This window comes from Bufo gargarizans, chromosome 9, assembly GCF_014858855.1.
Source record: "Bufo gargarizans isolate SCDJY-AF-19 chromosome 9, ASM1485885v1, whole genome shotgun sequence".
NCBI classification, from domain to species: Eukaryota; Metazoa; Chordata; class Amphibia; order Anura; family Bufonidae; genus Bufo; species Bufo gargarizans.
This window is the reverse complement of record NC_058088.1, coordinates 154,095,619-155,015,938: the sequence shown is the minus strand read 5'-3', so window position 1 is coordinate 155,015,938 and position 920,320 is coordinate 154,095,619. Positions and strand designations below refer to the sequence as shown.

General features: G+C 42.9%; 2 protein-coding genes across 2 annotated transcripts; one reads left to right on the top strand and one right to left on the bottom strand.

Moving 5' to 3' along the window:
• Positions 1-49,582: 49,582 nt before the first annotated feature.
• On the bottom strand, positions 49,583-909,004 carry ASTN2 (astrotactin 2). The gene is made up of 22 exons (XM_044306147.1): positions 908,674-909,004; positions 820,656-820,843; positions 727,540-727,894; positions 671,480-671,587; positions 636,930-637,076; positions 497,879-498,046; positions 443,395-443,479; positions 441,858-441,932; positions 366,668-366,805; positions 340,533-340,683; positions 327,937-328,103; positions 326,877-327,065; positions 302,913-303,037; positions 298,181-298,285; positions 297,164-297,343; positions 223,074-223,339; positions 215,972-216,105; positions 201,788-201,936; positions 128,121-128,262; positions 98,218-98,318; positions 77,852-78,035; positions 49,583-50,008 (listed from the first exon to the last, which is right to left on the bottom strand). Exons 1-22 carry the CDS (start codon positions 908,942-908,944, stop codon positions 49,771-49,773), a joined length of 3,666 nt encoding a protein of 1,221 aa, XP_044162082.1. The 5' UTR covers positions 908,945-909,004; the 3' UTR covers positions 49,583-49,770.
• TRIM32 (tripartite motif containing 32) lies at positions 243,781-258,258 on the top strand. Its single transcript, XM_044306148.1, has 2 exons — positions 243,781-243,813; positions 254,512-258,258. The coding sequence occupies exon 2, from the start codon at positions 254,518-254,520 to the stop codon at positions 256,456-256,458; it is 1,941 nt and encodes a 646-aa protein (XP_044162083.1). The 5' UTR covers positions 243,781-243,813; positions 254,512-254,517; the 3' UTR covers positions 256,459-258,258.
• Positions 909,005-920,320: the final 11,316 nt, after the last annotated feature.

Sequence of the window (920,320 nt, the reverse complement as noted above, 5' to 3'; positions counted from 1 at the left end):
TATATCGAACAACAAAGGAATGGTCGTTTCTGAATGAACTCAAGAGTGAAATGAAATGGATTAGCACACAGACCTCCAATAGGAAGCTGTTTATATAGTTAGGAGTAATAGTTGATACGAAAAACTAACAATAAAGTACCAGCCTTGTTAAAGGGGTTCTCCAGGAAAGATAAAAATGAAAATACTGAAAAAAAAAACCAAAACATGTTATCATAAACAAAGTGTTAAATCCCTTTAATTATTCATAATGGCTCATTTAATCTAGGGGAAAATCAGTGACGGAGTTAAAATAGCAGCTCTCAGATTTATAAGCATATCATTCCTATACTTCAGCTTGTGAGTACGGGATGAGGTAAACTCCTTTTTGAAGCACAGGGACACATCTGAGCAGTTATCTCAGCTGTCATCTGCACATAAAATGCAGATTCAAAGTGCTGATACCAGAAGACTTTACATAGGGCTATGTGCTCTGCTTTCTCACACAGGCCGCCCTGCATCGTCATGAGGAGGATGGATTTTATGCTTATTAATCTGAGAGCTGCCATTTTAACTCCCTGACTGATTGTCCACTAGACTAAACAAGCCATTATAAATAAAGACATTTAAGAGTTTATTTATAATAACATAAGTTTCAGTATTTTCAATAGTATCTTTCCTGGAGAATCCCTTTAAAGGGTTGTCTCGTGAAAATAGCTCACTTGCCCACTTAGTGTACCCTTTCAATTTAGCCAGAGAAGAGAGCTGCAAAAATCATCTCTTGCTCTGGGAGACCCTGGCCCATCCGTGTATTGAATGGTTGGAAGTTCATTTGAATGGCGTTTAATACTACATTTTCCCTGTTGTGACCACTGCTGGGAAAATAAATATGGCTGATTGTGACTTCCCCGACATAATCAGCTCTTTGTTCGAGAGCTTGGGAGCCAGACCCACTGTTGATGATTATTAATAAATATAGTTAGAGATGCGAATGTCCCAAAATCTTGTTTTGGATCCAAACCAGTGGAATCGGTCATCGCAAAAGTTTGCTCTGAAAAGTCATGTATGACACTCTGAGGTCTCCTAAGACTGTATACAACTCCTTTCAAGCAAAGTGACAGCAACATACTGTAAAGTGGGATGCGAAAGTTTGGGCAACCTTGTTAATCGTCATGATTTTCCTGTATAAATTGTTGGTTATTAAGATAAAAAAAATGTCAGTTAAATATATCATATAGGAGACACACACAGTGATATTTGAGAAGTGAAATGAAGTTTATTGGATTTACAGAAAGTGTGCTATAATTGTTTAAACAAAATTAGGCAGGTGCATAAATTTGGGCACTGTTGTCATTTTATTGATTCCAAAACCTTTAGAACTAATTATTGGAACTCAAATTGGCTTGGTAAGCTCAGTGACCCCTGACCTACATACACAGGTGAATCAAATTATGAGAAAGAATATTTAAGGGGGTCAATTGTAAGTTTCCCTCCTCTTTTAATTTTCTCTGAAGAGTAGCAACATGGGGGTCTCAAGACAACTCTCAAATTACCTGAAGACAAAGATTGTTCACCATCATGGTTTAGGGGAAGGATACAGAAAGCTGTCTCAGAGATTTCAGCTGTCTGTTTCCACAGTTAGGAACATATTGAGGAAATGGAAGACCACGGGCTCAGTTCAAGTTAAGGCTCGAATTGGCAGACCAAGAAAAATCTCGGATAGACAGAAGTGACGAATGGTGAGAACAGTCAAAGTCAACCCACAGACCAGCAGCAAAGACCTACAACATCGTTTTGCTGCAGATGGAGTCACTGTGCATCGTTCAACCATGCACTTTACACAAGGAGATGCTGTATGCGAGAGTGATGCAGAGGAAGCCTTTTCTCCACCCACAGCACAAAAAGTGCCGCTTGAGGTGGGCTAAAGCACATTTGGACAAGCCAGCTTCATTTTGGAATAAGGTGCTGTGGACTGATGAAACTAAAATTGAGTTATTTGGCCATAACAAGGGGTGTTATGCATGGAGGAAAAAGAACACATCATTCCAAGAAAAACACCTGCTACCTACAGTAAAATATGGTGGTGGTTCCATCATGCTGTGGGGCTGTGTGGCCAGTGCAGGGACTGGGAATCTTGTCAAAGTTGAGGGATGCATGGATTCCACTCAGTATCAGCAGATTCTGGATACCAATGTCCAGGAATCAGTGACAAAGCTGTAGCTGCACCGGGGCTGGATCTTTCAACAAGATAACGACCCTAAACACTGCTCAAAATCCACTAAGGCTTTTATGCAGAGGAACAAGTACAACGTTCTGGAATGGCCATCTCAGTCCCCAGACCTGAATATAATTGAAAATCTGTGGTGTGACTTAAAGAGAGCTGTCCATGCTCGGAAGCCAGAGGAATGGTCCAAAATACCTTCAACCAGAATTCAGACTCTCATTGGAACCTACAGGAAGCGTTTAGAGGCTGTAATTTCTGCAAAAGGAGGATCTACTAATCTTTTTTGTGGTGCCCAAATTTATGCACCTGCCTAATTTTGCTTAAACAATTATAGCACACTTTCTGTAAATCCAATAAACTTCATTTCACTTCTCAAATATCACTGTGTGTGTCTCCTATATGATATATTTAACTGACATTTTTTATCGTAACAACCAACGATTTATACAGGAAAATCATGATGATTAACAAGGTTGTCCAAACTTTCGCATCCCACTGTATATGGCTATGGGTAAGTGGATTTAGCCAGTGTAAAAACACACTGTGCTATTAAATTACAAAATGGTCCAAAACTAATCCCATTTGGTGGAGGATGCCTTCTTCTCTTTCTGTAAACACATGGCTGACATTTTGAGTAATTCACACAAGACTAATCCTGAAGCATTCGGATATGTTGAAAAAAAATTTGCAACAAATTCAAAAAAAAATGTATTGATTCATTTATCTCTAAGTATAGTACATTGGAAAAATATGTAACCCCCTCATTTATAAACACTGATGGACCATTTTGTAAAATATTTCCTAGAAGAGTTGCTACTGGTCCAGAGAGAAAATGTAGAAACATTGTTGATCATAAAAGTTGAAGAGATTTTAACAGAATTTTTTAAGTATCTAGTAAATTCCCTGATAACACCAAGTTAACAAGTAAATACAAAATATCCCCTATTTTCACTAAAAAAAAGTTACAACATGCTATAAAAATAACCAAAAATTTACTCATCTCTTCAACCTCTTAAAAGGGGGATTTATTCACGATTTTGTTTTACTTTTTACTCTAAAAAGGTCCAACATTTCATTGATTAATTTCATAATAGATATTAATAAGGTTGGCTCTTCACTTCTCTGTTACAGAGCTCCAAATCCAGTACTTTTCTTCATACAGCCAAAGAGTTTAAAGACAATTCTTGCTGCCCACAACCACCACAAGGGGATTTACTGCATATGGCTCCATGAAGTTCCTAGTTGTGGCTGTAGGTAGACAAAATAACACTATTATGGCTCTACATGTAATTTTGGAGCTCTGTATAAGAAAATCAGAGCTCCAGAAAAATAGCCAGATTTCAAAAGTGCATATTCACCTTATGCTCGGGGCTATACACAGATTACTGCATTGAAGTTGCATGTATGTTGCAGAATACAACAGAGTATATTATATGTAAAAAAAAAATTAAAACCTTCCCTCCCATTACTCAGGTTAAATCTACATAGTTGCTCAACTCCAAGGATGTGGGGACAACAGATTACCTCTTTATATGTGCAGTGGTTAAAGGGAATGTGTCATCAGAAAATGACCTGTTATTTAAATCACATGTTTATGTTAAACAATTTTTTATTTTTTTTTATTCAATGGGATTTAAAAAAACAAAAAACTTTTTCCATGTCACTATATTTAAAATTTTTCATTTAATCCGACACTAGGTCTGATAATATGTCGACTTCCTGTCTTGTATTTATTTACTTTACTCACCAGTGGTGTACACAGAGAAGTAAGGGCCCCATAGCAAGTATCAAACCAGGCCCCCAACACAGGACGGAAGGGTTTCTGCCTAAACTCTTTTCAATGACCCTTGGGCCATTTTTCCACTGCCTCATTTGCTAAAAGTTGTTCCTTTAGAGGGTAGAGTCCTGATCAAGTTTTCACATCCAATAGAAGAGGCGATAATCCCAACTAAGACTGGACCCCCTCTTTGCCCTGGGCACCATACCAGTCGCATGGTCTGCCACTATGATAGTTACGCTCCTGTTACTCACTTATGAAGCGCTGACATAATCTGCTCAGACATTATCAGCACTCGCTGTCCCCAGTGGAGTTCCCTATCAATATGTCTTTGGGGTGTAGGAGGAAATATGGGAATAAGATACAAACTCCAGGCTGATGTTGCCTTTGGGCATATTCAAACCTAGGACCCCCAGCAATGCAAGGCACCACTGCTAACCAGTGAAGCACCATGCTGCTCATGTTCTGCACAGGTACTTATCAGTAACTATTGTCATTATCACAACAGTCAGAACTACATTGACATGTAACACTTCTACACAGATAACACAGGACCCACCATTCACAATAGGTGATATCACAGCTTATCAGCTCCCTCCTGACCTCTGCACAGGTCACAAAACATGCCTAGAAAACTCTCCTATAGAAGTCAATAGGGTTTGCTCCTATCCATTGTGTCTTTAGCCCATGTAGCTGTTCTCAAAATACAGGAAGTTTTAAAAATTTTAGGCCTAGTGGTCAATGTGAAAAGTGCAGGACTATATATATTTTTTTTTCAAAATATAGATAGTGACATGGAAAAATTCTGCTAGCTGTTGTTACAAACCACAGTTCGGAACTGTATGCTGGAGGCTATATGGTGGCACATGGTATCACAATGACGATCGTTTCCATTTGTGACATATTATCCTTAATTTGCCATTCGATGAGTTATGCCTTCCTATTAAATCAAACATAACGCACGAGGCCTAAATCAGTACACTCACTTAAAGGGGTTGACTTTATCGAAGACAACCCTTTTATTGTGTGACCCACCGCACCCAAGACCCCAGGTAAACAAGTTGTATAATAACTGAACAACCTGATTCTACCAGACACTGATCTGTGCCTCATATCATGTGAGCCCTGAGCCAAGACCCTCCTCCATGATGAGCCTTTGTCCTGCTAAGGCATATGGATGAGGGGGCGTTCGGAGAGGACAACCCTTTAACAAGCAGAGGATGCTGGGGTTTGAGATTAGACTATATTTATATGTAAACTAAAACAGTGATCCAAGGTGAACCCCGGAGAATGAATATGATAAGGGGGGAGCAAAAAATGCAATAGAGTTGAGAATACAGAAATGTTAATTTGGCTTTGAAGGCAGGTCTGAGTGCTCAATTCCAGTTTACACCAGCAGATGGTAAGTAATATTCACTACATACAGATTATTGTGAAATTACCTGTCTGTGTTAAGAATAAGATATATATTATATATTATATATGTGTGTGCGTGCTTGTGTGTATGAACACGGCTTTGTGTATGTAGCCAGGCCCACTGTCGATTGCTTCTCTGTGTATTTTACATACTAAGTCTCCATATACAAGCTGTGATCTCCTCAGAAGAAATGTAATGTACGTCTATTACGGAAACTGCTCTTCCTTATTTATGTCTTGTAATGGAACTTTTATTTGTGATATTATGGAATCTGTCTTTTTTGATCAAGAACAACTGAAAAAATGACCTTCTCTTAAGAACATGTCTCCATACCTACTGTAATTGTAATGTTCACACTTCTTCTTCCTCATCCTCTCCCTTTCACACCTAATGTGTACTTGTGCTGCTCCGTATTGTTGTGTTTTAGATATTTTTTTTTGGTTTGAGAAAAAAATATAATTGAAAACCTTCAAGCAATATATAAAGATGTAAATAGTAGAGCTTATTTATTAAGAATGTCATACATTTAATTTATATCTACACAATTTGTTATTTTTAAGTTATTTTTACTTCATTCAATACAGTTTTTAAATATTATTTTGTCTTTATGTCATGAGCTCCTTTTTTCATTACTCACATACTGTACACAGGTCAAAATTTTTACAAATGTAAAAAAAAAAAAGCATATTTTTCTGTTTGAATACTCTGTATGGTAATGTATATTACTTTGTATGTCTATTATTTAACTATTTAGATTACAGAATTGTTACAAGAGTTAAAGGTTTTACGGAATGATCCAGGTTTTTTCATTATAATGGTGTTAAACTTTGGCGGATTTACAAGACAATCTCCTACCAGTAGCTTTCAGATTAACATCTGCTTATATGCAATGTGGCATTGCATGGTAAAACTAACATTTGGATTCAGCCATTAATGTATGATATGTTCTTAAAGGGACACTACCACCAAAAATAATATAAATAAAGTTATGTTTATTAATTTGATGTCTTTCAATTCAGAGTAAATGTTTTAATGTGGAGGTGCTTTATTCTGTATGGTCTACACAAAGTTTCATGTCAAGTATTGCAATAATAATGCCAGTAATGAGGTCAGGTTCACATGGAGTATCCTTTTAGTTTTGTATGGTATTTTACATTTAAAGGGGTGTTTTTACTCCCCAGTCAGACCCTTTAAGAGCTGATTTAATATGGATTCAGCACAATATCTCTGCCATAAAACACAAAATGTGATGATTATTTCTAAAATATAGTTTGCATGTGTGTATGATTTGTTGATTGGTTGTTTAGAGTTGATGAAGAATATGACTGCCTATGCGGAGTAGAGAAGTATGAATATGTAAACTGTGCTTGCAGACCTCCATAGTCTCACTGCTCTTACAGGAAAGAACCCTCTTCTATGGTGATGCTAAAACCTTCTGTCCCATAGATGTATAAAGATAGTTAGATCTCTATATTCACGCATACATAATAATAACAACTCTTTCCTGGTACTGTAATGTATTCATTCCTTAAATGGGTTATCCCACTATAACAGCCTATCATCTATTCACAGAATAGGTGATAAGTGTCTGATCACTGATGTCCATCTGCTTGGACCCCCACCAGTCACAAGAATGGAGGTTACTGAGTCCCTCAAGTGAAAGGAGAAACAGTCATGCACATGTGCTGCCATCCCATTTATCTCTATGGGACTATTGGAGATAGCTGAGCACTGTACTCAAAACTATTAGGTTTTTGAACTTCTATACTTTCTATCAAGGGAATTTTCCATTGAAGCATCAAAATTAAATGTTCTTCTGGAAGAAGGAGAATACCTCCTGAACAGGATATGTCAAAGCGTGTTACAACACCACTTTACTATCTTCACACATAGATGGAAATGATGGCAGATTCTATAAGATGGAAAAAAGTTGCACCTCATCCTAAATTTCAGCCTATGAAGAAATATTAGAATTGTATTGGAAGGAACCTTTTGGACAACCAAAAACCTAACTTCCTACACAAAAGCAAAGGCTATGGAAACATTTGACATGGAAAGAAGTAGACCCTTGAATAGCAATAGTAATTCACAAATGAATACCTTGTTTAATGGACTGTCTGGAAAACATTCAAGAGAACAACTTACCAGAATATCAGACCTCAGAGGCCATCTTGGCTTCCCACCCATTATAAGTTACATATAACAAGAGTCATATGGTGATTAAACACTTTTGTCATTTGCAATGGATATTAATAATACACACACTATGAATTATGGAATATATTTCCTCCTGCCACATAAATTTATTCCATTAAAGCTGATCCATTATTAAAGACATGTTTTATAGGCATAAAATGTAAAAGCTCAGCGATGCTTTGTCGAGGATCCATTTTTGTCAGTAGTAAAACACATGAAGGAATACTCACATGTGAAGTAGAATGAAAACATCATGGTCCTTGCTGCACAATATACGAGCTGTAAAAATTGAGACAGATAATATAAGTAGTGATAATCATTCTGTTGATTGCTTTTAACCACTTGCCTACCGCCGTAACATAGAAATAAATAAATAATAAAAAATAATGTCAAAAAAATTAAAAAGATATAGCAATAGTTACTGGTATTAGCAATAGTAATTAGACTACATACACACCCATACAAACATCCCGCCCCTTTTTCGTTCATAAAAAATAAAATAAAAAATATATATTTATTATATTTATATATATTTATTAGTTTTAGCAATACCATCCAAAAAAGGTGAGCCAACAAAACTACGTAACAACAATCACACATACATACAAATGTCATGCAAAACTGCATGTATACAAACACCATGTGGAAAGTGACAAATATGCCTATGGTACAATAAATAGACTGAAAGACCAATAAAGAATTACCAGACCGCATATATATATAGATAAGGTTTATACATGAAAATAAGTGTAGGGAAAAGGCGGCATCCGCAGGAGGAATACACAAAGGGTGACGGTTCTTATAGATTAAATCACAATAAAGTGAAAAGTGCAATAATATTCAAACAAACAATAACAAAGACTTTTGGTCTGTACTGTACATGAAAATAAGTGCCGTGATAAGGCGGCATCCACAGGAGGAATACACAAAGGGTGATGGTTCTTATAGATTAAATCACAATAAAGTGCAATAATATTCAAACAATAACAAAGACTCCATTACCCATGATGTGCTTCCTCCGGGATGGCGCCAGCACCGACGCGCGTTTCATCAAACATTCGTCTGGGGGTTGCGTCATCACAGAGGGGCACATACTAAATACCCCAGTTGGCCAATCATATCGCATGACAGTAAATAGCTAATAATGAACTCATGTGTGCAGGCACGAGCAAGAGAAAGAAAGCTGCATTAGCATAAAACGCCAATATCATGTGACAAGTCACATGAGCGTGAGCACGTGATCGCGCACTAAGCCACATGATATGGTGGCATCAAGAAGAGGATTGCGCATTCGTGGGCCCGGCACATCACCATGAAAACATACATACACAATATATATTGGAATCAAATGACAGAATATGTGTCGGGCAACAAGTTGGAATTGTGTAAACTTTACAGGTGTTATGTAAATAAAAAGAATGTGAGATGCTAATAAGCAAATGAGAATGTGAGATGCAAATGAGCAAGGAATAGAGCAAAAATGGACAGTGACCAGTTAATATAGGTGTGTGTGCTGAATAGATGTATGCAAATGATACATATATATATATGTAAATACATAAAAATTTGTGAATCTGTGTGACAAATAACAGCCCAACATGTGAAAAAGTGATAAAAAATTATAAAAAAGGCAAAGATGAAGAAAATAATGAAATAAGAAGGTGATAAACTGATAATGTAAGGGAGAACATATATGTGACCTGTGAAAAAATATGTCATAAAAAATAATACACATATTCGATTATATAAATAATACGACACAATTTGCATCATGATTAAGAAATACAAATACATTAATATAATTATAAATCACAACTTCCCATGACACGTAATGTAGTTCATAATTAATTAAATAACACATAACAAATAAAAAAGGGAATAATTAAAGGTCATGGAAAATACACTACTATAAGAAAATATAAGATAAATAGACCAACCTAAAAACATGAGGTATCACTAAAGCCCAAAGTTATGTGTAGGTGATACTATATAAGCAATAAAAACTGGACACAAATTAAAACTGTATGCAGAACCAGGAAGCATCTATAGAAAAGACGAAAAGCCAGAGGACTCGTTCAAGCCATTTGGGTGCAGGGTATTCAGTCTCCAAATCCACTTACGTTCAAGTTGAGCAAGTTTCCTTGAAATGTCACCACCACGCATATTTTTCGGTATACAATCAATATCTAGTACCTTCAAACCCGTCGAATCACAGCAGTGATGGAATTTGAAATGTCTTGCAATTGGCTTCAATTTAGACATCTTTTTCATCTCAGGCTGATGTAATGTTGCCAACATGCTCCCTTACTCGAATTTTCAGTTCCCTTGTGGTAAGGCCCACATATACTTTTGCATATGGGCATGTTGCGTAATAAACCACCGCCATGCTGGAACATGTCAAACGATGGGTGATTTGATAAATCATCTCGCCGGTGGTATCTGGAAAGTCCATAGCCCTCACCATATTGATGCATGCTATGCACCTTCCACATGGTACAAATCCCCACTTCGATTTACCAAATTCCAGAAAAATCGGGGGAATACGTTTGATTTAGGAACTCTTCAAGTGGTCCCTCAAGTTCCTAGATCTTCTTGCTATTAATTTCATCACTTTCTTCATCTGTGCTATTTTTGATCACTTTTCACATGTTGTGTTGTTATTTGTCACACACATTCACTAATTGTATATATGTGTATAATTTGCATACTTCTATTCAGCACACACACCAATATTCACTAGTCACTTTCCATTTTTGCTCTATTCCTTGCTCATTTGCATCTTACAAATGCTATTGTCACAGAGGGGTGGGAAGAGTGCAGACGTGATCTCCACCCGCACCTCTGTCCCTACCTACTTGCACGGCCCATCCTAACTGACGGCGGACAACTTGGCGGCGGTTCCTAGCTTAGATACGTGCAGGGGCTTAAAGAGTACTAGAGTAACACAAAACAGAGTCAGTGAAGCAAAGGTTAAAGCCAGGAGGTCACGCAGGTACACACGGCAAAGCACAATAGCAAGGTCAACACAAACCGGAGTCAGAAGCCGAGAGGTCACGTCAATTCCAAGGAGGTAACAAGGTTGAGGTTAGAAACAAAGCAGAGGTCCAAACATAATAGCAAAGTAACGATAGGAACGCTGGTGAAGGTAGAAAGACAAATCACAGGCAACCTGTGGCCAGCAGCCGGATCCTCCCCGACCCCTGGTCCCCATGGAGACGAGGACACACACGGAATGCCAGCAGTGCTGAAAAGGTAGAGTGCACCACCGGCTTCCCGTGACAGCTATTTGCTCAGTTGCATCTCACGTTCTCATTTGCTTATTAGCATCTCACATTCTTTTTATTTACATAATACCTGTTTACACAATTACGACTTGTTGCCTGAAACGTATTCTGTTGATCCCAATATTTATCATGTATCTATGTTTCCATGGTAATGCGCCGAGGCCCACGCATGCTCAATCCTCTTCTTGATGCCACTGGCACTCGTGCAATCTCAGTATTGCGTGATTTGCCAGGGTTATCATGTGGTTTAGTGCGCGATCATGTGCTCACGCTCATGTGACTTGTCACGTGGTATTGGCGTTTCATGCTAATGCAGCTTTCTTTCTCTTACTTGTGCCTGCACTCAGGAGTTCATTATTAGCTATTTACTGTTATGCAGTATGATTGGCCAACTGGGGTATTTAGTATGTGCCCCTCTGTGATGACGCCGCCCCCAGACGAAGGTGTGCCAAAATGCGCGTCGGGGCTGGCGCCATCCCAGAGGAAGCACATCATGGGAAATGGAGTCTTTGTTATTGTTTGAATATTATTGCACTTTATTGTGATTTAATCTATAAGAACCATCACCCTTTGTGTATTCCTCCTGTGGATGCCGCCTTTTCACGGCGCTTATTTTCATGTACAGTACAGACCAAAAGTTTGGATACACCTTCTCATTCAAAGAGTTTTCTTTATTTTCATGACTATGAAAATTGTAGATTCACACTGAAGGCATCAAAACTATGAATTAACACATGTGGAATTATATACATAACAAAAAAGTGTGAAACAACTGAAAATATGTCATATTCTAGGTTCTTCAAAGTAGCCACCTTTTGCTTTGATTACTGCTTTGCACACTCTTGGCATTCTCTTGATGAGCTTCAAGAGGTAGTCACCTGAAATGGTTTTCACTTCACAGGTGTGCCCTGTCAGGTTTAATAATTGGGATTTATTGCCTTATAAATGGGGTTGGGACCATTAGTTGCGTTGTGGAGAAGTCAGGTGGATACACAGCTGATAGTCCTACTGAATAGACTGTTAGAATTTGTATTATGGCAAGAAAAAAGCAGCTAAGTAAAGAAAAACAAGTGGCCATCATTACTTTAAGAAGTGAAGGTCAGTCAGTCCGAAAAATTGGGAAAACTTTGAAAGTGTCCCCAAGTGAAGTCACAAAAACCATCAAGCGCTACAAAGAAACTGGCTCACATGCGGACCGCCCCAGGAAAGGAAGACCAAGAGTCACCTCTGCTGCGGAGGATAAGTTCATCCGAGTCACCAGCCTCAGAAATCGCAGGCTAACAGCAGCTCAGATTAGAGACCAGGTCAATGCCACACAGAGTTCTAGCAGCAGACACATCTCTAGAACAACTGTTAAGAGGAGACTGTGTGAATCAGGCCTTCATGGTAGAATATCTGCTAGTAAACCATTGCTAAGGACAGGCAACAAGCAGAAGAGACTTGTTTGGGTTAAAGAACACAAGAAATGAGAAGGTGTGTCCAAACTTTTGGTCTGTACTGTATGTATTATACTTTTTATATTGTGTTATAAACCTTATCTATATATATGCGGTCTGGTAATTCTTTATTAGGTCTTTTAGTTTTAGCAATAGTATAGTGAAATTTGTATGTGTAAAATGTACAAATATATACACATTTGTTTATTATAAAAATCTAGGTATTTGTTTTAGCTTTATTTTTATGTGTAAAATATACAAGTGTATGCCAAAATGAAAAAAATAAAACAAAAAATCCTTAAAATGTCCAAATTTCCCCAAGATGAATACCTTTGAAGGGGCTTGTAACGTTTTGGCACTGTACAACAGTTTTCTGGCAGTATGGTAGCTTAAAACCAGCAATAGAAAAATTGGCAAATGGGCCGCCAAAGTGCGCTCCAGTCTTTTGAAGTCTTGCAGCAGCCCAGTCAGTAGATACATTACATAAATAGCATCCATTTTCATAATACAAGTGTACGGTAATGGTTTTAGAAATGTTTTGTCTTTAAATCTTTTGTAAAAGTTAGAAAAATATATTTTTCACCGTTTTTCATTAGGGTATATTCACACTAGCTAATAAATCACAGAAAAAATGCACCAAACGGATATGCCACTGACTATACTGGCTAGTCATAAATGCAGATATTAAAAGCTGAGACTTTTGCCAATATATTCCTGTCAGGAAAATATCGGAGCCCATCATGCACCACGTCACGGTCACTCAGCATGGCAAGGGGTCCTACCACTAAGCTACCTATGGTGTGAAGGTGATGTAATCCAGCTCACAGCCAAGCTTCCACACAACCGCCTAGCAGGACAACTAGTGCAATGTGAACAAAGCCAGACTGTAAGCCACACCCATATCAGACCATGTGATGGAGGCTACCAGGTGCAAAGGATAGTGTTTGAATGCCAGGTAAAGGCACATACACTACATATAAAACAAGACAAAAACACAGAAATATAGTGGCAAATCTGGGGGAGCTGCTCAACCCCTAACACACTAGCGGCAGGGGACTCCGGCAGGCTGTTCTGGCGGGTGAACAGCCTGTCGGATCCATCCTGCCTCTAGTTCACGTGTGCCTCCGGACTGCTGCTCCGTCCCTATTGACTATAATGGCGGCGGGTTGCGGAGTTCCGGCGGCAGCACGGCAGAGCATGCCGAGAGGTGGCCGGCATGGGGGCACACATGAACTAGCGGCAGGACGGATCCGATAGGCTGTTCACCCGCCAGAACAGCCTGCCAGAGTCCCATGCCGCTAGTGTGAAACTAGCCTTAAATATATATATTTTTAAATATTATATCCATCATTTAATGGCACAAAAGAAAGGTTTAAGGCATCCCGTGAAAAATAATATCAAATACATGTAGGTTGGCTCATAAATTAATCAGTTATTTGCAGTTATATAGACCCATTGCTATAACTGCAAAACTGGCCTAGTAATGACGGGGGATAAACACTTCAGTAATTAAGTGGTTAATCTGTGCTCCTCTATGTTTTTGTTTTTTTACCCAAAATTTATTCAACACACAATATTTTAAGGTCATAAAAAAGTGTCCATAATACTGTATCAGAGACATAATACATCAGTAGCCATGTTAAAGATTCATGCATACTTAAAAAAAACAAAAACTTTTCACGTGTCACAGTGATATACCAAAAGTTTTGATTGGTGGGGTCTGAATGCTGAGACGCCTGCCAATCTCTAAAATGAGAAGATAGAAGCAGTCACAGAGTACTGTCTCTCATTACTGCAGGAGATGGACTGGAGACAGGCTCATAGACTTTCTATACAGCCTTTCTTCAACGAGCAGAAAAAATGCTCTATGTGTATCTTTCTCTTTGTTCTAGCATTCGGCAGTCAGACCCCCACTGATCAAAACCTTTGATAAGTTATGATATATGAATGGCGAACCACGAATATAAATGAATGAGTGGTCTAAAGACCCGGAGAATAAGGGCTGATCCACTTCACTGACTATGTATTTTTTCCAAGCTAGAAAAGATACAAGTGAAACTCGAAAAATTTGAATATTGTGCAAAAGTTCATTTATTTCAGTAATGCAACTTTATATTAGTATATTGTGAAAAGGTTCAATATTCTAGGCTCAAACTGTCACACTCTAGTCAACTAATTAATCCATGTCCCCTGAGCAAAGGGGACCTCAAAATTTAGACTTTGGGGTTTCATAAGCTATAAGCCATAATCATCCAAATTATAACAAATAAAGGCTTGAGCTATCTCACTTTCCATGTAATGAGTCTCTCTCATATGTTAGTTTCACCTTTTAAGATGTATTACTGAAATAAATGAACTTTGCAGTAGATTCAAATTTTTTGAGTTTTGCCTGTATATTAAAGGGTTTTCCCCACTACACTTATACCCTATCCACAGGATAGGTAATACGTGTCTGATCTTGGGGGTCTGAGCCCTGGGCCAACCAGCAATCAAGAAAACATAGGTCCCAGAGTCCTTTATAAGAATGGATTGCTGCTAACTGCGTGACAATTTCATTCACTTCTATGGGACAGCTGAATATAGCACTGAGTGGTGTATTCTGCAGTCCTGGTGAGGTGAACAGAGAGGAACTGAGGGCTTCCATTTTTGTGAAAGCTAGAGGCCCCAGCAGTCAAATCCCCAGTAATCAACCACATGTCTCATGTATGGATTTCTCAATCAGATGCTTATATATGGAGCTGGGCTGGTCACCAGTCGAAAGCTGCAGGTCTTTATATCAGTAATCCAGCTGCTCTAAACCATAAAAACATAATTATTTTGTAATTGTAAAACAAAATACAGACAATCAAAGACGATTGCATTTCGAGCTTGGGTTGAGTTCTATCATAGTACGTGATATCGTAGAAACTTGGAAAACCTGTATTGAATGCAAGCACAACCAGTTTTTTTTTTAAAAAGTCTCATTGATAATTAAATTACATTTGAAAATATCATCACATATAAAATAATTCTGCAAAATTACAGTCAGTTTTAAATATGAGCCTATTGGTGATTGTGTGTCTAGAAACAGAATCCAAAAGAGCTCTACATTCATGAAATAACACTGCCAGTGTACTACACGTGGAGGTTTATTGGCATGTTTTGTGCCCCTGAGTACTCTTATGTCTCCACCATGATCAAGTAGAAAATAATAGGATCCTCCTTGGGGTTGCTGTTGCTAATTTACATTATTTTTTGTGAATAACGAAACCAATGTTTTGGTTGTTACAGATATACAGACCTAGAAACAACGTAGAAAGCATTAAAGCTTTTCAGTGCATTGGTCTTTACCTTTCTGTATCTTACAGGCCACTTTTTTTTTGTTAAATACGAGGAAGGCCACATACACATGGTGTATATAACGCAAGGACTTGTGTGCAGAAAGTCTGCAGCATAATACAGTGCCAGCTATGTAGATGTAGTACCATGTACAAGCTGAGCTGCAGAATTTTCCTGGAATTTGCAGCATGTCAATTGTTTCCGTGGACTTTCTGCGCAGATTTCACCCTTTAAAAAGCACTTCAAGATCTGTGAAAAGATAAACAAGAAACATTTGACTTTGGTGCAGAGGAGAGGTCATCAGTATTAAAGTCTCGGAAAAACCCTTTAAATTGTCTATAAATCCAAAAATACTTAAATGTCTGGTGCAAGATGGTAACGCAATTCAATAAAGCATAAGGATAGACACATCTGCCAGTTTTGACACCAATTTGGCAAATAATGGACCGGTGCTCACCCTTCAACACACCCAATGTCGTACATAAAAAAGAAGAAGAATTGAAATAACGAATAGGGGGGCACTCTGCTATCTGGGGCCAGATGAAAACCATACGTATAAAAGTGCAAGGATTTATTAAAAATGTAATACATATAATAAATACTCCAAAATACAATTATCAGATAAACCCAAGTCAACCTAGTACTCCATACAATAAGACATTTAAAACATAAGAAAATGAGAAAAATAAAGAATAAAAATGAAAAAAGAAAAAAGAAATTAATGTTCTCTTTAATATTCAAGGAGGTAATGGGGTGATTTACATTGCATGTATCCCCAAAAAATTGGTTTGAAGAAACGGTTTCCCTTTCTGTTGTAGCAAATAGCTTATAGGTTCTAAGTTATAGCAGGATATCCATATATTAAATCAAAATAATTGCGCATTATTTGATGATGTTACCACAGTATCTCTATGCCCAGGAAAATATAGCAGCTCCTTTTACCATGTGTATATTAATAGGAATTAAAAAATGATTAATTTAGAAATGTGAGCTGGATTTGTGTGAATATAGTTCATTCATACATACTTTGATCCTGTTCACATTTAGATCATATAAACCTCCTGAATTGTATAATACAATTCACAACCGGACCTATATAAAACAGATAAGGATGCCCATAATAAAAAAGAACATTGCTAAAACTTTACATAGATCAAGAAAAAAATATGAAGAGTACAAAAATATCAATATTCAAAAAGTGATCGATAATAAATAAATAAAAACGCATATATGTTTTTAGTTGTGGTTCTTATGCGTTTATCTTGTGTTTTTCCATTTAAATGAAACAGTATATGAATTGTATATAGTGATGGACGAACATTGGCCGAGACGGTTCGCGAACACGAACACGATCAAATGTTCGCGAACCGCAAGTTTGCAGAGTGCCCCATTCACTTTAATGGCAGACAAACCTGGAAAACCTTCAGCTCATATTTGCAGCCACCAAATACTTACTAGAAGTGCACAAATAATCCCACAGCATGGACAGTGACATACTACAGGGGGATCAATGACAAAAATTCCAACAAAAAATATGTATCTTAATCAGGGGACATTTTTATGCGTTTTAAAGGGAAATTCTCTGAAATGTGTCCTGTTGAAGTCTAGCAAAATTAGGCATTCACCTGACAGAAAAGAAATTCTGATTATGTGGCTCGAGGTACATTATGTGGTCAATGGATAAAAATTGTACTGGACTACAGGCCCCAAATATTAGGCATTCACAGGACAGAAAAGATCAAGCGATTATGTGGCTGGAGGTATATTACAGGGTCAATAGATATCACTCTTACTGAAGGCCAGTACAAATACAGGTCAAATACATATGTTTAAAAGAACTAAAAATATAAAATTGGATTACGAAACATGGCTAACGAAATCCACCCTCTTTAAAAAACTTCTAAAGATAATATGTTAACAAGATGGGGTGGCTCTACCAATCAGCAGGGAAGGACAGTGCTCAATATCTATGTGTTAACTCCAAAACACCAGGGGGTTAATTAAAATAGTAGTAATAAAGATATGGCACTCATATATCTGGAGGACTGCTCAAAACAAACTACTTTATTTAAGTTCAGTTGTTAGTAATTCACAATATTAAATTTTTAACACTATGACTTTTTAATATTGTGAATTACTAACAATTGAACTTAAATAAAGTAGTTTGTTTTGAGCAGTCCTCCAGATATATGAGTGCCATATCTTTATTACTACTATTCTAATGATAATAGTTGAAATTTGATAACACAAATGCTGCACTACCCAAATGCACTATATAGAAAATATGTTATTGGTATATCACACCCCTGCCTGAATCAGTTTTTTGGGGGGGCAACTGGTATATCACACCAGTAAAAATAATTTGTTCCAATGGTGTTTGTCACTATCTGTGGCTGAGGTAACACAGGAAAACTGCAAACAAATGCTGCACTACCCAAATGCACTATATAGAAAGTATATAATTGGTATATAACATCCCCTTGCTTCAATCATTCTTTTGGGGGGGCAACCAGTATATCACACCGGTTAAAATTATCTGTTCCAATAGCATTTGTTGCTCTGTATAGATGAGGTAATGCAGGAAAACCGCAAACAAATGCTGCACTACCCAAATGCACTATATAGAAAGTATATTATAGTTATATCACACACCTGCCTTAATTTAGATTTTTTGGGGGGGCAACTGGTATCGCACAACAGTTGCAACTAGTTGTTCCAATAGCGTTTGTTCCTCTGTATACCTGCAATATCGCAGCAGAACCGCACACAACTGCTGCACAATACAAATCCACTATAATATACTTTCTATATTAGAAAGTATATTATAAGTGTATCACACCCCTGTGTGTATCACACCTATCGATAGCACACCTATACCAGACCTTAAAGGGACTTTTGTGGCCCTATTAGCTAGTGTTTGGTGTCTCTAACAGTCTGTCCCTGCTCCACACAGCAACCTCTCCCTACACTGGCAAAAGACTGAATGTAAAATAGCGGCCAGATCAGGTTTATTTATAAGGTAGGGGGTGTGTCCATGTGCTGAAACGTCTCAATTGGCTGTCCTGTACCACCTGATGGATGTGTTATGGGTCAAAGTTCTTCACAATGTAAAAAATATGGCGCCAGGGGACATCACCATATCTTTGCCCATTCAGAGAACCACGAACGAGCAAAGGCCATTTCTAATTGTATATTTTTAAAATATTTATTGATGTTTGTTCTATTTTTAAACTGTAAACTCTTTGATCTATGTCAACTGGTCACTACACAGTAATGAAAATGAACAGTATCCTAATCATCTGAGTGGAGTGAAGGAAGAAGGGGACCAGCCAAGGAGAAGAGATTGGAGTGCTGAAGAGAACAACGATGTCCTGTCCATGATTGGCACCTATCCCAATATCTAGAGGAACCCAAAATTTCCATTTCAGTGTTAAAGGGGTATTCCCATCTTGCTACTTCATTCTCAATTGCTGCCAGCTAGCTGGTAACTTCCTGCTTTTGTGCTGATAAGGCTGGGCGGGCTTAGGCAGCTACAGCGAAGGACGGCCACGCCTCCTTATGACATCACACTGAGAGCTGAGTCCTGCGTGCTAGTTCATGTGAAGAGTATGACTCATCAGTCTGCAGTGTCTGAGGGGAATGGTCACTCAGAGAGCCATGTGAAGTGAGCTCAGTGCACAGTTTTACACATAAAATATCTGTCTGATCTTTTACAAACCCATTCTGTGCATTAAAAACTATAATTCCATATTATACATTAGCCCAAAAGCTTGACCAACCCCCACCCACCAGCCAGGCCCGTCGCTACCCAACAGGCAAAACAAGCAATTGCTTGGGGCCCCGAGCTGGCCCGGGGCCAAGCAGAGCAGAGTAACTCAGAAGATCGAATGGTATATTCTAACCCCCAGGCGCTCCCTTGGTGACGGGGACGCTTGCCTGCGGGTTAGAATATACCATCGGATCTGAGTTTTACGAGCTCAGTGAGATCGTAAAAGCTCAAATCCGATGGTATATTCTAACCCCCGGGCGTTCCCATGGTGACGGGGATGCTTGCACAGCAGTATATTTATAAACTAATCAGTAACTACTTTAACTTTAATCATTGCTCATTGCTGAGCTCTTTACTTGGATTATTTGGATATCTCTTACTTTGTCTTAGCTCCGGTAATAGCAGGCAGTGCGGGGGGCGGCGCTCACTCACTGACCGACGTCACGCGCCTGCTCCTCCCACTAGGCGGCGCAGGTGCGTGACGTCAGTGAGTGAGCGCCGCCTGCACTGCCTGCTGTGTTACCGGAGCTAAGACAAAGTAAGATATCCAAATAATCCAAGTAAAGAGCTCAGCAATGAGCAATGATTAAAGTTAAAGTAGTTAATGATTAGTTTATAAATATACTGCTGTGAGCGTCGGGGAGGGGGATCTGTGGATGGCACTGTAGGGAGATCTGTGGATGGCAGTGCCATCCACAGATCCCCCTACAGTGCCATCCACAGATCCCCCCTCCCCTAAACAGTGCCATCCACAGATCCCCCTACAGTGCCATCCACAGATCCCCCTACAGTGCCATCCACAGATCCCCCTACAGTGCCATCCACAGATCCCCCTACAGTGCCATCCACAGATCCCCCTACAGTGCCATCCACAGATCCCCCTACAGTGCCATCCACAGATCCCCCTCCCCTAAACAGTGCCATCCACAGATCCCCCTACAGTGCCATCCACAGATCCCCCCCTAAACAGTGCCATCCACAGATCCCCCTACAGTGCCATCCACAGATCCCCCTACAGTGCCATCCACAGATCCCCCTACAGTGCCATCCACAGATTCCCCCTCCCCTAAACAGTGCCATCCACAGATCCCCCCTAAACAGTGCCATCCACAGATCCACCCTCCCCTAAACAGTGCCATCCACAGATCCCCCCCATCATGGCACTGTTTAGGGGAGGGGGGATCTGTGGAAGGCACTGTTTAGGGGGATCTGTGGATGGCACTGTTTAGGGGGGATCTGTGGATGGCACTGTTTAGGGGGGAGATCTGTGGATGGCACTGTTTAGGGGGGAGATCTGTGGATGGCCCTGTTTAGGGGGGAGATCTGTGGATGGCACTGTTTAGGGGGGAGATCTGTGGATGGCACTGTTTAGGGGGGAGATCTGTGGATGGCACTGTTTAGGGGGGAGATCTGTGGATGGCACTGTTTAGGGGAGGGGGGAGATCTGTGGATGGCACTGTTTAGGGGGATCTGTGGATGGCATTGTTTAGGGGGGGTCTGTGGATGGCACTGTTTAGGGGGGAGATCTGTGGATGGCACTGTTTAGGGGAGGAGGGATCTGTGGATGGCACTGTTTAGGGGGGAGATCTGTGGATGGCACTGTATAGAGGAGGGGGGATCTGTGGGTGGCATTGTTTAGGGGGGGATCTGTGGGTGGCATTGTTTAGGGGGGATCTGTGGATGGCACTGTTTAGGGGGGGAGATCTGTGGATGGCACTGTTTAGGGGAGGGGGGAATCTGTGGATGGCACTGTTTAGGGGAGGAGGGATCTGTGGATGGCACTGTTTAGGGGAGGAGGGATCTGTGGATGGCACTGTTTAGGGGAGGAGGGATCTGTGGGTGGCACTGTTTAGGGGAGGGGGGGATCTGTGGAAGGCACTGTTTAGGGGGGATCTGTGGATGGCACTGTTTAGGGGGGATCTGTGGATGGCACTGTTTAGGGGGAGATCTGTGGATGGCACTGTTTAGGTGAGGGGGGATCTGTGGATGGCACTGTTTAGGGGAGGGGAGATCTGTGGATGGCACTGTTTAGGGGGGGATCTGTGGATGGCACTGTTTAGGGGAGGGGGATCTGTGGAAGGCACTGTTTAGGGGGGGATCTGTGGGTGGCATTGTTTAGGGGGGATCTGTGGATGGCACTGTTTAGGGGGGAGATCTGTGGATGGCACTGTTTAGGGGAGGGGGGATCTGTGGATGGCACTGTTTAGGGGAGGAGGGATCTGTGGATGGCACTGTTTAGGGGAGGAGGGATCTGTGGATGGCACTGTTTAGGGGAGGGGGGATCTGTGGAAGGCACTGTTTAGGGGAGGGGGGATCTGTGGAAGGCACTGTTTAGGGGGGATCTGTGGATGGCACTGTTTAGGGGGAGATATGTGGATGGCACTGTTTAGGTGAGGGGGGATCTGTGGATGGCACTGTTTAGGGGGGGGGAGATCTGTGGATGGCACTGTTTAGGGGGGATCTGTGGATGGCACTGTTTAGGGGAGGGGGATCTGTGGAAGGCACTGTTTAGGGGGGATCTGTGGGTGGCATTGTTTAGGGGGATCTGTGGATGGCACTGTTTAGGGGGGAGATCTGTGGATGGCACTGTTTAGGGGAGGGGGATCTGTGGATGGCACTGTTTAGGGGAGGAGGGATCTGTGGATGGCACTGTTTAGGGGAGGAGGGATCTGTGGATGGCACTGTTTAGTGGAGGGGGGATCTGTGGAAGGCACTGTTTAGGGGAGGGGGGATCTGTGGAAGGCAGTGTTTAGGGGGGATCTGTGGATGGCACTGTTTAGGGGGAGATCTGTGGATGGCACTGTTTAGGTGAGGGGGGATCTGTGGATGGCACTGTTTAGGGGAGGGGAGATCTGTGGATGGCACTGTTTAGGGGGGATCTGTGGATGGCACTGTTTAGGGGAGGGGGATCTGTGGATGGCACTGTTTAGGGGAGGGGGATCTGTGGATGGCACTGTTCAAATTTCATGCACATTAAATGCAACAGCAGTATTTGCACTGTAAACCTCCTTTTTTATTTATATAAAGTGTGGGTGAACTTAAACTGTATGGCTATACTGTGGTTCCTGTAGGCTTTGCGTGCGTAAGGTGTGGAGGGGGAGGGGGGGCCTCCATGTCTATTTTGCTTGGGGCCCCCAAATTCCTTCAAACGGCCCTGCCACCAGCACTGATGCAGATTTGTTTCCATTACAGCTGTGCTCCAGTTGTGTATAAACCTCACACTATGTATCTTTATAGATGCATATACAGCTCAGCTACATGTGTCTTCTCCAGTGTCTGAAAAGCTTCATATACAGCTCTGCTACATCTGTCTGTTTATCTCTTCAACCAGCACTGTATCAGAACAGCCGCATATTCAGCTCTACTACATCTGTTTCTCTCTTCAAACAGCACTGTATCAGAACAGCCGCATAGTCAGCTCTACTACATCTGTTTCTCTCTTCAAACAGCACTGTATCAGAACAGCCGCATATTCAGCTCTACTACATCTGTTTCTCTCTTCAAACAGCACTGTATCAGAACAGCCGCATAGTCAGCTCTACTACATCTGTTTCTCTCTTCAAACAGCACTGTATCAGAACAGCCGCATATTCAGCTCTACTACATCTGTTTCTCTCTTCAAACAGCACTGTATCAGAACAGCCGCATATTCAGCTCTACTACATCTGTTTCTCTCTTCAAACAGCACTGTATAAGAACAGCCGCATATTCAGCTCTACTACATCTGTTTCTCTCTTCAAACAGCACTGTATCAGAACAGCCGCATATTCAGCTCTACTACATCTGTTTCTCTCTTCAAACAGCACTGTATCAGAACAGTCGCATATTCAGCTCTACTACATCTGTTTCTCTCTTCAAACAGCACTGTATCAGAACAGCCGCATATTCAGCTCTACTACATCTGTTTCTCTCTTCAAACAGCACTGTATTAGAACAGCCGCATATTCAGCTCTACTACATCTGTTTCTCTCTTCAAACAGCACTGTATCAGAACAGCCGCATATTCAGCTCTACTACATCTGTTTCTCTCTTCAAACAGCACTGTATCAGAACAGCCGCATATTCAGCTCTACTACATCTGTTTCTCTCTTCAAACAGCACTGTATCAGAACAGCCGAATATTCAGCTCTACTACCTCTGTTTCTCTTTCACCAGCATTGATGCTGACCTGCCACATATACAGCTTTGTTACATCTGTTTTTCTATTCAACCAGCACTGCGTCAGAACAGCCGCATATTCAGCTCTACTACATCTGTTTCTCTCTTCAAACAGCACTGTGTCAGAACACCCGCATATTCAGCTCTGCTACATCTGTTTCTCTTTCACCAGCATTGATGCTGACCTGCGACATATACAGCTCTGCTTCATCTGTGTCTCTTTCACCAGCATTGATTCTAAACCGCCACATACACATCTCTGCTAATTCCGTCTATTTCCTTCACCATTAGTACTGTGCAGGGGTCGAGTGGAGGGGGAACGCGTGGGAACGGCGTTCCTGCACTTTTTTCATGGCAGGAACGCCGTTCCCTTTACAAGCCTCAAGCCAGGAGAACGCGGCTGAAATCAGGGGGTGAAGCGCACTGTGCAGGGCAGGCTAAGCGGCTTCACAGCTGTCTGTGCATCATCTCCTTCACTTCTTCTGTCGGCCTAATACGCTGCGAGTATGTTCAGTCACTTCGCAGCTGACACATAGGAGATCATTTAGAAGTTCATCATTAAGAAAAGTTTGTCCCTGGGATTCGAACTCGCGACCTCTACACATCAGAGGCAAGGCATTTACCCTCACAGCCATGAATGCTGTCTAGGTAGTTGCTTAAAAAAAAAAAAAAAAAATATAAGACTTCTACTTATACCTAGTGTACTGATACCTAGTGTACAACCATACACATGACAGCTGTCCACTGTGTATGGATGTAGCAGAGCTGGGTGTGTTGGGGCAGCTGTCATGTGTATGGTTGTACACTAGGTATCAGTACACTAGGTATAAGTAGAAGTCTTATTTTTTTTTTTTAAGTAACTACCTAGACAGCTTTCATGGCTGTGGGGGTAAATGCCTTGTCTCTGATGTGTAGAGGTCATGAGTTCAAATCCCAGGACAAACTTTTCTAAAAGTGTTTTTTTTTTTTATAAGACTCCTACTGATACCTAGTGTACTGATACCTAGTGTACAACCATACACATGACAGCTGCCCCAACACACCCAGCTCTGCTACATCCATACACAGTGGGCAAAGTTACCTACAGTAGAAGTCTTATATATATTTTTTTAAGTTATTAGCAAGACAGCTTTCATAGCTGTGAGGGCATATGCCTTGCCTCTGATGTGTAGGGGTCATGAGTTCGAATCCCATGACAAACTTTTCTAAAAGTGTTTTTTTTTTTTTTTTAAATACCGGACTGTTACTTTACTGCCACGGGGGAGGCGGGCTATTGGCGCCATGATACTGGCACATGAAGGGGGTAGGAGAGAGGAACTTGATACTGGCACATTAGGGGACAGGGGGAGAGGATGGCACTATGATATTGTGTTTTGATCACAATGTGTACATTTGGCTCAGTCCGCAGCTACACAAATTACAGCGTGCTAGATTTTCTGTGCTTTTTTTTTTTTTTTTGAGGGGGGGGGGTTGCAGTGGATCTTGGGTGAGTTCCCACACTTTTTTTCCCAGGACTTGACCCCTGGTACTGTGGCTGAACAGCAGCTCATTCAGCTCTGCTACATCTGATTCTATCTTTCACATGCATTGATTCTAAACCGCCACATACACATCTCTGCTAATTCCGTCCATTTCCTTCACCATTAGTACTGTGGCTGAACAGCAGCTTATTGTTGCCGCAGTTTTTGTTCACATTTTTTTTATACTTTTCTTTTAGTCATTTTATTCTAGTAGGAAAGTTTATGGGAAAAGGCTTGAAAAAAATGGCATGGACTCAAAAAAACGCACCAAGAGTTATAAAAATGCCTCCCCCCCAACCCAAATAAAAAAAAAAACCTGTTTCTGAGTAGTTGCCTCATAGAACATTATTATCAGAGTGGCCCCTTTACACGCAGGAATAATACCAGCACAGAACCGGGTGGCATTGTGCCCTTCACCGTCTAGCGAGTGCTGTTTAGGGCAGCCTGTATTCTGTAAATGGCCGGCAGGACGGCTCTGCCAGCTGCTCTGCTATTACTCCTCCACCCTTATTATACAAGGAAATTGCTTAGAATGCAATCCCCTAATCTGTAGTTGGATCCCATGGCGAGGATCCTGCGGCCTCCCCTATACACAGTGTTCAGCCTATAGCCGCACTGTTTGGCCCGATTAATTATTACTGGTTCTAGTCTTCACTGGCGTGTCGGTGGTTAAAGGGTTTCTACCACCTCATTTGGACCTATGTCTGCTCTACCTAAGGCCCCATGCACACGGCCGTTGTTCACAGCCGTGTGCGGGCCGTGGAACCGCGGCCTGGATCCCTCCTGAGAGCAGGAGCGCACGGCGTCACTGGTTGCTATGACGCCGTGCGCTCCCTGCTGCCACCGCTATACAGCAATACACTGGTATGATCTATACCAGTGTATTACTGTACTGTGCCGGCAGCAGGGAGCGCACGGCGTCATAGCAACCAGTGACGCCGTGCGCTCCTGCTCTCAGGAGGGATCCAGGCCGCGGTTCCACGGCCCGCACACGGCTGTGAACAACGGCCGTGTGCATGGGGCCTAAACATGCTATTCTAAGACCTTTGTGTGCAGCCGTTACACAAAAAAAAAACTACTTTTATTGCTATGCAATTGAGCCTCTGGGTGCTATGGGGGCGTCTTTTCAGCACCTAGAGGCTCTGTCTACTCACCCTGTATTCCGCCCCGCTCGTCCGTCAAGCCGCCCATCTCCTTTAGATTGCCAGCCTCCATCTCATTCATTCGCCGAATTATCGCGCCTGCGCCGTGTGCGTCTGTATTCAGCGCAGGCGCAGTGACTGTCTGAATGCTCCCTGCGCCAGCATCTCCACTGCGTCTGCGCCGTCTGTTCCTCGGAGCACTCGGACGTAATCGGCGCAGTGGAGATGTCGGCGCAGGGAGCGTTCAGACAGTCACTGCGCCTGCGCTGAATACAGACGCAGGCGTGAGAATTCGGCGAACGAATGAGATGGAGGCTGGCAATCTAAAGGAGATGGACGGGCTTGACGGACGAGCGGGGCGGAATACAGAGGTCTTAGAATAGCATGGTTAGGTAGAGCAGACACTAGCAGGTCCAAATGAGGTGGTAGAAACCCTTTAAGGGGTTAAACTGCACTTTTATAATCCTTATGGGGGGGGGGGGGGTTCTTGCTGCATTGACTGAGTTCGCTATCTGTACGGAGACCTCATAAATATAAACAGTCCATTACTCACAGCCTCTCCTGCCCATTATCATGATTGTTTGTCACTGACACCTGTGTTTCAGGGTCAAAATCCTGGACTGTGGCAGCAGCGGCAGCAGCACGACTTCTCTCCCCGGGATCTCCTCTCTGCACTACCCTCCCCCGCCTCACCCCATACAAAGTTCCTAGTTATAAACAGGAGCGCACCTCCGATCTCTTCACCACTCACAGAGGACATCAGGGCTGCGCTGGGAGCTGCCAATAGATCACAAAGCCCCTGCTCCTCCGCTAATTTTTCTCAATTCTCTCCCCTGAAGAAAGATGGGGAGCGCATGCGTGGCTCTGTAGCAGACGTGCACGCTCTCGTGGGAATGATCGGCTGCCTGGGTGAAAAGTAAGTGCGGTCTGCGCAAGCGCGGCACATAGATGCGGCCCTGGAGCGGTGGCCGTATCTATGGGTTGCCAAGTGTAAACAATGGATCGGTGGGAAGGCAATTTAGCTAAATGGGTGCATTATAAATAATAGAAGCAATTTAGAAAAATGAAGTATGGGATCAGTGTAAACATTTGAAACCTGATCATGAAGATGGGAATACCCCTTTAAGGCCTGCTAGTATGAAGGTATTAAAGGGAACCTGTCACCAGGATTTTGTGTATAGAGCTGTGGCCATGGGCTGCTAGATGGCCGCTAGCACATCCGTAATAACTAGTCCCCATAGCTCTGTGTGCTTTTATTGTGTAAAAAAAAAAAAGATTTGCTATATATGCAAATTTACCTGAGATGAGTCCTCAGGTTAATTTGCATATGTATAAAATCGTTTTTTTTTTACACAATAAAAGCACACAGAGCTATGGGGACTGGGTATTGCGGATGTGCTAGTGGCCATCTAGCAGCCCATGTCCTCAGCTCTATACACAGAATCCCAGTGACAGGTCCCTTTAAACTAAAAAATTCTCTTAGATTCTGCTCTTGACATGTTTGCGATGTGGTTACCCCCTTTCCATGGTTTTATAATTTTTTCAAAAGCTACATATTTTAATGTTGAGGGGTCGCAATTGTGGTGATCCTTATAATGCTTAGAAACTGAGTGTAATTCATAACCCTTCTTTATATTGGCAATGTGTTCTGCCACTCTCTTTTTGAACGATCTTTTCTACTGTTTATGACACGGACATTGTAGGATATAGATAACATTCATTGAGTCGCAAGTAAGGCTCTGTCTTATTTCAAACTGAAATGGACTTTGCGTAGACTGTACTATTGTGGTCTTCTTTGGAAAGAACGTAATTCTACAATTCAGACAGCGTCCACATCTAAAAAAAACTTTTAATGATAACCAGTTGGATGTGGTCCCACTTGATTTATTTTTGACTGTAGGGGCTACTTTCAAGCCTAAATTAGCTGCCTTAGTGTATGTAATTTGAGGAGTCTTTGTCAATGTTGATCCTATAATTTTGTCCCCTAATAAATGATGCCAATGTTTAAATGGAATCTGTCACCTATTTTAACCATATAAAACCGTTTACATAGCAATGTGCAATAAAGTACCTTCTTACCTACATGTGTCTTCTTTCTTTTATTCAACTTATCATTCTTATAAAAAGCGATTTTTCTTATATGCAAATGAGGTTCCAAGGTGCCCAGAGGGGCGTTATTACTCTGCTCTAGTGCCCAGTAACGCCCCCCTGCAGTGCCCAGCCTGCCTTTCTTCCAAGCAAAGCACGCCTCCTAAGAAATAAATGTCCTCCCACATACTTGCCGAACGGCGCTGCCCCCCTCCGCACTACGTCATTTAATTTATTCATTGCCCCATCGTGCTTCCTCCTCTCTTGGCCTACTGCGCTGCCCCCTCCCGATTACGTCATTTAATTTATTCACTTCATCGAGCGTTCCTTCCTCCTCTCTTGGCCTACGGCGCCGCCCCCTCCCCATTATGTCATTTATATTATTCATTACACCAGCCCTCCCTTCCTCCCCTCTTGTCCTCCGAAATCCCGCGCAGGCGCAGTATCGGTGAGTGCCTGCACCTGCACGATTCTCCTGTTCCAGAGGGCAACAGCCTCAATAGTGTCACTGGGCTCAGCGCATGTCCAGTGACACTATTGAGGCTGTTGCCCTCTGGAACAGGAGAATCGCGCAGGCGCAGGCACTCACCGATACTGCGCCTGCGTGGGATTTCGGAGGACAAGAGAGGAGGAAGGGAGGGCCAGTGCAATTAATAAAATAAATGACGTAATGGGGAGGGGGCGTCAATATAGCGACGCCATAGTACCAGACTTGTCCCCAGCTTAGATTTAATAAAATCTTCCTCCCACTGAGCCATGAAGAGATCAGCATAGCTGGGGGCAAATCTGGTACCCATGGCCATTCCTTTTTTCTGTATATAAAATTGTGAGTCAAACAAAAAATAATTATGGGTAAGTATAAATTTAACTCCTTCCACTAAGAAGGAAATTTTATCCTTATGTAACATATAGGGTTGAGCGAACCCAAACTGTAAAGTAAAAGTTTGGGTTCGAGTCCGGTGTTCGGCAAGTTAATAGTGCTTTTTGAAAGGCTGCAGACCAGCCAATCAATAGGCGTTTAACTAGTGTGCCCTTAGAAGCCATCACAGGCATGCCTACTAATGGCATGGCTCTGATTGGCCAGTGCAGCATGTGACCCAGCCTCTATACAAGCTGGAGTCACGTAGCGCTGCACGTCACTCTGCTCTGATTAGTGTAGGGATAGGATGCTGCTGCTGTGAGGGAGAGAATAGTAAAGAATCTTTTATCAGAAGTGCTTGTTTAACTCAGCGATCTACAGCAATTTTGTTTTGTGGGTGCAGTGCACAAAATGTTTACCCTGCCCTGAGCCCAGTATCTGTCTGTTAGTTAGGTGGGCATCAGCGGCCATTTTATGCAAGTTCAGTGCACCAGTACAGCATATGTGCTTTTGTGACAGTCAAATACAAGCTTGAAATACTGCAATTATATTCTGGGTTTAAAAAAAATCACCCGTTTTTGGCAATACCCTACATCTGGGGCCTTTGCTGCATTTTTCTGTGTGAAATACAAGCTTGAAATACTGCAATTATATTCTGGATTTGAAAAACACCCATTTTTGGCAATACTCTACATCTGGGGCCTTTGCTGCATTTTTCATTGTGAAATACAAGCTTGAAATACTGCAATTATATTCTGGGATTAAAAAACACCCATTTTGTCTTAGTTGTTTTGATTTTTTTATCAATAATTTCTTTCTCCAGTAAATCTAAATTCTTACAGATTTTTTCTTACCATTTTTTGACTGATTCATCTTGTGGTAATTGATCTACTACTGCTTTTATGATCTGGTCTATAATTTCTTCTAAACACTGTGTACGTCTATTAACGATAATCTGTATTAAATTGCGAGAATGAGTTTTAAAGAACATATCCCACTCAGTTCTAAAAGTATTGTTTAGTAAATCTTGTGCAGGTTCCGTATGCAACAATAATCCTTTTGGTATGAGCTCACTCTGTGGATATTGATTAAGTGATTTTATCTCCCATCTGTTTCTCAATTGTTTGTGTAATAATTTTTCCAGATCCTTGAATGTATCATCCACCAATCTGGAGCAATCATTTGGTTCATCTCTATTGACCTCAAAAAGTATATGTTTCAATTTGTTTGCATTTGGTATCCATATGATCCCAGATATCCATATTTAATCCAACGGGAGCTCAACTAAAGGGTGAAACAGAAAAATTGTTTTGGATAAAATAATAGTGGCTCAACAATTTGGTAAATAATGGACCGGTGCTCACCCTTCAACACACCAAATGTCATACATAAAAAAGAAGAAGAAGAAGAATTGAAATAACGATTAGGGGGGCACTTTGCTCTCTGGGGCCAGATGGAAACCATACATATAAAAGTGCAAGGATTTATTAAAAAACTTAATACATATAATAAAAACTCCAAAATACAATTATCAGATAAACCCAGGTCGACTTAGTACTCCATACACAAAGACATTTAAAACATAAGAAAATGAGAAAAATAAAGAATAAAAATGAAAAAAAAATGAATTATTGTTCTCTTTAATGTTCAAGGAGGTAATGGGGGTTATCTACATTGCATGTATCACCAAAATTGGTTTGAAGAAACGGTTTCCCTTTCTGTTGTAGCAAATAGCTTATAGGTTAGCAGTTATAGCAGGATATCCATATATAAAATTAAAAAAATTGTGCAATATTTGATAATGTCGCCACAGTATCTCTATGCCCAGGAAAATATAGGTGCTCCTTTTTCCATGTGTATATTAATGGCAGTCCTAATAATTATATCGCGTGTTCTAGGCAATCCACCGCTACCAGATTGGGAGAGTTGGGCTGGAGACAGTAAAACCACCTCTTGTGTATGGCACCCAGTTATCTGGGACAATCAGGGTTAGCGGGGCATGGATGAATATTATTGATTATTATGTCAAAGTCTCTGGATATTTTCACTGCTATTCACCAGATGTGTTTCGGGGATAATTCCCCTTCCTCAGTGGTCACAGTGATTTATTCAGGACCTCCTTTTATATGGTGTACGATCTTAATAGGGTGGTGATCATTAGAAATGGTTAATTTAAAAATGGTTAATTTAGAAAGGTGGGCTAGATTCGTGTGAATATAGTTTATTCATACATACTTTGATCCTATTCACATTAAGATCATGTAAACCTCCTGAATTGTATAATACAATTCACAACCGGACCTATATAAAACAGATAAGGATGCCCATAATAAAAAAGAAAATTGGCTATAAAAAAATTTAATAAAAATATACATATATCAAGAAAAAAATATGGAGAGTACAAAAATATCAGACTCTCCACTCAGATGATTAGGATACCGTTCACTTTCATTACTGTGTAGTGACCAGTTCACATAGATCAAAGAGTTTACAGTTTAAAAATAAAACAAACATCAATAAATATGTAACAAAATATACAATTCATATGCTATTTCTTTTAAATGGAAAATAAACTGAAAAACTCAAATAAACGCATAGGAACCGCAACTAAAAAACATACGCATTTTTATTTATTCATTATCTATCACTTTTTTAATATTGATATTTTTGTACACTCCATATTTTTTTCTTGATATATGTATAGTTTTATTTTTGTTATAGGCAGTTTAATTTTTTGTTATGCGCATCCTTATCTGTTTTATATAGGTCCGGTTGTGAATTGTATTATACAATTCAGGAGGTTTACATTATCTTAATGTGAATAGGATCAAAGTATGTATGAATAAACTATATTCCTTTCTAAATTAACCATTTTTAAAATAATTATTTCTAATGATCACCGCCCTGTTAAGATCGGATACCATATAAAAGGAGGTCCTGAATAAATCACTGCTGACCACTGAAGAAGGGGAATTAACTCTGAAACGCGTCTGGTGAATAGCAGTGAAAATATCCAGAGATTTTGACATAATAATTAATAATATTCATCTATGCCCCGCTAACCCTGATTGTCCCAGATAACTGGGTGCCATACACAAGAGACGTTTCTCCTGTCTCCGGCCCAACTCTTCCGATCTGGTAGCGGTGGATTGCCTAGAACATGTGGGACGCCGAGGATCTAACAGGCGAACAAACCCACCAGCGAAGGATTGCACCCAACAGCCGCATAATATCCAGACGGGCTGAAAAGAGACTGGCAGAGCACTGAGATCACGTGGGACGCCACGCGATCTTGCCAAGCAACAAGCAGGGACTTGCAGGTGGCATAGTACGGCCACATCTAAGTGAGAGGCATTAAAGCTGCAGAAGTGGTAACGCAGATCTAATATACATCACGAAGTTGTGACAAGTTTGGACAAAAATAGTTATCATGTGGAGGATGTGATGTGATTAATATACACATGGTAAATGGAGCACCTATATTTACCTGGGCATCTAGATACTGTGCTGACATCCTCAGATATTGCACAATTATTTTGATTTAATATATGGATATCCTGCTATAACTGCTAACCTAGAAGCTATTTGCTATTTGCAAAAAATTGGGGGATACATGCAATGTAGATAACCCCCATTACCTCCTTGAACATTAAAGAGAACATTAATTCATTTTTTATTTTTATTCTTTTTTTCTCATTTTTCAAATGTCTTAGTGTATGGAGTACTAAGTTGACCTGGGTTTATCTGATAATTGTATTTTGGAGTATTTTTTATACCGTATGTATTAAGTTTTTTAATAAATCCTTGCATATGTATGGTTTCCGTCTGGCCCCAGATAGCAGAGTGCCCCACTAAACATTATTTCAGTTTTGACACCTGGTGCCAAGTTCCAGCAACACCTCCCTTATGATACTAGTGAACAGTAGTTTCTGCATTCAATAATAGGTGGGGAGCCAGAAGCAGCAGGTCAGAGACGCACAAATGTGTCTGCACTGGTTGGGAATCATGTTATATAGAATTGTCATCCTGCATTGTGTCGATGTAGTTACTTTGCATCAACGGTAACTAATACAAGACACTGATTTTGTAAATCTTATATTTGCGCTTAACTATTGCCTGGGGATATTTAAGCTAGAAATTTGCAGTCTACTGATTTCTAATTTCTCGCTGTATCTTTTTTTTTGCACCACTATCTATATAATTTTATACTCATTTCTATAATTTGTGGATATTGAGCAATTGCTTTTAGCTTTTATGTATTCTCCTGCTGTGATGTTTGTAATTACAGGTTGGAGATGATAGTGTGAAGCATTTTCTATGCAGTATATTTGTGTGTGTATCACCCTTTGGACAATACCCCCTGTCAACTGTAAATCCAAAAAGGAAATAAAGGATAGTTATGGAAAATACTGATTAGAAGAGTGTTGATGTGATGGCCATATTAATGTATATACATCTAGTAAGGGTTGTTTTCATGGCATAGGAAAAGCTTCTCATATGTACACCAAGACATACACAAGTCCAAAAGAGAGAATATTTTATGAAAAGAAAACTAGTTGTGGATGAAAAGGTATGTATTATTTTAAATCTTAAGAGTACCCAATGTACTTTGTTCAGTGACATGATGAGTGTTGAGGAAGGGTTGAAAAATAGGCATATATATATATATATATATATATATATATGCATGCGAACATATACATGAATATATAATATATGTGCATACACTAATATAAGATGATGTGCGCAGATGTGCCCAGCTTCTGCGCACATCTGTCCTTAGTGTCCCCCAGGGGCTCATTGCAGCCCCTGTGGGGAATATGTCCCCTTATGTGTCCCCTTATAGAATTTGTCCCCCTGTATAATGTCCCCTTAATACATATGCCCCTCTAGTCCATAGGCCCCTTTATGTCCCCAAATTGACCTGGAACCAGGTGCATCGGTGTGAATGTGCCCCAAGCATTCACACTGATGCAATCTGGTTGATTGCATCAGAATGACCGGACAAGGGTCCGGTCATCCTGATGACTACAAAGAACTCTGATTCAACAGAACAGAACCAGAGTCCCTTGTTTTAATTATCTCCAGCGCTGCTGGAGATAATTATGCATAAAAGAGAGAAGGGAGAAACATTCCCTCCTTCTATTTAGCGCATTACGGGAGCGCGATAACTATCGCGCTGCCTGGAATGCAAATCGCTACAGGCGGGAAATCAAAGGCTTCTCCCGCCTGGCAGCGAGCGGTCGGTCGCGTGGGCTGGCGCGCCGACCCACGTGTCCTTATATCCGGCAGCCCCTGCAGTGGGACAGAGTTGACGCCGTGCTGCCCCAAGGAGATCATCACCAGGACGACGAGCATCCTGAGAATTATCCCCTGGACAACGAGCAGACCCCTGGAGGGCTGAGTATAACCCTAGTGGGTTATACTCAGCCCTCCAGGGGTCTGCTCGTTGTCCAGGGGATAATTCTCAGGATGCTCGTCGTCCTGGTGATGATCTCCTTGGATCTCCTATTAACCCTTACCTGCCCATATTCCCCTACCACCACCCACTATCCCACCAATGCTATTAACCCCTAGCTGCCCATATTCCCTCACCACCACCCACTATCCCACCAACGCTATTAACCCCTACCTGCCCATATTCCCCTACCACTACCCAGTATCCCACCAACGCTAACCCCTTCCCTACCACCAACACATTCCATTGCAATACCTATCCCTGCAGGCCCTGTCCTGCATTACTCCTTTTACCCCTGTGGTACCCCTGAATCTGTGGCCTGCATTAACTCTTGCAGTGCCACCATTAACCCCTTTGTTTACCCCCATAGGGACAGCGTTTAGAGCCAGCAGGGGGGGAGGGCGGCTTTTGTATGTGTGTGTAAGTGTGTGTATTAGTTTGATTTTGTGGGTGGAGTTTGGGATTGTGTAGTGTAGTTAGTACTGTATTTTTTGTGCTATACTGTTAGTGTATTGTATGCGTCATTATTTAGTGTACCGTAGGTAGCAATAAATATTGTGTGTTATTTGTACCTACTGTGTAGTGTGTTTTATTAGCGTTAGCTAGTTCAGTAAGGCTCATGCAGCAAGTTTGGTGATAAGTGTAAGGCAAAGTAATAGTGATATCTTTAAGGTATAAGTAGGTGGGGTTATTAATAGACGATTACTCCTATTTATGAATATTAATTATTGATATTTGCATAAATATTGATAATTAATATTCCCCCTCAACATTGGCAAGCAAGGCCCACTGCGTAGATTTTGCATTTATATTTGGTCTGGAGGCTAAGGATTGCTTATACTGTGCATTATCAGGCAAGAGAGATGCGGTCAGCGGTTTCTGAGCGTCTAGGACCTGATAGTTCGGAAAGGTAGCGCGATTCTTCATTACAGAACCAAACACAGATCAAAATCTCTAGCAAAGAATCTATAATCTGTCAGATTACTAATATCTTTCTATTTGCTTTACACAGTCACTGCATCGCTCGAGTGTTGCAAGGGAGAAGAGGACACGTCACTGGAAGAGATCCATCTTCGTTGAGCTGCGTACAAGTCCGGCTGGTCGGGAAAAAGGACCTCTTCCAAGCAGCTGCGTAGGACAAAGAAGTACAGCACCAGCGAGAAGATGGACGCTCAGCAAAAAGTGAGTATGAACTTCTCCACACTGTAACACTTGAGCAAACACAGCACTTTTAATCCCACTGTCCCCACTACATACAAATCTGCTGAGCTGCTATGGTCCGCTTTGCTGGACCAGGCATACAGTCATGACCGGATTTGTATCAGTAGGAGTGTCGTCAACAAGACTAACAAATGCCTCCACATGTTAGCCAAATTGGTTCTCACCTTTGAAGGATACCAATTGGAAGGCAGAACACACAGAGACACTCGCCATCACGGGAAAGGCAGAGGAAGTGTCCGACAAGGCAAACTTCCACTGCAATTGTTGTGTTGACAACATTAAAAGGATACACACACTAGAAGCTCAACTGCAAGAGAGGGCCCAGTGTACAGTCGAGAGGGTCAGAGAAAGCTGCGTGTTAGAGTCGAGACTCTCGGACAAGGAGAGTTTCTGCTCTGACATGGACAGAGAGCTACTCAGACTGTACACTGAGATTAATCAGTATAGGAACAATGCGGCATCTACGGATGCCATGATTGTTCAGATGGGGGAGGACCTGGCTGCAAAAACGCAAGCCATTGCGGATTTACGGCAGGCTATCTCCAATATGCCATGGCCTAGTACTAACGGCATGGTGTCCACGAAACAGATTTGTGTTTCGGGAACGGCACAGGGGGAGACAGCGGCGACTGCGCCAAGGTCTGCTGCGGATCATACATCCGAAGTGGTAGATACTAGGGGACAGGAGGAACGGACACTACACTTCACCCCGACACCCAGGGAGAACAGGTATAGTAGCCATTTCCAGGAACAGGACAACAGTTGGGGTGAGGAAAGTGGTTGGCCATTTTCCACTTCCAATCCGCCAACACGTCCGGAAAAAACACAAAGAGGTTTAGCCTAACCATTCCAGTATGGAAAGGATAAACTTCCTGTTACGGATCTGCAAGGAGATCCCAAAATACGATCCCAATGTAGATCAGTTTACTTTGTGCAATATTTTCAAGGGTCACTGTAACAAATATTCAGTGGCTCCGGAATATTACATGGAGTTGTTCAAATTGTGGTTACCCACACACCTTAACCAAAGGTATGAGGTAACGGGGAGGATGCAACCCATGAATGGACAGTTTCATGATAAGGAGAAACGCCTCTCCATACTCATGAGACTGGCAACAGGTCATTGGGATGTCACTCCAGAAGTCCTGTCCAAATTCAAGCCCACTATACATGATGAAGCTGTACAGGAGGGTCACAAAAGATCAAGGTATCGATCGGAATTCCACAGGGTATGATACGCATGTTTGTGGAAAAGTTCCCATACCTTGATACTGCAATCTGGCTGAGCGCAGCTAGGGAGCCAACCCTCACGGATGAGGCTATGATTATTGAGCAGTGTAGACAGGATATACTGCACAATAAGAAATCTGTTAAAGTGAGGGAGCATGTGCCTGTACACGTTAAATCGCAAGATGAACGGGTACAGCACACCAGGTCTGCATCAACTGTTCGCCCCACGGCCCCGCCATGGGAAAAGTCAGGAAACATTTGTTGTTTCCTATGTTTACAATACTGGCACATGAAAAGGAATTGTCCATAATGGGCAAGGAGTAACTGGACAAATTCGGAAAAGACAGGCAATAATAATGGTTTCAGGATGAAACCTAATTTTGCCAAATCAGTGGGGGAACACGTTGATAAGAATCTGGGACATTCACTAGGCCAATAACCAAAACGCTTAGCTGTCGTGAATGTCCCAGATTGGCGCCTGTATTTAGCCACTCCACATCCGGATGGGGAAATGGCCATACAGGCGCATGCAGGGATGGAGTCTATCTTAGCGGTCCTTCTACAGAAGGTAGGGTATAAGACCAGACTGCTGGGATATTTTTCCAGGCTACTTTCGCCCGTCGAACGAGAGTTCGATGAATGTGCCAAGCAACTGGTAGCCATACACTATGCCATCAAGACCACGAGCATATTGTAGGCTTCCGGCCCCTCACCTTGCAGACTCCACATTCTCCGTTAGCCCTCTTGCTTCGTGATACTCTCCCTGGAGTCTCCCAACAGAGATTTGGGAGATGGATCATGGATCTCAGTGGCCGGAATCTGCAGGTGGACCACAAGGTCAAGTATGTTCTGTCCCAGTTGCTGAACCTGACTGGAACCAAACATGACTGTGGCCAACCAGAACTGGACGACTCACCACAGATGTTCAGGACTGACAGGCGTCCATATGACAGAGTTATCTTTGTTAATGGCTCTCGATTCTATCTGGATGGGGAATATGTCCCAGGTTTTGCTGTGCTGGATGAGACCACTTGTACCCAGAGTCTTGTCAAGTTACCGGGTCACATGTCGGCACAGCGGTCAGAGCTAGAGGCTGTCAAAGAAGTTCTGCTTCTTCAGCCCCCAGGGAAACTAGCTATATATAGCGACAGCTCATATGTAGTTCGCTCCCTCACCCTGCATATGGAAGAGGAGAGGATTTGTGGACAGCCAAAACAAACCTCTGGTCCATGTGTCGGTCCTGAAAGAGCTGTGGGAGTGGAGCATCGCACACATGGTGGAAGCAGCCATTATCAAAATCCCGGCACATCAAAAAGGGGACGACCCTTTGATAACAGGTAACAACAAGGCCGACGAGCTGGCAAAACTAGCGGCAATGTCTGGTACCCTCCGGGAACCAGACACTGAGCCACTACCAACGTACCGGATTGCAGCGCGTACCCATCTGAGTGACGGCCCGGTGTCATTTGAAGAGGAACAAGACAAACATCCTCTTCTAATGACACATATCAAATCACCACAGTATCCCTGGTCGGTACAACAAGGGATCCTGTGTTATGATACCGGTACTCAGCAGCTTCCTCTTCCGGTGGTCCCACAGCATCTGCAAGCAGAGCTGACGTGATTGAACCACCAACTGTTTGGAGACCTAGGCCGGAATAAACTTTTGCCTCTCCTGAGAGACAAATTATACTGGCCAGGAATGTCCAATACAGTAGAGCTGTCACGGATGATATTGAAGATAGCTAGAAGTTATGGATAAACATCCGACTGGCTTGATCCCAAACTAAGGAGCATAAAGGTGACCCCTGTAAAGCCCTAAGAGCTCACCCTGACTGCTAAGCACATACACGGGTCTCAGAGGTAGACAATTGCATGCCCTCGTACCTAGACTGTGTGACACCTGAAAACCCAATAATAGTGAGGGGACACGACCACCGGCTCCCTGCACATAATACAGAGGGAGTCAGGGTCACCTAGAATCAAGCCAGCAAAGAAACACAATATAAGAAAGGACTTATCTGAACAAGCAGTAACAGAAGTCTCCAGCAGTGATCACTTCAATCCAGGAAGTAGTATAAACTGCAAAGTGAGGCAGTATGGGAGGGAATATAAAGGGAGGCAATAAGTGTGAATAGGTGACAGCTGGGAGAAGGAAAGGAGATGACAAAGTGAAACCAAAACAAAAGAACATCGTGCAAGAGGTACAGAAGAACGTCTGCCAGACCTTCTCAGAGAGCTGGTGGTGACAGGAGGTTACTCAACAGTGCCTGGTGTGTGCTCAGGTCAACCCAAGAGTGTCAGCCCTGAAGCCGGTGTTGCAGCGAGTTCCTCTTGCTGATGGTCCATGGTCCGCGACGCAAATTGATTTTATCGGACCGTTGCCGACCGTTGCCATTACGCACTGGTGATAGTGGATGTCTTCTCAAAATGGGTAGAAGCCATCCCTACGGTCAATGATTCGGCTGCCACCACTGCCCGTGTTCTCTGGGAACAGGTTCTGTCACGATGAGGTATCCCTAGAGTGATAGAATCAGACAGAGGGACCCATTTCACGGGTAAGGTAAGCACTTTGTGGTCTCTTAGACCTAAAGCAAAGGTTTCATGTGTCTTACCACCCGCAGTCTGCACGCATCGTGGAGCGGATGAACCGGACAATCAAAGCCCGGCTTTCCAAGGCATTGCTGGAGAAAGGTTCGTCTTGGGTAATCTCCCTCCCCGGCGTGCTAATGGGTATTCGAGCCACCGAGGCCTCCAGTACCGGTATCTCCCCGTTTGAACTGATGACTGGAAGTAAGATGCCCTTATGTCTGCCTAACAAACCCTTAGTGTTGGAGCCCGCGAAGAACGCCATCGCCAGAGACATATTTCTCCAACAGGTTCAACAGAACCTGAAGGCTTTACTGCCGCATGCAGCGATACGGTTGCACAAACCGTATCTACAAGGGGAAACACCAACGCCCGCTGTCAGAAAAATGGTGATGGTGAAAGTCTTCCGTTGGGTTGGTCCATAAGAAGCAAAATGGGAAGAACCCTACAAGGTCCTTGATGAAATGAGAGACACCATGCTAAAAGTACAAAGGCCAATAACCAACAAAAAGAGATCCCGTAGACGGCAGGAAGTCTTGTGGATTCACATCGACCAGGCCAAGGCCACCCGAGCCTCCCCAACACAATAACACATTCCGTACAGAGTTGTGTGAAGGGGGGAGAGGGCTTGGTGGGTCGATGGTGGATCCATTACACTTATCACACTCCATCTAATTACAGAACACAAGATGGAGATACGCCATGGGACCACATTGCCAGGGAAGAGCTAGGCGTCCTCTGAATGGGATACGTCTCCAGCTTGTGACACTGGTGGTAAGCATGTTGATGGCAGAATCAGCCTCTTCAGGGGAGGGCCTGGGGACTAACATTGGTATGGCCAACATATCACTTAATGAACCCGCCCTTTTAATGGTGGAATGTTTGGGTGGCAAAATCCAGGAACGATACAAGAACTTCACCTTTACACCGGGTCAGTGGTATCTGTATGGTTTCCAGAGAGAGGGTTTTGCCAACGGTGTATTTCAGCATTATACCCCGGTGGAGAATGTGTCTGCCATATAACATGACTTACACGCCCTTTGTTTCAAGGAATTCAGACATTTTTAGGACTCAGACCCTACACCTATCAAATCCTTAAGATGGGTGTCTAGGGACCCACACTTGCACCCTTACCAGCAAGTGAGAGCCAACACTACTACGGTGTTGTGCACCAAGGAGGGAATGCTAAGTCCTGAAGATGTCACTGGGGAAGAGTACAGTGGTTGGTACATCCTGAAAGCTACCTTCCTGGGGAAGGATAGCCATGACAGGTTAAGGGTGAGGACATATTTTGATAGGCCCATTCCAGTAAAAGGCACCCTGAAGGCATATTGTATGTTGATGGATAGAGATGTCCCGAACTATTCGCCGGCGAACAGTTCCCGGCTAATATTGCATGGTCGCGTTCACCGCCGCGGGCGAACATATGCGATGTTCGGTCCGCCTCCTATACGTCATCATTGAGCAAACTTTGACCCTGTACCTCACAGCAGACACATTCCAGCCAATCAGCATACCCTCCCTCCCAGACCCTCCCACCGCCTATCAAAAAGCAAGGACAGCATCCATCTTAGATTAATTCTGAAGCTGCAGTGTCACAAAGTTGTAGTCGCAATGCGATTAATACAGGTTATATTAATCGCATTGCGATTACAACTTAGAGCTGGGTTCCTAATGGTTATATTGATAGAATATAATGAAGATTGAGAATATAGTGCTATATTCGTTGTCAATTCTAGCAATACAACCATTAGGAACTCAGATCTAAGTTGTAATCGCAATGCAAATAATGTAGGTTATATTAATCGCATTGCGAATTCAACTTAGAGCTAAGTTCCTAATGGTTGTATTGCTAGAATTGACGAATATAACGAATATAGCACTATATTGCTATGATGGGGACGCTCCATCCGTTCAAAGGAAGGGGGAAGATCTGTGTAACAGTGGTGAGAGTCCCCTACGATACAGAAGGTCTCCAACTGGTCAAAACCGCATTCGGACTCTTGCACCGCCCCCATCCATCAATTGGCAGATCCCATAGCTCCTAGACTGTCATCCCCCTGGAAGATCATCACAGATGCCAAATTCATCCTGTTCACCTGGAGAATTTCCGTAGATGACTTCCGAGTTGACCATTGGGATCATAGGTGAGTGGAGTTTGCTAGGAACCAAATTGACATGGTAAGAGGCTGGATAGAGGCGGGGCAAGAGGTAAGGAAAGATCACTCCCGACATAGGAAGAACAGGGGGAGGAGATATCTAGTGGCTATATGACTTGGCGGAGGTGCTTTGGGAGTGGGCGCCCTGAACACTATGGATATGGAAGTCCTGAGAAGTAAGCTTGGGGAGGTTGCACGACGTCGGGGAAGGATTCAAGACCCAGCTTGATGTAAACGACGTCCTAGAGGGTTTACAGCATTCTCACATAGATGCCACCACCTCTCTATCTTCTGCTATACGTGAGAAGTTTAGGAGGTTAGTTGTGGGTGTCTTGGAGGAGCAGGATCGAGCTCAGCTTGCTCTGGCGTGTACGCAGCTCCAAAGCGAACTCTCCGACAACCTTAAACATATTGTTTCAGCTTTACACAGTGGACACTTCCCATTAAACCTCCGTCAGCGGATAAGTCCACTGATCTCTCCTTTTGCCATCAATCATACCAACTGGTGCGTGGTTCAGTAGCATGGATGTCGGAATTTAACCTGCACTGCTTTGTCCTTGGCACCTGTGTCCAGTCACCTCAGACAGGGATACAGTGCCATCAATCTAGGAACGGTGATAAACAACCGGACGGTACTTCATCCCCAACTCCCCTCGAGCATTCTAACCTATGAAGAAGGCCATCCTTCTTTTTTTGACACTGAGGGATGTTGGGTGAGAGAGGATGCCATCCTCTGTCAGGGTAGTCGGGATCAGGTGCTTAGGCACCAGTGTTGGAACACTGAGGGGACCTGTGAGATGAAGGCAAACCCAGTACCCTCATCCTCTTTAAAATACTTGGGACAGGGGTATTGGTGTTGGTACCAAGGGAGTAATGGATTGTTTGCAATTTATGGACTTAATTGCACCCAGAGAGGAGAACTCCTCCCGGGATTGTACTGTACTCTTAGTCCCGTTCCAGGTCTGGATGTTGCAGAGCAGCAGGGAAGAACCCCGATTACCCCGGAAAAGAGACTCGACATTCGCCCCGATGTTCCAGTGATGCTCCAAAAGATTCCTCTTGGCTTCGGCAAAGAACTCAAACATCTGCTGCTGGATTTCAGCCAAGAGGATCCAACATCTTCGGGAGACGGAGAAACAGGCCATCATGCAACCAACCCATGACCGAACAAAAATTGTAAATGGGATGTATTTTGTGTGAATGGGGATAAGATTAGGGCACGATAGGGAGAGGCCCCCTCTGTTCACCATTTGCCACTTTGAACCCTGGAACGGTGAAGTTCATAAGGGAGGGGCTGGATGTGTAGTGTGGCGGAGTTATTTCCCGCAGTTAGAATTTAGGTACCATGACATCACCTCGCTTAATGAAAAATCTGACCTGCCTTGTAAAGACCTACTTATCTGTCCATGGGAGAACCTGCACCCATCCTTCAATCAAGATGGAACAAGAGATGTCGGAAGTCTTGCTTAAAGAAAGTTGGCGCAGTCAGATACTGAGATTGTGAGGGTGAACCAGCTCCAGATTCCTTGGGGGTAGACAACACCTGAAGATCAGCAGCAATACAGAGAGATGGTGAGGGTGTGGTCACTCCAAACTCATCAGGGGTGACCGACAATGGAAGATGGTTACCTGAAAGAAAGGCAGGTTGAAGACTGCGAGGGTCAAGCCGCTCCGGAAGTACAGTAGGATACTGAAACGATCAAAGCAAAAGATGTTCAGAAAGTTCCCGCGAGAAGAAGACGACGGCATATCCTGTGGATGAAGGAGTTGGTTACAGTGAAGAGCAGGTTGGAGAAAAGTCGGTCTGGATGGGTGATGTCTAGGTACCTAAGGATCAGTGTGCACTCCAGTTCTTCCTGAACTATCACTAAGAATGGGGTTGAGGGGGGCAAATATGTCTCAACCATTCCCCAAGAAATATTGTCGTATTCCTGACAACAGGGGGATTGTTGAGGAAGGGTTGAAAAATATGCATATATATATATATATATATATATGCATGCGAACACGTACATGCATATATAATATATGTGCATACACTAATATAAGATGATGTGCGCAGATGTGCCCAGCTTCTGCGCACATCTGTTCTTAGTGTCCCCCAGGGGCTCATTGCAGCCCCTGTGGGGAATATGTCCCCTTATGTGTCCTCTTGTATAATGTCTCCTTAATAAATATGCCCCTCTAGTCCATTGGCCCCTTTATGTCCCCAAATTGACCTGGAACCAGGTGCATCGGTGTGAATGTGCCCCAAGCATTCACACTGATGCAATCTGGTTGATTGCATCAGAATGACCGGACAAGGGTCCGGTCATCCTGATGACTACAAAGAACTCTGATTCAACAAAATTGGAGTCCTTTGTTTTAATTATCTCCAGCGCTGCTGGAGATAATTATGCATAACAGAAAGAAGAGAGAAACCTCCCCTCCTTCTATTATGCACATTCCGGGAGCGCGATTACTATCGCGCTGCCTGGAATGCAAATCGCTACAAGCGGGAGATCAAAGGCTTCTCCAGCGAGCGGCGCAACCCGGCTGGGTGCGCCGGCCCACGTGTCCTTGCCTGCGGCGCGTACGCGTGCCACAGCGTGGGCGGCCCGGGAGTGCGGGCTGCCGTGTATAAATATCCGGCAGCCTCTGCACTGGGGCAGAGTTAACGCCGAGCTACCCCCAAGAGAATCATCACCAGGACGACGAGCCTCCTGAGAATTATCCCCTGGACAATGAGCAGACCCCTGGAGGGCTGAGTATTTAACCCACTATCCCACCAATGCTATTAACCCCTATGTGCCCATATTCCTCTACCACCACCCACTATCCCACCAACGCTATTAACCCCTAGCTGCCCATATTCCACTACCGCCACCACCACCCACTATCTCACCAACACTATTAACCCCTACCTGCCTATATTCCCCTACCACCACCCACTATCCCACCAACGCTAACCCCTTCCCTACCACCAACACATCCCATTGTAATCCCTATCCCTGCAGACCCTGTCCTGCATTACTCCTTTTACCCCTGCGGTACCCCTGAATCTGTGGCCTGCATTAACTCTTGCAGTGCCACTATTAACCCCTTTGTTTACCCCCATACAGCGTTTAGAGCCAGGAGGGGGGGGGGGCAGCTTTTGTATGTGTGTGTCAGTGTGTGTATTAGTTAGACTTTGTGGGTGGAGTTTGGGATTGTGTAGTGTAGTTAGTACTGTATTTTTAGTGCTATACTGTTAGTGTATTGTATGCGTCATTATTTAGTGTACCGTAGGTAGCAATAAATATTGTGTGTTATTTGTACCTACTGTGTAGTGTGTTTTATTAGCGTAAGCTAGTTCAGTAAGGCTCATGCAGCTAGTTTGGTGATTAGTGTAAGGCAAAGTAATAGTAATATCTTTATTTAAGGTATAAATAGGTGGAGTCATCAGTAGACGATTACTCCTATTTATGAATATTAATTATTTATATTTGCATAAATATTGATAATTAATATTCCCCCCTAACAATGAGACATTGTCATGTGGCAAATAAAGTGATGATATCACGGTACCCAGCAGAGCCGCAGCTTGGCTTTCCTTTACCCTGGACAAAGATCCTGTTTGGAATCTAAATTCTTTTGCCAAAGAAGAATGGTTTGTTGGCACACCTCACAGTACCCATGCCAATATGCCACTGAGACTCATGTACAACACTAATACTATTTAATATTGTACATCATTTTCAGCACCTCTTCATAGTACATTCAGACTGGTGGATTTATTGACTGATTATGGAGAGTTTTTGGATCCTCATCATGATATTTCCAAATTAATATTTATTGTTAATGAGATCTGTATAAAAAAAAGTGACTACATTAAATTATGCTTTAATGGTCACTGGTGTTTCAAACAACTTTGCATAAATCAATAGTACAGGTGACTATAATAAACTTTAAAAATATATTTTTCTCAAGTTAGCTGTTTTCTTCCTACATCCCTTTCCTAAACTAACATTGTCTCTAAAATTTGTGATAAATCTATTTTGCAAAAACTAAGACGAGCTGTCTGCTTACTGGAGGATCAGATTATATTATGATCAGTGAGCAGATACACAGAGGTGACTCAGCAGCTAATAATACTCACCCCTCTGTAATGTCCTATATGCTGTATCTGAGTGGATGAGAGTTAGGAAGCAGAATCACCTGTCTTTATGTGCAGTCTATGGGCAAAAATCATTACAGCTAATCTCCGGGACAATAGGCAATCAGTTGATTTAGCCTATAAAAAGGGAAAACTTCTAAAAAATGCCAGATACAAGTTGTTGTTTTTTACACACTTTCATGCAGAAATATTAATACTCATCAGCATTATTAAACCTACATGTTGTAGCAATTAACATTTGGCACCTGAACCCCAAACACATGTAGTAGCTAAAAAATGATCGATTTAGAAGGGAATAGCCTAAAACTGGGCTTACACGGGGCGATGCAGCAGGAAGCCAACAGTCGGCTGCTTGTACAGTGAAGGAGACCATGCATTTACATGCAGCAATCTCCTTCACTGTAATAGGATGGGGGTTTGCTATTGTCATTTCTCTACCTCGTACAGAATCATGGCTTCTGAGCAGCAGATCGCTGTTTAGACCACAGGATCTGCTGCACAGAAGCCATGATCGGTGGTGCCTGCACGAGCTACAGGATCACTCGTTCATCGGGTGATCGGTGGCAAATTCAGATGGGCAGATTGTCGGGAACTACCGTTTTCAGGAACTGTTGTTCCTGATAATCTGCCTAATAGTTGGTGCGTCTAAATGTACCTTAAGTTTCAGCTTCCAGATTGTATAATCATAAGCCACCACATGCGGAAGCTGGATCATCTGTTCTTACCCTTTTTGCTTCTGTCGGTGCATATGTCTACATTAGATGTGTGAGCAAAGAGCTGTTCTGATATTCTTGAGGGGTTGTTATCTCCTGCGGAACTGATCATTAAATTCACATACAACTGAAGCTTTCAATGCATCCATTAATATTTGCATTGTTCCTCTTTCCTTGGAGGACAGCAAACACTATAATTATAGCATTTACCACCAACAACTGAGGAAAATAAATTATTACAACCTAATGGGCAGATTTTTTGCGATCACACACAACGTGTTTATATTTAAAGGGAACCTGTCACATTGAACATGGTGTTTGAGCTGCAGGCAGTATGTTATAGAGCAGGAGGCGCTAAACAGATTAATATATAGTTTTATGGGAAAAGATTCAGTATAAATTGTATTTATTTTGTTTAAATTCCAGCACATTCTGGGCTTTGAAGTCAAGGAGGCGGTCTTACCGGTGATTGACAGTTATCTCTGTATGCTCAGTCATAGAGGGCAGGCTGTCAATTACTGATAGGACCGCCTCTTTGACTTCAAAGCCCAGAATGAGCAGGAAATTAAATGGATATACAATGGTCCATCAAGATACAATATTAATTGGTTTCAGGACAACCATTGCAACTTGAGTAATGGGTACCAAAGCCGCAAAATGTCATCCAAGATAAGAGAAAATGAAGATTTAAGAAAAATAAGCAGATAACTAAGACAGATAAGACAAGTCCTTACATATAACAGTCAGGGGCAACTGCTAACTAGCAACAAATACAGCTATTTTACCAGAGAAGTGGCCTTGACTGGTAGGATCTGAGTCTGAGGCAATGTATGTTGAGTCTAGTTTCAGCTTACAATGGGTCAGAAAAGACCATTGTATGTTGAAAATATTGTATTCTGAGGCCATTATATCTTGAGGGATGACTGTATTACAAGTTATACTGAATCTTCTTCTTACAAAACTATATTTAAATTTGCACAGCTCCTCCTGCTCTATAAGATGATGCCTGCAGCTTACAATGCATTTTCATGGTGACAGGTTCCCTTTAAAGGAGTTGTCTGGAATGATAAAAATGTATATTCCGAAACAGCTTCATTTTTGTCCATGGGCTGTGTCTGGTACTGCGGCTCATTCTCCTTTAAATGAATGGGAATGAGCTGCAGTACCACTAAATAGAATGTGGACAGCAACACAGTCACCAAAGTTGACATATGCAATTGTAGAGGATTGTCGCGACCCGAGCCATTCCATAGAACATACAATGTAGCACCAGCATCCATATTATTACTTATTAGGCCAAGATCATATTCAGATACCATTGTCAACGTTTCGACCAATGGTGACAGTCGGGTCTTTCTCAAACTGCTTTGTTTTTTCTATGAGCTGCAATACCACAACTCTATGTCTTGCCATTGTTGTATTATTCCGACTAGAATGGATAAACTGTCAACTGGGTGTAACCATTCCACTTATAAAAGAGGGTCACTGCCACCATTGATTGAACAGGGTCGGACTGTACAGGGACACACCCTTAACTGCTAACACCCAGTTGTAATTTATTCATAAATGTTTAATAGGAATAAAACAGGAATGACACAATATGGAGTTGTAAGAATAGATGCCCCAGAATTATTTACTAAAACAGATTTGCCAAAAATGGTGACAGGTCCACATTAAAGAACGGCTGAACAACATTTCACATACAAACAATAGAGCTGAGAAATGGGTATCATTCTAAATTAAAGTGGTATTATACCTACTATAAATGGAACAATAGAAGCTCTTTGCACACATTTTTGATCAAACGTGTGTCGGGCTAGTCTAAATTTTTTTGTAGTATATATTGAGGGTAGTGCCTCTTTTAGACTGAGCAACGCCCATCTGCCTGGGACTTCTGAGCAGAGTACGTATGTAGCTGGTTCCTACACTGCCCTGAAAATGTAGGCTTAGAAAAGTCGAAGAGAGGCAGTAGATTAGTGTTAGGTACCCATCTGCGGAAGCCACCTTGACGCCTGGTAGATGGGCCCGACACACGTTTGATCAAAAATGTGCGCAAAGAGCTTCTATTTTTCCATTTATAGTAGCACCACTAGTAGTACCATATTAATTTAGAATGATGCCCATTTCTCAGCTCTAATGTTTGTATGTGAAATGTTGTGCAGCCATTTTTTTATCAACCATGTTTGCTTGATTGATATGCACCGGTGACTATGAATATAAATGCACTAGCCTTAATTTTCTTGTAGTAGGTCCTCATTAAAAATCATCTTCACAATTATGACTGTAGAAACAGAGCAGTAGGAGGTTCCACCTAAATCTCTGTCAACAAAATAACTCTTCCATTGATACACAGATTTTTTCTGGTTCAAAAAGAGTATTGCATAGCCTTTATATTAATGTCTATAGCAGCAAAAAAATCCACATACTTTCACAAGGTTTCTTTCCATAGACGAATACTATCCATTTTATTCATTTATTTTTATTTTACTCTTTATTCATTTGATAAAGGTTTTTTAACACTATATTTGCTTTCTCCTGAAATCAATTTATAACATTCCTATCCCAATTTCCATGTAGCATCCTTATTCCTTTCCAATAGTCCATCACCTTTGTTTCTGTGATATTTGCAACACTGAACACAATGGAATGAATACACTTATATGAGCACTGTGACAGTCAGTGTACATGTGATATGTACTGTAATAAGATGTTTAATGCATACAGATTGTTGGACGATACACACAAAAATTAGCAGGTTAAGTGACCTATAAAAAGCAAGAAAAATATAAAATTCCCTGCATCATTTCCACATTAATTGGAAAACCAAAAGGGAAACTAAAAATATTGGACTGGGAAAAGGAAAAACTCCATCTAAGAAGTAAGTTGTAGAGCAGTGCCTTGCTGGTACTTTTCTCAGGGTTTAAAAAAAAAATGTCTTAAAAAAAATAATATGGATATGTGTTTTTTCATAGCACCCTATCTGTCCTTAGTTTATAAAAGTCGCTATGATCAGTTTCTTGGCTGCTTGTGAGATAACGCTGGCATGACAGTTAATTCTTTTTCAAAAACATCTTGAAGAGGCTAAACTTTTCTCAAATGGCTCATCGTCCTTTTGAATCTCCATACGTGTTGCGAGGCATGGATACCATTTTCTCTTCACATGTAAATTTGTTGTCCCTCAAAATGCTATACAAAACAAAACCGGACGTTCGAAGATCTTCACTGTGACAGATTAGGTAAGGAATGTTGTCTATCCGACGCTGGATATGTGCACTCCGCAGTAGTCCAGAGCAATGGCTGCTTACTTTTTCTAGCCTTCTGAGAACTAGGTGGGCTTTCCTAAAAAAGACAAAAAATAATAATAAAACGTGATCAATCAGAATCTGTGAATCATAAAGTACTACATTAGTGCTCTAGTAAGAGTGTTACATAAATATTTTTTTATAAATGCATAATTTTGTCAGTTTGAGATTTTTTTTTTGTCTACCATCACATACCAGCTGTCCTGGTATAATTCTCACTCCTTCATTCCGTTTGCGTCTCAGTAAATTTCGTTAAAAATACCAGAAAAAAATGGTGCAGCATCCTCCACAATTTTTTTTAATGACCACACAATGCAAACTTTATGGACCACATTATAGTCAATGGGGTCCATCAGACGCTGTTGGGGTCCATCATGTGATGGCTCCATCAGTGCTATTACTTTATTTTTTCTGTGAAAAAATGGATATGCCAACGCAGATGTGAACAGAGCCCAATTTCCTTGGGATGTCCTTGTTGGGGCGTATATACAGAAGAGGCGTTCCAATATGACCATCATTATGGTACCAGAATTCTTCACCAAGGACAGAAAATGTTTGTTTCCAACTATCCCATCTTTTCTATTACCCTTGGTCCAATTTCCCACCCCATTTCTGGTTAACAATACAGTTTTTTCTAAAGATGGGAGGTCTAATAATGTTCTTCCACCCATTAGCAAAGGGAAAGGAATTAACTGGAGTTATCCCACTTCTTCCAAAGACACCGATAGTAACCTAGTCTATGGTATAAACTGAAAAAAGGCTAACAATCCTTGGATTCCTAGCATTCATTAAAGGGGTTGTCTCATTTCAGCAAATGGCAATTATTGTGTACAGAAAGTTAATACAAGGCACTTATTAATGCATTGTGATTGCCCACATTGCCTTTTTTGCTGGTCTGATTCATTTTTTCCATCACATTAAACACTGCTCGTATCCAGCGGTTATGGCCACCCTACAATCCAGCAATGGTGGCCGTGCTTGCACACTATATGAAAAGGGCAGGCCTCTCTGGTGGTCAGGACCGTGGGAGTGCACATAGGTGACACTTTTTCCTATACTGTACAACCATGGCCACCACTGATGGATTGCAAGGTGGTCATAACCCCTGGATAAGAGCAGTGTATAATGTGCAAAGCAGATTTTTTTTTACCTTGGCTACAGACTTTTGCACCATCTTTTTTGAATAACCCTGTGTTATAATAAAGCTTAAAGATTCCAAGATCTGTCAAAACAGCACTGATCAAGGTTTTGTAAGGGCTCATGCACACAGCCATTGCCCGATCATGTGCAAACTGCAACACGGATGCCGACCCATTCATTTGAGTGGGTCTTCAATCTGGAAGGTTGGTGCGGAACAGAGGCACGGAAACCCATGGAAGCACCACGGTCGGTGCCCGTGCATTGCGAACCGCATTTTGCGGTCCACAGCACGGGCCCGGTTCGCACATGTTTGTATGCATGAGCCCTAACTGACAACATTTCCACTGATTAGTATAATCAGTAACCATATCCCAAGCCATGGTGAAGTTTATGAGCCCATCCCTCAATTGCTTCCATTTGCCTCATAATTGTAGTATCCTATCAATTAATATTTAGCAAGTGGGACAGAGAAACTAGGTGAAATAAATACTTCGAAATTACAAAACCACATGTCTAGCAAATGGTCAATATTTCATCTTCTTGTTTCATCATTAAAGCGCATATGATACAGCTGAATCCATACAGCATGAAATTCATAAAGTCCAAGGTGCAAAGTCCCTATAAGTTAATACTTATCGGTCCCAATGTAAGGAGACTGTTCACATGGAAGTGGAGGGTCGTTGTGCCCACACGCTATGTGACATTTCAGGGGGGTCACCTCCTTTGCTGTTTCGGGAGCAAATACTTTGGTCAGAGACTGCTGAGGCTATGACCACATGGCATAGGAGTACCAGGTGGCCATATGAGCCGCAGCGAGCTCTAATGAAAATAATTATAACTGCACTGTTTAGCCCATCTGTATTGTTAATGGCTGATTGACGGACATTAACAATGCAGATCAACTAATTAGTGCAGTCACAACTAGTTGATTAGAGCCCAGTATGGCTTGTACGGCTAGGTCATTTACAAAAACAGAGCGGCCATGTCACGACACAGTAACGCCAGCAGCCTGCCTCGACTGCTGATCCTGACAAATGCATCCTACCATCTCTTACTTAGCTTACAACTTTTTCTAAACGGACTAGATTAAAAAAGTGGGAAGATAACAATATAAAAAAATAAAATTCTGGGTGATTTTCTTAGCTCCAGTTTTTATCTAATTAATAAACCTTAAAGCGATCTTCCAGTCTGTGTCATACACTGCCCTCTTATGCCCCACACAGTTTTGCCTGGGGTGCTTCTTTAAAGCGCTCCTCCAGTCCAAACTGAAGATTGGACTATACATTTCTACATATCTAGTGCCCTCCTCAAGATATATCCTGATTTAGTGCCTCCGTTCTGCTCCCCAATACCTTTGTCCCAAAATGGCCACCTCAGACTATTCTATACAATACAAGCCAGCACTTTGTTACCAGCAAGCACTCTAACCCCCCCTTTGTGACTCTGACTGCAGCTATTTTTTTACTCACCCCCCTGTATCTCACTTGTTCTCAATTGTCACTATCTGGGAGAACACGAATATTCCATCTCTCGAGCTACAGGAACGCAGTGCTACAACACAGTATCAGGAGCCGTGAGCTGTCTCAGTGCCAGCATGTAGCGGTACACTATTCATGGACTTAGGTGGACCTGTGAGCACTGTGCATTATTATGTGTGCTGCTTGTTCTAACATATTGTTTTTTGTTTGATGCTTTGTAATTATTTATTTATTATTGTCATTTTAAAATCTCCTTATTAACTTTGATACTATGTTTTATAGCAATTTTATCTGATCAGTTATTGCCCTAATGTAACGTATCGACTGTGCTACTGCTGTCTACCTATTCTACTACTCTAATTTATCTAGTCCTCTGATAACCAAACAGGTAAACACATAGGGACTTGGTGAAGTATGCTGATTTGTTCAGATTGTTTAATATCATATTGTCATGAAAGGTAGGGAACAGCGCAGCCCAGAACTCCAGCCGCACCACTGTCCCTACCTACTTCTACTACGTCTGTGACTTTATTACATGGAGAGGCCCACACCTAAATAAGTCAGACGGAAAGAGATGAAAACCAAACAGGCAAAACTAGGACTGGATCAGAATCCAAAATCTAATTCAAATACACAGCAGAGTGAAACCAGGAGATACCATCAGAGACAAAGTCAGCAGGCAAAGGTGAGAGTCAAATATCAACAGTTTCCAGTATCAAGCAAGAAGGTCATGTCAGAGACAAAATCAATATACAGAGGCAAAAGTGCAGTGCTACAAAGAAACAAACACAAAGCTAGTCTGTAAGGCAGGAATACAAATCACAGGCAACTGTGGCCAGAAACTGCTTGTTTAAATAGCCCGTCCTCTGGAAGCATGTGATGCCGGAACCCGGCCTGAATGGTCCTTGTTCCCAGATAGGTTGACCAACCTTACTCTCAGTGTGGCCGCCAGGTAAGTATGCAACATATATATTGTTTAGCAAGTCTTTAATTACTGTGTTCCAGTTAGCATTATCTAGTAGGAGCATAACGTGTGCATACTGGAGTATCTATAACTCTGTTTTGTTTTGTTCCCTCGTTATTGTTCCTAGAAGTTTTTTAATGAACGTCCAATAGGCTTTTAGCATTTGGGGGTGTGTCCCTGCACAGTCTGACTAATTATACAGTGTCAAAGTTTGTAGGGTACCTCTCACTGGTAACACCATTCAAATGTATGGGCTCCGGTGAGGTGAAATTTGTTATCTACTTCGGTGATAATGAATTTCACCTCGCCAGAACCCATACATTTGATTCTATGATCCAAAGCTCACTTCGCTCAACCCTAGTAGTGATAATTGGTTTTTGACTGAGTGGCACCGCATAGCCCTTCTGTGGCATTTTAGCATATCAGTTGCCATCCATGTGACCAAGTGATCGGTCCTTCTAGCAGCCAACACAAGACATCTTGCCTTGGAAGCTCGCAGGTCCACCAAGCAGAAGCATCTATTGTACTGTTTTTCTTAGGACATCTGTTAGATGCCTAAATTAAAAGCTGTTCTGATGACAGATTCCTATAATTTTGTCTCCTTTCATTTTAATAACCTCAGATGTTCTTGTTAAATATGTCCTGGAAATTTAGAAAATAATAATGAATTGTCTCATTAAATTCATTTTCTTGCTGGAACAGCTTCTAAAACATAATTATTTTGTTTCTACGGTAAGTAGAAGATTTGTAAGATTTGTGGTGCTGTTTCCCTTTGGACTACAGCTAAGATAGAAGAAATACTTCAGTTTTATCTGTAAGTTGGACAGCTGTGTGACAAACAAGCACAAGACAGTAAAGACAAGGTGATCATGTAATATGTAGGCAGAGAATGGCCTGCATCATCTGCTATTAGAACTAAGTTCTGTGCTAACACTTCACAGAAAGTTGTGATTTATGCAAAACTTTGTCAAGACCATGAACTTATGGACACACTTATTGTAGCTTATTACAATACAAGATGATGCATATCACTTAAAGAGTGTTATCTAGGACTTTAAAATTAAAGTTCTATGCTTAGGATAGGCCATCAAAATTAGATTGGTGGGGCCCCACTCTTGGCACCCTTGCCAATAAGCTGTTTGAAGGGTCTGAAGCATCTGACAGAGCCTTTCAATGTTTTTCATGCACGTTTCCATATTGTAGTAGAGGATGTGCCTAATATTACAATTCAGCACAGCTTCAACCCATTTTTTTTTTTAGGATTATAGCTGTTAAAAATGCTCATCTGCTCAAAGGCACTGTTTATTTAGATCAGGGTATCAACAGGGTAACAGTCACATGTGCCATTGAAGCTAATGACTGACCTCAGTGATGACGTGTCCCCAAGCAGCAGGTGACTCAACAGTGATGTGCCACTTTGGGACACGTGACCACTGAGGCCAGTCAATGGGTGCAGTGGCACATATGATCCTGTCCGTACCCCGGCAAGAAGTAAACAGATAAGGGTATTTGACGATGATTAAAATTAAAGACAGCCAAGGTGCTTTAACGGAGTGGTGGGGAGAAAGCGAGTATGAGCTTTTCAACAGGTACCACATGCTCCAGGGGGCTAAGTAAACATGACTATAATCCTAGAAAACCCCTTTAAAGCGTATGGGACTGACCTGTAATACCAGGCATGGCCACTACTATAAGTACAGAGCTATGCCTGGTAAACACTCTGGCGAGTGCTGTGGCCTGTTCAAGGTGGGCAATCGGCAGTGTGCCAAGAGTCAATTCCCTACTACTAACAGAACAGGCTAACAATGGAATAATCAATAGCAATGGACCCTTTGTTGACTGATTATTATTAGTAACTCCCAAATATTAGCATTTTTTTAAAATTCAGAATAAAGCTATAATGAAAATTATAAAACATTTCCCATTGTAAGTCTTATTAGGGGTGAGTTAACACCCATTATGTTTTCAAACAGCTGACAATACTATAAAATAAGAAAAGAAGTAAAAATCACCATATCAATCACCCAACCTTTCCATACCAAAATTTCCCAGGTTCCCCGCCAGTCTTTGTTCACTTAATGATGATAATGTCTTGACAAGGTAAGTGACCACTGCAGCCAATCACCATCCAAAGTGGTGATGTGTTGACACTAAGGTCACAGTTGTCACCAGCGACTGACTGCAGAGGTCACAAGTCCTGTTGACACTTCACTGTTTGAGTTGGGTGAACAGAGACTGACAGGGAACCCAGGAAGCAATGATACTCCAACCCCAAAGAAAGTAAGAAGGCCAAAAATCCCCAGGAATGCAGTTACAGTAATTGGCAGAAAAGAATATTAAAGGACTTCTAATAGTTCTTATTTTGAAGAGATCTCTTTTTTCTTACATGTGGTGCATGTTGATTTTATCATTCTGCTCCTTGCTATGTCACACACTTTTTGTGTATGTGGAAAACCTAGTTAAATATTGTAAATTTTGACAAAATATCTCATTTTTATGTCTTTGTATAAACTGAGCATATCCACTTCTAAAGTGCTCAGATTCCTTTGCTGAAATCGTGAGGTCTGCAATGCAAGCAGTATATTATAAATATAGAAATGAGTCAGATGTACAGAAAAGAAAAGGTGTGACCTGAATGTAAGAAAATGACCTATGAAATCATTGAATGGACTGCATGTCAAGTTATGGATGAGACGGTCATGGCAGGACAGAGAAATTAGGGAGTTTGGGAAGAGGAGACTTACTGCTTTGTAACTCTTTCCAGCTCACTGTTATGATAGGAAAAGGAGGGCCACATGGAAAGTAAAGAAAAGCCCATTCAAGCCCAAACATCTGGAAACACTTTCTGTCTTTGTGAATAACATATATGCAGTCATTCTGCAGGTTTCCCAGACCCCGGTGTTTGTATTTAACTATAGTGGAGATCAGAAAGAACGTGGTGGCTGTAAGAGGGAGAATATCTCCACAGCTAGGTCCTCTTCCGGAAAAATAACAAAAATCACATGTTGATGGATACTGTAGGTTTTAGTAATTTTATATTCAAAGGGCTCATGCATACAACCATGGTTTGGGTCAACATCCAATCCACATTTTTTGCTGGTCGGATGCAGACCCATTCACTTCAACAGGGCCGCAAAAGATGTGGACACCACTCCGTGTGCTGTCCATATACACACGTCCGTTCCGTGGCCCCGCAAAAAAGTACCATGGACAAGGGTAGGACTGATCTATTGCAGGCCGGAGGTTCTGTTCAGCAAGACGCGGAATGCATGCGACCACCATCCATGTTTTTCCCCTGCAAACCGCCCTGTACTGTGCTCTCCTCCCTATCTACAGTCTGTGTAAGCTGCCCACCTTAAATCTACACATCTCTACGCACATCTGCTGTGCACAACCTCCTGTTACTATGTGAGAGAAAACAGGCGAGCGTGGATCTATGTCAAATTTTGCAACACCAGCAGCTAGTGGGAGGACTTACACACACTCTGCAGAAGTAAAATTTTAGGGAACTTTTTATAAAGGCTATTAAGTTGCTTAATTTAGCATTAAGGAAGCAAAAGTACAATAAAAAGAATTGTACTGATTTATATTAATAATAAACGCAATGATCATGTGATCTGGTAGCCTCGTTCTCTCTTTTTAAAGATTTTTTTTAACACATTTTTGCTCTTTTCTCCAGCCCCCCCTCTTTTAAGCTCTTGAACACAATGACAGCAATAACAAATAATGGCGGAGTGACACTGACATATACAGCTGTGGATAAATGCATTGTTGACAGTGTTAACAAACAGCATGTGCACTGTCACATTTGTTATGTTTTTTAACCCTTATTGTCCCTTATTGGGGTCAGATGCCTGCCCCGTATATATATATATATATATATATATATACACATATACATATATACACACACACACAGGGACAGAATGCTTGCCCGTATTTATACACTCACAAGTATTTATTGTCTAAAGAAACCGTGGCTTGTTCTGAAGTTGAACAAGCCTGAAAAAATTATCCCTTTTATTTGGGAGCAGCAGCAGTATAGTGTGGATGTGGAAAGGGTAAACTGTGTAGGTGTAATTCATGGTAGCAATAGTAAAGCCAACAGTAGCAGCACCGGAACAGACAAGGCAGTAGATGTGTCTCCGGCTGTGTTGGGGTAGTAGTAATAGCTTGTAGAGGTAATGGAAATCGCAGCAGGGGGAGTAGCAGCAGTCATATAGTATGGAATATGATGGTACAGAGCACTGAGATGATTGGTCTTCATGGGCAATGTCATTGTCCTCATCATCATCAGTCTTGTCCTCCTGTAAAAGTGACTCCTCCTCCTCTAGTAGCTCTTCCTCCTCCACTTCTTCCTCCATGGGATTTGCTACAGGGCAGCCAGAAAAATTCAGTGTTCTTCTTCTGCCGTCCCTTTTTGCATCAGCATGAGCGTCTGCTCTAAGATAAATATCCTGGGGATGACACAATCAATGCCGCAGTTATCCCTACTGACAAATTTGGTGGCATTTTGAAGGGCCTGAGTACGCAACTCTACGCGTCTCTTATGAGCTGTCACTGAAACAACACATGCTCCCTGGAAAGGTGGTCTGATACATGACCAAATAATTCACTGCTTTACACTGCTCATACAGAAACTCTTGGATATGCAAGGTAGTATTCAAGATGGAACATCGCAGATCAGTCAATGCAGTGGCAGACCGTTCTGTCACTGCAAGTCCAAGAGGGAGTTCCTTGCCTCATAAGAATGGCTACAGTCTCCTGGACACAAAGCAAGCACCCTCAGCAAACCACAGTGCAGTTTGAAAATGCCTTGTACGACTAAATGTATCACATGCTCCATGTTATTTCCCACAAATGCAGTGCAGCCATGAGGGTCCTGCCATCCTTGCCCAGTTTGAGTTGGCAAGGATGTATCCAGTAGAATATTTGCTGCTTGATGCACTTAAGCAAGTGATTGGCAGTGTGGCTACTCTCACCCAGGCTCATCAGCTCTAACACACCACGGCAACACTTCACTTTACACATATGATAGAAAGGAGGTGGAGTGGGAGGAACGCTCTGCCCTGCTTCTATTGGGAACAAGAGGATCTCCATAGAGGAGGATGTGGAGAAGGCTGATAAATGCCTGGTGTAGGGTGCTATGTCATCGCTGATGCAAAAAACATTGACCCAGTGGGCTGTGAAAGACATGTACTAGCCCTGCTTATAAAAGCTGCTCCAGGTGTCTACAGTGGCTTGCACTTTGCTGCACAGCAACAATTGCAAGGAGCAGCCCATGTTCTCCGCCACTCGACAACACAAGACTGGGATGGCTTTTTTAGAAAAATAATGGCAGCTAGGTATCTTCTAGTGAGGTTGAGTGCACGCCATCAGTTCCCTAAAGGCAGCAGAATTTATTAAGTGACTGACAGCAGTAACTCTGCCTCCTGCTACTTGGCCAGGTGGGAGTAAAGCTTGCAATTTATTGGATTTCTGTTTCCTGGCAACACATTTTCTTATCGATGGCTGGCCATGAAGTGGAGTAGGAGAAGTAGTCTGAGTGAATGAAGCAGTAAATTATGATGACGATGGCAAGGACACAGTACTGCATGTGGATGTGGCCTGGCTGCCGCAAAGGAGACCAGGAGGAGGTCACTCTAGTTGCGCTAGTTGGATGCAACTTCTATTTACCCACAAGGTCTGCTGATGCCACTTCATGTACTGCAATAGAGTTGTGGTGCCTACGTTTGTCTTTGAACTCCCATGGTTTATTTTAATCCTGCAGATCATGCACATGGCAATACTTTTGTCCAGCACTATCGAGAAAAACTACCAGATAGGAGATACAGAGAAGGTATGAGCGGCAGGGGCGATATTCGAATTTGCGATATTTCATGAATATTTGGGCAAATATTTGTCATAAATTTGAGAATTCATCATTTTTTTCTCGATTGCGAAAATGTAATGTAATATGCGCGTATTGCGCGTGCAATACAGGCGTGGGTCACTTTTGCTACATTTTTCAAGCTGCTAGAAGTTTCCTGAGACTAGAGAAAATGGGTGGCACGGCAGAACATTACAATAGCTTTATAGGCAGATAGAGTGCTCCAATATATTCGCTATTGCGCAAATTGCCAATTAATAATGCACATATTTTGGCGCAATACGTGCAGCTTAACATTTCAGCAGGTCTGACTACATATTACTGATTGGTGCATTAAGTATTTGTGGGGATTCTCTCTGGTAGTTAGGATTGGCGGGTGCAGCACAGAGGCAAAGTACAAGTTCTTGGTGTTTATTCACACGTGAAAGCAAAACAAAAACGAAAGTTGCTTGGTGATCGTTCACACACATGAAAAGTTCATATACAAAACAGTCACCTTTTCTCCTGGGTGTTACTTCACCCTGTTGGAAGTTCTGCTTTGTCAAGTTCACAGGCAGGCGTTAGGCAGCCTGTTCGCCCTCACAGGGGTTTAAGCCCTCCAGCCCGGCTCAAGCCGAGGATCCCAACACAGCCTCCAGATCACAGCACACAGACCTCCTGAGCTCCACTGTCAGATGGAGGTAATCCTTCCCACCTGGCAGTGCTGGCTGTTTTTTATGCCTGCAAAACCCGGCCTGGAACATGGGGAGTACTCCCAGTAAAAACTGTCCTGGATCAGCTATTACAGCCATACTAAGTATCAACTTTTGCTGACACATAAAAAACGGCTCTTACTCCACTGAGGCCAGGAACCTCGGTGACACGTACCTATCATCCACAATGATTCCTTGTTCTCCCACTAACTATCTGTATTATATTTATAAGCTAACTAACTAACTAACTATCTAATGTAATGACACAGCAAAGCACAAAGCACAGCAATGACACTGCTGTCTCTCTCAGAACTGCAAAAAACAGCAGAAAATGGCTGCTGGGGAGGTTCTTATATAGTAAGGGATAGGCAACTTTCCTATTGGTTGTTAGGGATCTTGCTAAGCTCAGACAAAGACATTGCAGCAAATCTTTGCAAATTCTCAAAGTGCCGATATTTGCGATTAAAATTCGCAATTCGAATATTCGCGCCCAACACTAATACAGAGCTAGCATAAGTTGAGTTTGGGCTTATAGCAGGCAGGCTTTGTGTCTGCACCACAGTATCAGTGGCATCACCAGTTCCCAAGCTGACCATAATAGAAGCAGCTCTGGCCTTGCCAGTGTTTTAGGAGTTTTTTTTGGGGAGGCCATACATTGCCTCTGCTCTTTATTGCCACTCCCATGGCCACCACCCTCCTCTTCCGATGTCACATTCTCCTCAGCACCCCAATCAAGCTTTCAGTCTAACACACAATCATCGTCAGTGTCTCCCAACACATTTATCAGACTGTGATACGTCATTGTGGGCTCCTTGTCCACCCTCCTGATTCCCTGTTCTGTATTTTCCTTCAGTGCCACTGTTGTTACCACTGCCTCTACTGCCACTACTGTAGCTACAAGTTCCACTATTACCACCCCCAACAAGAACAAAGCTATGTATGGGATCCTCCAACTCCCCCAGAACCACCTCATAGCAGTGCAAATGCTGACTGTTCTCACACAAGTCATCAGCAGGGAGACTCTCTTGAGTATCTTCCATAGCATGTGGGATTTTGTTGCTTTTTCTTAGGAAAAAAGAAGGTGCCCCACTAGAAGGGGGCAGTGAAGACAGAGATGACGCAACTGAAAGTCTTTTCTGGGGCTGCAAGAAGGACGAGCAGGAGGAATGCTTTGTAACCCCTGGCTCCAAGGCACGGTGTCAGACTCAGAGGTGACCCTGACATTATCCTTCTGTGACTGAGAGGAGGAGTTTGCCATCCAATCCACAATCAATCTTTGTCCTCAATAATAATATGGCACATATCATAAGCCAGAGAAAACTGTGGCCTACTACTACTGCTGGCTGGTGCTGCTACTGCTGTTTGCACCATTACCCACATTCTGACTGTCAAATGATGAGGCATGGTTCTTTCGCTTAGCACTCTTTCATTTACCAGACATTTCATTAGAGGCCAATAAATGAAAATTCACAGGTTTGGTACGCAGATTATTAAATGGTACTAGCAAAATGACAAGCATATTTTCTGCAATTTCCCCTTCTACAAACACACTGTACACTGGTATTGACAATTTACAATGGAAATGCAGTTTTCGCACTAAAATACTTGTGCTGTAACCAAATGGTATCTTTAAGAAATACAATAGATTCACTAAAATTAGTATACTAATACAGTTTCTGCAAGAAAGCATGTTCACTAACACTGGTATACAAATGGTGTTTCAGTAAAATGCCTTTGAATCTCTGCTGTAGCTGAATAGTATCCTGCAGTAATAAAATGGTACACAAACACAGGTACATGGATGTATTTCAGTGTGCTGAAAATTCCCAATTCAAACAGTAAATTGAGGATTTAAAAAAAGAAAAAGGGGGCAATTTCTCAGCTTTTGCAGTAGACTATATGCTATTGAGGTTCTGACAATAAGTCTTTGAACTTTAGAAACTTGAGGTTTTTAAGTAAAAAAAAAAAAAAAAAGAGCTGGCTGGCTGTCCATATGCAGTACCCCAGAACCTACAAAGTGTTAATTTGGTATTTTTCTAAAATGATTAATGCTTTGTATTTATTCCCAAAAGCTGTCTATAGGTGCCACTGTTTACTTAACTATGCCCTGTCTCAGCAGAGGGAACTAGCTTTCTCCTCTAAGGGAGGAGCTTTCTAGTTAGTATTGAATCAGCCACTTCAGTTAGTTTTGGGCTTTGCTTGTGAGAAAAGCAAAGCACAAAAATATGGGACAAAAAAGACTGTCTAGGATCACAAGGCCATGTGTTTTAGCAAGGTATTTGCTTGTTATGGCTACAGACTTTGTTGCTTGTGGAAATCTTAAAATTTAATGGCACCTTTGACATATATAACAGATTAGCTGACCATTCGTAGAGTTTGCATCTCACTATAGGAGCTCAATACTTTTTTAGAGTTTTGCATTGACCTCAGTACCATTCACCAGCTGAAGCATTTACACCTCCCGCCTTGCACCTGTACAACACTCATAACACTAAGGGCACCCCAAATACCATCAGGCAGGAGCCCCAACATTAGGGTGTGTCCCAAAGGGAAGAGAGGTTGCACCTTCCTATCACTGCCTTGGCCCTAGGGAGCACCGTTGTGAGGATTGCCTCTATAAATAATTATTATTTCCACTACGTTTTTCTGGGGTTTTAACAGAAAAAGTTGAGTTTGTGTCAGGATAAAACTAGCAAGCAAGCTGTATCAACTATTGTGGAACTTGTCAGCAAGCTGTTTAAACTATAAAACAACACGCAACTCAGAGTGTCCAGTCCCTCTCTCTTTATGCTAAGCTTTCCTGATAAAACCAATTATATATCCCTGTTCTGTCCTTAGAGTGTGTCTTTAGTACAGCTTTTTTCTGCTCTTTAATTGCTTTTTGGCAGACACAGCCACAACACATGCTCTCAGGTTGCAAGTGAAATACAGAATTACACTCTCCCTCCCAGGGTCATGTGATCCCCATCTCCTTCCCTATCACTTTCCCCTCTAATTTTCACAATAAAATGGCATTGTGTGCCACTTTTGCGACATTCGAGAAGTGAAACCTAATAGTTTTTGTTTGGATTTGTTTAGCAGACAAATGTATGTGAAAATCGTAACAAATTCAATTAATTTAGAATTGTTTTGCTCATCTGTACATCATGTTTACCTAGCATGTTATCTCTTGCAAACATATAGTATATTTTTTCGGCAGCAGTAGGTGATAAGATTTTTGGTTGTTCTAATTTTTACACTACAGTAACACCGATTTTCTGGATATTGTACTTTAGTGTTTCTATATTCTACTGCGCAGCAAATACAGGTATATGCTCATTTGGGTTAGTTTTACTCTCTGATTTTCATTGCAAAAAAGGGGGAAACTAACCCTAAAAGGTTCTTCAATTATATATATGGCAAACATATTAAAGAGGTTGTCCCACGAAAAAAATATATTCTACAGTTTTTAAACCAGCACCTGGAACTGAATACTTTTGTGATTGCATGTATTACAAAAAAAAATTGCATAGCCTCTGAGTTATTCAATAAAATGTATCTGAATAGCGCCACTTCATTTCTTATTTCTTTGACCTGCTCACTGAGAAGGCCGCACATGCTCAGTTTCATCCTTTAACTGTCTCCTAAGCTGTGATAGGCAGAGCATGGACACGCCCCCTTAGCTGCAGCAGAAAAGAGAGTTATCAGCTTGATATAAATTTAGCAGAAAAATGAATATGGAGATCTCTGGATCCATGTGAGGTACAGGGCTGGTTCTAGCTTTGTTAGAAAGTTTTTGTCATGGATTATATGATCTCTGATTTTCATTTTTTACATTATTCATAGGACAACCCCTTTAAAGGAAATCTGTCACCAGAATAATCACTATCAAAGTAAAGCCATGGCCTAATAGCACTTAGTACCTTATTTTCAGATGTGCCTTTGTTTCAGGAATAGATGTTTCTATCTTCTGAAAATACAATTTTTTTGTATGCCCAGGAGCACCTCCTGCCACAATGTGTCCATTCACCCCTCCTACATCACATTTCAAGCCATAACTCTGCCCCCCTTTTCCCTGCTCCCAGAATGAGGGAGGGCTTGGGCACTAGCAGGGGGCGTGCATGGGCTCCTTCCTGCAAGAGTGAAACCCTTCTGGGCACCTTACTGGCTCATTTGCATACCAAATAAACTGTTTTTTTTCCGAAGATAGAAAACATCTATTGCTGGAACAAAGGCACATCTGGAAATAAGGTACTAAGTGCTATTAGGCCATGGATTCACTTCAATAGCGAATATCCTGGTGACAGATTTCCTTTAAACCTGAAAGTGTTGGCCCATTAAAGGGCATCTGTCAGCAGATTTGTACCTATGAAACTGGTTGACCTGTTGCATGTGCACTTGGCAACTGAACACATCTGTGTTGGTCCCATGTTAATATGTGCCTGCATTGCTGAGAAAAATTATGCTTTAATATATGCAAATGAGCCTCTAGGAGCAGGAGAGGGAGCAGCGGTTGTAGAAAAAGCAGAGTCTCTAGGAGTAAGGGCAATGCCCCCATTGTGCCTAGAGGCTCATTTGCATATACGTAAAGCTGTTGTCTCGCTTCAGCAAATGGCGTTTATCATGTAAACAAAGGTTATTTTACTTTTTGCTATAGTGTACAAGCACAACCACCACTGCTGGATTGTAGGGTGGTCGTGACCCCTGGATATGAGCAGTGTATAATCTGATGGAACATGAATAAAGCCGGAAAAGGCAAGATGGACAATCACAATACAATACTAAGTAACATAACTTTCTCTACATGATAAATGCCATTTGCTGAAGTGAGACAACCATTTTAAGCAATGTGGACACATATGAACATGGGACCAATACAGATGCCGTCAACTACCAAGCGCACATGCAACAGGTCAGGCAGTTTCATAGGTACAAATCTTCTGACAAAGGCCCTTTAAAGATGAGGGAGGAGTTGTAGAGGATGAGGAGGAGAAACCAAATTTCTAAAAATATATTTTTATCTGCTGTATTCATAGAGGAAAATGAAAGGTTAGATGAAATGCAGTGCCAAAATAAATCCCCCATTAAATGTGGCCTGTCTGACCCAGGAAGACGTGCAGCAGCGTCTTTAAAAGATTAAAGCAGACAAATCACTGGGTCCAGATGGCATAAGACCGCAAGATTCTAAAATAATTAATTAATGTAATAGAAAGACCCTTATTACTTTGCCACAGCATCAGCACTAAGGGAATGTGGTGTCAATATTCAAAAGGGGTCAAAAACAAAGCCCGGAAACTATAGGCCGGTAAGTTTATCATCTGTTGTGAGTAAACTGTTTGAAGGTTTTCTAACAGATGCTATCCTAAAGTATCTTGTCATATATCTTGACTTCTCTAAAGCATTTGATACTGTGCTACATAAAAGGTTAGTATACAAAATGAAAATGCATGGAATGGGAGAAAATGTGTGTATGTGGGTAACTAACCGGCTATGTGATAGAAAACAGAGAGTAGTTATGAACGTACATACTCAGATTGGGTCACTAGTGGGGTACTTCAGGAGTCAGTATCGGGGCCTTTTCTCTTCAATACATTTATTAATGATCATGTAAAAGGGTTTCACAGTAAAATGATGAGGAAAATTGGCTTCTACCTCATGAGGGTTTTTTGCCTTCCTCTGGATCAACTTGCAGGATAACTGTCACAATGGGAAGTGGGGGAAATGTCAGGAATTAGGGAAAGCAACTAGGCCTGGTCGCTGGGATGAGGGAGCAGGGCACCTTCTATCACCACCCTCATCCTATCCCTGACTTCCTAACCACATGAGCGAACACAGATGGTAAGAGGTCTTATGCACCGGAACCTGGGCCCTTACTAGCCTTGATGATCCCTGGTAGTAAGGTCTGGACAAGGAGACGACTGGTTCATTCATGACACGGATGAACCGGAGTCTCACAAAAGCGTAGCAACTGGGAATGGTAGACAGTGCACAGCTACTGTATTGGCAAGCAAGAGCCAAGAAAAAAAAATCACTTACCTGCCGCTGCAACAACGATGGCTGGACTCCATGAAAGTACTGACACCTGAACTCCTAACAGGACACAGCTAACAACTAATACAGGAATTTAGCACACCAGTACTTTCCTGGACCCCCATGCGGACAGGATGCATGGTGGCCCCCGGTAGAGTTGCGCAGGGACCCACTTCCAGAGGTACTGGGAATGTCTAGCATACATGTTGGACAATAAACAACAGACCACACATGTAACTACAACTAGACATAAACAAAAATCTCCAATTCAAACCCACACAAAAAACAACAACATATAAGGTAGGGAAAGGACAAGGAGGAGACCAAGGGATGACATCGCAGATGACATAGATGTCAAACTAGGATGGCCTTCAGATATCATCCAAGAAAGGAGCAAGCTCCTTCGCAAACAAAGGCAGACATACCAAAGATCTCAGTACAACAGCAACAGAATATAAAGAGACCTGAGACCACACCCAGCTCTACCTTGCTCACACCTTTACCCTGTGCACACCAGAAAGGAAGGGTAACAGCCTTAAAGGGAAAGTGCCCACGCATGTGATCCAACACGTTGCCACCGGCAACCAGCATGCTCAGAAAAAGTGTCACGGCAAACTACCACCAAGCCGTGACCATAACGGGCTGAACTGGATGGACAGATGTCTTTTTTTCAAACAATGTTACAAACTTGTGTTTACTTATTTAAGAAAAAATGTCATTTAAGTGATATGTAATGTTGTCAGTAACCCTCTGCGTTTGTTTTAATCATGTTGGGATTTATTTTCATCTTTCCCTTTAACATCTTAAGGACACAGGGCTTACAGGTACAACCTGATGTCCTGATACTTAAGGACACAGGGCGTACCTGTACGCCCTGTGTATTTTCGATCACTGCCGCACAGCAGGCGGTGATCGGAACTGGGTGCCTGCTGAAATCAATCAGCAGGCACCCTGGGACAAAGCCGAGGAGGGTCCTGTGACCCCCTGTATTGGCGATCGCTGCAAACCGCAGGTCAATTCAGACCTGCGGTTTGCAGCACTTTCGGAAGTTTAGGTCAGAAACTTCTAAATGACCAAAATTTTTATTTTTAACCACCCCTGCAGCCCTCATTGCAGGGGGAGAGGTGTGGGCGGTGCTGGTGGGGGCGCGATCATCCCGCCCGCCCCCTCTCATTTTCAGGATGGCTGAGCGGTTATCAAGCAGAGTGTCAGCACATTGCTGACACTCTGCTGGAAACGGCTGAGATCTGTGCTGTGATGTCAGCCGTTTAAACCCTTCCATGCCGCGGTCCGTAGGGACCGCTGTATGGAAGGAGTTAACAGGGAGGGAGCTCTCCCATCGGGGGCTGCTGTGCCTTTTCAGGCCCCTATGTGAGTGGGCCCCCCTCGCTCCCCATCACCCGCTGCTCTGTTTTGGCAGTGAGTGATGTTACCATGGAAACCGGACACCTTCACAGGCTTCCGGCTGTTCATGGTGCTGATCAGAGGCTGTCCATGGTGCTGATCAGACTTCTGCTAAAGGCAGAAGTCTGATCAGACTTTGTAAAGAGAAAATACAGCACAGTACACTATATAGTGTACTGTACTGTATTATACAGACATCAGACCCACTGGATCTTCAAGAACCAAGTGGGTCTGGGTCAAAACAATGTAAAAAAATAAAAAATAAATAAACATTTAGCACTGATTAAAAATAAAAATAAAAAGATGCACTACACATATTAGGTATCACCGAGTCTTAATAGCTCTATAAAAATATCACATGACCTAACCCCTCAGGTGAATACGAAAAAACTATGGCTCTCGGACTATGGAGACACTAAAACATTATTTTTTAGGTATCAACGCGTCCGTAATAACCTGCTCTATAAAAATATCACATGACCTAACCCCTCAGATGAATACCGTAAAAAAAAGTATATAAAAAGGTGTAAAAAAGCAATTGTTTGTCACCTTGCATCACAAAAAGTGTAATAGCAAGCGATCAAAAAGTCATACGCACCCCAAAATAGTGCCAATCAAAACCGTCATCTCATCCCGCAAAAATCAAACCCTACCCAAAATAATCGCCAAAAACTGAAAAAACTATGACTCTCGGACTATGAAGACACTAAAACATGATTTTTTTTATTTCAAAAATGAAATAATTGTGTAAAACGTACATAAATAAAAAAGGTTGACATATTAGGTATTGCCGCGTCCGTAATAACCTGCTCTATAAAAATACCACATGATCTAACCTGTCAGATGAATGTTGCAAATAACATAAAATAAAAACGGTGCCAAAACAGTTATTTCTTGTTACCTTGTAAATAATAAATAGGCAGGCACTCTTATCTGGTTGATACATAAAATATATTTATTATAAAGGTATAATTAGGTATTTTATTAAACTACGATTTAAAATATCGATATCACGTCTAACAAAATGGTGTAAAAAAATGGTTTTGAATATGAATGTCTTTCGATAGTCCAACTGGTAAATTATGTCCAAGTTCTTCTAATGATATATGAAAACAAAAATTTTAGAGATACCATAAAAGGGTATTGTAAGAAGGGGATGAAATAAAAAACAGGTGGAGTAAAACCAAAGATCAGTAAAAACAAGTTGATATCCAGAGGAGATAAAAAGGATCCAATGTAGGTTATGGACAATTTATACTGTAATCTTTGTGTAAATAATTTAAATCAGCAGAGTTGGTTAGTCAGAATAAATAGTATGCGGTATGGGGAGCTTTTGGTGATAAGGTTTCCGCTACTGCTGCAGTTAGACGATACTCACCCTGTTAGCTGGTTCCTACAGCTGCGTAGTCTGTGGAGATGAATCCGGGCGGACTGTTTCTCCTCGTGTGGCCGAGTCGGAGTCTCATGTGATCAGTCACGTGGTGTTGTATATCCGGTTGGCTGACGCTTGCGCTGCTTTTTAAGTTTTTCCTTTATATCTTCTTTTGTTTATAATGACAAAAAATCATTCAGTGATGTTGTGGGTATTGGTGGGTAGTCTCTGTAGCGTCAGGTAATGCCAGGTGATGCCAGACGCGTTTCGAGGTACTCCAACCGCTTCCTCAGTGGCCTTGTTTGAACCTTATGGACTGCCCTCTTTTATACCCACTTAATTAATAGGCCCACCAAAAACCCGGTCCGGAGTTTGTTCACTTAGGATTTGTTACTCATATTGTTTTTTTGTTTGGACATTTCTGTGTTGTGCTCATGGTATACTTTGCAACTATGTCTATGTGCATATATGTAGACAGGGGCATATATTCTTGCTGGTTGGAATTAAATATAGATTTTTGGGGAAATGTGATAGATGGTATTGAAAATTATAGGTATTGAAAATTATGTCTGAGTAATCAAAAAATATAAAAAAAATATTATATATATTGAGGTATAAAATATAGTAGAAATATACAGAATAAACAAAATTAGTCTTCATACAAGGTAATGTTGATGCATTTCTATATGGAAGATAGTGGCTATGATCTTAGTCATATAATTATGTCTATTTTTATAAAAAAACGCATGTGTGTTTCACGCGTTTTTTCTGTATATATGCATTTTTTCTTCCATTACAGCTGCATTGTCTTTGCTGTTTAGTCTTATGTTTTAGTTTGCTTAAAAAAGGTTTTGTATGTCTGTTGATTGCATAACTTTACATCTGGATATATATATATTTTATCTTAGATGGTATCTTTGTGTGTGGATTGAAAAAAGAACTAGTAATAAGTGAGTAAAAAAAATAACATATATATGTAAAAATACAGAGTTAAAATGTTAATAATTTAAATTGGGAATTAAAAATTTAGAAATTAAAAATGGAAAAACCCGTATAAGCTTAGTAGTGGACATTTTTCTTCAAAGAGGGAAATGGTGAATATTTTAGTTTTAGGATTGTGTCTGGTTTTGCTTTGAAACCGCACGTGCATTTTTTCTGTGGGTTTTCTGTGCATCTTTCCATGTATATGCGTTTTTTTCTTTTTTGTGTTATTGTTGTGTTGTCTGTCATTTATTCATTGTTTAGTCTTATGCTCCTAAAGGTGTTATTTATGTGTCTGTTTGTCTCCCATGTTACTATCTGGCCATATTTTATTTTCTTTTTGGTTTATTTGAGGTCTTTTATTGAGTTCCATTTTGATTTAGTTCTATTTTGATTCGTATACTAGGAATCGAGAGCCCAACATCGAGGAGCGGACTCGGTGCTCGTAGACAGCCCGTCTGCCCGTCAGTGAGGGCCGCAGGTCACAGGTATTCATCTCATTGTTTATGTATCTGGGGGGGGGTTTCGCCTTTTCGGGTCACAAAGATCCAAATAGTTCGAATTCAGCATTTAAGCCGTCAGGTATTAATGTTTCGAAATCATATATCCTCCTTGATTCTTGTCTTGACATTCGTGAGATGTGGTCGCCCCCTCTCCAGTTGATTTCCACTTTCTCAAAGGCTATATATGTTAGTTGACTTGCATCCTTATTGTGATATAATTTGAAATGGTTCGATAAGGAGTGTTTATCGTATCCATTCTTAATGTTGTTCCTGTGTTCGGATATTCTTTTTTTTAAGGATCTCTTGGTTCTCCCCATATATTGTTTTCTGCAGAGACATTCGATCATATATAGTACATTAGTTGAATCGCAAGATAAAAATTTGTCGATTTCGTGGGTGAATGTGTTGGTTTGTGTTCTTGCAGTTGCAGCATCCTCCGCATCGGTAAAAACCTTTTAGGTTGAACCAATTGTATGGGGTTACTTTCTTTTATATTTTCTTGTGATTTTTTACTGTGGGTGTTAATTTAGCAAATTTGGTGCTCTGGTGTATACAATCTGTGGTGTACTTGTTAAAAGGGGGCCTACTAGTTTATCTTTTAGGACGTAATGCCAAATGTTTTTTGATGATTGTTTCCATTTTGTTATGTTGAGCATTGTATGGAAGGATTATTCTTATCAAATCATCTCCTCCTTTTTCTTTTTTTGTATCGTTGTTTTCTGATCCGAAGAATTTGTCTCTTACCATGATTCTGACTTTAGATAATGATGTGTCCAATACATGGGGTGGGTATTTTTTGACTAGGAATTGTTCCTTCTTTTTCAAAATCAGCTTCTTGAGTTCCTTTCTACACATCGGAACTGTCCGGTAGGGATGTTAAGTAGCCATCTTGGTAGGTGGCAACTCGAATAGAGTATATAGTTCTTTTTAGATACTTCTTTTTGGAACGTACTACACATTAAGCGGTTGGCTTGGATTTTAATTGTCAGATCAAGGAAATTTATTTGCTCCTTACTGATATTTCAGGTGAACCTCAAGTTGTTCGGGTTTTGGTTGATCTCGTCAAGGAACAGCTGTAGGTCATTTTCTGTTTTTCTCTATATGAATATGATGTTGTCTACGTATCTGCGCCAGAGTACTAGGTCCTCCCCCAGCCTAGGCGCAATGTACTCACTTTCTCACTGTGCCATGAATAGGTTGGTGTAGCTGGGGGCGAACCTAGTACCTATGGCTGTTCCTCTTGTTTGAAGATAAAAATCGGATCCATATGCAAAATAGTTTTGTGTTAGTATGAATTTGACTCCCTCCACTACGTACTGTATTTGTATACAATCTTGTAAATTGCCACTGTGTTTTAGTTGTTTTCTTAGTGCATCTGTTCCTTGATCATGGTCTATTATTGTATATAGTGAATTTACGTCAAGAGTTCCGAGGATCCAGTAGGGTTCATATTGTAAGTTTTCAACTATTGTGATTATTTGAGTGGTGTCTTTGATGTATGAGGGAATCTGTTTGACTATTGGCTGTAATTTTTGGTAGATATATTGAGATAAGTTGGACGCGAAGGACCCTATACCGGAGATAATTGGTCTTCCTGGGGGGTTTGTTAGGTTTTTATGTATTTTTGGGATGCAATAGAAGATGGGTAGTCGTTGTTGGGTTCCGGTTATAAATTTATATTCCTGTTCGTGCAGGAGACCTATATTTAATCCCTTTTCTGCATAATCTTTGAGTGTATTATTCAATTCTTAGTTTTTTGTTTCAGGTTAGTGTGTTGGTAGGAGTATTGTTTATCTTAATTTTTCAATATTGAATTTTTTAGAAAATATTTTTTTCGTATTAATTTTTCAATTCCGATGAAAGTATCAAATTTGTTTAGTTAGGTCGTGGGTTCAAATTTTAACCCCTTATTGAGAAAACTGGTTTGTGTCCCGATGTGAGTGTTACAGAGCTTAGATTGACTATAGTGTTGTCATTTCTATTGATTAGGTCCTGTAATTTCTTCTTTCTTTCTTTACCCTGTCCTCTTTGTGTTCTCTTCTTCTTTAATTTTGTGTGTGGGGTTGGTGTTGGTGATTTTCTGTGTGAGAGGCCCGTTTCTGATGGTTGTGGTGTGTGTTCCTCATATAATGTGATCTCTGAATGTGTTGATCCTGGTGACGTTCCTGATTGGTTTTCCTGTGTCTTAGGTTGTATTTGTGACTTGGTGGTGTATTGTGATGGTGTCTGGTTCGGTGATGATTCTCGTGTGGATTTGGTGTGGATTCTGTGGTGCGGGGGTGTCCTGTCTAAAAAATGGGGATTAGCTAGGGTTTCATATCTATTGTTCACAGGAATACTGAATTGTGCCTGTTCCATGTTCTCATTGTGTTTGTGATTTTGTATATTATGATATTTTTTTCTGTTGGGGTGTTTCCTGTGTCTCATTTCTTATAAGTTTTCAATTTTTTTTACTCATTATTTCTTGTTCTATTGTTCCTAGGTTTTTGCAAATTTTTAGTTGCCAATGAATACATTCCTCATTCTGTGGGAGTTTATCTATGGTTTCTTTTGCATGGTTTATTTTTGTTGTAATTTCCTCCAGGATTTGGGATCTTCTTTTAATGATTAATTGAATGAGGTCTCTGGATTAGGTTTTTAATAAATCATCCCATTCTTTTACAAATTCATCATTACAGAGGTCTTGGGCTGGAGATTTAGACAACTGGAGACCCTTTGGTATTATTCCATGTTCTAAGTAGTGATTAAGGGATTTGATTTCCCACCATTGTTTAAGTTGCTTAATCAATATCTCTCAGTCGCTCAGTGACTGGGTGAGTCACCTAAGACAGAGCACCAACCCAGAGCGTTAAATTGGGAGAGCTGCTATCAGCATTTTTACTTTCTTGTTACCTTGCCTCACAAAAAGTGTAATATAGGGCAAACAAAAATCATATGTACCCTAAAATAGTACCAACAAAACTGCCACCCTATCCCGTAGTTTCCAAAATGGGGTCACTTTTTGGATTTTCTACCAGGGGTGCATCAGGGGGGTTTCAAATGGGACATGGTGTCAAAAAACCAGTCCAGCAAAATCTGCCTTCCAAAAACCGTATGTCATTCCTTTCCTTCTGCGCCCTGCCATGTGCCCGTACAGCAGTTTACGACCACATATGGGGTGTTTCTGTAAACTACAGAATAAGGGCCATAAATATTGAGTTTTGTTTGGCTGTTAACCCTTGCTTTGTTACTGGAAAATTTGGAAATGTTATCTCCATTTGCCATTAACTCTTTGGAACACCTAAAGGGTTAACGACGTTTGTAAAATCAGTTTTGAATACCTTGAGGGTGTAGTTTCTAGAATGGGATCATTTTTGGGTGGTTTCTATTATGTAAGCCTCACACATTTTGGTAAATGTTGTATTTTTTTTATAAATAAATAAATAAATAAATAATAATTTTGACTCCATTTTACCAGTGTCATGAAGTACAATATGTGATGAAAAAAACTATCTCAGAATGGCCTGGATAAGTAAAAGCATTTTAAAGTTATTCACACATAAAGTGACACTGGTCAGATTTGCAAAAAATGTCCTGGTCCTTAAGGTGAAAATGAGCCCCTACCTTAAGGGGTTAAGGCTGTTGCCCTTCCTTTCTGGTGTGCATGGGGTTAATGTGTGAGCAAGGTGGAGCTGGGTGTGGTCTCAGGTCTCTTTATATTCTGTTGCTGTTAGACTGGGATCATTGGTATGTCTGCCTTGTTTGAGAAGGAGCTTGCTCCTTTCTTGGATGATATCTGAAGGCCATTCTAGTTTATTCACAGCAACACCTTGAGAAAGGTCTGGGAGGGACCAAAACATCTGGACTGATGCACGCCTCTCAAATATCTAATAATACAAATAGATAACATGGTGACCGACCAAGATTGTATTTAGCACTTTTTCTTTGTGTTTTTAGTATATTTTGTTTTTCACATTTAAAAAATCATGCAACTATTAAGTATACGTGAAACGTATCTACCTAGTACTAACTGTGTGTTATTAGTTTAAGCAGACTGTGATTGTCTATTGTTGTGACTTAGATGAAGATCAGATCACATTTTATGACCAATTTGTGCAGAAATCCGTATCATTCCAAAGGGTTCACATACTTTTTCTTACAACTGTAGGTACCAATCTTTGGACTGACTATATGGCAGTCAGGTAATTTTCTTACTTGTGGCTTTCTGGAGTATCGTGTGACCCACATTCCAACTGTCTGAACCCCAGACACTGTGGACTGGAAGATAGTCTCTCTTTATGCTTACGTGACTCACATTGAGGGTCTCATAGGAACAAAGAGAGAAATGGACCTATGATGTAAACATAAGACGCTGGGCAAAGTGATACACCTGAAATCTGGCACCCAATGGAGCATCAAACCATGGCATACAGAGTGTGTCTGTGGGTTTACCATTAACACCAAGGTGAAGAACCCCTTAAATATTATAATTCAGCATTTGCTCATCCTTTAATTACCTGAGATATATAAATAAAGTATGTGGTGATAGAAGCTGAAGATGAAAGCTTTCCATGTACATGTTCTCATGATGCACTGAATTAAGAAGCTACACTATTTATTACTTGGCTTCAAGACCAATGGTTATCAAGGGAATGAAACATTCCTATTCGCCCATGTGTTAAACAAAGGGAATCTAATAAATCTAACCGTATGGCCTAATGGCTGGCCCCAAAGCATATAAATATGATCACTGTCCTCAAATGGCATAATTACCGTATTGTTTCCATTGTGACTCATGTAGAGAGTCTCGTCATATGGTAATGTCTTAATTCTCACTCTGTGCACTGATTATGTGATGGTGAAGTTTGTATTCAGGAAAATCCCTTAAACCTTTTATACTAAGTAATATAATTACAATGTCCGAGTTACACTGACATAAAGTGATATCAAAGCTTGGTATAAAAGTAAAAGAAATGAGCTGATAGGGCATAATACAATGTGGTTCTTCAGGAGGCACACATTACAATAGGTTGACAATCCTTCATAATACTTATTGTGACATATTAATGAATACATAGTTTATTTGCCACTTTTATTGTTTGGTGTAAGCAGTGATGTAAGTGCTTTTTAACATTTTATATTATTTAAAAGGGAAACTGTCATAAATTTGTGCTTCCTGAAAGGATAGTGATTATCCTGCTTAGAAATGCTTCATTTCTCATAACTTCTTAATAAATCCTTGCTGTTAATGGAGGCATAGTAAAATGGGAAGGGAATTAGCTATTATTCAGAGATTATGTATGTCATGTGAATAATGATAATATTAGTTATATAGGTTATAAAAGGTTCAACCTTTCTCACATCAATTATGTATCAATCATTCCCTAATTAATTATAACCCAAAAGGCTCATATACACGAGCATTGGTGTTTTGCAGTCCGCATTTTGTGGAACGGAACGGCCGGTCCCTAATAGAACAGTCCTATCCTTGTCTGTGATGAGGACAATAATAGGCCATGTTCTATTTTTTTGCTGAACACCCATGCAGACACAGAATGGACACAGAGTCATTCCCGTTTTTTTGCAGCCCCATTGAAGTGAATGGTTCTGCATACAGGCCGCAAAAAAAACAGAGCAAAGCGCGCAGTGGCCATATAGCTCATGCACATGTGTGCAGTCTGGGAAACACGGCCCATGTGTCGACTGCATTTCCCAAACTGATGGCGGCTCCTCTAAAGGAAACTCACTACATCATAGTAATGTATGATGCAGTGAGTTCCTATCTGACTGCTGGTCTATTCACATTATGCTGTCAATGCTGACACAGGCTTCTGAGCAGTCTCACCCCAACTGTCCCTCCACCATGTGATTGCGGGGTGCCAAGGATTGCCATGGCAGCCCAGCTCATAAAAATGGGCTCCAGGTCTTCCAAGTATGGAAAGGGTTTAAAAAAAAAAAAAAAAAGTGTTTTAAGAATAGAAAAAAAATCTAAAATTCCAAACACCATAATTTACATAATAATAATATTACTACAAAACTCTACACATAATTTGTATTGCTGCATCCATAACAACTCATAGCTCCATGTCGATGGAAAAAAAAAGTTATGACTTTTGAAATGTGATAATAATATATATAGATGTAGATATATAAAATATATATATATATATATATATATATATATATATATATATATGTATATATTTATAAAAAGCCACATCCTTAATGGGGTTGTCCAAATTATTTTTTTTTGTTCTTTGTACGTTTCTAACTAAATAGAAATAAATGTAAGGGGTTTACAATTAACTTACATTATCTGCAGTGGCTTCCTTCTCAGACTTCACTGAGGGTCACATGACCTGTGATGTCAGCTTCTCTCCCTGCTCTGACCATGTCTCGTACACGAGCCTGAGTGAGCAGGTCACTTTGCTGGCCATGCCCCTGCACTGGCAGCTGCTGTTGTCTGCCCTGTGTCTCCCTCCCACTAGATTCATCAGGAAAGTTTAACCCCCCTACCATCAGCAGAACAGACTCAGGGCTGGAGGCATTGCTGAGCAGCTGCAGGCAGTGAAGAGACACAGGATCTGCCCTCCTCATCCTGCAGACACAGAACTGACAGATTGGAGGAGTTCTGTAGAGCATTGCACAAGAATAGGTAGGGGGCAGATCCTGTGTGTATCAGCTTTGTCATTGTATTGTACAGATGGGACTTGTAGTCCTACACATACAACATGCTGTTGAGTATCCCAGCAGTCAGACATTTTACTCAGGGCAGCAATTTCATTCACTCCCTTTGCAGAGCAGGGGAAGGGGCAAAAAGATTCACAAGGAAAACCTCAGAAATTGTTGTTATTGCAGGTAAATAGAGGCCAAAAGAGAAAAAGGGAAATGAGGAGATATAATTATTTTTGCCTAAAACTTGCTTTGCTTAGTTATATATTGCTGACCATCAGATTTACAATGCTATATTTTTTTTTCATAATTTAGACAACCCCTTTAAGTACCAAAGTAGGCTGTGTCCTTAATGGGTTGAATCATATATTTTTTTTAGCTACACATGTTTAAAGGGCATTTGTCACCACATACCACTGTGTCAAACAGACAACATGCCTACATACAGATAACATATAGGACTCATCATTGATAATAGATGATGTCACAGCTTATCTACTCCCCCTCCCTGCACAATGACCTCTGCACAGGTTACAGACCAGGATGATTCATCTCCAGGTTATAGGTTCCTATGATCTATGTGCCTGCTGTAAAGCATAGTTTTGCTACTCTACAATTATAACATAAAACAGAATAGGTGATCCATTCCTTTTATAATCTGTATACAATGTGCAGTAAGAGAAAAAATATATAGTGAAATAGCCAAAGCCATTGTCTTATTACCAGTCATTTAGATTGTTTCCTCTATTCCAGAAAATATTGGAGTTGTGGGTAAAGCCACATTAAAATAAAGATTTTTTTTAATGAATTTCCTTACCGGGGTCCCAGCTCATCTTCACTGCGCCACACAAAATCTCCAAACTTCTCATAGAGAGTATTGTAATGATGCTGGACTCGAAGAAGCATTGAAGCTGATACTTCCATCAGGGTGTTGTACGCTATCTGCTGCTCTTTGCCACTGGTGTATCCATTGTATAATGTGTAAATTCTGTCAGCGATTTCTATAAAGCAAATGATTTATTTATTTATTATATTGTGAACAGAATGAGCAGGCGAAGCACCAAAGCCAATCAATATATTTACATAGTTACATAGTTAATACGGTTGAAAAAAGACAAACGTCCATCAAGTTCAACAAAGGGATAGGTGAGGACGCGAATCCCAGAAGGAAGAATCCCAGATTTCTACATGTTTTCATAAGCATTTATGTTTTTTACTTTTAAGAATTCGTCTAAACCCTTTTTGAAACTGTCCACTGTTCCTGCTGTGACCACGTCCTGAGGAAGTCTATTCCGCAGATTCACAGTTCATATAGTAAAGAAGCTTTGATTATAAGATGCCTTAAAGTAAATTTGTCATAAGAAAATGGCCTATTGTTAAAATCATGTTTTTATGTTTATAAAATATTTTTTAAGAATTTTTGATGACGTTATTTTGAATTTTCCATGTCAATATTTATATTTAAACAAAAACCATAAAATCCTGCAGTTTTTGCACTGGTAGCCAAGCCAAACAATAGGCACCACTTCTTGGTCTGTACAGATCACTTTACTGCAGTTACCTGCCTATCTCACATTCTAATAATCCCTCTAATGATATCATCTCTGTGTATAGACAGGACAGGATCCACCATTCACAATAGGTGATTGTCAGAGCTTATTTATTCTTTCTTTGTACAATGACCTCTGCACAGGTCACAGAGCATGCCTAGAAGACTCTCTCATAGACGTCAATAAGGCCCCCTCCTGACCACTGTGTCTATGGATCATGGGGCTGCCATGAAGCAATTTTTTAATGCTCTGTATATGCTGCTAAGAACAGCTCAGGCAAGATGGCCGCCCCCCCCCCCCCTGATCATGTTCAGGAAATAGAATAAATAAATCTGCAATCAGAAAATAAAAACTGATTAGAAAAAAGGATATGTGTTACTATCTGGTTTTAACTGGCAGAAAAAATAATTTATGGTGACACATTCCCTTTAACCACCTCCCGACCGCCGTACGCGTATATGCGTCCGGGAGGTGGTTGTTTTACTCCTCCTGGACGCATATACGCGTCCTCTCGCGAGACGCGAGATTTCCTGTGAACGCGCGCGCACAGGCGCGCGCGCTCACAGGAACAGAAGGTAAGCGAGTGGATCTCCAGCCTGCCAGCGGCGATCGCTCGCTGGCAGGCTGGAGATCCGAATTTTTTAACCCCTAACAGGTATATTAGACGCTGTTTTCATAACAGCGTCTAATATACCTCCTACCTGGTCCTCTGGTGGTCCCTTTTGTTAGGATCGACCACCAGAGGACTCAGGTAGGTCAGTACAGTCCCACCAAACACTACACTACACTACACTACACCCCCCCCCGTCACTTATTAACCCCTTATAAACCCCTGATCACCCCATATAAACTCCCTGATCACCCCCCTGTCATTGATCACCGCCCTGTCATTGATCACCCCCCTGTCAGGCTCCGTTCAGACGTCCGCATGATTTTTACGGATCCGATCCATGTATCCATGGATCCGTAAAAATCATGCGGAAGTCTGAATGGAGCCTTACAGGGGGGTGATCAATGACAGGCGGGTGATCACCCATATACACTCCCTGATCACCCCCTGTCATTGATCACCGCCCTGTCAGGCTCCATTCAGACGTCCGCATGATTTTTACGGATCCGATCCATGTATCCATGGATCCGTAAAAATCATGCGGACGTCTGAATGGAGCCTTACAGGGGGGTGATCAATGACAGGCGGGTGATCACCCATATACACTCCCTGATCACCCCCCTGTCATTGATCACCGCCCTGTCAGGCTCCATTCAGACGTCCGCATGATTTTTACGGATCCGATCCATGTATCCATGTATCCGTAAAAATCATGCGGACGTCTGAATGGAGCCTTACAGGGGGGTGATCAATGACAGGCGGGTGATCACCCATATACACTCCCTGATCACCCCCTGTCATTGATCACCCCCCTGTCATTGATCACCCCCCTGTCAGGCTCCATTCAGACGTCCGCATGATTTTTACGGATCCGATCCATGTATCCATGGATCCGTAAAAATCATGCGGACGTCTGAATGGAGCCTTACAGGGGGGGTGATCAGTGACAGGGGGGTGATCACCCTGATTACCCTGATCACCCCCTGTCATTGATAACCCCCCTGTAAGGCTCCATTCAGACGTCCGCATGTGTTCTGTGGATCCGATCCATGTATCCATGGATCCGTAAAAAATCATGCGGATGTCTGAATGGAGCCTTACAGGGGGGGTGATCAGTGACAGGGGGGTGATCACCCTGATTACCCTGATCACCCCCTGTCATTGATAACCCCCCTGTAAGGCTCCATTCAGACGTCCGCATGCGTTCTGTGGATCCGATCCATGTATCCATGGATCCGTAAAAAATCATGCGGATGTCTGAATGGAGCCTTACAGGGGGGGTGATCAGTGACAGGGGGGTGATCACCCTGATTACCCTGATCACCCCCTGTCATTGATAACCCCCCTGTAAGGCTCCATTCAGACGTCCGCATGCGTTCTGTGTATCCGATCCATGTATCCATGGATCCGTAAAAAATCATGCGGATGTCTGAATGGAGCCTTAGGCCCCTTTCACACGGGCGTTGCGGAAAAATGTGCGGGTGCGTTGCGGAAACACCCGCGATTTTTCCGCGCGAGTGCAAAACATTGTAATGCGTTTTGCACTCGCGTGAGAAAAATCGCGCATGTTTGGTACCCAAACCCGAACTTCTTCACAGAAGTTCGGGCTTGGGATTGATGTTCTGAAGATTCTATTATTTTCCCTTATAACATGGTTATAAGGGAAAATAATAGCATTCTGAATACAGAATGCTTAGTATAATAGTGCTGGAAGGGTTAAAAAAAAAAAAAAACGTTAACTCACCTTATCCCCATGATCGTGTAGTTCCCGGTCTGTCTCTTCTTTAGCTGTGGGCTTGGGCTGAATGACCTTTGGTGATGTCAGATCACATGCTCCAATCACATGGTCCATCACCATGGTGATGGAGCATGTGATCTGACATCACCAAAGGTCCTTTAGCCACAGCTAAAGAAGAGACCGACCGGGAACTAGGCGATCATGGGGATAAGGTGAGTTAACTTTTTTATTTTTTTTAACCCTCCCAGCACCATTATACTAAGCATTCTGTAGTCAGAATGCTATTATTTTCCCTTATAACCATGTTATAAGGGAAAATAATACAGTGAATAGACTGTCACCTAGAACCCATGCGTGAAAATCGCACCGCATCCGCACTTGCTTGCGGATGCTTGCGATTTTCACGCAACCCCATTCATTTCTATGGGGCCTGCGTTACGTGAAAAACGCAGAATATAGAACATGCTGCGATTTTCACGCAACGCATAAGTGATGCGTGAAAATCACCGCTCATGTGAACAGCCCCATAGAAATGAATGGGTCAGGATTCAGTGCGGGTGCAATGCGTTCAACTCACGCATCGCACCCGCACGGAAATCTCGCCCGTGTGAAAGGGGCCTTACAGGGGGGTGATCAGTGACAGGGGGGTGATCACCCTGATTACCCTGATCACCCCCTGTCATTGATAACCCCCCTGTAAGGCTCCATTCAGACGTCCGCATGCGTTCTGTGGATCCGATCCATGTATCCATGGATCCGTAAAAAATCATGCGGATGTCTGAATGGAGCCTTACAGGGGGGGTGATCAGTGACAGGGGGGTGATCACCCTGATTACCCTGATCACCCCCTGTCATTGATAACCCCCCTGTAAGGCTCCATTCAGACGTCCGCATGCGTTTTGTGGATCCGATCCATGTATCCATGGATCCGTAAAAATCATGCGGACGTCTGAATGGAGCCTTACAGGGGGGGTGATCAGTGACAGGGGGGTGATCACCCTGATTACCCTGATCACCCCCTGTCATTGATAACCCCCCTGTAAGGCTCCATTCAGACGTCCGCATGCGTTCTGTGGATCCGATCCATGTATCCATGGATCCGTAAAAATCATGCGGACGTCTGAATGAAGCCTTACAGGGGGGGTGATCAATGACAGGGGGGTGATCAGGGAGTCTATATGGGTGATCACCCCCCTGTCATTGATCACCCCCCCTGTCATTGATCACCCCCCCCTGGTAAGGCTCCATTCAGCCATTTTTTTTGGCACAAGTTAGCGGACATTTTTTGTTTGTTTTTGTTTTTGTTTTTTCTTACAAAGTCTCATATTCCACTAACTTGTGTCAAAAAATAAAATCTCCCATGAACTCGCCATACCCCTCACGGAATCCAAATGCGTAAACATTTTTAGACATTTATATTCCAGACTTCTTCTCACGCTTTAGGGCCCCTAAAAAGCCAGGGCAGTATAAATACCCCACATGTGACCCCATTTCGGAAAGAAGACACCCCAAGGTATTCCGTGAGGGGCATATTGAGTCCATGAAAGATTGAAATTTTTGTCCTAAGTTAGCGGAAAGTGAGACTTTGTGAGAAAAAAAAAATAAATAATCAATATCCGCTAACTTATGCAAAAAAAAAAAAAATTCTAGGAACTCGCCATGCCCCTCATTGAATACCTTGGGGTGTCTTCTTTCCAAAGTGGGGTCACATGTGGGGTATTTATACTGCCCTGGCTTTTTAGGGGCCCGAAAGTGTGAGAAGAAGTCTGGGATCCAAATGTCTAAAAATGCCCTCCTAAAAGGAATTTGGGCCCCTTTGCGCATCTAGGCTGCAAAAAAGTGTCACACATGTGGTATCGCCGTACTCAGGAGAAGTTGGGCAATGTGTTTTGGGGGGTCATTTTACATATACCCATGCTGGGTGAGAAAAATATCTTGGTCAAATGCCAACTTTGTATAAAAAAATGGGAAAAGTTGTCTTTTGCCAAGATATTTCTCTCACCCAGCATGGGTATATGTAAAATGACCCCCCAAAACACATTGCCCAACTTCTCCTGAGTACGGCGATACCAGATGTGTGACACTTTTTTGCAGCCAAGGTGGGCAAAGGGGCACCTTTCGTATTTCGCAGGCCATTTTTTACACATTTTGATTTCAAGGTACTTCTTACACATTTGGGCCCCTAAATTGCCAGGGCAGTATAACATACGCCACAAGTGACCCCATTTTGGAAAGAAGACACCCCAAGGTATTCCATGGGGGGCACGGCGAGTTCCTAGAATTTTTTATTTTTTGTCACAATTTAGCGGAAAATGATGATTTTTCTTTTTTTTTCTTTTTTCCTTACAAAGTCTCATATTCCACTAACTTGCGACAAAAAATAAAAAATTCTAGGAACTCGCCATGCCCCTCACGGAATACCTTGGGGTGTCTTCTTTCCAAAATGGGGTCACTTGTGGCGTAGTTATACTGCCCTGGCAATTTAGGGGCCCAAATGTGTGAGAAGAACTTTGCAATCAAAATGTGTAAAAAATGCCCTGCAAAATCCGAAAGGTGCACTTTGGAATATGTGCCCCTTTGCCCACCTTGGCAGCAAAAAAGTGTGACACATCTGGTATCGCCGTACTCAGGAGAAGTTGGGCAATGTGTTTTGGGGTGTCATTTTACATATACCCATGCTGGGTGAGAAAAATATCTTGGTCAAATGCCAACTTTGTATAAAAAAATTGGAAAAGTTGTCTTTTGCCAAGATATTTCTCTCACCCAGCATGGGTATATGTAAAATGACAGCCCAAAACACATTCCCCAACTTCTCCTGAGTACGGCGATACCAGATGTGTGACGATTTTTTGATGCCAAGGTGGGCAAAGGGGCACATATTCCAAAGTGCACCTTTCGGATTTCACCGGTCATTTTTTACAGATTTTGATTGCAAAGTTCTTCTCACACATTTGGGCCCCTAAATTGCCAGGGCAGTATAACTACGCCACAAGTGACCCCATTTTGGAAAGAAGACACCCCAAGGTATTCCGTGAGGGGCATGGCGAGTTCCTAGAATTTTTTATTTTTTGTCGCAAGTTAGTGGAATATGAGACTTTGTAAGGAAAAAAGAGAAAAAAAAAAAAATCATCATTTTCCGCTAACTTGTGACAAAAAATAAAAAATTCTAGGAACTCGCAGTGCCCCTCACGGAATACCTTAGGGTGTCTTCTTTCCAAAATGGGGTCACTTGTGGCGTAGTTATACTGCCCTGGCAATTTAGGGGCCCAAATGTGTGAGAAGAACTTTGCAATCAAAATGTGTAAAAAATGCCCTGCAAAATCCGAAAGGTGCACTTTGGAATATGTGCCCCTTTGCCCACCTTGGCAGCAAAAAAGTGTGACACATCTGGTATCGCCGTACTCAGAAAAAGTTGGGGAATGTGTTTTGGGGTGTCATTTTACATATACCCATGCTGGGTGAGAAAAATATCTTGGTCAAATGCCAACTTTGTATAAAAAAATGGGAAAAGTTATCTTTTGCCAAGATATTTCTCTCACCCAGCATGGGTATATGTAAAATGACCCCCCAAAACACATTCCCCAACTTCTCCTGAGTACGGCGATACCACATGTGTGACACTTTTTTGCTGCCAAGGTGGGCAAAGGGGCGCATATTCCAAAGTGCACCTTTCGGATTTCACCGGTCATTTCTTACACATTTTGATTGCAAAGTTCTTCTCACACATTTGGGCCCCTAAATTGCCAGGGCAGTATAACTACGCCACAAGTGACCCCATTTTGGAAAGAAGACACCCCAAGGTATTCTGTGAGGGGCATGGTGAGTTCCTAGAATTTTTTATTTTTTGTCGCAAGTTAGTGGAATATGAGACTTTGTAAGAAAAAATAAAAAAATAAAAATCATCATCATTTTCCGCTAACTTGTGACAAAAAATAAAAAGTTCTATGAACTCACTATGCCCATCAGCGAATACCTTAGGGTGTCTACTTTCCGAAATGGGGTCATTTGTGGGGGTTTTCTACTGTTTGGGCATTGTAGAACCTCAGGAAACATGACAGGTGCTCAGAAAATCAGAGCCGTTTCAAAAAGCGGAAATTCACATTTTTGTACCATAGTTTGTAAATGCTATAACTTTTACCCAAACCATTTTTTTTTTTTGCCCAAACATTTTTTTTTTATCAAAGACATGTAGAACTATAAATTTAGCAAAAAATTTATATATGGATGTCGTTTTTTTTGCAAAATTTCACAGCTGAAAGTGAAAAATGTCATTTTTTTGCAAAAAAATCGTTACATTTTGATTAATAACAAAAAAAGTAAAAATGTCAGCAGCAATAAAATACCACCAAATGAAAGCTCTATTAGTGAGAAGAAAAGGAGGTAAAATTCATTTGGGTGGTAAGTTGCATGACCGAGCGATAAACGGTGAAAGGAGTGTAGTGCCGAAGTGTAAAAAGTGGCCTGGTCATGAAGGGGGTTTCACCTAGCGGGGCTGAAGTGGTTAAGAAGGCTGCCAAGGAATTTATCACACAATACACACTAAGGTGACCTTGTCTGATGAATGCTGTTTAGTTTTACATCAGGAATATGGTGGCATGCATATCAGACTCTGAGGCTACATTCACCTCTCTGGGGAACGTTTCTGGCATGCTGTTCCGGCAGAGAACAGCCTGCTGGGGTTCAACGGATCTGGTATTGGTGGATTCAACAGATCACCGTCAGATCCCTAGTGACTATAATGGTATCCAGCAGTGATAAGGTCCCTTTCCAGGATAAATGCTGGGTTTCGGGCAGACAAATACCGCTGCATGCAGCATTTTTTGTCCAGCCAACAGTTATGCCGGATCAGACTGCTGGATCATCTCTAATGGAAATGTGAGCATAGATTTACCCGGGGAAGAGATGGCACCAGGATTCACTATGGGAAGAACACAAGCAGGGGCAGTGTGTCTGGGTAAAGGGGTTGGACAACAGCACAAGCTGTGTGTATTGGTGCCCATCGGAAAAACAAAAGCAAAAACTTTCTGCCTTTGGTCTTGTGCCAAACAATTCCAGAGTTAGAGTCAGAACTTGTGTGAGAATTAGGACTTTATTATGGCCCACAGCAAAGTGAATACATCAAGCATTTCAGGAGGTAATATATGCCTTTTTAGGGAGTTGTCTAGAAGTCTTGGATTCTGGAATTCCTCTAGGAAGTGTTTTACCTGTATTCATGTGGATGTTACTCTGACATCTACCAACTACTTTAACATTGTTGCAGGCCAAGTACCTTCCCTCATGGCAATGATATGTCCTAAAGGCAGTGGTCTCTTTCATCAAGATAATGCATCCTGCCACACTGCAAATATTGTTCAGGAATGGTCTGAGGAACCAAATTCCCCAGATACTAATCCAATCAGACATACTACATGGGGGATGTGCTATAAAAACAAACTCTATGCATGCTGGCCTCTCACACTTACAGGACCTGCTGCTAACATCTTGGTCTTGTTGAGTCCATGCCTCAATGCATCAGATCTGTTTTAGTTGCACACGGGAGCCTACACAATATTAATTTTAATGCTATGGCTAATCAGTGAAAACTTCTCATAACACACAAAAAACATTGGGTGGATGTAGATTTCAAAGACATTTTATAAGATATAAAATAAGTTTCTCTTTTTCTCCTAATATTTCAAAATAATAACTATAATTTTATACAGTACCTACTGTACATACAAAAACACAAATATGGTAAAAACTGAGTGTAAACAACCTGCTCAAATGCTTCCTCTCTAAAAAAATAAATTAAAAAAAGGACATTTGACAACCATAAACCAAAAGCACAACAGGTAAACTTCAAGTCCAAGCACACCACCAGGGGTGGACTGGGAACTTAAAGTTGCCCTGGAAACAATTGTAAAGAAGGCCCCGTTTTGTGTTTGGGTCCAAATTGATGGAAGGCAGGGCCAGCAATACCATATTGTGGCACATTATGCCACCCTAGCCAGGGCCGGCCTTTGGGGTGTGCGGGCTGTGCGGCCGCACAGGGCGCCATAGGAACAGGGGCGCCGGGCGGCCGACAGTCTGCCGCAAACTAAGTATACTTATTACTATTTTCTTGCGGCCGCCGGCTAACTAACAGCGCTGAAAGCGCACGTACTATTGGAAATAGTGAGGAGGGGGCGGGGCCCGCGGCCGCTCGGAGCTTAGGGTGCCCTGCTGTCACTCACTGCAGCGCCGGCAGCCGGGTGATCAGCTGAGCGCAGCTCTCCAGTCCCTCATCTCCCTGCTCCCTTCCTCCTCTATCTACACTACAGTGATGTGTGCCGTGCCCCCAGCCAGGCAGCGCAGCGGCTCACTCACTGTTCAATCAGTCAGTCTCCCTCCTCCTCACTCCTCCCCTGCCTGCGGCTGCCTCCCAGTGACCCTGCCTCCTTCTCTCTGACAAGGAAGTCAGGTGACGGTCCACAGTCAGGAAGTGGCATCAGAGAGAGAGGCAGGGAGCTCCTTCACCCGTGGGAGAATTAAAATCATTCCTCTTCACTTCTCTCCAGTCCAGCTCCTCCAGCAGCAGCCAGGCAGCCTGCCCAAGTAGTGCCCTGTGCCCAGCCCAGTGCCCACTATTGTGCCCTGCCTGCAGGCTGCAGTGCAGCAGCAGTGGTTTTTCAACCTGACTAACTAAGACAGTCCTGAGTCCTGAACTGAACTCTGAGAGTCCTGACACCTGTTGTCCTGGATAGTCACTCACTTACTTCTAAAAAGGTATAAATTTAAAACATTTGAAGTGTAATGTAACAGTGTTTAAACAGGATTCTGAAATCTGTCAATCATCAGAAAAAACGTTATGTAGCTGACTGACATGAGCGATGGGCTGATGTCAGCAGTACATAACAGAGTGTTTTATAACTCCCTGCCCGCCGCTGCCGCCGTTCTATTAAAATAAAGATGTATAATATGCTAATGAGCCTCTAGGTGCTATGAGGGCGTTGCTGCAGCACCTAGAGGCTCTGTCTATTCAGCCTTTGGCAGTGGCACGCCCATGTCCAGTTGATTGACGTCCGAGTTCTCCTCTTCGTCCCGTAAATTCCACGCCTGCGCCGTCCCGTTTAGTATTCGGCGCAGGCGCGGGATTTATGGGACGAAGAGGAGAACTCGGACGTCAATCAACTGGACATGGGCGTGCCACTGCCAAAGGGTGAATAGACAGAGCCTCTAGGTGCTGCAGGAACGCCCTCATAGCACCTAGAGGCTCATTAGCATATTATAAGTCGGCAGGGAGTTATGTACTGCTGACATCAGCCCATCGCTAATGTCAGTCAGCTACATAACGTAACGTTTTTTCTGATGACAGAAACCCTTTAATAAAAAGTATTAATTGATTGGACAACAACTATCAATAAAATGGATTTTGCACTAACATGAAATTTGGATGTCTGTATTGGACGATATGTATTATTGCACATATAAGATGCCCCCCACAAAACATGTCACTGGTTACCTGTGGCATTTCTTTATGGGGGCATATTTTAGGTGCAATACTAACAAGTGCCTTGCCCTGCACTCGTTCAGCTGTGCTCGCATACATATCGTGCCCTGTGTCCACTGTCCTGTGACCACTCTGCTAAAGCCTGGCATAGCCCATCTATGCCCAGCTTTACCAAAGCAGACAGGCAGGAGCTGTGATGTGATCATATTTATTGTATGTATGTGTGTGTGTGTCCCCGTCCCTGTGTGTGTGACTGTCCGTCCCTGTGTGTGTGACTGTCCGTCCCTGTGTGTGTGACTGTCCGTCCCTGTGTGTGTGTGTCCGTCCCTTTGTGTGTGACTGTCCGTCCCTGTGTGTGTGTGACTGTCCGTCCCTGTGTGTGTGTGGCTGTCCGTCCCTGTGTGTGTGTCTCTCCCTGGGTGTATCACCATGCCCACAGTGTTCCTATGTCTTGACGCAGCTGCATCAGAAGTTCAGAATGTTCTGTGCGGGGCAAGAAGAAGATGGAAGAGGAGGCAGCGCTATAGACACAGGGAGGCACACTAAGGACGAAGGTAACACTTCCACATGATCTACACTAGTGTTATCTGTGGTTTTACATAGGACTGCAGGTAACACTACCACATTAGCAGCACTAGTGTTATCTGTGGTTTTACATAGGACCAGAGGTAACACTACTACATTTACGGAAATCAGAGAGCCATCACTGTTTTATCTGTATTCAGAGAGCTATGTGGTGTTATTTGTGGTGTTACATAGGACTGCAGATAAAACTTTAATGGTATATCCACAGGAGTCCCATAGATTCAGATACCGTATCGTGTAGCAGCATTATGGGTCCCAAAAAACCAGGGGTGGGGGGGGGGGGGGCGCCACAAGGTTAGCTCGCACAGGGCGCCTGAACACCTAAGGCCGGCCCTGACCCTAGCAGAGCCAAATACTACAATCCATGACAAAATACTGCCCCAGCAGCACAAAATACATTCCTAAAATCTTCTGCTGGCCAGCTGTGAGGAGGGCTCAGGCGGCCCCCTAGGCATAAGCCCACTGGGAAATTTCCCTGTGAGGTCTATGGTCAATCAGCCCCTGCCACCACTATAACATCAGATATGAAAGACATTAGCAATAATACTCAGCAGTGCAGTCTGTGTAAGAACACCTGCTTTACTCTAAAGAAGTTATCTTCTCACAAATAATGCAGGCACTGCCTTTTTACAAGCCTCCTTGTAGTGGCATCCACGATGTTACTTCCTGTAGACTTAAAGTATAATGATACTTAAAGGGGTTAACCGGGAATGTAGGAAAATGAAAATACGTAAATATTACTTTATTATAAATATATTCTCAAATACCTTACATTAGTTATAATGGCTCATTTTGTCTAGGGAACAATCATTAGGAAAAACAAAATGGCCGCTGTCCTATTAGTACACATAAAACCTGTTCTAATCACACAGCAGGACAAGTTACTTCACAACACTGAGGTAAAGAGCTGCTTCGTCCTCCTCTCTACCTGTCAGGGATTGATCCTGAATACAGATGATAAGATCTTTAGCTGAATCTCTGTAGGAATGGAGTTCATGAGCAGATGTGGCTAATAAGCGGCAGCACTTGTGTGTAGTCTCCCTTTCCACAGTCTGTCCTCTCTGTACTTCATGTCTCCTGATGAACTCCATTCCCACAAAGAATCAGATAAATATCATATTAAACTGTAGTCAGGATCATAATCCAAGACAGGAGGATGAGGCAGCTCTTTCTCTCAGTGTTGTGAAGTAACTTGTCCTCCTGTGAGATTCGGACAGGTTTTGTGTATACTAACAGGACAGCGGCCATTTTGTTTCTCCTGATGATTGCTCCCCAGACAAAGAGAGCCATTATAACTAATAAAAGGTATTTGGGAATATATTTATAATAAAGTGATATTTGCGTATTTTCATTTTATTAATTCCCAGAGACCCCCTTTAAGATAACCACACTGCAGCCCCCTCACATTTTCATGTTGCTGTTTGCCAGCTGGAACTATCCTGAATCATGATCCCCCAACAGTCACAGGGATATGGAGACACAATACCTTGTGCAGAATCATTTAAGGTAAAAGCACCAGCTGTATTTATTCCAAATACTCACAAGAACATCTTGTATAAACATGGAATAAAATAGTGAAAACCATTGCATTATGGAGTTTGTAACCTCCAAACTAGTTTAACCTTCCAAGGCTTCTTCAGGGGTTCCTATTCCAAGCTCCAATCTACATTTTAAACCCTGTATGGACTAACACTTCCAGGTCAAGACTCCATAAGGGTGTATTCTGACAGCGCACCTCTAGTGCAGCCCCCAACCAAAGTAATGACCAGCGGTGTACACCAAGCAAACTAATCATCTAAAAAGCTCTTGACCTGAAAGTGTTAGTCCATACAGGGTTAAGAATATGGATTGGAGTTCATTGTAGGAACCCCTTAGGAAGCCTTGGAAGGCAAAACTAGTTGGGTTGTTACAAGCTCCATTATGAGATGGTTTTTACTATTTTATTCCATGTTTTTATAGCAGGTATTTTAACCTTAAATGATTCTGCACAAGGTCCTGTTTCTATGTGTCTCCATATTCCTGAGACTGTTGGAGGACCGTGATTGATAATATGCAGTTCCAGCTGGGTATGACTATCTACATCAACATTTTGGTTATCCATATAAGTATACAGGAGGGAACGTTGATATTCTAACACAGACTGCACTGCTCAATATTATTGCTAATGTAGAGACTTTCATACCTAAGCAAACAGTGGTGTGCTTGGACTTTTTGAGGTTTACCTGTTTTGCTCTGGGTCCATACTCGGTTTATGGCCAATATATATTTATATGACCCTTTCTCCCCAGTCACCTTGCTGCAGGTCTATCCATAATTTGATTGCGGTAGACAATCATGGTTTACAGGATGATGTGTTAGTATGGAGAAACATCATCGAAGAACTCAATGATTGGCACAGTAATCACTATTAATGTTATACTGCAGGAAATAAGAAGATTGACATCAATGGAATGGAAGAGTATTGGCACATAGAGTTACAATTACGCAAAAAATGTGTGCGGAATGATTTTACAAAGCAAAGTGTATTAGTAACACAATATTCAAATAAGAAGTATCTCTGCATGGATTAGATACAGTATACAGGTAAAATAAAGAGGTCTATTAATTACCTAATGCATATATGAATAATTATTTCTAAAGTGTTCAAGTCAGTTATATAGAATGCTACAACTGCATTTTCTTCTGTGAAAATGGCCCAAACTCTTACTGTTGCCTGATTCATTCTCATCAAGCTTACTGTAGCTCATCACTAATCAGTCTTCCCATCTCCAATCTATCCTTAAAGGGCTATTCCTTGAGGTACAAGTTATCCCATGGCCACAGGACAGGGGATACCTATCAGATTTTGGATGTCCTAATCACGAGATCCAGAGACCTGTACCCCAGCAAGCACCTTGCTGCTCCCCGGAAATGACCGGAATGTCCGGTCTCTGGCATTCTCATTCTGATAGGGGATAACCCCTTTAACCCCTTCTACCCCGGGCCAGTTTTTTACCCTCCTGCCCAGGTTATTTTTTGCAAAACTGACACGTATGACTTTATGTAGTAATAACTTTGGAACATTTTTATTTGTCCAGGCCATTCCGAGATTTTTTCTTGGGACACATTGTACTTCATAGCAGTCATAAATTTGAGTCAATATATTTCACAATATATATAATTTACAATTTAAAAAAAAAAAATTCTCTGCTTTTGAAACAAAAAGTGATACCTCATAAAATATTTATTACTTAACATTCCCCATATGTCTTACTTTATGCTGGCATCATTTTGAAAAAGTCATTTTATTTTTTAGGACTTTAAAATTTTACAAGCAATTCTCCAAAACTCACTTTTTTAAAGGACCAGTTCAGTTATGTAGTTCACTTTGTGTGACTTACACAGTAGAAACCAACCATAAAGGACCCCATTTTAGAACCTACTCCCCTCAAGTTATTCAGACCTAAATTTCTAACTTTGTTAACCCTTTAGGTATGCCACAAGAATTAAAGGAAAATGGGGAAAAAATTTCATAATTTTACTTTTTTGGCAATTTTTTACAAAACTCAATATCTATGTAACGGTATCAACCGTTGGCACCGTCCCTCTGCCCTGGTCAGCGTGGAGCTGAAGAGCTGCTCCCGAGACTTCCAAGCCGAGTTGCGATTTCCAGTAGCTGTGCAGCTCTTACAAGAGCTAGTGGTGATATAGCTGTTCCCTACAACACGAGACGAGGCTGCGAGTTGAGGGTAAGAAAAAAAACATTTATTGGTGCCACCCTTGGCCTTATATACAAGTCTCCATGGAAGAGGCCCTCCCCCGTGGACCTGATTGAGAACTGCGTGACAACCACACAGACCAATGGAAAGAATCACACAATCCAGGACAGTCCCACACAATGTCTCCCCCCTGACTGGGAGATAATCAGCTTATACACTTTATGTAACCTAATCATCTTGAGACAGTAAAACCAATTTTTTTTTATAACGCATTAAAAAGTACCCCAAAATCCACAATATTCCAACAGACAAACAGAGTGCTTCTGTTACAATCTATTGCCCTGATTCTGCAGTTTACAGAAACACCCCACATGTGGTAGTAAACTGCGCACAGCAGGGTGCATAAGAAAAGGAGCGCCGTAAGGTTTTTAGAAGGCAGATTTTGGTGGATTGGTTTATAGACAACATGTCCCATTTGAAGCCCCCCCTGATGCACCCCTACAGCAGAAACTCTGAGAAAGTGACCCCATTTTGGAAACTGCTGGATAAGGTAACAGTTTTATTGGTAATATTTTGGGCTACATATGATATTTTTTATTGCTCAATATTATGCTTTTTGTGAGGCAAGGTAAATTGTTTACCTTGCCGGTTAGATCATGTGCTATTTTTATAGAACAGGTTGTTACAGATGTGTCAAAATCAAACACGTCTACTTTTTTGTTTTAGTTTTTTTATTTTGTTTCAGTTTTACATAATAAAGCATTTTTTTTAAAGAAATTATGTTTCTGTGTCTCCATTTTCTGAAAGCCATTTTTTTCCCCTACTGATTGTCTTGTGCAGGGGCTCGTTTCTTGCAGAAAAGTTTATGTATTTATTGGTACCATTGTTGGGTACATATGATTTTTTTGATCATTCAATATTACTCTTTATGGGGCAAGGTGGCCAAAAATTGGCTGTTTTGGCACAGTTTTCATTTTAGCATTCACATGTGGGGGTAGGTAATGTGATATTTTTATAGAGCAGGTCGTTACGGACGTGGCAATGAGTAATATGTATACATTTTTTTTTTTTTAGTTTTACACAATAAAAGTATTTTTGAAACTAAAAATGATGTTTTAGTATTTCCTTTTTCGGAAAGCTATATTTTTTTGGGCAATTCATTTTTTGCAGGATGAGGTGACAGTTTGATTGGTACTATTTTCGGTACATATGACTTTTTGATAACTTGGTATTACACTTTTTGTGATGTAAGTTGACAAAAAATTGCTTTTTTGGCACATTTTTTATTTTATTTTTTTCATAGTGTTCACCTGAGGGAGTAGGTCATGTGACATTTTTATACAGCTGGTTGTTGCGAACACGACAAAACTTTTTTTTATTTTTTTTATTTACCGCAGCACAGGGACCCGATGGAAATTTTGACTGAACACAAACACCTTCTTTGCCATGGTCAGCGCTGATCGTGGCATAGAAAGGGTTAATCCACACACCAGCAGCCCGGCTGTCTGTGACTGCCGGGCCCCTGCAATGATTGGGAGCGCACCTCTCTGGTGCCTGCCTGATCAGCATGAGTATGTCAAATTGTGGTAAGTCACTTCCTGCTTTGACGTACAATTACGTCATATGTCAGGAAGGGGTTGATTCAGCAGCCAGGTCCATTTTCCTGTCCAAACGCTACACAGCTACTTTTTGCCATTTTTTGTCACTGCCCTGATTGCTGATTCACTTAGAATACAACGTTAAGTAGTTGTCCGAGTAAAAAAAAAAATACATGGCAATAGTACAAAAAAAAGTTATACTCACCACTTTGAACTCCCTTGGCTCCAGCGCCACTGCTCCTATCCTCCCCATGAACATTGTTTCATGATTACAGTGGTAAAGTGCCCATATGTGATGACTGCAGCCAAACACCGGCCTCATGCAATATATTGCTAAGGCTGGAGTGGTCATGCTTGGTAGATCATCACTGGACTGGAGTCAAAAACATGACATCATTGCTGCAGTGGTGGGGAGGATTGGTAGAATGGTGCTGGAAGGGATTTGGAATGATGAATATAACTTTTTTTTTAATTATTTTAAAAAGAATGCATGATCAAAAAGTGTCCTATTTTTGAACTCACGTTTTTACTTTAAAATATTTTTGCTGATATTTGTAATCTTCCAAATCACTATCTATATATATATTTTTCTTTAAAGTGATTTTTATTAATTATCTAAATGTAATGTAAGGAATTTTACACATAAGGTTAATGCAAACCATATTACAAATATGCGATCTTATATGATGTAAAGTAGTCAAACAATCAAATAAGAAATGTTACATATATGGGTGTTAGTGATTATATCACAAACATATGAGCAATCATTATTATCACTGCTAATGAATAAAGGAGAATCAAGTGATTTCTATGTTTGTATGTGTATGTTCATTGTTTAAACTCAGAAATGTAACATATAAACTAATGAATTTAAATCCCAAATTCAGCAGTTTTTGCACTGATCACTATGTCTAGTAATAGGTGCCACTTCTAATTGTACAGGTTACTTTTCAGCAGTCATCTCATTATCATTACAGGCAAAATTACAATGTTAGATATCACCTACATACAGATGTTGCGATCTCTAAATTGACACTCATAACACATTAAATAGTATGCTTCATCTTTATTTTCAAAGTTTGCTGCAATTGCATATTTAAAAGGAATGTGACATTAAAAAAGACACATTATTTAAATCACATTTTTATGTAAATTTTATATCTAATATATAAAACTGAGTGTATGTATGTATGTCCGCTAAAGGAATCCGCACCGTCGCATTTACAATCACAAAATTTTGCACAGCCGCCCCCTGTGACTCGGGGAACGTCATAGACTATGTTTTGAGTGGAAATTTTCACCCCGTGCTTTGCTATTATTTGCCAAAAAATGTATATATAAATAATATATTTTTATAGATAATATTTATATAGATATATTTATGGATCTACCGATCTATCTACGTATCTATGTCTAATCTGTATCTAATATATATATATATATATATAAAGGAACGTGATGGCGGCACTTGAAATAAGAAACTGGCGGGTGCTAGGTCCAGGGATATAGCTGCTTACCCCATGAAGATAGAGAAGGAAACCGGACAGCACTCCAGGTAAAAAAGCAAATGGTGTTTATTCACCCATGTGGAAGGCAATGTTTCAGCTCATACAAAGAGCCTTTCACGTTCCTTTATATATATATATATATATATATATATATATATTAGATACAGATTAGACATAGATACGTAGATAGATCGGAGAAGGGTCAAAAACCTCTGTTGCACTGTAAGTTCTGAAAAACACACTAGCCTGCATAACTCTTAAACAGAGGTTTGGAACAACTAGGACTCTTTCTAGAGTTGGTCGCCCCACTAAACTAAGTAATCGGGTAAAAGGGGCCTTGGTAAGAAAGGCAACCATGAACCCAATATTCACTATGAGCTCCAAAGATCCTGTGAGCTGATGGGAGAGACTTTCATAAGGTCAGCCATCACTGCAGCACTCCACCAATCTGGCAGTGGCCAGAAAGAAGCCTCTCCTCGGTAAAAGACACATTAAAATTTGCAATAAAGCACCTAATGGACTCTAAGACTGATAGAAACAAGATTCTCTGGTCTTATGTAACCAAGATTGAACTTTTTGACCTCAATACAAAGCTTCATGTTTAGTGGAAACCAGGCACTGCTCAATACTATCTCTACAGTGAAGCATGGTGGTGGCAGAATCATGCTGTGGGGATGCCTTTTAGTGGCTTGGACAAGGAGACTGGTCAGAATTGAGGTAAGGCTGAATGGAGCAAAGTACAGAAACATTCTTAATGGAAACTTCACACTGAGCCGAAGGTTTATCTTCCAAAAAGACAATGACCCTAGACACACAGCCAAGGCAACACAAGAGTAGCTTAGGACAACTCTGTGAATGTCCTTGAGTGGCCCAGCCTGAGCCACAACTTGAACCTAATTAAACATCTCTGGAGAGACCTGAAAATGTCTGCTGACAGTCCCCATCCAACCTCACAAGAGCTTCATCTGCATCATACCAAAGAAGACTAGAGGATTTAATCTCTGCCAAAGATGCTTCAACTAAATACTGAGCAAAAGGTCTGACTACTTAGATGAATGCAATATTTCTGCTTTTCCTTTTCAATAAATTAGCAAATATTCAGAATATGGGCTATTGAGTGCAGAATGATGAGAAATAAGTTTACCTTTTTAAGCAAAAGGCTGCAACATAACAAAATGCGAAAAAAGCGAAAGGGTCTGAAAACTTTGTAAATCCACCATGTCTCTGGAAAAAAAACTGGAAAAAATACATGTGACTAATTCCCTTTAATACTTTTCCATGCCTTTTGCTAATATTTTTTACGTTCTTTAAAAAGCCTCTGTCAGCGTTATCAATGCTTTTAAACCAGGCATACTGCCTGGAAGGGTTGATCATGCTGATTAAAATATTACCTTTCTTTTGTCTGTATGTTAAACAGCTGCAGAAATATCTGCAATTTCATTCATATGCAAATAACCATGTTGGAGCACCAGGGAGTGGGACTGAATGCTTGCAGCACTGCTCTTTTAATACCCCTGTGCTCTGCACACACACCCCTCGCCGAGATTAACAGGGATCGACATCAGCATGCCGAAGGAAGATCTGTGTCCTAGCATGTACTATTTACCATGTTGAGAATATAGGTTTTCTATGCTTAGCAAACTGATACAGTTGATCATTAGTCTAGGGTTCACATACTTTTTCCACCTGTGAATGTTTACATGGTGTGTTTAATAAAAACATGGTAACATTTAATTCTTTGTGTGTTATTAGTTTAAGCAGACTGTGATTGTCTATTGTTGTGACTTAGATGAAGATCAGATCACATTTTATGACCAATTTGTGCAGAAATCCATATCATTCCAAAGGGTTCACATACTTTTTCTTGCAACTGTATAAATTACTGGTTTATTCACAGGCACAACATATGATTAGAAAGAGACTTGTAATATGTATTAGCTTTCTAAGTACAGAAAACCACTCTTCTTAATATAGTAAGGCTATAGCTTTTTATTATGTGTTAAATAAGGAGAGAGAAAAAATTACTGAAAAAATAATCTAGAATATCCTCATGGGATTTGAACCAGGGACATCATTATGCAAGGCTTGTCACTTATCTCTAGGCTACAGCCTTATATTGAGCTCTATTCTGCCAAAGATCTAAGAGTATCATTCTTCAAAATAATAACCGTCTACTCCGGACTTCTTGACTATTATTGTGTTGCACTAGTTCTTTTGAATTTGGTTGATTTGTAACACTAGATGCAGCCCACGGACAAGAAATCCACTGTTTTGGGGGGAAAAAAGTAGAAACTCATACAATAGAACTTCATCTTTGTGGATAAATACTTTTCTATTGAATAAAAGTTGCATTTAATACAATTAATACAGTATAATTTCATGGGGTAATGAAACTTCCTAATACATTTTTAAATAAAATGATGCTTACCTTCAGCTTTACTATCATCCACTAAAGAGCAGGCAGTACGCAGTGTGACTAAACTTTGTGCTGAGTGCCGTCCATGAGTATCCACCGCGAAAAGACTAAACCTGTAGGCAGAGACACAGTAACGAATGAAAGTCAAAACACATAAAATGTGCTCATATTAAGAAGTTTAGAAACAACAACAGCTATCTATCGGCACACAGATTTGTATGTTTTAAGATGGAAGAACAAAGAACAATATTAGAAAATTTAAAATAGTATCAGTTACTCAGCTCGCCCTGTTCCAGCGCAGAGTCTACACAACCAGGCACATCAGTTTTCTCAGCAATGCGGGCACATATAAACATGGGACAACACAGAGGCCTACAGCTGCCAAACACATATGCAACTGGGTCAGCCAGTTTCATAGGCACAAATCTACTGACAGATGCCCTTTGCCTCTGTCCTCAACTGCTTCCTGGCAGATTAAGGTGATATCCTTGCCTGGCTATTTACTCCTGTATCATTGACTCTGTTAATGATTCCTGATCCTGACCTCAAGATTTTACTTCTGCCTTCTCCTTCAGGTTTGTAATGAGATTCCTGTGATTCACCCCCTGGTATAGTGTTAATTCCTGACTGGTCACCTGTATATAGTTCTGTCTCCGGCCTGTTATTCCATTAAAGACTCTTAGCTACGTTCCTGACTTTGCTATAAGATGTTTTTTACAGCCAGCCTGCCAACAATTGATGACCATTTTGGGTTCTGAGACCTGAGGGTCAACCAAGAAAGACTGCAAAAATTATGTAGTATAAACTATATGGCAGATATGGAGATTTTTCTAATCCTTCAGATATTTTACTTTCCTTGCAGTAGTACTTGAGAAAGAAGGAGTATTGTGGTGTGTCACAGTCACCTGACCTAAACCTAAGTAGAACTGGAGAGTAAAGGAAAAGCAACCAAGTGCTTAGTATACTGTATATGAGAACTTCTTGGGAGCATCTGTAAAATCATGCAAGTGGCTACCTCATTAAATTAACGTTAGGAGTGTTTTCATTTTTGAAGCCACAGTTATAGTACAGTTTTCAAGCTCAACCATGACTGCTCTCATTTCCAATTCTTTAACAAAGTTTTTATCATTGTTGGCCATGTTACAGATAAAGAGAACATGAAGGCTGGTCGGCACTACTGGTTATAAAAGTCTATAAGTTTACATTGCACATGCCCCTTTTACCTCACCCATACTGCTTGTGTGCAGAGGCGGCTATAATCACAGGACTTTATTAACTTGCAATTCACTTTTTTGGTAAGTTATTTTAGCTTTACTTTATTTTAATCACTGTCTATTGCACAGAAGGGAGTAAGTAAAAGACCTCAGAAATGCAAGCCTCTTGCTACCCTCTTCTGTATTTAAAAGCTATGGACACATTTGGGGACACTTTTTTCATTGAATTCTACTCATTTGGGGCTAAAAATTTATTGCTTTCTGCTTCTAAGTAAATCTGTCAGATGGATGCTCTGACTTGATCTGCAGCCATCATTTCTGAACTTCTGACAGCTTATAAACACTCAATTAACATTCCTTTGTTTATCAAAATGACAAGAATTTAGCTATAATGAGTGTTTATGTGCGGTCAGGAAAGAACAGATAAAAGCTACAGAACAAGCCATCAGGCAGCTCTCTCACAGATTCACTGTGAAGAAGAAAGCAACTGTCTGCAGATGCAGTGAAACTGAAAAGCTGTAGAGTAAAAACTGTTCAAACCAGCAATAAAAACAATTGAACAAAATGATGTTTATCCCAAAATAGGTAGAATACAGCAATAAAAAATGTACCTAACAGTTTTTCCCCAATTTAGAGGGATTTTTTAAATATAATTTGCCTCACTACGCCTTCTACAGATCCCGGAGAACCTCCCAGACCTGTTTGGACCGCCTGCACTGTCACGCGTCGCAATTGCCAGCCGCGGCCTACTGCCGGTCGGATCAGAGTGAAGCCTGGGAATGGAATGATGACCGCTTTGGACGGAGGTGTGACGCCCTCTGGGTCTCTGGTGAGCCATTTCTCATACCGTACCTTCTTTCCCAACTCGGCCCATCGCTGTGTATTGACTTGACGAAGGAGCCAGGGCCACATCCATTTTCTGCCCGAGTGGCACTAATTGCAGGAAAGGGCACCATCTTAGCTCTCACTGGCCTGAAGCCCAACTAGGAATTCAAAACCCCTCTGCTGCCACATCAGACAGCGATATGCAGCACTTGTTTCTGATAGAAGTGTACAGGCCTCCAAGTTTTTGCGGACTGAACTCTGGTAGGTCTACCACTACACCTGTCCTCACAGACTGTCTTGCATGCTTGTTTGGGAGTCTCACTCCAATTTTTCAGGACTGCAGTTTTCTACAGTCTGCCTCAGCCTCCTCTGAAACCCCACAAGACATACAATTTTTCTACCTTGCCTATTTGGGAGGATCCCTAAATGTAACCTCACTTCACAGTGAGAGAGTGGTGTACCCCTTTTCTTACGCAATACTAGACATTTAGAGTGTGTTTAAAAATGGTCAAGGTTTGGAAACAGATATGGAGAAATCTTTGAGCAAACAGTCCCCACCCTAAACCCTGACAATAACTAACTGCATCGGCTTCTGCCTCTTATTTTATGGAATTGTCTGATGCTGAAAGTGTTTGTAGAGAAAGACCTTCAGCCAAAGATGCCCAATTGGTCACTACACAAAAGGCCTTACAGAGAATAATAGAAACGGCTCTACAGCCTGTATTAGCTGTCCTCTCTAATATCAAACAAGACGTAAGCGACATAGGAGGCAGGGTAGAAAGACTAGAAGAAAATCAAGCCTCTCTAATAGCATTTGGGGATGCAATGACAGATGCTCTTGAAACATGCCAGGCACGTATGAACAATCTGTTAGCCTACATTGAAGATCAAGATAACAGAGGTTGGCGGAACAATCTGAGGATCAAAGGTGTACCAGAAGCCCCAGCTGATTCTTCAGTGATGGATATTACATACTCAATTTTGAGACCATTGTTAAACCCTGAGGTTGTTGCAAACTTGGTCCTGGAAAGAGCAGATAGAGCACTGAGGGCTAAACCTAAAGAGGGAGAGCCTACTAGGGACATTATATGCATAGTCCTTAACTCCCAACGAGGGACACAATATTAAAAGCAGCCAGAGACACAAAGGAAATTTCATATGAAGGGTCTCGGCTTTCCTTCTTCCAAGACCTCTCTCCAGTTACACTTAACAAGCGCAGACAACTGAAACCAGTTACTGATGCACTGAAAGGGATTTCATATAGGTGGCTGTTCCCCTTTGGTCTATCATTTTCCTTACAGGGATCTACCAGATTCATCCGAAGACCTGATCCCCTTTTGTGAAGCCATTGGGTTGGCACAATCAGAGATCCCATCCTGGCTACAGATCACGGACTTGGTAGATCTTCCCAAATTGAAGGAAGTGATACCCTGGAAAATGTCTAAAAGCTGCCATCCCCGGAAACGTCTGACTACCACAGAGGATTGAATAGTTTTTCTTCTACAAAACACCTGATATCTAGTATTACATGTTATGTTTTTTTGTTTGTTTTTGTTTCTTCCTTTAGTTTTTCTGCTTAAAATCCAGGTTCCTATAGTCAAGGGATGAATAAACACCACTGACGTGCCCAGGTGTGGAGATATTATCCCGACCTGGGGCACGAACAAAAGAGGGACCTTTGTATCAGAACCAGTATCTGTCACTGGGGCAACTCATTGGTATTGAACCCACTGAAGACACTAGTCTATCATAATTCCATTATGACAAACTATAAAGTGCTCTAATAGAAGGGGTGCGCTGCCTCTTACACCATAATATGAATCCCAGATAGGATTTACTCTAGATGTTACCAGACATCACTTTTAACTATTGTGTTTGACTTAACAAGTTTTACCTTTGTTTTCTATGGCTACTGTTACTGTGCTGACATGGAGTGTGCAAGGACTGACCTCGCCCCAAAAAGGGTCCTGTGTCTTTCAAACCCCAGGCTCCATGCTGAAGTGGTTATCCTGCAAGAAACTCATTTCAAGACCCCTGCTTTGCCTCAGAAGTATTTCTCACAATGGTTCTACTACTGCAATGGCGGGTCCAGGTCCAGGGGTGTAACCATTGCTATCAAAAAATATACACCATTTACACTACAGTCAAGCTTGACTGACCCAGATGGTAGATTTCTATTCCTGAAGGGCACCATTGCAAATACCTTAGTTACAATTGTTGGCCTCTATGCCCCAAATTCAGACCAGGTCCCCTGGTTAACTTCTACCCTCCAAAAGCTTAAAATATTCCAGGAGGGCATGTGCATTGTGGGAGGAGACCAAAATATAGTGCTGGAACCCTCTCTGGACTCCACGTCTGAGAAATCACATATCTCCCAGAAAAGACTCAGGTCATTGAGACAGTTATAAATTATGTGACATTTTGGATCATTTTGGGAATGATATTAAATTTTTTGAGGATGTTACAAGGCTTAGAAGTTTAGAAGCAAATCTTGACATTTTTCAGAAATTTTCAAAAACCCAATTTTTAGGGACCAGTTCAGGTCTGAAGTCACTTTGCGAGGCTTACATAATAGAAACCACCCAAAAATGACCCCATTCTTTCACAAGAATTAATAGAAAATAGAGATACAATTTCAAAATTTCACATTTTTGGCAGATTTTCCATTTTAATAATTTTTTTCCAGTTACAAAGCAAGGGTTAACAGCCAAACCAAACTCAATATTTATGTGGTTGTAAACCGCTGTATGGGCACACGGCAGGGCGCAGAAGGAAAGGAATGCCATACGGTTTTTGGAAGGCAGATTTTGCTGGACTGTTTTTTTTTGACACCATGTCCCATTTGAAGCCCCCCTGATGCAACCCTAGAGTAGAAACTCCATAAAAGTGACCCCATCTAAGAAACTACACCCCTCAAGGTATTCAAAACAGATTTTACAAACGTCGTTAACCCTTTGGGTGTTCCACAAGAGTTATTGTCAAATGGAGATGACATTTCAGAATTTCAATTTTTGGGCAAATTTTCAATTTTAATCAATTTTTCCCAGTAACAAAGCAAGGGTAAACAGCCAAACAAAACTCAATATTTATTGCCCGGATTCTGTAGTTTACAGAAACACCTTATATGTGGTCGTAAACTGCTGTACGGGTACACGGTAGGGCGCAGAAGGAAAGGAATGCCATACGGTTTTTGGAAGGCAGATTTTACTGGACAGTTTTTTTTACACCATGTCCCATTTGAAGCCCTCCTGATGCACCCCTAGAGTAGAAACTCCATAAAAGTTACCTTATTTTAGAAACTACGGGATAGGGTGGAAGTTTTGTTTTTACTAGTTTAGGATACATATGATTTTTGGTTGCTCTATATTACACTTTTTGTGTTTTGGCACCATTTTTATATATTTTGTTATTTACATCATTCATCTGACAGGTTAGATCATGTGGTATTTTTATAGACCAGGTTGTCACGGACGCGGCGATACCTAATATGTATACTTTTTTTTACACAATGATTTCCTTTTTTGAAACAAAAAAAATCATATTTTAGTGTTCCATAGTCTGAGAACCATAATTTTTTCAGTTTTTGGGCGATTACCTTGGGTAGGGTATGATTTTTGCGGGATGAGATGACATGGCACTATTTTGGTGTGTGTGTGACTTTTTGATTTGTGTGACTTTAGGTCATGTAATATTTTTATAGAGCAAGAGATTACAGACGCTGCGATACCTAATATGTATACTTTTTTTTATTTATGTAAGTTTTACACAATAATATCATTTTTGAAACAAAAAAAATAAATAATGTTTTAGGCTACTTTCACACTAGCGTTCGATCGGATCCGTTCTGAACGGATCCGCTCATATTAATGCAGACGGTGGCTCCGTTCAGAACGGATCCGTCTGCATTATAACTTTTTTAAATTTTCTAAGTGTGAAAGTAGCCTGAGCGGATCCGTTCAGACTTTACATTGAAAGTCAATGGGGGACGGATCCGCTTGAAGATTGAGCCATATGGTGTCATCTTCAAGCGGATCCGTCCCCATTGACTTACATTGTAAGTCGGAACGGATCCGCTCGCCTCCGCACGGCCAGGCGGACACCCGAACGCTGCTCCGCGGAGCGGAGGCTGAGCGCTGGAAGGCGGATGCATTCTCAGTGGATCCGCCTCCACTGAGAATGCATTAGGGCCAGACGGCTGCGTTCAGGGCCGCTTGTGAGCCCCTTCAAACGGAGCTCACGAGCGGACACCTGAACGCAGGTGTGAAAGTAGCCTTACTGTCTCCATATTCTGAGAGCCATATTGTTTTCAGTTTTTGGGCGATTTTCTAAGGTAGGCTCTAATTTTTTGCGGGATGAGATTATGGTTTGATTGGCAATATTGTGGGGTGCATATGACTTTTTGATCGCTTGCTATTACACTTTTTGTGATGTAAGGTGACAAAAAATTGTTTATTTAGCACAGTTTTTATTTTTTGCGGTGTTCATCTGAGAGGTGATATTTTTATAGAGCCGGTCGATATAGACGCGGCGATACCTAATATGTATACTTGTTTTTTATTTATGTAAGTTTTACACAATAACAGTTTTTTTAAAACAAAAAAAAAAATGATGTTTTAGTGTCTCCATATTCCGAGCCATAGTTTTTTTATTTTTTGGGCGATTGTCTCGGGTAGGGGCTCATTTTTTGCGGGATGAGGTGGCGGTTAGATTGGTACTATTTTGGTGGGCAAACGCCTTTTTTATCGATTGCTTTTTGTGATGTAAGGTGACAAAAAATTGGTTTATTTAGCACAGTTTTAATTTTTTATGGTGTTCATTGGAACTGCCACTGAGGAGGAGGGGAGAGGGTACCCTATGGCCACTGCCACCAATGATTAATACTATAAAGTCAGCACCCCACAGTATACAGCACTCCACAGTATACAGGAACCCGCAATATTCAGAATAGCACTCCATAGTATACAGTCAGCACCCCACAGTATACGGCACTCCACAGAATACAGAATTCCACAGTATTCAGTATAGCACCCCACAGTATACAGTCAGCACCTCACAGCATACAGCACTCCACAGTATACAGCAACCCACAGTATTCAGAATAGCACCCCACAGTATATAGTCATCACCCCACAGTATACAGTCAGCACCCCACAGAATACTGTCATCACACCACAGTATACAGCATCCCACAGTATAGAGCAACCCGCAGAATTCAGAATAGCACCCTACAGTATATAGTCAGCACCTCACAGTATACAGTCATCACCCCACAGTACGCAGTCATCACCCCACAATATACAGTCAGCAGCCCACATTATATGGTACTCCATATTCAGTATGACACATACCCCACAGTATGCAGTAGTCTATAGTATACAGTATATAATAGCCTTTGTCACCTTTTCCGGATGTAATATTCACAAAAAAAAAAAAAAAATGAAACTGTGGAAAGCACTCCTTGCAGAGAGAAAGGACCTTTGATGACGTCATCGCCATGTGACCAGTAACATTGATATATTACTGGACACATGGCAATCATGTCATCAAAGGTCCTTTTTCCTAAGAGAATTACAGCTCTCATTCCTTGTAATAGATGCAATAGGCCCCCTCCCACACTGGGCCCCTGTGCAGCTGAACCGCTGCACCGACGGTATGTCTTCCCCTGATCTCAGTGATGTATTTTGACATATTATGCATCTCCAATGCATCCTCTATACTCTGGAACTCTCTACCCCAACATATCAGACTCTCATCTACAGTGGAAACCTTTAAAAGAAACCTGAAAACCCCTGCCTTCAGACAGGCCTACAACCAGTGACCCTGCAGCTGCTATACCGTCATCACCAGCTTCACCCTCACCTACTCTGTCCCTCTGTAATACCTTGTAGATTGTAAGCCCTCGAGGGCAGGGCCCTCTCTCCTCCTGTACCAGTTTGTAAATCGTCTTGTTCATGCTTATTGTAATTGTTTGTATTGTATAATAATAATAATAATGATAATAATAATATAATGAATGTATACCCCTTTTTATATCTACAGCGCCATGGAATGAATGGTGCTTTAATAATAAATAATAATAATAATTATGTGATGGTTGCAAAGGAAAAAGTCAAGTAATACCATGAAACATGGCAGTCTATGTCATTACACCTAGAGGCTCTGCTCTCTCTGCGTCCTTTCTACTTTCATTGACAGGGCCAGGCAGTAGAAATATCATCATGCCTGCTCCTGTCAAAGTGCAGACTGCAGTTGTGGAGAGTCAGACCTGAAATCTGCTGACAGATGCCCTTTAAAAAGGTTGTCCGGTCCCAAAATCGAAATTCTTTTGATGTGCTCCTAACACCCCCCACCATGCATACATATGCCCCCAATACCTGTTTTTCATGTCTGAGCTTTCCTTCCCCCTGGAAGACATCACATTATCCTGGCAGATTTGTTTACTTTCTCCCCTTCTTGTTTTGTTGAATACATAACTTTATTGATACACAAGCCTGGCTGCAATGCACAGAGATGAGTCACAGGCTGGCCACGCCCCCACACTGCTCTGTCTGCAGCAGCTGCCCCCACTACTGTGTCCATGTTACTACATCCAGTCATGAATCTACTCACTCAGTGTCTACATCCCATCGCTGACCGTCCACAGTCTCTTCCCTCACCATCTCCAGAGTGTAATAAACAGCTGGAAGCAGCAAGCACATCCAAACACATCTGTATCTAATCCTATGTGATACATCTATTCTCATCACTGACCGTCCACAGGCTCTTCCCTCACCATCTCCAGAGTGTAATAAACAGCTGGAAGCAGCAAGCACATCCAAACACATCTGTATCTAATCCTATGTGATACATCTATTCTCATCACTGACCGTCCACAGGCTCTTCCCTCACCATCTCCAGAGTGTAATAAACAGCTGGAAGCAGCAAGCACATCCAAACACATCTGTATCTAATCCTATGTGAAACAGCCTGCTGAGCTGTGCATCTATTCTCATCACTGACCGTCCATGGGCTCTTCCCTCACCATCTCCAGAGTGTGATAAACAGCAAGCACATATGTATCTAATCCTATGTGATACAGCCTGCTGAGCTGTGTATCTAAACTCATCACTGACCATCCACGGGCTCTTCCCTCACCATCTCCAGAGTGTGATAAACAGCTGGAATCGGCAAGCAGAACAAATCACTTGTGTATCTAATCCTATCATGTATGATACACAACCTGTTGTGTGCGATACTACCTGCTAAAGTGTGTATCTAATCTCTAATCCCATTTTCTATGATACAGCCTGCTGAGCTGTGTATCTAAACTCATCACTGACGATCCACAGGCTCTTCCCTCACCATCTCCAGAGTGTGATAAACAGCTGGAATCGGCAAGCAGAACAAGTTACTTGTGTATCTAATCCTATCGTGTATTATACACAGCCTGTTGTGTGCGATACTACCTACTAAAGTGTGTATCTAATACCATTTTCTATGATACAGCCTGCTGAGCTGTTTATCTAATCCCATTTTGTATGATACTGCCTGTTGAGTGGTGCATCTAATCCCATCTTGTACGATCCTACCTACTGAGCTGTGTATCTAAACCCTTGTGCACACTGCCATATCCATTTTGTAATCCACATTTTTTGCATTCCCATTGAGTTCTATGGATTTGAGGACCTAATTTTGAGGACCAGAATAGGACATGTTCTATTTTTACTAGAACTGAAATACAGATGAAGAAAACACACTGAAGATGTCCATGTGCTTGCCACATCCATATGTCAGTTCTGTAAAATATAGGGCATGTCATATTTTGGTCCTCAGATCTAAAACCCATAGAACTCAATGGGACTGCAAATTTTTTTTTTATCGCACACGTATAGTAACCTTATTTAGTGGATCCGCGACTTGCAGACCGCAAAAAAAATATAGTTCTGTGCATGAGCCCTATCACTTATACTAAGCGCCCATAACAGTGACATCCACTGTGCCCCCAAAGTGCCCATGTGCCATCCATGGTGCCCCTAATGACAGCCATAGTGCCCCATGTGCCATCTACAGCTCAGCCAATGACCTCCACAGCATAGCGATCAGACTCTGTGGCTGATCACTATGCTGTCACTCATGTACTGCGCTTACATCGCGCTCAGGGGTGTGGCTAGAAGTGACTGGGCCCCACAGCAAATTTTTGTATTGGCCTTTCCCCCGCGAAAACCTCACTCCTTTGGCTAGTAACGATCTACACTAGACTAGGCTGCCATCCCATCCTTTTCCTATATAATATATATATATATATATTCATATATATATATATATATATATATATACACACTGTCTGTCATGTATGTGAAGGGGCCCGGCCTGGCCTAAAAAACTTTATTAGATAATCAACTCAGTCTCTCAAGAGAAACTTGATAGCCAGCCAGGATAGGTGAACGGAGCAGCAGCGCACTGAGGATGACACAATGTTATGGGGGATCTGTGTATGACACTGTTATGGGGATCTGTGGATGACACTGTTATGGGGGATCTGTGGATGACACTGTTATGGGGATCTGTAGATTACACTGTTATGGGGGATCTGTAGATGACACTGTTATAAGGGATCTGTGGATGACACTGTTATGGGGATCTGTAGATTACACTGTTATGGGGGATCTGTAGATGACACTGTTATAAGGGTTCCATGGATGACACTGTTATGGGGGATCTGTAGATGACACACTGTTATGGGGGATCTGTGGATGACACTGTTATGAGGGATCTGTGGATGATACTATTATGGGGGAATCTGTGGATGACACTGTTATGAGAGATCTGCTGATAACACACTGTTATGGGGGATCTGTGGATGGCACACTGTTATGGGGGATCTGTAGATGACACTGTTATGAGGGATCTGTGGATGATACTGTTATGGGGGATCTGTGGATGACATTTATGAGAGATCTGCTGATAACACACTGTTATGGGGGATCTGTAGTTGACACACTGTTATGGGGGATCTGTAGATGACACACTGTTATTAGCCCCTCAGTAACAGTCCAGTGTATATTCTGTGCCCAGTGCTTGTATGCCGCCACAGATCTGGTCTGCAAATACTTCTGTGCAGTCATCACCCCCTTTTGCAGGTCATTTGTCTCTCAGGCCTGGAGGGGGCTGTGTGTTATGGTTGTGGTCCACCTTACTTTTTCTTCAGCACCATGTCCCCGATCCCTCACACTCCTCACATACAACCCCAGCTCCTCTTGTTATCTGCACTGCAGGACAGCACGCACCACGCTGTATATAGCTGCCGGCCATTACCATGCCGCAGAGTTACATGGCCAGTCTGCCCCTGCTTCACTCTGACATTTTGGCCCCATTTTGTGGGACACAAAAATGCGTCTTATAATTCAAAGAATATGGTACATTTCCATGGTTTCTGCGTGGTTGCAGTGTCTGTCCCTGTATATACCACATCCCCGTGCAACACCTCTCAGACATAACACCCATCGGACATAACACCTATCAAACATAACACCCATCAGACATAACACCCATTGGGAATAGCGCCAATCAGACATAACGCCCATCAGACATAGCGCCCATCAGACATAGCGCCCATCAGACATAGCGCCCATCAGACATAACGGCCATCAGACATAGCGCCCATCAGACATAGCGCCCATCAGACATAGCACCCATCAGACATTACATTGTGGCGGTGGTCACAAGGTTGGATATAATAGTGTCATGGACACCCACGTTCTCTTGATGTGGGGGTGAAAACTGACAGATCCCACAGAAGAGCTGCTGTTATGTAAATTACTGACAACATTACATTACTTCTGGGGGGGGGGGGGGGGTGATGGAGAGCCAGCCAGGACAGGTGAACGGAGCAGCAGGGCACTGAGAGCCAGGACAGGCGAACAGAGCAGCGGCAGCACTGAGAGCTCAACCAGGACAGGTGTTGCCTGCGTTGTTTCTCCCTCAGGTCCAGACTGACTCGGTGGGCGGGGGGGCTGGTCGGATGATGATGGACAGGCTGGCACCGCACTGTATGTTGGGCCCAGCCTGGACTGAAAAACTTTATTACATAATAAATTAACTCAAGAGAAACTTGGTCACGTTGCCGGGCGCCGGGCCCCTTGTCAGCCCGGGCCCCGAAGCAGCTGCTTCCCCGGTAGTTACGTAGTACAGTACAGGCTTCACATAGTAGCCTGTACGCTCAGGAGTCCAGGCACATGCGCAGTAGGAAGGCAATAAAGAACAAGATGGTGGCCGGCACTTCCACTTACAGGAGGCGGTGACGTCATTAGCGACGATCCGTCTCCTGCTCAAAGCAGGAAGAGAAGAGGGGAAGACGAGGAGACGGACTTTGCCCGGAAGAACAGAAAATCCATCTGGAGGGACCACGTGACCGGCAGGCAGATCTCAAGAACGGCTGCACTGTGGAAGGTAAGTATGTTTGTAATAATCTTTCCAGAGTCCAGGAATACAAACACAAGGACCATGACACTGAGGCATCTGGTAAGGGGGCTGAGCCACGTATATACAGTTGCAAGAAAAAGTATGTGAACCCTTTGGAATGATATGGATTTCTGCACAAATTGGTCATAAAATGTGATCTGATCTTCATCTAAGTCACAACAATAGACAATCACAGTCTGCTTAAACTAATAACACACAAATAATTAAATGTTACCATGTTTTTATTGAACACACCATGTAAACATTCACAGTGCAGGTGGAAAAAGTATGTGAACCCTTGGATTTAATAACTGGTTGAACCTCCTTTGGCAGCAATAACTTCAACCAAACATTTCCTGTAGTTGCAGATCAGACATGCACAACGGTCAGGAGTAATTCTTGATCATTCTTCTTTACAGAACTGTTTCAGTTCAGCAATATTCTTGGGATGTCTGGTGTGAATTGGTTTCTTGAGGTCATGCCACAGCATCTCAATCGGGTTAAGGTCAGGACTCTGACTGGCCCACTCCAGAAGGCGTATTTTCTTCTGTTTAAGCCATTCTGTTGTTGATTTACTTCTATGCTTTGGGTCATTGTCCTGTTACAACACCCATCTTCTGTTGAGCTTCAGCTGGTGGACAGATGGCCTTAAGTTCTCCTGCAAAATGTCTTGATAAACTTGGGAATTCATTTTTCCTTCGATAATAGCAATCCGTCCAGGCCCTGATGCAGCAAAGCAGCCCCAAACCATGAGGCCCCCACCACCATACTTCACAGTTGGGATGAGGTTTTGATGTTGGTGTGCTGTGCCTCTTTTTCTCCACACATAGTGTTGTGTGTTTCTTCCAAACAACTCAACTTTGGTTTCATCTGTCCACAGAATATTTTGCCAGTACTGCTGTGGAACATCCAGGTGCTCTTGTGCAAACTGTAAACGTGCAGCAATTTTTTTTTTTGGACAGCAGTGGCTTCTTCTGTGGTATCCTCCCATGAAATCCATTCTTGTTTAGTGTTTTACATATCATAGATTCACTAACAGGGAGGTTAGCATATGCCAGAGACTTTTGTAAGTCTTTAGCTGACACTCTAGGATTCTTCTTCACCTCATTGAGCAGTCTGCGCTGTGCTCTTGCAGTCATCTTTACAGAACGGCCAATCCTAGGGAGAGTTGCAGCAGTGCTAAACTTTCTCCATTTATAGACAATTTGTCTTACCGTGGACTGATTAACAGCAAGGGTTTTGGAGATACTTTTATTACCCTTACCAGCTTTATGAAAGTCAACAATTCTTAATCGTAGGTCTTCTGAGAGCTCTTTTGTGCGAGGCATCATTCACATCAGGCAATGCTTCTTGTGAAAAGCAAACCCAGAACTGGTGTGTGCTTTTTTTAGGGCAGGGCAGCTGTAACCAACACCTCCAATCTCATCTCATTAATTGGACTCCAGTTGGCTGACACCTCACTCTAATTAGCTCTTGGAGAAGTCATTAGTCTAGGGGTTCACATACTTTTTCCACCTGCACTGTGAATGTTTACATGGTGTGTTCAATAAAAACATGGTAACATTTAATTCTTTGTGTGTTATTAGTTTAAGCAGACTGTAATTGTCTATTGTTATGACTTAGATGAAGATCAGATCACATTTTATGAACAATTTGTGCAGAAATCCATATCATTCCACATACTTTTTCTTGGAACTGTATGTGCAGGAGGGCTAGGATTGGTAAGCAAGGTCACATGACCCAACCCATAAAGCACAGGAAGTGAGGTGCGCTGGCCACTAAGGAAGTGCTGCAGGGAACAAGCAGCAAGCATGCTGTGGCCAGGGCTGAGAGGAAACTGTGAAGCGGATCCCAGAACAACAGTACCTACACAGACAGAGCCCAGGACTGCAGAGGTATATGGAAAGCACTAGCAGCAGATCACCACTGAACACCGTGCCTCTGTTATAGTAAACCTCCCCCCATCCTTATGCCCCCTCTTCTTGAGTCCATGGCGAGACAAAAACCCTTTTATCAAGATCGGAGCATGAATTTTCTCTTCTGGTTCTCAAGACCTTTCCTCAGGACCAAAGCCCTTTCAGTCTACAAGTAGGTCTTCTTGCCACGCTTCTTGATGTCCAGGATGTCTTTGACCTCAAATATCTTGTCAGAATCTTCAGATACCGGAGTTGAAGGAGCTGTCGAGAAGCGATTAAGAACTACTGGTTTTAGTAAGGACATGTGGAAGGCATTAGGAATACGCAGAGAGAGAGAGGCAGACGTAACTTATATGTCACTTCGTTGATCCTCCTTAATACTTTAAAGGGTACAAGTAATCTAGGAGCAAACTTGAAACCGGGAACCCTTACGCAGATGCTTTTAGAGGAGAGCCATACCTTATCTCCAGATGAGAACTGAGGTGGTTTTCTTCTTCTCTTGGCTGCACTCGTTTTCATGCGGGTCACCGCTTTGTTGATGCAGTCTTTGGTGTCATGCCAAATCTTCAAAAAATCCCTAAAAGGGGAATCCCCCCCTGGTACCCCATAAGATGTAGGAACAGGGAGAGGAGTATGAGGGTGTTGTCCATAAATGACAAAGAATGGAGAGGATCCAGTAGACTTACTAGAGTGGTTGTTATAGGAGAATTCAGCCACATGTAGCAATTGTACCCAGTTGTCATGTTGAGCTGAAACAAAATACCGGAGATAGTTCTCTAATATTTGATTAACCAGCTCTACTTGCCCGTTGGTCTGGGGATAATAACCAGAAGAGAAGTCCAGCTCAATTTCGAGCAGCCGGCAAAGAGCTCTTCAGTGCTTAGAGGTAAACTGGATTCCACGATCGGAAACAATATGCCAAGGTGTCTAGTGTCTAATGAACAGTTTAGCAAGTTCAGCAGCCGAGGGCAGTCCAGGCAAAGGAAGTGCGCCATCTTGCAGAACCGGTCCACGACCACCCAGATAGCTGTACATTTGGCAGAAGAAATCTATAACAAAGTCCATGGCAATGTGTTGCCATGGGGCATCAGGAACAGGAAGAAGTAACAACAGCCCGGGAGGTTTGGTCCTGGAGACTTTATGATGAGCACAGACGGTGTAGGCAGACACAATCACGCACATCCTTAGAGAGTGTGGGCCACCAGTAGTGGTGAGACAAAAGTTCTGTGGTCTTGCGGATCCCTGGGTGACCAGCCAGTTTAGAGTTGTGCCCCCAAGCTAGAATACATTTTCTCTTGGCAAATGGCACAAATGTCGTCCCGGGAGGGATGTCTTTTACCAGGACAGGAGCCACTGTGATGAAGCGAGCAGGATCTACAATGTACTGGGGCTCCTCCTGCTGGTCGGAGAAGTCAAATGACCAAGACAGAGAATCCACCTTGATGTTCTTCTCGGCCGGGGGAAAGTGAAGCTCAAAATCAAAAGAGAAGAATAAGAGTGCCCATCTGGCTTGTAGAGTGTTTAGATGCTGGGCCATCTGCAGATATGTAAGGTTCTTGTGGTCGGTGAAGATTATCACTGAATGCTGGGCCCCCTCCAATAGATAACTCCTCCAAGGCAGGTTTTATGGCCAGAAGCTCTCTGTTTCCTATACAGAATTTCCTCTCAGCAGGGAAGAAGAGGTTGGAGGAAAATCCACATGTAAACATATTGCCCTTAAAACCTTTCTGTAGTAAAACAGCACAGGCTCCTATGGAGGAGGCATCCACTTCTAAAAAGAATTGGCGGGAGACATTGGGATTATGCAGAATAGGCGCAAAAGCAAAGGATCTCTTATATTGGATGAAGGCGGCCTCTGCCTCAGGAGTCCAGACTCTGGCATTCACCCCTTTCTTAGTAAGAGCGGAGATTGGTGATGCAAAAGATGAAAAATTCAGAATGAACTGACAATAGAAATTAGCAAATCCAAGGAAGCGCTGTATAGCATGAAGACCCTGTTGGCGGGGCCAGTCCATTACTGCATTCAATATTTCAGGAACCATCTGCAACCCGACATCCGAGATTATATATCCGAGGAATGGTACGGTAGATTTGTCAAAGATTAATTTCTCGAGTTTGGCATAAAGTAAATTCTCTCTCAACCGCTGTAAAACTAAACGTACATGCTTCTGGTGAGTGGTCAAATCTGGAGAATAGATCAGAATATCGTCCAGGTACACTATCACGCAGACATAGAGCAGGTCCCTAAAGATATCTTTTACCAACAACTCCTGGAATACTACGAGAGCACTGCACAAACTGAAGGGCATGTCAAGATACTTGTAGTGTCCATCACAAGTTTTGAAAGCAGTCTACCACTCACCGCCCCTTTCGAATGCGGATAAGATTGCATGCGCCATGCAGGTCGAATTTTGTGAAGACCTTAGCTCCCCGGATCCTGTCAAAGAGTTCAAAGATTAGCGGAAGAGGGCATCGATTCTTGACTGTGACCTTATTCAGACCTTGATAGTCAATACAGGGCCGTAAGGATCCATCTTTTTTCTGCACAAAGAAGAACCCGGCACCGGCTGGTGATGTAGCTTTCTGAATAACCCCCCTCTTGAGATTCTCTTGATGTAATCAGACATCGCTTGGGACATCACATATCTATCCTTGTGGCCAAGGTGATCAGGTCATTCAGAGTAGACGGACAGACGCGACCAGCTAATTCATCCTTAATTTGGTCAGAAAGGCCCTCCCAGAACACTGCTAGTAGAGCCTCATTGTTCCATGCAAGTTTGGCAGCCAGGGTACAAAACTGGATGGCGTACTGACCCACAGACAAGGAACCCTGTCATAGACACAGCAGAGCTGATGCAGCGGAGGATGTGCAGCCGGGCTCCTCAAAGACCAGCCAGAAGGTAGCTAGGAAAGACTGCAGATTTGTGTTCTCTGGACCTCCATGTTCCCAAAATAGGATTTGCCCAATCATGAGCCAAATCAGACAGCGGGGACACAATGAAGGCAAGGCAATCTTGGACTTCTCAGTGTGAAACTTCTGACCATGCAACACAAAGTGGATCAGACACTGGTTCAGGAATCCACAACAGGTTTTTGAATCTACACCATAGTGTGATGGCAGAGGGAGTTGCACACCAGCGGCACACAAATCGGGATTCACCTGTGTGGGAATTGCAGGAGTAGCAGTAAATTGCGACCCTGCAGTAGCTGGAGAAGAGATGGCATCCAGACATTTTGCATGAACTGCATTATGACATCCTGACGTTTGCTATGATGCCTCACTTCATGTAACAATTCCTGAACGACAGGCTTAGGTGATCAGCATGGTCCATGGTCTTAGTGTACTATCACGAGCGAAACCACTGTGCCATGTGTCCTACTTCCTCTAAGAGCGTTGTCCAAGCGAACCCCTCGATCTTTACAGTACCCCTGATGGTGGGGATGGACTTTCCAGAGGGGAACACAGGTCGCTACCTCTTGCGGAGGATTGGCACACGAGGCAAATGGTCCAGGCGGACCAGGAGGTACCTGAGCAAGGTACCAGAGGTACAGGCGTTGTCAGCAGGCTGAGTCGTAACCAGGAGCAACAGTGCAGGACCAAAGGATGAGGCAGAGGCGAAGTCAAACAGGCAATATGTCAGGGCAGGCAGCACAGGTACAGGTCAGGCAATCCAGATCGGCAACAGGAGAGTCAAGGCAAGCAGGCAGGGATCAAACAGGTAGCAGAGTACAGGAATACAAGCAGATATCAGGTACCAAGCGTGCGCTTTATTGTGGGCAGTCTAAGGCACACCTGTGCAATATTTATGCTGCCTAATCAGCACCTTGATATGCCATACCTTTGAGGTGGGATGGATTATCTCAACAAAGGAGAAGTGCTCACTAACACAGATTTAGACAGATTTGTGAACAATATTTGAGGGTAATGGGTATTTTGTTTATGTAGAAAATGTTTCAGATCTTTGAGTTCAGCTCATGCAAAATGGGAGCAAAACCGAAAGTGTTGTGTTTATATTTTGTTCAGTAAATATATATATATATATATATATACATATACAGAACAGACCAAAAGTTTGGACACACCTTCTCATTCAAAGAGTTTTCTTTATTTTCATGACTATGAAAATTGTAGATTCACACTGAAGGCATCAAAACTATGAATTAACACATGTGGAATTATATACATAACAAAAAAGTGTGAAACAACTGAAAATATGTCATATTCTAGGTTCTTCAAAGTAGCCACCTTTTGCTTTGATTACTGCTTTGCACACTCTTGGCATGCTCTTGATGAGCTTCAAGAGGTAGTCACCTGAAATGGTCTTCCAACAGTCTTGAAGGAGTTCCCAGAGATGCTTAGCACTTGTTGGCCCTTTTGCCTTCACTCTGCGGTCCAGCTCACCCCAAACCATCTCGATTGGGTTCAGGTCCGGTGACTGTGGAGGCCAGGTCATCTGGCGCAGCACCCCATCACTCTCCTTCATGGTCAAATAGCCCTTACACAGCCTGGAGGTGTGTTTGGGGTCATTGTCCTGTTGAAAAATAAATGATGGTCCAACTAAACACAAACCGGATGGAATAGCATGCCGCTGCAAGATGCTGTGGTAGCCATGCTGGTTCAGTATGCCTTCAATTTTGAATAAATCCCCAACAGTGTCACCAGCAAAGCACCCCCACACCATCACACCTCCTCCTCCATGCTTCACGGTGGGAACAAGGCATGTAGAGTCCATCAGTTCACCTTTTCTGCATCGCACAAAGACACAGTGGTTAGAACCAAAGATCTCAAATTTGGACTCATCAGACCAAAGCACAGATTTCCACTGGTCTAATGTCCATTCCTTGTGTTCTTTAGCCCAAACAAGTCTCTTCTGCTTGTTGCCTGTCCTTAGCAGTGGTTTCCTAGCAGATATTCTACCATGAAGGCCTGATTCACACAGTCTCCTCTTAACAGTTGTTCTAGAGATGTGTCTGCTGCTAGAACTCTGTGTGGCATTGACCTAGTCTCTAATCTGAGCTGCTGTTAACCTGCGATTTCTGAGGCTGGTGACTCGGATGAACTTATCCTCCGCAGCAGAGGTGACTCTTGGTCTTCCTTTCCTGGGGCGGTCCGCATGTGAGCCAGTTTCTTTGTAGCGCTTGATGGTTGTTGTGACTGCACTTGGAGACACTTTCAACGTTTTCCCAATTTTTCGGACCGACTGACCTTCATTTCTTAAAGTAATGATGGCCACTCGTTTTTCTTTACTTAGCTGCTTTTTTCTTGCCATAATACAAATTCTAACAGTCTATTCAGTAGGACTATCAGCTGTGTATCCACCTGATTTCTCCACAACGCAACTGATGGTCCCAACCCCATTTATAAGGCAAGAAATCCCACTTATTAAACCTGACAAGGCACACCTGTGAAGTGAAAACCATTTCATGTGACTACCTCTTGAAGCTCATCAAGAAAATGCCAAGAGTGTGCAAAGCAGTAATCAAAGCAAAAGGTGGCTACTTTGAAGAACCTAGAATATGACATATTTTCAGTTGTTTCACACTTTTTTGTTATGTATATAATTCCACATGTGTTAATTCATAGTTTTGATGCCTTCAGTGTGAATCTACAATTTTCATAGTCATGAAAATAAAGAAAACTCTTTGAATGAGAAGGTGTGTCCAAACTTTTGGTCTGTACTGTATATATATACACTCACCTAAAGAATTATTAGGAACACCTGTTCTATTTCTCATTAATGCGATTATCTAGTCAACCAATCACATGGCAGTTGCTTCAATGCATGTAGGGCTGTGGTCCTGGTCAAGACAATCTCCTAGACTCCAAACTGAATGTCAGAATGGGAAAGAAAGGTGATTTAAGCAATTTTGAGCTTGGCATGGTTGCTGGTGCCAGATGGCCGGTCTGAGTATTTCACAATCTGCTCAGTTACTGGGATTTTCACGCACAACCATTTCTAGGGTTTACAAAGAATGGTGTGAAAAGGGAAAAACATCCAGTATGCGGCAGTCCTGTGGGCGAAAATGCCTTGTTGATGCAAGAGGTCAGAGGAGAATGGGCCGACTGATTCAAGCTGATAGAAGAGCAACGTAGACTGAAATAACCACTCGTTACAACCGAGGTATGCAGCAAAGCCACAACACGCACAACCTTGAGGCGGATGGGCTACAACAGCAGAAGACCCCACCGGGTACCATTCATCTCCACTACAAATAGGAAAAAGAGGCTACAATTTGCACGAGCTCACCAAAATTGGACTGTTGAAGACTGGAAAAATGTTGCCTGGTCTGATGAGTCTCGATTTCTGTTGAGACATTCAAATGGTAGAGTCCGAATTTGGCGTAAACAGAATGAGAACATGTATCCATCATGCCTTGTTACCACTGTGCAGGCTGGTGGTGGTGGTGTAATGGTGTGGGGGATGTTTTCTGGGCACACTTTAGGCCCCTTAGTGCCAATTGGCCATCGTTTAAATGCCACGGGCTACCTGAGCATTGTTTCTGACCATGTCCATCCCTTCATGACCACCATGTACCCATCCTCTGATGGCTACTTCCAGCAGGATAATGCACAATGTCACAAAGCTCAAATCATTTCAAATTGGTTTCTTGAACATGACAATGAGTTCACTGTACTAAAATGGCCCCCACAGTCACCAGATCTCAACCCAATAGAGCATCTTTGGGATGTGGTGGAACGGGAGCTGAATGTGCCCTGAATGTGCATCCCTCAAATCTTCATCAACTGCAAAATGCTATCCTATCAATACGGCCCAACATTTCTAAAGAATGCTATCAGCACCTTGTTGAATCAATGCCACGTAGAATTAAGGCAGTTCTGAAGGCAAAAGGGGGTGTTCCTAATAATTCTTTAGGTGAGTGTATATATATATCATACTGATTTATCCTAGGACTTCTATATTTTTTTATCTTTTCATTATTTATTTTTTAAAATTGTATATGAATGTTTTCTCTCTCTCTCTCTCTCTCTCTCTCTCTCCCTCCCTTCTCCTGTTAAGCTCTTAAACGCAATGACAGCATTAGAAAATCATGCCAGAGTGACTCTGACAAATATAGCTATGGGTAAACGCATGGGTAAACAGCATGTACAAAAACACTCTTTGGCAACTCATGTTTATACTTTTCCATATTAGAAAGCTTCCAAACATTTTCCCTTATCAGGGCAGATGGCTTTTAAAAACATCCAAAAAGTATGACTTAACTGGGACAGATTCTTGTCTCTGTTTATACACACAAGCAGGTTACAAGAAACAGTGGCTTTTTCTGCACAAGCATTCAAAAATGATGTGTTAATGGGGGCAGAATGCCTACCCATATTTATACACGTGTTAATTGTCAAAAGAAACAAAGGCTTGTTCTGAACGAGCCTGAAAAATTCTCCCTTTTATTTTTGAGCAGCAGCAGTACAGTGTGGATGTGGAAAAGGTAGGGTATCAGTGGAATGTGGTTACAATAGTAGCATCAGCAGTAGCAGAACAGCATGGATCAGACAAGCCAGTAGATCTGTGTGTGGCTGTTTAGGGGGTAGTAGTAGTAGTGGCAGCTGTGTAGAAGTAATGGTATTAGCAGTAGGGGTAAAGGAACTTACAGTAGGGGAGTTAGGTAAAGGGAGCAGCAGCTGCAGCGGTGATTGCAGCATCATTCATACAGTACAGAACATGATCGTAGGCAGGCAGACAGCACCAGTGGCATGATGCCGGCAGCCGCAGAATCCATACGCTATGGAACATGATGGTAGGCAGTCAGACAGTGGCATAATGTGGCACAATCTGCAATTGTAGATATATTCATTGGCCTCCACAGGAGGGGTGTGAAAAATTCTCACTGATCTATGCCTCAATCATTTTGACAAAAGTGATATTTTGTACACTAGTGGAGGACAACTTTTCCAATGCCCCATGTCACACTGAAAACCCTCTTTGAGATGACACTGGAGGCTGGACAAGAAAGAACAGAAAGATTTAAGGCCACTGTTTTAATCTGCCTGTCCAGAGGTCCACGGGGTTAAAAATTGGTATGCATTTAAATTCTCTATTATGTTGAACTGGCTGCTGCAGCTTCTGCTATTTGTGGTAGTGGAGACAAGTGGGTGTCTGCTTGCCAAAATCTGCGGCAAGCTGTGTACACAGTGTATTCTTGTAAAAGGGCAATTTAGCCTCCCTTTCAACAATGGAACATTACCCCATTTTGCTTTGATAGTGAGGGTGTAAAAGCATGGCTATCCAGTAATCATACTGCTTGATGGTAAGGATATTCCTGTCATTACATAAGCATGCAAGCATACATCTTGCCATTCTCGCCAGTTTGCCCAAGGACAAAGTTCTTTGTGTCTCCGTTGAGATGATTAGTCATCATGGCCGATGTTCTCATCAGCCTCATATTCACGCACAAGTGCCTCCTCTAGTGGTAGCTGTTCATCCTCCACTTCCTATGGGACTTTCTCTATGTGGGTCTACAACAGCTACAGAGAGCGGGATAAAATAGTTGATGCCACAGTTCTCGCTACTGAAAAATCTGACAAAACCTCTTCAAAGGGACTAAGTACATTACAGGCGTCTCTAATGTGCCGCAAATGCCTGGCTTTGAAACAACACATAATCCCTGCTGAGATGGTCTGGTGCATGAAGAAATCCTTCACTGTTTTACACTGCTCTTACAGACACTCTAACATATGCAAGTTGTAATTCCAGGGAGTCGGAATGTTGCGGATCAAGTGTTGCAATGGCAGTCCGTTCTGTTGCCGCAAGAAGGTTGTTCCTTTCCACATAAGAATGGTTGAAATGTGAGGACATTCTAGTCTCCTGTACAAGCCACTGTCCTTTTTCAAAAGGTCGCACAACTAAATTTACTATGTGTGTCATGCAGGGAGCATGTGTTATTTCTCCCAAATGCAGCACAGCCACGATGCTCCTGCCATGGTCACTGACTACCTTGCCCAGTTTAGGTTGGCAGAGAGATAGCCAGCAGGATGTTTGCTGCTTTAGCAACTTTTTGGTTGTGTGACTACTCTTGCCCAGGCCGATTAGCTCTAACATGGCATGGCAATGCTTCACTTTACATATATGACAGGAGGGTAGTGGGAGCAATGGACGGCCCTGCTCCTGTTGGGGACAGGGTATGGGAACCAGACCAAAACAAACGTGGAGGTGTCTATAGGACTTGGACTTCTTGCTTCATTGCTGCCTCACTGCTTTCACACAAAACATTGACCCAGTGGGCTGTGAAAGACATGTACTGTACATGCCCATTATAGCTGCTCCAGGTGTGGTGGCGTGCACTTTGCCACACAGCGAGAATTGTAAGGACTAGTCCACATTCTCCATCACATTACAGTAGAGAAATAATGCCAGCTAGGTATCTTCCAGCAAGGCTGAATGTATGCCACCAGCTCACAGCAGAATCCACTAAGAGGTACTTCAGTGACTGCACTGCCAGCAACTTGGCCAGGTTGGAAATAAGTTTGCACACCAGCAGATTGCTGGGCATACAGAGTTGTTTCCTGGCCACATATTCCGTTATTGATGGCTGGCAGTGGAGAAGAGCAAAATAAGGAGTAGTTTGAAAGTGAGAAGCAGCAACTGATAATGACAATGACATAGGCACTGCACTGCATGTGGATACGGCCTGGCTGCCGCAAAGGCGCCAAAGAGAAGGACACTTTTGCTGTGCTAGCTGGGGGCCACTTCTATTTTCCTACAGTAACTGGTGATGCAGCTTCATGTGCTGCAACAGAGCTATGGTTCCTATGTTTGTTTTTTAACCCCTTAAGGACTTGGCCATTTTTGGCAAATCTGACCAGTGTCACTTTAAGTGCTGATAACTTTAAAACACTTTGACTTATCCAGGCCATTCTGAGATTGTTTTTTTTGTCACATATTGTACTTCATGACACTGGTAAAATGAAGTTAAAAAAATATCTTTTTTTATTTCTAAAACAAATACCAAATTTACCCAAAATTTGTAAAAAAATTGCAAAATTTCCAAGTTTCAATTTCTCTACTTCTAAAATACATAGTAATACCTCCAAAAATAGTTATTACTTTACATTCCCCATATGTCTACTTCATGTTTGGATCATTTTGGGAATGATATTTTATTTTTGGGGGATGTTACAAGGCTTAGAAGTTTAGAAGCAAATCTTGACATTTTTCTGAAATTTTCAAAAACCCAATTTTTAGGGACCAGTTCAGGTCTGAAGTCACTTTGCGAGGCTTACATAATAGGAACCACCCAAAAATGACCCATTCTATAAACTACACCCATTAAGGTATTCAAAACTGATTTTACAAACTTTGTTAACCCTTTAGGTGTTCCACAAGAATTAATGAAAAATAGAGATACAATTTCAAAATTTCACTTTTTTGACAGATTTTCCATTTTAATAATTTTTTTCCAGTTACAAAGCAAGGGTTAACAGCCAAACCAAACTCAATATTTATGGCCCTGATTCTGTAGTTTTCAGAAACACCGCATATGTGGTCGTTAACCGCTGTACAGGCACACGGCAGGGCGCAGAAGGAAAGGAATGCCAAACGGTTTTTGGAAGGCACGTTTTGCTGGACTGTTTTTTTTTACACCATGTCCCATTTGAAGCCCCCCTGATGCACCCCTAGAGTAGAAACTCAATTAAAGTGAACCCATCTAAGAAACTACACCCCTCAAAGGTATTCAAAACTGATTTTTACAAATGTCGTTAACCCTTTAGGTGTTCCACAAGAATTAATGGAAAATAGAGATACAATTTAAAAATTTCACTTTTTTGGCAGATTTTCCATTTTAAATTTATTTTTTCCAGTTACAAAGCAAAGGTCAACAGCCAAACTAAACTCAATATTTATGGCTCTGATTCTGTAGTTTACAGAAACACCCCATATGTAGTAGTAAACCACTGTACAGGCACACGGCAGGGCGCAGAAGGAAAAAAATGCCATACGGTTTTTGGAAGGCAGATTTTGCTGGACAGTTTTTTTTACACCATGTCCCATTTGAAGCCCCCCCTGATGCAATCCTAGAGTAGAAACTCCAAAAAAGTGACCCCATTTTAGAAACTACGGGATAGGGTGGCAGTATTGTTGGTACTAGTTTAGGGTACATATGATTTTTGGTTGCTCTATACTACACTTTTTGTGAAGTAAGGTAACAAGAAATAGCTGTTTTGGCACCGTTTTTATTTTTTGTTATTTACAACATTTATCTGACAGGTTAGATCATGTGATATTTTTATAGACCAGGTTGTCACGGATGCGGCGATACCTAATATGTATACTTTTTTTTATTTCTGTGAGTTTTACACAATGATTTCTTGTTTAAACAAAAAAAATCATGTTTCAGTATTTCCATAGTCTGAGAGCCATAATTTTTTCAGTTTTTGTGCGATTACCTTGGGTAGGATCTCATTTTTTGTGGGATGAGATGACGGTTTAATTAGCACTAGTTTGGGCCGCATATGATTTTTTGATTGCTTGCTATTACACTTTGTGTGATGTAAGGTGACAAAAAATTGTTTATTTAGCACAGTATTTATTTTTTACGGTGTTCATCTGAGGGGTTATGTCAAGTGATATTTTTATAGAGCCGGTCAATATGGACGCGGCGATACCTAATATGTCAACTTTTTTTTTATTTATGTAAGTTTTACACAATAACAGTTTTTTTTTAAACAAAAAAAAAATGATGTTTTAGTGTCTCCATATTCTGAGCCATAGTTTTTTTATTTTTTGGGCGATTGTCTCAGGTAGGTGCATATTTTTTGCGGGATGAGGTGTTGGTTAGATTGGTACTATTTTAGTGGGGAAAACGCCCTTTTGATCGCTTGCTGTTGTACTTTTTGTGATGTAAGGTGACAAAAAAATGGTTGATTTAGCACAGTTTTTATTTTTTATTTTTTACGGTGTTTATCTGAGGGGTTAGGTCATCTGATATATTTATAGAGCCGATCGATCCAGACGCGGCGATACCTAATGTGTCAACTTTTTTTCCCCCCAATTTTTTACCAATTTTGTTTTTACTTTATTTGGGGAAAATTACGTCTTTGTTTATTTTTACTTGAAACTTTTAATTTTGGGGGGGGGGGAACTTTATTTTTTCATCTTTTTTTTTACTTTATTTTTTGTCCCACTTTGGGACTTCAACTTTTGGGGGTCTAATCCCTTTTACAATGCATTCCAATACTTCTGTATTGGAATGCATTGGCTGTATGAGTAATACTGTGTGTATTACTCATACAGCTTCCGGCCTGTGAGATCCAGGGGGCTGGATCTCACAGGCTCGTCACCGAAGGCAGCGCAAATGCCTAAGGAAGGCAAGGCATCACGCTGCCTTCAAAGCCATCGGGTTCCCCCTACAGCCGCATGGGGACCCGATGGCACTGCCTGCCGCCGGATAAGGTAATACCGCAAACCCCCCCCCCCCCCCCCCCGTGTTGTGACAGGATGCCCGCTGAATGATTTCAGCAGACATCCTGTTCCAATTAACCCCCGCCACGCCACAATGTAATTTTAAAGTTAGGACATATCGGTACGCCCTGGGTCCTTAAGGACTCGGAAAACATGGCATACCGGTACGTCCTAAGTCCTTAAGGGGTTAAAGCCCACTGTTTATATTAATCTTGCAGATTGCACATGAGAATGCTCTTGTCTCAAGGCTCTGTGTAAAAAAACTGTCGGCAGCCGAGCTTCGCTTAAGTCTGGCACATTTTGAACCTGTGCCATCAGTGGCATCACTAGTTCCCAAGTTGACCATAATAGAAGCAGATCTGGCCCTGGCAGTTTTTTGGGAGGTTCTGCCCGTATGTTGCCTCTGTTCCTTATTGTTGTTGCTGGCACACACCCTCCTCGGATGTTACTTCCTCCTCAGCACACCAATCAAACATCAAGGTCCTGTCCAACACACAATCATCATCCCCACACTCCACACCACTTTTATCATACTGTTATTGGAAGCATCTTGGTCGCTCTCCCGATTCCCTGCTTTGTATTTGCACTTAGTGACACTGCAGCTACCACTGCACCTACCGCCACCACCATGGGTACCACTATTACCACCACTGCCAACACAGCTATGCATGAACCTCGTACTTATGGCAGTCCAAATGCTGACTATTCTCACACAAGTCATTAACAGGAAGACTCTCAAGTATCTTCAATAACGTGGGGTAGGTTGTTGTTTCCTCTACTTGGGAAAAAAGAATGCTCCCCACTAGACGAGGTAGTGTAGACAGAGAAGATGTAACAAAAATTCTTCTATAGGGTTGCAAGGAGGAGCAGGAGGAATACTGTGAACCCTGTCTCCAAGGCACAGTGTCAGACTCTGAAGTGACATCCAAATCATTCTGCTGTGACTGAGAGGATGAATAATCTTGCATCTATCGGAAGCCAGAGAGAACTGTGGCCTACAACTACTATTACTGGCCAGATGGCTGGTGCTGCCCATGGTCTGATGATTTTTTTGTTTTGCCCCGTTTCATTTTCCAGACATTTCATTATGAGACCTAAAAATGAAAAATCACGGGATACCTATAAATGAAAAATCACGGGATTCCTATAAATTAAAAGTCACGGGTTTGGTATACAGATTATTAAACGGTTGTAGCAAAATTGCATTTTTTTTCTGTAATTTAAAAACAGAGGTGCAGTTAAATGTCCCTCCTTCTACAAACACACTGCACATTGGTATTATCTTTGAACTATTGAACTATTGGTTTAATAGCACATGTATAACTGCAATTGTTGTAGCAAAAGGTCTTCGAACTACACGTCTGATGCAGAAATGCGTCCGCTAACACAGATATAACAATGCAATGTTTGCAGTAAAATGTCTTTAAACTATGCGTTCAATAACACGGGTATAAAAAAGGCGTTATTGCCGTAAAATGCTTCTGCTATAATGCAATGTAATTAATAACACGGATATAATGCTCTGTAATGGTTTTCAGAAGAAACAAATATGTAACAGGTCAACGTTTGCAGCAGAATGCTGTTGTGGTGCTCTGCTGTCAACAAGCATGTGAACTGTAGAAACTTGAGATTTAAAAAAATAAAATAAAAAATATCTTCTTATGTAGTGCCCTGGAGTAGGGGTACTGTGAAGTCTGGACATTTGTGGACATTTTCCCCTGTTCCCTCCAAAGTTATAAACATCTTACTTTATTTCACTTGAAAGAGTTAACTTGCACTGTTTAATACTGTTTAACTGCATTTTATAGGTATGCTGTAATATATCCTGTACATCTGCACTGTATTTGCAAGGCTCTGTGGAAAGGGTTAATAAATACTGAGAGACTTTTGGGACTTTGAATGAGAAGCTGGTAATTTTCCACAGCTGCCATAAGGTTTAAAGAAGAGCATGTTTTAGAGACAGACTGACCTTTTGAATGTCTGGTTTTGCTATGTTGTTATGTCTGGAAACTTGTTTTTGTCTGGAGAAACTGCTGTGTCATTGCCATTGAGTACCATTGAATCTCTAATGCAAGTCTATGCCAGATGGGAGTGGTAACATTGTAATTGTTTGTGCTGAGTTTCTCCACTCCACCCCTTCCACTAGAAGGTTGCAGTCTATCTAGAAACTGTATATAAAGAGAGCAGTCAGAGCCCCTAGTGTTCTGCAGTTAAGGTCCAGTGCTTGGCCAGAGGGGAGACTCATGCCAGTCTGCATGAGTGACCAGAATAAGATTCTGTAATGGGGACGCTGAGCCACAGACCATGGGTCACTAGCCCTGTGACCAAGGAGCCACCCGGACTAGTGAGTGACAGACCGTGGGCCTCCAGTCTTTGGCCTGTAGGTACTAGCCTTCTGAGAGAGAGAGGGACCACTAGATCAGGCCTTTCCTCAGCATCAAACCCTACTTCTGCCAGGGAGGAGACTGGAAAAGCCAGCCCTATGCCTCGTCTGTATTGTTTTGCACCTGAATCCCTCCAAGTAAAAAGCACACTGGTTAATTGCAGACCCTCGCTCTCTGGACTTATTTCTCATTGGGGTGCACCATGCCTTACCATCCCTTCCAGGGAGCAGCAACACGTGGTGACTCCTCAACAGTGTCAGGGGAACACAGTATGGAGATTCTTCTTGTTCGCAATAAGGATCTCACTGCCTACTGCCCCTAAATGTGGAAATTGCTGTCTTTCAGCTTCTAAGCTAACCAGGGAAAGCCCTCCCCCCACTTTCTCCAGGTGTCACGTGAACCTCCATCTTTTTCCTCCCTCGTGGTTTACACCGCCAATATTCATAGTGAAATGGAGCTGGATGCCCGTTTTATACAATTCATCCAAAATGAATTGCAAAAGCTTCAGATTCATTTGGCGGATTAATTTTTGTGAAATTTTTAACGATTCCGATTCATTTACAATCAATTCACTCATCCTTAATGCAAACTTAAGTTTAAAAATATTTCATATATTAAAGCAGCATGGCTCTTCCTAACATACAATAGTACAATATGCGCAGCTGCTCTCAACAATATATTTAGCTTATTGATTTCTTTTTATAATTGGTCTCAGCTTACTTGTAAATACTGTCTGCTTCCAAGCACTTGAAAATCACAGAGTAAAGATTGTTGTCTGATGTCCCGCCATGGCTTCTCCCAGCTGCAATACAAGCTGAACCCAAACCAGACAATAAATCATTGGTGAGGCTGAGGGACTCTCCTGGCAATAGACAAAAGAAACAAGAAAATAAATAATACAACTCATCGGGGATTGTAATAATGCATAATGGTCAAAATATTTAGTCACTTGAATTGCAAGAGTAAGATTTGTCATCTCAAAAGGGTACATGAAACAGCAAAGCCATTAAACCATAAAATAAATTTAACAATTCACCCTACCACTCTAAAACATGTATACATCATCTATATCAGTGCACAAGGCAAGTATTTTATAAACCTGTATTATGTTTTTTCCTCTATGCATTTACTGTCTATGTAAATCATCTATCATATCAAAGATCTAAAATGGTTTATTGGCATTCAAAGCAGATACCGGTAAGCCTTTTAGTCTGGAGAATCTCTTGAAAATAAGCTGATCTTAGGTGTGCTCTGCAGGGGAACCTGGCAGCAAATATTCAGAACCTCTGTAGTACAACCACGAGAACTGAATTCAATAGGCTTTCAACCCATAGTGACACTGTTTGCAGACACTCTGGCTTATTAAAGGATTTTTCGGGTCCAGAAAATGTTTAAAACTGAAAAGAATGCTGTTCAAAAATATAAAAGTAATACTCAACATATGGATCCCCCCGCTACTACCGTACCAATGCTACCTGGTCCCCCGACGCACTCTGCTTCCTGAACCCGAAATGACATCCTGATAAAGAGGCATGTGACCACTGCAGCCATTCACTGACTGCAGCGGTGACTAGATATAGCCAGCGATAGCTGCAACGGTCATGGCGTCCCAGTGTTGGGATGTCATTGCTGGACAAGAAAGCAGAAAGGGGTGCTGGACCAGGCAGCATTGGTACAAGAGCACTCTTAGCAATTTTTACCATCTTTTTAAAGCTGAAAAACTCCTTTAATGGAGGTTTCGAAAGAGAGACTCACCCAAATATGCATTTAAAAATATTTTTTTCTATACCAGACAGCCATTTTAAAATTAAACCAATAGTTTGAATTTAGCAATTTCAGTGTGGCACACGAGATTCAAAAATTTTATTATTATTTTTTTAAATAAAAGAAATAAGGCAAATGGATAATACACTTAAAATGATATACATACAGATAAGATATATACAGTCCTGATCAAAAGTTTAAGACCACTTGAAAAATGGCAAAAAATCTAATTTTACAGTTGGATCTTAACAAGGTTCCAAGTAGAGCACTCAATTAATTGAAAATAACGATTAAACTGAAACAGGTTGTTTTTCATCTGATCAAAATTTTAGGACCACATGCCTTTAAAAGGCCAAATCTGTGCAAAGATGTGGATTGATTGTCATTTTCTGTCAGGTAGTCCCACGTTGTGATGGCAAAGGCAAAAAAACTCTCCCTTTTTGAACGTGGTCGGGTTGTTGAACTGCAAAAGTAGGGTCTCTCACAGCGCGCCATCGCTGCTGAGTTGGGACGCAGTAAGACAGTCATTTGGAATTTCTTAAATGATCCTGAGGGTTATGGAACAAAAAAGTCAAGTGGAAGAGCCCAAAAAAATTAATCAGCACTGAGCCGGATGATCCAATTGGCTGACGATCCTCGACCCAAATTAAGGCCCTTACTGGTGCTGACTGCAGCCCCATAACCATCAGACGGCATCTAAAACTGAAGGGCTTCAAAAGCAAAAAAACGTCTTCAAAGACCTTGTCTCCTTGAATGCCACAGAACTGCTCGTTTGGACTTTGCAAGAGAGCACCAAACATGGGACATTCAAAGGTGGAAGAAAGTTAAATTTTCTGAGAAAAAAATTAACCTTGATGGTTCTGATGGTGTCCAACGTTACTGGCATGACAAGCAGATCCCACCTGAAATGTTTTCTATGTGTCACAGTGGAGGGGGCACCATAATGGTCTGGGGTACTTTTTCCTTCAGTGGAACAATGGAGCTTCAGGAAGTGCAGTGGCGTCAAACGGCCGCTGGCTATGTCCAGATGTTGCAGAGAGCATTCCTCATGACTGAGGGCCCTCGTCTCTGTGGTGACGACTGGGTTTTTCAACAGGACAACGCTACAGTAAACAATGCCCGCAGGACAAGGGACTTCTTCCAGGAGAATAACATCACTCTTTTGGCCCATTCTGTGTGTTCCCCTGATCTAAATCCAATTGAGAACCTTTGGGGATGGATGGCAAGGGAAGTTTACAAAAATGGACAACAGTTCCAGACAGTAGATGGTCTTTGTGCGGCCGTCTTCACCACTTGGAGAAATGTTCCCACTTACATCATGGAAATGCTTGCATCAAGCATGCCGAAACTAATTTTTAAAGTGATAAACAATAACGGTGGAGCTACTCATTACTGAGTTCATGTTTGGAGGTTGGATTTCTGTTTTGGGGGGGTTTAGTTTTTTTTTGGAGGAGTGGTCCTAAACTTTTGATCAGCTGAAAAACAGCCTGTTTCAGTTTATTCATTGTTTTCATTAAATTGAATGCTCAAAAAAAGTTTTGTCTCACTCCCATTTCTTCTTGTTGCATGTTGAAGCTCTACTTGTTAAGATCCAGCCATGCTAAATATGATTTTTTGCCATTTTTTTAAGTGGTCTTAAACTTTTTATCAGGACTGTATGTATATATATATATATATATATATATATATATATTCAACGAATGAAGAGGCAGCACTTCCAGTTTTTGGTGATAGGGTGACGACCCCAAACTTTATTCCCAACTGCTGACTGTGCTGCTGCAATATTTGTGGTATTATATATATATATATTAATTACAGCATATGCTGTACAGTAATTGTTGATCTTAGTTATGTATAGTTACTTAAATATATGCAGTAACTGTAATGCTTAGCGTTTATATTTTCCACTATAGGGATGATGATGTGCATACATCTTTATTCCAACAGTGTTTCCCAATTCTCTTCCCATAAGCCAGACTTTGTTTTCCATATATAGCACACTACCTCATTGGTGACAGATTTGTATTCTTCACAGTGGCTTATTTTCATGATTACCATTAGTATTTCTCCATTAGCTTATTAGTTTATTGATTTATGGACCGTATATACTTTTTCCAAGCAGATTACAGTGGCGCCAGCTTCACTATGACAATATTTTGTAGGTTGAAAATATATACGGCTAACCAAATCTTCTCATACATCAATGTGATCCATCACCTATTGCGTTACTTTTATTCCCTTGTCCTTTATTAGCTGGATATCTTCTGTGTTTTATTCTTCTATTGTATTTTGTAGTTGAAATATTTAAAGGGGTATTACATTTTCAAGACATAAGTGTTATTCTCTATAATGAAACATTGTACAATTTCTAATAATTATAATTATAAAATTTTGAATACACTTTTTGCATTCCTCAAGGTTCTCCTTATCTCTGCCTGGAGGAGTTGCCCATAACCATCTACTCCTACTACAGTAAGAATACATTGTTACATATTACTCCATGTTTTATTACAGGCTCTTTGGAAAATGAAAGCAGCAACCGAATTGTTTACCACTGGTAACTACCCCATTTCATTTGCACTTACATACATCTCTCCCTAATTTCATTACTCTACAGTCCAGCAGAATAAATGCAACTAATTATTCCATAAAACAACACAATTGTCTTCACAAGGATTTCAATAAAAAAAACCTAAGTAAAAGTGATATATTAGTAAGTCAGAATATGTTTATTTACAGTGATATTGGCATTTCTTGCCTGCTTTCAATGGAGAGCTGAGGACAGATGTGTAGCCATAGTGGACCTCGTTTTTTAATCAGACTCTCCTCTCAGAAACTTATGTCAGCATATCCAGTCACTAACAAAGCTGAATTTATGGTAACATAACCAATAAAGCTGCAGTCTCTTCCTGTCACTGCTGCAAAAAAATTAAAAATAAATCTACTACAACAATTTATTTGGACCTTAAGAGGTTATCCCATCTGGAGAGTTGTTGCTTACACACAGAAAATGCCAAATGTCTAATAGGTGTAGATCCTATCCTACCTCCTGATTCTATATCAAGAACGAGGTCCTTCTCCATTCCTGGCTGCATGAGATGGGGTCCATTCTCCAGATAGGAGCAAGTCTCAGAGGTGGGCCCACACCTATCAGACATTTATAGCAAATCCTGTGGATGTCTCATAAATGTCCAGATGGGACAATCCATTTAAGCTGGCCTTACACATAAAAGGGGAAGTAGATGTCCTGAATCCCGCAAGATGGATTTTGATTTAGAATTAATCTTTTTCTTCCTAAGTCAACATTATATCCTAATTCAATATCCATCTATCCCATATTTCCACATTATTCCTAAACTACAAAAACCATTAGTGGCAGGGATGGGTTCCCTGACCTGCCCTCTAGCAGAATATCTGGATTGGTAACTGCAGAGATGTGTGGCATCTCTTCCTGCTTACTTTTGGGATTCATGCTATTTTTTTCTCTTTTAGAAGGTTTTGTATGGTATGGGTAACACTATCTTTGTCAGCGCAGTACTCTAGTATCCCACAGGAGAAAGGGATAAAAGCAGGGGTCGAGTCAAGGGGGAACGGGTGGGAACTGCGTTCCTGCACTTTTTTCACAGCAGGAACGCCGTTCCCGTTCTGGGCCGGCGCTTCCATAAGGCAGACCAAGCAGCAGGAGGCAGGCGTTCTCGCAGTGGATCATGTGACCATGAAGGAGCATGTGACCAGTGACGTCACAGACCTCCTTCTAACAAATCCATTCTAGCATCTACCCAGCATGTATGGCAGGACTCTGCTGAGCAAAGACCATGTGCCCAGGTGAGGTGACCACAGAAGTGCCCTGGCATCTGTCTGCTGCTGGAAGCTCAATGTGGAGCTTTATGAATGTAAAAACTAATACCCAAGAGGATAAAGAAAACCCTGCTTGTCTGTTTCTGACCGTAATCTTCACACATAACAATGCTGATAGTAGTGTTAATAGAGTCTCAAAGGTCTGTAAAAATAGGGTAACTGCTTTTATAGACCCTTGAGACTCTATTAACACTACTATAAACATAAGGTCACCTAGAGAAAGAGCAAGTTAAAAAAAAAAAAATTCCCTTTAGGTGTTAAAACATAACTTATTTGATTGCTTGAACACCTAAAGGAAAACAAATTAAAAACCTGCTGTTTCTCAAGAAGACCTTATGTTGATAGCAGTGGTAATAGAGTCTGAAAGGTCTATAGAAGCAGTTACCCTATTTTTACAGACCTTTGAGGCTCTATTAATACTACTGTCAACATAAGGTCATCTAGACACAGCAGGTTTTTAAAATGATTTTTCCTTTAGGTATTACAGCAATCAAATGAAAGTTATGTTATAACACCTAAAGGAAAAACATAATTAAAAAAAAGATGCTGTTTCTCTAAATGACCTGATGTTGATAGTAGTGTTAATAGAGTCTCAAAGGTTTGTAAAAATAGTGTACCTGCTTCTATAGACCTTTGAGACTCTATTACCACTACTTTTAGCATAAGATCATCTGGAGAAACATCAGGTTTTTTAAATTATTATTTTTTCTTTAGGTGTTAGAGCAATCAAATGGAGGGGGAGAAATGTGACATGGGTGAGGATGGGGTTACATGATGGGCCGGAGACAATGTCTGTAGTCTGTCTGTGCCATGGACGGGGAGAAATATGACATGGAGGGCTGATGGCTGACATGGGGGTCTGATCTGAGGCATTGGGGCTGTGCCTGCGAGCTGAGGTCTAATTAACATTGGGGGTCTGACCTGAGGTGGAATGAAAAATATTGTTTCCTATTATCCTCCTCTAAAACCTAGGTGCGTCTTATGGGCCGGTGCATCTTATAGGGCGAAAAATACGGTACTTGCTTGCTCCTCCTCCCAACCTCCCCTGCCCTTTTCGTACGCCACGCGCCGTGACTACACGCGGAGGCATTTGGGTGAGTTCCCACACTTTTTTTCCCAGGACTTGACCCCTGGATAAAAGTAGTAGGAGAGCTTTTAGAGGGAGATCTGTTAATGTCAAAAATGCTGCAGGAATTTTTAGTGAATGGTCTTATGTTTGTTGTACAGCATAATTATTGTGTTTTCAACGGGTGTTTTTATTTAAGGCATAAAGGGACGGCCATGGGCGTGAAATACGCACCAGCGTTTGCTAATGTGTACATGGAGACATTTGAAAGAATGCATATAGAAAATAATAAGGATTTTTCAAGATGTACAACTTTCTATAAAAGATTTATAGACAACCGCATTCTTATATGGTAGGATTCTTGGGAGAAATCAGTTGAACGTATAGAATTTCTTCATAAACATGAATAGGGGTTGATAGAAATATAGTACAAATTGCATTTTTAAATCGACAACTTTGGGTTAAGGAGAGTAAGATTGAGATAAAACAATAGATGTAAAAAGTAATTTTAGAAGTGAACATCTGAAGCAGTGGAAGACAAATATGTTGTTGAGACAAATGAGGAGGATAAGAAGAAATTGCTCTCAGAAAGTGGATTTTAACCCCTTAGTGACCAGCCTGTTTTGGGCCTTACAGACCAAGCGTTTTTCTTCCCTTTTTTATCGTCGCATTCCAAGTATTATAACTTTTTTATTTTTCTGTCTATAAGGCTTTATGAGGGCTTGTTTTTTGCTGGACAAGTTGGAGTTTTTATTGGCGCCATTTTGGGGTACACATAACTTTTGAATAACTTTTATTAACTCTTTCTGGGAGGGAGATGGTAAAAACAGCAATACTTTCACTGCGTTTTTACGTTATAAATTTTATGGTGTTAATTTTTCGGTATAAATAACATAAGATCTTTATTCTCTCTGGGTCACTGCGATTACAGTGATACCAAATATATTTTTTTTTTCTCGTTTTACTAAGTTTCGCAATAAAACCCTTTTTTAAAAGAAAAATATGTTTTTGCATTGCCACTTCCCAAGACCCATAACTTTTTTCTTTTTCCTTCAATGGAGTAGTGTGAGGGCTTGATTTTTTTGGGGATGACTTGCATTTTTCATTGGTATCATTTTGGAGTAAATGGCTTTTTGATCGGCTTGTTATTACATTTTTTTGGTGGCAAGAATAAATGAGCAATTTTGTCATTTTTTTTTTTTTTTACGGCGTTCAGGGATAATTTACGTGATATTTATGTAGTCTGGGTTGTTACCAATACCAAACATATGGGGGAGATTTATATTTTTTGAATTTTTTTTATTTTTTTATTGAAAAGCCTATTTTCAATGGAAAAAAGCGTAATTTTTTTAATGGGAGTTTTTAAATTATGTTTTTTTTACCACTTAATAGTCCCACAAGGGGACTATAACAGACAACATTCTGATTGATTTTAAAATGCAATGCCTTATCCCTATAGAGCATTGCATTTTAAAGAGGACCTTTCACCGTTCCTGACATGTCTGTTTTAATAGCTTCATGCATTCCCCATGTAATAACAATTCTGGAGCATCTATTCCTCTGGCTCTATGTTGTGCCATTCCTTTATTATTCCTTCTAGAAGTTATGAATGAATTGCTATTAGCCTTCAGTAAGGGAACAGAGGGGAGGTAACACGTTGGGGGGGGGGGGTGTACCTGTACAGTCTGACAATAGCAGCACTGATTGGATAGAGTGAGTCTGTGCAGATACACACCCCCAACTAGTTACCTCACCTCTGTACCATTTCTGAAGGCTAATAGTAATTCATTCATAACTTCTAGAAGAAATAATAAAGGAATGGCACAACTATTAAAACAGGCATCTCAGGAGAGGTGACAGGTCCTCTTTAATATCAGTGATATTCTGACATTGACCAGCAGGCTGCGCCTCTCTGCTGGAAATTACTTAAGGCTGGTCTGGGGCCTACACGAGACCCCAGCCAACCTTCACAAACATTTGCGGGGTGCCGATGGCAGACAGAGGGAGTCCGCTCCCTCTGTCAGCACTTTACATGCAGCGGGCGCCATTGCCTGCGGCATGTAAAGTGTTAAACAGCCCGCATCGGCACTCCTGCCAGTCCGGGCTGTTAGAGCAGGGCCGCAGCTCTCATGTGAGGGGGACCCGTGCAGCGCTTAGACTTGACCACCATAAAAAAGCGGTGGCCCAGCCTAAGGCTCCTTAGTGACCGCTGTAAAAAGGCGTATGGGTGGTCACTAAGGGGTTAAAGAACAGAAATCAAACTAAAAGAGAAAAAATATCCTAAGCCGATGGAGGAGGTCCAAGGGGTTTTTAGATGTGGGCGTGCTAAATGAGAGTGCCATCACACATAAGAGTAAGAAGCTAGTGTACAATAGTAAAGGTTCCCCATAAAACAATTCCTGAATTGTGGGAGTAAGTATTTTATATACTGACATGCCCGTGTGGGCTCCAATACATGGAAAGGACCATACAGACATTAAGGGAGAAGCTGAATAACCATAGGTATAACGTAAAGCATGGCTAGGTAAAGCGCAGCGTCTCAAGGCTTTTTTCAAACATGTCAAAGTAATCCCAAATTAATAAAAAATTTGGTTATTTTTACATTTGCGCTTTCCCTTTCTGCTATTGAGATCCATCGCAGGAACTCAATAGTGGGGGAAAACGCTTCCGTTTTGTCTCCATTTATTGTCAATGGGGACAGAACTGAACTGAACGAAACAGAATTATTATTTATTTTAAAGCGCCATTAATTCCATGGCGCTGTACATCCAGCTGGGGTTACACAATAATAAAAAACACATTAAACAAGAAACTAATAACAGACTGGTGCAAAGGGGTAGAGGACCCTGCCTGCAAGAGCTTACAATCTATAAGGGATGGGGAGAAAACAGTAGGTGAGCGTGCATTCCGTTCCAATTGGATGCGTCCCCATCGCAGACAGAATAAAGGTGCAAGCAGCGTTTTTCTGTCCGCGATGTGGTGCGGAGCAAGCAGGATTCGTCACGACTCACAATGTAAGTCAATGTGGACGGATCACAATAGAAAACACATCCGTCCCTCATTGACTTTTAATGGTTTTCATGACAGATCTGTCATGGCTATTTAAAAGATAATACAACCGGATTAATTCATATCGGAGGAAGGCGGTTGTATTATTGTGATGGAAGCATTTTTGCTGATCCATGACTAAAAATTAGCCTTACTCCAGTGGAACTAATAGATGCTTCCCTCTTTAGATTTACGATTTAGGTGCATCCACCACAGTAGTGCACCTATTCTTGTAACTATTTATTCTATATATCATGCCACATCCACATATTTTACCACTTGTGGTCTGCTGCGGGCATCCACCACTGTATGCATTTTTTGCGGCCGTTAGCCCTTAGCAATAGACCACAAGCACAGTATCTGCTCCCCCAAGCATAAATGCACAACTGCATTTGGGGTTGAGCATTTCCTGCCTTTTGAGACTATGTATTTTTGTCATTTAAATTGTATATTTATATGCAGAGTTGTATAAACTCCAATCAAAATGCGCCTTGATTACCATCCATAGGCAGCATTTAGGTGCACCTGTGAGGCCTACAACATATCAGCCAGCCATGGGTGAGACTCTAAGCCTCCTTCCATTGTATGTGTGGTTAGTCACACTGGAGGGAACTGGGAGCTGTTTGCTGTGAGTCGGACCTTACGCTGCTGTAATTTGCCCACTGGCTCCTGGTACTACCCATATGGTACAGGTAGGTTTAGCGTTAGGTCCCGTGCCACTTGAAAAACCTTGGCATGGTGCGCAGGCTCAGGTATGTCCTTATTACAAGGATATACTGGCTAAAGTCTAATTTTTAACATCAGTGTGAGGGTTTAGTCAGATGTTACTGTTTGCATCCACCACAGTAGTGCACCTATTCTTGTAACTGTTTATCCTCTTCAGATTTAAGTTAGGCCTCATGCACACGACCGTTGTTGTGTTCCATTCCGCAAAATGGGGTTCCGTTGTTCCGTGATCCATTTCCGTTTTTGTTTCCGTGTGTCTTCCTTTATTTTTGGAGGACCACCAGACATAAAGGAAAGTAAAAAAAAAGTCTAAGACAGGTTTGCCATGCAAATGACAGAAAATAAAAAGGAAGCGGACGCGGATGACAATCTTGTGTGCCTCCGCGTTTTTTAGCGGTCCCATTGACTTGAATTGCATTGACATGCAACAACGGTTGCGTGCATGAGGCCTTACTTTGTAAGAGGGAGATTTACTGGACTTTTCAATTGAATATCCTAGTCCCTAATAAGGATGAAACACTAGAGGGGGTTTGGGAATAAAGTTTGCTTTTTAACATTTGTATTTTTGTTGTTATGAATAAGCATACAGTACTTTCTTCTCAAGAGAATATTATATTGTAATACTTTAAAAGTGGAAGTTTTTCTACATGCAGACCATGCTACATCACTTCCGGGATCCCGGGAAGAGATGTGAGGGAGTATTTGTTAGTTAACAAAAGGAACATGTCCTCTAATATTCATTCCTGAGGAAAGGGGTTACCCCAAAACGCATAGAATGTATGCTGCTGTTTTAAAGGAATAAAGGTTTTATATGTTTATTTAACGGATCACTACCGTATTTTTCGCCCTATAAGACGCACCTAGGTTTTTGAGGAGGAAAATAAGAAAAAAAAATATTTTGAACCAAAAGGTGTGCTTTTGGTGGGTTTTGAACTAATTGTGGTCTGTGGGTGGCACTGTTATGGGGGATCTGTGGGTGACACTTATGGGGGATCTGTGGGTGACACTTATGGGGGATCTGTGGGTGGCTCTTTAGGGGGATCTGTGTATGACAGTTATGGGGGGATCTGTGGATGACACATATATAGCATCTTATGCTATGTGTCATCCACAGATCCCCTCCATAATTGTCCCTGTAGTGAATGACCCTCAATACACGGGCTGGGGGCCGGCATCTGCTTTTATAATGACAGCGGGGCCCGTGCAGTGACTATTCTACTACACGGGCCCCGCTCACTGTATAATCGTATCTCTAATAGTTAATGGTTACCGTATGTATATAATCGCATAAGGAGCGCTATGTATTACCGGTACTTACAACTACAAGCGCTCGCCGAGAGGAGGGAGGAGGCAGGCCGGGAGGACAGGCGCTGGCAGCGTGAGTCATACGTCATGCGCCCACGCCGCCTGCTTCATTCATAAAGTGGGCGGCGCAGGCGCGTGACATATGACTCACACTGCCAGCGCCCGTCCTCCCAGCCTGCCTCCTCCCTCCTCCCTCCTCTCGGCGAGCACTTGTAGTTGTAAGTACCGGTAATACACAGCGCTCCTTATGCGATTATATACATACGGTAACCATTAACTATTAGAGATACGATTATACAGTGAGCGGGGCCCGTGTAGTAGAATAGTCACTGCACGAGCCCCGCTGTCATTATAAAAGCAGATGCCGGCCCCCAGCCCCTCCTCCCTCACAGCTGATACACCCGCCGCGCGGCATCGCGGCGGGTGTATCATTGAAAACAAGGCAAAATCAGCAGCATTCGCCGTATAAGACACACTGCTATTTTCCCCCCACTTTTGGGGGGGGGGGGAAAGTGCGTCTTATACGGCGAAAAATACGGTAAATGGATGCTATACCTCCGAGATCAGTTCCTTCACAGATGTGAGTACTAATTATCTCTTAACTATGGTGGAATATTTTATGAATTGGGCTCCTTGCTCTCCATTTTTTTATATTTTTATTTTATGAACAGAAGGGCTTTTTTATATGTTCACTTGTTATGAATATAACAAGAGTAAGCAGCTTTACAAAGCCTTTTTAGTATCAAATACAAGTTTGTAATTCACACAACTAAAATAAACCAGAAAAAGAGGGAAAAAAACTAATACAAAAAACTGGTAAGGGGAGGGTGACAGAAAAGGGAGATAGGGAAGTGGTCATTTGTTAAAGAATATAATAAAATGAAATAAAATACAATAAAATAATACTAATGTTATGCTAAGATGACAATAAGGCTTAGGAGAAGAACTCCTATCCCTACGGCATACATATTAGGACATCGTCAGACATCATCCACAACTCCATCCTCCGTCAGGCAAAACTCCATCAGCCCTCAGACATCAGACAAAACTCCGTCCTCCGTCAGGCAAAACTCCATCAGACATCAGACAAAACTCCGTCCTCCGTCAGACAAAACTCCATCAGACCTCAGACATCAGACAAAACTCCGTCCTCCGTCACCCAAAACTCCATCAGACCTCAGACATCAGACAAAACTCCGTCCTCCGTCAGGCAAAACTCCATTAGACCTCAGACTTCAGCTAAAACTCTGTCCTCCCTCAGACATCAGACAAAACTCCGTCCTCCCTAACTCAAAATACGCCCTACTACACACACTCTTCACCTGACGGAGCTGCTAGCTGCTGGAGAGGCAAAGGACCTGTGATGACGTCATGACCATGTGACGAGTCACATGTGTGGGAGGGGTCAGATGTGCACAGCAGCTGGTAGAGTGTACAGAACAGTAGCCATCAAATAGAGCTCTGTACTAGAGATGTGTGTGTAACCTGCATGTAGCAGAGCTGTGTACTGTGTTACAGAGATGTGTGTGTAACCTGCATGTAGCAGAGCTGTGTACTGTGTTATAGAGATGTATGTGTAACCTGCATGTAGCAGAGCTGTGTACTGTGTTACAGAGATGTATGTGTAACCTGAATGTAGCAGAGCTGTGTACTGTGTTATAGAGATGTATGTGTAACCTGCATGTAGCAGAGCTGTGTACTGTGTTACAGAGATGTATGTGTAACCTGAATGTAGCAGAGCTGTGTACTGTGTTACAGAGATGTATGTGTAACCTGCAGGTAGCAGATCTGTGTACTGTGTTACAGAGATGTATGTGTAACCTGCATGTAGCAGAGCTGTGTACTGTGTTACAGAGATGTATGTGTAACCTGCATGTAGCAGAGCTGTGTACTGTGTTACAGAGATGTACGTGTAACCTGCAGGTAGCAGAGCTGTGTACTGTGTAGCAGATCTGTATGTGTAACCTGCATGTAGCAGAGCTGTGTACTGTGTAGCAGAGCTGTATGTGTAACCTGCATGTAGCAGAGCTGTGAACTGTGTAGCAGAGCTGTATGTGTAACCTGCATGTAGCAGTGCTGTGTACTGTGTATCAGAGCTGTATGTGTAACCTGCATGTAGCAGAGCTGTGTACTGTGTTACAGAGATGTATCTGCAACCTGCAGGTAGCAGAGCTGTGTACTGTGTAGCAGATCTGTATGTGTAACCTGCATGTAGCAGAGCTGTGTACTGTGTTACAGGGATGTATGTGCAACCTGCAGGTAGCAGTGTTGTGTACTGTGTAGCAGAGATGTGTACTGTGTTACAGAGATGTGTGTGTAGCCTGCATGTAGCAGAGCTGTGTACTGTGTATATAGAGCAGTGTGTGTAACAGCATGTAGCAGAGCTGTGTACTGTGTTACAGAGATGTGTGTGTAACCTGCATGTAGAAGTGCTGTGTACTGTGTAGCAGAGCTGTATGTGTAACCTGCATGTAGCAGAGCTGTGTACTGTGTTACAGAGATGTATGTGTAACCTGCACGTAGCAGAGCTGTGTACTGTGTTAAAGAGCTGTATGTGTAACCTGCATGTAGCAGGCTGCGTACTGTGTTACAGAGCTGTATGTGTAACCTGCATGTAGCAGAGCTGTGTACTGTGTATATAGAGCAGTGTGTGTAACAGCATGTAGCAGAGCTGTGTACTGTGTTACAGAGATGTGTGTGTAACCTGCATGTAGAAGTGCTGTGTACTGTGTAGCAGAGCTGTATGTGTAACCTGCATGTAGCAGAGCTGTGTACTGTGTTACAGGGATGTATGTGCAACCTGCAGGTAGCAGAGCTGTGTACTGTGTATATAGAGCAGTTTGTCTAACCGCATGTAGCAGAGCTGTGTACTGTGTTACAGAGATGTGTGTGTAACCTGGGAACTATAAAAAAGTGTAAAAAAAAAACATAAATATTCAGATCACCCCCCTTTTCCCAAAATTAAAATAAAAGACACATCATGGGTTTCGCAATGTGTAAAAACGCCCATTGTATAAAAATATATTCCCCATACGGCAACCAGCAAAACAGAAAAAAAAAGAGTCCAAATGCCGATTCGCCGTTTTTCGTCACTTCATTTGCTACAAAAATGTAAATAAAAAGTGATCAAAAAGTCTTAAACACCCCAGAATGGTATCAGTAAAAAGTTTAGATTGCCCCTCAAAAAATGAGCCCCCATCCAGCTCTGTACACATAATTACAAAAAAGTTATGGGGCTCAAAATATGGCGACAAAAAAAATCGGATATTATTATTTTTTTAACACTATTAAAACGCAAGAAAAACTATACATATAAGGTATTGCCGGATTCGATCTGACCTGTAGAATAAAAGTAACCAGTCAGTTTTATCGCACATCGAATGTCGTAAATAGAAATCACGTAAAACTGTGGTGGAATTGCTTTTTTTTTTCAACAGGAAGAATGGGCAGTTTTACCATCTGAGAAAATAAAGACCCTTATCCATAACTACCACAAAAGACTTCAAGCTGTCATTGATGCTAAAGGGGGCAATACATGGTATTAATAACTGGGGTGTGTAAACTTCTGATCAGGGTCATTTGGGGAGTTTGTGTTGTGATTATGATTTATAAAGAGTAAACACCGTTGTTTGACATAAATGGCTTCAGCCGACCACTAACCACGAGCGAGAGAGAAGTGTCTGTGGTATCAATCATATTCTCTGAACAATGGTTAAAGGGGGATTCTCATCTTAATGATCACTCTTAAATCTGTTAATGATTTGACAGTAATAATTTTTCTAAATACATTTTATTACCCAATTCCCATCCTTTTTTAGAAAATAAGTCCCCTCTTACCTGATCGTTGTCTTTGGTCTCCCCTGGTTACGGCCACCTCTCCTGTCGAATCCAGCCGGGCCACGCTTGCGCAGAAGACGGAAAATTCTCTCCCGGCTGGGCCGCGCAATGTCCTGAACGCGCATGCCGCTGCGCATGCGCCATGATGACTTCTTCCTGGCCAGTATAGTACAGAGCCGCGAATGCGCACGCCGACTCTGTACTATACAGGCCAGGAATAAGTCACCATGGCACATGCGCGGCGCTGTGCGCGTTCAGGACATTGCGCGGCCCGGCCGGGAGAGAATCTTCAGTCTTCTGCGCAAGCGCGGCCCGGCCGGGAGAAGAATACAGGAAGTGAACGTCACGCTCAAGGAAGGTAAGTATGAAAAAGGGAAGATGAGAATACCCCTTTAAGAAATCATAAATTCTGCAAGTGTATGTAAACTTATCAGCACAACTGTAAGTAGCTGTGTGATATAAATCTGTGGAATATGGGGATGGGGAACAAGAGGATGTGCACCTTAAATCCCATCTTTGTAAGGCCTCTTGCACATGGCCGTGTGTGCCTGTAGTTGTATTGTGGACCACATACGGCGGTTCCGCAATACACAGGGCACCAGCCGTGTGCATCCCGCATCCGTGATGTCGACCCATTCACTTGAACGGAACAGAAACACGGATCGGATCCCCACAGAAGCACTACAGAGTGCTTCCGTGGTGTTTCTGGCCGTGCCTCCGCACAGCAAAAAAGTAGAACATATTCACGGACCTATTGAAGTTGAATGGGTCTGGATCTGTCCCGGCTGCTGCACGCACGTTGCCCGTGCATTGGGGACTGCAAATTGCTGTCCCCAATGCACGGAATGGACCAACAACGTTCATGTGCAAGAGGCCTAACACTTGTGATCTGCGTGAAGCGGCATATATGCATTCATGTTGCATGTATTTATTAATTAGGGTTACCAATTCTGAGTAACTTGGAGTGACAGGAGATTTACAGAATCAGATTTATTTTTTTTTGTCGTCATATTTTGAGCTCTATAACTTTTTTGTAATTATGTGTACGGCGCTGGGTGGGGGCTCATTTTTTGCGGGGCAATCTGAACTTTTCACTGATACCATTCTGGGGTGTTTAAGACTTTTTGATCGCTTTTTATTTACATTTTTGTAGCAAATGAAGCGACCAAAAACGGCGAATCGGACATTTGGACTCTTTTTTTTCTTCTGTTTTGCCGTTTGCCGTATGGGGAATATATTTTTATACAATGGGTGTTTTTACACATTGCGACACCCATGATGTGTATTTTTTTATTTTTTTTTATTTTCATTTTGGGAAAAGGGGGGTGATCTGAATTTTTTTGTTTTATTTTACACTTTTTTATAGTTCCCAGGTTACACACACATCTCTGTTACACAGTAAAAAGCTCTGCTACATGCGGTTACACACACATCTCTGTAACACAGTACACAGCACTGCTACATGCAGGTTGCACATACATCCCTGTAACACAGTACACAGCCTGCTACATGCAGGTTACACATACAGCTCCGCTACACAGGACACAGCTCTGATACATGCAGATTACACATACAGCTCTGCTACACAGTACACAGCTCTGCTACATTCAGGTTACAAATACAGCTCTGCTACACAGTACACAGCACTGCTACATGCAGGTTACACATACAGCTCTGCTACACAGTACACAGCTCTGCTACATGCAGGTTACACATACAGCTCTGCTACACAGTACACAGCTCTGCTACATGCAGATTACACATACAGCACTGCTACACAGTACACAGCTCTGCTACATGCAGGTTACACATACAGCTCTGCTTCACAGTACACAGCTCTGCTACATGCAGGTTACACATACAGATCTGCTACACAGTACACAGCTCTGCTACCTGCAGGTTACACATACATCTCTGTAACACAGTACACAGCTCTGCTACATGCAGGTTACACATACAGCTCTGCTACACAGTACACAGCACTGCTACATGCAGGTTACACATACAGCTCTGCTACACAGTACACAGCACTGCTACATGCAGGTTACACATACAGCACTGCTACACAGTACACAGCTCTGCTACATGCAGGTTACACATACAGCTCTGCTACACAGTACACAGCTCTGCTACATGCAGGTTACACATACAGCTCTGCTACACAGTACACAGCTCTGCTACCTGCAGGTTACACATACAGATCTGCTACACAGTACACAGCTCTGCTACCTGCAGGTTACACATACATCTCTGTAACACAGTACACAGCTCTGCTACATGCAGGTTACACATACAGATCTACTACACAGTACACAGCTCTGCTACCTGCAGGTTACACATACAGATCTGCTACACAGTACACAGCTCTGCTACCTGCAGGTTATACATACAGATCTGCTACCTGCAGGTTACACATACATCTCTATAACACAGTACACCACTCTGCTACATGCAGGTTACACATACATCTCTGTAACACAGTACACAGCTCTGCTACCTGCAGGTTACACATACATCTCTGTAACACAGTACACAGCTCTGCTACATGCAGGTTACACATACAGATCTACTACACAGTACACAGCTCTGCTACCTGCAGGTTACACATACAGATCTGCTACACAGTACACAGCTCTGCTACCTGCAGGTTACACATACAGATCTGCTACCTGCAGGTTACACATACATCTCTGTAACACAGTACACAGCTCTGCTACATGCAGGTTACACACACATCTCTAGTACAGAGCTCTATTTGATGGCTACTGTTCTGTACACTCTACCAGCTGCTGTGTACGTCTGACCCCTCCCACACACGTGACTCGTCACATGGTCATGACGTCATCACAGGTCCTTTGCCTCTCCAGCAGCTAGCAGCTCCGTCAGGTGAATAGTGTGTGTAGTAGGGCGTATTTTGAGTTAGGGAGGACGGAGTTTTGGCTGATGCCTGATGGAGGACGGAGTTTTGTCTGATGTCTGAGGTCTGATGGAGTTTTGCCTGACGGAGGACGAAGTTTTATCTGATGTCTGAGGTCTGATGGAGTTTTGCCTGACGGAGGACGGAGTTTTGTCTGATGTCTGATGTCTGAGGTCTGATGGAGTTTTGCCTGACGGAGGACGGAGTTTTGTCTGATGTCTGAGGTCTGATGGAGTTTTGGGTGACGGAGGACGGAGTTTTGTCTGATGTCTGAGGTCTGATGGAGTTTTGCCTGACGGAGGACGGAGTTTTGTCTGATGTCTGAGGTCTGATGGAGTTTTGGGTGACGGAGGACGGAGTTTTGTCTGATGTCTGAGGTCTGATGGAGTTTTGGGTGACGGAGGACGGAGTTGTGTCTGATGTCTGAGGTCTGATGGAGTTTTGCCTGATGGAGGACGGAGTTTTGTCTGATGTCTGAGGTCTGATGGAGTTTTGTCTGACGGAAGACGGAGTTTTGTCTGATGTCTGATGGAGTTTTGCCTGACGGAGGACGGAGTTTTGTCTGATGTCTGAGGGCTGATGGAGTTTTGCCTGACGGAGGATGGAGTTGTGGATGATGTCTGACGATGTCCTAATATGTATGCCGTATATCCCAAGTAGGTTAAATCTCCTGCAATAGATTTCTGCCTTTACAGATGACTTGAGAAGAAAGTACAATACAATATTAACAGTATAGTAACAAGGAGCATCTATATTGGGTGAAGGAACAGAGGAAATACTCACTATGTAGTTCTATGTCTGATATACTTTCCATTTTGACCATATTTTGATAAATGTACTATACAATCTGTTGGTCCAGCTCGTCATCTTTTTGAATCTACAAATTTGGCTGACTGCTAAAAGTCTGAAGTGTTCTACTTGTGACGAAAAGGGGGATATTAGTGGACACATCCACCAAGTATGGTGATAGGTACCTACTTCAGTAAACCACATCCGATATGTATTGGTGGCTGAAAGACTGCAAGCGTATTCAAATTCTGGTGTTTTGTACCAGTGGCTCAAGAGTTTCTAATGACTTTTTTGCAGTCATACACAGGTTGAGAACTCATTGAAGTATCTGAGGATGAATTCTATTTCAAAAGGTGTCACGGGAGTTCCCAGTTCCTTCTCCCAAGTACATAAATACATAGGTTTTGAAGAAGATTGAAGGTAATACAGTAAATAGGTTTTTAATACATTCTTCTATTTTATCCAGGAATTCAAGGGAAAATCATATGACTTAAGTGGAAGGAAGTAGTTCAGTTGATAAAGGTAAAAAAAAGTATTTAAGGGGGTTTACTAGCCCAAACAAATTGAGTAATGCGTCGTATGTGTCATACTTCAGATTGTTGCAGGGTAATGTTTAACTCTTCGGATTTGCTGGAATTCATTTTGAAACTAGATATCCTTCCAAATCTTTTCAAGATCCTCAACAAGGACGGTAGATCATCAGCAAATATCATGGATTTGATCTCAAAAGTATCAACCTAGAAACCTCTAATGTCCTGTTCTTGCCTAAGAGACTAAAATAAACAGGGTAAGAGAAAATGGGTATCCCTGTCTGGTGCCACTTGTCACTTTGAAAACTGGGGAAAGGGTGCCTAGCAAGTGGTTGATCATATAGGGTGAATATAGCATTTACAAAGTTAGCAGGAAAATTTAAAAAATAAAGCATTTATGAAGGCCCAATCTACAAGATCTTAGGCCTTCTCAGTATCTATACCGAGAAGAGCTAGTAACAACCTATTCCTATGAGCTTCTGTACATGAATGGCATGTAGCAATCTATAAGAATTGTCTTTGCCTTCCTGACCATAAACAAACTCTGCCTGTCCATTTTGAGCTAACAACACTATAAAGGTACAAAGTCGATATGCTAATGGCTTAGTCCATATCTTCAAGTCTAAGTTCAGTAAATAAATTGGCCTTTTAGGTACCACAGACCTTGCCTTGATTGATTGCTTGCTTGTCAGCCTCTGAGCCAATCAGGGAGAGTATGCAGGCAGAGAATGAGCCAGATGACATTCTGATCTCTGGTGTGGAGGTGATAGGACATGTTGTGGCAAAAAAATTGCAGACACAAGACACTAATGTATAGAGGATAGTAAAGAGAGAGAAAAAGGAGCTGTAACTGGGTATATTTTAGGGACTTTGATTAGAGAAAGCACATACAGAGAGAGAGTGAGGGTCTTGTCATTCAGAATTTTGTATTTTATAAAACTGCTGGCAGCTAGTTTTGCCCATTACAAAATCTCCAAGAAAAAGAAACAAATTTTTTTCTGTATATGAAGGCAGCCAGGTTAAAAAAAAAAAAACGTAATGCCAGCACCCCGATAGCATTTTGCAGCAAACGCTAAGCAAGTGCACAATATTTTTTTTCAAAAAATCTTTTCCGTGCTTTATAGCCGTGTTATTAAATGTGTTGCATGTTATTACAAGATAATGGGTAGTTTATAGCAAAAGCATTTTAGGACAATAACCTTTTATTTTGACTGCAAATAAAGTGTTTTATTTCTGCAAGATACTATGTAGCTCAAAGACATTTACTGCTAAATTACATTCTTATACACATGTTGGTGAATTAGTTACTGCAGCAGTCCGTGTAGTTCAAGAAATTTTACGCCAAAATTGCATTTTTATATGTGTTAGTGAATGCATTATTGCAACAGACCATATAGTTCACATATAGTAGACATTTACTGCAAAAATTGCATTGTTACAACTGTGTTAATGAATGCAATACTGCAACAGCCTGTGCAGTTCAAAGACATTTTACTGCTAAAATTGCATTCTTATACGCGTGGTAGTAAATGCATTGTTGAAAGAGACAGTGTAGTTCAAAGACATTTTACTGGCAAAATTGCTTTCTTATACTCATGTTAGTGGACGCATTAATGCAACAGACTATGTAGTTCAGAGACATTGAATATAAAAACTGCAGTTATACCCGTGTTAGTGAACACATTACTGCAACAGACTGTGTAGTTCAAAGGCAATTTACCGCAAAAATTGCAGCAGTGAACGCATTACTACAACGGTGCTACATGTCTAGTCATTGTGCACCATTATTTCCATGTTGGCTGTTTGCCAAATATTTGTGGATGTGTATCTTGGGACATGTGTTGGTGTGGCATTGCACATCTGCCTCTGTTCTGTGCCTACTGGCAGTAAATTACTTGTGGGTGTGAATAGCTCTATTGTGACATGTGCCCTCTACAATCTGGTTCTTTAGTGGTTAATTCACTAGTCTGTGTCTGAATCTGCACCTGTTGTCCATGTGCTAGTTAGTTCAGCTATTATATAGTTCTTTAGCTCTGTTTGTTTGGAGAAAGTTCTGTTTGAAGTGTGTGTCCAGACCCTGGCTGTGCAACACTGTCTGCTTCTGTGCAACATTATTTGCTTCTGTAGTCTCAAGCTTCTTCCTAAAGTTTTGTCTTTTATCTGACTGTCCTCCCTAGTGTGTCTGGGTTCCTCTAGTCATCACCTTCTCTGCTTTCTGTTATCTAGTGTGTTTGGGTTCCTGACATTTATGCCATGTATGCACTGGTCCCTGCTGCTGTTACTGTTTGGACTGGTGTGTGATATGTCTGGGTTTCTTAAGTTATCCAAGTCTATGTCCCTGTATGCTTGGGTTCCTGCTGTTATTATCCAAGTTTAAACCAGCTGCAAGCCTACGTCTCTGTGTGTCTGTACATGTTCCTCTGTCTGTTTTGTCCTGAGTCTTTCTCTGCTAAAGTGTCTATTCAGTCTGTTTATTCTGCTGAGTAGGTCAGCTGTCTTCTTCCCAGATTCCACCCTTGTGGTGTTTTCCAATTTTAGGCACAGTGGTTCCACTAAATCTGTTACACACAGTGACAGTTACTGCAAATATTTCACTGTTATACCTTGGTTAGTGAACATATTACTGCAAGAGACCATGTAGTTCAAACACATTTACTGCAAATCTTTTAGTTAATCCTATTTTATTGAACGCATTCTATTACTGCAATATACCGTGTAGTTCAAAAACATCTCATGCATAAATTGCTGTCACGCACTACTGTCTGTGCTCCTGCGGCGAATCTGTCTGCCACATGGCAGCGTCACAGACGTAGCTCTGTTGCTTTGGTAACCCAACCTGCTGACAGTGGAGCTGCTTGACTTATCAGGGAGCCAGAATGCTGGACCGATCAGGCTCTGTACCATCGTCACATGCTTCCGGAGGTAGGCTATTTAAACAGACAGCTGCTGTCCACAAGTTCATGCGATTGGTTATCTAAGCCTCACTAGCTAGTTGTGTGTTTGCTGCTCTGGTCATTGACCTTTGCCCGTTTCTTTTACATTGTATCTGATTATTGATTTTGCTTCAGAGGTAACCTCCTGGTATTTGACTTTGCTTATTGTGACCTCGCCTTCGCCTGCTGACTTTGTCTCTGACATTATCTTCTGGTTTCACTTTGCTGTTTATTTGTATATGATTTTGGATCCTGATCCAGACCTGGTTTTGCCCATCTGGTTTTCACCTCTTTCTGTCTTACTACTCTTTTCTCATTTTGGTTTAGGTTGGTGAACTTTGCTAACAAAGGATTGTCTTACAGTTGTGGGCCGTCACTTGGGATGGATCGTGCAAGTAGGTAGGGGCAGCGGTGCAGGTGGAGTTATGGCTGCAGTGTTCCCTATCCTTTCTTGACAACTGCAATATTATCAAAGTAAATTGTCATTACAAGTGTGCAGTGTGTTTGTAGAAGGAGGACATTTAATTACTCCTCTGTTAAAAAAAAAAAAACACTTGCAATTTTGCTAGTACCGTTTAATAATCTGCGTAACAAACCCATGACTTTTCATTTATAGGATTCATAATAAAGTGTCTGGAAAATGGAAGACAGGATTCATCATTCAAGGGTCAGTATGTTAGTAGCAGCATCAGCCATCTTCCCAGTAGTAGTAGTAGCAACAGCAGCAGCACTTGTAGCCATGAGGTAATGGTGGGAGCAGTGATAGAAACAGTGGCACACAAGGAAAATACAGAGCAGGTAATCGGAAGGGACCAAGGATTCCACAATGATATATCACAGTCTGATAAAACTGGCAGGAAAGAGTGAGGACTATGATGATGACCTGAGAGCCGTATCAGGGTGCTGAGGGGTTGTGACATCAAAGGAGGAGGATGGTGGCCGTGGCAGTAATAAAAACTTTCCCAAAACCGGAAGGGCACTATTGTGGTCAGATCTGGAACTGGTAATGCCATGGTCACTGTGGGGAGGCTCAAAACGTGCCAGTCTAGGCAAAGCTAGGCTACCTCTAGCTCTCTGCTAGCAACTCTCATATGGTGTTTTTTCTTCTCAAGGCTGGGACACAAAACCACAAGATCTGCAAGACTGAAATAAGCCATGGGTGTTCAATATAAACAGGTAGCCAGTGGTGGGCGTGGGGGGAGTGATAAAAAAAAACTGTGGCTTTATAGCAGCACATGAGAGGAGCATCACTGGATCCTATGTGAAAATAGAACTGGCCAGCATTCTGAATCGGAACAAGTTTGTCCTTCTCCTGCTCTTCTCTGTGGCAGCTAGGCCGCATCTGCAAGCAGTACAGTGTACTTATCATCATCAGCTGCTTCTTCTTCTGCTGAGACACTTCCTCCTTCTTGTCCCCTGCTCCCATCCATATCGGATTATGTGGCCACGAGAAAACTATTCAAGACCAGCAATTAATGAACTAACACCTGGCCAAGGTGCTGGTGGTGCAGTTGCTGCCGTACCACTTAGTTATGGTAATTGTGGCACATTCACAAAATATTTTTTTCTACCATATGATATTCATACTTCTGCCCAGCTGTCCATTTTTTCAAAAATAAAACAATTTAGTAAAATTGCAATTCTCACAGTGTGGCAAAGTGCACGCCACAGTGGACACCTGAAGGAATACAAATCACTGCAAAAGGTGCACCACAATATTATGCTACTGACAAAAACCCTCACGTTAATGTTAAAAACTGAGACTTTGGCCAATATATTTTAGTCAGGAACATATCGGAGTCCAAGGTACCCTGTCAAGGTATCTCAGTGTGGCATGGGTCCTACCTCTAACCTACCAACAGTGTGTGAACACAGTCCGATAGGTGCTGAGGTCTGACTCACAGCCAAATTCCCACATACCTCCATAGTAAGATCACTAATACAATGGGAGGGTAGGAGGAGGCTGCGAGCCCCACCTATAACAGGCCATGTGACACAGGCTACAAGGTGCACAGAATGTTCCCAGCTTTCGGCAAGCAGGCACTTGCATTATGCGTGTCTGACTGGAAGGCCCCTCTTTGTCCCCCACCTCCTGCTGTCTCCACGACCACAAGCAGCCAACGCCACAGCATGAGCCACTTCAGCATCATCAACATGATGGAACAATTCTTTTATGTGCCATGCCAGGCTAAGGCAGATCAGCAAACGGAGGCATACTGCCTCAGCATACAGCATACTGCCTTTCCCTGGTGCATACCGTATTCCCTGACCCCATGGACTTCTGAGCAGGCCGACTGCAACAGTGGCCCAAACTAGCCCAGTGTGCTCTCTCTGTTCTCTCTTGTCCCGCATCTAGTGTAATCTCAGAAAGGGTTTTCAGCGTGGAAGGTGGTGTCATCACTCTCAAACAGAAAAAGTTGTCCTCCACCAGTGTACAAAACAACACTTTTATCAAAATGAATGAGGCATGGATCCATGAGGATTTGCAGACATCTCCAGATGAGGCTGATGAATAGATCTGTCATTACTGATGGTGCGTCATCATGCCACTGCTGCTGTCTGCCTGCCTACCATCATATTTCATACCATAGGGCTGTTGCCACCACCATCATGCCACTGCCATTGTTTGCCTGCGTACTATCATGTTCCATATCATATACCTGCTGCTGCCGCCATCTTGACACTGCCCCTGTCTGCCTGCCTACCATCATGTTCTGTACAGTATGGCTGCTGCTGCCATCATGCCACCACCGCAGCTTCTACTCCCTGCTGTTAATACTCCTACTGCCACTACCATTACTGATAAATACCACCGCTACTACTACTACTACCACAATGCAGCCGCACATACGTTAAATGCCTTATCTGTTCCATGCTGTGCTTCTACTGCTGGCGCTACTATTTCTGTCACTATTACCTCCACGAATGTTATTCTTCCTACATCCATACTGTATTGCTGTTGCTCCCAAATAAACTGGATAATTTTTCCCGGCTTGTTCAACCTCAGAACAAGCCACTGTTCTCCTGGCACCCCCGCCGATCAGCTGTTTGAAGAGAAGACAGTGCTCGTACAGGAGTTGCCTTCTCCTCTCTGTTTAACTGCTAATCGCAGCAACAAGTATTGTGTCCCCATTCCTTACAGGTGAAACTCAAAAAATTTGAATATCGTGCAAAGTTCATTTATTTTAGTAATGCAACATAAAAGGTGAAACTAACACATGAGATAGACTCATTACATGCAAAGCGAGATATTTCAAGCCTTTATTTGTTATAATTTGGATGATTATGGCTTATAGCTTATGAAACCCCAAAGTCTCAATTTTGTGGTACCCTTTGCTCAGGGGGTATGGATTAATTAGCTGACTAGAGTGTGACAGTTTGAGCCTAGAATATTGAACCTTTTCACAAAATTCTAATTTTAAGCTGCATTAATGCAATTCATTTTAATTTGCATTACTGAAATAAATGGACTTTTGCACAATATTCTAATTTTTTCGAGTTTCACCTGTATATTGTTAATATAAAAAATAAAATTAAAAAACTTGCAGGATTACAGGCTGAACTGGATGGATGTTTTTTTTTTCAGCCTAATAAACTATGTTACTATGTTACCATCTCTCCCCAATAAGGGACAATTTTTTTAAGTTTTCTAATGTGAAAAAACATAGCGCATGCGACGATGTAGTGTGTTTTTAAACAGCTGTTTGCTAACACCATCTGCCAAGCATTTACCCTTAGCTATATATGTCAGTGTCATTACGATACTTTTTGCAATTTCCATCATTTTGTTAAAAAGCTTAAAATGTGGAGGGAGAGAGAGAGGAAAGTACTAGGAGACCTCAGAGTGTCATATACCAATTTTCATTTACCAAGGACAAATCTAAATTCCCCTCACGATGAGGGAAAAAAAGAAGAAAGGAGCGCACAATAGGGTAATATTGTTTAGATAAACGAGTTAAAATGGTGTGAATTATCCACACTCACCTTGTAGGGTTGTGCTAGAATAGGCACAACTCTACTGTAGACTTAGTAGAGATAAGGTCTTTTGTCCAGGGCTGCAGCCGCAGATTGTTGGTTCTTTTCAGCGAGGTGTCCAATCCCCCAGAAAAGAATTTTCAGTGTAAGAAGAGAAGGTTTCTGCCTCGGCGCAAATCACTGGAGAAGACGATCTTATTGCAAGAAATCTTCTTGGTTTAATAGAAACAACGCGTTTCGGGGATTTCAAACTCCCCTTCATCAGGTTTCATAGTGATACAGTGAATATTCCAAAGGAGTAAACATTTATAGGTAAAACAAACCAAAAAAAACGCCAAAACGATGCACCTGGGTGACGCCCCTTTAGGGGAGGAGCTACCCTCCAGGTGTCATCCAAAAGTGCAGTTTTTTTTTTTTTTGTTTTTTTTTTTTTTTATTTAAAAAAGACAGGCAATATTCTATTATTTTTATCTGGTTTAGACATAAAACATAAAATCGCTGGCATATTTATTCGATCAGCCTTATATTTGACAGATTCATTTAGACATTCTTTCTGAAAAAGACTCCCTGTCATGTGATCGCAACTGCTAGCGGTCACATGACATAGGAGACCGGAAGTGAAGGCATCCTCTAGTGATCGTGATCCTCTCACAGAGCTAGGGGGAGAAGCTCCCGGCACTACGATGATTCGCATGTGTGTGGCGCATGCGCAGAATTTATTTCAGAATGACCGCTCTGGTATGTCAAGTCAGATACCAAGCGATCGTTTGTAAGTGGTCATATGATTCTTTTTTCTGGTGCTATACTTTTTTCACAGGAATCCTGGTTATAGAAAATGCGCTTTAGGGCTTGTAAATACTTCATTTAGGCTGTCACTATCCGTTTTAGACTTTGGTTGGTCATATATTCCAAAATATATAGATAAAAAATATATATATACTGATAAAATCGAAATAAAAAAAAATAAAAAAAAAAAAAACATTCGATTAAAATATTCAATTAAAATACCATTCGATTAGAAAGTATTCGAAGAGGTTTTTCAATAAATTCGTTAGTATACGAAAAATATTCAATTCAAACTCAGAAAAAAGTCTTAGATGAATAGATAAGTCATATAACAGAAACATGCATATTTATAAAAGTGGCATAGTGTCACTATATAGCAAAACCAAGGTATATCATTATATCAGTCTTTCTGTGTGTAAACAGTGGTAACGGCTAAAAATAGCACTATAATAGGGGGACTGTCTATATTTGGTCCGATGTTTGGTCAAAAATCTAGGTTTCTAGTAGACAGCTAGTAGTTGATAGGTAGTGGCTTTTTGTGTGTATATGTTTATAGATTAATTTCGAAGGCCTCGTTCAGTCCATAGGGATTCAGGCTATTAAGTTTAAATATCCAATACATCTCACGACGTCTAAGATATTGGACGTCTTTTTGGAGGTGAGTTGGAATATATTCAATTGGTGTTACAGTGAACCCAATACTGGTACCATCATGATGTTCAGCCGCGTGTCTAGACACGCTATGTTTCATGAATTTTTTCTTTATATTTGAGCGGTGTTTATTAAAACGGTTGCGTAAGGTTTGTATGGTACGGCCTACGTATTGCAAGTGGCAAGGGCACTCAAGTACATATATTACAAAGCTGGAGTTACACGTTAAATGGTGTTGGATTGGAAAGGAGTCTCCAGTAGTGTGACTGTGAAAAAATGTTCTTTGATGAATACTATTGCAGCATAGACATCTTAGGTGACCGCATTTGAAACTGCCTTTCAGGGCCCTAGTGTCCATATCCTGATCATTATTCGGATGTGTAACTGGTCTTAACTTGCTAGGTGCCAGAATGTTTTTCAGTGTTTTTGCTCTTCTGTATGTGAAACGTGGGATGTCTGGGATGATCTGACTTAGTATTGGGTCTCTTTTCAGAATATACCAATATTTCCCCAAAATCGCCTTAATGGCAGGATGTTTCTGATTGTAGGTGGTCACAAAATTATAGCTGTAGGAGCCTAGATCAGGTTTCTCCCCTCTTTTTTCTGCTGGAACCAAACATTCTAATTGTGTTAGTGTTTTGGCTTTGTCTCTGGCGCCTGTAATGATGCTGCTAGGGTACCCTTTTTGCCTGAACCTGGATGTGAGAATGTTGCTTTGTGTAATGAAGTCTATATCAAGTGAACAGTTGCGCCGAATGCGTTTATACTGGCTAAATGGAATATTTGCCTTCCATTTTCTGTAGTGTATACTATCGAAATTAAGATAGCTGTTGCTATCTACCTTTTTAAAAAAGGTACGAGTTTTTATTTTATTATTAAGGATAAAAATCTCTAGATCTAAAAATTCTATTTTCATCCTATCCGATGTACCTGTGAACGAGATGCCCCAGTTGTTAGCATTGAGGTGGGTTTTGAAGTCCTCAATTGTAGACTTCTCACCATCCCAAATGAAAATGAGATCGTCTATATATCTTTTGAAAAAGACGACATTTGGCCAGAATTTGCTTTGGTATATGAAGGTTTCCTCAAACATTCCCATAAAAAGGTTTGCTAGACTTGGTGCGAAACGCGTCCCCATCGCGGTCCCCCTTGTCTGTTTGTATGTCTGTTCTTGAAACGTAAATGTATTGTGGGTAAGTATAAATTCTATACTGTTTGTAATGAAGGTTTTTTGTTCCATAGGCATTTCGGGGTCGTTGTTTAGAAAAAAGGAAACGCATTTTAGCCCCAAGTCGTGGGATATGTTAGTATATAAGGCTGAAACGTCTAGGGTCAACCAATGATAGCCTTCTCTCCATTCTATATCTTTTATAGATGTTATTAGGGATGTAGAATCTTTTAAATGTGACTTTAGATTAAGGACATATTTCTGGATGTGTACATCAATATAGTGGGAGAGATTTCGGGTGAGGGAAGTTACTCCAGAGATGATAGGTCTTCCTGGGGGATTGGTTGAGTCTTTATGGATTTTTGGAAGATGGTAGAATGTCGCTGGAGTGGATTCTTTTACTAAGATATATTCTTTCTCTTTTTTATCAAGGACACTGGCTGCTGATTTAATTAATCTCTCAAAGTCATCTCTATCTTCAGTAGACGGGTCCTTGGAGAGCGGTTTATAGTAGTTGGTGTTTGAGAGTATGTTATGAGCTTCTTTCAGGTACTCCTCTCTATTTTGGATTACAATTCCGCCTCCTTTGTCGGCGTTTCTAATTATTATATTTGGGTTGGATTGTAGATTTTTGAGGGCTATTCTCTCACACGGTTTGAGGTTATGTTTTTTGTGGGGGTGTGGTATGGTTTCCTGGTTGATTTTTCTAAAGTCATTGGACACTAAAGAATAGAATGTGTCCAAAAAATTACCTTTATGAAAAATAGGATAAAAGTTAGACGGTGGTTTAAGTCCTGATGGGATGGCTCTCACTACATCTCCCTCAGATGTTGAAGTGGTGTTTGTAGCTGTTTGTGGGTTTCTTGTTGTGTTTTCCAGCATTTTAAAATGTCGTTTCAGGGTGAGTTTTTTGATAAACCGGTTTAAGTCTAAAAACAGGTCGAATTCGTTAATTTTATTCGTTGGGCAGAAGGACAGGCCTTTGGATAGTACTGCAACTTCAGCACTTTTTAAAACATATGATGATAAATTGAAGATACCCAGTGGGTTTTCGGTATTTTTTGGGGGTTGGTTCTCAATCAGATTTTCCTTTTTATTTTTGTTTTTGTTTTTTCCTGCTCGGCATCCTCTTCTAAGTTTTTTCTTTTCGCGGGTTTTCGGCCTAGTGGGTGAAAAAAATGTGTTATGTTGGTTGTTCTTGGGCTTTTCATGATGGGGTATGCTGCCGTGGGATGTATGAGTGGTGGTAGAGTCATAAAAGAGGGGCCTGCTATAGAGAGATCTTCTATCGATTGAGGGTCAGAGTGGTTAGTGTCGGTATGTGTATTGGATACCAGAGGGTCGGGTGTTGTACAATACACAGGTGGTGTGCACGTGTGCACCGTGAGAAGCGAGTCGGCTTCTACATCTGAGGAATTGGAAGGAGTGGAGCACCTAGACTGATGTAAAGAGGTTGATGGTGGATGGGTAGAGAAAAGAGTGGGTGGAAGGTTGAGTGGTCCACATTCTGCCGTTATTGTTTCAGGAAATATAATTGATGGGGATATGGTGGATGTGGTATTGTTAGAGATCGAAAACGTACCTAGTTTGCTAGGTGTAAGTAATGGAGTGTGGAACTCCAATTTGGAGAAATCTGGCTGTGACATAGGTGTGCCCCTATTGGAAGGGATGATGTTGATAGAGGGTTTATCTGTATCATGTGTATTATTCTGGGCACTGGGTACTATTTTCCTTGTAACTAGTGATGCTGTGCGGGTAAATAATTCTCTTTGGTCAGATTTGGGGTGAGACTGAGGATGGGGTTTGTTTGTGAATTTGTTTCTATATGAATACATATTACGCGATTTATGATACTGTTGAGGGTAATATTGATTCTGTGTTTGTTTTACGTATGTGTTTGAAGCAGTGGGGCCTATTTCTTCTCTAGTTGTCGTGTTGTTGGGTCCCAGGTTATTTTTTGCCTCTGAGATATGGTGTTGGTTATTCGGTGCGGCAGGTTTTTTCCAATATTTTATATTTTTATTAGCAAAATCACTGCGGTCTCTTGCCAGCTTTCCGCTTTTTTTGCTGAGGGTTTCTTTTTCAAACGTTAGTACCCTTGTGGTGATTAATCGGTCAAATTTAGAAAAATTGATATGTGATCTAAAATTGGACAGTTCTGTATAGCAGTCAGATATTTTCACCCCTAGATCTATATAGAGGGACCGCCTTTTTTCAATTAGTCTGACCATGAGTCCTCTTGCGCAATCTAGTAGGTATTTATCCCATTCCTTGCCAAAAGTCACATCGTCCTTAAAAGAATTGTCGAAACGTAGTCTCAGGCCACGGGGAACAATCTGTTCCTGTACATAAATTTCCAAAACCTTCACTTACAATTTTGCCTAAAACTACTGCCGTGAAAAAAAGAATAGTATGGAATCAAGAAAGCCTCCAAGAGCAACTTCTCCCTATGATCCAGGAGCAATTTGGTGATGAACAATTCTTTTTCCAGCCCGATGGAGCACCATGTCACAAGGTCAAAGTGATATCTAAATGGCTGTGAACAAAACATTGAAATTTTGGGTCCATGGCCAGGAAACTCGCCAGTTCTTAATCCCATTGAGAAACTGTGGTCAATCCTTAAGTAGATGGACAAATGAAAACACAGAAATTGTTATAAACTCCAAGCACTGATTAGGCTACAATGATTTTTAATCAGTCAGGATTTGGCCCAGAAGCTGATATCCAGCATGCCAGAAGTCCTGAAAAAGAAAGGTCAACACTGGAAATACTGAGCCTTTGCATAACCTTGATGTATTTTTCAATAAAGGTAAAAAAATTTTTTTTTAAATGCTTATAATTGTACTTCAATATACCATTGAAACCTCTGAGAAAAAGATGTAAACACACTGAAGCTCAAACTTTGTGAAAACCAAAATCTGTGTCAGTTTTAAAACTTTTGAACACATCTGTAGAGTGTACTTACTCTTTAAGGAGAAATCAGTTCATGATTTCACATAAAAGCATCTAGTGAATGCATGTCTGTACTGATTCCTTGCACTAGGCTGCTATCAGCAAATTATTCAATAATGGTGGGTGGAGTAGGTGACTACATTCTGCTCTGAATATTTTCTGGGTGGCAGTGGGTAGATGATGAATATCCATTGTTTTAGAATAGGAATTTAAATGTAGGAAAGAGTGATAGGAATAATGTTGAGTCGTGATCTGAAGAGAACATGACTCACCTTTATCTGTAGTAAAATGGATACATTATAAACATATTGGTAGTAAGGTTTAAAAAAGACATTCATCTTATCATGCAATGCAGATAATGAGAAAGGCAAAGAGAAACCCTAATAAGGTAGTCTCTGCTGTCCTAATGTCAATTTTCTCTCCTTTGGGAATACGTCAGGATGTTATGTTCCATAAATTATGCAAATAGCTTTGATGACATCCGCTGTGCATATACGGTGGATGTCATATCTTTAACCATGGCGCCGGCTCAGGAGAGGAGTGAGCGCTATGGCCACTGGGTACCTGCTGTTTCACTCAGCAGATATCCGGGGCTATTGTCTGTTATCGGAAATAACGCCGATCGTAGATGTTTAAAAGGGTTGTCTAACGTCAGCAAATGGCATTTATCATGTAGATATGATAATTTTTAACCTATCGGGTACTACACTAACAGACTCTGAACTAAAAATGATATCTAAAAGGACTATCATTTGTACCTACTACTAGGTTTAATGTTTTTGACTGGATTAAAGATTTACATCTATTCATTAGAAAAATCCGTTGGCATAAAATGTTCACACAAACAAACCATAAAAAAATGTTTAGAATTGGGAATAGAACTCGAGGATATTCAGGGTGTAGAGGATCTTGCCCAGTTGATGGAAGAAAATGATAGAGAGAGAGGCAAGTGACCATTTAGCACTCTGAGAAATAAAAATAGAAAGATGCCACCTAAATGGTCAGATCATCACATCAATCTATTTTTAAACTCAGTAATTAGAGCTGTAGAACATTTGGATCAATCTGCTCATACCCCATATCATTCTAAAAATGACTCTACCATTGAGATGGTAGGTCTCAAAAATCTCAGTGAGAAAAAGGATTTAATTATTAAATCATCAGATAAAGGGGGGGGGGAAACATCGTGATATTAAACTGTAAACAGTACAAACAGATGTGCTTATCACTCCTTTCGGATTCAAAAAGTTATGAAATATTGGTGCGGGATCCTACCACTCAGTATCAACTGCAACTGTCGATTCTACTAAAGGAGGCGGTAGACAATCATTGGATAGATCAGAATGAGTATGAATTTTTATGCTACCTTTTATGGACTTCCTAGAGTCCATAAGGGATTACATCCCCTAAAAGGGAGGCCAGTTGGAAATCTGACCTATCCCTTACTTCGTACATATGTGATGCGATGGATCTGCTCAATGAACTCAAGGGTATAATGGTTGAGGCTGAGGTGTGGCTGGCCTCGATTGATGTTGAGGCCCTCTACACATTAATCCCACACCAAATGGGACTGAGGGCTACCAAGTATTTTTTTGATACCAAAAGCAATCACTATCAGGACCATAATAGTTTTGTTCTTCGTTTGCTAGAATTAATCTTGACTCATAACTATTTTGTATTCGACTCTAAGTACTTGTCAGTTGTTACGGATGATGTTGCAGATAGCTAGAAGTTATGAATAAACGTCCGACTGGCTTGATCCCAAACTAAGGAGTATATAGGTGACCCCTATAAAACCCCTAGACCTCTCCCTGACTGCTAAGCACATACAAGGGTCTCAAAGGTAGACGATTGTATGCCCACGTACCTAAGACTGTGTGACACCTGAAAACCCTATAATAGTGAGGGGACACGACCACCGGCTCCCTGCACTTAATACGGAGGGAGTCAGGGTCACCTAGAATCAAGCCATCAAGGAAACACAATACATGAAAGGACTTATCTGAACAAACAGCAGCAGCAGCCTCCAGCAGTGAACACTAAATCCAGGAAGTAATATAAACCGCAAAGTGAGGCAGTATGGGAGGGAATATACAGGAAGATTAGTCTAAATAGGTGACACCTGGGAGAAGGAAAAGAGATGAGAAAGTGAAACCAAAACAAAGAATATTATGCAAGAGGTAGAGAAGGACGTCTGCCAGACCTTCTGACAGAACTGGCGGTGACAGTACTACCACCAGCTCAAGAGCACCGCTATGGGGATTCCTTGTGCCCCCAACTTAATAGTTTTTTCTGACCAATATGCCAACTGGGTCTCACATATTTTATTGTGGGTAAGATATATCGACAATATTTTGATACTGTGGTCAGGTGAGAAATGAGGATTTTAGTTATTTGTCGAAGCACTTAATCAGAACAAAATTGGGTTATTTTTTACCCATGCTTTTCTAGATATTCGGCTATGGAAAAAGATAATATGATTCAGATATCCCTACATCGTAAAGATACCTCCACCTAACATTTTTTTGCAATGCGGGAGTTTTCATCCTATTCCATTAAAGAAGGGTCTTGTGGTCTTAATGAATATATTGATTTTGCATGTTTTATTTAAATAATTGTGTGTTTGGACTGGCCCATCCATTGTTATTACTTGTATCTATGGGTGAGGTATGGTTCGATTTATAATTTTAATTTTGCACCTAATATTCATCTTATAATATGAGGGACCGTAACCTCCCTCTCATTTTACCTTCCCAACCCCCGTCCGCTAAGCTGATATGATGTGGCAATGATATATGGAAAAATATATTTTTTTAATAGTCAAGTGATCTTCTTGTAGTAATAGGGTATAGTGGCTGCTCATCTGTACAATTATTTTTATGCTCAATAGTTTCTCTGTCCTTTTTTCTGTATTATATCTAATAGCTGCGATTTACTTCCTGTATTTGCGTTCCACCATGCGGTCCACCACAGACTTCCGGTCATTGGACTTCCGGTTTTTGGCACGTGGGTATTTAAGCAATGCTGATTGCATGCTGACATGGACAGAGACCAGATTTCCATCAAGATGGCCACCCCTGCACCACCAATAATCCTGAGCTGACCCAGACTGATCCCTTATCGTACCCTCTCCAGGCTTGGTATCTCATCTAGGATTTAGGGAAGTATAATCATATCCTCCTTTTTCTGTCATAGCGATTATTATGTTTATTGGCCTATCCTGTTGCTATTTTGATTTTATTAAAAGCCATACTTTTTTTTTTTTTGTTCCTGCATGTAATCTTCTTTTTTTTTTTTTCTTTTTTTTTCTTTATATGTTTTATTTTCCAAAAAAATAGAAATCAACAGTCTTCCATTTCAATGTCACACAGCAATAGAATAGGAATACAGTAGTAAATTCATCTAATTTTATACTAAATTTCCCCCCCCTATCCCTCCCTCCACCCCCTGTTTCTTTCGCGGAGCTGCCGTGTCTACACCGGCTGTCATTGTTTCCAGTTGCCCCAAATCCGCACCCAGGCTGCCTTTTTCCCCGCTGTTTGAGCTAAAATATATTCATACTGCCTAACCGTATTCATCCGTTCCATCCACTCCTGAAAATTAGGGTGTTTTATGGTGCTCCAGTATTTAACGATTATTATTTTGGCCAATGCGGTGCCCCCGAAACCAAAGTATCTGCTCAGTTTTATTTTTATCTGTCTCTGGGAATGTGCCCAGGATAGCATAATCAATGCATGCTTGATACTTCATAGGGGAGCTATCCTGCAATTTCCGAAATATTTAAATCCAATATTCATTTATCCCTGGGCATTCCCACAGCAGATGTTTATAATCTCCTCTATCTTTATTACATTTATAGCAGTTCTGTTTCCTGTCTTTATAAATGATATGCAGTAGTGCTGGTGTATAATAGAGACGGTGTATGATTTTCAAAAGAATCCATGCATGGGCGGGTGAAACAGTCGATCTTTTGATATTTCTGAACACGATGGTCCACGGAATGGGTTCCCCCTTTTGTAGGTCTCTTTCCCATTTAACTTCACCCCTAAATGTGATCATTTTGGTGTGTTCATGTTTTAACTTAGCATAGATGTGTGATATAGAGGTATTAACTGTCATATCTTGACAAAAATCTAAAAAAGTGTTCTTTACAATGTTCAAATAGTTCTTATTCTCCGTGTAATATATAGCGTGACGAAGTTGTTCGTATCGAAATTTATCAATAAATCCTAATTCAATGTCTGGTAAAATTTAATTTAAGGGCTTAATCTGTCCTTTATAAAAAACTTGTGCAATTAAATATATCCCATATTTTTCCCAATATTCAGCATCACCCAGTTGCATAACTTGTGGTAAGTGTGCATTCCCCCACAATGGGGTGTACTGAACTGCTTCAGATACGCCCACCATATCTCTAACTTGTTGCCAGATATACCCAAGCATTCTACTGAACGGGTTTATTATTGTTTTCTTCTTAAAAATACCAGTTTCGAGAATGTGAAAAAGATCCTCCCAGGGTCTACATTGCTCCCCAAAAAGAGGCCGAATGCATTTATTCTTTCGATTCCTCACACACCATCTCAATTGGGCAGCTAGATAATATCCTTTTAGAAAAGGGATGGATATTCCACCCTCCTCTTAATACAAATATTGTATCTTAATTCTAACTCGTTTGCGGCCCCATATCAGTTCGTTGAAGAGGGTCTCTAACTTATTAAAAAACTTATCTTCTATCGTAATTGGGCTAGCATTGAATACATATAGTAACATTGGTAGTAGTGTCATTTTTATGAGAGCTATGCGGTTGATTTGTGACAGGGGAAGTTTTAGTCATATTCTAATTTTTTCCTTAACTCTATCTATTATTGGGAGTATATTCAATTTCGTATAATGTTCCAGTTTGGTCCCCATCTGGATACCTAAATATAGTAAGGAGTCTGCTGGGGTCAGTATGCTAACCCGAAAGTTATGGCCCAGTGGGACCGGATGTCTTAATGGGAGAAATGTTGATTTCTCCCAGTTTATCTCATATCCAGATAGGCATCCAAACTCATCCAGACTTTCCATAACCCTGGGCAAATTCTTATACCCCTTCCCCAGAAAAAGCAGCATATCATCCGCATATAGACTTATTTTGTCAGCTTCTCCCTCACACCCAAAGCCCGATATTTCCCCGTCTGCTCTAATTTAGCATGCAATTGGCTCCAGAAACAGCGAGAAGAGCAAGGGGGAGAGGGGGCAGCCCTGGCGTGTTCCTCGGGTCAGGGGGAAGGGGACAAAGTATTCACCATTAATTCGGACCCTGGATACCGGGTTTTGATACAAAATGCGAACCCATCTGGAGAAATATTCACCAATTTTCACCCGCGACATTACTCTCCAAAGAAAGGGCCACTCCACCCTGTCGAAAGCCTTAGCGGCATCCAAGGACAGGATGGAGCAGTCCCCCCCATCCCCCATCTGGACGTTCAAGAAAGCCCTCCTTACGTTGTCCTGTATGTTCCTTTTGGGGATGAACCCAGTTTGATGTGCGTGGACAACTTTGTGGATAACTGTTTTTAATCTATTGGCTAACAATTTGGCAAGGATTTTATAATCTGTATTCAACAGAGAGATGGGGCGATAGGATGTAACTGACAGCGGATCTTTCCCTCTTTTGGGGATTAATGTGATGGTTGCTTCCATCCATGAGGGTGGTAGGGAACCCATTATCCAAGATTGGTTTAATACCTCCAACATTTGGGGAAGAATAATTTGTTTCCGGTATAGTTCAAATGGGAAACCGTCCACCCCTGGGGATGTATTACCCTTGATAGATTGCAGCATGGTCTGTAGCTCGGTCAGTTGAATCGGTCTATTCAGCCAGTCAATATCTTGTTGGTCAAATTCAGGGATCTTAATATTATCTAGATATTGATCTATTTTTCCTCCCTGATTTTTAGGTCCGGCTTGATATAACGTCGAGAAGTATCGGGTAAATTCCCTTAAAATATCGTCAGGGTCTCGTAGGATGTTTCCTGCCTCTGTCCTAATTCCAATGATGTTATTACTCCCTCTTTGATTTTGTAGTATCATAGATAACAGTCTGCTTGGTTTGCCGGACTCGCTGAAGCTTCTCAACCCTGAGAAGAACATTTTGTTCTGTGCTTTATTATATAAATATTGTTTATATTCATCTTGTACTTTTTTAAGTTGAAGTTGTTTTTCTGGGGTGTTTACATTGGTGATATCGTTCATTATCTGGTTGAGCATCCCTTCTATTTCTTTTTGAGTTTGGGCAAAGGCATTTTTCTGTTTCCTAATTTCATTTATTTCTTCATTAATCTTATCCAGATCCCGTATTAATGTTATCCAGTGGGGGTTAAGTTTAAAAGTTCTAATTGGATTTGGTTTATTAGGACTATCCAGTATTACCATAACCGGGCTATGGTCAGAGACACCGTGACACTCATAATTCATTTTTTTAACCCTATTAATGAGCCCGGGGCTGGCGAGGGCCAGGTCAACTCGAGACATGGACCTATATGTGTTACGGAAACATAAAAAAAAACTTGCTTATCTCCATAAAGAGATCGCCATATGTCAACCAATGCCATCTCTTTACATATTCTAGATAGTACAGTACTTGGACCAAAATTTGAATCATAATTAGTTATGGTGGAGATCCTATCTTTTTTAATGTCCATGACCGAGTTGAAGTCGCCCATCACCAGCACCGGGCACTCCTCTCGTGCTGCGATATATTCCATCAATTTACATAATACAGTTGTTGTAAAAGGGGGTGGAATGTATATAAAAGCAATAATTCTCCTTTGCCCCTGCCAATTACAGTGCAAAAAAATATACCGGCCCTCTTGATCAATTAGCTGTTCTATTGGGTCATAGTCTACCTGTCTGTGAATATAAACACTAATTCCCCTAGAGTATGTGGAGTAACAAGAATGGTATTCGTGAGAGGCCCATCTCCCTCCACCCAGCGCTGCTAATTTTTCAGATGTAAGGTGTGTTTCTAGCAGGGCCACTACTGCTGGTAAATGTTTAGAGACCAAATCAAACACTACGCATCTCTTAATTTTATCCGCAAAACAGCGGATATTCCATGTCAATATTCTAGACATTTTTTGGTAGTGGGGCAGCACTGGGCGGAAGAGCAGGAGCCCCCCCAACGGTATACACTCAATGCCCCGACAGTTCCCCGCGGAAAGAAACGCCCTCCCCCACCCCCCCAAACCCCGGTCCCATTCTGACCTGCGGGGGGATAGTCTCTAACTATAGACTATCCCCCCCCCCCCCCACCGACGACCCCCCCAGCTCCCCCCCACTGCAACCGTGAGCGGATTATTTAATGCCCTGAGAGTCCATCCAGTCAGCTACATCACTTGGGTTGGAGAAGAATTGAACGGTTTCTTTGTAGATAACCCGTAGTTTCGCAGGGTACATCATGGAGTATTTTAATTGGGCTTGTATCAGTCTCTTTTTAACGTCTTTATATTCTCTTCTTTTATCTTGCGTAACTTTAGAAAAGTCCGGGTATATCTCTATATTAGCATCGTTGTATTTCACCGTTTGTATCTCTCTTTTCCACCTAAGGATATTATCCCGATCCCTTGAGGAGGTCATTTTAATTAACAAAGGCCTTGGTGCTAGCCCTGGTAGAGGTTTTCTTGTTGGGATGCGGTGTGCTCTCTCCACTGTGGGTGTTACGGCCGCTCCTGTGCCTGTTACATTGTTTGACAGCCATTTTTGTATGAAGCTTATGGGGTCGTCTTTTTCTGCTCCTTCCGGGAAGCCCACTAATTTAAGATTATCTCTCCGGGATCTGTCCTCCAAATCCGCCATTTTTTCCTTCAGTGCCTTATTATCACTCTCTACTGTTGCCATCCTTTTTTTAATCTGCCTGGATTCTTTTTGCAGTTCTGTAGTCAGAGTTTCGTACTCTTTAAGACGTTGCCTCATTTTATTTAGATCGTCCCGGATTACAGAGATGTCGGACTGCACTGCTGCCACCGTTATCGTCAAAGTACTTAATGATTGATTGGTTGTTTTAACTGCTTCCAATATACCCGCTAATTTGTGATCTATATTACTCATCTGGTTGTCTGCTTCCGCTACCTGGTTTCCTCCCGCCTTCTTTAGAGGGTTTTCGTTCTCTTCATCGTCCCCCATCTGTGATGTTTGTTTCTGATTGCCCCTTGTCTTGGTTAATGGAGGTGGGGATTTGAGGTATTTATCAAGCTGCGTCCTTACAGCGCCCCCTTTGGGTGAGGAGGTTCCGATGAACTTTCTGTTTTGTTGTTTGGGGGCCATATTTTTTATTTTATTTTTTATTTATTTATTTTTCCCCCCTTCCCCTTTCCCCCTTTTATTCCCTTCCCCTTTCCCCCTTTTATTCCCTTCCCCTTTCCCCCTCTTACACGGTTACTTCAGGGTTAATATTGTACGAATCACAGTATTTCTATACACACAGTCATGGATATCTTGTGACACCCAGAAAGGGTAAATAAATCAAGGAATCTTGCATATAGGCCCCCGGGTATCCTGAATCACGAAAAGCTCCAAAGTGTGATTGCCCCGGTTCTGGGGCTCATAGGTTCCGGGGTCTGGGGCTCAGAGGGGTAATGGAGCAGTTTTCACACCGGAGCAGTGCAGTGTCCAGCGACGGGATAGAGGCTGCGCTAATATACGCTGGTATAGCTGTTGTAGCACCCAAAAAAGGCTGTTTAATCCTAACTACTGTCACAGCAGCCCCACAGATAGATCAAGTAAAACAGCTAGCGAGTGAAGCAGCGTATAGTGGACCGGCCAATGCAGCGTCAGCTGATAGGGAAGGGGAAGACAGCCTCTCCCAGCCAGACAGCCCCCCTCTCTTCAGGACCCAGCAAACAGGGCAGCAGGGCAGATGAGGCACAGGGAACGGCACTCAAACGACCGCTCCTAGCGGGCAGCACCAGGCAGACGGGGCTCCCCAGAATGGCAACACGCAGGGGGACATCTACTCACACCACACTGCGACTCCCAGACTCCAGACACCGCGTGGAACCTCCAGCCTTGAACAGCTCAGAGCTCAGAGCAGATGGAACAGCCTGAGACAGTAAGGACCCCTGATGAGGACCCCGGACATCCAGCCTCCGAAGCCGACTCAGCGGGGGGAACAGCGGCGCTCCACAGTAAGGGGATGGACCAGCTGGGCCAGCGGATACCTCAGCAAGAAAGTCAGTCTCTCAGCAGGGGGTCGGGTAGCTCATCAGCGGCATCATCGCCCATGCCGCAGCGGAAGCAGGAGCCGGCGTTGTGGGAGGGGGAGGACCACTGCACGCCCGTCTGCTCACGTCATGCCACAGCGCCTCCTCGATTCAAAGCCATACTTTGATTATCAGTATCTAAATGTGTGTGGTAGATTTTTAAAAGGGTCTCAGTAGTAGCAGCACTGTGGACATTTGGTATGTGATGCAGATGCATTATACTTGGTCCCAAATATGTGGGAATTGTCTATCTTTATGGCTATGAGATTTACCATTATAATTTGGGTATTGCTACAAGAATATAATCTGATTCGCACACATATTATTGCCTCCATTCCTGTATCGTTTGTTTTTTTTGAGTTTTTTTGGTTATATGTGGTCCCCTGATGAACTGATCCCAGACAACGGTTCAGAGAAACGCGTCGGGACAAAGTTTGCATTCCTGGGACATATGGTATGTGCTCCTTTTTTTCCACTGGTGATCAAAACCTGGACGCCACTGGTTTATTTGGGAGCATTTATGTGTTATATGCGATTATTTTTGTTGTAACTATTATTTTTTGATACATGCATTGACTTATAACATTAATATTGGACTGTAGTCATATTAGGTCTCTTCTCGGGTGGCGGTATCTATCCCTTCTCAGGGACATATAGGACCTATCAGCAGGTTCCTGACACGAGATCGCCCCTATCGGAGTGGCCATTCCATTTTGTTAGGCAGGGCCTATAGCTTGATAGGGCAAGGGTGAGGGTGAGTCAATTTTCCTTTCCTTGTCCTGCCCAGCCTCATTGTTATTGCTTCTTAAGGGTAAAAATTTTGAGGGTGATTTTTGATAATAATCAGTAGGGCCCCTTTCACACGGGCGAGATGAAGGTGAACGCATTGCACCTGCATTGAATCCGGACCCATTCATTTCTATGGGGCTGTGCACATGAGCGGTGATTTTCACGCATCACTTGCGTGAAAATCGCAGCATGCTCCTCTTTGTGCATTTTCCACGCAACGCAGGCCCCATAGAAGTGAATAGGGCGGCGTAAAAATCGCAAGCATCCACAAGCAAGTGCGGATGCGGTGCAATTTTTCACGCACGGTTGCTAGGAGACGATCAGGATGGAGACCCGATCATTATTATTTTCCCTTATAACATGGTTATAAGGGAAAATAATAGCATTCTTAATACATAGTACAATAGGGCTGGAGGGGTTAAAAATAATAATAATAATAATAATTTAACTCACCTTAATCCACTTGTTCGCGCAGCCCAGCTTCTCTTCTGTCTTCATCTTTGCTGTGCACAGAAAAACGACCTGTGGTGACGTCACTACACTCATCACATGGTCCGTCACATGATCCATCACCATGATAAAAGATCATGTGATGGACCATGTGATGAGCGCAGTGACGTCATCAAAGGTCCTATTCCTCAAAGAAGAAGACAGAAGAGAAGCCAGGCTGCACGAACAAGTGGATTAAGGTGAGTTAAATTATTTTTAATTTTTTTTAACCCCTCCATCCCCATTTTACTAAGCATACTGTATTAAGAATGCTATTATTTCCCCTTATAACCATGTTATAAGGGAAAATATCACAACCTACACAACCCCGATCCCAAACCCGAACTTCTGTGCACTCGTGTGGAAAAATCGTGCATTTTCCCGCAACGCACCCGCATCTTATCCGGGCCAAAAACATGACGCCCGTGTGAAAGAGGCCTAAAGGTTACATTTTACACTGGTGAAGGTACTCTGTGATTAATTTATCATGTAGACAAAGTTAATATATTGCCTCCTTTGCTGGCTTAATAAATTTTTCCATTACATTATACACTGCTCTGATAAAATGCAGAGTGTCAAAATAAACTACCTATTAAATGTGGCCTGTCTGACTGAGGAAGAAGTCTTAAAAAAAGAAGGCATCTTAAAATGAAAATAGATAAATTACCGGGTCCAGATGACATACCCTAAGAATTAAGTAATGTTATAGACAGACCCTTATTTCTAATATTTAAAGGGCGTCTGTAAGCAGATTTGTACCTATGAAACTGTCTGACCTGTTCCATATGAGCTTGGCAGTTAAAGACATCTGTGTTAATATATGAAAATGAGCCTCTAGGAGCAACGGGGTGTTGCTGTTATACCTAGAGGCTCCACCTTCTCTGCAACTGCCACTCCCTCTGCACTTTGATTGACAGGACCAGACATAATGATGCAGCAGATGCAGAAAAAGATGAGCCTCTAGAGATGTAATGGTTACGCCCCCGTTGCTCCTAGAAGCTCATTTGCACATATTAAAACATAATGTTTTTCAGCAACGCAGGCACATATAAACATGGGACAAACACAGATGCCTTCAGCTGACAAGCGCATATGTAACAGGTTAGCCAGTTTGATTGATACAAATCTGCTGACAGATGCCAGTTCAAGACTCTATAATGACAGGTTATGTCTCACAGGACTGGCACTTAGCAAATGTGGTGCCTATGTTCAAAAAGGGATAAAAAATGAGCCAGAAACTATAGCACGGGTTTATGAGGAATTGGTCTTGTCAAACTAATCTAAATCAGTTTCTATGAGGAAGTCAATTCTAAACTGGATCTGGGTGAGTCCTTGCATGTCATATATTTTGACTTCTCCAAAGCATTTGATACTGTGCCCCATAAAAGGTTAGTACTGTATATAGAATGAGAATGCTTATACTGGGAAAAAATGTGTGTATGTGGGTAGGTAACTAGCTCAGTGATAGAAGTAGTTATTAAAAGGGTTTTTCAATACTTTTATACTGATGACCTAACCTCTGGATAGGTCATAAGTATCTGACTGATGGAAATACGACACCTGGGAGTTCTTCATCAGAGAAGGCACTGTTGCTCATGTGAGTACTGCAGCCTTCTCTGTGCTTACCAAGCACAGCTCTGTATATTGTATAGCGGCTGTGCTTGGTATCACACTCAGCCCCATTCACTTCTATAGGGCTGATCTGCGCCTAGGCCATGTGACCGATGAACATGTTGTCACTGCCCTAGGGAAAGCTGTGAGAAGGCTGTGACGCTACTGTGAGCACCACTGCCTTCTTATACAGCCGATCGGCAGGGATCCTGGGTGTTGGACAGCCACCAATCAGATACTGTTGACCTATCCAGAAAATAGTTCATCGGTTGTGGGGGTCACTAATGGTCACTAGTGGGGTACCACAGGGGTCAGTATTGGGCCCTATTCTCCTTATTATATTTATGAATGATCTTGTAGAAAGGTTGCACAGTAAAATAAAAAAAATTGTTGATGATTCTAAACTGTGTAATGTAATTAACACAAAAGAGGACAGCCCTCCTCTCTCCTGGTTTTCGTCCTATATCTCTAGCCACTCTTTCAGTGTGTTTGTTGGCTCTACATCTTCGCCTCTTCCTTTTGCTGTTAGGGTTCCTCAGGGTTCAGCCCTAGGTTCTCTTTTCTCTCTACACAGTCCTTATTGGACAGAGTACCAGTAGATTTAGTTTTTAGTGCCTTCTCTATGCTGATCCCCAATTACATATACACTTCATCCCGTGACATTACCCCTGCTGTACTAGAGAACAACCTTGACTGCCTGACCGCTATTTCTAATATCATGTCCTCTCTCGACCAGAAAATGAATATTTAAAAAATGTCTCCATCTACTAAACTACCTAAACCTGATAGTTTCCTCTCCATAACGTCTAAGCCGCACACCTACTGTCTTAGTGTCATGTTCGACGCTGAATATAGATGATGAAGAAAAGATAAATCTCTCGCCTGCTCATGCCATTTTGCCATTTTTTGCCTGGAAACAACAAAAACTCTAATTGTTGCCCTGATCCATCTTCGTCTTGATTACTGTAACTCACTGTTAGTTGGTCTCCCCCTAACTAAACTCTCTCCTCTCCAATCTATCCTGAATGCAGCAGCCAGGCTTATTAATCTGTTTAACAGCTAATCTGATGCCTCCTCCCTTTGCCAGTCGTTGCACTAGTTGCCCTTACAGTAAAGGATTCAATTCAAAATTCTCACTCTTACCCACAAAGCTCTCCACAATGCTGCACCTATATCTATCACTCATCACCCTCCTATGCTCTATGCTCTGCAAATGATCTAAACTAACATCCATCATTATCCGAACCTTTCATTCCCATCTCTGAAATTTCTCTTGAGCTGCACCAGTTCTCTGGAATGCCTTACCAAAAGGAATTAGGTTAATTCTCTACATCCACATTTTAAGGTGCTCCCTAAAAGCAGATCTTTTTAGGGTGACCTATCACATCCCTTAATGTAACTCTTTTACAGTCACCCCCAACCCCAACTGTGACCTATCACATCCTCTAATCTACTGTAACTCTTCTCCAGTCATCCCCTCCCCCTTTCATTTTATTCTTCATAGCCTAATCCATCATCCACTACACCCCGGACACTCAGAAGCACTGCAGATATGGTCTGGTTACTGGCTCAAGCAGTTTTATATGTACTTCCCTATTTTGTTAAGATGGCGGACCACTGTCCAAAACAAGCACGTTTTACTATTTGTGTCACCCCTATCTCCTCATAGAATGTGAGGTCTTGCGAACAGGGCCCTCAATCCACTTGTTTTAATTGTTAACTTGTTTGTTGCTATGTAATGTATGATTTTGTTCATACAAGAACCCTCTCATTGTAAAAAGCTGCAGAACACATTGGCGCCATATTATTATTTATACTGCTACAGATGGATCTGGATAGATCGGGGGCTTGGAATGAGAAGTGGCAAATTTAATTCTGATAAATGAACATAGTCCGACCACTTTACAAATCATTAGTCAGGCCACACATGGAGTATTGTGTACAGTTCTGGGCTCCTGTGAATAAGAAATACATAGCAGAGTTTGGAAGGGGGCAACTAAATTACACAGAAAGATTATCAAAAATATGTTTACTTAGTTTAGAAAAAAACTGTACTGAGTAAAGTCTTAACTATGTATTAATAGATCAAAGGCCAGTACAGAGATCTCTCCTATGATCTATTTATACCCAAGACTGCAACAAGGGGACATCTTCTACTTCTAGAGGAAAGAAGGTTTTTCCATCAACATTGAAAGGGTTTCTTTACAGTAAGAGCAATGAGACTATGGAACTCTCTGTCAGAGGCAGTCGTGATGGTGAACTCACTATAAGAGGTCAAGAGGGGCCTGGATGTATTTCTGGAGTGCAATAATCTTACAGGGTATACTTACTAGAATTCTGGAGAAGGGTCGTTGATCCAGGGAGTTATTTTGATTACCTGATTGGAGGCAGGAAGGAATTTCTTTCCCCTAAAATGAGGAAAATTGGCTTCTACCTCACAGGGTTTTTCTTTCTCTGGATGAACTTTGCCGGATAATAGGTTTTTTTACGCCTTACAAACATTGTCACTATGTACATTAGTGACCCTTTAAATAAAAAATAATGAAACCCCTGAAACACAAATAACTAAAAACTGAATAAAGAAAAGAGTATATTAATTGAAAGCAAAATTATTCTCTTGAAGACCAAGACCATCTTAGCCTTAGGGCCCATGCACATGAACGTATTTTTGGTCCGCATCCAATAAGCATTTTTTGCGTTAAGCCCGTTAGAACATTAGTGCATATACTGGTGGCTGTGGCTGGTGGCCCGAGACTGTTGGCTATGGCTGAGATGCTGGCACTGTGACTGGTGGCTGTGGCACTGACTGATGGCTGAGACGGCTGGCACTGACTGGTGGTGCCGAGACTGCTGGCAGCAACTGGTGGCTAATACTGCTGACACTGTGACTGGTGGTTGGTGGCACTGACTGATGGCTGAGACGGCTGGCACTGACTGGTGGCTGAGAGCTGGCACTGTGACTGGTTGCTGTGGCTAGTGGCATTGACTGATGGCTGAGACTGCTGGCACTGTGACTGGTGGCTAGTGGTACTGATTGATGGCTGAGACGGCTGGCACTGACTGGTGTCTAAGATTGCTGGCACTGTGACTGGTGGCACTGACTGATGGCTGAGAAGGCTGGCACTGACTAGTGGCTGAGATGGCTGGCTCTGTGACTGGTGGCACTGACTGATGGCTGAGACGGCTGGCACTAACTGCTGTCTGAGACTGCTGGCACTGTGACTGGTGGCTGTGGCTGGTGGCACTGACTGATGGCTGAGATGGCTGGCACTGACTGGTGGTGCTGAGACTGCTGGCAGCGACTGGTGGCTGGGACTTCTGGCAGCGGCTGCTGTCTGTGGCTGAGCATGCTGGGACTGTGAGTCTGTGTGATGCACGAACAGTAATGGCGGCGCTCCGACGTGGAGAGCACACCATAACCTGCGAGCGCCGTGTGATGATTGGTCGGTGCACCGCGCGCACTGGTGTGGGCGGCGCGGTTGCGTGTGGAGCGGCAGTGATTGGGTGGCACGCTGGTGTGGGCATCATGTGGAGCGCTGTGTGTTGACTGGACGGCGCAACGCGCAGTTCATTTATCGGCAAACACGCATGGACACACACACTGAGCACGCACACAGGGCTTTTATTATAGTAGATATATATATCCTCTATAATAAAATCCCTGTGTGCATGCGCGTCCGTGCGTGTGTGCTGATTAGTGAAGTATGCATGCGCGCTGTGCTCAGCTCCGCCATGCCTCCTTCTCCCCCTCTGGCTTCCTCTGCAGCCGACTCACACCCCCAGGATCCGGGCCCTGCAACCGCCGCCTGCCACAGCGTATCCTTCACCGGACACCCTTACGCACCGTCCCCACACCTGCGCCCTGTACCTGCTGCAGCATCGCGTCCTGGAGTTCATAGAGCTCCAAAAGAGCCTGGGAGGACAAAGCTGGGAGCACTGGGGACCTCTTATTCTGGACCCGGGTATCTGTCAGCACAGAGGTGACATGTTAGTCCCTGCAGCGGCCACATCCTCCTCGCTCCTATTTCGCCCTAACCCCACCCACCAAAGTCAAGAAATAGTTGCACAGTAGCAAGTGAGGAAGCTAACACAGGCAAGGAGCATTACACACGTATTACACTCCAACCCCCATCATTGTATACATATCACACAGGGATTTTATTATGTAGGATTACACTCCAGCCCCCATCATCCTACATAATAAAAGCCCTGTGTGAGTGCCCTGTGTGTGCTGTTTGTTATACTGGGCATGCGCGGCGTGGGGACCTATCAGCACACAGCGCTCTACATGCTGACACGCTGACCGGACCTGCGCGCCGGCCCGCTGCTGTGCCCAGCTCTGCCGTGCCTCCTCCTCCCCCTCCAGCTTCCTCTGCAGCCGCCTCACACCTCGGGATCGCCATCATTACACACATATTACACTCCAACCCCCCTCATTACACACATATTACACTCGAACCCCCATCATTACACACATATTACACTCCAACCCCCATCATTACACACATATTACACTCCAATCCCCATCATTACACACACATTACACTCCAATGAGAGCTGTAGTGTAATGATGGGGGTTGGAGTGTAATATGTGTACAATGATGGGGGTTGGAGTGTAATATGATTGAGGTTGGAGTGTAATGCATATTACACTCCAACCCCCATCACTGTATACATATTACATTCCAACCTCCATCATATTACACTCCAACCCCCATCATTGTATACATGTATAATGCTCCCTACCTGTGATAGCTTTCCTCACTTGCAACTGTGTGGCCATTTCCTGACTTTGATGGGCGGGGTTAGGGCGAAATAGGAGCGAGGAGGATGCGGCCGCTGCGGGGACTAACATGTGCCCCCTGTGCTGCCAGATACCTGGGGTCCAGAATTAGAGGTCCCCAGTGCTCCCAGCTTTGTCCTCCCAAGCTCTTTGGGAGTTCTAATAACTCCAGGATGCGATGCTGAAGTAGGTACCGGGTCACTCTCTGCCCAGTGTGCAGGTGTGTAAGGGTGTTAGGTGAAGGATACACTGTGGCAGGCGGCGGTTGCAGGGCCCAGATCCCGGGGTGTGAGTCGGCTGCAGAGGAAGCCGGAGGGGGAGGCATAGCGGAGCTGGGCACATAAGCGGGCCGGCACACAGGTTTGGGCGGTGCGTGTGGAGCGCTGTGTGTTGATTAGCTGGCACGCCACACATGCGCACTTCACTAATCAGCGCACACGCACGGACGCGCACGCACACAGGGATTTTATTATAGAGGATTGATTGTTTTATAGATACCAGTTGACTACCCTTCTTGATCTTGATGAATATCAGAACCACTAACTTAAATGTTTCATCAGGTTTATTATGTTTTGTTATTGGGAGTGTCTGTTTTGTGTTTTCTTCTCCTAATAAGAGGAAGGAAGTTACTGAAAATGATAAAAACACATTGAGCTATAATGCGGTTTGTATGATCTAATGAACATCTAGCGTCTCAGCAGCATAGTAACATCATGCCTTCAGTCCATGCAATCAAGGAAACAAAAAACAGTGATCATTTTGTCTGCGTAGTTTCTTGTGCCCATGACATCAGTGGCTTGGAATACAGCAAGAGAGAGGATGTTTGAAAGGATTTCAATAATTGAAGTTTTGATAGTGAAAGTTGTGTTCTTGGGCTAACTAGCTGATACATAAACTCCCATGAGATCCAAAAATGAGAGTAGGTCATCTCCTTCCACTATTACCATCACTAAATGCCAACAATCAATGAGGCACCCCACTATAGTATCAGGTCACCAAGCCATGAGTACATGATGCTGAAAAAATGAGAAATGTACTTTTTATATCTATATTGAAGTACAAAGAGCAAATATTAGTATACAGGAACAAATAAAAATATTTGATTTAAAATTCTTGACTTTTTTTCTCAATCTATGGTTATTTTTGTTTGAACACAGGAGAAAAAGTAGCTAAAAAATACAACAGCAATAAATTGGACAATGTCTGAAAGTAGAGAAACAGCAGTGGACTCTTTAATCTGCAGGCTGAGGTCATAGTTACACGCTGAAGTTGGAAGGACATGCAACCCCTTAGGGCTGTTTCACACGAGCGGATGCCGTGCGTGACATCCGCTCCGTGAATGACAGCCAAGACCCGATGCAGACTGAAGAGGCACGGAGCATTAACATGATTAATAATGCTCCGTGCCTCTCTGTGATCTCTTTACTACGAAATCACAGTGAGATAAAGTTGTCATTGTGATTTCGTAGTAAAGATATCACAGAGAGGCACGGAGAATTATCAATCATGTTAATGCTCCGTGCCTCTGCTGTCCGCATCAGGTCTTGGCTGTCATTCACGGAGCGGATGTCACGCACGGCATCCGCTCGTGTGAAACAGCCCTTACCATCAGTGAGGCAGTTGTCAATTTAACATCCCAGAGGGAGGAATGGCCTTACTAGTAGTAATCAGACTAATGCAGGCATACATCATGCAAATTAGACGATGAAAAAATTATAGGTTAAAATACCATTTCTTGAAAAAGGGTCAGCAAAGTAATTTTAATGTATTGTATAAGCTTAAAACACAAATTCTCACCAAAGGAACTCTAAAACATAATAATGATGCTGGAGAAACATTTTGTTTCGGTACACTAGTTAGTAGTAGTCAGCCTTTGCTGCTCCTTGATCTCAATAGATAACATTCAGCAGCACAGTAGATACAATCTATCCTGAAAATGTAGTGTCCCTTTAACCCTGCTTTCACACCTAAGCGTTTCTCAAACGCGCGTTTTTGTCGCGCGTTTTTATGCGCGTTTTTTGTAATAGTAAACGCGCGTTTGACGCGCGTTTGTGTGATTGACTGCAGTGTCCTATGGCCACAAACGCGCGTCAAAACGCCCCAAAGAAGCTCAAGAACTTGATTATGCGTCTGGCGTTTTACAGCGCGATCGTACGCGCTGTAAAACGCCCAGGTGAGAACCATTCCCATAGGGAAGCATTGGTTTTCATGTGTTGAGCGTTTTACAGCGCGTTTGAACGCACTGTAAAACGCTCAGGTGTGAACTTAGGGTAAAGGACTTGATAGGTGAGCAGTAATACCTTAATGACAAGGAAACAAATGATGACATACTACAAGCAGTGGACAATATCGGTAAACCATGACAAGACTAGTGACATGAAAGGGGTTATGGTTTTTTAAAAGGCACCCCAGGATGAAAAATAATAACAATAAGTCAATACACACCTTACCGAATCCCTGATATTCCTGTTGTGATGCGATGCTTTACAGTCCCCTGCTGATTGTTGGCTTTTGCTTCCTCTCAACACATAGGAAATGTCCGCTTAGTAACCCACCTCAACCAGTAATTGCCTGAGCAGGCATCTCCTGTGTATTGAGGAGAAGCGGAGACTGACAGGGGTCTGTGAAACATTAGACACACTGCACACTGATAATGCAGATCACTACGATATTGCAAGGGCAGTTACATAACAACCCCCGCTTCCTGGATAGTTTGAAACTTTCATTACAAAATGTTTATCACATATTTACCATTATAATAATTTATCCTTTGTACTTGTGCCTTTTTTGTTGATGCATATTTTATGACTCTGTAATTCAGTTGGATTAAACATTTCTATTTCTTCCCAATCAGGATCCCCTTACCTTTATTATTTGTGGGTATTTCAGGGACTATTGTAAAGTGTGCCTATTGAAAACTGCTACTTGTATGAGGCAAGTTTCCTAAGCCTGTAGAAGGTCTAAACTTAGGCTACATGCATGCATATTGCGGATCCGTATGTCATCCGTTTTTTTTTTTTGGCGGATCCATTGTAACAATGCCTAAAACGGACAAGAATAGGACATGTTCTATTTTTTTGCGGGGCTACGAAACGGACATACTGATGCGGACAATAGGTCCGCATTCTATCTGCAAAAAAAACTAAACGGACACGGAACCAAACAATGTTCGTGTGCATGTAGCCTTAGACTCAAATTTATCACAGTGGCTCATGCTGGATGACACATCTTGTGCAGGGCTAGACATTGTTTGACAAAGGCTACTTTCACACAAGCGGAACGGACCTCCGGCAGGCTGTTCGGTCGGGTGAACAGCCTGTCGGATCCGTCCTGCCGCTAGTGAACGTGTGCCCCCAGACTGCCACTCTGTCCCTATTGACTATAATTCAGTCCGGCGGAGGCACGGCAGTGCGCGGTGAGAGGCTGCCGGAATAAAACTACGACATGTCAGACATTTATTCCGGCAGCCTCTCGCCATGCGCTGCCGTGCCTCCTCCCGCCCCATTATAGTCAATGGGGACTGAGCAGCAGTCCGGGGGCACACGTTCACATGAACGTATTTTGTTTCCGTGTCCGTTCCATTTATTCTGTGGATAGGATGCGGACCCATTCATTTCAATGGGTCCACAAAAAATGCGGACAGCACACCGTGTGCTGTCAGCATCAGTATGTCCGTTCCGTAGCCCCACAAAAAAATAACATGTCCTATTCTTGTCCGTTTTGCGGACAAGGATAGGCATTGTTACGATGGATCATCAGTTTTTTTTTTTGAGTATCCGCAATTTGCAGACTGCAAAACACATACGGTCGTGTGAATGTAGCCTTACTTTGAGAAATAATTTTACACCATCATTGCAGCACAATTTTGGCACTAAACATTGCATCTTAGGCCATTCCAGCTTCCTGTTAAGCATACACCCTTATCGAGCAGGTCAAAAAAATTGGGAAAATCCTAGTTGCACCAAATTGCACTAACTAGCACCACTTTTACAACACAGTCTGTGCACAGACACATTAGTAAATCTGGGCCAATGTCAACTCTCAACTTGAAACTAGAACAGGAAGTGTCATGAAATCATTACTGAGCAGCAGCCTCATATCATAGAGGAGAAAAAAACATTGCTTGTACAACTATATGGAGCTCCAAATGAGGATCCCTAACCCTGGGTTCACACCTGAGCGTTTTACAGCGCGTTCAAACGCGCTGTAAAACGCTCAAGACATGAAATCCAATGCTTCCCTATGGGAATGGTTCACACCTGGGCGTTTTACAGCGCGTACGAACGCGCTGTAAAACGCCCGACGCTCAAACAAGTACTTGAGCTTCTTTGGGGCGTTTTGACGCGCGTTTGTGGCCATAGGACACTGCAGTCAATGACACAAACGCGCGTCAAACGCGCGTTCACTATTACAAAAACGCGCGTCAGAAACGCGCGTCAAAAACGCGCGTTTGACACGCGTTTGGGAAACGCTCAGGTGTGAACCCAGGGTAAAGGTAACTACGGGGTGGCTAATTTTCTCAAAAGCATTTTTTTTTTTTAAATCTGGAACCTTAACATTTACCTCCTAATTAAGTTTCCAAAATGATTTAAACTAGTAATAAAAAAATTATCTAAAGCTGAAGAAGAACCGACATATAAATTTAAATTATTTCATATTTTTCTTAGAATTAACAAGATAATTTTAGAAGGTCCTTTAAAAAAAAAAAAATTATAATAATATGCGGGACATTTATCAAGACCAGCATTTCGTTTGCCGGTCTTGATTCCCCTTGCACAGCCAGAGGATGCGCCAAATTCATGGATAGGCGCACACCTCTCATAGATTCGGTGCATGCCCCTGCTTGCCGAGCAACAGCCTCCTAGCTGCCGTGAATAGAGATAGAGGTGCAGGACCTGCTGCAGCGCCTCGTCCCTGCCCTCTTTTTATGCCACTTCAGAAAAGTGTCAAGTAGTATGGAAAGTCACAGGGGGGCATTTATCTATAATGGCGTAATTTGAGAAAAAAAAAATACAAACATTACAAATAAAAAGTGGCCATTTGTTTCACCTCATATCAAAAGGCGAACGCCACTTTTAAAATGTGATTTTTTAAATATAAATTTGATTATTCACCTATTTCTCTATTTCATTTGCAACATTTTAACGCCAATAGCACTAAAATGCAAGTTTTTTTTAACTAAAAAGTGCCATTTCAGCCAACCCTGCCAGACCGCCGTTGCGACATTTGAAACATATTTGCAGCTTTTGCGGCAATTTTCCTTTTGTTATTGTTTTGATGAATGTCAGTTCACGGACAAAACCCTGTTGTTTCGCTCATTTCTATTAGATACAAATAAATGCCTCCTGCTTTAATACTTACCCATCACTTGTTCCCATGACAAATTCGTTTTTCTTTTCATGAATACGACTTTTTACACAAAACACCACATAAGCTGGCTTAATTGTCCCCAACAATTTGAGCCCTTTCTGCCGATAACGGGATGATAAATGAGGCGTAATATGCGGCAATTTGATAGCCTGGCCCACTTTGACATTTAGAACGAATTTCTGGCGTGATGCATCCTTTATGGTGAAAATTCTGGAGAAAACAATTGATATATTTGGCGCAAATCAAAAGGCCATTCTTTTTGGTGCATTTTACGCCATAATTCTGGCACAACATACTTAGAAAATGTCCCCCATAGAGTTCATTGTGCCACAAATATGGCATGCATAATAAACATTCCCCTGGATCTATATTTATGGCTTTTTACTGATGTTCCTGTACGTGACGACTTTTTTCTTCAATCCTATAATACAGAACATTTGCACGTTAAACGATCCACTAATGTATTGCACTTTCAATGTGATGCAACCTTACGTTTTATTTAACGCAAGGCAACCGTATTTCATTGTCACATTTATGTGAAGGAAACCTGCCTTCTCTGTTTGTTTGTCTTCATTAGGAGCGAGCACATGTGTTCAAATAAATAGATTTGTGCCGTCTGCATACTGAGCTGTGCTAATAACACTTCACAGAGGGCTGTATGCATGCTCTGCATCAGACGTGTTTGGCCATTATTGAAGGACCCCTTCCCCCTTCTGCTACTAATTCTCTCTGGCTCTGGTTTCACTTGGTGTCCTTAAGTGACTTTCTCCTTTAGTAAAACCCCCAGTGCTATGTTTGCTTTTTAAAACAGGGATGGAATGAGTCCCCTCAGACTGTGCCTGGCCTGAGAAGCTATGAAGGAAAGCTAGTCAGCAGTTCTGTGTGTAACATGAGCCCTCCCCACTGCTCTATCTCACAGGGGAGGTCCGGGGCTCTCTGTTTAAGGTAATATAACAAGGGGAAGGGGGCATGAATTGTGGAGTGACTGCGCCGTACTACTGTAGGCATTAATCATTTATTATGGAATAAAATATGCAGCATGTAACAATACCAACTATTCAAACCCTTCAATCCTAGAGATAAAATGTATTGAGACTGTGGGTCATTCAGTTCTTTTCCCCTGTGGGACGCGCCTTTCTTTTATGTACGGTATTTTGCTTCACATTTTTTTACACCTTGCAGCTATGCATGCAGCTTTTCTACCCTTTCCAGGTGCCTCCTCTTCTCTCCATGGCTAATATCTCCGCTGCTCTGGAAACATAAACTGTGGAATAGAGATCAGATGGCAGCAAGCAAAGTACGATTTGGTGTGACAGAATATCTGATGCAGGAGCCCCCTCTCTTGGCCACAGGTTTAACTGTCGGACATAAAGAGAGACTGAAACACACGTGGACAAGTCACAACTACTGGTTTCACAGGAATTTATGTACTGGAGTTTTTTTTTTTATATTAGAAACATTAAATTAAAACAAAGATTCTCAAGATCACCAAGGTGTATAAAGAGGTCGTCCAGCCCCGTGATTATTATTTTTTTCTTTTTACCAACAGCTTACCGTGCCATAAAAAAAAAAAATTGAATTAGACTTACCGGTAATTCGGTTTCCATGAGATCACCATGACGGCCACAAGGAGATTTACCCCTGACCTCTGTAGGGGCAGGAACAGAGAAAGGTTAACCCCCCCCCCCCGCCCCCCATACACCAGTGCTTTCCAAAATTATCAGAGTGAAAGTGGAGACAAATCTATAGTAATCTTATTATATAATTACAAGGTATTGACTCCTACCCGCACACAACAATAAATGAAAAATAAATTGGGGAGGGAATAACGGACCGTCATAGTGATCTCATGGAAACCGAATTACCGGTAAGTTTAATTCCGATTTTCCATATTATCACCATGACGGCCACAAGGAGATATCCAAATACTGCCTGAAGGACTTTACGTACAAAAGACAGATCAGCAGAGTTTGAAAAATCTAAGGGCTGCTTTACACGAGCGGAAGCCATCCGCAACGTGAATGAGAGCCAAGCTGGGTGCTGGACAGCAAAAACCTGGAGCATTAACATGATTGATAATGCTCCGTGCCTCTCTGTGATCTTTTTACTACAAAATCATGTTAATGCTCCGGGTCTCTGCTGTCCAGAGCGCAGCTTGGCATTCTTTCACGCAGCGGATTCCACGCACGGCATCCACTCGTGTGAAAGACCCCTAACCGGTAATGCTTTATAAAAGGTATGTACACTGGACCAGGTTGCCGCCCTACAAATGTTTTCCAAGGAGGCACCTGCTCTTTCAGCCTGTGAAGAGCTCTACTTGAATGCACTTTTAAGTTAGCTGGACAAGAAACCCCTGAACTGTATAACAATGGGAAATTGTGCACTTAATCCACCTAGCAATGGAAGATCTAGACGACCTCTTTCCTGAGAACTGAACCAGAAGACTATCAGATTTCCTGAAGTTTTTTGTGACCTCCAAGTATTTTAATACCGTACGTCTAACGTGTGAAAGGAACTCTCCCCACTATTTTTTTGATTATTACAAAATGATGGAAGAATGATCTCTTGATCCCTGTGGAAGTCAGATACCACCTTGGGTAGGAACCCTGGGTCTAGTCTGAGTACTATCCTATCTTCCAGGATTCTAAGATAGGTCTCCATAATTGAGATCACTTATATCTCACCCAGCCTCCTTGCAGACGTGATCGCAATCAGAAATGCTGTCTTGAAAGATAGGAATTTGAGCAGACAGTCTTCCAGAGGTTAAAAATAGACTCATAATTAGGCCATTTAAAATGTCATTGAGGTTCCAGGAAGGAACTCGTGATTTTAATGTGGGCCTCAGTCTCGCTGCTGCTTTCATGAATCTTCTGATCCACCTGTGGCTTGCTAAGTCTGCATCAAAGAAACAGCTGAGTGATGATACTTGTACTTTTAGAGTAGATGGTCTAAGACCTAATTCTAGAATTTGTTCAATAAAATCTAAGATTTGTTGAATCTTTGGTCTAACCAGGTGAGGAGAAGAGTCCCCTGACCAAGAGCAGAACCTCTTCTAGATTTTTAGGCATATGGCCGGAGTCACCTTCTTCCTACTGGCCCTGAAAGTAACTATGACCTTATCTGAAAGTCCTTGACGCCTCAGTATTTCAACCTCAGGATTCAGGCTGCTGGTTTTAAAAATTCTGGATAGGGATGTAGAATGGGGCCTTGATGTAGAAGGTCTTTCCTGAGTGGAAGAGACCATGGGTTGGAGATTGAGAGTCTTTTGAGGGAGGAGAACCAACTCCTCTTTGACCAAAAGGGGGTTACCATGATGACAGTCGAATTCTCTTGTAGGATTTTCTGAATTACTCTCGGAATAATCGGTATTGGAGGAAATGCATAACACAGGTTCCAATCCCATGTTGTGGCGAATGCGTCTATCATCCAGGGATTGCCCCTGGGATCCAGGGAACAGAATCTGTTCACTTTTTTGTTGTCTTTTAATGCAAACAAGTCTATGTCTGGTGTCCCCTATCTGTCTACTATCATTCTGAAGACTTCCGGATTTAGGGACCATTCTGTTTGGTCCAATGCGTGACGGCTGAGGTAGTCTGCTTCCTGATTGAGAGTCCCTTTGAGATATGTCGCTGAGATAGACTTCACGTTCCTTTCCGTCCAGTAGAATATTTTGTTTGAAAGCTTAAAAGTTTCTCCTTGAAGTTCGAGGATTGGCTACTTACTGAAAGGGCCCAGGAACCCTGGTAATAGGAGTCCCCAATTTTTTCACCCCAGCCCAAGTGGCTGGCATCAGTCTAGATCTGGACATACAGAGACTTCCTCCAGGCCACTCCGTGTGAGAGATTGCTGTTCACCTTCCACCAGTTTGAGGAGGTCTTTACGTAGCCTGGAATGTGAACCTTGCGATCTAGCGACCTGTTTGTCCCAGATGTCCCAGAATCCAGGACTGCATGGGAAAAGAATGCAGCTGACTCCACATTACTGATACAGTATGTCAATGTTCCAAGTAAACTCATAGCTTGTCTCACATAGCAGATCTTCTTCTTCTGGAAGGTCTTGATTTTCTTCCTCAAAGACTGAATCTTGTCTGTGGGCAGGAAGGTGGTATGTGACTGCGAGCCCAGGATGACTCCCAGGAACCATACTCTGGTCGATGGTTGTAGGCAGGATTTCTGAGGATTGACAATCCAGCCCAGCTCTTTTAGAGTGGATAAAAAGGTGTCTAGATCGGTTAGTAATTGGTCTACCATATCTCCCACTAGTAGGAAGTCATACAGATAGCGGATCAGATTGAGCTCTTTTTGTCTCAAGAATGCAACCATCTCTATCACCAGTTTGGTGAATATTCTGAGAGCCGAGGAAATCCCAAACGGAAGTGCCGTAAATTGAAAATGGCAAGTGTTGTCGTGCTAGTCTTTTATGGCGAATCTTAGAAATTTTTGTGGTGGATCGGGATGTGATAATACGCGTCTTTTAAGTCCACAGTACACATCCATGCATTCTTTTTTATTAGGGGAATTAGGGATCCCAGTGATTCCATCCTGAATTTCCTGTAGGCAATGTACTTGTTGAGGAATCTCAGATTTATAATCATCCTTCTTTTTTACCAGAAAGAGACTGGAATAAAATACCTGGCCCTGTTCTGAGACTGGGACCTGAATCACGACTCCTAGATCTATAAAATCTTTGCCAAATGCCGCTCTGAGCTTTCCCTGACCCCAGATTTGATATAAAAAATCTCTTTGGGGGAACTGAAGAAAATTCTATCTTGTAGCCCGCTCTGACTATTTCCTTTCTGCCTGGGATATGATAACATCAAATCCCTAGGCCCACTAGGGATTTGATGTTATCTTTTCCAAGGCAGAAAGAAAATTCTTCAGTCTTCCCCCCACTCTGGCGTCATTGTTTATTGCTGAGTTTACTCTGGGAGTTAAGGAGAAACCCTTTCCCTTTACCCGCTCTGACTATTTCCTTTCTGCCTGGGAAAAGATAACATCAAATCCCTAGGCCCACTATGGATTTGATGTTATCTTTTCCCAGGCAGAAAGAAAATTCTTCAGTCTTCCCCCCACTCTGGGGTCATTGTTTATTGCTGAGTTTACTCTGGGAGTTAAGGAGAAACCCTTTCCCTTTACCTCCTTTGGGGTAATTCCAGCCCTGACTTCCCTTTCCCTCTGTAGGATCTCTCTTGGCCCTGAAAGGAACAAAAGGGAATTTTCCTCCTATAAGGTCTATCCTCTGGAAATCCCTTCTTTTTACCTGAAGCCTTTTCCAGGATCTTGTCTAAGACTGGCCCGAAGACATATTCACCTGAAAAAGGGATAGAACATAACTTCATTTTCAAAATTTTGTCCCCAGACCAGGATTTCATCCAAAGGGCACAACGTGCCGCGTTAGAAAAACCTTCATCCTTGGCAGAAAATCTGAAGGACTCAGCGGAAGCATCCGCTAAAAAGGCCCTTGCCTATTTAAGGAGAGGGATAGAGTTTATTATTTCTTCCCTGGGGGTCTTATTCCTCAAATGGGATTCTAACTTGTTCAACCAAAGGTACATAAACGTCGCTACCGAGGTCGCAGCGATGTTAGATTTGAGATTAAACATAGAAGTCTCCCAAGATTTAAGTAATAAGCTATCAGCTTTTCTCTCCATGGGGACTCTCAATTGTGATGCGTCCTCAAAGGGAAACAATTTTTTTTTTATTGACCTTGGCCACTTGTACATCTATCTTGGGGTTCTCATCAAATAGTTTAGACTCTTCCGGATCAAACTACAGGCGGCTCTTGTACTCTCTGGACACCAATAGCCTCCTCTCAGGGTCTGGCCATTCCTCTAAGATCATATCCTAAATGTTTTAGTTAATGTTTTAGTTAATTGGGAACACTCTGGCTCTTTTTGTCCTTAGACCCCTAAACATCTCCTTCTGAATGGAGTCAGGTTTTTGAACATCCTCCACACCCATGGTGGCTCTTACGGATTTTAGGAGGTCCGACATCTCATCAGTGGCAAAGTAGAGTTTTTTAATGCCCTCAGGGATTTCTCCTTTCGAAAGGGGGTCTACCTCCTCCCACTGCCTGGAAGAGGAAGCATCGTCACCAATGCATTCTGAATCAGAATGCCTCTTTGGAGGTAAGGGTCCATGGTCAGACTCCAACATCTGGAATAATGAAGCCTTGACCTCCTCCTGAATCATGGAAAGAACCTCGTCCCTTAGTGAGACACTTTCCTCCCGGACTATATTACAAATGCACTCTTTGCAGATCTTTTTGGGGTACCCGTCCGGTAACCTTTTAACACATGAAATGCATTCTGCAGTTTTTTTTGGGTTTCTTCTGAGCCTCTTTAGATACCTATGAGGCGAGAACAGACCAAAAATTAGACGAATGGGACTTAAGCGATTAGGTGCACAATAGTCAGAGAGGAACCCTGAATCCTTATAAAGGGTGATCCCCAACCCCAATATGTGTCTGACATCATAAGAAATAGACAATGCCAGCAGGGGAACTTACAGGAGGCTGAGAAGGAGCATCAAGCTCTCTGGGCAATTGTGGTTCCGGGCATCACATGAGTTCAAATGCCGGGCATCACACGGCTGGCATTTGAACTCTGAGCCTGCCATGCATCGCCTGCCTCCTACATCACTTCCTGGACGCACCAGAAGTGACGCCATTCAAGACGCTAATGTGCCGGGCGCCCTCTTCAGCTTAAATCACCAGGACCAGGAGGAGGACGCTACCCCAGGATCAGGCTCCGGATCAACCGGAGCAAGCCCTCCCTTCTATCCCCTGCCCAGCATCTGTACCAGACCGCGGGCAAGCAGGGAAGCACCGCATGAATCGTCACCCATGCACCCTTCTCCCCACCGGGAGATCTACACAAACAAATAAATGCTCATTTTCTTTCTTCATCTTCCTGACCAACAGGGAGACCATTCTCTGCCCTAGCCTCTGTAGGGACAGGAAACACTGGTGTATGGTGAAGAAGGGGGGAAGGGGTTAAGCTTTCTCTGTTCCTGCCCCTACAATGGTCAAGGTCAATCTCCTTGTGGCCGTCATGGTGATGATATGGAAATAATAAAAGAAGTAATACTTACCTTACCCACTCTCTTCCGCTCCCGTGCCAGTGCTTCCTTGGTCACTGCTGGTCTCTGGTCATCCAGCTTTAGGGTCCAGTGCTAATGTTTCGACAAGACTTGTGACTGACACCACTAACATGTTGGCATCACTGAGGTCACTGCTGTGGCCAGTGACTGGCTGTCATTTTGACATGTCATTGCTTGAGATGAAGCATATGCACAGGAGCAGCAGAGGAGTGAATAAGCCTCTTTAATAAAGTGGTGTCAAAAGTATTGGTGCACAACTCAAGTTGCTTGACTATATTTTGGGGTATGTACTTCCAATTAGGTTATACTATAAATGGTATTCAATAGGGTGTAGAGACAGTAACGGATCCGCCAAGTTGTCTAACCTTGAAGAATTAATGAAACAAAATGTTTTCCTATATTCATGCATCTGTATACACGCTGTAACTGACTCACAAGGTTTTAGATTTACAATAAAACAGACTTAGGGCTCATGCACACGAACAGCGGGTCCGCAATATACGGGCACTGGACGTTTGTGCACTGCATTATGGATGGGGACCCATCTGTTCTTCTGATGCGTTGGAAGAACAGAAAACTAAAGAAAGAACAGATCCTGTAAAAAAATTTACACACAGGACTTTTTTACGCCTAAAACAGAGATCAGCAACCTTCAGCACTCCAGCTGTTCTAAAACTACAACTCCCAGAATCCTCCGTTCACTTCTATGGAAGTTACAGAAAGTGTGCATGCTAGGAGTTGTAATTTTACAGCAGCTGGAGTGCCGAGGGTTGCTGATCCCTGGTCTAAAATAACCGATCTCAGACGGAAATGGCTCAAATGGATGCCAAATGTGCGTCAATGATGCTCAGGATTGTTGTATTTACATGATCGTTTTTTTTCTTCATTTTTTTCCCATTCTTCTGACGGATCAGAAGAATGGAAAAATAAACAGTAATGTGAACTCGCTCTAAGGCTAGGTTCACACCTGAGCGTTTTACAGCGCGTTCCTATGATTCCAATCATTTACAGCGCGAACCAATGATTCCCTATGGGAATGGTTCTCACCTGGGCGTTTTACAGCGCGTACGATCGCGCTGTAAAACGCCCGACGCTCAAACAAGTGCTTGAGCTTTTTTTTGGGCGTTTGTCGCGCGTTCCCGCACATAGATATTCGGGAACGCGCGACAATGTGCGCACGCCTGTCTCTGTATGCGCGATTGTAAACGTCCGTACAATCGCGCATACAGAGCGCTCGTTTCAGAACGCTCAGGTCTGAACCCAGCCTTAGAGCTCATGCTCACAAGCATATTATTGTTATACAGAGCTCCTAGTGTACAGAGCCTTAAAGGGGTTGTCCGCTCTTTTACAAGTCTCAGGGTAGGCCATCACTATCTGACACCCCACATATCAGCTGATCTGTACTAGCTCTAGAGCAGGAACTTTCTGCAGAACACAGAGCTGGTTACTACTACAGCGCTGCTCCCACTGAACTGAATGGAAACAGATCTGCAGTAACCATCCCTGTCCACTGCACAAGATGGACAAGAAAAAAGATGAAGCGCACTCCTTGAGCAGGACCAGCTGGTGTGGATAATGGTGGGTTACCTCCATGTGTTGTGCTATAGGAGGCACAACACTCTAAAAGCAGAGTCTGCAGTACGTCCCGATCGGGTCCAAGCACGGCCGATCCTCAGATAGTGTCACAGGCAGGTAAGAAAAAAGGGACGGTGCGCTAGTCTTTTTTAGTTTATTCTTTTTTATAAGGGATGGTAGGATGACACGTTTCGGAGCTGTACTAGTTCCTTCATCAGATCACATCCAGATCCTACCATCCCTTATAAATAAGAATAAACTAAAAAGACTAGCGCACAGTCCCTTTTTTCTTACCTGCCTGTGACACTGTGTCCACTGCACAGGGAATGGAGCTCTATGGTTCTGGTGACAACTTTCAACGCCAGAGCTACTGCTGAAAAGCTGATCGGCAAGAGTGTGGGGTGTTAGGTCCCCACTGATCAGCTAGTGATGGCATGTCTTAAGGATAGGCCATCAACTGTGAAAGAGTGACCACCGATATTACAGTACCTATACTGTACACATCTATGGATCCCTACATACCTTTATGTGCTTCTGAGTTTACATGGAGGCATAGTCTTTAAAGATGAATCTTTTCAATAAGGTCTCTTACACACGACTGTGTGCCGACCTTGCCCGTGCTGCGGACTGCAAATTGAGGTCCACAATGCATGGGCACAGATCAGGTGGCCGCTGACTGCGGACACAGACATGGACCAATTCACTTGAATGGGGTCCGCACCGCAAAAAAGTAGTGCATGCAATCAAGTGAATGGGTCCGCATCCGTGCAACGGCCATGTGTATGAGACCTAAGGTGAAAAATGTATATTTCAGTAAATCAGCACATCCTATAAAATAAAATAAATGTGCAGATATACATAGTTCTGGCTGAAAATGCAAAAGCCAAAAATCAATACAACAGCACTCTGCAAACACTTAAAGGGGTTGTCTGGTTTTCTATATTGATGACCGATTGTCAGGAAACTGGAAAACCCCTTTGATACACAGATCATACATTTTAGTAATGCTCTATTTGCTATATAAATGAATATAGATGCCGTATTATTCACCCAATAAGACGCACTCCCCCCCCCCCCCCCCCCCAAAGTGGGGGGAAAACACCTCTGCGTCTTTTGGGGCGAATACTAATGAAGCGCTTCTAATATGGAATATATAGCGCTTCCAATATAAGCGGTGAAGGCTCTGTACCTTTCTTAAAAAAATTATTTGTCAGCCAACCCTTTTGAATGGTCAATAGTACAGGTGAATATCAGAAACTATGTAATATATCTTATCAGAGAAAAATGTCTTGTTTTACAGTTATAACCCCTTCCCCCCGGCATCAGATTACATTATCCCACAGAAGTTTATGGAGAGGGGAGGGGGGATGAGGAGAGAGAGAGACATTACACAGAATTGATTCAACAAATTCGGCAGCTTATAATGTTACTCCCATCCTAGATTCCTAGATGCTTTATTCACATCTATACAGCTTAGTGCATCTATATAATGTACGGTATAGAGCCCCTGGGTGATTATGAGTAAGAGGCAGTTAGACAGCAGAATTTGCTGTCTCAATGTGTACTCTATGGATAGAGACAAATGAGAATTATAGTTGTAGCGTGCAAATGTAAAAAAAAAATGCCAGATAGAGATCATATAATGGTCCAATATAGTGATTTAACTCATATATACTCAAATGGCAGCTTATTCTAAGCAGTTGTCAGAAAGTTTAGGTATACATTACTTTAAAGGAGTCTTATCATCTCAACATTTGTGGCATATCTCTAGGATACGCCACAAATGCCAGATAGGTGCCAGAATGGGGCCCCTCAAGTGCAGGAAATCACACTGTACATGTGCAGCCACCCTCTATTTACTGCTATGGAACTTCTGAAAATAGCTGAGCACTGGTTTGTCTTTCTGGCAGTCCCATAGGGATGACCACACTTGGGTGGCTTGCCCCCCATTCACTGCTAAGGGGCTTTCAAAGATAGTTGAGCAGTGAATGGAGAAGAAGCCATGTATGCGCGGGGTGTTCTCATTCACTTTGGGGGCTTCTTTCTGGAGATGACAGAAGGTCCCAAAGGTGGGACCCGCACCTATCTGACATTTGTGGCATATCCTAATGATATGCCACAAAAGATGAGAAAACCCTTGTCAACCTGTCACCTTTACTATGCTGCCCTCATTGGGGTCCAACATCATGTAGTGACGACCTATCAGCGGTCTGTGACTTCTGGGCTGGCAGTCAGTACTTTTAGAGTACCAACATGCTTAACCCCAGCACTATGCTGCCCTCAGCAGCTGAGCAGCTTGATACACAGCTTTGTGGGAAAATGAAAGGTGTAATTTATAGATCTAAACCTCTGCTCATTCTGAAGTTAAGTTCACCCCCATGCACAACAATCAGCAAGTAACAGTTATCTCTGTATATACACTTACATAGGGAGTGCTATCAGTCATTGATAAGACAGCCCCGAGTACAACTGAAGTCAGAAAAAGTTCATGTATGCAACAGTTTTTGTCTGGTTGAAACCGCTCATGCCGGAAAGCGGCCAGATCCCCGACAGACCCCATTGTAGTCTATGGGGTCTGGCGCCGGAACAGCAGTATCCAGCAATGCTAGATCTGGTAGATCAGGTTACCAGAGATGTACAGTATATATTAATCTGCTCAGCTTTTCCTCCTCTAGACCCTGCTGCCCACAGATTGCATTGCATTACATGTTGACAGGTTCTCTTTAAAGAACACCTGTCAGCAGGATCAGCCCTATTAAACCAAGCATACTGCCTAGTAGTGTTGATCCTGCAGATTAAAATGATACCTGTCTTGTGTTCCTAAGACAAAGTACTTTTAATCTTTGTGCACCGAGGGTCGTGGCTAGCACTGGAAAGTTGAGGTGCACTAAAGATATTTGCATCAAAATTTTTTCACAAGACAGATATCATTATAACCGACAGGATCAACCCTATCAAGCAGTACATGTGATTTAATAGAGTTGATCCTGCTGACTGCTGCCTTATAACCCGTTGTAACCCCTGGATATATACTTTTTTTAAGCATCAGTTATGACCAGTTTGCGTCACTTCTGTCAGAGATCAGTTATTTTTATTGGGAGAAAAAGTCCTGCATGGAGGACTGGCTGTCCATTGCGGAAATCACTCTCCATGTGTGAGGGTGATCCTCCGGTCTGGACTTGCAGGAGTGCATGGCATTATTCTGATTTATAATGCTATGTGCCACTGCTTGACCTTACTGGTACAGGATCATACTGACATAAAGCTGTCAGTATAATTCTGTAGAGGTAAGGTCAAGCAGCAGCACATAGCAGAATAAATCAGAACAATGACATGCAATCCTGCAAGTCCAGACCGGAGGATAACCCTCACACACGGAGAGTGATTCCTGCAATAGACTTGCCTATGTCAAACAGCCCAGTCCTCCATGCAGGACTTTTTCTCACAGTGACGCAAACTGATCATAATTGATACTCAAAAAACAGACGGATCAGTTAGGCTACTTTCACATCTGCATTTTGCATTGTGGTTTAGAGATTCGGCAGAGGATCTCAAAACCGAGGTAAAATTCTTCCATTGTGTCCCCATTTATTGTCAATGGGGGCAAAACAGAATAAATCAGATTAGAATACACCTGCGCCGGATCTCAAAACCAGAATGCAAAACGCATATGTGAAAGTAGCCGTATTTTTAGTGCAAACTGATCATAACTGATGCCCAAAATAACAGATCTGTTTTGCTTTTTCCTTCTGATGGTTCAGAAGAACGAAAGGCTAAACGGTGATGTAAACTCGCCCTAGGCCGACGTCTGCAATGCGCATCTTTTTTTTTTTTTAAAAGGTTGAATTGACCAACTGCTACTTATTTCGAAAAAATAACGACGTCACAATGGTAATAAGTACAGTATATTGGAAGGAAATGATGTCCCCATCACTGTTGCAGAGAATATCATCAATCCAGTTTGTACAAGAAAATAAAAAAACACAAATGACAATCCAGATCTAAAATGGTTCCATGTAAATCCAGCTTTGAATTTTGGGTCCATATTTGCTTGCAGAGTCCTATGTTTTTATACAGTGCACCAAATCCACTCCATAGCCGGAAAGTTACAGAGAATCTACCATGACGTATCTCCTTACTCAGAAAACCTTACAGATGCTCTGAATAAAGTCACACAGTCGCACTGGGGAGAGAGAATCTGCCTGATGTTAAACTGTTCACACCACAGTTCCGCTCATTAGTTTTATAGACTGTTTCCATTATAGACTGTTTAAGCAATCAGTTAAACTACGTGGAAGAAATCACAAGCCCATCGGGTCCACTTGCAGAAGCCTAAGTTGTCCCCAAAACTAGACAGTATGCCCCATTTTAACTAAACATTTAGGGACAAGATATCTGATGGAAAAAGAGTCTGCTATCCACTACCTCTTAAACATTTTTCTTTTTTTGTCATTCAGAATTCCCAATTGATTGCAGCTCTACACCACGGAAGTTTTTTGGCCTGAACCGCAATACCACACTCAACATGTGAAAAAGTGTGACCCTCCTATTGGAATAAAGCAGGCATGTATTTCTTCATAAGACAACCTATGTTTTGGTGACAGCTTCTGTGGTGATCATCAGACAAATGGATAACAAACCAAGATATTTTTTGGAACAAGCTGTATCACACCAATGCTAAATGCAAGGATGCTTAAAGTGTACCTCCAATCATAAACAACCTTCCATAAATCAATAGTACAAGGAAACATAAGAAACTTTATAATAAACATTGTAACAGAAAAAAGCTTCTTTCTACATTTATCAGACTCCTCCAACCTCATTCCCACCTCATTTACTGATAGAATCTACAGAGGAGTCTGTACACTAAGTAGCAACTGTAACCTGATCTCTCATAGGAGTCTATGAAGAGAGAAGAAGACAGGAGGGAGAGGAAGGAGCAGGAGACTAGTTGAGATGATGTCTCCCATAAACAAAACACACAGAGAAGAGGAGATGGCACTGGGGTAAGATAAAGGTAAAACCCACTAGAGCAAGCAGCAGCATCTCTGTATAATATGTCTCGTCTGCCTCTACAAATACATTCTCCTCATTCTTCCCTCTCCATAGTCTTAACTGTAACTAAATAAAAAAGTGTTTATGATCAGCAGTACACTTTAACCCCCTTTTACGTTTTCATTTTTCCTACCTGCCTACCAAGAGCCACATGTATTTTTTCATGGCACCATTAGATTTAACATATCTTGCATTTAAAAATGTAGTGCAGATCATTATGATTCTGGAGATTCCAAAAACATTGCTTTACAAAAAATTGCTCACCATAGTCTAAAACCCATATTTATATTTTCAGCATATTTGAAAGATTGTTTTTAGCAGGGTGAGCTTTAGTTTTCATTGGTACCATTTTCAGGTGCATGCAACTTTTTCTAAACTTTTTATTAAATTTTTTGAGGAATGAGGTGACAATAAAATAACAAATCGGCCATATTTATTCATACTGGTTCACTGCACAAAAGAAATATTTTTTATATTTGACTAATTCAGACATTGTAAGATGTGGTGATGGCAATTACCATATTGTTCGGACTATAAGATGCAATTTTTCCTCCCACGGTGACCAGAAAAAGTGTGTCAGGTCACAGTGAAGCACAGGTCCTGGAAGGAAGACTGCATGGTCCAGAGCAGGAGAGGTAAGCTCATTTCTTTATTTTGTTTGTCTAGCTTGGGGGTCTGATCTGAGGTATGAGGAGGAATGAGGGTCTGATCTGAGGTCTGATGGAGCTTGGAGGTCTGATTTGAGATCTGATAGGGGTCTGATACAGAGGTCTGATCTGAGATCTGATGGAGCTTGGGGGTCTGATCTGAGGTCTGAGGAGGAATAGGGGTCTGATCTGAGGTATGAGGAAACCTTTGCGCCACAATCTGCAACAGATATACGCCAGTTCTGGTGTATATCAGTTAGTAAATGACCCCTTAGGATTTGTTCACACCAACGTTCAGCCTTTCCGTTCTCCTGCTCCGTTATAAGAGCAGGAGAACGGAAAGAACAGATTGGGCACATAACTGAGGCGAGCGGAGCCTACGGATCCCATAGACTATAATGGGGTTCGTTAGGTTTATGCTCAGAAGATGGTTTTGGAGCGGAGACGAAAGTAGTACAAGCAGGACTTTTGTCTCCGCTCCAAAACCATCTTCTGAGCGTAAACCTAACGGACCCCATTATAGTCTATGGGGTCCGTAGGCTCAGTTCGCCTCAGTTATGTGCCCAATCCGTCCTTTCCGTTCTCCTGCTCTTATAACGGAGCAGGAGAACGGAGAGGCTGAATACTGATGTGAACTCAGCCTTATAGGTTTTCTGAAGACAGACACTTGCCTGCGTTACAGTAAGAGCAGCTGCAGAGATTCACTTATATAGAAGAATGTTGTGGGCAGTCTGCCTTCAGCTAAATAACAGATGTAAACCTTTTATTGTCATCCTGCCTGTGATGATAATCAGATGACTAGTGTTCAGCGAATGGAAGTATCCGAAGTGGACTTCAATCCAAATTTCAGAAAAAATTTGATTGGCTGCGAAATCGATTTTCCTCTTGCTTTGTGGTAACTAATCAATTTTCCCTGAAACGGCGGTAAAACAAAAAAATACATGCTCACCTCATCCATTTGTGTGTGAAGAGGCCGCTGCAGACATCTTGATTGAAGATATCAGACGGCAAAATGATGTCATTGCGCGAGATTTTGCACGGCGTGTTGAATCAAGATGGCCGTGGCGGCCTCTAAGTGATCAAATGGATATTTGTGAAATTTGGAAAAGTAGCCAAATCAAAATTTCCATAACTTTGCTCATCTCTACTAGTGACCCATTTCTAAGCAAGTTATCCATCATCAAATATTGCACAAAGGAACTACAGGGTGCAGCAAGAGCGAGAACTTTGTTAGGCCTCTTTCACACGACCGTATGGCTTTTTCAGTGTTTTGCGGTCTGTTTTAAACGGATCCGTTGTTCCGTTTTTTGTTTCTGTTGTGTTTCCGTTCCGTTTTTCTGTTCCATTTTTCCGTATGGCATATACAGTATACAGTAATTTCATCGAAAAAATTGGGCTGGGCATAAAATTTTCAATAGATGGCTCCGCAAAAAATGGAACGGATACGGATGCATTTCCGTATGTGTTCCGTTTTTTTTTTTGCGGACCCATTGACTTGAATGGAGCCACGGAACGTGATTTGCGGGCAATAGGACATGTTCTATCTTTTAACGGAACGGAAAAACGGAAATACGGAAATGGAATGCATATGGAGTACATTCCGTTTTTTTTGCGGAACCATTAAAATGAATGGTTCCGTATACAGACCGTATACGGAACGCAAAAAACGGGCCGCAAAACAGAAAAAAAAAACGGTCGTGTGAAAGAGGCCTTAACTGGTGGCCAAATTACTCACTGCCAACTAACCATACAGAGGAACTACAGAACTCAGAATACTTCAGATTTTACACTTTAAGGGCGGTGGCTCACTCTGGGCAAAATTATGGATTAGGTGCTGCTGAACCCAAGATGGAGGGACACCCACCCTCTAGTAATAAATAATTAAAAGCCAAAATTATGGGTGAGCACTCGGTTGGTCGTAGCTGTGGGACACCATCCTCTCCCGTAATGTGCACGAGCAGAGTGTGTTTGCAGCCAGATCTTAGGGTTGACAGGACGTTGGATTCTAGGTTCCCATGGGTGTGAGATCTGCACATCCTTTGGGAGCTTGGGGATCTATGCGATCCTGACCCTTAGTTACCTATTCAGTTTATTCAACTTTTTAGTTTACCTGCGTTTGCCCGATCATGTGACATGGATCACGTGACTACAAGTGGGAGGCCGCCTCTGCATAAACATGCACACATTTGAGCTGGATCGGATCGAGCCATCTTGGATAGGGGCTCCACTTAGTCTCTCTGCGCCTGAGGGATGGCGAGATTTAGTGTTCCCGTGCATGCGCAGAGACTGAACGGGGACGCCGCCGAGACCGCGATGCTCCATGTGTGCAGTTTATCAGCTGATTGTGTGAGTCTTTTAATTTACACTATGGAAGGGGGCACACCTGTACTTTGTAATGAGCAATTATATTGCATTATGTGTGTTCACTAAAGATTATGTAACTGATTACAGAACACTGTGAATTTACTGTATTTATATATTTTGGACACTGATAATGAGATTTGTTGATTTACTCTGAATATTGATATTATGAATTCTGCCACTTTTTTGTTTGATTGATTTTATTGTATTATTAATTGACACACCTATATATTGTGTGATTGTAACACATGTGCACATAGCTTGAGAAAGACCGCAACAAGCGGTTGAAACGTCGCTGCTACCTGACACTGGGTGAATAAACCGCACGTGTTCTTTTGAAATCCATGTTGTGCTGCTGGCTTTTTTCCACTGTACCTAATTGGACCGCGGTGCTGGTCCACACTGGCCTGGTTTTGCACCCGATCAAGAAAGTGTGCTGCATCTTCACCTTTCCAAGTCTTTTCTTATATTAGCTATATGTTCAGCCAACTAGGCTGGCTGAACATATAGCTAATATAAGAAACGGATATGACAAACACTGTCTATCCAAACACTATAGAGAGGTACATAACAAAGACCCGTCCAGTCTGAACTTCATGGCGTTGGAAAAGGTAGATAGACACTGGCGAGGAAGCAATTACATTAAACAGATGTCCAAAATAGAGTCACGTCGTATCTATGAGTTTGGATCGATGCTACCAGCTGGATTAAACGCAGATATGGAGCTTTTCGGGCTCCTGTAGGTTGGGTGCCCCCGATTCGACTCTCACGCCGCAGTCTGGCCGTTTATCGGCACTGCGTCGTGGACTCGAGCAGAGGCCCCCAGCCTATCACAACTTGATCAAGTCCAGTAGAAATTACCATAAAAATATCATCAAAACCAATATTGTTTAGGAGTGGCATTCTTCTCGGTCAATGTCCTGATCCGAAACCCTATAATAAATTTTTATACAAATGGTCTTAGCTGTATCTATGGCCCAAAACATTGAATACCAAAGAACTATACCTGATTGGATACTTTCGCTCTCATTCTATATATTTTTTTATATATTTTATGTATTTTTTAAATACTATATACTATCAATGCTCATTATTTGCAATATCAATAACTTTTATATGCAATCTTGAATATTAATTTTGTTTATACAAGATGCTTAGAAGGATAAAGAGAATATATATAATAAAAAACGCATATATATAAAAAAGACGCATGGAAAAGGCATACAAAAAAACGCATAGGAGTCCTCATCCATGAAGCAAATCCAGTGATCCATAGATTGGTGCTAATCTCTGAAATAAAAGGCGGAGGCAAACAGTGCAGTACCACTGATGAAGGGAAGGAGAGTTCCCGAAACGCGTCTGGGCTGGATCGCATACCTGTAAAGAAGCACCTCCGCACCTACAAGCATGGCCATGCTGAGTAATTGAAACATATGAATGCCTAAATGATCAGAATTGAGATCAAATAATCGAGATAGACATTCGCCTCCTTACTGTGCTGGACCGAGATCACGTGGGCTAGGTAAAGCCGAAACATCGCTCCAACTCCCGCGAGATCCGGGCAAGTTGACTAGAGGAGTACGCAGCGAGACGCCAGCATTGTTCCGCGCCGCTCGACCCTCGCCAAACCAAATAAAGGCGTAAACGAAAGATAGGAACAGAAAGGAAGGTAAGAAGATCTGATTTATAAAAACGTGCATATCACTGGCATGAGACTGAAACAAATGCAATATCTGCCTCATCGTACCATCGCACAATATCATGTAGAATAAGGCTAGGTCTACACGACGACATTTGTCGCGCGACATTTTGTTGCACTAATGTCGCGCAACAATTTTTATAATGGCAGTCTATGGTGTCGCACTGCAACATGCGACATGCTGCGACTGCGACGCAACAGTCGCAGAAAATCCATTCGAGATGGATTTTTCTGCGACTGTTGCGTCGCAGTCGCAGCATGTCGCATGTTGCAGTGCAACACCATAGACTGCCATTATAAAAATTGTCGCGCGACATTAGTGCAACAAAATGTCGCGCGACAAATGTTGCGCCCTATCTGTCGCGCGACTTTTTGTCGCGCGACAAATGTCGTCGTGTAGACCTAGCCAAAGGCTACAATCGGAGATAGTCTACATAGCAGAAGCCAGACTATACATCTCTATATGTATGATTATTCACACACCTGAGAGCACTTTATCACTGTGCAGTTATATAGAAACTTCAGCGTTTTATTGTGGACACAAGGGACCATCCCCTTTTATGTCAATTTTATTGTATTTTAACCATATTGTACACGTGTTCACCGTATGTCATACAATATTGTGGTTTAATAAAATTTTATTATTAAGTCCAAGTGTAGAGTGCTCACCCATAATTTTGGCTTTTAAATACTTCAGATTTTGATCAGCTGCTAATCTTCAAACATCCTGCGCAGGCGCAGAAGCAACTACTACCTTCCTTGCTAGGCTGTACTATTGCGCAGGCACAGACCGCACTACTAGCACAGGAAGCGCTTTGTTTTCTAACTACATAGGAGGACAGTGAGTACAAAGACTGCTATTTGTGCATTGCTTTCTATAACTGATAAATGACAGTCTTGGCTATTTCACTGGATATTTAGCAGTTACAGTCTGCAGCATTACCTATGGACTTCTATGTTTATAGCCTAATAACCGCAGACCAACCTGTGAGAATCAAAAGTGAACCACACAATTCATTTAAAGCAGTGCACCGCTTAAGATGTGAATATTCTACCACCTACCATCAATAATATTATCATTTTTATTCAAGTGTGGCTTTTACTCAATTAGTCTATCTTAAAGCCATTTCCAGTTACTTTAGGGGTGCTAGTTTATTATACATTTTTGTATGTATATGATATGTTTTTTTTTTTATGTTATGTTGGTATTTTAATTTGTATTTTATTTACCACTTTTTATTATTTCATTACTTATTTTTATTACACCTTGAGTACCACTGCCAACGTTATCTTTTTATTATACTGTATCTATTACACTGACCAAGAAATTAGAATGACCTCAAGAATAGTGTTCATCGTACCTGTGTATAGCTCTGTATCTGTGTATTCATCTACCTTCTTATGATGGAGAATGTAATCTGAAACTTTGGTTCCTATAGCAGCTTGGACATCCAGCCATTCAAGAGCAACCACAGTGCTAGAGGGCTCCATGTTCGGAGACAGCCGAAACCTGCGAAAATTCAATAAAAATAACCTCACAAATATGTAAAATGTTATAATATATAGGTAAGATACATGGACAAAAGTGGAAACCTTATTATTCCACTTTTTCTAATGCATAATAAAGAAGAAAGAAATACATTATAGTGCTAACACCATAAGTCGCAAATGCAGAGCAACAATAGCATTCAAAGCAATATATACAGTATCTCCCCTTACATTTTTGTAAATATTTTATTACAGTATATTTTTTTATGCGAAAACATTGAAGATATGACACTTTGATGCAATGTACAAAGAAATACAGATTTTTGGGAATTTTTAGTAAAATAATGTAAGCCATATATTGTATTAGTATCCTGTATGTATGTAAGGTTTTCAGGATATTTCTGTTAATTAGTGCCCATACTTGACCTCTCAAAGCCAGGATGAGCAGGTTCTGTCTATCTTTTCACAGATTTTCTGAGAAATCGGGTTTTCATGCTCAAACGGTGCTTTATTTAGGCATGTCGGCATAATATTAGCATGCAAGTTATAGCGTCACTTGGTGAGGTGAAGCTACAGCACCGGCATAACATAACATCAAACCTGCCCGTCTGGGCTCTACCTAATAAAGCAGATGATTCCTCTCTCACCTACAGCATCCTCTTCACATCAGGGGAGATCAGGTTTCATATCAACTCTCCAGGGATCTATTTTCCCCCAGATTGACATTCTGAGATCTGCTTTAATTCCCAGTGATGATCCCAGAAGGCCTCACCTGTGATCACCTCAGGCTAGGGCAAAAACCTGTGATGGAGGGGTGGGGACTGAAAAATCCCTCTGCCAAACCTATCTCCCAGTCCAAAGAAATCCAGCACATACAAACTTAGGGCTCATACACACGACCATATGTATTTTGCGGTCTGCAAAAAACGGATCAGCATTCCGTATTTTGCATTCTGTGCGCATTCCGTATGTTGCGGAACAGAACAGCTCGCCCTTCATAGAACAGTACTATCCTTGTCTGTAATGCGGACAATAATAGGACATGTTCTATTTTTTTGCGGAACGGAAATCCGGACATACGGAAACGGAATGCACATGGAGTAACTTCCGTTTTTTGCTGACCCATTGAAATGAATGGTTCCGTATACGGACCGTATACGGAACGATAAAAACTGCCCGTATGCGGAACGCAAAAAACTTTTGCGTGAACGAGCCCTTAAACAAAAGAGTTCCAGCAAATTATCCTTTGCTGAAATAAATGCAGCTTTCTAGATTTCATTTATCTTACCCAGCCAAAGTATCTGGGTGGGATATCCACTCCCTCCAGCACTTTACCATACACATCACCACACTGGACAAAGGCACATTAACGTATCAAAGGCAGAAAATATTTTTCAACTATCTAGAGAATGGGTGACAGTTGTCCAGTAGGTGGTATAATGACTAGTGGGGCAGGACAATCCCAATATTCTAGCTATTTCTATCAATATTCAAGAGTTAACTGGAAATTACTAGAAAACCATAAGGAACAACCAATGAGATGTGCCAAAGTCTAGAACTGTTTTTTAAGCATATAAAAGGCTGGGATTTGAGACCCAAGGCAAGAGGAGAAGAGGAGGAGGAAGAAGGGAGTAAGAGAGACAAGAAAAAAGGAAGAAAGAGAAGACAAAACTGTAACTTTCATTGTGCACTAGACTCTCTGTTGGTAAAATGTATTTCTTTGTGGTTCATCTATATACCTGCATATATACTCATCAATGATGCAATGTATTAACCCCTTAAGGACATAGGACGTACCGGTACGCCCTATTTCCCGAGTCCTTAAGGACCAAGGACGTACCGGTACGTCCTGACTTTAAAATCGGCATTCCGGCGCCGCAGGGGTTGTTTTGAACAGGATGCCGGCTGAAATCATTCAGCCGGCATCCTGTTAAAACGCCAGGGGGGGTCATGTGACCCCCCCCGTGTCGGCGATCGCAGCAAACCGCAGGTCAATTCAGACCTGCGGTTTGCTGCGCTTTTTGCAGTTTCTGATCCCCGCGGTCCCTGACCGCGGGGATCAGAAACTTTAGAGTGCCTAAAATCAATATAGTACACCCCCCCCCTGAACCCCTGCATGATTTGATGGCGGCGGGTGGTGCAGGGGGGGTGTCGCAGGCGGTGGGGGCGTTGCGGGAGGCGGGCGGTGCGGCAGGCGGGATCGCGATCCCCCGCCCGCCTCCTATTGCGTAATCGTTGGTGTACAGTGGGTATACCAGGGTGCCAGCACATTGCTGGCACCCTGGTATAAACGGCTGACATCGTTGATGCGATGTCAGCCGTTTAACCCTTTCCATACAGCGGTCCGTACGGACCGCTGTATGGAAAAGGTTAACAGTAAGAGGGAGCTCCCTCCCTCTCCGATCGGGGGGCTGCTGTGCCTTTGCAGCCCCCCGATGGAGAGGGAGAGAGCCCCCAGAGAGCCCCCCGAAGCCCCGTCCTCACCCTTCCCCGTCTGCGAAGTTCTGACCATAACTGAGCAGACGGGGAAGGTTCCCATGGCAACAGGACGCCTGCTCAGGCGTCCTGCTGTCCATGGTGCTGAACAGATCTGTGCTGAAAGCATAGATCTGTTCAGTGTAAGTAAAATACAGTACAGAAACCTATATAGGTTCTGTACTGTATTTTACAGACATCAGACCCACTGGATCTTCAAGAACCAAGTGGGTCTGGGTCAAAAAATAAAAAGAATAAGTGAAAAAAGTTAAGATAAAAAAAAAAAACATTTATCACTGAATAAAAATTAAAAAAATAAAATAAACTACACATATTAGGTATCGACGCGTCCGTAACGACCTGATCTATAAAACGGCCATGTTACTTTCCCCGCACAGTGAACGCCATAAAATTAAAAAAATAAAAACTATGAGAAAATTGAAATTTTGCCCACCTTACTTCCCAAAAAAGGTAATAAAAGTGATCAAAAAAGTCGCATGTACGCCAAAATAGTACCAATCAAACCGTCATCTCATCCCGCAAAAAATGAGACCCTACTCAAGATAATCGCCCAAAAACTGAAAAAACTATGGCTCTTAGACTATGGAAACACTAAAACAAAATAAAAATCATTGTGTAAAACCTACATAAATAAAAATAAAGTATACATATTAGGTATTGCCGCGTCCGTATCGACCGGCTCTATATAAATATCACATGACCTAACCCCTCAGGTGACCACCGTAAAAAAAAAAAAAAATGGTGTAAAAAAAGCTATTTTTTGCCATCTTACGTCACAAAAAGTGTAATAGCAAGCGATCAAAAAGTCATATGCACCCCAAAATAGTGCCAATCAAACTGTCATCTCATCCCGCAAAAAATTAGACCCTACTCAAGATAATCGCCCAAAAACTGAAAAAACTATGGCTCTCAGACTATGGAGACACTAAACAATTTTTTGGTTTTAAAAATGAAGTTATTGTATAAAACTTACATAAATAAAAAAAAATTGTATACATATTAGGTATCGCTGCGTCCGTGACAACCTGCTCTATAAAATTACCACGTGATCTAACCTGTCAGATGAATGTTGTAAATAACAAAAAAAAAAAGTGCCAAAAAAGCTATTTCTTGTTACCTTGCCGCACAAAAAGTGTAATATAGAGCAACCAAAAATCATATCTACCCTGAACTAGTACCAACAATACTGCCATCCTATCCCGTACTTTCTAAAATGGGGTCACTTTTTTGGGGTGCATCAGGGGGGCTTCAAATGGGACATGGTGTCAAAAAACCAGTCCAGCAAAATCTGCCTTCCAAAAACCATGTGGCATTCCTTTCCTTCTGCACCCTGCCGTTTGCCCGTACAGCGGTCTACAACCACATATGAGGTGTTTCTGTAAACTACAGAATCAGGGCCATAAATAATGAGTTTTGTTTGGCTGTTAACCCTTGCTTTGTAACTGGAAAAAAAATATTAAAATGGAAAATCTGCCAAAAAAGTGAAATTTTGAAATTGTATCTCTATTTTCCATTAAATCTTGTGCAACACCTAAAGGGTTAACAAAGTTTGTAAAATCAGTTTTGAATACCTTGAGGGGTGTAGTTTCTTAGATGGGGTCACTTTTATGGAGTTTCTACTCTAGGGGTGCATCAGGGGGGCTTCAAATGGGACATGGTGTCAAAAAAACTGTCCAGCAAAATCTGGCTTCCAAAAACCATACGGCGCACCTTTCACTCTACGCCCCGCTGTGTGGCCGTACAGTAGTTTACGGCCACATATGGGGTGTTTCTGTAAACGGCAGAGTCAGGGCAATAAAGATACAGTCTTGTTTGGCTGTTAACCCTTGCTTTGTTAGTGGAAAAAATGGGTTAAAATTTTAAATTAGGCAAAAAAATGAAATTCTCAAATTTCATCCCCATTTGCCAATAACTCTTGTGCAACACCTAAAGGGTTAACGAAGTTTGTAAAATCCGTTTTGAATACCTTGAGGGGTGTAGTTTCTTAGATGGGGTCACTTTTATGGAGTTTCTACTCTAGGGGTGCATCAGGGGGCTTCAAATGGGACATGGTGTCAAAAAAACTGTCCAGCAAAATCTGGCTTCCAAAAACCATACGGCGTACCTTTCACTCTACGCCCCGCTGTGTGGCCGTACAGTAGTTTACGGCCACATATGGGGTGTTTCTGTAAACGGCAGAGTCAGGGCAATAAAGATACAGTCTTGTTTGGCTGTTAACCCTTGCTTTGTTAGTGGAAAAAATGGGTTAAAATGGAAAATTAGGCAAAAAAATGAAATTCTCAAATTTCATCCCCATTTGCCAATAACTCTTGTGCAACACCTAAAGGGTTAACAGAGTTTGTAAAATCAGTTTTGAATACCTTGAGGGGTGTAGTTTATAGAATGGGGTCATTTTTGGGCGGTTTCTATTATGTAAGCCTCGCAAAGTGACTTCAGAGCTGTAGTGGTCACTAAAAATTGGGTTTTTGTAAATTTCTGAAAAATTTCAAGATTTGCTTCTAAACTTCTAAGCCTTGTAACATCCCCAAAAAATAAAATATCATTCCCAAAATAATTCAAACATGAAGTAGACATATGGGGAATGTTAAGTCATCACAATTTTTGGGGGTATTACTATGTATTACAGAAGTAGAGAAACTGAAACTTTGAAATTTGCAAATTTTTCCAAATTGTTGGTAAATTAGGTATTTTATTATGCAAAAAAATTAATTTTTTTGACTTTATTTTACCAGTGTCATGAAGTACAATATGTGACCAAAAAACAATCTCAGAATGGCCTGTATAAGTAAAAGCGTTTTAAAGTTATCAGCACTTAAAGTGACACTGGTCAGATTTGCAAAAAATGGCCTGGTCCTTAAGGTGAAAATGAGCCTGGTCCTTAAGGGGTTAAGTGTGTGACTTTAGATTACGTGACTTGAGATTTAGGGACTTTAGGAGGGGACTACAGTAAGTTAGATTCTTATCACTGCACTGTATTGTATTTTTTCTCTTTTCTTGCATAATCCCCATTTAGTATGGGCTCCATTATTAACAGCGCAGTCCAGTGCACATCTTGTCTAATGTATGCGGTCCTGAAACAGCCGTTTGAGGGTGAATATCTTTGTTCAAAATGTGAGCAAATTGCCCGTTTGGAATCGCACATTGAGTATCTAAACAGGCAAATTTCAACACTGAGAAGCGTTGACAATTTGGAAAATAGTTTACTGCTTACTGAGCAAGCACTCTATGGGGTAGATGTGGGGGAGGGTGGTAGCGAGGAGGTTCAGGAAAGTGAGGTAGCTAGCTGGGTAACAGAAAGCGGGGTAGAGGGAAGAGTGCCAGGGAGGCTAGCCCTGATCTGACTCCCCCCAACAAGTTTGCACGGTTGGCAGATAAGGGGATGTCAGTTCAGGGAGAGCACTGCTGCAGCCAGACACTTCCTCTGCCAGTCAGGGGAATGTCAGCTCCAGTAAGCAGGGTACCAGGAGAGCAGGGTAGGCCAGACAGGTGCTGGTAGTGGGAGACTCAGTTATTAGGGGTACAGATAGGGCGATCTGTCACAAAGACCAGGATCGTCGAACGGTGTGTTGTCTTCCTGGCGCTCGAGTGCGACACATCGCGGATCGGGTTGACAGATTACTGGGAGGGGTTGGAGAAGATCCAGCGGTCATGGTCCATATTGGAACCAATGACAAACTTAGAGGTAGTTGGAGCGTCCTTAAAAATGATTCTAGGGATTTAGGTCAAAAGCTTAGGGCAAGGACCTCAAAGGAAGTATTTTCCAAAATACTACCGGTACCACAAGCACCACAAGAAAGGCAGCGGGAGATAAGGGAAGTTAACAAGTGGCTCAAGGACTGGTGTAGGAAGGAGGGATTTGGGTGACTTCTCTGCTGGCTACAGGCTCTATTGTAGGGATGAGCTGCACCTCAATGGGAAGGGGCAGCTGGTTTGGGGAAGAAGAAGGCTCAAAGGTTGGAGGAGTGTTTAAACTAAGGACTGGGGGAATGTAATTACGTTATAGGATGGGAAGATAGTGCAGATCGAGACCAGGGGCAAGGTAATGGGACTGGGGGAGGAATGGGAGGAGGGACTAGAACAGTTCAGAAGGAAAGGTGTAGGGTAAAAAATATACATAAACCTCTTAAATGTATGTATACTAATGCCAGAAGCGTGACTTATAAAACTGGGGAACTGGAATTAGTGATGTGTGAGGAGGACTATGACATAGTGGGAATAACTGAGACATGGCTGGATGATAGCTATGACTGGGCAGTTAATGTACAGGGTTACAGTCTGTTTAGAAAGGATCGTCAAAACCGGAGAGGGGGAGGGGTCTGCCTTTATGTAAAGTCCTGTCTAATGCCCACACTCCGCGAAGATATAAGTGAGGGACATGAACATGTGGAGTCACTGTGGGTAGAAATACATGGAGGTAAAAACAATAATAAATTACTAATAGGAATTTATTATAAAACACCTAAAATACCAGAGTCCACAGAAAATCTACTACTAAACGAGATAGACGAGGTGGCAAATCATAATGAGGTGGTTATTATGGGGGACTTCAACTACCCAGATATAGACTGGGAAAATGAAACCTGTACATCTCATAAAGGAAACAGGTTCTTGGCAATAACCAAAGACAATTACCTCTCCCAACTGGTTCAGGACCCGACTAGAGGGGCGGCCATACTGGACTTAGTATTAACCAATAGGCCTGACAAAACAACAGACGTGCAGGTTGGGGGACACCTGGGAAATAGTGACCATAAAGTAATAACCTTCCAATTATCATTCAAAGGAGTGTTTCTTCAGGGAGGAACAAAAATACCAAGCTTCAGAAAAGCTAAATTTAGCCAACTAAGAGAGGCCATAGCCCTAACTAACTGGGACAAAGTCCTCAAAAATAAAAATACAGCCACAAAATGGGATATTTTTAAAAGCATCCTAAAATCTAATTGTGAGAGATACATACCTTATGGTAATAAAAGGTTAAGGAACAAGAAAAAAACAATGTGGAAAAATAGAACTGTAAACAAAGCAATAAAAGACAAAAAGAAAGCACTTAAAGGGATTCTGTCACCTCCCCTAAGCCAAAAAACGATTTTAAAGCAGCCATGCAGCACAGCTTACCTGGATTAGGCTGTGCTCTTTTATCTTGAAATCCGTCCAGCAGTTACTGCAAAAAACGACTTTGATTGATAAGGAAATGTGTCCTGAAGGTGCCCAGAGGGGCGTTTTTTTCTTCTTAGAGAGCCCAGTACCGCCCCTCTTTCAGTGCCCAGCCCGCCTTCCTTGTACTGTCTAACCGCCGCCCCCAGCCTGCCACAGCCTCTCCTCCCCCTCCCTCACGCCGAATGAACTCTCGCACAGGCGCAGTACCCACTGAGGGCTGCGCCTGTGCGATCAGCAGGAGACTGAGGGCAGCAGCTTCATCTTCGTCACTGGGCATGCGCCGAGCCCAGTGACGTCCGATGCTCGCTGTTCCCTCAGTCAGCAGGGAAGAGCGAGCATCGGACGTCACTGGGCTCGGCGCATGCCCAGTGACGAGGATGAAGCTCCTGCCCTCAGTCTCCTGCTGATCGCACAGGCGCAGCCCTCAGTGGGTACTGCGCCTGTGCGAGAGTTCTTTCGGCGTGAGGGAGGGGGAGGAGAGGAAGGAGAGGCTGTGGCAGGCTGGGGGCGGCGGTTAGACAGTACAAGGAAGGCGGGCTGGGCACTGAAAGAGGGGCGGTACTGGGCTCTCTAAGAAGAAAAAAACGCCCCTCTGGGCACCTTCAGGACACATTTCCTTATCAATCAAAGTCGTTTTTTGCAGTAACTGCTGGACGGATTTCAAGATAAAAGAGCACAGCCTAATCCAGGTAAGCTGTGCTGCATGGCTGCTTTAAAATCGTTTTTTGGCTTAGGGGAGGTGACAGAATCCCTTTAAATCTCTAAAACAGGAGGGTAGCGAGGAAGCACTAAAAACTATAAGGAAAAAATAGAATATGTAAAAATAAATAAAAGCAGCCAAACTAGAGACCGAGAGATTAATTGCCAAAGAGAGCAAAACTAACCCTAAAATGTTTTTCAATTATATAAATGGTAAAAAGTATAAATCTGAAGGTGTTGGCCCTCTACAGAGTAATGAGGGGGAAGTTGCAGAGGATGATGAGATGAAAGCAAAGCTATTAAATTTTTTCTTCTCCAATGTATTCACTGAAGAAAATAAACTGTCAGATGAAATGTAGAATTGAAAGTTAATTCCCCATTAAAAGTGCCCTGTCTGACCCAGGAAGAATTATTTCTAATATTTAAGGACTCTATACTGACAGGTAGTGTTCCACAGGATTGGTGCATAGCAAATGTAGCGCCAATATTTAACATGGGTTCAAAAACAGCCCGGAAACTATAGGCTGGTAAGTTTAACATCTGTCGTGGGTAAACTGTTTGAAGTTTTTCTAATAGATGCTATCTTGGAGTACCTCAATGAAAAAAGGCAAATAACGCCATATCAGCATGGCTTTATGAGGGATCGGTCATGTGAAACAAATTTAATCAGTTTCTATGAGGAGGTAAGTTCTAGACGTGACAGTGGCAAATCAAGGGATGTCATATATCTGGACTTCTCCAAAGCATTTAACACTGTACCACATGAAAGGATAGTATATAAAATGAGAATGCTTGGACTGGGAGAAAATGGGTAACTGGCCCAGTGATAGAAAACAGAGGGTGGTTATTAATGGTACACACTCAGATTGGGTCACTGTCACTAGTGGGGTACCTTAGGGGTCAGTATTGGGACCTATTCTCTTCAATATATTTATTAATGATCTTGTAGAAGGCTTGCACAGTAAAATATCAATTTTTTCAGATGACACTAAACTGTGTAATGTAATTGACACGGAAGAGGACAGTATACTACTACAGATGGATCTGGATAGATTGGAGGCTTGGGCAGATAAGTGGCAGATGAGGTTTAACACTGACAAATGTAAGGTTATGCACATGGGAAGGAATAATGCAAGTCACCTGTACATACTAAATGGTAAAACACTGGGTAACACTGACATGGAAAAGGACCTAGGAATTTTAGTGAACAGCAAACTAAGGCTACTTTCACACTTGCGTTCACAGCGGATCCGTCTGAGACGGATTCGCTCATATAATGCAGACGGTGGATCCGTTCAGAACGGATCCGTCTGCATTATATTGTAAAAAAAATTCTAAGTGTCAAAGTAGCCTCAGACGGATCCGTCCAGATTTTACATTGAAAGTCAATTGGGGACGGATCCGTTTGAAAATTGAGCCATAGTGTGTCAACTTCAAACGGATCCGTCCCCATTGACTTACATTGTAAGTCTGGACGGATCCGTTTGCCTCTGCACGGCCAGGCGGACACCCGAACGCTGCAAGCAGCGTTCAGGTGTCCGCCTGCTGAGCGGAGCGGAGGACAAACGCTGCCAGACTGATGCATTCTGAGCGGATCCGCATCCACTCAGAATGCATTAGGGCAGTACGGATGCGTTCAGGGCCGCTTGTGAGAGCCTTCAAACGGAGCTCACAAGCGGAGCCCCGAACGCTAGTGTGAAAGTAGCCTAAGCTGTAAAAACCTGTGTCAGGCAGCTGCTGCCAAGGCCAATAAGATAATGGGTTGCATCAGAAGGGGCATAGATTCCTATGATAAGAACATAGTCCTACCACTTTACAAATCTCTAGTCAGACCACACATGGAGTACTGTGTACAGTTCTGGGCTCCTGTAAACAAGGCAGACATAGCAGAGCTGGAGAAGGTACAGAGGAGGGCAACTAAAGTAATAACTGGAATGGGACAACTACAGTACCCTGAAATATTATCAACATTAGGATTATTCACTTTAGAAAAAAGACGACTGAGGGGAGATCTAATTACTATGTATAAATATATCAGGGGTCAGTATTATTTATCCCCAGGACTGTGACTGTGACGAGGGGACATCCTCTGCTTCTGGAGGAAAGAAGGTTTGTACAGAAAAATAGAAGAGGATTCTTTACGGTAAGAGCAGTGAGACTATGGAACTCTCTGCCTGAGGAGGTGGTGATGGTGAGTACAATAAAAGAAATTCAAGAGGGGCCTGGATGTATTTCTGGAGCGTAATAATATTACAGGCTATAGCTACTAGAGAGGGGTCGTTGATCCAGGGAGTTATTCTGATTGCCTGATTGGAGTCGGGAAGGAATTTCTTCCCCCTAAGTGGGGAAAATTGGCTTCTACCTCACAGTTTTTTTTTTTTGCCTTACTCCGGATCAACTTGCAGGATAACAGGCCGAACTGGATGGACAGAGGGCTTTTTTCGGCCTTATATACTATGTTACTATAATAATAACTGTAACATCAATATTATCACACTCTACAATATATTTATTTTTTATAATCTCACTTACCGTATTTTGGGTGGGGGAAAAGTGCCCTTGCATTTATGGGGCGAATGATGGCAATTTACATTGCAGTCTGCGATGCTGCAGCATTGCAGACTGCGATGTATTAGTGAGGAGGGTCTGTAGTAGGCGGGGAGAGCGGCTGGCAGTGCAGGCACTGTAGTCTGGCCGCGCCGCCCAGTATGTACTGTATTATACGTAGTGTTAATCATCATATCTAAACTGCACTCCCCCTGCTCCCTATGTGTACCGTACTTACCGATACACATGTCACGCTCCTGTCGAAAGCACTAGCCGCTAGCAGGCAGGCCGGGCTGCAGGCGGCCGTAACTCACGGAGGTCACGTGCCTGCTCCGCCTACTTTATGAATGAAGAAGGTGGAGCAGGCACGTGACCTCAGTCAGTTACGGCCGCCCGGCCTGCCTGCTAGCTGCTAGTGCTTACTACAGGAGCGCGACATGTGTACCGGTAAGTACGGTACACATGGGAAGCGCAGTTTAGATATGATGATTAACACTACGTATAATACAGTACATACTGAGCGGCGGGGCCAGACTACACTGCCCCGCCGCTCTCCCCGTCTACTACAGTCCCTCATTAGGGATCTGTGGATGGGATAATTATGGGGGGGGGGGTTCTGTGGATGGCATTAGGATGGGGGGATCTGTGGATGGGACTGTTATGGGGGGATCTGTGGATGACACATATAGCAGTGTCATCCACAGATCCACTACCCCTTAACAGTGACATCCACAGATCCCCCCCACCATCATAACGCCATCCACAGATCCCCCTCACCATCATAACGCCATCCACAGATCTCCCCCACCATCATAATGCCATCCACAGATCCCCCCACCATCATAATGCCATCCACAGATCCCCTACCATCATAATGCCATCCACAGACCCCCCCTTTATAATGCCATCCACAGCTCCCCCCCATAACAGTGCCAACCACAGATCCCCGACATAACAGTGCCATCCACAAATCCCCCACCCCATAACAGTGCATCATCCACAGATCCCCCATAATAGTGTCATGCACAGACCGCCATTAGTTCAAACCCACCAAAAGCACACCTTTTGGTTAAAAAATTTTTTTTTCTTATTTCCCTCCTCAAAAACCTAGGTGCATCCTATGGTCCTATACGATATGTCTCCCTTATTACACTAAACTGAAAGAATCAGACCCAGTAAGAGTGTATATCATATATAATATACAGTACAGACCAAAAGTTTGGACACACCTTCTCATTCAAACTGTTTTCTTTATTTTCATGACTATGAAAATTGTAGATTCACACTGAAGGCATCAAAACTATGAATTAACACAAGTGGAATTATATACATAACAAAAAAGTGTGAAACAACTGAAAATATGTCATATCCTAGGTTCCTCAAAGTAGCCACCTTTTGCTTTGATTACTGCTTTGTACACTCTTGTCATTTTCTTGATGAGCTTCAAGAGGTAGTCACCTGAAATGGTTTTCACTTCACAGGTGTGCCCTATCAGGTTTAATAAGTGGGATTTATTGCCTTATAAATGGGGTTGGGACCATCAGTTGTGTTGTGGAGAAGTCAGGTGGATACACAGCTGATAGTCCTACTGAATAGACTGTTAGAATTTGCATTATGGCAAGAAAAAAGCAGCTAAGTAAAGAAAAACGAGTGGCCATCATTACTTTAAGAAATGAAGGTCAGTCAGTCCGAAAAATTGGGAAAACTTTGAAAGTGTCCCCAAGTGCAGTTACAAAAACCATCAAGCACTACAAAGAAACTGGCTCACATGCTGACCGCCCCAGGAAAGAAAGACCAAGAGTCACCTCTGCTGCGGAGGATAAGTTCATCCGAGTCACCAGCCTCAGAAATCGCAGGTTAACAGCAGCTCAGATTAGAGACCAGGCCAATGCCACACAGAGTTCTAGCAGCAGACACATCTCTAGAACAACTGTTAAGAGGAGACTGTGTGAATCAGGCCTTCATGGTAGAATATCTGCTAGGAAACCACTGCTAAGGACAGGCAACAAGCAGAGGAGACTTGTTTGGGCTAAAGAACACAAGGAATGGACATTAGACCAGTGGAAATCTGTGCTTTGGTCTGATGAGTCCAAATTTGAGATCTTTGGTTCCAACCACCGTGTCTTTGTGCGAAGCAGAAAAGGTGAACGGATGGACTCTACATGCCTGGTTCCTACCGTGAAGCATGGGGGAGGAGGTGTGATGGTGTGGGGGTGCTTTGCTGGTGACACTGTTGGGGATTTATTCAAAATTAAAGGCATACTGAACCAGCATGGCTACCACAGCATCTTGCAGCGGCATGCTATTCCATCCGGTTTGCGTTTAGTTGCACCAACATTTATTTTTCAACAGGACAATGACCCCAAACACACCTCCAGACTGTGTAAGGGCTATTTGACCATGAAGGAGAGTGATGGGGTGCTGCGCCAGATGACCTGGCCTCCACAGTCACCGGACCTGAACCCAATCGAGATGGTTTGGGGTGAGCTGGACCGCAGAGTGAAGACAAAAGGGCCAACAAGTGCTAAGCATCTCTGGGAACTCCTTCCAGACTGTTGGAAGACCATTTCAGGTGACTACCTCTTGAAGCTCATCAAGAGAATGCCAAGAGTGTGCAAAGCAGTAATCAAAGCAAAAGGTGGCTACTTTGAAGAACCTAGAATATGACATATTTTCAGTTGTTTCACACTTTTTTGTTATGTATATAATTCCACATGTGTTAATTCATAGTTTTGATGCCTTCAGTGTGAATCTACAATTTTCATAGTCATGGAAATAAAGAAAACTCTTTGAATGAGAAGGTGTGTCCAAACTTTTGGTCTGTACTGTATATTTATTCAATAATTTCTTACAATGTGCCACTGTACCGCTCATAATACACAGAGGATGACTAGACATGGTCACAGAATGTCTTTAGTAAGCAAAGAATACTATTTATGCAGAGTTACTAAATCCCCTGTGATAAAACCAAAATGTTTAACTGCCAAATAAGTGTTCAAGAACTGAAGCTTCATAAATGTGAAATGAATGTTGACAGAAGTCACACTTATGATGTCCTGGACTCTAAAACACAATAGAAACCATCAAGGCCATGTACTGAGTGGTAAGCCCTGTGCTGGCAGTATGACAGGGTCATAAATCTGTTAATAATTGCTTACACTGGTGGTGGAAGTGGACTGCAGTTTGGTAATCCATTCTCATCAAAAGCTGTAAGATCACATCGACACCAATCTTCAATGACTTCACCCTTTCCAGAACACCAATATAAGCTCATGAAGGCATGCTTTAGTACCTGCAAAGGGAAGACACTAGATGAAATGCTTGTCTGGTTGACAAAACCCATTTTCAAACATTAGGGCATTTTGAGATAATAGTGGTCAGTCCTCATTTAGGACCTTAAAAACAGCGACTAGAAAGAGAGTGGGGGAGAGTTATTAATAATGTTAAATTTTGCGCCAGAATATTCTGCCTCCGCCATTTTTATTTTCTGCCATATTTATGAATAGTGTGTTCCTTGTTAAATGTGTTGTAAATTGTGAATGAAAGGTAAAAGGTGTTTATGTTGTTTAATGCCTTTATGCTTTTAGACAACTAGATGTGACTCAGCTTGGCTTAAAGTAGACAAAGACAAGGTGAAAATTATGTTTAAACAAAATAGTGTCACAAAAAGTTACCTAAAAAATATATCTCTAGCATGGGGCACTTTGGAACACTTTTAGGCACAGCACATAAATATATGCCACGCAAAAACTGTGCAAAGCCCACTAGACTCTAGGCGCAAGTGCAATCATATATCTGCCCCTCTGTCTTTTGATGGTAGACCCAGCACATTATATGGACAGCCCATTGTGGTTGCGATTGCTGCCGTGCTCTGGCACAGATTACAGCTGAACACTAGGAGTCTAAGCAGTAATACAATTTGTCACTTTATTTAGAGGAACAAAAAAAGATTGTCAAAAGCGGACAACCTGTTTAAAGAGGATCTCTCAGGATCTTTCTACATTCTGAATAGTTAAAAAAAATTATTCATTTAAAAAAAGTTTTAATTTATTACAAAGTTGAGCATATTTGCATAGAAGGGAGTAATAATTCCACTTTTCAATAGATGTGGCCACCATTTCTTGTCTCCTACAAAAACATTCAGCCAAAACATTGAGAGAAGAGCATAAAGATAGGCGTACACAGGACAAAAAGCTGAGTATGCGCTATAGAAGGATCTCTGCCCCATCGTACATTAATATGTTGAAATGTTGAGCTGTTGACTGTCAAGCTTGGCTAGCCCACCATTTAGGGGCTCCGTTTAGAGAATACAATTAGAAATAAAACTTTATGAGTTTCCTTTTTTTAGATCCATTACTAATTTTAGCTTAACTAACCAGAGTCTTAACCCTTTTTCTAACCAGATCTTTTTTTTTTTGCATTTTAACAATCAATCTATCTAACCACACATACTGGTAACTGTTTAATTTCTGAGCCAGTCTACATGTATTTGATATTATTTTTCACGGGACACCTTAGACCTTTCTTTTAAAGGAAAAACAAAAAATTATAAAAAAAAAAGTAAATTTTTTCTTTATAATTTTTTCTGTTGTAATGTGAAAATAAATGCAACTTGTGCAATTTACCTACTGGCTGGGCTCCCCGCAAGACCTGAAATGAGTGGACCACATTTTAGATTTTGGAGGCCTATTTTCCTATAGCTGATTTTATGGCACCATATTGCCAGAACGATGTTGTACTGAACTAAAACATTAGAAACACCTTCAAGGTGACTATTTTTTAAGTATACCCCCTAAGGTAGTCATTAAATTGAAATTTAGCCATTTTTCGCTTTTGACATTTTTTTAGGAAAGAATAAAAATTAAGTGGAGAAAAATGAAAATTGCATTTTTTTTATTCAGCAGCCTATTTTTCACATTCAGCATGTGATTTTGAAAAATCACACACTTTACTTCATGTTCATACACTTCTGCCATATGGTATGATACCCTATATGTGCTTTTTAGGCTCACCGCATAACTTCAAAGGACTGAAGTGCATTTTGGAGGCCTATGTTTTTATTGCTGGTTCTATGGCACCATACTACCAGAACAGTGGATGGCCTTGGCACATCACTGCTGGTACTTGCCATGTATTCCTCACTACTGTCAAGTAAACTCTGCTACCTTCTCTGGATTTTTTGCGGCATGTAGGTGTCACAATCAGAGTCCACAGAGCTTGCAGTTAATATGTTGCTGCTTTCAATGGGTTCATAATCAGAAACCTGACTCTTCTATGCTACTTTACTCACTGGAGGAACAAAGAAAGCCTCTTCTGTGTGGTATTTTATTTTAAAACATTTTTAAATAAAGTTGTGTGCAAATACACATAAAAATAGCTGTGTGTGCTTATTTGTAGTTTTTTTATGAAAAAAAACCACCTGTATGTGTATGTGAAACACAAAAATGACAGCTATTCCAGCTATAAGTAAAAGTAACAAATATATCCAGTTATAGTATGCTCTCAAAAGACCTCTATGTTTACTTGTTTTTTAATGGAAAAAAAAAAGAAGAAAAGATGCATGTGTATAGACACACAAAAGACATGTAGACGGTTATATAGTGTATGCAAAAGACCGCTATATGCTAACGATAAACAATGGAGCAGTGGGGAGCAAGTGAGTATGGATTTCTCTACAAGTACAGCTAGTTGGGTGGCAAATAGAAAATAAAAAAAGCTATAAAACCCATTTAGGAGAACATAATAAGGAGAACCTGTTACTATGACCAACATATACATTTTTTTAGATTGAAGTCAGCTCTTAGATTGAAGTCAGATCAGGTGGACCCCAGTATATGTATTGTTAGGGACATATCCGCAGGAGAGAGGCAGGAGAGCAGTATTAAGTGGTAGCGATTAAAATGAATGTACACTCTTTATTAGTGACTCTCCACCAAGAGTCCCAAGTAGGTGACCTCCCTTTACAATGTCTATATGCCCTAATAAACTCAACAAAAAGGATACTATACATTTCATTCATTCATCCATTATATTTTCTTTGATGCGTTCTGCATCTGCCTTATAAAAAATCCTACAAGACAGTTAATGAAACTATAGGTGCATTAGAATAAACTATTTAAGCACATCCACTTTAAACTAATATTCATGTCATTAACATTTAATTGTAGTAGATGAAATATTTAACCAGTGTGCTTTTATATGCCATTTGTAATATTAATGTACAACGCTGCAATCATTTACTATGACATAAATCACTAAAAGGCAGATGGGGAGAAGGGGAGTTCATTAGGATTAACACCAGATATCAATTAAGGTGTTCTGTTTTATGATCAGGGAAACTTAGTTTAGTTTAGACTTTGATTTCACTGCTTATAGTATGCTCTATCTATCCATCTAGAGATATTGGCTCTAAAACTCAGAAACAAACTTCTCACCTGTATTTAAAAGCAACAATCCACATCTACAGTAAATACACATTAAGAGATGTGCATTCTTTTCCTAAAAAAATTGTATGGATTCAACTCACCAGCCATATCGATGGCCACATATATTCTCTAACATAACTGCCACCATTTAAGCCTGCAAAAGGATAAAAAATAAAGAAGTTTATACTCACCTTGCCAGTCCCCTGCTGTCATTCTGACGCCATCTGGTCCCTGCTATGCTCCAGAGGAAAATGGTTGGGAATGCCAATCACCCAATCACTGTTTGAGGTGATGATCTGTCTCAGCCAGTGATTGGCTGAGCATCATTCCCAACCATTTCCTCCCTTGTAGAGACAGGAGCAGAAAGTGGAAGAGATTCGTATAGTGCTGGAATACCCCTTTAATGCCTCTGCGATAAAGATGAAAAAGGATAAAACATGGACAGATGATATTATCATGAAGTAGTAGTAGTGTAGCCTCAGACTTTGGGCTTGTACCTTCATGAAATTATAAGCAGGCTATATATATATATAACCTCTAGTAGACGTGCTTAGACAGAGCTACCTTACTATTTTGTATACTAGCACATAAGCGTAAAAAAAATGTATTTCTGTTTTTCATGCCAACAGAAACACACACTTAGGCCTCATGCACACAACCGTTGGTTAGGTCCGCATCCGAGCTGCAGTTTTGGCGGGTTGGATGAGGAGCCATTCACTTCAATGGGGGCGAATCCGTGTGCTGTCCGCATCCGTTGGTCCGTTCCGTGGCCCCGCAAAAAAAATATAACCTGTCCTATTCTTGTCCGCGCTTTGCAGACAAGAATAGGCAGTTATAGTAAAGGCTGTCCGTGCCGTTCCGCAAATTGCGGAACGCACGCGCACACCATCCGTGATTTGCGGACTGCAAAACACACAACGGTCGTGTGCATGAGGCCTTAGAGCGGCACAGCACAAATGAGAAAAAAGGCGAAAAAAGCAAAAACAGAAAAAAGCAAAAAGGAGGGTGCACACCTCAAAAGAGGCAGAATCCAAACCCTCACCAATTCCTAGATGAACACAGAGAAGGCAGCACTCCAAAAGGAATCAAAGTTCTATTCACCAGTGTCAGCGACATTGATTCTTTTTGGAGTGCTGCCTTCTCTTTGTTCATCTATTTTTCAGGTCATATACCCAAAGTGTTTCAGGATCTAATTTCTGTGAAATCCAACCCCTATGGCTCATTCACACATTCAGTGTTCGGTCAGTGATTTTCATCAGTGATTGTGAGCCAAAACCAGATGTGGCTCTAAACATAGAACAGGTGCAGATCTTTCCCCTTATACCTTATGTCTGTGGAGGCTCCAATCCTGGTTGTGGCTCACAATCACTGATGGAAATCACTGACATGTGAATGAGGCTTTTAATTGGTTTCCCACAGTTGACATTTATCATCTATCCACAGAATAGAAGCTAAACGTATGACCACTGTAGGTCCCACTGATCATTAGTGTTTGTGCACTGAGGTGTAGTTTAAATAGCTCAGCAGTCGAGCGTGCGTGCTTCATTCAATGCTTATGGGACTCACAGAGACAGCCTAGAACAGTGCTCACATATTCCATCAGCCCCATCCATTTTTATAGGAGTGGCAGCATGTCTAGTCGACTTCCACTCCAGTCAAGCTCCTCCTCACAGCGGTCACGCAGTGAGGAAGAACAGGGGACTTGATTGTCCGTTTTTGTTATTTCCATCACAGATCTGTTAATTTAGACAGGAAACAAAAAGTCTTCCACGCAGGATTTTTTCTCCCGTCTAAAATAACAGATCTGTGAGAGAATTAACAAAAACAGATGCAAAATAAGCACAACGGGTGCTTAAAGGATCCATTGTTTATTATTAGGTTCTTCTGATGGATCAGAAGAATTGAAAGCTAAGCTGTGATGTGAAGGTATCTGTCCAAGGTCAGGAGAGGCATCCCACCAGTGTACTCTATGGCAGAAACTGTGAATGGTGCAGACCTGGTTGTGGTTTAGCCCCAGTGTCTTAACCAAACCACAAAGCGACACCGTGGTTTCCAGCGGCATCTGAATGGACACCGTGCCAAGAAAGTGGTGTACTTGGAGCACTTGGAATCCATCCATTTGTGGTAAAGCGCTGTGTAACTTTCGACATACAGCTCTAGGCGTCCCATGCTGCTACCTCCCGGGCACCCTAACGCCAATGGGCTGTGCTAGCTATAATTTACTTGTGTCATACTAAAGGAGTAGAACATCAATTTACATTCAATTGCCTATTTTTACTAATGTTATTGTGTCCCGCCCTATCGTAAAATGTACCAAAATGGGGTGAGAAAGGGGCATGGCCTAAAATATTCTGCACCAAAGTTTACGCTACATAAAGGATCTGCTCCAATATCTATAACTTTGCACCCATTTTGACATTAAGGACTGTTTTTGTTGATTACATGTTTCAGATATTGTGGGTAAAACTTTCTGTTGGAACAGCTTATAACTTGCTAACTTTTAACCATTTGCACTACTATCTATGCCAGCAGAAGATGGGTACGGAACTGGTAACACATAACAATGCTGACAGTAGATCCTGGTAAAGGGGTACACATATGTACACCTCATAATATACTGCACAGACTGAAAAACATGAAGGGGCAGATTTATCCAACTGGTGTAAAGTAGAACTGGCTTAGTTGTCCATAGCAACCAATCAGATTATACCTTTCATTTTCCAAAGGAGCTGTGAAAGATGAAAGGTGGAATCTGATTGGTTGCTATGGGCAACTAAGGATACTTTCACACCAGCGGTTTTGCTGGATCCGGCAGGGTTCAGCAAAAACGCTTTCGTAACTGATAATACAACCATCTGCATCCGTTATGAAAGGATCCGGTTGTATTATTCTTAAAGGGTAACTGTCATTTTTTTTAATTTGCTAGTTTATAAGAGCTAGGCATGTATACCTGAGTTAGTCTGTCAATGATTGTCAAAATATCTGTAATTACCTTATATTAACAGCTTTCATTAATGTCCCATCCCTTTCCACTGCTCCCTTAAAGGACCATTACTAGGGCTTGTCTGTCTCCCAACTTAATTTAAACAGAAGACAGAGGGGCGGTCCTTCACACTGCATGCCTGCATTAGGCTTCAGAGTGAGGAGGTGTGTCTCTCAGTAATCCAATCTGATTGGCTGTCAGGGCGCTGCTGGCTACAGCAAGTGTGTATAGGAAGTGAGGGAAAGCAGTTTTGGCCTCAGAGAACTGGCAGAGGAGCCATCTTGAGAAAGCCCTAACTAAGGGTAAAACTCAAGGAAAACAGTGGTATGTGAAGAAACTAAAGATTGCTTTATGCATAATGCTGTTGTAGCAGTAACATATGCTAAAATAGATTTTTTTATGAAAACATGACAGTTACCCTTTAACATAGCCAAGACAGATCCATCATCAACTCCATTGAAAGTCAATGGGGGACAGATCCATTTTCTATTGTATCTGAGAAAATGCATCCGTCCCCACTGACTTGCATTGTGGGTCATGACAGATCCGTCTTGCTCCACATCCCATGACGGGAAAAAAAAAAGCGGCATGCTGCGGTTTGCTCTCCGGTATGAGAACGCAACCAAACAGAACGGAATGCATTTTGAAGCATTCCGTTCTGTTCAGTTACATTTTGTCCCTATTGACAATAAATGGGGACAAAATAGAATAGTTTTTTTCCGGTATTGAGACCCTATGACGGATCTCAATATCGGAAAATGAAAACGCTAGTGTGAAAGTAGCCTAAGCCAGTTCTACTTTACACCAGTTTGATAAATCTCCCCTGAAAAGCTTGAAGGTAAAGCCATTCACCTCTCGTGTAGCATTATCCTGAATAAGGTTGTACAGGGGAGTGATCCGGTTTATTTCCAGCAGCACTGGGATAGGGCTGACTTGTTCCTTGCCTGCTCTCCGGCACAAATGGCAGCTGGATGGACAACGTCCCTTCTCTTCACAGTGGATTTCCACTCCCATGATAAGCTGGTCATCAGACAACATCTGCGCGGTCAGCAAGCCTGAGAGGTAAGTGATGAACGGCATGGACTTCAGCTCCTTCTTGCTGCCCAACTCCGTGGTTTCTACAAAGAGTGAATGCAGAACTAATAAACATTAAGCACAAAGGGCATACATTGTATCTTATAATACCTGGGTGAGAGAAGGCTGTTCCAGCTAATCAAAAATTGGTGGTATTGGGGTCAGAGGGACTTAAAAACATACATCCACTGTTCCCCCCGCAGCTGCCCAGTTCCCAGCTGCTCCCTACTTCTGGCTCTTGTCTCAACATGCTTGGTAATATTTCAAAATGACCTCTTTGCCAATCAGTGGTTCCGGCAGGTCACTCTTGTGACCAGTGACTGTCTGAGAGGGCATTTCCTGCACGTCGAGATGAGAGGCAGACGTACAGAGAAGTAGCAGCAGGGGTGAAGGTATTTTTTATGTTTTCAAGCCCTCTGACTCCGCTGCCAACTATTTTTGTTTAGCTGGACACCCCTTTAAAGGGCTTCTGTCAGCAGAAATAACACTATCAACCTGGCGGACATTAGTGATGTTCTAATGTCAGCTGAACCTATCTAGGATAGTCCTGTCTTAATACATGCCCCCGGTACTGCAGAAATAGAACCTTTATTATATGCAAAGTAGCCTCTAGGATCAGATGGAGCGTTGCTCCTGGTCCTAGAGGCTCCGTTCTCCCACCTTCCTAGACTTGATTGACAGGAACAGGCAGCGTTCATGTCCTCCTGCCTAGCCATGAGTGCAGGTGAAATCTCACGCCTAGGCCGTGCTGGGTGTCCTGTGACTAATTTGCATATAATAACAGTTTTATTTATGCAGTAATGGGGGCATGTATTAAAACAGGACTAGGCTAGTTCGGGTCCATTCACACATCCGTAAGTGTTTTGCGGATCCACGGATATCGCCAGCACTTAATAGAAAATGCCTTATCTTGTCTGCAATTGCGGACAAGAATAGGACGTGTTCTATTTTTTTTCGGGAATGGAATTGCGGACCTGGAAGTGCGGATCCGCATTTCCGGATCCGGACAGCACATTGTGTGGCCCCATAGAAATGAATTGGGTCCGCAATTCCGTTCCGCAAAATTGCGGAACGGAATTGCAGACGTGTGAATGGAGCCCTTAGGCTGTGGCAACGTGGCAGCTTTGGCTGTGACACGCTGTTTCAGGTTTGGATTTCTCGGGAGTGTCGGGAAGCCGCCGCGGCAACTTGTCAGTCACAACGCAACCCCGTTCCCTTCATTATGCTATACATGACAGTACAGGAGAATTGCTGGGCTCTGACGTGTCATGGCCAAAGTCACCTGAAAAACAGCAGAAGACAACGATGACAACAAATTGTTTTTTACCAGCTCAGCTGGGTGACAAAACTGGTGACAAAACTGCAGCGTCAAATCCAACCAGGGTAACATCTGGATGATGTCCATATTCTCCCCTGGTTTGCTGAGGTTGCCATACACACTGTTACCTCCCACACTTTAATAATTTAAGATTAACAAGATTACTATGACATAAGGAAAAGGACTGAGAGACAACGTGAAGGGATTTTTTCTTTAGACTCACACATTGCGCACGTAACATGGGGAAATTGGGGCCAAAATGTGCATAGGTCATTCCTAGAGTACCAGTAATGTGACAGATAACACCAAGGTCAGGGGGTGAAAGCGAGTGCTTCATCCATGTGGTATTCTGCTGCCATCTACTGGTGGCACATGGGAACAGTTACAGTCTACTATACGCTCTGCTTTATAACAAAATCTCTAAACTTAACTATAAGTATAGTAAACAAGGCTTCTCTCTTCCCTGCCCTTTTTTTGGGACTCCCTTGTCTCATATGACATTCTCCAACCCTGTCCACTCTCTTTCAAAACTCATCTATCCAACGCGAATCTAACGAGAACAGCTTCCTTTGCCCGCATCCTACCAACCTCATCCCTGCTCCTTACTGAGTAGGTATGGGCAGATTCCTACCATATCTTGTAACTGTTTGGTCTTGTAATTGTTGCAGTGAGTCACCCCCGCACCGTAGAAATGATATTAGAGTCTGATGGTGGAGGGATAAAACATTATATGCCATTGTCAGCACCAGTAATCTTTTTTTGTTTTTAATTTAAAGGGGTTGGGCACTTTCTGGCTGCTGTTGACCAATGTATATGTAAGATGACTATATGGCACTTACGAATATAGTAAGCTTATATTCTGTGCTGTTTGCTATATTTCATAAGCCATGTCCACTTGATGGGCGCATCTTCCTTGCTGTCTACATAGAGGTCCTATCCATAGATGGCTGCTGATGGAGGGGCATGTGACTGGACACATCACTCAACCTCCTCCATTGTCACTGCACTAAACGTAACAGGTACAGTGTACTTGAATGGAGAAGAGTGAGTTGCTTGCCTTGTCACATGACCCTCCATCACTACCGATGTTATGGACAGGACCTCGGTGCAGACAGAACAAAGGGGCATATCTAATAAAAAATAGGCTATTGTTACATCCGGGCCGATGGGCAGCCTCCTCAGCAGACAGCACCACCGGCATCCAGGGCAATGGAGCCGGGCTTCCTGGTAAAGGAGCACCAAACAATCACAGGCGGTGCTGATATGTCTGTAGCGCTGACATAAGCAGTTGTGTAATGCCAGACATGTCACATGACTAGGAAGTGCAGCTTATTCAAACATGCAATCTGCTAGCCACAGGTTGCCTGGGATTGTCTTCTCCTAGGATATTCTCACTAGCAATTTTCTACTAAAACTAACCCTGCTGGTTTTCTGACCCTTCTTGGACCTTGACCTCGAACCTTTGGACCCTGCAGTTGCCGTCCTGTTTCTCACTTCTGGCTTGGTATCATTTCTGATTTACCCTGATTGCTCTCCTGGTTTTGACTTCTGCATTCGGTATTGGCTCTAATTTATTGGTTCTGATTTGGTTTATCTTGGTCTCTCCTGGTCTGACCTGGCTAGTCTGTTCCACTTGTATCATACTGTGGTTGCTGATCTGTCACTAGGTTCTTTTTTCCTTTTAGGTCCCAGCGCTTATCTAGAAAGGGACTGTCGACCAGTTGTGGGCCGCTGCCTAGGACAGATGGTGCAAGTAGGTAGGGACAGTAGTTCAGGGTTCATTGCTCTCTACTGTGACAGCTATATCAAGTGCTATATAGTCATTAGGGATGAGCGAATCGAGCTTTGGATCCAAGATCCAAAGTCGATTTTGACCGATGTGACTTTGGATCTAGGAATTGAAGCTCGCTTTGCTCACCACTAATAGTCATCTTACAAACATATTGATTAACAGTAGCTAGATAATGGCCAAATACTTTAACTGAGCCATCTGTCTCACTGCAGAGAACAGTATAACAGTTATATGGCTGCACAGAGAGCTCTATGATCAGCACAGAAAGGAGGGATTCTGATTAGGGCCGTTAGACTACTTCGAGCTTCCTATCAGAACAGCTCTAAAGCCCGGAGAGGTGAGTAACCAACGTAACATCAGGTATCTACAGCAGACTATACCTGTTGCTTAAGATTTTTCAGAATAAGATATAGATATAAAGTCAGTAGCTGACCTATAACTGATATATAGAAAACGGGTGCTCTAACTGACTGACTGCCCAATATCAGCTATAATGTAACTATTCTCTATAATATACAGTTGGCACTCTCATTCATCGGCATTATACAATGGATAATATTTGGCATAAATAAACCATTATAAATAAATATTTTCAAATACCATCAAACAAAAAAAAAAAACTGAAATGGTAAAATAAACAAATAATACAGTTAAAGGATGAAAGTTATTTTTTGTTGTTGTAATCTATAGGAGCAGGGATACTGACCATTTTTGTAAAATACTTTAATTACTAAAATTGTACATTTCTATTAGAAAAAAAGCTCTAAAGTGGCCAGTGTTGTGCATTAGCAGCGCTCCTTCTGTTTACTTAGCTGGGGAGACGCACTCCACACTGACTGCTGCCCTCACTGACTCTCTCCACATTTATGTATATATATATATATAGAGAGAGAGAGAGAGAGAGAGAGAGCAGTGAGGGCAGCAGTCAGTGTGGAGTGCGTCTCCCCAGCTAAGTAAACAGAAGGAGCGCTGCAAACGGCACAAAATTGGCCGCTTTAGTGCTTTTTTCTAATAGAAATGTATAATTTCTGTAATTAAAGTATTTTACAAAAATGGTTATGTAAATGCTATGTACACCTAAACTTTCAATGATTGCATTTAACGCATTTTGGGGTAAAAATAATTTTTTCAATTGGTCTTTATTAAAATTATTGAGCTGTTCTGTCACAAAGGGTTAACAAATTTTCTACCTGTGTGAATGTGTCAACTAATAACCCTTATCTCTAAACTACTGAGAGGTCATAAACACATATTTAAGCCACATTCGTATCAGTGAGATAAGAATTCAGCTATAATGAGTATTTATAAGGTCAGAGAGCACAGATAAGGAGCCCGTCAGCTGAGCTGCCTGATGGAACACAGTAAAAATTCAGATCCTGCTACTAGATAAACTCAAGGCTGCAGAAAGACAGTGGTTCAAAATTTTTAATAAAGACCAATTGAAAAAGGATTTTTAGCTCATGCAATAATAAAAACAATTGCCCAAAAGGTGTACATAGCCTTTAAGGCTCCTCCCTGAGGTGTAACGTAGGAGACACATGAGGACGACTTACTGCAGTGATTGACTAGGTAGGTCCTGTGGGCTCTCTGTATCATGTGATGAGATGGTGTGATTGTATGGCATTTGCTGGAGATACACACGCATATGAGGTAACTATGTGCTTTGGTGATCAAGAGTAGTATTGTCATTGAGATGCAGTCTGGAGGCATTATGACATAGTAATTGATGATTATAAGGCTACTTTCACAGTAGCGTTCTGCTGTCCGCTCGTGAGCTCCGTTTGAAGGGGCTCACGAGCGGAGCAGAACGCTTCCGTCCAGCCCTGATGCAGTCTGAATGGATGCGGATCCGCTCAGACTGCATCAGTCTGGCGGCGTTCAGCCTCCGCTCCGCAGGCGGACACCTGAACGCTGCTTGCAGCGTTCAGCTGTCCGCCTGGCCGTGCGGATCCGTCCAGACTTACAATGTAAGTCAATGGGAACGGATCCGCTTGAAGATGACACCATATGGCTCAATCTTCAAGCGGATCCGTCCCCCATTGACTTTACATTGAAAGTCTGAACGGATCCGCTCAGGCTACTTTCGCACTTAGAAATTTTTCTAAGTTATTAATGCAGACGGATCCGTACTGAACGGAGCCTCCGTCTGCATTAATATGATCGGATCCGTTCAGAACGGATCCGATCAAGCGCAAGTGTGAAAGTAGCCTAAATTAGTATTATAGCAATTAGGGTATCATGCCCACCAGCACTGGACGATGGATTTATTCCTCTGTGTATTGTGTCTTGGATTTTTATTATTAAGATGATTTTTATAGTAACAAATATTTTATTATGTTAGTTGATTCCTAATATTCATGATGATTGTGACCCCATGAATATGGATTGCTTAATGCTTGGAATTATGTAACGTATGTATAATTTTTGTATTTTGACTTGATAAATGCTGAGTGTGGCTGAAACAATGCAATTTTTGCAATTCTAATGAAGATTTGAATAAAAGTGATTTTTTTCATGGGAATTGTGTGTTTCATGGGTATTGTGTTGATAATTGTACGTTAACGGGGGACAGTTCTGAGTTTAAGCATGGAATATAGGAAGTGGTGCAGGGGACTATTGCTGATAAGTGGAGAAAGAGGCCTTTTTCTCTAATATGATATATTACAAAGTTTCTTAAAGGGAATGTTAATGATAGGAACCACTTCTTGGTTTGTAGAGATCACTTTTCTGAAGTCATTCCCTTATCTTTGCAGGCAGGATTAGAATGACAGAAATCACCTGTCTATACATAACACGGGACCTACCATTCACAATACCATTCACAGCTTATCTTCTCCCTCCTGACCTCAGTACAGGTTACAGAGCATGCCACAAGAGACCACAGAAGCCAGAGGTTGGCTGAGGAGGATCAGATGACCATTCCCATGCCAGGGAGGAAGAAAAACCCAGGAGAGGAACTTGGAGATGCGATTGCCAGTCCATAAAACGAGAGGAGCGGGGAGCAGGTAAGCATGATCCTTTCAGTACGGAAGTCAGGATGCCGGCAACTGTTAGAAATGATGTATTCCCGGACAATACCTGTATGGCGTTTTCTGGACGATACATATTAGTATCATATAGGCATTGTGTCATTTTGACTCTGTTAGGCAAAGGTTACACTTTGCAGATTTTCAGTCTATATAAGAATAGTACAAGTCAATGTAAGTGGGGTTTTAAAAAAAACAGCATTCACACACTGCAGAATAGATAACTTCTACCCATCGCATACTGCTGGAAAATGCAAATACAAGTGATTTCTAAAGGAAAGGGAAGATGTCATTACCATCCTAACATCCTTATCTAGGGTGGAATCCAGGTTGCCATGGTGATAAATATTAAAAGTATCTCCCAGAAGCCTGACCACTTATCTCCACACCGGTGCACATTAAGGAAGATTTCACATGTAATGTCTCTCATAGTGATGTGCGGCAGGGGCAATATTCGAATTTGCGATATTTTCTGAATACTTGGGCCAATATTTGTCATATATTCGCAAATTCGAGATCCCCAGTCATTATTTTCTTGATTACGAAAATCGGCAATCAGAAAATTTACTCATAAAGTCAAAGATAATGCAGCCTTCTCATTAGCCCACAAGCAAGAAGCAGTGAGGGATTATGGGTACTGATGAAAAAAAATTGAATATTCCCAATTACGAAGATATAGCACTATATTGCTATGAAACTACAACTGCCAGTCTGCAAACATGCTGAGTTGTTCTCCTAACTCCCACACAAGTGAATAGAGTATTCTGGGAGTTGTAGTTTCAGAACAGTTGGATTGTATGGGTTTAATTACACTTATCCCATGTGGTCTTCCTGATCAATCCCAATCTCGGAGGTCCCCGTACATGCATAACGTATATGTTAACCCTTAACTCCTTCAAACGACAGCCAGTTTGGACCAAATGCCGGAGCCCCATTTTTCAAATCTGACATGTGTCAGTTTATGTGGTAATAACTTTGGAACGCCTTTACTAATCCAAGCCATTCTGAGAATGTTTTCTTGTGACACATTGTAATCTATGTTAGTGGTGAATTTTAGTTGATACATTTTACCTTTATGCATAAAAAAAACTAATTTGCAGAAAATTCAGAAAAATTCACTATTTCCAAAATTTTAATTTCTCTGCTTTTAAGACGGATAGTGATACTTCATAAAATAGTTATTACTTTACATTCAATATATGTCTACTTCATGTTGGCATCACCTTTTAAATGTCATTTTATTTTTTCAGAAAGTTAGAAGGCTTAGAAGTTTAGAAGCAAATTTGAAAAATGTAATTTTTTTTTCCAAAACCCACTTTTTTAAGGACCAGTTCAGTTATGGACAATTTTAGAAACTACACCCGTCAAGGTATTCAAAACTGATTTTACAAACCTTTTTAACACTTTAGGTGTTCCACAAGAATTAAAGCAAATTGGAGGGGAAATTTTAAAATTTCATTTTTTTGTTAAGATTTTCCATTGAAATCCAATTTTCCTGTGACACAGCAAGGGTTAACAGTCAAAGAAACCTCAATATTTATTACCCTGATTCTGCAGTTTACAAAAACACCCCATATGTTGTTGTAACCTGCAGTATGGGCGCATGGAAGGGTGCAGAGGGAAAGAAGCGTTGTATGGTTTAGGGTCCATTCACACATCCGTGTGTGTTTTGCGGACAAGAATAGGACATGTTCTATTTTTTTCAGAATCGGAATTGCGGACCCGGAAGGGCGGATCCGCAATTCCGGATCGAGGCCGCACATAGAATTAAAAGGGTCCGCAATTCCGTTCCGCAAAATGCGAAATGGAATTGCGTATGTGTGAATGGAGCCTAACGGAGGGCAGATTTTGCTGGTATTGTTTTCAGATGCCATGTCACATTTGAAGAGACCCTAAGGTACCCCTAGAAAGAAAACCCCAAAAAGTGACCCCATTTTGGAAACTACAATCCTCAAGGAATAAATCTAGGGGTGACGTGAATGCTTTGACCCAACAAGCATTTCATAAAATTTTGAAACACATGGCTGTAAAAATGAAAAATGTACTTTTATTTCCAATATATAGTTGCTTTAGCCCCAAACTCTTCATTTTCACAAAGGGTAACAGGAGAAAATGCACCCCAAAAAATTTTATGCATTTTTTCCAGAATACGGGAACACAATATATGTGGTCATAAACCGCTGTTTGGGGACACGGCAGCACTCAGAAGGGAAGGAGCTGCATCTGGATTTTCTAAGAAGTAATTTGCTGAAATTAGTTTAGGGCCCATAACATTTTAATTTTTTCACCAATGTAGCTGTGTGAGGGCTTGTTTTTTGCGGGACGGGCTGTAGTTTTTATTGGTATCCTTTCTGTTTACATGTCTTTTTGATAACTTTTTATACCATTTTTGGTTGAGGTGAAGTGGGCAAAAATGGCAATTCTGTCAGTGTTATTTTTTTTTTTATGGGGTTCCTCTTGTGGCAAATATTGTATGATTATTTTATTCTGTGGGTTGATACCGTTATGGCGATACCAAATTTATATAGTTTCTTTATGTTTTACTACTTTTTCAGCATAAAATCCCTTTTGTGTTAATAGTAAATTATATTTTGCATCGCCATATACTAAAGTCCAAAACATTTTTATTTTTTCACCAATGTAGCTGTATGGGGGCTTGTTTTTTGCGGGACGAGCTGTAGTTTCTATTGGTATCATTTTGAGGTACATATGTCTTTTTGATCACTTATTATACCATTTTTTGTGGAGGTGAAGTGGGCAAAAATGGCAATTCTGTCACTTTTTATTATTTTTTATAGGGTTCCTCTTGTGGTAAATATTATACGAATATTTTATTCTGTGGGTTTTATTCATTACTACTTTTTCAGCATAAAATCCTTTTCGTGTTAAAAGAAAATGATATTTTGCAACGCCATATTCTAAAGTCCATAACACTTTTTATACTATTTTTTGTGGAGGTGAAGTGGGCAAAATGGTAAATCTATCAGTGTTTTTATTTTTATGGGGTTCCTCTTGTGGTAAATAATATATGATTATTTTATTCTGTGGGTTAATACGGTTATGGCGATACCAAATTTATATAGTTTCTTTTATGCAATACTACTTTTTCAGTATAAAGTCCTGTAGCTGTATGGGGGCTTGTTTTTGTGTGACGAGCTGTAGTTTCTATTGGTATCATTTTGGGATACATATGTCTTTTTGATCACATATAATTTTTTTGTGGAGGTGACAAAAACAGCAATTCCATCAATTTTTTCTACATTATTTTTTACGGTGTTCACCGTGTGGGATTAGTAATATGATACTTTGATAGATCAGGTCGTTATGGATGCGGCGATACCAATTATGTGTAGTTTTTCTATTTACTTAATTTTTTTAATGACATAAATTAAGGGATATGAGAAAAGACAATTATTATTTAATTTTTATTTATTACCGTATTTTCCAGCGTATAAGACGACTGGGCGTACAAAACGACCCCCAACTTTTCCATTTAAAATATAGGGTTTGGGCTATACTCACCATACCCCTGAATGCCCAGCCATCCCTGTCTTCAAGACGATCTTCTCTAGTCCAGGGAACTGACTGGGATCTGTGGATGACACTGTTATGAGGAGAGGGATCTGTAGATGGCATTTTTATGGGGAAGGGGATCAGTGGATGACACTGCTATGGGGGGATCTATGGATGACACTGTATAGCATCTTATGCTATATGTGTCATCCACAGATCCACCCCATGACAGTGTCATCCACAGATCCCCCTTCCCATAGCAGTGTCATCCACTGATCCCCCTCCCCATAACAATGCCATCCACAGATCCCCCCTAAAAAGTGCCATCCACAGATCCCCCTCCCCATAACAGTGTTATCCACAGATCCCACTCCCCATAACAGTGCCATCCACAGATCCCCCCATGACAGTGCCATCCACAGATCCCCCCTAAACAGTGCCATCCACAGATCCTCCCCTAAACAGTGCCATCCACAGATCCCCCTCTCCGACGCTCACAGGAGTACATTCATAAACTGTAATCTGGGGCCCTGTATATTCTAACCCCTAGGCAAGCGTCCTCGTCACAATGGGAATGTCTGGGGGTTATAATATACCATCAGATTTGAGTTTTCACGATCTCACTGAGATCGTAAAAACTCAGATCCGATGGTATATTCTAACCCCCAGGCAAGCGTCCCCGTCACCATGGGAACACCTGGGGGTTAGAATATACCATCGGATCTGAGTATACCCGGCGTATAAGAGGCCCCCCGACTTTTGAAAATAATTTCTAATGTTAGAAAGTCGTCTTATACGCCGGAAAATACGTTACTTTTTATTTATTTATTTATTAAGACTCATCTGGATCTTGAAGATCAAGTGGGCCTGATCACTATACAGTGCATTGCAATAGTCATTTATTGCAATGCACTGTATAGTCAGTGCTACACTTACACTAAGGCTGGTCAGACCCTCAGGGTCAGATCAGCCTTAGATACATGGCAGCCCGGACACCTTTGCAAGGCGTCCGGTTACAATGGTAACCATCAGGCCGCTGCCATCACAGCAGCAGCGGCCCAAAGGGAGAGAGAGGGAGCTCCCTCCTTCTGAACCCCATGGATGCCGCAGGCAGCTACTGACCGTGGCATCTATGGGGTTAAACGTCCGAGATCGGTGCCAGCACCAATTTCAGCCATTGCAGCAGAATGCTATCTATAAGTTACAGCTAACACTCTCTGCTAATGGCAGTGGCTCCTTTCCTGAGTCACTGCCATCACAGTGAAGCCGGCTACATGAGGCAATGGGGGCGTCTGGAGGCATATGGGGGGCATTATCAGTAAACGTAAAGGACTGAGCGTTTTTGCTTTTGACTCCCTACCTTCCCAGAGTCATACATTTTTGACTTTTCCTACCAAATAGCCTTATGAAGACTTATTTTTTGCGAGCTCCCTCCTTCTGAACCCCATGGATGCCACAGGCAGCTACTGACCGTGGCATCTATGGGGTTAAACGTCCGAGATCGGTGCCAGCACCAATTTCGGCAAGGCAGCAGAATGTTATCTGTAAGTTACAGCTAACACTCTCTGCTGATGGCAGTGGCTCCATTCCTGAGCCACTGCCATCACAGTGAAGCCGGCTACAGGGGGCAATAGGGGCGTTTGGAGGCATATGGGGGGCATTATCAGAGGCACTGGGGGCCACAGAAATGATTATCAGAGACACTAGGGGCACACAAGGGGTCTTACCCGATTTCAGGCTGCGAACTCCAGTGTGGACATTACAGCCTGAAACCGGCATTTTAACACTAAAGAGCTCCGATTGGTTAGCCTGCAGAGACTAACCAATCGGAGCGCTTGCCGGCAAGGCACCACTCTGATTGGTCCCTTGCTGGATTCCCTGGTGGGTCTGCTCTCGGGGAGAGTGGATATTCCGGGGCTGTGACACTTCATAGTGTCACAGCCCCGGTAAGCAGTTTGGACGTCACTGGACATCCAAATGCAGTAAGTCACTTGCAATTTGGACGTACAGTAACGTAAACGTAAAGGACTGAGCATTTTTGCTTTTGACTCCCTACCTTCCCAGAGTCATACATTTTTGATTTTTCCGACCAAATAGCCTTATGAAGCCTTGATGACCAAGATTTGTATTTTTTTATTGGTTAAATATTTTGATTTGGGGGAAAAGGGGGTGATTTGAACTTTTATATTTTTTTATATTTAATTATTTTTTTAAAATCAAATAACAATAACAAAAAAGGGAGCTCACTGGAATATAACTCAGCCTGCTATACCACCTAGCTTCTTTATATAGTTAATGATAAATGGCCGGTTTTAATTAAAAATGAATCCACATTTATTATTACCTAAAATACATGTATGTTACCTTACAATACTAATATAAACAACAACAAAAATCACATATAAGCAATAAATAAAGAGAAAAAATAAATCAATACAATGTATAAGATCGTGCAGTCACGGTCCCTCTGTAAGTATATCATGCGCAGCTCTCGCACTAATTAAAAATCAAATGTTCCACAGCAGAGTAGATGCGGTATTTTAATTATGCATGCTTTTTTATTGTAATGTCCTTGGCAGATTTCCAATTGCCACTTTTTAGACTGCTACTAGATATGATATGTAGTGGTATTCAACCAGTTAAATTATTACTGTTTGGGTCGGCGGCACCGTTATAATGCAAGGTGTTCCAGCAATACGTCCATATGTGGCTACCGACTCTTCATCAAGTACGTATTAATTATGGAGTGGTTGCGCCACCGCCGTCCGAATCATCCACCTGGTTGTATAGTTGATAAAGTATATTATTGGCTGCTTACCAGGTCAATCGTTGCCCGCAGTATATGATAGTACGTACGTGGTTGTATTGAGCTTCGGGATCTCTTGTGAAACACCTGTTAATTTTCTTACGTAGGTAATATACTTTACCAAACTACCGTCTGTATCAACTATACAACCGGGTGGATGATTTGGACAGCGGTGGCGCAACCACTCCATAATTAATACATACTTGATAAAAATACAATAAAAAAGCTTGCATAATTAAAATACCGCATCTACTCTGCTGTGGAACATTTGATTTTAATTAGTGCGAGAGCTCCGCATGATATACTTACAGGGGGACCGTGACTGCATGATCTTATACATTGTATTGATTCATTTTTTCTCTTTATTTATTGCTTATATCTGATGTATTTTTTGTTTATATTAGTATCGTAAGGTACCATACATGTATTTTAGGTGATAATAAATGTGGATTCGTTTTTAATTAAAACCAGTCATTTGTCATTAACTTTTTATTTAAAGGGAGTCTTTCACCTAATCTGAGCGTTTTAGACCGCTCAGATCAGGTTATAGACTCTTTAACCCTCATTACGATCATACCTTTCTCTTATGTGTCCCTCGCCCAGATAATGAAAATAACACTTTTTAAACTTATGCAAATTACCTTCTGAAGGTGCCCAGGGGCGGCGTTACTGGGCGATGTGCCCAGAAAAACACACCTCCAGCCGGCGGACGTCACGAGCGGCACGGCGGGCTGGGAACTGGCCCGCACCTGCGCACTGCTCTGCCCATTATGGGCAGATGAACAGCTTTTCATATTGCGCATGCGCCGGCCAACTAAAGACAGCCGGCCGGCGCATGCGCAATATGAAAAGCTGTTCATCTGCCCATAATGGGCAGAGCAGTGCGCAGGTGCGGGCCAGTTCCCAGCCCGCCGTCCTCTGGTGCCGCTCGTGACGTCCGCCGGCTGGAGGTGTGTTTTTCTGGGCACATCGCCCAGTAACGCCGCCCCTGGGCACCTTCAGAAGGTAATTTGCATAAGTTTAAAAAGTGTTATTTTCATTATCTGGGCGAGGGACACATAAGAGAAAGGTATGATCGTAATGAGGGTTAAAGAGTCTATAACCTGATCTGAGCGGTCTAAAACGCTCAGATTAGGTGACAGACTCCCTTTAAGTCACCCTAGGTGACTATAATTGGCCATCATTACGTTGCCCATTGTGTTCTGTGATGGCTATATACCCATCATTTAACACTTCATTTTCAATATAACAATACAGTGCTGCCACCTAGTGGCCGGTATTGGTATATTCCACTAATAGCTGTCGATGCCTACTTGAGGCTTCAGGCTTTTAGAGCGGTGTAACAGGTTCCCCAATCTCAGCCGGGGGAATGCCATTACAGAAGCGCGTGGCTCCCGCTTCCAGACTGTTCAGATGCCGTGATCACATTTGATCCTGGCATCTGAGGGGTAAAATGAATGCGATCAGCCTTATGGCTGATTGCATACTTGTTTTGCGGGTCTCTGTTGTTCAAAACACGCAACTTCTGTACATATACGGTGGAGGTCGCAAAGGGGTTAAACGGAGGCCTCCAGACATGGCATCTGTCATTAAAGAGTTCCATTGTAAAACAAAAGGGATCCGTTAATGTAGACTTTTTGTCGGACTCCACTACAATTTTGCATTCTTTTTTCCCAATGTATATTTTTAAAGTCAGACAAAAACTTAAAGGGAACCTGTCACCGGGATTTGGTGCATAGAGCTGAGGTCATGGGTTGCTAGATGGCCGCTAGCACATCCGCAATACCCATAGCTCTGTGTGCTTTTATTGTGTCAAAAAACCAATTTGATACATATGCAAATTAATCTGAGATGAGTCCTGTCCTTGAGATGAGTCAGGGACAGGACTCATCTCAGGGTAATTTGCATATGTATCAAATCGGTTTTTTGACACAATAAAAGCACACAGAGCTATGGGGACTGGATATTGCGGATGTGCTAGCGGCCATCTAGCAACCCATGTCCTCAGCTCTATACACAAAATCCCGGTGACAGGTTCCCTTTAAAGTGACTGGACCATAAATGATTTTTTCTTTTCACCTTTTTGAAATTTACACCTTAATATGATATTTCATATTGCCATCACTGTGTTTGCCACCATGACCTAAGTGACATCTAAGTGTTTGTTCTTGGTAAATGACAAACTGCATTTTCTACAACTTTTCTGTGTCCATACTCTACAAACGTTTATATGGGTTTTCCAAGATCTCTTTTACTGATGACCCATCCTCAGGCTGTATATAGGATGAAGTAACAGGAACTGTTGTGCACTGCTCTTCCTTGCCCTCAAGGTTAGAGTAAGGCCTCATGCACACAGCCGTTGTACGGCCATTCCGTGCATTGGGGACCGCAATTGCGGTCCACAATGCATGGGCAACATCCGTGCAGCGGGCCGGACCCATTCAACTTGAATGGGTCCGTGGTCTGTCCGCGCCGCAAAAAATAGGACGTCATTTTTATTTGCGGTGCGGAACAACGGAAAGAAGCACCACAGAAGCACTCCGTAGTGCTTCCGGTGTTCCGTTCCGTATCTCCGGAATTGTGGACCCATTCAAATTAATGGGTCCGCAACTATGATGCGGGGTGCACACGGCCGGCAGCCGTAGATTGCCAACCAGACGTTTGCGGGCCACAATACGGCCACGGCCGCCCAACAGCCGTGTGCATGAGGCCTAACATGGAGACTTCAGTCACTTCACAAGTTGCATGGCCAACGATCACAATGTAACAACCGGATGTTGAAGCGGGGACACCTGGGACCTGCAGAGCCTGCGGGTCAGCGATGGAGCTGAAGCCCAGCGACAGGGATCGGGCAAGCATCATCACCACCGTGGCTCGGGCCACACTGTGGGGTCTGTACAACAGTCAAAAAGGTGAACTGCCCATTGAAGCCAGTTATTGGCTGAGTAGTCACCTCCTGACATTTCATGTGTGTCCGAAAATGGGGATCGGAATAAAGTTAACATAGAACCAGTAGTGGGGGACTGGTGGAAGGGGTATCAATCAGGGGCACAGTTACTGGTGACGAGGCTGCTTAGGGGCCTAAACTCAGGAGGAGGACTAAAAGATTGTATTGTGAGGGCCCCATCAACAGTAATATACAATGATATGATATACAGAGACACTGGAGGAAATGGACATAGCGGCTGCCGGGCCTCATCTAAGAGAACGGTCCTTACTAGAGACAGGAGGGGGGTTGCAAAGACATTGCAGGGGGGGGGGGGGGGGGGGGGTATTAAAAAAATTGCTGTGGTCCCCAGTCATATCTAATATCAATTGCTTTCTGAGCACTCTGCTAAAAAATTCCGCTCCTCTGGACAACCCCTTCAAATTCCATTACTGAACAGAAACATCAATCTAAAGAATACAATTGTTGAGGTTCCCTTGGGGACCTAAAAAAAACTAAAAGTGTTTACAAATATAAAAAGAAAAGAAAAAAATATATATATAAAAATCACCTTAGGGTACTTTCACACTTGCGTTGTGTGATTCCGGCAGGCAGTTCCGTTGCCTGAACTGACTGCCTGCATTTTTCTGACAGATCAGGATCCTAATCAGTCTGAAAAATCCATTGCAATACTGGATCTGTTTTTCCGGTGTCATCAGGCAAAATGGATCAAGTATTTTTTTTTTTTCTCATTTTTAAAGGTCTGCGCAGATCCGGCATTCCGGTATTTTGAATGCCGAATCCGGCACTAATACATTCCTATGGAAAAAAATGCCGGATCTGGCATTCAGGCAAGTCTTTTTACGCCGGAGTTAAAACCGTAGCATGTTACGGTTTTCTCTTTTGCCTGATCAGTCAAAATGACTGAACTGAAGACATCCTGATGCATCCTGAACGGATTACTCTCCACTCAGAATGCATGGGGATATGCCTGATCAGTTCTTTTCCGGTATTGAGCCCCTGTGACGGAACTCTATGCCGGAAAAGAAAAACGCTAGTAGCCTAATAAATAATAATAAAAAAAAAAAAACATTATAGGCATCCAGAAACGCCCGTACTATTAATATATGAAATTATTTATTCCATACAGCAAATTGCATAACAGGTAAAAAAAAAAAAATGGCAGATTATTTTTTTTTTCACTGATTCATCCTCCACCCCCCACAAAAACTAAATAACAAGTGATCACAAAACCGTACACACCCCAAAATGTTATCAATAAAAACTGCAGGCCATTCCCTCACACAGCCCCATAGCTGTAACCATACAAAACTTATGGGGGTCAGAATATAGCGAAGAAAAGAAAAAAAAAAGTATTTTCCAAAGGTTAAAAACGTAAAATACAAGAAAAACTATATAAATGTGGTATTGCTGTAACTGCGCTGACCCGGAGAATGAAGGGAAAAGATCAGTTAAAGGGAATCTGTCACCTCCCACAGCCCGGCAAACGGTTCTGCCCCCTCCCCACTTTCACACTTGCAGCAGAGGATTCCGGCAGGCGGTTCCCTCGCCAGAACTGCCTGCCAGATCCGGCAATCCGGACGCAAACGGATGCATTTGTGAGATGGATGCGGATCCGTCTCACAAATGCATTCCAATACCGGATCCGTCTTTCTGGTTGTCATCCGGAGAAACGGATCCAGTATTTATTTATTTCTCATTTTTAAAGGTCTGCGCATGCGGCATTAATGCATTTTAATGTAAATTAATGGCGGATCCGGCATTCCGGTAAGTGTTCAGGATTTTTGGCCGGAGAGAAAACTGCAGCATGCTGCGGTATTTTCTCCATCCAAAAAATGTAAGAGGGACTGCTTCTAGGATGGAACTCAATGCCGGAAAAGAATAACGCTACCCCATAGGGAACGCCATGAACAAAACCCATAAACCTCTGGCAGAAGTATTTTTTTCCAATTCCACCCCATTTGGAATTTATTTCCAGCTTTCCAGGGCATCATATGAAATTGTAAATGGTGCCATTAGGAAGTACAACTTGCCCCGCAAAAACCAAGCCCTCATACAGAACAATAAAAAGTTATGCCGGTTAGTGAAAAATGAAGATGCAAAAATGGAATGACGGATCTGTAGCTGACATTGCATTTTCACGGTGACAGGTTCCCTTTAAAGGCATCTGTCAGCAGATTTGTCCCTATGACACTGTCAGGTCATTTGCACATTCTCAGAAATGCCGACACATACGGACATGGCACCAACACAGATGCCGTCAGCTGCCAAGTGCACTGCCCTAGGTACAAATCTGCTGACAGATGCCCTTTAAAGGGGTTCTCCAGGTATCATGTAAAATACAAGCACTCCTCAGACCTATGGAAGAATGTTGGTTTGCTAATACTTCCCCTTCCCCCCCTCCACCGATGCCGCCAGGCTGTGAGCTCTTCTTTTCCTGTTCACCAGGATTTACTATTGGGCAGCTGAACAGGAATAGAAGCGTACACAGGCGGCTGGGACCCAAGAGCCTGTATGAGCGCAGATCGTATCATTTCATAAGGCCCCCTGCACACGAACGTGTGCTTCCCGTTGCCGTATTGCGGATTCGCATTACACGGGAGCCGTTGCGTGGGCATTCCGCATAACGGAACGGGTCTGCAAATCCAGAGATGCGGAACGGAAGCATGGAACGGAACCCTACGCACTGCGGAGTGCTTCCGTGGGGTTTCGTCCCGTACTTCTGTTCCGCAAAAAGATAGAACATGTCCTATCTTTTTGCGATCCGCTGCGGCTGCCCCACGGACTGTGTTCGTGCATTGCGGCCTGCAAAATCGACCACGGGGTGCACACGTTCGTGTGCAGGGGGCCTAAGGCTCAGGACTCGTTTAAAAGGGAACCTGTCACCTGGATTTTGTGTATAGAGCTGAGGACATGGGTTGCTAGATGGCCGCTAGCACATCCGCAATACCCAGTCCCCATAGCTCTGTGTGCTTTTATTGTGTCAAATAAACGATTTATATATATGTAAATGAACCTTAGATGAGTCCTGTCTCCTCCATGCTTGAGAGATGAGTCCAGCGTTCTCTGACGCTGGGTTCAGACCTGAGCGTTCGCGATGGAGCGCTCTGTATGCGCGATTGTATGGGCGTTTGCAATCGCGCATACAGAGACAAGCGAACGCCCATTGTCGCGCGTTCCCGCTGAAGTCTAACGCTGGGTTCACACCTGAGCGTTTTACAGCGCGTTCAAACGCGCTGTAAAACGCTCAAGACATGAAAACCAATGCTTCCCTATGGGAATGGTTCACACCTGGGCGTTTTACAGCACGTACGAACGCGCTGTAAAACGCCCGACGCTCAAACAAGTACTTGAGCTTCTTTGGGGCGTTTTGACGCGCGTTTGTGGCCATAGGACACTGCAGTCAATGACACAAACGCGCGTCAAACGCGCGTTTACTATTACAAAAAACGCGCATAAAAACGTGCGACAAAAACGCGCGTTTGAGAAACGCTCAGGTGTGAACCCAGCGTTAAGGTGTTTTACAGCGTGATCGTACGCGCTGAAAAACGCTCAGATGAGAACCATTCCCATGGGGAATCATTGGTTCTTGCCTGTTGAGCGTTTTACAGCGCATAGGAACGCGCTGTAAAACGCTCAGGTCTGAACCCAGCGTGACTCTGAGCCCAGCCACGCCCACTGTGAAGGAGCCCGGCCACGCCCACTGTGAAGGAGCCCGGCCACGCCCACTGTGAAGGAGCCCAGCACCGCCCCGCATCCTCCGAATCTCCTCCTTGCTCCCCGACGTCACAAAGCTATAGTGCCGCAATCTCGCGATGCACAAGCTAGCGCATGCACAGTTCGTTCCGAGGCTGATGCAAGCACAGGGAAGGAACAATATGCTGACACTGCGCATGCGCTAGCTCGCGCATCGCGAGATTGCGGCGCTCTAGCATTGTGACGTCGGGGAGCAAGGAGGAGATTTGGAGGATGCGGGCGGTGCTGGGCTCAGAGTCAGAGAACACTGGACTCACCTCTCAAGCATGGAGGAGACAGGACTCATCTAAGGTTCATTTACATATATATAAATCGTTTTTTTACACAATAAAGGCACACAGAGCTATGGGGCCTGGGTATTGCGGATGTGCTAGCGGCCATCTAGTAACCCATGTCCTCAGCTCTATACACAAAATCCCGATGACAGGTTCCCTCTAAAGGGGTTCTGCAGTTTCTTTAAACTGATAATTTATCGCATCTGACCGGCGGGGGTCCGACATCCGGGACCCCCGCCGATCATATGTTTGAGAAGGCAGCGGCGCTATAGCAGCACTACAGCCTTCTCGCTGTTGACCGCTGGCCCAGTGACGTCATGACTAGTATCACCTGGCTAGAGGCCCTGTTTACACAAGTGCATTGGAGGTTGATTCCCATGCAGGAGGACCTGGCAGGTCTCCACATTACAGGCACTGTGCAATGCTTCATTTCCCCTGTGGAGGCGCTGCAGGGGACATACAACTTCTGTCAAATGCTCCAACATATTACAGCTCCATTCACATGTCCGTAATTTGGGTACGCATTTGTTCTGCAATTTGCAGACCCATTTACTTTCAATGGGGCTGTAACGGATGCGAATCCGCATTTTCGGGATCCGCATCCGTTTTTCAGGGTTCCGCAATTCTGTTCCTGAAAAAAATAGAACATGTACTATTCTTGTCCGCAATTCCGGACAATAGGCATATTCTATTAGTGCCGGCAATGTGCGGTCCGCAAAATGCGGATCGCACATTGCATGTGTCTGTGGTTTGCGGATCTGCAAAACACTTATTGACGTGAGAATGGACCCTTATTGCAAGGAGAGCAGAGGACCCCCTGTCACTGTCACTCTGCTCATACCACCTCCATACACAAATCATTATGAGCCCCTGTGATAAGAACTCCGATGGCACACGGACAGATAATGAAGCAGGAGCTCCACGTGCTGCTCCTCCGGCCAACGACAGACAGTTTCCAGACACAATTTCCCGCTTTCACTCAGGCATCACTCAAAAACTACATCTCCCGTGCTGCTTTGGGAGGAACCGGAAGTGACGTCACACGTGCGCTTTGCCCTGTCTGGGGAGTGGCGCAGCCGGTGCAGGTAAGCGGTATCGCTGTGTAATGTCAGGGGATGTGTGTCAGCGCCGCAGTCATCAGGGGGAGCGGTGCCGCTGGTATTCGCCTCCGTGCTGTTTACCCCATAGGAGCAGAGCGCAGTGTAATATATATATATATTGCCGTGCTGGAACCCATTCTTATAATAAGGGGTGTGGTTAGTAGGTGGCAGGTATGGGAGGGACACGTACTGCTGACGTCACACAGCGGACACGTGACTTCATGCCCACACCAGCGACGTGTCACATCTAGCCAAATTCCTAGCTGTAGACCCCTGGTACCTTTGTGCCCACACATAGTAAGAATGCCCCCTTTGTAGTGCCCAAACACTGTACAAATGCCCCCTCAGTGCCCCTGACACGGTATGATGTTCCCTCAGTACCCCCACACAATACAGTGCCCCCCCAGTATGATGCCCACATAGGTGCCCTCCATACAGTATGAGACTCCCTTGAAAGGGATTTTCCAAGACCTATATGTGGATGACTATTCTCCATTAGTATCTGACTGGTGAGGGTCTGACACCCGGGACCCTGACAATCCGCACAACCGCTTGCAGTATCTCACCAAGCACCGCTCTGTATATTGTATGGCGGCTGTGCTTGGTATCGCGCTCGCCCCCATTCGCTTCTATAGGGCTGATCTGCGCCTAGGCCATGTGACCGATGAATATGTTGTCACTGCCCTAGGGAAAGCTGTGAGTGGCGCTGCCTTCTCAAACCCTGGTGTCGGACCCCCACAGATGAGATACTGATGACCTGTCCAGAGGATAAGAAATCGGTTGTAAAGTCTCACAAAACCCCTTTAAGTGCCCACCCACACGGCCTGATACCGCTAGACTGAGTACTCGCCTATCCCATGATCTGCTGTGCTCTCCTGCACACGGTATGTGGGGCCGCACAAGATGCAGACAGCACGCGGTTTCAGAGAAAACGGGGATTGGATTTCAACATACTGAATTCTTCATTCCCTGCGGGTATAAGCATCGCTAAAGTCACGCACCCACTACCCCCCTCCACGTTTTATGGCGGTAATAGACAGAATAGAGCTTACATGACCGCCTGGAGCCGGACGGATTTCACTGTGAGCGGCATTCTGCAGCATGCTTTAGGCTGCTTTCACACTAGCGTTCGGGTTTCCGTTCGTGAGCTCCGTTTGAAGGAGCTCACGAGCGGACCCGAACGCAGCCGTCCAGCCCTGATGCAGTCTGAATGGAGGCGGATCCGCTCAGACTGCATCAGTCTGGCGGCGTTCAGCCTCCGCTCCGCTCGCCTCCGCACGGACAGGCGGACAGCTGAACGCTGCTTGCAGCGTTCGGGTGTCCGCCTGGCCGTGCGGAGGCGTGCGGATCCGTCCAGACTTACAATGTAAGTCAATGGGGACGGATCCGTTTGAAGATGCCACAATGTGGCTCAATCTTCAAGCGGATCCGTCCCCCATTGACTTTACATTGAAAGTCTGGACGGATCCGTCCGAGGCTATTTTCACACTTAGCTTTTTTTTGCTAATATAATGCAGACGGATCCGTTCTGAACGGAGCCTCCGTCTGCATTATTATGGGCGGATCCGTTCAGAACGGATCCGCCCGAACGCTAGTGTGAAAGTAGCCTTATACTGTGCTACACAGAATTTCTCAAACTATAAAAATAAAACTCAGATTTAAAAAAAAATACAAACATTTCAGTAAAATAAATGGTCCCATAGGTTTCCAAAGTGCTTAAAGAGGACCTTCCATCGCTCCAAACATTGTAAGATAACTATCTGGACATGTAGAGCGGCGCCCGGGATCTCACTGCACTTACTATTATTCTGGGGTGCCGCTACGTTCTCCCGCTATGTCCCCCTGTATTTTCGCTGACTTGATTATACCGGGAGGAGTCTGCCCTGTTTCTCCCTGGACATTACTTCTCCCTGTAGCGCTGTCCAATCGCAGCGCAGAGCTCACAGCCAGGGAGAAAAAAAACCTCCCCTTCTCCCAGGCTGTGAATACCGGGGGACATAGCGGGAGAACAGAGCAGCACCCCGGAATAATAGAAAGTGCAGTGAGGTCCCGAGCGCCGCTCTACACAGCCTGATAGTTATCTTACAATGTTTGGACCGATGAAAGGTCCTCTTTAAGGTTGGTGGTAATTTTTGTTTATGATTGCATTTTACTAATTTTTTGGCTAAAAATCTTATTTTCAATTGGCCTTTATTGAAAATATTGAGACATTCTGTCACAAAGGGTTAACTGTTTTTCTAGCAGTGTGCATCCTAATTTCACTTTCATCTAATAACCCTTATTTCTAAACTACTAAAAGGTCATCTACACTTATTTATCTTATCAGTAAGACAACCATTCAACTGTAATGAGTGTTTATACTGCCAGAGAGCAGAGATAAGGAGTCTGTCAGTTCCCTAACTGACGGAAAAGAGAGAGAATCCATAGGCAGCTAGTACAGCATCTCCGCTCCGTACAGACAAAAATGACTCCATATTTTTAATAAAGACCAATTTAAAAATTTTTTTTTTTTTTTTTAGCTCAAACAAGTACAATGCAATAATAATAAAAATGTGACCCCAAAGGTTTCCATAGCCTTTTAAGAAGTTTCCCAAGAATGGAAAAAATCTAGCCAAGGGGAAATGACAGCAAAAAAGAAAAACATAGACGACCCAGTACTCCCGTGGTAAATCCCCTGCTGTTCGAGCACAGCTAGCCGACTATGACACAATGAAAATGAATACCACATTGTTAGTGATGGCCAGTTCGCAGTTTTCGCTGACAAACACATCCGATGTGCCATCTTTATTCCCAAGCCCGGCGATGCAGAGGTAAGTCCTTACCTGTGCCTGCGCCGCGAGCCGCTCTGAAACACATGCGGTCACCAGTTCCGAGAACATCCTTCATCTGGGCTGTTCTCGGAACTGCCTGCTCCCGGTGACCGCATGTGTTTCAGAGCGGCTCGCGGCGCAGGCACAGGTAAGGACTTACCTCTGCATCGCCGGGCTTGGGAATAAAGATGGCAGATCGTATGTGTTCGTCGGCGAACACTGCAAACTGGCCATCACTACACATTGTGACTAGGGATGAGCAACCTGTGTTTCAAGTTCGGTGTGCAAGGTTCGGGTTATCTAAGAATTCCATTACCACGGACTATAACTTATGGTCTCTGGTAGTGGAAACCATAACGGAATTCCTAGATAATCCGAACCTTGCACACCGAACTTGAAAGTTCGCTCTTCCTTAATTGTGACCCGTACGTTAGTCTCATTATGTTGCAGAACTGCAATTATTTCATGGCCATAATTGCCACGTTGCCAATTAGTTATACTAAATTTCTTCTGCAGTGGCCACTTCATGGGAAATGCCTGGCTGGTCGCAGCTTCTCCTGCCAAAATCAGCCATGTACCTGGGGTTCCGGGAGTAGGACCTGGGGTGATTAGCTGATTGTAGAAGGGATTGTTTTTGATGAGACTGCTCCTTTAACAAATATTGTAACACAACTAAGGCTACTTTCACACCAGTGTTGTTGCTGCATCCGTAATGGATCCTCAAAAACGTTTCCGTCACAATAATACAACCGTCTGCATCCATTATGAACAGATCCGCTTGTATTATCTGTAACATAGCCACGACGGATTCGTCATGAACTCTATTATTGAAAGTCAATGGGGGACGGATCCGCTTTCTATTGTGTCTGAGCAAACAGATCCATCCCCATTGACTTACATTGTGAGTCGTGACTCATGACTGATCCATCTTGCTCTGTACCACACTGCGGGAAGAGAAAGGGCAAATGTGAAAGTAGCCTAAGGCAGGTTTCCCAAGAATGGAAAAAATCTAGCCAAGGGAAAATGACAGCAAAAAAGAAAAACATAGACGACCCAGTACTCCCGTGGTAAATCCCCTGCTGTTCGAAAGTAGCCTTAAGCAGGTTTCCCAAGAATGACTACTTTCCCATCTGCAGCATGGATTCCGGCAAGCTGTTTCGGAAGAGAACAGCCCACCGGAATTCTCTGCTGGATGCAACTGGAATGTCCACCGGCCCCATTAACTATAATTGAGCCCTGCGGAGATCCGGCCACAATCCTGCAGAAATGCAGAGTCGGTCAGACACAAACCGGTTAAGAGTAATAAATCGTCAGCGAAGGCTGCCGTTTTATGTTCTTGGCCGCCTAGTTTGATGCCTTCAATTTAGGGGGTCTTGGCGTATGGATATCAGCAAAGGTTCCATCACCATTACAAAGATTAAAGGGGATAACGTGCAACCTTGGCTGGTTCCATTCCTAATAGGGAAAGGGGGAGAGAAAGTGTTGTTTATCAGCACCGACGCCGAGGCATTGAGATACATTGAGAAGATCGCTTGTATGAAGGGGTCGGGAAGCCCAAACTTCATAAGGGCAAGGCGCATGAAGTCCCAATCTACTCTATCAAAAGCCTTTTCGGCATCGGTGCTGACAAGGACTAATGGACAGGGTTTCCTTTTAGCATAAAAGATAGCATTCAGGATCCTCGTTGAGTTATCCTTCCCCTCCCTGCCAGTGACAAAACCGGTTTGGTCTCTGTGAATTAAAAGGGGCAATAGCGAGGATTAGCGAGTATTTTAGCCAGAAGTTTTAGGTCCAGGTTTAATAAGGATATGGGACGATAATTTTCACAATAGGCTGGATCTTTGCCAATTTTGGGGATAATTGAAATATGTGCTTTGGTTATATCTGGGGTTAAGGGTACTCCTTGGTTAAATAGGGTAAGAAAATGTGGAACAAGGGAGTCACTAAAAATGCAATAATATATAGCTGAGAGACCATCTGGTCCGGGAGCTTTATTTCTAGGAAGTTGTTTTATAGCTTCCTTCAACTTTGGCCGTAAAGGGGGATTCAAGGGAAATCCTTTGGGATTGATTCAAGTCTGGGAGGGATAGGGATTGAAGAAACCTCTGTATAGCTTCCAAGTGGGAAGGAACCTCAGTTGGGGGGGGGGGGGGGTAGCTTTAGGAATATTATATAGAGCGTGGTAAAAGTCTCGGAATTGAGAGGCTATGTCTTTGGTGTTAATGACAGTCCTCCTGTTTTTGGTGTAGAGTCTACAAATATAGTTTTGGGAGCGTCTTTGTTTTATCCTGTTCATCATAAATCTCGAAGCTTTATCGCCGTGGGCAAAATAAATAAATTGGGAGTTGAGGAAGTGTTTGTCTGAGGTAGTATTTAATAGGTTTTTCAGTTTGGAGCGTAGTCTGTTTAGATCAGCAAGTTGTGGGTCAGAGAGCGTTTATGTTGAGTCTCCAAAGGAGAAGGTTATCGATTTGGGCCATTCTTAATTTTTTAACATAGGAACCTAGGCTAATAAGTTGTCCTCGCATGTAAGCTTTATGGGTATCCCAACAGGGTGTGGGGTGAGGTTTCTGGGAGGGCATTTAAAGTGAAGAAATCGTCCAAGGCTTTTTTTAGTTTAGAGATATGGTCTGGGTTACCTAAATGTCCTGGGGGGGGTCTGAGGAGGGGAAATAGAAATAAATATAGGGGCATGGTCGGAAAGGTGTATTGAGTCGATACAGGGGTTAAGGCAAGATTGAATATGTTCTTTAGAAACGAATAAATAATCGAGTCTCTAATATAAACCGTGCACATTCGAAGAGAAGGTATAATCCTTAACATAAGGATTTAGCAATCTCCAAACGTCAACCAGGTGCAAGTCGGCTAATGAGTTACTTATTGTTCGAAGTGAGCGTTTTAGACAATGCAGACTTACTGGTGGATGAATCCAGTACAGGGTCTAGAGTGACGTTGAGGTCACCACCTAAAATCACAGTACCTTCCTGAAAGGAGGTTATAATGGGAATAAGGCTTTTAAGCCAAGCTGCCTGGTCGACGTTTGGGGCATATACATTAATAAAGGTGTACATACAATTACCAATAGTACCTTTTAGCAGTAGATATCTGCCTTCAACATCTTGCTGATGAGAACAATATTGGAAAGGTGTACTACTTCTAAAGCCAATGCTGATCCCTCTGGAGGCAGATGAGTTTGACCCTCAGTGGAACTATACCGGGAAGCTAGAACGGGAAAGATCCGGGTATCTATTGAATTTAAAATGGGTTTCCTGTTTAGATGTTTGTTTCTTCCTCATAAAGGACAAAATTTGGCAATGTTTGGAAGGCGAATTAAAGCCTTTGACGTTAAATGAGGAAATCTTGAGATTATTCATCATATCGATACATAGATGTCAGGATCTAGCTGAACTTTCCATAATGGAACCACCTTGGGCCAAAGGGGACACAGTGGATATCTCATTGATGATTTGTTTAAGCAAAATGCATCGGTGCAGACCCAGGTAACAGGTAGGGAAATAAAGAAGAACCGTGAAAACAATAAAAACATTAACAGGTGCGCGATAGCACATGATAATATGGTAAAATCCAAGGGGGATATGGTATCAACAAGAGTTATCACCCTAATAAAAAGCAGTAGTCGTGCATAATACAATTTGAAACAGTAGTCAAGGGGGGGGGGGGGGGGGGGGGTAGGAAGATGAATATCCAAGTGAAAGATCATAGGTGTAAGGACAGTAGTGTAATTTAAAGGATAGAGAGATTTGGGACAGCCAAGTAAGTATTGAGTGGAGGTAGACAGGAGATGGAAATCAGACCCAGGGTCTAAGGCTTCTTATTCTCCCATTGGTAGACGTCTTGGAGTGGTAAGGGATGCTTCTCTCCTGTGCTTGACTGATCTGGGGGTACGTTGTTTCTCCCAGTGTTCGGCTGCAGGGAGGCTTGGAAGAGAAGAGAGGTCTTGTACTATGTCCCAATTCTGGATATTCAGCGGGCCGATGTTCAGGTGATCGTACAGTTGCAAGAAAAAGTATGTGAACCCTTTGGAATGATATGGATTTCTGCACAAATTGGTCATAAAATGTGATCTGATCTTCATCACAACAATAGACAATCACAGTCTGCTTAAACTAATAACACACAAATAATTAAATGTTACCATGTTTTTCCATTTATAGACAATTTGTCTTACCGTGGACTGATGAACAGCAAGACTTTTGGAGATACTTTTATAACCCTTTCCAGCTTTATGCAAGTCAACAATTCTTAATCGTAGGTCTTCTGAGAGCTCTTTTGTGCAAGGCATCATTCACATCAGGCAATGCTTCTTGTAAAAAGCAAACCCAGAACTGGTGTGTGTTTTTTAGAGGGCAGGGCAGCTGTAACCAACACTTCCAATCTCATCTCATTGAATGGACTCCAGTTGGCTGACACCTCACTCCAATTAGCTCTTGGAGATGTCATTAGTCTAGGGGTTCACATACTTTTTCCACCTGCACTGTGAATGTTTACAAGGTGTATTCAATAAAAACATGATAACATTTAATTATTTGTGTGTTATTAGTTTAAGCAGACTGCGATTGTCTATTGTTGTGACTTAGATGAAGATCAGATCACATTTTATGACCAATTTGTGCAGAAATTCATATCATTCCAAAGGGTTCACATACTTTTTCTTGCAACTGTATACTTGATCGAGATCCGCAAAAGAGGAAATAGCCATCCTGCGACCTTTGTAGAAAAAGGAGATGCCAAATGGAAAGGTCCATCTGTATAGGATCCCATGCGATCTGAGCCAGTCCGTTAAGGGCTTCAGGGCTCTTTTTTGTAGAGTAATCTGAGCTAGGTCTTGAAAGATGGAGACAGTATAGCCGTCCCACCTCACCTCACTCGTCTGATGGGCTTTAGCAAGGATAGCTTCTTTCACTGGGAAGGTAAGGAATTTGCAGATTATATCCCTCGGAGGGGCGTTTGTAGCAGGCTTAGCTCTCAGCGCCCTGTGTGCCCTTTCCAAGATCACATCGTGGGCGGAATCAGGGCCTAATAGGGAAAGGCAAATTTGAGTCACTGTGAGAGGGATATCTCCCGTAGTAACCGTTTCCGGTATGCCGCGGAAACGCAGATTATTGCGTCTTCTGCGGTTTTCTTGATCCTCCTGTGCACAGTATAGAGAGTTCAAATTTGTTTGGATAGTGCCGATATGTTGGTGCTTTAGGATAGCAGACTGAGAGTCCTCGAGAGATTTTACCCTCCGCCATATTTGCTTGACATCCTGTTTTAATGGCTGACAGGTCGGAGCTTAAGGGTTCAAGGGCAGCTGATAGTGAGGATGCCAGAGTGTCTCTAAAGTTAGCTCTGGAGAGCGGGAGTGTATTTAGCTCCTCTTCTTCTGGAGCGGCTTCGGGCTGGTCTTTCTGTGTGTGCGGTTGTTTCCAGTCCAGATAGAATGGATCTGTTTTGCCGGAACACTTGGGGCCGGATCCGGCATTAATGCATTTCAATGGAAATTTATGCCGGATTCGGCATTCCGGCAGGTGTTCAGGATTTTTGGCCGGAAAGAAAACTGTAGCATGCTGCGGTATTTTCTCTGACCAAAAAACTTAAGAGGGACTGACCTGATGCATCCTGAACAGATTGCTCTCCAGTCAGAATGCATTAGGATAAAACGGACGGAACTTAATACCGGAAAACAAAACCGCTAGTGTGAAAGTACCCTAAGCCGCATCCGAGGCATCACACTGAGCCAGCTAGAATCCTACTCTGTACGGATGTGTGACGAGCACCACAAAACAGCTGTCTATGGATGGATATGACATCTGGAAAGTCGAAATTTGACTTCTAGGAGATGCCTCTTTGGCTAGACCAGGATTTAAAAAGAAACACGTGACTTAAAAGGGTTTTCTGAGATTTTAATACTGATGACCTAGGATAGGTCATCAGTATCTGATCAGCGAGTGCCTGGGACCCCTGCTGATCATCTGTTTGAGAAGGCAGCGGCAGTCCTGTGAGCACCGTTTCTCACAGCTTACCCAGCACAGCGCCGCACATTGTATAGCGGCTGTGCTTGGTATTGTGCTTAGCTCCATTCACTTCTATAGGGCTGAGCTACTCCTAGGCCACGTGACCAATGAAAGTGTCATCACTGTCCTAGGGTAAGCTGTGACAAGGGCATGGTTCTACTGCGAGTGCCACAACTTTCCCAAACAGCTGATCGGTAAGGATCCAGGGTGTCGGGCCACTGCCGATCAGATACCGATGACCTATCCAGAAGATAGGTCATCAGTATTAAAATCTCGGAAAACCCCTTTAATTGGTCGCTCTGAGCAACACTGAAGAGTTTTCATAAATGAGGCCTACAGACCAATGGTTTATCATCAGCCTGAATTATGGCCTCCATTGTTTGTTTTCGGAGTGCCTCACGTAATATGTACATTAGGCAGGTAGATGCTAGTGTGTCCTTCTGCTGGGGCCTTCCCAGGGGATGGTTCCTGCTTATGTAAGACTGACAGAAACTCTATGTGAGATGCTTCTTTTCAGCAGCACCAGCAGTTTACCGACTGAAAAGGTGTCATTAATTTATGTCAAGCGACAGATCTCTTCAGAAGGACGGTGTTTGCTTCTGCACACGCTGCTAATTCCAGGCTCCAGGTGCTGCACGGTAACAAGCAGACATAACAGGTCACGCATTAGTTATGCACGGCTAGTATGTAATTCCACAGCTGGAGAGCGCCCGCAATATTAACACGTTTCCTCGCGCCACTTCCAAAGCATGACCTGAGGTGAACAATTTATCTGTTAGGAATATTGTAGCTGCCAATAGATTGCTCTTGTTTTCAGCTTCAAATGATGTCGCTAAATTGCTGTTATCGCGTGGAGCTGCTGGCGGGGTAGAGCTGCAAGTGTTCAACTGTGAGATTAGCTAAGACACAGCTACGCATTGCTTCTCTCTATTAGTTTTGCCTCCATGTTTCTTAAATTGTCACTGCATACACCAGTTTCCCTGAATTCTCAAATAGGTTTTCTAGATTAGCCATAGGTACTCGTGCTGAATCTTCAATGTGACCCATTCCACCCAGTCTTCCTGACGAATGTTCAGCCTTTTCCTATGTGAGTGTGTTGTTACTATTACCATTAGTAAATGGGAATATTTGATTTAGCAATATTGTTGTGGTTTTTAGTGTGGTTGTCGATGTATGAATCCAACGTAAAGGATGTAATTGTAAGTACAACATTTGAGGGACTTGTCGGGGGAATTTTTGAAGTCCGTTTTGCTTTGACACAATTTGCGCCAAATTTATCACACATTTAATTATTTTTTTTTGCATGATTAGAAATAATACTCCTGTCCAAAGCTGCCATGATAAATCTGGCATACATCTCCTCACCTACCTAACCAGACCCAATTTGCCACCCACAAAAGTGGTAAGAGTGATGTTTTTGTGCAGAATTTAAACTCTGAAGCCAGAAGAAGTTCTGATAATTCCAGGTCTAGGGACCAGTGGCCATCTTCATCTCTGGGTCACACCTCAGTAGATGTAATCAGCCCTGAAGAGGGTAACCAGTTAAGATTTCCACACATATCCAGCCTGCTTTCATTGGTGTATGAAAGGGCAGAACAAAGCATCAAGGTGGGTTATGCCACCAATGTCAGATAGGTGCAGGTCTGGGACCCACTTCTATCTCCAGAATGGGACCCCCGTAGTGAAAATGCGTAGCCACCCTCCATTAATTTCTGTAGGAGTTCCAAAAAATTTCTGGCAGTTCTATACTGGTGAATTAAGTGGTAGGCTTGTCAGAAAGCAACAATAGTTTGGAAATGTAAATATATTAAAATATAAATTGATATATAAAAATATATTTATTTTTCTCCCCTCAGGAAACAATGGCTTCTGCCCCATCTGTGAATGTGGATAGCCTTCGAGAAGTGCTTGAGTGCCCCATATGTATGGAGACATACACTGAAGAACAGTTGAGGCCAAAACTCTTACAGTGTGGGCATACCACATGTAAGCAATGTCTTGACAAGCTTTTAGCCAACGCTATTAATGGAGTGCGCTGCCCTTTCTGTAGTCGGGTAACGCGAGTGACAGGTTCATCCCAGCTGACTGATAACTTGACAATTTTGAAAATCATGAACACTGCAGAACTGGGCCAAGCTGTCTCAGGATTAATGTGCAGGACGTGCAACCAAAGGCTGCCACGGAGGTACTGCAGAAGTTGTGCTTTAGTGATCTGTGACATATGCGGAGAAGCAGAGCATCATCCTCCAGAACACATTGTACTTTCGATGGCCGACGCCGCAAATGAGCGTCGACAGAACATTCAAGAAAAGCTTAAAAGTTTTAAACAGTCCATTCAGGACCTGCACAAGAGAAAAGCCTCACTAGACAGCCTTTCCTCCCATGTAAAGTGCAAGTACAAATTAGTTATGCAAGATTACAGTAAAGAAGAAATCAATGTACAGGAGGAGTTAGCGCGTTCACGCAAGCATTTTACATCTTCCTTGTATGAGGTTGAAAAATTAAACGATCAGGTGATGGATGAGCAAGCTTACCTTCTCAACATAGCTGAAGTACAGATTATATCAAGGTGTGACTACCTTATGCTAAAGATGAAACAGTCAGATTTAGCTCTTTTGGAAGAGTCTGTGGAGGAAGATGAACCCAACATGGTAGCTAATTTACCACAAAACCTTACACTACAAGACGTAGAGTTTCTCAAGGTAGGACATGTTGGTCCTGTACAGGTAGGTCAAGTGATCAAGAAGCCTTACAATGTGAATTTAGATAACCCTAACCCAGATGAGTTTCCAATGGCATTGAGCAATGACATTGAGGCATTGGCAGAAGATCTGAGCCATGTTCAGCCATGTACATCAACTCCCATTACCCAACTTGTAGATACTGCATGTAGCTTACAGCAATGTCAGTTTCTGAGGAAGATGGGATCTAAAGGTAATATGCCAGGAATGTTTAACCTACCTGTCAGTATCCATGTTACAGCACCAGGGGAGGTACTTGTTGCTGACAGAGGTAACTGCAGGATTCAGGTTTTCAACAGAAAAGGCTTTTTGAGAGAAATAAGACGAAGTCCTACTGGAATAGACACTTTTGTGCTAAGCTTCCTTGGTGCAGATCTTCCTAACTTGATTCCATTGTCAGTAACTATGAACTGCCATGGACTAATAGGTGTGACAGATAATTATGATAACTCTGTAAAGGTATATACAATGGAAGGACACTGTATTGCCTGCCATAGAAGTCAACTAAGCAAACCATGGGGAATTGCTGCCATGCCTTCTGGTCAGTTTGTGGTAACTGATGTGGAAGGTGGAAAGCTGTGGTGTCTGACTGTAGACCGGAGCCTTGGAGTTGTCAAATACAGTCGACTTTGTAGTGCTGTGCGGCCAAAGTTTGTAACATGTGACCAGCAAGGGACTGTATACTTCACTCAAGGACTCGGCCTGAACTTGGAAAACCGTCAGTATGAGCATAATCTTGAAGGAGGTTTTTCCATTGGCTCAGTGGGAGCTGATGGGCAACTGGGTCGTCAAATCAGCCACTTCTTCTCCGAGAACGAGGACTTCCGTTGTATTGCAGGAATGTGTGTTGGGGCACGGGGAGATTTAATTGTGGCAGATAGTGGACGGAAGGAAATTCTTCATTTTCCTAAAAGCGGCGGGTACAGTGTCTTAATCAAAGAGGGCTTGACCTGTCCTGTTGGAGTTTCTATAACTCCTAAGGGGCAGCTTTTAGTGTTGGATTGTTGGGATCATTGTATTAAAATCTACAGTTACCACACACGCAGGTATTCCTCACCTTGAAACAAACTGACTTAGATCCCGGAGTCTTTGCTTTGGCAATATGCTTTCATGCACTTTAAAAAGAAAAGTGCAATCTATGCACCACTCAGCATTTTCCATTCCACCGAAGAAACCTACTCAAAAGGAACAGACATTGTAACCATATAACCACCGATGGATGCAGAATGCTGAAAATAAAGCTTGTAACATACAGCAAAGGCTTTAAGGTGTTCAATGTTCTTGTCTTTATTGTAAGGAGTATTGCGCCAACCTTATATCCTAGTTTCCAGTATCAGCCCTTATCATATCAGCTATTCTTTCTGTATCCACTGCTAACACAGAGGAAAAGGAGCAGCTCTAAAACCGTCCACGGCCTGGTTTGGCCTTTGTTCCAGGCATAAAGGAAGCGCCTGCAAGTATTATGGACTGAATTTTCCAGCGACTCAAATCCCAATGTGATGTATGTGGAGAGTTAGCATTCTGCGCACTTTGTAGAGAAAAATGTGTATGACTGGGTTCACTCTGCACGGTTGCCACTCTTTCCAAAGCCAAAAACTGGATTATATTCTAAAGAGATGAGCATGTCATTTTAACATGTGGCTTCCAAGCAATGTTTACCTGGCCTTGTGGTAGAACTAGCAGCCGTGCTCTAATCTGTTATTGCTATTCTGTATGTGAAAAATTAACAAAGCAGCTGCTGTGCGAGTTGTGAAACCTTCTACGTGCTTCGTTTTTTATGCAGATCGGTTAGTAAATATTTTTGACGTGTCAGGCTGGGTTGCTTAATATATCTAAACATGACAAGAGAGGCGCATTTGATATGTGACAATAAAGGAACACTAAACGTAGAAAATTCACTAAAAAGATTTGCAGCAATTCCTTCCTAATCCATTTTCCTTTGATCCTATTTTATTTCATTTTTCAATTTAAACTGAGAAATGTAAGGAAATCTTCACTATGGCCCTGATTTGTCAAGGCCAGCGTGTGCCACGGCGGTTTTCTAGGGGCCTGTGCTGTTGGAGGAGGCATGTAATTTAAGAGCTGGTTTCATCATAATTTACTTGCCTTCTCCAGCTCTCTGTGCACCAGACTGAAATCTACAGCAGCTCGGAGCTGCCTTTAGATTTCAGTCATTAGTTAACCAGTTTCTAGTGTAAATAATAATTAATTAGCCGGCGTCGATGCCCCTGCCCTTGCTACGCCCACTCATCGTGAGTGCATTAAAAAGTTGCAGTGCCAAAATGAAGTGTAAGGGAGATGTGGCCAAGAAAATCAGCCAGATCACCCCTCCTTCTCCTCACTGTCCTCTGTCTGGTTGTGAGACAGCTGGCTGCAGCAAGAGCCTCAACCTTCGTATCTGACTGCAATAGAGCAAAAAGATAAAATAACTAAAGTACTTTGTGGTATTTGAGGATGCGGGATATGTGGCAACCCCTACAAACTCTGATGAATACGGTGTCCTCCAGCTGTTTCTGACAATCCCAAGTATCAGAAACGTTGAGTTGTATAGTGACAAATTGTGGAAATATTGAAGTTCATGTGGCCTTACTGTAATACCGGATGCCTCCAATTTTATACAGAGAAACTTGCTTCTAGGAGTGAATACCTCTGTATGCATCCATACAGGCTTTGTGCAGATGGCTCTTTGGTGCATGACACTCCGCTTAAGGACCCTACAGTTGCCTTTGGGCCAATGTACAGAAATATAAACGTGATATACTGTACTAAAGGGGTTCTCTGGGAATCAAGAAATTACAGTACTTAAATATTACTTTATTATATAAGTATATTCCCAAATACCTTTCATTGTTTATAATGGCTTGTTTTGTCTAGGGAGCAATCTGTAGGAGAAATAAAATGGTGACTGTCCTATTAGTACTCACAAAACCTGCCCTAATCACACAGCAGGAGAAGTTACTTCACATCACTGAGCTAAAGAGCTGCCTCATCCTCCTCTCTGCTCTGCTTGTCAGGGATTATGATCCTGAATATAGCTGATAAGATCTTCAGCTGAATCTCTAGGAATGGAAGTCATGAGGAGACATGAAGTACAGAGAAGAGGTGTGGATGTGGCTGATGGAGACTGCATACAAGTGCTGCTGCTCATTACCACAGCCCCATATCGCCACATCTGTCCTGTTCGTCCTCTCTGTATTTCATGTACTTCATAATCCCTGACAAGTAAAGCAGAGAGGAGGCTGAGGTAGCTCTTTATCTCAGTGTTGTGAAGTAACTTGTCCTCCTGTGCGATTAGGACAGGTTTTGTGTGTACTAATAGACCGGCAGCCATTATATTTCCCCTGATGATTGCTCCCTAGCCAAAAACACTAAGTGATATATATATATATATATATATATATATATATATATATATATATATATATTTAATGTAAGGTATTTTTAATAAGTATTTCTTTTATTTTCTTCCCGTAGAACCCTTTTAGAGGGTTAATCTCATCACAAAGTGACAGCTTATTGCTATGATATGCAGTCACTCTCTGATCATTTTTTCCTGTACATTGGCCCTCTCGGCCACGGACCCATTCATTTGAATGATTAAATCACTTTGCAGATTGCCTTCACTTTCCGTCATAGGGGCTCAATACCGGAAAAAAAACGCTTCAGTTCTGTCCCCATTCATTGTCAACGGGGACAAAACTGAACTGAACAGAATAGAATGCTCCAAAATGCATTCCGTTCCGTTTAGTTGCGTTCCCAGACTGGAGAGCAAACGGCAACATGTTGTATTTTGCTTTCTGTCCTGGGGATGTGTAGAAAAACGGATTCGGCATTACCCCAATGCAAGTCAATGGGGTCAGATCCGTTTTCTCTGGCACAATCTGCCACAATAGAAAACAGATCCGTCCCCCATTGACTTTCAATGACGGATCAGTTTTGGCACTGTTAAAAATATGTTAAAGATAATACAATCGGATCCGTTCATAACAGATGCAGATGGTTGTATCATCAGTAACGGAAGTGTTTTTGCCGGACCCTGCCGGATCCAGCAAAAACGCTAGTGTGAAAGTAGCCTTAGACATGAATAACTCTTTAGAGCTTACTGGCCCATGTTTATTAATGTGAGAGCGCGTAGATTCTGGCATAAATTGCGTTAAAATGTTGCTCAATTTGACACCTCTAGATTTAGAGATGTTTTCTATGCCTAGCCCAATAAGGGATTGTGGTTTAACAAAATAAAAAGGGGTGGGGCCTAAGACGAGCTGTTTTACGCCTAAATTGCACCACAATTATTTGTTTTACTTATGTGGATAGCACTGATATTTTCTACAGAGCTTTATAGACATCAGCATCACACTGTCCCCAATGGGGCTCACGTGGTAAGTTCCCTATCAGTATGAGAGAACCCTAGTCTAACAGTGGGATGCCCTAAACTAGTTTATATAGATAATATAGTGGCAAGTGGGGGTATGTAGCAGATATATATCACTATGAGCAGTCCGCTCAGCATATGGACCACCAGTAGGCTAACCAAGCAACCACTAGGATATGATAACTTCAAAAGGTTGGACCCAAACTAAATGAAAACCTATATGTAGAGATGCTGTAAATTTGAGGAATACAGTTAGTGTATGTGGTCCACCAGCATGGTAACCAAACAAATACATGGCAATAGTATCACATAATTAGACCCAGGCCCGACGCGTTATCCCCCGCTAATTTACGGGGTTCATCAGGGGCAAGTAAAGAAACAAGGCTGTGTAATAGTATAGACTTTCATCTACCCCCACATGGTCTGTACAATAAGTGCACACTAGTCCAGAGGTATGGAGCAGAATATACTGTGTTACCCACAGTGATGACCGTGGTACTTTGGGTAACAATATAAATAGCGGGAAAAATATGCTTATATTTTGCTAATGAATGCTCCGTAAAACGATATTCATTCCCAATTAGGCCAGACACAGAGTGTAAGTGCCTGACCAGACATAAGAAGCATGATACTGAGCAGATATTATAGTCCGCTTTCAAAGAAAACAATGAAACCTATGTGCTGAACATAATTGTATGCAGGTAGCTAGATATTTACTGAACATAGCAGAAATATGCCGGCAACAATTTTCCTGGGTAATGAAAAATGGAGTGTGCCAGTGCCAAAGATACTTAAAGGGGTTTTCCATTCCCTATAATGACCCCCAGAATGCCTGGTCCCCTTCTCTAGAGCGTACTTACCCGCATCCCTCCAGATCCCTGAACGGCTGTCGCTGCATCTCCCCGTCGTGCGGATCAAAACATCCGGTGATGGGAAGGGGGCCCATGGGGGTTTACAGCCAATAGCAGGCCATGAGGCTGGTCACCGTTACGACCTGCTACTGGCTGCTCCCACCGTCGACGGATGTTTATATCCACGTAACAGGGAGATGCAGGGATCCAGAGGAGCAGGTAAGTATGCTCTAGAGGAGGGGCCCGGGCATTCTGGGGGATACATGTTTGGTTTGGCTAAGCATGTATGTGTTTTCGATGGGGAAAGCGGAGAGAGCTGCTGCCAGAGACTTAGCTCTTTGGAGAACAAAAACAGTAGCTGGAAAAATTCAGTTTGCCAGACCCTTCTATCCCCTGACATCATCTGTCGGGAAGAGTCGGGAGCTCCCCATAAACATCAGATTGTTGGCTAAGGCTACTTTCACACTGGCGTTTGGTGCGGATCCGTCATGGATCTGCACAAACGCATCCTTTCAGAACGGATCAGTTTGTATTATCTTTAACATAGCCAAAACGGATCCATCTTGAACACCATTGAAAGTCACTGGGGGACAGATCCGTTTTATATTGTGTCACTGAAAACGGATCCGTCCCCATTGACTTACGTTGTGTGTCAGAACCGATCCGTTTGGTTCAGTTTCGTCAGACGGACACCAAAATGTTGCAAGCAGCGTTTTGGTGTCCACCTCCAGAGCGGAATGGAGACCAAACTGAGGCATTCTGAGTGGATCCTTATCCATTCAGAATGGATTAAGGGCAAAACTGATCTGTTTTGGACGGCTTGTGAGAGCCCTGAACGGATCTCACAAACAGAAACCAAAACGCCAGTGTGAAAGTAGCCTTACATTACACTAATGTTTATGGGGGCTTAAAGGATTGGTAAACCTGTCCTATTGTTCCTGTAAGGAAGTGGATAATTTTATAAAGCTTTGCATAAAAGGGAAAATACACATCAAAAATGTTTTAGCATACCTAAAATAAAATGTGTTAAAATATATTGTTTGTATGTGTTTATATCAGTCATATGTACACAGACCATAATACATTCCTTGACATTGAAATTGCAACACAAAGAAGAAAGTCATGGAATTATGGAAATCGGCTGCACGCATCCTAACAGCTCCATCAAGCCAGGCTGATCATACATTGCCACCAATGGATTCTTGACACTGGACTGACTTCCATATCATTGGATCATGTGGGTGGTCCAATTGTGGACCTATGCATTGCTGCTGCCCATTATTTATTACTGTGGCTTCTGTCTTTGGGTCATACCATCTTATCTTGAGCTGACTTAATATTTAATTTGGGCAAAGGTGACTTAGACAGTCCAATTCAACATTGATGGGTTACTTATACACTTGGTGTGATACCATTTGTCACTGTAATTATGCCAATCTGAAATACCATGCTGCATTTCATCGAATACTGCTTGGTACCTTGGATATACAGAGATCCCTCAAGATACAATGGCCTCAGGATACAGTATTTTCAACATATAATGGTCTTTTTTTGACCCATCGTAAGTTGAAACCAGACCCAACATACAATGCTTCAGACTCAGATCCAACCAATCAAGGTCACTTCTCTGGTAAAATAGCTGTATTAGTTGCTAGTTACCAGCTATTCCTGACTGTTATATTAAGGACTTGTTTTATCTATCTTAGTTATCTGCCTATTTTTCTTAAATCTTTATTTTCTCTTATCTTGGGTGACATTTTTGGGGCTTTGGAACTGATTACTCAAGTTACAATGGTTTCGACATACAATGGTCATCCTGGAACCAATTAATATTGTAACTTGAGGGACCGCTGTAATTCACTTCACTATTATAGGTATTTTGGTCTGGTCTGTTGTTTCAGTGCATTGCATTATTGTTTGGTTTATTTCCCCTCATTGTGTGTTGTATAATCTCCTATATCCTCTATACTATCGGTCCCCTAAATGAACCCAACAGGGAGAAATGTGCTAGGATAGTGTAGGGTGTGTATGGGCTAGGCTTGAGCAAATTGAGCTTCGGATCATAGATCCAAAGTTGATTCGTTCAAAAACTTAAATGTTAATGCTGTTTTTTGTGGAGCCAAACTTAGTCTTGCCCGAAGTCACGCAAGACTTTGGTGAATTACTACTGTATTCAGATCTGCTTATTTAAAAACAATTTAAAATAGGAATCCAAAGTGGGCTTTAGCACTGAGGAACCAGCCAGTACCAAAGCCCACTTTGGATTCCTATTTTAAATTGTTTTTAAATAAACAGATCTGAATACAGTAGTAATTCACTAAAGTCTTACGCGACTTCAAGCAAGAAATACATAAATTTTAATGCTGTACTGAAACCGCATTAACAATCAGTTTTTGATCTATCATTTGTTCAAGCCTAGTGAGGGCAATTGAGAGGTGGGTTCCTATGCAAGTTTCACCCACCATCAGGGTGATTCCCTGCGGTTAGTGGTAGCTAGGTTACTATAGGGAAAGTATCCCCTTCTTTATGCACCTTCTAGCCTATTCCTCTTTTGCCATTTTTTTCTTTTTGTCTTAGTTTTTTTCATAAATTTTTGTGGGCCCCATTGTCTGTTTAAAGGGTTTCTGACACCTGAAAAATGGGTATTAAGCTGGCTGACATTTGCGATGTGCTAATGTCAGCTGAACATAACTATATTAGTGCCACGGCCGGCGGGAGGAGAGCAGCACTGCCCTGACCGGCCCTGTCAATCAAGAAGGGCGTGAAAAGAGGTGGGCAAACGGAGCCTCTAGGTCTAGGAGCAGGTGCAACGTCGTCGTCGTCGCCCCTCCCGCTCCTAAAGGCTAATTAGCATATTATAAAAGTTCATTTTTCTTATAAAGGCTTTAGGCAGTCAGATGGCACTAATATAGTTATGTTCAGCTGACATTAGCACATCACTAATGTCAGCCAGCTTAATACCCCCATTTTTCAGGTGACAGAAACCCACATTATTGTTTTTTTATCTCTATAATTAATAAAAGAAATGTTTTAAGTCCATGCTGTCTATGAAAACATACTTTGCTAGTATGGTTCTGGCACTTCAGTGATATGAATTATGGAAATCACAGGATCAATAGACTTTTTAATGATATGCAAAAAAATAAAAGTAAAATGGAAACTAAATATTCAAAACATTTTTTCAGTATTGAATATGAGCGCCACACAGAGAGAAAAACACAAACACACACATTTACAGGCCTTGGCTTGCTATCAATGAAGTTATTAATGGTTGTCTGAGGAATGTTGTGCACACAAATCATCAAGATCCACTGCTGGCAGCTCCATTTGCAGTTGCCGACTAATGACATCCCGGATGTGCTCGATGTAAAGGCTAAATACACAGCAGGCAATGGTAGCACATGTAGGCTATGCAGGCTCCTCACAGTAGCACAAGCAACTTGTGGCCTGGCCAGCTGTTGAAAAACTGCTCCCGGGACACTTTGGAGAAATGACCGTACCACTGGTTCCAGGACTAAATAAATGAAGGGCCAAACTGTTAGTGTACCTGAAATGAAGACTACTATACATTATACTACCCCAAACCATAATCCCTTGAGTAGGACCAGTGTGACTTTCCCTTGTGAAAGCGCCTTTTTGCCCATGTGGTCTCCAAACCAATCTCTGGCTATCATTGCATCCGAGACAAAAGTGGGACTCCTCACTGAAGAGGACAGACCTCCATTGCTGTCTTGCTGTGCACCAGAATGGTCCTGTCATTCCAGTTCATCGTTGTTATTCCAACCAAACGGACAAGCAACATTGGACAGTGCTGACATCTTGACCTAGGCGCATGGCAATCTGCCGGAGTGATAAACCAAGGCTTCTCAGTTTGAGAAAAGTGATAACTGCCACATTGATAAACAGGAGACAACTTTTGTTTCATGTGGCTAAAAATATTTGCTTTCAGTCTACTTCTAGGCCTCTCCCACAAGCTTCAGATTGGAACTAGGTGCTTAAAAATCGGTGATGCCTGCTACTTCCTTGATTTACATAACCTTACTGCTTGTCCTGCAGAATGGAGTGGGCTGGTAGGTGCAGATGAAACAGACTGACAATTTAAATGGACCTATCACATCCTTTAGGCTGCCCTTACAGAGGCAGCAAGAAGTACTGACAGACATACAGATTTCTGTGGTCCAAATGCTAATTCACAGAGGTGTCTAATATTTACAGTGTAAAGCCTCATGCACACTGCCGTTCCGTGCGTTGGTGACTGCAATTTGCGTTCCCCAATGCACGGGCAACATCCATGCGGCTGCCGCAGACGGACCCAGACCCATTCAACTTAAATGGGTCTGGGTCCGTCTGCACCACAAAAATGTTCTGTTTCTTTGCAGTGCGGAGGCACAGAGAGAAACCCTGTGGGGTTCAACTTCTCTGTTCTGAACCGTACCATCCGTGATGCGGTGTGCACACGGCTGGTGCCCGTATATTGCGGGCCGCAATATGGGCACAGCCTGGCAAAGGCCATGTGCATGAGGCCTAATGCTGACTGTGCGTGTCCGAGAAGAGTCACAGTTATTGATGAGTTCCACCCCCCCCCCCGAGCAGGGAAAGGGGGAACTCAACAGCGTGACTGTTCGCTGGCAGCCGGCGACTTCCCGGGAGGACACAGCCAGTGTTACACTGTAAATTCTTGGCAGCTACTGTAAATGAGCATTTGAGTGACAGACTGCTGAAATCTTCATGTTTATCACTACTTTTTGGTGCCCTCTGTAAGGGAAGCATTAAAGATATGACAGTTTCCCTTTAAAGCATCGGCAGGATCGCTGGAGGCCAGTTTCTGACTTCCTCTTTCCATGATGAGTATCGGTGGTCTGAAGTTATCATGACATCCGTCACAAGACTACTGATATAATAGCATGTAATTGGAGAGTCTGAATGGTCTTCGACACCAAGCTGTTTATTATAAGGCGCCACAATATTGGCCTTGTATCTAAAACTACCAAGTGGTTGCTATTGGTTACACTGACGCCTGTTACAGGTTTTGTGCTTTGCTTTTTTAAGCTGATCTCCAAGAAGAAATAAAAATCAATATTAGGCTTTTACCCTTTATTTGGACAGCAATAACAGTAGCAGCTTAATAGTCACGAGATTGATTATGTGTTGCCATGGTAACAGGAGGCACAACTTTATGTTACTAATCCCCCGTCAGTGTGCAGAGGTGGAGGCATCAGATTGAGATCTTTCTTAATGGCACATAATACTAGGTATCAGCAGAGGCGACTGGAGTCGGTGTGCAGACGCTTACGACATCTCTACTGGATTGTTTCCGACAAGAGGCGGATATCCACAGAAAGTACTGCCAGTAAACTCATCTCGGCTGTATCTGAAGTATACATGGATCTGCTGGATCTGATTTACGCTTCTGAGCTGTGAATCAATAATGTAAACTGACTTTAAGGGTTTTTTCCAGGGTCACTATGGTTTCTAATACATATGCTCATGTAGTTACTTACCTCATGTATGTACAGTACATCTTCCCTCAAGCAATTTTTTTTTTTTCAATTTGGACCCTCACGACTTGTGTTCACCATGTAAACAAATCAATCTGATTGACATCCTGTATGATGTCCACAGGGGGTCCAACTGCTGGAATCCCCACCAATTATGAGAACAGGAACCCCGAACATATAGAATGAATGAAGAAGCACAGCGCATGCTCAACCAGCCACTCCAATGTCAGAGTGTAAGGTCCTTGTGATTGGTGGTGGTCCCAATTATTCCCTCCCCCCCTCCCCTTTCTGTGGATAGGAATACTCTGTAGCAAGTCTACATACACATCGTTTGCTTTTTGCTACCTTTTTTTGTGGTGTTTTTTCTTTAGGTTTGTTCATTGTTGGCATCAGCTCCCGACCATGTCTGGCAAAAGCCTGGGCCCAATGCGGTTTCCTGCATTTTTGTGTAGTGTCTCATAAACAGGACCATAGGAGAACCTACACAGGACACTGCTATATTCATAGTACTCGTGCAGATTGTCAAGACCTCAGGTGCCCTCCCACCACTAAGTAGTGTTGGGTAGATGACGTATTGTATTTAAACAGGTTATCTAGTTTCCGCAGAGTAGCCTAAATGAAGAATTGAGCAGTATTTAACTAGCAAAGCCAATTCTCCGAACAGAGTTTTAATACCTTGCGGCAGAAGTGACATCACATCACCAACATGTGACCACAGCAGCCAATCACTAGCTTCTTGGGTACACTGTTGAGGCCAGTGATTGGCTGCAGTGGTAACTTTTTCTTGATGTTTCATCATCACTGCAGCTGGATAAACAAAACTGATCAAGTGAACTGGAGCTGGATCTGCTAGGTAAGCACTGCTAAGATCTTCATGTTGGGCTTGGTTGACATTGTGTTTTTGCCTTTCATTTAACATATATGTTTGGGAAGAAAAGATACAAAAGCATGGTACACTACCCTTTTTATCCTGCAACTGTTTAAAAATATTTCCAGCCTCAGGTTTCACATCATCCCTGTTGAGACTCAAAGTCAGGCCCTGCTGTATGGGAGGCAGAATCATTAACCGGGAGCCACAGGCTGTATTGTTGTGTATGAGAGGATTTTCTCTGCCCAAGGCTGGTTTCACACGAGCGAGTTCAATGCGTTGAACTTGCAGCGTGTCTGCGAGAGCTCCTGTCCTGACTTCCCAGCACTGAGAGGATCGCATAGCATTATATTTACTTATGATGCTATGTAACCCTTCTGGAATGTATTGTATAACACTGACATAATGCTGTCAGTTTAAAATACATTCCAAAACTCTAGGGGTTACATAGCATCATAAATCAATATAATGCTATGTGATCCTATCAGTGCTATGCAAGTCAGGACAGGAGCTCTCGCAGACACGCTGCGAGTTCAACACATTGAACTCGCTCGTGTGAAACCAGCCTAAAATTGTCAATACCATTCTTATAAGATTTGTGAAAAAAAATAAAAAAAACATTGGAACTTCATGACTTTTTTTTAACAAGCAGTGAAAAATTGTGTGTGAAGGTAACTTGAGATGAGCGAATTGAAGTTGACGAAGTGGAATTCGATCCGAATTTCAGGAAAAATTAGATTCGCTCCGAATCTCCTCACGCTAAAATGGCTACTGCACATGTTAGGACATGGAGCTGGGAACGAGGGATCACCCACAATGCCATGCATGCAGCCAATCAGCAGCCAGCCAACCCTGTGATGTCACAGCCCTAAAAATAGCCTCAGCCATCTTGGATTCAGCTATTTTCCAGTGCACTTAGTGCAGAGAGAGACGTCAGCAGGCGTGGCAGAGGCCTAAATGTTTCTGGCGCAGGCACAGGTCGCAGCAGAGTAAGGAGGCGTGGCATACGGAGTCGCTCTAGCGGTAGTGTCTTGACCAGCAACCCAGCGGTTCAAGTGAGATCAGACACCCCCAGCCAAGAGTCGGTGGGTTCGTCGGACATAACACTTAGTTGGCATGGCCCGGGAGCAGGCCCTGTGCCCTCACCTGTCCTCAACCTGCCTCTGTCCTTTTCTGTTCCCTCAGCCAGAGAAGTATTATATGCTATAGGCTCAGCTCCACTATACAGTGAGGACGAGCTACTAGGGGACAGTCAGCAGTTACTCCCCAGCCAAGATGTGGAGGAGACATCCGCAGCTTCCTCTGCTAGACGGGCAAGTAGTGATGAGGAGAGTGGCGTGGGAGCTGGTGTTGCGAGTGGTCAGGCTCCTCAAACCCAGAGACCGTTGAGGAGGACATCAGTGACGTGCAGACAGTACTCGATGATAATGATGATGTACAGTTGTGTTCAAAATAATTGCAGTGTGTTTAACAAAGTGAATAAAGCTCCAAATCCTTCTAATAGCTTTTAGGCTACTTTCACACTAGCGTTCGGGCGGATCCGTTCTGAACGGATCCGCTCATAATAATGCAGACGGAGGCTCCGTTCAGAACGGATCCGTCTGCATTATTTTTAGCATAGAACAGCTAAGTGTGAAAATAGCCTAGTACGGATCCGTCCAGACTTTCAATGTAAAGTCAATGGGGGACGGATCCGCTTGAAGATTGAGCCACATTGTGGCATCTTCAAACGGATCCGTCCCCATTGACTTACATTGAAAGTCTGGACGGATCCGCACGGATCCGCACGCCTCCGCACGGCCAGGCGGACACCCGAACGCTGCAAGCAGCGTTCAGCTGTCCGCCTGTCCGTGCGGAGGCGAGCGGAGCGGAGGCTGAACGCCGCCAGACTGATGCAGTCTGAGCGGATCCGCCTCCATTCAGACTGCATCAGGGCTGGACGGAAGCGTTCGGGTCCGCTCGTGAGCCCCTTCAAACGGAGCTCACGAGCGGAAACCCGAACGCTAGTGTGAAAGTAGCCTTATTTCCATACACACAAATGCATTGGGAACACTACACATTCTATTCCAAATTGAAACATGAAGAAAAATATATCACATTTGTGATATAAAAAAGAAAAGTGCATATTAGACTGTTCAAAAAAATAGCAGTGTTTGTATTCTTCTTTACAAACTCAAACATTCACTATATAAACTGAAAAATGTTTGAAGATTTTGCTTTCCTTTGAATCACTTAACTAATATTTCGTTGTATAACCGCTGTTTCTGAGAACTGCTGGACATCTGTGTTGCATGGAGTCAACCAACTTCTGGCCCTGTGAACAGGTGTTCCAGCCCAGGAGGATTGGACTACATTCCACAGTTTCTTGGTTTGACCTCGGAAACTGCATTTTTATGTCACCCCACAAGTTTTCTTTTGGATTAAGATCCAGGTATTGGGCTGACCACTCCATAACGTCAATCTTGTTGGTCTGGAACCAAGATGTTGCACGTTTACTGGCGTGTTCGGGGTCGTTGTATTGTTGGAACACCCATTTCAAGGACATTTCCTCTTCAGCATCAGGCAGCATGACCTCTTCAAGTATTCTGATGTATTCAAACTGATCCATGATCCCTGGTATGCGATAAATAGGCCCAACACCTTAGTATGAGAAAGATCCCCATATCATGATGTTGCGCCACCATGCTACACTCGTCTTCACAATGTACTGTGGCTTGAATTCAATGTTTGGGGGTCGTCTGACAAACTGTCTCCGGCCACTAGACCCAAAAAGAACAATCTTACTTTCATCAGTCCACAAAATGTCTCTTTAGGCCGGTCAATGTGCTCTTTGGCAAATTTGTACCTCTTCAGCACAAGTCTTTTTTTCAACAGTGGGACTTTGCGGGGACTTCTTGCAGATAGCTTGGCTTCACATAGGCGTCTTATAATTGTAACAGTACTCACAGGTAACTTTAGACCTTCTTTGATTTTCCTGGAGCTGATTGCCGGCCATTTTGGCTATCGAATGGTAGTTTTTTGCTTTCTTCCACGCTTTTTTTCAGGTTTTAGTTGCCATTCATTATATGTTTTCCCCTCTACAATCAACTTTGTAGCCAAAGTACAGTGTTCTTCTGAACAATGTCTGGAACGACCCATTTTCCTCAGAATTTCAGAGAGAAATGCACTGTAACCAGCATGTACAACATTTGCTGCCTTCCTTCCTTAAATAAAGGCAATAATTGCCACCTGTTTTTCAAAGAATGAATGACCTCACTCATTGAGATCCACACTGCTATTATTTTGAACATGCCCCTTTTAATTAGTGATTCAATTACACAGAGCATGCATGTCATAACTGTTGGGTCTGTTGGATTTCTATTAATCTGCTACACCTGCTAGTACATAATTTGCCATGTAGAAATATCATTTTTAACAAAATACAGTGATTGATCAGGTTAGTGATGTCTGACTGCTCTTATTTTAAACACAACTGTAGCTGATCGCACTAGCGATCTGGGTGAATTTATGATCATTGGAAGAAGAGGGTGGCAGCTTGCCCGTGAGGCAGCGGTGGAGCCAGCAAGTCGCTAGCGTTGTCGGGAGTCAGCAGGCTGGCAGCAGTAGAAGGTTGGAAGACAAACGTGCCCAGGATAGACCACCCACTTTGCAGGAGCCTACCTGCCTGGAAAGTAGTGGTGCAGGGGTTCACGGAAGCAGCGGCGGTAGCAGTCAGTCAGTGCAGAGTGTTGGGGGTAAAATCACCTACTCGGTGGTGTGGCAGTTTTTTGCTAAGCCGCCGGAGGAGGTGAACATGGCCATTTGTAGAATCTGTGGGCAGAAGGTGAAGAGTGGACAGGGTGCCAATGTTGGCACCACGGCCCTGCATCAACATATGCAGCGTCACCATAAAGTGGCCTGGGAGAACCGTGGCTCCGATGTGGTGGTCCACCCTGCTGCATCACCCAGTGGCACGCACCTGATTTCAGGCAGTCAAGGCTCCTCAGCCAAAGGGAGCTGTTTGTCCTTCCCATCATCTGCTGGTCCTGATTCTCCTGCTCCTCCTCCCACTCCTTGTCAGCCATTCTGCCAGCAATCGATCACTGAAGCGATTGCCAACAGACAATAGTATGCGTGCACTCATCCAAAGGCGCAGAAGCTGAATGTTCTCCTGGCCATGTTGCTGGTGCTGCAGTCCCTCCATTTCCAAGTGGTGGACTCTGCACCTTTCAGAGAACTGATGGCTTGTGCAAAACCGAGGTGGAGAGTCCCAAGCCATCATTTCTTTGCCGAAAAGGCAGTACCAGCCCTGCACACACATGTAGAACAAAAGGTGGGCCTGTCCTTAAGCCTGTCGATGTCTGCCAAGATACACGTCAGTGCTGATGTGTGGAGCTGTAACTACAGTCAGGGACAATACATGTCCTTTACAGCCCACTAGGTGATTGTGGTTCCTGCACAGCCACACCAGCAACTTGGCCAGGTCACGCCGCTTCTGCCTCCACGTTCTCACGCCGTTGGTCCTGCAACAGTGTCCGCCTCTGCCTCCTCAGCCTCCACTGCTGGGACAATTCACAGTGCCCCTCCAGCATACCACATGTGCAGGGCACAGCGGTGTCACGCTGTTCTGCGCCTCGTTTGCCTGAGCAAACGGAGTCACACAGAGGAGGAACTGCTCCGTGTCCTTCATCAAGAAATCGAATCCTGGCTTTCTCCACGACAACTCAAAATCGGAACCATGGTGATCGACAACGGGAAGAACATGGTGTCGGTGCTGCGTCAAAGAGGGCTGAGCCACGCACCCTGCATGGCACTTGTGTTCAATCTGTTTGTTAAGCGGTTCCTGAAGTCTTCCACCCATCTGCAAGACATCCTAAAAATGGCCAGGAAACTTTGCATGCCCTTCAACCACTTGAACACCGCAAAGCATACCCTCCTTGAGCTGCAGCAGAACGGCATCCCTCAACATAGGCTGATATGCCACATTTCCACCCTCCATATGTTGGAACGGAGAAAGGCCATAGACGATTTCTTGATGATCCAAGCGGACAGGAGTACTGCGCTGTGTAACTTCGATGTCAGCCAGAGGCAGCTCATGCGTGACACCTGCCGTTTGCTCAGGCCCTTTGAGGAGGCCACGTTATTTGTCAGTCACCAGGACTATGGGATGAACAATGTCATTCCACTGCTTCATGTCCTGGAACAGATGCTGGTAAACCTGGCTGGTCAGGGGACTGGAGACGTGATGCCTAGATCTCACGGCCACGTGAGCCCTGTGGTAAATGATTTGGAGGAGGACATTGGAGCACAAGCAATGTGTAGCGAAATGGGTAGTTTTTATACACAAGTGACAGGAGAGGAGGAGCAGGAGCAGCCAGAGGAGCTACAGGGCGATGAGGAAGACGAGGCAGAGGACCCAGCCACACCGTGGCAGTATGCAGTGGAGATGACAGCAGGGAGTCCCTCCGAGTCACTTGCACAAATGGCCCGATGCATGCTCACTTGCTTGCGTAGTAACAGCCAAATTGTCAGCATTCGGCAGAGGGATGACTTCTGGCTCACCACCTTGTTGGACCCTCCCGTCCAAAATGGGGGCCTTTTTCACACCTGCTGAGAGAGAGGACAAACTGAACTACTATAGAGACATCCTATGTAGTCAGTTGGCCGATGCCTATCTGCTCCATCATCCATCCTCTCGCAGGTCTGAACGGGGGCGCCCTCTGCACTCACGTTCCTCTGCCATGGCTGCTGTGGCAGGGTGGGGGGGTAGGAGCAATTCCAGTTCTATTAGCAGCAACTTAAATCTAGAGTTGCTGATGAGCAGCTTTCTTCACCCGCCTAGTAAAGAAACTACTCACCAGCAGCAGCAGCTAGACCTGGAGCAGGACCTGAACCAGCAGGTGGTGGCATACTTGGACAGCACCCTGCCACCCCACATTGAAGATTCACTGGACTACTGGGCAGCCAAACTGGTTTTGTGGCCGCAACTGGCAGAGTTTGCCCTGGAAACGCTGTCCTGCCCGCCAGTAGTGTCATCAGAGTGGGTGTTTAGTGCAGCAGGGGCCATATTTACCCCAAGAAACACTCGCCTGTCCACCCAAAATTTGGAGAGACTGACCTTTGTCAAGATGAATCAGGCGTGGCTCAGCCAGGATTTCCACCCACCAATGTCTGATGCATCAGATTAGATCATCCATGGTGCCACAGCAACACTTTGACAAAAGAGACCAGTTTCTTCTGGCTACCTGCCTCAGCTACTATTCTGATGCTGCCACCCGCCTGATGCCAAGTGTTCCTTTTTTAACCCACCATCTTCAGCTGGTACTGGTATTGCCACACACCTCCCCATTCTGTCAACGAGTCACTCTGTGGTATCCTGATGCTGCTGCCACCTCACCACTCAGGTCTCCTGATGCTGCCGCCACCTACACACTGTCATTGTGCCACTCTGTGGCCTCCTGATGCTGCCACCTCCTCACTGTCATTGTGCCACCCTGTGGCCTCCTCCTGATTCTGCGGCAACCACCTTCACACTCTGTCAATGTGCCACTCTGTGGCCTCCTGATGCTGCTGCCACCTCCAGACTCTGTCATTGGGCTACTCTGTGGTCTCATCATGCTGCCTCCACCTCACCACTATGTCATAGGGCCACTCTGTGGGCTTCTCATGCTGTTCCGACCCTCCCCACTTCATGACTGGGCCACTATTTTGCCTTTCGGCCTCGCTGATATCATCATTTATTTGACCCTTCTTCTAATCTGTCAGAAGGAAGGAAAAAGGAGATGCACAACAGATCCTGTCTATGTAACAGCTGTAAGGCCTGCATGGCATGGTCCCTATTTTGCATCAGAATTGGCTTATGATTTGGTAGCCAAAAGCAGGAGTGGGTACAAAACACAGAAGACATACAAATATTCCATTTACGTGTCATCCCTTTTTTTGGATTTACTCCGGTTTTTTGGGGGCTTTAGCAATACTGATAGATTACTGACCAAATGCTGACCGAGTGAAGGCGGATGCTTTACAGACAGGATCTGTTTTTTGGGGTTTTTATTGTTATGACGGATTAGAGGAAGGACAATATAATCAGTGATGTCAACACATACTGCTGACACCCTCTCCACTCTGTCAGGAGGCTCTACTTGTATAAGTGTTTAATAGAACAAGTTCTGTAAAAATCTATGTGGAATCAGTGAATTGGTGTAAAAGGAGTGCGCTCTTTCACGTTATAGTAGGATCTTGGGCCTCTGCATGGTTCTTTATACCTGCCGCTAACATTAACCTGTAAAGCTGAGTTCATACTTGAGTTATTTGGTCAGTGTTGGCCCCGTAACTGCCCAAATAAGTGAAGTGTGCAGTGATTCTAAGAGCGACACCTGTCATCTGCTTGTCATACGGACTCACAGTATTATTTCACTACTACAGCAGACTCCCTATGCGTGTTACTGCAAGACACAGTGTTCGACACCACTATAAAGGCTCTCTGAGGCCAGGAAATAGCCATTTTTTAAACGCTATTCACCACAAATAAATTCAGATCGAACCAAATTTTTCCGGAAAATTCAGCGAACCTGCCGAATCGAATTTCTGAGAAATTCGCTCATCTCTAAAGGTGACCTTAAAAAAAAAACTTATGTTAACCTATTACTAGCATGGATCAGATTTGTCATAAAGGAAACATTTGCTTTAGAAGATGTTTTCTGCATTCTCTATTTCCCACTATGCATTTTCTCCCTTTGCATATACCTGTATCTGTGAATAGCCGATGTGCTGTGAGCTGGGCCTAAATTGGTGTAATGTCTGTGGTGTACGTTGCAAGTGCAGGAATCTGGGAAGTAGTGATAAGGACCAGCAGCTTCTCAAACTGAGATGACACCAGGGACTGAAGACAAATTAAACCTATTAATAACCAGTTAGGAAACACACAGATAGGTAGAATTAACAGTACCATGAGACCTCAAATGTTACCTTATTTTCCATACCTCTGCTCATTTCTGCACATGTTTCTTCAATCCTTGAGGTATTCTGCTTAACATAATCTAAGACAAAGTGTGCTAAATTCCCCAAACCTAATTACTGCAGTAATGGCTTATATATTATCATGTTAACCTTGCAGCAGCCTAACAAGTATTATGCTAAAACCCTTTACTCTTAAAGGGGCTTTCCAGGGATAAAAAATAAATAAAAAAAATACAAAATGATTCCTCTCCATTGCCAAGTGCCACTGTGTTTCCTGCCAAATTTCTGGTAGTGGAAGAAATATGAGTCTAGAGGTGAATTGTCAGTTGTTGTGCCCTTTCTACCACATATTCCTATTTTTCCCTGAATATTGAATCTCTAGGATTCATTTTTGTGCCTCTTTTCCAGATAACTTTATACACCGTATGTGCTGATTTTGTACTGCTTTTGTATAATTAAGCCTGTTTAATGATCTCCACTTGCCCTATGCCCTTACCCACCTGTGATTGCTGACTATCCCGATATGTGCCTGACTACCACAGCGGTTTGGTTTTTCCTGCTTTGTCCACTTGCTTGTCTCAGTATGTTCACATCTAAAGATTCTTCACTACATTTAAAATCATCTGATGCTATGACAGCTGTTCGGGGAGCTTCAAGAACAGCGCTCCCTCTGGCAAAGTCCATACTTCCTTGCTGACAGTTATGATTAAAGGGAACCTGTCATCAACTTTATGCTGTCCATACTAACAACAGAATAAAGTAGAGACAGGTGAGTTGATTTCAGAGGTCTGTCATTTATAAGTTAAAAGTAAGTGGTTGCCGTGAACCAACATCACAATCATTGCAGACTGGGCCTGGAAAAGAGTCACGGCCACCTGAGAAGAGTCCTGGTTATTCATGATCTCCTGCTCTCCTGCCCACCTGCTGATGACTGACAGTCTTCTACCTAGTTTTCTCCCTTTCTCTCTTGGAGACAACTGCCAATCACCAGCAGATGGGCGGGGAGAGCAGGAGATTATGAATAACCAGGACTCTTCTCAAGTAGATTTGACTCTTTTCAAGGCCTGGGCGGCAATGATTATGATGCTGGTTCTCAGCAACCACTTACTTTTAGCTCATGAGTGACACACCGCTGAAATCTGCATTTCTGTCACTATTTTGTGCTGCCCTCAGTGAGTTCAGCATAAAGTTGATAGGTTCCCTTTAAGGAAAGGATAAGACCTTTGACTCTGTACTACAGTATAACCCTCAACTAGATCCAGAAGTGACCGAGTGGGTACAAACTCTACTACACGTCAACTGTTGAACTATCATTATATTCATGTCAAATAAACAATTACTAGGCAGAAGTCAATACCATCTGTTTCTACCTGCATAATCACTGAACACACTACAATGCTTCACTGAGGACTAAGGGCTGGAAATCATGAAGAAAAGTATAATGAATGTTCTATTCTCAAAGAAAATACAATAAACCAGCCTCTGACTGATTCCCTATCTGTTAGCATATAACCATAGTACTGATCCACTGTAGTACAGATTTATAATAAAGCACCCACAATATATTCTAGGGTGAAGATTTAACAATCTTTATACCAGGTTTTTATTAGCAAGATTCTTGTAGGTCCTTCCTAAGTTGGGGACAGTTTGTGAGTAGATAACTGTACATTCGCAAATTTAATTGAATAGAGAATGGTGTAACTACCTGCACCCACCTAAAAAAAAGCTGTAAAGTCATGGCCACTGGAGGTCTCGCTTCAACCTAATTTGCAGTCCACTGTCTGTTGTCATGCTAAATCCGACCCTGGTAACAGAGACTCAGAAGACAGTAAGTCTTCTGCAGTAGGTAGGAAATGAGGTCACTGCATGCAGTACTGACTGATTCAACAGAAGTGAGACACTAACTGCTTCTGCTTCTGAGTGAAATGCATCTAGCTGTACAGCAGAAACAGGGATTAATATTGCTGAAAGATAAATTAGAGAAGCCCTAAAACACCAGTTCACAAAGAAACATAGCCAGCATACAAACTTTTTTGTTTTTGCAACTTTTTGTACACTTTAAGATATCTGAAAATTAGACTTCTAATTCACAAAAAAATCTGCCATATTCTCCCTTCTCTATCCTGTGTCTGGCTGTAATACAACTGGCTGTACCAGCCTTTGCCATATCTAAAGTTGCATGCAAATATTAGGCCCCAACACTTGATTAAACCCTGTCCCTTCAGCCACTCATCAGGCAGAAATCAGCAGATGAACCCTTGTGTTTTTTGCCGGCTTTTACTGGAACATGCGGCAAAAGGTTTTATTTTCCTTTAACATACAAGTTTTCTACCAAACACACAGGGGGAAAAACACCTTTTTTTGCTGCCAGAACATATATTGGTTGCTTGATATATAAGACTAATATAGATAAATAGATTGTTACAGATGATCATCCATTTTCACAGCATCTTTTGGAGTGCTAAAAACCTAGTAGATAGATACATGCCTGGTGATTAGCGATCTGCTGCTGGTCTGCTTTTCAATTGGCCATACAATGAATGGCTGTCCATGTAAAGAATAGGTGGGCCAAGCTGAACTTCCAGCACTGCCAGGGTCACATAGGATTATATTGATTTATGATGCTTTGTAACCCTTACAGTTCTGGAAAGTATTGGATAACACTGACATAATGCTGTCACTGTTATGGCTCGTCTCGCTCATCTGAAGGGAGGCCTTAAACTGAACATGCTTGCCTCAGTGAGGTGGTGGAGAAATAAGGAAAAGAACAAACAACAAGTTGCACTATACAGATACATTTTATTGCATAGCTTAATGGCTATACTGGATTTCTAATTACATGCAATTCCAAAAGTATTCAGATCCAGGTACTGATTTGAAAGATGAAGAATATTTTTCGTGGCACAACCCCTTTAAGCCCAGATTAAGCAGAGGTTTAAATGTATGACATAAAAAAATATTAACTTTATATGAAAAAAACTTCAATCACAACTCCTACTGCTCTACAACATGCTGCCTGCAGATTGCACTGCATTTTCAATGTGACAGGTTCCCTTTAAACAACCCCTTTAAATTCAAATTTTAATAGTTTTAACTTTTCTTTTACAATGGCTTATTCGTATATTTAACGGCTGAGTCTATGTTATGTCGGTTGTCCATGCCCGCCGCCACTCTTCTCTCTCTGGTGGGCACAGCCACTACATCTTCTATCCACTCTGTTGCTCCCGGTAGTGCAGATTTGCTAGCTTCTCTCCTCCTTCCAGTGGCCTTGACCACTGCATTTGCTCTGTCCCTCCATTCACATTTAGCCTCCCCTCCTCTGCTCGTAGGGTACCACCCTAATCTGCACCAGCCAATAGCTGGCCACCTTGGGGTACTTAAGGCACTTTCCCCTATGGGAGGTTACCTGAGCAATAGGTTCTAGTCCACTAATGTCCTACAAAGATTTGCTGTTCTATGTTTGTCTGCCCATATGCCAACTTCTGCCTGTTTTCTGAAATTGACCATTCTTTGCCTGACCTGATATCGGACTGATTTCTGTTCTGACCCTTAGCTGCCTGTCCTTACGTCATATTTTTGTTTATCCGATCGGAAAAACTCTGCCAGCCTTGACTGGTTTTGCCAGATCCCTTGGTGGTTGCATTGGTGTCCTTTGACTCCAGTGGTTAGTCATCACTTGAACAGAGATTACTCCAAGAGGTAGCGGTTAAAGGGTGAAAACCGAGGGGCACTTGGATAATGCCCTTATGCCAAGTTAAATTGTACAAGCGGCCCAGCAGATCCACCTTGTAAAAGTCTGCTTCTCTATTGTAGACTGTTTCCATACAAATGTTGGTGATAGGTAGAAATGAGTGAATTTCATATTATGAAATTTGTTTGCTCTTTGTTTGGTGGTAAAAGGCATTCGGTTATGCATTCCATAATAATAGAAGTCTATAGCCTGCATAATGGATCCGTCCCATTTCCGTTATGCAGGGGAGTCCTCTCTTGCTGTCACGAACCAGCGGGTGTGAACCCACTGTGCCACGTATCCTATGTCCTCTAAGGGCGTTGTCGAAGTGAACCCCTGGATCTTCACAATACCCCTGTGGTGGGGATAGACTTTCCCAAGGGGAAAACCAGGTCGCTACCTCTTGAGAAGGCTAGGCACAAGAGGCAGCTGGACCAGGCAGACCAGGAGGTGCCTGAGATAGGTACCAGAGGTGCAGGACCGAAAGATTAGACAGAGGCGTAGTCAGACAGGGAAAAGTTCAGGGCAGGCGGCACAGGTACAGGTCAAGCAATCTGGGTCCTCAACAGGCGAGTCAAGGCAAACAGGCAGAGTCAAGGACCACAAATACAAGTCAGGAACACAGATGGGAATCAGGAACCTTAGCAGGACACAAGGACCTTTACACTGAGGCATCTGGGAAGAGGGCTGAGCCACTTATATATGTGCAGGAGGGCTAGGATTGGTCAGTGAGGTCACATGACCTAACCAATAAAGCCCAGGAAGTGACACACGCCGGCCCTTAAGGAAGTGCTGCAGAAAATAAACAGCAAGCATGCTGTGGCCAGGGCTGAGAGGAAACTGTGGAGCGGATCCCAGAACAACAGTACCTACACAGACAGTCATAGAATTGCATTATGGTCCGTGGTAACGGAATTCATAACGCAATTCTGCTTTTGCCACCAAACAAAGCGCAAACAAATTGCATAACATGAAATTCGCTCATCCCTATTGATAGGTTCCCATTTAGTATTGTACGAATTTGAAAAACTAGTTATTATAGTGCAGCATCTTGCAGAATGTATCAGTAAATTGCTAGAAATAAAACCATTTTACCCAAAACTCAAGACACGTAAGATAATGTCCTGAAAGTAACCGAAAACTTTTTATCTGTCAGCCAAGATAATTATTGAAAGGAAATACATTGCACTACAGTCTTCTGATACTGAAGACGATTTTAATTAATCAAACTTCTGAGATGGCTGACATGTCTTTATCAAGACATGCCACAACGGGTACTGCGTCTTGGTAAAGACATGCTAGCTCACTAATTAAAATGGTTCTCAGCACTGAAAAGACCAGAGAGCAGTGTAAATTCTGACAAGCCTAAAGGAAAAGAGATGTAGAGAACCATTAAATATAATAGAGCGCTCCTTCACCCTAATCTTATATACTTATTCTAATTATGACCATAGGGCCTAAGTGCTGATGCTCATGCTCTGGATATGCTGTGATTGTCCCTGGCCGCAGTGTCTACAGACTGTGATGTGGCTGGTATTCTGCTTCTGCAGGGAGGGTTGTGTAACTTAATTTCTAGCAACTGTAAGAATTAAACACAGAATTAACAAAAAAAATCTTCCAGATTTTAGACCACTACACTAATCACATGGGGTGGGTCCAACAAACAGACCCCTGTTTTCCTTGTGTGGTTTGTACAGGATGATGCTAATTGGGCCAAACTCATCAAAACCGTCTTACTGTAAACCATCTTCGTTGCCCATAGCATCCAGTCAGGGCTTAGCTTTCTCTTCACCAAAGCAGTTTAAGAAATGAATGAGGCCTATTGCCAGGTACCGAAATCTTGTCATCTGATGTCACAACGAGTATCAATTAACCACTTCCTGTTTTTGCTTTTTCATTTTTTACTCCCTGCCTTCTCAGTGTGATTACTTTTTAATTTTTCCATTCACATAGCCGAATAAGGGCTTGTTTTTTTTTTGCAGGAAAAAGTTGTACTTTCTAATGGCGCCATTTAATAATGCATATACAAAAAAAAATATGAATTACAAAATAAAAAAAAGATACTCCCCATACCCATATATTTTCTGAAAGTAGACACCCACCTCCATGCGATTTTGCATCAAAATGTAGTTTTTCATAAAGATTGTATAATAGTTGATATTAGAGGTTAAAAGTGTCACCCAAGCAGAAAGTTATATGGACCAGAGCACCTAAAAATAGAGTCCATACATACTACTACTAAGATTTACATGCACCTATCTTCATAAAATCACCAGAACTGGTTAAAAAAAATCTAGTTTTAAGCTGAGAATTTTTTTTAAAGTAGTGACCTATAAAATACAGGGATTACAGACCATAAAAAGTGAACCCCCAAAACCTACATATTTTCTGAAAACAGACAGCCTGATGATTACAGTTGACAACAATGTAACTTTGTGAGAAACGGGAATAATGTTTTTTTCTTCGTTTTTTTAAAGGCATCAAAACAAACATTTGCACATAAAACTCACATCCAAGAAGAGGTATAAAGATAAAAGCATGTAAATGTAAAAATAATATATTGAGGTGTGCAAAGATCATATATGCCACAAATGCATACTGTATATCAACAAGAGCTTGTGCTCTAAAAAATAAAAGAGACCATGCAATATTTGGAAGTGATTCACAAACACTTACATGGCAAACAGCGGCCATGTTACCAAAATCTACACTTTGTGAGAGACCACAGCTTACTCTGTATAAAATGTATAACCTAAAAATGTATACACACAACTACCTTTATGCACCTTTGAAGCAAATTGTGGTTATATCAAAAATTGGACAACAATGACATTTCATAAAAATAAAGTTCATACATACAACACATATCTACAGTCAATGCTGCATGCGTTGAAGAAATGCAAAAACTGCAGAAATGTACCAACCAACTACCCTACATAAGGTACAGAGCTGTGTAGTTTTGATGTGTATTTCCAGAGCCAGAGCTACCTCTGATCAGCAGAAATAAAGGGTGTCAGACCCCAACAGATCTTATATTGATGGCCTATATTGAGGATAGGCCATTATTATAAAAATACTGGACAACCTCTTTAAATCTAATGATTCTGTCTTGAGATGCAAATCAACTTTCTATGTCACCCCTGGTCAAAATGACTGTGAGCAGTTAAGCAGTTTGAATAGGAAATGATTTCCTAAAGGCATAAAGCTAAAGATGAAACACACTTTTCAACATTTAGTGTAATTTCAGTTTATTATTTTGGCTTTCTACAATTTTAGAGTAAAAAAAAAAGAAAGGAGTACCTTGCAAAAGTATGTGAAACCAAGGAGATTTGAGCGCTCTGATAACTTTGACTGAAGTCTCCGACCTTAAATTGCTTGTTAAGGTAAAGGCTTGCTTACAATCATCAATAGGAAAGGCCATGTGATACAATTTACAAAGCTTTATAAATTCCCATAATCCTCTAACATTGTCCCCAAAACAGTAGCCATGGGTTCTTCTAAGCAGCCCCCTAACACTCTGAAAATTGTTGAGGCCCACAAAGCAGCAGAAGGCCATACGAAGATAGGAAAGTGTTCTCAGGTTGCTATTTCCTCGCTTCAAAATGTAATTAATTGTAAGAAATGGCAGTTAACAGGAACAATGGAGGTCAAGAGAGCGTCTGGAAGAAAGAGAAATTTCAGAGACAGGTGCTCATAGGATTGCTAGAAAGGCAAATCAGAACCCCTGCTTCACTGAAAAAGACCTTCAGGAAGATTTAGCAGATTTTGTAGTTGTGGTATATTGTTCTACTATTCAGCGACACTTGCACAAATATGGCCTTCATGGAAGAGTCATCAGTGTCAGAAGTTTGCAAAAGGACATCTAAACAAGCCTGATGCATTATGGAAACAAGTCCTGTGGACCGATAAGGTTAAAAGAGAACTCTTTGGCCACCTTGAGCAAAGGTATGTTTGGAGAAAAAAAAGCACAGAATTTCATGAAAAGAACACTTCACCAACCATTAAACCTGGGGGTAGATCAATCATGCTTTGGGGTTGTCTTACAGCGAATGGTACTAGGAACATTTCACAGGTAGAGGGAAGAATGGATTCAATGAAATTCCAGGACATTCTGGAAGCAAACACAACACCAACTGTAAAAAAGCTGAGGTTGAAAAGACCATAGCTTCTACAAATGGATAATGATCCTAAACACACCTCAAAATCCACAATAGACTACATCAAAAGGAGCAAGCTAAAGGTTTTACCATGGCCTTCACAGTCCCCTGATCTGAACATCATTGAAAATCTGTACAACTTAAAGGAAAGACTTTTGAAAGGAAACATGGATGAAAATCCATCAAACAAGAATTGAAAGACTTGGCAAGCTGAAAGAAAGTGTTTACAACAAGTAAAAATATTTTCTTTTAAATCTCTCTCCTTCTCCTAGGGATAAGGGGGTGACGAACAGAGAAGGACCCGGGAAGATTGAGAGATTTTTTAAGTCTCCTACAGCGGTCCAAAAAGTGGTTTCAGAATCACGATATTCTGTTCTGGGAGCAAAGGAGAGTGGGGAGGCTGAGGAGGTGGGGGTGGAGGAGTTGTCAGAAATGTGCTGGATGAAATACCCACAACTGTCAAGATATAAAAAATGAAGCAGTAAAGGTGCTCTCCACTCAAATAGGAACAATTCAGTTTGATACATCAGTAATTAGAGATGAGCTGAATAAGTTTAGTTTAAGGCTTAAGGAGATGGAAGTTGTAGTTGACCATATTGAAAAGGAAATGGAAGATATAAAGAAAGATCTTACTGCTATGCAATCTGCACATCTGCATTTGAACTCTAAGGTTGTGGGGATGGAAGCAGGGCCGGCGCTACCATAAGGTAGACCAAGCGGCTTCCTTAGGGTGCACCCTGAGGGGGGGGGGAGGAAAAATTTAGCTTCTTTTACTATTTTTTTAAATCACTTACTTGTGAGTTGCGTCGCAGCGCCGCCCGCCCCAGCCTGCGCTCGCTGTGCGGCCCCGGCCCTCACTCACAGAGCGGCACAGGCCTGGCAGCACGGCAACACGGTCACGGGGTCAGGCCAGGGGGGTGTGACTGGCGAGTTGCATTTTCTTTTATATCTCTCCCCCTTTCTCTTCCAATCTTCCTACGTATTGGGTCAGTTGTTACTAATTATGGAACAAAGGAAAGAATGTATGATGGTTGAAATTGGAGACTTTAATTGTGTTATAGATCCCAAAAGGGATAGGATACGGGTTGGTTGGGTGGGAAAGGGGTTTCTCCAAGGTTTATGGGAACTCTCCTTTATCTAAATTCTGCATTAAAACAGGCTTTATTAATGTTTGGAGGGAAAAAGTCCCAGACAGGAATATGTACTCCTCTGTAGCGGGTTCGGGCACTTCCATGTCAAGAATTAACATGGCTTTGGTAAATGAGCAATATAAAAACGTTATTAAAAAAGGTCCATTATGAGGTTAGATCTTTGTCAGATCATTCCCCGCTGCTGCTTGACATGGCCTGAGATGGTAGTGACCTAGTGACCGTGGAGGGACATCCCCCATGAGACAATCTATTTTGGTTGAACATTATTAATAATTATAACCAGGTTAAGAAAGAGGTCCTTATTTTTTGGCAGGAGAATTATAGATCTACTGGTGCTCTCTGGGTATAGGATGCCTTAAAGAGCTGTTTGTTAATAACATAGCATACCTACGTAAGTAAGTAATGGAAAAGGCTCTACAGTCGGATGCTCATTTAAAAGAACAGCTGTTTAGGGAGAAACAAAGAATAAAGTAAGCAGGAAATGTGTGAAGCAATTCAAAAATAGGACTTTCTGTTACAAAAATCCCTAATGAAACAATATTTAAGATACCAACATACAATTATCTCACATTAAGTAGATAAATGGGTGGGTCTTACCACGTCTTGTGGATACCACGGCCTGTGGAGGGCAGTCCAGGTGATAAATGGTAACCGGAACCTGCGTGACCAAGGTGCTGGTGTCTGGCGGTGGTGTTGGTACTCCTATGAGACCCTATTGTGTCTTGCCTGCCTATAAATAGGGCTGGGGTCTATTCTGGACACCTGCCTAACACACATGGAGCACCCGCCCCGACAGGGACGACCCCATACCGAACCTGTCCCTCAGTATGGGCATTAATACTATGCTAACCCTAATTACAAAGCCCTACATGCCATGTTTCGGTCTTACTTTCCAGACCTCATCAGGGGACTTCAACGAAGTATTCAAGGATAGTGAAAGAAGAGGGTCGTTTTTAGCCTCGTGCTTTCACTCTGGATATTCAATGAATTGTATCCAAGCATTACCATGGGAAGTGTCCCATGTAAGCTGCTCACCCAAATCACCACTGTTTTAGGTGAGACGCGCAGCTTACATGGGACACTTCCCATGGTAATGCTTGGATACGATTCATTGAATATCCAGAGTGAAAGCACGAGGCTAAAAACGACCCTCTTCTTTCACTATCCTTGAATACTTCGTTGAAGTCCCCTGATGAGGTCTGGAAAGTAAGACCGAAACATGGCATGTAGGGCTTTGTAAATAGGGTTAGCATAGTATTAAGGCCCATACTGAGGGACAGGTTCAGTATGGGGTCGCCCCTGTCGGGGCGGGTGCTCCATGTGTGTTAGGCAGGTGTCCAGAATAGACCCCAGCCCTATTTATAGGCAGGCAAGACACAATAGGGTCTCATAGGAGTACCAACACCACCGCCAGACACCAGCATCTTGGTCACGCAGGTTCCGGTTACCATTTATCACCTGGACTGCCCTCCACAGGCCTTGGTATCCACAAGGCGTGGTAAGACCCACCCATTTATCTACTTAATGTGAGATAATTATCAGTGGAGGTACTTGTAACTTGTTGTCTTTCACCCAGTGGTATCTATATATTTTAAAGGACCTAGTAAAGGATATGTTTTAATAATTCTCATTCAAAAAAATAATTCTGTTAGAAAAATCCCAACAGAGGATCTTTTTCTTGGGGCAGAATTTCTTTTGTTAGGCTGGTAGGCCTGGAAGACTATTAGCCAGTATTACTAAGATTTAGGTAGATACATGTAGTATTGGCATGATTCAGTCCACTGGGAGTAGGACAGTTAGTGGGCAGGAAGAGATTGGATGAGAATTTTTAACTTTCTTTTCTGATTTATATAAATTGGTAGGTAAGGTGTCTGTCGAAGAGTCAATATTTGAGCCACATATCTTTTCCTAAATTATTGCGAGAGCAAAGAAAGGCGTTAAATTAGCCTATAACATTGGGAAACTTAAGGGTGGCCTTGGCTTTGATAAAGGGAAATACATCTCCAGTTTTGGGTTGAATTCCATTCAAAATGTGTCAGAGACATGGAGAGGTGATTCCACCGCAGTTATTGATGAATCTAATAAGGAGGGTAGACAGACTCCCTAATTCTATGCCTGAAGCCATTAATACTCTCATAAATAAAAAAAAGGAAGGCTAATATCTCTATTAAATACATATGTGACTGATTCTAGCTGTTTGATTGGGAAAAGGTAATAACAAATTCCTTCCTTAAATACATCCTGATTGGTCAGGATTAATTGCAGGGAAGCATGCCTTTTAAAACGTACATCATCTCTTTGCTAATATTCAGATGTCCGGATGGAGGTCCCGCTCTTTCCTGTCTCTAGACACCAGCAAGGCTTTTGACAGGGTAGAGTGGGACTTCCTTTGGACGGTGATAGAAAATTTTGGCATTGGAAAGAATGTTATAGGGTGGATTTGCTTACCTTATAATCTCCCCACTGCCAGGATAAATGTGAATGGTCAAGAGGTACTTGCCAAGATCTGCCCTCTCCCCACTGCTCTTCAACTTATTTATAGAACCACTGGTTATTGCCATTAGACAGGATAGTGAAATAAAGGGGTTTGGGGTCAGTGAACAGGCAGATAAGATATCCCTATATGCTGATGATATTTTAGGCTATATGAGCGATACAGAAACCTCACTGCCAAGAACTATCCATATCGTGGAGGAATTTGGTTATATGTTAGGTCTAGTGATCAATTGGGCTAAGACCGTCCTCTTTCCATTGGATAGAGTACATCTACCAGTAGAGATGGAGATAAAAGTTTTGAGTACATCTCAGTCATTCAGGTATCTGGGTATTGAAGTATCTGTGAATATACACTATTATACTCACCTTAATTTGATGCTTTTAATCTTTAAATTGAGAGGGAAAATGTCTACGAAGCTAAAGTTATTATTATCGCAAGTGGTTCTGACACAATTTTTATGTTTTACATGTTGGTTGAGGTGTATTGACACTTATTGAGAAGCTCCTGAATGAACTGATATGGGGCAGAAAAAGGGTGAAGATTAAGTTAATATACTTATATAAGCCAATATCCTAGGGGAGATTGTCTCTTCCATTCTTCAAATGTTAATTTATGCCTTACTGTCTTTTAATGATTATGGAGTGGAGGAGCAATCCTGTACTGGTGCATATGGTGAATATGTCTCCTTTTGATTATTTACTCTTTTGCAATGAGGGCTATTGAGATGTGGAAACCACAAGGACAGACCATTTAATATTTTCCTGAAATTTGAAAGTTATTCTTTTTTACTGCTCTTTGGGATAATCAATGCTTGAAGGAGTTTATCAAAGTGAAGGACACTTCCTTTTGGGGTAGGTGTGGGTTTGTTTATGTAGTACAAGTTGTCAAAAATGGAAACATTTTGGCAGCTGAGAAACTTAACACTCTTAAAGAGTTAGGGTTTAGTGGATATTTTAGATATTTACAATTACAGTTCTAATAACAAAGCACTTTTTGATATTCAGTCAAGTGAATGTGTGGATTTTTTGGTAAATGATGAGGATAATAGAGAGGTAGTGGCGGACAGATATATGAATTGTTACTAATGGGATATTTGGAGTCAATTAGTTTGGTCAAAAGGTTTGGATGCATGAGGTCTCTGGTATGGATAAGGAAACTGGGATAGGATCTCTAATAATTTAGGTAGTGTATCGAATTGTTTTAATCATGTTTTGGTTGAGTTTAAAATTTGCAGACTGTATGTGACCCCAATCCAACTGAAAAAGATGAGACTCAGAGATTTGGCACTATGTCATAGGTGTAGGTGCATAATGGCGGATTTTGTCCCTCTTCTTTGGTCCTGCCCAAAGGTGAGCCAATTTTGGCAATTAGTGTATAAAGATAGAAGATAATCTCAAGATGCAAGTTCCCTTAACTATTCAGTGTGCTATCCTTGGTCATTTAAGTATCTTGAAAATCTTAAAGGCTAAAAAGGAGCTCCTCAGAAAACCGTTCTTAGTGAGATTGGTTATTGCCAAACGTTGGATGTCGACTGAACCGCCATGTATATCAAAGTGGGAAAATTTTACGTATAACGTGAAAGGATATGAGAAATTTTTATACGCCAATAGAAAAAAAAACAATAAATGGAGCAATGTCTGGTCAGATTAGGATCCTAACTAACGATTCTATTATTGTTATTATTATTTTTCATTTTTTTTTTTTTCTCTCGCTCTCTCTAGTGGGCAGTCCTTGGGTAAGGGAGGTGAGAGGGTATTGAAAGGGAATAATGCCTTATCATTGGAATGTTTTATAAAGATTAAAAAAATGGATGAAAATCCCTCAAACAAGAATTGAAAGACTTTTGGGAAGATAAAAAAAAAGCATTTAGAAGCTGTGTGTGATACTTTCCAAAGTGGGTCCCACTAGGTACTGACCATGAAGGGTGCCTGAAGTTTTGCTTCAGGCCCTTTTCATTTTCTGTTATTTTTAAAATGTAAAAGTAACAGCAATTTTAACCTGGGGTGCCTAAACTTTTGCAGGCCACTATATTCTGCAACTTTTTGAGGCTGAGATTCTTGAGTGCAGGTCTTGATAAATTCCCCCAATGTACTTAAACTGAATGGTACAAATGTTTGTGTTATTGGTTTAGTTAAATTGTGTTTGTCTATAACTACGACGTAGCTATAACAATCAGACAACAACTTATAAGTAATCAGTGCGGAGATCCAGGTAATTCCAAAGGGTTCACATAATCTTTTTTGCAACTATAGCTTTTTTCTTCTGCTCATCTTTAATCCGGCACATGCGCAGAGATTCAAGCTTATGGAGCCTGTGTATGTGCATGTGCATGTGGTGAATGTTGTATGCTTATAGCTACCTACTGTAGAAAAGTAAATCAGATCTATCATGTCATAAAGATCATCAAAGGGTTTTGGCTGCAAATTTGAGACCTTTGTAATCAGAAATTCTCTTCTGAAGGGAAAAGAAAATCTTCTACAAAGACAAAACCTTCCTTTTTCATAAATACATGCTGTGTGAATATAGTATGGATGAGACTAAATGTAACATAATGCAAGTAATTAACGTATTCAAGAGAGCTATCATCACTCAATTATGAGGACACTTGAAGTCCAATAATGTGCCGCACTGCTGAAAACATTGCAATACGAAACTTTATTGAACATTTAAACTCATAAAGGGAAACGTAGAAGGATAAAATTACCCACTCACATCCTTAAAAGCAAAACATCAAAGAACCTGTGTTAGGACATGATCGTATATTATAGTGAATAACGGGTAATTAAGTTTCGAGTGGTTGTGCAAAGGATGAGATTTGTATATAAATATCAATAGTCTTACCCAGGGTATTGATATAGTGAATATAAAATGTGAAACAAATATGAGAAAAACAGTAAATGTGGTTTATCTTTGCTATTAAATCGATGACATTGAGGCAAGCAAACAGCCAATACGTTACGGCGTGCCACCTATTAGTATTCCCATATATTAGGCACAGTAAGAATGAAGGATATAAAAGTAGACAAGAGAAATAAGAAGAAAGCAATGTTTAATTCCTTAAGTGCCCTCCAACTGATTTCAGAGAGAAGACAAGCAGTATGCTGAAAGACAGGAACATTTCATGGACGGTGGAGGCATGCCGCAGCGACGTGCAGCAGTCATTTTATTCTGTATATATACTATATATATTTTCATTAGGAGCTTGAAGGTCTTGGAATGTCAATACTGGATGAGCCCAGGCCTGAATGTTAAATGAGAACTCCAAAGTAGAATGCAAATGATTGTTTTTTGGATGACTGAACCTCACAGCTGTGTAATGCAACTTGGATTTACGGCTCTAGCTTTAGCCATGTGTATGGAATGGTTGGCCAAGTGGCAACTAATGGTCCATTTATATGTTTTGACACATAGATAAGGCAGATTATAATGGATATGCAGCTGTGGTCTCCAAAATGATGTCCAAGTCATTACCATAGATAAAGTTTACTTGCAATTCACTGTATTTTTTTTACAGTGGGAGCTGCTTGGCTGCTTTTTACTCCAGTACAGGTCCTATTATACAGGTTAATAACATGTAAAAAGGGCCTCTCACGTAGCTCAATGTAAGGGGAAAGGGGGTCAAATGAGCATTGACATACGGTCGGCAGTAGATCCCTATTTACACAGGGCAATGTGCTGGCAATAAGTGATAATTTTAGGTGCTGCATAAAAAGGGATCACCTGATTGCTTGTTCGTTGGGTGATCGCTGGCACCTTTACAAGACCAATTATTGAGAACAAGCATTTGCACAAACATTCATTCCCAATAATTTGCCCGATCTTCAGCACATGTAAAAAACAACAAAGGCCTTCATATCTGGTCTGAAATCAACCTCTTGTCAAACAGGCTCATAAAGCTGTTATATCATGCCCCACATGCTGTATTCTGTACCCGGGAAGTTAGTGCCTGGACAAGCAGACTACTATTACATTACGGGACAGCATTATTATAATCTATATATATCATCCATGAAAAAAAGAATAATGATCGAGCAACATACAGTTCATATTTTATAGCAGCTGAGCCTCAGTAAGGGCTTCTGGAGATTCTCCTTACTGGGGTTGTCTTGCATAGACATCCCCTGTTCATAGGCTCTGTTAGTATAAATGGATGTCATGGGGAGGATCTTCTGCTCAGGACCCACCTCTATGAGCCAGAGTGGAAGCCGCTACCAAAGATGCTCTTGCTGTAGCAGATTCATTCATAAATTTTGCAGTTTTTATGCTTTTCCTGGAGTGTGAGAAATTGGTTCCTCAGCAGCATCAATCAATAAAAAGTGTTGCCTTAGTGGGACATCAGTTCAAAACCTTAAAGGGGTTTTCCATAATTACAGTACATTTTTACTTTGCTTCCGAAGCATATAGTACCTGTTGAACAACTCCTACTCGCCTGCTCCCCACCACTCTCCTTCGAGTGCCCGGGCCCTGTTTGGCAATCTTCTGGTTCCTGGTCTTTTTTATTATGGCAAGGGTACGGATGCAGAATGGTGCCAGGGCACAAAAATGGTGCGCTGGGAAACAGGTGAGTATGAGTTTTTTAACAGGTTACACACACTGCTAGATGCTGTGGTGCTAGATACAAATGGCCATAATATTGGAAAATCTCTTTAAAGTAGATCTACAAATCAGTCCAGCTGGAAGTCTAGTATAGGAACACATAACATACCCAGAGGGTCTTGTGTGTCAATAATGCGACCAGGAACCAATCAGATTCCAGGTTTCATCTTTTTAAAGCATATTAAGTATGGAAAATGTTATCTGATTGGTTGCTGTGATCATCACTGACTCTTCTCCAGACAAAAAGCTAAAAAAAAATGGAAAAGCGCAACATAGACTGATACCCATGTGACAGCGACGTATACCAAGATAAAAGGAGGAGGCTCACTAGGTGCTAGGTACATGAAGATGATAGTTAGACTTGCTGCTGGACTCTGTAGACCTATAGTACATCCAGGCTGAAAACCATGGATGCCCGGGAGTACAAGTGGAACATGCGAGGTAAATAGGGATACCGGTACTAGCGGTTTCCAAAACAGATGTATATACTGAGTAGAATTAAAAGTCCATATAACGTGTTTCGGTGATTAAGGACAAAGTAGGTTCTTAATCTGAAGAATATTACCTATTTTGTTCTTAATCTGAAGAAGGGGCAGGTCTCAAAAACACGTTATATGGACTGTTAATGCAGCTTTACAAAGAAGAATGAGATCAGATTTTTCCCAAATTAAGTTTATATTGACTTAGTATATGTGGTGTTTTATAATGCATTTTCAAATAAATTAACCACTCCTGGTACCCGGCAGGGATTGTGAGCAGCACCCCCATAATCTGCATACTGAGTGGCCTTTTGGCTGTTTCTCTTCTACTGTCCATAGGATCCTGTCTATGATGTGCTCCCCCTTTCATGTGAATTCTTCAAATAAATGACTATCCCTTTAATACATTTGTGGCTTAAATAGATATGGAATATGGATATGGAAATATCAAGCCTTTTTCTTTTAAGCTACATTACCCTATGCAATAACACGTACATTTTACAATACCTTGCGAATGATCGCAAAACACCACACTTCCTCTAGCATTTCTAATACAGAGGACATAGGTATCATGCTAAGAAAATGCTGTATGTGAATGCTATATAAGGCTAGGTTCACTCAGCGTCCCAGGGTCAGACCTACTGATTTAGGTACATTGGACATTATGATGAATAAGGTTTGATAGCTGTATGACTATTTCCAAATAGACAATCCAGAAATCAAAATTGGTGGGTCTCCTCTAGGGCTGATGGATATACACTCCTCAACATTGAAATTGCAAGACTAACAAGGACAAGCTGTAAGGTTATGCAAATTGAGGAAATAGCAGGTGTCGCTAAGATCTGCAGATAATCGCATTTTCAAGCACCTAGCTCCAATCTATGGCATATGGGAGAAGCATAAAAGCCAGATTGAAAGCAATAAATTCAAGTCAATTGGTTCAAGTCATGTGGGATGATTGTGCGATGCCTCCTGTTAACCTATGTGGCAGTTATCGTCACTTGTCGCAAACTGAGAGGGATGGAATTCTTGAACTGAGAGACTCTGGTTTATCACTCCAGCAGGTTGCCATGTGCCTACCCTGAGATGCCAGCCCTGTTCAACATTGTGTGTCCCGGGGATTGGAAGAGGAACAATAAACTTGAATGATAGTAAGAGGCAGACAGAGGCGACTTCTGCATGGATGGATTGTCTGTGTGTAGTGATCAATTCTGTACTGAAAGTGAAATTGAACATCTTATCCCAAGCTGAGTCTACACATCATTGTGTTTGCACATCATTGGATTACAAGTCAGATGTTCAGCTACAGGTGTTCCATTGACTTTGCGCCACCACTCTCAAAGGCTATCATGGTGTACAGCAATATGGCAATGGAAGCTGGAAGGCTGGAAGGCTCTTCAGCGATAAGTCTTGCTTTTGACTCGGACGCAATGACAGCTAGAGATGTGGCCAGTGTCATGAAGAAGCGTTCACAAGGGAATATCACACTGGTCCTACTCCTGACATTATGATATAGGGGTGGCATAATGTATAGTAGCCAGACCTCTCTAGTCTTCATTTCAGGTACACTAACAGTGTTACATTGACTTGGACTTGGAACCAGTGGTACAACCATTTCTCCATAGTATCCCAGGAGCCGTTTTTCAACAGGACAACGCGTGGCTGCATGGTGCTTGAGCAGCCTGAATGACCTAAATGTGCTACCATAGCCTACAGCGTCTTCAATTGAGCACATCTGGGACATCATTGGTTGGCCATTACAAAGGGAGATGCCAGTGAGCTGATCTTGATGACTTGCGTGCCCAAGTGCATTCCGCATGGCAGAATATTTCTCAGACAACTATTAACTTCATTGATAGCATACTAAGGTTTGTAAGTGCATGTGTTTCTGTGTGTTGTGCTAGTACTCAATATTGAATAATTAAAAATGTTTTGAATATTTTTTTTATCATTTTTATATCATGAACATGTTTATTGATACTCTGATTTCCATAATTCCATTAACTTTTCTTCTAGATGTTGCAGTTTCAATGCTGAGCATTGTTCCCTCTAAGCCTTGGCAGCTGCTGAGCAGTGTTGGCTTAGAGCTGGGCAATGCTCTATCAAAGGTGGGTGATATGAAACCTAACATAAGATAATTGTCACATTGGTCAAAGGGCATATAGTATAACCCTTATACCATGCCGTACAATATACAGTATAATCCCTACAGTACAGTATACAGTATAACCCTTATACCATGCCGTACAATATACAGTATAATCCCTACACCATACTGTACAGTATACAGTATAACCCTTATACCATGCCGAACAATATACAGTATAATTCCTATACCATACTGTACAGTATACAGTATAACCTGTACCCCATGCTTTGCAATATACAGTATAACCCCTATACCATTCTGTACAGTATACAGTATAACCTGTACCCCATGCTGTGCAATATACAGTATAACCCCTATACCATTCTGTACAGTATACAGTAGAAAGCATACACCATGCCGTACAATACAGTATAAGCCCTACACCATGCCGTATAATATACAGTATAACCCCTACATCATGCTGTGCAGTATATAGTATAACCCCTACACCATGCTGTACAGTATACAGTAGAAACCATACACCATGCCATACAATATTCAGTAGAAACCATACACCATGCCATACAATATACAGTATAACCCCTACACCATGCTGTACAGTATAACCCCTACACCATGCAGGAACAGTATAAGCCAGTGATGGCTAACCTCCAGCACTCCAGGTGTAGTTAAACTACAACTCCCAGCATGCTTTATTAATTTCTATGGAGTTCTGAGTACATGCAAGCAAATGTGCATCTTGGGAGTCGTAGTTTTACCACAGCTGGAGTGCCGGAGGTTAGCTATCACAGGTATAAGCCATACGCCATGCCATACAATATACTGTACAATCTCTACCCCCTGCTGAATCTGAATCTGCTTTGTCGACTGGCTACATTTCCTGATGGATATAACCTTCATACAGGTATCAATACTTCTGGAGGGCTAGGAGGAGTTGGAAGGGTTTGGGCATGGTCACGTTTGTCTCTAAGCTGGAAGCACTGCCTCCCCTTCTTGGTTAGAAGCAAGAATGGAGTGAGTAAAAGGAGCCATGACATCGCTGGTCACATATCACCAATGGTCACGTGGCTTCTTTTAGCCTGAATGCTGCTGTGTGGGTTAAGGGTTACGTTTTAGTGTTAGGGTGTTGGGTTCAGCCTAAATTACTGACTCCAGAGGGTTAGTGGAATAGGTTGATGTGTTAGGGTTAGTGGGTTGAAATTTGGGGTTCAGCCTTTATTCCTGACTCCAGGGGGAGGACCGCCATCTCCAGTGTGGCCTGCTCAATAGAGAACAGACACGATTACTGACTTCAGAGGGACATCCTCCTTTTACCCACCACATTCTAGTCTCACTCTCAACCTTCCTTCTTGCAATGCAGCAATTGTGTCCTCTTCTTCTTGTAGCAGCAGCACATCAAGAAGAAGGAGGCAGGGCTCGCTTTGAGCCCCGCACGGGAACGTCCCGACGCCAGCTTAGACATAGATTCAAGAAATCAATCACATCAAGTAACAGCTGTTTCCACCTTCATTACTGATTTTTGAATCCCATACACCAAAAATAGTAATTCTAACATTATTCTAACACAGATGTAAAAGATCATAGTGCTAAGAAGAACAGATACGCTGTAATCAAATGGAAACGTTATAGGAAAGCTATGTGATATGTATCATATATTATGATGTACATTCCTGTATTCTTTACAATATTCACCTTTTTTTCCCAGAATGTAAAGCTACAGATGGAGGTGTACAGAACACATGTGAAGGGAAAGTTGAAGTGTTCCCCATAGAAATGAGGCTGCTTCATTCATTTTACACCCTGCATAAAGTGCGGCTCTGGTTGGGAGTCACTTTAAATATCATCAGCAATTCTCTAACTTGTTATTATGGGAATAACTCCTTTTTACAAGCAGGAACCATTGCAGTACCTATAAAATAGTATTTAACCCCCTGGACGCTTTCATTTTTTAATTGCAAAAGATTGAATCACAATGGTTGTAATTAGGCTTTTTTCTACACTGATTGCCAGCGTTTAAGGGTGTCCTCTGGACCAGGATGCTGATGATCTATCAGATTGTTGGAGGTCAAATTTCTGCCTCCACCATTTAGCCGTTTAAATGGGCCACTGTGCTCGTGCATGCATTGAGGCCTCTTCATTGTTTATATTAACCTATATATACCTATATTACCTACCTGCAGGACAGCTACTTAGGAGCGACCGTGCAGAGTATCGCGGCTTCATCAGCTGCAATCCCCTGCAACACAGCTACGTAGACGGTGTTATAAGGATGGGAAGCCGACACCTGGGAGCCCGGCTGATCAGCTGTTTGACAATGCGCCAGCGCTCCTGCGTGAGCACCGCGGCCTCCTTTCAACTCACAAAACCCAGTGCTGTACATTGTATTGCGGCTGTGTTTGTTATCACGCTTAGCCCCATTCACTTGATGCTCCTAGGCCACATAAACGTGTCGTCACTAGCCTAGGAAAAGCTTAGAGAACACTGTGGTGCTACTGCAAGTGCCTTCTCAGCAGGGGCCCCGGGTGTCGGCCGCCCACTGATTAGATACTGATGACCTTCCTAGAGGATAGTTCATCCTATTAACATCTCATAAAACACCTTTAAGGTGGAAGCCACCACAGCGCTCACATTGGTGTCATGGCCCCTTCGAAGAGCTGATGGGTGGTTGTCAAGAATCTGACATTGGGCTATCCTTTGGAAATGTATGACCAGCCCCATTTTCCCCCTTCAATGACAGTTGAACGTGGCCATTGGTTACAAAGGGGCTGTCTTTATACAACGTTGGTAAAGAAACACCTTATCAGAGGGTGTTGGAGTTCAGCATAAAACTACGATAAATATGATAAATGAAAAAAGAACCACTACCTGTAGATACCCTGCCTGTTTTACAGGTAATGCTTCTCTTATTAATTTGTCACACTTTCTCTTGCTGACCAGTTTTTTCTGCATAACGATGTAGTTACTCCATCACTAACCCTAAGTTCACACCTGAGCGTTTTACAGCGCGTTCCTACGCGCTGTAAAACGCTCAACAAGGAGAAACCAATGCTTCCATATGGGAATGGTTCTCACCTGGGCGTTTTACAGCACGTACGATCGCGCTGTAAAACGCCCGACGCTCAAACAAGTTCTTGAGCTTTTTTTTTGGGTGTTTGTCGCGTGTTCCCGTACATAGATATTCGGGAACGCGCGACAATGTGTGCACGCCTGTCTCTGTATGTGCGATTGTAAACGCCCGTACAATCGCGCATACAGAGCGCTCGTTTCAGAACGCTCAGGTCTGAACCCAGGGTTAAGGAAACCAAAACCTTTACTGAAACTCTCCATTTTCAGCCCTGCTTCTCAGAGTGCTGTGCACCGTCAGCTTTTACCTGCTCTGCGGAGTACGGACCCATACAACGTATATGAGATCTGGACTCCGCATGCTGGAAAGGACGAGCATATCCAATAAAAGCAAAAGTTTAGGTCCCCTTTACTATCAAATATATTCTTATATCTTAGGATATATTTTTTATCTTACCTTTTTGATACTGAAGCCACAGTTGCTGTTGAACTTTCTTACTGGGGAAGCGGATGGTACAGGTAAGCTCTGAACCGTAAAGTGCCTCGGAAATATAATGAGAGCCGTACATCTGTAGTATACTTTGTAACTCTTCGCGACTACTGTGGGGGCTTATCATTTTTAGCACATTGGCAAACCCTGTAATGGAGGTTTGTGCAATTATTTTCTGCATTGTAACACAATGTAATACTTGATAATGAATCGTCTTAAACCAGTCAAAGCACAACACAAATAATGTATCACATGGGAAATGGACTAGGTTTGACAGACTTCTTCTTCACAGTTATATGAAAAGAACCCTCCAGCTAAAGCTGAGGCGCTGTGTTTTACTTAGCACAGGGCCTGAGGAGGCGGTGTATGACCCTAAAAGACATTTTAATTAGGGCCAGGAGAGTGTTTATTCAAAATAAAATAAGGCACTCACTTACTGAAGGCTGCACCGTTACAGCAGTAAGGCTCATATCTCCACGCCTTCTGGTTCCCAGCTGACAGGAAGTGTGATGTTCCATCCATGGTCACATGTACCACTGCAGTTAATCACTGGCCTCAGCAGAGGCGTGTCCCCAAGAGGCATGTGATCGCCTGCGCAATGGGGGGTTATGCCATGAAAAGTATCTATAAACTATCCACAAGATAGATGACAGTTATCGGATAGCAGTGGGTCTGACCAATGAGACCCCCAGTGATCCTGGGAGTGCCCACGAGAGGCCACTACTCTATTAACTGATGGTGTTCTGTCTACATCGGGGTAATTTACTATTGATTTCAGAGAGTTCTTGGGATCACTGAGGGTCCTTGTGGTCACTCCCCCCCTCCCCCAAGTGCCAATATTGTCACCTAGGTCACAGAGACTTTCATGGGATAACCCTGTCAAGTGGTTATTCTCATAACATCCTATAATCTTTTTTTATTTTTTATTTTTTCAAGGTTCTTTTCAGTAAAACTTTGAAAGAAATAATCATCAAAAGAACTGACCTGTGGACAATGAAATTGAGTTGAGCTTCACTTTATAGAGGTTGCTGCGTACTCTCCATTGCTGCACAACAGGGTATCCCATTGCTTCATTATATCTTACTTCACCTAATAGTAAGCAGGAGAGATGTCAGAAGATTGGAATCATACAGCACATTTTCTTATGTATTATTTCTTGGCTACGGATACCTGGCGGACGCTGTTTTCTGCACCGCGGTTTCTGATGTATTATGTGTAACGGTTAGAAGAAAATACACAATACTACTATTCTCCCTCACAGTCGAGGATGTAGATTAGCGAGGCCAATGCTTTGCAAAATCCGGCCACACATTAAAAATCTAATCATAGAAACCCTCCAGTAAAACACAATACACGTGTGTCGTAAATCTTCGGGTAGCATTCACTTTTACTGCGGATAGACGGTCACGCAGCTGCAAATTTTGGCGATCTTAGATCCAACAGCCTATGGGACATGACTGATAATTTCAGAAACAAGAAGCAAAAGGGGAGACATGAATCTAAGACCAACATCCTTTGTTGCTCATATTAGCCAATCACAGAACAGCTTTCATTGTTTACTCTGCTTTTAAAAAATGAAGACTTGCTATGGACAACTAAAACAGTTTATATTTTTTTTCATCGGGAGCCCGCCATGGTTTATTGCCATCCTTTCTTGGCATAGTCGCAGCCTCCAATTGGAAACAATGGGGAGCATTTTGGTTGGCATTTTTTGCTGTAGAATTTGCGCCAAATTCAGCTGTCAAAAACATTGTGCGAATGGACCATTAATTTTCATAAATCTCCCCCAAATTGTGCTGCCAGAGTTGCTGTTTAGGACATGTTGAAAAGCAACATCAGGGATGGCCAACCTGAGGCTCTCCTGCTGTTGCAAAACTACAACTCCCAGTATTCCCAGACTGCCTAAAGCTATCAGCCTACAGCAGGGGATGGTGGAAGTTATAGTCTTACAACAGCTGGAGAGCCGCAGGTTGGCCATGCCTGAGCTACATCATGCTGCTCGATTGAGAATATATGTGAACTGATTTCCAAGGTGGTTGCAAGAAATCAGACTTATGGTTCCTGTTCATGTACTTAATTATTAGTCTTTCCTATTGACGGTTGTTCCAGACTGCAAAGATCATCTACTAATGAGTAACATCTAGTGTGGGTGTCTTCATTGTCTCGTTAAAACCAAGTACATATTAGTAAATTCCATTTCCAACTGAGAAATGTGGAGTGGATGTCAATATTGCTGGGCTACAGCCCCCCAAAAATGATGGTGCATGGTGGTCACATCAAGGCTATGGTGGACTCAATGTTTTGGATTGGTTCTGCTGCCAGTCTAGTTTATAGACAGATTATAGTATTCTAATAATCCAGCATATACCTGGTGCCTACAATCTGCAATGGATCAGCAGTCAGCAAACAGTCAGACCTTGAGGAAGTTAAAGATTGGTGAAGACCTTCAGTAAGTACAACCCCAATTCCAAAATAAGAATGCAATGATTTGCAAATTTCAAAGGCCCGTATGTTATTCACAATAGATCATAGAACATATATCAGATGTTGAAAGTGAGACATTTTACTATTTCATTAAAAAATAAATTAACTCCTTTAGAACTTGATGACAGCAGCACATCTCAAAAAAGTTGTAATCTGGAGGAATGACTGGGTATAAAAAGAGCATGTTAGAGAGGCAGAGTCTTTCAGAAGCAAAGAAGGGCCGAATATTCATCAGTCTGAGAAAAACTAAAAATTGTGGAACAGTTTCAAAAAGACGATCCTCAACATCAAATTATGAAGACTTTGTATATCCCATCATCTACAGTACAAAACATCATCCAAAAAATTCTGAGAATCATTTAGAACAGACTGAGACAAAATGGAAAACTGTTCTGTAGTGAGATGAATACAAATTTGAAACCATAGACGCCGTGTCCTGCGAACTTAGAAGGAGAGGGACCATTCAGCTTGTTATCAGCACACAGTTCAAAAGCCTGTATCATCTATGGCAAGAGCAGCTTACACATCTGGAAAAACACTATCAACGTTTTAGAACAACATATGTTCCCATCCACACAACGTCTCTTTCAGGGAAGGCCTTGCATATTTCAGCAAGACAATACTAAACCACATACTGCGTCCATGACAACAGCATGGCTTCACAGAAGAAGAGACTGGGTACTGAACTGGCCGCCTGCAGTCCAGACCTTTCACCAATAGGAAACATTTGGCACATCATGAAACGAAAAATCCAGCAAAGAAGACCCAGGACTGTTGATCAGCTAGAATCCTACATCAGACAAGAATGGGGCAGCATTCCTTTCCAAAAACTCCTGCAATTGGTCTCCACGCTTTCCAGACGTTTACAGGCTGTTGTTAAAAGAAGAAAGGAGGCTGCACAATGGTAGACATGGCCTGTCCCAACTTTTTGGAGATGCATTGCTGCCATCAATTTCTAAATGAGTGTATCTAGCGTGCCAATCAACACTCATTTAGGACATTTTAATGGGAAAGCATCGTACTGTATGAGGATGAACCCTCGTCCCCATACAATTTGCATATTTCAGCAACACATCTTCTATTTACATGAGATGTGCTGCCCAAAAAACTATTTTTATGCCTACATCAGCTCATTACTGGACAGCATGGCCCTGGGTTCACAGTGTAAATCGACTCACTGGGGTTGATGGAGTGTGGACAAAGTGAGTTAAAATCCTATAAGTGCTGCAATCGTCATCAAATGCATAATCTAATGAGCTGGCTAACATAAGAGTTTGCTGGTGAGAGGGCTGCTGTCTACCACAAAAGCCATGCCCGCTCTGTTGGAAGTGATGTTGGCGATCATCATATTTGTAGCCTACGTCACAGGAACAGATTGGTCAGTGTGCGAAAGAAAATGTAAGATTAGTAACTGATTCATCCCCATCCAGGGCCGTAACTATCACCGTAGCAGCCATAACAGTCGCTCCACGGCCCGCTGCAGGGCACTTGGGCCGCTAGGCCCAGGACATTAGGAGGAGGACAAATTATTTACTTTCAGGGCTCACCACCCACAGCACCAGGGGCACAGAAGACATATTCTGTCCTGTGTAACATAGCCCAGCACTGGAGAGAATGAAGTGGTAGTGAAGGACCTGAGTGATGTCATCATATGACCAGTGCTGGAAGAGACAGAGCTCAGCAATGCAGAACATAAATGGTGAAGGACCTGTTGCATGTCACGATGTGAAGAGGCAGGGCTCCTGTGCTGTGTATGAAGGAGAGTTTAGCGGTTTCCCTTCCTCTATAATGTTGTCAAATACTAGAAGTTGTAATTCTTTCCTTATACTCACTCCCTGTAATGTCCTCTGATAGCCCATAATAACAGTCTGGTCAAGCTTGGAATTGTAGTTCTCTCTTCTTCTACCACTCTCCCTATAATGTTTACCGATGCCCTATAATAACAATCTGGACATGACGGGAGTTGTATTTCTCCTCATATTCCTCTGCCTATAATGTCTACTGATGCCCTATAACAGGATGCACAACCTGCGGTCCGGGGGCCACATGCTGCCCTCAATATCATTCTGTGTAGCCCCCAACGATCTGGTGACAGACATGTATGTCTAGGTCTTGTGGCTGCTCACATGCTCACATGCATTTTTCATGTATTCTCCCATTAGATGGGAATATTGGAGGTGTAACCAGGCATTCATAGTATATACTGTATGCACAATATACCATAAATACAGTATTTCAGTCGGTAATATCCCTTTAGCGTTTATTTTCAGCCCTTGGGTTTCCTTCAGTCTGACAATGTGGCCTCCAAACAGAAAAAAGTTGTGCACCCCTGCCCTATAATAACAGTCTAAACATGCTGGGAGTTGTAGTTCCCTCCTCTTATACATCTATTCCTGTAACGACCCCTGATATCCAAAAATAACACCCTAGAAATGTTGGGAGTCACTCTTGTGGCTCGTGCCCCGTCACTTCCGCCATTGGCTGCTGTGGTCACGTGCCCCACATCAAAATGGATGCGGAGAGACCCAGGACCTAAACAGCCATGGTGAAGCCAGACCCAAGTGGTGGGGGTTAGGTATGAACACCGCCGTGGGTCTAGTAACAAGGTGATACCACGCCATATGCAGGTTGAGGAGAAGTTGCTGAATGTGTGTGGGGGGTATTCCAAAATTTGCTATTGGGCCCAGTCATTTCTAGTTATGGCTCTGGTCCTATCTTAGACATTTCATTCTATAAAAATGTATTTGCATCTTGGCCATTCGTGGTTACGATTGGAATAACTACAGTAGGCATAGGCTGGGGGTGGAGCTTGCTGGGTTACGTGGTTCACTGGTATGGGTGTGCAGAAACAGTGGAATATGGTCAACTCGGCTATTTGGGTAACTTTACATAATGAAAGTACAAGATGGGAATAACCCTTTAACTACTATACAGGGTTGTTTTAGTGGGTTTTTTTTTTGTTCCTCACGACTTGCTAATGTCCAAGACACAACTTGTAGTATAGACATGTACTGACCAACTGGATGACACAAAGCTCAGTAGAACATTAGACTGACGTCAGGAGAACTTCCCATCTTCTACACCAAACATAGAGCCAAAACACAGTGTGAACACAAACATAGTGGAGTTTTTGTCTGCTGTGTATTCATCAATATATTGAGCTTTGTCATTAGAACATATAGGCCACTGACAAAAATGCTTATTAGGCAATGTAGCTGCTCTCGGCACTGACCTGTAAGCAGCAGTATGTCCGGCCGTGGCTCAGATAGAACACCTCTACACTGTTCTTCCACCGGAAGTGGGATTACAAGAAGTCCATCTGCCAGTTGTGGGAAATCTTTGATGAAATTATTCTCTCTAAAAAAAAAGCCATTAGATGTTCATTAAACATTCATATTGAAAGACAGGTATATGCAGATGTAAAATACAACATATGACATCTAATGATAAGCATCACATCTTCACAATCAGTCTGTGCAGTTTATGCAGTTTAGCAGGGGCACTAGCAGTGTCCTGGACTGCCAATCCCCACTTTCCACTGTCTACAAGCCAGAGGGGCACCTTCCATTCCCCAAAAGAAGTCCAAGATGAAATAAGGACTTCATTTCAAGTTACAATGTAGAGCTTCATTCTATAATGGTACATGAGCATAATGCAGGCAGTGTTTCATTGTGGCAATTTTTTTTTACCAAGGATGGAATAAAGTTGAGAATTGCCTTTTGGAGTCCTGATCCGTGGCCGACAAGAGCAAAATGATGTATCCTTCTTTGCCCGGGTGAACTGAAGAACTTGTCTGACTGGAATATTCTTTTCAGCAAAGCACAGGGACATGAGGTATTTAAAGGGAACCTGTCACCAGAATTTGGGGTATAGAGCTGAGGACATAGGTTGCTAGATGGCCACTAGCACATCCGCAATACCCAGTCCCCATAGCTCTGTGTGCTTTTATTGTGTATAAAAACCGATTTGATACATATGCAAATTAACCTGAGATGAGTCAGAGCTTGAAAATATGACTCTTCTCTGGTCACACAAGTAAGATATGACTCTTTTATGTTCATTTGCATATGTATCAAATCGTTTTTTTTACACAATAAAAGCACACAGAGCTATGGGGACTGGATATTGTGGATGTGCTAGTGGCCATCTAGCAACCCATGTCCTCAGCTCCATACACAAAATCCTGGTGACAGGTTCCCTTTAAATGGAGACTGTCAGACCTGACAATACCTACTAACTACATTAGTACATTCATAGCACTGCCGCTTCTGACACCAGATCTGTAATTTATATGTTCATTCTCAACCCCTTTCCCCTGCTGTGCCCCCACAAACCAGGCCTGGGAATGCAAGTAGAGGTCCCCTTCACTAGTGGGGTACCACAGGGGTCTGCATCGGTCCCCATTCTCTTCAATATATTCATTAATGATCTTGTAGAGATTTCTGCTGATGATACTAAACTGTGTAAAGTAATCACACTTCAGCAAGTGGCATTTATCATATAGAGAAAGTTACTACAAGACACTAATGTATTGTGATTGTCCATATGGCTTAATTTGCTGGCTAGACTCATTTTTCCATCACATTATACACATCTCATTTCCATGGTTATGACCACCCTGTAATCCATCAGCAGTGGCCATGCTTGCACACTATAAGAAAAAAGAGCCGGCCTATGTGCACTACTATTGTTCTGGACACCAGGGAGGCCAGCGCATTTTTCTATAGTTTGCAGTCATGGCCACCACTGCTGGACTGCAGGGTGGTCATAACCATGGAAACGAGAAGTATATAATGTGATAGAAAAATGGGTCAAGCCAGCAAATGAAGCAATATGGACAATAACAATATATTAGTAAGTGGCTTGTATTAACTTTCTCTGCATGCTAAATGCCATTTGCTGAAGTGAGAACGACCCCTTTAACACAACAGAGGACAGTATACTACTACAGAGGGAGCTGGATAGATTGTAGGCTTGGGTAGAGAAGTGGCAGATGAGGTTTAACACTGACAAATGTAAGGTTATGCACATGGGAAGGAATAATGCAAGTCACCCGCACATACTAAATGGTAAAACACTGGGTAACGCCGACATGGAAAAGGACCTAGGAATTTTAGTGAACAGCAAACTAAGCTGTAAAAACCAGTGTCAGGAAGCTGCTGCCAAGGTCAATAAGATAATGGGTTGCATCAAAAGAGGCATAGATGGCCGTGATGAGAACATAGTCCTACCACTTTACAAATCACCAGTGAGACCACACATGGAGTACTGTGTACAATTTGGGGCTTCTTTGCACAAGAAAGAAATAACAGAGCTGGAGAGGGTTCACAGTAACTAAAGTAATAACTGGAAAGGGTGGACTCTCCCATGATGTATTTATCCCCAGGACTGTGACTGTGACGAGGGGACATCCCCCACGTCTGGAGGAAAGAAGGTTTGTACAAACATAGAAGAGGATTCTTTACGGTAAGAGCAGTGAGACTATCGAACTCTGCCTGAGGAGGTGGTGATGGTGAGTACAATAACGGAATTCAAGAGGGGCCTGGACGTATTTCTGGAGCATAATAATATTACCGGCTATAGCTACTAGAGAGGGGTCGTTGATCCAGGGAGTTATTCTGATTAACTGATTGGAGTCGGGAAGGAATTTTTTATTCCCCTAAAATCAGGAAAATTAGCTTCTACCTCACAGGGTTTTTTGCCTTCTTCTGGATCAACTTTGCAGGATAACAGGCCGAACTGGATGGACAGATGCTTCTTTTCAGCTTTACAAATTATGTTACTATGTTACTATTACTCACACGGAGTACTCTCCATTACGTGCTCTGCAGGGCTCTCCGTTCAGTCCAGGGCCAGTTTGAGCATGCACAATAGGAGATGGATATACAAATCACTCATCTGGTGTCAGTATTGGCAGGTATGAGCATGCATTCATGTAGCGGCAGCAGTGACCCCCATAAGCTAAGGGTTATTTGAGCGAGCAGTCCAAGCTATTTCTAGCATGTCAAGGCCGAAACTAGGAAGTGGATAGGTGTGGAGACTGGAGCAGCAGCTGGATGGCAGGGGATCAGTGAGGTCCGTAAAGATGCTTTGTTTTTAAGTCTCACCCTGTTTTTACATAAGATATTTCCTCCAGAAAACCCCTCCAAAGGGCTTATCCCATTAAAGAAAATGTATGCCCTATCCACAGGTTCTCGAGAACGGAGGCCCTGTGTTCAGCCATTTGAATGGAGCAGGGGTCTCGTATGTGCACAGCCATTCCATTCAATCTTTGGGACTCCTCGAGATAGTTGAGTACAAACGCACATGCGTGACCATTCTTGCAATCAGTGGGGCCCCCCAGTGGTCATTAAGGCTTATTGTGAGTGTGCACTACCATTATACAACCTGGGCTCACAGGTGGATCTTCTGACATCTGTGGCCGAGAACTGCTCCTGTTGTGTATACTTTACAGTGGGTGGCATAGACTGATACAATGCAACAACACTACAGCAGAGAGCAGTACTAGTTCAGAAAGGATAGTCCCGGGGAGTGGGGTAAGTATAACCTATATGACGGGCCCAGGCATTGGGGTAGGCACGTTTTATAGTTTGGATAACCCCTTGGATAACGGTGCACTTACCTGACGAAGGGATCAATCTGATCCCGAAATGCGTTGATTGGCACCGATAAAGCTTCTTCATCTTGGCACACTTTGCCACCAGCAAATTCCCAGTTTCCTTTCCCTCTCCAGACTTTTTTCATTCACTGGCAGTAAGCAGGACTCTTGAAGTTCACAAGGTATTATGACACAGGGTATACTAAAAAATTCCATGACTTTATGGACGGCATATATTTTATGTTTGGAGACCACCTCCTACTGATTATCTCCTGTGCTACCAGCCCTTTAATCAAGTAATCAATAAATTATGTATGATGAAGAACGACAAACATGAATATTACATTGTAACAAATTAGAGAGGTCTAAACTGAAATCTGAATACCTAATGCTACGAATGTTAAGGACGTACAACTTGTAATTGATATTTTCCTCTGTAATTTTTATTTTTTTCTCTTTTGCCTTATGGATGAACGGCAGCATCTGCGCTTCTTGGTGACATTATCCTGATGATTACGGTAAGATTAATATACATAGATATGCACGAACATGTCCACAGCTACGTGCCTGACATAAAATAGAAATGAAAGGAATGTAGCAGATGTAATCAGCAGAGCTGAACTACTATTGGGGGGTGCACTGTCATAACCGTAGTACACGTGATCTCAACCTCAGGTCTTTCAGTCACACCCATGTCTAACCGATGCATAGAATCACGCACACAGCCATGCAGTCTCCATAGCCAATCACTGGTAGTAGTATGGGTCATCAGAAACCTCAGTGACTATAAAGGGCATCTGTCAGCAGTTTTGTACCTATGACACTGGCTGACCTGTTACATGTGCGCTTGGCAGTTGAAGACATCTGTGTTGGTCCCATGTTCATATGTCCCCGCATTGCTGAGTAGTGTTGATCACAAATATTCGAATTGCAAATTTTTATCGCGAATATCAGCACTTCGAGAATTCCCAAATATTTAGAATATAGTGATATATATTCGTAATTTCAAATAGTCAAGATTTTATTAATCAGTACACACGATCCCTCCCTGCTTCTAGCTTGTAGGCCAATGAGAAGGCTGCAATATCTGCAATTTTCATAATGCAATTTTTTATCGAGAATTTTTCAATTGCCGATTTCTGCAATCAAGAAAATAATGACTGGAGATAATGAATTCTCAAATTTGCGAATATATGGCGAATATTCACCCAAATATTTGCGAAATATCACGAATTCGAATATTGCCCCTGCCGCTCATCACTATTGCTGAGAAAAATTAAGTTTTAAAAGGGTTCTCCTTAGCATAGGTCATCAATATCAGACAGCCGGCACCCCCGCTGATCAGCTGTATGAAGGAAAGGCGCGCAGCAGTGTACACGTGCAGTCTCCCTTTTAGCTTCCTGCGCACCATAGACATAGCAGCAGCGAGCAGGAAGAGAGAAGGGTGGCGGCATGCACGCACTGCTTCGCGCCTTCCCTTCATATAGCTGATCGGCAGGGATGCCAGATGTCAGATACCTGCTGATCTGATGTTGATGACCTATCCTGAAGATAGGTCATTAATATTAAAAGCCCGGGGAACCCCTTAAATATATGCAAATAAGTCTCTCGGAGCAACAAGGGCATTGCCATTACACCTAGAGGCTCTGAGGGAGTGGCAGTGGCAGAGAGAACAGAACCTCCAGGTGTAACGGTAACGCCCCCGTTGCTCCTAGAAGCTCTTTTGCATATATTAAAGCATCATTTTTCTCAGCAATGCGGGCACATATGAACATGGGACCAACACAGATGCCTTCAGCTGCCAAGTGCACATGTAACAGGTCAGCCAGTGTCATAGGTGCAAGTCTGCTGACAGAGGCCCTTTATAAGTGACAGACTGTAGGATGCTATGTTTGCCACAAGTCATTAAAATTTGGAATCTACATCTGCTACATCTGCCGCGGTGACCTGCCATCAAGTGCTATTATTGTGAAGTGGAAGCATCTAGAAGAAACAACAGCTCAGTCATAAAGCAGGTCTTACAGAAACGGGCTGCTAAGTGCTAAAGCAAATGGTGTGTGAAAGTCGCCAATCCTCCATTGCATCACTCAGAAACTGTCTCTGCAAGTGACATCCACTGAAGTACTAGGAGTCGGAGGCCTCATTAAACAGGTTTCCTAGGTCAAGCAGCTGCACATAAGCCTAAGATCAGTATATGCACAGCCAAGCGTTGGCTGAGTGGTGTATAGCCTGCCCTTGACAGCCTAATAGGGAGATATCAACCTTTAAAAAGGGCTAGCTGCTTATCTAATAGTAACTGTCATTAACTAGTTATACATTTTTTAGCAACTGATGTGTAATTGAACTAAACGTGATGGACCTGTGTTTTTTAATCAACCTACACGTATGTAATTATGTACTGTAAAATGTAGTGAAGAAGCGCTAACAGTATGGTATAATCTTCAGGGTTTGACCTATTTCCAGTGAATGTTAATGTTAATGCTACGACATACAAAAATATTGTAGACAGTTCTATACTCCCAATTCTGCGGCGATGGTTTTGGAAGGCACTTTAGTGTTCTGGCATGCAGAATTGATCAAGAAGACCATCCTTCACCTGGGACAGTGGTTTAGTTTGCTGCCCTAGCCCTTTACACACATGGACAAAATTGTTGGTACCCTTCCATTAAGGAAAGAAAAACCCGCAATGGTCACCGACATAACTTGAAACTGGCAAAAGTAATAATAATATTTTTTTTTTACTGAAAATCAACTATGAAAATCTGACATTGCTTTTGAATTGTAGTTCGACAGAATAATAATAATAATAAAAAATAAACTAATGAAACTGGTCTGGACAAAAATGATGGTACTCCTAGAAGAGCTTGAAAATATTTTTATTATTGAAGCTTTATTAACCCCTTTAGGACCCTGACATTTTTCGCCTTAAGGACCAGGCCATTTTTTGCATATCTGACATGTGTCACTTTAGGTGATGATAACTTTAAAACGCTTTTACTTATCCAGGTCATTCTGAGAATGTTTTCTCGTCACAAATTGTACTTTATGACAGTGGTAATTTTGAGTCAAAATATTTCATTTTTATTTATAAAAAAGTACCAAATTTACAAATAATTTGGAACAATTAACAATTTTCAAAATTTCTATATCTCTGCTTTTAAAACAGATAGTGATATCTCCTAAAATAGTTATTACTCTACATTTCCCATATGTCTACTTCATGTTTGGACCATTTTGTAAATGATATTTTCTTTTTTAGGACGTTAGAAGTTTAGAAGCGAATCTTAACATTTTTAAGAAAATTTCCAAAACCCCATTTTTAAGGACCAGTTCAGGTCTGAAGTCACTTTGTGAGGCTTACATAATAGAAACCACCCATAAATGGCCCCATTTTAAAACTACACCCCTCAAGGTATTCAAAACTTATTTTACAAACTTAGTTACCCCTTTAGGTGTTCCGCAAGAATTAAAGGAAAATGGAGATGAAATTTCAGTTCAAAGTAACAAAGCAAGGGGTAACAGCCAAACAAATCTCAATATTTATTGCCCTGATTCTGTAGTTTACAGAAACACCCCATATGTGGTCATAAACTGCGGTACGGGCACACGGAAAGGTGCAGAAGGAAAGGAACACCATATGGTTTTTGGAGAGCAGATTTCACTGGGATAATTTTAAGTTGCCATGTCGCATTTGAAGACCCCCTGATGCACCCCTAGAGTAAAAACTCTAAAAAAGTGATCCTATTTTGGAAACTACGGGATAAGGTCGCAGTTTTGTTGGTACTATTTTAGGGTACATATGATTTTTTCGTTGCTCTATATTACACTGGAATAGGGCAACTACAGTACCCTGAAATATTATCAACATTAGGGTTATTCACTTTAGAAAATAGACGACTGAGGGGAGATCTAATTATATAGCTACTAGAGAGGGGTCGTTGATCCAGGGAGTTATTCTGATTGCTTGATTGGAGTTGGGAAGGAATTTTTTCCCCCTTAAGTGGGGAAAATTGACTTCTACCTCACAGGGATTTTTTTGCCTTCCTCTGGATCAACTTTCAGGATGACAGGCCGAACTGGATGGACAAATGTCTTTTTTTGGCTTTATATACTATGTTACTATGTTACACTTTTTGTGAGGTTTTGGCACCGTTTTTAATTTTTACAATGTTCATCTGACTGGTTAGATCATGTGCTATTTTTATAGAGCAGTTTGTTACGGACGTGACAATACCCAATATGTCTACTTTTTTGGTTGTTTGTTTCAGTTTTACATAGTGAATGGAGCTTAGCCCCGCCCTGGCCATTGATACTAGTCGTGACGTCACTGGGCCTGCGGTAAACGGTGAGAAGGCCGCGGCACTACTGCCAGCACCGCTGCCTTCTCAAACAGCTGATCGGCAGGGGTCCCGGGTGTCGGATCCCCGCCAATCAGATGCTGATTATCTATTCAGAGGATAGATCATCAGTTTAAAATAACTGTAGAACCCCTTTAAATTTTACACAATAAATACTTTTTTGAAACAAAGAAATTCATGCTTTAGTGTCTCCATATTCTGGGTGCCATATCTTTTTTTAGTTTTAGCCCGATTGTTTTATCTAGGGGCTCATTTTTTGTGGGATGAGGTGACGGTTTGATTGGTACTATTTTTTTGGGGGGGACATACACCTTTATGATTGCTTGATGTTGCACTTTTTGTGATGTAAGGTGACAAAAAAATTGTTGTTTTAGTACAGTTTATTATTCTTTCTACGGCGTTCAGATGAGGGGGTGGATCATATGATATTTTTATAGAGCCAGTCGTTACGGACTCAGCAATACCCAATATGTCTGTTTTTATATTTATTTTCAATTTTTTTCACAATTTTATGTGCTTTATTTTGGTAATTTTTTATTTTTTTATTTTACTTTACTTGAAGCTTTATTTTTTTATTATGAAAACACTTTTTTTTTTACTTTTTATTTTGTCCCAGTATGGGAATTCAACTTCTGGGGTCTGATCCCCTCTGCAATGCATTACAATACAACCAGTATTGGAATGCATTGGCTGTCAGCTTTTATGCTTACAGCCTGCCTGTGAGACCCAGCCTAAGGGCTTGCCTTCTCTGCCATCGGGTCCCCGCCACTGCAGCACGGGACCCAATGGAGATGCGGAGGAAACCTTTACCCTCCGCTAATCCTCTGCATGTCGTGGTCAGCTTTCACCGTGACATACAAGGGGTTAATACGCCGGCTTCGTTGTCTTCACCGATACCGGCGTATGCAGCAGGGACCCAGCTGTCAGTGACTGACGGGTTAATGCCGCTGATCAGGTGGGCACAGCTCCTGCACCCGCCCGATCAGCCCGCCATACATGTACGTCGCTGGTCCTTAAAGGGGTTGTCCGGGATCAAACGTATTTTTTTTAAAACGTCTTACTCACCTTTAGTAGGCGAGTCTATGTTGCCAAGATGGTTTTAGATAGCTTTCACATTGGAGCATGGCTCCTACAGTCCCCAACAGATTGTTTACATATCTGTTTATCTTTGCGATCAGTTCCTGCCGCACTGTACTATGGTCCCAGTGCAGCCCGGCATCTCCTGGTTTCTACTGTCTAACATCGCACCCCTGCACCCCCCCTCATACATATTCATGCATCCTGCACATCGTCCACTCCTCCATCGATCCGCCCCCTCATACATATGCATCCTCCTGCCTCATATTCCTCCCCCATATGTACAGCCAATAAAGCTCCATGCCTAGTGACGTCACCAGACTGGAGGGGCGGGGCTTAGCGCGATGTCGGCCGGCCTAGTTACCGCCCCTCTATCCTCCCTGCATAATTACCTAGGCTGCCAGTGACGTCACCAGACTGGATGGGCGAGGCTTAGCGCGATGTCGGCCGGCCTAGTTACCGCCCCTCCATCCTCCCTGCATAATTACCTAGGCTGCCAGTGACGTCACCGGGCTCCCCGAGCAGCGGAAGAGGAGGCTTTGCTAGCCTGCCAGGGACCTGGTACGTCACTGAATACAAGACAATACTCCCTTCCGGCCAAGAATTTACTGGATAAAACCTGGGCTTGAGAAATATGTTCAAAAGGTATGACATGCATGTTTGTAATGTGTATGTCAGTCTATTACTATTAGAACAATGTCCCCAATCCCGGACAACCCCTTTAAGTCACGTCCAGCTGTGACGTACATGTACAAGCCAAGAAAACAGACCAGTAAAGACAAAAAAATCCTTTATTAAACATAACCAAACACAAAAGACATAATCCTGGACAAACAGGCAAGATAAACAGATGGATCACCACTGGGCCAAGTGCACCGGTTTGATTTGGGGCTAAACTCTAAGGGCGTTAGAGTGAACCCCAGATATTCACAGTACCTCTGATGATGGGGATAGACTTTCTCGAGGGTTCACCAGGTCACTACCTCCTGGTATAGTCATGGTGCACTTGGCCAAAATCTGCAAGGCAACTGACACTGGTGAATAACACAAGTGGTCCAGGCACAAAAGCAAAACAGGAACTGGAACCCAAAACAACCAGAAACATAGAACCCTGTTCAGACACAAAAACATGCTGAAACACAGGCAGGCAAAGACAGATGCCTGGACCCCATGCGGAATGGATGAATGGCGGTCACAGGCAGAGCTACATGGACATGGCACCGGAACCCATGCGGAATGGATGCATGGAGTTCCCAGTCAAACAAGGCCAAAGACATCGAGGCATGGTGACATTAATGAATTACCATACAACCACACAGATCAGGGTGCAATAGCAAACACCCAGGTCAGGAACATACACCCTGCACACAGCCAATATGAAGATTGAACAGGCACACAGAGGCATCCAGCATAGTAGCAACAAGTGTCACAGTGAACTGCACAGTGGCAGGTGGCCAATGGTTCCAATGATATTGCAAAAAGCATTGGAGAAAGTGGGCATCCTTGTCTTGTTCCCCTACATATTTTGAAGGATTTAGATATTTGCCCATTTACTAATACTTTAGCAAAGGAATCTGTATAAAATAACAACCCTTGAAAAAAATCCCTCACCAAAACCCACATGTTCTAAGGTTTCCCACCAAAAGATCCATTCCATTGTATCAAACGCTTTAGTGGTGTCCAAGGCAAGTATGGTTCTCTATTCTGGATTAGATGTCCTGGCCTGCAGGTTTATAAAACATCTCTGAACATTATCTGAAGTTGGTATCCCTGGCATAAATCCAGTTTGATTCTCATGGATAATACCTTAGATCACCCTAATTGACTTGCCAAAATTCTCACCAGTAGTTTATCATATTTATTAAAGAAATAGGGCAATAAGAATCAATATACCTTTGCTTTACACAGCGAGGATGGTAAACTTCCATGTAATTTTGAGAAATTCTATACCTCTATTAACTTTGGAAGCAAAGACTCTCTGTAGTACAAGAAGTATTCAAACAGAAATAATTTGACCATAAGGACATATTAAATCAAGCAGTGTCTTGTAATTAACATCACAGGTATCTTCAAACTTGTAATCGTTCAGTTTGCCTATTTAAAGGGTAAAAAGCTGTCATTGTGCTGTTTGGCATCATGGTATTTACCACACTTAACATGTACTAAAGAAACCTAAGGAGTGAGTTGTCTCAGGAGATCAGAAAGAGAATTATACACCAACATCTTAAACGTAAAGGCTATAAGACCACCTCCAAACAGCATGAATTTCTTGTTATGCAGTTGCACATAGTATTTAGAAGTTTAAGGTCTATGAGACTGTAGCCAACCTCCCCGAACATGGCTGCAAGAGGAAAACTGATGACAAATTGAAGAGATTGATAATACGAATCGTAACCAAAGATCCCCGAAAAACTTCCAAAGAGATTAGAGGTACATCAGTGTCAGATCGCACCATCCTTTGCTGTCTTACCCAAAGTGGACTTAATGGAAGACGACCAAGGGGGAAACCAGTGTGGAAAGCAAATCATAAAAAAACAAAACTGGGATTAGCCAAAATGCTAATTGAGAAGCCACAAAGCTTATGGAAGAATGTGCTTTGGATAGATGAGACTGGAGCTTTTTAGCAAGTCACATCATCTCTACTGTATGTTCACCAATGCAAGAATGAAGCATACAAAGAAAAGAACATTGTACCTACTGTGAAACAGGGAGGTAGCTTGGTTACATTTTAGGGCTGCTTTGCTGCATCTGGTACAGAGTGTCTTGAATTTGTGCAGGTTTCAATGAAATCTAAAGACTATCAAAGCATTCTGGAGTGAAATGCGCTGCCCAGTGTCAGAAAGCTTGGACCTCCGACAAGATAACCCAAAACACACAGCTAAAACACCAAGAATGGCTAAGATCAAAGCAGTGGACCATTCTAAAGTGATGTTCTATGAGCTCTAATCGAAATCCCGTTAAACATCTGTGGAAGAAGCTGAAACATGCAGTCTGCAGAAGGCACTCTTCAAATCTGAGACAGCTGGAGCAGTTTTATTTCGAGGAGTGGGTCAAAATACCTGTGGGTAGTTGCAGAAGTCTCATTGATAGTTACAGAAATTGCTTGATTCAGTGATTGCCTCAAAATATCAAGTTATGGGTACCATCATTTTTGTCCAGGCCAGTTCCATTAGTTTGTTTTATAAATTATTCTGTTGAACAGCAATTCAAAAGGTATGTCTAATTTCCATTAGTTGTAAAGTAGTATTAAATCAAGGGTACCTACAGTTTTATCTACATGTGTATGTACAGTACATGCCATGAGCAAGGAAAACTGGATTGTTGTCACCCCCTGGCACTAGGACCCAATGCATATGCCCCTGTAACCCCCACAACTATATCTCTGCACAAACTGAGGTCCACAAAGACATGGCTTGACAAGTCTGATGTGGTGGAATTTCCCAGAGCCCTAGATTCAACCCCATCAAATATTACTGTCATAAATTAGAACACTTTTTGTGAGACAGACCATTCTATCCAACATCAGTGCCTGTCCGACCAAAAGCAATTTAGGTTGAATGGGCAGAAATTCCCACAGACACACTCCAAAATCTTGAGTGGAGGTTGTGATAACCACATAAAGGGACATATCTCCATATCACGATTGACACCCATGATCTCAAAATTGGATGTCAAACAAGTACAGTAATTTAAATGTGTTGATCAGATGTCCATAACATAGTAACATAGTACATAAGGTTAAAAAAATACATTTGTCCATCCAGTTCGGCCTGTCATCCTGCAAGTTGATCCAGAGGAAGGCAAAAAAAAAAAAAAACCTGTGAGGTAGAAGCCAATTTTCCCCACTCTAGGGGAATAAAACATTCCTTCCCGACTCCAATCAGGCAATCAGAATAACTCCCTGGATCAATGACCCCTCTCTAGTAGCTATAGACTGTAATATTATTACACTCCAGAAATACATCCAGGCCCCTCTTGAATTTCTTTTATTGTACTCACCATCACCACCTCCTCAGGCAGAGAGTTCCATAGTCTCACTGCTCTTACCGTAAAGAATCCTCTTCTATGTTTGTGTACAAACCTTCTTTCCTCCAGACGCAGAGGATGTCCCCTCGTCACAGTCACAGTCCTGGGGATAAATAGATGATGGGATAGATCTCTGTACTGACCCCTGATATATTTATACATAGTAATTAGATCTCCCCTCAGCCGTCTTTTTTTCTAGTGAATAACCCTAATTTTGATAATCTTTCAGGGTACTGTAGTTGCCCAATTCCAGTTATTACTTTAGTTGCCCTCCTCTGGACCCTCTCCAGCTCTGCTATGTCTGCCTTGTTCACAGGAGTCCAGAACTGTACACAGTACTCCATGTGTGGTCTGACTAGCGATTTGTAAAGTGGTAGGACTATGTTCTCATCACAGGAATCTATGCCCTATTTGATGCAACCCATTATCTTATTGGCCTTGACAGCAGCTGCCTGACACTGGTTTTTGTAGCTTAGTTTGCTGTTTATAAAAATTACTAGATCCTTTTCCATGTCAGTGTTACTTAGTGTTTTACCATTTAGTATGTACGGGTGACTTGCATTATTCCTTCCCATGTGCATAACTTTACATTTGTCAGTGTTAAACACCTCATCTGCCACTTATCTGCCCAAGCCTGCAATCTATTCAGATCCCTCTGTAGTAGTATACTGTCCTCTTCAGTGTTAATTACTTTACACAGTTTAGTGTCATCTGCGAAAAGTTATATTTTCCTATGCAAGCCTTCTACAAGATTATTAATAAATATATTAAAAAGAATAGGGCCCAATACTGACCCCTGAGGTACCCCACTAGTGACAGTGACCCAATCTGAGTATGTACAGTTAATAACCACCCTCTGTTTTCTATCATTGAGCCAGTTACTTACCTACTTACAGACGTTTTCTCCCAGTCCGAGCATTCTCATTTTATATACTAACCTTTTATGTGGTACAGTGTCAAATGCTTTGGAGAAGTCCAGATACACGACATCCATTGATTCACTGCTGTCAAGTCTAGAACTTACCTCCTCATACAAACTGATTAAATTAGTTTGGCATGACCGACCCCTTAATGAAGCCATGCTGATATGGCGTTATTTGCTTATTTCCGTTAAGATGCTCTAACATAGCATCCCTCAGAAAACCTTCAAACAGTTTACCCACAACAGATGTTAAACTTACCGGCCTATAGTTTCCAGGCTCTGTTTTTGGACCCTTTTTGAATATTGGCACCGCATTTGCTATGCGCCAATCCTGTGGGACATTCCCTGTCAGTATAGAGTCCGCAAATATCAGAAATAGGGGTCTGGCTATGACATTATTTCATTATCTTAGGATACGGGGGTATATGCCCTCCACTCCTGGCGATTTGTCTATTTTAATCTTTTTAAGTCGCTGTTGTACTTTTTCCTGGGTCAGACAGGACACTTTTGATGGGGAATTTATTTTTACATTCAGCATTTCATCTGAAAGTTTATTTTCCTGAATACATTAGAGAAAAATTAGAGAAATAAATATTTAGCAGCTTTGCTTTCTCCTCGTCGCTCTCTGCAACTCCCCCCTCATTACTCTTTAAAGGGCCGACACCTTCAGATTTATACTTTTTAACATTTATATAATTGAAGAACATTTTAGGGTTAGTTTTACTCTCTTTGGCAATTAATCTCTCGGTCTCTAGTTTGGCCGCTTTTATTTGGATGTTTTTAAAGATATCCCATTTTGTGGCTGTGTTTTTATTTTTGAGGACTTTGTCGCAGTTAGTTAGGCCTATGGCCGCTCTTAGTTGGCTAAATTTAGCTTTTTTGAAGTTTGGTATTTTTGTTCCTCCCTGTAGAAACGCTCTCTTGAGAATGATAATTGGAAGGTTATTACTTTATGGTCATTATTTCCCAGGTGTCCCCCAACCTGCACGTCTGTTGTTCTGTCAGGCCTATTGGTTAATACTAAGTCCAGTATGGCCGTCACTCTAGTCGGGTCCTGAACCAGTTGGGAGAAGTAATTGTCTTTGGTTATTGCAAAGAACCTGTTTCCTTTATGAGATATACAAGTTTCAGTTTCTCAGTCTATATCTGGGTAGTTGAAGTCCCCCATAATAACCACCTCATTATGATTTGCCTCCTTGTCTATCTCGTTTAGTAGTAGATTTTCTGTGGACTCTGGTATATTAGGTGGTTTATAGTAAACTCCTATTAGTAATTTATTATTGTTTTTATCGCCATGTATCTCTACCCACAGTGACTCCACATGTTCATGTCCCTCACTTATATCTTCACGGATTGTGGGCTTTAGACAGGACTTTACATAAAGGCAGACCCCTCCCCCTCTCCGGTTTTGACGATCCTTTCTAAACAGGCTGTAACCCTGTACATTAACTGCCCAGTCATAGCTATCATCCAGCCATGTCTCAGTTATTCCCACTATGTCATAGTTCTCCTCACACTTCACTAATTCCAGTTCCCCAGTTTTATTAGTCAGGCTTCTGGCATTAGTACAGGGAGTGCAGAATTATTAGGCAAATTAGTATTTTGACCACATCATCCTCTTTATGCATGTTGTCTTACTCCAAGCTGTATAGGCTCGAAAGCCTACTACCAATTAAGCATATTAGGTGATGTGCATCTCTGTAATGAGAAGAGGTGTGGTCTAATGACATCAACACCCTATATCAGGTGTGCATAATTATTAGGCAACTTCCTTTCCTTTGGCAAAATGGGTCAAAAGAAGGACTTGACAGGCTCAGAAAAGTCAAAAATAGTGAGATATCTTGCAGAGGGATGCAGCACTCTTAAAATTGCAAAGCTTCTGAAGCGTGATCATCGAACAATCAAGCGTTTCATTCAAAATAGTCAACAGGGTCGCAAGAAGCGTGTGGAAAAACCAAGGTGCAAAATAACTGCCCATGAACTGAGAAAAGTCAAGTGTGCAGCTGCCAAGATGCCACTTGCCACCAGTTTGGCCATATTTCAGAGCTGCAACATCACTGGAGTGTCCAAAAGCACAAGGTGTGCAATACTCAGAGACATGGCCAAGGTAAGAAAGGCTGAAAGATGACCACCACTGAACAAGACACACAAGCTGAAACGTCAAGACTGGGCCAAGAAATATCTCAAGACTGATTTTTCAAAGGTTTTATGGACTGATGAAATGAGAGTGAGTCTTGATGGGCCAGATGGATGGGCCCGTGGCTGGATTGGTAAAGGGCAGAGAGCTCCAGTCCGACTCAGACGCCAGCAAGGTGGAGGTGGAGTACTGGTTTGGGCTGGTATCATCAAAGATGAGCTTGTGGGGCCTTTTCGGGTTGAGGAGGGAGTCAAGCTCAACTCCCAGTCCTACTGCCAGTTTCTGGAAGACACCTTCTTCAAGCAGTGGTACAGGAAGAAGTCTGCATCCTTCAAGAAAAACATGATTTTCATGCAGGACAATGCTCCATCACACGCGTCCAAGTACTCCACAGCATGGCTGGCAAGAAAGGGTATAAAAGAAGAAAATCTAATGACATGGCCTCCTTGTTCATTGAGAACCTGTGGTCCATCATCAAATGTGAGATTTACAAGGAGGGAAAACAGTACACCTCTCTGAACAGTGTCTGGGAGGCTGTGGTTGCTGCTGCACGCAATGTTGATGGTGAACAGATCAAAACACTGACAGAATCCATGGATGGCAGGCTTTTGAGTGTCCTTGCAAAGAAAGGTGGCTATATTGGTCACTGATTTGTTTTTGTTTTGTTTTTGAATGTCAGAAATGTATATTTGTGAATGTTGAGATGTTATATTGGTTTCACTGGTAAAAATAAATAATTGAAATGGGTATATATTTGTTTTTTGTTAAGTTGCCTAATAATTATGCACAGTAATAGTCACCTGCACACACAGATATCCCCCTAAAATAGCTAAAACTAAAAACAAACTAAAAACTAATTCCAAAAATATTCAGCTTTGATATTAATGAGTTTTTTGGGTTCATTGAGAACATGGTTGTTGTTTAATAATAAAATTAATCCTCAAAAATACAACTTGCCTAATAATTCTGCACTCCCTGTATACATACATTTGAAAGGGTTTATGCATATTTTTTACCCTACACCTTTCCTTCTAAACTGTTCTAGTCCCTCCTTCCATTCCTCCCCCAGTCCCCCTACCTTGCCCCCAGTCTCTATCTGCACTATCTTCCCCTCCTATAATGTAATTTCCCTCCCCCCCCTAGTCCCTAGTTTAAACACTCCTCCACCCTTCTAGCCATCTTTCTCCCTAACACAGCTGCCCCTTCCCCATTGAGGTGCAGCCCGTCCCTACGATAGAGCCTGTAGCGATAGAGAAGTCGGCCCAGTTCTCCAGGAACCCAAACCCCTCCTTCCTACACCAGTTCTTGAGCCACTTGTTAATCTCCCTAATCTCCCGCTGAATTTCTTGTGTGGATCGTGGTACAGGCAGTATTTCGGAAAATACTACCTTTGAGGTCCTCTCCCTAAGCTTTTGACCTAAATCCCTGAAATAATTTTTAAGGACTTTCCACCTACCTCTAACTTTGTTATTGGTTCCGATATGGCCCCTCCCAGTAATCTGTCAACCCGATCCGCGATGTGTCGAACTGTAGCGCCAGGAAGACAGCACACTGTTCGGCGATCATGGTCTTTGTGGCAGATTGCCTTATCGGTTCCCCTAATTAATGTTACAGTATTATTTATAATTTATAATATATATATATATATATATATATATATATATATACTTCACTTATAAAGGAACAGGACTTAATTCACACAAACTTTGGACTTTTCTTTTGGTAATTTACACGTGACATATTATTTATTCAGAAGACCTTCTATCCAACTGTGTAGTTTAATGGTAATTGCTTAGGTTGCCTCAACATTTTAACTCCCATCAAGGTGTGGGCAAGTAGTGTGCGCATCACATCTTTAATTCAATGTACTGTGCTAACCACAGTGGTGTTACCCTTGAAAGTCATGTCCTTGAGTATGAAAAGATAATTCATCACCTTGCAGAAGAACAAAATAATGCATTTAGCACTTGCAAGCAATAATTCATAGGACCAATTAAGTCTAAACACCTGCAAGACCCATACTCAACGTGTAATATAAATGCTGATGATATCACACCCTGTTTTCATGCTGCACTGAGGACAAACAGTTGGAACTGGTTATTTCATGATGATTTAAAAACAGGATCGGAGATGGAACTGAAATGTTGTATTCTAAACTGTAAGGTAAATCCACATCAGACACGTTACATATGACTTCCTTAGTGTGATGTGAAATGTTAGGTGGTTACTTTAAAAAATCCACAAATATCAAACACACAAATCAAAACCTAGTTTACAGATTTCAGTGCAAACTGCAGAGCCTTTACATTGCAAAATCTACAGTAGATCAGTGGCTCCCGTCCCCTTTGTACTGCCTCATAGGCTTCAGGCCTGAAGCCTATGAGGCAATAAAACGGCACAGGAGATCACGATTACCTCACCGCGACCTCCTGCATCAGGTCTCGTGGGATGACGTAATGACGCAGCACAGGAGGGCACAGTGATGTGTTCGTGACCACCTGCGCCAGGACGCCCAATCACAGGCCACAAGCAGTGATGGCGTGAAGTAGAGAGGTGAGTATTTATTAATTTTTTTAAAGTAAGGCAGGCCGTACTGGGGGCACTATGGTGGTGGGGGAGCATTATAAATACTATAGAAGAGAAAGGATACAAAGGTGGCAATTATATATAGAAAGAATGGGCTCCATTATAATAATAACAAGGGGGCCATAATAATAAAAATAATACACAGGGGGCCATAAAAATAATAATACAGAGGGGGTCATTATAATACAAAGGGGCCATAATAATAATAATGCTGGGGGGGTCATTATTATCATTATTATTATTATATTAGGGGGTTATAATAATAATAATACTACTACTACAGAGGGGGGTATTCTAATAATAATACAGGGAGGCTATAATATTATGGGGGACTATCTGTATGGCACAAGCACAGTATTGGAGGTAGCAACAGGATGACAGTTTTGAGGCACCAGGAGGGAGAGGATGATAGTAAAGAGAGGAATCTAAAAATGTGTTATCTGAAACTGCAGTGACGACGCATGGCTGAAAGAAGGTATCATGGTGGTCTTATCTCTGAATGAAGATATTGAGGAAAGAGTCTACATCACAGGAGATGTCACTGGATGTAAGAGGTATGGTGCTGTAGTCTACTGTATATTTCCATGTCCATCCAAATATTTGTTTCATGGTAGGGATGAGGGGGGTATAGAATTTGTCCCACACTGCTGCAGCCTGGCCCCAGACTTCAGGCCACACTGTGTGTGTTTGGAATTCTGGGGCCTCACACCCATCTACTACATTATCTGTACTCAGAGAGTTATCACCGCGTTATCTGTGGTGTTACATAGGACTGCAAGTGACATCTAGTACATTATCTGTAAAAGGGGCATGTTCACAGGTTGGGGGGTGCAATAGTTGGCTTGCCCCGGGTGCTGGCAACCCACGCTACGCCACTGCAATATTTCCAAATGTGTAAAACACAACGTAAAGGAGACATACAATGAGCAATCTCTAAAATGTCCATACATTAAAATCAATTATCAATTATTGACCAGTATGTTTCATCCTAACTGACCCGTCATGTCATAGTGTTTTTGTGCACTTGGTGGTTGAGTCAAGTATTGAAATTATAACTAACTGATCATGGGGGTCTGATTGCTGAGGTTTCCACTGATTCCATGAACAGGGGTCCCCTTCCTTGTCCTGATGAAGCAACAGGTTGACCATGTGCCCCATTGCTCCATTCATTCTTTATGGGACTGGCAGAGACAGCCAAGAACAGCTATCTCCAGCAGTGTTGTAGAGAAAGAATGGAGCAGCTCCACCATGACTGGTTTGGGTCCCATTAGTCAGACCCATAACAATCAGTTAGTTATTCCATATCCTGTGGTTAAGAGATAACTGTAATACCTGCCACAAACCCTAATTCTGTCACCTCAGATTCCCCTCTTAGTAATCAGTAAAAGACAAATGGTCTATGCACTCTATGGTGATGAAGGAGTCCTAGGAGTCCTACACATTGCATTGTGTGAGAGAGCTTAGGAGTCCTTGTATCTGCATGCAGCGCCCAGCAAGTCTGCAGGGGCATAGTGAGGAAATACAAGCAGGTAGAAACTGCAGAAAATGTCAGATTCATAATCAGCATCTAAACTATTTACTTATTACTGTAGATTGTGGGGTGTCCTGCTTTTTGTGTGTTGAGCTACAGAAACAATTGTAGCATCATTATTTGTAACACAGTGTTTTTTTTTTTTTTTGCTTTATCAGGGCATGAGCAATGTGTGCATGTTTTACGTTACCTGTTTTTACAGATATTCGTTTATTTATTTACTATTTTTATATGGATCTTTTATTTAATATATCCTCCAAGATACCATTAAAGATGACTGGTCACAGTGGAATCCATAATAGCCCAAATTTTTGAGGAAAACATCTCACTGCCAAGACCCAGCTGGGGGTAGGAAGGCTCCTCCCAGCTACACCTTGCTTCTTGAGATCTATGTAGACTGCTATTGAGAAGACAGTAGTGTTTATAAACTTCTTTCTTCTGCAACCTCAGGCTAGGTAGCAGAAGCAGGAGATTTGATGTCACGCCATACAATAACAACCGTGTGTAGTCTACGGTCAAGACCATGGACCATATATTTACACCATGTTCTCCTTAACAGGCTAAACATAAAATGAATATACACTGATCAGCCACCACAGTAAAACCACCTGCCTAATTTCTAGGTTGGATCACTTTCTAGGTTGGGTTACTTTCTATGTTGGGTCCCTTTCTAGGTTGGGTCCCTTTTTAGGTTGGGTTACTTTCTAGGTTGGGTCCCTTTCTAGGTTGGGTTACTTTCTAGGTTGGGTCCCTTTCTAGGTTGGGTCCCTTTCTAGGTTGGGTCCCTTTCTAGGTTGGGTTACTTTCTAGGTTGGGTTCCTTTCTAGGTTGGGTCCCTTTCTAGGTTGGGTTACTTTCTAGGTTGGGTCATTTTCTTTAACTGACTCAGCTATTTTGCCAAAATCTTGTATTGAACAGCCCGAGTGCATGCCAATCAAGTCCCCATCTGCTGCTGATTCACATGGAAAAAAAAACTGTCAATCAGAGGCAGGTGGGTGGGGAGATCCATGAATATGGGGACTCATTGGCATTTACTGGAGCTGTTAGAACCTAGCAGCAGAAAACTGCTGACAGATTCCCTTTAACTTTTCGTTATTTTCTGCTAAAGTAGCTCTTCTGAAGGATTGAACTGAATGGCTTAAGCTTTGCTCCCCATCTGTGTCAATGAGCTTTGGGTGCCCATGACCTTGTCAACGGTTCCCTTTGTTTAGACAGTTTTTACTAAGCACTGACGAGTGCATACCAGAAGACCTGCTGTTTTCGAGATGCTCTGACCCAGTTATGTAGAAATCACAATTTGGTAGTTGTCAAAGTTCAGATTCTTAAACTTGCCCATTTTCCTGCTTCGAACACAGCAATTTCAAGAATTGACAGTACACTTATGGCCTAATATAACCCACGCCTTGACTGGTGCTAGTGTCACAAAATGATCAATGCTATTCGCTTCACCTAACAGTGTTTTTATTAACATTTTCAAATTACAATAATATAAGCAATAGCCAATCAGAAATCCGTTGTAACATAGCCTGTGATCAGTAACAGGCGCAGCATTAGACATTTCAAGAGTCATTCATTAAAGTAAAATATCTCTGTCCCCAAGGAATGCATTACTGCAAGTTACAGTATGAAACACAGAGTCCTGTCAATCCTGAAAGGTTTGCTAAACATGTGTAGATGATATACAGATCTTGGATCTGTTTGAAACCTTCTCACTACCCTGACCACCGGACTCATCTCGGCATGTATATAGAGTCCCCGGGAGGCAGGACAGCGATAGTATGTCAGCATAAAAAAATAAAAGTTCCAAACAAAGCCAGGTAACTGAACAGTGGCCCCTCTCCCTGTATCCCCCTCCATCTAATCAGTATCAGGGTGGTCTCAGAGGGCTCAGATTATTCTGCAGCCCAGTCTGATCTCAGCGTGCCCACTATCTGCAGGCACGAAGCCCACTTTGGCCGATGGAAGAATAAGAATGCATCAAAAATATCAGGACTTTGAAGTGAGAGGTTAAAGAGACAGAAATTGGGGGATCATTACTCAATCTACAATTCTGGTACCATATAGTCAAGGAAAAGCATGAGGGTAGTTTAGAGCAAGTCTCTGGAGGAAATGTATTTACCCCTTACTATAAAGAAAGAAATAACCTTCCTTCCTTTCTGGGTCGCCTCTATCCAGTCCATCTTCATAATAAAGTATAGCTTCTCAGAGAAAAGACTAAATGAGGGAGAGAGAGGTTGCTTCCAGACTTTTTGGGTATATGGGTATATTGTGTTGCGTTTTAACTATATAGCCCATTTTAGGTTTAGGTGTTGGGTGGTAAATTTGTGAACTTCAACCCAGAACCATTGTACGCGTGAGCATTGCCATGTAAAGGGATGTGTTTGCTTCAAGAATACCACATTTAAAAGAAACGAAAGTAAGGAAGATACCCATTTTATAACTTCTATGGGGTAATGTATGCCCTATGGATTAATTTTAGGAGCATTTCCACATATCTAGAGGTCGGGAAGAAATGAAAGGATTGTTCAACAGATTGGCCTGTCAGGGAGCATGTGAGACTAGGGTCATCCAAGGGCCATTTAGTGATGGAGAGGTTGGACTCATAATAATAAATGGGGGTATGAAGGAATTTGTATGTGCATGTAATAGTGGCTCAGCGGCAGCTGGACTCTAATGTAAGAGATTTAAATTGGGAGGTCCATTATTGGGTTGTTACTTGGTATAATATTTCCCTGGCATAGCTAGAAAACTGGAGAATATGAGAAAAAAGGAAAGCTAATACCGGGGAATTTATCTAGTAGCTCAGAAGTGTTTTGTGTAAAATGGAACAATGATGCTATTGAAGCTCTACCTTTTCTTTTCCAATCTCGAAATATTTGGTGTAGGGTTCCCTGTTGGAATTGGAGGTTCAGTGTCAGAGTAAAGGAGGTGGAGTACAGGGGGTTGAGTGATTTGAGGGTGCGTATATTGTGCCGTGCCAGCCGGGTTGTCAATAGTAGAGGGTTAGATCTAGCTTCTCATGGCAGAGGGGTATATATGGCATATGCAGCAGATTAGGCAGAGAAACATTAGGGAGAAATAATTGCTGTAGGGACAAATCAGAGTGATAAGCTGTGGACTGAAGCCAATCTGTTATGTATCTGGGCAGAGCAGCTAGGTTCTAACATCGTATATTGGGGAAATTGAGCCTTCCATTTTCGTCTAGGCTGCTGCAGAACATGAAGTGGAATTTTGGTCTTCCTCCTCCCCAAGTCCTAACAGTGGTTTTATTGGATCTTATTTAACAAAACTACAAAAACATTCAGCAACCAGCCATTACTCTGCTTCCAATTCACACATTTTTCTAGAAACATGAAACCCACTCTATGATTAAGCTACTTTCACACTGACGTTTTGGTTTCCGTTTGTGAGATCCGTTCAGGGATCTCACAAGCGGTCCAAAATGGATCAGTTCTGCCATAATGCATTCTGAATGGAAAAGGATCCGCTCAGAATGCATCAGTTTGGCTCCGTTCCGTCTCCATTCCGCTCTGGAGGGGGACACCAAAACGCTGGTTTCCATCTGAGCCAAACGGATCCGTCCTGGCACACAATGTAAGTCAATGGGGACGGATCCGTTTTCACTGACAGAATATGGCACAATAGAAAACGGATCCGCCCCCCATTGAATTTCCATGGTGTTCAAGACGGATCCGTTTTGGCTATGTTAAACATAATACAAACAGATCCGTGCTGAACGGATGCATGCGGTTGTATTATCTGAACGGATGCGTTTGTGCAGATCCATGACGGAGAGTGTGAAAGTAGCCTTAGTTGTTAGGCTATTTTATGTGTAAAAATAGTTTTGAATCTCTACATGATTGACATGAGGTAAAAATGGAAAATCTCAGACATGTTATTTAGTTCCTGGTAGAAAAAAGGGAAAATCAAATTCTGCATCTTTATATATATTTGGTCTCACCTAAAACTCATCTGGAAAACTTGACCCTGATTCACTCTCTGAGTCTTGTTGTCAAAGCCATGAAGCATCTCTCCAAACAATGTGTCATTCAGGTGACCTCCCGGACGCAGACACTTAGAACCGTCACAAAGATCCATCACCATTATACAAGATCTGCCATCTGCTGCGAGTCGGTATTCATCCACACAGCTATATTGAAAGATAAGGCAAACAATTACTAATTACCAATTCAATAGAATTAACTTGAACATTTGAGTTAATTCTTTTTAATTCTATTCTCTATGACCTCTAATGTTAGGCAACTTTCACACTGGCGTTTTGGCTTTCCGTTTGCGAGATCCGTTCAGGGCTCTCACAAGCGGTCCATAACGGATCAGTTTTGCCGTAATGCATTCTGAATGGAAAAAGATCCGCTCAGAATGCATCAGTTTGCCTCCGATCAGTCTCCATTCCGCTTTGGAGGCGAACACAGCGTTTTGGTGTCCGTCTGACAAAACTGAGCCGTCTGAGTTTTCTATGACACAATCTGGCACAACAGAAAACTGATCCGTCCTCCATTGACTTTCAATGGTGTTCAAGACGGATCCGTCTTGGCTGTGTTTAAGATAATACAAACGGATCCATTCTGAACGGATGCGTTTGTGCAGATCCATGACACATCCGCGCCAAACGCGAGTGTGAAAGTAGCCTAATAGTATGTCAGTAAGTTGCAAGACGATCCTGCTCCATCTGTGATGGATGTTGGCTGTGTAATACACACTGGACCACTATGACTGGGATCAGAGGTAACTCTGATCCCGTTAATTTAACCTCTCAAATGTCATGATCATTATTGATTTGAGCAGTTAAACAGAGGCAGGGGGCCCCCTTTGTTCTCCGATTGGAGTCCCCATGACAAAATCATATCGTTTGGTCTGTTCCTGTGTAAGACCCCCCCCTAAGGATCGGTCATCAATATGTACTGGATAACTATAGAGCTACAGCTGCAGTCCAGAGGAATACTTTACGTTTCAGTATTTTGGACTGCAGCTATCACATGCCCAAGTTGTTCTTTACTCACCCACAGAACATGTAAATAGCACTCTCGTTGGGATCATTTTGGAGAGATATCATCTGTTGTAAACAAAGTTGCTCACAACCTCCATTGGATCCATCCGAACAGTCGATTCCTTTGGTGTAATCATAGCAGCCGCTTCCGTCCTTCATTGGCTTTAATCCTCCAGGACACTAGGAGACAGAGGAGTAACACGGTGTAAATGATCATTGTGCTGTCACATTTTGGTGTATGGTCAATGTTAATGCGTCATTTTTTTGTACCAGCTCGAATTAAAATGGTCATTCTCCACAATAGAAGTCAATTCAGTTGGAATACTTATTGTGTGCGACAATTTGTTTTCTTGGTTAAAAAAATGTAATTTCCAAAACTGTATGATACTTTTATATGCATTGAACACATATTAAGGGAGATGTATAAATGCTTATGCCATTATAGCACAATAGTGGAATAAAAAAAGTGACAGATTGTGGTGCATGCCATATTTTTAAGATGGCAACTTTTTGAGCTTCTTGCTACTTTTTAGAAGCCAAAATTTAAAGGGCCGACATCCCGCCCTCCAGTCGTGGCTTCCGTGCGGTTTACCAATCAGAGGTGAGCCTGAGTGCCGTACCCCACTGACAGCAAAAGCGCACGGAGAGCTGTGCCAGCTGGAGGGTGCGCGGACAGAGCGCTACTGTACAAGAGGGGTAAAGGTTGGCAAAAGTGGGGGCACATGGGCTCCCCATTGCCACACCCCTGATCTGGTGGAAGATCTGGGGATCAAAGATGAACACATTGTGTGTCAAAACAAATTCCAGCAGCTCCATCACAAACAGATTGTGTCGTTTGAGATGCTGACCTCTATGCTGGAGAAAGGTGAGTACCGCTTTACAGCCCAGGTCATGCGGGATGGAGCTGTAAAGGGACTCCACATCCAGGCTGGCCAGCGTTTTTTCTGTCCACGATGTGGTGACACAATAGAAAAAGGGTCCCTTCCCATTGACTTTGGCCTCATGCACACAACCGTTTTTTTTTTAAGGTCCGCAAAAAAACGGGGTCCGTAGGTCCGTGATCCGTGACCGTTTTTTCGTCCGTGGGTCTTCCTTGATTTTTGGAGGATCCACGGACATGAAAAATGAAAAAAAAATCTAAGTCAAGTTTGCCATTGAAATGATAGGAAAAAACGGACACGGATCGCGGACACGGATGACAATCTTGTGTGCATCCGTGTTTTTTCAAGGACCCATTGACTTGAATGGGTCCGTGAACCATTGGCCGTGAAAAAAATAGGACAGGAAACATGGATCACGGATGCGGCTGCAAACGGTGCATTTTCCGATTTTTCCACTGACCCATTGAAAGTCAATGGGTCCGCAAAAAAAAACTGAAAACGGCACAACGGCCACGGATGCACACAACGGTCGTGTGCATGAGGCCTTTTAATGGTGTTCATGACGGATCCGTCATGGCTATATAAGACATAATGCAACCGGATCTGTTCATGACAGATGCATGCGGTTGTATTATTGGAATGGAAGCGTTTTTGCAGATCTATGACTGATCCGCAAAAAACTCTAGTGTGAAAGTAGCCTAATTTATACCTTCTGGACAACTTATTTGATTATGTCCAAAATGAAATATATCTATTAATTATATTAACAAGTGTTGAGCGAAGTGAAACAACCGAAGTGGAATTCGGTCTGAAGTTTAGGAAAACTGATTATAAACAAATCCGAATTTCCTCGTGCTTTGTGGTAACGGATCAGTTTTAATAAAATGTCGGCTGCACATGTTAGAAAGTGAAAGTAAGTGTAAAGGAGACAAGCCAGATCACCCATAATGCTGTGCAACCAGCCAATCAGCAGGTCACAGCTAAGCAGAGCCCTATAAAACCCTCATCCGCGCGGTAATCACAGTTTTTCTGTGAGCTGAGCATAGGGCGAGACATGACAAGACACTCATGCTGCTGTTGACAGAGAGTGTAGGACAATATACACCCCTCAAGGTATTCAAAACTGATTTTACAAATGTCGTTAACCTTTTAGGTGTTCCACAAAAATTTATGGAAAATAGAGATCCAATTTCAGAATTTCACTTTTTTGGGCAGATTTTCCTTTTTAATATTCTTTTTACTTTTACAAAGCAAGGGTTAACAGACAAACACAACTCAATATTTATTGCCCAGATTCTGTAGTTTACAGAAACACCCCATATGTGGTCGTAAACTACTGTACGGGCACACGGCAGGGCGTAGAAGGAAAGGAATGCCATATGGTTTTTGGAAGGCAGATTTTGCTGGACTGTTTTTTTTTTACATCATGTCCCATTTGAAGCCCCCCTGATGCACCCCTAGAGTAGAAACTTAATAAATGTACCCCATCTAAGAAACTACACCCCTCAAGGTATTCAAAACTGATTTTACAAACGTCGTTAACCCTTTAGGTGTTCCACAAGAGTTATTGGCAAATGGAGACTAAATTTCAGAATTTAAATTTTTTGCCAAATTTCAATTTTAATCCATTTTTTCCAGTAACAAAGCAAGGAATAACAGCCAAACAAAACTGAATATTTATGGCCCTGATTCTGTAGTTTACAGAAACACCCCATATGTGGTCGTAAACTGCTGTACGGGCACACGGCAGGGCGCAGAAGGAAAGGAATGCCATATGGTTTTTGGAAGGCAGATTTTGCTGGACGTTTTTTTTACACCATGTCCCATTTGAAGCCCCCCTGATCCACCCCTAGAGTAGAAACTCCCAAAAAGTGATCCCATTTTAGATACTACGGGATAGATGGAAGTTTTTTTGGTACTAGTTTACGGTACATATGATTTTTGGTTGCTTTATATTACACTTTTTGTGAGGCAAGATAACAAGAATAGCTTTCTTCTGACAGGTTAGATCATGTAATATTTTTCTAGACCAGGTTGTCACAGACGAGACGATACCTAATATGTATACTTTTTATTTTATTTATGTAAGTTTTACACAATGATTTCATTTTTGAAGAAAAAAAAAACATGTTTTAGTCTTTCCATAGTCTGAGAGCCATAATTTTTTCAGTTTTTGGGCGATTATCTTGCGTAGGGTATGATTTTTGCGGGATGAGATAACGGTTTTATTGGCACTATTTTGGGGTGCGTGTGACTTTTTGATCGCTTGCTATTACACTTTTTGTGATGTAAGGTGACAAAAAATGGTTTATTTAGCACAGTTTTTATTTTACATTTTTTACGGTGTTCATCTGAGGGGTTAGGTCATGTGATATTTTTATAGGGCCGGTCGATACGGACGCGGTGATACCTAATATGTATACTTTTTATTTATTTATGTACGTTTTACACAATAACAGCTTTTTTAAAGGACTTCTGTCACCCCCCAAAACTCATTTTTCATTTTTGGGCATATTAAAATCCTTATTGGATGACTATTCCCTATATAGGGCTCTTACCTTGTTCTGTGGCTTGGTTTCACTAAAAATCGATCTTTTAAAATATGCAAATGACTTCACTACCAGCAAGTAGGGCGTCTACTTGCTGGTAGCCGCCGCATCCTCCTTTCAAAAAAACGCCCCCTCCTCCTGCTGATTGACAGGGTCAGGGAGCGCTCTCCTCCTCCGACTGGCCCTGTCTGCAATTCAAATCTCGCGCCCGCACCTCATTCAGCGCAGGTGCTCTGAGAGAAGGACGCTCGCTTCCTCAGCACTTCCTCAGTGCGCCTGCGCCGATGACGTCTTCTCTTTCGGGTTTAGAGGTGACGTTATTGGCGCAGGCGCACTGAGGAAGTGAGCGTCCTTCTCTCAGAGCACCTGCGCCGAATGAGGTGCAGGCGCGGGATTTGAATTGCAGACAGGGCCAGCCGGAGGAGGAGAGCGCTCCCTGGCCCTGTCAATCAGCGGGAGGAGGCGCCCTACTTGCTGGTAGTGAAGTGATTTGCATATTTTAAAAGATTAATTTTTTGTGAAACGAAGCCACAGAACAAGGTAGGAGCCCTATATAGGGAATAGTCACCCAATAAGGATTTTAATATGCCCAAAAATGAAAAATGAGTTTTGGGGGTGACAGAAGCCCTTTAAAACAAAAAAAAATTATGTTTTAGTGTCTCCACATTCCGAGCCATAGTTTTTTTATTTTTTGGGCGATTGTCTTAGGTAGGGGCTCATTTTTTGCGGGATGAGGTGACGGTTAGATTGGTACTATTTTGGTGGGCAAATGCATTTTTGATTGCTTGCTGTTGTACTTTTTGTGATGTAAGGTGACAAAAAAATGGTTTATTTAGCACAGTTTTTTCTTTTTTTTTACGGTGTTAACCTGAGGGGTTAGGTCATGTGATATGTTTATAGAGCCGGTTGATATGGACACGGCGATACCTAATATGGATACTTTTTTCCCCCCTAATTTTGACCATTTTTTTTTACTTTATTTGGGGAAAATTAGGTTTTGGTTTATTTATACTTGAAACTTTTAATTTTTGGAGGGGAAGTTTATTTTTTCAACTTTTTTTTCACTTTATTTTTTGTCCCACTTTGGGACTTCAACTTTTGGGGGTCTAATCCCCTTTACAATGCATTCCAATACTTCTGTATTGGAATGCATTAGCTGTATGAGTAATACAGTGTGTATTACTCATACAGCTTCCGGCCTCTGAGATCCTGGGGGATGGATCTCACAGGTTCGTCACCCGAAGTAAGCGCTGATGCCTAAGGAAGGCATCGCACTGCCTTCCATGCCATCGGGTCCCCCCTACAGCCGCACGGGGACCCGTTGGCACCGCCGCAACCTGTATAAGCCACAAACCGCAGGTCTGAATTGGGAACAGGACCCCCCCCGCGCATTGTCCCCGGGTGCCTGCTCAATTATTTGAGCAGGCACCTTGTTCCGATCACCGCCTGCTGGGCGACGGTGATCGGAACTACACATGACGTACCGGTACGTCATGTGTACTTAAGTACTGGGACATCATGCCGTACCGGTACGTCATGTGTCCGAAACAGGTTAAAGGGGGTGTATCGCTTCAGCAAATAGCATTTAATAAGTAGAGAAAGTTCTTACAAGCCACTTTCTAATGTATAGTGATTGTCCATATCGCCCCCTTTGCTGGCTTGATTCATTTTTCCATCACATTGTACACTGCTCATTTCCATGGTTATGACCACCCAGCAATCCATCAGCGGTGACCATGCTTGCACAGTATAGACAAAAGCACCAGCCTATGTGAGCTACTGTGGCCACAGCCACCAGAGAGGCCGACACTTATTCCTATAGTGTGCAAGCACGGCCACCTCTGCTGGATTGCAGTTTGGTCATAACTATGGAAACGAGCGTGTACAATGCAATAGAAAAATGAAGCAATATGGACAATCACAATACATTAGTAAGTGCCCTATATTAACTTTCTCTACATGATAAATGCCACTTACTGACATGACACCTTTAAGTAAAGGTGCTCAATAGGAGGATCCTGGAAAACCCTGTACACAATGTACAAAATCACATTAAGCTAAGAAATATCTATGTTCTCAATGAGACTTAATGTACTGTAGATGTTAACACAAAAGTGTCTACATTAATACTAAAGAGACAATATTAAGGAAGCTTATACAATTGTTATTTTTACAGATTGATGAGTGACTGGCATGTACAGCATGTACAACCTCACATTACAGCTTACCAACCCTGAATATAATCAGTTAGAGCCCTACACAAAGAGGTTGTCCAAGGTAAATAAAAAAATTGTGCAGTCCTGTAAATGGTCACACCTTTCCTCCCTTGCTTTTTTCCTGCACTACGTTCTGCTGTTTGTTTTTCTGGCTGCAGCTGTCACATCCGTTTTCTGCTGAGGCCAGTGCTTGGCTGCATGGTAACCTGTGTGCATGTTGCATCACTGCTGCAGCCAGGAAGATGACATCAGCAGCGGGGAGGAGCTCAGCACGGGAAGAAGCAGGGGAGAAAAGGAGTGCATATCAATTCTGTTGTTATTTTAGACTATTTACAGGGACTGCCCGAGTTTTTATTTAACAGACAACCCCTTCAATAAAAACTTCCAAAACATTTAACAAAACCACTATAAAAGCTAATGATATAATTTCATTGAATACTTCATTTAATACCTCAATGGTGCCGTCAGTGAAGGAGACAGCTGCATTTACATGCTCCTCCGCAGTATGGGGAGGAGCGATGACTAATTAAATCACTCGCCCCCATACAGAATCACTGTGTGCCGGCAGCAGATGTTGTTTAGACAGCGCGATCTGCTGCCGACAAGCAACGATTTTTGTGACTGCATGAATGATGCAATTATTTGGCTGCACTTTTACACCAGATAATCACTAACATGCGTTCCTATTAATCATCTGACCGAGAATTGGCCCGTGTAAAGGGCCCTTTAGTAAAGCATCGGAGCTCCATTGATCAGTGTTAGCATATCCTAGCAATACAGTATTATTTAAGGTGCCAGACAAATCATGGCCGAACTCGATGATTTTGGCAGGCTCATTCAGCAATCTTTTTGTATCGATGTCTTTCGATTTTCCTCCAATGCCAAATGGGGGCAAGAAGTAATGTCAGATTGGTTTTCAATATGTCCAATACTTTGTTTTCATGGGAGATGGCTAAGTTGGCTGGTAAAGACGTGTTGCCCTCTCTCAATTAAAATTAAAAAGCACGCTCAATCAAGTTGAGTGTGCATGTTTATGAGATATTTGCGAGAAGTACCTATCTGCCTGGTGAGCGTTTGCTTGACAATTATTTTCGGCTTTACATTAGTGGCAAAATCCCTAAATATATATATATGCCCCATATAATGCCCCCTTATATATGCCCCCTGAATCATATAATGCCCCCTTATCACATATAGCCCCATATCATATAAATCCCCCCCTACATGGACCCAGATGCATCAATGTGAATGTGCCCCAAGCATTCACATTGATGTAATCTGGGTGAAGGCGCCAGGATGACCGGACAAGGTCCGGTCATTCTGGTGAACTCAAAGGATTCAAATTCTAAAGAATTTGAATCCTTTTGTTCTAATTATCTTCAGCCCTGCTGGAGATAATTAAGCATAATAGAGAGAGAGGAGATACCTCCGCTCCCTCTATTATGTGCATTCCGGCATCGCAATTACCATTGTGATGTCCGGAATGCCGAGAGCTACAGGCGGGAGATCAAAGGATCTCCCGCCTGTCAGCAAGTGCACGCGGCCCTGCGGCGCGCGTGCAGGGACGTGCGGGCAGGCGCGGTGACGTCATCTCCGGCAGGCCCTGCACTGAGGGAGAAGAGAGCCGGCCACCCACCCTCCCTGATGGATCGTCCCCAGGACGACGAGCATCCCCTAGGCAACGAGCAAGAGACCATAAGTATCGCCCCCCCTTATACCACCAACGAACCTTATTAACCCTATCCTATACACCCTTCTCTCTACCCTATACCACCAACGCACCCTCCTATCCACCCTGCCCTATATCATTGTAACCCTATTACCCTTGTTTTCCTACCACCCCTGATTAACCCTTCTGTGCCTACAACCCTAGTCCCGGCCCTGTTACCCTTACTGTGCCTACCACCCCTGATTAACCCCCGGTGGTTACCCCAGTCCTTGTTAGAGTCCCTGTTACCCTTGCTGGGATTAACCCTTATATTGTGGTATCCATGATTAACCCTGTTGTGCTCACCCCTAGATACCTCACCCCTATTACAGTTTGTGGTCTGCTTACACCCCTGTAAGACCACCGTTGACCCTCGTCGTACCCCATAGGGATAGTATAGAACCAGGTGGGTGGGCTGTGCATATACTTGTATGTGTGAATTGTCTAGTTAGTTTATGGGTGGAATTTGGGAACGTGTAGTGTAGTTTAAGATTGTATATTTAGTGCTGTATTGTTAGTGTATTGCGTGCGTAGTGTATTGTAAGTAATAAATACCGTTATATTTGTACCCTTTGTGTAGTGTGTACTTGTTAGCGGTAGTGAGTAAGGCGCATGCAGCTAGTGTAGCGATCAGTGTAAAGCATAGCGAAAGTATTGTGTTATTGTTATATAAAGGTATAAATAGGCGGAGTCATCAATAGACGGCTCCTCCTATTTATGAATATTAATCATTGATATTTGCATAATATTGGTGATTAATATTCCCCCTTTACAGTCGCCTTGCTTGCACCTGCCTTTTGATCTTTGCCCATACATTTTCAATAGGATTGAGATCAGGGCTTTGTGATGGCCACTCCAAAACATTGACTTTGTTATACTGAAGCCACTTTGTAACCAGTTTGGCAGTATGCTTCGGGTCATTGTCCATTTGGAAGACCCGTTTCCGCCCAAGCTTTAACTTCCTGGATGATGTCTTGAGATGTTGCTTCAGTATTTACACATAATCTTCTTTTCTCATGATTCCATCTATTTTGTGACGTGCACCAGTCCCTCCTAAAGCAAAACAACCCCACAACATGATGCTTCCACCCTCGTGTTTCACAGTTGGGATGGTGTTCTTGGGCTTCCAAGTTTCTCTCTTTTTCCTCCAAACTTAACGATGGTGATTATGGCTAAAAAGTTCAATTTTAGTTTCGTCGGACCACAGGACAGGTCTCCAAAAATGTAGGTCTTTGTTCCTGTGTGCATTTGCAAACATTAATCTGTCTTTTTTATGTTTCTTTCGGAGTAATGGCTTCTTCCTGGCAGAGTGGCCTTTCAGCCCATGTTGATACAGTACTCATTTCACTGTGGATATTGACACAATCTTACCAGCTTCTGCCATCATCTTCACAAGGTCTTTTGCTTTTGTTCTTGGGTTGGTATGCACATTTCGGACCAAAGCACATTAATTTCTAGGACACAGAACCCATTTCCTTCCTGAGTGGTATGATGGCTGGACATTCTCATCTTGTTTGTACTTGCATATAATTGTTTGTACAGATGAATTAGACACCTTCAGGTATCTTGAAATTGCATCCAAGGTTGAGACAGACTTGTACAAGTCCTCAATTATCTTCCTGATATCTTGGCTGAATTCTTTAGACTTTCCCATGATGCTACACAAAGAAGCAGTGTGTTTCAGGTGTGCACTTAAATACATCCACAGGTGTGTCTCTAATTAACTCAGATGTTGCCAACAAACCCAACAGAAGCTTCTGAACACATGACATCATCATATGGGCAGTCCAGAATTGTTTAAAGGCATAGTAATCTTAGTGTAGGTGAACCTATGACATTGCAGAAAGTAGTTTAAATGCCTTAAAACATTTTCTCTCTCATTATCTTTGCATTTGGCAAATAATAATAATTATGGTAATCCTAATTGACCAAAAACAGGAAAGGTTTATTCCGATTTCATGTCAGATATTGAGAAAAATATCCATACATGTCTTTTTATTTAGTGTATGTAAACTTCTGGTTTTAACTGTATTATGTACGACTCTAGATTCTTTACTTGGCAACAAACTCCTGGATCAATCCACCTGTCCTGGTAAGAAGAAAGATGAATGCCAATCTTTTCTTGATCTGTCATGTATTGTGTTTTTTAATACAGTCTTGAGGCAATACTGACTATAGGAGCTCATGAACACGAATGTGTGCCACATGTGCCGTGCATTGGGGACCCCACATTGCGGTCCCCAATGCACAAACTCAGTCCGTGTGGCCAGTGCTGATGGATGCAGTGCTATTCAACTTCAATGGGTCTGCGATCCATCCGCACCACAGAAAAATAGAGCATGTTCAAATTTTTTGTGTTGCAGAGCCAGAGATCGAAATGCCAAGTAAGCACTCCGTAGTGCTTCTATGATCTTCCGCTCTGTGCCTCCGCACCGTATCTTCCAGATTGAGGACCCATTCAAGTGAATGGGTCCTCATCCGTGGGCCGGTGCCCATATATTGTGGACCACAATACAGGCACGGCCTGAGGCCTTACAGTCAGCAGGAAATAGCATATCTATAAATTTAATGTTTAATAAATTATTCTGCGGTCAATCTTTTATCATTTGTTCCATCCCATCACTTTTATCCTTATGACTGTTTGCATATTTTTTTGTCTTTTTATATTACATTATTTAGTTTACTCCCCATTATCATTATTATGGCAACTCAATAATGATTTCAATGAGTTCAAAGATCCTCTTGGTGTGTAGATCACGTGGTCATCTGTGTACAGCTAAAATAACAGAAAGTAGATACTCTATTATTAATGCAGTCGCTTAACATCCACTATGGTTTCTCAGTCTATTGAGTTATGTTGGACAGGAGCAAAAGAGCTGCCTCAGGCAGTAATAGCAATGTCTGCCTCATATTTTAATACTATCCTTGGGGAAATATGTGTAGCATCTACATCTACCTAATTTGTAATTTTTTTGTTGATTTTCAATAACATTCATGAATCATTTGGGTTATTTTTAATTGAGGTATAACACGTAGACTTTCCCAAGAGATCTTGCAAATCATATAAATATCAGAAATCACAGAACCCCTCATAACTTGTCAGCTGAAATGGTGTTTAGTGCACAAAAGAAAGGTAAAAACCTTGGAACAATCAATGATGATGAAGAATCAGCATAACAATGTTGAACAGCTGTGTATATATATATATATATATATATATATATATATATACTAAGGATCAGCAAATTGATTTGTACAAATCGATTTGCTCATCTGTGAGAGACTGTGACTCTGCAGCCAATTCCCCACTGTGTAGACAGATTAGCATGGCCGTGCAGCTTCATAATCTCGTGCATGTGCAGTAGTTACTGCAAGTTTCAGCTAATGCGCAGATGATATACAAAAGAATCGGTGATCAGTTAAAACTACTTTAGCAGCTCATGTTAATTTGTTGATGCAGATTGGTGGGCATATCCTCTGCACATGTATTGATACTCGCAATATCATGCACAAGATTATGAAGCCCTGTGGCCACCTTCCTCTGCCGGTAGAAGGAGAGTCTGTGGGGTAAAACATAGTCATCCATTCTGCACAGCAAGTGAAATTGGATATCATATCCCAAGCCTAGGGTGACAAACAGTGTCTCCACAAACCAGCCAAAGGTTTTTGCATGAGATTGGGCTACAAGCCAGATGTCCAGCTACTGGTGTTTAATTGACCTCATGTCACAACTCCCTATCATGGTGTACAGCAAAATGGCAATGGAGGCTGGAATGGGGGTTTATACTCTTCAGCGAGGAGTCCTGCTTTTGTATCAGATGCAATGATACCCAGAGATTGGTCTGGAGACCACAACCCAGTGAAGAGACTTGCACAAGGGAACATGACATCAGTCTTACTACCGTGATTATGGTGTTGAGTGTCATAATGTAGCCGGACCCCTAAAGTATTTATTTCAGATACACTAACAGCTTGGCATAGCCTGGATTTTGTTGTGGAACTAGCAGCATGGCCATTTTTCCCAAAGTGTCCTATGAGCCGTTTTTCAACAGGACAATGCCAGGCTACATGTTGCTCATGCTACTGTAAGCAGCGGGAGTTGGACTTGTCTCCCTTCGAGCAAAGGGAACTGCCAGCAGCAGTTCTACACAGTACCAGTCAACTAATTGAAAGTCTAGACACACCTTTTCATTATATATATATTTTATTTTTTTACATTGTAGATTTATATTAAAGACATGAAAATTATGAAGAAACACTTATGGAAGTAAGTAGTAAACAGAAAAATGTTAAACAAACCAAAATATGGTTTATATTTTAGAATTATTTAACATAACCCCATTTTTGTTTTGATGACAACTTTGCACATTCTTGGCAACCCCATAAGCACCAAGCAGTTCTTTCCCTCAAAGGCTATGTATACCTTCAGGGAAAATTTTGTGTGATTGCATTTTACTCATTTTAGGCTGAAAATTATTTTTTTAATTGGTCTTTATTAAACATATTGAGACATTCTGTTAACTGTTTTTCCAGCTGTGTAAATCGTACTTTTTACTTTCAGGTTGTGCCGGTCATCTAATATACTTTATCTCTAAACTACTAAAAGGTCATAAACACTTATTTAAGCCACATTCTTATCAGTAAGATAAGAATTCAGCTATAATGAGTATTTATAAGATCAGAGATAAAGAACATATGGCTGAGCTGCTTGATGGAATAGAGTAAATTTTCAGATCCTGCTACTAGAGAACCTTAAAGGGGTTGTCTCACTTCAGCAGGTGGACATACCCCTTCAATGCTGCTTCTTGACTGATGTTGCCCTCACTTCCATTCTTGCCATCCGTCTACAGAACTCTGCTCTATCCAGGGCATCCTGTAGTTTACTTGAATGTGCAAGTTCTTTAACGTTGTTCTGACCTAATTTATGAAAAATTGCCAAGCTTCCTTCCCCTTAAAGAGAAATAGCTTCTGTGAGAGGTATGCCCACCTGAGAAAAGTGTATTCCCTTTCATATCATGCATATGGTGCCAATATACTACGTAGGACTGATCCCCTGTGGCTCCTCATTGCAAACACAAACATACATTATGAGGGACCACAAAGGAGGAATGTGCCATTAGCTAGTAATGTACGTTGCGAGTGTTAGGGATTAGCAAACAATTTTTTTTTTTCTAGGTAAAACACCCAGAAAAAAAATATTGGTACACTTTTTAGGATACAATAGAAATAGATAACAAATGTAAAATCTGACTCACCACACATCCTGTAGAATCAACTTTACGCTCTGAAACACACTTGAAATTACGGGAACAGCCACCATTACTGAATGAGCAATCTCGAACTGGACCAAAGGATGAAAGAAGGTCATCAACTGATTCAAAATGCGTTGCCAAAAGGGCTTCCTCACTGTATAAGGGAGAGAAGTGTAATTATTCCTGGGATGCCACACCCTCAATATAATTTGCTTATCGAATAAATCATGTAACGATATGTATATGATAGTCATTCCAGAAATAGCAGAAGCATGGTCTTCACTTAACAACCATAGAAATATATGTAACAATGAAGATTTTACAATATTATACACTGGTTCTTCAGGTTGAGGTCACATCAGGTTAGGAATCAGTTACTAGTTTTCCGTAAAGTCATGGTATCCAGTTACACTGACTAAAATTACAATGTACTGTATGTCTCAAAACATTCCGCACGGAAATAATGAAAATACACACAGAAAAACCACATGTAATCCACATTGTGTGCAGGCACCCTAAGGGCTGCTTCACACGAGCGGACGCCATGCGTGTCATCCGCTGCGAGAAGGACAGCCAAGCCCTGCACTGGACAGACGAGACAAGGAGCATTAACATGATTGATAATGCTTTGTGCCTCTCTGTGATCTTTTTACTACAAAATCACGGTGACAACTTTATCTCACTGTGATTTTGTAGTAAAAAGATCACAGAGAGGCACAAAGCATTATTAATCATGTTAATGCTCCGTGCCTCTGCTGTCCAGTGCGGGGCTTGGCCGTCTTTCACGCAGCAGGTGACACGCACGGCATCCGCTCGTGTGAAACAGCCCTTAGGCTACATTCACACGACAGTGAAAAATGGACGTGTTACAGCATTCACACGTCTGTTTTAAGAACAATGGTAGTCCATGGGATTATTCAAACAGCAGTTTTTAGCAAGTCAATGAATAATGAACGGCAAAAAATAGAACATGTTCTATCTTGTCCATTTTCACTGACTAACAGCCCCCATACAATTGAATGGTACTGTTTTTAACGTCCATTTTTCAAAAAGTGAGTAATAGCAAGCGCTTCACTCCCGCTCCGTGGTCACATCGAGGACATTTTTTGTGTCGACTTACTCGGTTCAGTCGATTAATCGTTTTAGCCCTAGTGGCCATGCTTGTGCACTATAGTAAAAAGCGCCAGACTCTCAGGTGGCTGGGACTGTGGGAGTGCGTCAATCATGCGCAGCAGCTCCTGTCCTGGCCACCTTGTATCTGTGATGCAGTGGTGGCCAATTGAGCCAGCAAAGGAGGCAATATGGACATTCACAATACATTAGTAAGTGTCTTGTATTAACATTGTCTACATGATACAGTAAATGCTATTTGCTGAAGTGAGACAACCTCTTTAAAATGTCGATTTTGCCTGAACAACTATATTATACTGAGATAATCTGTCACCACAATATTGGACTATTTATCTGCTGTAATACATGAGTTAGTACTGCAGATAAGGAGTCCAGGTCACTATTTTTTATTCTCTTACTGCCCCCCTACCCCGTTTAAAGCTGCGCCCCCCTATGACATGAGTACATGAGTGCTCTCCATTATGTTAGCACAGCAGTCCAGACTATATATTTTAGAGCAACAGGGCATCGACGGATAGTATATAGTAAGGAAATGGCAATCTGGACTACTCATGTATTTCTGCAGATAATAGTCCAAGATCGTGATTACAGATTCCCTTTAAAGAATAATCTAAATATATGATGTCTGACTAAAGAAAAAACTTAATCTAACTACAGTTTTACCGTCTCTGACAGACAGCATCAGACTGAAAAACCATGCAGATTTCCACCAAATTACCCACAATAAAACCCAAGCTGTTTTTGTGCAAATATTAACAAAGATTTCTTTCAAGAACCCTGCTCCAGATAATTATATCTTGTAGTTCCCGCTATGAAGTTTGTTCAATCAGAAACTCACTGACGTGGTTCTCCATTAACTTCATTTAGAGTAAATGCTGCTGCATTTAAAGTCTGCTTCTCAAGGAAGCATTGGTGATTTAGATGTCAAAAACTATCTGCAGGCCGTTTTCCACAATTATTAGTTCTGCCGTTTCATCCATCAAGCTTAAAAAAAGATTGTTGGAGTGATATGCATCAAATTCATTAAAAGACACACACCTGTTAATAAATTTGGTGCATTTTGGATTTTCCTAAAATCCACTATGAATGAGCATAGATCAGTGTCGGACTGGGGTGCCTCGGGCCCACCAGTAAAATGTATTTTTACCATACATTCAAATATTACCTGCTCACACAGCGGCAAGATGCTACCAGATGATTGAATATGTGGGTCCCTGCAGCAAATTTGAGAAGGTAGGTCCTGCGGTAAAGAGGATACTGACTAGCTTTACTCTATATCTAGAAGTCATCTTGGCTATCTGATCGCATCTATAATAATAAACTGGGTAATTTCTTTAATAATCTGTCAAGTTTTTTATATGAACATAGGCTGGGTGAATATATGTATGTAGTGCAGTAAGTCTATTGTGTTATGTGCCACTTGTGCAGGGGGCGGGAGACTTAGGGGCCTACCTATTCCCCTGTGGGCCAATCCGAGCCTGGCGTAGATATATGCCAAGATTTGTGCCATTTTCTGCCTTTAGTTTTTCTGTCTGAACGTTATAGGCAACACCTCTTCCTGCTAAACCACACCAACTTTTGTATATTTGTGAAATATGGCATAAAAAATGTTTTTTAAATTTGTGATTATTTTTTTTTTTTTTACACAAATCAATATATTGCCCATGTATTTTTCACATTGAAAAGCTTACTTCTTTAAAGGGGTTCTGCAGTTTTTTTAAACTGATGATCTATCCTCCCGTGCATCCCCCACACTCTGGAACTCGCTACCCCAACATATCAGACTCTCACCTACAGTGGAATCCTTCAAAAGAAACCTAAAAACCTGTTTTCTTCTCCCATACCATGTAGATTGTAAGCCCTCACGGCCAGGGTCCTCTCTCCTTCTGTACCAGTCTGTAACTCGTCTTGTTTATGCTTAGTGCAATTATCTGTGTTATGTATGTATACCCCTTATCATATTTACAGCCCTATAGAGCACTATGGAATGAATGATGCTTTAGTAATAAATCATCAGCATCTGATCGGCGGGGGTCCGACACCCGGGACCCCTGCCGATCAGCTGTTTGAGAAGGCAGCGGCACTGGCAGTAGTACTGCAGCCTTCTCGCTGTTTACTGCAGGCCCAGTGATGTCATGACTAGTATCAATGGCCTGGGTGGGGCTAAGCTCTGTTCACTTGAATGGATCTTAGCCCCGCCAAGGCCATAGATACGAGTATTGACGTCACTGGGCCTCAGTAAACAGCGAAAAGGCTGCAGCACTACTGCCAGCTCCACTGCCTTCTCAAACAGCTGATCGGCAGGGGTCCCGGGTGTCGGACCACGCCGATCAGATGCTGATAATCTATCTAGAGGATAGATCATCAGTTTAAAAAAACTGCAGAACCCCTTTAATCAGAATTAGTACTAATTTCAAAGTTTTTGACCTTATGTTTCACTAACTGTGAAAGGTTATGCCACAGATTAAAATAAAAATATATTTAGTAATGCACACCATTATTTTACCTATGTCAATGTAAAAAACTGTGCTCTAGGGTAATTTTCACCTTTTTTAGCCTGCTTACTCACCTCTCTGCAGCTCTGGTCTCTTCACTTTTTGTGGGTGGACAGCAACTCGTTGCATGTGACTATAAAGCACCTGCATCTCCCAGAAGATTTTACTCTCCTAATTGACATAATTATTTAATTTAGTATAGGAGGAAACCCCTACCCCCCCAAACCCAGGCAGCCAATATTTATATTCTTCAAAAGGAGGTTCATGACCCTCCCTGTGTGGGAACTATCACCCAGTTTCACTGCTCCACTCTGATCTGAAGACATTTGCGAGCTTGGTATCTTCACAACTTAAACACGTTCCTTCCCGACAATCTTCTGATTGCTAGTGGAGGAGACTGGTGCATTTACATGCACCAATCTCCTCCAGAGTATGGGGAGGAGCGATTTCTAATGCCACCACTCCTCCCCATACTGTCTCGTTGTTTCCCGGCAGCAGATCATGTTTACTCAGCACCATCTGCCAATGGGAAGGATGATCTTTTGTTTTGCACAAAAGATACAATTACCCGATGAATGAGCGTGTGTATTTACACCACAAGATCATCGCTAATGAGCATTACTAATAACGCTCGTTAGTGATGATCGTTTCAATTGTCGGCCTGTGTAGAGGGCGCACTGTGCATTATGCTCAGTCAGAAAGAATCCCAGCAGTGGACCTTAGCGCAGTTGCAGAAAAACCATTCAATCTGGTCAGTTGGTCATTTATAAAGTTTACATTACAAAGAAATGATATGCCTGATCAGTCCATAACTGTTATTTTTTCCATGTATAGCTCACTGACGAATATCGGTTAATATTACCTTTTTCGACTCCCTTCCCCATTAATAACAGAACGAGACAGGGATGTCCCTTATCCCTCTCCTTTTAGTTTTTACTATGAGAACACTTCTACAAAAGATACGTTCAAGCCCAAGAGTCAGGGCTATACAGTATGATGGCAAGGAGCATAAAGTAGCTGCTTTCACAGATGATCAATTATTCATTCTAACTAATCCTGACACAGCACTGCCTTACCTGCAATTCTTGTTCCTTGATTTTAGCTTTATTTCTGGATTTAAGATCAATATGTCCAAATCACAAGTTCTGAATGTCTCCCTGCCTCGAGGGACGTCAAAACACAATCCACCTCTCCCTTTGATTGGACTAAACTGACTCTCAGTTTTTACGGATTCACATATCTAAGATCCTAAAGGACCTCTATAAATTCAATTATGTCCCTTTGTTGACCCAAATCCAACAAATGTTATCCTCGTGGGAATAACCTTTCTTTTGACCATAAAAACTTGCACAAAAGCCTAATCTTCCTCAAACTTCTCTACCTCTTCGAAGTTCTTCCCAAACATATTCCATTACACTACAGTATTTTACATTACTTAAACAGACTTTTGCAAGATTTAGGATTGCTTATTCTACTCTGACTAGACCGTACCCCCTTAGACAACTACTTCTCCATGACTGTCCCGATACAACTACCTACAGATTACTTAAACTATTCACATATACCATTTAGAATATATGGAAGATAACCAATGCAACACATAAGCTCAGTCCTCCAGCGTCCAATGTGACACAGGCCTGAGACCTCATTCCATGCTATGTTGATATTTTCAATGATTGTCAGGTCTCCCTGCCTTCCCTCCTTCAAAATGGCCTGACTACAAAATGTTAAGAATTAAGAGGCACAGTGGCATCTCTAGCTTTCAAATTTTTGGGGGGCACACTGGGGGGAAGGACAAAAGTAGGGGGGCAGCTATATAAACGATACATTTACACAACTTAGAAATGCTGCAATACTTTACCCAATATCTAAAACCGCAACAGTGAAGAAAAGTCCTGCTGTCTGTGGTTTTAAAAAATACATAAAAATCACTCAAATTTCAGCATGTCCTAGTTGCCTGTGGATGACACTTTTATAGGGAGGGGGATCTGTGGATGACACTGCTATGGGGGGATCTGTGGATGACACTGTTATGGAGGGGGATCTGTAAATGACACATACCGTATATAGTATCTTATGCTATATGTGTCATCCACAGATCCACCCCATTACAGTGTCATCCCCATTTCCCCGTCCATAACTCCATAGTACTCCTCTCCCCCCTTCCCCATGGTACCCACCATAATGTGTCCCAGTATAAAATGCTACTGTACAGAGCCTCCCATATAAAATACCCCTTCTTTGTGGCCTCAGTAGATGCCCCTATAGTGCCCACCAATAATGTGCCAGTAATAAGTGCCCCTAATAATGTGCCAGTAATAAGTGCCCCCAGCAATGTGCCAGTAATAAGTGCCCCAATAATGTGCCAGTAATAAGTGCCCCAATCACGTTCCAGTAACAAGAGCCCCCATCACGTGCCAGTAACAAGAGCCCCCCCATCATGTGCCAGTAATAAGAGCACCCCATCATGTGCCAGTAATAAGAGCACCCCATCATGTGCCAGTAAAAAGAGCCCCCCATCATGTGCCAGTAATAAGAGCCCCCGATCATGTGCCAGTAATAAGAGCCCCAATCATGTGCCAGTAATAAGATCCCCCCGATCACGTCAGTAACAAGAACCCCCCCATCATGTGCCAGTAATAAGAGCCCCCATCACGTGCCAGTAATAAGAGACCCCCATCATGTGCCAGTAATAAAAACCCAGCCCCATCACATACAAGTAATAAGAGACCCCCCAATGTGCCAGTAACAAGAGCCCCCCATCATGTGCCAGTAATAAGCCCCCCGATCATGTGCCAGTAATAAGCCCCCATCATGTGCCAGTAATAAGCCCCCATCATCTGCCAGTAATAAGCCCCCATCATGTGCCAGTAATAAGCCCCCCATCATGTGCCAGTATTAAGCCCCCCCATCATGTGCCAGTAATAAGCCCCCCATCATGTGCCAGTAATAACCCCCCCATCTTGTGCCAGTAATAAGCCCCCCATCATGTGCCAGTAATAAGCCCCCCATTATTTGCCAGTAATAAGCCCCCCATCATGTGCCAGTAATAAGCCCCCATCATGTGCCAGTAACAAGAGCCCCCCAAGTGCCAGTAACAAGAGCCCCCCCATGTGCCACTAATAAGTGCCCCCCCATCATGTGCCAGTAACAAGAGCCCCCCCATGTGCCAGTAACAAGAGCCCCCCCATGTGCCAGTAACAAGAGCCTCCAAAAGCCTTGCTGTTCATCAGTCCACGGTAAGACAAATTGTATATAAATGGAGAAAGTTCAGCACTGCTGCTACTCTCCCTAGGAGTGGTCATCCTGTAAAGATGACTGCAAGAGCACAACGCAGACTGCTCAATGAGGTGAAGAAGAATCCTAGAGTGTCAGCTAAAGACTTACAAAAGTCTCTGGCATATGCTAACATCCCTGTTAGCGAATCTACGATGCGTAAATGTCACAACCAGACAGCTGAGAAGCTCTGACAGAGGCCTTTCAGAACCTCCTCCTTGAGTTCTCTTTGTTGTGCTGTTCAGTTCCTCATCTCGTTAGCCTCTCTCAGCTGTCATGGAGTTGGACTGATTGCATCCCTTTAAATTCCGCCTCATAATGCATTACTGGGTGGCTTATACTACTTCCTGGAGTGTGTGTGCATACTGATCTTGTTTTCCAGTCTGCTACAAAGTTAAGTGCTGAACATTTATCTGTTATTTTCTGTTTGCTGGATCCCAGGTGACCCTGACTCCCTCCGTGTCTGGTGTAGGGAGCCAGTGGTCGTGTCCCCTCACTATTGTAGGGTGTTCAGGGGTTATATAGTCGAGGTACGTGGATATGCAACCTTCCACCTCTGGGATCTTTGCATAGGCTGAGCAGCCAGGGAAAGTCTCAGGTCTTGTGCAGGGGTCTCCCTTTTGGTTCCTTAGCTTTGGATCCACTCAGTCATATATGCATGTTGCTTTGTCTTGTTTCCTGTACACCGTCCGTGACAGTAAAACACTAAGCAAGAATGGATTTCATGGGAGGATACCACAAAGGAAGCCACTGCTGTCCCAAAAAAACATTGCTGCACGTTTACAGTTTGCACAAGAGCATCTGGATGTTCCACAGCAGTACTGGCAAAACATTATGTGGACAGATGAAACCAAAATTGAGTTGATTGGAAGAAACACACAGAAAAAAAGAGGAACAGCACACCAACATCAAAAACTCATCTCAACTGTGAAGTATGGTGGTGGGGCTTCATGGTTTGGGGCTGCTTTTCTGCATCAGTGCCTGGACAGATCGCAATAATCGAAGGAAAAATTAATTCCCAAGTTTATCAAGACATTTTGCAGGAGAACTTAAGGCCATCTGTCCACCAGCTGAAGCTCAACAGAAGATGGGTGTTGCAACAGGACAACAACCCAAACAACCCCACCCTTCTGGAGTGGCCCAGTCAGAGTCCTGACCTCAACCCGATTGAGATGCTGTGGCATGACCTCAAGAAAGCGATTTACACCAGACATCCCAAGAATATTGCTGAACTGAAACAGTTCAGTGAAGAGGAATGGTCAAGAATTACTCCTGACAGTTGTGCACGTCTGATCTGCAACTACAGGAAACGTTTGGTTGAAGTTATTTCTGCCAAAGGAGGTTCAACCAGTTATTAAATCCAAGAGTTCACATATTTTTTCCACCTGCACTGTAAATGTTTACATGGTGTGTTCAATAAAAACATGGTAGCATTTAATTATTTGTGTGTTATTAGTTTAAGCAGACTGTGATTGTCTATTGTTGTGACTTAGATGAAGATCAGATCACATTTTATGACCAATTTGTGCAGAAATCCATATCATTCCAAAGGGTTCACATACTTTTTCTTGCAACTGTATCTGCATATGTGGTGGTCATGCCCAGTGGTGCGCCCCTTCTGGAAAGCTGTAGCCAAAATAATTAAGGAAGTTTGCCTTGCTCCCCATCAGTGCACGCCTGAGACTTTCCTGCTGTTGCTTCTCCCTGACACTGTACCAAAATTCACAAAACTTTTTGTGCCAAATTATTGCAGCAGACAGACTTCTAATAGCTGCATTATGGAAATCCCCCATTACTCCATCTTTGTCCCAATGGACTGCCAAGGTTGATCAGTTATATAAAGTAAAAGAACTCTCTTATTGGGAGTTTTGAAGTCACAAAAAGTTTGCTGATACAGTCCTGATCAAAAGTTTAAGACCACTTGAAAAATGGCAAAAAAAATCATATTTTACATTGTTGGGTCTTAACAAGGTTCCAAGTAGAGCTTCAACATGCAACAAGAAGAAATGAGAGTGAGACAAAAAAAAATTTGAGCATTCAATTAATTGAAAATAACGATTAAACTAAAACAGGCTGTTTTTCAGCTGATCCAAATTTTAGGACCACATGCCTTTAAAAGGCCATATCTGTGCAAAGATGTGGATTCATTGTCATTTTCTGTCAAGTAGTCACATGTTGTGATGACAAAGGCAAAAAAACATTGAGCGGCCTGAGGAAGCGCAATCTTACGCGCGAAACGGCCGCTGCAACACTGTGTCCGCCCCTGGACCCCCGATGTATCCACTTCTAAGGAAGTTTCAATAAAGAAGATTTTTTGTATCCTGGTGAGTGCCGCAACTTCGTTGCTTTCTTCTCTCTCTCTTGTGCATTCCTGCTTGTTGGCTACTTCTGCAGAGCACCACCGACTGGATATTTTCATACCGCAAGCACGCTGATTTGGATACCTTAAAGCTACTAAAGTGGAGGCAGTGCCGCCGTGTTTCTTCTCTCGATTGAGCGGCCTGAGGAAGCGCAATCTTACGCGCGAAACGGCCGTCGCCGCTGCAACACTGTGTCCGCCCCTGGACCCCCGATGTATCCACTTCTAAGGAAGTTTCAATAAAGAAGATTTTTTGTATCCTGGTGAGTGCCGCAACTTCGTTGCTTTCTTCTCTCTCTCTTGTGCATTCCTGCTTGTTGGCTACTTCTGCAGAGCACCACCGACTGGATATTTTCATACCGCAAGCACGCTGATTTGGATACCTTAAAGCTACTAAAGTGGAGGCAGTGCCGCCGTGTTTCTTCTCTCCCTGCGTGCAAAAAAACTTAAGCAGGGTCTCTCACAGCGTGCCATCGCTGCTGAGGTGGGACGCAGTAAGACAGTCATTTGGAACTTCTCAAATGAGGGTTATGGAACAAAAAAGTCAAGTGGAAAACCCCAAAAAATTTCATGAGCACTGAGCCGGAGGATCCAATTGGCTGTCCGTCAAGACACTGGACGATCCTCGACCCAAATTAAGGCCCTTACTGGTGCTGACTGCAGCCCCATAACCATCAGACGGCATCTGAGACTGAAGGGCTTGAAAAACAAAAAACGTCTTCAAAGACCTCGTCTTCTTGAACGCCACAGAATTGCTCGTTTGGACTTTGCAAGAGAGCACCAAACATGGGACATTCAAAGGTGGAAGAAAGTTTTATTCTCTGATGAGAAAAAATGTAACCTTGATGATCCTGATGGTTTCCAACATTACTGGCATGACAAGCAGATCCCCCCTGAGATGTTTTCTACACGCCACAGTGGAGGGGGCGCCATAATGGTCTGGGGTGCTTTTTCCTTCAGTGGAACAATGGAGCTTCAGGAAGTGCAGGGGCGTCAAATGGCCGCTGACTATGTCCAGATGTTGCAGAGAGCATTCCTCATAACTGAGGGCCCTCGTCTGTGTGGTAACGACTGGGTTTTTCAACAGGACAACACTACAGTACACAATACCCGCAGGACAAGGGACTTCTTCCAGGAGAATAACATCACTCTTTTGGCACATCCTGCGTGTTCCCCTGATCTAAATCCAATTGAGAACCTTTGGGGATGGATGGCAAGGGAAGTTTACAAAAATGGACAACAGTTCTAGACAGTAGATGGCCTTCGTGCAGCCGTCTTCACTACTTGGAGAAATGTTCCTACTCACCTCATGAAAACACTTGCATCAAGCATGCCGAAACAAATTTTCGAAGTGATAAACAATAACGGCGGAGCTACTCATTATGGAATTCATGTTTGGAAGTTGGATTTCTGTTTTGGGGGGTTTAGTGTGTTTTTTTTGAGGTGTGGTCCTAAACTTTTGATCAGCTGAAAACCAGCCTATTTCAGTTTATTCGTTGTTTTTATTAAATTGAATGGTCAAAAAATGTTTTGTCTCACTCCCATTTCTTCTTGTTGCATGTTGAATGAAGCTCTACTTGGAACCTTGTCAAGATCCAGCCATGCTAAATATGATTTTTTGCCATTTTTCAAGTGGTCTTAAACTTTTCATTAGGACTGTATATGGTCGCCTTGGTCCAAATTCAGAGGTTTTGTATCTGGGGGCAGCAATTAGCGACACAGCATTTTTTTCCTGGTGTTCTCCGTGTTGCCCCTTGGCCATGGGTGTCTCCTAGCCATAACATACCTATGGTTTCACACTAGCTCAGTGTTTTTCGCCTTTGCCAATTTTCCCTTTCCTTCTTTTGCCTTCCTTTCTCCGCTTTCTTCTTTTTTTTACATTGTTTTATTTGGTTTTATTTGGTTTTATTTCCCTTTGGTTAAAGGTAAAACTGGTTTATAAAATGTTTCTCAATTTTACAATACAACATATTATCATTCTATGTCCACCGTAGAGACAGGTGGAATCTGTTTATATTATACAGGCACTATATACAACCTTTTTAATTTTAGTCACAGGAGAAAAAGCCGGCGGCACTACCAGACAGCAAAATGTAATGTACATCAAAACCTAACAGTATTCTATTGAATGTATATTGCATTTAATTTGAAATGCCCAAATCATTGCATAGTAATATTCTTCCTGAGACAACCCCCTTTAATACTGCACTTTGTGTGTTCCTCACACCATAGAAGGCATGATCAACTTTGGTCTACATTCCTCCAGATGGGCCACCTAGAGATAATACAAGACAGAGCGCTACTATTTATGCATACAAGTATCTCTTATTGGCCTGTAGGAATTAGGGGGCTATTATACCTGCGCTCGAGGCATGTTATTTGCACCATGTTTTCCGTAAATTTTTTGGGCCACACCTGTACTTTACAACTGGAACCCAAAGCAAGTACAGGTGCAGCCCGACAATTCAAGGAGTTTTCCAGGTTCAGAGCTGAACCTGAACATATCCCCTTCTTCCCCCACTCAGCCCCTCATTTGCCCTGCCCTGTATCAGCTCTGAACCCGGACAACCCCTTTAAGGTATGGCTCAAATGCACGCTGTATTATCGCCCTTACAGTATATAGCAGAAAATGTTCTTGTTTTATTTTTAAACTTCCTGCAATCATTTGAAAAGAACTGAACATTGTAAAATGAAAATGCGTGCCAAGCTAAGACATTATTGTCTAGGGATCCCCTGAATAAAGGAGCGGTTGCACAGGGTCCCTGGTTCAGAGGACTAGCTGAAAGAATCCTGGCCAAGGGCCAAATTCATTATAAGCTTGCACCTGAATACAATTGGAAAAAAAACGGATTACATTGATTGACTGTTGTGCAATTGACCTGCATTAATTCAATGGTGTCCTTCTCAGGACAATGAAATTAGCCCCCAGAGAATTAACCCTTTTTTTCCCTCCAAACTTGTGGTTAGACATATATGTTATGGTTTTGTTTCTATGGATGTAATGATTACATTTTTTGCATAAAATACAAACTCTCTGGGACAGTGGATTTCTGCATTCAGCATGGCAGCTGAGCTTACTCCTTGATCATAGGAAGGAGGATGTGTGAAAAGTGACAGGCTTGTTTGCAGCTGCATGTAGTCTCCCATAGCCCACTCCTCTGGGAGTCTCAATCAGCATATTTCTGTCATCAAACAATTCCCACTTTTTATACTATGCAAATTCTAGAGAACTTATGAAAAGGTGAGAATTAAAAATGCACCACAGCATGCTATATAACATTCGGAATATCCAGCCATTAATCATTTTACAGTTAAATGAAATGAAGATGAAAGAAATGATAATTGTATATTTCACATTAACGACACACTCACACTCTATTGAGAACCATGAAGGCTGAAAAAAGACACACGTCCATCCAGTTCAGGCAACAAAATCCCCATCTTAAAGGGAAAGTCTCACCTATATTTGTTTCACCAATTTCTAATTTTCTAAACATTGTCTTCAAAGAAAACAATTCCTTTTTTTTTACTCCATCCTGGATTAGCACCCTTCTAAAAAAAATCCAGTCATTATACCCTGTAGTATTATTACATTCCAGAAATACATCCAGGCCCCTCTAGAACTCTTTTGGTGAATTCACCATCACCACCTCCTCAGGCAGAGACTTCCATAGTCTCACTGCTCTTACCGTAGAGAACCCACATCTATGTTGGTGTAGAAACCTTCCTTTCTCCAGACTTCTTGTAACTACAGTCGTGGCTGTAATCATGGGACAAGTCTCTACATTGACCTTTGCCATCTTGTTGAAATTCTTATTTTCAGCAAGGGGCGTAGCTAAATGCTCATGGACCCTGGTGCAAGAGTTGAGCTTGGGTCCCCCTTCCCTCAGTGAGTGCTTTGTGGTCAGGGGCACCCCCTATAGCTTCGCTCGTTTTCAGCCCTGTGCACATGGTCTGTATGGTTTCTTGTTTTTTAGGGGAATCCATGTGCTGCTATATAGCGTCTCCATGATGTGCCATACTCTCACCTAGAATGAAAGCTTCTGTTGAAGACTACTTTGGTAATAATACATGTGATTGATTTCTTTACTTTGATTTCTTTGGAGAGTAGTATCAATGATCAATGAGAGTAGTAACAATGATCTATATTCGTAGTAAAAATTGTTTAATAGCATTGAAGATGATAGCACGCAACCTATAAACTACAGCATATTCCCTCTTAATTTTCTATAATAGACTCATACATAATAGATGTAAGATTCCTTAACAATTCTTTAAAGTTAAATTCGGACACAAATGCCTTTTGTGACCAGTCACTACATAGAGTGTGAGACAAGAACAACTAAACAAGTTCAAAACAGTGTTCCCCATAACCCCCAATTATTTTTGGCGGGTATATATTCATACATGAAGGTTTTGTTCTGGTTTAGTGAGGCAGATCTGGAGCCAAAACCAGGAGTAGATTCAAACAGTAGAAGCTACCACTTATAGTTTCTCTACTTTTTATAATCCATACCCAATTTTAAGAAAAATAAATACATTTATTAAAAAATCTGACTGAAACCTTATCAAAAGTTGTTGTATGTGTGAATAAATCCTGATTTAGAATTTCACACGTAGCGGCAGTAAAAAACGATGTATGTTTAGTATTTTAAAGATAAAATAAAATAATAGTAATCTATGGAATTACTAAAGCTACATGGGATGAAACTATGAACCCACTTATATGCCTAATACGGGTCGAAATGCTGAAACACATAACAATAACACCTGAACATGGCCGCTACAGAAAAGATGCAGTATTACATGCCACCTAGTACTTAAAGAGTACCTTTCATCAGAATTAAACTTCTAAAGTAACCATACAGGCATGTAGAGCGGCGCCCAGGGACCCCTCTGCACTTACTGTTATACCTGGGCGCCGCTCCGTTCTCCGGTAATTGCCTCCGGTATCTTTACAGTTAGGCCCCACCCAGGGGAACCTGCCGGCGCCTCCTTCTCCCATGCTGCAGCGCTGGCCAATCACAGCGCTCAGCTCTCTCTCAGGCTATGAGCTGAGCGCTGTGATTGGCCAGCGCTACAGCATTGGAGAATGAGCCGACGGTAGGTTCCCCTGGGTGGAGCCTAACTGTAAAGATACCGGAGGCAATTACCGGAGAACGGAGCGGCGCCCAGGTATAACAGTAAGTGCAGGGGGGTCCCTGGGCGCCGCTCTACATGCCTGTATAGTTACTTTAGAAGTTTAATTCTGATGAAAGGTCCTCTTTAAATTCTTGAACCCTTAAAATGTTACTATATTTACCAACTCCATCACCCAGTGTTCTCTGTTGATGTAGTCAGTGTATAGGTTACACAACAATCTATTATATTATTTAAAGGGGTTGTCCCACTTCAGTAAATACCATTTATTATGTAGAGAAAATTAATACAAGCCATTTACTAATGTATTGTGATTGTCCATATTGTTTCCTTTGCTGGCTGGATTACTTTTTCCATCACATTGTATACTTCTCGCATCTAGCAGCGGTGGTCATGCTTTCATAATACAGTAAAAAGCACCAGACTCTCTGGTGGCAGGGACCATGGGAGTGCGCATAGGCTGGCGCTCTTTCTTATATTGTGCATGCACGACCACCACTGATGGATTGCAGGGTGGTCGTAACCATGGAAACGAGCATTGCATAATGTGATGGGAAAAATGAATCTAGCCATCAAAGGAAGCAACATGGACAATTGCAATACATTAGTAAGTGGCTTTTCTACATTATAAATGCTGTTTGCTGAAGTGACACAACCCCTTTTAATACAACGTAACACAACATGGCAATATGTCACACAATTAATGTTACATTGTAAATAAAGCAATACGTAAAATTTGTATAGCTTCTGTAAATGCAAAGTCGAAAAGCCTAATATACAAATGCAGTATAGAAACTGTATTAACATGTAGAACCTGTTACCGAAATGTTCTTTCTAATGATATGGACACATACCGTAAAAGCTGTCAGGGACTCCACTACAGGGCTAGCCGCAGGACTACCCACACACTGATAGCCACAGGGTCCTCCCATTATGTGACATACAGTATGTGATAGCCTTACACTTACCAGGTCCCTCCCAATGTCCCTCTTATTATAATCAAAATGGCTGCTTATAAATATTTATTAGGGGTTGTAACCTTCCCTCTCTTAGAATACATCATTTAGCAGATTCCTCTACATGCGGACACTAGGGATGAGCGGACCCGTGAATGTTCGGGTTCACCGAGTTCGGACAAACTTCAGGTCAAAGTTCGGGTTCGGGACCCGAACTTGACCCAAACTCGAACCCCATTGAAGTCAATGGGAACCTGAACTTTGGTGCACTAAAATGGCTGTAAAATAGTAGTAGTAAGGGCGGAGGGCTGCCAAAGGAAGCAAAATGGGGATAAGAGAAGGACAGTTGCCCTGCAAACAAATGTGGATAGGGAAATGACTTAAAATAACATAGATTAGAAAAAAATAAAAGATAATAATCTTTAACTAGGAGGTGGAGGTGAAAATGGAGTAGGAAGCAGTGGATGTGGCGGTGTAGGTGGATTATAGAAATTTGTAAAGACCCCAAAACATTGGGAAATAAAAAAAAATGCAAATAGAAAGTGCGCTGCAGTACAACAATTGCTGGGTGAGGCCGGTATACATGTCTATTCTGCACAAGGTACGGACAAGTCCTGAGGGATCCATGTCTGGTTCATTTTAATGAACGTCAGCTTGTCCACATTGGCTGTGGACAGGCGGCTGCGCTTGTCTGTGATGACGCCCCCTGCCGTGCGAAACACACGTTCGGACAATACACTGGCTGCAGGGCAGGCCAGCACCTCCAAGGGTTAAAGGGCAAGCTCAGGCCATGTGCCCAATTTGTAGACCCAGAAGTTGAAGGGGGCAGACCCGTCATTCAGTACGTGTAGGCATGTGCACACATACTGCTCCAGCATGTTGCTGAAATGCTTCCTTCTGCTAAGACGTTCCATATCAGCTGGTGGTGCTGGTTGTTGTAGAGTGCTGACAAAGCTTTTCCACATTTTGGCCATTCTAACTCTGCCTTCTGAGGTGCTGGCGGTGCCCCAGCTGCGTTGGCGACTTCTTCCTCCTCCTCTGCCTTCGCTTTTGCTTCCACTGAGGCCCCCGCTGTCAGGTGTGAATGCCATCAGCAGCGCATCTACCAGTGTGCTCTTGTACCCGCGCATCTTCCGATCACACTCCAGTGATGGAATTAAGGACAGCACGTTGTCCTTGTAGTGGGGATCCTTCAGGGTGGCCACCTAGTAATCAGCACTGGTTAGAATGTGGGCAACTCGGCGGTCATTGCACAAGCACTGCAGCATGTAGTCATTCATGTCCTCTGTGGGAGATGTATCGTCTGTGTCCTCTGTATCCCCCCAGCCACGCTCCATTGATGCCCATAAACTGCTATGGGTGCCACCCTGCTCTGAACACAGCTCCTCCTTATCATCATCCTCCTCCTCCCTGTGCCCTGGCTGGACAGTTGTGTACCTGGCCTCTGTTGCTGTAGGAACCCACCATCCGAGCCACTTGTGAATGACTGGGCTGATAACTGTGGAAATAATCCCTCTTCCTCCTCCTCCTTCTGTGCCACATCCTTTTCCATCATAGCCCAAAGTGTTTTTTCAAGGAGACACAGAAGTGGGATAGTAAGCCTGAGGACGGCGACATCGGCACTGGCCATGTTGGTGGAGTATTCGAAACAGCGCAACATGGCACACACGTCCCACATGGAGGCTCACTCATTGGTGGTAAAGTGGTGCTGTTCCGCCGAGCGACTCACCCGTGCGTGCTGCAGCTGAAACTCCATTATGACCTGCTGCTGCTCACACAGTCTCTCCAGCATGTGCAAGGTGGAGTTCCACCTTGTGGGTATGTTGCATATGAGGCGGTGAGCGGGAAGGCCGAAGTTACGCTGCAGCGCAGACAGGCGAGCAGCAGCAGGGTGAGAACGCTGAAAGCCCGCACTTTCTGCAGCAGCTCTGACATATCGGGTAATGTTTCAGGAATCTCTGCACCCACCACCAAATTCCGCACATGCGCCAGGCAAGGGATGTGCGTCAAAAAGGCTAGCCCCAAAGCTGCTACAAGATTTCGCCCATTATCGCACAAGACCAGGCCAGGCTTGAATCTCAGAGGCACCAACCACTTATCGGTCTGTTGTTCCATGTCCGTTTACAGCTCCTGCGCGGTGTGGGTTTTTCCCCCCAAACAGATGAGTTTCAAAACAGCCTGCTGTTGTTTCCCCCTGGCTGTGCTCAAGTTGGAGGTAAAGGTGTTATGCTGACCGGATGAGGAGAAAGCGGTAGAGGAGAAAGAGGAGTAGGAGGCAACAAGAAATATCCTACAATCCTTGGCAGCGGTAGAACATGCGCTAAACTGCTATCTGGCTCAGGTCCAGCCACCACTGCATTTACCCAGTGTGCAGTTAGGGAGATATAACATCCCTGCCCGTGCTTACTGGTCCACGTATCGGTAGTTATATGGACCTTGCCACAGATGGAGTTGCGCAGTGCACACCTGATTTTCTCCACCACTTGGTTGTGCAGGGCAGGGATGGCTCGTCTGGAGATGTAGTGGAGGCTGGGAACCACGTACTGTGGGACAGCCACCGCCATAAGGTTTTTAAAAGTCTCTGTCTCCACCAGATGGAATGACAGCATTTCAAATGCCAGGAATTTTGAAATGCTGGCATTCAGGGTCGGGGATCGTGGGTGGGTAGAATGCACTTCCTCTTTCTCTCCAGTGTTTGGGGGATGGACAGCTGAAAGCTTCCATGGGAAAGTGTAAACATGCTGGGTGACGGTGGTGGAGGTGAAGGTGTTGCTGCTTCCCATATCCACATCTTGAAACATAAGTGTTTGAACATCAGTGCACTCAATCTCTTCCAAATCTGGGGCAGGGCTAGGTGGATGGCCCACGGAAACCCCGCCAGCAGAGTCATCAAAAAGCATAAGAGACTGCTGCATGACTTGGGGCTCAGACTGCTTGGCTGATTTGCAAGGGGGTGAGGTGAAAGACAGATGCCCATGGGCTGCAAGTACCAACTCTGCGGTTTCATCAGGGGACCAGGTGGGAGATAATGTGAAGGAACTGGAGGCACTGTCAGCCACCCAATCTACTACCGCCTCTACTTGCTCTGGCCTCACCATTTGTACACCGATATTTGAGCCTACAAAATGACGCTGAACGTCCTGTTGCCTACATGTACCTACATGCAGTACTGTCGCTAGTGTGAAAGTACCCTTAACTATATTAATTTCCCTGTCACGTATACAGCAGTGCTAGTGTACCTCAGACCAAAATTGGGAATATATCACCCACCGAACTAACAGACGGATTAACTATATTCATTTCCCTGTCACCGTATAAAGTCAGTGGTCCAGATGACGACCAAAATTGTCGCCAATGCGACCAGGAATTTGCAAATTGCAATAAGACTTTTAAGTCTTATTGCCATTTGCGACTTGTCCCATCGCCGTGCTGCAGCTTTAAAAAACTTCCTTCAGCAGACGCACCACACTAGGCACGTCTGTTAGAAGAGTCAATCCCCTGACATCCAGCCTGCAAGCCAGCGAGGAAGCAAGGACCAGTGGCCTACTAAGAGGGGGCATGGGGAGCGGTCCGCCCTTGGTGCCAGCTCTCAGGGGATGCCGAAAGCAATGAGTGCTTCCATCAATACAGATGGAAGCGCTCATTGCTATGGCGCTGGGACCTGTGGTCCTGTCACTCACCACTCAGCTCCCCACGATCCTTCCCTCCTTCAGGCCGATGGCGCTCTGAATGGTGAAGCAGAAAGACTTCTCCTCTCTCCACCATTCAGCCTGCAGGCACAGATCACGCTGCCAGGCTGTGTGGGCAGAGCCTGGAAATATGCATAATCTCCACCCACACAGTGCTGCAGAGCGATCTGTGCCTGCAGGGAAGAGAGGACTGTGAGCTTCAGGAACGGGACAAGGTGAGGAGTTACTGTGTTTTTTTTTTAATACAGAGGAGGTAAAGAGAGAGCTTTATTACTATGGAGTGGGCACAGAGGAATGTATTACTATGGAGGGGGCACAGAGGAGTTTATTACTATGGAGGGGGCATATAGGAGTTTATTATTATGGAGTGTGCACAGAGGAATGTATTACTATGGAGTGGGCACAGAGGAATGTATTACTATGGAGGGGGCACAGAGGAGTTTATTACTATGGAGGTGGCACAGAGGAGTTTATTACTATGGAGGGGGCACAGAGGAGTTTATTACTATGGAGGGGGCACAGAGGACTTTATTACTATGGAGGGGGCACGGAGGGCATTACTAAGGGTACAAAAATATTTCTGTTGCACTTAAAGTTCCCAAGAGCACAGTGGCCGCCATAATTCTTAAATGTAATATATTTGTAACAACCAGGACTCTTCCTAGTGCTGGTCACCCCACCAAACTATGTTATTGGGGAGGGGGGGGGGGGGGCTCATTAACAGAGGTAGTCAAGAACCCAGTGATCACTCTGGCTAACCTCCAAAGATCCTGTGTGAAGGTCAACCATCACTGCAGTATTCCACCAATCTGAGCTTTATGGCAGAGTGGCCAAAAAGAAGCCTATCCTGAGTAAAATACACATGAAGGTTTGTAGCAAAGCACCTAAACAACGCTCAGACTGTGAGAAACAAGATTCTCTGGTCTGATGAAACCAAAATTGCATTTTTTGGCTCAAGTTATAAATGTTATGTCTGGAGAAAACCAGGCACTACTTATCACCTGCTCTATACCACCCCTACAGTGAGGGATGGTAGTGATGCTATGAAGGTGTTTTTCAGTGGCTTGGACAGAGAGACTGGTTAGAGTTGAGGGAAAGCTTAACAGAGAAAAGTACATACATATTTGTAATCAAAAACGTATCCAGAATCATTGGATCTTAGACTGGGCCAAAGGTTTACCTCCTAAAAAGACACTAACCCTAAGGCCCCTTTCACACGGGTGAGTTTTCCGTGCGGGTGCGATGCGTGCGGTGAACGTATTGCACCCGCACTGAATCCTGACCCATTCATTTCTATGGGGCTGTGCACATGAGCGGTGATTTTCACACATCACTTGTGCGTTGAGTGAAAATCGCAGCATGCTCTATATTGGGCGATTTTCACGCGACGCAGGCCCCATAGAAGTGAATGGGGTGCGTGAAAATCGCATAGCGGTGCGATTTTCACTCATGGTTGCTAGGTGACAGTCTATTCACTGTATTATTTTCCCTTATAACATGTTTATAAGGGAAAATAATAGCATTCTGAATACAGAATGCATAGTATAATAGTGCTGGAGGGGTTAAAAAAAATAAAAAAGTTAACTCACCTTCTCTTCTTGATCGCGTAGTTCCCGGTCTCTTTACTTCTTGAATGATGAGCTGTGGGCTAAAGGACCTGTGGTGATGTCAGATCACATGCTCCATCACCACGGTGATGGACCATGTGATTGGAGCATGTGATCTGACATCACCACAGGTCATTTAGCCCACAGCTCATCATTCAAGAAGTAAAGCGACCGGGAACTATGCGATCAAGAAGAGAAGGTGAGTTAACTTTTTTATTTTTTAACCCCTCCAGCACTATTTTACTATGCATTCTGTATTCAGAATGCTATTATTTTCCCTTATAACCATGTTATAAGGGAAAATTATACAATCTTCAGAACATCAATCCCAAGCCCGAACTTCTGTGAAGAAGTTCAGGTTTGGGTACCAAACATGCGCAATTTTTCTCACACGAGTGCAAAACGCATTACAATGTTTTGCACTCGCACGGAGAAATCGCGCATTTTCCCGTAACGCACCCGCCTCTTATCCGGGCCAAAAATAAGACGCCCGTGTGAAAGAGGCCTAAGAACACAGCCAGGACAACACAGGAGTGGCTTAGGACAACTCTGAATGTCCATGAGTGGCCCAGCCAGAGCTCTGACTTGAACCTAATTGAACATCTCTGTAGAGACCTGCGCTGTCCACTGACAGTCCCCTCAACCTTACAGGGCTTGTGAAGATCCGCACACTTGTGAGAAGAATGGCAGAACATCCCCAAATCCAGATATGCATCCAGAGCCTCTTGTGGCTAGAGTCAATTTTGTCAATGCAAGATTCTAGTTTTGCCTTTTCACTAAATTAGTAAAGATATTGAACATTTTGTTTTCCCTTTCCCATGATGAGGTATTGCATGCGGAATGATGGGGGAAAAACTATTTTTTTCTGTTTTAATTTTAGCACAAGGCCACAATATAACAACATATAAAAAAGTGAATGCGCTGTATCTCAACCAATGAATCAGCTTTTCGTTAGAGAATAAATGGAAAAATATGATTTGTGTTAGGTTGGCATGTCTGGTTGGAAACAGAATATGACTAGAAACAGCCAGAGACTGCAACTTGTAAATTGCATAATAAATTCTACAAGACACTCAGGTATGTCACTTATTTATTATATATATTGCATCTAATGACATAAAATGTATCAACATCTTGTAATATAACATAATATATTAGCTGTGACATCTGTTTTAGCATTAATGGCGCATTATCACATAGGTAACTATATTAGAGCTGCCATTTTTTATTCAACATCCACTTGATTGGCAAGGACAGATGGCATTTAGCCCATAAGAAGAACAAAGTTTCTGAAACATTAAAGAGGACCTTTCACTAGAATAAAAAATGTAAACTAGCTATACAGACATGTAGAGCGGTGCCCAGGGATCTTCCTGCACTTACGCTGGGTTCACACCTAGGCGTTTCGCAAACGCGCGTTTTTATGCGCGATTTTGTCGCGCGTTTTTATGCGCGTTTTTTGTAATAGTAAACGCGCGTTTGGGTGATTGACAGCAGTGTTGTCCAAAGAGTCTATGGCCCAAACGCGCGTCAAACGCGCCAAAAAAAGCTCCTGTACTTGTTTGAGCGGCGGGCGTTTTACAGCGCGATCGTACGCGCTGTAAAACGCCCAGGTGTGAACCATTCCCATAGGGAATCATTGGTTCTTGCCTGTTGTGCGTTTTACAGCACGTAGGAACGCGCTGTAAAACGCTCAGGTGTGAACCCAGCGTTACTGTTATCCCTGGGCGCCGCTCCGTTCTCCCGTTATTGCCTCCGGTATCTTCATAGTTAGGCTCCACCCAGGGGAACCTGCCGTCGGCTCATTCTCCCATGCTGTAGCGCTGGCCAATCACAGCGCTCAGCTCATAGCCTGAGAGAAAAAAAAGCCTCTCAGGCTATGAGCTGAGCGCTGTGATTGGCCAGCACTACAGCATGGGAGAAGGAGACGCCGGCAGGTTCAACTGGGTGGAGCCTAACATAAGAAGATACCGGAGGCTATACCAGGAGAACGGAGCGGCGCCCAGGGATAACAGTAAGTGCAGGGAGATCCCTGGGCGCCGCTCTCCACGTCTGTATAGTTAGTTTAGATGTTTTATTCTAGTGAAAGGTCCTCTTTAAATACACCCATTCATGCATTCTGCTGCATTAGGAACTTTTCACTCCCCTCTGTGCGATCTCATTGAGGGCTATGTTATAGGGCACAATGCATTCTGCTTTGTTACGCTTTACCATTAACAAGTTCATCAGATGCATCTGTGTGAACAGATTTTATACAGATATACAAAAATCTTTCCTACAATTCCATTCAGATTTAGATCTGGATTATCTATCACGCAGCACATCTGCCGCTTTCAATATATTCATGAGACATGTTTATCAGCTCTCGGAGCCATGAACTGCGCCCTTTTCTTCTTCATTGTCCCCTTTATATCTTCCTGTTTTATTATTCTTTGGTATTTCTGTAGTTCTTGGATCCATTTTCTTTTTTATTTTCTCATCTTTCTTATTTATCTCACCCTGACCTTCATCTAAATTAATAACTTTCTTGGCTCCTCTGTCTATTTTTCAGCCATATGCCTCACCACTGCTGTCCCACAAATTAAATTTCTTACTGATTTTGTTTCATGAGTGCTACATATGTGCGCTGTATTTCTGCACTTTGGGGCACATTTATCAAGACTGATGTTTTCTTCGCCCGTCTTGATCCCCACTGCGCCACCAGAGAACGCAACAAATTTATGTTGAGGCACAACCTCCCGTCTAAAACCTACTGCAGCCTTCTGACTGTCATGTATTTCTGGCTTTATTCACTCCAGAAACTGACGTAAATAAAGATAAATGTGGTGGGCCTATATGCTGTACCCTCCATGCCCTCGCCACACCCCTTTTTCTTGCCACTTCAGAAAACTGGAGTAAAGGGGCAAAAATTGCAAATTTAGAAAATTTGTGATGCAACAAAAAGTGATGTATACAACATAGTAAATGCCATTCATATGCACACAAACATTTTTTCTGTACCGTTTTTTTTTTTGCCTTTATGCGGATCCATTCATTTAAATGGGTCTGCATAAAAAACGGAATTTACTCCTGTGTGCATTCCATTTCCGTATGTTCACATAGCCGTTCCGCCAAAAAATAGAACATGTCCTATTACTGTCCGTATTACAAACAAGGATAGGACAATTCTGTTATGGGCCATACAATCCGTTCCGCAAAATGCGGAATGCACATTGCCGGTAGCCGTGTTTTGCGGATCCGCAGTTTGTGGACTGCAAAACAGGCAACGTGTGCATGAGCCATAAATCTGCAAAAGGGACTTAAAGGGCATCTGTCAGCAGATTTGTACCTATGAAACTGCTTGGCAGCTGAAGGCATCTCTGTTGGTCCCATGTTCATATGTGCCCACATTGCTGAGAAAAATGAAGTTTTAATACATGAAAATGAGCCTTTAGGAGCAACTGGGGCGTTGCCATTTCATCTAGAGGCTCTGCTCTCTCTGCAACTTCCGCACCCCCTCCAAATTGATTGACAGGGCCAGGCAGTGAAAACATTATAAAGCCTGGCCCGATCGGTAAATGAAAGTGCAGAGGTCGCGGCAGTTGCAGAGAGAGCAGAACCTCTAGGTGTAACGGTAACGCCCCTGTTGCTCCTAGAGGCTCATTTGCATATATTAAAACTTCATTTTTCTCAGCAATGTGGGCACATATAAACATGTGCCCATTTACAAACTGTGATGAAAAGCACATTTAGGTTTGAATTGTTTTAACCCCTTCCTGATTCACTGACTTTCATTTTTTCATTTTTGTTTTTTTAAACACCCTTTACTTGCCTTGTCTTAACTTTTTTTTAATTTTTTTTTTCATTCATATAGCTGTTTAAGGCCTTTTTTTTTGCAGGACAAACTGTACTTTCTACTTTCTATAGTGGGAAGCTGGAAAAAAAAATCTAAATAGGGTGGAATAGGAAAAAACACCCACAATTCTGCCATTCTTTACAGGTTTAGTTTTTATGGAGTTTTCTTTGCGGTTAAATTAACATGTTACAGTACCTTCATTCTGTGGGTCAGTACGACTACAGCAGTGCCACATTTATATAGTTTTTCTTGTGTTTTAATACTTAAAATGCTTGAAATATATTTATGTCTACGGAGCTGTGTGAAAGCTCATTTTGTGGGGCAATCTGTAGTTCTTATTGATACCAATTTGGGGTCTATACAGGCTAACATCTGTGCACAACTTCAGATCAAACTGATGGACATGTTCTAGTTTCCCGACTGTCCTTGGTCTTGTGGGGCTGTAAATCTTCCTGCTGTCCTTTGGCTGCCTATGCTCCTGCCTCCTTCATGTGTGGACAGAACTTATGTCCCATTAGAGGAGCAGAGGAAAATCATCTTAACAACCTACACAGCAGGGCCGGCCAAGTGGTGCCCCTTTCATGCAGGAGGATGTCCCCACACCTAAAACTGAACTGTTTCTGCAACGTTCAGGCAGACACACTGGATACTTCCCCTGCTATAGACCCTGCAATGTACTGTTCTATATCCATGGAAGAGACTCAAAATGCTCTGCACCGCTCTACCATAGGTTTCATTTGGTGCTCCCACAGTTATTCAGTGCCTCAGATCTCCTGGGGAATGGGGCCCTGGAAAATTGCCCTGTTTGCCCCCTTCCCTGACGCTGGCATTTCCCTGCAGGGCAATGGTCAGGGTTTCACAAAAAAAAAATACTGCAAAAAAGTATTCCAAACTAGATACAACGTGATAAAGATCATTATGGTGTAAACATATTGGATGCAAAAAGCAAGGATGAACAGTAAAAATTACATGGTACCGGGTTATCAAGAATAGCCTGTGATGCTTAATATTTTTATGGTAAAAAGGAGAAAAGTATTATAGTAATGATACCTTTACTGACTAACCAGAAAATGTATGTACTGTATGAACGTTTTTCAAGAACGGAGGCCCCTTCATTAGGCTAGTTTACAAATGAATGAAGGCTTCTGCTCCAAAAGCTTGCAAATATATACTGTACATATTTATGGGTCAGCCAATAAAAGTAACACTACTATGATACTGTTCTAACACAAACATATTTAACAGCAGAAAAAAGCAAGGATGAATAAGCATCAAAAATTACCAGTATGACATAATACGTCAAAATCACATGGAAGAGACCACATAATACCAACCCAGTTGTGACATACTGTAGAAAACCCAGTACATAGACCCAATACCTCAGACCCTGACGCATGTTTTGACGTCAGCTTTTTAAAGGGTCAATATACGGGATGTAAATTATGGATTTTCGTTATGTGTTGAATTTTTTTAAATAGAAATAATATTTACAGGGGCATTCCCAGAATGACCATATTTTCATAGTACACTTTCATGTATATCTAATCCATTTGTGCGGTTTATAATACATACTACTCATTGTTTCAGCACACTAATTTTTATGGTCAGAACTGTGTATGCTTGTACGGTACACCGCATGATAAGTTCTTACCGGACATCAGAAGGATCTTCAGTCACCAGTACATCAGTTTTGCAGCTGGCCAAAGGACTGATTGACAGTTCCATAGGGGGCACAACAAAACTTTTGCTAACTGGTAGCCATACTCCTTGCCCCAAGCTGTATGTGGACCTGCCAGAAACAGAAGCACCGTTAAAGATATGTTTAAAAGAGATATGTCAGAAGATAACATCAGTTGAGGTCTTTGAGCTCTGATCATCCCAATCAATCCCACACATATATGAAGCCAGTGCACTATAGGAGGTCCTATAGACATGAGGGCTCACTATCAACTACATGAACAATATGAAGATTTTATATGAGGACGTGTTAATGAATCTCTTGTGCTATACCTCAAAGAAAATTGCACGAACACTATAAGATTTGTTAGAAAACCAGTCACCTCTTGGCCAGGGGATCACATACTGACCCTCTCTTCTGCCAGTGTCTTCCTGCAAACTCCATTAAAAAAATTTGCATTAAAAACTCTCTAACATCTAATGATAAGAATATCACCTGAAAGTAAATCAGTAGTAATAAGTCAGAGCAACTGGACTTGTATTTTCTCTTGAAGGTGTTTCACTAGTCAAAACGTTGGCTTTCTCAATTAAACTCACTTGCACAAACTGGTGACTCATGCTTCAGTCACCATAATCAGTTTATCAGAATCAACACAAGATCAAGGACCTCAAGGTAGATAAGCTGTTGATTTCAGTTTGCATAAATTAAGGTATTAGAGATAGTGTTGATTATGATAAACAGATTATGCTGACTGAAGCATGAGTCATCAGTGTTTAATACCATTTGGGTGGCTAGCATAATGTCTTCAATAGCAAATACACGTCCTGTTGCTCTTACTTATTACTAATAAGATACCATGACATAGATTTTATGTATTTTACTCACTTATAAACCAGAGGATATGAAACCAGAGCATATGTATCTGGGTATATAGACCTGGACATGACAGATACACAGGGAGAGGAGGGGGAAAGGTTTCATCTGTATAGCATTTCAATCTCAAAGCGTGGTACAGTATTGTGTATGAGTATCTTTTATCCTTGAAATCATATCTGTACTAGAGGGGGCTACAGATTGCTTCCAAAACATAGACATTAGACATCTAGTATGTAAGTATATGTAGTATTAATTTGAAGAGGTGTCCCAGGAGTGCCAGTTGTGTAACATTAAATAAATATAGTAAGGGATCTAAAGGGAACTTAATATGGGTCACCTGGTTAAGAAATCACATACCAGTCTCCAAAAAAGGTGTATTGATGCACATGAACAAAATATATGAGTGAGAGATCCCACTTCTGTCCAGCATCGCCAAGAGATAGCTGGAAGAGATGGATTATTATGATGTAATAGTTGGGGCATATGATCCCAAACCATTAATAATTTATACTGGTTCTCTTTGTAGGCAGTGTCATTACTGCTCTTTTCCATATTCTCTGCCATATATCCACCAAAAGGGGGCGATCCAAAAATGATTCTCATTTAGTCATATATGGATGTCTGGGTGGGATAGAAGGATGAAAAGAGGACAAAATGGAATACAGGTGAAACTCGAAAAATTTGAATATTGTGCAAAAGTTCATTTATTTCAGTAATGCAACTTAAAATTAGAATATTGTGAAAAGGTTCAATATTCTAGGCTCAAAGTGTCACACTCTAGTCAGCTAATTAATCCATGTCCCCTGAGAAAAGACTACCTAAGATTGTGACTATGGTGTTTTCATAAGCTGTAAGCCATAATCATCCAAATTATAACAAATAAAGGCTTGAAGTATCTCGCTTTGCATGTAATGAGTAGTGTTGATCACAAAGATTTTTTTTATTGCAAATTTTTGTAATGTGAATTTTTATCGCAAATTTTTCAATTGCCGAGTAAAAACATGATTCCTCCCTGCTTCTTGCTTGTGGGCCAATGACTCATTGGCCCACAAGCAAGAAGCAGGGAGGAATCATGATTATAAATGGAAAAATGCTGACTATTCTAAAAAATATATAGCACTATATTGAATTTTTTTTTTTCCGAATATTTGTAATATTCTAAAACAAGAATATATAGCAATATAGCGAATATTTGAAAAAAACTAATAATATACAATTATAAAAAAAGAAAAAACAAATATAGAGCAATTTAGCTAATATAGTGCTATAATCTTCTTTGTCTAATTGTTGTTTTGAAGTTCAGATTGGAAAAAAAAATTAACTATTGAAAAAAAAGATTATAGCACTATATTAGCTAAATTGCTCTATATTCGTTTTTTTTTTTATATATTCACTATATTGCTATATATTCTTGATTTAGAATATTACGAATATTCGAAAAAACTAATATATAAATTTTTTCGAATATTCTTAATATTCTAAAACAAGAATATATAGCAATATAGCGAATATTTGAAAAAAAAAAACGAATATAGAGCAATTTAGCTAATATAGTGCTATAAACTATTAGCTAAATTGCTCTATATTCATATTTTTTTTTAGAATATTCGCTATATTGCTATATATTCTTGTTTTAGAATATTACAAATATTTGAAAAAACGAATATATTCGATATAGTGCTATGACTGATTGGCCCACAAGCAAGAAGCAGGGAGAAATCATGTTTTTACTAGTGATGAGCGGCAGGGGTCATATTCGTATTCGCAATATTTTGCTTATATTTTGTAGAATATTTGCGAATTCGAATATTCGTTATATTCAACAACAAAAAAATTGACAAGGTAATGATCGCGTAATATGCAAATTTTATTAATGCAAATTTTTATCGCAAATTTTTCAATTGCTGAGTAAAAACATTTTACTTGGCAATTGAAAAATTTGTGATAAAATTTCCACATTCCTCACAGGTAGCTTGTCAAATAATGATTCAGCCTTGAGGGTAAAGAGGAAAAACAGTACCTGAAACGAAAAACATAAAAGGGAAAAACAAAAGGAAAGTGGGGTGGACAATAGAACAGGACAAGAAACTAGTTGCATTAGCCAATAGGTAGTTAGAGAACAGTATCAGAAAGTAGGTCAACGTTAAAGCAAACATCATTACGCAGCACTTCAGTCCATTCAACAAAATAGGATATAGAGAGACGGGGGAGCCCTAAAGGGGGATTAATGGAAAGGAAGATCGGGAATGGAGAGCCGCAGTGAACCATTTCATATGAATACTTGAGAAGAACATGTGGAAACTGAGAGACATATCTCTACAAAATATGTCTAATAACAGTTCAGGAAAGTAGTAGTGCGTGGAAATGCTAAAAGGAGGAGGCGCCAAAATCCCTAGAATCTAAGACTTGGATCGTGAAGATCCCTAAAATAAAATAAAATCTATGGAGCTTATAAAAACTAGTAGAGTAGCGATACTTACACACTTTTAGGGTCCATTAACACATCCGTGTGTTTTGCGGATCCATGGATCCGCGGATCCGCAAAACACGGACAACAGCAATGTGCGTTCCGCATTTTGCGGACCGCACATTGCCGGCACTAAGAGAATATGCCCAAGAATAGGACATGTTCTATTTTTTTTAGGATTGGAATTGCGGCCCCATAGAAATGTATGGGTCTGCAATTCCGTTCCGCAAAATGCGGAATAGAATTGCGGATGTGTGAATGGACCCTTAGGATTTGTACACCCTCAGAATCAAATCATATAAAGTCAAATAATAATGTAAATAATAGAGTATAAAATCAAAATGTTAGTGACTCACTTCACCCAGGAGGGTAATGTGGGATAAAGCTCAAGACACCCACACCACACCTCCTGCTCCTGGGTCGCCCGTAGAGATGTCAGAATCAGACAATGACAGCAACGTCACTTCTAGTTTCCGCATGCATTCAACGGTGGAACGCACCGGAAGTGACGCCCCACAAGCCGTCAGGCTGCAAAATTATAATCAGGATTGATATACATATAGATTTAACATAGATGAATCTAAATACTATATATTATTAATGAATAATGCATGATCACCGAGTTACCGTTCACAGTGGTCATCGGATGTCCAAACTAGTCTCACATCGAGTCCGGTGTGCTCCCAGTGGAACGCATCCCGGACTTCCGGTGCGCTCCACCGTGGAACACACACCCGAACCGGAAGTGCGCTCGAAAGCAGGCAACTCATTTTATTCATGTATATCGCATAAATTATGAACACAAAAGTTTGGAATACTCAAACTACTAAAGGAATACTTTTTTGGAAAAGGATTGCGCTGCAGGAGAAAATTCTTTTGTATAAAAATAAAAATATATAATAAAAAGTTCCTTTGGTAGATCTTCAATCAACGTGGTCACAAGCCAACCTCACAACTTAACACTGGTATGGAAATCTGTTCTGAAATGAAAAAGCGCACTATGGTGTAGCAAGTTCCACAAACTTAGCGCCCCTGCGAATAGATTATACTCACAGGGTATCTTGCGAGTAAATGCGTATATGAATGGATGGTATCTTCAATAGTACTAGGATGTCCCTTATGAGAGGCTGGAAGGAATCTGTGCAATATTCACAGGCAGCTGGGCGGGTGGAGCAGGCAAGGATCAAGATACTCAAGTAGGAATTTCCAAATATCGATCCGACGGATGGAATGCTTCTGCACCTAGATGGTACTAGACCTCAGCTTCTCAGAAGGACTGGTTAGTGGAACGGATGCGCACCAAAGAGTCGGATAAAAATTATTTAATGAGAAATAAAATTACAGCTAAAACCACAAGACTAAAGTCTCTGAAATGCCCGACCCGGGTTTCGCCGTGATGCTTCGTCTGGGGCGCCCCAGACGAAGCATCACGGCGAAACCCGGGTCGGGCATTTCAGAGACTTTAGTCTTGTGGTTTTAGCTGTAATTTTATTTCTCATTAAATAATTTTTATCCGACTCTTTGGTGCGCATCCGTTCCACTAACCAGTCCTTCTGAGAAGCTGAGGTCTAGTACCATCTAGGTGCAGAAGCATTCCATCCGTCGGATCGATATTTGGAAATTCCTACTTGAGTATCTTGATCCTTGCCTGCTCCACCCGCCCAGCTGCCTGTGAATATTGCACAGATTCCTTCCAGCCTCTCATAAGGGACATCCTAGTACTATTGAAGATACCATCCATTCATATACGCATTTACTCGCAAGATACCCTGTGAGTATAATCTATTCGCAGGGGCGCTAAGTTTGTGGAACTTGCTACACCATAGTGCGCTTTTTCATTTCAGAACAGATTTCCATACCAGTGTTAAGTTGTGAGGTTGGCTTGTGACCACGTTGATTGAAGATCTACCAAAGGAACTTTTTATTATATATTTTTATTTTTATACAAAAGAATTTTCTCCTGCAGCGCAATCCTTTTCCAAAAATTTACTTATTTGACTTTTCCCACATTGTCTCCGGATTTGCAGCGCTAGAGAAGACAAGTATATCTAACAGAGACTTTACTTTATTTATTTTACTAAAGGAATACTGTTGGTACACCAACAACATGTTCATAATTTATGTGGATGGTACACATATAATCAGATATACGTCCCCCTATGCCCATATATATATTTTAGTTGTATGAACACGGTACTTCCCATCGAGCCCCATATTTTAAAACTCATGGAGTTGCCGTACGAAGATGTTTTTACATACAATTATATATGGTACACCCATTTTAATCCATTTGATTTTATTTGATGTGAATTGTATAAGTCTATAGCTAGTAATCAAGATATTTATTCTAATCGGTTTTCAGATCCTCTTATTCTTCCCTTGAATGCATGAACGATCCATTTGTAGATGTAGTCTACCATTTGATTCATCGCCTGAATATGGCTGTGTGCCATTATCTTTGCGAATTCATATGCCTATATTTCTTTTTATATTTTATTGTGTATCGATCTAGCTATATCCATGTTTTATCTTCCAGTGTTATTTTGATTTTTATGCCCATCTTTACTTATTATTAATATCAATATTTTTATAACCATTTATTATTTATTGTCTATTTGTATTTCATATATACAAAGGAAAATGTCTCTAGTTATCTTACGGTAAATCCTCGGCGCTGCAAGCCGCAAATAGTGACGTGGGTTTTTGTCACTTAACCAAAGTTCAATCAAAAAAAGAGACTGCACTGCCAAAAGAATATATATATATTTTTTTCTTTTTTCTCCTTCCTCTTTTCTTCTGCAAACTTCTCTCCTCGGATTTAAAGGGAAAGACTGGGTTTTCACCAGGTTCACAAGATGTGAAAAAAATCCTCCTCAGATCTACAAGTGCCTGCAGGGTGCAAATAGAAACTCCATATGGTGAAGTACTGCCACTGTGTTTTAACCCCTTAAGGACACAGCCTTTTTACACCTTAGGACCAGGCCATTTTTTGCAAATCTGACCAGAGTCACTTTAAGTGCTGATAACTTTAAAACGCTTTGACTTATCCAGGCCGTTCTGAGATTGTTTTTTCGTCACATATTGTACTTCATGACACTGGTAAAATGAAGTCAAAAAAATTATTTTTTTTGCACCAAAAAATACCTAATTTAACAAAAATTTGGAAAAATTTGCAAATTTCAAAGTTCCAGTTTCTCTACTTCTGTAATACATAGTAATACCCCAAAAATTGTGATGACTTTACATTCCCCATATGTCTACTTCATGTTTGAATTATTTTGGGAATGATATTTTATTTTTTGGGGATGTTATAAGGCTTAGAAGTTTAGAAGCAAATCTTGAAATTTTTCAGAAATTTACAAAAACTCAATTTTTAGGGACCAGTTCAGGTCTCAAGTCACTTTGCGAGGCTTACATAATAGAAACCACCCAAAAAAAAAATAACCCCATCTAAGAAACTACACCCCTCAAGATATTCAAAACTGATTTTGAATACGTTGTTAACCCTTTAGGTGTTGCACAAGAGTTATTGGCAAATGGGGAGGAAATTTGAGAATTTTATTTTTTTGTCTAATTTTTCATTTTAACCCATTTTTTCCACTAACAAAGCAAGGGTTAACAGCCAAACAAGACTGTATCTTTATTGCCCTGACTCTGCCGTTTACAGAAACACCCAATATGTGGCTGTAAACTACTGTACGGCCACACAGCGGGGCGTAGAGTGAAAGGTGCGCCGTTTGGTTTTTGAAAGGCAGATTTTTATGGACTGGTTTATTTACACCATGTCCCATTTGAAGCCCCCTGATGCACCCCTAGAGGAGAAACTCCCTAAAAGTGACCCCATCTAAGAAACTACACCCCTCAAGGTATTCAAAACTGATTTTACAATAGTCGTTAACCCTTTAGGTGTTGCACAAGAGTTATTGGCAAATGGCGATGAAATTTGAGAATTTCATTTTTTTGCCTAATTTTCCATTTTAACCCATTTTTTCCACTAACAAAGCAAGGGTTAACAGCCAAACAAGACTGTATCTTTATTGCCCTGACTCTGCTGTTTACAGAAACACCCCATATGTGGTCGTAAACTACTGTACGGCCACACAGCGGGGCGTAGAGGGAAAGGTGCGCCGTTTGTTTTTTGGAGGGCTGATTTTTATGGACCGGTTTTTTGACACCAAGTCCCATTTGAAGCCCCCCTGATGCACCCCCAGATTATAAACTCCATAAAAGTGACCCCATCTAAGAAACTACACCCCTCAAGGTATTCAAAACTGATTTTACAAACTTTGTTAACCCTTTACGTGTTGCACAAGATTTAATGGAAAAACTCGTTATTTATGGCCCTGATTCTGTAGTTTACAGAAACACCCCATATGTGGTCGTAAACCGCTGTACGGGCACATGGCAGGGCGCAGAAGGAAAGGAATGCCATACGGTTTTTGGAAGGCAGGTTTTGCTGGACTGTTTTTTTTTACACCATGTCCCATTTGAAGCCCCCCTGATGCACCCCTAGAGTAGAAACTCCAAAAAAGTGACCCCATTTTAGAAACTACGGGATAGGGTGGCAGTTTTGTTGGTACTAGTTTAGGGTACATATGATTTTTGGTTGCTCTATATTACACTTTTTGTGCGGCAAGGTAACAAGAAATAGCTTTATTGGCAGCGTTTTTTTTTTGTTATTTACAACATTCATCTGACAGGTTAGATCATGTAGTAATTTTATAGAGCAGGTTGTCACGGACGCGGCGATACCTAATATGTATACAATTTTTTTTATTTATGTAAGTTTTACACAATGATTTCATTTTTAAAACAAAAAAAATGTTTTAGTGTCTCCATAGTCTAAGAGCCATCGTTTTTTTCAGTTTTTGGGCGATTATCTTAAGTAGGGTCTCATTTTTTGCGGGATAAGATGACGGTTTGATTTGCACTATTTTGGGGTGCATATGACTTTTTGATCGCTTGCTATTACACTTTTTGTGATGTAAGATGACAAAAAATGGCTTTTTTTACACCGTTTTTATTTTTTTACGGTGGTCACCTGAGGGGTTAGGTCATGTGATATTTTTATAGAGCCGGTCGATACGGACGTGGCGATACCTAATATGTATACTTTTTTTTTATTTATGTAAGTTTTACACAATGATTTCATTTTTGAAACCAAAAAAATGATGTTTTAGTGTTTCCATAGTCTAAGAGCCATAGTTTTTTCAGTTTTTGGGCGATTATCTTAAGTAGGGTCTCATTTTTTGCGGGATGAGATGACGGTTTGATTGTTACAATTTTGGCGTACATGCGACTTTTTTGATCACTTTTATTACCTTTTTTTGGGAAGTAAGGTGGACAAAATTTCAATTTCATCATAGTTTTTATTTTTTATTTTTATGGCGTTCACCGTTCGGGTAAAGTAACATGACCGTTTTATAGATCAGGTCGTTACGGACGCGGCGATACCAAACATGTGTAGGGAATTTTATTTTTTTAATTTTTAATCAGTGATAAATGTGTTTTTTGATTTTTACTTTTTTTTCACTTTTTTTTTGACCCAGACCCACTTGGTTCTTGAAGATCCAGTGGGTCTGATGTCTGTATAATACAGTACTGTACTCTATATAGGGCTCTGTACTGTATTTTACTTACACTGAACAGATCTATGCTTTCAGCACAGATCTGTTCAGCACCATGGACAGCAGGACGCCTGAGCAGGCGTCCTGTTGCCATGGGAACCTTCCCCGTCTGCTCAGAACTTCGCAGACGGGGAAGGGTGAGCACGGGGCTGCGGGGGGCTGTCTGGGGGCTCTCTCCCTCTCCATCGGGGGGCTGCAAAGGCACTGCAGCCCCCCGATCGGAGAGGGAGGGAGCTCCCTCTTACTGTTAACTTTTTATCGCATCACCAATGTCAGCCGTTTATACCAGGGTGCCAGCAATGTGCTGGCACCCTGGTATACCCACTCTACACCAACGATTATTCAATGGGAGGCGGGCGGGGATCGCGATCCCGCCTCCCGCACCGCCCCCACCGCCCGCAACACCCCCCTGCACCTCCCACCGGGCTAAAATCATTCAGAGGTGCAGGGGGGGTGATAAATATATATTTTCGCCACACTAAAGTTTCTGATCGCCGCGGTCAGGGACCGCAGCGATCAGAAACTGCAGAAAGCACAACAAACCGCAGGTCTGAATTGACCTGCGGTTTGTTGCGATCGCGGACATGGGGGGGTCACGGGACCCCCCCCGCGCATTTAGTCGAGGTGCCTGCTCAATGATTTGAGCAGGCACCTTGTTCCGATCACAGCCGGCCGCACGGCAGTGATCGGAACAACACATGACGTACCGGTACGTCATGTGTCCTTAAGGACTCGGGAAACATGCCGTACCGATACGTCATGTGTCCTTAAGGGGTTAAAACCACAAGGAAGAGATATACTCACAAGATTCCATTCACAGTGTGCGTATTTATCACCACTTGTGTCCCCACATCTCCATAGGCTTCAGCAAACACCTTCTTTGGTATTCCTTGATCTTCTCATGGATCCCTGTTTCCTCATAAACCAGAGAAACGCGGAGGATAGTGAAGCACTTAAGGTGTGCGATTATAAAAATTAATTTATTATACTCACAAAGCTAAAAACATAACAAGCATTCAGATCAGCCTGCACAGACGCCTGACCCGGGTTTCGCTACAACGATTCTTCAGGAGCTCTGATTGCAAAGCCGAAAACTGCTGTTCTTTATCAGCAAACTTGCAAAAATGAATATGAAAATTTATCAATTAAAAACCCGGTAACTCCAGTTATGTACTTCCTGCCAAAAATTCACAAGAGCCTAAGCAACCCCCCAGGGAGACCCATTGTGTCAGGAATTAACTCCTTAACGAATAGAATTTCCGAGTATATTGATTTTTTTCTTCAAAAGCATGTTAAAGTAGCCCCTCCTATCTTAAGGATTCAACAAGTGTGGTGGAATTCATAAAGAACATGGGATGTCTTAACCAACAAACATGGCTGGCGACTGTGGATGTTGCCTCCATGTATACCTGCATTCCAAATGATTTAGGCATGAGAGGGGTGGAAGAAGCCCTTAATGGGGATTCAGAGTTAACAGAATATCAAATAGAGTTCATTTTGAACTGTGTTGCTTTCTGCCTATCCCATAACTATTTCCTTTACAAAGATAGTTTCTATTTACAGCAGTCTGGCGTGGCAATGGGGGCGAAATTCGCCCCCAGCCTCGCAAATCTGTTCATGACTATGTGGGAAAGAAAGACAATTAATCCCATCTTGGAGAATAAAACTGAAATAGGAACCCTGACTGTATGGCGTTGTTACATCGATGACTGCCTGCTCATATGGGAGGGCAGTAAAGAGGGTTTGGAAGATTTCCTCAAAGATATCAACAAGAACAATTACAATTTAAAATTCACGAGTTGTGTGAATGCCACCTCGGTGGATTTTCTAGATCTCACCATTTATGTAGAAGCTGGGTAGATGAAAACTAAAAACTTCTTTAAACCCACCGATGTGAACACGTATATAGGGTTGGATAGTTGCCACCATGAGGTATGGTTAAAAAACGTCCCGAAAAGTCAGTTCCAGCGAATATATAAAAACTGTATAGATCTGGAGAAATATAGGGAACAGAGTGAAGTCATTAAGGAGAGGTTTTTAGAGAAAGGTTATGATGGTAGGTTTTTGGAAGAGTGCAAAATGGAGATAGGCAATAAGGATAAGAAGAAAAAAGAAAAAAATGAACCAAAGAAAGATTTTAGATATACCTGTTTTACACAATATAATACAAAATTGGGCATAATAAAAAACATGATCCAGAAAAATTGGAAAATCCTCAAACATGATCCTGTTATAGGAAAATAAATACCAAATAAACCTTCCATTGTTTTTAAAAAGGCACCAAATTTGTCTAACAGCCTTGTGCATAGTGGGAACTTTGCAACAAAAAACAACAGAAAAATTTGCAGAAAAATGGCAAATTCACATTCACGGTTTTTGCGCACCTTGCAGGAACCGCAACCAAAAAGACCGGCAAAGAATGATGGAGACTATACAAATTAAAGGTAAAAAAGAAACCGTAAAAATAAAGGGGCAACTTACATGTAATAGTGTGGGGGTGATCTATATGCTGGAGTGACCTTGTGGCCTCCAATATTTAGGAAGGACCACCCGCAGTTTGAAGACCCGTGTGCAGGAACATATCTATAATATTAAAAAAGGTCTAGTAACACATAGTGTTTCATTGCACTACAAACTATGCCCCAAAAAGAACCCAAAGGGTTAAAATTTATGGGAATTGAATTGGTAGATAAGTCGGCTGGTGGTGGAGATTATATAACTAAAATCAACAAAAGAGAAGTAAATTGGATGTACTGTCTAAATACTATCCAACCAAGAGGCCTGAATGTAGAATGTGATGTTAATTCTTGTATAGTCTAGGATGAGAAATTACGATGTTTACCTCAGGTCTGAACAAGGACTGAGATGCCGGTGCGTTTTTTGGGATATGATTTTATAACCTTGTGAATTGAATGAACAGAAGAAAATGAAAGGCACTATAGACTTATGCGCAGGACTGATTTAGGAAATTATGGTTTTAGTAGGTTTTATATATCACATGCTCATATTTTATTAGTTTCAAATGGGGAGTGAAGTTTTGTATGGGGGTGGGGCAAGTTTGCTGATAAAGAACAGCAGTTTTCGGTTTTGCAATCAGAGCTCCTGAAGAAGCGTTGTAGCGAAACCCAGTGTTTGCTGAAGACTATGGAGATGTGGGGACACAAGTGGTGATAAATACGCACACTGTGAATGGAATCTTGTGAGTTTATCTCTTCCTTGTGGTTTTAAAACACAGTGGCAGTACTTCACCATATGGAGTTTCTATTTGTACCCTGCAGGCACTTGTAGATCTGAGGAGGATTTTTTCACATCCTGTGAACCTGGTGAAAACCCAGTCTTTCCCTTTAAATCCAAGGAGAGAAGTTTGCAGAAGAAAAGAGGAAGGAGAAAAAAAAAATTATATTCTTTTGGCAGAACTGTCTCTTTTTTTAATTGTATTTCATATATGTTCATGTGTATCTTTATGATAGGCTAGTCCCCCAGGTTTTTTTATGAGTTTTAATCAATTGAGTATATAGTGTTATGGTCCGCCATGTTTTGCTGGTGCCTTATAGGTTTTGACCGGCGATATGAGTTCCTGATCATGTGACCTGATACCCGATCATGTGGCCTTGCCCCTATTATTTTCTGGTGAGGCTACCTATACTTATAGTCCTTATTTGGGTCACTTGGTACCTTATTCTTCGGGGACCGCCACTTCTTAGGTGAGATATACATGAATAAAATGAGTTTTCTACTTTCGAGAGCACTTCCGGTTCGGGTGTGCGTTCCACGGTGGAGCACACCGGACTCGATGTGAGACTAGTTTGGACATCCGAGGACCGCTGTGAACGGTAACTCGGTGATCATGCATTATTCATATATGTATTTAGATTAATCTATGTGAAATGTATATGTATATCAATCCTGATTATAATTTTGTAACCTGACGGCTTGTGGGGCATCGCTTCCAGTGCGCTCCACCGTGGAACGCATGCAGAAACTGGGAGTGACGTCTCTGGAAGCATTTTGCCGTTTTTTGTCTTCTATTTAAACACTATTGCCTTTCATTGTAATTATATCTGCTCCTGATGAAGGGGACCCATTAAGAGGCCCCGAAACGCATTGAGTTTTCACTCCCCCTACCCTGGCTTTGGAATAAAAGGAAAAGAAAAGGATTAAAGATTTACTGTTGAGTGGTCATTGTCCGATTCTGACATCTCTACGGGCGACCCAGGCGCAGGAGGTGTGGTGTAGGTGTCTTGAGCTTTATCCCACATTACCCTCCTGGGTGAAGTGAGTCATTAACATTTTGATTATTTACATTATTATTTGACTTTATATGATTTGATTCTGAGGGTCTACACATCCTAAAAGTGTGTAAGTATCGCTACTCTACTAGTTTTTATGAGCTCCATAGATTTTATTTTATTTTAGGGATCTTCATGATCCAAGTCTTAGATTCTAGGGATTTTGGCGCCTCCTCCTTGGTACTTTTAGCATTTCCACGCACCACTACTTTCCTTCCCTATTACCTACCCTGAGGTTTTCAAGGTTAGGTTGAGACCATTGGCAGCCTGCCCTCCTACGTTCTACCAAGAAATATTTTTGTCCAATATATTAGAACCTTCCCCTACCCTTTTGTACACTGTTCGCTCTTTTGCCTTCCTTTTGGCGCCCTGCAAAGTTATTTCCGGACCCTCTCCTTGAAGGTCCAGCGACTAACACTCTATTTTTCTTTACCCGTCTCTGACTAATAACAGTTCAGTCAGGATTTCCATGTCTCCACGAGTTGGTTAGAGACTTGCAAGGTGAGGGACGAAGCTGTTTCCTCTGTATAGGTGTCCAGATTGGGTCCAAGGCTGGTGGAGGTGAGGTGATTTCCCATTCTCGAATATCCAGAGGGATCAAGGAAAATGCAGAGCAGAAGGCTGTTAAATCTGCGTAGGATCGTAAAGTCACTGTTTTCCCCTGCGATGAGACCATGAAGGCAAATGGAAAGCCCCAGCAATAGGCGATTTTCTTTTCTCTTGGGCATAAGAGTAATGGTTGTAGGACTTGTCGCTTTTGCAAAGTAAGCCATGTCAAGTCTGGAAAGATCTGAATAGTAATGCCATGAAATTTAAAGTTGTGTAAAGAGCAAGTTGCAGCCATAATGGCCTTTTTAGTTTCAAAGTTATGGATGCAACAGATGACGACACAAGGTTGAGCCATAGTGCCTTTTGGATGTAGGGGCCGATGTGCCCTGTCAAGCTGTATGTGGGTAGAGGACACAGTCCCTTTAAGATTTTCTGCACCTGCCGCTTCAGGCATTCCCCTAATCCGTATATTATCTAATCCGTATATTATTTCTATGCACCCTATAATCCAAATCTTCTATATAACTGGCGATCTCAAGGAGCACTTGTGATTGAGAGGCAACTGATTTATGAATTTGAGACATATATGTGCGATAATCATCATGAGCTGATTACACAGTGTCAGCTCGCTTTTCATCTTGTAAGCATCTCTAAATTCATCTATAATACCCTTAAAGTCCTCCCTTGTGGGTAATCAGCATTTTTTGAAAAACAGAGTAGGCCATAGATTTGTCAGGTGCAGGAGAATCTGCGTCTGAGGGGGAGTCAGAGTCCCCGTCCTAGGGGTCTTGTGCAGCCAAGTTAGAAAGAGAGGGGGTATCCCCTAAAGAATCATTAGGGGGGTCGCTCCATTCAGAGTGTCATGTTGACAGAACAGCTGTCACTTTGGCCAGCCTAGGCTGGTATTTCTGCATGGATGTGTGGGATACGCCACTGACTTGAGTGTTGTCTGGGGACCTCTACGATTAGGAGAATGTGGGGTGAAGGGACAGAGATATCCATATGTTTCCTCTGTTCAAAGTATTGGCAGCAGACAGAAGAGCACTTGGAGAACACAGTGGCTGTGACACGTGGATAAGAGGTGAAGGGACCTAGGCCCAGCTGCGTCCAGTGGAGCGGAGCACACCACAAAGGTGTCACGGGTATGAGAAGTTGTCAGGGGGTTTTGGGTGGCTTTGGGCATCTCCCCTTTGGTTGTTTTCCCAATAGGCACCGTACAGCAGTAGATAATCACCCCGTTCTAACGGAGACAGAGAGCTCTCTATTTAAGTGGGCATCTTCTCCAGCTTCCAAGCCATGCCCCCTTTGTGTTTGTTTTTTTAACACTAAACTTTGCGACAACATCACGTAAAGGCAGGCAGCCATGTAAATACACATAATAATGTAGCTACTGTAATAACCACAATAAAAAATATTGTCACCATGATCAGATGTGTGCACAGCATCTGAGAGGTTGAAAAACCAGGAAACGCATGCTTGCCATGCATGAATGCCTCCCTGGACTGAGATCGGGGAAGATGTTCCATTAAATTAATAAGCCAGAATTTATTCTAGACTTTTGGGCTTATTACTTGTATGTTACAATACAGGCCTGCATTTGGCAGCACTGAATTGTAATATACCAATCTTTGCATATGATAATGGATACAATTCCATTACATTATACAAATTGCAATCTAATGATTGTATGTTGGGGTCCACTTGGGGGCCTTAAAAGTTTAAAAAAAATAATAATTAAAATACACAAATATAAATTCAAATCACCCTTCTTTCCCCAAAATCAAAATAATCACCATTCCCCAAAATGCTTGTGCAATTAAATAAAACATCCCAAACTAAAGATTGTCCCGCAAATAAATGAGCCCTAACACAGCTCCATAGACACAACTATAAAATGTTATCAGGTTAGAATATGGCAGTTCTAAAACACAAATAAAACTGTACAAATGTTGTATCGCCATATTCATCAGTGATCAGCGGCAGGAGCAATATTCAAATTCACGATATTTGGCAAACATTTGTCATATATTCGTGAATTCGAGAATTTGTGATCTCGTCATTATTTTCTTGATGGCGAAAATCAGCAATCGGAAAATTTGCGATATGAAAATTTGCGATCAAAACTACTCCTATAGGCAACTTTCCTATCGTTTGCTAGGGATGTTGCCGATATTCGCGATAAATTCCCGATTAGAATATTCGTGAATACAAATATATAGCACTATATTCTAAATATTAGCAAATTCTCGAAGTGGCGATATTAGCGATTAAAATTTGCAATTTGAATATTCGCGATCAACACTAATAATCATACTGACACAGAGAGTGAAGAGCACAAGTTAGTATTACATCATAATGAACTAAGTAAAAACAAAGCCCATAAAACTCTGTCGGAATTGCATTTTTTTTCCAGTTCCACCACATGCAGACTTTTTTTTCTAGCTTGCCAATACATCCTAAGCAATATTAAATGGTGCCATTAGAAAGTATATCTTGTCCCACAAAAAACAAGTTCTCATATGGCATATGTGAACAGAAAAATAAAAAAGTTATAGCTCCAAGAAAGCAGGGAGTAAAAAATAAAACCGCAAAAACGTCTCCGTCAGGAAGAAGTTAAAGTTTGCTGCAGCTGTGCATTTAACACATATGTATCAAGTTGAAGTTTGCGAGATCTGTAGTTCATAATGTTATTCTCGAATCGTCTACACATGAAGTCGCTTTGTTTCCTCATTCCTATGCATATTCTGTAGTTAATAGACGTCTTGGCTCTGCTTGGGGCTAGGGGCTTGTTTAATGCTGCAATTAATTTGTTGTCATTTATACAAAGCACTGGGTAGCCGCATAAATTACCATTAAGTTCGTGGCAATGTCTTGTAATATGTTCTAATGAAAATGTCGGTTGAGATGAAATCTACTGAGGATTTAAATGGATTAACCTGGCGACTAATCAAGTGTTAAAACATATGTAAAGCTGACCTCTGCTAATAAATATTCCTCCAAATCTAATATCTATTGTGGAAAGGGTTATGAGAAGTCACTTTATAATTTACTACCCTGTATTAAAGCAATCAGAGATAGTGCTGACATCTATTTTTCAAGTCATTTCAATTACTGTCTTGCTGCAGACATATGCCAAAATCTCACAATTAGACAGTAGGAGTGTTCAGCCTGTGATACTCCGTATATTAGTGAAATGATCTGCCGGTGGAGACTAAGTGGATTTGGATGCTTTGGTGACATGAGGTGCTGGATTTTGTAGCAAAGGTTAGATAGCGTTACAGGGTTGCTTGACTCTGGCTTCCATTTTATGATGTTTTATGAAGTCCAGAACAGTATCTTCTGTAAGGATGTAGTAGAACCTTTATTTTGCCTTCAACTGGATAAACCCAGACAGCAATGATGATGTGATAAACTATGTTCATTCATCTTCACCTTACTGTCCATGTTATTGTCTTCCTGTCTGTGTACCATATTTTCGGGACTAAAAGAAGCACTTTCTTTTCCTCAAGAGTGGGGGGCAAGTGGCATTGCATATTGCATATTATAGTCCGAATGCTAATGTCAGCTTCCATTATGGAACTGGTTTTCAGCATGCGAGAAGCACGGGGAGCAGTGAGGGAAGCGCTGCTCTAGCTTTACTCACCCTTCCTGGTCTTCTTCCGGTCCCCGCTCTGCACTCTGTACTGATAGCATACAGCATGAGAACGCTGCGCACATAGGTGCGCATTATGAAGTGACTCTGTGTGACATCAGGTCACAGTGCAGTGCCAGAAGACCAGGGAGGGTGAGAGGATCTGCAGAGTGGGAGTGCCGTCCAGATCAGGAGAGGTCTGAGGATGTTGGAGGTTGGGGGGGGGCCTGATAAGTGTCTGATCTAAGAACGATGGAGGTTCGGAATTCTGATCTGAGGCCGATGGAACTTGGGGGGCTGATTTTGGGTTTTGATCTGAGGTCTGATGAAGAATGGAGGTCTGATTTTGGGGTCTGATCTGAGGTCCAATGAAGATTGGGGGTCTGCTGAAAAATATTTTTTTCTTATTTCCCCCCCTCTAAATCCTGGGTGCGTCTTATAATCCCAAAAATATAGCAATTATAGAAGGGTCAAATAACAACCATTGATGAAATATGCCCTATTGTAATAAATGAAGGAGTAGACATTGTTTAATCACCTGATTATGAGAGTAAAGCATAGGGGTCTGTGACAATTTTATTTTAGCAATTCTGAAGAATGTCGCCATACAACGGGCATAGATATCACAACTGGGTACATAACAATTAATTAGCAAACTCTGTGCCAGAGGAGGTTGTGGTGGTAAATTTATTAAAGGGACACTACTATAAAACATTTTTATCACATGTTATAATCAGCCTATACATGACTTTTGTCATTTCTATTTTTCTTTTTTACAAAAAAACAGGTGAATAGTTTTCTGGATATGCTTTTTAAGTCACTCTGTGCATTCGACTTCCTGTCTTGGCTCCTTAACTTGCTGTTTGTTTGAACTTTTAGCACAGCAAACCGTCTTGCTTGACTTTCTCATTCCGACCATCATTCCGACCAGAGAGATAAAGTAGATGAGAGACTCAGAGCATCACACATTACAATGATAAGTGTGAGCATCATCATCTAGGTAGATCAAGAGAATCATGGAGCTGCCACACTGACAATTCTACATCTACTATTATACTAACTAGGGTTGAGCGAATAGAACTCCACGAAGTTGAATTAGATCCGAATTTCAGGGAAAATCCAAATCGCTGCGAGGCTTAATTTTCTCGTGCTCGTGGTAGCGAATCAATTTTCCCTGAATGGCGGTATAAAAACAACAACAAATTTTTTTTATATTATCTATTTGACCGCTAAGAGCCGGCCACTGCCAACTTAATTGACGATCTCGCACAAAATCCCGCGTGCAGTGATGTATTACGTTACCACGCCAACCAACGTGATGACGCACAAGATTTCGCGCTTCAACAAAATAACAGTGGCCGGCTCTTCGCGATCAAATGGATTAGGGTAAGTATGATTTTATTATTTTTTCATTTTACACTGCTATCAGATGCCGTGATCAGCAATGAACGCAGCATCTGAGGGTTACAATGACGGGGAACGGTGGAATTGCTACTCCCAGTCATTGCACCCACTACTTTCAAAGAAATATGCTTCGTGACAAAGTAATTTGTCACAAAACAAATTTTTTTTTTTTTTTTTAAATTCGGTGAAACAGCCAAATCAAATTTTTCGATATTTATCACTAATACTAACAATATTACATCTTGCCTTCATAACAGCAGTAAACTGACTCACTGCATAGGTTTTATTTCTCTGTGATGACTGCTACAGAAGGATAATATTTGTATTTCATTTTCAATGGCATAGTATTACTGAAATGAAAAAGAATTGAAGAAATTTAAGAGGGGGCTTGGATGCCTTTCTTCTAGTTAGGCCTCATGCACACGATCGTATTTTGTTTCCGTGTCCGTTCCGTTTTTTTTGCAGATAGGATGCAGACCCATTCATTTCAATAGGTCCGCAAAAAACGCGGACAGCACACCGTGGGCTATCCGCATCCGTATGTCCGTTCCGTTGGCCCGCAAAAAAAATATAACATGTCTAATTCTTGTCCGTTTTAGGCATTGTTACAATGGATCCGCAAAAAAAAAAAAACGGATGACATACAAATGTCATAATTTTTTGAGGTGGATCCGCAATTTGCGTACCGCAAATCACATACAGTCGTGTGTATGTAGCCTTATTCTGATTGATAGATTTGGAGTCAGGAAGGATTATTTTTTCCCTCTAAGATAAGGAAAATTGGCTTAAACCTCACAGGAGATTTTACCTTCCTCTGCACCAACTTTGCAGGATAATAAGCTGAATGGGATGGACGTATGTCTTTTATAGCCTTATAAAATATGTTACTATAACACAATTCAAAGAAAAAAAACACAACATTTTTTCTAGTCCTGGAACAAATGCTAATGAGATAATGATTGCTATAATTATTTCTGTACTCTACAATTCTATGGAACCTGGTGAACTAAAGAGCCGCTTTCTACACTTTTTGAGGTCCTAGTGGTGTTATGTCTTTGATTTACTACAAAAATTAATTCAGATTTCTATCATAGAGGAATAGGACAGGGTTTTTTTTCCATATAACTGTTCCTATTTGCAGATTGATAGGAGCTTTTATCATAAGAACAAGGCACTGCTCTCCAAAAAACATAGAGGAGCCGTACACCTTATAACATACAGTGTGTTTGGCTGATCTCCTCTAGTCTGTCTTTTTTACACCTGGGCTCCCTGTCTTCCAAAACCGAATGATCATTTATAGAATTAATGAGCTCCCAGCTGTCTACTATTTTAGACACAAAAAGCAATGTAGACAGAGAACTAGCAAAATAGAATGAAATGTGCTAAAAGAAGTAGAATTATCTAATGAAGCAACGTGTGAAACATCTTTGGTCCTGTAATAAGCTCAAGTAAATTTATCCATAGAAGGAAAAAACATTAGCACACTTGTAAAACATCAAGCACCAAGTAACAACTATTTTAATAAAGACAGGTTCATTGTATGGAATAGTAGAGAATATTTCAAAGCATAATAAATATGTTCAAAGAATACTTTGTTGTAAGCCATACATAGGTCATCAATATCATGAAGCTGGACAACCCCTTTAAGTTAACTGCCTCAATTTTGGATTTCACAATTTTCTTCTTGAACTTTCATCCTAATCCTTCATTAAATTTGTCCCCTGATATTGACTCATCTGAATAGGTCAGTTTGGCCTGACCAACCTTACCAACTACTTGCCTACTCTATGGAATCCCTTACTCATCTTTGCACCTTCTATGGTATATTTTAAAGTGATTTTTGTTGTATTCACCCATAGAAATCATATGGTACCTCCAACCCAATTCTATTCTATCTGGTTCCACTTCTGCTAAAATTATTCCTTGCTAACCACAACAAGTGGAAAACTTGAGTCATATAGAAGGGCACCTTCTGGTTCATCACTTCTCTTGTTATCACAGCGCCCTGACATTTACAGTTCCTTAGGAGTACAATCAAATTTAAAGATCCAGATCCAACACTAGCCTTTGTTCACTGCCAAGGGGAGATGTCTGAAATTGAGGGAATATGCAAAGCTAAGGCTTAAAGTGCATTTACACAGACTGAGGATTGGGCAGATTATTGGGAACGACCATACCTGCGAACAGTTGTTCCTGACAATATGCCCATGTAAATGCACCGCCGATTACCCGATGAATGAGCAAAACACTCGTTCATTGGGTGATCCTGACGTTCATGCAGGTACCACTGATCATAGTTTCTGGGCAGCATATCGTGTGCTCTAAACAGCGATCTGCTGCTCAGAAACCATAAATCCCTTGTCCTCACACAGTGAAGGAGATTGCGACATGTAAATGCAGGAATCTCCTTCACTGAACGAGCAGCCAACTGCTTCCTTCCAGACAATCAGCTGCAGAATCATCCTGTCTACCTGTCATCCACCTTTAGTTGAAAAGACTTGGTCAACACAATTTTTTTTTCTTAAATTGGAGCACTATGTGATCGACAGATATTCATAAAGATTTATTTTTTGCACAATAAACATTTTTTTCTCATGAAAAATTGTTCATATTGTGAGAAATATTCTACCATACCACATGTGACATTGTAGGCCCATAAGTACAAAGGCAACTTTCACCATGGCCAAAGGAAGGTGTAGGGCAAGACATGTTCTGATTGTAAAATCTCTGCTAGTAGATCATAAAAAAAGTAATGGCCATTTCTGTAGCAAAGCCAGTTTTAGACACAGTGTGGCCCTGGGCAAAATAAAAAGTGTGCCCCAAATGCTGAAATATTTCACCAACAGCACAGTCACATTCAGTCAAAAAAATTTCAGTTGGCCTTTATTAAAAATATTGAGCTGTTTTGTCACAGAGGGTTAACTTGTGTGACTGGTACTTTCACTTTGTGTCGGTCATCTAATAAACACTTATTTAAGCGACATTCTTGTCAGCAAGATAAGAATTAAGCTATAATGAATGTTTAGGAGGTCAGAGAGCAGAGATAAGTAGTCCATCAGCTCCTGGTCTGATGGAAAAGACTGAAAATCCAAAGGGTGCCACTAGGACATTTCAGCTCTGTACAGAAAAAAAGGTTCCATATTTTTAATAAAGGTCAATTTTAAATATAATTTTTAGCTCAAAATGAGTACAATGCAATAATTAAAAAAAAATCCCCCAAAGGTGTACATAGCCTTTAAATATTACTTCCATATTACTGAACAAAATGCTTTTAATGAAAACCAATATTACCAACATCCTCACTATACAAGACCCAAATAATACCACCCCATAGTGACTAAATAATACTACCATACCATTACTGTAGAAAACCACTATAAAAAGACCAATCATACCACCAAACAGTGACTATATGGTGGTATACACCAGTTCTACACAGGGGCTCTGCAGTTAAAACACGGACTCAAAGGTGACATCTTCACTGATTGAAGTTGTTAACTTTTCACATCTAATGGATAGTACCTACACCACCATGATGACTTTTTTCAGCCATGACATGTCTGCCATCACGCCTCTCAGCACCCTACTGCTACAGTTAAATACTGTACTGCAGGGGGGCGGAGCTAGCGCCAGACCGACATGGACGTCTGTGTCTGAGCTCTCCGAGAAAGACGCCACTTTCCTACAGCTCACTTAAGCCCCTGGACTAAATTATGGTCAAGATCGGTCAGCAAAGGACCGGGGAATCGTCCCAGCACCAGAAGAACTCAGCAAATAGCGGAGATATGGACCGCTTCGTTAGAAAAGCTGCCGCTGCAAACGTGGCAAAGGAGTCTAAGATGGCGCCGGCTCCCTGCAGAGACTCGGCTGAGTTAGACCCGGACGCACAAGAAGACACAAGCGACACCGACGGTGCCAAAAACCGCAAGCTCCTACCGATCTCTAGGAAGTACCTTGATCTGGCCCTCCAGAAAGCGATGGGTCCTCTGGTAGGTGAAATCTCATCACTGAGGGAAGACATTAAACACGTGGGCGGCAGGGTGGAAGCGCTTGAAGAGACGCAAGTTGCTATGCTAGAATTTCAAGCCGCCTCGTCCTCTAGCCTGCAGAAATGCCAGTTACATCTTAATGCGGTCTATAATGCTTTAGAGGATCAGGAAAACCGCGGCAGGAGGAATAACCTCAGGTTCAGAGGTGTCCATGAGTCAGATTCTGCATGTGAAGTCCCGGACATTGTCAGATCTATTTGCGCGGATTTATTAGGCCCGGATTGCCCAGACCCTCTAATTATTGAAAGGGCCCACCGTGCCCTTCGTCCAAAACCAGACGCTAACAATCCTCCTAGAGACATCATATGCCGCTTCTTGCACTTTCCGGACAAGGAAGCTGTCCTAAGAAAAGCCCGTAGACCTGAAGGGGTTAAGTTCAATGGAGCGGCCGTATCAGTCTTTCAAGACCTCGCGCCTATTACCCTTCAGAAGAGGAAAGCACTGAAACCATTAACGGATTGGCTTAGAAACCGTAAAATTCTGTATAGGTGGAACTTTCCGTTTAGCCTTTCCTTTGCGTTCAACGGCAGAAGATTCACTATCAGAACCCACGCGGACTTGGGACCGTTATATGATCTCCTGGACATTTCTCCATTGGATATAGATGACTGGGACTTGGTTCGAGACTTAACCCTTCTGCCGGAGCTGCCCAAGTACACCTTCTTTGAACCCAAGGACACTCCCAAATCGCGTCGCCAAAAGAAAAGGAATCAATCTCTTACCCCCAGGCGCATCGCCTCAGAAGATCGTTGAGCTTATTCTGCAGCGTCTGGAATCCCTTACAGCGTCTGCTCTTAGCAGAACGATCCCGTTCCCTATGTAAAGCACCCACGAAATTACCGGCTACCCTCTGCAACAACCTTACCTTTACTTCGGTTCTACTCCTGCTCCCAGGACTTCACACTAGAGGTTTTTGCATCTTCTCCTCAATAACTGCCCATGCAGTTCGCAGTTGCCCCCTCTGTCCCAGCAGGGCGAATTTAGTGCTTTGTTTTACTCCTCCTTTGCCCCTTATTTAGATTTTAATCTAGAAGGAATCTACCCACAGATCTATTAACCCTTATCTTCCCTGTCTTTGCCATTACACCCTCCTATTGTTATCCTTTTCTCCTTTCCTATACCCCCCTACTCTTCCCCTCCTCCCCACCCCCCCCCCCCATCATGCGCTTTCTGTACTACGGCCCTTCCTTCTAAATATGTGTCCATTGACCCATTTTTTAGGTCCATGACCCTTAATTTTAACATCCTTCTCCCTGTCTCTATGGATATGGGTCTAAGCATCTTCAACAAGTAAAGTGGTTGTCCCTTAGTGGTAATTAACCTATTCCCCCCCCCCCCCCACTAGACCTTATCTGGCATCACCATGCTGCCTTTTCATTCTTGTTTTCATTCTTGTTTTCAAGTTATATGTGTTACTACTGTTTTTCTCATGTTTTATTTCTTATGGTCATTCAACAGATTGTCTGAGATCCATCTGAGGCGGAGGCTATCTTCCTTACACTGGAGCGTTGAAAAAGATAAGTTCCAGCTAATTTTTTCCTTGCACGCTTTTGTCATACAGGTGTGGATTCAGCTCCCCAGACCCTTTACACATCCTAAGGATGGCCTTCAAACTAGCTTCCTTTAATGTAAAGGGGTGTAACTCTCCTTCTAAGAGGAGCCACATCTTTGGGATTCTGAAGAGGATACATGCTAATATTGCTTTTCTCCAGGAGACCCACTTTAAATTGGATCACTTCCCTAACCTTTCCTTCTCCATATTTCCCTTGTGGTTCCATAGCGGATCCCCCTCATCCAACTCAAAGGGTGTTAGCATAGGGTTCCACAAAAAAGTCCCTTTCCTTATAAAGGATCAAATCTGTGACCCGGAGGATAGATTTCTCATGATAAAAGGCACGATAGCTCAGCACCTATTTACTCTTATAAATATATATGCACCCAACTCTAATCAAATTAACTGGCTAACTGATATCTTGAAGAGATCAGAAGATTTCAGGGAAGGTATCACATTCCTCGGGGGGACTTCAATTTAGTTTTTAACCCGTTTTTAGACTCCTCTTCTAACAAATCAGCTCAATCCCGAAAAGCCCTGAGATCCATCCTAAAAAATCTGGCTGGAAATCACCTTGTAGATGCTTGGCGTACCCTTCACCCGGACGTAAGGGGCTACACCTTTTTTTCCCAGGTTCACGGTTCATATCAGCGGTTAGATCATCTATTTGTTTCTAAAGAACACCTCCAGCACTGTTCAGAGGCAGAAATTGGTTCAATCACCATCTCTGACCACGCCCCTATCTCACTTACCTTTCTGTCCCCGCCAGATAGGCGTCCCTTTAGAAACTGGCGCCTTAACGAAAAGCTTCTAGGCCTCCCGGACACCAAAGCCCGTCTACAAATCCTACTAAAGGACTACTTTGACACTAACTGCACCTCTGACGTCACATCACATACAATTTGGGATGCCCACAAGGCTTTCATCAGAGGGCACTGCATAAGCATGGGTGCTCATATTAAAAAAGTCAGATCGAAACAGATAGATGACCTGCTCGAAAAAATTAGTGCTCTAGAAAGTTCCCATAAGAACTCATTACTTCAAGCTCAATTAGACGAACTTTCAACTTGTAGAGCTTCTCTTAAAAATCTTTTAAATGACTCTTCTGCAAAATACTTTCTGCACTCACAACAAAAGATATTTGCACATGGCAATAAAGCTTCTAGGTTTATGATGCAAAGACTCAAACGTAGGAAACTTAACAACTTTGTTCACAAAATGAAAACCCCAGATGGCCCAGATACTTTTGATCCAGACAGAATAGCCTCTCTTTTTAGGAATTTCTATGAATCTCTCTATAACCTGCACCCTTTGACTCGGACTAAGAGTGCCCCGGAGGCTGTTCCAGAACACTTGACCTTCCTAAAAGACCTTGACCTCCCACAGCTTTCAGTCCCAGATAGGCTACATCTATCTGCCCCTTTTACTCCAGAAGATCTATTAAAGGTCATCAAAGAATCCCCAAAAGGAAAATGCCCTGGCCCGGACGGGCTACCCATCCCCTACTATAATGCTTTCCACAATATATTAATCCCTCACTTATTACCCATTTTCAATGCATCTCTGCAGGGTGTCCCTTTAACCCCGAGATATGTCCAGAGCAACTATCACAGTGATCCCTAAAGAGGGTAAGGACCACACTCTTTGCCCTAATTTCAGGCCCATCTCCTTACTCAATATAGATTTGAAGCTGTTGGCTATACTCCTGGCCAACAGATTAGCTAAACTCCTCCAAAACTTGATCCACAGAGATCAAGTGGGTTTCATCAAATACAGAGAAGGAAAGGATAACACAGCTAGAGTGCTCAACATTCTCCATTTCGTTAAGAAACGGGCTCTGCCCCTGGTCCTTCTCAGCACAGACGCTGAGAAGGCCTTTGATAGAGTTAGTTGGCCATTCATGTACTCGGTTCTCCACTCCTTTAACTTCCCTCCTCACTTCAGTAATGCCGTACATGCCATGTATTTTAACGCTTCGGCCTCCATAACAGTTAATGACACCATGTCAGCTCCCTTCCGGATAGGCAACGGCACGCGCCAAGGCTGCCCCCTGTCACCCCTCCTCTTCGTCTTAACCTTAGAGCCCCTATTGCAATCTATTAGGTTAGATGACGACATCCGAGGTATAGCCCTAGGAGATCAGCAACATAAAATTGCCGCATTCGCGGATGACATGCTAATTATGGTCCATAATCCTTCCAAGGCCCTCCCTAAGATCTATAAACACTTAGAATTCTTTGGCTCTCTCTCTAACCTAAAGATCAACCATAACAAATCATTTATAATCTCTACGGGTATTTCCAGTACCTTTAAAGAAGGAGTTATCCCAAACTTCGCCTTTTAACTGGTCCTCCCCTCACTTAACATTTTTAGGAGTCAAACTCGGTACAGACCCTGGCCAATTTTTTAATCTGAATTACCTTCCTCTGCTCCAGAAAATTAAATCGGATTTAGGAGCTTTAGATATTCCTATCCTCTCCTGGTTCGGGAGAAAGAATATACTAATGTCTCTTATCATACCAAAACTGACTTACCTCCAACCGGCACTTCCAATACCTATACCCTCTACCTATTATGCTTCCCTTCGTTCTCTATTTAGATCCTTCGTTTGGTCCGGTAAGAGGGCTAGGATTGCTTATAAAGCTTTATCCTACTCAAAAGAGCGAGGGGGAATCTCATTACCGGATCCAGAAATATATGGTAGAGCTGTCCTTTTGTCGAGAATCGTGGATTGGGTGCGATGCCCTCCGCACAAATCGTGGGTCGCAATGGAACAGTCCCTCCTTGGCTCGACTTTTTCAGCCTTTCTGTTGGGCAAACTATCCCCTGCTCCTCTCTGTTCTGGCATATCTCCGGTTATTAAAGCTACTATTCAGGCTTGGAACGCTCTGCAGAGATCCCCTATTAGTATTCCCCTTCTATCCCCTATTCTGACTGTGGGAGATATATTTAACTTAGCCCCTCATGAACTTAGAGACAGTACACCACCCAAGATAAGATTTTCTAACATAAAAATCATTGACTTATACCATGAAGGCTCTCTAATCTCCACAAACGAGATGCACAAGTTACTTGATATCAGCCCCTCACGATTTAATTTAATATGTTATCTTAGATCTTACATGACCCTACACGGGGGATTGCAAAATCTCCTTAGACCCCTTACATGGTTCGAGAGCATCATTTCCCAGACAAAACCCCCACTTAAAGTCATTTCCCAACTTTATAAAAAATTAAGAGACCCCCCTGCCTCACTGGTCCTTGCTTATATCCGGCTATGGGAGAAAGATCTACATAGAACCTTTCAGGAGGATGAAATTCAGAAAATCTATGTTTCTCCTCATACTGTATCTAGATGCGTGAGGATCCAAGAGAATAGTTTCAAAATTATCTCCAGGTGGTATAAAACCCCTGATAAAACGTGTTTGTATTCTGCTTCTGCTTTGGACGTGTGCTGGAGGTGTTCGTCAGATAGGGGCACATACCTCCATATTTGGTGGAGTTGCCCTAAAATTCTCTCCTGTTGGGAATATATTTTCAGGCAAAGCAATCTGATATGTGGAACCAATTACCCTGCTTCTCCTGAAATTGCCCTTCTAAACCTATTTCCCAAGGCCCTTCACACTCCCCAGATAAAGCTCTTCAGATACCTCTTGAGTGCGGCCAAGCTTCTTATCCCAAAGATGTGGCTCTCTCAGGAACTCCCATCCTGGGAACAATGGCTCCTCAGGATTGATCAGATCTATAGATTCGAGGAAATATCCTCCTGGGAAGAGCGCTCCCACCATAAGTTTGAAAAAGTGTGGAAGGACTGGAAACATTTCAGAGGTTATAACCCCTGAGTCTTTTAGGTTTTTTCCCCCTTACGGGTAGCCAGTGATAGGTCTGATACGTAGATACTGGAGAAGCTTGCCTTCCCGCCTCGGAACTGGCTCTCAGCCTCAGTACCATAAATGATGTCTGTATTGATATAGATTGAATAATATAGGAGTTTTCTGCCTCATATAGCTGTCAACGTATGACTAGTTGTTTATTCCCTCCCCCACCTCCCCCTTTATTGATGTAAAGCTTACTGATGATAGTATTGTACTATACCTGACAGACCTATTTTGAAGGCGACTTGTAGCCGTCGATTTTTCTCCATTGCTAAACGTCTGTATTCACAATTTTACTCAATAAAAGAGTTAAAATTAAAAAAATAAAAAAAAATAAAAAAAATACTGTACTGCAGATATAAAGGTGCTAGTACTATAGTTCATACAGACATAATAGCGCCAAACAGACAGTGCCTTGTATTCAGGCACAGTCTGAGTTACCGAAGACTCTACAGTGTACACAGCAGAAGCTGAGGAACTGTGTAGTTAAAATTTTTCATATACTATCATTCAGGTCCCAATGGGAGATGAGCTGCAGTACCCCAGCATGACCACTACGCAGTGTGTGGTGCTGTCTGCTTTCAGCTCCGTAGATTGTATAGTTTACGGCGCCAGTGGCTGCCTGAAACAACTGATCGGTGCCGACTGTCTGACCCGAACCCATCAGCCCAGACAACCCCTTTAAGACTATTAATATAGATTTATACAGCTTAAAGCTGAGGAAGCTTAAAGGGTTCTGTCACCTCTCATAACACAAATTTAGATTTTAAACCAGTCATGCTCCACAGATTACCTTGAATCGGCTTTGCTGTTCTATACTGTAATCCGTCCAGTAGTTTTGCTGAAAAACGACTTTTATAATTATGCAAATTAATCCTGAAGGTTCCCAGAGGGGCGTTATGTTCCACTTTGTGTGCCCAGTAACGCCCCCCTGCAGTGCCCAAAACGCCTTCCTCCTGAATCCCTAACCGCCCACAGCGTCTCATCCCTCTCCCTGACGGCCGAGCAAAGTCTCGCGCAGACGCAGTACCCACTGAGGGCTGCGCCAGTGCGATTTGCTGGAGACTGAGGGCAGGAGCTTCATCGTCGTCACTGGGCATGCGCCGAGCCCAGTGACGTCCGATGCTCGCTCTTCCCTCAGTCTCCAGCAATTCGCACTGGCGCAGCCCTCAGTGGGTACTGCGTCTGCGCGAGACTTCGCTCAGCCGTCAGGGAGGGGGAGGAGGGGTCACCACCTAGCAGTGTGATCTAGCCCAAAGAGGGTGGTCCCCGCTGTTGCTGCCTACTCCGAGATCTCTAATGTCAGTGGTGGTGAAGGGGAAGATGATGATGTCTGTATGGATTTCATGTGGGTACCCACAAGAGAGGAAGAGGAGGGTTGTTCAGAGGGAGAGACGGAGCATCAGATAGGGAGGGGAAGCAGGTAGAACTTACAGTGCACAGGAGGCAAAAAGCAGACTGCTAATGTATCTAGAACGAGCCATCCACCATGCACGGTCACTTCTGGTGCTCCCAGGACGCCAGCACATGGCTCCGCAGTGTGGGCTTTTTTTTTAACGTGTCCACTGCTGACAATAGTGTTGCCATCTGCAGCCTGTGCTGTCAACGCATAAGTCGCGGTAAGCCCAACACTCACCTAGGGACGACCGCCTTAAGAAGGCACCTGGCCTCCCATCTCCGAGCCCAGTGGGAGCAACACCGTCAGAACCCACAAAGACACAATCCTGGTGCTTCACGTCCTGCCTCTTCTTCTCCTTCTCCTCCCATTTGTCCTCTACTCCACCTTCCACCGTGCCGTCGTCGCTTTCATCTGGCAAAAGACAGAGTTCCGTGGCCCAAATGTTCGAGTGATAAAAAAGATGATGACGCCGGATAACCCCCTTGCCCAACGCTGCCTTTTCGAAACTGCTAGCCCGCCAACTACTGCCATATAAACTGGTGGACTCGGAGGCCTTTAGAAAATTTGTGTCCATTGGCACACCACAATGGAAGGTCCCTGGAAGGAAATATTTCTCCCGGAAGGGCATCCTGGAGCTATATGGCCACGTTCAGCACCAAGTGAATGTATCTCTGGCACACAGTGTCGGTGCCAAGATATATCTGACCACAGACACGTGGTCTAGCAAACATGGACAGAAAAGATACATAACTTTTACTGTCCACTGGGTGAACCTTCTGACGACCGTCAAGCATGCAACCTGTGGCTCCCGTGTGGATTTGGTGTTACCGCCACTGATTGCATGCAGGCCTGCCTCTTCTCCTCCTCCCACTCCATCCTCCGACTTCTCCTTTTCCACTGCTACTGCCTGTTCGGCTGTGCTCCCCAAGCTCCCAAGAACCTACTCGACGTGCCAGGTGAGACGTTTCCATGCTGTGCTGCGACTGTTGTGCCTGGAAGCCAAGAGCCACACTGGTCCTGCACTCCTTTTAGCTTTGCAATCACAGGCCGATCAGTGGCTAACCCCACTCAATTTGACCGTTTGTAAAGTGGTGTGCGACAACGGTGCCAATCTGCTGAGCACGCTGAAACAGGGCAAAATGACACACGTGCCGTGCATGGCACAGGTCCTGAACTTAGTTGTGCAGTGATTCGTTGTCAAATACCCCGGGGTCCAGGACGTCTTGCGGCAGGCCACGAAAATGTCTGGCAATTTTAGAAGATCTTACACGGCCATGGCTAGCCTTGCTGGCGTTAAGCGGCGACAACACCTGCCCGTCAGACGTCTGATTTGTGACTGTCCGACGCAATGGAACTCCACCTTGTATATGCGTGATAGGCTGCTCCAACAGAAACGTGCAGTTAACGACTACCTCTATGAACTCTGTGGCAGGATAGGTTCTGGGGAGCTTGTTTTTTTTTTACAGCACCAATAGCTGGATTGGTTTTAATGTATTGCCTGTAACTATTTTGTACTTGTGAGTACAATAAATCCATTTTTATACTGGTTTTAAAGCGGTGCTTCACTATTGGTGCGATTTAAATATTTTATACAGCTACACTGGATAAAAGAGAGGAAAGGAAGGAAAGTGAAACCTCTGGATTTGCTTGATGTGCCTGCATGTTCATTTGCGCTTGTGAGTATAATCATACGAGTGTCAGTAGCATTGGATTACAGTGCTTTACAATCAGTGCATTTTCTGATATCCCACATGAATATCTGGTTGAAAACAATATTGGTGGGACCTGATGTTTTGCCTATGTATAGCATATTGGATGATCTGAGCTTGAAGAGGCTTTCTCCTAATTGGATAGGGTTCCATATAATGCACAGTTGCATAAAAGGCCTTTTCTGTCCATTGAATGCCTAATGTTTTGGGCCTCAGAGGTATTCAACACCTGTGACGACCAATTGTTTCAACTATTATCATTAGGGTTTTTTTCAAGAGGGGGGATTTCGTTAGACATGTTTTTAATCTAATTTATATTTTTAGTTCTTTTAAACATATGTATTTGACCTATATTTCTACTGCCATTCAGTAAAATTGATATCCATTGACCGTCTAATAGACCTCCAGCCACATACTTACTTGTTCTTTTATGTACACTGAATGCCTGCTGGAAAATTGATATCCAATGACCGTGTAATCTAACTCCAGCCACATACTTGTTGTTTTATGTACGCTGAATGCATAATTTTTGGGGCCTGTAGTACACTGGCCTGCTCGAAAATTGATATCTAATGACCGTGTAAACTACCTCCAGCCACATACTTACTTGTTCTTTTATGTACGCTTAATGCACAATTTTTGGGGCCTGTAGTACACTGGCCTGTTGTAAAATTGATATCCAATGACCGTATAATCTACCTCCAACCACATACTTACTTGTTCTTTTCTGTACAGTCAATGAATAATTGTTGCGGCCTTGGAGGAGTTCAACACCAGTGACGACCTTGTGTTATCAAATTTCAACTATTATCATTATTTTTATTTTTTTTCAAGAGGGGCGATTTCGTTAGCCATGTTTTTAATCCAATTTTATATTTTTATTTCTTTTAAACATATGTATTTGACCTGTATTTGTACTGGCCTGCAGTAAAATTGATATTCATTGAACGTGTAATATACCTTAGGCCACATAATCACTTGATCTTTTCTGTCCGGTGAATGCCTAATGTGTGGGGCCTGTAGTCCAGTGGCCTACATTAAAATTTTTATCCATTGACCGCATAATGTACTTTGAGCCACATAATCAGAATTTCTTTTATGATAGGTGAATGCCTAATTTTTAAGGCCCTTATTCTCGTGGCCTAAAATAAAACATTTCTGGGCTTCAACAGGGCACATTTCAGAGAATTTCCCTTTAAGACGCATACAAATGTCCTCTGATTAAGATACATATTTTTTGTTGAATTTTTGTCATTGATCCCCCTCTAGTATGTCACTGTCTATGTTGTGGGACTATTTGTACACTTCTACTAAGTATTTACTGGCTGCAAATATGAGCTGAAGTTTTTTTTAAAAGAAATGGGGCCCGTTGCGAACTTGCAGTTCACGAACATTTGATCGCGTTCGTGAACTGCCCCAGCCAATGTTCGCCCATCACTGCTCCTGTCTAACGTGTGCGCAGCCTAAAAATATCTGTGACATCCAGTGTACTTTTTCCTTAGACGGTGTCTGCTGCAGAGGGACATGAGGAGATCTTGTGACCTGATTCCCAAACTCTGGAGCATTCACAGTCAGAAGAAGATGGCGGCAATTAGTGTTTTCACGAGGTGGATGATAATGATGTGACACAGTTGCCAATATGTCAACTGCAATTAGTGTATCAAGAGGTTCATGATGAGGATGAGACACAGTTGTCAATAGCTGAGGCTGTTGTTAGGTCAAAAAGCCAGGAGGATGACCAGAGTAACTGGCGCTTTTTTTTAGGAAAGTGCAGACGAAAAGAGAATTATAATTTGCAAACTGTGCCATGCCAAAATGAGCAGGGACGTTAACACTAGCAACCTCACCACCATCAGCATGATCCGCCACATGGCATTAAAGCACCCTAATAGGTGGGCCAGATGCCTGGGTCCACAACCGATGTCTGCGGGTCACACCACTGCCTCCTCTTCCCCTGTGTTACGTACTGGCCAAGAAGCAGGCCCGGATGCCTCCCGCCTTGCACCTGGACCTTTGCAAGCACCATCAGCTAGCACATCTACTTCTGTGTCCCAGCGCAGCGTACAGATGTCTGTAACCCCAGGCCTTTGAACGAAAGCGCAAATACCCAGCCACCCACCCACAGGCCATAGCACTAAATGTGTATGTGAGGAATCTGGATTAATATTTACTGTCAGCCATGTCCTCACACCCACCATTTGCTGAAAGATGGCAGAGGAAATCAAGCTCCACAGGGGGGGCCGGCTTCAAACCCGCAGCCAGGTAGCAGAAAACTCCTAGCAGGCCACCTTTTGTTACATTTCACACCTCCAGTCAGACAGCACGGATCCTGTGTAAAAAACCCCAGCAGGAGGTATCAGCCCTTGCCAGGATCAATGCTAGCTCCCAGACATGTTGGCACCTACGTTTCATAGGGAATTATGAATCGCCCGGCCATCGCAGGCGCAAACCGGATACATATTTGTGTCCCGGTGGCCACGATGAACGTGCCCATGTTCTTGGTTTGATAGTGGGATGCCAGGGAAGGGAGATATACATATCTCCCCACAGAAACCAACTTATGGTACCATGTTTGGACTCTAGTTGGTCCCAGAACTATCTCCCTGTGGCCTTCTGGACTGGAGCTATGAACGCTAAAGGGTTTTGTGTGTCATTTGCAGCCAGTCCAGCAGAGGGGAAGTGGACCCCTCTCAAAGGCTGGGAGGGGCCGGCTACAGGTTAAAAGGCTTGTGCCAGCAAGCGGGCGTGTCTTTTCTCTGAAGAAGGGTCAAATTGTATAATGTGTTTAGGGGGACCCAGGAACTAGCTGAGATCACTGCCCTTCATGTAACTACAGCAAAGAACACCCCACAACCCAAAGGAACTTTCATCTTACCCAGTAACTGACTTTTGCTCTCCTTAACCCTGTTGTACCCATATAACCTGTATCTGTAACCTCAGACCACTGTATATATTATTTTTGTATATTGTGTTATATCTAGTGTGCCCTTAAGGCGATTAAATATATAATTTAATATTGTACTATCTTGTATCACGATCACGAATCCCCACGTCCATGTTTCAGCCTAGTTATAAGCTACCCTGGGTTGGTTTCTCACCTTATATAATCCCGTTAGCGGACCAGGCTTATATCAAACGAGAAGCTGGTGGCAGATACCCGGGCTGAGACAGAGCTGTTTTCACTGTGGCAGTGAAAAGGCTCTCTCAGCTTGTTGCCTCTTTGTAACCATGTGGACAGTAGGTGTCTGTGTAAACTGTACCAAGCTGACCTTACCGGCTACTCTGGAGGGCGTAACATCACGCTGTGGTAAACCGTGACCATACCGCGCCTTGTGAACTCGATGTAGGTGTCGTCAAGCGGGCACGAGGTGTGGTATTCGTCACATATTGGTGGTAGCAAAGTAGGATCGAGATACTAGTGTGTGTGAGTGTGAGACCCATACTCCCAGACACTAAAGATGACCAGTGGTAGCTTTTGCCGCTGGAGTCTTAAGATCAGCTCAACACTAGACAGTCTGAGTGCAAATACAATAAGGTGTGTGTGCATCAGGGTGCAGTTTGTGTCAGTGACCATCCGTGGCAATGATGGCCAGTTACACATGAAGCAAGGCTAAGGAGATGGCTGAGGCTATGAATGATGGCGGGGAGGACTCAGTCAAGATAGGGGGTGCACAGCCAAAGGTCTCCAAGGAGCCAGTTGCCGGAGGTGAGGTCACGGTGGGCCTCACTCCACCCGCCCATCCCCCCGGCTGCTCTCCTACAGGCTGCCCTAGACCGTCTCTAGGCCGGAGACCAGGCAGCCTCTGAGCTCCTTCTGGCGGCTGCAGAACGTCTGGAGACAGCAGAAGCTGCAGATCGTGAGCATTAGCTACAAATGCTCCAGCTGAAACTCCAATTCCAGCAGCCCTCCCCAGCCCGATGTGAGTCTCCAGAGGTCCGGATTCCCAAACTGCAGGCGGAGGACTTTCCCCTACTGGACAAGGATGGGGACCTGGGCACCTTTTTGTTGGCATTTGAGACGGCCTGCCATCAGTACCAGCTGCCAGAGGACCAGTGGGTCAGATTCCTCACACCATGGCTCAGGGGAAAAGCCCTTGAAATCTTCGGGTACCTGCCCAGCGAGACCATGCTGAGCTATAAGGACATCAAACAGGCTGTGGTCCGACGGTACAGCTTAACCCCTGAGTCGTACCGGAATTTGCAGTGGGGTTCTACCCAGAGCTGGGCCTTGCTGAGCCTTGCTGAGAGCGGTCGACCAATGGACCACAGAATCATCCAGCGGCTGAAGGAGCTCATCGCCACAGAACAGTTCTTTTGGAACTGCCCGGAGGACTTACTGCAATACCTCTGCAACCGGAAGCCAAAGGGGGCCTCCGCAACAGCAGCCTTGGCCGATGACTACACCAACAACAGGACTTCAGAGGCCCGGAAACCTGTTGGCTGCATAAGACGCACGCTGCACCTGCTACCCCTAGGCCCAAGTGGGCACCATCCACGTCAGTGGGGGAACCCCGACTGTGCCACCTGTGTAGGCAGCCAGGACACTTTAAAGCCATGTGTCCCCAGTGCCCGAGGGACCCGTCCCAGTCGCCGACCCGGAAACCATCCACTGTGTTGTGTGTGGGTGGGGGAAGGTCCATGTACAATTTTCAACTGGTCACCATGGGCCAGGTCGTGGCCATGGGACTTAGAGACACCGGTGCTGAGAAGACTCTGGTACGGCCTGAGCTGGTGGCACCCCATAATTTATTGCCCTGGAGATCCCTTACTGTCTCCGGGATTGGAGGAGTAGAACCGGCGCTGCCCGTCGCCAATGTCTGTTTGGACTGGGGCGTCGGTCGAGGAGTAAGGGAGGTGGAGTATCCGCAAATATCCCCGCCAGTGTTTTGCTGGGGACGGACCTTTCCAAATTGCTGGCCCTGGAAATGTTGCCATTTTTCATGGTGTGCAATTCCAGCCTTACACCAGCATGTGTCCTGTAACATCACCCGTGCTCTGACCAACGCAGTTATTGAGAAGGTCCACTTAACGACTGACACATGGACAAGTGCTTTTGACCAGGAGCACTACATTTCCCTGATGGCACACTGGGTGAACATTGTGGAGGCCGGCAGCGAGTCGTACCCTTGGATGGCACAGGTGCTACTGATGCCAAGGATTGTGGGCACTACTTCCATGAGGGTTTCTGCCGTCACCTACGTTAGTGGCTGCAAGCCCCCTTCTCCTCCTCTGCCTCCTCCTCCACTTCCACCTCTAAATTATCATCTTGCAGCATCAGTCAGTAGCTGGAAGCAGTGTAGCACTGCAGTAGGTAAGGGACCACATTTAAACTGATCTGCTTAGGTGACAAACAGCATACCACTGCAGAGCTGTGGCAGGGGATAAGGGACCAGACTAAGCTGTGGCTCTCGCCACTCAACCTACAACCAGGCATGGTTGTGTCTGATAATGGCCGTAACTTGGTGATTGCTTTGGAGCTCGGCAAGCTCACACACATACCATGTCTAGCCCACGTGTTCAACCTAGTGGTTCAGCGGTTTCTCAGAACCTACCCCAATTTGCCTGAGCTATTGGTGAAGGTGCGCTGCGTGTGTGCCCATTTCCGCAAGTCATTGACAGCTTCCACCGGTCTGGCAATGCTGCAGTAGCGTTTGCAATTTCCAGCTCACCGACTGTTGTGCGAAGTAAGCACGCGCTGGAACTCCACGTTCCACATGTTGGCCAGGCTTTGGAAGCAGCAGAGGGCAGTTGTGGAATACATGCTGCTACATGGTCGTTACCTTTCCAGTCAGCTTCCGCTCTTCATAAGCGGCAAGTGGGCATTGATGTCTGACCTCTGTGAGGTTTTACGCAACTTTAAGGAATCAACACAGATAGGGAGCGGCGATGCCACTATTATCAACGTAACCATCCCACTTCTGTGTCTACTCAAACGCTCGCTGCTCACAATTAAGGTGGACGCGTTGCATGTGGAAGAGGTGGAAATGGGGGAATAAAGTACACAGGTTGATAGCCAGATCACCCTCAGTTCGTCTTCTCAGCGTGAGTTGGATGATGTTGAGGAGGAGGAGCAGGAGACAGTTGCCTCCGCTACAGAGGGTAGTACCCAGGGAAGTTTTCTTCTATCTGTTCAGTGTAGATGGGTAGAAGAGGAGGAAGAGGATGAGGAGATTGAGAGTGATCCTCCTGATGAGGACAGCAAAGTCTTGTCTGTTGAGACTCTGGCACACATGGCTGATTTTATGTTAGGCTGCCTTTCCCGTGACCCAGGCGTTGTATGCATTTTGGCCAACACCGATTACTGGTTGTTCACCCTTCTCGACCCCCGCTACAAAGAGAACTTCTTATCTCTCATTCCTGTGGTGGAGAGGACAAGCAAAATGGTGCAATACCAGAAGGTCCTTGTGGAAAAATTGCTCCAAAAATTTCCATCTGACAAAGCTGGCTGCAGAGTACGTAGTTCCTTGGACAACCGAGGAGGGGAGACGAGGGGAACACACAGCAGTTCCAGAGAGTTCCAAGGCCTGAGACAGTTTTATGACACCCCACCAGCACCCTTAACCTGATGCGCGGCCCACTGTCACAAGGAGGGAAAAATTGGTGAAGGAGTACATAGCAGACTGTGTCAATGTCCTCAGTGATCCCTGTGTGCCTTACAACTATTGGGTGTCCAAGCTGGACACGTGACACGAACTGGCGCTCTACACCTTGGAGTTGCTGGCCTGCCCAGCCACCAGCGTTTTGTCAGAACGTCTATTTAATGCTGCTGGGGGCATAATAACTGATAAGCGCATCCGCCTGTCAACTGAAAATGCTGACTGGTTGACTCTTATAAAAAAAAGGCCTGGATTGACCCTGACTTCTCTACTACACCAGAGGGAAGCGGCTGAACATAAAGGCACTCTAAATGTGACTTTTATAGTGTATTGAATACACTGTATTCCCATGCACCCCTTCCACCACTAAAAAGGGTATATGGTTCAATCTCCTTTTTTTCATCCTCCTCCTCCATCATATCAACATGCTTATTAGGCTGCCCTCGCTCCTAATGTTTTAGAGGGTGAGCTCAGCAGCGGACCCTCACCCATAATGTTTTAGAGGGTCACCAGCAGGCCCTCTCACCCATAATGTTTTTGAGGGTCACCAGAAGGTCCTCAACCATACTGTTTTAAAGGGTCAGCTCAGCAGCAGGCCCTTGACCACAAAATGTTTTAAATGGTCAGCTCGGCAGCAGGCCCTCGACCACAAAATGTTTTAGATGGTCAGCTCGGCAGCAGGCCCTCGCCCACAAAATGCTTAAGATGGTCAGCTAGCAGCAGGTCCTGACCCACAATTTTTTTAGATGGTCAGCTCGGCAGCAGGCCCTCACCTATAATGTTTTAGATGGTCAGCTTGGCAGCAGGCCCTTGCCCGTAATGTTTTAGATGGTAAGCTCAGCAGCAGGCCCTTGCCCATAATGTTTTAGATGGTCAGCTCGGCAGCAGACCCCCGCCGATAATGTTTTAGATAGTCAGCTCGGCAGCAGGCCCTCGCCCAAAATCTTTTAGATTGTCAGCTCAGCAGCAGGCACTCACCCATAATGTTTTAGATGGTCACCAGCAGGCCATCAATCATAATTTTTCAAGGGTGTGTATGATGCCCTCCTTTATGTGTAATGAAGGGTGTATTGGAGTGGCGGTTCATTGTAATTTTTGGCTGCCCTTTCCCTTAGTGCATAGGCTTTATGAGTGTAGGAGTCCCGCTACCTGAACAATTGTACCACAATGTGAATGAGGTCCTCCTTTATGTGATATATAGGTTGTATCAGAGTGCCTCTTCCTTGTAATTTTGGCAGCACTTGCACTTTATATACAAGTAAATATACAGGAAATTATATTTCCTAACAATTTTTCCTCTAAAATCTATTTTATCTTCGTTTGGTGTGTATTAAGTCAGTCTGTAAAGGTGGCGTACTACTCAGACAACATCGTTCCCAGCAGCGACCTGGGAGTCCAATATGCATCCAGACATCCTCCCCATGCTGTTCCCGAACCATTTCAGTGGTGTTTACATCAATTTCTAACTTTTTCCTATGAACCAGACACCCTCCCCTCTTCAGAGCAGGTGGTGCCTGGTTCAATGCTCGGGTTCTCCCATTGACTTCCATTGTGCTCCCGAGGTGTTCTACTCGAGCACCTGAGCACTTTGTTGCTCGACCAACACTAGTCCTGAGGATAGGTCATCAATATTAAAATCCCTGCAAACCCCTTTAATATTGTGTGGCAAAATTATAATGCATGCTATTATTAAAGCTGGCACATTTAAATACTCTGCTTGGCTACAGTTCCTTTTTCTTCTTTTCAGAACTTTCTAGTGAGACTACAATTCTTTTTTGCAATGTAGTTATTCAGTGGCTCACCAATTAGGTAATATAGATAGAGGTGCTCTATAACCGGTACACCCAGAGACCGTGTAGTAAGGATAATTCAATATATATAGATGTGATGGCACACTCACATGTGGAAAAATTGAATAATGAGTATCTTGATTATGATAAAATTATGTTTAATAATGATAAAAAAGAAGAATAAAAACCAAAAAATTATCTTCTAAAAAGTTTAAAGTGTTATGTAAGGTATGTTGTATGGTCACAGTTGAAAGATATTTTTGAGCTTGTGGGATGCTATGTGCAAACTGAGTACATATAAGAGTTAATTAAGACTGAATATACAAAGTGCTATGTGCAAGCTCAGTATATGAAAGTGCAATATGCAAGCTTGGTACATGAAAGTGCAATATGCAAGCTCGGTACATGAAAGTGCAATATGCAAGCTCGGTACACAAAAGTGCTATGTGCAAGCTGAGTACATTGTGCATGGGTAGGATGTACTGAAATTATCAGTTCAGGTACTTCGATGTTGCATTTTTAAATATATAGAAGTGCTATGTGCAGACTGAATGCATAAAGTGCTATGTGCAAGCTGGGTACATAGAAATAAGTTGTATAGCTAAGCTGAGTACACAAGGGTTGATACTTCAGGTATAAGGTTTCACAAGGGATATTACTTCAGGTGAAAAGATTTTTGATTCAGGTACACCACCCACAACTTAAGATCCAACAACAAGCTAAGTGGATGAAGTTTTTGTTATACAGTATTGAGATAAAAGCACTATAGTAAGCAATGTCTGCTCATTATATCTGCACCGGAAATTTTGTCATATAAAGTTTGCTGTAGTTAAAATTCACACTTTGCATAGGGGTATACAGTTCATCAAAGTCTGCTTAGTGTGCTGTGAACAAAGTCCTCATGCCGGTATTCTCATATTGGGTTAATAGTTAACCGTTAGATATTTAACCGTTAAAATTTCAGCCTGTATAGAAATAAAAGAGAGACTGTGTACATTACCGCTCCACGCCGCTTTGTTTTCTGCTTTTTCCTGCAAGGACCTACGCGGCGTCCCACGTGGTCACTTGCTTACAATACATTGATGACATCATATTTATTTAAATAAACCGCAGCGATTCACAGTTATCCCTGCTTGTATATTCCTCACTGTTCCTCAATACCAGACACGTTTCGGAGCCTATTCCTGCTCCTTCCTCAGTGGTTTGGATATAAATTATGAATAAGAAAACATCAATGGTGTGTGACTAATTACAGGATATAAAAGAGGTTATAAGAAAAAATGGTTTTAAAAAAAAATCTTTAATAGAAAAAGTATAGAAAATAATAAAATTATTGCCAATAGTAAAAATTCATTGCCAGTGGTAAAATATAGTAAAGATAAAATCACAGATAGCTTAATGTGTTTATTCTACCTAACAAAATATGCTATATTAGGAACTATTGTGGTGTAGAGACTTGTCATATGCTGGGGACTGTAGTGGACATTATTTAAGGTTAAGAAAGCTATAGAAACCATAGGTGTAGTTTGTATGTGGTTCCTATGCAGCTTATGTGCGTTTATTGTGTTTACGCCTTTACCTTTATGGTCTAAGTATCTTCTTTTGTTTTAAACAGGTTTTTCTTTTATTATGTGATTACTATTTAAATCTTATTAAATAATGTATTTATAGACAGACTGTATATGTGGAAACTCATACACATCTGTCTGTTATAATGAGAGAATTGACTGTCGATAAAGAAATTTAATAGGAGGGTGTGTAAGAGGGAGTGGCCTCCCGGGGAGAGGAGATAGAGGTGCCGGTAGAACAGCCTGACCTCTATTTACCTGTCCCTAGGAGACATGCCCCTAGGAATCTATAAAAATCCCAACATTTTTAGTTCAGCATTAAGACCTGCAGGGGATAGGGTGCCAAATTCATATATTCGTTTTGATTCAGCTCTTGACATGTTGTCTATATGGTTTCCTCCCCTCCATGATTTGTTGATTTTTTCGAGAGCTGCATATATTAGTGATAAATGGTCACTGTTGTGGTATGTTTTGTAGTGTTTGGATACCGTGTGTTGCTCGTATCCTTTTTTAATGTTGGCAATATGCTCAGACTCTCTTTTTAACATCTAACCTATCTCAATACAAAGACAAAATTCTGCAACCATACATCAAAATAATTCCTTCCTATATTAAGGACACTACTGACATCATCACCACTTTGGAAGCACTAGAATATCAAGAAAACTGGACCATGGGCACATTAGATGTAAACTCTTTATATACCATCATGGACCACACACAGGGCATACATGCGATTAAAAGACATCTAACTAAAAATGCACCATTAAAAGAAGAACAGATTGAATTCATCACTGCTGGTGTCCAGCACATATTAATACCCCAAACCCCTGACGAAGCCGCATCGCGGCGAAACATGTCGGGTGGGGACTAGTGTTAGGCGCTCTCTCTTTTTAGATCAGACGGCAGCAAATGTGTTAACCCTACCCAGTAGTAGGGCTATACTAGCATGTGTTGAATCAGTGTGGTGTGCGTTGTGGTATCAGTGCAAAGGAACACAATAATTGATATAACACGGATTGGTAGTCGGGACTTGGGCCCAGGACACCAAGAAATAGGGATATATCCAAAGTGTGGTTAACTGTATACCAACCACCCGCCTGCACAACTATATCTCTCTTATCAAATGAGAGAAAAGCAATCCTTTACACAAATCTGTACTACCGTCTGACAGTTTTAAATGTGTGGTATTTTGGGGCATCTATAAACCCCCCTTTTAAGTGAACTTAATAAAGTATATGTCTTAAATTTTCAAATTAGTAGACCCCTACAGGGACTTTTTTGGTCTCACTGACCAGTGGTGTATTTGACAGCACATATTAACACACGATTACTTTATATTCAAATCAGAATATTATCAACAACAAAGAGGAACCGCCATGGGCACCAGATTCGCCCCAAGTTATGCCAACATCTTCATGTCCCAATATATACAGCTCTCGAAAAAATCTACAAATCATGGAGGGGAGGAAATCATATAGACAACATGTCAAGAGCTGAATCAAAATGAATATATGAATTTGGCACCCTATCCCTTGCAGGTCTTAATGCTGAACTCGAAATGTTTGGATTTTTATAGATTCCTAGGGGGGTGCCTCCTAGGGACAGGGAAATAGAGGTCAGGCTGTTCTACCGACACCTCTATCTCCTCTCCCCGGGAGGCCCCTCCCTCTTACACACCCTCCTATCAAATTTCTTCATCGACAGTCAATTCTCTCATTATAACAGACAGATGTGTATGAGTTTCCATATATACGGTCTGTCTATAAATACATTATTTAATATTTAAATAGGAATCACATAATAAAAGAAAAATCTGTTTAAAACAAAAGAAGATAGATACTTAGAACATAAAGGAAAAAGGCATAAACACAATAAACGCACATAAACCGCATAGGAAACGCATACAAACTACACCTATGGTTTCTATAGCTTTTTTAACCTGAAATAATGTCCACTACAGTCCCCAGCATTTAACAAGTCTCTACACCACAATAGTTCCTAATATATCATATTTTTCTAGGTAGAATAAACACATTAAGCTATCTGTGATCTATGACTTAACTCTTACTGAAATTACCTGCCATACTGATTTTATCTTTACGATATTTTACCACTGGCAATGAATTTTTACTATTGGCAATAATTTTATTCTTTTCTATACTTTTTCTATTAAAGATTTTTTTCTTAAAACCATTTTTTCTTATATCCTCTTTTATATCCTGTAATTGGTCACACACCATTGATGTTTTCTTATTCATCATTTATATCCAAAGACAGAGTCTATCAATAAATCTATGAGTATTAACCTCCGTGCATCGAAAATGAATCATCCAGTCCAGGATTTGGAAATGACTCAATTTACTCCAGGCAACACCCCTTGAGTAAAATCATTTAAACACCCTCACTTGTTTCCAGTGTACAAACACTAACCACTGAGGAAGGAGCAGGAATACGCTCCGAAACGCGTCTGGTATTAAGGAACAGTGAGGAATATACAATCTGGGATAACTGTGAATCGCTGTGGTTTATTGCTGCCAACCTTTGAAAAAAAAAACACATTTTCCACAGCCTCAGTATCTCCGAAAGAGTACCAATCACCAATCCCAGAACGAGTGATGCACCGCCCTGCCCAAGTCACGTGGGACACCACGTGATATAAGTAAGTGACCACGTGGGACGCCCCGTAGGTCCTTGCAGGACAAAGCAGAAAACAAAGCGGCGTGGAGCGGTAATGTACACAGTCTCTTTTATCTCAATACTGTATAACAACAACTTCATCCACTTAGCTTGTTCTTGGATCTTACATTGTGGTGTATCTGAATCAAAAATCGTTTTACCTGAAGTAATATCCCTTGTGAAACCTTATACCTGAAGTATCAACCCTTGTGTACTCAGCTTAGTTATACAACTTATTTCTATGTACCCAGCTTGCACATAGCACTTTATGCATTCAGTCTGCACATAGCACTTCTATATATTTAAAAATGCAACATCAAAGTACCTGAACTGATAATTTCAGTACATCCTACCCATGCACAATGTACTCAGCTTGCACATAGCACTTTCATGTACCGAGCTTGCATATTGCACTTTCATGTACCGAGCTTGCATATTGCACTTTCATGTACCGAGCTTGTATATTGCATTTTCATGTACCAAGCTTGCATATTGCACCTTGATATACTGAGCTTGCACATACTTTGTATATGCAGCCTTAATTTACTTTTTATATGTACTCAGCCTGCACATAGCATCCCACAAGTTCAAGAATATCTTCCAACTGTGACTATACAACATACCTTACATAACACATGCAGCAATGTAGATAAGGTATAAAAGTGATGTGCGGCACTCACCGAAGTAGTAAATAAGTATCTTCTTTATTATTCCTTCATAAGAAAAGTTACATGCGGGATGCTGGGGCGGGCACTTTGTTGCAGATGGTAGCGGCTACGGCTGTTTCGCGCGTACTCTAGCGCTTCTTCGGGCCGCTGTAGACGTCATCGCGCCTTGTTGCGCTTTATAGAGGCGGCGCTCCGCAGCAGGGACCATCGGCAACAGCTGCTCGCCGCAGTTGGAAATACAGAAAAGGACAAACAAAATACAGACTGCTACCAATAATTTAGCGCAGATTTCACTATCATAATGCATCTTGTTATGCAGTGACGGTACTCTATCATCTAGCGTAAGGAAGCAAATTGCTCAACAACAAGGGATCCAACTCTATTGTGAGATAAGTGAGTAAAGCATTACCTATCAGGGACACGAGTACATATCACATTAACCCACTGAGAGAAAAACCGACATGTCATTTCTGTCGTTCAGGCCCGCTGCTCCCATGGCCCCAGTAAGTAGGATCCACCTTGCTTCCCTCTGCAGGAGCAGACGATGCTGATCCCCTCCCCTTGGGATGGGTCAGACTTGTTCCACTCCTGCAAAGGAAAGACAACGCGGACGAGCGTCATGGGCGGCACGAATGTGCTCTATCAAGCGGGGACATCCTTTCCCTGAGTGAACAGAATTGACATGTTCACGGATGCGCTCAAAAAGTGGGCGGATTGTTTTTCCAATATAAAATCTCTTGCAAGGGCAAAAGACAACATAGACAACATAGGGTGTGCGACAAGTGATGAAATCGCGCACTACATGTTTCACTCCTCCTATCTGCAGCCACTTGTTGCATACATTTAGTGCACAAAAAGAACAATGCCCACACTTATAATTTCCTCTGGATTTTTTGCTCGTGAGCCAGGTCTCCACCTGGGGTTTGCTGAATACAATATTAAACCAACTTATCCTTGAGGGTTGGGCATTTTCTGAATGTGACCAAAGGTCGTTGGCTAGAAAAGTTGCTCAAAGAGGGATACCCTTTTAGAAGGTCCCAGTTCTCAATGATAACTCGCTTAATTACTTCTGCCGCAGGGCTATATTTAAAAGCAAAGGCAAAGCGAGGTGGGTAACCCCGATCCAGAAGCCGGTTCCTAAGTTCATTGGCCTGTCGGAAGAACCCGGCGTCGGTGTCATTGATCCTCCGCAGACGGACAAATTGTCCGTATGGGACGGCCTCTTTCACCGACGGCGGGTGGAAACTGGCCAGGTGGGGGAGCGAGTTAGTCGCAGTGGGCTTGCGAAAGCCCATGGTGTGTAATACACCATCTCTCACCATGACGCGCACATCCAGAAAATCAAGCGACCCACCCCCATAATTGACGGTGAATCGCATGTTCATCTGGTTGCGCGTATTGAGGTAATCCACGAGCGCGTGGCAGGACTCCTCGCTGCCCGACCAGACCATGAAAATGTCATCGACATAGCGCAAAAATAAATGAATAAACCGCAGGAAGGGGTTACCCACCGAGAATACGTAAGTCTCCTCAAATACCGCCAGGTACAGGTTCGCGAACGTACACGACACCAGCGTGCCCATTGCGGTAACTAGTACCTGGTGGTACAATTGACCATCAAACTGAAAAACATTGCTGGTGAGGACTAAATCAAGTGCTTCAAGAATGAAGTTGTTGAACACTGTTCCCTTGTCACTCCGACTGAGGACAAGGTTAATGGCCCGGAGTCCCAAATCATGTGGGATCCTGGTGTACAAACTTTCGATGTCCAAAGACACCAGGCTGAACTCACTCCGCCACTCAAAAGATTTGAGTGCCCGGAGGAAGTCCCCCGTGTCCTTGAGATACGTCGGGGTACCTGCAAGGAGTGGCCTGAGGAGCCAATCCACGTAGCCAGAAAGTGGTTCCGTCACTGACCCGACCCAAGCAACGATAGGACGTCCTGGGGGTCGGGTCAGTGATTATTTTTTGGTACGAAGTACCAGACAGGAGTTTTGGGGTAAGCAGGAATGAGCCTACTGGCCATACCTCTGGGTAGGAAACCGGCTACTATATACTTCTCTACTAATATAGAAAATCTGGCAGCAATCCCCGAAACGGGGTCTCCTTTCAATTTCAGGTATACTGTGCCATCTTCTAACTGTCTACCTGCTTCTCCCATGTAGTACTCCCTGGTCATCAGGACCACATTCCCTCCCTTGTCGGCCGGCTTAATAGTGATATTTTCCTGTTTTCTTAACCACAAGAGGGCCTGATACTCTTCCCCTGTGACATTAGGGGGTGCTGCTGGGTAAATCAGCGCACGTATCTCCCTCAATACCCGCTTGTGGAACAGGTCTATAGCCGAGCCGGCTGGCATGGGAGGAAGGAAGGTGGACCTGACGCCCCCTACAAATTTATCCACCTGGCTACTATTGCTGTCTACCTCTTCTGTCTCCATACTGGCCAAAAACTGTATGCATTCTATTTCCTCCTCATTAAAGCGGCCTTTTAAGTTGAAATCAGTTTCCGTGATTGTCGCTGGGACCTCTCCCGGCAACAGGGGTGTGTCACTGGGAGGGTACTCAGCGAACAACTTTTTCAAAAAGAGTTTGCGAACAGACAAGAATAGGTCAACCTCAAAGTCGACTGGGTTGAACTGCTCAGGTAGGCTGAAATCCCAGCCCTCGATTGAGGAGTGGGATGCAGCCCGGAGGCAGTTCTAAACCCGTAAGATTCACCACTATGTCCATAGTGCGAGTGTTCGGGGTGAGATCTTCATTTTCTATTGTCGCCAGGAAACCTGACATCTCCGTCTCATCGATTTGCGGACCTCCTTTGGTTTTTCTTGAGCATCCGCCACACCCCCTTCTCGTTCCTTTTCTAAAGGGGTGGCATTATTAGGTGGATTGGCTCCATTCCCCTCTGACAGACTCAAATCGGAGTCAGTTGCCCAAAAGTCATGACGTCCTCGGCGCGGCATCCGCTTTGGGCGCATCCTTTTCTTCCCCCAATCGAACACACGGTCGAGCTCGTAGTCATTCTTATCTCTTATGAACTTGTCTCTTTTTCTTTCTTTTATCTCCATTTGTGTTGATAGGAGTTTTTTATTCAGCCTCTTCTCAAAGCTGGTAAGCTGAGACTCCAACAGTCTCCTTTGCAACTCCTCTTGTGTTTTGCTTAACTCGTCTGTGACAGCTGCGTATTCTTTCTCATCTCAAGCTAATACGAGCTCCATAATTTGCATGGAGAATTGTTGGTGAGCAGCCTTCCATGCTCCGACGAAGATAGGATCATCGCCATATTGCATAATGTCCTTGTATAGACGCACGCCTCTAGGGACTCGTCCACACTCTTTATAGGATTTCAAGGATTTGATAGTCCAAAAAAGTCTAACTTCCTTATCTGCCAACTGGAAGATTTTAGACTCCAGGGCTTTGGTGCTTATGGCGTGTACATAGTCCTTTTCATCGCATACTGCAAAAAAGGTGTCCGCTCCTTCTCGTCCCTGTATAAGACCACATGCGGCTTCAGTTGTGGCTATGGGGGCTGGGGCCTGGGAGTTTTCAGCGTGCTCTGCCATTATCGAGGTCATCGAACAATGTAAGTAAAGAAGGGAATACGGCATAACACTTTCAACTTTTTAGAAGATAATTTTTTTGTTTTTATTCTTCTTTTTTATCATTATTCTACATAATTTTATCATAATCAAGATACTCATTATTCCATTTTTACCACATGCGAGTGTGCCATCACATCTTTATATATTGAATTATCCTTACAATTCTTTTTTGTTTAACCTTGATTACATTTTTTTAAATCAATTATCATTGTAATGAAAGAACAGCAAATCGGCATACAGTACATTTAACATGAGTCATGAACAAGTACTGAATACAAAAGAAAAAAAACATAAAAAAAAATATGTTACCGCAGAACCGAATAGGATATAATAAGCAATGTCAGTACAAGTCACATTAGATTATACTCCGGAAAGAGGTAAACAATTATGCTGTCAGGTATATAAAATGTAACTAAGAGCTCTACACAGATTTACAGTCACCCCTAGGATGCCAGCGTTGGAGAAACATTCCGTAAAAATATGACTGCCTACTTGAGATCTCCACTAGACAAAATATCTGCTGTAGCCCACAGTAGCAAATATGAGTAGGGTGTCCTTTCTGTATCTGGTATGTTCAATCAACAACCCAAATTCTATGACAAGCAAGGCAGGCAGATTAGTTTTGATTTAACCCTTTAAAAACCGGGTCTATTTTTAATTTTGCATTTAAATTTTTTCCCCCCTACATTCCAATAGCCATAACTTTTTACATTTTCAGTTCATTTATCCATATGAGTTTTTTTTTCTTTTGCAGGGTAAGTTGTATTTTTTTAAGGGCACCACTTAATTTACCGTGTCTGCTTTTGGAAAAGGAAAAAAAAATATTTGTGGGATTGAATTCCAAGGTTTTTGTGGTTTTTACATCACTGTGTTCACTGTACACTAAAAATAACATGACATCCTTATTCTGCGGCTCAATATAAATGCAGCGATACCAAACGTGCATCGTTGTTTCTGTTGTTTTACTAGTTTAAAAAAAATAAAAAACCTTTTAAAAAAATTGTCTGAGCGTAGCCGGAAGTCGAGCAGAACGGCTGTGGGAGAATCTTCCCCGCCACCACTCTAAACGCGGCTCAAAGCAGAGAAAAAAGACGGCTAACTTAGCTATTTGACTTCTACTCAGCTGGATAAACATCCCAGGCCTGCAGAAAAAGGCTGAACCTACAAAAATTACGTCCTTCTTTCAGCCGGCGAGCAATTCCCAAGATGGCGCCCGCACTACACAGAGAGAGGATGACGCAGCTACTGAAGAAAGTTTGCCACATGCCTCATCGCTTACAAGAGCAGCGAATCCTGATTACCAGATGCCACAAAGCTCACCTAGATCCTGTACACCATTTGGCTCTCCCTCAACCAGGTCAGTCTCATCCCCTAACGCAGCCACCAACAGGCTCAACAACCGAATGCACTTAGCAAATATTGGCGATGACATCACTGAAACCAGCATGAGGGCTAAGAGCTACGCAGCTCTATTCAAGCTGACTTTCAAATAACAGTTCAAAATATCTATAAAGAAATAAAGGACATAGGGGACAGAACAGCCCATTTAGAGGGTAAAATGGACAAATTTTATAATGCACATAACTCACTAGTGGACGCGCAGAATGAGTTGTATAATGACATGGGGCAGTTAAGCTTAAACTGGCGGATCTTGTGGACAGATCCCCCCGAAACAATATTAGATTTAGGGGGATTCCTGAAACAGTACAAACTGATCAATTAAGGGACTTCCTAATCAACTTTTTTTGTCATCTTGCTACCTGACATGATCAAAGATAGGATACATAGAACCCCCAAACAGTGGCGTCTCCAGCTTTCAAAATTTTGGGGGGCACACTGGGGGCCAGGACAAAAGTAGGGGAGGCAGGTATAACAACGATACATTTCCACAAGTATGCTTAGAAATGCTGCGATAGTTTACCCAATACCTAAAACCGCAACATGGAAGAAAAGTCCTGCTGTCTGTGGTTTAAAAATAAATAAATCACTCAGATTTCAACATGTCCTAGTTGCCTGTGGATGACATTGTTATAGGTAGGGGGATCTGTGAATGACACTGCTATGGGGGGGGGGGTGGATCTGTGGATGATCTACAATTATGGAGGGGGGATCTGTGGATGACACTGTTATGTATGGAGGGGGATCTGTGGATGACACTGTTATGGAGGGGGATCTGTGGATGACACATACCTTATATAGCATCTTATACTATATCAGTCATCCACAGAACCCCCTCCATAACAGTGTCATCCACAGAACCCCCTCCATAACAGTGTAATCCACAGATCCCCCTCCCTATAACAGTGTCATCCACAGATCCCCCTCCCTATAACAGCGTCATCCACAGATCCCCCTCCCCGCCGCTCACAGAAGTGTACATTTGACATTTCTAAACTGTAATCCATATCCTGCAGTAACTTTAACTTTAAATCAGGATTCAGTGGCTTCTCATCTCTACTAGTACCTTAACTTTACACCACTCTGCTAGCATCGGTAACAGGGCCAGGCTACAGCCTACAGGCACTGCCTGTTAGTTGTTACCAAGCGAGCGCTGATTTCTGCAGGTCAGAGGATACGGATTACAGTTTAGAAGAAATGTACACTACTGTGAGTGGTCCAGACCAGTGGCGGATCCAGAGCCTGGTCTCGGGAGGGGAACTTCCAGATTATTTTCTGTCTGCCGCCACAAAACATTGGTGCTTAGAGAACAGACTACACAGTGTACTTGATTTTTAAGTTCAGGGATAGTAATTAGTTGTTTGTTTACCCTCCATTTGAATGCTTTGGGCGTATTCTGGGGAATGGTAATCGATAAGTAAATGGGGGATTGGTCTGAAAGGTGTATGGACCCAATCTTGGCATTAGTGCAATACTGGAGGTGTTCTTTCGAGATAAAAAGATAATCCAATCTGTGGTAGGATTTATGCATATTGGAATAAAAAGTGTAATCTCTACCTAGGGGGTTTAAGATTCTCCAAACATCCACCAACTGAAGAGAGTGGAGTTGTTTGTGAATAGTCCTGAACTTTTTTTTGGGAGAGAGAGGATTTTTGAGAGGTGGAATCTAAAATAGGATCTAGTGAGATGTTAAAATCCCCACCCATAATGACTATACCTTCTTTAAACTTTTCTACTACCGGAGAGATTTCATTATACCATTTGTGTTGAAGGGTTTTAGGGGCATAAATGTTGATAAAAGTGTATAACTGATTCGCAAAAGTACCTTTCACCATTATGTAACGGCCTTCCGGATCTTGTATATGGGAGACATACTGGAATGGACTACCCTTTTTGAAACCTATGCTGACTCCCCTGGAAGCTGAAGAATCGGATCCGCTATGATACCACACTGGAAAATTAGAAAATGAGAAGTTAGGATAGTGATCAGATTTATAGTGTGTCTCCTGAAGGAAAATAATAGAGCAATTCTCCTTTTTCAGTAAAGAGAATATTTGGGCTCTTTTTGAAGGTGATTTGAAACATTTGACATTATATGAGGAAATTTGGAGATCCGTCATGGTATAAACAAGAAGGAATATCTCATATGTGCTACTAAGGTTCGGGTGTGGATGGATTCCAAGTCTCCAGCCTCCAGAGGAGCCACCACCCTGCTTATATGACTTAAATTGTCTCCATAGCTCAAATTCTGCATAGCGTCAAAGTGTCCCTGTAAACTAACAATAACATAAACAAAAAATGAGCAATATGCCTGGGTTAATGTACGAGCCATTGCTGAACAATACAACAAAAAAACTTTTAGAAGTACGTTGAGTAGTATTAGTTAGTAGTTTCAAAGCCCGGAAGAACCGGGTAGGAGGAATAGGGTGAGAGGGGGGGGGGGGGGGGGGGAAGGGGGAATTAAGATTTGGTATTAATTGGATCACCCTATGAAGAGGTTAGTAACCATCTGGAGAACAATAGGTGTTTGAGTATATAGGATACACCATATCTTTAAAGAAGCAAATTGACAGGAAAAGAGGATAAGATAGAGGGATATGCAAGTGTAGTTAAATCAATATGTTTCAGGCAATGTATACTTAAAGACGGTCAGCTGGGTATCAATTGTCCACTACTAGACGTCTTGGGGATGGGCCATGGATGTTTCTCCTTTGTCTTTGGGACTTTGGTGTACACTGTTTTTCCCAAGGTTCCATTTTGGGTATCTCTGGAAGCTTTAGAAGATCCTGGACAGGATCCCAATTTTGGATATTTAGAAGACCGCAGCCTAGAAAATCATATAATGGCTCTAAGTCCTGGTGTGAGGAGATAGACAGTCTGCGTCCCTCGAACATGAAGGAGATCCCAAAAGGAAAGGACCATCTGTAGAGTATCTTCTTGGATCTAAGCCAGTCAGTAAGAGGTTTAAGTGCTCTTCGCTTCCTCAGGGTAGACTGGGCCAGGTCCTGAAATATGAGAATATCTTTTCCTTCCCATTGAATGGGGCCCCCGGACCTTGCTTTGTACATGATTGCTTCCTTCACAGGGAATGCTAGGAACTTGCAGATCACGTCCCTGGGGGGTTCAGACGGTGCAGGTCTAGGTTTTAAAGCTCTGTGGGCCCTCTCCAGGATGACTTTGTGAGCTGTGTCAGGTCCCAGAAGCATGAGGCATATCTGTACTACTGTGTGTGGCAGCTCACTTGCGGCTACAGACTCAGGAATACCGCGAAAGCGAAGGTTATTACGCCTACCTCTATTTTCCTGATCTTCATTTGCGCTGAGCAAGCTGTTAAGATTTTTCTGAATAGAGGAGACGCTGTTTGTAACCGCTTCCTGATGTTAGATGACGCTTGCCTGGTTTTCTTCCAGGGTCTCGACTCTTCTCCCTATCTGCTTCACATCAAGCTTGATGGACGACAGGTCAGAGCTGATTGGCTCCAGCGCCGAAGATAGTGAGGATGCCAGGGCTTCCTTCAAAAAAGCTCTGGAAATAGGTAAGCTGTCTGTATCCTCCCCTCCCCATTCTCCCAGTCTTGAGCTGGGGGTTCCGCCTGTCTGCGGCTTGAAGCGCTAGGAGTGTCCGGCGCAGTTCTGTGATCTCTGGACGCGACAGTTGCGGCAGCTTTCTTGATGAACTTATCCATCTCTCCACTTGTTGGGTTTGATTTTTGCTGACCAGCTGATTCCCCAGCTTTTGAGCCGCTTATTTTCACCATTTTGGTTAAACCAGGCAAAATTTCCACGCTATTAGGGTGAATAGTGGTTCTGGATAACGAGGTTAGGCCATCTCGTTCTGATGTTGGTACCGCTCCCTTTTTAAGGTTTTAATGCAGATTGTGGGTGTATTTAGATATCATATGCCATTTTAGGTTGCCAACCAAAAAAATCTTATTTGCGATTTTTAAGTAGCACATCTGATTTTTTCTTTGGAAAATAATCGCAATGCTCTGTCCTATGATAAGATTATTTCCCCTTCCTCCTCTTCCTCCTAGTGCTCCCCATAATGTACTATTATAAAATGCCCCATATATAGTGCCCCAGTAGATGCACTCAGTGTCCCCCATAATTTGCAAGTATAAAATACCCCTTCTTAGTGCCTGCCATAGATGACCCCATAGTACTCTTCTCCCCCCTTCCCCATAGTACCCACCATAATGTGTCCCAGTATAAAATGCTACTGTACAGGGCCCCCCATATAAAATACTCCTTCTTTGTGGCCTCAGTAGATGCCCCTATAGTACATACCAATAATGTGCCAGTAATAAGTGCCCCCAATAATGTGCCAGTAATAAATGCTTCCAATAAAGTACCAGTAATAAGTGCCCCCAATAATGTGCCAGTAACAAGAGCCCACCCATCATGTGCCAGTAACAAGAGCGGACCCATCATGTGCTAGTAACAAGAGCCCCCCATCATGTGCCAGTAATAAGAGCCCCCCCACCCATCATGTGCCAGTAACAAGATCCCCCAATGTGCCAGTAACAAGAGCCCCCCATGTGCCAGTAACAAGAGCCCCCCATGTGCCAGTAAGAGCCCCCCATCATGTGCCAGCCCAGTAACAAGAGCTTAGAGCCCCCCCAATGTGCCAGTAACAAGAGCCCCCCTAATGTGTCTGTAAAACATTGTACATATAAAAAAAAAAAAACACTTATACTTACCTCCATGTCAGCGATGCAATGCAGGCCTCTTCCGGCCTGTGTCCTGCGCTGTACGGCTCAAGCGATGCAATGACGTCATAGTGCCTGCAGTCTATCAGAGGAAGGGGAAGGAACACGCCTCTCCTCTCCTGCCCTGCCCCACTAGCACAGGCATCTGTATCGCTGTCCTGAGGACAGCGATACAGATGACTATGGAGATGAGAGCAATGGAAGCCCTCATCTCCCTGTGCCCTGCGGCCCCTCGAGTTGCTGAGTTGTCGGGGCATTTCAGTTGGGGGGGCACATGGGGGGGGCACAGCGTGATATAGGGGGGTGTGGCCGCCTCTGTCTCCACCTTGGCGATGCCACTGCTCCCAAACCGAAACAGTCACCTCCGTCTGCACCTAGATGTATTGGCCAGGCTGCATTTTTATCATTTTAAAGAAAAAATAATGGCTACATCCAGAAATTATACTGATTTACCAGAAACATATGCTGACATTTCTCTGTTTGTAGACCTGTCGGTTGCCACTCTCAACAGAAGGCGAGAATTCTCTGCAGTAATGAAAATTCTGAAAGAAAAAGGTATCTAATATAGATGGGGTTACCCAGTAAAACTGATAATATACAGGAATGGATCATCTCACACTTTACACTCCCCTCAAGCAGCTTCCAAACTGGTGGCCAATTGGTTCCAAATTCCCTCAATGATGGAAAAGATACCACTGCCAAGTAGAAAAACACCAACCCTAACACAAGAGTGGACAGTTATTGGATCCTCTAAGTCACCGAAATTTCACCTGGCTGAAGAGATAAAGATCAAGATAGGAGAAATTAAAATTCCAGGATCCACTTGAACAAAATGTCCTTTGGACTGCTAGCTAAGTTGTCTAACACATGCCTTTGTTCTCTTTCTGTGCACCACACAATGTTTACTCTTTTCTCTCACTACCTGATTAAGGTAGGCTAGGTGGGATCCCTAGGTGGCAACACTCAGAGGTGTTATCTAACCCCCCAATGCCACCACTAGACCAACTATGTGAGTCAGGGTGGCTTGAGATAAATACATGTTTTTTTAAGTTTTAAATGGGTCAATGGTTTAAGATCCATTTGCATATTGTTTTTGTTAGTTATTACTGGTCCAGCACACTTTTTTCTTTTCAACAGAATATATGGGAGATATGTAGGTTTATTCCTTAGCTTAGGAGATAAACTAATGCCAACCTTTGGTATCATTAAACATGGTAGTAATGATAGCATCATTGCATGTTAAGGGCCTGAATAGCCCAATTAAAAGGTCCTTCTTGTGGAAAGAGGCCAAATCACTTAAGTGTGATGTTCTTTGTGCACAAAAAAAAACATCTGCACCAGAAGGACTCCCATAGGCTCAAGAATAAAAATTTCACGCATATATATACTACACCTAATTCAAAAAAAGCATTAATAGCTGTAAGAAACTCAGTAGCATTCTCTACTGTCAATGTCCACTCTCGACAGAGTCCACTGGGGTTATTTGAAAGAGGTGGTTTGTAAATTTGTAATCAATTGCCCCTTTCTTTCTGCTGTAATGGCACTCTAATCCAGCGCATCCGCATAATTTCTTTCATCAGGTTTTTTATCTCAAAGTTTCACAATTACAAACGGTACAAGACAGGGTTGCCCCTTATCCCCCATGATTTTGGCCCTTATGATTGAACCCCTAGCTGAAACAATAAGAGCTGATCCCTCCATGCATGGTATACAAGTAGGCCAAACTGAGCATTGTATAGGCTTGTTTGCGGATGACATTATTGTCATATGCAAAAACCCTGCAGAGTCACTCCCAGCTATTATCAAGGTACTCACCAACTTTAGTAAGTATTATAATAAAGTTAATCAATCCAAATCATCTATCCTGAATATGGATCTTCCATCTAAGACAGTATCACAATTAAAATCTGGGTACTCTTTTGGATGGGAAACTTCCACTCTTTCATATTTAGGCATAAAACTCACATACTCTGTCTCTAAGCTATTCAAGACCAACTACTTACCCCTTCTTGGTGAAACTAAGAAGGAACTGACTAGTTTTAGAACTGATGAAATCTCTTGGTTTGGAAAGATAGCAGCTGTCAAAATGTTAATAATTCCCAAAATATTATATATGTTTAGAAACGTCCCGATTCGCTTATCTAACATTTTTTATAACAAAGACCCAATCTTTATTAATGAGATTTATTTAGAACAATGAAACCCCAAGGGTTAGAGCGGATATACTTTATAAGGAGGTGAAGATGGTGGGTATGGGATGTCCTTCTGTTAGCTACTATTATCGAGCTGTCAAATTAAACCAATTAAAACCTCTCGCTGGGTTGACATCGAAACATACAACTGATCATGACTAAGAGCCGGCTGGCTCAAAACATGTCGGTCTGACCAGGGACATGGAGGGACCTCTTTAAATGCACCGTGTGTACGTTTAGAATATTCAATAAAGGACATGCAAGATTGTATCTCCTTTGTGCTGAAAATCTGTTTATTTGATCGAAACATACAGTCTAGGCAGACTATGTATATCTTCAAAATTAGAGCCTGCCACATTATTCCATATACCACTTATTAGCTCTCATCCAACTATAGGAGCAATCGTGGATTCCTGGTGGACAGCAGTTGTTAAATGCAAACTGCTTTCTATAAACTTTCTGGATGCAGGAATTGAGTTGCTTGAATATATTATACCAAACACCGATTTGTCTAATTGGAGATCAAAAAGCATATGTAAATTATCAGATATAATCTCAGACAACCGACTGATCAGCTTTGAAAGTTTAAAGAACTAATTTTCACTATCACCCTCAGATACTTTTACATATTTACAAAACAGACATGCTTTAGCTAAGATAATCTGGCCTGCTGGAACACCAAAATCTCCAATGGAGAGTTGGCTCACTTCCCTTTCAACCACACATAAGGGAATATCTTACTGCTATAGGATCCTTATAAACTCAGGCCCCGATTCCCTTGCAAAATATAAAACAAAATGGGAATCTGTTCTTAAAACTACTTTTTGAGAAAATGAATGGCAGGAAGCATACGCTGTAATTCCAAAGATCTCTAGATGCTCAAATCATAATGAAATATCTAGGAAACTGCTATATCAATGGTTTATGGTGCCTGCAAGGATGTCCCTGTTTAGCGACGTTCTTAGTACATGCTGGAGATGTCGGGAAACTGGATCCATTTTACATATAAGGTGGGAATGCCCATGTATTTTGAGCTTCTGGAAAAGGATTAGGAGACTTCTATCACGTATGTGGTTTTCCAATAATTCTTGAGGCCCCATTGCGGAGGAAAAGATTACTAAAAAAACATCTACTTGCATTTTTTTCATTTTTTATTCATTACGGTGTCCACTGCACAGGAATTTAAAAAAAATATTTTAATAGTTTGGACTTTTGCAGATGCGGTGAAACCTGATATGTTTAATTTTTTTATTGTTTATATATTTTTATGTAAAATTGGGAAAGGGGGCGATTTTTACTTTAAATCTATTTATTTTATTTTTTTATTTTATTTATTTACTTTTACAATAAAAACGAATTTGCCCCCTTAATGGGCTTGAATCAGGGATCTTTTGAACCCTTGTTCCATTCACCCTAATAGAGATTCTATTAAGGTGAATAGAAATTTGACATGCTCCCTGCTAAGTTGTTCTTTGTGTACGGCTTAGCAGCGTGGTTACTATGACAGTCCTGGGAAGCTTCAGCAGCATACAGGATATCATGGTAACCGATCGGAGCCCCGCAATTTCATTGCTGGGGCTACAATCGGGAAGGAGCCGCATCCTTCTGCCTTACCTCACAGATGCCACCTTCATCATTGCGGTCGGGTGCCCGCTGCCTACTTTCCACAGCCACCGTGATGTACCGTTCATCACGGTGGCTGAAGGGTTTAAGGTAGCAGTAATCTTATAGAGTGAACATACTAAGGTATAAAAAGCCAAGTCCATCTAAATGCAAGAATTTTTTTTACTGCTTCTACAATAAAAAAAGAAAGAAATTTTGCAAATGCTTATTAAAATGATCTAGGTTATTTACAGCTCCTTTACAGGTGTATTGGTTTCTCTGGTAACAGACAACAACAAAAAACTGCAGTCATGTTGTTTCCATCAACCCCTTAAAAAGACTTTCTGGGCTCCTGATATTACTGACCTATCATCATGATAGGTCATCAATATCTGATCAGTGGGAGTTCAACACCTTGCACCCCAATGAGTAGAGACTGTTCACTTACTGTCTGCAAAACTGTTTCTTTTCTAATATGAAGCAATGGTGAATATAACCTGTATAGAAATTTGTTGCTCCAACTGAGCATTGGAAGATAGATTTAAGGTGTACTTCTTTCCAGGCTAATATATACCATTCATCCATAAGATTTAAAGGGAACCTGTCACCAGTTTTATGGTGTCCTAACTAAGGGCAACATAAATAAGTGACTGATTCTCTTAGCAAAATGCTGGGTCACTTTCTTTAATTGACCCACTCAATCTGCCAACATCTTGTATTGAAAAGCTCCAGCTAATAATGATGAGTCATGAATATTCATGAGCTCCTGACTCTCCCCGCCCACCTGCTGCTGAATGACAGTTTGTTTCCATATGAATCAGCAGCAGGTGGGCAGGGGAGTGGCTATAGCTCAGAATTAAATATACACCGGACTCAATGACATCACGCCGGACTCGAATCAGCTCATTAGCATGCGGCATATTTGTGTGTATATTATGAGGTAACCATCTGTCACACCAGTAAGTGAATACATCTAAGGTACTTTTTAGTAGTTAATGAATGTATATAATTAGTTAGATTATAATCAAATATCCACATGACAGGTTCCCTTTAAGCCCTTCACTTGGATAATATTGATTATCTTGTGACAATGGCACCTGTAAAGGTGGGTGTGTGACAAGGTCTATACTTAGTGGTTCTTTCCCTTTTTAATTCTTTGTAATGTAGTTGGTAACAAGGGCCAAACCGCATACCTGATGTCTGAAGTAACTATACATGCATACTGCAAACTGAAGACCTTTGGGAGAAGCAAGGAAGCTAGGAAATAACAAGGAGCTCTAATGCCATTTAGGACATCATCATGGTAAGATGTGGCTTGCTACCACCAACTCTCTTTAGATCATATGGGTGTTGGCCAGAAGCCATGTTGGGAACTGGTCGATGGAGAGCCTGCTCATTTGTTCACAGCTGTAGTGACTTTTACTTACTTTACTCTGTATGTTATCTTTTGTATGCATTCTATCATAGTTTGGTAAACCTTTTATGCACCTATGCCATGTTAAGCCTATTTATTCTTGTATCTTAGAATTCACAATAACACAATGGGATGTATCAAGCAGGAAGTGAACCGTCAGTTTTAAAAGTTGATGTCTTGAAAGCAGAAAACATTGGGCAAGTGTAAGTATTTGAGCTCCAAAATTGCAGGTATTGTGCAGTGTTCAATATATGGAGTGTTCAGTACCTATTAAAAATTGTCCAAGAATAGATAACCGGACAAGCCTCAGTCATGGATGCTCAAGGGTAATTGATGCATATGGGGAGTGAAGGATAGCCTATCTGGTCTGATCCCATAAAAAAATTACTGTAGAACAAATTGCTGAAAAAACTCAAAACAAAAGTCAATGCAATGACAGAAGGGTGTCAGAAGTTGTCGTGTATGTGCAGGGGCATAGCAATAGGGGTTCAGAGGTAGCAGTCACTATTGGGCCCAGGAGCCTGAGGGGGCCCAAAGACCCATGTGCCTCATAAAAAGACACTGGTATTATAGAAAATGTATGCTGGTCAAGTTATACCTCTGGCTGGAGGGAAGGGTTAGGTCAAGAATCTGGCATGGGGGGTGTTTCAATGTTTGCCTTGGGCAGCATGAAAGCTATGTGCTTCCCTGCCCTGGCCAAAAGGTACTGAAGGAAAGGGGTGCACAATCTGAACTCTTGCATCGGGGTCCATGAGCTTTTATTTATTCCTCTGTGGCTGCATAGTGGCATAGTACACACTATTTTAATGTTATGGATGATCATAGTCTGGATGGGGCAGACTGGTTAAAGGGAATCTGTCACCAGCAACCTCCCTATCAAACTGTTGGCATAGACACGTAGGCTGAACTGGAGTCTATTTTCAGCTTTACAAACTATGTTACTATCTTGCTTTGATAGCTGTGGTTCACCTGATAAAGCTCTGTTTTTCTTCTGTTGATCCAAATATCAGTTCCAAAGTTATGATACCTTTTATATCAGTTCCAAAGTTATGAGGCCTTTGGTACAACGAGGGCATAACTGTTGCTTTTATTACACCCAAGCTCTGTTTTTGGCAAACCAGTAAGGGAGGGGCTGGCCACAAAAATGACTGGAGCTGGGGTGCAACAAGAGCAATGGTGACTCAGGAACAGAGCCTTGGATCAACAAAAGATAAACAGTGTTTTCATTAGGTGACCCATAGCTGTGTGTCTATGCAGTTTGATATAGTGGTCAAGTAAATTATTAAATTCAAGATAATCTTGGGTGGAGGTTAATCTAGAAGTCTGCTTTCCACCATGCACATTCTCTAATCAGAGACTGTTGACATGTGTTGATACTATAAAACATGCAAGAGGTGGCCAAAATGTTCCGGTAACCTCTAGAACAGGGGTCAGCAACCTTCGGCACTCTTTCTGAGTTCTTAGAAATGCAGATCAAGTATGCATGGTGGAAGTTATGGTTTCACAACAGCTGGAATAGAGTTGCCTACCCCTGCTCTAGAACATAGTGGCAGCAGTGCTAACTGGGAAAACACAGTGTAAATTTGTCTCCTCTAGGCACTGCTTGGCTTTTTTCAGACTGGCTGCATTAAAGCCCTTTGTAGTAGACCTCTAGATACAGTTTTTTTGTTGTCATAATACTATACATTACTACAGTATTAACTGCATACTATATGAAAAGTATAAAAATAAGTCTATAAACAAGTACTTTGTTGGCTTTGTTTGCACATATTTTACAGCTTTTGCATTACAAGATACCTGCCACTATTAAATCTATGGATATGTGCCAGAACATCCTCTTCAATAAAAGTTTTATTTTCCATCTTCAATGTAAGTACATTGTTTATTGAATGCAGTGATATGCCCAATATAATAGGAAAAATAATCACATTGCCAAAATGTTCAGAGTGGCTGAAGACTTCCTCACCTAGCTTACTTTTTACTTGCTTTTTACTTTAACTGTAGCATCTGGCTGACTGTATTTTTTTGGGTCAGTTATTTCTACTCTACTTATCAATATATTGTAGCTCTTTCCAAAGCTACATAAAGATGTGCTAGGGCTAGGTTCCATATTGGGATTTTTTTTTTTATATTACTATACAATGTATATATAGGAAAGCAGATAATAAATTATAGTAACAAAGCTGGCTTTACCTTTAATGCCGTCTATGTATAGCACCAAAATAGTGCTGTACAAATATTGCCATTACTCACATCAGTCCATGTCCTCAATGAAGCTCACCTTTTAAAGGATAACTGTCACACTTAGACCCTAATTTCAATTTTCATATATGTAGTTACTAATAACATGATATTCCAGAATCAGTTACTATTAGACTGACTTACCCCATATTTAATAAGATTCAGCCCTTAGCAACCAGTCTGCATAAAACTGCAATTTCACTATTCAGTTAGGATGGCCGCCACTGCCCTCACCCTGAGGCTAATCCCGCCTGCCCTCACTAGCCAGTAACAATAGCCCCCCAAAAGTGTCAGTAACCAGAGCCCCCCCCTAAAGGGTTAATCTCCTGCAGCACAAAGGGGTCCTCTTACCACATGTTGCTTTCATTTATACACTGAGCAGACGGCAGATCTCCCTTCCCTGCTCTGCGCTGCTCCAACTCTGCATTGTCCAGCTCTGCTGAGTGAGGGAGCGTCTGCCAAGCGCAGGGACAGGGAGAAGTGCACACAGCCCAGGCACTGTTATCAGCTGCTGGGGAGGACCTGCCTTTAATCATTTACTTACACTCCCTGGCTGTCAGTAATTTGACCTTGCAGGCTGCATGCTTCTGCGTCCTCCGTCCTTCAACACATAGACGGACCATGCCTAGCAACCTTATTTTAAGCAGAGGTAAAAGCAGGCAGTACAGGGAACAAAACTGTGGAATTAAGGGGTAATTGAATACACAGCGAAAAGTTGAAATAGGGCCATTAAGGAGATATTAATCACCACAATCCAATACAAAAAAAAAGAAAATGACATTTATACTTTAATTTTCCAGTTTTACATATATATGGGGAAATTTATTAAAGACCAGCAGGTTACGTAGTCTTTGATATCCCCCGCGCCTCCAAAGAATGCACTTAATTTGTGACGACAAGTCGCACGCCTTGTCACAAATTACATCATCTGGCCGTCCATGCACCTAAACTTAAAGCTACGCCAGCTCCTATCTGGCGTAGACTTCAGTTATCATTTACACCACAAAAGTTGCATGAATTATGGTGAATATGAGGGCCCCCTACTACACCATGCACCCTTTTTGGAAAGTGCCAAGGGCAGTGTAGAAACGCCACTTGCATCTACATTTAGGTACAATGGTATTTAAAAAGTCACCAACCCAGGATTTTTGACTTATTTACACCAGGAAACTGCTGTAGGGGGGATGATAACTTCCCACGTTGTGTGTATATATACTAGATCCACTTCTACTTAGTACTTCAGAAACATCACCTGATCAACTCAGGAGAATACTTTAAAGGGGTTCTACAGTTTGTTTTAACTGATGATGTATCCTCTGGATAGATCAGCATCTTACCGGCGGGGGTCCAACATCCGGGACCCCCGCCGATCAGCTGTTTGAGAAGGCAGCAGCGCCGCGGCCTTCTCACTGTTTACCGCCGGCCCAGTGACGTCACGACTAGTATCAACTGGCCTGAGTGCGGCTAAACTCCATTCACTTGAATGGAGCTTAGCAGCGCCCAGGGCAGTTGATACTAGTCGTGGCGTCGCTGGGCCAGCGGTAAACAGTGAAAAGGCTGCGGTGCTGCTGCTTTCTCAAACAGCTGATCGGCGGGGGTCCCGGATGTCGGACCCCCGCCGGTCAGATGCTGATGATCTATCCAGAGGATAGATCATCAGTTAAAGCAAACTGCAGAACCCCTTCAAGTTAAAAGGGTTTTCCCACTAACAATACATATTCCCTATCCACAGCATAGAGAATTAGGGGGGGCATTTATCAAGACCGTTTTGTGACTTTTCACCTGAGCCCCCTACCGGTGAACTTGGCTGGAGTACCCCAGAGTATTTTGAGCTCTTGATTCCTGACTTTGTTGAATATTTTGAGCAATGCTCTGTAACACCCCCTGTGCTCTGCACCCTCCTTCCCCCATTGACTGACAGGGCTAGACAGCAGGCTGATGTCAGAGCACCACGGGGAACCGATGGACACTCTGCACCTGGCAGGATACCGCACGTGCACCTGTCAGTGCTGACCGCGGCAGTGCAAGGTTTAAAGAGCTGGCATCAGTGTTTTCACCAATGCCGGTGCATACAGCAGGGGTCCAACTATCAGTGACTGCCGGACCCCTGCAGCTGATCGGGTGGGAGTAGCTCCTGTGGCCGTCCGATCAGAGCGCTGTACCTGTACGGCGCTGGGATTTGTGACCGTGTTTCCAGCGTCATACATGTACAGCGCTGGTATCCTATGGGTTAATGACATATTATTTATTATAGTATATGCTATTAAAGAAAAAAAACTATGTCTTTCAGGGGACTTTAACCTGGAATATCTACATGTAAAGCCATTAATGTAACCTCCAAGCTATAACATTATCACATGGTTTTTCTATACTTAGAAGCTATCACATAGTACTGCAATCTGTATGATCATATATTGTGTCCGTGGATAAAGCAGTAATATGTAGATCAGCTTTCTGAGCAGATCTCAGTGTGGTGAAGCTATAGCACACAGTATGTGTAATAGACATATATACAGTAGATATGTATAATCCAGGACACAGCTCTGTATACAGTGACTAATCAACTTTTTCAGGGGTCCCAGAAATACAGTGAGTCTAGCTAATATGGAACTGCATACACACTTGAGAGAGGTGAATCAATGTATTTAAGATAGCGGAGGGAGAGCAGACGTACAGTAAGATAATTTGGTTTTCTGTGAAGAGGCAGTGAATCTGGCAAGTCTCCTCATCAGCTACTCCAGAACACACCCAAACTTCCTCCTGCTTGTATTTACTGGGAGAGCTGGACCATGCCTAACCACAGTGGACTAGTGAGACCCCTAGTGGTCATATCGTTTGGGTGGATGCCGACAAATAATTACAATAAAGTTATTTACAGATCTGATAATTAGACTCCTTGCTAAGAAATAAGAATACATTATTATATTGTACAGTGACTGTTTCAAGACAACAAAAAACTAAAAAAAAACTCAGTCACCTGGAAATAGATGAAGATACAGTAAATTAGTGCCCCCTTTACTATAGTGCTGCCCATGTACTCTTAATAAAATAAAAAAAGGACTACTTGCATCACACACCACTTGAATTTGTCTCTGATCTAGAGCTCAAAAAAATATTAAATATTAATTTTATTAAAAACCTGAAATGGGTTGTGCACCCACAAACACTACATGCAAAGCAAGTGCCTTACCACTGAGCTATAGCTTTAGACACCAAAGGTGGTGATTTTTTTTATCTATGAGATGTAGTATACCAAAAACACAGTAAACCTAAAACAGTTTGTGATCCTGACAAGTGAAGGAAGTCATATATCAGTGTCACACATCAGCGTCACACATCATTTGAATGTGCCTCTTATCTAGGGCTTAATAAAATGTAAAAAAAAATTGGGGCTGAAAAGGGTTTTGAACACATGGGGTAACTGCATTACCACTGAGCTACCAGCTTGCCTCATATGAGCTTGGGATTTTTGTTAATCTATTTTGATGTAGCATACAAAACCACAGTAAACCTAAAACAGTTTGTGACCCTGACATGTGAAGGAAGTCAGATATCAGCGTCACACATCAGCATCACACATCATTTGGATTTGCCTCTTATCTAGGGCTTAATAAAATGTAAAAAAAAATTAAAGGCTGAAAGGGGTTTTGAACACAAAACCCCTGGACATGGAGCAACAGCATAACCACTGAGCTACCAGCTTGCCTTGTATGAGCATGGGATTTTTGTTCATCTATTTTGATGTAGCTTACAAATACACAGTAAACCTTAAAGTTTTTGTGACCCTGACAAGTTTAGGAAGTCAGATATCAGCATCACACATCATTTGAATTTGCCTCTTATCTAGGGCTTAATAAAAAGGGGGTGAAAGGGGTTTCAAACACAGAAACCCTGGACATGGGGGAACAGTATTACCACTGAGCTACCAGCTATGCACTCATATAAGTCTCTAATGTGTTAGCTTACAGAATATTAGGCACAGAGCTATAAGCTCAGCAATAGACATTCTTTGGTTGTGTGATTTAGCATACAAATACATAGTATACCTATAACTCATTATCACTTTGACTCTGAATTATGAAGAGCATAAGTCAAACTCAGAGGTCAAAGTCAGTTGTCGGTGTCAGAAGTCAGGTGTCAGAGTCAGGTGTCACATTGGCATTATTTTGATACTTGACTATGATATCTGACCATGTCCTAAAATGAACAATGTACATGCTAACTTATATAATGACTTTCTGCAGAAATCTACTACAAGAGAATTTAGACTAGAACCTTCAGAATCACAGGTGTGTATCCATGAAGCAAACATGATTATAAAAATCTACTTGGGACTTCTGAGCAGAGTACACATGTAGCTGGTTCCTACACTGCCCTGAATATTGTAGGCTTAGGTAAGTCCAAAGAGAGGCAGTTTATTTAGTGTTAGGGACCCATCTGCGGAAGCCACCTTGACGCCTGGTAGATGGGCCCGACACACGTTTGATCAAATATGTGCGCTAAGAGGTTCCATTAACTCATTTATAGTCGGTATTGTACCACCTTTATTTAGAATGACCCCCATTTCTTAGCTCTATTGTTTGTATGTATAATGGTGTGCAGCCATTTTATTTTATTTTTTATGTCTGCAGTAATCTGTAATAAAAGTTGGCATGCCTTCAGCAAGTTTATTGTTAATGTATGCATAGCTTTCACACATATATAATATGTTTTCTGTATCATTCCCTGTTGATTGTGTAACAGCTTCATCTAGTGGCCGTTTTACATACAATTGCAGCTATTCACATTACAAGTTTGGTCTACTTTAGCTTCCATAACTTAGTGACATCATTTCTATACATAGCAGCCATTTTCTTCATTCACAGTCATCACTGCCTGAGGATAGTACATGGCTTGGAAGTCTCTTGAGTCCTCCTCTACATCTAAGGTCACGGTAGCATCGCTGTTTTACCGCATACTGATTACATCCTTGCAATAAAGATAAAGTTGGACGTTACTCCATTGTCAATTCATTGCCAGGATAAGGTTTAGCTGTCTGTCAAGCTTTGTATCTTCACACATAAGAAGGACAGAACAATAGTATTACATAATACTATGTTAATCACTCAGTAACTAACATTATATTAGATATTAACATATAGCCTTCAACTTGTCATTTACTGTGCTACATACTATGATTAGTGTTGGACGCAAATATTTGAATAGCAAATATTAAAGGGCTTCTGTCAGCCCACTAAACCGTTTGCAGGCGCATTGAGGATGGAGCGGCCGAGTGAGCGGCCGCCTCTCAGTGCGCCTGCGCAGATTGAAGATAGGTACGGCCGTAACGTAGGCGCCGGATTTTGAATGCAAACAGGCAGGGCCAGCAAAGAACGATTCAGTTCCCTGGCCCTGTCAATCACAATGCGGAGGGGGCGTCATTAGGATCGGAGGATGCGGCTGCTACCAGCAAGTAGCCGCCCTACTTGCTGGTAGCAAGGTAATTTACATATTTTAAAAATAGCTTTTTATCAAATTCTACTGAACCAAAATGATTATTTAACTTATGTATAGGGAGCTCGCAGTATAGGGATTATTAGTAAACAAAAAAAAAAAACGGTTTAGTGGGCTGACAGAAGCCCTTTAATTGTGAATATTGTCACTTGGAGAATTTGTGAGTATTTAGGATATAGTGATATATATTCGTATTTTCGAATATTCTAGATTTTTTTTCATCTGAACCCATGATCCCTCCCTGCTTTTTGCTTGTGGGCCAATGAGAAGGCTGCAAAGCTTAGCAACATCCCTAGCAACCAATAGGAAAGTTGCCTACCCCTTACTATATAAGAACCTTCCCAGCGGCCATTTTCTACAGTTTTTTTAAAGTTCTGAGAGAGACAGCAGTGTCATCGCTGTGCTCTGTGCTTTCCACACTACATTTGATAGATAGTTAGCTTATATATATAATACAGATAGTCAGTGTAGGTTATAACCTGATATTGTGTAGCTGATAGGTTCTACTGTCCATACATACATGCTACAGACATAATGCTGTGATGTCACAACACTACTTAGTGCACCAATCAGTAATAGTAGTAGTATTTATAGGTATAGCATAAAATGCTATAAAATGTAAAGTTTCACGTATTGCGCCAAAATATGCACATCATTAATTGCTGATTAACGCAACCACGAATATACTGGAGCTCTCTATATACATATAAAGCTATTTTTAATGCTCTGCCGTGCCAGCCATTTTCTCCAGTCTCAGGAAACTTCTAGGAGCTTGAAAAATTTTGAGAAAGTGACCCATGCCTGTAATGCGCACGCTTTACACGAATATTACATTGCCGATTTTCTACAATCAAGAAAATAATAGTGAATTCTTGAATTCGCAAATATATTACGGATATTCTACAAAATATTAGCGAAATATCACAAATTCGAATATTGCCCCTGCCGCTCATCACTAACCATGATACAGCAAACTGTTCAATGGCTTAACATATGCTGAATTTCAAGTTAAAGTTTGCTGCATCATTTGTCGGCAGCACATTACCCATGAAAACTGTATGAGAACGGACAGTCCTATTAACAATTGCTCGTTCCCATACTCAGCAGTCCTCAGGATACCCATAGAAGCGAAAAAAGAAAGCTGCAGTGGCCACCTCTCCATAGACTGAAGTAGGCAAATGGGCGCCCAGAGGTGGAACTCGCATCTAGAAGACAGATTTATGACAGATGCTGTGAAGACCAAGATGGGAATACCCTTTTAACAAGCACTAATCAACATGCTGTATTGTCAATTGGACTAAAAAATGCACCAAAAACCAAATGAGCTCCTTCTTAATGTTTCTTTAGCCAAAATACTTCACATTATAGCGCATACAAAAATGACTCATGGTCAAAAGCACATATCACAAAGTCTATACCTAGCAATAAATCCCTGTGTGCACAGGGTGCTTCTGAGGTTCAGCACATGTGGTGCCTAGCAAGCATGTAGCTACATTAGGGACGGATAATCGGAAAGCTAGCACGCATTCTTGACAAAGGAGGCAGACCACTGGAACGTAGCTACATGCTTCCTAGGCACCACATGTGCTGAACCTCGACGCACCCTATGCACACAGGACTTTATTGCTAGGTATGGATATATGTGCTTTTGACCATGAGGCATTTTTGTATGCACTATAATGTGAAATATTGTTGATAAAGAAACATAAAGAAGATGCTCATTTGGTGCGTTTTTCACTCTGAGACTGAATTGGAGTCGAGTTGGGATATTAGCATTTTTGCACCACTGTGGTCCTGTTGTGCGATTAATGTTTATGCTGCTAACAATATGATTTGATTGAGGACTGGTATTGTCAATTGGCACTTGTTAATGCACAGAAATCTGCCCGTGTAAAAGGACCTTTGCTTTGCAGGTCCTTATCTTCTAGTAATCTTGAAAAAGAAACAGCACTCATATGAGTGCCGCTACCTCTTCAAACAGCTGATTGGTGGGGGTGATGGGAATCAGACCCCTGCCAATCTTATATCAATGACCTATCCTTAGGATCAGTAGAGATGAGCGAAGAATTGAAAAATTAAATTTGGCTGCTTTTCCAACTTTCTCAAAGAAATTTGATTCATCACAATGCACATTTCTTTGTATATAGTGGGCGCAATGACGGGGAACGGCAATCACGCCCCTTGATCTTTGAACCCCTCAGATGCCGCGTTCATCGCTGATCACGGCATCTGAGGCTACCATTTAGGCCTTCCAGGGGTTCATCAGGGTGAAAATGAAAAAAAATAAAATAAATATTCACCTTATCCATTTGCACGCGTAGAGGCCATCCCAGCTATCTTGATTAAAGACACCATGTGAAATCTTGCTCAGTGACACGATGACGTCATCACGCTGGCCGGGCGCCACAGTGGCCTCTTCATGCCAAAATAGATTCAGTGATTAATTTGTTTTGTTTTTATCACCTTTTTAGGGAAAATTGATTTGCTACCACAAGGCACGAAGAAATATGGCTTTGCAGTGAGTAAAATTTTTCCTGAATTTCAGATTAAAGTCAATTAATTTGACTTCCATTCGCTCAACACTAGTCATCAGTATTTAACCACTGCACAACCCCTTTAATAAATTAAATAAACTAGCAACATTTCCAATGATGACAAATATGGAGTGGAAATAACTATAGGGAATTAAAATAACATATGTCCTGTCACGCCTAAGCAACCAGCGCACCACCTATTGGTGGTTATGGAGAGACAATTTTCTTCCTTCTGGAGAACTATTTTGCATATTTTCCCCAAAAAGCATTGTCTTAGAGGGGGTTTCTCACTATAATAATCCTTTTTTTATATTGAAGCTGGCCTGGTGATCCCCATTGCCAGCAAATCCAGGTATCAGCTACACCTGGTCATACATTGTGCCTATGGTGCCATCTTCAGGGGAAATTAGTATTAAATCACTGGCTATCCATGTAGTTCATGGGAGGGGGCCAGGACCCCCAGAGTGAGAGCTGCTGTTTGTAGGGGCCTCCCTTTTTGAGGCCTATGAAATGACATTCTGAGGAGACAACTCCTTCAAAGGTTCCCTATGTTTTGCTAGATCTTTGCGAGAATTAGTGGTGCTTTAGATCTTCTCACACGTAAGTTAAAACATTTCCATTTTTCACCCTAATTATTCTACTTTAATGCTGTGACTGTTAACAGTTTGAAACCTGGTTCGCAGCATTTAAGATGGTATCCATTTACCAACCAGTTGTAGCAGATCTGAATCTAAACACAGACTCTGCTTTGCTACATCTGCATTTTAAGATAATATTTAATTAGGTAATTACTACTGGCCCAAGGGATCATTAATCCAAAAGTTGTGTTGCTTGATTAATAAAAGTTGCATAAGTCTGTGCCCATTATCTATATCTGCACACATGATACAAATGCACACTGCTGTCTGCTTGCTGCAAGCGCCTACTTTAGACATCTTCTGTAATGTGATTTTTATTATTTACTCTATCATTGTGCCAATATTCCATTTTTGCAGCCTAAATCATATTAATTACTCGTAATCGCACATTTCCAGCATTGTGACAATGTATTTGCTCTGTTCTTAATTTGATTTCTGTTCTTTCTCATCTTGATATATTTGATGCACATGCTGAATTCCATATACAATGTGTTTCATACTTTCAAGACGGTGACTGGCTGGTCGCAAAGCTTACAGAGGAACAGACTGAGCAATGGCATTTAAAGGAAAAGAACTTTCTAAAATTTTACAACGTTTTTCAAAGAGTCATACTAAAATGGCTACATGCATTTCTTAAGGTCTACCTGTACGCATTTACACAGAAAGCTCCTATATGGTTTTACAAAGTTAAAGGGGCTGTCTCGTCCGTATACATAATACAGCAAGGAAGTTTATGCCTCCAATATACCGCCGTCGGGAAGTTTTTAAAACTAAAAGAAAATAAAAATAGAACCAACATTTCAAAACTATTAAAGATATTCATTCTGTTCTACAAATATACATGTAATTGAGGGGGGGGGGGGGGAAATATTGCATTTAACACATATTCCCTTTAAATAGAAGTTTGACTGTAAGGTAGATTAAAGGGGTTGTCTCACTCAAGCAAATAGCATTTATCATGTAGATAAAGTTAATGCAAGCAACTTACTAATGTATTGTTATCATCCATATTGCTTCCTTTGCTGGCTGTATTCATTGTTCCATCACATTATACACTGCTCGTTTCCATGGTTACAGACCACCCTGCAATCCAGCAGAGGTGGCCGTGCTTGCACACTATAGGAAAAAGCGTCAGCCTCTCTGGTGGCCAGGACCATGGGAGCGCACATACGCTAGTGCTTTTTGCTAAATTGTGCAAGCACGGCCACCACTGATGGATTGCAGGGTGGTCTGTAACCATGGAAACAAGCCGTGTAATGTGATGGAAAAATGAATTTAGCCAGCAAAGGAAGCAATATGGATAATAACAATATATTAGTAAGTGTCTTATATTAACTTTCTCTACACGATAAATGCCATTTGCTGAATTGAGACAGCCCCTTTAAGTCCTAAAAATGTCATTGTATCAAAAATAATTCCAAACTTTTTGGTTGTAATAGTGTTTGTGCACTGGATCAAATCTAGTCTAAAAACTAAAAATAAAATGAAAAAATCTATGCCAGGCTTTAGGAGGGCAGTGGTGGTACAGACAGCAACAGCAATTTGCTATGGAAAACCTGCCTGTATAGCACTCAGTGTTGCCACAGAGGAATCCGTACTCCCAGTCACAGCAGTATACAGGAGTATGGATTTTAGGTGCCGATGTCACATGGAAAAAAAAAAAATAAAATGAATAAAGTATATTAGAACAATACATTTGGCTTAGGCTACTTTCACACTAGCGTTCGTCGGTCCGCTCGTGAGCTCCGTTTAAAGGGGCTCACGAGCGGACCCGAACGCAGCCGTCCAGCCCTGATGCAGTCTGAATGGAGCGGATCCGCTCAGACTGCATCAATCTGGCGGCGTTCAGCCTCCGCTCCGCTCGCCTCCGCACGGACAGGCGGACAGCTGAACGCTGCTTGCAGCGTTCGGGTGTCCGCCTGGCCGTGCGGAGGCGTGCGGATCCGTGCGGATCCGTCCAGACTTACAATGTAAGTCAATGGGGACGGATCCGTTTGAAGATGCCACAATGTGGCTCAATCTTCAAGCGGATCCGTCCCCCATTGACTTTACATTGAAAGTCTGGACGGATCCGTACGAGGCTATTTTCACACTTAGCTGTTATATGCTAAAAATAATGCAGACGGATCCGTTCTGAACGGAGCCTCCGTCTGCATTATTATGAGCGGATCCGTTCAGAACGGATCCGCCCGAACGCTAGTGTGAAAGTAGCCTTACAGTTACTGTAAAAGGGGCAATAAATGACAAAAAAAGGGCATTTAAAACTATGAATCCGAGAAGTCAGCTGTAGCCAGGGGTGGACTGGGAGCTTAAAGTGGCCATGGAAAAATTACGAGAAGAGTGTTTTCTTATTAATCGGGTAATCGGTGTTACACTGCCAGATACTGTGTTACTACAAACGCTTGTTAGCGATGATCTGGCACACTTAAGCTTCTTCACATCTGCAGCACAGCCTTCCGGCAGGCTGTTCCAGTAATGAGTGCCAGGGATCAGCCAGACAAAAAACGTTGCATGTGCCAGGTAGTGGCCACATCTCTGCCGGACCCCATGATAGTTAATGGGGACAGCGGGCATTCGGGTACCCATCCAGCAATGCCGGATCCAGAGAACTCCAGCAGGCCGTGTAATGCTAGAACAGCCTGCTAAAATGCTGTGCCTGAAATGTGAAACTATACTTGGTTTAGATGTGCTCTTGGGTACGTTTTTTAATGCTGAATTCTGTATATTTTTGAATTTCTCAAATGCTTCTAAGAATAGTGGTAAATGTGAGAGTCTTGGGAAGGTTTTTTAAATCAATTATTTGAAAGAAATGTCATATCAGGACCAATGTAAATTTATTTGCAACTGTTAGTTAAACACAGTTAAAATCCATGGTTAACCATTGTGTAATTAAATATGATTTTATATGGTTTATTGAATAAGATTTACTACCTTAAGCAGAATAAACAACATCCTGTTTTCTCTGCTGCAGACAGTTTGTAGTTCCACACCACAATCCCAATATCTCTTGGGACCAGTGATTAATTTTCACTCTCATTAAAGCGTGTCAAGGAGATTAATGTACCAAACCTCAAGCAACAGGATTAAATTGTAACATTGGGCTAGTGAAGGAGATCATTGCACTTACCAGCCCACTTCTAGCAAAGACAACTGTGATATGAGGCCTCTTTTACATTGTTTTAGGGGTATTTTATTTTCCTATTTTAAAAGGGGTTATTAATGACGCATACACAGTTCCTTCCCGGTTCTTTCAAGGTCGCTTAGTTTATAGATGTATGTCTATGGAGACAATGCTAGGCAATGTGAATGCATTTACACAAAGCAGAATGTAATAATCAAATGATGAGAACATACAAATTACTAATCAGTCACCAATGGAACATTGTGTGTGTGTGTGGGGGGGAAGGGGGGGGGGGGATTTATCATTTGAATTGCATCGGTTTTCTGTCATACAAATGTTGCAAATTTTGGCACATGCCAAAAGGTAATCTACATAATATTACAAATGTAGTTAAAGGGGTTATCCATGACTAATGTACAAAATGATAATCAGACATCATATAGTACATGACAGTCTCTTTATAACAAAGCTAGAACCAGCCCTGTACCTCACATGGATCCAGAGATCTCCCCATTCATCGCTCTGCTAGATTTATATCAAGGTGACAGCCCAGGGGGAGTGTCCATTCTGCTGCAGCTCAGGGGCGTGTCCATTCTGCTGCAGCTCAGGGGGAGTGTCCATTCTGCTGCAACTCAGGGGGCGTGTCCATTCTGCTGCAGCTCTCTCCCTATCACAGCTCAGGGTGTGTGTCCATTTGCTGCAGCTCTCTCCCTATCACAGCTCAGGGGGTGTGTCCATTCTGCTGCAGCTCTCTCCCCATCACAGCTCAGGAGGCAGTTGAAGGATGAGACTGAGCATGCATGGCCATCTCAGTGAGTCGGACAAAGAAAAAAGAAATAGAACTAAGAGCAGGTGGAGCTATACAGATACATTTGCTATGAATTTTATAAAAAAAATACTAACAATTTAAGTGAGTTTTGTAAAAAGGCAAGGCATGGTAAAGGGCCTGCATGACCTAACTTACTTAAGAAAGCACTCTCAAAAAAGGTTTATTCTCTGGCCTGTTAGAAAGGTACATGATGCAAATTTTAGCAAAAATAATCTTATCTTTTTGCTTTTTTAAATCTTTTTACCAGGGACTGTACTTCACACCCTTCTGGTTCTCAGCTGTGCCATGTGAGACACTGACTCTCCAACCGACACAGTGTCTTATGTGTGGACAGGAAGTCAGTTTCTCTGTTCAGTCCTATGGAGTCTCAATGTCGGTCTCATAGGAATGAATAGAGAAACTGACTTCCTGTCCCCACATAAGACACGTTCTGTCACAATTTATTTATCACTTCTCAATACCACTTCTAAGTAGATCAACTGGTGTTAGAAAAGCCAGATTGGATCAATTCCACCCAATAAGTTGGCATGTGTCAAACTGTGTAGAATTGCATGTCTTTTCTGTACTATTAAATCCCCCAATATTAATACTATAAAATAGCTTACATACCATATACTGTATACAATCAATATATAGACTCTCATTTTATAGCACAAATTCTTACCTGAGGGTCTTCTCGGGTGCTTGCTGTCCTGTCACCAGGTCATAGCCTCTTTCCAGAGTGTTGTATGGCCATGGCCTAAAAATAATGGAGGATTATTTATTCATCTAGAATGTGCCATAAAGCTCATTTCAAGTTCTTTAAGGTCAAGCCCGTATTAGTAATCTCAAAGTGACATATATGCTATGGGTAGACACATGGCTGCCAGTGCTAACAAACAGTCTCTTTAACCCCTTAGTAACCACCAATATGCCCTTTTATGGTGGCTCAGTCTTAGGCCTCATGCACACGGCTGTTGTGCGGCCGTTCCGTGCATTGGGGACCGCAACGTCTGTGCGGCGGCCGGGACGGATAGAGACCCATTCAACTTGAATGGGTCCGTGATCCGTCCACACCGCAAAAAAATAGAACATGTTTAAGTGAATGGGTCCGCATCCGTGATGAGGGGAGCACGCGGCTGGTGCCCCCATATTGCGGACCTGCTGTTTGCGGGCTGCAATACGGCCACGACCAGGCAACGGCATGAGGCCTTAGTAAGTAAGTCTCTTACATGAGAGCTGCGCTCCTACTCTAACATCCCGGACTGGCAGAAGCACCGATCCGGACCGTTTAACCCCGTACATGCCATTGGCAATAGCACCTGCAGCATATAAGTGATTACAGGGAGAACAGACTCCCTTCTGTTTCCCATCAACACCCCATGAATGAGATCATGGGGTGCCGATGTCAGTGCCTCCAGGGTTTTTAATGTGCAAAGAATAAAAAAAAAAAAAGTAAAGTTATCGTGTTATTTATGAAGAAAAATGAACATAGCATAATTTATAGCGTAAAAACTCAGTGGCAGTATTTTTTTCCCCATCTCCCTCCCACAAAGAGTTAATAAAAGGAAATCAGTAAGTAATATGTAGCATTAAAAACTGCAATGAAAAAAAAATCACTCAGTCATTAAGGCCCAAAACAGGCTGGTCACTAAGGAATTAAAAGCAAATGACAGGGAGCGGTGATTGTGCCGCCCCCCGTCATTGTACCCCTCAGATGTCGCATTCATAGCTGATCGCAGTATCTTACATTGGTATTGCAGTATAAAATTTAATTTTTTTTTTATACTTACCTCATCCATTTTATAGCGAAGAGCCAGCCGCCGCGTCATTGAAGATCCGGCTCGAAATCTTGTGCCCCGTGATGACTTCATACGTCACCATGCACGGGATTTCATGCGAGATCTTCGATCAATACGATCAAACGGATTAGTTAAGTATGATCTTTTTTTTTATTTTTTACCACCATTCAGGGAAAATCGATTCGCTACCACGAAGCACAAGGAAATTCGGCTGCAAATCAAATTTTCCCTGAAATTCGGATCGAAGTCCACATGCTCAACACTAGTTAATATGATTTACTGTACCTGCCATTCAGGGTCAGTGCAAAGCTGTGAAAATCATAAACCGTACACAGATTCTAGCATTTCTTGATCTTAGCTTTCAGATATACTATATGCAGCTCAATATCAGCCAGCATGCAATGTAATAAAGGAACATACCCTTGGCTTTGTCCCCAGTCACTACGTACACACAAATGTGGATGGTTTGGATCGGGAGAGTAGCCATCGTGACAACTGCATTCCCCTGTGGACAAATTTATAATCACAAGTCAGTAAAAAGAGGTTTTCAACCAGTGTAATCAGCGATCTTTCCCAAAAAGTTGAAATGCAGAGAATAAAATTGTACACACATCAACAATATGGAACATAATAGGCAACAAAAACCTGTTCTTTGTAAACTCCTTATGTTATGGTCACATTTTGGAACCAGTTCCATTCACCTGTATGGGGATGTTATAGACAGTGTCGGCGTCAGCACCCGGCATACCCGGGCAAGTGCCGGGGCCCACTGCTCCTGGGGGGGCCCAATGTGCTGCTATGAGCTCTCCGTCAATACAGATGGAAGCGCTCATTACTGGAGCACATGGAGCTTAGTAAGCCTTTTTCAGCAGCATGCAGAGTCCAGCTGACGCTGTCCCCCTTACAAGCTTCCATGCTGTGGAGCTTCAGACATGCACCCTCTACACAGGACATGCTGCCTGAGGAGGAGAGAGACCCCAGCGGAGCAGAAGTGTGAAGAGATGCAGACACGTCTGTATGTGAGTCTGCACTGTAACTGTCTCGTTTCTGTGGGACAGGAGGGGGGGTGTCAGGGAACTCTTTAAGTTGCTGCTGCATGCTATAGTAGACCCACAGCTTCATGCTATTTGGTTGTTTTACTGCCTCATTAAGCAGTTTGCCTCCATGACTCCTACCCCTGTCCTTCTCCTAGCCCATCCTCACGGAGGCCTTGCTGTCTCCAGACAGAATTAGACTGTGCACTATAAGGACATTCTAATGTCACAGGGTCACGTGACTGTGCCCTCCACCCTGTACTATGCCCCCTTATACCCTGCATTCTGCCCTCTTACCATACCCTGTACAGTGCCCCTAGTCATTCCATGTACTGTGCCCTCTTATACCATTTTTTCCGGTCACTTTATGGCGGTGCTATCTAGTCACTGTATGGCGGTGTTATCCAGTTACTGTATGGCGGTTTTATCTGGTCACTGTATGGAGGTGTTATCCAATAACTGTATGGCCATAACTGTATCCCCATTCCTGCCTACTCCACCTTTTTTAGACCTGGCATGACTGGGGAAAAGTTGCAGATTGCTGACCACCAGGACCAGGCTGTATGCTCTGCCAGTACATGGCGGCCCCCCTCTCTGTCCCGCTGTGTACTAGTGCTTATTCTGACACTAAGGCTGGGTTCATATCACATTTTTGCCATCCGTTTAATGTATACCAAAAATGTATAAATGCCTCAGACCATACAGTTCCATAGTAAAAAAACATATATGTTAGGGTCCATTCACACGTCCGTATGTGTTTTGCTGATCCGCACATCGCCGGCGCTCTCATAGAAAATGTATTTTCTTGTCCGCAATTGTGGACAAGAATAGGACATGTTCTATTTTTTTTGCGGAATGGAAGTGCGGATCCGGAAGTACGGATCCGCAAATGCGGATGAGGACAGCACATTTTGGTCCCATTGAAAATGAATGGGTCCGCACCTGTTCTGCTAAATTGCGGAACGGATGCGGACCCATTTTGCGGACGTGTGAATGGACAACGTATGTATTTTTTACTGGACTCTGCAGGATACAAAAATGTGGCGTGCTGCACATTTGTATACAGTACCTTTTTTGTATAGATCAAACGGAAAGAAAAACGTGATGTGAACCCACTAGGGGGATTTTGGATTCGTACAAAAATTTGCTGTGGGGCCCAGTCAGTTCTAGCTCGTGAGGGCCCCTTATACAGTATAATGACCCCCAGTGCCCCCTCCATACAGTATAACCCCCAGTGTGGGGGCCACTGGGGGGTCATTATTCTGAATGGGTGGTGACTAGAGATCATTATTCTAAATGGAGGGCTACTGTGGGGTCAATATACTGCATGGGGGGCCCACTGAGATTTATCGCCCAAGGGCCCACATTAACCTGGAGCCGGCCCTGGTTATAGAGCAGGGAGCTGCGCAACCTGCAGCCCTCCAGCTGTTGCAAAACTACAACTCCCAGCATGCATGGACAGCCTACACCTATTAGGGCTTGCTGGGAGCTGTAGTTTTGCAACAGATGGAGGGCCACAGTTTGAGCATGCCTGTTTTTCGAGCACATGCCAGGATTAATGGAACAGTCCTAGTTGTGCATGAACTCCTATTCATTACAGCTCCCATAAGGCATACGCACTCTTCTGCATCGTCTGTATACATAATACAGCAAGGAAGCTTATGCCTCCAATATACCGCCGCCGGGAAGTTTTTAAAACATAAAAAAAAATAGAACCAACAATTCAAAACTATTAAATATATTCATTCTGTTCTACAGTTATACATGTAATTGAGGGAAAAAAATATTGCATTTAACACGTATTCCCTTTAAATAGAAGTCCCACTGTAAGGTAGATTAAAGGGGTCCTCTCACTCAAGCAAATAGCATTTATCATGTAGAGAAAGTTAATGCAAGGCACTTACTAATGTATTGTGATTGTCCATATTACTTCCATTGCTGCCTGGATTTATTTTGCCATCACATTATACTAGTTTCCTGCAATCCATCAGTAACGGTTGTGCTTGCACAATATAGGAAAAAGTGCAGGCTTCTCTGGTGGCCAGGACCATGGGAGCGCACATAGGACAGCGTCTTTTCCTATAGTGTGCAAGCATGACCACCACTGATGGATTGCAGGGTGGTCGTAACCATGGAAACAAGCAGTGTATAATGTGATGGAAAAATGAATCCAGCCAGCAAAGGAAGCAATATGGACAATCATGATCCATCTGTAAAGTACAGGTTGCCAGTATACATTCAGTCAAGAAAAGTTACAGATGCAGGCCTCCATAAAACAGCTTGTGTCTTTTCAATTAGAAAATCCTTATAATATACATAGATAAAATCCTGGGCCCTGGTGGGCCGATTCTGTTGATGACATTATATTGTTCCTCATGCAAAGAACCTTGAAGGGGACCTGTCACCAAAAAATGCTGCATTTTGAAAGCACCATGTTATAGAGCAGGAGAAGCTGAGTGGATTGATATATATATATATATATTTTTTATTTTATTTATTTTTTGTCAGAAAAGAGTCAGTAAAACTTGTAATTTTTACAGTTACATCTGCAGCCCTGTGAAGTGCTATCGGTACAAGGAGGAGGAGTTATCAGTGACTGACAGCTATCCCTCTATGTACACTAATACACAAAATGCTATCAATCACTGATAACACCTCCCTCCTGTACCACTAATCTTCACAGAAGGTAGAAAAAGCAGAGACGTATATGTATGAATTACAGGTTTTACTGAATCTTTTCCCACAAAACTATATGTGTGAAAAGCTATTGGCACACGAGGGGCGGAGTTATCAGTGATTGATGGCACTGTGTGGATCACTGGTAACCCCTCCTCCTGTGCCGATATGTATTCACAGGAAGTGGAAAAAGCAGAGATATAAATGGATAAATTACAGGTTGTACTGAATATTTTCTCATAAAACTATACATCAATCTTCTAAGCTCATTTTGCCCAGAAATCTCCGGCACCCGAGCTGTTGTGAAACTACAACTCCCAGCATGCTCCATTCACTTCTTAGGGAGTTCTGAGAACAGACAAGCAAGTGTGCATGCAGGGAGTTGTATTTTTATCACAGCTGGAGTGCCAAAGGTTGCTGACCCCTGCTCTATATCATGGCGCTTTCAGATTGCATTGCATTTTGTGTTGAAAAGTCTTCTTTAACCCCTTCAAGACCAAGCCAGTTTTCACCATAAGGACCAAGCCACATTTTGCAAATCTGGCGTTTCACTTTACTTGGTAATAACTCTGGAACGCTTTTACTTATATAAGCGATTCGAGATTGTTTTCTTGTGAAATTTTGTACTTCATGTTAGTGATAAATTTGAGTCGATATGGTTCACTTTTATTTATAAAAAAATTTCATAATTTACAGAAAATTAGAAAAAATTCACAATTTTTATATTTGATTGTCTCTACTTTCAAAGCAGATTGTGATACCTCGTAAAAAAAAGTTGCTATTGTACATTCCCCAGGTGTCTACTTCATATTGGCATCATTATGTAAACATCATATTTTTATTTTTTTTAGGAAGTTAGAAGGTTTCGAATTTTAGAAGCATTTTTACGAAAATTTCCAAAACCCACTTTTCAGTTCAGTTCAGTTATGAAGTCACTTTGTGGGGCCTACATAGTGGATACCCCCATAAATGACACCATTTTACAAACTACACCCCTCAAGGTATTCAAAACTGATTTTACTAACTTTGTTAACCCTTTAGGTGCTCCACAAGAATTAATGGAAAATAGAGGGGAAATTTCAAAATTTGACTTTTTTTTTGCAGATTTTCCATTTTAATCTATTTTTCCCTGTAACACAGCAAGGTTTAACAGTCAAAGAAAACTGAATATTTATTACCCTGATTCTGCAGTTTACAGAAACACACCACATGTGGTGGTAAACTGCTGTAAGGGCTGTAAGAAGGTTCAAGGAATCATCGTGGATGATAGGAACGTTTCACCGAGGTTTCTGGCCTCGGTGGAGTAAGAGCAGTTTTTTATGTGTCAGCAGCAGTGGCTGTTTGACACCTTGATACTTAGCATGGCTATAATAACTGATCCGGGACGGATCTTACTGGGAGTATTCAAAGTGCTGGGTGGGTCACTACTCCCCACGTTCCAGGCAAGGCTTTGCCAGGCATAAAACCAGCCAGCACTGCCAGGTGGAATGGATTACCTCCATCTGACAGTGGAGCTCAGGAGGTCTGTGAACTGGGACCTGAGGCCTCTGTTGGGCTGGAGAGCGGAGAGCACTGTGTCAGGGGAACAGGCTGTCTAAAGCCTGTATTTGAACTTTCTGAGGCAGAACTGTGGCCAAGGTGACTTTTGTTATATTAACTTGCCATTGGGTGTGAAGTAACGCCAACACTGCAAAAGTGATGTTTTGTTTTTGGCACCATGTTTGAATAAACACTGAAGTTTAAATTATAAACTTGTATTTTTCCTCTGTACTGCGCCCGCTTATCCTAACTACCAGAGCGAATCCCCACAATTGGTGGAGGATGAGTGCATGAACAGTGAGGCTGGGTTTGCATTTTTGGGCACGGTTGTATACATCAATACATCAAACCAGCGATATTACAACCCATGTCCCACGACAAAATCGAGGCTGTTGTGAAGGTCCTCATGGAGGCTAATCTGCAGCAGCGAGAGACAAACCTGCAACAACAGGAGGCTAACAAGCAGCAGCAAGAGACCAACCAGTTGCTGCTACAATACGTGATGGCTTTGCAGACAGCAGGAGCAACTCCGAGCGTCCACGATGCCCGGAAGGCAGTACGTGCGGCGATTCCTAAGATGACACCCGCAGATGACATCGAAACCTACCTGGCGATGTACGAGAAAGTGGCCACAAGGGAGAAGCTACCCCGAGACTAGTGGGCTGAGGTCGTCTCTCCGTTCCTGGCATCCGATTCCCAGCGGGTGTATTTTGACTTGCCGGACGATCAAGCAGCTGACTACCAAAAAGTGATTTTGGCAACACTGGGGTGAATGTGTTGGTCTGGGCCCAGCGGGTACATCAGTGGGGGTTTAAGCCGGTGGAACCCACAAGACCCCAGTATTATGACTTACTGCACCTTTTGCAAAAGTGGCTACAGCCTGAGGTGCTGAGTCCCATGGCTATGCTGGATAGATTATTGGCTGATATGTTCTGGAGAGCTTTGCCACCCCCTCTCCAGCAATTGATCAGCCAGGTCTCTCCAAGTAATGCCCTTGATATGGTCAACCTGGTGGAACGCTATGCGGTTACCTGGAATCTACAGGGGGGTTCTTTTGGGAGGGGGACTTGTGTCAACCAAACCCACCCGGGATGTAACCCCTATGGACCCAGATCCGATAGTCTGCTGGCGGTGTCAGGAGCCTGGCCATGTATGAGATGACTGTCCACATCAGGTGGAACCCATGGACACAAACTATGGCTTCCATCAGTCGTTATATGCCAGGAAGCTGTGTGCAGCAGGAACCCCTAGAAACTCTAAATCACTTGTGCCAGGTGGAAACGGGAAACACTCCAGCGGAGGCCCTGCTGGACTCATGGAGTCTGGTGTCCCTAGATAGGGCTCCCCTGGTTACAGTCCGCTGAGTATACTGGCCGGAAAGCCAGGGTCATTGCATTCATGGGGATTAAAAAGACTATCCCAATGCCCTGGTGTCTCTAACCCAGTGGCGGATCCGGGGGGGGGGGCAACGGGGCAATTGCCCCCCCCCCCCGAGCTGGCGGCGGGCGGCGGCAGCGGGGCACAGGGAGATGAGCGCTTGTCAGGAAGCAGGGGGTGTTACCCCTACTCTGGGACCACGGGCACGGCGCAGGGCACGGGTTCCCCTTCAGCTCGGTAGAACACCTGGTGCCCGAGGTGCGGGTGCACGGCGTGTGCGCAGTACACAGGCTGCTCGCACATTTCCGGGTGCATAGAGTTCCTGCATTATCCGGCTGTCAGGTGTGAGCCTTGCTGAGGGAGATTCCCAGTACACACCTTCCACCTTCCTCGCCTGCCATTGGTTCCTGGGGAGGGTGGTTCCTACCTTCCCTGGCTATAAAGACCTGGCCTGAGCTCTGGTTCATTGCTGAGTTATTCCACCTTATGGTGAACACCTAGCCTCCCTGCAGATCCTTCTATTGCCTGTTGTTTCTTTGTATCCTTCCCGGCTACTGACCCCTGGACTGTCTTCCGCCTTGAACCTTCGCTGCCTGCCTCGACCCGGATTGGACATTGACTACCCCTCTTGGATTATCCCTAAACTTGTACCGCATTCTGGGCTGTCAGCTGCTTACTGCCAGTGGGTTCCTCATCCCACTACTGGCTCCCTGGGAGGTTCTGACATAATAACTCAGCCTTCACCATGGAACCCGTTATAGCAGTGGATCCCATGACGGCCATGACCCAGCAACTTAACCTCATGACGCAGGCCTTTCAGGAGATGCAAGCGAGTCATGAGCACCTGCTGCAGAGGGTTGCCACACAGGAGCAGCGCATCGCAGAGCGCACCGCGCTACCACCCTCGCCTCCCCCTACGCCGGCGCGCACCCTGGAAGTGGTCTCTAGCGAGCCGTCAGTCAGCCTCCCTGAGCGGTTTTCAGGAGATCGGAGGAAGTACCGCTCCTTCATCATCTCCTGCGAGCTGTTGTTTTCCCTGAAGCCACGTACATATGCCACGGACTTCGTCAAGGTACGCACGGCAATTTCCTTGCTCTCAGGGCCTCCCCAGACCTGGGCGCACCAACTCCTACTAGCCGATGACCCAGTGCTGGCATCTTGGAAGTCCTTTGCCGCAGCTATGCAAAGACTTTATGATGACCCCCTGCGTTCTTCAACCGCCAGGGGTACCTTGCGCACCCTCCGCCAGGGCAGACGTCCAGTGGAGGATTACATCATGGAATTCCGCGAGGTAGCCCCGGATACGGGCTTGAACGAGGTGGCCTTGATTGACCAATTCCGCATCGGTTTGTCCGAGCAGCTCAAGGATGAGCTCGCCCGCATTGGGGTGCCGGGCTCCTTGGGGGGCCTGATGGACTCAGTAACCCACCTGGATCGCCGCTTCCGGGAAAGACGACAGGAGCGACAACAGACCCCGCCTCTAATGGAGCGCCGGTCGGAACCCTTAAGGCTTCCTGTTCCTGTGGCAGCAGACGGTAACCAGGAGGAGCCGATGCAGATCGGGGCTGTTCGGGGTCCCCTGTCCACGGTGGAGAGAACCAGGAGAAGAACCTTGCATCTGTGTTTATATTGCGCAAAACCGGGCCATTTCCTGAAGGACTGTCCCATCAAACCTACCGAAGGTAGGCCGGAGACACCCACGGTATGCATTAACCTACCTATGTATAACAACTCGTCTCATCTCACCATCCCTGTTTCCCTGCAGCTGGGCAACAACAATATTGATCTCTCTGCCATCATTGATTCGGGCGCAAGCAGCTGTTTTATGGACAAGGATCTGGCTTCCCAACTAGGCATCCCGTTGCGCCCTAAGAAGAACCCATCCCAGCTGCATCTGGTGGATGGCAGCACCCTAAAGACGGGACCTATCGCCATGGAATCACATCCCTTGTTCCTCCGCATCGGCCTTTACCATTCCGAGAAGATCGTGTGGGACATCGTGCCTTCCCCCTTGTTTCCAGTCATTTTAGGCATCCCCTGGCTTAGGAGACACAACCCCACGATTAACTGGACCTCTGGCTCCATCACCTTCACGCCCCCCTCCGGTTCTCCTGTTCACGCGTCTCCGGCTCCAAGCCCTCCTGCGGTTCTGGGCACCGTTGAACACAGACTACCTGACAAATATCGGGACTATGCAGACGTTTTTGAAAAAAAAGGAGCAGACGCCTTGCCGCCACACAGGCCTTATGATTGCCCCATTGACCTGCTCCCTGGAGCCCCACTGCCGTACGGGCGCTTGTACAATCTGTCCGAACCCGAGACCAGGGCCCTGAAGGACTACATAGAGGAGAGCCTAGCGAAGGGGTTCATCCGTCCCTCGACCTCTCCAGTTGGGGCCGGCATCTTCTTTGTGGGAAAAAAAGATGGGGGTCTCCGGCCCTGTGTCGATTACCGGGCCCTGAACGACATCACCAAGAAAAACCGGTACCCACTCCCTCTCATTCCCGACTTGCTGGACAGAGTCAAGGATGCCCGTTTCTTCACCAAGATCGACCTCCGTGGGGCCTACAATCTGATTCGTGTCAGGGAGGGGGATGAGTGGAAGACAGCATTCCGCTCACGGTTTGGGCACTACGAGTACCTTGTCATGCCCTTCGGGCTCTGTAACGCCCCTGCCACATTTCAGTGCTTCATCAATGACGTCTTCCGTGACCTGTTGGATACCCATGTTGTGGTATATCTGGACGATATCCTTGTCTTCTCCAGATCACTGCCACAACACGAACGGCATGTCAAATCGGTGCTCCAGCGTCTGCGGACCCACAGTCTCTATGGCAAGCTTGAAAAAAGCACCTTCGAAGTCTCGTCCATTGAGTTCCTGGGCTACATCCTATCCCCAGGTCGAGTGGAGATGGACCCCAGGAAGATCCAGGCCGTCCAGAATTGGCCTGTCCCCCGCAATCGGCGGATGGTGCAGCAGTTCATTGGTTTTGCCAATTTTTACCGCCGATTCATTCGGAACTTTTCAGCGATCTGCGCTCCCATCACTGCTCTGACCAGGAGCAACACCCTGTTTGAATGGACCCCGAAGGTCCAACAGGCATTCCAGCACCTTAAGAGGCTGTTCACACAGGCACCTATACTAGTACAACCGGACGCCTCTTGCCCGTTTTTTCTGGAGACCGATGCCTCCGAGGGGGCTATCGGGGCTGTTCTCTCCCAGGTCCAAGGGGAGAAGCAGCTTCTCCTATCCCGTTGCCTTTTATTCCCGCAAACTCACCGGGGCCGAACGCAACTATGATGTGGGTGAGAGGGAGCTGCTCGCTATCAAGGACGCCCTGGAGGAATGGAGACATTTGCTGGAAGGAGCCGAAAACCCTGTGGTGGTGTACACCGACCATCGCAACCTCGAATATCTCCGCAGTGCCAAGCGACTGCGTCCTCGACAAGCCAGGTGGGCTCTCTTTTTCTCCCGTTTTCGCCTCCAGATTACCTATCGACCGGGATCCAAGAACGGCAAGGCTGATGCCTTGTCCCGTATGTGCTCCTCCGAGGCCGATCCTGCACCTCCGGAACCGATCCTGCCAGCCGCATACTTTCTAGCCACCCAACACTCCTTGATCGAGAGGATCCGACGGGCCAGCATGCCAGCTCCAGAGGAGGCAGCCCATCTGCCAACGAAGCAGGGGCTTTGTTACCACCAACAGTGGATCTACGTCCCAGTCTCCCAGCGACTGCCTGTACTACAGCATCACCATGACCACCCCACAGCAGGCCACCGAGGTAGGCGCAACACCATGGAATGCATCCTACGTCAGTTTTGGTGGCCCTCTTTGGCAGCCGACGTACGCTCCTTCATAGAGTCTTGTTCCGTGTGTGCACTCTACAAACGTCCCACCTCAAAACCTGTTGGGTTATTACAGCCTCTGCCAGTGCCAACCCTTCCATGGCGCAACATAGCCATGGATTTCATTGTGGACTTACCGCCTTCACAAGCCTGTACCACCATCATGGTGGTGGTTGACAGATGTACCAAGATGTCCCACTTCATTCCGACCTCCGGTCTCCCGACGGCCCAAAAAACCTCAGAGTTGTTCCTCCAACACGTGTTCCGGTTGCACGGGCTCCCTGATTCCATCGTCTCAGACCGGGGCTCACAATTCACCTCCCGCTTTTGGACCCAGTTTTGCCGTAGCCTTCATATCACTCGCAGCCTGTCTTCTGCCTATCACCCCCAGTCCAATGGGCAGACCGAAAGGACCAACCAAACTCTCGAACAGTTCCTTCGCTGTTACACATCCCATCTACAAGACGACTGGGTGAGCCATCTCCCCTTCGCGGAATTTTCCTTCAACAATCAGCTTCATTCCTCCACCGGGCTCTCACCATTCTATGCCAACTACGGCTATCATCCCGCAACTCTCCCGGATCTCCCCCTTGATGTCCCAGTGCCTGAAGTGGCTCAACGGCTCCGGCTCCTACGAGAACTGAGGCGGACCCTAACGCAACAACTCCAGGCCGCTCAGCAGCGGCACAAGATGCAGGCAGACCGTAGACGCACAGAATTCCCCAGGTACAAAGACGGGGACAAGGTGTGGCTTTCCACACAGCACCTCAAGCTGTCCTGTCCCTCCCGAAAACTGGGACCCCGTTACATTGGTCCCTTTGAGATCGTGAGTATGGTCAACAACGTTGCAGCCAAGCTCCAGTTGCCTACTTCCCTGGGAATCCACCCGGTATTCCACGTGTCCTTGTTGAAACCACACCGTGCCAACCCATTCCCGGACCGGGCACCTGCTCCACCACCTCCCATCCAGGTGAATAACGATGATGAGTATGAAGTCCAGGAGATCCTGGACTCCCGCCGCCGGCGTGGGGTCCTGGAGTATCTCATCCACTGGAAGGGGTACGGTCCCGAGGAGCGTTCCTGGGAGCCCTTGGGGAATGTCCATGCGGCCGCCAAGGTGCGGGCGTTCCATCGGGCTCACCCCGAGAGGCCTTCCCAGGGTCGCGTCCGGAGGCCGCTCCTTGGTGGGGGGCTCTGTCAGGAAGCAGGGGGTGTTACCCCTACTCTGGGACCACGGGCACGGCGCAGGGCACGGGTTCCCCTTCAGCTCGGTAGAACACCTGGTGCCCGAGGTGCGGGTGCACGGCGTGTGCGCAGTACACAGGCTGCTCGCACATTTCCGGGTGCATAGAGTTCCTGCATTATCCGGCTGTCAGGTGTGAGCCTTGCTGAGGGAGATTCCCAGTACACACCTTCCACCTTCCTCGCCTGCCATTGGTTCCTGGGGAGGGTGGTTCCTACCTTCCCTGGCTATAAAGACCTGGCCTGAGCTCTGGTTCATTGCTGAGTTATTCCACCTTATGGTGAACACCTAGCCTCCCTGCAGATCCTTCTATTGCCTGTTGTTTCTTTGTATCCTTCCCGGCTACTGACCCCTGGACTGTCTTCCGCCTTGAACCTTCGCTGCCTGCCTCGACCCGGATTGGACATTGACTACCCCTCTTGGATTATCCCTAAACTTGTACCGCATTCTGGGCTGTCAGCTGCTTACTGCCAGTGGGTTCCTCATCCCACTACTGGCTCCCTGGGAGGTTCTGACAGCGCTTCCATTGTGGAAGCGCTCATCTCCAGTCATCTGTATCGCCGTCCTCAGGACAGCGATACAGATGCCTGCCTGTGCTGCGGCAGGGAAGGGAGAGGCGTGTCCCTTTCCCTTCCTCTGATAGGCTGCCGGCCTAGTGCCCGCAGCCTATCAGAGGCCGCCTGAGCCATACAGCGTGGGACACAGGCCAGAAGAGTCCTGCATCGCATCGCTGACATGGAGGTAAGTATGTGTTTTTTTTTTTTTTTTCATTATATACAATACTTTTACTGGCACCTGGGGGCTGTTATTACTGGGGGCTCTTATTACTGGCAAAGGGGGGCTCTTATTACTGGCAAAGGGGGGCTCTTATTACTGGGGGCTCTTATTACTGGCAAAGGGGGGCTGTTATTACTGGTGGCTCTTATTACTGGCAAAGGGGGGCTGTTATTACTGGCAAAGGGGGGCTCTTATTACTGGGGGCTCTTATTACTGGCAAAGGGGGGCTCTTATTACTGGGGGCTGTTATTACTGGCAAAGGGGGGCTCTTATTACTGGGGGCTGTTATTACTGGCAAAGGGGGGCTGTTATTACTGGCAAAGGGGGGCTGTTATTACTGGCAAAGGGGGGCTCTTATTACTAGGGGGCTGTTATTACTGGCAAAGGGGGGCTGTTATTACTGGCAAAGGGGGGCTCTTATTACTGGGGGCTCTTATTACTGGCAAAGGGGGGCTCTTATTACTGGGGGCTGTTATTACTGGCAAAGGGGGGCTGTTATTACTGGCACAGAGGGGCTCTTATTACTGGGGGCTCTTATTACTGGGGGCTCCTATTACTGGGGGCTCTTATTACTGGCAAAGGGGGGCTCTTATTACTGGGGGCTGTTATTACTGGCAAAGGGGGGCTCTTATTACTGGCTCAGAGGGGCTGTTATAACTGGCACATCGGGGCTCTTATTACTGGGGGCTGTTATTACTGGCACAGAGGGGCTCTTATTACTGGGGGCTGTTATTACTGGCACAGAGGGGCTCTTATTATTGGGGGCTGTTATTACTGGCACAGAGGGGCTGTTATTACTGGGGGCTGTTATTACTGGCACAGGGGGGGCTGTTATTACTGGGGGCTGCTATTACTCACACAGGGGGGCTATTATTACTGGCACATGATTGGGGGCACTATAGGGGCATCTACTGAGGCCACAAAGAAGGGGTATTTTATATGGGCTCTCTGTACAGTACAATTTTATACTGGGACACATTATGGTGGGTACTATGGGGAAGGGGGGAGAGGAGTACTATGGGGTCATCTACGGGGGGCACTAAGAAGGGGTATTTTATACTTGCAAATTATGGGGGACACTGAGGGCATCTACTGGAGCATTTTATACTAGTACATTATGAGGGGCACTAGGAGGAAGGAGGGTGTGGAGCACTATGGGGTCATTTACTGGGGGCACTATATAGGGGTATTTTATACTGGCACATTATGGGGGCACTATGGGGACATTAGCTCAACTGGGGGCATTACAAGGGGGTATTTTTTGCACTGTCACATTATAAGGAGAATTATTTCTACTGGGGGGGGGGCATTATGGTGGGCTTTATTACTCCCCTATGGTATGAGCCCCCTAGTAGCAGCACCAGCCTCTCCCTGCTCTGCTATCCCTCTGCCCTTTCTCCAAATCCTTATTATGAAATCTTTCTCATTAGGATAAAACACATCAGCTCCGCCGAGCCCCCGGCCAAAGTGTGGAAGTGGTGTCCGAGATCCCCAAGGGCCAAGCCAAGTAACTGTGAGTGTTCATGTGAAATATGATTGTTATACACATATAGCATACACTGTGTAGTCTGTTCTATAAGCACCATTGTTTTGTGGCGGCGGACAGAAAATAATCTGAAAGTGCCCCTCCCGAGACCAGGCTCTGGATCCGCCACTGCTCTAACCACGGTGACCAGCAGGTGGACTCACAAAGTGGCAGTTGACACAAACTTTCACTACGAACTTATAATAGGGAGAGACTTCCCTGGTTTCCCGGCCTGCTACGAAAGTGACTGATATCCATGAGACAGGGGTAACCCCAGCAGAGTGGCCTTGCTCCACGAAGAGGCCAGAACCCTGGGAACCCGAGGCCGACGGGCCAGCGGTAGGAGTGACCACCACTTCGGTGGAAGAGAGGGAGACAATCCCACTGAGTGTAATGGTGGGAGACGTGGAGGACTTGCCGCCAGGGCCTTAGCTGGCAGACCTCAATGTCTCTGGGGATAATTTTGGTACTGCACAACACAGGGACCCCACCCTATCCCAAGCCTGGGAAAATGTATTAATAGTAGATGATGAACCACAACAAGCTGGGGCAGAGTTGGTGTTCCCCCGTTTTGTAGTTCAGAAGAATATGTTGTATCGAGTAAACCAGCTGCGTGGTGAACCCATTGAACAGTTGGCGGTGCCCCAGGTTTATCGCAAACTCGTGTTAGAGTAAGCCCACCAACATGTTCTCGGGGGTCATCTGGGAATGCAGAAAACACAGGACCGGATTCTGCAAGGGTTTTACTGGCTTAGTGTGTTTAGGGAGGTGGACAAATTCTGTAAGTCTTGCCTGACCTGCCAGGATACTAGCCCCCTGCACCTTTTCTGTAGTCCCTTGGTACCTCTCCCGATTATCGAGGTATCGTTTGAGCGTATCACTATGAACCTCGTAGGCCCATTACCGAAGTCCGCTAGAGGACACCAACACATCTTGGTCGTCCTAAACTATGCCACTCGGTACCCGGAGGTGGTGCCACTGCAACATACATCGACTAAACTGATAGCTAAAGAGCTAATGGAAATGTTCTCCCGAGTGGGGCTTCCTAAAGAGGTTCTGACTGATCAGGGGACCCCTTTTATGTCCAAGGTGATGAGGGAACTCTGTAAGTTGCTGCACATAAAACAGCTACAGATGTCTGTTTACCATCCACAAACAGACAGTCTGGTAGAAATGTCTAGCCAAACATTAAAAAATATGTTGAAATAAGTGGTGTCTAAAGATGGGAAGTACTGGGAGTCTGGGACCTTCTTCTGCCCTATCTCATGTTTGCAGTGCGAGAGGTACCCCAGGACTCTTCTGGGTTCTTGCAGTCTCTTGGATGTAGCCAAAGAGGCATGGGAACAACAGCCCACTCCACATAAAAGTGTTATCGAGTACGTTACCCAGATGCAAGAACGGATTGAGACAGTGCTGCCTCTTGTTAGGGAGCATATGGAGGCAGCTCAGCGAGCCCAAAGTCGGGTCTATAATCGGAAGGCTCAGGTACGGATCTTTAACCTGGGTGATCGTGTTTTAGTTCTGCTACCGACTGTGGACAGTAAGTTCCTGGCTAGGTGGCAGGGGCCCTACGAGGTACTAAAGAAAGTTGGAGATGTAAACTACAAGGTACACCAGCCAGGGCGGCGAAAGCCAGAACATATTTACCATGTTAATTTACTTAAAGGGAACCTATCACCAGTTTTATGGTGTCCTAACTAAGGGCAACATAAATAAGTGACTGATTCTCTTAGCAAAATTCTGGGTCACTTTTTTTAATTGACCCAGTCAATCTGCCAACATCTTGTATTGAAAAGCTCCAGCTGATAATGATGAGTCATGAATATTTATGAGCTCCTGACTCTCCCCGCCTACCTGCTGCTGAATGACAGTTTTTTTCCATATGAATCAGCAGCAGGTGGGCAGGGGAGTGGCTATATTTCTGAATTAAATAAACACTGGACTCAATGACATCACGCTGGACTCAAATCAGATTATTAGCATGCGGCATGTGGTATATTTTTTGTGTATATTATGAAGTAACCATCTGTCACACCAGTAAGTGAATACATCTAAGGCACTTTTTAGTAGTTAATGATTGTATATAATTAGTTAGATTATAATCAAATATCCACATGACTGGTTCCCTTTAAGCTGTGGAAGGATAGGGAGACCTCTATGGAAGACAGCCTAGGTCCAGGTTTTCTAGGGGAAGAGGTTCCAGCCCCTTTGTTTGATGCAAGGGAAGTGTTGCCGCTGTAAAAGTTGCTGACAACCTCTACTCTAAACAGGCTCAGGAGGCCAGGGAGTTCGTTAGTCGGAACACGGATGTGTTCTCGGACCTCCCTGGACACACTTCCACAATCCAGCATGACATTGTCACGGAACCTCAGGCCAAAGTCTGGTTAAAACCATACCAGGTACCTGAGGTTGACCCCGACCTGTCACCACCAGGCAAGTAAATTCATTTCTGGGAATGGTGAGCTATCACATGAGGTTTGTCCCCCACTTTGCTATGGTGGCCACGCCATTGACAGAGCTCTTGAAGGGACACTAATCAGTGATGGTTTGCTGGGATGATCGGGCGGAAGAGGCTTTCTCCGCTTTGAAGTCGGCCCTGTGCAGGTCCCCGGTTTTGGTGATGCCTAACTTCAAAAGGGAGTTTATAGTACAGACCGATGCCTCCAAACTAGGCCTCGGTGCTGTACTTTCTCAGGAAGTCAGCGGGGAGGAGCATCCCATTGTCTTCCTCAGCCGTAAGCTCACTCCAGCCGAGACCCGATATAGTATAGTGGAGAGAGAGTGCCTGGCTATCAAGTGGGCACCAGAGTCTCTCTGCTATTATTTGTTGGGGAGAACATTCCGCCTGGTAACTGACCACTCCCCTCTAATGTGGATGAGCCAGGCCAAAGAAAGAAATGCCCGAGTCACCAGGTGGTTCCTGTACTTACAAAACTTTAAGCTCTCAGTAGAACACAGGGCAGGAAACACAGATGCCCTGTCCTGAATATACTGTATGGTATATGTTCACCCCCTCAGGGTTGAACAAAGGGGGAGGTACGTAAGACGGTACAAGGAATTATCGTGGATGATAGGTACGTGTCACCGAGGTTCCTGGCCTCAGTGGAGTAAGAGCCGGTTTTTATGTGTCAGCAGCAGTTGCTGTTTGACACCTTGTTACTTAGCATGGCTGTAATAGCTGATCTGGGTCAGCTCTTACTGGGAGTAGTCAAAGTATTGGGTGGGGGACTACTCCCCATGTTCCAGGCCAGGTCTTACCAGGCATAAAACCAGCCAGCACTGCCAGGTGCAGAGGATTACCTCCGTCTGACAGTGGATCTCAGGAGGTCTGTGTGCTGGGATCTGAGGCCTGTGCTGGCCTGGAGAGCGGAGAACCATGTGTCAGGGGAACAGGCCGTCTAAAGCCTGTATTTAAACTTTCTAAGGAAGAACTGCCACCAAGGTGACTTTTGTTATATTAACTTGCCATTAGGTCTGAAGTAGCACCAACACTGTTTTGTTTTTGGCATCATGTGTGAATAAACACTGAAGTTTGAATTACGAACTTGTGTTTTGCCTCTGTACTGCACCCACTTATCCCCACAGGGCACACAGCAGGGCGCAGAGGGAAAGGAATGCCATAAGGATTTTGGAAGGCAGATTTTACTGGAATAATTTTAAGTTGACATGTCACATTTTTTGGAAAGAAGACTCCCTTATGCACCCCTAGAGTAGAAACTCCCAAAAAGTGACCCCGTTTTATAAACCACAGGATGAGGTGACAGTTTTATTGGTACTATTTTGGGGCACATATGATTTTTAATTGCTCAATATTATGCTTTTTGTGAGGCAAGGTAACCAAAAAATGGCTGTTGTGGCACAGTTTATATTTTTATTTTTTACGGAGTTCTCCTGACAGGATAGATCATGTGATGCTTTTATAGATGGTTTTTTTGTTGTTTCAGTTTTACATAACAAAGCATTTTTGAAAACAAAAATAATGTTTTTGTGTCTTCATTTTCTGAAAGCTACATTTCTTAAATTTTTCTGCAGATCGTGTTTTTTTGCAGGAAGAGCTGACATTTTTTTATTGGTACCATTTTTGGGTACATTTTTCATTCAATATGACACTTTTTGGGGTAAGGTGACAAATAAAATGGCTATTTTGGCACAATAATTTTTTATTTTTTTTTAACAGCGTTCAACTAAGGCTAGTTTCACACTAGCGTTCGTCGGTCCGCTCGTGAGCTCCGTTTGAAGGAACTCACGAGCGGACCCGAACGCCTCCGTCCAGCCCTGATGCAGTCTGAATGGATGCGGATCCGCTCAGACTGCATCAGTCTGGCGGCGTTCAGCCTCCGCTCCGCTCGCCTCCGCACGGACAGGCGGACAGCTGAACGCTGCTTGCAGTGTTCAGCTGTCCGCCTGGCCGTGCGGAGGCGAGCGGATCCGTTCAGACTTACAATGTAAGTCAATGGGAACGGATCCGCTTGAAGATGACACCATATGGCTCAATCTTCAAGCGGATCCGTCCCCCATTGACTTTACATTGAAAGTCTGAACGGATCCGCTCAGGCTACTTTCACACTTAGAATTTTTTCTAAGTTATTAATGCAGACGGATCCGTACTGAACGGAGCCTCCGTCTGCATTAATATGATCGGATCCGTTCAGAACGGATCCGTTCAGAACGGATCCGATCGAACGCTAGTGTGAAAGTAGCCTAAGTGGGTATGTTGTGTGATATTTTAGAGCAGGTTTTTACAGACATGGCGATACCTAATATTTTTTTATGTATTTTAGTTTTACACAATAAAAGCATTTTTGAAAAAAATCATGTTTTAGCATCTCCATTTTCTAAAAGCCATATTTAATTTTTGGACAGAAAATGAAGAAGAAAAGTCCCTTTTTTTGTCCCTCAGTGGGGAAATTTTGGCATAACAGCAGCAAACACATTCATAACAGGAGTGTAACGGATCGTTTCAGCAGACAAGGGGTTAAAATCCGTTTAGGCGATATGCCCCTTTCTGAGAGACAGGCACAGCTGCTGCAGAACACCAAACTCCTGAACTAGATACAAAATAGTACTCCAAACTGGAACCTCGCGAATAGCTGCTAGCAGACGAACAGGAAAAGCATACAATCCGCTTACACTCCTGGCAATCAGTCTCTAACAGCATACACGGAATCCCCCCAATAACGAGACAAGGCTCCGTGTTGAGGGTCAAGCAGTGGTATGACGTGCTGGCACACCCAGCCTGGTTTTTATTACTGTTGTTGCAAATACAGGACAAATACAGGACAGATACAACACATCCCCACAATGCATCATGGTTTCCTCCTCTCTGTCCCGGAGACAACCGAGGGCAATCCAATTATCTCTCAGGACAAAGGGAGATCGCCAATACACATGTGGAGACAACAGGACAGACATCACCATTTAAACACACAATGGGACAATAGAAACACACCCACACAAAATCCTCCCCTCTGCCGGTGATGATTATTGAACAGAATGGCGAATATAATTATCAAAGGCAGAGAAATACAGTTTTATAAAACATATCACAGGAACCCTAAAACATGCAATAACCCCATAACCAGTAGATCCTCGGAACCCGGGGGATCTGGGTGAACCACATATCAAAAATTCACCCACATCCGTTCAGTAGTTTGGAAGATACAGTTTTATGCCAGTTACACCGAAAATATACAAGTTATACAGAAAATAGTCACTAATAAATGTGTCCCCTGTTTGGTAGTTTAAAACTACTTAATGATGTCTCTGTGCACCAAATACAGGCAAGATAGCACCGTGTTGAAAAGTCAGAACAGTGTCTGTGAGTTAAAATGGCCGCTATCTATTGTTCTCACCATGTGCTTCATCCATTGTTCTCACCATGGGAATAGTAAAATCCAAGCAAGTAAGGCAAAGGATGCAATCCAGGGACAGAGGGCTCAGTCCCAAGTGCCTTAAGACCCAATAACTTAAGGGACCATAATCCCAGGGCAAGAGGCTGGCAAACAGCCCCCTCCAAAACCCAGTGGCGAGGTTGGTTTCGCCACAAGGAGCAATTAGAAAGATTAAAATATAAGAAAAACATAACACAGAATTTACTTTACAAATTCACTACTGGGTTTCTGGGAACAGTGGTGGTTAGAAAACCTAACCGCTGCTGGGAGGAAAGACCTCCGATAACGTTACTTCGTGCACCTAGGATGCAGCAGTCTGTCACTGAAGGAGCTCTCCAGCTCCACAACAGGTTTGTGCATGGGGCGGGAGACATTGCCTAGCAGTGATTCTGCTGTCACCCACCTCCTGCACTGGATCAAGGGGACAACCTAGGACAGAGCTGGCCTTCTTAATGAGCTTATCTAATCTCTGTCTCTCAGCCACAAATAATCTGCTCCCCCAACAAACCACACCATAGAATATGGCTGATGCCACCACTGAGTCAAAGAAGGTCTTTAGGAGAGTCCCAAAGGACCTCAGTCTCCTCAACAGATAGAGTCTGCTCTGACCCTTTATGAAAAGAGCATCCGTGTTATGGCTCCAGTCCAGTTTGTTGTTCAGGTGAACACCCAGGTACTTATAAGAGTCCACCACCTCAATGTCCGTTCCCTGTTCACTGGAACCAAAGCAGAGGGCCTGTGTCTGCGGAAATCCACCACAAGCTCCTTGGTTTTGCCCGCATTGATCTGGAGCTGGTTCCGCTGACTCGAGTCCACAAAATCCTGTGTCCCCTGTCTGTACTCTGAGTCATCCTCACCTGTGATAAGGCCGACTATGGCAGAGTCATCAGAGAACTTCTGTAGGTGGCAGCCCGGGGAGTTGATGGAGAAGTCTGCAGTGTAGAGGGTGAAGAGGAACGGTGCCAGCAAAGTTCCCTGTGGTGCCCCCGTACTGCATATCAGCTTGTCAGAGACACAACCCTGAGATTTAACAAACTGTGGGCATTCTGTGAGGTAGTCAAGTATCCAATGTGACATGTGGTGGTCCACTCCTGCCATCTCCAGCTTGTCCCTCAGAAGTCCAGGTTGGATGGTGTTAAAAGCACTAGTGAAATAGAAAAACATGATCCTCACAGTGCTTCCAGTCCTCTCCAGGTGAGTTAGAGCTTGGTGTAGGAGGTAGATTATGGCATCATTCACACCGATGCCAGGCTGGTAGGCAAACTGCAGTGGATCCAATGAAGGCCTCACCAGGGGGTGAAGAAGATTGAGAACCAGCCTCTTGAGGGTCTTCATCAAGTATGAGGTTAGTGCTACTGGCCTGTAGCTGCTGAGGTCTTTTGGGTGTGAGGTCTTTGGCACTGGTACCACACAGGAGGTCTTCCCCAGCCTCAGGCTCATGTTAAACATGTGACCCATGATGCCACACAGTTGGTCTGAGCAGCACTTTAGGAGCCTGGAGCTGATGCCGTCTGGTCCTGCAGCTTTACGCACCTTGAATTTCTGTAGTTCCTTCTTCACCTGGAGTGTGGTGAAGGACAAGGTAGTCATGTGGGGAGGGGGTGAAAGATGGAGTCCTCTGGTGTAGAGGGGGAGAGTGGTGGTAGGTTGCTAAGAGGTTAACAGGCAGTGATGGTAGTGGTGGGGGAAGAAGATGGGGGGGTGTTTGTAGTAGCATGTAGGATTGGGTATGTATTTTACTGAATTGAACTGTCAGCGTCACAGTAAGACGCTGACAGTTGCCTAGGAGACTTAGCCTAGGGGCTGGATCTCCTGGGCTTCCGTAGCTGGCAGGCTCCGATGCTTGTGTAAGGCATCGGGCCTTCCATGGCAACCATCGGCCCCCTGTCATCGCAGCTCGGGGGGCTGATGGAGTTAGGGAGAGGGAGCCCTCTCATGCTGCAAACCCCGCACTTGCCACTGTCATTGCTGACCATGATGCTGGCGGATGCAGCAGGGGCCCGGCTATCAGTAACACCCACTCGATCACATCACGTACATGCACGCGGCAAAAAGCCATATTTCCTCACGTACATGTACGTGAAAATTATAAAATTATTGGTGAACTTGTCCCAGCAGAACTAAAATGTATATTCCGCAAAGCTAGAAACATAGGCAATCTAGTTGCATCCACAAACCGGTGCACAGAAACTATTAACGGCAGAGAAACACGTACTAAAAGAGAAGGACAATGTTGTGGCTTTTATCCGTGCAAAAAATGCATGAGATGTAAAAAATCCTTTCTTCCACAGCACTACACCACCGACCGGGGTGTAAACTGTGGACGCAAGCATAGCTGTCCATCTCAGCGTGGGATCCTGGACTGATTGCAAAGAATAAGACACAACTCAGCAGAGAACAACCAGCCGCAAGGTAAATTAAACAAAATATAATAAGGGATTTCTGTATTGTGGAGGATACGTGGTATGACACAAAGTATATAGGCATGTTATAGGCGCAGTATCATTATAAAATATTGTAGTACCTTTACTCAGTGCAGCAGTTGGTGCGGTTCTGCTGCCCTACTGCAGCCACGCCAGGTACAGCCTAGCAAGGAGCGCTATTGTAGCAACTTGAGACATTTTAGGAAAATAAAATGTTTTAGTTTTTGGGAGGCAGAAATAAATAAATAAAAACTCAAAAATGGAAAATGGCTGTGTCAGGAAGGAATTAAGCAATTGTATGCATACATTCATTTGCCACTGATTCCCACTGTACACAGTTGTATTAATAAAGATAGTAGAATACAGAGGATGGAAGCTCCCTAGACCATGGGGCTTCAAATCAGTTGCTATGGCAGCCTGGGGCCTTGTGAAGGCTCTTAGGCCTGCCATAGTAAAATGCATGCAGTGTCTGCAGCAGAACTTTACAGACAGTCTGCAAAAATCCCATAGACTGCAACTGTATTCTACTGAAGTCTGTGGCAAACGTAATCAGAATATATTCAATATTCAAGTCCCCGATGGAGACTTAAGACCTTTACTTCGATCAACAGAGGAGAGATTCTTACTTCAGTTCATTCTTAAACTGCACCTCAGATTTTGTAATCTAGAGTACATTAGTCGAACCACACAGTTTTAGGCTCAACCAACACAGGAGCAATGTACAAAAAGGTTTTCTTCAGCACAATCAGATTCCACCTTTGATTTTTCACAGCTCTTTTGGAAAATGAAAAGTGGGATCTGATTGCTTGCTATGGGCAACTAAGCCAGTGCTACTTTACACCAGTTTGATAAATCTCCCCCAGTGTCTCCAAGCATTGTGCCCAAGCACACAATTGTTCATTTATGTTCTTTATCTCTATCCCTATTGAAGAGATCCCTGTAGAAATCCCAAATCCAATTCAAAAGCACAAAGCAAAGCCTTTTGGATTTTTAAGATGTCAGTATTGCACTCCAATAGGCTAAATGAGACCATTGATACGTTATTTTAATTTAGTTGCCTGGCTTCTATCCCTTCCCCTCTACCACCATTTTTCACACGCCCACTGGCAAATTTGCCATATTTACAAGACTACTACCTTTTAGATTAAATTGTACAGCATTACTATTATTTAGTTATTTATTATGTCTTATTGACTTTTCTTTGTATTGTCACATCTGCAATGTATTATTTTGTTGCCGTTACAATGATGATCACGAATTGTTGTTCCACTTTCACTCTATGTAAAATTTGATACCTTCCTTAGCCTCTGACCCATGTTGCTGTCTCTCCTGATTTTGAGATGTTATAACGCATTACCTTTGAGTTTTGTTATATGATGAAGTTGCTATTGCAGAGATGAAACACGTTGTCTAAAAACATAATTGTATCTATCACTTATAGTTACTAGTAGAGATGAGCGAATCAAAGCTGACAAAGTGGAATTCGATCCGAAGTTGAGGAAAAATTTGATTCGCACAGAAGCCAAATTTTCTCTCGATTTGTGGTAACGAATCAAATTTTTCCTAAAATGGCTGCTGTACAAGTGGAGACATGGAGCAAGGAACTCTGGGAACGAGGGATCACCCACAATGCCATGCATGCAGCCAGCCCTGTGATGTCACAGTCTTATAAATAGCCTCAGCCATCTTGGATTCTGCCATTTTCCAGTGTACTTAGTGCAGGGAAAGACGTCAGCTAGGGACAATGCTAGAAAAAACTTCACTGTGCTAACAAAAACAATTTAAAAGTGCAGGGAAAGATTATTCAAGGTGTAAGGAAAGGAGAGGGAGGAATCATTCCACAGCGCTTATGTTGAACAGGGTAAGTAGGGGAGGTTACAGCCTGGGTAATAGGAACAATCCTATTACACCTTGCTGCACTGACTGGGCACCCAAATTGCCATTATACAGCTCTGTAATTCCAGCAAACCGTTCTTGTTATTGGGGTGTAACAGCCATTAACAGGGTTTACTACAAGGAAATATTTCTACTTCTTATTTGCCCTTGTGCGGTGCAGTTATATGTTCTAAAGCATTTTTTGGCTTGTATTAGTGCGAAAAAAAGGCTTATTAGCCGTTGCGTGGTGAAGTGCTAAAATTACAGCACTTTTTATCGTGTATTAGTGGCAAACGTAAAATATATTTGCCGTTCAGCGGTGCAGTTATATCTTCTAAAGTATTTCGTGGTGTGTATTAGTGGAAAAATATATATATATACTGTATATGCCGTTCAGCGGTGCAGTTATATGTTATAAAGCCTTTTCTGGCGTGTATTAGTGTAAAAAGAAAAATTATATTTGCCGTTCAGCGGTGCAGTTATATGTTCTAAAGCATTTTTTGGCTTGTATTAATGTAAAAAGAAAAATAATATTTGCTGTTCAGCGGTGCAGTTATATGTACTAAAGTCTTTTATGGCGTGTATTAGTGGTAAAAGAAAAAATATATTTGCTGTTCAGCGATGCAATTTTATGTTCTAAAGCCTTTTGTGGCGTGTATTAGTGGAAAATGAAAAAAAATATTTGCTGTTCAGCGGTGCAGTTATATGAAGAAGTCTGGAATATAAATGTTTAAAAAACGTTACGCATTTGGATTCCGTGAGGGGTATGGTGAGTTCATGTGAGATTTTTTTTTTTCACAAGTTAGTGGAATATGAGACTTTGCAAGAAAAAACAAAACAAAACAATTTCCGCTAACAGGGAGTCTATATGGGGTGATCACCACCCTGTCATTGATCACCCCCCTGTAAGGCTCCATTCAGACATCCGTATGTTTTTTGCGGATCCACGGATCCGTAAAACACATACGGACGTCTGAATGGAGCCTTACAGGGGGGTGATCAATGACAGGGGGGTGATCACCCCATATAGATTCCCTGATCACCCCCCTGTCATTGATCATCCCCTGTAAGGCTCCATTCAGAGGTCCGTATGTGTTTTGCGGATCCACGGATCCATAAAACACATACGGACGTCTGAATGGAGCCTTACAGGGGGGTGATCAATGACAGGGGGGTGATCAGGGAGTCTATATGGGGTGATCACCCCCCTGTCATTGATCACCCCCCTGTAAGGCTCCATTCAGACATCCGTATGTGTTTTGCGGATCCGATCCATGGATCCGTGGATCCGTAAAACACATACGGACGTCTGAATGGAGCCTTACAGGGGGGGTGATCAATGACAGGGGGGTGATCAATGACAGGGGGGTGATCAGGGAGTCTATATGGGGTGATCACCACCCTGTCATTGATCACCCCCCTGTAAGGCTCCATTCAGACGTCCGTATGTGTTTTGCAGATCCGATCCATGGATCCGTGGATCCGTAAAACACATACGGACGTCTGAATGGAGCCTTACAGGGGGGTGATCAATGACAGGGGGGTGATCAATGACAGCGGGGTGATCAGGGAGTCTATATGTGGTGATCAGCCCCCTGTCATTGATCACCCCCCTGTAAGGCTCCATTCAGACGTCCGTATGTGTTTTGCGGTTCCGATCCATGGATCCATAAAACACATACGGACGTGTGAATGGAGCCTTACAGGGGGGTGATCAATGACAGGGGGGGGTGATAAATGACAGGGGGGTGATCAGGTAGTCTATATGGGGTGATCACCACCCTCTCATTGATTACCCCCCTGTAAGGCTCCATTCAGACGTCCGTATGTGTTTTGCGGATCCGATCCATGTATCCGTGGATACGTAAAAATCATACGGACGTCTGAATGGAGCCTTACAGGGGGGTGATCAATGACAGGGGGGTGATCAGGGAGTCTATATGGGGTGATCACCACCCTGTCATTGATCACCCCCCTGTAAGGCTCTATTCAGACGTCCGTATGTGTTTTGCGGATCCGATCCATGGATCCGTAAAACACATACGGACATCTGAATGGAGCCTTACAGGAGGGTGATCAATGACAGGGGGGTGATCAATGATAGGGGGGTGATCAGGGAGTCTATATGGGGTGATCAGGGGTTAATAAGGGGTTAATAAGTGACAGGGGGGGGTGTAGTGTAGTGTGGTGCTTGGTGCTACTTATTACAGAGCTGCCTATGTCCTCTGGTGGTCGATCCAAGCAAAAGGGACCACTAGAGGACCAGGTAGCAGGTATATTAGACACTGTTATCAAAACAGTGTCTAATATACCTGTTAGGGGTTAAAAAAATCGCATCTACAGCCTGCCAGCGAACGATCGCCGCTGGCAGGCTGTAGATCCACTCGCTTACCTGCAGTTCCTGTGAACGCGCGCGTCTGTGTGCGCGCGTTCTCAGGAAATCTCGCGTCTCGCGAGATGACGCGCTGATGCATGACTGTGCCTGAGTGAGCCGCCTCCGGAACGCGATCCTGCGTTAGGTGGTCCAGAGGCGGTTAAAGTGGCTTGGGATAACCGTGGCTCCGATGTGGTGGTCCAGCCTGCCGCAGCAACCACTGCATCACCGAGTGGCACGCATCCGGTTTCTGTCAGTCAAGGCTCTATCGCCTCAGCCGAAGGGAGCTGTCTGTCCTTCCCTCCTCGCTCTCCTACTCCTCGTCAGTCCTTCCATCAGCAATCGATCACTGAAGTGATTGCCAAGAGACAACAGTATGCATGCACTCATCCAATGGCGCAGAAGCTGAACGTGTTCCTGTCCAAGTTGCTGGTGCTGCAGTCCCTCCCTTTCCAAGTGGTGGACTGCACATTTCAGAGAACTGATGGCTTGTGCCAAGCTGAGGTGGAGAGTCCCAAGCCGTCATTTCTTTGCCAAAAAGGCAGTATCAGCTCTGCGCACACGAGTAGAACAAAAGATGGGTCAGTCCTTGAGCCTGTCGGTGTCTGCCAAAGTGTACGACAGCGCCGACGTGTGGAGCTGTAACTACGGTCAGGGACAATACTTGTTCTTTACGGCCCACTGGGTGAATGTGGTGCCTGCACAGCCACACCAGCAACTTGGCCAGGTCATGCCGTTTCCACCTCACATTCTCACGCCGTTGGTCCTGCAACAATGTCCGCCTCTTCCTCCTCATCTTCCACCGTGTTCTCAGACTCCACTGCAGGGACAATTCACAGTGCCCCTCCAGCATACCACATGTGCAGGGCACGGCGGTTTTTAAGCTGTTCTGCACCTCTTTTGCCTGGGGAGAACACAGGGGAGGAACTGCTCCGGGTCCTTCATCAAGAAATCGAATCCTGGCTTTTTCTTCGACAACTGAAAATCGGAACCATGGTGACCGACATCGGGAAGAACATGGTGTCGGCAGTGAGTCAAAGAGGGCTGAGCCATGCACCCTGCATGGCACACGTGTTCAATCTGGTTGTCAAGTGGATCCTGAAGTCTTCCACCCATCTGCAAGACACCCTGAAAATGGCCAGGAAACTTTGCATGCACTTCAGCCACTCGTACACCGCAAAGCACACCCTCCTTGAGCTGCTGTGGCAGAATGGCATCCCCAACTGATATGCGACGTTTCCACCCATTGGAATTCCACCCTCCATATGTTGGACCGACTGTACGAACAGAGAAAGGCCATAAACAATTTCTTGATGATCCAAGTGGACAGGAGTACTCCCTTGTGTAACTTTAATGTCAGCCAGTGGCAGCTCATGCGCGACACCTGCCACCTGCTCACGCCCTTTGAGGAGGCCACGTTATTTGTCAGTCGCCAGGACTATGGGATGAACAACGTCATTCCACTGCTTCATGTCAAGGAACAGATGCTTGTAAATCTGGCTGGTCAGCAGACTGGAGACATGGTCTAGATCTGATGGCCACATTAGCCCTGTGGGGGATGAACTGGAGAAGGAGGAGGAGGACATTGGAGCACAAGAAATGTGTAGCAAAATGGGTGGTTTTTCTACACAGGTGACAGGAGAGGAGGAGCAGGAGCAGCCAGAGGAGCTACAGGGCGATGAAGAAGACAAGGCAGTATGCAGTTGAGATGAAGGCAGGGAGTCCCTCTGAGTCACTTGCACAAATGGCCCGATGCATGCAAACTTGCTTGTGTACTGACAGCCGAATTGTCACCATTCGGCAGAGGGATGACTTCTGGCTTTCCACCTTGTCCACCTCGCTACCGGTCCAAAATGGGGACCTTTTTTACACCCGCTCAAAGGGAGGACAAACTGAACTACTATAGAGACATCCTATGTAGTCAGTTGGCCGCTGCCTATCTGCGCCATCGTCCATCCTCTCGCAGGTCTGACCGGGGGGCCCTCTGCACTCACGTTCCACTGCCATGGCTGCCTGTGAGGGGTGGGGTGGCAGGAGATATACCAGCTCCATTAGCAGCAGCCTGAGTCTAGAGTCGCTGATTAGCAGCTTTCTTCACCCGCCTAGTGAAGAAACTACTCACCAGAAGCTAGACATAGAACAGAACCTGAACCAACTGGTGGTGGAATACTTGGAGTGCACTCTGCCAGCCATCATTGAAGATCCGCTAGACTACTGGGCAGCCAAACTGGATTTGTGGCCGCAACTGGCAGAGATTGCCCTGGAAAAGCTATCCTGCCCGGCCAGTAGTGTGGCATCAGAGCGGGTGTTAAGTGCAGCAGGTACCATAGAAGAAATAGCCTGTCCACCCTAAATGTGGAGAGACTGACCTTTTTCAAGATGAATCAGGCATGGATCAGCCAGGATTTCCACCCACAAATGCCTCATGCATCAGAGCATTAGAGCATCCATGTGCCACACCAACACTTTGACAAAAGAGAATGGTTTCTTCTGGATACCTGCCTCAGCTACTATTCTGATGCTGCCACCAGCCTGATGCCACACATCTGATGCCAAGTGCTCCTTCTTTCACCCACCATCTTCATCTGGTACTGATATTGCCACCCACCTCCACACTATATCACCTTGCCACTCTGTGGTCTACTGATGCTGCTGCCACCTCCACACTGTCACCTTGCCACTCTGTGGTCTCCTGATGCTGCTGCCACCTCCACACTGTCACCTTGCCACTCTGTAGTCTCCTCATGCTGCTGCCACCTCCACACTATGTCACCTTGCCACTCTGTGGTCTCCTCATCCTGCTGCCATCTCCACAATATGTCACCTTGCCACTCTGTGGTCTCCTCATGCTGCTGCCACCTCTACACACTTCGCCATTCAAGCCAAACAACCCACCACAAACCAGAAAAAAGACACCACACAAGATCCAGAGGTAGACAACACCCTACACACTGAACTTAAACCAAAGTCCTCCTTTAATCCCATTTACCACAGAGGCAATCATATAAACACTTTCTTCTCCCTTGTCTCAAAAGACGTTAGAGACATCAACAGAAATGCCAAAATCAAAACAAACCTTACGATAAAAGAAAAAGAGGCCCTAAAAGAACTGAGTAACAATGACGACATCACAATAAGGAGTGCAGATAAAGGAGGTGGGATCGTACTACAAAACAAAGTCGACTACATCAAGGAAGCACAAAGAATCTTGAATGACACATTATATTACGTACCCCTCTCTCATAACCCACTCAACGAGGACACAAAGGAACTAGGAACACTACTGAAACAGGCAGAAAAATACCTCATACTAACGAAAAAAGAAAGGGAATTCATCACAATTGATCATCCAACCACAGCTATCTTCTATCACTTACCAAAAATCCATAAAAACACTGAAAATCCCCCGGGGAGACCAATAATATCAGGCATCAACTCCCTCACCAGCAATCTTTCACATTACGTTGACCTATTTCTACAAAAACATGTTACTAATCTTCGCTCTCACCTGAGAGATTCCGCTCAACTTATATCCTTGCTAAAAGAAATCAAATGGGACTCCACTTATTGCTGGCTGACACTAGATGTTGCATCCCTATATTCCAACATCTCACACGAGGCAGGTATCAATACATCTAAACATTATTTGGAAACCGATGAACAACTCTCCCCGGAACACAAAACATTCATTACAGAGGCCATCCGGTTCATTCTAACACATAATACATTCACATTTGAGAACTGCCTATACAGACAACAAAACGGAACCGCTATGGGGACGCGTTTCGCGCCGAGTTATGCAAACTTATACATGGGACGCTTCGAGGATCTCTTTATATACAATGAACACCATTGGAACAGTATGATCATGTTCTACAAACGATACATTGACGACCTCATAATCATCTGGAAAGGTAGTAACGAAGAGGCCAAAGCATTCATTTCATACCTCAATAACAACACCTGGAATCTGACCTTCACAGCCAACATCTCTATCACTTCAATTGAATATTTAGATTTACTCCTTTTTTTCGACAATGAAACCATCCAAACAAAAACATTTTTCAAAAAAGTAGACGGAAATAATTACCTTGATTACGGAAGTGCACACTACAGAAAATGAAAAATAATATACCATACAGTCAGTTCAAACGGATAAGAAGAAACTGTTCAACCAAGGAGGACTTCACCACACAAAGTCAAACCTTACGCAGTAGATTCCTGAGGAAGGGATACCCAAGCAAAATAATTGAAAACGCCTACTCCAAGGCGAATGCTTTAAGCCAAGAAGAATGCCTAGTGACCAAAACCAAACCAAAGGAAACTGAAGACCCCAACCACTACAGAACATCACTAATCACTACTTACAACCCCAACCACGATACCCTAAGGGGAATCCTGTCAAAACACTGGCACATTCTAACCAACGATCCGTACCTCAAACCAAAAATACCGCAAAAAACAAAAATCACGTTCAGAAAAGCGAAATCCCTAAAAAACATTCTAGCCCCAAGTAAACTAAAAAAGAAGAAACCAACCCCCACCAGCAGAATCAGCTGGTGCCCTGATCCCGTGGGCAGCTTCAAGTGCGGCCACACTCTATGTAAATGCTGCAGCAACATTTCAAACAAAATCCAAACTTTCAGAAGCAACCATACCGGGGAGGAATTCCATATCAAAAGTTTCATAAACTGTTCCACTTCATACGTGATATACCTCCTGGAATGTGAATGTGGCCTGCAGTATGTCGGCCGGACCATCCAGGCCCTAAGAGAACGCACTAATAAACATCGGTCAAACATCACCAAAGGATATCTAAAACACAGCGTCTCTAGACATTACCTAGCCACCCATAACCAGGATCCCTCAAAATTGTCCATCACTCCATTGGAACATATTGAGGCCAATCACCCGGACAGATACAGAACCCTCCAAAGACGCGAGATGTTCTGGATCTTCAAGCTCAACACGCTTGAACCCAACGGACTCAATGAAAGCATAGAAAACCAGTGCTTTTAATATCACCATCCCGTGCATATACGACCCTTACAGCTCTACCCACTTGAACCAATCAACCTATCACCCCTTACCCTCATTTAAGATTTTCTCTATCATTCTCCAATTTCATATTTATTTTCATTTTTTTCATATTCATATTTATTTTATTTCTACATTTATTTAAAAAAAAAAAAAAAAATTCTCTTTATTCATATATATTATTTATATATATATATATTTTTTTATTTTATTTTTCCAATTATTATTATTATATATATATATATTTTTTTTTATATATATATATTTTTTTTTATTGTATATTCATTTCTTCTTTTTCACATTACACCTCTAATTACTGACATACTACCATTCCCATCGTTTCCCATCCCCACCTTCTGTGACTCCTCATAAGAATACCCATCAAATCAAATCAGTTCACAACACACACCCCTCCCATCACCTTCACATCCCACCAGCCCCAGGCATCTGCCCAATCCCGGTCACCACTATCACACAGCCCCAACATCAGTACATCCAGCCAAAAATACACTCTTCTAATCGCAGCATCAACTACTCCTGTGACACCGCCCTTCCTGCACACTAGCCGCAGCATTAGCGAAACACACATCATCTACATCAGCCGGGCTCCCCAGCCTCCGGCACCTATGACCGCCCCCCTCACAGACACACCCCTGCCACGCCCCCACCCACCAGCCCTGCCTCATAACTCCGGAAAGCGCGCGCTCCCTCACACTGCACACTACACGTGCAGCAAGCACAACAGCGCCGCAACAGCAGGACACTCTCCAGCAATCCCTATCAGGTAAACACCGATCCTCCTCCTATGCCAGCAGCCACTACAACACCAGAACACTGGCCACAAACAGCATCCAGATGCTCCATTATCAGGTTACCTATACCTTCCATCACTATAGATCAAACTTCTACACCAATGCTGACCACAAGGTATAGAAGCAGATAACTATATGACGTGGCAACAAGCCAACAATACATGTTCATGATGTGTGCTGTTGGGATTGTGTGTGTGCATGTGTGTATATATATATATGTGTATGTGTGTATGTATGTATGTATATATATATATATGTATTTGCATGTATTTATGGGCGGGTGTGTGTGTGTATACACATGCATATGCTATATACTTTCAACTGATTGCTCACAACCACAGACACACAGCTCCTCACACACCAATCAACAAGTAAACAACAATAAAAACCCCAACACAAAATGAAATATACTACCCAAAAAAAGTTCAATTCATTTCACCCACCAAACCTCACCAAACATTATTTACATTTTAACCTTATATTCATTCTAATTTTATTTCCATATTATCCCCACCACCTTCGTTCATTGACCACATTAACGCTGACTAGCATTCCTTCTGAAAGGGACCTCCAGGAGAGGGCACCAGCGGGCTCACGTTGCCAAGGATACAGGTACTGCAGACATTCCGTCTCATTACTAAACACTCATGTACAGTACAACTTCCAGTTTCAAACAAGAGAACAGCAAAGTCTAGCAACCCCATCCAGACGATAGCATTTTACTTTGAGTTAAAACTCTCAAATAATTGAGATAACATATTATCATTCTCTCTTCATCTACACTCTAAACCATGTACCTTTACCTATCTGTTCTTGCGTACATATAGACCCGTACACAACCAGGAAACAGTCCCATATAGCTATATATACCCCAAACAGGGTCTGTGTCAGCTTTTTATTTTATTTTTTAGATCTATAACCCATTTTATCCATATCATTTAGCCATTTTTTATCTATTTTCTATATTTCTTTTTTATCCTCTATTTTATCACTTGTGTAAATAATCATTCAGCCAAAACACTGAACCAATCTATTACTTATGGATACATATTACGTTTATGCTTGTGTTTATGTTTATGTTTTCGTCTTCATCCATGATCCATCCACGCATCTAAACAATTTTCTATATATACAGATATAAATGCGTGTATGTGTGCTTGTACGCACGTATGTACACACACAGTTTCAGCTACTGTTCAATTATTAATATTAATATGAATTTTTGTATATTTATACTTTTACATTATTTACACCTTTAATTCACTACAGACCGCTGTAACAACCATATATGTTTTTTTAGACTTGATAAAGGGGTCCTGAGTACCCCGAAACGCGTCGTCTTTTCAAAATAAAAAATTCTCGTATCCAAGCTCGGGTTGTGATTTGCGCCATAAGTCCATTGGCTCGCCGCACGTATCCAGTGCAGACGAGATCTTTTTTATATTCCAATACCCACCCAAGTGGCGGTCTGGCCCCCGCCCAGGGTTACTTCGGACACCATCCGGCAGCACCAACCCAGACAACCTCAACTCTTCAAACTTCCCTCCACCAAGGTTGCACCACAATCAGTGCAAACCAAACCAGGTGAGAAACTTCACTCATCTTGGTTAGGGGGAAGGGACATCTATCTGTTTACCCTCACCTATGAGCGCCTTCTCTCCTCTCTTGGCCATCTGATCACCTCTACACTCTGTCACCTTGCCACTCTGTGGCCTCCTGATGCTGCTGCCACCTCCACACTATGTTACCTTGCCACTCTGTGGCCTCCTGATGCTGCTGCCACCTCCACACTATGTCACCTTGCCACTCTGTGGTCTCCTAATGCTGCTGCCACCTCCACACTATGTTACCTTGACACTGTGGTTTTCTGATGCTGCTGCCACCTCCACACTTTGTCACCTTGCCATTCTGTGACTTTCTGATGCTGCTTCCACCTCCACACTATGTCACTGGGTCACTCTGTGGTCTCCTGATGCTGCTGCCACCTCCACACTGTCATTGTGCCACTCTGTGGCCTCCTACTGATGCTGCAGCCACCTCCAGGCTCTGTCATTGGGCCACTTTGTGGTCTGATCATGCTACTTCCACCTCACCACTATGTCATAAGGCCACTCTGTGGACTTCTCATGCTGTTCCCACCCTCTCCACTTCATGACAGGGCCACTATTTTGCCTTTCGGGCCTGGATGACATCATCATTTATTTGACCCTTCTTCTGATCTGTCAGAAGGAAAAAAAAATGAGACACGCAACGGATCCTGTCTGTGTAGCAGCTGTAAGGCCTGTATGGTCCCATCAGAATTGTCTTGTGATTTGTTAGCCAAAAGCAGGAGTGGTTACAAAACACAGAATACATTCAGTTATTCCATTCATGTGTCATCTCTGTTTTGGATCCACTGCTGTTTTTTATTTTGGCATTAGCAATTCTGATGGTTTACTGACCAGATGCTGACCCAGTGAAGGCGGATACTCAACAGACAGGATCCGTTTTTTTGTGGGTTATTGTTTTGACGGATCAGAGGAAGGGCAAAAAAATCTGTGACGTCAACACAAACTTACTGCTGACACCCTCTCCACTCTGTCAGGGGGGCTCCACTTGTATAAGCGTTTAATAGAACAGGTTCTGTAGACGTCTATATGGAATCAGCTGACGAGGGTGTAAAAGGAGTGCACTTCTTCTTGACACTAACATTGACCTATAAGGCCTCTTTCACACGGGCATCACGTTTTGGCTCAGGGTGCGTCCCTGGTGGATTGCGGCTAACCCGCGCGAGTAGGTCAATTTTGATGTTCAGTTTTTATTGCGCAGGTGCAATACATTTTGCACGCGCGTGATAAAAAACTGAATGTGATACCCAGACCCAAACTTCTTCACTGAAGTTCAGGTTTGGGTTCAAGGTTGTGTAGATGTAATTATTTTCCTTTATAACATGGTTATAAGGGAAAATAATATAATTCTTAAAACAGAATACTTAGTAAAATAGGGCTGGAGCGGTTAAAAAAAAATAAAAACTAATTTAACTCACCTTAATCCACTTGTTCGCGCAGCCCTGCTTCTCTTCTGCCTTCATTTGTGAGGAAAAGGACATGTGGTGACGTCACTGCGCTCATCACATGGGCCATCACATGATGCATCACCATAGAGGGGTTAAAAAAATAAAAATAAATTTTAACTCACCTTAATCCACTTGTTCGTGCAGCCCGGCTTCTCTTCTGCCTTCATCTGTGAGGAAAAGGACCTGTGGTAATGTCACTGCGTTCATCACATGGTCCATCACATGATCCATCACCAGACCTATTTTACTAAGCATTCTGTTTTAAGAATGCTATTATTTTCCCTAATAAATAAGGGAAAAAAATAATGATCGGGTCCGGATTCAGTGCGGGTGCAATGCGTTCACCTCATGCATTGCACCAGTGCAGAAATCTCGCCCGTGTGAAAGAGGCAGAGTTCATACTTGAGTTATTAGGCCAGGTTTGGCAAATTTAGGTATACTTTCTTATAATTTTAATCAAGTTTTGGTTTAATCAAATTTATGTTAAAATATTGAATAAATCTAATAATAAAGATTTAATGTTGCGTAAGACAGGAGAAAATCAGCCAGTCTTCTGTTTATTCAACGACATGTTGCGATGGAGAAAGCATAAAAAAATATATAAATTACTACTCTCCATCTGGAGCCAAATCCTGTCAAGATTGATGCAAGTGCGGTATTGGCTGCTCATCCAGCAAGATACTTCTGGGGAAACCTGCCTGCCATGCTTAGGCCTCTACTAGCGACAGACAATGAGAAGAAGACAAAGCTTGTTCTTTTCTGTACATTGAATGAATAATTTTTGGGGCCTGTACTCCACGGCCTGCAGTAAAATTAATATCTAATGACAGTCCAATATACCTCCAGCCACATAATTACTTGATGTTTTCTGTCCAGTGAATGCCTAATGTTTGGGGCCTTTACTCCCATGTACTAAAATAAATTCTTTCTAGGCTCCAGCATGGCACATTTTTGAGAGTTTCAATTTAAGACGCATAAAAATGGCCCCTGATTAAAATACATATTTTTTGTGAGAATCTTTGCCATTGACCCCCCTCTGGTATGTCATTGTCCATGTTGTGGGACGATTTGTGCACTTCTTGTAATTATTTGGTGGCTGCAAATATAAGCTGAAGGTTTTTAAGGTTCGCCTGCTGTTAAAGTGAATGGGGCCCACAGCGAACTTGCGGTTCGCGAACATTCGGTCACGTTCGCACGATCGCGTTTGCGAACTGTCCCGGCCGATGTTCGTCCATCACTACCCGAACACCTGTATTCTATATGCTCCCCAAGGTCCATAAATCACTTACCCATCCTCCAGGATGGCCCATAGTGGCATCGTCTGAGTCTACAGTCTATTGTCTTCACCAGCCATATTTTTTTGAGAAAGTTTTCACTCCACTGACTAAAAATACACCTTCCTATTTACTTGACACCAATCATTTTCTCAGGGAGATACAGAATCTGGAAATGGAATGTGATGGTGTACTAGTTAAATTTGATGTATGTAGCCTATACACTTCAATTGAACACCATAAGGGAATTCGGGCAATAAAATGAATGCTAGCATCCTCCACCTATTCTGAGAAAGAAAAAAAAATTTTTGCGACTTTTAGAGATTATTTTGAAAGAAAATTACTTTTTATTTAAGGACACATTTTTTCAGCAGTGGCGTGGGACCGCGATGGACTTGAATGCCGCCACATTGCATTTTATGGTGTCGTTTTATCGACGATATTTTTTTGCGTATGACTTGGCAGGATTCAGATCCTGATGGACTTTTCGAATGATCTGAACTCTATATGGCAGGAGCTTCAGTTTAACATTAATTGGGACACTACAAAAATTATTTTCTTGATATATGGGTCATTAAGAATGAAAACAGCCAGGTGCATACAGATTTATTTGTTAAAGAACCAGACAGGAATAGCTTATTGCATTTTACTAGTAATCATCCATTTGCGGTGAAAAGATCACTACTGTACTCTCAATTTCAGAGAGTGTGCAGAATAGTGTCTCACACTGATGTAAGGGAGACTCGAGTGGAAGAAATGATTGACAAATTTGAGGCACAAGGATACCCAAGATCCTTGTTATATGAGGAAAGGGAGAAAATCAACCCTGGCACATTATCACGTACTCACAGAAAACCACGGATTCCATTCATAGTAAAATATAATCCCTGGGTAAATAAATGTAGAGCTATCATAAATAAACACTGGAACATTATGGCTAGAGCCTATCCAGATATCGATGAGTTTCAGAATCCACCGATGATATGTTACAAGAGGTCTAAAAATATTTGTGATATGGTGGTCAAGGATGATATTGGTAGTGACAGAATCCTGAGAAGGGCGGTGAGAAAGATAACATTTTCAACACCTAGAAGAAGCACATTCCCTTGTTTGCAATGTATACATTGTTCGAGTGCAATCAGAGGTGAATATTTTACTCATCAACATACAGGCGAGATTCCCTATCAATGGTTTTTTTACGTATAACAGTAATTTTGTTGTATATATCCTGAAATGTCCATGCAGACTCATATATGTCGGTCAGACATCCACTAGAATGAAGGACAGATTCTGTAAACAATACGAATAAAGAATGTATTACTTCCAATACCTTACCAAATGCCGATATAACATTTCGCAATTGCGTTTTCAGATAATAGAACAGGTGCCTTGTCCACAGAGAGGTGGTGACAGAATAAAATCTCTAAAAAAACGAGAAGCCTTTTGGATCCACAAATTGCAGACATTGGAACCAAAGGGGTTAAATCGAGATTATGACTGGAATAGTTTCCTCTGATGTAGAGTTTACCCTGTATATATATTTTTTAATCTTGTTGATTAATTGTTTCTTTTTTCCCTTCCCCCTTCTTTTCTTACAGAAAACGTGATGGATTTTCTGTGACTTTAACAAAAAAAAAATTCTGCTTCACTTATATGTTTATATACTTTATTTTGAAGCGATTCCTGCCTTTCTAGCATAGTACCATCCCAGAGTTATGTTACAAAACTCTTTTACCCCGCTACAACCTGTTAAGGGTATTAACATTGTCATCTTGTGTAATTTCAAGTAATTTCCCCACAAATCTGCATTCTAAGCCTTGTAAAAGTAGATATTGCTGTAATTTCCATGTTCACCAGCAAGTGGCAGAAATGTGTTAGCAGAGACTTAGAGCCAGTTTAGTGTACATTCCAGTTTAGCTCCCCTCTCTGTGAGCAGGTGTGGAATGCTCCCACATCCTGCCTCATGGGTGGAGAGGAAGTTAGGTTAGTGTAACCCACCCCCTGCTAGGGGTAGGGTGTGCATGTTAGGAGCTCCCAGATTTAGGGATCCAAAGCCAGGATCTTGTCTCGGCTGAGACAGATGATCATCATTCCCAGCCTGAACCTTGCAGCCTCAGCTGGTGAAAGCAAGCAGCCACCTCCAGTATTCCAGGAAGAAGCATAACCTGTGAGCACTACTGTGAGTACCGTCCAGAGACCAGGAGAAGCCAAATTCCTCCTCAGCTAGTCAGTCCTCAAGATAGCAGAAGATAGTAAGCGCAGACAATATAAATTCCTGCCATATTACAGAGCCACAAGCAAACAACTTATCCTGCAAAAAGCTCCAGGCACATGATAGAGCAGAAGCCAGATTCCTGCCACACATTGCCAATACCTGCTGGGACTTAAGACTAATGCTGTATCTCACTTGGATAAAAGCTGCATCTAGTAAAGACAAGTTTGAACTTTATTCCAAGTCTGGATTTTAATTATTGCTGCAAATCCCTCAATTACTCCAACTAGCAACACACTCATTTTATTGCAAGTGAGCCAAGATCCAGGAGTCCAGCCGTACCCAAGGTAGGAGACACTGTTCACACTATTGCCATTACCACACAGAGACATTATACCACTCTGGCATTCCTAACCTGGTACGTGAGCTATAACACCTTAAAGGGCCCTGTGTTAGTACCCTGTGCACGCTGCAATTGCGTCACGAACAAAACTATTAACTATCACTTACACTTGACCTAGCCAGTACATATTATTGGCGTCAGAGTGCATACCTCCAATCCGGCTTACTGCACACACAGTATATATTGTTACTTTTAGCACTGATTATCTGCATCTGCTTCTGATTGTTTGTATACATGGTTTCCTTGGTAACCTGATGTCATATCCTGCGTTCAGCGGGCTATTTAAATCCTTGATTTTCTGTTTTGTAATGTCTTTTTGAGAAAGGCTCATTCTTAGAGCCGAAACGCGTCAGAAGTGTTTTTTATGTGACCAATAAAGAAAAGAAACTGCATATGAGTGAGTGTGGGTATTATATTTAATGACCCTCTCCACTCTGTCTGGGGGCTCCACTTGTATAAGCGATTAATAGAACTGGTTCTGTAGACATCTATGTGGAATCCCTTGACGATGGTGTAAAAGGAGTGTGCTTCTTCTTGGCGCTAACATCGACCTGTAAGACTAAGTTCATACTTTGGTCAGTTTTGGCCCCCGTGACTGCCCAAATAAGTGAAGTGTGCAGTAATTCTAAGAGCGACGCCTGTCATCTGCATGTTATACTGACACACAGTATTATTTCACTACCACAGCAGACTCCCTATGCATGTTACTGCAAGGCACAGTGTTCTACACCACTTTACAGGCTCTCTGAAGACAGGTAATAGATGTTTTATAACGAAATTTGCCTTGAAAATAATTGGGATCGAACCAACTTTTTTTTTTTTAATTGGCGAACCGGCCGAATCAAATTTTTTTGAAATTCACTTATCTCTAGTAACTAGCGTTCCTCCTCTGAGTGGCAAGCGCTCCCTTCTCCAGCCTTTTTCATTGAAAATTATTTTTTATATGCCAGCAGCTATTTTATGTTTCAGTAGGGCTTTTATATACAACTTTCTTCACTTCCCATGACACCCTTGAATATACTGAATGTATTAAATATGACAACCAGAGATAGATTTAATAAACTACATTTTCCTCCAGGTTTAATTTTACTATAGGTAACTGTGAAATACTGTTTTGTGAGTTGGAGCCAGTATCCTGCACATCATTGTGCCTACGTTGCAGACATGACAAATGTGTCCCATTCGCCCATTCTGGCCATTATCCGTTGCAGAGTTTTGCTTGTTCAGCAATACACTATGCAGATCCATGTCCCATTCCGCAAAAATAGTCTCTAAATACACTCGGTGACTTGCAGGATCTGATTTGTCAATGGAAGGACAAGGAGAGAAAGCCAATTTCTAAGCCTCAGTATTAGTTCATGCACTTCTTACACCTATTTAGTTCCCCGGCAGCAGTAAATGTCAAGGCCGTTTTCATCTTGACAGTTTGCTTTTACAGTACTTTATGTTTGTACTGTTCTAAGTAAGAATTGATAGATATTTCCTGTGGTTATTGCTAGTAAAAATTCCCGACGCTATTACCTACCAGACTGCTTAGTATTTCTCAGGTCAATGTGGAGAAAATACAGAACCAATGAAGCATTTGAAGAAAAACTATATTTATTCCAATATATAAAAAGAAGAAATAAAAGAAAAATTACATTGTAAATAAAGTCAACAATAAGAAAAGCTCTGTAAAGATGACAGGACTTTCTTGAGTGTATTTCTGCAAATTTATTTTCACTTTGGTTACATTTACATCTAATCAGCCTTGAGTACATATACCATTATCACCAATTTTAGTTCTATGATATTGTTGCAGGAGAAGTTTTGTACATATTTGAAAGCACCAGAACTATGGCATGTTTTCAGTAATGCTATCGCTCTCGTCATAGTCGAATGTATTTTTATGTGGTATAGATTGGCTTGAACAAAAGGAATAACAAACCACTTATGTTTACAGCTGTCTGTAAAAAAAAGAAAAAAGAAAAATGATAGAAATATGTGAGGTTTGGCAGAAAAAGCAAGTTATCGTTGGCAAGCTTGTGTCTAGTTTATGGGAGCCCACCCTGTAAAATGGGATTTGAGAAAACCAAGATCATTATCAATATATTGTCAAAAGGTAGAGAAGTGAGGTGGTGTTAACCGGTGCCAATCCATCTGGTAGAAAGAGTGCTGAGTGACCCTTGCTAGGCCTAGTTGTCATCTTAATTCAATGACTGTGCCTTTATATTGTCACCGAGTACAGGGTGATGATTACTACTCTGCTCTTGGAAGAAGCATACAAACATATTATGGGGTGTTTTGTATAAAATGGCCATAATATATTACTGACCAAATAGTGATTATCATTCTTTGGAATAAAAAATTGTATTCTGCAGTTTTAATTTTGGTGTGACCATATAGCCATACATGGTATTCAACTTTGAGGTCTGCTAACCTAGGTGTGTGGTCAGGTGAAGAGTGAAGGTCTGAGCTAAACACTAATACCAAAGATGTTGCAAATGTTTTAAAACTATTTACATCACTATGTATTATTATTTGTAAGTGGGTTCAACAGACCTCACCACTAAATTAGTTCAGACCAGACCCTATAATTAAGACCCAGACCCTACCCTTTATTCACGCCCCAGACTAGACCATTAAATTCATTCAGACACCAGATCACTAAACATCTCCAGTCCACACCTCCAAACTCATCCAAAACCCCAGATCAGACCCCTAAACTCATTTAACCACAGACAAGCCTCAAACTCATTGCCACCTTAGATCAGACCAGTAAAATTAATGTATATCCCAAACCACACCACTAAAATAAATTCAGACCACAGACCCAAGGCCAGCGTCAGCACCCGGCATACCCGGGAAAGTGTCAGCGCCCACAGCACAGCTGCCAGAGGCCAGAAGCAATGAGTGCTTCCATCAATAAAGATGGAAGCGCTCATTGCTGGAGTGCTGGGAGCTGTGGTCCTGTCACTCAGCTCTCCGCACTCCTCCCCTCCTTCAGGCTGGCGGCACTCTTAATGGTGAAGCAGGAAGACTTCTCCCTGCTCCACCATTCAGCCTGCAGGCACGGATAGCACTGCTGATGTGTGGGCGGAGCCTGCAGCCTGGTAATCTGCATAGGCTCTGCCCACACAAGGCTGCAGAGTGATCTGTGCCTGCAGGGAAGAGAGGACTGTAAGCTTCAGGAACTGGGACAAGGTGAGTAGTTACTGTGTTTTTGTTTTTAATACAGAGGGGTCACAGAGGTCTTTATTACTATGGAGTAGGCACAGAGGACTTTATTACTATGGAAGGGGCACAGAGGGCATTACCAATGTGAAGGTGGCACAATGGGAATTTCTACTATGGAGGGCTCACAGAGCCAGAGGGCATACTTACTGTGAAGAGTGCACAGTGGGCGTTATTACTGTAAAGGTGGCACAATGGGGATTTCTACTATAAAGGGGGCACAATGGGGATTATTACTTTGAAGGAGGCACAATGTGGATTATTACTATGAAGGGGGCACAATGGGGATTATTACTATGAAGGGGGCACATATCTTGGCATATGTACTGTGAGGGGGCACATATCTTGGCATATCAACTGTGAAGGGGCACATATCTTGGCATATCTACTATAAAGGGGGCATATCTTGGCATATCTACTGTGAGGGGGCACATATCTGTGAGTAGACCTGAGGGACCGAAACACTGGGTAGAAAATAAAAGTAGGCACATAAGGACTGATTCACATATATGCGCTCTGTAGCATGCTCTGTGTAAGGTATTTAATCTACAGGGTGGGCCATTTATATGGATACACCTTAATAAAATGGGAATGGTTGGTGATATTAACTTCCTGTTTGTGGCACATTAGTATATGTGAGGGGGGAAACTTTTCAAGATGGGTGGTGACCATGGTGGCCATTTTGAAGTCGGCCATTTTGAATCCAACTTTTGTTTTTTCAATAGGAAGAGGGTCATATGCTGTGAAGATACGAGATGTGCAAGCAACTGAAACTACGGATACTGGAAGCCTGTGCTAGCATTTCTCCTGTGGTGTTGCTATCAGTGTGTGAAGAGTGGGAGAAGAGGGTTGCATTGACAATCCAACACAATGGGCAGCACATTGAACACATTTTATAAGTGGTCAGAAACTTGTAAACAACTCATGAAAGAATAAAGTTACGTCAAAACCAAGCATTGTTTTACTTGTGAAATTCCCAATAAGTTTGATGTGTCACCTGACCCTCTTCCTATTGAAAAAACAAAAGTTGGATTCAAAATGGCCAACTTCAAAATAGCCACCATGGTCACCACCCATCTTGAAAAGTTTCCCCCCTCACATATACTAATGTGCCACAAACAGTAAGTTAATATCACCAACCATTCCAATTTTATTAAGGTGTATCCATATAAATGGCCCACCCTGTATAATACATGCAGTTTCATTGCTGTAAGCGCCATGCAAAATGCCACAAGGAGGCCCACTGAGCCCTGCAGAGACCAAACACCAAAAATAATCAGACTCTAGACCAGCTTCTAAAATAAGTCCAGACCCCAGACCAGATCCTTAAGATTAATCTAACCCTAGACCCTTACCACTCCTGGATCTTTGTTATTTATGGGCACAGCAGCACACAACATGCTCATGCTAACCAGTATCAGGATCGTGTATGAGCTGTGTGTCAGACACTGGCGGTAGACTTGCAATCATAGATGCATTGCAGTAGACATTGGGCAGCTGCTTCCACAGTCTGGATTTAGACCTTAAATAGCCAGTTGGGGCCACTTGCCCCAATGTAAGATATTGCAAGAAAACCTCTTTTTTAACAAAATTACAAATGGGCTAGAAGGTTTTGTGCATTTTAAAAATATTGGAAAAATATTGGAATTGCAAAAATGTATCTGTCAAACGAATCCGGATTTGTAGTGAATATTTTCAGACGAATCATGTAAAAATGTTTTTAGAGCCATTTTACTGTTATAGTTGGTGAGGAAAACAGGAGAACAGATGAAGATGACACTGTTGGGGATATTGCCCTGATTGGCTCAGAGGCTGACAGACAGCCTGAACAGCCAATCAGGTGGCAGGGTTCTGACAGGCCCCTTTTCTCAGAAGGAAGAAACCCCATTCTGAGTGTAGCTAGCTGTATTTTCCTAAAAGCAATTACAGCCACAACCTAGCAATCAAGATGGTAGATGGACTCAAAATCAGCCCCCAAAGCTACTGTCAGTTTTTAGAAGACACTTTCTTCAAGCAGTGTTACAGTGGAAAAGTCTGAACCTTATAAGAAAAGCATGATTTTTATGCAGGACAATGCTCCATCGCATCCATTGAAGTAATCCACTGCATGGCTAGCTAGTAAAGGCCTTAAAGATGAAAAAATAATGACATTGCCCCCTTCCTCACCTGATCTACACCCTAATGAGAACTTGTGGACCCTTCTTAAATCAGAGATTTTTTGGTGAAGTAAAATAGCCCACCTCTCTGATCAGTGTCTGGGAGGCTGTGATTGTTGCTGCACAAAAAGTTGATCGGCAACGGATTAAGAAACTGACAGGATACATGGATGGAAGGCTTATAACTGTTATTGAAAAGGAGGTTATATTTGTCACTGATAGTTCAGTTATGAAGTCACAGTTACATAATAGAAACCACCCATAAATGACCCCACTTTAGAAACCACACCCCTCAAGTTATTGAAAACTGATTTTAAAAACGTTGTTAACCCTTTAGGTATTATTAAACAAGAATTAAAGGAAAATGGAGGTGACATTTCAAAATGTCACTTTTTTTGCAGATTTTCTATTTTAATCAATTTTATTGTAATAGCAAGGGTTCATTAAAAACTCAATATTTATTATCCTGATTCTGCAGTTTACAGAAACACCCCATATGTGATCTTAAACTGCTGTATGGGCACATCACAAGGCTCAGAAGGGAAAGAACACCATATGGTTTTTGTAGGGAAGATTTCACTGGGAACATTTTAAGTTGCCATGTCGCATTTGAAGACTTCCTGATGCACCCCCTACAGAAGAAACTACCAAAAAGTGACCATATTTTATAAAATACAGCATAAGGTGACAGTTTTATTGGAACTCTTTTGGTGTACATATGATTTTTTATCGCTCAATATTACCCTTTTTGTGAGGAAAAGGTAACAAAAAAAATGGCTGTTCTGGCACAGATTTTATTTTTGTTTTTTATGCTATTAAAATATTATTTTTAAGTTTTACACAGTAAAAGCATTTTTGTAAAAAGAAAATCTTGTTTTTGTGTTGCCATTTTCTTAAAGCAATGGTTTGATTAGTACCATGGAGTACATAAGACTTTTTGATTGCTTGATATTACACTTTTTGTGAGGCAAGGTGAACAAAAAATTGCTGTTTTGCACTGTTTTTAATTTTTTTTTTTACAGAGTTCACATGACTACGTGGATAATGGGATATTTTTATAGAGCATCTTAAGATCTCTTGATAAATGAGAAATAACTAAAGACAATTTATAAAAAAAACACAATTTGTTTGTTTGTCTTTATCTGCCAGGGTATTTACCAAATTCATTTAAAATAAAAATAAAATCTTGCTTTAAATCAAAGAGAGCCAAAGGTGTAAGATACTCTTTCGAGCGGCAGCAGGCCAACTGTGTAGTATAGTCTTTTTACTTCTTTTCAAAGAGGCCAGGGAATCCGGCAGGACAATAAAATTAGCCCAAAAGGGATCTGGTTCTATTGATATTTGATAAGCAGACAGCAAGTGTGCTCCCACATCCCCCACAATTCCTGAACCCTAGGACACCCCAAAAGTGTCTTCAACAAAATTTCATTCTTCTCTAAAATGTAATTCTACTGTAAGCATTCAGTTGGACTTTTTGCCAGGCAGGCGTCTGTAAAAATGGTCTCGTCTACTACGAAATTTAGTTCTGTATGCCATCAGTCAGAGTGCGTAAAAATTATCTTGTCATTATGGAAATATTGTGCAGTTCTACGTCTTCACCAAAATTCAATTCTCTGCCTGTGATATTTTAACTTCTGGCCAGATTTTTTTTTTTTATTGAATTGTTTAAAATTGTCTTGTTTTCTAAATGACTGTGTTTCCCCCATACATACCCTGTTCCATAATCCCATCACACCCATTACACCAAAAACGAAAAAGTTGTCCTGTGCCAAAGTACAAAACATCACATTTGTCAAAGTGAATGAGGCATGGATCTGTGAGAATTTTCACACACCTCCACAAGCCCCAACATGCCACTGTCACTGTCTGTCTACCTACCACAATGTTCCGTAATGTGTCATGGCTGCTGCTGCTGCTACTGCTACAGCTGCTACTCCCTACTGCTAATATTCCTCCTGGCGCTTCCATTATTCCTTCTGCCAGTACCATTAGCCCTACACTGCTGCCACTAGTATTAATCTAGTACCCCAACATAGCTGCACACACATTTACTGCTGTGTTTGTTCCCTGTTGTGCTGCTACTGCTGCCCCTACTATTATGCCGGTCTTAATAAATGACCCCCTTAGTGTATATATATTATTTATTCCTGTTATAGGTTAATAGGATTGGAAGTTTTGACTATTCAAATCTTCATGCATACTTGTGTTTGAATATGCAAACCTCTCTACCTCTGAATATTCTCTACGTTATGAACGGATACGTTCGATTGACTTGTTTGGAAATAAGTCAGTATGTCAGTGTCAATCTCATTGCGTTAAAGAACATATAATGGGGAGTAGAGAAAGCAAAATTTTGAAGAAAGACAAGATAGATAAAATATAAGACAGGGCAAGAATCGTTTCGGACATAGATCAAATTTCCTAAAATTATGGCTGTGCATGTTAGGCTACTTTCACACTGGCATTTGGTGCGGATCCGTCATGGATCTGCACAAACGCATCCGTTCAGATAATACAACCGCATGCATCCGTTTATCTGTTTGTATTATCTTTAACATAGCCAAAACGGATCCGTCTTGAACATGGGGGACGGATCCGTTTTCTATTGTACCATATTGTGTCAGTGAAAACGGATTCGTCCCCATTGACTTACGTTGTGTGTCAGGACGGATCCGTTTGGCTCAGTTTCGTCAGACGGACACCAAAACGCTGCTTGCAAAGCGGAATGGAGGCGGAATGGAGCCAAACTGATGAATTCTGAATGCATTAAGGGCAAAACTGATCCGTTTTGGACCGCTTGTGAGAGCCCTGAACGGATATCACTAATGAAAACCAAAACGCCAGTGTGAAAGTAGCCTAAAAAAGTAAAAATTAAGTGTAGAGGAGACAGGACCGGAAATGCAAGAACACCCATAATGCCGTGCAGCCAGCCAATCCGCAGGTAGCCATCCCCCTGTGATGTCACAGCTAGGCAAAGCCCTATAAAACGATGATCCCGCACGATCGCTGCCATTTTACTATGAGCTGAGCATAGGGAGAGACTTGACAAGACACTAATACACTAGGGGTTGCTGCAAACTGTTAACACAGAGTGTAGGACAATATTGGAGAGGGAGAGTGCATTGCCATGTACACCCCCGCACTGTAGCAAATCCATTCTGTTAACTGTAGAGTTACTGTGCATCAGTATTACAGGCAGGTCTAATTTATTGTCGTGTACACCCCTGTGCAGTGCACCAAGAGTCATAGCAAAATCCATTCTGTTAGCTGTAGAGTTACTGTGCATCAGTATTACAGGCAGGTCTAATTTATTGTCGTGTACACCCCTGTGCAGTGCACCAAGAGTCATAGCAAAATCCATTCTGTTAGCTGTAGAGTTACTGTGCATCAGTATTACAGGCAGGTCTAATTTATTGTCGTGTACACCCCTGTGCAGTGCACCAAGAGTCATAGCAAAATCCATTCTGTTAGCTGTAGAGTTACTGTGCATCAGTATTACAGGCAGGTCTAATTTATTGTCGTGTACACCCCTGTGCAGTGCACCAAGAGTCATAGCAAAATCCATTCTGTTAGCTGTAGAGTTACTGTGCATCAGTATTACAGGCAGGTCTAATTTATTGTCGTGTACACCCCTGTGCAGTGCACCAAGAGTCATAGCAAAATCCATTCTGTTAGCTGTAGAGTTACTGTGCATCAGTATTACAGGCAGGTCTAATTTATTGTCGTGTACACCCCTGTGCAGTGCACCAAGAGTCATAGCAAAATCCATTCTGTTAGCTGTAGAGTTAGTGTGCATCAGTATTACAGGCCACTGTTACTTCTGGGCAGATTGGCCTGGGTATACCTGATTTATAGCGATTTGTGATGAATTAATTTGTAAACATTTTTTACAAAACTTTGCTCATCTCACCTTTATACATAATAACAAAATATAAAAAGTATATAGGGAATAAAGTTCATATGCTGAATAATAATCAAATATAAGCTCTTGTCTATAGTTAAGGCCTTTTGGTGTCCTACTGTTTAACACAAAGATCCAATAGGATTGCAGATTAAGGATCTTCCTATTGAGATCTTCACCCCTAGGGGTTAAACACGTTCTCTATACCTAATATTTCCAGGCTGGTTAGATCAACTTTTTTTGCAGGTCTTTGGCCCCATGCACACGGCCGTTGTTCACGGCCGTGTGCGGGCCGTGGAACCGCGGCCTGGATCCCTCCTGAGAGCAGGAGCGCACGGCGTCACTGGTTGCTATGACGCCGTGCGCTCCCTGCTGCCGGCACAGTACAGTAATACACTGGTATAGATCATACCAGTGTATTACTGTACTGTGCCGGCAGCAGGGAGCGCACGGCGTCATAGCAACCAGTGACGCCGTGCGCTCCTGCTCTCAGGAGGGATCCAGGCCGCGGTTCCACGGCCCGCACACGGCCGTGAACAACGGCCGTGTGCATGGGGCCTTTAACTGTTTCTACCCCAGGCCATGTTTCACCATCTTGCCCAGGCCATTTGTTGCAAATCTGGCATGTGTCACTTTATGTGGTAATAACTTTGGAACACTTTTACTTATCCAAGCCATTCTGATATTGTTTTATGTTGACGCATTGTACTTCATGACAGTGGTAAATTAGAGTCAAAATATTTTTCCTTTATTTATAAAAAATCCAAAATTTAACAAAAACTATTTTCTAAGTTAGAATTTGTCTACTTTTAAGACAGATAGTAATGCCTAATAAAATAGTTATCAGTCATCATTCCACATATATATATATACTTTATGTTGGTATCATTTTGTAAATGCCATTTTATTTTTTAGGACGTTAGAAGGCTTAGAAGTTTAAAAGCCATTTTTAAAATTTTCAAGAAAATTTCCAAAACAATTTTTTTAAGCACCAATTCAGATCTAAAAAGATTTTGAGGGGCTTACATAATGGAAACCATCCTAAATGACCCTATTTTCGAAACTACACCCCTCAAATCATTCAAAACTGATGTTACAAACTCTGTTAAACCTTTAGGTGTTCCACAAGAATTAAAGGAAAATGGAGGCAAAATTTAAAAATGTCATTTTTTTTTGCAGATTTTTCATGTTGATCAATTTTCTCACACAGCAAGGGTTCACAGCAAAATAAACCTCAATATACATTACTCTGATTCTGCAGTTTACAGAAATACCTGCTATGTGGGGGTAAACTGCTCTATGGGCATGCGGTAGTGTTCAGAAGGAAACGAGCACCATATGGAGACAAATTTTGTTAGATAGGTTTTGGGCACCATTTTTTGAAGAGACCCTTACGTACCCCTACAGTGGAAACCCTCAAAAAGTGACCCCATTATGGAAACTACACCCCTCAAAGAATTTATTAAGGGGTACCTAATGTGTCTATTTTTTATTTTTGATAAGTTTTACTCAGTAAAAGCATTTTTCAAAAGAAAAATCTAATCTTTTTGTGAGGGATGAGATGGCGGTTTGATTGGTACCATTTTGGGGTATATACAACTTTTTAATCGCTTTTTTGAAGTAAGGTGACCCAAAAATGGCTGTTTTGGCACAGTTTTTATTATTTTATTTTTTTACAGCGTTCACCTGACGAGGTGGATGCTGTAATATTTTTATAGAGCTGGTCAATATGCATGTGGCGATACCTAATATGTGTACTTTTCTTTATTTTTTTTTACAATTTTTTTATTACTTAATTATTGGAAAAGAACACTTTTTTTTTTACTTGAAACTTTATTTTTTTTTATTATGCTAAACTTTATTTTAACTCCCCCCCCCCCCCCCCAACTTTTGGGGGTCTGATTTCCTCTCCAATGCATATGTAATGCATTGCATCTATATTGTAATGCATTGGCTATGAGTGTATTACTTTTTTTTGCTGACCGTGGCATAGTGAGGGTTAATGTGCCTGCATAGGTGTTTTCACCAATTTCGGCGCATACAGCAGGGGTCCGGCTAACGGGAACAGCTGGCGTTAATCGGTCAGGAAGTCACTTCCCGCAGCGCCGTACTATTATGGCGCTGGTCTGGAAGGGATTAAAATGCCTTGACAGAATGAAAATATTATTTGCCTTTTTATTTGTAATATCATAGAAGTGTTACATGCTAGTAATACAGCGCATACATGTTAGTAACTGATAGTCATGCTGCCAACATATTGTAGGCTGCATATATTACATGTTGCTACTTATATCAAATGCGTGAACCAGTTCAGTGGCTCTGTTCCTGTATTATTTTTATATTACTTTGAATAAAGGTAGATTTTGTTGGTGATTGATTCTGCTGGAAATTCATCCATTGCCAGGTTTTTTAATAGTGATATTAAGCTATGCTTCTTTTAATTTGTCTACAATGGGGGGAAACTTTTAACTGTTTGAAAATTATTACATTTGTTACTTTGCTTCCTAAGGCTACTTTCACACTAGCGTTGTTTAAATCCGGCGTTCAATTCTGACCCGGGAACTGCCCGCCGGATCCGGAAAAACGTGTGAAAACTGATTACATTTGAATCCTGATCAGGATTTTGATCACAATATAAAAATGCATTGGAAAAAACGGATTCGGTTTGACTGAACACACGGCGCCGGATCAGGCGTTAATGCAAGTCAATGGGAAAAAAGCCTGATCAGGCGTTCAGTCAAAGTGTTCAGGATTTTTGGCCGGAGGTAAAAATACAACATGCTACGGTTTTCTGAAAAGCCTGATCAGTCAAAAAGACTGAACTGAAGAAATCCTGATGCATCCTGAACGGATTGCTCTCCATTCAGAATGCATAGGGATAAAACTGATCAGTTCTTTTCCGGATTTGAGCCCCTAGGACGGAACTCAGCGCCGGAAAAGAGAAACGCTAGTGTGAAAGTACCCTTAAACATCTAAATTTTAAAAACGAAATATATATGATAATCCAAAAACCCTACTGCAGTAACAAGTCCAGCTACAGACGTGGACAAAATTGTTGGTACCCTTTGGTCAATGAAAGAAAAAGTCACAATGGTCACAGAAATAACTTTAATCTGACAAAAGTAATAATAAATTAAAATTCTATAAATGTTAACCAATGAAAGTCAGACATTGTTTTTCAACCATGCTTCAACAGAATTATGTAAAAAAATAAACTCATGAAACAGGCATGGACAAAAATGATGGTACCCCTAACTTAATATTTTGTTGCGCAACCTTTTGAGGCAATCACTGCAATCAAACGCTTCCTGTAACTGTCAATGAGACATCTGCACCTCTCAGCAGGTATTTTGGCCCACTCCTCATGAGCAAACTGCTCCAGTTGTGTCCGGTTTGAAGGGTGCCTTTTCCAGACTGCATGTTTCAGCTCCTTCCAAAGATGCTCAATAGGATTGAGGTCAGGGCTCATAGAAGGCCACTTTAGAATAGTCCAATTTTTTCCTCTTAGCCATTCTTGGGTGTTTTTAGCGGTGTGTTTTGGGTCATTGTCCTGTTGCAAGACCCATGACCTGCGACTGAGACCAAGCTTTCTGACACTGGCTAGTACATTTCTCTCTAGAATTCCTTGATAGTCTTGAGATTTCATTGTACCCTGCACAGATTCAAGACACCCTGTGCCAGACGCAGCAAAGCAGCCCCAGAACATAACAGAGCCTCCTCCATGTTTCACAGTAGGGACAGTGTTCTTTTCTTGATATGCTTCATTTTTTCGTCTGTGAACATACAGCTGATGTGCCTTGGCAAAAACTTCGATTTTTGTCTCATCTGTCCACAGGACATTCTCCCAGAAGCTTTGTGGCTTGTCAACATGTAGTTTGGCATATTCCAGTCTTGCTTTTTTATGATTCGTTTTCAACAATGGTGTCCTCCTTGGTCGTCTCCCATGTAGTCCACTTTGGCTCAAACAACGACGGATGGTGCGATCTGACACTGATGTTCCTTGAGCATGAAGTTCACCTTGAATCTCTTTAGAAGTCTTTCTAGGCTCTTTTGTTACCATTCGGATTATCCGTCTCTTAGATTTGTCATCAATTTTCCTCCTGCGGCCACGTCCAGGGAGGTTGGCTACAGTCCCATGGATCTTAAACTTATGAATAATATGTGCAACTGTACTCACAGGAACATCTAGTTGCTTGGAGATGGTCTTATAGCCTTTACCTTTAACATGCTTGTCTATAATTTTCTTTCTGATCTCTTGAGACAGCTCTTTCCTTTGCTTCCTCTGGTCCATGTCGAGTGTGGTACACACCATATCACCAAACAACACAGTGATTACCTGGAGCCATATATATAGGCCCAATGGCTGATTACAAGGTTGTAGACACCTGTGATGCTAATTAGTGGACACACCTTGAATTAACATGTCCCTTTGGTCACATTATGTTCTGTGTTTTCTAGGGGTACCATCATTTTTGTCCATGCCTGTTTCATGAGTTTATTTTTTTACATAATTCTGTTGAAGCATGGTTGAAAAACAATGTCTGACTTTCATTGGTTAACATTTATAGAATTTTAATTTATTATTACTTTTGTCAGATTAAAGTTATTTCTGTGACCATTGTGACTTTTTCTTTCATTGACCAAAGGGTACCAACAATTTTGTCCACGTCTGTATAGTTTTAAAATCTAATGTGGACTATAGAACTACTTGTTAGAGATGCCTCCACATGTGCCATAAACATACCGGTTTTAGACATTTTGTAAGTTTGTTTTTAAACAAAATAGTTGTTCTGGAATGTCTAATGAGGCAAAAGTCTTTATAGCAATTTAAAAAAACCTGCAGTGTGCAGTTCCCAATTCTCATCGGTACACTCTAATTCTATAGGGCAATGGTGTATACTGATGAGCAAAAGGGTAACAATGTTTTGAACTTTTGACTTTCACGCTCCATATCTCACCATCCACTACAGCTTCGAACGTGAGACTACCATCATTTCATATATAGTCATCTTGTCTATCTCATACATAAATTGGACTTTCAACTATTTAGCATATGATTAGTTATGCAGATTCTTGTCATGTAACTGCTTTGTTACTGTTTTGCTCCTAAAAATTTTACTTTTTATTATTTAGTAAATCCACCTTTGGCTTTCAAGACTGCCTGAATCCTTCTGGGCATGCTCTTGATCAGATTCAAGACCGAAATCTGTTCCCAGGTCTACAAATGTTGTTGCATACTGGTCGACTCACTTGGCTATGAATACAGCTTTTTCTTCAAATCTACCCACAAGTGTTTGATTTGGTTGATTTCTGGGGACTGTGGGGGCCAATCCAGCACCTCTACTTCATTGTCATTGAACAATTTCTTTGCTAATCTTGACATATTCTTCAGGTCATTGTATGGCTGGAATACTATGTCATCCTTTTCATAACCATAGTGGTCAAGAGTACAAAGTAACTCGTCTTGTAGGATACTCACATATAGCTCAGCATTGAGATCACCATCGATCCTGGTCAAGTATCCAGTACCTTTGGATGTGAAACAACTCCATGTCATTAGGCTTCCTCTACTGAACTTTACAGTTCATTCAATCTTTCCTCCAGACCCAATTGCACCTATCAGAACCCAGTCTTTTGACTTTCGTCTCAACATTTCCAATCTTCTACTGTCAACTGTTTCTACTATTTTTGCAAACTCAAACCAGAGCTTCTTATGACGATATTGAAGTTGAGGCTTCTTCAACTTTTTTGGGGCCACCATTGTGTAATGCACGTCACAGGGTGCTTGTTTGGATGTCTGTGATCTTACTGTTACGATCATACAAGCCACCTCCACTGCCGTGTTTGTTGCACCACAACTGATAGACCTTGTGATAAGCCGACTTGTTGACTTTGATATTTTGCCTCTTGGCTTTGGAATGGATGGACGGATTTAATTTTTTATTCTTCCAACTCTCATGGAATTCCCATGATGCAGTTTGGAATTTTTATTGGCTGAGATACTGCAATTGATGAGCTGGATGATGCTGTTTCTCTTTTCTTGGGAAATCTTCTTCGTGGCTGCTCCTGTGAGAAAAGGTTGTAATTTGTAGTACACAAAAAGAAAAATATTGTCCCATCACCAGGAGCAAAACAGTAACAATGCAGTTACATGACAAGAATCTGCATGACTATTAATATGCTAAATACTTGCAAGTCTAATTTATGTAGGAGATAGTGTCTTATAAACAGTCTTATGAAGTCAAACCAACTGGACTCACCTGTTTCTGGGTCACAAATCTGCTCACAAGCATCTATTGTTCTTTGACCACAGAGATCCCGCACCCATGGAGAACTGGTATTTGCTTGATAGTAGAGAAACAGTTGGGCAGGGTTTACCCAGTTTGAAACATCTAGAAAGCTTCCTTCACCAATGACAAAGCTGCTCCCTGCAGATAAAACAGTGAAAACAAAAATGATTAAAAACCTTCATAGGAAGTCACTTTTTTTATCCAAGACAAGGAAACTGGTGGGATAAAAAAGTTCCATTACATTAATAATTTTAGAGTTATCAGCAATTTTCACCTATTCACTGTAAGACCTGCTTGACTGAGATCACCGTGGTACTGGTACGTGGGCAAAATATATTGGCTGAGAGTCTCAGATTTTATTATTAGAGTTTGCATCTATTGTTTTAGTGCATTATTTCCCTTGACCTAATAAGTGTAGCCATGCACATCCGCATATTTACATATATCAGGCAGGATGTTTTGTATCTTTTTTCAGTGATTTTTTTTTATTAGTCATGTGAGTGGCACCTTCAGGTGTGAATGCGCTTCTATTCTAGGTGTAGCATTCATGTGCACTTTTGCCCCACCTATCTAATAGGCGACCTTGATTAAGGTGGTACATATAGCGGTGTGTGATCCTACTCTCATTGGTTGTTTTGTGTACACAGAGGTAACGAGGAGCAACACACTACATGTGCAGGGTCTGCTCTCCTGAATATAGATGCGGCATAGGTAGGGTTAGAGTAGGACCTGCCTGACTGAGACCACCGTGAAGCTGGGTAAGTGGGCACAGATGTGTTTTGATCAAAATATATTCGCTAAGAGATATTATTAGAGTGAGTGCTTAGTCCAAATATTATGTTTGCATCATGTTTGCAGGATGTTTTGTATCTTTTTTCTGTGATTTTTTTTAAATGTAAGACCCCCTACTAATCATCATAAAGAGGGCCCCACATCCCCAATTTAAAGGTGCTGCATTCAGTGTTTTGAGACTGACACCATTCATGGTGGACTGCCGCTCTATTCAAATATACACAGAACCCCCATACTGCTAGTTGGAGAGGGTTTCCAACTGTCTGACCCCATGATCTAACAGTCATCACATATACAGTGACAAGGGAAATCCGTTTATATCTGTTTATACCCAGAAGACAGAAATTAATTTGTAATAACTTTAGATACCATAGTATACTAGCTGATACTGCAGCCCTAGCTATCTTGAATATTTCCATAAAGGGATTGTTTGAGATTTAGATATTGATGACCTATCCTCAGGTAGAAGTCTTCTGTTTAGCAGCTTCTGCCACAGCTTTATCTATTATCTATCAGGGTAAAGCTCAGCAGATCTATTAATGAATGGCACAAAGTCTAGGGTCACCCCTGATGAGACAAATGTGAATATACAATGCATTCGGAAAATCTTCAAACCCTTTCATTTATTTTATTTTTTTAACATTTTGTTATGTTGCACCTTTGTGCTAAAATTTAACTCAATACCTCATAATGAGAAATTGCAAACATAATTTTAGAAATTGCAAATTAAAAAGGAAAAAAACTAAAATTTTGCATGGACATAAGTATTCAGACCCTTTTCTATGACACTTGAAATTTAGCTCTGGGGGTCTATAATTTCTCTTGATCATCTTTGAGATGTTTCTACTACTTGACTGGGGTCCACCTGTAGTAAATTCAGTTCATTGGACATGATTTGGAAATAAACATCCCTGTCTCATGACTGACAATGCACGTTAGAGCAAAAGCCAAGCCATGGGGAGGAAAGAACTGCTTGTAGAGCTCAGAGACATTATTGTGTGGAGACACAGATCTAGAGAAAGGTGTAAAAGAATTTCTGGTTCAATGAAGAGCATGTTGGCCTCCATAATTCTAAAATAGAAGACATTTCCTAGAGCTGGCTGCCCCATAAAACTAAGTTGCTAGGGGAAAAAGTGACCAGGAACTAAATGGTCACTCCTTGAGCTCCAAAGCTGATGTGTGCAGATGAGAGAAATGTCCAGAAAATCAACTATCACTGCAACACTCCAAATATCTGGGCTTTATGGCAGAGTGACAAAAAAAAAATATGCTCCCCTCAGTAAAATACATGAAAACCAACCTGTGGTTTGCAAAAAAAAAAAAAGCACCTAAATGACTCTCACACTGAGAAAAAAGGTTCTCTGGTCTAAAAAAAGCAAGATTGAACTTTTTTAAATGTTATGTCTGGAGAATCCTGCCCAATACCATCCCTACAGTGAAACATACTGGTGGCAGCATCATGAAATTCAGGTGCTTATTGCAGTTTAGAATCCGTAGTTCTGCTCCCCTAAAGCCTGATATAGATAGGCTATGTCAGGTTTTAGCAAAGCAAGTAGAGGAAGAGGAGTGATGTCTTATATGAGCTCCTGCTCGCTCCTCTCTGTTAATAGCCTGTGCAGGTATTAGAATGGAGCGAATGATTGCAGGGCAAAAGTTAATATAAGACATCTCTATTAGGCTTTATAAGCTCATCTCTATTAGGCTTTAGGAGAGCCAGCGCTGGTGAAGGCAGGAGCAGCGATGTACAGTGCTCAAGAGTGGTGGCAAGGTAGTCCATACTCCTATGCACTGCACTATTTGGGAATACAGATTCTAAAGTGCAATAGGTACCTGTACTTCAGGTGCCTATTTCACTGGTAAAATGTAAAAAATATACAGTACAGGCTGAAAGTACTACCTCTTGAAGCTCATCAAGAGAATGCCAAGAGTGTGCAAAGCAGTAATCAAAGCAAAAGGTGGCTACTTTGAAGAACCTAGAATATGACATATTTTCAGTTGTTTCACACTGTTTTGTTATGTATATAATTCCACATGTGTTAATTCATAGTTTTGATGCCTTCAGTGTGAATCTACAATTTTCATAGTCATGAAAATAAAGAAAACTCTTTGAATGAGAAGGTGTGTCCAAACTTTTGGTCTGTACTGTATATATTAAGAAAAAAAAACTTTTTACGGCATTTACAATAAAGTTTAATGAAAATATGGAAAGGTTTAGGTACACTTTAATAGCAAAATGCCATGAAGATGTATAACTGTGCACATACATTGTAGGCAGAGTTAATATGATGGTTTATCTTTTTGTTCTCCTGATCCATAAGAAGAAGAAAAGAAAAAAGAAAACGGATCAGTTATTTTGAGCATCAGTTTGCACTACAAATAAGGCTACTTTCACACTTGCATTCGGAGCGGATCCGTCTGGTGTCTGTACAGACGGATCCGCTCCTATAATGCAAACGCTTGCATCCGTTCAGAACAGTTTTTTTCAGATCTGATTTTTCACTCAGATCCGACAGTATATTCTAACACAGAGGCGTTCCCATGGTGATGGGGACGCTTCAAGTTAGAATATACTAAAAGAACTGTGTACATGACTGCCCCCTGCTGCCTGGAAGGTGCTGCCAGGCAGCAGGGGGCAGACCACCCCCCTCCTTCCCCCCCTGTTTTTAACTCATTGGTGGTCAGTGCGGGCGGCCCCCCTTCCCTCCCCCCCTGTTTTTAACTCATTGGTGGCCAGTGCGGGCGGCCCCCCCCCTGTTTTTAACTCATTGTTGGCCAGTGCGGGCGGCCCCCTCTCCCTCCCCCCCCTGTTTTTAACTCATTGGTGGCCAGTGCGGGCGGCCCCCTCTCCCTCCCCCCCCTGTTTTTAACTCATTGGTGGTCAGTGCGGGCGGCCCCCCTTCCCTCCCCCCCTGTTTTTAACTTATTGGTGGCCAGTGCGGGCGGCCCCCTCTCCCTCCCCCCCCTGTTTTTAACTCATTGTTGGCCAGTGCGGGCGGCCCCCTCTCCCTCCCCCCCCTGTTTTTAACTCATTGGTGGCCAGTGCGGGCGGCCCCCCTCCCTCCCCCTCTGTTTTTAACTCATTGGTGGCACAGTGCGGCCTCCCCTCTCCCCCCCATCATTGGTGGCAGCGAAGAGTTCCGATCGGAGTCCCAGTGTAATCGCTGGGACTCCGATCGGTAACCATTGCAACCAGGACGCTACTGCAGTCCTGGTTGCCATGGTTAATTAGCAATATTAGAAGCATCATACTTACCTGCTGCGCTGTCTGTGACCGGCCGGGAGCTCCTCCTACTGGTAAATGACAGGTCTGTGTGGCGCATTGCTTAATGATCTGTCACTTACCAGTAGGAGGAGCTCCCGGCCGGTCACAGACAGCGCAGCAGATAAGTATGATGCTTCTAATATTGCTAAGTAACCATGGCAACCAGCACTGCAGTAGCGTCCTGGTTGCCATGGTTACCGATCGGAGTCCCAGCGATTAAACTGGGACTCCGATCGGAACTCTCTGCTGCCACCAATGATCGGGGGGGGAGGAGAGGGGAGGCCGCACACTGTGCCACCAATGATGGGGGGTCGGTCATTTTAATTAGCGGGGGGCGGCCGCACTGGCCACCAATGAGTTAAAAACAGGGGGGAGGGAGAGGGGCCGCCCGCACTGGGCACCAATGAGTTAAAAACAGGGGGAGGGGGGCCCACACTGGCCACCAATGAGTTAAAAACAGGCGTGGAGGGACGGGGGGCCGCCCGCATTGGCCACCAATGAGTTAAAAACAGGGGGGAGGGGGGCCGCCCGCACTGGCCACCAATGAGTTAAAAACAGGGGGGGGAAGGTGGGAGGCCACCCACACTGGCCACCAATGAGTTAAAAACAGGGGGGAGGGAGGGGGGCCGCCCGCACTGGTCACCAATGAGTTAAAAACAGGGGGGGGGCTGTCTGCACTGGCCACCAATGAGTTAAAAACAGGGGGGAGAGTGGTCTTCCCCCTGCTGCCAGGCAGCAGGGGGCAGTCATGTACACAGTTCTTTTAGTATATTCTAACTTGAAGAGTCACCATCACCATGGGAACGACTCTGTGTTAGAATATACTGTCGGATCTGAGTTTCACGATCTAACTCAAATCCGATGGTATATTCTAACATAGAGGTGTTCCCATGGTGATGGGGACGCTTCAAGTTAAAATATACCATCGGATTGGAGAAAACTACGATCTGATGGTATATTAATAGGGACTCCTGACTTTACATTGAAAGTCAAAGGGGGACGGATCCGTTTGCAATTGCACCATATTGTGTCAACGTCAAATGGATCCGTCCCCATTGACTTGCATTGTAAGTCTGGACGGATCCGTTTGGCTACGCACGGCCAGGCGGACACCCGAACGCTGCAAGCTGCGTTCGGGTGTTCGCCTCCTGAGCGGAACGGAGGCCAAACGGTGCCAGACTGATGCATTCTGAGCGAATCCACATCCACTCAGAATGCATTGGGGCAGTACGGATCCGTTCGGGGCCGGTTGTGAAAGCCTTCAAACGGAACTCACAAGCGGACCCCCGAACGCAAGTGTGAAAGTAGCCTTATATAACCTAGATTTGGGCAACTTTGCTCCGGGAATAAGATTGATAGGACAATCATATTCCCGATGTGGGGTTAACCCCTGGCAACAACTCTATGTATTTTCTGATGAAAATACATCAGAAAAATCTGAAATGAAAGAGGGAATAGTGTTAGTGGTCAAGACAGAAAGAAATGTCTTAAGACAGTTGTGAAATGCAAGCGTTATATACAGCTTTCATATTGTGTTATCAAAAAAACAAAATTTTTGGGCAAAATACTTAATATTGCAGCCCTTGCTGCATCTGTGATTGTTAAAAACAAGTTTTAAAAACTTCTATAATTTTCTGGCTTTGAAAAAACACACATTTTGGGAAATATCCAACATCTGGTGCGTTTGCAGGATTAGTCAGTGTGCAATTTAAACTAGAAATACAGTTATAAGTTACACAATTTTACAGCCATTGCTGCATCAGCCCGTGCGAAATTCAAGGGTTATATACTGCTGTCATATTCTGTTATTAAACAAACACCCATTTTGGGCAAAATTTTTTATTTTGCAGCCTTTGCTGCATATGTCATTGTAAGATACACACTTTAGATACTGTGGTTCTATTCAGTTATTTGAAAAACAGCCATTTTGGGAAAGAAACTTTAATTGCGGCCTAGTCTGGATATGTACGTGTGAGATACACACTTTCGATACTGTCTTTCTATTCAGTTATTTGAAAAACAAACTTTTTGGACAAAAAACTTGAATTGCAGCCTAGTCTGGATCTGTACCTGTGAGATAAACACTTTAGATACTGTGGTTATATTCTTCTATTAATAAAACACCCTTTTTGGCCAAAAATCTTTAATTGTGAGATACAACCTTTACATTCTGTCGTTCTATTCTGCTATTAAACACCCATTTAGGGCAAGATCGTAAATTTAAGAAATATGAGGAGAGCGTCAAATAAGGGACGTGGCCCAGGTCGTGGTGCTGCTGGTGGAGCTCCTGTGGCAGGGAGAGGACATGGTCGATCTGTCCCAAATGAAACCACTTCCTCAGGTGCGTGTAGGCGACAGAACCTGCAGTGGTATTTGGTCTGTCCTAATGCGACTCTACGAATGGTGAGGCCAGAACAAGTACAGGCGATTGGGTTGCTGACAGTGCCTCCAGTTCCTTCACATTGTCTCCCACCCAGTCTCCTGCTGAAAGATCAGAATTGGCACCTGCAGCAGATGTCCATCAGTCTTTCCCCTCACCCCCTTGCAAATCAGCCAAGCAGTCTGAGCCTCAAGTCATGCAGCAGTCTCTTCTGCTTTTTGATTACTCTGTTAGCAGGGTTTCCCAGGGCCATCCACCTATCCCTGCCCCAGAAGTGGAAGAGATGACCAAGATGAGTACATGAGAGGACCATCGTAGCACATCTCGGATGATGACGAAACACATGTGCCAACTGCTGGGGCTTTCGAAAGTGTGCAGACTGAAAAGGAGGGCAGGGGTGAAGACTAGGTGGAAGATGATGTGGAGGACGATGAGGTCCTCGACCCCACATGGAATCAAGGTCATGCGAGTGACCTATGTAGTTTGGAGGAAGAGGCGGTGGTCGCACAGAGCCACCAGCACAGCAGAAGAGGGAGCAGGGTGCAAAAGTGGAGTGGCCGTCCCCTAGATAGTACGCCTGCTACTGCCCACCTCAGCAAGGGACCGAGCACACCAAAGACAGATCCAAGGAGTTCCCTGGCATGGCAGTTATTCAGACAATGTGCTGATGAAAAGAAACTAGTGGTTTGCACGCTGTGCAATCAGAGCCTGAAGCGAGGCATAAATGTATTCAACCTGAGCACAACCTGCATGACCAGGCATTTAAGTGCAAAGCAAGAGCTGCAGTGGAGTTGACACCTCAAAAACCAAGAAAGGTCTCTGGCTCCTTCTGCTTCCTCTTTTGCTGCAGTCTCGGCCTCTTCATCCACTTTTGGCCACCTGCCACCCCGCAAACAGAGGATCTGCCAGCATCACCAACACCTGGGTCACCAAGCATCTCCACAATGTCCCATGGAAGCGTTTAGCTATCAATCTCCCAAACACTGGAGAGGAAGAGGAAGTACCCCTCTACCCACCCGCGATCCCTAGCCCTGAATGCCAGCATTTCTAAATTACTGGCCTTTGAAATGCTGTCATTCTGTCTGGTGGAGACGGAGAGTTTTAAAGGCCTTATGCGGTGGCTGTCCCACAGTACGTCGTGCTCAGCCGCCACTACTTTTACAGGCGAGCCATCCCTTCCCTGCACAACCAAGTGGGGGACAAAATCAGGTGTGCACTGCGCAACGCCATTTGTGGCAAGGTGAACCTCACTACAGATACGTGGACCAGTGAGCACAGTCATGGACGTTATATCTTCATAACAGCACACTGGGTAAATGCAGTGGCGGCTGGGCCTGAGGCGGATAGCAGTTTGGCGCATGTCCTTCCACCAATGAGGATTGCAGGGTGCTTAAGTTTGCCTCCTGTTGCTTCCTTCTCCTACTCTGCTTCCTCATCCTCTACCGGCTCCTCATCCGGTCAGTGTAACACCTTCACCACCAACTTCAGCACAGCCAGGGGTAAACGACAGTGGACAGTTTTAAAACTGATCTGTTTTGGTGACAAACCCCACAACGCGCAGAAGCTGTGGACGGGCCTTGAACAACAGACCGATGAGTGGTTTGTGCCAGTGAGCCTCAAGCCCGGCCTGGTAGGGTGTGATAATGGGCAAAATCTCGTAGCAGCTCTGGGACTAGCCGGTTTGACGCGCATGTGCTGAATTTGGTGGTGCAGAGATTCCTTAAATTTACCCCAATATGTCAGAGCTGCTGCATAAAGTGTGGGCCGTCTGAGCGTGCTTTCAGCGTTGTCACCCTGCTGCTGCTCGCCTGTCAGCGCTGCAGTGTAACTTCAGCCTTCCTGCTCACCGCCTCATATGCAACATGCTCACAAGGTGGAACTCCACCTTGCACATGCCGGCCAGACCTTGCGAGCAGCAGCAGGCGATAGTGGAATTTCAGCTGCAGCATGCACGGGTGAGTCGCTCTGCAGAACAGCACCACTTCACCACCAATGACTGGGCCTCCATGCGAGACCTGTGTTCCTTGTTGCGCTGTTTTAAGTACTCCACCAACATGGGCAGTGCTGATAACGCCGTTCTCAGCGTTACTATCCCACTTCTATGCCTCCTTGAAAAAATGCTGCTGGCGATGATGGAAGAGGATTTGGCACAGGAGGAGGAGGAGGAGGAAGAGGGATCATTTCGTAGGGTTTCCGGCCAGTCATTCACAAGAGGCTCAGAGGGTGGGTTCCTGCACCCACAAACGCTATATACACAATTGTCCAGGGAGGGCATAGTTCTGAATGATGACGAGGTGGAGGATGAGGAGGAGGAGATGGAGGAACCTTGTTCACAGCAGGGTGGCACCCAGACCAGCTCATGGCCATCACTGGTGCGTGGCTGGGGGGGATACAGAGGACACAGACGATAAACCTCCCACAGAGGACAGCTTTTTGTTGCCTCTGGGCAGCCTGGCACACATGAGCGATTACATGCCGCAGTGTCTCTGTAACGACCGCCAAGTTACCCACATTCTAACTTGTGCTGATTACTGGGTGGCCACGTTGCTGGATCCCCGTTACAAGGACAATGTACCGTCCTTAATTATCCTAACTGGAGAGTGATCGTAAGATGCGTGAGTACAAGCGCACGCTGGTAGACGCGCTGCTGGTGGCATTCCCACCTGACAGCGGGGGCACAGTGGAAGCACAAGGCGAAGGCAGAGGAAGAGGTCGCCAACGCAGCTGGGGCACCGCCAGCACCTCAGAAGGCAGGGTTAGCATGGCCGAAATGTGGAAAAGCTTTGTCAACATGCCACAATAACCAGCACCACCAGCTGATATGGAACATCTTAGCAGGAGGCAGCATTTCACCAACATTGTGGAGCAGTATGTGTGCACACACCTACACGTACTGAATGACGGGTCTGCCCCCTTCAACTTCTGGGTCTCCAAATTGGGCACATGGCCTGAGCTTGCCCTTTACGCCTTGGAGGTGCTGGCTTGCCCTGCAGCCAGTGTATTATCTGAACGTGTGTTTAGCATGGCAGGGGGCGTCATCACAGACAATCGCAGCCGCCTCTCCTCAGCCAATGTGGACAAGCTCACGTTCATTAAAATGAACCAGGCATGGATCCCACAGGAATTGTCCAGACCTTGTGCAGAATAGACATGTATACCGGCCTTAACCAGCCACTGTTATACTACAGCACAATTGCTCATTCTTGTATTTTGGATATTTCACACTCTTTTGGAGTGTACCCTAATAAAAAATTTTATTAAAACAAAAAAACAGTGTTGGCTACCTCGTCCTCCTCCAATGCTGCTTCCACCTACAATGCTTTGTCCACCGCCTCCTCAAACTCCTACTTCATATGGACCTCCACCTCATATAATCAATTTTTTTTTTTTTTATTTGTACGTATTTTATTTTATGTCATTTCACTACTTTGTCTGCTACATTTTCAGGTGAAATTCACCAATTTTTGGGTGTGATGTACCACTGCTATACCTAGTAGACAGGTTAAAAAAATTCACAAATTTGTCTGTTACATTTTCAGGTGATATTCACCAATATTTGGGTGTAATATACCCCTCCTCTACCTAGTTGACAGCTTAATAAATTTCACATATTTTTCTTTTACATTTTCGGGTGACATTAAACAATTTTTTTCTGTCATAGACCCCTGCTCTACCAAGTAGACAGGTTAATAAATTTCACAAATTTTTCTGTTACATTCCTGGGTAGACATTTTACAATTTTGGACGTGAATAAACCCCTGCTCTGCATAGGTGACAGGGAATACAATTTCAGAAATTTTTCTTTAATTGATGCGTGCCACCTCCTTTCATTCACAAGTTGTCCCACATTTGTGCTTCAATAATTTGTCCCACATTTGTGCTTCAATAATTTGTCCCACATTTGTGCTTCAATAATTTGTCCCACATTTGTGCTTTACTAATTTGTCCCATATTTGCGCTTAAATAACATTTCCCATATTTCCGCTCGATCAAAAAAAAAAAAATGTAATCCATTTATCTCCCTTGGATGTGGTCTCTCTTTCTCATGCTCCCTCTCTGGCGTGGAACCCTGATTCGCCGATAACCTTGATCAACATGGTAGGCGCAGAAAAGAACATTGAAAGTTGATAGAGCAGATATCCAATTGGATTGTGAATATCACGGGGATGTGCAACATGGTGGGGCAGTATGTTTGCACACACCTACATGAACTGACTGATGGTTCTGCCCCCTGCAACTTCTTGGTCTCCAAATTGGGCACATGGCCTGAGCTTGCCCTTTACGCCTTGGAGGTGCTGGCCTGCCCTGCAGCCAGTGTATCGTCTGAACGTGTGTTTAGCACAACTGGAGGGGGTTATCACAGGTTATATTTTCCAATGTTTTGGGGTGTAGCCGAATTAAAAAAAATAAATAAAAATGTAACACCAAAAAGCAGTGTAGGCTACCTCCTCCTCCGCCAGCGCCACTTCCACCTACACAGCCACATCCACCGTCTCCTCAACCTCCTACTCCATATGGACCTCGTCCTCCTAGATCAAGATTATTAGTTTTAAGTTTTACGTATTTTATGTTATTTGAAGTCATTTCTCTATCCACATTTGTTTGCAGAGCACTTTCCATGCTCTTAACCACATTTTGCTGGCATTTGCAGCCCTCTAGCCCTTTCCGTGACATTTTTAGAGCCATTTTAGTGCTCAAAAGCTCGGGTCCTTATTGACTTCAATGGGGTTCGGGGTCAAGTTCGGGTCCCGAACTCAAACTTTTTTGTGAAGTTCGGCAAAACCCGTCGAATCTGAACATCTAGGTGTCCGCTCAACTCTATCCGTCACTAAGAATAAACTCAGGAGTCTCTCCTTCCAAGGTGTTAGAGGAAGCCGCCGCGTTATATGATAGTTCGTTATACGATAGTATGACAGTTTGCGGCGGTTGATAATATCGCGGCGCAGTCTGGTAAATACACTCCATACTGAACACAGAAAGGAAGGAAAAAGGTATTATGCCTGGAACCTAGGGAAAGCGAAATGGTCACACCTACTGAGTCCCTATGCTGAGCCCTGACTTCTATCAGTATGAACAGATCTTGATGGTAGGGATGTTCATATGTAGGAACCTAAGCCTAATCTCACCCTAACAGGACCCAGCAGATAGTGTCAGGACACGGATGGCCTATTCCTTCCCAGATGAAGGAATAGGAGATCCTCTCAGGCCGAATATCAGGAGGTAGGGGAAAACAACAAACAATAAAGATGATACACTTAACTTACAGAAGTAGGCGGATGAGCAGAAACTCAGAGAGAACCAACACCAGGACTATTTTTTTCTTCTGAGCTTTTTTATCAAAATATAAAAAAAATGGCTCAAAGATTATTTAGTGCAGAGCAGGCATATGAATTTCTATGCTCTGACAACTCTGAATTTGACACTGCTGCAGAGGTGGAAATATTTTCTGATAGCTGGGGCTCTAGTTCCGCCTCCATCCCCAGACCCCATAGCCCTATGGTGGTAGACATCGCCACATCTCATTCTCCACCCAGCGGTCCCATCCCTTCTACTATGTGGGTTCCCGCTACTTCATTCCCCCCCCCCCCCAAATACCCAAATTTTTATCTACTTCCCAAATTAATGTGGATGTCACCAATTTTACCCCTTATGATTTTTTTTTTTCATTTATTTACGATAAAGTCCTGGAATTAATTGTGCAGCAAACTAATCTGTGCACCACACAGTTTTCTGTACAAAAGCCCATGTCTATTTATATAAGACGGTGGACCCCCACAAATGTCCCTGTAATAAAAAAAATTGGGGGGCTTACCCTTGACATGGGCATTTTAAAAAAAGCCATCTGTACGATCGTATTGGGCTGCGAGTACTGTCTACTTAACCTCTGTGTTTGCAGCAGTTATGTCCCAAAACCGTCATGAAGCCCTAATGCGGTTTATGCATTTTTCAGACAATTTCCAAGTCCCCCAGAACTGATCCAGCCTATGATCGCCTAAATAAATTGAGACCCCTTATTTCCCTCCTTAGGGATTTATTTATAAAATGATATACCCCTGATAAAAATCTATCAGTTGATAAATCCCGCCTTTCCTTCTGTCAGTTTATTCCCTCAAAGCGTGCCAGATATGGGCTAAAATTATTTAAGGTTGGCGAGAGCACAACCCGCTATAGCTGCAGTCTGTCTGTATGTGAGGGCAGAGACTCCCAACTTAACCCCCCCAGGCTGCCCCGAAAATATTGGGACATTGGGAAAAATTGTGTGGGATTTATTGGTGCCATTCTTACACAAAGGGTACCACGTGTACACGGATAATTTTTATAGCAGCATACCCCTTTTTAAATCTCTCCATGCTGCAAACACAGGGGCTTGCGGGACAGTCCGCAAAAATATAGTGGGATACAGACAATCGCTGGTGTCCAACTGTTTGGAGAAAGGAGCATCCTTCACCCTTGCAAGTGACCAGCTGCTTGCAATGAAATGGAAGGCCAGGAAGGATGTCTACATGCTGACCGCCATGCACGCAGACACCACAGTAGCAGTTAGGGAGAGGGGGCTACTGCTGACAAATACAAACCGGTCTGTGTGTCAGACTACAATAAAATTATGAGAGGTGTAGACCTCTCGGACCATAAGGTGTGCTTTTGGTAGGTTTTGAACTAATGGTGGTCTGTGGATGCCGCACTGTTATGAGGGATCTGTGGATGACGCACTGTTATGGGGGATCTGTGGATGACGCACTGTTATGGGGGGATCTTTGGATGACGCACTGTTGGGGGGGATCTGTGGATGACTCACTGTTATGGGGGGATCTGTGGATGACTTACTGTTATGGGGGATCTGTGGATGATCCACTGTTATGGGGGGAACTGTGGATGACACTGATGGGGGATCTGTGGATGACACTGATGGGGGATCTGTGGATGACACTGATGGGGGATCTGTGGATGACACTGATGGGGGATCTGTGGATTACACTAATGGGGGATCTGTGGATTACACTAATGGGGGATCTGTGGATTACACTAATGGGGGATCTGTGGATTACACTAATGGGGATCTGTGGATTACACTGATGGGGGATCTGTGGATGACACTTATGTCATCCACAGATCCCCATAAGTGTCATCTACAGATCCCCCATCAGATGCATCAGTGTGGAGGGAGGAGGCGGAGACACTCATGGCGGGGCCCGGTGCAGTGATTGTACTCTAATACACCGGGCCCCGCAGCTGTTAAGTACATTCAATTAGATCCATATCTTAATGTATACCGCACTGTTCTGTACTTACTGTAGTACCGTATGTATAGCATTAAGATGGCGCAGACTGGCAGCTCCCTCCTCATGCACCGCCTGTCCCGCCTGCCGCAGCTCCCTCCTCATGCACTGCCTGCCTGCTTATCTCACTTTATGAATGAACAGGCGGCGCATGAGGAGGGAGCTGCGGCAGGCGGGGCAGGTGGCACATGACCGAGTATACATGAGTGCGGCATACATTAAGATATGGATCGGATTGAATGTACTTAACAGTTGCGGGGCCCGGTGTATTAGAGTAGAGTCACCGCCATGAGTGTCCCTGCCTCCTCCCTCTACACTGATACTTCGCTGGCCGCGCTGTGCAGCATAGCGGCCAGCAAAGTATCCGCTTTATAAGACGCACGTCTTTTGAGGGGGAAAAAGTGCGTCTTATAAAGCAAAAAATACGGTAAGTCAATTAATTCTCCTTTTATGTTTCGTTTGTGAGCTTTCCAGGAAGGAAGGGATCCTTTTGGGATGGGTTGTGGAGCTAATTTTCTTTTCAGACATTGGAACAAATTTTACCTTTTCTGATTTGTTTTCTTAATTTTCCTAATTTCATTTTTTATGACTATGTCCTGCCACACAAAGCTGTTAATTCCATTCACATTGCTGTATCATGATATTGGCATGATATTTTTCTATTTGGAGGATCTCTAATGATTGAGTTGTTCCTCACCAGTACACTAGGGGCTTGTACACTAACGCTGGGTTCACACCTAGGCGTTTCTCAAACGCGCGTTTCTATGCGCGTTTTATGCGCGTTTTTTTTAATAGTGAACGCGCGTTTGACGCGCGTTTGGGTGATTGACAGCAGTGTTGTCCAAAGAGTCTATGGCCCAAACGCGCGTCAAACGCGCCAAAAAAAGCTCCTGTACTTGTTTGAGCGTCGGGCGTTTTACAGCGCGATCGTACGCGCTGTAAAACGCCCAGGTGTGAACCCTTCCCATAGGGAATCATTGGTTCTTGCCTGTTGTGCGTTTTACAGCGCGTAGGAATGCGCTGTAAAACAGCTCAGGTGTGAACCCAGCGTAAGTGATGTCTAGAAATCCTGACATCACTTTGGGAATTAGTGATCCATTACTGTTCCTACAGAAGGTTCTGGACACTGTTCTTTTATATATTCTGTGAATAACTGGTTGCTTGTGTGCATAGCGGTTTCTACCTTGCTGGGCAGGGGCCTGTTATGGTGCACCGCGTCTCTCATATAGGGATTGATGGGGCTAAAGAGACGTTGTACAACCAGCGATTGTCCGTGAATGCCAGCTTGTCATTATAGCCCTATCGGTGTTCTTGTATCTTGTGAAAAAACGGGAATTTGCAACATAGTTGGAGACATTTTGCTCTGTTTTATTGGACTTGTGGCCTTTCACTACAGTTTTTTTTAGTTTGCAGAGACTTAGTCATATATATAGGCAAATGCCATTTTAGAAATCTGCCTCCCTTATAAGTGCACAGCTTCACTTCTCATCTGTACGCACCACAAAGATAAGAAGTCGGCAGATTTCTAAGACAGTGACAGGGTTAGCCATCTAAATATATTTTTTCTCCAATTTCCTGTAAAAATGTTATTAACAATTTGAATAAAACTGTATTTACTCATTATTTCTTCCTATAATAATTTTAAACTCAGCATGCTCACTACACCACAAGATGCATGCTTTAAGGCAGGCATCCTCAAACTGCGGCCCTCCAGCTGTTGTAAAACTACAACTCCCACAATTCCCTGCTGTAGTCTGATACCTGTAGGTTGTTCGGACATGCTGGGAGTTGTAGTTTTGCAACAGCTGGAGGGCCGCAGTTTGAGGATGCCTGCTTTAAGGGATCTAGTTTTTAAAATGTTGTCATTTAAAAGGGTTTTCTATCATTTTGCAGCTCAACCCCATTACATGTGTGCAATGGGGCCTGAACCATTTTATTATCTGAAAGACCCCAGATGCTCCTTTATTTTTGGGCCCTGCGGTGTGTCAAGACATAAGATTAGGGCCACAATGGGGATATTTATGAAGACAGGAGAAATGGGATGATACATTTTGGTGTGTACTTCTTTATTTTCATGTGCTCTGTAGAAAAAAAATCTGTCTTTAAATTGACACCTTTGTGTAAATTTTTTAAAATATATATATTTTTTTGCCTGCTTGGCATTAATTTCTATAAAAAACTAGGAGGTCTAAAAGCTCACTGCACCCCTAGATAAATACCTTAGGGGTTCTAGTTTTCAAAATTGGGTCATTTATTGGGGTTTTCTATTGTTTTGGCAGCTCAATGCCATTACAAGTGTGCAATGTGGCCTAGAACATTTTCAAGCAAATTTTGTGTTCTGAAAGCCACTTGGGTGCTCTTTTATGTTTGGGCCCTGTCGTGTGTCAAGACATAAGATTAGGGCCACAATGGGGGTATTTCTGAAGACAGGAGAAATAGGATAATAAATTTTGGGGTGTACTTCATTATCATGTGCTTTGTGGAAAAAAAAACCGTCTTTAAATTGACACTTTTTTGGAAAAAACGTAAAAAACAATGTCCACCTTCTTAGCATTAATTTCTTTAAAAAACTAGGGGGTCAAAAAACTCATTACACCCTTAGATTAATACCTTAAGGGGTCTAGTTTTTAAATGGGGTCACTTTTTTTTAATGTATGTATGTGTAATATTGCTGTTGAAAATAGGAAATATGCCAATTTTTTTACAATTTTCATAGATTTTTACAAGATTTTTACGTTTTTTTTATAAAGAAACGCATATTTTATCAGTAAAATGTTACCACCTAAGTAAAGTACAATATGTGAAGAGAAAACAATGTCAGAATTACTTTGATGTGCAAAACCTTTATGAAGTTATATTCTGCTAAAGTGACACATAAAAACACACAGACGACCTATGAGGGCCACATATATTGATTAAATCACAACCTATAACACTATGTGCATACCCAGATCACCAAAGAAAAAGCGACCATATGTAAGCAAAAAATATATACTTTATTAGACTATAATAAAACACATATAATGGAGTCTTACATCATTAGATGGAGTAAAACAGGTATAAAAGAGGGACACGGGGGGAGGGGACCGATAAATGTGAATACATATAGGGGAAGCAGCAAATGTAACTAAATAAATAAATACACAAGTGTAAATGATACCCCAAGTTAGTAACAGAAAATTAAGGAAATAGATACTACAGGAGGTTTCCACACACAGGCAAAGAGCCTAATAAAGTACATATCAATAGTGCCTTAGGTAGGCCAGGAACCACAAATAACAGTCACATCACCCATCCAATGTCTCTCACTTACCCTACGCATTTTGCCGGATGGCTTTGTCTGGGGAAGTGAGGAGCAGTGAGATGGATGTCTTTTATATCCAGTACATAATGCTGACTTACAGACACCTGTACGGCGTCTGAGACTCATGAGTCATGTGGGCACACAGCCACGCCTCCCAGCATGAAATCAATAGGGCTAAAAGAATCCTGAAACCCTAGAAGTATCCAATTGGAACTTGAAGAGGAAAGTAGGGGCGTGATTAAAGCCAAACCACATCACCCACTCCCCAAAACATGACCGCTAATTCTAAGCGGTCATTGGTGCACGTGTCTTCATGTGTCCGGATCCTTGTCTTATTACCACTTGTTTAATTGCAACACGAGATCCTCCACTCCACATCATAGAGGGAGGTACTGAAGGTCCTTCACCAATAGAGAGATTCATGGTACACAGGCAGTATGCATAGTGTACCAAGTGTCATATGACCCATAGTCAAAAGGTCCTTCACTAGTAAGGACCATCTTAATACACAAACAACATACAAAGGACCTGCAATGGTCACGTGACCGAAGCAGGTCAGGTGACCCATAATTAAAAGAGGATCCGGACATGGCAAGACAAGTAATCTAATAGAAACAAGGAAACAGGAAAATCTTTTAAAACTATGCCCAAATTAGGAGAATGCAGTGTGCTGTGTGACACAGACCTACAGACATTTTAAAAACTGAATTATAAACAGCTGGATAAACACCATAATACTGGTGTGTTAAAACCAAGTGGCATGGAAATAAATACATCTTAGATGGATGTCTCAGATCATGTAGCATGGGTAAGTGAGGGACACTGGATGGGTGATGTGACTGTCAATACGTTTGTTTACAATTGAATGAGCTATTATTTGTGGTTCCTGGTCTACCTGAGGCACTATTGCTATGTACTTTACTAGGCTCTTTGCCTGTATGTGGAAACCTGCTGTAGTATCTATTTCCTTCATTTTCTGTTACTAAAGTGACACATGTAAGATTTCCAAAATCTGGCTTGGTCATTAAGGCCCAAACAGGCTTGGTCACTAAGGAGTTAAGTCTGTCTTTTGAGGTTGGCCCGAATGGCCACCCTACTTTCCTCCTCAACTGTGACCCCACAGCACTCCACTCCCTTAACAATGTAATCCATAGCGCCATGCCCCTTTAAAGCTGACCTATAGCAGTGAAGAAAAAACCTAGTGTAAAACTGTGTGTATGTGGAGACTAAGAGCCTGCAAGCTTCTATTGGCTGATAAGGCTCCATTCACACGTCCGCAATTCTGTTCTGCATTTTGCGGAACGGAATTGCGGACCCATTCATTTCTATGGGGCTGCTCTATGTGCTGCCCGGATCTGGAATTGCGTATCCACAATTCTGTTCCTGAAAAACATAGTGCCAGTGTCCGTGTTTTGCGGATCCACATACGGATGTGTGAATGGACCCTAACTGTGTATGGCAGTTGGGATAAGAAGAGAAATACCTGCAAGCTTCTATTGGCTAATGTAGGTCATGTGATGTGCCATATTTGCATTTTTTGGGGGGGAATATCTCAGGAACAGTATGTCCTAGAGAGCTGAGACCCGGTCTAAAACCTTCCTGGACACATGATGTACCTGTGTGCCAAATTTTGTGCTTGTAAATGCAACGGTGCAGATTCCTTCAGTGGACATACATACACACACACACATACAGTCATGTGAAAAAATTAGGACACCCTTTGAAAGCATGTGGTTTTTTGTAACATTTTTAATAAAAGGTTATTTCATCTCCGTTTCAACAATACAGAGAGATTAAAGTAATCCAACTAAACAAAGAAAACTGAAGAAAAGTCTTTTCAAGATCTTCTGTAAATGTCATTCTACAAAAATGCCTATTCTAACTGAGGAAAAAGATAGGACACCCTCACATGTATTCCCTCTTAAATTGGCTCAGATCTCACACAGGTATATCACACCAGGTGCACATAATTAGTAGATCGTTACTCTGCATGTTGAATGAGGCTTGCCCTATTTAAACCTCAGACATTTAGTTTGGTGTGCTCCTGACTGTTGAAGTGAGAGTGAGCACCATGGTGAGAGCAAAAGAGCTGTCAGAGGACTTCAGAAAAAAGATTGTAGCAGCCTATGAGTCTGGGAAGGGATTTAAAAAGATCTCAAAAGATTTTGAAATCAGCCATTCCACTGTCCGGAAGATAGTCTACAAGTGGAGGGCTTTCAAAACAACTGCCAACATGCCCAGGACTGGTCGCCCCAGCAAGTTCACCCCAAGAGCAGACCGCAAGATGCTAAAAGAGGTCTCCAAAAACCCTAAAGTGTCATCTCGAGAACTACAGCAGGCTCTGGCTACTGTTGATGTAGAAGTACATGCCTCTACAATCAGAAAGAGACTGTACAAGTTTAACTTGCATGGGAGGTGTGCAAGGAGGAAACCTTTGCTTTCCAAGAGAAACATCGAGGCCAGACTGACATTTGCCAGAGATAAAGTTGACAAAGACCAGGACTTCTGGAATAATGTTCTTTGGACAGATGAGTCCAAAATTGAATTATTTGGACACAACAGCAGAGGACATGTTTGGCGTAAACCAAACACAGCATTCCAAGAAAAGAACCTCATACCAACTGTGAAGCATGGAGGTGGAAGTGTCATGGTTTGGGGCTGCTTTGCTGCAGCAGGACCTGGTCAGCTCACCATCATAGAATCCACAATGAATTCTACTGTGTATCAGAAGGTGCTTGAAGAACATGTGAGACCATCAGTTAGAAAATTAAAGCTGAAGCGGAACTGGACCATGCAACATGACAATGACCCAAAACATACTAGTAAATCAACCAAAGATTGGCTGAAAAAGAAGAAATGGAGAGTCCTGGAATGGCCAAGTCAAAGTCCAGATTTGAATCCCATTGGGATGCTGTGGGGTGACTTGAAAAGGGCTGTACGTGCAAGAAACCCCTCAAACATCTCACAGCTGAAAAAGTTCTGCATTGAGGAGTGGGGTAAAATTTCCTCAGACCGATGTCGAAGACTGGTAGATGGCTACAAGAACCGTCTCACTGCAGTTATTTCAGCCAAAGGAGGTAACACTCGCTATTAGGGGCAAGGGTGTCCTATCTTTTTTCTCAGTTAGAATAGGCATTTTTGTAGAATGACATTTACAGAAGATCTTGAAAAGACTTTTCTTCAGTTTTCTTTGTTTAGTCGGATTACTTTAATCTCTCTGTATTGTTGAAACGGAGATGAAATAACCTTTTATTAAAAATGTTACAAAAAACCACATGCTTTCAAAGGGTGTCCTAATTTTTTCACATGACTGTACACTCAGCATTATATATATATATATATATATATATATATATATATATATATAGTTATATATATACAGTACAGACCAAAAGTTTGGACACACCTTCTCATTCAAAGAGTTTTCTTTATTTTCATGACTATGAAAATTGTAGATTCACACTGAAGGCATCAAAACTATGAATTAACACATGTGGAATTATATACATAACAAAAAAGTGTGAAACAACTGAAAATATGTCATATTCTAGGTTCTTCAAAGTAGCCACCTTTTGCTTTGATTACTGCTTTGCACACTCTTGATGAGCTTCAAAAGGTAGTCACCTGAAATGGTCTTCACTTCACAGGTGTGCCCTGTCAGGTTTAATAAGTGGGATTTCTTGCCTTATAAATGGGGTTGGGACCATCAGTTGCGTTGTGGAGAAGTCAGGTGGATACACAGCTGATAGTCCTACTGAATAGACTGTTAGAATTTGTATTATGGCAAGAAAAAAGCAGCCAAGTAAAGAAAAACGAGTGGCCATCATTACTTTAAGAAATGAAGGTCAGTCAGTCCGAAAAATTGGGAAAACTTTGAAAGTGTCCCCAAGTGCAGTCACAAAAACCATCAAGCACTACAAAGAAACTGGCTCACATGCGGACCGCCCCAGGAAAGGAAGACCAAGAGTCACCTATGCTGCGGAGGATAAGTTCATCCGAGTCACCAGCCTCAGAAATCGCAGGTTAACAGCAGCTCAGATTAGAGACCAGGTCAATGCCACACAGAGTTCTAACAGCAGACACATCTCTAGAACAACTGTTAAGAGGAGACTGTGTGAATCAGGCCTTCATGATAGAATATCTGCTAGGAAACCACTGCTAAGGACAGGCAACAAGCAGAAGAGACTTGTTTGGGCTAAAGAACACAAGGAATGGACATTAGACCAGTGGAAATCTGTGCTTTGGTCTGATGAGTCCAAATTTGAGATCTTTGGTTCCAACCACCGTGTCTTTGTGCGACTCAGAAAAGGTGAACAGATGGACTCTACATGCCTGGTTCCCACCGTGAAGCATGGAGGAGGAGGTGTGATGGTGTGGGGGTGCTTTGCTGGTGACACTGTTGGGGATTTATTCAAAACTGAACCAGCATGGCTCGGACAGCATCTTGCAGCGGCATGCTATTCCATCCGGTTTGCGTTTAGTTGGACCATCATTTATTTTTCAACAAGACAATGACCCCAAACACACCTCCAGGCTGTGTAAGGGCTATTTGACCATTAAGGAGAATGATGGGGTGCTGCGCCAGATGACCTGGCCTCCACAGTCACCGATCTGAATCCAATCGAGATGGTTTGGGGTGAGCTGGACCGCAGAGTGAAGGCAAAAGGGCCAACATGTGCTAAGCATCTCTGGGAACTCCTTCAAGACTGTTGGAAGACCATTTCAGGTGACTACCTCTTGAAGCTCATCAAGAGAATGCCAAGAGTGTGCAAAGCAGTAATCAAAGCAAAAGATGGCTACTTTGAAGAACCTAGAATATGACATATTTTCAGTTGTTTCACACTTTTTTGTTATGTATATAATTCCACATGTGTTAATTCATAGTTTTGATGCCTTCAGTGTGAATCTACAATTTTCATAGTCATGAAAATAAAGAAAACTCTTTGAATGAGAAGGTGTGTCCAAACTTTTGGTCTGTACTGTATATATACAGTTGCAAGAAAAAGTATGAGAACCCTTTGGAATTATATGGATTTCTGCACAAATTCTGGGTTTGCTTTTCACAAGAATCATTGCCTGATGTAAATGATGCCTCGCACAAAAGAGCTCTCAAAAGACCTACAATTAAGAATCGTTGACTTGCATAAAGCTAGAAAGGGTTATAAAAGTATCTCCAAAAGCCTTGCTGTTCATCAGTCCACGGTAAGACTGTCTTAAATTAAAGATTGTCTATAAATAAAGTTCATCACTGCTGCTACTCTCCCTAGGAGTGGCCGTCCTGTAAAGATGACTGCAAGAGCACAGCGCAGACTGCTCAATAAGGTGAAGGAGAATCATAGAGTGTCAGCTAAAGACTTACAAAAGTCTCTGGCATATATTAACATCCCTGTTAGCGAATCTACGATATGTAAAACACTAAACAAGAATGGATTTCATGGAAGTATACCACAGAGGAAGCCACTGCTGTCCAAAAAAAACATTGCTGCACGTTTACAGTTTGCACAAGAGCACCTGGATGTTCCACAGCAGTACTGGCAAAATATTCTGTGGACAGATATTCTGTGTTTGGAAGAAACACACAACACTATGTGTGGAGAAAAAGAGGCACAGCACACCAACATTAAAACCTCATCCCAACTGTGAGGTATGGTGGTGGGAGCATCATGGTTTGGGGCTGCTTCGCTGCGTCAGGGTCTGGACGGATTGCTATCATCGAAGGAAAAATGAATTCCCAAGTTTGTCAAGTCATTTTGCAGGAGAACGTAAGGCCATCTGTCCACCAGCTGAAGCTCAACAGAAGATGGATGTTGCAAAAGGACAACGACCCAAAGCATAGAAGTAAATCAACAACAGAATGGCTTAAACAGAAGAAAATACGCCTTCTGGAGTGACCCAGTCAGAGTCCTCACCTCAACCCAATTGAGATGCTGTGGCATGATCTCAAGAAAGCGATTCACACCAGACATCCCAAGAATATTGCTGAACTGAAACAGTTCTGTAAAGAGGAATGGTAAAGAATTACTCCTGACTGTTGTGCACGTCTGATCTGCAACTACAAGAAACGTTTGGTTAAAGTTATTGCTGCCAAAGGAGGTTCAACCAGTTATTAAATCCAAGGGTTCACATACTTTTTCCACCTGCACTGGGATTGTTTACATGGTGTGTTCAATAAAAATATGGTAACATTTAATTATTTGTGTGTTATTAGTTTAAGCAGACTGTGATTGTCTATTGTTGTGACTTAGATGAAGATCAGATCACATTTTATGAACAATTTGTGCAGAAAAACATATCATTCCAAAGGGTTCACATACCTTTTCTTGCAACTGTATATACAGTGGGATGCGAAAGTTTGTGCAACCTTGTTAATCGTCATGATTTTCCTGTATAAATCGTTGGTTGTTACGATAAAAAATATTAGTTAAATATATCATATAGGAGACACACACAGTGATATTTGAGAAGTGAAATGACGTTTATTGGATTTACAGAAAGTGTGCTATAATTGTTTAAACAAAATTAGGCAGGTGCATAAATTTGGGCACCACAAAAAAGAAATGAAATCAATATTTAGTAGATCCTCCTTTTGCAGAAATTACAGCCTCTAAACGCTTCCTGTAGGTTCCAATGAGAGTCTGGATTCTGGTTGAAGGTATTTTGGACCATTCCTCTTTACAAAACATCTTTAGTTCATTCAAGTTTGATGGCATGGACAGCTCTCTTTAAGTCACACCACAGATTTTCAATTAAATTCAGGTCTGGGGACTGAGATGGCCATTCCAGAATGTTGTACTTGTTCCTTTGCATAAATGCCTTAGTGTATTTTGAGCAGTGTTTAGGGTCGTTGTCTTGTTGAAAGATCCAGCCCCGGTGAAGCTTCAGCTTTGTCACTGATTCCTGGACATTGGTCTCCAGAATCTGCTGATACTGAGTGGAATCCATGCGTCCCTCAACTTTGACAAGATTCCCAGTCCCTGCACTGGCCCCACAGCCCCACAGCATGATGGAACCACCACCATATTTTACTGTAGGTAGCAGGTGTTTTTCTTGGAATGCTGTGTTCTTTTTCCCCCATGCATAACGCCCCATTGTTATGGCCAAATAACTCAATTTTAGTTTCATCAGTCCACAGCACCTTATTCCAAAATGAAGCTGGCTTGTCCAAATGTGCTTTAGCCCACCTCAAGCGGCACTTTTTGTGCTGTGGGCGGAGAAAAGGCTTCCTCTGCATCACTCTCGCATACAGCATCTCCTTGTGTAAAGTGCGCCGAATGGTTGAACGATGCACAGTGACTCCATCTGCAGCAAGATGATGTTCTAGGTCTTTGGTGCTGGTCTGTGGGTTGACTCTGACTGTTCTCACCATTCGTCGCTTCTGTCTATCCGAGATTTTTCTTGGTCTGCCACTTTGAGCCTTAACTTGAACTGAGCCTGTGGTCTTCCATTTCCTCAATATGTTCCTAACCGTGGAAACAGACAGCTGAAATCTCTGAGACAGCTTTCTGTATCCTTCCCCTAAACGATGATGGTGAACAATCTTTGTCTTCAGGTCATTTGAGAGTTGTTTTGAGACCCCCATGTTCAGAGAAAAGTAAAAGAGGAGGGAAACTTACAATTGACCCCCTTAAATAATCTTTCTCATAATTGGATTCACCTGTGTATGTAGGTCAGGGGTTACTGAGCTTACCAAGCCAATTTGAGTTCCAATAATTAGTTTGAAAGGTTTTGGAATCAATAAAATGACAACAGTGCCCAAATTTATGCACCTGCCTAATTTTGTTTAAACAATTATAGCACACTTTCTGTAAATCCAATAAACTTCATTTCACTTCTCAAATATCACTGTGTGTGTCTCCTATATGATATATTTAACTGAATTTTTTTATTCTAATAACCAACGATTTATACAGGAAAATCATGATGATTAACAAGGTTGCCCAAACTTTCGCATCCCACTGTATATATATACATATATATATATATATATATATATATATATATATATATTCAAGAAGGGATCGCAGCACTCCAGCTGCAATGCTGAATTATTAGAGATGAGCGAATCGATTCTCAACTAGTTGAATTCATTATGAAAATCATTTGTTTCAGATGACTCACGTAAAAACAGCATCTGGTGCCATTTTACTGTGAAAACAGGAGGATAAAGATGAAGGATTACATGACACTTGGAGAAAGTGTGGAGGGGGGGTGCCTGCCTGATTAGCTCAAAGGCTAACTGACAGCCTAATCAGCCAGATGAAATGACCATTGCCTTCTTTTCTCCACATTCTATGTAATCTGCAAGTTAAATAAAGGAGAATTTTAACTTAACCATTCAGTGTTATAGCAAAAGCATTTTACTGCATTAACACCAATGTTTTACCCGTGTTATTGAACGCGCTCTGTATTACTGCAAGATACCGTTCAATGTTATATCAAAAGCATTTTCCTGCAATAATGCAATTATTATACCAATGTTATTGAACAAATTATATATTACTGCAATCTATCGTTCAGTGTTACAGCACACACAATTTACTGCAATAACGCCATTATTATACCCGTTATAGTCAGCATGCTGTTTAATATTACTGCAAGATACTGTTCAGTTACAGCTAACACATTTTACTGCAATAACTGGATTATTACCATTATAAGTTGTCAATACCTGTGTGCAGTGTGTTTGTAGAAGGGGAGGGACCTTTAGTTGCACCTCTGTCTTTAATTACAGAAAACACTTGAACTCTTTCTAGTACCATTTAATAATCGGTCTACCAAACTTGTGACTTTTCATTTATAGGTCTCATAATAATATCTGGTGAATGGAAAAGTAGCAAACAAAAGATCCATGCCTCATCATCCAAGATTCAGAATGTGGGTAGTAGTGCAAACAGCAGTAGCAGCACCAACCACCTGGCCAGTAATAATAGTAGTAGTAAGCCCAGGGCCGTCTTTACCAAGGGGCAAAAGGGGCAGCTGCCCCGGGCCTAGTTGCTCCTGGGGGGCCCAAGACAGCTGCCTCTTGAGCCCTGCTAGCTACTGCCCCGGGTGTCAAGCTGTCTGTGTACTTTAACGTTGTGATCTAGGACCTTAGATGACATCATCACCATGTGACCAGTAACCTAGCAATTACTGGTCACATGGCTATGAGGTCATCACAGGTCCTAGCAGGAGTGTTGCAGAAGTTAACTGTGGAGCTTTTTTGTGTGAAGATTACATCAGAAAAAGGTGACAGGGGCTGTTATAATATACTGTAAACTACTGTATAGTGGGGTGCTGTATATTGTGTGGGGGCCTGTATACTGTGGGGGGGGCCTGTATATTGTGTGGGACTGTATACTGTGTGGTGGGCTGTATACTGTGTGGGGCTGTATACTGTGGTGGGCCTGTATACTGTGGGGCCTGTATACTGTGTGGTGGGCTGTATACTGTGTGGTGGGCTGTATACTGTGTGGGGGCCTGTATACTGTGGGGGGGCCTTATACTGTGTGGTGGGCCGTATACTGTGTGGTGGGCTGTATACTGTGTGGTGGGCTGTATACTGTGTGGTGGGCTGTATACTGTGTGGGGGCTGTATACTGTGTGGGGGCCTGTATACTGTGTGGTGGGCTGTATACTGTGTGGGGGCCAGTATACTGTGGGGGGGGGCTGTATACTGTGTGGTGGGCTGTATACTGTGTGGGGGGGCTGTATACTGTGTGGGGGCCTGTATACTGTGTGGTGGGCTGTATACTGTGTGGGGGCCTGTATACTGTGGGGGCCTTATACTGTGTGGTGGGCTGTATACTGTGTGGTGGGCTGTACACTGTGTGTGGGGGCTGTATACTGTGTGGGGGCTGTATACTGTGTGGGGGCCTGTATACTGTGTGGTGGGCTGTATACTGTGTGGGGGGGCTGTATACTGTGTGGGGGGTTGTATACTGTGTGGGGGCCTGTATACAGTGTGGTGGTCTGTATACTGTGTGGGGGCCTGTATACTGTGGGGGGGACTTATACTGTGTGGTGGGCTGTATACTGTGTGGGGGGGCTGTATACTGTGTGGGGGGGCTGTATACTGTGTGGGGTGGCTGTATACTGTGTGGGGAGCTGTATACTGTGTGGGGGCCTGTATACTGTGGGGGGGGGGCCTGTATACTGTGGGGGCCTGTATAGTGTGGGGGGCCTGTATAGTGTGGGGGCCTGTATAGTGTGGAGGGGCCTGTATGGTGGGGGGGGGCTGTATAGTGTGGGGGGCCTGTATATTGTGGAGTGCTATACTGCTGTACTGTATACTGTGGGGGTCTGTATACTGTGGGTGCGGTATAGTGTGGAGTGCTATACTGCTGTACTGTATAGTGTGGGGGGCTGTATCGATCCAGGGAGCCCAAGTAAATTTTTGCCCAGGGTCCAATCGATATTAAAGACGGCCCTGCCTAGGGGGATATATAAAAAATGTTATGTGTAGTGTGTATCTGATTACCGCGCTGTGTGAACGGTGTTTCAGGTTACTGTTTGAATATGTTATGAGATAGTGTTTGTCTTCAGGTAAAAGGTCAACCTGGGCAATTGCACAGGGCAGAACCTCCTGCCCACAGCAGGTGGGAGCAGGGGCAGACTGGCCGTAGACTACTGGGAAAATTACCTGTGGGGCTGGGCCCAGGGGCGTATATAAAGGTCATTAGGCCCCATAGCAAGAATCTGACTTGGGCCCCCTAACTCCGCCCATTACCCACCCCTGGCCCATCCCACCACCTGCCCTGGCTCCTCCCCTGACACCACCCCCCTCCCCCCGTTGTATTACTACTGACCCAGAGAATAAAGGGCACAGGTTATTTTTTCGGCAAAGGGAACGCCATAGGAGCAAAACCCGTAAAACGGTGGAGGATTTGTGTTTTTCTTTTCCAATTCCACCCGATTTGGAATTTTTTATTGTTTTTCGCCCCAGGGCCCCATTTCACCTAGAACCGGGCCTGAGTAAGCCACAGTTCTCCCTGACTTTCAATCTGTGCCAGATTATTATTGAGGATAACGAGAATGACATTGTTGACTGGATGGCTCACTTCTCATCTCAGTCACAGTAGGATGATGTAAACATTATGTAAACTCCAAGTCATGGAGTCTGACACCATGATTTGCGCATTCCTCCTGCTCCTCCTCCATGCAACCCCAAAGAAGCCTTTCAATTGCATCATCTCTCTTTTTTTCTCTATATTTTCTGCCCCTTCTTGTGGGGAACCTTTTTTTTCATATGAGGCAAAAAAGAAAGAAAGGGATATGATAGTCTCCCCATTGATCACAAGAAGGAAGGTCAGGCGGAGGTGGGGACTTAGTGGTAGTTGTAATGACTAAATATGAAGATTTAAAAACTAAAGTGCAAAGACGCTGGCACAAACCAACAGCTGTGGAGCCAGCAGTGATTATCACACTGGGTGCTATCCCCAAAGACTTCGCAAGGCACTTAGAACAACTAAATGTTGACAAAATCACAATTTGCCCAAATGACTGGAAACCCTATTAGTAATATATTGTACAGGTGTGGGGTCTCTCTCCAAATCAATACAAATTCTCCCAAAAAGACCTGGATATACTTTTAAAACATAACTTTTGCTTGATGAAATAAAATAAATGTATACAAAACTCTGGACACAATGTACCAACACGGTGAGAAATACCTATACAATCAATGCCAATATGACTAAAGCAGCTGCAGTGTAGGGGGAATCCCCCTACACTTACTGGCGGTGAGACTGTGGTTCGGTGGGGATATCCCCCCCAGCCTTTTGATTGGACCACTGTCCTCATTCCATTTTTTGCTATAGGATCACTGTCCTTTTGCTGCAATTAGGCTCTAGTTGTTAGACCAAAACCTTACAGCCTCAATCACACTGTCTTTTGCTCTGAAGATATGAGCTGACATGTTTAGCCCATTTGGGTATTTTTGAACCCATTTTTGTTTCTTGTTTTTGTCCTTTTTTAAATTGGAATCTTCACTTTTATATCCTCTGAAGAGTCCCCCTGTAGGACGAAACATGGCATATCGGGACATAAGTGATGGACAGATTAAGGATTAGGCCCCATATAGGGACAGGTTGCTGACGGGGTCGCCCCTATCGTGGCGGGTGCTCTGTATGTTGCTAGGCAGGGATCATTAGCCCCCTACCCACACATTAGGCAGGGATTTTAACTAGGGCGTTGTAGGTTTTGCCTCATCAAAGCATCTATTACATGAGGACTTGTCTTCATCCCAGGATTCTGACAAGAGCAATTGTTCCTCCACTGTTATTAAAGGACGGCCCCTGGCAAAGGCATACTAGACAGTTCGTTTATCCAGGTTGGGTAAGATCATTCCATTATCATTATCCTGGAAGTGTATATATTTTTCTGCAGGTGCTTTTGTCATATTGGCATTGATTGTATAGGTATTTCTCACCGCGTTGTACATTGTGTTCAGAGTTTTGTATACATTTATTTCAATTCATCAAGTAAAAGTTATGTTCTAAAAGTATATCCAGGTATTTAGGGGAAAATCACAATCTGTCAACTTCTGAACATTTCTGAAATCTGAATGCATTATTTACAGATACTTCCCTAAGTCCTAGATTCTTAGGAGGAATTCTATAAGCGATGAAGACAAACACCAACTGGGATCTCATGCTCTGTTGCATACCTTTGTCTTGAGTAAATAAAAATAATCACATTGAAAAATGAAGGAGCCATATAGTGATGACCCTTAACTTACAGTATTCATCCAATCATAGAAACTATATGTACCCATTGCTTTCTTCTATTGCTTTGTTCAGGGGTCACAGAAACTTGGGAATTGATCATATGTATATTAACAAACCTGCCAGGTGCAAACCTGGTAGCTTGGTCCATAAATTCTGGATATTGGCTGTGGATGAAGCAAAGATAACCTCAATAAACATGACATCAGTCTCAAACTGTGAAACCAGATTCTCTAGACCGATGAAACCAAGATTGTACGGTGAAGCATAGTGGTGCAAGTATTGGGACAGTGAGACTGTACAGAAAATGGTTTCTATGAAGGGATGAATATGTTAATGTGTGGATCCTTAATTTTATAATGTGATTAATATTAAACGGTATACAGCACAACATGAGATCACAGTTGGTATTCATCTTCATCCCTTGTCAAATTCCTCCCATGAATCTAGGATGTAGTGAATAATGCAAGCAAGATGCCACCAATGTGGCTTTCTGAAGTTGACAGATCATGATTCAGTTTTTTTAAGTGCCTCTTAAGGTCTTTGGGGATGGTGGCATCTGTGTGATATTTGTAGTTTCACTGCATGGTGGAATGCACAATTACTGCAATGCCACATTTGTATAATTTTACTTATGTTTTTAATAATTAAAAAAAGAAAAACTTAGTGATATATATGCCATATAACTTGATATACAGGTGAAACTAAAAAAATTTGAATATCGTGCAAAGTTAATTTATTTCAGTAATTCAACTTAAAAGGTGAAACTAACATGAGAGAGACTCATTACATGCAAAGTGAGATATTTCAAGCCTTTATTTGTTCTAATTTGGATGATTACGGCTTACAGCTTATGAAACCCCAAAGTCACAATTTTGAGGTAGCCTTTGCTCAGGGGACATGGATTAATTAGCTGACTAGAGTGTAACACTATGAGGGTAGAATATTGAACCTTTTCACACAATTCTAATTTTAAGCTGCATTAATGCAATTCCTTTTAATTCGCATTACTGAAATAAATGGACTTTTGCACGATATTTGAATTTTTCGAGTTTCACCTGTATATGCCATGTAACTTTTTTTATATTTTTAATTCAATTTAACGATTAAACTGAAACAGGCTGTTTTTCAGCTGATCAAAATTTTAGGACCACATGCCTTTAAAAGGCCAAATCTGTGCAAAGATGTGGATTCATTGTCATTTTCTGTCAGGTAGTCACACGTTGTGATGGCAAAGGCAAAAAAACTCCCTTTTTGAATATGGTCGTTTAACTGCATAAGCAGGGTTCTTTCACAGCGCGCCATCGCTGCTGAGGTGGGACGCAGTAAGACAGTCATTTGGAATTTCTTAAATGATCCTGAGGGTTATGCAGCCCCATAACCATCAGACGGCATTTGAGACTGAAGGGCTTCAAAAACAAAAAACATTTTCAAAGACCTCGTCTCCTTGAACGCCACAGAACTGTTCGTTTGGATTTTGCAAGAGAGCACCAAACATGGGACATTCAAAGGTGGAAGAAAGTTTTATTCTCTGATGAGAAAAAATTTAACCTCGATGGTCCTGATGGTTTCCAACGTTACTGGCATGACAAGCAGATCCCACCTGAGATGTTTTCTACGTGCCACAGTGGGGGGGGGGGGGGGTTGCCATAATGGTCTGGGGTGCTTTTTCCTTCAGTGGAACAATGGAGTTTCATGAAGTGCAGGGGAGTCAAACGGCCGCTGGCTATGTCCAGATGTTGCAGAGAGCATTCCTCATGACTGAAGGCCCTCATCTGTGTGGTAACGACTGGGTTTTTCAACAGGACAACGCTACAGTACACAATGCTTGCAGGACAAAGGAACTTCTTCCAGGAGAATAAAATCACTCTTTTGGCCCATCCTGTGTGTTCCCCTGATCTAAATCCAATTGAGAACCTTTGGGGATGGATGGCAAGGGAAGTTTACAAAAATGGACAACAGTTCCAGACAGTAGATGGCCTTCGTGCGGCCGTCTTTACCACTTGGAGAAATGTTCCCACTCACCTCATGGAAACGCTTGCATCAAGCATGCCGAAACAAATTTTGGAAGTGATAAACAATAACGGCGGAGCTACTCATTACTGAGTTCATGTTTGGAAGTTGGATTTCTGTTTTGGGGGGGTTTAGTTTTTTTTGGGAGGTGTGGTCCAAAACTTTTGATCAGCTGAAAAACAGCCTGTTTCAGTTTATTCGTTGTTTTCATTAAATTGAATGCTCAAAAAATGTTTTGTCTGACTCCCATTTCTTCTTGTTAGATGTTGAAGCTTTACTTGGAACCTTGTTAAGATCCAGCCATGCTAAATATGATTTTTTGGCCATTTTTCAAGTGGTCTTAAACTTTTGATCAGGACTGTAGCATAGGCGTTTGGGTCATGCTAGTGCAAATGATCTTTATTTTGTATTGTTTATTTTTATTATAAGGAAAGGGGTCATTAGAATTTTTAGATTTTCCTATATTTCAATAACTTGTTTAAAAAAAAAAATTGTATACATTTTAAAAGTCCCCTAATGCACTTGAACATGTGATCATTAGATCATTTTTTCCATAGACTGCAATGATTATGGGAGATTCAATATGTTCCTACAGAGCCCTGTCAGAGGCAGGGCTCCGTAGGAATGCATTAACCACTTCACGACTGCCCATTGACTATAAACGTCCTATGGGCTGTCATTTATCTCTGAATGGACGTTCTGGAACATCGATTCAGAGATGGCAGGTGCTGAGCGTCAGTGACAGCAGGGCAACCCAGAGAGAAGGCAGGGACTGTTCCTCGGTATACCTGCCTTCTAGATCGCTGTTTACACAGTGCTCAATGAGCGCTGTGTATACAGATCAGGAAGTGCTATGCACTTCCTGTCCTGGGCCGGTGATCATGTAACCGCTTTGGTCGGGAGACTGCAGTAACTGTTGGGTCTACCACAGACCTCGATCAGCCCTGCACTGAGGCTGTACAGCGCTGTATCATGCTATACAGCCTCTCTCTTTCTAGGGGGTGTATTTCCCCTGTAACTGAGGCTACTATGTCAGCCCCAGTTACAGGAGAATTCAATAGTGAAAAAAAAACTAAAAAGGGAAGTTAAATGTCCCCCATAGGTCTTGTATGACCTTATTGGGGACACAAAGTGTAAAAAATTGTGTTTTATAAAAAAAATAAAAATAAAGGTTTCACATATAAAAAAAAAGTAGTTAAAAAGTAAAAAATAGAAAAACATAAATAAAATAGACATATTTGGTATTGCCGCATCCGTGATGGCCAGCTCTATAAATATATCCACCCCGTCTGATAAACACTATAAAAAGAACTGTCAAAAATTCAATTTTTGGCACCTTATATCACAAAAAGTACAACACCAAGCGATCAAAAAGGCGTATGGTGAACACCAAAGAAAAAAGAAAAAAAACTGTGCTAAAAAAGCCATTTTTTGTCACCTAACATCACATAAAGTGCAACACCAAGAGATCAGAAAGGCATATGCCCCCAAAATAGTATCAATCAAACCGTCACCTCATCCTGTAAAAAAATGAGACCCTAACTAAGACAATCGGTCAAAAATAAAAAAAGCTATGGCACTTAGACTATGTAGACACTAAAACATCTTTTTTTTTTGTTTTAAAAATGCTATTATTGTGTAAAAATTAAATAAATAAGAAAAAGTATACATATTATGTAATTCCACGTCCGTAACGACCTTCTCTATAAAAATGTCACATGACCTAACCCCTCAGGTAAATGCTGTAAAAATAAATAAATAAAAACTGTGCTAAAACAACTAATGTTTTGGTCACCTTGCCCCATAAAGTGTAATAATGAATGATCAAAAAACCATATGTACCCAATAATGGTACCAATAAAAACATCAACTCTTCCTGCAAAAAACTAGCCCCTGCAGAAAAATAAAAAAATATGGCGTTCAGAAAACAGAGATACAAAATAATTTTTTTTAAAAAATGCTTTATTATGTAAAACTGAAACAAAGAAAGTAGACATATTTGATATCATTACATCCGTAACAACCTGCTCTATAAAAATAGCACATGATCTACCCTGTCAGATGAATGTTGTAAAAAATAAAAAATAAAAACAGTGTCAAAACAGCATTTTTTTGGTTACCTTGCCTCACAAAAATTTAATATAGAGCAATTAAAAACCATATGTACCCCAATAAAACTGGTACCTTATCACCTAGTTTCCAAAATCAGGTCACTTTTTGGGAGTTCCTACTGTAAGGGTGCATCAGGGGGGCTTCAAATGGGACATTTCAGCAAAATCTGCCTTCCATAAACCATATGGAGCTTTTTTTCTTCTGCGCCCTGCCGTGTACCCTTACATCAGTTTACAACAACATGTGGGGTGTTTATGTAAACCGCAGAATAAGGGTATTAAATAATATTTTTGTTTGGCTATTAACCCTCGATGTACTAAAGAAAAAAATTGATTAAAATGGAAAATCTGCCCAAAAAGTCAAATTTAGAAATTTCATCTCCATTTTCCTTTAATTCTTGTGAAACACCTAAAGGGTTAACAAAGTTTTTAAAATCAGTTTCAAGTAACTTGAGGGGTGTAGTTTCTACAATGAGGTAATTTATGGGGGGTTTCCACTATGTAAGCCCCACAAAGTGACTTCAGAACTGAACTGGTACTTAAAAAAGTTGAGTTTGAAAATTTTCTTAAAAATTTCAAAAATTGCTTCAAAAATTGTAAACCTTCTAATGTCCTAAAAAAAAAAAAAAATTACATTACCCAAATGATGCCCACATAAAGTAGATATATGGGGAATGGTAATTTATGAATATTTTATGAAGCATCACTATCGGTCTTTAAAGCAGAGAGATTAAAATTTAGAAAACAGTGAATTTTTTTACTGAGATTTACCATTAACATGAAGTACAATGTGTCACAAGAAAACAATCTCTGAATGGCTTGGATAAGTAAAAGCGTTCTAAAGTTATTACCACATAAAGTGACACATGGTAGATTTTCAAAATTAGGCCTGGTCAGGAAAGGGGTAAATGGCCTGGTCTGGAAGTGGTTAACATGGTAGCCTCAAGGCTAACACTCAATGCTACTACAGAGAATTAACAGATTCCCCAATCTGAAAAATGACCTCAGATGTCATAGTCGCAACTGACCACATCATCTGATTGGTTAAATATCTGTGATTGATGTTATTGCCGATCGCACACATTAGCTCCAGGAGTCTGCTATTTAAAAGCCTGGACTTCCTGTCATGTATAGCAGCAGTCTTGAAGAGGTTAAATGAGTTTTGATCCAAAAAGGACGTTGCCGTTTCTTGATCATGCTGACATGACTTCTTCTTTGCGTGACACAGCTTTAAGTTATATTTGTGGATTGCACAGCAAACTATGTTTACAGACAATGATTTCTTGGAGTGTTGCTGAGCCCATGCAGTGATTTCCAGTACAGAATTGCCTGTTTTTCATGCAATGCTGCCTAAGGGCCCTTAGATCACAATCATACAATATTGACCATCGGCCTTGTCACTTGTGCACATTCTCTAAAATCTTTTGATAATATTATTTACTGTAGATGTTGAGAAATTATAAGTCTTTACAATTTTACAAATGCTAACATGCTCTTTTTACACCCAGTCCTCCAGCAGTTTTTTTTTGTTAATATCACTTACTTTTCCAGCTTTTTGTTGCCATTGTTACACCATTTTTGAGATAAGTTGTTGCCATAAAGTTTTACATGAGTTAATTTTTCTTTCATTAAATGAGAAAATGTCTCACTTTCAACATCTATGTGTTATATGATCTATTGTGAATAAAATATTGTTATATGAGATTTGCCTTATATTGCATTATGTTTTTATTTACATTTTATATAGCATCCAAACTTTTTGGAATTGGGTTGTATTTGTATTTTGCAATAAAGGACCTGAAACAAATACAAAAAAGCTATAGGTCTCTGTATCAAAGATATGACCTTCCTTTCTTTTCCTCTTGACATAGCATATCAATGTGTGGTCGAGAAAACAAACTTTAACCCTTTCAACCCCGGGTCAGTTTTCACCTTCCTGCACAGGCAATTTTTTGCAAATATGACGTGTCAATTTATGTGGTAATAACTTTAAAATGCTTTTACTTATCCAGGCCATTCTGAGGCTGTTTTCTCGTCACATATTGTACTTCATGACAGTGGAAAAATTTAGTAAAAATATTTAATTTTTATAAAAATAATACCAAATTTACCAAATTATCCACATTTCAATTTCTCAACTTTTATAATAGATATTAATAACTCCAAAAATAGTTATTACTTTACATTCCCCATATGTCTTGTTCATGTTTGGATAATTTTGTGAATGCCATTTAATTTTTTGGGGGACATTAGAAGGCTTAGAAGTTTAGAAGCAAATCTTGACATTTTTCAGAAAATTTCCAAAACCCACTTTTAAAGGACCAGTTCAGGTCTGAAGTCACTTTGTGAGGCTTACATAATAGAAACCACCCACAAATGACTCCATTTTAGAAACTACACCCCTCAAGGTATACAAAACTGATTTTACTAACTTTTTTAACCCTTTAGGTGTTCCACAAGAATTAATGAAAAATGGAGATGACATTTCAGAATTTCACTTTTTGGGCAGATTTTCCATTTTAATCAATTTTTTTCACTAACAAAGCAAGGGTTAACAGCCAAACAAAACTCAATATTTATTGCCCTGATTCTGTAGTTTACATAAACACCCCATATGTGGTCGTAAACTGCTATACAGGCACACGGCATTGCGCAGAAGGAAAGGAACGCCATATGGAAAGCAGATTTCACTGGGATAATTTTAAGCTGCCATGTCACATTTGAAGACCCCCTGATGCACCCCTAGAGTAGAAACTCCAAAAAAGTGACCCCATTTTGGAAACTACGGGATAAGTTGGCAGTTTTGTTGGTACTATTTTAGGGTACATATGATTTTTGCTTGCTCTATATAACACTTTTTGTGAGCCAAGGTAACAAAAAATAACTGTTTTGGCACCGTTTTTATTTTTTGTTATTTACAATGTTCATCTGACAGTTTAGATCATGTGGTATTTTTATAGAGCAGGTTGTTACAAACACGACAATACCAAATATGTTTCAGTTTTACATAATAAAGCATTTTTGTCTCTATATTCTGAAAGCCATATTTTTTGGGTGACTGTCTAAGTAGGGGCTCATTTTTTTCGGTATGAGATGACAGTTTGATTGGTACTATTTTAGGGTGCGTATGACTTTGATCACTTGGTATTACACTTTTTGTCATGTAAGGTGACAAAAAATTGCTTTAATGACACACTTTATTTTTTATTTTTTCACGGTGATCACATGAGGGGTTGGTTCATGTGATATTTTTATACAGCAGGTTCTTGCGGACGCGGGGATACCTAATATGTATACTTTTTGCATTTATTTGTTTTACACAATAACAGCATTTTTTTATAAAATAAAAAATAAAATCATGTTTCAGTGTCTCCATATTCTGAGAGCCATAGTTTTTTTTATTTTTTGGGCGATTGTGATGAGATGACGGTTTGATTAGTACTATTTTGGGGTGCATATGACTTTTTGATCGCTTGGTATTAAACTTTTTTTGATGTAACGTGACAAAAAATGGCTTTAATGATACCGTTTTTATTTTTTATTGTGTTCACCTGAGGGTTTAGATCATGTGGTATTTTTATAGACCAGGTCGTTACGGACACGGATATACCGAATATGTAAACTTTTTTTTTATTTATATAAGTTTTACACAATGATATCATTTTTGAAACAAATAAAATCATGTTTTAGTGTAGTCTGAGAGACATAGTTTTTTCAGTTTTGGGGTGATTGTCTTAGGTAGGGTATAATCTTTTGCGGGATGACATGACGGGTTGATTGGCACTATTGTGGGGTGCATATGACTTTTTGATCGCTTTCTATTAAACTTTGTGTGATGTAAGGTGACAAAAAATAGCTTTTTTGACACCATTTTTATTTTACCTTTTTTATTGTGTTCACCTGAGGGGTTAGGTCATGTGGTATTGTTATAGAGCAGGTTGTTACAGACGCGGCAATACCGAATTTGTATACTTTTTGATTTTTTTTTTACATTTAACACAATAAAAGCTTTTTTGAAACAAAAAAAAATCATGTTTTAGTATCTCTATAGTCTGAGAGCAATATTATTATTTTTTTTGGGCGATTGTCTTAGGTCAGGGCTTATTTTTTGCAGGATGAGGTGACGGTAAGATTGGTACTATTTTGGGGGGGCATATGCCTTTTTGATTGCTTGGTGTTGTACTTTTAATGATGTGAGTTGACCAAAAAAAGGTGTTTTTTTATCACAGTTTTTATTTGATTTTTTTTTATGGTTTTCACCTGAGGGGTTAGGTCATGTAATATTTTTATAGAGCCTGTCGATATAGACGCGGTGATACCTAATATGTCTACTGTTCTTTTTTTCCCCTATTTTTGATTTTTTTTGTCCCACTCTGGGATTCAACTTTTGGTTGTCTGATCCCCTTTACAATGCACCACAATGCTTCTGTATTGTGATGCATTGTTTGCCTGTGAGATCCAGGGGGCTGGATCTCACAGCCTAAGAGGGAAGGCAGCCACAATGCCTAAGTAAGGCATTGGGCTGCCGTCAATGCCATCAGGTCCCTGTCACAATAGCATGGGGACCTGATGGCTGCTACCTCCCTTCCCATACATCGCATGTGACGCGGTCAGCGCGGACCGCAAAAACATCAAAGGTTAATGCGCCTGCATCAGTGTTTCCACGATGCCGGAGCATACAGCAGGGGTCCGGCTATCAGTCACTGCCAGACCCCTGCCGCTGATCAGGCGGGCACAGCTCCTGCACACACCTGATCAACTCGCCATAATAGTATGGCGCTGGGCGGCAAGTTACGTCCTGCTGCGCCGTACTATTATGGCACTGGTCGGGAAGGGGTTAAAAGAAATGATCTTGTGATATTCTGTCCAAAATATTTGTATATGTGTCTATATGGGGAACCTTGTTCTCCCTGAAATCATTTGAGGCCATCCTGGCAAGAGGAGAGGAGACATTATGGAGCCACTCCCCACTCTGTCAGCCACTCCCAGCTACTATATATTCTCCCTCTCTGCTTCCCTTGTTGTCAGATATAGACCTTCTTTCCAGATCTTCTATTCTGACCTCTGGTGGAGTTGGACTTGCTGTGGAGGTGTTGGAACTGGAGCTGTTGTATCTATGGCTCACTCCTGTTGTTATCTCCTGTTTGTCTCCCTTTGGGGATTGTTTGTGGTGTTTGTATTATTTTTCCTTTCCCTGTTGTTACCCTAGGTGTCCGTGGTGAGGACCAGTGCTCCCACTGCCCTATTCACTACCTAGGGCTTTTTTTAGGGTAAGCCAGGGATGAGGCACGTGATTGGCATATGGGCTAGCAGCAGGGACATCAGAGCACCAGGCAGTGCTAGGTGAGTTAATGGTCACCACTCCTCCCTCTCCCTAGTGAATGGGTACTCTCATTCCCTCCCCTCTGCACGTCTGGTATCAGACGTCATCCACTATGGATCCTATTGCTGCTTTGGCAAAGCAGTTTCTTTAAGTGACAGAATTGAGGGCGTCAGTCCTTCAGCAGCAGCAGCTGCAGCAGACCTCGAGCTCAGTGGTTGCTATGAGTAACCAGGTCAATCCAGAATCTAAAGTTGCTCTCCCAGACAGATTTTCTGGAGAGAGAGACAAATTTATGCTGTTCCGGGGAATCTTGTAAATTATATTTCAGGCTGCGCCCAAATTCCTCTGCAATGAGGAACAGCAGGTGGGGATTGTTATCTCCCTTCTGCAAGGGGATCCTCAATCCTGGGCTTTTCCGTTGTCAGCTGGTACCCAGGCCCTCTGGTCGGTAGATTAGTTTTTTTAGGCCCTGGGTCTCATATACGATGATCCTGACCAAGTCTCTCTAGCTGAGTCTAGATTACGGCGTCTTCAGCAGGGAGATCGGTCAGAGGAGGTTTATTATTCTGAGTTTCGAATGTGGGCCACAGATACTCAGTGGAATGACCCGGCTCTCAGGAGCCAGTTTTGCCAGGGGTTGTCAGAGAAAGTAAAAGATGCACTTGCGCTATATGAGACTCCCATATCCATTGAGGTCGCTATGTCGCTATCTATAAGAATTAATAGACGCCTTAGGGATAGGCTGAAGAGTTCTTGTCCTCCAAAGACTTTTTTCAGGCAGGAGTCTGTTTGTACTCACTCAGACAAACCTATGCAACTAGGGGGAGCCACTCATCAGGTTGGTCCTCCGGGGGTTCGCCGAAAGACAAGGGTTTGTTTTTTCTGTGGTCGGAGGAGTCATTTAATTGGAGCTTGTCCATTTGTACCCAAAAAGAAACAGCCGTCGGAACTACTGAACCCAGGTTGTGCGGGGAATGACAACCTGGGTGTATACATCTCCTCCATACAAACGTCTCAGTTTGTTTTGCCAGCTATGGTAGTTTCAGGTAATAAAACAGAGACAATTTCTGTTTTCTTAGACAGGGGGGAGGGGGTCAATTTGGTGGATGCCCGATTTGCTCGGACTCTGGGTTTTTCTTTTAGTCCTTTACCGAGATATATCCCCATATTCGACTCTGCTCCTCTTACTCAGGGGAACCTGACACACATTGTACATAACATACATCTTTGGGTGGGGGCCCTCCATAATGAGTTTATTTTTTGCTATGTCCTTGAAGGTCTTCCTACTCTTCCCTGGTTGGTAGCACATAATCCTGTTGTTGATTGGCAGGCCAGGGAGATATTGAGGTGGAGTGAGCATTGTAGGGACAATTGCTTTAGTAGCAGTTGCTCAGCCACCTCCATTACAACCTTATCAGCATTTGTGTCCGATTTTAAAAATGTTTTCTCTGAGAAGGGGTGTCAGGAGTTACCACCCCATTGTCCATATGATTGCCCAGTTAACTTGATCCCTGGAACAAAGTTACCTAAAACTAGGTTATATAATCTTTCTGGCCCTGAAAGACAAGCCATGAAGGACTATATTTCCAAGAGTCTGGCTAAAGGACATATCAGACCCTCTTCTTCACCTGTGGCTACAGGGATCTTCTTTGTAAAGAAGAAAGATGGGGGCTTGCGTCCTTGCCTAGATTTTTGTGAACTAAATCGGAAAACTATCCGAGACCGCTATCCTCTTCCTCTCATTCCTGACCTCTTTAATCAAATTGCGGGTGCAAAATGGTTTTCCAAAATGGATTTAAGGGGAGCCTACAATCTGATTTGCATCAAAGGGGAAGATGAGTGGAAAACAGTGTTTAACACTCCTGAGGGGCATTATGAAAGACTGGTCATGCCATTTGGCCTGACTAATGCTCCTGTTGTCTTTCAACACTATGTCAACTATATCTTTCGTCATCTTGTCGGCAGATTTGTGGTGATATATCTTGATAATATTTTGATCAATTCACCTGATCTGTAGACACACAAGGTACATGTCTGGCAGGTGTTGCAGATTTTACAGATGAATAAGTTATATGCTAAATTGGAGGAATTTGTATTCGCCGTAGAGGAGGTACAATTCCTGGGGTATCTGATATCAGCTTTGGGGTTCCGTATAGATCCAGAGAAAGTCTGCGCAATCCTAGAATGGGATCTTTCTGAGAACCTAAAAGCTCAGCAGCGTTTTGGGGTTTTGCCAATTTCTATACAAAATTCATTCAGAACTATTCGTTCAGGACATGACAAAGAAGGGCACAGATTTTTCTAAATGGTCTGATTCTGCTAAACTGGCTTTTTCCTCTCTGAAGGAGAGTTTCAACTCGGCACCCATACTGGTCCAGCCTGATGTTTCTCAACCTTTTATTGTGGAGGTTGATACATCAGAGGTGGGGATGGGGGCTGTACTGTCCCAGGGTCCATCTCCAAGTAAATGGAAAACTTGCGATTTTGTTCTAAGAAATTGTCGGCAGCCGAGAAGAACTATGATATAGGCAACATGGAACTTTTAGCTATTAAATTAGCGTTTGAGGAATGGCGTTACTTTTTGAAGGGGGCAACTCATCCCGTCATGGTGATTACAGATCATAAAAACCTGTTATACCTTGAATATGCTAAACGTCTTACCCCTTGATAAGCTAGTTGGTCTTTGTTTTTTACCAGGTTTACTTTTGTTTTCACTTATCGTCCGGGGCAAAAAATACCAAAGCTGATTCGTTATCCCAAAGTTTTCCTGGAGAGGGCGATGTTGATGACCTGGTGCTAATTTTACAAAAGGATGTGGTTGTCTCTGTGTTACACACAGACCGTGAGGGGATGGTGTTGGTGGCTCAGGGGAACCCCCGGTCTTCTGTCCCCAAGGAAAGTTGTTTGTGCCCTTGAATTTGCGCCTTGAAATACTAAAAGAACACCATAATTCTGCACTTGCTGGGCACCCAGGTAGTAGGGAAACCTCAGAGCTACAGTATTGTCTAGTTGTTTTGTGGTGGCCGAGGTTGCACCAGGATGTAGCTAATTTTGTGTCTACCTGTACAACCTGTGCACGCGCTAAAGTCACTCATACTCGTCCAGCGGGGTCTCTTTTACCACTGATCATTCCCAACAGACGTGGACATAACTGTCGATGGATTTTATTACTGACATAGCTGTATCTACGGGTAAAACTGTTATCCTGGTAGTATATCACGTTTCCCTCCCACACCGAGCAGAGGAGGGAAGGGGGGAACAGGGAATCAGGCCTGAGAACTAGGGAAGGAAAATAGATACCTTCGAGTGAACAGTGATGAGCGGCAGGGGCAATATTCGAATTTGCGATATCTCGTGAATATTTGGGCGAATATTAGTCATATATATTATTTTCTTGATTCTTGATATTAAATTGGCAATGTAATATGCACAATACAGGTGTGGGTCACTGTTTCTACACTTTTCAAGCTGCTAGAAGTTTCCTGAGATTGGAGAAAATGGTTTGCATGGCAGAACACTACAATAACTTTATATGCAGAGTGCTCCAATATATTCTCGATTGCGCAACGTGGCAATTAATGATCCGCATATTTTTGCACAATACGTGCAACTTCACATTTTAACAGGTCTGACTACATATTACTGATTGGTGCACTAAGTATTGTTGTGAACTTGTGACATCACAGCATTATGTCTGTAGCATGTAAGTATGGACAGTAGAACCTATCAGCTACACTATATCATGTTCTAACCTACACTGACTATCTCCCACTAACTATTTGTATTTTATATATATATATATATATATATATATATATATATGTATATATATATAAGCTAACTAATTAACTAACTATCTAATGTAATTAAACAGTAAAGCACAGAGCACAGCAATGACACTGCTGTCTCTCTCAGAACTCCATAAAACTACAGAAAATTGCTGGCGGGGAGGTTCTTATATAGTAAGGGGTAGGCAACTTTCCTATTGTTGTTGCTAAGCTCAGACAAAGACATTGCAGCCTTCTCATTGGCCCACAAGCAAGAATGGAGGTTACTGATGAAAAAAAAATCTAGATTATTCGCAAATACGAATATATAGCACTATATTCTAAATCGTCACAAATTCTCGAAGTGCCGATATTCGCGATTAAAATTTGTGATTCGAATATTCGCGCCCAACACTACTAGTATAGAAATACCTAGGGTCCTATCTAACCCTATAGGTTGGATTGTGCTTGCTTAACCACGGTAAACCCAGAACCACAGGAGCAGGGAGACCCTCCAACGCAAAACACGAGATAAATTCTTGATGAAATTCACCCACTGTTAGGCCTCATGCACACGACCGTTGTGTGCATCCGTGGCCGTTGTGCCGTTTTCCGTTTTTTTTTTCGCGGACCTATTGACTTTCAATGGGTCCGTGGAAAAATCGGAAAATGCACCGTTTTGCAGCCGAGACCGTGATCCGTGTATCCTGTCCGTCAAAAAAATATGACCTGTCCTATTTTTTTGACGGACAACGGTTCACGGACCCATTCAAGTCAATGGGTCCGTGAAAGAACACGGATGCACACAAGATTGGCATCCGTGTCCGTGATCCGTGGATGTAGGTTACTTTCATTCTGACGGATCCGAAGATCCGTCTGCATAAAAGCTTTTTCAGAGCTGAGTTTTCACTTTGTGAAAACTCAGATCCGACAGTATATTCTAACACAGAGGCGTTCACATAGTGATGGGGACGCTTCTAGTTAGAATATACTAAAAGAACTGTGTACAGGTGCTGCCAGGCAGCAGGGGGCAGGCCCCCCCCCCCTGTAGTTAACACATTGGTGGCCAGTGCGGCCGCCCCCCCCTCCCCTGTAGTTAACTCATTGGTGGCCAGTGGGCCCACCCTCCCTCCCCTGTAGTTAACTCTTTGTTGTCCAGTGCGGCCGGCCCCCCCTCCCTCCCCTGTAGTTAACTTGTTGGTGGCCAGTGGGCCCTCCCCCTCCTAATTAAAATCTCCCCCCCATTGGTGGCAGCGGAGAGTACCGATCGGAGTCCCAGTTTAATCGCTGGGGCTCCGATCGGTAACCATGGCAACCAGGACTCTACTGCAGTCCCGGTTGCCATGGTTACTTAGCAATTTGTAGAAGCATTATACTTACCTGCGAGCTGCGATGTCTGTGTCCGGCCGGGAGCTCCTCCTACTGGTAAGTGACAGACCTGTCACTTACCAGTAGGAGGAGCTCCCGGCCGGACACAGACATCGCAGCTCGCAGGGAAGTATAATGCTTCTACAAATTGCTAAGTAACCATGGCAACCGGGACTGCAGTAGCTTCCTGGTTGCCATGGTTACCGATCGGAGCCCCAGCGATTAAACTGGGACTCCGATCGGCACTCTCCGCTGCCACCAATGATGGGGGGGATTTTAATTAGGAGGGGGAGGGAGGGGGGAGGGCCCACTGGCCACCAACGAGTTAACTACAGGGGAGGGAGGGGGGGCCGGCCGCACTGGACAACAAAGAGTTAACTACAGGGGAGGGAGGGGGGCCGGCACACTGGACAACAAAGAGTTAACTACAGGGGAGGGAGGGGGGCCCACTGGCCACCAACGAGTTAACTACAGGGGAGGGAGGGGGGGCCGGCAGCACTGGACAACAAAGAGTTAACTACAGGGGAGGGAGGGGGGCCGGCCGCACTGGCCACCAATGAGATAAAAACAGGGGGGGGGGGGGGGGTCTGCCCCCTGCTGCTTGGCAGCACCTGCCAGGCAGCAGGGGGCAGTCATGTACACAGTTCTTTTAGTATATTCTAACCTGAAGCATCCCCATCACCATGGGAACGTCTCTGTGTTAGAATATACTGTCGGATTTGAGTTTCACGATCTAACTCATATCCGACAGTATATTCTAACATAGAGGCGTTCCCATGGTGATAGGGACGCTTCAAGTTAAAATATACCATCGGATTGGAGAAAACTCAGATCCGATGGTATAAAAGGGACTCCTGACTTTACATTGAAAGTCAATAGGGGACGGATCCGTTTGCAATTGCACCATATTGTGTCAACGTCAAACGGATCCGTCCCCATTGACTTGCATTGTAATTCAGGACGGATCCGTTTGGCTCCGCACGGCCTGGCGGACACCAAAGCGACTTTTTTTTCATGTCCGTGGATCCTCCAAAAATCAAGGAAGACCCAGGGACGAAAAAACGGTCACGGATCACGGACCTACGGACCCCGTTTTTGCGGACCGTAAAAAAAAACGGTCGTGTGCATGAGGCCTTAATCTGATATCATGCACCACTTGAGATAAACACTTGTGAGTTAGAGGTGCAGAATCAATAGCAAAAATGTAAATGTCTTTTTTTTTATTCACTCAGTGACAACCCGTGCATATGGATGAACTGAGCATCATTTAAGTTCACCCCGGCCTGCTGTCGATAAACACCTCAATCCCCTCAGTTTTTTACTCTACACCTCAGCAGTCAGGAGAAATCGGGTACTACCAGTCAAAGACAAATGCACATTTTCTAACTCTCCTCTCACCCCTCCAAGAGTCAAATGGGAATTAAATGTCCCTCTTTTTTCTTTTTGCCGTTGAATGTATGGACATACTCTGATAAAATGTCCCTTCTGTCCGTAGAAAAAACACACTCTCTTCCTATTACCAGTATGCTTAAAAGCGTATCCAGGAGTAGCTCCACCTAAATGCATGGGTTCGTCCCCAAACATAAACTTAGGAGTAGCTTCACCCAAAGTGTCAGAGGAGGACGATACATCATGTGATAGTATGTCCTGAGAGTGGGGGCCCCTAGATCTCTCTCTCAGGCATCTATCAATGCTTAGCCAGAGACATAGCAGCCTCCAGAGACACTGGGGTTTCATGAAAGGCCAAAGCATCCTTCAGCCTCTCTGATAACCCTTTCCAAAACTGGCTACGGAGAGCAGGATCGTTCCAATCCATATCCGTAGCCCACATGGGCGTCCGCAGGGGGAGCAAGGGGGGGGCAAGTGCCCCCCCCCTGGGCCCTGGAAATCTGTGAACTGAGTTCTGCCTCTGCTCTGCAGCACTGGCGGATCGGGGGGGGGGGGGGCAATGGGACAATTGCCCCCCCCCCCCCGCCCCCCGAGCTGCTCAGAAGTGGGGGGGGCGGCGGCGGGGCACAGGGAGATGAAAGCTTTCATTGTGGAAGCGTTCATCTCCATAGTCATCTGTATTGCTGTCCTCAGGACAGTGATACAGATGACTGTGGTGAGGTAGGGAAGGGAGAGGCATGTCCCTTTCCCTTCCTCTGATAGGCTGCAGGCACTAGGCCGGCAGCCTATCAGAGGCCAGCGCAGGTGGCGCGATGACATCATTGCGCCGCCTGAGCCGTACAGCGTGGGACACAGGCCGGAAGATGCCTGCATCGCATCGCTGCCAAGGAGGTAAGCATAGTGGGTTTTTTTGTACAATACTGGTGGCTACTGGCACATAATGGGGGTCTCTGGCTACTGGCACATAATGGGGGTCTCTGTCTACTGGCACATAATGGGGGGGCTGTCATTACTAGCACATAATGGGGGGCTCTCATTATTGGCACATAATGGGGGGCTGTCATTACTGGCACATAATGGGGGGCTGTCATTACTGGCACATAATGGGGGGCTGTCATTACTAGCACATAATGGGGGGCTGTTATTACTTGCACAAAATGGGGGGGCTGTTATTACTTGCACAAAATGGGGGGGCTGTTATTACTGGCACATAATGGGGGGCTGTCATTACTGGCACATAATAGGGTCTGTCATTACTGGCACATAATGGGGGCTGTCATTACTGGCACAAGGGGGGCTGTCATTACTGGCACATGATGTGGGGGCTGTTATTACTGGCACATGATGGGGGGCTGTTATTACTGGCACACGATGGGAGGGCTGTTATTACTGGAACATGATGGGGGGGCTGTTATTACTTGCACTTTATTGGGGGCACTATAGGGGCATCTACTGAGGCCACAAAGAAGTGATGTTTTATATGGGGGGCTCTGTACAGTAGAATTTTATACTGGGACACATTATGGTGGGTACTAGGAGGAAGGGGGAGAGGAGTACTATGGGGTCATCTACGGGGGGGCAATAAGAAGGGGTATTTTATACTTGCAAATTATGGGGGACACTGAGGGCATCTACTGGGGCATTTTATACTGGTACATTATGGGGGGCACTAGGAGGAAGGGGGAGAGGAGCACTATGGAGGCATTTACTGGGGGCACTATATAGGGGTATTTTATACTGGCACATTATGGGGGCACTATGGGGACATTAGCTCAACTGGGGGCATTACAAGGGGGTATTTTTTTGCACTGTCACATTATAAGGAGAATTATTTCTACTGGGGGGCATTATGGTGGGCTTTATTACTCCCACATGGTATGACCCCCTAGTAGCAGCACCATCCTCTCCCTGCTCTGCTATTCCTCTGCCCCTTCTCCAAATCCTTATTATGAAATCTTTCTCATTAGGATAAAACACAACATCAGCTCCGCCGAGCCCCCAGCCAAAGTGTTGAGCAAGGAAATAACCACACCGACTCGCTGTTTCTCATCCCCAGATGAGGGTGGACATAGCCTAAAATACAGTTTGCACGCCTTTCTAAACAAAATGAAATTATCACGTTGCACAGAAAATCTGTCTGGGAGGGCAACTTTAGGCTCCAGATAGGCCTGGTCTCCACCACTACCACCAGGACCAACAGCCTGTGATCTCTGCATCTGCGAGATGGTCATGCCAGTACAGCAATAGGATCCATGCCTGCACACAAACAAACAAAAAATTACGGTTATGGTGGTTTATAATTTCATGCTTTGGTGTGGGAGGGAAACACCACACCGAGCATAGGAGGGAAGGGAAGACTTAACTTCAAAGAGGCTGGGGAAGCACTAAAAAACTCAGCCGAGATCCAACCAGAAACAATGCACAGGCACAGAAGCTATAAACTGCACAGCGTAGTGGGAGAAGCAACTATAAATAAGGAAGGCTAAATGACCACATAAGCAACACCTGGAAGCAAGGGGTGTGGCCATTACCAGAAACAGCACAGACACCTATTGATCCACAAGGAAAACCTGTCAGATCAAACCATGTGTTGCCAGTGTTACAGATCTCCTGGCACTCACTGTAGCCGGGACATCCGTATGTCTCGGTACATCCGTGACATAGTAGTAGACAGGTTCAGTAAAATGGTGCATTTCACTGCATAACCCGCATTGCCAAATGCTAGAACCCTGGCTCAGGTTTTTATCAGTGAAATAGTGAAGCTTCACGGGGTCCCTTCTGATGTTGTTTTGGATCGTGGAACCCAGTTTTTTTCTAAATTCTGGAGAGCTTTTTGTTCTCGTCTTGGGGTACATTTGTCCTTTTCCTCAGCCTTCCATCTGCAGTCGAATGGCTAGACCGAACGCACCAACCAAAACCTAGAGACTTACCTGTTTTGTGTCTGAAAATCAGGAAGAATGGTCATCTTACTTACCTTTGGCAGAGTTTGCTATAAACAATCGCCATCAAGAATCAACTGGTAAGTCACCATTTTTTGGGGCATATGGTTTTCATCCTCAATTTTGCATTTTCAGTGAGGGGGATCCCTGAGGAAGAACGGTTTACGTCATGGATCTCTTCTGTAAGGCGAATGGTTCAAAGAAATTTGAAAAATATGGGAGACAGATATGAACGTATAGCTGATAAAAAATGTTTGCCAGATCCGGACCTAGGGGTAAATGACTATGTGTGGTTGTCAACCAGAAATATTAAGTTAAAGGTTCCATCTTAGAAATTGGGTCCTAGGCTTATCGGTCCTTATAAAATAGTCGCAGCCATTAACCCTGTGGCATTTAGCCTGGAGCAACCTCAAACATTGAAAATGCATAATGTATTTCATAAATCGATGCTCAAAAAGTATGTTGCACCTCTGGAACCTTCACCGTTACCACCCCCTCCAATTATTGTCGATGGCAATTTGGCGTTTGAGGTGGCAAGAATTGTTGATTCTCATTTTGACCGTCGCACCATTCAATATCTGGTGCATTGGTGGGATTACGGTCCGGAAGAAAGAATGTGGGTGCCAGCGTCGGAAGTAAACACCAGCAGATTAATTTGTTCTTTCCACATTTCTCATCTAGAAAGACCTGGTCCTGAGTGTCCGGTGGCCCCTCGTAGAAATGGGGGGTACTGTCACGAGTGGTGGGAATGGATTCCATTCCAGGTCTTCCTGCTTAGGTTTGCGATCCGTTTTGTCCCATTTAGGAATCTGTAGCTTTTCCTTTCAGATGTTCTCTGTCAGCCACTCCCAGCTACTGTATATTCTCACTCTCTGCTTCCCTTGTTGCCAGATATAGACCTTCTTTCCAGATCTTTTATTCTGACCTCTGGTGGAGTTGCTGTGGACGTGTTGGAACTGGAGCTGTTGGATCTCCGGTTCACTCCTGTTGTTGTCTCCCTTTGGGGATTGTTTGTGGTGTTTGTGTCGTTTGTCCTTTTCCTGTTGTTAACCTAGGTGTTAGTGGTGAGGACTAGTGCTCCCACCTCCCTATTCACTACATAGGGCTTATTTCAGGGTAAGCCAGGAAAGAGGCACGTGATAGGCGTACGGGTTAGCAGCCTGTCTAGGGACATCAGGGCAGCCAGGTGCCAGTGCTAGGTGAGTTAGGGGTCACCACTCCTCCCTCTCCCTAGTGAAAGGGTACTCTCCTTCCCTCCCCTCTGTGCTTGCCATATCAGACATGATAATGTGGTTGCATTGTGTTTGGTTGTGTGGGCAAAGCCAGCAGCAAAGGTCTAATTCCCCTGCAATGTGGACAATAAAGCATTACAGCACCCTTTGAAATGAATAGGTAGTCAATGTAATATTAGCGCCTCTGATCCTGCTGAGCTACTTTACAAAGCTTTGGTGCGGCCTCATCTGGAATATGCAGTTTAGTTCTGGGCACCAATCCATAGAAATGATGCTTTGGAACTGAAAAAAAGTACAAAAGAGAGTGACTAAACTGATAAGGGGCATAGAGGGTCTTAGTTATGAAGAAAGAATAAAATAATTACATTTATTTAGTCTTAAGAAGAGACATCTAAGGGGAGAATGATTAACCTATACAAAAAAAAAAAAATGGTCCATACAAAAAATATGGTGAAAAACTGTTCCATGTAAAATGCCCTCAAAAAAGACAAGGGGGCACCGCCTCCTACTGGGGAAGAAAAAGTTCAGTCTCCAGAAGCGTCAAAGCTTTTTTACTGCAATAACTTTCAATCTGTGGAATAGACTTCCTCAGGACGTGGTCACAGCAGGAACAGTGGACAGTTTTAAAAAGGGTTTAGATGAATTCTTAAAAGTAAATTATATTAATGCATATGAAAACGTGTACAAATCTGAGTTTCAATTCCTTCTGGGATTCACGTCCCCACCTATCCCTTGGTTGAACTTGATGAACTAATGTCTTTTTTCAACTGTATTAACTATGTAACTATGTAACTTCTAGCCGCTATCCAGCTTATACTGTACAGTAGAAAAGACGATCCTGAATGAGGGGGACCATGATTTAACCAGACCACTCTAAGATATTGCTGTTAGGAACATGAGGTATACAACTGACACATTCATATTTCAGTTTAATTTGTGTTCATATACTGTTCTTTCCTGTGTCTTTCATTGCACTGCCATGCTTTATACAATGCTTGCCTCTTGATCTCCACCATCTCTTTTAATTTATTCTCCATATAAGAGTTGTTAATTCCCTTTGTCCACACAATGGCAATATTTCAAGCACAATCACATTATCCCTAAGTTAATTATGAGCTCTATAGTTTTGAATAAACCACCTATCCTGAGAGTGAGATTTATAAAATATACTGCACAGGCAGCAAAAGCAATTACTGCTTTAAAGACTCATATAATATGACAGTTCTGCACACTAAGAAATAATATGTAATCATTAAAAGGTAATTGTAGAGAAAAGTCTCGAAACGTGAAAGGCTTAATTACCTATAAACGGAGACTCTATAGTTGTGTATGATGGCATCTAGGTAAATCCGATAATTATTAAGTAATATTATGTTTTATACATAGATATTCTCCTATATTAAAACAATAAATAATTGTGTAATGGAGCGTTTACTGGCCAATAGTAATGAATTATTCTGTTCTGAAAACAATAGAAGCAATAATATTACACAATATATAAACCAGCTTCAACAATTTGCTTTCAATCTTGTTTTTCTTAAGTCTGTTAAAGTGGATAACCAGTGTAATAAGGACCTCTTACATGGCAAATAAGGCTCCTAGGACTGTTCATTTGGCACTCATTGGGCTGTTTAAACACCCCACCGACCAGCTTGTCTGTTGGCAAAAATCTGCATTTTCCAAACAATATCTTCAACTTAGTCCCACTGAAAACCAAGCTTATCTTCTCCCATGATGCCTGCTGAAGTTTCTCATATCTCAGTTTTTGTTCTAGTAAGTATATATTCATTTCATTTTAAGAGTTTATACACATTTTTACTATTCTTTTAAGCAGAGATTGACACAATAAATTATCCATATTTGACAGGGAAACTTTCTTTGGCACATCTTGGGTCATCTTAAACAGTTTTCTATTTGGAGCTATTTTTCTTAATTTGTTTACAGATCAATAAAAGTGGTTTGACATTTCCCCAAAATGTCACAGAGTTAAAGACTTATGTGTGAAAAAAAATGTCTTTGTTTGCATCTACTGTGTTCTAATAGACCGAAACATGCAAAACATCACAAAGCTTTAGCAAGCTGCTGAATGAAATGCTTTCATCAGGACAAACAAAGCCAGAACCAATAAGGGGCTGTCTAAAATGAATTACAATGACATTATATGGACTCTAGAATCGAAGCACCAAACAACAATGAAAGATGAGAGTGAGCATTATGAAATATTGTTTTTTAGTATTTAAAGCAAAATTGAAAATCAATTTTAATTCAAAGATATTAAAATGTAGAGAAAATGTCACGGGGTGCCGGCGATGCGTTCCGCAGCGCAGACGGCGCCCCACCTCTGTTCAGGAGCGAGGACGCGTGCAGCGCATGTCTTCTCAGCGCAACCGGAGTCCTCGGTTCCCCCCAGCAACCAGATGAAGCCTGAGCACCGAGCTGGCACTCGGTGCTCAGCCTTTTGCAGCAGGGTGAGTCATGTGACGCTGGCCACGTCACATGACCCCTGTTATTCAGTATATAAACAGGCAGCCTGCTGGCCACAGGTTGCCTGTAATTTAGGTTCCTGCTGTAAATTTGCATTACCTGGCGTACTTACCTTCTGCTATTTCCTGACGATCCTCTGCTGACTCCTTTGGTACTTCTCGTCTCTCCTGGTATTTATCACCCCGGCTTCTCCTGACTATTCTCTGCTTGCTCCATTTGTACTTCGTTGCTCTCCTGGTATTGACTCGGTCCGTTCACGTTCTGTTTGTCTGGTCTGTCCTCCCAGCACTTATTCCAAGCTAGGGATTGCCATCCAGTTGACCCCTGTCATTAGGACTTGCAAGGCAAGTAGGCAGGGCCAGGGGTGAGGGTAGAGTGCAGTGGTCACCTTCCTTCCCCCTGTGTGTGTGTGTGTACGTGACCGTTACAGAAAAATATCAAAAACATTGCTATATATGTCATCAGTTGTAAAAGGGAAATGTCCATACATTAAATGGGCTCACAGTGGAGAGGTTTCAAACATTATGTGCCTTATTAATCAAGACTGGCATCTGCTACCCCGATCTCGATGGGGCCAGCTCTGCAGGAGGACGCATGTACTTTATGACGAGGCTCAAGCCTTGCCATAAATTACATACTTCTTCTGGCACTCCATGCACTGGAATGAAATCTTCGTCAGCTCGGAGCTGCCACAGATTTTACTCATTATTTATGCCAGTTTCTTGCATAAATAATGATAAATGAGCTGAGGCCAATGGCCCCGTCCAAACACCACTCCCTTTTTGTAAAATTGAAAAAGGCAGAGTAAAATGCAAATTAGAAATAGAAAGTTGCAAATCTGGTGAAAAATGCAAAAAAACTATGTGGGGGAATAATGAAATCCCCCTATATGCTTTGGGCTCCTTTTGGACATAGTTGTATGTAGTTGTATTTTTGCATCCAAATTGTGGCAACACCTGGACCTCTTGAGGTTCAACTGAACAAAACTATGTTGGGATTATCTTGTGACCCTAATTTGGGCACTAAAATGCACCTTTGTCATGGCCATCTGAAAATGAAGAAGGTGAAGTGGACACATTAGTTCTATGTCAGCAAAACCTGATGGACTAAATGGAAGACTTTTGTTTCTTTTGTTTGGCTTCACTTTGATTTTACTATGCTTTGGAAAGTTCTATGGATATTGATTCTAGGTTAAAAATCAGACATATTCATGCTACAAAATTTTTTACTGTATGGAACAAGCTCAACCGTACTGGACCCCGGCCTGTTTTTCCCATTTTTCTATTGGACCAAAGTTGCAGATAAGACTTGGTACCTACAAATTTTTTAGTACCGCATCTGAGGAGGTTCCAAATGAGCCAAGCCGGTATCATGAAGGTCACATTACCAGAATGCTGGCTAGTACCTAATATAAAAGCATTGTCACTACACTGTACATTGAGAGGGTACCATATCCACAGTAGAATACAGACTACCTGGTACCAAAGTACAGTAGAACAGGGTTGAACTGGTACCATACACTGGAATAGTGGTTGTGTACAAGAAAATGTGGTTTACTCATAGATACTGTACCATTTCACTTCACTTTGATCACTCTGGTGACAGAAGAGAAATATTATTATGTGTCTATTAACGCTATACCAAAGTATATGTGCCACAGTTACTTTATAAATATATTTTCCAAGTGTTATTTGTCTTTAATTTATAATAATTATTCTACCTTTGCTGTTATGAAAATCTACTGTCTGTGTACTGACATTCTCAGAAGAGACAAGCAAATTGTGTAAAAATTCAATGTGGATCCTAATCCAAATATCTGGTGATTTGATTTGGAAAATGAGAGAGAGCAAAACATGAGTAAAAAATGTTACAAATAGTCCTAGATGACCTCATAGTGGCATTCAGAAATACAGAATTGAATCAATTCAGACCTGAATCAAACTGGTCAACTGATTTAGCCAAACCCAAATAGAAGACTCAGACTCCCTGTAGACACTGTAGCTAAACTGTAGTCGCAGATCATAGCCCTGCCATTGTGTGGCTGAACTAAAAATCTGCCAATGAGCAAGACCTGGGACAAAAATATAGCAGGTAATTATCCCCTCAAGGTGCTGACTTCCACATCATTTTACTCATACTAGACAGTCACTTTAAAGGGGTTTACCAAGCGTTTATAAATGATGACCTATCCAGGACCCCCGCTGGTCAGCTGTTGAGAAAGCACCGACACTCCTCTGAGTCCAGCGGCCTTTGAACACCTTACCATTCAACAGTGGCCGTGCTTAGTATTGAGCTCATTCCTATTCACTTGAATGGGGCTGAGCTGCGACTAGGCCACGTGACCGATGACAATGTTATCACTGGCCTAGGAAAAGCTGAGAGAAGGCCATGGCAAGGATAGGTCATGAGTTTTAAAGTCTCAGAAAACCGCTTTAAAGATGGGAAATCCCCCTTGTATTCTAAGCAAAAAAAAATAATATTTTATTTTATCATCTTTTACATTTCCAAAATAACAAAAAAGTAAAAGAGCCAAAAGCAAAAGTTTGAGCAACCTACATGGTTAGTACCTACTAGCACACCCTTTGGCAAGTATCACAGCTTGTAATCACTTTTTGTAGCCAGCCAAGAGTTTCAATTTTTGTTGGAGGGATTTTCATCCATTTTTCCTTACTTAAGTCTTCCATTTCTGTGAGAATCCTGGGACATCTTGCATGAATTGCTCTTTTGAGGTTTATCCACATATTTTCAATTATGTTCAGATCAGGGGACTGTGAGGGCCATGATAAAACCTTCAACTTGTGCCTTTTGAGGTAGTTTCAGGTTGCCATTTCCTTAGTTTAAACTATCATTATGAAATGGCAGTTAACAAGAACAGTGGAGGTCAAGAGAAGGTCTGGAAGACTAAGAAAAAAAGTCAGAGACAGCTGCTCGTGGGATTGTTAGAACCTCCCTTTTGACTGCAAAAAACATTCAGGAAGATTTAGAAGAATCTTGAGGTGTGGTACATTGTTCTACTGTTCAGTGATACCCTCACAAATATGGTGTACATGGAAGACTCATCAGAAGAAAACTGTTCCTGCATTCTCATCACAAAATTTAGCTTCAGAAGTTTGCAAAAGAACATCTAAACAAGCCTGATGCATTTTGGAAACAATTCCCATAGACCAGTGGTCAGCAACCTGTGGCTCTAGAGCCACATGCGGCTCTTTAGCCCCCTGATATTGGCTCTTCCAGGTGCGGGCTCACATGTACAGTGCGATAGCATTTTCGTTGCCCGTAGCAAAAATAGGTAGGAGGGTGAAGACCAGGAAGCAGTGAAGGCTCTGTACTCACCGCTTCCTGGTCCTCGGTTGTAGGCTGTGCAGGGCTGCGCACAGTGTGAGGCGCTCTGTGACGTCACTCTGCGCACGCCAGTTCACAGCACAGCCGACAGCAGGAGGAACACAGAGCGCGGGTGGTGAGGAGCAGCGGCATCCAGGAGCCGGAGAGGTAAGTGCTTTTTTATTTTATGAAACTTGGGGCTGATCTGAGGCAATGAGGTGATGAGAATCATAATGGGGGATATGAGAGGCATCATGGATGATGAGAGGCATCATGGATGATAATGGTGATGATGAGAGGCATCATGGTTGATAATGGGGATGATGAGAGGCATGGGGCTCTTATCTGAGGTCTGATTGAGGGGGTCATTTACTTTGGGGTCTGAGCTGACATCTGATCTCAGGGAGGTCTTATTAACATTGAGGTTCTGCTTAAGTGCTTGAGGCATAAGGTCACTGACTTTTTGAATGTTCGTATTGCGCTTCAAACAATACCTTCATGGGAATAGGGGTTCTAAGTTAGTCTCCAACCTTATTAAGAACCAAAGAAATAAATACTTTATTCAAGCCATCAAATCAGCCTCAGGCCCCCGACTTATTAATACTCCAGTGATAGCTCAGGAGTTTTGCTCCTTTTATTCAAATCTGTATAACCTCCCAATACCCCTCACCAGCCAGCAAATCGAGACACGCACGTCGGAGTTCCTTAGCTCTATTAACATCCCAAGAATTTCTGAGGTCGATATACATCAGCTGCTTCAACCGTTTACAACGGAAGAGGTAGAAAAGGTTCTAATGTCTATCCCTTCAGGCAGGAGTCCCGGACCTGACGGTTTTCCAAGCTTATATTACAAAAAGTATAAAGATATTTTAGTCCCACATTTTGTCACGGCATGCAATCTCCTCCTTACAGGTGGCTCTCTGACCCCAGAAGCCTAGGAAGCGCACATAACGATTATCCATAAAGAAGGGAAGGATAAGGAAGCATGTGGAAGTTACAGGCCGATTTCACTGCTGAACACCGATTTGAAGTGGTGGGCTAAACTGCAGGATGTCAGGGTTGCTCCCTGGGCTTGTGGGTGAAGAACAGGTAGGTTTCGTTGCAGGTAGAGAGGGTAGGCATAATATCAGTAGAGTCATACATGCGATCACCCACGCCATCAAATCTAAGTCCCCTCTTGTACTCCTGGGCACAGATGCGGAGAAGGCGTTCGATAGGGTTAGCTGGGCCTATATGGAGAAAGTACTACAAGCCTTTGGCTTCCCTGAAGGCCTCATCAGAGCTATCTATACTCTATACTCTGCACCATCTGCGAGAGTACTAGTCAACGGCACCCTATCGAACACCTTCCAAATTAGAAACGGTACTCGTCAAGGATGCCCATTATCCCCCACCTTGTTTGTACTCACCCTAGAGACGCTTCTTCTTAAGTTCCGCCAATCCCCCACGATCAAAGGAGTGAAACTAGGCAGATTTACTGCTCCTGGTGATTTACTGCTCCTGTTGTCAAATCCTGAAGAGGCTTTGCTGGAGGTTATGCAGATTTTGAAACTTTTGGGGTTATAATTTTAAGATAAATTTCGATAAGTCGGAGGCCCTTGGCGTTTCCCTCCCAGCTGTCCTGCGTACTAAGGTCAAAGCCCTCACACCATTCAAGTGGCCTACACAAGCAATAAAATATTTGGGGGTGACGATCCCGATGGACCCCAAGTTGTTGTTTAGTCTTAATTTCCCCCTGCTACTCTCCAAAGTCACCTCTATTCTCTCTAAGAGCAGCTCTCCTTTCCTAACCTGGCTAGGCAGGAAAAATGTCCTCACCACCTACATCCTGCCGCTGATAATGTACACCTTGAGAGCCCTACCCATATCGGTACCTGTTAGTTTCATTAATAAACTACAATCCATCATGAGCAGTTATTTGTGGGATAAGAAGCGCACTAGAATGTCCTTTCGCTTTCTTTCCCGAAGAAAGAAACATGGGGGTATCTCCCTCCCTGACCTATCAACCTATATACAGGCTATTAGTTTGGAAAGGTGGCTTAAACTGGCCAGACAAGAGACATTCTGTATGCATGTAGATTTAGAATTGGCCCTGTTGGGTAAGGAATTGTTCCATAGGTTATGGACACCTGAGAGGACAGGAGAAGGGACCAAAGTAGATAGCGTACTCACCAGAGGAATGCTGCATATTTGCCATAAGTCTTTGGTCTTAACATCTGCTCAGGACAAGATTTCTCCCTTAGCTCCTATCTCAGTTATCCCCACACTACTGTTCCCACAAATTAAATCTCCATCAGACATTTGGCTATCAATGTCACATCACAGATTAGGAGATTTGAAAGGGTTACAGATCACTTCCGACTTCTATACTGCCCTCTCGGGTGTACCTGCCCTTGGTAAAGATTTCATTCAAAGAAATGACTTTGAGAATGCTTGTAGGCAGTTTATGATTTCCAAATTTACCCCTCTCCCTGATCCATCATGGTTGGAGAATTATGTTCTGCTGCCAAATTTACCTCATAAATGCACCACCCTCATTTATAGGCAGATTCTAAGTGAGAGCTATTCTAGCGTACCGCCCTGGGTTGCTGAGTGGGGAAAAGAACTCCACCTTGAATTTAGTGACACTGACAGTAAATGGATTCAGAAATCTTCGCACGGCTTTTCCAAGTGCATAAAAATTCAAGAAAACTCTGTTAAGACAGCGTTGCGTTGGTACAGAACCCCCGAGTTCCTTTTTTTCAAATTTCAAAAGAGATTTCAAACATTGAGGTTCTGATTAGTGGTCTGACCTGAGGTGTAATGAAAAATATATTTTTCCATATTGTCCTCCTCTAAAACCTATGTGCGTCTTATAGGGTAAAACGTTGTGCAGTGAAAGAAGATGTAGTGTCGAGGATTGAGAAAGGTATGTCCAGATGGTTAGGAATACCCTTATGAAGTAAATAACAATGTACCTTCCTATATATTTGAAGTTTGGCTCTCAAAAAAATAAAAATCGCTGTTTTGTCGATATTTGGCTCATTTTACTAATAAGGTTGCCCACCACTGCCATAGACCGATGAGGTTAAAATAGAACTCTTTGGCCACAATGAGCAAAGAAATGTTTGGAGAAAAAAAAGGCACAGTATTTCATGAAAAGAAGACCTCTCCAACCATTAAGCATGGGGGTTCAATCAAGCTTTGGGGTTGTGTTGCAGCCAATGGCAGAGGGAACATTTCATGGGTAGAGGGAAGAATGAGTTCAATAAACTTTCAGAAAATTCTGGAAGCAAACATAACACCAACTGTAAAAATAGGATGGCTTCTACAAATGAACATTAACCATAAACACACCTCAAAATCCACAATATACTACCTCAAAAGATGCAAGCTGAAGATTTTTTTCCATAGCACTAACAGTCCCCTTATCTGAACATCTTTGTGAATCTGTGGATAAACCTCGAAAGAGCAGTGTATGCAAGATGGCCCAGGAATCTCACAGAACTAGAAGACTTTTTCAGGGAAGAATGGATATAAATCCCTCAAACAAGAATTAAAAGTTTCTGGGGGGCGGAGCCAGCGCCGGACTGAGATGGTCGCCTAGTTCTTGGCTCCGTCAAGCCGACCGTCCCTATTACCAGCTATAATCAGCATCAGTGAGGGAGAATGGTGAAAATCGGGAACCCTAAATCCGGTGATCACCCTGCGACACCTAAAGTCCAAATCTCAGGTGATGATATGGATAAATTCCTGAAGAAAGCAGCTGCAACGGTCGCATCAAGAGAGCCCAGGATGGCGCCGGCTCTGCAGCCTAAGGCCCTGAAGCGCGTCCCCGCACCATCTGAGGGAGACAGCGATATTAAAGATCACCTGCCTGGCTCTGACCTGCCGCTTACCAGAAGATAACTGGACCGGGCACTCAGCAGAGTCATGGAGCCCATCCTCACGAACTGGGACCGGGTAGAGACACTGGAAAATTACCAGGCCGCATCCCTGAACCACCAGACAGCAGTCTCCGCCTCACTCCACCGGTGCACGGCACACCTTAATGAGCTACACAACGCCCTGGAGGACCAGGAAAATAGAGGGCGCCGTAAAAACCTAAGATTCAGAGGGATCCCCGAATCGGTACAGCCTGGAGAGATTACAACCACCATTATCTCCATCTGCAACACCCTCCTAGGCCCTGTCTACCCGCAAGAAATCACCATCGAACGCTCACATAGGGCGCTTCGCCCCAAACTCAAACCGTCTGAGCCACCGCGCGACATCATTTGCAAATTTCTGAACTTTCCAGTCAAGACGGCTATCCTGGAAGCTGCTCCCAACCATGCTGACCTCTCTTATGAAGATGTCAGACTGGAAATATATCAGGACCTTGCCCCCTCTACTCTCAAGAAGCGGAGAGCCCTGAAGCCCCTGACCGACTGGCCTCGATCCAAAAAAGTCCTATATCGCTGGTCCTACCCATTTGGACTTTCATTTTCCATAGCAGGCAAGCGTTCTAACATCTCATCCTTTGCCGACATCGCGCTGATCCTTGAAGAACTGGATATACCCACACTACAGATTGAAAACTGGGAATTATAGCGCGACCTTGGAGACCTACCAGATCTTCCCAAAGTCTCACCGTTTGAGGTCCAGCGAACCCCCAAATCGTCTAGATCCAAGAGAAGAGGTCACCAGCTTCCACCCAGGAGCCTCTCCCAGGAACCTTGAAGAGTCCCAAGCTTCCACCCATCTGCCTGCCCACCATCTCTTAGATGAACCGCACTGAAGCTATCCACCGTCACTCCTGGACTCGAAATGTTTTAAGTATTGCTCTTGCTCTTTTCCCCCTTCCCTATATATATATAGTAATGCTAGTCTCACCTTTTCCCGCTACCCTATGGCTCCAACCAGGTGCTATACGGTCAGTTATTTGGTCGCTTGACCTACTACCCCCCTATGCCTAAAGTATACTTCTGTATGCTAATCTCATGTTGTTATGTTATTTTAACCTGTTCTTTATTTGTTACTCCTACTTCCCCACCCACAAGGTACTTGTCAATTCCACCAGCATGCTGTGAGATTCTCATCACTCTTTTCCTACATCCTGGTCCAGATGACATCACTCCTCTTCCTCACTGCGCTCCCCTGGAGGACACACCATTGGCTATAAGGTATCCCACCACATATGGTTTGCAATGGCTGACATCCATGTAGCCTCATACAATGTAAAAGGCTTCCAATCCCCTTCAAAGCGAAGTCAAATTTTCACATACCCTTAGGAAAGCCGGGGCTGATGTTGTGTTCCTCCAGGAGACGCATTTCCGCTTCAACCATTATCTAAATATGCATTTTTCCCACTACTCTGAATGGTTTCACTGCGGGGGAAATACCTTAGCCTCCAGTGGAGTCAGCATAGGGTTTCGGAGGAAAATCCCCTTTTCTTATACTAACCACATACAAGACCCTGATGGGAGATATATACTAGTAAAGGGCTCAATAGGTCCGCAAACATACACCTTTATAAACCTCTATGCTCCCAACTCTAACCAATCCCGGTGGTTTTCAAATATCTGCCCACTCATTGACTCTTTTAAAGAAGGGATAGTAGTTCTAGGAGGTGACCTAAATCTGGCCCTACACTCACAAATAGATAAGGCCCCCAAAAAATCACATCACTCCCTTAAATCCCTTAAAATTTTTCGAGACAATCTCTAGTACCTCCAATTGATTGATGTGTGGCGATCCCATCACCCTAATACGTTAGACTACACATTCTTCTCCCCAATGAATGTCACCTACCATCGCTTAGATTACCTCCTGATCTCAAAGGAACACTTACACCTTTGTAAAGAGGCCTCAATAGGTTCCATGCACCTCTCTGACCACTCCCCAATTTTCCTCTCCGTAATGGCACCAAATAGTAACCCTACATGCTACAACTGGAGACTGAACGAATCTCTGCTAGGACACCAATCTACGATTGACTCAATCTCTAAACACATCAAAGAATACTTCATGCTCAATGAATGCCCTGACCTTTCAGCTAATACCCTTTGGGATGCGCACAAACCCTTCATTAGGGGCCAATTCATAAATATTGGTTCCTACTAGAAAAAACTGAGGGAAAAAGCAATTAACGAGACCCTAAAAAATATCCAAAAACTGGAATCCCTTCACAAAAAGAGTCTCACTGATCTCCGTCTTCAGGAACTATCAAATGCCAAAGCAGAACTTAAAATCCTTTTCCAAGCCAAAACGGCCAAATTTTATATGAATTCCCAGCATAAATATTTTGCCCATGGCGACAAGGCCACCAAATTCCTAGTGAGCAGGATAAAAACCAAAAGATCCGCAAACTACATCCACCAGCTCACCTCACCCGCGTAAACCAGTTTTCTTGGCCCCCCAGATAGCTGCTCAGTTCCGATCCTTCTACGAAAACCTTTATAACCTCCCCCCTAGTGTAACCCCAGAAAATAGGGCCTCCACCATATCAACCTTCTTAGAATCATCCCACATCCCTTCTTTATCTCCAGACCAAAAATCACAATTAGAATCCTCCTTTACAGCACCTGAACTTTACAAAGCCTTGAGTCAAATGCCGAAGGGAAAGAGTCCAGGCCCAGACGGCCTCCCCATTTCATATTATAAAACCTTCCACAAAATACTCCTTCCCCACCTCCTTGAGGTCTGTAACCTAACTCTTAAAGGGAACCTGTCACCGGGATTTTTGGTATAGAGCTGAGGACATGGGCTGCTAGATGGCCGCTAGCACATCCGCAATACCCAGTCCCCATTGCTCTGTGTGCTTTTATTGAGTATAAAAACCGATTTGATACATATGCAAATTAACCTGAGATGTGTCAGAGCTTGAAAATATGACTCTTCTCTGGTCACACAAGTAAGATATGACTCTTTTATGGTAATTTGCATATGTATCAAATCATTTTTTTTACACAATAAAAGCACACAGAGCTATGGGGACTGGATATTGCGGATGTGCTAGCGGTGATCTAGCAACCCATGTCCTCAACTCTATACCCAAAATCCGGGTGACAGGTTCCCTTTAAGGGTGTACCGCTATCCGGCGATATGACTGCGGCCCATATCGTCCTCATTTCTAAGGAAGGGAAAGACTCCAAGTTGTGCTCCAACTATAGGCCCATATCCCTCCTAAATATAGACCTCAAACTCCTGGCCAAAATTCTAGCCAACAGACTGGTTACTCTTCTTCCTCACCTTGTCCACAGGGATCAGGTCGGCTTTATCTGCAATAGAGAGGGCAAAGATAATACTTCTAGAGTTATCAATGCACTCTGCCATGCCAACCATACTTCCTCTCCCTTGCTTCTCCTCAGCACTGATGCTGAGAAAGCATTTGATAGAGTTAATTGGATGTACCTTAAGCAAGTTTTGCTCCGGTTTGGCCTTCCTGATCCCTTTGTTCAAGCTACTTTTGCCATGTACGCTCAAGCAACAGCACTAGTCATGGTTAATGTGAATCTATCCTCCCCATTTGCTATAAAAAAATGGGACACGTCAGGGATGCCCTCTGTCCCCATTATTGTTCATTTTGGCTTTGGAGCCTCTCTTATCTATCATAAGGTCAGGCAGGAAAATTGAAGGTCTATATTTAGGAGGCAAAGAGCAGAAAATCGCTGCCTTTGCTGATGATGTTCTCTTGATGACAATAAACCCGATGGTCTCCCTGCCCTGCATCTATTCCCATCTCAACCTTTATAGCGAGGTTTCAGACTTCAAGATTAACACCAGCAAATCCCTAGTCTTATGCTTAGGTATCCCTCCCACCACCAGACAAAGCTTAATGGAAAACCCACCCTTCAATTGGTCCTCTCCTACCATTACTTACCTGGGCGTTGTAATTTGTCCTAAAATGAAAGATCTATTCTCCCTCAATTATGTCCCACTACAGTCATCAATATTTAGAGCCATAGACAATCTTAACCAATCCAACCCCACGCTGTCCTGGTTCGGCCGCAAAAACTTACTTTCCTTCTTAATCCTTCCCCGTCTCACTTACCTTCAACAGGTTCTCCCGATTCCTATACCCAAACATTATTATGCCACAATGCAAAAGAAATTCAGATCCTTCATTTGGAATGGGAGGAAGGCCAGATTGGCATTTTCCACTCTCACCAAGCCTAGACAAGCTGGGGCTATAGGCCTCCCAAAGCCTGAGCTCTATGGCAAGGCCATACTACTCTCCTCAGCAGTAGATTTGTTACGTCCTACTATGCAATTATCCACAGTAGAAATGAAACTTGAGATACTTAATACACCAATCAGAGCTCTCCTGTTAGGTCGCCAAAATATCCCATCTGCATCAATATCCCATTATCCAATTGTTAGGGCTACCCTTGAGGCCTGGAAGTGGCTGTCCACATCCCACTGCTCCATCCCCTTTCCCTCTCCTCTTTTAACAATAAAAGATGCAATAGACACGGCCCCCTTAGCCCTGAGAATGGCTACCTCTCAGGGGCTAACTTCATCATCACTAACGTTATCCTCCCTAATGAATCAGTCCGGTAAATTACTAGATCTGGAAGCTATGAAAGCTCTTCTTGACCCCCGCCCAGGTGCCCTCTTTTCAATTCTTTACCTTAGAGCCTACATAAATCAACACATTCAATTGGGTGACCTCCTGTGCCCCCTCGGGTGGTTTGAATCAATAATCTCTCTTCCCTCTAACCCTAAAAAAAACTATCTCACAAATCTATAATAGATTACGCTCCCCACCCATGCTGTCTAAACCAGCTTTCATAAAACAATGGGAACTGGACCTGGATATCACCATCCCCTTTGCATCTCTCCACAAACTACTTGAATCTCCGCATAGGGCCTCCCGCTGTGTCCGAATCCAGGAGAATGGATACAAAATTCTCACTAGGTGGTACAATACACCAGATAAGACCGCCCTCTTCTCTCGGTCTGCATCGGACATATGCTAGAGGTGCCTACAAGAGAAAGGAACCTTCCTCCACATATGGTGGTCGTGCCCCCTCATAAACAAATGGTGGGCCAGCATATTCTCACTGGCAAATAGAGTCTGCCACACGTCCTTTCAACCCTCGCCTCAACTGGCCCTATTGTCCCTCAGTCAGGATAAGGATCATCCACAACCCCCCTTCATCTTCTCTCAGCTGCTGATAGCTGCCTGGCTCCTACTCCCCACATTCTGTCTGCAACCCCAAATACCCTCTTTGGAGCAATAACTACAGAAGGTTGATCAATTGCATAGGTTTGAAGAAATGTCCTCCTGGGAGTCCCGCACACACACTGTATTCCTCAAAAAATGGCTCCCATGGTCGTCCTATAGAGCTCCCAAACACAATTAGACTTTTGCCGCCTAGTTCAGACGATATAGTCTTAAGACAATAACAAGCCAATCATATTGCAACTCCATCCCTTTTTTTATTGGCTCCTCTTTGGCTTTCATCCATCCTTAGCTCAATGATACCTACTCATCTGTGCGTCTGGGTAAGTGCCAAGAGTCACTCCACAACTGACCCAGCCGTAATCTACTCACTTAGTATCACCCTATCCCAATCATACACAACCATTACCCCTGGTTGCCTCATCCATCTACTCACCTACTCATTTATTTGTCTCATCAATCTCATTATGCACAACTGGTAATCTCATGCATATGTTCTTTATATCTGTAATACTCTGCTTGCTCATTGACTTGGCCTGCGTGCCAATACCTTGTAACCCTTTTACTCTCTGTTTCTTATTGAAAAACCAATAAAAATATAATAAAAAAAAATAATAATTAAAAGTTTCTCGGCTGGCTACAAAAAGCATTTATAAGCTGTAAAACTTGCCAAAGGGGGTGCCCAAAGTTTTGCTGCAGGCCATTTTCATTTTTGTTATTTTGAAAAAGTAAAAGATGAAAATAAAAATTTGCTTAAAATAAAAAGAGAATGTACATAGATATTTCCATTTCTACTCTTGAGTACGTACAAAGTATGGTTTTATTGAAATGCATTTTCCTTACTAATTAAACAGCAATTTTTAACACTGTTTATTAATCACTATAAATGTGTTATTCCATGGGTGCTCAAACTATCACAAGAAACCAAATCTTTATATTTTTGTTTTATTGTTTTGTGACCTTTTCTCCTTAAAATGCCTTTGTGACTTACTATTAGGCTTGAGCGAATGGAGCTTCGGATCATACTTTGTTTTTAATGCTGTTTCCATACAGCATTAAAATGGATTGGCTACGTGTAGCCAAACTTCATCTCGTCCGAAGATGAGTGAGACTTTGGTGAATTAGCACGGTATTCCTATCTGCATATTTAAAAACATTTTAAACTATAAATCCAAAGTGGGCTGTGGTACTGGTTTGTACCTCAGTACCAAAGCCCACTTCGGATTCCAATTTTAAAATGTTTTTAAGTATGCAGATTAATACAGTAGTAATTCACCTAAGTCTTGCGCAACTTCGGGCAAAACCAAGTTTGGCGACACGAAGCCAATACATTTTAATGCTGTACATAAACAGCATTAACTATAAAGTTTTTAAACTAATCAACTGCGGATCTATGATCCGAAGCTCGATTTTCTCAAGCCTATTTACTATTGTCCAGGGCTTATAGTTAAAAGTACACTGTAGCTTGATTTTGGCAAAAATTGTACAGGTTAAAAAAGTGGCATCTAAAATTGCACCACATTTATAACAAAACACATGAGAAAAGCAGGTCAGGCTTAAAATAACATCTGGTCTCCCCAGTATCAGTGTCTCCCACAATTAGCTAGAGTTTAGAATTATTTTGTCATTATTAGCTGATACTCTGCATTTTTGCAGCAAGCTAGTATGAGTTATTTATCTACATTATTTTAAGATTTTGCTCTAATTAAATTTACAATTATATTCATAGGTAATACAATTCATGTATTATTATATTATACATTCTGGAGTCATTAGTTCTAAATTTTGACAAATGAACTAATATTTCTTACCAGAAGTGATGATGTCATACATTTTGTAAAATGTGCTGTGCTATTTGATTCAGATTTATGGATTGTATCTGTGCGCATGGCCAATTTCACATGAGTCTGTGTTTTCTGGGAAATATGGTCCAAGTGGCTTGGCTGACCCAAACTCACTACATCATAGTGATCTATTGACCCATACTCATATGATGGCAGAATGGGACAGTTGAGCTCACAGTATCATAGATCAATATGATATGATGAGCCACAATCTCTCTGCGAAATGCAGATATCATGTAAACCATATTTCCTGTAACACACATCCTCATGTGAAACTGGCCTAAGGCTATGAATACACTTTGGACTAGTAAACTATTGTTCCTAAATTATGGTACTGTATGTACCCCAAAGGATGTCAACATAAACACAACAGCACTTCTCACCAGCTACAGAGGAATCTGATTAAAGTTCATCTAGAGAGCTCTGTCTCTTAGACTCGGTTGGAGCTCCAAGACAAAGTCCAAATGCTACATCCAGCACCTCAATGTCTCCATAAAATAGGATCTTTATATTTTAGCTTTGGTAAGGCTACTTACACCTGCGATTTCCCTTTCCGCTGTTGAGATCCATCATAGGATCTCAAAAGCGGTGGAAAACTATTCAGTTTTGTCCCCATTCATTGTCAATGGGGACAAAACTGAACTGAACGGAACGTAGGGCACCAGAATGCATTCCGTTCCATTTCATTGAGTTCCAAGCAGAGTTTTTGAGTGCGCCATAGGATACCGATCAAGACGTCATGAAACACAATGTAAGTCAATGGTGACAGATCCGTTTTTTCGGACAGGTTTTTTCAGATCCGGCACCCACTGACTTAGGCCTCATGCACACGGACGTTTTTTTTCACGGTCCGCAAAACGGGGTTCCGTTGGTCCGTGATCCGTGACCGTTTTTCCGTCCGTGGGTCTTCCTTGATTTTTGGAGGATCCACGGACATGAAAAAAAAGTCATTTTGGTGTCCGCCTGGCCGTGCGGAGCCAAACGGATCCGTCCTGAATTACAATGCAAGTCAATGGGGACGGATCCGTTTGATGTTGACACAATATGGTGCCATTTCAAACGGATCCGTCCCCATTGACTTTCAATGTAAAGTCTGGAGTTCTGTTATACCATCGGATTGGAGTTTTCTCCAATCCGATGGTATATTTTAACTTGTAGCGTCCCCATCACCATGGGAACGCCTCTATGTTAGAATATACTGTCGGATATGAGCTACATCGTGAAACTCATTTCCGACAGTATATTCTAACACAGAGGCGTTCCCATGGTGATGGAGACGCTTCAGGTTAGAATATACAAAAAAACTGTGTACATGACTGTCCCCTGCTGCCTGGCAGGTGCTGCCAGGCAGCAGGGGGCAGACCCCCCCCCCTGTTTTTAACTCATTGGTGGCCAGTGGGCCCCCCCTCCCCTGTTGTTAACTCGTTGGTGGCCAGTGTGCGCACCCCCCTCCCTCTATTGTAATAATAGCATTGGGGCCAGTGTGCGCGCCCCCCCCCCCCTCCCTCCCTCTATTGTAATAATAGCATTGGGGCCAGTGTGCCCCCCCCCCCCCGATCATCGGTGGCAGCGGAGTAGAAGATTCATACTTACCTGGCTGCTGGCTGCTGCGATCTCTGTGTCCGGCCGGGAGCTCCTCCTACTGGTAAGTGACAGGTCTGTGCGGCGCATTGCTGTCACTTACCAGTAGGAGGAGCTCCCGGCCGGACGCAGACATCGCAGCAGCCAGCAGCCAGGTAAGTATGAAAATCTTCCACTCCGCTGCCACCGATGATGATTACAATAGAGGGAGGGAGGGGGGGTTGGGGGGGCGCGCTGCACACTGGCCCCAATGTATTAAAACGATAGAGGGAGGGAGGGAGGGGGGGTTGGGGGGGCGCGCGCACACTGGCCCCAATGTATTAAAACAATAGAGGGAGGGAGGGGGGGTTGGGGGGGCGCGCGCACACTGGCCCCAATGTATTAAAACAATAGAGGGAGGGAGGGAGGGGGGTGCGCACACTGGCAACCAACGAGTTAACAACAGGGGAGGGGGGGGCCGCACAATGATATTCAAACTGGGGAGGGGGGGGTCTGCCCCCTGCTGCCTGGCAGCCCTGATCTCTTACAGGGGGATATGATGGGGTTAATTGTACTATCATATCCCCCTGTAAGAGATCGGGTGCTGCCAGGCAGCAGGGGGCAGTCTTGTACACAGTTTGTAGTGTATTCTAACTAGAAGCGTCCCATCACCATGGGAACGCCTCTGTGTTAGAATATACTGTCGGATCTGAGTTTTCACGAAGTGAAAACTCAGCTCTGAAAAAGCTTTTATGCAGACGGATCTTCGGATCCGTCTGTATGAAACTAACCTACGGCCACGGATCAAGGACACGGATGCCAATCTTGTGTGCATCCGTGTTCTTTCATGGACCCATTGACTTGAATGGGCCCGTGAACCGTTGGCCGTGAAAAAAATAGGACAGGTCATATTTTTTTCACGGCCAGGAAACACGGCTCACGGATGCGGCTGCCAAACGGTGCATTTTCCGATTTTTCCACGGACCCATTGAAAGTCAATGGGTCCGTGAAAAAAAACGGAAAACGGCACAACGGCCACGGATGCACACAACGGTCGTGTGCATGAGGCCTTAAAATGGATTTAGTGACGGATCAGTCTTGTTCAGTTGGGATATAATACAACTGGATCCATTCTTAATATACCTGATGCGTTTTTGCTGATAGATCCAGCAAAAATGCAGATGTGAAAGTAGCCTAAAATATATCTAACGGTGGCATGTTTTGGGCAATTGTAACCCTTTTTCAAAGTAAACCGATATATAATGAAAGATTGGAATCTGTTCAATATCTGCAGTTTGAGTCTGACACTCTGCACACTCGCTGATTGGTTGTTTCGGGCGAACTCCAGTACCGGAAGTCTGTACCAGAAATACAAAGCTCTGTCTTCTATGTAGTGCACAGAGCTGGTCACTGCAGCATTGCTCCAATTCACTTCAATGGAAGCAGCTCTGCAGTAATCAACACTTTCTACTACACAATGGACAAAGTGGACAGATGGACAGATCTACCCTGAAACAGCTGATCAGCAGGGGTGTCAGATATTGATGGTAAAATCCTAAAATACCTCTTTATTAAGTTAACATTTGTTATATTTGTATACCAGAATTACCATTAAAGATGCACGGGACCATGGCAGCTAGAACATAATATATACACATTGGGGACATTTATCAAACTGGTGTAAAGTAGAACTTGCCCATAACAACCAATCAGATTCCACCTATAATTTTTTTAAAGATCCTTTGGAAAATGAAAGGTGGAATCTGATTAGTTGCTATGGGCAATTAAGACAGTTCTAGTCTACACCAGTTTGATAAAACTCCCCCAATGTGGTTAATGAGATTGTTTTGTTTTTGTTAGAAACTTTTTGGCACATGCACCTAATAGTGGGTTGGACTCTTTTATTGAAGGTTCCAGTAGTGATGGACGGACATCGGCCGGGACATTTCGCGAACGCGCGTTCGCGATCAAATGTTCGTGAAACGCGCATTCACAGTGGGCCCCATTAATTTGAATGGCAGGCAAACCTGAAAAACCTTCAGGTCATATTTGCAGCCACCAAATACTTACTAGAAGTGCACAAATAGTCCAACAACATGGACAGTGACATACCAGTGGGGGATCATTGGCAAAAATTCCCACAAAAAATATGTATTTTAATTAGGGGCCATTTTGATGCGTCTTAAAGGGAAACTCTCAAAAGTGTGCCCTGCTGGAGCCTAGAAAATTTTTATTTTGGGCCACGGGAGTACAGGCTGGTCACTGGATAAAATTTTTACTGTAGGCCAGTACAGGCCCCAAAAATTAGGCATTCATCTGACAGAAAATAACTTGTGATGATGTGGCTAGAGTTACATTAGGCGGTCACTGGATAAAAATTTTACCTCGCTTCTTAAAGCGTCCACATCGGCCGTTAACCCGATGTAGTTGGACACCTGTCGGTCTAGGCATTCCCTGAGGCTGGATACAGAGAGCGGCTGTTGATGGGTTGGATGAAAGAATGATCTCATATCCGAAGTGACCAACACATCTTCAAACTGCCCTCCTCTTGCAGGCACGGTAGGATTGGTACCCGCACCTGTTTCGCTGTGGGTGGAAATTCCTCTGCCAGCGCCCACAACAGCAGAATGCAGCATCTCTTACAGCAAGGCCTGGAAATGCTGCATTCTGACAGCCCTCTGTGATGCTGGTAACATGTCCACTATTTTGGGTTTGTACCAGGGGTCTAAGTACGTTGCCACCCAGTACTGGTCCTTGCCCTTTATGCTTTTTATATGGGGGTCCCTCTTCAAACACTGGAGCATGACGTCCCTCATTTGCACTATATTGGAAGCGGTGGAGCGCCCTGGCTCCTGCTCATCGCCCAGGAGAATGTCGTCCTCAATCTCCTCCCCCCAGGCACGGACAACACCAGGGATCCCCAAAAAGTTTAAAGTCCCCCTCAAAGCCTGCTTTTCTTGCTTTCCCTCCTCCCCCCAGCCACCATCCTCCTCTGACTCCTCTTCAGACTCCCACTGACTTGTCTCAGATGGAGTAGCCCCCCTGGGAATTAATTCAGCATTCCAACTTCCTCATCTTCCAGCTCCCGCTCCTCAACGGGACAATATTATTATTATGCTGAAGACAAAACTGAAGGGAAAATGCCCCAGGAACAAGCAGGAACTAAAGACAGTTGCAGTAAAGGGCTGGCAGAGCATCACCAGGGATGAAACCCAGCATCTGGTGATGTCTATGCATTCCAGACTTCAGGCTGTAATTGACTGCAAAGGATTAGCAACCAAGTATTAAAAAATGAAAGTTTGATTTATGATTATTATTCTGTCCCATTACTTTTGGTTCCTTAACAAGTGGGAGGCACATATGCACACTGTTGTAATTCCTACACCGTTCACCTGATTTTGATGTAAATACTCTCAAATTAAAGCTGACAGTCTGCAGTTAAAGCACATCTTGTTCGTTTCATTTCAAATCCATTGTGGTGGTATATACAGCCAAAAATTTTAGAATTGCGTCGATGTCCCAATATTTATGGACCTCGCTATAGAACAAATTTTACCACTGACATACGTATAAATTAAACAGATGCTGGAATTTGATGTCTGGGTTATTACTACAATCTATAGGCATGACTATATATATTTTGTGTTTTTGCTATTTTTGAAAAATATTTGTTGATTTATTAACAAATATATAACTCTCTGATGTTCTATTGAGGTGCTTTTTATGGATAGATCTATGCCCAAACTGATGAATTCTATCTTTTGATAAATATACTTATGAAACATGATATGTATACTCTATTTTGCAAAAACAAAAACTAGACGAAGACCTCCAAAAAATGTGAGAAAAGGTTCAGGTGCATGCTTCCATGGCTCAGATACCTTGTAGTGTAGAATACAAAGAAAGCTTGAAGCGGTGCTGCAAGGGATCTAGATCTTCCAAGATGTTTCATAAAATACTTTCATTAGGTGCACTGACAGCACATTTTGGGGATGCACCAACCCTCTCTTCAGGTAAGTAACACTATGCTGTTTCACTTACCCAATGAAGAGGTTGGTACAACTCCAAAACCGTTTGTCCGTGCACCTAAAAAATTATTTTTCAAAAAATCTCGAAAGATCTTCATCTCTTCCAGTGCTGCTTCAAGCTATCTTTGACTTCTATACTATGAGGTATCTGTGTCAAGCAGTGTCAACAGTTAGTTAACCTTTTTGTGCCATTTTTTACTTAATGCGTTAACCACCAAATTTAGTTTGGCTGCATCTGTAGTTATACACCTGCCCATCCACTGCAAATGGCCTCCTGAATTCAACTAACTACTGTTCTCAGGATGCTGACACAGTTGAATACTGTGGTGAGGGCAGTATTTTGTGCAGCACTGTGGTATTTGCTTTTGTTGGGGCAGTATTTTGTGTTGCATAGTGGTATTTGGTTCTATTTAGTATTTGGGTGGTAATTTGCATTGCATTACATTTTTGCAGGCCCGCATACTTTTGTTGTCCCTGTCTATTTGTGTTGGTCCTGCCTACTTATGTTACCCCACCTTCTGTAAATTTGGCCCTCTCCTCCGAGCCCGCTGGCCACTGAATGCCACTATACCTAATTTGGTTCTAGTGTGTAGGGTTTTTTAATACATATATCCCCTCCTTTTTTATTTTTTGTTACTGAATAAAGAATATTTTTAATTCCTCTTTCTACCGTGATAAGTATTGGATAATTGCACAACAATTTATACCTTCTATAGCAGCTGCAGGTGACCTTTTTTCACCTTTTTAATTTTGTCCTATTATTGTCTTATTATTGCTATACTATACTGTTTTGTAAAAAAATAAATAAAATACTAATCCCCATATTATTAAAGGGGCTTTCTGGTTTGCAGGCACTAATATTCTTTTTTGCACTATATAATTTCGTAATGGCAGTTAAAGTGTACTGGTCGTTTTTTTTATGGCAAATCAACAGCATAATAATACTTTGATTACGGTAATCATATGCATATATAAAATACATAAAAATACAATGATTATTATTAGAAGAAAGGGGCATCCTCTTTGACATCTTTTCTGCCTACAGGCTCTCTGTATATGTTCAAAAATCAACCTTAGTCATTGAAAACCTTGGCCTCAGTAACGTAGTAACTTCTTCAACCTGTGTAAAATACTCATGCTGTGAGAGGGAAGGGGGAGCAGCAAGGAAATACTGCTGATCAGCCAGATCGTACAGTACTCCACCTCAGGAACAGCACAGAGACTCAGGAGAGTTATAGAGAGAAATATGTTGAGAGGAAAAAACATACCAGGGCACGACCCTCTAACATCTTTACTGCATCGGTGCCTGTGCGAGATTCCAGGGCTAGGCATCGGAGCAATAAGAATGCCTGGCTGTGCCAATCACATTGGGAGGGGAAGTGGAACTCTGAGGGGCTACATATAACTAAAAATAAGAAATGCAGTGCATGGGTAATACCGATTGCACAGAATAAGGGCTCATTTTAGTCATGATCAATCCTACCACACAGTATGCATGCCTGGTTTAGTAGGGTTAATTATGGTGACTGATGCAGTTTAAATTGTCACATGATTATGATTTTGAAAGAAGACATTTTAGCATTAGCCTTTATATGTATTTTTCTCATTTGTGTAGCCACAAGTACACTGATTTAACAACTGACAAATTGATTATTGAGTCAATAAACATACAATATAATAGGATATAACATCAGATAGAATGAGAAATTGACGTGATCACAAAAAATCTGAGAACAAGTTTCTTACAATTAAGGATTAAACAGTGGTCCTTGAAAAAAAAGTCTTGTCACGTATCATTTTCTATTAGGACTTCTGAATAGAAGTAAAAAGTAACTGTAACATAATTGTGGGCTGCACGTACTGGTTACAGGCCCATAAAGAGTGCAGAGGTGGCAGTTATAAATTTGGGGCTCCTACCTGGTGCTACGTAACACTACTACACATCTAACTAGACACGGGTCTTTAATCCTTTGACCCTTGGGTTAGTTTCTCACATCCTTGTTTGTCAACTTTGCAGGTCCAGTGAAGAGGGTGTTTCTATATAGATTGTAACCACCCAGTAAAAATTGAATTTGGTCAACCATGGCTGGGTTACCTTTTTTCAGACCCCAAAGAGGCATCATGGACTGTCTCTACAAGTATGTATGGCCTCAGGATGATTTTAAGACTCAATTAAACATTTTTTCCCTAGTGGCCTAATAAATTAGGATATACAAAAGACAATGTAAGAAGTATATAAAATACTAACATATTGTTCCATTTTAAAAGGCAACTTGAGGCAAATATGTGATATGCAGCCCTTAAAACATGGTCACTTAGCATGGGTATCTATCAGAGGTACACTACCTTCTAAAATGCTTTTAATTGCAACACCATAATTTATTTAAAATGATTTATATTGCACATTGTCATATTTGGTACTCTAGCTATGTACCCTCTTACCTCTCTGGTCTGTTCTTCCAGCTAAAATATGGCCAAACATGTAGCAGTCCACCTAATTATAAAAAGCACATCTATTTGTTCAATTATGTGTTCAAAGGGGACCTGTCATGGTGAACTGCAGTCCAATCTGTAGGCATGTTATAGAGCATGAGGGGTGAGGCAGATTGATATACTATATATTAGTGAGAATAAATTCAATAGAACTTTTATTTTATTTACTGCTCACTGTGGGTGTAAAAATCCAGTGGGTGGAGTAACTAAACAAGTTTCAAGATACCTATGAATCACTGATTAGGACCACCCACTGGACTCCTAAGCCCATAGAGAAATTACATGTTCTAAGGAATCTTCTTCCACAAATATATAAATCAATCTGCTCAGCTCACATTTTAAAGTCAATGTTGCTAAAGGCTATGGACACTTTAATTAAATTTGTTTCATAGCCTTCTACTAATTTTGGGCTAAAACTTATATTTTCTTATTTTTTTCTCAATAGTTTTTCCTGTACAGCTTTGACTTTTAGTGTATCTGCAGAACTAGAATTCAAGGAATCTATAAATTTTAAATTGTATGATATTGAGAGGAAGCCCGTAAATTAAATATTTAAATTGTAATATAGGATTAAAAAAAAAAAATTCACTACTATAATTAGAAAGTTCTTTGAGATTTGATAACTGCATCATGCACACAGGCTAATATTTTACCCACATTTCATAGCAATAGACATAAAAGTATTACGGATGCAACAAACATCTCAAACTATTGAATTCCTAAGTAATTGACTTTTTGTTAGGCCTGCAAATAACGCCATGTTAATTATAACATAATTGTCATGTACTTAATCCTTGTGCTTTTATCTTCCTTTCCCTTAAGTGGTATCGAGTGAGCAACATATCAGAAAATTTGAGTCAATAAATGCACAAAGAAGCATTTAGTTGTATTGAGGTCACCTTTTCTCTGTGATATTTCGTAGCTGAATGATAAATTGCTCAGTCGGTTAAATAAAGGTTGATATAAAAGATTCTTGAGATCAACCATCAATACTCTGTTCTAAACTTTTCCCCACAACCAATCAACCTTCAATAAATTAAGTTCCCGTACATTGTGTCAATGTTTGTCACAGCTAGATGCTATATTTCCTGTAATATATTGCCTTTAAGGAACATAAATGCACATAGGGTTGCAAAGCTTTATAGAAATATTAAGAAAAAAATCCTTATCTGGGAAATAAAACAACAATATCTAAGCGTGTTACAGTTCTATAAATTCACAAAATTGTATATAGTCATAACAGGGCTCAAGTGGACTTCTGTGGGTGCAGACTACACCTTTGCATGCCTTGGATTCTATACACAGAATCCAATAATACTAAATAACTTAATTAAATATTAAACAATATAACTCACTGTAATTCTAAAATACTTTTTTGTGCTCAACATGACTCTCTGAAGTTTTCTACAGTGCTATAACCAGAAAGTCTTAGTTACAGATATGTATTTTTATACCAGGTAGATTTTAGCATGCCAACTGAGTCAAGTCACTGCTCAGAGATAGAGATGAGCGAATTTTTCAAAAATTTTATTAGGCCGATTAAAAAAAAAAAAATTGCTTTCATCCTAATTTATTCGTGGTGAATCACATTAAAAAAACGGCTATTTCCTGGCTGCAAAGAGCCTTTATAGTTGTGTAGAACACTGTGCGTCGCTATTAGAATAACACTGCACAGTTCACTTATTTGGGCAGTTACGGGGCCAAAAATGACCAAATAACTCAAGTGTGAACTCAGCCTTACAGGTCAATGTTACTGTCAAGAAGAAGCGCACTATTTTACACCCTCGTCAGATGATTCCACATAGATGTCTACAGAACCTGTTCTATTAAATGCTTATACAAGTAGAGATCCCTGAACAGAGTGGAGAGGGTGTCAGCAAGTTTGTTTTGACCTCACTGATTATTTTGCCCTTCCTCTGAGCCGTCAGAACAATAACCCCTCAAAAAAATGGATCCTGTCTGTGGAGCATCTGCCTTCACTCGGTCAGCATTTGGTCAGTAATCCATTAGTATTGCTAATACCAAAAAGAACAGGAGTGGATCTAAAACAGAGATGACACATGAATGGAATATTCGCATGTCTTCTGTGTTTTGTACCCACTCCTGCTTTTGGCTACCAAATCATAAGTCAATTCTGATGGGACCATACAGGCCTTACAGCTGCTACACAGACAGGATCCGTTGTGCGTCTCATTTTTCCATTGACAGATCAGAAGAAGTGTCAAATAAATGATGATGTCAGCCAGGCCGAAAGCCAAAATAGTGGACAAGTCATGAAGTGGGGAAGGGTGGGAACTAGGGTTGTTTCGAGTATCGAATTTTCGATACCCAATCGATATTTTTGCCTGGTATTGACCTCGATACCAGGATTCGCTATTGCGCTGTCTAGTATCAGAGAACAATGAGTGCGCTGCTCTCAGCGTGCTCATTGTTCTCAGCAGCACAGGGGAGAAAGAAGCAGTCTGATATGTACAGCGGTGCCTAGGGATCTTACTGCACTTACTATTATCCCTGGGTGCCCCTCCGTTCTCCCGCTATGTCCTCCGGTATCTTCGCTGGCCAATCGCAGTGCAGAGCTCACAGCCTGGGAGAAAAAAAAGTCCCAGGCAGTGAGGTCTGCGCTGCGATTGGCCAGAGAAGAATGAGACGCCCAGGAGAAAAAGGGCAGTCTCCGCCCAGTATAACCAAGTCCCCGAAGATACCAGAGGACATAGCGGGAGAACGGAGCGGCGTCCAGGGATAATAGTCAGTGCAGTAAGATCCCTAGGCGCCGCTGTACATATCATGATATTTAGTTCAGAATTTTTTGCCAGATGAAGGTTCCTCTTTAATACAAATCCCGGAGGCGGGTGCCGCCTGCTGTATTAAATGTTAATTATATTTTCATTTGTGGCGCAGTGCGCCGCCCCCCCTCCTCCCCAGTATTAAAATTATTGGTGGCGCAGTGCGCCCCCCAACCACCCCAGTATTAAAATCATTGGTGGCAGTGGCCAAAGGGTCCCCTCCCCTCCTCCTCATTGGTGGCAGTGGCAGTTCCAAATGGAGCCCCAGCAATGTAATCCTGGAGCTCCGATTGGTTACCATGGCAGCCAGGACGCTACTGAATCCCTTGCTGCCATAGTCAGCTCCTTGCTGCTGTGTGTACTATGCACAGGGCAGAAGGGAGATTGCGAAGTCCTATTCACCTTGATAGAGCTCTAGGCACAATGACCGAGTCTGGAGGTGTTGGCAGCAGCAGCATCAGGAGGAGGCCACAGAGTGGCACAACGACAGAGTGTGGAGGTTGCAGCAGCATGAGGAAGACACAGAATGGCACAATGACAGAGTGTCGATCGACCAAGATACTTCTGGGGGAACCTGCCTGGCGTGAACAGGCCTCTAGTAGCTACAGACAATGAGAAGACAAAGCGTAAAGATAGCTTTGAGCCCGGAAGTGTTGTGAAGTTCATCAAGATACGTTACTAAAGATTTTATCACATACAACCGCAGCGCTTGCCGCAGAATATTTTTTTTTTCCGACTGTATAACTGTATAACCGCAGCGCTGACCATTGAATTAACTTTGTTTTTCAACCAACATATTTCAATAAAGATTTTACCACCTATTACTATATCGCTGAACGCTGAATACAATTTGTTTTTCCACTGAAATAAGTCACAAAAGACTTTGCGAAATATCACTGCACCGCTGAACGCTGATAAAAATTTGTTTTTCCACCAAAATACATGACAAAAGAGTTTACCGCATATTACTGCAGCGCTGAACGCTGAATAAGATTTATTTTTCCACCAAAATACGTCAGAAAAGATTTTACCACATACAACTGCAGCGCTGAATGCTGATTACAATTTGTTTTTCCATCAAAATACATCACAAAAGATTTTACTGCATATAACGGAGCACGGAGATGGAGAGGGTCTTCAGATCCCCCCCGCACTATACGGACGTCACAAAAATGAACCGCTGCTCCCGACAGCAGCTCCTGGGAAGGTCATGGAGCGTCTCGGGCATTCGGCATCTATTCGTCCTGCGGAAGGATTAGGCCCCTTTCACACGGGCGAGTTTTCCGCGCGGGTGCCATGCGTGAGTTGAACGCATTGCACCCGCACTGAATCTGGACCCATTAATTTCTATAGGGCTGTGCACATGAGCGGTGATTTTCACGCATCACTTGTGCATTGTGTGAAAATCGCAGCAAGCTCTATTTTGTGCGTTTTTCAGGCAACGCAGGCCCCATAGATGTGAATGGGGCTGCGTGAAAATCGCAAGCATCCGCAAGCAAGTGCGGATGTGGTGCAATTTTCACGCGAGGTTGCTAGGAGACGATTGGGATGTGGACCCGGTCATTATTATTTCCCCTTATATGGTTATAAGGGAAAATAATAGCATTCTGAATACAGAATGCTAAGTAAAATAGGGCTGGAGGGGTTAAAAAAAATATAATAATAATAATTTAACTCACCTTAATCCACTTGATCACGCAGCCCGGCTTCTCTTCTGTCTTCTTTCTTCGGGACCTGGGTAAAGGACCTGTGATGACGTCACTGAGCTCATCACATGGTCTGTCACATGAGCTATCACCATAGTAAAAAGATCATGTGATGGACCATGTGATGAGCGCAGTGACGTCACCACAGGTCCTTTACCCAGGTCCTGAAGAAAGAAGACAGAAGAGAAGCTGGGCTGCGCGAACAAGTGGGATAAGGTGAGTTAAATTATTATTATTATTATTATTTTTAACCCTTCTAGCCCTATTGTACTAAGCATTCTGTATTAAGAATGCTATTATTTTCCCTTATAACCATGTTATAAGAGGAAAATAATACAATCTACACAACACCTAACCCAAACCCGAACTTCTGTGATGTTTTGCACTCGCGCGGAAAAAACTTGCATTTTCCCGCAACGCACCCGCATCTTATCCGGGCAAAAAACATGACGCCTGTGTGAAAGAGGTCTTAATGTGAAAGTGTAACACGGGGCCCCCACGCTGCAGATTTATCCTGGAGACATCATGGAGATTTTACCACATATAACCGTAGCGCTGACCGCTGAATTAATTTTGTTTTTCAACCGAAATACTTTAATAAAGATTTTACCGCATTCTACTGCAGCGCTAAATGCTGAATACAATTTGTTTTTCCACCAAAACACATCACTAAAGAGTTTATCGCATATTACTACAGTGCTGAAAGCTGAATACAATTAGTTTATCCACCGAAATACATCACTAAATATTTAACCACATATAACTGCAGCGTTGAACGCTGATTACAATTTGTTTTTCCACCAAAATACATCACAAAAGATTTTACTGCATATAACTGCAGCACTGAACGCTGAATAAAATTTGTTTTTCCACCGAAATAAGTCACAAAAGATTTTACCGCATATAACAGAGCACGGAGATGGAGAGGGTCTTTGGATTCCCCCTGCACTATATGGACGTCTCAGAAATGAACCACTGTTCCCGACAGCAGCTCCTGGGAAGGTTATGGAGTGTCCCGGGCATCCGGCTTCTATTTGTCCCACGGAAGGATTATTGTGAAAGTGTAACACGGGGCCCCCACGCTGCAGATTTATCATAGAGACATCATGGAGATTTTAACGCATAAAACCACGGCGCTAACCGCTGAATAAATGTTGTTTTTCAACTGAAATACTTCAATAAAGATTTTACCGCATATAACCGCAGCTTTGACCACTGAATAAATTTATTTTTTTGACCGAAATACATCAATAAAGATTTTTCCGTATATAACTGCAGCGCTGAACGCTGATTAAAATTAGTTTTTCCACCCAAATACATCACTAAAGATTTTAACGCATATTACTACAGCGCTGAACGCAGAATATGATTTTTTTTTTCACCGAAATACATCACAAAAGATTTTACCGAATATTACTACAGCACTGAACCCTGAATAAGATTAGTTTTTTCACCGAAATATGTCACAAAAGATTTTACCACATATAACTGCAGCGCTGAATGCAGAATAAGATTTGTTTTTCCACCGAAATACATCACAAAAGATTCATCACATATTACTATAGCGCTGAACAAGATTTTTTTTTCCACTGAAATATGTCACAAAAGATTTTACCGCATATAACTTCAGCCCTGAACGCTGATTACAATTCGCTTTTCCACCAAAATACATCACAAAAGATTTTAACGCATATTACTACAGCGCTGAACACTGAATAAGATTTGTTTTTCCACCGAAATGTCACAATTTTTTTTACCGCATATAACTGCAGCACTGAACGCTGAATAAAATTAGTTTTTCCACCGAAATAGGTCACAAAAGATTTGACCACATACAGTGTAATGGAGCACGGAGATGGAGAGGGTCTTTGGATTTCCCCCGCACTATACGGACGTCTCAGAAATAAACTGCTGCTCCCGACAGCAGCTCCTGTGAAGGTCATGGAGCATCCCGGGCATCCGGCATCTATTCGTCCCGCTGAAGGATTATTGTGAAAGACATCATGAAGATTTTACTGTATATTACTACAGCGCTGAGTGCTGAATAAATTTAGTTTTTCAACTGAAATGCTTCAATACAGATTTTACCACATATAACCGCAGCGCTGATCACTGAATTAATTTTGTTTTGTGACCTAAATACTTCAATAAAGATTTTACCGCATATAATTGCAGTGCTGAACGCTGAATAAAACGAGTTTTTCCACGCTAAATATATATTTAGTTTTTCGACCGAAATGCGTCACTAAAGGTTTTACCTCATATAACTACAAAAGTGAACTCTGAATATATTTAGTTTTTGTACTGAAATAATAATAACTGCAGAAGTCAAATGTGTATATATTTTTTGTTTTGTACTGAAAAAGGCCAGCAAACGCTTTTAGCAGTAATAATTGCATCCATTTTTTTTTCCTTTTTGTACTGAAATAGGACACTGAACGCTTTCACCACATATAACTTCAGACGTGAACTGAGAGTGTATTTTTATTTTTGTGTTGAACTAGGCCACTGAACGCTTTCAGCACAAATAACCGACAAATTGAACTGAGAATATATATATTTTTTTGTACTGAAATACAAAATAACAGGGCAGTTAGGCTGCTGTGAATCAGGCGGTCTACCCCAGGCACGTTTGGTTCCCGACCTCCTACAGCTGCCACGCTGCTGACTCGCAGCCATGTTTTCAACACCTATAACCGCTGATGTGAACTGAAATATATTATTCTTTTTGAACTGAAATAGGCCACTATATCCTTTTGCCACAAATAACCGCACCAATGAAATGCATATACTTTTTTCTTCTATAATGAATTAGTCCACTGAACGCTTTTGCAACAAATTAGTGCACCAGTGAAGTGTATATATTTTTTCCTTTCTGTACTGAAATAGGCCACTAAAAGCTTTTGACACAAATAAGTGCAACAGTGAAGTGTGTACATCTTTTTCTTTCTATAATGAAATAGGCCACTGAAGGCTTTTGACACAAATAAGTACACCAGTGAAGTGCATAGTATATATTTTTTTTCTGTACTGAAATAGCCCACTAAATGTTTTTTCCACAAATAACTGCACCAGTGAAGTGTGTATATTTTTTCTTTCTATAATAAAATAGGGCACTAAACCCTTTTATCACAAATAACTGCACCAGTGAAGTGCATATATATTTTTCTTTCTATAATAAAATAGGGCACTAAACCCTTTTACCACAAATAAGTACACCAGTGAAGTGCATAGTATATTTTTTTCTTTCTGTACTGAAATAGCCCACTAAACGCTCTTTCCACAAATAACTGCACCAGTGAAGTGCGTATATTTTTTTTCTTCATATAATGAAATAAGCCTCTGAATATTTTTGCCACAAATAAGAGCACCAGTGAAGTGCATATACTTTTTTCTTTCTGTACTGAAATAGGCCACCAAACGCTTTTGCCACAAATAAGTGCACCAGTGAAGTATGTATATATTTTTTTCTTTCTGTATGCTTTCAGCACATATAACTGCCAGCGTGAACTGAGAATATAAAGGCTTTTCAACATAGCACTTGCACCACAAGAACAAATTGCTGGAATGACAGAGCTGTATAATGGCTATTTGAATCCCCAAATTATCTTTCCCTGCACATGTAAACCGCTTTTCTAGCACTGTCCCTAGCACCTTCTGACGTCTCTCCCTGCACTAAGATGCTGTGAAATGATTCCTCCCTATCCTTTCCCAGCACTTGCTGTCTCTAGCGCCTTCTCACGTCTGTCAGTGCATTCAGAATGCTTGAAAATGTCTGACTTTAAGATGGCCGCCGTACTTATAGGGCTGTGACATCACAGGGTTGGCTGGCTGCTGATTGGCTGCATGCATGGCATTATGGGTCAGCCCATCTTCCCACAGTTCCTTGCCCCAAGTCCTTACACATGAAGCCGCCATTGTAGTCGCCATTTTAGGAAAAATGGTGATTCGTTACCACGAAGCGCAAGGAAATTCGCATTCGTTGGGAATCAAATTTTTCCTGAAATTCAGATCGAATTCCACTTTGTCTGATTCGATTCGCTCACCTCTACTCAGAGATATAGTAACTGTGCTTGATATGTGGTAAGTTGACTATCAATGTAACCGACATCAAGCACAATTACTATATCTCTGAACTGACTCACGTGCCATACTAAGGCCTAATGCACATGACCGTTGTTTTGGTCCGCACCTGAGCCGCAGTTTTTGCGGTTTGGATGCGGACCTATTTACTTCAATGGGGCCGCACACTCTGTGTGCTGTCCGCATCCGTTGCTCCGTTCCATAGCCCCGCAAAAAAAATATAACATGTCCTATTTTTGTCCGTTTTGCAGACAAGAATAGGCATTTCTACAATGGGCACCCGTTCCGTTAGATTGCGGAAGGCACACGGGCGGCTTCCGTTTTCTGCGGATCCGCGGTTTGCGGACCGCAAAAAACTGAACGGTCATGTGCATGAGGCCTAAGGCCAAGTTTTTTGGTCAGTTATTTCTATCAGTTATTGTGAGCCAAAACCAGTAGTGAATGCTAAATAGATCAGGTATAATGGAAAGATCTGCTCATGATCTGTGTTTTTGACCAGCACCTGGTTTGGGCTCGAGAAACTGATGGAAATAACTGACCAAATAACTGAAGTGTGACCTGGGTCTAAGACGTCAAAAGGCAATACTTTTGTTCTAACAGCACACTATATATTAGTGTCAAAAATGGATATAATGGGACAATTTTAAAGTATAATTTGAAAGGTCATATATTGATTTTACTAAATCCAGTATCTATAGATTGTGAGAACCCTGCATTGTTTATGAATTCTAATATATGCCTTATTGTATACATGTTATTGTACAGTATATGCATTTTTGTTATTATCACACAAAGTACAGATCTTTCTATCAGACAGTAACTGTCACTGAGATAGTATTTAGAGTGCCATATAAATGTAGCATTTAATATTAGTGATTAAAACGTGTATAGTATGTAAGCAAAGATATCTAAAAACAGATAAAAGTAAGGCTGGGTTCACACCTGAGCGTTTTACAGCGCGTTCCTACTCGCTGTAAAACGCTCAACAAGGAGAAACCAATGATTCCCTATGGGCATGGTTCTCACCTGGGCGTTTTACAGCGCGTACGATCGCACTGTAAAACGCCCGACGCCCCAAGAAGTACATGAGCTTCTTTGGGGCATCTTGTCGCGTGTTCCCGTACATAGACTTTCGGGAACGCGCGACAATCGGCGTTCGCTTGTCTCTGTATGCGCGATTGCAAACGCCGGTACAATCGCGCATACAGAGCGCTCCTTTCAGAACGCTCAGGTGTGAACCCAGCGTCAGGCTCTGCCGGTAGAGAGAGGGAAGAATCACACATTTAGAGAAAGAAGTGTGAGCCTTTGCCTGCTAGTGCTAGCCTCTTAAAATGCTTGGCCTATTGGATTGTGTAGCTGCCGCTATGAAAAGTGCAACCCAACTCAGCAGAATAGACATATGGACCAGCGATAGGTCAGTCTTGCATACTGAGTACATGCCATATTTAAATAAGCTAAATATCCCTGGAAGAGTACCTCCACAGAGCAAGAAACCAGTGAGGAACTGCTGTCCAATACAAAACCACCCACTATCATTCTATGGGTCACAGATTGAACAGGGAGGCCCTAATTCGTTGTCTGAGGGTGAATGGGGTGAACCTGTTCCAGCGTATAGAAATACCGGATAACATCACAAACTCTGTCAACTTTTTAAAAGAACAAACATAGCGGGATAGAAGGAAACATCCACATATTTTGAAATATGAGTTAGGCCTCATGCACACGGACGTTTTTTTTCACGGTCCGCAAAACGGGGTTCCGTTGGTCCGTGATCCGTGACCGTTTTTCCGTCCGTGGGTCTTCCTTGATTTTTGGAGGATCCACGGACATGAAAAAAAAGTCATTTTGGTGTCCGCCTGGCCGTGCGGAGCCAAACGGATCCGTCCTGAATTACAATGCAAGTCAATGGGGACGGATCCGTTTGATGTTGACACAATATGGTGCCATTTCAAACGGATCCGTCCCCATTGACTTTCAATGTAAAGTCTGGAGTTCTGTTATACCATCGGATTGGAGTTTTCTCCAATCCGATGGTATATTTTAACTTGTAGCGTCCCCATCACCATGGGAACGCCTCTATGTTAGAATATACTGTCGGATATGAGCTACATCGTGAAACTCATTTCCGACAGTATATTCTAACACAGAGGCGTTCCCATGGTGATGGAGACGCTTCAGGTTAGAATATACAAAAAAACTGTGTACATGACTGTCCCCTGCTGCCTGGCAGGTGCTGCCAGGCAGCAGGGGGCAGACCCCCCCCCCTGTTTTTAACTCATTGGTGGCCAGTGGGCCCCCCCTCCCCTGTTGTTAACTCGTTGGTGGCCAGTGTGCGCACCCCCCTCCCTCCCTCCCTCTATTGTAATAATAGCATTGGGGCCAGTGTGCGCGCCCCCCCTCCCTCCCTCTATTGTAATAATAGCATTGGGGCCAGTGTGCGCGCCCCCCCAACCCCCCCCCCTCCCTCCCTCTATTGTAATAATAGCATTGGGGCCAGTGTGCCCCCCCCCCCCCCCGATCATCGGTGGCAGTGGAGTAGAAGATTCATACTTACCTGGCTGCTGGCTGCTGCGATCTCTGTGTCCGGCCGGGAGCTCCTCCTACTGGTAAGTGACAGGTCTGTGCGGCGCATTGCTGTCACTTACCAGTAGGAGGAGCTCCCGGCCGGACGCAGACATCGCAGCAGCCAGCAGCCAGGTAAGTATGAAAATCTTCTACTCCGCTGCCACCGATGATCGGGGGGGGGGGGGGGGGGTGCGCACACTGGCCCCAATGCTATTATTACAATAGAGGGAGGGAGGGGGGGGGGGTTGGGGGGGTGCGCACACTGGCCCCAATGTATTAAAACAATAGAGGGAGGGAGGGGGGGGTTGGGGGGGCGCGCGCACACTGGCCCCAATGTATTAAAACAATAGAGGGAGGGAGGGAGGGGGGTGCGCACACTGGCCACCAACGAGTTAACAACAGGGGAGGGGGGGGCCGCACAATGATATTCAAACTGGGGAGGGGGGGGGTCTGCCCCCTGCTGCCTGGCAGCCCTGATCTCTTACAGGGGGATATGATAGTACAATTAACCCCTTCAGGTGCCGCACTATCATATCCCCCTGTAAGAGATCGGGTGCTGCCAGGCAGCAGGGGGCAGTCTTGTACACAGTTTGTAGTGTATTCTAACTTGAAGCGTCCCATCACCATGGGAACGCCTCTGTGTTAGAATATACTGTCGGATCTGAGTTTTCACGAAGTGAAAACTCAGCTCTGAAAAAGCTTTTATGCAGACGGATCTTCGGATCCGTCTGTATGAAACTAAAACCTACGGCCACGGATCACGGACACGGATGCCAATCTTGTGTGCATCCGTGTTCTTTCACGGACCCATTGACTTGAATGGGCCCGTGAACCGTTGGCCGTGAAAAAAATAGGACAGGTCATATTTTTTTCACGGCCAGGAAACACGGCTCACGGATGCGGCTGCCAAACGGTGCATTTTCCGATTTTTCCACGGACCCATTGAAAGTCAATGGGTCCGTGAAAAAAAACGGAAAACGGCACAACGGCCACGGATGCACACAACGGTCGTGTGCATGAGGCCTTACTGTATCATTAAGATAAATTTATGTTTTCTCCGATTCCTATTTATGTTTATTCTTATATAACAGCTGGGACGCTATGTAGTATCATTATAGTAATTCTGGAACAGGTATAACCCCTTCTATTGCATCTTCTCTCCCTCCTGATGATATACATGCTCTTGTGCGGTGCAGTAATATACTCTAAAGCCCAGTTCACCGTGTATTAGTGGCGAAATAAAAATATATTCACTGTTCAGCATTGCACTTATCTGTTGAAAAGCCTTTTGTGTTATCTAAAAGTAGAAATAAATAGGGCCTAATTGCCCTAGTGGGGTGCAGTAATATACTCTAAAGCCCAGTTTGCTGTGTATTAGTGGCAAAATAAAAAAATTATCACCGTTCAGCGTTGCACTTATCTGTTGAAAAGCCTGTTGTGTTGTGTAAAAGTTGAAAAAAATGAGGGCCTAATTGCCCTTGTGCAGTGATATACTCTAAAGTCCAGTTTGCCGTGTATTAGTGGCAAAATAAAAATATATTCCCCGTCCAGCGTTGCACTTATCTGCTGAAAAGTCGGTTGTGTTGTGTAAAAGTAGAAAAAATGAGGGCCTAATTGCCCTTGTGTGGTTCAGTGATATACTGTAAAGCCCAGTTTGCCGTATATTAGTGGCAAAATAAAATATATTTGATCTAACATTTGGTTATTTGATCTAACAGTATGTCAGTGTCAGTCAGAGAAGTGCCAGGCCCTGCAAAGGGGAGTGGCAGAGGCCTAAATGTTTCTGGCGCAGGCAGAGGTCGCAGCACAATAAGGGGCCATGGCAGCAGGGGTCACTTCAAGAAGCCTGAGCGTCCAGTGCCAGCTAGCAGTCGTGTCGTGACCAGCAACCCAGAGGTTCTTGAATGGTTGACTTGATCTTCAGACACCCCCAGCCAAGAGACAGTGGGTTCGTCAGACACAACCCTTAGTTGGCATAGCCTGGGAGCAGGCCCTGTGCTCTAACCTGTTTTCAACCTGCCTCTGTCCTTTTCTGTTCCCTCCCTGCGAGAAGTATTATATGTTGTAGGCTCGGTTCCACTTTTCAGCGAGGAAGAACTACTTGAGGACAGTCAGCAGATACTGTCCAGCCAAGATCTGGAGGAGACATCCGCCGCTTACTCCGCTAAGCGGGCAAGTAGTCATGGGGAGAGTGGCGTGGGAGCTGGTGTTGCGAGCGGTCAGGTTCCTGACCCAGAGATGGTTAGAAATGACATCAGTGATGTGCAGACAGTTCTCGATGATGATGATGATGTAGCTGATCGCATTTGGGAGACGGGTGTCGAAGGGGCTTCATCATCATCAGGAGAAGAGGGTAGCAGTTTGCCCGTGAGCCAGCGGCGGAGCCAGCAAGTCGCTAGCGTAGGGATGGAAGTCCACAAGGTGGCAGCAGTGGGAGGTCAGTAGCCAAACGTGCCTGGGGTAGACCACACGCTTTGCGGGAGCCTACCTGCCCAGGAAGTAGTGGTGCAGGGGTTCAAGGAGACAGCGGCGGTAGCAGTCAGTCACTGCGTAGTGTTGCGGGTAAAATCACCTACTCTTTTTATCAAGCCACTGGAGGATATGGCCACTGGAGGACATGGCCATATGTAGAATCTGTGGGCAGAGAGCGAAGCGTGGCCAGGGAGCAAAGGTAGGCACTACGGCCCCGCGTCAACATATGCAGCATCGGCATAAAGTGGCCTGGGAGAACCGGGGCTCTAATGTGATGATCCAGCCTGCCGCAGCAACTTCTGCATCACTCAGTGGCACGCACCCGGTTTCTGGCAGTCAATGCTCCACCACCTCAGCCGAAGGGAGCTGCCTTTTCTTCCCATCATCTGTGGGTCATGATGTTCCTGCTCCTCCTCCTCCTCGTCACTCATTCTGTCAGCAATCGATCACTGAAGCGATTGCCAAGAGATAACAGTATATGTGCACACAGCCAATGGCACAGAAGCTGAATGTGCTCCTGGCCAAGTTGCTGGTGCTGCAGTCCCTCTCTTTCCAAGTGGTGGACTCTGCACCTTTTAGAGGACTGATGGCTTGTGCCGAGCCGAGGTGGAGAGTTCGAAGCCGTCATTTATTTGCCAAAAAGGCAGTACCAGCTCTGCATACACATGTAGAACAGAAGGTGGGCCAGTCCTTGAGCCTGTCAGTGTCTCCCAAAGTGCACGGCAGCGCCGACGTGTGGAGGTGTAACTACGGTAAGGGACAGCACATGTTCTTTACGGCCCACTGGGTGAATGTGGTTCTTGCACAGCTACACCAGCAACTTGGTCAGGTAACAACGCCGCTTCCGCCTCCACGTTGCCACACCATTGGCACAGCGACAATGTCCGCCTATGCCTTCTCATCCTTCAGCCTGTCCTAAGCTCCACTGCAGGGATAATGCACAGTGCCCCTCCAGCATACCACATGTGCAGGGCACTGTGGTGTCACACTTTTCTGCACCTCGTTTGCCTGGGCGAACGGAGTCACACAGTGGAGGAACTGATCCATGTCCTTCAGCAAGAAATCGAATCCTGGCTTTCTCCGCAACAACAAATAAATCAGAACTATGGTGACCAACAAAGGGAAGAACATTGTGTTGGTGCTGCGTCAAGGAGGGCTGAGCCATGCGCCCTGCATTGCACACGTGTCCAATCTGGTTGTCAAGCGGTTCCTGAAGTCTTCCACCCATCTGCAAGACATCCTAGAAATGGCCAGGAAACTTTGCATGCACTACAGCCACTCATACACCACAAAGCACACTCTCCTAGAGCTGCAGAACGGCATCCCCCAACATAGGCTGATATGCAATGCTCCACCCGTTGGAATTCCACACTCCATATGTTGGACCGACTGTACGACCAGAGAAAGACCAAAAACAATTTCCTGATGATCCAAGCGGACAGGAGTTTTTTCCTGTGTAACTTTGATGTCAGCCAGTGGCAGCTCATGCGTGACACCTGACATTTGCTCCGGCCTGCTGTTTGCTCAGGACTACTGGATGAATGATGTCATTCCAGATGCTGGTAAATCTGGCTAGTCAGGGGACTGGAGACATGGTGCCTAGATCTCACGACATTGGAGTACAAGCAATGTGTAGCGAAATGGGTGGTTTTTCTACACAGATGAACAGGAGAGGAGGAGCAGTCAGAAGAGCTACAGGGCGATGAGGAAGATGAGGCAGAGTAACCAGACACACAATGGCAGTATGCAGAGGAGATGCACGGAGTCCCTCCAAGTCACTAGCGCAAATGTCCCGCTGCATGCTCACTTGCTTGGGTAGTGACAGCCGAATTGTCACCATTCGGCACAGGGATGACTTCTGGCTCTCCACCTTGTTGGACCCTCGCTACCGGTCCAAAATGAGGGCCTTTTTTACACCCGCTGAGAAGAAGGACAAACTGAACTATTATATAGACATGCTATGTAGTGAGTTGGCCGCTGCCTATCTGCCCCATCGTCCATCCTCTCGCAGGTCTGACCGGATGGGCCCTCTGCACTCACGTTCCACTGCCATGGCTGCTGGGGAGGGGTGGCAGGAGCAGTACCATCTCCATCAGCAGCCTGAGTCTAGAGTCGCTGATGAGCAGCTTTCTTGACCTGCATAGTGAAGAAACTGCTCACCAGCAGCTAGATGTATAGCAGAACCGGAACCAGCAGGTGGTGGCATACTTGGAGTGCACCCTGCCAGCTGTCATTGAAGATCCGCTGAACTACTGGCAGCCAAAAGGATTTATGGCCGCAACTGGCCGAGTTTGCCCTGGAAAAGCTGTCCTGCCCAGCCAGTAGTGTGGCATCCCAGTGGGTGTTTCGTGCGGAGGGCGCCATAGTTACCCCAAGAAGAACTCGCCTGTCCAAACCAAAATGTGGAGAGACTGACCTTTGTCAAGATGAATCAGGCGTGGATCAGCCAGGATTTCCACCCACCAATTCCTGATACATCAGACTAGATCATCCATGGTGCCACACCAACACTTTGACAAAAGAGAACGGTTTCTTCTGGCTACCTGCCTCAGCTACTATTCTGATGCTGCTACCCGCCTGATGCCATACATTTGATGTCAAGGGCTCCTTCTTTCACCCACCATCTTCAGCGGGTTCTGGTATTGCAACCCACCTCCACACTATGTCACCTTGCCACTCTGTGGCCTCCTGACGCTGCTGCCCCCTCCACACTATGTCACCTTGCCACTCTGTGGTCTCCTCATGCTGCCGCCACCTCAACACTATGTCACCTTGCCACTCTGTGGCCTCCTGATGCTGCCACCATCTCCACACTATGTCATCTTGGCACTATGTGGTCTCCTCATTCTGCTGCCACCTCCACACTATGTCACCTTGCCACTCTGTGGTATCCTCATGCTGCTGCCACCTCCACACTATGTCACCTTGCCACTCTGTGGGCTCCTCATGCTGCTTCTACCTCCACACTATGTCACCTTGCCACTCTGTGGTCTTCTGATGCTACCACCTCCACACTCTATCATTGTGCCACTGTGGCCTCCTGATGCTGCTGCCCCTTTTACACTATGTCACCATGCCACTCTATGGTTTACTGATTCTGCCGCCACCTCCACACTCTGTCATTATGCCACTCTATGGCCTCCTGATGGTGCTGCCACCTACAGACTCTGTCATTGGGCCACTTTGTGGCCTCGTCATGCTGCTTCTACCTCATAACTATGTCATAGGGCCACTCTGTGGACTTCTCATGCTGTTCCCACCCTCCGCACTTCATGACTGGGCCACTATTTAGCCATTTTGGCTTGGCTGACATCATCATTTATTTGACCCTTCTTCTGATCTGTCTTAAGGAAGGTAAAATGTGATGCACAATGGATCCCTCCGTGCAGCACATGTAAGGCCTGCTTGGTCCCATCAGAACTGCCTTGTGATTTGGTAGCCAAAAGCAGGAGTGGGTACAAAACACAGAAGACTTGCAAATATTCCGTTCACGTGTCATCTCTTTTTTGGATCCATTTTTTTTTATTTTTGCATTAGTAATACTGATGGATTACTGATCAAATGCTGACTGAGTGAAGGCGGATGCTCCACAGACAGGATCTGTTTTTTGTGGTTTATTTTTCTGACGGATCAGAGGAAGGGCAATCAATAATCACAAATTTACTGCTGACACCCTCTCCACTCTGTCGGGGGGGGGGGGGGGGGCTATACTTGTATAAGCGTTAATTAGGATAGGTTCTGTAGACATCTATGTGGAATCCGATGACGACGGTGTAAAAGGAGTGTGCTTCTTCTTGGCGCTAACATCGGCTGAGTTTATACTTGAGTTATTTGGTCAGTTTTGGCTGCGTGACTGCCCAAATAAGTGAAGTGTGCACTGCATGTTTTTGTATTATTTCACTACCAAAGCAGACTAGCTATACATGTTACTGCAAGACACAGCTATTGTTCTACACCACTATGAAGGCTCTCTGCAGACAGGAAATAGCTCTGTGTCTCCAAGCACAATTGTCACGGAAGGTGTACAGAAAACTAGAAAACACAAAATGAAGATCCGACTGACTGGATCCAAAACTAAGGAACCAAAGGGATAGCCCTGCAACAGACCTGGCTCTCTCCCTAACTGCTCAGCCTATGCAAAAATCTCAATGGTAGATGATCGCATATCCTCTTTCCTCGACTGTATAACACCTGAACACCCTATAATAGTGAGGGGACACGACCATCGGCTCCCTACACTTGATACGGAGGGAGTCAGGGTCACCTGGGATCCAGCAAACAGGAAAATACAAATGAATGAACAAAACTTATCTGTAGAAGACTCAGTAGTAGCATCCAGCATGCACACACTCCAGGAAGTTGTATAAACCGCAAAGTGATGCAGTATGGAAGGGATTTAAAGGGATGCAATCAGTGCACCTACATGACAGCTGAGAGAGGCTAACGAGATGAGAAAACGAAAGCAAAACAAAGGGAACCTCAAGGAGGAGGTTCTGAAGAACGTCTGTCAGAGCTTCTCAGATGTCTGGTAGTGACAACAATACTGTAGTAGTGGTATTCCAATTGTGAAAATTTATCATTTAACCACAGCAAAACTTATAAATACAGTGGACCCTCAAGTTATAATATTAATTGATTCCAGGAAGACCATTGTATGTTGAAACCATTCTAACCTGAGTAATCGGTTCCAAAGCCCTAAAATGTCATCCAAGATAAGACAGATAAAACAAGTCTATACATATAATAGTCAGGAATAGCTGGTAACTAGCAACTAACACAGCTATTTTACCAGAGAGGTGGCCTTGATTGGTTGGATCTGAGTCTGAGGCATTGTCTAGTTTCAACTTACAATGGGTCATAAATGACCATTGTATGTTGAAAATATTGTATCCTGAGGCCATTGGATCTTGAGGGATCACTGTATTAGATTTATAGTGGCTGAAACTTTGGGACCCTTGTGGTCCTCCCTACCTGACTGAATAGTTGGAAGGAGCTGTATGGACCGATGGTTAGGCATGGATACTGCCTACACAATAAAACTCTGAAAGCTAAAGAGTTTGTTAGAGTTCTTTAGAGTAAGTTAGAGCTATCCATTCCTTCTTTACTACTAGTTTGTCTCCCATGGATTAGTTTATAATTATTCCAGGGTGGAATACTACAGTTTTTTAGAGGAGAAAAATAAGAAAAAAATATATTTTGAACTAAATGTGTGTTAAAATATTTAATAAAATGATAACCTGTTATGGAGGGAATCTGCTGTGAAACAATGTTATAGGGGGATCTGCTGTAAAACACCGTTATAGGGGGATCTACTGTGACACCCTGTTATGGGGGGATCTGCTGATGACACAATATTATGGGGGGTCTGCTGATGACACCCTGTTATGGGAAGATCTGCTGATGACACCCTGTTATGGGGGGAGGATCTGCTGATGACACCCTGTTATGGGGATCTGCTGCTGAGACAATATTATGGGGGATCTTCTGATGATACCCTGTTATGGGGGGGATCTGCTGCTGATACAATATTATGGGGGGATCTGTTGAAGACACCCTGTTATAAGGGAAGGATCTGCTGTGACACACTGTTATGGGGGGATCTGATGAGACACCCTGTTATGAGTGAAGGATCTGCTGTGACACACTGTTATGGGGGGAATCTGATGTGACACACTGCTATGAGGGGATCTGATGTGACACACTGCTATGGGGGATCTGATGTGACACACTGCTATGGGGGGATCTGATGTGCCACAGTTATAGGGGGATCTGCTGCAACACACTTATGGGGGGTGTCCAGTGATATACTTTTGGAGGGACACTTTATTATGGGGACACTGCATAGTCATCTGCCCCCCCCCTTCCCCTCCACCCACACACACACTTTGGGGGGTCGGGGGAAGTGCATCTTATGGGGTTAAAAATATGGTTATTTCATATGAAACTATAAGTATGACTGCAAAAATAAAAGGAATGATTTAAAAACCATGTAAGACTAAACAAAAAACATAGGAGAAAATTAAAACTAATGATTAAATGTCTTAAATTGTATCTGGGTGTCACAGCTTAAAAAGACTGAGAAAAAAACCTGTTGAATGTTTTTTGGAACAGCTTGTACAGAAGAAAATGTCAGGAGTAATGCTTGGTCAAAAGTATACGTACTGTTAAATGTCATCAACACAAAAGGGATAAAACTCTCACCTCTTTAAAATAGACAAGTCAATGAGTCCACATAGCGTATACCTAGGTGGTCTGCACAAATGAATTACTCTAATAAGAAAACCTTTTTTTTCTAAGATGAGCTTACTCCCTTATCATAGTATGCTTTGTGCAAAAATGAAAAATGACAAATGTCGAAGCAGTATTTAACATAATGGAAACTGTATGTATAAATTCACATGCAACAGATTTGTATCCTACTGACATTCTACTGCTATTTATGCAACAAAAAATCCATTTCAGTTATCTGAATGGGGTTGTATCTGCATCATGTACATGGATATATGTAAGCCCAATTCACATGCATGAGACCATCTGAGAAAATTCTGCAATGCATTTCATAAAATTTTCTTACATGAAATATATATTTTTTGTATATACAGCTATTATGCAGACTTTGATGTGGATGGGAGAAAAGGTTCGGTCCGAACTATGCTATTTTTCAGACAGCAGACAAACCTAAATTTTTTCAGGTTTGTTTCAGTTGAATCCACTAAAATGCCGGATAGCGCCATTTAAGCACACATGTCAGTGGGACAAAAGCACAGGGAGAGCCACAGAGAGAGAAAAAACAATCAGGGACAGTTAGAAATCAATTAAGCGTGTAACCTACTTCCAGGGAGAGTGAAAGGAAAGGCTAGAATTACAAAGAAGAAAAATAATTGTGTGTGTAGAATAGAGACAGGCAGCGAAGCTGTCGGCCAGGGAGTGAGAAGAGAGGAGCTGTGGCTGGTTGTGTCTCCTAGCAGAACCACAGCTGCTACAAACCTCAAAAGCAGCTACCTGCAAGCAAATCCTTGTTTTTCCAATTTTCACAGAAATCCTTTTCCTGGGAGGTGGAATAAGCGAAAACTGGGCAACACGTGTTTTACCATCAATCTAGCATAGCATATAGTATTACTACTTAGATCTCTGTGTCAGGTCATCTCACATATTTAATTTTTTGCTGTAGTTTGAAAAACCATATACATCAGTGATTGGGAACAAAATATTATAAAAGTTTATTATTGTGGCGAAACCAACCTCGCCACTGGGTTTTGGAGAGGGCTGTTTAAAAGCCTCTTGCCTCAGGATTATGGCCCATAGTAACTTTAAAGGAGAAGACAGACCGGCCGCACAGCTTAAATCTGTCTGTGGAATTGTATTTTATGTTATTATGCGTTCGGTTAAATTGTATGTTATGTGAGGGCACCCAGATAGCTAATATTATTGTATTTGTGTATTCTGAGTGCCATTCACCTAATGATATGCACTCAGACTTGAGCTATCTGGGGATATGTTAAATGTCTGTGTTTGCTGTGGGGGTGTGCCATTGTGTGTTTAAATGGTGATGTCTGTCCTGTTGTCTCCACATGTGTATTGGTGATCTCCCTTTGTCCTGAGAGATAATTGGATTGCCTTCGGTTGTCTCTGGGACAGAGAGGAGGAAACCATGATGCATTGTGGGGATATGTTGTATCTGTCCTGTGTCGCAGTCTCCCTTCTGGTCCTCTGGGGGCGTGAACGATTGGTTGCTGTATTTACATTGTATGTGTTGTAAATGACTGGTTGTATTTCAAAACCCTGTGGGTGGACCTGTATTTGCAACAACTGTAATAAAAACCAGGCTGGGTGTGCCAGCACATGAGAGCACTGCTTGACCCTCAACACAGAGCCTTGTCTCGTTATTGGGGGGATTCCATGTATGCTGTTGGAGACTGATTGCCAGGAGTGTAAGCCGATTGTATGCTTTTCCTGTTCGTCTGCCGGCAGCTATTTGCGAGGTTCCAGTTTGGAGTGCTATTTTGTATCCAGTTTGGGAGGTTGGTGTTCTGCAGTAGCTGTGCCTGTCTCTCAGAAAGGGGCATATCGCCTAAACGGATTTTAACCCCTTGTCTGCTGAAACGGTCCGTTACAATTATCTGCACACACCCACACACAGTCCAGTTCAAATTAATTTATTTATAATAACAATAAAGCTGTTGCTGCACCCGTCATGCTGCTGCCTGCCTGCCAACATGTACGTATTAGTGTTGAGCAAATCGAAGTAAAAGCAGTTGACTTAGTTCAGAATTTCAGGAATAATTTGAAGCTGAATTTCTTTACACTTCGTGGTAACTAATCAATTTTCCCTGAAATGGCGGGAAAAAAAACATACGTCATCCATTTGCCCACAAAGAGGCCGCCGCAGCCATCTTGATTGAAGATACTGTACAAAATCTCTTGCGTTGGCACATATGACATCATCATGCCGGCCAGCGTGATAAGTCATCACGTCAGAGCGTGAGATTTTGTGCAGTTTCTTCAATCAAGATGGCGTGGCGGCCTCTAAGTGATCAAATGGATAACCCCTGAAAGTCCTCAATGTTTATCTTAGATACCACCATCAACGATGAACAAGGCATCTGAGGCGTTCAATTACGGGGGGCAGCGTGATTGCCGCTCCCCGTCATTATGCTCACTACATACAAAGAAATGCGCTTTGTGGCACTACACCCACTACCACCACTATTGCTACTATTACTATCCATAAACAGTCTTTTTTGTCTCGTTCACAACGAGACACCTTTTCCTCTGACAATCAATACTTGTGGGTGTAGTACCTGTTAAGGCATAATGTTTGGACGTTAGGTCCCCCCAATACACTTTTTTATCCCATAACACTGTGTGTGTTTAAACATCATCTGCCCCTGATAAGGGACAATTTTTGGAAGCTTTTGAATATGATAAAGCATAACACATGTGTCGGCGTGGTGTGTCTGAAAGAGCCTGATAGTCATACACTTAGCACAAGCCTGGGGGCCTTTATTGGGTCCCCTGCTGCTATGTGGAGACATCAGCACATGGTAATCTCATGTCTGACAGACAGAACCTCCTCCCTCTGAAACCACTTAAATGCAGCAGTGTCTATTGAACTAGACATCTAAGGAGTTAAAAAGCCAGGATCAGTGCTTCTTCCAATCCAGGCCATTAGAGATGGAGCCCAACTGTCTTGCGAGAGCTGAGATGCTGCTTAGAGTTTGCCCCCGTAAAAAGGTCACAGCCTAGAAAAAGGCCCCCTAATGACTGCAGTAAAAAGTGGTATCAACGATCATTAAGGGGTTAATGCATCTATATGCAGCACTTTGTACTGTATACACATAGAGGGTAGGCTGCAGTATATAGACAACTATAAACAAAACTAACATAGAAATACTGACCCTTTACAGCAGCCCTTCAACATCCCCATACACTTGGACAAATTTCTAAGCCGAATAGACATCCTGCGCTACCATACGTTCTTGCTGAGCTTTATGCCCCCACAATGACCCAGACCAGAGGAAAAAGCTTTTTAGGCACACAATGACTTTGACAAGATACTATGGGTATCAGTGCAAAAACATTTGCTTTCTGCAGACCGTAAATTTGCAGACATCCATAACCCTGATCGGCTTCAGGGGTCAGTATTGAGCCATGTTCTTTTCAATCTATTCACACTGTAGTGGAAAAGTAGATATCGGAGGGATTGCATTTGAATTTAGAGATACTGGAAATTGGGCTAAACAAGACAAACCATATAGATATTACAAAAAATCTTCAAGGACTATGGAAATTAAAGCAAATGTCAACACCACATATTAAATGAGATAAAATTAGGTGGAACAGATGTGGAAAAGATTTAGGGATATTAGTTGGTAATAAGCTGAATTGTAGGACTCAATGCCAAGCAGCTGCTGCCAAATCAAAGATCATATAATACATTAAAAAGGGCATTAATGCGCACAGTGAAAACTGTTTTGCTTCTACATAGATGGAATCTAATTTGGAAGTATCATTCGCAACGGTATCGCCCACCCGGATCTATTAAATATAAAGCTGGTAAAGGGTTAACCCTTTAAATAATTTCAGTAGCTTGCAACCTAAAATTGTGAACATTTTTACCAGAGCTAGTCAGGAAAGGAAGTCATTAGTTCTTTGGGTGCAGAAAAGCCTTTGACTCTTCTAGAGAATCTGCTATGGTGTTTCTGATGTGATAAATGTTACCACTAGTAGAGTCAATAATTGAGAACAAATTAGATTTAATTATTAATCACAAAGCTACAAAAGAAAGTTTAAATTTAACGCAGCAGATTAGATAAGGGACACACATTTTTCCTCATAACCATAATATAGTTGCAAGAAAAAGTGAGCACTTTTGTACTTCTTATCTAAGTCACAATTATAAACAAACACATGCTATGTTATGGTGGCTGTCTGTGACCACCACCCCTCCTCCTCTGCTGGTCAGCACGGCTGAGTCCTTGCTCATCCACTCAGCTGTCCCAGAGAACTTGAGGCCAGTTCTGCTGGCGTCTCCCTTTCACAGGCTGGTAGCCCTGGCCACCAGACTAGCCCCTTCCATCAGCAGGCCAAGGATTGCTTCTTGCTGCCATTTCCTCTCACTGCTCACTGTTCTCAAAGGGACAGCAAACGTACCCTTTTCATACCCAACCTACGGCTGGCTATCTTAGGGTATTTAAGCAGCAATAGTTTATTGCTAGGGTGTGCCGTGTTTTCATTTGCCCGTTCCATATACTATGCTCTGCCTGGCTTCTGGATCTGACCCTTTGCTGCCTGACTGACCTCTTTTTGATCTCTGTACTGTCCATGAGCTGACTGTCATAACCTCAGAATTTTATTATTAAAGTTTATTAGATTGTACATACTCTGACAGCCTTGATTTTGGCCTGTGCCTGACTATGTTTTTGCTCTGCACCAGCATCTTTTGATCCCAGTGGGTCAGCAGACATTTCAAATGCAGACTACTCCAAGAGGTAGCGGCTTGGTGGTTCCCCAGCAGCAGGCTCCAGATCCCTGTACAGGGGTTTAAGGTTAAAGATCTGGAGAGCCACCTAGATAACGGCCTTAGGAGTAGCCCCCTTCCAAATCTGTTCTAGTGGCACCGTTGTACTGTTCATGTATTATATTGAGCATATTATGTAAACATCCAAAGTCCAGGGAGGAAAACTAAGTGAACCCTTTTATTACCTGTTCATCAATATTTCTGGGATGGCTTGTGTGCACAGCCCTCTCCAGGTCTTGCCACATCATTTTGACCGGGTTAAGGTCAGGACTCTGACTTGAACATTCCAAAACAAAAATCTTCCTTATCAATCATTCTTTGAAACAAAAGGGGAAGTTCTTAGTGTAGCTGCACAACGCTATGTAGAAAAAAACACAGTACAACAAAACCTCATCCTAACTGTGAAGCATGGCAGAGGGAACATCATGGTTTCGGGCTACTTTGCTGCCTCAGGGCCTGGATGCTTTGTGGACATTGAGAGAGCAATACATGTTAATGTGTATCAAAACATGACCTTAAGCTGAAAAGACATTGGGTGAAGACAATGATCCAAAGCACACAAGTAAATCAACTAAAGAATGCCTAAAAAAGAAGAATTTGTGTTTTGGAATGGTCAAGTCACAATCCTGACCTTAACCCTACCGAGACGCTGTGGAATACCCTTAAGACTGTTGTGCATGAAAGGCAACCCAGGAATATTGATGAACTGAAACACATTTGCACAGAGGAATGATCTAAAATCCCTCCTCAATGTTGCTTATTTACAGCTATAAGGAACATTTGGTGGAGGTGATTGCTGCTTAAAGGCTATGTAGACCTTTGGAGGCAATTTTGGTTTATGATAGGATATTACTAAATTTTGCATACAAGTCATATTTTCAATTGGCCTTTATTAAAAATATTGAGCTGTTCTGTCACAATGGGTTAACTGTTTTTCTAACTGTGTGAATGGTACTTTCACTTTCTCTTTGTGCCAGTCATCTAATAAACCTTATTTCTAAACTACTACTTATTTCTAAACTAACACTTATTTAAGCCATATTCTAATTAGTAAGATAAGAAATGAACTATAATGAGTGTTTATAATGTCAGAGAGCAGAGATAAGGAGCTTGTCAGCTCCCCAACTGATGGAAAAGAGAGAATATCTAGTGGCTGCTACTAGGGCATCTCAACTATCTACAGAAAAAAGTGCTCCATATTTTTAATAAAGACCAGTTAAAAAATGATTTTCATCTCAAAATGATTACAATGCAATACACCAAAGGTGTAAAGTTGATTTACAGGATATTAAATTCTGTAAATTCTCTCCCCTGCACTGTGTTTACTCAATATGCTCAATAAAAGGCATGAATACTACAACTGTTTGTGTGATATTAGTATAGTTAGATTATGTTTGTCTATAAATTTTGACTTAAATAGCAATTAGGTCACATTTCATTAGTAATCAGTGAGAAACTCCAGGTAATTCTAAAGGGTTTACTTCTGACTTTCTGACAACTGTATATGGTTTAATAAACCATTAACATCTCCAGGTACTAGAAGGACAAATTGCAATACAGTGAAAAGTTATCAGTCTCACTTGATCACATAGGTTCTATATGCTCGAAAGCATTTTCCAACCATGTAATCATGTACTGTATGTAAGATGCTTTGTCACCTTGTCAAACATCTCCCAAAACGCTGAGGATTTTAAGAAGATGTATTTATATTATAGCTGCCCCACAGGGCACAGAAACAGGGGGGAGTATCATGGAAATCTACCCATTTGTCAGAAGACTCTTACAGACTCATTCTATTGAGGGAATTAGCCGGGTAAGAATGTCATTAAGCAATGTTTGCAGATGTATTATTGTTTATGTGCTGGCATGCCATGCATTCTACCTGTTTAATTAACTTTATACACATTTACATCTGTCTCTAGAGGTAAAATTGTTGCAGCTATATAAACCAGAAGTTAGAGCCAGAGTGAACTCTGGTATAGAATAAGAAAATTGGCATGTAGATTGCCCTTTGAATTATTAAATCTTTCAGATTGGATATGTTGAGGGAAGTAGGATGCAATCATAATATAAATTAGGTACAAGAAGGAGTTCCAGAAGATGAAAGATCTTCGTCTCTCAGTTTGACAAGAATATCAGATTAAGATGATCAATTTCATGAATTTATCAGCTAGTATGTTTATTAAACACGTACAAACCGCACTTAAATTTTGCCACTAGTGGAATTCAATCCTAAAACCAAGTCAATAGTACTAACCAGTGAGCACTGTGCTGTCCAGATTTTTGTTATTCATCCTATGGAGTTTACATGATAAATGGGAAGTCTCAAAATGTATGTACAGTGGTCCCTCAAGTAATATTGATTGGTTCCAGGATGCCCCAATGTACGTTCAAACCATTGAAACTTGAGACCATAACTCTATGGGAAACAAGTCATTGGTATTGAGCAGTGGTGTACCTCCAATGGCGAAAGACCACACAATCGCTATGAGCCCGTGAGGTAGGGGGACCCGGTAGTGCTGAATAGCCCCATCCCTCACTTTGTAGTCTTACAAGCTGGTGTACATAGCAGTAGAGGAAGGAAGTATTGTATGCTATAGCCTGCCCTTCCTACTGGCTCCATCTGTAAGCCAGATACGGGTGGTCAATAAGCAGGGAGATGCTCTGATGCCGACTCTGCCTATTGACTAGCTGAATTTCAGCATCATCTCATCTTAACTGTGGTGCAGTTCCCTGTTGCCAGTGCCACTGCATGAATGTGTGGAGGAGGCCGTAGTTTCTGCTGAGGGAAGTTTCAAAATTGCCCTCCCAGTGTGACCACTGTGGCCATGCCAACCAAAGTCCTGCCTCACTGACTGGCGCATTGGGGACCTCAGTGAGTAGCAAAGGCTGCAGGTCTACTGCAGCAGTCTTGATCACATTGTGTATGAGTGACTGTTAGCGTAAAAATCCCATGGTTACTCACACACACACACACACTGTATTGCAATGCCTTAGTGGAGGGAGCTGTGCACTGTGGCCCCGGTCTGTTGTATGTATGTGCATATATATATATATATATATATATATATATACTGTATATACACTGACAAGCAAAAGGGTAATGTTTTGAACTTTAGAATTTCAGGCTCCATATCTCACCATCCACTACAGCTTTGAATGTGAGACTACCATCATTTTATAGACAATCTTGTCTATCTCATACATAAATTGGACTTGCAACTATTTAGCATATGATTAGTTATGCAGATTCTTGTCTTGTAACTGCACTGTAACTGTTTTGCTCCGAAAATTCTAAATACATTTTTTTATTATTTTGTAAATCCAACTTTGGCTTTCACACTGACTGAATCCGTTTGGACATGCTCTCGGTCAGATTCAAGCATGTCTCGAACTAAATCTGTTCCCAGGTCTCTTCTACGTGTTCCCAATCTTGGGAATGTTTTTGGGCTGAGATGGATTATACTATATTTTTTTCAGTTTTTACCACTGAGATGGATTATACTATATTTTTTTCTTGGGAATCAGTGACCTTTCGCTTGGGAATCAACCTAACAACACACTGAGCTACTAGGGAATGTGAGAACATGTTGTAATTTGTACTACGCAAGAAGAAAAAGATTGTTACACTACCAGAAGTCAAACAGTAACAACGGAGTAACATGGCAAGAATCTGCATAACTAATCATATGCTAAATAGTTGCAAGTCCAATTTAGCCAAGATGATTGTCTATAAAATGACGGTAGTCTCATGTTCGAAGCTGCAGTGGAAGGTGAGATATGGAACCGGAAATTCTAAAGTTCAAAACATTGTTACCCTTTTGCTCGTCAGTATATATATATATATATATATACAGGTCCTTCTCCAAAAATTAGCATATTGTGATAAAGTTCATTATTTTCTGTAATGTACTGATAAACATTAGACTTTCATATATTTTAGATTCATTACACACCAACTGAAGTAGTTCAAGCCTTTTATTGTTTTAATATTGATGATTTTGGCATACAGCTCATGAAAACCCAAAATTCCTATCTCAAAAAATTAGCATATCATGAAAAGGTTCTCTAAACGAGCTATTAACCTAATCATCTGAATCAACTAATTAACTCTAAACATCTGCAAAAGATTCCTGAGGCTTTTAGGGCCGCTTCACACGAGCGGATGCCGTGCGTGGCATCCGCTCCGTGAAAGAGTGCCAAGACCCGCTGCAGACTGCAGAGGCACGGAGCGGTAACATGACTGTTAATGCTCCGTGCCTCTCTGTGATCTCTTTACTACGAAATCACAGTGACAACTGTGATTTCGTAGTAAAGAGATCACAGAGAGGCACGGAGCATTAACAGTCATGTTACCGCTCCGTGCCTCTGCAGTCTGCAGCGGGTCTTGGCACTCTTTCACGGAGCGGATGCCACGCACGGCATCCGCTCGTGTGAAGCGGCCCTTAAAAACTCCCAGCCTGGTTCATTACTCAAAACCGCAATCATGGGTAAGACTGCTGTCCAGAAGGCCATCATTGACACCCTCAAGCAAGAGGGTAAGACACAGAAAGAAATTTCTGACCGAATAGGCTGTTCCCAGAGTGCTGTATCAAGGCACCTCAGTGGGAAGTCTGTGGGAAGGAAAAAGTGTGGCAGAAAACGCTGCACAACGAGAAGAGGTGACCGGACCCTGAGGAAGATTGTGGAGAAGGACCGATTCCAGATCTTGGGGGACCTACGGAAGCAGTGGACTGAGTCTGGAGTAGAAACATCCAGAGCCACCGTGTACAGGCGTGTGCAGGAAATGGGCTACAGGTGCCGCATTCCCCAGGTCAAGCCACTTTTGAACCAGAAACAGCGGCAGAAGCGCCTGACCTGGGCTACAGAGAAGCAGCACTGGACTGTTGCATGTCATTCGGAAATCAAGGTGCCAGAGTCTGGAGGAAGACTGGGGAGAGGGAAATGCCAAAATGCCTGAAGTCCAGTGTCAAGTACCAACAGTCAGTGATGGTCTGGGGTGCCATGTCAGCTGCTGGTGTTGGTCCACTGTGTTTTATCAAGGGCAGGGTCAATCCAGCTAGCTATCAGGAGATTTTGGAGCACTTCATGCTTCCATCTGCTGAAAAGCTTTATGGAGATGAAGATTTCATTTTTCAGCACGACCTGGCACCTGCTCACAGTGCCAAAACCACTGGTAAATGGTTTACTGACCATGGTATTACTGTGCTCAATTGGCCTGCCAACTCTCCTGACCTGAACCCCATAGAGAATCTGTGGGATATTGGGAAGAGAAAGTTGAGAGACGCAAGACCCAACACTCTGGATGAGCTTAAGGCCGCTATCGAAGCATCCTGGGCCTCCATAACACCTCAGCAGGGCCACAGGCTGATTGCCTCCATGCCACGCCGCATTGAAGCAGTCATTTCTGCAAAAGGATTCCCGACCAAGTATTGAGTGCATAACTGAACATAATTATTTGAAAGTTGACTTTTTTTGTATTAAAAACACTTTTCTTTTATTGGTCGGATGAAATATGCTAATTTTTTTAGATAGGAAATTTGGGTTTTCATGAGCTGTATGCCAAAATCATCAATATTAAAACAATAAAAGGCTTGAACTACTTCAGTTGGTGTGTAATGAATCTAAAATATATAAAAGTCTAATGTTTATCAGTACATTACAGAAAATAATTAACTTTATCACAATATGCTAAATTTTTGAGAAGGACCTGTATATATATACTCACACAAATATATATAGGGGGTCATTTATCAAACTGGTGTAAAGTAGAACTGGCTAAGTTGCCCATAGCATCCAATCAAATTCCACCTTTCATTATGGACAGCTCCTTTGGAAAATGAAAGGAGGAATCTGATTGGTTTGGGCAACTAAGCTAGTTCTACTTCACACCAGTTTGATAAATGACCCCCATAGGGAACTGTTAAGCAGCTTGTTAGTACAAGCCACAAAGGCAATTAGTATTAGGGCAATGAGGGGCAGAGACTGAACCCCACTTAGCATTTTTCTATGAGGGAACATGCTGCATTTATATTTGGGTGTGGGGTCCAGTTCTGACTTTCTCTGTGGAGCCCCTCTATTTCTATGTACACCCCTGGTACTGAGGACTTCAAACTGTCACTCAAAATAAGATTTCAAAATTAACATTAAAGAAAAAATAACCATATATCTAATACATCTAAATCACTTTCTTTAGTATGTTGAGGACAGAAGCTTCCTCAGCATCCTGTACAGTACGCAATGTACTGGAAACTAAAAAGGAGCCATCCTCTCCTGTTGTCCAATAGAGCAGCCCACCCTGGTATAGGTAAACAACAGTATAGAACATTTAGTACATAACAGAAGTGCTTGTAGACACTGCACGCACATTGGTTATACAGGTTTTTCTTTTTAGTAATGAAATGTCCATGCTGATTGTCAATCACACAAACTGAACAATCAGACTGTTTGTGCCACTGTACGTTCTTACTGGCTGTAACAGACATTTACTGTCCCAGCCCATAACAGCTGCTTCAGGTGTCCAAAGTGGCATGCACCTGGCCTCACAGCTACAACTTCAAGGAGCGGCCCATGTTTTCCATCATGTGACAATACAAGGCAGGGATGGCTTTTTTAGAGAAATAATGGTGACAAAGTATCTTCTGGTGGAATCCACTAAGTGGTATGGCAGAAACTGCACTGCCAGCAACTTGGTCATGTGGGAGTTAAGCTCGCACTTCACTGGATTGCTCCACATGTTGTTTCCTGGCCACACATGCCCTCATCGATGGCTAACGGAGCAGAATAAGGCAAGGAGTAGTAGTCTGAGCGGGAAAAGCAGTATCTGATAATAATGATGACAAGGACACTATACTGCATGTAGATGCGGGCTTGGTGCCACAAAGGAGACTGGGAGATGGAGTACTCTCCTGTTGCACTAGCTGGCATCCACAGGATCTTGTGTTGCCGCCTCATGTCTGCAATAGAGCTGTGGTGTCTGTGTTTATGTATGAATATCCACGGTTAATTTTAATACTGCAGATCTTATACAAGGCAATGCATTGTCATCTCAACTGGCACTGCCAATGAAGACATTACAACTTTACCAGGTACACAACAGGGTACTTTACTGACAGCATCCACCTTACCAATGTCTAAGTGGTTTATAAAATAAATAAATACAATCAGAAGAGTCTACTATATGTCTGTTGACCACCAAGGCAAACTAGCTATGAAAAAATATGTCCTCATACAATCTGAAGTACTATTAAGAACAAGTCTAGTACTGTACATAAATACTGCAAATGTTTTTAGACATTTCTGCCTTTTCAAATGACAGAGTAACATGTTTTAGTCAGGAATATAACTAGAAAAGACTGGGAACCATAGAATGACCCCTCCCCCATTGCTAGTCTAGACCACCCACCTCAGTCATGTAAAACTATGAAAATAAAACACTTCTAATGCTGGATAGGAGGAGTCAAGGGTTTACTTTACAATATGCCACCTGGGCGCTATATGCCACCTTAGAGCCCCACACAGTGGTTATTCCCCCTTAGTACTCCCTTCAAAGTACAATGCCCCCTTAGTGTCCCTTACACAGTAGTGATGTCCCATTGTGACCCACACATTAGAATGACCCCTTAGTACCCCCACACAGTAGTTATGCCCCATTAGAGTCCCTCACACCGTATAATGCCCCCTAAATGCCCATACACCATAGAACACACCCTTAGTGCACACTTCACATTAGTGATGCTCCCTTTGTGTCCCTTCACCGAAGAATGCCCCCTTAGTACATCCTTAGCAGTAGTAATGCTCCCTTAGAGCTCCTGCACAGTAGAATGCCCTAATAGTAACCACTATACAATAGTAATTAACCCTCGGTGCCCCACATAGTAAATTAACCCCTTATTACCCCCACCAAGTAGTTATGCTCCAGTAGTGCCCCACCACATAGTAGAATGCCCCTTTATGCCACCACACAGTAGAATGTCCCCTTAGTTCCAATTTGCATTAGTGATTCCCCCTTTACAGTAGTGATTCCCCTTGGCACCCCCACACAGTAATTATGCCCCATTAGTACCCCCACACAGTAGAATGCCCCCTTAATGCCTACACACAGTAGAACGTGCCCTTAGTCCCCCCTTTACAGTAGTAATGCATCTTAAAGTACCCAAACATTAGTTATTCTCCCTTAGTGCCCCCACACAGTAGAATGCTCCCTTAATGCCACAGTAGAACACCGCTTTAGTGTCCTCTTCACAGTAGTGATGTCCCCTTATTGCCTATACACAGTAGTTATTCCCCCTTCACTGTAGAATACCCCCTTAGTACTATCTTCACAGGAGTGATGCTTCATTAGGGCTCCCAGACAGTTGAAATCCCCTTTAGTGCCCTTACACAGTACTTATGCCCCTTAGTCCTCCAATTATAGTAGAATACTCCCTTGGAGTCACAGTAGAATACCTCCTTAGTGCCTCTACACACTAGAATGGCTCCTTAGTGCCCCCACAAATAGTTATGCCCCGTTAGTGCAGCCTTACAGTAGTGCTGGCCCCTTATTGTCTATACACAGTAGTTATTCCCCCTTCACTGTAGAATACCCCCTTAGTACTATCTTCACAGGAGTGATGCTTCATTAGAGCTCCCAGACAGTTGAAATCCCCTTTAGTGCCCTCACACAGTACTTATGCCCCTTAGTCCTCCAATTATAGTAGAATACTCCCTTGGAGTCACAGTAGAATACCTCCTTAGTGCCTCTACACACTAGAATGGCTCCTTAGTGCCTCCACAAATAGTTATGCTCCGTTAGTGCAGCCTTACAGTAGTGTAGGCCCCTTAGGCACAATGCAGTGATGTCATTGCACTTCCTGAGCTGAGCAGGAGAGCGCACCGGCTTGAGGATGATCCCAGGCCACAGCGTTCTCCTAATCAGCCCAGTAGACACAATTATGTCACAAAATTGTGCCTGCTGCTGGAGAGAGCATAGGCTGGGGAATAAAGCCCGGGCCTCAATGGGTGACATACAGCAGCTAGATAAATTTTGGGTCTGAGTCTGACTGCTGTATCTGTCATCCATTTCTATTATGACCCGAGGCTCACCTACAGGTACACAAACACACAGAGTAATCATTACTGTGTGTGCAAAGGCAGACAAGGCCGTGTCAACCCCCCGCGCTACTGTGGGCCGTATAGCAACCAGTACAGCAGCTACTGCGGTACTTCTGGCCCAAGATTCAATTATGTTGGGGAAAATGGGAAATTTACTAAAGAAGAACTGTCATTTGTTGCCCATAGCAACCAAACACAGGGCAGTTTTCATTTATCATGCTCTTTAAAACTAAAGGCTATGCATTGATTGGTTACTATGGATAAAAATATATATATTTTTTTCTTTTGGCCAGTTTCATAAATCTGCCTCATTCATCAGTTGAACGGACTTTACCAGTTTTATATGGAACTATATTTCCCAACATGGAAGTTGAAACAGCCTGCTGTCTTTTTAACGTATGTTGTTTTTAGGCCCTTACTCAGTCAGTAATCACTTTCTACCTGCCAAAGACATCCAAATTATTAATTTTATATTTCTATTTTTTTTAAAGATTACTGCCATAGCAAAAGTAGGCAGCATAGGGATTGTCCTGAAGTGCTGTGACTTGCTGCTCTTTCCCTTTATTTACCTGGCACCGCTTGCTCCTCATCTTACAACACAGGACACTAAAGCCGCTGACCACTGTGTTTTCTCTCCTGCAGCCCTCCTGCTTAGGGTTCATGCACATGACCGCAATGTATTTTGCGGTCCGCAAATTGGGGATCCGCAAAACACAGATGCCGGCCGTGTGCATTATGCAATTTGCGGAACGCAACAGGTCGCCCATAATAGGATATGTTCTATTTTTTTTTTTTTGTGGCCCCACGGAACGGAGCAATGGATACGGACAGCACACGTGCTGTCCACATCTTTTGCAGCCCCATTGAAATGCTGCTCGGATGTGGAACCAAATAAAGTTTGTGTGCATGAGCCTTTATCTTGTGAAGCTACTGTAGCACATGAACATTAGTGGCTACAGGGAATACTGGTAAATAATGCTGCATCTATGTGTGATTCTCCAGGGGTTGTGGAACTATGGCTCCCAATATTCTGTTCGGTCAACACATGCTGAAGAGAGCAATCAGAGTATAGGTGACAGTAGTGATTTTTGCTGTGACCCACTCACTATCACCTTGGTAAGGGCTCTCCCAGGTTGACACTTTTGAACATGACAGAAAAGCAGTGACTCATAAGGATGAGTAGATGAAACTTATGGGAAAAAATGGATGTATGAACAGGTCAAAACTTTTGTGAACCAAAAAACTGACTTACCATGGCACTGCTGCCCCAATAGATTCAAGGGTCCTTGTGTCCAATCTAATCCATTTATTAACTGTGTAAAAAGCAACGTGTTCTGGGACTGATCAGTTCCTTCCTCAGGCAATACAGTCCTAAAACATGTTGTTTTTTACACAATTAATAAATGAATTTGTTTGGACAGGACTATTGGTATCTTTTGATACTTTTGGTATCTATTGAGACAGCAGCACTCAGTCCATTTTGTGGTCACTTGCATATTTAAGCTTTTACACACAGGATATCTCTGGCTGGACAATGAGGTGGCAATCCCCCCCCTGCCACCGTGCTTCTAACTGGACAGGGTGAGTGGTATGGCTTTGCACTCATTGACTGATTCTCCAAAGGTATTACTCTATATGATGTCTATGTGTATTTTTCATTAGACACTAACTTCAGGTATGAACGTTAACTCACAAGAACATTAACTTCTCCCACCTTTACTCATCTTTACCTACCATTCTAGTGCTCCATAAGTTTTCTCCTAATTTTGTCATACCCATGTCTATGAAGAAGAAATTCAATGACAAGCTGATAACTGTCTTATAATCTTTTGTTGCTATAGAATTCATGCATTCAGTAAGGCAGGGTGTTCATATTCACGTTTTCTGATTTATGTTTTTGAAGTCAAAGTCAGGAGTGGATCTAAAAGCAGTAGAAGACAGTCTTTTTATCTGTATCTGGCTTGGGCTTCAAAAACTGAATTCAAAATCGAAATAACACACATCTTCTGAAATAGCCCTGTTCTTACCAATGTCAAGGCACAGGAAATCATAGCAATAGAAAATACATAGATTTTTCTTGTTTTCTTGGCTATAATACATAGCAATGCGATGCACTATGGAATGCCCTTCAATAAGAACTAGGACTAAGAAGATTGAAGTCTCATACATCACTATAAAATTAGGTATCCCACGACAATATTTACTGCAATGCAGCTTCAAACTGTGCATCAATGGGATTTTCCTGGCAGAAGTCAGCAGAATGTAGGGTGTAAGCCAAACACATGATGCTCACATCCAGATTATGTTCAATAGCCTTTACTAAATTGGAAAACATCCTTTCCAATTAGATCTAACTGCATGGCGTATGTTATATAAATGAGTTATTAAAACCACATCTACAAGCAGTAAAGAAGAAGTATAGTTTTAAGGTTCATTAGTTTTGAAAAATGGATTTCTGGGTAAATCTTGGAATCTTGGCAAGTCATAGAATTTGAAGGACAGTCAACAGCTATGCATCAATTACATGGACGTGCCAGAAATATACCAAGGCACTGCAAGCATCCTAAACTATGCCAAATTATGAAGCCAAATCTCCAGACAAATATAGTAAAATTTAATTTATATTATGGTTTTGTTAAAAAAATATATAAAATGCTTATAAAAACGTGTTTCCCCTTGTCCCTCTATCTCTCTTCCTTTCTCCTAATGCCGCTCTGAGCAGAGTGCAGAAAATTATAGGTAGGAAGGTATGTGATGGAAGGAAACAGTAGTCTATAAGATGATAGACTTCGTTTTCTAGTGCAATATTAGTAGAATTTAACTCTGTAGATGCTGACACTAGAAAGTGTTATGAGTTCGGTTTCCTGACATATTATGGGTGTGGAGATCAGGGAAGCTTTCCTGGAGAAGACCTTGGCACTAAACGAATGACCCTGCTTTTCATGGCAGAACTATTTTAATAACATTGGCTGATTTTAATATGCTCAAAATATGCTAAAACCCCTCATTTTTAAACTACATTAACATGGAAATCGCTAAAACGACACTGATTCTGAATGTATCATTTTTATCTTCTTTCTTACTTGCAGTCGTGCACCTGCTGCCTGAGGTAAACACTGAAACAGCACCCCAACCCCCCAATACTAATTTCTTAACCTAATTCCTTCCCTCCAGCACTACTGCTAAAGACATACTTAGAAAACATTACATACAGAGCTACAAAACATACAGAGTAATACAGCACCACATACTGTGCTTCCCAATACTATACTGCAGAAACAAATAATCCCCCTTCCGCTGCCCCCCTCTTGACACTAGCTAGTGCTTCCTGAGGCAACCGCCTTACCTCGCCTCATGCACTCCTGCTTACTTGCGCTCCCTGTCTGTGCACCATGTGCATAAGGGCCGTGCACTGAATGGTGTGGACGCCTAAGTTTGCAGGATATCTTGAGAGTACCAAGGTTAGGGTATGGCCACACAGTCAGATTTCCTAGTGCAGTTTTGGAAGCCAACATCAGAATTAGATAAAAGGAAATACAGTATAAAGGACAGGCACAACTTCTCCACAGTTTATTTTTTTTACTCCTATTTTGGCTTTCAAAACTTTATCAGGAAACCTGACCATTTGGCTGTACACTTCAGTTCATAGATTTCTGGAGAAGGTTAGTTATCCAGTTTGTTATTCTGGATTTTTTCCCTAAGACATGGAAAATTGACTTTTACCTCATCAGAGTTTTTTTGCCTTCCTCAGGCTCAACTTTGCAGGATAATAGGCTGACCTGGATGGATGGACGTCTTGTTTCAGCCTTACAAAATATGTTGCTATAATATTATGGAGAGGGTTCGTTCATTAGCATGCAGTACGCATTTGTGGGCGCACAGTGTGGAAATGCGAGTGAGTAAAATAAGACAAAAATGACAGATTTGAGGGTAAAATATGGTAGTAAAAAAGGTATACAGTACCTATATAATTTGTATGCATTATGTTGAATAAAATAGTTAGACATGACCATAATGATAACCTGAGTGTCATGAGATTATAAAAAGATACAGTATATCCCTCAAAAACTCTTTGCTCTACGTGCTCCCATGCTCTTTGCGCAGTGTAGACTAGAAAGATGTTTTAGAAGCATACATGCTCAACCTTGAATACGTACTGGCTGTGTGTTCTTACCCTCGGTGGATCGAATTCACTGCCTTATGCGCAAATCTTCAGACAGCCTGAACAATGGTTCTATCTACCTGAGGACAGTATCCTGAAGACTTGTCTTTGTTCTCAATTGCGGTATCAACTGACACCTTGCAGAGGAGTTCTTTTTGACTCCTATTCCAGTATATCAAATACATTTCTTCTATTCAGCATTTAAAAAGCTTGAAAACTGTGAAAGTGAAATATGATTTAATAAGGAAATCTGAATAAGGTAAATTCTTTTTTTACATAGCTGTAGGCGTGCAATTACCCGTTTAAACCCTTCTGGAGAAAACATTGAGCTAAATAGGATAATTCATTCCCTGCTATTATGGTTGGGTACAGTAACTTATTATGGAGTTGTATACATTACTACTAGAGTTGAGCGAACACCTGGATGTTCGGGTTCGAGAAGTTCGGCCGAACATCCCGGAAATGTTCGGGTTCGGGATCCGAACCCGATCCGAACTTCGTCCCGAACCCGAACCCCATTGAAGTCAATGGGGACCCGAACTTTTCGGCACTAAAAAGGCTGTAAAACAGCCCAGGAAAGAGCTAGAGGGCTGCAAAAGGCAGCAACATGTAGGTAAATCCCCTGCAAACAAATGTGGATAGGGAAATGAATTAAAATAAAAATTAAATAAATAAAAATTAACCAAAATCAATTGGAGAGAGGTTCCATAGCAGAGAATCTGGCTTCCCGTCACCCACCACTGGAACAGTCCATTCTCAGATATTTAGGCCCCGGCACCCAGGCAGAGGAGAGAGGTCCCGTAACAGAGAATCTGTCTTCATGTCAGCAGAGAATTAGTCTGCATGTCATAGCAGAGAATGAGGCTTCACGTCAGCCACCACTGCAACAGTCCATTGGCATATATTTAGGCCCAGCACCCAGGCAGAGGAGGGAGGTCCCGTAACAGAGAATCTGTCTTCATGTCAGCAGAGAATTAGTCTGCATGTCATAGCAGAGAATGAGGCTTCACGTCAGCCACCACTGCAACAGTCCATTGGCATATATTTAGGCCCAGCACACACACAGGCAGAGGAGAGAGGTCCCGTAACAGAGAATCTGGCTTCATGTCAGCAGAGAATCAGTCTGCATGTCATAGCAGAGAATGAGGCTTCACGTCAGCCACCACTGCAACAGTCCATTGGCATATATTTAGGCCCAGCACACACACAGGCAGAGGAGAGAGGTCCCGTAACAGAGAATCTGGCTTCATGTCAGCAGAGAATCAGTCTGCATGTCATAGCAGAGAATGAGGCTTCACGTCAGCCACCACTGCAACAGTCCATTGGCATATATTTAGGCCCAGCACCCAGGCAGAGGAGGGAGGTCCCGTAACAGAGAATCTGTCTTCATGTCAGCAGAGAATTAGTCTGCATGTCATAGCAGAGAATGAGGCTTCACGTCAGCCACCACTGCAACAGTCCATTGGCATATATTTAGGCCCAGCACACACACAGGCAGAGGAGAGAGGTCCCGTAACAGAGAATCTGGCTTCATGTCAGCAGAGAATCAGTCTGCATGTCATAGCAGAGAATGAGGCTTCACGTCACCCACCACTGCAACAGTCCATTGGCATATATTTAGGCCTAGCACACAGGCAGAGCAGAGAGGTCCCGTAACAGACAATCTGGCTTCATGTCAGCAGAGAATCAGTCTGCATGTCATAGCAGAGAATGAGGCTTCACGTCACCCACCACTGCAACAGTCCATTGGCATATATTTAGGCCTAGCACACAGGCAGAGCAGAGAGGTCCCGTAACAGACAATCTGGCTTCATGACAGCAGAGAATTAGTCTGCATGTCATAGCAGAGAATGAGGCTTCACGTCAGCCACCACTGCAACAGTCCATTGGCATATATTTAGGCCCAGCACCCAGGCAGAGGAGAGAGGTCCCGTAACAGACAATCTGGCTTCATGTCAGCAGAGAATTAGTCTGCATGTCATAGCAGAGAATCAGGCTTCACGTCAGCCACCACTGCAACAGTCCATTGTCATAAATTTAGGCCCAGCACCCAGGCAGAGGAGAGAGGTCCCGTAACAGACAATCTGGCTTCATGTCAGCAGAGAATTAGTCTGCATGTCATAGCAGAGAATGAGGCTTCACGTCAGCCACCACTGCAACAGTCCATTGGCATATATTTAGGCCTAGCACACAGGCAGAGCAGAGAGGTCCCGTAACAGACAATCTGGCTTCATGACAGCAGAGAATCAGTCTGCATGTCATAGCAGAGAATCAGGCTTCACGTCAGCCACCACTGCAACAGTCCATTGTCATAAATTTAGGCCCAGCACCCAGGCAGAGGAGAGAGGTCCCGTAACAGAGAATCTGGCTTCATGTCAGCAGAGAATCAGTCTTCATATCATAGCAGAGAATCAGGCTTCACGTCACCCACCACTGTAAGAGTCAATTTTCATAAATTTAGGCCCAGAACCCAGGCAGAGGAGAAAGGTCCCGTAACAGACAATCTGGCTTCATGTCAGCAGAGAATCAGTCTTCATATCATAGCCTAGAATCAGGCTTCACGTCACCCACCACTGTAAGAGTCAATTTTCATAAATTTAGGCCCAGAACCCAGGCAGAGGAGAAAGGTCCCGTAACAGACAATCTGGCTTCATGTCAGCAGAGAATCAGTCTTCATATCATAGCAGAGAATCAGGCTTCACGTCACCCACCACTGCAACAGTCAATTGTCATAAATTTAGGCCCAGCACCCAGGCAGAGGAGAGAGCTCCCGTAACAGAGGATCTGGCTTCATGTCAGCAGAGAATCAGTCTGCATGTCATAGCAGAGAATGAGGCTTCACGTCACCCACCACTGCAACAGTCCATTGGCATATATTTAGGCCTAGCACACAGGCAGAGCAGAGAGGTCCCGTAACAGACAATCTGGCTTCATGTCAGCAGAGAATCAGTCTGCATGTCATAGCAGAGAATGAGGCTTCACGTCACCCACCACTGCAACAGTCCATTGGCATATATTTAGGCCTAGCACACAGGCAGAGCAGAGAGGTCCCGTAACAGACGATCTGGCTTCATGTCAGCAGAGAATCAGTCTGCATGTCATAGCAGAGAATCAGGCTTCACGTCAGCCACCACTGCAACAGTCCATGGTCATAAATTTAGGCCCAGCACCCAGGCAGAGGAGAGAGGTCCCGTAACAGACAATCTGGCTTCATGTCAGCAGAGAATTAGTCTGCATGTCATAGCAGAGAATCAGGCTTCATGTCAGCCACCACTGCAACAGTCCATTGGCATATATTTAGGCCTAGCACACAGGCAGAGGAGAGGTTCATTCAACTTTGGGTAGCATCGCAATATAATGGTAAAATGAAAATAAAAATAGGATTGAATGAGGAAGTGCCCTGGAGTCCAATAATATATGGTTATGGGGAGGTAGTTAATGTCTAATCTGGACAAGGGACGGACAGGTCCTGTGGGATCCATGCCTGGTTCATTTTTATGAACGTCAGCTTGTCAACATTGGCTGTAGACAGGCGGCTGCGTTTGTCTGTAATGACGCCCCCTGCCGTGCTGAATACACGTTCAGACAAAACGCTGGCTGCCGGGCAGGCCAGCACCTCCAAGGCATAAAAGGCTAGCTCTGGCCACGTGGACAATTTAGAGACCCAGAAGTTGAATGGGGCCGAACCATCAGTCAGTACGTGGAGGGGTGTGCACACGTACTGTTCCACCATGTTAGTGAAATGTTGCCTCCTGCTAACACGTTGCGTATCAGGTGGTGGTGCAGTTAGCTGTGGCGTGTTGACAAAAGTTTTCCACATCTCTGCCATGCTAACCCTGCCCTCAGAGGAGCTGGCCGTGACACAGCTGCCTTGGCGACCTCTTGCTCCTCCTCTGCCTTGGCCTTGGGCTTCCACTTGTTCCCCTGTGACATTTGGGAATGCTCTCAGTAGCGCGTCTACCAACGTGCGCTTGTACTCGCGCATCTTCCTATCACGCTCCAGTGCAGGAAGTAAGGTGGGCACATTGTCTTTGTAGCGTGGATCCAGCAGGGTGGCAACCCAGTAGTCCGCACAGGTTAAAATGTGGGCAACTCTGCTGTCGTTGCGCAGGCACTGCAGCATGTAGTCGCTCATGTGTGCCAGGCTGCCCAGGGGTAAGGACAAGCTGTCCTCTGTGGGAGGCGTATCGTCATCGTCCTGCCTTTCCCCCCAGCCACGCACCAGTGATGGACCCGAGCTGCGTTGGGTGCCACCCCGCTGTGACCATGCTTCATCCTCATCCTCCTCCACCTCCTCCTCATCCTCGTCCTCCTCGTCCTCCAGTAGTGGGCCCTGGCTGGCCACATTTGTACCTGGCCTCTGCTGTTGCAAAAAACCTCCCTCTGAGTCACTTCGAAGAGACTGGCCTGAAAGTGCTAAAAATGACCCCTCTTCCTCATCCTCCTCCTCCTCCTCCTGGGCCACCTCCTGTTCCATCATCGCCCTAAGTGTTTTCTCAAGGAGACATAGAAGTGGTATTGTAACGCTGATAACGGTGTCATCGCCACTGGCCATGTTGGTGGAGTACTCGAAACAGCGCAACAGGGCACACAGGTCTCGCATGGAGGCCCAGTCATTGGTGGTGAAGTGGTGCTGTTCTGTAGTGCGACTGACCCGTGCGTGCTGCAGCTGAAACTCCACTATGGCCTGCTGCTGCTCGCACAGTCTGTCCAGCATGTGCAAGGTGGAGTTCCACCTGGTGGGCACGTCGCATATGAGGCGGTGAGCGGGAAGGCCGAAGTTACGCTGTAGCGCAGACAGGCGAGCAGCGGCAGGATGTGAACGCCGGAAGCGCGAACAGACGGCCCGCACTTTATGCAGCAGCTCTGACATGTCGGGGTAGTTGTGAATGAACTTCTGCACCACCAAATTCAGCACATGCGCCAAGCAAGGGATGTGCGTCAAATTGGCTAGTCCCAGAGCTGCAACGAGATTTCGCCCATTATCACACACCACCAGGCCGGGCTTGAGGCTCACCGGCAGCAACCACTCGTCGGTCTGTTGTTCAATACCCCGCCACAACTCCTGTGCGGTGTGGGGCCTGTCCCCCAAACATATGAGTTTCAGAATGGCCTGCTGACGTTTACCCCGGGCTGTGCTGAAGTTGGTGGTGAAGGTGTGTGGCTGACTGGATGAGCAGGTGGAAGAAGAGGAGGAGGAAGCCGAGAAGGAGGAGGTGGCAACAGGAGGCAAAGAATGTTGCCCTGCGATCCTTGGCGGCGGCAGGACGTGCGCCAAACAGCTCTCCGCCTGGGGCCCAGCTGCCACTACATTTACCCAGTGTGCAGTTAGGGAGATATAGCGTCCCTGGCCGTGCTTACTGGTCCACGTATCTGTGGTTAGGTGGACCTTGCTACAGATGGCGTTGCGCAGTGCACACTTGATTTTATCGGATACTTGGTTGTGCAGGGAAGGCACGGCTCTCTTGGAGAAGTAGTGCCGGCTGGGAACAACATACTGTGGGACAGCAAGCGACATGAGCTGTTTGAAGCTGTCTGTGTCCACCAGCCTAAATGACAGCATTTCATAGGCCAGTAGTTTAGAAATGCTGGCATTCAGGGCCAGGGATCGAGGGTGGCTAGGTGGGAATTTACGCTTTCTATCAAATGTTTGTGAGATGGAGAGCTGAACGCTGGCGTGTGACATGGTTGAGACGCTTGGTGACGGAGGTGGTGGTGGTGGTGTTGGTGGTACATCCCCTGTTTGCTGGGCGGCAGGTGCCAACGTTCCTCCAGAGGCGGAGGAAGAGGCCGAGGCGGCAGCAGCAGAATAGGCCGAGGCGGCAGCAGCAGAAGAGGTAGCAGGGGGAGCCTGAGTGACTTCCTTGGTTTTAAGGTGTTTACTCCACTGCAGTTCATGCTTTGCATGCAGGTGCCTGGTCATGCAGGTTGTGCTCAGGTTCAGAACGTTAATGCCTCGCTTCAGGCTCTGATGGCACAGCGTGCAAACCACTCGGGTCTTGTCGTCAGCACATTGTTTGAAGAAGTGCCATGCCAGGGAACTCCTTGAAGCTGCCTTTGGGGTGCTCGGTCCCAGATGGCGGCGGTCAGTAGCAGGCGGAGTCTCTTGGCGGCGGGTGTTCTGCTTTTGCCCACTGCTCCCTCTTTTGCTACGCTGTTGGCTCGGTCTCACCACTGCCTCTTCCTCCGAACTGTGAAAGTCAGTGGCACGACCTTCATTCCATGTGGGGTCTAGGACCTCATCGTCCCCTGCATCGTCTTCCACCCAGTCTTGATCCCTGACCTCCTGTTCAGTCTGCACACTGCAGAAAGACGCAGCAGTTGGCACCTGTGTTTCGTCATCATCAGAGACATGCTGAGGTGGTATTCCCATGTCCTCATCATCAGGAAACATAAGTGGTTGTGCGTCAGTGCATTCTATGTCTTTCACCGCTGGGGAAGGGCTAGGTGGATGCCCTTGGGAAACCCTGCCAGCGGAGTCTTCAAACAGCATAAGAGACTGCTGCATAACTTGAGGCTGAGACAGTTTCCCTGGTATGCATGGGGGTGATGTGACAGACTGATGGGGTTGGTTTTCAGGCGCCATCTGTGCGCTTTCTGCAGAAGACTGGGTGGGAGATAATGTGAACGTGCTGGATCCACTGTCGGCCACCCAATTGACTAATGCCTGTACCTGCTCAGGCCTTACCATCCTTAGAACGGCATTGGGCCCCACCATATATCGCTGTAAATTCTGGCGGCTACTGGGACCTGAGGTAGTTGGTACACTAGGACGTGTGGATGTGGCAGAACGGCCACGTCCTCTCCCAGCACCAGAGGGTCCACTAACACCACCACGACCATGTCCACGTCCGCGTCCCTTACTAGATGTTTTTCTCATTGTTATGGTTCACCACAACAACAAATATATTATTTGGCCCAATGTATTGTATTCAAATTCAGCGGGATATAAATTTGAGGCCTAGTATTTAGGCGCTGGGTGACCGGTATGGATTTAGTGACAGAATTAGACTTGGAAATGCACAGAAGCGTGTGTGTGAAGTTATTCTGAATGACCCTATGTGCACCTTCAATATTATATACCCTTTTAGGGATAGATTTCAAATAGCTCTGATATAGCAGAAACCACTAAATTATGAAATTGCTAAATTGGGAATTGTACTTCAACCCAGAACAAAAAATGTGCTTTGACGGACACTAAATATCTTGCCCAGCAACAACAGTACAGCGGTGGGTAACGAGAGATTTAGAGGGATTTAAATTTGAGGCCTAGTATTTAGGCGCTGGGTGACAGGTATGGGTTTAGTGACAGAATTAGACTTGAAAATACACAGTAGCGGGTGTGTGTGAAGTTATTCTGAATGACCCAATGTGCACCTTCAATATTATATACCCTTTTTGGGATAGATTTCAAATAGCTCTGATATAGCAGGAACCACTAAATTATGAAATTGCTAAATTGGGAATTGTACTTCAACCCAGAACAAAAAATGTGCTTTGACGGACACTAAATATCTTGCCCAGCAACAACAGTACAGCGGTGGGTAACGAGAGATTTAGAGGGATTTAAATTTGAGGCCTAGTATTTAGGCGCTGGGTCACCGGTATGGATTTAGTGACAGAATTAGACTTGGAAATGCACAGAAGCGTGTGTGTGAAGTTATTCTGAATGACCCTATGTGCACCTTCAATATTATATACCCTTTTAGGGATAGATTTCAAATAGCTCTGATATAGCAGAAACCACTAAATTATGAAATTGCTAAATTGGGAATTGTACTTCAACCCAGAACAAAAAATGTGCTTTGACGGACACTAAATATCTTGCCCAGCAACAACAGTACAGCGGTGGGTAACGAGAGATTTAGAGGGATTTAAATTTGAGGCCTAGTATTTAGGCGCTGGGTCACCGGTATGGATTTAGTGACAGAATTAGACTTGGAAATGCACAGAAGCGTGTGTGTGAAGTTATTCTGAATGACCCTATGTGCACCTTCAATATTATATACCCTTTTAGGGATAGATTTCAAATAGCTCTGATATAGCAGAAACCACTAAATTATGAAATTGCTAAATTGGGAATTGTACTTCAACCCAGAACAAAAAATGTGCTTTGACGGACACTAAATATCTTGCCCAGCAACAACAGTACAGTGGTGGGTAACGAGAGATTTAGAGGGATTTAAATTTGAGGCCTAGTATTTAGGCGCTGGGTCACCGGTATGGATTTAGTGACAGAATTAGACTTGGAAATGCACAGAAGCGTGTGTGTGAAGTTATTCTGAATGACCCTATGTGCACCTTCAATATTATATACCCTTTTAGGGATAGATTTCAAATAGCTCTGATATAGCAGAAACCACTAAATTATGAAATTGCTAAATTGGGAATTGTACTTCAACCCAGAACAAAAAATGTGCTTTGACGGACACTAAATATCTTGCCCAGCAACAACAGTACACCGGTGGGTAACGAGAGATTTAGAGGGAATTAAATTTGAGGCCTAGTATTTAGGCGCTGGGTCACCGGTATGGATTTAGTGACAGAATTAGACTTGGAAATACACAGTAGCGGGTGTGTGTGAAGTTATTCTGAATGACCCTATGTGCACCTTCAATATTATATACCCTTTTAGGGATAGATTTCAAATAGCTCTGATATAGCAGAAACCACTAAATTATGAAATTGCTAAATTGGGAATTGTACTTCAACCCAGAACAAAAAATGTGCTTTGACGGACACTAAATATCTTGCCCAGCAACAACAGTACAGCGGTGGGTAACGAGAGATTTAGAGGGAATTAAATTTGAGGCCTAGTATTTAGGCGCTGGGTCACCGGTATGGATTTAGTGACAGAATTAGACTTGGAAATGCACAGAAGCGTGTGTGTGAAGTTATTCTGAATGACCCTATGTGCACCTTCAATATTATATACCCTTTTTGGGATAGATTTCAAATAGCTCTGATATAGCAGGAACCACTAAATTATGAAATTGCTAAATTGGGAATTGTACTTCAACCCAGAACAAAAAATGTGCTTTGACGGGCACTAAATAACTTTCCCAGCTACAACAGGACAACGGTAACGAGAGATTTAGAGGGATTTAAATTTGAGGCCTAGTATTTAGGCGCTGGGTGACAGGTATGGGTTTAGTGACAGAATTAGACTTGGAAATACACAGTAGCGGGTGTGTGTGAAGTTATTCTGAATGACCCTATGTGCACCTTCAATATTATATACCCTTTTTGGGATAGATTTCAAATAGCTCTGATATAGCAGAAACCACTAAATTATGAAATTGCTAAATTGGGAATTGTACTTCAACCCAGAACAAAAAATGTGCTTTGACGGACACTAAATATCTTGCCCAGCAACAACAGTACAGCGGTGGGTAACGAGAGATTTAGAGGGATTTAAATTTGAGGCCTAGTATTTAGGCGCTGGGTCACCGGTATGGATTTAGTGACAGAATTAGACTTGGAAATGCACAGAAGCGTGTGTGTGAAGTTATTCTGAATGACCCTATGTGCACCTTCAATATTATATACCCTTTTAGGGATAGATTTCAAATAGCTCTGATATAGCAGAAACCACTAAATTATGAAATTGCTAAATTGGGAATTGTACTTCAACCCAGAACAAAAAATGTGCTTTGACGGACACTAAATATCTTGCCCAGCAACAACAGTACAGTGGTGGGTAACGAGAGATTTAGAGGGATTTAAATTTGAGGCCTAGTATTTAGGCGCTGGGTCACCGGTATGGATTTAGTGACAGAATTAGACTTGGAAATGCACAGAAGCGTGTGTGTGAAGTTATTCTGAATGACCCTATGTGCACCTTCAATATTATATACCCTTTTAGGGATAGATTTCAAATAGCTCTGATATAGCAGAAACCACTAAATTATGAAATTGCTAAATTGGGAATTGTACTTCAACCCAGAACAAAAAATGTGCTTTGACGGACACTAAATATCTTGCCCAGCAACAACAGTACACCGGTGGGTAACGAGAGATTTAGAGGGAATTAAATTTGAGGCCTAGTATTTAGGCGCTGGGTCACCGGTATGGATTTAGTGACAGAATTAGACTTGGAAATACACAGTAGCGGGTGTGTGTGAAGTTATTCTGAATGACCCTATGTGCACCTTCAATATTATATACCCTTTTAGGGATAGATTTCAAATAGCTCTGATATAGCAGAAACCACTAAATTATGAAATTGCTAAATTGGGAATTGTACTTCAACCCAGAACAAAAAATGTGCTTTGACGGACACTAAATATCTTGCCCAGCAACAACAGTACAGCGGTGGGTAACGAGAGATTTAGAGGGATTTAAATTTGAGGCCTAGTATTTAGGCGCTGGGTCACCGGTATGGATTTAGTGACAGAATTAGACTTGGAAATGCACAGAAGCGTGTGTGTGAAGTTATTCTGAATGACCCTATGTGCACCTTCAATATTATATACCCTTTTTGGGATAGATTTCAAATAGCTCTGATATAGCAGGAACCACTAAATTATGAAATTGCTAAATTGGGAATTGTACTTCAACCCAGAACAAAAAATGTGCTTTGACGGGCACTAAATAACTTTCCCAGCTACAACAGGACAACGGTAACGAGAGATTTAGAGGGATTTAAATTTGAGGCCTAGTATTTAGGCGCTGGGTGACAGGTATGGGTTTAGTGACAGAATTAGACTTGGAAATACACAGTAGCGGGTGTGTGTGAAGTTATTCTGAATGACCCTATGTGCACCTTCAATATTATATACCCTTTTTGGGATAGATTTCAAATAGCTCTGATATAGCAGAAACCACTAAATTATGAAATTGCTAAATTGGGAATTGTACTTCAACCCAGAACAAAAAATGTGCTTTGACGGACACTAAATATCTTGCCCAGCAACAACAGTACAGCGGTGGGTAACGAGAGATTTAGAGGGAATTAAATTTGAGGCCTAGTATTTAGGCGCTGGGTCACCGGTATGGATTTAGTGACAGAATTAGACTTGGAAATACACAGTAGCGGGTGTGTGTGAAGTTACTCTGAATGACCCTATGTGCACCTTCAATATTATATACCCTTTTTGGGATAGATTTCAAAGAGCTCTGATATAGCAGGAACCACTAAATTATGAAATTGCTAAATTGAGAATTGTATTTCAACCCAGAACAAGAAATGTGCTTGAACGGACACTAAATAACTCGCCCAGCTACAGCACTAGGGACAGATTTAGCTGGATATAAATTTGAGGCCTAGTATTTAGGCGCTGGGTGACCGGTATGGATTTAGTGACAGAATTAGACTGGGATATGGCCAAAAAATGAACAGACTATTGCTGGTTAAATGCACTTGGTGTGACAGCTTCACCCTGATGTAGGCTTTAGCCAAAAAACAACCACACCATTGAGGGTTAAATGCACTTGGTGACAGGCGCAGCTTGCCCCTGATTTTGTATATGGCCAAAAAATGAACAGACTATTGCTGGTTAAATGCACTTGGTGTGACAGCTTCACCCTGATGTAGGCTTTAGCCAAAAAACAACCACACCATTGAGGGTTAAATGCACTTGGTGACAGGCGCAGCTTGCCCCTGATTTTGTATATGGCCAAAAAATGAACAGACTATTGCTGGTTAAATGCACTTGGTGTGACAGCTTCACCCTGATGTAGGCTTTAGCCAAAAAACAACCACACCATTGAGGGTTAAATGCACTTGGTGACAGGCGCAGCTTGCCCCTGATTTTGTATATGGCCAAAAAATGAACAGACTATTGCTGGTTAAATGCACTTGGTGTGACAGCTTCACCCTGATGTAGGCTTTAGCCAAAAAACAACCACACCATTGAGGGTTAAATGCACTTGGTCGCAGCTTGTGCTGGCGCACCACAAGACACAAAATGGCCGCCGATCACCCCAGAAAAATGAGACTGACAAACGGTCTGTGCAGCCTAAAAACAGTGAGCAATTGAGGATCAGCAGCTCAATGATCCACAGCTGCAGATCGATCAGTTAATCAAGTCCTTTGGAGGAGTTAATCTGCCTAATCTCGCCCTACTGTCGCAGCCGCAACCTCTCCCTACGCTAATCAGAGCAGAGTGACGGGCGGCGCTATGTGACTCCAGCTTAAATAGAGGCTGGGTCACATGGTGCTCTGGCCAATCACAGCCATGCCAATAGTAGGCATGGCTGTGATGGCCTCTTGGGGCAAGTAGTATGACGCTTGTTGATTGGCTGCTTTGCAGCCTTTCAAAAAGCGCCAAGAAAGCGTCACAAAAGCGCGAAGAAAGCGACGAACACCGAACCCGAACCCGGACTTTTACGAAAATGTCCGGGTTCGGGTCCGTGTCACGGACACCCCAAAATTCGGTACGAACCCGAACTATACAGTTCGAGTTCGCTCATCCCTAATTACTACGCATTGAGCATCTCTCCCTTCCCTGTAGTAACTGCAGGAAAACAGAACTATATTTTTACCTGTCTACAGAACGCTTATACAAGTAGAGCCCCCCGACAGAGTAGAGTGGGTGTCAGCAGTAAATTTGTGTTGATGTCACTTATTATTTTGCCCTTCTTCTGATCCGTCAGAATAATCCCCAAAAAATGGATCCTGTCTGTTAAGCGTCCACCTTCACTCGGTCAGCATTTGGTCAGTAATCCATCAGTATTGCTAAAAAAAAAAAAAAAACAGAAGTGGATCCAAAACAGAGATGACACATGAATGGAATATTTGTTTGTCTTCTGTGTTTTGTACCCACTCCTGTTTTTGGCTACCAAATCAAAAGCTAATTCTGATTGGACCATGCAAGCCTTAGAGCTGCTACACAGAGAGGATCCGTTGTGCGTCTCATTTTTCCTTCCTTGACAGATCAGAAGAAGGGTCAAATAAATGATGATGTCAGCCAGGCCGAAAGACAAAATAGTGGCCCAGTCATGTAGTGGGGAGGGTGGTAACAGCATGAAAAGTCAACATAGTGGCCATTTGACATAGTAGTGAGGTGGAAGCAGGAAGAGGAGACCACAGAGTGGCCCAATCACAGAGTCTGGAGGTGGTGGCAGCATCAGGAGGAGGCCACAGAGTGGCACAATGACAGTGTGGAGGTAGTGGCAGCATCAGGAGGCCACAGAGTGACAGAATGACAAAATGAGGAGGTGGCAGCAGCATCAGGAAACCACATAGTGGCAAGGTGACATAGTGTGGAAATTACAGCAGTATCAGGAGACCACAGAGTGGCAAGGTGACATAGTGTAATGGTGGCAGCAGCACCAGGAGACCACAGAGTGACCTGGTGACAGAGTGGGAAGGTGGCAGCAGCATCAGGAAACCACAGAGTGGCAAGGTGACATAGTGTGGAAATGACAGCAGCATTAGGAGACAACAGAGTGACCTGGTGACAGAGTGGGGAGGTAGCAGCAGCATAAGGAGACCACAGAGTGGCAATCTGACATAGTGTGGAGGTGGCAGCAGCATCAGTAGACCACAGAGTGACCCGGTGACATTGTGGGGAGGTGGGTGGCAATACGAGTACCAGCTGAATATGGTGGGTAAAAGAAGGAGCACTTGGCATCAGATGAGTGGCATCAGGTGGGTGGCAGGTAGCCAGAAGAAACTTGTCTCTTTTGTCAAAGTGTCGGTGTGGCACCATGAATAATCTAGTCTGGTTCATCAGGCATTGGTGGGTGGAAATCCTGGCTGATCTACGAATGGTGACAATCCGGCTGTCACTACGCAAGCAAGTGAGCATGCATTGGGCCATTTGTGAAAGTGACTCGGAAGTACTTCCTGCCTCCATCTCCACTGCATACTGCCACGGTGTGTCTGGGTCCTCTGCCTTGTCTTCCTCATCGGCCTGTAGCTCCTCTGGCTGCTCCTGCTCCTCCTCGCCACCTGTCACCTGTGTGTAAAATCCACCCATTTCGCTACACATTGCTTGTGCTCCAATGTCCTCCTCCTCCAGTTCAGCCCCCACAGGGCTCATGAGGCCGTGAGATCTATGCGTCACATCTCCATTCCCCTGACCAGCCATATTTACCAACATCTGTTTCAGGACATAAAGCAGTGGAATGATGTTGTTCATCCCGTAGTCCTGGAGACTGACAAATAAGGTGGCCTCCTCAAAGGGCCTGAGCAAACGGCAGGTGTCACGCATGAGCTGCCACTGGCTGACATCGAAGTTACACAGAGGAGTACTCCTGTCTGCTTGGATTATCAAGAAATCATTTATGGCCTTTCTCTGTTCGTATAGTCGGTCCAACATATTGAGGGTGGAATTCCAACGGGTGGAAACGTTGCATATCAGCCTATGTTGGGGGATGCCGTTCTTCCGCTGCAGCTAAAGGAGGATGTGCTTTGCAGTGTATGAGTGGCTGAAGTGCATGCAAAGTTTCCTGGCCATTTTTAGGATGTCTTGCAGATGGGTGGAAGACTTCAGGAACCGCTTGACAACCAGATTGAACATGTGTGCCATGCAGGGCGCCAACACCACGTTCTTCCCGCTGTCGGTCACCATGGTTCCAATTTTCAGTTGTCACAGAGAAAGCCAGGATTTCTTGATGAAGGACACGAAGCAGTTCCTCCCCTGTGTGACTCCATTCGAGGTGCAGAACAGTGTGACACCACAGTGCCCTGCACATGTGGTATGCTGGAGGCGCACTGTGCATTGTCCCTGCAGTGGAGGCTGAGGACACGGTGGAGGATGAGGAGGCAGACATTGTCGCAGGACCAACAACGTGACAACGTGGAGGTGGAAGCAGTGTTACCTGCCCAAGTTGCTGGTATGGCTGTGCAGGAATCACATTCACCCAGTGGGCCATAAAGGACATGTATTGTCCCTGACTGTAGTTACAGCTCCACACGTCGGTGCTGCCGTGCACTTTGGCAGACATTGACAGGCTCAAGGACTTGCCCACCTTCTGTTCTACCTGTGTGTGCAGGGCTAGTACTGTTTTTTTGGCAAAGAAATGACGGCATGGGACTCTCCACCTCGGCTCTGCACAAGCCATCAGTTCTCTGAAAGGTGCAGAGTCCACCACATGGAAAGGGAGGGACTGCAGCACCAGCAACTTGGCAAGAGGCACAAATTCAGCTTCTGTGCCGTTGGATAAGTGCACGCATACTGTTGTCTCTTGGCAATCGCTTCAGTGATCAATTGCTGATGGAATTACTGATGAGGAGTAGGAAGTGGAGGAGCAGAAGCATCAAGACCAGCAGAAGATGGGAAGGACAGACAGCTCCTTTCGGCTGAGGTGGTGGAGCCTTGACTGCCTAAAACCGGGTGCGTGCCACTGGGCAATGCAGTGGTTGCTGCTGCACGCTGGAGCACCACATCGGAGTCACGGTTCTTCCAGGACACTTTATGGTGATGCTGCAAATGTTGACACAGGACTATGGTGCCAACATTGGCATCCTGGCCACGTTTCACCTTCTGCTCACAGATTATACATATGGCCATGTTTACCTCCTCCGGCGGCTTAACAAAACACAGCCACACCGCCGAGTAGGTGATTTCACCATCAACGCTATGCACTGATTGACTGCTACCACCGCTGCTTCCTTGAACCCCTGCACCACTACTTTCCGGGCATTTAGGCTCCTGCGTAGTGGGTGATCTACCCCAGGCACGTTTGGCTCCTGACCTCCCACTGCTGCCACTCTGCTGACTCCCAGCCACCCTAGCGACGTGCTGGCTCCGCCGTTGCCTCATGGGAAAGCTGCCACTCTCTTCTCCTGATGATGATGAAGGCCCTTCGTCATCATCATCATCGAGTACTGTCTGCACGTCACTGATATCATCCTCAACTGTCTCTGGGTCAGGAGCCTCACGACTCGCAACACCAGCTCCCACACCACTCTCCTCATCACAATTTGCCCGCCTAGCAAAGGAAGCAGCGGATGTCTCCTCCACATCTTGGCTGGCCAGTAGCTGCTGACTGTCCTCTATTAGCTCGTCCTCGCTGTATAGTGGGGCTGAGCCTGCAGCATGTAATACTTCTCTGGCTGAGGGATCAGAAAAGGACAGAGACAGATTGAGGATAGGGGGGGGGGGGGCACAGTGCCTGTTCCCAGGTCATGCCAACTAAGGGTTGTGTCTGACAAACCCATGACTCTTGGCTGGGGGTGTCTGATGTTACTTGGGATGAAGTGGATGACCGAGTCAAGAACCGCTGGATTGCTGGTCAAGACACGACTGCTAGATGACACTGGGAGCTCAGGCCTCTGCTCAGGCCTCTCACTGCGACTCCTGCTTCCACGCTCCCTTACTCTGCTGCGACCTGTGCCTGCGCCAGAAACATTTAGGCCTCTGCCACTCCCCTGTGCAGACCCTGGCACTTCTCTGTCTGACATACTGTTAGATCAAATAAATAAATAAAAAGGAAATTAAAAGACCCCCAAAAAGACATTTTCTCACTTCACCACACAACGGCAAATATTTTTAATTTTGTGACACTACTATATGGAAAAAAGGGCTTTAGAACATATAACTGCACCGCTGAGTGGCAAATAGGCCCTTATTTTTTTTAATAACACCATCAATGGCCTTTAACTCAAGAGGTACACTCTTCAAATTAATAAATCACACAAAGAAAGGAGTGCAACCACATCAATTTTTTAAGGATTAAAAAATACCATTTTTATTTATATCATGATAAAAAACATATATTATAGTACATAAATATGTGTACACAGGGGAAATTCACAGATGTAGATCACCCATTCAACAGACCCATGGCACTAAATTTACGCCGAGATATACCCCCTTATATAGTACTCTCCGGGAACTCCCATACAGATCACATAAAGGGGATATAAAACAAGGCTGATGATTGAACTGCACGCATGCTAACTGTATGGATAATGTGCCTCACTTCTGCGGCCCTAATCTACCGGTTAAACAAAGCCGAGAGGTGCACTACATAACTATTTTACGTACCAAAATGCAGGGGCTGCTGAACGGGTGAAATGGCTCCTCAACGCGCGTTTCGCGTATAGTTGCTTCCTCAGGAGGAATCATTAGTTATAGTTAAAAAAAAAAAACATATGTCCATCAAGATTGAAAAAGGTCAACTACGACTAGGAGATGAAAATCCTCGACCTTCATTTTTTCCTTACTAATCGTTGGCAAAAGCAAAAAATACTAAAAGGCATGAACCAATCTGAGAAAAGGGGAGAAAAGGGCAGCCAGACAAAATTCAGTTAATAATTCTATATAATTACATTACTTTGGATGATGATATGCTGTTTCAAAAAATCATCTTAACCGCCTGCGGACCGCCTAACGCAGATGTGCGGTCCGGAGGCGGCAGCCCTGCGCTCAACGACGCATATACGCGTCATCTCGCGAGGGCCGGGATTTCCTGTGAACGCGCGCACACAGGCGCGCGCGCTCACAGGAACGGAAGGTAAGCGAGTGGATCTCCAGCCTGCCAGCGGCGATCGCTTGCTGGCAGGCTGGAGATCCGAATTTTTTAACCCCTAACAGGTATATTAGACGCTGTTTTGATAACAGCGTCTAATATACCTGCTACCTGGTCCTCTGGTGGTCCCTTTTGTTAGGATTGACCACCAGAGGACTCAGGTAGCTCAGTACAGTCGCACCAAACACCACACTACACTACCCCCCCCCCGTCACTTATTAACCCCTTATAAACCCCTGATCACCCATGATCACCCCATATAAACTCCCTGATCACCCCCTGTCATTGATCACCCCCCTGTCATTGATCACCCCCCTGTCATTGATCACCCACCTGTAAGGCTCCATTCAGACGTCCGCATGATTTTTACGGATCCATGGATACATGGATCGGATCCGCAAAACACATGCAGACGTCTGAATGGAGCCTTACAGGGGGGTGATCAATGACAGGCGGGTGATCACCCATATACACTCCCTGATCACCCCCTGTCATTGATCACCCGCTTGTCATTGATCACCCCCCTGTAAGGCTCCATTCAGACATCCGCATGTGTTTTGCGGATCCGATCCATGTATCCATGTATCCGTAAAAATCATACGAACGTCTGAATGGAGCCTTACAGGGGGGGTGATCAGTGACAGGGGGGTGATCACCCGGATCACCCCCTGTCATTGATAACCCCCCTGTAAGGCTCCATTCAGACGTTCCGCATGTGTTTTGCGGATCCGATCCATGTATCCATGGATCCGTAAAAATCATACGGACGTCTGAATGGAGCCTTACAGGGGGGGTGATCAGTGACAGGGGGTGATCACCCTGATCACCCCCTGTCATTGATAACCCCCCCTGTAAGGCTCCATTCAGACGTCCGCATGTGTTTTGCGGATCCGATCCATGTATCCATGGATCCGTAAAAATCATACGGACGTCTGAATGGAGCCTTACAGGGGGGTGATCAGGGAGTCTATATGGGTGATCACCCCCCCTGTCATTGATCACCCCCCTGTCATTGATCACCCCCCTGTAAGGCTCCATTCAGACGTCCGCATGTGTTTTGCGGATCCGATCCATGGATCCGTAAAAATCATACGGACGTCTGAATGGAGCCTTACCAGGGGGGTGATCAATGACAGGGGGGTGATCCGGGAGTCTATATGGGTGATTACCCCCCTGTCATTGATCACCCCCTGTCATTGATCACCCCCCTGTCATTGATCACCCCCCCCCTGTAAGGCTCCATTCAGACATTTTTTTGGCCCAAGTTAGCGGAAATTTTTTGTTTCTTTTTGTTTTTTCTTACAAAGTCTCATATTCCACTAACTTGTGTCAAAAAATAAAATCTCACATGAACTCACCATACCCCTCATGGAATCCAAATGCGTAAACATTTTTAGACATTTATATTCCAGACTTCTTCTCACGCTTTAGGGCCCCTAAAAAGCCAGGGCAGTATAAATACCCCACATGTGACCCCATTTCGGAAAGAAGACACCCCAAGGTATTCCGTGAGGGGCATATTGAGTCCATGAAAGATTGAAATTTTTGTCCTAAGTTAGCGGAAAGTGAGACTTTGTGAGAAAAAAACAAAAAAAAATCAATCTAACTTATGCAAAAAAAAAAATATTTCTATGAACTCGCCAGGCCCCTCATTGAATACCTCGGGTGTCTTCTTTCCAAAGTGGGGTCACATGTGGGGTATTTATACTGCCCTGGCTTTTTAGGGGCCCGAAAGTGTGAGAAGAAGTCTGGGATCCAAATGTCTAAAAATGCCCTCCTAAAAGGAATTTGGGCACCTTTGCGCATCTAGACTGCAAAAAAGTGTCACACATCTGGTATCGCCGTACTCAGGAGAAGTTGGGCAATGTGTTTTGGGGTGTCATTTTACATATACCCATGCTGGGTGAGAAAAATATCTTGGTCAAATGCCAACTTTGTATAAAAAAATGGGAAAAGTTGTCTTTTGCCAAGATATTTCTCTTACCCAGCATGGTTATATGTAAAATGACACCCCGAAACACATTCCCCAACTTCTCCTGAGTACGGCGATACCAGATGTGTGACACTTTTTTGATGCAAAGGTGGGCAAATGGGCACATATTCCAAAGAGCACCTTTTGGATTTCACAGGCCATTTTTTACAGATTTTGATTGCAAGGTACTTCTCACACATTTGGGCCCCTAAATTGCCAGGGCAGTATAACTACGCCACAAGTGACCCCATTTTGGAAAGAAGGCACCCCAAGGTATTCCGTGAGGGGCACGGCGAGTTCCTAGAATTTTTTATTTTTTGTCACAAGTTAGCGGAAAATGATGATTTTTTTTTTTTTTTTTTTTCCTTACAAAGTCTCATATTCCACTAACTTGCGACAAAAAATAAAAAATTCTAGGAACTCGCCGTGCCCCTCACGGAATACCTTGGGGTGTCTTCTTTCCAAAATGGGGTCACTTGTGGCGTAGTTATACTGCCCTGGCAATTTAGGGGCCCAAATGTGTGAGAAGTAGTTTGCAATCAAAATGTGTAAAAAATGGCCTGCGAAATCCGAAAGGTGCACTTTGGAATATGTGCCCCTTTGCCCACCTTGGCTGCAAAAAAGTGTCACACATCTGGTATTGCCGTACTCAGGAGAAGTTGGGGAATGTGTTTTGGGGTGTCATTTTACATATACCCATGCTGGGTGAGAAAAATATCTTGGTCAAATGCCAACTTTGTATAAACAAATGGGAAAAGTTGTCTTTTGCCAAGATATTTCTCTCATCCAGCATGGGTATATGTAAAATGACACCCCAAAACACATTCCCCAACTTCTCCTGAGTACGGCGATACCAGATGTGTAACACTTTTTTGCAGCCAAGGTGAGCAAAGGGGCACATATTCCAAAGTGCACCTTTCGGATTTCACCGGTCATTTTTTACACATTTTGATTGCAAAGTCCTTCTCACACATTTGGGCCCCTAAATTGCCAGGGCAGTATAACTACCCCACAAGTGACCCCATTTTGGAAAGAAGACACCCCAAGGTATTCCGTGAGGGGCATGGCGAGTTCCTAGAATTTTTTATTTTTTGTCGCAAGTTAGTGGAATATGAGACTTTGTAAGAAAAAAATTAAAATAAAAAATCATCATCATTTTCCGCTAACTTGTGACAAAAAATAAAAAGTTCTATGAACTCACTATGCCCATCAGCGAATACCTTAGGGTGTCTACTTTCCGAAATGGGGTCATTTGTGGGGTTTTTCTACTGTTTGGGCATTGTAGAACCTCAGGAATCATGACAGGTGCTCAGAAAGTCAGAGCTGCTTCAAAAAGCGGAAATTCACATTTTTGTACCATAGTTTGTAAACGCTATAACTTTTACCCAAACCATTTTTTTTTTTGCCCAAACATTTTTTTTTATCAAAGACATGTAGAACTATAAATTTAGCGAAAAATTTATATATGGATGTCGTTTTTTTTGCAAAATTTTACAGCTGAAAGTGAAAAATGTCATTTTTTTGCAAAAAAATCGTTACATTTCGATTAATAACAAAAAAAGTAAAAATGTCAGCAGCAATAAAATACCACCAAATGAAAGCTCTATTAGTGAGAAGAAAAGGAGGTAAAATTCATTTGGGTGGTAAGTTGCATGACCGAGCGATAAATGGTGAAAGTAGTGTAGTGCCGAAGTGTAAAAAGTGCTCTGGTCATGAAGGGGGTTTCAGCTAGCGGGGCTGAAGTGGTTAAAGGGTTTCTGTCACCAGAAATACCAAAATTAAACTGGCTGACATCAGCAATGAGCTAATGTCAGCTGAACTAACTAGCCTATTCCTAGTTTTATCCATGCCCCTGTTACTCCATAAATGTAACTTTTATAATATGCAAATTTCCCTCTAGGAGAAGGGGAGCCGTTGCTCCTGCTCCTAGCGGCACCGTTCTCTCACCTCTGTCACCTCCCTCCAAGTCTTGATTGACAGGGCCAGGCAGCGTTCACATCCTCCTGCCAGCCCTGAGTGCATATTAAAGCTCCCGCCTGCGCCGTGCAGTATTTGGCACAAGCATAGTGAAGGAAAGACGCTCACTGGATGCCGACTTCCTTACTGCGTCTAAGCTAAATACTGAACGGCACTGCGCAGGCGCAAGATTTACCATGCACTCAGAGCCGGCAGGAGGATGCGAACGCTGCCTGGCCCTGTCAATCAAGACTTGGAGGGAGGTGACAGAGGTGGGAGAAAAGAGTCTCTAGGAGCAGGAGCAGGAGCAACGCCCCCCCTGATCCTAGAGGCTAATTTGCATATTGTAAAAGTTACATTTATGGCGTAATGGGGGCATTGATAACAATAGGAATAGGCTAGTTAGGTTCAGCTGACATTAGCACATCGCTTATGTCAGCCAGTTTAATTTAGGTATTTCTGGTGACATTTAAAGAGGCTTTCTGGGATTTTGATTCTGATGACCTATCCTCAGGATAGGTCATCTGTATTTGACTGATGTTGGTGATCAGCTGTTTGAGAAGGCAGCCGCGCTCCTGTGAAAATCGGGGCCTTCTCCATGCTCACCAAGCACAGTGCCGTACATTGTATTGCAGTTGTTCTTGGCATCACGCTCAGCCCCATTTACTTCAATGGGGCTAAGCGCAATACAAAGCACAGCCACTTCACAATGTCCTGCGCTGTGCATAATGAGCATGGAGAAGGCTCACAGGAGCGCTGGTGCCATCTCAAACAGCTGATCAGAGGGGGTCCTGGGTGACGGAACCCCACTGATCAGATACTGATGACCTACCATGAGGAGAAGTCACCATTATCAAAATCCTGGAAAACTCCTTTAAGATATCAATTGGTCGAACATTTATTTGTCCCTAATAAGACTACCATGCTTTTTTTCACTGGGGAGAAGGAATAAGCTGGTGACAGTACAATTCTCAGGCTGGAACAAAGAGTCATGCATGATGATTTCCAAAATACCTGATCCTTCTTTCCCAATATATCTTCTGTCAGGGATGAAGCCTTTTTGGAAGCCATCAATTGTTTCTGCTCCTGTTTCCATCTCTTAAGGTTGTCCATTCTACAAATTCACTGCTATGAATTGTCACCTCTGGAGGCAAAACTTATTTCTCCAACTGCAGGGAATGCCCCATGGTCTTTTAAGAGGATTTTACCGTGTATATATATATATATATATATATATATATACACATACATTTAGTAAGGAGGACATGTCATGGTCACGTGTCATTTATGATCCCCTATTTCAATATTGTTTTTAGATTGTAAATTGAACCTCTTTTTTGTGTATGATTTTTTAGGGACTAAGGGCTCATGCACACGACCGTGCCATGCGTTGCGGTCTGCAAAACACAGATACCAGCCATGTGTATTCCGCAACAGAATGAGCGGCCCATGATAGAAATATCTATTCTTGTCCACAAAATGGACAAGAATAGGACATGTTCTTTCTCTTTTGCAGGGACACTGAACAGAGCAACAGATGCGGACAACCCCATTGAAGTGAATAAGTCCGCATCTGAGCCGTAAAAAATGGTTGTGTACATGACCCCTAGTGCACATGAAATACACATGCTGCATCCTTGTGTTTCCGCCTTTAAAGCTGTTCTATGGAGACTAAAGGTTCTGCATTGATGCTAATGTGGATGTTGTAATATCAATATCCCCTCTATTTAATTTTTTCTTTTTCTTTCTACTATCCTGTTATGGAGTCTTTAAGGAATGGATACACGGATATTATGGGGTTATCTTTTTGGATAGTTATATATGTTTGGGATGTCACCCACTTTCACTAAACCAATAGCTGGTCTTTTTTATTACTTATGGAGATCAATATTATGTATACACAGTGTGATGATACCTGGTTAGTTACGTATCGCACACGTGTATTAACCAGTAGATGAATGGCGAGGGTATATACTGTATGTATGCACTTTATGTGACTCTGTAACTTGAAAAGAGGGTATTGTATTGCCAAAATGTCAAACTTTTTTATGGAACCACCTACTTAAATAAATGTCTTGGATTTTCTACTTAACCCGTGTGAAGCTGTGATCTACATTGGAACTTTGGATTGGCAATCTGTGAACACATGCACATGGGCGAAGGTCTAATTGCTGACCCATATGTACTATTTCTTCTGGTGACAAGTGAACGAGAATTAGCTAAAATACAACACGCAGGACAAAAGTTCCATTGTTTCTAGGGAAACTCAAACCCTTTTCTCTAAACATAGACAACCAGTTCACTTCGGGAACAAAAATTCCATAGACTCTAACAAGATACTCTAACAAGACACCACAAATATAATCTCACCATTAGCAAAAACCTACCAATTGAATGTAATAGAAAGAACCATCCAATTTTTTTTTACCATGACTTTAACACTTTTAGTTTAAAATAAATTTGTCAGCGACATATTATTTTAATGTTATTACTCATTTTAACATATATGGTAGACATATACAACTTGTCGATACAAATGAACAGGTTAATGACCATAGATGAGAATGCTTGTCCTAAATTGCCAGTACTTAGTGCACCAGGACAAGCATTCTCGTCTTGTTGTCCGTCCCCTGCACTGCATGTCTTGATCAGTGGCAGACCCCTGCTGTTACTGACAGCCAGGCCCCTGCTGTATCCACCAGCATTGGTGACAACACTGATGCCCATGGATTAACCCCTCATATTCTGCGGTCAGCGCTGACTGCAGCATACAGGAAGTTCTGCTTATTCATCGGATCCCCGCGCTGTGATGACGGGGCCTCAATGGTTGCCATATCAGCCTGAATCCTTTTAAAGGCTTTGGGGCCTGGCAGCTACGGAGACCTATGAGGCCCAGCCCATAGGCTGGGTCTCATAGACGAACTGTCAGTGTATTACACTGTGTAATACACTGATAATCAAAGCAGTACAATACAACATTAATTCTACTACATTGAAACAGGGATCAGACCATGTTTAAAATGTTTAACAATAAATAGATTTCAAGTAAAAAAAAAAAAGTAAAGTAAAAAAACAAAACATTCCTTTCCCATAAAAAAGACATGAAATTATAAAAAATAGGGAAAAAAAAGAAAAATAGACATATTACGTATCGCCGACCGACGATTCACCCATCAGATGAATGCCGTAAAAAAAACTGTGCCAAATAACCCCTTTTTTGCCACCTTACATCACAAAAAGTGGACCAAGTGATCAAAAAGTCGTATGTACCCCAAAATAGTACCAATCAAATCGTCACCTCATCTCACAAAAAATGAGCCCCTACATAAGACAATTGCCTGAAAAATATAAAAAAAAATATGGCTTTTAGAAATGGAAACACAAAAACATGATTTTTTTTCAAAAATGCTTTATTATGTAAAACTAAAACAAAATAAAAATAAAAGTACACATATTTGGTATTGTCACGTCCGTAACAACCTGTTCTATAAAAGTAGCACACAATCTAACCTTTCAGGTGAACACTGTAAAAAAACTAAAATAAAAACTGTGCCAGAACAGCCATTTTTTGGTGACCTTGCCTATATTTTGCCTAGATTTTACTTGGATAATTTAAAGATGCCATGTGACATTTAAAGATCCCGATTTTTGAAACAACTGAGTTTTTTTGGTACTATTTTGGATACATATGATTTTAATTGCTATATAATACGCTTTTTGTTGACTCACAAAAAGCATAATATAGAGCAATTAAAATCATATGTATCCAAAATAGTACCAATAAAACTCGGTTGTTTCAAAATTCAGGATCTTTAAATGTCAAATGGCAACTTTAAATTATCTAAGTAAAATCTGTTCTCGAAAATCTATATGACGATCCTTTCCTTCTGCACACCTGCCGTGTGCCCATACAGCAGTTTATGACCACATATGGGTTGTTTTTGTAAACTGCAGAATCATGGTAATAAACATTTCGGTTTGTTTAATTGTTAACCCTTGATGTATTACAGTAAAAAAATTATTAAATTGGAACACCTAAAGGGTTAACAAAGTTTGTAAAATCAGTTTTTAATAACTTGAGGGTGTAGCTTCTAAAATGGGGTCATTTATGGGTATTTTCCACTATGTAAGTTACACAAAGTGTCTTCATAGCTGAACTGGTCCTTAAAAAAGTGGGCTTCAGAAACTTTCTTAAAAATGTGCTTCTAAAATTCTAAGCCTTATAACAACTTAAAAAAATAAAATTACCTTTACAAAATGATGCCAACATAAAAGTGGACATATGGGAAATGTAAAGTAATAAATCTTTTATGGGGTATCACTATCTGCCTGAAAAGCAGAAAAAAATCAATAAAAAAAAATTGTTTCAACATTTTCTGTAAATTTAATAAGTAAAAGGATTCCAAAGTTATTACCACATAAAGTGACACATGTCAGATTTCCAAACAATGGCTTGGTCCTTAAGGTGAAAAATGGCAAGGCCCTTAAAGGGTTAATGGATGCCATTATATCTCGCCTACATAAGTCTAAAAGCTCCTAAACTGTACAGCTGCAAATTCTCAGTCTGATAACTTTAAGACAGAATGGCGTACATTCTGAAGGTGTGAATTGTGCAATATTCCCCTATTTCCTTTTTAGCGTCAGAAGATAATTTTTATATTAGTATAGTTTCTAGTTGTGGTAAACATTGACACATGTAACGACATCTAATGACATAAAAGGTAAAACAAAAGATTTAATATATGGGGCATATTTATCAAAACTGTGTAACAGTAAAACTGCCTGTAACCCATAGCTTTCATGTTGAACGCTGCTATGGAAAAATAAAAGCTGCGCTATGATTGGTTGCTGTGAGCAACAAAGTCTTACTGTTAGACAGGCCCGTTGACTATGTGGAAAGGTTTAGTACAGAATATTGATAGGACGTCTTAAACATTCTTACTGCTGCTCTCCATTTTGACACCTTGTTTCTTTTGAAGCTTCCTTTTGCTATTAATTTGTTCCAATGTGTAAAACCTCACTCTTTAGTGCCCTCCACTCTCTCACCATCCGCGATGAAGTGTTCTGGCACATGTAGTGTGACCTTCACGGTGAGTGGGCAGGGTATTTGCGACCCACACACTACAGCCAACACGCAGGCACTCACCCCGACCAACGTCAGGGCTGTTCGACTTAGTGGACTCTTCAGAGTACCTGAAATTAGGGAAACAAATAATAAGACTAATGTTATAAAATATAACAAAATACCTAAAGCAAATCTTTTGGAAAAACAAACATTATATAGTTTAAAGGGCTTAGGGTACTTTCACACTTGCGTCAAAGTTTTCCAGTGTTGAGTTCCGTCCTAGGGGCTCAATACCAGAAAAAAAAAAGATCAGTTTTATCCTAATGCATTGTGAATGGAAAGCAATCCGTTCAGGATGCATCAGGATGTCTTCAGTTCAGTCCTTTTACAGTATTTGGACGGAGAAAAAACCGCATCATGCTGCATTTTTCTCTCCAGCCAAAAATCCTGAAAACCTTTAAAAATGTAAAATAAAAATAAAAAGTCTATAGTGGCTCACCCTCTCTTTTTAAACTACGGTAGAGGTGCTGTGTTTTTTGGTGACTCACCTTGTCACAATGTGTACAGAAATATTTATAAAAGAAAAAAACAGGCACTCACCATCTCTATCCTAAATTTAAAATATATAGTACATTTATTATAAAACACACCTAATCAAAAAGCACATAAAATACATTTTTCCCAGTACAATATTGTATTGCTTTCTCTCTGGATTTATTATGACTACTGGTTGAGAAATGGGTATTTGTATCCCTAACTGTGGACCATAAATCCATATATCATATACATAAAAATGCATAAATTTGTTTCTAATGTGATTCCCTTAAGATTCCTAAATGTGTATTAATTCCAAATGTGCACATTTTCAATTTCCTAAACCGTAAACAGTGAACACATATATTATAATAAAAAATGCCTAATAACACCTTTCAAAAATTAGCACATAGTATTTCCAATCCTGAAAATATAAAAATTTAAAATTTCAGAAAATAAAGTCTTCCAAGGGTGATGATGGCATAATTTATCTATTTATTGGTCTATGGAATATATCAATTCCTCGCTTTTTAAGATAAAGATTATATCCACATGTATTCAGCAAATATAAGACCATGATGATCTGCCACAGTTGGATCAAACATAAGAGGACATGTTTCCATGTACTCAGCGTTTATGTATTCAGCCACCATGTATTCAGCAAACACAAAGCTATATGTATCAATCTCAGTTTGATACAGCACAAAAGACAAACTTATTTACAGGTGAAACTCAAAAAATTAGAATATTGTGCAAAGTTCATTTATTTCAGTAATGCAACTTAAAAGGTGAAACTAACATATGAGACTCATTACATGCAAAGCGAGATATTTCAAGCCTTTATTTGTTATAATTTGGATGAATATGGCTTACAGCTTATAAAACCCCAAAGTCCCAATTTTGAGGTACCCTTTGCTCAGGGGACATGGATTAATTAGCTGAAATTTGAACTTTTTCACAAAATTCTAAGTTTAAGCTGCATTAATGCAATTCCTTTTAATTTGCACTACTGAAATAATTGGACTTTTGCACGATAGTCTAATTTTTCGAGTTTCACCTGTATATATTTTTTCATCACCTTTAGAACACTTTATTTTCAGATTTTTTTTTCTTTTTATATTTTCAGGATTGGAAATACTATGTGCTAATTTTTGAAAGGTGTTATTAGGCATTTTTTATTATAATATATGTGTTCACTGTTTACGGTTTAGGAAATTGAAAATGTGCACATTTGGAATTAATACACATTTAGGAATCTTAAGGGAATCACATTAGAAACAAATTTATGCATTTTTATGTATATGATATATGGATTTATGGTCCACAGTTAGGGATACAAATACCCATTTCTCAACCAGTAGTCATAATAAATCCAGAGAGAAAGCAATACAATATTGTACTGGGAAAAATGTATTTTATGTGCTTTTTGATTAGGTGTGTTTTATAATAAATGTACTATATATTTTAAATTTAGGATAGAGATGGTGAGTGCCTGTTTTTTTCTTATTCTTAAAAAAATAAAAATAAATACCGGATCCGTTTTTCCAGATGACACCAGAGAGACAGATCCGGTATTGCAATGCATTTGTTAGACGGATCTGCATCTGGATTCCTTTTGCATACAGATTGCCGGAACTGCTTGCCGGAATCAAGCAACGCAAGTGTGAAAGTACCCTTATCCAATCCCTGTAATGACCCTTACAAATCCCAGGCCCCTCCTCTAGAGCATACTTACTTGCTCCCTGGCAACCACATCCCTCCGGATCCCTGCATGGCTACTGATTCATTTTCCACGAATCAAAAATCAGGTGATGGGGGGAGCAGCCAATAGCAGGCCATGACGATGACCAGCCTCCATAGCGTCACCCAAGATGCTAGGGAGCCTGGTCACGGCTGCGGCCTGCTATTGGGTGCGCTCCCCGTCGCTGAATGTTTTAATCCGCGCGACGGGGAGATGCAGCGATGGCCGTGCAGTGATGGTATGCTTTAGAGGAGAGGCCTGAGCATTTTGGGGGTCATTATAGGAAATGGATAACCCCTTTAAAGAAAGCAATACATAAAGACAAGCTCTACAAATATCTATAGTACTATAAGTAAATGTGCTACCTATGTACATGCATACTCTGTAAACATACAAGAAATGCAAGGAAGCAGATCATGAACCCTGCTTTAGAGCTATACAACAAGAGCTTCATGACTAACAGACATATTGTACATTTACTCATAACCTTCCATAAGATTGCTTATGGAAGGTTATGAATAGTCTCTTTGACACAATAAAATTCATCACTGCAAACCATGATATTGAACTTTAACCCCTTAATGTCGAGGCCTATTTTCTTTTTTGCATTTTGGATTTTTCCTCCCAACATTCCAATAACCATAACTTTTTTATTTTTCCGTTCACATAGCTATATATGAGGTCTTATTTTTTGGGGACACGATGCATTTTTTTAATGCCACCATTTAATTTACCATGTCTTGTATTAGAAAACGGTAAAAAATTATTTGTGTGGGAAAAAAACAAAACTGAAGTCCACCAAGGTTTTTGGGGTTTTGATATCAAGGTGTTTACTGAGCACTAAAAATGACCTGATGTGCTTATTCTGCGGCTCAATGCAAATGTGGCAATACCAAACTTGTATAGGTATTTGTTTTGTTTTACTACTTTAAAAAAAATAAAAACCTTTGAAAAAAAATTACATTTTGTTTGCATTGTCATATTTGGACAGTCATAACTTTTTGTATCTTTTAGTCTACAGAGCTGTATGAGGGCTTTTTTTTTTGTAACTGTGGTATGTACGACTGTTGATCAATTTTTGGGGGAGACAAGACGACCAAAAAAATGTAGATTCGCAAGTTTTTCTTAACATTTTCACACACGGCGATACATAATATGTTTATATATTTTTTATATGTAAAATTGGGGGTGATTAAAACTTTTCATATATTGGTGTTTTTTTTGTTTTTGTTTTCTGTTTACTAATAGCCCCAATAGGGGGCTAGTACATGGAATCTTTTGATCCCTGCTCCTATTTACCCTAATAGAGATCTATTATGGTGAATAAGATTTTTACAGTCTCCATTCTGAGCTATGGCTCGTGCATAGCTCAGTATGGAGATTGCCATGACAGGACTATATTGCTTCAGCAGCGATGAAGCTGCCATGGCAACTGATCGGAGCTCCCTAATTTCACTGTGAGGGCTCCTATCGGAAGGCAGAGGGAAAGGCATCCCTCTGCCTTTACTCACAGGTGCTGCGATCAGCACTGAATGACGGGGGCAGTACGATCACCACTCCCTGTCAGTGTCAGCAGGTGTCGGCTGTATGAAACATCAATTAAAAAGATTCTGTCAGCAGGAAATGCACTATTTAGCTGGATATAATGATACCTTTCACTTAGCGATCCATTACATCATTCTGAAGAAAAAGTACTTTTATTCCATATGAATGTGAGCAATTAAAAAGTGTTCTTCCTTTTCTTTTTTTCAATTTTAACATTATGTATGTAGCACTTCCTGTTCCTGTATTCAACCAAACCCAAAGGATATTTCTCTGCCAAAGCTCCAGCCCCGCCCAGCTAGGTATATAAACACTCTTCCGTTGCTGTTTTAACACACCGATGGACATAACATCACAGGAAATGAGAAAGAGCAGCATGAAGAATAGAAAATAGGCGCAATTAAGGTAAAAAAGTCTTGGAATTATGGAAATCACAGGATCGACAGACATGTTGATTACATGTAAATGATAAAAAAAAGAAACAAAATATTCATGCCCTTCAATGAAAGGAAGGAGGCGGAAAAGACAGAGATGATGCAACTGAAAGGATTCTCTGGTATTGCAAGGAGGAGGAGCAGGAGTAAGGCTGTGAACTCTAGCTCCAGGGCACAGTGTCAGGCTCAGAGGTGGCATCCTCATCATCCTGCTGTGACTGAGAGGAGGAGTGAGCCATCCAGTCCACAATCTCATTCTTTTTGTCCTCAATATTAATGTGGCGCTGTTTGAAAAACAAGGAAGAAGGTGGCCTATAACTACTACTACTACTGACTGAATGGCTGGGGCAGCTACTGCTGTTTACACTACTACCCACATTCTGACTTTCAGATGATGAGGCGATGGTCTTTTGTTTTCCACTCTTCTATTTACCATTTTATTATGAGGCATATAAATGAAAAGTCACAGTTTTGGTACACAGAATATGATAATAGCAAAATTGCAAGTGATTTTTCTGTAATTTAAAGATAGAAGTGCAATTAAATGTCTCATCTCTTCTACAAACACACTACATGCAGGTATTGACAATTTACAAGTGCAATAAAAAAAATACATGTCACCAGTACATAACTAAATGGTAAAACACAGGGTAACACTGACATGGAAAAAGACTTAGGAATTTTAGCGGACAGCAAACTAAACTGTAGAAACCAGTGTCAGGCAGCTGCTGGCAAGGCAAATAAGATAATGAGTTGCATCTAAAGGGGAATAGATGCCTGTGATGAGAACATAATCCTACCTCTTTACAAATCAATAGTCAGACCTAGGGTTGTTGCGGGTATCGAAATTTTGATACCCAATCGATACTTTTGTCCCGGTATTGATACCAGGATTTCCATTTTTTAATACTGGCCTGCGCTGCTGTGCAGTCTAGTATCTCTGAACATGAGCACTCTGCTGTGAGCGCGCTCCTGTTCCCTCAGCAGCACGGGGAGAAGGAGCCATTCTCTCCATTTTCCCCTGTGCCGCTGCTGCGGCTGCCACCAGTGCGAAGAGAAAGGGGCGGAGGAGGGGCGGGCGCACTGCGCCACTAATGATAGGATGACCTTTTTTATGGATTTGGACTTGGCTAAGTTACCAGGCTACATAGAGCCTGCTGTGCCCCAGTTACAGTCTCCTGCTCCATATGCCAATTATTACTACTATCTGAGCGATGGGGAGGAGACATCAGCTTCTCTCCTGGGCGCCGCTCTATGTAGCCTGGTAACGTAACTAAGTCTGAACCCACGAAGGGTAGTCTTTAAATTTTAATACAGGAGGCAGGTGCCGGAGGCAGAATCACATTGCCGGCACCCTGCCTTTCACAGGGAGCTGCGATCAGCGGCAGTTAACCCCTCAGGTGCGGCATCTGAGGGGTTAACTGCCACTGATTTTCTGCCAGTACCCGCCTCCTGTATTAAAGGTTAATTATCATTAGTGGCGCAGTGCACCCCCCTCCCCCCAGGATTAGAATCATTGGTGGAGCAGTGTGCCCGCCCCTCTCAACCCCCCCAGTATTAAAATAATTGGTGGCAGTGGCCACAGGGTCCCCTCCACTTCATTGGTGGCAGTGGCAGCTTTTGATCGGAGCCCCAGCAGTGTAAGTCTGGGGCTCCGATCAGTTACCGTGGCAGCCTGGACGCTACTGAAGCCCTGGCTGCCATAGTCGGCTCCCTGCTGCTGTGTGAACAGAGCACAGAGCAGCAGGGAGAGTGTAAAGTCTGTTTCACCCTGATAGAGCTCTATCAGGGTAAATAGGACAAGGGATGAAAAAATCCCAGGTTCTAGCCCCTAAGGGGGGAAATAGTTATTAGTTAAAAAGTTTTAAAAAAAGTTAAAAAAAACACCAAAATATTAAGTATAAATCACATATAAAATATATAAACAATAAATAAATAAAAATATCACATATCGCCACGTCTGAAAAGTCCAAACTATTAAAATAGAAAAAAATCTATGCAGTGAATGCCCGAACAGAAAAAATATATAAAAACTGCGCGATTCGCCATTTTTTTTAAATGCGGAATGCACGTGGCATTTTTGGTTTATTTTTTTCACATGGTATTGAATGGTATCGAGTATCGCAATACTTTTTTATGGTATCAAAATAGAATCAAAAATTTGGTATCGCAACAACTCTAGTCAGACCACACATCTAGTACTATGCACAGTTCTGGGCTCCTGTGAACAAGGCAGACATAGAGCTGGAGAGGTTTCAGAGAAGGGCAACTAAAGTAATAACTGGAATGGGGGGACTACAGTAACCTGAAAGATTATCAAAATTAGGGTTATTCACTTTAGAAAAAAGATGACTGAGGGGATATCTAATTACTACAGTATGTATAAATATATCAGGGGTCAGTACAGAGATCTCTCCCATCATCTATTTATCTCCAGGACTGTGACTGTGATGAGGGGACATCCTCTGCGTCTGGAGGAAAGAAGGTTTGTACACAAACATAGAAGAGGATTCTTTACGGTAAGAGCAGTAAGACTATGGAACTATCTGCCTGAGGAGGTGGTGATGTTGAGTACAATAAAATAGTTCAAGAGGGGCCTGGATGTATTCCTGGAGTGTAATAATATTACAGGCTATAGTTACTAGAGAGGGGTCGTTGATCCATAGAGTTATTCTGATTGCCTGATTGGAGTCAGGAAGGATTTTTTTCCCCTAAAGTGAGGAAAAATGGCTTCTACCACACAGTTTTTTTTTGCCTTCCTCTCGATCAACTTCCAGGATAACAGGCTGAACTGGATGGACAGAAGTCTTTTTTCAGCCTTAAAAACTATGTTACTATGTTACAAATGGTATATAGAAAACGGTTTTAGGAAAAAAAGGGGGAAACGTCCGAGTGTTTGCAGCAGAATGTATGCTATTGGGGTGTTGGCAATAAGCCTATGAACTGTAGAAACCTTTTTACACAAAAAAAAGCTGGCTGGTTGCTCATGCAGAAAAATATGAATTTGCCCGCTACAAAACAACTGAGACAGTGACCAGTCCCTCACTCATTCTGTATGATAATCTTTCCTTACTAAAATTCAAAAAATCTACCCAATTAAGTTTCCAACTCTCTCCCTATAGCATCCTATAGTGTCCGTAGTTAATGGCTTGTGTCTGTAATAGTCTTTTGCCAGAGACAGCCAAAAGACATTCTATCACGGTCACAAATAATAGCAGAATGGCACCTGTCCCATACAGGGTTTAATTACCCTGCACATTATCCATTACCCCAAGTCCATTCAAATTATATGTGACCAGAAAATGGAGGTCCCCTTGTGGCAACCCCTCTGCTGCTGAGGTTTCATGATATCTGTAACGGATCTCCTGGCACCCTGACCGGGTATCTCCGTCTTTGGATGCTCCTAGTGATTTCCGAGGACTCCAAGCACTCCACTTGACACCATAAGCGCTGCAGACCCCACGAACCGCCGAAGCTTGGTTGAGGTCTCACCGTCTCCTACCCACCCTGGACCTACGACAAGGCTCCAGGCTCCAGTGGGTGAGCCTCTCCTAAATCCAAAGAGCAGGAACAGCTCTTACAAAAGCTAGGAGTTATAGCCAGGGGAGTATACAGCGTATAGCAATCCCCATACACATGAGACGAGGCTCTATGTTGAATGTAAAACAGGAACTCTTTATTGAACACACAGCATTGACTTATATACACATGACATACTGAGGACATGACATAGCAGCCAATCCTGTACAGTTTAAACACAAAACTAACCCTATTCAACAAACACAATGGCATTGTCTGTGACGCAATTAACAAACACACTGGCATTGTCTTTGACGCAATCAACAATGAACATGCAAACAGATATCTTCACCCCCTCCATAATGAATAAATGGGAAGAGGAGACACATGTGATGGGATTATTTCCTGAGTGTATTATAGGAGTCGGCTGCTATTATAATCAACCATCTTAATCCCATCCCTAACACAATCAGTGGGAGTCTCAGTGCAGAGTTAATCCTTTTTTGTGTTGCTGAATCCACACCATGCCTTTTTAATGGGCAATAGGAAATATGTGGCATATAAATTACACACATAAATCAGGGTTCATAGTTCCTTGTAACCCCAAAAGGTCTGAGGGGGTCTCCATAGTTCTCGGTCCATAGTCTGTAGGAAGGAGGCTGGCCCTCAGGCTCCTCCAGCAGCCCCAGTTCAGTCCGTGACAATATACAATGCATTCAGAAAGTCTTCAGATCCTTTAACTTGTTTCACATTTTATGTTGCGGCCTTGTGCTAAAATAAGAAAAAAAATCTAGTTTTTCTCCAATCAATCTGTGCTCAATACCACATGGTGAGAAAGCAATGAAGACTGGAGGCTGTAATCGCTTCAAATTTTGTCAATGCACAATTTTAGTTTTTCTTTTTCAGTATATTAGCAAAGATTTCTGATATTCTGTTTTCACTTTCTCATAATGGGGTATTGAGTGCAGAATGATGGGGGAAAACTTGATTTTATTTTTATTTTAGAACAAAGCCACAACATAATAAAATGTGAAAAAGGACCTAAAGACTTTCCGAATGCACTTTCCAAATTGTATACAGTATGTGTCTTGTGTAAACTACTATAAAGAGAAGATCTTTAAGTCAGTTACAATGTAAAGATCCAAATATATTCCGAAGGATCATTGCGTCTGGAGTTGCCTATTCTTTCTCCAAGTCTTGCCTAATTAAGTTTACTAGCTGAGATTCATATCCTCTTTTACAGTTGGCACTGCTTATATTCCCAAACTGGTATGATTATCTTACAATAATCAGCATTTCAGCTCCATCTTTCCTGTGCTCACTGCTATGTAATTACCTATACTTTAATAAGGTTCCCTGAGATCCACTCTTTCCAAACAGTTACGTGATTGCTGTATCTCCTTCGCATTGTGCAGACAAGAGTAGGTAGGAACAAGTGATGTACTTATTGATGCTGTTTATGCTCTTATGGTTTTAACACAAGACACTCAAGATCTTCATTGTTAAACCACAACCAGGATGTATTCTTGTCTCAAACTCAATACAGCAATTATTTGCGATCCTTATGCAAATAGCTATATTTGTGCCAGTAGGAGATGAATTGTATTGCTTTGTTCCTCAGCAGGTTGGTGTGTTTGTAGCTATGTACTGTATGTCTGTTTTATCTTTTTTCTTAGGGGCCAGCTATCCTCTTCTTCTCAGTACAGAAAATTCTGTATATTCTTTAGCACTTATTCAGATTTATGATAAAAGTAATAATTTTGTATGTGATCTTTGCGTTTATCAATATAGAAGTTAATGTAGACATATAAGCCTGGGCCCTTGGGAAATGTGAACTGGTTCCCACTACATCAAACCAACTCTCAAGCGTCTCCAACATCAGGTCTTGAAGATATCTCAAAATGGAAATATTTATATTAATTAGAGGTATTTTAAAACTAATTAAATCTCATGTGCTATACTAATGTAGGCTCTATACACAGGCTGATGAATAGGTAATGATGAGCATGCTGAAATCATCTCCTCTGTATGGGGATAAGTGATCGCTACTGAGATTCTTTGTCCCCATACTATTCATTGTTTGCTGGCAGATGCCAGTTTACACAGGATGATCTCCTGCCAGCAAATAATGATTTTATGTACCAGATAAAAGAGGGTGTTGCAGACAATCGAGCAAAGGAGCATTGCATGGGGACACATCACTGCTGAGGCCAGTGAATGGCTACAGAGTTGCACATGACCCGGTCTAGAAGTTTACACACCTGGGAACAACCTATCCTACCATCCAAAATTGTAGGTTCTGGAAATCAAATGGTACAACACCCCCACCCCAAAGAAAACAGACTGCAACACAACAAAGCAGGATAAACACCAAGGGGATGAATATTTTTGCGAGGAACTGTATGACTCCGGTAACAAAAGTCAGCATAGCAGACAAGATATGTACTAAAACTGAGACTCCCCACAGTATTAGACAATTGTACAGCACAGTGGTGGGGCATGTGAAAAGTGTCACTGATTTCAGTATATGTAGAGGAAAAATTATTTATTTCTTGTTGCAAAATGTGTTAATGAGGATTTTCTGATGTATGGTAATAAGACTGCAATTTATCATTTATACTAGGGCATCAGCTAAATTAAAGTGGTTATCCCCATTTTCACCCCTCCGGCCCCCCTGGATCTTCTTTGCCCTGCGCTGTATCATGCAGCGCAAGGGCTTTTTTGTTTATATTGTTTACTCTGCTAGGCGGAGGCCTCCGCCTAGCAGTGTTGCCGGTGACGTCACAGGCTCTGATGGGCGGGCTTTAGTGCTGCCCTAGCCATTTTACATTTTGTATGTAAAACAACTAGGGCAGTGATAAGGCCCACCCATTAGTGTTGGTGACATCACCGAGCTCACTGCTAAGTGGAAGCCTCCACCTAGCACTCCCTATGGAGAGACCGGTACATCACCAGATCTCCAAAAAAAGCCTTTGCCCTGCATGATTTAGTGCAGGGCAAAGGAGACCATCAGAATATGAAATGCTCTAATGCTCATGTCAAGGGGGCTGCCTGGGTGAAAATAGGGATATGTCCAGGTTCAGCTCTGAACCTGGGCAACTCATTTAACCGCCTCCTGACCATGTAACGCACGGATGCGTCCGGGAGGCGGTTGGTTTATTCCTCCTGGACGCATCCGTGCGTCATCTCGCGACAGGCGACATTTCCTGTGAAAGGCGCGCACGCAGGTGCGCGCGTTCGCAGGATCGGAAGGTAAGAGACAGGATCTCCAGCCTACCAGCGGCGATCATTCGCTGGCAGGCTGGAGATGCGATTTTTTTAACCCCTAACAGGTATATTAGACGCTGTTTTGATAACAGCGTCTAATATACCTGCTACCTGGTCCTCTGGTGGTTCCTTTTGCTTGGATCGACCACCAGAGGACACAGGTAGCTCAGTAAAGTACCACAAAACACCACTACACCCCCCCCCCGTCACTTATTAACCCCTGATCACCCATGATCACCCCATATAGACTCCCTGATCACCCCCCTGTCATTGATCACCCCCCTGTCATTGATCACCCCCCTGTCAGACTCCATTCAGACGTCGGTATGATTTTTACGGATCCACGGATACATGGATCGGATCCGCAAAACCCATACGGACGTCTGAATGGAGCCTTACAGGGGGGTGATCAATGACAGGGGGGTGATCACCCATATAGACTCCTTGATCACCCCCCTGTCATTGATCACCCCCCTGTAAGGCTCCATTCAGACATTATTTTGGCCCAAGTTAGTCTCTTATTCCATTAACTTGTGTCAAAAAATAAAATCTGAAAAGTAAAAGTGAGGCGGCTCTCTATTGACAAGAGGATGGAGTAGGTGCTCAATCCAAACAAAGCGTACCCAACGCTTGTGGTGAAGAGATATAAATAAAAGTAGAGGGATGGCACTCAGAACACCTGAGGTGTATGGAAAAATATTATTTAATAAGGAATAGCTGATGTTATATCAAATATAATGGCTGTATATAAACATAATTAATATTCAATAAAAAAGTAATTAATATTCAATAAAAAAGTACATGATGGTAATAAAGATAAAAAAATACAAATGATAAAAATATAAATATGAGTAATAAAAAATATGAGGGTAGTTGAGTGTCAATTCAATCTGCTGGAAAAAGAGTCTTATCTTATATTGTAATGACCAATATATTCCTGGTATAATGTCAATGATGTAGAATCCTGCTGGAAAAGAAAGGTGCTCCTGGTATAAGTGGAGAAGAGAAAGTCTCATAAACCTGTTTTAGGAAAGAGAAGGGGGGTCCAGTCTCATAGTATATATTCCAGTATGGAATTGTGTACCTTCCTATACGGTTCTAATTAATAGATCTCAAAATTATGGCATAAAGACCAATAAATCAGATTCTGATTTTGATTATTGTTCACAGATCCAGTATTGGTGGGCTGTGGAATAAAGACTGCTTTGTAAGCAGGTACATTACCCTCCTTGCGGCTGTTGATGCGCTGGTCATCGGCTCCTGTTTGGGCGGCGATGTCCTCGTGTGCCGTTCCCGCTCGCTGGTTGCTCCGGCCGTTGGTTACTGTTAGGTGTCGTCACCTCCGAGGAACGCAGGTGACGTCACCGGAAGTGACGACACCTAACAGTAACCAACGGCCGGAGCAACCAGCGAGCGGGAACGGCACACGTGGACATCGCCGCCCAGACAGGAGCCGCTGACCAGCGCATCAACAGCCGCAAGGAGGGTAATGTACCTGCTTACAAAGCAGTCTTTATTCCACAGCCCACCAATACTGGATCTGTGAACAATAATCAAATATCTTTTGCCAAGATATTTCTCTCACCCAGCATGGGTATATGTAAAATGACACCCCAAAACACATTCCCCAACTTCTCCTGAGTATGGCGATACCACATGTGTGACACTTTTTTGCCGCCTAGGTGGGCAAAGGGGCACACATTCCAAAGAGCACCTTTAGGATTCCTTGAGGGCATGGCGAGTTCCTAGAATTTTTTATTTTTTGTCACAAGTTAGCAGAAAATGATGTTTTTTGCTTTGATTTTTTTTTCTTACAAAGTCTCATATTCCACTAACTTGTGACAAAAATAAAAAAATCTAGGAACTCGCCATGCCCCTCACGGAATACCTTGGGTGTCTTCTTTCGAAAATGGGGTCACTTGTGGAGTAGTTATACTGCCCTGGCATTTTAGGGGCCCATATGCATGAGAAGTAGTTTGCAATCAAAATGTGTAAAAAAATGGCCTGTGAAATCCGAAAGGTGCTCTTTGGAATGTGTGCCCCTTTGCCCACCTTGGCTGCACAAAAGTGTCACACATCTGGTATCGCCGTACTCAGGAGAAGTTGGGGAATGTGTTGGGGTGTCATTTTACATATACCCATGCTGGGTGAGATAAATATCTTGGTCAGATTCCAACTTTGTATAAAAAAAATGGGAAATGTTGTCTTTTGCCAAGATATTTCTCTCACCCAGCATGGGTATATGTAAAATGACACCCCAAAACACATTTTTTGTAAGAAAAAAAAATCAAGAAAAAAAAATCATCATTTTCCGCTAACTTGTGACAAAAAAATAAAAAGTTCGATGAACTCACTATGCCCATCAGCGAATACCATTAGGGTGTCTACTTTCCGAAATGGGGTCATTTGTGGGGTGTTTGTACTGTCTGGGCATTGTAGAACCTCAAAAAGCGGAAATTCACATTTTTGTACCATAGTTTGTAAATGCTATAACTTTTACCCAAACCATTTTTTTTTGCCCAAACATTTTTTTTTTAATCAAAGACATGTAGAACAATAAATTTAGAGATGCATTTATATATGGATGTCGTTTTTTTTTTGCAAAATTTTACAACTGAAAGTAAAAAAAGTCATTTTTTTGCAAAAAATCTTTAAATTTCGATTAATAACAAAAAATGTCAGCAGCAATGAAATACCACCACATGAAAGCTCTATTAGTGAGAAGAAAAGTAGGTAAAATTCATTTGGGTGGTAAGTTGCATGACCGAGCAATAAACTGTGAAAGTAGTGTAGTGCAGAAGTGTAAAAAGTGGCCTGGTCATTAAGGGTGTTTCAGCTAGGGGGGTTGAAGTGGTTAATTTGAAGAAATGTTTAATTTAAAAAAATTGTAATAAAAAATCTCCCTCTGCCATACCCACTTTATTATCCAAATTCCATTCCAGAAAAACTTTAGTGGAACATGTGCTTCATAACTATGGTGGTTATTCTAAACATCATATTTCTCAATGTATTTACACTACACAACTGGAATTAATATATTGATGAATCTCCTTCTTCACTCCACACAGTATATGCCATTCGGTGGAGTTCTGTGCATAGCAATGTATACAGTTACCATTGATATCAGTGGGAACTGTAAATGCTTTCTTTGCACTGAGCAGTGACTACCTAGAATAGCTCATAGAAAATCCTATGGAAAAAACGTAAACAAAATACACCATGCCAAGGCATGTTCCACTGACCACAAAACCCTACAAAAACAGCAAAACACAAAAACATGCTTCCCATGCCATGTTTTAATATTCAACCATAGACTTTTAAAGGTATATCTCTGGCCTCACAATTTTGATAATAAAGTGCAATAAAAGCCACAAAAAATGCCACTGAAAAAACACAGAAAAACACTTGTGTATGGCTAATGCAGACTGTGTGACTATGTCTATCAGTGAGGCAGAAAAGGAACATGGAATCGCTGAAAAATGTCCAGGTCTGAACAGTCCAGCCGGTGAAATCTATAAACTATTTAAAGATTTATTAGCCCCTGGCCAGGGGGCACGGGTTTACAAGGTTTGTCTTTCTACTGGAAAATCTTTAAAATCTCAGTATCATTCTGTTCTTGTTCTTTTAGCAGGAAAGGGAAGGATCTAAAAAAAACTGATGCTCTTTGTATTCTAATCTTGAATACTGAGGATAAATTATTGGCTGAGATGTTATTCTGCAGGTTAACACGTTCAAAACCAAGGTCTTTCAATGCCTGAATGTACACATTCAAAGGCCACTTTCACACAGTTAGTATTTTTGTAAGCTAAAACCAGAAGTGGGTTCAAAAGACAGAAGAAAGACCAATCTTTCCATTATACCTTTTCTCTGTAGCCTCCACTCGTGGTTTTAGTAATATACTGATTCAAAATACTATTCAAACACTGAACGTGAGAAGGTGGTTTATGGGTCTTTTCTTTTAAACTATGGCCATATATTTTCTTTTCTTTATTTTTCTTTTTTTGGGCGGGGGGGGGGGGGGGGGCACTCTTCAGCTCCCTATAACTTCAGGGGGATTTTTCTAAAGGCAGAGTGCTATACAACATGATCTTGCATTAAACAGGATCACTTAAAAGGAATGTGTCATCAGAAAATGATTTTGTGAAAAAAATCACTTTTTTTATCTTTAATATAATTTGAAATAATATTTGATGATGCTATTTTCTACATCACTTTTCATATCTAAACTAAAACAAAAAATTGTGCAGTTCTTGCACTGGCCACTATGTCTAATATTTGGTGCTACTTCTTGGTCTGTACAGATCACTTTACTGCAGTTACCTGCTTAACTGTCATTCTAATGACCCCTGTAATGATATCACCTCTGTTTATAGATAAGACAGAATCCTCCATTTACAATAGGTTATTGTCAAATATTATCTATTCTTTCCTTGTACAATGACCTCTGCACAGGTCACAGAGCATATCTAGAAGATTCTCCATAGAAGTCAATGAGGTCGCCTCCTGTCAATTGTATATATGGCCCATGTGGCTGTCATAAAGCTATTTTTTTATGCTTTGTAAATACTGTTAAGAATAGCTCAGGCAAGATGGCCGCCCCCATAATAATGTTCAGGAAATAAAATAAAAAATAAATAATCACAAAATAAAAACAGATTAGAAAAAAAGATTTGTATTATCTGGATTTAACTGGCAGGTAGAATTTTTGGTGACATATTTCCTTTAAGTTTACATTGCTGCAGTATATATGCATAATGGAGACATAAAGGGGTTAAAGATCCTTGCAGGATGTAGTATAGAGATCATATGTATACTGCAAGGTTACAATAAAGCAAAACCTTCACATGAGCCCATAGGCACTGCATTGCACCACATTTACACAATGAACTGCTGGACTGTACTACCTGCATGTGTAATGGCTTTTGAGAGACAAGCTTTACCTGTGAGAAATGAAGAAAGTCCTGTGAGGAATATGGATTAATATTTACTGTCAGCCATGTCCTCACACCCCCCATTCGCTTACAGACAGCAGAGGTAGGGATTTCCCTGCTTCAAAGCCCCCCCAGCCCTGATTGCAATTTGATGCACCTCTTGGCATGACTCAGAGTACATGCAAAATAAGTTTCCACCCCCCCAGCCAACTGAGTGTCAGTTGGCCAGGAAGACACCCCTCAGCGGGTCCAAGCTTCAAGGAGAAGTTCACACCTCTGTGCAGCAGTTGGGAGCCACCTGAATCTGCAGGAAAAACCCCTGCTGTGGGTATCTGCTTTTGCCTGGATCAATGAGATTTCCTAGGCATATTGGCACCTACCTCTCATAAGGAAATATGAATCACCTGGCCATCGCAGGCGCAAACCAGATACATATTTGTGTCATGGTGGCCACGAGGTACGGTCCCATGGTCTTTGTTTACTCGTACCCAGTCGGGGTAGGGAGATACCCATATCTCCCCATAGAAGCCACCTACCGGTACCAGGTTTGGGCTCTACTTGTAGCCGGAACCCAGGCAGGTAGCCAGAACCATCTCCCTGTGACCCTCTGGTCTGGAGCTATGACCCCTAAAGGGTTTTGTGGGTCATTCACCGTCAGCCCAGAAGAGGGGGAGTTGACCCCTCCCTGAGGCAGGGAGGGGGTGGGCCAGCTACAGGTTAAAAGCCTGGTGCCAGCAAGTAGGCGGCGTCTTTTCTCTGAAGGGGGGTCACATCCTACACATGTGTTTAGAGGGACCCAGGAAATAGCAGGAGATCACAGCCCCTCGTGTGGCCTCCGGCTCAGGACATCGCCAAGGAACTTTCATCATACTTGGTAACTTACTTTCACCCTGCTTAATCCTATTGTAACCATATACCCTGTAATCTGTAACCTCAGACCACTGTATATATATTGTCTGTGTATAGTGTGTTATATCTAGTGTGCTCTTATAGCGATTAAATCTATAATTTAATCTTGTGCTATCTTGTATCTCGATCACGAATCCCCACGTCCGTGTTTTGGCCTAGTTATAAGCTACCGCGGGTTGGTTTCTGACCCTATAAAATCCCATTAGCGGACCGGGCTTATATCAAACGAGAAACTGGTGGCAGTTACCCGGGCTGAGTGTGGGCTGTTTTCACTGCGGCAGTGAAAAGGCCCTTCCAGCTTGTTGCCTCTCTGTGCCCGCGTGGACAGGAGGTGTGTGTGTAAACTATACCAGCCTGACCTTACGTGCTCCTCTGGAGGGCGTAACTTCACGTTTTTGGTAAACCCTGTGATCATACCAGGTCTCGTGAGCTCGACGTGGTTGACGTCAGCGGACACGAGGGGTGGTATTCATCACATATTGGTGGCAGCAAAGTGGGATCGAGATACTAGTGTGTGTGAGTGTGAGACCCATACTTCCAGACACTAAAGACGACCAGCAGTAGCTCTTGCTGCTGGAGTCTTAAGATCAGTTCAACACTAGACCGTCTGAGTGCAGATACAATAAGGTGTGTGTGCATCAGGTTGCAGTGGTGTCAGTGACCATCCGTTGCAATGACGGCCAGTATCACAAGGAGCAAATCGAAGGAGATGGCGAATGCTTTAAATGGGGGCGGAGAGGAGGTGGAAGGCGAGGGGGAGCACGGCCAAAGCTCCCCAAGGAGCCAGTCACCAGAGGTGAGGTCCGCGGCGGGCCTCAATCCACCTGCCCATCCCCCCAGCCAAGCTGGCTCAGCTTCTCTCCTACAAACTGCCATGGACCGTCTCCAGGCTGGAGACCAGGTAGCCTCGGAGCTTCTCCTGGCGGCTGCAGAGCGTCGCGAGCGAGCAGAGGCTGCAGAGCGTCGCGAGCAAGCAGAGGCTGCAGAGCGTCGCGAGCGGGCCGAGCGTGAGCACCAGCTACAGATGCTCCAGCTAAAGCTCCAATTCCAGCAGCCATCCCCAGCCCAATGTGAGTCTCCAGAGGTCCGGATTCCGAAACTGCGGGCGGAGGACTTTCCCCTACTGGACAAAGATGGGGACCTGGACACCTTTTTGTTGGCATTTGAGACAGCCTGCCATCAATACCAGCTGCCAGAGGACCAGTGGGTCAGATTCCTCACGCCACGGCTCAGGGGAAAAGCCCTTGAAATCTTCGGGTACCTGCCCAGCGAGACCATCCTGAGCTATGAGGACATCAAACAGGCTCTGATCAGGCAGTATAACTTAACCCCTGAGTCGTACCGGAAAAGGCTCAGGGATTTGCACCGGGGTTCTACCCAGAGCTGGGCCGATCACATGCGGGCCTTGCTGAGAGCGGTTGACCAATGGACCACAGGATTGGAGCTCAGCACCGTCCAGCAGCTGAAGGAGCTCATCGCCACAGAACAGTTCTTGTGGAACTGCCCAGAGGATCTCCAGCAGTACCTCCGTGACCGGAAGCCAAAGGGGGCCTCCGCAACAGCAGCCCTGGCCGATGAATACACCAACAACAGGACTTCAGAGGCCCGGAAACCTGTCGGCTGGAGAGGGGGTAAGACGCACGCTGCACCTGCTACCCCTGCCCCTAGGCCCAAGTGACTTTGTCACCTGTGTAAGCAGCCAGGACACTTCCAAGCCATGTGTCCCCAGCGCCCGAGGGATCCATCCCAGTCATCAACCCGGAAACCGTCCACTGTGTTGTGTGTGGGTGGGGGTGGTGGGAGGTCCCTTGACAATGTTCAACCGGTCACCGTGGGCCAGGCCGTGGCCATGGGACTTAGAGACACCGGCGCTGAAATGACACTGGTATGGCCTGAACTGGTGACACCCCATGATTTACTGCCCGGGAGATCCCTCACTGTCTCCGGGATTGGAGGAGTGGACCCGGCGCTGCCCGTCGCCAAGGTCTATCTGGACTGGGGCGCCGGTCGAGGAGTAAGGGAGGTGGGGGTATCCGCAAATATCCCTGCCAGTGTTTTGCTGGGGACGGACCTGGGGCGGCTTGTGTCTAAGTACATCGCCGCTGACGCCCCAAGGTCCGATTCCCCAGAATGTGATGTAATGTCCCCCCCTGATAATACTGTGAATGTACCTATTATGCATGTTGATGGGGATGTGGGGGATGTAATGTGTGCCTCTCCCCTCAGTGGGGAGGGGGTCATTCCTGTCAGCTGGGCTGAAGCCCCAGGGTGTAGCCAGCAAGCATGCTGGGACCTGTTGTCCTCCAGTGTGGTGACGGAGGGGGACAAGCAGGGGGCAGACAGCTGCGGGGGAGGAGGATGCAAATGAGGTCAGGGCTGTCCCAGGAGAAGTAGGGCTCCCAGGTAAAGCCTCAGTGCAGTGTTCCTCCACCACTGGGATGTCAGAGGGCCAGGTTAGTCCGTCTGGACTGGCGACTTGGTCGGGAGCTGAGGGGAAGCAGGCACTACCAGCGGTGGCAGCGGCTGTCACGCGCGGTGGGAGTGCTGGGGCCCTAGGGGCCCCTCAGGGGTCTGATGGCTTTCCCCCTTCCGACCAAGTGGCTGCCAAGTCAGATGGAGGCCCAGAGACAGGTCCCAGGGACCTGACAGAGGACGTGGCAGTCTCATCTATTCTGACCACGTCCAGTCAGGGGTTTCAGGTGGCGTTAGTGGCTGACGCCAGTCTGAACGCTCTCAGGGAGCAAGCGGCACTGCCTCCCTCGGACTCAGACCTCAAGCAGGTGGTCTGGGACCAAGGAAGGCTGTGCCGGGTCACGGTCCAGCAGGGCTCACCGGAGGAGTGGCCTAGGGACCAGCAGTTAGTAGAACTGACAGGGGACGTGGCAGTCTCATCCATTCTGACCACGTCCCACCAGGGGTTTCAGGGGGCATTAGGGGCTAGCGCCAGCTTGAAAGCTCTCACAGAGCATATGGCACGGCCTCCCTTGGATTCATACCTCCAGAGGGCGGTCTGGGACCAAGGTCGGTTTTGCCAGGAAACGGTCCCACAGGACTCACCAGGGGCGTGGCCTAGGGACCGACCATTTGTGGTATCCTATCCGTACAGGGCAGAATTTCTGTGGGCTGTGCATGAGACTCCGGTAACCAGATACCCAGGGCCCGCTAAGGCAGCGGCTTGGAGTGGAGACCTAGCCACCCCTGGGGCATCGGTCATCGAGTGTGTCGTGCGCTTCCAGGAAAAAGCGCCGGCCTTGTCGCGGTTGGTGCACGACAGTATGGGGCAGGCCCAGACCGTCCAGAAGCAGGGGTACGACCAGTTAGCTTGTGAGAGGACCCATCACGTGGGTCCGCAAGCATGGATACTGGTTTCAGTACCTCAGACTAAGTGCACCTTGCGCACCAGCAGCTCAATGCCAGGATGTACCTGGTCACCCTGGACCACGCCTGGCGAAGGCAGAAGGCACGGGAGGCAGGTGCCCTCCCAGAAGGCCACCCCTTCCGGGAAATGTTAGCAAACAAGCATGGAAGGACTGCGTCCCCCAAGATGCCCTTGGGCATGGAGTATGCCCCTGCCACTTCTCAGCGGATGGTCAAGTGGCTTAAGGGACTTGAAGGGTACGCGGCTGCGTACCTGGAGGTCATTGCCGTCTTCGGTCCTACATGGGAGATCTGCCAGGCATGCTTGACCCTTACGCCAGGAAAGTGCCAGCTGGGCATAAGTGAGGGGCCCCGGGCAGGCAGGGAAGCCTCGGAACCGGAACCTGGGAGAAGGGATGCCAGCTCATCCTGGATCACCCTCCGGGACAAGCACCAGGCGATATCCTTCATGGGCTCCGCCGGGTACTATAGGGAGTTCGCACCCCACTATAGTAGCCTGGCGAGGCCCCTGACGGACCGCACCAGGAAGAAGCTGCCCTCCACAGTCGATTTGACCAACGACTGCGAGGCGGCCTTCCAGGCGCTGGAGCATGCCCTTTCTAGCTTCCCGGTACTACAGGCAGCCGACTGCACGCGGCCGTTTAGGGTACCGTCTGATGCCAGCCATTGTGGCCTCAGGGTCAGGCTCAATCCAGGTGACCACCTGGGTCAGGAACGAATGGGAGGTTGGTACGCAGGAGCCTGGCTCTCCGGCCGTACCACTTTGCCATTAACCACCAGGGAGGGGGCGGATGGGCGCACGGGGGAGCACAGGAATGTGCTGCCCCCTGGCGCCCTCTAAAAGGGGGAGGTGTGAGGAATATGGATTAATATTTACTGTCAGCCATGTCCTCACACACCCCATTCGCTGACAGACAGCAGAGGTAGGGATTTCCCTGCTTCAAAGCCCCCCCAGCCCTGATTGCAATTTGATGCACCTCTTGGCATGACTCAGAGTACATGCAAAATAAGTTTCCACCCCCCCCAGCCAACTGAGTGTCAGTTGGCCAGGAAGACACCCCTCAGGGGGTCCAAGCTTCAAGGAGAAGTTCACACCTCTGTGCAGCAGTTGGGAGCCACCTGAATCTGCAGGAAAAACCCCTGCTGTGGGTATCTGCTTTTGCCTGGATCAATGAGATTTCCTAGACATATTGGCACCTACCTCTCATAAGGAATTATGAATCACCTGGCCATCGCAGGCGCAAACCAGATACATATTTGTGTCATGGTGGCCACGAGGTACGGTCCCATGGTCTTTGTTTACTCGTACCCAGTCGGGGTAGGGAGATACCCATATCTCCCCATAGAAGCCACCTACCGGTACCAGGTTTGGGCTCTACTTGTAGCCGGAACCCAGGCAGGTCCATTAGTCCCAGAACCATCTCCCTGTGACCCTCTGGTCTGGAGCTATGACCCCTAAAGGGTTTTGTGGGTCATTCACCGTCAGCCCAGAAGAGGGGGAGTTGACCAGAGGGGGGGAGTTGACAAGAGGGGGTGGGCCAGCTACAGGTTAAAAGCCTGGTGCCAGCAAGTAGGCGGCGTCTTTTCTCTGAAGGGGGGTCACATCCTACACATGTGTTTAGAGGGACCCAGGAAATAGCAGGAGATCACAGCCCCTCGTGTGGCCTCCGGCTCAGGACATCGCCAAGGAACTTTCATCATACTTGGTAACTTACTTTCACCCTGCTTAATCCTATTGTAACCATATACCCTGTAATCTGTAACCTCAGACCACTGTATATATATTGTCTGTGTATAGTGTGTTATATCTAGTGTGCTCTTATAGCGATTAAATCTATAATTTAATCTTGTGCTATCTTGTATCTCGATCACGAATCCCCACGTCCGTGTTTTGGCCTAGTTATAAGCTACCGCGGGTTGGTTTCTGACCCTATAAAATCCCGTTAGCGGACCGGGCTTATATCAAACGAGAAACTGGTGGCAGTTACCCGGGCTGAGTGTGGGCTGTTTTCACTGCGGCAGTGAAAAGGCCCTTCCAGCTTGTTGCCTCTCTGTGCCCGCGTGGACAGGAGGTGTGTGTGTAAACTATACCAGCCTGACCTTACGTGCTCCTCTGGAGGGCGTAACTTCACGTTTTTGGTAAACCCTGTGATCATACCAGGTCTCGTGAGCTCAACGTGGTTGACGTCAGCGGACACGAGGGGTGGTATTCATCACAGTCCGCCAAGTAAGTTCTCTGCCCGCTATATTACATAACTGACATACCATAAGAGCAGATAATGTAATAATCACCCAGAGATATAATTCAAGGTTCCTGGGATATTTTCAACAATCCTATAATCCTATACTTCCATTAAAAATTGCATATTAACCCTTTCAGGACACAGCCAGTTTTCAACTTATGGACCGAGGATCATTTTGCAAATCTGACATGTGTCTCTTTATGTGGTAACAACTTTAGAATGCTTTTACTTATCCACCGAATCTGAGAATGTGTTCTTGTGACACACTGTACTTCATGTTAGTGGTAAATTTGGGCCGATATGTTTTACCTTTATTTATTAAAAAAATCCAAACTTTACAGAAAATTTGGAAAAAGTCAAAATTTTTAAGTATGAATTCCTCTGCTTTTAAGCCCTTATGCACATGGACGTAAATGTTTTCATCTGCTGATCTGCAAAACACGGATCCTAGCTGTGAGCATGACTCCTGTTTATTTCCCCTTGTCTAGAGAAAAGTCCTATTCTTGTCTGCAAAATGGACAACAATAGGACTTGTTCTATTTTCATTTTTTTGTGGAGCCACGGAATGGACACGGTGTGCTGTCTGTATCTTTTGCGGCCCCACTAAAATGAATGATTCCACATCTGATGCGGATTGGATGCGGACCAAAACTACAGTCGTGTGCATAAGGCCTCTTTTACACGGGCGTGTGAGCCCCGTTGCCGTATTGCGGACAGCATTTGCGGATCCGCAATACACTGGTGCCATTCCGTGGGCATTCCGCCTCACGGATGCAGACCCATTTACTTCAATGGGTCCGCAAATCCGGAGATGCGGAACAGAAGCACGGAACGAAACCCTACGGAAGCACTACGGAGTGCATCCAAGGGGTTTCGTCCTGTACTTCCGTTCCACAAAAAGATAGAACATGTCCTATCTTTTTGCGTAACGGCCGGATAGCGGACCCATTCATGTGAATGGGTCCGCGATCCACTGCGGCTGCCCGACGGACTGTGCTTGTGCATTGTGGCCCACATTTTGCGGCCCGCAGCACGACCACGGGGCACGCACGCCCGTGTGAAAGAGGCCTAAGGAAGATAGTTGCCTAAGGCAGATAGTGTACCAAAATAGTTATTAATTAACATTCAACATATGTCTAATTTATGTTGGCATCATTTTGCAAATATTTTATTTTGTAGAATGTTAGAAAGCTTAGAATTTTAGTACCAATTTTTCACATTTTAAAGAAAATTTGAAAAACTATCTTTTTTAACCACTTCACATCCGGGCCATTTGCCCCTTTCCTGACCAGGTCTAATTTTGAAAATCTGACATATGTCACTTTATGTGATAATAACTTTGGAACTCTTTTACTTATCCAAGCCATTCAGAGACTGTTTTCTCGTGAGACATTGCACTTCATGATAGTGAAAAATTTGAGTCAATATATTTCACCTTTATTTATGAAAAAATCCCAAATTTACCAAAAATTTTGAAAAATTAGCAATTTCCAAAATCCTATTTCAATTTCTCTGCTTTTAAAACAGAAAGTGATTCCTCATAAAATATTTATTACTTAACATTCCCCATATGTCTCCTTTATGTTGACATCATTTTGCAAATGTAATTTAATTCTTTTTGGACGTTAAAAAGCTTAGAATTTTAGAAGCAATTCTTAAAATGCTTAAGAAAATTGCCAAAACCCACTTTTTAAGGACCAGTTCAGGTCTAAAGTCACTTTGTGAGGCTTACATAGTGGAAACCCCCCATAAATGACCCCATTGTAGAAACTACACCCCTCAAGTTACTTAACCAGCTCAGGACCGCCGAACACAGGATTGCGTCCTGGCGGCGGCCCTGTTATTCCTCCTGGACGCACCGATGCGTCCTCTCGCGGGAGGCAAGATTTCCTGTGAACGCATGCACACAGGAGCGCGCGTTCACAGGAACGGGAGGTAAACTAGTGAATCTACAGCCTGCCAGCGGCGATCATTCGCTGACAGGCTGTAGATGCGATTTTTTAACCCCAAAAAGGTATATTAGATGCTATTTTGATAACAGCGTCTAATATACCTGCTACCTGGTCCTCTGGTGGTCCCTTTTGCTTACATGGACCACCAGAGGACACAGGCAGCTCTGTAAGTAGCACCAAACACCACTACACTACACCCCCGTCACTTATTAACCCCTGATCACCCCATATAGACTCCCTGATCACCCCCCTGTCATTGATCACCCCCCCTGTAAGGCTCCATTCAGACGTCCGTATGTGGTTTGCGGATCCAAGGATCCGCAAAACACAGAAACAGCGGATCCGCAAAACACGGACACCGGCAATGTGCTTTCCGCATTTTGCGGATCCGCACATTGCCAGAACTATATAGAAAATGCCTTTTCTTGTCCGCAATTTCGGACAAGAATAGGACATGTTCTATAGGCTCTACAAAAAACGCAGCGTTCGCCCGATCAGGCCTGATCTTCTGCGCACACTTGCGCTCAGTCCGCCCCACCGCAGTGACAGAACCGTAAAATCGCTGCGGCGCTATAAAGATCACTTTTGAGGGGCATGGCGAGTTCATAGAAGATATATATTTTTTTGGGGGCACAAGTTAGCGGAAATTTTATTTATTTTTTTCTTACAAAGTCTCATATTCCACTAACTTGTGACAAAAAATAAAATCTCACATGAACTCACCATACCCCTCACGGAATTCAAATGCGTAATTTTTTTTTTACATTTATATTCCAGACTTCTTCTCACGCTTTAGGGCCCCTAAAATGCCAGGGCAGTATAAATACCCCACAAATGACCCCATTTCGGAAAGTAGACACCCCAAGGAATTCGCTGAGGGGCATATTGAGTCCATAAAAGATTTAACTTTTTGTCACAAGTTAGCGGAAAGGGTGATTTTGTGAGAAAAATAAAAAAATTCAAATAATCATTTTCCGCTAACTTGTGCCAAAAAAAAAAAGATCTTCTATGAACTCGCCATGCCCCTCACAGAATATCTTGCGGTGTCTTCTTTCAAAAATGGGGTCACATGTGGAGTATTTATACTGCCCTGGCATTTTAGGGGCCCTAAAGTGTGAGAAGTAGTCTGGAATCCAAATGCCTAAAAATGCCCTCCTAAAAGGTACTCATTGGAATTTGGGCCCCTTTGCACACCTAGGCTGCAAATAAGTGTCACACATGTGGTATCGCCGTACTCAGGAGAAGTTGGGCAATGTGTTTTGGGGTGTATTTTTACATATACCCATGCTGGGTGAGATAACTATCTCTGTCAAATGACAACTTTGTATTAAAAAAATTGGAAAAGTTGTATTTTAGAGAGATATTTATCTCACCCAGCATGGGTATATGTAAAAATACACCCCAAAACATATTGCCCTACTTCTCCTGAGTACGGCGATACCACATGTGTGACACTTTTTTGCAGCCAAGGTGCGCAAAGGGGCCCAAATTCCAATGAGTAGTTTCAGGATTCCACAGGGCATTTTTACGCATTTGGATTCCAAACTACTTCTCACGCTTTAGAGCCCCTAAAATGCCAGGGCAGTATAAATACCCCACATGTGACCCGATTTTGGAAAGAAGACACCCCAAGGTATTCCATGAGGGGTATGGTTAGTTCATGTAAAATGTTATTTTTTGTCACAAGTTAGTGGAATATGAGATTTAAAAAATAATAATAATAATAATTTTCTGCTAACATGTGACAAAAAATAAAAACTTCCATGAACTCACTATGCCCATCAGTGAATACCTTAGGGTGTCTACTTTCCGAAATGGGATCATTTGTGGGGTGTTTCTACTGTCTGGGCATTGTAGAACCTCAGGAAACATGACAGGTGCTCAGAAAGTCAGAGCTGCTTCAAAATGCGGAAATTCAAATTTTTGTACCATAGTTGGTACAGATGTAATCGCTAGAACTTTTGCGCAAACCAATAAATATACACTTATTGCATTTTTTTTTATCAGATATATAGAAATGTCGTTTTATTTGAAAAATGTTACAACTGAAAGTGAAAAATGTCATTTTTTGGCAAAAATTTCAGTCAATTTCGATTAATAACAAAAAAAAGTAAAAATGTCAGCAGCAATGAAATTCCACCAAATGAAAGCTCTATTAGTGAGAAGAAAAGGAGGTAAAATTCATTTGGGTGGTAAGTTTTATGACCGAGCAATAAACCGTGAAAGTAGTGTAGTGCAGAATTGTAAAAAGTGGTCTGGTCATTAAGGGGGTTTAAGCTAGGGGAGCTGAGGTGGTTAAAACTGATTTTACAAACTTTGTTAAACCTTTAGGTTTTTGGAAGGCAGATTTTGCTGAACTGGTTTTTAGATGCCATGTCCCATACTGATGCACCCTTACAGTAGAAACTCCCAAAAAGTGACCCATTTTGTAAACTAGGGGATAAGGTGACAGTTTTATTGGTACCATCATGATTTTTAATTGCTCTATATTACGTTTTGGCACTGCTTTGGCACTGTTTTTATTTTTTACAATATTTATCTGACAGGGTAGATCATGTGCTATTGTTACAGGTTGTTATGGACGCAATGAACACTATTTATTTTTATGCCGATCGTCTTGTGCAGTGGCTCGTCTTTTGCAGGAAGAGTTGATGTTTTTATTGGTACCATTTTTGGGTACATATGATTGTTTGATCATTCATTATAACACTTTATGGGGCAAGGTGACCAAAAAATTTGTTGTTTTGGGGGGCATACGCCTTTTTGATTGCTTGTATCACGACCGGCGTGCCGATCACATACGTGACGCAAAGGGAGGGAAAAGGAAGGCCCTGTCCAAGGGAGAGGGAAAGATGGTGACCCCTAACTCACCTAGAGGCTGGCACCTGACTGCCCTGACGTCTCTAGACGGGTTTCTCACCCGTATGCCGATCACTTTCCTAAAACCCTGGCTTTCCCTAAAATGAGCCCTACGTAGTAAATAGGGCGGTGGGAACACTAGTCCGCACCACTAACACTAAAAGGGAAACACTAGGGAGAAGACAGACAATACTGACAAAACATATAATCCCAGGTGGGTGACAACAAACAACCAACAGGGATCCGGAGGGTAACGCTCTGGTACGACAACCAGGGATAACAGCAACTCAGCTCCAGTGGGTCAGTATAGAAGTCCAGGCAGGAAGCTCTATATCTGGCAACCAGAGAAGTGGGAGAGGGGAATATAAGGCGGTTGGGAGTGCTGGACAACAAACAGCTGAGAAAAAGAAGCTACGGGTCCCTGAGTGAGACAAAAAGGATTACAAGGAAAACCCAAAAAGCTACCATTAAGAAACAGCACTATTTTTAGACATAGAGCGTGCAGCCACCTGCTGTGACTTCCTGAACCCGGGTATAACGGAGTCAGACATGGCTCTTGACACCCTCGTGACAGTACCTCCCTTTCCACGAGGGGCCTCCGGACACTCAGGACTAGGTCTCTCAGGATGAGAGGCATGAAAAGCCCGAACTAACCTGTCGGCGTTTACCTCAGACGCTGGAACCCACATTCTTTCCTCGGGACCGTAACCCCTCCAATGCACCAGATATTGAAGAGAGCGGTGGACCCGACGCGAATCAACACTTTTGGATATTTGAAACTCTAGATTACCATCCACAACAACAGGAGGGGGTGGCAGCAGTGACGGTTCTAGAGGTGGAACATACTTTTTGAGTAACGACTTATAGATTTTAAAAGTTTGAGGTAGCTCCAGGCGAAAAGCCACGGGGTTAATGATGGCTACTATTTTGTAAGGACCAATGAACCTAGGACCCAGTTTCAAAGAGGGAACCTTTAACTTAATATTCCTAGTAGATAACCACACATAGTCATTCACTCCTAGGTCCGGACCTGGCGACCGTTTCTTATCAGCCATGCATTTATATTTCCCTCACATATTTTTCAAGTTAGCTTGCACTTTCTGCCATACAGATGAAAGAGATGACGAAAACCGTTCCTCTTCGGGAACCCCAGAAGACCCCCCCTCTTCGAAAGTACAGAATTGGGGATGAAAACCATATGCACCATGAAATGGTGACTTGCCAGTGGATTCCTGACGGCGATTATTTATAGCAAACTCGGCTAACAGTAAATATGATGACCACACCTCTTGGTTTTCAGACACAAAACATCTTAGATATGCCTCAAGGTTTTGGTTGGTATGCTCAGTCTGTCCATTCGACTGAGGATGGAAAGCTGAGGAAAAGGACAACTGTACCCCCAAACGTGAACAAAAAGCTTTGCAAAACGTAGAAATAAACTGGGTTCCCTGATTCGAAACAACATCGGAAGGGACCCCGTGAAGCTTCACGATTTCACTGATGAATACCTGAGCAAGAGTCTTCGCATTAGGTAGTGCAGGTAACGCAATGAAGTGTTCCATTTTGCTAAACCTGTCTACTACTACCAAAATAACAGTTTTACCCACAGACAAAGGTAAGTCAGTGATGAAATCCATTGACAGATGTGTCCATGGCCTATTGGGAATGACAAGTGGCAATAAAGACCCTGCAGGACGTGTATGAGAGACTTTAGCGCGTGCACAAGTAGAACAAGTAGACACAAAATCTATTACATCCTGACGCAACCTTGGCCACCAAAAACGACGAGACAATAGCTCCAAGGTTGCTTTACTACCCGGGTGCCCAGCAAGTGCAGAATTATGATGTTCCTTTAATAATAATTCGAGACGCAGGTTTAACGGTACAAACAATTTCTCTGAGGGACAAGAGACCGGGGCATCCCCCTGGGCCTCTAACACCTTCCCCTCCAGAACAGAGTGTACAGCGGAGACAACCACTCCTTTTTGTAGAATGGGTACCGGATCACCCACATTACCCCCTCCAGGGAAACTACGAGATAATGCGTCTGCCTTGGTATTTTTTTCCCCAGGACGATAGGTGATGAAAAAGTTAAACCTGGTAAAAAATAGAGACCACCTAGCTTGTCTAGGGGTGAGACGCTTAGCTGATTCGAGGTAGAGAAGGTTTTTGTGGTCCGTAATCACAGTGACGGGGTGGATTGCCCCCTCTAAAAAGTGACACCATTCTTCAAATGCTAGTTTAATAGCTAATAGTTCCCTATTGCCAATATCATAGTTCTTCACTTCAGATAGTTTTTTAGAAAAGAAAGCACAAGGATGCCATTTGCCAGGATACGGACCCTGAGACAGTACAGCCCCTACTCCCACCTCTGACGCATCTACTTCAATAAAAGGCTGGGAGACATCAGGTTGGATTAGTACCGGTGCCGAGATAAACCTCTCTTTTAGAGAGGAAAATGCAATTTTGGCGGCGTCAGACCATATAAAAAAAATCAGTCCCCTTCCTAGTCATGTCAGTAAGGGGTTTGACAATCACAGAATAGTTTTTAATGAATTTTCTATAGAAATTTGCAAAACCCAAAAACCGTAGCAGTGCTTTAAGGTTCTCAGGAAGATCCCAATCTAGAATTGCCTGGACTTTCCTAGGATCCATACGGAAACCTGAAGCAGATAACAGATATCCCAGGAACTGCATCTCCTGAACGGCAAAAACACACTTCTCAATTTTCGCATATAATTTATTCGTCCGTAGGACCTGCAGTAACTGTCTGACATGTACCTCGTGTGTCTTCACGAGTAAATTAAAATATCATCTAGGTATATCACCACAAACCTGCCGATAAGATGACTAAAAATGTCATTAACGAAATGTTGGAAGACAGCAGGAGCATTGGTCAGACCAAAAGGCATGACTAGATTTTCATAATGCCCCTCCGGGGTACAAGGCAAACCCAAAAATCTACCATTAAGAAACAGCACTATTTTTAGACTTAGAGCGCACAGCCACCCGCTGCGACTTCCTGACCCCGGGTATAACGGAGTCAGACGTGGCTCTTGACACCCTCGTGACAGCTTGGTGTTGTGATGTTAGATGACCAAAAATAGCTTTTTTGGCACAGTTTTTTTTTTTTTTAAAGTGTTCATCCGAGGAGTTAGGTCATGTGATATTTTTATAGAGCTGGTTGTTACAGACTCGGCGATACCTAATATTATTTTTTTATGTTTTAATATGTCCATGTTCTGCTATATTTTTTGTAATTTTTTAGTGATTTTCTTATGTAGGGACTCTATTTTTTTTGTGGAAAGAGGTGACGGTTTTATTGGTAAATTTTTGGGGACATACGCCTTTTTGATCACTTGGTGTGGCAGTTTTTGTGATGTAAGGTGACAAAAATAGCTTTTTTTGACACAGTTTATTTTATTTTTTTATGGTGTTTATCGGACTGGGTGGATCATGTGATATATTTATAGAGCCGACTGTCACGGACGCGGCAATACCAAAATATGTTTATTTTATTTATTTCTATTTTTAACATTTTTTTTATTCCTTAGGCTGGTTTCACACGGGCGTTGCAGGAAAAGGTGCGGGTGTGTTGCGGGAACATGCGCGATTTTTCCGTGCGAGTGCAAAACATTGTAATGCGTTTTGCACGCACGTGAGAAAAATCGGCATGTTTATCGGTGTTCTGTAGATTGTATTATTTTCCCTTATAACATGGTTACAAGGGAAAATAATAGCATTCTGAATATAGAATGCATAGTAAAATAGCGCTGGAGGGGTTAATTTTTTTTTTTTTTAACTCACCTTAATCCACTTGATCGCGCAGCCGGCATCTCTTCTGGCTTCTTTCTTTGCTTTGTGCAGAAACAGGACCTGTGGTGACGTCACTCCGGTCATCACATGGTCCATCACATGATCCATCACCATGGTAAAAGATCATGTGATGGATCATGTTATGACCGAAGTGACGTCACCACAGGTCCTGTTCCTGCACAAAGCAAAGAAAGAAGCCAGAAGAGAGGCCGGCTGCGCGATCAAGTGGATTAAGGTGAGTTAAATTATTTGAATTTTTTTTTAACCCCTCCAGCGCTATTTTACTATGCATTCTGTATTCAGAATGCTATTATTTTCCCTTATAAATTATAAAATAATGATGATCGGGTCTCCATTCCGATCGTCTCCTAGCAACCGTGCGTTAAAATCACACCGCATCCGCACTTGCTTGCGGATGCTTGCGATTTTCACGCAGCCCCATTCATTTATATGGTTTCCTACGTTGCGTGGAAAACACACAATATAGAGTATGCTGCGATTTTCACGCAATGCACAAGTGATGCGTGAAAATCACCGCTCATGTACACAGCCCCATAGAAATGAATGGGTCTGGATTCATTGAGGGTGCAATGCGTTCACTTCACGCATCGCACCCGCGTGGAAATCTCGCCCGTGTAAAAGGGGCCTTACTTGGGGAATTTTTTTTTTTTTTACATGCAAAATCTTTTTAATTTTTTTTATTTTAACACTTTATTTTTTTTATCTTACACTTTGCGTCTCCCATAAGGTCATACAAGACCTCTGGGGGACATTTAACTTCACTTTTTTTTTTCCACTACTGATTTCTCCTGTAACTGGGGCTGAAATAGTAGCCCCAGTTACAGGGGAAATACACCCTCCAGAGAGGCTGTACAGCGCTATACAACACTGTAAAGCCTCAGTGTAGGGCTGATCAAAGTCTGTAGAAGACCCGACAGCTCCTGCACTCTCCCGGCCCCGGCGGTCACATGACCGCCGGGTCGGGACAGGAAGTGCATAGCATCGTTGAGCGCTGTGTATACAGCGATCTAGAAGGCAGGGACACCTGGGAACTGTCCCTGCCTTCTCTCTGGGTTGCCCTGCTGTCACTGACAGCGGGCAACCCACTCTGCAGCTGCACGATTAGCGTGCAGCTGCCATCTCTGAATGGACGTTCAGAAACGTCCATTCAGAGATAGAGATCCACCTCCCGGACGTTTATAGTCAACGGGCAGATGGGAGGTGGTTAAGGACCAATTCAGTTTTAAAGCAACTTGAAGGGGCTTATATGATAGAAACCACCCATTTTAGAAACTATGGGGCACATTTATTAAGACCGGTGTTTTAGATGCCAGACTTAAGCCATATAACTCCGGTGGATCCGCCGGAGTTATGTCTTACATTTAGACCATTTTCTACGCCTAAAACAGGTGTTAGAAAATGCACACCATGCCCACTTTTTTAGAACTGGTGTGAGCCGGTCAAAGATTGTGATACCTAATTTAGGCGTATTTATGTTTAATAAATGATCTCCTATATCTCTCAAATTGCTCAAAACTGATTTTAGACTTTAAAATAAAATGGAAGTAAAATATAAAATATTTCCTTTTTTCGTGGCTATTTTCCATTTTATTCAATTTTTTCCTGTAACCAAAAACATTAATATTTATTACACTCATTCTGCAGTTTACAGAAACACCCCACATGTGGTGGTAAACTGCTGTATGGGCACACCATAGGGTTCAAAAAGGAAGGAGCACCATATGGTTTTGGAGAACAGATTTTGCTGGAATGGTCTTTGGGCGTCATGTGACATTTGATGAGACCATGAGGAACCCTTACAGTTGAAACACCCCAAAAGTGACCCAATTTTAGAAACTTTAGAATTTTTTGAGGTGTGTAGTGAGTACTTTAACACCACAGGCATTTGGGAGGCAGATTTTGCTGGAAAGGTTTTGGGGCTCCGTGTCACATTTGAAGTGACCATGAAGTACTCCTACAGTAGAAAAATCCTAAAATGTGACCCCATTTTGGAATTTAGCAAGGTGTGTAGTGAGTGTTTTGACCCCACAGGCATTTGCATGCCTTTGGAAACTCTATCGGTAAGGTATTATGGAGTGGAGTGAGCATTTTGGCACAACAGGACTTTTGCAAAATGAAAGTTGCTATTTTTCCACAGAATATACAGTACCCAATATGTTGTGCCCAGCTCATGCTATCTGAGACTTACACCACACTACTTGAATTAATTGGTGGTTTCTACTTGGTATGGAAATTCCATAAAATTGGAAGTAAGCTGCTTTATGGGTAGGTGGGTAGGGCTCAAGGCATGTTATTTATCAATGGGTGGAGTGAGCATTTTGACATTACAGGTATTTAGTAATTAATGAGTAGCTGATGGAGCAAAATGAAAATTGCAAGTTTTCCACAGATATGGCATTTCAGTTAATATGCTGTGCCCAGCTGGTGCCATCTGAAACACACCACACCCCATAAATTGTTAGGAGGTTTCTACTGGGTGTGGAAATGCCATAAACAGGGATGTAAACAGCTGTTTGGGTATGTTGCAGGGTTCAGAAGAGAAGGACCACCTATTGACTTTTCCAGCACATATTCTGACTGGTTTGGTTTACATGTGCCATGTTGCTTTCAACCAGCCTCTGAGGTACCGTACTGCTATTTTCTGACAACCATACATTTTTTTATTTTCCTCTTGACGTATCTGCGTTTTAGACGCCAGTCTTAATAAAGGACCTGCGCTGGTGGTGTATCCACCGAAGTTATGAAGAGACTCTGGTCAGTTGCAAATGTAAGAGAGTATCCGAGCTGCCTTACATTTAGACATTTTTCTAAGCTGAAAACAGGCATAGAAAATGGTAAAGGCCGGCCTGTACGCTTCTACACCATGCCCACAATTTTAGATCTGGCATAAACGGGGCGAAGTCGCAGATAGCAGCACAACTAACTGTTGCGCCGCCATCTGCTTTTCAAATATGCCTAATTTATCCATATTTCAGCATAGTAAATGACCCCCGTAGTTTTTGTTGAAAGTTGAGGGTATGGGAAAGATTTTTTTAGCCGCTAGCATTTTTTTCAAAAGCAACAATTTTTTCAGGAATTTTTCTATCTACTTCTCTATGGGGAAAAAAAACACCTATATATTTATTTTGAAAAAGATTTAAAAAAGTACAAAAATCTGTCAAAAATGCTACGTTTTTTCAGCATTGTTATGGGTCTATTTTTGCTTTTTCTTTTGCAGAAAGAAACCCTTGTGTTTCTTTTGGTCTGAAGTGTTTTGGGTTTTCTTAACCATTTCCTATGTTCTGTGTGGTGAGGTCTATAAGATGGCGTACAGTTAGAATGAAAAAATCTTTAGAACACTTTTTCTATATTAGTAAACCAGTCACACAAGGACATAAATTGATACCTTTGTATCCTTGGTGGTTTTCATGCTGTCGTCCTCGAATTGTCAATTGTGCCTCATCACCAGTTTCTGATCCAGAATTTTCTTCTGACTTAAGGTACCCTGCTGGATCTATGAGAAGAAAACAAATAAGGGAATTTGTGCTAGCAAAATGAGTATGATTGAACGATTTATAACATTTCTAATCCTAAAACATTTCTTTCTGACCTTAAATGTCCCCAAATGCTATTAGCTATGGTTTATAGAGTAGGCTCCCCTTTAGACATGATTTTAGAGACTGTAAAAACTGCACCAGGATAGATTCACGCACAGCATTTCAGTTTTTGTGTGTGCTTTTTTTTATTTGTGGATATTTTTACTTAAATATCTGTCAGCAAAAAATCTGGTATGAAACCAAGCACCAATACTTGGCAGGGCTCGGGGAGCATAATGGAAGAATACCTTCTAATCTGAGCTGCAATGCCCAGAAAAAGATTTTCATAAAGTAGGAACACCTTTAACTCTGTGTTCAAATGTCCAGAAAAAGACTTGTATTCTGATAAGCAAATTACCAATTAAGTGCACCTAAGGCAGGCTACTTGGTGCACCCTAGCTCCGCTGTTTGCTCTGCCAGCTCACCTCTCTCATGAATGATTGACAGAGCTAGGATTCTGAATGTTTCTAGATATTCTGTTTGTACATTGAAGAAAAATATTGGGCAAATTGGATGAAACTACTGTGAAACTAAAAAATAAAAAAAGTTTGATTGCAACACAAAAAATCTGTGTGCCTCAATTTCGCTATATCTGAATGTTTCTTGGACCTGATATCTTGCGCTAACACGAGGAGTTAGAACATAGACACATGCGCAGTAGAGAATTTTGCCACAGAGCCAGGAGATGTTGTGGTGCACGTGCTGTTAATTTTTAATGAGTGGCTGATGGGTGGGGGCAGGCAGATGTCCATCAATATCAAGGACTTCAGAGCACACATAAATAATCAAAAGGACTGTTGCACTGGCTTTTGTGATTGGCTAGTGTGATCAGAGGCTAATTGACCAAAGACCCTAACGGGAAGCTTCCCCCATATTGCATATCTTCATTAAAGGCAACCAGTAGAGGAAGCTGATTCTGGCCACCACAGAGGGGTAGTGATTTTGTTCGGCTGGGGTGTTTTGCGCTACACTGTGGCATTTGGGTCTGCTGGGGCAGTTCTTGTGTTGGCAATGCCTACTTTATTGGCCCCACCTACTGTTAAGTTGGACCCACCTACAACATGAGGTCACTTTTAGTTTTTTTTTTTTTTTAAGGCCACTTTAATTTCCCAGTCCGGGTGTGATTTTATTGAGACTACTACAATAAAAAAAAGATGACAACATGCTATAATGAGGGTGTCTGTCACTATGTTGACCTGAGAATCATATATTTTATTTGGTGATAGCTTCTCTTAAATACACTTTGCATTCTGGCTTTTTTGGTATAATAAAATTAACAATGAAAGTCCACAAACCAAGGAGCAATATGGGAGTGTCATATTTTCCTGCCAACTGCAATGGTTTCTCTATGTTATTTCTCTAGGCTAAAATTAGATTCAGTGTTCATATTCTTCTGACCCTGCAAGATGCATACAAAAGTTATATATAGAAGAAAAGTGGACAGCACCACAAACAAATGCAGATAATGAGCATGGTAAAGCAGCAAACAAATCCTCTGTTAGGACTAAAGACTTTATCTGCCTATCACCAAAACATTACATCAAGATAGGACATATTGCTAACCACATCCTGTAAGTCTTGCAGTAAGTTCTTCCTGTAAAAGGATCAAAAACAGCATCTGCTGGTACAATGTATTCAAAAGGTCTCAATGGAGGCTTTGATTTGTCTGTAAGTTTGTGAAATTAATTTTTTCACTATTCAAGATGTCAAATTCCAGAAAAACACCGTGGTCTTACTATTATGAGCATTATGATTATGATATGGGTGTAGGTGTACAATTACAAGTGTCCATTATCGTCTTATGTTATCATCTAAATGTTCATTGTGATCACAGAATCCTGCTACGCGATGCAATTTGTGCCTGAAAATAGATAAAATAGATAATGTGATACTTAGTAATACATATGCCGCAAGGAATATTCTTGACATAATCACGTGACAGCCTTGGGGTTCATGCACATGAGCATGTGTGCCCCGTGCCCGTAGTGTAGACTTTAGGTTCACAATATATGGTCACCAGCTGTGTGCAAGCCATACTGCAGATGAATTGACTTGAATGGGTCTGCGATCCGCCAGATACGGAGCGGAGTGGAGGCATGAATCAGAAGCCCACAAAAGCACTTCAAAGTGCTTCCATGTGATTTCGGTCCATGCCTCTACACTGCAAAAAAATAAAACATGGCAAAGAATGCACGCATTTTACTTTGACCCATCTAGTCAACATTTTGAGATGTAACCCCTAGTGATATTTTATTTTACCTCTTATGTTTGTCAAGACAAAGGAAACCTGTCACTATTTTCAAGCTGCCTTAACCATGGGCAGCATAAAACAGGTTACCTCCTTTCAGAACCAAAAACTGCTGCAGGACAATATTACTCCAAAAATATAATAGCTTTATTCATAATACATATAATATACAATAAGAGTCTGGGACAAAAATAAAATAAAAAGGGCAAGATGGAAAAAAGACACCGAGAAAGCAAGAGATGCCCTCTGTAAATAACCAATATCCACCGTATATTTGGTGACGTACTGTAGCAATACTAGACAGATGGTATGATACAAGGATGTATCTCTGTCATAGATAATAAATAGAATAAATATGCACAATATCTATCAAAATTAGACCTGAAAAATAGTGAGCAAGACCAACTTTAATACAGTCGGACTTCAATATAAAAAAATATAAAAAGCAAAACTCACTGACAATAGAGGAAGATTAAGAACAAATGTATTAATACCGAACAAATAACATAAAATACAAATAAAATCGATAGCAGCAATCCTGTACACCTGGGTGGGGGGGGTCACTAAAGTGCAAAAAATCATTAGCAGCTTATGATACTCCCGTAAAACCAATAAAATCAAACGTGTTTCGGGACTAGGGAAGGGACCGTAGTCCTGAAACGAGTTTGGTTCATTCTCCATGTAAGATTAAGAAGATCTACTCTTGAGACATTGCTGGTTTTTCTCACTAAGAACTCTTTGCGATTTTAACACTATTAGAAAGGAACCTCCTTACTTCCAGAACATAAATCAACCTACGTGTAAGAAAAGCTCCGGTCCTAAGTGAACCGGCACCGGAACAAGAATCAAGGTCAAAGTGCGGTGCTAGCTAAGCGTGGGAAAAAGAAGTAGCGAGGACGCCAAAATCGTGACTTAAATAAAGTGCACTTTAATACATCTCTCACGAATATATATCGCATATCATATTATTCAAGAGTTTCTTCGACAATATATAAGAATTTAACCAGCGAAAGGAACTTATTTATCAATACATTTTTTGAAGACTAGGACGTCATTTGTATGTTTAGAGTAGCGGGATGCCGCTAACTCGTGTGAACTTTTCTCAATCATACGAAATTACTTATTCACACAAATAGTCTTGAGTGTTGAAGATAACCTATAAGAACTTTCAAAAGGATTCGAATATTCAGAATATTTGTATGTACCAAGATATAAGTTTCTGATGCAACTAACCTTTGGAACCCAATGATCTTCTGTTGATTTAATTTGCCAAGGAGTAATCGATTTTATTTTGTATCGATTTATTGATTTTATGGGATTATCATATGCTGTTAATGATTTTTGCACTTTAGAGACCCCCCCCCCCCTGCGGTGTACAGGATTGCTGCTGTCGATTGAACAAATTTTATTCTATTTTATGTTATTTGTTCGGTACTAATAAATTTGCTCTTAATCTTCCTCCATTATCAGTGTGTGCCCAGTTTTGCTTTTTAGATTTTTAACTTGTGTAGAAGGGGTGATTCTATTTGACTGTGAGCACAACCTCGTGATCCTTGACGCATTGGTGCAGCCTTATATATTTTTTCAGACTTCAATATATACCCCATAGATACAGAACATCTGCTATAAAGATGTAAACTACAGACCATATAGGAACCACAGAGATGCCATAAACAGTCAAATACTATTTAATACCCAAATTGATAACAATAAAGCTTCCTCAATGTAAAATCAGAAGCCAATACATATACAGGTATAATGGCATACAAAAATACATCCTCCAGCTCATAATAAAGCATGTACCCTGAGACATGGTTAAATGACTGGATGAATACAGCTCCATGTGAAAGACCTTGACGCGCGTTTCACCCTGAAGGCTTCATCAGGAGATAAGAAATAATTAAAATCCAGGGTATATATAGAGGAGGAGTACATGTAAGGTTGTAGTGGATGTTAAATACAATCACCTGCATTTCTACATATTGGGCGTAATTCCCCCATGATGACTGGTACCATCCTTCAGCGTGTCCCTACCGAATGCCGATGATGGCACCGGAGCACGTCAGGATGGGGCCGGACAGTGCATGCGTAGGTCCGCGACCCTGTGGAACGCAAGTGATAAGAAGGGTCGCCTATTCTCTAGTTACATGGAACGCAAACAAATATAAAGAAGAAACAATCTAACTCTACTAATACACCAGTGTAAAGTGCACAAGTATCATCGCTTAAAACACCAGAATCTCATATGGGACGTAGGGAAACCACAATATACCCGGAAAGGATTAATTTTAAAATTAATATAAATAAAGTGTTCACAGTGTCTATATTATAATATAAATAGATATCAAGGATATCAACCATAAGTAAGTGAATAATTATTATACATAATTAATCAAACCTAGTTATACATATATAACATTAATATTCCACAGAAAAATATTCTGTAAGAAAAAGCGATAAGTGCTATTCATAATGCCCACAGAAAATACAAATGTAAAGTGCAAAATCACAAATAATACATTTAAAAAAATCTAAAAATAATTATAAAAGGAGGATAAGAAAGATCCCAGCAGGAGTCACAAAAAGTGGCTCATGGTGGGTGATGTCTATCCACCGCAAACAAAAGAATCACAAAAAAGTGATAATCCTAACAGCATGGTAACCCCAAACCCATAAAAAATACATCTGCACATATATCAGTACGTCCGTTGCTATTCAAGTAGTAATCATAATTTTTTAAAATTATTTCTCTTCTTTATCCTGCATTCATTGCAGCTTTAAATACACATCTTCCAATCCTTCCTACATCTTAATTCTGCATTCACAGGACTGCTCCTTCCATATTTCATGTTGACTCCTCCCCAAGCATCACATCAAATGGAACCGTGACGTAATACCTCGAAAAATAAATATGCAAACATACAGACGTGGACAAAATTGTTGGTACCCTTTGGTCAATGAAAGAAAAAGTCACAATGGTCACAGAAATAACTTTAATCTGACAAAAGTAATAATAAATTAAAATTCTATAAATGTTAACCAATGAAAGTCAGACATTGTTTTTCAACCATGCTTCAACAGAATTATGTAAAAAAATAAACTCATGAAACAGGCATGGACAAAAATGATGGTACCCCTAACTTAATATTTTGTTGCGCAACCTTTTGAGGCAATCACTGCAATCAAACGCTTCCTGTAACTGTCAATGAGACATCTGCACCTCTCAGCAGGTATTTTGGCCCACTCCTCATGAGCAAACTGCTCCAGTTGTGTCCGGTTTGAAGGGTGCCTTTTCCAGACTGCATGTTTCAGCTCCTTCCAAAGATGCTCAATAGGATTGAGGTCAGGGCTCATAGAAGGCCACTTTAGAATAGTCCAATTTTTTCCTCTTAGCCATTCTTGGGTGTTTTTAGCGGTGTGTTTTGGGTCATTGTCCTGTTGCAAGACCCATGACCTGCGACTGAGACCAAGCTTTCTGACACTGGCTAGTACATTTCTCTCTAGAATTCCTTGATAGTCTTGAGATTTCATTGTACCCTGCACAGATTCAAGACACCCTGTGCCAGACGCAGCAAAGCAGCCCCAGAACATAACAGAGCCTCCTCCATGTTTCACAGTAGGGACAGTGTTCTTTTCTTGATATGCTTCATTTTTTCGTCTGTGAACATACAGCTGATGTGCCTTGGCAAAAACTTCGATTTTTGTCTCATCTGTCCACAGGACATTCTCCCAGAAGCTTTGTGGCTTGTCAACATGTAGTTTGGCATATTCCAGTCTTGCTTTTTTATGATTCGTTTTCAACAATGGTGTCCTCCTTGGTCGTCTCCCATGTAGTCCACTTTGGCTCAAACAACGACGGATGGTGCGATCTGACACTGATGTTCCTTGAGCATGAAGTTCACCTTGAATCTCTTTAGAAGTCTTTCTAGGCTCTTTTGTTACCATTCGGATTATCCGTCTCTTAGATTTGTCATCAATTTTCCTCCTGCGGCCACGTCCAGGGAGGTTGGCTACAGTCCCATGGATCTTAAACTTATGAATAATATGTGCAACTGTACTCACAGGAACATCTAGTTGCTTGGAGATGGTCTTATAGCCTTTACCTTTAACATGCTTGTCTATAATTTTCTTTCTGATCTCTTGAGACAGCTCTTTCCTTTGCTTCCTCTGGTCCATGTCGAGTGTGGTACACACCATATCACCAAACAACACAGTGATTACCTGGAGCCATATATATAGGCCCAATGGCTGATTACAAGGTTGTAGACACCTGTGATGCTAATTAGTGGACACACCTTGAATTAACATGTCCCTTTGGTCACATTATGTTCTGTGTTTTCTAGGGGTACCATCATTTTTGTCCATGCCTGTTTCATGAGTTTATTTTTTTACATAATTCTGTTGAAGCATGGTTGAAAAACAATGTCTGACTTTCATTGGTTAACATTTATAGAATTTTAATTTATTATTACTTTTGTCAGATTAAAGTTATTTCTGTGACCATTGTGACTTTTTCTTTCATTGACCAAAGGGTACCAACAATTTTGTCCACGTCTGTAATTAAAAGAACAACAACACATAATACCTTGAAATAAAAATGTGCGCATAATTACAAAAAAGGTTTGAAGCTATTTGATTCATGGACCACAAGGAACCATAGTGTCCAAAATCACTATCCATTTAGTTTCCCTGCGTAATAAAGCTTGTTTTATGTCACCGCCTCTCGACCCTAACCTGGTTCTATCTATTCATCTTACACTTAAGATCTTGTGGTCATCCCAATATAAAATAAGTCACATGGACATGTGATCAAATATATCAATGCCTCTGTATTACAAGTAATGGTATGAACGATCTTATATTCCTTCTTACATAATACATAACATAGTAACATGGTACATAAGGCCGAACAAAGACATTTGTCCTTCCAGTTCGGCCTCTTCTTAGAAGAGTCGCAGAAAGTGGTGGAACGAGTCATGTATTTACATGCTGCACAATTCCCACAGGAAAAGGATCCCCATTTAGGGCCTCTACTGCCAAACGCATTGCTGGGTATATTTGATATATAATGACTCTTTGTCAGAAGACCACGTAAATTTTGTGATCTCTTCCACATAATCTGGGGATATGGTGTCAAAGATGTAGCTAATTCTCTATCAGTTTGTAATACTGCCCAATGCTTTTGCATAATGTTCTGGATGGTAAGCCATTCACTATTAAATAGAGTGATGAATCTCTCCACTGGATCTTTTTTATGTTTATTATGTTTAGTCTTGCGTACCAGCAGAGTGTCTCTTGATGTTCTTTTTGTTCTCTCATATCCTTGATGAATTGTACTTGTACGATATCTTCTCTCCCTGAACCGTTTCGTCAAGAGGGAGGATTGTTGTTTGAAGCTCTTCTCCTCGGAGCAGAACCTGCGGATTCTTAAAAACCGACCCACTGGAATAGCCTGCCCTGTACAACTTTCGGATAATGTGAAGATGAAGCGTGGATGTATTTTTGTATGCCATTATACCTGTATGTGTATTGGCTTCTGATTTTACATTGAGGAAGCTTTATTGTTATCAATTTGGGTATTAAATAGTATTTTACTGTTTATGGCATCTCTGTGGTTCATATATGGTCTGTAGTTTACATCTTTATAGCAGATCTTCTGTATCTGTGGGGTATATATTGAAGTCTGACTGTATTCAAGTCGGTCTTGCCCACAATTTTTCAGGTCTAATTTTGACTGGTCTAGTGGAGGGACTTTGATAGATATTGTGCATATTTTTCCTTAATATATATACTCTTTACGACTATATATGACATCATACATTGTGTCATACCATCTGTCTAGTATTGCTACAGTACGCCACTAGATATACGGTGGATAATGGTCATTTACGGAGGGCATCTCCTCGCTTTCTCTGTGTCTTTTTTCCATCTTGCCCATTTTTTTTTTGTACCAGACTCCTATTGTATATTATATGTATGATGAATAAAGTTATTACATTTTTGTAGTAATATTGTTCTGCAGCTGTTTTTTTGTTTTGGATATGTGCATGCCTTTTCCTGCGGGATTGTATGCTATCCAGGAGATAGGCTTTACCTCTTTACAGAAAGCTGCATGTTACATCATTAAGTCGAAAAATGTCCACTGGTCAGCTGTCATCTGGCTTCTCCCCACCCAGCTGGGCTTCATTGACCGATCTCTCTCTATAAGGCTTTTTTCATATGAGTGATACGGTATCTGTTCAGGGTAAAACTGATGGTTTTGCATGCATTTGGACGCAAAACTTGCTTGTGTGAAAAAGACCTAACATAATATATAATAAATATTATATAGAAAAATATATATGAAACTGATCATCAGTGGCTGCAGGGAGACCTCCTAGTATGCATGAGTCCTAGGAGACCTTAGACCCCTTTCAGAGGAGTACCCGGCCTGAACTCCCAGTACTTCCGGGGTCACATTGCATTACATGGATTTATGAAGCTATAAAACCTTACAGTTCTGGAATGTTTTAGATAACAGTGACAGCATTATGTCAGTGTCATCTAATACATTCCAGAACTGTAAGGGTTACATAGCATTATAAACCAATATAATGCTATGTGACCCCGGCAGTGCTGGGAGTCCAGGCTTGGTGCCTCAGGCTGCGAGTCTGCAGAGAGACACTCGCTTGTCTGAAAGGGGCCTTAGGCCTATTGCACACGATCGTATGGCTTTTTCAGTGTTTTGCGGTCCGTTTTTCATGGATCCGTTGTTCCGTTTTTTTGTTTCCGTTGTGTTTCCGTTTCTGTTCCGTTTTTCCGTTCCGTTTTTCCGTATGGCATATACAGTATACAGTAATTACATAGATAAAATTGGGCTGGGCATAACATTTTCAATAGATGGTTCAGGAAAAAACGGAACGGAAACGGGAGACATACGGATGCATTTCCGTATGTGTTCCGTTTTTTTGCGGATCCATTGACTTGAATGGAGCCACGGACTGTGATTTGCGGGCAATAATAGGACATGTTCTATGTTAAAACGGAACGGAAAAACGGAAATACGGAAACGGAATGCATACGGAGTACATTCCGTTTTTTTTGCGGAACCATTGAAATGAATGGTTCCGTATACGGACCATATACAGAACGCAAAAAACAGCCAGTAAACGGGAAAAAAAAACGGCCGTGTGCAATAGGCCTTAGAGTGTTACATACCAATTTTCAAAACGATTGGAGCATAATTGATTTGGGTAGAATTAATTCAAACCTGAATGTTTTGAAAAATTTAACAAATCACATTTGAAATAAACTTCAAGAAATTTGCTTATTTCTAATGTGAATATTCTATGTACATTTTTACTTTATTTACAAAAATGGATGAATAGTTTTCAGGATGTCACTCCATTTATTCTACTTCTGGTCCTGGCTCTAACTTTCTATTTGGACTTTTAGCACAGCAAACGGCCTCACCTAGCACTCTCTGTCCTCGCTGCATCAGATGGGCTCCATAGAAGTCTACCAGCCCATCTTGGTTCCGTCCTCTGCAGCGAGGAGAGAGATTGAGATATGAGAAAGCTTCTCTCCCTTCCCTCTATGACATATCAAAAGTTTTTTGAAAAGTTAGTGACCCTTTAAGCAACCATTCAATACTTTTTTTTATGTATCGTAATGCTAAACTTGCAAACCCATGTGTATACTATAAAGTATATAATACAACACTGCTACAAATATTCTCTGAAAAACCTATCCCGAAAGTCACTCTGTAGTCTCTGATGTCTTACACTAATACATGCTGATCTGCTCTGCCATATGGCAGATAATACCGTTCCAAATTATAAACAATCATTTAATCATGAAAGTGGTTTTGGTGGAAAAAAAAAAAGAAAATGGCTCAGGAAAGAAATGTTTTGCAAAGTTATACAATAAATTGACACTAAAATTGAGATTATCTGCTGTGCTGATGAGCACTATATAACTTCATTACTCTTATTCTGTCATGTATAAAGTAGCCTTCATACCAGTAGTTTCATAGTGCCAATTCCCAGTCCAAAAGGACCAAAAGAGGAATAAATCAAAGCAAAAAACTTAAGCACAATGACATCATTGCTAAGCTCCTGCTATAGGATTTTTTGTATTTGACTAGAAATTAGCTAATCGTGTCTGAATTAATTGGATTAATCACGAACTTTATAAAAAATCTGCTGTCAAAAGAATCTGTTAACATTTTGGATATTCCCTTTTGGGTGAATCGCGCAAAACGGTGCCAGCACATTTTTACTGTAAAAATTATTGGGGAAAACGGCAGGGAAGATGAACATGGTGGACCACATGGCCTTGGGAGGGAGGAGAATGTCTGACTGGCTCAGAGGATGACAGACAAGCTGTGAGCCAATCAAGGGCAGTATTTTGGCAGCACCTCCAGCCCTCTATACATTTTGCTGCAAATGCTGTGCAATTGGCCCTTTAAAAAAATAAATAAATAAAGCCCACAGTTTTGATTTTGCTACAGTTTATAACTAAAGGGGTAGTGAAAAAATGGGAGGGCTCGACACTAGCCACACAACCGTTGCTAAAGTGCATCAAGCAGTAAACATTCTGCTTACAGTCTCCCCGCAAAATCATACTGGGTAAGGTGGACAGTGACAACTGGGTAGTGGTGCAATGCTTTTAGAAAATACACAGTACCTTGGCTTGCAGAAAGTGCTGGCCATGTCCAGGAGACTGTCCTTGCATTTTAGCCTTTCTTATGTGGCAAGGAACTCCTTTCTTGCTTTGCAGCGACAGAACAGTTTGCCATTGCACTGTTTGATCCATGATGTTCCAACTGACTGGAATTCCACTTTGCATATGCTGGAGCATCTGTACGAGCAGTGTAAAGTGGTGAATGATTCATGCATCAGACCACTACAGCAGGTAGCATGCATTGTTTTGAGGTCAGGCAATGGCAGAGACAAGTTTCACCTGCACAGGCCCTTCGAATAGAGCAAAACATTTGTCATTAGGGACAAATGTGGCACAAACAATGTCATCCCAATGATACAAGGGATTGTGGAAAGAGAACAGCTACCACATCTTGCTGGCCACCCTTTACAGTTGGAGTCCCATACAAATAAACATCCAAGGCGGAGGAAGTGGAGGAGAAGGATGAGAATGAAGAGCTACCACTGGAGGAGGAGCAGGAGGCGCTTGTGCAAAAGGATGGTGCTATTGATGATGATGACACACTGGCCATAATGACAAATCAATAGAGGGGGTTGCGGCCAGAAAGAACTAGGTCCTCAGGCTGACAGGCTTATTGTTAGAATCAATCTGATGATTACTGGATAACCATGCTTTTAGACCCTTGCTAGCAAAGCAATGTTTTCCTTTTGTCAAAAAGGGGACCAAGTTGCTGTTACTAGGATACACTATGTATGCAGCTTGCCACATCTTTTGACTAGCAGATGTCTGCCACCCATGTGTCTGACCAAGAGGCCTCTCTCCACCCCCTAAAGAACCCCCCCCCCACCCCCGCCGTCTCTGCTATCACAATTAGAAGACCATTATGAAGTGTTTTTTTGCCTGAATAACTAGTTTCATACTACCAGGACTTTGGCATTTCTCTGCCACATACTATGTTCCCTGAAACCATGGATTTCTGGGCAGGTAGACTGGAACACTGGCAGGAACCGGCCCAAGTTGTTTCTCTCTGTATTGTCTTGTTCAGCCTCCAGTGTCATATCAGAGAAGGTATTAAGTGCGACAGGTGCCCTTGTCACATACAAATGGACAAACTTGACCTCTGCCAGTGTACAAAACATAACTTTTGGCAAAATGAATGAGGCATGGATCTGTGAAGATTTTTACACATCTCTGGCTGAGGTCGATAAATAGATCTGCCTTTGCTGACGGTGGCTATTTATCGCATGACCCATTATGCAACTGTTGCTGTCTGTCTGCCTACCATAATGTTCTGTACTGTATGGCTGCTGCTTCCTCCACCCACTGGCGGATCCTGGGGGTGGGCAACGGGTCAATTGCAACCCCCGAGAATATAGTGAGAGAGTGGGCGCCACTGCGACCGCCCGCTGTGGCCCCGTTACCTTCTCCTGCGTTGTATGGTAATAGCTACTATCGGAACACCAGGGAGGAGTCTGCCCTGTTTCTCCCTGGGTGTTCTCTCTCCTAGGCTGTGAGCTCTGCACTGCGATTGGACAGCTCTACAGCGCGCGAGAAGGATCGCCCAAGGAGAAACCGGTGTTCGGATAGTAGCAATTACCATACCGCGTGGGAGAAGGTAACAGGGCCACAGCGGGCGAATAGAGCGGCGCCCAGGGAAAATAGTAAGCGCAGTGAGATCCCTGGGTGCCGCTCTACATATACAGATAGTTATGTTACAATGTTTGGACCCATGAAAGGTCCTCTTTAATAAGTTTTTCAGGGCCCCTTCACATACACTGGCGCGGCGGCATCGGTGCCGGCGACATTGGTGGCCCTCCCTGTCACTACCCCCCCCCCCGTACATCTTACTGCCAGCCAGCCAGAATCAAGCCTATACAAGCCGGCGTCGTTCTTATTAGGCCTGCCCACCAAGTTCCGGGCCCGGGAACTGGAAGTATGGAACAGAGTAGCGCCGTGCGGGAGTCGGGACAGGGACGGGACCTTACGGGTTGCAGACAACTGCGGTGGTGACAGTGACAGTCTGGCAGACTGTGCCCCTCCCGAGACCAGGCTCTGGATCCGCCACTGCCTCCACCATCTCTCTGATGCTACCCTCTCACTGCCACTTCCATTACCCCCACACAACCGCCACTGCTATTACTACTTCCCCTAGCAGCCGCAAACGTATCTACGCCTAATTTTTTTTTCACATAAGGCAATCCCTGATATGGGAGGTAACATGGATTAAATTGATGAGAAGAGAACTACAGAAAATACCACTCATATCGGGTGTGACAGTAAATTGCACGGCGCAGACGCAGTGACCGTGGATTAAAACAAAGGGGATGGAGCCTGCGTTTTTTGAACCATCTCCCCGTTCGAAAAATCAATTCAATAAATGGACCCCAGATTGGGGACGTAACAGGGATTAAACTGATGAGAATAGTACTACAGAAAATACCACTCATATCGGGTGTGACAGTAAATTGCACGGCGCAGACGCAGTGACCGTGGATTAAAACAAAGGGGAGGGAGCCAGTGTTTTTTTAACCATCTCCCCGTTCGAAAAATCAATTCAATAAATGGACCCCAGATTGGGGACGTAACAGGCATTAAACTGATGAGAATAGTACTACAGAAAATACCACTCATATCGGGTGTGACAGTAAATTGCACGGCGCAGACGCAGTGACCGTGGATTAAAACAAAGGGGAGGGAGCCAGCGATTTTTTAACCATCTCCCTGTTCGAAAAATCAATTCAATAAATGGACCCCAGATTGGGGACGTAACAAGGATTAAACTGATGAGAAGAGAACTACAGAAAATATCACTCAAATCGGGTGTGACAGTAAATTGCACGGCGCAGACGCAGTGACCGTGGATTAAAACAAAGGAGAGGGAGCCAGCATTTTTTTAACCATCTCCCCGTTCGAAAAATCTATTCAATTCACCTTTTGGGGACCCTTGGTGTTGTACGTGGCTGGGTGGAGGAAGAAACCTTCAATGACATCAACGGGACATGGCTAGCTTGGTATCCAACCTTGTGCAAATGCGGAGTTTGCGGTTGGGCAAATGGACTGTGTTAAGGAAGGGTTGAGACCTATGCATATATATCCATGCATGCCTGCAAACACATGCAGGCATGTATGGTATATATGCATACATTAACCACCGCATCATGGGATGATGTGCGCAGATGTGCCCAGCATCTGCGCGCGTCTGCCCATGGTGACCCCCAGGGGCTCATGGTGGCCCCTGTGGGAAATATGTGCCTCCTTAGTATATATATATATATATATATATATATATATGACTGTGGCCCCTTATTATACATATATATATATATATATATATATATATAATGTCTATAATCCCCCTTAGAATAAATATGCCCCTTATATGTCCTCCTGATGATGATAATAATATATATATGTGTATCTCCCCCCCTACCCATACCTGAAACCAGGTGCATCGGTATGAATGTGCCCCAAGCATTCACACAGATGCAATCTGGTTGATTACATCAGAATGACCAGCTAAGGTCCGGTCATCCTGATGACTACAAAGGACTCAGGTTCAATAGAACCTGAGCCCTTTGTTGTAATTATCTCCAGCGCTGCTGGAGATAATTACGCATGATACGGTAGAAGATTGGGAGAAGCCTCCCCTCCTTCTATTATGCGCATTCCGGCAGCAAAATTAACATCTCGCTGGCAATGCAGAGTGCCACAGGCGGGAGATCAAAGGCTTCTCCCGCCTGTTGGCATGCAGTGCAGCCCCGATGCGCTGGTTCAGGAGATGCTCGGGCCGGCGCAGTGACACGGTGGGCGATGCGGCAGTGCAGGCCGCCGGACATAAATATCCGGCGGCCCCAGCACTAGACTGAAGAGCCGTGCTGCCCCCCCTCAGAAGGAGCAGGACTCCTGGACGAACGAGCAGACCCCTGGACGAACGAGCAATAATACCCTAAGTATCACCCCCTCATTATCCCCTATCCCACCAACGATATACCCCTGATCCCTACCACTATCCCACTAACGTTTTACCCTTTATATCCCTGACCCCCTACTGCAATATTTCTCCCCTTGTTAACCCTATAACCCCTGATTTACCCTGGTCCCTGCCTTGTTTGTGTCCCTGATACCCTTGCTGTGCCTCTGATTACCACCCCTGATTAACCCTTACCTTGTGGTATCCCTGATCCCCCTGATTCACCCTGGTCCCTGATTAACCCTGTTGTGCTTACCCCTAGATACCTCACACCTATTACCGTATCTGTGTTTGTGGTCCGCTTACACCCCTGTAAGACCATAGTTAACCCTCGTCGTACCCCATAGGGATAGTAAATAGAACCAGGTGGGTGGGCTGTTAATACTTGTATGTGTGAACTGTATAGTTAGTCTATGGGTGGAATTTGGGAACGTGTAGTGTAGGATTGTATATTTAGTGCTGTATTGTTAGTGTATTGCGTGCTTAGTGTATTAGGTATTAATAAATACTGTGTTTTATGTACAACTATCTGTGTAACGCGTAGTTATTAACTATAGTTAGTTTAGTAAGGAGCATGCAGCTAGCATAGTGGTTAGCGTAAAGTATAGTGAAAGTATTGTGTTATTGTTATATAAAGGTATAAATAGGCGGAGTCATCAATAGACGTCTCCTCCTATTTATGAATATTAATTACTTATATTTGCATAAATATTGGTGATTAATATTCCCCCTTTACATTGGCGAGCCAGGCCCACTGCTTAGATTTTGAAATCTGTGTTTGGTTTTGAGGTTAGAGGTCGGTTATACTGTGAATTATCAGGCAAGAGAGACGCGGTCAGTGGTCTGAGCGTCTAGGACCTGATAATTCGGACAGGTAACGCGACTCTTCCTTATGGCACCAAACGCAGATCAAAATCTTTAGCAGAGAATCTATGTTCTATCTGTGAACTAATATTTTACTATTTGCTTTACACGATCACTGCATCGTTCGAGTGTATGTGAGGGAGAAGAGGCTACGTCACTGAAGGAGATCCATCTTCGTTGGAGCAGCGTACAAGTCCGGCTGGTCAGGAAGAAGTGTTCCGGGAGAAAAAGGACTTCTTCCAAACAGCTGCTGAGGACAAAGAGGTACGGTCCCAAGGAGAAGATGGACGCTCATCAAAAAGTGAGTATGGACTTCTCCACACTGCAACACTTAAGTAAACACAGCACTTTTAATCCCATTATCCCCACTACATACAAATCCGCTGAGCTGCTATGGTCCACCTTACTGGGCCAAGCTTACGCTCATGACCGGATTTGTATCAGTAGGAGTATCTTCAATAAGATGAACAAACGCTTCCAAATGTTAGCCAAATTGGTTCACATCTTTGAGGATACCATTTGGAAGGCAGAACACACTGAGACACTCGCCAGCACAGAAAAGGCAGGGGAGGTTGCTGATAAGGAAAACTTCCACTGCAATTGTTGTGCTGACAACGTTCGAAGATTATACACACTAGAGGCTCAGTTACAAGAAGAAACCCAGTGTACAGTCGAAAGGGGCAGAAAGATCTGCATGTTAGAGTCCAGACTCTCGGATGAGGAGGGTCTCTACTCTGACATGGACAGAGAGCTGCTCCGGCTGTACACTGAGAATAATCAGTACAGGAACAATGCGGCATCTACGGATTGTTCAAATGAGGGAGGACCTGGCTGCAAAGGCGCAAAGTATTGAGCATTTGCAGCGGGCAATCTCCAATTGGTCTAGGCCTAGTACTGACGGTATGGTACCCACGAAACAGGTTTGCGTTTCGGGAACGGCACAGGGGGAGACAGCGGCGACAGCGCCAAAGTCTTCAGCGGATAACACATCCGCAGTGGTGGACCGGTCGCTACGATTCACCCCGACACCCGGGGAGAATAGGAGTAGCAGCCGTGCCCATGAACAGGACAACAGTTGGGAAGAGGAAAGTGGATGGCCAAATTCCGCTTCCAATCCTCCAACACGTCCGGAGAAACAGGAAGGGGTTTATCTTAACCATTCCAGTATGGAAAGGATAAACTTCCTGTTACGGATTTGCAAGGAGATCCCAAAATACGATCCCAATGTAGATCCGTTCACTTCATGCGATATTTTCGAGGGTCACTTTAATAAATATTTAGTGGCTCCGGAATATCGCATGGAGTTGTTAAAATTATGGTTACCGACACACCTTAACCAAAGGTATGAGGTAACGGGGAGGACGCAACCCACGAATGGCCAGTTTCATGATAAGGAGGAACGCCTCTCCATACTCACGAGACTGGCCACAGGTCATTGGGATGTCACTCCAGAGGTCCTGTCAAAATTCAAGCCTACTATCCATGATGAGCCTTTGTCATTATGTAGTAGGTTTGAAGCGATGTACAGGAGGGTTACTAAGGATCAGGGTATTGGGATTCCACAGGGCATGGTGCGCATGTTTGTGGAAAAGTTCCCATACCTGGATACTGCAATCCAGCTGAGTGCAGCTAGGGAGCCATCCCTCACGGATGCGGCTATGACTATTGAACAGTGTAGACAGGATATACTGTACAATAAGAAGTCCGTTAAAGTGAGGGAATGTGCGCCAGTATACGTTAGATCACAAGATGAACGGATACAGCACACAAGGTCTGCATCAACCGTTCGCCCCACGGCCCCGCCATGGGAAAAGCCAGGAAACATTTGGTGTTTCCTGTGTTTACGATACGGGCACATTCAAAGGAATTGTCCACAAAATAACTGGACAAACCCGGAAAAGACTGGCAATAACAATGGTTTTAGAATGAAACCTAATTTTGCCAAGTCAGTGGGAGAACGTGTTGATAAAAATCTGAGACATTCACCAGGCCAATCACCAAAACGCGTGGCTGCCGTGAATGTCCCAGGGGGTGTGGAATCAAAAGATTCAACACCAAATACTCAGGGTTTAAGGGCACAAGTGGCAGTATGTACCTCAGAGGTACCTACTGGGAATCTGGTGGACATCGACTGAAGGTTAGGGGTCCCTCAAAAATTGGCACCAGTATGTCCCATCATATTGGACTCTCAGGGAGACCCCACATAAAAGCCAAAATAAAAGAACGGGAAACTAAAATCATGCTTGACACAGGTGCGGAAATTTCCATCACTAATGTCAAGCACGATTTGCACCCCAACAGCCCCCAATGTGTGGTGATCGGATTTGATCACCAACAAGGGGGGGGGGTGACAGCCCACAGAATTGAAGAAGTAATCGTCCAGATTACCGGGTGCACCACCCTCAGGATACCCATGTGGTATTACCCCGGTTCTGATAACACTATCGGAACCGATGTAATGACACAAAATGGGTGGATCCTGGATCTGGCAAATTGCATTGTGTGGAAAGGTCCCAGGCGAGCTAAAGTGTTTGTCATTCGACGTCATTGTCTGGGACCACCTTTGCAAGCAGTAGAAGAGTCTACTGACATGCTCAAACACAAATGGCTGGAGGTCTCACATAATCTAGACCTGGAGCCTATTGTGTACGAGCATCCCGAACTGTGGGCCCAGGGCAAAAACGATTGTGGCAGACTGATTAGTGTTCAGGTGGACATTCAGGGTCCTGACCCTCCACCTCAACGCCAATACCGATTTCCACCAGAGGCCACCCATTCAATTATGGACACGGTCCAGGAATTGAAGACTAGGGGTGTGGTTATTGAGGGCAACTCAAAATGCAATAATGCCCTCTGGCCAGTCAAGAAAAAGGACACTAGTGCATGGAGGCTCACCATAGACCTCCGAAACCTCAATAAATACACCCCAATGTCAGCGCCAGTGGTGGCCCAGACTCCCGGCATCATGGCCAGAATAAGCGGCAAAAGCCGCGTATTCTCGACCTTGGATGTTGCCAACGGGTTCTTCTCCATCGAACTCACTGAGTCATGCCGGTACAAATTTGGCTTTACGGTGGAGGACAAACAGTACATGTTTGCTGTACTGCCCCAGGGGTTTCATAGCAGCCCCACGTATTTCCATCAAGCATTGGCAGCCGTACTGAGTGTGTTCTCACGGCCAGAATGCCTTCTACAATACGTGGATGACCTGCTCTTGCATACAGAAACCATGGAGGAACATTTGGTTCTGTTGAAAGAGCTGCTGGGACTCCTGGCAAAGTCAGGACTCAAGCTGAGTCCCCATGAGGCAAATTTGGCCCAAGCGGAGGTAACCTTCCTTGGAGTCCAAATTTCCTTTGGAACTAAAGGTATCATGACAGCCCGCGTGGAAGCCATGGTGAAGTTACCCAGACCCGGCGCTCTTCAGGATTTGAGAAAATTCCTGGGGGTGGCCAACTTCATGAGGGAATTCATAGAGGACTTCGCTGCCAAAGCAAAACCTCTCTATGAACTCCTTCGAGGGGAAGAACCCTGGATCAAAGGTTGGTCCGATGCGCAGGAAGAAGCCTTTTCAACTTTGAAAAGGGACCTCTCCTCGGCACCTGTGTTGGCCACCCCACATCCAGATGGGGAAATGGCCATACAGGCGCATGCAGGGATGGAGTCTATCGCAGCGTTCCTTCTTCAGAAAGTAGGGTATGAGACCAGACCGCTGGGATATTTCTCCAGGCTACTTTCGCCCGTCGAACGAGGGTTCGATGAATGTGCATCAACAACAACTGGCAGCCATATACTATGCCGTCAAGACTACCGAGCATATTGTAGGCTTCCGACCCCTCACCTTGCAGACTTCACATTCTCCTTTAGCCCTCTTGCTCCATGATACTCTCGCTGGAGTCTCCCAACAGAGATTCGGGAGATGGATCATGGATCTCATTGGCCGGAATCTGCAGATGGACCACAAGGCCAAGTATGTTCTGTCTCAGTTACTAAACCTAACTGGAACCGAACATGACTGTGGTCAACCAGAACAGGACGACTCTCCACAGATGTTCCGAACCGACAGACATCCAGATGACAGAGCCATCTTTGTTGATGGCTCTCGATTCTATCTGGAGGGGGAATATGTCACGGGGTTTGCTGTGCTGGATCAGACCACTGGTACCCAGAGTCTTGTCAGGTTACCGGGTCACATGTCGGCACAGCGGGCAGAGCTAGAGGCAGTTAAAGAAGCTCTGCTTCTTCAGCCTCCAGGGAAACAAACTATATATAGCGACAGCTCGTATGTAGTTCGCTCCCTCACCCTGCATCTTGACATATGGAAGAGAAGAGGATTTGTGGACAGTCAAAACAAACCTCTGGCTCATGTGTTGGTCATGAAGGAACTGTGGGAGTGGGGCATGGCACACATGACGGAAGCAGCCATTATCAAAATCCCGGCGCATCAAAAAGGCGATGAACCTTTGATAATGGGCAACAATAAGGCAGACAAACTGGCTAAGCTAGCAGCAGTGTCTGGTACCCTCCGAGAACCAGGCATGGGGCCACTATCAACTCACCGGATTGCAGCAAGTACCCATCTGAGTGATGGCCCGGTGTCATTTGAAGAGGAACAAACCAAGGATCCTCTTCTACTGACACATATCAAATCACCACAACATCCACAGTCGGTACAGCAAGGGATCTTGTGCTACGATACCGGTACTCAGCAACTCCCTCTTCCGGTGGTCCCGCAGCATCTGCAAGCAGAGCTGACGCGATTGAACCACCAACTGTTTGGACACCTCGGCCGGAATAAACTCTTGCCTCTCCTGAGGGACAAATTATACTGGCCAGGGATGTTCAATTCAGTAGAGGAGGTTACTCAACAGTGCCTGGTATGTGCTCAAGTCAACCCAAGGGCTTCAGCCCTGAAACCGGTGTTGCAGCGAGTTCCACCTGCTGATGGTCCGTGGTCCGCAATACAAATTGATTTTATTGGACCATTACCGACCGGAAGTCGTAACTGCCGTTACGCACTGGTAATAGTGGATGTATTCTCAAAATGGGTAGAAGCCATGATACGGCTACCACCACCGCCCGCGTTCTCTGGGAACAAGTTCTGTCACGATGGGGCATCCCCAGAGTGATAGAATCAGACAGAGGGACCCATTTCACGGGTAAGGTAATGAAAGCGCTTTGTGGTCTCTTGGACATAAAGCAAAGGTTTCATGTGCCTTACCACCCTCAGTCTGCGGGCATCGTGGAGCGGATGAACCGGACCATCAAAACCTGGCTTTCCAAGGCACTGCTAGAGAAGGGTTCCTCTTGGGTAACCTATCTTCCAGCCGTGCTCATGGGTATTCGAGCCACCGAAGTCTCCAGTACCGGTATCTCCCCGTACGAACTTATGACCGGACGCAAGATGCCCCTATGTCTACCCAACGAACCCCAAGTGTCGGAGCCCACGAAGGACGCCATCGCCAGAGACATGTTTCTTCAACAGGTTCAACAGAACCTGAAGGAGCTACTGCCTCACGCAGCAATACGGTTACACAAACCGTATCTACAGGGGGAAACACCAATGCCCGCTGTAGGAGGAATGGTGATGGTGAAAGTCTTCTGTCGGGCTGGCCCATGGGACGCAAACTGGGAAGGGCCATACAAGGTCCTTGAAGTAATGGGAGACACCATGCTGAAGGTACAAAGGCCAATCACCAACAAAAAGAAATCCCGTAGACGGCAGGAACTCTTGTGGATTCACATCGACCAAGCCAAAGCTACCCGGGCTTCCCCAACTCAATAACGCATACCGTTCCGAGTTGGGTGAAAGGGGGGAAGTAATAGGGCTTGGTGAGTCGATGGCGAATCCACTCCACTTATCACACTCCATCTAATTACAGAACACAAGAGGGAGACACGCCATGGGACCACATTGCCAGGGAAGAGCTAGGCGTCCTCTGAACGGGATACGTCTCCAGCTTGTGACACTGGTGGTAAGCATGTTGACGGCAGGATCGGCCTCTTCAGGGGAGGGCCTGGGGACTAACATTGATATGGCTAACATATCACTCAATGGACCCGGCCTTTTAAAGGTGGAATGTTTGGGTGGCAAAATCCGGAAACCATACGAGAACTTTACCTTTACATCAGGTCAGTGGTAGCTATATGGTTTCCAGAGAGAGGGTTTTGCCAACGGTGTAATTCAGCATTATACCCCGGTGGAGAATGTGTCTGCCATTCAACATGACTTACACGCCCTCTGTCTCAAGGAATTCAGACATTTTCGGGACTCGGACCCTACACCTATCAAATCCTTAAGATGGATGTCTAGGGACCCACACTTGCACCTATATCAGCAAGTGGGAGCCAACACTACCACAGTGTTGTGCACCAAAGAGGGTATGCTGAGTCCTGAAGATGTCACTGGGGCAGAATACAGCGGTTGGCACATCCTGAAGGCTACCTTCTTGGGGAAGGATAGCCAGGACAGGTTAAGGGTTAGGACATATTTTGATAGACCCATTCCAGTAAAAGGCACTCTGAAGGCTTATTAGGGATTCCCAGATGATTATCACCAGGGAATCCAGTTATGTCCAGGGACATGTGTCCACTGATCATTTACGAACCAGTATGTTAAAGTTAAACTGCAGTGACTCTGGTCAGGCCATCTGGAATGACCAGAGTGGTCCGGTAAAACTGGAAGGTTTATATCGAGACACAGTTTTAAAAGTACGGACTGATGCCAAGGACCCTAGGTATGTTCAGTTAAAAGGATCTCCATCCATACGGTCTTTCATGATTACGATCTGAGGTGACAGGATACTATTTTGCCACCTATGCCCACTGGGAACAAGAAACCCAGATGGTGATGTTGGACACCAATCCCTGGAGATGGGACTTGGTGTGCAATGGGGTAGATACCCCCACGGTGGATGTATGGATGGATGGTACTCCTATGATTGAAGAATACCGAGGTAGGTATGTGTCTTCCGATTGGAAAGACCCCAGGGGCAGAGACATTAACTTTGACATCAATATAGATGGTTCGTTCAAGTGGCCTTTTTGTGAGGCAGTAGACGAAGGATGCTGGACCTTTACTCAGTGGGCCTATCTGTCTCCTGTAGGGAAGCTAGTGAGGCAGGCTGGATAAAACGATCAGTGGTACCCGTTCAAAGGAAGGGGACAGATCTGTGCAACAATAGTGAGGGTCCCCTACGATACAGAATATCTCCAACCGGTAAAACCACATTCGAACTCTTGCACCGACCCTATCCATCAATTGGCAGATCCTGTAGCTCCTCAACTGTCATCCCCCTGGAAGATCATCACGGATGCCAAATTCATTCTGTTTACCTGGAGAATTTCCGTAGATGACTTCCGAGTGGACCATTGGGATCACAGGTGTGAGGAGTATGTTAGGAACCAAATTGACATGGAGGGAGGTTGGATAGAGGGGGGGCAAAAGGTAAGAAAAGATGACTCCTGATGTAGGAAGAACAGGGGGAGGAGAGATCTAGTGGCTATGGGACTTGGCAGAGGTGCTTTGGGAGTAGGCGCCCTGAACACTATGGATATGGAAGTCCTGAGAAGTAAGCTTGGAGAGGTTGCGCGACATGCCGGGGAAGGATTCAAGACCCAGCTTGATGTAAACCACATCTTGGAGGGTTTACAGCATTCGCACATTGATGCCACTACCTCTCTATCTTCTGCTATACGTGAGAAGTTTAGGAGGTTAGTTGTGGGTCTCTTGGAGGAGCAGGATCGGGCTCAGCTTGCTCTGGCGTGTACCCAGGTCCAAAGCGAACTCTCGGACAACCTTAAACATATTGTCCCAGTGTTACACAATGGCCACTTCCCATTCAACCTCCGCCAGCGAATAAGTCCACTAATCTCTCCTTTTGCCATCAACCATACCAACTGGTGGGTGGTTCGATGGCATGGATGTCATAATTTAACCTGTACTGCTTCGTCCTTGGCACCTGTGTCCGGTCACCTCAGACAGGGATACAGTGTCATCAATCTAGGTACGATGATGAACAACCGAACAATACTTCATCCCCAGGTCCCCTCGAGCGTTCTAACCTATGAAGAAGGCCATCCCTCTTTGTTTGACACAGAAGGATGTTGGCTGAGAGAGGATGCCATCCTATGTCAGGGTGGTCGGGATCGGGTGCTTAGGCACCAGTGTTGGAACACCGAGGGGACCTGCGAGATGAAGGTCAACACAGTACCCTCATCCTCTTTAAAATACTTGGGACAGGGATATTGGTGTTGGTACCAAGGGAGCAATGGGTCGTATACAATTTATGGATTTAATTGTACCGAACGAGGAATACTCCTCCCTGGAGCATACTGTACCCTTAGCCCCGTTCTAGGTCTGGACATCGCAGAGCAGCAAGGAAGAACCCCAATTACCCCGGAAAGAAGACTCGACATTCGCCCCGATGTTCCCGTGAGACTTCAGAAGATTCCCCTTGGCTTCGGCAAAGAACTTAAACGACTTCTGTTGGACTTTAGCCAAGAGGAAGAAATCTCACATCTTCGGGAGGCAGAGAAACAGGCCACCATCCAACTTACCCATGACCGGACGGAAATTATCGCGGTTGCCTCAGCATTGGACAAGGACTCAAAGATCTCGTGGTGGGAGAGTCTTTTTGGATACAGTCCTAAGGCGACCTCGTTCTTCAATTTACTGATACACCCGGTGATAGTGCTTCTGGTTCTGGTTGGACTTATGTACATAGGACTATGGTGGATGTACCGGAAGGTCAAGAGGCTAACGGACCAACTAAACCAGAACCAGACAGCACTTCACGAACACAATCGCCGGAGGCTCAGGACTTAATTTCACCAAGTCCTGAAGCCGAGAAGGGTCCTAAGAACAGGACAATTTGTGTGGGGAGAGATTCAGGATGGAAAATCTAAAAGTTATCCTGAGACCCCATGTGATGGATACTGGACTGGTGCATATGAGGTTTTGGGAGGTACACCCAACCCTCTCCTGAGACCTCATAGTGTTGTATATAAATGTCTTTTGGTTTAGGGGGGGTTGGAGAAGAAGGGGAACTGTGTAAAATGTTCTGTGTGAATGGGGATTAGATTAGGGCCCGGTAGGGACAGACCCCTCTGTCTGCCATTTGCCACCTTGAACCCTGGAACGGTGAAGTTCTTAAGGGAAGGGCTGGATGTGTAGTATGACGGAGGTGTTCTCCATAGTTTGAATTTAGGTTCTATGACATCACCTCGCTCAAAAAAAAAAAAAACTGACCTGCCTTGTAAAGACCTACTAATCTGTCCCTGAGAGAACTGCACCCACCAAGATGGAACTAAAGATATTGGACCAAAGTCGTACTTGAAAGTTGGCACAGTAAGAGACTAGGGTGGTGAAGGTGAATCCACTCCAGATTCCTTGGTGGCGGGCCAGACCTGAAGATCGGCAATATTGCCGAGAGATAGTGAGTGTTTGGCTACCCCAACACCAGGGGTGACTAACACCGGAAGGCGGTTATCTGTAAGGAAGACCAGTCAAAACCTGCAAGTGTCAAGCCAATCCGAAAGTCAAGAAAGATGTCAGTAGGAGAGACTGACACCGAAACAATCAAGGCAAAAGATGTCAAGAAAGTTCTAAAGAAGAAGATGGTGTGCCCGGTGGATGGAGGAGTAGGTTACGGTGAACTGCAGGTCGGAGGAAGTCTGGAGAGGTGATGTCTAAGTACCTAAGAATCTGTTGGACACTACAGCTCTTCCTGAACTATCACCAAGGATGGGGTTGAGGGGGCAAACGGGTCTCAACCCTTTACCCCAAGTCATTGTCGTATTCCCGACAACAGGGGGATTGTTAAGGAAGGGTTGAGACGTATGCATATATATCCATGCATGCCTGCAAACACGTGCAGGCATGTATGGTATATATGCATACATTAACCACTGCATCATGGGATGATGTGCGCAGATGTGCCCAGCATCTGCAGCGCGTCTGCCCATGGTGACCCCCAGGGGCTAATGGTGGCCCCTGTGGGAAATATGTGCCCCCTTAGTGTATATATATATATATATATATATATGACTGTGGCCCCTTATTATATATATATATATATATATATATAATGTCTATAATCCCCCTTAGAATAAATATGCCCCTTATATGTCCTCCTGATGATGATAATATATTTATGTGTATCTCCCCCTCCCTCCCCAGGTGCATCGGTGTGAATGTGCCCCAAGCATTCACACAGATGCAATCTGGTTGATTACATCAGAATGACCAGACTAAGGTCCGGTCATCCTGATGACTACAAAGTACTCAGGTTCAATAGAACCTGAGCCCTTTGTAGCGGTGCGGCAGTGCGGGCCACCGGACATAAATATCCAGCGGCCCTAGCACTAGACTGGAGCCGTGCCGCCCCCCCCCCCCCCCTCAGAAGGAGCAGGACCCCTGGACGAACGAGCAATAATACCCTAAGTATCACCCCCTCATTATCCCCTATCCCACCAACGATATACCCCTGATCCCTATCACTATCCCACTAACGTTTTACCCTTTATATCCCTGACCCCCTACTGCAATATTTCTCCCCTTGTTAACCCTATAAGCCCTGATTTACCCTGGTCCCTGCCTTGTTTGTGTCTCTGATACCCTTGCTGTGCCTCTGATTACCACCCCTGATTAACCCTTACCTTGTGGTATCCCTGATCCCCCTGATTCACCCAGGTCCCTGATTAACCCTGTTGTGCTTACCCCTAGATACCTCACACCTATTACCGTATCTGTGTTTGTGGTCCGCTTACACCCCTGTAAGACCATAGTTAACCCTCGTCGTACCCCATAGGGATAGTAAATAGAACCAGGTGGGTGGGCTGTTAATACTTGTATGTGTGAACTGTATAGTTAGTCTATGGGTGGAATTTGGGAACGTGTAGTGTAGGATTGTATATTTAGTGCTGTATTGTTAGTGTATTGCGAGCTTAGTGTATTAGGTATTAATAAATACTGTGTTTTATGTACAACTATCTGTGTAACGCGTAGTTATTAACTATAGTTAGTTTAGTAAGGAGCATGCAGCTAGCATAGTGGTCAGCGTAAAGTATAGTGAAAGTATTGTGTTATTGTTATATAAAGGTATAAATAGGCAGAGTATTCAATAGACGGCTCCTCCTATTTATGAATATTAATTACCGATATTTGCATAAATATTGGTGATTAATATTTCCCCTTTACAGACTGTTTGCGGTTATTTGCGGTGCATTAAAAGGGGAGTTTGGTCTGTCAATGTCTGTGAAGCGGGCGTAACCCTTACACTTCCTGATCGATACAACATCATACCTGATTGTATACACACACTGGATGTTTTAAACCACGTTGTTAAAAAAAAAATTGAATTGTTAGGTGATTTATGCCCTTTATGGATTAAAATCCAACTCTGCGTCAACTATGTAATTTTCCATGGGAGTTTTGCCATGGATCCCCCTCCGACATGCCACAGTCCAGGAGTTAGTCCCCTTGAAACAACTTTTCCATCACTATTGTGGCTAGAAAGAGTCCCTGTGGGTTTTAAAATTCGCCTGCCTATTGAAGTCAATGGCGGTTCGCCCGTTCACAAACATTTGCAAAAATTTGCATTCGCCGTTCGCAAACGTAAAATTTTATGTTCGCGACAACTCTAATTAACACTTGTGTGTATAAACAGGGACAAGCATCTGCTATTAACACCATATGTGTGTTTAAACACCATCTTCCCCCAATAAGGGACAATTTTTGGAACATTTCTAATATTAATAAGCATAACATATGTGACAATGCACTGTGATTTTTAAACATTTGTTAAGACCCTCAACAATACATGTACCTATGGATATATATGTCATTGTGACTCTGACTCGCGACTGGCAGGCCTTCCTCATCTTGCTTGAAGATCTGGGGGGCAATCTCGAGCAGCCCGAGATGACGTCATCAAATGTCACCACGCATGGGATTTTGGCCGAGATCTTCACTCAAGATGTCGGTGGCCGGCCCGTCGTGAGCAAATGGAGGAGGTAAGTATGATTGTTTTCAATTTTTTACACTATTCCAGGTTAAATCGATTCGCTACCACGAAGCACGAGGAAATTCGGCTTCGCAGCAAATCATTTTATCAAAAATTTGGATCGAATTCCACTTCGGTGAATTTGATTCGCTCATCTCTAATAGTGACACATATAGTGACACATCTGCTTGTAATCTGATTTTATTTTCTGACTATTTAATTGTATTATCTGTACATGATTATGGTGGCACGCATCTTGTCTGAGCTGTTCTTATCAGCATTTAGCAATATGCTTTACAGCAGCCACATGGACCACAGACACAATAGACTGGAGTCTTATGTCTAGGACAAATCTAGATTCCCCTCCAAATGAGGGAAAAAAGAAATAAAAGGAGCGCACAATAGGGTAATATTGTTTAGCCAAACAAATTAGTACGGTGAGAAATATCCACACTCACCTTGTAGGGTTGTGCTTAAATAGGCACAACTCTACTGTAGACTTAGTAGAAATAAGGTCTTTTTTCCAGGACTGCAGCCGCAGATTGTTTGTTCTTCTGGGTGGGATGTCAAATCCCGCAAAAAGAGATTTTCAGTAGCAAAATCACTGGAGAAGACGGTCTTAATGCAAGGATTCTTCTTGGTTTAATAGAAACAACGCGTTTCGGGGATTACAAACTCCCCTTCATCAGGTTTCATAATGATACAGTGAATATAACAAATAGGTAGACATTTATAGATAAAACATGTCAAAAACTGCCCAAAAAGATGCACCTGGGGGACACCCCCTAGGGGGAGGGGCCACTTCCTGTCACGGCTGGCGGTGGGGGAAACCCCCAGCCGTGCGGTGCCAGGAGATGGTAGGGTTACCCCTTGGCCGGGACCACAGGGTTAGGGAGCAGGTCACCTCCTATTGCGTCCCTAACGCTGACCCTGTCTCCTGTCAGTATGAGCCGACCTTGGTGGTAGGAGGGCTCATACGCCGGAACCTAAAAGTCCCTGCAAGCCCTCAAGTCGGCCCTGAACTAGGGGACAGAGTAAGACGACCTGCTCCTCCTAGACACGGAGGAGCAGGAGTCTCAACGGCCAAGCAACACAGGGGATACAAAAACAGCTATGGCAGTGGCAGTCAAATGGAACCAACTCATCACTCACCTGCCACAGACAACACAACCAGGAACCCATGTGCAGGTGCTGTAAGTACAAGACAACAACGGACACAGCACACACCAGACATCACACAGGAACCCTGGACCATAGGCTGCAATAACACAATCCCATACACACCTAGATAACACCGTGAAACATAGTCTTTACTAACAAAGGTTTTAAACTTATGACCGGAAGGGTGGCCCTTACAAGAAGGATGGAATCCACAGGAGGCTGCTTCAGCCAAGCATGACTGAAAGCAACCTACTGAGCTGTGCTCCAGACACAGGCTTTATAGGGCAAAGTGGCCACACCCACCGGTCAACCACACCCAGTGACACAACACACACACTGGGAAGGAAGTTAACCCTTCCTACACCACAGAAGGGAAAACACACATACAGGGGAAGTGACCAACCTGATCACCCTGTGAAGGGACGATGTCCGTGCGCACCAAACAACAACAAGTGCACACCAGACATACAAACAAAGTGCATCCACACATGCACACAACTCCCCGGGAACCGCACATATAGTTGTTGTCCGCGGCAACCGCACTGAGGCCAACTACAATATGCCTCAGCTGCGGTTGAAACAACAACCACAACCGCGGGCAACTGTATGCGGCTCCCAAGGAGTCACGACCATAACCGTGGCCGTGACACTTCCGTGTGTCATCCCAAATGCAGTCTGAGTTTTTATAAATTACAAACAATATTGTGGGTATATAGTTATTCTTATAGGTTAGACATAAAATCGCTTACATATTTGTACAAAGAACTTTATTACTAGCGGATTTGTTTTCATTATCATTAGTGAGAGACTCCCGGTCATGTGATTGCAAATGCAAGCGATCACATGACATAGGAGACCGGAAGTATGAGCATCCTCTGGTGATCGCAATCTCTTCTACATAGGTAGGGGGAAGAGGCCGGGCACCACGATACTTTGCATGTATGTGGCGCATGCACGGAAGCTATTTCGGGCTTACCGCTGTGTTGTGTGGCGTCGGGTGTCACGTGATCGCTTTCAGGTGGTCACGTGATTCTTTGTCATAGTAGCGTTCATGCTATACTTTTTCAGAGAGATGCTGCCCATGAAGTTTTAGTACAGGGCTAGTGTATACTTAGTCCAAGCTCATGTTAATACATTTGAAAGTTTAGTAGATCTTAATAATATAATATATAATCCATAAAATGATACAAATAAAATATCGAATGAAAATTTGAATGGACATTCTAATAAAAATCCTCAAATAAATTTCCAATAAAATTCTAATGAATATCGAAAAAATCAAATAAAATTAGAATAAAACTCGAGATTAAAAATGAATAAATGCATCTATGACAAAATTGTATAAAAAAATTATAATGATTATACATAATTAGTGATGGCATGCTCTGCATGATGTCTGTGCAGGGCAAGCCTGAGGTATATCATTATATATTTCACAACCTTTTTGTGTATATACAACGGATCGGCTTTTGTTCAAACTATAGATAGCACTATAGTAAGGGCAGTACCTGTATTTGATCAGGTATTTTAGTGAAGGGTCTAGACTTATAAAAGAGAGAAGGAAAGATCAGCTGGTAATAGTAGTCTTTTTAATGTATATATCCCCTTTAAAGATTGACTTCGAAGGCCTCATTAAGCCCATAGGGATTCAGGCTGTTGAGTTTAAAGATCCAATACATCTCGCGACGTCTGATGTATTGGACATCTTTTTGGAGGTGAATTGGAATGTATTCAATAGGTGTTACAGTGAACCCAACACTAATACCATTGTGATGTTTGGCCGCATGTCTGGACACGCTATGTTTCATGAATTTCTTCTTGATATTTGAGCGATGATTATTAAAACGGTTGCGTAGAGTTTGTGTGGTGCGACCTACGTATTGTAGATGACATGGACACTCGAGCACATAAATTACATAGCTGGAGTTGCAAGTTAGATGGTGTTGGATTGGAAAGGAATCTCCAGTGATACGGCTATTGAAGGATGATCTTTGATGGATACTATTACAGCATAGACATCTTAGGTGACCGCATTTAAAGCTGCCTTTTAAAACCCTAGTATCCCTATCCTGGTCATTATTAGGATAGGGATACTAGGGTTTTAAAAGCCCTCTTCCCTCTACCTATGTAGAAGAGATTGCGATCACCAGAGGATGCTCGTACTTCCGGTCTCCTATGTCATGTGATCGCATTTGCAATCACATGACCGGGAGTCTCTCCCTAATGATAATGAAAACAAATCCGCTAGTAATAAAGTTCTTTTTACAAATATGTAAGCGATTTTATGTCTAACCTATAAGAATAACTATATACCCACAATATTGTTTGTAATTTATAAAAACTCAGACTGCATTTGGGATGACACCTGGAAGTGGCCCCTCCCCCTAGGGAGCGTCACCCAGGTGCATCTTTTTTGGCGGTTTTTGACATGTTTTATCTATAAATGTCTACCTATTTGTTATATTCACTGTATCATTATGAAACCTGATGAAGGGGAGTTTGTAATCCCCGAAACGCGTTGTTTCTATTAAACCAAGAAGAATCCTTGCATTAGGACCGTCTTCTCCAGTGATTTCGCGCCGAGGCAGAAACCTTTTGGCAGAAACCTTTTCTTTTTCTACAATAGACTGGAGGGCACTTATTGGGCGAGACTTATTAAACGGGTGCTAAGAAAAAGTGACTTAGTTGCATATAGCAACCATGTCTTTAATTTTTCAGAGCTTGTTTGGAAAATGAAAGGATCCTTAGTACCAGTTTTGATAAATCTACCCCAAGCTGTGATCTGTTGGAATCAAATTAAACTTTATATGTGTAAATGTAGTAATGATATATGTTAGCGATTACAATTTTAGAGCGAAACAACACCTTTACTGAAAAACTGTACAATTGAATAGGGGGGTCTATTACCCTGTTGGGCTATCTTTAGCCTGGATATTAGATGACATATGCTTGGGCACTGACGCATACAGGTTCCGTATGGAAGGTTGCCTAACCTAGCATCCCAGCTGGTCCCAAAAATACTTTATTGGCAATGAATTTTGTGCCCAGGCTGGCCAAGGAAGTCTTACAATCTGCTGGAAACATTCCTGGGAAATTCTTGCTGTTCGTGGGCGAGTGGCAACACATGTGGCTGCAGGATGTCCTGTACATATCGCTGAGCTGTTCGTATCCATCGTATCACTACTAAGGATGACCAACTGTCGCATGCAATAGCTCTTTAGATCATCACAACTGGGACTGTGTGACACTCCACAGCAAAGGCAGAATTGAACATGGATTCATCGCTAAAGATTATACAGTTCCAGTCCACAGAAGTCCAGGTTTCTTGTTCATGACACCACTGCAAATGAAGATGACTATGGCTAGTTCTCAATAGCAGGATAAATAATGGGTACCATGACACTAAACTTCCTTTTACTAAGCACCTGGAAATGGTCCAGGCAGAGGAGTGTGTAATGAAGGTGCCACCAGTGTCTGGATGGTGGACAACAAAACTGTGGGAGTTGCTCATGCATGTCGGTAGATCAAATGATCTTCTCTACTGGTGGTCTGTCTGGGCATCCGAAGCATGTTCACAATGTGTGTGTCCTCATGTAACCACTGCTCCTAACACCACCTAACAGCTAGGACAAAATGGCCTAGATGCTTGGTAATACACTGCAAAGACTATCCTGCATCTCTCAGTTCAATGAAGCTCCCTCTCTCAAAGTCTGTCAACTGGTCAAAATGTCTTTCAAAGTGTCATCGAGGTATGTCTAGCAGTCAACCATCTCTTACTAAGAGGTACACTACCAAACAGTAGCCTCTGAGAGTCTATTTATATGGCAGCGGGAGAACCACTTTTATGTTTCCTTGTGGCAAGGCCTACTGTCTAATCAGACCACACCTGTAATCATCTACATATCTGCCTGAGCCATAACTGCGTGCTGAGACTTGCAGCAATCTCAGATTTCTCTCTGGGTGTGTTATTTTTTTGGTTGATGAGTGTAAAAGCTTGATTCAAACAATAGGTTTCCTTTCTGATGACACACTCTCTTTAGGCAGTTATAGCTATATTGTTCCAGAAGGTCAAGTAGACAACATAGGTCCTACTATATTTGTGATAAAACAAAACAGCACTCCATAGTTAAGTGGCTGCTAGTGTAGGGTGCTCGTACACAGTGTGCCCCAGCCATGATAATTGCATGTGGTTTACCACTAATTGCCTGTAATTGCTGTGATTTAAGTAGCAAGTACAAAGCCAGACACTTAGCGGTAACCCCCACAGTCACGAAAATGCTGTAGTGATGATCAGACAATCTTTCTAATCACAAAGGCATGTTTTGTATTGTTTTAGTCAAAGTGCTGATTATATTTACAGAAGAAACATACCCATGTGTGTCACCAATGTACTGAACAAGAGGGCTATAAGAAAGTCGGATATTAAGTGGGTGGTGTGGTTTAAAGGACTCGTTTTCGAATACCTCTTCAAATATCTTCTGAGTTTATACAGGTGGACCCTATTCACAACCTTAATCTATCAGCCAGAGCACAATGCAGCTACACAGATTGTCTCTCCCTTTGGTTACATGGACAGCCCAAAGACTTTGTTCCGGGATTTTTCCATTATAATTTCTCAATCTACAAAAACATTCACAAGGAAACAATTTCTTTGCAGAAGATTTTATTAGACATGTCACACAGCTTTGGTCAATTGCTGTCCAGAACTAGCAATTAGCCATTTAATTACAATTTATAAAGCACAAAAAAGATAAGACACAATGCAATCAATGCTAATTATTAACAATGAGGGACGGTGTGATTAGGTTACATAGCTTCAGATGTGCAGATGTCACCCTGAACTGAAAGGCATTTTAGCTTAATAATAATAATCAGCCTTTGCTTAAACAGGGGCAAGCATCTGAAATGCCCCCCCATATGCCCAGGCCCCTCACACACAATGTACTTACCATGCTCCCTGGCACCCACGTTGCTTCTGAAACCTGCACGGCCACCACTTCATCACAAAAACATCTGGTGTCGAGGGGAGGGGGGGGGGGTGTAGGACAGGCAATGGAAGGCGGTGACGGGAACAAGCCTCCTTAGCAGGAGACGCTAGAGATGTTCGTCCCCATCACCGCCTGCCATTGGCTTAAACCCAGCCATTCCCCCACCCCAATGCCGGATGTTTTCATGCTTCAGAAGCGACGCTGGTGCCGGGGAGTGGGGTAAGTACATTGTAAGTGAGGGGCCCAGGTATATGAGGGGAATTTCAAGGGTCGGATATTTTGTCTCATATATTAATGCTTTTTATTCATTTCTCAGACTTCGATGGGAAGTCCACTGCAATGGAATTTAACAGTTGCTGCCAGATTTACTGGCTAATTACAGCTGAACCCCATAGGTACTTGACATTACGGTACTGTGCATGGACCAATTCTATCAAAAATGTATTGTCCAATGTGGACAGCTCCATTAAAGGAAATTAAAGCCTTTTCTGCTGATGGAACTTCATTAGCAGAGGTGCAGTTTACCGTCCATCTGCTTCGCAGCTCCATATGCAGTAGCGCTTGCTGAATTGTTCTTTTAGACGAACTTCTGGTAGTCCTCTGGGTTATATTGGTGGCGAGTTGCTCGAATATAGATTGTCAATCCGCCTTCATGCACCTTCATAGCCCTCGTTCACTTCTCACATCAATGGTGCGTGATACTCTGCAGTTTCCACATAATTTTTTCACACTGGTCTGGTACTAATTGTTCACTCATAATACACTTCCACCACAGCAGCATGCAGAGGCAGATTAGGAACCTAAAGTGGCCCTGGAAAAAAGCCTAAAAGTGGCCCCATGTTTTAGGCAGGCCCAAATTGACAGAAGACGGTACAAAAGAAGTAGGCAGGGACAAGAGAAGTAGATAGGGCCTGCAAAACCGTAGTGCAGCACAGAATTTTTCCCCAGCCGGACCAAATACCACAGGGCAGCACAAAATACTGCCGCCCCAACCACAGTATTTAACTGTATCACTGTAATGAGGACAGTAATAAAGATGAGTTCAGGAGGGCACTTGTGGCCGCTGAGCATTAGATCATTATTTACCTGGCCTGAGGCCATCAAGAGGGCTTGAGTGGCCCCCAGGGCATTGGCCCACCGGGATATTTCCCTGTAGGGTCTATGGCCAATCCGCCCTCGGCAGCATGTGAACAGTTTGCAAACTGTGCAGTTTCAGAAATACTGCCACCCTAAGCCCGAAAAGCCAATCATCCCTTTTTTGCAACTATGACAAAAAACTGAAACATTTAAGAAGTTCATATATCACTTTTGCACATGTTAAAGAAATCACAGGATCACAGTTCTATACAAGGCACATCTAGAGATTCGACCTTTAGAACTTGGGAAATTGGGTTGGGAGTGAGAGCTGTAGGTTTATGCAGCCTGAGATACAGTTATTAGTAGCAAGAATGTATGAGATGAGGCTTTGGCTACTGAAGTGTCACCCTGCCAGGGTGTATGAGATAAAGTCCGTGACATGTAAAATCCATTAAGGTGGTATACTCTGTTATTAAATAATGTATAGTACATAGCACCAATTCCAAAAAAGTTGGGACACTATATAAAATGTTAATACAAACAGAATGTAATGATTTGTAAATCTAATAGGCCCTTATTTTATTCACAATAGAACATAGACCACATATCAGATGTTGAAATTTAGAGATTTTACCATTTCAAGAAAAAAATAAAAATCATTTAGAAAGTGATGGCAGCAATGCATCCTAAAAAAAGTTGAGACAGGGCCATGTCTACCGCTGTCAACAGTCTGTAAAGGTCTGGAAGGTGAGGAGGCCAATTACTGGAGTTTTGGGATAAGAATGCTGTTCCATTCTTGCCTGATGGAGGATTCTAGATGCTCAACAGTCATGGGTCATTTTTTTGCCAAATTTTTTGTTTCATCATGGGCAAAATGTTTTTTATTGATGAAATGTCTGGACTGCAGGCAGGCCAGTTCAGTCCTTTGACTCTTGTTTTGCGAAGTCATGCTGTTCTGATGGTTCTGAAATATGCAAAGCCTTCCCTGAAGGAAATGTCTGGATGGGAGCATACGTTGTTGTAAAACCTCTATATATTGTTCAGCACTGATAGTGCCTTTCCAGATGTGTAAGCTGCCCATGCCATAGGGACTAATGCAACCCCATATCATAAGAGATGCAGGCTTTTGACATGTGCTCTGATAACAAGCAGGATGGTCCCTCTCCTCTTGAGTACGTAGGACACGGGGTCTGTGGTTTCCGAAAAGAATTAAAAATTTAGAATATTCTGACCATAGGACAGATTGCCATTTTGCCCCAGTCCAGAGAAGAAGGCAGTGTTTCTGGATTTTGTAGACATATTTTTTTTATCTTTGAATGATACAGCTTTAACTTGCATTTGTGGATTGTGCGACAAACTGTGTTCACAGACAAAGATTTCTTGAAGTGTTCCTGAAGCGCATGCAGTGATTTCTAGAACAGACTCATGCATGTCTTTAATGATATTCAAAGTTTTAAAAATTTTATGTTGAAGAGCATTTTTATGAAATTGTTTTAGACGCAGTTTTTTGCAGATTGGTGAACCTCTGCCCATCTTTGCTTCCGAAAGCCTATGCTTCTCTAATATGTTCATTTTATACCCAATTATGTAACTTAGTTGCAAATTGCTCCTCCAGATGTTTTTTAATACTACTACTTATTTTTCCAGCCTTTTGTTGCAGCTGTCCCAACTTTTTTTGAGATGTGTTGATGCCATCAAGTTCTAAATGAGTTAATTTTTTTCATGAGATGGTAAAAATGTCTCACTTTCAACATCTGATATGTGTTCTATGTTCTACTGTGAATAAAATATGTGTCTATGAGATTTGCAAATCATTGCATTCTGTTTTTATTTACACTTATTTACATTTTACCCAGAGTCTTAACTTTTTGGGAATTGGGGTTGGATAGATAGATAGATAGATAGATAGATAGATAGATAGATAGATAGATAGAAAGACTGATAGATAGAGGTAACAAAAAAATAGTTTCTATATCAAAACTTTGATCTGGATAAATAGATTTTAAGACTCGGTTCCCTTTTAAATTTCACACATATATTTGCAAGCCTCAGAAAATTCCTTAGATAAAATACCTGAAAGAACACATTAAAAGCAAAGGTTGCCAACAGATTTGCTGAGATAATTTCCCTTGAGTCAACCTCAAGTTAACATGGGTTTCCCAATAAGTAATGGCATAGTTCTTATCAATAACCCCTTTTAGTATTGTGATGGCCAGGACAATGGGGATAATCAATTAATGATTCTTCTGATTCAAATTAAAGGAGTAATAACAGTGGACAAGGGCAACACTGTTTTCTATATAAGTGCTGAAAGGGAAGCTATTCTTTGTAGTGAAGAATTGCTATTAACTTTGAGGTCTAAGGTGTAAATACCTATTAAACATTCATTCATCACCATTAAAATTTGCTTTTTTTTTTTATTGAACCTGTTGCCTTGTCTACATTCTGCATCTGTTTTATTTTTGTGCTATTGCACGAATGTAACACATTAGTAAAATTAGATTATGTGCTTTTATAGACTCTTCAAGACTTTAACATTCATTCAGTATACCTAGGATACACCATCAATGTTTGATCAGTTACAATGCAACCTCTGACCTCCCCATTTGATCAGCACAACTGATTGGGCACCAAGCTGCACTTTATTGTTTCTATCGGCATATTAGTTTATCTGTATGATCAACTGCACCAGGTGCTGCAGCTTGTCCCCTTCAAGTAAAGGTACCTCTATGCCTATGTACACATGGACATTGCAATCCTTTCATGCTTCTGACTGACCAGGGGTATCGAAGATGAAACCCCTACCCAGGATAGGGTATGATCTAACCCTTGCTGAGGATAGATCATGGTATCTATCAATGTTAACCAGTGTTATAGCATAGGATTGGCTATCAGTGTTGAATTCCTGGAGAAAACCTACTAAAATAGGTTAAACTCAACAAAATAATGACCAATGTCTAAAAAGCTGAGCCATATAAAAAAGAAAAAATCATCATTCCGATCTCATGAGTGTTTTGGTGGCCCTTTAAATGGTTTTCTGATAAAAATGCTTTTATGGCAGGCTAACCAAGGCCGTATCATTGATGAACATGCAGTTAAGAACACAACCAATGTAGGTTCCAGTCCCAAGTTGGCCTCATACGGGTGATCCAGTGCTGTGATATAATATCATGCATGTATGTTCACAAAAAATACAAAATACTAATAGTTAATCTTGATTGTACTACTATAGATGTAGTTGAGCTAAAATTGACTCCGATGGGACAGTGTTATATTGGTTATCTTGTGACAAAAGCCATTAAAATCCATTGAAAAGTAATTTTTTTTTTTCTTGCCATTCATTACTCAACACGTTAACCATCAAGTTTAGCTCGGCTTCATCATAATTGCTCTAAGGTTGGTTTATGAAAGATGGCAAACATCACAGACTTAGATTGATGTATTACTTTCTTCAGAATCATCACTACCCTCCATACCAAACCATAATTTTTTTCCATCCTGAGGTTACTAGTCTAGGGAGCATTCTAAATGTCTCCCACCGCGGTGCTGTGCAGATCTTGTTCCATAATGTCAGCTCACTCCAGATGAAGTTTATGACACCTATAGAAACCTATATATTTTTTTTGCTTGGTATGGCTCCACTCAGATACAGGTCTAGTTCTAACAAGATTTTGAATCTTTTTTATAAGAGTTTAAATGTGAGCTCTGTTAGGAAGGTGAGAGTAGATGACCCACATATTAGTTGGCTGCAGAGGTGGACATACTGAACGGTGGTCCTCTAGGTAAAGGCACCACAACTGTGTTAAAAGGAAAACAAAAGCGCTACTGTCTACTTGACTGCAATAATGTTAATGAATCTCAAGACCCAATTACTGTTAGATTGTGATCTGGAGACACTGGAACACTACTGAAGAATTTGCTAGAGAACCTCTACAACAAGTACCTTGCTCTTGACAAAGTGTTTTTGCCATTAAGGGTACACACCATTTTCTTGAACAGGGGCATCTGCAGTGTCTTCATAGTCCCTTGGGATGCTAGATGGAACATATCCAAATCAACTCTACAAGTCTCTGTGAGAAATACCTTGGTTCCTTTGCTGCTGGGTTTGTTCTAAAGTAAGGACGAGCATTTCTACTGAAAATGAAGTTTCATTAAAATGCCTGCTCCTATGAATGTAAAATACATATGGTCTGGGCAACAGGGGAATAAAAATATATTTTATATATCAGTATCAGATACACTTTAAAAACTATTCTACCTTAGACTTAAAATATCTCAGTTTCTTGCTAAATCTTTATTCAGATGATCAAGTCAAAGTGTTATGATGAAAGTTAAAAATAAAACCACTTGACGGTCTTCTCCAGCAATGCCTCCTACACAAGATATCATACTGTCCCGTACTGTCAGTCAAACTGCCTGCAGTCAAATTACAGACAAAAATATCTGATGATTGAGCAGAGTGATTAAAAATGAGTGAATAAAATAGAGTGCTAATCATGAAGATATTTTTGCAGATTTAGCGAAAAGCTATATATATATATATATATATATATATATACAGGTCCTTCTCAAAAAATTAGCATATTGTGATAAAGTTCATTATTTTCTGTAATGTACTGATAAACATTAGACTTTCATATATTTTAGATTCATTACACACCAACTGAAGTAGTTCAAGCCTTTTATTGTTTTAATATTGATGATTTTGGCATACAGCTCATGAAAACCCAAAATTCCTATCTCAAAAAATTAGCATATCATGAAAAGGTTCTCTAAATGAGCTATTAACCTAATCATCTGAATCAACTAATTAACTCTAAACACCTTCAAAAGATTCCTGAGGCTTTTAAAAACTCCCAGCCTGGTTCATTACTCCAAACCGCTATCATGGGTAAGACTGCCGACCTGACTGTTGTCCAGAAGGCCATCATTGACACCCTCAAGCAAGAGGGTAAGACACAGAAAGAAATTTCTGAACGAATAGGCTGTTCCCAGAGTGCTGTATCAAGGCACCTCAGTGGGAAGTCTGTGGGAAGGAAAAAGTGTGGCAGAAAATGCTGCACAACGAGAAGAGGTGACCGGACCCTGAGGAAGATTGTGGAGAAGGACCGATTTCAGACCTTGGGGGACCTGCGGAAGCAGTGGACTGAGTCTGGAGTAGAAACATCCAGAGCCACCGTGTACAGGCGTGTGCAGGAAATGGGCTACAGGTGCCGCATTCCCCAGGTCAAGCCACTTTTGAACCAGAAATAGCGGCAGAAGCGCCTGACCTGGGCTACAGAGAAGCAGCACTGGACTGTTGCATGTCATTCGGAAATCAAGGTGCCAGAGTGTGGAGGAAGACTAAGGAGAGGGAAATGCCAAAATGCCTGAAGTCCAGTGTCAAGTACCCACAGTCAGTGATGGTCTGGGGTGCCATGTCAGCTGCTGGTGTTGGTCCACTGTGTTTTATCAAGGGCAGGGTCAATGCAGCTAGCTATCAGGAGATTTTGGAGCACTTCATGCTTCCATCTGCTGAAAAGCTTTATGGAGATGAAGATTTCATTTTTCAGCACAACCTGGCACCTGCTCACAGTGCCAAAACCACTGGTAAATGGTTTACTGACCATGGTATTACTGTGCTCAATTGGCCTGCCAACTCTCCTGACCTGAACCCCATAGAGAATCTGTGGGCTATTGGGAAGAGAAAGTTGAGAGACGCAAGACCCAACACTCTGGATGAGCTTAAGGCCGCTATCGAAGCATCCTGGGCCTCCATAACACCTCAGCAGTGCCACAGGCTGATTGCCTCCATGCCACGCCGCATTGAAGCAGCCATTTCTGCAAAAGGATTCCCGACCAAGTATTGAGTGCATAACTGAACATAATTATTTGAAGGTTGACTTTTTTTGTATTAAAAACACTTTTATTTTTTTGGTCGGATGAAATATGCTAATTTTTTGAGATAGGAAATGTGGGTTTTCATGAGCTGTATGCCAAAATCATCAATATTAAAACAATAAAAGGCTTGAACTACTTCAGTTGGTGTGTAATGAATCTAAAATATATGAAAGTCTAATGTTTATCAGTACATTACAGAAAATAATGAACTTTATCACAATATGCTAATTTTTCGAGAAGGACCTGTATATATATAAATATACATACATAGACAGGAAGCCGGACAGCACTCCAGATAAAAAATAGTAGTTTATTCACCCATGTGGTGTAGGCAAACTTTTCAGCTCATACAAAGTGCCTTTTTCAAGCAGTGAACACAAGTGCAACATGGGGTATATACAGCTCAACCCCTGCATACAATTATCAATAAAACAATTACATCAATCAGCATGTTGTGCATAAAAAAGATTATTAAATCTGCATAAAATATATCCAGTGTCCATATAAAGAGGAACACTGCGTCCACATGCCAATGTCACTATATGTTATTAACACTATCAATGTTTTATTCTGTTCCAGGTTGTGTCAAATACATATTTTTATTTTACTTAATCTCAGCTCTGGGTCATCAGGAGATCCCTGATAGGGGTTATAGATAAGAGGTGATTTGCGGGCTTTGTGGTGACAGGCGTGGCGTGTCGCGTCATGTTTGTCGACACTTTATGCCCACTAGGGTAGAGGGTCTGTACCTTTGACGGGGTGCAGCCTCCCCATATATTTATCCTCTAAGATAACCTGTATACATGACTCTGGGCGAGCTGCCAGACTCCGTGATGGCGCTGCCAGCACTAAGTATGAATGGGCATGCGTGCACGGTTGTAGATTACTTACCCATTGTAGAATGGCCGCTTGAGTGGCTTATAGTTAGAGCGCATGCTCCACAAACGGCGCTCCGTGACCTCACGTCGCATGTTTTTGACGCAACCTGGCGCCTGCAAAGTAGCATCTTCCGAACGCCGACTTTGGCGATAGCCTGCATGTGGGACTCAGGTATACCTGCAGGGTATGTTATTGTTTTTCAGATTTTCATGTATCGCATCACTCCTCCCACTGTTACATCATGATGATGCACTCATGTATTCAATTTACAGCACTTTGCACTTTTTCTTGTATTTTACAAGATCGTAACTATGTATGCACTTTATTTCTATATGGGTAGGTCCCCACACGGACCATATGTACTTTATATGGACATTGGATATATTTTATGCAGATTTAATAATCTTTTTTATGCACAACATGCTGATTGATGTAATTGTTTTATTGATAATTGTATGCAGGGGTTGAGCTGTATATACCCCATGTTGCACTTGTGTTCACTGCTTGAAAAAGGCTCTTTGTATGAGCTGAAACGTTGCCTTCCACATGGGTGAATAAACCACTATTTTTCTTATCTAAAATGCTGTCCAGTTTTCTGTCTATAATATTGGGTAAGAAGCTATACCCTTGGACCTAGCACCCGCCATGTTTATTCGTCCAATGCCGCCATCATGTTTCATTGTATGTATATATATATATATATATATATATATATATATATATATATACACAGTGGCGGAAATAATTATTTGACCCCTCACTGATTTTGTAAGTTTGTCCAATGACAAAGAAATGAAAAGTCTCAGAACAGTATCATTTCAATGGTAGGTTTATTGTAACAGTGGCAGATAGCACATCAAAAGGAAAATCGAATAAATAACTTTAAATAAAAGATAGCAACAGATTTGCATTTCATTGAGTGAAATAAGTATTTGAACCCCTACCAACCATTAAGAGTTCTGGCTCCCACAGAGTGGTTAGACACTTCTACTCAATTAGTCACCCTCATTAAGGACACCTGTCTTAACTAGTCACCTGTATAAAAGACACCTGTCCACAGAATCAATCAATCAAGCAGACTCCAAACTCTCCAACATGGGAAAGACCAAAGAGCTGTCCAAGGATGTCAGAGACAAAATTGTAGACCTGCACAAGGCTGGAATGGGCTACAAAACCATTAGCAAGAAGCTGGGAGAGAAGGTGACAACTGTTGGTGCGATTGTTCGAAAATGGAAGGAGCACAAAATGACCATCAATCGACCTCGCTCTGGGGCTCCACGCAAGATCTCACCTCGTGGGGTGTCAATGGTTCTGAGAAAGGTGAAAAAGCATCCTAGAACTACACGGGAGGAGTTAGTTAATGACCTCAAATTAGCAGGGACCACAGTCACCAAGAAAACCATTGGAAACACATTACACCGCAATGGATTAAAATCCTGCAGGGCTCGCAAGGTCCCCCTGCTCAGGAAGGCACATGTGCAGGCCCGTCTGAAGTTTGCCAATGAACACCTGAATGATTCAGAGAGTGACTGGGAGAAGGTGCTGTGGTCTGATGAGACCAAAATAGAGCTCTTTGGCATTAACTCAACTCGCTGTGTTTGGAGGAAGAAAAATGCTGCCTATGACCCCCAAAACACCGTCCCCACCGTCAAGCATGGGGGTGGAAACATTTTGCTTTGGGGGTGTTTTTCTGCTAAGGGCACAGGACAACTTATTCGCATAAACGGGAAAATGGACGGAGCCATGTATCGTGAAATCCTGAGCGACAACCTCCTTCCCTCTGCCAGGAAACTGAAAATGGGTCGTGGATGGGTGTTCCAGCACGACAATGACCCAAAACATACAGCAAAGGCAACAAAGGAGTGGCTCAAGAAGAAGCACATTAAGGTCATGGAGTGGCCTAGTCAGTCTCCGGACCTTAATCCAATCGAAAACCTATGGAGGGAGCTCAAGCTCAGAGTTGCACAGAGACAGCCTCGAAACCTTAGGGATTTAGAGATGATCTGCAAAGAGGAGTGGACCAACATTCCTCCTAAAATGTGCGCAAACTTGGTCATCAATTACAAGAAACGTTTGACCTCTGTGCTTGCAAACAAGGGTTTTTCCACCAAGTATTAAGTCTTTTTTTGTTAGAGGGTTCAAATACTTATTTCACTCAATGAAATGCAAATCAGTTGCTATCTTTTATTTAAAGTTATTTATTCGATTTTCCTTTTGATGTGCTATCTGCCACTGTTACAATAAACCTACCATTGAAATGATACTGTTCTGAGACTTTTCATTTCTTTGTCATTGGACAAACTTACAAAATCAGTGAGGGGTCAAATAATTATTTCCTCCACTGTATAAAGGTCCCAGCAAGCGGACCGAAACGTCGCATGGGTGAATAAAGGTCCCCACTTTCTTTTTTACCATCGGATGTGCTGCAGTGTCTTCATTTATTTTATATATATATATATATATATATATATATATGTATATATTGAAGGCTGCTTGCAGCCTGTAATTGTGGGGGGAGCGCACTCCCCCTATTTAAACCCTCTCCAACAAGCAGGAGGGCGCCCGTTTCTTGCCTTAGCAGCACCTGCGCCTGACGTCACTTCTGGTCGCGTCTTCAGTCGTGTTGTCACTCCGCATCTCGGTTCGTGCAGCCAGCCGCATCGCCTCCCGTAAGTATCACCGCTCTGCGGCCCGGGCGGACACGCCTGCCACCGGCACCTCGTGTTCCCCCGATTCAGCCCGGCCGGAAGCTCCACGCTGGCTCCCGGCCTCGCGACTGTTGCCGGAGCATGCATTGCCCAGATGCCTCCCCCCTCCAGGTACCGGGCCCTCCGGCGCATGCGCCGCAAGTTGGTGCGGCGCGGCTTGGCGAGAAAGAGGGGGGCAGGCGAGGGGGGCGCCGCAGGTATGAATGATGGGGTTACGGTTAAGGCGCTATCAGGCGATTCCTTGCAGACACCTGCAAGCCAAACTGAAGTTAGGAAGCTTGCATGCAGCACTGTGGTTTAAATCATCTGTTGGCCAGTTCTGGGTGGTGGTGGCTGCAAGGGAAGGTTTTAGCACCGTGGCGTTCATACCGTCTTCCTGCCTATGTTCCCAGTGCGGGGGTCCCAGGCGGCAGGGCTAGCAGCACAGCCGCCCTGTCTGCAGGGGGCACCGCTTCTCCGTGCAAACGGGTCGCCGGCTGACTGCCTGGCTGTTGGCCTGCTGGCCGTTAACCCCCGCACTGCTGGAAAAAAAAAAGGGAAATTTTGGTTTAATGCCAGGTGCAGGGGGTGACTGAGGGCTGTGGTATTCCCTGAATTCAGGTGTTCCCTGAGCCTCGCGGGTGGTGCGGCTGCCCTTAAGTCACCCAGGGGTTCCGTCTTCCCTGAATCGCTCAGGTTTAACGTCATTCCTGATACCGCTCAAGTGTCATATGTTTCCCGATCCGCTCAGATGTCATGTCATCCCTGTAACCACCAGGTGTCATTTGTTCCCTGAATCGCTCAGGTGTAATGTCGTCCCTGAATTCGCTCAGGTATAATGTATTCCCTGAATCGCTCAAGTGCAATGTTGTCCCTGAATCGCTCAAGTATTATGTTTTCCCTGTATCGCCCAGGTGTCATGTCTTCCCTGAATCGCTCAGGTGTAAATGTTTTCCCTGAATCGCTCAGGTGTAAAGGTCTTCCCTGAATCGCTCAGGTGTAAATGTCTGCCCTGAATCTCTCAGGTTTAAGGTCTTCCCTGAATCGCTCAGGTGTAATGTCTTCCCTGAATCGCTCAGGTGTAATGTCTTCCTTGATTCACTCAGGTGTCATGTCTGCCCTGAATCACTCAGGTGTAATGTCTGCCCTGAATCACTCAGGTGTAATGTCTGCCCTGAATCGCTCAGGTGTAATGTCTTCCCTGAATCGCTCAGGTGGTATGGCTCCTCGGATCGCTCATGTGTTATGTTTCCCCTTAATCGCTCAGATGTTATGTCTCCCCTTAGTCGCTCAAGTGTGATGTCCTCCCGGATTCATTTTGGTGTTACGTGTTCACTAGGTCGCTCGGGGGTCATGTGTCCCTTGTTCATTCGGGGGTCATGTGTTCCCTGTTCGCTCAGGTGTCATGTGTCCCCTTGGTTGGCCGGGCATCATGTGTTCCCTGTGCGTTCAGGGGTCATGTGTTCCCTGTTCATTCGGGAGTCATGTGTTCCCTGTGTTTGTCAGGTGTCATGTGTACTGTAATGCCCGGGTGTCGTGTGTTCCCTGAATCACTCAGGCATGGTGTATTCCCTGAGTCACTCGGGTGCGGTTTCTGATCTAGGTTCGCATGGGTCGGGCTCACGCCCCCCCCCCCTTTTTCTTCACTGCATAAGGGACCGGCTGTTCACATCCCTCGCCGAGTGTCGGTCCAAACACGGCTTTTTTCTTCACGTAAACAGGGCCTCGGCCACCAAAGCTGCAAGCAAGCCACTGTCGTTGCGCCAAGTTCCTCCTTGTCCAGGTAAGATCCAGCCACGAGGCTGCTGTTACACCCTGTCCCTGCATTAAGTATTCATCTTCACGTTCATTTCATTCCAGGTAAGTAGCGATCCTCTCTATTCGGTCAAACCCGTCCTCCTGCAGCTCTAGTTCGGTTGTCTGGGGGGAGGGGGAAAAAATCTCATCTGTTGCTTTCATACCTCCTCCATGCAGCTTGAAGATGTCGCAGGCCCCGGAATCGGATGATAGCCTGTCTTTACCCGGGACCTCCGTGTCGGGGCGCACCAGTAACCCCTCTCTGCGGAGCTGGACCGTCCCGAAGCTCGTTGCAGAGCTCAACAGGAGAGGAATTCGCCATCCCGCCTCCGCGAGGAAAGCGGAGCTGTACCGTCTTCTAATGACAGAGCCGTCGGGCGACCAGCCCTCTCTCTCTCGTCAATCCAGCTATCCCTCCTGCAGCTGCAGGCCACCATCGGCAGTCTGGCAGGTTCGGTAGCGGATATCCAAACCAGGATGGGGGAATTGGAGTCCCGGCCTCCGGCGGCATCACCTTCCCCAGCCCTTCTGGCCTTACCTTCTACTTCCCAGGATGCGGCGCCAGGTACGGTCCGTACCATCCCCCAGATTGGCCCCTCGCATTTCATCCCAGAAAACCTGAAAAGGGACATCCTGGCAGGGAGGGACGTCAACCTGGCGTCCATTCTCATTGCGTCGCAGGACGTATCTGAGAACAAGGTAATGAATTGCGGGGAGGTCTCGGTGGTTCTCCGGGCCAAGGACGCCCGCCTGAACCACAAGCTGTCGATCCCCAAGTTTGTCCTTGCGTTCAGCCTCTACCAGGATACCATCTGCGGCGTCCAGCCACACAGGCATGAGGAGCTGGACTCATATTTGTACCGGGTAAACGACTTAGGATACAAGTACGGCGGAACCAACTTCTATGACTATCACCGGTCATTTTCGGCCAAGGAGGCCGCCGCCCTCGCCCAGTTCCAATTCATCACGGACTGGGCGAACCTTGACATGGAGCTGTTCTGTCGCCATTTTGCCGGGTTGCAGGCTCCCACGTGCGCTGCGTGTCAATCCATACAGCACACGGCCGACTGGTGTCCCAACCCCCCCACCCCGGCCCGGGAGGGCTCCCTGCCAGGCCCCTCTGGCACACAGCGGTTCCAGGGTTCCATCGACAAGCTGGGCAGGCCCATTACTTACTTGGGGCAGAGTCAAGTCTGCAACAACTTCAACGCCGGGGGTTGTGGTTTCAATAGCTGTAGAGCCTTGCACGTTTGTTCCCTCTGCTTCAGGGCCCACCCCCGCCCCAGCTGTCCGAAGAGACAACGTAAGAATCTATGACTAGCCGACGTTAACATCGAGCTCTTGGGCGTCCTGTTGCGAGACCACCCCGATCGCCAGTCAGTACAGTTCCTTCTCACCGGATTCGAGAGGGGCTTCCAAACGGGCTTCATTGCCCTCCCTCAAGTTTCCTGGGAGGGAAGGAACCTACAGTCTGCGGCCATCTTCTATCCGCAGTGGTTGGTCGGCAGTTGGCCGGTGGAGCTCCTGTCCGAGGCTGAGGCTATGAGATCCTCGCCGCTATTGGAGCTGTACCCCATAGTGGCGGCTGCCCACGTTTGGGGTCCGCTCTGGGCGAATAAGTCGGTCATCTTCAGGACAGACAGTCAGGTCCTGGTAGAGGTAATCTTCAAGGGGAGGGCCAAATCTCTCAGGATCATGTCCCTGCTATGTAGGCTTGTCTGGCTGTCCTTAACATTCAACTTCCATATCTTCGCTTTCCATATCCAGGGAGCACAGGACGTGGCGGCCGACGCCCTGTCTCGTTTTAACCTCAATGTTTTCTTTCAGGAACTCCCAGAGGCAGACCCCGTCGGCGTTCCAGCTCCACCATATATCACCCTCCTGCTGGACTAGAGCCCCTGATAGCAACCGCACGATCATTAGTCCAGCGGTCGCTAGCCGCCAACACCGCCAGGAACTATGACTCCGGGTTCAGCATGTTCAAGCGGTTCATTGACACCCATCCACAAGGGGAGGTGGACGAGGTCACTTTTATCATGGCCTTCATAGCCCATTGCCACACCCACCGCCACCTCTCTTTCAACACCATCAAGCTGTATTTGGCCGGCATCCAGCACCATCGGATGCTCATCAATCCCTCTGCCAAATCCATCTTTTCGAATCAGGCCATAAAAGCCACCCTCAGGGGCATTCAGAAAGTTAGCGCGGCAGTCCAGATGCGCAGGCAACCGGTGTCCGGTGAGCTTTTCCGCAGGTTATCCATAGCCCTAGATGGTCTCCCTTTTGGGCACTCAGCGAGCATCATTACCAAAGAGGCCATGTACCTCGGGTTCTATGGGTTTCTCAGACCTGGGGAGTTCACCTGCAGCGCCATCTCCCGAACAACCCTGCTCAGGCGACATCTCGTCTGGCACTCCGACCACTTCATCCTGTCCATTCCATCCTCCAAGACCAATCAAGCTGGTCCTCCCACCGAGGTGGAATTTTTCCTTACAGCCAACTGTTGGTGTCCCATCAAGGTGCTCCAGGAGCTCCTGGCCTCCCTCCAGTCTCCCGCTTTAGACGACCCGTTGCTCCCGGTTAACGGTAAGCCCCTTTCTTCGACCCTGTTAGTCTCCAATATCCGCACCCTGGCGGCAGAGTTGGGGTACAACCCTAGCACGATATCCGGGCACTCCTTTTGTATAGGGGGCGCTTCCGCAGCATCTAGTCATCAGGTACCGGCGCACGTCATCCGCGAGATGGGTCGTTGGCGGTCGTCCTGCTTTGCGGGGTACATTCCGAATCCGCGGGCTGAGATCTCCAGAGCCTTTTGTTCTTTGGCATTGTAGGTCCCACAAATGCTTCAATAAATGCATTATACCTTGCACCGTGCCAGTTCTTTTTTTGCCCACTTATTCAGGCCTTACCTCGTCACTGGCGCCGGGCACACTCCAGTCAGTTAGGTCAGGACAGTACGTAGGCATGCCTATTCTGTTCCTCGCTCAACTCCTCCCACAAATATATATATATATATATATATATATATACAGTATGTACATATACAGGTATATGTATATATATATCTTTTTTGTTCTAGATGCTCCCAAATCTATTTCAGCTCTGACTAGTCCACCGTCAGAAGGTCAGATAGATACAATTAGTGGAGTAAAGAAAATAGGAATCACAGAGACCACCACTAAAACTACTTGTGACTTATTAAAACCGCTTGGTATCACCTCCTATCACTCAATGTTATATAGGAGAGATAGAAAAATATATCCCTAATTCTTTTCCTATTTCTATTAATTCCCTGCCTAAGAACGAAATAGCCGCCACGACAGGGTGCGATCCCGTGCCAGGAACCTCCTTATCACCCTAATTAGCCCCTAACACAGAAAAGGGTCCCATCACCATAGTGCTAAAAATGAGAAAAACTCATTAATGTCCAATAGTCAAGTCAAGGTCATAGGTTTGTTCGCACTTTCCTAACTTTTAGCAAGGTGTGAACGAACCATGACCTTGACTTGACTATTGGACATTAATTAGTTTTTCTCCTTTTTGGCACTATGGTGATGGGACCCTTTTCTGTGTTAGCGCTCCCAAACCCAGATTATCCCATTTGAATTCTTTCAAAACTGGTCATCTAGAATATGGTTACTCTACTTCCCTAAAGACACACTTACTTAGCTGATTTTTTAAAGGAGTTGTTGAGGTGTTTTTTTTTTTTTTGTACAAAAGTGTCAGGAGCCTGGTAAGATATTTAAAAAAAGCTTATCTTAACTTCGTGCACTGCCTCTCCTGATCCAGCACTGCCTCTCCTACCTCTCCCCTGGCTGTGGACAGTGAGATATTGCTTGGCTGCAGCAGAAACATTCTGTATATACAGTTGCTGGTCGTATACTGGTAAGGCTAGTGATAGGCTGCAGTGGTATATGGAAAGTCACTTTTGCAGTCACAACAATACATTACTGGCTACAGTATGCAGAGGAGGAAAGAGTGGCAGCTTTGCATCAGAGACAGAGCAGGAAAATAAGGTAAGTTTTATTTATTATTTTATCAAGCTCAAGCAATCCCTTTATTAACCCCTTCCCATACGGCTATATACGTGCTAGCTGTACATAACGCGTACAGCTAGCACGTGTATAGTAGTCAGGCAGCTCTTTAATCCAAGCGCTGCAAAACGCTTGGATTAAAGCTTCTGCTCCTGCCCTGCTGCTGTCACGGACAGCATACAGTGCAGTAATGTCGGCAAGGGACCAATTAGAGTGGTCCCTTGCCGGCAAATGCCTGTTCCAGGCTTTGAATTGCACTGAAATCTGGTAGTGTATGCTCGTGTTCCCCCCGATCTGTGCCCCCCTGTGTGCCCCCAACTTCCCAACCCCACCTTAGTGAGCCTGCCTCTATGCTGGGCAGGCGCTCTCCTGTCCGGCCATCTGTCCCCGCCTGGCCCTGATGCGGCCCGCCCCCCATGTATCCGTCCCCCAGCGAGTGTCAGCCTGATGCCCCCATCTGTGCCCCCTGCCCCCGATGCGGTCCCCCTGCTGTGTGTGATGGCGGTGGCTCTGTTCCTGAGCTGCCGCCATCAGCGAGTGTCAGCTCTATGCTGACACTCTGCTGTAACCCCTTAGATGCTGCGGCAGCGGCATCCATGGGGTTAAAAGAGGGAGGGGGGCTCCCTCTCTCAACAATCGGGGCTGCCGCGATGCAAAGGAGTCCAGTGTTGCCATCTATAGGACATCTGATAGTATTATACTTTGCAATGCAAGAGCATTGTAAAGTATAGCACAGACATCAGCCCCACTGGATCTTCAAGATCCAAGTGAGACTTGATAAGAAAAAAATGTAAAAAATAATTAAAGTAAAAATAAATAAAAATGTAAATTAAAAATAAAATAAATTGCCTTTTCCTAAATTAAAAAAAAAAAAAAAAAGACATATTAGGTATCACCGCGTCCGTAACGACCGGCTCTATAAATATATTACATGATCCACCCCGTCCGATAAATACCATAAAAAATTTAAATAAAAACTGTGTCACCTTGCAGAAAAAGTGCAACACCGAGCGATCAAAAAGGCGTGTTTCAAACTAAATGGTACCAATAAACCGTCACCTCATCTAGCAAAAAATGAGACCCTACATAAGAAAATTGCTCAAAAAATAAAAAAAACTATAGATCTCAGAACATGGAGACACTAAAACACAATTTTTTTAAAATTTCAAATATGCTATTATTGTGTTAAAGGGAAATAAATAAAAAAGTGTACATATTAGGTATCGCCGCGTCTGTAACAACTCGATGCTCGATAAAAATATCACATAACCTAACCCCTCAGGTGTACACCGTAAAAAAAAACAACAATTAAAACAGTTCCCAAAAAAGCCATTTTTGTCACCTTACATCACAAAACGTGCAACACCAATCGATCAAAAAGGCGTATGCCCCCCAAAATATTACCAATCAAACCGTCACCTCATCCCACAAAAAATTAGACAAAATGGTACCAATAAAAACCTCAACTCTTTCTGCAAAAAACGAGCCTGTGCAAAAGACGATCGGCAGAAAAATATAAATAAATATGGGGTTCAGAAAATGGAGACACAAAAACCTAATTTCTTTTTAAAAAAATGCTTTATTATGTAAAACTGAAACAAACAAACAAAGAAAGTAGACATATTTGATATCATTGCATCCGTAACAACCTGCTCTACAAAAATAGCACATGATCTAAACTGTCAAATCTTGTAAAAAAAAACTGTGCCAAAACAGCAGTTTTTTTGTTACCTTGCCTTACAAAAAAAGTAACATAGAGCAATTAAAAATCATATTTTTGGGGTACAAAATAGTACCAATAAAACTGGCACTTTATCCCCTAGTTTCCAAAATGGGGTAACTTTTTGGGAGTTTCTACTGTAAGGTGCATCAGGGGGACATGGCATCTAAAAACCTGTTCATCAAAATCTGCCTTCCAAAAACCATACGGCGCTCCTTTTCTTCTGCGCCATGCCGTGTGCCCTTACATCAGTTTACGACCACATGAGGGGTGTTTCTGTAAACCGCAGAATCAGGGTAATAAATATTGAGTTTTGTTTGGCTGTTAACCCTCAATGTGTTAAAGATTTTTTTTATTAAAATGGAAAATCTGCCCAAAAAGTGAAATTTAGAAATGCAATCTCCATTTTCCTTTAATTCTTGTGGAACACCTAAAGGGTTAACAAAGTTTGTAAAATCAGTTTTGAGTAACTTGAGGGGTGTAGTTTCTACAATAGGGTCATTTATGGGGGGGTTTCCACTAGGTAAGCCACGCAAAGTGACTTCATACTGGTACTTAAAAAGTGGGTTTTAAAAAAAAATACTTCTAAGCCTTCTAACGTCCTAAAAAAATAAAATGACATTTCCAAAATGATGCCAACATATAGTAGACATATGGGGAATGTTAAGTAATAAATATTTTATGTGGTATCACTTTCTGTTTTAAAAGCAGATACATTGAATGGCTTGGATAAATAAAAGTGTTCCAAAGTTATTACCACATAAAGTGACACATGTCAAATTTGTACATTTTGACCTGGACACTGGGGAATCAATGACCCTTGGTCATGAAAGGGTTAAGAAAAACTCAGGCAATCCCTTTAATCAATGTTAGAAAAATCAATGTCTGTCCTCTATAACATCATAAGTACTTTAGGTGTCTGGGACTTTCATAAAGTTCTCAGCTCTCTAGAATGTATCGTTCTTGAGATTTTTTTTTTTTTATGCAAATATGGCAACATCACATGACCTGTAATAGCCAATAGAAGTGTGCAGCTATTTCCCTCATATCCTAACTGACATACACACAGTCGCCTTATTGGACAATAGAAGCTTGCAGGTCCTTCAGTCTTCGCCTCACTGACATACACAGTTTTACACCACTTTTCCATCATAACGACTCATTTTTCTTCACTGTTATAGGTCACTTTTAAAGGAGCACGGCTCTGCGGAGGTCACAGTTAAGGGGCAGGGAACTACGGAGGTCACAGTTAAGAGGCTGGGTGCTGTTGAGATTACTGTTATGGGAAGCAGTTAAAATTCAAATAAACAGTGTGTAACTGCCAGGGTATACTAGCATAAAAAAAACACAAAAAACTAAAGCAAAAAAAAAACACAAAAAACAAGGGCATGGATTGGTCTCCTGGGCACCCTTGGAACAGATCCAATAAACACACAAATAGACCAACACTTCATACTCGGGTAATGCCGTGTACTTTTTCTAGTTATCTATAAAGGAAAAATAGTGATTAGATTAGAGAAATCTTTGTGATTACATTAGTACCGTAATCTAGTAAAACTATTTGACTATTTTTACATGGACTACAAGGTGTGTATTTGGCGCAATATAACTTCTAAAAATCTAGGTTTTAAAATGGCCAGAAGTCTGTAAAGAAACACAAAAGTCAATTATGATTCCCATAGGCGTCAATGAAGAGAGTAACAAACATGAACAGCCGTCTCTGCACTGATTTCAATGGAGAGTGCAGCAGCTTTGAATTGATAAATGGGGGGCATGGGACTCCTCATTCTCCCAATAAGCAAGGGTGTGAGAGGTGGGACCCATATCTATGAAGTACTTATTGTATGCTTCTTTAAATAATGCTCGCAATATGTAAGTGCCATCTGAAATAGTAAAAATTGACTCCAAGATCCTGGCTACATGCAGGACTGCAAAGAAAAAGTCCACTTTAAAACTGTAAAATAGCAAAAAAATTACATGAGCAGTGGAGTGGTGTAAAAGATCACTGATACTACTGATAGGTGAGAATACGTTTGGAAAAGTTTGACACATAGCAAATTAAAGTATTATGGAGAAGAGCGTAATGCATTGCATTAGACATGGTGGCGGAAATGTGACGTTGGGTTTCTTAAATATTGGTATGGTGAGGTACAGGCCACAGGCAGCATTTGCAGTTTGCTGCTAATTACTAAACTGGACCTGGAAATGCCACCTGAAACAATGACAAGTCCAGGTACAGCTGGCAATTACTAGTAAATTACAAGGGCTACCAGCAGCACCCTAATATCTCCCCAGGAAAACTGATGCCATGAAGCCCAGTGTTAAATCCGTTAAATGGAGTTATAAATTACAGAGGTGGTTTACTAGAAATCATGGGACTTACTATTCCTCATATCACTCAGGAGTAACCAGACACACTGATATGCTTGATTGACAAGAAAATCCCTAGTTATATGTGTGACACGTGTAGGAGTAACACTGTCTATCTTTTACTTTCTGTAGCTAATATAGCTAATAAGAGTATCTTAAAAGGGTTTATCAATTTGCATCAACATCCTTTAAAATGATCATTTATGAAGGTAGCTATAATTTTGTAATATATTTATTTTAGCTTTTTTTTCTCCTATCTTCTGTTCTGGGCAGTAGTCACATGACCATGTCCATGCAACTCTTTCTTATTTCCTGTGATGTTACGTCCATGAGTGTTAGTGATAGGGAAGTGTCTATCTCTAACGAGCTGGGTAGGAGGAGCTATAGACTATCTGAATGTTGTTAGGGGTGGTGCTAGAGCTATGCCACAGAAAGGAGAAGTGCATCATGGGTTTGGTTGGATAAAGTAACAGGAAGTTCTACATACAGGATGGGAAAAAAAAACTGAGTGATTTGTTTATATAGTGAAAACGGAGAGTCCAAAATGTAAAATAAAATGAGGTAAGCAACTACAAATGTGTATTTGTTAAGAACCATAGTGATCCCAGAAAACCCCATTAAAGGGGTTTTATCAACTCAGACATTAGTGGCATGTAACAGCGGCTGCTGTGCGCCGCAGTTCCCCTGCTTACCGCCGCAGTCTCGGTCGCCATGTTCAGCAGTGATCAGCTGCCAGCGTTTCCTTTCAGCCCTGGCCAAAGCATGCTTGCTGCTTGTTTCCTGCAGCATTTCTTTAAGGGCCGGCGTGCGTCACTTCCTGTGTTTTATGGGTTGGATCATGTGTTGGATCATATATAAGTGGTTTAACCCCCTTCCCAGATGCCTCAGTGTCAATGTCCTTGTGTCGTTTGTGTTCCTGGACTCTGCTACCTGTTTGATCCCTGCCTGCTTGCCTTGACTCTCCTGTTGCCCATCCGGATTGCCTGACCTGTACCTGTGCCACCTGCCCTGACATATTGCCTGTCTGACTTCACCTCTGCTTCATCCTTCGGTCCTGCACTGCTGTTGCTGGTAACAATTCAGCCTGCTAACAACAACTGTACCTCTGGTACCTTTCTCAGGTACCTCCTGGTCCGCCTGGACCAGCTGCCTCGTGTGCCTATCCTCCTCAAGAGAGTGACCTGGTGTTCCCTCTCAGGGAAAGTCTATCCCCACCATCAGGGGTAATGTTAAAATCGAGGGGTTCACTTAGACAATGCCCTTAGAGGAGGTAGGACACGTGGCACAGTGGGTTCACACTCGCTAGTTCGTGACATGGCATATACTGTAACTAAGATATTCCATCATTGTCAGATAGGTGCCATATCGGCTATCTTTCAGAACTTCCTTAAAAATGAATAGAAGGTTACCGCACATGTGAAAGACACCCAAATGATTGATAAGGCTGAACATTCTGAGGAGGATTATATTTCTAAATAAAACTTTTTAGAAATATTTTTAAGACAGCAGATTTTTTATTTTTTGTAGATGTTATGCTTGTCACTTACCTCTTTTTTGTATTCTTCTCTTGTCTTTTCTATCTTGTGTTATTTGCTTTGTGTGATCCAACTGATTCCCTCGCTCTGTGCATCTTTGAGATTCTTCCTCCTCACAATCATAGTCATCCAAAATTGGCGTCTCTCGTATAGACATTCTCAATACTGAACTGTGAGGTTGCAACTTAGATGATCTAAAGTCCCGAGAAGGGGGTCCTAGCAGAACAGATGGGATATAGTGAATTTCATGCGTGGCTTCAGTGCTGGCACTCTTTTGTGGAATTCTTCTCCGCTTGTACCAGCGTCGTTGAGCAAACAGTGCAACTGAGAAAATTAGCAGAAGTAAAAGCAGTGCGATCAGTCCACCCTGCAAGGAAAAGAGATGTGTATTTATTATCAGAATTTAATTAGCAGATACAGTCTGCTTACAGACAGCCTACACTCTGATGATGGCCTTACAGTACAATGGTTAGAATTCCATTTATTCAACACTGCCCTGCCTTATATTCAGAATTTCTTCTAACTCAATGAATATGTAGAGGAATTGTAAGAGTAGAGAACACCAATAAGAAAATGCTATCAAAATATCAACACTAAATTATAGGCTGAAAGTGGTCAGGACAGTGGTGCAGCATGGTTCTTGTGATTCTAGCACTGAGAGAACACAGGAATATACTGAATATACTCGGAGAGTAGCAAAAAGTTGCAATAGTTTATTGTGCATTCAAGCAATATTCTGCAACATGGAATAAAACAGCAAAAACTGTCACTGAAGAAAAGGTTTATCCCATAGCAAAAGAATACAGTACAGAGTTGAGATTCATTAGAAATCACGTCTGCCTCAGTATTCGGTATTTCTGTGGTGATTAATGTGGTAATAGCACCATCTAGTGGTGTGAAAAATGTACTACACTTTGTTCTTCTGTTTATAAAAATTATTGTATTATAGGAGGTGCAAAGCATTGTGGGAGTGTAATGCATCCTGGGAAAGAGAAACCCTCCAGTCATCAAGGACACACCAGCAGAGATGTCCTTCTCCATATATTCTTCTTAAATTCCACCATCCTTGTGCAATCATATCTGGTGAGAGAGATCTAGCTTGTTTCAGGGACATCATGTTATGCAGAGCTGTTTAGTTAGCTATAATTGTCTCGGGACAGTTGTTATACTATACTCCAGTGAACAAAGCAGACATAGCAGAGCTGGAGAGGGTCCAGAGGAGGGCAACTAAAGTAATAACTGGAATGGGGCAACTACAGTACCCTGAAAGATTATCAAAATTAGGGTTATTCACTTTAGAAAAAAGACGACTGAGAGGAGATCTAATTAATATGTATAAATATATCAGGGGTCAGTACAGAGATCTATCCCATCATCTATTCATTCCCAGGACTGTGACTGTGACGAGGGGACATCCTCTGCGTCTGGAGGAAAGAAGGTTTGTACACAAACATAGAAAAGGATTCTTTACGGTAAGAGCAGTGAGACTATGGAACTCTCTGCCTGAGGAGGTGGTGATGGTGAGTACAATAAAGGAATTCAAGAGGGGCCTGGATGTATTTCTGGAGCGTTATAATATTACAGGCTATAGCTACTAGAGAGAGATCGTTGATCCAGGGATTTATTCTGATTGCCTGATTGGAGTCGGGAAGGAATTTTTATTCCCCTAGTGAGGAAAATTGGCTTCTACCTCACAGTTTTTTTTTGCCTTCCTCTGGATCAACTTGCAGGATGACAGGCCGAACTGGATGGACAAATGTCTTTTTTCGGCCTTATGTACTATGTTACTATGTTACTATTAGATGTTAGACATTTAATCTTTACACAGGCAGCCATTTTACCATGTGCTTCTGTGTAATGCAAATGTTACAGTACATACTATGCTATAAACTTATTCATGTTATTTGTATTCTTATAGTGTTACCACTCAAATACTCCTGTTTTGCCAATAAACAAGTAAGACTACAAAGAACAGTCCTCTTATTTGGAAGACAGGAATGGTTTATGCTGAATGTCAGACTGCACACCGTGTGAACGTGTATGAAGACAGAACAGTAAAAACAGATGCTAGTGGATCTGACTATACGGAGCCTCCATCAGGGTTGCAGCGGCTGCCATGCAGTCACAAGAAGCTAGACTGTAACCCACAGCAAGTGCAACATGATCCAGACCACGCTGAAGTCCGTTCCTACCTAGACTGAGTCGGCACAGAGACATTAAACAGCCAGCAAAAGACACACAATGCCCGCTAGCAAGGCATCATCATACAGGACCAGGTCACAAGCAAGCTGCTCTAGCAAATACTCAATAAGAGAACAGGCTGCTCTCGCCCATTCAGAAGCTGAAGCTGCAAAAGTAGGGTCTTCCTTTGCTGCACAAGAGATGCAACTAATAAAAGAAAGAGTGTCGAAGGAAAAAAAGAGGGAAGGCCTGCAAGCGTGATTGGAAGAAGAGACAGCATACCTGCAAGCATCCAAGGAAAAACTTACCGCAGAATAAGAAGCGGCAGCCGCATTAGCCAAAGCAGAGTACCTGGAAGGTTTGGAGTTCCCCGAATTCGAGAAACAAAGCCAAGTACTTGGGCCAGACCTAGATTTACAAGATCCAGCACATTGCATCTCAGAATATGTCCATCAGCATCCCACAGAGTGCCAAAGATCCTACCTTGAACCACAGTACCTCAAGCAGGAATGTATACGATACTACCCTACAGAATGAAAGCTACAACCTTTGCTTCAACTTAAAGGGACACCCTTCGCGTCGGAATGGTATTATACAGACTTTCCTAAGCATAACAACAACACACCGGGTAGTATTGGTGCTAACCAGGCCGCCATGGACTTCGCTAAGTTCTTTGCTAAACGGCAGCTGGTTACCAAAGGACTTATAAAGTTGACCAATCGCCCAGAGAAATACAGGGCATGGCGAGCCTTCTTTCAGAATGCCATAAGAGACATAGATCTTTCCTATAGTGAGGAGTTAGATCTCTTGGTAAAGTGGCTTGGAAGAAAGTCTGGCAAAGGCTTAAAGATGGTATGGGAAAGACTTGATGAGTGTTATGGATCAATAGAAGCTATTAGAAAATGCTTTATTTAAGAGAATTGATAATTTTCCCAGAATAGTGGGTCACCAGAAGCTCATGGAATTCAGCGATTTGTTAATAGATGTACAGGTTGCTCAGGCAGAAGGAGATCTGCCAGGGCTAGCATTCCTAGACACCGCCAGAGGTGTCAACCCGATTATCCAAAAACTCCCTTATAACCTACAGGAGAAGTGGATTGCGCATGGTTTTCATTATAAGCAGGTTCATAATGTACCATTTCCCCCCTTTGTGGTGTTTGTAGACTTTGTTACTCAACAGGCGAGGATTAGAAATGATCCCAGTTTTGATTTTACATTGTCATGTTCCACTACCCCTAGTGTCAAACCTCATAAAACACCAGTAGCAGTCCACAAAATTAACGTTGCTACCACAGCTTCTCTTTACAAGCCATTTAAGTATTCTCAAGAAGAGAACAAACACAAAGATCTTACCAATGAATGCCCCCTGCACAAGAAACCATATCCTCTACTAAAATGCAGAGCCTTCAGGGAGAAGTCATTAGAGGACCGCAAAGAATTGCTTCAGGTGCTGCGCCACAACATCACACTTCACCAGGAACTGTAAGGTGAGTGTGACATGCACAGAATGCGGTAGCACAGAACACAACACAGCTTTACACACTGGACAACCTTCTCAGGTATCATCCCAGACAGAGGAGCATGTTGGGAAGCAGATAGACACTGATGTAGACACCGCAGTAGACACTTCTCACTGTACTGAGATATGTAAAGGACTCGCAGGGTGGAAGTCCTGCTAAAAAATCTGCCTTGTCAGAGTTTATCCGGACAGCCATCGAGATAAGGCGATTAAGGTATACGCAATCTTAGATGGTCAAAGCAACGGGTCTTTAGCTAAATCCACCTTCTTCGACACTTTCAACATCATAGGGCCCAGTTCTCCCTACTCCTTAAGGAAGTGTGTAGGTACCGTTGAGATGGCGGGGAGGAAAGCAAGTGGGTACAAGGTGGAGTCCATAGATGGTCAGACCTACTTGTGACTGCCAACCATACTGGAGTGCAATCACATACCTGACATCCGGTCTGAGATACCTACACCAGAGGTAGCAGCATACCACCTCCACCTGAGGCGTATAGCTCACCAGATACCATAGTTGCACCCAAAAGCCCCAATAGTCTTACTCATTGGAAGAGACATACTACGAGTTCACAAGGCTCAAGGACAGATTAATGGTCCCCACGCTCCATACGCCCAGAGACTTGACCTAGGATGGGTCATCATAGGAGACGTCTGTCTAGGAGGAGCACACAAGCCTACCTCAGTCAACAGTATGCTCATCAGCACACTTGAAAATGGACGTCCTTCCCTATTCCAGCCATGTCAGAGCAGTTTCCTGATAAAAGAATTGCCACACAGCGCTCCTGTGTGGTGTCCTTTCGCAGATACCTCCTGTGAAGACCACGCCTGCGATGGTGAGCAAGATCACTTAGGGTGCGCAGTTTGCCACAGGACAAGAGAAGACAACATGGTCAAAATGTCCAAAGAACACAGGCTGTTCTAGGAGATCATGGATCAAGGAATAGTAAAAGAAAAGTCAAAAAGGGTTGCAACTTTACTGTTTAAACCCCGGAGACAACAAAGAACTTACCTAACAACAAAGAACTTGTCTACAGTCGATTTATCTCCCTCAAGCACAAACTTCGGAGGACACCAGAGACAAAAGAACATTTCTTTACCTTTATGGAAAGAATATTCCAGAACAACCATGCAGAAATGGCACCCGTGCTTCAAGACTCCGAGGAGTGTTGGTACTTACCCATATTTCCATATTTGGCGTCTATCATCCCAAAAAAAAACAGGGCAGATACGACTAGTATTCGAATCGAGCGCCATGGGCGAAGGCGTCTTGCTAAATGATGTCTTACTGTCTGGTCCAGACCTCAACAACAGACTTCTAGAGGTACTTCTACGCTTCCGCAGAGATTCAGTGGCATTTATGGCCAACCTACAATAGATGTTCCACTGCTTCCTCATTTAAGGAAGAACACAGAAACTACTTGAGGTTCTTCTGGTACCGAAACAACGACCTCAATGAAGAACATTGTAGAGTACCGACTGAGAGTGCAGATCTTTGGAAACTGTCCTTCCCCTGCAGTCGCTGTCTACGGTCTCAGACATTCAGCCCGATAGGGTGAAGCAAAGTATGGGTCAGATGTCAGATCCTTTGTGGAAAAAGATTTCTCTGTGGATGACTGCTTGAAATCCACACCCATGAACGAGACCGCAATCAGTCTCTTAAAAAGGGCTTAAGATGCTCGCTTTATCTAATTTGAGGTTGCACACAATTGCCTCCAACAGCCGTGAGTTAATGGAAGTCTTCTCACCCCAAGGCCATTCAAATGATCTAAAAGACTTGGATCTTAGCACCGACTCCCTTCCTATGCAGTGGAGCCTCAGTTTGCTCTGGGATTTGAAGGCAGACAAATTCACATTCCAAATTAGCAAGGAAGAAAAGCCCTTCACACATAGAGGAGTTCTGTCCACCTTAAACAGCTTATATGATACTCTGGGTTTTGTAGCGCCTGCTACCATCCAAGGTAAAATGATGCTAAGTAGACTTCACCACAGAGACTTCTGATTGGGAAGATCAGTTCCCATGGAGAAAAAGGATCTGTGGACAGGTTGGAAGAAGTCTGTCGAAGCTTTGACCAGCCTTCATGTGGCACGACCATATGCTTCCATGCCATTAACTGAAGTCAAGATGCAAAGGCAATACATCTTTTATACGGACAGCAAGGTAGTCCTAGAATATATTTGCAACGAAACGCTTTTACATCTAAGTCTACAATCGGGTACAAAGGATCAGGAGATCCACTTGTCCAAAACAGTGGCACTATGTGCTTACACAGCATAATCCTGCTACCACGCGACTAGACCCATCGCAGCGAGCCACCTTAAAGACACTACATGGTTTATGGGTCCTGCATTCCTGTATCGTTCGACGTCTTGCAGTATCGGATCCAACATGTTCGAATTGGTAGACCCAGATGCCAATGAAGAAGTCCGACCTGAAGTATGTGTTCTACGTACAGTGACTTTAGCCCACCAACTCAAACCTCATTGTTTCAACAGGTTCTCCACCTCGATGTTCCTCGTTTGTGCTATAGCTTGAGTTCATATAGTTCAGTCTTACATTACCTGTGAGCCAGAAGCCATGCAAAGATTGGCATCACTGCAAACACTCCTTTACAGCTCCTAATCTGGAAAGGTCCAAGAACATAATAATTCGCACTATACAACATGAATGTCATGCTAAAAGGTAGACTATCTCAGCGAAGGCCAAACAGTTTCCAAGGACACCGCTTTGAAGAAGCTTGTTCACATCACTGACCAAAATTGGTTGCTAAGAAAGGAGAATTTAGTAGTGGCATCTGTTGACGCCAGACAGGAAGTGTTCTGACCAGCAGAGTTGAGATTCATTACAAATCACGTCTGCCTCAGTGTTCGGCATTTCTGTGGTGATTAATGTGGTAATAGAATCATCCAGTGGTGTTAAAAATGTACTACACTTTGTTTTTCTGTTAATAAAGATTATTGCATTGTGGGAGGTGCAAATTATTGATTGTGGAAGTGTAATGCATCATGGGAAAGAGAAACCCCCAGTCATCAAGGAAACACCAGCAGAGATGTCCTTCTGCATATCTTTTTAAATTCCACCATCCTTGTGTATGCATATCTGGTGAGAGAGATCTACCTTGTTTCAGGACATCATGTTATACAGAGCTATTTAGCTAGTTAATTGTCTCAGGGCAGTTGTTATACTGTTAGATGTTAGACATATAATCTTTGTACAGGCAGCCATTTTACCATGTGCTTCTGTGTAATGCAAATGTTATAGTACATGCTATGCTATAAACGTATTGATGTTATTTGTATTCTTATAGTTTTACCACTCAAATACTGTTTTGCCAATAAACAAACAAAAAAAAAAACACTAAAATAAAGTGGCTTAAATGGGAGGAATTGCTCAAAAACCCCAAACACTGTAGCGTGTTTATAACCGGGGGAACAATTCTTCTGCATGTGATCCATTGCTAATGGCAATCCCAGCAAAAAATGCATACAATGGAGTATGTCGGCAGCAGACTACATGCACCACATGTGCCTGAGGGTTTAGCCAGTATTGTCAGTTGCATATCATTGTGGTGCACCTTTTGCAGTGATTTATGTATTTACATATTTTCATCCACACACTACTCCATTTTGTGTAGGGTTCCTTTGTGGTGCAAGTGGTCTGCTGCCGACATCCTCCATTGTATGCATTTTTTGCTGGGGATTGCTGTTAGCAATGGATCACATGCGGAGGAATTGCTCCCCCGGTTATAAACACGCTACAGTGTTTGGGGTTTTGGGGCATTTCCTCCAATTTAGGCCACTTTATTTTAGTGATTTTTCTTTATATGTATGGAATGTGCCATTGCGCAATCCTGGTAACATTCTAGTGCACCTGGTAGCCTGTCACATGGCCTGTTATAGGTGAGGCTTGCAGCCTTATCTCTTCTCCCACTGCATGAGTGATCTCACTATGGAGGTATGTGGGAGCTTGGCCATAAGTTGGATCTTAGCACCTTTCAGACCGTGTTCACACACCATAGGTAGTCTAGTGGTAGGACCCATGCCACACTGAGATACCTTGACGGTGTTGCAAAAGGGCTCTGTTGTGTTCCTGACTGGAATACATTGGCTAAAGTCTCAATTTTTAACATCAGCCTGAGGGATTAGCCAGTATTGTCAGTTCCATATCATTGTGGTGCACCTTTTGCCAATAAACAAGTTAGACTACAGAGACAGTCCTATTAATTGGAAGACATATGGTTATTGCTGAATATTAGACTGCTTGCTATGTGAATGTGTATGAAGACAGAAAAAATACAATAGGACCTAATACAAACGCTACCCATCAATATACCCAAAGATTTCTTTAATAAACTCAGGAGATTGATTGCTAAGTTCATTTGGAAGGGCAAAACTTGTAGGCTATCCTATGAGCTTTTATCTAGAGCCAGGAAAGATGGAGGGGTTAATCTCCCAGATTTAGAGAAGTTCTATAAAGCTGCTTGGCTTTCCAGGTCACTTGAATGGTTCACACATCCGGTAAGAAAGAAATGGGTCTCGATAGAGCGTGATTTCGCAGGAATAGACTTGACCTCTCTGCTATGGAAGACCTCTACCTTCCCAAAAAGACGAAAAGGTATTAAAAATGCAATAACTAGGGAAACAATCAGGAAGTGGCACTCCTTGAACGCTACCCTACATTTTGTTCAAGATTTGTCTAGGGAATCACCAATTACCTGCATCATCCCTACCTCGTGGATGTTCTGGCATGACAATTTGAAGTGTGACGCCAAGGGGGAGATGATTCCTTTAAAGGCACTTTGGTGAAGTTATTCAATTTCCTTAAAGCTTTTGAGATCCCCATTTCACCCCCTTGTGAGAATTCTTGGTGGCTCAAAGTTATCTCCACCAAAACCCCCATTCCTCATATTTTCTCGAAATGTTATGGACTGATTAACACTCCCTCAAGCGATCCGGGTTTTCTAGAAAGTTGGTCCAAAGAACTTCAACACCCACTATCTGAAACTCAGAAATTAGCGATACTAGGCAATGCGCTCTCCAATTCTCCAGCATACAATTATCAGGAACTCCAATATAAGATCATATTCAGAAAGACCCTCCGACTTTGAACGACTGGTTCACTGAATTGTTTAAAGTATATGATTTTGAACGAAAAAGATGGCTTACGGCACACAGACCAGATAAGTTTGAGAAGATTTGGGGAAGATGGCTGGCTGCTGAGAAATCAAATATATTTTCTGCTTGGATTGCAACAGATAATCGCTATAATGTACCTAGATAGTTTTAGTCTCACGAGTGATTAGTCTTCCAACAGTTCCTCACTTGTATGAGCAAGCTAGGTCAGGTTTAGTCTTACCTTTTTCTAGTTTGTGACAGGGCGTTTTTAATTAGTAACCATGCTTCCCTCTTCCCACCTCTCCCCCACCTCCCTTCCTCCAGAATTAACTGAATGCTGTTCTTTATGATTTATATTGTTAATCGGTTTTATATAACCTACAACATTGTTTACCGTTATGCTCAGATGGTTTATGTAATCTTTATGTACTTATGAAAAAAATAAGTATAAAATGTGAATAAAATAATAATTTACACAGAAAAAATACAATAGGTGATATACCAGTAATATTCTAATAAAATGGGTTGTCTATTTTACCACAGTGATGAGAGGCCTATTTAAATAACAAATATAAACCTGCAGCTAGTGACATATTATTTGGCTGGAGCATTGACATTGTGTATACCACTGCAGCCAATCACTCGTTTCAGTGGTCTTGTTGTTCTGTCTTCATTCACGTTCACACAGTGTGCAGTCTGACATTCGGTGTAAACCATTCCTGTCTTCCAAATAAGAGGACTGTTTTCTGTAGTCTAACTTGTTTATTGGTCACAGGATTGTGAATTGGTAAAACTACAAGAATACAAATGTCTTGCATAAGTAAAACATATAGAATAGCATGTACAGTAATACATTGACAGAGAAAGCAGTTGTCCAAAATGGCTGCCTATACATAGAACTGCATGTCTAGCTAACAGAAATAACTCCCTGAGTGACACTTATACCTAACTAAACAGCTCTGCATAACATATTGTCCCTGTAACAAGGTAGCTCTAACTCACCAGATATACTTGCACAAAGATGGTGGAGTTTAAGAAGGAGAACTATATGTAACAGCTCTGCTGATGTCCTGTAGTCTGTATGCAGACTGAAGACTGGAGCTTCTCCTTCCCAGAATTCCTTGCACTACCCACAATGCCTAGCACCTCCCACAAAGCAATAACCTATATTAACAAGAAAACAAGGTGCAATACATTTTTATCACCGCTAGATGGTGCTGTTACCTAACTAATAACTACAGGAATACAGAAATTGCAGCAGAATGAATTAGAAATTAAATAGACATGAACTGAAATGAATCTCTCTCTGCTGGAGGCAGAACACTTGTGCTGTACACCATGATTGGATGCAGCAGCCAATTGACTTTCAGTACTGCAGCCAAACAATATGTCACTGCCTGCAGTCAGGGAATATGACAGAGCACCAATGCTGGATCAGAGTGGGCACAAGAAGGAATGAAGTTCTTTTTAACTTTCTTTACCAGCCTCCCCAAAAAATTGTTTTTGTAATTATATTTTGAAATTATCCTTAAATCCTGCAGTTTTTGCTAAACTATGTCAAGGCTTCCTGCTCTTTGATAACAGCTACATGGGCCATAGGCACAGAATACTGGGGGAAACTGCACTGACTTCTATGGAAGATTTTTCTAGACATACTGTGTGACCTGTGCAGAGGTCAGGAGGGAGTAGATAAGCTGTGACATCACTTATTGTGAATGGTGGGTCCTGTGTTATCTATTCATAGGTGCTGTCATTGTAATCTGTCTGTGACTGTAATGAGACGGCTACTAAGAAGGTACTGCACAATTTTAGGAATTCGTTTTAAACATAGATAGTGACATGGAAAATTAAAAGAACATTTTAAAAAAATGTAAAAAAAAATGTTTAACATAAAAATGTAATTTAAAGAACAGGTCATTTTCTGATGAAACATTCTGTTTAAGCAATGAGCAATTAAAGCAGTATTATAAGTTGTTGTCATAAATTTGAAAGGGTTATTACTCTCCAACAATAGATTTGTTTGCTTTGCTTTATGTGTCTTATTACAAGTGGACTGTTCAATTGACATTTACCGTAATAATAATAGAATGAAATATTAACTTTGTCTCCTGCATTACTACTGTAAGATACACAAAGCATCTTGTTTTTTTATTACTTCTCTGTCAATAACAATCTTAGTGTGGTAATTGAAATAACTTTTCTGATATTGATTAACTTCAAAGAGTTATCACAATTCACAAAAAAGGAATCCTGTAATGGTTACATAATAAATTAAGTCGCTCCTCTGGAGCCATTTTCAGTTTAATGTTCGACAACTTCAAATATAGAATTTCCCTAACATTTTCTTATCAGATACATTCCCTATACCCGTGGGAGTGATGCACACGTTACTGTAATTTGTGGTTTCTAACATGGTCTACTTAATGTACATACTGAAAGTTTTGTGCTGTTCACGTCATGTTTTTGATGCTTTTGGTTTACATCTGGTATAAATGCCAGGAAAGCTCCCTAGTCAATCCATTCTAACTCCCCAATGACCCATTTAACCTCTCACTAACTCTCTAACCAATGATTCTCTTGTTTCCACTGGACATCATCCTATACAGGTCCTTCTAAAAAAAAATAGCATATTGTGATAAAGTTCATTATTTTCTGTAATGTACTGATAAACATTAGACTTTCATATATTTTAGATTCATTACACACCAACTGAAGTAGTTCAAGCCTTTTATTGTTTTAATATTGATGATTTTGGCATACAGCTCATGAAAACCCAAATTTCCTATCTCAAAAAATTTGCATATTTCATCCGACCAATAAAAGAAAAGTGTTTTTAATACAAAAAAAGTCAAACTTCAAATAATTATGTTCAGTTATGCACTCAATACTTGGTTGGGAATCCTTTTGCAGAAATGACTGCTTCAATGCGGCGTGGCATGGAGGCAATCAGCCTGTGGCCCTGCTGAGGTGTTATGGAGGCCCAGGATGCTTCGATAGCGGCCTTAAAGGGAACCTGTCACCCGGATTTTGGGTATATAGCTGAGGACAAGGGTTGCTAGATGGCCGCTAGCACATCCGCAATATCCAGTCCCCATAGCTCTGTGTGCTTTTATTGTGTAAAAAAAAACTGATTTGATACATATGCAAATTAACATAATAAAAGAGTCATATCTTACTTTTGTGACCAGAGAAGAGTCATATTTTCAAGCTCTGACTCATCTCAGGTTAATTTGCATATGTATTAAATCGGATTTTATACACAATAAAAGCACACAGAGCTATGGGGACTGGATATTACAGATGTGCTAGCGGTGATCTAGCAACCCATGTCCTCAGCGCTATACACAAAATCCAGGTGACAGGTTCCCTTTAAGCTCATCCAGAGTGTTGGGTCTTGCGTCTCTCAACTTTCTCTTCCCAATATCCCACAGATTCTCTATGGGGTTCAGGTCAGGAGAGTTGGCAGGCCAATTGAGCACAGTAATACCATGGTCAGTAAACCATTTACCAGTGGTTTTGGCACTGTGAGCAGGTGCCAGGTCGTGCTGAAAAATGAAATCTTCATCTCCATAAAGCTTTTCAGCAGATGGAAGCATGAAGTGCTCCAAAATCTCCTGATAGCTAGCTGCATTGACCCTGCCCTTGATAAAACACAGTGGACCAACACCAGCAGCTGACATGGCACCCCAGACCATCACTGACTGTGGGTACTTGACACTGGACTTCAGGCATTTTGGCATTCCCCTCTCCCCAGTCTTCCTCCAGACTCTGGCACCTTGATTTCCGAATGACATGCAAAATTTGCTTTCATCCGAAAAAAGTACTTTGGACCACTGAGCAACAGTCCAGTGCTGCTTCTCTGTAGCCCAGGTCAGGCGCTTCTGCCACTGTTTCTGGTTCAAAAGTGGCTTGACCTGGGGAATGCGGCACCTGTAGCCCATTTCCTGCACACGCCTGTACACAGTGGCTCTGGATGTTTCTACTCCAGACTCAGTCCACTGCTTCCGCAGGTCCCCCAAGGTCTGGAATCGGTCCTTCTCCACAATCTTCCTCAGGGTCTGGTCACCTCTTCTCGTTGTGCAGCGTTTTCTGCCACACTTTTTCCTTCCCACAGACTTCCCACTGAGGTGCCTTGATACAGCACTCTGGGAACAGCCTATTCGTTCAGAAATTTCTTTCTGTGTCTTACCCTCTTACTTGAGGGTGTCAATGATGGCCTTCTGGACAGCAGTCAGGTCGGCAGTCTTACCCATGATTGCGGTTTTGAACCAGGCTGGGAATTTTTAAAAGCCTCAGGAATCTTTTGCAGGTGTTTAGAGTTAATTAGTTGATTCAGATGATTAGGTTAATAGCTCGTTTAGAGAACCTTTTCATGATATGCTAATTTTTTTAGATAGGAATTTGGGGTTTTCATGAGCTGTATGCCAAAATCATCAATATTAAAACAATGAAAGGCTTGAACTACTTCAGTTGTGTGTAATGAATCTAAAATATATGAAAGTCTAATGTTTATCAGTACATTACAGAAAATAATGAACTTTATCACAATATGCTAATTTTTTGAGAAGGACCTGTATACTTAAACTGACAAAGAATTCTTAACCTTACATACAACTACTCCATCTAACCCAACTTACTCCAAAGTCACCAACACCCCCTCTACATTGTAAAATGTGGTTACGATCTTTGATTTACAATCCATTCAACAAAAGAAAGATATGTGAGTTATGATTTTTTAAATCTGTAGCAGCATTAGTTGTTATAGGTTTCTTTTTTACAGTAAGAACCTGAAGCTTTGAATGTATGGTAAACTGCTAGTTTTAGAGTACATTATGGCTGGAGGGGGTAGTTTCTTAAAGGAGTAGTCCCATCACATACAATGGGGGCATATCGCTAGGATATGCCCCCATTGCCAGATAGGAGCGGGTCCCACCTCTGTGACCCGCACCTACAATGAGAACGGAGAGGGGAAAGCTGTGGCTGGAGGACCGCGGATTTCCCGGGGTCCGTCAACCACCAAGCACTGCTCCTTGCTGCTCCCATAGCAGTGAATGGGAGCGCACGGGCAGCCCCTGCTCCCATTAATGTCTATGGCGCAGACGGAAATAGCCGAGCCAGTGCTCTGCTATTTTCGGCGGCCCCATAGAAAGGAATGGAGCACGGCTGCGCTTGTGCAGTGCGCCCTCCGTTCATTTTCCCGCTCCGTTCTCATTGTAGGTGCAGGTCCCAGAGGTCCTGGCTGCAAGAGGAGATGGGTAAGTAACATGGTGCTCATGCCCGACTGGAGGAAGACCTGTGTTTATTCCAGTCTTCACAATGTACCTGGTCTTGTGTAGCTGTTAGAAATAATATTTTAAAAGTTTTTAACAAATTTCTAAGCATTTTTTTTTATTTACAAAGCTTTGTGTATTATTCTGATAAATATTTTGCAATTTTTCTAATAAATAATGTTTTGCTTAGTAGCCTGTTTGATTGAAAAATAAATCAACCAAAGGGTGGTTTTGGACCTTTGCCCAGAATTGTATACAGTTTACCAATATCCAAAGCAGTAGATTCTTTTTCAATTCACAATACTAAATTATGTAAAGTATAATAACAAGTAGAGACACAAAAGACCTTGCAAGAAACATTGCATGCATTAGAAGTAATATAGTCAAATTTGAGGTGCACAAGTACAAAGAAGCCTTGCGTGAAAAGGAGCAGTAAAATGTTTTGCATTGATGAGTTTTTAGAAAATGGCTATCATGGGTCTAGAAATATCTTGATAACACAAAAGTGATACTGTACCTAACAATTTAAATCACACTGTGTATACAGGCTCTATAGTTTTCTACATTTTTTTTTGCGCTCTAACTGAAGAGATTATCATCTTGTTTTGTTTTAATACTATATGGAAATCTTACTGTAGGGATGAGAAAAAGTATGGTAATTACGGTAGCTATCGGATAACTGTTCTAAGGAACGAAACTGCTATAGTTAGTGTATTTGAATGAGTATAAAAAAATAACCAAATATGAAATAATCAATAGATTTTTAAGAAAATAAGTGATCATGTTTAGTGTGTTATATTTTTATTACATATTCTAAAACTGAATTTCAAGTAAAATATCTCCAGTATGCTGGACACTTTAAATATTGTCAAAGCCACCATCTACTATTTCATTGCCTCAATGCATCTAAAATAATATAATGGTGCAACTTTACAAATTGTCTTGTTCAACAATTTCCAACAGTTTTGTGTCTCCATGGTTAGAGAAAAAACAAAAACAATACTATATGTAGTCTGATTCTGCAGCTATCCTTCCGTCCATCTGTCTAATATTTTCTAATAGGCTACAATAGATTGGCAAAAAGCAAAGGATAGAGATGAGCATATCAATTCAGAATTCATCACAAAAAATTAAATAAAAAATCTGATTCAATTTATTTTTCTAAAAGGATTAGAAAGATCACATAGCCATCAAATCAAAACAGCATAACTAGGCAATATTTAAGCTAGCCTTATATTACAACTAGCTCTTTAAGAACAAAAGCTCTCTATCAGAGCAAAGTAGACCGAATTATATTTTCTAGCTGAGAGGCCTTGGGGACCTCTTGCATGGTACTATTTCTATTATGGAGACAGTTAATATACGTGGCAACGTGACTGTTGTAGGTTAGGCAACACTCCTCTTGGTTTATTTAGCATTAGCCAGCTATATTTTCTGTAAGGAAAGCTTATTTCCCAGAAGAAAAAAAATATATGCAAATTAGCTTTCCTGACCCCCAAAAAATGTGTACCAGTGTTTTTCACTCATCTCTCCAGATTTTTTCTCAGACTCTTTTCAGATAAGAGGAGCCCAGAGACTTTTATTTACCAATTTTCAGGACAATTGGAGCATATTTTATTCGGGTAGAATCTATTTGTACTTAAATCAATTTTTATAAAAAATTTGCCAAATCTGAGATTAAATGAATTTCAAGAAATTTGCTCATCTCTAGTAGGGTACAAATTAAAGGATTAGAGTAGATAGTGTTTGCATTACTATTTGCAAACCTGCTTTCTTTTATGTAACATACTATGCCACAATAAAAAATAATTGTTTGAAGAGGTGTATATACAGTACATATTTTAAAAAATCTTCATATACCTGGGTGTTGATTCAGTGTTTACCACTGCTTAATGGGCACCATGAAAAGATGCCTCTACAACTACAGTACTATTTTAATTTAACTAAATAAATTTTACTTTAAAGGGTGTCTGTATGCTATGACGTGTAGGTGCCCCAAAATAGAATCATACCTTTCTTGTGAAATTCAGTCCTTTACTCCTGAGAAATGCTTCCTTTTATATTTATGCAAATACAGTTTTAGGTGCACTGTGAAAGGCACCACTCTGTTTGGCGCACCATTGCTTCGCCATAATGCTACCAAGTGCCTCTGCTCGTGTTTGACAATCCCTGAGATTTCAGAGCCGGTATCGATAACACAGGGGACACCAGACGCGCTAAACCGAGCATCCCTGCCCACAGTGCACCCACATCCTTATTTACATATAAAGAGGTACTTTCTCGGAACTAGGGGACTAGATATTTACAGGAAAATTTGCATTATATTTGTTTCATATGAAAGTGGAGCCAGTTACTAGATTCAGACAAAGTTAGGATGGACACATCTGTACATATACATATATAAACAAGCCAATGACATATAATAATGTCAGGGAATGGTATAAGTGCAGCTTAATAAATTAGTAAAGATATATGAGCACCCTAAAACTACTGTCGGAGTAAAAAAAGAAAATGACATGCTTTTCCTTCTTAGGGTAGGTGAAATAGTTGCTTCCTTATTTTGCTTGCTTAAAGGCAAGAACCTGGGATCTGATTTATAGCCAAATGGTGTTATACATGTTTAGTTCATTTTATTCATTGATGATCAGTAACTTTACATTCCCTAAAAAGAGCTGATCATTTTTTTGCTGCTGAAAACAGCTGGGAATTCTTGAATGGTTTTGCCTTTCTAGCCCCAGAGATAAATTTAATTCTGAAAGTGTATTTCTAAATTCTGAACATGCAGATTAATAATTCCATGCTACACCTTCAGAGTAAGATTTAATATAATCAAATCCCACAACCACATGCTGATAAGGGCATCATTGCAGTTGGCTCTTGGGCGGCTTCCAGTTAAATTGGCCATAGCCCAGGTGCTCATAAACCTAACAAGATATGGGAGAACAGCTGTCCAAGGGTATAAGTGTGTTACACAGCAGGATCTAGTCCTATTTGCACAGAAATTTAATTATGAATTATGTGATGCGGGGCTATTTGAAGCTTGCCTTGAATTTTTCAAACAGTAAGTTTAAAACATTTGGCACAAATTTCATAATAATATAAAAAAAAAGTAATGCAGGTATGAAATAAGAGTTGATCACAGTAAATTAATAGGGGCAGATTTACTTATGATCTTCAATATCCAGACCAGGCAGTCCAAAGATATTCCAAATTTATCCCTTATAACTCCAGATTAGTACAGGTAACCACCAACAAATGTTTGCTTAACATTTTTCATACTATAAAGTTTGAAAGCTTTTGCTCCAGGTTCCCTACTTCAAATATGATTTCAGCTCAATAGTGAAAATGGTAATTTCTGTAATTTAGCCTGATGTGCTTGCTTCTCTTCACATTTGAACTCTATGAATTTCTATGTCTAGCATGTGCATTTGCTAAACATGTGTCCATTTTTCTTGGCCTTAACTTGTGTCATTTATCTTTGACTTAACTGAATCGAAAAATATAGTCATAGTGTGCAACCACACTATATTTAGTAGTACTCCATGGCAGACATAGGCAACTGCAGTTCTGGACTGGCCCACCAGAGTACCAGAAGGTCCTCTGCTGGTTTAGACCCTGTGAACTTCTCTGGTGGGGCCAAGGAACCCCAGTCCAACCCATGGCAACTGTATCAGCATCATTGGAATATGTAGCAGCATGTGGTAGAAAAAGAATAAAAGATCTAGGAATAGCCTGAAATGTAGTGTTTCTGAAGCGATGAATCAAGGCTATGAATTTTCTGTACAGATGTGAAAGCTGGACAATGAAGGATCGGGATAAGAATTGTGATGCTTGCAAAGCCAAACAGAAACAGGAAATTATCCATACAGATACTACAAGTCAAAATCTGTGTTATGACAACCCTCAACAATAATATATTTCAATACTAAAGTTGATATTCTGTAAATTTAATCAAACTATAATCTGCCACAAATAGCCCAGGACTAGTTAGAATTGAATTTAGAAGCCTAAAAAGTAACAGATAGTTAGCTCACTGCTTTCCTGATAATAGGTGTGCATGTGCATTGAACTCCTGCAGAAATGTTAGTAATCCACCAGTAAGAAAAGAATTGTGGGGTCAATGATCAAACTGGTGTAAAGTAGAACTGGCATAGTTGCCCACAGCAACCAATTAGATTCCACCTTTCATTTTCCAAAGGAGCTGTCAAATATGGAAGGTGGATTCTGACTGGTTGCTATTGGCAACTAAGCCAGATGTACTTTACACAAGTTTGATAAACTGACCCCATTGGTTCTAGCTGAATGACAAGTTAAGATTGTGTTTATCACTTTTTTGTCTTATATTTATCGTATAAAAAAAGTATACATTAAACAGAGGCCTCTGATAGATGACTTTTTTTTTTTACTAGAGTCGGCAGGATGTAAAAAGTATAGTGTACTTTTACACTACACTTAAAAAGAGTGTTTATAAGGTCAGAGATCAAAGATAAGATGTTAGATAATAGTACAATCAAATAATCAGGCAATAAATGTACTACATTCACCTATCTTAACCCCTTAACGCAAAATGCCGTGCATGAACGGTGGGGTATGCTGTGCCAGAACGCATTCCGCCGTACATGCACGGTGGGCTGATCGGGCGGTTGCAGGAACACTCGCCCAATCACTGCAGGGATCCAGCAGTCCCTGGTAGCCGGGCCCCTGTTGTATCCACCGTCATCGCTGTTTACAGCGATGCTGTCAGATTAACCCCTTCTATGCTGCGGTCATCGTTGAACACGATATATAAGTGGTTTGTGGCGGGTGAAGGAGCCCAGTGTGACAAGGCTGCCCAATTCCGTGCAGAGGCTGCCCAATGCCTTGCACGTCATCGGGACCTGCCTTCTACAGGTGATGAGGAGATCCAGCCTTAGGCTGGTCTCCTAGGCAACCTGTTAGTGTATTACTCAGTGTAATCCACAGATGTATTGTATTGCATTGCAGAGGAGATCAGAACCCCAAAAGTTGAAGTCCCAGAGTGGGACAGAAATAAAGTTTAAAAAAGAAAAAAAAAGCCACTTTGCCCTGATTTTGTAATAAAAAAATAAAACAACACACATATTAGGTATCGCCGCATCTGTAACGACAGACTCTATAAATATATCACATGATCCACCCCGTCCGATAGACACCATAAAAAAAAAAGCTGTAAAAAAAAACATTTTTGTCACCTGACATTACTAAAAGTGCAACACTAAGCGATCAAAAATTCATATGCTCCCCAAAATAGTACCAATCTAACAGTCACCTCATCCCGTAAAAAAATAGCCCCTACATAGGGCAATCACCAAAAAAGAATAAATAATAATTTGGCTCTCAGACTATGGAGACACTAAAACATGAAATTTTGTTTCAAAAATGCTTTTTTTGTGTTAAATGTAAAAAAAAAAAAAAAACCCTCAGGTGAACACTGTAAAAAAAAAAAACTGTGTAAAAAACCATTTTTTGTCACCTTACATCACAAAAAGTATAATAGCAAGCGATCAAAAAGTCATACACACCCCAAAATTGTACCAATCAAACCATCATCTCATCCCGCAAAAATGATACCCTATCTAAGACAATCGCCCAAAAAATAATAAAACTATGGCTCTCAGACTATGGAGACACTAAAACAGGATTTTTTGTTTCAAAAATGATATTAGTAAAAGGAGTAAATGAAAAGATTGAGCAGCTCTCACCTGCTGCACCTGTAGTGAGCACAGTAACAGCCTGGACACGGTCGTAACAGCAAATCGACAAAAAGAGAAAATCCGGCTCTTGAACAACAGAAGACACTTTATTTAGCGGTAAAACTTCCAATACTCATAGGCAGGGTATAGTCAACATGTTTCGGGCCTTTGTATATCAGTCCTTAATCAGGACATGATTAAGAACTGATATACAAAGGTCCGTAACATGTCTCCTGTTGTTCAAGAGACGGATTTTTCTCTTTTTGTTAAAAATGATATTAGTGTATAAAACTTAAATAAATAAAAAAGTAGACATATTCGGTATTGCCACATCCGTAATGACCTTCTCTATAAAAATATCACATGACCTAACCCTTCAGATGAACACCGCAAAAAAATAAAATAAAACGGTGTCAAAAAAGCCATTTTTTTGTCACCTTACATCACAAAAAGTTTAATACAAAGCGATCAAAAAGTAATATGCACCATAAAATAATACCAATAAGACAGTCATCTCATACCAAACATGAGCCCCTACATAAGACAGTCGCCCAAAAAAATTTAAAAAAACTATGGCTTTCAGAATACGAAGACACAAAAAAATCTTTTTTTTTTATGCTTTATTATGTAAAACTGAAACAACCAAAAAAAGTCATATTTGGTATTGTCGCGTCTGTAGCAACCTGCTTTATAAAAATAGCACATGATCTATCCTGTCAGATGAAAGTTGCAAATAACAAAAATTTAAAACAGTGCCAAAACAGCTATTTTCTTGCCTCATAAAAAGTGTAATATAGAGCAACCAAAAATCATATGTACACTAAAATAGTACCAACAAAACTGCCACCTTATCCCGTAGTTTCCAAAATGGGGTAACTTTTTGGGAGTTTCTACTCAAGGGGTGCATCGGGGGTCTTCAAATGTGACATGGCAAGTTAAAAAAATCCCAGTAAAATCTACCCTCCAAAAACCATATGGCGTTCCTTTCCTTCTGTACCCTGCCATGTGCCCGTACAGCGTTTTACAACCACATATGGGGTGTTTCTGTAAACTACAGAATCAGTGCAATAAAAATTGAGTTTTGTTTGGCTGTTAACTTTCGCTTTCTTAGCGGCCAAAAATTATTAAAATGGAAAATCTGCCAAAAAAAGGGAAATACTGAAATTTCATCTCCATTTTCCAGACCTAAAGTGCTAACAACGTTTGTAAAATCAGTTTTAATACCTTGAGGGGTGTAGTTTCTAAAATGGGGTCACTTTTGGAGTTTCTACTCTAGGGGTGCATCAGTGGGGCTAATGGGACATGGTGTCAAAAAAACAGTCCATCAAAATCTGCCTTCCAAAAACCATATGGCGTTTCTTGCCTTCTGCGCCCTACCGTGTGGCCAAACAGCAGTTTACGACCACTTATGGGGTGTTTCTGTAAACTACAGATTTAGGGCAATAAATATTGAGCTTTGTTTGGCTGTTAACCCTTGCTTTGTTACTGGAAAAAGTTGATTAAAATGGAAAATCTGCCAAAAAAGTGAAATTCTAAAATTTCATCTCCATTTTCCATTAATTCTTGTGGAACACCTAAAGGGTTAACAAAGTTTGTAAAATCAGTTTTAAATACCTAAGGCTACTTTCACACTAGCGTTCGATCGGATCCGTTCTGAACGGATCCGATCATATTAATGCAGACGGAGGCTCCGTTCAGAACGGATCCGTCTGCATTATATTGGCCAAAAAAAAGCTAGTGTGAAATTAGCCTGAGCGGATCCGTCCAGACTTTTACATTGAAAGTCAATGGGGGACGGATCCGTTTGAAGATTGATCCATATTGTGGCATCTTCAAACGGATCCGTCCCCATTGACTTACATTGTAAGTCTGGACGGATCCGCACGCCTCCGCACGGCCAGGCAGACACCCGAACGCTGCAAGCAGCGTTCAGGTGTCCGCCTGCTGAGCGGAGCGGAGGCTGAACGCCGCCAGACTGATGCAGTCTGAGCGGATCCGCATCCATTCAGACTGCATCAGGGCTGGACGGAAGCGTTCGGGTCCGCTCGTGAGCCCCTTCAAACGGAGCTCACGAGCGGACAGCCGAACGCTAGTGTGAAACTAGCCTAAAGGGGTGTAGTTTCTAAAATGGGGTTATTTTTGGGTGGTCTCTATTATGTAAGCCTCAGAAAGTGACTTCAGACCTGAACTGGTCCTTAAAAAGTGGGTTTAGGAAATTTTCTGAAAAATTTCAAGATTTGCTTCTAAAATTTTAAGCCTTCTAACGTCCACAAAAAATAATCTGTTTTAATATCAGAGAAATTGAAATTTGGAAAGTTGCAAATTTTTCAAAACTTTTGGTATTTTTTTATAAATATAAATGAAATGTTTTGATTCAAATTTACCACTGTCATGAAGTACAATATGTGACCAGAAAACAGTCTCAAAATGGCTTGGATAAGTAAAAGCATTTTAAAGTTATCACCATATAAAGTGACACATGTCAGATTAGCAAAAATCAGTCTGGTCCTTAAGGTGAAAAATGGCCTGGTCCTTAAGAGGTTAAACGACAGTTCTTACATTTCAAGCAAAAGATAAGCCTGGATTATTTCATCCTACACGTCACAAAGAAAAGAACTGCTGTAATAAAGGGAGAGATCAGAATACCAAACAAATGTTCCCTAATAGTGAAAAGACCTTTGGGTGGTATCAGACAAACCGGGAAAGGGAGGCTTACGCGTGGGTACCTAACTGAGGTATCCTGTCACCGGTATCTATAACAAGGGCTAAAGTGTGAGAGGTCTTGAAGTTACTTATTGTCATGTTGGATAAAATTAGTGCACATGGGATGTGGCTGGGAAAGACAGAGAGTCTGATATCTCCAGAATTATAAAGGATTGATTGCTCATTATGTAGCTACCTCGATAGCCCCTTTCCTGAACTGGTTCAGCCATGGTTGCCAAATACGTAGAAAGGTTTCTCTATTCTTGTTTTCCCACCCAGCTAACTCCTCCATCCGACACAAATTCTGCACTTTAGTATACCACGTGGAAATGGAAGGGGTTCCACCTCTCTTCACTTCACGTGTATAAGAAGCTTTGCAGCAGTAATCATGTGGGTAGCCAAGTTGGCTCTAGAGAGCGTGAAACGCTTATTGGGCAACCAAAGAAGAACCAAAGGGACTGTAAGCTTTAATTGAAGAGAGCCTAAGGCCGGACATGGCCATCAGATGTGAGAAATGGTACCGTTAGTGTTATTTCATCTCCAACAGTGGTCTGAAGGGAGGGGATTCAAGCGGTAGAGGAGCTCAGGAGTCTGGTACCACCTGCATAGTATCTTATAAGAGTTTTCCTGGACCCTGACACATCTGTAGAACCCATGTGAATGGGTTAGTACAAATTCCTGGTCAGAAGGGGCAGGTGAAATTTCCAGCTCCCTCTCCCAGGCCTCCAAATAGGTGGGGTTTCGTTCTAGCAATTCACAGATAAGCATTTTGGTGGAGGTGAAGGCAACAATATATAGTTTTCTAACCATGTGGGGCCGGGAAGGGGCAAATGTTTTTTTTTTTTTAAATCTTGTAAGTTAAAATGAAAGGGGTTCTGTCACCAGAAATACCTAAATTAAACTGGCTGACATTAGCGATGTGCTATTGTCAGCTGTACATAACTAGCCTATTCCTAGTTTTATCCATGCCCCTTTACTCCATAAATGTAACTTTTACAATATGCAAATTAGCCTCTAGGAGGCGGGGGGGCGTTGCTCCTGCTCCTAGAGGCTCACTTCTCCCACCTCTGTCACCTCCCTCCAAGTCTTGATTGATAGGGCCAGCCAGCGTTCGCATCCTCCTGCTGGCCCTGAGTGCATGGTAAATCTTGCGTCTGTGCAGTGCCGTTCAGTATTCGGTGCAGGCATAATAAATGAAGGACGCTCACTGGCTGCCGACTTCTGAGATTTACCATGCACTCAGGGCCGGCAGGAGGATGCGAATGCTGCTTGGTCTACATAAGTTTGGCGGATCCACCACCGCTTCTAAATGTAAGACAGCTCTCTTGCTGTCTTACATTTAGACCATTTTCTATGCCTAAAACAGATGGGATGTGGGGCAATTTCGATGCACAAAACTAGCACAAAGTAAGCCAACTAATAGGTGGTATAAACAAGACAAGTTGAAGGTGCACTAGATTTATCATCCAGCATCAGATGTGAGAAATCTGGAAGATTTTTAGACTGTTTAGTCTAAGTTAGCAATGTCTAAATCTGAAAATCCGCCCCATTGTATAAAGAACGCAGAGTTTTTAAAGAGAGTGGGAAATTTGAACCAAACAGATATAGATTCCTTGTGTCCTCTTGATTATACCGTTGATATGGTCTGCCTTTGCATACCAGAAATAAGGGTACCATTGAACTACCCTATAAAAAAAAAAACAGCTGTTCACTAAAGATTGCTTAACACCAACAATCTCTGGGCATTATAATGTTTTTTTTTTTCTATTTCTCTTTCCTATTGTAAAAAAAATTCATATAGAAATATTTGTAAAATATAAAAATGTCATAAAATATATTAGATCATAAGATGAAGGACTAACAAACATATTGTACGTCACTTTTGAACAGGCTTCTAACAAACTGATTAAGAGTTTTCCTTGACTTTTTGGTGACATCTTAATACTTGTGATTCTACTAGGTAAACATTTGTATTGCTCTTGACCTATTAGGATTAATATGACTGTGTTTTGACATCCAGTCCATGTTTAATTCACTCCCATAGCTTACTTGACAGTCAATCACAGCCTAACAAGGTTAAAATTCACTTCCTATGCTATTAAGATGGATTATAGGCATTAATAAACATTTTATTTACATTAAGAAATGCATCTGTGTGTTTGACACATTAAATCTCTACTACATATTTGCCAATGGTAATAATTCAGAACATGGTAATGGGTGTTAATACCTTTATATGCCTGACTTGAGAACATTGTCAGTAGTGCAATATAGCCGCAACTTTCCTTCCAACAGAAAACGAAGGGCCCCTTTACGCAGGTCAATGTTTAGGGCAATTATTCGAAAAGTTTGTTTCTGATAATTGCCCTGTGTAAAGGTGCCCCTGATTACCTGTTGAACAAGCAAAAACAGCAGATCATTCCATGTAAACAGTGATACACTGCCCAGAAATAATGATTCTCTATGAGGATGAGTGATCACAGTAATGATAGCTCATCCTCATACAGAGGAAATGATTGCTGCATGTAAATGCAGCTCTCACCTCCTCTCATGATTAGGCAATTATCAGGAATGAACAGCTTGTTCCCTATAATTGCCTACTCAGTCAGCCTGTGTAAAGGCCCCTTTAGGCCCCTTTCACACAAGCGAGTTTTCCGCACGGGTGCAATGCGTGACGTGAACTGCACTGAATCCTGACCAATTAATTTCAATGGGTCCATGTACATGAGCATTTTTTTCACGCATTAGTTCTATATTCTTTTTTTTTTTTTTTTTTTAAACATTCGATTTTATTGAAATACCATCAAGTATACATAAGGCAACATGTGATTTACAGGTATTCTTTTCAATTATACAGATTACATCAAAATGCAATGGAAATGAAAAGACATAAAAGAATGTCTAATAACTTGAGGGAATTGAGATGCCAGTTCTTACATAAATTGTAGTCTTTGCTAACTAATAGCTAATATGGCATTTCTCAGACAATACTGTGCATCTGATTAAGAGATAGAGCAATCAATCAAAGGGGTTTATGAAAAATAGAAGTGATCCAAGCTTCCCATCTAGATTGATATTGACATGACGTGTTGAAAGCCGAGGCGGACATTCTTTCGTACCAGCATTGCTCATTAATGGACTGTAGAATGTTTGAGACGTGTGTGGGCCTTCTTGTTTTTCAATTAGCGGAAAAGATCTGCTTAGGCGCAAGAACACTGGTGGAGGCGGTCGTGATCATCAAATAAACTTTCTTCTTTATTTGAGAAAAGCGCATGTGTACATTAAAACAACACGTTTCGGGGATAGGTAGTTCCTCTTCATCAGGTTAAATAGGGAGTAACTCCCTATTTAATATGATGAAGGGGAACTACCTATCCCCAAAATGCGTTGTTTTAATGTACACCTGCGCTTTTCTCAAATAAAGAAGAATGTTTACTTGATGATCACGACCGTCTCCACCAGTGTTCTTGCACCTAAGCAGGTCCTCTTTTCCGCTACAAGTATCCTTTGGGGAACTGGACATCCAAACCTAATTCACACAAGTCTTTCATAGGGTTGTGCCTATCATTTGCACAACCTTATAGGGTGAGCCCCCTTTTTCCTCACTCCATTCTATTATCTGTTAGAACATACTACCCTATTGTGTGCCCTTTTATCCTCTTTCCCCACCCTCCTGTGGTGGGAGTGGAATCTAGAGATGTCCATTTCTGAAAGACTCTTGTTTTTCAATTGGCCACAATTTTTTATTGCATAGCTATGCATGCATGAGAAACTATAGTAGAGTGCAAAAACTGTTCTATATCAAGGGATAGAAGAGCTAAAGCCAGGTCTGGGACAATTTGCAATTGGCATATATCGGATAATATAAAAAAAAAATCTGTTGTCAAACTATCTTTATTAATCCACATTAGCACCACACATGCATATATAAACCAATTCCACTGTCACATCTCAAACACACATCTGATGTGTTGGGGAAAATATGTGACAGGCCGCACGGTGTGAGGTACCATCTACAGAATACTTTTCGATGAGTTTCCAAGTGGGATATACACTTATAACATTTTCAAACAGAGTTAAGAGCAGATTGCCATTGATCATCAGTAAAGCTTTGATTTAAATCATGGTTCCAGTGGTCTTTAATTTTAACCAATTTGTCCCCTTCTTCCATTAGCAAATTTCTGTAGCAAAATAATATGCTGTGGGAATTGGAGTTAGGATTGGAGGTCCATAGCCTTAATAAAGGCAAATCAGAGGATTGAGCAATGGGAATGAACCCAAAGCTAATCATATGTCTAAGTTGCATGTACTAGAAGTACTCTGAGGATGGCAGGTTATATTTGGCAGCTAAAATGTGGAATTGATGTAGAGTGGGAACACCCAAATCTTTCAAGAAGTGGAGGCCTTTCCCGGACCAGGGTGATGCTGAGAAGTTAGGAACAAACAATTCAACAATAGATATAGGGATCCATTAATTTTATGGCGTTAAAACATCTATGGAAGGATGGATTAGCCCACAGCCGCATAATAGCTGAGATCGGGGATGTTAAGTATGGAAAATTGTTGTGGAACTCAAAATATAAAACGGAACATAAGAAAGTGCTAATGCTGTGTCCCCTTAATAGACCAAGCTCAATCTGAACCCATTTTAAACCGCATAAGCAAGTTTTGCAAGGTTTGTATATAGGAGATTGAGATAAATATTGGTACATTTCAAAAAAATATATAGGATCTTTGGTAGAAGTACCATCTTGGACACAGCAATCCTCCTCAACCATGAGATGCCAAACAACCTCAAGAAGGATATTTTATTCTTAACCTCCTCTAATAATGTGAGATAGTTAGTTTGGAACAGTTTGGATAGTAGATAAGAGAGCACTATTCCCAAATATGGCAAGTCGGTTTTGACCCATTGATATTGAAATAGTGTTTTCAAATTTTGGAGTACTTTATGGTCTATATTTATCAGTAATATTTGTGACTTGTTCACATTAATTTTGTAATAGGAGGCTTCTCTAAAGCAATTAATAATACAACTGGCTGCAATCAAGGAAGGATTGGATAAGACCAAAATAGTGTCATCTGCAAATAGACCAATTTTATTAGCAACGTCTCCGAATTTAATCCCATTGATCTCGGGTGAGCTTCGAATGCTTTCCGCTAGGGGTTCCATGATCAAGGCGAAAATGAGAGGGGACATGGGACACCCTTGTCGGGTTCCATTTGTAATGTCAAACCTAGAGGACAGAAAGCCCTAAATATACACTATAGCATTGGGGAAAGAATAAAGAGCTAGGATGGCTACAAAGAAGCTTCCTTGAAATCCAACTTTTAATAAAGTAGCTCTCAGAAAGCCCCAATGAACCCTGTTGAACGCCTTCGCCGCATCCAAAGATAGGAGCAGAGAAGGCGCTCTACGTCTCTAAATTATATCCAGGAGTTCTATAAATCTTCTTGTGCCATCACATGTCTCCATTTTTCACAATAGGCAATATTAGTTTTTGTGATATTAAGTGAATTTTTCGCATAATATTCGCAATAAATTCACAAATTCTGGTATTCGTGATCTACAGTCATTATTTTTGCAATTGCAATGATGTGCATATTTTTGCTGCAATACATACAACTTCACATCTCCCACTATCTGTATTATATATATGAGCTATCTAATGTAATTGGATAAAGAATAGGATCCAGATTAAAGCAGAGAGCACAGCAATGACACTGCTCTCTCTCTCTCAGAACTGCACAAAACAGCAGAAAATGGCTGCTGGCGAGTTTCTTATATAGTAAGGGGTAAGCAACTTTCTTATTGGTTGCTAGAGAAGTTGCTAAGCTCTGACAAAGATATTGCTTTCTCATTGGCTCACAAGCAAGAAGGGAGGTTACTGATAAAAAAAAAATAGAATATTCGCGATTACGAATATATAGCACTATATTCTACATCTTTACGAATTCTCGAAGTGCCGATATTCGCAATAAAAATTTGCGATTAGAATATTCGCGATCAACACTATTTATTACCCTGAGCTATGTAGCACAGTGCAAGTGGGAGGATCGGAGCAAGAAATTCTCCACTGCTCCACTGATACAGAGTAAATGTGTAAAGGGGTGGTTATGTCTGAAGCTGGAGTTATATGAGTTTTTTATATGTGGTCATCTCATTATTTGTCTGAAACAAATTGTCAACTATTTGGAATGTTTAGAATTAAAAATGAGCTAGACAATTTTACCATTTTGGGAATAACTTTAGATCAATCAGAGAGAAACCACCAAAGTAATATTCAACTCCAAAGGAGACATGGTAACTAGAATATCCCACCCAGAATTGCACTTCCCTCAATAAGACATGCATGCTAGCTCTCTTTCCAGAAGAACTAGATAACTATAAAATTGCTTTGCTTGGTTGACTGTCCTTGGGGGTGGGGGGAGGACTCTTTGGGGTGTACTTTATCATTAGGGGGACCAAAAATGATACATAATGAGTAGTGATGTCCCGATACCATTTTTTTTAGACCGAGTACGAGTACCGATACTTTTATTTAAGTACTCACCTATACCAATTACCGATACCAATTATAACAATTAAATAAATAACACATTTATTTTGTGACCACTGACCAACCAAAAGTCTAAAAAATAGCCCCCAGCCTCTCATCAGCACCCCAGCCTCTCATCAGCACCCCAGCCTCTCCCTCTTATCAGCCCCCTCTGGTAACTCAACCCCCCCCTAGTATTAGTGGCCACAGGGTCCCCCTCCTCCCCCCATCATTGGTGGCAGTGGGCAGTGCGCCCCCCTCCCTTCCTCCCCAGTATTAATCATTGGTGGCAGTGGCCACAGGGTCCCCCTCCTCCTCTCCCCCATCATTGGTGGCAGTGGGCAGTTCCGATCGGAGTCCCAGCAGTGTAATGCTGGGGCTCCGGTCGGTTACCATGGCAGCCAGGACGCTACAGAAGTCCTAGCTGCCATGGGACACTACAGAAGTCCTAGCTGCCATGGTATGTCAGTGAGCAGCATTATACTCACGTGCGCGGTGGCCGCCGGGCGCTCCTTCTGTCTGTGCGGCTCATTGCTAATGCTTATAGCTCACGTGCGCCGTGGCCGCCGGGCGCTCCTTCTTCTGTCTGTGTGGCGCATTGCTAATGCTTATAGCATTAGCAATGCACCGCACAGACCTATGAGAAGAAGGAGCGCCTGGCGGCCACGGCGCACGTGAGTATAATGCTGCTCACTTACATACAATGATTAATACTGTGGAGGGGGGCGCACTGCCCACTGTCACCAATGCAGAGACTGAAGAACATTACCGGCACCCGACCTCTGAGAGGACGCTGCGATCCGCGCAATTAACCCCTCAGGTGCCACACCTGAGGGGTTAATTGCGCGGATCACAGCGTCCTCTAAGAGGTCGGGTGCCGGTAATGCGAGTCACAGAATTCCTTCCCCCACGCCGAACTGCTGAGAGCGCCGCCGCAAGCGGCCAGCAGGTATCGGCAGTGGTATCGGGGACATTTGCACGAGTACAAGTACTCTGCAAATGTCCAGTATCGGTCCCGATACCGATACTGGTATCGGGACATCCTTAATAATGAGCAATGTATGCCAGGCAACACTGCTCTCGGTCAATGGGCAGAATATATACAACTTCACATATCTTAATTTAGCTGGCAAAAGTTAAGGTTAACATTCTTTTTGGAAAAAAAGCTAATTTGAACATATTTCCGAGAAACCCAAAAGGTATGAAAATTAGATTGCCTGACGAAAATAAAATGAGAGAATATCTTGTCTAATGCCAGCTGAACTAAAGGTCTTTTCTGAGATTTTAACTGCCATGCTTTGCTGATTTGCCTTGGGGAGTACTCTTTGTGGTGTATTTCATCATTAGGAAGACCAAAAAATATTCATAATGAATACTGTATGCCAGGCAACACTGCTCTCTGCAGTGCAAATTTTCATATCTGAAAAGGATCTTAAAGGATTTTTATATTTATAACCTATCCTCCGGATGCAGATCAGCTGTTTGAGATGGTAGTAGAAGTGAATGGGGCTGAGCACGATACCAAGCACTGCCGGTATACAATGTACGGCGCTGTAATTGGTAAACTACAACAAGGCACTGTTGGTCATAGGATCACCTCTGTCTTCTCAAAACAGTTGATTGACTGGGGACCTGGGTGTCGGACCGCCACTGATCAGATACTTATAACCTATCCAGAGGTCAGATAGGTCATCATAATAAAAATCCTGGAAACCACTTCTAAGATATGCTAATTTCCATGTATTCTTCCCAGAAAGTGAGAGCAGTGTTGCCTGGCATAAAATACTCATTATGGATATTTTTTTGGTCTCCCTAATGATAAAAAGCACCACAAAGAGTACTCCCCAAGGAGAGTCAACAAAGCATGGCAGTTTGTTCTTGATACATTCTGGCTCTTTTTTCTTTCTGTAAGGAGAGCTAGTTTGCCGGATGTTCTAGTTCTTTTTTTTATCGAAAATAAGATTGTATGCCTCACTTTTAGTTGAATATTGGGCGGTGGGTGTTGGTCTCTCTTTTATTTGGTGAAGTTTTTCAGAAAAAAAACATTAGTCTTACCAGACTAGGAGGTGTTATATACCAATTTTAGGCTAAATCAAGCATATTTGATTAGTCCAGAATTGATTTGGGTCTGACCTGAACTTTTCTAAACATTTGATGAATCGGACCTGAAACAAATTTTAAGTTTTCTCATCTCTAGGTACATAAAAAAAAAACTCAGGATGAATTCCAAATTGATAGAATCAGTTGGCTCATCTTTGTATATTCATACATCTGTCATTGTGCTTCATCAATCAATTTTCCCCTATTTTTTTTCCACTAAGGTTTTGGTATTAGCCTCAAACTGTTCAATCAGTGCTTTTCATAATACGATTTTTATCTGTTACTGTGCTTGCATCCCCACATAATTCTTCTCTGAAAAAGGAACACACAAGCTAGTCTCCTTTCTGAAAGGAAAATAGTTTCACACCAAGAATTCAGCTCTTTTTGGGTAACTCCCCTTTAAGAGAGCTGAACAAAGAAACTTGAAAGGTACACTCATCTCTAGTTCTTAGCTTGTCTAGTACTACAAAAGTGTGCTATTGCATATTCTGACCTCCATATTCACCCTGTCCCAATGATGCCAAGAAGTGGTGTCCCTTGACCCAACTGGGTCATCTGCCTCTGAACAGAGACTGCTCCTAGAGGTAGCAGCCTGATTGCTCCTGCAACAATGTCCAGAAGACTTCCATAAAGACACATAAATCATCCTGTATTTATAACTTTACAGAACATTATGAGAAAATGTAATTTCTAAATGTCTTATTACTGATAATTCCCAATGTGAGATCAAAACCTGTTCTTTTAGGAAATCAATGACAGGAAACATTTTACATGCAAAAAGCTGTCATCCTTTTCACACTCAAGGGGCAATCCCATATGGGGATAAGATTTATGCCAGACATAACTGTTCTAATTCATAGGTTTTGCATAAATAAGAACTAAGATTAAGAGCAGCTTAAAAAGAAGTGAGTATTCATCTGAGGTACTGTAATGCGGTGACTAAAGCAGAAAATACAATCTGTTATTACATAAATGAAAAAAAAAGTTTTGGTGAGAATATTATCACCATTTTGTTACAAAATACTATGGAATACAATAAACAATTATCAAGAAATATTTTCCTTTTGTCTACCAAGAAAATATTCAGCAGAATACTTACATCGGTGGTTCAATAGGCAACTTCTATAGTATCACAGTATTTTAACCTGTAAGCATACATATGTTTACAGCTTTTTAGTAGGTGTTTAAATATATTTGCTTCTAGCTCCCTCTAGTGGTGACAGTAAACAGCTAAAAGTTTATAGTGTAGCTTTGTGACTGTAGTGAGAACCAGAGAAGGGATTTGGAGCGCTATAGAAAAACCCAGCACTGTACTCTGTTAAAAAGTATTACCTATTCATGGATTTTAAGGAGGTTGAGGTTGTCCAGCCTTCATTAGCGGATATCTGACACTAGTGAGCTGTCGGGTGTAACTCCATCACCAAAGTTGTCACCAGAGCTACAGAGCACCGTCAACCTTGCAGTGGAGGAAGTTTGTTACTACAGTGCTACACTCACGGAAGTAAATGGGAGCAGCACTGCAGTGACGAGCTCTGCCTACTACACAATTCTAGCGCTGATTTCTGGTGATGGAGCTACCCCCGGACAGCTAATCAGTGAGGGCAGAGGGTGTTGGACCCTACTGATCAGCTAGCAATGGCCTATCCTGACTATAGGCCTTGACTTAATAAAGACTGGGCAACCCTTTTAACTTAAAAAAATAAATAATAGTACAATTGCAAGAGCTCACAGTATGGCTTCTATAGTTACTGTATATGTTACTAATATCCTTCACGGCATTTTAAAATCTGGATTCAACTTTTTATCTATAGAAACACTCACTTTGGGGAATAAAGATGTGTCCACCATTGCCTTAGATCAAATTTGACTCCAATGTCTTGTGATACAAATCAAATACAATATCCTATTGTGCTTTGAAAAAAATAAAACTCACACTACAAATAAAAATAAAGAAATATATGTTCAAAATAGAATCATGAATTCTCATCCTGAAAGAACGTTTAAAGAAAAATAATAAACTTTTATTAAAGGACTTTTATAAAAAATGCTAGGGGCTAAAGACCCCCTCTACAGTCTAAAACAGGCTAACAGGACACCTTGCAAATGCAGAGGGATTCAGATAATTGCCATACACATCAATGGTAGCCTGATTGGTAATCTGTGGTGTCCTATCATTGGATACATTCACCTAATATGTATCAGTGAATTTGTAACATATCCACAGATAAGGTAAAAAGGCCACTGCGGGTAAGTATACTAAGTGCACAGCAAGCCCACTAATAATGTCACTTCCCAGTGTCTATCCATACATCTGGGTGTTAGTGAGCAGCTGAAAAACACTAGAGATAGACATATAGCAGTGCTACATGTACAAACCGGATTCCAAAAAAGTTGGGACACTATACAAATCGTGAATAAAAACTGAATGCAATGATGTGGAAGTGCCAACTTCTAATATTTTATTCAGAATAGAACATAAATCACGGAACAAAAGTTTAAACTGAGAAAATTTACCATTTTAAGGGAAAAATATGTTGAATCAGAATTTCATGGCATCAACAAATCCCCAAAAAGTTGGGACAAGGCCATTTTCACCACTGTGTGGCATCTCCCCTTCTTCTTACAACACTCAACAGACGTCTGGGGACCGAGGAGACCAGTTTCTCAAGTTTAGAAATAGGAATGTTCTCCCATTCTTGTCTAATACAGGCCTCTAACTGTTCAATCGTCTTCGGCCTTCATTGTTGCACCTTCCTCTTTATGATGTGCCAAATGTTCTCTATAGGTGAAAGATCTGGACTGCAGACTGGCCATTTCAGTACCCGGATCCTTCTCCTACGCAGCCATGATGTTGTGATTGATGCAGAATGTGGTCTGGCATTATCTTGTTGAAAAATGCAGGGTCTTCCCTGAAAGAGATGACGTCTGGATGGGAGCATATGTTGTTCTAGAACCTGAATATATTTTTCTGCATTGATGGAGCCTTTCCAGACATGCAAGCTGCCCATGCCACACGCACTCATGCAACCCCATACCATCAGAGATGCAGGCTTCTGAACTGAGCGTTGATAACAACTTGGGTTGTCCTTGTCCTCTTTGGTCTGGATGACATGGCGTCCCAGATTTCCAAAAAGAACTTTGAATCGTGACTCGTCTGACCACAGAACAGTCTTCCATTTTGCCACACTCCATTTTAAATGATCCCTGGCCCAGTGAAAACGCCTGAGCTTGTGGATCTTGCTTAGAAATGGCTTCTTCTTTGCACTGTAGAGTTTCAGCTGGCAACAGCGGATGGCACAGTGGATTGTGTTCACTGACAATGGTTTCTGGAAGTATTCCTGAGCCCATTCTGTGATTTCCTTTACAGTAGCATTCCTGTTTGTGGTGCAGTTTCGTTTAAGGGCCCGGAGATCACGGGCATCCAGTATGGTTTTACGGCCTTGACCCTTACGCACAGAGATTGTTCCAGATTCTATGAATCTTCGGATGATGTTATGCACAGTTGATGATGATAGATGCAAAGTCTTTGCAATATTTCGCTGGGTAACACCTTTCTGATATTGCGCCACTATCTTTCTGCGCAACATTGTGGGAATTGGTGATCCTCTACCCATCTTGTTGACACCGTGAAAATTTGAATCAACGTATTTTTCCTTTAAAATTATACATTTACTCGGATTAAACGTTTGATCTGTCATCTACGTTCTATTACAAATAAAATATTGACATTTGCCATCTCCACATCATTGCATTCAGTTTTTATTCACAATTTGTTTAGTGTCCCAACTTTTTTGGAATCTGGTTTGTAACTGCAGTCTGCACTGCAGATAGATATCTGGCGGTGTTACAAGCAACCGCCGTCTGCCCTAACTAGCGTTTAGGTAACACACGCTCATTCAAACATCATGCGCTCGGCGCGTTTCTGCGTGGAAAAACCTCTCACGCTTCTTCAGGAGCCCAGAACATATAGTGGCACAATGAACAGTTATATAACCGCACTGTAGCGTACATGTTTCGGTACTGTAGTGACAGCGAGCGGCCCAGTACCTCTCTTTCCCACAAGCCCAGGTAGAGATTTGCGTAGGTGGGGGCACACGGACTGCCTATCGCAACTCTCCTGAGCGAAATTTTGGCGGTCAAACAAAAAAACATAGTACGGCAATATGAATTCCAAAAGGTCCATTAGAAAGGCATTATGTCGGTTGAGATGTTCGCCTCTTTGTTGGAGGAAGCGATCAATACAGCACTGAAACACACACGCTACCGAGCGGTTATGTAACTGTTCATTGTGTCACTATACAGTTGGAAGAAAAAGTATGTGAACCCTTTGGAATGATATGGATTTCTGCACAAATTGGTCATAAAATGTGATCTGATCTTTATCTAAGTCACAACAATAGACAGTCACAGTCTGCTTAAACTAATAACACACAAAGAATTAAATGTTACCATGTTTTTATTGACCACACCATGTAAACATTCACAGTGCAGGTGGAAAAAGTATGTGAACCCTTGGATTTAATAACTGGTTGAACCTCCTTTAGCAGCAATAACTTCAACCAAACGTTTCTTGTAGTTGTAGATCAGATGTGCACAACGGTCAGGAGTAATTCTTGACCATTCCTCTTTACAGAACTGTTTCAGTTCAGCAATATTCTTGGGTTGTCTAGTGTGAATCGCTTTCTTGAGGTCATGTCACAGCATCTCAATCGGGTTGAGGTCAGGACCTTCTATACTTTGAGTCGTTGTCCTGTTGCAACACCCATCTTCTGTTGAGCTTCAGCTGGTGGACAGATGGCCTTAAGTTCTCCTGCAAAATGTCTTGATAAACTTGGGAATTCATTTTTCCTTCGATAATAGCAATCCGTCCAGGCCCTGACGCAGCAAAGCAGCCCCAAACCATGATGCCCCCACCACCATACTTCACAGTTAGGATGAGGTTTTGATGTTGGTGTGCTGTGCCTCTTTTTCTCCACACATAGTGTTGTGTGTTTCTTCCAAACAACTCAACTTTGGTTTCATCTGTCCATTGAATATTTTGCCAGTACTGCTGTGGAACATCCAGGTGCTCTTGTGCAAACTGTAAACGTGCAGCAATGTTTTTTTTGGACAGCAGTGGCTTCCTCTGGGGTATCCTCCCATGAAATCCATTCTTGTTTAGTGTTTTACGTATCGTAGATTCGCTAACAGGAATGTTAGCATATGCCAGAGACTTTTGTAATTCTTTAGCTGACACTCTAGGATTCTTCTTCACCTCATTGAGCAGTCTGCGCTGTGCTCTTGCAGTCATCTTTACAGGACGGCCACTCCTAGGGAGAGTAACAGCAGTGCTGAACTTTCTCCATTTATAATTTGTCTTACTGTGGACTGATGAAGCAAGGCTTTTGGAGATACTTTTATAACCCTTTCTAGCTTTATGCAAGTCAACAATTCTTAATCGTAGGTCTTCTGAGAGCTCTTTTGTGCGAGGCATCATTCACATGAGGCAATGCTTCTTGTGAAAAGCAAACCCAGAACTGGTGTGTGTCTTTTATAGGGCAGGGCCGCTGTGACCAACACCTCCAATCTCATCTCATTAATTGGACTCCAGTTGGCTGACACCTCACTCCAATTAGTTCTTAAAGATGTCATTAGTCTAGGGGTTCATATACTTTTTCCACCTGCACTGCGAATATTTACATGGTGTGTTCAATAAAAACATGGTAACATTTAATTCTTTGTGTGTTATTAGTTTAAGCAGACTGTGATTGTCTATTGTTGTGACTTAGATCAGATCACATCTTATGACCAATTTGTGCAGAAATCCATATCATTCCAAAGGGTTCAAATACTTTTTCTTGCAACTGTAGAGCCAAAAATGTTAGAATTGTGTCGATGTCCCAATATTTATGGACCTGACTGTTTGTGTTCTTATGGAAAAGGACATAGCTGTTAATTAATGAGAAAACAGAGAAAATGGGTACATCCGCAAACAAAATACCAAATACAACATTGAGTATATTAGAAGATTCCTGAATAAATGTGTAATAATAATGGGGTCCATGTCGGACTGGGTGCCTAGGGCCCACCAGTAAAAAAAATTGTAAGGGCCCACTGTAAAGCTACAAGAAAATAATACCTGCTACCAGAACGGCAGCAGCAAGATGCTTAAGATGATTGATTATGGACCTCCCTGTGGCGATTTTGAGAAGGAAGGTCCTTGAGGAAAGAGGATACTGGCTAACCTGCTTAGGAGTGGTCTAGGCCACCTGATGCCTCTATAATAATAAACTGTGTCGTTTGTTAAATAATCTACCAGTGTTTTTTATATGGACATAGGCAGCTTGACATTCTGTACACTGCATATCTATATGTGGTGCGGTCAGTCTTCTGTGTTATGTGCAAGGGTTGAGGGACTGGAGGCCCACCTTGTCAGGGACCCACCGGGGGATTCACCTGTTCAGCTGTCGGCCAGTCCAAGCCTGAATGGGATTCAATAATCAAAAGTATATCATTAAAATGATATTACTGGTTAAAAGGTTTACACTGAAGATATCAAAAGGTTTATATTGAAGAAGATATAAACAAATGAAAAGAAATTCAAACAGACATACTTTTATTTTACACCGCAATGTGTTATAAGTAACTAAAAGAAAGTGAGAAACATTACAATGTTATCATGTGACAAAGGCCATCCAAGACCTTTGAAAACTATTGATCGCCATTGCTTAGTTAATGTGTTAAGGACAAAGATGAGGAACCCCATGAAGTGCAACCTACTTTATGTACAAGTTTTTATTCTGTTTATGACATATTTGGGTCAAATACTGAACAAATAATTGAGAATAATACATGTATATGTAAGTGTGCAATGAGACTTAGGTATAGGGTTTAGCAAAGTGTTTTTTTGCTTATGCAGGGGACCCCTTGGTTCCATTGGGCAATGTAAATTAAAAGCAGGGTTGGACCGCCAAAACGTAGTGCACCCTAATGACGGCTCAAATTGCCATAGACTGAGTTATTTTCGACTGAGTTGCAAACCCATGGACTGAGTCAATCCTGAACTTAATTTATTTTGAAACATTATTCCTGTTAGAATATGTGGAACTGTTCAAGTTTGCCTTCAATTCTTCCCTAAGTGCAGGCTGCATCAGCCTTTTAGTACAGCCAGGACTGACTACCTTAGCAGTGCCCAGGAACTGGCTGACAACCTCAGCAATGCCCAGGTGCTGCCCAAGTTAAAAACACCAGCAACACCTAGCAAGAAAAGATGTCAACCACCGTTCTGCCATACAGAACAAGCCCTTGCTGCTCACACTACTGTTGTCCAGGGTTGGACCACAAAGGCAAGTGTCGGTCAAAGACTTCCTGCAGTACACCAACGAACCAGCAGGGCTTACAACAACCTGCACATAAGTGAGGGGAGGAGTTCCCAGTGTCACAGCTCCTCCCACAGATAAGGCTATGGACTGTCTTGCACCTACTGAAAAGAGGCTCTGAAGCCTGCGTTTATGATGGTGATTACATCTGTAATCTGTAAATACACCTGCAATCCCTTCATACATCCACATGGAAAAAGAGAGGTAAGAGACTGAGCTAGACAAAGCTATAAAGACTGGACTTTCAGAAAGAGCAGCTGAAAACCAGGAAAGTTCACATCTGTATCCTGGTATGAAACACCATGCAGTCTGGTGTAATGGAGAACTGACTTTGATACTTGTGAGTGTTGGCAGAACCCTATAATTGGGATGGGCTGATTCCACTGCCTTTAATGAAAAGACGATGTCAACTAGAGAAAGATTCTAAAGTCAAGATAAAGAAGAGACTGAGCATTTAAGAAGATCCTAACTGAAGAAACTCTTGTTAGTCATACATACATATTATTTTTTTTGTTTTTTTTTGGAAGCCCAGTGGTGACATGGTGGTTTCCTGTTAAACAATTAGGGGCAGTATTCTTTAATGAATAGCGCTGATAGATTATGTAGAATTGGCCACTTAGGGTCCATTCACACGTCCGCAATTTCGTTCCGCATTTTGCGGAACGGAATTGCGGACCCATTCATTTCTATGGGGCAGCACGATGTGCTGCCCGGATCCGGAATTGTGGATCCGCACTTTCAGGTCCGCAATTCCGGTCCCCAAAAAATATAGAACATGTCCTATTCTTGTCCGCAATTGCGGACAAGAATAGGCATTTTCTATTAAGTGCCGGCGATGTGCAGTCCGCAAAATGCGGAACGCACATTGCCAATGTCTGTGGATCCACAAAACACACACAAACGTGTGAATGGACCCTTATTCTGTAGATACCTTTATGGTATTTGCATCGAAACTAAGGCGTACCACGGTGTAATGGCCATTGCATACATTTATACATTTTTTTTTATTTTTATTTTGAGAAAGGTTAAAATTAGTTAAAGTGAAAGAACCTGGGTATGGAAGGTAAAAAAAAGTTTTTAATTGGTCCTTCACCTTTACCTTCATGAAGGTATTTCCTGGCCACATTTCTGCAGTATGCTGTAACTGTACATGCGTACCAACCTTTCGGTGGGACTTAGGAGGAGAGATGAAAACACTTACAGTAGTTTTGGAACAAAGAGCTCAGCGCCATTGGAGACATCATCAGAGTAAGATGTTTTACTACCATCACCTCTCTTTATATCATATGGGCATTGGGCGAGTGCCATGTTGGGAACTGGTCTACGGAGTCCGCCCATCTGTCTCATGACTTGCAGTGACTGTATCTTTATGAGTGTGTGTATATCTACATATATATCTCTTATCATAGTTTGAAAACTGTTTATGCACCAATTTTTTTTCTGAACTTCCGATCTCACGATAATGTGCTCTCTGTTCACTGTGGGACTCACTCTGGAGATGGAAGTGGGTGAGACCCACATCTATCGGACACCTATGGCATATCACTTTAAACTTGAGAGTGACCATGCGCTGCTACCCTTATATAAAATGATTAGGGATGAGCGAAGTCAATTCGCATAAATCTTCGTCTCAATACTGTACGGATCGAGAGCTCCGTACAGTATTAGAATGTATATATTAATGAATGCCGATGAGCCAAAGTTATTACTTCGCGAAGTCTTGCGAGACTTCACCTAATAACTGCAGATATTGATTTATACTGTAAAAAAAACATTTCTCAAACTCGCGTTCGGTTCCAAGGTATCACTTGGAACCGAACCTGAGTTTGGGAAACGTTTTTTTACAGTATAAATCAATCTCTGAAGTTATTATGCAAAGTCTCAGGAGACTTTGTGAAGTAATAACTTCGGCTCATCGGAGCCAATACATTCTAATACTGTATGGAGAGCTCGCTCCGTACAGTATTGAAACAAAGTTTTATGCGAATCGACTTCGGATGTTGCATCCGAAGTTGATTCGCTCATCCCTAATAATGATGATGGGATGAGATTTTGGTGTTGGTCTGTGGTGCTCTTTTTCCTCCAAATATAATCTAGCGTATTTATGCTACAAAGTTCCACTTTTGTCTCATCTTAACAACAATTTCCCAGAAGCATTGTGGAATATCCAGGTGTTCTGGGGCAAACTTGATACAGGCAACAATGTATTCTCTTTTCACAGCAGTGGCTTACTTCCATGTGTCCTTCCATAAAAAAACTATTCTTGCTTAGTTTTCTAATAGAAGACAAACAACAGAGACTCGATTTCATTCTTCTATCATTGTGACAGACTATATTTGTGCAATCTTTGCTTGTAAAGGTTTGCCTATACACCTATTGCATTACCTCACAATGGACTGGGTATATCATAAAACATAACTTTTACTAGTTATTATTAAAAATTTAAGCAAAATTCCAAAACGTGCTCAAAAGAAATAGCAATGAGAAAACACTAAAATATACAGCTACTTATACTATTATATCACCTGACCATAATACATCTCAGGATAATAAATGGACAGATCTTACCCCTTCCAGGTGTCAGCGATATGATCTAAACGTCAGGTGTGTATCTTTCAATATGGTGGCAGAAGGATGTAGGTGACTGGAGCTTGTGATACGAATGGTAGTTGTCACACAAGGAGTCTAGCAAACCCTATACATAAAATCCTGCCTACCAGAGGGATAGGGGGCTAGTAATCCCTGCCTAACGGACACAGAGCACTCTCCTCGCCCTGATAGGGGCGACCCCATACGGAACCTTTCCCTGCTTGGGGTCTATACCCTATACTGACCCTCGCTTCGCTATCCTACATGCCACGTTTCATCCCGTCTCAGGGACTCATCAGGGGACTTTTATACATGAAGAGAGGTACTAAAAAAGAGGGGGAAAAGGAAATAGAAAGAAAATGTCACACAAAAACCTAACAAAAACTCTACTCATTATAAAAGGGAGATATAGACTCTACTTACTGATAAAGAAACAATGATAGTTCTTAACAGAAGAAGGGAATGTAGGCACACTTATGGATAGTGGTCAGTGCCGCAGTATGGGGAAGTGTCCCCACATGACCCTTGTCTCACCGCCTGTTTTAGTATCAAGGTAGGATAGCGCATTATGCTACGCCATCTTCCCTTTTAAATAAATCCGGCTCTGATACCCTATCTACTCCCTGGGACCTGATCGCGTCTGTTGGCAAGCATATGGAACACATGCTGGACTGCGCGTGCTCCCTTGCAACCGGAAGGGGAAGTCACGTGTTCTGTAGGGCTGCCAGAGATAAGGTGGAGCTCCATCCCGGCGAATCCTGTTACCAAGTAATCAAGAGACGCCAGGATTCAGGGCTAATAGGCTATCGCTGATTAATGGATTTGAGACAGGCCATAATACAGGCTAATTTCATATTATTAAACATGAAATTAGATTAAATCCGGATCTAAAAGGTACAAACGTAATTCTATCATGGTCACATGATTTCAAATAAAGACCAGAGGTATATATATATAGCATAATACACAAGCAAAGCATAAAAAGGCAAAAAAAGAATGGAAACAAGAAAAATTCCCAATATGGCTCTTATATGAAACAGCTAAAATTCTGCTGTTCATTAAGGCCATTGGGGTACACGGTTTTAAGTTAAAAATCCACTTAGCCTCACATTGAAGGATTCTCCTATTCCAATTGCCTCTTCTCCCAGTCGGTTTAATCATTTCAATGCCCATGAAGGTAAGGCATTCAGTCCATCCCTCATGTTCATTTCTCACGTGTCGAGATACAGAAGTGTCTCTTTGATTTAATACATCTCCGACGTGCTCTCCAATTCTCCGTTTCAGTTCCCTTCTTTCCACAGGAGCATGTTATTTTATATACCACACCTTTAGATTTACAGTTGATCATGTCCCTAATTTCGTACACCTTGTTGGTTTTATTGCTTTTGAATGTTTTTCCGCATTTGATATATTTGCAAGCCACATACCCTCTACGCTTATAATTGCCTCGAATGGGTGTATTAACCACTTCAACCCCGCTAGCTGAAACCCCCTTAATGACCAGGCCACTTTTTACACTTCGGCACTACACTACTTTCACCGTTTATCGCTCGGTCATGCTACTTACCACGCAAATGAATTTTACCTCCTTTTCTTCTCACTAATAGAGCTTTCATTTGGTGGTATTTAATTGCTGCTGACATTTTTACTTTTTTTGTTATTAATCGAAATGTAACGATTTTTTTGCAAAAAAATGACATTTTCACTTTCAGCTGTAAAATTTAGCAAAAAAAACGACATCCATATATAAATTTTTCGCTAATTTATTGTTCTACATGTCTTTGATAAAAAAAAAATGTTTGGGCAAAAAAAAAAAAATGGTTTGGGTAAAAGTTATAGCGTTTACAAACTATGGTACAAAAATGTGAATTTCCGCTTTTTGAAGCAGCTCTGACTTTCTGAGCACCTGTCATGATTCCTGAGGTTCTACAATGCCCAAACAGTAGAAAAACCCCACAAATGACCCCATTTCGGAAAGTAGACACCCTAAGGTATTCACTGATGGGCATAGTGAGTTCATAGAACTTTTTATTTTTTGTCACAAGTTAGCGGAAAATGATGATTTATTTTTTTTTCTTACAAAGTCTCATATTCCACTAACTTGCGACAAAAAATAAAAAATTCTAGGAACTCGCCATGCCCCTCACGGAATACCTTGGGGTGTCTTCTTTCCAAAATGGGGTCACTTGTGGCGTAGTTATACTGCCCTGGCAATTTAGGGGCCCAAATGTGTGAGAAGTACTTTGCAATCAAAATGTGTAAAAAATGGCCTGCGAAATCCGAAAGGTGCACTTTGGAATATGTGCCCCTTTGCCCACCTTGGCTGCAAAAGAGTGTCACACATCTGGTATCGCCGTACTCAGGAGAAGTTGGGGAATGTGTTTTGGTGTGTCATTTTACATATAACCATGCTGGGTGAGAGAACGATCTTGGCAAAAGACAACCTTTCCAATTTTTTTATACAAAGTTGGCATTTGACCAAGATATTTTTCTCACCCAGCATGGGTATATGTAAAATGACACCCCAAAACACATTCCCCAACTTCTCCTGAGTACGGCTATACCAGATGTGTGACACTTTTTTGCAGCCAAGGTGGGCAAAGGGGCACATATTCCAAAGTGCACCTTTCGGATTTCGCAGGCCATTTTTTACACATTTTGATTGCAAAGTACTTCTTACACATTTGGGCCCCTAAATTGCCAGAGCAGTATAACTACCCCACAAGTGACCCCATTTTGGAAAGAAGACACCCCAAGGTATTCCGTGAGGGGCACGGCGAGTTCCTAGAATTTTTATTTTTTGTCACAAGTTAGCGGAAAATGATGATTTTTCTTTTTTTTTCTTTTTTCCTTACAAAGTCTCATATTCCACTAACTTGCGACAAAAAATAAAAAATTCTAGGAACTCACCATGCCCCTCACGGAATACCTTGGGGTGTCTTCTTTCCAAAATGGGGTCACTTGTGGCGTAGTTATACAGCCCTGGCAATTTAGGGGCCCATATGTGTGAGAAGTAGTTTGCAATCAAAATCTGTAAAAAATGACCGGTGAAATCCGAAAGGTGCACTTTGGAATGTGGGTCCCTTTGCCCACCTAGGCTGCAAAAAAGTGTCACACATCTGGTATCGCCGAACTCAGGAGAAGTTGGGGAATGTGTTTTGGGGTGTCATTTTACATATAACCATGCTGGGTGAGAGAAATATCTTGGCAAAAGACAACTTTTCCAATTTTTTTATACAAAGTTGGCATTTGACCAAGATATTTCTCTCACCCAGCATGGGTATATGTAAAATGACACCCCAAAACACATTCCCCAGCTTCTCCTGAGTACGGTGATACCAGATGTGTGACACTTTTTTGCAGCCTAGATGCGCAAAGGTGCCCAAATTCCTTTTAGGAGGGCATTTTTGGACATTTGGATCCCAGACTTCTTCTCACGCTTTAGGGCCCCTAAAAAGCCAGGGCAGTATAAATACCCCACATGTGACCCCACTTTGGAAAGAAGACACCCCAAGGTATTCAATGAGGGGCCTGGCGAGTTCATCAAAATTTTTTTTTTTGGCATAAGGTAGCGGAAATTGATTTTTTTTTAGTTTTTTCTCACAAAGTCTCACTTTCCACTAACTTGGGACAAAAATTTAAATCTTTCATGGACTCAATATGCTCCTCAGCGAATACCTTGGGGTGTCTTCTTTCCAAAATGGGGTCAGTTGTGGGGTGTTTGTACTGCCCTGGCATTTGAGGGTCTCCGCAATCATTACATGTATGGCCAGCATTAGGAGTTTCTGCTATTCTCCTTATATTGAGCATACAGGTAATGAGATTTTTTTTTCCGTTCAGCCTCTGGGCTGAAAGAAAAAAATGAACGGCACAGATTTCTTCATTTGCATCGATCAATGTGGATGAAAAAATCTCTGCCAAAAAAAAAAAAGGAGGGGAAAGGCGTCTGCCAGGACATAGGAGCTCCGCCCAACATCCATACCCACTTAGCTCGTATGCCCTGGCAAACCAGATTTCTCCATTCACATCAATCGATGTGGATGAATAAATCATTGCCGGGAATTATTTTTATTTTATTTTTTTATATACATAGTGTTTGCCAAAGCATAGGAACTTCGCCTCCTCCTCAGCTCGTATGCCTTGGCAAACGTATCTTTAACTGCAGAGTAGAAATCTCGTCTTGCAGCGCCGCATACACCGACTTGCGTGTAATCTGACAGCAGCGCAATGCTTCTGTCAGAATGCACATCAGTGCTGCAGCTAGTCGATCGGTTGGTCCACCTGGAAGGTAAAAAGAAAAAGAAAAAAAAAGAAAAAACCAGGCCGCAACGCAATAATTTTATTAACTTTGGAACAGAACATATAAACTTAAACTTTTTGAACTAAACATTAACCTTTTTGCTTACTGGTGTTTTTTTTTTTTTTTTTTTCTACCTTTATAGAACAAACCTCTCCTTCCCCATGGGTCAATGTGCAAAGCGCAAATCGCCCAAAGATGTGGCGAAGTGCGTTATGCACTTTGTCCCAGGTGAAAGGAGAGGTTTGCAGCAGCTGTGAGTGAATGGGCCCTAATAGCCCTGTGTGCCTGTCCTGGTGAGATGTGATCCCTATGCTAGGTGTACCTGTGTGTGGTACTTCCGGAAACACTCCCCTAAGCATAGGGCAGGGTGGTCAGGACAGTCAGGACAGAAATAGCGGGTGTCACGCCTTATTCCACTCCTGCTACAGACACGACATCTTTTTCGGGGTGACGGTTGGGTTGAGGTACCAGCAACGACATTGGGGAAATGTCGTTCGTGTAGACGGCTAACTACACTGGTGGATGGGGCCACAGAACCCCCTGGGTACAGGAGGCTCTCGATGATCTCTTCCTGAAATTTGAGGAAGGATCGTGTTCTCCCAGCCTTACTGTAGAGAACAAAACTATTATACAGTGCCAATTGAATCAAATATACAGACACCTTCTTATACCAGCGTCTGGTTCTGCGGGACACTAAATACGGAGACAACATCTGGTCATTGAAGTCCACCCCTCCCATGTGAAGGTTATAGTCGTGGACTGAGAGGGGCTTTTCAATGACACGGGTTGCTCGCTCAATTTGTATTGTCGTGTCTGGAGGAGAGCATGTAAACGTCACGCTTGTCTCTCCATTTTACCGCGAGCAGTTCTTCGTTACACAAGGCAGCCCTCTGCCCCCTTGCAAGACGGGTGCTAACGAGCCGTTGGGGGAAGCCCGCGTGACTAGTTCGCGCGGTGCCACAGGCGCCAATCCGTTCTAGAAACAAATGCCTAAAGAGGGCCACACTTGTGTAGAAATTGTCCACATAAAGATGGTACCCCTTGCCGAATAAGGGTGACACCAAGTCCCAGACTATCTTCCCACTGCTCCCCAGGTAGTCAGGGCAACCGACCGGCTCCAGGGTCTGATCTTTTCCCTCATAGACACGAAATTTGTGGGTATAGCCTGTGGCCCTTTCACAGAGCTTATACAATTTGACCCCATACCGGGCGCGCTTGCTTGGGATGTATTGTTTGAAGCCAAGGCGCCCGGTAAAATGTATTAGGGACTCGTCTACGCAGATGTTTTGCTCTGGGGTATACAAATCTGCAAATTTCTGGTTGAAATGGTCTATGAGGGGCCGAATTTTGTGGAGCCGGTCAAAAGCTGGGTGGCCTCTGGGACGGGAGGCGGTGTTGTCGGTAAAGTGCAGGAAACGCAGGATGGTCTCAAATCGTGTCCTGGACATAGCAACAGAGAACATGGGCATGTGATGAATTGGGTTCGTGGACCAATATGACCGCAATTCATGCTTTTTAGTTAGACCCATGTTGAGGAGAAGGCCCAAAAAAAAAATAATTTCGGAAACTTGGACTGGTTTCCACCGGAAAGGCTGGGCATAAAAGCTTCCCGGGTTGGCGGTTATAAATTGTGTGGCATACCGATTTGTTTCTGCCACAACTAAGTCTAAGAGCTCCGCAGTCAAGAACAGCTCAAAAAATCCCAGGGCCGAACCGATCTGAGCTGTCTCAACCCGAACTCCAGACTGGGCGGTGAAAGGGGGAACTACAGGTGCGGCTGAAGTTGGGGACTGCCAATCAGGGTTTGCCAGCACCTCAGGGATTCTAGGGGCTCTATGGGCACGTCTTTGCGGTGGCTGCGACGGGGTCACTACTGCATGTGCCACCGTACCAGCTTCAACTGCCCTTCTGGTGCTCGCTACTTCACCATGTTCTACGGCAGTGCTGGTACTAGGTCCAGGATGGGCTGCGCTGCTGGTGTATGCCTCACCGCGTAATCCGACAGCGCCAGCCTCACTCTGCTGCCCTTGAAGCGGATCCTGCGCAACCTGTGGTGTAGCGACACGGGGCCGGGTACGCCTGGTGCTATCAGGGACCTCAGCCTCCTCGTCCGAACTTTGCCACTGCTTTCTACAGGTTCATATTCTGACCCGCTAGATTCATCAGATGAGGGTTCCCATTCCTCATCCGACTGGGTCAGAAGCCTGTAGGCCTCTTCAGAAGAATACCCCCTGTTTGACATTTGGGCAGCTAAATTTAGGGGTATTCCCTGAGACTACCCAAGAAAAAAAGCAAGCCTGTCTTACAAATGGGAGGCTAGCGAAGTACCGGAGGCCGCTGCGGTTGATAAAAAATATCAAAACTGATTTTTTTATCGCCGCAGCGCGTGTAAAGTGAATGTGCAGTGATCAAAAAAAAATAATTTTTGTCACTGCGGTGGGGCGGGCGTGGGTGAACGCACGTGTGGGCGACCGATCAGGCCTGATCGGGCAAACACTGTGTTTTGGGTGGAGGGCGAACTAAAGTGACACTAATACTATTATAGATCTGACTGTGATCAGTTTTGATCACTTCCAGATACTATAAAAGTACAAATGCTGATTAGCGATACGCTAATCAGCGAATAAGGGACTGCGGTGCGGTGGGCTGGGCGCTAACTGATCCCTAAACTACCTAACCAAGGGGCCTAAACTATCCTAAAACCTAACAGTCAATACCAGTGAAAAAAAAAAGTGACAGTTTGCACTGATCACTTTTTTCCTTTCACTAGTGATTGACAGGGGCGATCAAAGGGTTAATTGGGGTTCAGGGGGGTGATCTGGGGCTAGTATGTGGTGTTTGGTGTACTCACTGTGAAGCCTGCTCCTCTGCTGGATCCAACCGACGAAAAGAACCAGCAGAGGCGCGGGCCGGCTGTGACCGAAATCTCGCGTCTCGCGAGATGATGCACGGATGCGTCCAGGAGGAGTAAATCAACCACCTCCCGGACGCATCCGTGCGTTAGGCGGTTGGGAGGTGGTTAAGCCAAGTTCTCGGTACTGATGGTGCTACGAAATGACTTTTTACTACCCGGTCACGGACACTTTTCCCTCTCCTATAAGTGATGCTTGGTTGCTCTTGAATCACCTCACAGATATTGGAATCCATCCTTAAGATGTGCCAGTGTTTAGAGACAATGTCCCTTACACTGGAAGCGGCCTCATCAAATGTACTGATAAGGCGAATCTCCTTATCAGTACAGCAAGTTGCGCTGCAATCTGCGACTTCTCCCCGTTCACGCCAGGATTTAAAAAAAGTGGGCGTTGCGTGTGCCGCTATTAGCAATAGAACTAAGCTTTACTAGTTAAGTACAGACTAGTACAGAAGCTTCATTATTATTCTTTCTGTATATATTGAACTATCTACAGATACAACTCTATGTAATACATTGTACATTATAGGATAACAGCAGAAGCATAATTTATTTAGTAATCACAGAAAATGAAAAATATATTGGTGCAAAACTTATTTCAATAAGCATTCTCTCTCTCTCTATTCATAGAGAGAGAGACAGGGATGGAGACATAGCTAAAAATGTGTTTTGTAACTGTAATTTATTTTATTTAATTATTTACAATGTACTGGTATATACAGAGATGAGTCTTTAGATATCAGTGCATACAGTAATAGAAGGGAACAATACTTAATATAATTAGGTTTTTAGTAAAAAAAAAAAATTCTGTTGCTCACAGTTAAGCCTGTGGCTAACGTCTAAGATTTATGTCTTCTATTACAGCAGGTCCTGAGTTTGAGACCCAGCAGCAGCCAATATGGTAAAAAGCAGGAATATAGATTTTTTTAATACAAAGGGGCACTATTAGAATGCTTGAATGGGTTCTCCGGGAATTAAGAAAATAAAAAAAACTTACATTTTACTTTATTATAAATATGTTACCAAATACCTTTCATTAGTTACAAGGGCTTGTTTTGTCTGGGGAGAAATCATTAGGAGAAATAAAATGTCCACCATCCTATTAGAGCGAACAAAACCTGTCCAAATCACACAGCAGGACAAGTTGCTTCACAACAGTGAGCTGAAGAGCTGCCTTAGGCTACTTTCACACTTGCGGCAGAGAGATCCGGCAAGCAGTTCCATCGCCGGAACTGCCTGCCGGATCAGGCAAAATGTATGCTAACTGATGGCATTAGTAAGACTGATCAGGATCCTGATCAGTCTTAAAAATGCCTGATCAGTCAAAAAAATGCATTGAAATGCCGGATCCGACTTTCCGGTGTCATCCGGCAAAACGGATCCGGCATTTTTTTTTCACCTTTTTTTCAGTCTGCGCATGCGCAGAACGGAACGACGGATCCGGCATTCCGGTATTCTGAATGCCAGATCCGGCACTAATCCATCCCTATGGGAAAAAATGCCGGATCCGGCGTTCAGGCAAGTCTTCCGTTTTTTTCGCGGGAGATAAAACCGTAGCATGCTGCGGTTCTCTCTTTTGCCTGATCAGTCAAAGCGACTGAACTGAAGACATCCTGATGCAAACTGAACGGATTACTCTCCATTCAGAATGCATGAGGATAAAACTGATCAGTTCTTTTCCGGTATAGAGCCCCTGTGACGGAACTCTATGCCGGAAAATAAAAACGCAAGTGTGAAAGTACCCTTATTCTCCTCTCCTACTTGGCAGGTATTATGATCCTGAATACAGTTTAATATGATCTTCAGCTGAATCTCTGTGGGAATGGAGTTCATGAGGAGACATGAAGGACATGAAGGACAAAGAGAATGGACAGAACAGACTGTGGTGATGTTAGGAATGAACGAATCGACATCGGATGAAACATCCGAAGTCGATTTGCATAAAACTTTGTTTCAAGTGGTACCTTGGAATTGAACCTGAGTTTGGGAAATAGTTTTTAACAGTATAAATACATTTCTGAAGTTATTATGCAATGTCTCGCGAAACTTCACAAAGTAATAACTTTGACTCATTGGAGCTAATACATTCTAATACTGTATGGAGCGCTCGCTCCATACAGTATTGAAACAAAGTTTTATGCAAATTGACTTTGGATTTTACGAATATTCGAAAAAAATAATATATAGCACTATATCGAATATTTTTTTTTTTTTTAGAATATTCGTCTTTTTTTTTTCATCTGAAGTCATGATTCCCCCCTACTTAAGTTACTTAAGCAGGGAGGAATTATGACTTCAGATGGAAAAAAAGACGAATATTCTAAAAAACAAATGTATTCGATATAGTGCTATATATTAGTTTTTCGAATATTCGTAATATTCTAAAACAAGAATATATAGCAATATAGCGAATATTCAAAAAAACAAAACAAATGTAGAGTAATTTAGCTAATATAGTGCTATAATCTTTATAATCTGAACTTCAGATGAGAAAAAAATTTGACAAAGATTATAGCACTATATTAGCTGTATTGCACTATATTGTTTTTTTTTTTAATAATCGCTATATTGCTATATATTTTTGTTCTTGAATATTACGAAAATTCAAAAAACTAATATATTTGTTTTTTAGAATATTTGTTTTTAAAAAAAATCTGTACAGTTGTTCCACTTTGGCATACTCCTCCCTGACAAGAGTCCCCGTCACCATGGGAATGCCTGGGGGTTAGAATATACCATCAGATCTGAGTTTTCACGATCTCATTGATTCTCATTACGAAAATTTGCATCACAAAAATTCTCATTACGAAAATGCGCATTACGAATATTCTCAATTTATAAATTTGCATAAAGAAAATTTGCAATCAACACTACTCCTAAAGTCAAAGATATTGCAGCCTTCTCATTGGCCCACAAGCTAGAAGCAGGGAGGGATCATGTGTACTAATTTAAAAAAAATCTTGAATGTTCGAAATTACGAATATATATCACTATATTCTAAATATTCATGAATTCTCAAAGTGCCGATATTCGAGATAAAAATTTGCAATTTGAATATTCTTCAATGGCATAATTTAACAAAAAACATTCCATCAGTCATAACTTAAGGCTACTTTCTCACTTGCGTTGTTGTTTTCTGGTATTGAGATCAAGCAGAGGATCTTAATACCGTAAAAAAAATTTTTTTGTTTGGTCTTCATGCTTTCTGAATGGAAAGAGATGCGTTCAGGATGCATCAAGATGTCATGACCGGACCGGACACAAAACAGCAGCTTGCAGTGGTCATAAAACTGAAAAAAATGGATCTGGCATTGAAAACAATGTAAGTCAATGGTGACAGATCCTTTTTTTAGGAGTCTAAAAAAACTGATCCGTCACCCATTGACTTTCAATGTATTTAGTGACTGATCCTTTTTTTCCCCCCATTTTTATTTCACTCAACCGCATACTAACGGAACAGATCCTGTACTGAGATCCTCATTGAAATCAGCAATTTTGCCAGAAACTTTGCATGCATGGACACTAGGGCTGCAGCTAACAATTATTTGAATAATCGATTAGCTGTCGATAATTTAATCGATTAATCGGGAAAAAACACCAAAATTACAAAACAAAGAGGTTTATATGATTTTACTTGAAAAATTATGTTCAAAGGCCATATTAAAACAAATTGTGGATGGCACTGTTATGGGGGATCTGTGGATGACACTGTTATGGGGGATCTGTGGATGACACTGTTATGGGGGATCTGTGGACGACACTATTATGGGGGATCTGTGGACGGCGCTGTTATGGGGAGATCGGTGGACGGCGCTGTTATGGGGAGATCTGTGGACGGCGCTGTTATGGGGAGATCTGTGGACGGCGCTGTTATGGGGAGATCTGTGGACGGCGCTGTTATGGGGAGATCTGTGGATGGTGCTGTTATGGGGAGATCTGTGGATGGACCTGTTTTGGGGAGATCTGTGGATGGCGCTGTTATGGGGAGATCTGTGGATGGCGCTGTTATGGGGAGACCTGTGGATGGCGCTGTTATGGGGGGGATCTGTGGATGGCGCTGTTATGGGGGGTATCTGTGGATGGCACTGTTATGGGGGATCTGTGGATGCCGCTGTTATGGGGGGGATCTGTGGGTGGCGCTGTTATGGAGGGGATCTGTGGATGGCACTGTTATGGAGGGGTCCTGTGGGTGGCACTGTTATGGAGGGGTCCTGTGGGTGGCACTGTTATGGAGGGGTCCTGTGAGTGGCACTGTTTTGGAGGGGTCCTGTGAGTGGCACTGTTATGTAGGGGTCCTGTGGGTGGCACTGTTATGGAGGGGTCCTGTGGGTGGCACTGTTATGGAGAGGGGGTCCTGTGGATGGCACTGTTATGGAGGGGTCCTGTGGGTGGCACTGTTATGGAAGGGTCCTGTGGGTGGCACTGTTATGGAGGGATCCTGTGAGTGGCACTGTTATGGAGGGGTTTTGTGGGTGGCACTGTTATGGAGGGGTCCTGTGGGTGGCACTGTTATGGAGAGGGGGTCCTGTGGGTGGCACTGTTATGGAGAGGGGGATCTGTGGGTGGCACTGTTATGGAGAGGGGGATCTGTGCACTGTTATGGGGAAGGGGATATGTGCACTGTTATGGACATAACAGTGCACATATCCCCCTCCCCATAGCAGTGCCATAGACCGATCCCCCCTCCCCGTAGCAGTGCCATAGACCGATCCTCCTCCCCATAGCAGTGCCATAGACCGATCCCCCCTCCCCATAGCAGTGCCATTTACAGATCCCCCTCCCCATAACAGCCCCAAGCCCCGCTGCTCACAGCAGACTAATCACTGCATCTTTATTTTACCTTACAATGACGCTCCAGTAACAGGCAGAGCGGACGGCGGCGTAACGTCGCTCACTCACGTGACGCACCTGCTCCGCCCACTTTATGAATGAAGGAGGCGGAGCAGGCGCGTCACATGAGTAAGTGACGTTACGCCGCTGTCCGCTCTCCCTGTTACTGGAGCGTCATTGTAAGGTAAAATAAAGATGCAGTGACTTAAAGTAAACCGCCCGGCACCCACATAGCAACTAATCGGACGATTATTCAATAACTGGATTCGTCGGCAACGAATCCAGTTATCGATTATATCGATTAATTGTTGCAGCCCTAATGGACACTGATCATTCATGAGAACCTTCTGCCATATTTCTTGTCAACAGGACATGAAGCGTTAAAGAGTCAAGAGAACATATGATTTTCTGGGATAACACCTAAAAATAACCATTGCTGAGGTCAAAATATGAAACTACAACACTTTATTAAGTTTATTTTTACTAACTTATATGGCAATAACATTTTATGAACACGACATACGGTACAGAAGACATGAACGCCCACTCCTTCTCACACATATAATGGTGCATAAATGTTATATAAGTAGAGGGTTGCAGGCAACGTTCCATTAAGAAAAAGAGAAAAAGAAAGAGATTCTAGAGGTTCTTGTTGAAATTTAGACCAGAAAAAGCCTTAGAAAGCCACATCTACTCAGGAATCGGTAATATAGACAATAATTTGGAAAATTGTTTTGGCTTTTCTAAATTAAGAAAGGTAAGAGTCTGTAAATGTAATGACTGTAAGATCCTTCCTTGCAGACTTGCATTAGTTCAACAGCGGTGCCGTGTAAGTTGCCAGTTCCTCCACAATGCTGACTCTAGTCCCTGCTGCGCCTTAAAAGCTTTACTCCTAATTAGAAAGCACGTGCACTGTGCAATGAAACCCAGCAGGTGAATCAGCGAGTTAGTTTTTCTTGTAACAGATGGTCTAAAATCTGAATTTATGCGAATACATAGGGAAATTTAAACTCATCTCATCTTACTTAGATCAAATGAATGCTTTGTGCTAGCCCATTTGCTTGGGTTGTCAAAACTCTATAACAAAAAGGAACCAGCCTTTTCAAGCACAGGTGAGCTTTACACATGTTATCCCCAAAAATTATTCGTCCTCGTTTTCCAACATGTTATGCGATGTAAAAAACGTTGTTCCCTTTTCCACTACAGCTTTGGTGTGATTGGTAGAGTAATAGGTACAACGTACAGTTGATTCTGGTTCTCTTTTAATGAGACGAGTCCCTTGAAGATAAATTAATCACCGTGGGGCACATTTATTAAGACCGGCATTTTAGACGCCGGTCTTAATAAAGCCCCATAGCTGAATGAGCTGGAATTATGAAGAGGCACAGGCCTCTCCATAACTTCGGCACATCCTCCACCAGTTCTAAATGTGAGAGGGCTTCTGAGCTGTCTTACAGTTAGACCTTATTCTACGCCTAAAACAGGCATAGAAAATGGTAAATGAGATGGCCCATCCCCTTCCCCACTTATGCCACGCCCACAATATTACACGTGGCGTGAGCGGGGCGAAGTTGCAGATAGCACCGCAACTAACCGTTGCGCGGCCATCTGCTCTTTAAATAGGACTAATTTAGGGGTATTTCATTATAATAAATGACCCATTGTGTCTTTTAGATGAGACCCATATCAATTCTATGTGGGAACCAGGCAGCAAGTGTTTCGTTTCTATATCTATAGCAACATCACAGGAGAACTGATGCATTCCAAAGTTCTTGTTTAATTCAATGGGGTGTCTGTGTATGGACATATTTGGTCCTCCAGTGCAGGAGACTCTCTTGGTAGCTGCTCTCTGCTCTAGACAAGAATTGCCTAATAATGGATTTGAAAATTGGTACAGTAAGAACAAAACACCTATAGAAGAAAAAAAAGACATGTCCTCATACAGCTCGGTTATGGGTGTCAGAACATGGCAATTCAAAGAAAATTTTCTTAAAGGTTTTTATTCTTTTAGTGGTAAAACAATAAAAACTGAACACATTTGATATCAGTGTAATTGTACTAACCACAGAATAAGGTTGTCATGACATGTCATGACATTACTGGTGTACAGTGAACACTATAAAAATAAAACCTAAAAAAACATTTGATTTTATTTTGTTCAAGTTTAGTACAGAAAGAATGTTTTTTCCAATATGACATGGAAATGAAATGGTGTGATTACAGAAAACAACAAGCCCCCCCCCCCAACAAAACAAACCCTTGTACGTGTACATAAAGAGAAAATTTTAAAAATGTTATGCTTTTGGAAGGTGGGGAGGAAAGAAAGAAAACGCAAAAATGAAAATTGTCCCAGTCCTGAGAAGGTTAGTCCTCATGTACATGATCTGCATTTTTTGTAGATCGCATGCAAACCCATTCATTTCAATGGGGTCGCAAAAGATGTGGACAGTGCACCGTGTACTGCCCATATCTTAATGTCCATTCTGGATAGGACATTTCTACAGGAGTTTGCCACATTTTTTGCGGATCCATGATTTACAGACTGCAAAACACATACGGTTGTGAGCATGAGCCATTAAGAGGTGAACATCTACACCTAATCGGCTCACTTCTGCCAGCATTTGCATTTTCCTGTCCCATCAGAGGAACAGAATCATGAAAACTAAAGTTGTGTATGTAGATTGCAATTGCACATTAATTTGAGGCTGTGGTGCAACTGGTAGGGTTCTTTGACTCAATCAATACTCAAAAATAGGTTCACCTGAAAACTCACTTTTTGCGTGTGCACTGAACCTATTTTTGAAAACTGAAGCTGTGACACACATGATCAACACAAACAGCGCCCGACACCCTAAATTATTAATAATGGTAGCTGTCGATTTTCTATCACAGGCATGTCCAAAGTGCAGCCCTCCAGCTGTTGCAAAACTACAACTCCCAGCATTCCTGGATAGCTTACAGCCATTAGGGAGTTGTAGTTTTGCAACAGCTGGAGGGCCGCAGCTTGGACATGCCTGTTCTATCATGTTGTCTGTTATATTACTGGAAAAAAATACTGCAGCATTTTTTTACAGTATTTTTTTACAAAATCTGCAATGAAGTCTCCTAACAAAGTCACAGATAGTGGATTTTTGATCCTACATCACAACCTGATGAAAGTGAATGTTTATAGTGACCTGCAAGTTGCAACCGCAATGATATGTGTGTTGCTAAAAACCCAAACCTGCTGGACTTGCAGGTTGCAATGTAATCCACATTCACTTATCTCATGTTATGATATAGGCATTGCAACACCGCAATCTTTGGCCATGTGACGTGTCTCACGGTCACGGCTGCCATGTAGCGCTAACCCTTAAACTCCTAAATATGAAGATGCAGCAGCATTAAGGGTTCCACGCTAAATGTAAATTTACACCATAGGTTTTCAACCCTTCAGACGCCATGGTCAAATGCCCTAAAACCCGGAAGCGCCCTGCAAAAAAGGAGTCCTCACACAGCGATGAAAAGGAACAATTTTTTTTAAAGCTTTTATTCTTTTTAAGTATTAAAATGCAATAAAAACTACACATATGTGGTATAGCCGCAATTGTACTGACCTGGAGAATAAAGGTAACAGGTCAGTTTTACAGCATAGGAAATGGTTTGAAAAAAGCCCCACAAAACTATGGCGGAATGGTTTTTATTTTTAATAATTTCACCCCATTTGGAATTTTTTTTTGCTTCCCACCACATTTGATGCAACCGTATATTAGAGAGCGCATCCTGTCCTGCAAAAAACAAGCCCTCATACAGCTATGTGAATGAAAAAAAAAAAAGTTATGGCTTTGGGATGGCTGTGAAAATGAAGCATGGGAAATTTCCCTGTCGTTAAAGGGTTAAATACGTTGCGTGCCGTGTCAGACTGTAGCCTATGGGCCCCAAGACAATAAGAAGAAATAGAAGAATACAGTACCACAGCAGTCACTTGTCTTCTTTGCTATAGTTGAGAAGGTTTATTCACCAAGATGGATGCAACGTTTCAACTACCTACAGTCGCTGTCAAGCCTATCTGCATTTCGCATCCCCCCCAAAAAAGATAGAACATGTCCTATTCTTCTCTGTTTTGCGGACGAGAATAAGCATTTTTACAATTGGGCCGCAAAAGAAATAGATGCAACACAGACGTCATCCATATTTTTTGCGGATCTGCATTTTGCGGACCGCAGAATACATATGGTAATGTGAACACACAATGTGTTGCAGGGTCATGTAACGTATTTCACTAACATGGTATGTACTGAACCTGCAGGAGTGTAGGACAACATGGCTTTGAGTGAAATAATAGAATGTTTCCTGTCCAGGACTAGCTGGAGACAATTTCAGACAGGACAGGTATTCAGAAATTCTAACCTGTTTGTTATGTATGGGAATGCTGTAAGAGATTACAGAATAACCACAGAACTTCAGACTGTTTACATAAAAATGTCTTGTTTCCTAAAGAATAATTCACGTCTCCATTCTGATCGGTTACAGCAGAGCATCTCAGCTGTGCTTTTGTCGACATGTTTCTTTTCGCTGTATACATTACTGTCGGTGTATTCTGGTAGACTGATACATTCCTACTTGACCCCTTTGTGCTCAAGGTCTTTCCTGCTATTAGTGCTGACAGTGCATTTGACACAAAGATCAATAATTTTTTCACAAAACTGTGGTTAGACCTTTTGTTAAACAGCCTTTAAATGTCAACAAAGGTCACTATGTTTCCTTTTGGTGGCTTTTCTACATTCTGATTCCCTTGCCTTATGCCATGTTGTAATCTTAGTTCAGTGGCTTTATGCGATGCTATCAAATTGTTATACATACTGTAAGTCAAAGAAGCTTACATAACTGAAATGAATTTATGATGTCACATCAGATACCTGCCTGAAGCCCACTCGTGATGTCACAAAAGCTTACTTGACTGACACACTTTTGTATTGTCACAGCAGCTGATCATGTTAGGCTACGTTCACACTCGCGTTTTGGCTTACCTTGGGCTCTCACAAGCATTACAAAATGGATCAGTTTTGCCCTAATGCATTCTGAATGGAAAAGGATCCACTGCCTGCAGCGTTTTGTTGTCCGCCTGACGAAGTGGAGCCAAACGGATCAGTCCTCGCACACAATGTAAGTCAATGGAGACAGATCCGTTTTCTCTGGCACAATAGAAAACAGATCCGTCCCTTATTGGCTTTCAATGGTGTTTAAGACAGATCAGTCATAGCTATAGAAGAATACCAGCAGATCTGTTCATGACGGATGCATGCGGTTGTATTATTGTAACGCAAGCGTTTTTGCAGATCCATGACGGATCTGCAAAAAACGTGAGCGTGAAAATAGCCTTACACTGATAATGTTAAGTTTCTATAGAGTGCAAACTGATCAGAAGTCTGCTCACTATTTGTTCTGTCTAATTTCTTGAAAGTTTTAAAAGGAACCAATAACCCCCCAAAACCAACTTCACCAAAACCCTCATTCTATTTCTAATTTGAGTCACAAGAGATGAGTCATCTACCGTTCTTCAGAAGAGTCACACTTATTCATGAGCTGCCGAGCTAATCTCCCCTCCTTTCGATAGACAAGATTCCAGGTGAAATAGACAAGATTCCAAAACTAGCCAATAAAGTTAGTTTTGGGGTGATATGGTGGTGATGCCCTTCAACACCAGCCATAAAACTGACATTGTTACACGCCTGTATATTTACACTTAGCTGGTTTGGGGGGTTCATGTCCACCACAAGGCCACAGATGAAGCCTGTGCTGGCTATGACAACTGACTAGTGACGTCACAAGATGGGAAATAATTCAACAGCCAATGGCAGTGGTTGCCAGTTGGATTATTATCTATACAAACTCCGAAGTCACAGCGGCCTAGAAAAGTACAGCAGAGATACTTATGACTGTGTCCTTCAGGTTAAATAATTTTTAGGGGGAGAGTCATCGAAATTGTTGTAAATGAAAACTGGCTTAGTTGCCCACACCAACCATTCAGATTCCACATTTCGTTTTTCACAGTAAATAAAAGGTGGACCGTAATTGGTTGCTATGGGTGATCAAGACGGTTTTCCTTTACATCAGTTTTGATAAATCTCTCCCTTAGTGATTACTATTTGTTTGGATTACACCACCAGTAGTATAAAAAGGCAGCATAAATATACTATACTATACCTTAGAGATGAGCGAATTGATTCTAAACTAATCACATTTGTTATGAATGTCACAAAAATTCTGCTGCCAAATAAATCCTAAGTTTTGGCAATTCACTTTGGACAAATTGCACAAAACATTGCTCATTTTACTATGAAAATTAGCGGGAAACAGGGCAGGGAGGATAAAGGCGGAGGATAACTTGACTGTGGGAGGGGAACTTGTCCTGATTGGCTCAGAGGCTGACAAACAGCATGTGAGCCAATCAGAGAGCAGGATTTTGTAGATCCTTGAGTCCCTGGGCTTGCTGAGATACCACAGAAGCCATTTTGAGCTTAGCTTGTGAAGGGGGAGGATTTTGTTGTATGTGCCTGGCAGAAAGCAATTACAGACACAAGCCAGCAATCTTATGGAGTTGGGGTTGTAGGGACAGTTTAGGGACAATATTACAGTAAATAGGCAAAAAGCTGGAACTAATCAATAATGTTGAACTCTTTAATGAGTTTGTCAGATGAAAGAAGCTGAGAGGTGGGACTACAAATAAACTGAACGATATACATAGGCATGCAAGGTAAAAGCCTGTAGATACGAGTCATAGTCTGCGTTAATCGTCTACATGAACAACAGTGTGCCAACAAAAACCAATGATAAGGACATTAAGATCATGGAAAACAGATATCAAGGTACGTGGAATATAAAATGATGGAAAAAAATCCAAAAAGATAAATTTGTGCCAAACAGTTTTTTTTACAAAACTGTTCTTTTTGGTTAACATACAAACTAAAAACTTTTTGTAAAACACTATACCAATATTATGTGTTACTATGTTCTTCACAAAGTTCAGTATTACCTCAAATGAAACTCAACAATGTGTAAAAAAAAAAAAACACTTCTTAGGCTAGTTTCACATTTGCAGCGCAGCATTCTGGCAAGCTGTTCCAGCAGAGAACAGCCTGCCGGTGTTCTCGAGATTCGGCATTGCCAGATGCTACCGGAATGCCCGTCAGCCCCATTAAAATGTAGACCAATGTAATCAGTGTACCAAACCTGTGACTTAGCATTATTAAAATAGGTCTCATAATAAAATGTTTGGTAAATGACAGAGTGGAAAATGAAAGACCAGTGGCTCAATATCCACAATAATGGGAGAGAAAAAAAAGAAGATATATATATATAACAAAAAGAAAGGTTAGAGCATCCGATATATAATAGGGGTGGTAGCTCGAAATATGTGGGATATCAGAATGACGGGCGCCAAGAGGGTGGAAGATACAAGCTGATTTAAGAAAAGTGGAGATTAGGAAGGCAGCTAAGTGGTTACGTGCTACAACAGGAACCAATGTGGACGTGGGTGTATAACTCCCTAGGTAGCGCCACTCCTTGGAAGGGAGGGGGATAAATTTGAAAAATGAATCAACTTGTCAGTGACGACACATATATCTCTATTGGGAGAGAAGTATAAAATATATGAAATGAAATATATGGAAGGAATCAATAATGTGTATAAAAATAATAATAATAAAAGAATAATAATAAAAGTAAAAATAAAAGAAAGATGTAGAACTCACTTCACTGGGGAGGATGTCTGTCGGATAAAGCTCAAGACACCTTCAGACAGAGCCCCCCCCGGCCGGGTCCGCTTTAAGATGTTGGAAATTATGGTAGCCAGATGTCCGGTGTCTGATCAATGTTCTTTTTATTATAAGGTAGACAACAAGGAACTCAACGCGTTTTGGGGGTCTTAGGTCGTCCCCTTCTTCAGGAGGTCAGCTTGGGATATGGTGATGACACTAATACTGTGGGCGCAGACTAGGCCAAGCTCAGCTGCTGTTAGCTCTGTGCGTGAATCTGCTCTATGGTGGTTTTTCTCTACAAGGCCGACACACAAACCCAATGCTCTGTGCAAGTTCTGCAGGATGAAAATACGCCTTGGGAGTTCAAACACAAACATACCATAGATACTAGGGCTCTACAGTATATCAGCAAATAAGATAAGATAACATTATTAATCCCTGAGAGGGAAATTGCAGTGTTGTATAGCAACTCAATACTACAATGTAATACAGTACAAGAGAATAACAAAGAACAGAAAACAATTTGGTTGCATACATCAACTGTAATGACTATACAATATGGCAAGACACCTCTATGTCCATTTCTGCTCCCACCCATGCTTGTTTGAAGGACAGATACAGCATCTATTCGATACCAGTCCACCTCTCAGTGTACTCACTTTTTATGTAGTGTGATAAAACAGGTACAGTTGATTTCCTGAACCTCTCCTTACTGCACTTCTACTGAATAAACCCATTGTGACGGACCCCAGTACTCAGAAGAGTATGTCCACCTCTGTATTCTTCCTTACTCAGTAGATATTGCAAACCGCTGGTCTTTAGCTCCCGGTTTCCCCAGTCACTGGTCGAGACTCAGTGTAGGTGAAATTAAATCTGCTTTATTGAGCAACTGCACAAACTTATATACAGAAAGTGATCAGATGAAACTGTAATCCCATCACATCCCCTTTCCCATCCTCAGACATTATGTCTGCACCACACCTCAGGGGTCCACCTGCTAAAATAGCTCCATACAGCCCATACAGCCCTACCAGGAGCCTGGCCAAAATGCCATTGTCCTCAGCTCTTCCAGAGTACAATGGGAGATAACGAAGGGGGGGGGGGGGGTGCTGAGAATCTTTTGATAACAAGTTACACAGTATAACAAAATTACACATATCCAACACCAATACACATTTAACTCAAACTGATGACCATGTCGTCACATAGCTCAACTAGTTAAAGGATGGCATACCCTCTACGGGTACACTTGGGGATGTCCAGGTTGGTCACCCTTCCAGTTCTGCTTGGCGAGATAGTCCATCAGCATTCGCATTGTGTTTCCCAGGCTGGTCTTAGATTGTGAAAGTGAATGGCTGTAGGGACAGGCTCCACTGCAACAGCCGTCCATGTGCCCTAGACACCCGGTTTAACCAAACAAGGGTAATCGCCAAAATCCTAGGTCTGTAGTAGCTAGGAAGGAGGCTGGCCCTCAGGCTTCTCTAGCAGCCCCAGTGACGGTTCAGTCCGTCACACCCATCACTAAAGCCACTCTTCTGGCTTTCCACTAATGAGTGTAGTGGGTGGGACTTGTTATTAATGATCCTTTTCAACATTGGCAACTGGGAGCCAACAACCTTGCTAGCTTTCTTGATCAATTTCTTGATTTTATTCTCATCCGACACCTTTACACAGCTACCCCAGCACACTACTGAAGTAGTAGTATCTCCTTACGCTCTGGTAAAATAGAACTGGCCAGCATTCTGACCAAGACTGTCCTCCTTTTTCTGGTCTTCTTTGTGGCAGCCATTACTAAGCAGTACAGTATCCTTGTCATTATCATTAGCTACTTTTTCTCCTCAGACTCCTCCTTCCACTCCATCATCAGACTTCCATACCTGAATGGGTGGCCATGAAAAAAATATTCATGACCAGCAATGAGCTTTTGTGCAATCTGAACTCACACCTGGCCAAGTTGCTGGCGGTGAAGTTCCTGCTGTGTTACTTAGTTGTGGTAATTATAATGCAGGTCCACACCTTCACCAAAACTTAATTCAGTAGGCATTTCTCCCTCTGGCTAGCTGTCCATAGACGTGTTTTGTTGTTCTTCAAATATGTTACAATTCCGTGACTTCACCAAAATTTTATTCAGCATGCATTACTCCCTCTGGTCAGCTGTCTGTAAAAAAATGTGTCAAAATTAATCAGGCACATACTGTAGATCCATGAGAATTTCCACACTTCCACCTAATGACGATGAGTAGATCTGCCACTGCTGAACAGTGGCAATTTATTGCCAAAGGGAGATTTTTTGGCTGCTTGTTCAAAACAAGCCATTGCTTTTTGCGATACTATCATGTCTGTATAACACTGGCAGGCATCTGACATTATTTGCTATTGCTGTTATTGCATTAAAGAGCTTAAAGGTAAGGGGGCGCTAGAGAGGAAAAAAAGTAAAAAAATAGAAAGACAAGAGAGAAAATACACAATCACATTATTATGATCACTTCCTACTTTCGACATCGGCAACACATAGCTCATGAAGTCACGTGTCGTGAGCTGGCTTAGAGGGTATATAAAGGTGTGCGATTGGCTTTCTGCACACATATCCCTCATTGCTGTCATGGGTAAAAGGGGCAATTTATCAGAGTCGAAAAAAAGGGATGAGTATTAGCTTTCAGGCCATGGGTGGCAGTATTTCTGACTGCAGTTTGTGAACTGTTCACGTGCTACTGTGGTGAAAGTGAATTGTTAGTGGACAAATGGTACCACTGTGAAAAAGTGACACGGAAACTGTGGAGTACCACGTGCCATTGAAGTGAAAGGTGAATGTCGCTTACGAAGGTGTGCAAGGGCAGACCGACAACCTACAGTGGAGCAGCTCAGCTCCAAAGTGAACCAGGGGGCTACCAGAAGTGTGAATAAACAACTGTTCAGCGAATACCCTACTGGGTATTAGAGTCAGAAGCAGACATTTGATCACTGCACCTTTACTCTCAAAGTTGAATTGGCAGAAAAGGCTTCAATTTTTGTGGCAGCATTCAGACTGGCAAAGGGTTGCCTTCCCAGATAAGTCACATTTACTGCTTCATCGAACAGATGGACATTGGTGTGTCAGGTAAGAAACATCAGAGAATAAACACCCTGCAAACAAAATCTGGTGGGGGCAGCATTATGGTCCGGGGAATGTTTTCATGGCTTTCTCTGAGCCCACTCATCCAGTTAGAAGGTACTCTTAATCAATTTGAGTAAAAATCTCTGTTTGCTGATTGCGGACACCCATACATGCCGATTGGCTTTCCTGAGGAAGATAGGATCTTCCAGCAAGACAATGTGATACTGTATGTCACATGCAGGGCCGGCCCCAGGTTCATGCGGGCCCTTGGGCGATAAATCTCAGTGGGCCCCCTTGTGGCATTTGTCAAATGTCACCACAGCATCTGAGAGTGTTAAAAAACGGAAGCGAGGGCGTCCTGCTCAGACGTGCCATCCACAAGCGGAGATCATGGAAAGCACCCTGTTCTAAAAATGAGCCGCAGCCTGTACTAGGCTTCCAGGCTAATTGTTAGTATATCCCAATTCAGCACTAAACTGTGATATAGTGATTTAATTTGAGAATAATGGAGCATTTTCCATTATTCTGTATAAGTTGCAATCTGATGAAAAGTAATTTTAAAAAAGTTAAAAAGAAGTAAAAAAAAAGTTTTGAAAATATAAAAAAAAATTGAAACGTAAAATCAACTCACTTTGCCCCAAAATCAACAAAAAATAATAAGATTATGGTCATTGTCGCATGCGAAAACATCCATACTATTAAAATATAAAAAAGTTAGCCCATATGGTGAAGGATATAAACAGATAAAAATATAAAAAAGGCTGATTTGCAGTTTTTTCATCACTTTATCTCCCAAGAAAATGTAATAAAATGTGATCAAGTCATACACACCCCAAAATAAATAAAGACAGATTTCACTCAAATGAGCTCCCACACATCTCTGTAGACATAACTATAAAAAAAAGTTATGGGGGTCACAGGGGAGCAAGGGTTCTGTTAGGGTAACCTTAACCACTGGTCTATAGAGCTTCATGTTAACCTGCTGTACATATATTATGGCTAAAAACCTCAGTAGTAATGTCCCACATAATATGCATTCATATATATCAGAAGTATGATTATATATATATATTGTAGGAGAGTACCTGGGGTGGTGGTAGACGGGAGGTACGTGCCACCGGGGGTCCTGGCCCCGGTGGAGTAAGAGCCAGAAAAGTGCATTTTGCAGCGGTTATGCTGTTAACACAGCGGATCCGGGCCGCCTCTTATTGGGAGCAGGCAGATATGCGGGCGGGTGCCTGTCTCCCCACCGTCCAGGCCAGGTTTTGCAGGGAAGGGTTAAAACCTGACCAGCAACAAGGGTGTGGTGTGCAATGTGGAGCTTCTGTGTTCTCTGGCTGTGAGAGTGAGAAGTGGAGGTGAGCTGGGCTGTGTGCTGAGGCCTGTGGAGGACTGTGCAGGATCCTGCAGCTGAAACCAGGAGGTATCCGTGTCCTGTGGCTAGAAGCAAGACCCATGGACTTACTTCACCAAGGAGAAAAAGGTGACATTACTCCTGGCTTTAAATAGACTTTGCTTTATGTGACTGAAACAGGCCTCAAGTAGCTGCAGCAGGGACTTGCTGTGTTTGAACTATTATTTTGCTGTTGTGTGTGACCACCCTCCCTATAAACTGCACCGTCTTTCACTTGTATGCACCGTGTGAATAAACAAAGCATCGTGTTTTACACCAAGACCGGTCTGTGTTGCCTCTATACTGCACTCGCTACCACTGCCTACCAGAGCGGATCCCCACAATATATATACAGTATATATATACAGTATATATAACTGTAAAAAAGGGCAGCACTCCAGAAGGTAAAAATGCAAAAAAGATACTTTATTTACCCAAATGGGACATGCGACGTTTCGGCTCTATGCAGGAGCCTTCCTCAAGCAATGTGTACAGACAAAATACTGAGTATATATAGCATGTGCCAATACCAACAAACACTAATTCATGATCCGGTTATAAATATCCAAATGCCAAAGTGTATTCATGATCCTAGTGTATTCAAATCCCTAATTACCATTCATATCATTAACAGTGGCAGCTGTGACCAATAATAAAGTGCTTACTAAATGGTAATGCAGATGGAGGGTGAAGGAGGAGACAGAACGTGGATGGCTGCCATTCATGGTGACTCGCGCGTTCCGGCATGCCTGAGGCGCAACTGCGCATGTCTGTATGACGTGTACTTCATGCTTCCGGGTTTCAGTATAGTAGCAATGTTGCGGCTGCGTACTACAGCCCTGATGGCCAATCCGCCATTCCTAATGTGGGTATAATGCCTTTACTGACAAGCGCATGCGCAAATGACATCACAGTCCGGTGTGCACAGGATCAAGGTGGTAATTGCACATATTCATGCCATATAACTATAAGGCTAGTTTCACACTAGCGTTCGTCAGTCCGCTCGTGAGCTCCGTTTGAAGGAGCTCACGAGCGGACCCAAACACCTCCGTCCAGCCCTGATGCAGTCTGAATGGAGCGGATCCGCTCAGACTGCATCAGTCTGGCGGCGTTCAGCCTCCGCTCCGCTCGCCTCCGCACGGACAGGCGGACAGCTGAACGCTGCTTGCAGCGTTCAGCTGGCCGTGCGGAGGCGAGCGGATTCGTTCAGACTTACAATGTAAGTCAATGGGAACGGATCCGCTTGAAGAGGTCACCATATGGCTCAATCTTCAAGTGGATCCGTCCCCCATTGACTTTACATTGAAAGTCTGAACGGATCCGCTCAGGCATCTTGCGCACTTAGAAAATTTTCTAAGTTATTAATGCAGACGGATCCGTACTGAACGGAGCCTCCGTCTGCATTAATATGATCGGATCCGTTCAGAACGGATCCGATCAAGCGCAAGTGTGAAAGTAGCCTTAGAGTGGCTAAGCGGGATCGGATGAGGGCTACCCCAACAAAAGAAGTGGAGCCTCCATCCAGGACCCCAGACCAACTGCGCATCTGCACTGTAACTGCCAAAAATCCCAAATATAGACAGAAAATAAATCAAACATTCCTCTGCACATTGCAACAGCACGCCGTTCACAAATGCAGCCTCAGGTTTCCTCACGCCATACTCCGTGGCATACCATCTATAATAAGAATAGTGAAGAAATAGAAAACAATAAAAAATAGAAAATAATTAAAAACATGTTCTTATTATAGATGGTATGCCACAGAGTATGGAGTGAGGAAACCTGAGGCTGCATTTGTGAACGGCGGGCTGTTGCAATGTGCAGAGGAATGTTTGATTTATTTTCTGTCTATATTTAGGATTTTTGGCTGTTACAGTCCGTTATTCACATGGCAGGTGGTTGTGAGGAGAACCCTCTTAATAAAGGTGGTGAGAGGTGGGTTTTGATCACGGACACAGTGCGACTCGGCACTAACGTGCAGATGCGCAGTTGGTCTGGGGTCCCGGGTGGAGGCTCCACTTCTTTTGTTGGGGTAGCCCTAATCCGATCCCGCTTAGCCACTCTTATAGTTATATGACACGAATATGTGCAATTACCACCTTGATCCTGTGCACACCGGACTGTGATGTCATTTGCGCATGCGCTTGTCAGTAAAGGCATTATACCCACATTAGGAATGGCGGATTGGCCATCAGGGCTGTAGTACGCAGCCACAACATTGCTACTATACTGAAACCCAGAAGCATTAAGTACACGTCATACAGACATGCACAGTTGCACCTCAGGCACGCCGGAACGCGCGAGTCACCATGAATGGCAGCCATCCACGTTCTGTCTCCTCCTTCACCCTCCATCTGCATTACCATTTAGTAAGCACTTTATTATTGGTCACAGCTGACACTGTTAATGATATGAATGGTAATTATGGATTTGTGCATGAGTTTCTATACACTGTAGGATCAAGAATACACTTTGGCATTTGGATATTTATAACCGGATCATGAATTAGTGTTTGTTGGTATTACACTTTATTATGATGTATATGTATTGTACTTTTTATCAAATTGTTTTATAATTGTTATGAATTGACTACACATGTTTTGTAAATTGATATGTTTTAGCACATGCTATATATACTCAGTATTTTGTCTGTACACATTGCTTGAGGAAGGCTCCTGCATAAAGCCGAAACGTCGCATGTCCCATTTGGGTAAATAAAGTAACTTTTTTGCATTTTTACCTTCTGGAGTGCTGCCCTTTTTTTACAGTTTTTTATCTATTTGGATTGGCTTATATCCATATTGGGCCAGCTGCACCCTTTTGCCTACATCAGTGACGGTGCTGCCACTTTGTTTTTTGTTTGTGTATATATATATATATATATATATATATATATATATGTATATGTGTGTGTGTGTGTGTGTGTGTGTATGTATATATATATATATATATATATATATATATATATATATATATATATATATATACTGTATATATACACACACACACACCTATTAAAATGTCAGGTTTCTTTGATGTAAAAAAATGAGACAAATGAGAAATCATTTCAGAACTTTTTCCACCTTTAATGTGACCTATAAACTGTACAACTCAATTGAAAAACAAACTGAAGAAAACATTATAAAAATAAAATAATATGGTTGCATAAGTGTGCACACCCTTAAACTAATACTTTGTTGAAGCACCTTTTGATTTTATTACAGCACTCAGTCTTTTTGGGTATGAGTCTATCAGCATGGCACATTTTGACTTGGCAAGATTTGCCCAGTCTTCTTTTCAAAATCACTCCAAATCTGTCAGATTGCAAGGACATCTCCTGTGCTCAGCCCTCTTCAGATCACCCCACAGATTTTCACTCAAAATCAGGTCTGGGCTCTGACTGGGCGATTCCAAAACTTTAATCTTCTTCTGGTGAAGCCATTCCTTTGTTGATTTGGATGTATTCTTTGGGTCGTTGTCATTCTGAAAGATGAAGTTCCTCTTCATGTTCAGCTTTCTAGCAGAAGCCTGAAGGTTTTGTGCCAATATTGACTGGTATTTGGAACTGTTCATAATTCCCTCTAGCTTAACTAAGGCCCCAGTTCCAGCTGAAGAAAAACAGCCCCGAAGCATGATGCTGCCACCACCATGCTTCACTGTGGGTATGGTGTTCTTTCGGTGATGTGCAGTGTTGTTTTTGGGCCAAACATATCTTTTGGAATTATGGCAAAAAAGTTCAACCTTGGTTTCATCAGACCATAACACCTTTTCCCACACGCTTTTGGGAGACTTCAGATGTGTTTTTGCAAAATGTAGCCTGGCTTGGATGTTTTTCTTCGTAAGAAAAGGCTTTCGTCTTGCCACTCTACCCCATAGCCCAGACATATGAAGAATACGGGAGATTGTTGTCACATGTAGCACACAGTCAGTATTTGCCAGATATTCCTGCAGCTCCTTTAATGTTGCTGTAGACTTCTTGGTAGCCTACCAGACCAGTTTTCTTCTCGTCTTTTCATTAATTTTGGAGGGACGTCCAGTTCTTGGTAATGTCACTGTTGGGCCATATTTTCTCCACTTGATGATGACTGTCTCACTGTGTTCCATGGTATATCTAATGCCTTGGAAATTATTGTGTAACAATGAGATCCCTCTGATGCTTTGGAAGCTCTCTGTGGACCATGGCTTTTGCTGTGGGCTGCGACTAAGAAAATTTTAGGAAATACCAATTAGAGCAGCTGAACTTTATTTGGGGTTAATCAGAGGCACTTTAAATGATGGCAGGTGTATGCTGACTCTTATTTAACATGATTTTTTATGTGATTGCTTAATTTTGAACACAGCTACAGCCCCAGTTATAAGAGGGTGTGAACACTTATGCACCACATTATTTAAGTTTTTTTAGTTTTCTTCTTTTTTTTTTGTAATTACACATTTATTGTGTGTTATACATTTTTTTTTACAATTACAAAAAAAAAAAATATTAAATTATACTTCTGCTGTATAGGAATACCTAATACATGAGAAACTACGATGAGGTTTTTCTAGCACAGTTTAGCATTGAGCTTCAAAGCTCACTGGTTAAGGTTCTTGCCTCTAATGTAGAAAGTTGTGAGTTCAAATCCTGGCAGAACCATTTCAGAAATAGAGGCTAAATTAAACTTAAATACACAGGGTGTCCCCAAGCATACTGATAATGCTTGGGGATACCCCCTTTATGTTCATAGCACGGGACTCCTAAGCCGGGAACTAGGGTCCTGACTGTTCAGTAACACTGGGGGATTACCCGTACAAAGATATTAGCTGGTGGTCATAGCAATGTAACTTAACTGTGTAATTGAGTCCTAGGAGACCTTAGAGTGTCATATACCATATATATTTTCAGGCCAATTGGATCATGTTTGATTCAAATGGAATTAATTTGTCCCCAAATCAAATATTTGGACCAATTCATCAGACCTGAAATGCATTTCAAGAAATTGTAGCATTCTGGAAGTGGACACTTAATACATTAAAGGGGTTGTCTCTCACTTCTGCAAGTGGCATTTATCATGTATAGAAAGTTAATACAAGGCACATATTAATGTATTGTGATTGTCCATATTGTCTCCATTGCTGGCTGGATTCATTTTTCAATCACATTACACGCTTGTTTCCATGGTTATAACCACCCTGCAATCCAGCAGAAGTTGCCGTGCTTACTCTATAGGAAAAAGTGCTGCCTTCTTTGGTGGCCATGGGAGCTCACACAGGCTGGTGCTTTTTCCTATAGTGTGCAAGCACGACCACCACTGATGGATTGTAGGGTGGTCGGAATTATGTAAACGAGCAGTGTATAATGTGATGGAAGAATGACTGAAGCCAGCAAAGGAGGCAATATGGACAATAACAATACATTAGTAAGTGCCTTGTATTCACTTTCTGTACATAATAAATGCTATTTCCTGAAGTGAGACAACCTCTTGCACACAATTGCAGCAAACTTAATATGTAACTAATATGTAAAACAACAAGAAAACATCTGCTGCAGCTGTTCCAAGTCACAAAAATACTTGTATAAACTAAGAAAAGATATATTTTTACAGAAATGTCAACTTTTAAAAAAGGTGTTACACTGGTGTAATAAAGAGTAGGGATGAGCGAACTCGAACTGTATAGTTCGGGTTCGTACCGAATTTTGGGGTGTCCGTGACACGGACCCGAACCCGGACATTTTCGTAAAAGTCCGGGTTCGGGTTCGGTGTTCGTCGCTTTCTTCGCGCTTTTGTGACGCTTTCTTGGCGCTTTTTGAAAGGCTGCAAAGCAGCCAATCAACAAGCGTCATACTACTTGCCCCAAGAGGCCATCACAGCCATGCCTACTATTGGCATGGCTGTGATTGGCCAGAGCACCATGTGACCCAGCCTCTATTTAAGCTGGAGTCACATAGCGCCGCCCGTCACTCTGCTCTGATTAGCGTAGGGAGAGGTTGCGGCTGCGACAGTAGGGCGAGATTAGGCAGATTAACTCCTCCAAAGGACTTGATTAACTGATCGATCTGCAGCTGTGGATCATTGAGCTGCTGATCCTCAATTGCTCACTGTTTTTAGGCTGCCCAGACCGTTTGTCAGTCACATTTTTCTGGGGTGATCGGCGGCCATTTTGTGTCTTGTGGTGCGCCAGCACAAGCTGCGACCAAGTGCATTTAACCCTCAATGGTGTGGTTGTTTTTTGGCTAAAGCCTACATCAGGGTGAAGCTGTCACACCAAGTGCATTTAACCAGCAATAGTCTGTTCATTTTTTGGCCATATACAAAATCAGGGGCAAGCTGCGCCTGTCACCAAGTGCATTTAACCCTCAATGGTGTGGTTGTTTTTTGGCTAAAGCCTACATCAGGGTGAAGCTGTCACACCAAGTGCATTTAACCAGCAATAGTCTGTTCATTTTTTGGCCATATACTAAATCAGGGGCAAGCTGCGCCTGTCACCAAGTGCATTTAACCCTCAATGGTGTGGTTGTTTTTTGGCTAAAGCCTACATCAGGGTGAAGCTGTCACACCAAGTGCATTTAACCAGCAATAGTCTGTTTATTTTTTGGCCATATCCCAGTCTAATTCTGTCACTAAATCCATACCGGTCACCCAGCGCCTAAATACTAGGCCTCAAATTTATATCCCGCTAAATCTGTCCTTAGTGCTGTAGCTGGGCGAGTTATTTAGTGTCCGTTCAAGCACATTTCTTGTTCTGGGTTGAAATACAATTCCCAATTTAGCAATTTCATAATTTAGTGGTTTCTGCTATATCAGAGCTATTTGAAATCTATCCCTAAAAGGGTATATAATATTCAAGGTGCACATTGGGTCATTCAGAATAACTTCACACACACCCGCTACTGTGTATTTCCAAGTCTAATTCTGGCACTAAACCCATACCTGTCACCCAGCGCCTAAATACTAGGCCTCAAATTTATATCCCGCTAAATCTGTCCTTAGTGCTGTAGCTGGGCGAGTTATTTAGTGTCCGTTCAAGCACATTTCTTGTTCTGGGTTGAAATACAATTCCCAATTTAGCAATTTCATAATTTAGTGGTTTCTGCTATATCAGAGCTATTTGAAATCTATCCCTAAAAGGGTATATAATATTCAAGGTGCACATTGGGTCATTCAGAATAACTTCACACACACCCGCTACTGTGTATTTCCAAGTCTAATTCTGGCACTAAACCCATACCTGTCACCCAGCGCCTAAATACTAGGCCTCAAATTTATATCCCGCTAAATCTGTCCTTAGTGCTGTAGCTGGGCGAGTTATTTAGTGTCCGTTCAAGCACATTTCTTGTTCTGGGTTGAAATACAATTCCCAATTTAGCAATTTCATAATTTAGTGGTTTCTGCTATATCAGAGCTATTTGAAATCTATCCCTAAAAGGGTATATAATATTCAAGGTGCACATTGGGTCATTCAGAATAACTTCACACACACCCGCTACTGTGTATTTCCAAGTCTAATTCTGGCACTAAACCCATACCTGTCACCCAGCGCCTAAATACTAGGCCTCAAATTTATATCCCGCTAAATCTGTCCTTAGTGCTGTAGCTGGGCGAGTTATTTAGTGTCCGTTCAAGCACATTTCTTGTTCTGGGTTGAAATACAATTCCCAATTTAGCAATTTCATAATTTAGTGGTTTCTGCTATATCAGAGCTATTTGAAATCTATCCCTAAAAGGGTATATAATATTCAAGGTGCACATTGGGTCATTCAGAATAACTTCACACACACCCGCTACTGTGTATTTCCAAGTCTAATTCTGGCACTAAACCCATACCTGTCACCCAGCGCCTAAATACTAGGCCTCAAATTTATATCCCGCTAAATCTGTCCCTAGTGCTGTAGCTGGGCGAGTTATTTAGTGTCCGTTCAAGCACATTTCTTGTTCTGGGTTGAAATACAATTCCCAATTTAGCAATTTCATAATTTAGTGGTTTCTGCTATATCAGAGCTATTTGAAATCTATCCCTAAAAGGGTATATAATATTCAAGGTGCACATTGGGTCATTCAGAATAACTTCACACACCCGCTACTGTGCATTTCCAAATCTAATTCTGTCACTAAACCCATACCTGTCACCCAGCGCCTAAATACTAGGCCTCAAATTTATATCCCGCTAAATCTCTCGTTACCGCTGTCCTGTTGTGGCTGGGAAAGTTATTTAGTGTCCGTCAAAGCACATTTTTTGTTCTGGGTTGAAATACAATTCCCAATTTAGCAATTTCATAATTTAGTCGTTTCTGCTATATCAGAGCTATTTGAAATCTATCCCTAAAAGGGTAGATCATATTGAAGGTGCACATAGGGTCATTCAGAATAACTTCACACACACGCTTCTGTGCATTTCCAAGTCTAATTCTGTCACTAAATCCATACCGGTCACCCAGCGCCTAAATACTAGGCCTCAAATTTATATCCCGCTGAATTTGAATACAATACATTGGGCCAAATAATATATTTGTTGTTGTGGTGAACCATAACAATGAGAAAAACATCTAGTAAGGGACGCGGACGTGGACATGGTCGTGGTGGTGTTAGTGGACCCTCTGGTGCTGGGAGAGGACGTGGCCGTTCTGCCACATCCACACGTCCTAGTGTACCAACTACCTCAGGTCCCAGTAGCCGCCAGAATTTACAGCGATATATGGTGGGGCCCAATGCCGTTCTAAGGATGGTAAGGCCTGAGCAGGTACAGGCATTAGTCAATTGGGTGGCCGACAGTGGATCCAGCACGTTCACATTATCTCCCACCCAGTCTTCTGCAGAAAGCGCACAGATGGCGCCTGAAAACCAACCCCATCAGTCTGTCACATCACCCCCATGCATACCAGGGAAACTGTCTCAGCCTCAAGTTATGCAGCAGTCTCTTATGCTGTTTGAAGACTCCGCTGGCAGGGTTTCCCAAGGGCATCCACCTAGCCCTTCCCCAGCGGTGAAAGACATAGAATGCACTGACGCACAACCACTTATGTTTCCTGATGATGAGGACATGGGAATACCACCTCAGCATGTCTCTGATGATGACGAAACACAGGTGCCAACTGCTGCGTCTTTCTGCAGTGTGCAGACTGAACAGGAGGTCAGGGATCAAGACTGGGTGGAAGACGATGCAGGGGACGATGAGGTCCTAGACCCCACATGGAATGAAGGTCGTGCCACTGACTTTCACAGTTCGGAGGAAGAGGCAGTGGTGAGACCGAGCCAACAGCGTAGCAAAAGAGGGAGCAGTGGGCAAAAGCAGAACACCCGCCGCCAAGAGACTCCGCCTGCTACTGACCGCCGCCATCTGGGACCGAGCACCCCAAAGGCAGCTTCAAGGAGTTCCCTGGCATGGCACTTCTTCAAACAATGTGCTGACGACAAGACCCGAGTGGTTTGCACGCTGTGCCATCAGAGCCTGAAGCGAGGCATTAACGTTCTGAACCTGAGCACAACCTGCATGACCAGGCACCTGCATGCAAAGCATGAACTGCAGTGGAGTAAACACCTTAAAACCAAGGAAGTCACTCAGGCTCCCCCTGCTACCTCTTCTGCTGCTGCCGCCTCGGCCTATTCTGCTGCTGCCGCCTCGGCCTCTTCCTCCGCCTCTGGAGGAACGTTGGCACCTGCCGCCCAGCAAACAGGGGATGTACCACCAACACCACCACCACCACCTCCGTCACCAAGCGTCTCAACCATGTCACACGCCAGCGTTCAGCTCTCCATCTCACAAACATTTGATAGAAAGCGTAAATTCCCACCTAGCCACCCTCGATCCCTGGCCCTGAATGCCAGCATTTCTAAACTACTGGCCTATGAAATGCTGTCATTTAGGCTGGTGGACACAGACAGCTTCAAACAGCTCATGTCGCTTGCTGTCCCACAGTATGTTGTTCCCAGCCGGCACTACTTCTCCAAGAGAGCCGTGCCTTCCCTGCACAACCAAGTATCCGATAAAATCAAGTGTGCACTGCGCAACGCCATCTGTGGCAAGGTCCACCTAACCACAGATACGTGGACCAGTAAGCACGGCCAGGGACGCTATATCTCCCTAACTGCACACTGGGTAAATGTAGTGGCAGCTGGGCCCCAGGCGGAGAGCTGTTTGGCGCACGTCCTTCCGCCGCCAAGGATCGCAGGGCAACATTCTTTGCCTCCTGTTGCCACCTCCTCCTTCTCGGCTTCCTCCTCCTCTTCTTCCACCTGCTCATCCAGTCAGCCACACACCTTCACCACCAACTTCAGCACAGCCCGGGGTAAACGTCAGCAGGCCATTCTGAAACTCATATGTTTGGGGGACAGGCCCCACACCGCACAGGAGTTGTGGCGGGGTATAGAACAACAGACCGACGAGTGGTTGCTGCCGGTGAGCCTCAAGCCCGGCCTGGTGGTGTGTGATAATGGGCGAAATCTCGTTGCAGCTCTGGGACTAGCCAATTTGACGCACATCCCTTGCTTGGCGCATGTGCTGAATTTGGTGGTGCAGAAGTTCATTCACAACTACCCCGACATGTCAGAGCTGCTGCATAAAGTGCGGGCCGTCTGTTCGCGCTTCCGGCGTTCACATCCTGCTGCTGCTCGCCTGTCTGCGCTACAGCGTAACTTCGGCCTTCCCGCTCACCGCCTCATATGCGACGTGCCCACCAGGTGGAACTCCACCTTGCACATGCTGGACAGACTGTGCGAGCAGCAGCAGGCCATAGTGGAGTTTCAGCTGCAGCACGCACGGGTCAGTCGCACTACAGAACAGCACCACTTCACCACCAATGACTGGGCCTCCATGCGAGACCTGTGTGCCCTGTTGCGCTGTTTCGAGTACTCCACCAACATGGCCAGTGGCGATGACACCGTTATCAGCGTTACAATACCACTTCTATGTCTCCTTGAGAAAACACTTAGGGCGATGATGGAAGAGGAGGTGGCCCAGGAGGAGGAGGAGGAGGAGGAAGAGGGGTCATTTTTAGCACTTTCAGGCCAGTCTCTTCGAAGTGACTCAGAGGGAGGTTTTTGGCAACAGCAGAGGCCAGGTACAAATGTGGCCAGCCAGGGCCCACTACTGGAGGACGAGGAGGACGAGGATGAGGAGGAGGTGGATGAGGATGAAGCATGGTCACAGCGGGGTGGCACCCAACGCAGCTCGGGTCCATCACTGGTGCGTGGCTGGGGGGAAAGGCAGGACGATGACGATACGCCTCCCACAGAGGACAGCTTGTCCTTACCCCTGGGCAGCCTGGCACACATGAGCGACTACATGCTGCAGTGCCTGCGCAACGACAGCAGAGTTGCCCACATTTTAACCTGTGCGGACTACTGGGTTGCCACCCTGCTGGATCCACGCTACAAAGACAATGTGCCCACCTTACTTCCTGCACTGGAGCGTGATAGGAAGATGCGCGAGTACAAGCGCACGTTGGTAGACGCGCTACTGAGAGCATTCCCAAATGTCACAGGGGAACAAGTGGAAGCCCAAGGCCAAGGCAGAGGAGGAGCAAGAGGTCGCCAAGGCAGCTGTGTCACGGCCAGCTCCTCTGAGGGCAGGGTTAGCATGGCAGAGATGTGGAAAACTTTTGTCAACACGCCACAGCTAACTGCACCACCACCTGATACGCAACGTGTTAGCAGGAGGCAACATTTCACTAACATGGTGGAACAGTACGTGTGCACACCCCTCCACGTACTGACTGATGGTTCGGCCCCATTCAACTTCTGGGTCTCTAAATTGTCCACGTGGCCAGAGCTAGCCTTTTATGCCTTGGAGGTGCTGGCCTGCCCGGCAGCCAGCGTTTTGTCTGAACGTGTATTCAGCACGGCAGGGGGCGTCATTACAGACAAACGCAGCCGCCTGTCTACAGCCAATGTGGACAAGCTGACGTTCATAAAAATGAACCAGGCATGGATCCCACAGGACCTGTCCGTCCCTTGTCCAGATTAGACATTAACTACCTCCCCATAACCATATATTATTGGACTCCAGGGCACTTCCTCATTCAATCCTATTTTTATTTTCATTTTACCATTATATTGCGAGGCTACCCAAAGTTGAATGAACCTCTCCTCTGCCTGTGTGCTAGGCCTAAATATATGCCAATGGACTGTTGCAGTGGTGGGTGACGTGAAGCCTCATTCTCTGCTATGACATGCAGACTAATTCTCTGCTGACATGAAGACAGATTCTCTGTTACGGGACCTCCCTCCTCTGCCTGGGTGCTGGGCCTAAATATATGCCAATGGACTGTTGCAGTGGTGGGTGACGTGAAGCCTGATTCTCTGCTATGACATGCAGACTAATTCTCTGCTGACATGAAGACAGATTCTCTGTTACGGGACCTCTCTCCTCTGCCTGTGTGTGTGCTGGGCCTAAATATATGCCAATGGACTGTTGCAGTGGTGGCTGACGTGAAGCCTCATTCTCTGCTATGACATGCAGACTAATTCTCTGCTGACATGAAGCCAGATTGTCTGTTACGGGACCTCTCTCCTCTGCCTGTGTGTGTGCTGGGCCTAAATATATGCCAATGGACTGTTGCAGTGGTGGCTGACGTGAAGCCTCATTCTCTGCTATGACATGCAGACTAATTCTCTGCTGACATGAAGACAGATTCTCTGTTACGGGACCTCTCTCCTCTGCCTGTGTGTGTGCTGGGCCTAAATATATGCCAATGGACTGTTGCAGTGGTGGCTGACGTGAAGCCTCATTCTCTGCTATGACATGCAGACTAATTCTCTGCTGACATGAAGACAGATTGTCTGTTACGGGACCTCTCTCCTCTGCCTGTGTGTGTGCTGGGCCTAAATATATGCCAATGGACTGTTGCAGTGGTGGCTGACGTGAAGCCTCATTCTCTGCTATGACATGCAGACTAATTCTCTGCTGACATGAAGACAGATTCTCTGTTACGGGACCTCCCTCCTCTGCCTGGGTGCTGGGCCTAAATATATGCCAATGGACTGTTGCAGTGGTGGCTGACGTGAAGCCTCATTCTCTGCTATGACATGCAGACTAATTCTCTGCTGACATGAAGACAGATTCTCTGTTACGGGACCTCCCTCCTCTGCCTGGGTGCTGGGCCTAAATATATGCCAATGGACTGTTGCAGTGGTGGGTGACGTGAAGCCTCATTCTCTGCTATGACATGCAGACTGATTCTCTGCTGACATGAAGCCAGATTGTCTGTTACGGGACCTCCCTCCTCTGCCTGGGTGCTGGGCCTAAATATATGCCAATGGACTGTTGCAGTGGTGGCTGACGTGAAGCCTCATTCTCTGCTATGACATGCAGACTGATTCTCTGCTGACATGAAGCCAGATTGTCTGTTACGGGACCTCTCTCCTCTGCCTGTGTGCTAGGCCTAAATATATGCCAATGGACTGTTGCAGTGGTGGCTGACGTGAAGCCTCATTCTCTGCTATGACATGCAGACTGATTCTCTGCTGACATGAAGCCAGATCGTCTGTTACGGGACCTCTCTGCTCTGCCTGTGTGCTAGGCCTAAATATATGCCAATGGACTGTTGCAGTGGTGGGTGACGTGAAGCCTCATTCTCTGCTATGACATGCAGACTGATTCTCTGCTGTCATGAAGCCAGATTGTCTGTTACGGGACCTCTCTGCTCTGCCTGTGTGCTAGGCCTAAATATATGCCAATGGACTGTTGCAGTGGTGGGTGACGTGAAGCCTCATTCTCTGCTATGACATGCAGACTGATTCTCTGCTGACATGAAGCCAGATTGTCTGTTACGGGACCTCTCTCCTCTGCCTGTGTGCTAGGCCTAAATATATGCCAATGGACTGTTGCAGTGGTGGCTGACGTGAAGCCTCATTCTCTGCTATGACATGCAGACTAATTCTCTGCTGACATGAAGCCAGATTGTCTGTTACGGGACCTCTCTCCTCTGCCTGGGTGCTGGGCCTAAATTTATGACAATGGACTGTTGCAGTGGTGGCTGACGTGAAGCCTGATTCTCTGCTATGACATGCAGACTGATTCTCTGCTGACATGAAGCCAGATCCTCTGTTACGGGACCTCTCTCCTCTGCCTGTGTGTGTGCTGGGCCTAAATATATGCCAATGGACTGTTGCAGTGGTGGCTGACGTGAAGCCTCATTCTCTGCTATGACATGCAGACTGATTCTCTGCTGACATGAAGCCAGATTCTCTGTTACGGGACCTCTCTCCTCTGCCTGTGTGTGTGCTGGGCCTAAATATATGCCAATGGACTGTTGCAGTGGTGGCTGACGTGAAGCCTCATTCTCTGCTATGACATGCAGACTAATTCTCTGCTGACATGAAGACAGATTCTCTGTTACGGGACCTCCCTCCTCTGCCTGGGTGCTGGGCCTAAATATATGCCAATGGACTGTTGCAGTGGTGGCTGACGTGAAGCCTCATTCTCTGCTATGACATGCAGACTAATTCTCTGCTGACATGAAGACAGATTCTCTGTTACGGGACCTCTCTCCTCTGCCTGGGTGCCGGGGCCTAAATATCTGAGAATGGACTGTTCCAGTGGTGGGTGACGGGAAGCCAGATTCTCTGCTATGGAACCTCTCTCCAATTGATTTTGGTTAATTTTTATTTATTTAATTTTTATTTTAATTCATTTCCCTATCCACATTTGTTTGCAGGGGATTTACCTACATGTTGCTGCCTTTTGCAGCCCTCTAGCTCTTTCCTGGGCTGTTTTACAGCCTTTTTAGTGCCGAAAAGTTCGGGTCCCCATTGACTTCAATGGGGTTCGGGTTCGGGACGAAGTTCGGATCGGGTTCGGATCCCGAACCCGAACATTTCCGGGATGTTCGGCCGAACTTCTCGAACCCGAACATCCAGGTGTTCGCTCAACTCTAATAAAGAGATAAAAGAAAAAAAAAAAAAAATCACCAGATATATCACCTGCTGCTGCCATTTGACACCTACTGGTTCCACATTGACACATTGGAAATGGCTGGAAATGCCAAACGACTGGCTGAGCAGGATCACCACCGCGGCCAGTGATTGGCTGAACGGTCGTCTCCACCCACTTCCTGTTTGTTGTGCTGGAACCAGGATGTAGCGAGAAGTAGGGACCGGAGCAGCGTCAGAACGGCAGTGGTGAAGTATTGGTCGGGTGAGTCATTATTATGTTTTATGTTTAACCCATTCTGATCCTTTTAAAAAAAATCATCTCAGGCAATGCCTTTATGTGCTAGCTCTATGTATGTAACTTCAAGTAATCTCTAGCAATAAAACTTCAAAATGTAACGATAGAAAGACAAAGACAGACTAACAAATCAATATTGGAATTTATCGGCTATTCCTTTTCTTCGTATAAAACGTAGCTCAGGAGGACTCCCATTAGTGCGGCTGTGTTTGTCTCTGGAGCCCTTGGTTTTAACTGTTATCATATAACAAATTACTGGCAACCCAAACTGAGCAATGACAGCGAAATCACCGAGGGGCAAGACAGATACAGTCATGCACAGCCGGCAGCTATTTCAACCACCCAGAAATAAAATGGCATACATTCAAATGCTAACAGATTTGTAGATATGATTAAAGAGAGCGTCATGTTGTAGATCGTAGCAGAGCCAAGTAGGTAGGTGGCTACAATTTATTTGCTTAATCAAGCAATGTTTGCATAGCAACAAATGTTCATGTTGAAGGACACTTGGCTGACAATTCTCACAATGTGGTAATGAACCAATTGATCATTTCATTCACTGTAGACTTTGCGCTTCAATTAGACCGTGATTTTAGAAGCCTTCTTGGAGTGAGGGGTATCTCAATTTGGAAGTGAAAATTCAGAACACCTTTTTACCTTTTTTTGGATTGTTTGCTTTTTTATATTAATAAAAAATAATAATTCTTAAAATAATTTAAAATGGTTTTTATGGCAGATTTAAAGGGGATCTGTAATCTCCTAAACATACCCAAAACTACAGAAGGCCTTGCATGGCGTAATGATTACTGATTACAATTATGTAATTTGTATATTTGTACTCACCCCTGCCCCTCCACTGACTCCAACGTCAGTAAAATGAATAGAGAGTCCTCTCCATTATGCGTGACTGCATTTTACTGGGTGGAATGGGGGTGAAAATAAATACGCAAATTATATAATCTGACACTATGCAATGCCTACTATAGTCTGGGAACTGTATATAAGCTGACAGGTTCCCTTTAAAGGGTTTGTCCAGGTAAAAACTAAAATCATCGTTGACACAATCAGTAGGATGTAAGGTCCTCCGCCTTTCACTACTTCCTGCTGCAGCAATGGTGTTCTGACACTGAAAGATGGAACCGCCGCAGTCAGTGATTAAACAACTAATGAACTTATACATTGAGGACAAAAATAATCATCTAAAAAAATGCAACACTAAGGCCCCCGCAATGCGTGATGTGAACGCACAGCACCCGCACTGAATCCTGACCCATTCACTTCAATCGGTCTGTGCACATGAGCATTTTTTTCACGCATCACTTCTGCGTTGCATGAAAAACGCAGCATGTTCGATATTCTGCGTTTTTCACGCAGCCCTGGCCCCATAGAAGTGAATGGGGCTTCAGTTAAAAACACATTGCATCCGGAAGCAAGTCTTTCTCTGAATTATATAAAAGAAAAAGTGTAATGGGGGTTATCCCACAATGAAATATTACATTTCTCGCCAGATCACACATATCGTATAACTTAGGCTACTTTCACACTGGCGTTTTGGCTTTCAGTTTGTGAGATCCTTTCGGGGCTCTCACAAGCGGTCCAAAACGGATCAGTTTTACACTAATGCATTCTGAATGGAAAAGGATCCGCTCAGGATGCATCAGTTCACTCTCCATTCGCTTTGGAGACGGACACCAAAACGCTGCTTGGTGTTCTTGGCTATGTCAAAGATAATACAAACGGATCCGTTCTGAACGGATGCAGACGGTAGTATTATCTGAACTGATCCGTCCATGACGGATCCGCAAAAAAACGAACTGCATTCATTAAAATAAAAAAATCAGATTCTAATTGGCTGGTCCACAGAAAAACAAGAATCACTTCACTAGCCACGTAAAAGAGGATCAATTTTCTAAGTTTTTGACAACCTATCATGGGACAACCTATTTAAGAGCAATAACGCTATTTTTGTGGTTATCTGCAGGTGTCGAAAATTATAGCGTTAAAAGGAAGAAAAAAAAAATCTGACGCGTATTGCATACACTATACCGAACTTAAGTGATGATGGGTTTACACAGGTCCCATTGAACTCAATAATAAATCAATAAGCAGCAAGCACCAATGATCTGCTATATCTCCTGACATGTTTGTTTGTTTGTTTTAGTAAATAATTGTATTTGCCCTCACAAAAATTTGTAATCTCTGACCTGTTAGGAAGGTACATGATGTAAACTGTAGTGAAGGTCATTTTCTTACCAGTGACTGTATTTGTTATAACCTCCATTCTGATTCTTGGCTAAATGTCAGTCTCATAGGAATGAATAGAGAAATAACTGACTTCCTGTCCTGTGTCAGTTGGAGGTCAGAGTGCTGGTCACATGACACAGCTAAGGATCAGAAGGGAGGTTATATCTCACAAATGTTGTCACTGGTAAGAAGATTACCTTCACTACAGTTTACATCATGCACCTTTCTAACAGTTCAGAAAATTAAAATGATTGTGGTAGTGCTAACAAAACTATTCTAGAGAATCTTTTCTTAGAATTCCGTACAGTGCAATTTCTCTGTTATCCATACTAGAAATGTATGAATACATTGCCAACTGCCTGTAACTGGGGGTCTGTCCTACACAGTCTGACACTATCCAATCAGTGCTGATAGGGGCACTCTGTGTAGAGACACTCCTTTGGCAAAGACAATGGCACCATCTTGTTGTCAATGTATTTATAAATTACTAGGAGAGACAACAGAAGAACAGAGAAATTAGAAAAGGTGCCCCAAAGGTGTTATTGCAAGAGGAATACACAATTTACTACAACAGACATATAAGGAGAACTAACTCTAGAAGTGTGAAACAGGTCAAATCAGAATCAAAAAGAGCTCGAACTCCAATAAAGATGTATTAGAAATAGTGATGAGAGAATCCGTTTTCCCCGCTACAGATAAGCCTGATTTGTTCAGAATATTATCATAACTGTGGTCGAATTACTGTCTCTAATGTATGCTGTGCGATGGGGCCAGATTAAGATAGCCGGCTGTTTCGCAAGACTATCTAAATCTCGCGTTTGCACAGTTAATGTGAATAGCGGCGCATGAGCAAGTATACTTCATTGCAAATCCCATAGCATAGCCCATAATACCTGATTAAGTTATTGGGAGAGTACACCTGTGTGTAGTTTTTGTGATATTCTAAGTGCCTAGGGAAATAGGGAAATAGAGAAATTAAGAGCCTCTGGCACTGGAGAGTCGGAGGCAGACGTAACGTAATATCTGACTTGCTGTAAAGTGTCTAGCGGACACGATTGGTATATCAGGTTCCAGGGTTACATTAGATTAATGGTGCTTTTATTAGGTTTGTGAACTGATTGTAGTACATTAGAAACAGAGAATGAGACTGAGGGGATAACATCATTATTACACCGCTAGAGCTCATGCTAGTGAACTCTATATCCAGAAATCAGCGTGTCTCTTAGTTATAATTCTTAAAGTGTATCTCCAGTTATAGAGACATGTCAGACGTTTCAATCGGTTTCAGTCCTGTTGTGAGATCCTCCCATAGATAAAATAAAGTTCTTGTTAAAGCACATAGCAGCTCCGGCTCCACTCATCTTTGCGAAGAGATGGGGTCTCATGTCTTAAAATTGATCATACACCAGGGGGTTGTTTCCTGAAATTCAAGGATTAGTGTAAAGTCAAATGTTAGCAGTTAGTAATTTCCCTGTGGGTGGCAATCCAAGTTCACGAAGTGCCCTTCGATCAGAATTTCAGGGAAAATTCTATTCACCGCAAAGCCGAATTTCCTCATGCGTCATGGTAACGAAACAATTTTCCATAAAATGGCAGTAAAAAAAAAAAAAATCATACTCACCACATCCATTTGCACGCGAATATTCCACTGTGGCTATCTATCCCGTGCAAAATTTAGTACACAGTGACTAGAGATGAACGAATCGAAGCTGACGAAGTGGAATTCGATCAGAATTTCAGGAAAAATGAGATTCGCACTTAATTAGAAATTTACTCGCGATTCGTGGTAATGAATCGCATATTTTCCTAAAACGGCTGCTGCATGTGTAAAGACATGGAGCAAGGAACTCTGGGAAGGTGGGATCACCCACAATGCAATGCATGCCGCTAATCAGCAGCCAGCCAGCCTGTGATGTCACAGCCCTATATATAGCCTCAGCCATCTTGGATTCTGCCATTTTCCAGTGTACTTAGTGCAGGGAGAGACGTCAGCAGGGACTAGGGACAGTGATAGAAAAAACTTAATTGTGCTAAAAAAAAATATTTACGAGTGCAGGGAAAGATTATTCAAGATGTAGGAAAAGGACAGGGAGGAATCATTCCACAGCATTTATGTTGAACAGGGTTCAGTAGGGGAGGTTACAGCCTGGGTAATAGGAACAATCTGGGGACCCAAATTGCCATCATACAGCTCTGTAATTCCAGCAAATTGTTCTTATTAGGGTGTAAGTGCTGTTTGATACAGGCATTAATATGGTTTATTACAAGGAAATATTTGTACGTCTTATTTGCCCTTGTGCGGTGGTTATATGTTCTGAAGTATTTTTTGGCTCGTATTAGTTGGAAAAAAGGTCTTATTAGTTGTGTAGCGAAGTGCGAAAATTACAGTCCTTTTTGGCGTGTATTAGTGGCACAACTAAAAAATTTTGTGACCATGTGACCCAATCTCGCGAGATTTCAGCCCAACAGTGTCTCGCGACGTCTGTCCCCTCTGTAGGCTCCGATATGAGCCGTTGCTGCCCGGGAATGCCCTGAAAGAAGGACTTACGCCGAAGCAAGCGGCGGGAACCATCTCTCGTCCCCGAACTCCGCTGCTCTGCCACAGCCCTCCTGAATATCAGGGAATACTTACCCAAGGCTGGGTGAAGAAGATAGCAGGGGAACCTGCTAGTTCTCTACTTATCCCCGAGGGACAGGAAACAACTGGAGAAGGTAAAGGGGAGTAAGCTTTTAAACTTTGTTCTCAACATTGTTTCCTGTCCCTGGGAGGTGGGGTACCCTCCTGCTTAGTGCCATTGGGGAGGCGTACGGAAAAAAGTATTTGCTGATCAGCGGTGCAGTTATACAGTATGTTCTAAAGCCCTTTTTGGCGTGTATTAGTGGGGAAAAAGAAAAAGGGCTTATTAGTAGGGATGAGCGAACCCGAACTGTATAGTTCAGGTTCGTACCGAATTTTGGGGTGTCCGTGACACGGACCCGAACATTTTCGTAAAAGTCCGGGTTCAGGTTCGGTGTTCGTCGCTTTCTTGGCACTTTTTGAAAGGCTGCAAAGCCAATCAACAAGCGTCATACTACTTGCCCCAAGAGGCCATCACAGCCATGCCTACTATTGGCATGGCTGTGATTGGCCAGAGCACCATGTGACCCAGCCTCTATTTAAGCTGGAGTCACATAGCGCCGCCCGTCACTCTGCTCTGATCAGCATAGGGAGAGGTTGCGGCTGCGACAGTAGGGCGAGATTAGGCAGATTAACTCCTCCAAAGGACTTGATTAATTGATCGCTCTGCAGCTGTGGATCATTGAGCTGCTGATACTCAATTGCTCACTGTTTTTAGGCTGCCCAGACCGTTTGTCAGTCACTTTTTTCTGGGGTGATCGGCGGCCATTTTGTGTCTTGTGGTGTGCCAGCACAAGCTGCGACCAAGTGCATTTAACCCTCAATGGTGTGGTTGTTTTTTGGCTAAATCCTACATCAGGGTGAAGCTGTCACACCAAGTGCATTTAACCAACAATAGTCTGGTTATTTTTTGGCCATATACTACATCAGGGGCAAGCTGCGCCTGTCACCAAGTGCATTTAACCCTCAGTAGTGTGGTTGGTCAAGCTGTCACACCAAGTGCATTTAACCAGCAATAGTGTGGTTATTTTTTCGCCATATCCCAGTCTAATTCTGTCAGTAAACCTATACCTGTCACCCAGCGCCTAAATACTAGGCCTCAAATTTATATCCAGCTAAATCTGTCGTTACTGCTGTACTGCTGTGGCTGGGCAAGTTATTTAGTGTCCGTCAAAGCACATTTTTTGTTCTGGGTTGAAATACAATTCCCAATTTAGCAATTTCCTAATTTAGTGGTTTCTGCTGTATCAGGCCTACTTTAAATACATCCCTAAAAGGGTATATCAGAATCAAGGTGCTGATAGGGTCATTCTCAATAACTTCACACACACGCTACTGTGCATATCCCAGTCTAATTCTGTCCGTAAAACGTATACCTGTCACCCAGCGCCTAAATACTAGGCCTCAAATTCATAGTCAGCTAAATCGGTGGTTACTGCTGTGCCTGTATTAGTGTAATACGGTACCTAAATAGATAGCCAGATAGTGTTAGGTGTCTGTAAAAAAAGGCCCGAATTTGAATTCAATACATTGGGCCAAATAATATTTTTGTTGTTGTGGTGAACGATAACAATGAGGAAAACATCTAGTAAGGGACGCGGACGTGGACATGGTCGTGGTGGTGTTAGTGGACCCTCTGGTGCTGGGAGAGGACGTGGCCATTCTGCCACATCCACACGTCCTAGTGTACCAACTACCTCAGGTCCCAGTAGCCGCCAGAATTTACAGCGATATATGGTGGGGCCCAATGCCGTTCTAAGGATGGTAAGGCCTGAGCAGGTACAGGCATTAGTCAATTAGGTGGCCGACAGTGGATCCAGCACGTTCACATTATCTCCCACCCAGTCTTCTGCAGAAAGCGCACAGATGGCGCCTGAAAACCAACCCCATCAGTCTGTCTCATCACCCCCATGCATATCAGGGAAACTGTCTGAGCCTCAATTTATGCAGCACTCTCTTATGCTGTTTGAAGACTCTGCTGGCAGGATTTCCCAAGGGCATCCACCCAGCCCTTCCCCAGCGGTGGAAGATATAGACTGCACTGACGCACAACCACTTATGTTTCCTGATGATGAGGACATGGGAATACCACCTCAGCAAGTCTCTGATGATGACGAAACACAGGTGCCAACTGCTGCGTCTTTCTGCAGTGTGCAGACTGAACAGGAAGTCAGGGATCAAGACTGGGTGGAAGACTATGCAGGGGACGATGAGGTCCTAGACCCCACATGGAATGAAGGTCGTGCCACTGACTTTCACAGTTCGGAGGAAGAGGCAGTGGTGAGACCGAGCCAACAGCGTAGCAAAAGAGGGAGCAGTGGGCAAAAGCAGAACACCCGCCGCCAAGAGACTCCGCCTGCTACTGACCGCCGCCATCTGGGACCGAGCACCCCAAGGGCAGCTTCAAGGAGTTCCCTGGCATGGCACTTCTTCAAACAATGTGCTGACGACAAGACCCGAGTGGTTTGCACGTTGTGCCATCAGAGCCTGAAGCGAGGCATTAACGTTCTGAACCTTAGCACAACCTGCATGACCAGGCACCTGCATGCAAAGCATGAACTGCAGTGGAGTAAACACCTTAAAAACAAGGAAGTCACTCAGGCTCCCCCTGCTACCTCTTCTGCTGCTGCCGCCTCGGCCTCTTCTGCTGCTGCCGCCTCGGCCTCTTCCTCCGCCTCTGGAGGAACGTTGGCACCTGCCGCCCAGCAAACAGGGGATGTACCACCACCACCTCCGTCACCAAGCATCTCAACCATGTCACACGGCAGCGTTCAGCTCTCCATCTCACAAACATTTGAGAGAAAGCGTAAATTCCCACCTATTCCCACTTCTCCAAGAGAGCCGTGCCTTCCCTGCACAACCAAGTATCCGATAAAATCAAGTGTGCACTGCGCAACGCCATCTGTAGCAAGGTCCACCTAACCACAGATACGTGGACCAGTAAGCACGGCCAGGGACGCTATATCTCCCTAACTGCACACTGGGTAAATGTAGTGGCAGATGGGCCCCAGGCGGAGAGCTGTTTGGCGCACGTCCTTCTCATATGTTTGGGGGACAGGCCCCACACCGCACAGGAGTTGTGGCGTGGTATAGAACAACAGACCGACGAGTGGTTGCTGCCGGTGAGCCTCAAGCCCGGCCTGGTGGTGTGCGATAATGGGCGAAATCTCGTTGCAGCTCTGGGACTAGCCGGTTTGACGCACATCCCTTGCCTGGCGCATGTGCTGAATTTGGTGGTGCAGAAGTTCATTCACAACTACCCCGACATGTCAGAGCTGCTGCATAAAGTGCGGGCCGTCTGTTTGCGCTTCCGGCGTTCACATCCTGCCGCTGCTCGCCTGTCTGCGCTACAGCGTAACTTCGGCCTTCCCGCTCACCGCCTCATATGCGACGTGCCCACCAGGTGGAACTCCACCTTGCACATGCGGCACTGGGGGGACAACTGATGGCACTGGGGGGACAACTGATGGCACGGGGGGGGGGGGCAGCTGATGGCACGGGGGGTAACTTATGCACTTGGGCTGATCGCACAGGGGGGAACGAAGGGTGTTGGGGACTGATGGCAGGGGGGTCTGAGTTTTTATAAAGAAAAACAGTCTATTAATTCATTTTTTCTTATTAGATTACTCGATTAATCGTAAAAATAATCGGTAGAATACTTGATTACTAAAATAATCGTTTACTGCAGCCTACTCTACACTATGTCACCTTTCCACTCTGTGGCCTCCTCCTGATGCTGCCACCACCTCCAGACTCTGTCATTGGGCCACTCATGCTTCTTCCACCTCACCACTATGTCATAGGGCCACTCTGTGGACTTCTCATGCTGTTCTCACCCTCCCCACTTCATGACTGGGCCACTATTTTGCCTTTCGGCCTGGCTAGCATCATCATTTATTTGACCCTTCTTCTGATCTGTCAGAAAAAAGGAAAAATGAGATGCACAACAGATCCTGTCTGTGTAGCAGCTGTAAGGCCTGTATGGTCCCATCAGAATTGGCTTGTGATTTGGTAGCCAAAAGCAGGAGTGGGTACAAAACACAGAAGACATGCAAATATTCCATTCATGTGTCATCTCTGTTTTGGATCCACTCCTGTTTTTTGGGGGCATTAGCAATAATGATGGATTACTGACCAAATGCTGACCGAGTGAAGGCGGATGCTCCACAGACAGGATCCGTTTTTTTGGGGTTATTGTTCTGACGGATCAGAGGAAGGGCAAAATAATCAGTGAAGTCGACACATACTTACTGCTGACACCCTCTCCACTCTGTCGGGGGGCTCAACTTGTATAAGCGTTTGATAGAACAGGTTCTGTGGACATCTATGTGGAATCAGCTGACGACGGAGTAAAAGGAGTGTGCTTCTTCTTGACGCCAACATCGACCTGTAAGGCTGAGTTCACACTTCAGTTATTTGGTCAGTTTTGGCAGTGTGCAGTGATTCTAAGAGAGACCCCTGTCATCTGCATGTCATACAGACTCACAGTATTGTTTCACTACCACAGCAGACTCCCTATGCATGTTACTGCAAGGCACAGTGTTCTACGCCCCTATAAAGGCTCTCTGCAGTCAGGAAATAGACGTTTTTTATGCAATTCGCCGCAAATAAAATCGTATCAAACCAAATTTTTTTTACAAAAATCTGCGAACCCGCCGAATGGAATTTTTGAAAAATGTGATCATCTCTAACACCAACATATGACATCAACACACTGGCACGCGTGATGATGTCAAGACGCACCCTGCGAGATTTTATGCTGGATCTTCAATCAAAATGGCCGCGGCGGACTCTTTGCGATCAAATGGATAGGTTGAGTATTTTTTTTTTTTTTTTTTACAGATTAACCCCTGACAGCCCTCAATGGTCATCTCAGATGCCGTGATCAGCAATGGGTTCAATGACGGGTGCGGCACAATATCCTCATCATTGCGCCTGCTACTCACAAAGAAATTTGGTGAAGCAGTCTAATCAAATTTTTGAGGACTTTGCTCATCTCTAGCTGACTCCATACAAATAAAAAGTTGAGACAAAAATACATTTACCTTCAACCTTTAGTGAACTTAGTCTTTGACCTTTTCTTTCCTTCAAAGACAGAACTCAAAAAATGTATGGTTTCTTTTTTGCTAAATCCCTGGCATACAGCTGCCTTAAATCCTTCCCCAGAACTTTTAATCCTCAGGTCTTCCTTTCATTATAAAAACAATGCCAAGAGCCAGGGCTCTACAGACGGTTAACACTTTAAACTCCATGACACCTCAGCTGTTTTTACATCACCCACCAAACAATGTTAAAGAATACAAAACCAGTGATGGTCAGTTCGCAGTGTTCGCCAGTGAACACATACGGGCTGCCATCTTTAGTAAGGTAGACTCACCCGTCTGGCGATGTACAGGTAAGCCCTTACCTGTGCCTGTGCCGGAAGCCGGTCTGAAATCAAATGCAGTCAGTGGGAGCAGGCAGTTCCGAGAACAGCCGCCGGGGGCCTTCATCAGGCTGTTTTCAGAACTGCCTGCTCCCGGTGACTGCATTTGATTTCAGACCGGCACAGGTAAGGGCTTACCTGTGCATCGCCGAACGGGTGAGTCTACCTTACTAAAGATGGCAGCCCGCATGTGTTCACTGGCGAACACTGCGAACCGACCATCACTGTACAAGCAAGACAACATTATCAATGTTCTTAACTTCTTCAGAGATTTTGGATAGCAATGTTTTTGTTTCATGTGACAAATTAACACATGTCGTAGACAGCTGTTTCTGACTACCTGAAAATAATTCTCCATAAACCTGCCTGGTCTCTTCAACGACAACCAGCATCAACTTGAGATGCATTTTGTGTGGCAATATTCACGGCAACCGCCAAACAGTGGTCAAGCTGTTTTTGTCATTATGTTGTACTAGACCTAGATCAAGACATTCATACCCATAACTACATCTAAGAAGGCCGCTATCCTAATATTGTCATTGTGCAAAAGTTAGATAATATGAACAATGAAACACAATGAATATAAAGTCAGGAGCTGAGGCCTAGTGCACATCTCATGAAAGCTCCTAATTACTGTACCTACTTAGTGATAACAAAACCCATTGGTTCAATTATCAACTAAGTGATCACAATAATTAAAAAGGTTGTCTCAGTTCAGAAAATAGCCTTTATTATGTAGAGAAAGTTACTACAAGCCATTTACTAATGTATTGTGATTGTCTATATTGCTTCCTTTGCTGGCTTGATCCATTTCTCCATCACATTATACACAGCTCATTTCCAGGGGTTACAACTACCCTGTAATTCTTAACACCTACATGGGAAAACCCAAGCACACTATATACACAAATCTACAATTCAGTATACCAAAACATATCTTTATTATAATTTAAAAAAAGACATAATAAAAAAACATGAATAAATTGGCAATGACAGAAATAAACACCAGGAGCTGTGCAGTCCACAAATGCACATTAAAGGTCTATCACACAAAGAAGAAGCCATATGTCAACATGTTCTAGAAAAGCTGCCGTCCTCTCTGGGCCAAAGCTCATTTAAAATGAACTGAGGCAAAATGGAAAACTATTATTTGGTCATATTAGTCAAAATTTTAAATTCTTTTTGGAAACCACAGACTCCGTTACTGTAGACTTAACAGGAGAGGAACCATCCAGCTTCTTATCACAGCACAGTTTTTAAACCTGCATCTCTGATGGTATGGGATTCGCATTTGTTTCTATGGCATGGGCAACATACACATCTGGAAAGGCGTTATCAATGCTGAACGGTATATAGAGGTAATAGAACAACATATGCTCCCATCCAGACAACTTCCCTTTGGGGAAGGCCTGAAAGATAATACTAAACCATATACTGCATCCATCACAACAGCATGTATCCATAGAAGAAGAGTCCAGGTGCTGAACTGGCTGCCTGCAGTCCAGACTTTTTACCAATAGAAAACATTTGGCGCACAGAGAAGATTGTTCAGCAGCCGGAATCCTACATCAGTCAAGAATGAGAAATTTCTCTCCCAAAACTCCTGCAATTGGTCTCCTCACTTCCCACACATTTACAGACTGTTGTTAACACCTTCCTGACAGAGTAATTTTTCACCTTTATGATAAAGTCTATTTTTGTAAATCTGACATGTCACTTCATGTGCTAATAACTTTGGAATGCTTTTTGCTTATCCAAGCCCTTCAAGCCATCCTTATGACACACCATACTTCACGTTAGTAATGTTTTTCAGTAAATATGTTTTACCTTTATTTATTACCGAATACAGAAAATTTGGAAAAATGTGCTATTTTCTAAATTTAAATTTCCATGCTTTTAAGATGGATAGTGATAACTCATAAAATAGTTGTTAATTAGCATTCACCATATTTCTACTTTTTCTACTTCTATGTTTTAGGATGTTAAAAAGCTTAGAATTGTAGAAACAATTATTCACATTTGCAAGAAAATTTCCAAAACCCACTTTTTTCTGAAACAAATCAGTTATGAAGCCACTTTGAAGGGCTTATGTAGTAGAAAGCAACCATAAATTACCCCATTTAGGATCAACACCCCTACATATGTTATAGTTTTTGCCATGCCGTGACTGGACCAATGGGGCCGGAGAAGACTTCTGGCGGCACGCATGCACTAGCGGCAGCGTGTTCACCCGCCAGAACAGCCTGCTGGAGAAGGCTGCTGCTAATGCGAAAGTAGCCTTATTCATTTATTGCTTACACATCTATCACACATAATGCCGTAAAAGAAGACTGGGTTTAAAATCGCACTCACCATGACTGATACGTGTAGAACATGAAGCTGTTCATCCAGTTCTTGCACTGGCTCTTGCACCGTTGGGGGAGTGCTAAATAAAGTGTGTTCCTTCATGCGTAAAGAGACATGAAAGTAAAGTGTTCCATTTTCCAGCCACTTCTGGGTCCAGTGTACAAGAGAAATGTCTTCACTGCTGCCAGACATCTCTGAAAACACATGAATATGGAAAAAAAATAAAAAAAAACACAATTATATCATCTGAAGTGTATTATTTTGAAGGAAAAAAAAAGACACTATGTAATTTATCAGGGTAGCAGAGCTAGTACTGCACAATGATATCATTTAAGACAATAGTTACATACAAATACTGTAGTATAACTGCCAAGTATCTCCGTATCACTATGCTAAAAGGATGCTGTCTGTAGTTTTGATTATGCAGGGGCAGAGACAGCATTACAAACATGCTTTTTGTGTAGCTTTTAACATCAGAGGTAGCATGAATATTAGCTTTTATTCTGTTCCTTAAGAGCCCCGGAGGTGAAGCTTCACTGTGAAGCGCTATCAACATTGAGCTGTCTCCCAGTCCCTCTCCGCTGCTTTGAGTAGCAGCTGTGGTTTTCTCTTGCACAGCAGTACAAACATGCCTTTTTTGGAGCATTTTTCATCAGAAGCAGAGTGAATATGAACTTTTATTCTACCAGATTCTGCTCTTTGAGAGCTCTGGGGCCATACCTTGTGAAGTGCTCCCTGTGTTGAGCTGTTTCACAGTCCCTCGCTTCTTCAGCTTTAGTGGTCTCTTGGTTGGATACTACAGCTGTCACTCAGAACAGAGCAGAGAGGTTGGGAATCAGCACAATTTAGAGAACATAGAACATTTCCTAGTAAAGCTCTGCCTCCTGGGCACTTGCAGGTGCAGAGCCTGGCAGAATAAAAGGTTATATTCATCCTACTCCTGATGATAAAAACTCCACAAAAAGCACTTTTGTCCTGCTGAAATACACGCTTGAACATGATGATGCACTATAATGTGCCCAGATTCCATAACCCCATAAACTATGCTGCCATTATATGTACTAACAAAATATCTCTCTAGTGGACAATAAGTTGTAAAAGCCTATATAACACCTGTAGGTAGGGACAGACACGAACAGTGAGCCCTAACCTAGAACCCAGACCGCTTTGTCTACCAACTTGTAATGCAAGCCCTAGGTAGCAAGACCGCAACTTGTCGACAATCCTTCTGACAGAGAGTGGTCAGAAGACAAGTCTGGGTCAGAGGAACGAGCAATCCAATATGCACAGGAGCACAGAGATGATCACTGGCACAGGTATATGGCCAAGAAGGGGTTTAAAGAGGACCTTTCATCAGTTTTGACATAGGCTAATCATGGTATTAGCTTGTAGGGTGGCCCCCACTGATGCCATGGAAGTTTTTTTTTTCTTTCAAGAGTCCCCCCCGTTAGTCCGCTGTGCCCCTCCCTCAATGATTTGGAGCACTGTATTATAATGAGCATTACATTTGCAACGGGGAGGAGACACAGTCTTCTGCTGTAGGCGTCTCCTTCTCCCTGGCTGTGAGCACGATCCAATCAGAGCGGACCGCTGGAGAAGGGGGGAACTTGAAAAAAAAAATACACCCATCATGGCATCAGTGGGGGCTGCCCTAAAGGCTAATACTATAATTAGCCTATGTCAAAACTGATGAAAGGTCCTCTTTAAATAGAGCACCAAGTCCCAGGATCAGAACCAGCAATCCATTAGTCAGAACATTAGCACCCAGGTATAGAGCAGCTGAGCAATCAGCCCACTGCTTGTCTCCTCCAGCACAAGCCTGCTGTTGAAAGAAACAAAGCATTGCATCCTTTTGCTAAGGATGCTGTAGCGTCCCCAGGGATCATGGCTTAGCAGTGTGTCTCTCCCGCGCAGTCGAGCTGAAGCTGGAGATCCCTGCTCCCTAAAAAGGGTCCCTAAGGGGAGCCCTGCCTTCACTGACAGTGGGCTCCCCACTCCGAATATTACACAACAGTGATCTCTGAGGTATGTGCCGACCTCCAGGGCTTATATAGTCAACGGGCGTTTGGCAAACAATGCAAGCAGACAAGATCAATCAATCAGACTTTATGTTGTTGTATTCCTCGTCTTTTCTATTTTTTCTTTTTTTTGCTTGGGTGATTGTCATATTGATATAAATGTTTGTTAGTAGTGATTAATATGTGCAGATGGTAGACTCTCTTGGATCTCTTCCAGGCGCTGCTTGCATATTTTAATACTATATTCTTATCCGATTATCTGTCTGTCTCTACCATATTTTCCATTGCTCTACAGCAAGTTCTACAGATTGAACATAATAGTGATAACACCCCAGGATCACATATTGAAACAGTTTAGATGTTTCATCTAACAGAAGATTACAATAAAAAGGAAGCAAGATGACAGAGACGAAAGGATAAAAGTTGGCGCGGTAAACAAGGGATTACAATTTTGTGGCAAGGAGATGGTTCATTAGATGTTTATTACTGAACTATAGGTGCTAAGTACTTAGGGAGCTTGGCAAGATACCATTAAATGAAGTGACTTATTTGTGTTCTGAAGCATCCCTGGAGGAAGGAGACCACACAGCAAACAGGATTAGAAGGGATAGGACAGTGGTGCGTGCACAGAAAAGAAGCTTTAGAAGTCTCATCAACAGGAACCATGTATACCACTAACAACATCTTAGAATTCTGCCTATTGCCATTCCTTTTTTATTCCTCCTGGAATAACAGAGGTAGAGAAAAATACAGAATTCAAAAAATAATAATGATAATAATAAAGATCCACAAAGGTTATTCCATGGGGGGTACAAACATTTACTTAAAGACTATGTACACCTTTGGGGGCAATTTCTCTTTTTATTAGTGCATTTTACTCATTTTGAATGAAAAATCTTTTTTTTTTTTCAATCGGTCTGTATTAAAAATTTTGAGCCACTTTCTCTATGCCAGAGGTAGCAATAACGCCTGTACAAGCGTCATAGACGCCTGTTCAGGCAATTTTACACTTTGAAAAAAGGTTAATGCGTATGAATAGGCATTAAGGCTTTTCATGTAGTTAACCAGCGCACTGCACGCTGTGAATCTCATGGGCAGCACAGCAATACTGTGCTGCCCATGAGACAATCAGCCCACTGTTGCCCAAAACATCCAATAGCTAAGCTCCTTATTCGCAATTGTAGGGTTGGTAGTAAGTAAGGAGCTTATTATTAAGGAGGGAGGTTGCTCATTGGACAATTTTTGCTGCGCTGCTTCTCCATAGTCCCTGACTGTGTAGACTAACTAGTAGCTCCATGAAGACGGGAGAGCAGCCCATGAGGAGGCCAACTGATGTCTGGGGACAAGCTGATAAGGAGCTGTGCACATAAATTCACAAATTTATGATTGGAAAAATTGGTAATGTATGCATATTCCACATGCAAATTTATTACCTATAACATAATGAACACACAATGGCTGTATGCCAAAAGACAGGTATGTACAAGCTAACAACCTATCCATGAGACAGATAACAGCCAGTATACCTTACAATGGCAGCCTTGTGCACTATGAGACACACACAGTCAAGAGCCAATGAGCCTCAAAGTTGCTTAACTTGTGTTGGATGGCTTAGGGGACCTGTGCACCTAGGTTATTATCATTAGGGTGACAAAAATTGAAAAGTTTTGTCATGTAAACTCATTTTCATAAACATGGGCATATGGGAAAGAAATGCAAATGAGCAGAATCTGCCTTGTTTGTTAGCTGGAACACTATTTGCATGTCTTTCCCATATGCCCATGTTTATGCAAATGAGTTTACATGACAAAATGGCATAGAAAGGTTATTAAATATAAATGTTAGGACAATTTGAAAACTGAACATTTTTATGCAGGCCTCCTAAGCAGTGAGAGAAGAGTTAGCTGGCATCCCCCCCCCCCCCCCCCAAAAAAAAGTACAAATTTTGTTGTTACCCTAATGATAATGATCTATTTGCACAGGTCCCCCGAGCCATCCAATAAAAATCAAGCAACTTTGAGGCTTACTGGCTCTGAGTCAGATGAGAGCTGGTTTTGAATGTCTTATAGTGCACAAGGCTGCCGTTGTAAGGGAAGCTGACTGTAACTGTCTCATGGATAGCTTGTTGGCTTGCACATACCCGGCTTTTGGCATACAGCCTTTGTGTCATTGTCTGTTATAGTTAATGATTTCTTTTAAAACTAATGTAGTATCTATAAAAATAAATTATTAATAGGTAGGAAACTACTTATGATAAAAGTTTATTAATGATAGGTAAAATAATAACTCAAAAAAATGTTATGGATGATAGATAGCATAATAAAGATAAAAAGAAAAAAATCTAGAATATTTGCGATTACAAAGATATTGCACTATATTCAAAATCTTCGTGAATTCTCGCAGTGCCGATATTTGCGATAAAAATTTGTGATTAGAATATTCCCGCTCGACACTACTGCCGACATCAGAGGTGAGGAGGTGACTGCCAGACAAGAGGTCATCATACCTCTGCTACGATGCTAAACTCTCCTGTGTTCTCCCTGTGTTAGGTGCTCAGCCAGAGCCTGCTGGTGCAGTAATCAGTGAGTCCAGAGGCCTCACTGATCACTGCACCAGCAGGCTCCAGCTCAGGTGCTCAGCAAGAACTGATCACTGCTCCAGAACATTCTGGCTGAGTGCAAGGGCCTGCTAGTGCAAGGTCTGTCTCAGTTGCTCAGCCAGTGCCTGCTGGTGTAGTGGTCAATGAGTCAGTGTATTTGCCTCATATCAGTCTATATCAAGTTTATGCAGTGCTCTGTGTATGCTGTATTGTTTTGCCCCATCAGGATCATCCCAGCAAAGATATTTCTGCGCTGCTCAGAACATTGTGGGGATTATCATGGTGCCGGTGGGCCAGTGTAATACTGGAGAGGCAGAACACTGATAATTTGCCATTTTAGATGCGTTATATTTTAAATATGATGGAGAAAATACAAGTTTTTGAATTGCACAAAAGTCATAAATGTAAAATTGTCTAAATGTGCTATTTATGTATATAAGACAATTCTAGAGTAGACTGGTAACGGTTTCCTGCATAAATAGCAGCCTCTTAATGTTATTTAGACCTACTGTATGTCTTCTATATATTGATTACTTCAACATTCGTACTCCTCTTCGGCTGAAAATACTCCTCAAAAACGGTAACAGGAGTATTTTTACTCTTTTGGAAAAAATGTAGTGCGACCTCTGTTCTATGCAGCCTTGAGATTCCCTGGTAGCAGGCTCTGAGTTCTTACTCTTGTGCTGTCAGGCAGCTCAGCTGATGGCTCCTTATCTTTGATCTCCTAAACACTCATTATAGCTCAACTTATCTTACTGATGAGAATGTGGCTTACATAAGTGTTTATGACCTCTCAGTAATTTAGAGATAAGGTTTATTAGATAAGGCACAAAGTGAAAGTACAATTCTCACAGCTAGACACACCGTTAACCCTTTGTGACAGAACGGCTCAATATTTTTTTTTAAAGAATAATAAATTGAAGAAATTATTTTTAGCTCACAATGAGTAAAATTATATAGAAAATTGCCCCCAAAGGTCTACATAGCCTTTAAAAGGGTTATGCCAAGTTTAAAAGTCTCCCCCATCCACAAAATCAAGGGTCAGACCCCCATGGATCCCTATTTCCCCGTCTGAATGGAGCGTCAGGTTGAGCATGAAAGCTGCTGCTCCTTTCAGTCTCTATGGAACTGCAGCAGACAGCTAAGTACAGCGCTCGGCAATCTCCAACAGTCCCAGCAGGCCCGTTTTAGGCATCAGTTTCATTATGGAAATTGCTTGCTTTTACTACCTTTTTTTGTGTGTTGATAGAACTGGATTTATACTCTACTCGCTGCTTCTCAATGGCCACAAACACTCCCCAGACAATATGGGGATGCTACATGTTCAATGGTCACTGCTACATGTTTACTTAAACTTTGTGTTTCAGGGCATTCAAAAGAGAAAAAAAGTACTAATGTGTATTTTTCATCTCTTGTGTAGACGTTCTGGGTGCATTTAGGTGCTCATAGTTGTGAGCTGATCAAACCATTTTCTCAGCTTTTCTGACATCTAGGGCTGTGAAAATTGAGAAACTCACATAAGTAGCCCTAGAGGTGTAATTTCACTCCCTCTCTCAATTGGAATAGTGTGCACATGGCTACTTATGGGAAATGTGAGCGTCACTTGGACATCAGTTATCCTACTGTACTGTATGTCTATAGTCAATTATAGTAATATATGTGCTAAAAATTCCACCCCATTGTCATAAGCTTTGGGATTGGGATGCTTGAGTTACAAATAAGTATCCACATCTAATATAAAAACAAAATGCATCTATTTGAGCCCAATAAGTCCACTGATTGCTTAGAGAGTAACATTTATTAATATTGAGCAGATAGGGCCACCCTGTTTCAACTGCTGCACTATGTAAATGGATCTTCAGACAACCTTTTTACTGTCTATGTATGACCGTTCCCTAATAGAATACAGTACTTTCTTACTGGTGATTTGGTTACTTGCACAGTATGTACAAAAAATGTAATCCTTGCTGAGATGAAGATCATCAATATATGCCCGATTTAATGGTGAGCTTGTGCTCATACACATCAGCCTTGTCACATTGGGTAGGAAACAGTACAGCCCTGTATTCCACCAGCACCACTGTCCCTACCTACTTGCATGATCTGACCTAAATGGCGGCACACAACTTGGCGACGGTCCCTAAACTAACTAAGTGCAGGGACCAAAACCTAGTTGGGTACAAAAGTAGTCAAAACCAGACAAAACCAGGACCGGATCACAATCCAAAAGCTAAATAAAAATCAAGGCAGAGTCCAAAACAGAGCGATATGTCTGAACCAACAAAAGATACAAACACAGAGTCAAATATCAGACCGGGTTTATGCCAGGTGATAATGTCCGATGAATATTCAGCAGTCAGTAGCAAGGTCAGGGATAATCCAAAAGTCAGAATACCAGGAATCCAAACAATAGTTCAATACATGCTAGTGAGTCAAAGAAGACTAATCACAGGCAACAGTGGCCAGCAGCTTCCTGTTCAAACAGCCTTCTGACACATGACGTCGGTACCAAGCCTGGCGTCCCTGCTCCCCGATAGTCCAATCATCCCCAGGCAGAGAGGCTGGTTGCTGCTGCAATTGAGGGATGCCAACAGCGCAGCCACAGCAAGGTATGTACAGTAAGTACACGACAAGCCTATCTAAGCAAGCAGAGCTATAGTGGGATAGAATCAGTAGCCAGTGACAAAACAGTACCTAAGACTGCTATTAAAGGGGTTGTCTGACCATTTACGGACGGTATCCGTGTTTTGCGGATCTGCAATTTGCAGAGTGCAAGAACGGATATGGTCGAGTGCATTAGGCCTTAAGCGGACTTATTTTTCCGCAACTTTCATAGCGCTGTAGTATCTGGATAGGATGGCAAAAGGCTTACTTAAAAATGAAGGAGCCACACAGAATACAGTGTAGATGTAGCTTACTGGTTGTAGTATATAAAGATTGGCAAACTACACTTCTATTATAATAATAATACTGCCATAAAATAGTCATATACTGCTCTGCTCAAAATAATAGTTATGCAGTGCTTAACCCCTTTCCGACTGCAATCCGTTTATATACGTGATATTTGCACATGCCCCGTGCAGCTATCACGTCTATAAACATCAAGCCACTTCTTTAATCCAAACGCTGCAAAGCGCTTGGATTAAAGCTTCTGCTCCTGTCCTGCTGCTGTCACGGACAGCATACAGTGCAGTAATACCGGCAAGGGACCAATCAGAGTGGCCCCTTGCCGGCAATCGATTCGATTGGTTAGTCTTTGCAGACTAACCAATCGGATTGCGGCAGTGAAAAAATGCCGGTTTCAGGCTCTCACGATCTGTGCCCCCCGATCTGTGCCCCTCCAACCCCCCCATTGTGTCCGCCTGCCCCTGAAGCTCATCTCCTGCCTCCTGCGATCATCTCCTCCCTCCTGCCCTGATGCGGTCCGCCCCATACATTCCTCCTGCCCCAGCCTCCCTCAATGTTGGCCGTACCCCCCCCCCCTTTCCAGCGCTGCATCCTTTGCCCCCTTGCGGTGCGGTCCCCCTGCTGTGTTTGATGGCGGCAGCTCCATTCCTGAGCCGCCGCCATCAGCAGAGAGTGTCAGCTCTATGCTGACACTCTACTGTAACCCCATAGATGCCGCGGCAGCGGCATCCATGGGGATAATAGAGGGAGGGGCTCCCTCTCTCCACCATCGGGGCTGCCACGCTGCAAAGGCAGCGCACGATGGTTGCCATGGCAACTGGACGCTTTGCAAAAGCGTCCGCTGTTGCCACCTACTGTCACAACCAGACAGCTGAGAAGCTCTGACAGAAGCCTTTCAGAACCTCCTCCTTGAGTTTTCTTTGTTGTGGTGTTCAGTTCCTCATCTCGTTAGCCTCTCTCAGCTGTCATGTAGTTGGACTGATTGCATCCCTTTAACCACTTCAGCCCCGCTAGGTGAAACCCCCTTCATGACCAGGCCACTTTTTACACTTCGGCACTACACTCCTTTCACCGTTTATCGCTCGGTCATGCAACTTACCACCCAAATGAATTTTACCTCCTTTTCTTCTCACTAATGGAGCTTTAATTTGGTGGTATTTTATTGCTGCTGACATTTTTACTTTTTTGTTATTAATCAAAATATAACGATTTTTTTGCAAAAAAATGACATTTTTCACTTTCAGCTGTGAAATTTTGCAAAAAAAACGACATCCATATATAAATTTTTCGCTAAATTTATAGTTCTACATGTCTTTGATAAAAAAAAAATGTTTGGGCAAAAAAAAAAATGGTTTGGGTAAAAGTTATAGCATTTACAAACTATGGTACAAAAATGTGAATTTCCGCTTTTTGAAACGGCTCTGATTTTCTGAGCACCTGTCATGTTTCCTGAGGTTCTACAATGCCCAAACAGTATAACTACCCCACAAATGACCCCATTTCGGAAAGTAGACACCCTAAGGTATTCGCTGATGGGCATAGTGAGTTCATAGAACTTTTTATTTTTTGTCACAAGTTAGCGGAAAATGATGATTTTTTTTTTTTTCTTACAAAGTCTCATATTCCACTAACTTGCGACAAAAAATAAAAAATTCTAGGAACTCGCCATGCCCCTCACGGAATACCTTGGGGTGTCTTCTTTCCAAAATGGGGTCACTTGTGGCGTAGTTATACTGCCCTGGCAATTTAGGGGCCCATATGTGTGAGAAGTACTTTGCAATCAAAATCTGTAAAAAATGACCGGTGAAATACGAAAGGTGCACTTTGGAATATGCGCCCCTTTGCCCACCTTGGCATCAAAAAAGTGTCACACATCTGGTATCGCCGTACTCAGGAGAAGTTGGGGAATGTGTTTTGGGGTGTCATTTTACATATACCCATGCTGGGTGAGAGAAATATCTTGGCAAACGACAACTTTTCCCATTTTTTTTATACAAAGTTGGCATTTGACCAAGATATTTTTCTCACCCAGCATGGGTATATGTAAAATGACACCCCAAAACACATTCCCCAACTTCTCCTGAGTACGGCGATACCAGATGTGTCACACTTTTTTGCTGCCAAGGTGGGCAAAGGGGCACATATTCCAAAGTGCACCTTTCGGATTTTGCAGGGCATTTTTTACACATTTTGATTGCAAGGTACTTCTCACACATTTGGGCCCCTAAATTGCCAGGGCAGTATAACTACGCCACAAGTGACCCCATTTTGGAAAGAAGACACCCCAAGGTATTCCGTGAAGGGCACGGCGAGTTCCTAGAATTTTTTATTTTTTGTCACAAGTTAGCGGAAAATGATGATTTTTTTTTTTTCTCTTTTTTCCTTACAAAGTCTCATATTCCACTAACTTGCGACAAAAAATAAAAAATTCTAGGAACTCGCCATGCCCCTCACGGAATACCTTGGGGTGTCTTCTTTCCAAAATGGGGTCACTTGTGGCGTAGTTATACTGCCCTGGCAATTTAGGGGCCCATATGTGTGAGAAGTACTTTGCAATCAAAATCTGTAAAAAATGACCGGTGAAATACGAAAGGTGCACTTTGGAATATGCGCCCCTTTGCCCACCTTGGCATCAAAAAAGTGTCACACATCTGGTATCGCCGTACTCAGGAGAAGTTGGGGAATGTGTTTTGGGGTGTCATTTTACATATACCCATGCTGGGTGAGAGAAATATCTTGGCAAACGACAACTTTTCCCATTTTTTTATACAAAGTTGGCATTTGACCAAGATATTTTTCTCACCCAGCATGGGTATATGTAAAATGACACCCCAAAACACATTCCCCAACTTCTTCTGAGTACGGCGATACCAGATGTGTCACACTTTTTTGCAGCCTAGATGCGCAAAGGGGCCCAAATTCCTTTTAGGAGGGCATTTTTAGACATTTGGATCCCAGACTTCTTCTCACGCTTTGGAAAGAAGACACCCCAAGGTATCCAATGAGGGGCCTGGCAAGTTCATAGAATTTTTTTTTTTTTCGCATAAGTTAGCGGAAATTGATTTTTTTTTGTTTTTTCTCACAAAGTCTCACTTTCCGCTAACTTAGGACAAAAATTTCAATCTTTCATGGACTCAATATGCCCCTCAGCAAATACCTTGGGGTGTCTTCTTTCCAAAATGGGGTCAGTTGTGGGGTGTTTGTATTGCCCTGGCATTTGAGGGTCTCCGCAATCATTACATGTATGGCCAGCATTAGGAGTTTCTGCTATTCTCCTTATATTGAGCATACAGGTAATGAGATTTTTTTTTCCGTTCAGCCTCTGGGCTGAAAGAAAAAAATGAACGGCACAGATTTCTTCATTCGCATCGATCAATGTGGATGAAAAAATCTCTGCCCAAAAAAAAAAATGGAGGGGAAAGGCGTCTGCCAGGACATAGGAGCTCCGCCCTACATCCATACCCACTTAGCTCGTATGCCCTGGCAAACCAGATTTCTCCATTCGCATCAATCGATGTGGATGAATAAATCATTGCCGGGATTTTTTTTTTTTTATATATATATATACAGGTCCTTCTCAAAAAATTAGCATATTGTGATAAAGTTCATTATTTTCTGTAATGTACTGATAAACATTAGACTTTCATATATTTTAGATTCATTACACACCAACTGAAGTAGTTCAAGCCTTTTATTGTTTTAATATTGATGATTTTGGCATACAGCTCATGAAAACCCAAAATTCCTATCTAAAAAAATTAGCATATCATGAAAAGGTTCTCTAAACGAGCTATTAACCTAATCATCTGAATCAACTAATTAACTCTAAACACCTGCAAAAGATTCCTGAGGCTTTTAAAAACTCCCAGCCTGGTTCATTACTCAAAACCGCAATCATGGGTAAGACTGCCGACCTGACTGCTGTCCAGAAGGCCATCATTGACACCCTCAAACAAGAGGGTAAGACACAGAAAGAAATTTCTGAACGAATAGGCTGTTCCCAGAGTGCTGTATCAAGGCACCTCAGTGGGAAGTCTGTGGGAAGGAAAAAGTGTGGCAGAAAACGCTGCACAACTAGAAGAGGTGAACGGACCCTGAGGAAGATTGTGGAGAAGGACCGATTCCAGACCTTGGGGGACCTGCGGAAGCAGTGGACTGAGTCTGGAGTAGAAACATCGACAGGCGTGTGCAGGAAATGGGCTACAGGTGCCGCATTCCCCAGGTCAAGCCACTTTTGAACCAGAAACAGCGGCAGAAGCGCCTGACCTGGGCTACAGAGAAGCAGCACTGGACTGTTGCTCAGTGGTCCAAAGTACTTTTTTCGGATGAAAGCAAATTTTGCATGTCATTCGGAAATCAAGGTACCAGAGTCTGGAGGAAGACTGGGGAGAGGGAAATGCCAAAATGCCTGAAGTCCAGTGTCAAGTACCCACAGACAGTGATGGTCTGGGGTGCCATGTCAGCTGCTGGTGTTGGTCCACTGTGTTTTATCAAGGGCAGGGTCAATGCAGCTAGCTATCAGGCGATTTTGGAGCACTTCATGCTTCCATCTGCTGAAAAGCTTTATGGAGATGAAGATTTCATTTTTCAGCACGACCTGGCACCTGCTCACAGTGCCAAAACCACTGGTAAATGGTTTACTGACCATGGTATCACTGTGCTCTATTGGCCTGCCAACTCTCCTGACCTAACCCCATAGAGAATCTGTGGGATATTGGGAAGAGAAAGTTGAGAGACGCAAAACCCAACACTCTGGATGAGCTTAAGGCCGCTATCGAAGCATCCTGGGCCTCCATAACACCTCAGCAGTGCCACAGGCTGATTGCCTCCATGCCACGCCGCATTGAAGCAGTCATTTCTGCAAAAGGATTCCCAACCAAGTATTGAGTGCAGAACTGAACATAATTATTTGAAGGTTGACTTTTTTTGTATTAAAAACACTTTTCTTTTACTGGTCGGATGAAATATGCTAATTTTTTTAGATAGGAAATTTGGGTTTTCATGAGCTGTATGCCAAAATCATCAATATTAAAACAATAAAAGGCTTGAACTACTTCAGTTGGTGTGTAATGAATCTAAACTATATGAAAGTCTAATGTTTATCAGTACATTACAGAAAATAATGAATTTTATCACAATATGCTAATTATTTGAGAAGGACCTGTATATATACAAAATGCTTGCCAAAGCATAGGAACGCCGCCTCCTCCTCAGCTCGTATGCCTTGGCAAACGTATCTGTCACTGCAGAGGAGAAAATCCCGTCTTGCAGCGCCGCATACACTGACTTGCGTGTAATCTGACAGCAGCGCAATGCTTCTGTCAGAATGCACATCGGTGCTGCAGCTAGTAGATCGGTTGGTCCACCTGGAAGGTAAAAAGACAAAAAAAAAAAGAAAAAACCAGGCCACAACGCAATAATTTTATTAACTTTGGAACAGAACATGTAACTTTAACTTTTGGAACTAAACATTAACCTGTTTGCTTACCTGTTTTTTTTTTTTTTTTTTTTTTTTTTTACCTTTATAGAACAAACCTCTCCTTCCCCATGGGTCAATGTGCAAAGCGCAAATCGCCCAAAGATGTGGCGAAGTGCGTTATGCACTTTGTCCCATGTGAAAGGAGACGTTTGCAGCAGCTGTGAGTGAATGGGCCCTAATAGCCCTGTGTGCCTATCCTGGTGAGATGTGATCCCTATGCTAGGTGTACCTGTGTGTGGTACTTTCGGAAACACTCCCCTAAGCATAGGGCAGGGTGGTCGGGACAGTCAGGACAGAAATAACGGGTGTCACGCCTTATTCCACTCCTGCTACAGACACGACATTTTTTTCGGGGTGGCGGTCGGTTTGAGGTACCAGCAACGACACTGGGGAAGTGTCGCTCGTGTAGACGGCTAACTACACTGGTGGATGGGGCCACGGAACCTCCTGGATACAGGAGGTTCGCGATGATCTCTTCCTGAAATTTGAGGAAGGATCCAGTTCTCCCAGCCTTACTGTAGAGAACAAAACTATTGTACAGAGCCAATTGAATTAAATATACAGACACCTTCTTATACCAGCGTCTGGTGCGTCGGGAAACTAAATATGGTCATTGAAGTCGACCCCTCCCATGTGGAGGTTATAGTCGTGGACTGAGAGGGGCTTTTCAATGACACGGGTTGCTCGCTCAATTTGGATTGTCGTGTCTGCGTGAATGGAGGAGAGCATGTAAACGTCACGCTTGTCTCTCCATTTCACCGCGAGCAGTTCTTCGTTACACAGTGCGGCCCTCTGCCCCCTTGCAAGACGGGTGGTAACGAGCCGTTGGGGGAAGCCCGCGCGACTAGTTCGCGCGGTACCACAGGCGCCAATCCGTTCTAGAAACAAATGCCTAAAGAGGGCCACACTTGTGTAAAAATTGTCCACATAAAGATGGTACCCCTTGCCGAATAAGGGTGACACCAAGTCCCAAACTGTCTTCCCACTGCTCCCCAGGTAGTCAGGGCAACCGACCGGCTCCAGGGTCTGATCTTTTCCCTCATAGACCCGAAATTTGTGGGTATAGCCTGTGGCCCTTTCACAGAGCTTATACAATTTGACCCCATACCGGGCGCGCTTGCTTGGGATGTATTGTTTGAAGCCAAGGCGCCCGGTAAAATGTATTAGGGACTCGTCTATGCAGATGTTTTACTCAGGGGTATACAAATCTGCAAATTTCTGGTTGAAATGGTCTATGAGGGGCCGAATTTTGTGGAGCCGGTCAAAAGCAGGGTGGCCCCTGGGACGGGAGGCGGTGTTGTCGCTAAAGTGCAGGAAACGCAGGATGACCTCAAATCGTGTCCTGGACATAGCAGCAGAGAACATGGGCATGTGATGAATTGGGTTCGTGGACCAATATGACCGCAATTCATGTTTTTTTGTCAGGCCCATGTTGAGGAGGAGGCCCAGAAAAGTTTTAAATTCGGAAACTTGGACTGGTTTCCACCGGAAAGGCTGGGCATAAAAGCTTTCCGGGTTAGCGGTGATAAATTGTGTGGCATACCGGTTTGTCTCTGCCACGACTAAGTCTAAAAGCTCCGCAGTCAAGAACAGCTCAAAAAATCCCAGGGCCGAACCGATCTGAGCCGTCTCAACCCGAACTCCAGACTGGGCGGTGAAAGGGAAAACTACGGGTGCGGCTGAAGTTGGGGACTGCCAATCAGGGTTTGCCAGCACCTCTGGGATTCTAGGGGCTCTACGGGCACGTCTTTGCGGTGGCTGCGACGGGGTCACTACTGCACGTGCCACCGTACCAGCTTCAACTGCCCTTCTGGTGCTCGCTACTTCACCAGGTTGTACGGCAGTGCTGGTACTAGGTCCAGGAAGGGCTGGGCTGCTGGTGTATGCCTCACCACGTAATCCGACAGCACCAGCCCCACTCTGCTGCTCTTGAAGCGGATCCTGCGCAACCTGCGGTCTAGCGACACGGGGCCGGGTACGCCTGGTGCTATCAGGGACCTCAGCCTCCTCGTCCGAACTTTGGGTCAGAGAGCCACTGCTTTCTACAGGTTCGTATTCTGACCCGCTGGATTCATCAGATGAGGGTTCCCACTCCTCATCCGACTGGGTCAGAAGCCTGTAGGCCTCTTCAGAGGAATACCCCCTGTTTGACATGTGGGCAACTAAATTTAGGGGTATTCCCTGAGACTACCCAAGAAAAAAAAAGCAAGCCTGTCTTACAAAGGGGAGGCTAGCGAAGTACCGGAGGCCGCTGCGGTTGATAAAAAATATCAAAACTGATTTTTTTATCGCCGCAGTGCGTGTAAAGTGAATGTGCAGTGGGGCGGGTGTGGGGCGAACGCACGTGTGGGCGACCGATCAGGCCTGATCGGGCAAACACTGCGTTTTGGGTGGAGGGCGAACTAAAGTGACACTAGTACTATTATAGGTCTGACCGTGATCAGTTTTGATCACTTTCAGATACTATAAAAGTACAAATGCTGATTAGCGATACGCTAATCAGCGAATAACGGACTGCGGTGCGGTGGGCTGGGCGCTAACTGATCGCTAACTACCTAACCAAGGGACCTAAACTATACCTAAAACCTAACGGTCAATAACAGTGAAAAAAAAAAGTGACAGTTTGCACTGATCACTTTTTTCCTTTCACTAGTGATTGACAGGGGGGGATAAAAGGGGTGATCAAAGGGTTAATTGAGGTGATCTGGGGGCTAAATGTGGTGTGGTGGGTACTCACAGTAAAGATGTGCTCCTCTGCTGGAACCAACCGACCAAAAGAAGGAGCAGAGGAGCACAGCAGCCATATAACCCCATCATATTTACTAATATGTGGGGTTATATGGCTGCTGATTGGATTTTTTAAAAATCAGCAGCCTGCCAGCCAATGATCGTGGCCGGCAGGCTGCTGACGAAATAGTCTTCTGCGAAATGCCGGCCCGCGATGCGCATGCGCGGGCCGGCTGTGACGTAATCTCGCGTCTCGCGAGAGGACGCGCCGATGCGTCCAGGAGGAACTAAACAACCACCTCCCGGACGCATCGGTGCGTACAGCGGTCGGGAGGTGGTTAAATTCCTCCCCATAATGCATTACTGGGCGGCTTATACTTCTTCCTGTAGAGTGTCTGCATGCTGATCCTATTTCCCAGTCTGCTATTAAGTTAAGTGCTGTACATTTATCTGTTATTTTCTGTTTGCTGGATCCCAGGTGACCCTGACTCCCTCCGTGTCTGGTGTAGGGAGCCGGTGGTCGTGTCCCCTCACTATTGTAGGGTGTTCAGGGGTTATATAGTCGAGGTACGTGGATATGCAACCATCCACCTTTGGGATTTTTGCATAGGCTGAGCAGCCAGGGAAAGTGCCAGGTCTTGTGCAGGGGTCTCCCTTTTGGTTCCTTAACTTTGGATCCAGTGAGTCATATATGCATGTTGCATTGTCTTGTTTCCTGTACACCGTCCGTGATAACTACAGGGCATCTGATAGTATTATGCTTTGCAATGCAAGAGCATTGCAAAGTATAGTACAGCCATCAGCCCCACTGGATCTTCAAGATCCAAGAGGGACTTGCTAAAAAAAAAGTGAAAATAATAAAAGTAAAAATAAATAAATAAATAATAATGTAAAATTTTTTAAAAAATTGCCTTTTCCTATTAAAAAATGAAAGACAAAAAAAAAATACACATATTAGGTATCACTGCGTCTGTAACGACCGTCTCTATAAATATATCACATAAAAGACCCCGTCCGATAAACACCATAAAAAAATAACTGTGTAAAAAAAGCTATTTTTGTCACTTTACATCACAAAAAGTGCAACAGCAAGCGATTAAAAAGGTGTATATCAAACAAAATGGTGCCAATAAAACCGTCACCTCACCCCGCAAAAAATGAGACCCTACATAAGAAAATCGCTCAAAAAAAAAAAAAAACTATAGTTCTTAGAACATTGAGACACTAAAACATAATTTTTTTATTTCAAATAGGCTATTATTGTGTTAAAGTGAAATAAATAAAAAAAAGTGTACATATTAGGTATCGCCACATCTGTAATACCCTGCTCGATAAAAATATCACATGACCTAACTCCTCAGGTGAACACCGTAAAAAAAAAAAAAATGCCAAAAAAGCTATTTTTGTCACCTTACATCACAAAAAGTGCAATAGCAAGCGAACAAAAAGGCTTATGACCACCAAAATAGTACCAATCGAACCGTCACCTCATGCCGCAAAAAATTATACCCTATTTAAGACAATCGCCCCAAAAAAAAAAAGCTATGGATCTCAGACTAATTTTTTTGGTTTCAGAAATGCTATTATTGTGTAAAACTTAAATAAATCAAAAAAGTATACATATTAGGTATTTCCACGTCCGTAATGATCTGCTCTAAAAAAACTGTCACATGACCCAACCCCTCAGATAAACGCTGTAAAAATAAATAAATAAAAACTTCCAAAACAGCCAATTTTTTGGTCACCTTGCCCCATAAAGTGTAATAATGAATGATCAAAAAATCCTAAGTACCCAAAAATGGTACCAATAAAAACCTCAACTCTTTCTGCAAAAAGCGAGCCCCTGCACAAGACGATCGGCAGAAAAATAAAAAAACATATGGCGTTCAGAAAATGGACACACAAAAACATAATTGATTTTTAAAAAATGCTTTAAGAATTGCTTCTAAACTTCTAAGCCTTCTAACATCCTAAAAAAATAAAATTACATTTCCAAAATGATGCCAACATAAAGTAGACATATGGGAAATGTTAAGTAATAAATATTTTGTTAGGTATGACTTTCTGTTTTAGAAGCAGAGAAATTGAAATGTTGAAAATTGGGAATGTTTCTAATTTTTTTGTAAATTTGTGATTTTTTCATAAACAAAGGTGAAATATATTGACTCAAATTTTTGACTATCATGAAGTACAATATGTCACGAGAAAATAATCTCAGAATGGCTTGGATAAATAAAAGTGTTCCAAAGCAATTACAACATAAAGTGACGCATGTCAGATTTGTACATTTTGACCTGGACACTGGGGTATTAATGACCCTTGGTCATGAAAGGGTTAAATAATACATGGGACTATAGCCTATCTACTGTGAATTCTAAGAATATTGTCAGGAAGACACAGAGGAGTTATTTTCCTATATAAAAGCACAAAGCTGCCGGCTGAGCACATTTACATAGGTCACAGAACTCAGGGGTCACTTTCAAGGGTCTTAATAATTTACAGAAGGGGGAATTAACCCTTTTTATACAGGATTCAAATAAAAAGGTCAGCAGCACCTCACTTCTGAATTATGATGCCCTTCGGCAGCATTTATAACATTATACGATACAAATTCATATCATTCAATCAATCAAAGAAGAATGAGATTATGCGCAAGTGATTTGTGACAGGGGGTGTCTGCTGGGAGACATACACCGTAATTGGCAGCCATGTCCTTCTTCACATAAGTGTGCCGTAATAAAAATCTGATGCTGAAGAATAGAGAAACACATTTCATCTGACATGTACAACAGATCCAAATATAGGCAGAATACAAAGTAAGTAGTACCAAATGAATGCATCCTGTACAATGCTAAGCTTATACCACCATTAAGTGCAGGAAAAAACCCGCCAAACTGTGCACACATACAAATCATTACTGTATATTACAGTTCTTTATAGTTCAGCACAAAATGTTGTGTGAGATTATGTACTGGTGGCCATATCATTGCAGTTATGATGGGGAGATTTATCATACCCCTGTGCCAAAATTGTGGCGCCAAAAAGTCAAACATTTTTATGCAAGCCCCTTTTTGCACATCAGTTTATGACTTTTTGCATCTGCCACATTTGCTAAACATAGGAGAGACTTGCGTTGGACGGCGTGAGGACTAAAGATTTGACACATTTCCTATTACTTACGGCAGTTTTCTAGCGCAAGTACAGTAATGCCTAAAACCTAACTCGGTTCATGTCTGGCACAGTTTCCAGATTCGGGCGCACAGGCCAGAGGAGTTGCTTCTGAGTAATTTTAGTGCCTCTCGCACCACCTCACTGTAGCTCAAAAGGGGCATTAGAAATGCCAGTCTTGTTAAGTCCCCCCCCTATCTTTAAAGGGAACCTGTTAGAGGTACTTTCACACTTGCGTTATTCTTTTCTGGCATTGAGCTCCATCCTAGGGGTTCAATACCGGAAAAAATAACTGATCAGTTTTTTCCTAATGCCTTCTGAATGGAGAGCAATCCGTTCAGTATGCATCAGGATGTCTTCAGTTCAGACACTGTACGGTTTTTGGACAGAGAAAATACTGCAGCATGCTGCGGCAATTTCTCCGTCCAAAATTCCGGAACACCTGCCGGAATGTCGGATCCGGTATTATTTTACATTGAAATGCATTAATGCCGGATCCGGCCCCAAGTGTCCTGGAAAAACGGATCCGGTTTTGCGGCCTGCGCATGCACGGATCTTTAAAAATGTGAAAAAGATAAATACCGGATATGTTTTTTCTGGATGACAACCGGCGAGACGGATCTGCATACGGATCCGCATACGGATCCGTCCACAAATGGTATCTGTTTGCATACAGATTGCTGGATCCAGCAGGCAGTTCCGGTGATGGAAACCAGTAACGCAAGTGTGAAAGTACCCTTACCTGATTTTGGACTATTATCTACAGTAATATGTTCATGTGTAGTACCGCAGATAAGGAGTCCAGATAAGTATTTTTTTATTTTCCTATTGCCCTCGTCCCCTCGCTGTCAGGGAAATATACAGCACTACCCTGCTGTTCTAACTTATTGGAGAGGACTCATGTGCGCATGCACAGCAGTCCTGACAATGGATTCCAATAGAGTTCTGAGTGCTAATAGCGGGGAGGGGGGGGGGATAAAAAATTGTGATCTAGGCTCCATATCTGCAGCACTACTCATTTATTACTGTAAATAATGATCCAAAATCGGGGTCACAGAAAATGTATAGAACCTGTATAATGTATGGAACGTCAAATTAATATTGCTTTATATTGTATGCTTTCTGTCTAAGAGTAAAGGGAGTCTGTCAGCACATCCCCTGACGAAGCCACCGAGGGTGGCGAAACATGTCGGGAGGGGTGGTATGACGTCCTGTATTTTAAACAGTGCCTGAAATGTTAGGGACTAGTAATAAAAGAGTACGCTGCAGAGACAGCACCAGACATTGAGGAGTGGAATTGAGCATGCCACATGAGCGGTTTAGCGCGAACAGTGACCTCTATGGATGAAATAGAGCAGTCAGTAGCACAAAAGTGTAGAGTGTAGCCTAGAGACAAGTGAATTGAGCAGACTAGTGGCAGCTTCAAAAGTACACACAAACCTAGCAACATTGTTTCACTGTTGTCCAGCCTGAATTTAAAGGCCGAACGATAAAAGGATCTTAATAGGAGCGCCCAATCTGCCATCACATTGTATGAATGCACAAACAAAGTATTAGCAGAGGCTTGTAAGTGCAGCTATACCCCATACAGATGAATGGGAGGCACCGCACTCCATAGTGGCTACATGTGACAAAGGCAAATACATTCATACACTCCAATTGTACCCTCCATCAGACACTGATTATTTTAATAGTTTTCTATAGTTGTTTGGTTCATTTATTTTAAAATAATAACTAATAAAGAAATATTTTTATTTTCAGTTAGGGACCCCTACAGGGAATTTAGGGTCTGAATAGACCATAGATGCGCTATTACTAATAATATCCCGAGGGTTCCTAAAAGGGACTTTATCTAATAAACTGTCAGCACATTTACCCCTTTTTAACAGTTCCCATAGCGCTGTAGCCGCAACACAGATGATTAAAACCGTACCTTTATATGCTTTTGTGGACTTGTAAAACTGCCAAAAATGAACTTTGATGCATATGTAAATGAGGCTCGCAAGTGCCCAGGGCGGCGTCCACCGCGTTGGTGCCCAGGCATCTCTGCCTCTTCGGCTCTTATCCCCGTCCAGCCTCTTCCTCTGCCCGCCCATCTGTTTTCTCTCACCCTCAGCGAGATCCCGCGCCTGCGCGCTGACTTCCTTGGGCGGGGCATGCGCATTGCGATGCCCATTGCTGGTACGGCATCGTAGTAGCTTATGCGCATGCGCCAGCTAACTGCGTAAAAACTGCAGAAAGGAGGCGGTCCATCAGCGCAGGAGAAGATGAGGAAAGCCGAGCGAGCAGCTGTCACTGCAGACACAGAGAGCCAAGAGAGGTAAATTTATCTGTGTGATCTGTTAGCCGGCGCATGCGCATAAGCTACTGCGATGCCGTGCCAGCAATGGGCATCGCAGTGCGCATTCCCCGGCCACACCCTAAGGCAGTGATGGCTAACCACACCAGCTGTGGTGAATCTATGACTCCCAGCATGCTCTATTCATTTCTATGGAGTTCTGAGAACAGCCAAGCAAGTGTACATCTTGGTAGTCATAGTTTTAGCACAGCTGGTGTGCCAGAGATTAGCCATCAAAGTCCTAAGACCTTATTCAGAAGGCCGTAGAGCAAAACACAGATACCGTCCATGTGCATTCCGCAATTTGTGGACCGCACATGGCAGCAACCATAATAGAAAATGCCTATTCTTGTCCATAATTGTCCAGGACATGCTCTTTCCTTTTCACGGAGCCACCAAACGAACCATGGATGCCGCACAGCAAACGGTATGCTGTCCGCATCTTTTGCGGCACCTTTGAAATGAATGGGTCCGCACCCTTTCGTCAATTTCAGTTCCGTCTGGATGGGTCCTAAGGGAGCATCAGTAGGAGCATGGAGGCAGCAGCAGCATGGAGAGGATGCTGGCGACCAGCATGCCACAAGGTATGTTAGGCTGCAAAGCATAGCACCAAGCCAGAACTTAGCAGAGGTCCTGGCCTGTTGCCATGCTATTGCAGCCTGAAGAATCGTTTCTATGGGCTTTTATGTGAATCTTAGTATTGTAATGATATTTAAATATGACTTGTGACATATCGGTATTGATTCACATGCTAATTACATGCTAATTTAGATTTGCCTACAGTCCTTCAGGTCATAACTAGAATTCATTTACTTCATTTGTAAAGGAAAAGATTTCTGCATTGCAAGAGTATACAACGATAATTTTTTTGTCTATAAAAGACTAATATGTGACTTTCATGTGGGCAAAAACTGACTTTTCAGCTTTCACACAAAGATAGAATTTATATCCAAACTTTAGAGTAAAATCTATAACTATCACGATCAGCGTGGGGGAAAAACTCCACACTAAACACTGAAGGGAAGGGGAACAGTAACTGGGCTGGAAACTAGGGAAGGAACAGGTCACCTACTAAACAACCCTAATCCGGGCCCTAACTACCTATGAATAGACCTTGAAGGTAGGAATAGTCATATGCTGGATACCTAGGCCCTTATATCCCTATAAGGCCCTGGAATGAGGTTAGGACCAGAGACAACCCATTCCTCCCCAGATGGACGAATGGAAGTCTCTGTCTCAGGCCCAGATACAAAAAGGGAATATAACAAACACAAAACAATAAGAACAAACAAGACTTATCTGAAAGTAGAAAACTGGCAACTCCAGAAGCACCACAGAGTACAACCGACCAGCTAGTTAGAAGGCAGGAAGAAAATCACATGTAAAACAACTTTTAATTGGTCCTTCCCCTTTAATTCCTAGTAATGTGAATGGCTAGAGATGTCTGATAATTGGCGGCATTCCTGGAGTAATAAGTAACTGTACATGCATACTGACCTTTAGGTGGAGCTAAAAGGGACGAGGAGACTAGAAAACACTTGGCTTTGTAACAAAGAGATCAGCTCCATTGAAGACATCACCAGGGTAAGTTGTCTTGCTACCACTACCTCTCTATGTACAGTATGGGAGTCGTCTGAGTGCATGTTGGGTACTGATCGATCTGGAGCCTGCCCATCTGTCTGACGACGCTTGGTGACTTACTTATTTTTTCTTTGTATATATATATATATATATATATATAACAAGATGAAGGCAGCACTCTGGTATAGTGAAGACGTGGATCCTTTTATTTCACCACACTGCAACGTTTCAACTGCTCAATGCAGTCTTTGTCAAGCAATGGCTACAAGTGTTTCTCACATATAAATACTCAAAAGTGAATCAACAATAATGACATAATTGGTATAATAATGATAAAACATGATAAAAGTGTATAATTTCTAAATAATAAATATAATTTTTACATAATCAATAAAAGTGACATGGTGTTTAAAAGTGACTAGTGAATAAAATTCCATATTTCCAGATGAATAAATCAGTAATTCTCATAATTATGTTAATAATTCATCCGATATACACCTGTGAAAATTCATAAATAATTCCAATTTGCACATGATCAGAATCGACATACCCTGACATCAGACACACCAAAGATAAAAACTGCCGCGTCTGCGTCACACGTAACCACATTCATTGCCAATACTAACTAAGGGTAAGTTCAGGCACTCCAAGATATAGTGTGCATGTCTCAATCAGATCGTTACCTAGTAACCAATAAACGAAAATACATACAATACAGGAAACCAATCGATGCTGATAGACAAATAAATATATATACACACATGTATATCGATTATCTCTGACAATAAAACGCCCATATAATCTACCGTTACATCAGCAGATAAATCTATGTAGTTGTAAACATAGACTATATACACTTCAGCGTCTCATCAAGGGAAGCCCCGATCTAGACGCCATCCAAGTCGGAGCGACCCCGAGCAAAGAGAGTGTGGGCTGCGCAGCCCCAATCCCTCACTCATGATACCTAAAGTGTACCCAGACATTCAGTACATGAATAGGCCCCTCAATAAGGGTCACCCCAACTAAGATTATTGATCACAGGAGGGGTGACCCCGAGAGGGTGATCGGCAATCGCATTTACGCAACACCGACAACCCACTCATAGGGACCCAAAACATGACCTTCTGTCACAGCTCAGATTATTAATATTCTTATAACGGTGAGGGTTTCATCTGAGTAACATATGGGTGGTCCCACTATGTGGAATCTAAGTTAACTGGCCGTGACAGAAGGTCATGTTTTGGGTCCCCATGAGTGGGTTGTCGGTGTCGCGTAAATGCGATTGCTGATCACCCTCTCGGGGTCACCCCTCCTGTGATGAATAATCTTAGTTGGGGTGTCTCTTATTGAGGGGCCTATTCATGTACTGAATGTCTGGGTACACTTTGGGTCTCATGAGTGAGGGATTGGGGCTACACAGCCCACACCCTCTCTACTTGGGGTCGCTCTGACTTGGACGGCGTCTAGATCGGGGCTTCCCTTGATGAGACGCTGAATTGTATATAGTCTATGTTTACAACTACATAGGTTTATCTGCTGATGTAACGGTAGATTATATGGGCGTTATATTGTCAGAGATAATCGATATACATGTGTGTATATATATATTTATTTGTCTATCAGCATCGATTGGTTTCCCGTATTGTATGTATTTTTGTTTATTGGTTACTAGGTTACGATCTGATTGAGACATGCACACTATATCTTGGAGTGCCTGAACTTACCCTTAGTTAATATTAGCAATGATTGCGGTTACGCGTGACGCAGACGTTGTCATTTTTTTAAGCCACATCCGGTTCTTTTGTATCTTTGTAGTAGGTAACGCCAGCGCAGGCGTACTTGCTTCTTCCGGATGCAGCAGTTTTGCTCTTTTGTGTGTCTGATGTCAGGGTATGTTGAGTCGGATCATGTGCAAATTGGAATTTTGTATGAATTTTCACAGGTGTATATCGGAATAATGATTAACATAATTATGAGAATTACTGATTTATTCATCTGGAAATATGAAATTTTATTCACTAGTCACTTTTAAACACCATGTCACGTTAATTGATTATGTAAAAATAATATTTATTCTTTTGAAATTATTCACTTTTATTATGTTTTATCATTATTATACCAATTATGTCATTATTGTTGATTCACTTTTGAAATGAGTATTTACATATGTGAGAAACACTTGTAGTCATTGCTTGACAAAGACCGCATTGAAACGTTGCAGTGTGGTGAAATAAAAGGATCCACCTCTTCACTATACCGGAGTGCTGCTTCGTATTGTTCTATTTACTGTGGAATTTTGTCCAAAAGAATCTGGATTTGCACCTGGGCTTTTTCTTTGGAGTGCTGCTATATACCTATTTGTTTGCTTGCCCTCTCTCTCTCTGTATGTGTGTATATATATATATATATATATATATATATATATATATACACACACAGAGGGCCCTTTCTGTCATTTTTACATTTTTATATGGAATTTGTTTGTTCCCACCACGTGCAGAGATGTCTGTAGCCTCAATGTAGGTGTGTTACCTTTCTCTGATAAATGTTCTGCAATCCTCCTTTGTGGCCGCTATAGGTTCTGTAAAATCCAATATCTCTTTCATTCGAGGGCTGGTACATAAATTGTCAGTTTTGATTTTGTAACCCACACAGCAAGGAAGCTTTCCTGTTCAGGATTGCACCTTTGCTGTTTTCTTGATCACAACTTAGACTAAACTAAAGTAACTTTGTCTGAGAAGAAAGAGTGGTGCCAGCCCGGCCTAGCTACAGCAACTAGGGGACCTCCTGGTCTAGACACAGCCCACGGGACACAGCGCACAGAATACAATGCTTGAAATGCAGGGACATTCATGCTTGCAGGGGGGATACTGCACATACACTATTTAAGTCACTAAAATGTAACCTGTCATGTTGAAAATGGTGCCAGAACTGCAGGCAGCATATTATAGAGGAGGAGGATCTGAGGCAAGACTTGGTGACTAGGACCGCCAACTGGACTACCAAGCATAAAACGTACAGGGACTTCTGTCACCCCCAAACACAAATTTTTTTGGGGGGCTTGTTAAAATCCTTATTTAACGACTATTCCCTATATAGGGCTCTTACCTTTGTCTGTGGCTTTGTTTCCTTAAAAAATCGATCTTTTAAAATATGCAAATCACTTCACTACCAGCAAGTAGGGCGTCTACTTGCTGGTAGCCGCCGCAAAAAAACGCCCCCTCCTCCTGTTGATTGACAGGGCCAGCGAACGCTCAATTCCTCCGGCTGGCCCTGTCAGCATTTCAAATTCCGCGCCTGTGTTCATTCGGCACCGAAAAAGACGACGTCATCGGCGCAGGCGCACTGAGGGAGTGCTGAGGAGGCGGGCTTCCTTCTCTCAGAGCGCCTGCGCCGAATGAAGACAGGCGCGGGATTTGAAATTCTGACAGGGCCAGCCGGAGGAGGAGAGCGTTCGCTGGCCCTGTCAATCAACAGGAGGAGGGGGGCGGTTTTTTGCGGCGGCTACCAGGAAGTAGACGCCCTACTTGCTGGTAGTGAAGTGATTTGCATATTTTAAAAGATCGATTTTTAAGGAAACGAAGCCACAGACAAAGGTAAGAGCCCTATATAGGGAATAGTCGTTAAATAAGGATTTTAACAAGCCCCCCAAAAAAAATTGTGTTTGGGGGTGACAGAAGCCCTTTAACAAAATAAAGTCATGCTGACTCTTTTGCCACACAACTATATATCAGTCTGGTCAGCCATGCTACCCGTAGAGAAGACCGCATGTACAATGTAACAGGTACTGTATTTTAGGAGAAGACTTCCACCTACAATGACTGGCTTCAGGGATTATTTTACAGTCCTTCAAATTCCTTGTTTCAATACATGAAGATCAGCCTTTCTCATTTCTTCTACTTCTCACCCATGAATGATTTCTGAAAAAGACAGCAGTACAGATGCACAGAACGGAGGTAAATTAGGTCGTTAACGACACCTTTCTTAGCTTCTGTTTTATGAACTTATAATTCTAACTGGTGTCATAAGTTCTTCATCAGTACTCTGTACAAAGCAATAAAAGTGAATAACGTGAAATACAGCATAGTAAGCAAGAGGAATGATGATTGTGAATTTAATTGTTCTAAAAACAATGGCAGGTAACTTATCTCTTCTCCCACAACATACTCAAAACGCTAATTCAAAGTCGGAGAGGGTCATAGATGGCCAATGTCAGCTGTAGTGTTATGTCATTTAGCCAACTTTGTAAAATGCTTCACATACAATGAAAAATAGTGGAAAATATATAATAAAAATCCAATAGGAGAGGGTCCCACATATTGAGGACAGGGGTTCCCAGACCTTCTTCTAGTGGTTGCTCTGTATGGTGGGTTGGCTGCACAAACACGGCTCTATCCATTCACATCTATGGGAGTTGTGAAACTAGTTGAGCTTTTTTAGCAATTTTCAGAACTCCCATAGAAGTGAATGCAGATAATCATTCATGTGTGGCCTCCTTGAGATGGGAAGGTTCCAGAGGTATTGTAGATATGCCATAAATGCCCAGATGGGAGTAGCCTTCTAGATTTATTTGCTCAGTGCTACAGCTAGTCTATCCTTTACTTGGGACAAAGATTACCCTAGACACTTCCAATCGCATCCAGATCGCTAAATGCATGTGCAGCAAGCTCTCGAGGAGCCAGAGCAGAGAATGGAAGTGGTAGTGCATCTTGGTGCAACACAATCTATCACAGTGGCTTCCCTCAGAGGTTGTCTCTTCATGAGAAAAAACACTTTTCAATTTATATAGCACTGATATAATCCCTAGCACTTTAAGGACATTAGCAATCTAAGGTCCCTATCAGTATGTCTTTGGGGGAAAAAAACATGCAAGCACATGGAGAACATACAAATTCCATGCAGATGTTGTCATTGGTCAGATTCAAACCCAGGACCCCAGTGCTGCAAGGCACCAGTGCTAATCACTGAGCCACCATGTTGACAACTAGTGTAGTTTTACTGAATTCTGAGTTAACAGACTGACAATCATCTATCATCCAGAGAGTAGTGCAGCTACAGTACTCGAGCATTTCATGCTCTGGAGGACTCAACCTGTCCATCCAATACAAGGACAGTCCATTGATTGTATTGAGCTCTGTGTAATGCTTCCATTATGATGTCAGAGTGTATGGTCAGCAGATGATAGTATCCAGGACTCCATAATGATGTCACAATGTATGGTCAGCAGATAATAGTATCCAGGACTCCATAATGATGTCACAATGTATGGTCAGCAGATAATAGTATCCAGGACTCCATAATGATGTCACAATGTATGGTCAGCAGATAATAGTATCCAGGATTCTATTATGATGTCACAATGTATGGTCAGCAGATAACAGTATTCAGGATTCCATTATGATGTCACAATGTATGGTCAGCAGGTGATAGTATCCAGGATTCCATTATGATGTCACAATGTATGGTCAGCAGATAACAGTATTCAGGATTCCATTATGATGTCACAATGTATGGTCAGCAGATAACAGTATTCAGGATTCCATTATGATGTCACAATGTATGGTCAGCAGATAATAGTATCCAGGATTCTATTATGATGTCACAATGTATGGTCAGCAGATAATAGTATCCAGGTTTCCATTATGATGTCACAATGTATGGTCAGCAGATAATAGTATCCAGGTTTCCATTATGATGTCACAATGTATGGTCAGCAGATAACAGTATTCAGGATTCCATTATGATGTCACAATGTATGGTCAGCAGATAATAGTATCCAGGACTCCATAATGATGTCACAATGTATGGTCAGCAGATAATAGTATCCAGGATTCTATTATGATGTCACAATGTATGGTCAGCAGATAATAGTATCCAGGTTTCCATTATGATGTCACAATGTATGGTCAGCAGATAATAGTATCCAGGTTTCCATTATGATGTCACAATGTATGGTCAGCAGATAATAGTATCCAGGATTCCATTATGATGTCACAATGTATGGTCAGCAGATAATAGTATCCAGGTTTCCATTATGATGTCACAATGTATGGTCAGCAGATAACAGTATTCAGGATTCCATTATGATGTCACAATGTATGGTCAGCAGATGTCAGTATCTAGGATTACCTTATGATGTCACAATGTATGGTCAGCAGGTGATAGTATCCAGGATTCCATTATGATGTCACAATGTATGGTCAGCAGATAACAGTATTCAGGATTCCATTATGATGTCACAATGTATGGTCAGCAGATGTCAGTATCTAGGATTACCTTATGATGTCACAATGCATAGCAATCAGATGATAGTAACCAGGATTACATTAGGATGTCATAATGTTTTCCAGATTCCATTATGATGTCACAATGTATGGTCAGCATATATAATAGTATCCAGGATTCCATAATAATGTCACAATGCATGGTCCGCAGATAATAGTAACCAGGATTCTATTATGATGTCACAATGCATGGTCCGCAGATAATAGCATCCAGGATTACATTATTATGTCACAATGTAGTGTTGTCAGCAGATAATAGTATCCAGGGTTCCAATATGATGTCACAGCAGCGCGGGGACCCAATGGCAGCTCCCTCCCTCCCCATACATCGCACGTTCTGCGGTCAGCGTGGACCGCTGCACATTAAGGGTTAATGCGCCGGCATCAGTGTTTTCACCGATGCCGACGCATGCAGCAGGTGTCTGGCTATCAGTGACTGCAGGACCCCTGACGCTGACGCCCAATCACCGCGCCATACATGTATGGCGCTGGTCCTTAAGGGGTTAATGGCACAAATGGCACATGGTAGAGGGAAAACCTTAGTACAGATTTTGGACTCGGGCCCAGGACCTTCAAGCCATGTGCAAAGAACATTTTTCAAACATGCTTACATTTTTATTCTTTTCTATTTCTTATTGCCACAGTTTTGGGAAGAATTTATCATAAGAGGAATTTTTTAAGTCAGTTTTTCCTGAATCAGTGTTGACACATCTAATTTGCTCCAAATTTATCAGATGTTGAGTGTTATTTAATAAATTTGCCTTATCTTTCCAAAGAACAATTTTGAATAGAGCTGGTGTTTTAGGCTACTTTCACACTCGCGTTTGGTGCGGATCCGTCTTGTATCTGCACAGATGGATCAGCACCGATAATGCAAATGCTTGTTTCCATTAATAACGGATCCGTTTGCATTATTCATAAGAAAAAAGTCTACGTCAAAACGGATTCGTCTTGACTCACTTTGAAAGTCAATGGGGGACGGTTCCGTTTTCAATTGCACCACATTGTGTCAGTGAAAATCGGATCCGTCCCTATTGACTTACATTGTAAGTCAGGACGGATCAGTTTGGCTCCGCATAGTCAGACGGTCACCAAAATGCGGCAAACTGCGTTTTAGTGACCGCCTAAAAAACGCAACGGAGACCAAACGCAGCCAAATTGATGCATTCTGAACGGATCCTTATCCATTCAGAATGCATTGGGGCTGAAGTATTCCGTTTTGGGGCGCTTGTGAGAGCCCTGAAACGGATATCACAAGCGGACCCAGAAACGCCAGTGTTAAGTAGCCTTATTTTTACGAAGCCCCCTTCCCCTCCACTGTGACCTTTTTAAAAAAATGGTAGTTGCTAAATATGGTATGCATCTAATTAACATAGTTAACCGCGTTCAGTTTTCCAAACTCTTTTGGAGTGGTGCGACTGGTGTAAACAAAAATTACATACTTTTGTGTATCAAAAAATTATGGCAGAAAACCGGAGCAAATCCAATGATAAATTCCCCCCTAGTGCTTCAACTTTCCCAACCATTTTCTCAAAGTTCTTACGTGGAACCCTTTTCCTACAGTTAGGCATCTTTCCCATGTCGGTGAATTACGGACGAGTGCTATCTGTGGTCTCAAAGGACAGCACACATGCTCACTGACTTTAACGCAGTCTATGAGTACGTGAAAACCATGGACACAACACAGATGGCATACAGGTTCTGTCAGTGATTTTAAGAGGAAATTCATTATCGGCCTGGCAGTGTCTGTGGAATATGGATGACACAAGGCGGGTAAAAATTGGCCCAGACTTCCCCATGCTCATGTACGTTCAATTTGGATGACTGTGTATTTGTTATCACTAGGGGCAGTGACTGGTGATGGATTATCTTCCCCAAAAACAGCAACTCTTGGTGTTGAAATACAAGCCCAATTCTTCTTTCCTCCTACAAATAGACCAGGAGGGCAACCACACACATAAGACAGTTGGCTTATTCCACTAAAATCTCAGTAGGTGCGCCTCTTTTCACTTTATATCCCAGGCCGATTTTTGCTGATCTGACATGAGTCACTTTATGTGGTAATAACTTTGGAACGCTTTTACTTATCCAAGCGGTTCGGAGACTGTTTTCTCGTGACACATTGTACTTCGTGACAGTGGTAAATTTGAGTCAATATTTTTCACCATTATTTATAAAATAATCCAAAATTTACCAAAAATTTTGAAAAATTTAAATTTCTCTAATTTTAAGACAGATAGTATTACCTCATAAAATGCTTATCAATCAACATTCCCCATATGTCTGCTTTATGTTGCTATCATTTTGTAAATGTCATTTTATTTTTTTAGGACGTTAGAAGGCTTAGAAGTTTAGAAGCTATTTTTCAAATTTTCAACAAAATTTCCCAAACCATTTTTTTAAGCACCAATACAGTTATAAAGTGATTTTGAGGGGCTTACATAATGGAAACCACCCATAAATGACCCCATTTTAGAAACTACACCCCTCAAATTATTCAGAACTGATGTTACAAACTTTGCTAACCCTTAAGGTGTTCCACAAGAATTAAAGGAAAATGGAGGTGAAATTTCTAAATTTCACTTTTTTGGTAGATTTTGTATGTTAATTATTTTGGTCTTCCAATACAGCAAGGGTTAACAGCAAAATAAACCTCAATATATATTACTCTGATACTGCAGTTTACAGAAATACCCCATATGTGGCGGTAAACTGCTATATGGGCATGTGGCAGTGGTCAGAAGGAAAGGAGCACCATATGGATTTTGAAGGCAGATTTCGCTAGAATAATTTTTAGCCACCATTCTGCATTTGAAGAGACCCTGACGTACCCCTACAGTGAAAACCTTCAAAAAGTGACCCCATTTTGGAAACACCACTTAAAAAATATATTAAGGGGGGTACTGAGCACTTTGACCCCCTAAGCATTTTGCGGAATTTGGAAAAACATGACTGCAAAAATGAAGAGTTTTGTTTCTTCCAATAAAATGTTGCTTTAGCCCCAAATTTTTCATTTTCACAAGGGGTAACAGGAAAAAAAAGCACCCCATAATTTGTTACCCATTTTCTCCTGAATATGGCAACACCCCATATGTGTTGGTAAACTGCTGTGGGGGCACATGGCAGGACTCAGAATGGAAGGAGCGCCATAAGGCTTTTGCAGCGCAGATTTTGATGGATAGGTTTATGGGTGCCATTGGTTTTTATTTTTTTAAGTGAATGTCTTATGTGGGGGCTCATTTTGGGATGAGGTGACGGTTTGATTTGTACCATTTTGGGGTACATAAGACTTTTTGATCACTTGGTATTACACTTTTTGTGAGGCAAGGTGAAAAAAATGGCTGCTTTGGCATATATATATTTTTTTTTTACAGCATTCACCTTAGGGGGCATATAATCTGATATTTTTATAGAGCAGGTTGTTACGGACGCGGCGATACCTAATATGTCTATCATTTTTATTTTCTGTATTGTCTGTATATTATTTACTTCTGTATTGTAATACATCGGCTGTATTTTATGTCTATCATTTACTTCTGTATTGTAATGCATTGGCTGTATGTGTATTACTCACTATAATACACTTACAGCTTCCTGCCTGTGAGATCCAGGGGGCTGGATTTTATAGGCTCTCACAGGAGACAGCCACAATGCCTAAAGGAAGGCATGGGGCTGCCTTCCCTGCCATCGGATCCCAGTCACAGCAGCATGGGGACCCGATGGACACCCTGGACCCGGCAGGATACCGCACGTGCCGCTGTCAGCACTGACCGCAGCAGTGCAAGGGTTAATGTGCTGGCATCTGTACTTTCACCGATGCTGGCGCATACAGCAGGGGTCTGGCTGTCAGAGACTGCCAGACCCCTACAGCTGAGCGGAGTGCTGGAGCTGTACGGCGCTGGGATTTCTGTGCCAGTTTCCAGCGCCTTACATGTACGGTGATGGTATACTACGGGTTAACTGCCCTATCAGTGATTGAATGAAGTAATTATGAGAGCATTTGCCCAGCAGCATTTACTACCAATCAGATATTTTTAAAACTTTGAAAGACCCCTTCAAATTTTACATCAATGCAAACTGTACATGTATCAAGCTCTCACACACAGGATAAGACAGGCTCTCTCTCTTGGAGGCAGGGGTCTCAGAATGTACTCTGTTACCCTCAGCCCCTCTGTCATTTATTTGCCCCTTGTCTCTCCTTCCTGACAATCCCTAACATTCATATTATACATACTCCACATTTCATGCCATCATCTCCTCCACATATGTGCAATTATTAATACAGGGCCACCCTACCATGCATCCTCTTCTCTGATTCCACCCCTCAATAGCACTCGAGGGGGGCAACTACCAGACCATGATCACACAATCCAAAAACTGAGCTTTGGGCTACAATATTATTTCATTCCCATGCAGCCTTGACATAGCATACCTTGCATAAGCTCTAAGACCACCAAACTCTTCAGTGGAGTAAAGGTTCCTTCTAAGATTTGCTAAGACCAACTATGTCACACAGTATTTTAACAAACGTATTTGAACAAGGCTATATTTCACTAGAGAGAATGTCAGAACTGTTTCTTCCACAACCAATGGACCAATGGTGTTATGTCACATAAGCAATTATTCTATTCTAAAACCCTCCACAATTCATGGTTTTGGGAAGTCATAGCATTGAGCTCGATTGACATCTACATTTCAGAAAAAGAGAATGGCAGTACATATTCCATTATTGAGTCATGTCCCTGGTATACTAAGGCTAATCCATTAAAAGAAAACTGGATATTATTTGATCAGAAGCATGTACTGTAGACTGATTTTCACACAGTGCCAGATGGAAACCTGTAAAGCAGACATAGAAAAAAGATATGCTGACTCTCAGGGATGCAGTATCTACAGTAATTTCAATGATCAGATCACACAGTGGCTTCCCAACATTGGAATGATACCCTACAAAACCGATCACTTAATGTCAGCAGTGTTCCCAAGAAGTCAGTCAGATAATTCTTAAGACCGAGCCTCTTCTGATGCTCTGTGACGAAAAGATGTAGCCTTCTCAGACGCAAACTCCAACAAACTAACCATACAGCTATGACCTCACACTCTGCCAGTCTTACAAGTTCATATTGTACTAACGTAGAACATTAAATAACACTGCTTTAGCACCTCTGTGTTATGCTGTTCCTCCAATATTTCTCCTGGGAATGTATGAATACATTAACAATTGGGTGTTGCCATTCCTTTGTCAATCAGATATTGGAAGCCTTGCCTCTTCTCTTTGTCCTCCCTTCTTCTATTTGAATGGCTCTTCCTAGGTCTTAAATTCAGACCTCAGGCTACACCCTAGAATAAACGCAGACCTCAGATCATACCCTTCTACTTGCTCCTCTTGGCTTGCAGGTACCGGGGCCAAGTGAGGAAGTGCTTACCTGTCCCAGCATCAGACTTGCCTGCTCTTTCAGGAGTGTTCTCCAGCTTTCTGGAGATTGAGCATCTCATAATAAGCAGGCAAGCAGGGTTTTGTTGACTTTTCAGCAGGACCTGCTCGTTGACTACTTGATTTTACTGTTGAAGCAGTAAATTTAATCATGGTAGATAAGACTATCTAGCATCTCACAGTAGTGCAAATAGTTCTTTATAGCATAAGATATACATTTGGTTAGGACGTGCCTAGTTTACCGAGTGTACAGCACAGTATGTATTACTAAATGCTTTTAGCAGCTTTAAACTCAAGGGAATTGATTTCACCTTACTGATTTGCAATACCTTAAAGCAGTGGTGCCCAACCATTTTTCGTCTGAGGGCCGCACTTGACATGGTATAAATTTTGCGGGCCAGAACCAGGTATCTTTGCCGGAAAGAAATGCAAACACTGTGAGGGGGCACGTGTGAGCATTACTACTGTGAAGGGGCAAATATCAGCATTTTTATGTGAAGGGGCACATATGGGCATTTTTACTGTAAAGGGGGCGCATCTGGGCATTTTTACTGTGAAGGTGGCACATGTAAGCATTACTACTGTGAAGGTGGCACATGCGAGCATTACTACTCTGAAGGAGGCACATGTGAGCATCACCCCTGTGCAAGGGGGCACATCTGGGCATCACCCCTGTGCAGGGGGCACATCTGGGCATTACCCCTGTGCAGGGGGGACATCTGGTCATTTTTACTGTGAAGGAGGCACATCTCTGAGCATTACAACTGTGAAGGTGACACATCTCTGGACATAGCAAGACTAAGGAGTGGAATGCAAGAAGCTCTATCTAGAAATACCTTGTGGTGCAATATTATGAGTCCTCTCTCCCTCATATTGCTAAGCGCGTTCTGAGGAGCAACCTAGGTGGCCCACACGGCCACCAGACATAGTGATCACATACTAAGAAATAGGCTCAGGTCCAATCAATTTCACCACTACCACACCTCGCCAGTCACATCCTTCATAGACCTCCTGCTCCCATCTGACTAGTCCTTACCTTCTCCTTCAACGTGCTCTGATGCCTTGCTGAGAGTCCAGAGGGGGTCTGTACGGGCGGGTGGGTTCATTTCTTGCCCCCTCTGTGTGTGTGTGTGTGTGTGTGTGTATGTGTATATATGTATTGCAAAGAAGAGGCAGCACTCCAGGATAAGATGAAACGACCCGCTTTATTTCCCCTGTGCAACGTTTCAACTGCTCATTGCAGTCTTTCTCAAGCATAACATTTGGTGTCACAGCATCTACATTTATACCCACAATGCTTAGTGGGTCAATTAACAAAGTCATTGACAATAGCATAATCAACAATATATAAAAACGTGAATTACATTAAAAAGTTTTTTCATGATCATATGTGAAATTCATTTATAGTCATGTATGCAGATCACAATCTTTACATCCATAGTGATATCTTATAGGCAATTTACAAAATCACAAATAAACAAACACTGCCCAGTACATAAAGTGCCTCGTGCTTTGTGCTCAGTTATAGTGATCACCTGTGAGTGCTAATTAAGCGGTCAATGGCCGCATGGTTTTTAAAAAGGACTTACAGAGTGGAGTATCGTAATGGCAGGCATCTCGGCGTCCCTGGGGCCTCACCGCGCATGCTCGGTATCCTGGATACCAGTGTACACAAAGAGAAGACGCAACCGGAAGTGACGTCAATCCCGATGCGCACACCAGCATCCCGACACCTCACCCAAAGCATGACGAAAATGGAGGGCAGCGTCTCCCTGTTCGGCCTCCTGATCACATGATGTAGTCACGTGAATCGTTGCCTGACAACTAGGAAGCGCTTACCCTCAACACCACGTCATCTCCAGGGTCAGTCCGAGCACGGCAATGAGACCTGTATTAGGAACAAGACATTAAGAGAATAATCGGATCATGAACACTATTGACATGGTTATTGTAGATAATTATAAATAATTATAAAAAGAGTGAATAGATACATAGATCAGGATATCAAATCGTGAATATCGGAGGATAGTAGTCCTAAAAGGACATAACATATATTATGGAGAAAAGGGGGTATGGCCCATAAGGATGTACCACGTGAGTGATCATCCCCATATACCTAAAGGATCATGGGGTACGGAGTGTTATCCACACCCCGCATCCCCACATTCCTCTTCTACCCTCTATACATCTCCTGTAACCATAACTTCCTCCATTCGCAACTCATCCGTTTTTCTTTCAATGTGAGGCCATGATTCAAGTGTGAACCCCATTCTCTTGTTCTGGACCTATACCACCAAGGCGACTGCCACCATTCTCCTCCACCATGAAAATAACTTGAGGAATAAATGAATCCTTTTAGGATCCCAATAGTCCTAAAAAGGAAATGAAATAGAATTATGTAAAGTGCTTTAATTAGATTTAGACACCAAAGGTGGTCACATAACCAATTTGGTAAACAAAACCCCACAGAGAGGCGCAAGAGAGCCCAGCATTCTACATAATATTCCACTTAAAGTCCACATTCAGACCCTTAGGTTTGAGTGACTGTAGGCGATGTATCCACCGCAGTTCCCGTTGTTTAAGGGTCACTGTACGGTCGCCACCTCGTCTACCCCTTTGAACCTGGTCTATAATCATACATTTAAGGTCTTTCTCAGTATGGCCATACTCCACAAAGTGCTTAGGGACCGGTAGGTCCAGTCTTTTATGTCTTATCGAGAATTGATGGTTATTTAAAAGCGTTTTCATGTCACATGTGGTCTCCCCCACATATGTCAATAGTGTTCATGATCCGATTATTCTCTTAATGTCTTGTTCCTAATACAGGTCTCATTGCCGTGCTCGGACTGACCCTGGAGATGACGTGGTGTTGAGGGTAAGCGCTTCCTAGTTGTCAGGCAACGATTCACGTGACTACATCATGTGATCAGGAGGCCGAACAGGGAGACGCTGCCCTCCATTTTCGTCATGCTTTGGGTGAGGTGTCGGGATGCTGGTGTGCGCATCGGGATTGACGTCACTTCCGGTTGCGTCTTCTCTTTGTGTACACTGGTATCCAGGATACCGAGCATGCGCGGTGAGGCCCCAGGGACGCCGAGATGCCTGCCATTATGATACTCCACTCTGTAAGTCCTTTTTAAAAACCATGCGGCCATTGACCGCTTAATTAGCACTCACAGGTGATCACTATAACTGAGCACAAAGCACGAGGCACTTTATGTACTGGGCAGTGTTTGTTTATTTGTGATTTAGTAAATTGCCTATAAGATATCACTATGGATGTAAAGATTGTGATCTGCATACATGACTATAAATGAATTTCACATATGATCATGAAAAAACTTTTTAATGTAATTCACGTTTTTATATATTGTTGATTATGCTATTGTCAATCACTTTGTTAATTGACTCACTAAGCATTGTGGGTATAAATGTAGATGCTGTGACACCAAATGTTATGCTTGAGAAAGACTGCAATGAGCAGTTGAAACGTTGCACAGGGGAAATAAAGCGGGTCGTTTCATCTTATCCTGGAGTGCTGCCTCTTCTTTGCAATACCTACAACCATATTGACCGAACAGCCTAAGGTCTGAGGATTTTGCACCCGGCTTCATTTGCAAGTAGTGCTGCTGCTCTTTCTTTGCACTTTATATATATATATATATATATATATATATATATATATATATATATATATGGTATGTATGTCCATTTTGCCCCCTCTGTGTATATATAAAAATATATCCATTTTACCCCCTCTGTATATATATCCATTTTGCCCCCTCTATATACATATACCCATTTTTGCCCTCTCTTTATATATATTCCATTTGTCCCCTGTGTATATATTCAATTTTTTTGCCCCCACTGTATATATTTCATTTTTTGCCCCTTCTGAATGTATTTCATTTTTTTTGTTTTCCCCCTATATATTTCATGATTTTGCCCCCGGGGCCGAGCCCGGGCCCCTATGAAGAATTTGCTGCCAGTGCTATGCCGGCGTGCCACTGTGCCTCACTGCCAGGTGCCCCCCTGTGAGTATAAAGCCAGCGGTGTGTGCACATTTACACATAAAAAAAAAATAATACTTACCTACTCTGCTCCGCTCCCGCCGACTTGTTCTCGCACAATCCTGTCATCCAGCGTGCGCCGCGGGCCCGCGTCATCCCGTGAGACCCGGAACTGAGGTCACGGGTCTGGATCATCACAGCAAGAATAGCGCAGCGCCGGATGGGTGGGGGCGGGGCCAGGTGTGGTTGTTATGTTACGTAATTAACTGGGCAGTGCTTTTACCGCTGGCCAGGTCCGACCTGACTGGCCATGAAACCATTAAAAGCAATTGCGCCAAAAGCACGGGCCGTATTACAAAGCTTTGCAGGCCGGATACGGCCCGCCGGCCGTAGGTTGGGCATCACTGTCTTAAAGGGGTTCAGGATCTGATCGGCGTAGGTCCTGGATGTCAATTCAATGGGCTTAGCCAGGCCCAGGCCAGTGATACTAGTCGTGACGTTACTAGGCCTGCGGGAAACAGCGAAAAGGCAGCAGCGCTACTGCCAGCGCCTCTGCCTTCTCCAACGGTTGATCGGTGGTGGTCCCACCGATCAGATACTGATGATCTATCCCGAGGATAGATCATCAGTAAGAAAAAGCTAGAGAACCCCTTTAATGAGGGCTGTTTGAAATGGTCTGAATTTGACTACACAAAGTAAATGACATAACAATACCCATTATTAAACCGGTAGATACTGTCGTAGGTGTCCCGCCCCTCGGTTATTCCCTGCTGGTCCTGGAGTGATGATATCATGTGACTGCTGAAGCCTGTCATTGGCCTCAGTGGGGAAGCCTGGATGTATTGAAGAGGCAAGTGATTAGTTGCAGAATTTAGTAAGAAATGGTTAATTTCTTTTTTTGTTCTACTATTTCCTGCAAGTTTCAAAAAATCCCAAACAACTCCAGTAATACTGGTGAAAACTGTTACTGCTTACATAAAGAAGCGGGTAAGCTGCATACCTGCCAGCATCCCATATGGCAGAGAGAGATCATGCATGAATATAATAGAGCTGCTTCTCATATACTGTAGTTACAGAATTCTGGACAAACCTCACCAGACTCAGCTACAAATTATTACAAAAGAGAAGCTATCTACATATCCAGCAGCTTGAACATTTGTAACATCTTGGGGTTTGAGGTTCTGCTAGCGCTGTGCTCACAGTGCGTGGCAGTAGCTTTTATTATCACTCTGCCTCACTGCTAATTGCAGTAAATAAGTCTTTAAAAATACTTTAATAAAACAAATTATATTTTCCCGTTCTTAACACATTATTTTTTTACATAGCGTTAAAAACCAAGTTTTAGCTGTACCATCAATACAATGTTTTAGTACGAGTGACTACTTATTTCTCTGCCTTTGAGTGTGCATAAAAATTCTTAGTTTACACGGTGGGCATACATTACCGTGCAAGGTACACGACTGGTGCTATAACAACAAAAACAGCAATCACTATATAAAATGTAAAAATGCGACAAAAAAGCACATAAAAACACTTACCAGTACAATTATATATGTTTCTGGCATAACTGTGTTAAAAGAATCTGACTTTGGGTGCAAACGCTGTTATGCCCAGCCGAAATTGAGAATCATTACAGATCACGTCTACCTCAGTTTTAGTATTTCTGTAGTGATTAGTGTGGTTATAGCACCATCTAGCAGTGTTAAGTTGTATTACACTTTGTTTTTCCTGTTGCAAAGACTGCTGCATTGTGGCTGGTGCAAAGCATTGTGGGAGTGCGAAACATCCTGGGAAAGAAGTCTCCAGTCACCAGGACACATCAGCAGAGCTGTCCTATGCATGTATCCTTCTCAAACTCCACCATCCTTATAAAAACATATCTGGTGAGAGATCTACCTTTGTTTCAGGGATATTATGTTATGCAGAGCTGTTCAGCTAGTTGTAATTGTTACTCAGGGAGTTGTTACTACTGTTAACTAGACATGTAATCCTATGTTTAGGTAGCCATTTTACCATGTGCTATTACTGTCAATGCAAATGTTATACTACATGCTATTCATGCTTAATACTTATACATCTTATTTGTATTCTTGTAGTTTTATCAAACAATCCTGTTTTGCCAATCAAACAATCCAGTTTTACAAATCAATCCTATACCATTCATCAATCACATATGTATGACCTGTTGACCAATAAACAAGTTAGACTAGAAAGAACAATTATCTTATTTGGAAGACAGGAATGGTCTATGCTGAATGTCAGACTGCACACTGTGTGAACGTGTATGAAGACAAAACAGATGCTAATCACCAGCGATAGTGGATCTGACTATACAGGGCCACCATCACACACGCGGTCTTGCGTATAAGATTCTTTGACACCTTCAACATCGTAGGGCCTGGTTCTCCCTGCTCCTTAAGGACATGTGCAGGTACCGTTGAGACGGAGCAGAGGAAGGCAACTGGGTACAAGATGGAGTCCATAGATGGTAAGACCTGCTTGTCCCTGCCAACCATACTGGAGTGCAATCAAATACCTGACAATTGGTCTGAGATACCTACACCAGAGGTGGCAGCATACCACCCCCACCTAAGGAGTATAGCTCCCCTGTTACCGGAATTGGACCCAGAAGCCCATATAGTCTTACTGCTTGGAAGAGACATACTACGAATTCACAAGGCTAGAGGACAGATTAACGGTCCCCAGAACACTCCATACGCCCAGAGACTTGACCTAGGATGGGTCATCCTAGGATACGTCTGTCTAGGAGGAACTCTCTGCCTGAGGAGGTAGTAATAGTGAGTTCACTAAAAGAGTTCAAAAGGGGCCTGGATGTATTTCTGCAGTGTAATAATATTACAGGTCATAGCTACTAGAGATGGGTTGTTGATCCAGGGAGTTATTCTGATTGTCTGATTGGAGTCGGAAAATAATTTTTTTTCTCTTAAGTGGGTAAAATTGGCTTCTACCCCACAGGTTTATTTTTGCCTTCCTCTGGATCAACTTGCAGAATAACAGGCCGAACTGGATGGACAAATGTTTTTGTTCGGCATTATATACTATGTTACTATGTTACAAGCCGGCCTCAGTCAACAGTATGCTCACACTTGAGAATAGACATCCTTCCCTATTCCAGCCATGTCACAGCAGTTTCCTGATAAAAGAATTTCCACACAGCGCTCCTATACTTTGTCTTTTCGCAGATCCCTCCTGTGAAGACACCTGCTATTGTGAGCAAGATCACTTAGGGTGCACAGTTTTCCACATGACAAGAGAAGACAACAGAGTCGCAATGTCAATAGAAGACAGGCTGTTCTTGGATATCATGGATCAAGGCAAGTCAGAATAGTAAAAGGCAAGTCAAAAAGCTGGGTCGCACCTTTACCATTTAAACCCCGGAGACAACGCTAACCTAACAACAAAGAACTTGTCTACAGTGAATTCCAGAACAACCATGCAGAAATGGCAACCACACTCCAAGACTCAGATGAGCGTTGATACTCACCCATATTCAGCATGCATCATCCTAAAAAAACAGGGCAGATATGAGTAGTATTCGACTCAAGCGCCAGGTGCGAAGGCGTCTCGCTAAACAATGTCTTACTGTCTGGTCCAGAACTCAACAACAGACTTCTAGAGGTACTTATCCGCTTCCGCAAAGATTCCGTAGCATTTATGTCAGACATACAACAGATGTTCCACTGCTTCCTCATCAAGGAAGAACATAGAAACTACTTGAGGTTCTTCTGGTACCGCAACAATGACCCCAATGAAGGCATTGTAGAATCAGAATGAGAGTGCACATCTTCGGAAAAAGTCCTTCCCCTGCAGTCGCTATCTACGGTCTCAGACATTCAGCCTGAGAGGGTGAAGAAAAGTATGGGTCAGATATAAGATCCTTTGTGGAAAAAGATTTCTACGTGGACGACTGCTTGAAATCCACACCCACGAACGAGACCGCAATCAGTCTCTTAAAAAGGGACCAAGAAATGCTCGCTCTATCAACTTGAGGTTTCCCAATTTCACCTCCAACAGCTGTGAGTTAATGGAGGCCTTCTCACCCCAAGACCACTGAAGTAATCTAAAAGACTTGGATCTTAGCAACGACTCCCTTCCAATGCAGCAGATCCTCGGTTTGCTCTGGGATTTAAAGGCAGACACATTCACCTTCCAAATCAGCAAGGAAGAAAAGCCCTTCACACGTACAGGAGTTCTGTCCACCATAAATGGCTTATATGATCCTCTGCGATTCGTAGTGCCTATTACTCTCTAAGGTAAAATGATGTTAAGAGACTTCACCACAGAGACGTCTGATTGGGATGATCAGTTTCCCATGGAGAAAAAGGACCTGCGGACAGGTTGGAAGAAGCTTTGTCCAGCCCTCATGTGGCACAACTATATGCTTCCGTGCCATCTACTGAAGTCAAGATGCAAAGACTTTGTATCTTCTGCGATGCTTCACTTAAGGCAACTGCTTCCATAGCATACCTAAAGACTATAGATTATCAAAAAACAATGCCATATAGCAGGGCTGGCCAACCTGCGGCTCTCCAGCTGTTGTAAAACTACAATTCCCACCATGCCCTGCTGTAGTCTGATAGCTGTAGGCTGCCTGAGCATGCTGGGAGTTGTAGTTTTGCAACAGCTGGAGAGCCGCAGGTTGGCCAGCCCTGCCATATAGGATTTGTCATGAGCCGGACCAAACTGGTGCCAATCCGTGAACACACAATTCCTAGACTGGAGCTCTGCGCTGCTGTTTGCAGTGGAGTTGGCTGAACTTATAACAGGAATGAACCTGGCAATCAAGGAAGTCGAGTTTTACACGGACAGCAAGGTAGCCCTAGGATATATCTGCAACGAAACAAGATGCTTTTACGTCTATCTCATTAATCGGGTGCTAAGGATCAGTAGATCCGCTTGTCCTAAACAGTGGCACTACGTGACTACAGAGCATAATCCTGCAGACCACGCGACTAGATCCTTCGCACCAAGCCACCTTATGGACACAACATGGTTTACGGGTCCTGTATTCTTGTACTTCTATCATCTTACAGTATCGGATCCCACATGCTTGAATTGATAGACCTAGATGTCGATGAAGAGATCCGACCTGAAGTGTCTGTTCTACGTACAGTGACTTCGGACAACCAATTAAAATCCCATCATTATCAACAGGTTCTCCACCTAGATGTTGCTCGTTTGTGGTATAGCCTGTGTAGTTCATATAGCTCAGTCTTACAAGTCGACATTACCTGTGAGTCAGAAGCCCTGCAAAGGTTGGCATCACTGCAAACACACCTTTAACACTCCCAATATGGAAAGGTCCAAGAGTATAATAATTTGTACTATACAACATGAATGTTATGCTAAAGAAGTAGACTACTTCAGCAAAGGCCAAACAGTCTCCAAAGATATCACTTTGAAAAAGTTTGATCCCACCATTAACCAAAATGGGTTGCTAAGAAAGAAGGATTCAGTAGTGGTGTCTGTTGACACCAGATGGGGAGTGTTCTGCCCAGCCAAGTTTGAGAATCATTACAGCTCATGTCTGCCTCAGTTTTGGTATTTCTGTAGTGATTAGTGTGGTTATAGCACCATCTAACGGTGTTAAGTTTTATTACACTTAGTTTTTCCTGTTACAAACACTGCTGCATTGTGGCTGGTGCAAAGCATTGTGGGAGTGCAAAGCATTTTGGGAAAGTGAAGTCTCCAGACACCAGGACACATCAGCAGAGCTGTACTATGCATGTCTCCTTCTCAAACTCCACCATCCTTGTAAAAGCATATCCGGTGATAGATCTACCTTTGTTTCAGGGATATTATGTCATGCAGAGCTGTTCAGCTAGTTGTAATTGTTACTCAGGGAGTTGTTACTACTGTTAGCTAGACATGTAAACCTATGTAAAGGCAGCCATTTTACCATATGCTTTCACTGTCAATGCAAATGTTATAGTACCTGCTATCCATGCTTAACCAGGTACGCCCTGATGTCCTGGTACTTAAGGACACAGGGCACCCCTGTACGCCCTATGTATTCCCGATCGCGGCGGGCGGTAATAGGAACAGAGTGCCTGCTGAAATCATTCAGCAGGCACTCTGTGACAATACTGAGGGGGGTCCTGTGACCCCCCTGTATTGGTGATCGCGGCAAACCGCAGGTCAATTCAGACCTGCGGTTTGCTGCGTTTCCAGGTTATTCGGGTCTCTGGTGACCAGATAACCCGGAATAGGATGGTGATCGGTGGTGTGATAATACACCACCAATCACCATCCTTAGATCCTGAGAGGTGATGGTGACATCATCTCTCAGGATCGCTTCCTATTGGCTGCACGGGCTGGCGGGGCAGTTGACTTCCCCCAGCTCAGCCTCCTCCTCTACACTGCGTCCTGGAGCATGGAGACAGGAGCCTTGTGGAGCCCAGCACCCCTCATCTGTGCCCAGAACCCCCATCTGAGCCACCACAGGTACCTAGGGACAAGTTTAGGGACAGCTTAGTTCAGACAGGGAGATTAGGGAGAGTTTAGGAAAAAAAGTTTATTTTTTTCAGCATCACCCTGATCGGGTATATGGAGTCCACAGCACACTCAGTTGTGTGACCCTAGAAACCACCAAGAGTGCTTCAGCTTTCCCCCCTGACCCCCCCCCCCACATAGTGATGATGATGAGCCCCCAAGGCGGCGCAGATAGGCATTTTTTTCACCTTACATCACAAAAAGTGTAATAGCAAGCAATCAAAAAGTCATATGCACCCCAAAATAGTGCCTCTTATCCCGCATAAAATGAGCCCCTACTTAAGACAATAGGCTAAAAACTTTAAACGGACTCTCAGACTATGGAAATACTAAAAGGTTTTATTTTTTGTTTAAAAAAGGATATTATAGTGTAAAACCTAAATAAATTAAAAAAGTAGACATATTAGGTATTGCCGCGTCTGTACAAATCTGCTCTATATAAATACCACATGGGCTAACCCCTCCAATGAACACAGTAAAAAAATAAAAACTGTGCCAAAACAGCTGACCCCCCTCACAACTGGTGACAAGATCTGCCTCAGCACATTTCGACATTGATTCTCCGCTGCTACATCCAGTGAGGTATCAGCCACTAGGCCACCATTATCAGTCCCATTTGTCATTTCATAGTATGGGTGCTATGGACCTGCAGTCAGTACGGTCTCCATGACGGCTGGACAAAGTGAAGGGGCTTTACTGGTTAGCTCATCCATGCTCTGCTCAATGTTTGACTTCTTGACAGGGAGACTGTCCTTCTCCCCAACATTAACACAATTTACAGTCTCTGCCTCTGAATATCATTTTGTGGCTTCACTGTATTCCATGTTGTCCTCAGCTATATTAACAAAGCCCATTCCTTTATCAACAATGTCCATACTTCCATGTCCAGGGTCTTGGACACTAGAGTTCTCCGCGGGATATGGGTCCAGGTCTGCAACATCAGCAGAATCTTTGGCCCCTGCATCACAGGACCCTTTAGTTAGGTCACTGTCCCCCACTGCATTGCCTCCGTCAATGGGATCCTCACAGACAGTGTCCATGCATCCATTTCCTGGCCCTGGGACAATGGAATCTTAATAATGTTTCCCTCTTACAACTCGCCTGTCTCTTCTGAAACACTGCAATCTTCCTCTGAAGATGCAGGTTCCCGAGCGAGACCCTCCTGAGACATTCCATTTAGCTCCGGTGGTGTCTCCAGGAGGAATTATGCAGAGAGATAGGCGTTTCTGAGACTTCTGTGTTTTTGTAGCCGTCCCACTAGTCCCTACATGCCTTTAAATCACAGTTCTTGTCATAATCCCCACACAGTACCTTGCTGGTTCTGCAAGTCTCCTCCTCAGGTGCTGCTATGTTGTCCACAACTGGGGTATCCACATGCTGGGGTATCCACATGCTGGGGTGTCCTCTGCCCCACATTGGTTCCAAGCCCCACAGTGGTAGTCAACTCTTTAACCGGCAAAGTCCGCTTAAGAGCAGTGTCCTTGGGTTGGAACATCTTGGCGCGATGCAGCTCATCCTGTTGGATGAGAGCGCTTTTTATGGTGTTATAATCCAGGTAGGTCTCAGGAGGCAAATGCACCAAACTTTCCAGGAGGTCTCCTTTCAAACTAAGTTAGAAGTGTGCCCAGTGCTCAGAGGCCAAGTGCAATCGTCAGCAAATTTCCTCAAACTTAGGCCCCAGGGAATGTAGCTCCTCATCCATCTCCATGAGGGGGAAATCTTCAGGATCGGGCTTGTACTGTGCTATCATCTTGGTGCTCCCATAAATTTGTGCCATCTACCTCCGGAATTCTCTCTCCCTTGTTAAAGAAGACTGGAGAATCTCCAGGCGCTGTTGAGGCTTCCATCCACTCAAACTCTGTAGGACCAGGCCCATGTAGAACTTCATGCTCTTCAGTGGTTGCCAAATAAAAAGATGTATGTCTATAGAACAAAAATAAAGTACTGTGTTTGTCTTGGTTAACCTCGCAAGGTTTCTACCAGCCTTTAGTGTTAGGAATAATTCTGTAAGCCAGATACTAAAGCCTTAATCACATAAAAATAACAATATCCCACTGCTGCAAACCAATTTGTCATGTACCGGTGACCAGACCAGCCTACCGTGTCACGTGACAAGGGTGCCCAAGCCCTTCAGGCCAATTCACCTCACGCCCTCACATGCTGTTACACCCTACGCCGGGCCGTAACTTGAGCATAAATCGCCTCCTGAAGCCTGCAAGCACACCCATGCACGACATTTTTTTACTGCCACCACCCGTCAGTTACAAGGTAGACAGGACACCCCTGAGTGTTTCACTCGCAAGCAGACACCCACACAATAGCAAGCCTCATGGAAAAACAACATACAGCCTCAGACTGCACACACACTCTTCATGGAGCTAACAGGTTCTTAAGGCTACAAGACAAACCATGAAACTTTTAGGCTTAATGTATTAAAAATAGACAGTACTTGGTTAAAAAAAATGATTAACAAGAAACATACATAAATGGCAAACAATTGTAAAATAAAAAGGAGAAAATAAAGAAAGTTCTAATATTTAACATTTGTGTGGTAAAAGTCCTTTCCTCTCATGAGATTTGGGCAGAGTAATGGTGCACAAACCAATTCGATTGGATCTCCCACTTTGTGACACCCAAATATCCAGGGATTGCATTTTTATGCCTTTCCTCCAGGGGCAGGCCTGAGGGGGATTCTCACTTCCATCTCTGGCTCAGCCCCTCTGGGCCAAGCTACAGTACCCATGCAGCCGGCCCCCTGGCCAACTAGGGACCAGGTATGAAAATATCAAAAAGATAGTTTCCCAGTTGCCCTGGTGAAGATACAGACCCCCAGCCCTTCTTCCTAATTTATATCTCATCGTTCCGAGTCCTAGCATATCAAACACTACACGTCCAGGACACTTAGAAGATGAGATCCTTATTTTAAGAAGATGAAGAAAAGTTGATATGCCATGTCTGGTGTCCATGCAATGCCACCATCATACCAGAGATGATAAGCTAGATTTTGGGGACATCCGATCCCTCCTGAACAAGTTATAAAGGATTACAGATTATGGTTCATGCTCTGGTTAGGAAGCCCCCATGCTGACACAAGGCGCCGGAGAGTCTGCTGTCCCCTGTCCTGAGTGTAAGCAGCAAACAGGCCCATCCTCGTTAGCATCTGTGTGCAAACTACCCCTTGGGGAGCAGGCTGCTGTTTTTCCAGGTATGAGGCAGACCTCTCAGCTTATATGCAGCCTTAAACCAACTAATCAATGGCTTCTGGCCTGGCAACACAAATACATATTGTATATATATGTGAATCACACCAGAACACGTTACACCACAACACATAACCATAAAATATATATTATCACAGCAAACATTATAATAACTAGGAATAAGGTGGTCCTTATTCCTGACAAGAATGCTTACTAAAATGTGGATTGAGGGGTTAAAAACTAAAAAACAAATAACTCACCTCATCTAATTGATCACGCAGCCGGCATCGTCTTCTTGCTTCTTCTTTCAGGACCTGCAAAAGGACCTTTGATGATGTAATCGCGCTCATTACGTGGTGAGCGCGGTGATGTAATCAAAGGTCCTTTTGCAGGTCCTGAAAGATGAAGAACCCGGCTGCGCGAACAAGAGGATAAGGTAAGTTATTTTTTTAAAAATTTTAACCTCTCAAGCAACATTTTAGTTAGCATTCTGTATTAAGAATGCTATTATTTTCCTTTATAACCATGTTATAAGGGAAAATAATACAGTAAATGGACTTTTATCAATTTACTAATCATCTAGCAACCATGCGTGAAAATCGCATTGCATCCGCACTTGCTTGCGATTTTTACGCATCCCAATTCATTTCTATGGGGCTTGCGTTGCGTGAAAAACGCAGAATATAGAACATGCAGCGATTTTCAAGCAACGCATAAGTGATGCGTGAAAATCACCGCTCATCTGAACAGCCCCATTAAAGTGAATGGGTCAAGATTCAGTACGAGTGCAATGCGTTCTCCTTGCGCATTGCACCTGCGCGGAATTCTCGCCTGTGTGAAAGGGGCGTTATTTTTATAATAGCTAACTCTTCTATCTTTCGGTCCAATTTATTGAACATTTTTACAAAGACATAAATATTGCTGGATGTAACTTTTGTGTTCTCTGCAGTTTCTTGTGCCATTATGCAATCTAGTCTTCAGGAACATTTCTGGGACATCCACTACTAGATTAGATTGGCAACTGTATTGAATGTTCGCAATTTCTGAGTATCTTTCTCACTGTAGAATGATGGTCTTCAAATTGTTTGGAAATGGCCTCATAACCTTTTGCACACTGATGAACAGCAACAATTGCTTCTCTGAAATCACTGCAGATGTCTATTCTCCTTGACACGGTGTTAACAAACCGGAATGCTAAAGGCCAAGCATCAAAAAGGCTCTGCTTTGATAGAAAGGTTTTAGCACTTCAAGATCAAAAAATCAAGTGGGCTCAGTTAGAAAGACTTACAGAAGCCTGGACAGGGAAAGTGATCAGTACTCTTCACACATTGCTCATTCCACTGGTAAAAAATGAATGGTTACTGTACTCGATATTCATTTACATATAGAAAGCTTTCCAAATTCAGGCCAGGTACATACTGCATTGGGGATACTTTTTATCTTAGCTAAAGATTAGAAAATATCTTCAGTAAACTTTAAAGGTTGACCACCCCCCAGAGGAAAGAATTGTGTTCCCTGATGTAGCTCAGTTATTTTTCTGCAACTCAACAAGTTACTCGAACAATGAGTATGGAAGTACACTAAAATATATCTAAGGCAATCACAGAGCTCTCCAAAATGAAAGGATGTGCTGTTCTCTTCACTTAAATTTATAGAAACGATAACCCTGGCAAGTGGAAATTTATAGTTTGCAATTTAATTCGGTCAATCTCACTGCCAAAGGACAGAAATGCCATGTGCACAAGGCCCAAGTTCCACCGTAGGCAGCATTTGGAGATCAACAAAGAAAGCATTAAAAGTAACTATTTTTTCACACCTTGAAAATTGATATAAAACAAGTATTGAAGTGTTATATTTATCACCCATACACAGCATAGGCAGATTTGTGGTTAGTAAGGGTCTGACTATTTGGACCCCTACCAATAAATCCCCAAGCCCCTAATGTACATGGAGTGGCAGTGCCCATGTGTGACCACTGGTCAATTCAATATGGCGATGTACTTGGCAGTCCTATAAATGCTATTAATGAAAAAACACCTTTAGCTTTAATTTTAGTCACTTTAATTGGACAACAGTTTGCATGTCTGACAAGGAATGTAATAATTAAGCATGCAGAGGTAGCAGTGGTATCTAGGCCCTGTGCCCAAAGGCCCCTCTCCCACACAAATGGCACACCTCTTTGTATAATACACCCCACGAAAAAGTAGCCCACCTCCAACATCTCCAAATCAAACTGCCTTATAGTAAATCTGTCTTAGTTGTCCATAGCAACCAATCAGAGCTCAGCTTTCAGTTCCTACAGGGCTCAGAAAAAATTAAAGCTGAGCTCTGGACAGCTAAGACAGATTTACAAGTAAGAAGCTTTATTTGGAGATATAGAGGTTGGCTACTTTTTCGTGGGCCACCCTGTATTTTTGACACGGTTCATTTTCTGCTGGTATAGTGTTCCTAGTGGTACAACACTTCTCACTGCTCCCTCCCAGGAAGTTCTCTCTCTCTCCAGTACTGACTGATAAAGACCGAGATGAATTATCTATCAACTGGATTTTGTTTCATCAAAGCAGAACATCTCTCTAAAGTGAATTAGCCCAAAGCAACCGTATACCGTATATACCTATACCTTATAGATTTATCCTTAATTAATATTCAAGTGCAGTATGTGTTCACATCGCATTGCTGATATGAACACTTCCTGATGCAGTGCAGTAAGTATAAGTTGGTATAGATGTGTCCTACCTTACCTTTGCCCTTGGGTCTACATATCCCAAAAGGTATGGCACAAGATGACCAGCTTTGGAAAATAAAAACACATGATTTTATGATACTGTCTTGGGGGATGCATATACTATATCGGTATATGTGTGGCCACCCAGTCATTCTGATGTGAGTTGCAGCCTGTTGAGGGTTTTGATAGCATAATGCATTGAATTTGAACTGTGATAATTTTAAGTTAACAAAATTAGCGGAAAGCAAAAAATTAATACTTTACAAAAATGTTAGATATTATTGTTATCTGCAGTATCAAAGGTTTGAATTGGTGGAGGGCTGAGGACTATCTCTCTCCGCTGCTGAAGACGAAACTCCATGAGGTCTATGAAGTCACCTTCATATCTGTCTTTGGCAGAGAGGAGACACTGCTCTCAACTAAGAGCTTCTATCTCCTCCTTTTAGAGTTTTGGTGGGGGTCTCTGGACTAACATCATTCAAAACCTTTCATATGTCACTATGACATATCAAACATTTTTGTAACGTGAAATTAATCTTTAGGGTTGGACATATCTGTGTATGTTTTTAATAGTATTGGGACAGTAGTAAACCTTTAATACAACAGAAGCCCACAAAAAAGTTTTTTTTACGTAAAGGGGTTGTCCCACGAAAAATATTCAACAGTTTTCAAACCAGCACCTGGATCTGAATATTTTTGTAATTGTTTGTCATTAAAATTTTACCATAGCCACTGAGTTATTCAATAAAATGTATCTGTACAGCACCACCTGCAGTTTTTTTTTCCCTATTTCTTTGACCTGCTCACTGAGAAGGCCGCACATGCTCAGTTTCATCCCTCAACTACCCTCTGAGCTGTGATAGGGAGAGCTAAGACACGCCCTCTGAGATGCAGCAGAAAAGACACTCCCCTTGAGCTGTCAGCTTGATATAAATCTAGCAGAGTAATGAACGGAAAGATATATGGATCCATGTGGGGTACAGGGCTGGTTCTAGCTTTGTTAGAAAGAGATTGTCCTGTAATATATGATGTATGATTTTCATTTTTTTACATTAGTACATTAGTCATGGGACAAGCCCTTTAACATTTTAAGTATGTAATTTTATTCTGCAATGACAATGCTGGAACTGTCATCAGAGGAGGAAGCCAAGGCAGGGTTTACTGAGGAGAGCCTGAGCACTTGTGCTATGAACAATGGTTGAGGAACCACAGTGTAAACTAACTGGTTTGACCTAGGGCTAGTCCTGAGGGTGTTATTATGGCAGTCCCCTGGTTTGCAGAGAATGAATAGAACTGTGGCAGAAAACGGGGGAGATTTGAAACTTTATAAATCATGAAACTAGGCATCTTCCTCAAGGGAAACTCAGATCACACAAAGTCCAGTTTAGGGTTGTGGGGCGATATGATTTCTTCTGAAAGTTTAATGAGGCCATAATTTACTGTGACTGCATTTTAAATAGTCTCCTAACATCCCCAGAGAAAAATTTTATGTGACTTATAACTCAAATAATACTGTTGATTTGGTATAAATGTACAGAACTGAAAAAAAATATGTGGCTAAAGAAAAAATTAAAAGAAAATTATAATATATTTTAAAGAAATGTAAAAATGTTTTTGCATTAACTACTACTACGTGCTCACCTCAGTCATTAAACCTTGCCTGGACATCATTTTCCATAGTATCTACACTCACCTAAAGAATTATTAGGAACACCATACTAATGCGGTGTTGGACCCCCTTTTGCCTTCAGAACTGACTTAATTCTACGTGGCATTGATTCAACAAGGTGCTGATAGCATTCTTTAGAAATGTTGGCCCATATTGATAGGATAGCATCTTGCAGTTGATGGAGATTTGAGGGATGCACATCCAGGGCACGAAGCTCCCGTTCCAGCACATCCCAAAGATGCTCTATTGGGTTGAGATCTGGTGACTGTGGGGATCATTTTAGTACAGTGAACTCATTGTCATGGTCAAGAAACCAATTTGATATGATTCAAGCTTTGTGACATGGTGCATTATCCTGCTGGAAGTAGCCATCAGAGGATGGGTACATGGTGGTCATGAAGGGATGGACATGGTCAGAAACAAAGCTCAAGTAGCCCGTGGCATTTAAACGATGGCCAATTAGCACTAAGGGGCCTAAAGTGTGCCCAGAAAACATCCCCCACACCATTACACCACCAGAACCAGCCTGCACAGTGGTAACAAGGCATGATGGATACATGTTCTCATTCTGTTTATGCCAAATTCGGACTCTACCATTTGAATGTCTCAACAGAAATCGAGACTCATCAGACCAGGCAACATTTTTCCAGTCTTCAACAGTCCAATTTTGGTGAGCTCGTGCAAATTGTAGCCTCTTTTTCCTATTTGTAGTGGAGATGAGTGGTACCCGGTGGGGTCTTCTGCTGTTGTAGCCCACCTTTCTTTCCCATTCTGACATTCAGTTTGGAGTTCAGGAGATTGTCTTGACCAGGGCCACAACCTTACATGCATTGAAGCAACTGCCATGTGATTGGTTGACTAGATAATCGCATTCATGAGAAATAGAACAGGTGTTCCTAAAAATTCTTTAGGTGAGTGTATTTTTTAGGTTCAGCCACTTAAAATTTTTAATCAGAAATTAAAAAAGGTCCAAAATAACAAAATGATTGATATTTTTTAATTTATATATTTACCTAAACAAGCCCTCAATGATTCCTTCTGGTCAAAGTTTTAACACATACAGTCAGGTCCATAAATATGGGGACATCAACACAATTCTATCATTTTTGGCTCTACACACCACCACAATGGATTTGAAATGAAACAAACAAGATGTGCTTTAACTGCAGACTGTCAGCTTTAATTTCAGGGTATTTGCATCCAAATCAGGTGAACGGTGTAGGAATGACAACAGTTTGCATATGTGCCTCCAACTTGTTAAGGAACCAAAAGTAATGGGACAATTGGCTTCTCAGCTGTTCCATGGCCAGGTGTGTGTTATGCCCTCATTATCCCAATTACAATGAGCAGATAAAAGGTCCAGGGAGTTATTCTGATTGCCTGATTGGAGTCGGGAAGGAATTTCTTCCCCCTTAAGTGGGGAAAATTGGCTTCAGTTTGGCTGCCTTTGATGAGCAGCCGGCTGTCAGTCACAGTGAAGGGGCAGGGAAGGGGGCACGGTTACCGTGACTTGAAGCAAGGAGGCCGCTGCCCCCTTGACTTCAAGCATGTGTGGTGAAGCGCGCCGGGCAGGGGATAAAACAAAGTTTTTAGTACTTTTGCTGCATCTGCCTTCAAGAAGAAAGGCATCATCAGAAACACACAGCGGGCTACACGCAGGTACTGCTGGCGGCTTGGGATGGTTTTGGGAGGTGACAGGTTCCCTTTAATATGCTTTGTTAATCTGGAAGTCAGGAAGGGAGATTGAGGGAGACACATTCATCTGTGGCTTGCCTAAGGGTTGTGCAAAGAGCTTCATGACTGAAAAGATCATCTACCAGCATCACAGACCATCTACCAGCTGTAAGAAAGTGGACTTATGGCTGTTGGGCTTCCTGACAGAATAGCGTTGTCTGTTTTTTTGTTTTGTTAAAAGAAAAACCTGAATCCTGACAGACCCATTCTAGGCCAATAAAAACCTGTACAGTTTGAAAAGAAGCCTAAGATAAGCTGCAATAGTTTGAACTCAGCTCAAACAAACTACCAGGGAAATAATTCTCTGAAAATAGCACTATTTCAGAAACTGTTGCAGAAGACTATAAAAGATTGTCCCAAAAATGACTTATGCTCCTCACAAACCTCACTCATGTGATTTCTTTCTGTACTCGGAAGTGAAAATAAAGAATTGGATGACATTCCAAGAATCTATAACCAGATGACGGCAGAACCTAGACACATTACTGGTAAAGATTTGTAGTCCGGGGCTTTTTGCTTGGAAATCTATCTTGCTGTTACCAAGCATATTTGTGATCGTCTAATTTTTTTATGTACATGTATATAGATGCTGATGCAAACGTGTGCTCCTGTTGTGGATTTAGAAATATTCATTTAAACAGTCGTCATAATGTCACTTCTTCCTTCAATTCTTCTTCTTTATGCACATTGTAATGTGCAGGCGCCTTCATTTATAAGCCACGAGATTGTAAAGGACACATATTCTCCACTTCCTGGCAATAAATCTCAGAATTTAATAAACTACCGCGAGCGTGCCGAGTGAAGAGCAAATGTGTATTCTTACATTTAAGACTTGTCCGAATGTGATCTGCAGCCCGTAGATGATTCTGCTATCATCCTGTTCAGGCATTCGCATTAATTACAAGGCATTCGGTGCTTTATAGTCAACTCCGATTGGAAATGCTTATTAGTAGACAAGTGTATTCATTAATTATACAGAAAAATAACACTAGAATAAGCACAGAGGCCCAAAAGCAGAGACAGGGATGAGTTCATAAACGAAAGATGCATCGCTCCTTTGTTCCTAATTACATAAAACTGGTTCATATTCCTTTTTACCATGAGCCCACAAAATCCGAACTATCATATCCAGACAGATTAAACCAAGCACACAAAAACACAAACTATACCTATTATATACCCCAATACATCAAAGGACAACCCGAATTAGAATGGCAAAGTGCAAACAGTGATAAAACAATTTACAGATGTAGAGATTTTATTCTATAAGGAGGTTGTTTGGGTTCAGTAAAACACAAAGATAATACTGGGGATTATGAAGAATAGAGACCGCACTCCTCGGTGCAGTTTGGTGATTTTTTTCAATCCAGATGTGACTTTTCCGCTTAAAGAAACCGTTTTTTTAAGCATACATATACAACAACCAGTATACATTAGTCAGTGACATCATCAATTACTGGCAGCAAATTGTATTCTAATTCATGTCCAGATTTCTAGATTTAATAAACCTTCCTTCTACTGTCCTTATTTATTATAAGACACTTATTGATACCCCAGAGACAGGCTTATATATATGTACTGTCGCATGGTGGCTGGTAACATACTGGATGATCAGATGGGTAAAAGCATCTAGGAAAGCTGGGTGGTTTTGGCAGCGTAGGTTGCGGAGGCACTTTTCTTTAAAGTGTTTTATGGATCTAGATTTTTGTGGAAAGGCATGCAGGTCTTGGTAGTAGGATGTGCCATTCCCTCCCCACTCCAGTACAACACTTTTCTCTAGCCTTAGGCAAACCCAGGTGTTGCTGTTGGGCTCATTAATGTGGGGATAAATACAGGACTGAGGGCTTATTCAGTCAGTGCCTGGAGGCTGCATGACCTGCGGGCTGTACAAAGCCTGACTCCCTGTTGGTATTGAAGTACCCAGGTGAGGTGGACTTCTGTATAGTTTTTATAGGACTTGTTGTTTATGTTCTATTTCAGTGCCGTGGATTCACTCTAAGTGACTTCTTAACTTGAATGCCACGGTGTCTAAAATAAAGCATTGTTTGGACTTGCTGATTCCAGTAAAATCTGTCATCAACCCCGTGCACACATGGACCGGCCACAGTATATACATTTTTTATTAACTTTTTTCTTAGCCAATCAAATGCCACTGTATACTAGCGGCGATCACTATTTTCATATGCTTCTGCTTTCAGTATTAGTGGGGTTACGCAGCCACAGGTCACCCCAAAATTGATTTTCAGCATAGTACTTTGTGCACATGCGCTGCCTTCCTGTTCTCAGTTATGTGTTTTTTCCACGTTTTTTTATTGTCGGTTTTGTTTTTACGGGTAAACCATGATAAATAGAGCTTCCCCAGCTGGAATGCTCACTGACCAGCCAGTTTTAGAATGTTGCACACACTATTTCTATTTGCTGGTCTATTTATTTATTATACTCATATAGCACTGACATTATGCAGCGCTTTACAGACATTATCATCACTTGCTGTCCCCAGTGGAGCTCACAATCTAAGTTGCCTATCAGTATCTCTTTGGAGTGTTGGAAGAAACCAGAGAACCTGGGGGAAACCCACAGAAACACTGACAGAACATACAAACTCCATGCAGATGTTGTCCTTGGCCAGATCTGAACCAAGGACCCCAGCACCGCAAGCCGTCAATTCTAACCACTGAGCTACCATGCTGTCTATCTAAACGTTTTGGGTTTCATCTTTTTGGCAGATAGGGATTTTTGTATGGTTTATATAATAATATGTTTGCCTTCTGTTGTATTGGTGATGACGGATACAAAGAATGTATTGCTCATGTTTATTTCTATCGTTAATAATATAATGAAGGCTTCACAACTTATTTTCTACATTTTGTATTAAGTCCACCAAAAGTGCATAAAAGACTTTCCTTGGGCTTTCAAACTTTACATAGAAGCATCGATTAAAAGGAACAATAGACCTCTGTGGTGATATTGTTCACAAGCACAACTGAGTTGTGGTCTGGCAGTTGGACCCCAACAATTAGCCGTTTATACCCTATCCATCAAACATCGTCTTATAAAATTCTGGTTATTATTATAAACCAGCAAACTAAAGTTGGACAAGTGGGACAGCTATAGTGAAATGTTAAAAGAAATGGAAGGATGAATGCCTTTGTTAATATAAAACCTGATCATCCATCAGTAAGCAATGCGCATCTCTAGATGCAGTCTTTGGGGAGCTTCCTGGAGCAGCTTTATAATTAAATATACAGAAAAATAACGTGAATAAACAGAGAAGGACAAAAGCAGAAAAAAGGTCAGAACTCATACATAAAAGACACACAGTTCCTTCATTCCTAATTTCAGAAAACTGGCTTCAAATGTATAAACCAATGCTCAGCCCACGCACAAAATGTATCCCATCATAACCAGACACAGAATAACATGACCACATAACAACACCATAAAGTCATGAAGAGAAAACCTAAGGAAGACATCAAATAAAGCGGCATGCAAAATAATACGCAAGTCAGGACATTTTGGCTAATACCTACCTGCTATATTTTGCTTTTGACTATTTTGTCTGTACCATTACACGAGGGCTATGTCCACTTATAGAAGTTTTATGGGGCTACAATATTGCTAACCTATACTAAGGATCAGGGCTGTTTCTTGGGGCAGGTGGGCCGGGCAGCCGCCCAGGGTGCTGTCGGAAGGGGGGCGCCGGCAGGGCACAGCAGGAGATGAGCCCCTCGCTTCCATTGTGGAAGCGCTCACTCATCTCCAAAGTCATCTCATCTGTATCGCCGTCCGGCGATACAAATGTCTGAAATGTGGCAGGGAGAGGTGTGTCCCCTCTCTGTTCTGCCGGCAGCCTATCAGAGGCCGATGCAGGCGGCGCAATGACGTCATCACGCCGCCTGAGCCAGCGAGGGACACAGGCCGGAAGAGGCCTGCATCGCATCCTGGAGGAGGCAAGTATAAGTTTATTTTATTTTTTTATATGTAAAAATTACAATCCTAGCACATAAGGGGGGCTGCTGGACTGGCATAGACATAAGGGAGGCTGCTGGGCTGGCACAAACATAAGGGGAGCTGCTGGGCTGGCACAAACATAAGGGGGGCTGCTGGGCTAGCACAGACATAAGGGGGACTGCTGGCACATAAGGGGGGATACTGGCAGTTTTTTTGACACTCGCCCTGAGAGAAATTTTACCTGGAAACTGCACTGCTAAGGATAGCCCATAAGTATTAGAACAGTGAGGGTTTGATCAGGTGAAGGGACAAGAGCTGTTGTCTCTTGTTTACATTGCTTTGTTCAGCTGGACGCCGTTAATTTAGTAGCCAACACTAGCGCTGTAGTACCTTCAAACAGAAGATTAGTGAAGGTACCTAAGTATCGGACACCACATGTCTAAAAACCAGGGTATTTTGCTCCAAAAGGCCATGCCTAGAAGAAATGAATTTTCTTGTAGTGAATCCCTGGGTCATTCATAACTGGAGTAGTCTCATACTGGCAAAGATAAAGTAGTAGTAGCAAGTGTAGTCTAGTAACAGGCAGCGACTGGCAACAGGAGGTCAGCAGAAGTACCAGGGGCATAGATAATGGCATAGTCCAAAACAGACCAGGGTCAAAATCGAGTTAGCAATCCAAGGAGAAAAGACAAAAGCAAAGTATCAAGCAAACCGGAGTGAAAGTCATGGAACTGCAGGTTTCAACAATAAACAAGCCATTGAAATGTCCAAGGGTCAGCAAGAATGAGGTAACTAACAAAAATCTGGGTTAAAAAAGGTAAAATAAGCACAATACCTATAATCTAGTATGCAGATCAGGAAGTGTTTTTAAATCTGCCACTCTTGACATCACCTTCATGTGCTGGCTACTGCAGTGCATGGTGCAGGAGGGCCGGACCAGAGTTTGGTGTGGGACAGAGATGTACAAAAGCCAGCCTGGACAATGGGCAGATGAGTAACAGTACACTCACTTTCAGTGCACCTTCCAGAAGATCTCATCATAGAACGGAGACAGTACTTTGCATGTCATTTCCTGAAAATAAATGGAGCATTAACATCCTCTTTAGGTATCCAGCATCTCTTAAGACCGAAATCTAATCTGACAACTCGGACCACACACATAAAGAACAGCAGGACTGAACTTTATAGGGTAAAAAGCCACTTGGATGAAATGTACTTTCCTCAGACTGCTAGGATAGAATGGCATCCACTCCAACTGAAGAGAGATGGATGAACAATAGTAATGTTAGGCCAGTGGTTTGTGCTTCCAGCCGGCTCTCTTCTCCCGGCAAGTATGGCTGCTGGAGCACTCCTAGCAAGTATGGCTGCTGGAGCACTATTTCCTATAATCTGGCAGTCCATGCCAATCGTTGCTTCGAGTGGGATCAGCTGCCCTTCTACTTCATACAGGCCCAGGCCTGCTGTGCCTCTGCCCTGTTGGTAGCTGTCCAAGCAACAAATTCTAGTTGTCAAGTGTCCTACTAAGGTGCGCCATTGTCTTGTTTTACCTGTTTGTGTATCGATAGCTACTTGTCTCTGGATTTGACCTCTGTCTGTTGCTTGTACTGATCTTCAGCTGCCTGACCTGACCCTTGACTTCAGCTTGTACCTGACTACCGTTTTCCCTGACCCCTCTGTGCTTCACATCGGTGTCTCTTGACCAGTGAGCGGAGAACTTGAAAATCCTTTTGACAAAGTCCTATAATACCACAGGAGCACAACAAAACCCGAAGGGCATCAGAAAGTGCTCATAGTGACTATCCCGGGTGTTGAATGAAGTTGTTCACTCATCTCTCTCCTTAAACCAGATCAAGTTATGAGTTCGACAAAGATCTAGCTTTGAAAACGTGCAGACCCCTCTGATCCAATCAAAAGGCTCATAGATGAGTAGTAATGGGTATCAATCTTTTTGTTCAGAATCAATATATGGTTTGAAAGACCCAACTTTCTTCTTCACAAAGAAGAAATTGGCAGCTGCAGGACATATAAAGTTTTAGTCCTCTTTTCAGGTTTTCCTTGATGAAGGCAAACCACCACAGATTTGGCAAGGACAAAGGAAACACTTTGGTAGTTCACATTATTTTAGGGTGCAACAATCCAAGTCATTATGAAAATGTAGTAAACTGGCAGAGAATAATTTCTTGAAATATTTCTGGCAACAAACTGGGTGACTAGTCAATGATTAATCACAGAAATTTTAGCTATAGCAGCCCCTGAAGCACCCAATTATTGGAGTAAGGCAGAACCCAAAGTGAAATATTTTCAAATAAGGGACTCCTAAATTTGGTGTGTCACCTGCTCAGTATGGTGACAGATTAGTCCATGAAGAATTTCAGAGTCATTCACAATGGCAGTCAATGGTTCTGGTAGGAAAACCTGTGGAAAATACATAATAAACTTGGTAGGATAGAGAGTAAGTGCTAATGGAGAGAGTAGGAGGGGTTAAGAATTAAACATTTATTTACAGTGGAGAATATAGTTAGACCCAAGGTAATTCCTCTATCCTCACTTAGGTCCAAGAGTCCTTGTTTGACAAGAAATTGATGACAGCAGCAAGAGAGATGACCTAATCCACGATACAAGCACCCCTGCGGGGTCAAGAAAGAGCATCCTAGTTGCATAGATTCCACCAAACACTCCTATGGTGGAGGGATAAAGACTATGAGCATGTAAGAAGAGTTCTCTCCTTGAAACATAGGTCCACCCTTATAGGTATAACAGTTCAAGAAAAGAGGGAAAATCTTGCCCTGCCAGCTGTTTGTCAGGTGTTTTGAAGACCTTTGTCATTCCAGGAGAGTTCAGATGCTAGGATATGGAACTGGATAGCATATTTCCCTACTGTACGATTTCCATGTCTCAGATAAAAAACAGCATGTATGACAGAGTGAGTGCAACTAGGTTCCTCAAAGGCTTTACAGAAGGCAGCTAGGAAGGACACCACTGTAAAGGCAATAGTAACGCCCATGCCAAGGCATCTCCAAACAGTAGAGAAAATACATAGGCCCCTCTTGCCCAAATTACATTGATATAACTTAAAGCAGACAATGCATTGAATGGTGCAGCCCTGGCATGCCTCAGGAGTGCCTCAAAAGCGAGCCAGTTTTGGCAGGCAGAATGAGTCTGATGACCATAGGAGCAGATACACTGCTTAACCCGGGCAGGACACCAACTGGGCTACTTGGTGGACTGGCTGGCAGACATCCACATGCAAAAGCACAGAGATTTAGTGATCTGATTAAAATCTGTTATGTTACAGGATGTGGTGGTGGATCCTCAAAAGTTGCAATTTGATTTGTGCAGGCTACACTGGAGCTATGTCTCCCGCACAGAGGAATTGACTTTCCACCCAGGTCACGGTTAGGGATCGACCGATATTGATTTTTTTTTTAGAGCCGATAACCTGTAAACTTTCAGGCCGATAGCCGATAACTTATACTGATATTCTGTGCATGTTCACTTTTGATTTTTTTATTAGAGATGACCCTTGTCTTGAAATGATAAAAAAAAAAAATGCGGCCAGATGTTAGCTGTAGGCCTCTTTCACACGAGCTTGACGTTCTGGCTCCGGATGCGTTCAGTGAAACTCGCTCCATTTTGCAAGCAAGTTCAGTTAGTTTTGTCTGTGATTGCGTTCAGTCTTTTCCACGCGGGTGCAATGCGTTTTGATGTGTTTTTCACGCGCGTGATAAAAAACTGAAGGTTTACAAACAACATCTCTTAGCAACCATCAGTGAAAAACGCATCGCATCCGCGCTTGCTTCCAGATGCAATGCGTTTTTCGCTGAAGCCCCGTTTGATTCTATAGGGCCAGGGCTGTGTGAAAAACGCAGAATATAGAACACGCTGCGTTTTTAACGCAACGCAGAGCTGATGCGTGGAAGAAAACGCTCATGTACACAGACCCATTGAAATGAATGGGTCAGGATTCAGTGCGGGTGCTATGCGTTCACGTCACGCATTGACCCCCGCGGAAAACTCACTCGCGTGAAAGGGGCCTTAGTGAACTATGAATTGCACTATGACCAGTGCAATTCTGGCGGGGTCTTTTCCTCAGTTTTGATGCTTTTTTTTTTTAGTTCATGCCATTTTTGTCCAAACCAAGCATAATCTAAGTATGGCATTGTATAGGCGTTTTTTTCCATAGGCTCCCTTATAGGAAAAAAGCCTTAAAAAAACGGTGTCAAAAAAAGCACAACATTACACACAAGCAATACACTGAATGAATAAACAACGCGTATTGTGACAGCACAGTAATGTTGGATAAAAGTACTCAAAATAATGCTTAAAAATGCAATAATATTTCTTGTATGCGCCGTCTTTTTACATTATTTTGCTTTCTATTATTGTTTGTCTTGTTTTTGGCATCCTGCCCCTGATGCCATTAGCATAAAAAGAACAAAGATACAGCAGAAAGTATAGAAACATGACCCCTATTATGGCAAGATATTCATGAGCCCGATGCATATCATATTAATGGAGAGACCATGCTTTTCTACAAACCACAAGCAATAGCTTACAAACTCCTATCGGCATAGAGAGCAGAATGTTCTCCACTAGGTGGGGCGGATCAAAGGCAAGCCATTACCACCTAATGTACAGCCACAATGTCTGTTCTTTTAAAAAAAATAAGACATTGTGAGTTTCTTGTCAAGAATAGGCAACTTAAAGGACTTGTCTCACTTCAGCAAATTAAAGGGGTTCTACAGTTTGCTTTAACTGATGATCTATCCTCTGGATAGATCATCAGCATCTGACCGGCGGAGGTCTGACACCCGGGACCCCCACCGATCAGCAGTTTGAGAAGGCAGCAGCGCTCCAGCCTTCTCACTGTATACTACAGGCCCAGTGACGTCACGACTAGTATCCACTGGCCTGGGCAGAGCTATGGTCCATTCAAGTGAACAGAGCTTAGCCGCGCCCAGGCCAATGATACCAGTCGTGACGTCACTGGGCCTGCGGTAAACAGCGAGAAGGCCGCGGCACTACTGCTAGCGCCGCTTACTTCTCAAACAGCTGATCGGCAGGGGTCCCGGGTGTCGGATGAGATGCTGATGATCTATCCAGAGGATAGATCATCAGTTTAAAAAAACTGCAGAACCCCTTTTAATTAGAGCATTTGAAGCTAGCTTTTTTTATGTCAACCAGACATCTCATCAACCCAGAAAACCCCTTTAAATAAGCCTTGAAATATAACATACACAAATCATTTTTGGGGAGATACCCACTTCGGACAGCATATCCAGTACTGGAAAAATGGACATGAATTATATTTCATAGTCACTGTTCTATGTTTTATGCATTTTTAAGTGTTCTCCACCTGTAACTGTGATTGGAGCTTGGGCTACTGTTCTGTCTAAGGACATATGTGTCCTCAGGCAGAGTCATCAATAGATGATTAAATTCCAAGTGCAAATATCTATTCCTATAAAGGGTTCAGAAGCTTAATATATACAGTGGTTATGGAAATGCTACGAGCCATGAAAATGCTGACATTTCTTATGTAAAAGCTGGAATCAGAAATAATCATGTCGGACCTTTTTTGCTTACCTAATTTGAGACACAATTTTATGCTGGAATTGTGGCACAAAAGGTTGCATGTTGGGCCAAAATCTTTTCCATTTAGTCCTACCCATTTTCGGACTAGGCACAGAAACGTTCTCTAAAACTAGACGCACCAACTTGCACCACTTTTCCGTCAGGGTGCAGCATAATAGTAATTGTACAGTAGGCCAATGTCTAAGAAAAATATTAGGAAAAACACTGCAGAGCCCATTATGACAGGGGTCCTTTCCATCTTTGATGTTGACTAGTTAAACTGGAGATCATATGCAAAGTTAATGGGGAGAATACTAAATAAAACTACACTTCCTGGTCCTTGCACGACACATAGGAAATGACTTGAAATGTCTGCTCAGCCAACTGTCTGAGGAGGGTCAATAATCTGGTCATTGACTGGCTGCGCAAGCATTTTCAGTATTTTCCTGTGTGTCCAGCTGGGACCAGGAGGTGGAGAGTAGTGAGGACTGGAACAGCATTGGAATGGAAGTGGTGGGAAATCGGTGAGGTGAGAAATGCTCTTTTTTTTTTGTCTCCTTTAGGCCCCTTGCAAACGAGCATGTCCGGAATAGGTCCGGATGCGTCCCGATGCATTGCGGCAAACCTGCGCGAGTAGGAACGCAATTGCAGTCAGTTTTGACTGCGATTGCGTTCCGATGTTCAGTTTTTATTGCGCGAGTGCAATGTGTTTTGCACGCGCGTGATAAAAAAACTGACTGTGGTACCCAGACCCGAACTTCTTCACAGAAGTTCAGGTTTGGGTTAGTTGTAGTGTAGATTGTATTATTTTCCCTTATAGCATGGTTATAAGCTCTCAGCGCGCGCCATGTTCCCTCAGCAGCACAGTGGAGAAGGAGAGAGTCTCTCCCTCCGCACTGTGCCGCTGCCACCAATGAGGAGAGAGCGGGACGGAGGAGGGCAGGGGCTGTGGTCCCTGTGCCAGCAGTGAAGCTAACTAATCCATTAATTCAAACACAGGCAGCAGGTGCCGGTGGCACCTCTATGACAGGGCGCTGTGATCCGTGGCAATTAATCCCCCAGGTGCGCCCCCCCCAACCTCAATACTAAAAACATTGGTGGCACAGTGCACCCCCCCAAACCCCCCAGTATTAAAGTCATTGGTGGCAGTGGCCACAGAGTCCCCTCCCCTCCTCCTCATTGGTGGCAGTGGTCACAGGGTCCCCTCCCCTCCTCCTCATTGGTGGCAGTGGTCACTGGGTCCCCTCCCCTCCTCCTCATTGGTGGCAGTGGCAGCTTCCGATCAGAGTCCTAGCGGCCAGGATGCTACTGAAGCCTTGGACAGCAGGGAGAGTGTAAAGTGCTATTCCCCCTAATAGAGTTCTATAAACATATGACATATCTCCACATTCAAAAAATCAAAACTATTAAAATATTTCAAAAATATCTCCTATGCGGTTAACGCCGTAACAGAAAGAAATTAATAAAAAAAACATGCGATTTGCCATTTTTTTTGTCACCTTGTCCCCCCAAAAAATAGGATAGGACTGTTCTATTATGGGCCAGACGTTCCATAAAATGCGGAATGCACGCAGCTTTATTTTTTTTGCGTGGTATCGAGTATCACAATACTTTTTTATTGTATCAAAAATGGTGCACGCTTAGGAATAATAAAGAGAACCTGTCAGCCTGTTTCCGATACCCTCTCTGAGGCCAACATAGAGTAGAGAAACATGATGATTTCAGCAGTGTGAACATGTTTCAGCTTGTAGAACTTTGTTCAGTGTGTAAGTCAGCCCAGTGTATTCATAAGCTGCAGGCTTCTGCCGCTCTCCTACCTCTGACTGACAGCTTGTCTCCATTACTCTTTGTAGGGAGAATGCCGTCAAGGGTGGTAAGAGACGACAGCTAATGACTACGTCAGAAAACTAAAAAACATGCACGCGTAAGTGACACACTGCTTAAAAGGGGTTGTCCGGGTTCAGAGCTGAACCCGGACAAACCTCCATTTTCCCCCAGGCAGCCGCCCTGACTTGAGCATCGGAGCAGTTCATGCTCCGATGCTCCCCTTTGCCCCACACTAAATCGCGCAGGGCAAAGGCTCTTTTGTTTACAATAACACACTGCCGAGCGGAGGCTTCAGCCCGGCAGTGTGTTCGGTGACGTCACCGGCTCTGATGGGCGGGCTTTAGCGCTGCCCTAGACATTTTACTGGCTAGAGCAGCGCTAAAGGCCGCCCATCAGTGCCGGTGACGTCACCGGGCTCCCTGAGCAGCCGGAAGAAGAGGCTCCAGCTCGCCTGCAAGAGACTAGATACGTCACCGAGTATAAGAAAACCTCTGTCACTTCCAGCTAAGAATTTCCTATATGAAAACGGGGCTTCAGAAATATGTGGCAAAGGTAGGACATGCATGTATGTAATATGTATGTCACTCTAGTACTATTACACCAATGTCCCCAATCCCGGACAACCCCTTTAACACTTCCCCCCAATTTCCACATCTACATGTCCTAATAGGACATACAGTATGGCTGTTTCTTGATGAAAAAAGGGTTTCAATGGTCAATGCCTAAAGACTCTATGAACTACTATGTGGTGGACATGTGGTGGCAGTATCATATCTTGAGGTGGATTTTCAGATAAGTCTAGTCAAGATAGAAGGGACAATGAATATCTCCAAATGTCAAAATGCCCCTTCAGAAAACCGCTGCAACCAATGACTGGTAGTCATTTCTTGTGTGCCAGGTAGAGCCCTGTGGGTGACCATGAAGTGCCAAAACTAAAGTGCCAGGGGTTTGGTGGATTATGTCGGGAGTGTTAAAAAAAACATTAGGTGGACAGCCCCTTTAATATTCATTTGTTGTGGTTCTGTGTGGCTTAGAGAGAGCAGCGTCCATGTTCCTATCTGCCCCACTCACTAGATACAAAGGTTTAGGCTACATTTCCGTTTTGGAGATCCAGCTGCCTGATATGGCGCAAATGCTGCATGCAACAGTTTTTGTCCAGCCAAAACCCGACATTTATGCCGGAAATCGGCCAGATCACCACCAGAACTCATTGCAGTCAACGGGGATCCAGCGGTTAAGTTGAGGATCTGGCAAAGCCGGGTCCTGCGAGATCGAACAGGCTGGTCTGTGCCGAAACAGCCTGCTAGATCTCCTAACAGAGACGTGAATGAGGCTACAGCCAAGGTGAAGAGGAATTGCATGGGGAAGGGGGAGGATATGCACCGACTGCTTACAAAATTGAATGCAAGCTAAAAGGATTTTGTTAAGATAAATGAATCCAGCACAAAATGATGTTATCACTCCCTACATCAGGTAAAAATTTATGCTCGATTGAAAACCAAGAATGAAGGAATGTTTTTGTAGCTCTGAGAGTTCCACATAAAAATCACACTATTATAAAGGAGAATTAATCCAAATCATGAGTGTGCTAGGAAAGAAGTGCTGCAAAATAGTCCTCTCTCCAAAAGAACTAGTGCCAGCATCCATTTTTCTTATTGAACCGCCGGAGTGAATAAATCTGTCCTCCCCCCTTTCTTCTTGAGACGCTGTTTATAATGTAGGGAGAGAACGAGTGCGCGGGTAAATAACTAAGTAAGCACTTCTGTTCCCAATGAGTAATGTGGCCGACTGAGAATTCTGATGTACTCTTAATCAAAGGAGATTGATGGCGACAGATTTACTTTCCCATTAGTTTAGTGGCATTAATATAAAGTATAACATATAAGTAAACATATAGAAAATCATAATATTTTAACCCTTTTGGGACACGGCCTAATTTTATTTTTTCAATTATGTTTTTACTTCTCTGCCTTCCAAGAGCCATCTTTTTTTTTTTTTTTTGCATTTCATTAGCTGCATAAAGTCTTGCTTTTTGCGGGACAAGTTGTATTTTTTAATTTTTATTTTACTATAGCTTGTATTGGAAAAAGGAAAAGAAAGTAATTTGTGGGGTGAAATTAGAAAAAAAAAAGGCTATTCCAACAAGATTTTTGGGGTTTAGTTTTTGCGATGTTTAGGCCTCATGCACACGACCGTTGTTGTGTTCCGTTCCGCAAAATGGGGTTCCGTTGTCCAGCGATCTGTGTCCGTTTTTGTTTCCGTGTTACTTCCTTTATTTTTGGAGAATCACTAGACATGAAGGAAAGTTAAAAAAAAGTCTAAGTCAAGTTTGCCATGCAAATGATAGGAAAAAACGGACGCGGAGGACAATCTTGTGTGCCTCCACGTTTTTTCACGGTCCCATTGACTTGAATGGGTCCGCGAATCGTTTTCCGTGAAAAAAATAGAACAGGTTATATTTTTTTGACGGACTGGAACAACGGATCACGGACGCGGATGACAAACGGTGCATTAGCCGAGTTTTCAACAGACCCATTGAAAGTCAATGGGTCCGCAGAAAATCACGAAAAAACGGAACAACGGACACGGAATGAAACAACGGTCGTGTGCATGAGGCCTTACTGTGTGCCAAAAACGACATGACAACTTTATTCTGCAGGTCAGTACGATACCACAGCAAGTGAACGGCAACCTCGATCTCATGTATGAACATGGGACCAACACAGATGTCTTCAGCTGCCAACGCATATGCAACAGGTTAGTCAGTTTCATAGGTACAGTACAAATCTGCGCCACGATGTACAGTTACGTTGCTGAGGCAGCTTTCCCCAAAGTGCTGCGCTTCTAGGGCCCAAATGGCCCCCATGCACCCAGATCGAGGGAGCCGTTCAGTAGCTGTGGTTATCGTACTGACCTGCAGAATAAAGTTGTCATGTAATTTTTGGTACACAGTGAACATTGCAAAAATAAAACCCCCAAAAATCTTGTCGGAATAGTCTTTTTTTTCCAATTTCACCCCACAAATATTATTTTTCCTTTTTCCATAACAAGCTATAGTAAAATAGTGCCATTAAAAATACAACTTGCCCTGCAAAAAGCAAGACATTAGGGCTCAAACGTATTTTGTTTCCGTGTCTATTCCGTTTTCTTTGCAGATAGGATGCGGACTCATTCATTTCAATGGTTCCGCAAAAAATGCGGACAGCACACAGTGTGCTGTCCGCATCCGTATGTCCATTCCGTAGCCCTGCTCTAAAGATAGAACATGTACTATTCTTGTCCGTTTTGTGGACAAGGATAGATACTGTTACAATGGATCTGCAAAAAAAAAAAAACAGACGCAACATGAATGTCACACGCAATTGCGGACATGAATGTCACACGGACGTCATTTGCATTTCATGCGGATCTGTGTTTTGCGGACCACAAAATACATGCGATCGTGTGCATGAGCCCTTATGCAGCTAATGAAACAGAAAATGAAAAAAATTATGGCTCTTGGAAGGCAGGGAAGACAAAGCAAAATTGAAAAAATTAAATTAGGTTGTGTCCCAAAAGGGTTAAAATATTAAGACCACCTAAAGAAAATCGCACTTTCTATAGGTTTACTTCTGGAAATACTTTTTTTGCCTATATAATGTAGCATACACCATTTCTGCATATTGATGCCCTATCATGATAGGTCATCAATATCAGATCGGCGGGGGTTCAACTCCCAGCACCCCGCCGATGAGTGCCGCATTTTCTTCACCGTTTACCTGGTCGCAATCAACTTTTAAGCGACAAGCAGTGTAATTACAGCTCCTTCGTCCCATTCACTTAAGGGTCCATTCACACGTCCGCAATTTTGTTCCGCACTTTGCGGAACGGAAATGCAAACCCATTCATTTCTATGGGGCCCGGATCCGGAATTGCGGACCCGCACTTCCGATCCCGAAAAAAACAGAACATGTCCTATTCTTGTCCGCAATAGGCATTTTCTATTAAGTGCCGGCGATGTGCGGTCCACAAAATGCGGAATGCACATCGCCGATGTCCGTGTTTTGCGTATCCACGAATCCGCAAAACACACGGACGTGTTAATGGACCTTAAATAATATGGAAAGTAACTACAATTGCTCTGAAGCTTTCACGTGAATGGGATGGAGGAGCTGTAATTACATTGCTCGCCACCATGTCGATGGTAGCAGGTAAACAGTGAAGAGAATGCAGAGCTCGCACAAGCTCTGAGTTTTCTTTGCACAGCTGAGGTGCTGGGAGTTGGACCCCCGCCAATCTGATATTGAGGACCTATCCTGAGGAAGGAAACACCTTTAAAGAATAATATAGGGGCTCTTATATATGCCTTGTGTATACTTTATGATTGATGTGCCATTTATGGGTTGTCGTTCTTCTTGCCTCCTTCTTCCCCTCTAATAGGGCTCTCCTAATGTAGACTACATTTTCCATTATACCTCTAGCAGAATATTATCACACTGCAATTGCTCGGTTCTGAATCCTATCTAGAGGCAACAAGTGGTAGAGCAGTGACATAATACTTTTATACCCTGGTTCACACTGCAGAGTCTGTATGCCCTAAGTGAGGCAACTTCGGTCTGTCTCCCCTGCCTCCTGCTTGTAAAAGGCTTCTACCTATAAGCAATTACAAACAGGAGACGGGAGAGCAGTGTGAAGTTACATGTCATAGAAGTACACTGGAGGTTCTGCACACAGCACACCTAGATATTATAGACCAAAGATAGGTAAACTTATGGAATTTGGTGAAGATCTACTTAAGTAATAAAGATGTTATTAAAATCTGCAAAGATTTAAAATACAAGAAGTGACCATGTCACAGACTTCACTTATACAAAGTAATCACCTTTCATTCATTTTTTTACATATGATTTACACATTTACACATGATTTTTGCCTTCTTTTTATGTTTACACATGATTTTTGCCTTCTTTGTATGCATATATTTGAAAAAGAAGCAAAGACACAAGGATATTTGCAGAATATTAATGCATTATCACAGAACTTATTCATTGGGGCACAGGAGGGAAAGATGTGTCAGTCCACTGGTTCTGTAAAAAATCTGATGAGTTGGACTTTTGTGCTCAGTTTTAAGCTTCAGTTGTTGGTAAAAGTTGAGTTCCTAGGGTCATTACCAAAAAGTAGAACATAGGGATCGACCGATATAGATTTTTTAGAGCTGCCACTGAGGAGGAGGGGAGAGGGGACCCTGTGGCCACTGCCATCAATGATTAATACTGGGGGACTTGGGTGGGAGGGCGCACTGCGCCACCAATGTCTTTAATAATGGAGTTTGGGGGGTTGAACTGCGCCACCAATGTCTAATACTTGGGTTGGGGGGCGCACTGCGCCACCAATGAAGATAACTCTCTCATTCATTCATATACAGGAGGCGGGAGCTGGCTGCAGAATCACATAGCTGGCTCCCGACCTCTATGAGTGGTAGCTGCGATCCGCGGCAGTTAACCCCTCAGGTGCGTTACCTGAGGGGTTAACTAACGCAGATCGCAGCTACTGCTCATAGAGGTCGGGAGCCGGCTATGTGATTATGCAGCCAGCTCCCGTCTCCTGTATATTAATGAATGAGAGAGTTCTCTTCATTGGTGGCGCAGTGACCACAGCCCCTCCCCTCTTCTTGTCCTCCCTCCTCTCACTGGTGGCAGCAGCAGCACAAGGGGAGGGAGACACTGTTTTTTTCTCCCCTGTGCTGCTGAGGGAACACGGAGAGCGCTGTTAGCAGTGCGATCCGTGGTCCCGATTCGTTATCGGAATATCTGCAAAATATATGCTGATACAGATAACGGACAAAATCCTGAATATCGGCCGATAATATCGGTAAAACCGATAATCGGTCGATCCCTAGTAGAACATATAAATATATAGCAAACATATAGAAAATGGGGGGGGGGGAAGGTGTTTTGGGGGGTCACAATGAGAGAACACTCAAGTACGATTTACAATTTAGCTTGCATACCACTTAAAGAAGAACTCCGGCTTTTTTTTTTTTCACTTATTTGTAGATTTTGGATTTAATGTCTCAAATAAAAATAGATGGCGTACAACTGACTTAAAAGGACTTCCCAAGAGTTTAACCCTTTCTACCCAGGTTTTTTTTACTTTACGTTTTCGTTTTTCGCTTCTCAGAGCCAACACCTTTTTATTTTTCTGTTCACAGTCATACGAGGGCCTATTTTTTGCGGGACAAGTTGTACTTTCCAACGCCACAATTTAATATTGCATGGAATGTAGTGGGAAGTGGGGAAAAAAATTGCAAAGGTGGTCGAATTGAAAAAAAACACAACAATTTTGCCACAGTTAAATTTATTTTTTACGGAGTTCATTATGCGGCGATACCACATATGCATAATTTTCCTTGCATTTTGATGCTGAAAAAAAAAAACTTGAAAATCACGGTTTGAGGTCCTATTCAAGTCAATGGGTCTGCAAAAAATACGGAACACATCCGTATGTCATCCGTATTTTGCAAAACAACAACGGTCGTGTCCATGAGGCCTTACTCTGTGTAATACACTAACAGGCAATGCATTACAATACAGATGTATTATAATCCATTGCAGAGGGGATCAGACCCCCAAAAGTTAAAGTCAGAAAAAAGTTTAAAAAGTTGAAAACTGTTAACAAAAATATTAAGTAAATAAAGAAAAAAACACCCCTTTTCCCCTGATCGTATAATAAAAAAAAACACATATTAGGTATCGCCGAATCCGTAACGACCGACTCTATAAATATATCACATGATCCACTCCATCCGATAAACACCATAAAAAAATTTAAACTGTCCAAAAAAGCCATTTTTGTCACCTTACAGCACAGAAAGAACAACACCAAGCGATCAAAAAGGCGTATGTCCCAATAAATTACAATAAAACAGTCACCTCATCCTGCAAAAAATTAGCACCTACATAAGAAAATCGCTCAAAAAATAAAAAAAATATCTCTCAGAACATGAGACACTAAAACATCATTTTATTTGTTATTATTGTGTTAAAGTAAAATAAAAATAAAAGTATACATATTACATCGCAAAAATTGCAACACCAAGCAATCAAAAAGGCATATGCCCCCCAAAAAAGTACCAATCAAACCGTCACCTCTTCCTGCAAAAAATGAGACCCTACCTAAGACAATCGGTCAAAAAATAAAAAAAGCTATCACTCTCAGACAATGGAGACACTAAAATATGTTTTTTTTGCTTCAAAACTGCTATTTTTGTGTTAAAATGAAATAAATAAAATCAAAAAGTTGACATATTAGGTATTGCCACGTCCGTAACAACCTGAAAAAAAAAAAAAAACACCAAGCGATCAAAAAGGTGTATGCCCCCCAAAATAGTACCAAACAAATGTCGCCTCATCCCGCAAAAAAGGAGACCCTACCTAAGACAATCGGTCAAAAAGTAAAAAAGCTATGGCTCTACGACTATGGAGACACCAAAACATCTTTTTTTTTGTTTCAAAAATGCTATTATTGTGTAAAACTTAAATAAATAAGAAAAAGTATACATTATAGGTATTGCCATGTCCATAACGATCTGCTCTATAAAAATGTCACATGACCTAACCCCTCATGTGAACGCTGGAAAAATAAATTAATAAAAACTGTGCCAAAATTACCAAATTTTTTGGTCACCTTGCCCCATAAAGTGTAATAATGAATGATCAAAAAATCATATGTACCCAAAAATGGTATTTATAAAAACGTCTCTTCCTGCAAAAAAACTAGCCCCTGCACAAGACGATCGTCAGAAAAAAAATATATAAGGCATTCAGATAATGGAGACACAAAAACAATTATTTTTTCAAAAATGCTTTATTTATGCAAAACTGAAACAAACAAACAATTAAAGTAGACATATTTGATATCATTGCGACTAACAAACTGCTCTATAAAAAATAGCTCATGATCTACCCTGTCAGATGAATGTTGTAAAAAATAAAAAAACAGTGCCAAATCAGCCATTTTTGGTTACCTTGCCTAAAAAAAAACCTTAATATAGAACAATTAAAAATCAGATGTACCCCAAAATAGTACCAAGTTTCTACTGTAAGGGTGCATCAGGGGGGCTTAAAATGGGACATGGCATCTAAAAACCAGTCCAGCAAAAACCATATGGAGTTCCTTTCTTTCTTCGCTCTTCCGTGTGCCCTTACATCAGTTTACTACCACATGTGGGGTGTTTCTGTAAGCCGCAGATGCAGGGTAATAAATATTGAGTTTTGTTTGGCTGTTAACCCTCGATGTGTTAAAGAAAAAAAATGGATTAAAATGGAAAATCTGCCCAAAAAGTGAAATTTAGAAATTTCATCTCCATTTTCCTCTAACACTTAAAGGGTTAACAAAGTTTGTAAAATCTGTTTTGAGTAGCTTGAGGGGTGTAGTTTCTACAATGGGGTCACTTATGGGGGTTTCCACTATGTAAGCCCCACAAAGTGACTTCAGACCTGAACTGGTCCTTAAAAAGTGGGTTTTGAAAATTTTCAAAAAAATATTAAGAATTGCTTCTAAAATTCTAAGCGTTCTAACGTCCTAAAAAATAAATGACATTTACAAAATGATGCCAACACAAAGTAGACATATGGGGAATGTTAAGTAATAAATATTTTATGAGGTATCACTTTCTGTTTTAAAAGCAGAGAAATTAAAATTTAGAAAATTGCGAATTATTCAAAAGTTTGGGTAAATTTGGGATTTTTTCATAAATAAAGGTGAAATATATTGATTCAAATTTATGACTATCATGAAGTGCAATGTGTCACGAGAAAACACTCTCAGAATGGCTTGGATAAATAAAAGTGTTCCAAAGTTATTACCACAAAGTGACGCATGTCAGATTTGCAAAAAATGGCCTGGGCAGGAAGGTGAAAACTGGCCCGGGGTAGAAAGGGTTAAAAACTTTTAGCCCCCTTAGGGGGCTAGAACCCTTGTTCTATTCACTCTAATAGAGATCTATCAGGGTGAATAGGACTTCACACTCTCCCTGCTGCCCTGTGCACACAGCAGCAGGGAGTTAACCATGCCAACCATGCCAGCCATGCAAGGCTTCAGTAGTGTCCTGGGAACTCCTTCAAGACTGTTGGAAGACTATTTCAGGTGACTACCTCTTGAAGCTCATCAAGAGTGTGCAAAGCAGTAATCAAAGCAAAAGGTGGCTACTTTGAAGAACCTAGAATATGACATATTTTCAGTTGTTTCACACTTTTTTGTTATGTATATAATTCCACATGTGTTAATTCATAGTTTTGATGCCTTCAGTGTGAATCTACAATTTTCATAGTCATGAAAACCCGCCTCTTCCCACTGGTTTACAGTACAATAATCATATGCTATGGGGAAAATAAACCCCCTTACAGTAGTGTAGCATAGTACTTATCTTTGCCCCCCATGTATCGGTCCACATGGATGCGGCTGTATTGTGGCTTGTATGGTATCTCATTAGGAATATCTATACCGTAATTGTGGACTACAATACAGATTTTTAGCAGGCATTGACCAAAGCGCAATTTGGTCGTGTTATTAGTTGACTATATTTTAGTAACCAAAAGCCTGACTTGGGGACCTAGTCTTCATCACTTCGAGACTCAAAGTCTGCAACCTTGGAGACGATCTTTTTGCTGTCACTGTGTCCGTTTTTTTTTTTTATCAGTCCATAATGTAACATCATCTTCTCGGAGTGAGGTCTGAAGAGCAGTTGCAGTATTCACTTTTATCAGCCATCATTCTGTCCTGGAGAGAGCCTTCCTTTCATCCTTCTCTAACGCTCCGTTGCCTCCTGTTGGGTTTGTAATTTAACTGCTTCCCGCCATCGAACAAACCGGTACGTCCATTTTATCACTGCCTTATCGCACATGGGTGCACAGTTCCATCCTCTGGATGGCGCCATTTACAGCCGGTGCTTGCTGTAATGGCCAAGATAGAAGATAACGATCCCGGCTGATTAACCCCTTAGATGCTGTGGTCAAAGACCTACAAGATTGCCTGTCAGCTTGTTACCGAAGCTATAACACTCTGCACGCGACTGTATCTGAATCCGCAAAATACAGATGTGGTCCATGATGTGCATCCCGCAACTTTCTTGGGATCCTCTGGCCACTGGAATGTGGCAACATAAAAAAAATGTACATTCTATGTCCATGAAATAAGCTATTATGTGCAAAAGTAGTAAAACATAAAATGAGCATAGACATTTGGAATCACTATCATTGTACAGACCCACATAGTAGGCAAATATATCACTTATGGTGCAAGGTGAATAGCGCAACATATAAAGCGCAGAAAGATGAAAGAGAAAGAATCTCAGAAAAATGTTTCTTTTCTGACCCATTAGGCTCCATTCACACGTCCGCAATTTAGTTCCACAAAATTGCGGACCCATTCATTTCTATGGGGCAGCACATCGTGCTTCCGTTCCGTAAAGGGATAGAACATGTCCTATTCTTGTCCGCAATTGCGTTGCCGGAACTGCCTGCCGGATCCGGTAAAACATATGCCAACTGATGGCATTTGTAAGAGTGATCAGGATCCTGATTAGTCTGAAAAATGCCTGATCAGTCATAAAAATGCATTGAAATGCCGGATCCGTCTTTCCGGTGTCATACGGCAAAACGGATCCAGCATTTATTTTTTTAACCCTTTTTTCAGTCTGCGCATGCGGTGACCGGAAGGACAGATCGGGCATTCCGGTATTTTGAATGCCGGATCCGGCACTAATACATTCCTATGGAAATAAAATGCCGGATCTGGCATTCAGGCAAGTCTTCCGTTTTTTGGGACGCACATAACACCGTAGCGTGCAGCGGTTTTATCTTTTGCCTGATCAGTAAAATGACTGAACTGAAGACATCCTGAACAGATTGCTCTCCATTCAGAATGCATTAGGATAAAACTGATCAGTTCTTTTCCGGTATAGAGCCCCTAGGACAGAACTCAGCGCCGGAAAAGAAAAACGCTAGTGTGAAAGTACCCTTTGGCCCCTTTCACACGGGCGAGAATTCCGCGCGGGTGCAATGCATGAGGTGAACGAATTGCACCCGCACTGAATCCGGACCTATTCACTCCAATCGGGCTGTGCACATAAGCAGTGATTTTTACGCATCACTTGTGCGTTGTGTAAAAATCGCAGCACGCTTAATATTCAGCGTTTTTTTAAGGCAAAACTGCGCCGTTTTGGACCGCTTGTGGGAGCCCATGACGGATCTCACAAACGGAAAGCCTAACAAACAATATCTCCTAGCAACCGTCAGTGAATAACGCATTGCATCTGAAGCCCAAAACACTGAATATAGAACACACTGCGATTCTCACGGAACGCAGAAATGATGTGTGAAAAACAACGCTCATGTGCACAGACCTATTGAAATGAATGGGTCAGGATTCAGTGCCGATGCTATGCGTTCATGTGATCCATCGCACCCGCGTGAAAAACTCGCTCGTGAGAAAGAGGCCTAAAGGGGGCCTTAAAGGGGCTGTCTCACTTCAGCAAGTGGCATTTATCATGAAGATGAAGTGAATACAAGGCACTTACTAATGTATTGTTATTATCCATACTGCCTCCTTTGCAGGCTGGATTCATTTTTCCATCACATTATACACTGCTTGTTTCTATGGTTACAGACCACCCTGCAATCCAGCAGAGGTGGCCGTGCTTGCACACTACAGGAAAAAGTGCCAGCCTCTCTGGTGGCGGGACCATGGTAGCGCACATAGACTACTGCTTTTTCCTATATTGTGCAAGCACGACCACAACTGCTGGATTGCAGGGTGGTCTGTAACCATGGAAACAAGCAGTGTATAATGTGATGGAAAAATGAATAACAATATATAGTATTAGTAAATGGCTTGTAATAACTTCCTCTACATGATAAATGCCACTTACTGAAGAGAGACGGCCCCTTTAAGGCTGCCTGCACAAGGCGTAATACAGTGCCACCAAAGTGCCCCTTTAAGGCTGCCTGCACAAGGCGTAATACAGTGCCACCAAAGTGCCCCTTTAAGGCTGCCTGCACAAGGCGTAATACAGTGCCACCAAAGTGTAGGACATTAGACAAACCTCATGTAAACTTTGCTTTTTTTCTTTGGCAAAAAAAATTGATCTGCAGGGTGGATTTTGAAATCTGCAGCATGTCAGTTGTTGGGTTTTTATGGGGTAGATTTCATTCTTTTCAATGTAAATGTGAGATCTGCGGAAAAGCTGCATCAAATCCGCAACAAAAACTGCAAAAAAACGTACAAAAAATAGGATAAATGGTACCGATTTACATGTTTTTGTGCGGTTTTGGGGTGGATTATCTGCCCCCTTAATCTCCACCCATGAGAAATGCTGAGCCCCTGCCATGATTCTAAGGCCTCTTTCACACGGGCGAGATTTCCGCTTGGGTGCAATGCGTGAGGTGAACGTATTGCACCAGCACTGAATCCGGACCCATTCATTTCTATGGGGCTGTGCACATGAGCGGTGATTTTCACGCATCACTTGTGCGTTGTGTAAAAATCGCAGCATGCTCTATATTGTGCGTCTTTCACGCAACGCAGGCCCCATAGAAGTGAATGGGGCTGTGTGAAAATCGCAAGCATCCGCAAGCAAGTGCGGATGCGGTGCGATTTTCACACATGGTTGCTAGGTGACAGTAGGGATGGGGACCCGATCATTATTATTTTCCCTTATAACATGGTTATAAGGGAAAATAATAGCATTCTTAATATAGAATGCTTAGTAAAATAGGGCTGGAGGGTTTAAAAAAATAATAATTTAACTCACCTCATCCACTTGTTCTCGCAGCCGGCATCTTCTTCTGTCTTCATCTTTGAGGAAAAGGACCTTTGGTGACGTCACTGTGCTCATCACATGATTTATCACCATGGTAAAATATCATGTCTTGGACCATGTGATGAGCGCAGTGATGTCACCAAAGGTCCTTTTCCTCAACGAAGAAGAAAGAAGAGAAGCCGGGCTGCGCGAACAAGTGGATGGGGTGTGTGTAATTTTTTTTTTAACCCCTCCAGCCCTATTTTACTAAGCATTCTGTATTAAGAATGCTATTATTTTCCCTTATAATCAACAACACCTAACCCAAACCCGAACTTCTGTGAAGTCCGGGTTCAGGTCTGGGTACCAAACATGCAGATTTTTCTCACGCGCGTGCAAAACGCATTAAAATGCTTTGTACTCGCGCGGAAAAATCACGCATTTTCCCGCAACGCACCCCCATCCTATCCGGCCCAAATCCGTGACGCCCATGTGAAAGAGGCCTGTTTTCAGCTACTGAGTTTTCGGCTGTGGATTTTAGCCGTGAGAACACTGCCTCAGGGCTCATGCACACAAACGTATTTTCTTTCCGCTTCCGTTCCGGTTTATTTGCACCCCGTATGCAGAACCATTCACTTCAATGGGTCCGCAAAAACAACGGAAGGTACTCCGTGTGCAATCTGTTTCCTTATTTCAGTTCCGCTAAAAAGTAGTACATGTCCTATTATTGTCCGCAAATCACGGTCTGAGGCCCTATTCAAGTCAATAGGGTCGCAAAAAATACGGAACACATCCGTATGTCATCCGTATTTCATCTGTATTTTGCAGATCCATACTGAAGAAATGCTATGCCCAAGCCCGTACTGCTCATGTGTTTGGTGATTAAAAAGTTACTGTTTCCGATCCGAAAAAAACGTATCGCATACGGAAACCATGTAGAAAAACGGAATGGAAGAGGACTTAAATCAGAGAAAAAAACACCTCACATACGGAACAACGTATCTGTGAAAAACGTACCGCAAAACAGCGGTCGTGTGCATGAGCCGGACCATGTGACGGACCATGTGATGAGCGTAGTGATGTCATCAAAGGTCCTATTCCTCACAGAACAAGACAGAAGAGATGCCGGCTGCGCGAACAAGTGCATTAAGGTGAGTTACATTTTTTTTTAAATTTTTAACCCCTCCAGCGCTATTGTACTATGCATTCTGTATTCAGAATGCTATTATTTCCCCTTATAACCATGTTATAAGGGAAAATAATGCAATCTACACAACCTTGGACCCAAACCTGAACTTCTGTGAAGAAGTTTGGGTCTGGGTATCACATTCAGTTTTTTATCACGCGCGTGCAAAACGCATTGCACCCGCGCGATAAAAACTGAACAACGGAACGCAATCACAGTCAAAACTGACCGCAATCGCGTACCTACTCGCGCGGGTTTGCCGCAATGCACCAGGACGCATCCGGACACCCTCGTCTGCAAGGGGCCTTAAAGTGACTACAAATGGCCCTTCTCCTCTGCAAAATGCGGAATGTGCACGGCCAGTCTTCGTGTTTTGTGGAGCCCTAACACTTCTGTACTATCAAAAAACGTTTGATATCTCATAGCGACACACAGAAAATTTTGATCAGTGGGGTCCGAGTGCCGATACTCCCGGCAATCGCCAAAACAAGGAGTTGGAAGCACTCACACAGAGCGTTGACTCTTCCTGTTGCTGGAGATGACCTCAACAGAAAGTCTATGGGTCTCCAGCCACGAGGACAGACACCGCTCTGTGTCAGCGCTTCTCGCTCCGTGTTTTAGTGACTCCCGGGGGTCTCAGAACTCAGACTCCCACCCATCAAAACCTCTGATATGTCACTCTTTGATATATCTCTATGACATATCAAATGTTTTTGGAAAGTACAGGGATACTTTAAAATGATAAGAGAATTTTACCCTTTCGAAAAATATCTGACCACTGGTTAACAAATGGTTAAACTGTCGCATGATTTTGCCGGTAAACAGTTTTAACTGCGCAGCTGTGCATCCGTTAAAGGGGTTGTCTTGAATTAAGAAGAAATGTCTGGTATTGCAGCTCAGCTCCATTAGAAGTTACAACCTACGGGCAGATGCAGTGTTTTTATACTTGTAAACCTCATGTGCCAACGATTTGTGGCCACCGTTACATGGGGCCAAACTCTTAACCCTTTTAAAAGGGTTGTCCCACAAAAATTATCCTAACGTATTCAAACCAGCACCTGGATCGGAATACTTTTCTAATTGCATGTAATTCAAAATTGTGTATAGCCAGTAAATTATTCAATAAAATTTATCTATATAGCGCCACCTGCTGTTTGTTCTTTTTCTTATTTCTTTGTCCGGCTCACTAAGAAGGCCGCACATGCTTAGTTTTATCCTTCAACTGCCTTCTGAGCTGTGATAGGGAGAGAGCTGTAGCAGAATGGACACGCCCCTGAGCTGTGATAGGGAGAGAGCTGCAGCAGAATGGACACACCCCCTGAGCTGTGATAGGGAGAGAGCTGCAGCAGAATGGACACGCCTTCTTTGAGCTGTCAGCTTTATATAGATCTAGCAGAGCAATGAAGTGGAGATCTCTGGATCCACGTGAGGTACAGGGCTGGTTCTAGCTTTGTTAGAAAGAGATTGTCATGTATTATATGATGTATGATTTTCATTTTTTACATTAATCATGGATAACCCCTTTAAGGACCAGCATTCCAATATTTCTCACTGTTGGTGTTTAGGCCCAGCTTTACATACTGGTCACTGCCATCCTGACAGAAAAGCAACTTAGAAAATACATTGACATCCCCATTGAGTTCAACAGGAAAAGCTTCCGATCCTTATGGAAAAACTGTGCCATGCTCCTTGAGATGCCAAATTAAAGGGGTATTCCCATCTTAGACAATGGGGGCATATCGCTAGGATATGCCCCCATTGTCTGAAAGGTGAGAGTCCCACCGCTGGGAGCCGCACCTATATCGAGAACGGAGCGGGGAGCGATGTGGCTGGAGGACCCCAGATTTCCCGGGGTCTGTCCACCACCAAGTGCTAATCCCCGCCTCTCCCATAGATGTGAATGGGAGCGTGCCGCGCATGCGTTGCCCATGCTCCCATTCATTTCTATAGGGCAGACGGCAATAGCCGAGCCAGCACTCGACTATTTTCGGCGGCCCTATAGAAATGAATGGAGGGCGGCTGCGCATGCGCAGCGCGCTCTCCTTCACTTTCGGGGCTTCGTTCTCGATATAGGTGCGGGTCCCAGCGGTGGGACCCGCACCTATAAGACAATGGGGACATATCCTAGAGATATGCCCCCCATTGTCTGAGATGAGAAAACCCCTTTAAGCATTGCATTGCGTGTAGGGAAGAAGATGGTGTCTCTTAGTGTACGGACCATTAGACTCCTTTCACACTGCGTTTACCCTGAATGATTGCCATCTGCACTGGTAAAGCTCCCTGTGCATACGGTAAATGAACCTATAAGGTCCTAATATACTGGAGAAGGTGAACGGAGTGTAGGGCGGTATACATCGGGGGTACATTTCTTAAACTGTATGAAATGGAGCAGAAGACGGTAGAAAACACATATACCGCATATACTCCTGAGGTCTTAGTTGGGGACTCCTCCTGACGGAAACCTAGGAAGCGTCCTGCAGAACGTACTGTAGTGTAAAAAGAGGGCTCATACACACGGCCATATCCCGGCCATGGCCGTATGGAGGCCCGCATATGGCGGGTCCGCAATACAAGGGCTCTGGCTGTGTGCACCCCGCATCATGGATGCGGATCCATTCACTTGAATGGGTTCGCAATCTGGTAGATGTGGTGCGCAACGGAAGCACGGATCAAAACCCCATGGAAGCACTACGGAGTGCTTTCGTGGTGTGTCTGTCCGTGCCTCCGCACTGCAAAAAAATAAAACATCTTCTTTTTTTTATGGTGTGGACGGATCATGGACCCATTCAAGTTGAATGGGTCTCGATCTGTCCCGGCCTTCGCACAGATGTTGCGGTCCGCAATGCATGGAACGACCGCACACCGGCCGTGTGCATGAGTCCTTAGAGGAAAATCAGCTGAAGAACTACTGGAGGAATTGCTTGCAATAAATCTTTGGTCGCACTCCGTACAACTTTCTGCAAGTAGAGTTCCAACCCCGTATATAATAAATACAACTACAGCATTAGGCTCCATTCACACGTCCGCAACGTGTTTTGCGGATCCACAAAACACGGAAAGCGGCAATGTGCGTTCCGCATTTTGCAGACCGCACATTGCAAGCACTAATAGAATATGCCTGTTCTAGTCCGCAATTGCGGACAAGAATAGGACATGTTCTATTTTTTTGCGGAACGGAAGTGCGGATCCGCAATTCCGTGTCCGGGCAGCACATCGTGCTGCCCCATAGGAATGAATGGGTCCACAATTCCGTTCCGCAAAATGCGAAAATTCTGAAATTGCGGATGTGTGAATGGAGCCTTAGACTTTTTGATCTTGATAGTAGAGATTTTTTTTATTATTTGACATACAGCAATATTCATGTGCTACATTTCGGCACACAGGCCTTCTTCAGACACTGCCCATCAGAAAATAAACATGAGGTAAGTATAAAACTGACCAGGGTACACACATATATATATATGACTAAATCTAATAAGTCCAATAAATCACAACAAATTATAACCAAAAAATAAGGTTGTGATTTATCTGACTTAAAAAGTCTAAGGCTGTAGTTGTATTTATTATTATGAACCACTGGAGGAACCAGACACAAGATCTTAGACTGGGGTCTCACATACCTGTCTGTCCTAGATTCAGAAAAACTGACACCGCAACTCATGGTCTTCTATGGTGGATTTGTTAGAAGACAGGATGCCTCCATTTCATCAGCCAGAAAAAAACGTAGCACGCAGCATAATTCTGTCCGACTATGGACACTGGACCGGTGCACAAACCACTGATGTATGTAAACCTAACTCATCATAATTGGAAGCAAATTCTACCACCCAACATCTGCTGGTCTTCATCATACACTGAGAACTGTCTATTCTGCATTCATGTATGAAACTCTCTAATGCTTGTGGAATGAAGAACAATTTATGGCTATGTGATATTGCAGGTCATCTCTATGGAATCCAAGCAGGTCTGAGAGAGAAAACACATTGGGCAGGAGGGAGATGATGTATGCACTCATCAATCCTGCAGCGTGGTCACCATAGCCGTGCGGGGTCATCAGGTTCACTAGAAATATTCCGCCTGACACTTCATTACAATCTCTGAGACCTGAGCCGCCATCAAGGTTAATAGTCTAATGGCAGAATGTAAAACTGATAGACAAGAAATCGCATTTCATTCGACATGATTATTGATAAGTTCTACTTTTACCCGCTCGCCTCGTCCTGCAGTCCTCGCCCTTTCATCTCACGTCTCTATATTCTCATCAACAGTTTAATAAAGTGATGAGCCATCGAAGGAACACCAACCATAGAACTGAATGCTAAAAGTAACCAGGAGGTAAATCCGCCTCGCTGTCTCATGCTCCATCACCACCTCATCTGGCAGAGAGCTCCACCGTCTCGCTGCTCTTACCACAAAGAATCCTCTCTATGCTGATGCCTGGTCCTCATTTCTAGGTGGATCTTTCTATAACTTCTATAGGGTTTATAGGGAAATATCTGTGCAGAGGTGGCCAATTTTCATTTGGGACTAATGAAGGGGCACGAGAACCTCCATAAATAGCTTATAGCCCAACCTACCCAAAAAACTGCTGGGAAACTGCATACAAGAAATAAAAAAAACTTATGATAGTCCCTCCGGTCCATCGTTCAGGCTCATGTCTCTGCTGCTTCTGGTCCCAGGTGGTCTGGAAGCATCGATATCCCATCCATGGTCACGTGTACCGCTGCAGCCATTCACTTACTTCAGCTGTGATGTGTTCCTGAGTAGAAGGTCACAGCCAAGGCCAGTGAATGGTTGCAGCACTCCACCTGATCAGGGACAGGATGTCACACTTCTGGCCCAAGAAGGACAGGGAGCAGGGGTCACGTAGCTTCCAAGCATTCAGTAATTTTTTATTTTTTTGGGGGGGAGGGGGCTCAGACAACCCACTTCATTTTAGCTGCTATGGACACCTTTTTTCATTATTGTATTCTGCTCATTTTGGGCTAAAAATGACTTCAGCCATTTTCCTAGTTTGATAAGAATTGAGCTATCATGAGAGTTTATGAGCTGTCAGGAGTTCAGATATAAGTGCTTCACATCAGCCATCAGACCAGTTCCCTGCGAATACATAGATGCCGACAGCTATACTGGGAAAATGGCTGGAATTTTTAATAAAGACCAACTGAAAAAATGATTATGAGTACAATAATAATAATAATAATAATAATAAAAAAAAAACATTTGAAGCCCATTCACAGGACATTTTAGCCCCACCACTGATGCATCAAAAGGTGCCCAGAAAACATTCCAGAAATGCCTGCTTCGTGGTGCGAATGTACAAGGAGTGAGAGACAATCACCGAAAAACAGCACGGTCCAGAGTCTGAAATGGCTAAAAACAGAAAAGAGCCGATAAGTACATAACGGTGGTAATGATCTGTATATGGCTGCATTTACTTACACTATAGGCGCTCATTTTCATCATCAGCTCACAAGCTGTATACACCACACACAAATTCCACTCTTCACCAAACCTTGGTTCCTGTGCACACCTTGGCATCCTAAAAACTTGGAACAACTTAGCTGCTACAATTCTCCAAACTTTCCCTTAAAGGGGTTGTCCAGCTCTTTTACTTTTCAAACTGTCAGGGGCAGCTCATTGCAAACTTCTGGATGGACAGAGACACGTGAGCCCCCAGGACATCCATGTTACATCCTGGACATCGACCACATGAAGCTGAGCCCCCAGGACATCCATGTCCCATCCTAGACATCTGACCACATGAAGCTGAGCCCCCATGACATCCATGTCACATCCTAGACATCTGACCACATGAAGCTGAGCCCCCTAGACATCTGACCACATGAAGCTGAGCCCCCTAGACATCTGACCACATGAAGCTGAGCCCACAGGACCCTCCATGTCACATCCTAGACATCTGACCACATGAAGCTGAGCCCACAGGACATCCATGTCCCATCCTAAACATCTGACCACATGAAGCTGAGCCCACAGGACATCCATGTCCCATCCTAAACATCTGACCACATGAAGCTGAGCCCACAGGACCCTCCATGACACATCCTTGATATCTGACCACATGAAACTGAGCCCCCAAGACCCTCCTTGTCACATCCTAGACAATTCTCCAAAGTTTACCTTAAAGGGGTTGTCCAGCTCTTTCAACTTTTTTAACTGTCAGAAGCAGCTCATTGTAAACCTCTTGATGGACAGAGTCACATGTGCCGCTGCTGCCAATGACTGACCTCAGCGGGGACGTGTCCTCAGCAGGAAGAGACCTGGAAGTGACATCACTGTTGAGGGGTCTAGAGGTTTATATAGATGGGTCCCTCAAGACCAATGAATAGAGTTAGCTGCCGGAATGGAGAGGCTGGAGCAGGTATGATTTTCCGGGTGGCTACACTGACAGTTCCAAAAGTCAAAAGAGCTGGACATCCCCTTTAAGGGGTATTCTGCTAATAACTGTATAATGGACAGTTAAGCAACTTTCTAATAAAGTTTGTGTATCGCCTTCCTAGGAGCAATTCACATGTGGCTGATTTCTGTGACCATCGGAACCAGGCTGTTTTGGTGGCAAACACATGGATTTCTGCAAGCCTCATCCATATGAATGGGACAGGCAAGGACATTCCTGCAACACATCTGCTGTGTGTGAATATACCTTCAGGGTGATGATCACACAAGTGCTCACAGATCTTATAGAGCAATGGCGTGATCATCACATGACCGGTTGTCACCCTCTGCAAGCAAACAAAGACGTTTCCTATTCAACTACTGCAAACAGAGATCTTTACAACTGTAATAAACCGATATACAGAGAAAAACGCACAACTTTACTGAATGCAATAAATGACTTCAGTGCACTGGACCTGGAACACCCCTTTAATCACATCTACCAAGGAGAGGCACAGGGATAGGATTTACCCACAAGAGCTTTTATCACCTCTGCAACTTGTTTATGAATAGCACCCTAGATGATCACTCTGATGATCACACACACACACCCTAGATCAGGCATGCTCAACCTACGGCCCTCCAGCTGTTGTAAAACTCCAATTCCCACCATGCCCTGCTGTAGGCTGATAGCTGTAAGTAGTTTGGGCATGCTGGGAGTTGCAGTTTTGCAACAGCTGGAGGGCCGCAGGTTGAGCATGCCTGCCCTAGATGATCACACATACACAATAGGGTGGGGAGTATCTCTCTAGTTCTAATGGCAGGTGCCATATGCTGATCTACATGTCCTCCTGGACCATGATGCCCTTCATATCCATCTACATTCTCCATGACATTCAGTGTCCTCAACTGACTAGTTTCACCACTGCCTGTCCAGGGTCCGAGGGGTCTGCTCTTCAGGACCAGCCCAGCATCCTGAGGAGCTGTCCACTCCACTCCACACATCCTGGAAATTGGACTACAAAAAGCAGAGCCCCCAGGACCCTCCATGTCACATATGGAGATCTGGCCAGATGAAGCTGAGCCCCAGGACCCTCCATGTCACATCTGGGACATCTGAGATTCTGACCACATGAAGCTGAGCCCCCAGGACACCCGACCACATGAAGCTGAGCCCCCAGCACATCTGACCACATGAAGTTGAGCCCCAGAACATCATTGTCACATCCTTGACCTCTGACCACATGAAGCAGAGCCCCAAGAACATCCGACCACATGAAGCAGAGCCCCCAGGACATCCATGTCACGTCCTGGACATCTGACCACATGAAGCTGAGCTCCAGGACATCTGACCACATGAAGCTGAGGCACCAGGACATCTGACCACATGAAGTAGAGCCCCCAGGACATCTGACCACATGAAGTAGAGCCCCCAGGACATCTGACCACATGAAGCAGAGCCCCCAGGACATCTGACCACATGAAGCAGAGCACCCAGGACATCTGACCACATGAAGCAGAGCCCCCAGGACATCTGACCACATGAAGCAGAGCCCCCAGGACATCTGACCACATGAAGCAGAGCCCCCAGGACATCTGACCACATGAAGCAGAGCCCCCAGGACATCTGACCACATGAAGCAGAGCCCCCAGGACATCTGACCACATGAAGCAGAGCACCCAGGACATCTGACCACATGAAGCAGAGCACCCAGGACATCTGACCACATGAAGCAGAGCACCCAGGACATCTGACCACATGAAGCAGAGCACCCAGGACATCTGACCACATGAAGCAGAGCCCCCAGGACATCTGACCACATGAAGCAGAGCCCCCATGTCCTGGGGGCCCTGACTACATCCCTCCAAGGCCTCCGCTGTGGAGCCACGGACAGCGCCCCCTCCCCTCCGTCCCCGGTCCCTCACCCAGGGTGAAGTAGGGCGGCTCGGTATTGTGCAGGTCGTCCCTCACGGACACGCTCCCAGGCGCCTCGCTGTGGACATGCAGGGGAAGTCGGGAATCCCCAGGTCCGGGATGCACTGAGGACACGGCGGCACCGCTCCAGCTCAGCTCCCGCTCTCTCAGCGCCGGTAAGGTGGACACGGTGACAGTCTTTAGCAGGCAGCCCTGCGGGGAGGACGAGCGGGCTATGTAGGGGAGGACAGCCAGGAGGCCCAGACACAGCACAGAGGGCATGGTGCCGGCTTATGATCCCAGGCTATCTACTACATGGACGGACATCAGACAGGCGGCTCCGGGCAGTCGCTAACAACCCGCTTCCTCCAGTATCCCCCCTCCCCCCCTTGTTAACTCCAAATCTCCCGGCAACGGCCAAGCCGCGTCTCCTTCATCGCACTCAGCGATCGCCCCTTTAACTCCCGCTTTCTAGCAGCCACCTCTCAGGCGTCGCTCGTGTCCATTCATTACACGCCCTCTTAACATTATGTCTCCCGGCAACAGCCAATCAGCGTTCAGTACCGCGGTCCATTGGGCTCCTCCTGTTGTCCTTTTAAGGCTATGTCGCCTGGCAACGGCCAATCAGAGCCGCCGGTTTGTGTAGAGCCGATGCGCTGGGTATCACTGGCGTCTTCTAAACCGGGAAACCCGGCGCCGGTCACGGGCGGACTGTAGGGCCCGTATTACCTCAGCGGAGTCCTTGACGTGTCCTTCTGTGGAGGAGTCCATGACGGGACCCTCATGTGCGGGCACTAGGCGGTGGGGGCCCTTCTCTTGTTGCACTGGGCCCCTCATGTGCTGGCACTAGGCGGTGGGGGCCCTTCTCATGTTGCACTGGGCCCCTCATGTGCTGGCACTAGGCGGTGGGGGCCCTTCTCATGTTGCACTGGGCCCCTCATGTGCTGGCACTAGGCGGTGGGGGCCCTTCTCATGTTGCACTGGGCCCCTCATGTGCGGGCACTAGGCGGTGGGGGCCCTTCTCTTGTTGCACTGGGCCCCTCATGTGCTGGCACTAGGCGGTGGGGGCCCTTCTCTTGTTGCACTGGGCCCCTCATGTGCTGGCACTAGGCGGTAGGGGCCCTTCTCATGTTGCACTGGGCCCCTCATGTGCTGGCACTAGGCGGTGGGGGCCCTTCTCATGTTGCACTGGGCCCCTCATGTGCGGGCACTAGGCGGTGGGGGCCCTTCTCTTGTTGCACTGGGCCCCTCATGTGCTGGCACTAGGCGGTGGGGGCCCTTCTCTTGTTGCACTGGGCCCCTCATGTGCTGGCACTAGGCGGTGGGGGCCCTTCTCATGTTGCACTGGGCCCCTATGGATTCCTTTTCCAGCCCTGCACCTCTGCCATCTATTCTATCCTAGAAGACTGGGCGATTTAGCGGTTTTGTTTTTCGCCTTCCCAGAATCACAACTTTTTTATGTTTCCTTTCACAAGTTGTACTTCCTAATGGCGCCATTTACCGCTGCATACAATGTAGTGGGAAGCGGGAAAAACATTCCAAATGGGGTTGAATTGGAAAAATTGGTTTTTTTCCCCAGTAAAATTGACCTGTTCTCTCCATTCTCTAGGTCAGTACTGTTACAACCATACCACACTTCTATTGTGTTTTTTGCATTTTAACCCCTTGGATACCGGAGGATTTTTCATTTTTGTTTTCCTTCCCTATATTCCTTGAGCCATAACTTTTTTAGATTTCCGGTCACAGAGCTGTAGGAGGGCTTATTTATTGCGGGACAAGCTGTACTTTCTAAGGCCACCATCAATTAAAGCATAAAATGTAGTGCGAAGCGGGGAATAAAAATTCCAAATGTGGTGGAATTGGAAATAAAACACAATCCCTCCACCGTTTTACGGTTTTTTTTCTCACAGCGTTTTGTTTACGGCAAAACTGACCCATGCCCTTGATTCTCTGGGTCAGTACGATTACAACGATACCCCATATGTACAGGTTCTTTATGTCTAAACTTTGATTATTTATTTTTTTACATCACCATATTCTGACCCCTATAACTTGCTGAGCTGTATAGGGGCTCATTTTTTTGCGGAACAATCTGTAGTTTTCATTGATACCATTTTGGAGTGTGTGTGACTTTTTGATCACATTTTTGGGTAAGAGAAGCAATGAAAAAATGGCAAATCGGCCATTTTGAACGTTTTTCCCGTTATGCCATTCGCCGTATTGTATTTTTTTTCTATTTTAATACTATGGGCGTTTTTAGTCGCAGAGATACCCATGATGCTTATATTTATTGTTATTTAGGTATTTATGTTTTAATTATATGGAAAGGGGGGTGATTTAAACTTTAATTTTTTATATATTTTTTAACTTTTTTGTATTTTTTGTGATGATTTTGTGTCTTATATATTGGCCTATAAATTATGTTTTTTAATTTTTAATTTTGGTCTATCAGGGATTTTTAAAATCCCATTTGAACTCGATTTTGCTCATTTCTCACCCTGGCCTGCCATCTGTTGGGCAAAATAAGAATTGCAGCATGAACACTTTCAGCGCAAGTACTGATGCCCCAATTGTGAATTTAGATGGTGTGACCTAACTTGGTCATGGCATCGAAAGCATTTAATTACCGCGATCGGCGTCATTGCTGGTCACCGTCATTAGCCGCAGATCTCTGCTGTTTGAAACAGCAGATATCTGCCGGCCATGGCGTGCACATGCGAGTGGGTGCCATGTTTACACATGCTGGTATCGAAAGGGTTAAAAGTGAAAAAAATTAAAAACCTTGAAAAAAAAGTTTTTTTTTTTTCATTACCATATTCTGATCCATGTAACTTTTTTGTAGCTATGTGTTCAGAGTTGTGTGAGGGCTAATTTTTTTGTGGGGCGATCTGTATTGTTTTGTGATTTTTGATTTGGGAGTTGAAGTGACAAAAAATTGCAAATTGTCCATTTCTTTTCTATTACGCCATTTGCCGTATGGGGTTAATATTGTTATATTAATAGTATGGGCGTTAGCGCATGCGCCAATGCCCAAAATGTGTAATTTTCTTTTGGTTAAAGGGGTTGTGTCACGTCAGCAAATGGCATTTATCATGTAGAGAAAGTTAATACAAGCCACTTACTAATGTAATGTTATTATCCATATTGCTTCCTTTGCTGGCAGGATTTATTTTTATATCACATTATACACTGATTGTTTCTATGGTTATGACCACCCTGTAATCCATCAACGGTGGTCGTGCTTGCACACTACAGGAAATAGCGTCAGCTTCTCTGGTGGCCGGGACCATGGCAGCGCACATAGACTACTGCTTTTTCCTATATTGTGCAAGCACGACCACCGCTGATGGATTGCAGGGTGGTCGTAACCATGGAAACAAGCAGTGTATAATGTGATGGAAACATGATTCCAGGCAGCAAAGGAGGCAATATGGACAATCACAATACATTAGTAAGTGTCTTGTATTCAAGTGAAAGTGTCTTTCTCTACATGATAAATGCCACTTACTGAAGTGAGCCAACCCCTTTAAGAATTTTGATTTGAACTTCTTTATTTTTTTTATTTTTAAAACTTTTTTATATATTTTTTACTTTTTACTCTAAGTGACTATAACTGTCCATCATTAGATTGCCCGTTGTGTTTTGTGGTGGCTATACAGCCAGTAGAGATGAGCAAAGTATTGAAAAAGTTGCTTTATGTCGAATTACTTCATCGCAAAGCGCTTTTCTTTGTAAGTAGCGGGTGCAATGAGAGGGAGTGACGATCGCGCTTCTCCCAGTCATTGTACCCCTCAGATGCCGCGTTCATAGCGGATCATGGCATCTGATAGTAATAACATAATAAAACATTTTTTTGAAAACTTACTTCATCCATTTGTTCGCGACGGGCCGGCAGCTGCCATCTTGATTGAAGATCTAACGCGAAGTGTTGCGCGGTCCATGATGACGTCAGCCGGCGTGGTGACGTCACACATCACCGCGCATGGGATTTTGTGAGAGATCTTCAAGCAAGATGGCGCCAGCTGGCGCGTCGCGAAAAAAGGGATGAGGTCATTAAGGAGGTCATGTCAGTTTATGTGTCTCGCCCTCTGGGCTGGCTGAAAAGCCAGTTTAAGGCACAGACACCAAGAACCTCCCTAACATGGTCTCTGTAGTGGGACCGGAGCGGAGAGAATACAGGAGAAAAGATGGCACAGGATGCCGTCTCTGTTTACAGTAACAGAGATGGCGTGGCAATGTATGCGGCCAAGAGGCTGAGTAAATGCAGGCAAGATCAAGGCCGTGACCAATCGGGGCCTCTGGCGCTGTGGAGCTGGAGCACTGCCCCTCCCATACACTTTAGTAAAGCGGTAGTGAAGAAAAACTATTAGAAAGTGGCAGGAGTTCTTGCTGTGTCTACCGGTGCTCCTGGGGGTATGACCATGGGTGCATCCAGGAAGGGGGGGCGTGCCTGGGGGTACTCCCAGAGGTGCATCCAGTGTGGCCGGAGGAGTAGCTGAGCACGGTGTGGGAGCTGCATCATCTGCTGCAGAGAGGAGAGTGGGGGCTGGTGATGCTGAGAGCAGTAGTTCCACAGCGCACCGGCCCTCTGCCTCTCGCACAGATAAAGTTCCTGAAAGAAGCGAGATCGTGTTGAAGGTTCAGCTGTAATAAAAAATCCAAAAAGGACAATGGTATTAGAAAGATGGTAATGATGAGTAATAATCAGGGATTACTGCGGAGGTCAGAGCTGGCCCAGCTGTGTGTGTATGCAGGAGTTGTGGATCGAGAAGTGTGAGGCTGCTGGTGGGGCAGTTCCTGAAGCAGTGACTACTGTACAGGGGACTGCTGCAGCAGCAGATATAAAACAGGCTGGGGGGACTACTGGTGTGGGGGTTGAGGGATAGCCAGCCACTGAGGAAGTGGCTGATGGGGCCTGCCTTGTCAGCTCCCACGAGAGTGCCAGGGCAAAAAGTCTAAATAAAGTCAACAATGCAAGAGTGTCGGGGATGGGGGTCATCCCAACCCCCCTGCCCGCCTGCCCCAATGGCGGTGGTATCGGACAGAAGTTATGCCAGTGTTACTGCCTGGCGGTAATGGGCTGTCCTCATTGTCTTGCTTACTTTCACTGGGATTGTGACTTGTAGCAGTGACTCCTGGAGGCTCTCTAAAAAGGGGAGAGTACTGTTAATGTAGAGGGGAGGGATCTAGATCTATCCTTCTGGATAGACAGGCATGGCCTGCGAGCATTCCAAGAGGAAAAGGGGGGTTAGACTGTAGTCTTTACCCACAACCAAACAAGGGACAACAGGAGGAATGTGGTATATCTGAAGTGGAGGGGCAATAAAGTGTGCCCTACAAGGAAGAAGGTAGCACCTCCCTACAATGGGTTTCAGAGGTTTCAGGGTGAGTGACATCTTTGCCCTGATCTATCCTTATGGTACCCGGGAGTAAAACATTAGCTGGGTATGAGCTGGTGAAATACCAGCCAGATTGGAAAGGGTTTTTTGTGTTCAAGAAATAACCCGCCAGAATGAGGTCAAAGAAGGTGACCGCTTGGACCTGTAACGAGCTACTTTCTAGTTTGTACATCGTGACCTGGCCAGGCAGGTATGGGGAGGTCAGAGGTCTCCCCAGTAACAACTTAGATGAGTTTGGCATTTGGTCTGGTGCCTGGATGTTCAGGGGGGTTTGTTTCCCATATCCCATCATCTGACTTCCTCGGGCGTGGTAAGATCTTGGTTTTCTGTCGGGAGCAGCTGATTGTCTGTCACAAGTAAGGCAGTCCCACACACTTCAGTGCCAGTGGGGGGAACATGTCAACTGGTCACATCTTGCAAGGAGATTCGCTGTAACCTGTGTGGTGAGCTGGGTCACCCATTTAGTCTTTGGTCCGAGCTCACGTGGAGGAGATCTAGTAGGTGCCCTCTGCTGAGGCGGGTGTTGGCGAAGGCAGAAGGGCTAAGGGGTCAGTGAAGAGGAAGGACTGACCGTTGAGGCAGAGGGAGAGGCGTCAGATAGAGAGGAAGCAGGAGGACTCTTGTCCTGGCGGTGGTGACTGTGCCCTACAGAAAGACTACCACCTGTGTGTAATGACCGGTGTCACGCACAGGGAGGAAAACAGGGAAAGCCCTGCGCAAGGGAGAGGGAAAGGTGGTGACCCCTAACTCACCTTGCGGCTGGCACCTGACTGCCCTGACGTCCCTAGACGGGTTCCTCACCCGTGCGGCGATCACGTGCCTAAACCCTGGCTTTCCCTGAAATGAGCCCTAGATAGTGAACGGGCCGGTGGGATCGCTAGTCCGCACCACTGCACTAAGAGGGAAACACCAGGGAGAGGACAGACAAACACAAACACCCAGGTGGACGACAACAACTGTCCACAAAGGTCCAACAGGGATCCGGAGGGTAGCGTTCTGAATCAACAGTCAGAGAACGCAGCAACACAGCTCCAGTGGGTCAGGATAGATGTCCAGGCAGGAAGCTCTATCTCTGGCAACCAGAGAAGTGTGAGAGGGGAATATAAGGAGGTTTGGGAGTGCTGGACAAGGAACAGCTGACGAGAAGGAGCTACGGATCCCTGAGTGAGCCAAAAGGGTTTGCAAAGCAAACCCAGAAAGCTACCATAAGGAAAACAGCCCTATCTTAAATAGAGCGCGCAGCCAACCGCTGCGACTTCCTGACCCCGGGTATAACGGAGTCAGGCGTGGTTCTCGATACCCTCGTGACACTGTGAAGCTGAGACCCTGGGGGATGATGAGCTGAACAAGGAGGCTGGAGCGCGATGAGGGACCTCGTCCTCATAACTATGAAAGTGCAGCAAAAGGTAGTAAGGCAGGGTCTAAAAAAAGGAGGTTTTGCTTTCATTGTGTCTTAGCCTAGTTGTGTTTTTCCTGGTGGTGGTCTGAGGCTGTACTGTAGATTTTTGTTTGGATAATATAAGGTTTTGGGAAAAGGCTTGCAGATGCTAAGCTTGGGCCATAATATTTTGAGTTTTGGCAGTCGGACCAGTTGGGTTTAGGTTTGTTTTTCTGCTAGATTTGTTAGGTGTTTGTTGGTTCAGTATGAGTGCTTTGTGTTTGTGGCTGGGCCAGCTTGAGCTTTGGTTTTGTTTTTGAAATGTAAAGTTTTCGGTTTCTGGAATGTGAAAAGATGGTCAGTGGTTCATCCATGAAGATGCCCATGAAGGATTAGAGTCTGGTCCATGTGCCCTTTTTTTGCCCTAAGAGTGTCACCCAATTCCACAGACACTGCTTAGCTGAAAATTAATTTCAAAGCATCTCCTACCAAAGGTCCATGAAAAGCACTGGCAGAACATGGATGCCATGGGATTTTTCCACTAAACCATGGAGATAAGGCTACTTTATCACAAATTACTGAAAATATACTGTTAAGATACTAGCCAAGACAGGAAGGTGCCTGAACAGACAGTGCATTGCCCCTTTCTGCTAATGGGGCTGCATAGATTGCCTCCATGTCTCCTGTCCACTGTAGAAAGCACATACAATGAGCATATGAGCTTCACAACTTGACCATAAAGCAATGGGAAAATGTCACCTGGAAAGAGAAGGCAGTATGATGCTCTGGGCAGTGTTCTGCAGAGAAACCTTGGGTCCAGGCATTTGACACCACTTACCTAACCATTGTTGCAGACCAAGTATCCTCTTTCATGGCAGTGCTGTTCCCTAATGGTAGGTGCCTCTTTCAGCAGGATAATGCATCCTGCCACATTGCCATGTTCCTGAAGAATTTCTCAACAATTTTTAGAAAGTTTGCAAACAGTTGATTACAAATTCTCCGGATCTCAATCTGATTAAGAGTCTAAGGCCTCCTGCCCACAAACGTTTTTTTTTCTTCTGTTTACGTTCAGTTTTTTGCGCTCCGTATATATGCTGTATACAGAACCATTCATTTAAATGGATCCGCAAAACAAAAGTTTTCGTATTTCCGTTCCGTTCAAAGATAGAACATGTCCTATTATTGTCTACATAACGGACAAGGATAGTACTGTTCTATTAGTGGCCAGATGTTCCGTTCTGCAAAAAACAGAATGCACACGGATGTCATCCGTACTTTTTGCGGATCCGTTTTTTTGCTGACCGCAAAATACTAAAAAAGCCATACGGTCGTGTGAAGGAGGCCTAAGGGACATGCTGCAAAAACAAGTACAAAGCCACCTCACAACTTAAAGGGGTTTATCGGATCTGCTGCCAGTGCCTTGGTACATCTCCAGAGTTCTGCAAAGCTCACAGCTCTTTGGTGGCATAAGGTGCATCTACACGTTATTAGGTAGGTGGTTTTAATGGTATGGTCAGTTAGTACAGATCGAGGTACAGTACACTTATAGCTGTAACCACTTCCACAGTTTTCCCTTTTTTAGACCCAATTTGAGCTGAGCTTTACTGAAGGGCTCTGTGATTTGTGTGTGCCCTCCCTGCATACATTACACCTGGATTGCATAGACGTACTCGACAGCGAGGGTTGATGGAGTGAGCTTCAGAAGGTGTGATTATTTTTCCTGTCATGCTCAAGGCTCATTAATACTGTGAGGCATATTCAGCCCATTATTCAGTGCTCTATCAATACACCCGACCTGCATGAAGAGGTAATAGTTATGCACTAAGTAATATGCATGGCTGCTTCTGCCTACACTGCACTTTTATAAGATACTTAAATGAAAATAGTCCTTCTATCCAGGAGTTTCAGAGTGATGGATTTCCAAAAAAGATTAACTGGGAACATACAAATGACAATGTATCAAGGCTAATAACACATTGCAGCGATTTATAGTATTCTGTGCAGTTCAAGTTCATTGGTTGACATGATTCACTGCAGTAATATAATGTATAATACAGTATGTAGAGGGAAGTGCCCAGATTTTATATACATATATATATATATATATATATATATATATATATATATATTATAAATTAGTCCGTCCCCTTTAAACATCCCCTTGCAGGTGCACATGGGCCCGATCATGTGCACCTGATGGGGAGGGAAGCCGCCCGGGCAACTGTACAAATGTGTCCAGTTGCGAGTACTTCAAAGGCAGAGTTCCTGGCAGCGAGGGACGGTTTTAGACAAAGTGTGGTCCTGGGCAAAATTTTAACTAGTGCCTCAAAAGAAATATTGCACAAACAACACAGTCACACATAGCCTGCCTGCACTGATTGCGGACTGCACGCGGTTTTTCCATGCAGAATCTCGTGCAGAGACACTGCAGTGTAATACAGTACCAGCAAGGTGTAGAAGATTATCTTTAGGATAGGTCATCAATATCAGATCGACTGGCGTCCTTCTCCCGGGACACCTGCCGATCAACTGTTGGGAGGCCAGTGATGTCACTGTACACACATGGCCTAGTTGCAGTTCAGTCCCATTCAAGTGAAAGGAGGTAAGTAAACTATAAAGAGACCGCAGTGCTCACCGGAGCTCTGGTGAGCGCACTGGCCTCTTCAAACAGCTGATCAGCAGAAGTGTCAGGAGTCGGATCCCCACTGATCTGATGCTGATGACCTATCCTGAGGATAGACCATCCATATCAGATTCCCAGGTAAACCTTTTAACTGGAATAAACAAGAAGCAGGTTGGAAAGACAAACAAATATAGCCTTTAAAGTGTAACTCTCTTTTAAAAACACTTTCTACATGTCATAGTGACCACATACCTCTTACATCCAGGGACATCTGCTGTCATGTAGACCTTCTCTTTCCTCTTCTCCTCTGTTTGACCCAGACCGCCATGACAAATTCTCGCATCTCTGCTCTACAGAGTTTGTAACACAGACACGTTAGATTTCGCAATTTTTTCATCAACCTCCCTATCCTAGTGTCCCCACAGTGTCATCCTGCTGCTACTCCCAATACTTTGCCTGTAGTGCCCATCAATGTCCCAGGTAATATACTGCTTAAAAAATAGTGACCCTAATAGACATAATTGGGGTCATTTATCAAACTGGTGTAAAGTAGAACTGGATTTCCAAAAGAGCTGTCAAAAATGAAAGGTGAGATCTGATTGGCTGCTATGGGCAACTAAGCCAGTTCTACTTTACACTAGTTTGATAAATTACCCCAAATGTCCCTATAGTGTCCACAGCAGCTATAATGTCCCCTACAGTGCCCCTAGTAATAATAACACCCTATATTGTGCTCAAGGCAATAATCCCTTTATAGTGTTCCCAGAAATATTAGAATTGCCCCTACAGTTCCCCCCCAATAGCAAGCCCCCCCGCGCTGCCCCCATATAGTAATTCCCCCATAGTAATTTGCCCCCACACTGTCCCCCATAGTAATTTCCCCCCCCCCAGAGTAATTTCCCCCACATAGTAATTTGCCCCACACAGTAATTTCCACCACACTGCCCCCATATAGTAGTTTGCCCCCACACAGTAGTTTATCCCACACTGCCCCCACACAGTATTTTACCCCACACAGTAGTTCCCCCACACTGCCACCACACAGAAATTTACCCCACAATGCCCCCACACAGTAATTTACCCCACACTACCCCCAGACAGTAGTTTCTCCCACAAAGTAATTTACCCCACACTGCCCTCACACTATATTTCCCCCCTCACTGACCACACAGTAGTTTTCCCCCACATTGCCCCATATAGTAATTTGCCCACACATTGTAATCCCTCCCATAATAATTTGCCCCACACAGTAATCCCACCATATTTTTTCCCCACATAGTAATTTGCCCCCATACTGCAATTTCCCCCGATGTACTGTCTCTTCACATGTCCTCCTGCTTGTCCCCCCCCATGGCCCCCAAAGTTGGCACATAAATTTAAAATAAATTAAAAAAATAAAAGCTAAATACTCACCTACCATATGTCCAGGTGCGCAGACTTCACTGTACTGTGTCCCGAAACAGGCGCGCGCGATGACTTCATCACACACGCCTGTGCCGGGATTTCACTACCGCATAAGTCTCAGGCCTACTAGGCCTGAAGCCTATGGTGGGGATCGGCGGCTGGGCAGGGAACTATGCGCTCCCGTGCCCCACCGCAGTATGTGGGCATTCGGGTCGACGTTGGGCCGCCCAGCGGATCAGGGCCTGGGGCTTTCGACCCAAACATCATCTACCACTGACTGGAAGGGGGCCCCTTTGGGGACTGGATGGGGGCCCAGGGCAATTGCCAAGTTTACCTCCCCCTAACGCCGGCCCTCCTGGCAGTGGGTACTTGGGCTGGCTTGTTGACGACATATCACTGCGCCCGCCCTAGTGTGCTGCTTGCAGGCATGTTCGCACGCCTGCAGAGGCAAGTGCTCGGGAGCGCGCCCCACCAGGTTTACATAACACAGTGGTGGAGCGCTCATCAGCTGAGCTGAGCGACCCCCATTGTGAGCATTGTTAGTAGAGATGAACAAAGTTTTGGAAGATTCGATTTGACTGCTTCAACAAATAAAAATATTTGCTTTGTGACGAACTACTGTCACGAAGCGCATTTTTTTGGGAAGTAGTGGGTGCAATGACAGGGAGCTGTGACAGTTCCGCCCCCATGATCATGGCATCTGAGTAAAAACAGTGTAAAATTTACTGGAAAAGAAAACTAAACCATACTTACCTTCTCCATTTGCTCGCGACGGGCCGGCTAACGCCATACGTCACCATGCATGGGATTTTGGCCGAGATCTTCCATCAAGAAGGCATTTGCCAGCCCATCAC

Bases quoted from the DNA above. Each gene is read 5' to 3' on its own strand.
- TRIM32 (XM_044306148.1), top strand. From the start codon at position 254,518: ATGGCTTCTGCCCCATCTGTGAATGTGGATAGCCTTCGAGAAGTGCTT.
- ASTN2 (XM_044306147.1), bottom strand. From the start codon at position 908,944: ATGCCCTCTGTGCTGTGTCTGGGCCTCCTGGCTGTCCTCCCCTACATA. The intron at 340,684-366,667 runs GTAAGAACTTAT...TCCCTTATACAG, and splicing joins GAAGATCCTTCTGATGTCCG to TGAGGAAGCCCTTTTGGCAA. The intron at 297,344-298,180 runs GTCAGTTCTTTT...CCTCCATTACAG, and splicing joins CTCAATTTCATTGTCCACAG to GGTTTGCCAATGTGCTAAAA.